Source organism: Drosophila sulfurigaster, chromosome 3 (assembly GCF_023558435.1).
Source record: "Drosophila sulfurigaster albostrigata strain 15112-1811.04 chromosome 3, ASM2355843v2, whole genome shotgun sequence".
Taxonomy (NCBI): Eukaryota; Metazoa; Arthropoda; class Insecta; order Diptera; family Drosophilidae; genus Drosophila; species Drosophila sulfurigaster.
This window is the reverse complement of record NC_084883.1, coordinates 43,137,328-44,253,556: the sequence shown is the minus strand read 5'-3', so window position 1 is coordinate 44,253,556 and position 1,116,229 is coordinate 43,137,328. Positions and strand designations below refer to the sequence as shown.

Here is a 1,116,229-nt window from a genome sequence, read left to right as displayed (position 1 = left end):
CCAAGCTCTGGGAAACTTGTGTATGGCGTCAATCGTATGGTGCCAACGATCTGCATCACAGTCAACTGAATCAAGAATATCTGAATCAGGGATGTGTCTTTGTGCGTAATCAGGATGTGGATGGCAAGCCATTGCTAATATTTCGAGTAAGGCTGCACAATAAATCGAAAAATCTGGATGAACTCATACGCATTGTCGTCTATTGGGTGGAGCGTGTGCAGCGCGAGAATCACTTGACCCAATTGACCATATTCTTTGACATGGCGGGCACGGGTTTGGCCACAATGGATCTGGACTTTGTGAAGCGCATTGTGGAAACTTTTAAGCTCTACTATCCAAATGCACTCAATTATATCATTGTCTATGAGCTTGCTTGGGTGTTAAATGGTAAGCTTACAATTAAGAAAGCTTTTTACTCAGTTTAAGCTTTAATGACTTGCACTTGCGTTTTTTGTAGCCGCGTTTAAGGTCATCAAAGCTCTGCTGCCGCCAAAGGCAGTTGAGATATTGAAAATGATATCGAAAAAGGACGTCACTCAATACGTGACCAAGGACAACTGTCTGTCCAGCTGGGGCGGCACTGACGACTACGAATACAGCTTTGCGCCACCCTCCGAGTCGAAGCAAGCAGCACCCAAAATCGTGGCTGCAAATGCCGGAGACGCCGAGCAGCCACCTCAGGATTACGATAAGAAGGTAAGCTATATGAACTTGTATATAACTACTTAGACAGCTACTAAAGTAGAGTGTGCTCGACTTTGAAATGCTCACTTTTAGTAATTACAAAAATATTATGTGGAATGAAAGCAACTTGTAGCGAAATAGCGAAATGTTGATAATAATAAGTTAAAAGCTTTTATTTATTTATTTCAAGTCAAATAAGATAATACAACTATATCTGTAGCTGATAATAATTTGTTCGAAAATCAAGCGCACAATTTTTATTTCATATTTGGGATAGGCTTGATTTTGTCTATTAAAAAAAAACTATATAGAAGCTGTCTCTAGCTTATACAGAAGCCCAGATCGTACGAGTATGTAATCTACTAGACGAACAGATAGTCAGGCGAACAAAAATTTCAATTTCAATTAATATTGAGAATGTGAATATTATTTGCAATAATTTGAGAAGACAAATTGGATTTCTTCTTAAAGAAATACAATTGATATTAACATTTAAGGACTTTTAAATTCAGCTGATCGTATAGTTAAAGAGAAAGACATATGTAGGTAGGCTGATTAACTGTCTTTTTCTATGAAATGTAAAATACTTCATCACTTTCGTTATCACTTGGTACTCAGTTGTAATACCCTTCACCCAATTGAAATGGTATAAAGGTATACTATGTATGGTGTACAAGTATATGCTCACATGCTTAGTCCGATGTTTGGGTGTGTTTCCCGTTTTAACTGTCGTGCCCTAAACCAGCCGGAAGTCTGTCTATTAATTGCTTTTGCTTTTGTTGACCACGCGAGTCACGCGATTCACCTTTTGCGTCTCCCATTAATTGATTTACATTTGTAGCATGTATTGATTTAGGGTGCCGCACAACTGTTTGCGTGTCCTTTGCTATGAGTGTCCGAAACTAGTTAATAATAAAGCCATCGAGACCACATGGCGGCATTATAATCGCTATTTATAGTCATATTTATGTGACATATTGCGAAACTTTCGCTTTTCGCTTTGCTAGTTCTACTAGAATAGCCAGTGAAGCGTTGCGAGGCGTTGACCTGTGAAACAAAATGTGGAACACTCATGGAATACATTATAAATAATTCCCTGTGGGTAGAACGGGGACAGTAGCGGGGATTGGGGATAGATAGGCTTGACTATGACGAGCTTACTAATTTTGTCATTCACATTATTATTATATTGTTCAGCTCCCGTTCACTCTCCCTTTCAGTCATCCACTCACTTGCTTCCCTCTCGTTTGCGCACTCTGCTAATTGAATGTGAGAATGCAATGGACCCCAAACAGTTCAACAGCTGTTACGAGAGGCTGATCGTAGTATGAAAGCTTTTCTGTTTGCGTGTGTTTAATGTCGAGAGCTTTTATTGTTTGTCTCTTGCGTTTATTTTATTGTGTTGTTGCTGTTGCGGTATGTGCTTTTTTTAGTTGTGTTTCCACGTTTGCCGCGACACGACGACCACATACATACGTCATCAGCTATCGTTTTTAAAATCCAATGCAGTCGCGATATATGTGATATTTATACGGGTTGTGTGTGTGGTTAAAATACAACATCTACTACATTTTTGTGTTAGTCACTACAGAGGAAAAAAAAGAGCAGCAAATTAGAATCCACTTGAAATATTTATTCAGTCTTCAGCAAACATGCCTAGGGTAGGTGGCGTCAAACTTGCTGTATCTGTGATTGTTCGAGTGTTTCTGTGTTTGTGTATATTTAAATGTGTGTGCACTGTCTGCCGATCATGTGTATTGTGTGTGCTGCTTTTGCTAAACAAAGCATAACAATGAGGAATCGAATAAAAGGGAAATGAATTCTAATTGTTATTCAAGACATACAAGCCGTTTAATTAACCTCGCAAATCAATTCGTTATATTCCTGGTTCTACACTTATGGCAGCATCTAACACAACAAACTCATCAATAATTCACTTGTTTCTATTAATTTTTTTTTAAACCGTTCAATCTTTTCTTATTGAGCTGAGCGCATTGCTGACTGCTATGACACCATGCAAATGCGATACATCTTCCAAGATGATATCGATAAATTCTAGCGCAACGCACAGTACGTTGTCTTGACTACGCAAAATGCAAGCAAAAAATCTACACATATTTTGTATGTTTTGGTACCTTTGATTCCTTATTAATATTCTTATTTTGTGCAATACATGAGCATCTATATTTTTTGTCAAAGAAAATGAATGAAGTCAAGTAAAAAAAATAATAATAGTCAAGTAAATAAAGATAATCAAATGCAATTTAAACGTGTGCGCCTTATCCGCCAAAGTAGGTAATATTTAGGACATATTTTTAAATTATCCAAATGCAAAGTGCGGGCACATTTTCCCATTGCGATGCATACAACCGCCATCAGTCTTTCAGTGAAGTTCGATCGAACTTGGCTGGATTAAGCTTGTTAAAAATACAATATATAAACAATAAAATAAAAAAGTTTGCCTACCACGGTTAATTATTTGCGCTATCAAAGTGCCGAGCTATATTACCAAGGTGTGAATGCTTTAACAAATGCACGGTTTACTGTATAATTTCAAAATAGAACGTGTCCATTAGAAATTGTTAAATAAACAAAACTATTATTAGCATAATGCGGCACAGCTGATTCTTGTCATGCTAAATTAATAGCATAGCGAATGAAATCAATTCGCAAAAATGGCCTCAAACTGTGTGTGTGTGTATTTATTCAAGTGGTGCTCCAAGTGTGAGATGACACTTGTAAAAATGGCCGAGCTCAGCATGAATCGATTGAATGGCTTACCATCGTAGTGAGGGAAACCTGAGATGGGAAATGAGGCGACTCCCAGCTAACAAGGGGTTGTAAGGTATCATAATCTATTGGCCAGTTGAATTGCTTGCAACTGGGTGAAGAAGACATCTCATAAAGTATCATAATTCAAGGCGAGATAGTTTCACTTGTATCTTCTTAGCTGTAAACATCTATATCTTAGAGACTATAAAAGCGAAAGACATCAAATTTGGTGAAAAACTCTTCTTATCACTACACAGCTGAATATAATTTTAATACAACTTCCAACTCATCAACAAACATTAATACACACAACCATATTCTGAATTAATTCTGAAAGTTTCATTACAAATGCTTCATAAAGACGAAGGTTATTTATTTATAAGGATGAGCACACTCCACTGTAGCTTTCTTACATACATATTTGAAATTGAATTCTCTTATTAACAGGTTCATTTCGCCGAGATGGTGCTGCATGATACGAGCATTAAAGAACTGCACACGCCCTCGGATGGCGAGGGTGAGTTGTATTCCAATTTATAGAAAGCATACCACATCATATATACTATATCACATAATGAATCCTACACAACATTGAGTCGTGTGTCAGGTACATGAAACTTTCTGACACTTGAATCTACTTAGATTCTTAGCATTTTCGTTAAATCAACAAATTTTCATACAAATTTCACACTGCTTAAAATTGAAATAGTAGAAATCACCTATACATATTTCTACTTGCGTATTGTGTTTGCTGCCTAGGTATGTTGCAATTGGAACCATCAGAAAATGTTAATTTTTGTCCACACACCGGGGATGCCAAGCTGACCCTCAAGAACATTTCACAACAGCCCATTGTCTACAAAGTGAGTCTTAAGTATATATCTGGTATAATATTTATCTAACTATATGTAATTGATCTCTCTCTCTCTCTCTAGATACAAACCACATCGCCGGAAAAGTTTCGTGTGCGTCCACGTTGTGGCGTTATTCCCGCACAATGCGCAGTTGACGTCAGCATATGTCTGAAGTCGGATCATCAACTTAGCCCCGATGGCAAGGATAAGTTCCTTGTCATGGCAGCCGTGGCACCGAGCGCCGACTGCGGTTCCCAGGAGGTGGCCGACATATGGAAGGAGAAGGGCACAAATGATGCAGACGTGGAGAACTATCGTCTGGTATGCCGTCATTTAGGTAAATCCAAAGAGGGTATGGATGTTGTTCAATCAGGCGGCTCTCAAGCTGGTAGTGTAAGTAGTGCAGTTGTGAATCGTTAATGAATTCTTCGTAGTATACAATGCAATAATTTCAGAAATTCGGTCCACAGGAATTACAGGAGCAGGCCAGAGAAATGTCAGCCCAATTGAGGCATACAAGAAATTTGCAATATGTAACATTAGCACTCATCGTGCTATTATTTGCTGGCTTTGGTTTTTTGCTTTTCGAGCGCATACATTCATCAGGGGATTCGCTGGGATCTGCGGCGGGCACTTGCCAACAGACGGCGCCGTATAAATGTGCCAAGCACAAATAATATTTACTGTCGCAATGCAATCTGACCAGGCTAGACGATGCCACTGTTAGTCACGACCATCACAAGAGCAACAACAACAACAATAATAAGAATAATCCGATTAATGATAACCAACAAAACAATGATAAAGAGAATTGTGTGATTTGTGATTTGAGCCTGGAACTGGACTACATTGATGCTGAGGATGTTGGCAATGTTAACGATGATGATGACTATAATACAGATTGCCTGGAAGCGCTTCTGCTGGCACAGCAGCTGCAGCAGCTGCAACTGTCGATGCGCAGTGGTCGTGTGAGTGACAGTCAGATGGGAGGTGTTGCCAATGGCGGTCATCTGCTTGGTCTCATTGCATTCGCACGTAAAATAGCGCGCGTGCTACTTTCGCTCTCATTGTTATGCTGCATTTTGTTCCTCAGCTTCTACCTGGGCAACAGCTACGACGTTCACAATGGGCAAGCAACAGCCTCAGGTCACCCTCATTCAGCAGCAGCATCGCAAACAACAGCGACAGACATGTCCTTGGTCAACAGCACCTTGAGAAACACATCATCAACCACCATTAACAGCAACAGCATCGCAATCAACTCTTCGGCTTCAGCAGTTAATAGCCATCATTCACCAGAAACATATTCCATATAGAGAGAGATCACCACAATATACAATTTAGTAATGTATATTATACAATATACAAGAGTCACAAGTGCAAAATTTCTCCAACACTCTTCTTAAGATTGTAATTTCAAAATTCGCTTGAAGCACAGAGCTTCGAGTATTGTGTAGAATTTATCTTTGATCAACTTTAGCCCAACCCATCAAAAGGAAACAGCCGCTGGAAACAATGAATTTGTAGTAATTCCATGTACGATATATATACTATGTAAATTATAAACAATTTAATATTAATAATTAAACAAAAAAGTTGATTAGTTTGTAAATACACATTTTAATGAGTCTTTTTTCTTAGTTTTGTTTAGTTTTTGACACAACTTTTAACCACCTCCAAAATAGAGTTTAACTATTTATATACTTATTGTATATAGATATTTATATACTATATAGATACTTTATTTAAACAAAAATCAATTAAATAAACATGTTTAATATTCAGTTGGCATTGTGAAACAAGTTTTCTGTTGCGCACGAGTTGAGTACGTCGAGTAGTAATAAACAAATGTGGTTAATATGCAGGGAATTTGAAATATTCGCTACGTTTCCGTTTAATTCTTCTTGCGTCCACGTTTAGCAGCTGGCTTCTTGACGGGCTCCGGACTGGAACCGCTTGTCAATGGCTCCCCATCATTTACGGGAGTAGTCTCTTTGTCATCAGTTTTCTTTGGCGACTGCTCCGCCTCCTTGGATGCCACCTCGGCAGCGCTGGCCGCAGCCTTTGTCTTCTTGCCACCGCCTCCGCTGGCTGCTGGCACATTCTCCTTCTGCTCCTCCTCTTGCACATCGGACTCGACCAGAAACACACTGTGCTGTCCACCGCCGGCAGCAAGTAACATGCGTTTATTCGCTGTGTTCTTACTGCTTACCAAAACCGGCGCAAATTCATCGTCGCCATCGCCAACGCCCAGCTGATTGTTGGAGCCCATGCCCCACGAATACAATTTGCCATCTTTGGTAATGGCATACGAGCATGCCTCTCCACAGGCCACATAAACGGTATTCCCGCTCAGCTCTTTGATGGCCACCAGTTTGTCGACCACATCCTTGACATCGCTACCAATGCCAAGGCGACCATATTCGTGTCGTCCGATGGCAAAGCATTTGGAATTATTGTCCAGCACCAGGGTATGATGCTGTCCACCCGCAATCTGTTTGACATCCTTCAGATCGGTTTTAATCGGTATGAGAAGACGGTCGGCTTCCTTGGCATATGTCAGCTGCTTGTAGTTGTTCAAACCGACGGCCCAAATGATATCAGTCTGTGATTCCCGCAAAAAAGTACAGTAGTTGGTGGCCCAAACAGCCTCAAAAGGCTTGGTCCGCTTGATAAGCAGCTGATCAGGTCGCAGCAAATCACGTTTGCCTCGACGTCCTAAAGGAATAAATATACATTACTTACAGACTGAGCAATGCCATGACAAACTCTTGTTACTCACCCTCGCCACCCACTGAACGCTCCGAGATGCGTCCCAGCTGGCCTTGCTCGGCACAGCCCACGGTATAAACCTTGCCAGCTGTTGTCAGAATCACCAAATGATCCGCGCCCGATGCAATGCTGCAGCAAACGGTGCCCTCCAGCAGATTGATGGGTGTGCGCTTGTTGCCATCAATTGTCAGTCCCATATTGCCGTGCGAGTCACGGAAAGAACCCCAGGCATAAACGCGTCCATCCTCCAGCAGGCAAGCGGAATGCGAATCGCCCGCCGAAATGCTCAATGCTTTGCCAGGCAAATCGATGAGTGCTGGCGTTGATTCACTGCCCTCCTCGCTGGTACTGCGTCCCAGAGCGCCCTCGTCATTGCAACCGAATGAGTAGATGTCGCCGTTCTTTGTCAACACCAAGCAATGCATACCGCCGGCACATATATCCACGGGATTCGGGATGTCTTCCACCAGGGCCGGACGTTTGCGCTCTAGAATATCTTCGCCAAGGCCCAGTTGACCGGTGTCGCCGGTGCCGCAGACAAGCACTTGGCCAAGGGTTTGACGACGCTTTGGCAACTCCCAAATGGAATGCAATCCGCGCCCTTTTTGCTTTTGTGGGCTGCATCTCGTCTTTCTCCTCAGTGTTATTGTTGTTTGTGAGTATCTTGCGACGCGGCATTCTTGAGCAATTTCGTATTATACGGAAGTCAGAACTTTTCTAAAAACGTAAAAATTAAAACAATTTAAAAGAAAAACAATATAACACTAAACGGTCGATAGCTTGAGCTTGTGTGTGTTTTTGTTTGTTTTGTAAGGTTAGGTAGATTTTTTTTTTGGCTGGCAACAAACAGCATACTTACTTTGGAATTTAGATGTGATGACTACTGTTTAACGTGGTGGCGGTGTGACTGCTTCAGTGGTTTTTTGGCGAGTGAAAAAAACCATAGAGTCGGAATTTTGGTGGTTGATCTTAAAGATGTTTCCTAATCCAGCATGAAAAATGCGCGGGAAACACGATAAGTCCTGCACACAATTTGAGCTACCTGAACTGTGTGTGACCGTTCGTTGAATTTTAAAATTGGCCACTTTATTTTTACTTTTTACTTTGGTGATTGTAAGATATATGTATACAAAGCTAAATTTAACATTTTTAATAGGTTTTTACTACAGAAATTTTGTTTTTTTTTAATCAAAATCACCTGTAGAGTTGATTAAAATTATAAAAACAAGAAATATTTGTAAATACACCACACTTAAATATTTTATTATCTCAGTATACTCTAGCATGTGCTCCAAATGGTCATACTGAAGGTAGCCGGCATTGTTAATGCTGCATTTCAAATGTATCGCATTTAATTTCTGATAACTTAAACATCGATATCGATGTCGATTCGAAATACAAAACAATCGCCGCAAAGTAATTTAAATTTTATTATCGAAATAGACTATAGACTGTCATCATAGCCTTGGATATATTCGTAAACAAAACGGGTAACAATTGCATTCACATTGTGCACACTCGGCCAATGTAGATTCTGAATATTGTCATCATCCTGGAGCCATACATCTGGATAGGTGTGAGGAACAACATGCATCACGGGTACACCTATAAATAAATTAATTAATCATAAATTCAGTAAGTTGTACAGTCAATATAAGAACCTACTCGCATTCAAGAAAGGATAGTGGTCGTCATACATGTCAGTATCATGGGACTTCAGCTTATAGAATAGCTGCGGACATTTGATAAGCTGTCCCGATTGACGCAGCTTCTGCTCAATGTTTGCCATCATCTCATGCAAAATATAAGTCCGCTCATACTTGCTCATATAAATATGATTTGGTGCGCCAATCATGTTTAAAGTTATGACCACATTCTACGGATTTTTATTGAATTATTCTTGGGTAAATTGCTAAATGTTATAATACACTTACTATGCTCTCCAATGGCAAGATTTTGTTATCGACAAAGTTCTGGGAGCCAAACAGTGGATAAGTAGCATCGTTGATTCCCTCTGCGGAATCGTGGCCATCAAAGAAAGCCAGCTACAATTAATGAAAGTAACAGTCAAAAGTGTCATTAACTTTAAGCTAACAAAAAGAGTACTTATTATTTTACTTCTAATTACAATATTTTTATTTATTTACTTACTACTTATTTTCTGTAATAAGAAACTTGTGCATTTCTGTGATTGCGTTTCTTTGTGAAATATTTTTTAAATGATTTCTAGAAGCATATTTCGTTTGAAATTAAGTTTTTGCCGTTTCTTCATCTTAATAAAACAAACACACGTTGTTATTTATGACTTCAACTTATTGACTTATTTTAAGCGTCAAGAAATAAATAATTTTTAATAATAAATAATAATAAAATAATAATCATTTAATAATAAATGATTATATTATAATTTTGCTTATCCAATAGTATTTAATTAAAAATTAATGTTTTTAGCTTTGAAAATCTAAATCTAACTTTATATTCCATTCATACTCCTTATAACATAACTGAATTGCTTACAGTGCCTACTAATTTCAGCTGTCAACTCACCACCAATCCAACATCCCGACGCTTGAGGAGATCGATGTCAGGCAAGGCAGTCAATTTCTTAGCCATGTTAAGGAGCAAGGCACAGGAAACACCTGCATCGGTGGCACTCACAAAGAACTCCCCAGACTCCAAGTACTTCGTGTCATAGTGACAACTCAGCAATAGAAAACGTTCTGCCAGTGGATTACTTATGCCCAAGACATTTGTCAGTGGTAAGGGATCTGTGATTGCATCTTGAAACACTGTAAATCCCAATTGATTCAACTGATTCACAAGGAATTCCCGGACTCTTGTGTGTCCGGAGCTGCCCGGCCAACGTGGTATTAATATTCTATTGAGCACAGCAATAAAATGTTGCTCATCGCTGGCAATGATCAACGTCGATTGGCGTCGGATGCGTGACAGCAAAATAATTATCACAAATACCGAGAACAACGAAATGTAGAGCCAACTGCGGTGCAACATTGCTGCAAGGTTGAGAAGGTGAAACTGCAACTCAATATTGTAATTAACTTACTTTTCGTGTTATGCTCCATGACTGTAACGATTGCCATTGGCCATGGTAATTAAAAGGTAAAAGTTTCTAAAACCAGCAACGACTAGAAGATATCATATAGTAACACTTAAGTTATTATAATTTTAAATACATTTACATTTTTATTTAGAACCCTGAAGTTTAGAATAGTTAAATACAATTTAAGTAAAAAGAGTCTTTACGAAAACGCTTTGCATTAATACAAATTGTGTGTGTTTTTATCTGCCAATTTGGTTCGGAATTGTATAAAGTTGGAATTAATTTCAGTTGCTTTTTGTTTACTAAAAATTAAACTAAATTTCTATGAAAATAATATGCACATAATATGTCCAATCAACAATGTCAATTACAACTAAATCCATATACTATTACATTATTTAGCTAGGAACAAATTTGAATATATAATAATTACAAAAAAATATAAATCATTCATTTTGAAAGGCAACAAATTGTAATTTCCGGCAGACCGAATATGAAATACCCTTGCAGATATACGTATTTAAAAAAACATACTATATAAAACTAAATGCATTTGGAATTTCAATAACTAAACGCTCATGGAACATTTGTTCTTATGGCAACACATTTCAATTAACGATAACGGACAAGTTTTGAATAAAATTTGGAATACGAGTTATATACAATAGTTATATGATCTGCAAGGGAATGGTATGGTAAGTGTATACAGATATATGTAGATAGATGCACTAAGCAGACTCATCATGAGATAATTATTAATGGACACACACATACAGATAGAATCAGAATGCATGTGGTAATAGATCAATTTAGCTGCACTAAGTGAAAGCTTGTTTCGAATTTACAACATTTACAGAGAGAGATGGTGCTTTGATTCTGAATCGATTATATCTTTGACCATCTACACAATCACACATGGGACTGGCTGCCAGTTTCTTTTGTTTCTTCTCACAACAACTCATCGCTGCGACACTTCGCGACGCTTCAACACATCGAAAATGACATCGGATGCATTTTGCTTATTTGCCGAATCATTCGCTGAGTCGTCATCCGAATCGGTTTGCTCCAACAGTGGCACACTAAGTGTGGCATGTGAACCCGACGCTCCTGCACTGGAATTACTTTTGTTGAACTCATATTCAGCGGACATATCCTCGCCATCGTTGTCCAGCTGCAGAGCCAACTGTTGTTTATTCAACATCGCCATGCTTGTGTATTTGTGCCACAGGTGACAACAGATGCCGGCCAAGCAGACGCCAAGGCCAACCAGATTGATGGAGCTCAGTTGATCGCCTTTGTAGGCCACCGCCAAAGCGAGCTGGCAAATATCCTTGAAGATGCCGGCAATGGAGAGCGAGAGACTGGATGTTTTGCAGAGCACGAGGAATTCGGTGACCTCCATGAGAAAGGCAATGAGAGCACCCAACGTAACCTTGGCAATGTTCCAAAGGATGTCCGAATCGGACATATGATGAATATCCTGCATGCCCTGATGCAGCTTGGGACCTGTGTGAAAAGTATTAAATAGTTATTAATAAACAGAACTTTACACATTTGCCGTTGCAAGCTGCAAACCTTCGATGAGAAATACGAGCGGCAAGAGTGCAGCAATCATCCAGGGCTGCATGTGAAAGATCATATCGATGGGATTGTGCAGACCCAACTTGGACTTTTGCATGATGAACTGTGCGAAACTCCACCGAACGCCGCTGCTCAGTGAAGCGACGAGTATAAAGATGAAACCCAAGGCATTGAACTGTGTCGACTTGTAGGTGAACATAAAGAGGCCGAGTCCAATCAGACCCACAATCAGAAACAGCGTCCAACTCTGCAAGCACAAAAAGATAAACGATAGAATGTGCAATATGTTGAGCAAAACATAAAAAAGATAAAGATAGGAATTAATAATTATAAATAAAGCAAATAACAAATATAATTAATGTAGAAACTTATCTATTGATAAAGCAAACGAGAAACACGATAAATTCACCATTTTTTTTATTTCAACAATAATTTTATTGTATTAGAAGCAAATAGAGAAAACTTGCTTTAAAAAATAAAACTATACTTTTATTGTAACTTTAATAAAAAATGAAAATTAAACTACAAAACCTAACCGGCATAATTACAGAAATTCTCACACTTAGAAAAAAAAATTATTTATGAATTGAACATGCTAGAAAAAGTTTTTAATTAATTATAGTCACGAAAAACTTGTAAAACTCATGCCTAAAAATATCTTTTTGAACAGTTCTCAGATAAATAAATGAAAATAGAATGCTCACCTTGCGCTCCAATCCCAGCAGTATGGCAAAAATCAAAATAAAGACAATCGTCGAGGATTTGGTCATCGTATACAGAGAGATGGGCACAAGGAGAAGGCCCCAATTGGAGAAGCCAATATCGATGCCGCTCGCGATGCCAGCTGGCGCCATTTTTCTGACAGCAACACGCCAATCCAGTTGGACACGCGTCTTGCCCACACGCATCTTGTAGATGTTGCGGATCAAGGCGGCGAGCAGGAATTTCAAGAGCAGATGATATGTGACAATGGTCAGTGGAATGGGCAGATCCCGTATGATGTCCGTCTGATAGAAGGTCAATGCAATGGAGAGTGTTAAATAGAGTAGCACAGTGACCAATGTGGAGATGGCCATCTGCATGAAACGTGCATCCGTATGGCGAGCCATTCCCTCGTGCAAATGATGCGGATGATGATGATGTTGTGCGGACGTAGACGTGGCGTCGTTGACGCTGCCGCTGCTGCTATCGGCGTCGTTGTTGCTGTTGCTGCCACTTCTGGCGTATTTAAAGTTGGCATGCGTCGACGACGACAGCTGACGGCGCTCTAACTTCAGTTCGACTTCCTCAATGTTGTTGTCATCGTTGTCATCGGCGTCACTGCCAACGCCGCTATTGTGGCCGTTGTCGTTGCTGCCGTCGCCGGTGTTGAGGCGTTCATATTTGGGCGCTACCATTATCTCAAGACCATGCCCGAATGGGGCGCGATGCTGGCTGCAATTACAATACTAACAATCGCCTAAACACTTCTTTTTCTCTTCTGTCTTTCTTTAACTCCGTTATCTATAAGTTTATCGACGCTATTATTGTTGTTGTGGTAATGCCATATGTTTCACTTGCCAGAATACTGCGCTGTTAAATTCTTGGGGTCTTTTGTTGTTTTTGCTTTGTTGTTACGTTATCTAGCTCTACGTTAGCTTAATGGATTGCTTCGATAGCGAATATTACGTTTCCATTACTTTTCTTTTTTTTTGTGGTTCACTCTCTGCCTACGTCTGCTGTTTACTGCCAACTGTTTATACAGTGTTTGTTGTTACTGGGTTTTTTTGCTTGCTCTCCTTTGGCTTTTTCGCTTGGCCATGTTGACGTTTGCATTGTGTTGTGAAACGTTGCAATTTTAGTGCCGATAGGTTCGATAAATCGATACATGTGCAAGCTTTTGTTTTTTATTGCATTTATTTATCTCAACGATTTATGTACAATGTGCAAAACAGTTTTAAGCTTACATTAATCAAAATTACAATGATATCTTTGTCGCAAATTGACTGTGCGCTTAAATAAATGCATCTTTTTTTTATGTTGTTCATCAGCTCTACATTTGCTTTGTTTACGCCTCGTCATAGCTCCTATTTTGTGTGTTGTCTTAAAGTTAAGCATTTTTCAACTGTTGCAGCACAATCGGCGCTATTGATTGGAAAAAGTAATTGTTAGCATTTAATCAACAAAAACACCTGTATTTACATAAGCAGCGCACGTTTTTCCTTCATACTTACCCAGTCGAATAGCTGCGCAGAGAACACCAAACATGACGAAGTTCATTCGAACCTCGGCCGCAACGCGCTTTGCCTCCTCCGCGGGATCGGGTTGTGATTGTTGTAGACGGAACATTGTAGTTTATTTATTTATGTTTTCTGTTTAATACTTGCAAATTGAAATGCGGTAGGCTAAAACAGCTGACCAGTGTGACCACAATTATGACGGAATTATAAAGCGCAGTGTTGCCCTAATGCGTCAAAACCAAACGAACCATACAGCGATATCGTTTTGGGCAAATGCTAACTTAAAAGTTTAAAGAATAGAATTGCGCAATTAAAAAACTATTATTACATATTTCGTGCGTGCCCTTGACCCAATGATAGTATAAAATAATTTACATTTATGTTAAGCAATTTTGTTATCGATTGATCACGAATTCCAATTAGAATTTATCGATTGAGCGACCAACGGATATTTAAAAACCAAAACGACACGTGCAGCTTTTCCTTAAAAATAAAAACTTCATTGATTGCATATTGCATTGTTTTTGTATTTTTTGTATGTCTCGTGGCATTTCTTTTCTCTTTTGCAAATATATATATAATATTTATGCTTGTAACTAAGTACACAATTACATACACATTTACATATAAATACATCTACTGCACATACACATACATATATGTATGGTAAATATGTATATATACATATATAAGTATATAGCTTCTGTGTATAATTATACAATATTATCGCGTCGTTCCATTTCATTTTATACGTGTATATTATTTGTTTTTAAGCATCTTGCTTTATCTCTGTACTGTTCTATTTTATTATTATTATTATTCTTTTTTTTTTATATTATTTTTTAACTTAGTTTCTCCTGTTTACTTGCTTGTCTTTGTTCATTTTATGTCTAAATTCTTTGCAGTTTTACATTCAAATTGTACACACACAACTAGTATTTAATTTAGGCGCTTAAAAGCTAATCTCACTACGACTCCTATCATTCATTATCTCATTAAAAATATACATATACATAAGTATATAAGGGCCAGGAAGGGAGGTGAGGAGCGGGTGCCGTTTTGTATTTAGATCTGAATTCAAATCAAGATCAGGTGGTAAGAAAGGCTTACATTTTGTTTTGATCGAATAGCAGTATCATTAAAACAAAATAACATTATTGGTGTAACTAAATGGTAATTGTTGAATTTAAGTATTAAGCTAAATGATCTTCTACTCAGTTCGTCTCGTATAATTCTCAAAAATCCCATATTAACATTAATATTTTTGTTTTTGTTGATGTTCCACTTTAGCCTATACAAAGCAAAGCACCCTGTATTTCACTGCATATGAAAATATGTAATGCGGCAAATCTTTGTTTTTATAAAACGATTTTAAGCGTGATTTAGAATATTTATCTTGCTGCACTTTTACATTTAATTGCTACAATTATTTTTATGGATTTTCCTCTTTTTTTCTTGTTAACACTACACATTTATCAACATTTATTATTTATATGTATATATGTACTATTTTTTTTTTACTTTAATGTATATCGTCGTTCTGTCATCGATCTTGAGTCGTTCATTTCTATTATCCTTTCGTATACATTTGGAATTGTTTGTTTTCTATTCTGTGTTTGCTTTGAAATTGTTTATCAAAAAGTGTTTAGGAACTTTAGCAATAATTCAAAAATGGTTTAAAACGGTTCGCGGGCAAAATCCAACACAAAACCAAAAATATACAGATAAATAAAAAAAAAATAATAATAAAATAGGCAAATATTTATATTTTTAGAAAATAATATTTTCTCTTATTTTTTTGTTTGCTGTTGTTTCTCCGTCTGACACTTTATACATACAAAATTGGAGTTGGGCTTTGTACAGAACTTGTTGCTTTGCTATCGCACAATGTGATTAAGATTAGCATTAGTTTAACTCGTAGTTTGTGTTTTACTCCAGTAACTAAATAGTATTAAGATTAAAATAATGATAGCTAAATCATCAACATCATGATCATCATTGTTGTTTAGTAATTGCTTTCTCTTTTTTGTTGTTTATCCAAATTGTGCCAATTTGTAAAATAATAAAACTATAACGACTAAAATTAGAATTAATTAAAATTAACAAAACTCACTTTTAAGGACCCGCGTCACGGGTGTGAGGGGCCCGCCAAAAAATGTACAAACTAAAGGCTCTACTAACTGCTATAGTATAGTATATATATTCTCTATATATCTGCATCTGTATCAGTATCGGTAGACTACGTAAATATTTAGGTTACTTCTGCTGCCACTTAAGGTAATTACAAATTTGTTTAGTTGTGTTGCTGCTGCTGCATATGGTGTGTGTTTTGTGGGGGAAGGGAAGAGCGGGGTGTGTAGGTATAGGTAGCTAGGCTTAAAACAATATTTAAATAATTAGACTAACTTTTTTGTTGTTTTTTAAAAACGAATTAAATTGGTGAAAACTCTCGCCGTTGGATTGATTATATAAAAAAATCAAACAGCGTCTCATCAATATAATGGCGGCATTTACAATGATTTTAAAAAATAACTTTTCATCTGTAAAAATGTTTCTTTAGGAAATTAGGGCAACGTTGACTATGTCAGCAGAATTCTATGAAAGCGCTCTGAACAATTGTACAACAATCTCGCTTAAACGTTAAATGCTAATAGAACAATTTGAAATTGAAAATTATGTTTATAACAAATGATTTAAAAAACAATTTTTTTTTTAGTTTTGCACTTTCGACTTAAACGCAATGACTTTTTGCTTAATAAATGATTTTTGTTACTTGGGGAGTTTTGTTTGCGCTTACAATTAAAGAGTTATTTTTCTTGTAAAGGTATTTTAAGGAGCTTGGAAATTGTTGTGGGGGGAGAGATGTTGGGATCTATTGCCTCGATTATAATTGTTGTTTGATATATGTTGTGTCGGTTTGTGGTTGCGGTTGTGGCTATTGACGACTCAGTAGTTTCTGTGTGTGTTTAGATCATGATCATTCTCATCTAAGAGGCCATTTCGGAGCGCTAGGTGCTGTTGGCGACGGTTTATCATTATAGTATAATTTTTTTATGTTTTTCGTTTAGCTACTATTGAAGCGTTTTGCTATACATTCAGGTCTAATCAGACTATAACTATGATGCTCTCACTAACACATATTCCATGAAGCAGACGTTTCTGCTTTGCTGTTGTGAGATACAAAGAGTTTCGAGTAGTTTTTTTCAGACCTGATAATTCATCTTGGTAAGAACTTCTTAGTCACATTTAAACCTTAACAACAACAACAATGTTTCGCTACAATTAAACAACTAACAACAACGTAAGCGTATACACCACCAACAACGAGAACAACAACAGACAGCACAAGAATCGCGCAGCAAACAACAAATGAGCAGAACAAGACAATTCAATGTTTATTGATTCGTCGCCGTCGTCGACGATGATGTTGTTGCTGCTGCTGTTGTTGTTGCTGCTGTTGTTGTTGTAGTTGCTGCTGCTGCTCCAGCGCCACATACGCGACATCTTGCTCATCGCCACCATTATCATCATCATCATCTTCGTCGTTCGCTTCGTTGGCCTCCTTGAGCATATACTCGAGGAGCAGCTCATCGACTCATCCATCGCGTTGCGAAGCAGCCGCTGCTGCAGCCGCGGCAGCTGCTGCCGCTGAAATGCCATTCGTTGGCGATTCCATTTTGATGACACCCAAATGCTGAAGCTCCTCGCCTCTTGGATGCTGTATGCGTCCGACAACCACGCCGCCCATGGTCACGAAATTACCATCCGCTGTCACTGCACCCAATTGCATGGCGCTGGACAAATCACCCAAAGCGGCCACATTGAAATGATGATGCGGCGATGTGCCATTGCCATGCTGCGTTTGCTGCAGATGCGATTGCTGCTGCTGCTGTTGTTGCTGCTGGTGTTGGGCCACTGTCGTTGTTGATGGCAATGTTGTAATTGTAACTCCCCGTTGATGTTCGATGTGGTGTTGTTGCTGCTGCTGTTGCTGATGTTGTTGCTGCTGCGATGGCGTTGACGACTGTTGATGATGCTGCTGTTGTTGTTGCTGCTGCTGCTGCTGTTGCTGCTGATGGAGATGATGATGTTGCGCCAACGCCATGCGTCCTAGTCACCCCTCGTCCTCCTCGGTTTTGATCTTGACAGGAACGTAGACCTTGTCCATGACATGGATCTTTATGTGATTGTTGAGCGTACTGGATTGCCGGAATTGTTTCTTGCATATGACGCACTCGAACGGCTTTTCACCTGCAAAGGAGGCTAGGATTAGTTGCATAATTCAACAAAAGACACACAAGTCAATTCTATACTCTCACCCGTATGGATCTTCACGTGATTTGCCAATGTGCTGAGCTGACGGAAATGCTTGGGACAATAGTTGCAATTGTAGGGTTTTTCGCCCGTATGAATCTTCAGATGATTCGTCAGCGTGGACGATTGACGGAACGTCTTATCACAAACGTTGCACTTGTAGGGCTTCTCACCGGTATGGATCTTCACGTGATTGGTCAGCGTGCTCAATTGCCGAAAGCGTCGATCGCACACCGTGCAATGAAACGGTTTCTCCTGCTCCCGTCCGCCGCCTCCATTGCTGCTATTCGAGCCATTGCCCTCGCCCGACGCATGCTCAGCCCCGCCGTGTCCATTGCTGGTCACATAGTGCGATCCGTCGCCGGTTAATTGTGTCGGCGGACTATGCGTTGCATTGGCCACCAGATGCGCCAGCGTATGCGCTGATGGCGCCTGTCCCGCCTGCGCGCCCTGTGCGGATTGAGGTTGCTGCTCTGCTGCGGCGGCTTGCGCTGCCGCGGCCTGCGCAGCTGCCATGGCGGCCGCTTGAGCGGCATTGTGTGCCTCCTGTGCGATGCCCGTCAAATGCATGTTAAAGGGTAAAGCGATTTCTGTCGGCGCGGGCGGCTGTTGTTGTTGCTGTTGGTTATGTTGTTGCTGCTGCTGCTGTTGTTGTTGTTGTTGCTGCTGCTGTTGTTGTTGTTGCTGCTGGGCCTGATGCTGGGCGTGGGCGACGGCTGCCACATGGCTGGCATGGCTTGCCTGTGTGACCGTATCGTTGTTGTTATTGTTGGCGCTGGTTGTTTGCGGTTGCGCGGCAACAATGACAATGTCACAATTGCTCATTGCCGCAGCGGCCTGATGTGCGTGTGGCAGGCTCTTGATATGCATCATCGACTGCCCTGGACGTCAATAAACTATTGGGCGGGACAAGAGATGTGTATGTGTGGCGGTGTGTGTGTGTGTATGTTGGGGGAGGTGGAGGAAGGAGAAAGGCGCGTTTAGGCGTAGGCTCAATAACAAGAAACTTCGTGACAAGTTTTTTGGCGCGCTCTGCTCACAAATGCCACGACATGCTGGCTGGCCTGGTTGTGGTTTCTGCTGCTGCTGCTGCTCGTTGCTCTTGTTGTTGCTGTAGCTGCTAGTGCCTGCGCAAGAAAAAGACAAGACAAGCAAAGAGAAAGAGTGAGTGAGAGCGAGTTGGTGAGTGAGCGAGTGTTAGATTAGAGATGAGCAATGTTGTGATTCGGCCTGTGTTACAACTGTGACTATCGCAAGTTTACTCAAGCCAATATTCAAATTACATGGCACTGTAATCAGCAATTATCGATTTACAGTCAAACGATCACACACACACACATACACAAACGCACATTGGCTCTCTCTGATGTTGCCCAACTCTGCAAGAGAGAGCAAACAAACGAAGAGAGAGAGCGAGCGCGATGAAGTGAATGTGTTGTGAGCGAATTAGTTGGCGGCATCTTCTTTACATGTTATTTCGGTTTTTTGCTGTATGCAAAAATATGTGAGGAATTCCCAAAAAACTAACTGCGAAATCTTTTTTAAATTATTCATTCAAACTGGGCTGCTGCGGGCTTTTGTTATGGCCAAAAAGGTTCTGCGGCTCTCTAACGAGTGTTTAGCATAAATTATATAAAAAGTCGAAGTCGAAAAAACAACAAACTATTGAGTGGCGATTATGCATTTGAAAACGCGCCCAATGCATGTAATTTGAATTTTTGGCTCTGGTTTTTACGTGCGCCGACAGGTTCCACGTTCCAATTGCTGCTGCTGTTGTTGTCTCCGTTTCCCCCACACACTCTCTCACACACACACACACACACATTTACACGCAATCGGACACACACACACACGCGTTTACACATTCACATGTTTTGGGGCGAACTGACAGCGTGTTACTTTCTCGCGAATTACATGTGTTTTTCATCATCATGAACGTTACTCGATTCGATTTTTATATGACAGCGAAAGCTTCTAATCCTTTTGCTATCCCTTTTTCGTGTGTACATGTATGGGTGTTTTTGGCGGCTATTGGAAATATCCGTGTTCAATTTTTCCCTTTTTTAAAAATCCACTTTAAAGTAGTTTTTCCACATTCGATCTTGTCGTTCACGTTCGCGCTTCTCACCTTGTCGCTGCTGCTGCTACTCGCTGCCTTACCCCCCTCTATCATCGACAAACGACACAACCACTTTCAGTCGACGACGTCGACGTCTTCACAACGCGCCACTCGGACACACACTCACACATATAGCAACAACACACGTACACACATAGTATATGTATACGCATACAAACATATCAAAACACACACACGCACACACATAGCTCTCACATTATAACAGCAGCAGCGAAAACCAAAAAAACTCTTTTGAGGTTATGGGCCAATTGAAATTTTCACTATTTTTCACATGTTTAATAACACTAATAATACACAGCAGTCGTACACTTTTGTGTGTTTCGAGCATGTACACACTCTATACACGGTGCTCTATGCGCGCTGGGCGCGCTCAGCTCACACTTCTTTGACCTACCTTTCCATTTTGTGCTGGCGCTGTTGGCCTTTCAGGTTTTTCTGATTGGGATTTTTCGCGGGCGCCAGGCAAATGGGCAGCAAGCATACGTTTTGTTATGAATTCAATTGCAACTATGCTTTAAAGCATTTTTTATTGTTGTGTATTCATTTATAAAACGTAGAAAAATAGTAAAAATTTGTATTGTATTTTCTTCTTTTTTTTGCTTTTACTGTTTGCGTACCAAATAGACGCGAAAGAACTGGTACAAGTGGCCAGTGTTGAACTGGTGCAATTCAGGGATGGTCTTTTTGCGCTTACCTGCGACTGCTCACAGGTGCCTTACATCGGATAACTTGTTGGTAGCTATTGGTAATACCGTGCACTCTTTGTATTGTATAAATTAAAAAAATTCGAGTATTTCGACACATTTGTTTCATTGTAGGCCACAAATCAAACAAATTTAATTTTCGTTGCTATTGTAGACTATAGCATGAACACATATCGTGTCAGCTTTTGCTCATCGCTAGAACGAATCAACACATAGGTGGCCATTCACACGTAAACGTTACACCGCCAATCGATGCTGGCGATGAAATATCGATAGACGTTGGAGTAAAACCAGCATTTGCAATGCGAAATTGAAACTGCATGTTTTTATTTGTTTGAATCAAATGCAATTTTGTTTACAAAAGTGCTGCTCTGCTGACTTTTAAATTAGAGTGTGTGGTTTTTATAAAATAGTGCAGACGCGCGACGACTGCTGTGCATTAGCAGCAGTACCAGCATTTTGGCCATTCTGCAGGCTTAGCTCGCTGTTGACTTTGTTGTTGCTGCTGTAGTGTGGCGGCGGCTGTGACGTCGACTGCGACTGCGACGGCGCTTCATCTGCCGGCAAAAACAAAACAAACGTTTACAGGTGAGTTAATTAAATGATTTGTTTATCGCTTATACTAACCCTCAATTTGCACGGCCTTCTCGTTGCGACATGAGAGTCGCATGCCATCCAAGAACTGCTGCACGAATCCCTTGCTGTCGCTACTCTGTCGACGCTCGTCGGATTTTTTGCTGTTGCTGAGATTGATATGGGAATTGGAACGTTGCTCCTCCAAGGCACGCAACTCCTCCTGCATGGCCTTCTTGCCACGCTCCACCACCGCATCGAATTGATCCTCGACCTGGGTCTCAAATTCGTTGATGCCATTGTTGCCATTATTGCTGGCGGAATGATGATTGGAGTTCACCGATGCTGTCGTGCGTTCATCCTCCTCCTCCACGGAGCTGCTGCTGGGTCGCGGCTCCTCATTGGGCGTCGTGGTGGGCGTATGCATCTCCTTGGCCGCCTTGATTTGAAACAACGATGAAATGTTCTCCTTGGCGCCTTGAACTTCATGCGATATCTTATTGGTCATCGAGTCCATGGCTCGGCCCATGGATTCTTTGGTGTTGGCAGCCGCCTTAGCTGCATTGCTGCCCGCCTGTTCCATGGATTGCCGAGCATCGCTGGCCATAAGCTGCGCCCTTTTGCCAGCCGCATCAACTGCATCTCTGGCGCCATCCGCCATTCGCTGTGCTCCATTGCTCGCTGCAGCGACAGCATCGCGTGCTCCCGTCGCCATACGTTCGCCTGCAGCTCCCACAGCTTTGCGCATGGCATCGCGTGTCTCGACTAGCTTGGTTTCAATGGCACTGCCAACGCTTTCGTTGGCTTTGTCCATTTTCTCCACCAGCTGCTCGCTCTCTGATTCCTCCAGTTCTTCCAGGGAGTCACCTAGCGGAGTGTCTGGCATTTGCTCGGCAACATTTTCCGTCACATCGACGCCATTGTTGATGAATCTAATTTCGTTGACCACTTTGCTGCTGTCCTCGGCATCCTCGGTGGTTGTTATTTCCACCGCCAGCTGCTCATCCTCCTCGGTGGGTGGCGTAGGCGTAGAGATCTTAATATGTGCATGGTGTAGACTTTCGGCCAAAGGTTGCTCCACCACTGTATCCAAGCTATCGACTAATTCAGGCGATGTTTTCTCGATCTCATCGTGCGCCATCGCCGCCTCGTAGGAGAAGTTGCGTTGCGGCGTCTTCTTGATGGTTTGTGGCGTGCTCGCTGCATCGCTGCTGTCGGGATACGGTGTACGAGGACGCAGCTTGTGCTCCTCCTTCTCTTGGCTGCTGCTGCTACTGTTAGGCATTGATAGCTGTTCCTTGCTCAGGGATGCAATGGATTTCTGTGGAGAAGGCGACTCTGCTGGCGGCGTTGGTAGCTTGGCTATCGATTCCATTGTTGCGACGCTGGTGGCGACTTCTTTTAGTGGACTTTCCAAAGGCGCCGTTGGCTCCGGGTGCTGTTGCTCCAAGTTGTCCTCTTTATCCGTTTCCTTCGCTTCTTCTTTTTGGGGACTTTCTGTGCTTGTGACTGCTTCTACTTGGGATGCTGCTTGCTCTGGTTTCGCTGTGTCCACTTGCTCCTCCTTTACTGCTTGTATCTGGTCCTCCTTTGATGCCTCTACTTGCTGTTCTTTTGCTGTATCTATTTGTTCCTCACTTGTTTCTTTCGGCTCTTCCTTTGCTGCTTCCATCTGCTGCTCTTCTGCCTTTGCCTCATCCATCACATTGCCATTGATCTCAGCCTCTTTAGACGCCTCCGGCACGTTGCCATTGCTCTCAATTGCCTTTTCCGCTGCCTGCTCCACAGTTTCTGACTTCGCATCCTCCTTGCTCAGATGTTTCACTGCCTCCAAAGTGGCCACTCCCGTTGCCATTGCTGCCACACTAGCGCCCATTGCACTACCGCCTACGCCTTGTTCCGTATCCATTTCCGATTCAGTTTCCAACGCCTTTTGCTTGGTCAAACTTCTGCCGCTGGTGCTGCGCTGCTCCGCGTTGCCATTGAGCTGCTCCTTGGGCTGCAGCACAAAGCTGCGACTCATGTAGCTGTGTGCCTCGGCAGCAGCTGCACCCGTTGAAGCCGACACCGTCGAGGATCGGGGTAAACCCTGCACCAAAATGTGCTGATCCCCGACAGCAATGTCGAGTAGTCGCAGATTCTTGAATTTGGAGATCTCACGAAAGGTCTTCAGATGGTGTCCACTCTCCGAGAAGGTGGTAAAGAATTTATTCGCCTTACTCAACACTGCGTAGAAGGAAAATCCTTTGAGTAGCTTCCAAATGGGACCATTTTCCTCGCTGTCGTAATCGTAGAAACGCTGAAAGACCAAACTCTTGTTTCGCATCGACTCGAAGCTGCGATAAATGCTGCCCACATTGGTCACGATGAAGATCTCGCTGGCCTTCGAGATGTGCATGAAAATGATGCGTTCCTGTTGCGCCAAATTCTTTTGCAACTCTGTGAATTTGGGAAAAACGAATTCGTTGAGACGTCCGGTTAGAAATAGATTCCCGGTGGCTGTTAACACTAAAGTGGATTCGGGGCCGCAGGCAAATTGCTGCACTGCTGCGTCCAGACAAATCTCCACGGGATGTCCATCATAGTCCGACTCGAGATCTCCCAGTTGCTGTTGCGCATTCGAGCCACAGCCAATCAGGCGACCCTTGGCTATAGATAATTGAAGAGAGGAACTAGAGATGGAGATTTGAGTGTGTAATTTGGTTACTCACTGGTCAGCACCACAAAGTGTTCGTTGCCCGCCTGGATGGCTATAAAGTTGTCCGTCTCCTCGTTCTTTGATAGATAATCGTCGAACTCTTCGAGGCGAAATGGTTTGCGTATGATTGCACAAGGCTGCTCCTCTACGATGGCATCGATAAAGTGCTGAGCCACATGCGTGTCCATGGGAAAGATGTTGCGACCCGTAAAGAACACTTCATTGGAGACTAAACAGGAAAGGGAATAAATCAGGATCTTGTTGGAGAATATATCCTATTATATTGCATGTTCAGATTGTGTTATTAGATATTGTTTCTTTGACTTCATTTCAGTTTAAAGTCCTATGGATTATTTCCACGTATACTATTTTACTAAAGACTCTCTTTTAGTTCCTTTTTTTAATTTAATTTCTTTTGTGAGCAGAAATATCCGGATGAATTATTATATCCAATTTACGCGAACTCATGTTTTTCCCTATTTTTAGTTTATTCTGCCAGTTCTCTTTTTTATTTAACTTCTATTATATTAACTTTTTTAACTTCTATTATATTAATATCTTGCTATACTTTATTATGCCTCATCCATAATATTTCTTTCTTATAAATTTGTGTACTTTGCGCTTCTACTTTTTTGTTTGCACTCTTTTTCTGAATTTTTATCCATTTATTCGGCTCGATTTTTATTTATTGTGTCTTTTCTAATCTATTTTTTAATTTATCATCGTACTATAAACATTTTATTGTTTCGTTTTTTGCTGTGCATCATTAATTTTTACTTTTAATGTTGACCAATTTTTTCTACTATTCTTTCAAACTTCTCTTTCTTCACTTAAATATAAACTTCCTAATTTCGTTTCCAAGGGGGCAATATTTTCACAACGAAGGAAAATGAAAATCAAGTTTTCATTGTGTTTCTTCTTTTTGTTGCTATTGTTTTAATTTTGCTTGAATGTTCATGTTTTTAACATTCAGCTCTTTTTACTATTTTTCTATTAATCTTCTTGGCTTTTCTCTTTCAATTTGCCCTTTTTTTTAAAACTTATTTGTTATTTTGTTCCTCAGTTGTCATTGTCTATGATTTATTTTTCTTAAGCATTTTACATATTTTATTTTATGTCCTTTTATCTCTTCACATCTCTGCTCTTCCGTTACTTCCCTTTTCATATCTCTTTTAGCTACTCACGTGTCATTATCACCGCCCAATTGCTGCCAAAGGCGGCATCGTTTATCTTCAATCCGAGAGTTTTAAGCGATTTAACGCAAGTTGGTTTGCTAACAATATCTCCATTGTTGTTGCTGCTGTTGTTGTTGTTGTTAGCTTTGTTGCTGTGGCCGCCAATGCCGAGTTGGCCATAGTGATTCTCGCCCCAAACAAAAAGACGTCCTGATTCTGAAATTGATAAGAACATTTGTTGGACATAAAACTTTAACCAATTTTATTGTTGCTTCAACTTGTGACTTTTATTGATTGTGTGCGTGTATGTTAGTGTGTGTGTGTAAGTGTGTGAGCTACTGCCAATCCCCGAATTTGTACTAACTGCTCCAAACAGCCGTCAAAAAGCGACAGTTGACCCGCTTTACGTTTCAATTACGAACGCGCTTCGGTTTCAGTTGAGTTCAGTTCAGTTTAGTTCGGTTCGGTTCTTTTGGGTTTTAGTTTTGGTTTACTTGACGTATACTTGATTTCCTTTACAATCGCTTCGTGAGTGTGTCCCATATTTTGGTAACACCCTCCCCCCGCCAATTCCCTTCGCTTTCGTCTGGCTTAGCTGACCTCATTAGGCGCCTTCTATATTGCTATTGGGTTTTATTTCTATTTCTATTTTGATATTTTTGGTTGTACTCGCATTTGAAAGCCAATTTTTGCTGTGATTTAAAGTGGATTATGTAATATTGGCTAATTGAATGGCCAGCTTAAGGATCGTGTTGCCGTCTTGAGTTCGTAAAAGTGAAAGTGCGCTGTGTGTGATTATTATTTAAAGCAAATTGCAGCTAACATGCAACATTCCCAACGCGACTCGACTCAAAGGTGCCACAGACACCGCAAAAGACAAGGGGCAAGGCAACGACGTCGACGACGACGACGATTTGACCACAAAGGAAAGTCTCTTTCTCTCCCTCTGTCTCTCTCTCTCTCTTGTTGATGGATAGACAGGCGGACAGTCTGGTTAACTGCTTTTGGGTCGTAATAGGGTCAATTGTGTCTTGGCCATTTACCGCATATAACCGCACTCTGATGCGGACCGGATATCAAACGTTTGACCGGATCGTTCTTGATGTAGAAATAGCTTTGTGTATTCTCCGCCAAATGGGACTTGCCCAGCGTAAATATAGCGCCGCTGCTCGGTATATCCATATCTCTATATACACCGATATGTATATATTGAAGAAGAGTTTGTATTTCTTAATGTTTATTTTGCACTATTTATTTGGTGTAGTTTTTCTTTCTATCGATTTGCATAGTTTTTTTTTTTTTTTGCCGGCTGCAAAAGCTCATTTAAAATTTTTATCACCACACCAGCAACAACAACTTAGACACAACAATGGCATTTGGATAATTGCGTGCTCGAAACTGAAAGAAGAATTTCACCCGAGGGCAGCCGGGCCACAGAAAAACACTTTTGCAATCCGTGTTGCACTTGCGGTCAGTTGAACGTTTCGTCTCGTACTGGTCAAGCTAGCCAGTTAGTCCGGCTAATAGTGCTAGCAACTAGCCAACAGGACTCGCATACCAATACACACACACACATACTCATACATTTATATATATACTGGTTTAACTTTTCCCCCTTTTGGCTAAGCGACTCGCTGACTGACTCGACTTTCGTTGCCCCCATAAATATGCTACGAAAATGTGTTCATGTGCTGTGCGCCTGGTCGCCACTTTTGTGCTGTGCCTCATTAGAGGCCTCGATACACTAGTGAGTCACTACACTACACCCCAGACAGGTTTAGTTAAGTTATTCGAATACTTCTTTTACACCCCGCTAAGGTGTTTTTATACCCGCTAACCGTAGGGTAGAAGGGTATTATAACAAGGTATGTAGTAAGCCGAAGGAGGTATCTTCGCTATTGTTATTTTTGCTTTATTTGATAATCTGGTATATTTTCGACTCTATGGTATATTTTGTTTCTTTATGATATATTTTAAATGTCGCTATACCAACTATAGCGTATGGTATATGTTGAATGTAGTACTATGTCGTATACCAAATATAGTCTATGGTATATTTTAATATTTTTTCGGTATATTAATTTGGATTATTTATAGAATATGGCTTACTTGAAAATGAATATTGGGTACATTAAAGTATATTTTGTACTCTATGGTATATTTTGAATAAATATACCAAATACAGTATATGTTTTAGTATTTTTTCGGTATATTAATTTGGATTACTTTTAGAATGTGGTTTAATTGAAAAAAGGATAGCGGGTATCTTACAGTCGAGCACACTCAACTATAGCTTTCTTACTTTTTTTTGGGTTATGGCCTCAAACTTGGTCGGTATTAATGGCATTTTGTGTGTAGTGTAATGCGCGCAAATCTTCAGCTCGAATGTTAAAAATAAAATGAAATATGTTCAACTGCTGACTGAGTGACTGACTGACGGAATGATGGGGGAGTGAAGTGGCAGGCATTGGGCGTGTCACGCCCTTTGACCTGTTGACATTTGCATAACTAGCTCTGCAATTTCGTTGCTTCGCAGATTTCTGCACTAAAACTTAATTAATTCGTTTTACTTTGTATGTAGACTGCCCCAAAAACGAGGCGATTGCCACCCGGTTTTTTTTTATGGCGCCTCGTAAAATGATTAATTCCACAACTGCTGCTGGCTTTAGTTAGCTTTAGCTAAACTCACACTTGCATTTTTTCGCAGACAATTTGCGTCAATTAATTGATTTCTTGCGCCATCTTGAGAAAATTCCATTCAATTCTTATGCAATTATATTATTATTACTTTTGCGCCACTTTTTTCTGTCTGATTACCAAGAGAAGCAGCTGTGATGACCAGTTGAATTTTCACAATCGGAAAAGTAAATATGTTAAGTATATATATACATACATAGGTAATAATTTATTAGGAAATTCCCTTCAAGTGCTTTAAGAATTTAAACTTAATGTGACTAGTGAATGAATCAGCGAAAGTTTAGCCTTTACACAAAAGTATTTGTTATAGTTTGACCCAATTTTGATTAAATTGCTTAATTTATAACTCTAAATTTATATTTCCATATATTTTGCGTATTTGAATTGGTGAATTAAAAACTTGTTTCAATAAAAGATTAATCTAATTTCAAGACCAAAGTCAAATTAATTGAGTGCTTTGAAATCTAGTCCAACAAGTGATATTTTATACTAAGTTTAACTTGTTCTTTGTTTAACAAATGTGAACTTCTTATATTCGTTTGAAGATTAAATTACTTTTCTAGAATTATAAGTTGAACTGATTTATGAAGATTACATTTTAATGTAGCTTAGTATGAATTGAACTTAATACCAAAAAGAATATCATTTAAATTTAACATATTCCATTTGTGTTACATTTTATTGAGTTCGAATGCGAATTAAAATGTAATAAAATGGGCTAATATTTCAAACTTCGTTAGTCTATAAAAAATGATTGTAGATCGTTTAAAACCTGTTTAAAATGGGCTTTAAGTTTGCAAAGCTGTCGAAAATTATTACAATTATTATTATGTTGTTTTAATACAACTTCTACGAGGGTGGGCTGATAAATATTCGGCCTTACAAAGAAAATACGTTTTTTTTAAATTTTGCTTTTTTATTTCTCAACATAATCTCCTTTTAGACGTATGCACTTGGACCACCGATCCTCCAGTTTCCCAATACCTTCCATAAAATAGGATTTGTCCAGGTCCTCAAAATAGGCGTTTGTTTCACAGATTACCTGTTCATTTGAATGAAATCTCTTACCCCCAAGCCATTTTTTTAAGTTTGGAAATAAATAATAGTCACAGGGTGCTAAATCTGGAGAATAGGGTGGATGGGGTAGAATTTCGTAGTGCAATTCACACAATTTCGACATGGCGACAACGCTCTTGTGAGCGGGAGCATTGCCCTGGTGAAACAAAACTTTTTTCTTCGCCATGTGCGGCCTTTTTTTCTTCAGCTCCGAATCAAATCGTCCCAAGAGATTGGAATAGTATTCTCCCGTAATTGTTCTGCCTTTTCCAGATAATCCACATGAATTACACCTCGGGCATCCCAGAAAACCGTTGCCATCACCTTGTTGGCCGACAAACCGATCTTTGCCTTTTCGGTGCCGTTTCTCCAGTGGAAATCCATTGCTTTGACTGTTCCTTACTCTCTGGTGTATGGTGATGAATCCAGGTTTCGTCAACAGTCACAAAACGACGAAAAAATTCGTGTTTGTTTGCGTTAAGCAATGCCAAACTCTCCTTCGCAATGTGCAAGCGGTTGCGCTTATTTTCCATTGTGAGCAATCGCGGCACCCATCTTGACGAAAGCTTACTCATGTGTAAAAATTCGCGTAAGATGTTTCCAACGCGTTCCCGAGAAATGTTTAGAGCATTTGCAATCTCTCGCAGCTTGATTCGGCGATCATCCAATATCATTCCATGGACTTTATCCACAATTTCTGGTGTTGTCACCTCTCTGGGACGACCCGGGCGATCATCGTCAAAAATGCTTGTCCGCCCGCGTTTAAATTCAGCAGTCCAATATTTTATAGTTGACAACGATGGAGCTAAATTCTTATAAACTTTGTCTAACTCATTTTTTAATATCGTCGTTGGATTTCTCTTTTAAAAACAGAAATCTTATGACAGCACGATATTCGATTTTATTCATGTTGACGACAATGCAAAAGTGAATGCGCTAAAAGTCCCGCCAAAATTACCAGTGTTGATAAAACCGCATGAAACTTTCACAGTTATCGGCTGATAGAAAACACTAATCGAATAAAATACTTACGAATTTTTAAAAATTTTTTTTCTTTGTTAGGCCGACTATTTATCAGCCCACCCTCGTATACTACGTGCTCAGCCAAAACAATAATTTCTGCTTCATACAAAGTTTCTTGATCTTACTTCATTGCAACGATAGATAGAATTCGCTTTTATGAAGATATTTCCAAATCTCTGGCTACATAGTTGAAATTTAGCATCATTTTTTTTTAACTAAATAATGCTACAAGATCTTTTTAACTTTGTTCATATTTTTGCCCATAAAATTCGTTTTGAAATCCTCTTCACGGACATTTCTTGCCTGGGCTCTATTTGTAATCAATAGGAAATGTAGAAAAGTTCTATTTATTCTTAACTATGTTCTTGATTATAGTGCAATACAAAAAATGTATCGACTTGCCTTTAAAAATTTAATTCATTAATCTCCAGCGAAAGTTTATATGTAACTTTCATATTTTTAAACCCAATTTTTACTTACACTTTGTGCATATTCATATCATACCCATAACATATATGTTATTCGTTGTAAAATCCTCTGCAAACATGTTTATCTCTTGAGCTGTATTTATGATCTATATGCCAATGGGGAAAACCTGAACTATATCATATGACTGCTGCGCCCACATTTGAGTTGAGTTGAGTTGAGAACACGAAGGCGCAGGCTACTCACAAATGTGCATAGAGTGAATACAACGAGTGCTCAACTATGAATACTCGAGTCCATAACGAATGTTCGCCTGTCTGTGTAATTTATGAGTGTCGTCCAACGACTTTGTGTGTTAACCTCTCTGCAACTCTCCACTTGCGACTTGCAACCAACTGACTGCAGCCATGGCCAGAGTCGAAGGTGGTGTCAGTTTAATGGCTCTGACTGCCTACCTCTTTACACTGTTGTTGTTGCTGCTATTGTTGTTGCTATTGCTGTTGCATGCCACCAGTATTCGATATGTGTGCCGACTGTCGACGGTCGGACAATGTGCCAGTTACTGCAGTTCCCAAAGGCAGCACCCTCGACAAAAAAAAAAAAGAAAACAAAGAACAGTGCAAATCTTATGCGAATGCAAATTTGCACAAAACTTACTCGCGGGTTACGTTGAACTCGCTCTCAGAGGTCGAGAATGGTATTAAGGCATTATAGTTCTGTGCAGAAATGTGCAACACACTTTTAAAGCGATATTCGATGAGGTTTTTATAAATAGAAATATTCGATATTCTCGTTTTAGTCTTAGAGGCTTGTTTGTGGCCTAGATCTTTTCCTTTCTTAGCTTATTTTCGAATAAATAAATTAGAGTTGACGATGAGAAATATCTTCGATGTATATGTTCTTAAAGTGTTTCTTACGTAAATTCCACAACTACGAATATTTATAAAGATATCTCTTAATAGTATATTAATATCATTTAGAATAATAAATATTATTTCATATAGTATAATATATAAAGAATATTTATACAAATATGTCTGAAAATATACTTTATACTATTTTCTTTCATTTACTATAATAAAGAAAAGTGTCAACTAATAATTAATTAAAAAGAAAAAGAATTAGTTTTCACTTAAAGATATTTATATATTTTTTAAAATATACTACATACTACACTCTCTCATATACTGTAATGAAAAATAAGAATGTAATTAAGAATATTCACGTAGATATCTCTGAAAATATGTTGAATACTTTACTCTTTCTGTTTCTCTAATGAAGAATAACATTTGATTTATTGTGTGAACCTAAAAAAGTGTCCCATCATCTTGTTTGTTCGCCTAGTTGATTGAACTCTAGCCAACCCATCTCGTTTTTTTTTTATATACTGTATGTACCAAATACTGTAGTATATACCAAAATATCTCATACCGTAACAGTATAATAAATAGGGAAATGCAGGTATCAAAATATTATAATTACCATGCCGTACATTGAACTCTATTGAGTGTCTTCAGCAGTCGCTGACGTAGAAAGCGTCCCAAAGCACGTGAACAGCTGTCGCAACTCTCAAGATTTGTCGTAATACCAATTGAGTTGACAAATCAATCGAACAAATATATATATACATATATATGGTATATATATATGGTTTTTGGAGAAAACTGTTTAGTCTTAGGTCAAGTTAAGTTGTCGCCAACTGCGGCTTTTGGCCGGTTGATTGAACTTGCGTTTGTCGCGGGTTCAAAGCAATCGATTTAAAGGTGGCAAATGAAAACGGCTCCTGGGGCGTAAGTTAAGCCAGAGTGCCAGACCCCGAAAAATAAATAGAATTGTTTGCCTGACCTTCAGCAGCTGTCAAGTTGTTGCGATACTCTGTAAGATTAGAGTAGTTGAGAGGGAGTATTAACTCTTGATTAATATTAAAAAAAGAACTTACTTTAATACTGCCTTTTAGAGGGTATTTTAAAGTGTACTTTTTCAAAACTTTCTTAGTACTTTCTCTTACTAAGACTTTGCCAACTTTGTAATTCACTTATTGTAGTCATTATATTTACAGGGTATTCTATACAATTTGCGTTGTCTGTTGCAAAGCCGCTTAAGGAGTATCTTTTAGTTCCGCTTTGTTGCGTTTGTCGCTTTGTTGTTTCGGTCGCGTTGTTTCTCCGACCCATAAAAATGGGATTTGTTGGCCTTTTTTTCGCTTGCTTGTTTTGCTGGCTTTTGGGAGTTTCGTGCGCTTTTCATTTCGTTTGCATTTTATCGGTTAACCCTCAGCTTGACCCACACACACACAGTCCAGAAAAGAAAGAATGATGGTAATCAAAGGCACACAAAAAAAGGTGCAAAAATGTTGACTGTATTTTGGTTAGTTTTCCACCATTTTCCCTTCTCTATGCGAAGCTCTACACAATGTCAACGTCATGAGCACGTTTTTCCAATTTATTTTGACCATTTCTTCATGCTTAAATTGTGTGTGTGTAGTGTGTGTGGGCAGGAAATTCTGGCAAAATATGAAATTAGCTGGAAATTAGCAACAGCAAACTAAAAGTGTAGTCTACTTTTGTGCGTTGGCCACAAAAGCCACAACGCCATATAATTACAGAAAGCATACACAATGAGCGACGAAAGCAAAGCCAAGGAAGAAGAGAAAGTGGCTGGCGAAAGTGAAACTTCTGTTTCCGAGGAAAAGTCCAAGGATAAGAATCCCTCTCCTTCGTCGGAAAGCGAAAGTGAAAAAATCGAAGCAAAGGAAGCGGCAAATGAACCTGAAAAATTGGCGGATGCCGCCGCACATAACAAAGCTGCTGATGCCACACAGCAGGATTTCAAGGCTTTCGAGGAGCACGTTAGCTATGCGGCCGATGGTGGCGCCATCTACACGGATCCCAGCACAAAGCAAAAGTACAAATGGTGCGATGAGAAAAATGATTGGAAACCTTTGAGTGAGAGTGAGGCGGCAACGGCGGGAAATCTCTATGAGAACGAACATTACAAATGGTGTCACGATACGCAGCAGTGGCTGCCGAAACAATCTGCTGGGAATGCCACCGAAACGGAGCACTACAAATGGGATGAGCAGCAGCAAAAGTGGCTGCCCAAGAAGACAGAGGAACAGCAGGCAAAGTCTGATGTGGTCTACGGTGTTGATGAGAATGGCGATCGTACGTATACGGATAAGGATGGTGCGGTATTCTTCTGGGATGCCGGCAAATCTGCGTGGTTTCCCAAGATCGATGATGATTTTATGGCGCGCTATCAAATGAACTACGGTTTCATTGACAACACCAGCGCAGGGGAGCGTGAGAAGGCGGAACGTGAGGCAGCCGAGGCCAAGCGCAAGGAGGAGCAACTGCAGCGCATGACAGCCGAAGCTCAGGCTGCAATGAATGCGCCAGTTGGAACTGGCAAAGATGGAGTTCCAGCTGCAGCAACTGGCAAGCGAAAGGCTCAAGAGCCGCGAAGTGAGTTGAATTTATTTTTAAGTTGTACCTTCTTTCACTTATTAATATACTTTGTTCTTTTTAGAATGGTTTGAGATGGATCCATCGCAGAATACCAAAGTGTATGTCTCCAATCTGCCCTTGGACATCAACATGGAGGAGTTTGCAGAGTTAATGAGCAAGTGCGGCATGGTGATGCGTGATCCTCAGACACAAAAGTACAAACTGAAGTTGTATACTGAAGCGGATGGACAAATCAAGGGAGATGGACTGTGTGATTATATCAAAGTAAGTTGTTGCTTCCATAGTTATTATCATAATCTGTTTTATAATGTATAGTAAGAGTAGCTAATCCTCAAATTTGTGATGTAAATATTCCAATTTGACATATTAATTCTTTGTTGGTATACTCATTTGGTTTTAATTCTGTTCCTTTCGCTGTTTCGATCTCAATTGGTTTTATTTCTGTCTCTTTGAGTGTTATTTACTTATCGACTTTAAAGTCGATAAAAATTAGTCCATTAATTATTTTCCATTTGAAAAATTCTTTCCTCAATCTAAATGTTTCCAATTTGATAAATGATGTTTTTTTGTTTTTGTCCTTTTTGATCAGAACTGTTTATTATCATAATCACAATACTTACCCGAATTGTAGAATACTATAGAACATTTTCATTAGATGCACAATTTGCGGAATCTTTTCCTTAATGTTTTCGAAGAATATTCCGTTTTTTTTGAACATACAAATTAGTTGAGATCTCTTAAGTGCCTTTGAAATTACTTTCCGCTTTAAAAATCCTTCTCCACTTATTAAAACCAAAAAAAACGCTTTCTTTTTATTTTGTGTTTTTTTTTTCTCAGTGTTTTGTTTAAAACTTTATTTGTTTGTTTTATCTAAATTAAATCGGCTTGCATTTATATTATAGATAATTTTTTTTTGTTGCTTTTCATTATTTGTGTATTTATCAATAAGTTTTTTTTTGTGTTGTATTCTCTTTGCGTTCATAATGATAAATATTCACCTTAGTACTGCTGACTATTATGGATCCTCTGTGTTTATTTAATAATATATAATTATAATAATAATGATATATGTATGTATATATTTTAAAATTGGTTAGTTTGTTGTTTACTTAGTAATTCTTTTTTAAAATGCATTTACTTGGCTACAAAAAATTGCTTTTTCATATCAATGAGTTTTGTTCATCATCGTTTGTTTTGTTGTAAATTTTATTTATTATTTAACACAAACAAAAATACAGTTAAGGATTGAAATAATCATGATTTTTTTGCTTAATGTTGCTTGCATTTTTGTTTTACATTTGTTTTTGCATTTGAGGTACATATTAAAAAATACAATAAATTTACACATTTAAACATACAATAATTATTAAAAATATAAAATATATATAACCTAATTAGTTAGTACAATAGTTTCGCTTAGCCTTTTGCATTAATCTTCTCTTCTTTTAGGCATATAGTTAAAGTATTTTTTTTGTTTTGTTATAAAAAGGTTTTCATAGTATTATAATTATTATCTTAAAACTTATTGCTTCTTGGCCGATAGAAGAATCCTTTTTTAGAAGAGAGTGGAGGGGAAAGCAGGAGAGAGGGGGGAGTGTTCATTAAATGTAGTAAACTTTTATTTTATTTTTCGGTGTTCCATTTTGTGCATATTAATTGTTAAAAAATGTGTGTATAATATTATTATTTGTATTTATTTGAAATGCTTTGCGCTAATTGCTATTTTGGTGATTAAGGAAACATTTTGGGTCTATTTGCTAGGCCATCTAGTTTTCTTTTTAATGTATATTTTATATTATATATTTAGTTAGTTTTCTTTTTTGTGTTTTATATAGTTTAGCTGTACATTGTGTGTGGAGCGAGTTGGAACTCTTTCAATTTTTCGTTGGAAAATATCTGCGTAATATTTTCGCAAAAAATGTGCACGATGTTTAAGATGTTCGTTATAGGTTGTTTTTTCTTCTATTATTATTGTAAATAATACTTTTGCGTGTTGTTTTGTTTTGTTTTTCTTCGAAAGCATAAAACAAAAGATAACATAGAGAAAAAAAGAAATGACTCCCAAAAATGTAGACGATATGTTTTCGTTTTTGTATTTTTTTTTTAGGTTTTTTTTTTTGTAGTTTTCTTTAGTTTGTTAGTTTGTGTAATGGCTCAGTGTGTTTACTGCAGGTTGTTCAGCCTGATGGCCTCCTCTATCCGCTTGAGTTTCTTCTGCTGCTGCTGCTTGAGCTGCTTCTCCTTCATCTGTTTGCGCATCTTGCGCATCTCAGCGAAACGCTCCTGATCCTCGGGACTCAGCTTCGCTATGCGCGAAGCGTATTGCCGACGCTTGTCCAGCAGCTTGTCGGCCACCTTAGCGTTCTCAATCTTGTTGGCCTCCTCGAACTTTTCCTTCTGCTCCTTGGCTTTCGCAGCAGCCGCTGCTTTCTCGGCCTCTTCGCGCTGCTTGCGCTCCTCCTCGGCACGTTTCATGTCCTCCTCCAGCTGGCGACTGCGCGCCTTCTCCTCCTCGCGCAGCTCCTGCTTCAGTCGCTCCTCCTCCTCGGCCAGCTTGCGCTCCTCGGCCTTGCGCTGCTCGATCTCCGCCTCGCGTTGACGCTGCAGCTCCTCGCGGCGAGCGTTCTCTTCGTGGAGGCGCGCCAGTTCACGCTGCTCGAAGAGACGCGTCTCTTCCAGACGCTTCAGTTCCTGGCGCTTCTCCTCCTCCTCCTGTTCACGCTTAATTTGCTCTTGACGCTGACGCTCTTGCTCCTCCAGCTGCTGCTGTATTTCCAGTTGTTCGCGTCGCTTGGCTTCGTGTGCCTCTTGCAGCTTGCGCATCTGCTCGGTCTTGGCCTGCTTCAGTCGCTCCTCGTGCTCTTCGCGCAAACGCTGCTCCTCGGCGAGACGTTGCTTCGAGTACTCCAGATTCGCGGCCTCCTGCGCCGCCTGCTGTTTGCGCTGCTGTTCCTCCCGGGCCAGGCGTTCCTCCTCCTCGCGTTCACGTTGCTTCTGCAGACGCTCCTGACGAAGACGCAGTGCTTCGTCGTCAGCGATGCGTTGGCGTGCCGCTTCGTCGTGTTGCTGCTGCAGTTGCTGCAGCTCACGTTGTCGCTGCTCCTTCAGGTGTTGCTTCTGCTGCTTATCCAGACGCTCACGCTGTTCACGTTGCTCACGATCTTGTCGCTGCTGCTCCTCGATGGCACGCTGACGCAGCGCTTCGGGTTCACTTTGTGGCTCATGTTGTTGCGGTGTATCCACGTGTTGTTGTTGTTGCTGCTGCTGTTGTTGTTGCTGTTGCTGCTGGCGCTGTTGTTCTTCTAGCTGCTTGCGTCTGCTTTGCTCCTCCTGCTGCTTGCGACGACGTTCGCGACGTTCTTGACGCATGCGCTGCTGACGTTCGGCTCTCTTCTGCTGTCTGCGACGCTCCTTCTCACGCTGACGCTGCAACTTGCGATCGTAGTCCGTCATCTTCTGTGGATTCGTTGGAGTTGGCGACGGTTGTCCGGCTGTCGATGGCACATCGTTTCCATTGTTAATCAGCGTTCCGGGAGCGGGCGTTGTGCTCACACGTGGACGCTTGCGTGGTCGCTGCTGTCTTTGCGGATAGTTGACATCGTTGTGGTACGATGGTTGCTGTTGTTGTTGTTGTTGTTGTTGCTGCTGCTGCTGCTGGCGATTGCGTTGCTGGAAGCGACGATTGCCGGGACGACGCTTGCGAGCGGGAATTGTCATTTCCTCATCGCTTCCTTCGGCCTTGACGCGGCGGTGATATCTACGAAAAGAGAAGCAATGGCATTAATTGCAAGTCCATATAATATTTTGCTGTCAACTCTTAGTTCAAGAGTTTGTTGTAAATATTCGGTGTATATTAGTATTTTGAAATCTAGTTGCGGCATATTTTAGTATTTTATGGTATATTTTCGGGGTGTTTAGTATTCAGCGGTATATTTTCAACATAATTTAATATTTATGGTATGTTTCAGTATTTTTGCGACATATTCGCTGTATATTTTAGTATTTTTACTGTATATTTTCGGTATATTTTTGAAATATGGGTTTATTGAAAATGCGCGTATCTCGCAGTCTTGTTCTATAAATCTATTCTGCTTCACAAAAACTAAAGACAAAAGTTACATATAGAGAATTGAATTTTAAACTAAAATTAAAATACATTTAATATTATTTTCTCACTATTTACTCTCCGAAGTGATGCTTCTTCCAAATTGGCAACTATTCATTTATTTATTTAATGCGTACAATTATAGAAATTTGAAAAGTTAAGCTTTAGGGTATATCACTTTTTTTGTGCATCCTTTGGCTAAAATAACAATTTACAACTTTTTAAATTAAATATTCAAATGCCATAACTCTGTTGCTAACACAATTTCCCTGCTTTCTTCTCTTCTAGGTGGAATCTGTGAATCTGGCGCTGGAGATACTCGATGAGTACGAGCTGCGTGGACACAAGATACGCGTGCAGCGCGCACAGTTTCAAATGCGTGGCGAATACAATCCCGCTCTGAAGCCCAAGCGCAAGAAGAAGGACAAGGAAAAGTTGCAGAAAATTAAAGAAAAGTGAGTAGCTAAGAGCCATACAAATTTATTTAAATTATTAATATTTTGTCGAACTTCTTTGGCAGATTGTTTGACTGGCGTCCAGATAAAATGCGCGGCGAACGCTCCAAGAACGAGAAAACTGTTATTATCAAAAATCTCTTTACGCCTGAGCTGTTTGAACGAGAAGTGGAACTCATCTTAGAGTATCAAAACAATCTGCGCGAAGAGTGCGGCAAATGCGGCACGGTGCGCAAAGTAGTCATATATGATGTGAGTAGAAATCGAGTAATTGAATAATAGAATTACTTAAAATGAATGCAACTATCTGCAGCGACATCCTGAGGGCGTGGCACAGATCAACATGTCGTCGCCAGAGGAGGCAGATATGGTCATACAAATGATGCAGGGTCGCTATTTTGGACAGCGACAGCTGAGTGCTGATCACTGGGATGGCAAAACTAAATACAAGTGAGTAAACATTGAGGAGAATTTTTGCCATAACTAATTGTATTCTATTTTGTAGAATTGATGAATCTGCTGCTGAGGCACAAGAGCGTCTGTCCAAGTGGGATGAGTATCTGGCTGCTGAGGATGCTGCTAAGCAAGAGGCAGAAGAGACGCTTCAGGAAGCAGTCAAAAAAGAAGTGGAAGAAGCGTCTAAGGAAACTGTCAAGAAAACTCCTGAAGAAACGCTTCAAGATGCCAAGAAAGTGCCGGAAGAAGCGACTAAGGAAGCTGTCAAGAAAGCGCCTGAAGAGACGTCTCAGGAAGCTGTCAAGCAAGTCTCAGAAGCAGCAATTCAGGAAGCTACCAAACAGGAAGCTGAGGAGACGCCTCAGGCAACTGATGCTTAAGGCATAAGGTGGGAACTTCTACTTTCATCTTATGCTATACCCAACTAATTAGTTGTTAAACCTTTTTGCAGTTGGAGTGTCAGTTGCTTGTTAAGTTTTGTTATTCATACCTGCGATCCGAGCCGCGACGATCGATGACCTCCAGCACAACCTCATTGGCCAATGCACCGGGATAGGTTGTGTTCCAGCGATTGTAGATCTTCTCACGATTCGCCGCGCTTACTTTGGGCATCTTGTGCTGGCAAATGAAACGCAGCTTGTCCGGACAGGAACGAGCCGACCAGCGATACTTTGTTTCCGGATCGTAGACAGCGCAGCTATTGTCCAATGACTTGCTGTTGGAGATAAGTTGCACATAGCTAAAATTGTTGCTTTCATATTAAAGAAGAATTTCCAAAACCCAAAGCGAAATAATTTTGTATAAATTTTGTATCAATGTACGTACGTGGGATCCATTTCCGTGAATGCATTGTAGGTCAAGTTACGGTTACTAACGCTCCATTGCCAGAACTTGTTGTGATGGTCGTAGGTAGCTCCAATCCAAATGGGGTCATGTTCTGGAGGGAGAAAACGTTTACGTATTTGTATCAATAAATTGTTATACTCAACTTTATTTTACTTATTTCAAATTGATTGGGAATTTAAGCTTTAAGTTTTACACAATGAATAGATAATTAGATATCTTTAAGTTTAGATAACTGAAGTCTAGTTAACTAACTAGAAAATATCACTTATTACGCTCTGATTCATTTTATAATAAATATTTCGATAGAGAATACTTTTTATATGCTTATTCGGCTAAAATAATATTCTCTAGTGTATGACTAATTTTGTCTTTAAATAATCATTTCACAGAAACTTTAAAATCTTATCATTTTTTTTTACCTTTTTCACGCAATCAATGCTTTTATAATTTCAAATTTAAATACAATGAAGAGTTTGTTAGTCATCTTGAAGTTTTGTTATTTAATGTAGAAAATATAATTTCTTACTTTCTGATTCATATAGAATAAATATTTGAAAGTCAATACTTCTTTATGTTTAAGGAACAGTCTCAATTATATTACATATTCTGTAGTAAATTATGTCTTAAGGAACTTCTCATAATTCATTTTAATGATTTCAAATTTAAATTCAAATTTAAAGCAATTTTTAAAGTCAATTATTTATAATTTTGTTCACTTTAAATCCTGAAAACTCTTGAAATTTGGCCTTCTCGTAATTCTTTTCATAATTGAATCATGATTTTGGTTTTGCTTTCACACATAAATTCGCTGCTCTCTTTGAACTTTTCACTCTCAAGCTGATGCATTCACTTACCGCCCGCAAGCGAATCCTGGCGTTCCAGGAAGGTTCTCAGCTTGCGATCCGCATACTTTGTGGGCTCCGCCAGATTGGCGTTCTTGTCCTTGCAGAAGAAATGCGCCTCCAGCCAGCTGCTGCGCTGCGACACCAGCGAGTAGCAATCGAAGCCCACACGTTGAAATTGTGGCGGGCACATGGCATACATGCGACGTGGCTTTGACACGCCCTCCGCCAGCGGTGAGGGGGCGCCGCCATTGGCATTGGGGAAGCTGACGCCAGCACTGGCGCCGCTTAAATGCATCTGTGCCTGGCATGTGTGTGCCACTGGATGAGAGATGGAAGGATGATGATATTATTAGCTGTCAACGGCAGTAAAGGGCACACACACCATACGCGGCGTATGCGCAATTTACTCACATAAACCTAAGGTAATTACTAGGCAGCTCAACATCATTTGGCCGCGGTTGCTGCTCATGTTGCACACTTAATGTGATTCCTTGTGGTTGCTGCTGTTGCTGCTTCTTCTGTTGTGTTCTGGTTTTAGTGGGGATTCAATTGGTTTTCCTTTGCTTCGTTGTCAGCTTTTTACATCGCTGTGAAAATTGCTAAAGTGCTGCAAGTACAAAAAAAATCCAAGATATATTTTTAGCCATTTATCATATCTCAACATTTGAATGATTTATAAAAAGATGAAAACGCTAACAAGTATTTCCGCTGATGGATGCGGCAAATTAAGCTAGCGAAAAAATTCTTGAAGCGATTTATTTGCTTTATTAACACTTCATTCATAAACACAAATTTTACGCTCAGATGGCCAACTGGCGCTTACTTATTACGATATTGGCCAACACAATGTCGACTGTTTGTTTGGCATTCCACTTGACACTTTCATAAATCGCTTGCAGTTGTTATTCCATTCTATTTGCCATTATGCGTAATTCACCTTGGCTTGGTCTTTGGGTGTGACACAACACAAATCACACATTTGGCTTGAGAATTTTGATTTAAGTTTTGTTTGTGTTACTGCAGCTGCTTTTCAGGTAAAATAAGCTCTTAATTATGAACATGTTGAGGTGAAAGCTTGCATAATTTATTTGTCACTATAAGACATTTATGCATTTATGTCTAAGGATTTAAATGCAGCAGCTGCTGTGGCAATTATGTTACAATTTAACAAAGAACATTTATAGGATAAATGAAAACCAATCAAATGAGTTGGAAAATAATTTCAATTAAGCAGTTTTGTTAAGCTAAATTGAGTGCATTTAATAGCATTTAAAGATAACAACTTTTAAAGCAATTTTCATGATAGAGCAAAAATTTTTTTTGTGGTTTCTTACTGCTTAATGATTTTGTTGAAAGTCTTGGCTTATATTTGAAAAGCAAAACTGTTTTGTCAAGGTAATATTTTTAAATAGTACTTATTTTCTACTCAAATAAATCTACATTATACTAAAAATGTGCTTATATTTCTATGTCTAACAGAACTTTGATTTATTTACTTAATTTTGGGTATTTACCTAAATAATTACATTTTAAACGCTAATTTCAAATGCCAATATTTGAGTTATAAATAAACGATATGGCATTTGAGCACAGTTAGTTAGTTCAATGAGGTGTGACTGTTGTCAGCATAAGAAAATATTGGAAGCTTGTTTGTAGAGTATCAATGTTGAATCAATGGGGAAATCACTAGACGTCATATTAGGAAACGTTTTCTTTCAAGTCACAAAACTCTGAGTAGCTCAATGGAACCACTTTTAAATCTATTGTTTTATTTCTTTTCTATCGAAATATTTCAATTACTTTAAAGTACCTAAATGCAAGAGAAGACAAAGAATTGATTTGGAAATTCACCAGACAACAGATACTGAAATAGTTTTTGCCTTGCCAAAGAATTCCGAGTAGTTGAACTATTGATGAACTTCGATTGTTTTCTTTTATTTGATTTCTCTTCAATGTAATCTCGTCATTCAAACTTTTGATATTATTTTTCTTTTTAAATGTGTACATTTTTGGATCGAACTCTTTTTATATAAAGTAATCGCCTTCATTATTTTAAATAATTATAATCACTAGCTCATCTTATTTTATAGCCTTCCTCTGACGCTCGCCGTATTCATAACGCAATCGTTCCCAGACGCCGTGACACATTCTCTTCAAACGCTGATCATTTTGCTCGCAAGCTAAGCGATATTGATTCCTTATCAGCTGCTTGGCTTGACGCAGTTCCCCCCGCTGGATGAGGGAAATGCTGTAATAGAGCTTGCAACGCGCCTGCAGCAAGGGATTCCCCAGTCGCAGACCAATGCTCAGCTGCTGCAATGAAATCTTGCCAGCTGCCTCGGCGCAGCGCGTAAATTGATCGCCCAGCGATGAATAGCCGCCACCCAGAGTGGACAGCCAGCACATCAGTTGGTCCAATTGCACGTGCTCCGCAATGGTATGCGACAGCATTAGTGTCCACTTGTAATCGATGCCAAGTCTCGCAGGTGGCTGCAACGAGAGCCACAAGAGTTGCACGCTCAGATTGTGTTGTAGTTGGTGTTGCAACACATTTTGCTGCAGTACTTCGCGCAACAAATAGTTCCCACTAACGGCGTCCAGTTGCACGGAAAGTCGACGCATAAGTTTATGCTTAGCCAGTTGCTTTCCCTCGTCAGCTGACTCAATTTGGATATCCTTAGCTTGGGGGCGATTGTAATAATGACGCCGTTGCCAATAGTCGCAGACGCACACAATTAATCTCATGCTGTGCACAGAGAGCAGTCGCTCGCTCAGTTAAATGTCATTACTACCCAAAGCATATTTTGTTTTCTTTGTATTAGTGCTGTCATACAATAAATATTTGTTATCGAATTGGAATTTCTGTTGCATACTTTGCGGCTGTGAGCAATATTTCAATGCAATTGGTGTTCGTTTTGAATGAAATTTTCCTGTAGCCTGTTAAAGGCCGGTGCCCAGATACACAAAGGGCCGATTTTTCAATGTTCCATAAAGTGGAACTATTTTTTAAATTAAATTAGTTGCTCTATGAAGTGTTATGAATAGGCGAGTGTTTCAGAGGTGTAGCGATGAACTTTTTGGTTTTTTATAATTTTCGTGTCGTAATAGTTGCTAAAAAAAATTCGCTCCTAAAATATGTGGAATCATCCCGAAATTATATCTTATTTACCTTTCTACTCGATAGTAATGATTATTCCTAAGTTCTAAAGTCAGACGCTATTATTTTTCAGTACATTATTAAAAATATTATATTTTACTTATCTTTATTACAATATTTCTGAGAACTGAATTTTTTTCTACATGATGATGCCATTTTGCCTATTTATCTTTTACACGACAGTTGAAAGCTTATCATTTGATTGTCGTTAGTAAATATGGAAATGAAGTCATTTAAGGAAGCTGAATAACTAAGTCAATAAGAGATACCATTGGATACACAATGGTGAATACAAATATTGTAATAGAAACTTTAGCTTAACTTTAAGTGTATCATATAAAGGTACTTAATGTATATTTACAAAATAAAAGTCAGCTTCTAAATTTTGTAATTACTTTTATTTAAAATACTAGTAACTAAAAAAATTAAAGAAAACTCTGTTGGCAACTAAAACGTTAGCTACCTCAAAGGTCACATTAGGCCAGACTCTAATAGCAGCTATAATTACGTGAATCATTTCAAATAGACAGCTTTGACTGTTTTTCAGCTTCCGTATATCGCGCTCTTGCTTCCACTTCCCAGCTGCTTTGGCGCTCCCTTTCTCACTCTTTTGGGCTCATGGTGTCACATAATTGAGCTATTTGAGGCTTGCGACTAACCCAAAGTCGCAGCCGTTGGCCATTTTCACGACAAGCATGCAACACACATGCTCGCATCATTTTCCACAGCAAATCACATATAATTTCTCGTTGCTTGTTGTTGTAGTAAAAAACAAAATATGAAAAAAAACAAAAATAATTCGTGCCTCTGCATGGCAAAGCACACAAATTAAAAGTGCCGCCAGGCCCCAAAGGCAATTGCCGACGGAGATCTTTCTTGGTTGGCTCCTCTCTTTCCCTCTAACTACTTCTCTTCTTATCTCACTCAATGTTTTGGCATAGGCATAAGACTGGCTTGACGACTTTGGCAGACACTGTGACTGTTTGTTGATGTTGATGTTGTTGTTGTTGTGGCACAGCTGAGCCAAAGTTGAGTCGAGTCGAGTTGAGTCGACGACAAATTCCACAACGATGACGTCTGAGACGCCAGCTGAAGCTGCGCTGACATTGGCAATGGGTCTCAGCAATTGCTGTCTATCTTTCTGTCTTTCAGTCTCTGTTTTTTTGTGCACAATTTATGCCTACAAGGCGCTGCACATTACCGCTTGACATGTGTTTCGATGGCCAATAAGTAGACGGCAGGCAGTCAACACCCACTCATAAAACTGTTGAATGCTGTTGTTGTCGTTGTTGTTTTTGTTGTGGGCGATTGAATGATTTATGGCCGCCTTTGAATGCAGTTCAAAGTGGGAGACATTACATTCAAATGGCATTCGTTGACAATCCATTGAGATAAGCATCGCGTCAGCTTCGATTGTCTGTCTGCCCTGACCTTGATCTTGAACTTGTTTTCTGGGCGTGTTTGATTACAGCATCGTCGCATTTATATATCGCAAAACATCCATCAGACATGCAACTGCGATGAAATCACTTTTGTGTGTGTTGAAAATGTGTTTTTAATTTGATTTTCGACAACAGTTCAACAAGTTCCGGGGAAATCGTAAAACAAGCAGAGCCAGTAAATGACAAAAACTGACACGAATCAAATCAATCAGCGAAACCCCAAAAAGGCTTATGAAACACACATTTTATGAGTGCGCTGATTTGGGTTCAATAGAAGCGCATATTACCCCTAAAAACTTTAGAGAAGATTTGAAATATATCCCAAAACTTCAGCATGACCTTCAACGCAACGAAGAGTATAAAAATGTTATGTTTTCCCATAATTTTTTATACTCGCTACCCAAAGACTAAAAGGGTATTATAACTTTGTGCCTGCAGGAAATGTAAGTAACGGCTGCTTAGCTCATATGGTATTTTTATACTCAAATTTAACCTTCGTCATATTTTAGTATTTTTGTGGTATACTACTTTGGTACACAATACTGGCATGTTTAGAACTTTACGGTATATTTTGAATGCAATACTAAATATGTATATACAGTATATATGTATGTTAGTATATTTTAGTGTTTCGCGGTATATTTTAAGAATAATACCGCTATGTTTAGTACTCCATGGTACATTTCGAATGTAGTACTACATCGATAAATTAAATCTGACTGTCGGTATATTTGAGTATTTTGCGGTGTTTTTGGTATATTTGAAGAATAATACCACACTGTTTTGCTCTTTTTTTTTTTAAATGGGTAGCGGGTATCTTACAGTCGAGCACATTCGTCTGTAGTTTTTTTGGTTGTTCATTTTTTAACTACCCAACGTGAAATTGAATTTAAAGTCGTACAAAGAACGCAGTATTTTAAAAAGAATTTTTGGTTTTTTAAGCGTCTTTAACAAAGTCGTTTTGTTGATAAATGAGCTGAGGGCGTGTTTGGACTGGAACTAAATAGTTAGTTATGTTTATTTCAAGAATTTCAATAAACCTTGAGAGCGTGCGGCTTAATATTTATGCGAAAATTATAAAGCAGACATTATTCTACGAATCCATAATAAAGTTGTTAATCATGACGATAGAAGTATGAATATGAAATATGTGGGCAAATAAATTAACAAATTGCAATCGAAAATTGTAAACATCACTTACAGAAATCATTCAGTCAGCACTCAACAAAATTAGGAAGCTGACTGAGTGTTGTTCGTTGCCTCCGTCTGTAGTCTTAATTGAGATAACCACCCACACATTAGTTCAGTCAGTCAGTCAGTCAGTCAATCAATCAAGTGGTCGGGGCGGGCAATCAATTGAAAGCGAAAAGTTGAATGTTCGCCACAGCAGCAGCATCTTTTGGTCTTAACCTCTTGACGGCGGGTTCAATGCGAACAGCTGCCTCATAAATCTTCACCAAACAAAATATTCTTTTGCTTGATTTGAGTTTGGTTTGGTTTTTTTTTGTTTTGGTCGTCGTCGTCTCTAATATATTACTTCTCTAATCTGGCAAACCGGTTGGAATATCTGACAAATTGTCGACATTATTCTTACAACTTTTCAGCGGACCACACTAAATTGAAACGAAAACAAATCCCCAAAAAAAAAAACATTTAAAACACTTATCTTTTTAGTTAATATTTTGGTATTTGCTATTTCCAATCAATTTTCGATGAGTGCTAACCCGTTTTTTATTTTGTTAATAAAAAAAATTAACATATATTTTGGGAAAACATGCGAATCGGAGATGCTTAATTTTAAACTAATTTCCAGTTTTACGATTTCAATTAAACTTCATAAATATTCGAAAAATCTTTATAATTATTTCAGTTTCAGTTTCTTCTTCTATCCATTTGTTTTTGTATACCGTTTTTTCTACTCTTTTGTCGAAGTGTTTCCGCTCTTAATTAATTTATGCGCATTATATTTTGATAACATGTGTTGCGCATCATAATTGAAAACAAACAGAAATTAAAACCAGATAACAACGCAGCTGAGCTATTTATTAGATTGCAGACACACTCTAAAGTAAATAGGTGAGTAATGTGATAAATAAAGGAATTAATTATTGAATTTAATACATTTTTTGTATGGTTTTTATTTTATAAACTGTAATATGATAAATTACATCTAAAGGAAGCAAACTGAATAGGCTTTAAATTTTGCTATTTATTTATACAAATTTTTCTATCATTCATATCTTTCGCTTTCAACAAGCTTTTCCGCTTTGCTTTGTATTTAAATTAAAATTTATTGTAGAAAATAATTGTATTAAAAATCTGATTTCAATGTGTGTAGCAAAAAGAGCATCAAATTGAAATGATTATTAAATTATTGAGGTTACTGAATTGACTAGAATTCTTAGAAAATAAAGCATTTATTACTTTGTGCAAATTGTTCTACATATTTATACACAAACATATGAAGCAATCTAATTATAATGCTGCTTTGAAGCAAATAATCAATTTTAAATAAAATATAGTAATTGCTTTGTTAACTTTCTTTTGTCTGAACTTGTTTCATTTGGAGTCATAATTAAATGTTTAAATCTTATATTTATCTGGCTTTGACAATGTAGTTCAATTTAAAATTAGCTCAACTGACACGATGATAAGATAAGTGACACTTATTATATTATATCTTTACGCGAATTCCAAAAACGACTTTTTACAACTGCAGCAGCTTACAATTATTCAACGTAATATAGCAAGTGAGAGTGCGTAAAACGTTTTTGCAAAACTGCATTTCATTGAATTTGATTTGCTTTTCAGTTGGCTACGCTTTCGAAATCGTGGCATAATTCAAGCGCCACTTACTCGGTAAGCCAATCACCTATCCGCTGGCAATCCGGAGTTGAGAGCTGAGTAGCTAAGTTCTTCATGACGCAGTCGGGCAGAAAAACAGTTGCCATTTCTTCTACCATTTTTATTTTTTCATTTCTCAGGTGCTGCTCTATGAACGCATTTTACGAGCTGCATTGCTGTCGTTGACTTGGCCATGATAACTTCAGCCTTCCTGTGGCACATCACGTACTCGTGCTCTAAGCATGCCCATCTATATACCTGGCCAAAGAGCATCTGATATGCCGTTTGGCTGCTGCCAGCTGCGTTTGTCTTTCTTTCTTCTCCTTCGTATTTTTCTTTTGCGTTTTTTTTTTATCAATGCAAGCTAATCTCATTGGCCCTAGAGCTGTGTCATGACTGCATCTGTGACTCTGTGATGCTTGCAGGGCAACGTTCTGTTTCGCCTTTCGGACTTATACCATTTACCACGCAAAAAAGTGAAAGTCATTTTCCTAATGCTCTGCATTCAACTTGCTTCGTCGTCGTCGTCGTTGTTGTTGTTGTTGTTGTTGCTAGTAGTTTAGCCGCTGACATGACACTGTCTGAAGATGCCAACTCCTTTGACAGTTGAGAGCGTTTTGCAGCGATAGCGTAACGCAATCAGATCGCAATGGCGGGCCCTCGGGTCGTATGCGCAATATCACGCATACGCAGCGCAGCAGCTTTTTTTTTGCAAAAAGTTGTTTAATGAGTTTAGTCGATGAATTTCAACAATAAATTGCTTTTGCATCTATGCTATGCTACCCTTTCCATCTGAAGCCAATAAAAGTCAATCTGTGTGTGCGTATACATAGCTTGTCCCTGATAAATTGCGGCTATGTCAATCAGCCTGAGAGACTGAGATGAAACATCAGTTTTAATCCACAGTCCATAGTTGACTCATCCGGTCTGCTTATGGCCCAACCCATTTCGATTTCCATTTTCTGGGAACTTGGGAATTCGGCACTCAAAAATTCAACGATTTTTGGGTCATTCAATCAACGCACGCTTCAGCGCCTCCTTCGCTTATCAATCATTTCCGCTCCACAAAAAACTACCTGCTTCCCCCAAAATCCGCAGCACAAAACACAAAAAAGTAGTTGGCAAAGTATGACATAATTTTTGGTTCAATATCAGCTGCATCAATCACATTAGGCCTGACTTTGACTCACACAACACGTACTCACTCAGCACCCAAGTATGCGTTGACTCTGTGAATGTCTGTCCCGTGTCCTCTCCCCCTACTCCTGCTTTGCACAACCTCATCCAATCATTTTATGCATTTTAAATTTGTCAGCTCGGCGTCATCGACCAAATAAATTTGCGTATGTGGCGCAGGCGCCAGCGTCGTCGTCGTCGTTGTCTATGGCACTCGAATTACAACTACAACTACAGAAACTACAAACTATCGTACACTTTATAACAACAATAACAGATACCAAGCAACAATTTGCTCTCAAGTGATGTCATACATTTGAATTTATGCCGAACCGTCGCCCCAGCCTCTTTAATCTCCATTCGTTTCATTCGCTCGCTCGCTCGCTTGCTGATGATGTAAATTTTTAAAGCAAATGCCACGATCTACGACGCTTCAATTACAGTTTCAGTTTCAATTTTTATACCCTATGGTAATAAAACTGTGCAAATCTTTAGCGCTGTTGGAATGCTAATAACTTATCTTTATTCATCTGATTAAAATCGTTAAGTTTAAATTCATTTTGCTATTTATATAGTACTAGCGGCTACTGCTAATAAACAGATAAAATATTTATCATTTGTGAAAGTGAAAGGCAAGTTTTAAATAGGCTAAGAAAATGATTTTCCAACCTTATAATCTAATTTTGGCTGAAGCAATTTAAATCTGTGTATAACACAATATTTTCTCAAATATATTTAGTTGTTGCTGTTGCCTATTTGTGTGGCCAATTGTAATTAAATTCTATGTTGTAAATATGTTTATTCTTTAAGATGCAAAATTCTACCTATAAATAAATATTTAGTCAAATTTCTTGCAGTTTTGCATTGTAAAATAATATAATACAACTTTAAGACTATCTTTTATGCACACAAAATTTGTCTAGTTTATTTAAGAAATGAAATTAGTAAAAAACATTTAATAGAATGTTGAAGAATACTTTCTCGTTGAATTTCCTTAATACTAAAAAATATAATAAAGCCTAAATATTGAAATTAGTATAAACTTTTTAACTAAATTCACGATCAATATTAAAGTTGGGTATTTTGCGGTCTGTCATCACTATCAACTTTGAGCGCTCTTGACTTGTCTTTCAGCTACTTCACCGTCTTATTATTTTTTATGAATTTTCTGTTTGCATTGACATCAAAATGTCACTTGAATTGTTTTTTTTTTCTGGTGCGTTTGCTGAAACATTTTCGATTAATTATTTGCGCAGCTTGAGCAGGAGAAAACTGTTTTTTTAATTTATGCCAAATATTTGAGCAAATTAATGCGCAGCAAACACGCAAATTTTGTGTATGAGTGTGAGTGTGTGTGACCGCATAAAGTTTGCTTTCATATTTTCTGCTGCCCAAGCACTAAGGAAGGAAGGGAGATGAGTTATAGAAGGAGGAGGGGGAGAAGAAAAGCCATTTGCCAAGTGGACAAGCCATTGTCATTGTTGTGTTTGTGCTGTTGCTGTTGCTTTTGCTGCTTGTTGTGTTCGTTGTTGGGTCAACAGTATTTTTGGCGCGTGTCTGTGACTCAGTTGACACTTTTTATGCCCCCCCTCTTCCCTTCTACTCCATTACAACGCCTACGCCTTCGCCTTTGCCTTGGCCTCACTACTGGATAATTTGTGTGAGCTGCAGCATCTTTCTATTTCCCATTCTTTTCCCTCCCCCCCCAAAAATGGAAGGCACGCATTCGAGTAGTTAGTTCCGCATCCTGTATGTGTGCCATTGTTGTTGTTCGTTGTCCGTTGTTCATGTCAACAATAAATCAAAAGTTTTATCTTCGTGTCTGTGCTGTGTGCCCTTAAGAGCCTCCGCTTCGGCCTCATCCTCAGCCTCAGCCTCAGCACACAAATGGGACAGACATATTACATGCGTCAAGGCATGAAATCATTTGCAGCCTCGAACTATTTTGTTTGCCTATCTCTAGTTTGTGCATTGTGTAAAATTCTTATGGGAGCATAATGAAGGATACTCCTTTTTTTATACCCGTTACCCAAAGGATAGAAAGGGTATTTTAAATTTGTGCCGGCAGGAAATGTTTGAAACAGGCAGAACCCCATAAAGTATATATATTTTTGATCAGCATCTGTCTGTCCGTCTGTCCTCATGAACTCCTAGAACTGATAATGACTATAATATTAATTTTCGACCGCATTTGTTATGTTTGAACGCAGATCAAGTCCGCTCCGCAAATCGAGTAACAAGAATTTTGGCATATACAATAATTATTGTAGCCTTTATGATTCCTGAAAATTTGGATGTGATCAGATGAAGTTTCAGAACTTTTTCTTACTACATGTTGCGGGTCTTAGTTGCTTTTGCTGACAATCTGATATTTTGAACTTCTACTACTACATAAATATACTAAATATAGCATTTGGTATATTTTCAAATTGATACCGCACTGTTTTGCTTTTATTCACAATGGTTATCGGGTATCTCACAGTCGAGTACACTGTACTAAAGCTTTCTTACATGTTTTCGTTGTTGTTGTTAAAAAAGGATTGCCGACTGTTTGCCAACATGTTGAAAATCCGCTTGGCAGACGCAAAAGCAAACATCAAAAAGCAGCACAAACATTATTCAGTTTGATTTCCATTTCCGTTTAGCAGCAGTAATTTATATGGGCTGCAACAGCAGATGCCACGCGAGTTGTGGCTGCTACATTTTGTTGACTTAACGGCTATGCAAAGTCTGCATCAATTTATTGACCAACTCGCAGATTAATAAATGGACAGTTCTTTAGCCCATATTTGGTACTGTTTTAAAGTCTGATCTAAATGCCAAGGTGAACATCAAAATTTGTTGCGCACAACTCACAAATCAAATCAAACGAATTAAATTTGAAATCGAAAAACCAAATCCGCATCCAAAGGCAATCAAAATGCCGCTTCAAGCGACGAATTTGGTATGACAAGCGAGTCGTCGACTTGACAGCGAATTGCATGCAAATTTTCGTGTATAACAAAAATAATAAAAAAAATATTATTCCAAATGGTGACTAAGACTCCAACTACTCTTGGGTGGGTCTTCTAGCAGCTGCCAGCTGACTCATCTACATATAATATATCGACTACAATTATAGTTAGTCTATCCACAGACTCTGGCAGTTGTGACAGTTTCAAGCGCCTCATTCGATTCGTTACTTTGCATATTTGCATGTAATTTCATAAAAGCATCGCAACGATTCCGAGTGTCGCTGTTGCAAATTGTATAAATATTTGATAAGAGTATTCAATTGTATCAATATTTGTGTTGCATTCAACAAATTGTTGTGGCTATCGTTGTTGAAATTTAATGCCACAATGCTAGCATTGACAATTATTACGCATACGCCACGTGCAACGCATAACAGCCCACCGCCAAATGCAATTGCCATATCAATGTGAATGTGAATGTGAATGGGAATGGAAATGGGCATGAATATTGAATGTGTCGTCGTCGTCGAATACCCTTCACACAAAAATTACGCCAATGGGTGTGCTATGATTCGTAATCGTAGGTGCGAAATATTTTTCTTATATAAATAAATGATTGTTATTGTAGCAGTATCACAATCAAAGTTGAACCATTATTACGAGTGCTGCAGATAGCATCTGAGAGTGCTTATTTGCTCAACTTATTGGCATTCATTGAACTTATAGTATTCGTAACGTGAAGTGTAATGAATGCAATTATTTCTATTGATTATTTGTGCTCAATCTACGGCTAGTTTTTCTATGTGTTCCCTCAAAAAAATTTCTAAATGTACGTCACTTTATTGGTTTTAGAATACTTATTAGTTGCGATTGATAACTCTTCGATTTTAATGCGCATATTTCATATTTGGTTTCAACATTGATTACGTTAATTATGATGAGCAATCAGCGATACTTCAAAGATATACCGAAGCGAATTGAATACTTTTTTCATTGTATAAGGGAAACTTTTTTAAAATTCCATATTTATTTAATAGTTTAAGTTAGTTTTTAAAAAGGGAAGTCAACTGTTGTATTTATATTCCATAGGATTGATTGTTCTTGTTAAAGAAGACAAGTTAAATTTTTAAATTATATTTATTGTATTTTCTATTTTATAAAACTCTTTAAAACATATTCATTATGGAAATATATAATTTTATAGTCAAATAGTTATCATTTAGATTTGGTTACTTGATTAAAAATATTCTCGCTTATTTGAGACGTAAAATGAAGTATAAAATTTTCTATGTCTATGTCAAGATATTCAATAAACAAATATTTAGTTTACACTCTAAAATAAATTCAATATTTTGTAATTTAAATATATATTTTTTTAAGACATCCTAAACTAAATTAAAATTCAATATTTTTGAATTTAAATATATATGTATATTTTAATTAAGACATCCTAAACTAAACTATAATAAAATCGATTTAATTTGATTAAACTTAACCTTATTCTTACTGATATTGAATTTGAGAAGAAAAATGAAAGTTCGTATTGAAATTGAAAACCTTTTTTGCAGAACACTTGGCAATTACTCGTGCTTTAATAAGCAAAAGTGACAGAGATAAAGTCTGATGGATTGAACAGTTTGTGGAACTTTAATTACATTCTGTCAGTCGAAGCATACTTTGGAAAATATGGCATGCAATTCTTTGCAGCTTAAATTAAGCATCCATCTTGCAGGATATCTTTCAATTACACAGAACCAACTGGCAGCCCCGGACCAAACGCTTGGCTGTTTATATTCGCATTTTATTTAATTTGGAACTGCAATGCCAACCGGGCACTTTGGCAATGGTAACGGTAATGGTAATGGGTCAGCCTTATCGCTCAGCCGGATGCCTTTAGCGAGTACGACAAGAGAGGAGAAGAGAAGAGAAGAGTTGGAGAAGTACGGATTGCGGTTGCTGTTGCCGTTTTGTGGTTTTCGATATGGAAATGCAATTTTTGTCAACACGGAGAGTGAGGTTTTAAAAAATGCACGTGACGATAGTGTTAAAAATAAACATAAATAAATGTGGCATTGCTGGAGCTGGAGCTCGAGCTCGAGCTGAAGCCGGCGACAAGGCAAAAAGCCGACAAAAATAAATATAAATAAGTGCAAATGAAAATGGGGAAACGGGGCTGAAACGGAAAGCTGCAAAAGATGAAAACGTATATCGCCGACTGTGGCAACTGTGAGCTAAATGTGTGTGGTAAATATTGACTGGCATAGAGAGAGAGAGAGAAAGAAACAGAAAGGGGAATAGAGACGGAAAATGATGTGGTGGCAGCATTGTGGTGGCTTGGCGTATCAAATAGCATTAAGCAAATGCTTAGCACAAATAATGAAAGGATTGAAATTATGCGAATGCATTTGCTACGTGAGAGAAATGTTTTTGCAATTGATGAAAGTTGCATTTCAACTTGATGAGATTGACTTAAGACACTAATACTAAACTGTGCTTTGACATTACTTAAAAGTTTAGTACACACAGAAAAATATTCCGTCTTGGTATAGAATTTTTGTAGAAGAATTTGAGTTGAATGTAAAATTTGGAATGTAATATTACAAACAACAAGTGTGTCTAAATAAACATGTTAAAAAAGCAAACGCTCAATATAAAAATATAATGAATAATGATTGATATTAGATTTTTTGATTATGTGCATAGTTTAGGCATTGAAGTTCTTAAATCAATACCATAATTTAAATAATATAATTCTAACACGCGCTTCAAATTAACCGAAGATTCTCTAATCAAGAATTTCAGTCTCGTTAAAAGACTTGATTCATAAACGACAGTGCTTCATATATAATTTTATGATTCCTGAAAATTGGGTTTCGATTAGATAAGATTCAGAAGCTATTAAATCACAAAAAACTGCTGATGTATTTCTTGCTGAGTTGCTTTGATTGTCAACGCAATATATTCCAATATTGTATTCTATGGTATATTTTAAGTGTAATAAAAAAAAATAGTTAAACAAATAGGTAACAGGTATCTCATAGTCGAAGACACTCGACCTAAGCTTTCACTGATATATACTATTGCACTCTATGGTATATTTTGAATGCAGTAGTATATCGATGTATTATTTTTAGTGTAGTATATTTTCCTATTTTGCTTTGAAAATGTGTTGCGGGTATCTCATAGTTGATCACACTCGACTATCACTTGTTCTCTCAGTGTACCTTCAAAAATTTGCTTTGCTTACCTAATAAACCGTCTTCGCACTGTTGTCCAGCTGATGTTGCAAGAACTGGGACAGCTGAAAAAGACAAAAATAAATAAAAATGCAAAAATTAGTTGAATATCCGTTGGAATTTTCGGCAAGTGTAGGCAGAAATACAGTAATGAGTTGGCCCATTACAAATGTCAATTACGGCAAGTCGCAAAAATTGGAAAACAAGCGTTAACTGACACATTGAAAAGTGCACGACTTTTGGCCGAGCTGATCGCTTAATGGTTAACGACAATTGTCAGCAACAATAAATATGTTTAAATAATAGTACGAAATTGCGTAATACAAATTGCCAATCAGCAGCAGCAGAAACAGCAACAGCAACCCGCTGAGTTGGCCACAAGCCACAGTAGCCATGTCCAATTCAATTCAATACAAAGGCAGGCAGACAAACAATAATAATGCTTATTGTAAATTGTAAATTGTAATTTGTAAACAGAAATGTGTTGAGCAAACAAGTTGATTTGCTCAAACTTGAACTGCACAAATTGATGTCAAATCATCAGTGAAATATTTTGTTTTCATAATTTCAAATGTTTAATAATTAACTATGTACATTGAAGCTGTTTGCCAACTAAATTAACGAAATGTTTGCCCAAAGCTACTTATAGATAACATGTGTGCTGTGTTGTATCTGCGTATCTGCAGCGCAAAGTATCTCAGCTAGAGTGCATTTTTAAGCTGCTTAAAGATTGTGCTAGCACACTTGTCAAAAATAGATGCACAGTGGTTAACAAATATTAAACAGTTGAGCAGTTGATATTGTAGTAAATTCAAATAAAGTTCTACTGTAATTGCTTTAATATTGTAATAAATTCAAATAAAGTTCTACTCGAATAAATGTTCAACAGCTTAAAACTGCCAATAAATATTAGTTTATTTTTATTTGAAAAGTTCAGTTCCGCTCAGACTGTGTTCACACACTTTTTGTCACCACTGTGCTCTGCTCTCATTGTGGTTTATTTGCTTTATGCTGTCGAAGCATTTGCACTTTGAAAGTTGTTTTTCTCTTTGTTTTTATGTTGCAACATCTCTCCACACAAAGTTTTGAATGCCCAAGTTTCCTTTTATGCAAATCGAATATTGTCTGTCTGTGTGTGTGCGTGTGGCAAGTGTTGTGTGTGTGTAGGGACAACTTTGTCACATTTGTGGCGCCACATTGAGCGGCAATCAGACGCTCCATTTTAGTGTTAATGTTGCGCGTCATAGTGCCACGCCCAGCTAAAGTGGCACAGGTGGCGACGCCCACAATTTCGTATTTTTCGCCGCTGTTGATTAGTTTTAATTGCCTGAAATTGGGTGTGTGCTCCTCTGCTTTTGCTCTTTCAGTTTTGGAGCACTAATTGAAATTTCTAAACGCCAACAACAACAACAGTCAAAGTAATAATAATAGAGAAACAACAAAGAAAAAAAAGAATGGCATAATTTATCAATTGTGTTTGGGTTTTATTAACTACTTCACTTTTAGTTCCATATGTATGCAAAATAGCAATTAAAACGAGGACAAATGCCAAATTAAATGAATTTTCGACAGCGTGTAGGAAGACATATGGAGGAGAGTGTAGGGAGCAAACTTGGGAGCCAGACTTGGGAGCATATTTATTAATTCAATTCGTTTGGCAGCCACAAAACGAAATATGAATAAAATAAAAGCAGACTAGGGCAAAAAAAACGAGATATAAAAAACACAGCAAGGCAAATGCGAAGCAGAGCAAAATATTCGATTGAAATTTAAATTCAAATCAACTTTCCAGGCTGGCGGCAAATTTATGCACAGATATTTCTTTCTCCTCGCTCTCGTCGCTTTTGTATTTGCAGTTTTGTTCGGTTCGGCCGATACTCAAAGAATGTTAACCAGAAAATACGGAACACAAAATGTTCTATAAGGAATGCAAAATGTGTGCCAAAAAAAAGGAAAAAAAAGCAAGAATCTTTCTAGTCATAATTACAAAGTGTACAAAACTCGCAACTCAGCCGAATAGAGTCCACAAGCATTGTGGGAAATTTGCTGAGCCATCGATAAATGGCATCCACACAGAAACGTAAAGAGAGAAAGAAACAAAAAAAAAAGCAATGTGGGAACTTTAAGGTTGACATATCCCATATTTCATATGCGCCACATTTCATATACTACGACTACGATATCGCATAACAAATAAACAAACATAATAGCAACGTGACAATGCGAAGAAACAACAACTGAAAAGAACCGGCAGCAAAAGGCAAATAAGCAAATGAGTAGTAAAGAAAACAAACAAAAAAACAACAAGAAAATTGCAGACGAAAGAAATTTCAGATGTATGAGTGAGAGAGGGGATAATGGGGGTGGGGGGGAGGTGGCGTGGTAACGTCTCAACTCAGTGACAACTTCGAGTGGCTGCCATTCAAATGCACTACTCGAGCTTCTTCTTCATAGTCACAGCTGCCTTAAGTTTGTTCCACTCTAAATTGGACTTTGCATTATTCACTTGTTGTGGCTTCTCTCTTTGGCTGTTCTCTTTTTTGGCAACATTTTGCAGACACACACTCACACAGGCACACATAAATGCTTTTATGACATTAACACATTGCAAGCATTGCAATTTTATTTGCCTGCCTTCAATAGGCTAAAATGGATTTATGCCTCTCTCAAAGTGTTCGCTGCGAATAAAAAGCGATTATTTTGGAGAGAATTTATGCGACTGCAATATGTAGAAGATTTGCAGCTTTACCGCAGATGAATTAAAAATACGGAATTAAAAATGATATACGCATTTTTGAGCTCAGTTTCTATATTTGTTATGCCAACACCTTGGCTGTAGAAATAGAAAAAAATGTAAAATGTAAACTTCGTTTTTTTGTGGATGGTTAATATTTAAGGCTTAAAATCTTAAATATTGTATATTTGTAATTTGTGTGCAATTGAAATTAACAATATACTTTTATTAATATTAATGTTCATTAAAAAAAAGCTACAAAAAAATGAGATTTTATTCATATTTTTTATAATGTATTATGTATTTTTTCTTGAAATATTGTTTTCTATTCATTCACAAATATTTTCGTATTTCATAGTTTTATGAAAACACAAAGTTCGAAAGTTTTTCAATATTTTTCCCATTCTGGAAACATCTTTAAAACGCTATAGCAACAACAAATGCTCAAAAATCATTGCAAATTAAAAGCGAAAGGTCTAATTTTAGAGTTTTGAGTGCGTTCCACTTTTGTCGGTTATAATTTCTGAACAATTCAAAATAGCAAAAGAAACGAAGAAAAGAAATTATTTCTGAAATGCTTTTAGCATTAACGCTTAAAACTTTTAAGTGGGGAAAAACATTGCGAAAATGTAGCAGATCTTTCGTTATTTAAACTTTGTAATTAGATCAAATTGTGGAATAGTATTCTTACTGCAATGTTTTTAAATCTATACAGAAAAGCCATTTATTGTAATTTTAGCTTAAGATTAAATTATATAGTATAAAGATATTTAAGATTTAAGGCTGCACAAAGTTTTCATTTTTTAATTGAATTTAATTTTGAGTTTATAACAACAATTATTTCAAATTTAAAATTCTGAACGAACAAGTTCTTTAAGTTCGTGATCTGATGTCTGTTCTTAACATTACAGCACCTGTCTCAGTCACCGGTATACAAAAGACCTGTCAGATCAATTGGCAATGAGATTGTGGCTGTCATGGAATACATTGACCTGCCCTTCTCTGGGCTGCAAACAGATCGTGCCACAGTTCTCAGCTAAGTGGCAGGCTAAACGGCGCGTGGGCTTAACGGTAATGCAGAGAGCTGAGAGTCGGCAACCCAATTGAGTTTCGTATGTATCTCAATAGATTTATCTGGCGAGCAAACTGGAACAATTTGTTGGGGCAATTTGCACCAGTTGTTGTGTTGTGCACAGCATCGCCAGCGCGAGAGACTGCCAAACAAGACTTCCAGAGTAATCTGCCGCTCAATCAATTTGCAGCAGGTTTGTTTAGCTGTCGCTGTCGCTGTCTCTGTTCTCTAGAGAAAGAGAGAGAGTAGAGCGGGTGACTATCTGTTGGCTTATCGAATTAATCGTTTGAATTAGCCTGTTCTGCTCTGCAAGATGAGGCAGAGACAGCTCAATTTCTGTCTGTGTGTGTGTGGCTGGCACATAAATTGTGGCAATTACTTTGTTAACCAGCTACAAAAGACAAACAACTTGCAACTTGCGCATCTTGTTAATTATGAATCAAATTTATGCAACAATGGGTGCAGTAGCCACAACACAAACTCAAACTCAAACGCAAACACAGCGACATTTGCATAAGGCAAATCGCTTTAATTTTTATCACAGATACGCCTCGAGGGGCATTTGTTGTTGCAGTTGTTGCGGGTCAGATTGAGTCTTTAAACGTTTTGTTGATTTGCCCGCCGATAGGCAGACCGTAGACAGCACAAATGTCAGCTGCGCACGCCCACAACACACGACCAAATACGTTCGGGTGGGTGAAGCACTCAAGCAAAAGGAGCGAGTGTCTGCCTTCTGCTTGACTCTGGCAATTTGTTCAATTGCGGCAGCCTCTTGGGCGTCACTAATGCGCAGCTCTCGCATCTCTCGTCTGCATCTAAAAGACTTTTGCCTCTCCTTTCGTGATCGTTTCCCCTATGTCTAGGCTGTTGACGCTGCTGGAGTTCAATTGACACAGTAACCTCGTCGCTTTTTTCATGCCTCATGAATGATTACCGCCTCCAGTACAACAACAACAACAACTATTGTGGAACGTGTAGATGATGCATTGCGGTATATATTCCCCCCTTCTCTTCTCTTTTCTTGCCTGTCTGATTTGTGATGCTACTGTGAATGCCTGTTTCTGAGTAGCTTGTGAAAATTTGTCATTTGCCACAATGACACTACACTCGCTATACTCTTAACAAGCTGTTTGTTTACTTATTTGCCCCCTCTCTGAGAACTTGACTCTTTTGTCTTTAGGCTTGCTAACAAGTTTATAGTTTTTATGGGTTTTTAAAACACTGATTATTTTCAAAGATTTAAGCAACATTTCGAACAACACCTAAAACGCTTACAAAGTTGATTTGCATAATCAGCAATTATGTAGCGACATTTACTTTTAATAAAATAAGAAAATCAATTCCCCAGTTAACACTTGTTAATCATATTGAGTTAGGAATTTCCTAATAATTCACAAAAAAATTCGATAAAAATGATTAAGCAAATATATTTCGTAGAAACTGAAAGGTTAAGAATTTGATATGATGATTCATTTTTCTTGTTATTTTAATTTACGTCAAATAAGAATTCCAATTACGCAAAACAATTTTTAAAATTTGTAAAAGAAAATACATTTTTCATTTTAAGTAAAAAAACATTATTTACAATTTGATTAAGATTTTATTGTGTATAATAATAAAAGGGATAATTTAAAAAATTTGTGTAATAAAAGAAATGTAAAATCCATTCTTAGGAAAGAGCATCTGCACTTCGTCTAGCCATCACTTACTATAGTTGACTCTTCTTTTGCTTGGCTGCAGCGTTTGTTTCTGGGAAATTGATTCAGCTACAAATATTTGCATAACTCATTAAGAGCGATGCGAGATTGTACAACGTAAACGCTAACGTCGACGTAAACACGTAAACGCATACGTAAGTAAAGTAAGTGCGTGTGTATGTGAGTGTGTGTGTGCGTGTGTGTGTGTGTGTGTGTGTCAGTCCAAGGCAGAGAGCTGCTTTAGTATGTTAAGTAGTTGTTGCTGCTTGTGTCGCGCGATCGTCAAGCGAAAATATTTTAATTAGTTTTTGGGCGGCGGATGGAGGCGCCTCCAATCGGTGGCTAATTGTTTGGCATTGGCTCAGCAAGCGAAACGAGCAAAACGAGCGCCCCTTGTGCTCAACATTATGGAAAGATTATGCAAACATGTTAAGAGGTTAAACAAACTACACGACAGCAACAGCAAAACAGCACAACAGCAACAGCAACAGCAACAAGAACAACTCCCAGGCGGGAAATTGCAATGGCAAATGGAAAATCCATGTAGAATATACGTATACTTATTTTGTTAGTATTTTGTTTAAAAGCGTCAAAGATGATGACACAAGAAGACCATAACTTTTTGACGAAATGTCATATTTGACTTGGTCACATTGTTCAAAGCAAATGTCACTTGCATTTAAAGTTAACATGATTGGATATGAGGATATCTTGTCCCGCGCTGTTCAGCATATGTTGAGCGAAAAGAATGTCCGAGTGGACGATGAGCGACTGCTTAAGAGGCTCGTGTTGACGCTGCATATGAGTAAGCCAACAATTTATGAAGCAGAAAGTTCACAATCTAATTGTTAACCTCACTTTTTTGTGTTGGTTTTACAGAAGTGCAAGAGATTGGTAAGTGCATCAGCGTGTCGTCTTGCCATGCTGGCAGATCCACGACATGTTATTTCGATGTCGAGCGCACTTTTCGAGTGATGGGCATTCGGGTGACAGATTTAAAGGCGATTCGCAATGCGTCCTTAAAAGGACACGTCACCAAACCCAAAATCGCAACAAGGCAGCCAACGAATGAGGCTTCTTTGGGGTCTCAGCGAAATATACATGATGTTGGCATACTTGATGGTGGCAATCATGGCGGTCGCCATATACCCCGATTTCTGCCGCCATTTCCCGGCCTGCACACTTACCAGACCACACGGGAGGAGCAGGTGATGAACAGGGACTACATGGATGAGCGAACGCGATTGGCGAAACTTAAGCGCAAGGCGCAGAAGGCGACGAATGCCTTCTATCAGCGCACGATGCCAACTTTATCGTTATTCCAAGCACGTCAACGGAACGAAAGATTTAAAGGTATTATATGAACTTATGACTATCACTTCCGAAAAATTAATTATTGTGCTTGTAGTGTTGAAAGTGATGAAACCCAAACAATTGCCCTGCTTCGACGCCCTGATGCCGCCGAATGAGATTCTGGATTTGAGAATCTATGATTCGAGTCTCTATGATTCGTCGGAGCCACCAATTAAGAAGGGTAAAGTATTCCAAGTTTGAATAAGGGCGAAAATGAATCTAAACTAAAGTTCTTTTCAGGACGAATGAATCCTTATCTAAGAGAACCAATAATAATGCGTGTTGAGTCAGATGATGAGGAATATGAGGTGGTGGATGAAGAGTGGGATGTAGTAGGTGAGGAAGAAGTGGAGGAAGGCGAGGAAGAAGGTGAGGAAGAAAATGAAGTAGAAGCGGAAGAAGAAGAGGAAGAAGAAGAGGGAGAAGAAGAGGAAGAAGAAGAGGAAGATGAAGAGGAAGAAGAAGAAGAGGAAGAGGAAGAAGAGGAAGAAGAAGATAAAGAGGAAGAAGAGGAAGAAGAAGAGGAAGAAGAAGAAGAGGAAGAAGAAGAAGAGGAAGAAGAGGAGGAAGAAGAGGAAGAAGAAGAGGTAGAGGAAGAAAGTGAAGACGAAGGGGAAGATGGAGAGGATGAAGAAAAGGAAGCAGGTGAAGAAGGGGAGGTAGAAAACGAAGGGGAGGAAGAAGGTGAAGAAGAAGGGGCAGATGGAAAGAATGAAGAAGAGGAAGCAGGTGAAAAAGGGGAGGTAGAAAAAGAAGGGGAGGAAGAAGGTGAAGAAGAAGGGGCAGATGGAAAGAATGAAGAAGAGGAAGCAGGCGAAGAAGATGAAGAAGGAAAAGTAGAAGAAGAAGAGGAAGAAGGTGAAGAAGAAGAGGAAAATGAAGAGGATGAAGAAGAGGAAGAAGGTGGAAAAGGGAGAATGAATTCTTATCCCAGGTCCCTAACAATAGATGGTGTCGAATCAGATGAAGGTGGTGAAGAAAAAGAAGGACAGGAAGAATATGAAAATGATAGTGATGAAGAAAGTGACGAAGAATAAATATGACGCAACAAATGTAAAGAAAGTTGCGATGGAAGTGGAAAAAACTATTAAAAAGGAAGTGAAGGAAGAAATGAAAGAAAAAGAGGGAGAGGACGAAGAATGAAAGGAAAAAAAGGGGAAGAAGGAGAAGAAGCTCGGGAAAACGGGAATGAAGTTGATGAAGAACATGAGGATGAAGATAAGAAAGACGATGAAATAGATGAGGTTGACAATAAAAATAAAGTTTGAGAAGGAAATTGAAGTGGAAAAGATATTGACGAAGCAAGATAATGAAGAAGATGAAAAGATAGATGAATATGGAGATCAAGAAGGGGAGGAAGGAGACGAAGAAGACGAAGGTGAAGAATAATATGAGGAAGCAGATAAGGAAGACGATGAGATAGATGAGGATGATGAGAGGAAAGCTTAAAAAAAATGAAAATTACTGTTGAGGAAGAAAAAGAAAAGAAAAATCAGATAGAAACAGAGAAGAAGAACAAGAATGATGAAGAAGAGCACGATGGAAATTAAGACAAAAATAATGATCGGAAAGAGGAGATAGATAAATATAAATAAAATTCAGAATGAAATATAAATTAAGGATGATGGGGATGTTCTTATAGAAATTAACTGGCATGATAAAAAAACAAAAGAAAGAAGTATAGAAAGATTCAATGGAAGACTGTGATGGGATCTTAGAACGGAATTGATGACAATGTAAATGGTCAGAAGAGTGATGACAGCAATAAGCTAATGATGCTTCCCCACTTGGACTAATGCATTGCATTAAATGTTATTTTTATCGCATCTTTCAAATTAATCTTTACATAAAATAATATTATTAACTAACTTTGATTATTGTTTTAGTATTAAATCGGATTGCAATACAGTTTATAATAGAATTTATATTGTTTTGCTGTGCATTATAATAAACATTTTCAACTTAGTAAAAAATAACACTTCTTACAAGTGTCTAATAATGTCAAATCTTAATTGAACTACCCTCAATTAAGCGACATAATATCACTTGCAAACACTGATTAAAATGCAAGTTCATTGACCTTGCGACAACCCACGAGACTTGTGACTTTCAGCCAGTGTCATTGGCATTTGAATGAAAAGACTAAACGGACTGCAAATTGAAATGATTGAGAGCGATATAAAATTACAATCGGCAGTTGGAATCTTGCTCAATCTCGTCTATGCTCACTTGTGTTTGTTTTAATTTTTTTAACGAGTCACACGCTTCGTGTCCAGCTCATTTCAGTTAATTGCAAAGAGTCCTGAAACCAAATATGCAATGTGAGCAATTTAATTTATTTCAATTACATTTCATTAAAAACTGACACACGTTCTCAATGGAGGAGAAGGAGGACAGACTGGTTCTCTCTTTTTACTTTTTGCTCTTTGCTCTTCTCTCACAATTCTCTTTCACTTTGTTGGACACCTCAACTGGGATTCCAGTTCGTGTGCTACCAAAATACAAATGAGGCAAAGGGCAAAAAGGGTGCAAAAGTTCAAAGTGCTACAACGTGGCACTGCAGCAACTGCTGGCTCCTGTGATGCTCCTGCTGGTGATGCTGATGCTGATGCTAACGGTAACGATTCCAAAGTATTAAATAACTTTGTAATTTAATTAACTTTGACGTCGTCGACGTCGTCGTCGTCGTCGTTGCGCCGCTTAACTTTGATTAACGTTTTGCAATTTTTCAACAAGTTTCACTTGAACTTCTCTCACGTAGCCTCTGATCTCAGGTGAGGAGGGGCAGCTGTAGAAATGTAGAATGGGCAGCAGCAGCTAAAGGATAAGGATTGCCGTCTATGCTTGAAACTCGAAGAGTTCGGATTACACGCGACTTTTGCAAGTGCCTTTTGCCTTTTGCCTTTTGCCGTTTGCTCGGCTGCAGTTATTTGTGTCTTTCAAGTTATTTGATCCAAAGTATTTGAGATTTGAGGCACTGCGCCAACTCGGTGGCAACTTTGGACTTTTCTCTTGCTACTCGCTGTGGCAAGCGACATTCTTTCACTTTTATACACATTTATATTTTATTTTGAAGCAGCTGTCGAAAGATAATGATTAACTTTAGCTTTGGTTTAAAAAACTTCGCTCTGAACTTGCGAAATTCAATTAGAGGACCAATTAAAATCACAAACAAATGACTTGTTCTTTGCAGACTTGCAATAATCGTGCACTTGCCACAAGCCAACTTTTGTTGCTCTCTTTATTTTGTTTTAAGCCACATGGATTTCAACATTTCCGTTGATTATTTGATTTGGCAATAGCTGAAAGCATTTCACCCGCCATTTGACTTTGATGCGCGCTGTGCGCTGATGCGGTGTATGTTGCAGCTGCAGCTGCCAGGCGCCGCCTGTTTAGCGTGCAACATTAAAATGCATAAACATAAACAATCGAGGAATTGAGGAACACAATGCCCACATGGGGGCCATAAAGACTGGAGCACATTAAAAGCCAAAGTCGAAGCCAAAATTTGAAAATACGAAAAAAAAATCAAATTCTCATTGCTTCAAATGTGCAATAATTACGCAAATGAAAGGCCAACAACAAACAACAAATAAATTCTGAAATTGTTTAGAGATGCGACTGCATTCCGTTTGTGTTTTTGTCTTCTGTTTCTATTCTGCTCTAAATTCAATTTGAATCTTTTGGTTTTATACGGTTTTTTGCCTTGTCCCCATTTGGTTTGTCATTTTAACCCATTTAACCCATTCTTGCCTGCCACAAAAATGGCCGCGGCAACAGTTTTTTGTTTATCTGCGGTCAACGATGATAAATTTGAAAATTATGGCACAGTTTTGATTTGTTTTTATATTTTTTTTGCTCTTTTGCTTCAGTTGACTCTGTAGCAAGGCCAGTGGGCGTGTATTTAATTATTTATTTTAGTCGACTTTGTTTTAGGCACAAAGCACATAAAAAAACAACACATAGATAAAACAACGGAAGTGGAAACGTGCAACAGCATAAAGTACGAATATACAAAAAAAAATACAAAAATAAACAAATACATGACGTACAGCTCAAAAAGTTACACTGATGTTGACTTTAAAATAAAATATAAATCATCACGCAAAGGGAAGAACGTAATCTGTTTCCTATTTCCACTTTCGTTGTTTTTTTTATAATTTTTGATTACATTTTATTGATTGTTTCAACTGTTGGTTGAAATACAATTTTCGTGAGTTGTATTTAGGTTCTGAAACATATCCTCTCAAAAGAATGATTAGCTTTTACTGAAGTGGCCTAATCATCATTTCTGCAAATTTAATTCGATTTGACATCGTCACCTGCTGATTAAATGGTATGGGAAAATTCCTGAAATGTAATGCAATATTAAGATCATTTCCTTATTGCCAAGAATCTTAAATTATTACCACCAATAGCATTTTCGAAAATAATTGGCAAATATCAAAGAATCGCAATTCCTCAATGTAAAATCCTCCACATCTGCTGCTGATATCTTTTCATGCAAGTGACCTTCCATTCTATCGTTAGCAGTGCCTGAATATTTTCCGAGTTCTTTTAAATTGTAGAATTCTTTTTCGTCACCAATGACAAAGTTACTATATCGGGCATAGGTGGTATTCGAAAATCTTTCAATAAATATAAACAATTCATGTGGTTGGGATTGTGTTAGCAAATGAATCTTCTCAAGACCAAAAAAGAACTCTCCGCGAAGATTCCCAAAGCCATCCTTATACTCTGACCACGTTCGACGAAAATCTAAACCATTATCCTTACGCCTCTGTATAACAGTCCAACCAGCTCCAGCTTCAAGCAAGTTGGATTCACACGGAACTATCATTGATTGCCCTGTAGGAAGTCTAATCTCATGAATTTCCGTCAACTTTCCGAGACAGCTAGATGTTTCTTTAGATTCTTTTGGTTTCACAACTTGTGATTGCAAATCTTTAATCTCTTTGTCTTTTGTAGTTAATTGAATCTCATATTGATCAATAAGTTTCTTTTGATATTGATTTTGACTTTCACACGATTCACTCAATTTGATTTGCTGTGCTTGTTGTATGTCCCTAGACTTAATCAATTCGTTTAAGTTCTTTATTTCATCTGCTTGCGAATTGATTGCATGCTGTGGTGATTGGACCGTGTTTACGTATTGTAGAAGTGGCTTCACAACTTGATAGCAATGGGTACTGCATTGATCATCCAATTCTTTTGAGTAAACGGAGCACTGAATTGAGTTTGAAATTAGTATTTATATTGTAGTCTATAATATCATGAAGATATTTACCGAGCTATTCACTTGTTTAAAAACTAACAATATTGTCAGTATGTACGTATAAGTAGAAAGATTCATTGTAATTTGTTATTCCGATTCCTGTCACAACTAAACAACGAGTGAATACTATTTATTTTGAAACGCAGAATGAAAAGAATTTGCAGTCACAGACTAGACTATCTGTCATTGAATTTGTTGCTGCTTAAACTTTTGATAACCTCTTGTTTTATTTTAAATCTGCAACACTGAGTGAGTGAAGACAACTTGAAACCATAAATATAGATTTTATTGTAGTTATAGAATATAATAATATTTTTATACCCGCTACCCATAGGGTAGAAAGGTATTATAACTTTATGCCGGCAGGAAATTTATTCAACAGGTAGAAGGAGGCATCTCCGACCCCATAAAGTATATATATTCTTAATAAGCTTCAACAGCCGATCCGATCTAGCCATGGATCTCAGAGACTATACAAAGTAGATATATGTATTACATTTTATTGTTTGTTTCTACCGTTTGTTGAAATACAATATTCTTGAGTTGTATTTAGGCTCTGAAACATATCATTTTAAAAGAATGATTAGCTTTTACTGAAGGGGCCTAATCATCATTTCTGCAAATTGAATTGGACTGGACCGCATGATCTGTTTTTCAACATTTACGGTAAGATTCCTGAAATGCAATAAAATATTAAGAACATTTCCTTATTGCCAACAATCGTAAATTATTACCACCAATAGCAGATTCTAAGCAAATTGAAACTTATCAAGTTAGGGCAATTCTTCGATGTAAAATCCTGCAGATCTGCTGCTGATATCTTTTGATGCAAGTGAGGTACCATTATATCGTTAGCAGTGCCTGAATATTTTCCGAGCTCTTTCAAATTGTAGAATTCTTTTTCGTCATCAATGACAAACTTACTGTATCGGGCATAGATGGTCTCATTCGAAAATAATTTAATAAATATATACAATTCATGTGGTTGGGATTGTGTTAGCAAATGAATTTTCTCAAGCCCAAGAAAGAATTCTTCACGAAGATTCCCAAAGCCATGCTTATACTCTGACCACGTTCGATGAAAATCTAAACCATTCTCCTTACGCCTTTGTATAACAGTCCAACCAGCTCCAGCTTCAAGCAAGTTTGATTCACACGAAACTATCATTAATTGCCCTGTAGGAAGTCGAATCTCATGAAGATCCGTCGACTTTCCGAGACAGCTAGATGTTTCATTAGATTCTTTTATTTTTACAACTTCTGATTGCACATTACTAATATCTTTGCCTTTTGTAGTTAATTGAATCTCACATTGATCAATAAGTTTCTTTTGATATTGATTTTGGCTTTCACACGATTCACTCAACTTGATTTGCTGTGCTAGTTGCATGTCCCTAGACTTAATCAACTCATTTAAGTTCTTTATTTCAGCTGCTTGCGATTTAATTGTATGCTGCAGCTCGTTTAATTCTTGTGTCATTGATTGGACCGGGTTTATGTATTGTAGAAGTGGCTTCAAAACTTGATAGCAATAGGTACTGCATTGATCATCCAATTCTTTTGAGTAAACGGAGCACTGAATTGAGTTTGAACTTAGTATTCGTATATAGTCTATAATTTCATGAAGATATTTACCGAGCTATTCACTTGCTTAACAACTAACAATATTGACAATATACACGTATAAGTAGAAATATTCATTTTAATGACTTATTCGTTTATTTAATTTAATTCCGATTCGTGATACAACTAAACTGCAAATGAATGCTATTTATTTTGAAAAGCAGAATGAAAACATTTCTAAATGCATTTCCAATCTTTGATTGAATTGACTGTTTAAACTTTTGATAACCTTTAGTATAATTTTAATACGTAATCGGAAAGCGCGTTGCTTTTCTATATGTAATTAAATATTTTTCCACTTGGGTATATATTATTATATATATATTGAATGAAATAGTATATCAATACCAATTATAGATTTCGGTATAGTGCAGTATTTTTTCGGTATATTAATTTGGTATATTTTACGAATTATACCGCACTATTGCTGTTTTATTGAAAATGAATGCAATAATAAAGCTTTCAGTATAATTTAGTGTGTCTTCGGTATATTAATACGAATAATACCGCACTGTTGTGGTTTTATTTAAAATAAGTAGCGGGTATCTTACAGTCAAGCAAATTCGGCTCTATATACTACCTTTATTTTGTTATTAGTCTCAATAATTTTGAATTCTCAATAATTTTGAATTATTACGACCTGCTTTTTCAAATAGATAAGTAAATACAGAAATTGTGTTTAAATTTTGCATGCGTCGTAGTTGGATTCTTGGAAATAATTGTTACATCAATTTCAATTATTATTATCAATTTTAATAAGTTATTATTTATTTACAACAAGTATTTTACATTTTTCTAAGTACATTCAAATTGTTTGTAAATTATAGAATTGAAATTCGTTGCTAGAACTTGAAGTGCATTGCAAAGTGCTTAATATGCCAGACAGTGTGCCAAAAACTCGACTGTGTCATAAACTTTACATTTTCATTTAGGTTCACACACGCACACCCCTAACATTCATACATACACACACATGCACACACACTCATATGTGTACACTTTTGTGTATGTTATCTTGTTTGCTTGTGACCCGCTTGGCCAAACAAAAGCCAATTTTTCATAAATCTTTTCGTGTCTCGCACCGTAACCCGTGCCTCTTGCCGTGTGCCTTGCCACCATCTTGCCGCACCCCTTATCACAGTCAACACCCCCATTCCCGCAGCTACGTTGTTGCCCCCTGTGTATGCTAGCCATTTTACGGTTGCATTTTAACCTTTTTCTCTTGCAAAGAAAAAAAAAGAGAAAAAAAAGAAAATCGCTTTAAATTTAACGCTCTGTTGTGTGGCCATAAAAATGCTGGTTGCGCATACGCCCCGTTTGTTGTCTGCGCCCCAAAAGATACAAATTGCTGGCTCGTTATAATTATGACGTCGTTTTTACTGTTGTCAAGGGGCAGACAGAACAGCAACAGCAACAGCAGCAGCCGCAGCCGCAGCCCAAGCCACAGTCACAGTCACAACAACAATAACATGCCACAACATTTGTACGCTCGCATGTTAAGAAAAGTCTCTAAGCAAATCAATTCAAGTTCACGCTTCTTTCAATGGGCTTAAGAATTGCGGCGCGTGTGTGAATTTTTTCTTTGCTTTTGTTCTTTTGCTTTGCATTTGCTTTGCTTTACTTTTCGGCACTGCATTACTTTACTTTCGCTTCGTTCTGTGACTGCTTTTGTTAGCTCTTCGCACACACGTTGACTTTGCCTTCGTATGGGAAATGGAAATGGGAAATGGGAATGAGAATGCGAATGGAAATGCTGAAATGTTGGTGCTGTGGATGGATGCGATCCCAAAGTTGCTTCAGCTGTTTGTTGCCTTTTTGGTTTATTTGAATTTTATTTTATGTATGTGTGTGTGTGTGTGTGTTTTGTTTGGCCTCTCTTCACCATGCAGCGCCAACACTTTTCCAGCTGCCTCAATGTTATTTATGTGCATGTCTTTTATTATTTTGTATGCTTTTCTGAGGCAAACAGCGAATCCGGCAGAAAAACGCTGGCAAATCGCTCGTCTGACACGCGCGTGTTTAGCATAAGAATTCGCCATTGACTTTCCTCCTTCATTTGGGAATTGTAAATTTTTCTTTTGTTTCCCCAAAGGCACTGCGAATAACAACTTTACTTAGCTAATGAAGCGCCTAGCTGAAAACTCTTTCGCCCGCAAAGCGCCAAGAAATAAGTTTTGTTTTTTGCTAGCGAAATCGAAAATATTATCAGATTATAAATAACATTTCAGTCAGCTGAGATTAATTCAATTAATTTTATTAAATTGATTTCTATCGGAATTATGTGTTTTCCCCATGGACACATAAATAATGTCAGCAAAAGTCCAAATAACATATGAAATAAACGCAAAACGAACTATTTTTTTTTTTTAATTTTTAAATTGAGCGCAAAAGTTGATGGCGGATATTACAAAATTATTGCATCAGTGTTGGAGAAATGGAAAAATTGTTTGGCTGTCAACTAAAAAGTTGCGAAATTCTATTAAAATGGTTATCGATTTTGTTTGGAAGCGAAATTTAGTTCAGTGTAAATATAAAGTATACGCAACGTAGAACATATTAAATTAACCAGTTTCTTCAAACAATAAATTGAATAATATATTGAATAATATGTTCAACAGTATAGTGTTTTTAATTGCTTTCTAGGAACACAATAAATTGGGCAGTTATCTTTAAAATGTCAGTAAATTAAATTAAATTTGAGTGCATAAAATTATATACAAATACATATATTTAATATATTTAAATATTTTTATCATTTGTAAAATTTGTTTTTAGTTTTTTTAATTTAATTCTTTATTAATTTTAATATTTATTTTGTAATAGTTATTTATTTTAATTTTATATTTTTTATAAACGTAAATATTAAATTAATTAATTTAATTATTTCTTAAATTTGTATTTTATATATTAATTTATTTATTTAAGCATATTTCACTTATATTTATTTCTTTAAATGTATTAGTTTTTTAAATTTATTTTTTTAATAACTTGTTATTTTGATTTATTTATTTACAAAATTTTTATATTTCATTAAATGTAATTTTCAAATTATTAATTTTTATTTATTTTTGCGAAATTATAGCGATTGTATTTGATGGCATATACTTATTTAATATTTTTGTATCTTAATTTATTTATTAATTTATTTATTATTATTATTTATATTAAATTAATTTATTAAATTATTTTTTACATTTATTTTTTATATATTCATTTATTTATTTTAGTTCATTTAATTTATATTTAAATTATTATTATTATTTATATTAAACTTGTATGTATTTATATTTTTTTTTAAAATATTTTTTAATTTTTTTTTTTGCGAAATTGTGGCGATTGCATTTGCTGGCACACAATAGTTAACATAACTAACTTGCCCAACCTTTGTGTTCGGCTCGTTGTTGTGCTTTGTCCCTACAACTGTTCATTTGTACGTGTTATTCGCACGTTTGGCTGCTGCTTTATGGCTGCCTTTATTGTGTAGCCCCGACCACGACCACGACCGAGACCCAGTCGCAGTCCCAGATCCACTTGCCGACCCACATCCAGAGAGGAGAGGACACCTCCAACTCATCTGATACGCTGTGGCAACATCCTTCTAGTCAAGTTTATTTCTCTAGTTATGCATGTGTATCAAATGTCTGTGCGTGTTTAAGTGTGTGTTTCTTTTACACGCATGTTGTTGTGTGTGTTCGTGTGTGTGTTTGTGTGTTGTCGGCATTTGTTACTCGATATTATGGCAGCTATATAAAAGTACATTTATTGCGTATACATATACATATGTATATATACATATATGATAGGTATTTTTAGCATCGCTTGTGCGTTTTACGTGCGTAACGTGTTAAAATTAACACGAGGCGCCACAAGCAGCTGCCACATTGCGCATACGCCCCGTATGCGTGAGTGTGTGTGTGTTCTGCTTGATTAAATTGATTGAATTTGATTGCTGTCTGAGCCTGTTGCCTGTCTCCCGTTCCCGGTCTCCTCTGCTGCTCCTTTTGCACTTTGCAACACTGTTGCATATTTCATTGGCGTCTGCAAAAGCAATTAGTTATATGCTCAAAGTAGCTAACTTGCCTCCTGGCGGAGACACAGCTCAACTCTATGTGTGTCCCTGTGCATCCTCTCTCTATCTGACTCGTTCAACAGTTATGCAAATTTGCATAAGTCGTCACACACAGGCGGCAATTTCCACGAAAATGCAACGCAATTGAATTAATGAGTTGACTGAGAGCAACTCTTAGGAGATTGGGAAGGGAACAGAACCAAAAGAAAATGTTTTGAATACCTAATGTCTTTATAATGCGAAAGCGTGCAGATAGCGACCGAGATTGAGATACGGTTGCCAATTCAACTTCACTGCTTGCAGCTTGCTTTGCATCTCAAAGAAGCAACAACAACAACTAAAGTCGAGCTCAAGCGTTGAAAATTACAATTACAATGCCACTTTGGAGGTTCGGCAATAATGACTACTCAGAGTCTCTCATCTCAGTTCTCATCTCACATTTGCCTACTCGAATTCAATGTCTGGACTTGGTATTTGTGTGCATTGCTTCCGTCAGCGAGCTGTCTCATTAGCCAGGCCGCATGCATTCTGAGAGGTTTGTTATCTTTTGTTAAAAGCCAGCACACAATAACAAAATGCTAACAATAATAAATACGAAAACATCATCATCATCAACATGCTGCTGCTGCTGTTGCTAATGATGAGTCTGATTATGTTGCATTAAGCTGAGCTGAGCAATAGCCTCAACTAAGTTTCGCATTTCATAATCATAACAAGTGCAACAACAACAACAGAAGAAGCAGCAGCAGCAACAGCAGTAACTCAAGCAGCAGCAACTGTGGCAAACATCAACAATTCGCCCCACTGAAGCTGCCCGGAACAATGCCAAACTCACGACGACTCGTGGCAGGGAAGTCAGCCAAGTCAGCAGAGTCAGTTAACTCAGGAGAGAGACAGCCTTGGTTGCCCAGCTGACAACTAACATCGCTGAGCTGAGTAGAACAAAAGATTCTTGGCTATTCTAAGCAGCACACACTTTATAAATGAGCAACAACAAGCAGAATACTTTATACGTTACACTTGAGTGGGAGTCTTATTCTTTAGAGAGAATGTCAACTCTTTTTTTCTGCAAATTGTTGTAAAAAAATTCCTCAAATTTATTATATAAATACTTGTAAGGTCAACACAAATTTAGCTGCTTTACATTTTATTTTATTGTTCACAAAATTGTGATGTAAAAATAAATGTTACTTGCCTTATATAATATTCATTTATTCATTTTTGAGCTGTAATATTTCGTAAGGTCATGAGAGTTTCTTTCCTGGAACTCCTTCGAGACTCATAAAATTCACATATATTAAAAGATTACAGAATTACAGCTTGTTTGAGAATAAATCAAGAACTAAAAATATGTAGATTGTATATTTTTTCTGATAACGCTTTTGGCCTTCGGCACTTCAATCGATTTCAGTTCAAGTACGGTTCAATTAAGTTTCCAATTAATTTTTCGTCATTCGTCAAATAAATTATTAATATTTTATAAATTTTAGTCAAGATTAAGTGCTATTCATGAATTCATTAGTTTACATATTTTCTGTTTTTATTTTATTTTCTTATAATAATTCTTAACTTCTCAATTTCATTCTTCAAATTTCTGAAATATTTTCCAGCTGTAGCAAAAGAGAAGAGTGTTAACTACGCTGTCTATCTTTAAGAACTCATTGACTCTCTCTCATCTTTCTTAAATCACCTGCAGTATAAGCTGCATATCGAATTTCACATACCCTTTTTAGCTTCAGCTGCTGGGCATAATACTCGTAATGCATAATCTCAATGTGAAAGCCGCTTCAGGAAGCTGTTGAACAAGAACAAGGGCAGCGCATGCGCAACATGAGCTTGAGGAAGCATTGTTTTTGTGTTGTTGTTGTTGTTGCTGTTGCATCTCTAATGTTGTTGATAAGTATCTGAGCAACAACAACAACTCAAACTCGAAGGTGGGCAAAATACTACTTGAAAATTTTGCAACTTTTCAGCGCTTGATTTCCGCAAGAAAAGACAGAGTTCGCCTGCAGTATTGTGTGTGTGGCATCTATGTCTATGATCTGCTGTGATGTGGCAAGCGGAGAGTGAATGTAGGTTGCTCTAATGTGCTGTGACGCTATCGCTGCGCTTATCTCTCGACGCTGTCATAATACCAAGTCTCTCTCTTCTCTGTGCGCGCCTGCGAATGCGCTGCTCTAATCAATTTCAAATGCCGCTTTCAAACTAATCAGCATTTGGCAATCTCTTTGAAAATATTTTTCCATATGGCTGCTGCATCTGTGTGTCGAGATTAGCGACAGCAACAGCAGCAGCAACAATACCAAACTGTCAGCAGACAAACGCCAAACGTTTAGTTGCAATAATGTTGCTGGCAACATGTTGCCAAAGCGTAGACGCATAAATCAAAGGAGCACAGCGCAGCCTCAATGTTGCTATCAGCATGTTGCGCAATTCACTACAAATATAAATCACAAGTGCAGTTGTTGTTGTTGTTGTTATAGCCAGTCCAACCCAGTCGCGAGGCACATCAATTTTTATTGCCGCAGGTCATGAGCAGCCAATAAAGCGAGAAAGCCTTTTGCCAAATGCATTTTTTTGCCAGCGATACATTTATGAGCACATCAACTGATTTCCTATATAATACAAATACTAGAGAAGTCCACTCGTTCATCGATTTGCCATTTGCTCTTAGTGTCTACTATATATGTATGTTATATACACATATTTCGATGACCTGAGCCCAGCCCCCGGTGCGATTCATCACCATGATGATGATAATGATGATCATCATCATTAAGCGATGAGTGAGTGGGTAGTCTGTCTATCGTTTTGCTTTTGCTTGTCTATTAGCACACAGCACTCATCTCCTGCTCCGCCCCCTCTCAGTTCTCTCAGTTCCTCTAGTATACTTTTTATGTAGTCAATGTCGTGTGGCATTGTCAGTGTGTGTTTTCCCTAGTTGGCATTGCATTGTGCCATGAAATAAGTTGTTGGTTTTACTTCGTTTTTTTTTTGTCTATTTCTATTGCAACTTGGCCGCAATGCAACTGAGACATTTCGGATGTGTGTGTGTGCGTGTGTGTGCAGTTGAAATCCCAATCCCTGAGCCACAATATTGTGTACGTAGTGCTTGCCTTTCAGCCAGGACATTTAGTCTCTCAACTGTTCGGCACGTTCACGAATTTGAATTCAATTTCAGTTGCTCCCAGTGCGCACTCAGTCTCAGCCCCCTTCCAACTGACCTTTTAGGCAACTACAAAAAAATGAACTTGAAAATGTGTGTGTTCTGTTTAATGTTTTCTATATTTATATATATAATTATATATCGATCTGCACCATTTTTTTACAACTGTCCGTTCTTATCTTAAATATTAATAGTTTTGTTAATTGGTTTTCGCTTTTGGCTTTGTGTTTATTGTTTTTCAATTATGTGCGAGAATGTATGAAATATTTATTTATTTTATGCCAAATGCATTTAATGAGTCTTAACTAAATTATATGCAACATATTGTTATTTGGTTCTGTGATTCATTTGTGTGTTGCGGTTTATTAATTATAATTGCATTGCCCCGTTAATTGGCATAAATATTTAAAGATTTAATGCACGCTTTGTGTGTTGTTCGTATTTTCGCTTTAATTTATTCAAAAGCTATTAATGTGCTCAAACTATAGAAAATGTGTGTTTCATTTATACTACGAGCCAGATCGTGCGTTCTGTATCTGGCTTATATATCCATTATTATTCAACGCAATCACGCATGAAATGTCGCAATATGCTTTCGCAGTGCGCTACATTTAAAATTTTTCAGGCATATTAGTTCACAAATTAAGTTTAGTGTTCAAAAATATTTATTTTAGTACCCGCTATGCTTAGAATAGAAGCATTTTATAAGTTGTTGTGGGTTTAGATATATGTATATAGTATATTTTCAATTTGGTATATAAATATACCAAATACAGTCTTCAATATAATTTAGTATATTTTCGGTATATAAATTTGATACATTGATGAGGAGCATAACAAATTAAGTTTAATGTTTAAAAAAAATACTTTTCAACCCGCAAAGCTTAGAGTAGAAGCTTTTTATAAGTTGTTATGGGCTGTATGTCAGTCTGATATGTTTTCAACATAATAGTGTATAGATATACCAAATACAGTCTTTGGTATAATTTGGTATTTATTTGGTATATTGATGTGGATCATATTAGTTAGCAAATTAAGTATAATCTGGAATATTTTCAACGTAAGAGTATATCGATATACCAAATGCAGACCTCAGTATAATTTATTGGGTATATACATATCTGATATATTATTGAGGAGCATATTAGTTAGCAAATTAAGTTGAATGTATTGAGAATCTGGTATATTTTCAACGTAAGAGTATACCAAATACAGTCTTCAGTATGATATAATAATGACTGTAGCTTCTTAGCTCGTTTTAACCCAAATTCTTGCTGTTTGTTTAATTTATATATGTATTTTGAGGAATATTTTACACTTTAAGCTGCTTTAATCGATATGCCCGCTTTCAACTGTAGCGCATCAATCATTGCGATATGATCTGGCAATTTGTGTCCGCTGTCCATCTGTTTTGTGTCTCGTGCTCTTGACAATTTTGACATTTGTTGGGAATGTCTGTCAGACGAATTGCACAATTTTTTTAATGCATTTTTCACGCACATTTCTTTTTTTTTCTCCGCTTCGCAGGTGACAAGGAATTTATTTCATAAAAATTGCTGTAGAATAACAGTGTAACGACGATAATAACAATAGCATAAATAATTGGCAAGCGAGGAGAAGACATCGACAACGATAACGTTGTTGGAATTCGTAATAAGCCAAAGCTTTCGCCCATCGCCAATCATCGGCAGAAATCGTTTAGTGGGCCCCATTTTAAATTGTCAACACTTGGCATGATAAATGAAATAAATTTAAGCGAAAAAAACGGCGAATGCTAAAACGCTTAACCTACATTTCAGAAAGCAACTAATTAAACTGCCCGGCGTTGTGTGTTGTCAATAAATCAAGAACTTCTAAGCGAACTATGACACAATGAAATCCTCTGGTAATGCCGACGACATTCATAAATTAGTTCACGGACAACACACAAAAAATATGACAAAATACTCAGATACCTTTTCAGTTTCTTTTCAGCCTTCACAGTTCATTATTAATAGGCAAAGTGAGCTGCGGGTTTGTCGGGATGCCAAAGAGACAATTAATAAACAATTAGATGAAAGCAATGTCTCAACTTCTGTGCTGCTGTGTTGCAACAAGTGGTTGCCCCTCGAAATTGAAATTCAATGAAACTAATTCCGTAATACTCAAATTGTTGTCTAAACTATACATATAGACTATATAGACAGATGACTAATTTCGCTGTTAAAAATAAAGCGCCAAGTAAAATAGCCTAGGAAAATTGCCAAGAAAATTGGCACGCTTCTTATTTCATACGCACAGTCGACGAAACGAACAGAAAAACAACAAAAGTGAAACCGATGATATAATACACTCGGAAACCATTTATAATAGAAATATGTTGGATGGCGAGCTATTATTTATGAGCAAGATTTCAAACATTTATATATTTTGCATATACAAATTGTGTATTCATTCATTTAATAAATGAATGTAAGCTAATTTATAAGAATATTATTTGTTAAAGTATTCTTAAGATGATGTTTGTAATTGTAGTTCGGAATTTTATAATATAAAGCAATTTAGATTGTTTTTTTAAATTTTATGCCTATATACCAAATATAGTATTCGGTATATTTATGTATATTAATATTCTATATTTTTAAAATAATACCGCGTTGTTTTGCTTTTATTGAACTCACAGTCGAGTGTGATTTCTAACTTGCTTTTTAATAGTTATACACCATTTCTTTACACTACCAATTGCTTGACTAACTTATAGAACCCTTTGCTAGGGTATAGCACTTATTGTAGCCAAGAAATAAAAGCGTATACTGCGGAGACTTTGTGAGAGTGTGAACTAATTAACTAGCTGAATTATGGTGAAAAAAGCTTTAGACTGATCCAAACAAGCAATATAATATAGTAGCAGCAAATGTGATACTCAGATATATGTATATCTAAGTATTTCTGTGGTTTTTCCTTGTTCTTGTGCCAAATGACAAATCGTTGTGCATTTATTAAAAAAATTGAAAATAGAAAGTGACGAAATTGCCAAAACAAAAACACATATTGTGTAATTAATAATGCCAAAATAATGATTGTAAAATGTGAAAACAATTTTTAATGCTGCATTTGCCAAATTTTATTGTGGACATTTGAAATTTTCGTTGTGTGATTTCGTTAATCATATTCGCAGTTTTATAAACAATGTTGATATCATCGAGACCACAAACACATACATATAGTATATTTAGAATTTATTTTTAATGGCTTTTTTTTACGACTGGGAAAATGTTGTGTACCGAAACACGTCGGCAGAAGAGGCCCGCGGAAAAGAAGGCATTAAAATAAAAATAAAAGTAAAAATACAAATTAAAATTAAAGCAACTGCAGGGCAGTCCATTAAAGTGGTCCAACACCCTGGGAACAAGCTTTAATGATCTACTCGAGGCAACACCAATAAAAAAAGAAGCTGAAGCTGAAAACAAAAAAAACTGGTAAATGTTGGCAAAGACTTTGGCAATCGAGAGATTGTTGAGGAGGGGTCCAACATGGATGGAAGCCGTAAAATAAATAACTCTGTGGCACATGGGCGCCTCAGAGTTAATGAGGAGCGTTCTTCCCCCATTCTCCCCCCTACCAAACTTCATCTGGCTGACTGACTGACTTGACTGAGATGTGAACTTCCGCAGGAAATGCAAATAAACAAAAAAAAAAAAAAAACTCAGTCTCCGACTAGGAAAGTCTGGCGGACTAAAAGTTCCGCCAAGCACATTTTTGTTGGCCACTTTGAATTGATTTTTATGGGCAAGCTCGTAAGTATTTGATATTTATGCACGCCCGCAATTTGTATACGCATTATAATCTACACAAATAGCGTCGAGTACATGACAGCTCCCCAAGTTGGGGCTGCTTCTGGTGCTCTGTTCTGTTTGCCTGCTTGTTTATGTAAATGGATAGTGGAGGGGGCCACACACGAAGCCTCAAAAGCCTGAAACCGTTGTCCAAAAAAACAGTACGTTTACATTTCAACTGCAAAAGCGGATGCCTTTAAATGCACCAACCTTTGAAAATAAACATTAAAAATATATATGTATAAATGTAAAGAAAAATGAGGGAAAAAACACACACACTTAAGGATTGAGAGATCGGGAGTTTTTCAGCCAAGCGCTCGCTCTTAACGCTTATTTTGCTCGTCACTGCAACTTGATTATGCTTTATGGCCAGGCTAAAAAGCTACTGGACCATGCCCAGAGGGGCGCATCCCCGCATCCCCCAGAGTGGTTAAGTCCCGCCCATGGACCGTAGCCACGCCCTCGTCTCCCACTGCACAACTTTTTCACTGTCCCAATTTATGAATTCATTTTTTTCATTTCACTTCTTTGCCTTTCGGCTGCTTATTTTCCCTCCATGTCTGTGTGTGTGTGTATGTGTGTGTGTGTGAGTGGGGACTGGACGTTGGCTTTTCTCATTTTAATGCGCAAACATTAACAGCCAAGAGTTTTGGCTTTATTATTGCTCATTTGCACAGCCCGTGTCCCGAGTTAAGTTAATAACAACATGTTGTAAATTTCATTTGTGCAAATAAAGAGAGCGAAAGAAAATCCCTTTAGCAGCGCCATCTATGGTCACTTGTTGGCAATATGCCACTTAAGTTTAAAGTAGTATTTTTTAATGTTATATCATTAAATCTTTTTGTCGTTTCATGTTCTGATTTACTTTTGCTTAATTGTTATCGCAAATGCACGAGTTGAATTAAATTTGTTTGTAAATTCCATTTGTGCAAATAAAAAGCGCATTCCTATTAAGCAGCGCCATCTATGGTCCGTTTTTGGCTTCATACCATTAAATCTTTTCTCTGATTTACTTTTGCTTAATTGTTATAACAAATTTCAGTTAAGCAGTAAGTTAAATGAAGATGCCAGCAAACCAGCCAAATGCAATGAAAAAACAAATGAAAAACTTTCAGTTCTTTTCCGTCAAGACTTAAGTTTTTCATTTGTTTTGTTTGTCTGCCATTTTTGGCACTTTTTCAGTCTTCATTCCTTTTGTTTTTTTTGTTGTTTTCACTCAAGTTTTGAGTACCTTTTTTTTGTCGAGTGTGTTTTCGGCAGGTTCATGAAAATTCAATAAGTTTTTCAGCTAAATGAATTTGGCTTTTAATGCATACACTTCTCTTCTTTTTCTTTTTGCGCTTTTCAATGTGTTTTCCACAATTTTTTTTGTTCTTTGTTTTTGCTGTTTTGGCTTTTGTTAATGTTGGGCATCATAAGTTTTAATTAGCCGCATTTTATGCGAGTCCATTTAAACCAACAGCAAGCAAAAGAAACTGGAACAGGAATAGGAACAACAACGAACAAGGAGTCCAACAACAGCGATAAGCCATTAAAATTGCAAAGGAAAAATCATCCTTGAATAGCTTTAAGGGACGTGTATTTTTAGCACAGAGTGTGAGAAAATCAATTAGCCTAAACTTAGCAATCGACTCGATTCTCAACTCTCGTCTGTCGTAGTCAAGCCTACCCTTAACTCTATGGCTTTATATGTATGGGTAGGGAATGGGGAACGAGTCACAATTCAGTTCATATCTGGTTGCACGCTGCGCTTCCGTTCGTCGTACGTTTCCGTTTCCGTTTGCTGTCCCTCGCTGGCCCCTCAGTCCATCTGAATACCCCGAGCCTTGGGCAAATATTGAAACAACTGATTAGTTTGAGTGAGTTGCAATTGTTGTGTGAGTTACGATGTGTGTACAAGGACTTAGCTCTACTCTGGCCACATCTGAGACAATAGCTCAATTTGGTATTATTGCACTCGATACAATATTGCAATATTGAGATATTCATGGCATTTAATTGATTTAATAGTACAAGCAAAATACCTTTTGCAATGCATGTCAATTGCGTTCGGACTACGAAATTCCTCTTCCAAATGCATGATATCTATACAATTGTGGTTACGAGTACATTGATGAATTATTTACCAAATAAATGTAAGAGTGAGGAAAGAGTTGTTGTCCAAAAGTGCACTATGATATTTGAAAGATGTGTTTATAGACTGTGATGCTTTTGAAGTAGTTTAATACTCTGCAGCTTAGTTTACAAAATAATTTTATATGTTTATTAAATTTCTAATTAGATTGCTGTCATTATTATAGTTCATTGGTAAATTTACTCGTAATAAATTAAGTGAGGGGAATGGAAATCGATTTTGTCATTTTACAAAACATTATTGAAATTGTTGATATGAATCTATTGACTATTAATTTAATTACTTGGTTCAATGCATCGCATAAATATATTCTAATAAAGTAATAAATCAATTTGAATAATTGATGACAATATTAAGCTACATTTTTTGTGAATTCAATTAAACATATAATTTCTAATTAAATTTGCTGTAAGTGCCAATCTTTTTATTATCATATTATTATTATTTTATTTCTTTTGAAATTAAAAACAATGCGGTTTAGCGTTAAAATATACCAGTTTTAACTATACATTGGTATATTTAAGTATTTTTTTGGATTTTTATTTGTAATTAGTATTAACAAGTTTGTTGACGATTTTTCCCACACCTTAAGCCAAATGTAGCTGTTGGTATATTTTAGTATTTTTTGGGTATTAATTTGCAACTATTGCAGTATTAACAAGTTTGTTTAGGACTATTGGTATATTTTACTTTTTTCGGTATATTTATTTAGTATATTTTGAATATAATACTGCATTGCTTTTAAAGTAACATTTCTCACTTGTTTGTATTTGTCTATTACTGTCAAATGTATTTAGCATATTTATTTCTTAAATTAGCAGCAAGTTGAGTTTAACTTTCTAAGAAATGATTTCCCACACACTCCCATAAAGTTGTTCTATCGAAATTCTAATTTACTGAAGCAATTTAAATTTGTTGACAATTTCACTTAATATTATAATTATATTGGCAATGCAAATGGAATCAACTCAGTTTTCAATTGGCCCCAGCTGCAGTGGCTTTGACACGTTTTAGTCATAGAATTCGAGATGTTTGAGTGTTTGAATGTTTGAGTGTTTGGGTAACAGCCAAATACGAAAACGAATACGAATACGAATACGAGTCGAGAGTTCGAGTATCTACTTTAGTATGTATAGAGATACTGGACTATATAAATGTCAACCGAAAACTTAAATGGCATGCGAGTCACAGACGTTTTCCTAATGGAATCACAATTTCCCCACACACACCCATACTCACACACATACCTATACATATATAAAGTCAGTACACACACATATGTATATGAAAGTTAAACCAGAATTTCTGTATTTTATTGTTGTTGTTGTTGTTGTTGCCCAACTTAACTGCAAAAGTTGAGCGAAAATAAAGCGACCTCTGCTCCGGACGGTGGGCGTGGCAACCAATAGATAGCATGTAAGAGGGAGAGAGAGGGGGGAGAGAGAGGGAGGGAAAAGAGCGTGGGCGGCAGAGAAATTTGGCCAAATTGAACTTAATCAAATTGAAAGAACGTCGAGCAACATTTGAGCATTTTGCACGCTTCGTTTTGTTTCTGGTGCGCCGCCAACTTGGCCAGACATTTTGGCCCTAATGGCAAGTAGGGTCGTCTGTAGAGGGGAGGGGGAGGGGGAGGCGACAGATAGGCAAGTGAGCATGAAAACTGTAATGACGAATTGTTTGTTCTTCAAATACCCTGTGAGTAAATGTGACAAAATGGTTGCTTTGACTATAAGAATATTCTCGCTACAAAAGTGTTTGTTTAATTGTCAGTTTTATGGCCGATAAACTTGTTTAAGCTCAGGCACTATAAAAGACTCGTTATTGTTTATTTACGTTTGGGAGGGATTTAGTTGGGCTCTAAAACCTTTGCTAAGTACACGGCTTAAATGATGTTCAAGTCCTTGGCTTACACCTGCGGCAGCTGCTGCTCGACTGTAAACTGATTAGGTTGCTTCCTCGTGTAAACAAAACTCTTTTCTAATTGCATTCGAGTGCAATTTATAGTTGAGAGGATTCTATGCTAAACTGACCTACAAATTATGCAGTGCGAAAAGAGCTGCAAAGCCTCCTTTTGCTGCTTGCTGCTGGCTGCTTCATCTTCATTCTCAATTCAGTTGGCAACTAATTGAGTTGTTGCCACTGCAGTTGCAGTTGCAGGTGCAACAACAACAACAACAATAATGCCACTCAATTAAGTGACTATAAAGACTAAAGGAATCCAAAAAGCCAAAGCCAGCATCTTGGCTGCAATTTGAATAAGCGCTAAAATACATTTCACGTGACCTAATTAATCGAAGAGAGAGAGAGAGAGACAGAGACTAAGAGAGTGAAAGAGAGAGATAAAGCGACGCTACAAAGTCGCATTAAACGTTTTAATTACAAATTGCTGCAGCAACAATAAGAGTTAGCTGCATTGTCTCTCAGTTTGCCACTTCCGCTGCTAACAAGCGTATCCTTGTTGTCCTTTGTCGTGTTTTGTGCTCTGCAGCATCCGGCTGTCTCTCAGAAGCACCTTTAAGAACCTTCAACTCGACAACCTGTTCACAACACACAGCACACACACAAAAGAAAAACAAACAATCGCGCAATATACTATATATAAAATATAGTATATATATAGTATTTTTTATACCCGCTACCCATAGGGTAGAAGGGTATTATAACTTTGTGCCGGCAGGAAATGTATGTAACAGGTAGAAGGAGGCATCTCCGACCCTATAAAGTATATATATTCTTGATCAGCGTCAACAGCCGAGACGATATAGCCATGTCCGTCTGTCCGTCTGTCCGTCTGTGTGTCTGTGTGTCTGTCCGTCTGTCCGTATGAACACCTAGATCTCAGAGACTATAAGAGATAGAGCTATAATTTTTTTTCGACAGCATTTGTTATGTTTGCACGCAGATCAAGTTTGTTTCAAATTTTTGCCACGCCCACTTCCGCCCCCGCAAATCAAAAAAATCGAATAACAAGCATAATTTTAAAGCTAGAGCTACGAATTTTGGTATATACAATAAGTACTGTAGTAGTTATGATTCCTGAAAATTTGGTTGCGAGCAGATAAAAATTGTGGAAGTTGTTAAAGAAATACTTTTGTATGGGCAAAAACGCCTACTTACTAGGGGTCTTAGTTGCTTTGGCTGACAATCTGGTACATTGCGCCGTCTATGGTATATTTTGAATGGTGTGCTGTATCGATATACCAAACATACCATTTGGTATATTTTTAGTATTTTTTTAGTATTTTCGGTATATTTTGAAATAATACCGCAATATTTTGCCCCTATTAAAAATGGGTAGCGGGTATCTCACAGTCGAGCACACTCGACTGTAACTTTCTTACTTGTTTACTCTTACGTTTTTTTTTTTTATTATTCAAACGCATTTTTCACTATCTCTTTCGCTCTCTCTTTGGCGGTTCGGACTGTTTGTAAATTGAGTGTTAACCCATCCACAAGCCAAATACTGTGGTTGATGACCAACAGCACTTACAAACTGGGTTAACTGGGTCACCCACCACACACACACACACACACACTGCACAAAGCGAAACGCACACAGATTATGCCAGATGGACATATAGCATACATATACATATACAACATACATATTTGTGGCCATGCAATATCTCTGTGCAATATCTGTGCCAACCATTAGCCTAGGCGGGCAGATCATCTTTTAAGACTGTAATTACTCAGACTGTTGGCACGTGTCGTGCATGAAAGAGAGAGAAACCATCACCAAAAAGCTGAACAGTTTGCAGATATCTTTTTTCAGTGTGCGCGCCATTAAATAGCTGCCATTAAATATTTAGTAAGTGTTCTTGTGACTAAGCTTCGTTGTTGTTATTGTACCTTTGAATCTGTGGCACTTGTAACAGCCTTAATAACTATGATTTTCACTTGATATTTTGGTTACTTACAGATAAGACTCTTTTATGTATGATGGCTTTTTTGAAATACAAAATAATTATATATATTTTAAGGCTGACTATTAAATATCTACAACTAAGATAGTTGCGTGATTTTCCCTTGAAATTTTGATGGCTAAAAAGTCAAATTTTGATGACAATAAAGAATTAATTGAAATGCCACAACATTTATATAACAGTTTAACTGAAAGTTCATGAAAATGTATGTATAAATATCGACTGAGAATTGTTTGAAAACTTTTAATTATCTATTTTAAATTGTGTTATATTTGCTAAGCTTTCAGAAAATATGTCATCAGCTAAGCATTCCTGATTGTTTGTTTAGTATGTGTTCTGATTTTATAAAAGAATTTTACGAATTAGGCATTATTTTTGTTTCAATTTAACTAAATTCAATTACTAATATTTTAGTATCCTCCTCTGTTGGTGAAGTTTTATTGTTTTGTTAGACAATCTGACATATGATATTTTATATACAGTCATATATCATGTCATATATTGCTATCGGTCTATTTTTCAGTATTTTTGGTATATTTTAACAATAAAAAACAAATCAGCTAAGCATTCGTTTAATATGTGCTCTGATTTTATGGAAGAATTTGACAAATTAGGCAATTGTTTTATTTCAATTAAACTAAATTAAATTACTAATTTCTCAAAACATCAGATTGTCAGATTTTTGTTGTTTTATTAGACAATATTTTATTCTACATGGTTCTACATGGCTTGATACATTTTCAGTATTTTTGGTATATTAATTCGGTATATTTCAACTACAAAACCGCTCGCGCTGTTTTGGTTTTATTGAAAATGGTTAAAGGATATCTCATAGCCGGATTCACTCGGCAAGCATTAGCATTACTTTTTCCTAAATAAAATAAAAATAAATTGTATAAATACTATTAAATATTTAGCGTATGCATATTTAAGCTATGGAAACAACTGTTCCACCTCACAAAAAAACCGGGTTTACTTTGCCATATTGAGTACTATAAACTAAACAATTTAAATTTACTTTAGCAAATGTGGCAAATGTGTTCATAAATGTTCACAATAATTTTCGAATTGCTATTTTAATGTGTTATTCCAGCAAATTCAATAGCACAGCTTCTCATAAATAAGTCAAGTAATAATAAAAGTAAAATATTTAAGATACTCGAACATTTTCCTCAGCTATGATATAAGCTCACTGTTGGGGATTTAGTTGCCCAAAATATGTTAACTCTCACACTTGACGACAAGTTTTGAATATTTAATAAGCGTGTGATGCAATTAGGATTGAGTTAGTTGCTGCCATAATTCTCTGAAAGTTCTGGGCAAATTTGATTAATGAAGTCCGCCCCAGCTCAATATTTGTTCACTAATCGCTCCGAAACTGGGCTATTTCAGTTGCATAAATTGTTTTCACAGCTTGTTAGATGAGAGAGCGAGTAAGAGAACATACGATATGTATTTGCAGTTTATTCATGTGTATTTTGGCGTGCAACTTGCAACGTGCAAATGCAACGCAGTTGCAAGTGCTCCAAATTGGCCATGCGACATGTGGCTTGTGTCATGCTCCTAAACATGCCAACCAAATCGATGCGCCTAATTGGCTTTGACCAATTCAGGCGAACCGAAAGCCTGCACTTCCATGACTATATATATTTCTCTATCTCTCTCTCTCTCTCTGTGTGTGTGTGTGTGCTGAACAACAACTGCAACATTTATTAATATGCGTGGGCTGATGCCGCACGACAAATAAACGCAACAACTTCATTAGCGCAAATGTTGTTCCCGTTTGCCGACTGATTGACTGATTATGGTCAAGTGTTCGTCGTTGTTTTGCCAATTCCCCCAACTTCTCTTCTCTTCTCTTGGCAAATTAACTGCATAGTGCATAAAGTGTCTGTTGCTTTTGTTGTTGCAGTTTTGTATTAATTATCGAGCTCGCAACTCGAAAATATTTATTTATTATGCACTCGCCGTCGTTCGCATTTATTTTTGGCTCGTTTTCGGATTCGAATTCTTGTAATTTTTATTGAAGCTGAAGCTCCATGCTAGCAAAATGTTTCGTAGTTTTTCTTTTCGTTTTGCTTAATTGCGCGTGTTGCACGCGGCGTATGCGTTATATTCGCCATGCATTACACATACGCACTGTTGTTGTATGGAGATGAAGGCAACGACGCCGCGTTCGCTCGAAAATCAACAAGCAAATATTTTGCCAACCCAGGCAACACACACACACACACATACGCACACACACACTCGTTTTGTGCATGTATCAAATGTTGGAATTTTCTTCAATATTTTTGTGTTGTTGCTGTTGCTGCGTTTTCTTTCTTTTTGGTTTTTCCTAACCCGACAGAAATGTTGGCTATTTTTCGTGTTGTCCCGCTGCTTGTTTTAGTTTCGTTCAACAACAAAAAATTGTGCCATTTGTTCGTAAGCTAAAGGGTTGCTTTCCGTTTTGGCCAGTTAACCAATTTCCCAGCCAGCAAGAGAGAAAGAGCGAGATAGACACATAAAATATGCGTATGTGTGGGCTTACCTAAAAATAGAAGAAGAGATAACAATTGATTAGATTAGTTATTCAGAGATGAATTTCTATTGTTAGACTAGGCTTATACGTATTGTCGCAGACAATAAATTTAGCTTTTGTTCTGCCGCATGACAATTGAGTGTTTGCATTTTATTTCAATTAGATTGCACTTCACTTTGACCCATCAACTTGATGACTCGAATAAATGTGCATTAATTTAATTTATTTCTTTCTTTCCTTTTTTTTTTGTGTATGTGGTTTTTGCTGTTCTGCTGTCACTTTGGCAAACAACAAATTCAAATTAAGCGCTGCCAACGTTGAGATTCTATTTCGTTCCGTTGCAGCGAGTAAATATACAACAAATGACTTTGCGCTGCCGAAACGAAAAAAAAAGAAACAATGCAAAAATCTCTGACAACTCGAAAATGTCGCGACTTTCGCACAGGATTAGCGTATAGAGTCTGAAGTGTTTGCGAAGGGAAGTAGAGAAAAGCTGACAAAGGCAAGAAAACTGTAGCAGCAGCTGCACAAAGGCAAATAAGTGAAGCTAACAAAAATAAACGAGAAAAGAAGCGCAACAAAAAAAAAGATGCAACCCAAGCGAAGCATTAACAAGTAAGAAAGCTACAGATGAGTGTACTCGACTGTGAGATACCCGCTACACATTTCGAGTAAATGCAGTATTCATTTTTTGTACCGAATTAATATGCCGCAAAAATACTGAAAATGTACTAAAAGTTGTAGTATAAATATTTATATACTTAGTACCACCAATAAAAATATTACTAACAAATAATAATACTAAAAATATACCAAATGTTGTATTTAGTATAATGATGTAGTACTACTACTAAAAAAATACTAATAAATAACAATACTAAAAATATACCAAAGGTTATATTTGGTATATAGGTATAGAACTACATTCAAAATATACCATAGAGTGCAAAATATACCAGATTATCAGGCAAAGCAACTAAGACCCGTAGTAAGTTTTAATATCCTTCTACCCTAATGTGAGTAACTCTTAAATATCCTGCAAGCTATGTACAATAAAAGTTATCTGAAAAGTATGCTAGAGTAACAGTAAAACACCCTCTTTCTTGCCTTGTGCTTACGGGGTATGCAACAAACAGTGGAAATTCCATTGCACATATTTCAATTTTGTTACATTTTTGTGTTCTATTGTAGCTGCTTGTTTATGGCTTATACGCATTGTGTGCACTCTTTGTGACTTTCTCTCCGTGAGTGCATTTTTCCACTCTACTACTATATGTAACTGTCACCTACAAAAAATGAAATGCAAATCTGTGCTAGCTTAAAGTTGGGTTTGTCTTTTGCCCTTTTACAATTCAATTAACTATCAATTTAATGGTTCGGTGCGTATTTGTCGATATGTTAATTTAATAAATAGGTGCAAAGTCGACTGGAAGGTGAAATAAATTTGACATCAAATTAGGTACGAAATTGTTGACAAAATTACCGAAAATGCTAATTGCAAAAGGCCATAAACCACAGAGTTCGATATAAAAATTGAAATTTACATTTGATGCTCGTTTTGATTTCAATTTCAATTTTTTTTTTTGTAATTTGCGTAGGAAATGAGAAAGTACCAATGCGTTCAATTTGCATAAACAGACGGACTGATGGTCGTTTTATTGTGTTTTTTTTTCGGGGGTTTGTTGGGGGGATTGAAATACCATAAAGCAAACCAAGAAGCGCCTAAAACTCCCCAAAATGTTTATATATAGCCGGCTCACATTTATTTTGAATGATTTATGGAATGAAAACGGTGGCAATATGTGCCGGAAATTTGTGCGTATTTCGGTTTTCTCGTCTTCTTTTTTTTTTTGATAGCATTTCAAACATATTAAATACACATTAATTTTCTATGCCAGCAGCATTGATACCTCTCGCTATCCCTCTCGCTCCCATTGCGATTTACGCCCATATCTTGACAGCTCTAAGCTGGCAGAAATTGTTGTCATTTTTATTGCTTGGAGTTGACATTTTTGGGTTTGGCCATTCTGCTTTACAGCAAAACAAGAAGGAAAAAACGAAATTGTTTTGTAAGGATGGCAAGCAAATTCAGATAAATGAATACCCATAAGTACTTTGAAAATGCCATTAAACTGAATATGAATGAATTGCTTGATTTCAAATACAACAGAATACACACAAATGCACACATACACATATAACAAGCAGCGAAGAGTGCATATGTTGCCTACTCGCTTGCACTTCTGCTACTTCAATTTGTAGCAACAAGCATGTGAGAGCCCTTAAGCCATGCAGTTATGGCGCTCTCACTCTGACCTGTGCATACTTAATGAAAAGTAATTTGAGTGCGTTAGTAATATGTGTAGTGCAGCTTTTGATGTTGTCTTCAGCTTTTGTCTGTCCATCTCCTCGAGCCTTGCTTTCAAGCTTTTGTCTGGCTGCAAGCATCGCTCTCCCTCTTTGATCAATGCAGTACGCCATGTTGATGTTGCTCCTTACTCACTCGCTGTTTAAGCTAGGCTTTGCCGCACCTCGTTCTAATGTTTCAAAAAGTTTCCCATGCGTCAGCTTTTGACAGTCCATCGTCTTAGGTAAAATACTTAAAAATTTCAAAGCTGCTACCGGAATTAATGAACATTTTTATTACTTGTATTGTTCACACTTCCATACGCACATAAATTAAGAATTTAAAAAAATGTTCACGCCCCGTTTAAGAATCGCTTTAGCAACCCAAACAAAAAACCTAATATAAATTGTACAAATTTCAAACTTAAACCATAAAATATGTTTTTATGACTTTTGGCCAAGTATTTAAGCCCGCGAAATATGGCAGCATTATAATTGCAAACACACACGCACAACAATTTCAATTTAGCATGCAAAATTCCTTTCGCCCATAAAACCCAGTCGCATAAAATGAGCTTTTTTTTCGCTTTTTTTGGGTGTGCTTGAACCGAAAAAATTAGTGACAGCTCTGGAGTGAAAGGAAGGAGGGGCAAAAGAGAGTTTGCGGTAGCGGGTGTGTAGCCAAAGGTGGTGAATGTCTCGCCGAGCGAAAAACTGAAAACAAGCTCAAAATGCTAAAAGAGTAACACAAAAAATAACACGCTAAAATAACCCTAAACGCAAATCAAATATTCAGTTCGTGAAAGAAAAAGACCGTAAACCTGTAAACAATCTTATGGCATCAACAGTTAAATCGAAAAGCCATATAAAAAAAAACACAAACACACAACATCAAAGTTTATGCGCATGGCATGCGAAATTCAAGATCATGTTCATAACAAAATAAAACACAGACAAAAAACTATGGCAAAGGCGACAACTTTTTTTTTTACATTCTTCTTTTTGAAACCAGAACTGAGACAAGACCACAAAATATTTAGAGAAAGAGCGAAAGAGAGAGAAAGAGAGAGAGCGATTGTCGTGATAAGCGATCACGCATGAAAATTGAAGACAATGACATGCTGACAAAACTGCAAAATGGAAGTATCGACCAAAGCATACGCTGTAAATATTTATATTCTATACTACCCCTTAACAACTTTTACAGGGTATACGCAGCTAACAAATCACAATGAATAAAAGTTACCCAGCGCCAAGACAAAGTTTGCATGCGTAAAATAAATCCCGCCGGTGGCCAACATAAATTTAAATACATCCAAGTATTTAGGGAATACCGAAACAGGAAAAATACTTATGAAATTAATCATACTAACACACAGATCACATAATACTCAACAAACCTGTTGACATACCAAAAAATAATACTCTTCCGTCTAGAACTTCGCAACTGTCGCTTGACAGGTTTTTTTTTTATTTTTTGTTTTATCTTCAAAGCTTGCCCAAAATACGCATAAGGTAAGGGAAATAGTTATTTTAGGGCAGACTGTAAAAGAAACAAAACAAAATAAATGCAAAACGCGTTTTTGGCTTACGAGGCGAGGCGTCAAAGTATTTTTTTCTTAATTAATCCATAGAAGTGGCCCATAAAAACGTCGAAAGAAAAAAATAAAGTTTAACAGAAATTAATCAAAGTGGCAAAGTTGCTGTCTGGGTGTCTTGATGACTTCGTCTGTGCTCTTCAACTGTCAGCATGGGTCCACTTGATGAGTTTGGTTCATTGAATTAATGATGTAATACTACATTACCAAAAAAATAAAAAGAAACAGGTGAGGAGACGAGCGGGGGAGGCAGTCACATTATAAATTCCATGACGAGAGCGCAATGAAAAATGTTATAAATATGCAAAATGACGCGCAACGTTGCTGCTAATAATCATCGCGATGATGATGGTGATGATGATGAAGATGATGTTGGCGACAGCTGTCGTATTTATTTAAATGACTAACTTGGCCAACAAGCAAAGTGTCTCTTTTTATTTTTGTTGTCTTTTGAGTGGAAAATCGGCATTGTTTATCAGCGCTGTGTTTATCTTATCAATGCATGAGGTTGCCCAACTCTTTCTCCACATCAGTCAAGACAGTTGCCAACAAGAAGAAGTTTCTCTCTCTCTCTCTTTCTGTGTCTTATCAAAAGCTAACATCAAGCGCAGAGCAAACTAAATGAGTCCAGAGCACTCGAAACTGAGCAACAATGACCCAGAAAGATTTACGAGTATTCAATTAACAATAAATTAAGTGTTGCAAAAACGCGCAAAACAGCAACAACAACAGCAACAGCAACAACAAAACCAAAATTAATTAATTAGCTTAGATAACATGGCTTTTGTGGCACAACTTTATTTGAGGATTCAGTCGATAATCGTTAAGTTTTATTACGCTAAGATAATCAAGCAAACGGAAACGAAATTTATTCGTGGCTAGAGCGAGTTCTAGAATCGACGATTACATGCTGTTTTCTCGCAGTGTAATTGAAAGCCACAAATCATGGCACGGCTTTCGGATTTTTGTTATTACAGCGAATACCTTCAACTTGTATGCTTGAACTTTGATTCGTTTATAAAACAAAGAGAGCTGCGAGTGAGTTCCCCGAATGACACTTCAGTTTAACGAACTTCAGATACGCGACATTATTACAGCCAGACGCCAAGTACGAAAAAAAAAAGAAAAGAAAAAAAACCAAACCACAAATTGTCAAAGTCAGCATAAAGCAAAATTATGAAGAGACCCTAAAAAAGGCACGGCATCAGAGAACTGAGAACTGAACTGAGGGACTCATAATTACCAAGAGCGAAGACAGAAAAAAATACACGAGAATTTCAATTGAAATTGGCCAACGGTGTTGCGGTTGATTAATAAGAAAACTTCCACAAATGGCTCCCCAAACGGTCAGCTTTTGTTTTCTTCCCCCTTTTGTGAATAAAGTTTAGCTCAACTGCAATTGCAACTCTCTCTCTCTGCTGGGAGTCCTCTAAAAGTCTTAATTAAGCGCATGAAACACAAACAGAGAACAGCAAACACAAAATGCCAAGTTCAAGTTTAGATGCAAAGCAAACGGGACGTATGCGTAATATGTGTAGCACGATGAGGAGAAGTTTTGTGCATTTAAATGTCAAGTTGTGCTAACCCTTTTACGCTTGGCTAATGATTGTAGGGTATTGGAGTGCAAACACTTGGTCCATTGGCTTTCGCTCTTTTCACAGCCCAACCTTTTGCCTTGGCTTCCAGTTTGATTTATTTGTATTTGTGCCCCGCGTGGGCTGAGAGAGAGACAGAGAGGTAAAAGGTCAAGGACGCGTCGAGAGGCCAAGCTAAAGAGCATCAGGAAATGTTATATGAACAGTCCCCAGACTGGGGACTGCGACTGAGACTGAGACTGAGACGGACACTTGGCGATAATCAAATGGCGTCAATTGCCAGGGGAATCGATTAGATTTCAGCTATTTATAAGGCACATCACTTTCATTTTGTTGTCGTCGTCGCGTCGCCAGTTGTTGCTCAATCAAACGCATCGGAACACAAATATCTCAACAACAACAACGAATAACAAACAACGTTCAGCACACATTAATGTCAACGTTAATGTCAACAATTTGCAATGCATCAAACAGCAGATTGGCAAAACACGGACTCAGCGAAAAAGAGAGAGAGTTACTATATAGAGAGAAAGAGAAAAACAGATAGAGAGAGAGAGAGAAGTCAGCGCCTGCAGCCAACCATCCAAATTGACATCCAGCTGCAAATGGAAATTCGTATCATTTTCGATTCATACTCGTGCCTCTTAATGACACGCAGTTTGTTTCAAATTAATTTTTATGTCAGTATTTTATGTGATTTACTGCAATTTGCGGCGCACTCGTATAATTATCACAATTTCAACCAACAAAAAGTAAAAAAGAAAAATATAAAAGGAGCGTTTTTTTTTTATTCATTTCCAGTGCTAATTATCGCTGCACATTAAAATCAGTTTCAATAACCAATGATACGCTCAAGTTATTGATGGAATTCGATTTGCACAACACGTTTAATTCTCCAGTTGGCTTTTATATAATAATCAGGCTCAGTTTGCAACAGCCTATTTTTTGGATGGCTGGTGAAAGCACTTTTAAACTTAGGAATTAATTAAGCTATTAAAACGAATTTATTCACGCGAAACTTTGACCGAAGCGAATACTTAAAACCAGATAAAGTTCGATTTTAAATATGAGCTATTTTTATACTTTTCAAAATTTGAACAGCATAAATATGACTTAATTTTTTGATTTAAGTAAAATTTTTTGCTTATTTTATTTATCATATTTTATTAAATCCTTATTTTCTAAACCTTCTTTAAAAAAAACTGCTTCTATTTTTGAAAGAGGAATGAGAATATTTCGATGATTAATTCTAAAACATTCCTGAAAATTTTTTGTATAATTACTTAAATGATAATTTCTGTTATAAACTTAGGAATTAATGAAGCGATTAAAATGAATTATTCACACGTAACTTTGACCGAAGCGAACACTTAAAATCAGATAAAGTTCGATTTTAAATTTGAGCTATTTTTATACTTTTCGAAATTTGAACAGCATAAATATGATTTAATTTTTTTTTTATTAATTTATTAAGCTAATATTTTCTATGCCTTCTTTTAAAAGAACTTTTCTTCTTCTATTCTCGACTACTTTTTGAAGAGTTATGTAAATGATAAATGCTATTATATAGTAAGGAATGAATTAAGCTATAAAAATTAATTTATTCAGATGAAAGTTGGTTCAGTAATCAATTTAAGATATTTTTATACACTTGAATAGTTTTCCATAAATTAAAAAATTTGATTTATTTTTCTTGTTGTATATTTCATTTAAAAAAGAAATGTACACAATTTTGTTATTAATTGGATTTTTGTTCATATTTTTATACCCGCTACCCATAGGGTAGAAGGGTATTATAACTTTGTGCCGGCAGGAAATGTATGTAACAGGTAGAAGGAGGCATCTCCGACCCAATAAAGTATATATATTCTTGATCAGCGTCAACAGCCGAGACGATATAACCATGTCCGTCTGTCCGTCTGTCCGTCTGTGTGTCTGTCCGTCCGTCCGTATGAACACCTAGATCTCAGAGACTATAAGAGATAGAGCTAATAATTTTCGACAGCATTTGTTATGTTTGCACGCAGATCAAGTTTGTTTCAAATTTTTGCCACGCCCACTTCCGCCCCCGCAAATCAAAAAATTCGAATAACAAGCGTAATTTTCAAGCTAGAGTTGCGAATTTTGGTTTATACACTAATTACTATAGTAGTTATGATTCCTGAAAATTTGGTTGCGACCAGATAAAAGTTGTGGAAGTTATTAAAGAAATACTTTTGTATGGACAAAAACGCCTACTTTCGAGGCGTCTTAGTTACTTTGGCTGACAATCTGGTATATTGTGCCGTCTATGGTATATTTTGAATGCGGTACTATGTCGATATACCAAACATATCATTTGGTATATTTTTAGTGTTTTTTATAGTATTTTCGGTATATTTTGAAAATGATACCGCAATATTTTGGCTTTATTAAATTTGGGTAGCGGGTATCTCACAGTCGAGCACACTCGACTGTAACTTTCTTACTTGTTTCTAATAAAACTCTTGATCTTCTTTTTTCGAAATAAGAATATTTCCAATATTAATTCTAAAACAATTTTGGTCCCTAGCTGTATAATTATTATTATATAATTTTAGTTATTACTGTATAATAATAATGATATTCAAACAAAAGTTTCTTCGAAGAGGATGCTTAAAATAATATAAGGTTCAGTATTGATTTTTAGCAATTTTTACATATATTTTCCACCCATATAAAAGAAGAAAAGCCTAAATATAATTTAAATAGTTTTTTAATATTTTTACAATTAAGCAAGAAATGTATATAATTATTCTATAAAATTCATCTCTTTCCATTCCTTCTTTTAATAGAAGTCTTATTCTTCTTCTTTTTCTGAACTGTAAAGTTTATTGTGCATGATTAATTCTTAAACATTCTTGACCACTTTCTGTTAAATATCTGAACCGATAAATGCTATCTTAAGCATCTGTTATAACATATTTTGCTCATTTTATAGGTTTTTTATGCCAATATTCAAGGGATTAGCATACGCATATTTCAATAAATACGTCAATACACAAAAATATGTGCAAAATAAATTCATTTGAGATTCTTTTGTTTACTTGTATGTGTTCCCCACTGATTTGGGACCTCAATCCAGAACACGTTCCAAGTGTGTCTATTATTAAAAAGAAATTGCTATTGTTGCTGTTGTTGTTAAACTACGAAAACTAATCGAAATCGAAGAGTTTAACTGGCTCAATTCAAGTGGAAGTATAAACATAAAATGCAAATTCCAAGAAGCTTAAACGATTAGCTAATATCAACTTGTTTAAGATGCCAAACAACATCAAGAGCAAGAGCAATGAGAAACGCCGACTGTTGGTTATCTAATCGGAGCTTAGTTGCTTTTGGCTTTTGGTATCTTTATCTAAACATTTACGCAATTAGCGGGCAATAGTTGAGGAGATGAAAGAGCAGCAGCAACAGCAGCAGCTGAGTGCACAGGAGAGAGATGAATGAGAAATGAGAATTCCATGCAATTAGCAGCAATTGCAAATTAATAATCGTGTCGCGTCCAAGGACGACAAGGACGACAAGGACTTGCCTGCTACACACGCGGCTTCATGTCGCATCGGTGGCGACACCCACGCAATGTTCACAAAACATGCGGCCCCCTTAATAGAAAATGAGCCAGTCAGTCACCATTTTTTTGTTGGGTGGTAAGAGCTACGAGGTGCGAGTTGTGAGCTGCGAATAGCGAGAAGCGAATAGCAAGGAGGTTGCGTGGAAAAAAGAAAAACTCAACGAAACGAAACGAACCCATAACAATTTGCAAGCGGATGAAAAATGTATGTGGAGCAAACTTTAAATTCATTACACACACGCAAAGTCAGCATAGAGCAAGAGAGGGAGAGTGTAAAAGAGAGAGAAAGAGACAGAGAGGGAGCGAGAGAAATGTCAAATGCTGGTGACAACTTCACATGGACATGGGCAAGCGCTGGCGAGCCAAGTAAGTTTGCCAACAGTTTGTTTAAACTGCGGTCACTGGGCAGGATAAACACGAACATGGCCAAAAACCCAACTGCCCAGTCGGACATTTCCCGCATGAGTTTGCACAAACCACACAAGGGAAGCATTCAATAGAAAGAGACAACAGGGAGAAAAAGTGAAAGAAAAACTATTTCACATGCGAAACAGTTTCAAATGCAATGACTGTAGTGCTCTTTTCATGACATAGTCAGCTGAAAAGTCAGCTGCTCTAGCTAACCACAAAGCTAGCTGCAACGTTCATAAAGTTTGTATTCATTTTAATCTTTTAAGATAGCTCAGATTTCATAAAGTAATTACAATTAACACATTTTCTCCTTATGGGAAACAGTTGTAAATGCAGCTGCTGTAGTGACATATTCATGACCTAATCAGCTGAAAAGTCAGCTGCCGCCCTTTCCACTATGTTATAGCTTGTATTTTACAAGAAATATGTAAATAGAAATGACATTCATAATTTTTTTTAATAAAGTATATACCATATACAAAATTTCAAGTAATTATTTAATCTCAATGATGTAGTGACTAACAAAAATAAAGACTTGTAGCGATTGGATAAATAAAAAACGTGCAATCAATAGCATGAACTTCATTACAAAATAGCGAGATAATTATACTTCTTATCTCACTGGGAATATAATATATGATTTTACAATTTTACAATCATTTTTTTTGAGTAGACAACGATACTTTTTCAAATGCACTTTTCGTAGTGGAATATTCATGAGCTATTCAGCTGCAAAGTCAGCTGCCCTTACTAATAACTAAGTTAGGAGCAGCGTTGATATTTTATTTTGATCATATAAGAACACAATCCATAGTTGCAATTCCATAAATTACAAGATAGTTCAACGCCTTTTCCCAAAAAGTCTTTATTATGAACTTTTAAGCTTTTGGTTAACAAGAAAGTGAAATGCACTTGACATGTGATCAGGTGTAAAGCCACAATAATACCCAAGTCACTACTTACTAAGCTATAAACTAGATTCATAAAATACGCCATAACTTTAAGCTTATAAGAACGGAATCGATAGCTGCGATTTCATAAAGTAATTGCAAGGTATTCAGCGCCTTATCCCACTGGGTGTTTAATATGACTTTGTGCGTGTTTTGTAAGTTGACCTGCCTACTTCCGTGCACATTCGCACTTTCAATACGCACCCACAGACACACACACAGACACAGTCACAGACACCACATTAACCACACTCTTACACACAGAGGCCTCTCGCTATCTTGCTCCCTCAAAGGACCGCTCAAGTCTGCCAATCTAAAGCAGCGCAAAAAAAACGAAGGAGCGCAAAATAAAAAAACGGTAAAAAACGAAAAATAGAAAAAAGAAAAGTGAGCTGAAATTTCGTGCCACGCTTCTATTTACGCTTTTATCTCTATGCCCCACTCAAAGCGAACAGCAACAGCCGCGCCCCACTTCAGGCCTCCTATCTGTTTTTTATACAATTTGTATTTCGCCATTTTCTTCTTCTATTTACTGCTGCTTCTTGCCACTTCTTTGCTCATCATTATGTGTGCTTCGTGTTAACCTTGGCCCAAAGCATTAAAAGCGTGCCAAGTGCCAAAAGCAGCAGCCAACAGCCAACAGTCAGCAGTCAGGCAAGCAGGAGCAGCTCAAAAACTAAGCAGCAAGAAGTGTGCTCGACTTGGCTCGTGCCCATAGTCCAAGCTGGACACGTCCATCTCGCTCTCCCTCTACCTCTACCTCTCTCTTTCGCTCTCGAGTACCAGCTATGAGCTACGAGTACATTTAAAATTCGACAAACTGTTAACTAAAGTGCGAGCCAAACGATCCACCAAGTGTTCCAAAAATCCAAGCAAAACTCTCCACTCTACACTCTCCACTACAATTTTTTTTGTTGGGGTCGTGTGCAAATTCCTTGAGCTTAGCTTCGCTTATCGCTCCTTGCTGACTCCCTCGCTCTCTCTCTCACTCCTCTCTCGTTATTTTACGTTTCCTGTTGCTTCTGGGTAGCTGTTGCATTTTTTATGCCATTTCTTATTTCATTTGGGTTTGTTTTTTTTTCTTTATTTTTATGCTGCCTGCAAAATGTTGTTTGGCAACGAACCCTCCACTCAACCACATTCCCATTCACATTCACATCCACATTCGCATTCGCATCGCACATCTCACATTCGCACACAAGTTTATCATATTGTCTTCTTGGTAATGGTTTTGCTTCACTTTTATTTTCTTCGGCTCTTCGGCAACATGTTCTTCTTATTCTTATTCTTGTTCTTATTTTCGGTTAATGTCTAGTTCGCATTGTTTGCTTCCTTCATACTCTTCAATAAGGCATGAGGCGATTTATGAAAATAAGAAAAGGTACAGAAACAAAACATTGCAGATGATGCAGAAAAAACAGCACAAAAATCGTCTTTATTTTAAAAATATACACATTCATTTTAAATAACATAAATTATAAATCACAATAAAAATTTCATTTTCAGCTGTGCAAATATTTTTTTTGTTATCATTTCATTGATAAAAGAATAAAAAATAACCAACAAGGAAATGTTGAGGTTTATTAAGCTTTTTGATATTCCGAATACAAATATGAATGAATGAATGAATGAATATTTAAAAATGCAAAAGCATTAAAAATTGAAATTGATTTACTGCGTTTGAAACAAAACTGCAATTCTTGATATCCGGGTCAAGATCTAAAGAATTTTATCTACACTTAAAATATAGAATTTCCAAATAAACTCAATAAAATTTTGAAGCACCACAGTTCTAAGTTTGATTGCAAAATCAAAGTACTTCAAACTAATGTGCAAAGTTTTGCAGTATTTCCCAGAGTATTGCAGCTTCGCTTTTTTATTCTTGTTTATTTTTTTATTATTATTTTTCGCATGTGGCATTTTTTGTGATATCCTAAGTTGAAGCAAAATTGCGGCAAATGTTTTCAGTATTCGTTAGTTGTTGTTGTTGTTGTTGTTTGGTTTGGTTGGTTGGTTGGTTGATTCGGCGAATGCCTTCAGCATTTGTGCAGGGCTTTATTTTCCTGTTGGCCGAAAATAACAGAAACCAACAACAAAGTTGTTGCAGAAATACACACAAAAAAAGAGGAAAGAAAACAAAATATAAAACACACACAAATGTATTTTTAGTGTGCTGCTAAATATCTAAATATATGCGCGATGGGACGAGCACCTGAACGAGGAGCCTGGCAAGAAATGTGCCGTCTACTTTTTTTATTTATGAGCCCACCAAACGACGACGACGACGACGACGCGTTCGCCATTTGGCTATGGCCCGAATCTTTGCCGCAGCCACAGTTGACGAACATCACAGCGGGAAGAGGATAAAGAGGAGCAGGAGGAGGAGGAGGCTGAAGCTGTTGGCGATGCTGTTACTGTTGCTGTTGGCTGAAGGTCATTGCGAGTTTTGGAGTTGCCGCTGCTCATCTCTCCCCCCACCCCTCCCCCACACGTCAGTTAAATCGATTTTAACGATTTTTATTTTTGCTACCTGCCTGCCTTTGGGCCACACACTCTCACTCTCACTCTCCCTTTGGACTTATGAATATGGAATGCACTTGCATGGCCAGTCAACAATAACAACAACAACGACTTAAATGTGCTTTTGATTGACAAAATTGTGGCAAGGACACATAGGCACATTTTGTGTAGCCAGCGACATTAATTGATGAGCCAAGGATTTGAGCATAAAGCGAGATGAAGCCCCCCTTCCCCTTCTTCCCTTTCCCTTCTTCTCTTCCCCATCCCTCAATGGCACTTCATTTCAACTGTGTTGTGTCATCTTTTGTAGCGCTTCAGTTGCACCCCAACTGACAGCTCATTAATAAACGGATTTTAGCCTATAGAACCTACCAACCGAGAGTAGGGGCACTAACTACTGCTAGCCAAGGCTATAAGCACCTCTTCCCCACCTTCCCGCTTGTGCCCGCTCATCATCATGTGCGCTTGCCTTTTGTTGACGAGCTAATCTAGTACATAAATCTACTGTTTTATTAACTCCACGAAAGGCGATCAAACAGCACACAAAAAGCACAAAAACCTTCTGTCCGTCCGTCCGTTCCTCTGTTCGTTCGCTCGTTGGTAATAGGAGGAAGAGGCGTTACACGCCATCGGGGGGCGTGGCCGTCAAGTGGTCGGTCACACAAAAACCGAAAAAGGGAAGCACAGTTCGCACTTTTAATTAGAGTGTGTTTGATACTCTCGAACCTTTTGGGGCTGAGAAAATGGCAACTTGCCAAGCTGCCCCAAATCTATATCTATATCTGTAGTTGAACATTTTTCGAGGTCCAAGTCATTAATTTGTTCAGTATATGCAAATTTAACAAAAACAATACTTAACATATTTTATTCAATTACATTGATGAAATATTTAAAGTATTTATATTCTTTGATCAGTTTTTTTATTAGAATTAGATCAGAAAAAACAAAACATATTTTAAAATAGTTTCAAAAAACTTAATAGTTTTGGCAATGAAAAGCAAACATAATTTAAATCTTATAAACACTTGCTCAGAAATGGAAATTTTATGAGCCTAGAAACTAAATAAATTGGCCAATTCCAAAGGCACGTGTAGTATTTTTTTTTTAGCACATTTAACTAACACTGTTCGCAGATTAGTTTCATAATTATCTTTTTGGCGTTAATTTTGTTTACCAAACTAGTATTTGTTATTTTTAAGTTTTTTTTGTGAGTTCTTTACATAACTTTTGTGTTAATAAATCCGCCAGACAGTTTCAAATTCAACTTGGGTGAAATTTAAAAGTGTCTTTTTGCATAAATTTAGCGTTAATTTGAATGAGAATTCGAGCTGCAATTGATTGACACTAACCTTTAAAGTTTCCAATTCAATTCGGTTGCTTTTAAATTGGTCGAATCAACAGAAAACAATTTCCAATTAGAGTCAACGGAAAACAGTTGGTTTTTTTTTTAAATCTTTTTTCTTTATTTTTTTGGCACAAACACAATTAACAATTTTCGATTTCTAAATTCACCGGCAAATTGACAACTGGCGAAACGAAGCCGAAAACCACCGACAATTCTTGAATTTTTGTCGAGCACACGGTAAATATTGAAACTTGATATTTACTTGGGGGGGGTGACCGACAAAAAGTCCACAGATTTAGCCAATTAGCGTTGACTGGCCGCAGAAATTAGCGAATTAGCCAACACACACTGAAAGACACCGACAATGGCCTAAAGATAGCGCCCGGCTTGAAAGAAGGTGTCGCTAAAAATTTCACCTGCAATTGTGAAATGCACTTGCCATGCGATTTGTTAGTAGAAGAATATGTCGTTTTTTAACGGCTCTTTTGAGATTCCGTTTCTTAATTCAATAGGCTCGTTGGCCGCGCGCACGTTCGGCCTCAGCGACAGTAAAATTGCGACTGTTCCAAGCACACGAAAAACGCAAACGCAAAGCCAACAGAAGCAGCCAGAGCAAAACTTCGCTATGCCGCCGCCTAGATACTCTAACCTCGCAGAACGTCGTTCACTACAGGCAAAGAGAACAGCATTTTACACTATGTGAAGTTAAAGCAACTTTAAATTAAGTTTATTTAATAAGAATCAAGTTTGGTTTAATTCAAGCATTTAATAAATGTTCACGTCATACGTCAAGTTCAACATCATTTGTGACGTAATTGCCATACCCGAAGAGAAGGTGTATAAAAGGCAAAAGCTGAGCGAAGGCGGCCGGCTCCAATGTCGACGACGTCAGCAGCGACTGTTGATGCTGTGCTCTCTCACTCTCTGTTTCTTTCGTTCGTTGGCACTCTCTCTCTCTATGTGTCTCTCTCATTTTCGGTGTGTCTTTTTGCGCTCTCTCGCGTGCTCAATGTGTGTGGGTTTGTTTTTGGCTTGAAATTCGCCGGCTCCATATCGTTATCAACATGTTGCAGCTTTCCTTATGCTTTTGGCGCGCGCTTTCAAATAAAGTTGCAAGCGCTCCATAACGTAAGGGCAACAAATCCAATTTATTCTACATTTTCCCTGCTGTCGTGATATATAATTTATAGTTGCGTTTATTTTTTTTAGGTGCGTCTGTTGCTTATTTATAAACACATTAAAATTTATAGTTGCCGACCCATTTGTGGCAGATTTTTGTTATTTTTTTTCTTTTTGCTTTTTTGCATGAGATCAGCATCATCAACTAATTTATGAGACATCAGAGAGTACGTTGTCGTCGTTGTCGTTCCACATTTAATTTATGCTTAAGCCAGCAAACAAATACTACATATTGAATTTGCTTGTTTGTCGACGACACAAACAGAAATGTTGCCAGCAACTTTCACTGTCACCCCTCCGCAAAAATGTTGCAAAGCAACAATGTTGCCCAACATACTCGTAACAAGAGATCGTATTTTGGTTAATTCTGGCGATTGTGATTAGTCAGTTGTAAGAAATGGTGCTAATAAAATCCGCCAGCTCAATTTGTATTCATAGAATTCGACCAAGTAAATAAATGATGCAATGCCGTGAGCCATTCGTTATACTTTATTTATAAACTTTAACGTATACGCCGCGTTGTCAGTCAGTTTTCCAATGACAACATTTTGTACAAATAATCTCAACCTGATCGTACAAAATTCTTATCTCGCGTGTCGCTTCAGTGTGAAGTCATTCATTGCATTCCATTTGCAGTTCTCAACTGAATGTGTTGTTTATTTAATCTCTGATGTTTTTCATTACTTCGTATTCTTTTTTTGTCAAACTTTTGTATCAAGTTTGTGTGCAACTAATTGCCGCACTTGTAAAGTTCCTAGCTCAATAATGTAAACAAAAGCTTTGACAACTTTGGCAACTTGTTGCTGAGCTCGCAAACTTGTTTTTGGTGTGACGTGATAAAGTGCAGACAGAACAGGCCTCCGAAACAACAATAACACAGAGAAATGCAGCGAAAACAGTTTGTTCAGCAAGTCGCACTGCAATTACTCTAACACGTTTTTAATGAATGAATCGAAAAGTGATAAAACTGGTGGAAAATTTGAATTATCCACAAACATTAAAAAAAATTATTCTTGTAAAATATATTGTATTTCCATAAAATAATCAATTTTACTTACTTAAATTGTTAAATTTAATAAGCAATGTTTGTGCCCAAGTCACATTCTATAAAATTCTTCAAATTAAATTATTTATTAACTAAAATTCTTTAAATTGAAAAATATATATAATATATTACGTCAATATATAAAATTTATTTTCTGTGTGATTCATATTTCAAATGCATTCGATATTTAATACAATTTTTCATATTTATGAAATTCAAAACTGAAATATAATTTTCCCCAAAAAGTGTAAATCATTAATTCCAATTAAATCTTGCCATATTAAAATTCCTCGAAGTGAGGCAAGAAAACAATTTCATTGCCTTCTCTCGTCTGACCCATTTAATGTTATTGACAGCGACATTGAAGAGTCTGGCAGACGAACAGACGAAAAGACAGAACGGATAAGTGGCAGACTGGACAAATTGTTGCGATTGTTTATGTCATCTGCGATGATAAGCAAAGAGGCAACAAAATTATGGCAACAATGTTGCTTTGCTTACACACACAATAAAAGTGTAGCTGGAAATCATAAATGAATTTATGATGCCAAATATAAACAAAGGAAATGCTGCAAAATAGTCCAACTGATTCGTTCGTTTGCTTGTTCGTTCGTTGGCTATTTTTGTTGCCACACATGTAGCTGAAACTAAACAAGAAAAATGCTTTAATAGAACAAATTAAAATGGGCAAATGAATTAGATTATTTTATGAAACAGTTGATGGGCAGTGTGCATACAGGGTGCTCGAGCATTCGATGTATGAATAACAAATGCTAAAAATAAATATGACAACAATAAAACAACATCGAGACATCGAACCGACGTCGACGTCATCGTAATGGAAATGAGTTGAACTAGAAGCAAAGTAAAAACCGGTGGCCAGATGACGACAAGTGGTCAATCTAACAACAACAGCAACAACAGCAACACAAACATCCACCAGTTGCTGCCGCCCCCAAAAATGCGGCCCGGAAGAAGGAGAGGGTATTAATGATAGAACACCATCTGGAGGCGTGGGCGGCATCGACATTGAACCAATGATGATGATGATGGCGCCAACTTTTGCATAAACAACAGCATTACACACAGTTTGACTAGCTATGTATATAGCTCCACAGCTCTCCATTACATTTGAGCAGCATGAAAACAAGTAAGAAAGCTACAATCGAGTGTGCTCGACTGCGAAATACCAGCTACCAATTCTGAAAAAAATTAAAACATTATTATCGTTAAGGGTAGTTTACTGAAAATATTCTAAAATATATAATAAAACTATAAAATAAAACCTTAAAAACATACTGAAAAAATACTTAAATACACCAAAAGATAAATTGAATGAATTGGTATACTTCTGGATTCGAAATATACCATAAAGAAGATAATATAAAAAACTATCAACCAAAAGAATTATTAAATAATATGGTGATAAAATATTAAATAAAATAATATATTTGGTATAACGGCATACTTATGTATTCAAAATATACCATAAATAATACATTGCAGATTGTTAAGTAATATATTGAACAATTAAGTAATTAATTAATTAATTAAGTAATATATTGAACAAATACCGAAATGTATATTTGGTATAGCGGTATAGAGAACATAATATACCAGATTGTCAACCAAAGCAATTAAGTGATATACCCAAAAAATACTAAAATATATATTTGGTATAACAGTGTTCATTCAAAATATATCATAGAGAACGAACTAAACGAATTGTCCAGAAAAGAAATTCTTTTCTGGAATACCTTTAAATGTTTGATAGGATTACAAAATTTCAGGAATCATAAAGACTTTTATGTAGTCTTTGTGTGTACCACAAATGGACACTATAGTTTTTGCTCATTTCGTGTTCCATATATTTTCTCTTAGCACAAAATTTGTATACCCTCCTACCCTATGGTTACCGAGTATAATAACCCACACCCCACAGTGAAATACAGCAAGCTGAAACAAATTACAATTTGATAGTTTCTCAGATACTATGCCGAGGTCAGCATTAGGTCTCTCGATGGCATTGATTTGTCCCCCCTTCCACTCCCCCTTCCACTCCCACTCTCCAGTTGTAGCCCTTAGATTCTGTCTGTCCAATTAATGTCTCGCATCGCGATGCTTTAACAGATTCGTGAATGGCTGCTCTTGCGCAACGTGTGTCGTGTGCTTCTTGTTCTGGGCTAATTTATTACAATTTAAAGATTTTGTGGAGCCCACACGTTTGGACCATTCATCAAGAAGAGCGATGTCAAGACAAAAAAGGAAGCCAAAAAGTATGCCGTACATTTCTTTCTCTTCGTTTTCTTTTTATGGTCGTGTGATTAAGTCGAAGAAATAGAAATTCCTTTGAGCTAATTTTGTGAATTCTTACAAAATATTTCACTTTTGATTCACTTTTTAAATGTGAGTGAGCAATGCACAAATGCTTATGCTTAACAATTTTCAACAATTGTTTCGTCCAGATGTGCCAAAAGTTTTCCATTTTTTCGCACATACCAAAAGCTGTATACTTTTCTTGATATGCTTCAGTACGATTCTTAAGGCAACGAGTATGTACAATAGAATACCCCCCCAGTGCCAGCTCCAACCCACCACCCCCTTGCAATTGGGTCAAATTAAGCGCTAAATAGTTGTACACAAGAAGAATAGATGAAAAACTAACATAAATTGAAATGCCTGCCATATAAATAAACAAGCGTTTTCTATGCACGCTGGCATAGAATTTAATGGGATACGCAAACTTGCACTTGCTGCCAGACTACAGACACTACACGATTACTGCTGACGAATACATCTCGTAGTCCGAGAGTTTGTATAAATATAGTATACCCCATCCACCCACCCCCACACCCACCACTCAACTAGGCAGCAGGCAGCAGACACCACCCACAACCACTGGACAGCGGACGCAGGCCACGAGCCAAAAGTCAGCACACACACACACTCAAACACACACAACATCTAAAATAACGAGACGCATTGCCACGATCTCGAAACTCGCAAAATTTGTATTGTGCATGTTCATGTTTAATTTCGAGAGAATGCGTGCCAAACATAAAAATGCAAAATACATCCAATATGAACAACTTATGTAGCACATTTTGCACAAATTTCTGGAACGAAATTATTGGCACACATTTCGCAACTGAAGGTCAACAGCAAAACTCACAGGGATAATAAATCATTTTTAGTATTTTAGTATTTCACATTTTAAATACTGAAGTTAAATAGTATTCTTTAAAAGATCTTGTGGATATATACTTCGTTTAACCCTCTAGTATTTTACATTTTAAATACTAAAGTTAAAAAATATTATAAAAGATCTTGGTGATAAATTCTGAGCTTAAGAGTTTTAAAATTTTAAAGAAAAAATACTTAATTACTACATTTAATACAATACTTATACTGGAAATTAAACAAAGTAAAAGCAAAGAGGTTTAAATGTGTGCATATTAAATAATATTAAAAATATAAATTTGCTTAGTAATTAAAAAACATGTCGGTATCAATTTCACTTCCGAATAAATATTAAAGTAAATAATACAAGTAAAACCAAATATATTTAAATATACAAATAAATGAAAATAATTCGATTGATAATTTATTGCTTAAATTTCCATTTTTAGTTCTCATTCTTCTTTCAAATATACTTCCTTTAATACTTCTAAGAAATAAACCAAAATATAAATATACATTTCATCAATTTTCACTTTCATATTTCATGCTTTTAAAAAATGTTTCAATTTAGGTAAACTAATGATTTTTTAGGTTGAGAACAAAGTTTTCCTCATTAGAATTTTTGACAGCAAACTGAATTCGAAATTGATTGCTTTTTCTTCCTGTGTAGTGTGAATCACTGCAGCAACCCACACCGCACAATAAATGCAAATGGGCAATAAAAGATGACACACAGGGATGATTAATACCGTTAGCCCCGGTTTGTGAGTGTGCACACAATGTGTTTCCAATTATGCACCAAAAAAACACAAACCTGAAACCAATATTGTTCATTATATTGATCATTAAAATCGCCGCCGTCTGTGCACATTTCATCATAATAATCAAGAATTTCAAAAATATTTGATAAGAGATTTTCGAATATTTATTTTTTTTCCCTCGATACAAGAAGTTGTACTGTAATTTCCACAAGTAAAGCCAAAGCAAGTTGCACTTTGCAGTTGCAGTTGCTGTTGCAGTTGCTGTGATCAATGAGCAGCGAGCAAATGCCACTTAATTGGTTTTCGTTGTTGTGCACCGATTGGCGCTAATTGAAGGCAACTTGTTGAGCCACTAACTGGCCAGTTAGCAAAAAGACAGTCAACACTCGATACTCGACACTCGACACTCGACAGATTGAAGATTGAAATTATTGAAAAGACTGCGAAATGCCAACGGCTCGGCGGCAGTAAACAAAGTTTTATCAATGGCAGCAGCAACTTGTTGTACTCCGAGTGGCGCCTTCAAGGCCAGACTTAAGACTGAGACAGAGAGATAGTAGGTGAAAGAGACAGAGAGAGAGAGAGAAAGAGAGAGGCCAGGGGGAAGCCTTGTTGTCTGCTTCTATCAGTGGATAACGCTGCACTAATTGATTTTCATTTCAGTTGTGGCATTCACTACTTTTGCCCGTGGCTAAACAAAAATTGTTGCATCAATTGTTGCTAACAAATTGCCGAAAAAAAACGAAAAATTAAAACTATATTATTAATTGCCCCAAATTTTTTCGGATAGAATGAAGACATTAGTTTCAATTGTCACTTAACACAGAGTTCAAGTTCAATTAGACAGTTTCATTAGGCAAAGATTATCAAAATTGACTCAAAACTGATAAATGGCTGACTGAATGTGAAATGAATGTGAACATATAATATATAAAAGGAGAATAATACAAATTTAATAATCATTTGCATTAATTTATAAATTACTTAATTACGAAAAAAAGGAAGTGCATATTAAATAAAATTGTTATATAAAAAAAAATCAATTTCAAACAACACATAATTTGGAAGTATAAAAAAAGAGAATAATACAAATTCATTTACATTTGTATTATTCATTGTTCATTTACTTTATGTACTTAATTAGAACAAATTAAAGTGGTAAATTAAACAAGTAAGAAAACTACAGTCGAGTGTACTCGACTGTGAGATACCCGCTACCCATTTTGAATAAAAGAAATATATTTTGCGGTATTTTTCTCAAAATATACCTATTATACTGCAAAAATACTAAAAATATACCAAATAGTATATCGATATAGTACCGCATTCAAAATATACCATAGACGGCACAATATACCAGATTGTTAGCCAAAGCAACTAAGACGCCTAGTAAGTAGGCGTTTTTGCCCATACAAAAGTATTTCTTTAATAACTTCGACAATTTTTTATCTGATCGCAACCAAATTTTCAGGAATCATAACTATTATAGTAATTATAGTATATACCAAAATTCGCAACTCTTTTTTTGATTTGCGGGGGCGGAAGTGGGCGTGGCAAAAATTTGAAACAAACTTGATCTGCGTGCAAACATAACAAATGCTGTCGAAAATTATTAGCTCTATCTATTATAGTCTCTGAGATCTAGGTGTTCATACGGACAGACGGACAGACGGACAGACACACAGACGGACAGACGGACATGGCTATATCGTCTCGGCTGTTGACGCTGATCAAGAATATATATACTTTATAGGGTCGGAGATGCCTCGTTCTACCTGTTACATACATTTCCTGCCGGCACAAAGTTATAATACCCTTCTACCCTATGGGTAGCGGGTATAAAAATACAATAAATATACTTCAAAAATGAAAATGTAACAATTTAATTTAAAAATTAAATTACGATTTAAATACAATTTTATATAATTGTCTTAGATCCACAAAAATTAACATAATAATACTGCTTTAAATAAAAGTATTTTTTTTTATCAATTAAACTATTATTCCTTACGCAAATAAATTTATGCTGAAATTCAATGAACTAATTTAATTTAATGAATGCCAATCAAAAACACTTAATAAGAATTGTTTGCGTATTCCTTTTAAATCGAACTACTTTATTGATGCAATTTAAATTCTTGCCGGAATAACGGCAAAATCTGTTAAAGTGCTGAGACAGAACTATCCCAAGTGCAAGCAATAAAAGAAAGGAATAGAAAAAAAGAAAAAAAGGCGTCAGAAAAAGGGAAACTGAGGCAAATTCGCACATTCAGAAAATGCAGCTAACCACATAAATAAACAATGAATAATTCTTGCAGTAGAGCATGTGACAAGAGTGCTCGAGAATGTCGATTGTCTAATGTAATTCAGTTAAGAGTTTGTCACCATGAATGACAAAGCCGTCAATGGAGCTCAATTGCCTCTCCCCCTCTGAAAACTTGATTTCCATACGCGTATGAGTCATGTAGTAAAGTATTCGCTAAAGTTTATTCAAGTGACTAACAAACTGCAAATATAATATTGTTTATGGAAAAGCGCGTAACAAAACAATTTTTGACACACTTATCGACAGACGAGATGAGGCGAGATGAGATGATGAGCGAAATTGAAGTGGAAGTATGCCAATCAAATTAAAAGGCTCATCAATTATTAATGCACTTTGCTAAAATTTTGCATATTCAAATCATTTTGCTTTCGTTTATTTGGCCAATTAATCAAATGTTTTGTTAATTGGCAAGTGGTGAGTGTCGAGTGCCGTCTGCTCGACTCTCGAGTGGTGAAAGAGATAAACAAGTCAACAAATTGGCAGCAAACCGGGCAATATCACGTATACGCCACATTAAACACACACACGTCTCCCAGCGAGTGAAATTTAATTTGTCAATCGAATTGCGAAAATGGGCAAAATTAGTTGCACCTCTGACAAAATAATTGCGTTTTACTGTTTGCGCGGCTTAAAAATTATGCAAAACGCATAAAAGATGCAAACGAAGTCGAAGTCGACGCCGCATTGCCACGAACCGTGTCAATGACACAATGTCCAAAAAGACACCAATAACCAGAGACGAGCAACAGCAACAGCAACAACAGTGACAACAACTACAAATACCACAATCACTATCAACAGCAGCAGCAGCAACAACAATGTTGTCAGAGCTGCAAAGCAATTGTGACCAATGCGAAACCACAAAAGCGCCCAGTATCATCCTCTCTCTTTCCCTTTGCAACACCCCTTCTCGCTCCCCGCTCTTCTATCCAACACTTTGTGGTGCCTGGCAAACCACAATGCCATTGCCATTTGCCTTAATGACTTGCCAATTCTTATGCATATTTAATTTTATGCTTATGCTCATGTTTGCTTTATGGAAATCGGAGATTTTGCCCAAAAATGAAAATGAAAATTTCATGTAAGAGGCAATACCACGTCGATAATCGGACAGTGGTGCAAGGCATCGCAAGCATCAAGTATTCAATTTCAGTATATTACGTATAGAGCTGATATGAAGGAATTTACTAAATATTATTTTAGTAAATTTAAAATGTATGGTAAATACTGATAATTGCAAGTAATAAAAAGAAACATATTTTTTAAATGTAATTTGAAATTACAAAAAATAAATGTTGTAAAAGTATAAAATATTAAATGCATATTTAAAAAAAAGCAAATAAGTGATTTAAATATAGATTAATATTTTGAAAACCGAAATCAAGAGTACACTTTTAAATTTAAACAAGTGTAATGAAGAAAACATTAGATAAATATTTTAAAAAAGGAAACCAAACATTTTTTTTTTCATTAGATTGTCTTCAAGATATGCAATGATAAGAAGAGAAAGTATTATAACAATATTTTAAAAAAGAAACCTAAATTCTGATATAACTTTAAATATCAAAAAAAAATTTCTATAAAATATGAAGTTCAATAAATAGTGACAAAACAAGAAGATATATTTTTTATGGTACATATATCTTCGACTCAAATTTAGGCAGAACATAATTTACCAGTTTATCAGTAAATAATAATTTACTAATAAAGACTACTCTAAACTTATTTGTACTTTTTAAACAATAATTAAGATATTTATTTCGCAATTGTAAAATAACTTAAGCTCTTGATACGAAAATATTATACAAATATTTAGATAGATGGTGTCAATAATCTAGTTTAATTTATAACTAATTTTTAAGATATTTAATTCTATTTTATATTCATACAAATTTTGAAGTTTTTATATGCTTTCTCCCACTGTGCTTAATTGTTATATATGTGCCACTTGGACATGTGTAACACACTTTTTTACTTTTTTTTGTGTGTGTGCACTTTGGACTTTGGACTTTGGTGGCGAATATGCAAATATTGGTAAGGTTGAAATGTGAGAAAAGCATTTCGTGCAGCCAGAAATGGCATCATGAAGCAAATGAAGCGTGGAAGAGAGAAAAAGAGAAGGAGAGAGAGCGAGGTAAAGAGAGTCCAATAAAAAGCGTATAAAATACATATAACAAAGTTCAATTGTATCAATTTGGGCAAACCGCGCGCGATGGGAAAATAAATTAAAAGCGAAGAAACCGCAGAAGTTTGGTGAGGGGAAGGAAGGGGAGGGAAGTGGCAGGCGGATGGACTGACTGCCGGACAAGCCAATGGACAAATAGGCGAACAGTTGTGGCCAGCTTGTAGAACTCATCAATCATAGCCATCAATCAGACGTGTGGAAAAAAAAAGTGAAACACGGAACTTTGAAGTTGACGGCGGACGCTCATAAAATGCAAAACGGGAAGTGAAAGGGGGGACAGAGAGAGAGAGCGGGGGAAGAGAAAGAGCCACAGCAATTTTGTGGTCCATTTCAATTACGCGAAGAGTCAGATACATGGCAAAGAAACTCGTTCAAAAATACCGTGTGTGTGTTTGGATGGCAGACGAGATGTATGTGGGAACTTTTGGATTGTGTTTTGTTTGTAGAAATGAAAATTTGTGCGATAATAATTTAAACAAGAAGCGCTTTTGTTTGTTCAATCTACCGCAAAAAAAAAAAGATAAATTGGCAAATCCTTTACGCTCGCTCTCTCCTCTTATTAATTAACAGAACAAATGAAACTATTTTGGCCACAAATTGCGATGATCTCAGAACTATTTTCATATGAGTGAAAAGCAACTCACTGATGTCACTGCCACTTTAAGCCAAATGGGCTAAACAATTAATAAGTGCAGCGTTAATCGAGCAAAAAACGAATACGAAAACGAAAACAATATTCAACAACAAACAGCAATCAATTTTCACATTCTTCTGGGGAAGTGGCCCACTGCCAAATAAAATGCAATAAAAACGGAACTGAATCACTCTACAAATAAATTCGGGTAGAAAATAAACTACTCGATTTTGCGATCACTTCAAAGCAAATCAAACTCAAGAATATTATTATTATTATTATTCGTATGCAATATCTTTATCGTTTCTAATTCGTTATGAGGTGCTTAAAAAATCGTTTAATTTATTTGCAGTACGAATATTTATTGAGTCGTTCAGATGAATCTTTTATTATTATTATTAGAAATGCAATATTCTATTTTTGTAATTCTTTATGAGGTGCTTTAAAAAATCTCTTATTATTATTAGTAGAAGTATGCAATATTATATTATTAATTCGTTATGGGGTGCATTGTATCTGTATTAGTAGTAGTAGTACTGTATCTTTCAGTCTCAATTGTATAAATTTACCACTCTACATATAAATATATCTTGGTATATTTAACTAGTTTTGAGGTATATTAATAAACATATACTAAATGTTGAGAAAAACACACTTAAAGTCGAGCACATTTGACTGTAGCTTTCATGCTAGTTATTATTATTATTATGCAATTTTATGTTTCTAATTCGCTATGATGTGCTTTAAAATTGTTTAATTTATTTGAAGTGCAATTAATATTAAATTGTTCACATAAATCTGTTGTTATTATTATTATTAATACTCGTTTGCAATATTCCATTTCTAATTCGTTATAGAGGTGCTTAAAAAATTGTTCAATTAATTTGCAGTGCGATTAGAATTAAGTTGTTCAGATGAATCTCTTATGTGACTGACATATTAATCACTAATGAAACGATCATATCACTTCAACTGCTTGCGATAATTGTCGAGGCAACCCATTTGCATTCTGGGCCAGAGACCCGCTGAGACCGATTTCCCCCCGCACGCACCTCTCGAGAGGCGCCCAAGTGGCACGCCCCCATTTTTGTCGTCTGTGCGCTGTCTGTTACCTCATTAATTAAACTATTCAATGAATACACAAGCGAGTGTCTGTCTCTGTGTACTTTGGCAAGCGTGCAATTATGTACTCACATCTCACATCTACTCGCGTACTTTGGCTATTTTTAAATAAGTTTGCGGTGAAAGGTCTTTGGCAGTGTCACAGCCCACAAAACAAAATACAAAGTACGAAACGCCGATGAAAACAAAACAAAGAAATGGGTAGGGGTTAGAGCAAGAGAGAAGATCAATAAATAAATCACGAGACTTGCACTTTTAAATGTTGTTGTTGTAATATTAGTTTTGTTGATAACTTAATAAAATTAAAGATTTTCATTCTTCTACGTTTTGCCAGTCGTATAGTTTTTGTTAGTATTTGTTGTATTAAGTAATTGTGAATAATAATAATTTTATAAGAATTCAATTTTTTAAATCTTGAAAGTGTTATATTCGTAGACAAATTTAAAATCAATTGCACATTAATAAACATAATTTAAGAACTTAATAAATTCCATTACATTGTTGCATATGAACTATTTTACTATTAAAAAAATTTTTGACTATGGCCCAAATGTTTTCATAGCATTCTCATTACTATTAAAATTGTGTATTCATACTTTAATTTAAGGAACTCGTAAACAAGTTTAGGTGTAATTGTTCTTTTTCACAAGTTATGTTTTTATACCATAGGGTAGAAGGGTATTATAACTTTGTGCCGGCAGGAAATGTATGTAACAGGCAGAAGGAGGCATCTCCGACCCTATAAAGTATATATATTCTTGATCAGCGTCAACAGCCGAGACGATCTAGCCATGTCCGTCTGTCCGTCTGTGTGTCTGTCCGTCTGTCCGTCTGTGTGTCCGTCCGTCTGTCCGTATGAACACCTAGATCTCAGAGACTATAAGAGATAGAGCTATAATTTTTTTTCGACAGTATTTGCTATGTTTGCACGCAGATCAAGTTTGTTTCAAATTTTTGCCACGCCCACTTCCGCCCCCGCAAACCAAAAAAATCGAAAAACAAGCGTAAATTTAAAGCTAGAGCTGTGAATTTTGGTATATAGTATAATTACTATAGTAGTTATGATTCCTGAAAATTTGGTTGCGATCAGATAAAAATTGTGGAAGTTATTAAAGAAATACTTTTGTATGGGCAAAAACGCCCACTTACTAGGGCTCTTAGTTGCTTTGGCCGACAATCTGGTACATTGTGCCGTCTATGGTATATTTTGAATGGTGTGCTGTATCGGTATTCCAAACATACCATTTGGTATATTTTTAGTATTTTTTTAGTATTTTCGGTATATTTTGAAAATAATACCACAATATTTTGCCCTTATTAAAAATGGGTAGCGGGTATCTCACAGTCGAGCACACTCGACTGTAACTTTCTTACTTGTTATTATTTATACAATTAATTTCCAGTTTCACAATCCATTTAATAGATTATATTTCTTAATTTGTCTGATGTATTTATAGTAGAATTTCTTTTAATATTAAATTTAACATACAGTATATCTATTTTAATTTCTAGCTCTTTTAATAAATAATTGTTAATTCAACAATAACAAAAAATATAAAAAATGTGAATAAAAACCTTTTTTCTTTGCTTTTTTTAAAATTCAATTTTAAAATTTATTGGCAATCGAAAAAAAAAAAAATGAATGCTAAAACATTTTTGACAGAGAATTAAATGTTTTTATATAGCATTTGCATTTCGCTAATCCACAATTTATTAAATGCTGTTCGACGTTGTCTAAAATTAAATTTTTGCAGTGCCGTAATTCCTTGTGATAAATTAAGCAAATTTTTCTTAAATGTAAATTTGCTATACAGACATCAAGTATACGCTCAATTTATATGAAACAAATGCCACAAGTAGTTTTGATAAATTTAAATAGACTCGTCGTTGACAAATGCTTGAAGTTGAAATGTCTTTATTTTTCGCAACATTGCTGAAAAGTGATTAGCACATGCCCAAGATGATGATGATCATTATCAGCATGTGGCAAGAGATATGCATAATTGTATGTATTGTGTGCTGCTTGGCAATTTCACACGTATTTCAGTCGATGTCAAGCGTTAAATAAGACACGTCATTTGTATCATTAAGCCATTATTTCCGCTTATTCCAGATACTAACGCGTACATAGTTTCATTTGTCACTCAACAACGAGGTTTCTCTCCAGCTTCGCTTCGCTATTTCATCTGCGCAAACATCTTTCTTGGGCGACAGAAGACGCGCGCTCGCTAGCTGATATGTTGGCATGTATCGCATATCAAGCAAGTGTCACTCAATGAGATTCTGGGTCTATCATTCGGGAATGACATCATGTGAGACGACATCATGGTTCGTGGTCATGCATATTTAGCGCCAGATCGCATTCAATGACGCTGTCGCCATTAATCACAATCGTTGCCCACGACGACGGCGACGACGACGTCGACGAACTTCTCAGCGTCAATTGCAATTGGCTGTGAATGCCAGCCAAAAGAAAAAACCACCCACACACAATAAATTCGCGAGCATTTATAAATGAATGGAGAATGGGTTTGGAGAATGAAATATGCACTGGCACAAGTGAAAAATTTTTAATATTATATAGCGTTGGGTGACAGCAAGTCAATCACAATTAGTCGATTCACCAGGCTCGCTTTCTCCACAGACAATTTACTATACTATATAGTTGCTGAAAATGTGTTTGTTATTCATTAGTCTCGACAATTCGCTGCTCATCGAAGCTATCCTCCTTCTTGGCACCAATGTACAAGACCGACCATGATTTGTCTGGCATATCAATGTCCAACTTCTTTGAATTGACACTACATTCGCTACACTCAATTAAACTTAGTTCAACTAAACTTATAACGACTTTTACCTCGTTTCAGAGCTGACCAAGCGTTGACGTTGATGCAATGGTATACAAGTCTGTTTGGGTGACGATTTCAAATCCAGCGCAATTTCGCTGCTTATCGTGGAAATTACTGCTGTGGCTCCAACAGTCTCAGCGCCTTCTCCGCCCGACTTCTCCACACCAAACTGAGAAGACATGATCTGTTTGCAAAAAAAAAGGGAAACACTACCAGAAACTAACCGAAATGTAGCAGCTGTATGAAATTTGCAGTTTTTTATTGGACCAAATACCGATTTCTTATAAAATTTAAGACCGAAGAATGAAATCAACTGAACTAAAATGTTTTCAGACTCTGAACTGAGTATTTCGATATAATTTTTTTTGGAACTGAAACTAAGGCTGAAACTGAAACAATGTCTAATGAGCATTAAACGAAAGGCTTGCTCGACAATTTTCAATAGTTTTTACCATAAAAACGAACATGCAAAGCGAATTCAAATTTTGCTTAAGCGCACTGCCTAAAAGTATGCAACACTTTTTTGCAGCGAGCGGATGAGGATGCAAATCAAATTTTATTCAGCTACGGATTATTAATTATAAAATTAATAATAATATAATAAATATAATATAATTTAATAATTATTATAGAAAATTAAGTTAGTTAAACAACATTTTAAATTTTTTGCATTAGTTTATTCCCAATTCGTGTTTATATAAAATGCACACAATTAAAATTTTGCTCTTAAAATAGAAATTCCACTTCAATGGATTAGCACCTGAACGGCCAGGAAATGTTTACCGCCATTTGTCATGCGATGAATTGTATTGCCGGAAAGCATTAGAGTGCGATTGCTATCATAGAGATTCTTTGGCTTTTGCGTGCAACGAATGTCATAGACCTCGCTGGTATTGACCGTCAGATATTCGACCATTGGCTCCTTGCTTGCTGGCCACACAGAAACGGTGGCCATAATTTGTGCATCGTCCGTGCGTGCAGCTGTTAGCCAAATGAGGAATATTTCATTGTCGGGTCCATAGTGTTGCGATGGCAGCAGCTGAGCTTCCGGCTCAAAATTGCCGGCAAAGAAATCGGTAAGACGAAAACGTCCCGACATAACCAAAATTGGCACCATTTTTTTGGTATTCTTGTTGTCGAATTGCTCGTTGATAAAGTAGACCATGTTGCAGGTGGATTTTCCCAAGACCGTGGCACAAGTGTTCATAAAGAAAGTCTTCACATGGCCACGTTTAATGCGCTCCATAGCCAGAGTGGGATGCTCATGTGTCAGATGCTCATTAAAGTCCGACATGAAGAACATGCGATGGCAATTCGAGTCGGGACAATAGATGGGCACACGGCAAATTTGCAGTTCACGTGGCTCCCGAGTCTGCACTACGTCGCGCTTGATCTGCATCAACTCGGCGAGTTTCTTGCGCGGACAAGGCAATGTCTGAAATTGTGGCAAAGGCGGCTCGCGATGACCCAGCAACTGCTTTTTGTCTAAGCTGTTAAGCAGCTCTTGAGGATCCTGGACGAAGCCTTGGAAGCATGCGCGCTGCACAGTGGACGCCAGCACATGGTGTTTGTCTCTCTTTGGCTGCTTGGTCTCCTTTAACTGATCAGCTGGAAGAGACGATTGTCTATGTTCCTTTCCGTTCTCCAATTCATTTTTCAGGTTTCTTTCCAGCTCCTTTTCCAACTCTTTCTGTAACTCCTTGTCCAGCTCCTTTCCCAGCTCCCTCTCCAACTCTTTCTCCTTCTCTTTCTCCTCCAGCTCTTTCCTTAACTCCTTATCTAGCTGTTTCCCTAGCTCTTTCTCCAGCTGATTCTCCAACTCTTTTCCCAGCCCCTTATCCAGCGCTTTTTGCAGCTCTATCTTCAGCTTTTGTTCCAGCTCTAACTGCAATTTATTCTCCTGAAGCGTATCCAGCATCAGTGCAATCTTCTCATCCAAAGCATCGCCAATGGTTTTCTGCGGCAACTCAACAGTTTCCTGGGCCTGTGCTTCTTGCTTCATGTTGGCGCCGCCCTTCATCCGATCGTTGTCAGTTTGCTTTTCACTTCGATTGCGTTTTGTGTACGCCTGGAGTTTCATTTCATTTATCTCCTCCCTAATGCGATCGTATTCACTATCGACATAGCGACGAATGCGCCTCCATTCACTCATTTGTTGCCGCTTCTCCTTGAGCTTTGACTTTAGATCATCTTCATGCAATTCCTGCATTTTAGAAATCATTTCATCTTTGGTCAAGCGTTCAATGGGCGATTGAACGCTATCATAGGGTTTGCTTGTTTCAACTTTGATCTTCAGCTTTTTGGCCATCAATTGATTGACTTGCTTCTGCACCTCTTCTTGCCACGTGGGCAACTGATCCTTGTTGAAGGAAGGTGGTAAAGGAGCTTTAGGAATATGTAAATCGCTATCATTTGATGAGTCCTCTAGACCATTGTTCCCTGCTTTGAGTTTCGAAACGTCATCGTAGGGTTTGCTTGTTTCAGCTTTGGTCTTCATTTTTTTGGCCATCAATTGACTGACTTGTTTCTGCACCTCTTCTTTCCACGTGGGCAACTGATCCTTGATAAAGGAAAGTGGTAAAGGAGCTTTAGAAATATTTAAGTCGCTACTATCTGATGAGTCCTCTAGAGCATTGCGCTCTGCTTTAGCTTTCTGAACGCTATCATAGGGTTTGCTTGTTTCAGCTTTGGTCTTCATTTTTTTGGCCATCAAATGATTGACTTGTTTCTGCACATCTTCTTGCCACGTGGGCAACTGATCCTTGTTGAAGGAAGGTGGTAAAGGAGCTTTAGGAATGTGTAAATCACTTTTATCTGATGAGTCCTCTAGAGCATTGCGCTCTACTTTCACTTTCTTATCAGCTGGCAATGTCAAGTTGACATGTTTATCGCGACGTTCAACTTGCTGCTTTGCAAATTGCCTTTTTCCCGGCATCGCCTCGTTGACCAGCGATTTGGAGCGTTGCATCAGCAGCGGATTATTTCTCTGGCGTCGTCGAGCTGCACGATCTACGCTCGCTGAGCGTAATTGGCGCTCCCACATGCAACCACGTGGCAACTGCGATGGCAAGCTGGCCAAGAGCTGCTGTTTGATCACATCCAGCTCCCGCTCTAAAACACGACGAGCAGTCAAATCGTCATTCATTTTCGCTTGGAGTTCGGTTTGCTGTCGCTTCGTTGATGCGGCCAATGCATGAGATGCCAACTTCTTGGTGGGCTGCAACTCTTCCAACTCTTGAGCCGGATCCGTGTCCATATCGGACTTCAAGAAGAACCTCAGCGCAGAGCACTTATCGCACCAATCCGAGATGCCCTCGAGATGCGTCGTCTCACTCGCATTTACTCGGCGGCGAAACTCAAACTCCGGATTGCTGCCCAGCTCCGACTTTTTAAAACCGCACATGGTACACACATACATCGTGGCCGCTACTTTTACACGATTTTTAGCTTAAAATTTAAAGTTAGTTCAGTAAAATAAATACATATAAAATATCCTAAAAATTTGTAAATAACAATGCTAGTCATAAAAGGAATAGTAAGCAAAGCAAACTAGATGCAAGTTAGCAAAGGCAACTAGCTGTTAAGAATTTTACATTTTAACATTTTTCGGATTAAATATTTATTTAGGGAAATATATATATTCTTATTTATTTAAAATTATTATTTATTTATTTTATATTCATATTTATTGAATTCTCTTAACTTTGGATACGGTGCTTTAATTCAAATAATAGAAGTAGAATACAAATTTTGTCAAATTCGTCTTCATTTTATTGAAGCTAACAAATCGTCAATTGTATTTTTCCCAAAAAAAAACTCGGCAAAATCCAAAAAATCGTCAATTATAAATTTCCCAAAAAATATCCCAACATCTCTAGCAAATATACGGAAACTATTTTGGTTAGATAAATATTTTCCCCTTGATTGCCAGTTTTTAATCCTTTCTTGTTTTGCTTAATTATTTTTATTACAGCTCAATAATAGTTTTTTTTTAAAAGAAGTTAAATACAATCAGTTCATTATTGAACATTACTTTCAGTTAATTCTTCTTAAACTTCCTTGAACTGCCTTTTTATAAATAGAACTTTATTTGAATTTCTATTTTTTTTATGTTTTTTAATTTTTGGCTCAAATTTATCAATTTACCTTTGTCACCTTCAAAAGAATATCACTGCCATTCGACGAAAACTATGTCACGTTTAAAGCTTTCTTAATTTACCCAAAAAAATGATTAGCTGATAATTGATAAAATTCATCAGCTCTTTCTCTCAATTACACTATTGCAGATGTGTCTTCATTGATCAGGTGAGATATTGTTTCAGAGAGGACAAATATGTGCATATGTAGATTGATTAGCTGCCTCGCTGTGTGTGAAAGCCCATTCACCTGCTTGGCATCGAGCACACACAGTTCACAAATCCCCCCTTGGCACTCGACTCGAATGTCACTTGAGGAGCCCACGTGTTGACCGTGAAAATTTACATGTTAGACAAGGCAAAGTCGCAGCAAAAATTGCAAAAAAAAAAATATATGAGTTGAAATAAGACAACACATTGAGAAAGAAGAAGCGATTCAAGGTAATGCGAGTACATTGTAGGCAGTGGCGAAGTCCGAGCTACACAGAGAGAAATACAACAATCCAAAATCGAACGGGGTGAAAATAAGTTATGAAATAATCTACGGAGAGGGGACAAAACAGAATATCTTTTAAATAATATAAAAAATAATAAATTAACTTCGTTGTTGAAATAATTAAAAGCATAAATATTTTTAAAAATACCGTATTTAATATTAAATACAGAATTTCCTTCAATTTATTTCAAATTGCAACAAACTCCATTTCAAATAGTCAATTATACTGTTGTAATTCGATTGAAAATACTCAGACAATTTTACATCTATTTACATCAAAAGAAGATTATAAAATTTATATAAAGAAGTGTCAAAATATTAGCATAACAGCATTTTCAGTATTCTTTAATTAGTTAAATATTATGTTATTTCAAAATTTTTAGTTTCTTTAAAGTACTTCAATATTTTACTTCTCCAAAATATTGCAAAATTCACACGAACTAATTTATTTTCTCAGTGTTTCGAAGCTTCCAGCTCGAATGCGCCACTGCTCCAGTTGTCATGCCGCCGCTGGGCCGAAGATCTTGAGGGCCATTGAAATTGTCAAACGCCCAAAAAGCGTTAAGAGGCTGCGGCTTCGCTGCGCTGCGGCTTCGTTGCCAAAAATCGGCTTAAGACGACCGCAACCAATTGAGTTTCGCATCGAAGATTGGGGATCGTTTTGTTTTTTTTTTTTTTTTGGTTCATTTGGTTTGACTTGGTGCGATGATTCAGCATTGTTTAAATGTTTGTTGATAAGATGCGCGCGCGCAAAAAAAAAGCAGACGGCGAGATAGAGAAAGATACAAGATACGCAGCAGTTAGACAAATAACGGAACATGGCAACGAGAGAGAGACAAACCAAGCCAAATATTTAAACACTTACAGGCCAAAAGTCCGAAGGTCTGTGCAGACGTTCGTGTAAGTATAAATACCCCGAGTGTCGTCTTGGTCAACTATCAAACGCTTGACAACTAGCAAACAACGCACAGCCAATATGGTAAGTAAGCAGCTCCATGGAGAAGGAAACAAGCGAAGCTAATCGTACTTGGACTTGGACGTGGGAGTGGGTTTGGATATTGTCTTCTATTTCGACTTGGACTTCCACTTGGACTTCGACTTATCTTGTGATTTCCTTTTGAGCTCCTCTTAAAACTACTACTGGACTTGCTACGTGAACTTAAACTTGAATTCCCCGGCAAATACCTCTATCAACTCCTTCGTCAACTGATCTTCCAACATCGCGTGAAACTTGTTCTTTAAGTGATGGGGCAAGATAACTGCTTCAACTTCTCATATAACACTCCCTTAAGCTTCTCTCTTTAGTACTCCTTTACCTTGCATTTCAACTCTCACTTCAATTTTCACTTCAACAGAACCTTCAGCACCTACCTCAGTCTTCAGTTCCCCTTCAAATTCTCTAATCTCATTGAACTGGTTCTTAAACTTCCCCTTAACTCCTTTAAATCCTTATCTTTCCAAGAATTCTTTCTCTAAATCCCGACTTTAATACATTTTTTTTCTCTTTCTCGAACTCCACCTTCTCCTTTAACTGCATCTTCAATTCCTTTTCCTTCATTAGAAATCCTGCTTTGTGACATTGACGCTTTGCGCCTGCCTCACTTGGGCTGCTGCGGATGTTTCGCACCTGCCCAGCAGCAGCTATTTGCCGCCTCCAAAGCCGGAGCAGGTGGAGCACATGACCATCGAACAGCACGAACTGCGCGAGTTGCCCGAGCAGGTGGATTACATGCACGAGAACGAGGAGGGCGTCATGGAATTGGCACCCAGCAGCCAACTCACTCCTCCCGCTATGCCCGAAGGTGAGCAGATGCTTAGCGGACGCTACCTGCCGCCTCCAGAGCCCACAATGCCTGAGCAGGAGCTGGCTCCCATGCCCTCAGCTCGCTACTTGCCTCCGGCTCCCGTTCCAGTTGCCATGCAGGAAGCGGAGCAACAGCGTGTGGAACCCGAACCAGAGCAGGAGCAGCCCATGCAGCAGTTGCCCGAGATGATGCCCACACTCAGCATGGAATTCGTGCCACCAGTTGAACCTCAGCCACAGGCTGCCCCTGCCATGCAGTACCTGCCTCCCGTGCAGCAGCCACAATACACCTATCAGCAGTACCAGGAGCAACTGCAGCAGCAGCAGCAACAGCAGCAGGAACAGCCACAGGACATGCCCTACATCCTGGATGTGCAGCAGCCCACAGCTCCCTCTGATGCCGAGTCGGCGGCCTACGAACCAGAGCCAGCTCATGAGCTGCGCAGCGATGGCTACCACTACAAGCAGGCCAGCGAGGAGCAGCGTCTAAGGCATTAACTGGTTGGATTTTGATGTCCACTTGTTGTTAAATTGTTAATGTAGCACTTAAAGAACGATTAAATTTTGTTGAAATTGAACTTCATGACAGCTGAGATATTTTTAAGTGGAAGTGAGGACACAATCAAAAGGATTGCTAGACAGAGGCGTTAAAAAAAGAGAAATCCTATGACTATTTGAGCTATTGGGACTGGGCTGTACTTTATCTTCCATTTGATCCTTTTCTTGAAATCTAGCTTTAAAGATTGATGGGATATCAAAAGCGGATCCTACATTTTTATCCTAGAACAGGCAAACACATCATTCTCTTTTCTTTTATTCCCAAACGGTCAACTTATCATGTAATGAATATACTTTCAAGGTACACATTAGATTCCCCTTCCTAGAATAGAGCTTAAATCTATGCATTAAAAAGAAGAAACTACCCAAAAATGTAGTAAAAACTAGTTCAGCTTTTATTTTCGCCTAAAAAATACTTCTTATTCGCCCCTCCGCAGCACTTCCACTTTGTAAATGCTAAAGTCAACATTCATCATCTTCACATTCAAGGTGACCACAAGGCAATAGAGCAGCACCTGAAGATGCCTCGTTCGCAGCAAATATGAAGCACCTTGTTGCTTGGGGAATAGTGGATGATCCTTTTCCTGGCAATCGAACATAAAGTAACCTCCGAAAGGACCCTGACAGAAGCCAATGGCCAAAGCACGCTTGCGCACCATCACTATTCCAAATTGAAAGTGATTGAAGAAGTAGATCAAAGCCTCGGAGAGATTCATGCGATTGAAAGCAGGCACACGATACAGTTTGCCATAGCAAACATGCTCGATGTGCACCACAAATTTGAGGGACTCCAGAGAGCAGTTAGTATCCAGATATTCTAAAGCGAACTCGAAATCCTTACGCTTCAGATTTCTGATGCTCTGCTGAAAGTATCTATGACCACTCACAACAATAGTGTCCAGCAACTGAGCACTCCAATCCATCAGGTTATAAACGCTGGCTGCACAACAAGCCATTACATTGATGGCCAGATATTGACGACCTCGCAACAGATGCTCAAAGACAGGAGCTTCGGGATGCAGATTTCCCCACACCGACCACAACCGATCCTCAATTTCAATGTCATACTTGTTGAGTTTACTGAGTGGCAGATTTCTCTGTTTGCCAGATGCATTGCGGCGATTTAAACGACTCCAGATGGGCACACAAGTTGGTAGCCAGCTTGAAGCTTCGTTTGAGGACCTTAGATTGGCCATAGTGAAATGTTCCTCAATAACCTTGGCTTAATATGCAAGTCATTGGTTTTCTCAAAAGTGAATTTACTTTCAACGACTTTCTATATTATAATTATAACTCATTTTATAAAGATGATTTAAGACAGCATAATAAAAAAATTTGAAATTTTGAATTTTATGCCAAAGTTAACTTAAAGCAATTAAAAATAAATTTATTGACAAACTCATAGCAAAAAAGTACTAAAATGTAATTCATAATACTAAACGAGATATTTATTCCAGGAAAAAGTGACAAGCAAGCGGGGTACAACGAAATTAATGTTAAAAGATAATTGTAAAAATTATAATTGTAAATATTATATTTGCAAAATATAATGGATAGAAAGGCATGAAAAGCAAACTATTTAATACAGTTAAAATATGGGACTAGAAAAATGCTACAAGAGAAAATGGAGAAAATATTTTACATATTACCATAATCTAGTTAGGTTTTAAGCTATAGCATCTTAAGCTTGAATTCTAAGCTATTTATATTTAGAATAAACTAACTTGGTACTTGCAAAAATATTAGACCGTTCGGATTAATATCTACTAACTAACCCTCCATTAATACAATCTTTGCTGTTGTTATTTAGTTTTATAGCAAAGTGGTTGCTTAAAAATGACAATTAAATGATTTGGTTTAAACACACAGACTACCGAGACACGCCTCTTCTTCATTAATATCCGCCGCCCTCCTCTTCCTCTTCGTTCTCTACAGTAGCTCCCTCCCGGAGCATCTCCACTTTGTGAATGCTAAAGTCAATGTTATAGAAGGGCACATTGAGGGTGACCACAATGCAGTAGAGCAACACCTGCAGATGCCGCGTTCGAAGCAGATAAGAAGCTCCCTGTTGCTTGGGGAACAGTGGTTGATCCTTCTCCTGGCAATCGTACATAAAGTATCCACCATCGTGGCCAGGACAAAAGCCAATGGCCAAAGCACGCTTACGCACCATAACAATGCCATATTGATAGTGACTGAAGAAGTAGATCAAAGCCTCGGAGAGATTCATGCGATTGAAAGCAGGCACACGATACAGTTTGCCATAGCAAACATGCTCGATGTGCACCACAAAGTTAATGGCCTCGAGGGCGCAGTCAATGTTCAGGTTCTCCAGCGAGAACTCATAATCCTCCTTGTTGATCTGAGCAATGCTCTCGGTGAAATACTTGTCGCCACTCACAACAACCGTGTCGAGCAGCTGAGCACTCCAATCCATCAGATTGTAGACGCTGGCAGCACAACAGGCAATCACATAGATGCCCAGATATTGCCGGCCACGATTGAGATCCTCAAAGACCGGTGCCTCGGGATGGAGATTTCCCCAAAGCGACCACAAACGACCCTCAATCTCAACGTCGTATTTCTTGAGTTTGCTCAGCGGCAGATTGCGATATTTGCCAGCAGTGTTGCGACGATTCATGCGACTCCAAACGGGCAGACAATTCTCCAGCTCCAGCCAACCCAACGACTCGTTGGTGGCACAAATCTCGTACTCTGGATGTCCGTAATGCTTGTTGTTGCACGTCATTGGCACCGACAGATCCGTGAGCAGCTGCAAGATGCGTGCATTGGGCGCTGCCTTCTTGTAGGAAAGCACATCCACCACATAGAACATGTACTGATTCTGTTCCTTCCAATCCGCTTGCGAGACACGCTTATCGATGTACTCCAACATGGCATCAACATCAGCAAAGAGAACCCAGGAGGCGGTGTTGCGTTCGGGGAAGCGTTTGGGTCCCTTCGGACATTTCTTCTTTTCCTTTTTGCCATCGCCCTCTTCCTCATCTCCGCCAGCATTCTCCTCCTCCTCCTCCTCGCCACAAGTCTCCATACTCGCATAAGGATCGAACAGGTGATAGAACTCATCGTGGAACAGAGCAAAGCAACCATTCGGTGTAAAGATCATCAGATATTTGCGCGTGCTCAGCGTCTTCTGCAGCTTCTTCTTCATAATGTTGAGTCCCGCTTCGGGTGTCACCTTATTCGGCTTGGCAGCTGGCGTCCACATGCCCATCGGCTCAAAGAGCCGTATCCAAATATCAAATTCATAGTCATCGATGGTCACATGCCGCACCACACGCTCAAAGACCGATTCCAAATCACAGACGCGAGTGGCAATCGATTTGGCATGCGTGATAACCCGATCAATGCGATACGAGTTCCATTGATTTAATGGACGCAGGGAACAACTAATGATGGCCAACGCGGAGGCGAAATAGCAGGCCTTAATCTCCTTGAAGGAGCCCTCATCGCGACCGTCCATATTCATGCTGCCCTGGATCTTAAAGTTGCAATCCTTTTCGCGCATCCGATAGCCGTAAAGTATGGGACGCGGCTTGTACACTTTGCGTATCTCCTTGGGCAGCTTCTTGCCCGGCTTGTGCTTCAGCTCGATCTCCTCCTCGCCCTCGGCCTCCTCCTCCATGTCCATGTAGTCGAGGTCTTCGCCTTCTTCGCCCATGCCCTCATCGATGCCAAGATCCACGTACTCAGCTGAAGGAAATTAGTTGTAAATTTTAATAAGTAGTTTAGTGTAGGTCGAAGTGTGCTCTAAGTGTCCAAGACAGCCTTTAGATGGCCTGATTAATTTGCATACCTCGCTTAACGGTTGTTCATTTTGAATATTTTAGATTGGGTAAATTTTTCATTAAGCTTCCATTATAATTTGAAGTCGATTTTATTTTACAAAAAGTGTTACTACTATTTAGTTTTTTTTTTTTTTTTTTTAAATAAACATTTTCAAAGTTTGACAACAATTACAATTTATCTTAATCTTAATCTCGCATAACGGCCAACTCAACTCATAACTTTTATAAAAAGTGTGCCTCATAACTTATAGTTTTTTGAAAAGAACCCCTTTCAAAGCGTGACTAACTTAACCATTTTACAGGACTCGTTATGAAATAATTGCACCTAAAAACTCGATTAGCGGCCTGAACTGAAATATTATTAGGTTGTTAGGTTAGGTTAGGTTTAATATTTGAGTTAGAAGGTCAGACAATTATTTTACAAACAGAGCGACTCCTTTTTTATAATTTGCAGAAAATAAACTATTCCGTCTTTTTAAATTAATTGGCAAGGATTTGCTATAAACTAATCACACGCAGAAGCTCATGTAATGTCATCAACTGACATAAAAGAATGGCAATTAAGCGAAATCGTATTAAATGAAGCACAAGGCTTTCCAGCTTTCTTTTTCTTTTTTCATGACAATTAAGCGAAAAAATATGCCGCTAAATGAATTTTGTACTGTTTGAAGAAGAATTGGAGCGAGGTCAAAAAAAGGTGTAATAAAGGAGAACCTAGAGCGCACCATAGGTTTAAAGCTAACTTACGTTTACGCTTCTTGCGATCCTCATGCGACTTCTTCGCCTCTAGGAAGTCCTGAATGCGCTTGTTCTCCTTCTTGAGTTCCTCGTCGATGTAGCGCATCTTCTCCAGTCGCTGTTCGCGCAACTTCTTCTTACGCGCTGCCTCCGCATTGTACTCCGCATCATCGTCCGCCTTGCTCCATGGCCGGAAGCGTCCCTTGAGATTATTATCAACTATTTTGATAGCAGCCACAATGTAGTTCATGACATTGCAACCCTGCGGTTTGCAGCTAAACTCAATGCGACGTATCAACGAATCCAGCTCAATGAAGCGCATCATGCAAGCTGGACCACTGCCACTCTTCCGATATCCAATCGCATTACAGGGGAAGCCAATGAACATGTAGAGCAAATTGTATCGCTTGAAGATGATGCACGAAAAGTGCTGACAAACGAGCAGCACGCGATTGTTGTCGATGAGCAACTCCAACAGATCCTGACGCAGCGAGGAATTCACCGAGGACTTGTAAACCTCATTGACCACCAATGAAAAGTTGCTCTTGCCCACAGCGATGTCGGGCAGCTTCTTATTTAGCAAGCACGATAAATTAAACTCATAATTCTGATATTCTTCACTGAAACTATTCACCGAAGTGAGACAGAACTCAATGAGATCCGCATTCCAAGTGGAAACCTTGTACTTGGCAGAAACAGCGCAAGCAACCAAGGCAGAAAGTAATCCACCCAGTTTGGTCATCTCCTCATCCAAAGGTGGCAACTTCGTGGTGCCCATGATGATGTAGGCGCCATCGTGCAACGTCTGATAGTTGCTCTTGAGCTCAAGCTCTTCCTCGATGGTCAGCACACGCTTGAGATCCTCCTGCTCCTCCTCGCCCAGCTCATAGCCACGCTTAATCTTCAGACGCAACGCACGAAGATTCTCTTTATCGGTGCGCAGGAGCACCCGTTGAGCTTGCTTATAGAGATGCGGACGATCGAGTCTGGGTTCAGGCAGCTCCTTAATAATGTTGTTGATGATGGAGAGTATGAGTTCCTCTACGAATTCCTTTTCATCCTTAACAGGTATGCGCTCCTCCTCGGGTATGCTCTCGATGCTCTTCTTCTGCACCAACTCCGCTTCACCCGGTTCATCGGTGAACGTCGGCAAACCCATTTGCAGCGCGGGAAACTTGTTCGTCTGCTGTGACATCACTTGCAACGGACGTATGCAACCAGTGCGTATGCCATGGATAAAGAACTTGCCACCTCGACGCATCTTCAGCGCATTCTGATAGATAATCCTTACAAAGGAATCAAAGGTCGTGTGCATTTGCAACACTGCCAAACCCTTGATGCGATAATCATCGGGATCAACGACCATGCCAACACGATTCCTACGAAAAGGATCGAAGGCATAGAAGAATTCACGATCACGCCAAATGGACAGCACCGAATTGTCGATCTGCAATAAAGCTCCTGGCCACTCGGGCATCTCAAAGATCTGCTGCAAAGCGTGCGTCAACTGCGATTCCATATACGAACTGCAGTCGGTCACATGACCAGTTAACAAAAATGGGGATTTTCTCACTGTTGCCTTGAAAGCTCCCATCAAAAACATTTCGGGTAAGTCAACCACATTCAACTCTGGCTTCTTGTTCTTCCAACGTTTGCCATCTAAACGGAATTTCTTGCGGAGCGTTTTGTAGTAAGCAACACCATAGCGTATAATGTCATCGATGGTCATGGGTCGCCAGAGCTTCGCTAGTTCGAATTCGGAGTAAATCAGCGCTATCAACGAGACGACAAGTGAAGCATTCTTCTCAGTGCCCGAAATTGGTTGTTGAATACCGCTATTGCCACCAGTTTTAACCGCATAATGCTCATTGACCACCGCCCACAGTTTGTGATAATGATATAGCTGATCCTTGCCGATCGGCGCTTCTTTTAGCTTGCCATACTGTGTCAGCGAGATCTCGAATATATTGAATTCATCCTCGGGAGTTAGATCACTAAATTGTGTTATCAAATGCACCAAGTGCTCCACATGTCGTGTGGCCATCAACGAACATTTCCCCTTCCTCAAAATCACGCAAACACAAATCATTGCGACCATTTGCATCAAAGATGAAAAAGGAATTTGTGCAACGCTTCCAGATCAGCAAAAACATGTCGCGTGAGGTGAAAATGCAAGCTGTGTATTTGGAAAAGAAGAGCGAGAGAGCTTTGTACACATTCGGTTCGTTCTTGAATTGTCCTGTAAAGTGTATCACGATCCTTACAGCTGATTGTCGCTCCATCACTTGGGGCAATATATCGAATTCATTGTCCTCTGATTTGTAATTGAGTTTTTGGCTTTTTTTGGAGCAGCTTCACGCCTCGTTTGAGGATGCCATCCATGGTGCCTGCTGTCCAGAAATCGGGATTCATGTGATACGTTTCCACAAAGGCCACAATAATCGCGGCTATTTCACTCGGTCGGTTGTAATAGCTGCAGAGGATGAGTTGTGGTTATTATTTAATTTGTTTTAATTACACTCAATATCCATTAAATAAACCAACAATTGAATAATTAATAATTAATGCATTAACTTTATATTTTCAACTAAGAGAGAAAAATCCATTTACTTATTCATGAATACCCTTATTTTACGCGTCTAATATAAGATAAGCGGATTTAAATGTGACACAATTACACTAAGCTGTTAATAAACATATTTTAAATAAAACACTTTGTGACGTAAATATTGTGTTTCACTTAAAATTAACGTGTTCACTTAAAATCATTTACTTTCATTTAATTTAACGGAGATCAATTTACTTTTTAATTAATCATACAGAATGATGTATACAGTTTTAATTTAATCTTTAATATTGGAAAATGAGAATCCATTACACATTCGACTTACAGCAATAGTGACTAGATGAAACTGATACAAATAATTACTAGTTGAATTAAATGGATTAAGAAATTCTACTCCATACAAAATATTAAATGATTCTAAAATTTGGTAGACAAAAAGCAAAGAATGTTTTTGAATAATGCATGAAATTTAGAAATGAGTTTATGACTTTGAGAAAACCCTCTCAACCTTTTTTTAACTACAATTTTTAATTACTTACATTAGCCTCTAAATTGCAAACACTAAACTTACGTCTGTCTAAATGCTTCTTTCTTGGGTTCGGGGTAAATATTTCGCGTACCAAATACAATCTCAGCTCCAAAGGTTTTTCCCAGCTGTTCGGGAATGTTGTACACGGTGAGTTCGAGATCGTGAGCTGCATTTTTTTGGAAGTGCCTAAATCGAATTAATGGCCAAGAATTAAGGAATACAACTGATTACTACACACCATATTTGGGCAAAGAGGCAGTTATGAAATCTTGGTCCAGATCCATTTCCCTCCTCTGCATGCCCACATTCCAGGTCCACAGATCCTGAGGACTGCAACCCTCGATAATGTCATAAGTGCGCAGATTTTCACCCTCTAAGCCTTCTTGAATCACACGTGGATTATAAGTGGGAAACGGCAACTCCTCCAAGGGCCCAACTTGAGTTTCATTGATATAAATGCGACTTTTGGGACGTTTTAATTCAAGCTAAAGGTGCAGCAAAAACAAGGAAGGTTACAAATCAAATATCTTTACCAAAAATTCCAATATTTGGATGTCAAAATAATAATAATAAGAATAACTAACCCTTTGATTGAAACAACAAATGTTCTCAAACAACCACAACAAAGGTTTAAAAATACATTAAATCCACAAAAAAAGAGTTTATCTACTTTTTTCTCATTAATCAATTGAAATCAGTATTTCTCAACATTTATTACCCAACAGCACGATGTTATAATAATATGAAATGTTAAAGAAAAATTGTTATCAGAATTCTTAACGTGAATAAACTGGTCTTAAGTTTTACTTATATAGAATACAACATTTAAGATTTCTTTATTGTTAAAACGTCTATAAAAGTATTCCATAATAATAATAGCATCATATATTTAACACAATCTATATTTAGCAATGAGCCTCATCTTTAATTTAATTCCCAATTTACTGACTCATGTCCTGACTCACTAACTCACTGGCTAAGCGATTATTAAGCAGACTTAGAGGTATGAGCTAGAATACTTCCATAGCCTTACAACACACTTGTTATAAACCCAAAGAATCAACGGAAATTCAATGAAATATGGGGTCAATGGTCTAAAGGAATATCCGCTCCAACAGCGGGAAAAACTAACAAGTTCTTTACCTAAAAAGCGACACGTATTTCACAACTTTATCTAGCGATTCTCAATGCTATATGCTGCTCATTTGTTATAGCCTCGCAAACAGATGGTCAAGTTTGTATTTTTTTTGGGAACGCCATGGAAATTTTCTGCTGTTGTTTCTTTGTTGTCGTTGTGACTCTTATTGTTGTTGCTGTACGTAACTAATTAAAGCTAATTGTGTATGCCATTACGCATACGCCACGTCGACAGTCGAAGTGTAGACTGAAGACTGTAGGCTGAAGCCTCGCCTGCGCATTGCAAAAAACCCGAAACCATAAAAGCGAAAAAGAAAAATATACGTATACACTTTATATTGTATTGTATATGTAGTATAAAAAGATGATATTCCCTCAGACCATATGCCAAAGTTATCGTTAGCATTGCTTTCACTTGAGTGTGTCCAATGTTGTTCCTGCTGCTTTCTTGGCTGACATTTATGTGCGAGTTAATGCGACATTTCAAGTTGCAAAGCTGAAAATAGCACGCATACGCCACGGATGCCGCAACGCAACGTAACACGCCTATAAATACAAGTACACACACACACACACACACATACATATGAACACCAGAACACACTTATGTACTGTTACATGCTATACTATATACTCGATGTGTATCTAGAGCTAAATATGGAGGCCAGGCCCAGACTATTGGAAGTTAGTAAGCGGCATAAAGTAAGCACGAAATGCCAACTAGACTCTGGCTAACTACTGCACAACGACAACGACATCAACTACGTCTGTGTGAGTGTGGAAGTGTGTGTGTTGGTGAGTGCCTCTATGGCTGGCTGGCCACGCTGACGGCCACAAAACAGCGCACAGAGCAGTAAACAACGAACAGCGCTTAGTGCCACATCACGAATCTTATCGCAAGCGCACGAATGCTCAGCACAACACAGAAAAACCAGCTACATCAATATAGCAGTTATAGCAAGCAGACAGCAGCAACCAACAGCAGCAGCAGCTAAACAAAAAACACCTCAGCAAAAACACGACACGAGCCGAGCCGAACGTACATAGGTCGTAATGAACGAGCCGAACGAATGAACGAACGATTCGGCTGCAGAACAAACAAGTCATCTAACAATAATATGTACGTAAGAAAAAAGCAAAAAAAAACAGAAACGTAAAATAAAACAAGTAAAAGCAACAGAGACAAGTGAGCACTTATAGCATACGACGACGACGACGTCGTCAATAAATACACGAAGTACCGAGTACGTAGTGCGATACTAATACCAACAAAAACAACAAAACCAACAACAGCAGGCAACAACAACAACAACAAGTATGGCAACCCTCTCAACTTTAAATGCGACTGACGCGAAACGTTGGCAAAATGTCAAAGCAGGTACGCGTTTTAGTTGCCAACGCTGTTGCCAACCATGTTGCAGTTCTGCTTGCTGTTGTTGTTGTTTCTGTTTCGACTAAAATGACGCAAGCAGGAGACGCAAGAGCAACCGTTGCAGTTGCTTTTCACTTAAGCCTGTCTATCCTCCATGAATAAATCAATTAAAATTGCTTAAAATCAATACGAGAACTTTACATTAAGAACAAGTTCAAGAAGCTAGCGACTAAACACAGCGCGTGCAATGCAAAATGCAAACTAAACACACTCTGCATACACACACACATATGTATACAGCGCTGCTTGTTTTCAAGTTCAACAAGGAGCAAAAGGCATAACAAGAGAAACCAACAACATCAGCAGCTGCGAACACACGTCAGCAAAGACGAAACTTATGTGTGCGCGCATGTGTGTGTGAGGTTGGTGAGCGTAGCATATGCACATGCCATTAAGATGCTGAAGTTGCATAAAAGCCAAGTCAAACAACACACAAAAGAAGCCCATAGCATGCAATAAAGTCTTGGCTGCCCAGGTGTTTCTTTTTTCCATTCGTTCGTCTCTTCTTCTTAACGAACGAGCGGCCATAACAACACAACGTACTCTCGCAAACACTCACACACACACACACACACGAACGCAGGCACTTACATAGACAGCAGCCAAACAAACAGCAGAGCAGCGACGTCAAAGTAAAGCGCAATAAGAAAGAGCAATGGCAGCTCTCTGCAGAGGCGTAGGCCTTTTTAGCATCCAGTGTAAAGGATCTGCCATAGTGTAAATGGGCTAGAAGAGGCTTGAGGTCTTTCTCAATTAATTATGGCATCGTTTCGGTATTTTTGCGCTGTTGATAAGGCACAATTAATAAGCGACGCCCCATAAAAACACATTAAATCGCATTTTATCAATATCAATATAATGTTTTCGTGCTGCTCCAAACTGTAACCATACTAAAAAAGTTTGAAGAGCTCTCTCTCTCACATTCACTCACACAAACGCAAACGCAGAGTGTCATTTAATGATAGGTCTACACATGTACAGTGCATGTATTATTTGATTTTGCCTTATCTGCAGAAAAGTTAATTAGCTTAGCGTTGCTCAAACTCAAAAATACGAAACAAAAAAGAGAAATGTTTCAATTTGTAATTGCAGTATAATTTGCATTAACACCTACGCCCCTGAACTATTCAAAAAGGAAATCAAGAACATAAGTATGTAACTAACAAATAAGCGCGTAAATGAAACGAATAAATTAAGCGGCAGCGACGCTGACTGCGCTGCCCACGTCAACGTTGGTCGGCTTTTGCATAGAAGCGAATGCAATGCTCAACAGCAGCAACAACATTGCGAACGTTTCTCCATTGCAAATGTGTGTGTGTGAATGTTTGTAAAGCAGCTGCTGCTGCGTGTTGTTCGTTTTAATGCCTCCCCGTAGAACTAGTTCGAACTAGTTCCCCAACTACATGCATACGTGAATAGCTTGCACTTAATAAACGTTGTCCTAGCAATAAATTGGGATATTTTTAAGTGTGAAAATATAAAGTTTACTCTTTTCTCTCGTGTCCATAACACTCCTATCCTTATCTAACAAACGAGCATCTAGTAACACATAGCATTGGGGCTGCATTAGCGCATTTCAGTTGCTACAACAACAGCAAGCACTTACACACACACACACACAAAGAGGTACATACACGTGCGCACTTAAAACGACAGGCAGGCGACTGTTGTTGCCGGCCTGTGCTTGTGCTGTGCATAGCGAACCGTTTTTATTTCATACGGCCGCAGAGAGTCTCAGCAATAACAACAGCAACAACAAGAACGAACGAAACGAACGAACATACGGCAAACACCTGAAACCGAAAAGGAAAAAAAAAATACAGTGCACAAGTGTTACTCAGCGACCAAGCACGCGTGTAAAAATGTCGCCTCGCCAGCAACAACAATAGCAACAACCACAGCAAAAGCAACGAGAATAGCACACAAAAACAATTGAATAACTGAACGCGACGGGCGTCATAAACTAAAACAGAGCAATTGTAAAAACAATAAACTCATTTTGGGCGTCATTTCAACAAATTTCCAATTCTAAATTGCATTTCCATTTTTGCTTTTCTTCTATTTGCGCAGCATTTAAAGGAGTCCCACAACAACCAAACAAACGTGCAAGCAAAACGTGAACGCACTGCGCTCTCTTCGTGTGCTCTCTGAGAGCGAATTAGAGAGAAAGAGTGAGAGTGAGAGAGGATAGCAACAGCGCAATTGGCTTTCCAGCAGCTTGAGCTTTCATTTTGAGGACGCTGCGCAGCTGTCGAGACGTCAGAGAAAGAGAGTGGGAAGGAAAGTTAAATATTGAAACTGCACATTTTGTGCAATCGCGCACAGCAGCCATGGCCACGACAGCAACAGCAGCAACCACAAAAAAGGGCATCAACAACAATAAAGGGGTAAGTAAATGTGTCTCCATGTTGTCTGTGTATTAACTTGGCCTTTTAAGCTGGCCGAGGGTTGATTTTTTATGCGTTGTTGCTTATGCCATACGCACACAGACACACTCATACCAACAGATGCACTTGCGTGCGCGTTAACAAGACCGAACATTGAAACGCAGTGGCGTAGCATTTAGCTTTGGCAAGGGGACGATTTTAGAGATATTACTAGGAGACGATTTTCGGTATATTATCTTCGTTGGTGGGAAATAAATAGAATCAGTTATTAGAATCATTAACAATAATAATTTAAATAAAACTAGAACGATGATTTTAGAAATACAGAAGAAAAAAAACATATTGAACTAATTAACTACGCTACTGCTGAACTTTTTTTCGCATCTTTGTTTTGATGTGCCCTTTGCTATTTTCATACCCAGTATATTTTAAATAAACCGCTATTATTACTGACAGTAGAAAGTTCAGGAAACTATTAATCTAAATTTGATAGAATAATTGAATCAGGCAACGACCAAAAAAGCATGTATTTTAATTAATCTATTATTATTGGTTGTTGAAGTTGAAAAATATTTATTCATTAATAGAATTCTATGCCCAATATTGAAATAATATAAAAAACTATTAAAATAAATGAACATTGATCTTAATCCTTAGTTGATATGCATTTATGAAATTGCAGATTACATTTAAAACGTTGCCTAATCTAAATTAAAAAAAAATAATTGAAATTAAATAGTTCTACTTTGAATAATTAAGGCTTCTAAAGTTCTAAGTACATATTAATTAAATTATTTAGGTTCTTTTATGAAGGCGCTTCTTATAAGTTTTTAATTCTGAACTGTAGATTATTAATTATTTTACATTTAAAAATATGCCTAATCTTGAATATTTTTTCTTGCAGGACAAAACCAAATCTCGTCGCAATGAACGCAACATTTTGACCTTCTACGAGAAGATTGCCGTGATACGTTACTACGATGAGACGAATATCTCACGGAATAGTTTGGCCAAGATGTTCCACTGTTGCGCTACCCAAATACGCCGCATTCTGGAGAAGAAGCGAGAGTTGTTGCAACAACTGGCCACTCTAAGCGAAGCGGATGCTTCGATCATCATTGAGGAGATGACGCGCAAGCGTCGCAAGTTTGAGATGAGCGCCATTAGTTTCTTGTTGCACGAATGGGTGGAACGTTGTCGCCAGTTGCGACTTGGCGTCAGCATCAGGAATCATACGCTTAAGGAGACGGCACTCAAAATGGCAGCTGTTCTCAATTTGCCAGCATTTCGACCATCTTATCGCTGGCTGAATCGCTTTCGTGGCAAATACAAGTACGAGGACGATGACTTGGGCTACATGGGACCGAATCCAGTGTCCAGCACGCTGCCCGTGGAGCAGATTATTGTAGAATTTAAACAATCGCTACCCAACTTTATGCAAAAGGAACTGGCGGATACCACAGACATTGATGGGAATACGAAGCTAAAGATCACAGCGCCTACGCCGGATTTTGTTAATTTGTCGAGCGAAAATAGCGAAATCTCTGATGACGACGACGGAGTTGAATTGGTCACCTGTGAGCCAAGTGTGCTTCACTCCCCTGCCAGCACATCGGATGGCGAAGACGAAGTGCCTCAACCTCAGCCGCCACAGCAGCCCGCTCAAGATGCGGCCTCGACTAGTCTACTTTTAAATGCCGGCACTTGTTCGCTGCTGAGCAGCGTTTTTCCCCACTTGGCCATCATACATCAGTTTGCGCTCATGAACTCCGATGTGCAGGCACTGGAGCTGATCTCGCAGCTGGGCGTTCACATGCAACAGCAAGCCACCTCGGGCGCTTATCGCGCTTCCCTAACTATGGCGCCAAGTGGCGACGAGCACAATGCTATCGGACTGCCAATGGAGCTGCCGCCGGGAAGCATCTTTGCAGACATTGATGATATAGAGTTGATAGAATAAGCTAATGTACAATGCTAAGATGCTAGGCTACAAGTTACTAAGTTACAGTTGCATGTAGTCGACTTAAGATACCCGCTAAACATTTATGAAGAATAGATAACTATTAAGAGTGGTTGCACGTTGAGCTTTATCATTGGGAGGAAAGGAGGTTTAATTCGCTACAGATAAAAGTCGCATATAAAGATCATCATAAAAGATGGATGGACAAGCAGATTCCACTTCCCTAATTATTCTATTTAAGGCGGCTTGGTCGAACATTAAAACTAGATATCTCTGACGAATAGAAATATTGTCGGCAAAATTTGAAACCCACAGCTCACCTACTTTTTTTTTATCGTATTTCTACCGGGTATGTAAAGTCAGTGCAGTACTCACCATGCGCTTGTCGGGTATAATGATCATATCGGTGCTGCATTCCGGTGTCGCTTGCTCGGGCTTCACTTCCGATTCCTCCCCCTCGCCCTCGGCAGCATCCTCCTCCTCTTCCCCCTCTTCCAAGTTCATGGGGCTATTAAGAGCCACCAAATCTTTGGGACATATTTTATCAATGCGCGCATCGTGCTCCACCAGTCCCACCTGCATTTTGGACATTATGATACGCTCACGCATTATTGCATTGGTTTTGAGCTCCTCTGGTGTGCGTTGTGGCACAATGCACATGCTGAACTCATCGTAGAGATCGCACTTCTTCTTGAACGGGCGAGAGAAACGCGACTCTTCGGCCTTTTGATGCAGGCGACGCAACTCATCCTCGATGGTCAGCACATGTGAGATTGTCGAGTTTGGCGGTTTCTTTTGGCACACGCGATCTCGGGGCGGACAACTATCCACTTTCCACTCGGTGATTACATTGTCGCCCATATACGTTCGGACTGCATACGGATTCTCGGAGGGACTTGCGTCCGCATTGACTTCAACGAACTTTTTAAGCATTATGCACTTAAAATTTAGCAGCAAATAAAATGTGAATTGTTTACAGTAAATTTGGTGATCGGATTCGTTTTGTTTGTTTGTTATTGAACAACCACACACGATTGATTAAAATTGTTAGCTAAACCACAAAAAGCCTACTCGTTTTTGGCGCGTTCAAAAAATGTGCAGTGCTGCCAGACCCACATAAAAAGATGTATTTCAGTAACAGAGCGCTATTAGTTAACAGCGTACAAACAAGTTAAGCTGCTATCTGGGACCAACAACAAGCCTTAACACAGCGGACGAATGGAAAAAAACATTGAATTTCCATTTCGTATTTTCTACAATAGAATATTATTTATTAAACCTATGATCTGTAGAAAGAGACCACTTATATAGCGTAAAATTCTCAGAAAAAACAAGCTGTTTAAAAATTCGCGGCTTCTTGCACATTTTGGTAAAAATACCGCAATAAACGAAGAGAAACCAGCTGACAGGTGAATTTGGTATATCTTATCGAAATACGAACAAATGCAAACCACATTATGTTAACTTAAAATGCTTTAAACAAAACTTATGTCTTCAAGAAAATAATAAATAAATAATTCATAATGAATTTCCACATTATGTTGGCCAAGAATTCTACGATCACAAATCGATATTTAAAAACAATTCAATCTATCGATGCATCGATAGTGCCAACGATGTTTCTTGAGCTCTCAGAAAACAACAACAAACGTGAGCACGACGGACAAACGACAAGTTAATAAAAAGTGCATTCGCTGCGTGGTTTAAGCAACTAAATTATTGTAAAGTGTACAATTCGCATTGCATACGAATTGATTTTGCCGCAGATGTAACAAAACGCGACGCACAAACACTGTGCTCGCTTTTCTTGGCGTGTTTTCGTTTTTTCTTCATGGGCAAACTATGAAAATTGATGAAACGATAATTTGACGACTCGTTCAGCAGAAAAATTAAAAACAACAAACAGCAAAATGTGGATTCAACCGAAGGATTTGCTGCTACCATCGCCTTTCTGGTAAGTGACAACAAAATTAATTTCACAACTTGGGGGTGTTGCCTTCTTCTTCCACTATGCATTGGGATGCTGTGCACAGCCATCGAAATTCCCCCACACCCGCAGTTCCAGCAGCTGATTAATTTAAAGTACACACACGCACGCAAAACACAACAGTATTTTCGTGTAGGTGTATGCATGTATTGTGTGGCTTTGTTATTGTTGTTGTTGTTTCTTTCGCGAACTATAAGCTGATAACTAATTGAGCAGAATTCAAGTCACCAACTCTGCTCTTGCTCATTCTCCCTGCACAGATTCTCCAAGCACAGTTGCTGAACAAAGAGTCAGCGAGAGTTTCAAAATATACATATGATTGTTCTTTTTTTGTTTTTGCTGTTGTGGTTCGCAGCACAACTGTTTTTGTTGCTGCGTAATACCAACACACTCCCAACGCACACTCTCATGCACCCGCTCGTCTATTTGAGTATTTATGATGTTTATTTTTTGATTTCGCTTTTTTCTGTTACAGGATCGCTGAAATGTATTCCAAGTATTTTGTGCTACAAAAGCGACGCGGGCACGGCGAATCTCGTGGCTTTGGCTCCATGCTGGTGGGCACCTTTGACAGCGTCATGAGCACCAAACCGGCGCCATATCGCATACTGCATCAGACGCCCTCCTCCGAAGTTTCTTACGGTAGGTTTGCCATCTCCCCTTTCTACCTCCCGTTTAGCACCTTATCAGCGAAAGAGAGGTATACATATTGGATTTGGGTGGGGGAAGTATTGTCCATTCACTCGGCGACTCACTGACTCATCCAATGCATACACACTAGGGAAGGCAGATCTATACATGTGTTATACGTATGTACATATGTATGCGATAGATTTGTGTTGCAGTGGGACGAATGTGTTCACACATTTACAATTAATAGAGTGTACTTCTGGGTTCTCGTTACGCAGGTAAAGATGTTTTTCAAGTGTCTATGAATGGCTAAAGAAAAGATGTTTATGAAGTGCCTTTGAGTGGCTTTAAAGAGATGACATATATGATATCAATTCTGAGTTTTCACTGTATACTATATAGAGTATAAAATATAAGTGAGCATAAAAAGTTCAATGATACAAAAAAGGAATACTCGAAGATACAAGTAATGTAAAATGAGAGAAAAAATTGATATATATTTTAGGAAATGGAAATTTAAAAAGAATTTATAGATAATTTGAAAAGACGGAAATATGTTTGCCTGGGCAGATCTTATTATCGATAAGCAGGTAAAGATATTTTATAACATTAAACACTGTACCATTATGGAACACAGAAGTAAACTTTTAATGCTGTGTACAATAATTATTAAGTAAACAAACAATAAATGTGTCAGTTAATAATGATAGGACAATAAATAATAATGAATAGGTAATATAATACTACTAAGGAATGGAACAAATATAAAAGAAGACAAGAGTATTGAACAATGTGAATACTTATAGCGTTAGCTATTCTTAATGAATAAAATAAATGCGACATAATGTCACGTATCAGCACCAATAATTCAATGGTTAGCCTTAGTAAAGTTCACTACTCAATACATTTTTTCTTTTAACAAAGAACTTTGCAGTGAATGCACTGAAAAGGAAATACCATTGATTATAGTACATATATTTATAGATTATGTATATTATATGTCCTTTAAAATTTAAATAAAGCTAGAAAGCAATGCAATTTTCGGAAATACATTGACTTTGATCACTTTCATTGCTCTTTTAAACATAACTAAGTATATTGAATAAAATTGACATGTGGTATTAAGCTCATACCAATAAAAGTAGAGTAGCACTAAGGAGGTCTATATACAAATAAACAAGCGAATTGAGAGTTAATGCTGGAGGTAAAAAAGAAACTTATAATAACTTAAGATCAGAAAACGAAAACAATTTGTGTAAATTTTAGCTCAGAAGAAAACTGTTAAATTGAATTGAAATTTGACTGGTGATTTTGGCAATATTCTATATAATTTATGCTGTCAGTATTGAACTCTGTTGACATTCGGGTTCAAATGTCTTCAATCAAGCATTTGAAATATCTTCATTTATAATACAAATTCACTTGTGGCTGATATCTGATTGTTTGTTTGTTCAGCTGATATCTAGGTTTGTGTGTTCCACACACACAACAATCTTACATATTCACATATATCGTATATACATCTATAAAAATCAGCTCAAGTAACAGGCGAAAAGAAATCTATAGCAAGCAGCTGTATTTATTTTTGCTGCGTAATAATAAAGATTGTAAATATATGAATTCAATTCCTTGGGGACTTTAGCCCGCATAAATGAAATGCTACAATGATTTTTAAAATAATTTTATTTTAAAGCTCGAACAACTTTTTTCTATTTTATCCATTTCATTTGTAAATTTTGACCGCAGACAATGAGGTCTTTAAGCGGCTTTAGCTTGCATTTAAAACATATTAAATATAAATACTCATTTGCTGTATTAATAAATAGTTCTGATAGCTCAGCAAATGTGTCAACCCCCTTAGATAACTCAAAGTAACACAGTATATAGAATTGTTTATTTGATAGCATTACAAATTATGAGAGCACGGTTTTCTAATAGTTATTATTATGATTATTCCTTATCGCTAGAAATTGCAATTGGTCTGACGCAAGACGAGATCGTAAAGGACTGGGAATGGCTGCAAACGAATCTCTTCAGTGTGCTCAATGAAATGGAAAATGAGGAGGAAGTGACAAACTTTACAATCTGCAAAATACAATCGCTGTATGCTCAAAATAATCAAGACGATACCGGTGAATCGCCGGACTTTAAAGTGATGACCTCACAGTTTCGAAAAATCTTCAAAATGCCCGAAGAGGAGCGTCTGGTCAACTCGTATTCAGCGACGTAAGTGCAATAGTCCCAAAAATTGAATAGTTTGTTAATTTCTTTGTGTTTTCTGCAGATATGTCAAGAACAAAATACCAAGGCAAGGACAATTGTACATCTCGCTGAATCATGTCTGTTTCTATTCCTATATCTTGAGCGAGGAGATTAAGCGTATCATACGTTTTGCGGAATTGGAGGACATCAGTCGCAGTGGCAAAACAATCTATTTGAAGACTACCAATAACATGACCTACAATTTTACGCTGATCTTTAATGCAAGTAAAGCGCATGCTCTAATCGAGCAGCTCAATAAGATGGCCATACAAAAGCTGATACAGGATCCAGAGAGTCCTGTTGTCGATCACGACACTTCGAATTACACACGCTTTGCCACAAAGATGTCGAAAGAACCTGTGCTCCTGCGAGACTTGACAGCACGTCAGAAATCCGAGGAGTTTCGAGTTTATTTCCGTCTACCACAAACAGAAATTATTGATGGCAAAATCAAGGCGGATATCTGGACGCCGTACTCGAAGCGTTTTCATGCCGGCTACATTTATCTATCGCCCAATTTCTTCTGCTTTCGCAGCGATGTCAAGGATTTGGTTAGCCTTGTCATACCCATGAAGACTATTAAGGTGAGTTAAATGTTAAGAAACCTTTATAAGCAATTACTTGATTAATATTACTATTTGCAGAGCGTCGAGAAGAAGGACGATGGCCAGCAGCGTTATGACAACCAGATTGTCATTTTTTCGTCGGATAATGTGCCCTTCATGTTCTCAAAGATTGTCGATCGTGAAGTGCTCATCTCCAAGATCACAGATCTACTTTCCCGCATACACATGTAAGATATTTTTCCCAATTTAAGTAATATAAAGTATTTCAGTGTAATTTTTCTTACAGTCCCGTGAGCAGGGAGCGCGCTAAATATGATATATCCTGGAGTAAGCAGACTGCTTTACTCAACACATTCAAGACGCAGTTCAGTCCCGACATACAGAAGAAACAGGAACAAAAGTTAGCAAGATGGGAGGATCATTTTCGTGATTTTGGACGTGGCATCGCGATGTTTCGCACTACAGATGTGATCAATTTGATTGTGGAAGGCATACCCGATAAATTGCGACAGGAGATCTGGCTCATCTTCTCGGGTGCCATACATGACAAGGAAATGAATCCTGGACTGTATGAGGATCTCGTAGAGAAGGCTGCCTGCATTAAAAATAGCTTTGTCCACGACGAGATCGATCGTGATTTGCCACGCTCGCTACCAGAACATCCGGCCTTCCAATGCACTGATGGCATTGGCGCCTTGCGACGCGTGCTCCAAGCGTATGCATTACGGAATCCGCAGGTTGGCTACTGTCAGGCCATGAACATTGTATCATCGGTATTTCTATTGTTTTGTGATGAGGAGAACGCCTTCTGGATGCTGGCGGCGCTCTGCGAGAATCTATTGCCTGACTATTACCAGGACAAGATTGTGGGTGCCCAAATCGATCAAGGTGTGCTCAATGAGTTGGTGGCAACGCACCTATCCGATTTGCATGAACATCTGGAGCGATTGGGTGTCATAAAGATGATCTCCATCTCCTGGTTCCTCACCATATTCATAAGCGTCATCAGCTACGAGAGTTCGCTGCAAATTCTCGATTGTTTTTTCTACGAGGGCGCCAAAATCATATTTATGATTTCGCTGCAAATCATCGAATGGAATCGAGACAAGCTGCTCGATTGTCAGGACGATGGCGAAGCTATGCTGGTATTGCAAACGTATTTGGAGGGCATCTACAATCCAGAGTATCAAGTGCCACCGCCCACAGACAAGCGCAAACAAGAACGCCCCCAAACCCAAACAGTGCAGACTCTCATCTACGAGGCGTATACGAAATTCGGTGCAGAGCTCACGCAACAACGCATCGAGGAGTTGAGAAATAAACATCGTCGACTCACTGTGCGACAATTTGACATTGACAACGAGAAGACTATTGTGAAGGCGCATGTCCAGAACCCATACTTCGAGCGCCTTGAGCTGCACACGCTGCTCACGATTATCAGAGAGGAGAAGCTGGTGCTAAAGTCGGTTCAGCAGCAGCAGAAGACACAAAGCTTGAGCGAGGCGCCACAGCTGCAGCATCATCAATCGCCCGCACGTGATATTATGCCAGGCGGCGGCAGTGGACGCCATGAGGCCTACTCGGTTAACTATGAAGTATTCCACACGCTTTTCAGCGAGCTGACGCCCTGGCGCAAATGCGTCAGTGTCGACATAGCCGAGAAGCTGTTCAGGGTAAGTCGCAATTTTTTTGCACATATTTGTTATATGATTTTAATGGAAATTATCTTTTTAATCAGCTCACGGATAAGAAGGGCACGGGACAGCTGGACTTTGGGCAGCTTGTCAATGCCTTGGGCTTGGTTTGCTCCAACAAGAGCACGGAGAAGTTGAAGCTGTTGTTTGTGTTGCATTTGCCGCCGCTGTTGTCGAAGGCGGAAATTGAGCGCACACGTCGTCCTCGTCCACGCACCAAAGATGATGCCGAGGAGGCCATCGAAGCGGAGGATTTCTTTGAGTAAGGCTTTATTATAAAGTAGAAGAGTTACTCTTATTTAGAGCTAACTGCAAATTAAAATAGAAAACTTTTTTTTATGTTACTTTTTCGCTTTCGAATGTTTGCTAATATTTTTTGTCTTGCTTACAGTGATGATGCCTCCGAGTCGATTGAAGCGCTGCCATCGCCATCGGATCAGAACTTCGATGCCGATGACTTTGCCTTGATCAGCGCCACACAGCATTTGCATAATCTGGCTGGCATATCGGGCAACACATTCATGGACTTGTCACGCACACCGAATCTATCGCTGAACTCGAATGCCTCGTCGCTGGCGCATCGCAACTCGACGTTCTATGTGGATCTGCCGGGTGCTGCTGGCCTAGCTGGACTGTCGGGTACTGCAACACGCACTGATGCTGGGCAGGAGGACGACTACGACATCGGCCTACACCAGCAGGGACGTTACGAATCGATTGACACATTTTCGGATATTTCAGATTTGGGAGCGGCCCGCATGACGCCCCCGACGACAGCTGGGGCTGCATCAGCAGCAGCAGCTGGTTCAAATGCGGCTACAGCCGCCGAGCAAATGCTACTGAACGTTGAGACTATATCGAATTTCTCGCAGATCAGCGATCTGGTTGCAGCCACACGACTTGATCGTGCCGACTCCAACGCTACGGACACACGCAGCCTGGGCAGTCTGGGCTATTTGCTGGATCAACCCAGTGAGGGAGCCGCTGGCGGCCATTCGCCAGTGCCGCATATGCGTAAAGAGAATTTCCAGCTGCTGTGGCGCAGCATTATCGAGATCATGGGTTGTGTGCAGGACGAGGATATGCGACGAGCATGTAAGTAGCGATAACGAAAACAGCTTTCGAATATTTAGGCATGTTCTTTTTCACGTTGACAGATGAAAATCTCATTGAGTTGGGCAACAGCAATATCAAAAAGGAGCCGAGCTTGGAAAGCTTTACACAGCTAAATTTGGCAGGCAGCGGAGATGAGGTAAGTTCATATTTTCTCTTCTCTAGAGTGCTATTAATGTGGTCCTTAATTACAGCAACCGGATAACAATGGCAATCCCACAACGCCGGCTGCAGAGCCGAGCAGCACAACGCGTCTGTTTATTGCGCTCGAGGAGGAGCTGCGACAGGCCAAGGCAGCCGCTGCGGGTGGAGGATCCGCTGCAGCCACAAGAACAACAAACACAACGAGCAGTGGCAGCAGCAGCAGCACAAACATCTCAGATGGTTGGCACATATCCATCAAACAGTTTATCGCCACAGCGCTCACATGCGAATGCATTGAGAAGGCATTCCAGACGAGCACACGCATTGTGGAGCAGATCGAACAGCTGCAGAAGAAGAGACGCAAATGCTTGTCCACCAACTACAACTACTAAATTCCCCCCCCTCAATCTCTCCCCCGTAGAACCCAATGTATTAGCCATAAAAAAGAAACTCTCTATCCACCAACCCCAACTTCCCTCAACAGATAGGACTGTGCAATGCGGCTTGAACCGTCGTTATATACCGTTTTATACATAAAAATGTTTGTATGTGTTGTGTACCCGTCTACTATCCGAATTAGTTAAGCCAATTGTTTGTGAATATATAGTTCTATTATACCTATTATTATTACATTATATGAAAAGATAAAAGTCCAACTTAATGTGTGGCAAATTTATTTCAATATATATGCACAGTTATATATCGACATAATTAATATACACCCATCAAATCGTTTACTACTGATCCATTTCCACATCCTCCAGCTGTTTTGAGTTCCTCCGCGCCGCCGACTCCTGGCGAGCATGCTCCGCGCTCCGCACCAGACACTCCTCATAGTTCCACTTGGGGAAGACGCGTTTGTAGAGATACATGAATGCGGTGTCATAGGAACGCAGCTGGCCATCGAAATAGCACTTCATATGACCATGTGTGCCCAGCGATTCCTTAATGTGACCCAGACGACCGCATTTGGTGCGTAGTTTCACCGGCTTGAAGTACTCCACGTCCTCCTTGTAGAAGAACATGTAGCGTATGGTGGCCGATTTACGATTGATGCGCATCGGATGTCCACTGAGCACCACACGCTTTAGCACAATGCGATCCGGATTGCAGGAGAGCAGGCGACCACGTGCCACCAAAGCAAGTGTGGAATCGGGATTCACCTTGAACGCCAGTATGGCAGAGGGTGGAAACTGTATGGGCGCATAGAAAGTGGCGCAAACAGTTTCGTAAGGTCTGAAGAACCGTTCAAACTTGTGCTTATCCCCGTTGGTGTGCTGACTGTAAATGGGATTGACGACAAATCGGCGATAGCCACACTGCACAATCAGTTGCTCCTTGGACTTGAGAGGCACTTCAGAGTCAGGGATGCGCTGCAACACCACATTCATCACACACATCTGATGCTCATGCGGCAACATTCCGTAGACAATCACGTTGTCGGTGTACTGTGCGGATCGGAACGCATCCCAGCGGCTTTGGGACACGTTGATCACATGCAGCGTGATGTACAAACCTGGCTAGAAATAGAAAGGAATTCATTTAGCACTTTAATTAAGTGATTAAATAAATATGCTTAAATGACTCACCTGAATGCCCACGAAATCCTTAGCCTCTGTGAGGATGCGACGCTTGGTACGATCGAAGTTCTTAAACTGATAGATGCGCGCATAATCGCTGGGCAGATTCTCTTTGGCATCCCAGGGCGAGGTGCGGAACGATTCGAGGCCGCGATACTTTTGGAAACGCTCGTGAGCCGGCACATCGAGTGGCGTGTCGATCTCATCGGGCCACAGCTGATCCGTGCGCGCCTGCTGCAGTTTTTGCAGAGATTCACGCTCCTCTTGGAAGTCCATTTGCTGATCGTATTTTTCGTCATTGATCGCTGCTTCCGAGGAGACGGAAACACTGTCCAAATACTCTTCTGTGTCCGAGTCACGCTTCTCGTACTCATCCTCGAACGATTTATTGTCACAGGACATGAAGTCCTCATCCTCGTCCTCTTCATCGTCACTCATATCTTCATCATCCTCATCGTCGTCGTCGTCATCACCGACCTTGTCCTCTACCTCCTCGACATCAGGTATCCAGGCAGCTTGATAATCACTGTAACCTTTTGGCACACGTTTGATTAGACGCGTCTTCTTGGTTTCTTTTTGCGAGGCCTCGATTTCCTCCTCCGTTGGCCACGTTTGCTCCGCATCCATGGGATCAGGTATATTCTCCGCTTGCAGCGACGTTTGCTTAGCCGGATTGCTGACAGCCAATACGCGCACCTCCGTGGACTCGCCTTCGCGACTCTTGTCCAGCTTGTAAGGATCAGGTGGTCCATCGACTTGACCCAGCTGATAATCGCCAAGACCAGGTATATGCACTAATCCGTTCACATTCAACGATTGACCACGCAGAAAACCAGTTATTTTCAGCGTACCGAGCTCGCCGTTGGGCACATATTCTACGACATCGCCAAACAGATGTGGACGATTCTTGACGTTATGAAGAACACGTTTCTTTTGCCCTCCAATGCGTCGCATCACATTCAATCCTTCACCTGAGCTATCCAGCTGCATTAGCTTCTCTTCCGGCAGCAACTTGGTGATGAACTTTTGTGCCGCCTGCTTGGCAGCTGTGCGACGCTTGGGATTTATGGACTCGAGATCCATCAGAGCAACAACAGGTGTGGGAATGCCCTGAGCTGAAATCATGTTGAACACCCGCTGTCCCCAGCGATCGAAGATCTCATCCTCGCCAAACGACGCGGAGGTTAGCATCAGCGTTGTGTCGCACACCTTCAGATAGTCGAGCACAATCAACTCGTTCCCACGTCCAATGGGAGGCACCACAAATGCGAAGCGTTGCTTGAACCGCGGTAGATTCATATAAACAATGCCGCTGCCTGATTTCTCCACCACAATCTCGCTGTCGCAACTCTCCAGGATGGCCAATGCAGAGTAGGCATCGATTTGCTCGTGCATCGGCAGCAAACAGACCAGAAACGGAGCCGTGTTTTGGCCACCAAGTTGTCGCTTCTGCTGCAGAACTTCATCGCGTTTGTTTTTACGCAGTTGATTCATTTGATTGCGTCGCTGCTCCTTGCGTTGCTGTTGCTTGTGCTTATGCGAAATTGCCTTCAAGCCAACTTTGCCTAAAAACAAAACAAATTAATGCTGCACTTGTTGTTGAGGTGCAAAACACAAGACAAACCTTTAACTGCATTGTCGATGGCGCCTTTGGAGCGATGACGTCCGGTTTTATGCGCCTTATTCGTTTGCTTCAACGGACCAGGCCGATGAAATGTATGATCCGCCATGTTTGGCTTATTTATTACCACAAATTAAAGCGAAATTATCAATATTTTTACAGCGTATTGTTTTCCTTACAGGCGAGGCAAGCACATGTTTCCAAAAGACTTATCGATATCGTTCAATCGGGATATCGATGGCAGCTGCGCGAAGTGTGACCACACTCAATTTATAGTGTTGCAAGCGTAAGAAATGTTTTTACACTGCAGAGCGCGGAAATTCAAATAAAACACCAAGTTGTTTGTTTTTTAACCACATTCAATGTAAATATGTATTTGTTGTTATGGTATATTTTTAGTTCATTACATATGTGTGTGTGTATGCAAGCAAGCTTGCTTACAAATAACGTTGTTTATTTTATATGTAAGTTTATTTTCCATATGATAAGTATGCGTTGGTTTCTCCGAATGCATCCGTTAGTTGAATAGTTGTAGTAAGTAACTGCATATATTTCTTTTCTTCTTTTTTCTTTTTTGTTTTGTCTTATGTATTGCATATAGAGCATGCCGAAAGTTTTACATAGAGTTTTTTAACTAACTTAATTGCATAGAGTATTTAATAGTTAAATTTCTTGGGGTTTCCTTTGATTGTGTAAATAATTTAAAATAGTAATAGTATTAAACATTTCTGTTTTGTTTGTTGTTTTTTTTTTGTGTGCGTATTTTTTGTTTAGAGTGTGTGGGATTAAAACTTAACGGTAGGCATAACACTTAACGATTTCATAAAAATAAACGAAATAGTCTCAATAAATTTACATACATAATTAAATAGTTGGTAGATTTTGTTGTTGTTGTTTTTCGTATCTTCAGTTAAGGTAAATTGAGTGATTGTTTTGTCATTAATTGGGTTTGGTTCAATCTAGGTAGGTTGCTCTCATGGCAATGCCTTTGTTTTTTATATGTATGTATGTGTAAAGTATACTTTATATGTAGATTATGTATGTATTGTTACATTCATTTTTTTGTAGTACATATTTCACATATTGTATGGCCACTAACAGCGCTATTATATTAAATACGAATTTATGCACGTCGTCTTAGCCATTTCCCATTTTCTTGTAGACGTGTTGGACAAATCTCAATGTTGCATGATTTTGCTGCGCGATGCGAATTTTCGCCACGAATTAGTTTCTTACCCCCAACAGGGACTTCTCGCCATTGTCCCCGACAAAAATAAAGTATGCACTTGTATATAGATATATATAATATATATATGTATATATTGTATTCAATGTATATGTATATATTATTCATTATTATTTATTTCTGCTATCAAAATGCCAACACAATGCACTCTGATCTTCTTCACATTTCCCCAGCAAAAATTCTCTCACATCGTGAGCAACGTTTGTTTTGTTGTTGTGTGTGTGTGTGTAAAAAAATTATACATTTTCCCTCCCGAAAAAAATGCCAGGCAATATTCAATTTACATACAAAATGCTAGCCATAGCTCTCCTCTCCTCTCGCTCTCACTTTACCTCTAAGGTCAGGGCCTTATAAAAAGCTGTGTTGCCAACGCGTGCTCCTCTCAATAGCCAATATCTTTTTGTTGTTGTCGTTTCGGTTTTATATGGAAATATTCTTTTTTTTTTTTTGGGTTTTTTGTTGTACAAATTTGCGCATTGTTTTGTGAGCTTCTCTTTGTTGGTTTTTTTTGTTTATTTATTTTGTTTGGTTTTGTGCAAGTTTTCATTGTGTGCTTTTAGGGGGCGGGGACGGTTGCGGGGCATTAACAAATTACATGTTCCTGCATTGAGCGCAAACGGATCGAGCCTTTGTATTGTCACGCACAAAATCATGCACATTGAATTTTCCATCATCGCCATGCTCGTAGCCGCGACTCTTCAGCTGCCTATCGAAGGGGAAAGAGAGTGAGAATTTATCATTAGTTGCGGAGTAAAGAAAAGTAATTAAATTCTATGGCCAACTTGAAAGTTATCATCATGTCTGTCGCTGTCTCTGTCGTGTGTTGAGTTAAGTTTTTGTGGCAAAGCAACTCTTTCTCTCTCTCTCTCTCTCTCTCTCTCTTGCTTTCGCTTACCTGGCGACCGCTGTGAATGCCAGCTCCACATTGAGTCCCGTCTTGGCCGATGTCTCCATGAACGGCACATTGTGCTCACGTCCAAGTCGTTCGCCATCCTCCCGTTTCACCTGTCGTTCGCTGCTGCTGCAATCGGCCTTGTTGCCTAGTGGAGTGGGAGTGGGAGGGACGGAGAAAGTGATTCGTTTGAAAAGCGACAAAAGTTGCACAAGTTTTACACTTGCAATTCAATTAAATGGCCCAACAGCTCTTCTGCTCTTAATCAAATCTATTTGGTGCAGCCTTTTCGAAACTCAATCTCACCTATTAAAACGATGACCACATCCTCCTGTGCATACTCTCGTATCTCGCCCAGCCAGGCGCGTATATTATCGTAGGTGGTCTTGTTGGTGACGTCGTACAGCAAGAGCAGCGCTAAAAAAGGGAGCGGAAGTGGAGTTCAAATCGAATCAAATACAACTAAGAAAGCTACAGTCGAGGGTGTTCGACTGTTAGATACTCGCTACCCAATTTGAATAAAAGCAAATTAATATACCACAATATATACTGAAATATACCAAAAGCCATTTTTTATATATCGATATGGTAACAAAAATATACCATATTCGGTATACCACTATACCGTTACAAACAAAATATACTATATTTGGTATATTAATGTACAATATTTGGTATTTCATTTGATATATTAATATAGTATTACTTTTGAAGTATAGCATATTTGGTATATCAATACACTGTCACAATCAAAACATACTGTATTTGGTATATTAATATAATATTACAATTGAAATATAAAAATATACTATTACATTCAAAATATACCATAGTGCACATACTAAGACTTGCTTGCTTGAAACATAACAAGAGCTGTCGAAAAATATTATAGATCTATCTATTATAGTCTCTTAGATTTAGTATTTTATACGACCAGACGGACATGATCAAAAATATATATACTTTATAGGATGGTAGATGAATCCTTATGTCTGTTACATACATTTCCTGCAGGCTCAAAGTTATAATACCCTTCTATCTTAAGGTTAGCGGGTATCAAAATGTAGTCCAAAAGTGCAGCATCAGCTGGGCACTAAGTTGGCCAGTTTATCACTCTGTCAGTCACTCACTCGGTCACTCCGTCACTCAGTCCGTCACTTACCATGTGCATCCCGATAGTAGGCGTGCGTCACGCTACGGAAACGTTCCTGGCCAGCTGTGTCCCAGATTTGCAATTTGACGCGCGTGCCATCGACGACGACCACTTTGTTCTATCGATGTTGCAAAGTGAGTTATGCAGCAGTCACATTTGTGTGTGTTATGCAAAAAGGAAACGTTGTTGTGTCAATGAAAACGCAATTGTTACACAAAATGCAATTAATTAACGAATTGTTGTTCTGCATGCCAAAGAGTAACACACAAAAAGATAAAGAGAGCGGGAGAGAGAGCGCGAGGAGTGAAGTTGGAGGCATTTGACATTGCGTATACGCAATGCTATACAGAGCATGCAGACAGACATCAAATACACTCGACAAAAACAGTAATACAATTACAGGTTAGCTGTGTAGGACTTTTAATGATATAAGGCAAGGACTTTGTGCCTGCTGCCTGCTCAATTCAACTTCGAGTAGCCTCAGACAGTCAGTCAATATAATAAATGCTCAACAACTGTGTGTGAGTGTGTGTGGCAGCCAGATTGAGTCTTATGTGTACAGACAAATAAAAAAGAAAAGCCAAAAAACGATGATAGAAAAAACAAACTTCTAGATAAGTAAACACAAAGTCAATGCACTGCAACATAAGACGAACATTTACGGGGAGGGAAAATTCATTTGGAGCGTAGGTAAATAAAATGAATCGCAGTAAATACACATACGAGAGTACCTTGAAATATATTTGATTTATGCTCAAACAGTTGTTGACTGGCAAACATTACTAAAATATTGGTTAAGCTCTAAATCTCATTTATTATTTAGTGCTTTAATTTACACAAAACTGCAAATCTTTATCAAATATTTATGATGCGTGCTTTAAATAATTAATGCACTTTCGATGTCAATTGCTAAACTTGCAAATTAACTCTCAATTATTTGCAATTAAAGTAAAACAAATTCAATTTACGATTCTTGATAATTCAATTATATAAATTGCAGAGAAACATTTGCTGAGCATTGTTTGGGATTTTAATAAATTGCTTCGCTTTAGAAATCTGCGGATATATTTTAGTTAAGCATTAAATACATTATTGCGTTGCTTTCAATTTGCCGTCAAGACAACAAATTGAAAAGGCAGCAACAACAGCAACAACAACTACAAAAAAAGGACGTACAGAATTTAAGGTCAGTCGGAAATCATTTAGGAAGATTATACGTAACCACAAAAAAAGAAGAATATACAGCAAAAAATAAAGGAAACACGTTAGGAAGCTGCAAAATCGGAAAAAGCGGACGCACTTATCCACACAAAACGGACTAAAAAGGATGACCAAAGGGGAAGGAGAAGGGGGGGCAAAGTTAATGGGCGACATGGCAAATACTTGTAGTTGTATTATTGTTGTTTAATAAATTTATGTGCCATATGAGCCACCAGCAATTTCTACGATAATAAAGCCCCTTAGAACTTGAAACAAAAACCTCACAATAATAAGCATGATAAAAGCAACAACAGCAACAACAACGGTAACTTAAATACGAGTAACAAGTGTACAAGAACGGAAAACACACACACGTATACACACATGCTGAACACACACACACAGACACACACTCATACAAAGAGACAACACCATCAACAAGTCCTTTTCAAGTTCATATGCTTTTTAATAAATAGCCCCAAGGAGCTTAGCCGCAGCGAATGCTGGCAAACTGCCGGGGCAAGGGTGCAGCAACCCCCAAAGGGAGACAGAGAGGGAGAGAGATAGTAGAGAGTGGGGTAGGGGGAAGGGGAAACAAGGGACAAGGCTTGAACACGAGTTAAGCAGGCGGTAAAATGTTTCGCTAAAGCGCAGAGCGCCACAGCAGCTGGAAATCATGAAAACCGCAAAGCAAACAGACAAAGAAACACGCCACAAGAGAGTTTAGTCGACACGCAGATACGCTGCAACAGGATTATACATAAAACGTATACTTAATGTGTAAGTAGTATACTTAATATGTACGTATACTTAATATTGCAAAAGTTTTTAATTAGCACAGCTGCAATAGAAAACCGTTTTATTAAATGTTAACTACAACTGTTAAATGTTAACTACAACTGTTAAATGTTAACATCAACTGTTAATTGTAATTCTTCTAATTATTAACAGAAACTGTTAAGTGTACCGGTTAAGCGTTAACAGCAACTGTTAAACGTTAATGGCAATGTTAAATGTTAACAGCATCTGTTAATTGTTAGTAGCAACTTTTAATTATTAGTATTCAATATTAACAGCAACTGTTAAGTGTAATTCTTAAGTGTTAACAGCAACTTTTTAGGAGTAACTACTAATTCTTAACGGCAACTGTTAAATGTAACTATTTATTATTAACAGAAACTGTTAAGTGTAACAGTAAGTAAACATTTAGTAATAGATTAAGTAGTAAGCTTAACTTTTAAACTGAGACACCAATTAACGTTTAACCCAAAGCAGGGTATAAGCACACACAGAAATACACACAAAGCAAAGGGAATTTCGCTTAGGGGAGGGAAGAAAACACAGTTGTTTGGGCTTGGGAATCAGGTTCAGCTTGGGCAGCAGTTATAACAAGAACGAGAACAAGAACAACATAAACCGAGGAACACACAAATAGACAGAGAGAAAGAGACAGAGAAGAAGAAGAGGGAAAGAGCGCAAGTGAGGGAGAATGAAGACAAGATGAATAAGTTTGATGTGAACGCAGGTGAAAATCGTATTCGCATAGCCTTGACAACTGTTGACAGCGTACAGACAGGCAAACAGATAACAGCGAAGACAACAGGGAGAGAGACAGTGATACAGAGAGAAAGAAGGAGAGAGAAAGAGAGGGGAGACAGAGAGTAAGTATAGTAGACACACACATATAACAATTAGTAAGTAGTACACAACAACAACAATAATATGAATAACAACAACATGAATACATTGAGAGACAGACACACACAGAGAGAGAGAGAGAGAGAAAGAGACAGAGACTGTGAGAAATCGCTTACCCTAAAATCAATGCCAACTGTGCTCAGGAAATAGCTGGGCACATAGCGACCATCGCGAAATCGAATCAACAGCGATGTTTTGCCCACTCCCGAATCGCCCAGCATTATAACCTGGCCAACAACAACAACAACAAATGTATGTGAGAGTGTGTGTGAGTGAGTATTACACATATGTATGTACATATATCTGTTTGCATGTTAAGTTGTGCTTTTGTTGTGTCTAATTAAGGTGACTTCTGCCTATTCTACAAATACTCATATTTAATGCATAGCTTATGAGAACTCATCCTGCCACCTTCCACTTGCCTCTTGCCACTTGCCTCTTGCCACTTGCCTCTTGCCATTTGCCACTGCATAACTCTTGTGGTTTCTTTTGATTTTCGCAGCTCTTTCGGTGTCGTCTTCTGTTTGTCTGTTGACTTCAGTGGCAAGCCAAGCAAAATGAGATGCTACTACACCCAGGCAATTAAAACCGCACTCAACTGTTATTTGAGTATCGTACACTCAAATAACTGTATATATAGTATATAAAATATACTAACTATAGTAACTACTGCTGCAACCCTCAGCGGTTGCATTACAAAATCTGCCCTTGAAGCTCGCTGAATTTTCTGTTTGTCAATTGCACAAATTTTCCAGAGAATTTGCTTTGCATATATAATATATTACTCTAAAATTTTGGAATGCGTCGACGACAACTTGGCAAAACTGAACTTTTAATAAGAATTTTACTGTCAATTGTTGCGCATCGCAACTTTATGCTTAATGCCGCTCAATTTTGAATGTCTACAAGTCATACAACAATATTTGAGTTCTTCAGCGTTTGTTGAGCTCTTGCTTTTACTGCTAATGAATGTTGAGGCTTAAGAGCTAATAAAAGTTTATTTAGTTGTCGGGCATTTGACACAAATGTTACTACATATATTTTAAAGCTGTTAAGATAGATTGTCAATTGCTGAGATGACTGACTATTGAAATGTTACAGTTTCTAGCAGTTGTTAAGCTCTTAGAACAAGTTTATTGTTGTTCATAAAGTTACTACACTTTTAAAGTCACTAATCTTTCTAGCATTTCAATTATTTGGAATCGGATTACTAGAGGTATACTTTATTTTATTTAATTCCTTAAATGTTATTCTTTCTAGCAGCTCTTAAATTTTCGTGGCATGATTATTCTTCATAATGATATTTCTCTTTAACAGCTACTAATCTAATCACAACAGTCTTTTAGCATGTAACATCTATTAAGATTGCATATTGTTCCGGAAATGGAATACTAGTCTTATACTTGATTTTATTCTATAATCCAAAACAACTGTTATACTTTCAAACATGGTTGATGCTAGTACAATTACTTAACTTTTTCAACTGCTAATCGTAACGTACTTCACAAAATTGAGGGCTTATACGAATTAAATTGTTAAGGAGACGGATTACTTACTTGATTTTATATTATCATTAAAGAGATACAACATTTTACAGTTTCTTAAGTTCACAAAAAAAGTTTGCTATTTAAAAAGTTACTAAACTTTAACAGCTGCCAATCGTTGCAGTATGTTAACATTTTTCAGCTGTGAAGATTGCAGATTACCGAGAAGGATTACTAGTGTTATACTTGATTTTATTTTATCACTCAAATGTACAGTTTCTCAAAGATGCTAAATTTAATGATCCTTCTTGATTAAGTTACTTCAATTTATAAGATGTTATACGTTGCAGTCTTTTAACATTTTAAAGCTGATAATTAGGAATAAGTATTACTAGGGTAAAGCTTTAATTATTCTTATGAACATATTACAATTTCTAATGACTGTTAAAACCCCAAAACAATTTGCTTGTAGTTACAGTCTTTTAACATTTATAGTTTAACATATTAACAACTCTGTTAAACTGAATTTGAAATCAAATTGCGTCATTGCTCATAGTAAATGAAATCCGTTTATGCTCACAAGCTAAGCTACATTTTATTAAGCTCCGCCACAAGCTGAATTAATTGTATAAATCATAAGTGACAAGGGTAGCTCATATAAATCTTATTCAAGCGGTTGTTCCCATTGAAATTAGCATTAACTACTTAATTAAGAGCTGCTAAAAGATGCACAACATTGTTATTGTGGGGAGCAGAGGGGAGGAAGGAGACACCTTCCCCAGTCGAGTCTATCAGCCACAGCTAATTGTGCGCCTCAACAAATAGGCCAAGTTATTTGCATATTTCAAATTACCAAAGAGCCGCAAAAACTTTGCCATTTAATGCTAGATACACACTTGTATAAATATGTATTTATATGCAGATCTCTCTACGTATATAATAAATGGTACTTTTAATGCTGGCATCTGGCAACTGGCAACTCATGCAAATATTTTTACTACCCAGGACTTTTGTTTGCAGCGCAAAAACTACGCTTTAAATATGCGTATAAAAAAAGCGAATAATTTAAATATGCAGCTGTTATACTTCTTATTCTTATACTCTTTCGTCTAGGATTGAGTCTAATGATTTTAAAGTTGAGATTGAAGCGGAGATGATGACTGTGATTTGGTTGTTAAGTTGAGCTAGGAAATTGGTTTTCTATTAACTTGTTAATTAACAAATTCTGTTCTGATTGTCAGCTGAACTTTTACCAATGATTAATGGCTTATCTTCATCTCAGTATGCCACAAAATTTGTGAATTTACTGCTTAAACTCTTTTCTTAACATTCACAACAATTTAAGTTCCCTTGACTTTAACGCTTTCTTTTTTCTAATACAATTCTTCTACTCCAATTAAAGTGTATTTGAACGCCGCTTTTAGACTCCAACAACTTGTTTTATATTTTTTTTATTCATATTTATATATAGTATATTTTTTTTATGTCTGCAGCTGCGTGCAGAAGGAAGTCGCAGCCGAGGCGAGGCATTTGTCATAATTCAAGTGAATTGCGCTAATGAAAAGCATAAGGCAGCAACTTGGCAGCTGGTTGGCCTCCATTTGTGTTCCATTCGTTGTTTTTATTGTTGTTGCAAGGACACGTGCCACACAGCGAACTAAACTAAAGTGACTCTGTGCCCAGAGAAATTAAAACTGTGAACAAGCAAAGCATCACACACAGACAATGGCAAAAGGGAAGAGCATTTAATTTCCTCTTTTGTCACTTTGCACTTTATTGAATTTTATGACTTTATTTTTGAGCTTCTTATGCAAATCCCATTGTAATCGCGCATCAACGGCAATGCCATAAAAAAATGCTCCCTGCAAAAGGAGTCGTAAAATTGTCAGTCAAACGGACAGACAGACAGACAGACAGGCTGCCAAATAATACTTAATACATATATAAATCAATTTGCGGCTCAGGTAAAAATGCTTTGAATACGATTTTCGTAGACTTGGCAGCTCCTTTAGCTTTAGCTTTAGCTCCTTATAAATACTTATAAATTTTTGGTTGTTGTTGGCGCCTGGTCTTTTGTTGTCGCCGTTTTTTGTAATGCAAATTGATAAATTTTATGCGGATTTGTCGACAAATGTTGCAACATGTCGACTACTGAGTGGGTGTGTATTGTATTGTGTGTGTGTGTGTGAGTGTGTGAGTCACCTTGCCCATGATATCAAAGTCCTCGTCCTCATCCTGACCGGGTGCCGAGGATATCATGCGTATTAGAGCACGTCCTGCCGATTTGCAAAGCGTTGCTCCAGCGCCATCATTGCCGGGTCCCACCGTCGAGGCAGCAGCAGCATCGGCAGCAGCTCCGCCTCCGCCAGCAGCAGCAGCAACTGTGCCACCTCCTCCACCTCCAGTATCGAGCAACGGTTGCTGCTCGGCAGCTGCTGTCAGACGCATGCTGCTCAAAAATCTACTGCTAAAACCATTGCCAATCGATGTCGACTGCTGTTGTGTGGATTGTTGTGCTGATTGCAACTGCTGTTGCTGGTGTTGTTGCTGCTGGAGATGATCGCGATAGAGCTGCGATGGACTCATGTAGTCGGGCAGCAGCGGCTGCTGTGACAGCGATTGCTGACGCTGATGCACAATGACGCTGGGACGTCGCTTCGGATAGCCATCATCATCGGAATCATCCGAGGCAATGCCATTGATCTTGTCGAGCGTTTTCACTGGCAACTGCCCTGGGGTAATGTGCTGCCAAGTGGGTTTGACCAGCGATTCGCGGCGCGTGGGCGAAGCACTGCTCAAAGATGGTGCAGTGACCAAAGATGGTTTACGTGTTGCTCCAGTTCCGCTGCCACTGCTGCTGGCAGCAATCGAATCGCTGCGATAACGTGTCTGCTGACGTCGCATCTTATTTGAAACCGTTCAATGTATCTGCTTATGATTTTGAGGCAAGAAAATCAATAAACTAACTGTTAACCATCATCGTCATCATCAGCGACAGCCGAAGAAGCAGATGATGAAGGCATTGATATCGACAGGAGGGCCGTAAAAACAACCCTCGGAGTAAAATAAAGGCAGCTCTTCCCTACTCAACGCAACTCAACTCAATCGAAATCCGGGTGCAAAGTTTGCTTTGCTGAGGCAGCAGCAATCAAAAGGCAAAAGCTGAAGCTGAAGCTGCTGTTTGCCAGCAAAACTTTTGCCCCGAAAACTCATTAAAAATCATAAAACAAAAAAACAGAATACAGCACGCAAACAAAAAAAAAAAGATGTACAAAAGCAAAAACCGATGCGAAACTGAAGACAAAATATATATGTTATGAATGCCTAAATATAAACACAAACACACTCCCACTCTCTCTCTCTCTTTCTCATTCTCCTCTACTCCTTCCCCGTGTGCTTGCTGCTCTGTCTCTTTCAGTTTTGTAGTATTATATATTGTATATATTTACATCGTAATATAGCTGTAAATTTCATTAGCCCGCCAGTTATAATTTACTTTTGGCCAGTTGAAAAACAAATTACAAACTCACAAAATTCCCAAACGTAACACAACAAGCTAGCATTCAACTTTAAAGGGACGACGACGGCGATGGCAGAGTCACAGGTGCAAATTGAATATAATTGCCTTGCCAACGACAGAGACCCAAATGAAAACCGAAACCTACCGGAGCCAAAGCTGTCCTCAGGGCCAAAAATGGCTGACATTGTCGTTGACAACGCACACACACACACTCGCATGGTGTGGGGTCAGATTAGAGTGTGAGAGAAAGAGGGAGAGCATGTGGAAAAGGAAGAGGAAGAGACTGGGTCGTGACCACGCCGCTAAATCAACAGTTGGCGTTGCGTGTACCAACCACAAAGCCAAACAACAAACACGCGCGCCTCTGCAGCCAAAAACACACACATACACACACACACGCAGAAAAAGCTCAGAGCAACATTTCGGTTAATAATGAAGAACTGCAAAGGATTCGAACTAGCACGCGTGGGAAGCCAGCAAACAAACACAAACCACATTATTAACGTTTGGCCAGCCGAAAAGTAGCTATTAATGCATAAACCTCTTAATTTCCCTTTTATACGCACCGCCACGCCAAATGTTGCATACTTTTGCGCGCAGCGTGTTTGACATTGAAATCTCGCACAGGGTGACTCTTCAAATTACGCGCTTTAATTGTGTTGCATACTTTTGGGCAGCAAAGTGAATCGCTTGTTTAACATGGCAAACACATCTGCGTTGATTTCAATATTAAAACATATTTGCAACAGTTTTGCAAAATTAATTACGACCGAAATGATTGCTAATAAAAATTTCGACTGCATTTTGCGCAGTAATGAGGAGCTTATATTTGTTTAATTAGCAACAGTTTGCGTAATTGAAGCATACGATTGATTGAATTGATTTTTGATTTCATCTATATTTCGCATATTTATGTTATACAGAGTATTTATTCTTTAATTCCAATGCCTAGTTACAGAGCATGTCTTTATTACCTCGAACCATTTTCATCTGCATTCCAAGAATTCCAACATGAGTATCTGAATTCATATTTATAACCGAATTATAAATCGAAACCCACATTTTTGCTTTGGTTTCTGTGTGCTAAGAATGTTATAAGTCTTAGCAACTATCGATTTAAATTAAAATTATTCATCAGTATAAAATAGTATGAATTTAAATATGGTCAGATTTAATATCTTCCTTCTACTCAATTTAATTTATGTATCAAAAATGTCTGCTAACATTTAATATTTGTTTCTAAGTCTTATTTGTTTGCATTCTAATTATATTTTCATTAAAAATTCCATCGATATCAATAATTCAATCAAAGCTAAAGCCATTTTCATGGTGATTTTAGTCAACATTTCTTAAAATGTTCAAAGGGGGATTCTAATTATATTTGAGCATGAAATACCAACGACATCTATAATTGTATCAATTCTAAAGCCATTTTTCATGGTGTCTGGAGGTTAATGCGATTTGCAGTCAAAACAAGCAAATGAAAACAAGATGAAAATGTCAATAGTCGGATTGATGCTTGGCATGCATAGAAATTTTTGCACAATTTTCCGAAGGTCAACTCTTTGACAAAGCAAAAGCTGCAGAAGGTGGAAAATCGGAGACTACTTTGGCCATGGCACGTTGCCTGCACGTTCTGCATTCTGTTCTGTGAGGCAACAAACAGCTATTCACCTTTTTAGTTGCCGGGTCGCAAGTCAATGTGCCTTGTGCGCACATTAAAAACGTTTTATGTAGCAACAGGCTGGCTGGCAGCCAAGTAGTAAACCAGACTCGCAAGCACTGAACCAGCCAAGCGCAACTGGCGTCTTGTCTGCACCTGTCTGGTCTCCCTTCCCCTCCTGACCTTTCTTTCCCATCTTCTTAGCCGTCTGGTAATTGTCGTGAAGTTAAATCCAACTGTCCGACTGCCTCTTAAATGCTAGTGCACGGCACGTGCACAGCCTAGATTATTTTCGGGATTTAGGTGCTACACAGTGAGGGAAAACTTAAGCTCTTGCCAATAACTATTTCATCTCAAAAATTAAAAACATCAAAAAACATGTTTGAGGCTTATTGTTTGATTGATTTTAAATTAAATTGAGGGTTGAATTTTACTGCGTATTTGTTATTTGTTACTGACATTTGTATGTCTAGTTTGGAAAATGTAAGAATCATAATTGAAATGATTTACAATCTTAAAAAACATTTCTACTAAAATATGATTTATATACTTCAATATTATTAATATATGATAGTTTATTCTATTTTTGAATTATCATTTATTATTAATATTGAAGTATATAAATCATATTTTAGTAGAAATGTTTATAATTGTAAATCATTCCAATTATGATTCTAAAATATTATTTATATCTAATATTATTATTATAGAATATAAAATATATTATATTTATAGCTATATTTCAAAATTAGAACTTAAAATTCATTTCAAAAAGTTCCGAAGCAGACACAAAAACAGTTTTTTTTATATACTCGTATAATATAAAGCATTTCCCATTTCTTTCGAATATTACTGATTTACTCAATATAAGAAACAGTTAAATTTACTTTATTATTGGAGAATTCTATGCGAAGTTTAAACATGCAAGTTGAAGAACAAATATGTCTGCAGCTTTATTTTAATTTGCCAATTTTCTCACCGTGCAGCACGTGTTGTTTAATGTTATTAGTAAAGTGATAAGACCAAAAAGGAATGCAATGAAAGCGTGGCTTAATTTGTAAACCGATAGCACTTGTATCATTCCCTCGTTCAGGGTCAAAGGGCACACTTTATTAAAACAAAAAGTATACATTACACAATTAGAATGTCGACCTGAGCAGCAAGAAGAAAGTTTTGTGTCAAGTGTTGCTATATTTACACTAGATGCCTTTATGCTGAATTCCAGTTTGAGTGAAAATTTGTAGAGTAAATAATTTTATGCTTGAAATGTGATATGAAATGATGCCCAGCAATCATCTATGCAATATTAAATGTAAATTCTTAAATTTGCATTCTTTTCTCTTCGTTTTGGGGCTTTCGCAACCCTTTTTCCTTTTTCGAATTTTATTCAGATTCGCACCCCAAATTTTGTCGACCCGTAAAATAACCTTTCAGCAGCAGAAGTGGACGACGCCAAACAAAAATTGATAATACAATCAAGCTACTAACATTGTCAATCATTATGTGCCGATAACAAAAGTTTTTAATTGGGTTGTGCTTGCAGCATTTTCCACGGAAAAGCGACGGTGTCAAGTGAAAAGTTGCGAAACGAGAACGACAACGAAAACGAAAGACAAACGCTTGAGTGAATCAAATGGCATTTTGCAACGTTTTTTCTCCAATCGCCTTTTTGCGTAATTACATCAATAATCGTATCGTACTCTCGTATAAGGCACAAAAATAAATGGACCCTCAGATCACGGCCTGTTGCACAGAAGAACACGCAACACGCAACAAGGTGGGTTTGGTTGTGTCAAAAGCCTACGCAAAAGGCGGTTCAGCTGCTGCCTACAAACACGCACACGTCAAAGTTACAAATACACTTCACAAATAACAAAAAAAAAAGTATGTAAGATAGCTACAGGCAAGTGTGGTCGACTGTAAGATACTCGCTACCCATTTTTTAATAAAAGCAAAATGTGGTATTAGTCTCAATATATACCAAAAAATGACTGAAATGTACTGAAGACAATATTCAGTATATCAATATACTATTACGTTCAAAATATACAAACATACTTAAATATAACAAAGACTGTATTTGGTATATTAATATACTATTATGGTCAATTATAAAAAAATACTAAAATATGGCGAATACTATTTTTGGTATGTCAATATACCATAGAGTAAAAATTAAGACTCAAATCAGACAAAAAATAACAAGTGCAAAAATTGTATCTCTATCACTCTGACATCCAGGATTCGGACAGAGAGACGGACAGACAGATAGTCAGACAGACATACATGATCAAAAATATGTATTCTTTTTTATGATCGAAGATTACTCCTTTTGCTGTAGGCACAAATTTATAATACCCTTCTTCCCTGTAGTTAACAGGTATAAAAAGGAAAAAGGGACACATTGATGGGTGGCTGAGTCTGGGGTTGATTCATCGACATACATACATACTCTCAGACACATTCAATCATGCGCTCAATCACGCAACTAAAATGAAGGCAAAGTGCGCAGACAACAGCCGCAGAGCTGCCAGACAATGGCTTCCTGATTGCATGGACAGCTTTAAGGAAATAACCAACACACACACACACACACACATATATACAATGCCATGGGAATGTGTGTGCGTAGGACGTTGTTGTGATTTTAACAGGAAACTGGGCGAAACTGGACAATCGACAGCTTCACGTTGATGTGCGGCTGGCGTAAAACATTTTATGGCACAAATGAAAGTAATCAAAGCCACTCAAGAGCAACAGCAATAGAGCTAGGAGGAGGGAGCTAGGGAGATAAAGCATAGCGAGCAGACCTAAAACCCATAGATTTGTATAAGTAATCGGCTTAAATTGCATTTGCTCAGCACAGCACAGCACACACAAGTTGTGGCAGCCAGGGCCATGGCGCAACCTAAATCCTTTTCTGCTGGACTCGCTGCCTGTTTTTGCATGTATTTAAGAGAATGTTTTATAATTGCATGGAATGCAGGCAACTAACCTTGAACCTGAGCAGCCAGGCTTAAGTATCCCCAATCTATCCACGTGCATTGTCTTAGAAAAGGGGTAATAACAACAACAACAACGAACACTTCGACTCCGACGACAACAGCCACAAGCTAAACAGGAGCAATACAAATTGACCTTCGGCCATTGAAAGCACTTCAAACTGATGCGCATATCATCAACGCCTGCCAGTTTAATTAATGCGCATTTGAGTAAGACAAATGCTAACGAGAAAGGGGACAACACATCCAAGGCAGCAAGGATACCAACGAAGATATGCAACTGCAGTTGCCAAATGGATTATTTTGAGCTCAACAGGATTTCGAAGCATCTCTCTTCGACAGAAATTTATCGTTCTTAAATAACAAAAGGCACAGCAAAGCAAAGCAAAGCAAAGCAGAACAGAGCAAAGCTTTAAAATTGCTGAGCACAAATCAAAAATAGATAGCATACTTTTATGGGCACTTCAAATGAAAGCTCACATAAATCATGCCTCTTATGAAATGCAATTGAAACTCGATACTCCAAATACAATCGAATTCATTTTGCTTTTAGAAAAACAATGCTTCAGGTTTTAATTATTTCTCAGAATTTGTGAACAAAGCCTCAGTTTATTAAAAAATAGTAATTCAATCATACTCCCTAATTATTAATACATCTAAAATATTCGAAAAGAAAAAAGCAAAGCAAATTAATAAAGTAAAATCAATTTCTATTAGTTACGTTCAACGTAAATTGTTTTCGTTTATTTTTAAACGCGCACACGGGGCTGCTCCAGTTACCCAGACACTACAACAGACCGACACACACAACCATACACACATACGCATCGACAGGGAAGCCTCCAAAAATAGCTGTAAAAAATGTTGTTAAATTGCACGAATATTGTGCGCTTGACGCGACGCGCTCAAAAGTATGCAACAGTAAATTTGCAGCGCCAAATGAGTGTGCGTCTATGTATGAGTGAGCTGCATTTATATGTGTGTGTGTGAATGTGTGAGTGCTTTGTAAGTCTGGCAAAGAACAATGCTAAAAAGGTGAGTAGTGTTCAAAGCGTTCGCTTTCACTTTACATTTTCCAAAAACGAAACGAAAACTTATTTAAAACTCTGCGCACAAAAGACAGTCAAACACACAGTTTGTGTGTTGTATGCAAAATGAAAACTTTTTGGGAGAAGCGCGACCGAATGCTAATCGAAGCGTCAACGGCAGCGCACAAAACTAAACTGAGCACGCAGCGAGAAGCATCTGGAGCAGCAACCGCAGCATCCCAAACGTTTCAAGTCCTTTCCACAGTTTGTCGACGAGTCAAGTTCGTGCCACTTCGGCTTTTGGCTTTGTAACACACAGACACACACACACACATACATGCAAATACACATAGAGCATACACGACACAGCCCTGGCCTAGAAATGCTGCCAGCCAATGTCGAGCACGCGCCGAGGTTTGACTACTAAGGGATAGCAAGAACAAGAGCGGGGTGGAAGTATCAACGAATGTAGAGCAGGTGGCAGGTCGGCTTCAATGGCAAATATAACTGTTGCACTTGAACTTCATTGCCTTGACGGCCATCGGTTGCTGCTGTTGCTGCTGCGACTGATGCTGCGGCTGCTTCGTGTCGACGTGACGCTTCGTGACAGCAGCTGCGAACAGCTAGCTGTGAGCTATGAAAGCTGTGAAAGTGAAAGCCGGCAACAGGTAGTGGGCCAAGGGTGAACAATAAAGATTCGTTGCCTACTTTGCGGGGCGCTCAATTGAGCTGTCAACTATGCAAATTGTTAATTAAATATTATTTCAGGCTTTTGTTATGAACATCTAATGGAAATAATGTTAAGTTTTAAATAAAAATGAATTCAATTTAACTAATTATTGATAAATTGAATTATGTTTGACTCGATTTCGAAAAATTCCTTTTGATATTTTGATGTTTCAAGGTAATTATAGTTCTACTACCAAATATGATAACTTCAGTTAATTGTCCATTTACCAGATTTATACTAGAGACTAAATTAAATTTTTAATGATGAATATAGGTCGCTTCATGTTCTAACTTTAGGGAATTAGTTCCATCAGATATATAACCATAATTTTTTCGCAATTCAATTAATAAAAAATACAATTTATATTATTACAATTAGTGCACATGTTTTCTTAGAAATATAACCATTACTATTTTCCAAAATTTATTATAATACAAAAATACAATTTTTATGCTAAGTATCCATTTTTTGTTATAAATTTGGTATAATACAAATTTATAACTTCTAGCATACATAAATTCTATTTCTATAATCAATTCAGAAAATGTGAATAATATATTTCCTTAGAAATATGACCATTATTGTGTTTCTAAATTTATTGTAATAATATAATCAATGTATGTAAGCTAAAAATTCGTTTTTTAGATGAAATAAAGGTTATATTTCTAACTTCTCTAATATTTAATATTATTATTTAATATTTTGACTGTTTAAGCTAATGTTATTCATGACACTTTTCTCAATTCCTCTAAAGCAAAAATTTCAAAGCCACACGCACCATTTATTGAGTCACATAAATAATTAGAAGTGTTCCGAGTTTATTATCGCTATGGGAAGAGCGCAATGTGGAGCGATAAAAAGTACTAGATTTTATTATATTAATCACAATTTTGCGATATTTTTGTGCATCACTGATGCGTGACATGACATAAATATTATGGTACGCCCACAGCTACACAGACATATAGAGAGAGAGGTAGACCAAAGCAACTCAACCTCAACCTAAAACGCTCTGCGCTCCGTTACGAGGTTTATTTTTATTGAAGCGAAGCGGCAACAACAACAAGAACAACAGCAACGTCAACAACAACACTAACATGAACAACAAAAAAGAACGACAACAAAATCAATGCCAATGCGCTGTGGAGATTTGTGCGTGATAAAAATAGACAACATAAAGTACACGAAATCGCGCCAAATGATTACCGACAACACACAACAATATGTTGCCTATTTGGCGTGGCACTAACGAAGCTCTTGCGGCTGCTGCTCAATTACAGTTAGCACACACACACACACACACACACTTACACACAGAGACATACAAATGTAGGCACAGGTGCAGAAGTGACGTACGCATAGCAAAGCCACAAAATGGGATTATGATTATATATGTATGTATGTTGAATGGATAAGCGTATTTTGGATGGTTTTTAATCATGCACAACAAACAAGACTTTGAGGGAATGCCAAGGATACAAAGGATAACACCATCCCACCCATTCAGTTAATTTCACTTACCGTCAGCGCAATTCCAACGGTGGCCGAGAATGAACCCAAGCGAAATTCACCCGTATTGTATTTGACTAGAAAGGAGGTTTTGCCCACGCCCGAATCACCGAGCAGGATCGTCTTATGATTGATGGTATCATCAAAGGGCTGCAGATTAGCCGTTGGCTGTGACTGATGCATGTCCACCTCATCGTAGCGATACGACCGCCAGCCATCGTCGTAGTCATCCTCCAGATCGTAGTCCGCATTGCCGTACGCATACAATTGCATTGCCTCGCGAGACGGACGATATCCAGGATATCCGCTGGCAGTGCGCTGTACGGGCGCCATGATGGCATCGTCATGATAGTGATGGCTGCTCGTTAAACTTTGCTGGCTGCCTCGGTTGTTGTGATTTGTGTTCGGATGATGATGATGATGGTGCTGATGCTGTTGGTGTTGCTGGTGCTGGGAAATGGGCGCTGCGGGCGGATTGTAGCAGCCATCGCCGAAGGGGCGACGACGCAGCTCTTCGATGCGTGCCTTTGTCGTTTCCGCATCCTCGAAGACATCGTCGCTCATGCTACTCGCATCGTCGTGATGTGTTGTCGTTGTTGTGGTTGTTGTCGCCATTTTGCGTTTTGGGTTTGTGTCTTGGCTATGCGCAGCTCAACTGAGCTGAGCTTTTTCGTTGAGCTCTAGCAGTGCTTTAGTGGCGTGTAGTATGCTTTTTGGCGCTCTCTCTCTCTCTCTCTTTCTCTTTTATTGTTGTGCTTTCAACTCTCTCTCTCTCTGACGCTCTCTTTATGACTTTGACATTTGGCGACGTTTTGGCCGTCCGGTTTTATGGCACGTTTTCTGAATGAATTTGATTTTTGGGCTTTTCGACGGGGGGCTGCAGTGTGCAAGGCGGTTTGCCTTTTAATATTTATATATATATATATGTATATATGGATGTGTGTGTATATATATGTATATTTGCTCTAAACTTAATATCCGAAATATGCTTAACAATATTGAAATTCCCTAAACGTATATTCGTTAGTTTTGTTATAAATTGAACTTTGTTTTATTTTGTCTTTTATTTGGTGTTTTGGTTGTTTGGTGTTTTCATTAAAGCCACTAAATAATTGTTAGGTATAAATTGTAACTAGCTAAACATATTGACTAACATTAATTTTGGGTTATCCGCTAATTGGTGCTGTTTTTATTATTTTATTCACTAAGTTGAGTTTGATTAATATTAATTTAATTTTTTTGTAGTTTTGGTTTTGTTTTTGCAGATTGCACTCTGCTTGGTGTTTTGGTTAAAGCTTTATGTTGAATTGGTTTTTGTTTTGTTTTGTTTTTTTCCTTTTTTTGGTTTTTACTGTTTTGTGTCTTACTCTTTATCGAGTGTTTTCACGATTTTGCTTTAGCGAAAATATTGCATTTGGTTTGTTTTTCTTTCTTTCTTTTGTTGTTGTTGGTATTTCACTATCACAGCATAAATAAAAATGTCGTCAATGGCGTCGTCGACGTCGACGTTGTCGCCTGCGCCGCACTAATTAGGCAGCCACATTGAGCCCCCGGCCGCACTTCATCCACATCCACATCGACCACATCGACAACAACATCCACTTCATCCGACGATGCTGACGTCTTCATTTCTCGTTTTTGTTATCTGTCAAACGCAATAACGGCAATGGCATCCTGCCCGAGCTCGAGCGCGACAGCTAGTGCCATTCATCGACCCAATCTATGACGACAAAGCAGGCCCAATTGACAAGGGCAACAACAACATCGTATTACTCCACATCCTTTGTGGGTCATTGTGTGTGCGTGTGTGTGTGTGTAAGTGTCTGTGTTCTTGTGTGTGTGTGTGCAAGTGTAAATGTCGTGTAGCGGCCTGTGTTCACATTTTCGATTTATCAGCTTTCTTTTTATCCGTTTTGAGCACTTAACACTATTATTTAATTGATTTGGTCGTTTGCTTTTCGATTTGTTTGTTTTCTAGTGCAAAATGTTTTATCACATTGTTGTTTATACAATTTAGATTTGTATAAAAATCATTTTGCACACTAACACACACGTAGACGATGCAAATTTGATTTATTTTGCTCACTCTTTGAATTAGAGAGACCGAATTTATTGAACCCTAGAATACCGCTACACTTTTTTGTAGGCTCCTTTCAACTAGGCTCGTCAGGTCACATAGCACAATCCTCAAAACATACAATCCACTATCCACAACAAAATTGCCCAATGAGACCGATAAATTGTGGCGGCTTATCGATTATCTACTAGACTACCTAAGTGTAACCATGTACGGTATATTTAAAAGTAACAATACAGTCCATTTCAAAATTGAAATATACCGAATGTAAATAAACCAGTTTAAAAAGTTGTAAATGTTGTAAATCAAGTGTAAAAAGGTCGAATTTTAAAGAACATAAAATTAAAGCAATACATTTTTTGGCTGAAGAACAAGAAACCTTTCAAAATAAATTTTAGTATATTTTGAAATTGAACAACTGCAGTCACTCTGATTTTCAGCTTTCACCACCACAGCCACATTGTTTTGCAGTCAGTGAAATGTCAGTCGCAATTTGTTTTTAAACAGTTTTGAGTTAAAAAAGTAAAAGATTTTAACATATATTGAGCTACAAGAACATTAGTTAAAGCACAAATCAATTGTTATTATTGTCAATTTCAACGGTGGAACAATAAAAGCCTCAAAATTGGTAAAGTGGACGGCAACACAATGGGCAACTCGGACGATCGCGTCTATGCTGCCGAGAAAATCATTCAGAAGCGCGTTAGAAAGGTACGTTCTAGAAAATCAACAAACAAAAAGCAAAATATTAATAACAAGAACCACATATGAAAATAAAATGTGCGCAGCAAAGACACCACAAACATACAAGGTCACATGTCCTTCGAAATTTCCAGCAGAGGCTCGCATCGTCCATCTGCTGGCAGCTGCGCTAATGTCTCGTGCTGCATTCGACAGCAGCAGCAGCAACCACCATTTGCGCTATGCGTGTGTGAGTGTGTTTGTATATGCGTGTTGTTTTTGTTTTTGCTGCGCTGCGTTTCGGCATCGATGAAAAATCAATTAGTTCGCCGAGTGCCCGTGGAAGTGTGTGTGTTTGTTTGTGGTACGCGCCAAATGTTTTTGAATGCATGATGGATTGATCCTTTCACTCGATTGGAGATTGGAGAGTTTAAAGAGAAGTGTAGAGAATGCATTTTAATCAGCATACAAAACTCTTGTTGCAGGGTGTTGTGGAGTATCGTGTCAAGTGGAAGGGCTGGAATCAACGCTATAACACTTGGGAGCCAGAAGTGAACATCTTGGATCGCCGCCTTATCGACATCTATGAGCTGAGCAATAAATCCTCGGGTACGCCCTCGAAACGTGGTGCAGCGCTCAAAAAGAAGACAGAGAAGGAACCGGATCCAGAACCTGAATCCGAGGAGGATGAATACACCTTCACCGGCGATGATGTACCCGATAGCAATCAGACACCAACGACATCCTCTGCTGCCGTTGGCGATGACAACAAAAAGGATAAGGAAAAGAAGCACCACCACCATCATCATCACCATCATCATCAGCAGCAACAACAACAGCAACATAACATCAATTCGAACCAAAGCATCAAGTCCGAACGCATCAGCAATCGGCGTTCCGAATCGCCGCTAACGCATCATCACCATCACCATCATGAATCGAAACGTCAGCGAATGGATCATAGCTCCTCATCAAACAGCAGCTCCACCCACAATGAAAACAACTCTTTCGTTCCGGAGGCAGACACCAATTCCTCCAGTTCGGAGGATCAACCGCTTATGGGCACCAAGCGTAAGGCTGAGGTGCTCAAAGAGTCGGGTAAAATTGGCGTCACCATTAAAACCTCACCAGATGGACCTGCAGCCAAGCCACAACAAACGCCTCAGCCAACGGACTCAACTACGTTGCCCAACAAAACGGAACTGCAGAGCACAGAAGCCGAGACGAGTGAATCATCATCAGCCGCCGCAGCAGCGGCAACAACAGCCCCAGCATTTGCCGAAGAAGAGGATGATGAGTCGTCATCAGTGGCGTCTGCAGCAGCACCTGCGGCAACAGCGCCGCCATCGGAGAATAATAACATACCAAAATTGAGTGGCGCTCTGGCATTAAGCCAGAAGCAACCATTAACGCCGCTATCGCCGCGAGCATTGCCACCGCGTTTCTGGTTGCCCGCCAAGTGTAACATATCGAATCGGGTGGTCATCACGGATGTCACAGTCAATCTGGAGACGGTCACCATACGCGAGTGCAAAACAGAACGAGGATTTTTTCGTGAACGCGACATGAAAGGCGATTCCTCGCCGGTGGCTTAGGCAACGCTTTCCAATGCACTCCAAAACAAAATGAAATTGTAAATAGTTCAACAGCGAGTGAATCTCGATTTGCTAAATGTTGAAAAGCATTTTCTTTTTAAGTAAAAACTTATTTATTGTATTTATTTTTAGTCTAGAAACTAGTTGTTGTTTTATTACAATGTTTAAAGAGCTCAGACCCGAGATTGTTGAGCAGTCCTCAAACTTTGGTGACTGCACAACAATGCTGGGCATAAGACGCATATATAGTTGTATGTCTAGTAGTTTAGCAGAGTATATATTAACACCTATATATTTATATATATATATATACCATATAGTATATGTATATATAATTATTTAACGTATATGTATATTTTTCTATAAACAATTTGAATCTGAAAAAAAGAAAATGAAAAACCAAAACACACTCATTAACGCAAACAAATCCATGCGAAACTGAAGCAATTGCTATTACGCTTGATATACACATTTACATAATATTAACAAGAACATGAAAAGCAACCATGCAAAACGAAAAAAAAAACATAATTAACAATTATATACAAGTATATATAAATAGAAATTATATTAAGTATATGTTACAAATCGGCAGAATATTTTTTTTATTTCATCATATTCTTAAATGTAAAGATTTGCTGATTTGAGACACAAAAACTGATACAAATGATATAAAAATATATATATTATATACATATATACATTTAAGTAAGAATGCATCATATTAGATATTAGCTAATTGTAAACTACGCATGCATAATTTAATTTATTTTTAAAAATTGTTTAATTTTATGTTGTAAGATATGGAGAAATATTGACGATCTACTCGATTGTGCCGTGCACAGCTCAAGATTCCCCAAAATCGTAGATCGTCAATTTTCCACATGGTTAACAATTTCTTTTAAATTGTTCTGTACATTTTACATTCTGAATAAACGGACGACGCACAATGAACATTACGAATTTGATGATGATAATGATCCAAGAAATGTTTATTCAGAGCATTGTGTGCGTAGTATTTTACTATTATTATTATTGGTTAATTTTAGTTACGGCGCTAATTCCAAACATACAAAACTAACTCGCAAAAGTTTTCAATGTTTGCAATTTTATCCTAACATTAATGTTATTGCCAGTATCAAACGGTAATTAAACTTAAATAGAATCAACATGTTGTGTTTCGTTTTTATTACTCTTATCGTCTAAATTCGTTCGTCTTGTGGCCACAAATATCATTAGTCAAACATTTAAATATCAAACAATAGCTTAGCTAAGGGAGGGTTAAGTTTGTACAGTGTTGGGAGATGAGTTGAGTAAGGATTCTTCACATTCTCATAAGGGTCTGCATCGGTTAATAAACGAATTGATAATATGCGCCACCTTCTCGGGCTCATTGAGATGTACATGATGCGATCCCTCGACTTCTTGATACTCGAACAGCGGATTCTTGCGCAGCACCTCCATTGTTGCATCGTAGTATTTCTTATCCTCGTAGTATGGAGCCTGCAGAGCTTTGATAAACAGATGCGGCGCCTTGATGCGTGTGGCCATCTCCAGCACAACTTCAAGTGAGAGAGTGTAGAACTGTGACGTCTTCAGTCGATTGTCTCGCGAAAAGTAATACTTGTGCGGCTCGTGACTCGAGGGTTTAACATTGCGCTGCAACAGGTACTTGCAAGCCTCTATATCGACCGACTTGTTGGAGCCCTGATGAAGTCGCTCCACAAGCTGATCCCACTCGTATGACGGCGGTTCGCCGCCGTTGCGCATACGCCTTTCCAGTTTCAACGAACTCTCTAGACGATCGGACAGTGCATTCACAATTTGTTTTGCGTTGCGTACGGGCGGCTTGAGCACATCGAGGCCCACAAACATATCGAGTTTCTCAGGAAACAGTGCGCCAAATACAAATCCGTTAATTGAGCTCATCGAGTGACCCAATATGGAGACTTTGTCCCAATTGTACTCCTCCATTATTCGCAGAACCAGATGCACATAATCAATGGAGTGATACATAACGCCATTGGGCATCCATGACGATAATCCATGGCCTGGGGCATCGATGCTGAGCAATGGCAGGTGATTGGGTAGCAGCGGGGCGAGAGTATCGAATGTTCCAGCATTGTCCTGCCAGCCGTGCATGCCCAGAATGGGACGAACATGCTTCGGGCCATACCATTTGCCTGCAATGTGGCCCCAGGGCACCGGGATGCTCACTTCCTCGTACTGCAAACAAAGAGATGTTAGTGTGATTCAACAAAAATTTGTGATGATGAAATCTCTACATATGAAATATACAAGAGAAAGTTTTTTAATATCTGAGTGTAACAGATATACTAAATTCAATTTTTAAATATATATTTCTTGAAGAGTCGTGTGGTAATCGTCAACATAATTGCCCACAACAATAAATGCTAATAAATGTTGCTTACGTTGTTTTCGCATATATGTACATAAATCTCGATGAATATAATGATTAATGATTAATTATTGACACAATACAAGCACATTAAATTTTGTGAACGCTTTACTCCGCCTAATATAATAAAAACATACAATTAACAAAAAATGTATGATTAACTAATGACGTTATTGCTTTTAATTCAAATTTTTAGCTGTGCCCATAATTTAGTTAGTCACTGTGTTTGTCACCTACATGTTTTGTGAGCGCCTTCAAGTTATTTGCTGAACTTTGACCGTGAGCGTGACGTAGACTTTGCTGTGCTCCACTTGCCAGCAGGCTCAGGAGACTCCTTGGACCCTTCATTTGAGTTTTTGTAGTGAGTATTACACTTTGTTTGTGCCAAACGTATTGAATAATATCACTGACGGCAACAACTACAGCTAACGTGCACTTGCTCAAACGAAATTAAAACATATGATCAAAAGTGTATCAGTGTGCTAGTGATGGACCTTCATCGAATAGTGACGCAAAGAAAGCTGTGCGCCGACCCATAAATACCCTAGACAATATTCATTAATCTAAAAAATAACAAAGAAATAAGTAAATAGCAATATTTTCTAAATTTTCGCACTTAAAATATTAATATCTTTAAAAATAATGCTGTTTATAATTGATAAAATAAATAAACTTAGATTCAAATTTAAATTGTTACACACGCATTGAGAATTCATCATCGCCGCACATGAACAATCAAAGATAGTTATCGAATTTGCCATCAGTTATCGACAAATTGTAAACAAAACATGCAGCAGCAAGCATTCAAACATTATGTTGAACTAATGGACTGTGTTCTATCTTAAACTGATTATTGGTACTAATTATAGTAAGAATAATCTAGACCTATATCTGATTGTAATCGTCATATTTCAGGAAAGTGTAGGCGTCATCTAGATAAGTAAAAATGATAGAACTGTCAGTTTGAACTTTGGATTTGATTCGGATTCTTTATTTTTTAAGAGTCAGCATTACATGGCACTTATTCGTAATATTATTGACATTGCAATTATGCTTCTTGATTACTTTTACTTATCTCCAAACATTGTTGTATCAAAACAATATCATTTTCTATGAGTATCTATTTACAGTTTATACTAGGAATCTTGACTATTAAATTTCACACATCTGGTCTATATTTGTTAATGAACGCATTGATTAAAGGCGCTACTTTCTCGGGTTCATTGAGATGCACATGGTGAGATCCCTCGACCTCGTAGTATTCGAATTGCGGATTCTTGCGTAGAACATCCAGTGTAGCATTGTAATACTTCATGTCTTCGTAGTAGGGAGCCTGTAGGGCTTTTATAAAAAGATACGGCACATTGATGCGTGCCGCCATCTCCAACACAGTCTCATTGGAGAGTGTGTAAACAAAGGATGCCTTCACACGATTGTCATGCGAAAAGTAAAATCGATTCGGGTCTTGCTTGGATGGTTTGCAGCTTCTCTTCAATATATATTGACAAGACTCAAGTGATATGGACTTGCTTGTTCCCAGATGCATTCGTTCCACCAGTTTATCCCACTCATATGAAGGCGGCTCAGAACCCTCAAGCATGCGTTCCTCCAGTTTCAAGTTATTCTCCAGGCGCTCTGCAAGTTTATCAATAAATGTTTTTTCACTGCGAATCAGGGGCTTCATCACGTCTAACCCAATAAACATATCTAGTTTATCTGGAAACATTGAGCCAAATACGAAGCCATTGAGGGAGCTCATCGAGTGACCCAATAGCGATAGTTTCTCCCAATTGAAATACTTAATGATGCGCCGCATAAGTTGCACCAATTCGATAGAGTGATAAGCTGTTCCCTTTGGTAGCCACGACGAGAGTCCATGACCCGGTGCATCGATCGTGAGCAGTGGCAGATGAGCTGGCAACAGCGGGGCAAGCGTATCAAATGTGCCGGCATTGTCCATCCAACCGTGGATGCCCAGAATGGGACGTACATCTTTCCGGCCATACCATTTGCCAGCAATGTGTCCCCAAGGCATTTGTATGATTATATCCTCATGCTAAAATAGAGAGCGCATTAAGTTCAATCACATAATTAATGCAATTGTATAACCTACATACATCTCTTAGCGAGCCGGCTGCACTTTGACCATGAGCCAGACGCCTGGCAAAGCTCTGCTGCGTTCCATTTCTCAACTGTCTCAGCAAACGCAGACTTTGTTGGCCCTTCATTTTGTTATATCTCAATGTACACGTGAATTGGAATAAATTAAATACACATATAACTAGTGTAGCAAAAGACACGATCGCACATCTATTAGCGATGTACCCCTTAAGTAACAGCTTTAAATATCACTATCGATGTTGGCTACATCGATATTTTGCATTAAATAGAACGCAAAAACTAACCACAACACCAAATTAACGAGAAATACTTAAGTTGACTACTGCAAAGTTTGCAATCATCAATAATATATAATTTCCATAAAAAAGTGTCTGAGCCTTTACAGTGTGAACCTGTTTAGCATACACTTTATTGTATTGCATTTCTGAGCTGAGCGAGACATTGTACCTGGAATTGAAGTTGCATTGCAACAAAGACTTTTGTTTCAAAGACCCGCGCAGTGGAATCGAATCTACACAGTCAACTTATCGATATCGTTTAGTTGTATTCAAATGTTTTATTACGAGTCCCACAAGTTCCATCTCTATCACACTCTCTCACTCTCGCGCTCAAAATAATCAGCTGTTTGCTGTAGTATCATTCTTAGCATTTTCTAATTAGAATTATTAATTTATGAAACGTCAACGATAACACACCAATTCATTTGCAAATTTACGTGTATAAATAGAAAGGTATCGCCGCAAAGTAAAGTCAAGCGTAAGTAATAGTTATAGTGATAAATGTGGAGAAACAAATCTCGGCGCTTGACCTTGACCTTTGGAGTGTATTGTTCGAAGTTTGTGTTTTTTTTTGATGCCACATTGAGTTAATATGGCATGGATAATTTAATTTCGTCTCAACCATTGATTATGTGCTCGTGTTTTTGTTTTATTTTTGGCTTTTCTCGCCTTGCCTAACTAATCGACAACAATGTGAGCTAATCGCAATGAACAATTGCTGATAAGGGTTTTGCGCTGGACTTTTGTTTAATATGATTAAACTTTGGAATTAAAGCACATTCGTCTTTTGCAATTCTAAATTGCAGTTGGCGGACAGCAGCAGAAGCAGCAGCATGGAGTTTGAATTTAAGGATAATGACAGCAGCAACAGCAGCGGCGACGGCGGCAATGTGGAACTAAATCTGAATCAACGCTATCGACATGCTGGCGATCTGACTGGCGAAGCTCCAACGCGACCTGTAAGTATTAGTGTGTACTTTGATCTATTGCCGATCACGAGACGCTGAGACTGATCAAATATTCAACCATATTGCAGTTTTCCGAGATTACCATAAAGGTGCCGTGGGGCCACATTGCGGGCAAATGGTATGGGCCACAAAATGTACAGCCAATACTCGGTCTACATGGGTGGCAAGATAATGCCGGCACATTTGATTTGCTGGTGCCGTTGCTATCTCCGGACGTGGCGTTTTTGTCAGTGGATTTACCGGGGCACGGCCTGTCTTCGCGGCTGCCAGATGGTTGCTATTATAATTCCGTGGATAATCTGTATGTGATAAGGCTTATCATGAAGCAATACAAATGGGAGAAGGTCTCACTCGTTGGCCATTCCATGTCATCAATCATATGCTTTGTGTTTGCTGCCGTCTTTCCCGATAAAGTCGATATGATCATTGGCATTGATGCCTTGAAACCACATCAACGTCCCTATCCATCCGTTATTCGCACCATGGAAACGCGTCTCGATGAATTTCTTCGCGAGGATGAACGTAATCGGAGTAAAAATGAGCCGCCCAGCTACACGTACGACGAACTCATCGAGCGCGTCTACATCGGCACCTTTCATTCCGTCAACAAGGAGCTTTGCAAGCATATGCTGGCGAGAAACATTCAAAAGTCGGGCAAATACCCGGACAAGTATTTCTTCTGTCGCGATCGTCGTCTGAAGTTCTACAATTATGCGATCGGTTCACAGGAATTGTGCGTGGAAATGGCCCAGCGCATCACTTGTCCATATCTATTCATCAAGGGTCTGCAATCATCGTATTTCGAGGACAAGAAGTACTACGATGAAGTTATGGAAGTGTTGATCAAGAAGCCGAACTTTGAGTATGTCGAAGCGAATGGCTCTCATCATCTGCACATGAACAATCCGGAGGCCATTATTGGTCCGGTCAATAACTTCATACAACGCTTTGGGCCAGCAGCCGCTGCCGCTGCGCGTCGACAGGCCAAGGAGGCTGCACAAAACAAGCTGTAGGAAGCGATATCATTCACAGCTTACTGCAATGCTTCAGTATACAAATCCATAGTCACAGGGGGCCTATTTATTGTTGCGCATCAGCGATTCTGGGTATCGATGCAACAACTCTTTATTTTTATACATTACTTAATTGTTGATTTTTACTGTTAAAGGACAGAGTCTGTGTCTCTGTCAAAATTACTTATGTACAATGTGCCTTTATATACAAAAAATTACAAATATATGTATATACATATTTATGTATGTAATCACCAAGAGGTTGTTCGCTTCAATTTGTGTTGTGAAGGATAACGAGGAACTGGTTATACAGTCGACCAGCATTGACATTTTACTTCATCTGACTGTTGCTATGCTGTTAACCGCTTAAGAGCTTTTTCCCTGAAGAGGCTGCCGATTTTATAGTAAAGAAAAACTTGTATATCATCTCATTTGAATTTATGCAAATTTGAATATTAGTATAAAATGTAAAATTGAGATTTTATTTCACATGACTGCTGAAATTGAAGCAAAATAAATTCGTACAAAATTTTCTATTGAATTGAATGAGTTAAAAATTAGCAACATTCTATTTTAGATATTTCTGATTATTCTTAAAAAAAAAGGTTCAATTGCGCTTTTCTTTAGATCGACAACTATGATTAGGGCAAAAGTTAATACTTTCACAATTTGCACATAGATATTCTAAATATAGAAATGTAATATGTTATAAACATAATAACTATAAAATATAAATTTACGCTTTTCATTAATATGACCGCTAAAGTTTAATTTAATTTATATCCAATGGAAATTTAATAAAAGCAGCAACATAGTTTAAACTTTTCTGAAAATTCGTGAAAAAATATAAAATTAAACTTTTCTTTAAAACGACTGCTGAATTTTAAGAAATTCTCCCAATTTTTTCTATTGGATATGATAATAATAAAAAAGCATCATATTTAAAACATTTCTGTAAAATATAAAGTTGAGTTATTCTTACTGGAATTAAAGAAGAATAAAATTTTGAATATCAGTTTTTTTCTCTCATCATTTCTATAAAATGTAAAAAAATGAGCTTAATTTTTGTACATTATTAACATAAAATCGAATCGGAACTTAAAGCTTTATTATGTAAATACAGCTTTGCCAACAAATATTTAGTGTTAATTACGAATCGGGAGTTAACGCTTTATTATATCAACACAGTTATCTCACCAATGTATTTCTTAATTCAATAATATCTTCATATTTTGTGTTAATTATTACGAAATGTAATATTGAGCTTAAAATTTGCCCAATGCTTAACGGGTCATTATAACCCAATCGAGCCTTAATGGGTTAATTGCGTTCATTGCGTATTACGTGTGCGGAGATGTAGGGCTGGCATAAAGGGAACATCAGTTGACCTACATTGGGGTCCAGTAGAATCCGCAGGCAGCAGCGAAAGTGTTAATAACCGGCAAACCCGTTTGGTGTCCAAGCACAGTTGCATCACGTTTTAGACTCTTTCTTGGTATTTATTTCGTTGTGTTTTTTGTATTCATGTTTTTTTGTTTTTCGCTTTCTGGTTTTACCATTTTTGGCGGTCAGCTGTCGGATTTACATTGAAATGACAAATTAAATATGTATGTACATTATTATTTTGAAGAAGAGAAATAAAAAAAATAAAATAAGGTGCGAGAGAGAAGAGTCGAGTTGTTGGCCATGCAGCTTCCACATTTATATGAATAAATTTCCGACGGATGTTTCGTTAAATGCGTTTGCTAGAGAGACTTTACTTTATACATTTTTCACCTCGACCAATCGCAACACATGCGTTAATTCCTGTGCGAGTTCAGAGTGTCAGGCAGCGTCTGCTTTACACTTTGATTAATGATTGCCCATTAAATGTAGCTCAAGACATATTATTTTGTATTTATTATTAATATGAAAACTGATCGTCAGTAGGAAGCTAAAGCTTTTGCTAGCATCACTACAAACACATGGTTGCAGAAACTTAACAAACACATATAATTTTGTATATATACGTGCTTGATCAGCTTGAACAGTCTACGCGATATAAACGGGTCTGTCTCACGCCTAATCTTAGAGCCAATGAGACATTATATATCAAGTTTTAAGCACGACATCTATCAAGTTTGATTTAATATTTGGCCACACCCTATTCCGCCTTTGAAATTTAATAGAGTATAATATTTTGTAATTGTTTGAGAAACAATTGCATTTCAAAATTATTTATTTGAGTGATGAGCACACTTTTGAGAAATTAAAAATATCTAATGTTAACTAATGATTCGTGTAGCAAATAAGGCATAACTATGGTTTACATAAAAAAGACTTTAATGTTAGTAAATTCAGATTAAGATTTTATGTTAAGCTGTTTCTTACTGCATTTTTTTTTGTTGAAGAAGAATTTTTAATTAAAAATTTTTAATTAAATTTTTGCTTGTCCTGAATAATTGATTGACTGACTGAAGTCAAGCGCTAAGAGTTAGGATCCTGAAATTCTTATAGAACACAATTTGCGAAATTTCATCCGACTGCAGCTCTCTTAAATCTTATAAGAAAATTTGTATGACAAATCTATAAGAAAAAATAATTTCGATATTACTTCATCTCTTTGGATTTCTAAAAATGCCGTTGGTGACATGGAGCTATCCATTAAAGATAAAGAATACTTCTCAAAATGATAATATGAAAATATATAACAAAATTCTCCTGTATTTAAAAATTTTTTTTTTATAATTTTAGCTTGTTTTTACTATAGTAAGTAAATATATCTATTCTTTTGATGGGTGGGTCTGAATGTATTCAATTGCCTTCAAGATGTGAGCAGGAATTGGAGGAGGTGTGGGCAAATGCTCGGCAACAGGTTGATATCCATTCTCATCAGCAACGTAGCTGACTGAAATTGGGTTTCCTTCTGGAGCGGTCCAGCCGAATTCTCCTTGTTGGACAAGGGCTTGTTCCTCGCCTACACTCTTCAGCTGTCCTTTCTGTAGTTGTTTTTGGCCATCAGCCAACTCTTGGACGATATTGAAACTGTCAACATTAACTTCCGATTCTGATCTCAACACATCAGTATTATAGTTTGCTTGGGCGCAAACGACCAGAGCAGCAATAAGGCAAAGGGACTGTAAAGGAATAATGAATTATTTATTTGCTAATATCCTGCAGTGTGTTGTGCTTCCTTCCATCAGAATGTGTCTTTAACTTACCAGCTTGAACATCTTGCTTCCGTTGGTTAATTTACAATGTGTGGTTTTAATCTGACGAACACAGGCTTTTTATACCCACTGAATGTGGCGACTCTATTATCTATAATCAACTGGTTTTGATAAACATAATAATAACATTAATATGCAGGGCTAGGGCGGATACAAAAGCAACACAAATTTATTTAATCTAAACAAAAAACAATAAGGGGCAGTCAAAAACATTTACGAATTTATTTATTTTCGGTATAGTTGAATAAAATTGTCGATTAAATTTTTGCAAACAATTTGAACAATAACTTGGATAAACAATGTTCTATATAAAAAACATAATATTTAATTAAATAAGTTTGTATATGTGTTTAAATTTATAATGAAAATGTTCTGCCCAGACACTTAATAACGAATATTTAAATTCACAAACTTATCTAGCAACCCTCTTAATTAGGCTCATTAGCATAGAATAAGCCTAAAGTGGAATTCTTCGTCTTCACTTTGGCGAATCTTCTTCTTGGATCATCGCTAACGTCATCAAACATCTGAAGCTATTGTTGTTATTTTTTTCCAACGCGTGCGATAAGAGAGATTGACTCTGTCAAGTATCTGACAGAACATTTAATATTCAACTTCACTTTGATTGGTGGAAATAACAGCTACGAAAAAACAAAAATAAAACCAAATGAAAATTGCGAGCTAAAGCCAACAACTATTTTCGTTTCATTTTCGATTTCATTGGCTACTTCGCTTGTGGTCTAACCAGTTTAGTTATTTAGTTATTTAACTAAGAAGAAGCATGACTTGACTATTCTTAAATTCGCATTAGCATAAAATCATGTGACGGGTCATTTAATTAGTTCACTGTCTGGATCGACAGCGACTCCTCATGTGCGTCAAACCATGTCAGTTACCCTTCAACATCGGCCTATCGAATATTTATTTACAGAGCCAAAGGAATATCTTTCTCATTCTATTCTTAGACGTTCGTGTAGGCAAATCAAATGACTGAGAACACGAACTTGTTTTGAGAATTAAAATTTGAAATTATTAAAAGTGATCAGGATATTAGAGTTTTGTGCTGTTCTATTCAATTTTAAATCGTTTAGTTTTCGTTAGAAATTTGCTAACTACAAACTCCGCAATGTCATAAACTACTAACTTTATATAATATTTTGTGAATGTGTTTTAATGAAATACGGAGTTGCAAGATATTTATAGAAGGGTATTTTAACTTTGTGCCTACAAGAAATGTATGTACACTCGACTGTTTCTTTCTTACTTGCTTTATGTAGCATTTGTCTTATAAATACCTCAATGGAGTGTGGGTTTTGTATAAGAATCGTTTTAGTTTTAATCTAGTTTAATCAATTTGAATACCAAAATTCTACATTTTATATATTTTAACATTACAAATCTTACATTTTACATGTCACCAAACTAGTTGGGTTAGTTAATTAGTTAGTTTTTGTCAATGCTGTTTTTAAAATCTTCATCCATTCTGATCTTAGGATATAAGTGTTTGTGTTTATATTATTATATTATTATTATTATATATTACGAATAATTGTAAAATTTAGAAATGATAGAATGAAAATTTAGATCTTACATTAAGCTCAAGAAAATAATATTAAATTAGAGTATATAAATAAAATATACGTCTATTGGCTAAAAATTCTGCTCCCAAAGTAAACAGAAAACAATAATACATTGAATTTATTGAAGAATTAGTATTTCATTAATGAAGTACCGTTTATACGCATTTAGGTGGAAAAAAAGCTCCCTTAAGCGAAGATATTTTTTTTTGCTAAATGCTGCAATGATTCGTAGTTTCTTAAATATTTGTTAAATGTTAATTGTCTTGCCCCCGGATTTATTGAGTAGACACAGAAGACACTCAACATCAATTATTTTTAATCAACATTTAGATTCATGCTGAATAAAAAACTAAAACTCTAGCGTTTTGTAATAACGGCCTATTATTAAAGTAAAATTAATGTTGACTATTAATTTTTAATTTTTTAATTGATTAATAGCTTGATGTCAGCTTCAAGCTGAACTTTTGTTTTGCAATAGGAATATTTTGTTTTATAAAATTATATTTTTCTTTATAGTTCCTTTGATGAATTAAATCTAAGATATTCCAGTGCTTTTTTAATTGCTTTCGTTGGAGTTGGAATTCATTTTTGTCAATGAAAATTGTAAGTCTCTGCTATGCTCTGTCGGAAAACTCAAAGGAAAATTGGCCTAAAATAAATTTAAATCATACTTTTTGACGTTTTGAAGCAAGCTGCCATTGACAACTAAGTTGTATTCCTCGAATTAAACAATCTCTTCACCTTGGCACAAGACCGAAGACCGCTGCAGAAATGGAGACGAAATAATGTTTAGGGATTTTCCATCAAACTTCTTCTATATCTGAGGCGTCATCCACTTACCAGCTGGAGTATCTTGCTACCGTTGTCAGCATCGCAATCTTCTATGCTTTACTTTGAGTGACAAAGGTTTTAATATTATTGTATCATGAATATAAATTTCCATTTCGTTGTCACTTTAGCATGTGGGTAAACCAGTTTAATTATTTAATTAGGCAAATGAATAAAATTCTTCGTCGAAAATCGTCAAGTTCATATTAGCATATCTAGCGTCTAGTGACTGGCCAATAAATTAGACCATTGCCATTATGGTCTAGTTTGCTTTTAGCTCATCGTATAGAATGTGTAAAACGATCTCAGTCGCACCTTACATTTTGGCTAATAAAATGGCTATTAAGTGACGTCAATCCATTACGCTTCAGTTCTGAGGTTCGTTTTAACACGTGCAAAAACAAAAGACTTAGAACACAAACTTGCTCGACGACAATCCCTAGCAACAAATTCGAAATACTAAAATGGATGGGAAATTAGATAATTGCTGGTGCATTCTCAAAACGTCGGCGATTTAACATATGTTAGTACGAAATAAAGAATAAATTTAAATATAAAATTCTTACTTTTGCTTCTCACATTTTTATGCTGCCTAATTTCGCAAATGCTTTAAGGAATAAAAGTTGATTTTCTTTTTGAATTTAAGCACTGTTCATCACTTGATCAAATATCAAGTTCAGTTTTTGGTTTATTGCACGATATGATATGATGTCTAGTCTATATACTACCATTAACAATTACACTTGAGGATGAGACTGGATGTATTCCAAAGCTCTGATGATTGCCTCTGGGATTGGGGGAGGTGTGGGCAAATGATCGCCAACGGGATGGTATCCATTTTCATCAGCGGTGTAGGTCAAGCTGATTGGAGTTCCATCGTCCGAAACGTATCTAACAGCTCCAGAGACTCCGGCAGGGTTACCAGCCTCCTGTACGGCAATGCCATTCGTTGTATCGAAAGCATAAGCATAGTTGCCTTCGGCATCGGGTGCAACGTTGGACTCGCTGATAGTTTGGGCATCCTTGTTAATGTTGTCAGCATAGACGGCGGAGATGGCCAGGGCGGCAATAAGGCAAACGGACTGTTTTCAAAATGTTGATGATAATGATGATGAGTTATTATCCTCTGTTGTGTTTCCATTCGTTAAGCGTTGCTCCACTTACCAGCTTGAACATGTTGCTTGTGTTGTCTCTAATTCACAATGTGTGCTTCACTTTGCGTGCCAAAGCCTTTTATACCGCTTAGCTTAGACGCTGTCGCCAACGCAGCGTTTGCTTCGCAGTCGCCAACGCAGTCGCTGCCATCAAGCAACATCAAGCAACATCAACATCATCATCTAATCCGGCGCAGAAGAGCAAAGCGAACGCCGTCGACGCGTTGTACTAAATAGCACTAAACTTAAGTGTGTATGTATGTGTGTGCATATTTCAAACAAAAAGCAAATGGCTATAAAATTAAATCATGCATGCATATGCAGGTTAGTGTTTATATTAGCCAAATATGAATATGAGAGGTAGGCATTATTTAAGAGTAAATATTGATATAATCAAGCTTCATTTAAGAGTGGCATCGTTGCCTCTAAATAGATCATATTTCAAAAGGTCATCGCTGCCCATACAAGATGATTAATCAAACGCATTTCCTTAGATATTTTGTCTACATAAATCATATCCAATCCAATATAAATTAATTGCAAGTATTGATCTAATTTAATAAACATTGAAAACATCACGTAGCCTACAAAAATCATCATTTCATTTGATAAGCTTAAGTGGCACATTTCGTCAACATAAATTAGAATGTCACCGACGACATTCCGCAATTTAAAGGTGTTTTATATTAAGATATGTATCTAACTATTTCCTTATTGCCAATATATTATATTAGCACCATCAAACAAGATGTTCCTTGTCAAATTTTAAATGTCATTAACACAAACATTTTAATTAGAACAAAAGCTGTGCATTTGAAAATTCTTGAAATACTCTAACACTAACACATAGTTTAAGCGTTTAATTCACAGCAATTATTGGCTTAATATGCTAACTAAAATGTGGAATTTTGCAATTAGTCAAAACTATAAATAAATGAAAAGCTCTTTTGTGAAAATGTATAGGCAAATATATAAATTTTATTTTATTTTTGTTACAAGCTGAAGCTTTAATTTATTTTATTTTTATAACTAACATAAAAAGTATCAATATAAATAAAATATTTAATAATCTTTATAATAAATATAAATATACAAATATTGGTAATTATTTGTACATATATATTTATTATATACAAGATTTATTAGTTAATATAAATATACAAATTTGTTACACTCAGAATTTTTATTTATTTTGTTGTAAAGAAAAATGATTTATAATTATGCATCAGCATAAGTTTCCAAATAAATATTGTATATAATAAACATAAATAATAAAATATGTTTGGCAATATTTTAAAATGTAGAATTTTTCATATATGATTTATTTATCTATTTTCATTCGTTTAATTCGCTTGTAGAACAAGCTGAAGCTCTTTTTTTCTTATTTAGAATAGTAATGAAATATTTATTATAGCTGGTATAATGTACGAGTAAATTTATTCATACCATTTCAAATAATATATATTTTTTTAATTTTGCAATTAGTTAAAATAATAGATTAATGAAAAATCTAATTTTATAGTTGTGGAATGTCTGCATAAATATTTCAATGTCATTTGAAATGTTGAGCAGCCAAGAAATATTGGTACGAGTATAAATATGGTTTCATTTAGGACTGTAAAAATACCTACAGGTATTAAAACAATATATCTTCAATATTTCTTTAAGTTAACATTTAAAATTTAAATGTAATTACAAACTCTAAAAAGTTGTATTGAACTGTGAAATAAATAATTGAAAAACTACAATTAGTATAAAAAAGTTTTTGAAAAATTTGTTTAAATTGAAATGTTATTAAGAACTTTAAAAACTTTTACATAACTGTGAAATAAATTATTTACAACTACATGTTGTTACAAAAAATTTGAAAATTGTTTTTTAATTAAAATGTTTAAATTTAAATGTAAATAAAACTATAATGAGTTTTATTGAACTATGGAATTTTCCCAAATTTTATAACTCAACCCAGTATTTTGCGCAGTGCATGCAAATCTTCTGGATTGATCATTCCATCAAGAAGCTACTTAGAATAAAAGTGAAAGTAATGAGCTCAGGCAAACGTCGCCAATCAAGTTATGGAGCCCATATACCTTTCCGCTAATAGATAAATCTCAAAAGTATGCTTAAGCACAGCAGAAAGCAGACATCTAATTTACAAATGGATCATTTTGATCTTCATTTTCGTCGGCTGCCCCCCGGCTGAGGTTGTTCGTTGTCCGTCAGTCTCACAAGCATTTTTGTTGTTTTCTTCGTTTTTTTTCATTGGTGGACGACCTTGCACATCCAACAAAATTTCAACAGCTTTTTTTCTGTCGAGATGGACAATTCGCGCCGGCTACCAAGCGGGGCACGCGCACCTGCCAGCTCTTTACTCCAACTACAACTCCAACTCTGAACTCCACCAATTCCAATTTCAATTCCAACTACATCCATCCATCGTCTCTTCTTCGTATCCACATCATCGAAAATCCAGCTATAGATACAACAACAAAACTTGATGGCAGGGCGCCGTCGGCAACAGCCATTGAAAAGTTGGAACAAAGCGTAAAGATGTGTTTTTTTCTTGGTTTTTATTTTTTTGTACGTTGTTTTTATGGTTTTTTATTTGTATTTGTTTTTGTGAAATTGCTGGTGTAAGTGTGAACCACATAAAAATACACAAATAATTAAAGATTTAGTGAAAAAAACAAAAATAATATAAAGAGGTGCATGGGGCAAATGCAAAACTGACACCAAATTAAACCATGGAAATAAATTGCTGGCAAATGACTCATGCATTTTGTAAGGGTCTCTCTCCCTCATTTCTTATATCGATTGTAGATGTAGTTGTTGTCGTTGTTAATGTTTCGATTATGATAATACGATTTTTGGCAATTATTGCTGATGCTGCTGCCCAATGTCCATTGCCCATTGCCCATTGCGCTGCCCCATGTTGTAGTTGGCAAGTTGCGAGTTAAGAGTTTAACAGTTGCCAATTGCCATAAAAAACCATTAAAACCCGTTTGGCTTCGCTCCGAATTTCGACGTTGCGCTGCCACATATATAAATACCCCAACGCAGTTGACCACAGCAATCAGTTGCAGTTCAAGCATCCTCCTCTTAACAACACTTCAAGCACATTCACAACCAACACCAACTCTCAACAACATGTTCAAATACGTAAGTGCCAATCACTCAAGTGGCTTCTGCATTCCCATCTCATCTCCAACTCCAACTCCACTCCACTCCACTCCACTTCAGGTGCTCTGTGTCGCTCTCATTGCCTGCGCCTGCGCCGACAACATCAACAAGGACGCCCAGATTCGCAGCTTCCAGAATGATGCATCCGATGCCGAGGGCAACTATCAGTATGCCTACGAGACAAGCAATGGCATTCAAGTCCAGGAGGCCGGCAATCCTTCGGGTGTTCGCGGTGCCGTCGCCTATGTCTCCCCCGAAGGTGAACAGATCTCGCTGAGCTACACTGCCGATGAGGAGGGTTACCATCCAGTTGGCGATCATCTGCCCACTCCTCCCCCGGTGCCCGCTTATGTGCTGCGTGCCCTCGAATACATTCGCACCCATCCTGCAGCGCAGAAGGACGAATAAACCAAGTATCCCAATCCCAATCCAATCCAGCATCCAGCACCCAACACCTTCCACATCCATCTCGATATTAAGTGGCAGTCATTGTTATATTGTAGAGACATACATTCGCACCTTTTAATTAGTTAGTAGTTATCGTGTTAATAAAGCTCGTTGATCCATCCGCCAGCAAGCACTAAACGCAAAAAAAAAACAACAACTAAGAAAACAACATTATTAGTGAAGGGTTCACAGCAACAAAATATTATATTCACTCACCTCGACTTCATGCCAAATTATCGCATTGTCCTCCACTTAAACTTAATGTGCATTAAATGTGTTATGCCAGCTGCAATTGTTTCCGCACATCTAAAATATGTCCCAAAGAAGCAAAAACATTTAATTAATCCAGCTTGCTTATTTACCTTGAGACAACAATTCATCCAAAGTGGGATCATGATATCCTCATGTCCTGCAGACAGCAGCAATTGTTTACGCACAACTAAAAGATGTCCCAAAAAAAAAACATTTTATTAACTGTACATTTTTTTGTATGTTAAATGTGTTACTTACCTTAATATAGCTACTCATTTTAAATACATACAAGATGTTCCCATGTCCATTTATTTCAGACAGCAGCATTTGGTTCGGCATAACTAAAAGACATCCCAAATAAAACTGAACATGCTTCACTTGTATGCTAAACACTTGAGAAAGCCATATATCCAGTCTCTATATCCATGCCAATATATCCATGTCCTGGGTACAGGCAGTAGAAATCGCAAATGCATATCATATCTGCACCCCAAATAAGAAAAGTAAATAATACTTTAAAAAATATAGCTTATTCTACCTTTAGTAAGCTACTCATCTTATGTAAAAGATACACATTATGTATTGCGTATCTTTAAGAGACGTCTGGAATTGTGTCCAGAAAAATTTAGTTAACTCTGAATAACTTTAGCTACTTTGTGAAATATTGTACTTACTTATATTTTATGACATTCAGTTGCAATTGCATCCACATCATATAGACTTAGGCGTCCCAAAACTGAAAAAGAGAAGCATTTAATTAACTCTGTAAACTGTTTATGTAAGTTGCTTACCTTGAGACATCTTAAGCATGAACAATTTACGTATATAATAGTCCTGCAGTCAGCTGCAATTATTTCCGCATCTTAAATATACTTGAAACTCAAGCAACAGCATTATGCGTTGAGTTGCAAACATTATTTAGTTAAAACGTTTACCTAATTCTACTAAAATACTACTTTTCTTAAATAGAAATGCCCAACAATACAATATTTGTTAAGGATTGTTCCAATGTTTACAGAAATTATGTAGTCAGAAAAAAATGATTCATTTTAATGTTAAATAAGTCAAGAAACAATATTTATAAACCCCAAGGTTCTCATGTTATCAACTTTTAAATAAACTTAGCCCGTTGTCATTAACTACAAGTAAAACAGAAAAAGATAAGTAAAGAACTTTCCGCATTGTTTAACTACTTAACACTTACCTCATTATGCCCAATAGACAAAAGTACAAGAATTAAAAAGACTCGTATTTCAAGTATATTTCACTAAATGAACGATGCAAATTCTTAAGCTTCTGCTTATGCTGTTTTATCATAACTTCATATATATATATTTATGAAGCTGATTAGCAGCAAAAAACCATTTCGTTTAAGCGTTCAGTTCATTAGCGAAACATGGCAAATTATTGCAAAAAAAAGAATAAAAAACTATAACATTTTTTGATCTCTCGCAGAAATTAGAACAAACAAATAAACGGAAGGACTGTCTATAACACTTTTAAGTAAGATTTATGATCTTCAGACGTATTATTGATAACCATACAGTGCTAAACATTAATTCAAATTAATACTGACAAATTACCAAAACACAATACAAACGATTTATACTTTTGAGAATTCAGTGTGCATTTATTTCAGTATGTCATCAATATATTCTGCAAAATTTCACAAAAGCAATTCTTCAAATTCGAATTTCAATCTAATGAATTATGGGGCATGTTTATAATTGTCATCAACAGTGCAAACCAGAAGAGTTTCGTAGCGGATCCTGCATATAAGAACATATAGTATAGATGAGTGTAAATGATAAATTGAAATGCCGAATATAGATCCATTGCCAATAATAAAAAAATAAAGCATGAATAGTTTTTGTACACGTTATTGATTTATTTCGATTTTTTTGGAATTCTTTTTCTTTGTTTTTGGATTTCTTAAAATGAATATTTTAATAGTGAATTAATGCTCGATCAGGCCGAGCTAGTATGGAAGCTTTGCAAATATTTGAGTTAGTTTTGCTGTGTTTTTTTTTTTCGGGGAGAACTCACATATCATTTAGCTGTTGATAATGTGAATACTCAAGCACAAATGTGGACACCCGGAAAGAAAATCCTGTTTATAGTATATAGAGTTAAACGAAAAATCTGTAGATATCGAAAAGCAACGAAAAATGGAATCTCATTTAATTTCCATCCAGTTTGATTTGTGAATTCTGAGTAGAAGCATAAATATTTATGAGCCGGGTCACGTCATGCGAAACAACATTATGATCGTGCTCATTATGATTAAGACATATAATTAGCCAACAAGAGGTCGACAATCCTAAACAAATACTTAAAGCATGGCATTTTTATTTGTTTCGTTTTTTTTTCCTTATATTAATTACGTGGGTGGGAAATAAAATTGCTTATAAATTATGCTTAAGTGTCAATATAAATTAGTTTGAGCCATAAGCACGGAAGAATATGGGACGATTTGAATATGAATAGAGTAGAGCAGATGACATGATTTATATGAAAACGGAACGACTAGAAAAACAAATCCAAGACCAAAAGACCAAAAATCTTTTGCGCCGCTTCAACTTACGAAAACTATCAACAGTTGAATATTGTTTTAGTGTGGGATATTTTTTTGTCTTTTTTTGTTTCTTTTTCTTTGTTTTGTTGATTCTACATGCTATCAGTTTATCAGACTTCTGCTTCAGCTGCCACTGCCACTGCCACGTGCCACGTGCCTCGAGATCACAGTGTATGAACTTTCGGCGAACCATCTTCGTTGTGGGTGCGAATGTACTCCAATGATCGCAGTATATAGCTTGGTGTTGGAGGCGGTTGGGGCAGATGTCTGCCCACCACATGGAAGCCCAACTCATCGGCTATGTAGCGTGTCTCGATATCCTGTCCCTCGGGCGAGGTGTAACTAAAGATGCCAATCGTTTCCAAAGCACTTCCCGCTGCCTGGACATCGATGCCGTTGCTCGTCTTGAAGGCATACTTAAAGACACCGTTCTCGTCCAGCGGTTGGACACGAAAATCCGTTATCTGGGCATCACGTTCGCTGCCACCGACCAGGCGACGAATGCGACGAATCCTCACGAGCCTCGCATCCAGCTGCGAGGAGATCAGCGCCAGGCACAGCAATGTGATGAGCTGAAACGAACCGTCTGAGTGGCTTAGTATCAGCAAACATTAATCGCTTTTTTTTGTGTTTTGGGTTGTTTGGGTCACTGCGATATCAAAATTCACAGATGGGAGCAAGGTCAATGCTTACAAAATTGCGCATATTTCTCACAGTCTTCACTTTAATCTGGGTTTAATTATGATTTAATTTCGTATTGATTTGTGTCTGGCGATAATGCGATAATTGTCGATTTTATTTATTTTTTTTTTTTTCGTTTGATTCGAAATTCCGATATGAGACGCGATGCGATGCGATCTACGTGATCTAAACGCGAGCTGCGCGAGGTTCAAAGTTTGCCACCGTACTGCGGACTGGTCCAATGCTTCTTACTAACTTTATATGCGAGATGGAGAAAAATGTCGGGCCCAAAGCGAAATCGATGAAAAACCAATAAACATAATCAAAGTGTCAATAGTTTTGTTCACTCTTTTGTTTGTGTTGTCCATACGTTGGCGTCTCAATTTCAAAAACCCGGCCAACTCCAAATGCTTTGATAACACACACCATAATCTCGCTTGGCAGTCGAATTCAAGCATTTCCTATAAGCCATGCTTATTATGATCATAATGCCGTTTATTAGCACAATATTTATGACCATTCCGGCTGCATTTTATAATCCCCTGCCGAGATCTAAAGTTCTTTGCTTCCCATATCTCATTTAGGCTGAATTTATCAACCATTCAAAACCAAATTCTTATCCGTCGTAAAATTTTTAATCACCAACCAGTTTCTGTAACATCTGAAAAGGTTAAACAAAAATTCTTATTCTTAGACAAACTTCTTAATACAAAAACTAGGTCAAACTAGAAGTCACGCTTTCTTCGACAGATTCCCCTATAATATATAATCCAATGTTTATTAAGTAGTTCAACCACATTTTCTGGATAGCTGTGTTTTATTAGCGAGACGGAAGCTGTTGTTATTTGATTTTATGATAAACTATAAAAATCATGTTTGGAAGATGGCACATTCCAAGATCAATAAAAATTATAAAATCAGATAAACTATATGTAGGTAGGAGTAGAAACCAAAAAAAAAATATAGAATTATACCACAAGAGATAATTAAATCAAGCACGAAATTCATTTTAGTTTATAATCGAACAGAATTTTAAGTGGGCCAAACGAATTTCTAGCGGAAACAGTTCCGTATCGATAACGTCAACGATGACGCTGAGTCAACAACAATACGAGTATAAACAAATAAATTGTTGAAGAACTATAAACAAAAGCAGCAAACTCTGTTCTACAGCGTCTCAAAGCCAATTAGCGACTGATATTGAAGATCATCTCAGTTATTGACATGCGGTTTCCATAATTCTTTTTATTTTTTCTTTTATAACGGGGATCTGTTATGCAAATAACATTAAGAACGAAACCGAAAGCTACCTTATAAATACCATACTTAATTTGTAAATTTATTTATTTATAAATGAATACATATTTACATAGGTTTTTTGTATATTCTCATGTTGTTTTTTTATCTTCCATTTGCTTAGTTCTGCTCGAGGTGTTGCGAGACTTTTTTGAGAGTTCATATGGAGTCAACCTTTTGTGGTGAGATGAGATGAGATGCGATGAACAGCATATTCTTAAGTACTAATAGTTAACACACGCACTGGTAAGGCGAGTTTTTCGTGTTTTTTTTTTTATTTGGCAATCAACAAATTCTAAGGCTAAGCCGTTATTAAACTAATCATATTAATAATGTTGCCCATGAAGGAACTTTGCCAATCGCAATCTAAAAAACTAAAATCGCAATCTCTCGACACGCAGATGCTTAATACTTTATTAAACAATTAACGTAATATCATAAAAGTTTTTTATTTTATTTTATTGTATTTAATTTCATTTCGTTTATCAAATTGCATGCCCTTGTCTTTTGTTTTCTTCTCTTTTTGACACTTTAGCTGCTTTTTATAAATATTTAACGAAATTTAATTGAATTTATAAGTCTACGTTGTTCTTCCAAACTAATGCAAATGTCACAACTCAGCCATAAATTATTGATTGATATTGATATTGAATTACTGATTGATTTTGTCGACTCGACGCCTTGAGACCGTATCGCTTCTTTGAAGTCTTTGTAGCTCTTCTCACTCTTGAATTCCTCTGTGGGTGTGACCAACTGACCAAGTCGAGCAAGGTCTAGACTTAGACTTAAGCACAGTGATGCACATGTGATTAAAAAGTGACGAGGAATGCAGTGAGTAATGATACCCATAAATTTTTTGAATTTTTTTTTGTGTAAGCGAAGAACCCGTTTAAATTGTTTTATGTTATGATTGTCATTTTAATAATAATTTTCATACTTTGCAATAATTTAGGTTCATTAGTCGATGACACATGGAGAGTGCTTAGCAGATCGGCATAATTAGATATGCCAGAAAGCAATCTTATTTTTAACTCGCACAACGAAATAAATCCAAATGACAGATATAATACAAATAAACCTTTAACATTTCGTGCTCGTGTTCTAAAGATTTCGCAATCATTCCGTAATGTCGTACGGTAAAAAAAAAAAAACATATTTTTGATAGCTCTACAGCCGGTTTGTTTGAATGCAAAAAATTATCACATTTCGACGTGAAACGCTATATCGTAATTACATGGTTTATTGACCATGAACTTCTTATTTCTATTTCTCTTTGGACAGATTGCTGTTAAACGTTATAACACAATAAATTAATATATAATGTTCAAAGTCATGCATATTTGAATAAAGCGGCTCGATTGAAGTGATCAAGTCAACTATTCATCTTTGTCTAATTTGCCGCAGTTTCATGCATTTATGAAACTATTCGGTACCACTGTGCATAGCGCCAGTGTCAACGCAGTTGCAGCCACACCTAATAAAGGCAGAAGCACAACACAACACAGAAACATGAAAGCCACTTCATTGTTTTCGGCACTCATAATAATAGACAGGTCTCGATTATCAAAACTTTGACATAAATCACACCCGATGATGCTGTGAGCTGCCGAACGTCGTCGTTAGACTTGGACTTGGAAACAAGTTGCGGCTGCAGTCGATAATGCTCAATTTATGCAGGTATGACGAGCAGTAGTAGTATGTTGTATGTCGACTATTATGATATGACGACTACTGACTTCAGAGGCTGTGGAATACTTTTGTTGTCTTGTTTTTGTCGCGAGAGTTTTAGAATTCATTTTTTTAGAACACATGCTAACAAAACGTGGCGAGAGAATTGCCTTAAATTTTAATTTTGTTTCTTTTTTTGTTGTTGTTTTGCATTTTTGTTGTATTTTTATGATGGGGGATTTAGATCGCGAAAGCTTATTTTTGCATTTGCCAAAATACTTATTCGGCAGTCCCAAATTCAACTTCAAGACCAACGGATCGCGTCGCTTTCGCTGCAAACTCTCTTTTCTGACTGTCTCCGAAACGATCGCAAACAGATTCCAGATCAACGCCCGAGACACTTTTAATTTGAATTTAAAAGTGAATTCAAAAATAAAGTAGAATTTTTGTTGCGGCCTTATTTACAATGAATTCGCGTAGTCGTCGTCGTGGCCAGCAGCAATGCCTGTTTGTCAAGGTTTGTGCGTCGCATTTGTTTATTTGTTGTTTGCCTGGGATTAATCGTAAATCCCGATCCCGATCAGCTTCATCAGCTGTTCCTGCTTCAACTCGCGCTGCTGCTTCTACCATCCGCTGCTGATGGACGTCCTGCTGCCACAGAATCTGCAGCTGAAACACTTTACTATGTAAATCAACCGGCGGATGCCGCCGGAAATTATAATTTTGAGTTTCAGACTTCCAATGGCATCACCACCAAAGCGGCGGGCAACGAACACGGTGCAGTTGGTGTGGTTCAATATGTGTCCAAGGAAGGAATCCCAGTGACCTTCACCTATGTGGCCGATGAGAATGGTTATCAGCCCACGGGAGATTTTGCTCCACCTCATTTAGCTCGCTTGCTGGAATATCTTCAAACGCATCCGGCGGTCGATGAACAGAAATCTCGACGCTGGTAAAGCTTATTTATTTTTTGTTTGTGTTCAACAGCGGACATTGGGGTATAATGTCTAAGCAATAATAAGAATAAAATATAGTCGATGATTGTGAGATAAATTGTCGTTTAAATAACTGGCAATTGGGTGTCAGAATGTGAGATAAGAAGTCATTATTACTTGTATCGTTATTGTTACATTTCAAAAATCTAAATTTGTATTAATCGTTTAGCGCATTCAAATGCAAATCACCCTAAATGAAACATAAACAAATACAACTGGCTGGCTTTGATCATGTACAAAAAAATCTATAACAACATTATAAATAAAATTGAAACCTAAATAAATGCATTATTAATTCTATCAAATGCTAATGATCGAATCCAATCATGATGGGAAAATACTCTATAGCATTCTTTTGGGTTTTTTTTTAAATACATTTATTTGAAACCATATTTTGTTTCATTAATTTGTGGTTAATTCAAATTATGTCAGAAAGCTGAGAGATTTTAATGCATGACGATGAGTTAATACCCTTCAAATGTTATCTTAAGAAGAGATCTATTCGAAGTTGTATCGAAGAGTAAAACGAATACGCATAGCAACCGAAAAATAAGACTAATTTCTGAAAAAGTTTTAATACCTTCTGCTAGAGTATAAAACCAGTCATAAGTAACTCGTGCTGCAAGCTGTATTAATATTTCAAAACTTACTGAGGAAGAGAGTAGATTCAATAAGAAAGAAATCAGCATTCCAATAGATAGTCAAGCAACATTTAGTGAACGTGAATTCTCTGAACCGATTAGGCTAATAATATTGATAAGTATGTCACATTAAATAACTAAATTTATTGTATCATATTTCAAACTAGTTAAAATTTGCAAACTATTTAAATTTCTTATTTATTTAGCATTTAATGGACTTCCTATTTAAACTTAAACTTGTCAAGCAAGATGGAAAGTTTATACAAAGTTCTTCATGCGCATACAATCTTATTGTTTTTTAGGCTTTTATTAATAAAGAATAAAAAAAAACAATTTTCTCACATACCCTCTAATTTTTGCTTTAATCAGTCTAATTCCCAGCATTTGTATTATAAGAATTGATTTCATCGTCGCTCTCAAAGTCGTAACTCTTCCGCGGTTTTGCGCAGACAACAACGAAAAAAGATGGACAATTAAAATGCTAAAGTTGGTGTCCCTCAGCTCATGCAGAATTCCGGCATTAATAAAAATATTTGCCGCATTTTGCTACCGTCTTCAATTAAACAAATGACAAACACTTAAAACCAAACATGAGTCATTAAACATACGTAGTTATTCCATTAATTTAAATATCGCGCAATAATAAGCAGTGTGTGTTGTTGGCTTTTGGTTCTCTTTGTCTGCAGTCGATAGACGAGGTAATCGGTGGGCGTATTATCGATATCGCGGCTTGTCATTATCGCAATTCTATGTGCCCGCATTTGAATGCATTTGTGTGTGTGTGTGTGTGGGTTTGAATTTGAAAACAAGTCAAATAAATAACCGCTAATCGATGGCATTTATCAGTCATTCGTAAATTGGTAGCAAATATAAATACATACATATAGTTTACATCTTTACTTTTCCTTTCGAATCGTCGTTCAGAAATGGCAATCGTCAACCTTGTGTGTGTGCGTTTTTGTTGGTTTAGAACGGCTTTCGAATTGAATTCAAAATTGATGCGACTCATTTGCATGTGATCGCCTAATTGAGGCCGTTGCATAATATTGACCGAGCCGAAAAGATTATGTAACCAGACTAATAAACCAAAAAGCCGTCAGATTTAGCTTTTAATGTCACCGACCCAACCAAGAGATCAACAAACCAAACCAAAATAAAAAGAAAAAAACTACAAAAATGTCGTTGTGGATGCAACTAATAAAGTAATCCCACCACTTAACGGCGTCCTTGGCTGGAGTTTATTTTTAGTTAGCCATATGAACCAATCAGTTAGTCCAAATTGAGATTCTGAATTAAATCAAAATCAACATTGTTGACAAATGCATAAAATCCCAAATACCAGGCAATTATTATTATTTGACAACAAATTTGCTTGAGAATCGAATACACAAACACATGAATTAAAAAGTTTATGAAATATATTTATGCATTATTCATTAGAATCTCTCTTCCAATTGTGAATGCGTTTCACTTTCGATGAGAGCCTCAATATGTTTCTCCCATCGACAGCTGATAGCGACAAATGTGAAGTTAATTTGACAATATATCACATTCTCTATAGGATATTAGAACTATTCGAATGGATTCAATTAAAATGCTTTTCAAGGGGATTGACCAAATCAATTTTGGCACTAAGTGGCAAGCCGCAAATTGAAATTAAATAATGCGGGCATTCGTCATTAAATCGGATACAACTTAATTTCTTGCCAGTTATTTGAACTCTGAACATTAAGCAAACAACAATTCAATCTTCGAGTGTATGCATTAAATACTATTAATCTGTAGATTGATGTAAGCAACAACAAATTCATCGTATTCGTACGGTTTTTGCTTCTTATCTACATCGACATGCAAATTAAATTCCGAACACACAACAAATATAAAACAAGATTTGTTTAAGTTATTTTTTTTCTCTGTTTCTGTTTTTTTTCGCACAATCGCATATCTTTACATTTGCCATACAATACATTTCAAATCTTTAAACTGTATGTGTAAGTGGCGTTGTGTTGTGTATGTGTGTGTGTGTGTCTCAGTGTGTGATTACGGGTGAGAATGTGTCTGTGTGTGTGGCGCAGTTTAGGCCATTCATTATAATTAAAACATTGAGCGCAGCTTGGCTTGGGCTTCAAATGTCTGTATTTACGGATGATAAGACGAAGTTGGCTTTCTTTAGGAAGCTAATAGAATTTATGTTTACATTTTATTTTAATTATGTTTGTTTTTGTTGTATATGTTTTTTTTTTGTTTTCTTTTCATTTTATTTAGTGTTAAAAATATAATTGTGTGGTAATATTAAATCATAATTCAAGCATCTGTTGTAATCATCTATGAACTCGTTTTTTTTCGTATTTTTTTTTTTTACAAGTTTTTTGTTGTTTAAATTTACTGTTGTACCTATGCTAAACACTAAGCCTAATATATATCTGCCAAGTCCAGCATTGAACACACACTGTCAAGACAATTGCAAGATGATGATGATGCCTGATGGCCAAATTTGTGAATATTTGGCAGCAATTGTTGGTTGTGGTTCGTTCCTCGATCTCTTCTCGGTTCTGATTCTGTTGTCAACTGGAGTGTTAATACATATACTAAATGTATAAATGTGTCCGTGTGTGTGTTTGTTTTGTTTTTATCAAATGCGGATGTATGTGTGTTGTGGGTTGTGCAGAGAGTTGTCAGAGCTTGCATCAGCTACTGTGTTTGTTTGGTCTAAGATCTGTTAAAACCTTGAAAGAAATTTACAATTTAGTTGCTGATACTAGGAAGCTGATTTATGTATGCCTTGTACTCACCAGTCCTCATCGTACGCCAGTATTGTAGTGTAGTGTCTACGGTTGTGTCCCCGCAACCGCCAATTCTAGTCCGCTTTCGTCTCGGCGAACTCGTCGAGCGCAAAGAATCCGGCAGTGCCGCCACTGCTACTGCTGGCTGTGCTCGTGGTCACCGCTGTGGCCGCTGCTGTTGTCACTGTGACCGCTTCGCTGGTTTGTGTTGCCTCGCCCGCCTCCTCGGCCTCGGCTTGCGCTGCTGCCGCCGCCTCCTTTTCCTCGGCACTCGCTTGAGCCGCTTCCAGCACTTGTTGCTGCACTTGCACAATGGGTTGGCCATCTTCTGTGTACGAAACAGAGACGGGTATGCGTGTGCCATCCTCACTGATGACATGTGGACCCTCCTCGCCATCTTGGCCCTGTTGTATGATGATTTGGCCTTCGGAATTGATCAGTGAGGCATCGATCAGTTGCTGTTCATTGTTATCGCCATGAACGAGAACCATTTGGCCGCTCCCATCGGTCATCATTTGCAGTGTGTCGCCCTCCAAACCCTCGCCGGACTGCAGCACACCAACACTCTGCAGCAGCTGCTGTATCTGCTCGGGATCTTGCACAATAATCTGATTGCCCTCGGCATCGGTCAGTATGTGATTATCCAGCTGAAGCAAATGTCCATTCTCATTCACAATAAACTTGATTTGTCCACCATCGACTTGGGCCTGCATTGCCTCATCCAGTTCCATGGCCACTTGCTGTTCACCTCCTGCTGCCTCACCAGCTTCACCTTCACCGGCGGCAGCAGCTGCTTCGGCTTCCGCAGCGGCTGCAGCTTCTTCGGCTGCTTCAGCTGTTTGCTCCCCAGCTGCTGGCGTCTCCTCGGCTTCGTGTTTGTCCGCCTCGGCAGCCTGTGCTTCGCCCGCAACTTCTTCAGCACCATCCTGCTTGACCTGCTTCTCCTTGCTGGCTGCTGTTTGCTCTGCCTTGGCGCTGGACTTCTCGCTGGGCTTGGCTGCTGCATTGCCATCGGTTGTGTCGTCTGCATTGGCATCTGCAGCTGCTGCAGCTGCGGCCTCATTGTCATCATCCAAACTAGGCATAGAGACGGGTGGCGCATTCGATTTGGTGTCGCGAGCCTCAGCGGTTTTGTCGCCCTGCGCTTGTGATTCTTCCTCCTCGGCTTGATCCAAAGTGGGCATATCAATGCTAACCGAAACAGGCGCTTGTGCATTTGGTGAATGCTTGCTCTCCGCCTGCTCGACGCCAGCGGCATCCACTTGGGGTATGGTTATGTTAAAAGTGATGCCACCGCTCCCCTCCTGTGAGGTGATGACCATTTCATTCTTCTTCTCGCTGTCATTCTTATCCGAATGCAACTTCTCAAACAGGCTCTCAATGTCAGCTTCAGCGCTCTGCTCATTCGATTCCTCCTTCAAGCCGACACCCGACTCGCCGGGCTCATCGCTCAACAATGCTGTGGCAGCCGAATTAAGGGCAGCTGTATTGCTGCCACTGCCGCCTCCGCTGCCACCGGCAGCGCCGCTCTTCTTCTCCCGCCTGTGTGTCTCCATGTGGTGATTGTAGTATGTCTCCTGTATGAAGGTCAGCGAGCAGATGCTGCACGAAAAGAAGCGAATGTTGTTCTCCTCGGCCACACTGCTCACCACCTGCTGGCCACTGTTGCCGCCCTGAGCAGCAGCTGCGGGCACCGAATCGCTCAATGCCTCATCAATGGTCTCCTGCAGCAATTTTTGTGTGCTAGCGCCGCTGGCAGCCATCTTCTCCAGCTGATGAATCTCGGCATGCTTTACGAGCAACTCACGCTTGGGGAAGGTCATCGCGCACTGACCGCACTTGAAGTAGTTGGTCTGATGCTGCTTGGCGTGCACGGTGGCCGCCTCGCGTGTCTCAAAGCGTTGCGAGCATAGGCGACACTTGAATGGCTTCGGTTTGTTGGTTTGAACATGTTTGCGCATATGCTCATCAAACACACCCTTGTCCGTGGACTTGAACTGACAGTGATTGCATGTATACAGCGCCGAGCCCGAGACACCAATCGACTCAGTGACATTGCCAGCCGATGCAGCAGCCGCGGCGGCGGCAGCAGCAGCCGCAGTAACTGGAGCGGCAGCAGCGGGAATTGTTGTGGTGCTGGTGACGAGCACATTGGTGGCATGATTGGTTTCCATGTGCTTGCGCAAGCTCGTCTCATTCACGAAATTGATGTGGCACATGGCGCAAGTGTTGTCCATGGCGGTGTTGTGATCACGCACCATGTGATGCTTCATGGCGCCAAAGTGGGGGAAGATCTTGCGACAGGTCTTGCACTGGAACGTCTGCTGTTTGCATGTCTCATAATGTGTGTTGAACAGACGCATGTCGGAGGTCTTGTAATCGCACGAGGTGCACTTGTAGATCTTGGTTGCCTTGCGTTGAACCTGCGTCTGGGTGGCACCGCCGCTCTGTGGCGATGCGACCTTCAATTGTTGCGACACTAAAAAAGGCAAGGGAATGGGATTAATACCAATGAGATGTAAGCCACTCTATTTCTAATATCACTTACCTGGCGTTGATTGTTGCACCAACTTTCGCTGTCGCAATGCATCTCCGCCCTCTTCGAGCGAACGATTTGCCGCATTTCCCGCTAACTTTTGCATTTTCAAAGGCGGACTTGCCGAATCCCCTGCCGCATTATTATTGCCACCACTATCCTCATTGATGCCATACTTTTTGTTTAGCAAATTCAGCAGATTCGACTTGACGCGCTCCACATCGTTCTCGAGGCGGTCGTAGTAGTTGACCAAATTGGTGCAGCGCGAACAAACGAAATCTTCGTTGCACACAATTACCATAAAGCCCTCGCCAACCAGTTGAGCCAGCTTATTGGGGAATTTGGTTGAGGTGTGCGTGGTGCACATATCGGTTAGCGATGTCTGCGTTTGATTCCCCAATAGCAACTCATCGCAAATATAACAGCGTGCAACTCCATCACTGTCCATAACGGTTTGCTGTTGTTGCGAAGCTGCCGCTGCTGCGCTGCTTGCATTCGAATTGCCGCCGCCGCCGACAGCGAGTCGAGTCGTTTTCAAGATGCGCGGCTGTCCGGGACCGGTGACGGTAACAGCGCCGCTGCTGAGCAAATTATTGAATTTGCGGTAGGTGGCCGGGTTTAGTTGATTGTTCATCGTACTATCCGTCTCTCACTATGTGTGTGTGCGTGTCTCTCGATCTCGTTAGCTATTTATTCTAGTATATAGTATGGTTTGTAGGTTTTTTCTTCTTTTTCTTTTTTACTTTACTTTTGCACAAATCATAAAAAACGAACATGTACCATCACCACCACACACTATCCTAGCGTATTGTATTTCTAATTGTGTATTTCGCAAATTGATATTTTGTTATGCTATTTTTTTTCTTTATTTTCTTCAATTGTTCGGCACCAGAAGCAACAACACAAATTGTTGGATTTTTTAATTCACGTTTGTATGCCGCGGCGTCACTTCGACTGTACTAAAGTCTATCGAGTGTGCTGTATTTTTTAGGGTTAAACGCGTATGTGCTGCACAATATGGTAGCTGGTTGTCTCGCTTTAGCACACGCATGCGGGTTGCTCTGTGCTCGTTCGATAGCTAGCCATCTCATTTACGCTCTGCGGAAATGGCGGCCTTTTGTGGTAGGCATACACGTTCAGACACAACTGTTAGCGGCGTTAAATGCACATCATGCAAAGGTAGAAAATGCATTTATTCGGCACAGAGAACTTTGTTATAAATCTAGAATACATTTTCTACAGTTAATACAAAAATTGTAAATAAATCGAATTTACATTACGTTCACAAGTTGCCTTTTATGACTTGTGACTGACATTCGACTTCAGGCTGTACGTTTCCAGCGCTTGGTACAGCTGCCCCAAAAACTACCACCAACGCCTGCTAGATGGCGTTGGTTTGGCGCGCTATTCAAATTATGATTTGCAATATATGATTAAGTACTTGAGTTATGATGCAAACACACTAATTTGTTAGTAGATAAGTGTATACATCATTAATGTGAGTCTGATGACGATAAGAGTCCACAACGCATTTACCACCACTTTCATATATTTCCCTACTTGATTTCGCGAGTCCAAACGACCCATGGAAAACCAATGATATTGGAGAGAGGAGGCGGCGGTTTGGCAATATTGAGGTTCGCGCTTATCAGCTACCTCTGTTCGCCGATAATATAATAGTATTTACCGACGCAAGTTGATACATACGGTATTTGGTAACAGCACACGCTCACGGCCAGAAAAAAGAGGCATTATTTCGGTGGCCGTTTTTCAGTTGGCAAACGATACGAAAAGCGAACGCATAACAGCGTAAAGAGTCGAAAAATAATAACTTTTCTATTGGGCATTTCTTACAATTGCTCTACGATATTGTTCTTGTGTGATTATTGGCATTCTCTTTCCCAGTGTTGTGTGTGTGTGTCATATTCAAAGTGTGCCATTATCGCGCGGTTATCGAACAAAATAAACCACGTTCAACAAATTGGAAATTGAAAAACAACAAAAACAAAAGAGTTGAGGTGAAAAAAACAACAACAAGAACGCAAATAGCTGAATTAATTGGCGACTGTTCAGGGCGACGGCCGATACTCAGATTCTCCGTGTCCGGTTCATTTAGTCGTTAAACGCACGTCGCGCACTCAATACGTCGTTAGTTAGTTGGTTGTAACTACCGCCACCGACGCCCACTCGAGCATAAAGAACGCACCTACCCACCGATACGGGGCGTGGTGTGAGAACTTTTTTAATTGTCGTCCAGCACACAGATAGCTGATAGCAGATCATCACAATGTACGGACACTCGACGCCGACCATCAAAAACTTTGACTCGCTGAAATCATGGTCCGTCTGGGCAGGTGTACTTGGAGTGGTGAGTAATCGATGCGACCTCATTACCCCATTGATAACGGCGCCATCTGTTGGCCATCTGCCGCGGCGAGATAAAAACAGATCTGTATCTGTTGCTGTCTTCTCGAGTATTGTTATTGTTGTGCAATTTTTCAATTTTGTAATGCTATTTATTATCAGCGCGGGCTGCCTCACTATACAAAACTAAGTGATCAGCTGCATTTAATCAATCACCAGTGTTATCAAGACCACAAATAAGTTGCAAAAAATACACACCGACAATAAATTGGCTCTTTTCCGTTTGTCAATAAACTAACCGTAATTACACACTTAATTACTTCCTCTCTCACTCCTCCACTCTCACTTTGCAGGTGCAAGCAGTCATCTGGATAGGTCTAACGATAACCGCAATTGTTGCGTACACATGTCATATATACATTACCAATGAAATGACTTATGGCTCATTTGTGAAGACCATTTTCTTCGATGTTTACTTCCATGGCTCGTGCAAAATGTCACCCGATGCTTATCAAAGCTATGATGACACCATTCTCAAGTCCGTGAAGACTGTCTTTGATCCCACCCAGATCTTGGTCTGGGATTGTGTCTATTTGGCTCTTTCCGTTGCCTGGTTCATTGTTTCCATCGTGCTATTAACTTGTGAGTATTCTAATGAAAAAGAGTTCTGAAAGATAAAATCTTTCTAAAAGAAAATTACCAAAATTAAATATTTATAATATTATACATATATACAATTATTCATAGACCACTTCAATATAGTAAATCTAATTAATTGAACACTTCTAACGAAAAGCAAAAAGTTCAGAAATTTTAACTAAAATAAAGTAGAAATTTACTTTTTATCTAAAGAATTTCTGCAAACCTTTGTAGCAGGTATCGCAAATAAGATAAAAAACCGGCACGTTGATAGCTTTATTAATAGAAAATTGGGAAATATGTTTAATATTATTGGAATAGAATACATGCAAGGGATTTAGATAATAATGCACTTGGTGCTTCCCAAAAATTGTATTTCGCCATTCAGTGGGATTATACTAAAGTCAAGTTTGATTTATTGTTTAAAGTCGGAAATAAGGTCACTATTTGTATTTATGATTCATGTAGATGAATCAGGAATAGGTATGCACTTTAAAATGGTATACTATCTGTTTCTTTTTGCTATCTATAGGAATTTCAATAGCATATGTACTTTATTATCAGGCAGAAGAGCTAAAGATAAAATCAAAAGCCTCGTTTCTAAGTGCTATCAAAAAAGGGGTGAAAAATAATGAATATTAACAAAAAGGCATATCAACAAAAAAAGAAACAAAAATCAACGATTAGTTTACTTTTTTTCGTGGTATGGTTTGATATTGTATAATAAACGATGGTTTTCCATTCACATTTCAAAGTCAACCAAAGTTTCAAAGAAGTGCGGAGGGAATTCAAGGTATGCTATATTTGTCAGTGATCCATCAAGTTGATAGACAAGACCATATGACATACGACTCTTTTAAACTAAACTTTCCACTTTCCATTAAACATTCCAATTTCCATTTCTTCCAGGCGTACGAAAGGACAGTGTGAAGGGCACACTTAGCGCCATCTACAGTTGGGCGTTCTTTGTGTTCGTCATCAGTTGCATGGACTTGGCCATTGGCGTCATTTTCGGCGTTGATTTCAGTCGTTTCCATGCAGTTGCATCCCAATACAATGCCAACGACATTAATGCCGGTGTTGTGGATCCGAATGCAGCTCAACTGATTGCTGGTGGCGTCGCTGCCATGGCTATGATGATTATTTCATTCAAGGGATTCATATTGTGGTTCATCAACGTTGGACTCTTGATCTATTTGCTTACGCGCGCTGTACAAATTGCTTCAGATAACGACAGAACGGTGAGTAAACCGTTAGAAATGGGCTATAATATTTCTTTTTTTTTGGTTGTGGGTGGTGACATCATTTGCTATCTTCACCCAATGTAATTGCTTGAGGGTATTATAAATACTTGTCACAGCGCACTAAGATCAATGAGTTGGTTTCCAAAAATATGTATGTAGACAACACGAATGCCAAATTCAATACGCGTTTGTAAACTAAATTAAATTGCCGACGCCTCTGAGATTCTTGAACGCAGAGGACTACGGCATGTCTAAAGATAGCTATATGGAGGAACTGATAAGCTCCGAGGCGTCCAGTCGTTAAATTGGCTTACCTCGCATTGTGCCTGATAAGAGATTGGAATGTTTTGTTGGTGTCGTTTGAAATTTATGCAAACGTATTTTAAAGGGAACACACACTGAAAATGCCCTGTAAATGTCTTCACTTTTATGCAGTCTATCGATATGTTATCGATTATATCATTATTTAGATTTCTATTAAATTTTCAAACATAAATACCTGAAAATGCATATTATCGATAGTAATAAGCTCAACGGCGATGTGGCAGCGCTGCAAATCGAATGCAAGTCTGTTATCGATAACATAACTTCACCTTTTATACGCCGTTTTCTTTCGTTTCATTGCACTTTCTTGTTTACTACATTGTGTTTTTATCGAGTTCATTGTTATATTCTAGCTGATAAAACTTTATGAGACAGCACTGCAATTGGCTTCGTTTTCACTGCACTTTTAGTGTTTTATTGCTTTAATAAAAATATTTACCGAGTTTTTTATTATGTTGTCGTTGATAAACATTTTGTGAACTCACTGTCATAATTCAGAGAATCAGTTATCGATAATACTACGTATCTTGACACCGTTTTGAGAAACTGTGGCGTAAACCCATAGTTTGAGATGCACTGTAATATATTCCTTGAATTTCTTTGACTCGCAGGATACGCTCTTCATGCCACGCAAGGACTCAAATGACATTCTGGCCACCCGTGCACCCATTCGTGCCTACGAAGAAGAGAGGTAAATATATAAATAATATATTTAATAATTAATTTATTAACTAATTACTGATTTCCCACAGAGTGGAAGTGCAAGCGTACAACAATGATGCCTTCCTGCCCGATACACGCTCCACGGCCGAGACGATCGAAGTGAATGAGGAAGCAATTGTGCGAGCAGCGCACATGTCACGCGATGCCAATCTGATGGATCGTCGTTTCCGTAGCATTGATGCCTTCCAGCAGTATCCGTCACCCAATCAGCCTGCGGCTCGTCAATCGTCGCAGAATCCTGTGCAAGAGACTGTTGTCGTGGCCACAGCGGGATTCCCCGTGCCTGACTATTCGCCCGGTCTGAGTCCCGGCAATAACGGTATTCTCCGTCACCATCATCAGTACTAATTTTTAATGCGGCGCCCAAAAGCATGCTTACGATAATGAGCTGATAAGAAATTGGCCTCAGTAAGAATACGCAATTTTTTTTCTTTCTGACATGGAAATACATTACTTTTGAGAGCAATATGCCAAGTCCAGAGATCCCTCCGAATAATAAGATTATAAATTATAAATTTCCGATCAAGCATTTATTAAATTTTGATTGAGCCCCTAAAAAATATTATCTAATTTAATTTTAATAACCCATTAAAATTTCAAAGTTTTTGGACTCAAAAACGGTTAGAAAAATGATATCCGACAAAAATATGATTTAATTCATAAAGTGTTTCTTACCTACGTCAATTTCTTATCAGCTCATTCTCGTATATTATAATAATCCACATAATTCTCAAATAGTTCCCACCCTGCTCCTCCTTCTAAAGTAAAGCCAACAAAGCCAAAAACAAAACCAAACAGTTAACACCAAGGTCGTTTTCTTAAAATCCAGTAATTACTTTTCGATCCAATGTTGGATTTTTTATCGTTAAGTTAGAGATTGTTTTAAACTCTGGACTGTAACCCAGTGATAAACCAAGAAACCGAACCTGAAATGAACATTGTGTTGTCGCCCATTGTATTATTTTTTATTTATTTACAATATATTTGTGTATATAAACAGCAAGCAATTGCCAACTGTGAATAAATAATATATATATATATATATATATATGTGTATGTATATATGTATTTGTATACTATATAATTATGTGTGTGTATATAGATATGATGAATATGTATTTTATGGTAAATATGAAGAAAATTGTAATGCTTTTTTAAGCTGCGTTATCAGCAACTGCTGCCTGATCGTGTTGCTGGGGCGGTGATCGTCGCACTGGATTACGCAAGACCAGCTCCGAATCCTCCGATATGATGGGCAACGCATGCACCCAATGATAGTTGATCAAATGACTGATGCTATCGAATATGCGATCTTTGGTGCGCACCACGCCCTCGGGATCGATGAGCAGCAGATGCTTCGGTGTCTTCCCCTCCAGCCCTGTCAGCACGTATTGTCCACGCTTGCCCTGAGATTCGCGCACCAAGAAATCGCCATCCTGGAGCAACATGCGCTCGGCAATGGGTCGCGAGATGGCCGCATGAAACCAAACCTCGGCTGTCAGCGGACACTGGGCGCCATCGAAGACGTCGCGTACTGTGGATGCTGTTGCAAGGGCAGCGGCAGTTGTGGCAGCTGCTGCTGCTGTTGTAGCTGCGTGCAATGGATCAAAGTTGCCCAGTGCTAGTTTATTGGTGGTTTGATCGGGTGGCGGGGAGTTAAGATCGATGAGATTGCTGCTCAAGCGATCGCGCGGTTTCTTTAAATTCAATTGTGCCACACGCGGTGCATGCGGATGCAGTGGCATTTGCTGTTGCTGCTGCTGTTGTTGCTCCTCGCATGGCAAATCCGGTGGCAGCTTGTTGGGCAAATCATTGTAATACTCTTTCACATTCTCCTTGCAGCTCTGACTCATCATGCCATCGACAAGCGCGTTATTCGCTGATGACGCTTGATGATGCTGATGATGATGTTGATCGTTGTTCAATTTGTTCAATGCATTGAAGCGCAGCACAAACGCTTTGCCAATGGTCACAATTAAGTCTTCGCTCTGGCCGCCAGCGCATTCCAGCACATAACATGCCCGCCACTCGTCGCCCTCCCTCTTCGCAATGTAGGCCAGGAAATCGAGGGTATCATTGTCGCCACCGGAAGCAAAGGAAATGCGCGGCATATTGTGATTGGCAATCACTTCGCCAGTGTCCACATTGCTCAGCGTGAGCGCTCGACTCGACACATTGATGATGATGTTGGTGCCAGCATGTTGCATGCTCGGTCGATCCGATATAAAGTTGTATAACTTCTTGTCCAATCGCCGTTTACTGGCCGATTTTAAGCCTGCTGCTTCGCACACACGATTGATGCATTCGCTACAAATAGTATGTATACATTATTGTTCACCGTTTTTTTTCGATATTCCATTCAATTGCTTCACTTACCGTGCCAGCTGTGTGCGAGTCTCAAAGTCCAGTGATTTCATTGAGGTCTTGACCTCAACGCAGCCCGTGTAACGAACATTGAATGTTACGCCCTTTTCCAATATGACATCGTCCGGATACATGCAGCCATCGCTAGTCGCTGTGGATGTGGAGCCCATGCCACCGTTATTGCCGGCTTCGATGCCGCCATTCCGTGGCATTTCGCGTTTTGTTGTGTATGCGTATTTTGGTGCGTCCTTTGCGTCCTTTGTTTGTAGAGTTGTGCAGTGCTCAGGGAATTAGTTCGACTGAATGACTCACTTGTCAAAAGAACGCAGCACTAGTTCAGGGTGTACGTTCATTTCGTTCCATTGCAGTTATCACTGATTAATGTCATGAGCGTTGTTTATGAATTAAGAGAATTCTATTTAATTTGTTGGAAAAAAATATTTATAATTTTAAAGTTTTGAAAATAATGTTTTTCATAAATTGAATTGAAATTGACAATTGCGCGCATTTCGCTGCTAGTTCTGGTTCATTCTAGGCGCTGCAATGGTCAGTCGTTATATCGTTCATCCGCCACAGTCTCCAGACATTCTACTTGAAATCCAATCAGCTGTTGTGAGCAATGTAAGCCTTAACTGTATTTTAAATACTTTTCGGTCATAAAATACTAAAATTAATTTCTTAGCTTATTTTTAAAGCACAGATAGATAGTATTACCCATTTTGTAAACTAATAGCTTTTATGTCTTTTCATAGTTAATTTTTATTCATGCAGTCAATAAAGTAATTATAATAATGCAATACATGTTGGTATATTTGACAACATACACTTTGTTGTCAATTATAAAACACGGTCACACTGGTCGTGAGCGCCGCTCGGTTGCTTCGCTTGTTGCTCAGAGTTAGAAAAGCTTGTGGCAAGTTAAAGCTCTAACAAAAGCTGATATCTTTTTGACTGTCGTGGATACAACAACGTTTTGGGCGGACGATACGTTGTGCTCGCATTTGTCGGTTTTGTCGGTGTGTTTTCAAGCGGGGCCCATTATACATACACAGTTGTTAGTTACTTGTTCTCAGAGCCGCATTCGAAGTGACAAAAAAAACAGCAGACAACGGTACGGCGGTTTCTTGTTAACAATTAACTGTTTTTAGTATATAAACAAACCTCAGGGCCTAAAATCCATTTGTCGGTGTGCAATAGCTCTTTACCACAGCTAGAACAATAGTATATTGTATCGACAAAATAAAATAGAAACTTGTTTACGAAACACCCGAAAAAAGAATAAAAATTGTGAAGTGTAATTACTATATACCAGAATATTTGAATCCATTTCCATTTTGGCAAACAAACTAAAAAATTAACAAACAATATTAAAAACACACATTTTGGCAGAAGTCGCAATTGCAACTATACCGCAAATAAAAACCCTTGTTGAAGAAGTTAACGCAATTCTCTTTGTGCAGCGCAGCAGCAGAGCAGCCAACGCAACAGCAGCCGTGCATTGGAATCTAATTGGAACTTACTCACCTCACACACATTGACCGAAAATCCAATAGGAAAGACAGTCAAAACTATATTAAATATATAAAATCAAGGCATTCGCTGTTTATTATTGTTGTGGTAAGTTTTTATAACACCGCTTGCCATTTTATCACAAAAACTTTCTGTTTTCTGTGCTTGCTCAGTGGGTTTCTTCACTTCAATCATTATGTCTATTTGTGAGTGTGTGTGCGTGTGTTATGTCTATGTGTGTCTGTTGCCGTTTCGGATGTGGCTCAGTGAGCATAAAACCCATTTGATACGTCATATTTGCAGGCTAAGAAGCATTGGAGGGGACCAACAACAACAACTGTGCTTCATGAGTCATTTGCATGACAGCGTCTCAAGACAGGTATACAAAAACACGCAAACAAACAAATACACAGATACACAAACATGTGCGTTCACAACGAAACATAATTATGTTTTATACGCAGTTTTTGTTGTTGGTGATCTCATCGTCGTGCTTCTGACCTGCTCCCAGACACTTATTTAATTTCGGCCTTAATTCACGCCTCTGCTCTAAAAACCGCGGCAGCTGCGACGCTCCTAATATGGCTCTAAAACTGTGGCACGATGACGTTGACCCTCTAACGTCAACAAGAACAACAAATCACACACACACACACCGGTTATCGATAACACCCACGCAACCTTGCGACCTTGCTTGCAATTTGCTTCGACTAAATGCTGTTTGCCAACAAAGCTGTAATTGCTTAATTGTTTGGCGGGTCGACACACTATTTGTTGTTTGCTGTTTGATTACCATATTGCGTATAATTATGTTTAGAAAGTGTGCGCGCACAATGAATGGCTTTAACCTTCGTTTTAGTTTTGGGTCGTAAAGAAACCAGCTCAATGAACTCAACATTTGAGATGCTGCGATGATACTTGCGCTGATAAGCTAAGCATTAACATTAACATTTCGATGAAAATGAAAAGTGTCAGCACAGTACACAGTAACCTGTTAACTAGCAGCGCTGTTACTACAAATACACTTGCAAGCAAAGACAGTTGGCAACGCCAGCAAATTCGGCACTTGCTGTACTTTTTTTTTGTTGCCATGAGAAATGCCTAGAGGGAAGTTAACAGCGACCAATGAAATGCCCAGCTGTTAAATTGCTAGGGTATTAAACAAGCGGCACTTGTTTTATACTTTCTTTTTTACAATCGCTTTTTATTGTTTACCAAGTGACTATATCAACTAAATGCATAAGTAATGTAACTATATTGTATATTTGTAATTTATGTAGATTTAATGCTGCTTATAAAGTAACTATAACACGCCGAGTTTGCAATACTAAATTCGCTGAGGTGACAATGCGCCTGCCTTGCGCTCTCTCCTGTCTCCCTCTCACATCAGCTGCTCAAAGTCCGTTATGTAATACTGGGCGCGTCTATAGACTTCAGGTCGCACAACATTGCCGCCAAAGCCAATAAAATTGTTTGCCGGTGGCACAGCTTCCAAGTCCGTTGCACCATCACCAATCATCGTAATCATCAATGGGGCATCTCCTGCTGCTGTTGTCGACAAACGTTTGCGTATCATGCCAATCGCTTCGGCTTTGCCGCCAGAACGCGATGTGGGTTGTGTGACATCGAAACTATCGTAATCGCCTTTGTAATCGAAGAGCATTTTATTCGCATACATATTGCTCAAGGGAATACCCAACTCGGCGGCGACGGGCGCTATCAGGCAATCAAAGCCGCCCGAGATCAGAAACACCTGCTTGCCATCTGCTTTTAGTTGCGCTACAAAACGCTTCACATTGCGACTGAGCGTGCTGGGACGCTGCTTGATAAAGTCCGAGACTTGTTGTTGTGTGGGCCGTATGATATTGAGGCGTATCTTGAGGGCGTCCTGAAAGGTCATACTGCCGCCCATGGCCTCCTTGGTGACACGTGCCACCTCGCTGCCCTTGCCACAGTACTCGGCCAGCTCATCGATGCCCTCCTCGCAGATCACAGTGGAGTCGACATCGAAGCAAACGACATGCGATTGCTTGATGATCTTGGCTGCCAGCAGCGGTTGCTTTGGCTGCGGCGGGTGCGGTGCGGTTGTGGAGACTGCTGCTGTGCTGCTTTTGCCATTGTTGGCCAGCGCTGCGTTGAGTTGCTGGGCGAGCAGTGTGGCTGTTGTTGTTGCTGTGGCACAGCTGCTGCCGTTAGTTGTTGGCCTGGTCATGCTCAAGACGCTGCTGCTCATTTTGTGGATGAAAATCACGTTGTGATGTGTTCGGTGTAGTTTTGCTTTTGAAATGACGTAAAAGCTGCGTGCTCTTACGTTGCTTGCGCTTTAGTTTTTGCTATTGCTTTGTTCGAACGCGCGTTGCCGAATGACACTAAAAAAATTTTCCGTTGGCTTGGAAACTTTTTTGTATATATAAAATATGTGTATTTTTTGTTGTGTGTATATCAGATGCTTGTGATTGTGTCTCTATTTCGCACACGCGCCGTTTTGCTTAGGTTCTGCTCAGCTGTTTTTGGTTTTTGTTTTGTTTTGGATATATGGCGGCAATGTTTTTGTCAGCTTGACATGGCACTGGAGTATTTTTATTTTTGCCGGAATGAAACTGTATTGCTGGAAACGATCGACACGACTGACTTTTTACAACTGATTTCCCAGTAGTCGCCGCTCGCCCTTATAAGAAAACTCGACCAAACTAACACAAATGCAAACCGTGCTCTTTGGCGCTCTCTTGCTGTCTCTGTGTGTTTGGTCTGTCTCTCTCTGGCAGCCAGTCAGACGAATTGTCGCGTCGCTGCACGATGCTGCTTGACCAGCGCACTGCTTACATTGTATGCGTGAATGTGTGTGTGTGCGATCGTACGATAGGCATAGCAACAACTAGTATGTGTGAGAGAGTGCTCGCTTTGCTTGTAACATTTACATTGCTCTCTCTCTCTCTGTGCGATACGATAAACAGCTGCTGGCAGATATCGAAGCAGCACCGACTGACAGTTCACCTACTCTCCGTTGCCCATGTGTGTGTGCGAACCAAACCTTTGCACCCCACTTAAACTCTGTGGAGGCAAGAGCGAGATGTCCAATGGACTAATCAAAAGCCATTAAGTGTTTTCAGTGGAACCGAATCCGGTTTGAACCAGTTTGCAAGACCTATTGATGTCGCCTGTTATCATAAGCACGCTACTCAAGCATAACTGGCTGCTGATTACAGTACTGGGATCGCCAAAAATCGTGTTATTATGTCTGGCCATTTTTAATCTATAAAATAAAACCTTGCAAGCGGGTGTCACTTCTTTTTTCGATTGTTTGTTTGTTTGCCTAATTTATGAAACCGGAATAGTGTAGTATGTATGGTCTTATCAGAAGATGACAAACAAAAGCCAAAGCGAGCGATCGTAAGTTCAATACTTTCTTTTTCTTGCTTTTTTTGCATTATGCATGGAGTAAATAACCTAAATTTCGATGACGTGAGAGACTTCAAACAAGTTTACATTGTACATCAATAAGAAGGGGCTGATGAAATGCAGTCTCACGTTACGTCTTACGTCAAAACGTAGCGTAAGAGTGAGCGACAGCTGACAGTCTCGCTCTTAACTCTCCCGACTCTTCTTCCTCTTAGATAAATTAATGTGTGGCGCGTGCACAACAAACAACAACAGCAACAAGAACAACGACAACTGCAAGTCGAGAAATTGCAGTCGCTGTGGGGCTTTGTTGTTGTTGGTTACGCTGCTGTTGTTGTTTTGGCTTTGTTATTGCAGTTGAGGAATAACAAGTTGTTTTGATCGTTGCCTCGGCGTGCAGTAAACAACAGGCGACCGCAAAGTATTTCATTGTCATTGTTCACCTATGCACATTTGTTTTTGCTTTTCAATTCTGCTATCGTTATCGATAAACCGTTGCGTGTACATTGAAAGCCTAAATAGCTAATGGATACGATTGAACAAAGTCGTTAACTATTTAGTTTTAATTACCACCCATTTCTCCGCGTTTTGTTTCTATTTCGATTTTGTTGCCTCGGACAACAAAATAGCAGCTGTCAGGATTTCAACACGGCGTCGCCGGTTGTTGGGCGTCAAGTTTTTCCCTTACCTTGGCAACTTGATTTTTACATTTATCGATTGACCTTGTTGCTGCATATAATTTGACTCAAGTCGTTTTTCGTTTCGTTATTCTCGTGACAGAACAAAACTAGGCTCTAAGCATACACATATGTACATATATGTATGTGTTCTTAAGTAGGGGTACTTAGAGACATATGTACATATAGGTTTATATACTGTGTGGTGTGGTACTGCCCTTTGGTCAGACAGACACCTGAGTGTGACTTTTGTTCAGAATGACTGATGACAATTCTCTCTATTGTATAAGTCATATACTACTAACGACCGTGGACATTTGGTAGTGCAAGTTTAGTCCAAGTCCAAGTCCTGGGACATCAACATGTTAAAGTAGGCAGCCTAGTTCCATACCCAAATGGCGTCAGTCGCTTACTTAAACTTTGTATTGCTTGGTGAGGCGCGATAATAAGACTGTGCCCAAACTCTAGTTAGAAAACTTATTTTACTTAAATGTGGGGCACACTATTTGTTTGCTAGTAATTGTAACGAACTCGTTACGTCAACACTCACATGACGCACACACCTACATACAATTTGTGATATTTATAATACACCCACAACCATCGAGGGGGCCTTCCCCTAGCACCTACAAAGTGACAGAAGAAGCAGATCAGTCGAGGGCTTGTTATTTTCGCTACTCAGAGTCTAATCAGATGATAGACTAAAAAAAACAATAATATATTGTGACCAGACAGAAGGCCGCGTAATTGCCATATATAATTTCATCATGAGATTTCCAATAATAAAAATATGCATGTAATTCAGTATTATTTTTGTATTTTTCATTTGAATGATCTGTCTGCCTGGAGGAAGCTCTGTAAGCGTAATTGATTTGTTTTCGTCGCAAACTGCAAATGCAAGCGTTGCGTTGTCAAGCGTATTGTTTCCAACTGCAATTGGCGCTGCTGTTGCTGATTAACCGTTAAATTGTTGAAAAGCTTTGATCGCGCAAACAAACAAACCGCCCTCTCGCTTGCACTCGTGTTAACGCCTGCCGTTTGCACGCGATACCAACTCCTGCTTTGGTTAAACTCTCTCACGCTCTCGCACACATAAGCCCCGTTCATCTGACACATTTACAAATGTATCACTGTGTGTGAGTGTGCAAAAGGAGAGCAGCACAATGTGCAGCTTTTAGTTACTCTTGTTCCCTCCCGCTCCTTTTTGCGCTTCGTTGCTCTTCTTCTGCTTTGTCTTGATGTTGTTTGTGTTTTGGATCATGCGCTTTGGCTTATAAACAGTTATAAAGGCGTTTTATGGTGAGAGATTCTAGCAACGTCAACAGTTTGCTACTGGGTAAATAAACAACAACAACCACTACAATCAACGATTGCGATTGCAAGGCAACCAGCCATTCAGCCAACCCACTTTGCTGGGGGGCACGCTGTAAACACGTCATTTATGCGCTGCTGTTGCTATCGCATTTTGACATTCGAACTGCGATGCAGCACTGCTTGCTGCCTCTACCCATCTGCCGGCGTCGCAGTCGACGTGGTCTGTGAGCTCGACTCGGGTTGCTGTGCTGTTAAACTTTTGCACGCTGACAAAACTACTCAAAATAGCAGCGGAAAAAGTTTTGTGCATGTGCTCGAAATGATTGCATCGTCCCCCCTTGGCACGCCCACCAACAAATGTAATTACACAAAAGCGCTTATCGTTCTGTTTCTTATGACACAGGCAGCGACGTCAGTTCGTTGCACTCGCAAATTAACAATTATTAAAGGTACGAGGAATATTGTGTAACCGCAATCTGTGCCACTTCCTATGCGCCTTCCTGTTGCCATTCCCCCTCATTCGTTTACTGTAAAAGTTTAATGGCACGATAACACACGCACCTTCGCTTGGCAATCGGTATCGTTATCGGCTTAAATGACTGACCTACCTAGCGGTTGGCAACGCTGCAAAATAATAAACTGCAAAGGAAACTATCGTCTATTATTATTTTGATGCCGTTTATGGCTGTCAGCGCACCTACACGTGCTACACGATTGCTGAATCATTGAACGGCAACAACAACAACAGCTGATACGTAAATTGCATGTGCAGCGATTCCCACACAACGTCGCACCCAAAATGGGAAGTGATAGACAAAAACAAGAAATCTTAAGTTGAGTGTAACGACTGTGTTATACCCCGAGCAACAATAAAAATAAATGAACTGTGACCAAGAAAACTAAAAGATTTTGTTATTGTTCTGTTGATGAGCAATTAAAATTAAATAAATCTTTGATATTTTTTCACATTTTACAAATCAAAAGTTTAAGCTCAATTTATTTTGAACTTATGTTCAAGTTATTTTTTTCAGATTTAATAAAGTATTACTTTATAGATTTGTGGTTTTGTAACCGTTTATTTACACCCTTGAGTTTGTTTCAATTATTTAAAAAATTACATGTTAGTTTTTGAAATAGTATTTAGTTTTTATAATATTTCCTCTGATAATAAAAATATTTCCTAATATTTGCAGAATTATTCGCCTAGTTACCACTTTTATCTAATATAAATTTCAATTGCCACTAAGTGACTATACCCTATTACCCAATATCTATCGGGTACAATGGACAAAAACAACAGCAAGCTGATAATCAAATTGAGTTCAGCTCGCGCCTTTTTTTTTGCAATGCTCTATTTAATTGGAATGTTCTGAATGTTCAATTTTTGCAGTTGCTTCAACGGTTTGTTAGATCATCATCATAGTCATCGTCGTCGGCGTTGAGCGCATCAATTATGGTGGATTTCCGTTTCGACATTAAACCGCTGTTTCCGCAGCCAATTATTAAAGTGACATCGAATCTTTTGCCGCACACCTTTCGGGGTGATCGGCGTCAGTGCTTGTGAGTATTGAAACTGTGAGCGGGCGTTAATCATTCAATACACAATAATTCGAACTAACTGTTTGCAATTTCCACACTCTCATGCACACACGCAGAGATGCCACCTCAAAGATGTCCGAAATAATCGATCAGCTGGGTCAGTTATCGGCCATATCGCAGGGTCTCAGCAAACCGGTGACGACCGCCCAACGCTTGCGAATGTCCGAGAATCAGACGATCTATTTGCTAGCTGATCCCGAGGCGGGCAACAAGTAAGGACGCATATGGTCTTGAATTGGAGATAGATCATCATAAATTTCGCCTTTTTACAGTGGCGTTGTTACGGGACTGTTGAAGGTGGGCACCAAAGATCTCTATTTGTTCGATGAGAAGGGTCAAACACGTAAAATGGAGAACTCACCATCGATTCTCGACTTTTACGTGCACGAGTCTCGTCAACGCGCCGGCCTAGGCAAACGTTTATTCGAGACCATGCTGCGGGAGGAGCAATGGACACCACTCAAGTGCTCGGTGGATCGACCCTCAGAGAAGCTGTTGGCATTTCTGGGCAAGCATTATGGCCTGGTGCGCACCATACCGCAGGCGAACAACTTTGTGCTCTACGAGGGCTTCTTCAACGATGGCAGCACTTCCAATGGTCGTAATGGTCACGATTCGCCGTTGAGTCAAAAAAATGGTCTGCATATAACAAACAGGTGAGTTTGGTCAGCTGGGGGAGAAAGTGTTTTTCTCTTTTGGAGGGCGGGACAGGCGGCGACATTTTAATTAAGGCATTGCGGCTTGCAGGAAACATTTCACTTGGCTTAGTTGCCCATTTCTTTGTGTGCCGCATTTGCATATCGCGCACGCAAACATCCTGGGCAACAAAACCCCTTCCCAAGTCGCAAGTCCCAAGCCCCAAGCCGCGTGTTAGTTTTGTTTAGTGTTGTGTTTGTGTTGTGGGCGTGTGCGATAATATTGATCATCTGCGGAAGCGCACTTATCGATAAATAAAGTCAAAGTAAACTGCATGCAATTAATCTTGGTGGCCTGTTGCTTCTACAATGTATCTATCTATAAGACATGCATTATAATTTCAACTGATGCGTTTTAACGGTTGCTACATAAACATGCTTTTTGTACCAGAGCCACAAAAATTTACCTTAATATAGTATTTAATTTAGTTATCTACAAGTGAATATAACAATTTATTATTTTTTTATTGAATAACAATATATTCTGACGTGATTCAGTCACAATAAATTACCCTAACTAATTTTTCCAGACGTAACACAAATAAAGCTTAACGACATAAGAAGAAAGTACAAATTTGCTTAACTAGACGCTTACAAAGCAAACGTAAAGAAATTAACGAGAACTAATTAAAAATAATTACATTTCGCAGTTAATAAATTCCTTTCAAAATAGCAAAAATACGAAAATTAATCATACGACATGCTAAACACAAAAAAAAGATTTCGGTGAAAATGCTTCCATGACAAATGCACATAAAGTGAAAAACGGTACATTTAAACTTGATTTAAGAAAGTACTAAAAAATGGGGAATGGTACATTTGTAGCAGTTGTTGTATAAATGCAATGAGTGTGGCAACCGTGCAAAAAACTTATCGAGCGTCATTTTGCTTTTTCGATAAAAGGTGGTCGATCGATAACAATTCAATTTGCATAAGCTGTTTATCGACTTGCATATTTACCTTCAAACGATGAACGATGCTCGCATAGTTAAAAGAAAAAACGCATCAACGTGACTAATTTGAACATTGTCGTAATATTTATTAATTGTAATTTAATAATGTTAACTCTTTTCCATCCACATGTTGCGCCTACTAACGTTAACGTTCATGAAATCAACAACAAATTACCCACATAAATCAATCAAAATAAAAACAAAAGTCCTAACACACAACTCTTTGGTGCTACTTACTTGGGCGATGAGGCTAACAAACGCTCCAGCGGCGGTCGACGGGACAGTGGCTCCCAGCAGCAATCGTCGCTGCTGCAGCAAATAACACAGATCTCACCAAATGGACGATATGGCGCACCGCGTCCCACTTGCAGCATGGCCGAGGTACTTCGACAACTTTAAGTTTTAAACTGTTTTTATTTTGCTTGCAGCTTGCAATATTATTTTCCCTCTCTGATAAGAATTGATGTGTGTGATATGTGTTTAAAATGCTCCCACTCAAAAAATACGTACATTATTACATTTGTATTACTCAAAATTGTTTAAAATTACAAAAATCGACGAATCAAGTGTGCTTGTATTTCAGCTTCAAGTTTTATCTACTTCCCTCCCCTATATGTGATACTATATCATTATTTACAGTTTAACTTTCTACTTCACACAACTCACTACGGTTTTTTTTTGTCTCTCAATTTTTTTTACTCTTCGAACAAAAACACAAATTATTTAAATATTTTGTGTGTGCTTGCTACGAATTGTAAAAACCAAACAAACAAAAAGTGTAAAGTTCTGAATATATATATATATATTTATTTGATTTTGTCGTGTTCGGAGTCGAGTTTTAGCCTTTGAATTTAACGATTATGGATGCGAAACGTGGCACACGCCAAGGTGCCTCCAAGACGAGCGTCGCCGTAAGTTGCCAATAACTCGAGAGCGTTTTGTGATTTATTGTTGTTGCCCCTCCCCCAATTATCCGTATCGCAGTCACGTCATGCGTCCAACGCGAATGTGGCGCGCAAATATGGCAGCGAGGTCAGCCTGACGCCCAGCCAGGCCAAGCACAATGTGGACAATGTAAGCTGAGATTGTTGCCCGATTCCTTGGCAAGATCATCACATCATACTCCACTCCTTACTCAGCCACGCAAGTCGCCTTTGGATGCGCTGAGTCGCCACAACAATCGCCAGGATCCGTTTCAGCGTCGTTCTGGCCTGCAGGATGTGGACGATAGCTTCATGGCTTCCAATGCTTTTGCTCGTCCATCGCGTGTGCGTCACACTGGCCTGGATGGCCAAGCTGCAGGTAATCAGCAAGTGGGCAATGCTGCCGTGGCACCCTTAAGAGTCGCCTCTGGCCAGGAGCCGCAGCAGATGCAATACCAACAGCAGCAGCTGTCACCACAACAGGCTGCTCAGCCGCCCGTTGCCAACATGGCAGCATCTCAGATGCAACTACAACAGCAGCAACAGCCAGCGGCAGCACAACAACAGCCACCGGCTGCTGTGGTGCCTTCACAGCAATCGTTGCAACAGCAGCAGCAACCACAGCAATACGTGCAGCCACCGGCTGCTGGACAACCCACACGTCATGATCCTTATCCCAGCGGACGCGCTCATGTGCAGCATCAACATCACCATCAACAACAACAGCAGCAGCAGGCTGCCTATGAACAGCAAGTGGCACAGCAGGAGGCACATGCTCAGGCTCAAGTTCAGGCACAGCAACAACAACAACAACAGCAGCAGCAGCCACCAGCTCAATTGTCGCCACGCAAGCAACAGCAGCAACAGGGCTACGTAAACAACAGGGCTGCATCTACTAAATCGATCTACTCACTAAATTCAACTCTTACGCAGGCTGGACAACAATCTACGCCAGCTGGTGGCGCCTCAGCTGCGCCAGCCGCTGCCGAAATGTGCACCACTTGCCCCAATTGCCAGACTACCATCTATTTGGTGCGCTCTCCCGAGCTGGGTCATGGTGATGGCGGCATGCCCATGCAGTAGTTATCCAATCAAGAAAAAAAACAATGAAAATTCCAAACATCCGCTTTGGCTTGCAAAATTCAATGAACCTCGAAAGAACAGAATTCTGGATGTGTGTTGTATATATCTTATTGTATAACGAAATTTGTTTGTCGTACACACTACCAAAATTCTGCATTCCTCAAATGCTGACAATAGATCAAAGCTCAATTTAAAATTCTTCGGTTCATTTGGCTGGCGAATAAACTCGCTTCAACTATGAATCAAAAATTCAAATGTAAATATATGGAATTTTTAAACTTTTATGGGTATTTTGCTAGATACTATTTAAAGACAAAAACAAAGATTTTGAGACTAGGTTTGACATTTACTTTTGGAAGTGTAATTAAATTGCATCGGAAATTTGTAGTACACAATACTAGAAATTTGCGGTATTTGAACTTTATCTATCCTTATCGCAATTCTGCTAGATAGAGATTTGATATCTCGGTTTGCTTATAAACTATAACTATAAGCCTAAACAAATTTTAATTGCAATTTCCACAATAGTAGATCAATACCTCATTGTAATCCTTGATCCTTCCCGGTACAAATTTTCGGCACATCTTTAGCTTAAATTGAGTGAAACCGAAAGGAAATCCATTTTTCCCCATGCCTTCTAATGCAGCTCTTGAACTTTCGCCAAGGGGTGCCATTTGTGCCTCAAGCGCACACTGGGTCAACCCCTAAAGACCCCAATCTCTCGTCTGCATCTCCTCCCCCTGCTCTTCTCCATTCTTTAGCTGGGCTGCGTGCCAAGGGGCTGTTTTGAGGGCGACTCGTGTGGGTAAAATAAAACTTCGCTTGACACTTGTACTAGATTCAAAGCAGGCCCTAAGTTAGTTAGCGTTGGTTTTGGGGAAGGGGCATACACTAAATATAAAACTTAATTATGCCCATTCTGATTTAATCAGTTTTTATATTAAGCTACATTTCGACAATCAATAAAACAACTTGATAAATGCGTGTGTATGAGAGGTCGGGTTAAAAATTAGTCGTTAGTACCCACAATATAAACCGGTTTTCTTATATTATATATGATTGCATATGCCCTAGATCTTGGGTAAGCCAACAAAAAAATCTATAATTTATGCCTCATCTTATCTTTTTCAACCCTCGCGCAAATTTTTCATTCTTTATAAATCATCATCCATAAAACAACTTGACTAATGTGCGTATTTTTTGTGGTGGAGCAAAAATAAAACAAATATAGTAAATGTCGGTTATGTGTGACTACGATTTTTAGATATAATTTCTTATTAATTTATGAATTTCAAAATTGAAATAATTGATTAAATATAGAAGATTTAAATTGGAAAATGAGCTGTTTAGTTGATTAGAGTTATCGTTTGAAAAATGCTGTTAAATAAGTCGGAAGTAAACTGAAAAAAGCTATAACCTCTGTAATTTGTTATTAGCTATTTCAGCTTACTTTCGTAATAATTCTTGATGTTCCATATAACCGCTTTATTCTGTAGAACACCCCAATTGAATTTCGCTTTTCTTGTAGCATACACATGCATATGTATATGCCCTACATGCTGAGCGAATCTATGAAATATCTATAATTTTCTTTTTTGCATTTTCCCCATTTGTTGTTCCACCCTCGTGCAGATAATTCACGCTGGCAGTGGAAACTCGGGCAAGGGAGGCGGCGGCAGCGGCGCAGAATCGAGCAGGTAATGGCTTCCATCCCTCGTAATACTTAACCAGCCTCCCTTCTCTCCCCCCCCACTTTTACTAACAAAAACACGTTCTGTGTAAGCATATTATCATCTTTTGTTTATTGTCGTTTTTCATTTGGTATCATTTTCTTTTTGTTGTCTTTCAGAATCAAATAATTACGCATACGCACACTTGGCTGCAAGCAAAACCAAAAAAAAAACAAACAAAATATCAACTAAATAATTGTACAAAGAGCTTTGTTTTGTTTATAGTGAATTATTTATAATTTAATGATAATGAGAACATGCAGACGAAGAATGGAGGCTGCACGCCGCACACCACGCCCCCCAAAAACACCAACACACACACACACACCATCACAAAGACAACCCACACACATACACGGCAACTGGAACCGTTGCACACAAAATACCTGATAATTGTGATTACATTTATACAACAAACAAACTACTTAACTCTTTTTATTTTAACACATCGATTTTATTATTTGTTCTAATTTATTTTCATTTGTGTCGTGCAATAAAACCAAACATTTAGAAATCAATTTTCGAGATTCAGTTCTTCTCCGTTAACATTGTTGTATTTGTAGAATGTTATTTAACAGCCTCTGTTAACATTTTTCCCCTAACAGCGGCAACGACATTGCTGAAATTGCCGCACAGCTGCAACATTTGCAGACGATCGATCATTATAGCGTGCAAGATTTGCAACCGGAACTGGAAATTGAACCAGAACCCGAACCGGAGCCAGAACCGGAACCAGAGCCCGAGGAGGTCTACACTCCACCCTCGCCGCCGCCCAAATCCCACACTCCAACACCGCCCACAGTGCGTTCACCGGAGCGTGCGGAGAGCATTATTGGGGACAATCGTAAGCCGCCGGCATTCCAGCTGAGCAAACAGCACACGGGCATGAAGAATCGATCCTTTGGCGTCGGCATGGCAGTGATGCCCAGCAGCAAGATGGAGTTCAATCAGCAGGAGCGCGAAGATTTCGGTGTGGTCAAGATCAATCGCCCGCTGGGCAATGATATCACATCGCCCGGTCATGATAATACCGATGCCATGTCCACAGTATCGTCTGGCGGAGGCTTAACCGATCAGGGTTACAATGATCTAAAGTTCTATCACAATAAGTTGTGGTAGATCGATTTGCGTCGAGCATAAATTTATCGTGCTGCAATATTTGTGGCAAACTTTTTGTACGTGTCATTAACATAACAATTAATATGTATTAAAAAAAGCATATATCGTAGCATTTAAGATAATTACCCTAGAGACAGACACAACGGTTCCTGCTTTAGTTAAATATTTTGGTTGTTATACGCTTTTGTAATTTTCGTTGATTTGTTCATTTGTTACACTCACGCACTTTACAGCGCAGTTTAATGTTAGCCAGCAAATAACAGTAAAGTAACATTAACTTAACAGTCTGTAGTCCAATTGAATTTTCAACTGCCCCTTAAGCAAAAAATATGTTAAACAATTAACAAATACAGTAAAAAAGTAAACGTAAAATATGCGTATCTTCCATTGCAGCAAACGCGATTATTACGAGCAGATCTATAGCGAATATATGCTATAAGTGGGCCCACAAAATCTTTTCGAACAAAAACAACATAATTATATGTACTACTCTAATCTTGTAACATTTAGTTAAGTATCGTCGCAATAATACTTAGTCCAAAACAATAATAATAAAGACAACTCTTTCAATTCTATTTGTATGCCAAGCACAAGCCGCATTGGCTTTCCATTTAATCATATACATACACAAATGTTATGGTTATAATCATCTACATCTATATAGACGGCACGCGCTGTAGACTCGGCTCGGCTATGGTGCAGTTTAATTGTTGTATAAGTAGAGCTATCGTTGGTGATGCTGCCTATCTAGAGGGAGAATTGGGTGTGGTGTAACAGCGTAGTTCAATCTGCGCCTTTCGTCTTACATGTAGATAAAGTTAAATCTGCAACAAGGAGAATTTTTATTAAAAATCTATATTGAATGATAATCTGTGGAATACTCACCTGCACAATGCTTGCGGCAGCGAGGAGATTATCGGTCCATAGCCTTGTGAATTGTCGTAGAGCTCGAATAATGGGGCAGCAACAAGCTTATAATTTTTGGGCACAGCAAATAGTGCTAGATAACAGAAAAAACAATATAGAGACAGAATTCATGTATATATGTAGGGCACAGTTGGCAATCGATAAATATATAAAGTATAATAGATATGTATTATTACAATAAAATATATATATATATATTACAATCGGTTATACAAAAACAATTTACAATTGCAAGAGATTTAAATTCGCTGCCGTAAATTACGTATGATAGATAATATAAAAGGTAGGCATTAGGTTTGTTTTTTTTTACATTCACAGTTCTTCAGTTAGACTATATTATTTAGGGTTTCTCGTTATTGATGCGCAAAATGTCGAACTTAATTATCACATTTAGTCTAGGATTTTGCTTATCAAACGAAGTCAACTAATTGCTGGATATGAACATAATTTCGATTACCATTAAGACCAACAATCATAATACATGTTGTGTGTGTTTATATGTGTGTGTTGATTAATTGTGTGTCTTGTGTATGTGAGTGTGTGTGCGAGTTTTGCACAATTTATGGTGATGTCAACGAACTACTAAAACACACAGAATTATATTTGTTGATTACATAAAACGAATGCTTAAATTATGGTTTTATCTTTTCATATTGTTGATTTGTTGTTTTCGGAAGCGACTATTCAACTGCCTGCCTAGTCCAGTTGCGCTTGCTATGCTCGCAAATCAGCACAACACGCGAGATTTGTGCACATTAGCAGACGACAACCAGCAACAATTTTACAATGGACTTTTCACAAAAAAGTAACAAATCTGCCTACCCGGTTGTGATTTTATAGGTTTTTGTTTTTAGATTAACAACACATTAGACTGATCAAACATACTCGATAGATAGCGTAAGTATAACAAACAGAACGAATTATTCGTGTTGAATGCGCTGTTGTCTCGTTTACAGAAATGTCGACATATTTACAAAATTAATAGTAGTAGTACAACAAAGAACAATCAAAGAATTTCGGGATTTTGCGCTGCGATCGTCGCAAACTCACACAAACAACAAAATATGCCAACAACTCTATCGAGAGCAACTAGTATGATAAATACAATTTGAAGTTTAGAGGGTATTGTACAAAAAAATCATTCGCAATTAGAATCGATCGACGAACTCTAAGGTAACAAAAATATGTCTGCGCGCCTCGGGGCCATTATGCTGTTTATATTTTTCTCTCTGTTTTCTGATTTCTTTTCATTTTGTTTGCTCAGTTTTTCTTTGCACTCTTGAGATATTAGAGCGTTGTTGGAAGTGCTCTATTGCTTGGGTTGGGCAGCAGATGCCAGATGCGTGAGATTACACAATACAACACGGCGCTACTTTGGAACTGCTCAGCTCAGGGTACATCGTAACTGGCGTTCCTGTCCGTATCTAAACAGCATTGAAAAGATATGACATGAGGTTTGTTAGCGTATCGGTTTTTGGCAAATAACTATATAACAAAGGTTATATATATATAGTTTGTTTTGTATATATAGTGATTCAGAAAAAGTTCATTTTTTACCTATTTACCTACGCTGCAGATAAGGCGTTTCTTTTTAATTTTTTTTTTTGTGCCTAAACAAAATTGGATATTTACCCTTTTCATGTAATTGCACTAGAAACAAGCGCTTGTGCTCCTTGGGCTTTGTTATGTGCGGCGGAATGTATGGATATTGCGGTGGCTCAAAGTTTGGTCGCCACCAATTGCCAATAGTGTCCTCGACAATCCAATCTTGTTTAACACCATCTTGACGTCCCAGCGTCTACAAGCAAGTTAAACAAACAATAAAATTGTCAAATAATGCGAGGTACTTTATTGACTCACCTCGGAGAGTAGCCTTTTGAGGCCTTCTACCTCATCTTCTCCAGCATTCAGCTCGCCACCGGGCAGTTTAAAAAATGTGGTGCCCAGCTGCAGCAGCAGCACATGTGGCAGTCCATGTTCGTGCACAAGAAGCACACCTTCCACCGAGCGACGCATGCCAATGCGATCGAACTCTTCCCGCATTCGTTGGAATCGCGATGGCACCGATGGATCCTTCTCAAACAGCGGCTCCTTCGTGCCAAATGTGTAGTTAGTTAGTGGGTAGCTGTTGTTGTTTTGGGGAGGGTTAAGTAAATAACACAATTGTAATTCGAAATATGATTACTCACAGATTAATTGTGCGATTTATAGTTAGTGCTTGATTGGGCGCGTATTTTTGCGTGCCATTATTCGTTATACTGGCATCAGCCTGTCCTTGGCTACCGCGCCGCGGCCAGCCGGAGCCCGATTTGTTTGAGACTTGTGAGGACGCCATCTTTGTTATACACACACCTCCGTTATAGAGCGCAGTGGAAAAAACTATAAATTCGGCGCCAAACTCTGATTGGCCACGTTCAATTGAATCTACACTCTCGCTCACTTCTATTGCTTACTTAATCACTTTCTTGTCTGCGTTGTAACTACAATTGTGTTTATTTTAATATTAAATTCTGCTTTAGAATTGCAAAAAAATTCACGCCGGCGGAAAATGCAGAATATGCGTAATGTATGTACACATTGTTTTTGTTGCCGGCAGTGTGTACCCACAAATAAAAAGAAGCCGATATTCGTGCATCTGGCAACGCTTTGTAGTTGTCGTGAGCATTAGTGTGACCATTGTAGGTTCGTTTGAGTTTAGGTACTTGTTGTTGGACGTTACTCAATTTTTGTTTTATGAATCTTTTACACTTGGCTCTTCATTTCAAAGAATATATTAGGTATATTAATTTTAAATTATTTCATAAGCACAAGCAAATAAAAATTTTTTAAAAAGAACCGCCTTTGTATCCACAAATTCGTAATAACACACATATACCTTTGAAGGTGGGACCAGCTAGCACATATGAAGGCGGTAGTGATGTCGCTGTAAAATGTACATTTTTAAACGCAACATTCGGTCATACTGTAGACATACATTAGTTTTTTGTTTATGTTGGGAAATCGTCGGAAAATTCGGCTGTTTTCTATGTGCGCTACCATGAAAAGCTGCTAAAAAGCTAAATATAAAAATCAGCGCAGCGCGCGGCCGTCTGTCGGCGCATTGTTTTGTAAGTGCAGTCAGCAGGCAGCAGCAGCAGTCGTCTATTGGGAAAAAATTATGTGAAGCAGAAGAAACGCAGTTTCAGTTTTTGTGTGTGTATGTGTATGTACATTGTTTTTGTATGTGTATTGTGCAATGAGAAACTGGAAAACCATTATTATTAATGAAAACGCGTGAAATGTGTAAGTGCAACAATGAAACTGCAACCTAGTGTTGCTATTGCATTGAATTTTAGAGATTTTCATGTTTTCTTTGGCTCTGCAATTGCGGAGCCGATGTTGTTCCCCATCTCTTTCGCAGACAACAACTACAACTACCAACTCCTCCCACTTGTAAGTGTGTGTGTGGTTGTGCGGGGTGCGCATTGAAGAAGGGTGTTTGCGTATGTATGTGTGCGTATGCGTGTGCCTGTTTGTGCGTGCACGATAAAGACTTGTGTATTTGAGGACAATACACGTACATATGTATGTATGTATGTAGATAAATGTCAAAGACGTCGACGCGTAATATGCACACACATTAATAACGCCAAAGGTCAAAAGTTAAGTTGGAAACAGGACCAAGGCGCCGATATGCTATAAGAAGACAGCCAACGGCAGAGCGAGCAAGCGAACGAGAGCGAGCGAGACAGAGAGCGAATGTTGGTGGTGTGAGTGTGAGTGCACTCAATAGGAAACAAAGAGAAGAGCACGAAAAGCAACCGCGACCGGGTGAAAAACCGACGGCTGAAGAGCGGGACGACAAAACAAAAGACTGCTAAAAGCTAAACAACAAAACGAAGCAACAACACCAATAACAATAAATAAAAACAACAACCACAACAACACCAATACTCAAGCTATAAAGCGAAAATGTCGGCGGCGGAGCTTGAAGCTGAAAGTTCCGCACAGGAGCAGCATCCACAACAACAACGGCCACAACAACAAAGCGAACACAACACAAGCAACAACAGCACTGCCAATGATGCTGAAGCAACCACATACGATGTTCATGATGTTCATGAGACCAACAACTATAACAACAATAACAACAACAATGCCGAGCAACAGCTGCGGCTTAATAATATGCAACAGCATGCACAGCAGCAGCAACAACAACAGCAATTAGATCAACAGGGTGACTTGGGTGTGGGATTGTCACTGATGCAATCATCACCACCGCCACACAGTTATCGACACTCACGCGCTTATCGGCACTTTAAGAATCCGCCACAGCCGCACATGTGTATTCGGACGACGACAGAGACGGGTGAGGAGCTGTTCATCAATGTGTTGAGCTGGACACGCATTGTCATACCCCAGGAGCCCAGTGATCCAATACCGCTGTATGGCGGCATGCGGGTAAGTGATCGATAACTTTTGACCCATTATAATGATCGAGAACTATTGATTGATTATCGATTGATAAAAGATTACTGATAATTAATCCATAACTAATAATCAAGTATTATCGATCGATAACTGCTTATCGATAACTTTAACCTATAACGTATTTATTTTTATTGATTTTATTAGGTGCCTCCTGGAAGTCCACGCAGTCCGCCAATTGTATTCGCTGTCATGGCTAATCCGGAGGTGCTCAAGGATTCGGGACGCCACAGCAAGGATCCGGAGGAACGGCGTGCCATGGTTGAGCTCATGTGCGATTTTGTGGAGGCTATGAATCCCGGCGTGAAACTAGTCAGGTGAGCTGGGGTTGTCTTTTGTTTACTAAATATCACTTCAACAATAATTTTGTTTTGGCACTCTTAGAAACGCCGTCATACTCAAGGATCGCGACATCTCCGGCGAGCTGAAGGATGTCTGGAATGCGGTGCAGGCGCAACGTGATCGCGAGCGCGAGGAGCAAATGCTGCAGCAACGCCAGCAGCAGCACTATCAAAATATCACCACACAACAAATGTTTCCCAAGTCGCCCGATGCGGCGCGTGCAGGGAGTTCTACTCAATCATCGTCTGGTGCTGAGATCGGTTTACCGCCCGCTTACAATGCGGATCTGATTCCAGTTGAACAACAAGGTAACAATGGCATTACACTGGCCGTCTTTGCTCAACAGTTGGACAACAAGGTGGCCAGCGAGCAGTTGGAGGAGCAACAAGAGCAAACGACGACTGCCAACGATGCGCAGCCAGCTGGTGAAGGTTGTGCTGACCAAACAGATGCTGGTGGTGGTGTTAATGGCACAAATGGCACAACGCCAACAACCGGGGATAACGGAGAAGCTGCAGAGCAAGAGCCAGAAGGCAAAACGCCCAGCACTGCCAGCAATGGAGGAAGTACAACCACAAATTCATCCACGCCAGCAGCTGCTGTTCAGTCCCCAGCCACGCCTCCAACGACAGCAACGCCCACCCCGACGCCGACGCCAATAGCAGCGCCGGCCAAAAAGGAAAAACTTGGCGGATTCTTGCCAAACGGTTGCATTTTCCCGCGTTTCAAGAACAACAAGCACAAGGACAAGGACGGGAGCAATCACAAGGAGAGCAAAAGCAAAGAGAAGACGTTGCTCAATGCGCTGAAGAAGAGCAAGGAGAAAAAGGTGGCGCCCAGCGAGCAAACGGCCAGTGAGAAAGCAACAGCGATCAACAATAGCAGCAGTGGCAACAGCGACAATGGCAATAATGGAGGCGCAACCACACAGTACGAGAAGAACTGCATCAATAATCTCGAGTGTGAGGTGCAGAAGCTTGATTTGAATAGCAGCAACAACGACAACAACATGTTCATCAAGCTGAAAGTGGCGCCCAGTGCAACGGCCGCGGCAGCTGCGACGGCGGCCAAGTAGAAGATAAGTATGTGTAGAGTAGAGTAGTTCCGATCACAAGTTTGGTAAGTAAGCGAACCGATAACGATAACGATAGGCGCGAAGCATAGAGACGAGAAGTAAAAACAACTACCCAAAACTAGCACTTCACTAGCACCTAGGCGTATTTAGAGGAGACTCTCGTATACAAGATTTACATATATATATATATACAAAAATACGTTTATATACAGTATACATAGGAGTACATATATGTATGTATACTATATGTACCATATACACAGTTGTATCAGTCAATTTTTGAAGCAAAACAAAATATATATACTATATATCGACAGACTCTCAAATCGAACAAGTAAAAGTTGTGCCATTCTCCAAAAATATACCGACCCAACAAAATACAAGTTTGTGTAAGCAAACCAATTTATATGTCGTCTGGTTATATCCATAGTTTCTCCAGGAATTCTTCCCCCGGCATACGTACGTAAAATGACAAAAAAAAAAAAACAAAGTATTTATATAGTTCAATATTCGTATGTTTCGCATACAGTTTGCCTTATATACAAACCGAGAGAGACAAAAGCAAAAATACAAAATAAATAACGATAACGATAAAAAAACAAATGAGAAAATACAACACCTTAAATTAGGTCATCTAATCCATGGCAATCGAAACGTAACTCATGCGCCAAATTATCATCAGAATAGAACAGAACTCAGCACTGGACACTGCACCTACTATTGCATCTACTAATAAATAATATGCCTATGCCTATGCCACAATGCATACATAGAACTTAACTCTAGAGTCTAGACTACACACACACACACTGTCACACTCACACACACATCTCTGACATGTAACAAAATTCCCTTTGATCAAAAAAGTATTATGCATTTTTCATCCTACCTTCTACACCCTCCCACAATCGTATGATCTCCAATCGCTTTTGAAGTTGAACTTGGCACAGACTCGACACACACAACGTAGGCTCTATAAAGTACCTTGTGTACCTTGGTATAACTATATATATTATACCGATGGGTATATCTTATAAGACGCTATTTTGTTTTTATTTCAATTATATTTTTACGTTTCCCTATTCGCATCAATTTCACAAATTATTCGAAATTGATTCTAGTATGGAATCAAAACTCTTGAAACTTGAAATCCCTTAGATACTATATTTGTTACGATTACACATTTGTTTATTATTTAAACTTGAACGTCAGCGTGCTCTCAACTTCAAAGCGCAAAAACCATTTATGAATATTTACAATTCACATTCAATCACACTCACTCACATCCACACTCGAATAACATTCAGGCTTAGACGTAATAGAACTAAAAACTCTCAATATTGGACTGATTGAAGCTGCCATATATAGATAACATACATATAGACCGATAACGCATATGTGTGCATTTATGATGTTTGCTTTTCATTTAACATAACGAAATTCAATTGTGATTCATTTGAAAATCAAATATTTTGTGTTTACAACATCGAAAACTATTTTCAACTTTTTTAAATGTACACACACAACAAAAGTATACAAAAAAGAAATTATAAATTTTATTATTTAACAAGTAATTAAAACAAAATTCCCTGCGAAATAAATCCAGCTGAAATTTTGGCAATGCCGAAGTTGAAATACTCTTGCAGACTACCAAATTTGATGAAATTTCAAGTTTTTAAATATAAAATGCAGAGACTTGACATTTATCATTATATCATAATTTTTATTTTTTTGCAAAAAATACAATTTTTGTTTTTTTGATGCTGTAACTTATGAAATAATGATTAATGTTCCGAAAATAAAACTCATAAAATAATCAATATTTTGCAATCAGAAATAAAATTCATAAAATAATGATTATTTCATGATTTGAATTTTTTTTTTTACCAATAAATATTGTTTTTATCCTTGGAAAGAAAAATGATTCTCATTTTTTTATGAAAACTATAAATGAATGATTTTTTGATATATTATGAAAAATATAATTATTCACAGTCCCTGCTAAAATGTGCTATGAAATATGTTGCTGCAAGAGTATTTAGCATTTGTTGTGTTGGATTTTTTTTGTAGCGCCTAGAAGCATGCAATACAAAATTTCACATACTCATTTAAGCTGGCCTTCGCCCTTATTCCTCCCCCTTTAACCGCTCCACGCTCCTTAGTGCCATACAAATGGGGCAACAAAAACACAAAAAAAAGGAAAAACAACAACACATGCTACAATTTTAAATCAAAAATATAATTATGTATTCGTTTAGTGCGGATTAAATTACGATTAAAGTTACAATTATGATTAAAAAGTTTTATGTGAGTTGAAATGGAAATTAACACAAAAATAATTAACACATAAATGTTAGTTTTAAACTGGTTGTAAGTGAGAGAAGAAATGCTCGTGTAAATTAGTTTAAAATAGGCGCACGACAACCAAGCAACAATCAGCGAAAAGCAAGCAAAAAAACATCAAGTTAAGCGGACAACTCCATCACATTATAATTACGAAATAATTAAAACAATTAACATTTAAGTTCAAGTCTTGCAACTGATGAGCAAAGCGAAAGCAATAATTTTACTTGATTAAAAGCCGCAAAAAAAAACAAAAATAAGAATCAATTAAAGTAAATAAAGAAAAAGAAGAACAACAAGAACTAAGATGTTAAAATTAACATGAATGAAAATGAAATTATACAAGTGGGGGAAAAACAAAAAATCGAAAAAAAAGAAGGATAACAACCAAACCACATTTTATATATGTAATGTAATAAAGAAAAACACAAAAATAAAGAAGAAAACGTATTTGAGAAATGTAATAGCTGCTGTTTTATTTAATATCATTGAATAAATATTTAGAGTTATATTATTTCTATTTCACATTTAATCTAACACACACGCTTTCGCTTACTCGTCCTTGTTGTTGACGGCACGAAGACGCTCGAGTTCCTCGCGTTCCGCTTTGTTGCGCAACAGCGGCACATTGTAGTCGAAGGCATAGAAGAAGCCCTTGGGCTCGCCGGTCTCCTCGGGTCCGGGCACATAAGGTTGCTCCTCATGCACATAGCCGCGGGTCTCAGCCTCCGAGGGTTCATAGCGACCCTCGCCAGTCTGATACTCGGCAGCATAGGGATCGGGATTGTGGCCAGCAGCGGCAGCAAGTTCACCCCACAGCTTGAAGTGCGCCTCCTCAGCCTTGAGCACTGCGGGCGTCTTGGTGGCGGGCTGCTTCAGATAAGCGGGACGATTGTCCTCGACATGGAAGCCAGTGCGATCGGCGTAGTACTTGGCGATAAAGTCGCGTCCATGTGGCTGCACATACTTGTAGGATCCGCTCACAGTGCCTGCTTCATCACGCTTCTCGTTCTTGCCCTGATTCCAGTCCTTGTAGCCATAGACGTACTGACCGAGTCCATCCTGACCGTGATACTGATGCGCATCGTAGTGCTCCTCGACATAATCCTCGGGATGCTCAATCACACGACCCATGTACACGAATTCACCCTTCTCGTTGCGTGCCTCAGGCAAAGGATTCTCACCGGTCTTGGGTGCATATTCGATCTCGTTGACGCCACGCAATTGGGCGCTGTTGAGATACTGTTGTGCTTCCTCGGGTGTGATGTTGATCTTGAAAATGTTCTCGGCGCTGGCCAAACTGACCTGCAAAAAGTAGTTGATAAAGAAAAGTGTGGGTGATAAACTACGTCGAATAATTTCGATCTTTTCGATGATGTCATCTGCGCTGCACGTGTAACAAATTTGCACATTGTATCATCTCTGGCAAATACACTCGACTAAGTAATCGCGTATTTGCACTCTGCCAGTCACATTTGACATTTTTACAACCCGGATTTCTAATTGTATACGTCCATAGATCCAAAGCTCGTGTGTTATCCAATCGTTATGCATATCAAAGCTGTCTCTTATTTTATATTTTATTGGTTTTTTATTTTGGGTCTACTAACCAGCATCAATGCGGCTAAAATGAAACACTTCATGGCGTATGAAAAACTTGTTTATCACTGGGACGATCTAACAGTTATCGTAGTATGTTATCTCTATATATATTGTTCACTGTTCTGCGTTGGGCGGTCGACTAATAACTAAATAACTAACAGCAACGCTTTTATACTAAGTTTTTGCTTAGCAGCTTATTGTTGTCGTTGTTTTCAGATTGTTGTTTTCTTACTGTGTTTTTTTTTTTTGTTTTGCATAAAATTAGCGACTGCGCGTTGAATGAAGATGTGCGGCATCAAGCTGTCCGGTTTCTTACTCAGCTTCAATAGCATCTCAGCAGCGTTTTTTCGATTTGAAGTTCAGCAAATCAAATTCACACTTCTCACGCGTCCAGCAGCATCAGCATCGATCGCATCATTAATTTTATGTATGAGCGTGTATGTGAGCACTCGAATGCTCAATTAGTTATTAAATAATATTTATTTTGATATTTTTTTTCTTCTCATATTTGTTTTTTGGTATAGAATATGTATTTCATATTGGCGCTTTACAGGCACCCGCAAGTGTCTGTCGCAATTTAAGTGGCATTCTGTTGAGCTCAGCGACTGTCAGTTATCTCATAGGTAAGCGTTTCATTTATAATACCCTGTATCAACTTACAGCAATGGGTATAAGTAGCTCACTTAGTTGAACTTCCGCTTCTATAAGCCTCTTTACATTTGATGTGAATTGCAGCTGAAACTTCTCTAATTTCAATAGAATTGTTGCACCAATAATGATCGGAAGAATGTTGTTAATTTGTGATCCCCAAAAAAAGTATATTATATATCAATGCTTAACTCATTCACAATTTGGCAGTAGGCAAATAAAGTTCAAGTTAAAGCTAAAGTTAAAATCACCTACTGCGATTAATAACTAGCAGTTTATTAGTTGAAAGTTGAAAGTTGGTCACTTAACAAGTCGAACATTTGACGTAAATTGGAGTTGAAGTTTCTCTAATTTCAGTAGGATTGAAAAAATGTTTTTAATTTGTGATCCCCTAAAATAGTGTAATATATTACAATGCTTAGCACATTCACATTTTGACAGTAGGCAAATAAAGTTGAAGTTAAAATGTATCTGCTGCGATTATTAACTATCTGTTTATTAGTTTAAAGTTGAAAGTAGCTCACTTAGTGAATCGAATTTCCGCTTCTCTAAGCTCTTTACATTTGACGTAAATTGCAGCTGAAACTTCTTTCAGTGGCATTTTTAATCGAAAAGTATTGTTAATTTCTGATCCCCAAAATACTTATACTACATAACAACGCTTTATTAGTTTTATCTGACAGTAGTCAAATAAAGTTGATCTTAAAAAGTTACCTGCTGCGATTATTAACTATCAGCTTATTAGTTGAAAATTTAAACTTTTATACTTTGCCATAATTTTTGACAGTTGAGATGAGACAGATATGAGTTTAAGGTGCCAGCTTGCATATATTAAGCTGATCAAGTGGAATATTAGAGCAAAGATGTTAAGCTGGTTCCCCAAACCAGTCGCTGAAATCAGCAAAAAATTGAATATAATATGTATTATCGAATTGGGTAGCAAGTTGTCGTGCATTCGCTAGACTGCAAAGCTGTGTCCAGTCAATGATTTATATATTATTAAGCATTTTTTGAGGTACTTCCATCAATTTGTTTGTGTTTAATTAATGCAAAATTATGTGCTAACTGGGGAGAAGGGGGGAGATTTTTAATGCTTAAGTTTCCTGAACGGAAGTTTGCTGTTTTTACTGACATGAGCTGAGCACTTGACGTCTCTGACTTGTGCATAATTAGATGGCTCGCTTCGATGGGTAAACTCAAATCTCTAGATGCGCTATCAAATGTCCGCTTTGAGCGCTTAAATTCCGCAAGCTCGTTGTCTAAGTCTTTCTTTTTGTTTTTTTTTTTAGTTCGTGCAAGGGCCAAACCTTAAAGTGTCCATTTGAACTGCGCAGTTTTCGATTACAAAAATTACAAAATGATGCTACCTATTTAAATAATTGTTAAGTTTGCACGACTCGTCGAGAGAGGGATTCATTACAAGTGTTTAAACAAATTTGCCCAGTTCGAACGCTATAAAGATTAGTTTAAAAATTCGCTTCCAATCTATTCTTAGCACCGAGTGGCGACTTTGTGGCTTTTGCGTTTCGTTCATAGAAATCGATGAGTGCCCGAAAAAGGTTCTAGATAACTTGTATTTGGTCATGATTCACCAACAGGTTAACATATTTTCTGTTCTTCTTGGCAACAACATAATAATCATCATCTGCTAGACTATGATTATTTATTTCTGTTTATTCTCGAGTTCTTTTTGTTATTTTATGCATTGAAATCGCCGCTAATGAGATTTTTATATATTATATTTTGGGATTTCTGCAATTTTGTGGAATTTACGTCAAAACGCTGTGAGAAAAACAACATTGAGAAATGTCGATTGATTTTAAAATGATTTTTGTACTGAAATATTTTGTAAATATGTCGCTGTTCCGATCTTTATTGTTGTTGCCGTCGCTTGAAGATGATGCAAAAGTCTAAATAAAAACGCAGACCTAATTTTCAAGAGCCGGTTTCAACAACAGTTGTATTATTAAATAAATGTTTATTATTATAATGTCGCTTTATCAACTTATTTATGACTAAACACTACACAACAATATGCCGGCAGTGTTCATAAAATACATTAATATTGCTATGAGCAAATTGCTTTGTATTTTTCTTGAAATTATAAATAGAAATGCAATTTTCAATTTTTGCAAAATCTTGTGTTTGTGAGCATACTTTTGTAAGCCAGTGTAAATGCTGATTTAAATACTGTCTGTAAAGAGGCAATCGACCCTTTGACCGATTTACTATAGCATTTGCTTAATATTCTTTAGCACTTTCACTACATGAACACAACAAGGCGAGTAAATATTACGTATACGCAAATGGCAAATTTTCGTTCGTTCGTTATCTATTGAGAGCAAATGTATAACAGTTAATGTACAAATAGCTCAGACTTCAATGCAAATAAGTAACTCAAACAATAAATACGCGCTTGCGAGAGAGCTCGCAGCTCGAAAAGTTGGCCCAGTGCCCAACACAATAAACCGCACTCAAAGTGAGTTACAAGCGCAGTGAAATAAGCGAGACAAAGCTTGGCCAAAAGCAGTGCAATCGCAGTCGACTAACCGTGCAGAGCTGAACACAGTTAGTTCACTTTACTTAAACGACAAAAAATATTTAAAAATCAACTCACTTGTGATGCAGCTCAAAGGGCTGCGATTGCTGTTGCCCTTGTTGCTCTTTGCGACGACATTGAAAGCCGCCGTCGTGCCGCTGGATGTGACTCTTGGCTCACCTTTGGATATGGAGAAATTTGGTTATCTAGAGCTTAAACCGAATGGCACTCTGCTCATGAGCAGCGCACCTAATCAGAATGGCGGCAGTCAGTTGCAGAATCTGTTGATGCTGCGCAGCGTGTTGCAGGCATTGAAGTTGCAACCAAGTGGCGGACAAGGCAAGCTGAATATCAAGATCTATGGCGATGGTGAAGAGCATAAGTTTCCGCCTATAATGGAGAATGTTTTGCAGCGCATTCAAACATTCTTTTCCATCTATCGCTACACGGACACAAGTCGTCCGGTGCGCAAGGACGAGCTGACCACAAAAGCGACGCTGGAGACGAGCACGCAAACAACTACGGAGAAACCGTCGCAAGAGAATGAACAAGATAATCTGCAGGAGAATGACATTGCAGCCACAGAGCAGCCATTGAAAGATGATGACACTTGGATTACAGTCGGGGAAGATGAGCGAAAAAGCATTGTTTAAAATTTATTTATGACTCTTTAAAGATGAGTAACAAATCTATAAATTTATTTATGTCTCAAATTATATGTATTTAGAATAAGTCTTCTCAAAAATGTACTAGTAATAGGCGAAAAGTAAGGAGTAATGTTTAATTTAAACTTCATAGTTTAATGTCAATGTCATTATCAGTAAAATATTTACGTTTGTGTTTACCAAACGACCAAGAGTGTTCTCTAATTTTAGTAATAAATTATTTGCTATTTATTCACCTCAATAAAGGGCTGCTCTGGGGCGTTTTCTTCAATTGGGTAACTGTAACAAATGCCTAGACAAAGCTTGGAAGAGAGAGAAACAGACGCTTCTCTTCAAGTTATGGCTGGGCACGTCGGCATGCCTCGGCGGTCTTCTGCTTAGTATGCAATGTCGCGTTCGAAATGCGATTTATGTTCGCCTCTCGATGATATGTGCAATATTTTTTATGCTGCGTGGAATTTCTGGGACGCGCTTATGGAGTTGCTGCTTTATGTTATGGACATTGCATAATTTCACACACCATGTGGTTGACCAACTTTAACAACGCATGGCTACTATTTGCAGTTCTACAAGTTCTTAAGTGATCTATTCTGTATTATTATTTTTTATTTATGATACATCTCCGAATTCATGGGGTAAATTTGGCTACGTTTGTTGTCTAAGTCTTTCGTTTCCAAAAGGTCATTATAATTTTCTACGGTTGATTCTTTAAAACAACCCAATATTTCTCTTCTATTCAAATTTACTATAAAATATTATAGAAGGAATATAAAGATAAATTTAGGTGGTTTAAGTAGCGCGTGGCAAAATTATGAAACCAACTCAGATTGCGTGGGACTTAGGCTTACTATATTGAGAGTATTTCTCTCCAACTTAGAAAATTCTAGACCGACAGTCATGCCAGTTGATGACAAGATTTATGCTTGTAAACTATGTAAATCGCTTTTCAAAATTGTTGCTCCAAAGTTGTCAGTGATTTATGACTTTGTTCTGCAAATTCTTGACCAAGTTCGTTGCCTAAATCTTTCGATTTAATGTCATCAGTTCAGAAATAAAACGCTTACACTCGATGTACATTTTACATTCACTTTTTTTATTGTTCTGTTTTACATTTGCAATTGTTATGGTTATGAATATAATGAATGATGATGAATGATGCTTATGAACGTTGTTTGTATGATGTTTTATGAATGAACGTATATGTAGATGCGTGTTGCTTGTTGTTGCTTTATTTGTATACTTTTTGCGAGATTTTCGTTTGTTAATTAATGCGTGAGTGTGTGTGTCGGAAAATGCTGAAAAAAAATTATTGCTCTGACTGTGTTAGTAACTAAATGTATTATTTAACCCACGGCCTGGCTGTGGCCAAGGCACGAAATGCAGTTTGCAGTTTGTAGAGTACCAAAGTTGCCCATATAGTTTATATATACGTTTGTGTGTTTGTGTGAGTGTTTATGAGTGATGATGATTTGTGTTTGTGTGAGTGAGTAATTTCAGTTCAGTTTGGCCTAAGCCTCTGGCGCTGCCTTGATGGCAATGGCACTGTCAATCTCCGGCTGAGCCTCAGCTGGCTGGATGGCCAACGTCTGCGCTTGGGTCTCAACAATCGGCTCGGGAATGGTGATGGCCTTCAGCGGCGAGGCGGCGGGCTGTTCCTCCAGTGGCTTGGTGGCTATAGGAAAAGGTATAAAATAATGAAAAGTCTATGAAATTATTTGCCTTATTTCGCAGGCTATCTTTAGAAAACATTTTCAGAGGAAAACTAGTAAGAAAAACAAGAATAAAAGCAAAGCAGGGCGTTATTGTTCTTAAAGTATTCCATATATTGTACCGAAAAAATACTAAACTATATCAAAAGCCATATTTAGTAAATCGTTGAAGTAATTCATTCGAAATATACCGTAGAGGTAAAAAATATACCTGATTATATCTTATAGATATGTATATTATAGTTAATGAGATCTAAGTGACAGACAGACAGACATGGCTAAATCGTCTCGGCTGTTAACGTTCATCAAGAATATATATACTCTATGGTGTAAGAGATTACTCCTTCTACCAGTTACATACATTTTCTGCTGACACTAAGTTATAATACTCCATGGGTAGCAAGTATTAAATATATACTCGTACATAATTTCCTAATAAAAAAACAATTTTAAATATTATGTGTTATACACAAAAGAATTTTCTACAATATATAATATAATTAAATGAAATAAATAAATTTGAATTTTGTTTCAAAAGATTGAAAGTGAAATTTGTGATTGAATTTTAATATAATAAAAGCAAATTAAATTAAATAAATGTCATTTATGTTTTAACAGGTTGAAAGTCAAATTGTAATTTGCTTTTTGAAATATTTGAAAAGTAGCTTTAATTGATTTCAAAAATTGTGTTTTTCAAAAATTGTTTGTGTAAGAAAATGTACAAGAAATCAAAATCAAAAAAAATTCTTTTCTAATGGTATTAACTCAATCTAAAATAGTTTGAAATTAAAGTGGAATTTTTCGGAATATATTCTTTTAATATCTGTAAAATTTTTTTGGTATTATCACCATTTCAAATATCTAAATTACTTAAAAGTTTGTTATGCAAATCTTTTGACTACTTACGCTCCTCCTTGATGGGCTCCGGAATCGCTTCCTTGGGTGCTTCCTTCAGGGTCTCCTTAAGGGCTTCCTTGGGGATCTCAGCGCTAATCAACTCTGGTTTGATGGCATTGCTCTCCTCCAGCTGGCGTGCAGCAATCTCTGGCTTCGACTCACTTGCGGGCTCAGCGGCAGCAGCAGCCGGAATGATGGTCTGTGCCAGCTGCTCCAGCGGCTGCTCTGGGGACTCGGGCAACTTCTGCTCCTTAAGCAGAGGCTGAGCCTCGGGCAGTTCTGGGGCCAATGGTGCGGCAGCTGAAGCAGGCAGGGCGGCGGCAGCGATCGGCGCAGCTGCCTCCAAGGCAGCAGCTTCGGGTTTCTGTTCGATGGCCTGCAGAGGAGCCTCGTCGGGCTGGATGCTGCGCGCACGAATGGCAGAGATGGGCCAGGTGTAGACGGGACCATGGACGACATCGACAACGGGCGTGTGATATACTTGAGGGAGACTGTAGAAGTGACGAGCCTCGGCGGCTGCGATCAAAGGTTGCGTGTTGGCTGGCGTCTCAATCAGTTCAATCTTCTCGCTCTTCTGGGCTTGCAGCTCCTCCTTGGCATTGTTGCTGGGGAAGAATCCTGGGAAGAAACCAGCGCCAGTGGCAGCAGCAGCGGCAGCAGCTTCAGTGAATTGTCCGGTGGCGATTTGAATGTTCTGCGCAGCCTGCTGTTGGATCTCGTTGATGTTGCTGGGAATACCCTCGATCTGTTTGCCCTCCGGTGCCTGATATGGACTGCGAGCACGGCCAGTGCCAACAGCATCGCTCTGCACCGCAGCAACATTGGGCACCACCGAAGCAGCTGTGCCAGCGGGCACATATACAATGGTCTCCTCATGATGGGGGCCAGAGACACGTGCCAAGGGCGACAGGCCGTGGACATAGCGTACCGCTGGCTCCAGATGCACCTGCGCCTGCGGTGTCACAATCACAATGTGCTGCGCCGGCTCCACCACAGGTTGCAGTGGCTTCGCTTGGCTGCCCACGGCAGCCAGCAGGCAGAACAACGATAGGATGAACATCTTCCTAAGAGGAGGCAAATGGATGGAAAGAGAGGGAGAGAGAAAGAAAGAGACGTCGTAACGATTGCTTCGCAAACTGGTTGAGACTTGAGCTATTTATAGGCTTTACATGACCAAAGTCCATTCTAAATTTAACATTATTAATGCAAGAGTGTGTGTGTTGTGACCACAGGATGCGCACTATTAACCGGTTTGTGCCATTTGATTGGCTCGCCGCGGACAAAACCACTTCTAGTGTACATACCTATTAAGTACTTGCAACTTGCAAACTTACAACTTACAACTTGCGACTTGCAACCTGGGGGCAATGCAGCTATGATTATAAGCCACTCTTCATGGCCAACTCTTTTTGATTGCTCTACCATTCTACGGCTAATAACTGGTTTGTGCTTCAAAGAAGTGGAAAAAGGTTCTGTTTCTGTTTCTGTTCTTTCTGCTGCTGATCATATCTCTGAGGGCATTAAATTGCCCTCCTCCCTCCAGCGACTTTTCAAGCTCTACTCACTCTTGGCGAATTTTTCCATAAATAATACGCTTGAGACTCGCAAAAGGGTAAAATAATGTTTTGTCTATGCAATTAAAAACCATTTACGTACAACTGTCAAGACTTCTTTACAACATGACAACTTTTTGTAGCAAAATAAAAACTAGCTATGCCAAATATGAAGTGAACTTTTTTTTTACAAATATTCAAATCTCAGTTAATAAATTATAAATTTAGTTGAAATTTCTAGTAAACACTTTCTAACATCATACTTAAATCTGTTTAACTTTATTGTTTAAAATGGCATGTTATGCTTACTAAATAGTTTGGGTCAGATTAACAATCAAACAAAAACTATCTTACTATATCTTTAAACGCATTTTTCCTGAGTTCAAATATTATATTCATATAGTTACAATTCTCATTTAAATTCAATCAATCTCAGATTTTGAACCTTGAGCTCTAATATTGTATTTCCTTAGTCGAAATTTCTATAAACTATTTTCCATTGAAATATTTAAATCTTAACTATGGCATAATATGATGCTGAAAAAATTTGGATCAACATTCAAGCTAAATCATAACTAATCATCCTTGAGATCTACAATTTTATTCAATTACTTGAAATTTCTATTACGCATTTTCCATTGAAATAATTTTGTCTGTTTGATTCAGCGAATAACTATGTTATAATATGCTAATGAAATAGTTTAAGAGAGAAAAATATTTGTCATTTTCTATTAGCTGAAAAAGACTTACGAAAAAAAATCTAAATGCCAAGGCCACAACTATTGCTTAACGTTGAAAGTTAGCATTTCTCTATTATATAATTCACTTAATGACAACTAATTCCTAGAACTTTTTTTAAATTTCTTTTCAGTTAATCAGCCATTTCTCTCAGTGCGAATTTTATTATCACGATAATAACATTTGCAAAGAGAACGTAATATTTAACGCTCTATGCGACATTTGCTCTATTTTACTGCTTTTGCTTTGATTGATTCTATGAAAACATGCTTTTATGGTATTTGCCTAAAACTGTCAAAAAACTTGTGAATTAAGAAGTTGCTCTTATGAACAAAGCTAGCTACTATAAAATAAAATTTATGTGCACGCTTTGCAAGTGACAAAATGTTTATATTGCTATCAACTTTGGACATAATTCTGAATCTTAAATTCTGAGATAATTTTTATCTACTTAATTGTGGCCAATCATAATGAAACTGCTTCCAGATTATCATAAAGACAAAACAATAATAATTATTTTGTTGGTCAAGATTAATGGCCACAAAAAATATATCTAGATCTACAAACACGTTTCCTATGCTACTTATCTATGTGGTAAATTAATGAGCGCATAAAAAAGATTTAACATGTAGCTGAGATCTAATTTTCGCTTTTCTAAGCTAAATAATGACCCTTCTACGCCTAATGTGCCAAATTCATGGCCAAAAGAACTTTCTAAAAAGTGGTTAAGAGATTAAAAAACTTACCTTTTAACAGCTGCTGGTTAGTGAATTCAATGTGCTACTGTTCTCAGTTTAGGACACTTTCAACACCGCACTTAAATCCGCAACGCAAAGAAAAACTTTGAAAATGATCACACGAGAGATACGATGACTGTTTTTGTTTTTGTACTTTTAGTGGCTGTTTTGTGTAATGCAAGTAATGGGGTCTATGGAGTCAGTCTTCGGTCTTCAGTCTTCAGCAGTGTTGACACGGCGACCACTTCAAGGAAACTGGTGGCCAATGCAGACAGCGATGGGCCTTTTATAATGTGTGCAGAGCTGCCTCGCAACTGACCTAGCGCAAGAACAAAGAAATTAAAGAACCAGAAGAACAAGCTGCAAGCAACAATAACAACAACAACAACGATGATGACGACAAAGACAGCAACAATGTTGAAAATGTGCAGCTTCCAGCAGGATAGATAAGAGGAGAAAAGAGAGGGAGGAAGGGAGACAAATACTAGATAGCCAAAAGGAGCACACGCAAAGCAGGCGGCAAATGACCAAAGTTGGCTCTAAGCACAAGCGACAACAACAAGTACACATACATAAACATACTTATACAATCATACTTATACTTATGCAGAGGGTTCTGGTTTCAGGCATAAGATACTCATACTCCCAGTCAGCTCCCAGCTTGGAGCTTGCAGCTCGCCAGGCAGATGGTCAACGTAGATGGTTCTTTTCTGCATGTCTTTTGCTCTTCGCGTCTTGATGCTTGCTGGTCTTGGTCAAGTTGTGCGAAGAAGTTTGTTAAACCTGCCTTGTAATAGAAGTCAAGCGCTGCAAGCTAACCAACCACATTGACAGCCCCACTCACGATCAGCGCAGCCCTGGCATTGGCATTGGCTTCGGTAAACCATCGAAACTGGTTCAGGTGCAAATTGAATACATTCTGCTTGCATTTACCCTACCCCCTCTTTCCACCCCACAAACCATCTCTCCTCCGTAGTCGTGCGGCTAGATTTATTTTTATGCCTGCCTGCACCGCCTGCTGCGGCGGAAAAGATTAATCAAGATTTGCACATGCTTGCGCACTTATATATATCGCATATGCCATCTTCTTCGCCTCTCGATTTTGCCATTCTTTTTTTAGAATTTATTTTGTTATAAAATATAATCACAGCTTGCAGCTATTAGATATGCAATCGCAATCGCACTCCTTCTCTTTCTCCTTCGTCTTCTCCTCATGCGCCTGCTGGCAGGCTATAGAAATTTAATAAATGCATCGGAAATAAACAACGACAGCTCTGCAAGCAAGTTCAATGGCCGACACTTCCTTCTCATATTACCAAACTATCAATTTCTAGCAGAATTGACAATATGCTGTTTGTGCTGCAGCAATTTCTCATTCTGCCTGCCGCCATCATTATCACTGCCAGGGATGCACAACTGCAATTTGCACTTTCTAATTGCCGAAAATGTGGTAAACAGTATGGCAACGCTTTGGCAATGGCGGCTAAACGATAGACAAGTGGTAATCGACATCGACTTGAATAGCTTTGGGTTTTATTCGCAATAAAAAATTACGGTTGTGATATAAATTATTTTATTGGCAAACTGTTGGATACATAAAGTGAATGTTTATTGCATAAATATAGCAGAAGTGCAGACTTTTATCGTCTACTCGTAGTGCAGACGTCGCTTGGGTGCTGCTCTTATGACAGTCTTAAGCGGCGTCTTCGTCTGCACCGGCTTCGATCGTGCCGCGTATTCTTCGGCAATGGCTGTGCGCCACTTCTCTACCAAGGAGTCGGGTGCACCACTTTGTCGTAGTGGTGTCTCGCGAGTGATGGGAAATGTGGCGATGGCCATTGGTACATCGCTGTAGTCGTAGTCATCGATGCCGAGACGCTCTCCAGCCGCAGAATTGGGTGACTTGATGACCAGCTGATTGCGTGATGGCAACGTAATGCTGAAGGCAGCTGCCTCTTCGGGGGTGACGCCAGCAATAGCTGTGGCTTTGGGTGAAGCCACCGCCAAGCCATTGCGGCCCGAAAGCGCCGTAGCGTGAGGCTTTGAGGAGGCTACGCCGCCCTCACCGGCAATGGAGAGACCTGAAGGTAGAAGCAGAGAGAAAGAAAACAGGTAAGCAAGCTACGGTCGAGTGTGCTCGACTGTGAGATATCCGCTACTCATTTTTAGAAACTAACTTGTTTTAAGCTAACATTTCCGTTAACAGAGCTTCTAAGCTTAACATTACAGTGTTAAATTAACCGATCAGACTTCAGAGCTTATGGCATAAGCCAGTTTAATAACTTCCAATTTTATTATCCTATCGTCATAAAGCTCTCTGAAATTATTTGTGTGACTATTAAAATTTTATACTGTAGCTCTAAAATTTGACAGGTGTGGCTAAATTTTAAAACACACTTGATCTGCGTGCAAATATGCAAACTGTAGTTCACACTCTTTGCTACTTCTGTTGAAGCTGAACAAGAATATATGCTAAAAACATTTCCTGTTGGTTCTTTTACACCATGGGTAACGGGTACAATTGGGGGGTCTACATAGATGAAGATTTCTCCACACTCACCCACTGGCTTGGCTTCCGCCACGGCAGCATCCTTTTTGGGTACCATCACAGCCACACTATCGTTGACGTCCTCGTAGGGATCATCGTTGGGTGGCAAAAACTCTTCGAGCTGTTGCTCTGTGACTTCCTCCAGCTTTTGTTCATCGATCTTTTGATCCGCTGGATTATTGGCTTCCAGTCCCAAATTCGAGGGTTGCTTTTGTGGCCCATTACCGAAAAGTTCCGGTTGCAAAAGCACACTAAAGTCCTTGATTTGTCCAGTTTGCTGGAGTAGTGCCAATGCAGTGGCCGCTTGTCCCAGTTCCAGCAAACTATTCGCATAGACCTTGTTGTCCTCTTCACTAAAGGAACCCTTGCGTTTAGCCAACTCTTGTATGGCAACTAGACGAGCGGCTGCCTCTTGGATTCTGTTGAAATTGCTGCCGCTGGCAGAGATCGTGGTGCTGCTGACACCGCCATTATCATTGGCAATGGATTCGATACTGGCTGCCGATATGGTGATGGTATCATCTGAATCCCGGGGAAGACCACGAACTTGCGGCACTTGACGCTGCTGGGGACGTAGCTGCAGCAATTTACCGCTCCAGCCGCCGTAGTATGGCAATTGTTCCTCAAAGATCAGTGGACCTGACCTGTGTCTAGGGGATTGCAGGGTGCAAAAAGTTTGGTTATAGTATAGGTGGTGCTATGTGTGAATGAAGTTTGGCTTTTTTGTTTTGCCTGTACAAATTGTGGAGCTGTGCGTGAAGGAGCGTGGTTTATATAGACAAAGCGTTGGGATAGTGGATACAAAGTGCTACATAGATATTAGACAAAGCAAGATAGTCTACAAAAAACTTTATTTACAAACTAAAATGATGACACTTGGTTTTCGGGCTCATAGGAACACACATTGAATATCTACACTACAAACTACTTAGCTGGACTCGGTTTAAAGGCATCGTTGTCAATTGAACAAATCCAGCTCCAAGTCGGCTGCTGCATGTGCTTTGCCACCGACACCCGCAATGGCCACCGACTCGGGATTGAAGTACACATTCGTGGGCACTCCCTTCTTGAGCAGTGCCTTCGAAATGGGCGTGGAAATGGCAGTGCCACCATTACCCACCACAGCCTTGGAATGTGGTTCGAGTATTAGCGCCGCTTGCTTGCGTGCCTGAATGGCCTTGGCCTGTGTGGGACTGTAGGGCAGAAAGAAGGTGCCAAAGGGTATCTGTGGAAAGTTGTTGGAGTTGGTGCTGGTGCGTCCGGTGGCCTCCACTTTGACTGGCGTGCGCAATTTGCTGTTGCTGTTGCTGCTGCTGCTTCCTTTGCGCAACTTGGCTGCTTTGGCTTTGGGTTTCTTCAATTGAGCAGAACTTCCAGTTATCTGACTTGAAATTACATGCTTGCCAGGCACTGCGACAATCTCCTCAATCACGTAATTTGAATTGATGCGACTGACAGCTGCGCGCAAACGTTCATCGCTTTGCAGATCGTTTGTCGCTGGGGTTTGTGTCTTGGCTTGCAGCTTTTGCAGTGTTTCAATGGTATCCACTTCATCTTCAACCTCATTATCCACTTCGGCTGTGGTTGTGGGCTTGACTGTGCTGGTTGTTGTACTGGCTGTTGTTGCGACGGCGGGTGCAACAGATGGCGCCACATATGCGAGTGGTAGACTGTAGGCGGCGTAGTATGGTGAATTGATCAGCAAGAGGTTGCCGTGTGTTGTGGTGTCTTGCAGCGCACCGTATGGACTGAGAACACCAAGCGCAGCTTGTGGAACTTGTTGTGGCTCTTGTGGAACTTGTTTCACCTCAGGCGCAGTGAGTTTCTCGGGCTGTGGTTGTTGAGCTGCCAAGTAGGCGCCATAAGGAGTCACAAGTTTGGCTGCTTCCTTAGGTTGTTCAGCTGTTAATTTCTCAGCTGCTGGCTGGGCGGGGGCAGCTGGTGCAGCAAAGCTGGCGAATTGCTGTAGTGGACTGCGCAACGGCCATGTCTCAAAGCTTGTGGTTTGCCAGTACGTGCCCGCACTTGGGTAATGGATGGAATTAGGGATTTAATTGTGTGGAGGATAGCAGATGCCATAGGAGAAGTGCGAGAGAGAGAGTTAAGGGATAGAGCAGTCAGTTAGTGTCATAATATTTACAGCTCAAATTGTGTCTAGTTTTTAGTTGAGTACAGAGATTAGTGCATGCAAAAGGTGTTAGTGGGCGTGGCACCGTTAACTAAACTAGTATATGTACAGCGATGAAGAGAGAGATGAGGGCAATGCACAAAAAATTACAAATTACAAACATTTATTACGAATACACTTAAGCGCTATACAAAAATACTAACAGTCATTAGGTTTAAATCGAACATAGCAAACTACAGCTCCCCCCTTTTCTTTTTTCAAAGTGTCTGGCAACACTCGCCATTCGATAAGCGATAGTTATCGAACGCTTAGGCGCGCCATTTGAATTCACTAGTTAGTCAAGGGACTGAGACTTGTTTGAGCCTCAAAACTCCTGCTCCTGTTCCTCGTCGTCCGTTTCCAGCTCCTGCTCCATGCCCGTGGCAGGTGCATAGTAGACAGTCGGCCCCGTGGCCACCACTTTGCCCTCACGCGGAAAACTGCGCGCCTCCACATCGGTGCGCTGCAGTGCATCCTTTAAATCCACATCAGCAGGTATGGAAATAACCTTGGCACCTGGGCCAGCAATTGTCAGACTGCGTGGATGGGTCAAAGCATAACCGCCGGGTCCCACAATCGCAGTGCCGCCGCTGCCCGCGGTGGCCACGCCCCCTGGCCCCGCAATGGCAATACCGCCCTTGCGCACCTTCAAGCGCTGAATGATGATGCCGCCCTCGCGCAACGCCTGCTTTTGTGTACCCTGATGTGCAGTGGCCACCGTGCCAATGGTTTCCATCAGTGGCGACTTATGCGCCTTGTGGGCAAAGAGCAGATGCTTCTCCGAGGCAGCGCTGCTATCGCGTTCGGCGGCAGTGTTCTCTAGAGTATCAATGTTGCTGTCGCCATCGCCACCGCCCTCTTGTTCATCATCCCATTTGTAGTCGGTGTCCTCCAAAGTGGATGCGCTGCTCTTGTTGGGAACGGACTGCAGACTGCCGATGACAGCTGGTGCGGCATTTGTGCCTGGCGAGCGGAAGGGCAACTTGAAGATGTTCTGGAAAGCGTTCTTAATGGCCGCCGAAGTGTGGTTCTGCATTTCAACGAGATTCACGCCGGGCACGCGGAAACCCGTCAAGCGATTGCGATTGGGCAAAAGTCCGCCAGCTGGTGGCAAAGTGGAGCTAACGCTTGGTGCAGCTGTGATCTTGGGAGCTGTTGTGGTGGCTGCTACAGTGGGCAGACTTTGTGCACCTTCCTTAGCTGCCATGCGCATTGGTTTCGTGGTCTGATTGACTGCGTTGATGCGTTTGCGATTGCTTGGATCTTGCACCACGCTGACGGGGATGCGTTGCGGTTGCGGCTTCTGCTTATTCGTTAGCTTCTCACGAGAATCCAAACGCTGCTCTTTGCTGACAGTCGGTGCTCTCGAGGGTCTCGGCGTGGTGCTTGTGGCAATTGTTGTGGTTGTGTTTGGGCCACGCTTGGGCGTGCCATCATCGTTGAAGGCCAACTCGCGGGGCAAGAAGAACAAGTGGTATTTGGGCGTGCTCTTGCCCTGTTTCTTTGCTGACTTTGCCTTGCCATAGAAGCTGTCCACATCGCCTATGATCTTGTAGCCCTTCACACGATACTCTTCCGGCGCATGATCGCGAAGATATTGTTCCTTGTTCTGCTTGTAAAGATGCACGGGTATCACAAAGTGGGCGGGCAACTGTTGTGCCTCCTGCTCGGAACTTGGCTGTGGCACTTGCACTTGATTGGGTCGAAAGACGAGTTGTTCTCTTTGCTGAGGAGGAGGAGGCGAGGATGGAGACAATGCTGACAACGGAGGCGGCACATTGAAGGCAGTTCTCGTTAGCTTCACAGCGCGTATCGAAGGCTCGAGCAGCGTTTGCCCGTTGCTGCCAGAGAAATGATGCTGCTGGGCGTGGAAGGGCGATTGCGGTGGCTTGGGGAATAGATATTGACTGGAGTCGAGTATGGGCGGAAGTTTTGGCTGTTCGGGCTTCTTCTTCACATAGCCGAAGGCTTCGTTCACTTTGGCGATCTGGTCAAGAATGCGCTGGGCCTCATCCGCTTTGTTGGATGTTGTGGGCGCCACCACATTCGGATCAAACTCTTCGGGGAATTTGATGAGTCTTTGCTTTAGAATTCTGCAAACGAAACGTTTAGGTTTTTGTTTTTGGTCTCTTGGCATTGGCATTCGAGTATGTAATTAGTAAACTAATTTAAAGAGTTGTAACTAAATGAGCGAGACACAGCAAATGCGATAGAAAGAGAGACATAGAGTGATAGAATGAAAGAGAGAAAGATAGAGATAGAGAGGCTTAGTTACAAAAGTTGTAATGTTTTTGGTTTTAGTCACAAAATTCTAAACGCGTGCTGTAAATTTTCTACCGGGAAACGAGCATGGGGATTACGACACACAGTCACAACTCAAGGCAAGGCAAGGCACGGGGATATGGGGTAGGTTAATAAAATGCGCTGAAAGCGTCAAGCTACTTACTCAATGCCAGCTGTGCTTTGGCCTGCGGTCAGAGTGGCCAACAAGAGTGCCGAAAGCTGAAAGAGAAATTAATAAAGAAATTTACAATCAATTTGTGATACTCTTATCGTTAATTTTAAACGCTTTCTGAGGGTGTGGAAAGTGTTTAAGAATGCTTAACAGTACTCCATTTCTACATTTGTTTCAATTTTGACTATTCTCCTTTCTTATTCTTTTTATTATTACTCTCTTTTCTTAAAATGAATTGGCATTTAAAAGTAGGGTTTGCATATAATGAACGACGAAGAAATGCGGCTTAAAGAATTATGTTCTTATTGTACATTGTGTATGTATTGGTATTGTCTTGTTATAGTGTGACGAAATTTCCAATAAATGGAACTATTTTATCGTCTAGCTACCGTTTTATCTGATACAAACTATTCTTTAAAAACTTAAGGTATTTGGGAGAAGTGTGGTACAAAATTTGTGTATCGAATAGTCTTATAAGTAGGCTATAGAATGAAAATTTACATTTAGTACACAACTTAATCGCTTCTTTAAGTATCTAAGCAAAAGAATTAAAAAATTTTGAGGCTTTTCTTTAATATTGTTAATTAATTGGTTATTAACTTGTATCAAAGAGCCCGCAAGATGCCAAGGTCTAAGAATGCGGTCAAGCGACAAATTGAAAGCCTTTCTCTGAAGCTTGAGAGCATTTGCATAATACTCGTATCACAAGCATGAGTTGAAAAGTGAGAGCCAAGCCCATTTTGGCGACAAGTACTTTTCAGCTTTTCACTTCAACGCATCATCAACATCATCATCATCATCGGCCTCGTCATCGTCATCATCGTAAAGAACCAGAACGAGAATCTGAACTCAAAATAACGTACACGAGCCGAAGCGAAATTCAAGCAAATATTTGCTCAGTTGCTTTTGCAAAATCAATATTGACGCAACAATCGCGAGCCAGAGACGGAGACTGAGGCCTGGCTGAAAACCGTTAGGTTGGCACCCGCTAAACAGCCTCCAACAGCACGCCCATCTATCAAAGCTCGTAATGTCACTGAGAGCTGTGTGCGCCACCAAATGTCATTGACCCTGTGAGACACAAAACTGAAATTCTCAGCCTCAGTCTGCCTAAGCCACGTTTTGGAGCAGCGACATCAGCTGGTGGCAAAGTTCTTGTATTTGCAAGTTGTCTTGCATCCAGTTTCCAAAGAGATGTATTTCCCTCAGCTTTCTTTTGTCTTTTGTCACTAATTTATTATACATATTTATTATTTGCTCTTTGGGTGTGTTTCAAGCCAAACAACATAAACTGGGTTAATGTTATCCAATGCAAATGAACAAATGAAACGCCAGAGTTCTAAATTATTGATAGATTTTTCGTAATTTGAAGCAGAGCTGCAGCTGTGAGGTAAACATGTCTATTAAATTACGATTGATGATATTACGGTACACTCCTCGAGAGAGTGTGGGTTTCTTCTTTTTATTGATTTATCGTCGTATGCAATCCAATTTGTTAAACTTTTTTATTTCTTCGAAAACTAGACAATGTGATGCGATTGTTTTTATTTTTATAGTTTTCTCGAGCTGCTCCCCAAGAACTTTATGTGGCAATGTCATTTATCATGGTATACGCATGACTTTTACACGTTGCCAGCATATTAATTTCAGCGCAATGAAGTCATAATTATAAGCACTTTTTTTGGGCTTTTAATAAATTCGTGGCGGACGTTGACGCACTTCTACTTTTAAGGGCGAGCCTATAAAACATGAATAATGCAGACTGATACTTTTCACTTTTCAATAAATAATCATAAATATCAGCACGTCTCAATTATCCATTATATTTTCAGTATTGTTATCCCCATAATCCTTAGGCCACAAAGCGCTTGATTATTCCACTTTTGTAAATTGATTTCTCAGAAAGTTCTATAATAATCGCCGCATATGCAAATCTGGCCAACACAAAGTGAACGCTAAACTGGCCAAGTGCCAATTCCAATTCCAGTCTCAGACTCAGTCCCAAATTGGAGAAACAGAAACAGAAGCAGAACTTTACGCAGTGAAAGTTCAGTGTTGGGGCAAAAATATTAAATGCGAAAGACTTAAGGCACGAACTTGCGCCAGTTAATGCCATTAAATGCGAAAGACTTAAGGCACGAACTTGCGCCACTTAATGAGTTCAACAACAAGCTGGACAATAAATGATTAATTGCGGTCACACACATGGAAATTTTAACTAGTTTCACATTAATTATGGTTTTTATATATATGTATATTAAGTAATTTTGTATGTTTACTTAAAGCATATTTTAATTTTCATTTATAAATATTTTGCTTATATTTTAATTTTTGTTTATTTAGTTTTTTGTGTTTTATGTTTACTTACAATGAATAGACGCATTTTGCTTTTTAAAGTTTTTAAAGCTGCTTCGCTTGTCCTTGGCCAATATCCTTGAACTGCGAACGAGACAAAATTCACGCTTGTTATCACGCGTAGACACAACAAGAACGAGGAGTAGAATAACGACAATCCTGGCGCATTTTATAATTGAAATTTAATTCGTTTTTTATTGCTTGTTTCACTGTTCAGATTACCACTGCAACAACAACTACAAAGTCACACAACAACACAAAAACACTCACGCACCTTTTTTGCTTTTTAGAACCCAACCAGGCAACGACTGAAGATGAACTGATTTGTGCCCGTGGCCAGCGTGTCGGCTTTATAACATTTCCATTAGCCAAGCGTCAGCAAAGCAAAGCAGCAAAGAAATGCCCAACCTGACCCACGACAGTTGTAAAAGAGAAAGACAGCGAACGACAGAGAGAGAGAGAGAGAGACGAATGAGAAATCAGGTAAGAGAGAATGCTTTAAGAGAAACTCAGCGTTGGGGGCACGTACGCAAAGCTTGCGCCTTGACTAAGCTCTTATCACTTGGCGGGCATCAAAAATCCCGCGCTCTCATTTAACCAACAACGAAAAACCACCCAAAAATTGACATTCATGCATCAGTTTGGCACTTTGTCTGATTAAAATCATGTCTCTATTATGTTAGATGAGCACCAAACTGAATCACGTTTTATTTTGTTTGCCTTTTTTTTCGCAAACACTCTTGGGAACTTGTCGAGGCGTTGACAGCGCCCCTTTTGGCCGCCTCGCAGCCTGCTGCTGACATTGATTAATTAATTGAAAGTTTATTGGCAGCGAGGCAATTACAAGTGTATTGGCAGAACGAAAGACCTAAGACACGAAAGTGTGTGGGAAGCAGAATACTCGAGTTCTATGACAGTTTAGAACATTAAATTGGCTGTTGTGGTGGGCCCCAAGCAAAACGAATTGCCAATTGAAACAAGACATAAGCCTCAACATAAAAGACTTAAGACACGAACTCGATTCAATTGAACAACTCAACTTAACTCGCAGCAGCAGCAGCGTAATTGACATGACAAAAAGCGTAAGAAAACGAGAAGAAAAAGAAAAGCTAATGAAAAAAAGTCAGCAGCATAAAAAATGATATTTAAATTTAGCCTACTTCACTTGAGCTTGAGAACTCGTTAGAAAGTTTAAAGTCCTCAGTCCAATGCGCCCTTAATCTCAATTTCAATTGAATTAAATGTAAGTTCTTGGGTTTCGCTTAGCTTTGCTATTTTTTTATTTTGCATTTCAGTTTTTAATCTCTAAAGCAGCTTCGCAACTTGAGAACGCTCGGTTTTTAGTGACCCTTGCTACCGTGTACTCTGGGAGGTTCAACTCGTTGTAGTCGAAACAGCAAATCAATAAGATTACCTACAAGATTTATGGTTTCAACTGGTCATCATGCGCTGGGCCGCATACTAAGTGTAGAGCAGAAATTCCAAAATAAAACACACGAAGCAGGCAGCAGGCACACTTTGAATGGCATTAATTGAAAGTCGACAAATCGATGCAACAACAATCGAATCAAGTAGGCACAAGCCTAGCTTCGTTCAGTTACAGAAGTGGAAACCGAAACCTTGAAACCTATTTTTATATATAAATAACCGACTGAGCAACAACAACAAACATACACGGAACTGGGACTGAGTTTGGTGATGGTGATGGTGATGTTGCTCTTGATGGCTGATTTAGCCTCCATGCCTGTGACCTTCACTGAGTGCATCAGGAACAGCATCAGCAGCAGACTTAACTTAAACCGTTGTTTAAGGCACATAACTGGATCTCCCGACCGTTCCCTCACTCAAAACACTGATATTCTGTTATGTTCTTGTTCTGCTCTTTTTTTTTGCCCCTCATAATAAATGTTATTTGCGGTTAATGCCAGGCATTACTTATGCAATTATGCCAACCCAATTATGCAGCTGCTTACCTCAGCTATCCAGCAACTCAGTTGTATTCCCAAGCGTGAGGCGCTAGACAAATAGTAGAGTATCTTGGCTGAGAAATTGCCCCTGAGAATGAGCCTAAAAAGCGTCCAATTGATGTCAAAAGTTTAGTTTAAAATGCACTTACAAAGAGTTATGCGAGTGTTTAATAAAGTACGTAACTATATTGACAGCTTTTTCTACTTACAATTCAGTGATAGAGTTCATTAATATTCATTAAATCAGAACGTATTTTGTATCAGTTTCTTATATTAGTTCGATCAAGTACGTGTAGGAATATGTACTTAAGATATTGTGTATAACTGGTTGGATTGTGGAGCCCATTAAAATGCCATTAATTTAAATTTAATCGGCATTTTATTGCTTTAAAAACATTGCATGGATTCTTTGCTGTGTTTTTGTGTTCAGTGAAAAGATGAGTCAAAATGATAGCATGCATTTACTTAATGTATATTAAGCTGTAAAGATGCTAAAGATTTTCCACTGTATGAATATAAATTTAATTCCAATAAATAGTATTGATTATTTTCATTGTTTTTTTTCATTTTATGTATGGCACAGATAAGGCAATAGGAAGAATTGGATAGGGATTAGATATTAATAAGATGTTGAGGAGTTCTTCTAAAAAAACATTTATCAAAATTATTGTGAATATTTGTTAATAAATAGCAAGTATTTTGTCTTATTACTTACGATAATGAATAAGATATAATAGCAATATTATTCAAGCAGTTGAAGTCTATATAGAAATGTCTTGCCTTCCTTTTCCTTACTTGAAATCTAAACAATGTCAATCGATATTACTTCAATGTTCAACACGAATTTTGAGAAACTCAATATTATTATTATGTGAGAAAATGTCTTCTACGACAAATTGAGTCTACCTTTCAGAGCCTACAACTTTATCATCCATTCAGCTTCTGGTATGCACATTTTTGTTAAATTGAGGTTTTTATAATAACGAATAATTTCATAATAAATACAATTTGAGAAACTTTACTGAAAAATATTAATCAATCTGAAAAAAGTTGTAGTTAGTTGATGTAATTTTATAGATTTATGTACATATATTTTCTTTTATCATATTTATTATAGTAGCTGTTAATGTTACAATATTAATTATTCTTTTCCTGATTGTTTTTTTATCATATTATTCATTGTATAGATATTGAAACAATACAAATAAAGAATGTAATCTTCTTCTGGCCTTTTCAGCTGTTAGCGTATTCTCGTCTTCGTATTGCCCTAGCTAACTGTTCTGCTTTCGATATCTGGCTCGGAAGAGCGTCTCAAAGAAAGTTGTCAACTGGTTGAAACGGCATTTAAAATGAAAACTTCTGAAGTGAATTTTATAGCCTACAATTTAATTACAAAGAGTGAAAACCTTGTTTTATTTCTTGACCAGCCTCGAAAATAGCTAAAAAAAAAACAAAAAATTGTTGCAGCAATCATTTGAATATAGTTTTTTTTTTGCTATGGCAATAAAAATATTGTTTATGTTTTGAATTTGGGCATTTTGTTGTTGTTGTTAATATTACTTGTTGTTGTACTTGTTTTTTGAGTTTTGGCTTTTTTGGTTTTTGACACATTTTCTTATTTAGGCCACGTGAGTGTGGCCAAGGCTTCGCGTTTCGTTTCATTCCGTTCGATACGAAATTATTTGGCAAGTTCGCGCACGCAGCGCACATTTCAAATTTTAAACGCGCGCCCTCGCAGTCAACAACAGCAACAACAGCAACAATAACAACAATAGCTACAACAAAGACAAAGACAAAATTGAAGAAGTTGCCTCCATTTGACTCGGATGCACCTGCCGAACAGCATAACAAATTTTTGTTTTTGCTCGATTTGTAAATTTGTTGTTGCTGCTTTAATTTGAGTTGGTCAGTCCCGTTGAGCCCATTTAATGTTCCGCAAATCAATTAAGGCATTATAAAATACATAAATCGTTCAAATTATTGGGCCAAAGCACGCGCCACTCGCTCATTCAGTAGCCGCATATTTGTGTTCGAATTAGATTTATTGGGCAATCCTCGCTTAGCTGGTTATGCTTCAAATACTTCAAGTGCTCTTCCTATTTCACATTGCTCAAAACTTGTGTCAAACTTGAAACTCTATGAATTCCCTTGAGCATTTGCATTTGCATTTGCACTTTGTCCCTGGCAGTGTGAAGACATTCACTTCCCATGCACATTTTTTATGGGCTTTTAATAGTCTCCAACTTTTGTGGGGAATCTGATTTTTTTTTTTGGCTTTTTTTCAATTTGTTTAATACAATTTATTTTACGTGAAGGTATGCTTCTTATTTTTGAAACTAAGCTAAAACAACTTGTAGTCAAAGAAATGTTAAGTTGAGAATATTACTTTCTCTTATTGCAAAAACTTAGAAAATTTAATTTAATGTGACTTTTCAATGACCATTTGAAGGCCTATTTAATGACATTTGTCAATTTATTTTAACTTTATGATGCTAAAATAAAAGTTACTTTATTTAACTTATTTTGGAAAATTGATGTACAATTTGATTCTACAGGAATTTGCCCTAAACAAGTAAGAAAGCTTCAGACGAGTGTCCTCGACTGTGAAGCACTCGCTAATCCATTTTAAGCAACAGCAAAACAGAACAGTAATATTCAAAAAGTATACCAAATTAATATACCGGAAAATACTAAAATATACCCAATTCTATATTTGGTATACTATTATGTTCAAAATATACTTCTATGGTATATTTTATATATATAAGATTGTCATCCTAGATTTCTACCCTATGGGTATACTCGTATTTCTCTGTTATATAGTTTGTTGATTAGGGTTTAATTTTAAGGTACTTTATTTCAACATATTTTTGAATAAAGTTAACACTTATTTTCTCACAAGCTCAAACAAAATAAGCTGTTTTGAATGGTATTTCATTGAAAACTTATTCGTACTGCAAATGCTGCGTTGGCTTGGCCAAATTTCCTCCCATCACCACGAATCCCAATGCCTGCGCCCGCCTTGTAGCTCAGCTCATGGTAGCCCGCATCATCGTAGTAGGAATACTTGCCCAAAACATGACCCGCTGCATCCGTGTGCTGAGTGTGCGTCATTTGTGGCGTATTCAGGTTGATATTGTAGCTTGGTTGACTGCTAGCCACGGTTGGTGTCGCAATTGGAGCTGCAATTGATGCTGCATGTGTTGCTGCAATTGGAGCTGCAATAAGTGCTGCTTGTGGGGCTGCACTGATCACTTGTTGTGCTGGTGGTGTCCAGCCCCATTGATGACGCCTTGAGTTGCCTGCTCCCAAATTCCTGGCAACTGTATAAGGCCAAATCTGTTGCTGAGGAAGCTGCTCGTAGTTGGGCGACAGTTGATGATGAGCACTTCCTCGCTCGTCTGTGTTGTACTCATAGTGCTGACCATTGAACTCCATGTAGACATGTGCAGCGGACACCAACTGCCGGAAGCAGCAACAGCAGGAGAAGGCGACAAACCAGAGCAGCAACGAGTAACACTTCATCTTGCAGACTGAAGCGGTAGTTTCTCACGTTATCAGTTTTATAGGGAAACCAAAGGCGACCACAAGTAAAACATGCCACTTGCAGCATATTGAATAACTGCAACTTTGTTTTGTACCAGGCAGTTAAGGGGTAGAAGTGTTTGATGGGATTTAAGTTATATTTTAACCGATTTTCAACAGTTTGTACTTGTTGAAATTCTGAAATCGATGCTGTTATGTATGTTCCATCCATTCATTTTATCAACTAGATCTCATTAGTCTATAATAATAATACAAATATTTTGACCCTTCTGTCGTATTTTGAGTTGATTTAAAATTGTTTTCTGCGCTACACTGCTGTCTAAAAAATGTAGCAATGTAGAATTTATAACAACAAGTTAATTTTAGAATATTGATCTCCTTATAAAAGATTTTCCTATGAACTTTAATGAGTAATTTATGGTAATAGAAGTTTGAGTTATGAACAACCCAAAAATATGGTTGATAATCAATCAATTAGTAAACTAACTCTTCCTTTGGGATGTGGGCTGATAAGTCAGGCAGTTAATCAGTCAATCATATAGGATAATCAATTTTATTCATTCACGATTTCAATTTTAAGGTCATAGACAAAAGCACGTCCGTAGTCTACTAATTATTATTATTATGTGTAGGAAAACGATCCCACTGAATCTTTTGTGTCCCCTTCTGAGCACAGTTACTTGATCAACCTAACTACTTGTATGAATTTAAAAATATTTTTCGGTTTCAGGCTTGCTTTGGTATCCATTTCGAGAATATGTTTCCTTAGAACTCTACTTAGGTCACTTCTCATTTTGCACTCCAATATTATCTATGATTTATATCGGGTATCCCCACGTCGAACATGATCGAATGCACTTTTGTTACATGATTAATACACTCGTGTATTTGGCATAAATACTGTTACAATTGAGCAGAGGTTAACCGCAGCCGGTTAACCCCGTTAAGAGTCGCTTACAACTAGACACTTATGGACTACGAACTACAACTACCAAGTGTAAGGGTGTTGCTCAGCTCTAATGCTCCCTGGAGGCGCTCAGCTCGGCAATCTCGTCCTGACGCAACGCCTCCGATGGCGACAAGTTGACACGTCCGCCGAGTGGCACCAGATCGATGTTCTGCACATGGGCGCGCACACTTTGTCCCGGCGGCAGTCCCACATACCATTTGCCCACATTGCGGATGACCGTAGAGTCGCGATGTCTCTGCACCCACTCGCGATCCCTGTCGATCTCCAGTATGCGATGATTGGCGGTGACCAACGGTGGCAGCGAACTGCCCACATCGTCATCGTTCAGATTGTAGTTGTCTCCTGGTCCGCTGCCGCTGCTGCTGCCGCCTCCGGTTGGTGGCAAGTAGCCGCTCTCTGAGGAGCCGCCGTCACCGCTGAAGCGATTGCGATTCCTCGAGCCGCTGGCATTGAGACCGGTTGAGCCACCGCGGTTTCTGTTGCCCGAGGAGCCTCCTCCCCTGCTGCCTGACCCAGCGCCTCCTCCTCTGCTTGCCCCTGAACCGTTTCCTCCCCTACTTCCTCCTCCTCCGCCACTGACACCGCCTCTGCTTCCACCACTGGCACCTCCTCCACTTCCGCCACCTCCACCTCCACTTCCTCCTCCTCCTCCGCTTCCACCCCCATACCTTGTTCTGCCTCTTTGCCCTCCGCCCGCTGCATAACCCCTTCGATCTTCCTTGCCACGCGAGGCAGTAGCGCTGCCCCCTGAGCTTCCACTTAACTCAAAATCTTCATCATTGCCAGCTCCATTCCCATCACCGTTTCCATTTCCTAAGTCATTATCTTCTTCACCCACATCATCGCCGGCTGCAGCTGCGTCTTCATCTCTGCCACCGCCCGCTGGCCTCAAGTAATCCTTGCCACCAGTGCGTCCCCTGCCCCCTGTAGCTCCTCCAGCGCCACCCGCTCCACTTGGCCCAGAGCCAGCACCAGAGGCAGAGGATGCACCACCTCCACTACCAGCTCCACTTACGCCACCTAAACCTCCACCTGCTCCTCTACCAAAGTCATTGGCCAATCGGAAATCCGTGTCACTCAAGCGAAAGTCTGCCACAGAAGGATTTATGTGCGTTCCTGGACCCACACGATTGTGGACCACGCGATAACCAATCCCGGCACCCGCTATATACTCCACAGTGCGTTGAACGCCTTTGTCATCCAGGAAGGAGTAAGTGCCACGCACCAAACCATCTGGAGCTCGACTCTCGGCTCGTCGATGATCGGGACCAGCTGCGATGAGCTTGTAAGTGCCGCCGGGACCACGTTGCACGGACATTTTGCCGCGTGTCTTAGGATGTGCCTTGTACAGCGGACTGGAGTAGCCAACTATGGCGGGATTGTCGGGCACAGCGTTGGAGATCTCGAAGCCTGTGCCAGCGCCAGCAGCATAGCGTACGCTGTGTCGTTCACCCACATCGTCCACATAGGAGTAGAGACCTGATAACGAGCAAGGAAACTTGAGTAACTTCTTAGTTAAAACTTTAAACTTGCCTCTAATGCGATTGCTGGCATCGTTTTCCTCGCTGCGCGATTGATCCGGCGTGCGGAATTTAAAGCTGTAGGAGGGATCATCGTAGGGATCCGCAAGCGGATCATCGGGACTGCCACGTGGACGTACCGGATACTGAGCCAGGTCCATTTTGCGATGTATCTTCGGTCCATTCACGCGAAAGCTGTGCAATGAGAGGCGAGAGAGATTATAAGGCATAACGAGATAGAGTGTGGGATTAATTAGCTGCTGAGCTGACTAATTGCGGTGGGAAAGTTGCTGTGGAGATTGGGTAACTGCGGATACTGTCGACTGCTAAAATCGCTCGCCAGCTGACAGCACAATTTTAATGCTATCTGATGATCTCGCACGTCATTGCCTCATCTCAAGTACTTCTATTCCTTCATTTGGAGAAAACTTTAATCTATTGTGTTTGACTGTGGGATACCCGAAGTTGACGAGGTATTTTTAATATACATTGTTATGTATAAATTTTCAACTTACAATGGCAATTAATTTATTTGATTGGAAGCTGCAGAATTGGTCGTGGTCAAGTGCTATACAAATTTAATTTACATAACAGAATATTATAAGCAAATTTGTTTGCTCGATCTCAGATAGTTTTCAAGATTTGTGTGTTTAAATAGATGGACAGACAGCCAGACGGAATAGTGAAATTTTTCTTCCTTAGCGAACAATTCTATTAAGGGAACCTCTCCTTTAGTCGTAGACTTTTTGGGGGAGTCATTATTATTATACAATTTTTAAATAAAATGTTTTTCTAGTTTGCTATGAAAAATAATACATAAGGATTTTTCTTTCTTCATCTTGTCTTAAATTTTATAACTTCCTTCATATTTACACATTGTTCCTTAGACATTATGCCCTTCTACTCTTCTTTATTTACCGGGTATATTTAAGCGACTTTTTATCTAGTGCTGTGCATCTTAATGAATTTTCCAGCTATACACACACGCAATTTGTTAACAGCTTTGCGTTTTCCCAACTACCGGAGATTGCAACAACAACAACAAAACAACATTCGAAATTGAATCTAATCGAAAACCTAACAGCAACAACAGTAACTACAACGTTTAGGCAATAAAAACAGTTGCTCCCTCAGCTACTTATTTCCCCTCTCTCTCTGTGTCGCTTCGTTTCGCCCTCCTCCCAGATGGCATGTGTTAGAACCGTCTCGACTTCAAGTTTTTGACTGCCAGCCACGCTTCAGTGGCGCTCTGGGCACTTTGGCGCCCCAGCTCTGCCGTAGCGTTGATATATGAGCTCGGCGGAAGACGAACAGATAACTCACTTGGCTACCGCACTTTACTCAACCAGCGTTTTCATTTAAGGGCTTTGCATGCCCTGTAATAATTTAATATGCTTGGGTATGCTTTACATAAAAAGTCTGCTAACTTAATTTTCATGTACATATAGTATCCACGAACATGCAAAACAGTATCTTTTTTGTTAAGTTTTCAGCTACAAAATTTCATTAAAAAAATCTCATTAAAAAGCCCCATTTTTCTTGTAACTCTAAATTGACAAAAGTATGTATTATGGTACGTACTTTCCTCGGTTTTTAAGGAATAATACAAAGTCCTTGCTATATTTAATATTTTATGATATAATTATAAAAAAGGTTCTATGTTTCAATTGACAATTTCCTAACCTAACAAGTTAAAATAGTTATAAATCAATACGACAGTCTTGATCACATTTCAACTTGTTATGCTAAAAATATATTCAGCATATCATAGGGTATTTACTAGTTGGAAAATAAAATGCATCTTCTTTATATACTGAAATTTACTCATAGGAATTTCTGCTTTATAATCTTTAAAGAGTATCCTTCAGGGTATGATAAATATAAAGACAATAAGAGATTGTTGTATCAATGGATGTGAAGTAAATAACTGTCAAATCTCTGTAGCTTATAAGCAATAGATTAATTAGAAATTAATCTGTTTTTTTCTCAACTCATGATTTGCAACCTTCTAGGGCAACTCATAGCCACGAATACTCAATATTACTTGCACATATTTGTTGGCTGCTCCTTCTGCATTACTCACCCACGTGGTCCGGCTGTGTAGACGGTCTCTTCGATTTGGCCGCTCGCTGGACTACGCGAACCATAACGACCTCGCACAACATTGTCTGGAGTGCCGGAGGCGCTATGATAGTAGCCTCCAATGTCATCATTTGCATGTCTATTCCAAAAGTATCCGAAATGTAATTGCGTGTTGGCCATGCGTGTTAGTGTGTGTGCGTTTGTGTGTGTGTTGGGGAAAGAAAGACACATAGAATAACAGTTACTCAGCGAAATGTTTGAGAGAGGAATAGCAAAGCAGCTGCTGCTCCACACTGCGTATACGTATTATTCGCATTGTTGTGCTTGCAAAACGGCGTTAAAAAGGTGTTAAAAAACAAAGCAAAACGGCAAAAGGAGACGAAGCGTGATGAGGGCAAGGTGTAAAATATTGTTGATTAAATGATTGTACATTTTCTTTACGTTGAGCGTCGAAAAAATATGCTTTAATTTGCTATGCCTGAAGGTGCTAACAACTTAAGTGTTTTAAGTGAATCATTAGTTGGAAACCATTGGAAAAATTAATTGATGGCATTGTTGATTAAACATGTAAACTAATTGGGATTTAAAGCTTTGCTAAATTGACGGCATTTAGGGTAAGTTAAGTGAAATAAGCGCTAGCAACTTTTTAAGAAAATTGATTTAATATCAGAAAAAAAGCTAGATTGAGTTCCTTCGAATAGTTAAGCTTTTTCTTATTAGCAACTGTTAAAAAAAAAATCCTATTTAGTTTTAACATTGTTTAACACAAATTTCCATAAATCGAACTTCAAAAATAATTTTAAATATCGTATTTATTAAGTTTAAAATCTTTATGTGATTCCGAAGAAAGGATAATATAAATTAGATTGAGCTCTCTTAATTAGTTAACCCGTTTTTGAAATTGACGATTATGGAGGAAGTCCAGTTTAGTTGAAGCTTTGTTTAACAAGAAAATCTTCGAGATTCAGTTTGAAGGCTGAAGATTTCTAAATTTTTGTTATATCAAACTTATTATTAAATTTAATATCTAGCTCTTAAAAGAATTAAATATTTTTTGACATTTTATAGCAATGAATGTTTCTTTATAACTTGGTTGGCAATATTTTATTAGTTAATTTCAAAATATCACTTTAAATTGCTTTCAAATGTTTATCGAGTCTGTTGAAAATATGTACACAGAGAGAAAAAAATCTAGATTAAAAGGTAATCTACGATTTTTTCGATCTATAGTATTTATTAGCTTTAGGTTAATTTTTAATATATATTGTTTTCATTTTGTTTGTAACAAGTTCTGCTTAGTTAAATCGCACTAGTATATTAACTTTATACCGAAATTGAAAAGATCCATCTGCGTTGATGGTATTGTATTCAATTTCAGCTAGCACAGGATTATGCAGGAAGCCGAGAAAAGCGCACAAAAAGCTAAGCAGACGCAACATTTCCATAGATTTTCCGTAAAGTGGAAAACCAGTTCGAAGCTGAATTTGTAACGAATCGAATCGCCAATTAAACGCGCATCCTGCACAGGCACAAACACAATCGAAACGTAAATCAGTGGACACAGTTTTCGTTAGAGAGTTTTGTTCTTCCAAATGGTTGCAAGATGTTTCGATTGCTTTGGGAACTCGCGACTCCGTGTGGCGGGTGGCAAGAACAACGCGACGTTGACGACTGAATGCGCCAGAGCGTTAGACCTTCGTATTTAAATACGATTCTCAGGCGAGTCAGCGAACGGTAGCCAGGCCAAGCTAGTCTACCAAGCCAAGCCAAGTTCGGTTAGATTCGTTCGGTGGCAAACGGCAAACGGCAGCTGCCACTTGTCTCACCTGACCACCCACCAAAGTGGCAGCCACGAAGATGAAACAACATTTGTGTGCAAATTGCGTTACACGAAACTGAGAAAAAAGAGCGAGATGGAGAGAGAGAGAGAGAGGGAGTGCTGTAAGCGAGGGCGAGAGGTGAGAGAATTTGTTCTAATGATGGACACGCAAGTGTCTAAAGTTGTAGCTAAACTTGCCACTGCCTCTTGCGGTTGCATCTACTTCGGCTGCTGCTATTTGTGCAAGCATTTGCTAACAATGTTAAGAGTCTCCTTGTTCAGTAAATTGCAGCAGCGGGCAACAGGAATAGAAAGAAGTTCGGGAGGCAGGAGTGGAAAAGTCGTGGCTGTTGCTTCTGTTAGTTCTGCAGCTGTCTGTCAATTAGTTGAAGTTGCTCTTTGTCGTGCTGCTGTTGTTGTTGTTTTTTTTTGTTTTTCTGTCGCTGTACTTCTTGTTCTTGTTGCTGCTGGCGACGAGTCGACTTCCTGTTGCAGCCGCATTGTTGACAATTTTCCAACTGCAGTTCAGCGCGTGATCTATGCCAAAACGTTTTCCTTGTGCATTGAACTCTACAAATGTCTACACTGAAAAAAAGGAAGTTAGGGTAATGCATTGCTTTAAATTGATTTTAGTTTTGGATAAAATTTAAATTTACATATTTTAAACATAATACCACGCTAAGTTTAACTCTTTTGAGTAGTTTTTTCCATTATAAATTTGGTATTTATAAAACAAAATAATACATGTAGCTTACTCGAATTTATAAATAGAAAAAAGTGCTTCAATCAGAAATTGTACTTTACTTATACATGTACTATTAATTTATAAAATATATAAATAATTGTTTTCATGATAAATGTATGTCTAGAGAAAAGGTTTTTTTCCTGCACTTTATTAAGTTGTGGATTTCCACACAATATTTTTTTTTGTAATATTATATTAAATTTTCTTTATTTCTTCGTTATCTAAAAATCGTATACTATGCTTCCTACATTTTTCTTAATTATTTCCACTGAAGTGAAATATTTCTGCACTCTTTTATGTTATAGAAAACACAATCCCATACTCAAATTCATTTTCTATTTTTCTTGTAAATTTTAAGATTAACACTTATAAAATTTATTTTTGATTAATTTGAATTAATAGAGAAAAATATATTTTTTAGACTTCCTTCCCGTAAGTCTATTCAATGGTCTTATCGATTATACAAATTATTCTTTTATTCATCCATACAGAAAAATCCATTTTGTAGACTTCCTTCCCATTAGTATTTAATTGTTTTCATACTTCTTTGATAGATTAATTTATTTTGTATTGTTTCAATATCCTCTATTTCCATCGCTGTTGCTTTCGTTCAGTGTAAGCGTAGGCAATTTTCAATATGACACGCCCACTTTGATAGTCAACGGGCACCGTTAGAGTTGCCCGTCATCTTTTCGTGTACTCGTCTATTATAAATTTGTTTTGGCCCGAGTCTAGGTCAGTGTCTTAGCTGCAATTTGCGTCTTGGCCTGGCTTGGTCTGGCGTTGCCGCAGCATGTTGAAATTAAAGGCAATTACGCCGCGTGCAAAGCCAACAGTATAGAGTACAGATCGTATAGTATAGTATAGTACAGGAAGAGTTGGTATACGAGTAGATAGCTTTTGAAGATACTAACACACACCCGCCACAATTTCCGCCTAGGATGTGCCAAAAGTTTTCCAACCAACCTTTTTTAATGAGCATAATTAGCGAGCGGGTGGAAGAACGAACTATGCATAGAGCCATCCACAGCTAGACTCACAGCACAGTTATTGGCCATTGTTCTCGGTCCTACAATGAACTAATGAAAATATGTCAAAAATTTTGATTAGAACTTGCGGTGGTAACGTGACACGAGCAATAAAGATGAAATATAGATTTTTTAAGCAATCTGTAAAAAATGCTAGCATATACTTTAATTTATCAAAAATACTATATTGAATTAGTCAATAGAGTATGTTAATATATAACATAACATAAAAATATTGATGTCTTAAATAAGTTACTTATATAATACTTGAATTAGTAATTAAAGTAAAGTACTTAGTAAATAGTTTATGTTAAAATTTGATAAAAATATTGATTTCTTGAAAAATTAACTTCTTTTTCATAACAAAGATTAATATAATTTATAATTGTGGTACTTAAAAACTTACATTTTTAAAACGCTAATTACTTATTGCCAAATAATATGAAATTTTCGTTTTAAATAATTAAATTATTAATATCCCAAAAAAAGATTCTTTTTATAATTACATTGAATAAATATTAAGTTTTTCACTTACTAGATAGTCAAAGACTGCTTTTCTATTATATTCTCTCAACATATCGCCTTTAATTTCGTGTCACGCGCTCAGTTACAGTTGTGAACTAAATCACATAGAGGGCGCCGCTAGAATGAAAGACTTAAGGCACGAACTTGGGATCGCTTGGCTGCGTTTTGTGCGTCGAACAAGTCATGATGATTTACTGACCCACAAGTACTTTACTGGTTTATGACTGCCGCATAGTATACATATGATAATCTTGATTATAGTTTAGTTTAGTTTAATATGTAGATTTATTAGTATTTTGAGTTGTACGTGAAAAGCAATGCGGAAGACTTTTTGCGCCTTTTGCCATTTATTGACCAATTGTGCAGTCAATTGGAGCAGCTCAAGATGAAGCGCAGTTTCGTTGAACGCTTCTCAATTACACTTTGGTTTAGGGTTGTCGCATTGACATTGGAATTGAAACAGAGACGCCACTGTATACAGTTTACTCTTTACAGTTATGCTGTGTGTGTTAATAACCGTAAGGACAAGTTTGGAGTTTGGAGGCAACTGCACGCATGGGAAATGTGCAACCAGTTGTTTGCAGTATTATTGCTGCACTTACAAGTATGTGCATACATAGATAGCCAGCTGTTGCAGTTTTGCCATTGAACCACATACCCATAGAGCAAAACTGGAAATTCATATGCGTTTTCACTGACAATGCTAACGTTTAAGCTGCTGTTGTTGGTGTTGCAGTTTGCTGTTACTGGAGAGGAAGGCCAAATGCCGGCAATCCTGCCATTTGCCAGTTGCCAGTTGGAAAGTGAAAATGCTTTCGTTTTCATTTGCAAATAGTTTTGCGTTCGGCATTCAATTGACAGCGGTTGGCCAACAAGGTTGAGCGCATCCATCCAAACGCAAACGCGGTGTTAGAGCATGAAGATTATACAATTATTGCACATCGTGTGTGTTATCACATCCATCGATGCCCACGGCTACATCATACGCTATGAGATGAAGAAAGCCCGTTGCTTGAATCCGCCACGCACCGCCAGACGCGTGGAGTCCGTGATCGGAGAGTGTCAAGAGGAGGTCAAGAACAAGCTGGTAACTGGTAAGTTTACCCAGAGATGACACATACAAAGTTCTTCAAAAAATACTAATATAAAGGTCTAAAGAGATTGAAGTTAGCTAAGATAATTGGCCATTAAAATCTTTAGTCTATAATCCTTTTGAGTTAATCAAAACGTTTGCATTATATTTGAGTTGCAAAGTTGTGGCGATAAGGTTCTACTATTGAATTGAAAAATTGCTAACTCTACACTAAAGTAAATTAGTTTATGCATATAAAATGGAATAAACTGAAATTAATTTCATAATTGTTGATTTCAGTAAAATTTTCGCTACTTCGAAAGACATGATTCAAAAGTGTTCTTTTTATCTGAATTTTAATTATGTGATTTTTATTGAATTAGTTAAGTTTCTATACATATATGACTTACCCAAGACTATAAGTATTTTTTAATAGCTAATTTTATTTATTAACTATTAACTATCAACATGTTAAAATTATTTATTTATTTTTATAGACTTCATTTAAAAAAAATAAATAACGACGCTTTGAGGTACTACTTTTGAATAGTAAAATTGCGCATTCTCCACTTAAATCAATAAGTTTGTGAATATAAAAAAAAATAATTATAATACAATGTTCAGAATTGTAGATTACAGAATAATTTACTCTACATCGTATGCCCTAATTTTTTTACGTGATAATTTTTTTAAGTGATAATTTTTTTAAGTGAAGTATCTAAAAATAAGAAAAATATTTCTTTCTATCTGATATATCTGCTTGATAATTTCATTGTAAAGACTATGCTTAACTATTATTAATAATGCAGAGGCCTATGAGATACTCAAGGAGCAGGTGTCGCAGGAGCAGCCGCCGCTTGATCTGCACAGCGATAGCGTGGAGTTAATCGAGTCATTCGACTGGAAACCAGTTCAAGAAGATCCTCTGCTGAAACCTTCGCCCATTGAGCACCCAATCAATGCCACAAATTACGAATACATCATCTACGATGAGCCGGAGCCACGTCGTCGTGTGGCACGTTTGGTGCGCAGTCTTAAGCGATTGGATGTGGCCAGCGCAGGGATTTATCATCCGACTCTTGTGCCACTCGAGGATAAACGCATCGCTGGGGTAAGTTAAGGATGTGTCTAAGTGAATGCATTTCATCCATAAAGCGCACTCTTAATGAACATGCAACTCGTGGTGTGCAACTTGCAACGTGTGCAATTAAGTTCAATGGCAGCTCGCAGTGGCAACGGACGCGCAGTGTCGACTTTGGTTGGATCTGATGCCACATTGCCATTGATTTGGCGTGCAATTACAATGCAACCTCCAGCCACAGTCTCTCTCTCTCTCACCGACCCCGCTCCCGCCACCGCCCTAACGCCTTCTATTCATGCTAAAGTCAGGGTTGCCGTTATATTGCCAGACAATTGAAAGAAAAGCGCAATCGTCGCTGGCGTTGCAAATGCAGTTGCATTTTTGTTCACACACAACGCGCTAAATTTTATGGCTGAAAAGTGCATTTTATGGTTGCATTTAATACACATTAGCTGCTTTTTATGCATCAGCAAATTGAATGCTTAGTTAAGAGTATTTTCTGATTCTTCTTGTCGACGATGTTGTGGTTGCTGTTGCTGTTTTTCCAGTGTCTGCTGCACTGCGTCTATGCGAGAAACGACGCCATTGACAAGAATGGCTGGCCAACACTGGACGGCTTGGTGGACTTTTACTCGGAGGGTGTAAACGAGCACGGCTTTTTTATGGCCACATTACGTTCCGTGAATCTCTGTCTGCGTGCCATGTCCAATAAATATCATGTGAATCGCAAGCAAATGCCGCGCAAAGGCGAAAGCTGTGATCTGGCATTTGATGTCTTTGACTGCATATCCGATCAGATAACAGGATATTGCCTGGATCAATATAGTAGATATTAGACAAATGCATTTAATAAAAGTGGTTCTATTTATTTGATTATTGAGAAAAAGTAGTTTTTTATTAATCTATATATGACTAGTAGTAAAGCGACATCTAGCGTCTTAGCTTTGAAACTACTCATTTTAAAGTTTTTTTTATAACCTAAAGCTGATAAAAGATGGCGCCACTGTGCAGTAGTATTTTTCATATATACTGCACAACACATTTGCCAAGCTTTCGAAAACATGCTTTTTAAACACTACTTCGTAGTAAAACACTAATAAATTGCAGATTTGTTTCGCCCTTTTTCATACGAATTATCTTGGTAGATTTTTCAAACCAAGAAAACAAAAGGTTTTTTAAAACTGCCACCGTTGGCGCCAATACAAATATACCTTTTAAGGTGTAGCCAGCTGCAGATTATAGGTGTAGTATATTTTGGTATAACATGACATAAAATAGTACAATTTCAAATTGAGCTTTCGGTCACGCTACTGGTCACATTGGCCCGCGGTTGGAAACGCGAGTTGTTGTTGTTCCAGTTGGAAGCGGAGTGTACGAAAGAAGTAATAATTTTTTGATTATTTAACAAGTGTAAATATAAAAGCTATACAAATCTACAATCTGCTTTGCTGCAATTGTATTGTTGTTACGTATTTGTAGTGCTTCAAGTGCCCCTATAAGTGTACAGATGCATACTGAACAAACCATCAAACGCGTAATTGAGGTCAAATTCGTGGAATAACTATCAAAGTGTAACAAATTGCATAGCGTATTGGGTGAAAACGCGTAACTCTATAAAATAAAGATAAAATCTGAGACTTTTGTGCAATGCTGCAGTCGTTGAAAGCCAATTTTTCCTTGGCCCTCAATGATAGGCCTTATATAATGCAAGTGGGCGTGTTTCCAATGCGCCTGCGCTTGTCAAAATGAAAAAAATAAGAGAAAAATTTAGAAAAGTGAAATTACTGAAATGCGACGACGAAGACGACGGCGGCTGCTGCTGCTTCTGCGGCCGGCCAATCGACGTCACATGTTTCTGTAAATTAGTTGAGGGAAATGAATATTGCAATGATGACGCAATTTTTGCGTTTGCTGCTTTGCCTCTGTCGTTGCCGCGTGTGCTTTTTGTCGTGCCCGCGTGAATCATTCAACATTCATTGGGCTGTTGTTGTTGCTGCTGTGGCTGCGGTTGTCAGCACATTTTATATACAGAAACTTCCACAAGCAATTGTTGTTGCTGCTGCGCATTGCTGTTAAACGGAGACAAGACTCTCTTGACAAGCTGTCAGTGCTCAACAGGTTGCATTCCCTATGATTGGCAAAGTCATGGCCATGGTTTCGCAGACTCCGCTATTATTACTCAGCTCTATTTGCTGCGCTTCAATGAACGCACGCGGTCGGCTCTTAAGCAAGTGTGTGTGTGTGTGTGGGTTTGCACGTGTATGTGTGTGTCTGTGTGAGAGTGGAAGTGTGTCGTCCACTTCTCAACTAAAGTTGTTTTTGCATATGCGTCAAGTCTCCACTAGGGGGCTCGTCTGCTCTCCAAATGCAACTGCAGTTGGTTTGTGTCTCGGCTAAACTATTCTTATTTGAGCGGCATTCACAACGTGGCGCATGTTTGAACTTGAAATTCTTATTGATTAGCTAGCTAAGATATCTACACATGTGCTTCGACTCACATTCATTTGATACCCTGGCACATCGATTCATGCGGATGGAGCGGTATATTTGAAAGGTCCAGTGACCAACTGAGTGACGAATAGTATCGAGTTTTATTTGGGCACGGACTTTGAAATGATTGTAAACAACGTTTAAGGCTGCCTAAAAAACACACACACACACTCACATATCCAGACTTGACGCGACATTTAGATAAGTAAATAACACGATAACAGATTTTTATCAGTTTGCGCTTGGCCCCTTTTCCTGAGTGCGCGCACACATACACGTACATCTGTATCTCACACGGAGCTATCTTTTTCTAATGAGATACATTTTGCTATGTCATGTGCCTTTTTATCGCACATTTTGTTTTCCTAGCGCTCCGGACGTAAACGAAACAACAACAACACCACAAAAAAAAAGGAAAAAGAGAAGCAACAATTCGATTTCTAAAAAATTATATATATTTATTTTTTGTTTTGTGATTTTTCGTTGTCGTTTCACTCTCACAGTCGCAGTCGCTGTCGGGTGGGTAATCTTTCGGCTGCGTTTGCCCCACAACGTTCAGTCGACGCGCAGCACTCAACACGAACAATTCGTTGGGACCGCGTATCTGTCAGATACGACGTGACGTATATACATATATAGTCGGTTCGTTTAGTTATTCGACATTCTCTATTTCGTTTTCGTTTTCAATTTTCTAAGTTATGCATAATTTTTTTATGAGGCCAGTGCAGTGCATAATTTGAACATTTTACGGTTCCACCAAAAGTTGCTTTTGAGACACATTCGCGTTATTGTGATTAACAGCAGATTGAGTTTTAGTTGGAGTTACTTATATACTATATACATATATACAACTACTACCTATACTAATTAGCAGTCTTGTGTTACGCTATCATAATAATATGACAGAATTTTTTCAGCTCTCACGCGAGTTTTGTATTGTTTGATTTTCTGCTATATAAATGCTTGCCGTTATGTAATCTGTTTTCGTAACAGCGGCGCGATGAAAATGTGAAAAACAACAAAATAATTGCAAGAAAAGCGGATAAATAATGGGGGGACAAACATTAGAGCGAGATGCAGCAACCTTGTTGGCAAACTAATTAAATTGAATTATCTGCGTTTTGGTGTTGTAATCAACAACACAGCCAGCGCAGCAACACTTTCAAAAAATATTCAACATTTTAAGTTGACCGCTTGAAACCGGTTTCCAAAATACATTCGTTTTTCTATAACCCACATATCTCTCTCACTCATTTCGAGTGGTTGATCAATGAAAAAGAAGGCCGCCATAGTCGATAGTCATAGAGACAAGCCCATAGCCAGACCTTTACCAGACCATTCCACTATAATTTTTTTTTGCCTTGCTGATAAGCGCATGTGACCTGTTAATGTATTTCATTCGCGTAATTCGAGCAATTGCCACGCCTTGTTTTCCTTCTTTTTTTGTTTTTGCATAGAACATCGATCGAGGGAATTAGATTATAATTTGTTCGCACGCGCTTTGCGATTGCTTATCAGTCGCGAAAAAAAGTAAAGGAAATTTAATTATTAAATTATGATGTGGCATGATTTATTCGAGATGTCTGGGGGCTGGTTGATGGCCTTATCGTTGCGAAACTGGTGTTTAAACCAGGCCAAAACAAGTACTCTCTACACACGACAAATAAAGCAAGGAGATGTTGTTGTTGACCAAGCAAATACACACAAAAAATTGATTAAGTCAGTAGTCAGTCTGACAATTGCGCAGCAAGCACACATAAAAAAAAAGAAGGCAAAAATCCCCCCATATCTCTCTATATATACAAATGTATATAAGTAATATATTCTCAAGCATTTCACCACGGTGCAAATTCTGTTTTTTTTGGCCCACAACCAATTTGACGTCATTTCAAGCGATCGCTGTCACGTGTGTGTGTGTTTTTTTTCGGGTAACTGGGCTCGTTATGGGTCTCGAGTCTAGTCAGCTGTCTAGACTCCATTCTCGAATGCTGTATCTCGCTTGAGATTTTAGATAAATACATATGTATATGTATTTATGCTAATCGGCTGCCTGGCAACTTGTTTTCTTTCGCAATCATCGTTAGTTGCAATCAATTGCTGACTTGTGTTTCTTTTTAATGTGATGACGTAAAAAAAAGATACAGGAAAATGAGTTAGTATGGTTTTGACATTTCTCACTTGTATAACGCAACTGCAATATCTTATCGGGAGGCGTGTTGAAGCTATCAAAGCACTTGTCCAAATACAAATACAAATACAGCTACAACTCAAATTACATTTCGTGTTTGTCAACAATTAAACTATCAGAATTTCCTTATCAATTGCCTTGTCATCTATATAATATTATTTAATAATAATTTTACATCATTTCACAGTTCGATTTTGTAAAGCTACAAAATGCATAGAGCACACACAGCCTTTAGTCTGGCGTTATCGCCGATGGCGCATAAAAACTTTGCCACATGGCTGCTCAACAGCAGCAGCAGTCAAAAGGTAAGACTCTAAAAATATAATCATCCGAATTAGCATGAAACTAATCAATTTGTTTACAAACTTCACAGCTAATCAAGGCAACCGCTGCTGCCGCTGTGCGCACCTACAACTCGGCTGCCGCGGAACCCTTCGCCAATGGCAGCACCGCCACCTACGTGGAGGAGATGTACAACGCCTGGCTGCGTGATCCCAGCTCGGTGCATACTGTAAGTGAAGTGTCTGCCAATGACATGTCGGTCATTCGCCTTCTACCTGCAAGCAGAGCGCAATCATATAAAACGTATTGTTTATCGTTGATTATGACTGAAAATCAAGCGACTTTTTTGGAACACACTCAAATCTCGACGTAGAGTGCTTTAACACTTTTGCAATGTTTGCCTTGAACCAGTCAAAAGCGAGCACTAAAATATTCGACGAGTTTTAAACGCGTGTCTGCAGCTAAATGTTTGCTAAATTTGAAACTAACATAGATTTATTTAGATGAATGCGAAAAACGTGCTTCAAAAGTTATAAATTACAATTGTTTAAGCACAGTTTCGTTTTAGGAAGCTTAAACAGCCATTAACTCAATTAGTAATATGTAAAATATATTATTAAGCACAACTAGTTCCCATTAGAAACCTTTCGCTACTTTTTTAGGCGTAGAATTTCCTTTATATCGAATATAAAATTGCAACTGCGATTGCTTCATAATAATTTAATTGCACTCGTTAAGCAAACTCGTAAAACTGTTTCGATAAAGAAACAGCCATAATTATTAATTCATTGTAATAACGAATACAATTTCTTATTGTAGTAAGATGAGCCAGAGCGACTTCAGGCTAAACAGTAATAATATATTGCTAATATTTTAATTTGCATTTGAAATCTTTTCGCCTTCTAAAGTAGCAGAATTTTTCTTATATCAAAGTAGGAATATTGATTTGGTAGTTGCGAGTGCTTCATAATGATTAAAATACACTCGTTAAGCAAACTTTAAAGTTTACTCTGAAACAATTTGAAATCTTATTCATCAACTCAGTTGCCCATTAAGCCCGCACTTAAATATTTATATTGTCATGTGCACTTTTAATGTGCAGCAGTTCACTTATTTACAAGCATTACTTTTTGAAATTGATTGCAACACGTTTGGTTTGTAGCTTTATTATTACCTCGACTGATGTGCAATGAACTCAACTTTTAACACCTGTTTTTTGTTTTGCAGTCATGGGATGCTTACTTCCGCAGCAACACGTATGTGAGTCCACCAAATTTGGCGCCCGTGCAGGCAAACACGTTGCCATTGACCGCTTTCAATTTGGGAGGCGCTGCGAGCGCTGCACCCGACTCGAAGACCATCGATGATCATCTGGCTGTGCAGGCGATCATTCGCAGCTATCAGGTATGTTTGTGCTGGGTCCATAGTTAGTCCCTCTCCACCCTCCTAAGTTATAGTCCGCCTATTATATAGAGTTGGAAACAGTTGAGATTGCAGCCGCAAAGCGTAATATTTGTTGGCGCTTTTTGTTTTTTCTTTTCGTTATACGTTTTCCCTTATTTTCCTTTTGGTTCGTTTCTCGTTTTTTTTATTTGTGTTACCACATTTAGGTTCTATATTTAATGTTTATGTTTTTTTTGTAGAGAATCGTTTAGAGATGCCCACCTTTCTCCTATCCACAAGTTTTTTCTTTGTGTTTCATTTTGTGTGCATTCTAAAAAGTATCTGAATCGCACACAAACGAGTAGCTTAGAAGTTTTTTTCGTTCCTTTGCTTTTTGTTTAGTAGCAAACGAATTCTAATCCGACCTGCGTTTAATGTTTACACTTTTCCACCTTGCCCCCTTTCCAAGTAAAACTCCCCCATTATTGTAAATGGGAATCATAAAGTAGAGATCATCCACGTAGTTTCATTATCAGTTTTTTTTCGAGTGTAGTTTTTTTGGTTAGGGATTTTCTGTTATGGTCACACTTATTGCATTATTTCCTTGCACCGCCATTTGGTATTTTAATATCTCTCGATGGGTAGTTAGTATACTGCAAGCAAAAACAGAACAACATAATACAATTCTAACAAGCAAACTACAAACTACAACTACAACAAACAACTCTATCTACATACAATCTACTCCAATATATAATATATATATGTATAACATGTGTACGATATAGTCACGTGGTCATTTGGCATCTGATCTGGATCCGCTCGGAATTTTAACACGCGAAAAAACCGTTTGCAAGGATGGCCTTGCACGTCGTGCTAACGAAGATGTGCTCAGGCAGCATTCTGGGTTTTTGTTTGGTAAATTCTTTTTGCAAAACTCAACAACAAACTACTACTACTCCACCATATCTTGTACTCTCCCACATCCTGATCCCAACTTAAAAATGCACCCCATATACTATACAACACCTGCACCACAACCGCAAATAAACAATAAATTGTACAACTTTGTTTTTGAGTGCTTTGAAGCCTATTGATTAACCCCTCATTCGATACCTAACTACAAGCAAAATATCGATCCCAAATTGATCGATATTATTGTGTATAACAATGAAATTCGGAGTTGATGAGGCACAACCTAAAAAAACCTAAAAAAAAAAGAGTCAGGACTTTTTAGAACATAAGTTATAGTCGAGTTCAGTTTTAAATTCCAATTCAAATTCAGTTCAATCATGTTTCTCTCTAACTGTACAACTAAGAGTAAGTAATCCTCGGTGTTTGGCATCCACAAAAATCTAATTACAATAATAATTATCTATATATTTGTTGTCCTCCTAGTGCACTCTAGTCTTTAGTACCACGTTCCAAGTTACAGTTATTTTTCCCCTCTCTAATCCAAAAGAAAAACCAAGTGAAAACTGTCATTTGTTTGTCGCTCTAATGCTGGCTTACTTTTTGTATATCTCTCTGTTCTGTATCTAGCTGTTTTTTGTTTATTATATAATTAATATTATTTCTTATGCTATATTATTTATTAATTTTTTTTTTTTTTTTTCTTCATTTATTTATATATGCTTTCCTAACCACCTCAAAAAAAACAAAAATAATATCGAATTGAAAACTGAAACTGCAATCAAACAATGTTTAAAACAACAAATTCCAAATTCTCTCTCTCTTGTATTATCTGTGTGTGTGTGTAAACGACATTGTTAATATTATTATAATTGTGTAACACAATCACAACAACACCAAAAATTACACAACAACTACAACTACTACTACTACTGACACAATATTAGATTCGAGGACATAATATTGCTCACCTCGATCCACTCGAAATTAATACACCAGAATTGCCTGGCAACTCCTCGACGAAATCCATTTACGCTAATTTCAGTTTTGGTAAGTAAGCTTAGAGACGGTCCCCAAAACACCTCCCAAAACACTTTCCTACCACACTATACGAAACACCCAAAATTCATTATAATTTGTTCGACTTAACTCTTGTGTTTGTTCCGTCTTGTACAATAAAAAATAAAAACTCCCCACACACAAATCAAAAGCAAAACGTTGTGTCTTGTACTTAAGTAATCCCAAAACTTGTACCTTGTATATCCTTTCATGCACACATCCAAAAAATAAAATTAAAAATCAAATTCGAAAAAATTACCCTCAAAAAAATATAAAAACTATCAAAATCAGAACCAAGTAAATATATACCTTTACTCTATATATGTAAATATATTAATAATTTAAATATATATTGCTCAGTTTCAATGTTATATACTTGACCTTTTGTATTGTAAACAAAAAACTATTGTTATATTTTTTCATTACAGTATTTTTCATATAATTTCATAAGTTCATGATTAGATTTGTTTGCATGTCGTCAACATATGATTAAAGCTGACTTTTGATCAGGCATCAACAGAATCAACAAATTATCGTATCATCTAAGGCATGCACCAAGTACCAAGTGTTGTATAGTTTCTATATATAACTACTATATATATACGATGTCTAGGACAGATCAGCATGTGTCTGTGACAAAACTTTTTGCAGACAACAAAATCATTACACTCCGAATTTCAAAACCAAAATCCACATTTGCCGCCTACAAAACTAAACTTAAAAACTAATCACAGCATCACTTAACAACAAGCACTAACTAGTATGATTTACTAATATGCCACTATATATATTCCCAACCACAATCGCATTTCCAATAAACAAAAACAGGCGAACAAGACATGGAACGTCAATTCAAGCTGCCCAGCACCACATTTATTGGCGGTGATGAGGCTTCGTTGCCACTGAAGTGAGTATGAGGATTATTATATTCCTTTCACATTACTAAAGTTTCTTTTCTATTCTCTTAGGGAAATCCTCAACCGTTTGGAGAACGTCTACTGCAACAAGATTGGCGTTGAGTTCATGTTCATCAACTCGTTGGAGCAGTGCAACTGGATTCGCAAGCGATTCGAGACTCCCGGCGTTCTCAACTTCTCGCCCGAGGAGAAGCGTCTGATTTTGGCCCGTTTGACACGTGCCACCGGTTTTGAGGCCTTCTTGGCCAAGAAATACTCGTCGGAGAAGCGTTTCGGTCTGGAGGGTTGTGAGATCATGATTCCCGCCTTGAAGGAGATCATTGATGTGTCCACCGAACTGGGCGTTGAGTCCGTTATTATGGGCATGCCACATCGTGGTCGCCTCAACACTTTGGCCAACGTCTGCCGCAAACCCTTGAACCAGATCTTCACTCAATTCGCTGGCCTCGAGGCCGCTGATGATGTGAGTGTCGAAACGAGAACTACTCGAAAGTACAACTAATTAATTTGTAATCTTATCGCAGGGCTCTGGTGATGTCAAGTACCATTTGGGTACATACATTGAGCGTTTGAACCGCGTCACAAACAAGAACATTCGCCTTGCGGTTGTGGCCAATCCCTCGCATTTGGAGGCCGTCGATCCCGTTGTCCAGGGCAAGACACGCGCCGAGCAATTCTATCGCGGCGATCAGGAGGGCAAGAAGGTTATGTCCATACTCATTCACGGCGATGCCGCCTTCTGCGGCCAAGGTGTTGTCTACGAAACGATGCACTTGTCGGATCTGCCCGACTACACCACCCACGGCACCATTCACGTGGTGGCCAACAACCAAATTGGCTTCACCACCGATCCACGTTTCTCGCGCTCCTCGCCCTACTGCACAGACGTCGCTCGCGTCGTCAACGCTCCCATTTTCCACGTCAACGCCGATGATCCAGAGGCTGTGATGCATGTGTGCAAGGTGGCTGCTGAGTGGCGTGCCACTTTCCACAAGGATTGTGTCATTGATTTGGTCGGCTATCGTCGCAACGGTCACAACGAGATTGATGAGCCCATGTTCACGCAACCCCTGATGTACCAGAAGATTCGCAAGCACAAGAACTGCTTGGATCTGTATGCTGATAAACTGATTGCCGAGGGCACCGTTACCGGTGAGGAGGTCAAGTCTGTGGCCGCCAAGTACGAGAACATTTGCGAGGAGGCCTTTGCGCTGGCCAAGACCGAGACGCACGTCAAGTACAAGGACTGGTTGGACTCGCCCTGGTCTGGTTTCTTTGAGGGCAAGGACCCATTGAAGGTGGCGCCCACTGGTGTTAAGGAGGAGACACTGATTCACATTGGCAACCGTTTCTCGTCGCCACCACCCAACGCTGCTGAATTCGTTATCCACAAGTGAGTCACGCATTGTTTAGAGTTACGTATTCTGTATTGATAAACCTTTCTTTCTCCTCCTTTCTCAGGGGTTTGATGCGTGTTCTGGCCGCTCGCAAGACCATGGTTGATGAGAAGATCGCCGATTGGGCTTTGGGCGAGGCCATGGCCTTTGGCTCGCTGCTCAAGGAGGGCATTCACGTGCGTCTCTCCGGTCAGGATGTCGAGCGTGGCACATTCTCGCATCGTCATCACGTGCTTCACCACCAGCTGGTCGACAAGGCCACATACAACTCGCTGCAGCACATGTATCCCGATCAGGCTCCCTACTCCGTGTCGAACAGTTCGCTGTCCGAGTACGCTGTCCTGGGCTTTGAGCACGGCTATTCGATGACCAACCCCAATGCCTTGGTGTTGTGGGAGGCGCAGTTCGGTGATTTCAGCAACACCGCACAGTCGATCATCGATCAGTTCATCTCCAGCGGCCAGTCGAAATGGGTGCGTCAATCCGGTTTGGTTATGTTGTTGCCCCACGGTATGGAGGGCATGGGACCTGAGCACTCGTCGTGCCGCGTTGAGCGTTTCCTGCAAATGAGCAGCGATGATCCCGACTACTTCCCACCCGAGTCGGATGAGTTTGCCATCAGGCAGCTGCATGATATCAACTGGATTGTGGCCAATTGCACAACGCCAGCGAATTACTATCACATCTTGCGTCGCCAGATTGCTTTGCCCTTCCGCAAACCTTTGATCTTGTGCACACCCAAATCGCTGTTGCGTCACCCGGAGGCCAAGTCGCCGTTCAGCGAGATGAGCGAGGGCAGCGAGTTCCAGCGCATCATCCCCGATCGCGGACCAGCTGGCGAGAATCCCAGCAACGTGAAGAAGGTTGTCTTCTGCACGGGTCGCGTCTACTACGATCTGACCAAGACGCGTGCCGACAAGCAGCTGGAGAAGGATATTGCCATCGTGCGTGTGGAGCAGGTGCGTTATGGAAATGGAATTCAATTCAATTAGCATTTTAATTAATCTCTGTTTGTTGCCCTTTAGGTATCTCCCTTCCCCTTCGATCTGGTCAAGGAGCAGGCCAATTTGTACAAGAACGCTGACCTCGTCTGGTCCCAGGAGGAGCACAAGAACCAGGGCTGCTGGTCGTATGTGCAGCCACGTTTCCTCACCGCGCTGAACCACAGCCGTGACATCAGGTACGTGCTAATGTTAAGTGCTCCATCAGCCACTGCTGCAGCTCCATGATGAAAAAGTGAAAAACACCCCCCAAACTTGCGCACTCTCTGTCTTTACTCTTCTCTTAATCTCTTACCCTTCTCTATATCTGTATTTGGGTTTCTTCTGGTTTAATTTCTATATATATATATATATATATATTTATTTTTCGTTCACTCTCCGCCTGCACTCGGCACACTTTCTTTTAGTCTATTTCACTTAGGCACTATTTATATTGTATATTTCTCTCTTCAATCTTTTGTATATTTTGATTTGATTTGGTTTCTCTAGTTTGGCCTTAATACCACATTTGTTTTTAATCTTTGCACTCTCATCGCACTCTGCACTCATCATTGCCTTTAGCTAATCCTTTTTCCAGCTTTTACTAATTATTATTTAAGAACTGTAGCGTGCCCCCAAAAAGTATCTCTCTCTTCTATTCTATTCTATTCTCTTCTCTCCGACTGTCTACTCTATCTCTAGTCTTAGTTCTAGCCGAGAGACAACACACTCTCTCTCTCTTAAAAGATCTCTATAAAAATCTCTCTACACACACTCAGACACAATTACATTCAAAACACAAATGACGCATGTCTCATAGGCATTCCACAAAAAACGAAAACTCCAAAAATTCAAAAAGTGCATTTTGCAGTTCATCAACGAAAATTGGCTTTACACACACTTCACACACACACACACTGACAGACTGACATACACACACGACAATACACACACACATATACACACTCGTATCATTGTTATTATTTGCATGGCTTCTTAATGATCATTTGTTGATTTTATCTCAAAAAGAAAAAATGAAATGAAAATACTTTTGATTATTTTCTTTTGTACTAATGAAGATTGTTTAAAAAGTGCAAGAAAACAGAATGTTATGTTATGTTCCTTGAATTCCCGACTCTTGTTCCCAGTGATATATATATGTATATGTATTATTTGTACAATCGGCGAATCAGCAAAAACAAACAAAATTGAAAAATCGTAATATCCAACTTGTCCACTCTCTCTCTCTTTCTCTCTCTCTGTGTATGTGTTATTGTTACAGCCAAAGCGATGAACAATCCACCTTCTCCAATACAACTACTACTACTACCACTGATAATACGAATACTAATCAAGATACCGATTCCGAAACTGATTCCGATCAAAAATCGAAACCCTGGCTAAGTCGCATGTTTGCCTCGAATAAAAGTGACAGTGCAACAACCGGTGGCAGTGCTGCAACTGCAACTGCAACTGGCGAGTTTAATGCCGCCAAGCATTTCGATTTAAAGAATGTACGCCACGATTTCAATAGGCCCGCGGGCGTCGCGGCCGCTCCGGGCGTGCGCCATGCAAAAACCGGACGTAAAATTAGGTGAGAGGGCCCAAAAAGCAAACAACAAAATACTCTACTCTGCATACTCGATGCGCGTCAAAAATACTTGAACTCTCTCTCTCTCTCTCTCTCTATATACCTCTGAAACTCTCTTGAAAAAACTGTCTCTTTACCCACCTAACTTACTTAACTATCAGCAATTAATAACTACAATATAAATTAACCAAACAAACTCTAAATTAATATTGTAAATTTGTTCAACTCTCTCTCGCAAAACTGTCTATACTTCTCCTCTTTGTTTTTCCCACACATTTTCCATTTGTTTTGTGTTCTATTTTTACTTTTTATCACCTAAACTCTTTCCCCCCGCTCTAATACTTTCCAACTCTTTCTAATCTTGTACTGCACACGAGTTTCTTTTCAGTCTTTTGTTTTTGTTTGAAGCACGCGCGTTTTTTTTATTTATTATTTATGTTTGCTATTACGTAACCAACTACCAAACCAATCAGTCCATAATTTCGAATCGTTCTCAGCGTTTTTGCCCACACAAAACTTGTCGTATAACCAAGGCAAAAACAAATCAACATTCTAGTACTCAAGCACATCTCTATACACTGCAATCTACAGAAATTATGAATATAGATATTGCGATATGTCTGCTTAGAAGATATCTGCCCAATTTCTATTGCCCATTTGATTTTGTCAATTCTAAATATTTCAAGGTTTGGGTGTGGTGTGTTGTCATATGTTCTCTCTCTTAATTTAACGGGGATTTCCCTTCGTTCTTGCGATCCCCACACTGGTTGTTGATTTTACGCTACATTTATTTATTGTCTCTACTTATTATCATTTGCCGAAACGTTTATAATACTTTGCGCCTTGGCCTTAACTCTCTCCTATCATTTCATTGAACATGACTCATATGAACTATATGCTAAACAATCTTAACTATATCAACATACTTCTCATAGATAATGTCTAATGTAGTGCACGTTTCTCTAACCAAATCAAATTAGCCAACTTATTGTTATGTGTACTACTCACTTTGCATATGTTTTCGTGAATATTTTTCATGGATGTTTATTAATATTTTCTTTATGATCCTAACTCTCTATAGCTATGCTGGACGCGCCTCCAGCGCCTCGACGGCCACCGGATCGAAGGCCCAGCACATTCGGGAATTGAATGCGCTGTTGAACGATGCGATTTCCACCTAAGGAGAAAAGAAGGGAGAAAACGATCAGCTCAACGGTGTTATGGATGGTTGATGAGTTTTATGAGAAATGAATATTAATTATGATTATATATGAGTATATTTTGTAATAGAAACGTAACGTATGCAGATACGATCTTTGATACGAGTTTTTTCGGACGAAATTGTTAAGTGCATTGTGTGAAAGTAATGAAATGAAAATAATGATGTTAAATATTAGTTTAGTGAAATTGAATGAGCAACAAAAACAAGAACACGAAATTGTTTAGTGTTTTTAAACAATACAATACAACAACAAACACTACAATTCACACACAAAACACCCTCCACTCCCCCCTCTACACTCAAAACTCTAGTAGTTTATAATAATAAAAACAAATACACACTCAAGTAAAGAAATTTCTAAAAAGAAAAACAAAAAAGAATGCGAAAGAAGTAACCTTTTTTTCAAATGAATAAATCACATTTGTAATTTTATTTTATTTTTATGCTTAATATTTATTTTATTGTATTATATATAAATAACTATCTCAACACGAAAAAAAAGAAAGAAAAAACAACTTATGAATGCAACAACAGCGTGTTTTTGTTTGCCTTTGCTTAAGTTATACAATTTTGTTTAAATAAAAAAAGCAACATTTATATACAAAACAACAACACACGAGAGTATACACTTCTATATATATATAATATATATATAGATTGAACTGTGCTTTATAGTCGGTTAAACAAATGGGCGGAACAACAAGAACAAAGTTTTTTATCAGGGATGTTGCGACTGTTTTGCATCGTTTATTTCCAAGGCGTATCAACAATTGTAATATGGAATGCTTTAAGTAATTCGTACTGTATTTTAGAATTTAAAATGAAAACATCAGCAAATCAAAGCGATTGCAATTTTATTTGCCAATTGATGTATGTACGTGCACCACTTGCAGCACTTGTGCTATAATTTACTTATAGTACTTAACTTAAATATTTGCACCCTTGTCTCGCACCAATATATGATATTGAACGTAGAGTGATAATGAACAACTTTAATAAAACTTTTCAACAAAACAAAACAAAAAAAAACTACAACTTATACTATTTTATAAAGAAAAACGTAATACAAATTGAGAGAGCATGTGTGTCGGTTATAACTCAAATTTTACTCTTAATCAAAAAGATAAATTAAAAAAGAACAAAAAAAACAGAACTCTAAGTAGCATGTTTACATAACAGTTAACTAACAAACTGAAACAAAAGTTGAACACCATACGAGTATGTACTATAATAAAAAGCGGATAATGAATAAAATATATATATACAATTAAGCAAACAATAAAACGACTTTGACTCGGTTAAGCTCACTTTAATAAGTATACGCTTAGTACGCCACAACTATAATATATGGAAGATGATAAAACTTGAAAGAAGTGCGACATTTGGCGACGCGAAGATTAAATACTCTACTATCTTAACTTGAATTATTAGCAACAATTTTAATTTAACATTCCATTGAAATCGACTTTAGCTAAGGAAGCTTTTTTTATAGTGCGATTCGACTTGAATTTAATAAGGAATGCGAAAATTGTGGGAATGAATAACCTTTTGAGGAAATACTTTGAAAAGAATCTTTGACTGATTTCTACTTTGCTTTAATTCTTTAAATTTGTAAAACAATATTTTAAATTATAATTTCCCATTTCCCAAAAGTAATAAATAGTCCCGTACAAATGGTCACACTTAAAAGTTGTTCTTCTAAGCTTCCATTTTCCAAGTCGATATTCCATTTTTAGAAGCAGTCTTCGTGCAGTTTTCCACAGGAAGTGACACACTCAGTGAGGTTTTTCGATTTTCACTGTCATTCTATTAGTATTCTGTATGCGGAGCACTTTCACATCACCTTGTTATTGATCCTCTGTTGGCTTTTTGTCTGCCATCTTCCTGTCTGACAACTTGGACAACACAAATTGGGCAAGTAAAACGCTCACTTTTGGCCAATTTTCAAGCTCACACACTCCACACATGGCGAAGGAGGGCGGGAAGAAGCAATCACAGCAATTTCATTGAACATCTTTGAGCGTTTTTACTTTACTTTCTAATGTCCGGCGTAGCATTTCTTGTTTTTATGTGCTGAGCGCAAACGCTGTAGGCGATCCAAAGTCGCTAAACCAGCGAAACGCCATGTAAGTGTAAGTAAATCTATGGCCATATAACGTGTTTTCAATTCTTTTATTTGTTTTGTTTTTTTTTTTTATTTGCGTTGCGTGTTGACTCGAGTTGTTTGCGTCTCTTGTCTGCCAAAAATGGGCACATCCAGTGCGTGTTGCTCGTTTACCGTTTTGCCGAAGAACTTATCCGAAAGCTTTGTGCTCCAACATCAACATGCTAATTGAGCGTAGGACAAGCTCTCGCTTGTCGATTATGAGCAGGCGACAACCGCGCAACTGACCTCAGAACTTTTGCGTAAAAGCTTTAACGCACGATTTACACGTTGAATGATTGACAACTGTGTTTAACCCATTTATTTATGCAATGGCAAAGCGAAGCCCCACGATCCCCATGTTCGATTGCCTTCGTGCGCTCTCTGACCTCCTCGTCGTTTAAAGCTTGCAAGCTTCGGCAACAGTGCACGCTGCTGCTGCGGCTGCTACAGCTTTAGGTTTCAGTTCAGTCTTGTTGTGCCCGCGAACGTGATCGTATAAGAAAGCAATAAAAGCAGTAAACGGATTGTGTGTTCGGATTCGTATTTGTCTACGTCGCCGTGCCTCGCCTCGCTTTGTCGTCACCATTGAGAGTACGGTTTCAATTCTGTTGGTTTTTCTTTTGTTATCGAAACCAATTGGCATTGTGCAACGTGATTGATCGTTCATGTGGCGCTCGCAATTAAAATCAAAAGTGCTCTTAACGCGAAAGTAAAAGTGTGTTTGTATGTTTTTGTGGCGCCACAAAATGTGGCAAGTGCTAGTGCCGCAATGATACCGGCTTTGGGAAAGTGCATGCAAATTCGCAGTTCGCTGCGAATAAAGAAATAAATAAAACGCGTTAATTTACATATCAAAGAAGTCGCTTGTCAATACCCGTTTTATATAATCGTCCATACATTATCACTGAGCTATTGTGTGGCAGAGTGTAAAAGATTATCATCATCATCTACTAATATTATTTAGTGTGGATTTTTATGCGCCAAAGTTGATACAAAACAACGCCAAAATGTAAGTGCAATGCCAATAAATTGATAATAAATGAGCTAAAAAGCTAAACAACTTGGAACTGGTAACTGATAAATGTTGTATAGTTTATAGTATATAGGAAATGTCATTTCCAGTTCCCCAATTGAGTCGAGTGTTCATTTTTATATTGCAGTTGACTCTGATAAAGCTGTAAGAGCTGAATAAGTCTTTCCTCTGTTATCACCCATATGGTTTCTTGAGAACAATATTTATATGCCACTTTTATCGACGCTGTCTGAATCATGCGGATTGTATTTGTTTTTCAGATGTGCTCTGCTCTTTTAATCTGCACTACGTATTCCCATTGCAGTAATCCACACCAGTTACAGTTAGCCACATAAGTATATGCACACAATACAGCGCTACAGATCATTGTTGTTTTTTGCTTGATTTATTAGCTTGTTTGTTTTGTTTGCGCCCTTCTTTCGCAATTTATTGCTGTTAGAAAGCTGCTAAATACAAACAAAGGTTGGTCTCTCTCTCTCTCTCTCTCTCTTTCCCTTCTTCCTTTGCTGAAACTTTCCATGCGCGCGATCTGTTTAGATTTTGTGGTCATTCACTTTCTGCTCTTCGTCTCGTTATCCTCTCTTTTCGCACCTTCCTCCTTTGATATTCCTTCCTTTCAGCGCTTTGCCAGTTGTCATAAGTAATTTACAGCCTCGTCGACTAGCCACTGTTACAGTTGCATATTTATCTACACTCTGCTACAAAATACTTTTTTTTTTCTTGCAGTTTGCACTTCGTCAATATGACTTAACGTAGACAGTTTTACACTTCAAGTGATAAGCGTATCATAGGGGTGGACTATAAATATAAAAAAATAAAAAATACCCACTGCCGTCTATCATGAGTCACTTTGCAATTAAATAGTAATTCTTAAATAGATCCAGAAGTGTCGCGGATAGTTTATGAAGAAAGTATGTCGCATATAATTAACCTTAACCATCAAAAAAGATAAGATATACGGACTCATCAATCAATAATCAAAATTTATATCGAATTCCTTGTCTTATCGTTGGAAAGTGTAAAAAAATTCCTGATTTATTCGATTTTTGAGATGTCTGGAGAACCGAAAATTTGCGTATTTCTTTCATTTCCAATTCATTTTCGATATACTTTACCTTTATTGCTCGCTTAAAATGTGTGTAAACAGTGCCAGAGAATTTTTCGCATACTTGGCTGTACAGTGCTGTAAACAATGTGTGTACACAACGATTTCTTCCTGTCTCATTACACATAATGATATATAGTGCATATGTTTGTAAAAATATGTGTGTGTGGCATTTTTCGCATATGGATACATAAGCCGTAAGACGTAAGTCAACTACTTTAACTGGCCTCCAGATGATGTCTGTAAATGTCAATGTAACTCAATTGTATAAAGACATTTCAAGCAGGCTTCCGTCTTCAATCTACACTAGCTCAGTGTTTAGTTTTGTCAGAGCTGAATTGTGCTGTCTTTTTATCAAGTTCGGCGGACACAGTTGTTGCTAAAATTAGCCATAATGATATAGTTATGTCGTGGTAATTATATATGTTGTAGAAGTAGTACGACATCTGGATCAACACTTTCCATTTTCAACTGTCAGTTTTCATTTTCATCGTGTGATGAAAAAGAGTCTTTGACGAGTGGGAATGGAAGTTGTGTTGAGATCACAGCATCTTTAAGGTTGTCACATCATTTGCATAACGACGATTTATAAACTAACTATGATTGTTTCCAGTGCCACCGCCATCATATAATTTTTGTTTTGTTTTGGCCCAGCGTGGGTGGGCCCAGAGACGTCTAATTGTTCGATATTTACATTGTATCTCTCATGGATGCAGATACTCGTACATAATTTTTGAAGTGGGCGCGCTGACAGTTTTGCTTCGTTTTGACTCAACGCTCTCAATTTGTATTCGATTTCCAAATTGATCTTATGCTAACGATCTAACACGTAACGCCCATACACTGTGCCAAATTACCCAGTTCTAAGCTTCAGTCTGATGGAAATAATTGGATTATGAAATGAAATTGAAATTACGAATACATTTTCACGGAATACGTAAGCCACAAAAGCCATAAGTAATTGCAAAAACGTCACGTCTGAGTATACCGAATGTCAAGATTGAAGTAGAAAAAACAAGAATTTTTAGATAGTGCAGAAATAAAAATTGAAAACATGCAGAAATTCGACTATCTTCAAATGTACATAAGAAATACCCTTGTAGTTGGTTTTTTATTACAAGAGATTGGTTCATTGACATTTTATGAAACTTATAATATTAATATTATAATAATTGATAGAACTGTTTTAATATACATGAAAAAAAAAACAGAATTGTAAAACTATTATTAAAAGTAGACTGATGATAAAATATCTAAAAGCAACTTAAAATTTTAATTATAAATTTTGAAACCACAAAATATATTAATAATTTGGGTTACATTTAACACAAATCGTGAACAAAAATAAGACAAATGATCAGATATTAGCAAAACAGGTCTTTAAAGTAAATAATTTAAAAGCGGAAATACTTTATGCCAAGTGCTAAACCGAATTTCTATCAGATGTGCGCTAAACAGAGTTGAAATTAAATTTGGAATATTTCTACTGCTACCAATCAAGGGCTTTTCCCTTATTTGTCAATACTGGCTTTATATAATAATACACTTGATTAGGTTCTTTCCCGCTTATTTGGAGGCTGTAAAGCGGTGACTTATTTAAGTTAGTCGTGTATGTTTGGTTTTTTTTGTGGTTCGACTCACTGGGCATTCCTGTGGCTGTGACTCATGCGAAGAAAGCCAAGTCAAGTGGTCCACGCTGGCTCTAAAAATGGGGAATGTGAAACCGGTCAAGAGACGCACAGTGCTACACAAAAGTCCACCGCTTACTCACGTGCCTGCAGTTTGCTGCGCTCTCGAATTTTGGATGCCTGGAAAATTATTATTGTTACCAATTGGCAATTGCTGTGCATGGCCAAAGCCGTTCGTCGCGACAGCCAATGAACTTTGTCTGCATGTTTAAAACATTTCACATCAGCAGTTTTGTATATTTTGTTGACAAAACATATATATTTTAGATCTCTAAGTGCGAAAAACACGTCATCGTTTGTGGCCAACTAGTTGCTGACATTTACGGTTGCTCTGAATTATGTATGGCCTGCAAAGTGCTCAAACTAAAATTTATAACTAATCTGTAATCGGACAGCAGCGATCAGTAATCGATTTTTCAGTTGATCACGTACTAATGCTAATCACAGCTGTCATCATTGTGATCATCATTAGCAACTCAGTTCTCATTTCTTGCCAATTTTTTGTGAAATTCCAGTTGACTCTTCGTCTTACCTGCTTGTTATGCATTTGGCGTATTCGCAAAATATCGTGCGACAATGATTTCACATTGTGCTCTCCACGAAATTGTTCAAAGCATTCTATATGGTTCAATGCTGTATAATTTGGCAGCACTCGAAACTGTGTCAAACCTTGTGGGCGATTGAAGATGCCAACGAATTAACTTGGCCCAGAGAGTTCATTCAACGTTTGCTACTTCCAACTATGAGGTCACATGTTGAGATAAACAAAAAACTTTCAGTGACAGATAGTTTCCAATTAATATAAAAGCCTCTTCAAAATATGAATATTCAAGACTGTTACAAAAATATACTTAACTATGAAGATCATCGAACTTTGATCTAATTTGGATTTTATTTAAACATCTTCTAAGTGAAGGCATATTCTGTTTAAAAATTGTAATCCCCTAGTCTTTACTGCGTGCTTATTTTAATATCATCTTCTAGGATGCTTCATTTAATCAGCTTAAAGCTCTTCAATTTATTCACGCGAGCTTTCGCATCGAAAGTGTGCTCACTTTCTTCTTGTTTTGTGTTATTGCGATATAAGTTAACTTTAACCCATTTTAACTGATTAATCACGAATCATCGACACATTGTGCTACGTGGTCAACTCATGTTGCTAATTGAACTCAAATCACGTTTACATTGAGTACTCATAATAAATAGACTCATGGGCAAGGTCGGTTGCTCTGGTGAAAATCCATCAGATGTTGAATTGCAGGCGAAATTTTGGAAAGTCTAGATATTATATTCACTTCCATCTCACAGCTTCTCAACAACGGAGGCGCCCTAATTGCAGGTGCTGTGACGATGACAACGTTGCTAAATGAGCTAAACACGGAATTAAATAGACCAAGAAAAATTACAGAAAAGTTGCACTTCTCATACACTACCTAAAATTTATCGTTGAGAAATATTTATTAACTAACATCAAACAATTAAATAAACAATTAATATTAATAATTTGTTGCAATAAAAGTTATGTGAAGCAAATACTTTTACAGAATGTAAAAGCGTTTTGAAATTTTAAAGTAACTTTACTAATTGTTAATATAGTAAACATTTTAATTTGCTTTTAAATATGTTTTAATTTCTGCACATTATTTCATGTTTTATATTAATTAAATGGAGTAGAGTAGTTGCGAAATAAATATAGTTCGAAAAGGAAATGAAAACATATTCAGTGATAATTTCAAATAAACTATTTAAATTGTAATTTTAACCCAGTTAAAGGAATTACAGGTTGAGAAAGAGTATTTGCACGCTTAATAAGTGTTGCATAACAGTATATGAAATGTGATATGCTCTTATTAAGAGCGTAAATAAAGTAGTGTGAGAGAGAGAGGGGAAGAGAAAAGCGTAATTGGGGAGAGGGAGAGCGCCGAGCTTCTCTGATTTCGTCAGGCCAATTGTAACGGCAATTAAAGCTTTACATTTGTATAGACTCTACACAATTCTACAACAAGTGGTTGTTGCTGCTGCGTCGAGTGATTAATGTGCATTGTTTCGCATGCGACTGCGACTAAGGGGGCGTGGCATGGCCCCACAAATGTGGGGCGCCCACCAAAGAGAGGCAGGCACTTGATGCAAATTACAGACGAGGCGTGGCGGCTAACAAGTGTTGCCTGCTGTGGTAAACAACCGCTTGCCACATGCGGTTGGCTCATAAATACACACAATCGCAGATGATGCTGAAGCTGTTGCCTCCCCTCCTCCTTCTCCTGCTCTGTTGACAGTCCGAAGTGAGTTGTAAGTTGTTGCGCTGACAGCTCCATGTTTGGTTTGTTGTTGCAGCCTTTTGCTTTCTGTTTTTGCCGTTTGCGTTTTTAATTTTTGGCACATTGAATTGAATGAAAATGAAAACCAGGTTTACAGGTCGACGTCGTTGATGTTGTTATTGTTTTTGTTGTATGCATTTTGGGCTTGCGAAATTGTGCTCAACTCTTTGGCATTGTCTCGACTTTTAATCGCACACATTCCACAATATGTGGCAGCAGCAACAACGGCACTCGAATATTAACACAGTTTGATGCCTCTCTGATAAGCAAACTGTTAAATGCATTTCAATATTTTTTTACCCGCCATAATGAGTTTAACAGTGGCGTATGGTCACCCTGGACAGCGAGCTTGGCATGCCACCGAGTTTGCTGCCATCTCGCTCGCACGCAAAGCTTCGTCAAAGCAAAAGCAAAAAAATAAACACATTTTGCCTTTTGCTTTTGTTGTGTTTGCTTTGTGTTAAACATGCTGTGTATGTGTGTGTTTGTGTTTTGTTTTTGTGCCGTCTCTTTTTGTGGTGTTGAACTTGGGCTTGGGTAAGAAAGAACTTGCCGACTCGAACTGGTATTGAATTTTTCGTGCTGTTTGTTTTTGTATTCGAAGCGCCTGCATTTGTGCGCGTATGTGTGTGTGTGTTTGGGTATTTTTTTTTTTGTGTTAGCTTGTGTGTGGCTTTCGTCACAAAACCAAAAACTCGTTTCCGTGCGCGTCTCTAATGGGATTTACGATCCACGTTAGTAGAGTTGCTTGTGGTGCAGACATTCCAAGCAGAAGCAGCATCATCGCATTGCTGATGAAGTGTAGAGGGAAATGACAGCTTTGATGATTGCCCTCTAAATCAATTGAAGGGCCAAGCGTCTTAATTAAAATTTGTATAGCTCATTAAGGCGCGGCGCTGTCTTCAAAAAACAAAACGCAAGCGCAAACGCAAATGCCAATGAACGCTAGTTATGCACATGCTACAAACAACGGGCGCTGTTTAATCGACTGCAACTGCAACTGCAACTGAGCCTCCTGCATCTCGTGCTTATTGCATCCGCCAAGGCGCTGCTTTTGTGGGTCGCACGACAACAGCTGCGGCGGCGGCGTCAGCGGTGGCGGCGTCGTCGTTAGCATCGTCGCATACTTGTGGAGAAATGCAGCAGTGCAGCAGAATCAAAAGAATCAGAACAAAATGCAGCCAATGCACAAGAATGCGAAACGGCGCGAGACCAAAAAGACAAGAAAATAAAAACAAGTCGCGCTGCAGCAGCAGCGCAGTCGCAGACGCGAACGCTGTGCTAACGAAAAGAAGTTGCAGTCGACGTTGACGTCGACGTCGTTCAGCTAGCTGGCTGCCCAATCGACACCAAAGCAGCGCCGCGTCGGTTCGGCTCTTCAGTTGCTTTGCAATCGTTCGTCGAGTCGGGCGTTTTTCGTTGAGAGCTTTGCGGCTCAGCTCATCTCTCCACTTTTGTCTTACACTGTGAGCTGTGCGCGCGCGCGTCTTAAAGCTCTACAAATTTGTGTGTGTGTTTTATGTTATGTTCTTCTTTATGCTAGAAAAATCATTAAAATTATGTGCAATAATCGCGGTAAACATAATTTTGGCAAATTACTAAAGGTGCGTGTTGGAGTAAAGTGAAACGAAAGTGGCTGGCAAAAGTGAAACGCCCACAGGCAATAACAAATTAACCAAGAATCTAGCCAAACCACTTGGCCAAAAGCCCACACATATAAATAGTTACAACAACATCGAATATCAACAGCAGCAACAACAGCATCTGCAGAAATTTCACCAAGAACAGGCTGCGGCCAAGCCTGCCAAGCCTTCCAATTTAAGCGCCTGTGTGTGTATGTGTGTGTGTGTATGACTGTATGCTTAAGCGAGTGATATTGTGTGTGTTATTTTCTACATAGTTGTGGATTATATATGGCAAATGTCTTCTTGTTCCACACATAAATACATTTGAACATGTGTGGCTTGACTTAATGGTAATTAAATGAAATGAGGCTTTTGCTTTTTGTTTTTGCGTTGTGCTTTAACGGTAAACTGCTTAGCTTTGACGTTTTTTTTTTTTTGTTTTTTGCGTATTCTGTTGTGATGGCCTCAGAACTGACCTCTGCACTGCTCTGCTCAGCGCCTGGCCACTGTGCCTACAGTTGCAGCATAGCATACGGCTCATCTTACGGTTTAAGCGGCAATGCTACCGTTGTGTTTTGTCGTGTCTTGAGCTTTGCAACATGCTGCTTTGCTTGCTTGCTGCACGCTAATTACACGCCTCTGTGCTTTATGCGCTCTCATCACCTCACCCCACCTCCTGTTCTACACCACTCTCTCTCACTCTGTCTCACGCTACCCAACGCGCATTTGTTGTGGTTCTTGTGGAATGCAGTTAATTTGCATAAAATGTATACTAGGCAAAAAGCTTTGACAGTTCTGTTGTGACTCTTTTTGACAGTTGTGTAGTTGTATGTGTGTGTGTGTGTGTGTGTGAGTGGTTATGGATTACAAGAATGACTAATTAGCTGCTGCGCTAGCTGCGTTTATTGGTGAGCTGATAAATTCACCCAAAAATGACTAACGCATTGCGCTTTTATCAGTTCGTATAAATAAACAGTAAATATAGAGACGTGAATGTTATAAATACATACGTAGCTACAGTAAAGCGCGACAAAGAAAACCACATATTGCACCATCGTAATTAGTTTGCGCAATCTCACGTAACTCCGTAAATATTTTAACTAAAGTGATAAAGTTTGGAATGTCCCAAATGTATTCCATAGCACGGAATTTTTCATTTATATATATTCCCTTTAACTTTGAAGTTACTAATTGTGAAATCATTAGCTTAACAAAGTAAAATATATCAGCAGTGGTCTTCAGCTTACTTAAGGTACTTGTTAATATGTTAGCTGAAAAGTTTAATTTTGTCTGCCACCGGTTCTTGATACCAGTAACAATTTCGTTGCCGCAATCTGTACTTGAAACAAATTGAGCTCGGAGAAGTGAATACCACGAGTTTTCGTTGAGTACTGATTTTATTGTGGAATATGCAGGGTTTATATATACAATATCTTAAGGACTAATGTTTGTTTAGGTCAAATTCTTATCTGTTTATGGTTTACAGTGGGTAGCCTGATAATCAATAGTTATCTCATAGTTTAATAGTTTGAACAGTTGTAAAGTAGGATAACCTTATCTTATATCGCTTAAGATTATGACGCATGCAGGTCAAATCATGCGTGCTGACAGATGGTGTGAAGTCGTAAATACGCAGCGGTGCCTGTTTGTATAGGACTACCTGTTATCTATCTGCAGCGTACGATTTTGCTTGTCTCGAAATCGTACATCCTCCCGGCCGTTGAACGCAGTTTCAACAATCATCGATATTAATGGTGAACGGCGGACTCGAAGTCGTATCAGTTTTCCTCATTGCCACCGCTGGTATCTGGACTTGATGTGGTCGGTTGTCTCTCTTGTAACATTTTCTTACCCAGTGAATGGTCAATATTAATATGATGAATGTTAGGCCGATGTACATTGCGATGTGGTGATGCTTGATCGTCTCAAGTCTATGTGGTAGTCTGAGTCTTCGGTTTAGTACGAGATCCCGTTGAAGATCCAGTAGTTCGGTATAACCAAATTTATTTGTTTTCCTGGAGGTAATATTTTGTCTTTTAACCGTTGTATTGTTACCATCGATTTCTCCAAAACGGGCGTATGAGGTGAACGTCGATGTTTTTATACCAGTTTGACTGATTACTGTTATTAGGGAGTTGCGTATGGTGCATCCTGCTTTTGCTGTCAGTAGCCCCGTGTTGCGTAACCAGATATCTGATGTTCCATCGGTGCAAACAGCTGAGAGTTTTATTGGCGTCCTTGTCGCAAAAATCCATTGATTCCTTTTATGCATCTCTTGCCAAATGAACGTTTTATTTGTGATTTCCAGATGACATGAAGTGTCTGTTTTATTATGGAATAGTTGCATTTCGCAGCTCATTTCTGTAGAGAACATTGATTGCTTGCTGTGACAAATGAAATCATTTATCGATCTTGGACGACAATTTGCTATGTCTTCCGTCGTCATATCAACAAACTTATCTCGATAGTTGTTAATTGCAATGAATGGTGTTTTAATTTTGAACAGATGAAATCCATATATATTTGCAGCTGGGATCGGTATTAATTTGTATATGTCCAATACCTGTGCCGATATTAATGGTACTGTTATTTTTATAATCACATGATTATCTACTATGGTGCCTTCAGCTTGCATCAGTTTGTATGCCATGAGTATGTTTTCTTGGCTAATAGGTAGCATTTGATCAGGCTTCAAATGATCCCTTATTTGATTACATTGCTCCTTTAGTTGTCGTGGTGATAATAGAAGTGGACTAATAGTGTTGTGGCGCACGTCTGTTAACACCTTGATGATTTCATTCTGCATTCGTTGTAAATTAGCAGCGAGCAACGTAAGTTGTGATGTCAGCGTGATGTACCAGTGATATTTATCTTGTATTATTGCATTCATTTGACTTTCAATTAGGTTGAGTCGTTTTGCGTATGCAATTTCATCTCGTTTCACTATGTTTATTGTTGAATCAACTAAGGATGTTTGGTTTTGTAATAACTCCAAAAGATGATCTTCATTGTCCTTGACCTTCGATATTGTTTTCGACATGTCTTGTGCATATTGAGAATCTAATACACCAAATAGACTGCTTGCAATGTTTCCCACGATGTCCAATGGTGCTCGAACTTTCCGTGATTTGGCCAATAGCATATTTTCCATGATGAGTTCATTCTCTATGTGTCGGAAGTATTGGTACATTCCTTCACATGAGTGGGCGTCATTAAGTGTAGCGCACATTTCACCAATTTTTGTTGTTCCTTTTGAAAATGTAGCCATGTCACTCCAATATGGCTTGAGATCGAAGTAAGCCACTATGGTCCAGTCAGCCACTGCTAATTGGGTTGTACCAATTTTCTCGAAAAATATTCCTGGTTTTGATCCAAACTGAGTTATTTGAATCGATTGGGCCCAGGCTAATGGTAGTAATAATAGCATGACAATCATAACACTGGTTATCGAAGCGTGATTTGGTTGTTTCCTTTTCCTCAGCTGTCGGTCTTCAACTGCTTTGTTTTCTTCTTCCACTTCATCTTCTTCAATTGGATGTTTGTCAGTAGGTTCTTCTTCATTAAAGAGTGGAGCAACATGTTGAATCTCACGTTTAAAAATCCCTTTGGTCGTTTTAACTTCAACCACTCGTGCAAAGTTGTCCTTCCCGTAGAACACTCGGACAATTCTTCCCATTGGCCATTGTAATACAGGAACATTGTCTTCCTTTATTATTACTAAAGTGCCTTCCTTTATGTTTGCTGAGGATCTTCTCCATTTTTGACGTTGCTGCAACTGTTGTAGATACTCCTGCGACCATTGTTTCCAGAATGCATGTTTCAGTTTTGAAACGGCCTGCCATCGATTACCTAACGTTTTTGGTTGCTGCGATGGTTCACAATCAGCTTGTGCAGTTAGTGGCTCTCCAATTAGGAAGTGTCCAGGCGTTAGTGCTGTAACGTCATTTGGGTCATCGGACAGTGGTGTTAATGGTCGAGAGTTCAATATGGCCTCTATTTCGACTATAACTGTTTCCAGTTCTTCATAAGTAAGATCGGCTGTCGTCACATTTTTCAGTAATAAATGTTTTGCCGACTTTACTGCAGCTTCCCATAATCCTCCGAAGTGTGGTGCACGAGGTGGAATGAATTTAAATTGAACTCCCTTGTTGTTACACTCCTGGAGAATTTGGGTTTTCGCATTATCGGAGAATATAGCCTCCTGTAATTCCTGCAACTTGTTTTTTGCTCCCACAAAATTTGTTGCGTTGTCGCAGTGAAGAACTTGGCATTTCCCTCGCCGAGCAATGAAACGACGAAGTGCTGCCAAGAATGCCTCTGTTGTGAGATCGCTAACCAGCTCGAGATGCACAGCTTTAGTCGCGAAACAGCAGAATATGGCAATGTAAGCTGTGCTAGGCTTCTTTCCTCTCACTTTGTAGTGGATTTTAAATGGTCCACAATAATCGACGCCAGAGTTGAAAAATGGTCGAGCTTGCGTTACTCTAAGTGGTGGCAGATTTCCCATGATCTGCTCCATTAATTTTGGCTTAGCTTTAGTGCACTTGACACAGGCTTTTACCGTGCTCCTAGCCATAGTTTTTCCTTTAAGAATCCAGAATTGCTGCCTTGATGTAGTCAATAGAGCCTGAGGTCCGCAATGCATGTTGTCCTTGTGTATTTGCACAAGAATCATCTTCACAACAGGGTCGTTGTATGGCAGAAGTATCGGATGTTTGGAGTCGAATGATATATTTGCCGCCTCCAGTCGACCTCCTACACGCAAAATTCCATTCTGATCTAAGAATGGTGATAGTGAGTTGATTGAACTGCCCTTTAGTGTCTCCCTTTGCCTCTTGAGATGTTTGATGTCATCTTTGAAGTCGATATTTTGAATGTTGCGGAAAACAATTTTTCGGGCTTCCATTATTTCTTCAAACTCAATGGTGTGGCTTATGTATTTCTTCTTACGTCGGAAGCGCATCATGTAAGCTATTACTCTGAGTAGCTTGTTGAACGAATTATTATGCTGTATTGTGTATATTATGTCCTCCTCTTTTGTGATAGTCATCACGGATGATTGACTAACCTTTGGCGGATTCATAATTATTAATTCCTCGTTGGTAGCAATAAAAGGAGCCGGCCATGTGGATGATGAACCATGTAGGAACATAGGGCCGTAGAACCACATGGCATGTTCCGCGAATTTTGAAGCCGTCATTCCTCTGGAGAGGACATCTGCTGCATTGTGTTCTGATGCAACATGTCTCCACTGTTTTGGTATGGATAACTCATGTATTGTTGCAACTCTAGTGGCAACGAATTTATCTCGAATGGATGATGAGCAATTAATCCATGACAGTACAATCCGTGAATCAGACCAGTAATATGTGGATGCATTTTTCATGGCCAAGTCTTCCTTTATTTTGGAAGTCAACTGTGCTCCTAATACAGCAGCCTTAAGCTCCAGACGCGGTAGCGTTATTGTATTTATTGGTGCTAAGTGAGATTTTGCACATAATAACTGGATCGTTCTTCGCTTGTCCTTATATGTTGCTCGGATGTATACAGCAGCTCCATATGCTTTCTCCGAGGCATCAACAAATGTGTGGATTTCTGCCGTCACAGGTGTTTTTCCTGAGTATACGTGACGTGGTACTTTTATGGTGTTCAGAACCTTTAGCTCCTCCCTGTAGCGTTTCCATTCCTCCTGAAGATGAGCCGGCAGATCGTCTTTGTACCCATAACCCTCCTTTGTGAGGTGTTGCATGAAAATTTTTGCTTTCATTACAACTGGGGAAAATAAACCAAGAGGATCAAATATCCTAAAGATTTCAGACACAACATCTCGTCTCGATATATTGGCCTTTGTTGCTATCTCCGTTTTCCCACAAAGGTGATCTGTTGTTGGTGTCCAGGTTATTCCGAGGGTCTTAATCGTGTAGTCCTCATATGAAGTCTCCTCCAGTTGTACATTTGAAGTGATGTCTTCCCTCGGAACTCCTTGTAGAACTTGGAAATTGTTAGTACACCATTTTCTTAACTTGAATCCAGAATTTTGCAGAAGTTTGTTAAGCTGTTGTTGCCTCTGTAGAGCTTCTGGTATAGTTTCGGCTCCGGTTAAGCAATCGTCTACATAGAAGTCGTTTTCCAATGCGGCAGCACCATTAGGTATTCTTTTCTGCCTTTTTGTGCTATGTGCTGCAAGCATTTTGTGGCTAAATATGGTGCAGCTTTTGTTCCATAGGTAACCGTTTTTAATCTGTAGAATCGCAAATCCTCAGATGGATCATTGCGCCAAACAATTGTTTGGAAATATTGGTCTACGGGATTTATCCAGATTTGACGGTACATTTTCTCTATGTCCGCCGTGAAAACATATTTGTGAGTCCTAAATCGCAGCAAAATTGAAAATAGAGAGTTTTGCACCGTAGGACCTTTGTGCAGTAAGTCGTTGAGCGATTTTCCTGATGACGTAACTGGAGATGCATCGAAAACCACTCTTAATTTGGTTGTTGCACTTTCAGGTTTGAGCACACAGTGATGTGGTATGAAGTACCGTGCTTTTGTTATTTCATTTGTGTGCATCTCCTTCATATGCCCAAGAGCTTCATATTCTTTCATGAAATCCACATAACTTGCCTTAGTTTGTGGATCTCGCAATAGCCGTTTTTCCAAGGAAAGGAATCGTCGTGTCGCAAGATCACGACTCTCCCCCAGGGCTGAAGCATTATCCATGAATGGGAGACTAACAATCGGTTTCTTATCAATTGCAGTCTGAATGTTCTGGAGAAAGTGCATTTCACATTGTTTCTCCAGTGGTGATAGACATGGTGTATCGGTTGAGAATGAATCCAGTTCCCAAAATTTCGTAATTTGTTGGTCTACCTTATCTTCTTCCGTTAGAGCTGCACAAGTAGTTGATCTTGATGAAAAATGTTTTAATTTTCCAGCCACAATCCATCCTAGTTTGGTTTTCTGTAATCTTGGCAGTCCTTTACCCAACGATAAATGCTTGTCCTGCATTATGTCGAAGTAGTGTTCTGCTCCTAAGAGTAGATCAATCTTTCCTGCTTTGTCGAAGTTAGGATCTGCCAATTCAATATGCTTTGGAAGTTTCCAACGAGCAATATCAATTGACTGTCCTGGTTGATCTGCAACAATGTGAGGCAATACAATAGCCTCCAATCGAGAGTTGAAATTGCTATGCTGTGATTTGAGCATAACATTAACACGTGCCTTCGATGTTTGTGTTCGTCCACCAATTCCATTTATTTGTAGCTCTGATTTTTTAACGTTGAGAGCTAATATATTTAATGCTCTTTCAGAGATTACATTGACTTGAGAACCTGAGTCAAGTAAGGCTCTGAATTCGGCCATTTGTCCATTATTGCCTTCAATAATTACTCGAGCAGTGGCTAAAAGTACATAATTGGTTTGTACTCCACTTGCTGATGCTGCTGTTTTGGATTCAGGCTTCGATTCCAAATGTAGAAGAGTGTTATGCCTTTTATCGCATTTAAAACAATTTTTTCTGGCATTCCTTTGCTGAATGATCGCGTTTGAAACATTTTACGCATAACTTGTTCCTTTGAATCCAATTTAGTCGTTCAGCTGTTGTTTTCTTCAAAAATTCATTGCACTTGTATATAATGTGATTGGTTTTGTTACAGAAATAACATGTATATTCTGTACCAATCTGAGCGCATGTGCCTTTTTTGGTGTGATTTATCTTATCACTGCCGGTAGCCTCCAATGTAAGGAACCGATGTTCCAAGAAGGTCAAAAACTGATCCAGTTTCTGCAGCTTCTTTGAGTCTACAACTGATTGTTCATATAACATATGAGTTTGACGATCCAATTTCCTTGTTAAACTACATAACAGTATTGGATCCCAGTTTTCAGTTCGAATTCAATGTTATTTAGTGCAGATAATGTTTCTTTGATATTATCATGCATTGCTTTTATAGACTTGCCATCATTTGTTATTGACGGTTGGTCCAATATTTTTTGTATTAATGCGTTACTTAGCACTCTTTTGTTGCTAAAACGCTCTTGTAGCATATTCCAGGCTGTTGCATAATTTCCTTCGGTTAAGGATAGATGGCGTATTAAACGCTCAGCATCTCCAGTGATGCTAGTTTTTAAGTACCACATCTTTTGAATGATGGGTAATGATGCTTCATGAATCATTTTCTTGAAGATGTCATGAAATTGTTGCCATTTTAAATAATCCCCATCAAATTTGGGAATTTCAACCTTCGGCAACGGCAATGAGGCATGCATTTGGGGTATGTTAGCAGGACGGGAGACACTTTCTTCACATGTCATAGTTTGGACTCCTATGACGGCATCTTCAGCTGCTAGATATCTCTGGTCGACATATCCAAGTTTTGCAGGATCCTCAAATTTTTTATAAATTTCTATGTGGATCATTGTTATCTTATTCCAATACTGATTTATGATTGGCATAAATCCTTGACGTGTTTCATTCGTCATTTTGTTCATGATGCGTTCCAAGCTATCCAGCAGAACCCTTTGTTCACGAATCATTGGCTCCAGTTCTGACTCTTCTTCATTGGAAGTAACCGATCCAGTATCCATTTGTATTGTGGATAATTGTTTATTAAATTCTCCTTTGTAGGATACAACCAAATCCCTTATTTGATTGAAGTAATCATTTTTAAAGTAATTGTGCTCAATTTCTGTTTTGGATCTCTTCGCCTGTTATTAATTGCCTGTCCAGCAATGCGCTGATATTCGATGATGCCATTTTTTTATTTAAAGTAATACCTGACCCGTTGGAGGTATTTTGTTTTGTCGCTTTGACAGGTTGTGCCTCTACTCACAACCAAATAGGCGGTCAAGGTATGCTTTTAAATATTACGGCTATGGAGCTTGATTTTCTCCTTCTTTGTTTCTGCCAAGTTGACTATCCAGTGATGTCCAAGATCGCCAAGTTGATCAGTTGTTGGTTTTTGAAATTGGTCGCCCAGTTGACCAATTATACGTGTAGGATTCTCCAAATTAATCCTGTGTCCAGAAGTCGGGGGTCACCAAATGTTAATATGTTAGCTGAAAAGTTTAATTTTGTCTGCCACCGGTTCTTGATACCAGTAACAATTTCGTTGCCGCAATCTGTACTTGAAACAAATTGAGCTCGGAGAAGTGAATACCACGAGTTTTCGTTGAGTACTGATTTTATTGTGGAATATGCAGGGTTTATATATACAATATCTTAAGGACTAATGTTTGTTTAGGTCAAATTCTTATCTGTTTATGGTTTACAGTGGGTAGCCTGATAATCAATAGTTATCTCATAGTTTAATAGTTTGAACAGTTGTAAAGTAGGATAACCTTATCTTATATCGCTTAAGATTATGACGCATGCAGGTCAAATCATGCGTGCTGACAGATGGTGTGAAGTCGTAAATACGCAGCGGTGCCTGTTTGTATAGGACTACCTGTTATCTATCTGCAGCGTACGATTTTGCTTGTCTCGAAATCGTACAGTACTTCTAACTAAAAACGGGGGGCAATCAACAACGCCCTCTAGCGGTCATTTTAGAATAACTGACTAACGAAAATGACCCTCATGAATTGTCACTTTCTCATATTTGTAAAAACGAAGCGGGAAGTTCAACAGGAGAATCTAAAAAATGATCCATTTGAGTTATACAGCAGCTATATAATACTCTGTTGTATATTACATATGATTACATTCTCTTTTGGGGTTGTCAAACTATGAGCAGCACACTCTTCACTTAGCTCCCTGCTGAAAGTCAGTGCATCAATTTAGCAAATTAAATTTGTCTTAAACTAGGCGAAAATGCAAACAACTGATGAAAGCAATGGCAAAGCAACATACACATATCACAAAGCACGCTCTTTAGAGTTCAGCACAAAGGCGACCACAGACTACAACTCGAGAGGCGGGCAAGGCAGACAGATTACTAGCCTGAGTATGCAAATAAACATATGGATAGCTAGGCACAAGCCCTCGAGTAGAGCGCAGTGGAAAAACTATCGACCCAAGACACACAAACACACCCTCTCTACCTTCAACCTTCTGCCTTAACCTCCCCAACTATTCACCTCCCTGGCTATTTGTTTACGCTCGTTTAACACGCTGTAACGCATACGCCACGTTGACCAGCCCCAATATACAAATGACATTGAATGGTTAAGGGTGAATTTCCGCCACTCTAGGGGTTGCTATGGGCTTATTTAGTCGTAGGGTCTTTCAGTTGGTCGTCAACTGTTTCGGGTGGTTGAATTCAATTCAATTGGTCGTCCTGGTAACCGACCAAAACATAAACAAATGCAACTTGCATCATAAAATTCGGACAACAAATAGTTTGCCATCGAAGGTCCTTGTGGGTGTCGCGTGTGACGTAAAAAAGTGACAGAGAAAATGAGTTAAATATATGAAGAACATTTCTGTAAATACTGCGGGTAATTTCAGCACACTTTTAATGCCACTTTAAGTGATATCAAGATGTGAAATTATCGCAAGAAATGGTGTTTGCAAAAGAGCTTGCAAAAGTTAATTATGCACTGTTAACTTTGCTGCAACCGTAACAAATAAATTGCACACAAACGTTTGCAAGTGTAACTGTAAAGATTATTAACTTTATCATTATATAAATATTTAGTTTCTGAGAAGTGAGATCACTTGGTGGCTTCTTCTATTGGACTAGACTTTTAATTTATTATCAAGCACTTTAGTGAGTTCATTAAAATGTCTTCCTAACTTTGATGACGGCATCTTCACTAAATCTTTCACTGAGACAGTTCATTAGTTGACCGCAGAAATAATCAAGAAAGCACAGACAAAAAATAAAACCGAAAAACAAAAAAAGGAAAAGTAAACTTTCACATTTCTAATGGGCCTTTTGTTGTTGTCAGCGAGATGGGAGCTAATCACGCTTCTTGCTATGCATAAACGACAATAAATTTTCTTTGATTTAATTTCTAGAAACTTAACGATACGAAAATATCTTTCTCTGTGTTATACATATACATATATATATTTACTATATCCATTCGTTGCGCATAATTTTCATTTATCGTTTTGTCTTCCGCATTCATTCATTCACCTGCAACACAAAACAGTTGCAGTCGCAGTCTGTTATCAAGTATTTTGTATTGTTGTTTCAGTTAATGCGTGTCTAATCGCCAGTTCTTCTTGGAATGGCTTAAACGCACAGAAGTTATCATTCAGTCATTGGCAATGCAACGCCATTGGGCTGCTCACTTTCACCCATCGCAGCTTGAAGCTTGGGCGGCAGCTTCACTTCTGATAACTGTGAAAATCCCACTGAAATTATGGCCAGTTTTTCAACGTGCCTCGTAATGCGCATCCGTCTCAATAAGATGCCATTGGCATCTGCTTATGGCTGGTTGTGGCATCCCAAAGCTTTTAGTTTCTTTTTATATACGAATGATATGCATTTGCATGCCACCATAAAAAAATGTCGCAGCGTCAACAATGACACTTGCAACAGCAGGTGCATTCGAAACAGCGTCAGAGAGAGAGAGAGAGAGTCGCTGAAAAAGATGTCTAGCAAATCTTTTGTCAGCAATCGTATATATAAATACTGCTTAATTGTGCAAGCGTGGGGTATACTGTAGTTAAATATATTTAATTCTCCATAATGTGAATACCATGTTACGTATATGACTTAAAAGATTGCTCTTCAATTTACTTTTATGAAACATGGCAGTTTCTTAAATAAACATTAGCTAAGACTCATTTAATAAAAGCAATTGGTACTAAGCTCTTTCTATCTCTTAATAGATTTCTAAAGAAATATTTATAGCTCTTCATCTTTTTATAACATTAACCATTTTCATAGGCAAATAGTTTTACTACTTAAACTTTTCATTTCCAAAACAAATTTGTGAAAACATATTTATATACTACTTATCACTAAGATTAATATTAATACTACTTTTAATTTAATTTTTAAAATTAAAATATGAGTGGTATCATTTAGTAAATGCAATTGCAATATATATGCAATATATTCGTAAATAAATATTTTAATTTCTTCAACTTCTCATCACTAGAATAAATTCATAATAAAATTTATCAACTTCTTTGACTTCTGATTAGAAAAATCAAATCTCAAAGATTTCCTAGGGTATCTCAAAGTCTTGCTAGGGTATTCCTCCAGTCTCGCAGACTCACCTGTCACATTATTATTGCTATTTATTCATACGTATATCTCTATACATTTATTTGCCGTGTATTGTTTACATTTTCCCTTTTTGGCTTCAGTTTTTTATATGCAAAGCATTCATTGGCTTTTTTGTTGACTTTGTTTTTTCTCTCTCTTTTTGTATTAGCCACGCCAAAAAGTTGTTAACCTGGCTGTCTGTGAAGTGGCCTTAGTTTTCAGCTGTTGAGCTGTTGAGCTATTGAGCATATATTTGTCTGATGGCATTGACGACTTTCAATCAAATATGTCGGCTTGAAAAATCAATTTGCATGCGTTTCGGTTTCGCTTAAAGATCCATAAGCTAAATTGAATTTCAGCTCAATTCAGATGCTAATTTTATATATGTTAATTGAAATTAATTAGCTAGTTGAATCGATTAGCTGCTCGCCAAATCGCTTGAAATAGAATTCCCATGTGAACGATAAGAATCACCAAATGCAATATTTATAAATCTTTCGTAATAAAGCCTGGGAATAAACGCTTTCGTTGTTGTTGTTTCTGTTGCTGTCAATGAATTGCGATGCTCAACATTCAATAAACACATTCATGCAATCGGATGATAAACATTGAATAAGTCATTATCTTTGCGCCCAATTTCTATAAACACGAATTGAAGTCAACGTAATGAAAACATGGCCAAGAGACGGTTTGCGTAATCAACAATTTTTAGCTTCTTATTTACATTGCAAGTGCGTGAGTGTGTGTGTCTCAGTGTGTGTCTGTGTTTGTTGCTCGTATTTAATATTTTGTTTAAATACCATTTGCAATGGCGTAAAATTGTGTTGTTATTCGCAACGCGTTCGTCGCAAATGCTAACAAAATAACTAAGCAGGTTGCAGTTAAGTGTCAACGACTTTGAGATACTACTTATTTTCTTTGAATTTTAATAATTTGTAATGGTTATAATTTGAGCAATTTCTTAGGATAATACTATTGAAGAAATTTGCTCAAGTGAACTTTTAAATAAATTTAAATAAAATAGGTGAATCAACTAGAATAGAACTTTCTACTTAATCAGATAAAGAACAATGAATATATAAGAATTTATAGAAAGAAAATTATTTATAAAAACCGCATTAATGTATTTTCAGAAAATATTCTCATTGTATTTCAAAATAATATGAATCAAAATTGTTAATTTTAACTTCAATCTGTAAAATGAAATTTGCTGAAGATCTACAGATTTTATATTCCATGAGGTCAAGGATGAAAAATAGACATAGACAAGGATTTTGACTATATCATCTCGTCTAATAACCATTATCAAGGACTGCCACATTATTATTTTGTTGTCACTACGTTTTAATACCCTCTGAATACCGGTTATAAAAAAACAACTACTGAAAGACAGAGGGGAAAGAGGAAGGGAGGGGAATACAGAAGACCCGGCTACGGCCGCTCGCACTGAGCTGCTTAAAACCCATTTGACGCATGTGCTAGCAAAAGAAATGTGTTCAGTTGGTTTTTTTTATGCAATCGCTCATTATAATTGGCATTTGTGTGTGACAAAAACGTGAGCTGAGCTCCGGTAGGCGTAAGGCAAGGAGGAGGGGCGATGAGAGGAAGAGGGGTCGTGACGATGGGGCTTCCCAAGTAGCAACCAAAGTATTGTACTGTATGACAACGTGTGCGGCGGTTAGGCAAGCATTTTATTATTGCTCTTTTTCATATAAGCTGCGCTTGATAACATCGAAGACAGCCAAAAAAGCATATCACGCATACGCAACGTTGTGCCCACTCAACAAGTGGCTGCTCAAGAGTGATGTGTTTGGTAAGCAGTAGTTAAAGCTTTACATAAAAGTGGCAAAAGCTGAGCTCAATTAGAAATTTCGCATTTGTCACATGGCTTGCAAATTCTTCGACAGGAAAAGTCTTGTATATTGAAATGTGCAGAAATTGCCATTGATAGCTCGCAAAAAAAAAACTAATCGTTAACCCAATTAAATAATATCAGTCATGACAGCGAAATGCTCGTTGGCTTTAATACGGACTTGTCTGGCCAGTGCGAAGATTATGATTGACTTATTCTGCCTCACCTTTTATACACAGAGAGAAAAAGTATTGCAAAAAATCAGGACAACAAAATTTAGTTGAAGACGAACAAAGTATTCTTGAATCAAGAATAATCGTATCGATTTCTTTATATCAACTAAAAAATGATATTGTTTTGTAACATTTCAGATTTCAAGTAAAGTTTTCATACCTCTTAATAAAAAGCATGGGATTTTACTCCAATTTTTTTTCCTAAAAGAATTTTACTTCTTTTATTTGTATTGACATATCTCTTGAGAAAAGCGTTGGATTCTATTCTAATTTACTTCCTCAAAGAATTGAATTTTTTCTATTTTGCTAATAATATTTTATCTTATATTATATCTTATTTTTGGAAATTTCTTGTTTAAAAATTTCTTGAAGAAAAGAAAGAAAGAATTTCCATATCTTATCACAATAATTTTTTTTTTTTTTGAATTTCTATATCTCAAATAGTCAATTTTAGGTCACTTTCTGCATTGCACATGAATTAAGAAAAGAATTGATTATTTTCGAAATTTTTTCTCCGTGTACTGTGTGAATTTGCATATCTGAGAAATGTTGCCACTCAATTTCGTGTATAATTTATTGCTGTTGTTGTTACTGTTGCTGATGTTTTTTTCATGCTGTTGAACGATTTTCATGCGCTTTCTCTTTGCTCTTCAGTTGCTCACACTCTCTGCTTTTATTTTGTGTACCATTTCAGGCCTCGAGGCGGCAGTTGGCAATTGACTTGGCCACTGGTGGTCACTGGTCACCGTCGGTCTAATCACAGCACAGCTCGACAACACGATGGCGAGCTCAGAGTTGGCTGCTGCTGCGGCAGCTGGAGCAGCAATGCGCTGCGATCACAATGGGAATGCGAATTCGAATGCGACCACGCCCAGAACGACGCCGCGTAAAGAAAAGACAATACTCGGTTGGCTGGTGAAAAGTGCAAGTGTGAGCGATAAGACGAACGATAGCGAAAGCGATAACAACAATCGATACGCGAACGCGAATACGACCGATAACAACAACAGTAATAGTAATTGCAATTGTGAAACGCGCGCTTTTCGCGATTTTCGTGGCGTGCAAACATTGCGATTGCTGTGGAGCAAACGCATCAGCAGCGCCAGCGAGGAGGCAGCTCAACATTATCATCAACATCATCACAATCACAATCACAAATCCCCAACGGGGCTGGGCACACTGCGCAAGCTAAATAAATCCGTTAGCTGTTTGGTTAACGCGTTTAATAACGCACGCGATTGGCCCAGCCTGCAAAACGCGCCGGAAACGCGTTCAAAACGCGCCGCCAGTTTGCACAATTTGCAAGAGGCACGCGACGCATCGAGTGCGGAAAGGGAGACGAAGGAATTGCAGCGCGACAAGGATAATTTCAATAAATACAAAAACGCCGAACAGGCGAAAATGCAAAACAAATTGCGACGCGGCAGCAGCAGCTGCGGCGCCGAGGAGAGAACGACAAGTTTTCCGGCCGTGAAAGCGGGCAACGCAGCTGGCGAGCGTTTGCAGTGGCCAAAGCGCGGCGATGTTGTCATACCCAAGTGCAAAATGGATGGCTTATCAGATAATGAGAGGGAGCGCGAGCGCCACCAAAACAAATACAACAATAACAAGAACGAGAGTCAAGAGCTTATCAGCTCGGTAGTTGTGGGAGAGGAACAATTCGAAGCACATTCGGTTAGTCTCGGCGCGACTTGCACTCAGAGCGGCAGCAACGAGTCGCTGCAAACGATAAATTCCATAAATTCCAACACAACTACAGCGACTGTGACGTCACAGTCGACAACAACAACAACAGGAGGAGCAACGACAACTCGAAGCAACCCACGTCGCAAATACAGCTTCAAAACACATGCGGGCAAGTCATTCCATCAGCATCACACACCGCGCCGCATGTCCAGCCACAGTCACAGTCATCACAACCACAGCTACAATCTCAGCTTGCCAGCAGATGCCACAACAACTGCAGCAAGTGGCAGCGCCACAGCAGCAAGTGGCAGTCTCGTGCGGCAGCTGACGCAACAGTTCAATGAGATCATTCAGAAGGATGCGCGTCTCCTCGAACAGGTGAAGCGCAAGAATGGCGTCTGGCTGGCGCGTGGTGCGCATGTCTACAAGATTGTGGAGAAGCCACTCGAGCAGCAGACGTCGTCGTCGTCGTTGCGCAGCTCGATGGTGCAGCGCAACATTAAGAAGTTCGAGAAGCTGGAGAAGCCAGCGGTGCCCCAGAAGACGGAGCAACTGCTGCGCAAGCATCATGAACTGACGCTCAGCCTGAGCAAGCAAATGCGCAGCAAGCGAGCCAGGCAGCAGCAGGAGAAGGACAAAGAGAAGCAGGTAGAGCAACAGGAGCGGGAGAAGGAGCAATCAAAGTTGGCGGTGCTGCCTGAGGTGGAGCACAGCACCGATGAAGGTGTGCAGTCGGATGTCGATGATGCTAACAAACCAAAGCCACAAGCCTCAATCGCTGAATCAGAAACAACCGCAACAACCACAACCACTGAGGAGCTGAGTCAGCTGGCTGACGACAACAGTGATGGGGATGAGTTGGATGCCGTGGAGGCAGAGCGACATCAGCGACGCAAGCACAAATATGCCAGCATCTATGAGAAGCTGCGCTTGCCCTTCACCAAGCGATCATCACCAAAGAAGCAAGCTGCTCTGCTCGAGGTACCGGAGTTGCAACCACAGCAGCAGCAACAGGATGATGCTGTGGAACCTTTGCCCTCGCCTTGCGAGGAGGCATCCGACTCCAAGCTCCTGGCAGCACTTGAAGTGATCGATCAGAAGCTGAAAATACTCGCCGAACCGGGCAGAACCGAAGAGCAGAAGCAGGAAGAGGAACATCAATCCAACGAGTTGCTCCTATTAGAGCACGATGACTTTGAGCAGCGCATTTTGCCCAACAATTCGTTCATCTATCAGGCGGCCAACAAGCAGATCTCCAACAATCAGCTGCTGCTCAATCAGGCGGTTAATGTGACGCTGGTGAACGCCATCGAGGGCGAGCAAATGATCATGGAACAGAAGCAGCTGGCAAAACCTCCCGTAATGCAACTGGAGTTGCAGTTGGACCCGAAGCCGGATCCCATGTATGAGCCCATTACGCCTACGAAGGAAACAACGGAGACAATAAAGACTGAGCCACAGGCGTCGAGCTTGTTTAAGATCACCAACCAAGTGGAAAAGGTCAAGGAGCCAACGACAGCCGAGGATATTTATCAGACTGTAGAGGAGGCAAAGACGCTGACGCCAACGCCGGTGGCAACGCCGACAAAGTCACAGACCAATTGGCTGGAGGGCTACGAGTCCATAGCGGGCTCCTGCGAGGCGAGGAATCAAACCTCCAACCCCAATGATGACTACGAGGCCTTCGACACGCCCACAACGCCTCAACCCATACTAGAGGAGCCTGTGACACGCAACATTCCAAATAGCACGGGCACTCTGGGACGCAACACTCGCGATCAGCTGCCGGAGTTGCCCAAACCGAAGCGTGTGATGCCCCAGGTGCTGCGTCCGGCACCCGCCAAACCCAATCAACCCAGTCGCCTGCAGGTGAATGCCTCCTCCGATGAGGAGGAGGATGAGAACATCTACGACACCATCAAGGGTTGCTACGACTCGATGTCGCAGCGCACGATGAGCTCCAATTGCTACGAAAGTATCTCCAACTATCGCAAGAGCAAAACCACATCAGGTACTTCAATAGTAGAAGGCGGAACAGCTGCGGGAGAAACAAGAGGAGCAGCTGGAGTCGCAAATGGAGCAACTGCGGGAGTTCAGCTGTCGAGCAGTGGCTCCTCCTTAACCATCTCATCGGATCACCGCACCAACAGTCTCTACGAATCTTCGCTAGCTGCGGGTTGTGTGATCTATGGCAGCGCTAGTGTTGGTTGTCGCTCCTCCCTCGCCAGCAGCAGTGGCGGAAGCGGAGGCAGGAGCAAGCTGAGCGATAAACGCTCTTCAATTGCGGGATCCAGTGACAACAGCGATGCCTGGGTGGATATATCCGATGGCGAGGCAACGGCAGCAACGGCGACAAACAACGAAGCGCAGTTTATTGTGTAAGTAGTCAAGAAAGAAAAGGGAGGGAAGGGATTTCACCCCATAGGACAAATCAAAGTAAACAAGTAGAAAGACTGCAGACAAGTGTGCTAGACTGCAAAATACCCGCTACACATTATTAGCACGACTTAGATCTCAATTTAAGAAGTTTAAAACTATAACAAACTTTAGTCTGACTTCCGACTGTTTTGTATTGGGAGTACAATATTAGGGGATTTTGGTTCACACATAGCTATTAAGGTCTTTTAGCCCGTGGATACCGGGGATATAAAAAGCTGCGTAGATTGCTGATAGGTTTGTTTGGCTTGCCGCTTATCTAATCGGACTAAACACCGAACTGCGGTCGGTCCACAGAATTTTGTTGACGCCAATCGCTGTTGCAGAGTGAAAAAATAAATACAGAGAGAGGAAAAGAGAATGCAGAAACACGAGGGTTGCAACATGCAATCAGAACGATTCCCAGAAATGTCGCGTATATAAAGCAGGTCAAGGCAGTGTTACGATTTACCTTTCGAAGCAGCAGAAAGCAGAGAGAAATCAAGTAATGTAAAGCTATTGGTTTATCGCAGAAATAACTTACGTTAATGAGGTTACGATTGATTCCGGGTTAAACAAATAACCCTGACCTCAGTTCAAGTCGCCGTTTCCCTGTCTCGACTCTTGGCTGTTGTGTAAGTGCAGGTATTGAAAATTTAAATGCGATTGCAATTTGTTCTGTCTCACTGATAAGATATGAATCGACAAGTCTGATTAGCAGTAGCTGTAAAAATAGCTCTATATACGTATATATTTGTTTATATTATACACAATTGACGTCTTGAAACCTTAGTCATAATAAAAACTAGCACTTTGTGCTTCGGAAGTTTGTTTCCTAAATATATTTAATGTGTTATTAAAGCTAACTTTTGAGATAAACGATTAGTTAAAGCCGGAAAAATGCAATTAATATAGTTCAGATAGTAAATGGTATCGATAACATCTAGGCATACAACTATTTATTATTCTTCAATATAAATTCTAAATTTGCTATCTATTTAACATGTGCTCTTGATGCCTCAAAGTGTTTGTAAACAAACAGAGAAACAGTAATACAGTATTAATAATGCAATTTACAGTAGATAACTATAATTATGGTATAATATGTCCAGCCAATTGATTAATCGATAGTATGCGATATTGTCAATTAGCTGCAGTTATGGACCAATTTGACAGCTTCTTGTGACAATGACAGTGCGGAATCATTAAAAAATTGACACATTTCTTGGCAATTAAGAGTATTTCCTATCCCCCGTTGTGTTTGAAATAAGTGCTATGAAATTATGAAGAATGAATTCTCTCAGTTAAACATGAAATTACGCTATTGCATCACACACTCTTTCAGGCAATGCAACTGCCTCTTAGCCCCCCCTTTGAGACACATTAATTAGCGCGTTGACCTACAATTGCGTTTTGTTATCAACCGATAAGATTGTTCGCCTACTGAGGCAACTCACGCCCCATTCACAATTCACAAGTCACAGTTGTAATGTCGGGCACCTTTTATTGTAACTTCTATGCTAGTTAGAACTTCAGAGAGAAACCCGAAGACAGTTAGAAGTGAAGCGGCCAAGCTGAAAGACCTCTTTAATAACGCTGTACATTGATTGATCGCATTTTGAGGAAGGCATGAAGTACTATTCTACAATTATAACATTCTAATCAGTTACGGTATTAACTTTATAATCTTCTCTCTTGCAGTGTGCGGGAACAGAGGTTCAAGCAGCATCGCGTTCGTAGTCCGGATTGGTCGAAACGCATCAGAGACAAAAGACTGCAACAAAACAAAGCGAAGAGCTGCATTGAAGGTATGTACTGCACATATATGATATAGTTATATAATCAAACAGATATATATAGTGCAAAGAGTGCTCACAGAAAGATAGTAGTTGAATATTTTTTTTCCCAGACATTTCTTTATCTGCACTCAGTCTCAATATCGCAGAAAAGTCAACTCTTTGCTGAGTGAACAATGAGCGGAGCGGTGTTTGCTTAACTTGTCTTTGTGTTGCTCTACATCAATAAATTAGCTAAATATGTGCTCATTATAATTCACTTTGTCTGTAAAATGGTTTCCTATATAGATTGTGCTGTCAGAAAACCGCAGAGCTTTTGTGTACATAAGCTAAGCAGAGCTTTGAGCCAAGCTTACAGTTCCCAGCTAGCTGTGTCTCGGCTACTTGTGGTTTGTGCACAAGCTAAACTTGCCTTCCACATGCAATCCACAACATTGCTTACTCACTGCGGGTTAATTAACGACAATTATAATGAATGTTTGTTGGTCGGCTGCTTGCCGTCAGCGATTGATAAATCGTATGCGCAAATTGAGCCCAACTCGAAGTCCATTTAAAAGACAACTTGGCCACAGGCGAAATGAAATGTCAAAAGTAAGCAGACAGCATGTAAATAAAATGAAATGAAAATTAACAAGACGCAGACTTACAAAACCCAAAAAAAAAACGCAGCGCGTTAATTATGGGCAATGTAAATGCGAGCAAAGGCAGCCACAATTCCCACACACATGAAATGAGTAAGCGTTATGCGCACATTTTACACAAACACACAAAAAATGCAATTGGCGCCTGCCTCGACGACGCAGCTGCGACTGCGACTGCATTGCGCGACAGGTTCCACAAAAGGCAATAACAAGTTGAGAGAGCGTGCGCGCGTAAACAATGCCCATAAACTGGACCCCGAATGCTTATGGGTTTTTCTGTGTTTCTTGTTGTTGCTTTGCAATTTTAATTCCATGGCTGCCATGCAGTAACAACAACAGCAACAGCAACTATCGCTGCTCAACTCAACGGCCCAGGCAAAGTCTGTCTCTCTCCGCCTCTCTCAGTTGTATTGTAAGCTGTGCACAGTCTCAGCGCGTCAGTGCTAACGTGCGGTTCGTCTCTCGGACGCTGCCTGTCGAAAAAACTCGCCCAACGAGCTTCAATTTTCGTTTGTTAAATGTGAAAAATATTTTCTACAATATTTTTGTGTGATTAATGTGCGCTTCATAATTTTGCTCAATATTTTACGTGCTTGCGCATCTCGGTGTGAAAAGTGAAATAAAAACAGAAAGAAAGAAATGAAGAAAGAGAAAAAGTGCATGGCGCAGTGCATGCAAAATTAGCAGACGACCCCAAAAAGGCGTTAGCGTCGACGCCGACGACGACTGCAAGCAGCGCTGCGCAGCGTAGCTAGTTTTCAATTATTGTATGCCTATGTTGTTGTTGTTGTTCTTGCTGTAGTTATCGTGTTGTTGTTGTGTGTGCTTTTATGCAAAGGCAGCGAGACGTCACGAACTACAACTGAAACTGAAACTGAAGCCGCCATTTGCCCTACGCCCGCAACGAGAGAGCAACTTGAAGCTTTATGTTTTACTTTTATCGTGCTTCTTTTTGTTGTTGCTGTTGTTGTTGTGCATGATGACGAAATTGCTAAGCGAAAACCAGTCTAGATATAATATATAGCGTTAAAAGCGCACAACCTTGAAGAAGTTAAAAGTTAAGAAAAAAAAATAACAACAATAGCTACAAGCAGCTTAAGGAACTCGCTAACAACACAAAACACGAAAAGTCAAACACAAAAAAAAAATACTAGTAGTGCAGTGACTACGCACATAATATAAAAATACACATGAAGTAAAAGGAATAGCAATAAACAAAAATATATAGTAAATAGTGAACTGTGAACAGTGAACAGTGAATAGGCAAATAAGCAAATGCCAGCCTCAATTTCAAATGCAAAATTGCAAAATCGAAATGTAATCATGTGCAATAATAAGTTGTTAGTGCAGCCCCCAAAGAGGAGCCCACAAAATAGCATCCCATAAAAGTACTCGTAAATAAGCAAAAACGAAAAAAAATAAAGCTTTGCAATATGGCCGCTTGAAAGTTCACTGAACGCTGGCAGCGACGCAACGCAGCTAATTGGATGACTGAGGGGAAGTAAGGGGAAGAAGAAGAAAGACTGCAACAGACGTCTAACTGTTAAATACGGGGCGCGTAAACAATTTTAAAACTGTGAAATAGCCGCGTAATTTGTAATTGCTAATTTTGAGTTTGAAGAAAACCCCAACGGCAATACAGAGCGGAATTCTCAGCAAAGCAAAGTCAACTTTTACCCAGGGCACGTTCGCTTTTCCTTACACTTTTTCTTTCTTTTCGGCACGCAATAATTAAAGCAAATAAGAGGTGGAGGAAAAAGAGGCGAAAAGAAAAGCGAAAGTGTCACTCTACACACATTTAAAATAGGGGAATGGGAAGGAGAAGCAGACGAAACATTTTCAATGGGGTCGCGGAAAAGCCACAATGAAGATTTATGAGGCAGAAAGATCGAGTGGTGAACTCGTCGAGCTTAACTGATTAATCCAAGTGGCAGCTATATAGATAGTATATACTTAGAGCTTTGCTGGCTGACACTGAGCAGAGCCGGCAGACAATGACATCGTTTGGCACTTAATAAGTTTAACCTCAATGCGTCAATCGATCGATCAATAAACGATACGTTTCGTTCAGCTGCATTGCATTCGCATCGAATTGGAAATGAAAATAATTAAAGTGATGTAGTATAAAAAACAGAAGATTGCGTAGCGAGTCTATTCAACCTCAAGCTGTGCACTTTGCCAAGGCTGCAATACTTCTTGTAATCACGAAACAAAGCATCAGACAATTTTCCGTTTTCTTGTCTCCATTTGCGATTGTCTAGAGTCTAGACTCTCTAGCGGTGCTTGCTTTTGTTTATGTGTAAATACGGTGCGTGGCCCACACGAAAACGCAAAATTAATTGGCCAAGAGGCCTAACAAAGAGCCTAAAGAGCCAAAAATACGAACGATATTTCCGCATAAGCCAAATACACAGCGAAAAATATAATGTGCAAGGCAAACCGAGCTAAATTGAGTGAGAGGCGAGGAGAAACATGAAAGAAGCAAAATGAAAAATATATAAATATTGAAATACAGTTTTGCCAGAAAAGGCATAAAGTAAACTAAGCCAGCAAATAAATGTATAAACAGACTTCTATACTTGGTTAACAGATTTAGTAGATCAGCTTAATTTGTAGCAGGTTGCGTCAAGACAGCTTGAAAGCTGAGATACAAGTTTGCATAGAAACCGGTGTCAATTAACACTACATATTATTATGGATGTTGTAGCCTTGTCAACTAAATTACATATTTATGCATCAAATTAGAGGCGGCAAAAAAATAAAAATTTATTAGCGGCGTAAATTCCCTGAAGAAAGCTTAAGAACTTGAAATAAATGAATCCAATTTACAGCTTGAAATAAATATATCAATTTATTTTTGCACTGTGCCGCCTTCACATCCGCCAGCTGAATTTTTGCGGATTACTTCTGAATAAGGCTAAAGGCGGCGAGAACAGCCTAAAAGCCACAGCATCCCACACACAACAAGTGTCGCTTTGGTCAACGGCAAACAACAAGCCACAAAGTATCTTGTTTCAATAGCTCTCTCTCTCTCTGGCAGTTAGCATCCACATTGTGGAACGCATTGAGTGCTGCCCAGGCGAGTGAGCAAGCAGTCGTCAGACAGACATCTGTGTTTTATTATCGCGCTTCGAACCGGTTCGCTTCGCTGCGTATACGTAATTTTCATGTGTGCTCACTCCAAAGCGCTGCTCTGGTTTTATCTAGTCTAACGCTTATTTTTTTCGTATTTTTTTTGTATAATTTCGGAGCACCTTTTGTGTTAATCACAATTGTACCTGCTGTTTTTGGCCGTGTGCTGCATTGAAGCGTGATTTCATTATAATTTTTGCGCTATTTTGCATGCCAGCATGTTGATCAAAATCGCGCATACGCCGCGTTGTTAAAGTTTATTGAGTTTTGTAGCTAAAACACAGAAAAATATTGTGACACTTGAAAAGTTGTGTTAATTAGCGCTGCGAGGGTCGCTAATAAAATGGGAAAATAAACATAAACAACGCCAAAAATTTTGTTGAAATTATGCAAATTATATAATTTCGTAATTTTGCTGCGCAACAGTTTTGTTCTTCAGCGTACAAATTGAAAGACAAGACAAGTATTTAATGATTATTGAGTATAAAAAAGAAGCCCGCATTAATTTAGAGAGCAACTCTTGCTGCAAGCAATGCAATCAATTGTTATGTGCAGACATTTAATTGCCGTCAATTAAAAGCAGAGTTTTGCTTGCATGCAAATAGAGTTCAAAAGTTCAGCCCGACAACAACAACAAACCACAACTGAAAGTTTAATTGCTAGCATTCGATAGGAAGTTAAGTGCGTGAAATATGCTGCGATGGCAACCACGAGCAGCAACGCGAATGCCAATCAAAGCCAGCTGCGTCTTAGCTGCAGCAGCAACTTTAGTGCCACAGAGCAGCAGCAGCAACAGCTGGTGACGTTGCCACGCAAACGACGCCCTCGGGCGGTGGGCGAAGTGAGTGTCACCTGTCCGTCGAGCAGTGTTTATCTGAATGCCGAGGGCGATAACGAGACAACACTGCCCAAGGCACAGCCGGGCGAGCTGGAGCCCATCTATCAAAATGAAATCGCAGCCATCAATCAACAACGCAGCAGCTACAAGCTGGAGCGGCATTTGCAACAGCGTCGCCTCCAGGCGCATCTCAGCGTGTTGCGACTGTCGCATGTGGAACACGGCAATGCGTCGAGAGAGTCGATGGTAGTGAGCACCTTTGTAGGTTCGTCAAGCGTAGGCAACATCATCAACATCTACAGAAATACACATTCAACATCACTTAACTAATGATATTCATTGTTTCCCCTCTCAGATGACTCGGATCATTATTATGAAACATTATCCCCGCTGGGCAACAAGCGACACTCGACGCAACTTCTGCCCGGACAGCATCACAAGCGCACTCAGGACTTGCCACGCGCCTCGCAGCGTAGAAGCAAACAGCATTCGGCATCGGCGCATGCGCTGGGACAGCATGCCATCAACTCGGATGATTACGACTCCTTTGAAACGGACAGCGATGACCACATCGAGCAGGAACAACGTCTGCAGCACGTAAGTTGTGAGCCTCAACTTTAATGCTGAACGTTTCTAAACACTTGTTCTCTCTTTGCAGCACAATGACAGCGGCGTGGATATGCGTAATCATCGCTTGCCGGAACCGCCGGCGCCACAGAATCAAGTCTATGCCATTGTGCGCAAGTTTAAGGATTTCATCTCCAACAAAAAGTCACCCAAGAGCAGTCAGCAAAAGCTCTACGAGAATACGACCAGCAACACACAATTCTATGTAGAATGTCGCAAGCAGGAGCTCTACGAGCAAGCGAAATCACTGAGCAGCTCCGAGAAGAATCTTAATCAAGAGCAGCAACAACAGCAGCCGCAATTGTCAACAACTTTGATGCGTGCCAAGCAGAAGAATGGCAAAAGTTTGCGTTCAAGACTGCGCAAGAGTCTTGTGGGTTCATCCTTCGATACGAAACAGTTGTCCACGTTGACGCCAACACGCAGCACCTTCTACATTGAGGATCCGCCAGCGCAGATGCAGTTGCAGCTCCAGCAGCAACAACAGCAGCTGCATGGCTCTGGGGAACTCGATTCGGGCTTCTCAGAGAAAGCTTCCTCCGGAGATATTCCCGTGCCCAGCGCCGAGTCTCAAAAGTTCTCCACAGTTGCACGTAAGGCCAAAAAGGAGGCGAAGGCAATGCGACGTCGTGCCACCATCGGAGTCCGGCCGCATGAACCGCCGCCACCTCCGCCTCCACCAGAGCAACGCAACAGTGTCAATCGCACGCAGCAGACGCCGCAGCTCGAAGGCTTAACTCAACCCGATTCATGGTACGCCGAGTGTGGAGTCTTTAAGCAGTCGAACAGTGTGAACGGTGAGCTGGCCACGCCCACACCGAGCGCCAATGGCGGTGGCAGCTCTTGGTACGCTGAATCGGGTCTGTATCAGACTAGCGGCAATTCGGTGGCCAGCTCCAGCGGCAGCTCTGGCGTCTCCACGGGCAATGAAGCGGGTCTGGGCGATGAACTGCAGCCGCACAGTCTGTTCTCCAATGAACCGCTCTATCAAGTCTACAGCGCAGCCAAACTGGAGGTAAGTTAAGAGTTTCAAATGCCAGAATTCAAATTTAATCATTCTTGTTGATTCTAGTCGATTACACGTGATCTGGAAGCGCATGAGAATGCATCTACGGATGGATACGAGGAGATTGGACTGCATGCACATGCCAAGACACCGCCGGCGCAGCAGTCGAAGGCGCGTCCAACGGCGCTGCAGTTGGTGGAGCCCAAGAACGGGCCGTCAAGGACACTGTGGAGTGAAATACCCGAGGTCATCAACTCATTCATACTGCGTGAGTAAAGAGAGAAGAACATTTTACATAAAAAAAGTATAGTAACTAGAAGGAATATTAAGAAGAGAGTGTAACTAGTAACTAGAATATAGTAACTAGCATAAAATGTGTTTATTATCCGATCGTAATGAAATATTAGTTCTTAAAAGTATCTTTATTAGCAGTAAAATGTGAAAAGTAATTTAATGTGAAGAGTTCGCTATTAATTGGATTTAACTTGCATGACTTTATAACCGAGGTCATCAAGTCTTTCTTACTATATTATGTAAGAGAAGAAAATCCTGTATCTCTTTTATGGTGCTCATGACTAGGATACATTTATTATTCGATTATAGTTTATTAATCTTTAGCCGATCATAAATTTTAGTGGATTTATTCATAAACTTTTATTCTCTTTTTTAAATGGTCTGATCTTAATTTCGAATTAAAATTCAGACTGTTTGTGGCTCTTAAATTTGGTAGCTCTTAACATGATACTATCTTAGATTTAGGTGATTATCGAGCGTAAAGACAAAGTTACATTCATGACGCTAAGCTTTATAAATTACTTTTTAACTAAGCCTTCTTTATTACCATTTTAGCTACCCTAACGCCTCGTGAACGTGGCTTGCAGGAGGCCAAGTTCGAGATCATGACGTCGGAGGCGAGTTATCTGAAGTCCTTGAATCTGCTGCGACGCCATTTCATGAACAACACCGCCTTTTGTGACAGCAGTGTGCTGAGCGCACGCGATCGCAAGGCGCTCTTCTCCTACATTGTGCCCGTGCACGAATGCTCGGAGCGTCTGCTCACGGAACTGGAATGCTGTTGGCAGAACAACATCATGTTGCTAGGACTGAGTCGTTGCATCTACGAGATTGCCGAGCGGCATTTCCATGTGTACATAACCTTCTGTGAGCATCAAGGACGCATGGATCGAACGCTACGCCGCTTGAAGGAAACGAAGAATGGCGCATTTCAACAGCATCTGGACAAACTTGAAGCAAGTCCCAGCTGCTGTGGCCTCAATCTGCACTCGTTTCTTATGCTACCAATGCAACGCATCACTCGACTGCCGCTGCTCATCGATGCGGTGTTCAGCAAGGAATCGCCCAACAATGCCGAGGAATACGAGAGCTGGAAGCTAACGTTGGCGTTGGTTCAGAAGATCGTAGCGCAGTGCAACGAAGCAGCCAATCGCTGGGAGCAAGCCTACGAACTGGAGCGCATCTCCAAGCAGCTTGAGTTTCCCTCACACATACGAGCACTGGCCATTGCTCCCATGGGTGTGCCTAAGCAGGGCGCCAAGCCACGTTTCCTGGTCAAGCGCGGTGAACTGACGCATCTCGTGTGGCGTGGCGATGATGCCAAGTTGACGTTTGGCAAACGCTTTAGCAAATCGAGTATTTATGCCTTCCTCTTCTCCGATCTGCTGGTGCTCTGCAAGCGCAAGGGCGAATCGAACTTTAGTGTGTTTGACTATTGCCCCAGAAGCATGCTGACACTCGCATCGGGCGACACATTGCCGCAGCTGCCCACCAAAGATATTAAGGATCCGACTAGCAAAAATCTCATGCTGATGACGCTGCTGGAGAACTACGAGCGCAAGACAATTGAACTTGTAAGACAATTCATATTATAGCTAGAATCTATATTAATATTGCTTTTATGTTAGGTGCTGTCGTGTCCCTCAGTGTCAGATCAGCAGCGCTGGCTGGAAGCCATGCGTCCACCGGAGGCGGAAACGCCTGGGGAGAAGTTGTATGAATCCTGGGATTGTCCGCAGGTGATTGCCAAGCACAGCTACAAATCTGATGAGCCAGATGTGCTTCAGCTCGAGCAAGGCGACGTTGTAAACGTCTCACGCAAGCTGCCAGATGGTGAGTACCTAGTGAAGCTATTAATCCTCTCCAGCTATTATATGAGTAATCTCTTTTCTCAGGCTGGTACCAGGGCGAGCGCATACGAGACGGAGCCGTCGGCTGGTTCCCCGGCAGCTACACCGAGGAGCTGAATTCATCGCATGTCCGCTCCCGCAATCTCAAGCAGCGCCATCGTCTCCTCACCTTCACCGCCACCTATCTGGAGGCGCAGAAGGTGAAGTGATTGCGATGCAAGTGGACATCCTCATCCACGCCATCTCCAATCAGGCCACATCCAAGGTGGGCCGAGTATTCAAATATTTTAGTCCATTACCAGCAAATAGAAATATAATTATATATATGTATATGATCGATTATATATAAAACTAGGAAATGTGATAATTAATTAAATATATTTGTTTAAAAAGGCAAAACAAAGAAAAACCAAGAGAAAACAAAAAGTGAGAATCAATTGCTGCCCTTTAATTTATGTGAATTAGTTGTAAACTTTTCAATTGTAATCAATTCAGTCGTAATATCAACATATATCCATGTACTCTATGTTAATTCTACTTAAACAAATATCATATATTACTTTAAAAATATATATAAACAAATAAATAAATGTATGTGAATGTATAAATGGTTAAATACAAACTCAAAAAATCATGAATAAAAAATATTATAAATATACAATATTTGTACTTGATATCTATCGACTAAAAGAAAAAAAATCAATATTCTCTGAAAATCCTCAAGGAGAAAATTTTTTATTCGAAAATCATGTAAAAAGTGCTCTAAAACATAAAATCCTTGATAACTGCGAAACCAATAATCCGATTTGAATGTAATGTAATATAAAAGGCGTCGTTTGACACTAGTTTTAACCAGATCCTTCAAAGGACATTCGAGTTATAGCTTATTTTCTGTGAGGTAAAAAGTCCTTTTATTGCGTTTCCTGGAAGGACTTTCGTCCTTTTCCGATAGTCATTCGATTTGTCTAAGCAAATACTGTCAGCATGTCAAAGGACATTCCAATCGTCCTTTAAATAACGGAGTTACAGCCGATTTTGTGATTTTAGACCAATTTTTGCGTGCCTCCCCCTATAAAAATTTAAGGCAAATTTTTCAGAAAATTCTGAAAATCCTTGAATGCCAATCGATAGAGCTGCTTTCAGGGAGCACAAAAAATGTGTCCTTTTGCCAGGACACCGCAGGATATCCTAGAAAAAAGCAAAATAAAGCTGGTTTCGCCCTAAAAGTATGCAACACTTTTGGTCACTTGAACTGCGCGCAGTCGCAATAAATTTCCTTATTTGTACCAGCCTGAAAGTAGGCAAACAATTTTTTAAAACCCGCCATATCAAATCTAATTAGGTTAAATTAGTTTCAATTGATCAAAGATTTCCTGGCCCATTGAAAAAACGCAATGTTAAGTTTTTAGAAGTGTTTTTATCTTTTGTTTCAAAAATACGTATACAAATTTATCCATTGCTTGTTATACTTAATTGCTATATACATATAATATATGTACCGTTTACGATGTAATTAATTCTCGAATGTTTACAATTATAAGCTGCGCTCCCGCCCTTGTATGTGTGTGTGTGTTAACTTATTTGTAAGTATTAAATCGATAATTAGATTATTGCTGTCATAAATTATTAAATCTAATTGAAACACTAAATGGGGGAGGAGCACGAGTACAATCGATCGATCGATAATAGCAAACTGCTGGAGTGCTGCTAAGTCGTGTCCCACAATCATGCTAACTAAAAACTAAATCAAATAATTTACAATACTTCTTCATGTGACTGCGCGATAAGTGGGTTCCCTAAATCATATCCCAAATATATACTAATCATAATGAATATATGGTTAAGTGCTTGTTATTTATGCATTTGGATGGATGGATAAGTGCATGCATTTCTCCTGTTTAATTGTGTATTATGTGTGTTGAGTGAGCTGCTTGCCTGTTTGTTATATACGCCCTAACTAAGAATAACCTGATTTTACTACACGCTATATTCATTAAAATATATCACAAAATCAGTGAAATGAAAATTCGCTGGAGTATTTGCTTGTTTCGCTATGCTTTGGATGATGCGTGAGATGAACATAATGATGCTAACGATGATAACGTTGATGTTGATGATGGTTTTGGCAATGGTTTGGTCCTGTTCTCAGCTGCAGCTGAGCGTCTGTCATCTGAAGCTGATGCCACACTTGCGACTAATCTTCGGCGTGTGTATATACGCAATGGAAAGAAGCAGCGGCACATCGTTCTCCGATAATTGCAATGGTGTTGTGATGTCGCTCAGGCGACACGGATCCGTTTCCAGCAGAAATGCGGCCAGCGTTTCTGATTGCAAATAAATTTCCTGCAGCTTCGATTCCAGAAATGCCAGACACTGCAAAGAGTAGAGATGATTAATGACATGATAGTCAGCGAAGAAACGTGCTCGACTTACCTCATAGGCGGGTATGCCGCCAACGTGCATGGCTTGAACAGTTTCGAGCATGCTGGAGACCAGCTGTGACATGCCCACCGGCGAGCTTTGGCCGCCGGCATAGGGGAATTGCTGCAGCTGTGATGAGATTAAACGTACATCCCACTTGTCCATATCGGCCACAATGGCGATATTCTCCGCCGGCTGTGAGATGAGCGAGGCAGAACGTGCGGCCAGCGCCAGATCCTCGCGTAGATTCATTTCCCACTTATTGGGCGGCGCACAGGTGCCCTAAAAATCGAGTAAGAATAAACTTTTCTAGAAAATGCTTGACATAAAATGATCATTAATTGAACTCACCTGCAGCACCATGTCGGAAACGTAGTGATCGCTGACGCTGAGCAACAGCGATGGAATGAAACCGGCGCGCAATTTGTCACCCGGTGGTTCGTCCTCCTGGGGCAGTTCCTTGATGCCCGGCACTGGCAGCTTGAGCAATTGCTGCGATTCATTGACAGCCGCACACTTGGCTGCCACCGACGAGACAGAGCTGCGTTGCGAAGGCAGCCGCTTGTTCTGCGCCCGACGCGTATAATTGGGCGTGGTCAATGGCTCCGGCATCGATTTTAGTGTGTCGATGGAGGCAGCCGAGTTGACTGTCTGCAGCACACTCGAACTGTTGCTGCTCTCGTTGTAGCAATGCACTTCATCCGTCTCGAACTCCAACTCGGTGGCATTCGACGGCGTTTGATAGGTGGCACTGCCGCTGTTGATGCACACAATGCAACGATCGCTGCCCACAGTCGTTGAGCTGCTGCTGGCTGCCAGTTCCGCCTGCTGTTGTTCCTGCTGCTGCTGTTGCAGCGTGACGCTGCTGTCGCTTGGCTTGAGTGATTCGTTGGCCTCCAGCTTGCTGGCCTTGTCCATCAGCAGATCGTAGTTGTTGGACATGACCAAATTCTTGCTCTTCATGTAGTTGGTCGCAATCTGCGGATATTGCTCAAAGTTGAACTTCATGCCCGAATGCTTCTTGTTGGCCATTGTGGCGTCATGGGTGCGCTGATGCAATGCACACAGCAGCTGTGGCTTGGACTCGTTGTCCTCGTTGAGATCCTCGTTGCTCTTCTTGAGATTGATCAGTGGCTCATTGTCGCCCAGCACAAAGACAACACCGTTACCATTGTCCACAGCAGTCTGACGACTGATGCCGTGCTCGCGTTCAATAAGCTTCTTGCATTGATCGAAATGGATTTGCTCCTCCAGACTAACGTTCTCCTTGATGGGCTCAATGCCCCACGTCATGCGTCCGCTCTTGCCCATGCTGTTCTGCGTTATCAAATCGGAGAGCGACAAATGCGAAACGCGTCGCTCATGCACCAAAGGCTCCAGGGGTTCAGGCGGTGAACTGCTCTCCACAGAGTAGCTGCTGCAACGACGCTCTAGCTTGCGATTGATGATCTTGACGCCCTGCTGCAGCTTGGCTAGATCACTGAGACTCAGTCCCTCCTTAACGCCCGCCGTTGGCACCATGTTCCAGAAGAAATTCTTCTTGCTCTGCTGCTGCTGTTGAACCGATGATTCCACAGCTGGCGATGGCATCGATTTGACTTCATCGAATTCCAAAGCTTCGATGGCGCCATCATCGATGCTGCCACCGGTGCCCACAGATCCAGCATTCGACTCTTCCTCCATGTAGAGCTCCACATTCTCGGGCGTCGTCACCGTCAGCCTGATGCGACCATCTTTGCCAGTGCGAAAATATTGCTGCGCCTGCTTCGCCAGCAGCGATTTCTTCTCGATGCCCGTGTCCATGAGATAGTTGCCAATGCGCAGCTCCTGTTGCACAAAATGCGAATCCCGGAATGCCAACACCGTTGGAATCTCGTTCTTTTTCAGAGTGCCAATGAACTGAGCATCAGTTTCATCCAGCTGCTGCTGATCATCGCCGCTGTCCAGTTCATCCATTTGCTGCTGTTGCTGCAACAGCAAAGCCTCATCATCATCATCCACAATGGCGTTGAGGTTCTGCTTGCACGTTGTTGTGCGCGTCAACCCGCCTAATCCTGTTGTGGCTGCAGGACGTCGTCGCAGCGTGGGCGGACTCTTATGTCGCTCCTGATTCGTTTGGCCAACGACAAGCTCGTTGATCAACTGCTTGTTGAAATCCTCACGCTTGGCGGCACGTCGCACCTCGCTGCAGCGTATGAAATAGGTTAGCACATTGAGCAGCTTCTCTACCCACATCTTCTCGGTGCCATAGATGATGGTGCGCGCCAACTTAGGCGGCATGCCGATAGCGCCATACAGATCCCCGAGTTGTGCCCAAAGCGCATTGTACGGATGCTTTTGAGCCACTTGTAATAGCTTCGCACGTCGCTCGATGGCCGCCGAAGCAGCCGAGGAACCTGAACCGCTAGAGCGAGAGCTATTGAACGCTGAGACGGTGGCCACCCAGCCCAGATGGTTGGTAAGAATACCTGTCAACATGGTGCTAATGAAGCTGCAAGAAAAGTATTGTATGTTAGATATTTACTAAGGAATATTGTCTTTAGTTAATGCTTACAAGTTGGAGTCTTTGGTGTCGGCGAAAGAGAGCAGATCGCACAGCTCCTTGATGAAGCGCTCGGCCACAGTTTTGGAGTACTTGCTGCCGCTAGTCGTGATGCTCAGCCAGACGGGCGTCTTGATGCGCGGCGCCGTGAACAGATCGCTGAACCATTGCTGTGCATCCTGCCACGCTTGGAACATGATCTGCAAGCAAGAGTAGGAAAAAAATATTCGAATAATGTGATAGATACATTTAACTATGAGAGACCTTTTAGTCCTCTATGTTATATTATATTAAAATTATAGAGCTTCATCAAAATCAAACCAAACGAGCGTCTTCCAGCTAGCTTCTGGGCATTAAATAAAGCGTGTTTAAGAGCCAAGTTTAATACAAACATTTGACTGTTATAGACCCTTTTATCTTCTATATTCGATGCGGAAAAGTTATAATCATTTTTCGATCAAATAGAACGATTTGCTAATCTTGATTCTGGATTAGAATTTAAAGTGTATTTAATAACAAAGAATGTTGAGAACATTCTACAAATTGATCCCCAAAGTGAACCTTAACTAATGATTTCTTAATCAAACTAGTTCAACAGTTATACCTAATTCTTAAACTCTATTTAACGTGAGTTTGATAGCAAGTATGACATCAACATTCAAGACGCTTTTGGCCATTTGCTGATGTCTCAAACAATATGTCAGGTACTTCTGATTCGTGATTTTGATTCTAAATCTGTTTCATGACTTTGATGAGAAGCTTGTTTTGTATTCTAATGTAATAATATATCTCTAACTCACCTGCAGAAAGTTCTTGTGATTAATGTAAGCATGCTCTGTGCTCGCTCGCAGCCGACTCAGCATGGACTCGAGCAGTGCAATGTGCTCGCTGCAGAAGAGCTCCATTTCCTCCTCGAAGGACTCGCTCATCGTAATGCAGACAGCAAGACCCAGCTTGTGCCTGCGTCGCTGATTGGCCTGACGGCGACCCATCTCGGGGTTGCTGCGCGACTCATTCGCACAGTAGCTGGCGCGTCTGTACTGCGGTGGGGCCATGCCACCTCCCTCGCTGCCACCGGCTGTGGCAGCCTGATTGCCAGCGGAGCCGCCGCCATTCAGCTGCACATTGTCGCTGAGGAAACCGATAAGGTCATGCTTGGAATGCTCATACTCGAAGGAGGTGCGCAAATTGCGCGAGATTCGTCGCTGCAGACAACCATCGCTGGCAAACTCATCCAGCTGCGGCGAGCTGGCAAAGAAGGTCCAATCGTCGAGGCTGAGCTTGCGCATGGCATCCGATTGATCGGAGATCACACTCCCCAGACTGCTGCGTGTGGAATACTGATACGACCACTGATCTCCACTGGAATAGGGGCCACCTGTGCCACTCCCACTGCCCGAGGCGCTGGCCGAGTAACCCGAGTCGGTGGCATTGCTGTACGTGGAGGAGAAACGCGGTCCACTGTCCGCTATCGACAACGAATGCTGATCGGCAGCTACGGGCACATCCAGCGGTGGCGTCAGACTCATCTGTCTGCCGCCCACGCTCACACTGAACGGCATCGAAAACGAGTTCATCGAAAGACCATCCATCGAGCCGTGTTCACTGCAAATCGAGCTGCGCGGGGTGAGGCTGTTCATCGAGAGCGTCGAGTACGGCGAGTGGCCTCCAGTTCCTCCTGCTGCGCCATTGGCAGTGGGTGTGAGATAAACCTGGGAGCAGAGTATCCTTGCGGGCTGTGGCAACCAGTGCACCTTCAAGGCGGTGCCGCAAAAGGACATGGCCAGCGAGCCAAAGACCATCTCTCCAATGGGCGTGATGTCTGCGCCAGACGGACGATTGTGCTGGAAAATAAGATAGTGACGAAGAGACGGATTAGAGAAGGTTTAGATTATAGGAATTGAGAATGAAAGGAAAAGATTGTAAGGCAGGTGAAGAAACAAGGGATTATGGTAAGACAGACTGATCTTAGTAGTTGAGTTAAGAAAGAGATAAACGGAATTAGAGATTAAGTTGAGTAAGAACGCAGACTGGAAACCATCAGGGTTTTAAATAAGATGAAGAAGTAGGGGAACTAAGAAGTGTTTACGAAGAAATTATAGCAAGAATTTAGGAAGAATGGAAGAGATTTTAAAACAGGTGAAGAAACGAGGGATTAAATCACAATTGAACAGCATATTGTGTTCTTACTAGGAGTAAAAAAAAGAGTATTAAGAAATAGAGTATGCAAAGAAATTTAAGTTGAAACAATAGAGAATATTGTACCCGAGTTAAGGAATAGATGAAATTGAGAAAAAAAGAGAGAAGTTTGAATATATGAGAAGCCGAGGATACCAGATGCTAGATCAGGGCATAAGGAAAGAATGTGAATAAAAGAAAATGAGATGCAAGTTGAGGAGGAATCAGATAAGTTTTTGGACAGAGCTTAGGAAATAATAGAGATAGAAGTATGTAAAAAATATGCAATTTTAAAAAAAATTTAGAGTATTAATAATGATTTAAGGAAGGAGATTACATCGGGATGATATCAGACAATGAAAGACTTGAAGAAAATGCATAAGCAAAGAAAGGAGAGTTTAGGAATTAAAAAGAAACATGGTGATTCACTTACTTTGTAGCCATACTCGGGGCACACCTCGATCAGGTTGCTGCTGTTGTTGTTGGAATGTGCTTTGGCCTGCAATTTGCCATTCTGCAGCGTCGTGAACTTCTCATTCTTGAGGAACTTGCCACCGCCAGCTGTGGCACTCGACGAATCCTTCAACGTCACCTTCTGCAAGGCGTGCGAGTCGAACAACAGCCGGCGTCCATGGCTGTCGTCCTCTTTGTAAAGCAAAACGCGCACCTGGCTGACATCGAAGGGGAATTGGCTGCAAAAACAAAAGAGAAAGAAACAACCTTAGTGATAGGAAAGAGATAGGTAATACTCGTATGTGCCTCTCAGATGACGCACAAATTGTTGGCACATTCAGTCGACACCCACGAATCGTATGTTACACAAAGTTTTTGGGGATTGCGACAATGGTTAAGGTCATGAGTCACGAGTCACGAGCAATGTACGCAAAACTTTCGAATGAGGAAGGCTGTGAAGGTGCAATTAATAGACATAGAGTAAAAATAGATAAAATATCATTTGCCAACTTTATTTAACTTTTCAAATACAACTGATCCCATATTATGTCCAAAAAGCACAGTCCTATAATAGAAGAAAGTGAAATTCTATTCATAAGACTTTCTTTGCGTAGATCACACAATTTTTATGGCATAGCAAATGAAGAAAACTTATCTTGAGGGTGATATTTTATATTCCTAATTCAAAATAACTCGTTTGCTTTATAAAAAGACATCACATGTTATGATTATCGTTAGCTACTGTAAGATAGTCAAATAATCTTTATACACAGTCATTATTGTTTTGCTTTCTAACACTAAATGCAACTCAAGAAAATCTCTCAATGAAAGCGTTAAACAATTCCCTCAAACATAATCAAAACATTTATAGTATTCTAGGAAAAACTATCGCCATAATTTGACTGATAGCAATCACGAGAACTACGTTAATCTAAGTACAAAATTCCAAAGAAATTTCGCAACAATAATATAATTTACTATCATGCAAATAAACTAATAGACTATTATGGCAATATGATAATGTTAGTTTCGCTAGTTCCACTTAAATTTTGGAGCAGATAACAGCTGACTATCATATCATATTAATTCGCCGATATCAATCAACAAATCGCCACACACAGCTGACAAAAATATTTACCATCGTAAATACAGTATATGATAATCATAATCGCAATCGCAATCAAACAATCACAATCACAAACGCAGTGGCTGAAGTTCAGAATATATATTCACAAATATAAATATAGAGATTAGCGCTTACTATCATATGATATCAGAGAGATGTTAATCACAGTTCTCCGAGAGCGTGAGTAATTCCCCGACTGAAGGCAACAACAGTTGGTCAACAATTGCTCATCCTCCTCATCATCAGCGAAAATGAAATGAAATGAATCCGCACTCGAAACAAATTACAGCGTCTCTTCTCTTCTCCTCCTCAACAATTCACTCGCTACGTCGCAGTAGCATAATCTTAGTGTAGTGCTCCTCTATTCATTGTCAAATCGAGAAATTGGGAGGGAGGTGGTGAGGAAGGAGGGGATGAGGTGTATAAATTGTATGTTCGCTCTATATATAGCACACATGAACACACGGCACGTGACGATTACTCACGGCAAAAATACAAAATACAAAATACTTGCGACCCTGATAACCCTCCTCCCCTCACCATGTTCCTCTCGCCACTGTTTTCTTTTTGCTCTCTTCTCTTTCTCTATTGTTCTTTCTTTCTCTCTGTAGTTCCGAGTTAAGTTTGTGTTCTTCTTTTCTTTTTTTTGGGCGTTTTTATGATGTTTGCGATTAGATCGTGTGCCAGACATGAGAATAACTTGTCGGTGTTATCGGTTATCGGATGTGAAAACAAATGCTGACTTGCAAAAAAAAAAATAGGAAAACACAATCACAAAGTGAGAGGGGAAATCGTTAAATTCCTGATCACCCAAAAACATTGATCACTTCCCACACACACACACACACACACTTTCAAAAAGCACTCGACATCGCGTCAACCAATTTCAGATTTGAGGTTCTAATTTATTTTTAGTGGGGCTTATAAATGGATTGTGGGACTTCTAACAATAAGTAGCGCTAAATTGAGAATACGCCAACTGACTAAATTAGCGCTATAATTAACGAAAATTTCAGCTCTTAATGCTTTATGACTGCCTAGTCCTCCTCCTCAGAGCGGGTGGCAGTGGGGTTGGGAGGTAGATACTCTGCTTTATTGCTTAATTTGGTCGTGTTTTATGAGACCGCGATAAGAGGCCCAAGGGGGAATTTTCTATGTGAGACACATAGATTAGTTAGTGTGGGCCCGACTGGGATCACGAGTGCAGATCCGCGGTTATTTTCAAAAATTGAGGCCGGACAGACAGACAGACGGACGGACGGACGGAAGGACGGAGGTAACATAAAGTGAGCTTTGGTCAGTAAATGAGGGGGAGCTTACGTGTATTTCAATGGCGCCGTATGCATGCGGATGTGAGGGTTTGTTTTATTTTGTTGGGTTGTTGGACGTGGACGCGTTCAACCAACTCGCGCGCTGTGAATATATTCGTACACTTTATATATATATATCCAATATTTGGCTGGAAGTAGAACGATCGAGCAACGCGAGCGCAGTGTTTATGGCCGCGATGCTAGACGCCAAATGAAGTTCAAGGCGTTGTGAATCGCGAAATGGGGCGAATCGGAACGGATCGGATCGGATCGCATCGGAACGTCCCGGACAACAACAGCAACAACAAAACGATAAAAAAAAAAAAGCAGACGAAATCGAACAGAAACTGAACAGAACAGAACTGAAAAGTACCTCAAGGCAGCGACGCGCACGTCTGAATATGAGAGTGAGTGTAAGTATGAGTGCTCGCTACTAGTACTCGGTATAGACTCGGGTACTCGCGCGCGCCTGATCGATATAACATACTGCACACACACACACACACACACACACACGTATCTCTCAGCCACACATAGTATATATATTTATGCAGATACGGCGACGACTGTCGACTGAACACTGAACACTGACGACTGCGCCTCATGGGGCACAACAGTCTCTCTCTCTGTGTGCGTTGGCGGTGCGCGGTGGCAGGGCGAATCACTTCAATTGACGCGGCAGGCAGGCAGGCGAAGCAGGCGAGGCAACAGTGTCGTCAGTGGAGGCAGTCAAAGAGACGAGGTGCGGCAAAAAAGCACGGCGCGCGCTGCTCACATGATTCGCGTCCAGCTGCGACAGAACGACGACGAGCATCACATGTGCCACCACACAACAACACAAGCACAACCACCACACACACACACACATACAGATAGAACAACACCACACACATATTGTCTTGTCAGAGAAGAGTGATGTGTTAATATTTTGTTTAACAAACAGGCAACAACAACAAAGAGCAGCGCTCGCAAAAAAAAAGCTGCAAAATAAAAACAAATCAGACACTTTTGTGATGGATTAGAGTCGCAGCGAGTCGAGAGTCGATAAGTCCGCGGAACTGGACTTTGACACCTGCCTGGCCTGCCACTGGCCTACGTGTCGTATGAGCGATCGACCTGCCACTGACCCACTGACTTCCTACAACAACCTACACTTGGTTTATTGCTCCAACTCTTGACGCCAGGCGCCCATCAAAACTAACTTTCAAACCTAACTCATTCATTAAAAAAAGGAAGGGAGAGGTAAAACATTTCAAGATAGATGTTTTTTTTTGGCGTTGCATGATGATGATGAAATAGCGCAGCTAATCAGTCTGGTATCGTAAAACTCGCGCAGTTGGGAGTTCATTGATACCGTAATTTCACAACATTTAGCAAATAATCTATAGATAATGAATCTCTCACTCTATATTTAATTTGTTATTTATACTTAGTAAGTTTGTTGGGTATCCGAATTGGTATTCGATTCCTATTAACCGACTGTAATCAATGTCCTCGCATTAGCCGTGTTATCATTATTGAATTCGTTCCACTTCTTTTCAATGGAAATCAAACTTCAGTTGTGCATCAGTTTGACGGGCGGAAACCATAACTGTAAAACGATACAATCGACCCATTTGTCGATATGATTCACCCAGGGTAAACACTAAAAATAAATAAACTTGCGACATTTGCCAACTTTGCAGCAAAGTTTTGCATTTCTTTGCAGTCAGTTGCGAATTGCAAGTTTTGCTGGAACTGCATTAAAAAAAGAGTGAATTACTCTTATTACAATTGCTTGATTCCACTTTTGGATTATTTCCGGCAAAAAGGCAATAAATAATGATTCCAAATTACAGAAGTAAGCTGTAATAAAGTGCATAGTATAATGTTTCATAGCCTACTTAAGTTTCGTCTAATACTTCCTATGACAGAAATCTGTAATAACAACTTCCTATATGCATTTGATTCAGCTGTATCATATTTCAACCTATCTGAATGACCGCATGAACGAAATTAGTTCGAAGTTTACCCAAGAGTGTAAAAATAAAAATAAGACCATACTGTGGTTTTATTTTTGCTCATTTCCCCTAGGAACAATTTAAATCGAATTTGGCGAATGCGTTTTTATATTTCCTTAATACTTTTCTTCACATTTTGTGTTGTTCAAGTGGAGTATTTTTAGATTTAATTTTTCGATGTTCATTTGTCGATTAGAGGAAACGAGCTTTTTAAGTATTCTTCGAGAGTGCGCACGGCTTTAAAGTCAACTCAAGAGCAACGGCGACTGATACCTAGCATAACCTTGCAGCGGGTAATCGAACTCTCAGTCACGATGCTGGAAATGTATAACTGTATCGCATTGTGTGTACAGGGTGTATTGCGAATGCACACAATGCCGTGACACCCTGTTGTCGTTGTTGTTGTGGGGGTTGTCGACAGATTGAGCTTTTGCTGCAAGGGCAACTTAAGCTCGCGGTTGTCTCACCTCGCCTCGCATCGCATCGCATCGTTCGCACTCTTTCTCACTTTCTTGCACTTTGTAGCCATCTTGCTCCGACAGTGGTGCCATCTCGCTCAGTCGCTTTGATCTTGCCTGCGCGCCTCTTGCTGCTTGCCATATGCTTGGATCACATGCTTTATTTTTCAGCTACGCAAGCAAAACAAAAGGCGAGCAACAATAATAAAATAAAGCAGCAGAAACAATACTAAGCAAATACATTAACTTATGTGTGCACACACACACACACACACATACACTCAAGTATATTATGTACAAACAGAAATGTGCATATGTGTTGGTTGGAAAAAAAAAAAGAGACTCTTTTCGCCCCGCGGGCTTTTTGGTTGAGCAGATTGCGTTGTGTTGGCGCCGCTGCCGTTTACTTGCTGGGCCAAGGCAACAGAGGAGCAGCACTGTGGAAAGAGGGGAGACATGAGAGGGGGGAAGGGAAGTGCGGTGGGTGCTACGTTCCAAATATGATTGATATGCTGTACGGTTCCGCTTATCAGCGCCAAACACTTGAATTATGTTAAGTGTCTCTGATTAGCCCTTTTGGATTTACTATAAATCGAGCAATTATACCGCAAGCAATCAAGAACAAGCGACCATGATCGACAGCTCGGTACTGCGCATTAGTTTTGCTAAGAATCGACCTAATCAAGTGTATACAACATTAGATTAATGAAATTATTACTTAAGAATTTATGCAAAACTCTCGGGTCAGTTGGTCAGCTGAAAACCAAGGCTAAATCTTTCACATTTATTATCAGTTGCTTGTAAATGGAAAAAATACTGAGGCAGTGGGTGTGGCAAACTTGATCTGTGGCCTGTGTTTGATGTGAATGTTGCCTTTAAATTAATGAGCGTAAAATCGACTTTTAATATCTAGTTAGCAAGTCATTAAGATTGTAAGTCAATAATCGAAAGGTTTGATTTATATTTGAGATGTCAAAATGTGTTGCTAAGGTATTATTTTAAGATACTACGATTTTTGTACTGATATTAACCTATATAAACAAGCGTTTATAACGAAAAGTGTTGGTTGAAATTTCAGATGCAATACTGTTTTTGTTTAGATACTACTTTTAGATTGTACGGATTCTCCACTTAAATAAATCCATGTATATACACAAAATGTATATTTAGTTATAGCAAACATTGCCAGATTTTGTACTTAATCCATATAAAACAAAGCGTCTTTAACTTTGGCAAACATTGCCACGCAGTCATCAAACTCTTTCTTGCAGCGAATATAATAACTATAAATACAGTGTACAAGTGTGTGAGTGTAAGTACAGATATATGCGCACATATATACGTGCCTAAGACTATATATAGTCGTATATATAGGCTGCAATTTGTAGCCATAATCAAATCAAGCGGCAACATCTTTTAATCGCATTACACTGTCTGTGTGTGTGAGTGTGTGTACGTGTGTGTGTGCAAGTGGTACTGTATGTGTGTCTTTGTTTGAGTCAGTGTGTGTGTGAAAGAGAGCGTGCAAATAAAAACAGATTTCCAAAGTGACTACAACAAAGCAAAAGCAACACAGCGACAGCAAACAGAAACAGCAACAGCAGCAGCAGCAAACAGCAACAACGACGGCAGCTACAACAACCAGTTGCTTCATACAACAAGTCACATGACCAAACCAACCCAACGATGGCGACGATGGCGTCGCTGCCGGCAGCGACGTTGGCAGCGTTAAAAGCACAGCGAGCGCTGTTGAACGACAATGAAAATGACAACAAGCTGCCTCTGCCGGCAAAAGGCGCAAAAGTCAGGCGAGTCGCGGTCGCAGTCGACGTCGACTGCAGCAGCGGGAACAAGAGAGACAGAGTCAGAGACAATGCAGAGCCGTTTGTTTGGTAACAACAACAAATTGCCTATCATTATCATGAGATGCAGCTCTATTATAAACAAATATATATACTCTATATAGACAGATATTTAATATATATAAATATAAATGTAAATAACTGTGGTGTTCGCAATAGATAAGTGGTTAAAGAGCAAACCACCTTCACCCCCGGCCCCGCTTCAGCCCGCGTCAACCAACCAGCCCGTTGTTCAAGTGCGCAAATAATCGAATGTCAAGTTCAAAGCAAATTGCCAAAAGGCGTTGTCTGTCATCGGCCACAGTAGTTGTCGATGTTGTTGCTGTTGTTGTTGTCGTGGTAATTGCCAACGTTGTCAGGTCCCAGGCGAGTGGTGGGCCAGGTAATAGCCCACAATAACATGAGAAATGTATCAGGCAAACAAATAAGCAAATGACGACCAGACCACGACGACGACGACGACGACAGCGACGCGACGTCGTCTGATTGCCAAGTGACACTTGAGGCAATGCTAAAATCAACACAAACAATGAATGAAGTACCAGCAGCATGCCTTGCTCGCCTCCCCACGCCGATCCCCCTCCCCCTCTGCGTCACTCGGCGATCAATGAATAGAACCACTAAAAGCACAAAAAGTAAAAACAAAAAGAACGAGAACGAGACGGAGAAACCAGAAGCCAAAGTGGAACTGCGAACCAGTTCAACAGCTCGGCGGGGGGAGTTGCTTTTGATCATGTGACGTTGGATTAACAAACACACACACATTCACACACACATTCACACACACGGAGGCACGCACACGCACACACACCTAGATATATCTGCCATATGGGAGGGTGAGTCAAGATGGGAGCGGTCAACGAAATACAAAATAAAGGTGACGGAACCAAAGCAAAACAAATGGCGATTCATCATTGCAATGCACTCATTAAAATGAGCTTAACATTTTGAGCGAAAGTCAATAAAAATAAAATCAGTAAACATAAATGAAATTATAATAAACGAGTGAGTACTCATTAGGCATAGGCAAAATATCAATTGATCATGCCCAATTATACACATTTGTTTGGGGTGGGGTTTAGGTTATTAATAAATAAATAAATCTAAAGAGCCAATGCAAATAGCGTAATTTCATTTAAATGCCCAGATTCCAGTTAAGCATTAACATTGTCAGCACATACGTAAATTTCAGGAAATTGGACTTAAATGTGCATTAACATTAACAGCGTCACTCAACACAACACATCGATGTGAGTAAACTTTGTGCCGCCCGATGACGAAATAATGACTATAAAGCTAGTGTCAAAGTTTTGCCTTTCGGGTAGTGCAATAACATTTTGCCAGCGTCACATTCACTTGTTTACCTGAAAATAAATGCTATAAAAAAATCTTGTTGAACCCCAAAGTTCAATAACATGAACCGTAGAAACTGTAAACATTAATAGTTTCGTTTTAAACCTACATTAATTACATTATTCTAATGGAACATTTCCACTTTTTTCAAAAAAGATTATCTAAGCAATAAAATGATTAAAATGAAAAAAAGAGTTGAATTACGACTTTTTTAGATTTAATATTAATATGGAAATATTCAACTTTAAAGAAAAGATTACCTGAACAAAAAAATGCAACTAAAAATGGAATTTCAAATTATTACAATTTAAAATTAAAAAGAGAATTGAACTATATTATTTTTTATATTTAATATTCTCTAGTTTTAATTTATTTATTTGTTTTATAGTGCTGCAATCCACATCTTTTAAGCTAGGGATTCTAAGAAAAAATAATATATAAATAAATACTTTAGGTTCTTCCCATTCTTTCCATTTACCGCAAAAATATTCAACTTTTAGAAAAAGTTTGCTTAGATAATCTTAGATAAAATGCAACTAAAAATGGAATTTCAAAACATTACAACTCAAAATTAAAAAGAGATTTGAACTAAATTCTTTTCTTAGATGAATAGTTCGTATCATTATTTTTTTCTTCCGTTTTTTATTTATTTATTTGTTCTATAGAGCTGCAAACCACATCTTTCAAACTATGGTTTCTAAGAAAAAATAAAATATAAATAAATACTTCGAGTTCTTCACATTCCTTCCATTTACCGCATGCCACATACCAAAAATGTTTAATCTAGAAATACTATTGGGCTCTCTTTCTACTAAGTCACGCTCACAAACATCAACTGCGTCACATGAGCGCGAACCTCATTTCAAGATAGCGGCAAAAAGAAAGCGCTGTGTCAGCTTTCGAGCTAACCAGCTTACCACATGAGGCACCACAAAGCTGGCCCCACTTGCCACGGCATTAATAATAATCTCTGTGATTGTACTGTGTATTGCATGCATACATTTATAGTATAAATAAATGAATATATACATACATTATATATATATGTGCATTTAAAATTTCTGTTGATTTTTTAGCAACCATAATTCGCCATAATGTGCATTTTTATTATTATGGCTTCAATTTCGCAATTGTAGCTATAAATTTGTGGACATCATAATAACGAAAACACACGCGGACAGACGGTGAACGGGAGTATATAGAAGGCAGAAGGCAAACGGCAGTCAGATGGAATTGATTGTGATGAATGATTTATGCATAACAAGATATGCCACAGAGATATGTGCAGTATAAACAACAAGAGGCCAAATTGACGTGAACAGAGCTTAGCAGCATTATTTACACCTTGACGGGCAGCAGCACTTTCTACACTTTTTGGGCATTATGTCTAATTTGACGTTGCTCGTTGAAAAGCAAAAGCAATTTTGTTAACTGATAATTACCAACGACAACTACAATGACAACGACAGACAGTGACAGAGGCAGAGGCAGACAACGTAGCGCGTCCAGCTATCAGTCCTAAACAACAACAATAACAACAACTACTTCGAATACCAAAACAAAAAAAACAACGAAAGCCGCAGCCACAGCGCGATGACTGCGACGACTCACTCATATGACTTGGCAGACCACGAGACTTCACACATGGAGGAGCCACAGTGGCAAACGTCGACTACGTTGGCATTTAAATGTGATTATACTCTCTAAAACCAAGTGAACTGTGACTGGGAATATTTGCGGTGGAGCAATTGTTGTTGTTTATTTCTTTGAAATTCACACGCTAAATTATAGAAATGATATTTCATTTGAAATAAAAGACTTGTTTGTTGAAAGCACTTTCAATAGTTAAGCTTTCGCTAAAAGTTGTGCTTTTAATGTGCTTTTAACAGCTTTTCGTTAGAAACAAAGCCTTTTCTCAAAAATGTGCTGGTTATTTCTATTTTTACTTCAACTGAAGAGAATTGCGAAATGCGACTCTGAACTTTTAAATTTATATTAACTTTTTCGTTTTTTCAAGATCACCAAATAATCAAAAAACTTTCGATTTTTTAGTTTAAATTCATATTGTTGCATATTTTAGTACTTATTGTATAAGAAATTAGGTAAAAAATTAATTATATATTTGTTTTTACATTCTTTCTCAAAATTATACGAGAAAATACTCAAAAAACTTTAAACTTGTTATTCAAAAATTATATTTTTTATATTTTAATGCTTATTGTATAAGAAATTAGGTAAAAAATTAAGTATATATTTGTTTTTGCCGTAACCGCAGCTTTAAAGATTAATAAAGCATCAAATATGGGTTCATAAAACTAAATTCTATATGTTTTGAAGCTAATGTAACTTTTGAAAGTTTTTATTGCGCCTTCGACACTTTTCAGTGCACTTTAAGGTAGCGGAATTTATAGCGAGTTTATTAGTCTAGCAATACTAATTAGCTGTTAATGACTGTTGTCGAGACTGAGACTGGGATTCGCACAAGTACACACGCACACACACACACTAGCACAGTTACATGCACACATAGACAGACACAGAGACAGAGACAGAGATAGAGCCAGACACCCATATACCAATATACCCGCTGATAATGGAGCAGGGTGATTGTTTGCACTAAAGACACGAGGCTGCTGCGACGCAAATACATTATGCCTCGCAAGGTGCACAAAATTCCATAAAAATAGAAAAAACAGAAAAACAAAACAATCACATCAAGTAAAAAACAAACAACAGAACAGTGACAAATGCAAAGTTAAATACATAATTGACCAAATGAAATGTGACCAGACGACGCCAAACAAAATGGATCACACCAGACATTGGGGCGCCCATTAGATGATCTCGTAATGGGTGGTCGCGATCGATGTAAATCACAATATAACACAACAATAGCACAATAGCTTCATATCCCACATAAGCCTCGTGAGGTTTTGGGGGTATTATTAATAGGGCATGTGAAGCGCTAATGATTGATGTGTCTCTGTACGTGTGTGTGCGAGTGTGTGTGTTTTGTAAGTGTGCGTGCGTTCGTGCGTTACATTTGTTTAAACAATTTGCGCTCAGTTATCGACATTAATGAATTTCCAATTCACAATCAATTTTTGGCACACACCACCGCAAACCCGCAAAAGGCTCTAAATGATATTATTTATACCACACATCTGGTCGCTCGATTGATTTATACGCAAATTCGATGAGCAATCAAATCGATCGATTCACACGATCCCCCACACATAAAGCAAAAAAGCTGCAAGAAAAAAACCAGATATATACATGAAAATGGGTAAGAAATAAGAGAATATAAAAGACTTTGTTGGCATAAAATTTCCACAATCGAGTGCTAATTGCGGCATAGACACAGATAAACTCCCATACCATACCCATATACCATATACTACTCTAGTCCGTCTATCAATATCCGATACATCCGATTGTATAGAGCTGTCTCGCTTTGGCTAATTCGTGTGAAAGTTGGCGGCAATTTATCGGAAATTATTAACCACGTGCTAATAACTAAGCACACAAACACATATATGACCATCTGTGTATGTGGTATGTGTGCTTCTGCGTCAAATGACTTGGCTATTTGGGTTAGGGACTTAACGCTGCCGCCGCTGAAACACATGATGCCACTCCATCTGTTTTTTTTTCTTTGCTTTTTGTTTTTTTCTTTTTGCTGGTTGTTTCTTAAATTTCGCATATTCGAATGTGACGACGACGTCGACGAAATATGCGAATGTCTCAGTCGCAGTCATGTGACTGGCTAGCAAATGTCTAAATATGGACACGACTTGGCCATGATTCACACAGCCACACAGAAGAAGAAGGCAGGGGGGCTTGGCTAGAAAGCTGGAACGAGTCGTCGGGTCAGTCGCATGACTGACACACTCCACACAGATAGTAGTTAACATAATGACGATGATTATTATTTGCTTATGATTATGAGTGTAGATAAAAAAAAATAATATTCAACTATTTGCTTAAGAATTTAGTCGCAAGCCACAGAGTCACAAAAAACTGAAAATGGAAATGAACGATAACACAGACGGTCACACTTTCACACACACACACACACATAGATAGATAGAGAGTCGTGCGCGCAGAACCTGATGGAAATTTACCCAGGCGTGTCGTCAGTATAAACAACAATTTAATAAATTAATTTTAAGTGTCAGCAAAAGTAAACACACAAATTTATTTATTTTATTTTTGTGTTTGGTTTTACAGCACTCAACCAAAAACTGACCTAAGACACACTTTAAGCACACACTCACACCCACCGGACAGTGTGACCGTCCCTCTGTCCCCCAACACCAGACAGACAACACACAGTGTGTTCCTCCCCCTCGTACATATCATTAGTTTAACGACTACAGCAAATTTTTAAAGTTTACATTTAGCAAAGTGCAAAAACCCCGCAATTAATTAGCAAAGTGAAAAGTTTATCACGTGATGGTGAATGGAGCAGAACAGCAACAACACTGAGTATGTGTGTATGTGCGACAGTGTTGGCCATAAATATGTGTATACTTCTTGCACCTGTATTGGCCAATATACACTTGAAACTGCCAAATGGCCAAATGTGATATACATATGCCATTTTTCATGCCTTATCGGCCATTTGACAGGGGTAAAGGAGGCAAACCACTCCCCTCTTCACCGTCTTAGTACCCCACTTAGATACATGTGTTGATCGCGTTAATCGATTTAACAAAAGACGCGCTAGGCAAACGATTCGCGCACGTTGAGCACTGAATGGGGCAATGCAAATTGTAATTGAACAATTGAAAATGCTGTTGTTATTATTATTATTGTGATTGCGATTGTTCTTCATGATATTGTTACTGTTGTCGTTGTTGTTGTTGTTGTTGCTGTTGTTGATCGAGCATTCACACACAATCAATAAGCAAACAAACAAACATACAACAACAATCAGAACGGTTGACAACAAAGTGCAAGCGTCAAAAATCAACATTGTAAACGCGAGCACAGTTCAGCATACTACATAAGCAAATAAACAGTACTCGTAATAAATAATAATTAAATGAATTAACAGGGAAACAACAAAACAAAGCAACGCACACACATCACATGCCTCCAAGCTCACACAACGAATTTCAAATACTCTACAGGGGCTGCTGCGTAAGTAAACGCAATTAGCTAAAAGGAATGCTCAACTAAGAATATCCTCCTTTGTAGAAGGGTAATCCACATACACATGCGTATACGCACTCACACATACTTATAGAGTACGTCACACAGCGCAGCGGCAAAGGCAACAACAAAATGTGTATGACATAATAATCACGAGAGCAGGCAGCGACTGTGAACGCCGATTAGCAAGTCATGTGATTCGTTTTTATTTACATTTGCGCCTGACGCCCGCTGCCTCCACACCACGTCTTGCCTACACACACACATACAAAGACACACGCGCACACAGAGTCGCCCACGGTGCCCCCAAACGCCACAGCAAGCCGATCGACAAGTTGGTGCGAGCACAAGTAAGAGCGAGAGAACGAACATATACGAGCGCCCACGAATAAGCGAAATCGTATACGAACGAATCTGTGAGCACTCGTGTGACCAGCAATGCATTGGAAGAGGGAAGTGGAAATAAAGAGAGAGCGCGTGCGAGAGCGAGAGCACAGCACGGGTTAGTAATAGTGTTGGTGGCTTGCTGGAGAGGGCGCACCTTTGACTTGCACTTTGACTTTCCCACAGCAACAACAAGAGCAACAGTTATCTATTCACATACACAGACACAATGGACACATACGCAAATTGAATTGGACCCCACACAGAAAGCAGTGCATTTTTTGGCGTACGTGACGGCTATCGAAGCATTTGCCAAATGTTTGTTGGGTTTATTGTCCCCGTTTTGCGTTTGCGTTTGCCAATTTGCGTACGAGACACCAAGAGGAAGAGATAAAGAGCCGTCGCAAATTGACAGAGCGACGACAAAGGCTAGGCGACAATGGAAATGCTTTCTTTCCACTACCTCTCGTTATCTGTGTGTGGCGAATGCGAATGTGTGTGTGTCTGAATGTGTTTGCACTCTTTCTTATACCCGCATGCTTTTCATAGAAAGGTATCGCTATGGTTTCGCCTAAATTTAATAATTAACTGATTACAAGCAGGGAAGGAGGCACGATAAAATAGCCTACCTACCTATATACCCTACGTTAACGGGTATTTAGCAGTCGAGCAGGCACACAAACTATTCGTTTAATTTCGATTTCGCTTTTGCCCATGAGTAAACTGCATGTGCAATGCAGCAGCTGCCTATCGGCCCAGGGGTTGTGTGTCTGTGTGTACTTGCGCCTTTGTTTTCCAACGTCCTTTATCGACGGCTACTTAATGCCAGGTGTTAGTTAAGGCTTTGTTAGATATGACAGCGTGAGTGTGGCCAGACATTTCGACTGCTACTCGGCAAACAAATTTCCACACGAGAATCACGACACGTGCTGATCTCCAACAATTATACAGTTATTGATATGCATGAGTGTGTGAATGTGAGCTAGCAAGCAAACAAACACACACACATACATAGATAGATAGACAGACAGAGTCAAACACTTACCTTAGATAATTTCTGGACGTTTGCGTAGCTTTTGCGGACGACGAACTATTATTATTATTGCCGGCATTTCCAGCGGCGACAGCAGAAGCAGCGGCAGAGGCGTGAGTACGTGATGCCGCCTCCGCTACTGTTGTTGTTTGGCTATAATTTAGCGTAGTTGACGCTGGTGTTGTTGTTATCTGGTTTGCTGTTGTTTGAGGTGCTGTTTGCTGCGTGGGCGATGTTGCTGCTACTGCGGCGGCTGCTGTTGTTGTTGTTGCGGTTGATGGTACCGACGGAAAGAACAGTTTATTCAACAAGGCCATAATAATATACAACTGGCGCACCAAGAATCGCAATCATTTATTAAACACAACATCTGGCTAGCCAACACAAATTATTGCAATTTACTTGAAACACACAAATTGCGCTCTGCTTCTTTCTCTTTCTTACTTTTGCGCCTTTTCGTGTGGGGAACGGTGGAGGGTATGTCTAACACTTCACCAACACTAATGCATTAGACGCAACTAAAACGCACTTTAGATTTTTACACACGCACACTATCGAAACTTTCGCTTTGCACTTTTCTTTTTCTTATTTATTGACATTTACTCACTAACACATGCAAGCAAATATGCAAACACACATATATACGAAATACAGATGCAGACGTTATGATGCTGCTGCTCTCTTTTGGCAAACTGGCTGGCAAATGATCTCTTCCTGTCTTGGCCAAATTACACTCACACACACACGTAAACAAAATACACGCGCTGTTCTTTTTGATTGAATATTTGCTATTTTTGTGTTTATTTCACGTATGGTGGGGGGAACTGAGGTGTGTGTGCTCTTTTGCCTATTTCAATCACTTATACATACACACACATATATATTGTGTGCATTTATTTTTTTCGCACTTCTTTCGATCAACAAAAATATTTAACGATTTTGCGCGCCCACACGACGTTCGTCTCGGCGAAAAAAAAGATGTATTTATTGTTGTTGCTATTGGGTTTGCAGTTGTTGTTTCTGTTGTTGCATATATCTCCGGAATTGTTTATGCTCACATATATACACATTTGCACGATTCGAATGAGTTGTCGGCGACCGAAAACTTTTATTTTGTTTTTTGTTGATTTGTTTTTCAAACAATCTATTATTTATTTGTGTTACTTTTCATTTCACGCGCTGCGGACGCGACGTGCTTCCTGCTCGACGACAAAACAACAACAAATGTTATTCTTCTTTTGATGCTAGCGACCCGAGCGCGACCACAGAGTCTCTTTTTACTTGTTATACTGTTATACAAATACCGAAAATGTCCATGTTAATGCTCAGCTGAACTGTAGCCGCTCTCACGAGCTGCGTCCGCTCAATACACCATGTTATTAACATAATTGCCAATTTTTCAGTATTTTACCGTTCATTTTGCTGTTATATATAGCCAAAGTGTGACCATATGCGGCATTCTCTTGTATTATTTTGGTATTCAAATCTTGTTATATAGGCATATTTGGAATAAAAATTGGGTTTTATTTATTAACATAATACATTTTATTAAAAATGTCTTCCTCTGACCAATTTTTAAGATTGTTAAATTTAAATTTGCACTATTGCATAGCCGTTGTTTTTAAGTAAGTGTAACCAGACTTGTATTTTTAGCTGGCATGTTCGGTATATTTTGCTATTTTAAATATCATCCCGCGTAAATGAAATCTAAAAAATTAATTTGAATTTTAAATTGTAATTGTTGAACTTTATTTGTTTGACTTACATACATATACTTCAAAAAATTGTAGACCCACATGCGAGGAAAAAGTGGGCAATCGGTTTACATACGATGTCGTATTGTTTTTTTCTTTTGCTTTGTGTTTTGTTGCATTTTGTTTAATTTAATTGGAACCGAAGTAAACAAACAAAAAAAGATCGCTTCATTCTTAGTATATATATATATAGATTAGCGCTAAATATTCGTAACTCCTGCATCGATTAGTGCGCACGTCGGTCTAGGAATTCCCGAGATAGTATATATAATAATATTTTGAAAGTGTCGCACAATAACTTTTAAGAGATTTTGATATCAAATTACAAATAGAGAAATAAATGATGCGACTTTGAGTCGCCTCCATAGAGTGATAGAGAGAAGCCTTATATTAATAGGGGGTTTTAATGTTTTATACTTTCGTTAAACTGGTTGGTTTTGCTTGCGTGCATAATTTGTGTGTTTTGTGTGTGCTTGAGAGTATGTGTATGTGTATGTGTGTGGGGGTGTGTTTGTGTGTGTGTGGGGAGAGAAAAGATGTGTGTTTGATAGCAATGCTATCTATATATATTCCTATTCCTTGCATGTGGAAGTATCCATGGGACTGGCTGGCTGAATAAACGCCGTGGCCGCTGCACTTGGCTGATTGGTGGGCGTAAAAGCCGACAGCGAAGAGTTTCTGCTGCTGTTGTTGATCAAATTGCCGCTGGACGAATTGTTCATCAACATCAAGTTGGACGACGACGATGAAGCGCTGCTCGATGTACCGCCACCGCCACAAGATCCTCCTCCTCCGCCAGTTAGCTGCTGGTTGTTTAGTGATAAGATGCCACCCGCTAGAAAAGTGCCAGCGGCGCCCGCTGATTGAGGCAGTCCAGCTGCAGCAGCAGCACCTAAGCTCAGTCGTTCGCTGCTCAGATTCGATAGAAACCCAGCCATACCACCGCCACCGCCAGTTGAAGCTGCACTGCCCCCGTAGATGGCAGCGGAACCAGTGGCCAGCAATGGATTTGTTGTGGTTAGCACATTGGGTGCGGAAGTGTTTAGACCCAGCATGGGCGTAGGCAGTGCTGGCTTAATGAAGCGCTCGCTGGCGCGACGATTCTGCAAAAGAACGAAATATTTATCCATGCTTCTAAGTATTTAATTTGCAAGCTCACCACAAGTTGGCCGCAGGCATAGCAGCGATTTTGTCCCGCCGTTCCAGGACTGAGTGGACGACTGCTCGATGGACTGTGCGACACTGGACTGCTGATCGTGCGCTGTCTTTGCGCATTTGCAGCGGCTGCCGCGGCCGCAGCAGCAGCTGTGGTGGAGCCACCCGCCATTAGATTCTCATTGTAGAAACGCTCCTCATCCATTTCTAGCGATGATTCCGATTCGGAGAGATGGCGACACAACGCCTCGCGTCGTTCCACTTCCTGTTTCAGTTTACGCTGTAGTCGTGCATTCTCCTCGCGATAGGATTTCTCCTCCTTTTGGGCGGTTGCAAGATTGGCGCGTAGACGCAACACCTCTGAGCGCAACGTTTGTATGTGTGCACTCAGATTAGTGGCCGTGTCGCCATTGGCATTATTGGTGATATCACGTGGCGTTGTTGGATCCGACACCGGTTGATCCAATTTGATTTGCAGCGAACGCTTCTCTGTCTCCAGCTTATCCATGCGCTTCCACAGTTTATTCACGAGCGCCTCCTGCTCCTGTTCGAGTGTATTTTCCAGCTCAACCATTTCGCGTCGCAGCTGTTCCAAATTCGTTTGTTTATTATCCGTTTCCGCCTGGAGTTTCTCAATTTTACGCATCAACTTGTTGACCAGACACTCCTGTTCCTGCTCGAGCGTTTGCTCCAGCTTGCACTTTTCCTGACGCAGCTGGTCGAGTTTGCGCGACAAATCGTTAGTGAGGCATTCCTCCTCGCGTTCATAGTGATGCGCCAGCGTTTCCTTTTCCTTCTTGAGTGCTTGGATCTTCTTTAGCAGTGTGTTTGAAATATATTCCTCCTCCTGTTCCGCCTTGGCTTGCTGTGGAATTGAGATAAGAGTTAAGTGGGAGCTTCACAAGTATTGCAGTTACTCACGATTATGACCGAGGCCTGTTTGAGAAAACGATTCTCTTCCTGCACCACCTTAAATTTAGTCTTCGACGTATCCAGCTCTGCCTTGAGCACTCTGGGAACGGTGAAGTAATTTAGTTGAAGCCACGAAGAGAATTCTCTTTACTTACTTGTTTTGCTGGGTGAGCGACTCGATGCGCTTCTGTAGCTGCTCCCGGGATACAGGACTGGGGGGCAGCATGGTGCCGCCATCTAGTGAACTCTCCGACTCACAAGGACTCTCCATAGCTGCGGCAAAGAGAAGAAAAGAGAATGTTATTTAATGCCCAGACACAATTCGTGTCTTTGCGCTGCAACAAACAAAAACAAGACTGAACGAAAATAAAGAAAAACAAAAAGTAAAACACAAAGAATAATGTATACGCTTCTGTTGTTGCTGCTTTTGTTTTTCTGGGACTCTGATCGCAGTTGTTGTTGCTTGCTACAAACAAAGAATGGCAGCAAATGTTTAACCTTCACTCTTCGCTGCGGTTCACTTGATTTTGTTGATTTTATTTTTTGTTTTTTTTTTTCATTCTTTTTGGGCGATTTTTATGCAATTTTAGAAATCGATAGTTAAGCACAGCACAACAACAAGGTCAGTGTGAGAGCGTGGCATTGAAATCATCTCTCTCGCCTTGCAGGCGGCTCCTCCAGCAGCCACCTCACCCCACCCTTTCTTTAAGCAGGACCCCCTTTTTGAACACCTCACCCACATTACAACTACAACTACAAGACAAACAGTTGTTGCCGTCAAAGCGACAGAGAAAGAGATTACACTTTAAATATATATATGTGCTTGCCATTTTTATTGCCATTTACAATTTACCTGAAGTTTTGTATTGTCGACGATTCGCTTCTTTTTTGCTTTTTTTACTACGCGCCGCCTCTGCTGCTTCTTCTTGCCAGGGCGAGTATTGAGCTTTTTTCCTTTTTTTTGTTGTGTTGCACTGCACACAGCTCCCGTCGCACTATATTACTAACCGTTTTGTGGGTTGGGGGAGGGCGAACAAGGGAATTCGCTTGCGTGTGCCTGACTCGTTGCCTATTTAATAGGTTGCCACTTTTCCCAATCGCACCAACATTTTGCAAGTTTTTGTCTAAAAATGAATAATGCGAAAAAAAAATTGCTTCACAGTGCTGCAGTGTGACCGAAACTTGTAATTTCGAGTATACCAATTTACTGTGCACAAAAGTTACTGACTGAAGTGTGTTTAAGGTTGGTCACACTTTATTTGGTATGAGCGAATTTTGGAATGTCGGCACAGTTTCTTGAAATAACATTCTTATTTTATTTTATACACTTTGAGCGCAAGTTTTATTTCTTTGTTGTCAGCTTAAATAGAAAAAAATTTACATAAATTTCTTGAGTTTAGTTTTCCTGTTTTTAACCTGGCTGCATTTCCCAAGAATAACTTTAACAGGATTTTTTTTATTTATTGTATTGAACACATTTTTTAAATATGCATCGATTGAAAAAATGGATAATCGATTACTTTTTCATTGAAATCGACTTGCTTCACTAGTGTGACCAATATGTTGGTTTTACGGTATTTTAAATTCAGTGCTTGTGCCGCTAGCACGTGCAACAGAAATTCGTAAACATATTGTGGAAATTTAATATTTTGTGTTTTTAACGAAATAATGGCCGACGATGCTGCTGGCCAAGACAAGCGGAAGCAGCACCGTGCCCGCCAGTCCGGCGTCAGTGCGGACAAAAAGAAGGAGAAGGCCAAGAAAGACTCCAATCAAAAGGAGCCCGAATTGACCGCGCGCCAACGAAACCCCAAAGCGTTTGCAATCAACTCAGCGCAACGTGCCGAGCGCAATTTCCGACGTAAAGAAGATCTTACGGCCAAGAAACAGCACATACCTGTGGTAGATCAGACTCCCGATGAACCGCCGCCAGTGCTTATTGCAATTGTGGGACCACCAAAGGTGGGCAAAACAACGCTGATCAAGGATCTGATCAAGAGCTTCACGCGCACAAATGTCACGGATATTAAGGGACCTATCACCATAGTGACGTCGAAAAAGCGTCGCATCACGCTGCTGGAGTGCAACAATGACATCAATTCAATGATTGATGTGGCGAAATGTGCGGATCTTGTGTTGCTTCTTTGTGATGCCAGCTATGGCTTCGAGATGGAAATCTTTGAGTTCCTCAATATCTGTCAAGTGCACGGCATGCCCAAGATTATGGGCGTACTCACGCATCTGGATATGATCAAGAACCCGAAGCAACTGCGTAAACGCAAAAAGGAACTCAAACATCGCTTCTGGACTGAAGTCTACGATGGAGCCAAGCTCTTCTATCTCTCAGGCTTGCTGCATGGCGAGTATCTGCGCAATGAGATCAAGAATCTGGGTCGTTTCATCTCGGTAATGAAGTTCCGTCCGCTGCAGTGGCGCGGTGCTCACAGCTATCTGCTGGTGGATCGTGTTGAAGATGTCACCAATACGGATGCAGTGCGACGCAATCCCAAGTGTGATCGCGAAGTCGTGCTCTATGGCTATGTGCGTGGTGTGCCACTCAAGCAGCAGCATATGGTACACATTGCTGGCCTTGGCGATGCTCGTATCGATGAGCTGAGCATGATTCCGGATCCTTGTCCGCTCCCCGGCACTGAGAAAAAGCGCAGTCTGCTGGAGAAGGAGCGTTTGCTCTATGCTCCGATGTCGGGAGTGGGCGGTATTGTGTATGACAAGGATGCCGTCTATATTGAGCTGCAGGGTTCGCATTCGCACAAAGAGAAGACAGCGGAGGCAACGGAGCAGGAGGCGTTGGTCACCAAACTGATTGAGAAGAAGGCCACCATGGATGAGCAAATGCAGGAGCAGCAATTTCGACTCTTTTCCGATGCGGCGCCTATGAAATCCAAGGACTACAAGAGCGACCATGAAGAAGAGGAGGACGATGAAGCAGCAGGTGATTCAGGCTTGGATGCGGCGGACAGTGATGAAGAACAGGACGATGAATTTGCAGCTAACGATTGGCGTGGCGAGAATAGCGATGAGGAAGAAGAGGATGAGGAACAGAGTGATGCTTCTTCAGGAGATGAAGAGTATCAAAGTCTGAAGCAGAAGGGAGAAGGAGAAGATGACGATGATGATGAGGACGATGAGGATGAGAATGAAGATGAAGACGACGAGGAGTCACGCATATTGGCGAACAACATGAGCTGGAAGAGGAATCTGGCGCAAAAGGCACGCGATGCTTTCCTACAACGTCACTCGGAATCCCGGAATCTAATGCGAATTGTCTATGGCGTTTACAACCTGAGTGAACGCAGCAAAGAGCAGCAAAAGGAGCAGGAGGAAAACGACTCCGATGAGGAGCTGGGTGGCTTGTTTCGTGTGGCCGCCAAGCAACAGACGGAGCTGCAAAAGGATAAGGACATACGCGACAAGGACGAGCGCTGCTTTTTCGAGTATCAGGGTGGTAAGTGAAGCAGCATAGATACTTGACAAGATTAACCTATCGAATACTTAATTTAGGTGTCACCCGTGACTGGTTGACGGAAGACAATAAAGAGCTAATCAAGAACTGCTTTGTCACGGGCAAATGGAAGGCTTCGGAGGATGCCGAAAATCTGCTAAAGCTGGACGACATGAGTGATGCGGACAGCGAGGTCTATGGCGACTTTGAGGATCTAGAAACGGGTGAACAGCACAGTGGCAAACCCAAAGACGAGGCAGCCGCAGGCAGTGAAGAGGAGGCGCCAACTCCCGGTGAAAAGCGCAAAATGACGCGTGTGGAAGAGGAGAACTTAACCAAAAAGGAGCTGATGGCCAAGAAACTCAAGTTGAAAGCGAAATTCGATGCCGAATATGATAATCATGGCGAAAAAGGTGAAGAGGATGGCGGTCGTATTACCGGAGATCATTCCTTTTACGAGGATTTGAAAGCGGAGGCACAAAAGCAAGGCGAACTAAACAAGAGCGAATTTGCGCATCTGGACAACGAACTGCGCATTCAAATCGAGGGATACCGTGCAGGACTTTATGTGCGTTTGGGCTTCAAGACAATGCCCGCCGAGTTTGTGGAGAACTTTGATGCCAGCTATCCGGTGTTGGTCGGAGCCCTCAACATGACCGAGGAGAATGTGGGCTATGTGAACTGCAAGGTGAAGAAGCATCGTTGGTACAAGAAGATCCTCAAGACGGGTGATCCACTGATTGTGTCGATGGGCTGGCGACGCTTCCAAACGGTGGCCATCTTTGCCAAGGTGGAAGATAACTTTAGGCAACGCTACCTCAAGTATACGCCCAATCATGTCACCTGCAGCATGACCTTCTGGGGACCAATTACACCTCAAAACACCGGCTTCTTGGCGCTGCAAACTGTGCGTCAGGATCAGGAGGAGATGAAGCGTCTCGGTTTTCGTATTGCTGCCACCGGTTGCGTTACCGAACTGGACAAATCGTCGCAGATTATGAAGAAACTCAAGTTGGTGGGACATCCGTTCAAGATCTATAAGAACACGGCGTACATCAAAGACATGTTTCACTCGTCGCTTGAAGTTGCCAAGTTCGAGGGAGCCAAGATCAAAACAGTGTCCGGTATGCGTGGTCAGATTAAGAAGTCGCATCATACGCCTGAAGGTTCATATCGTGCCACCTTCGAGGATAAGATTGTGCTTAGCGACATTGTTTTCTGTCGCACCTGGTTCCGTGTGGAGGTGCCGCGCTTCTATGCGCCAATCACCTCTCTGCTGTTGGCCGCCGAGCAGAAGAGTCAGTGGCAGGGCATGAAGACGCTCGGCCAGTTGAAGCGAGAGCGTGCGTTGCAAAACGAAGCGCAGCCGGACAGCATGTACACGGAGGTTGTGCGAAAACCGAAGATCTTCCGTCCCCTCGTTATACCCAAGGCGTTGCAGCGTGCATTGCCCTACAAGGATAAACCCAAGTTGGGACCGGAGAATCCACGCGAAGCCTTGGAACGTGTCGCTGTCGTCGATTCGCCGTATGAGCAGAAGGTGGCTAAAATGATGAAGATGATCGAGACGAACTACAAGGACAAACGCAATCGGGATCGCAAGGAGACGCAGCAGCGCATGAAGAAGTTCCGTGCCCAGAAGCGTGCTGATGAGGCTTCCAAGCAGCAGCATCAGAAACAGCTGCGCAAGAAGGTTTCGCGGGCCATTAGCAAGATGCGTGGCAAGAGCCAGAAGTAAAGTCGATTCGATTGTAGATAGGAAGTATAGGACTAAATAAAAAATGATTGTACAATTTAAACCTAGAACTGATTTAGAAATGCGGGTAACGAAAATAGAAGCATATCTCGCTCAACCGTCACTTAATTTAGTAGCAATGAGATTGCTTAATTGGCAATTTGTTTAATTTAATAACAAAGTTCATTCCACGGCATAGACCAAAAACAATTACTAAAGTAGCGTAGTCACAGAACGTCTTCATTTAGGGGCCTTTTATACCGGATTTATCTTGAATTTAATACCAAAACTGGGTTACCGGCATATATACCTAGTTTAAGGTCAAAGTTAAAGCAATGTCTTCCTTTTTCGGACCCATCAATGCCGTTAAGCGAGGCATGCCTCAAATGCTGATTAGTGGCTGTTGTTTTAACAGCAACATGTTGAAATTATAAAGCTGTTGATGTTTGCCTTAATTAGCGGGCCTTTGACCGTTGCAGTTGCAACAATCACTGGACAAAATGCCGCCATGGCATGGGAATGTCATCCATAAATGTGCGGACAGCCCTTTGTCCAGCGCTTGTTGCACAGCTGCCTCGGCTTGTGGCACACGGAGCAGTTTTTACTTTCGAAATCAATTAAAAAATATAACTTAACGCAGCTTATGGTCTAAACTCTAAACGTGGGTGTAAAAGCGACGCGGCTAATCCTCGTCCTTGTTGTCATCGATAACCTTAAGCGCCGCCAGCAACGCATGTTTGCGACTTGCGGGCAAGGCTCCCGGTGCAATGACTGCGCCAGATGGAATGATGTTGTTGCGCTTCTTCTTCGCGGGATCCTCACGCATTGGTTTAGTGTTGTTATTGTTGCCCGAGGCGGGGCGACAGTGAATGTCCAAGAAGTTCTCACGTTCCTTGTAGTCATCGGAGATGAGCTTACGCAAATTCGACATGTTCTCCTTCATGTTCGGCCCCTGACGCGAATTCATCTTCTGTGGCAAAAGCATAAATGTTAATTTGGCATAGAGAGAACAAGATGTGTGGGTTACTCACCAAGTCATCGATAGCTAGCTTAGGCGACGACTGATCGCCACTGTCATCGAATTCATCGTCCTCATCGGGTTCCTCCATTTCCAGCATTTCGGATAATTCACATTTGGTATCCAAATAAGCTGCATAATTAACCGGACTATCTTCATTGGGATTGATTTCATCGACATCATCGCTTGGCTCTTCATCTTCCACGGCACCATGGCACATTTTTGTGATCAATGCCGACTCTTCATCATCGTCAGCATCTTCATCATCGTCAACATGATCAGAATCTTCATCATAATCAAATTCCAAGGGTTTTGTCATCGTCTGCAGTTTGTTGAGCTTGGCCTCAACTGTGGCCAGCTTGGGCATACCATCGCCTCCTGCTCCATCGCGTCGTTTGCCAACTGCTGCTACTCCAGCTACACTACTTCGCACATTGCTGCTGGCCAACGTGGAGACGCTGCCATTTACTGAAGCGCCGCTGCGCAAACGAGCAGCCACTGGCTTTGTCTTGTTTTGATTTAACATCTGGCTGAGCGATGGACGTGATGCTGAGCTATTGTTGCCCACCGGCTTGGGTGGAATGGGAGCCGGTGGCAGCGTCAATTTGCCACGTTTCATTTTGTCCTTATCCAACACAGTATCGCTAGACGGTGATGAAGACGAGGCATGTTTCTCTTCATCGGCATCGTCTTTGTCAAAGTCAAAGTTCGAGTCAGTTTCGAGGACATCGGTTAAAGCATTAAACTCGCTTTGATTGTTCTTCTCAATGGCTTTGTCTAGCAGCTCTAATGATTTCTCTAGCTTGTCAATTTTGTCGGTTTCATCAACTGCGTTCAGCTTGGTGCGGCGACCGGAGGTCAAGGGATTGGCCTTGTCAATCTAAAAGAGAGCACAGAGTTAGTATTGGTTTTTAGTTAATATTCTTTGGACTTACTGTGAACTCCTCCAGCTTGCGATAGCCGCTAATCTCAAGCCTGGCTTTCTCCAGCTTGAGCAGCACTTCCTTGGTTTTCTTTTGTTCGTTGAGCAGTTGCTGACGACAATTCTTCGACTCCAATTGCACCTTGCGTGACATGAGCTTCATGTCGTTATCCTTCTCCTGCAGACGCTGCTCCAAGGTGCGCAAACGATCCTGCAGCTTTTGGCGCTCATCCAGATTTCTATAGAGATGAAAACGTTAATAAATCTAAATTTAGTTAAGGCTTCGCTCTCTCACTTGTCCTTGATGAGCTGACTAAAGTGACGATTTTGATCGCTAAGTGAAAGTATTTGCGCCTCCTTCTGCTTGAGCTTTGCTTCCAGTTCTTTGTTGGTCGCTTGAACATTGCGATACTTTGTCTGCCACACACGCAACTCTTCCGCATGCGAGTGCAGCAATTGAGGCAACTCCGCTCCAGTGGATTCATATTTATTTAAAGCTGTTGATTGACGCTTGTGCATGGTGCGCAACATGCGATTCTCATGGGCCAAGTTGGCAATCTCGGCCTGGGCATCGGTCAGTTGATTCTGAAAGGTCTTGACGCGCAAGTTGCGTGCGGACATCACACGCTGATGGATGTCGCTGTTGGTGTTGCTGGGCACCATGGTTGGCTGACGCATGCCACCGCCTTGTTTCATGCCACGTTGTGGCGGCTTGCGTTGATAGATTTGACTGGCGGATTCGCGAGAGCTGCCCGAGAACAGACTTTCACAACTTTTGGCCGGTAAACTGTGGGAAAGGGAGATAAGCATTTTGTTTGTTGCGGTTTTTAACGGAATTACTCACGACATGTTGTTATCCCAGCGAGCTTCACTACTTACTGCGGATGCAGATTTGCGCGGCGATACCATTTAAAATGCCACAACGCCGAATTATGTGTTTCAATTGCGCACACAATTTATATTTTGTTGTTGTTTGCAGCTCAAAATGTGTAAATTTATTTGTGGATAATATATTTTTGTTTGGAGTGCTGCTGAGCTGAGCTGCTAAAACCGGCGAGTTGACTGAAAATTTAAACGCTTGCTTGCTGCTGCTGTGGTTACGACGATTATTTGTTTCGTTTCGTTTGTTTATTGTTTGTTCTGCCCACAAAAAAAAAACAAGCCAAATCCTTGAGTGTTTTTTCCGACTTGGGGCTGCAGTTCGTCGTTGCCATGGCAGCTGTGGCGCTTTTGCTGCAGCAGGTTGAACACATTTTAAAAATACAATATTTTCAATTTATTAATTATTTATTACTCATTTGGCAAATTAAAGAATGACCCACAAAACAATTAAAATTAACGACGCTTTTCAAAACTGCACTTTTAACGGTCAATTGGAGTCAGCTTCTACCTATAGCATGCAGCCTTGTAATGCGTAACAGCTAATCAGCTGTTGCACAATTATAGCAGTCAGCTCCTTGTCGCCCTGCAGACAAACAGCTGTTGCTCATTCAAAGCAGTCAGGTTTTTTTCATTGCACCCACAGCTGCAGCGTCTTTTGAACGCTTTCTATTTTTCTCCCCACAGAGCGTTTTTTTTGGTTCTTTGTTGCTCCCAATTTTGCTTAAGTGAAAATCAATCAATGCAATTACGCGCATCCGGAAGAAGTATTACGGCATCCCCAACGTGCCCGCATTGAAGTGAGTTGCCCAAATTGTGTCGTTTGTGTTAAATAAGTGAATAAATTGAACAGCTGGCTCACAAATCTTATTCCAATTCTAACGTAGGCGCTCCACCAAGGACGTCGCTGTGTGAGTGTGTAAATTAAGGGCACACCTGGCGTAGCACTAAAAATAAATACCAGCAAAATGATACACGTTGGCGACAACTCGTGGAATCTGCGCATCTGCATCACAGATCTGGCGCTGGAGCGCACAATGCGCGTGCGCGGCGATCAGCATTTGGGGAGCATTATGCTGCAGTTGGTGGATCCTGAGAATCCCAAAGATTGGTCGGATCACGCACTCTACTGGCCGGCGAAGAACATTTGGCTAACAAGGACACGCGCAACTCTGGATCAATGTGGTGTCCAAGCGGATAGTTTACTCTACTTTACGCCCATGCACAAAATATTGCGGGTGCAGCTGCCGGACTTGCGTTATCTGGACTGTCGTGTCGATTATTCGGTCAAGACCTTTGCTGCTGTGTTGAATCTCTGCAAGCAGCTGGACATCCGCTATGCGGAGGAATTGTCGCTGTCCAAGCCACTCGAAGCGGAGCATTTAAAGAAGAACTACGCTCAGCTGCCGCATGCAAAGCGAGTGCCCATCGCTGAACCCGATGGCACCACATATTTGCAGCCAGCGCTGGATACCAATTCATTTGTGCCTATAAATTCGTCGTTTAATGGTGGCGGCAGCACTGGGAGCCTGGACAAACCCTCGTCGCCAGCTCTATTCTTTTGTGCACCGCTCTCGCCGCACAATGCGCCAAATGCGAAGCGTTCGCCAACGCCCACGCATGGCGCCTGGAAGGTTAGTCAAGCAGGGTATGCCACCTATGATTCGTCGTCGTCCAGTTTGGGTGATTTCCAAGAGAACTTGGCCAGTTCACCGCGCCCTCTTAGTGCAGAGATGCGAGCACAACTCTTGCGTCCCAAATCGCTGGTGGAGAAAGCGCGTCTCAATGTGGGCTGGCTGGACAGCTCGCTGTCGCTAATGGAGCAGGGCATACGAGAGTATGATACACTCTGTTTGCGCTTCAAGTACTACACGTTTTTTGACCTGAATCCTAAGTACGATCAGGTGCGCATCAATCAACTGTACGAGCAGGCCAAATGGTCTATATTGAACGAGGAACTCGACTGCAACGAGCAGGAGACGCTCATGTTTGCAGCACTGCAGTTTCAAATCAATCATCAGCTAGACATGCAGCCACTTTTAACTGCCGTGGACTCGGGTATAGAGACATCGAGTCAGGAGAATGACGACGACGACATTGATTCAGCATTGAATGAGCTGCAGCTTACATTGGAGGGCGGTGATCCACATGAGAGCATCAATCTCACACGCATACCAGAACTCTCGGATTATTTGCGCTTTCTTAAACCGCAACGCTTCCTGCTACGCGGCTACAAACGCTACTATTTCATCTATCGCGATTTGCATTTGCTGCTGTACAAGAATGCTGAAGAATCCCGACACTCTGCATCGCCCTCAATTCGCGTCAATTTGCGCGGCTGCGAAGTGACTCCCGATGTCAATCTAGCCGAGGGTAAATATGCCATTCGTCTCGAAGTCTCACCGGAGGATCATCATGGACCCAACAGCGAGGTTTGGGTACGCTGCGAGAATGAGCAGCAGTATGCCAAGTGGTTGGCTGCTTGTCGTCTAGCAGCCAAGGGTCGCTCTTTGGCCGACAGCTCGTATGAATCGGAAGTCGATGGCATTTTGTCGCTGCTGCAGATGCAGCGTCCTGTGCATGGCGTGCACGTCAACATTGATCCACGCACCGTAGATGCCGTGGATTATCTGTCGCCCAAAATGCTGCGCAAGCTGTCCGGCAAAGCGGTGCAACGTATATTGGAGGCACACGCCAATGTGCGGGATTTGCCGCTGCTGGAGGCCAAGATGAAATACATTCAGGCTTGGCAATCGCTGCCTGACTTTGGTGTCTCGCTGTTTGTCATCAAGTTCGATGGACATCGCAAGGAGGAGCTGTTGGGCGTAACGCATAATCGCATCATGCGCATGGATCTGAGCACAGGAGATCATATCAAGACGTGGCGTTATAATACTATGAAGGCCTGGAATGTTAATTGGGGAATTAAGTGCATGATGATTCAATTTCATGATGAGAATGTCGTCTTCTCTTGCCACTCGGCCGATTGCAAGGTAGTGCATGAATTTATTGGCGGATACATTTTCATGTCAATGCGCTCCAAGGACAACAATCAGACGCTCAACGAGGAGCTCTTCCATAAGCTGACGGGCGGTTGGTCGTAAAATGTTTGTGGCGAACATTATTTCAAAGTTATTTCGAATATTTATAGGCATCTTTATTTTATTTGTTGACAGTGGCCCAGTTCAGCGCCCATTTTTATAATGCTGCACTTGATTTTTAATGCAATTTACAGGATTTATCCTTTTCACTTTTGAATGGATGCCTTTTCTAAACTAATCCCATGGATTTTAACTGATTTTGTTTTTAACACAAATCACTAGCCAGAGGCACTTTTGCCTGCCTAACCTTAAATAACTCAGCCTTATTCTTGGCCTTTTTGTACAACTAACTCTTAAGCAATAATAAACAATTAGCGCACATTTTAACAAAAATTATAACTTTGTGTACGGCATTATTGATTTGAATTGCGCGCACTGCAGACTACGATATCTCGATTAAATATAGTCGGCAATAAACTATCGAATTTGCCTGTGGCAGGTGTTCAGATGTAAACAAACGATTCCAAATAAGTGATATTGAAAGATAAGTCTAAAACTAGTAGGTCCAAAGTGTTTTCTTGAATAGTGACTGCCAGGCCAAATATATTCTGTGAGTTTCCTCAACGATATGCAAATCATTCGGCATGCAAAATATACCAATTTGAATTTCGCGCTCTACCCTAGTAATTAGCTCGATAACATGTGGATGTCACTGAGTTATCGATTTATTTAGTGACAGCTGTTCGGATGTAAACAAACGATTGTGACATTCAATGTTTCTGATATTGATTGAAAAATGGCGAAAACCCCGCAAGGCAAGCGAAAACCTTGGGTGAAAAACCTCTATTCGAATCGCGAGTATCCGGACAACTATACGGATGTGAGTTTCCTCAAGGACCTGCAAACAAATCTGCATGTACGGCGTTACACATTGCGCGAGGCTCTCGGCGGCATCACTGTGCTAAACAATCAAATTTCCTGCATTACCGGCTTTCTGATACTCTACCATGTGATGCTCAGCGATCGGATAGCACCCACCAGTATATTGGTGCCGACATGCATTATCACAGCTATTGGTTATTTGTATTATCGTGGCAGCAGTCTCACCATGATAATGCTGGGCGAGGACTCCAAAACTTTAGTCACAGTGCTGCTCTTTGGCTACATTTTCTCACCCATGCTGCACACACTGACGCAGGCCATCAGTACGGACACCATATATACAACAACGTTCTTTGTGATGCTCTTCAATTTGATGTTTACGGACTACGGACTGGATGTTGCCATGGTATCCAAAGCGATCTCATTGAATGCGGCCATATTTGGTGCCATCTGCTTGGCCTCAAGACTGTCAACTTCTTATCACGCCTTTGTGCTTCTCGTCGAGGCAGCGATCTTCTTTGTGCTGTATCCCATTATGACAGCGGCCAGATGGCATCCCTACTGCATGGTGCCCATCTTTGTGATCTGCTGTGGCGCACTCTACTTTCTGTCGCGTCCCGTGCTCTATTTGTATGCGTGCACCACACTCTTCATCAACTTTGCATGTCCCTTGATATTTGTGAGGCAGCAGCACTACAAGTTCAACATCCACGGACCGTGGGACGAGGCAATCGTTGAAGAGAACACCGAAGAGAATCTCGATGAGAACTTATAGCGCCAGCTTCGCTTCTCGGAGATGCAACACATCGATGATGGGGAGCAAGAGCTAGACTATTAAATTGCAACAACTTTGTTTTTTGTTTTCATTTTAACCACATTACACTTGTGTAATAGAAACACATTTTATTCTGGATGCCCACACTCCGAACTCGGCACATTTTCATTGTAATTATTAAAAAAAAATATATTTATATAGATTTGTATATAGCTAAGTATAATTCTGTAAATAAAACAAATGTCGAAATGCAATTTATATGTGTGGTTTTTTTTCCTTTTTTTGGTTTCCATTTTGTATCATTTAATTGTTATGATTATGCTTGATACATATATATATAAATATATCATATATTTTGATATATATATATTTACAAACATATACACAGAGGAATACGAAACAATCGATCGTGAAATAATACAGCGTATGTTCGTATTGTTTATGATAAAGATTTTTGTTTGCATTTGCTTAAAGAGTTCTAATTAATAAAGTCATTAAAAACGTCATTTATACAATTTGCATTATTACAACTACTAAGAATAATAATAGTAACTAATGCCTAAAACATGCAATGCACTTTTCTTTCTTTCTCTCAATTTGCATAAAGCAATACACTAAAGTATTTTTTCTTCTTTTCTTTGTAATTATATATGTACTTGCAACTTTTCACTAAACAATCGCACCAAACACGTCTTCAAAAAAACGATCGCTGTCTTTAATTATTAACTATTTATAACTATTAAATACAATATAGTTGCTATGTATATAGATTTTCTTTTTTATTTTTTGTTTTCTTCACGTATAAACTTTTTCAAAATGTAAAAAATCGTACATATTCATGTTTTTGTTTTTTTTTTGTTGCTTTTGGACTTAACGCTAAGAATTAACTATCAAGTTGTTGTTTAGTTAATGCTATTAACATCTCATATAATCGTATAATTTATATGAACTGCACGCTATTATTATTATGTCTAATCATTTTGATTTCAATTAAACTAGCACAAAATATAATATTTATTATTATTTATAATATAAAATACGGTGCGCTGGTTGTGTCTGTTGTGTAAAAAGAAGGGGGGACACACACAACACCTAGAGGTTGGGTGGGGCAGGGCCAGGAGCATGGTCACATATACATAAACGCACTCACACACACACACACGCACGCATGCACGCTATTAACTAAACTTTCTTCCTGCCAACAACAACAAAACGTTGAGAACCCGCCACTTGCCGCCTCCACAACACAACAATTAAATGTCCCGTAAAATTCTACTAAAGAAACAGTTTTTTGTTTTCCAATTTTATGCTGTTGCTGCTGCTAAAAATCACCCCCTCCTATTTTCCTACAAAAAACAGAGGACAGTCTCCATCGTCTCGAAAGTGCAAGCTTTAGAGAGCCACCTCATCACCGTTGCGTGTGCAGGCGCCGCCACTAAGCATCACCTGCTCCTGGCACTGCAGCTCAGCGCGCAGCTGGAGTTCGCGTCGTCGCTGGGCGGTCAAGGATAGACTGACGACATCGTTGGCAGCGATGGCTTTGGAAGTTGCTTGGTTAGTTGGCTCGTACAATATATCACGTGTTCTGGTTGTTGTTGTCGCTGCTGCTGCTGCTGATGCTGCAACTGCTGCTGATGATGATGATGCTGTTGTTGTTATTGTGCTTGTGCTCGAGTTGGTGGCAAAGTGTACTTGATGCTGATGCTGTTGTTGTGCTGGCGACAGTTGTTGTTGTTGTTGTTGCTGCTGTTGTCTTAGATGTTGTTGCTGCGGCAGTTGTCAGACTATATCGTTCTGTGGCGTTGACTCTGCTGCTGCCGTTAAGCCAGTTCCTCCATTGCCCAGCGATTGATTGCCGGCGGCAGCAGCGCTTCCTTCCAGCAAGGAGCCAGCTTCAACGTCGCCAGATTGACGCGCCGCATTGCGCTGACGACACAGATACGGTGAATTTGTGGGCGAAGGAAGTGGATTCTGTAAGCGAGTGGCAAACTGAGAACTCAATTCTTTTACAGCTTATAATTCAAATAATACCAATTTGTTGTTATTCTGACAGCAGGTGGCTTTAACACAGCCCTCATCCGTGGTGGGACAATCGAGGGCACAGCAATCGGAGCCACTCATGTTAATGCTGGAGGTGCCATCGGACATGTTGCAGCCTTCGATTTCGCTAAACTCCGGCTGTATGGTGGTCGAGTGTATGCCCTCGTTGTGGAAGAACTCCTTCACCTTCTCGGCAATCTTCATGTACTCCGACAAGTTGCGACAGCTGTGAAATACTTTGAGTTAGACATGTGATTGCAACAGCTTAAAGATTGCCGACTACCGTATGTGTGCTGAGGCAATGATGCGATCGCCAGCCAATTGCCAGACGTGGAATTCGTGCACAGCCAACACACCGTCGACCTTCTCCAGCAGACGCTTCTGTATGGCATCCACTTGGATGTGCGTGGGCACAGTTTGCAGCAGAATTAGAGCCGATTCACGCAGCAGCGGCCACACTGAGTGCAAGATGAGGGCAACCAACACAATGGAAAGCGCTGGATCGATATATAAACGATATTCCCAGTCGCTCAGCCAGACAACGAGCGCACTGACCACAACAATAACGCTGCCAAGAGCATCGCTGAGCACGTGCAGAAAAGCGCCACGCATATTCATCTGGCCAGGATCGTGACTGTGACCGTGACTAGACTTTTTCACCTGCTGTTTCTCCTTCTGCTTCTCGTAGGCATAATCGTTCTGCTCGTCATCGCCTTCGTCCATGTTCGCCAGCTCAGTGAGGCGACTGTGATTGCGCGTCAAGCCACCGCCATGCGAGTGTCCATGGTGGCCACCGTGCTCTGTGGGGAAGCGGAAGTATCTTGATTATTTGGTTGCACTATATATAGAGAAATATTTACTATGCTTACCATAGAGCAGGCAAAGACCAATCATGTTGACCAGCAGACCCAGCACGCCAACAATGAGCAGCAGACGTGGCTCATGAATTGGTTCTTTCTCGATGAATCTGTAAGACATTAAAAAGTTTCATTAATTTTAAAATTATTGCAATTTTGTGTAACTAAATTATAGGTATTATATTTCTGGATGTTTGTTTATTATATTGTACAATTATGTTTGAGTAGCGTTCCTATTCTTTCTGTTATTCTATTTTACTTTTATCTTATACCACTTTATATTAAAAATATGAAGAAAGGCAACTTAAATTTATATTGATACATAGAAGTCAATTTTAGCTTTTCTACTTACAAAATTAATTAAATGCAAGATAAACAATGTAAAAATATATTAAATTATATATATTATATTATACCTCTATCATTATTTATCTTTATTATTAGTATATTAAATTTTTATCTTGCATTTGACTAATTTTTAAATAGGAAAGAGTATTGATAAAAAGACTTAAAAAGGGGAAAAACTTTATATTGAATATTGGAGCTTAAGTTGTTCTTAAGGATATGATGAGGTATTAACTTTTATGATGGCGCTGATAATTAAACACCTATCAATATCAATATAACTTATGTGAGCAGTTGGATTAGATAGATGCTCGTAACTCAGATTAGATAAGAACGAAATCAGTGTGGAAATATGTCAATCAATTTGTAATTCCAAGCCAATCCCCTTTGCGTTTCTACTTTGCACGTTCCGACAGCGACAACGACAACGACGACGACGACATCGAAATGCGCATCGTAAAGTGGCGCGAGATATGCACATGGCATGCAAATGACAACAATCGAAAAGGCAAATAAAGTAACAAAAAAAAAATGTTCACAAAAAAGCGGCTAAAATTGAAATTAAAATAAAATAAATGGTGACAAGGCAACAGCAACTGTTGAGTCGTCATTCACTGGACGAGTGTATGTCTGTGTGCGTAATTCGCTCTTTGTGTTTGACTTGGCATGGAACAGGTGTCTCACCTTTTGCATGCCTCGATCGTGATGCTGAAACAGAGCGCCACTAGGAATACAGCATTAACGAGCGCACCCAGCACCTCAGCACGTGCCCAGCCAAAGGTGTTCTTCGACCACTTTTTGGGTGACATCTGTGGAAGATTTGAAATACAATTAAATTGCGATTTTTGTTAAATATTTTCATTGTGACTCACCTTGACTGAGAGGAATGATATGACCAGGGCAGCAATATCGCCCAGCATGTGAAAACTGTCTGCGACCAGCGCCATCGAGTTGGTCACATAGCCCACAACGATCTCCACGAAGAAGAACGAGGCCGTTAGCCACATCATCGAGAGCAGGCGACATTTTTTGCCCGAATATTTGGACATCTTGGAGAAACTGCAAGTGTAAAAGGAAGGAAAATTCAATATAGTTAAAAGGTTTACTGAGAAACTTAAAAAAGGAAGTATTTAAAAGGTTCAAGTTAAATTAATTGTTTTAAAGTTAAAGTAGATTCGATAAACTTTAATTAGAATTAGCTTAAGTTATGAAAATCTCCTCAAATTTCGCCTAATCTTAAACATAACTAATTCCTATAAAAGTATTTCAAGAACAAAGGAAAACTCACTGAATTATCCCAACTAATAATTTAATAATATAAATAATAATTTAATGTCTACTCTAGTTATAAAAAACTTAATTCATTTAAGAAAAGTGAAACAAACTGAATAGGAAAATCTTTTCAAATATTACTAAAACATAAACTTAAGAATCTATCATTTTAAATAATAATTTCAAGAAATAAGCTTTAAAATTGGTGCATTCAATATGAATTCCTCTTTAAACTTTAGAATTTACTCCCTGAACACCTTTTTAAAATCTCACCAATTGAGATGCTAAAAACAACATTTTAAACTGCCGCACAAAGTTCACATTTAAAGCGAAGTATATCAAATGTTTTTTACGTGCAAAACTTCCGAGTTCATTCAACTTTGAAGATTGCATCAATCTATTATTAAGTTTTCCAAAGTGCCAAAGCCAAGCCCTTTGTACAAATGCTATTAGCTTAAAAATTAGCAAACAAATTGAGTTATCTCATTCTTTCAATTTCTATTCCTATTCCCAACTTTGCATTGGGTGGGTGGAAGCGAAGTGGTTTAATTGAATGAAAAAAGTTCAAATTGGAAAACAATTTAAGCTACGCTTGAGCAGGCGTCACAGCCACGCCCCCTTTTTGTAGGGTGTGGATGGGGGGTTTGGTAATTGTTTTGTTTCTTTCTTTTTTGCTCGTATTTATTTATGCACTCTTCTTTTGCTGGTTTTTTATGCTTGAGTAGACAATAAAAGGGTGTGTGTGTGGAGGAGAGAGTGAGAGAGAGATATTTGATTGAACTTACACAAAGAACTGCATTTTTGCTATTGCAGGATTGTTGAAATGGAAGCAGCTGCTACTGCTGCAACGATTTTGTTGTCGTTGCTGCCTCGTTGCCTTTGGCTGTGCTTATGAATTATAAACTGATATTGGCAATTGATGGCAGCTCGATTTAGCCACATGGATACGGATACCCCTTGGCCATTTTTTTTATCAAGAAACAACTTGCAAGTCGCGTTCTCGTTGCACTCACAGTAACAGCAGTAACAGTAGCAAGCAGCAACAGCAGTTTTGTATAAACAATAATATAAAACAAATTCAAGTGAAACGAATGAAATTCACCGAAGCACCAAACAGTCGTTGTCAAGGGGCAGAGAGAGAGAGAAAGAGAGGAGAGCAAAGAGCGAGAGAGAGTCAGAAATGTGGAGCATGTAAGGGATGAGACTTTTTGTTGTGGTAGCTAAGAAAACAATTTGCATATTCGCATTTAGTTTATGCGATCGCCCCGTTGACTAAGCAACCCAAACAAGCAAAACATCGCCCCCTCGAGACGAAGAAGTGAGAGAAAGAGAGAGACGCAGTGATTGGCCATGAACAGGAAGTGAGGCCATTGCCATTGGCACTGACTGCATCATCAGCTCTTTCTGCTGCTGCCCAACAACGATTGATTTTACAATCTCCTTTAGGCTTCAATGGGTATTAAAACATTTACACAAATTGATTGTCGTGCTGTAGTCTAAATAATTCAAACAGCAAAACAATCGGATCAGTTACCCAAACAGAAATGACAAGCACTTGACTTTGCACGCCTTTGGCATTTACTTCCTATTTATAATAAGAATTTTGAATGGCTAGCTTTCTTCGCCCAATATATATTTTAAAAGGTAACAATATAAGATTTTAGTTGAACAAAATTTACTTTGTTTTGATGTATAATAACTTTTATATACACAATGCAAATACATTCAAAAGCATGATCTCAAATAATAAGCGAGCTAGGAAACATGCCATAGAATGTAATTTCCTAGAAATAAAGCGATAAGTATTAATATTTACATTGTTAAAAGCACTTCCTATTCAGAATTATCACATAGACAAATAAGTTTGCAATTTGTCATGGCTGAAAAATTCACAATGTAAACGTCCCCGTTATAATTTCATGCACATATTAAAACCACTTCATTATGGTATCTTATTTAATTAGATTGTTGCTTTTGAGAATAAAAATATTAAAAACTTAAAATTTACTAACAAACTTAGCTGGCGTTTAACCATAATTTCTGATATATATTCATTATATACCTTTCTTTTATTTAATCATACATACATACAATAATATCTTCAGTATTTACGATTTCTCAAAATGTGGTTGCGATCAAATAAAAATATTAGAAGTTATTTAAAAAATATTTGTATATGATAACATAGCCTACTGCATATACCAAATACATATATCATTTGGCTTATTTAAGTATATTAATTCGGTATATTTTAAGAATAATACAACACTGTTTTGCTTTTACCTAAAATGGGTCCTAAGTGCTTTCACTGATAATCAGGTATACTTTGTACTTTATTGTATTTTTTCAATGCAGTACACTATCCATATACCAAATATAACCTTCGGTATGTTTTACTTTTTTTAGTATTTAATCTCGGCATATTTTAAGAATAATACCGCAATGTTTTGAGTTTATTCGAAATGGGTAGCGGGTATTCCACAGTTGAGCACATTCTATGTTCTTACTTGTGTCTTTATAACTAAAAGATAACTTAATAAATATATTAACAAATATGCCCACGAAAAGTGTTTTAAATCAACGTCAAGTTGAAATTTCGCTAATTTGTTATCTCTTCAGTCTTTTTTTTTCGTAAGTTTTCGGCACACGAGACGCCAAAAATGTGGATTAACTGCGCTCGACCCGCTCAAAGTTTGCTTTCTGCAGGCAAGCACAGACTACATTTAGTGTGGTGTCTGTTATCTGGGCTAATATTTGCGCTTTATCGTGTTATCAGCCATCAACTATGCATTAATCGCACTTACAACAATTCAGATGCCAACTTGTGATATGATATAGTCACCCACTCTTCCTTCTTCCCGCCCGCACTATGAAGAATAGATAAATATCTGCAGTGATCCCCTCTAAAAAAGAACCCTTTATTGCGATAAGCGAAATCATTTCCAAAGTTGAACGTGCGCAAAAAAAATGATACAGAGCAAAATGCTTATCGAGGATTGTGTGTGTGTGTGTGTTTGTGTGGTTTCTGTGTTTGGGTTAACAAACTTAATAATAATAAGTAAGAGCACAATATGATTACATTGTTGCTGAGCTAATTGTGCGATAAGCATTAGGAAGGGGGAAACTTATTATTCATAGCTAAGCAAACAGTGATTACAACTGAACTCTCTGGATATATAATATTACACGCATTTCAATTATGACTAAAAGATGCTGAATTCCCTTCTTGATAACACAGTCTAGACTTTGCAGTAGTTTTTTGCAACTTTAAGATAGCAAACATGCTCAGTATTTGTTTATAGACCTATTGGTTAGGGTATATATATAAATAAAACGAACGCGATATTTGCCGCTGCTGTTGTTGTTTTTTGGCAATGACTGAGAGAAATTATTGAGCAACGTGAAATGTAAAATTAAAAGGCGAAGCACAGAAAAGCGTAGGAGAATAAACGTGAGTATAAATAACAAATACAACACAAGAGAGCGAAGAAAGAGAGAGACGATGTGTCGAGGTTTCACTGTGGGTGACATTGATTGAATATTTATTTTGCTTAATAACATAAGTTCAATTTATTATGTAATTACTTTGTAATATAGAAAAAAAAACTTGAATAACAATAATAAAAGTATAATAACAATAAAGTAGAGTCTATACTTATTTTGATATGGGAATTTTTCTGAACAAGTTATAAATTTATTTTAATATTTTTTCCAAGTAATAAAATAGCAGCAAATTTTAAGTTTTTGCGTGTTTGTAGAGCTCAAACTTTTGTGGCAAGTTTTATTAAGCATGCTACGTTATTTCTCTGTAACATAAAAACACTAATACGAAACTTTTAAAGTGCTGAACACAATTTTAGTATCAATTAACGATTTTACTTGCTTCATTAAAGAAACTTTAAATTAAATGCGTTTGTATAACTGTCATAACTATGCTGTTTAAGATTAATAATTGTTTTCCTAATTGAAAATATACATAATGAATACAACGTGCTAACATATTTATAACATGTCATGAATATAACATGTCACATCTCAATTAAGATATTATATAAAGAAGAGTATGAGTAACATTTACTTAGGCTGCCAGTGAAGTTGTTTTTACTGTATTCTAGGATAGTTTAACTATTTAAAAAAAAATAAGAAATGTATTTTTTTAAATTTTAAAGTGTTAGCTGTCATAACTATGCTCTTTAAGTTATAAAAAATAATTGTTTTCCTAATTGAAAATATATGTATTGAATATAACATGCTAACTATAATGTCACATCTCTATTAAGTTATATTATATAACAAAGAGTATGAATAGCATTTACTTATGCTGGTAGTGAAGTTGTCACCTTCACACTTGACTGCTGCGGCGGTGTGACTTTGACAGTCTTAGTGACAGGGACTCAATGCAGCTGATAGCCACAGAGAGTACATGAGCTTTTAAGCCACTGTCCGATAGCAGAGGCAGCAGCAGACCAGCAACTAAGACACCGCAACACAACTTTGCTGGACGAGGGCGATAAAATAATTTATGGAAACGTGTCTGGCAAGCCAAAGCAAAATGAAGCGAAGTCCAAGCAAGTAACTAACCAATAACCAAAATGTTTTTAGCCATGCTAAAACAGGAGGCAGCCAAAAAATACAAACAGAAAACTGCGTGGTTATTACTAAAAACAAAAAATACAACACATTTGTTGCTTGATGAAATCAAAGTGTTTCTTTCTCTTTCTCTCACTCTCTGTATTGGTCTGTTGCTGTTTCTGTTTCGGTTTTTTGGTTTGTCGCTTGGCACATTTTGGCATTTGCGGCATCGGGTCACATAACCCTCCCCCTCCTCATCACCATCCCCATTTAGTAGTTGCGTTTCATGGTTATGTCACAGTCAAAGCAAAAAACCAGTCTCCAAGCACGTGATAGTTTTAACTAATTGCAAAGCAAGTACCGAACCCTCATCATCATCATCGTCATCGCCATTATATGTAGAACCAACGATACCTCAGCTATAGCTACAGGGAAATCCAAGTTAAATGTAATTGTTATACGTACTCGAAACAATATATATAATACGAATTGTAATTAAAATTCTCATTCACAAATGCACTTGACCATGACTAAAGCAAAACGAGGCTACAATAACATATAATGTAACATTTAGATATTTTTGCCTTAGTTGTAAGTGCAGCATTTATAGTTGAAGAAGCTATTGGATTGAAAATAAGAAATCAGAATCGAATGAAACGAATTGTTAGTCATTAAAATGATGATTAACAATTTATATATTGCTTAAATTTGGAGAGCAAATAAATACTTAATTCGTTATTTAGAATTTCAAGTTTCTGTAAGATTCCATTTAAACTAAACATCCTAACAAACTCTATTACTAAAATGTATAAATAAATACTAAATATAAGAAATTTATACTTTTGAGTAGTAATAAATGTAATTCCTAGTTTTAAAATAATTCCAATTAAATGGAAGAATCCAGAAATTTGTTTTATATCGATAAAATCTGGTATAAATAAACACAATATAAACTAAATAAAAAGGAGTTTAATTCGTAAGGATTTAATTTACATATATTAAACACTAATTTATATGGTTAAAATGTGGAGAACTGATAAGAGTAAGAGTAAGAAATTAAAGACTAAAGATCCTTACAGTTCCGATTGCTTAAGTATTTAGTAAATAAATCCTTAGTTTAAGAAATGCATTATTTTGAATTTAAAGATTTCTAGTTTAGGTTTTGTATGAACTCTAAATACGCAATTTACTTTATATTGTTAAACTATGGAATATATAAATACTAAAGGAATTATATTAACATTTTGAATATTTAAATTTATTTTAAGATTTATAAAGATTCAAATTAAATAAAACTTCTTCAATTTTCCAAATTTTAATATAATTTATTTCATATTTATATAGTAAATTGCGAGATTCTTTTCTGTAACTAATAAATACAAAATTTAAGAAATTCATAATTTCAAAATTCAAAGAATTTCATTGAAACTAGAAGTTTGTTCTCGAAACAAAGTTTGGTGCATACCGCATAACTAGCCATAATAACTTTTGCCTTATCTAGTGCAGATTCCGAGCATATTTATAAGTTTCCGCTTTGTTCGTCGTCCCTCAAGGATAAAGCGCCATACACACATTCAAACACACACACACGAATGCATTTATTTATAGCTAAAATGATGACAATGTATATAGAGTGTGAATACATTTAGTTGCAGCACGTGATTTGCCTACGCATTTATTGCGGCAATTAAACGTGCAGCTCGCATGCAAATGCTTCAAAACTGTACAAAATGTTGCAAGTGCGGCAGCAGCAACAACAGTAGCTTATTCACACACATACACACAAATACACAAAGGCAAACAAACATAAATATACACTCACACTTGTTTACTTGTGATATGAGCAGAGTGGAGGCCACAATTGGGTTACAATATTCTAGGTCATGTTGTTTAATTGGCCGCTCTCTATGCGAGTTCAGCACTGAGTGCAAGTGTGTCTCTGTATGTGTGTGTGTGTGTGTGTGTGTGTGTGTGTGTGTGTGTGTGTGTGTGTGTGTGTGTGTGTGTGTGTGTGTGTGTGTGTGGGAACCATCCACTCAACTGAGTTTCGGACATGGCTGAACTTTTGGCATATGCTGTGTGGACTTTATGCCCTAAGCAATAGTTGCTACTTCTGCTGCAGAGGCGCTGCCACATGGCAACATGACAACCTGTCGCAAGCGGCATCAACATATTTCACCCAGCGATAACACATTTTGGATGGTCTCGCAATCATTAATGCTGCCCGTTCGGCCTTGTGCCAACATTTTGTGGTTAAAGCTTTATCAATGGCATGCGATATTTTCAGATAAGACATTTAGTTGAACAGTACGAATTTACTTGTGGCAGTACTTCAAGCAAACTAATTAATTGGCTACTTAAGCGATTATAGTTGTATATCATTTGGGCATTTTAATTGAAATAGAGCTCTGGTCATGATAACAAGGATGCTACGAGAAGAAAATGATTAAGCTACAGTAGAGCGTGCTCGACTGTGAAGTATCCGCTACCCGTTTTCAATAAGAGCAGAACAGAGTGGTATTATTCATAGAATATACCAATATACCGAAAAATACAGCAATAATATGAAATGTATATTTGGTATATCTATATACTGATACATTCAAAATATGCCATAGAGCACATAATTGATTGACAACCATTTGTAACAAAATTAAATTAAATTAATTCAGGAATAATTTCTAAGATTTTTAACTGATTGTAACCAAAGAGAAATGCTTTCTTCTTTCTGTGTAGGCAGACAGAATTGAAAAGTGAAAAATACACAAGTAGCTAGACATGAAGTACTTATTATAAAGATTCCCAGAAAATGTAATGATCTTGAGAATTTACAATTGACTGATTTTAATCAAGAATATTAGTAAAACAATTTCAACTACTTAAACAAACAAATTATTTGTTGCAAGTCAAATATTTCCTTCTATTATACACCTCTAACAACATTAGGAACCTACAGCAAGTTACATAAAGTTACCTTGAAAACTAAAAAAAAGGTATCACTCATTTAATCAAATGGACAGACGGACGAATGAACCTAACTACGAAGAGTTAATCAAAAAATGTGACCCTGGAGCAGAGTCATAAACATTATGAAGCTGCAGCTGTTGCAAAGCTTTTAAAAGCTCTTCCTTAGCACCCTTTTTTAGTTGGAAATCCTGTGGATTATTCATGTAAATTGTGCAATTTCAGTTAACGGCTCTAGTGTAGAGCGATGGCGAACAACTGTAGCAAAGCAAAAGAAATCAAATAATTATTTTAATTAGAAAATTGCATGGGCCGCAAGGTCTCCGCCCCACCACCACCACCAGCAGCAACAACAACAACAAGAGCAACGCCAACAATCGCGGAAATTGTGCCGGCAACAATTTTTAGCCATTGACTACGTGGCTGGAGGACAATTAACCCGCTTTTCCACGCAGCCCGGAAAATGGCAAATGAAAAGTGGAAGGAGGAGGATGAGGAGGCGGAGCGTCGAATCGTTTGTTTGCAGAGCGCGGAAAAGCGCACTCTAGCTTCGTAGGAAGGAAACGCATAGAGAGACAACTGACCCAACTGTGCTCAGCCATGCGCTGCCTGGACATCAAAAGTGGGCCAGGTGAGTCAGTTTTTGATTTATTTATGCAAATTCTGTGGTGCGATATAAAAAAGAAGGGCGGGTGTACATATTGTGTATATGTATATAGCAGCTAACCTGCTGACCCAATTTTCAAAGAGGCTACCCGAGCGCAGAGTTCCCCGCCAGCCATAACAACAATGCGTTGACAGTCGTAGTCGTTGAAGTGGCGGCCAAAAATTGCAATCTGTAGCTCTGTTGCTAACAAGAAAGCTAAAGTCAAGTATGCTTGACTATGAGATACTCGTTAAGTTATGAACTAAATAAAAGTATTGAGAAAAAGAGACTATAATATAGAAAACTTTAGAGAGATCTCTGATAGACACACAGTAAAGAGTCTGCTATATCAACCAACACTATATGATTAAAATGTATAAGTAAAAATACATCATAACTTTATGCACGAAAATTGCTAGGTATAAAAATGTGTCAAAACGAAAAAATGTGGCAACGACAGATGAACAAAAAGCAAGTTGACAGCGCCTTAAACTGGAGTTGACAGCACTGTTAGCAAGCAAAATCTCAGTTTTCGTGGGATTACGCGAGTCTAGTTGCATTTTTCGTTATCATAAACTCAAGTGCAGGGTATCGGAAATTCAAGTATGCCAAAAATGGGGCCGTACAATATTTATTGATAAATCAATCAGCAGATTACATTTCATGTCGACTACCTAAACAAGCTGTGCACGAAGACACACATTCATACATGCTATATATAATTGGATATTGTCGAGCAGATGCGAGACTTTTGCCTTCTGTAGTTGCACATTTTGTTAGAGCGAAAAGCAAAGGCAATTGTTATCAGAGAGCAAATGTTCTTGGAGCGTTGGCTTATCTGGCCAGCTAATTAGAGTAATCAGAAATGAAGGCAGTTTAACCTAGTTAGTTTTTGTCATAAATCTATAGCATTCGTTTATGATCGTTGGGCAAACATAACCCAGTTCTCAAAGTGCGTCAAGTTCTAGTTCTAGTTCTACTTCTGTGGTACACACTATTTACAACTATAAATTAAATATTGAATGTACTTTTAGTAAATTGGATTTGAGACAAAGCGAAATGCATTAATAAACACAAAATGAATCTTATTTGGCGCGAAATTTAATTAACACGTATTGATTTTTTTGCACTCAATTGTATTGGAATAATTGACAAAGCAAAAACCGCACAGCTGATAGCAAAAGGGGAATTCAGTGGGGTGTGGTGGGAGAGGAGGGCGGCAGCTTTCGTTGTTTTGTTGCTGCCTCAATATGGAGCGTGACCTTTAAACGATAATTGAAAATGGCAAACCTGACGACGCTCTCTGAGGGCGCGCTTAAATGTCACAGCAACAGACAGCAGACAAAGTTAATAAATGCTCATATCTTAGAAAGACATATGGAAGGATGGATAGATAATTGGGTGGACACTAAGCTGGTAATTTGATAGATGGATCAATGAATCGATAGGTGAATAAGCTTTAATAATTGAGAGAAGAACAAAGTTATTTCATATCATAAACAAAAATTTCATTAACAACAAATTTTTGAATCTGCCGAAGTGCAAAACTTGATAGATTGATTTAATAATGAAAAAGCAAAAAATAAATCATAGAAGAATAGATTGATGAACTTTTCGAGACTGCTTATTCAATAAATGGATATAACAATTAAAGCAGGAAACGACTAATGGAATAAATATTCAATATTGAAGAATGACGCTTACAATGACTGTGAATATCCGCAAATAACAATCTATTGGGAAGAAACTACAACAGAGTGTTTAACGAGACGATGGGTGAAGAACCGACAAGATAAAATTGAAGCATGAATCAGAAGTATATTTATTTAAATGGCCATGGCCAAATGATGATTACGACTAATGACTAAGACGTCGTCCCCAGAGTGTGAACGGGGCAAAACCAGTTACTAAGGTAGCCGGCAATGTGAATCAACGTGTAACTGATGCAGCCAGAAACCAGTAGAACAATTTTAACAACACAGACAAGCACACACAAGTATAAACATGCACGTGCATGCTCATAGTACGTTATTTAGGTAGGCCAAGGGAAAAACAAACGGCACAGCAAGAAGTTTTTCACGAATGTCAACAATTATTGAGGCTCATCCGCACACAAACTAATATGGAGGTGGATGGCATTTTGCCTACCTGTGTGCCTCAGTCGTGTACCTGCCGCCCATTTGGGCGTGAGAGCGCGCAGTTCGCTGACCTAAAGCAATAACAACACCAAGCTAAGCTGTATTTGAGTAAGCTCAACTTTGAGATACCCGCTACTAAGCTTAAGATAATAAAATAGGCAGAAAATAGCTGAATAACTAGCAAGTTTGCAAATATTTCAAATTCTTGTTATTAATGTGTATATAAAAATTGACACTATCGCTCTAAAATTGTGGTATTCGTTTTGATTTGAGGAGTCAGCAAGGGGCGTGGCTACCACATCTAACAAGTGTTGTCAAAAAAATGGAAGCTATATTTTTTGTAGTCTGTAAGATCGATGTGTTTGTGAAATAAACATTAAGCAAACATACTCTTTAGAAATAAAATTCCTATTCCCACAAAATTATAATACTCTCCTAAACTACTGGTAGCGGGTATAACAACAACAGCAAGTTCGCACAGGTTTCCTTTGAGTTTGTTATACAGACGCACACACGCACACGGACTAACACAGACGCATACCCTTCAATTGGATGTTCTTTCACTATTTCTCAATGAGATTCGGATTTGACTTATACGCTACCTTTGTAAGACAAGGAGGGAAAAAGAATGCAAGAGGGAAGAAGCACTTACCGAAATTTAAAAGCTGTTTTGTTGCCGGCGCTTTTGAATGTGTTTTATTTTTTGTTGGTGTTGAGTTGGGTGCTTGTTATCCACACCGTTTTGTAGGCCGCAGGAAGAGCGGCTTTGATTTTTATCTACAATCACAAAGTATTATTATTACTAATTTATAACATGCCTGTTGTTCGCGCTATCAAAATCTATCATTAATTTTCACTACAACAGCGCCCACATCTGCAAGTGTGTGTGTTTTTGAGCAGAGTGCTCTCATCTACATGCAATACACTCTTGTTCTTCAATGTGTGTGTGTATGTATGGTGAGATGGGGGAAACGCGTTGTGATAAAGGCAAAGCAAAGCGCCGATAAATTGACGTCGTCAATACGTTATTCGCCTTTGTAATGCGTGCAAAACAAAATACTTCTTAATACAATGCATTGTTTGAGTGGGTGCATACGCAGAAGTATAAATGTTAAGAGGAAAACGCGAAGTATGCACAGTTATCTTGTAAAATTCTGCACGCCACGCGCAAAATTCCTGCGCTCTCTCGGGGGTGGGGGCGGGCGGCAGGCGCACGGCACGCCTGATTTATGTACACACACACATACTTGCATACAAATCGTATGCATGTGCCAGTGTATGTGTATTGCTAATAGTGCACACAGCGTATAATGACATCGCTACACGTTAACACACACACATACAGTCTGAAATCACAATATACATGTGTATGCTTGTATGCAGAGTATATTGACAACAATATTCGCAAGGCAATTCACACTTTTGCAGTTTAGCGCAGTTAGCACGTGCACTTGTCGAGAATATCTTTTGTTTTTTTATTTATGCCTTCATTGCATGCTGCGCATTACCGATTTTGATTTATTTATTTTATTTTGTGTTTCCGATGCAAGACAACTGCGGACACTCGACACTTGCGACTTTGTTAAAATTTTCAAGACAACTGACGGCGTGACCATTCGCGTAAAAGCTAAAAAAACACCACTCAAGCATTCAACAGGGTGACCAACCAACCCACCTACGAAAGCAGTGTGCCCGCAACACGTATACGATAGGTGTTTTGCGATATATCGCAGGGCTGCAATATAACCGAACTGTTGCTGTTCGAGGGAATTCCCTTTTATCTAATTCAAAATGAAACAATTGCTTGGAGTTACAGTCTTTTGGGAACATTTTAGAAAAGAAAAAAACATTTAAAATATATGACAAAGTTTAAGATTAGTATAGTAGTTATCACGTGCGTCGCTTCACAATCTCCAGGTTGGCCAGCTTGAGAATGCGATTGAAATCAACTTTAGTGTGTGCGCGCCAATAGCTGCAGCGGCCCCACATTACGGCCGGATAATTGGGACTCGTTATGCCGTGGAAAATGCGTGCAATGTTGCGGCCACTGAACGTATTATCGGGATACATGTTGATCAGGGCATGCACATCGGAAATAATGTGATCATCTGGCACATTACTTGGCTGTAAATTTAAAGTGATATTAAAAAGACATTGAAAAAATTAAATTGTTTTTTGTATACCTCAATTTCCAACTCTAAATCTTGCGGATAATCGTTGCGGAAATAGTTGCGCACAATACCCTTCAATTGAGTGGAACGATCCTGCGGGAAATCGGCGCTGCAACAATGCACACACATGTTGTAAGCCACAGCGGACAAACCATGTGCCACATACTGCAATTGGATGAGCTGGGTACGTTCCTGCTTGACAGAGCGAGAGTACAGAGTATCCAGAGCATGGTCAATTTCCTCCTCACTGAAATCTCCCGGTGCCTTGATGCGAAAACCGAGATCAAAGAAGCTGACGGTAATAGGCGAGCGCTTGGGATAGCCATTGACTAAGAATTGGTGAAATGATTAGCAAGAGAATAATAAATAATGTTTTTTCTCATCTTACTTTGCATCCACTCTAGGTTCTTTAACTGATATTTAACCACACCGCTGTTCCAGCCAATGCCAGCAGCAATATCAATCACAGAGAACTCAATGATGTTGGCGTCTTCCTTGAACGTCTTATTCTTGATCTGCAGCGCAATAGCCATGGCCAGCGGCGGACATTCCTTGGCTGCATGTCTTTTTGAAAGAAGAATGATTTACTAAATCTATTCACAAAATTAGAAATAGTGTTTCCAACTTACTTTAGGTATTTGGGACCGCCGTAGGAAATGACTTTGGCCATTATGTAAGCAGAACTGAGCACATTCATGCACCAGCGTGGCTCGAGTTCCATATAGCAAAGCAGCGTCGATATATTCTCAGCTGGTATGTCCAGAGCCTCGACAGTTTGCTCCACTGAGAAACCAATCTCATGGCCGGGACAGATATGCACTCGAGCGCCAGATGTATCACTGAAATCCGCGGCATCTTTTAGCTCACTTACAGTGGCTTCCTTTACAGCTGCTGCGCTGTTGCTGCTGCTGCCTCCAGCACGCTGCTTGTCACAGCAACAAGGCACAAAGATGCGTTGCAGCAGCTTGCGGATAACATGTCGATCAATCGAATTGGCGTAAACATGACGCCGCAGTTCGCTTTGATCATTGCCCTTGGCATCCAAGAAGAGATGACAATGCGAAGTGAGGCCATCGCGACCAGCGCGTCCAATTTCCTGCACATAGCTCTCGAAATTCCTTGGCATATTGTAATGGATAACAGCACGTATGTCCGGTTTGTTGATGCCCATGCCAAAGGCTATGGTGGCCACAACAATGCGTAGCTCATTTGCCATAAAGGCGTTCTGCACTGTGCGTCGTCTGGATGCGGGCATACCGGCGTGATAAGGTTCCGCCTGCCAATTGACACGCTTGCGCTTCTTCTTCGTCTGCTCTGGTTCAGCTTTTGACTTGCGATCCTGCATGCAGGTTCGTATAAAGCCAGCAATGCGTTCGCACTCATCACGTCTTGTGCAATAAATGATGATCGATTGGCAGCTTTCAAATCTGCAAGAATAATATGATTAAGAAAGCCCACTCTGTGCACCAAGTTCACCTAACTGCCTCTTACCTCTCGCTGTTAAGCAGCTGCAGCAGCGCCGCATCGCGGTTCTCGTCCTTGGACACCGAGAGTACAAGATTATCGGGTAGAGGAGTATCACTGATAATGCCTCGTTCGCCATCCGTAATACCCAAGTGATTGATGATGCTGATGCGCGTGGGCAGCGTTGCTGTGGCCGTCAAACCCAGAACTGTTTGCACTCCCAGATTCTTCTTGAGCACCTTGCAGATCATTAGATAGCTGGGACGAAAATTGTGACTCCACTGCGACACACAATGCGCCTCATCGATGCAGGCAAAAGCAATAGGCGGCAACGTTCGCAATATGGCACCAAAACCCGTCGCACGTTCTCCAGACACAACAGCCTCGGGTGATACGAGAAGTATATCAATCTCGCCATTGGCAATCAGTTGCTGTATCTTCATCCGTTGCTGCGGCGTCTGATTCGTGTGTAGGCAATGAGCACGCAGAAAATGCGGCACTCCCGTCACCTGATCCTCCATGAGCGACACCAGCGGCGAGATGACCAAGGTGATTGCACCCACGCGACGACTGTATAGATAAGCAGGCAGCTGGTAGCAGAGCGACTTACCGCTGCCCGTGCTGAGAGTGACCAGCGTGGACAGTCCGCTGAGTATACGCATGACAGCGCGATCTTGACCTAAAGGAAAGAAAACGTTGTTAATGCTACAGCCTTAAAATTAGATTATTTTCATTTAAGATTGATTTAAAAAGTATAATTGTATAATAAACTTAGCGTTGGCTAATTTGGTGTCTCTAGCTCTTATAATTTCAGAGTTCGATGGAGTTGGGAATAAATAGAACTGAATACGTACACTACATCGCTAACAACACTTTAAGGATAAATAAGAAGTAATTTTTTCTGCCTAGCATTTGCACAAACCACAGTTTCTAATTCAACCCTTACTAACCTAAAACACGAACCAGATGCAGTTTCTCTTTTCCATAAATACTATAAATTCAGTTAACCAGTTTTTCCTAGAATATGATAATTATAGAACTTTAATGCTGTACTGGTTCAATTAATAAATAAATTTAAAATCCAAAAAAACTTCCATTCTTCAGATATGCAAAGCAACTTGTCAGCTCTTAAGAATATTATCAGCTATACAAATTTGAATTTCTTACCCTTGCGAAAGTCCTTGTGGCCAAACAAATGCAGCGCTTCGGTGACCTCCGCCGTTAGCTCTTGCACACTACCATCCGCATTGAGATCGTAGAGAGGTTTGACGCCACCATGACCACTTCGCGCCTGGCCACTTGTGGAGCTAGCATCCAGGCCCGCCTGCTTGAGAAACTCCTCGGGTATTTTGTGACCCACATAACTCTTAATGGGCGAGACCTGCTTTGCCGTTTGCGAGGACGCGACTGCAGCATCGAGTGCTTCAAAGTCCATGTCAGAGTCATCACTCGACATGTGTGGTTCATCGGGTGTTCCGCTCGCCTCATCCACATCCATTTCAGCTGCTGCAGTTTCCTCCTCTTCATCGCTGCTGCTGCTGCTATCGGCACCTTGATAGATGGCTGCATTGGCCGCCTGAGGCAGCCGCTCAATGTTGCGACTGTGCGCCGCCAGTGCGCCCTGCGTGGCCATCTGTTCCGCCTCTTCGAGAGTGGGAAATGGCGATGGATCCTCTTCAAGCTGAGCGCTCAGTGGCAACAGCGCATCGCCTTTTACCTTGCACTGCTGGGCAAAGTGCCCGACTCCACCACAATTGAAGCAGGTGAGTACGCCACCATCACATCCACCCATGTCCATGTCGGGTCCAGTCAAGGCTGCCACTCGCTTCTTGTGGCGCCACTGTTGCTTCTTGTACTTGGAGAAATTGATGGACTTTTTGCCCCGTGCAAATTTCTTCTTCTGAATGTTGATGGTGACAAAGTTCTCGTTCAACTTGCCAGATGCGATTTTCTCCTCCAGCTTCTTGCGCGCCATGACTCGCTTTTCATCTATCGTGGCACTTGGTCTGGCTTCTGCTCCAGTTCCTGCGGCAAAGTTGCTAATGTAACGTTGCGCCACAACGTCCGCTTGCTCTAAGTCGTCAGCTTGAATGCGCGGCACAGATGTAATGTCGCCCGACTCCAGGGCGAGCACATACTTAAGATCCTCTGGATTGAGTGGCTGCTCCTCGGGCTCCCCCTCCTCGGCTGCCTCAATAGCAGCTGCCTTGGCTTTGCCCTTTACAGCACGTGGCTTCGTTTGCTTTGGCTGTTTCTCCGCCTTTGGTTGCTTTTCTGCCTTCGGCTGCTTTTCAGTCTTGGGCTTTGCCGCTGGCTTCTTTTCAGCTTTGGGTTTTTTGTCGTTTGGCTGTGGCCTGCTTGCGCTTCGCCTTCTTCGATTGCTCTGGCTCGTAAGTCGCATCACGCTCCTCATCCGCCGAAAAGTCTTTACCCTCTTCCTCCTCCTCCTCCCCCGCCTCCAGCTTCTGCTCCATTTCAATTTGTGGTGGATCAATACTTTGTGCTGAGTCAGTTGCCTGCTTTACTTCGTTCAGCGCTGACTGGGAATCATTTGTGGTCATTATCTTTCGCCGCTTAGCAATTTGACGGTATTCTGGCTGCTCTGCTTCCTCCTCGCTCTCCTCCACCACCGAATCCGAGTCGGAATCCTCAGCAACTGGCGTTGTTGCAGTTGGCGGAGCTGCAACTTGCAGCACTGGAGCTGGCTGCACTACAGCTGGCTGCTCCTGTGGCGGCTCTTCTAATTTCATCACTGTTGGCTTCAGCTTGCTAACATCGATGTTGGAGAGTCCAAAATTGTGTTTTTTTTGCCAGCCGGCGTGGCATTATTATTGGGTTCCGGCTCCATTTGTCCCACCTGTGGCTCCAGCGAGTTCTGCGCCGTGTTGCGTTGCAACCAACGCTCATCCACATGTGTTTTGATGGCCTCCTTGCTTGCCTTTGGATCCGCCGCCAGCAGCGCATTGCCAGCAATGGCTTCTGCGGCCTTAAAGTCTTGTGCCTTGCGTATGAGTATCGTTTCCAGGTCGGGCAGCTGCTCCATCATTGATGCATCGTTGTCGCCTTTGAGCACACTCGATGCACTCATATTGAGAGAGCTGCGGGACATAGGCTTGCGAGGATTGCGCTTGGCAAAGCTGCGAGACGATTGAAACAGTTTGCTGGTTATGCTCGGTTTAATGCTGGGCGTCTTTGACTTGGTGGACTCATCCAAAGAGGTGTTCTGCTGCTCCACTGGTGGCGGTTGCTTCTTGCTAACGTTTTCACCCCAGGCGGTTTGATTTTGGGCCAACTCTTCGGCAGCCTCAAATTTGCGTATCACATGATTCTCATCGAGATTGGCCAGATTACTAAGCGCTTGTGGCGTAGGCAATTCTTGAATATTAGAGAAACTCTCACTGTTGCTTTGCTGCACCAATGCGGAAATGTCCAACGGCAGCTGTGGACCGTCATCGAGTGTTGAGACACCCAAATCCTCGGATTGCGTCATTTCCAGCACATCGAAACCATCTTCGCTAAGCACATCGTTGAGGGTCTCCTCGAGAAACGATGTCTTCAGCTTATAATACATTTTGTAAGAGTCGCGTATCTCCTGGCTGGCCTCTCTTATATCGTACTGCAAGTAAATCTCATTAATCTCTGCGCCCAACTCTAAACAAAATGGATTATTTACCTTGGAGGGCACTCGGCCGTGTTTCTTTTTGAAATCCTTCTCCCATATCTTGACGCGCAGCTTGTACTTTTGGTATTTATCTTTAAAAATTGATTCGTCCATAGCGTTCTTGGGAATTATTACACTTACTACATTTAAAAACACAACTAAGCAATATAAGGCAGATGGATAACACACCTGTTTTTTGCTGAGCGCGCGCTTTTTCTGCAATGGCAGCAGTTGCAAGGGCGGCGTTGCCAGAACTTTTGTAGTTGCCATAGCAATGGTGCCAGATTGTCTTAGTGGCCATGGTGTTGGCTGTTGGGCGCCAAATTTGAAACGTACACACCTACAAGACACTGGAGACAACACTCCTGTGGAATTTTAAATATGCGTCTATTCGAACCCAAATTCGGTAAACTATAAGAAACAATTGCTGCATTCCAATATTTATTTCCCATAATTTATTTGAATAGTTTTTACTCCTTCTTAGTGTTTTATTCAATAATCATTTTCCATTTTATGTTATACAGAAGCTTAGCAGTTGCATTTCATGTGTCTTCGGGAAGCAACAAATTACAGAAGTAAAAAAAAAACAATTTTATTTGTGTGTAGTACACAGAATTCGTTAAACGAGGAATTACAAAAATATCAATAGCAAAAAGCACACGCAAACCAAATTTCCAGATTTTTGCTTACATCGAAATGATACTTATAATTCCAATATCTAAAGTTAGACTTTCCAAGTGCGACGGCAGCAGCTAAAGCGGCGGCGGCGGCAGTTCAGGCGATAATAATGATTTAATCGTTTTGCGTGCGTTACTGTTTGTTTTGTGGAGTGGTGTTGTAGTTTGGGATGTTGTGTAGTGATGAATTGTAGGTAAGTGTAGATCAAATGCCTTTACTGTCCAAATCCAATCCCAATCCTACATGAGTATCAATGCAATGTCCTCGGGCTGCATGGCAGGGCATCGCCAATTGTACAAATAGTACTGCAAATTACCGTCGCCAGCACCAAACTTCAACGGCACAAAGAACTTCTTATTCTCCATCAGATCAAGCGCGTTATACACATCCATTTGGACATTGCGCGCCGAGATCAAAGCATCGTTCATCAGCTCAATCCATGGCGTCTTAGTGGACACATTGTAGAACGAATATGCGGCACGCACATTCTTGTGCACCGGATGATGCATAACGGACGAGGGCAGACAGTAGTAACTGGTCAAATCGGTGATGTTGCCCTTCTCGTCGGCAACAATAAAGCAATCGATGATGCCATCGCGTGGCGTGAACCAATGCTTAAATTCCTCCTTGGTAAACATGGGACCCAGCGAAAAGCGCTTCAAGTAATCCTCAAGCAATTTGTGCGCCTTATCCATGTCTTTGGCTGTGATGCGACGATAGCCCTTTGTCTTGGGCTGATCAGGCAGTTTGTAAAGTTTGACGGTGCGTTGCATGGTCATGTTGCGTGCCAAATGCGAGAAGCGTACATCGACCAGCTTCTTGGGATTCAACGAACGATGCCAATAGCGGCACGTCGACACCGGCGTTGGCAGCACAACGCCCGCTGTGTAGGCAGCCTGAAAGATGCCCGTCAAATTCACACGTCGTGTAATCTCACGAATGAGGACCGGAGCGACACGTTTGCTGCGCAACTTCTTGTGCACACACAAGAAATTAATGTCGACCACCTTGAGCACCTTCTCGTAAGTTCGCAATTTGCTGGGAATGGCCGAAATGAAGCCGACCAATTTACCGGATTTCTCCACACGAACGCCAACGTGCCAGTCTCGTTTCCAGCCTGGTGGCTGCAGAGACCACTTCAGGAACTCCGGCTGATAGTCGAAGCGAAACATGGCATCATCGTCCTCTACATAATTCTCATTAAGCAGCGTGTACAGCTCCTTCAAATCGCTGGCATCGTTCAGATCGAGTGTCACCCACTTGAATCCACTGGGCAAAGTGTAGGGTTCGGCACGTATATCGTCGATCTTTTTGTTGGGCTCAATGCACTCGTTGGTGGTCACCAGCTCATCCAGCTTAGTTACCGGTTGCGTTGACCAAAATGCAAATTTCTTTGCCTGTTGGCGGGTGTTGGCCATTGCATCCGTCATCGCCTGCAGCAGCGCCTGCCTGTCTGCAAGAGACATTTCATTGTTAATATGTATAAATATTTCCATTTACATTGCGGCATGTTAATATACATATGCATATTAACATACATACACACATAATTGTGCATTTTTAGCAAACCTAACCTCATTTCGGCTAAACGCTTTTCGTATTGGGCGCTTTTTTTCGCCAATTGTAAATATTGTTGCTGCTTGTATTTACTTACTTTGTTCTGACGCTATAAAGCTCTTGCCCGACTCCTTGGCATCTTCTGTAGCGCCACTTGCATTTGCTTCATTTGCTGCCGCCGAACCCAGCTCCATTAGCTTCAAGCCGGCAACGGCGCTTTCCACCATTTCCTTTGTGGCTCTAGCCACATCTTTGGTTTTCTGATGCAGCTCATGCTCACTCTCGTCGTCTTGGTTGGCGGCTGGTGTTTCGTCTGCGTTCGGCATGTTTTGAAGCTTTTACCGTTTTTCTCTTTTCAGGTTAATAAATTATTTTAGCAAGAAATTATTGCAATGAAATCGCAAAACTCTAAGCAGCTGACTCAACACTGCAGTTGCCAGATAAGGCGTATAAAGTTGTGAACTATGGTCACTCGATGAAAATGGTTATTGAAATCGATAGTTTTTAATAAAATTAATTTTTAACATTAAATACCAATCAAAGTTGATTATGGCAATGAAGGTTTGAAAAAAATGCTAAATACGCCAAAATAACAAAAGCCAACCCAAACATATAGAAAAGTTTATGTAATCGATTCGTGTAGTTAATATATCGCTTATCGATACTAGATAAATGTTATGCTGCAACAGCTGATGAGCGCGTACTCAGTGTGTGGAAAAAAACTGCTTTGCTTGCTGTTTTTGGGGGAGTAAACAAAAAATGTAAGAATATAACAATGCAATGTGGATGTGGGACTTGTGTTTGCTGATAAGAACAAACAGCGGTAGCGGGGAGTGAGTGAGCGAGCGAGCGAGAGTATTGTATTTCTGTCATCATCGCCACATCTGCTGTCGCGTCACAATGAGCTTGACAAAAAAACGACTAAGAATGGTTGCCGTTGCTTCTCTGACAGTTTTGGTGCTGATTTATTTATACAAAGTTGTGTTGACCTCCACTGAGATCTCGCCGAGCCGGAGCAGCAGCAGCCACTTGCTGAGTAATGGTGTCGTCGAGGAACAACATCAATGGCCACCCACCGAAGATGTGGAGCAACGAAATTTGCGAATTGCTTACGAGGCACAAAATGCGCAACTGCATCAACAGCGCCAGGAACTGCTTCACACTAAAGAACAATTGGCCCACTTGGAGGAACAAGTGCGCGCACTCCAGGCAGCAACGCCACGCAAATATCCGAAAGTGAAATATCTCAATTATAAGAATCGCAAACGCATCCTGATCACTGGTGGCGCCGGCTTTGTGGGCTCCCATCTGGTGGACGATTTAATGATACAGGGTCATGAGATTATTGTCGTGGACAACTTCTTTACGGGGCGCAAGCGCAACGTGGAACATTGGCTGGGTCACGAGAACTTTGAACTCATCCATCATGATATTGTCAATCCACTTTTCATTGAGATCGATGAGATTTATCATTTGGCTTCCCCGGCATCGCCACCACATTATATGTACAATCCCGTAAAGACGATAAAAACGAACACGATGGGAACCATCAACGTGCTCGGCCTGGCAAAGCGGGTAATGGCCAAAGTGTTAATCGCAAGCACGTCAGAGGTTTATGGTGATCCCACAGTGCATCCACAGCCCGAGACTTACTGGGGCCATGTGAACCCAATTGGACCACGTGCCTGCTATGATGAGGGCAAACGTGTCTCGGAAACGCTCAGTTATGCGTACGCCAAGCAGGTGAGATGATGTCAAAAATGTAATACATGAGGGCTTGAAACAGGTCTGCAAACTTCCCTAAGGAAAGACCATTCCAAGGTCTTTTCTACTAAAGTAGATTAGCATACTTGCACCGCAGCTTCGACCGCGTCTTTTATAATGTCTTTAGTACTAATTTGTAGTACACATTTCTATAAATATTTTATTATTATATTTGGAGCTCATATTTAGAGAATCCCATTCTCATGACAGGCTCAAAAGTCGTAAAAATACCTTGTTTACAAATTTCAACCTTGCAGCTTTTACGATTTGAATTGTGCTTTGATAACTGCCTGATTATCAATGCACAACTGTATATACAATACAAAGAATCTTCTGTATATGGAGTATTCTAACGATGTATACGAAAAAGCGTTTCAATTATCACTTTGTTAAATCAAGAAGCAAATATTTAGCTTTTTTTTATGTATGTTTTGTTAACATTCTCTTCGAAAATACTAAGTAAATAGCAAGTTCTTTCAACAATGATCTCGTGAGTTTATGTACACGAGTGTTTTGAGTAAATTGAAGTAGTTCCTAACCTTGACTTTGTGAACAACCACAAAACTGTAAACATGCCTTCCAATAATTAGGTCACTCCAAGCAAACTCGACTAGTTATAAGTTTAAACTAGTTTGCCTTATAATCTATAAAACCAACTATCGAAAATTAAAAACTAGGTGGGGTTTCGCATATTTGCATAAAAGACTTGTCTTTCTTAAAAACTTAAGAATCGACAAGGTTATATATAAGTACGGTTCGTTGCGTCTGTCTTTCTTAAAAACTTAAGAATCGATATATATATATAAATATCAAAAAGTCAGTTTCGTTCCGAATTTAATTTAAATGATATGGTACCAATTACATAAAAACCTCTCGGTTTAAATATATATAGTATTATATACTTGACTAATTCACATATTTTCGCTTGATTAGGAAAAAGTGCAAGTCCGAGTGGCGCGCATCTTTAACACCTACGGACCCAGGATGCACATGAACGATGGTCGCGTGGTGTCCAACTTTATACTTCAGGCGCTGCGCAATGAGACAATTACGGTGTATGGGAATGGCAAGCAGACTCGTTCGTTTCAATACGTTTCCGATCTGGTTGATGGACTGATTGCACTGATGGCTTCCAATTATACGCAGCCCGTGAATCTGGGCAATCCCGTGGAGCAAACAATTGGTGAGTTTGCCAACATCATCAAGCATCTGGTCGGTGGCCAGAGCGAGGTGAAACAAATCAAGGCCATGGAGGATGATCCGCAGCGTCGAAAGCCGGACATAACGCGGGCCAAGAAACGGCTCAACTGGGAGCCAAAGGTGCCCCTGGAAACGGGTCTGTTGCAGACCATCTCCTATTTTCGCAATGAGCTGGCGCGCAGTGATCGCTTCCAGGAGAATTCGCGCAAGTACTTCGAGTCACCGGATCTGCAGCGAAGTCGGCCGTAACCAAAAACCAACCAGCAGTAGCAGCAGCATATCGGAACTTGTGTGTGCCTGTAAAAGCCAATTAATTGTGTGTAATTGGAAACGTCTCTAGTCTGCAAAATGTAAATATGACCATCGATAGAGCTAAACGATTCTCCATAAGCGTAGGTATTAAGTGTTCCAAGGGTATAGTCACGATCAATTAATTCATCATCAATTGCAGTTTGCGCCTCATATACGTAATATAATTAGTGAATTCGCTCTTGTTTCGTTTTCTTTTCATTCGACAACGTGCAATCGCAGAATACCCTATAAAAACTAGATATAGCAAAGTTACAGTCGAGTGTAACCGACTTTAAGTTACCCGCTACCCATTTTAAGGCATTATTAGACTATTGAATGCGATTAGAACATAATGATTTTTGACTTATAAAATGATTTCTAGATCCGATCTTAAAGAAATTCAAAAACCAATTAGAACTATTATCAACATTGTAAACTATATCCTTAACATGTTGTATATCAGATTGTAAAAAGAGAAAAACCTGAGCTTAAATATTCTCATAGCTTCTCGCTCTGATAATCTTCGAGTTCGAGGTGTTCATACAAACACACAGACATACATACGAGTGTTACGGTTGATTTAACAGTTTTTATACTATTCTATTTGGGTAGCGGGTAGAAAAACTACTACAATAATAATTAAGTTCAATTATGTATAAAACGTGTTAATTGTCTGCCTTTTTGTAGTTGTAGCCGTAGTTGGTAGAGTTCATTAAATGGCTTTAAGTTTTTGTCAATACAATTGTTTAATGTTTTTAATGAATTAATCAATTAATTCGATTGCAACTGCAATTACGATTGCAAATGCTCACACACTCACATTCTACACACGCTACAAACACGAATGCTATGTACACTTTATGAGCTACATCTTTTTTTTTGAATGCTTAATGTTCTAGATTAGTAACTAGGATTTATCTTAAACCGACTATATTTGCACCTTGACTTATGAGCTACACTCTCTTCCGCAACTATTAACTGCCTAATTGTGGTGCTACCTGCTCCTGGTCTTCCTCCACGTATTCCCTTCCATCCGGTTGCCCTTTCACCTGGCCAGCGGCTCGAGCATCTCGAGAAACAGTTTCTTCATGTTGATGAGTTCGTCGCGTGCAACGCCGCGCCAAAAGCGTCGTAATATGTCGTCTGCCTGCCGCAACGAGGGCAGCAACAGCAGCAGCTGCTGCTGATGGGAGACGGCGGAGGAGTGGCGCAGCAAATAGACGACATCGTTGAGTGAATTAAGTATGGTGTCGCGGAAGGCGCGCAACGAACTTTGATCGTCCAGCAGTATATCACAATTGGACAACAGCAGCGCCTTCAGCAGATAGTATTCCTCGCGACGCGGCGAAATGCGTTCCATGCGCTGTGCGATCTGCACACAATGATAGTAGAATTCCGTGTAGCCGCATTCCTTGGCCAACAGCTCATCCATCCACACATCTGTGGCAAAGCATAGCTTGCCATTGAAGGGCAGCGAACGAAACGTCAATTGCAAAGTCAAGATCTCGGCCCACGACACTTGCAACAACTTCATTTGATCGTTGAGCGGCAACTCAATGAAGCCGGGTATTTGCTTGGCCCAGCCAATGACACTGACCAGCTCCTTGTCGTAGAGATCGCTGAGCACGCTCAGTATCTCGTGTGGATCATTGCCGTTGTTGTTATTCTGGAAAATGCATGTGCCTGTTGTGGTGCCATTCGAAGTGCTGTTGCTGCTGCTCTCCAGCTTGACGCTGCCCGACGATGAGGATGCTTCATCTGTGCAGCTTGTGGTGTGCGGCTGCTGAGCCGGTTGCACGCTCAACGCATCCGGCTCATAGGAGTTGAGCACGTCCAGTATTTTGACGTCACACAGCGATGTGGTGCTGGACTGATACAGCAGCTGCATGGTCTGATACGAGTTGGACACGGGATTGCGACGATATTTCTGTCTTCCACCACGTACACGATCCAAACGCACGCCCTCCTGGAAAGTGAAGATGGTTAGTAAACCAGTATAGTTCAACTATTCAAGTACTTGCCTTAAGCATGCCCATGAGCAGGCACTTCTGGAAGCGACACGCCTGGCAAGCCTTGCGTCGCCGCTTGTTGATCTCGCACTCATTGTTTGCCGGACATGTGTACTCAATGTTGCCCTGTATGGTGCGCTTGAAGAATGCCTTGCACGCCTCACAGCTGGCGACGCCGTAATGGAATCCCGAGGCTACGTCGCCACACACCAGGCATAGACGACGCAGTTCATCGCGCATTGAATTGGCATTGGCATTGCCACTGCTCGATTGATTTGTGCCACCGCCGCCACTGGAGGCGCTTCCCTTGTTGCTGCTGTCGCCATCGTTGCTGAGCGAGACGTTGTGCAGATCGCAGGACAATGAAGTGGTTGAGCTGCAGAGTTGACGCTCCGGCGACACCGATGGCGATGACTTCATGCCGCTGTTGCTATTGCTCGAGTTGTTGTGGCCAGTTGACGTTGACGTTGTCGTCGTTGTGCCTGAGCTTGTGGTTGCCTTTGAGCTGGGACTGGCCGATGAAGTGTCCACCTCCTGTTTGATGTGCAGTACGCTGACGCCGTCGGACATATTTCGAGACCGAAGAAGTTGTTGAGCTACAAGTTAAACAACAACATCACAACGGTTAAAAGCAAACTAGTTAAGAGCGTCACCATACACAGCAGCAGTGGGTGCTTCAAAAATATTTGTGCACAATCATTGCGCTTGAAATTGTTCTGTGATTGTGTTTTAAATGTCAAAAGTACACGGCGAACGATAAAAGACCGAAATGAGGGACTGACAACGTTTTAGCGAGCGCTTGAAAGCGTCGACGGCGACGGTGACGGCGGCAGCGACCGCTTAGCTAATTATTAATGAATGTAAACAACAGCAGAAATTGCAATTAAAACGCGGCCACACTTACACATTCATGCAGTTATGCAGTTTGAAGTGCGCTCTCACAGTCAGTGCTGCCAATTCAATATATTTCTTCCACAAACAAGCTGAAAAAGCAGCTAAATTTTTTGCAGCAAATTTATAATTATCAGTACCGATTTTTTTTGGTTTATTAAAAATTAAATGCAATGCTAATAAGCGTATAATAAATGCTAAAATTAACAGCAATATGCACTTAAATAAAAAATTAAACCCATATATTTTTCTCATTTATGCCGTTATCTTGGCAGTCCCATTAAATGTACGTAGGTGGTTATCGACATTATACTGTATATTGGGGTTTTTTTTAAAAATGTGGGAACAAACTTGTTTGCAACATTTGTTGGGAGAAATAATAAATTTATGAATTACTTATGTCTCTGCAATCTTACTGATACCAGTTATCTAATGAATTCGTTCTACACTATTTGCGCCAAAAATAAACTTGAGCGGAATCTCGTCTTTGACTAAAGTTTTTTGTTTGTAGAATTTTTAGCTTTTTCCAACAGATTTGGCAACACTGATTGCGCCATCTCGTTCTAATGAGAGCACAGTGTGCCCCTTTTTGGGTACTTGGCACTTGGCGCGGTGGAAAAGTACAATAACGCGATAACGGTACTATGCGTATACACTGTTTATTTAATAAATAATTAACAGTTACGCTACTACAAATCACGACGCAGCGGCCTGATTTCAAACATGGCCTACACAGCTTCAAAGCGCTGTACTATGTACATACGTACATAGTAGAGAGATAGTGCGCAAGGCGACGGCGGCGGAAGTGAAGCGACGCAAGGCTGAAGAAGATGCACGTTTTTAATACGATCTCTCGTTGTAGTTGCGCTTATCACACGGGCAAAGTGGGTGTGTGTGGGATGAATGATAACAATACTACACGAGCTTCTAGTTTACGAGCTTGCTACTTACATAAAGTTTCGTAAAGATCTTGATAATTGTAGGAATTATCAGTGAATTGTGGTTTAATTTGTTTTCCAGCGATCCAATCAGAATTCAGTCAACACATTTTGATACATAACACGCACACACACACACATGCTTATAGATAGTACATGCATATGCATTTATTTTGGTTCGAGAGCACTTTGTTATTGCTTTTGTTGTCTGCTTTGCTGTTGGAGTCTGCCTGCATCCATTTCCGCTTTCTCGTTAATATTTAGCAATTAATATGTGACAGGCGTTCTTGTGTATGCGTCGTATTCTCTTTTTGCATTTATTGTTTACATTTGTATGCATATAACTATTATGCACATTGCATTTTGAGAGCGTCGACAATTTGTAGAATTATTGTCGATTGATTGTCGCGACGCTGTACTCGGTCACATGCAAAATGTGCGCTTTTCGTTGCTGCCATCCTCCAAAGCACCATGCGAATTGAATGAAATTTGCAAACTACTTTACTTTATCTCATTTATCTGCTTATGCTAAATATTTACAGAATTTTAACACAAAATAAATAAATACACACTTTCTGATCACGTATGTGTATGTGTGTGTATATTGATTGGTTTTCATACTTTCCAAAGTGAGTACACACTGCCACAACAGCTGATTAGCTGTTGTGCGACCCTGGTTTTCTAATTTGTCGCTATCGATACCAGCACTCCGCATATTTTTGATGCTCACGATTAAAGTTTCATATCAAGCTCAAAACGCACAAAAATATATACATATGCAGTTTCTTTGTTATAAAATTTTTTTTTCAAAATTAAATTAATGCCTAGAAGAAATTTAAATATATATAACTAGTTATTATTTTAAATTCTGCACGCCAAATTACCCGTGAGTAAAAATACTGCAATGCTTTACAACACTAAGCGTCTGTGTGATGGCGCGAAAGCCAATTCGAAATTTAAATTAATTTAATAATGTACAAACTCGTTTCGTTGGAGTGAATTAAAATAGTCTTATTAACTAAATATAAACTTACACGCGTTCATACAAGTAAGTATAAGTGTGTAAGTATATGTATACTCAATTGCTTGAAATTTATGAATGAAGCTGAAATGGCCCAGCAACAATACTTTAAGTTGCGCATTCGCAAACTCAATACACATGCATAACTATGTACTTATACGTACCAATACTTACACAGATCCACGCCGCAGACTGATAAGTCAAAACTGCTGCACACATGTTGCGCCAAGGTGCGCTACAGGTGGTTAGCAATGTATACACAAGGCAAACACACTTGCAATATGGTGTTTACTTTTCGCTGTTGTCTCTTCTGTGGCCATATGCCACACTTCTTCGATTATAGCGCATATTTCTTTTAAAGAAGCAAAAGAGGAAACGGAAACCAGCAAACTGCATTGAAAGAAAACAAAAACGAAGCATTGAAGAATTAAATTTACTAACATTCATTCATGGTGTGTTCCGCCTCTTCGAAAGCCACCCACACACACATACATACATTTGCACATGACATTATTAGCCGCTGTGGACGCCGCCAATAAGAATAAGTGAAAGGAAGGGCACAATTGGTTGCATCGCCATTTTTTGTTGTTGTTGTAGTTGTAACTTGGTATTTCTGTATGCGAGCTGATGTTATGTGAGCCTTTGTGAAATGCAGATATGAAACAGGAAATTCCGATTTCCCTTTCTTTTTTCTATACAACTGATTATATTTAAATTAATTTTGGTGTAAATATTTTTTTTAAATACTAATTAATTAAAACATAATTCAAATTTAATGTTTTAGTTAGGGTATTTTCTAGTCGGCTCCTTAGTTCTTGAGTGCTCAACAAAACGTAGTCATCGTTATTTTCACCGCATAAGATGAATGTTTATGACATTTGTCGGATTTTCTTTTTTCGTTGAATATTTCTTCATTCCATTGTGCTTATTTTATTGTGTTAACAACCAAAATTAAGACATCTCCCGCTTTGACATTTTGAATTTATCACATTTATTCTTTAACTTTTATTAAATGACAATATTGTGCATACAATACATAGAATATATATATTTATTATGTATGTTATTTGGTTTGTCCTTTTTGGCTGTGGGTTGATAATAGATTTATACACTTGTAAATATATTTAATATTGTATTTAGGTTCGATTATCTACAAATTTCTTAGACTTGTACATATAAACTCACTACAAGATGGCTTTTGTGTGGACTTTGATTTTTTTTTTTAATTGTTAATTAATGTTCTATATACAAAATATTTGACAAAATGAAGACCTGTGAAAATATTTGTACAGCCATTTAAAAATGTTTTTCCATTGTTGATTAATAGGTTTTTAGTCTATAAATCGAAATGTTAAAGCTAATCAAAGTTATGCTAAATTGAAATGTTAGTAGATATATTATTATTTAATAGACTTTAGTGGCTAGAGTTTTGCAGAATCGTTGATTTATAGTAATTCAGATTTAAAACTGCATAAACACATATAGTTAACATTCATATACACACAAACATACACACATACACATATTGTAAGCTAAACCAATTGGCATATCTCATTAACTTATTTCTCTAATTTCAAACGACTAGAACTGTGCTGAGATGTGACAATAGAAATACGTTAGCACTTTTACTATATATATTACATTTAATAATTGGCTTAAGAACTTAGTAAGTAATCTCAGTGCCAATTGCTACCAACTACTTTATAGACTACGATTTAATTAGATTTGTTCTCTAGTTTTTTGAATAATTGAATCTGCGAATCATAAAATCGTTCCAAAAATAAATTCTGCCAGCTTTGCACATCGACACGACACACGCACACTGGAGCTTTAAAAGCTCCGAACAATCGCAGTCGTGTGTTGAGCCAAAAGCACACTAATACACACACAAAACATTTACTAATACATATACGTGGATGCGGAGATGCGCTTAAACCCAATTGTTGCGCGTCGTAGGCTATAAAGCATCGTTGTGACTCTTGGATATGGTTGTTTCGATCTGATCGATGCGTCGAAACGATGGCATATATGTCGAACTCGCCTGCGTGACAATCGAATTGTTCGAGGAACTCTGCAGCGAAAGAGTGATCTATTTGAGTGAGTGAGCAGCGGATTAAAGAGTGTTGTGCTATATAGTTTACCTTCTTTTGGCGATAGGAACGTGCTCGCACTCGTGTTGTATTCCTCCGCACTGGATTCACTGTGGTGGACTTTTGGGAAAGACGCACGGAGCTGAAGGTGCTGCCGCGATGTCCGCGACGTATTTGCGGCGACGGCGTGCCGGTGGCTAAAAGTAAGAGAAGTGATCGTGGAGCATTACCGAATCGAAGATAGTCTAGTATCAACTTACGTGTGCCTGGAATAGCTGTGCTGCGCTTGGTCGCCTGCATCATGCCAAAGACAACGGCACTGAAGGAGCCATGATGCGATGTTTGTCGCTGCAGATTTGGAGTGGGAGCAAGTGGAATGCCCGCTGGCATGCGCACTGGTGAGATCAGTTGGCTGTCCGAGATGCCCTTGGGATGCACATAGAATGTCGTCATCATGCCCTTGCCCTTCACATTGATTTCACCGCGTTTCTGAAAGGGAAAACACATTAAAAATACGTTTAAATTGTGGAGATAACAGCTCAGAAAGTTAAGAGTACTACTATCTAAAAAAAGCATAATAAGTTCTCTAAGTTTAACCACATATATACATATTTATTAAACCGATAAATTGTAAATTACATTTTGAAAAATTATAAGCAGCTTTTTATTTTATATCGGTTTAAAAAAATATGTATGTGGTTAAACTTAGAAACTTGTTTTTGTTTTAGAATTTCTATCTAATATTCATTAAAAACAAATATGGTGGGGAAAATTAAACTGGCTTTATTTTAATTTAATGCTAGAATTTATTCTAAGAGTTGGAAATAAATACACTATTAATCGATGAGAGTGCTTATATGGATGTTAAAGACTTATCAAAAGAGGATTGCGAAAATGTAATTTATTAAAAAAAGAAACATGATTACAAAATTTGATGATTCTAGTAGTCGTAATCTTCAAAATTTAATTTTATGAATGATCAGACAGACAGACAGAATTTGATGATTCTACTAGTGGAAATCTTAATATGCAATTGCTTTTATGAACGGACAAACAGGCAGATTAGGTTTTTTTTTATTTGAACTTACCACACAAGTGTAGCCACGTGAGCAGAGCAACTCGGCCGTATTATCGGGCACTTGGACACGCCAGTTCTCGCCTGTAGAGTCCATGCGTGAGGCAACATTCACCGTGTTGCCCCAAATGTCGTAGACCGGTTTGCGAGCTCCAATGACGCCACTGACCAAGGGTCCACTGCATATGCCGACACGCAGTTGGAAATTGTTAAAGGCATCGCCGTTAATCTCCTCCAGCTTCTTCTTCATGGCAAAGGCAAACTCAACCAGATCACAGACGCTGTCCTCTGAGGTCTCGCCCCTAGCACGCAAATGCTCGTGATTGAGTCCAGCTGCAGCCATGTAAGTCGCGCCAACGGTTTTGATTTTTTCCACCGAAGCAAATCGTGGCTCCTCCAGCAATTCATCAAAGTCACCTAGCAGACGAAGCAGCAATAGCAACAAGAACAAATCAAACAGGGGGGAGTCTAGCGCACATCATTAGAGCATTTAATCAATCAACTTACAGATAATCTCATTTAGAATTCGTATGCACGCCTTGCCATTGTCAATGTCCTCGGAGTAAAAGTCCTGGAAGTTGGGTATGGAGGCGAACATAACGCCGCACAGATTATGCATCTTTGAATAGAGTTCATCTGTGTGCTCGTCGGACAGGTAATAGGCAGCCACATGGTCGGGCAATACGTTCTGTTCAGCAAATTCAAATCAAGCGATTAATTAATGAGCAAATCATCAAGCGAGAGGGGGTGGGATGCTTTTGGTTGTGGCTGGCTTGGAATTTACCTTAATTAATGTGTCATTAAGAGCACGATTCGATTTCATGTTGGTCAGTTCACGCTCAGCTTGCTCCTTCCAAATAAAGTCCAGGCGTGAGGTAACCTACAGGAAAATTCCGCACATGAGGCAAGGAAGGAGTCAGGCATGAATTGTCAGCTTACCTCCACGAGTCGAGCATGATAACAAACCATAATGAGAAACGTAATTAGTAGTATGATCATTTGTACACCCAACGGCATGCCGCGATCTTTTAGATTGACCAAACTGAAACTTTCCTCAAATCGAAATCTGATAAAGATTAGTGAGGTGTAGAAGGCAACCATGCCCAAGGCCATAATAGCTTTAACCAGATAGTAAAGCTTCAACGCTGTGGCCAGCGAGACGAGACAAAGCACCCAAGTGAAGACGATGTACTCCTGATGCACACATCCCTTCTCATCCTCAATGTAGGAGTGCAAAGCGCCGCCAGTGTATTGACTCAGAGCCAGCGAGCGAAGCGATTCCTCAAAGGATTCCAGCCTGCGAAGCACCACCTCACCGGAGGCATTGTGAATGCTCTCATTGTACTGCGAGAGCAAAGAGACAGCCGAGGATTGTCCACTTGCTGGCGTGGTGATGGTAAGATTCGTTTGTATTGTTTTCGACAGACTCAGTGTCAAGTCTCGTTTGCTAGTTGAGGCCGAGAAATTAGTATAGACTTCGGTGGTGCCATTGTAAGTGGTTGTGGGGCAGAGCATCAAGCCAATGGCGCTGAGCATGCACATGGAGACGATGACGCCGCAAATGAATAGCGTTCGACGTCGCCGCTGATGCACCAGCTTGGCGGAGTTGATCTTCAAACAGCTTGGCAGACCCGGGAACTCCTCGGCCATCACCAACACACAGCAAAAGGTGAGCACCAAAGTGCCCACGGCTAGGCAAATGATGACTGTGGTGCAGCGTGGTATGATAATGACCTGGCACAACACCATAAATATCCAAATGACAAATACACACAACATATTCGAGCTGCACATGAATGGAGGGCAAAAAGCAATTAGCAAGCAGTTCATTAATTAATTTGCAGGCGAAAGAGAAAGAGAAAAGAGAAAAAGAGGTGTACAGATTACGTATACGCACCGAAACATGTCCTCACGCAGCTGACAATATTTCAGCTCCTGACTTTTGTCAATAAATTTCAGTGTCCAGGCATTTAAATACTCTCGCCGTATTTCCTTATTCGAATTTATCTGTATGTTCTGTTCAATGAACTCATCAATCTGTTGATTGTTAAACACAGTTAATATGAAACGATGACAAATGGCTGAAACAACTTTTCACTTACTTCTTCGTCCAATACTGTAACGGAGACGCGATGATCCTGCTTGGGATCAACTAGTATAGAATCAGTGCGATTTAAAAGTTCCTCTGGGCTGTTGAGCTGTTTTAAGAATAATAGAGTGTAGGAGTTGTTATAAAAGTGACTTGATTTCTGTTGAATTGCAGAGGAAAGCTTTCGGCGATTAATAATATTACAATGTAATTCCGACTTACGTCTCTTAGCATAGCTTTGAGGGGAACGACAACGTGAAAAATATTTCTTAGACTAACATTTTCTGATTTATAACCTTTTTAAGTAAATAAATTAAGGGTAAATATTTAAAAACTATAAATAAATCTAAAAAAAAAATACAAAATGAAATATGAAAAATGTATAAAACAAAATATGAAATGTATATGTTTTTTGTAACACATCTTGAAGTAACTAGGTTTATATTGAAATTATAATTATTTCTGTGCAACACTTTGGAAAAGTGCCAAGTCTCATTATAATATTTGGTAGTAAGAACGCTGTTTATTAAATTTACTAAAGCAACTAAAATTTATGAGCTTTAACAAATGTAGAAAAGGACTGAAGGATTATGAAAATTAGCATATTGTTGTTGTCAAGAAATGCCTATTATTCCCCTTATTCCTTTTTGCTACTTACATTTCTAGAACTTATCTTTTACTTGTTGGTTTCTACTTACATTCCTAAAAGGTATCTCGGGTATCCAGTCCGTAGTGCTCTCGTCTTCGATGATCAAACCCTTCGCATTGATGGCCTCCGTCAGATTTTGTATGCTGGCGCCATTGCGTGGCCTCAGCTGTTGCTCCAATGGGGCCGACATCATGGCCGTGGGCGAGGAAACCGTGGACAAACCAGCTGTAGGTGCTCCAGCTCCTCCAGCAATGCCAGCACCACCAGCTCCCACAGCTCCGCCATTTCGCAGTCGACGATTCTCCAAGGCGACGCCTTCAACTACATTGGGCAACGAGTTGAGCGAGATGTTCTTCTTCTGCTGCTGCTGCAACAGCTGAGCGGGTTGCTGTGTGGCCATGGCCAAAGCGGTGGCATACTCCAGACTGCGACCATCGATGCTGCCACCGTCACCGCCACCGTTGACTCCACCCACAGCTGTGGTGCTGCCCATGCTGCAATCGTTGCCGCTGCCGCTGGCTGAGATTGATTTGGGCAGCACTCCCGTAGCGGGAACTGGAGCTGTGGCTGCGGTGGCAATACTGCTGCTCTGATGAGCGCTACTGCGAGTGCCAAAACGTCGTTTGGGTCTAAGAAAATGCATAGCATACTTATTGGGGTACACGGAAAGGGTATCACAAGTCCGACTTACCGCAAAGGTTCGGTGCGCTTGATCAAATAGGTTGTCACGTTGAGCTTATTGAGATGATTATCCCGACTGCCGCCGTTGCCCGGTTCCACTTCGTAGGCATCATTCAGACAGTTGAGTGTCGCCTCCGAGATGTGCACGCGTCTAAAGAGGAGGGAGGATAGAAGGGAAGGGATTTGTAGTTGGCCCAAAATTAAATTCAAATATTTGCCCAAAAATGTTCGGCGATTGTGCGTGAAGTTTGCCGCCCACAAAAGTTGAGCCAGCTTTATGAAAGAGTGTGTGTGTGTGTATGTGTGTGTTTCTAGCCATAATTGGGTTGCTCTACGATTTTGGTTTTCTAGTCCTTGCTGCTTTCTCTTTTCCTCTGTGCTCAAGCCACAATTACATCAAAGCATTTTGCATTAAATGGAACCTTTTACTTTTGCTGGTTTTTGTGGCTTCTGCACTGATTTGTTGCTCTTTGTTGTTATTGCTGTTTGGTTTCTTGTGTCTAAACACGCCAAGCTTGCAGAAATTACTCAGCAATTGTTGATGGCAGTAGCCTCGGCATTGAAGCAAGCCCCCGTAATTGGCCAATTAAAAATGCGGCTGCAGCTAAGATTTAAAGGCTCGCCTAGTAGTTAGTTATTTGGCAAGCAGCATTTTCGCCACACTCTGCACTATTTCTTTGGATTCTTGCCAATAAATTTGAGCCGCATGCCGGACATGGCAGCTGTGCAAGTGTGTGTGTGAGCCAGATGAAACAATTATGTGTGAATCGAATACAAGGCTGGAAATCGATAAATTTTGTATGTGCGGTAAACAGAAGCTGAGAGTTGTAGTCATCTCGGTCAAAGTAGAATTCAAGTTGTTAAGTATTCCAGGGAATAAAATCTACTTTAACAATTTCAATTCGCCAATAAAATATTTATGTGTTTGCTCAAAAGAATACTTTAACATTTTCTTTAGCAAACATTGTTTTCTGCTATTTAAAACTTTGTTAATTTAAGCAAAGAAGATTTTTAGTAGACGTGTTTCGACTTGTTTTCCAGTTGGTAATTAATCTGTGCCTTGGCCGAAGTAGAATTGAAGCTTCTCTTTGTTCCTCAATATGAAATATACTTTAATGTTTTCAATTCGCTAATAAAATATTTATAGGAGCACTTAAAAGTGTGCTTTAAAATTTTAAAAAAAGAAATATTAATTATTTTTCTTCCCTTTGAAACTATGTTAATTTAAGGCATGTGAAATTTTTATTTGCTGTATTGTTCGACTTGTTTTCTAGTTGGTAATTAACCTGTGCCTTGTTTTTGTTTATCTCTCATGCTTGTTTACGACAACATGGATAATTGCCAGGCCTTGGGATTGACAATGCTTTGTGCATAATTACTCAAACTAATTCAAATGAGAACCGGGCAACTGACACACACACACGCAAATATGTATTGTATACCAGAGAGTGAATCCAACTACTGCTTTTGTGTGTGATTGGTGGGCAAAATAGGACGTGACTGGACTTACCCGGGTATGCCGCCGGATTCCATGTGATTCGCAATGATAACATCATTAGACCAGACGTCAAAATGCCATTTCTTGTTGCCCAGAACGCCGCACATCACCGAGCCACTGTGGATGCCGATGCGCATGTTGAGGTCAACCTGCAAAACGCAATACAAACAACAACGCAAAAAATTGCAAATGCAACATTCATTCCAAAAATTATGCAAAGCACGCACTTTTAGCTGCAACAGAAACTTTCGAACACTGCTGCTGCAGTTGAGTCTGTCAGTCACTCAGTTTGTCAGTCAGACCAATTAACATTATCCAATTGCATTAAATATGCTTAAAGTGGCATAGCTCAAAAATTCCCATTGCACCAAAAATTTCATAAAAATAAAACCACAAAACAGAGAAAATAAAATCAATTATGGTTGAGCGTGGAGGCAAACTTGTCGTTCACTGTGATGAAAATTTAACACATATTTTTTGCTGCTGATGTTGGTCTCTGCTGATGCTGCTGTTGGTGCTGCTGCTGCTGCCGTTTGTCGTTGTCTTTTGGCTCTGCGGAGATTTGCATACAAATGAATTGTCAACACGTCCAGCAGCAGGCCGAACAGCAGCAACAGCAGCAGCCTATGCTGCTGCCTATACTGGGTCACATGGTGCGACAACAATGTGCAATACTCGTAAAAATAAAGCGGCTTCAAGTGCCAACAAAAAAGAAATGCAAAACAGCTGACAGCTGAAAAATTTGCGGCATTAAATTTGCACACACAAAAAAGAAAACGTAAACATAATGCGGGCAGCCGCTTAACAGATTGCTCAGCAGGTCACTAACAGTGCGCTGTTAAGTGCCAACATGTTGGCTGTTAAGCATTAACAGTTGGCTGTTACTTTTCAAGCGTCGCTTAAAAGTATGCAACACTTTTTAACAAACTGTCAGCTGGGTGCAACTTTCTATGTTGACTTTGAGACAACAATTGTTTGAGCCTTTAAAGCAGTGAAATATAATAAATTGATGACATAAAAGTACAACCATTTTGATTTGTAATTAATATATGTATACCCTGGAATAGTTTCTCGTACTATCTGTTGCTTGTGCAAACCAAAAATGTAATTTCTCGCTTTACTCACGTGCGTATGCAGGCGCACATCCTTGATAGCCTTTATCATATGGAGGCCAGTTTCAACGCTGCAGACCGCATGATCCGGCCGTGTCTTCCAGTTGTCACTTTCGAACTGCGACACACAGTAATAGCAATCGCCCAGCAGTTTCACGCGCAGACAATGATTGTCCTGTGTGTGTGTGAGAGAACAATGTGAAAACAAGTTGAAGTCGTTTTTTTTTTGTTTGCCATCGAGCCATGTTAAAGTGTAAAATACTTTAATGTGTGCACTTACCTCGGCAATGCGATCGAAACGCGCAAAAAGGTCGTTTAATATTTTCACCAACTGCTGCGCCGATGTTTTGCTGGCCAATTCAGTGAATCCCTTTTGAGAAAAAATGCCGCAAAAATTTAATAAAATATTTCATGCAAAAAAATGTGCATTTTATTTACCTTGATGTCGGCAAACAATATGCTGACATTGTCCATGGGATACACGTATAATTTGTTAAACTGCGTTTCAACAGTCGGATCCGTGCCTTTATACATTTCGCTACGTATTTGATTATTCACTATGTTGGGCAAAACTGTAAACCGGAAATGAAAAAAAGTGCAACAAAATTGCAGCAAACTCAACTGAACCAAAATGCCAATATAAATTCACAAGTGAACTCTTGAGACGTTTGTTCTCTATCTGCTTTATACTCTCGACTGTCTGCTGTTGTTAAGCAACGCGAAACAACTAAAACCACGGCACCAATGTGCAACTTGGCAGCAGCGTTTTAGTTACCTGCCTCTTGCAGACTCCGCTGATTTGTCTACCTGGCCCACAGCCAAAGATACTTAGCTGGAAATTGCGCTTCCAGACAAATACAGTCAGCTATGCAGTTACCTACGGCTGCTCATTTAAAGATAAACTACGGAACTTCCTTTGTAGAAATACTGAACAGTAATATGCTTGGATAGAGATGCAAATTGAAGAGCTCGCACTTAGAGTTTAGAATGTTCGCAATGGGTTTCAATTCAGACATAGAACTTTACTGACTCTACTCTTTTACACATCATAATATATGTTGGTGTTTAATATTAATAATAAAATTGGAACGCTTCCTGGAAAACATATTTTTATAAACTCAATTTAGGTTGTTAAAAATATCTTTTAAAAATGTCATACGCTTTCGCACAATATAAAATAAGTCGAGAGTGAGATTCCCGCTACCCTTATTGAATAAATACGAAATTAATATACAGCAAAAATACTAAAATATATGAAATGCTGTATTTAGTATATTGATAGTACGAAATTCAAACTATACCATAGAGTATAAAAGTATTTCTTATATAATTTCTACAATTTGTATCTGATCGCAACCAAGTTTTCAGGAATTATAAAAAACTGTAGTTACATACATTTCCTGCAGGCTGTTATAATACCATTATACCCTATGGGTATCGGGTATAAGGATGTTATTGATTATTATTTATAATGCATTAATACGCTTTCTGGTAAAGAGATCTTCTTAAACACCATTTACTTCGTTGAAAGTTTCTGTTAATTTAGAAAAATATCTAAGCATAGCATCTACAAATTTGCATATCCTAACTAGATTTTATGTAGAACTAAATTTTATGTACGAAAAAGATATTTATTCTGGGAATTTTGGGCTTTTCCAGAAAATCCAATCTAATAATTTGTAATTTAATGTATGAATGAAATTTGAATGTACTCCTATTAATTTAATACCACTCCATTTATAGTTTATTATGTCAAATTAAAATAAATTAATTTAAAATAATACTAATACTGTATGGCCATACAAAACGTATTTAATCGAGAATTATATGAAACCTTTTCGTTCAATAGAATAAACTTTTAACATACTCGTAGTTAGAAGTAATTTACTATTTATGATTCCCCATCCCTTTTGAAATAATCTTAAATTCCACTCACTTGAATCGAGTAGCTTTTGGGTGCGTTGCAATTCCTTTTCGGACTCTTTCTTGTGCTCCATGGCCTTGTGGGTCTCAATGAAGGCCAACCGCTGACCACGATCAGTCAGATATTTGGTATACATGCCAGCCACATTGATGGCCGTGTACAACACGAAATTGGCAATGATTTGGAACAAAACACAATTGGGATCCATGGGAGTCTAAGGGAAAGCAATAAAGTAACGCAGATTTAATATAAAACACGGATATCCAAAAATATGTATAGGCAATATTACCTGCTTGTCCTGCAGTTTGTTGATGGTAATTACGGCCAGGTGGCAGCTGGCAGTGATTGTGCCACCGAAAACGCACCATTTGAGAGGCAGCGGCAGCATGGCGTAGGGCACAAAGATGACAAACAAAATGTACCAAACCAGGTACTCACGATTTTCGAAGCCAACGCCTTCGCTGATGAATCCTGAGCAATGTTCGAATGAAGCGAGTGGAAATGGAGAAGCAATAAAACATTTATGACATTGCCCAAAAGGATTAGCAAATTTAATGGCCAGCGCATGTGACGCATGATTTATGCCTTGCACACACACACACACACGTAGAGAGACCCAGATTCCAATTCAGATCCAGACTCACCCACTCACCTTGTATATTGAAGAGCACCCAAGTGCAGACGGCCGCCCAGTGTAAATAATTGTTGGCAAAGCAACGCCAATAGCCCAAAAAGCAAATGGCCAAATTGGCAATGCCACAGCAAACGGACCAAGTTATTGCCGTCGCTGTGCTCGCCGCATCCGCCGAGCTAGTTGCATCCTGGCAAGGAACAAGAGTCTCTCAGGGTTATTTGGAGTTGAGGGAGAAAAAAAAAGTCCACTTACTGTCGCTAGACGATTCTCCCTGGGCTGCAGCATCCATATCAGGGCCATCACAATCTTTAGCACAAAGTCCACAACATTCACAATGATCAGCGATTTCTGACGCTGTCGATGCGTGTAGGTTAGATAGCTTCTCTCTAGCGAGCTCTGCTTGAAGGAGTTGGTCAGCGAGGGACAGAGAATGCCTTTGACCACGTTGCCACTCTTAAATGCCGAATATGTTTCATTGGTCAATGGTCGCTGCGGTCCTGCAATACTTGCTATGGATTGACCCGATTCCAGTTCATAGTCTATTAAATTCAAGATTGATTAAGGATTATCTAGAAATTACCGATGTCCGAAGGACTATGAAACAAAAATGTGCTAGTAACTTTAAGTACAAATATTTTAAATTACGCCCTATTACAAATAACAGTTTAACACTATGTTTAAACTTATGCTGCATTTCAGTAAGATATTCGAAATTTAATTCCTAGTTACAAAACATTTTAAAGGAATATAAAGAATTTTCTTATTCCACAATATTTTCTATATATGTATGTATATGTATATTATCTGAGTTTAATAGCTCGCGAGATTTTATTGTAGCTATTTTCCTGCCTATTCAATTCAATTCTACTGAGAAATTGAATAATGCATAAATATAGATACGATTTATTTAAAATATAAATAAATCTATAAGATACATAATTGCTAAAGAATATTTTTTAAAAATATCTACTAATACCAATCTAATTATCCAAAATTGTTAACCTATACTAAGGAATCAATTAAATAAGATGTGGAAACTACTTCAATGACCACAATTAGAGAGTTCTAAGCTATAAAAACTGCAAAATATTTGCAAAACAAAAACAAAATTTAAATACCTAAAACATTTTTATTGCTCTCTACGCACTCTTTAGTTTCTTGGTTGACTGTCACTTCTAATTTAGCTTTCCTATATCCTTCCCTCAGCTTGTGTTTGCTCATCTGCTACGTTGCCACAGCTCAATAGCTGCTTCTCTCGCTTAATTTGAGGCTTGGCCTGACTGTCTCAATTCCAATCAATTTAAACCCTATACAAAGGTCAAGCTTTGGCCGGTTGTTTGGCTTACCAAAATTGCTGTTGCCAAATATGCTGCAGCTTTCGGTGCGTCGCTTTGGTCCATAGCCGGCTTTGGCCTCCACAATGCGCACGGATTGCACGCGTCTCGGCGTCTGTTTGGCCAAGCCACCAGAGCCACCTCCATTGCCGTTGCCATTACCATGGCCATGGCCATTGCCACGGTCGATGCCGATGCCAGCGTTGAGCATGGCCTGCTGTTTCTTGCGCAAATTGGACAAAATTGATGCTGTGGAGGCACGCAGCGAATGCGGCAGATCGCCGCTGTCATCCATCTGGGCGCCGTCGCCTGGAAGTCGTGGTATTTTCGACATGTCCGGCGCAATGGTTAAAGCCAGCATTGGAGTCGCTGTCGCTGTAGCTGTCGCAGCTGTTGTTGCTGGTATCGATGTCGCTGTCGAAGTCGGTGTTGTGGTTGCGGCTCCTGCCTGCTGTTTTTATTGTTTAGTTACGCTTTTAATTAGCCCTAAGTGCACACAACTTACCTCGGCGGCAGACGTCGCTTTAGTTGGACTTGTTGTGGCCGTAATCTGCTGCTCATCGCTTGTGGTCTGCGCAGCGGGATTGCTCAGTCCGGGGCCATTGGCCGCATAGTCCACGTCATCCTCACCATCGCTATCAACGTCGTCGTCGCAGTCGTCGACGTCGTCGTCGCTCTCCAGCCTTAGGTCGTCGATTTGTGCCAAGGTAACGGCACCCTTGTCGACGGCACGCCGCAGCACCACGCCTTGCTCCTCCTCCTCCTCTTCCTTTTGGTCCTTCTCCGACTCCTTCTGCTGCTTCTCCGGACTGCGCTGTGTGAGCTCAGGCGGCGCGGAATGTGTCGCTTTGTTTGCTTGACAACGTCGCTGCTGTAACGTCGAGCTGGGCGTCGCGCTCAACTGCCGCAGATGCACCTCATCGGATACCAGCTTGTCGTCGTCGTCATCCATGTTGCGCTCCTGTTCCTGCTCCTGTTCCTCCTCCTCGTTTCTGCAAAGACATACAACTCAAGCCTTAGCATTCAATTTACGCTTTGAAGTTCGCCAACGATTTAATGTCGTCAGGTCTGATTGCTAGACCTTTTCATTCTAATGATTACAAACATTCCCCTGCTCTCGACGTCGCTCAACTCACAATCAACTTTTGAGTCGGGCATACAAAATGTAAATGGTTTCTAAGCGCCGACATTTTCGGCGAGGCGTGAAGCCATTTGCCAAGTTAAGATGCTTGGCAAGTTAGCGCATAAGCTAGGCAGAGAGATCTGTCTAGAATACGATAATGATTAATAACGTTGCCAACCTGAGCCTCTTTCCCCTGCATTCCAATTGGTTACATTTTATGTAATGAAATCTAATATTTAATTTGCTCTAATTTTTATTTGCTTGCTATTTTTAACTTTTTTAATACAATGTTGTAATAAAATCGAATATTAAATTAGTTCCAATTTCAATTTATTTTTGCATGGCTTTTTAAACGGTTTTTAGCGCTTTACTATTTAACATTGCATTCAATGACTGTAATATAGAGAATTAAGTAATCAAATGTAATATAGAGTCAAAGTAATTTATAGCGCAAATTAGTTTTAATTTAAATTTTAATAAATTTTTAATATTGCCTGATATTATTCATAGCTCAATGTTTTCTTCTTAAACGTATACTTGATATTTTTGCAGTTAACAGTGATCAACTATTTAACATAGAACATAAATGTTATCCGCCTGCAATAATGATTATTGATTAAACAATCTAATGAAATCCAATATTAAATATCTTCTTTTATTTATTTTAAGTTTAGTGTTATTTTTCAAACGTATACTTGATATTCTAGCATACAACAGAGATTAACTAGTTAACATAACACATCAATGTTATTTTTAGCACTTAACAGACAAATGTTAATGAGAGCATTTACCTGCTCGATTGTTTAAAATTCAATTTGATTAATCAAATGCAAAGCTTGTTTTGTTTTACTTTTTTGTTGTTGTTGTTGTGTCGACAGCGTAATCAATCGAATTACTTTCTTTCAAAGGCATTAAGGGATAATGTGGCATGCAACGTGAACTGTGTAGAGCATTAAAACTTTAACATGGGCCTCTGTGTATGGTGTATGGGTCGTCTACGAATTCCCAGCTACAGATTGAATAATTTTCAGTGTGTGTTTTGTGTGCTTATGATGAAGAGCGCAGACGGGCACGCGCCAGACAAGCAGTCAAGGCAGCCAGTCAAGTCAGGCAGCCAGCCTAGGCGTTGTCGTGTAAGTTACCTACATCAAATGCTCGTTTGTGTGTAGTATATATGTTAAGTAAGTCTGTGTATATATATGTATATTTAGACCCATATTGCATATAGCATACAATAATAATGCCAGCTACTCGTACTCTCAGCCGTATTCAAGGCAAATTCACGATGGCGCAGCGGAAAACACAAAACACAAAATGGCGACGGGGGACAGTCAACAACTAGAAAATGGCGCGTTGATGTCGTTGTCATTATTCAAATTAGCATTTAGACACACACCGTTGCACACATTCGCACACGCACACGCACACACACATTCGCAATCTCACGCACTCAAATGCAAAAACACATCACGTCGCCCGCTCATTCATATGCGTCATGTATAGAAATCGTAGCATACTTTTCGGCTGAGCCCCAAAAATTGCTGTCAAGAAAATGTTGTGTCCAAACATTAAGAAAATGCCAATAAATCGCAGCAGCCAAGCGAAATGTTTGCACACACACAAACACACAGAGATAGATACACACACATATGTATGTGTATAAATAAGTAAATATTGTGTATGCTAGCAAATTAAATTTAAGATACTTTAGCGTCTAATTCAATAAAGTGTCAAATGCTTATAGTATTGTGCTGGCTTCGCAAATTTGCCCCATCAACATTAATACTAAACATTTTATTTGTTATGCTCATTTATGCTTTGGCCAACTGACTCAGTGACTGTTTTGTTTCCCTCGCTTGCTTTTCATTTGTCTAATTTAGTTTAACTGCCGCTGAGGATGAACTTTTGCAACCGACACGAAAAGTTCTCTTGTTTTTTCCTGGTTTTTGCGGTTTGCTTTGGTTGTTTTTTTGTTTTTATACCCGATACCTATAGGGTAAAAGGGTATAATATCTTTGTGCCGGCAGGAAATGAATATAACAGGTAGAGGGACTCCGACTCTATCAGACGAGGCGATATAGCCATGTCCGTCTGTCTGTATGATCTCAGAGACTATAGAGCTCTAAATCTGAATTTATTGGCCACCCCCACTTCAGCTCACGCGAATCGATCAAATCGAATCGTAGTTTGATAATTTGGAAGCTAGAGCTGTGAATTTTGGTACAGACAATAAAAACAAATTACTGAATTTTATAGCGATCAGATAAAAAGGAAACTTATTTAAGAAATTCTTTTGTATTCTTTTACTACGGTTCTTAGTTGCTTTGACTGGCAATCCGATATATTTTGCACTCTATGGTATATTTTTAATTCTGTACCATATCAATATACTAATTATAGTCTTTGGTATATTTAAGTATTAGTAGTAGTAGGGTCTTAGTAGTTTTTGGCTGACATTCTGGTATATTATGCACTCTATGGTATTTTTTATGCATATATCAATATTCTAAATATAGTCTTTGGCATATTTCCAGTATTTTTGCGGTATATTAATTACTACTGTTTCGCTTTTATTCAAAATTTGTAGCGGGTATCTCACAGTTGAGCAAACTCGACTGTAGTTTGCTTCCTTGTTTTTCTTTTTTTGTTGTAAGTGCAACCAGCTGCTGGTTAAACTGTGTATGTAAAAAGTTGGTAATACAACGAGTTTATCAAACTGCTGTTGAATGTTATCGCTTTACTGACTGCACGTAGTATGAAAATAGACAAAAATAATAGTATAGTAATTTGTGTTTAGTATCTGTTCTATTTTCGGTCTTGTTTACGCACAGAGTTGACGTTTTATTAGTATTTGTATTTCGGAGTCAACTGCACTTCCCGGGCCATTAAATAGCTGTTCTCTGTTCTCTGTTTTTCTCCGTTATCTGTTATCAGTTTAGGGAATAACAACAACAACAAGAAAGCCAACAAAATTGTGGTTTGATTAATGCCGCGTTTGTCGGTGAGATTGATAAACCGCGAGAGCAGACCATGAAATGCGTGCTGTCAATTGCGTGATTCGCACACATTAATAAACTGGGGGAAAAATGCGATGCCATAATTTGTGCATTGCATATTTTAAGGCGCTGAAACATTATGTTAAACAGCTGCGCAAAGTTACTTTGAGTTTCACATCATAATGAGTATTATTTTCAACAGCTGTTTGCTCTTCAGCTTGGTTATTTTCCACCAGCCAGAGAGGCTCTTAGCACCTGCATAGGAAATCCAATTCATCAACAATTGAATCGATTACAGTTTCTGGTTAAAATCCAAATATTACACACGCACCTGTTTGATTAAATCTTCGTTTGTTTGTGATATCACACATGCGAATTGTAGTTGAGGTCTATTATTATATTTCTTTCAATCATTACATATGATTAACACATTTCACTTGAGACTTGAGTTTGGTTATCGTTTTACGATTTTGCATTTAGAAGCAACTTCAACTTGATGTTACTATTTGAAAGTTGCATTAGTTTCGCACACTAAACCGGTTGTTGGTGTTGTGTTTTTTGTGGGCTCTTGATTTCGTTTTCGATTTCGGTTTCGGTTTCGGGTGAGTAATCCAAAAGATAAACAAAGAACACACAAGCGTCGAACCGTGCCGAACTCCAACTCGAATAATGAAGAGGACTGAGAAGGGAAAGCGGGGAGCGGGGAGCGATGGCAAGAGCGAGCGAGGGCGAGATAAAACGCCTAATATAATTATCACTTATATAAATACGTTGATAATGGCGCAACAATATTCAAATACAAAATACAAAATCGATAATCAAAGTCAGCATATTGAATCCGTATTGACCATGATAATATTGAGCCATATTAATCATATTTTCTGAACACTCTCGAACGTATTTTTTGCACTTGTTTATTTAGAACTGCACCGTCACGCAATTAAATATAATAGTTTTAAGTGTAATTTCTTTAAATTAGCTTTTATTTTACATGTGCAAATTGTGTACTTTTTAATGTTTCATTTATTTTGCAACTGCCGCCAGCGGTGTGTTTAGTTATAGCTTTTTTTTTATTTCTTTATATTTTTGTCGGTGTCGGTTTCGGTTTCCGTTTAGTTTCGCGTCTTTCGCATCGAACTGACGTTGGGCAACTGAGCGACAAGTGAGCGACCGACCATAGACTGTCTATAATACTCAATGGGAAATATCGAATGGGGAATATGAATTATGGCACTCTCACGGAGCGACAAAATCAGTTGTGTCGCTGATATGTATGTGGTAATTGAAACTGAGATGATGACGAAGATAAAGAGAACAAATGATAATCAAAAATCGATTGTTATCGGCACGCATCAAACAGGAGCGGTTTAACAATGCCATAATGACAAAGTTGGATTAGGCTGCGATGAATCAGCAGATCAGCTAATTTTAGATTAATTACACTATACTTGTTCCAGCAAGTATGCTGTATAAATTATTGTGAAATTCAAATGAAATTTAAATTGCAAATGGGCAAAAAGTTTTTAAGACTAAACTGTCGATCATATCGTGAAATGTTAGATGCTTATTTGGAAAAAAAGTAAATAAAATAATAAATATGATTTTACAACTAAATTTTGTGATTTGATTAAAGAGATACCTGCTATCCGTTCACATTAAATGCAAAGCAAGCAGTATTATTATTTGAAAACATACCAAATCAATATTCCAAAAAAATATACTGTAATATACCAAAATAGGTAATTGGTATATTGAATATATTAATATTTATAAACAATACTGTAGTATACCAAAAAGTATATTTGGTATATTAATATTACAAAGTAAATGAAATGCTGTAATTTCAAATTATTTGTTTTATTTTAAAAGTAATTATATTTTTAAATTTCTTGAGTATGTATTATGAATATTTTTTGCTATATACATATATATATTTGATATTTATATTACACCAGTGAGTGCTGGTAATGAAGTACTGCAATTTTATATTATTTCTTTAATTTAAAAGTAATCATATTTTATTATATTTCGATTAAGTGATATGATTATTATTCAGGTTTCTAAGAAATTTTTTTTAATCTTTTAAAAAGTATATTGAATAATTCTGGAGTAGATTGGAATTAACTTAACTCTTTTAAAACTAATGACAAGCAATATCTGCAAAGATATAGTCTCTGATTGAATATTAAGATTTAGCTAATTTTGTTTGTAATTGTATTTATTTATTTATCCTATTTATTAATATTTATATTACTCTTGAAAAATGTGGAATATTTGATTTATTATAATTTCAAAAAATAATATTAATACAAAATGCAGCAAGACATAAATCTAAAAGAACTTATAAAGACCTTGCACAATAATATTTATTTAGCTACAAAATCACAAGTCAAATATTCCAAGAAATGTCTAGCATATCAAACATTTTATATAGTTTAAGTAAAAGAACTTATAAAGACCTTGCACAATAATATTTATGTAGCTACTAAAACCACAAGTCAAATATTCCACGAATATATTAAACATTTTTTATAGTTTAAGTCGATGAGCAATCTCAGTTCTTATCAACAATACCCGCAAGACAGTTAATTACATCTACAATACAATCTCTCTTCCTTAATGTAACCAACTATTTATAGAGCAGAATGGCAAAGCGTTTCCTTTCTAGCATATGTAGTATACTCGTATATTTCTTTAGAATCACTATCAGCATCCGCATCAGGCTGCGCCCTCTCTATAACATCATAAACATTCACCTGTCACGAGGGACAAACAAGTGGCCACAGGAAGCGACCACTGACAAGGACAATCAGGCAAGGACTAAAGGCGGACAAGCTATGGAAGGAGATGGGGAAATGGGGGAAGGGAAGTGAAAGTCAAGTAAGTAAGATATTTAAAATAGGAAATGGGATGGTTTGTCGATAAATATGCTTGATAAGAGCCTGTACTTTAGAGTGAGTGTATTGCTGTTGTTGTTGTGATTGTTGCTTGTGTTGTTGTTGTACTTGTTGTAGTTGTTGTTGTTATTGTTATTGGCTGTCAAATGCGTTGGCCGAGCGTTTTGTTTGGGGTTTGGTCGCCTTTTTGCCAGGGTGCAGTTTTGTTTTTTGCGCAGCATATTCTTGTTTCTTTTGAAATTTCCTGTCAGCTGTTGTGTGTGTGAGTGTGTGTAGTGGGGGGTGTGTGTGTGTGTGAGTGTGTGATATGATATGAAATGTCAAAGGCATGTCTGCAACGTTCGCTTTATTTATGTAGGCAGGCAGGTGCTGCTGGGTTCAGTTGCAAAGTCGTCAAGGATGAGACGGAGTCAGCCCTTTTTATGAGCTTTTGTTGGCTTGTTGAATTTATGGCCATAAGAAACTTGTTAAAGCGTATTATTGGGTGTGTAACAAGTGCGTGTGTGTGTGAGTGAGACTTTGTGTGTGTGTGTTTGTTTTTTGTGCTGCGGCTTACGAACTCTTGAGCAAGAAGATGGCGAGACAAAAGGGCGAAAACGAGGGCGAGGGCAAAGGAGAGCTGCCTTAGCTACTTGGTAAGTAGATTAAAGTCATATTTACACGTCGCTCTCTCATCTCCCATGTGTGTATGTGTGTGTGTGTATGTGTTTTGTAGTTGTGTTTGAGTTTGTGCTGTGCGTTAAGTGGCAGCAATTAACACTTGACATATTTATGCTTGGCCCCGAGGCGCAACGTGCTATCCACAATGCTGCATTATGCCCTAACAACAAACAAAACTCGGCGAGTGCAAGACAGAGAGAGAGAGAGAGAGAGAGAAAGAGAGAGGGCGAGTAAGAGAGAGAGAGAGAGTGGAAGAGAGTGAGACAGAGCACAGCAGGAGCCATAAGAACAACAATTAAGACAAGGCCAACCCATCGATATGGCAACAACAAGAATGTCTGGCAAGCTGCTTATTTTATTTATTAAGCGTTTAAGCCTGCGGTGGGCGTGGTGGCATTTTGAGGAATGTGTTGACAACACAGTTAGACAACACCATAGAGGGGTTATCAAGGTGTTGGGAGACAGCAGAGACGTCGCCTCTTAGGTTGAATGTGTGAAGCAAATATTTAAAGATAATTAGCCCAAGATGCCAAGAGAGAGACACAGACACACAGGCTCAGGCTCAGTCTCAGGCCTGACAGAGATGAATACAGAATCATTAGATGACAAGGGCAGCTTGAGAGCAGCATATGGGAGGGCAAAAATAAAACAATAGGCGCTTTCCTTTCATGCTTCTTGCCATAAAAAGCTTTCAAGAAACGTTTCAACGTCACATTGCTTGTCTCAATATTCAGCTTGTTAATTTGTAACTTGAGCGCACTCTTAGGTAAAGTACTTGGCCACGAATGTTTTAATGAGATTTCAATAAATTTAAGCACATTGCATGACTTTATTTTACATTTCAAGTAAACACATTTCAAATAAATAAACCAAGTTATTTGTGATTAGTTAAAATGAATTCAATTTTAAGTCAGTTTAAAGTGCACTAATATAAATTCTTAAAAGCATGCTATTCGCTTAGTCAGAAATTGAGCTTAAAGTAGTCTAATATAAATTCTATTTTGAGTGCCAAGGAATGCGCGACAAATTTCGTTAGATTGGAAACCCAGCTATTTCACAATAAATAGATAAAGCATCGCTTCTGAAGAAAGGTAATATGAACTTGATTTTGCGCTTTAAACAAGAAAATGATTTTCTTAGAAATGGAAACCAATTTAATAGGAAAACTGATAAACGTATTATTTGCATACATTTCGAACAGACTTTTGTAAAAGTAAAATTTTTTTAACAATAGTTCACCACTGCTTCTGAAGTAGTATATTAATATACTAAATAGTGCTTTAACTATATATTTTTTTTTATTATTTTGTGATATACTAATTTGGTATATTTTAATGATAATACCGCATTTGAGGGTAGAACATTCTCGACTGCAGTTTTCTTACTTGTTGTTTTAGGTTTTGAATTTTTTTGTTGTATTCATTTGCTTAGGACAGTTCATAATGTTGTGCTGAAATCTTTAAAATAAATGTTACATGTATGAAATATATTGCATAAAGACGTGAAATATTCGACGAAATATGTATACCTTTTGGTATATTCTAGTAATTTTGGCGTATTAATTTGATATATTTTAAAAATAGTTCATCAATGTTTCTGAGTCTGACAGTACAGTAATCTCGTCTGTAGTTTTCTCACTTTGTTTTTATAAGTTTTGCATTTTTAATTTGTAGTCAAATGCATTTCCTAAGTATGTAACATACATTTCAAAATGTTGTCCTGAAATATAGCCACAGTTACACATCATTAGGTTAGGTTAGGTAGGACCGGCTGCCCCTGTACGGGGCAAAGCATAGACCAGTGGAGGTCCGTAGCTGTACCGGTAGCTTATCTACGTCTCAGAAATCGCGCAGTATGGATGCATTTTTGGCAAAAGCCAGCAGCATCCTAGGAGATAGCCGTGAGACGTCCCGAAGATCGTTGTGGCACGGCGAATTAAGGTATTTCAACCGGAGTCGGGATAACGCTGGGCATCTACAGAGAAGATGCTCAAGTGTTTCCTTAACCCCGGGTTCGTTGCATTTCCTGCACTGATCACTGTTCGTGATGCCCAGCTTTACAGCATGGACAGCTGACAGACAGTGGCCAGTTAAAATGCCTAGCATTAGCCTGCAGTCTTTCCTTGAAAGCTGCATGACGAATTTGGTTAAGTTTTTGTTAGTAGAGGCACACATCAGCCTTGCAGTTTTGCACGAGTTGGCATTACGCCAGCTCGCGTCCCACTGAAGTCTAGAGCGCACCTCAATTTCATTGCCTAGAGTTCGCAGGGGTATCGGAACATTGCACATGTTACCGACATCGACCCCTACTCCCTCTTTGGCGAGAGTGTCTGCGATCTCGTTGCCATCGATGCCCTGGTGGCTTGGGATCCAATAGATACGCACGACCGCAGATGCGTTCAGCGACTCTATTGCTCTTCTGCTGTCCAGGACAACTTTGGACTTGACCACATCAGAGTGCATTGATCTTATTGCAGCCTGGCTGTCAACAAAGATGTTAATAGAGGTGTGATCACGCTGTAAACCCCGAGCCAATTCGGCAGCCTTTCCAATGGCAAAAACTTCCGCCTGGAAGATGCTGCAATGGTCTGGGAGTTTATAGGAATGTTTGGAGACCGGGTCCGGGCAGTATACGGCCGCTCCGACACCATCATCCATCTTCGAACCGTCGGTGAAGAGGTTGAGGGCTTCGGGAATGCATAACCCTTCCCGCCAGCACTCCGGTTCCAAGAATATAGTGTTAATATGGTCAGTACTGGTAAGGGGGATAGTATAGTCCAAGTCTCTACTAGTCTCCCTACCAATGGCGCTGTGACCATAGCCTAGCAGACCCAAATTGCCAGTTGCGGCCATCCGTAGGGACGATTTTGCGGCTATGGATTGCGCGTATAGGTTTAATGGTTCGACACCAGCTATTACCTCGAGGGCTTTAGTTGGCGTCGACCTGAGAGCGCCTGTGATACACAGTAGCGCTTGACGCTGTGTCCTTTCCATGATGGATAGGTACGTCCTTTTTTCAGTGGCCTGCCACCACACTAGAACACCGTAGGTGAGGATAGGGCGAACAACTGAGATGTATATCCACCGCATTAGATTAGGAGAGAGGCCCCAAGTGCAGCTAAGCATCTTTTTCGCCATGTACAAGGCTCCGGTGGCCTTCTTCACCCTTTCTAACACATTGAGCTTCCATGTCAGTTTGCTGTCGAGGACCACACCTAGGTATTTTACTGCTAGGCTCGGCTTTAGCACATCATTAACTTTAACACCAAAATACATTTAAACTTTCCAATAGACAAACCACACAATGTATATAATCACTTTATTATAAAGAGAAACCTTGCTGTCCATAAAATCAAATAGCTATACAATTTGAACGAAATTCAAAATGTCGAATGGTCGAATTCTAAGCAACAACAAGTGTAATTTGGCAAAGTTGGCTTAGCAATTTGTGAATGCATTAATATTGAATCACTTTAATTTACATTTATCAAGCGGTCGACTCGAGTTGAGTTGAATCGAGTTGAGTCCGAGCATTATCATTATCTGTAAGTTGGTCTTTAGTACTTTGGCTTGGAGCAATCAATTAAAGCATTTTATGGGAATAAGTTGATGAGTCGATGTAATTAATTTCCGGCACAAGCCTAAATGCGCTCCAAATGGCACTTCACTAGCAGGCGGAGACGAGCGCCTAAAAAAGGAAACGCAGCAGGTGGCAAATTTGCTACGGTCTAAATAAGTATGTACTCACATTTGTATTTGTGTTTGTATCTGAGTGTATACAGGATATGGCTGATTCATTTAGCTAAAAGTCGGGCACAACACACAGCACAGAAACAATAAAACGCTGAAATACACAAGCGAAAGACAAGTCAGTGTCTTCATTGACCCCAACAAGTTCGCAAGAAAAGCGAGTAAAGAGGATAGAGAGAGGGGAGGATGGAGTGAGAGGGAGAGATACCTTGTCAAGTGGCCAAGTCTCCATGTTTGTCTCATTGTCAGAGAGTGTGTGTGAGTGTGTATCTTTTGGATTTGGGTTAATGTTGGACGTTGGTCAACATGGGTGTGCATTTGAAAGGGCGCAACAAAGCAGAAAATAGAAAAATTACTCAGCGGCACAGAACTGAACAGAAGAAGAACTCAAAAAAAATGGAAACAACACATACACACACACATAGATAAATAAAAAGGGACAATTGCACGTGTTCCGGTTAACCCTTTCCATCACAATTCGTCGACACGTCTGCTGTGGATTCAAATGCAAGGAAAAGCTTGTTCAAGTAAATAAATTCACTCAACTTGACTGTCTGATTATTGTGCTGGAAAGAGTTCCAGCTACAGCTTACGCATGGAATTCGCAAAGAGTAAAAATGTAAAGAAATTTAACAATATTATAATATTTTGGAGAAATTTAGAAGCTAAGTAAATGTAAGTAAGTAGCAATGTATAGAAATGTATAACACACTCAAAAAATAAATTTACTTTTCCATCATTTTCCCCGCAAATTAAACGTTTAATTGAATATTTGAATTTTTATTGAGTTGCTTAGTGCTTCAATTTGCGAAAAAATATAAAAAAATTTTCCAAATTATGCTCTTTAAATTTAAATAAATTCCAAAGGTATAAATTAAGTATACGCACTACAAGTAGAGTCATGTTAACTCTTTCGAACTTTGATGTATGAAAATGTAGAAAAAATTAACCCTATTATACAATATTTATTAAAGCCTTTTGAGTTTTTTGGGATTCATATAAGAGTTTATCGAAGTGCGTATACGCAATTTATACATATGTCATAGAAAATTAAACCTATTTTCGCTCCGCAAATTTATATTTTAATTTGATTATATTATTTTATTGAGTTTCTAATCACGTTTATCATAGATTAAATTATGTAAATAGAGTATATAGAAATCTAATATTTTTCTATATATTTTGAATATGTATATATTACGTATACGCACTTCGATAAACTCTTATATGAGCTCAACTCTCTACTTTTACAAAGTTTAAATGTATTTCTTCAATTTCAAGCTTTGACATCTTCAATGATTGCTTTCGATATTGCACTTTAACAGCCAGGCGAAAATGATTTGTGGAACATTCACGTTGATGAGACAATAAGTGGTGTGATTATAAAATGCCAACGTTGTTTCGGTTCTGTGTGTTTCTGTTACGCATTATTATGCATAAAATGCGCTTAGGTTGCCCACAAGTCGCCGCCATCAAAAACGCTTTGATGTCCTTTTTCTAGGGGCTTTCTTTTTGTGTATTTCGTACGAAATCAAAGCTATTTATTTGGCGGACGTTTGCTGATTTGAGTAAACACTGAAGTGGGTCTCTGGGACGCTTTGTGAGGGACTTGGCTCTAAAATTCACTAAGCTAAAAAGAAGAGAAAAAAGGCAATAAGCCGTATAAGTGGCCACTTTCGTTGGCCCGTTGCCGTGGCCAGTGTTTGGCTCGGCAATTCGAAAGCCATTAAAATTGATAAATTGTCGATGCGAGGGACACACAAATCTTGATAACTGGCGGCCAACAACTGTGAGCAATAACTTTTAGGTGAAACTCAATTTAGTTCCGATTTTGACATTGCGAATTTTGTAGCAAAGACATGAAAGTGAGTGCAGCGAGCGTCCTCAATAGACATTCATGGGTTTGCTAATTAGTTGTGCATAATTTTTTCTGTATAACGAAAATTTTCGTCGCAAAAGTTTGCTGCCATTAAAAGTTTGCGATATCATTTGATTTAAGTTAATGCGACCTGCCACTTTGTGCTCGCTTTTGAGTCACATTTTGTGGCCCTTCGTTGTCGAACAAGTTTATGTTGGCAGGGCGTCACAATTTTCAGTTTTGCAAAGCGAAACGTGACGCAGTCCCCCATGCAAAAGCCGTGAAAATAAGAACAGCTTCGTCTAGTTCGAGGTGTAAGTCCTTGTATTCTTGTTAATATACCCTGTAGAAAAGGGTAAGTGGGCTCTGCTGATTGGATAGAAATGTAAAATAAAGAAGAAACATTTTTAGAGTTTTCATTAAGTAAATACGAATTAACTTTAAGAAGTTTCATATTCTCAATTTATTGAGAATTTATTGTCAGCATAAATTCAAGCTTTATTTATTTAAACCTTTAACATTTTCGGTTTGCCTCATGTTAATTGGAATATAAATTGAAAACTTTAATATTAAAGTGGTAAGTAGGCAATGCTTATTGAATACAAATGGGTAATGAAATTTTACAATGTCGTAAAAATATGTAGTTGAAAAGAAACACGATAAATTTAATATTTATTTTTAAATTTTCCTAATGCATTAAGATTCTATAATAAGCATAAGTCAGAGTTTTAAAATTTTTTTCATGTTGAAAACTCTAGTAAAGAGTTTGTTTAAGTATTCATATTTTTAATTTATTGAGCTTTATATTTTTAGTTGTTTAACATTCTCTGATTGTCTCATTTTAATTGGACGAAAAATAGAAAATTCTAAGCTAAATTTTTGTTTTTTTTGAAATTAAAATTGTTTTTGAGAATTAATTCATAGAATTTGATATACTTCAGCAGTGGATAACTTCATAAAATTATTATATTTCGTTAAATGTTAAAAATTCCATAATATTAATCGTTATCTAGGGCATAATCTAGTCAAACATTATTTGAAATGAAAACCGTCGTGTTATAAGCATTTGGGTCTCTGCTGTTGTCGCTTTGTTGCCTGTTTTCTTTGCCGTTTGTTGTTTACATCGCGAAATTTGCATAGTAAAAGAAATTAGCATAAAATTAAACTGGCATTTTGAGCTGTTGTCGTCGTCGTCGTTGTTGTCTGTTGTTGTTGCTGTCATCTAAGCTATTTGGTGTCTAGAGCTGCGTCTTGACTTGAATGCCAGAGTCGTAGAATGTAATCTGGACTAGCGAAAGTTCAATTCAATTCAATTTAGAATCAATGTTAATTACAGCTATTTTTAGACCGCATTGTCCTGCATAACTGTCAGTTAGCTCGGCGGCTTAATGTCCAAAAAGTCTGTAGACTTTTGACTTTTGACAAGTGACAAAGGTATGTGTGATAAAGGGTAATACTCAAAAGCCGAAAAAAAAAAACACTTGCGACGCTGTTGATATGATGAATGACCAAAAGTTATGAGAGCGATGTGAAGTGAAGTGTTAAATCACTTTGCAGCAGTTTTACTTGTTTTAAATGTTCACCCATTAAATTTGTCTAAGTAGGATATCATTTTTCAAAAGTTTTCCTTTCTTTTCGCCCACATTTTCAGGCGGCATTCTTATTATGACGCTTTTAAATTCCAACGTTAAATTGTTTTACAGCTATTGCACGCACAACATTCAACATTTTCTACGCCCAGTTGTTGAAGCAATTCTCTTCCCTCGGTCTGTTTTGTCTGTCTGAGAGGCGTGGCGTGGTTTTTGTGCATTCAGTTGGCAGAAAAGGCGGAGAAGTTGATTGTCAGTGCGTTATTATGTAATTAAAATTTCATAATTCGATCAGGCCACGAGTCAGCTGCAAACCCATAATAATAATGCGAGGGGCGTGGCAGCTGAGCACTTGCTTAAAGCATTAAACGCGGCGTATGTGTAATATTTTTCATTCAATCACTTTTTAAATTTCTGTTGCATACTTTTGGGCGCAATTTAATAAGCAACGAGGTTTGTTTACTTTTATTGAATTTAAAAAAAAGTTAACTGTGTTAAAGTTCATTTTCATATTGTTTCCACTCGCAACATAGCGACAACAAATGCGAGTTCAGTGGAAGCACCGCCAGCCTGTCTGCAGCCATTTATAAAACATAATTGAAATATGAGATTGACATTGAATAGCAACGCTTTGTTGTTGTATTGCCTTTTTGTTGTTGTTGGTGTCGTTGTCGCCACTTTTGTTGGGGGATTGCGCCTTTGACAATGCCATTGCGACAATATTTTTTTTCGTTGTTGTTGTTATTATTGTCGTCGGCATCTAATTGATTAATGTAAATAAAAGAAAACAACACTCCGGACTCTCCATCATATTTAATTTCTGCGCAAAATGACTAGCAAAGCGACGTTCAAAGTGCAGTTTGTTGATCTCTCCCCATCCACTCGCTTTATACTCGAATGTGCGTGTAATTGACACTTATTTATCGTGGGCCGCAAGTCTGGCATCTGTCACTAAATACGCTTAAATACAATACATTAGGGCTCACATTAAGGTTCACCAGCGACTCAAATGAAGAATCGTTTTCCATGTGGTTCGTTGAGCAAATGAAACTGACTTTCCTTAATTGTTTTAACAGAAATATGCAATTTAACATTCTCACTCATTGTTGCTCGTCTCTGTTGTGTTAATAGCAGAAAGGGAAAGCAATACATAGCAGTGTTAGACTATCATGTAAAGTTATGTTCTGTTATGTTAAACAGTTGTGAAATCATGTTAATTTTGAGCAGCACGTGGCGTATGCGAGCATGACTATTCCTGTTAACCCCATTAAATATGTGCATAAAATTGATGTCTGGATATCCGAAAATATGATATTTATGAGAATCATTTTAGGCAACTACAAAAATAATTTAGAGCAGCTTTAATGCAATTTATCATAAATTTGTTTTGGATTGAAACACGTTTTCAATTTAAAACTCTAACCACACTGATTTGGATTTTGTTATGAACATATAAAGTGAGCAACATTTTGGTTTAATTCGATTAAATTAAACAATGTAATTGAGAATGAAAACTAGTGAAAAATAAGCTATCTAATTGCAAATTAAAAATGATTTTCGAATATGCAGTTTGTATTTATTATAAATAACGTAAAAGCAATATTTTTATTTAATTTGATGTGATTCAACAATGCATTTGTATAGTCAAAAACAATTTGAGTTAAACGCAAATTCAGCATAAATTAATATTGCGAAAAATAAACATGTATCACACAAAATTTGCATATTTTTGGTAATTAATGAGAACGTTTTTTGTTTTTATTGGATTAGTTTAGAAGTAGTATTTAAGTATCATAATAGATAAAGATACTAGCTAAATAAAGTGAGCAACATATTGATTCATTAAATGAATTTAACATACAATTTGGATAGGCAAAAATAAACAGAACTAATTGCAAATTTGTCGATGATTTTTCTTATATGAAATTTTTGTTAAAAATAAATAAAGTATAAGATATTCTTTTTTTTTTATTTGTTTGTACTTAAAACAAATCATTTGAATAGTCAACGAATTAACTGGAAATTTGTCATAGAAATGTTGAATATGGAACATGTTTGATTAATTAAACATGTTGAAATATTTGTAATCACTTAAATGATGTTATTTTGTTTCAATAAAAAGACTAATTTTTCTTTGTTTAATTGGTTTAGGTAGTATTTGTGAATCATGAAAGTAAAAAAAAAATAGTAATTCAATAATAGTTTTTCAAATATCGTTACAAATAATAAATAATGTGAGCAACATTTTGATTGTATTTTTGTTCCATTTAATGTCAATTTAATCATCGCTTGTTTAGATATGTTTAAATTTAAAGTTCTAGCTATATTAATTTTGAGTGTTATTCGAAGTAAATAAAGTGGGAAACAATATAGTTTAATTGAATTGTAGTTAAACCGAGCTTTTGAGCATAACTGATAAGCTGACTTAGTTTAATATTATGATTTAATAAATGAATATTATGATATTACGATTTAAGCTTAAAGATTCGAGGAGCTTAACCCAACTAAAACCATCTAAAGTGGTTAAAATGCCTGCCAATTAAGTCGAGTTGCCTGGCTCATAGCCAATTTGCTAATTGTGTGACTGAAAATCAACTTAAAGCCATAAGTTTCGGCTTGACTAAAGGCAAACCTAGTAAATCATTGCCAGCTAAATAACAACAACGACAAGAGCAGACACACACACACACATACACAACACTCTCTCACACACACAGACAACACTCAGACAGCGCAGTGAACGATACACTCACCTGAGGCAGATTCGTTCCTCCTCCTGCTCAGCATTCATCGTGTTGTCCCGTTTGACTCACTGCTGCTGCCTCTATTTTCTCTTTCTTTTTTTATCTTTTTTGTAGCTTGTCAAGTGTGAGTTTTTTGCTGAATTTTTTTTTATTTTTTGTTGTTGTTGTGCCACCAACAGACAGGCTAGCAGCCTGGCAGTTGAGAATCCTCGAATTTTGAGAGTATTTGCTGGGCTTTAAGGTGCTGCAAATCGTTTTAAGCTGTTGTCAATTTGCCTAATGCCGCACTGGGGCGTCGAGCTGAGGCTGAGGCTGAAGCCACCAAGGATGTTGTCTATTACATGATTTGGATTTGGACCTGTTCTCCAGAGATTCGTTGGGCTGTAAAGGCAAAGCAAACAACAGGAAATCGCATATAGTAAATAATACTTAGGGAAGAAAAAAACACAAAAAAAGTAAAGCTGTCAATTCGTATGCCCAAATGAATGTCCCATAAATGCTTTAATACCACAATAAGATGAGAACGAGATGGCCATATGTCCTGCCTCCTTTCTCCCCTCTCCCTCTTCCTCTCTCTCACACTCTGACGACTTTCCACTCAGCCAAGTCATTCACATTTAACAATGCGAGTATATAATTTAATAAATAGTTGCAGTTGACAGATTTCAAGTGGAAACGGGCGTTCAAAGTTGTTGTCACTCCCTCTGCTTCGCTTTTCCATCTGTCTACACATAGTCGCCAACAAGAGGCGCACAAGCCGTAGGAATAATAACAACAAAAACAACAACAACTACAACAACAGCAACTTTACTGTGCTGGCAACAATAACAACAGCAACAATGGCTCTATAAAGCAATACTCGTATATCAGCAACGACAAGTGCAAAAGTGTGTGCAAGAAGTGGCATAAAAAATCAAGAAATAAACAATATGTTAGTTTTAACACAACGAATTAGAAATACACTTTCCTAAGGATTCGAAATGAAGTTAAGGAAGTATAGGAATTATATTTACTATAGTTATAGTTAGTTCCATATTCTTAATATGTTGTGTTGTGAAATCTATTGAATGAAAACAAAATGTAACAAAAATAAAAAACACATTATATCAAAACCTATTTTTAATGGGATTTTGAATATACACTTGCGAACTTTGATAGTTAAGGGTAGAAGGCTTTGTGCCTCCATTAAATGTATGTAGCATGCAGAAGGAGGCATCTCCGATCAGCGTCAACAGCCAAGACAATATAGCCATGCCGTCTGTCTGTCTGTCCCTCCGTCTGTATGAATACCTCGTTATACAGATATATTTTTTGTACTTGTATTGAAAATAAATACTTTTCTTTGGGGACAATGCCTACTTACAGGGAGTTTTAGTTGCTTTGGCTGGCAATCTGGTATATTTCGTACTTTATGGTATATTATTTTTTGAATGCAGTACTTTATTAATATACCAATTACAGACGAGTACTCTCGACTTTATTAATATACCAATTACAGACGAGTACTCTCGACTGTAGCTTTGTTATTTGCTTAACTTTATTTTAGAAGAGAAATAGTTGCCAAATTTTGTAACCGTAGAAAAAAAAATATATAGTTAAATGAATGAATATTAAATGAATTCAGTTTAAAGACTTACAACTACAATTACTACAAATCTTTGCATTAAATGAGTTTGACCATTTAAGCTCTTTAGGTAAACGCTCAATTTAAAGATTTTTGTATAGTATTCGAACTTTCTAATAGACAAACTATATTTACCAATTAAATCTATTCTTTTTTAAAACGTACAATTATTTCTTTGCACTAAATGAGTTTTGCACATTTTCAGCTTTTTAGCAAAACGCTCAAATTGTTTGTTGGCGCTGAAAAGGTAGAGTATTCGCTTTCCAATACTCTAGTGTCTAACTGCCTTCGCATTGTTAACGTGGGAGAGAGTGTCTATGTTTGTGTCTGTCACTGCAAACACTACAGATGTCAGAAGTAGTGCAGCATTTGGAGGCAGGAGGCAGAAGGCAGAAGGAGAGCAACCAGCAGCCGATATATCGCACAGTTGCCGGCGGCAACAATTCTTGCCATGTGGGGGAGTAGGAGTAAGAGGAGATGGAGGAGCGGAGAAGGAGAGGGAGGATGTTGAGTGAGTCAGTGAGGCGGCATGAAACATCAAGTCAAATTCAATCAATGCGTGCAGCTTGGTGGCCACTTGGCGATGCTGTTTGTGGCTGCCACTGCGGTGCCTGTGCAATCCGTCTGGCTGCTGCCTGCTGCCTGCTGACTGCAACATGACTGTCTGCCTGCCCTTGTTTGTTGGTTGGCCACATTCATGCATTGGTTGCTTTTAGTCGTTGGGTTGACATTTGCAAGTAATTGCAAGACTGTGTTTCGCATTTGGTTCGCACTGTGTCTCTGTCTCCTCTCTCTCTCTCTCTGTTGAACTGCGTCCGGTGGTCGCATTATTAAGTCATAAAACTCAATTTAAGACGCTTAAATGGGATGCACTTACGCGTAATCGCATTTCAACGACAACGCTGTCTATTAGCCCTCTTTTCTGCCATTTTAAAGGCAATTTTTCATACTAGCTGTGTAATACATACAACGTGAAGGGAAGCAGGAGACGATGGCACATGTTTTACAGCGATGACGGAATTTTTATAGCGCTCCAATGATTTAGCTGCATCCTGTTGCGTGTGTCGTTCTTGCGAAGGGGAAACAGCAAAACATTGGAGCATTTGAGGAGGTGGGCTGCAATTTCTTTAACACATTTTGTGTCGCGCAGGTTGACAATGTAACAAGTTTATGAGTAGCGCTATCCGCCAGGATATACGTACGTATATACGACAATGAATGTGTCAAGAGTTATGACTGCTATGCTGCTGCATAGCACACGATATGCGAGGGTCGTTCCTCAACTAACCTGCAACTATTTATTTCACCAGCAACAACAACAACAAAAATAAACCACAACTTTATCTTCATTAAAAGTTTCACGTTCAAAACTAAAACAAAGCACTTTATTTTATTTCCACAAAACTTATCAACTTTTTAGCTGCAAACTTGAACCCTGATTTTGGTAATTTTGCCATGGCGATCGACTAATAAAAGAACTCACAAATAAATCTCTTATCAGCATTGAAATTAAAAATACATTTTATTGAATCACGCTTTTGATTGCTTTTGAATCGTACATTTTGGTTTAACATTGCGTTTCAATATAAATATTTATTTTTATTGAAATTTGCATGATTGCAATTTCTTTAGAAATTTTTGCTGTATATTTGAAACTTGATTATCAACACTACTGCGAGAATTCAGCGAAAAAATTGAACCGACATGAAAGCGTTAAACTTTGCAACTAATTTTGCTGCGGCAATATGAGGGCTTAGATCGAAAACTTTCGAGTTTGATCGAAAACTCTCTTAAAGCGTTCTAAGAAAGAGCTGCTCGATTCTTAAGAGCGTTGCAGCTTGAACATAAAAAGAGAAAATTCATATTTGCGTTTGTAATTTTTAGTGTAAAAATTGTTGTAGACCTTGCATTACGTTTCATTAAATTCATTTGTTTAGGATGCTAGTTATTTTTCTTTCATTTTTAAGACACGCTCATTTGTACAAATTTATATTGCGATCATCCTAATAATTGGATTTTAATATCAAAAAGAAAAATATGAAATAATAATTTCGAATATTTATGTTTTATATTTTATATTTAAAAATTGTTGGTTATTTAATCATATATCCATTAGATTTCACGTTATTTTGATCCGTTTTTTATCAATTTATGTTTCTTTTTATTGAACTTATTGCACATATTTATTTTTAATACTTTTTATTTGTATTTATCAAATGTTTATTTATAACAATATTACATTATTTACATATATTTTTTTCGTATTAATTGTTTGTTGTACCTAATTAAATATACACTAATTATTATGTGAACTTGTAATTTAGATTAAAAAATGTATTAAAGTCCTCAAATTATAATGAAAGAAAAATAGTATTAAAATTTTAACGCTTATTAGCTTTCAAATTTTTTATTTAAAATTCTTTTTATTTTTGTTTCCATTATTTCATATTTAATACAATTTAATTTAAATTTTTAATATATTTTTGTTATTTCTTATTACTTTTTTTGTTTTACCTAGTATTTAAATATAAAATAAATTAGTATGTTAGTAAATTAAACAGAAAATATTGAAAGACCACTTTAAAAGTCTCAGAGACATTCCATTTCTGTGAGACAAACAATGCAATTTGTTTATTTATCAACTCTGGTGGTCAGCGCTCAATACGCAATACATCGAAAGGATTTTACGCTATTTTGGAGCAGCTAAATTCATGGAACAAACCATGTGAGTTGATTCCGTTCAGGCCACAAATACAATCGCAATGCGTATTGCGTTCTGTTCTATACAACAAAACAGAAATTTATGACACTTGGATCACGTAGTCGTCCTTTCTCCCTCCTTCTTCTTTTTCACTCTGCCCCCTACGCATTTCGTGTTCACACTCACACATGCATACAAATCCATGGGTAATACCTTTGTGCGAATAACAAGAGAGCGAGAGAGTAGAGGAAGGGAAAAAGAAAGAGCCAGAGGAAGAGGAAGGAGGACTAACAAATTGACTGTAAATATGCTTGCGATTGCTTTGTTGCTGTTTTGTAGCGGCGTTGCAGAAGAGTTGTAAAATTTTGCGAGCTGCGTCAAAATGTCCACTGACGATTTATGCCAGCTCCCTTTCTCTTTGTTATTGTTGCCGCTGCCGCTGCTGTTGCTTTTGCTGTTGCTGGCCTGTTTGTTTGAGGAAAACATTTTGCCATCGTACGCCTGAAAATAATTAAGTTTTTGATTCATGTCGACGATGCCAGCCACAGACAAAGGCGCGCTAACTACAACTATAACTACAACTACAACTACAACTACAACTACAACTACAACTACAACTACAACTACAACTACAACTACAACTACAACTACAACCAGGACTATGACTATGACTGCGGCAACTCCAACAGCTCTTTGCTGCAAATGCGAGGCAAGGACACACGTTTCAACATGCACAAAGAAACGATGGCAAACAGCGAGTGCGGCTGCTTGCACTTCTTGTTGATTCCGTTGCTTGCCCCTCCATATTTTCACATTAAGCCCTGCGATTTATGCATCCAAGTAGCATGAAAAAAGCGAGACGACTTCACCGCACACACACACACAAAAACAGGCAAGTAACCGCAGACAGTAGCAACCATTAAAAGCGTAGCAAGCATGCAATTTGAGTTGCAGTTTGCAGTTAAAGTATGCTAACGCTGCTGCTTCAGCTCTACAGCCAACTGCCAACAGCCAACTACAAGCTACACCCACTCAAGTTTCAGCTTCATTTATGCTTATCCATGCCCAACACGGAGGCATATCAAATAATTGCCGTGCAGCTGGCAGACTGGCAACTGCCAACTGGCAACTGGCAACCGGAACTGTTCTACGGGTTAAGTAGCTCTGCCCTGTCATTGTTGTCTGCCTGTTGCCGGGTAATTATGCGCTTCTTAAAAATAAATTACTAAGTGAGCCTGAGATTGCTGGGACTGTCGTCAGGTAATTAGTTGCTCTTGTTGTTGCTGTCGTCGTTGTTGTTGTCGTCGTTGTTGTTGTCAGCGTTGTTGCAGGTGAACTTACAACCTTTTTAATTAATTACACTTCAAGCCTTATTGAGTTTAACCCACCCAAAGCAGATTAGGTAAACTATACTTGAGAGAGAGAGCTACTTAAAAGATTTGCTTGAAATAAGAAAACGTTGTGAGCTGCATTTAAAGATTATTATTTATCGATATCAGCAAAACTATCAAAACAGTGTGACCCTTAATTTGTAAGGCAGTCGATTATTAGCATAACATCGAATGAACACAAAATACCGATAAATTTAATGAGCGAGATGTTATCGATAAAAGCCAGAAGTAAGAAAGAAAACTTGAAACGAAATTGAAACGAACCTAATTTAATTGAATTTAAAATCATAGAAATAAACCGAAGTAAACGTGTTATTTCATTAAGAGTTTCGAGACTTTACACTGAATATGTATTGCAATATAATTAATTAATTAATTTCCATTTAATTTCTTTGTTGATTATTTTAAAATGTTGTTAGCATGCATTTTTTTAAATGCCCCTTTTTAAATGCAATAATTTCATTGCTAATATGCATTCAATTATTTTGTAGGGCAATATCAAATATAAAATATATTAAAAATCATTAAAATGGATAATTTAAATTCAATAAGTTTGTCTTCGCTAATATAATATTATATATTATGTGACTTTGCAATTGTGATTGTCAATACCAAAATAAATGCAACTTTCTTTAAATGCTACATAAAATCAATAATCATTTCATTGCTAATAATATGCATCAAATATTTTTGCAAACTTAGAAAACTATTAACATTATTTTAAATGCTTCATTCAATAACTATTTCTTTGCTAATATTATTCTTATAGATACTTTGCAGTTGCGATATTAAACACCAAAAGCTCTATTTAAATGCAATAATTATTTAAATATACAGTATGCCACTTTACAGTTTATTTAATTGGAGCGCGCAATGTTGTTTCATTTTTGCCATAAATTGTTTATACGCTTTTAATTTATACACTTATAGTTTTCAGCTTATTTCATGAATAATTCATTATTGCTTTTGCCACCAATTCCGCAAACGCTGCGTATGCGTGTTTTGACAGCACTCGACAGAAAAATGGGAAAATAAAAAAAACTGTAGCATACTGTTAGGCGCTGCGTTTATTGTTATTTTGATTTACGGCGTGCGAATTTTGTAGGCTTTCAGTTTTAATTAGCTTTAATTATTGACAAATATTAATGTATATGTGCGCACACACACACACACACATACAGAAATAATTATTTAATGCATTTCGATTTTAATTGAATTTGTCGTTCACGTGCGAAAATTGCAAAACTCTGTTGTGGGTGGGTCTCATAAATTACTTTGCTTCCCTTTACTCGCAAATGCATTTTTGGCTCCTTCCTGTTCACTTACTCGCTAATGCGATCTAACCAAATGATGGCTAATCAGGTGATTTGCTCATTTGTAACAAATTTTGAGTAATTGTTTTGTTTATTTTATGCAGCTGTGGTTGAATTTCCCAATAATCCCTAAAGTGCTTTGTAATTTTAACCAAACACATTTTACATTATTCACATCAACACAAAAGCGAACGAAACGAGTTACAAATGAAATGCAAATAAAATACTTTGCCCGGGGCGTTTATTTAAATATAAAATTTAGAAATTTATCCGAAAATTGAGGCTGTAAAAAACTGCAAAAGCAATTTGTATAATGACAGGTAGTAAAGCACAAAGTCTTCGAGGCATATTAAACTTTATTTGAAAGTCATAAAAACGGAATGCTAAAAAGACAACAAAGCATAACAATGGCAGAAGCTTGCATATCAAACGCAGAGCGTTGCATTTGCTTTCAGCTTAAATTATTTTTCATTTTTTTTTATATGACAACAAAGCAACAACAAGAAAAAAAATGACCACAACTTGGGAAACAACAGCAGCAACAGTAGTGAAGGCATCAAGAGCAAAAAAGGGGTAAACAAGCTGATAAATTTTGCATTAATTAAAAACAAAGCGTTTGCTATTTATCGTGGGAAGGGAAGAGGAGAGGGAGGGGGGTAGAAGTATCCTGTTGTTATCCGCTTTGAAAAATAATTGCGATGCCAAGTCGTGTTGACTTTGAGTGACGTTGAGGCGCATTAAATTATGATTAAATAAAGGACTTAAATGGGGTTATGTTTTTAGCTGAAGTTTCACGCAAAAATATGCTTCCCACTCTTTTGCTGTCCACTGTCTAAAGCATAATTAATGAAAACTGTGTTTATTTGTTCATTTGTGTAGTTTATTTATTTGCTTTGGTGAGCTGTGATATGAACATCAATGTAATCTAAGCAAGTTCATTTAAGACGTCTTTAAATTATGCAGAAATCACAAGGGAATTACGATTGTTAATGTCTTAAAGTTATTCAATATTCTGTTTTGACTTGATGAATTACAAAACTGACAGTTTAATTGTTCTATATGTTTTTGATTATATATTGTTATATACTAAACAATTATTGATCTGACAGTTGATAAGGAATATGAGTTATTCTCATGCAGAATTTGTCGCGTGAGATACTGTGAAAAAACATGAATTGAAACAATTTTAGTAATAATTAAAGGTTATTCTTATCGATCTGGACTAACATTACATCTAGAGCTAAGATTAATTTGATAAACTTCTCCTCTTTTTTGCTTAAAATATATACTTTAGTTCAATTTTTAGTTTGCATACGAATTTATTCATTTAAGCAATTAACTTAAAACAGAAAAATAGTTCAATAATCAATCTAAGATCTAATTTACATGCAAATCACGAGCTAAAAGATTCATCTTTACGCAAAATAAAAAATATTTGCGCCAGAAAATTACCCATGTGCATCATTTACTATTTCATTGAATGAACATTGCTTATTAGGTGTTGTAAAAGAATATATATTCCAAATATTACTCAAATTTCTGAGAAAATGTTAATAAAGAAGGTTTTTAATCTCCTCAATGTATCTGTTTGGAATGTTAATGTTGAGACAGTTAAAAACACCTAAACAAGAAACACTTAATTTGTTCTGCCAAATTTGTTTAACTTAACAGTAAATAGCTCTGTTAATATGTCACTGTTAATATCTCTCTGTTAAAATTAACAGCAGTGCTGCTGTTGTCACTGTTAAGTTTAACAGCAAAGATGTTGCTTAGCATTCTGCGCTGTTAAAGCTCAATAAATATTGCTGTAATTGTAATTAAATTGTCTTAATCTATCCGTTTGACGTCTTAAAAGGCACAATTTCGTTGCCGAGAGAGAATAAATTGAAATAAATTAAGAATTTATTGGGTGTGGCATAAATATATTGCAGTAATAATTTCAAAATTCATTTTTATTTCACTCTTGAATGAGCTGGAAAATGTTTTCTCAGAGTCTATTTTACTTGTAGTACTTTTTTGTTGTTATTGTTTGGATTGTTATTCTGTGGACAATGACAAACTATGACACAGTCAGCGTGTGTGTGTGTGTGTGTGTGTGTTTGAGTGCTCGTGTGTGCATTGTTATTGTTGTTATTTGCTTTTACTGCTGCCCTTTTGGGTATGAAAATTTGTGTTTCAAGCGGCGCTGGTTTATCAGGCTTTTTTCTTGTCTGCTCTTCGACTGGGTTCCGTGTTGTGTTTTCTGTTTTCGGGTATGTAAATACGTAGTGTACGTAGCAAATTAATAAATTAAGATGGCAGCAGCGTGTATAATTAATTTTTCAATTATAAGGCTTTAACTTGTGTTTACTTTTGGCCAGACGCAAGGTAAGGTGCCAGGTTTCCCCCCTTCGATATTTTGTTATTGTTTTTTTTTCAAAGATATTTTAATGCGACTTTTATCGGTGTTTTATCAAAAGCTTTGACAAAAACTGTTAACAGTTGCTAGATTTAACCAAAGGCGTCAGGGGAATGCACTATAAAGGCAGAGGCAGGGGAATAACTAGAGAGAAGACAGACAAACAGACAAACAAACAGCAAAAAGAGAGAGCACAAAACTAAGCAACCATGTTGCGCTCTAAAGGCGAACGCTCCAACAACAACAAACAAACTATGAGCACTTGCATTTGCCACAGCAGTTGACACTTGACTTTTCTCAGTGTTTACATCTGCACTCTGTCCGATTGAGTGTGTTTATTTGTGTATATGTGTGTGTGTGTGTGTCTGTGAGTGAGTGTGCCAACAATTGTTGCAAGAGTTTAAAACTCGATGAGCAAGAAAGGTCAAATGAATTCTGGGAATGATCTTTGGAGAGTTGAGATGCATATTTACTTGCATCTTTAGCTAAAATCTTTGTAATATTAGCAAAAGGCAAATTTTGTTTATTTTTTTTATTTTATTTCATTTCTTTTCTTATATTTGTTAACCACATTATGCATAGCTTTAATTTAAAATAATAGGTTGTTATCTGTTTCCCGTAGTATGGAGATATATTTCTAGCATATTGTGACTAATAAGTTTTTCGAGGTAATCATTTCTAATTAATAAACTTTTTCACAAGTTAAGTTCTTCGCAAAGCTTCACCCAAAATATTCTTGGAAATTTTCAAAACTTCAACTCTAAACAAAACTTGCGAGCAAGCGAGAAAGTATTAAAAACAGCGCTAAAAACCATTAAAAATGTATGTACATAATATATGTTGTTTTGGTCGTCAGGAATTGTTATAAATAATATGAACGCATGTCATCCTTATTTTCCCCGTGAACAAAGACTAGCCAATGCGTCTCTTAGCATCGTTTCATACATAACTTAACTGTACTTAAATCTTCTTATGTTAAAGTTATGCTAATGTTGCAATATCGCAGTATAAATAAAATAACTATTATATTTTTAACTTGCTATATAACAAAAAATCGTTTTTTTAAGGTTTTTTTATCACAAACATCAAACCTGAGACAATGCCAACTGAGTTCAATGAGACTTTAAAACAAACATTAATAAATTTGTAGTAGAACTCAATGAGTCCTCCAATATCTCAAACCGTTAATCAAACATCTATTGTTAAAGCAATGAAAGACTCGAGCATAGAACAAAGGATGTCTTAAGAGCCATGGAATTGCATTTTAAGTTACGCCCCTCACACCTGCATCTATAATCTATATAACTAACTATTGCATCTAAAGCATTCCACACTGTAAAATGCTGCTGTGGGGTATTAAATAAACATCTCCCGCTTTCTCTCTCAAGTTAGATCAACTTTCAGCAGGCACTTAGCCATGACAGTGGATAGTTTCAATTGCATTTGCAGCTGCATCTTTGTCGCTGTCTGGCTTTATATGACGCCATTGTCTGCGTCTGTAACGACTTCAGCTTCACTGAGTTCCCCTTTTCCCTTCCCCCCTTCTTTCCCTTTCCTTCCCTTATCACTTCACACCGCTGAGAAGAAGCACTCGTAAAACGCTCGTTGCTGTTGCTGCTTTGCGCTTGTTGCGGCAAATAAGCGAAGCCAAAGTGTATCAAGTGAATTTTTATCAGCACCACTAGCAAATAGACAACAAATTCTTGGCAACACAACATTGGGTAAACCCGTCGTCCGCCTCCCCCTCTTCACTCCTCCTCCTCCTCGTATAAATTATTCTTGTAGCTTTTTGTTTTTAGCGTGGAATTTTCTTTGACTCAATTTGAAAATTGAAATTTTAATGCCGCGCGCGCACACATATGAATGAAATTGTTTGGGGCGGCTATTAAAACAGTTTTGCGGAGATAAACAATGCGAAATAAAATACAAATTTAAAACAAAAGCAAGTAAGATAGCTGCAGACGAGTAAGCTTGACTGTGAGATAGATATTGAATAAAAGCAAAGTTATTAGTTTTATATATATATATATATATATATATTATATACCACAAATATACTGAAAATATACCGAATGCTATATTTGGTATACTGATACAGTATAATCAAAATATTGTATAATCAAAATCTACCATATAATGCAAAATATACCAAATGGTCAGTCAAAGCAACTAAGACCCGTAGTAAGTCAGCGTTTTTGCCCATACAAAAGTATTTCTTAAATAATTTTTACAATTTTTATCTTATAGCAAGCAAATTTTCAGTAATCATAAAGACTATAGTTATTATTGTATTTATCAAAAATGATATCCCTATCTCTTATAGTCTCTGAGATCTAGATGTTCATATCGTCGGACAGACAGACAGACGGACAGACAGACATTGCTATATCGTCTCGCTGTTGCCGTTGATCAAGAATATATATACTTTATACATACATTTCATGGAAGCACAAAGTTATAATACCCTTTTACCCTCTGTGTATCGGGTATAACAAAAGCTAACTAAATATACTAGATGTCCCAAAATATTACGTATACGTATATCTCATTTTTATCACTGAAAGTTAAGCCAAACAGTTGGCAGTGTCACTACCAAGTTGAACCCTCATTTTGTGAGTCATGCAAACGCACAAGTTTTATTCGCTGGCTTTGCCTCTAAATGGGCAGTAATGAATAGAACTATAATTGGAAATGCTCATTGTCTAGTTCAATCTACATATACTATATATTTCATTTTGCCAATTTTGGCACATGTTTGCAGTCATTAGAACATAGATATATATTTATTTTTATAAATTTGTTTATTTGTTTTGTGCTTTCCATTTAATGAGTTCACCTTTTAAGCCCCCGAAAAATTGTATGTACTACACATTTTGGCGGGGGGAGCTTAAGTGATTTTTTTTGGAATTTTCATTTTATTAAAGCCAACTAATTTGTTTGTTCGGCTGACTGCAATTGATGTGCCAACTGAATGTGGCCCAAAAAACCAAACAATTTTTGCTTGTGCAAAGGCAACAATTTTCGGATTTGCCAAAAAAAGAAAAAAACAAGTAAGAAAGTTACAGTCGAGTGTGCTCGACTGTGAGATACCCGCTACCCATTTTTAATAAAGGCAAAATACTGCGATATTATTTTCAAAATACACCGAAAATACTAAAAAAATATACTAAAAATATACCAAATGGTATGTTTGGTATATCGATATAGTACACCATTCAAAATATACCATAGACGGCACAATGTACCAGATTGTCGGCCAAAGCAACTCAGACCCCTAGTAAGTAGACGTTTTTGCCCATACAAAAGTATTTCTTTAATAACTTCCACAATTTTTATCTGATCGTAACCAAATTTTCAGGAATCATAACTACTATAGTAGTTATTGTATATACCAAAATTCGCATCTCTAGCTTTAAAATTACGCTTGGTATTCGATTTTTTTTTATTTTCGGGGGCGGAAGTGGGCGTGGCAAAAATTTGAAACAAACTTGATCTGCGTGCAAACATAAAAAATGCTGTCGAAAAAAAATTAGAGCTCTATCTCTTATAGTCTCTGAGATCTAGGTGTTCATACGGACAGACGGACAGACACACAGACGGACAGACACACAGACGGACAGACGGACAGACGGACATGGCTACATCGTCTCGGTTGTTGACGCTGATCAAGAATATATATACTTTATAGGGTCGGAGATGCCTCCTTCTACCTGTTACATACATTTCCTGCCGGCACAAAGTTATAATACCCTTCTACCCTATGGGTAACGGGTATAAAAACAACTGCATGCAAATCCCCTGAGCTCTCTTGCGTTTCCCTGGAAAACCAATGAAAGTTCGTTCCACAAATTGTTTGTAGTGCGGGTTAGCAGAGTTTTTGCTTTGTTTCATTTGGTTTTGTTGCAGTTGCAGTTGTTTTGTTTTTTTCACTGCACTGTCGCAGCCTTGGCAGCAATTTGACAGACATAAATAAACAACAAAACTGGCCAAAGAATTTTGTAGTTTATATTAGTTTCAGCTAAATACTCTGCCAATAAATTTATATTACTTAAAGAAACAATAATTAAATTGTCTTAATGAAAATCCATTTACAAATTTTACATTTTCTTTCATTACTTAAAGATGAATTATTCGTTCTTTTATTTTAATACAAAACATATTCAAATATTTACTAGTTTCTGTTTTTAATTTAAAAAGAATCATTCAAGCAGATTAACTTAAGTTTTTAAATTTGTTATTATGTTAAATCCACTAAATTGAATGTTACAGAAAAAGAATACTTTATGCTCGTGGCTTCGACTCATTTTAGATTGTAGCATATTCTAAATTATTTCATTTTCCATTTAAAATATTTCAAGCTTATAAAAGTGTACAACAAATTTCTGTAAGGAATTTCTTTGGAATGCTTAATGTTAGTCGGCAAACCTTTGACTTTATAGCAGACTTAAAAAAATGTGCAAAAATATAAAGCAAAATATATATGCATTTAACTGCCTTTAAAACTGGGTGGCAATAAAGCCCCAAAATCCTCTGCATTAAGACGCCCCACAAAAAAGAGCAGTTGATAAACTGCGAGTATAAAAACTGCATGAAAAGACAAGAAGTTTCGGTCATTCTTATACTATTTGGCATACGTCACAAGGCATTTTTGTGAGTCGAATAAGCCGACAGGGAAGAGCATTAAAACGAGGCAAGCAGAAAAAATTGTGGCAACTGCAACAGTTACAAGTTTTCGTACGCCTAAAACTAGGCTACAAAAAACCAGTCGAAGGAGGACAACAGTCAAGAACAAGCTGTAACAACAATTAGCACAACAACAGCAACAACAACGAAGACAACGGCAACAAAAGAGTCATAAGTTGTGGCGGCAAAAGTGGCAAAAAAAAAGTTAAGAGAATGTCGCGTTTATTAGCGCCTGGGGAACGCACTTGACTTTGGCCATAATTGTTGTTGTTCAACTGCCTCTTTTATGTTTATATTTTTTTCCCTGTTATGGCGAGGATAGAAAATTTTACAACAGAGGCGTTAAATGTGATCTCCCAAAATGGCAGTAAATTAATATATCAACCTGCCTTAATACTCGTTACTATTACTGACTCGTTACTGACGCCATTTTCTTCTTCTTGGCACGCTGAGTCGACACGTGGCAACGTTGCGTATGCTTATTAAGTATACGCCGCATGACACCCCATAATGACTGTGCCCAATTTCACATTTATTAAAGCATCCAGCGTCTTGCTTTGGATACTCAATATATAATATATATGTATATATGAATATTCTCGTAATAATCATATTTTCGAGCCGCATTGTGCCAATTGACAAAAGAAAATATGTTCGCATTGCTCTTGAATTGAATTAAATGGCGTGTGATTGAAGCATAAATAAATTCAATTCAATTTTGTTTTTTCTATGCTTTATTCTGTGGGTTGTTGTTGAAATACTTATGTGCTCGTACCTCATCAAAAGAGCTATCAAATTGTTAACGTATTTGTCTTTTGGAGTATTTTGAACAATGCAATATGATTTGGCATTTCACTCAACAGGTTTTCATTCTTTTCTTTCTCTCTTTGGCTGTCTTAATATTTTCGTTGCCTGGGCAACCTTCACATTGGCCTGCAGCCAAGTCCATTTCCTGGCCTTCTCGATGCGTTGTCGTCGTCGTCGTCATCTTATTGATTCAATCATGGGAATCACAGCAGCTTGTTACTGCTGCCCTTCTCCCATATTTATGCCCACAGCTTGTGGCTACTAATTTTATTGTTGCCGATCTGCTCTTCTCTCCCCGCGCTCTTCTCCACTTGCTCTCAATGTCAAGGCTGCGGCACAAAATGTGATTGTGTCGCTGTCATGAGTGTGATGGATAATTTGCCTATGGCCTGTCTATGACTAGTTTGTCATGTGCTTGTTATTCCGGCATCAAACTACTTACAGCAGGCCTACGGCTGTCCCTCAACCGATTTGTGTACTCTGATTTGGGGCAATTACATTTGCGGCATGCGAAACTTGGATTTATCGCCTTGGCTTTAAAATGCTGCCAAATGTTAATCGCGTTTAAAGATTATCCCTCTTTAAAATAGCTTTATGTGTTGCCAAATGTTAAACGTGTTTGAAGATTATCCGTCTTTAAAGTAGCTCTAAATTTAAGTTTGTTTTTTAGAGAGATATTTCAGGAAACATTGAAAGGGCAACGCTGAATTGCAGTTATCAAAATTTAATCTGAGTATGCGTATGTAAATACAAATAGAAGTACGAAAAGTCTTCTTTAGTGCAATGATTAAGAAATAATTAGAGAGCAGTAATTGACTGTTGAATCTTGCTTCTATGATTAACTAATCAATATAATTGAAAGGAAAACTGCCACTGCAAAAGTCACTAGCAAATAAATGTTTTTGAGAGAAGCAATTTACATACAGCTGCGAGATTAACAGGTAACATAAGAGAGCTAGAGTGTGCTCGACTGAGAATTACCCTTTACCCCATGTCAATAAAATCATATTCTACAAATATATACTAAAAATATATCATACAAATACTATATTTAGTTAGTATATTTTAACGGAAGTTTTTGGTATATCAATTAAGTACTACTTTGAAAATATCATATCACATTCATATACTACAAAATATAACAGACTGTTAGCCAAAGCAAAACTACTAATAAGTAATACGATGGCATGCTTTGAACTCTATGGTATATTGTTAATGGTATATTTAAAATATACTAAAAATATTATTCGATTAATTTTAGTATTTTTGTGGAATATTTCTTGTATATTTATAGAATATGGTTTTATTGAAAATGGGTAGCGGGTATCTCACTGTCGAGCACACTAGATTGTAGATTTTTACTTGTTTTATTTCATAACTGTAAGACATTTGCATATTTGCTAATGTCTTTTTCCCAGCAGTTTTCTTCGACGAAGTAAAAATGAAGTACATATACATAAATGCCTTAATCAAAGGTCAATAAACTTCTTTCTTCTATTGATTAACGACAACTGCTTTGCTAAAGGGTCAACATAAACTGGCCTAAACTTGTTGGCCCGCATTTAATCGTTTCATCACGATACTGTACTAAATAATTCATGGCAACTGTTTGCGTTTAATAACTTGCTGAATGCTCATAGAATACTGAATGTGGCATTTAATCAACTTGTACTAATTATGCACCTTCCCCCCCCACACACACTTCCATCACCTCCTACACCTGCTTCTGCTTTTGTCCCTTGGCTATTTTCCCCCCCCTTTGCGCTGATGTCGTAGGCGACTTTTCGCATTCCCTTGCCCTTTGACAGGTGACCTGGTTAATGCCCGCATATATGCCTGGGGTCACAACATAATGCGCCAAATAGCTAATTAACAACTGCAACAGTGGCATTTTCTTTCTATTTCTCTCTCTATTTTTTTTCTCTTCGCTTCTGCTTGCTTTCTATTTTTCTATTTTTACTTCGTCCTGGTCCCGATTACTAGTCATAGCCATTAGTAGCAACAGGACACAAGGCTTGCGTGTTAAGTTATTGCTGGGCATTCATTTGATTATGACAAACAGCTACACATACATATACACATGCCATTACACACACACACACATACACAATTAGCCAAAGGCGTGTCCTGACAACCGCTGAAAGGCGGCAAGGCCTTTGTTTTACTTTTTTCTCTCTTTTCTCTTTCATTTGGCTTTTTCACTTGCCAACTTATTTTCTGCAAGTCCCAAAGAAAAAAACAAAAATTAAATTTTTTGTCACGTCACAGAAAATCATTAACAACTTGATCAACACTCGCACCAGCCAGACGTGGCAAGGTTATTCAGTTCATCGAAAAGGATTCTGAACGAAACAATGTCAGCCAAGAGAAGCAGCTTGATGACTTCGAGCAAAAGGATTGAAGGCGTGTCACAGAATCGACGTCAAACATTAAAGCAACAAAAATCAATCAGACACTTGCCAGCCAAACACAATTGTTGTCGGCTTGAAATGAGTGTCAAATTCAAAATGATTGCTAAATTTCAACACAAATTTTGTTTAAGAAGAAATTGTAATTGCCTAAATGAATTGAAGGCTTTCAATTTGCCAACAAATTTTTGATATTTTTACATAAATTTTTACCTTTAAGTAATATGCAAGAAAACTGTCTGAACTTGACATATTAAAAACAATGAATATGCTTTTATTTGAGACACAGTTTTAGTCATATAAGCTGCTACAATATATAGCCTTCGATATATTTTAATATTTTGCGGTATATTATTTTTGTATATTTGTAGAATATGGTTTTATGAAAAAAGCTTTTATTTTAAGTCTGCCCTCTTCGCATATTAATTTTGATATAATGAATAGGCATTTATTAATCATCCAAGCTAAAGTTTAGAATTAAAACCTATCTATCAACCATTTGACATCTCAATTTGATATAATGAATTGGCTTCTATTTGTCGGCATTCTAAACCAAATTTATTAGTCAATTAAGCTAAAGTTTTGTATGAAGTGTTCTTAGATAGTTTTATTAAAATGTAAATAAATAAAACATATATGTTATTTAAGTGCATAGGTCTCTACTAAAATAATATGTATTAGTCAGACAAACTAAATTTTTTTATTTACTATTTGAAATATGCTATTACATATAAGTTAACAAAACATTTATTAAAATCTGTATATCGACTACTTGACATATTAATATGTAAAATTAATTTATATGGTAAACCGACTTGTATTTAAAGGGTGTTTATTAGTCAAGCTTAAGCTTTAAGTAAAATATTTGCAAATATTCTGCAAAAATATAAATGCATAGGAAATTAATTTAAATGCTATCTGTGAACTATGATCAACTTTAAGATAAAATTTTGTATTTAATATTTTCAAGTCTGGCATAAAAATATAAATTACAAATTTTCTATGAACCACGCTCATGCTTAGCTGAAGTCTTGAATAATATGTTTGTAAATATTCATAAAAAAAATAGAAATAAACAGAAAACAATTATTTAAAACCTTTCAGTGAGCCACACTCAACTTCAAAACAAACGCTTTTTAAATACTTTTTTTCATAATTGTTATAAATATTCAGCGCAGTGAATTTTTAGCGCAGCTCAAAAATAGTTGCAAAACAAAGCGCAAAAACAAGGCGAAGTTGGCGCCTATTTTGGGCATGGGGTCAAGAGCTGCTGGTCAACTGGCTAGCTGAATCTGCAGCCAGACAAGAGAGAATACGGATGCGGATATAGAACCGGATCCGTAGTCGTAGTCGGAGTCGCAGTCGCAGTCGCCGCATAAGTGGATGGTTGGGTCCGCAATTGGTCCGCAACCCCCGCGGCAGATTGTATTTTAAACTTGAATTTATTTTCGTTACTGGCGACCGAGTTCGCTGGCTGTTTTGGGGCGCAACGAGGCTGCAGTAATGCGCATTGATTTTGCTACGAGCCCATCCATCGATCCGGCAGCGTAGAGTAGAAGCTGCTGCTGCTGCCATCGAACTAACTAACTAAGTGAATCCCGCAGCCCAAAATTGAACTTGATGTGGAGAGGATGCCGCACAATTTGACGCTAAAATACCTGCGAAATTGTGTTGATTTGATTTGGGCGCGTGAAAACTTTTTAATTAATTGCTGCCAGTTTTGCGGAGTTTGCTTTTAATGCTTGTGGTGTTCTCTAGCGGATGTGTTGTGGTTACTAGTATTGGGTATTCAGGCTTTACGAGTTGTCTGTCTGTCTGTTTTTTTGTGTTTTAGCCAAATGTCAAACGTGACCCGAAAAGTTGTTTGCTCTTCCTTCTCGGACTCGCCCCGGACGTGACAGTAATAGGTCATGCTTGATTCGATTCTGCTGCTTTTACTGCTGCTGCACCAGAGAAAAGTTTGTTTTATTTGATTTTGATTTGATATTTTTTATCGGGGAACAGTTTTGGCACATAAATTTATCTACGTGTTTGCCCACTGCAAAATTGTTTATTTTTTTTTCAACCGCTACTGCTTTTTTTAGGTTAATCAAACTTTGTTGTTTGCCTAGCAGATGACTGCGTTCTATGAATAGACAAATTTCCATATTAGAAAATTAGATTAATAATTTTCCCAGTTCTTAACTTATTTCGAAATTAACTTTCATACGTACTTAAAATTCATTTTGGCATTTATTGAATTTTATTGATTGCATTTCAATTCGCAGATTCACGTTAAATTCATTTGAAATTCACTTTGCTCGAAATTCACTTAATCAATTTTTGGGTTGCCCCTTTTTTTTGCCACTTTTACACGCAATTTGTGAGCCTAATTGAGAGTACAAGCCGAGAGACCGAGCACCGAAGACCGAAAATTTTGGTATTAAGAAATCCGGAGGCACCCACAGGAATTCACATTAAAGTAATTTACTTGATAAAATGCGCCGCCTTGCGATTAATTAAATTTCAACTAATTAACACCTTCGAAGAAGAAAGCGGGAAATTTAAAAAAGGCGCGCACTTGAATTTACTTTTATGGCAAGGCATACGCGTCGTATACGCAACTTCCTGCCGCACTGCGACGCGTTCTAACGGCTACTGAATGACCGTTCGGCGTTTCGCATGCCGACAACCAACAACGAAGACGACAACGACAACGACGTCGACGATGACGACAAACAACAGCAACGACGACGACGACGAACAAAACAGGCGGCAACATTGAAAGCAACAAGCCATTTTACAGGAGCGGCACGCGGGTTTTTGACATTACAAAAGTCTCTTTCTCTCATCGCAGTCGTAAATCATATCGCACATCTCACGCGCTTTGTATTTGACGGCAAACTTCTTGTTTGGATTTGGTTTCGTGTTAGTCATGGCAATTAATCTGTCTGCCTAATTAAACACATAACAGTTTTATCTTTGTCGTGTTTTGTTTGCCGCCAACGTGGACGAATTGCAGGGAACCACCTGTTAGCAGCGTCCTCAATACGTGCGCTGTTAACACCGCCGCTAACAGCGCTCTGTTAAGTAAAAGCTTTTGCTTTTGCTTTTGCTTTCGCTGTTAACGTTTGTTTTGATTGCATTACTCATTTGCCGCTTGCTTTGCATTTGTTTTTTCGTTTTGTTTGTCATGTTAAAACAACATTATAAAAAGTGTGTGCGTTTAATTGCATTATTATGAATACAGTTTATTCGCATTATAAAAAAAAAAACGCTGGCCAGCTGCTGGCGCTGCATATTAAAATTTAAATCTAATTTACCCGCAATCAATAGCTGCCTGATAACGATGCAATTGCATTCATAAATACAATTATAATTTCCACGTGGTTTGAATTAATGCATTTGAGCCTTGAGGTGCGTCTAAATGATTTCAAATGATAAGGTGCTTTAGGGTTCAATTAACATTTAAAATGTGGAATATGAGTGTTAGGCTTTTTTAATGCCAAATATTTTGTGTAACGTTCTAACAAAAAATACTTAGCTGGAACACATTTAATTGGTTAATATATAAAATAGATAACATAAATGAATCATTTTTATACCCGTCAAAACCTAGGTTAAAAAGGAATTATATTTCTACCGGCAAAAGGAGACGATATAGTGTTGTTCGTCTGTCTCTATGTTTATACAATGGCAAAAAACGATTGCTGTTGAGCTAGTTTTAATTGCTTAGGTTGTCAATATGGTAAAGGTTGTAGTCTTTGGTATGTTTTGTACTTATTATTTGTATGTGGTCATTAATAATAATATCAAATGTAAGTTTTGTATATGGGCAATTCCTGAAAATGGTAAACCACGACCGAAAAAAAAATCTTCACATTCATCGTATTTTTTTGTATAATGTCATAAAGAAATATCCAAATTTACACAATACAATGAATCCGTAGCATATCTCCGTTGTTTCTATAAAAAAAATTTGTCTGCAAACTGAAAAAATGTAATTTTTTCACATTTAGCTACTTTTATATGCATTTTTTTGATTAATTATTTCACAAGGAAAACATAAGATATGTTTGCATTTTTTCTACCAAATCTCTTAATAGCAATCCAATAATAAGATAAAAATGCAAAGTGAGCGAAAAAATGTTCAATTAACTGTTAATTTTTATTTTGCTTCTTGTCTATGTTCAAATCGCGACCGAAAACATCATTTTATTGTAATTGCTTCGCATTAAGTGCAAGCAGATGAATGAAACTTCGCGTGCTAAGTTATTTTGGTATATATATTTTAAATATAACAAATCGTTGGGGTTACTCTAACCAATCTTTTTTTATTGATTGTCAAAGTAGCGTACGTTCACGAAATTACCTAGAGGCATATGTCGATTTTCACTAGCGTCGCATGGATTTAAAAAAAAAAATGATTTTGTTTTTGTTTTTGAAAAAACTATGTCGTTACTTTTTAGTTATTACTTATTACTTATTACATATTTTTCTTGCTATTAATAAATTTCAGTACATATTTCATATTTAATAAAAAATTATTTTTTTGCTTTAAATGTTATTAAACACATTAAATTGAGTTAAATCCGTTTGTTTTTATGAAATATGAACTTATTAATCAAAAAAGTTGTGGTAAAAATAAAAATTTAATAAATATGGAAATCGTACGTTCGCGACCGGAACTTAATTAAATTAAAAAGAAATAAATGGAGATATTTTCTTGGGAGTAGACTTGATAGAAAGCTACTTGAATCTATTTTAATTTAAAGTTATTGCCTTAGAATATTTCGTCTCAATTCGCAGAGTTTTGCATTTGTACATTTGCACTGCGACAGCATGTTTTTTGCCAATATTATGAAAATTACAAATCGATAAGCCCCATAATTTACACTAACCAAAGAGCTTAACAAATGCTATCGAAGAGTAAAAAAAAAGTTTCAGGAAACGTTTGTTTTCGATTTTATTTTTTAATTTATCTCGTACGAACGTACGTTCGCGACCCGGGGAAATGCCCATATTGTATATTTAGTTGGTATATTTGATATAAAATATCCATTTTGTATTTGCTTTCATTGAAACCTGTTAGTGGCTGTCTCTGAACATGTTTATCGATTACAGACAGAACCTCATTACAATTTTAAAGAGATAAGCAAAATATAATATATCAACTTATTGTTTAAAGACATCAATATATCGATCTAACCACAGACAATTTTTTTTAATTTTTTGAGATGCTGGAAAACTTTTTTATACAACTTTTTTTTAATAATTATAAAATTTTACTCGAGTGGCCTAATCATCATTTGTGCAAATTTCATCGGCCGAGACTTCCACGATCTCCATTCAATGCCATTCACATCCTTATCATTATCAGAATACACGTACATTCCGTTAAGATTACTGAAATGTAATACAAAATTAAGAAAACTTTTCTATAGCCAACAATCTTATATTATTACCTCCGATAGCATTTGGAAAACCACCACCCCGAACTATAATCTTTAGCGCAACTGATATTAGTATGATTGTATCTATCTGGTGTTGAAAACATTTTATGTATATGAGGTTGCATTGAATCGGGAGCAGTGCCTGAGTAGTTTCCGAGCACTTTCAACTCGTAAAATTCTTTTTCGTTACCAATGACAAATTTGCTATATCGAGCATATCGGGTTTGATTAGAAAAGTCTCCAAGGAATACAAACAATTCATGTGGTTGGGATTGTGTTAGCAAATGAATATTCTCCAGTCCAAGAAAGAATTCACCATGAAGATTTCCAAAGCCTTCTCTATACTCTGACCACGTTCTATCGAAATCAACACTACCATCCTTACGACGCTGTATAACCGTCCAACCAGCTCCAGCTTCAGGTAAGTTCGATTCACATGGAACTGTCATTGTATGAATTATGGGGACTCGTAAGGTCTGAATATTCGTCACATTTCCGAAGCAGCTAGATGCTTGTTTAGATGCTGTGATTTCATCTTGAAGTTCTTTTGTTTTTACATTTTCTGATTTCAAATCTTTAATCTCTAGATCTTTCAAAGAGATTTCTGATTTTAAAGTAGTTAATTGAGTCTCATATTGATCAATAAGTTTCTGTTGATTTCCACTTTGCCTTTCACACGATTTACTCAATTTGTCTTTAGACTTTATCAATTTATTTAGATTCTTTATATTTTCTGCTTGCAACTTGATTCTATGCTGCAGCTCATTATATTCTTCTGTCATTGATTTGTCCGTATTTACGTTTTGTAGAAGGGGTTTCACGACTTGATAGCAATAGGTACTGCATTGATCATCCAATTCTTTTGAGAAAATGGAGTGCTGAATGGAGATTGAACTTAGTATTTATATTATAGGCTATAATTTACATAAAGATATTTACCGAGCTTTTCACTTGATTTATAATTAACAATATTGTCAATATACGCGTATAATTAAAAAAATTCATTTTAATTTTTTATTCCAATTCGTTTCACAACTAAACAGCAGCTTATTTTGAATCAAAGCAATAAAAAATTGCAGTTTGCAGTTGCGCTTCTAATATGTAATTAAATCTGCTGCTTTTGCACTTTTGGTAACCTTTAACAGAATATTAAATTTGAAAGATTAATCTGGAAGCGAGTTAAATATTGATATATTATGAATATAAATATTTGGTATATTGTATATATCAAATACCATATATAACTTGCTTTATATTTTCGTATTCTTCCGGTATGTTATTTTGGTATGTTTTAAAAATAATATAGAAATAATTTTCTTTTTTTAAAATGGTCTCGAAGTCGACCACACTCTAATGTTGCTTTTGTGCCTGTCCAATTTAATAAGCTGTAATATTGTGTTATATAGTTTATATACCAGTAAATAATTATCTTCGCCGCCAGCCTTTGATTTGTTTATATAATTTGCACTTCCAAAACTAATTTAATTTAATACTAGTCTCATTCAAATAATATACCATGAATGTGAAATAAACAATTAAGAAAGCTACAGTCGAGTGTGCTCGACTGTGAGATACCCGCTACCCATTTTGAATAAAAGCAAAATATTGCGGTATTATTCTCAACATATACCAAAAATGCTACAAAAATACTAAAAATATACCAAATGGTATATTTGATATATCGATATAGTACATCATTCAAAATATACCATAGACAGCACAATATACCAGATTGTCAGCCAAAGCAACGACCCCTAGTAAATAGGCGTTTTTGCTCATACAAAGGTATTTCTTTAATAACTATGACAATTTTTATCTGATCACAACCAAATTTCCAGGAATCGCAACTACTATAGTTATTATTGTATATACCAAAATTCGCGACTCTTTAAAATTACGCTTGTTATTCGATTTTTGTTGATTTGCAGAGGCAGAATTGGGCGTGGCAAAAATTTGAAACAAACTTGACCTGCGTGCAAAAATTATAGCTCTATCTCTTATAGTCTCTGAGATCTAGGTGTTCATACGGACATACGGACAGACACACAGACGGACAGACGGACATGGGTAGATCGTCTCGGCTGTTGATGCTGATCAAGAATATATATACTTTAGATGCCTCCTTCTCCCTGATACATACATTTCCTGCCGGCACAAAGTTATAATTCCCTTCTACCCTATGGGTAGCGGGTATAAAAATATCAAGTTATTGTTTAAGGACATCAAGATATCGATCTAACCACAGACAATTTTTTTAAAGCCTGGAAAACTTTTTTATGCAATTTTTTTTAATATTTGTACAATTTCACTCAAGTGGCCTAATCATCATTTGTGCAAATTTCAACGGCCGATGCTTCCACAATCTCCATTGAAGGCTATTCACTTCCTTACCAATATCAGAAAACACGTACCATCCGTTAAGATTACTAAAATGTAATACAAAATTATGAAAACTTTCCTATAGTCAACAATCTTATATTATTACCTCCGAAAGCAACCATCGTTGTTAAACCACCATCCAGATTTAAAATCTTGAGCGCATTTCTTAGAAGTAAAGTCTTTATCTGGTGTTGAAAACTTGTGATTTACGTGAGGTCGCAGTGAATCGAAAGCAGTGCCTGAGTAGTTTCCGAGCACTTTCAACTCGTAAAATTCTTTTTCGTTACCAATGACAAAGTTGCTATATCGAGCATATCGGGTTTCTTTAAAAAAGTCTTCAAGGAATACAAACAATTCATGTGGTTGGGATTGTGTTAGCACATGAATATTCTCCAGTCCAAGAAAGAATTCACCATGAAGATTTCCAAAGCCTTCTTTATACTCTGACCACGGTTGTTTAAAATGCACAGTACCATCCTTACGACGCTGGATAACAGTCCAACCAGCTCCAGCTTCAGGTAAGTTCGATTCACATGGAACTGTCATTGTATGAATTATGGGTACTCTTAAGGTCTGAATATTCGTCACATTTCCGAAGCAGCTAGATGCTTGTTTAGATGCTGTGATTTCATCTTGAAGTTCTTTTGTTTTTACATTTTCTGATTTCAAATCTTTAATCTCTAGATCTTTCAAAGAGATTTCTGATTTTAAAGTAGTTAATTGAGTCTCATATTGATCAATAAGTTTCTGTTGATTTCCATTTAGCCTTTCACACGATTTACTCAATTTGTTTTTAGACTTTATCAATTTATTGAGATTCTTTATATTTTCTGCTTGCAATTTGATTCTATGCTGCAGCTCATTATATTCTTCTGTCATTGATTCGTCCGTATTTACGTTTTCTAGAAGGGGTTTCACGACTTTATAGCAATAGGTACTGCATTGATCATCCAATTCTTTTGAGTAAACGGAGTACTGAATGGAGATTGAACTTAGTATTTATATTATAGGCTATAATTTACATAAAGATATTTACCGAGTTTTTCACTTGATTTATAATTAACAATATTGTCAATATACGCGTATAATTAAAAATATTCATTTTAACTTTTTATTCCAATTCGTTTCTCAACTAAACAGCAGCTTATTTTGAATCAAAGCAATAAAAAATTGCAGTTTGCAGTTGCGCTTCTAATATGTAATTAAATCTGCTGCTTTTGCCCTTTTGGTAACCTTTAACAGAATATTAAATTTGAAAGATTAATCTGGAAGTGAGTTAAATATTGATATATTATGAATGTAAATATTTGGTATATTGTATATATCAAATACCATATATAACTTGCTTTATATTTTCGTATTCTTTCGATATGTTATTTTGGTATGCTTTAAAAATAATATAGAAATAATTTCCTTTTTTGAAAATGGTCTCGAAGTCGACCACACTCTAATGTTGCTTTTGTGCCTGTTCAATTTAATAAGCTGTAATATTGTCTTATATAGTTTATATACCAGTAAATAATTATCTTCGCCGCCAGCCTTTGATTTGTTTATATAATTTGCACTTCCAAAACTAATTTAATTTAATACTAGTCTCATTCAAATATTATACCATGAATGTGAAATAAACAATTAAGAAAGCTACAGTCGAGTGTGCTCGACTGTGAGATACCAGCTACCCATTTTGAATAAAAGCAAAATATTGCAGTATTATTCTCAACATATACCAAAAATGCTACAAAAATACTAAAAATATACCAAATGGTATGTTTGGTATATCGATATAGTACCCCATTCAAAATATACCATAGACAGCACAATATACCAGATCGTCAGCCAAAGCAACGAAGACCCCTAGCAAGTAGGCGTTTTTGCCCATACAAAGGTATTTCTTTAATAACTATGACAATTTTTATCTGATCGCAACCAAATTTCCAGGAATCGCAACTACTAAAGTTATTATTGTATATACCAAAATTCGCGACTCTTTAAAATTACGCTTGTTATTCGATTTTTGTTGATTTGCAGAGGCAGAATTGGGCGTGGCAAAAATTTGAAACAAACTTGACCTGCGTGCAAAAATAATAGCTCTATCTCTTATAGTCTCTGAGATCTAGGTGTTCATACGGACATACGGACAGACGCACAGACGGACAGACGGACATGGGTAGATCGTCTCAGCTGTTGACGCTGATCAAGAATATACATATATACTTTAGATGCCTCCTTCTCCCTGTTACATACATTTCCTGCCGGCACAAAGTTATAATTCCCTTCTACCCTATGGGTAGCGGGTATAAAAATATCAAGTTATTGTTTAAGGACATCAAGATATCGATCTAACCACAGACAATTTTTTTAAAAACTGGAAAACTTTTTTATACAATTGTTTTTAAAATTTGTACAATTTCACTCATCATGTGTGCAAATTTCACCGGCCGATGCTTCCATGATCTCAATTCAATGCCATTCACATCGTTATCATTATTAGAATACACGTACATTCCGTTAAGATTACTGAAATGTAATACAAAATTAATGATACTTTCTTATAGCCAACAATCTTATATTATTACTAAAAATAGCAATTGGTAAACCACCATCCAGAATTATAAGTTTGAGGGCAATTGCTAGAAGTATGATTGTACCTATCTGGTGTTGAAAACTTTCGATTTATGTGAAGTTTCAATGAATCTGAAACATTTCCCGAGTATTTTCCGAGCACTTTCAACTCGTAGAATTCCAACTCGTTACCAATGGCAAAGTTCTTATATCGGGCATATCGAGTTTCATTAAAAAGGTCTCCAAGGAATATAAACACTTCATGTGGTTGGGATTGTGTTAACAAATGAATCTTCTCCAGTCCAAGAAAGAATTCACCATGAAGATTTCCAAAGCCTTCTCTATACTCTGACCACGTTCTATTAAAATTAACACTACCATCCTTACGACGCTGAATAATAGTCCAACCAGCTCCAGCTTCAGGTAAGTTCGATTCACATGAAACTGTCATTGTATGAATTATGGGGACTCTTAAGGCATGAATATTCGTCAATTTGCCGAAGCAGCTAGACGCTTGTTTAGATGCTGTGATTTCAGTTTGAAGTTCTTTTGTTTTTACATTTTCTGATTTCAAATCTTTAATCTCTTTATCTTTCGAAGAGATTTCTGATTTTAAAGTAGTTAATTGAATCTCATATTGATCAATAAGTTTCTGTTGATTTCCATTTTGCCTTTCACACGATGTCCTTAGACTTTATCTCATACCCATAGGGTAGAAGGGTATTATAACTTTGTGCCGGGACGAAATGTATGTAACAGGTAGAAGGAGGCATCTCCGACCCTATAAAGTATATATATTCTTGATCAGCGTCAACAGCCGAGACGATCTAGCCATGTCCGTCTGTCCGTCTGTGTGTCTGTCCGTCCGTCCGTATGAACACCTAGATCTCAGAGACTATAAGAGATAGAGCAATAATTTTTTTTCGACAGCATTTGTTATGTTTGCACGCAGATCAAGTTTGTTTCAAATTTTTGCCACGCCCCCTTCCGCCCCCGCAAATCAAAAAAAATAATAACAAGCGTAATTTTGGAGCTAGAGCTGCAAATTTTGGTATATACAATGCGATCAGATGGTTGCGATCAGATAAAAATTGTCGAAGTTATTAAAGAAAAACTTTTGTATGGGCAAAAACGCCTACTTATTACTAGGGATTTAAGTTGTTTTGACTGAGAATCTGGTATATTGTGCCGTCTATGGTATATTTTAAATGCGGTACTATATCGATATACCACATATACCATTTGGTATATTTCTAGTATTTTTGCAGTATATTTGGTATATTTTGAGAATAATACCGCGAAATATATTGCTTTTATTCAAAATGGGTAGCGGGTATCTCACAGTCGAGTACACTCGACTGTAGCTTTCTTACTTGTTTTTTATTCCGATTCGTTTCACAACTAAACAGCAAGTAAATGCCCCTTATTTTGAATCGAAAAGTGCAGTTTGCAGTTGCGCTTCCAATATGTGATTAAATCTGTTGCTTGCACTTTTGATGTGAAATATGTAGGATGTGAAATATGCATGATTAATCTGGAAGCGCGTTCCATTTTGATATAATATGTATGTAAATATATTTATACCCGTCGTAAGGTATAAATGGTATATAGTATATTTCAAATACCATATGTAACTTGTAGTATATTGTTGTATTCTTCCGCTTTATTAATTTGGTATATTTTAAGAATAATACAGCACTGTTTTGCTTTTATTGAATATGGGTAACAGGTATCTCAAAGTCGAGTACACTCAAATGTATCTTTCTCACTTGTTCAATTTAATAAGCTGTATTACTGTACTATATAGCTTATATATAAAGTATGCACCAGTAAATAATTATGTTCGCCGCCAGCCTTTGTTTTGTTTATATAATTTGCACTTCCAAAACGAATTTATTTTAATAATATACCATGAATGTGAAATAAAAAAGGCGTTAAAGCTATTAATTAAACAACAAAAAATTACGGTGCTAATTATTCATTTTGGAATTATTCAGCATCGACAACAAAAACTTCAACATTAAATTATATTTCGATGTTTGTTCTAGAGTGTGCACTGAGAAAAAGTTGAACCAACTAGTATTGATTACTTATTACGAATGCTTTTATTAAAATTTGATTATAAAATGTATGTGAATGAGAAGAATTTAATATAATTTTATTTAAATTTATATTGAGTTTTTACAACAAAATAAAATAAAATTTAAACACACATTGAAGAAAAACTTTTGTAATCATTGGTTGAAGCTTCCACCCGTTCCATCTAATGCTATGGTCATCCGTATCTTTACCGAATTATTTATATTCTCCGTTAAGATTGCTGAAATGTAATAGAAAATTAAGAATACTTTTCTATAGCCAACAATCTTATATTATTACCAAAAATAGCAATCTGTAAACCACCATCTAGAATTATAATTTCTAGCTCAATTGTTAGAAGTATGATTGTACCTATCTGGTGTTGAAAACTTTTGATTTATGTGATATTCAAATGAATCTAAAACATTTCCCGAGTGTTTTCCAAGTTCTTTTAATTCGTAGAATTCCGACTCTTATTCAATGACAAAGTTGCTATATCGAGCATATCGGGTTTCTTTAAAAAAGTCTCCAAGGAATACAAACAATTCATGTGGTTGGGATTGTGTTAACAAATGAATCTTCTCCAGTCCAAGAAAGAATTCACCATGAAGATTTCCAAAGCCTTCTCTATACTCTGACCACGTTCTATTAAAATTCACACTTCCATCCTTACGACGCTGGATAACAGTCCAACCAGCTCCAGCTTCAGATAAATTCGATTCACATGGAACTGGCATTGTTTGAATAATGGGGGCTCTTTCATGAATATTCGTCAATTTGCTGAAGTTCTTTAGTTTTTACATTTTCTGATTTCAAATCCCTAATCTCTTTATCTTTCGAAGAGATTTCTGATTTTAAGGTAGTTAATTGAATCTCATATTGATCACAACAAAAAAATGCCATTTTAAAAACTGTGCTAATTATTCATTTTGGAATTAATCAGCATCGACACCGAAAACTTTTACATTAAATTGTATTTCGATGTTTGTTCTAGGTGCACTGAGAGAAAGTTGAACCTACTAGTATTGATTACTTATTACGAATGCTTTTATTAAAATTTGATTATAAAATGTATGTGAATGAAAAGAATTTAATATAATTTTATTTAAATTTATATTGATTTTTCACAAAAAAATAAAATAAGACTTAAACACACATTGAAGAAAAACTTTTTTAATAATTATAAAATTTTACTCGATTGGCCTAATCATCATTTGTGCAAATTTCAACGGTTTAAGCGTCCACTGGTTCCATCTAATGCTATAGTCATCGTCATCATTACCGAAATGTTTATATTCCCCATTAAGATTGCTGAAATATAATACAATATTAAGTTAATTTTTCTATTGCCAATAATCTTTATTATTACCTCCAATAGCAACTGGCAAACCACCATCCAGATTTAAAAGATTGAGCGCATTTCGTAGTAGTAAAATCTTTATCTGGTGTTGAAAACTTTCGATTTATGTGATTTAGCAGTGAATCGCGAACAGTGCCTGAGTAGTTTCCGAGCACTTTCAACTCGTAAAATTCTTTTTCGTTACCAATGACAAAGTTGCTATATCGAGCATATCGGGTTTGATTAGAAAAGTCTCCAAGGAATACAAACAATTCATGTGGTTGGGATTTTGTTAGCACATGAATATTCTCCAGTCCAAGAAAGAATTCACCATGAAGATTTCCAAAGCCTTCTCTATACTCTGACCACGGTCTATTAAAATTCACACTACCATCCTTACGACGCTGTATAACCGTCCAACCAGCTCCAGCTTCAGGTAAGTTCGATTCACATGGAACTGTCATTGTATGAACTATGGGTACTCTTAAGGTTTGAATATTCGTCAAATTTCCGAAGCAGCTAGATGCTTGTTTGGATGCTGTGATTTCATCTTGAAGTTCTTTTGTTTTTACATTTTCTGATTTCAAATCTTTAATCTCTAGATCTTTCAAAGAGATTTCTGATTTTAAAGTAGTTAATTGAGTCTCATATTGATCAATAAGTTTCTGTTGATTTCCATTTAGCCTTTCACACGATTTACTCAATTTGTCTTTAGACTTTATCAATTTATTGAGATTCTTTATATTTTCTGCTTGCAATTTGATTGTATGCTGCAGCTCATTATATTCTTCTGTCATTGATTCGGCCGTATTTACGTTTTCTAGAAGGGGTTTCACGACTTGATAGCAATAGGTACTGCATTGATCATCCAATTCTTTTGAGTAAACGGAGTACTGAATGGAGATTGAACTTAGTATTTATATTATAGGCTATAATTTACATAAAGGTATTTACCGAGCTTTTCACTTGATTTATAATTAACAATATTGTCAATATACGCGTATAATTAAAAATATTCATTTTAACTTTTTATTCCAATTCGTTTCACAACTAAACAGCAGCTTATTTTGAATCGAAGCAATACAAAATTGCAGTTTGCAGTTGCGCTTCTTATATGTAATTAAATCTGCTGCTTTTGCACTTTTGGTAACCTTTAACAGAATATTAAATTTGAAAGATTAATCTGGAAGTGAGTTAAACATTGATATATTATGAATATAAATATTTGGTATATTGTATATATCAAATACTATATATAACTTGCTTTATATTTTCGTATTCTTCCGGTATGTTATTTTGGTATGCTTTAAAAATAATATAGAAATAATTTTCTTTTTTTGAAAATCGCCTCGAAGTCGACCACACTCTAATGTTGCTTTTGTGCCTGTTCAATTTAATAAGCTGTGTTATCTAGTTTATATACCAGTAAATAATTATGTTTGCCGCCAGCTTTTGATTTGTTTATATAATTTGCACTTCCAAAACTAATTTAATTTAATACTAGTCTCATTCAAATAATATACCATGAATGTGAAATAAACAATTAAGAAAGCTACAGTCGAGTGTGCTCGACTGTGAGATACCCGGGTACCCATTTTGAATACAAGCAAAATTTTGTGGTATTATTCTCAACATATACCTAAAATGCTACAAAAATACTGAGAATATACCAAAAGGTATATTTTGTATATTGATATAGTATTACATTCAAAATATACCATAGACGACTCTATATACCAGATAAGGCGTTTGAAGGCAAACTTCTTGTTGCATAATTAAACACATAACATTATTATCTTTGTCGTGTTTTGTTTGCCGCCAACGTGCACGAATTGTAGGGAACCACCTGTTAACAGCGTCCTCAATACGTGCGCTGTTAACAGCGCTCTGTTAAGTAAAAGCTTTTGCTTTTGCTTTCGCTGTTAACGTTTGTTTTGATTGCATTACTCATTCGCCGCTTGCTTTGCATTTGTTTTTTTTGTTTTGTTTGTCATGTTAAAATAACATTATAAAAAGTGTGTGCGTTTTAATTGCATTATTATGAATACAGTTTATTCGCATAATAAAAAAACACTGGCCAGCTGCTGGCGCTGCATATTAAAATTTAAATCTAATTTACCCGCAATCAATAGCTGCCTGATAACGATGCAATTGCATTCATAAATACAATTATAATTTCCACGTGGTTTGAATTAATGCATTTGAGCCTTGAGGTGCGTCTAAATGATTTCAAATGATAAGGTGCTTTAGGGTTCAATTAACATTTCAAATGTGGAATATGAGTATTAGGCTTTTTTAATACCAAGTATTTTGTGTAACGTTCTAACAAAAAATACTTTGTTGGACAACATTTAATTGGTTAATATTTAAAATAGATTACATAAATGAATCATTTTTATACCCGCTAAACCTAGGTTAAAAGGAAATTATATTTCTGCCGGCGAAACCAGGCATCTCCGACACCATAAAGTGTATATATTCTTGATCGGCATCAACATCGAAGACAATATAGTGTTGTTCGTCTGTCTGTCTGTATGTTTATACTAAGGCAAAACACGATTGCTGTTGAGCTGGTATTAATTGCTTTCATTGACAATATAGTATATCTTGCAGTCTTTGGTATATTTTATAGTTATTGGTATGTGGTCATAAATAATAATATCATGAATAAGTATTTTTTGGTATGGTATATTTAGTTGGTTTTCCTCTTATTGAAAATTATTAATGGGTATCTCGTAGTTGACATCTAAATCAGTCACAGACAGAATCTGATTTTAAGTTATCATTCAAAGACTTCAAGATTTTGATCACATCACAGACATTTTTTAATTTATTTGAGATGCTGAAAAACTTTTTTATACAACTTTTTTTTAATAATTATAAATTTTCACTCGAGTGGCCTAATCATCATTTGTGCAAATTTTATCGGCAACTTGTTCCATACAATGACATTGATATCCTTACCATTATTAAAAGGTATATATTTTCCATTAAGATTACTGAAATGTAATACAATATTAAGAAAAATTTGCCTATAGTCAATAATCTTATATTATTACCACAAAAAGCAACCGCCAAACCACCATCCCGAACTTAAGGTTTTAGCGCATTTGCTAGAAGAATGAATGTACCTATCTGGTGTTGAAAACTTTTTATTTTTGTAATTTACCATTGAGTCGGAAGCTGTGCCTGAGTATGTTCCGAGTTCTTTTAGCTCATAGAATTCTTTTTCGTTACCAATGACAAAGTTGTTATATCGAGCATATCGGGTTTCATTCGAAAAGTCCCCAACGAATACAAACAATTCATGTGGTTGGGATTGTGTTAACAAATGAATCTTCTCCAGTCCAAGAAAGAATTCACCATGAAGATTACCAAAGCCTTCTCTATACTCTGACCACGTTCTATCGAAATCAACACTATTCAATTATCAACACTATATTCGTCGAATTGCCTAGGCAGCTTGATGCTTGTTTAGTTGCTGTGATTTCAGTTTGAAGTTCTTTTGTTTTTACATTTTCTGATTTCAAATCTTTAATCTCTTTATCTTTCGAAGAGATTTCTAATTTTAAGGTAGTTAATTGAATCTCATATTGATCAATAAGTTTCTTTTGATATTGATTTTGACTTTCACACGATTCACTCAATTTGTCTTTAGACTTTATCAATTCATTTAAATTCTTTATTGATTCTGCTTGCAACTTGATAATATGCTGCAGCTGATTATGTTCTTGTGTCATTGATTGAACCGTGTTTACGTATTTTAGAAGGGGCTTCACGACTTGATAGCAATAGGTACTGCATTGATCATCCAATTCTTTTGAGTTATGGATGCACTGAATAAAATATTAACTTAGTATTTATATTTATTTGCTTTAACATATTTACCGTGCTATTCACTTGTAATACAATTAACAATATTGCAAATATACGCGTATAAGAAGAAAAATTCATTTGAATTTTTTATTCCGATTCGTTTCACAACTAAACAGCAAGTGAATGCCTATTATTTTGCAACGAAGAAACAAAAACAGTTGCAGTTAGCAGTTGTGCGAATGTTATTAAATCTGCTGCTTGCACTTTTGATAACCTTTAGTAGAATATGAAATATGCATGATTAATCTTGAGGCGCGTTGGATTTTGATATATTATGTATGTAAATATATTTATACCCGTATAATTGGTATATAGTATATTTTGAATACCATATATAACTTGCAGTATATTTTTGTATGCTTGCGGTATATTAATTTGGTATATTTTAAGAATAATACCACACTGTTTTGCTTTTATTGAATATGGGTTCATGTATCTCAAAGTCGAGCCCACTCAAATGTAGCTTTCTCACTTGTTCAATTTAATACGCTATAATAATGTACTATATAGTTTTATGTATGCACCAGTAAATAATTATGTTCAACCCCAGCCTTTGTTTTTGTTTATAAAATTTGCGTTTCGAAAACTAATTTAATTTAATAGTAGTCTCATTCAAATATGCCATCAATGTGAAATAAAAAAGGCATTAAAGCTGTTAATTAAACTACAAAAATTGCCCTAATAAAAGACTGTGCTAATTTATTCATATTGAAATTATTCAGCATCGACACCGAAAACTTCAATATTAAATTGGATTTCGATGTTTGTTCTAGGTGCACTGAAAGAAAGTTGAACCAACTAGAATTATTACTTATTACTTATTATTATTATTATTGCTTATTACGAATGCTTCCTAGAAAGAATAAAATATAATATAATTTTATTTAAATTTATTCTTGATTTGTTAAAATAAAATAAAATAATATTTTAACACAAATTGGAGATAATTATACTAAATTTAATATTGTTCATTTAATAGAATATATAATAAAGGTAAAATGCATTTTACAAAAGTATCTATTAGATAGAACTTGATTAGTTGTATATATGATTATAATTCTTTATTTATATTTTTGAAAAATGTAAATATTTATTTTTTCTCAAGATCTGTTTAATCATTAATTTAAAATTAGGTTAAGCTGCCTCGTAGGTAGCTCAATATTAGTCTAATCAAAAGAGCCCTTTATACAAAAACCAAAATAAAATTGAAATATTCCTGGAAAAATAATATAATATAAAATCAATTTTCTTACTGTATAATCTAGAATTAGTAGTCTCCAAAATAATTAGAATGTGTTAAATTGCTGTTAATTTAATTTGTTACTATTATTTTTCTCTAGGTGTAAGAATTAGCCAGCAAATGTTGGGAATCATTGCAATTGATTTAATTAACCAAAATCACTGTATAATTTAGGTTAATCCAATGCTATATAAGCCACATTTTGTGGTGAAAGTCAAACAGTTGCCGCCGAAACGGGTTCCAAGGTGCAAAGTGATCAACAAAAAAAAAAAAGAAGTTATTAAGAATTGAAAAACAAAAAGTGTTAAGTAAAATCCTTGCAACAATGTGCGGCATTCTGGCCATATTTTCACCCGAAGGACAACCGATTGAGGTGCAAAACTTCAAGGGTAGTGAACATAGTTTAAGGGAGTTTGCCTATCGCCAGAGTGGCAAGCAACGCCATCGTGGCCCGGATGATACAGGAGTCGAGATCATCGCCGAACAAGGCGTGGCTTTGGTGCACGAACGTCTGGCGGTGATTGGCGTGGAGACAGGACATCAGCCGCTGTACTCTAAGGATGGCAACATCTCGTTGATTGTCAACGGTGAGATCTACAACTACGTGGAGTTGACGCATCAGATTGCCAAACGTTTGCCTGGCTATCAACCCAAGAGTGACAGCAATGTGATCATCGAGTTGTACGAACAACATGGCCAAGAGTTGTTGCAACATATCACAGGCATGTTCAGCTTTGTGTTGTACGATCGTCGCACGCGGCAGCTGCTTGTGGCACGCGATCCTTTCGGGATTATCCCTCTCTATATGGGCAAGGATTTGCAGGGCAATCTGTGGATTGCCTCCGAGATGAAATGCTTAGTGGAGGTCTGTGAACAGTTGCAGATCTTTCCACCTGGCCACTTGGCAGCGGGTACAGTCAAGCAGCTGAAGCCAGTTCGATACTATCAACCGAGTTGGCGTCAGTTGGTGCCCAACAACAATGTGAACCTGGACGAGCTGCGTCGTCAGGTGGAGCTGGCAGTGCGTTCGCATCTGCAGTGTGATGTTCCCTTTGGTGCACTGCTCTCGGGTGGCGTCGACTCCAGTTTGATTGCCTCGATTGCTGCCAGGATAATGAGGGAACGCGATCCCAACCACAAGCTGCGCACCTTCTCCGTGGGCATGGAAGGATCTCCGGACTTTGAGCATGCTCGGATGGTGGCTCAACACATTGGCAGCGAGCACTCAGAGATTGCTTTCAATGTGGAGGATTGCCTCGATGGGGTGCGTGATTTGATCTGGCATTTGGAGTCCTATGACATTGCCACCGTACGTTGCAGTCTCCCTATGTTTTATTTGGCTCGCCATGTGAAGAGTACGGGTATTAAGATGATACTCTCTGGAGAAGGTGCCGATGAGATCTTTGGCGGCTATTTGTACTTCCATAAGGCGCCCAACTACGAGGAGTTTCATCACGAGATGGTCACACGATGCGAGCAGTTGCATGTCTCGGATATTTTGCGGGCCAACAAGGTGACCATGTCCAAAGGATTAGAGCTGCGTGTTCCCTTCCTGGACACAGCCCTCGTTGACTATGTGATGAACATACGACCGCAGGATAAAATTCCGGGACGCTTGAATGAATTTGATGGCGAAGTCAAGTGGCGCATGGAGAAGTTTGTGCTGCGTCAAGCTTTTGCTGGAGATTATCTGCCAGATGCAGTGCTCTGGCGTCAGAAGGAACAGTTCTCTGATGGCGTGGGTTATGCTTTGATCGATGCTCTGCCCGAGTTTACAGCTCGGCATGTCACCGATGCACAGCTGCTGCTGGCCGAGAAGCGTTTTCCCATCAATCCGCCCAAGACAAAGGAAGGCTACTACTATCGCTGCATCTTTGAGGAGCAGTATCCTGGAGATGCCGCAGCGAGAACCGTGGAGAAGTGGGCGCCACGCTTGGACTGGGGCTGTCCGGAGGATCCGTCAGGCAGAGCTCAAGCGGCGCATGACAAAGCCTATGGAAAGTGCTAGAAGGAAGTACAAGTACATTTAATTATTGATTTCGAAAGTTTATTTTAATGGTGTTCGAGTAGTTTTAGTTTCTTAATTATAAGGGGTATTCATTTTAATCTTATGTCTAAAGCTAGAAACCTTAAGAAGTTTTTAATTACTCTGTATACTATGTGGAATTCTCTAATAATTAAAAGCAATTTTTTTTTTTAACTAATGTTTATATTAATGGTGTTCGAGTATATTTCGATTTTACTGTTAAGTACTCTCAAGTAGTCTCAATGCTAGAGATCTTAAAAAAAATTACCTTATCTATGAAGATTGCTAAAATATTTAAAGAAAGCCTTATGTTCTTATTATCTAAAGTCTCTTTTTAAATTTCGTTACCTAAAAATTGTTCTTACAAAAGTTTTTAAACACAATTACATTTTATATTATGAAGAATGCTAGCTTTGAAAAAAATTCATTGCAAATATTATTAGTTTTTAATATTATGTAAAGTGCGAAAAGAAGTACAGAAAATGTCAAAAAATATATATATATTGTTATATAATTAATTTCCCTATTAAGGATATACCTTTAAATCCTCAAAAAAAAATTTTTTGTTTGTTTTACGTTTTTTAAGGGTGTTCGAATATTTTTAATAGGTCAATTTTAAATGAATATACATAATTAATTTGTATACGAAGGACAAATCTTACAATCCTCAAAAATTTTTTTTTTGTATTATATGTCGTATGCTATATAAGCTATGTATATAAAAATGTATACTAGTTATTAAATGTGTTATATAGGGTGTGGGATGTTAGTCACAGTATAACTTGAACAGTATTTGTAAACACACACAAATTACATAGTTAATGAGCTTGGAAATTCATTACAAATCACTTAAAGGTGATAATTACTTTTACTTATTCACAAATAAATTCAGTTGTTGCTTTAAAGTTCATTCGTTTCATTTTCTCATACATTTAAATAATTACCCGCTCCTTTAATCAATCGAATAAAAATACAATTGAATTGTACTTTGATGTATTTTGATACCCAGCAGCTAAAAAGGGTGTATTGAAGGCGTGTTAAACGCAAGTAAGTATAAATTTTATACTTTAAATACTATTTTATTCCGTAAAAATAATTTTATACTAACACAAAAATAAATTTAAAAGATTGAATGTAAATTTTAAACATTTTTAAATTTTATTTGTAAATTATACAAATATGTATATGTATTTGTAAATATGTTATAACGATATCAAATTGTTATGCCGGGTATTCCATAGTCGTCTATTGTTTTCCCACTTCTCTTACACTGCAGTGAATCTCCCAGCTAGCAACACATCAATTGCGTTATTTATAAGCGTTCGCATGCGGACTTTGTAAGTATTTTGACCTTGAACTTGGTTACATTCAATTGATTATTAAAATAATAAAATAGTAATGAATTGCAATTCGAGACGCGTGCTAAGCATCTGCTTTCTTAATTGCATTCAAATTGAGCTGCTTTTAGAAACCGGGTCACTAAGTCAAAGAGAGGAAAGCAAAAGAGAGCGAACTTTAGAAGAGCGAAAGCAAGCACGTGGCAGAGCGGCAAAAGCTTTTTGCTAAAGCTTATGCTTTTAGCTGGCATTGCGTGTTGTTGTTGCTGCTCAACTTGTTTGGCGAGACCAAAAAAAGAAAACAAAAACAAAACGTGCGAGCATAAATATAGAAACGACAAACAAGCGACGCTAGAAATTGCCTGACGCAACACGAACGTGAGCGACAATCAGCAAGAAGCGTCGCCGCTGCCTTTAAAAGCCGGCAAAGCTGCGGGCAGCATTAACAGTTGTCATTGAACTTGCAAGCGAAACGGAACGAAGCGTAACAAACAACAAAATGTGCGGTATATTTGCAATATTCTCAAGCGATGGCGAACCGATTGGCGCCCAAACATTGGAGGGCAGCAAACACAGTTTGCGTGAGTTAGCCTATCGCCAGAGTGGACGACAACGACATCGTGGCCCAGACTCCACGGGCGTGGTGATTGTTCCCGAACAAGGCGTGGCCATGGTGCATGAACGCTTACGTATTGTGGGCGTGGAAATGGGAGATCAACCATTTGTGTCCGATGATGGCAACTTGGTGCTCGTTGCCAACGGTGAGATCTACAATTATCTGGAACTTTCCGCACAGATTGCGAAGCGTCGTCATGGCTACAAACCCAAAAGCGATTGCCATGTGATACTTGAGCTCTACAAGGATTATGGCGTTGATTTGCTGCAACAGATTACGGGCATGTTTGCCTTTGCCCTGTACGACAAGCGCAGCAAGGAAGTGTTGCTGGCCCGCGATCCCTTTGGCATCATACCAATGTATGTGGGCGAAGATGACGCCGGCAATCTGTGGGTTGCCTCTGAGCTGAAGTGCTTGACTCCTTGCTGCAGCAAAGTGGAAACCTTTACTCCAGGCGAGGCGCGTTTCGGACGCGTTGGTGCACTGCGTCGCTGGCAGCACTTTGAACAACCCTGGCAAAAAAAGTTGCCCAGCTTGCCGTGTGATTTGTCCTTGCTGCGCACCAGTTTGGAGTCTGCGGTGCGCACTCATCTCCACTGCGATGTGCACTTTGGTGCCCTGCTTTCGGGAGGCGTCGATTCCAGTCTGATTGCCTCGATTGCCACGAAGATTATGCGGGAAACCAAACCGAACTACAGGCTGAAGACCTTCTCTGTGGGATTGCGAGATGCGCCGGACTTTGAGGCTGCGCGACAAGTGGCCAAGTACATTGATAGCGAGCACACTGAGCTGATCTTTGAGATCGACGAGGCGCTCGATGGCATTCGAGATATTGTCTACCATCTGGAAACTTATGATGTGACCACTGTGCGCTGCAGTCTTCCCATGTTGCTGCTCACGAGGTTCATCAAGAGCACGGGTATCAAGATGATACTCTCTGGCGAAGGCGCAGACGAAATCTTTGGCGGATATCTGTATTTCCACAAGGCGCCCAACTATGAGCAGTTCCACCAGGAGCTGGTGAAGCGTGTGCAGCAATTGCATCTCTCAGATTGCTTGCGTGCCAACAAAGTGGCCATGGCCAAGGGCGTGGAGTTGCGAGTGCCTTTCCTGGACACGTCGTTTGTCAACTATGTGATGAACATACGGCCGGAGGATAAAATCCCCGGGCCACTAAATGCATTTAAGAGCGAACAGAAGTCGCGACTGGAGAAGTTTGTGCTGCGCGCTGCGTTTGCTGATGGTTATTTGCCCGACTCGGTGCTGTGGCGTCAGAAGGAACAGTTCTCCGATGGCGTTGGCTACGACTGGATCGATAGCATTCGACGGGTGGCCACCAGTCATGTGACGGACGAGGAGTTTGCCCAGGCATCGGAGAGATTCCCCTTCAACACACCGAGCACAAAGGAAGCGTTCTACTATCGCTGCATCTTCGAGCAACAGTTTCCAGGCGATTCTGCGGCACGAACTGTGGTTAGGTGGGTCCCACGTCTCGATTGGGGCTGTCCCGAGGATCCGTCGGGTCGTGCACAGGCCGTGCATCAGATTAATAAAGACTGATTAGCTAAGTATGAGTAAATTGTTCTAGATTTACCGCATTAAATTCACTTGAGTACAAATATGCACACAATATACGTTATACTTTGTTATATTAATTTCGCAATAAATCTGTCAACGTTGGCACAACTGCTAAACAAACATTAAATTGTTTATCAAGATAAATAAATACGTACACACATGCAAAGAAATATTTGTAGTTGTGTTAATTCACGTGTCAGCAAATTTGAGTAGCGTTGGGTAAATTCGATATGGTGTGGCGTCTGGCAAGCTAATTAAAGTTGATAAGGTTCCCCATACTTGACAAGCGAAATACAATGAACTATTCCCGAAATTCTTGACCTTCCTGGTAATAATTTATGAGATAAACTTGCTTATCAGTCAACGATTATTAACCTGAAGGGAAACATTTGAAAAAATGTTTAATTTCTGCAATCTTTTTAGTATAAATATTTATACCACAAACAAATTTGATGATATATATTCTGCATAATGAAAAGATTGTCGCTTACTCAGTTACAAAATTATTAAAATTTAATACATATTTAAAAAGTCGCGCATTTTATAATATTACCATACTGCTGGACTAAACTTAGTGGCAGCGCCAGCGTTACTCCTGCAATCGATATAATTGTAGACATTTATCGAGAAGGTTGATAACGATATACAAATTCGATAACAACAATAACACTGTATTTGTTGGTATATTTTTAAGTAAACTGAATTTATTTTGTCAACTATTATTTTAACCTCCTTTGTATAAGTACATTAATATTTTTAAAATTACATTTTAACAAAGTTGCTATTTAACGAAAGTTTGAATAATACAGCGGCAATAAAATTGTTAAAATCAAAACGCGTTACAATTTCAGCCGCGCGTGAATAAAAAAACTGACTCTTTTAATTGTGAAAGTGGTGCGTGCAGTATATTCTTCGGCGTTAAACAAGAGATTTTGTAAATAACATTACAGTCACACTGATCAACAACCGATGAACAAGAAGAAGCGATTTTTTCGCAACGCGCAACAAAATCGGTATTAAATTTAAGTAAAAAGTTGATAAACATTTGTGTAAATCGGCGCAACAAAAAACAATCAGTGCGAATGTGCAACAAAATGTGATGTTTGTCGATTGCAGCCACGGGACGGCTACGCGGCCAAAATTCTTAATGCAAATCTGATGACCCATGAGCAATGAGAAAGAGAGAAAAGGGAGAGCGAGAAGAGAACAAACAGCCAGCAAGCAAGCAGGCAGCGCGTCACTGAAAAAAAAGTTCACAAAATCAGCCAGCAGCAGAGGCAGTAGAAACAGCAGCAGCAGACGAGACTTTGAAGACGTTGGAATTTGTGTTGAACCCGCGGCAGTCGACGGCGCTGCGACTGCGACGGAGACGTCCACCTCCAGCAGTCATCAATAACGGTAGAGCAAGAGAGCGAGAGAGATAAAGAGCGCAGTGATATAGCAACAACAAATGACATTTAATTTGCCAAAGTGAAACTGCGCGCAACAACAACAACAAATACAAATAAAGAAGTGGGTGAGAAGAGGGGCAAGCAAGCAAAACTGTGATCTCTCGTGTCTGTCTGGCAATTGTTCAATTGGCTGTGCTCAAAACGACATAGAATTTATTAAATACGCGTATTTGTGTGCGTTGCAAATTGTTTGTTAAACTTACCAACTGGAAAATCAATTCTTAATATCGGCCAAGAGGCCAACAAGCAGCAGCAGTTGTGTTGTTGCTCTGCTCCGCTCTGCTCTGGCGTCAGACCCAACCCAAAACAATAAATTGAGCGTAAAGAAAAATAAGCAAGAGAGGGAGCCGACGAAGAAAAAGAAGCAGCAGCAGCAGCCGGATTTGCAAATAAAGTGAGTAGAGAGTATTTATTTTGAGTGTATGTGTGTGAGTGTGCGTATCTGTGAGCGTGTTAAAAAAAGATCATGCAACTATTTGGCCAAGACACGCATTCGCAAAAGTCGCCTCCGCTTCCGTCTTGATTTTCCTTTTTGTTTTTATATATTTATTTTCATGTGACATTTAAATTTGACAAATTTACGCGGCGGCAGCGCAGTCAACACATTTAGTCCAATTGGACAGAGTATGTGAGAGAGTAAGAGAGCAGCAGCTGTTTTAAAAACGAACATTTTAATCAATTGCCCATATCTTATCGTATAGTTAAAAAAAGTAAAGAGTTAAAACTCGACGAGTTACGAAAGCTTCGCATAGCGCTTTGTAATTTTTCTTGCCTTGCTGTGGTGCTGCTTCTCATGTTGTTGTTTTTTATTATTATAAATAGAAAATTGCGTATGCAATGCTAATTTGTTGCTTGTTCGCTCAATGCTCTCTCTCTGTCTCTATCTCTCTCGTCAGCGCTGAAATGAGCAAACAAGTCGCTGTTGTTGCTTAGTAATTGTATACATACTCTTCACCTCTTCTTCCTCTTCGCTGTTGTCATATTATCTCATTCAGCCATTTCCATAAATATGTGTTATTTTTTCGTTTTTGTTGCCTTCTCGTTTTTATTATTTTATTTCGTTGGTCCGACGACGTCAGCGTTGTTGTGTTTGCGCTGCGCTGCCGACGTTCTCTCCATAGACGGCTTGACGTCGACGTCAACTGCGACGCTGACGCTGACGTCGTTCACCGTTTATGTCGCTGCTCGTTTAGCCGAAAACGTAATAAGAGACATACACAGAGTAAGACACAAACCTAAACACAACACGTTGACTGCCTTTTAACAGGCTGCCACCCAACACCACCCACTGCAACACTCCACTCCTGGACGCCGTCGTCACGCTCATCGCGGTGAGATGATTCATTTTTGTGTGCACGACGTAACAACGCCCCGCACATCAAGTCCCGTCCTTTACTCCATCCCCCATCAGACAGCCATTCCAACACACAGCCCACAGCCATCTGTCCATGCCCATCCCCACCCGCATAGCCATTCACCTACTTTTTCACAGCCCAAACACTGACTTCATATTCACTCCCCACACACAAGCAAACAAACATCGCACGCACGCATACATCGATACGCACTCCAATACACACACACGCGCGCATGCATAAACACAGAAATTGTTGCGACTGTTGCTTTTGCTTCTTCTTCGTTTTGCGATAGCGTCTGCGGGTTGCTGCTTCTTCTTACATTTTTGTACTGCGCGCACGCAGTTTGAAATGAGCGCGTAATTTGAAAAAGTATATTTTGTAAAATGAAAATACTGTATAAATTCCATCATGTCTCATTTTCCACTCGTAGTCTTTGTTATTTTGCATAATGTATGCACTTGAGAGATAAATTCAGTTTTGCTGCATCTCCGACACAAACCAATCTATAGTGACCTGCATTTTTGGCAAACTGCTGCTGCCCATAAATATTTAATATAATTTGCAAAAGCGACGACGAACTAAAATCAATTTTTCCTCTCCATTCACTTTTATTGCAGCTGCAACTATACAACACAAACAACAAGAAGAACACTATCCATTCGTGTGTGAAGCAAACAGAGACACTCATACAGCATGGCGTATCGCAAGCCAAGCGATTTGGATGGCTTCATTCAACAGATGCCCAAGGCGGATATGCGCGTCAAGGTGCAATTGGCTGAGGATCTGGTGACATTCCTAAGTGACGACACCAATTCAATTGTGTGCACTGACATGGGCTTCCTCATTGATAACCTGATGCCTTGGCTGACAGGCAGCCACTTTAAAATCGCACAAAAGTCTCTCGAGGCCTTCTCGGAGCTGATCAAGCGACTGGGCAGCGATTTCAATGCCTACACAGCGACAGTGTTGCCCCATGTCATTGATCGCTTGGGCGATAGTCGCGACACAGTGCGCGAGAAGGCCCAGCTACTGTTGCGTGATCTAATGGAGCACAAAGTGCAAACACCACAGACGTTAATCGACAAACTGGCTGCGAGTTGCTTTAAGCACAAGAATGCCAAGGTACGCGAAGAGTTTCTCCAGACAATTGTGAATGCTCTGCACGAATATGGCACCCAGCAGTTAAGTGTCCGAGTCTACATAGCACCAGTGTGCGCGCTGCTCGGTGATCCCACGGTGAATGTGCGCGAATCTGCCATACAGACGCTGGTGGAGATCTACAAACATGTGGGCGATCGTCTGAGGCCAGATCTAAGGCGTATGGATGACATGCCCGCTTCCAAGTTGGCGCTGCTGGAGCAAAAGTTCGATCAAGTGAAAGTCGAAGGCTTATTGCTGCCATCGGCGTTGCGCAGCTCCAATGGCAACGGCATGGATGAGGCGGACAACATTGGGGTGCGTGAGCGTCCCACAAAGATTGTGAAGCGTCCACTGCACTCGGCGCTAATGCGACCGAAGCCAAGTCAAAACGAGGTCGCTGCTGGCGATGCGGGCGCCGTGACTATGGAGATCTTTGAGGCCAGCTTCGAGCAAGTGCCACAATTGAATATATTCAATTCCAAGGACATGGACGACAACTACAAGCAGATACTGTTGGTCATCAGCGACAAGACAATGGACTGGGAGAAGCGTGTGGATGCCCTGAAGAAGATCCGTGCACTGCTGATGCTCAATTATCATGCGCAGCCGCAATTTCAGGCTGTGCAGCAAAAGGAGCTATCGATCAGTTTCCTCGACATACTGAAGGAGGAGTTGCGCTCGCAGGTGATACGCGAGGCGTGCATCACCATCGCATACATGTCGAAGACGCTGCGCAACAAACTGGACGTCTTCTGCTGGAGCATACTGGAGCAATTGATACAGCTGATACAGAACTCGGCCAAGGTGATTGCATCCGCCTCGACGCTGGCCCTCAAGTATATTATCAAATATACGCATGCGCCCAAGCTGCTAAAGATCTACACGGACACGCTGCAGCAGTCCAAGTCGAAGGACATACGCGCCTCGCTCTGTGAACTGATGGTGCTGCTCTTCGAGGAGTGGCAAACGAAGGCACTCGAACGCCATGCTCTGGTATTGCGCGACACGCTCAAGAAGTCCATTGGCGATGCCGACAGCGATGCACGGCGATATTCGCGCCTGGCGTATTGGGCATTCCGTCGCCACTTTCCCGACCTGGCCGATCAAATCTACGGCACCCTCGACATTAATGCGCAGCGTGCGCTCGAGCGAGAGCGCGATGGTGGCACCGCCAATGGCAGTCAGCAATCGCTGGAGACGCGACGCACGGTGGCGCCGACACGCATTGGACGCACACCTGGCACACTGCAGAAGCCCTCGGCAAGCATGCGCTCCATCTCGGCGGTGGACACGGCGGCGGCGCAACGCGCCAAGGCGCGTGCTCAATACACGCTCTATTCACGTCAGAAGAAACCGTTGGTGCCCAGCAACTCTGTGAATACGGCGACGGGTGCAGCAGGCGGTGGAGCAGGAGGAGTTGGCAGCGGTTCGTTGCCACGGCCACGTCTCAATTCCAGCAGCAACAGCGGCTCACATCACACAGTCTCGCCGGGCACCGTGACGCCAACGCCACGTGTGGGACGGTCGCGCGCTGGAGTCTCGCAATCGCAGCCCGGTTCACGTTCCACCTCACCCAGCACCAAGCTGAGAGATCACTACGGCATGGGCAGCTATTATCGCGGTGGCGCCACCGGTGCCATACCCAAGAAGGCCTCCGGCATTCCGCGCAGCACGGCCAGCTCCCGGGAGACGAGTCCCAATCGCTCGGGTGCCGGCGGCGGTCTGATGAAGCGCAGCATGTACTCGACGGGATCGGGCGCGAGACGCACACCGGAGCGCAACAATCCCTTGCGTCCCACAGCTGCTGCTCGCCTACTGGCGCAATCCCGTGAAGCGGAACTGACGCTGGGCAACAACATAGAGACACCCGACTATGTGTCGGGTGATTTTTTGCGCACCGGAGGCATGCGCATTGGCCGCAAGCTCCTGGGTCGCGATGAGTCCGACGACATTGATTCGGAGGCGAGTTCGGTGTGCTCGGAACGTTCGTTCGACTCGAGCTATACGCGCGGCAACAATTCCAATTCGAATTACTCGCTGAGCGGCTCACGGAATCGCCTCGATTGGAGCAGTCAGCGGGCACCGTTCGAGGACATTGAGACAATTATTCAGTATTGCGCCTCGACGCATTGGTCGGAGCGCAAGGATGGGCTGATCAGTTTGACGCAGTATCTGGCCGATGGCAAGGAGTTGACGCCACAGCAGCTGCAGTGTGTCCTGGACATGTTTCGCAAAATGTTTATGGATAACCACACTAAAGTCTACTCTCTGTTTCTAGATACAGTCACCGAACTGATTCTGGTGCATGCACCCGAGCTGCACGATTGGTTGTTCATATTGTTGACCAGGTTGTTCAACAAACTGGGCACCGATCTGCTCAATTCGATGCACAGCAAGATCTGGAAGACGTTGGTGGTGGTACACGAGTATTTTCCGACACAGCTGCAACTCAAGGAGCTGTTTCGCATCATTTCGGACAACACACAGACGCCCACAACCAAAACACGCATCGCCATCGTACGCTTCCTCACCGATCTGGCCAACACGTACTGCAAGAGCAGCGATTTCCCCAGCGATCAGAATCAAAACTGTGAACGCACCGTGCTGAAACTGGCGCAGATGTCGGGTGATACGAAATCTATGGAGTTGCGCCAACAAGCGCGCGCCTGCTTGGTGGCTCTCTACAATCTGAATACGCCACAGATGACCAAGTTCTTGGCCGCGTTGCCCAAGGGATATCAGGATACAGCGCGGCTCTGCATACAGTCAACCATGCGACGACAGAGCAGCGGCGCGAACTCGCCGAGCAGCTCGCCGTTGAGCAGCAGCAGCCCGAAGCCGTTGCAGAGTCCCAGCGTTGGACCGTTTGCATCGCTCAACATGGATCTGAAGTCTAGTCCACGATCGCGTCAGTCGTCGGTGGAGCAGGAGTTGATGCTCGGCTGCTCCGACCTGGACGTGAAGCACAACATACAAAAGACATCCGAGGAGATACGCAACTGTTTCTCCGGTGGCCAATATCATTCGCTGGCGCCCAATGGCTACAACGGTCATCACTTGCAATACTCGATTGAGCAGCAGCTGAAGCGTGAACATCTAGAGCTGACAGCGCAGCAGGACTCGCTGTCATCCAACTCGAAAACACAATCGTCGGCCAACACCACGCAATCGAATACCCCGGAATCGGCCACCATGCGTCTGGATGTCGCAGCGCCATCGCAACCTGCCGTCAAGATAACCATCGATGTGGCAGAGAACGGTGAACTGATATTACCCAGCAATCTGCACGAGAGCGAGGTGATTCGTGTGGCGCTGACGCTCAACAAAGAGATGCCCGTGGAGCAGCTGCAGACGTCGCTCACGAATCTGGGCATCTGCATACGCAGCGGCAACTGTGAGCTGCCCAACAAGCACTTCAAGTCGATCATGCGGATGCTGCTCAACATGCTGGAGGCGGAGCATACGGATGTGCTAATCGCTGGACTGCACGTGCTGAGCAAGATTGTGCGCAGCGAGAAGATGCGTCACAATTGGCTCAACTTCCTCGAGCTCATACTGCTGAAGATCATCAATTGCTATCAGCACAGCAAGGAGGCGTTACGTGAGATCGACACAATGATACAGCGCATAGCGCCAGCTCTGCCCCTCGATTTGACGATCAACATTGTGAATCCGGTGATAGCAACGGGCACGTTTCCCGAGAATATGTGCGCCATCAAGATACTGCTCGAGGTGACCGAGCATCATGGCTCCGAGATCACGGATGCCCATCTGGATATGGTGTTCCAGAATCTGGCACGCTCCGCGGATGATTCGCAATCGATGGTACGCAAGGCGGCCGTCTTTTGCATTGTCAAGCTGTACATTGTGCTCGGCGAGGATAAGCTGAAGCCGAAGCTGGCGCTGATGAATCCCAGCAAGGTGCGACTGCTGAACGTGTACATTGATAAGCAGCGCAATCCGAGCACTTCGGGTGGGGGGATCCACAAAGAATTCGTCGGCTGCGTCCTCCTCATGATTGAGAGTAACCACCACCACAGGCACATCCGCACACACATACACACAAAGGTCACCCACGCGCTCACACACACAGACACACAAAGACACAGACGTGGCGCCGTCTTTTAACTTATGCAAAAAGTGAGAAAAAAATATAACAAAAAAAAGCGAAATAAAAAAAAAACAAATTGATGATATATAACGATAAATCATACTAATTATTTATAAAAACAAAAAAAAACACACACACATCTAATTACTTATTAATTATGAATCAAATATTGATCGACGATAAAAAAAAAAAAGAAACGATGATTGTTAACGATCACGATCAAAATCAATAATTGTGTAATTGTTTATTATTAATAAACGTAAAAAATTGAAAAACAAATAATAAAAAAAAGAAACCGATTGCATAAACAGAACTCCCTATAAAATGTAATTGTAGCGACAGGAACAGAACAAACTATTTATATACGACATTTAACTAAACAACAAATTGTATCAGAAACAAACTTGTAGCCAACTCTATAAGCCTTTCTCCTTCCTCCCCCACTATACAAAACAAAAACCCAGAAGGAATCGACTTTCTGCACCCAATTGTAACTGTAACTCTATTAATTTCTTCACTATATCGTTTCTTATATAAATAATAGTCACTAAACAATTTAATTTTCCTTTAGTTGATAAGTCTCACTCACTATGCAAAGCGAACCTTTTCTATATTGTACTTGTAACTATTGAAACTATTAATTTAAATGTTGTCCTGCCGGATTCCGTTTTTGATTTCCGCTCAACTAAATGCTAATTATTATAATTACACCGATTTCTGCTGTTTTTACAACTGAACTATTTTTGTAATTAATTTAAAAACAAACAAACAAAACAAAAAACAATAATTAAAACACGTTTAGGTTATGTAATAATATTTATAAATTAATTAAATGAATAAAACAGTTAAACAAAAATAATAAAAAGAACAAAAAAAACAACATAATAAATAAAAATCAGACGCTCCCAACATATAAACACCATTTTCTGGGTTTTATTTTCGAAAATAAATAAACGCAATTTGTTTATTAACATTTTTGCTATTTTGATTTTCTCTTTTCTGTGTCTTTTATTTTTGTTGATCCATAAAATTTAAACGTTCAAATATTGTTTTTTTTATTATTATTATTTTGTTATTTACACATGAACTTAATCGTAAGCTACATTTAGATTTATTTCTTTTTGTTTGTTTTGTCGTAACTTGGAAATTATTTATCATAAAATGTCAACACTACAAGGTTTTTCGTTTTCTTCTTTTTTTGTTGGTGAGTATTTTATTATTTAACAACTAATTCATTTGGTTTTGACTAAAAAACATTTTTGAATGTTGCTCGATGTGTTTGGGTTTTTTAAATATTATTTTTTAGTTTGATTTGTGAATTTTTTGGGCCCATTTGAAACCTGAACTGGTTGTTATACAATGTAAATGATAATTTATATTTAAAATTGTATTTTTATTTTCGTTTTTTTTTTTGTTTTTTATTAGTTTGTATTGCATCAGAAAATGAAACTAAATTAAGGCACTTAAATCGAAATCGAAAAAATGAATTTAAAAAAGTACGTGAATAGTAAATGAATAAATTGTTAGAAATAAATTTTTGGACAAGTACAAATTAGTGCGGTGGTTTTTTGTTAGTGTATGTAATCTAAAATACAATACAATACATAAAATATATCTCTAAATATAGATATATATATATATATTTGTAGGCTTACACGTACTCGTAAAACTTAGTGCTTTGCTTTAACTATTTTGGTAATCGAATCGAAATGACACACACACGTACGTTTAGTATTTGTTGTTGTATATGGTATATGTATATATATATATATATAACTAAATCGTAAACTTTATAAACTGTGTTCTTGAATTAAAAGTTATTTTCAATGGCACATCTTTTTTGCTAATTATAATTTATAGATCTCTTATTTGGGCTACATTTTTACATACAATACATATATGGTAGAAGTAAGTACATCATACAATATATATAGATTTCAAAGAGATATCGAGAATGCGAGAAAAATGGTGTGTCTACTTAAGATTAGAAACAAATTCGCCAGAGATCTTCTGTTCAATAATTGGTTTAAAAATACTCGCGACTCTTGGTTCAAACTTGGCTCAAAACTTTCTTTCTTTGGTTTGGTAGACTCTTTTCGACTTACTACACGAAAAAATGCATTGCTCTACGAGTATGTACAGTGGGACAAAAGTTTCAACATCAGCATACAATTATGTTTTCAGCTTTTAAAACTTCTTCTCAATTTCGGTTTTAAAACATTCAACTACTTAAGACTTACGATTATTTTACATTTTGGCCTGGTTTTCTGTATTTTTGGTTTTATTAAATTTTGAACGCAATCAATGACAGCAATGCCCCATAAAATACTTAACAAACATCTGGTGAGCATTGCCGAATTTTGACCGAAAAAGGCACACACAGAGAGAATTTCCAAATGACAAACGACAAGGACACCAAAACAATATACAATACATATTTTTAGTATTGTACAATGTAATCTAATGTTATGTATGCCTGTAAATATCCTTCATTACAGGCCAACTCTACTCTACTTCTTTAATAGCCATTGCAACGTATTTCGCCGTAACGTGATCTGTTTGCACTGTAGGCTGCATAGCCATATCGCTCATACGCCGCATAGTCCGGATATGGATAACCCTGGCCACGCATTCGATTGCGTGCCAAATGCTGACTCTGCTGGTAGGCCATGTTGTGCTGCTCCTCATATGGCCAATAGCCATGCATGCCACCAACTCCAACTCCAGTTGCAGCTGCTCCATTCATTGGTGCATCGTAGTAACCGTTGGAAGTCGCATATCCACCATTGCTGTAGGCATACTCCTCGACCAGACGCTCGACGAGACTCTCGGGTGTCTGCAGAAAACGCTCCGAGAAGCGTCCGATTTCGGTGGAACCAAATGCCTGCAAGAAGCCAGGCAGCGGCTTAATGTCCTGCAAAGCAATGGGAGTAAATGTTTTATTAATGTGTAAAAAAGCGAAACAAATAAATTGATATTAAAGTTTAATATAAGAATAGATTGAGCTACCAAATTTGAAATTATCACAATGTTTTCTTTAATATGCAATATTCATTAAAGAGTCAAAAGTGTGAAGAGTAATTTTTTTTGCTTATTAATATAGCAAAGAAAATTATGAAGCCACAATTTTAAGAAGATTCCTATAAAGATGTGCTGCACAAATTTTGGACATTATTATTACATCTTTTATTTTGGTATTAACGTCTCAGAATTTAACTTTATTTATCTAATTTATTATTGTATGGGAAACCTAGTGCAAAAAAAAATGTAGGCTTCATTAGAGAATTTATTATCCATTAATATCTATAGCAAGATCTTCTTCAAACTTTAATAAAGCAAATTTTAGAATACATTTTAAAATAATATTTTAGCATAGAAAATATCACGTACTATTCTAATGAAATATAAATTCTATTATTGATAAATATAATGGAATTAAGTGACTAGAAACTTATGGTGATTAATATTGTGCTTTTTTTGGTATTAACGTCGCAGAATTTAATTTTATTTATTTAATTTATTATTGTATGGGAAACCTAGGGCAAAAAAAATGTAGGCTTCATTAGAGAATTTATTATCCATTAATATCTATGGAAAGATCTTCAAACTTTAATAAAGCAAATTTTAGAATACATTTTGAAATAATATTTTAGCATAGAATATATCAAGTACTATTCTAATGAAATATAAATTCTAATTAATTAACCTGGTGTTAAAGGGAATGACTTCATTTCAGAATTCTTTTGATTTAATGAAAGATAATTTTAAATGTTAATAGAGTAAATTTTGTAGCATAGAAAATCTCAAGTATAATCGTCATGGAATATATAGTAAATTCAAATTAATTTTAGTTATTTTATATTAAAGCCTGGTTTTTAACTTGAAAACTAAATTTTTATTAATATAACTTAAAATGGAAAAAAGGAATAATACTGATGGATTATTTCAAACATTAATACAGCAAAGGTTAGAATTATGTTTAAATTAATATTTCAGCATGGAAATTTAAGGTTCGCATCCAAAATGACTAGAATATATTCTAAAATTAATTTCGTATTAATATTTATGACAAAGAACTTTAATAATTAATGCACTGAAGAAACCAGCTCGAAATGAGACTCTACTCTAATTAATCTTGAATCGATATTAAAGCACAGATAATAGTTAGCTGTAGTTGGATGTTATTTTGCTCACCCTTATTTGTTCGCGCACTGTGGATTCTGTGGCATCCACATGGTCCGCATCAGCTTCCTTTTTGCTCGATTTGCGTTTTGATTTCTTGCTCGGTATGAGATCGCATTCAATGATACGATTGTTGCCACTGTTGTTGCTGTTGTTGTTGCAATTGCTGCTGTGGCGATTTTTGGCATGTCGTTTGCTGTTGCCGCTGAGATGCTGCTGCTGTGGCTGATGATGATGATGTTGCTGTTGCAGCTGCTGCTGCTGTTGTAGTTGCAACAGTGGCGCCAAGGCAGGTGGCACAGTGGGCGGCGCTGATGACGCGGATAGACCAAAGCCAACTGGCGAATTCTGTGGCGCGGGCGGAGTGCGCGGTCTTCGCGGCGTTGGACTCCAATTGTGCGATGTGGCTGTTGATGACGCCTGCTGCTGCTGCTGTTGCAAGTTGAACAGAAAATCGATTTAGTTTTCAGTTGCAGAGAAAAATGGAATGAAAGAAAAAAGTTGTTACGCTCAAGTGGCAAGTGGCGTGGCACTTGAAACTTGCCGTGTGCCCAGTTTGCCAGGCTGCGGAAGCAGCAGCAGCAGCGGCGCGTGCTCGCAGCTCATGTTGCCAAGCGACCAAGCAACCCTATTAAGGGCTCCTGGTGCTTCCCTACACTTATCACCCATCACCCATCCCCTCATCCCCTAACAAAAAGCTTCCCGCCACTCAACGCAACTCGGCAGCCGCATTGAAGTTCAGCGCAAGTCCCCCAAAAATCAATAGGCGCTCCTGTGAATGCGACTGCGATTGTGACACCCTGTAAAAAAGGCTTCCGGCAAAGAGAGAGAGTGTCAAGTCTCTCTCTTTGTAGTACCTCTCTCCCACTGTCTCTATCTCTCTCTGTCTCTCTAGTTTGTGGCTGCCTAGAAAGCCGGTCGATGGAGCTAAACGCATTTCGCTTTTGCTCTGCTCTTTTTTTTGTTCTGCTGTTATGTTGTGTTGTGTGTTTGTTGTCTGTCACTTGCCACTTGCCACTGCTGCTGCTGCTGCTGTGGCATCATTGTCTTCTTCTGCTGTCATTATCAGTCTATCGTTTATGGATGCTTTGGCCTAATTCAGAGCTCTCTCTCTCTCTCTCACCTGGCTGTCGCTTAATTAGCGACACAGAGCATTTAATGCCCCGCTGGTTGCAGTTTTAATTTGTAATCTGCAGCGTCACTTACTCCATGCTCAGCTGCATCCTCGTTTATTTGATTAGTCGCTGGTTGTTGTTGTTGTTGCTCGGCAATATCCTGTGGCGGTAATTTTGTCGCCGTCGTTGGCGTTGGCGTTGCCTCCTTGTTGGGCTTCGCCAAATTGATTTCCGCACGCCTCACAACTTCCGACTGCGCCTCGTCTGTTGCCGTCGTCGCCTCCGCTTCAATCGTGGTTGCTGCTGCTGCTTCTGCTGCCTCTGCTGTTGCTGTTGTTGCCGCCTTATCAATATCATTCACACTGCTCGTAGGCGACGTCGACGTCGCTGCCGTCGCGCTTATGTCATCTGGAAAATTGGCGAGAAAAAAGGCGCCCAAGCGCAAAGAAAATCAATAAAGATTTTTGTCTTTTTTTTTGCCATATACAAAATATATACAAACATTTTTTTTTTATTATTCTTATTTTGTCAGGCTAGAGCAGGCGTTGGGTAATTACTTTGTCATGCGTGCAGACGGCCATCAAGGGTTAAAAAGTCGAGTCAGGTTTTTGACCAAACTTCTCCTGCCGCCCATTTTCCTCTCGATTTCCTTTCATTTTTAGTATTTTTTGCACACACGCTTATCAAATTTCTGGGGTTGGCAAAGAGAGCGCGCCACCAAAAAAGAGCGCAAGCGAGAGAGAGAGCGAGCCAAGCACACCAACATGCACTTGTTGAACGTTTTCAGCACACACTCACACACATTCCCTCAAACGCACAAACTTGCAGAGCAAAAAAAAAAGAAAAAGAGAGAGTAAAAAAAGAAACGGTAAACGACAGCGCATGCGAGTGAGCTTGCAATGTTTACGTATTTTTGTTGTGACCGTCGTTGTTGTTGTCGTTGTCTTTGTTGTTGCGCGATATTTGACTTGGGCTCGTTTCTGTTATTCTTGTGTCATTCGCGACAAACAAATCAATTATTCACAATGCCTGACTGATAGCTGACGTTGTCAATATTATTTAATTTATTGATTGATCTGCTTGTTGAGCTGTTAACTTTAATTACAGCAAAGAGCTCGAGATGTGGGGGAAAGAGGATTTGCTATTTAAGTTAATTGATCGTAACAGTAAAATGCAAAGAATTTTAAAATAAGAGAAAAAGGTTTAAAGAATAAATAAATAATGTAGTTTTTGATCTCTTTATGTTTTTATTAATATAACAATAATGCTAAAGAAATACAATTTTTGTAATTAAATTTTGATTCCAAAAATTAAATTCCTTAATTTCTGATTCTATTTAAGCAGAAAAGCTTAGAGCTTTCTCAATATAAATACACAAATAAAATGATAAAAAAATTTAAATAAATAGAAAGATAAAATCATCTTCTACGACAAAATTTGGCACTTATCTTCAATAATAAAAAATTAAAATAAATACTCTTATTTGTAACATCATCTTCTACAAAGTTGGCACTTATCTATAATGTGCACTTAAATTCAAATTGGTAAAAATCATCTTTTACAAAAAAAGTTGGCACTTATCTGCAAATGGGCAATTAAATTAAAAATGGTTGACAGCAATTGTAAATTGTCAAATAAAAGAATTAAATATTAAATAAGTACACATATTTGTAACTTCAAGTGTTCTCAATAAAGTAACAAAACAAATTACAATACAATTACGATAATTGCAAAGTCATTTTCTTCAAAAAAAAGTTGGCACTTATCTGCAATGTGCAGTTAAATTAAAGTTCGTAGCCAGCATTAGTTAATTAAACAAAGCTAACTCCTTATTAAATGTACGTTTAGAACAAAAATTGAAGGCCACTTTTGATTGTTTTTATTTTAATGTGTGCACTTATCTTGTACATTGCAATTATCAAAATTATACTTCTTAAACAGCGCAATGTGCCCTTATGTTGAATTTGTAAACTTATTACCAATTTTGACTTTTTATCTTTTAATTTGGGCAAATAACTTGAATATGCAATTAAATGAAAATCTATGTACTAGGTTCATTATTGACATTATTGCATTTATCTTTAAATCCTTAATCCTTAGCTTGAGCTGTCAACTTTAGCTGCAATTGCTTTGACTTACAGGTGTTTTGTTTTTTTGTTGCGTCACTTGTCGATTCGTCATAATGTTGTAGTACATTGATTTTTGCGTCAATATTGTTGGATAGCTGTTGGATGGTTGGTTGGTTCGTTGGTTGGCTAGCTGGTTGGTTGGTTCAACAACGACACACAAATATTGCAAGCAGCGAGTACTCCAGGGTGACTCTTCAGTGTGTTCAGTGTGTGTTGGGCAAACATAGTAGATAGAGCTCAGCTCAGCTACTACCCACCACATTGCGTTGTAAAGTTCATTTACATGCTTTGCTCTGATGACATTCCACACACACACACTTAAACACACACATACTCAACTTAAACACCCCGTCGAGTGTGTGTGTGTGTGTGTATAAGTCGAGAGCCCATTGATAAGAGGACGGCACATTGCCCACAAGTCTCGTTTACATTACGAAATATTTAGAAAAGCTGTCATATGTTGGCATTGCCAACGAGGGATGGCAATGGAGTGAGTGTGTGTGAGTGAGTGTATGTGTATGTGTGTGTGTGTGTGTGGCGCTCACAATTTACACCTTCCATTCCCAGCGGAAGCTCTGCTTCGCTCTGCCTCTGCTTCTTCTCTCTGTTCTGTGTGGGAGTTTTAGTCTCTCGGCTTTGGCGCGACATCAAAAAAGGTAACTTATTGATTCGCACACACTCCTTCAGCCTTCGACCGCCCCGTCCCAAAAATGTGTAAAAAGTGAAATCTGAAAAGGAACTCATCAGAAAGCAAAACTCGCAGCTCCAAACGCGCTCGACTGAGCTGCTGAGACTTCCCGCCTGCCTCCGTTTGCGTGCCTAAATAGACAGCTAATTTTCAAGTCCTTTAAAGCAACATGACGTAGGCTCGTCACAGCAACGCCAACAGCAATCCATCCACCCACGCCCACACACACACACTCACACACACAACCGCCCACGTTTGGGGCTTGGGCTGCTAAGTCAGGTCGACAGGAAGCGGAAGCATTTCAGCAGTTAACCAACGCTGATTGGTTGAGTGTTTGCAAAATGTCGACTCCTCGAAGCTCGACTGCTCTGCTCGGTCTGCCCAGTTTGCCGAGTTTTCCCGGTTTGTTGGTTTGTCGCTGCTTGCAAATAGCTGAAACGCCTGACAGACAGCCGCTTGTCAGAGACGCCGACGAGAACGACGACGACGACGGCGTTGATGGCGACTCAAATGGACAGTCTTTGCATTCATTTGCATGCAAAATCAAGCATACGCAATGAGGTACATGCCAAGCGCTCCCCTTTGGCTACAGTGGTATGTGAGAATTGATCAGCCACAACGATGGAAATCGAGAAGTAAACAGCATTGACGGAGACCCCGAGGCTACAGCACATCATTTATTAATTGCATTAATCAGGTGCCTTGCACTTGATTAATGAGTTAAATCAAAGGTTAAGGACACTTGATGGAGCCATCTGAATAATAAATGCCTTAGCTATATGTATTATGAATGACAAATTAACAACATTGTATGCTTGACCTAAAACAATAGGAAATTATGAGTTAACTTTCATAATAACATAAATAACTAACTTCGATTTCTAAAAAAAGAAATGGTTCAAAGTGGACCCAAAATTTTATTATATAGGATAAGTAAAATGCTTTTTGACATTTTCTATTTAAACAGAAGTTACCAATTAAAAAAAACACTAAAAATATGAATTTGATTTTAATTAAATTTGTTGCATATTTGCAAATTCAACATTCAAATAAATTTGAATTAAAAATTTGTTAAATATAAGTGAAAATATATAAGACTTTAAATGAACTAAAAATATAAATGTTTATGTTAACTATTTTCTTCAACAATACAAGTTTTATTCTGTTGATTAAAAAAAGGAAAAATTAACCCACAATTTAAGGAAAAGTTAACATACTGTATGCGAAAAATTGTTAATGCTTTAACAACAACTGATATTTTAAATAAATGTTTACATCAATTGACATGTTATGTGAATGCTAACACTATGAACTAATATGTTACGTCACTGTTAACATTCTCAACCCTTTTAGTAAGCCACTGATAAGGTAAATATGTATAACGTAAATGTTAGTGTAAATAATGCTAACATTATGAAGTGTTGTGGAAAGTCTGTGTTAAAGGTAAATATAAAGTAAGTACAATATGTTCATATTATAAACTAATATTATATGTTATTTTATGTTAACATTATAAACTGTTATAGCAAGCCACTTTTAAGGTAAGGATATGTTATGTCAATGTTAACATAAAGAACTGTTATATTAAGTTACTGTTAAAGTCAATTCAACATTAATGCTTGAGCTGCCATTTTCGTTGCCTTTGGTTCCACTGTGCCAAAAGTCAGTTGCCCACTTAGGAGTGCTGCCTTTGCTGCTTGGTGCTTTGAGTCCCCAACCCTATACTCCGCTCCACATCGGGGCATTCATACTTGTTACATAATCCAGCCTGACATATGTTTGCATAAATTGCGAATAACTCCCCCTCCCAACGATCCATCGACCCATCATCCGCCCTTCGTTCGCATAATTGTGAATTAAATAGAGTGTAATGCAAATGGCGACAAAACTTACCGGATGATGACGATACGCTGCCTGGCTTCGGCTCCTCCGTCTCCTGCTGTTGTTGAGGTTGATGTTGCTGCTGATGTTGTTGTTGCTGTTGCTGCTGCTGTTGTTGCTGTTGTTGCTGCTCTTCGTCGTAGTCTCTGCCATCGGCGGGACAATGATAGGAGACACAGGAAGCGGACTCCACGGACATGTTGACAGGATACTCGCCGCTGTAGACGGGCGTGCTTTGGCTGCTGTCGCTGCGAGCACGTGTGCTGCAATTGCTGATGCCGCTGTCGGTGCCCGTGGCACTTATCAACGGCGGCGATGTAGTTAAGCGTTGCGTGGGCGACGCCGCTTCCGCTTCGTGCTCTAGCTTCAGCTCAGGCAGCGTTTCCTCCACCTTCGGCAACTGTTGCTGCTGCTGCTGTTGCTGCTGATCCGTGAAACTGTTGCGCATTGGCTCGAGATAATTTGGCGGCAAGACGGTGCGATTCGGTGCTGGCGTTGTGGAGCGTCCAGGCGGCGCATAGTGTGTGCTTGAGCTCTGATAGGCGGTAAAGCCACGTGACTGTCCGTAGGAGGAAGCACTGTATAAAGCAGGCGGCGGCTGCTCATAGCTGCTGTTGCTTGCTGGGTGTTGATAGGCATGATGTGGCAGCGATTGCTGAAGGTGATGAGGATGTTGCTGCTGCTGTGGCTGTGGATGGGAACGCGGTGGATAGTGCAGCACGCTGGAGGGTATCAGCTGCTGGCCAGCTGGCGTAAACATGCCCGGATGATGATGAGACGGTTGCTGATGCGGCTGCTGGTGAAGCGGATGCGAATGCGAATGCGGTGGCTGACTGTAGTGTGGGGAAGCGTAGGGCGCATAGCGATAATAGTTGGGCATGTAAGAAGCACTGCCGCCTGCAGCATAGCCATAGCCATAGGGACTGCTGTTGTAGGGACCGCTGCCGACGGGAGCGTAGGGTGCATTGCGATAGCCCGGCGGAGCATAGTGTGACATGGCTGCTTGCGCTTGCGCTTGAGCCGGATGCAGTTGCTCGTAGTAGCTGGCGGCGTATCTATCCGACATGTCGTGTCTCTCGTCGTGATCTGAGCTGAGCTTAGCAACTTTCGTGCAATAACAGTAATAACAATGGCAAAGTTGACTGCCCCGTCCGATTCGTTATTCTTGTGGTTGTTGTTGGGCTGGTGTTGGTGTTAGCGGCCATATTGTGTCGTCCAATGGTCAATGGCGAGCGTATCCTCTTACATGTGTCTATTATTGATTTTCCTTTTCCTTCCTTTTTTGTGTTTTTTGTTCTTTTTTGTGCCTTTTGCTGTCTTGCAAATCCTTACGCCCAACCGCCTTTTATTTACGTTGGCAGCAATTTGGTCGCCTACACGCGCAATTGCTCCTTTTTTTTGGCCTTCTTTTGTCCTGCAAGTACACAGAGCTCGTTTTAATATCGAGTGCTAAGTGTGTCGTGCACTTAATGCCTGCATATTTGATATCAAATCGCCAGCTGTGTAGTTCCTAAATACATAAGTCTGGCTATTATTAAAGCCGTGTAATATTCTGCTAAGTGTTAAGATCATGCAATTTACGTTGTCGAACTTTTAATAACTTATTTAAAGGCTGTTGAAAGACATGCAATTCACACACAACTTATGAGAAAATTGCATTTAAAACGAGCGCCGCTAAGTATGCAATGGAATTTTTATGAATGAAAGCAGTGCATTTGAAACCAAATCGTCAACTGAAGATAGATAGGAAGTTGTGCAATTTTTAAAGTCGCAGAATATTGGTTTAAGTATTGAAATCATTAAAATTAGTTCTCCATCTTTTAATATCTTTTTTAAAGACAGTTGAAGTCAAGCAATTCATGCATAAGGCAACAGCAAATTGCATTTAAAGCGATTGCCGCAAAGTATGCAATGGAATTTTTACGAATGAGTGCTTTGCATGTGATACCGAATTGGCAGCTGAAGATAGTTAAATATAAATTATTGAAGTTGCAAAATATTGGCTTATGAGGGCAAACTAAGCATCTTAACCATCAGACTGTTAATATCTAATTTAATGCTGTTCAAGTCAAGCATTTCACACACAACTCAACTGCAAATCGCATTTAAAGCAAATGCCGCAAAGTATGCAATGCAATTTTTATGAATGAATGCATTACATCTACTTCGCTCTCTCTCTCTCTTACTCTAAGCTGAGCTGCTTTTAGGCTAAACGTTTCTAATGCTGTTTTGGTCTTGAGGCTGTCAGAAATGTTGTGAAGCAAATGTGATGCGTTTGTTCAAGATGATGGATGATGGATGATACATGGTTGCAATTTTCGTGGGCTGGCCGAGGGTGTTGAGCGGCGTGTAGTTGTGATGGCTCATAATGAGCCCATCCACAAAATGATGTTTGTTTTGCACTCACGCAATGGCAGCAACAGCCCAAGCCAAGCCACTCAACTTATCGAGCGAGCCTTGCATTGCACTCACACCCACACACACACACACACATGTGCACATGCACATGCAGATGAATGTGTAATAACCACATGCACTCTGGTCACACGCAAACCGTTAATGAGCCACAAAAGTGCACACAGGCAATGAGAGAATGAGAGAGAGAGAGAAAGAGCGTGAGGGATTCAATTGAATGCCGGACCAGGAACCAGAGTCAAAGTCTTGCAGCAGCAGCAGTAACAATGCATAAGTGTGAGTGGGTGTGAGTGTGTGTGGGTGTGAATGTGGGTGTGTTGTGTGCGGGAGCTTGCGCCTGTCGTGTGCCGTTTATTGATTAATAAAAATGGGTTTTGCTTGTACTTTTTTTTTTTGTTTCTTCTTTTTTGTTTTTGCAAAAAATGGGCAAAAAATAACAACAACGCTTGCCGAAGCGATTGATAAGTTGGGAGCGTCGTCAGCAAAGTTTATTGATTGAAGCTGACGCTGACGCTAAAGCTAACGCTAAAGTTCGCTGATGTCCTGCTGCTGCTGCTGCAGAACAAATTAGCAAATTCAGCGACTGAAACAGAGCAGGCAACAGGGGAGCGGCAAAGGTGCGGAGGGGGGAGGTAGGGAATGAAGGCAGCAACTCTATTAGCAGCCACGCGCTGGATAACATAATCAATGTAAATGTAAACACGAGCTGAGCGCAGAGAGCCAAAAAGCTAAACTACCAGAGAGAGCGCAAAGCAAAAGAGAGAGGGCGACTGACAGCAAGATTGAGAGCGGCTGTTGGACCGGCAGAGAGCGAGCTTTTTGTCGCTAAGCAGTCAGAATTGCAAAGGGTTATGCTGAGTGATGATGTTGATGATGATGATGAGTGCGTGTGCAAGGCGCAAATGAATTGAGACCCCAAAAATATGTTTGGGCAAATGCAATCAGGCTCAGGCATTTGAACGTTACACAGCAGCTCTTCTCTTTCGCGCTCTCTCTCTCTCTCTCGCTCATGCATTGCATAGGAAAGCGGAAGTTTTTTTCATTGCTTCTTCTTTTTTTTTGGTGGAGCATGGGGATGCTCCGATGCTACGATGGATGCTGTGTGTATCGCACTGTTTTGGGGGCAGCAACAGCCGCCCAGTTTCAGCGCATATAAATCAATAAAAACACACAGAGCAGCAGTTGAGTTGAGCTGAGTTGAGTTGAGACTGACTCAGAGATGGAGACGAGTCAACTTACAGTGCTTGGGCTGAGCAGCACAGAGCGCAGCTTCATTAATTCTTTCGCTGTGCTCTCTACGTTTTAACAGTTACATTTCGCAGCAGCCGAGTTTCTAGTCTACTACACGCATACATACACATACATGCTAGCCTGTATGTGACATATTGCACACATACATTCATACGCACATGTACATAGTAATTATTACGTTGACGTCGTCGTCGCTGTACATACAAACATCAATACGTCACAATATGCGAGCGCCCTGGCGCACTTGAGCTTGCAAATATTGACAATGCCTGAAAGTATGCTGCAAGTTTTTTTAATGCAATTTTAATTGAGAGCTTCATGCGTATTGCACTCATTTATTTGCTGTGTGTGTGTGTGTGTGTGTTGTTTGATGTAGTTGTTATTCATGTGGATGCTTTGCAATAATTGGGGCAAGTGCGTAAGCTGGCTACGTGTGTGTCATTATAATGGAGTATAGGGATAAAGCGACATTTATTTTTGATTGCCAGTATTCGTAAATATTGAATGAGCATACATTTTTGAAGTGATTATTGTATTTTAAACTACAATATTAAAGGAATTACAAACTTCAAATATTTACCTATAACGTAATGTTAATGTTTTTTAACTTTCTATTTTTCACTGGATTTCTTTTGTAATTTAAGTTAATAAAATAATTCACTTTATAGTTTTTGGTTTTTCACTTTTGCTCGAACATTTCATGGAACTTGCAATCGATTTCAAAAATACCGTTACATTTGCAATGTTGCGCACAAAATTCAAATTCGAATACCTATAGCAAGCACTCACACACACACACACACTCTCATTCACGACACTCTTTGCACTCACGCGCAAAAAATCGAAGAGAGGAGGCTACGCAGCAAACGATCGAAAAGTGCAAAAATCTGTAGACGCACTCACACTCATCACATTCACATTCACAGTCAGTTGAGAGATTCAGAATGGGCAAGTGCCGACTGATTAACCCTTGAATGGAATACAATGAATTACTGCTGTTACTGCGTTACGTATACGCAGCGTGTGCGACGCGCGCCAAAGTCCAACGTAGACTGAAATGCGATACGGCTGGCGCGCTACCATTTATACACCGAGAGCCTCAACGGCGTCGTCGTCGTCGTCGACGTCGTTGTCGCCATCGTCGTTGTACCCCCGAAAATTGTACAAAGAAGAAAAACTGGCAAAAGACGGCGGCGGCGGCGAAACAACAACAGGGGCCAAAACACACCACAACAAGGCGAGCAACACAAAGCAGAGAAGAAGGGCAAAAGAAAACACAGCGAGAACGTCGCTCTGCTGCGCGCTGCACTGGGAACCCAGCGCAAACTATGTGACCCGATTTGATGGGCAACCTGCCCACACACGCGCTGCCATTTCACGAGGCGAGCGCGAGCTTTTGTTGGGTTCACGTTGATGCGATGGCGAGAGAGGGGAGAGAGCGTGCCAAAGAGAGCGCGCGCATTTGGCAATTGCAATGGGGCGGCACACTCTCTATCTCTCTCTCGGTCTTTGCATGGTAAATGTCATTTGTAAATTTCATTTACTTTGCTTACGAATTAGAGCACAAAACAGAAACCGAACAAAAACAGAGAGCCTTGCCAAATGCGAGAGAGTGTGAGAGAGAGTAAAGAGGGAAAGGGAGCGAGAGCGAGTGCGCACAGCAAACAGACAAAGCGCTTGCTGGGGGTTTCCCTGGTTCAGTGCTGGTCATGTTATCAATGGGTATGTATGCGCCTGCTTTATTGATGTGCCCGGATCAACGATACTACAAACTATATATAGCATACATATCAGCGCAGAGTTTACACAGCGATAATTTGTGTTCAGTACATAATAGCTGCTTGACCGATAAGCAAAATCGATAAGCATAAAGTAATCTTCACTATCGCCGCAAAAGTAAACAGTCACACAAATGCACTGACACCTACACACACATACACACACAGACACCCACACATGCATTCAATACGCGCCATTAATATTGATTGAATCTGGGAGAGAGAGCGAAAGAGAGTGTGACAGCAAGAGAGCAGATCCAAAAACTGCGCACATGCTTACACTCTCTTTTACCGTTTTTGCGCTTTCTCTCGCTCTTGCTCTCACTGGATCCACGTGTTGTGTGTTTTGCGGTTTTCGCAGTCAACACACAGCAAAAGCCTCCAAAATATTGCGGGTGACAACAACGATGCGGCGGAATTGAAAACGAACTGAAAAAGAAAAACGTAAACAAAGCGTGCGCACGCAACGCTAGAACACAGTGGGGTAGGAATGGATGCAGTAGGTGGGCTGGGGTATGTTTTGGGTGTTCATGAGTGTTGGGGATAACCAGTTAGGCGCGCACAGTCAAGGGTGTTTTTGTTATTGATTCTGTAGACGAGATACAGGGTGTGGGCCGCAAGGCAGTTAGGAGAATCCCTAAGGACTAGATGACCTAAACTCATGGAAAATGTTGCAATTTTCATGAGCGTAACAAAAGTTATAAATATAGAATACAGAGAAATGTTGAAATGTAAAATTTAACGTTGCAGCAGAAAGGTAAGAATATCCATTTTAATGGATGTAATATTTAATATTAAAATTCCGAGTTGTAGAATCCTATACGACAACAATTGATTTAAGCCTTCATATAAATCTGAAAAGAAATCCTAATATTTTATATTAATATCCCTCTCCCAAGAATCCAATAAGATCAATACTCGAGCTGCTCTTGTGTTTATTAACAATTTTACAAATTTAACTTGTAGTTACTTTAACAGTCTTTCGTACAGGCAAAAAACGTTTTACAGAATAGTCAACAACATAAATGAAAGATAAAATCAAGTTATTTCTACTTGCATTATCATCTTTAAGCCAATGCGAATGCTTCGCTTAACCAAACCAATGGGCACCCATGCAGTCACGCGTCCATTCCGTTTGACAGACCCAACACCATTCGAAGCCGCAGCCAGCGCGTGTGCAGACCATGTGCATGCAGCCACCTGTGAGACATACATAAAATCGAAACGAATCGAATTTCAGAATACATAAGAATTGATGCTGTAACATGTAACAAAGTTACAACAGAGTGTGATCGACTGCAATATATCTGCTACTACTTGTTATGGAATATTAAATATTACAAAAATTACAAAGCTAGATATTATTAATTACCAAACTTTTTTAAAGAATTCAACTTAAAATGGATATTTCTAAAAAAAAGAAGATATATTGTATTGTAAAGTTACATCTAAGACTTGAATTTTGTAATATTCTCGCAAACGAAAAGACGATTGACTAACTTCTAACAATAATTCTTATAGGTAGCACATCCTATCTAGATCTAGCTCTTACAGTCTCTGAGTTAAACGAATGTCGACATGTTACATGTAGCATCGTATACTTGATGCAATCTATTGTCTTTCAAGCTAAAATATCCCTCTTGCTTACCATCACGTTCCGTGGGCGTGCGACATTTTGGACAGGGTTTGGTGCTGACTTTGATGGTCACATTGCTGGCCTCCTCCCAACGGGCTTCGGCAGCGCGCTGTCAGATAAACGATACGTATTGGATTTATGCAATCAACACAACAAGGACTCAAGTTACTCACATTGGGATCCACCGTGTAATCACATGACTTTGGAGCATTGCCAGCGGCACCCTCGGGCAAGCATTCGCCAATGTGATAACCTTGCAGGCAATTGCGACAGAAGACATAGCCACAGCCGCTCTGGCAGGTGACCTTGCGGCAATCAGGCTCCACCAACAGCCCCATGCCACAGCCCGGCTGTGGACAGAGCACGCCGCCAGCCTGCAGCACAAACTCTTCGGTGGCAAAGCGCTGATAGCGTTCGTATTCTTCGCGTGACAACAGCTTAAAGTGATGAATTTCCTCGATGAAAGAATGCTCACAACCAGCGGGGCAAGGCAACGTATAACCAAAATCTGGATGCGGCATAAATTGGCGTTCGCTGAGACGAGAGCGACAATAGTCGCGGAAGCAATCGATGCAGGTGACGTGCTGTGAGGCGCAAGTAAAGACCAGAACCGTTTCACTAGAAAATACAACGCAATAAATAACTGGAAATAGTTAAAGAGAAGTCTGTGAATACCTCACATCGGTGCAGGCCAAACAGGGCACATCCTTGATGTTGTTCTTAATCAAATTTAAGGGGACTGCGAAATCCTTTTCACCGCCTGAAACATGTTCGGCACACTTGAAATAGAACTCAGCATAAGGCAAATCACCAGCTTCGTTGTCCACGCACGCAATCTCAAGGCTCTCACAATGTCCGCGAATGCGTCTCGGCTTTAGCACATCATCCCAGCACTCGGGATCCCGATGTACAGTGAAGGCGCCGCCTTTGCATAGAGCACATCGCACACGCAGTTTTCCCTTACAGAGCTTCTCGCATTGTCCGCAATGGACAAAAAAATGCGCCTTGGCTCGTACACGCTCTATGAGAGATTAGATTAGAAAACTTTTCAACAAAATTGATTAGAGCTAAACTATAGCTCACCTTCGTCGGTAATGTTGAGACGCTCCTCGCTTTCCAGCTGCAGATCGAGCAACGTTTCATTGAGTGGCTTCGATGGCTGCTCTTCCACCACACTGGGTTCCTCCTCCACCAATGTGCTGGACTGACGCTCTCTCTGCAGTGGCGGACGCAATCGTATCGCATGCAACACACTCTGCTGTCCCAGATCACATTGCTAGATCACAGGGCAGCAAACTGATTGCAGTTTAGCTATAATTCTGCGGGTATTTTGCAATTTGCATTTACCTCAATGGTGGTCGCATCGCTGAGCTCCTTGCCGGCAAATATGATCTTCACCTCCTCTGGCTGCAAACCCAGCTGTGGAGCTACCAGTTCCTTGACGTTCTTGATGTCCCACTGAGGCTCCAAGTTGACCGACAACGTGCGTCCCGTGTTTGTTTTCACATAGATGCTTAGTGTGTGCGTTAGCTTTCCACCAATTTGCAAAAGCTCCAGCATTTTGCGTATGATTGCAGCAACAAATTTGAAAATAAAACTCATTTATATATTGAGCACTAATAAAAAAAACATTATCTAAATTCTTAAGAGCTTTATCAAAGCTGTTTTATTTGTTGTAGTGTGACCATAAGCAAAATTTCAAAAATATACGTTTAAATACCGTTAGTATATACTTCATTACACTAATTACCGAATATAACGAAATAATTGCACACCTACGCTAAGGGCCTTGAAAGATCTTTGCAATTAGCTCAATAAGAAAAGCAATGCTAAAATTTAAATACAATGCAGTCGATTCTTATACATTACTGCAACTCACTCATTTTGCAGCACTCCCCAAATCAGCTGTTGTGACACTTTGCCGGTTTTGCCATTCGCTTGTCAACGTTAATGTGTGCTTTCGCGCGGCAATATTGGAAAACAAATTTGAGCAACTTGTTTATTTTAAAATAAAAAAGTAAATGAAAATGTCAAATTCAGTCATAAAGGAAATCAACGGCGACTTATTTAGCGCTGGCGCTGAATATTCAATGTGCCATTGTGTGGCCGCTGACTTGCGTATGGGCAAAGGAATTGCTGTTAAATTTCGGTAAGCTCAATGTAAGTGATTCTTACTTGAATTAATTTTTTCGTTTGCTGGCAGCAACAAATTTGGTCAAATAGCTGCATTGCAGCAGCAAAATGTGAAACCTGGAGGCGTGGCCATATTGCAGTATCAAGGACGCTACATTTACAATCTGATTACCAAACAGAGGAGCTGGGGCAAGCCGACATATCAATTGCTCCACAGCTCGTTGAGCGCCATGCGCGAGCATATGGTAAGTGCATCCCTATCATATATAATGATATATTATACCAATATCCCCACCCTCAGCTAAAGCATAATGTGGAGAAGTTGGCGTTGCCTCGCATCGGTTGCGGTTTGGACGGACTTAATTGGATCAATGTAAAAGACATGCTGCGTGAGATTTTTGAGGCTGACGCCGTTGAGCTTGTTGTGTATAATTATGTGCCAGGCACTACAACATAATAAAGAGGCAGTATAATTAATTTTAAGAGATTTCTATTGCGGCGGTACGTAGTTGTAAACAACAATTTCCACCTGCTCCTTGCCAAAGACCTGCTCGAGCAATGCGCTGACTTTGTCCCACTCCAGGCCATCGATGCCACAGCCAATGCGCGGAATGGCCAGCTTATCAATCTGGTTCTTAAGCTGCAAAAGAAATTTAAATTAAAAATTCATATTAAGAAAATACTGTCTGCATTCTGATAATAGTTTCGAACTTAAAATTAGAAGAGACGCAACACAAAAAGAAATTGAAGTTAACAAGTTTATAATTTGCATAACAAGTGTAAATGAATTTACCTTTTCTATTAGCACTGCTTCGACTGCGAGTTTGAAAGTGAAAATGCTTACGTTATATGTTAAATAAGGAATGAGTATTTCATTTAGAACATTTGCGCGGAAAACAAATTCCACTTTAGTATTTATATTGCCAGTGTGAAAGAATTTATTAGCTGGTCTTTTAGTTACGTTAAACATAGATCTTTTATTTTAAAATTTAAAATCATGAGCTTAGCGAAGCTTAGTAGAGTTGTAAGAAAATCTGGATTGTACTCACTGGATTTTGTTTAATTTTAATGTTATTTGCATTGCTTAAACTCGATTGAGACAAGAATGAAAGAATACTCTATAAGTTATGGAATTTGTTTAGCAAGTGTGAAAGAATTTTGCAGCAGGCGTTTTACCTATTTTATTAGCAACCACTTAAGCTGAGAGCTATAAGATTAAATGCGTTCAACATTTAAAAATAAACCAAGCGTTTGTTATGTTTAAAAATTAGCAAATTCTAGATAAAGATATTGTACAACAGAATCAAGTTTACCATATGCTCACGCATCTGCTCCAGCGATGACTGCAGAGAGTCATAAGTTGGTTTGCCCCAGCTCTGTGGCTTGGTCACTAGATAATAGATGTAACGTTGATCATCCTTGAGCACAGCAACTTCACCGCTTCCTGCATTCTGAGCACGTAGTTCATCCACTTTCCCATAGACTTCCTTGAACTTGACTGCAATGCCGGCGCCCATGGCAAGATCGGCGCCAACGCAATGCGCCAGCGAATGCGTCTTGGGGGCCGAGAAGAGATCTCCATCGACCTCGCTGAACTTGTAGCTGCCAGCCATGACGAAAGCGCGACGAAATGTGGCGCGCAGATCTAAAAGTTTTGGAGAATACATGAGTAAATTACGACGATTGAGTTTAGTTACTAGCTAGCTTAGTTGTAGACTTAATATAATTATTTCAAAAGAATTTACTAGTATTAAAGAAAGAAATTATAATTGTTTAGATTAAATACTTGTCAGCCAAAAAGCTGGTGTCTTTTATTCGCTTTACATGGTACACATAAATTACATAAATATCCATAAATATCAACATTATATGTCTTTATACTGTGCTCTAAACTCTTACAAAACTATATTAAGTGTGGGGTGCGTGCATCAAACCCAACCCGCAGAGTGTCGTTATAAATAATTATCGTTGCATATATACAATATAATAAGAATGTTGAATCCTTCTTTCTCCTCCCGCTTAGAAGGGCGTCTTCTCTCTGTAGAGCGAGGAGCGGGAAGAGCTAACGCTGCGCGGCAAGTGCATCAGTTTCATGTGATGACACGTGGGACACATCACCTTGATGGTATCCCGATCCATGCTGGGCGGCTCATAAAAGAAGGCAATGATATCGACGCTGTCGCTGACAAAGACCAACTCCAACAAGCTGCGAACACGCAGCCAATCCAGACGATCGATGCCGCAACCGAGACGTGGTATGGCCAACTTGCTGACTCCATTCTCACGCTAAGGAAGGAGAGAAGAGCAGTATTTAGAGACGGATTACAGCCCTTAAACAATGGCTTACCATATGCTCACGCATGGCCAGCAGCGCATAGTAAAGTGCTGTGTAGGTGCACTTCTCATGCGCTCGCTCCTTGGTCACCAGATTGTAGATGAAGCGTCCGCCTTGCTCGAGTACAGCGACATTTCCGGTGTGCTTTTGCTGTTTCTTCAGGTCATCCACATGGCCAAACTTGCAGCGGAACTGCAAATTGATGCCGGCACACATGGCAAAGTCAGCGCTAACCGAATGCACGAGCGCAAAGTTTTCCGGTGCGCTAAACAAATTTCCCTTGGCCTCGGTAATCTGACACTTGGGGGAAATGAGCTGTCAATGCGATGTGAGACGTGAGATTAACAATAATTCGCAAAATTTTGTATTGTATTACTCACCTCTTTGGAGATGTCGTCATGCTCACAGACCAGTATCTCGATGGGATACTCGCTGTGTGCAAAGATCTGCTGCATAATGCGCTTCACTTGCTTCCAATCGAGGCCATCGTTGTCATGGTTGCCACAGCAGATTCGTGGCATGGCCACTTTGGTGATTTCATGATTGCGCTGCGAAATAAAAAACACATGCAAAACATATTTGATTAATTAGGCTAGCAAACAGTGCGTATACGCGATGTTGAGTGACGTATACGTTATCAAATGTAAATATATTTCTCTTTATTTAACGAAATGTTTTCTCTAAATTAATTAAAAAATCTTTTCAGTCAAAGATAACTGCTGTCAACAATCATATGTTTACATATTTGTTTAATTAATGACAAGCGACAATCAAGATGAAACGAACGGATTGAATTCTATATGCAAATAAATTTAGCTCTCAAGAATGTAATTCAATTTAATTACAATAAATATTTTCAGTCACTTGTTGATCCCAACAAAAGATAACTAATTTCAGCTCATGTTACAGATTTACTAACCAACTCAAAATGAATGTGAATTTTGTTTAACAAACTTTTCGCAATTTCGTTAGAAAGTGATTTAGCTGAACAGCTTGAAATTCCAATCAAGATTTCACATACAAGTGATGCCGCAGATAATCAGATACAACTATAGCCAACATCAGCACAAACACTGCGATGCACAATGAGATAATATCGCTTTCATTTTCAGTAATGAATCTTGAGATGCTTAGCATTAGCTCCATCATCGCACTATCTTTGGGTGCTGCTGGAGTGTTGTTGATCAAGTGCAAATCTGGTTCATCAGCTTGATCCCCTCGCTCCAAGTTGTTAATCAAGTGATTGCTTCGCTTTGTTGTGCGTTCTTGCAAACACGATGATAACGGCTTATTCCCGTTTGTCTCGGCCATTATCTTGAGCGAAAAACTTAATTGATTTTAGGTTCTACAATAAATTTCCTGTTTCGTCGACTACCTTGTTTGGGATAATAACAATTGGGGAAAGGGTAGAGTTGATTTCATAGACTGGGTGAGACCCTTTACTTTTTATAGTTGATTAATTTAGAGGTTGTTCCTTAAATATGGATTTATTTTGTTCATGATATTATAGATGATCTAATGGGCTATGTGAAACCCTTTTGATTTTTCTAAGTAAATGATTTTAAGGTTCTACAATTTGCTTAGACGACCAACTTACTACTAATTTTTGTATGTCGAGAAATGGATGGTTTATATTAATGACTGTAGTATACCTTATCTTACACTCGTATACTTTGTGATACCTTTTACGTTTTGTCGTTGACTTTTTTTAAGATACTACAATAAATAAATTTTCTGTTTCGGGGATCACATTGTTTAAGATGTTCTCCAACTTTCTGCTAGTTTTAGCATGCTGAGAAAGATGGGGTTATTCTTATTGACTTTGGTATACCCTGTATCTTACACTCTTATATTACTATTATTACTATTATGAGACCTTTTAGTTATTGTGACAGTTTTTTAAGACTCTTCAATAAATTTATTTTCTGTTGCAAGAATAACCGTGTTTGGAATATTATATCTCATTCAGATCATACTGACTTCATACTAACTTGCTAGTAGTCTTATCAACTGTATGAGATCGCATACTTTATCTGTTTATATGATTTTAAATTTGATTTAAAGTTCTTCAAAGAATTTCCGACAGACTTGTTAACAATTTTTATCATGAGGAGAGATTTTATAGACTCCGTTAGACCCTGTACCGTATTTTTTTAAATTTAGTTCAGCACTGAATGAAAGATTGGCAAAATTCGAAATTAAGCACAATTCCATTGCATCTAGCCGTTCTTTCCGGTTATAAATAATCAAGCGCATCACTTTTCAGATACGATCTGTAGTCGTGAATTGAAAATGGCACGCTTACTTACCATATGCTCCCGGAGGCAAATTAGTGCCGCTTGGACATCGTCGTAAGTGCTCGCAGCATAGAGATTCGACTTGGTCACCAGATAGTAAACAAATCGTGCATTGTGCTCCAGCACAACGCAATTGCCGCTGCTCACCCGCCGCCGACGCAGCTCATCCACATCCCCAAAGATGAGAGCAAACTGCCAAGCAAGTGTTCCTCGGACTGCACTGAAAGATGACTCAACGGCATGAGCGAGTGCATAGCTTTTGGGGGCTTGGAAGAGATCGAGTTTCGATTCGATGATTTTCACGTTCGTGCTGGCCATAATTGTTGGCGTAATTTGTTAACTGCAATTAAGTGAAATTATTTTGTGCCAGTGTCTGAATTTTGATTATCAACTGTTTTTTTGTTTTCGTTTTATTTTGATACTTACACGCAAACGCGGAAACTTTCACGAGGCCAAACACCGAAAACACTTTGAAAACTTTTGCAGTTTAGTTCTTTTTTTTTTGTTTTTTGTTAGCCAGGGCTAAAACAGTTGCCAGAAGAACAGCGCCAAAAACGCAAAAAAAAAAAAAATTAAAACCACATCCACCAAACCAAATGTGAAAAACAAAAGTAATTAGCAAAACGTTGCGTTTCGCCGCTTCACTCGATTGGTTATTGTTGTTAGCACACAAAGTTACCACAGTTAGTAGCTAGTTATTTGTTGCTTGTTTGTTTGTTGTTGTTGTTTTCTTCTCTTTGGGCTTATCCCCCTCTCTTGTGCCCTGACTTGAATTATTAATCAATTGACTCGCTTAACAGCTGCGTGGCGCTGTTCGTTGTTCACAGTTTGTTGCCTGTTGTCTCGTCGACTGTCTCCGCCGGCGTTCTGCACTCGAATGCGAAGAATGCGCTGAGCGTGCCAAGCGAAAGCCCAACTCAGTCCAGCAGCAATATTGTCGGCCCCAATTGGGGCTTTTCGGATGACAACTCTGACTCAGCATTGTTGCTGTTCTACTATAATATGCCATCATTCTGCCGCTGCCTTCGCCTTCGCCGTTGATGATGATGATGATGACATATGATTGCCTGCGTATGTTTGAGTGTAAACTTTATATATATGCATATGTATTTGTGTGTTTGTTATCGTTTGTTTGTTTTGTTATTTGCTGTTAATTTATTGTTTTTGCCCCGGGAGCCAAGAATGAAATTATTCCAAAAATGTGCGCGTCGTTGAGATTCCTTAACAGTTATGCCCTTTTGCTGGGCGATCGTAAAACTACACGTCGCTGAGCTGAGCCGATAAACGAACTACAACCATATTGATAGAGCATTTTGTGCCTATGCGTAGGCGATACGTCTACCTCTATCTCGTCGTTCGACGTCGCTGCTGTCAACCGTAATCAGTGGCATGTGCTAATAGGGGCACTCAGGCGAGTACTCGAATACACTTCGAATCACTCACTGCTCACAACTTGCGACCCGTTGACATTTGTTTATTTGCATAAGTGTGTATAACAAATGTGACTTAAATAATTATGAATATAATGGTGCAGGTGAAATTAAATATTAGCATACAGCGCATACAAATTACTATATTAAGTTAGAATAGCGCGAAAGCTACAAACATCAACAACACTAACAACAATAGCAACGACGACAACATCAACAATGACGCATACGCTTTTTTTGGCTCGATTTTTGCAAGTTCAAAGTTTTGACAGTTGGCGCGTAAGTTTTCGTGTGTGGGCGTTTTGCAGCACTGACTAGACGCTGGTAATGGGGACAGATGTGCGAAAGCAATGCGAATGCCAGTGTGCCAGCTATTGAACTTATGTATGCACACTATTATGTGTGTAGTTTTTATTAATTAATTGTTTTTTAATATTATATTATTGCTAAAAGATAAAAAAGTAATTTGGCACAATATTCAAATTTCCTACGCCAAGTTTACATTTTCACGCATTGGGGTTCATTTCTTGGCTAAGGGTGCTAAACGGCAGCTTTGCAACACTGCCCACAAATATAAACAAATGAAATTGCTTTTTCGCATAAACAATGTGTGCGAAGACAGCAGCAACAAAAAATGATTGCACAATTAACTTCAACAAATTGCACATAAGTGTTTTCTTATTAATTAGCAATTGTTCTCCCACAAGTGCAATTGCCTGTTGACAAAGCGCCAAGGTCGAGTTTGTTTTCAAGCACGCCCTTTCTCTTTTTCTCCTTCACAAATTAGATGGTTGACTTCCACGCATTTCTACGCAAGGCGGGAATACTCCAATTGGATTTGATTTAAATTACACTATTCATTCTTTCAATTGAGCAGTCGACGACGCAGCGCCAAGAGGAAAAGCGATAGCTACGTAAGCGTCGGTGTCGGTGTTGGTGTCGCCTCCCAACGAAACGTCTCTGCCTTAGTTCATGGCAGTTCAACTTGGCGCTCCGACGACAACGCACAGCGACAGAGAGAGGCGAACAAAACGAATACAAGCGCCAAATAAAATAAAATAGAAAAATATATAAAATCGAAATATACGCATACGCTTTCGTAGATTTTTGCGCTTGTGCCGATTGATGTTGTTGTTGTTGTTGTGCTTTCGTTTTTCTTGTTGTTAATATTACTGACTGTAGCGTCTCGCAAATTACATAAATAGTTGTTTGCGTGCAAATCTTAAACTAGTTGCGATTTGTAGTCTATTGTGTTCATATTATAATACTTTACGTAGTATCTGTGTTAGTTGTGTTGTTGCTTGACGGCGCGCTATAAACATTCGTCTTCTATTTTATACGTTTGGGTAATTATCGTTTGTTATTATGATTATTATGGTTATACGACGCGTTAAAAGCCTCCCGAAATAAAATCACAAACTACGAAACGCGCTCTCCTCTATCTACAGACAGACAGAGTTAAAACGTTCTGAAACACACGCGGTCAGCGAAATAACTAAAAAGTGCAAGGCAAAAAAAGGCAGACAACAAAATCTTGTTGACAGCAGCAGCAACAGCAACAGCCACAGAGAAGCAGCGCAGCAAAGTCGACGACGACTGCGTCAGCTGTTTTAGTTGTTGCTGCCCTCCCTCCCCTTTGGATACATCGTTTCGCACGTTACGTAGCGCGTTGTCTTGTTGAATTACGTCGTGCTCGTCTTACGTAGCATTAACTAGTTTCTGTTTTTGGGCTTTGTTTTTGTGATCGTCGTCGTCGCGTTGTTGTTATTGATCTTTGTTTTTGTAGTTCAATTTAAGTGAGACACTCCGCGTCAGCTGACTAGAACCATGTGTGTGTGCAAAAACGCGAAGATAAACAAAGTAAACGTTACAACTATAACGAAATGTGGCCTTGAAAATAGTGTTGTAAAATAAATATAGTAGTTTAAATTTTGATAATGTTTTATTTCATTACTCATACTTTTGGCATTTTCTACTAAAATTGTTAATAGTGGTATTCAGGTGGCGTTTAATATCAACTCGATGGCTTCGTTGACATTGTGCTGCTCGCGTCGTGCGCTCGTTGCCAACACCCACCACACCAAGGCGAATGGCAGCAGCACTTGGCGGCTAATGCACACACTTCAAAGGCGCCAACAACAATTACAACAATCCTGTGGGCGTCTGCGCGCAGCAGCAGCAGCAGCAACAACAACGACACGAACAGCGTTTGCAATTGAACCAAAAGTAAATGCAAATTGCAGCGGTAAGTTTGCGCTTTATTATGCTAATTAACGCGTGCAGCAATTGTTTATTATCTTTAGTGTTCTGATTTATATGCCTATCTCTGGGCTTCCTCTTCTCATGAGCTTGACAACCCTGTTCGAACTCGAACATTTCAAATTTCTTACCCGTTTCGCCATCTTTCTTATCGTCGCGAATCGTACGAAGCTAGCAAATTGTGAATTGTGTATTCCGCCCACGCAATGTCAGCCAAATTATATACGATATACACAACTCGTATACTTATATGTCCATCTATATAGATTTATAATTAAAACAAACGATTTTGCTATAAAATGAGGGAATATCGAACGTTGAATGCGCAACAAGTGGCAGTTTATTTTGTTTACATATAAAATCAATTTAAATATTTAAGGGGGCGTGCTTTACTTAATTAGGCAAAAATATTTTACAGCAGTCATTGCGCGATAAGTATAATAATCAGTGACGGCATGCAGTTGACTTCCCATCAAAAAATGTTGTTTAAAAGTGACTGATGTAATAAACACAGTTTAGTTATGTTAGGTATAGAATTTTGTTTTATAATAGCAATAGATAAGTTTTTACTACTCTTAATCATAATTTCTTAAAGATAAATAGCAAACAATAAATATATTTGCTCATATTTCATTCTCTTTCATCATTCAACGATTTTTTGAGTATTTCATAATAATTCATTATATTAGAAAATTCACATACTCATCTATAAATATAAAAAGTAATCCCTACATTTATTTATATCATATATCATTATAAAAGCACATAAACGTTGGGCGTCATCAAATATCGTTCATTTATTTGTATTATTTAACTCATCAGGGGTTCCATTCATTCATTGTTCCAGTTCGGACAAACATTACTAATGACAATTTGATTGCCTAATTGAAAGCGCATTAAATGAACACCATAAACACTTGTTCTCGGTGTTTGACAAGACTCCCCCCCAAATAATTGAAACCCGTTTTGCTTCAATTAACGTTTTATCATTTTTCCACACGAGTTGAAACAGTCGATGACAAATATTGTTTGATAAATATGGACAGATATATGTATATAGATTTCACCTGGTTATTATTTCATAACCTCAGGTGCGTAATAAACACCGTGTTAATCGATGAATCAAACAGCTTGAGTAAAGCTCACTGTGAGTTTATTGATTTTTTGTTCTATTTTTGTGGAGAACTCTCTGGAATAATTAGAACCAAGTTGTGCCTACTTAAGTTAAGCTTAGAATGCGGTTTTTGTCTGTTGTTTATTTTGAAATTCATTTCTCGTGTATTTGCAATTTATTTAAGTGACGTGTCATGTATCAATCTTTAATCTTTTTTATACAAAATATATCTATGGATGGTTTAAATAAGAATAACATTTTATTGATAGTTAAATACGGTGAATGTATTATTTTAGATTTATTTTTCGTGTCGTGTCACGAAGTTATTTTTAAAATTTTCGACTTACAATAGTGTAGAACGTGGATACTCTTCCATAGATTTCTGAATTCGTTTCAGTCAGTAATTTATTTTCGTGTCACGCGCTCATCTCTAAATTTTCTTTGTATAATATGCTTAGAGCTTCATCTTAAGGATACCTTTCCTTAGCCTTTCAACAACGTTGCAATACAACGGATGCCAAAAAGAAACCAAAGTTAGTCAGTATCAAGGAATCGCGTCGCTTTATGATCGATTGCTTCAAGGCTGTCTGTGTCCCCGAGGATCATGCGGTGGCTCAAGCTGAGCTCTTGGTGGGTGCGGACATTCGGGGTCACTTTAGTCACGGCATGAACCGCCTGGAGATGTATGTCAACGATCTGGCCACGAATGCAACCGATGGCAAGGCAGAGCCAGAAATACTCAGCGAAACCAAAGCCACAGCCTGGGTGGATGGTCATAATGGTCTTGGAGCTGTTGTGGGCAACTTTTGCATGGATCTGGCCATCGATAAGGCGTTCGATGTGGGCGTTGGTTGGGTGTGCGCCAAGGGATCCAATCATTATGGCATGTCTGGCTGGTATGTACTCAGGGCAATGGAAATGGGTCTCGTTGGCATGTCCATGACCAACACTTCGCCCTTGATGGCGCCCACGGGTGCAAAGAAGGCGGCACTGGGCACAAATCCACTCTCGATGGGCGCCAGCGCAGATAATTGTGATGGCTTTCTGCTGGATATGGCAACCACAGCGGTGGCTGTGGGCAAGATTGAGATGCAGCGCAGGAAGGCAGCTCCCATTCCAGCTGGTTGGGCCTTGGATCCCAATGGCAAGGTGACCACCGATGCCGAACTCGCCTTTAAGACTGGTTGCCTGATGCCTTTGGGTGGTGCTGAGGACACCTCTGGCTACAAGGGCTTTGGCCTGGGTGCCATGGTGGATATTCTGTCAGGTGTTATGGCGGGTGCCAAGTACTCCACGCAAGTGCGATCGTGGACGCATCACGGCGCAGACATTGAGGCTGATTTGGGTCACGTTTTCATTGCTGTCGATCCCAGTTGCTTTGCTCCTAACTTTGGCAAGCGTTTGAGTGATTTTAACAGTCGCCTCAGAGGAATAGAGAAAGTGAGTGAGTCTTGGTAATAATTACTTTTAATAAGGTTGATCCCTTTTAGGCTGATCCCTGCAAGCCTGTGCTTATAGCTGGTGATAAGGAGAAGAAGAACTTGGAAACAATAGAAGAAGCAGGTGGCATTGAGTATTTGGAGAATCAGCTGAAGACTTGCGAAGCTCTAGCCAAGAAATTGAAAATAAAACCACTCAAATTCCTGTGAAAAATTATACTTGTTAGTGTATGTCGATAATAGCAAAATCTCAAAAATCCGCTTAAATAATAGTTTTGTAAAAATTTATAATAAAGAGCAAATTTGTCAAGTTAAAGTATAAAATTTAGACTGCTTATAAAATAGATCATGTTATTTCTTAACTTGCAGAATATAATTGGTATATAAATAAATGGCGTAACCTTAAATTTTAGATTCATACATTCTTCAAAATTTTGGAAAATTTCATATATCATACTTCAATAATTCGACAAACTGCATAAACTTTGACTTTTTTTTAAATCCATGGTCTAAAAAGCTGAGCTAATAATTTGTACCTCGTTAAATGTACTTCAAGAGGCTTTAAACTTTATTGTTTATTTAATACAATAACAAAAATATTTACGATTTACAGCAGCTGTCAGAAAAAATACAAAAATTTAGAACATTGTAATAATATACGATTTTTTTTTATAATATTAGTTGTTGTACATATTATCAAGTTTAATATTTGGTTAAGAGAATAAAACAGCCATAAACAAAAATACAAAAAATTTCGAACATGGTAATATTTTACTTTTTCTTATAAGTTGAATAGATTATCAACTTTTATATTGGCCTAATAGAATAAATTAGAAATCTTTACGACCCTCTAGAAGATCTACAAAAAAAATACTGGACATGTTTATTGTTTCGATAAGGAAACCTCCCAATTTGCAGCTGATAAGATTAGGATTGTAAGGCTATCAGCTTTACTATTCGTTTATAGTACTTTTTGGTGTCTGGGCCAAAGTCATATTTGTGCAGCCATTAAAAAAAAGTTTCGCTTTCATTGTGTGAGGTCAGAACAGAACAGAACAGAACTTGCTGGACTGTGAGTCGAGTGGGTGTGGCTCATGTAAACAAGCTATAATTCCACGTAAATATTATGACAAATGTTCCGAGTAAACAGTGAAAAGCAGTCCCAATACACTTTATTACTGCTATCTCTGTATCTTTCCGTTACAATTAATCAATAGTGCGTAGTTATAACCCATCCCCGTGGCACAACATAATTAATTCATCCATCAATTGTTATTAAACTATTTCATTCATATCACATGCCTCAATTGAAGTTCAAGGTCATTAACAACAGCAACCACAACAAACACTCAACGCCAAGCGACGCGATTCAAAGCGATTCGACTTGCTGCCACTTCCCACACACACACAACTCACAACACAACACTTTATATACACAACACTTTCGAGAGTGTCGTTTGAAAACTTGGGCAACACAGTCACAGTCACCTCAATAAGTATACAAGTCACATGCATAATTTATGAACACGAGCACAGCATAGCGTACATATATTTTTAGGGGTATATGTTCTATATGTAAATATTTATATTGTATGTTGTATAGTCAGACTGCGAGCCCCCGAACATTGCGAACTAAAAACAGAAATCCGAAAACTAAATACCCTTGACTGCTAAGTATATATGTATTAAGGGTAATGATCTTTCGCGTCAAAATATCTAGAAATTTTAGAAATCTTTAGAATATCATTTCACAAATTCATCAAAAAGTGAGCAAAGAATGTAGTAAAAATATTTTTTGGTATTTTTGGGTTCATTACTATGACAAATCGATGTGAGTGATTGAAAGTGTTTTGATAATCAATGAATATTTACATAATAATGTTAGGGATTTTATATTATTATTCACAAATAATCTATTGGTTGACAAATGAATGCGGAATGATTAATAACTACCCTGATAAGAATAGAGAAGAAAAGCAGAGAAAGAAGAAAAAAATTAAAAGAATAGAAAATTAAAGAAAATAAAATAAAAAGAAAAAAATTATAGAAAATAAAGAATTAAAAGAATATTAAAAATAAAATTAAAAAATGAAAATATTCCACATTTTTCTATAATTTCATTAAAATTGTTTCTATTTTAATTAGTTGGAGTAAAGTGAAATCATTGCCCAGTAAATTATGAATGAATATTTTATAGTAAGAATCTTTAAAACTTGTTTTAAAATAATAATAAATCCAAGCTCAGACAGTAGTATGATTGATTGAATATAACTAAATGCGTATTAACATGTGTTGATGTAATTATACATAGTCGACTGACATTCGTGTGATATATTAATGAGAGATGATTTATAATACTAAAAGTTAACTGAAAATTATTCAATCCTTATTTAGGAATTATTTAAGAGATACTCGTAATAATTTTATATTTATAGTATGTTAGTGGGTTTTAAATTATAATAATAAACAAAATGATAATTATTCAATCCCAATTTAGGAATTATTAGAAACTAAGTAAATAGACTGATATAATTTAGATGTATAAATGTATTATATGTACGTAAATGGTATTTTTTTAGAAGTGAAGGTTATAAATTATAATTAAAGTAAGATAAAAATTCCTTAATCCTAATCCAGGCATTATTTGGGATGTAAATAGAGATTGCGAGTTTTTTTCAAATTCCAAAACGTGGGATATAGTAATGATAGATTGATTATAATACTAAAGGTAAAGTGAGAACTATTCAATGCTAACTTGGGAGTTTTTTTTTAGAAAAATTCAATTAGACTGATGAGATGTGTCAATATACTATTTACTGTATATTCTTAGTAATGAAGGTTATAAACAGCGTTGCCAATTTAGCTATTTCCCCGCTAGATCTGACGGTTTTCAAAAGCAAAATGCGGGATAAATTGAAAACTAGCGGCTAGCGGGAATTATAGCTATTTGCAAAACAAAACTGATGGAACTTTAGTTTTTTAAAAACATCTGGTACCTTTGTGTATTTTTGTGTTTTACTACGCCACACTTTAAAACCTTGCAGTATTTTTGCATTGCAATGGTAAAAAACATCGATATGCCAAAAGATCTTTGCATTTTTATCGATTTATAGTTTTTACTAGTTTTATACTCTATATACATGACCATCTGGATATTTCACAATTTCCAAAACGATCATGTGAAGCAGTTAAAATGCCCAAGATTTATAAACTAAAACCGCGACATGCTTGGTTGCAAGACCCCTTCTTTAAGAATTGGTTGCATCTAGATGCAGCCGATGATCAAAAATGCTTTTGAAAATATTGCAAATGCACCATTAATGCGAATCTTGGTGATTTGCACGCACATGCCAAGACAAACAACCATAAGTCTTCGTCATCTGCGTTTTCACAGACGAAAAAAATAACGTTCGTTCCGACTGTCTCTGAAAAAACCTGCCAGCAAGAGGCGGCATTGTCTATTCATTGGTCAGCCCCATTGACCATTTGGGATAGTTGTGCGGGTACAAATTTCAAGAACAAACTGCACCAGAATAGGACATGATTGACGAAATTTACTAATCAAAAATACTTAATAAAAAAATCAAATTAATAAAAATATTGTTTTACTAACGTAGCTTTATATTTTGGCTATCATCCTAATTGTCTGGCGGTTTCTAGCGTTTTTCATATGTTACTTTAGCTATTTTATGAGCAGAAAAATTGGCAACACTGGTTATAAATTGCTTATAATAAGAAACGTGGGATACAAATTCTTTGATCCTAATTTAGGTATTTTTTTGAGACGAATACAAATAAAATGTATCTGCAAATGAATTCCAAAACGTGGGGATCCTAAATGATATGCTAATGCTGTCCGGACTTGTTTATATCTTATTAACCCAGAAAGACGGGTCTAATCGAACCTGCCAAACGTGCGTTGCCAAAAATTCGACTAGTTACACGCGCCATAGCATAAAGAGATTGTGTGAGTGTGTGTGTTCGCGTAGTTTCCATATCATCGACAGGCAATAGAGGCACACACACTCACACACACTAATACAGTGACATAACCTGCTGTAGAGCTGATAAGTATTCGGTAAACACGCTCCCTCTTCCTCTCTCTCGCGATCAGTTTTCTTCTCGCTCTCACTCTTTTGCTTTTGCTGGCAAATAAGTACGATATGAGAAATTTCAAGTTTGCCAAAAAAACAAAATACGACATAACAATTATAAAATACTCTAGAGCCCAAGTGTTTACCCGCGTCTCTCGCTCTTCCTCTCCCTCTTCCTCTTTGTTTCTCCCTCTTTGCTGTTTCCAACGGGCACTGACGTAGTGTGTGTGTGTGTGTTTGAGTGTGTGTGAGCATTTGCTAGATTAATTATTAGACAGGCGAGTCGTCGTCGTAGTCGTCGAGGGCCAAGCTCCAGGCCGACAAAAAGCAGTCGCAAACTCGCCGCGAATCTGAACGTACGCAAAACGTTCCCGCTCCCATAAGTGTTCCTATTCGCTGTTCCCACTCACCGTTCAAGTACTCGTATCTCAAGGAACTCTTTTTGCTGTTGCTCTGTTTTAGACTTTGCCATCGCCAGACGAAACATGTCGAGTTCCAGTTCCCCTAATCTCGTCGCGGTTGCCGAATCACGCCGCTTCATGATCGACTGCTTCAAGGCCGTCAATGTGCCCGAGGCACATGCCATTGCCCAGGCTGATCTGCTGGTGGCCGCCGATTATCGTGGTCACTTCAGTCACGGCATGAATCGTCTCGAGATGTACATCAATGATCTGGCTATCAACTCAACTGACGGCGCCGCTGAGCCTCAAATACTCAAGGAAACCCCTTCGACTGCTTGGGTCGATGGTCGCAACGGTCTTGGAGCTGTTGTGGGCAACTTTTGCATGGATCTGGCCATCAAGAAGGCCAAGAATGTGGGCGTTGGTTGGGTGTGCGCCAAGGGATCCAATCATTATGGCATGGCTGGCTGGTATGCCATGCATGCCATGGAACAGGGTCTCGTCGGCATGTCCATGACCAACACATCGCCTCTGATGGCTCCAACGGGTGCCAAGGAAGCAGCTCTGGGCACCAATCCCCTCTCGCTCGGTGCTCCAGCTGGCAATGGTGATAAGTTCCTGCTTGACATGGCCACCACGGCGGTGGCTGTGGGCAAGATTGAGATTCAGCGCAGGAAGGGCGCTCCACTGCCCGATGGCTGGGCGCAGGATCCCGAAGGCAAGGTCACGAACGATGCCGAGTTGGGTTTCTCCACTGGCTGCCTGATGCCTCTGGGTGGCTCTGAGCTGACCTCTGGCTACAAGGGCTTTGGCCTGGGTGCCATGGTGGATATTCTCTCCGGTGTCATGTCGGGTGCCAAGTACTCCACACAGGTGCGCAAGTGGACGCATGCGGGCGCCAACTCGGCGGCTGATCTGGGACAGGTTTTCATTGCTGTCGATCCCAATTGCTTTGCTCCCGACTTTGAGGATCGCATGAGCGACTTTAACTCGCGTCTGCGTGGCGTCACACCCGTAAGAAATACAACAAATCTTCTCTTATAAGATCTGCTCTAAACTTATCTTCTTTACAGACCGATCCTAGCAAACCTGTGCTGCTCGCTGGTGATAAGGAGGGCAACAACATGAAGGCTGTGGACGCAGCTGGAGGCATTCAGTATCTGGAGAATCAGTTGAAGACCTGCACCGCTTTGGCCGAGAAGCTGAAGATCAAGCCACTCAGCTTCATTTGAAGAGGAAGCGGGAATTTGGAGCCAAGCTCATCTAATTTTCTGCTGCCCGCTCTTTGTTCTTCGCTCTTCGCTCTTCTTCATGCCATACACACAATGAAGCAGCTGCTGCATTTCGCTTGACCAAAGGACTTTGATTAGTGCCTAAGTTTAAACATTTAAAATCCCCTTTACAAATTAGTTAACAAAAACAAAGCAATGTCTTATGCAAATTTGTGTTTTGCACGCAACCCAAATTCTAAATTGTCGTCGTCGAGTTTTGTATATGTGTTTTTTACACCTAGAACCAAGATATCAGAACATTTAATAAATTTATAGCTTTAAAATGAATTTGAAAACAAAAAATGTCCTCTCTAGTTTATTTGGTGGATGAGGTAGTATGTAGAAATCGAAAACATACAGTTCCTTCAGTATATTGCAGGATTATCGATTATACGAAAACTTAACTCATGAAGGACTGATGGATTCTATAATTATTAGCTCTTAGCTTGGATACTTCGAGTTTTTTCCAACTTATACATATTTTGAAATATTATACAGACTTTGCTCTGCCGATAAATCTAGAGATTGTTTTATTTTAATATTTTGGGACCACAGAAATGCTGTCTAAAAACTTTATTTGTAAGTTTATTTAGTTTCAGAATTAAAATCTAATTTCAAACATTTCCTTTAATATCGTATAATAAAATCTAATTTTAAGGATTTCTTTAAAGATCGTAAAGTGCTCAAATTCAAAGATTTTATAACGTCAATTAATGCTTATAATTTTAAATAATTTTAAGCGAATTTTTTATTTTTTTTTTTGAATAACTTCGAACAAGAACAAGTATTTCAGCATATGTTTGAACTGCAGGTTTATAATATAGAATCTTGTATTGATCTTTAAATGGACGAATATTGTGATAAGTGTTTTGGATAGCAGGATTCGTCGTTGAATAGTATTTGAAGTAGTATTTATATTGTAACCGCGGTATTTACTGAGTAAGTATTTTTTATTTAATGGGGAGAAATTTGTATTTATAAAGCAAGATTTTTTCCCAAAAAATAGACTAATATTACCCCAAGTTTTAACTATGAGAGAGGTCGCAATACCATCTTGGAGAAGAGTAAAGAGTAATTCTGTTATGTAGTATTTAGTAGAGTTTGAGTATACCGAACAATTTATCTGTGTTCTTCCCAAACCAAAAAGGTTTCTTCCAAGATAAAGAATCGAATATGTAGAAATGTTTCCTTATGAATATTCAATTCAAATCAAATATCCTGAATAAGTTGTTACTTGCATATGGCCATCTCTCATTTCTCCCAAAGTTTCCAATTATTTTCTTATTGTGCTTATTTCGGTGCCATAGACAACCGCCTTGATGACATTAGCAGCCATACGTCGTCCATCTTTGCCCGCTGTAATCGATTCCTTCTTAATGCGTAATTTGAAGTTACGACATGGGGTATCGAAGAGGAACGGAGTGGGTTGAATGCAAGGATTCACCACCATGGCAGAGCGCAGTTCCTCAGCATTGTCAGTCTTCGACATAGACTTGATGAAATCAATATATCGTTGATTCTCCTCGGTGAGTTTGCGTTTCTCCTCAAGCAGCAGAAGATTTTGAGCCTGAGCCATGGCCTGTTGACGCCAAAAGTTTTTCATTTTATTATTGAGCTCGATGAGCTCATCTTCGGTAATATCGACATGCTTCTTGATGTCCAAGGATTCGAGTGTGAATTCCCCATTGAGATCACCCACATCGACTGGATCTATAACTTCGCCGCCCACAATGACTTTTTCCGATTCAGTTTGTAACTTGCGACATGTGATCGATAAGGCGAGCAGAAGTTCGCCACTCTTGACGATCTTCTCAAAGCGCTGAAAGAAAAGAGTAGTAGATTTAATAATAAACAGATCGGATTAAAGTTACCTTAGTCAGTTCATAACACTCAGTGCTAAGAATGCGCAGTTTCTCATGCGTTGTAATGCGATCCACATGCATGCGTTCCTCGATCTTCTTGCGCACATTGGCAAAGTACTCATACTCCAGCTTTAGATCATTGATCGTATTATTATTCTCTGCCTCAATACGCAACATTTCACGCTGTGTCTCATTCTGCAGACCAATGTACTTCATCTCCTCGGCATCCAGCTTTCGGGTTTCATCCACAAAAGCTTGTTGTCGCTCCGTCAACGATCGGATGCGATCGTATTTATGTGCATCCAGTTCGGTGCTGTGCAGCGAGTCGACGAAATCATTGAGTTGCCGCTGCATCGTCATCATTTTCTTAACCACCTGATCACGTATTTGGAAGCGTGCTTCAATGTCCTTGTTCACATAATGATCGCGCTGCTCCAAATAGATTTGATAGTCGAGTTTCAGCTGATCGCGTGTAAACAGGTTGGAAGCATGTATAATATTTTCGCTATTCTGTTTCATCGCCTCAACTTCCTCGGTGCGAAAATGCACTTCATCGTAATACTCTTTGAGCAGATCCTCTGCCTGTTGTTCGTACATTCGTTTGCTGCTCTCGAGCATCGCATGATAACACTCTCCAATGTGATCGATTATCTCGACCGTTCTAGAGAAGGTTCGTGAATGTTGCTCCTGCGTTTGCTGCATGTCATCCATCAGCATCTTGATGTGATCGTTTTTTCGCTCAATAATGTCGGATGCTTTTTGTCCCCATTGCACAATCTCCTGGCGCAGCTCGATAATCTTAAACTGCTCGGCAATGGCATTCCAATCGTCCATGCCACGCTGCTCCATGCGCTGGCCGATCTCAAGTTCCGTCTTCAATGCATGCTGTAGGGCAAAGACTTGGTAACCATGGCGTATACATTATTTATTGGTTAAGCAGGGAAAAGTTGAAAAATGGAATATGTGTGCTTTAGTGGTAAACTTCTTAGACAATTATTGAGCGTAGGAAAAATACTACAAAAATATATAAATTTAAATAGTTCAACAACATTTTGGAAATAATAAAAAATATATAGTGTTATAAAATTAAATATTAATGGATAAGTTAATCAACTTACTAGTCACTATTTTACGTTTAATAAGATTAATAAGATAAGATTATCGATTTAAGATTCTAAATGAATGTATAGTTTAAAAACACATAAAAAGCTTTTAGTCATTACAGAGAAAAACATTTTTCTAAAATCAAGATTTTGGTCTTAGTACTAAGACTTTTGGTCTAAAAAGTGCATCAAGCACATGAAAAATCTTAATGTTAGAAAAGACATCTTTCAATCAAGAACATTTGCTATAACCCAAGTTCTTATTAATAGGAAGAACTATTTTAATTGCCTAAATCTAGTAATTCTGGTTTTATTTTCAGAATTTGCCTTTTTCGGACTTATGTTCTTAGTTTTAAGAATTTTTTTAAAGTGTTTTTGATTTTAAGAACATAATTTTTAAAACAAATGTTTCTGTGTACAAATTTTCTTTTTTTATCTTTTTTTTGATCTTAGGAAATATTCCAATAACTCCAATGATGTTTTCTACGTTTCCTTTTTTTAATTTTTAGTAACTATTTTCTTATTATAAATTGTTCTTATTCTATATTTTTAAGTAAGTTGAACGATATATTTAACATCAATTGGAAAACCTTAGGCATTGGCTATTTACTGATTAGGAACACTTGGAAATTTTACAAATATTTGAAATATAATATTTGTTGCAATTGAGCCATAACACTATTATGCATAATAACAATTGTTACACTCACGCGCAATATCAATTTCTGTTCTTCTTCCTTGGCAAGTCTCTTGGCCTCTTTACGAGCTGCCTTCTTCTCTGCTTTTGTGGGCTTCGGTGGCTTGTCATCTTTGTTCATCTCATCGAGGGCCTCCTCTATGTAGGTGTCCGTTATACGCGTAATGCGTATTTCCGGCACTGGCAACGACATTTTGTGCAAAGTATTTGAAAAATGTATTTATCTAAATCGGTCTTTTAAAGTCGAACTAAAGTTTTTGTTTATAATTCAATTCAAAATGTGAAAGCAGCGGCAAGGCTGATTGAAGCTTTTACTAAAAAGAGTTTGTCATTTTCCAACACTACTGCGGAGCGAACTGGAGCTTGGCGCCAAAGTGAAAGCTCGCTCCCGCACAGCATCTGCGAGTCAGCTAAGCCGCGGCTCACGCGCCAGCCAAGTCAGTAGACGTTAAAAGCTTGTCACGCGCGGTTGTCAGTTACGGCGTAAAACGAAACCTGAATAACCACAACAACAACAACAACAGCGGCGGCAGCAAACACAACAAGGAAGAAATCCTGGCACTAACGGCACGCCGACTACGCGTCTGTGTGTGTGTGTGTGTGTGTGTGCGTGTTTGGTGTTTTTTTTTTTCCGGCAGCGCCTTGTAAACAAAAATAACTTTGCTTGTTGTGACTGCATGTGAGACTCTGTGTGTATGTGTGTGTGTGTACTTGGTGGTGGTTTACAACCCCCCAACAACAACAACAACAACAACAACGAGAACAACAACAGCAAGGAGAACCAACTACAAAGCTCGAGTGGCAAGGGCAAATCCAGCAAAAGTTTTCGGGGTTGCAGACAGTTGGCAAACAAGCTGCGAATTCCTGTTTAAATACCCATAAATATTCAACAAAAATAAATATATAAATACCTACTTGCATATACACACACACAGCATAACCGTAAAAAAGTAAAGGATATATTTTGTCCGTTTATCATCAAATATTGAGCATCATCCGCATAAATATGAGCGATGCAGGCGGCGCACCCAATAGCAGTCATGGTGGCTATCAGAAGCTGCCGCCCGGCTGGGACTGTAAATATGATCAGACAACGGGCAACTGGTAAGCGCAAAAGTGCATTACACAGTGCAAAATACAGCACGCCATAAATATTTATGCATGCAACTTGAAAACGAGTAATACAACCGAGTGCTGCACGCCATTCAATGTTTTTATTTTCCTTTTCTTTTTTGTGGGCGGGCGAACAACGACGAGCTCTGTGTACAGTTTACAATGTGCGCGCTTAATTTCCATTGCATGCTTTTAGGCGGCAGTTGGTATTTGAGCTGGGTACGAGAGAATGCTATGGCAACTTGACGCTCGGTGGGATGGGTTGGGAAATTGATTGCCTTGTGCGAAGTGCGGAAATGTCAAGTGCTTTCACTGTGCTCTTAAAATAGCATGTTATAATGAGATTCTGAAAATGGTGATAGCAAAAATCTAGGCGGCTTAATAATATCTGATGACTTAACCCGCTGTGCAAAGCATACTTTTGGGCTGTGCTGAAAATCAATGGTGGCTTTGTCTGGGCTGCCTAATTTGCATAGCATACTTTTTGGGCTGAGCTGAAAATCAATGGGCGGCCCTTCAAGTAGTTGACTTGGTGACTTGTATAGCACACTTTCGAGAGCGCTGACATTTGAATTTCAACAAAAGCATTTGACAGTTGGTTTTTTCATTTGTGCTGTCTTCTAAAGTTATTCATTATGCTTATGACAGCACTTGAGGCACTGACAACGTCAATTGGCCCCATTTTAGACGCATAAATTGTGTCACTTCCGCCAAGACAGTCTGCAACTCTTCCGAGCTCTTCGCAACTTCAGAACTTTGTTGCCTTGGCTCCAGTTTCAGGCTGTGCGCAATTAAGCAGCGACTGTCATACGTTAAATTCAAGTGGCCACTTGGCCGTAAGTCTCGTCTCCAGTCGAGCTGCAATCAGAGCCAAGATTAGCTGTCAAATGTGATGTGATGATGTCTGCTCTGCCTCTCGACGTGTTGCCAGTCAGTCTGCCTGCCAGCTTGCCTGCCTTTTGGCAGCTACTTGGCACGTGTCGCTGTTTAGGAGCTTCATGCTTCACCTTAACGTTTCCTTACCCCTTTTGCATGCAGTACACAAAAATAGCCGCAAATTTCCCAAATGTGCCATCAAATGTGTGTGCCAAGGAAAATACACCACCAAACAGCAGCAGCCAACAACCAACAACCAACAGTCAGCATCCAATATCCAAAGAGCCAGACAAACAGACAAACAGAGAAACATCTCGTTGCTCGAAATCAACCCCTGGACGAACATGAAACGTGAAGCTTTCGGTTGTTGTGGTGGTCGGGGTGAAGGCCCTTTTTATGGCCTTTGATTTGCACTTTTATGATGCAACCCAATTGACAGTCATTTGTGTGTGCCATATTGCAGCTATTACATAAACTATCTGACCAAGGCCATGCAGCTGGAGGATCCGCGCAACGGCCGCAACTACAAACAGTTGCACAACGAACGCTGCTCCACAGAGTCCATTGCGCTGCAGGTGAGTCCAGTCCACAGTTCACAGTTCACAGTTGCTGCTGTGTGAAAATCAATTTACATTTTATTGCTTTCTTTCTCCTTGTTTTCTGTTCTGTTCTGCGTTGCATTTGCATTTACAGCCCTTGACGCAGAGCTCGCACCACGGTTCGCCATTCCACGTCGTCTATCCCAGCAACAATTTGACGGCCGTGCGCGCTTTCCAGGAGCGTGAGCAACGTCAGCAGCCCGCATTGCACAATCTATCCACCAGCCCACTGCTCTCCGCATCCTCGCGAGGACAACTGGTAGGCCAATTAGCTAATGTAACATAGACTATTTGCACTCTGAGAAAATGTTAATTAGATTCGTGTTGAATACTTTTTGTTGACTCTATTCTATACACATCACTATCTTGATTCTAGAATATATTGCCATTCACTTTTATTGACTCTATACAAATTACTATCTTGATTTTAAAACATATTGCTGTTAATTAAATACCATTTCTTTAGTTTAAATACAGGGATTCGAATACAATTTAAATTCAATATTCGTCTTATTATTATAATTATTCAATTATAAAGATTATTTTTAAAGATTTTATGTTTTTTTAAAATTGTTAAAACGTTCATTATCAAATTATCTATCAATCCATATATTCAGAAATATTTTGAAAAATATTAAATATTATTTTTACTTGGAGCCTGCAGAAAACGTTTGTAACAGGAAGAATGAGTCATCTCCGATCAAATAAAGTATATATATTCTTGATCAGCGTCAACAGCCGAGACGATATGGCCATGTCCGTCAGTCCGTCTGTCTGTTCATCTGAGTGAAACAATGAATCTCAGAGTATCATCTCTATGGTATATTTAAAATGTAGTATCATATTGATATACCAAATATAGCCTTAGGTATATTTTAGTATTTTTGTAATATATGAATTTTTGGTATATTTGTAGAATATGGTTTGATTGAGAATGAATAACGGGTATTTCACAGTCGATCACACTCGCCTATAACTTTCTTATTAGTCGTTTAAATTAGTTATAGAATTCACACTTATCATTTTATGTTGTGTATCTTATTTCATATTGTTTACTAATATTTCTATATATAGTTTATATTGCCTCAATCCTTTTTAGTAAAGTTAAATTTTCCTAAAAATATTCAGTACAAAAATCGTTCATCCTTTATTCTAGAATATTTCAATTCAGTTTTATAATGTATTTTCTGTATCGGCTTTTGCATTTTTAATCAAAATTTATTTATTTGGCTTTATTTTTTTTAAAGTTATATGAGAGTTTTTTAATTAACTTAACTTAACTCAATTATTTGAATTGACATGAATTATTTAAATAATTTGAAAAGGAATTTACTTTTGCTTTATTTACAATTTTAAGAACTATTTTTGATTTATAAATAAGCATAGAAAATTCCTGAAGTGCATTTGGTCTACTATAAACTTCTCTCGCCACTTTTCTCCCAGTGTAGTAACACTTTCAGAACTAACTGTCATGTTTATCCCGCAGGAAATGTCGTCGCCACTGCCTTTCCAGCGTGCTCGTTTGGCCTCCAACATGTCGCGTCGCTCGACCATCCAGGAGACCTCGTTTAGTCATCAGCAGCAAATCGATACGCACGCCGTCGTTACCAAGATACAAAACATGTTTCCCACTGCCGACGAGAATCACATTCGCCTGCTCCTCAAACGGTAAGTGCCACGTTATCCGTTACTAATCTGAGTCTCTGTCTTGTTCTCTCTCTCTATATAAATTGTATGTGTATTTGTATTTCGATTCTTTCTCACACGCTGCCGCTTCTTGCACTTACTATAATACTTACTCACACTTGCTCGCCACATCATCGAATTCCCCACACACGCTTACTAACCCAACAAAATGAAAAATAACAGCTACTACAATCGCGAGGCCGTCGTCATCAGCGCCTTGCAGGTGGAGAAGCATCCGGTGACGATGCCGGGTCCATTTGTTACTCCACCGGCTCAGCGTCATCTGTTCCACAGCAATTCTGCTTTCTATATGACACCACCGGCGCGTCGCCTGGACATGGGCGCTAGCCGGGTGACAGTCACCCAATCCCAATCCCGCACGGCCAGCCCTCTGCCCGGCGGCCGTCTCGGTAGTCTCATGAGCATGCACAGTGGCCCCTCTGCCCATGGACATGGACATGGAGCCGGAACTGCGCCGGCTGCCACCGCCACCGCCACCGCACTCCACGGCTCACCGCAGTGGCGCAGCTCGCCCAAGCCGCACTCGTCGCCCAAAATGAAATTGAGGTGCGGTTATCTCAGCACTGAGATCTCTGATGAGATGAAAAGCAATCAGCTAATGAGGCGTTGTTACCCCTCCCTTAACGGAAGAACACATCAAAGGGGGAAATGTCAGGCAGCTAAGCGGCAGAAAAATATCAGATTTAAATGAATTGATAATGAAAGGTCGTTCAACATGAGTTGAGTTTGTTAACGTCACATTAACTGGTCCAGTTAATAACATTGAAAGGGTGAAATTTGTGTAGCTACTAACACTTAATGCTGTGAATAACATCACATATTAGTAACATATGTTAACGACGAATTAACATATGAACAATTAAATATAATGAGCTGTTAGCGCTTTATAGATCCTTTGATGTAGGAACTTCACTTCAAACATTATAGTAACATATGTAAACAAAGCATAACATATGTTAATATAAAACAAATGTTTGCTCTTGATGTTTTAATAGTAGAATATTTTAATGACAAGCTCTTTTGACGCATGTTCGATTCTTCAGTTTTAAAGTCTACTAAAACCAACAACGAGAAGAAGATGAGGTTATTATCTAATAACGAAGATAATATTCTCATCTTCTTTCTGTTGTTTAAAAACAAATTTAGAAGATTTTCTTTGAAGAATCTACCAAGCGTCCAAAAAATATGTACTTTTTTTATTCACCATTGAAACATCAAGAGGACTTTTTAATATAAATTTAATCTACCTATGTGATTCAATTTTTTCGGTGTCCCTCTCAATATCGCTTTCTGTTAACGCAGCACAAATGTTATCTTTCAACATCAGAGTTAGTTGAGGATTAAACTAATCTTTAAAGACTAATCATTATGTACAATATGTTTGCTTGCTTTTACTGTCCTAAAAATAACTATTCCAGTTGATATGAAGGGTATTAAAATTACATTATTTAAAGTTTCAAACGGCTAGCTTATAAAATTAAAGTTAGATTTATGAATTTCTTCATCCAATTGTCTGTTATAAAAGACACTAATGTTAGCATAACATAACAAAATTTAACATATTTGTGTGCTGTTAATGTCACCTTAACATTTCGCCTTTGCAGCAGTTTGCTTTTCATCTCGGATGTGGCTCGTAGACTCGCTCTAAGCTCGCTTCATTACTTTTTAACATTGCCACATTTAATAATGGAAATGATTTAATATGCCTTCTGTACACTTCACAGATATATGAAGAACATATTCCCGAAGGCAGACGAGATGCTGCTTTTGGATACTTTGGCCAATGCGGACAACAATGTTCAGTTTGCCTCCGAGAAACTTATCTCATTGGGCTACACGAAGCGTGAAATGCAGCTGCCACACAGACCCAACAATCGGCCACCTCAACTGGGGCAGGATCAAGAGCAAGCCAACGATCAGGCAGTGCAGCACATTCCTCTGCGTCCCAAGGAGTACACAGCAGCAGAGAAGACAGACAGTGAGAGAACTCTAATTTAAATTCGTATTGAATATGACATTAATCTCTTCCTTTCTCTTCTCTAGTGGAAGCTTTGCTCAAGGAAAAGTATCCACAGATAGCGGAGCGCATTATTCTCATGGCTCTGGAGTCGGTGAACTATGCCGAGGATCGTGCCACGCAGATACTGCAGATTGTGCAGGACGAGGATGAGCAGCGCTCCAAGAAGCATGCCACACCCAAAAGTCTGCCACAGGAGTGCAGCAACATGTTGCAAGTGGAGCAGGTTGACGGTGGCAACATCGCAGCGCACAGGTGAGTCTTGGAGCTGAGAGACACGCTGTTGTTCTGTTGTTTGGCATATTCATCCCACCTCAGAGTTATCAGGCTGCCTCCTCTGTCTCTCTCTCTCTTGCTATTGCCGCCTCTTCTACTGCTGCTGCTTTCTCAGTTTTGTTAATCGATATTTAATTTTCTCTGTAAACCTTTGTTGCTGCCACCAAAAAAAAACAACACACACAATCACCCATTTAAACTTTGCCACTGCTTGCTTGCCACTTCCCACCAACATCATCATCATCATCATGATCATTCATCATCATCAGCAAGCCACACAAGGTGCATCGGCATTTGCCATCCATCAATCTCATCACGCCCACAACGGCCACCACACAGATCCTGCTCAGCAATTCGCCGATGCAGGAGGAGCAGGCGGATCAGCAGGCGAAGCCACAGCCACAACCAGCGTCGGCGGCGTCATCGAGTGCATCATCAAGCCATTCATATGTGTCACCACAAGCACCACAGTCACCCATCATCAGCTATGAGCCACTGACCACCAAGCGCATTCTGGCCAAAAGCAACAACAACACTAAGAACAACAACTTTAGCATCAGTGGCTACTTGCATGGCTCTACTACTACTACTACTAGCACCTATTCCTCCTATAATGCATCAATGACGTCATCATCGCTGGCATCCGCTTCCGCTTCGGCCTCGGCCTCGGCCAGCTCCATAACGAAGGCCATCGAATGTCGTTCGCGCGCCAAAACCGGTTCACTGAAGTATGCCCATAACCGTTTACCCGTTACCGTTTACCTTTTATCGTTTCCGATTATCGTTTCGATTACACTTTTACCGATTACCGTTTCGTTCAGTGCATGCGTTGCAATCGTAATTGAATTGTTTTGCATGTTACCTTTTCAGTTATAAATATAATGTACTAAATGTAATTTCGATTTAATTTAATCATTTACTCATCACATTCTTGCACTGCAGACATCGTCCGCCGCATGCTGCTCACTTGGAGAATGCTCAAAATGCCGACTCCACTGAATTTCAATCGCTCATCGAACGCATGGCCAGCTTGGGACCCAATTCACAGCTCACCAAAGGCGCCAACGAGAATCTGCTGCTGTAAGTCTACTAACTCCCATTCAATAGCCAATCTTAACTAATCTTAATCATTCCAATAGTGCTGACTATGTCACCTGGAATGGACCGAATACACCGCTGACACAAAAGCACTCGGCACAAGGAGCTGATGCCAATCTGCTGCTGGTAGCAAGTGAACGTGGCTACAAGGCAACCGGACGCAACGAGCAGCTGTGCAAGGGCGCCAAGCAGGAGTTGGCCAAGGGAAGCATCTATGCGCCCGGCAAGAGCGCCAACATAAAATGCAACTAGAACAAGGATTCCAATTCCAACTTTAGTGTGCCAAAAAAACCTTGAATATTTCAAGCAGCTGCCATGAACATAAAAACACCCTCCAAGCAACCCAGACTTGAATTTTTACATGTCTCCAGGTGTTCCCATTTCTACATATAATCGTTAATATTTAAGTATATTGTGCACATTCACATACTCTTTACACGTATTCCATCCAAAACTCTAATTCATTTTTTTTGGACAAACTTTGCAGCTTGAAATACATACTAATTACAAAAACAAATATATGTATAAATCGATATTTAAAATTAAACCTAGTAATATGCGTGTTTATTAATGGGCGGCATTTATTTTAGACCTCATCCTCATTTAATAGCATGTTGGGTATGCCATTGGTTATGGGAAACACACGTCCGGTTTCGGGACATTCCAGCTGTCCCTCGAGCACGTCAATTTCGAATAGCAGATGGTGCAGCTTTTGCAATAGCGCCTCGTTGTCAGCAATGTTATCGGGCTGTGCTGGGGGAATGTCCTCAGCGCACTCCGCCTGCAAGGGAAGCACCACATTAGTAAGGATGCTGTGCATCTTGAATAATGTTGTAAACTTACCACTTGTGCGGCACCGTATAGAGCTGCCCAGTCCAGCTTAGGCAACAGTTTCTCTATAAACACCGGATTGAATTCACTTTCCACAACATTCTGTTTGGTGATCTGCAGGAGAAACATTTGCATGAAGTCATGAAACAATCAATAACAAGTCCGCTATTCAAACTCACCGTCAGTTTTAGGGGATAGCCAACCTTAACTCCCTTGATGGCCATTGAAGTGAGAAAGTTATACGTGCTGAGTTTCATAGTGTAGTTTTAATATTTGCTTAATTTAACAGTGTACAACAAATTTTTAAATAAAAACAAATGCGGTATGCAAAACGCACGTTTTTGACATTCACTACGCAACGCATGCAAAACAGCTGTTTCTATTTGGCAAAGCGGTCATATTGTTTGGGTATATCGATAACAATTATCGCTGCTTAGCAGCTACTGCTAAATCAAATACCTATTTTCACTATATGTGGTGCTGTTGCTAAACTTAAAGTACTGGTTAATAACCATTTTATGTTTACATTATAAACAAATATAAACTTTTTAATAGTTGCCTTTCAAATATTAGCGCCCACTGTTAACAGCACAATACAATGTTATATTTACGTCACTGTAATATGCAGTGTGACCAGTCATTGCAATAACGAAAGAATAACAAGAGCAGCGCATAACAACTGCTGCAATTTTAGAGTTTTTTAACGTATTTAAATGTAAATTAAGTGCAATTCGTATTAAAAACATTACAAAGAGTGTATAACAAACGCGTGTATTGCAAATATGGAGGATATATTTCATTGGTGCCGCGAGGGCAACTCAATTCAAGTGCGCCTCTGGCTGGATGAGACGGAGCATGATATGAATTTGGGGTAATAAAATAAAGTTATAAATTAACTCAAAAACTATTGAGAAGTGTTGATAAAATTCCCAACAACATGTGGCGTGCAATCTATTAAATATTTTGCTCAAGCTATTTTGGTCGGACGCAAAAGCGAAATCCAATTGAGACTGAATGAATGTGTTGTCCACGAAGTGACGTCATGATTTATTCTTATGTTGTGTAAACAACCAAACCCACTGTGTGTGTGTGTCACTCTCGCTCTCTTTCTCACGCACGCTCTCTTCATAATTGCAGCGATGATCATGGCTTCAGTCCACTGCACTGGGTGGCAAAGGAGGGCCATGTGAAGCTCGTTGAGACGCTGCTGCAACGCGGCGCACGCGTCAATGCCACCAACATGGGCGACGACATTCCCCTCCATCTGGCAGCCGCCCACGGTCATCGCGAAGTCGTCCAAATGGTAAGCAGACGCCCCCAATAAATACACATAAATTAATATTCATTCTCTAATTTAGTTGCTGCGCGAACGATCGGATGTGAATGCGGTGAATGAGCACGGCAACACACCGTTGCATTATGCCTGCTTCTGGGGCTACGACATGATCTGCGAGGATCTGTTGAATGCCGGCGCCTTGGTCAGCATAGCCAACAAGGATGGACACACGGCCGTGGACAAGGCAAAGCCGAGTATCGGCAAGCGCATCCAAGATCTGGCGGAGAAGAGTGGTCAAGAGTTGAAGGTCATCAGCTTTAAGGAGCAGAGTTGGCTGGGCATGAAGACACGCTCACGCGATGCCACCTTGTCACGCTTCAAGGGCATCAGCATGGGCGATCTCGACCTGCACACCAAGCTGTCGGTGACGCCTTCGGGTGAGACTTGGCGTGGTCGCTGGCAGAAGAACGATGTGATTGCCAAGGTGAGTAAGACTTTGGATGGGGTCGAGTTCAATTGCTAAACAAAGACTTCTTTGTTGATCGGTTATCATAGTTCAATTTGGTTTCAAGCCCTGGCGTCATCTTAAGGGCACAGTTAAATCATGTCATAAATTTAGTTATCACCTTTTGTAATTTACATTGAAATATTCAACCGAAGCTATTCTGAATTTAGAGCTATATATAAAAGCAACAGAAAAATAGGCTTCCCATCCAAGCCATTTTCTTAAGGAAACTGGCTTCAGTTAAATGATTATACAACTCAAATAGTTCGGATCTTCAACCTTCGTAAATTAACACTACAATATTTAAGCACCTATCTTATATTATATTAATGAAACACTACACTAATTACATTTAATTTCCCTTATAGATTCTAGCTGTGCGTCAGTGCACGTCGCGCATTTCGCGTGACTTCAACGAGGAGTTCCCCAAGCTGCGCATCTTCTCGCATCCCAACATTTTGCCCATCATTGGTGCCTGCAATTCACCGCCGAATCTCGTGGTTATTAGTCAGGTGAGTATCCTACCTATTCTCTGCCTTATCAATATCTAATCCTTGATCACTTTGCAGTTCATGCCACGCTCTTCGTTGTTCAATCTGTTGCATGGCGCCTCGGGCGTTGTGGTGGACACCAGTCAAGCTGTGCACTTTGCCCTGGACATTGCCCGAGGCATGGCTTTCTTGCACTCGCTGGAACGGATCATACCGACTTATCATCTGAACAGTCATCATGTGATGATCGACGATGATCTGACGGCACGCATCAATATGGGCGATGCGAAGTTCTCGTTCCAGGAAAAGGGACGCATCTATCAGCCAGCCTGGATGTCACCGGAGGCGTTGCAGCGTAAGCCAGCGGATCGCAACTGGGAGGCGTCTGATATGTGGAGCTTTGCTGTGCTCATCTGGGAGCTGACAACACGCGAGGTGCCATTTGCCGAATGGTCGCCCATGGAATGCGGCATGAAGATTGCGCTCGAGGGACTGCGAGTCAAGATACCCCCGGGAACTTCATCGCACATGGCCAAATTAATCTCGATTTGCATGAATGAGGATCCAGGAAAGCGTCCCAAGTTCGATATGGTTGTGCCCATTCTGGAGAAGATGAAGAGATAATCCCAAATCGTACACAGTCCCACAAACACAATAGACTCGTCTTATTTTTTGTAAAACAAAGGGTCTTAAAAATTACGAAGCCAAAATGTGCCTGTTTACAAACTGTGTAGCTAAATCTGAATAATGTGAGTTGGAGCGGAGTGAAGTGAAAGGAACAGAGCTCCCTCGTTTGATGTGTTTGCCAACTAATTATAATTACTACTTTGTGTTAATTAACTGCAACGGAAACTGAAACTTAACTGAAATCTAACAGACACCGCCAAAAGTGCCTTGAGTCTACAAAATCCATTCAAATATTTACAGGTAAAGCTTTTAAGTTTTTTTTTATTCTCTATTTCTCTCTCTCTTTTTGTGTAGTATTTTATGTGTCCCACTGTCCACGTTTTGTTCTTATGAATTTTGATGATGTTTTTAGACGGTGCTCGATTTTGTCTACGTTGTAAGTTCAATTATAAATACAATTAACAGTTAAGCTTTTAAAGTACGTATTTATACAGCATATATATTTGTTACTAATGATTAAACGAAATTTGTGTACCTATATAAAAACGATAAAAATTATTTTACATTCGATTCGATTTCTTCTCAGAATATCTATGTACGTACAGACATATGTATATCAAAGCTTCGTTTTAGCTTTCGCCGCTAAAATGCAAAACAACACGAAAGCTTTACTTTTCGTAATGTGTGTGAGGGTGTGCGTGTGTGCGTTGCGGGTAGTCAGCGTGAGCAAAACGGCCCTGACCTCATTTCCATTATGTGCACGCGATTCTGCAGCGCGTGGGCAGAGCAAAAGCAGCAGAGTGCAATGAGAGCGAGAGAGCGCCGGCGTGAGAGAGCGCAGCTGTGACAGAGAGCACGTTTATAAATTTTGTAAAATGGATGCTACAATAACGATGGATTAACGTTGAAACATTAAAATGTAATGCTATATTTTAAAAAAAGAGTTTAAGCATTATATTGAATAGTTTATGATTTCATTAATCCTACTGCAGCGCAGTTTTTTTTTTAGCTTGTTGCGGCCATTTTCATTTGCCGCTCTCTCGTCGCATTTAGTCGGCTTGACGTTGGGCTCTCTGTTTATGTTTTTGCGGCATCGTTATATATTTGAAACTGCTGCTATTGTTGTTGTTGTCGCGGCGAGCTTACACCATGTGATTGTTTTGTTGGTTCGCTCTCCGTTCAACGGTATATCCTGTGCCTGCATCGGCACGTGTGTGAGTGTGAGTATGAGTGTATGTGTGTACCAATGCAGCTTTAAAAAAGTTTTGCTGCATTTTGTTGTCGTCGCCGTTGCCGTCGCCGTTGTTGCCATCGTCTCTGCTGTGTGTCGCTGTCGTCGTGCTTTTCGGCCCAGAGGCTGGTCGCTCGGTCTCCAAACAGCAGCAGCGGGTAACAAGCGCTGCGCTGCAGTGTGTCCAAAAAGCCGATTTACACTTTTATATGCCAGTTATGAGTGCAACCAACAAACAGCGACAGCATTTCCGCAATGCCGAATCCAATTGAACAATAAGCGTGCGCTAACATCAACAGTAAAAGACTTTGCTAAATTGTGCTACATAAATAAATAAAAAAATAGAATACACTAAAAAACAAGTTGAGTTTGTGTGAAAAAAGCTTTGCTTGTGAATAGGAGAAAAAAAGCCGCATTCAGTTTTAAAGTGAAAGTGGAGAATAAAAATTGCATGGCATCTTTTAGGCGCAGCGCATAAAAGTTTCGATTGATGACGGTCGCTGGCATTGTTGTTGTTATTGTTATTCCCGTAGTTGTTGTTGTTGCTGATTTCTTGAACCTCTTGTGAAGCGCCCAAACAGCAGCTGTTTAAATGTATTTTAGTGCTTGCACTCAACAACGGCCAGCCCCCTTGAGGGCCGGCAACTCATGGAGTATTCAAACTCAAAGCGTTTGAATCATAACGAGCAGCAGCAGCAGCAGCAGCAGCCACAAAACGAACACGACCAGCAAACCAGGTTAGTGTTTATAAAAATATACTATATGTGAATTCTTATTTTTATGTTTATTTGTTAGTTATGTGCCCCATTTTTATGGCCACACCTGAAAGCCACAATTTTTATGCATTTTTCTTCTATTTTTTTTTAATTAACCAAACAATTGCCCAGGCACGCCCACATGGCTTTTGTGTCTCGCTGGCAGTCGCATAATTTGCAGGAGGCAGGCAGCAAAAAAAAAAAAAGAAATACAACAAAAGTTGGCAGCATTCAGGAGCGGCTGCGGCTTGCCACACGGCTGCTGATGCTGCTGCAGTTGCAGTTGCTCCTCATCATTCATTTGGCTGACGAGTGAGCCACTAACCTACTTCCTGCCCCCGACACGACCACATGATGCACACACAAAAGCCGCAGTAACTTTTCGTTGCTGCAGTTGCTATTGTTGTCCGCTTGTTGTTGTTCTTTGCCGGCTTGCCACGCCCACAAGCGGCACACGATGATGGTGATGATGATGCTGCTGATGATGCTGCTGATGATGCTGTTGTTGGGGGTGTTGATGAGTGCAAATGTGAAAATGACATGGACCAAGTGGCAGCAGGAGACGACGCATCAAATAAACGATGCCAGTCCGTCCATCAGTCAGTCAGTCAGTCAATCATTCAGTCCATCAGTCAGTCATTCACTCATTCCAGCATAACAAATGATGAGATTTTCGCTACTCAGAGCAACAAACGTTCTCGGTCGATTCTCTGCTGCGCCTTCTTCTTCTTCCATGCATAAATCAAAAGTTCAATTTTGCACATTTCACCAGTAAAGCACAGCGAGACAGAGACAGCAATACAGATAGAATGAGATAGCAAGAGAGAGAGCGGCATCTTGGCAGAGAACTAAAACGCCACATGGGCAAATATTTCACTTGTGCTTTCGAGCAGCGCATCGAAAAGCGAAAATATTGTGACAACATCAGCAACAACAACAACAAATGCAACAACTGCAACAACAACAACAACAACAAGCTCGACAATCTCTGTTTCGAGTGCTTGTTGGGATGCTGCACTTGTGTGAAGTGCATAACAACGTGGAAATATTGTAAAAGCAAACTACGAGCTACAAGCTACATAGATAGATGGGATAGATAGATAGAGGAGAGGAGGCAAGTGGCAAGTGGCAAGTGGCAAGATTTGACGGTGCGGAATTCCAAATGCCTGCGCCTGAGGACGACAAAGCAAAATGCAATAAAGCTCAGTGGAGGCATAGAACATCAAACATGGTAGCCTCCAGCAGTGGTGGGGAAAGCACGAGGGGGGAGGCAAGGGGCACGGGGCAAGACGCAGTTGTGCCACACAAAAGCAAAGCAGCCAAAGGATGGTTAGGTCCTGGGAGATGCTCATGTAAAGCGCATATTGATTTTAGAAACTGTGTGCTCTACAACACACAAAAGGGTATTTGCAGTTTGCCACACAGAAGAAGCTCTAAAAACTGAGTTTTTCAACATCTTTGAAGAGCGAGAACTTTGTTACTATAAAAGCTAAGCATACTAAATTTGGCGACAGAACTACTTTAAGTATGTAATGTTAATTTAAGAACTCAATCATGACACTCTCAGATTTAGATAATAACAAAAAAAAATAATTGCAAGCGTATTTTTAAAACTGCTACAGAAATTTTAATGATTACTAAAAATTTGATGATAATCAGTCAATAAAATAAAACTTTTTATAATATGATTATATTTGTAGCGGCTAAAATTTAAAGCAACTTTTTGTCGTTTAAGTAGTTTATACTTATTTTAGAAGTGGAGAACTGCGCTCGCAGCTCCCAAAAATCACAAAAAAAGAAAAATGCGAGCGTTTTCAATCAATTTTAATGTTTTAAATGTAATCAGTTAATAAGATAACTAGTTATTTGGAGACAGTTTAGTTCAATGTTTAGTTCAGGCGACATTTAAAAGGTTCTTGTAAATTCTAATCCTTATAATATTTTCATTGTATTATTTTTTTTTAAGTAATATTTTTCAATTATAAAAGTCAAAATTATTGTTAAGCCTTATAATTTGTGGATTGTATTGTTTTTTTTTACTGCAATATGTTTAAATATAAAAGTTAAAATTATCCTTATTAGTTTGTAATTTAAATATTTATTTTGCTATTTCTCCAACAAAGTGCTCAATTTATGGAATGAAAGAAGTAACTCTGTGCCTCTTAAGTTATATTTATTTTAGAAGTTATTTAATGCGTTTTCAGCTGCTGAAATTCGCAAAAAGGTAAAATGCAAGCTTTTTAAATCATTCCTAAAATATGAATGGAAATTAGTTAACTCAATAATTATTACCAATTAGTTTAGTTGACTTTTTATTTCATAAAAAAGACTTCTTTGATGAGACTCTTGCAATATTCTTTGTATCAATTTTATATTCTGTTCCTTACACTGTGTTTCTTTAAATTAAATTAGTCTCAGTAGAAAAGTCTCTATTAGTCAGTACTCTTCTTTGTTTTTTAATCTAAGACATTTAAATTATAAATTTGTCTGATAGTTAAATAAATAAAATTGTCAGTAGTTTCCTAAAAATAATTATTGAACATTAGCTGCCCCTTTAATTAGACAACATTTTTATGCCCTTCTTCCATAATACAGGGTATTTTGTAGTCGCTACCTAGTTAACTGCTCTGTTCTTAATGCATAAGGATGCCGCAAAAACATGTTGGTTTTGTGGCTGCCTAGAGCAAGCGAAATGGGAATGCCGACGGGAACAGAGCAACAACAGTGCGTATGAGTAATATAGATAGAAGAGAGACAGAGCGCCACAGCGACCACAGTGCGTATAAGTAATGCGAGAGAGTGCATTAAAGCGTTGCCAGCGAAATGAGCACAAATTTATTTTGAAGTCGAGTCCTTAGCTAATTAGCATTAAATATGCAAAGCAAACGCTGCAGCGACAAACCCTTTTTTGCCCGAGTGAGTGCGCAGCTATTTATTGCTGGCGTTTAACTCGCAACTATCGATCAAAGTGGCAGCGTTAAGAAAGAGTGGGCTCTGAGTTTCTGCACCCACACAAAACGTCGCTGATATTCAATAAATTGTGTGCCGGACTGCCAGGAAAATGGCCAATTACGTGCAATAACGAGCTAAGAAGTATGCCAGGGCAGCAGCAGCAGCTGTCCAAGGGTTGAAGAATGGGAAATGGGGCAAAGGGGAAAGGGGGCAAGGGAAAAATGTGGGTTGCAGCTTGCTTTGGAACTCGCTCGACTGCGCTTAACATGAATGGCCATTTTTCCAATCAATTACTCGGGCACTGCGCATTCTAGAAAACGGTTCAACGAAGTCCTTTCTTCACCTCTACTGTCCTGTCCTCTCCTCTACTCTACTCTCCTGTCTTGTGTGTGCTTAAGAAACTCGGCTGCAGGTGGCTTCGATAATCACTTTAATGTGCTTGGCCACATTAATTGCATTTCGATTAAATTTGACATTGACAATGAAACTCGATACGAATTCAATTTAAATTTTTGATTTGCTTTCACAGAATTTCACTTGCAAGCGGCTACTTTCGCAGCAGCGATACGCCAACAACAACAACAACAGCAGCAGCAGCAGCAGCAGTTGATGCAGTAGCAACCACACCAACAACTGGCAGCCAGCGTTGTCTCAACACGCCACCCACAACACCCAGCAGCCCATTGCGAGAGCCGCCACAAAGTCCTTCGGACGGACAGACTTCATCGCTGAGCTCGCATTCCGTGTCCAGTGACATCTTGTTGGGTGAGTAATGCAAACTCAGGCTCTCTACTTGAAATACTTGTGGCACAACTGAGGAATACTCTGTTGCGCCTGCAAAGTGAAGAGGAATTGTAATTAAATCTGATTGAATTTAGTTCAATTATTCTGTGCTGGGTCTGAAAAGTATTTTATCTTTGGATTTTTATAAATTTTACTCTACTCGAAAGGAGAGAAGCGTTGGCACTTTAGGAAGATTATTACTACTAAAATTTTCATAAGCTGTGAATATTAATTTCAAACTCTTCATTACCATCATGAAATACTTGTGGCACAACTGAAGAATACTCTGTTGCGCCTGCAAAGTGAAGCGGAATTATAATTAATCATCATTCATGATCATCATCATTAATCAATTATTTCTCAAAGTATTGTGCTGGGTCTGAAAAGTATTTGATGGTTGATCTTTGGATTTTTTTGTGCAAGTCTTTATAAATTGTAGTCTACTCGAGGGAGAGAAACTTTGGCATTCTGGGAAGATTATTACTACTAATATTATCATAAGCTGTTAAGATTAATTCCAAACTCTTCATGGTCTCCTCAGATGCGACTTAACCTATACATTGCGTCAAAGTTTCCCTTTTATATTCATAATATTTGCTAAGCTGAATATAATGTTTTGTTATTCAACTTTAGAAGAATGTAAGTGTAACTTGAAAACTTTTAAAGCGATTTTCCCTAGGCTAGCAATATGTGTTATAACATACTCTAGTAGATATTCTTAACTTATTGAATATGAAATCTCCCAGAAAATTATAATGATTATATTCTGAATAGAAGTTGCTAGAATGATAATGTAATGTATAAGGAAATCAATGGAAATTACGTATACCACACGTTTAATCATTGTGGGATTATTACTATCATATACTATCATAAGAATTGCCAAAAATTATCCTTTCATGATTAAGCTAAATATATATTTAATGACCTTGCTTTAGTGTGTAATTAAATTCCCAATGGAATGGGTGCAATCAGTAATAATTTGTTCCGTTTTTATCACTCTAAATGATAAAGTTTTTAACCTGAACATTTGCTTACATTAACATAGTATGTTAAATAGCAGTCTGTTAACAGCTTCGAACTCGAATTTCTCTCAAATGTTTGCCAAAATCAAAACACCCTGCTTGTCAAACTAGTTTCCAGAGTGTATGCAGCATTTGTTACACTTTACTTAAATATACTTTATTTTTTTTCCTCGGTTGTGGCTCTCACTCTGTTATTTATAGCTGCCCAGTTTCTCTCACGAAACAGATCATGACCCAGGAAAGAAACGGGCAACAAAAGAAACAAAAGCAACAGCAACAGCAACCATAGCAACAACAACAAGAGCGAAAACGAGAACAACAAATAAAATCGCAACATTTTATTGAGGTTGCTGACATTCAGCCAAACATTGCACATGCCTCTGGTTGCTGTGGCAGCAGCAACTGCATCCCAACGGCTCCCACTGACGTTGTGCGACGACCTAAAATGTTTTTTGGTGCTGGGTTTTGGGTTTCGGCATCGCCATCAGCATCAGCATCGGCTTTGGCCAGGGAAAAAATTCAGCCTGCAAGCTGCATGCCACACACACTCGATGCTACATGTGTTGCATAGAGTGTTGCCCAGGAATGCCACAGGCAACAATCTCTGCTCTAGGCCCATGTGGTTGCTGCTGTTGCTGCCGTTGTTGCTGCTGCCACTGTGTTGGCATCGTGTGTGACGTTTATATGGATTTTGTGTGCTTTGCCATTCTGACATGAAAGATTCTGGCACAAACAGCGGGCGGTTGTGGCTCTTTTTCCATTGTTGATGTTCTTCTTGTTCTTGTTGTTCTTGCTTTTGTTGTGGTGCAAATCCTTGGGGACAAAAGTTTGCCAAGTGTGTTGCTGTCTTTTCAAGTTAAATAGCCTGTTAGATTGTTTGCTGATAAGTTGGCCATATGCTTTATGTTTTCATTCCCCGAGTCCCAGCTGTAACCTAAGGCAGCAGCAAGTGTTGTTTTATCATTTGATTAGGAATATAAGAAGAAGCATTGCTCAAATAAATAAAACGAACTTACTGATTAAAACATTTTAAAACCAAAAATTGTAAAGAAATTAGTTCAAATATTTGTTAACGAAATGGTACCTGAATTATTCGCCCAAAAGTATGCTATACAAATTTAAGGATTTCAGTTTATAGTTTTTACTTTTCTTTCTTTATTAAGAACAACTTCAATTAACTTTAATTATTTATATTTTTATTTTACAAAGTTTCATATGCTACTCAATATTCATTTTAAGAAAATAGTTGAAGACCTAGTTCGTTGCTTAGAGTCCAACAAATTAATGTTCCTTCCTTTAAATCATATAAGTCTTTTCTTTCTTTTAAATCATATCAATCAATCAATAATTAAAATCAATGTAACAATCATATCAAACAATGAAAAGAATAACATTAAGATTTCGGGAATATTTTGCCTGATTGATGTACAAAATTTATATGTTACTAGACACTTTAGTTTAAAGCTTCAATATTCTTTTTATTATTATTATTTAAAATCATTTTGAGATATATATATTTTCGGAAGATGAATTGGATTAAAATTTAAATATAGTTTTTTTTACTTGAATATTGCATTTTTTTAAATGATTTTTTTATTTACATTAAATTGTGTGTCTAAATAAATAATAAGATAGTTTTTCATACAAAAAACTGCGTTAACTCCATCCTTCAATTATACATTTTTTACCATACATAGTATGTATTTAGTATGTATATAAATATAGGAACACTCCCAACAAATTGTGTTATTTGACAAATATTCAGATTTTAGCAAATCTTGAATTCCATATGGAAACTTCCAAGACTCAACTTCACATTCTCCTTTTCTTCAACTTTGTGCGATAATTGCAAGTTAATCCAGCTAAATACTTAGTCATAATTTCTCACTCCAAGTGATAATTTCTAATGCCTACTTTATACCTTGTTTACAGCTCTTTGATGCCAGCATATCAGTCAAACCCCAAAGGCAGAGCCGCCAGCAACAACAACAACAACAGCAATCGACAACTAGCAGCAACAATAATAACAACAACAGTAGCAAATAGCACAAACTATGAAAAAAATGTGCAAAGTAAACAAGAATTGTAGAATCTAGAAACAGCAGCAGTAGCAGCAGGGGCATAATAATGAGCAAATAAATAAAACTAAACGCATTTGCGCCACTTTGTTGCTGTGCTGCTCGTTGTTGCTGCTGTTGTTGTTGCTGCTGCTGCTGGCGCTGCCCATGACGTTGCTTAAGTCATTGAACTTAGGCAAGCGAAAAAAGAAGAAAACAACAAAAACAAATGAGTAACAGCAGCCGGCGCGTTGATAAGTGAAATGCAATGGGCGCACGCCAGAAAATGGGCATGGTCATGCATTGGCATAGGCAATGGCTAAAGTAACAACACAATAACAACAACAACGACAGACCACGTGGAGATGTGGTGAAGGGGCTCTGCCTACCAGCAAATAACTCTCACTCAATGCACACACACACACACACGCTCATTCTCGCTCACACTCTCTGCACGCACACACTGACAGCGATTACACAATCATGCTGCAGTGCAGCTGCTGTTGCTTTTTCTCTTCCTGGTTCGTCGACGTCGACTGCGACGTCGCGTGTCTTATGGCGTCGAAGAAGATGTGTGTGTTAGTGTGTGGAGATCAGGTTTTATCAGGCAAATGCAATCGAACATGTTACGTTTGTTGGGGGCGGCGGGCGGGCACGAGCACAAGCACGAACACAAACACGAGCCCGAAGTCTTTGGTTCGTTGAATTGTCGTCGACCACACGAAGCATTATTTGCCCGTCTTCTTCATTGCTTGCGGTTGTCGTTGACTTTTCGCTTTCGATCCTCGTTGACGTTGACGCCGCGACGTCGTCGTCGTCGTCGTTAGCGGCAGCGTCGTTGTTGCCGTTTTCTTGTTATTTACAGTTTCTGCTGCTTTCGCTGCCGTTGGAAAAATAGCAAATACTTGTATGCAGCGCAGCTAGCTAGCTGATCATTGACTTTCGTTGCTTCTCTTTTGTGCCAGGCATTCGTCATGGAAAATGTGTGAGGCGGCTGCGGTTGCGAAATGGGAAAATTGTTCGCATAAAGCACTTGGGTGATTTTTCCCATTTTTATTATTTTATTTCCTTGACTGCGCAACATTGGTTTGATATTGCGCGGGAGTGAGAAGGATGGCATGACAATGAGGAGTTGTAGTTAGACATTGACAACAAATTGATGTACAGTAGGGATATGTTAATAACATAATTATGTTAATTAGCATTAATACCTTGCGCTGTTATCAATATCAGCTTAATAAATAATAATCATCTTCTTATAGCTTTAAGTACATTTATGTACGTTCCGTAGAATTAATTTATAAAAATAATTCCTATTTTATTTATAAATTCTTAATCTCCTTTTCAATCGTACTGGTTCCCACTGCTTTCATATTTAAACTTCTTTCCGCTATGTTGCGGGCGTCTTGCAGAAGTTTGGACAGAGTGCAAAGCACTGCTTAAAAAAATCTTTGAACAAAACTCGTTTGGCACTTTCTACTACCTAAGAACAACAATAGCAACAACAACTACTTTTGAGTGCAACTCCAACATTTTAACTTCCGCATTATAGAACTAGTGCTCTCTCGCTCCCTTTCTTGCATGCACACGCATTTCGATGAGTGAGAGAGCGCAAAGGTTCTTTGACTTTGATTATGCTCGCTCTCACTGCATCGCGCTCTCTCGCTGCCTAGTGCAGAACTTTGTAACGGTTCTCTCTTGGCGCGCTGCGCTTTCGTAGTGTGTGTGAAATTGATCTTGAGTGGAGTGTGTGCACTTGAAGTTGGCGTCGACGTTGCGTCGTCGTCGTCGGCAGAGCTGCCCACGGGCAATAGAAATTGAAAATAGCAACCAGGAACAGAAAATCGCCTCTGCAAATGGAAAAGTGCAGCAAAAAAGAAAAAGAGAGTGCGATTGCGTGTTGTTGCTGTTGTTGTCGCTTGTTGTTGCTTGCAGTTTGTAGTTTGCAGATTAGAAAGATAGAAGCAATAACAGCACCCCCTCGCTGCAAATCTGTCGCTGCTGCTGCGGTTGCTTCTCTGCTGTTGAGTCAGCCTCGTGTTCAAACGGCGCTACAAAAGTTTTTCCTACTCCATGGCAGCCACAACACATTCTATTTTCCTGCTCTTTTCACACAAACACGCAAACACATTTGCACTCCACACTCATACACACACACACACACACAGACGCACGCGCCTTCTTTCTTATTCTTGTTCTTTTCTTGCGCGCTCCATCGTCGATTGCAGCTGTAGTTGTAGTTGTAGTTGTCGTAGGTTCTGCAGTTCTGCAGTTTGGTTTGAATTTCTGTTGCGCATTTGGAGCGCTGCGAAGTTGGCGCTTGGATCTCGTCGAGGCGAGAGTTTTGTACGCGCGATCGCACATTTTCACATTTTCCATTTGGCATTTTCCCAATCGGAGTTACGTCGCTGTTTCGCCTCCACTTCCGTGATCCTCCTCGGCTTCTCACTTTTTAGTTAGATCGCTTAAATTGTGTCCTGCTCTAGTTCCAGGAGTCAGCGTATCCATTGTGAACTGCCAAAATGTGAAGAGTTCTAGTGTGAACAGTTAAAGTGTAACCAGTTGAAGTGTGAACAGCCTTAATAATAAAGATTAACAATTGCGGAAATGTAACGCAAATTGTGCATTATAATCAAATCGCTAAATGATTTTTATTAATCTTGTGTGCTCAAGTGAAGTGTGAAAAACGTGCAGATTTCAGACTATCTAAAGTGGTTATTAAATAATGAAAGATCATTTATAAACTTTTTTTGTATAGTTTGGTTTTTTTTTGTAATGTGCAAATATTTTTAGCAGTTTTAGTATTTGTTTTGAAGATTAAAGATTATCTAATTCCCCAAACATTTATATCTAGAATATAAACTAATATTACCTTACATATACATACATGCTGAAGCTAGACTCTAAAAAAAGTAAAAGTAGTTATTAAAGATTAGCTAATTTCTTAAACATATAAATCTATAAAATATAACATTATTAAATTACAAATACATGCTGAAGTTAGGTTCTGAAAAAAGTTTTTATTAGAATATAGAAAAGAACTAATAGTTTTTATCATGATATAAAGTGGAGCTATAGAATAGGGAAAAATACTATTTTTTTATTAAAATAAAAAGTATAGCAAGTATTTCATAAGTGGGATAGGAATTGCCTCAAATTTTTAGAAAGAAAATTTTAAGAAAAGTTCGGTATAAAAATTTAGGTATTCCATGGCTCCCAAGAAATCTCAAGCCTATAAATTTAATAGCTAGTTGGTCATATCTTACAACATGCATAATTTCCAAATAGTCAGCTACTGATTGCTTTAAGGAAAAGTCGTAATAATCCTTTATTGCTTATGTGGTAAATGACTAACAAGAGAAAAGGAAGAACATAAATCGGAATCGAGAACTGGAAAGGCCATAAAAATGCTGAGAACGCTCCGGCGAGTGTTGCCAGTGCTGAATTCAATTTGCGTGATGATGTTGTTGATGATAATGGATGCGAATACGAATGCGAATGTGAATGTGAATGCAGCGACGCCAGCAACATGGATGTGTACCAAATAGAGCTGGAGGCGCAGGCACAGGCACAGGAACAGGCACAACTACGCTCCCAACTGCTGATCGTCGACACTGTGGTCAAGAACTTGGGGCAACCGACACGCCCCCCAGAGGATAACAATATTGCAGATTTAGATATAGACGAAGAAGAGGACGACGACGACGAAGAGGAGCAGCTGGAGCAGCAAATAAACGGCGAGGAAACCGCTGAAGAAGACGAGGAGGAAGAGGAAGTGGACGAAGAGGAAGAAGAGGAGGAGGAAGAGGAGAACGACGACAACAACGAAGCATTGCCAGAAGTTTGCTTCGATGCAAATTCCGATTTCAATTTGCATTTCTTCGACACTCCCGAAGATTCGTCCACTCAAGGCGCCTACAGCGAAGCTGGCAGCCTAGACTCTGAACTCGACGAAGAGCAGGAGCAACACCAGCAGCAGCAGCAACATCATCAACAGCAGCAGCAGCAACAACAGCTGACGACAACGGCAACTGCAGTGAATGCAGCACAGGAGCTGCAGCATTGTCTGAGTGGCATCGAGACAGATCCATTGCAGTTGCTGCAGTGCGAGGGATACTACAGCGCAACGCCAGCAACAGCAACAGTTGCTGCCGCCACAGCAGCAGCAGCAGCAGTAGTAGGAGTAGCAGCAACATCAGCAACAGTTGGTGGCACAACAGCAGCAACTGCAGCAGCAGCAGCACACTTGAGCTGCACGGCATTGAGCAATGGTGGAGGTGCTCTGTACGCCATCAGCAGTGTGCATCAGTTTGGTCCCGCCAGCAACAGTTCCAGCTCAGCCGGCGCCCATTCATCGCCCGACAGCGGACGCAGCAGCGGCAGCGGTTGCTCCTCCAGCTCGAGCTCTGTCACCACCGTCTCATCGTCATCCTCATCATCGTCCTCGGCATCCAGCGCTGAGCATTTCAATCGCGCGACGCTTCTCAATGCCAGCCAGCCCCAACAGCTCCAGCTACAACTACAGCAACAGCAGCAACATCTCAACGGCCATACAACATCCTCGTCAGCGGTCAGCTCCTCCTCCGGTCACGCGACAGCATCTTCAACTGCTGCGCATTTGAGCAAAGGACACGCAGGTATGTAAGCTCGGAGACTGTTTCCTTCATGTCTTTGAATTTATTGTTAATAAATCAACATAACACACACAACAACTATGATATAGGGTGTATTCGACTGCGATATACGCGATAGCAACTTTTATATAAAATATTATATATAAATGCTTATGTAAAGTGGGACTATTTTATTCAAGTTGTTTACTATCTTATTACTGAAAGGACTAACAAACTTTTGAGTAGTATTTTAATATTCAAGACTCCAACTTAAAACTTTATATTTGCAATCACAAATTTTCTCTAGGAATCATTAAATTATCCATAAATTTGGTAGCTTTAGCTCTCGTATTATTTAATTTCTTTCTAATACTATGATTTGTATCAAAGAAATGTAAAGTTTTTCATTATTTGAAGGAAAGGAACGCAACTCGAAATTTGAAACTGCTTTTCTTAACTTAATAGTTTTATGAAGGGTTTTAAATAGTGTGATCAAAACAGTAACTTTATTTTAGTTATTTAGTTGTTATACGATTGGTATGAAATTTTTAGAAATGCTTAAGTGCGATATTTTTAATTTGAATAATAAGTATTCAGGACTTATTTACAAGTAAGTCATAGCTTAATCAATTCGATGATCATTATATACTTGAGCTTTACATTACATCAAAGTTTGATGTTTCTATTGATAATATTAAGTTATTAGTTCTGAGTGAGGAAGATATAGTTTTCAACTGATTTAGGAAAAAAAAAACTTTAAGAAAATATTAAAATTTTAAATTTTTATAGGTTATACAAAGTGTGCTCAGAGCAGTTTATTTTATTTTGGTATTATCCAATCGTAACGAAATTTTTTTTGGAACAATTAAGAATTGGATTATTATAATGTATGCAACTATTCTAGACTCTAACTTTAAAAATACTTTTGCAACCACATTATTACTTAATGAATCATTCGAGAGTTGCCAAAATTTGTTAATTATTTTGTATCTTCTGGGGCTGTATTTTTTAATCTAACAGACGGCTGTACACACATCGTTATATTGTTTAGGTAGATCAGATTCCTCGAAGAAACCATATACTATGATTTGATGATATTGTAGTTATAGAAATTTTCAACTGCCTCCAAACGAATATACCCTGCTTTTCCTTTGATACCGCGCATGTTAGTCGTGTTTTCTGAAAGTTGCCTCGCCATCGTCTTTATCTACATTTTTCGCTCAATCTCCATGGTCTTCGCTTTTCCGCGTCTGCTTCTTCTTCTTCTTTTTCGTTTGCTGGCTTTTTGCGGAAACTATTAAGACGCCGCCTGGAAAATGTGAAAATGAATGCAATTCGCTTGTGTTGTTGTTGTAGTTGTTGTTAGTTTTAGTTGCCGCATTTGAGAGCTGTGGCAAGGAAATTGCTTTCATGTTGCAAAATGTCTGTCAATGTTGCGCTGTGTCGTAGCATGTGGCATGCAGCATGCGCCAAGCAGCGCTGCCTCGCTGGTTGCCATTGAAAGCCATGAAAATGTGTTTTCATTTTCATAAATAACCTGAAATTGCGCCAAATGAAAAAAAGTGTTTTTTATGTAAAGTCTTTAATTTGCTTCGATTGTGCGGCAATTTATTGCGGTAAGAGGGAAGTAATAAAATGGATTCAACACTTTTCGGCTTTAATTTTTATTCATATCTCACTTTTTCCACCATTTGATGTGCTATAATTTGATAGTAATTGTTTTAACATTGAATTTAATGCTTAACATTTAAAATTGAGTTCGCTTTTTTGCTTCCTAGTGATAAAGGAAATACAATTTGGTTCAAATACAAGAAAATAATTGTAATGGAGACTAAAATTATTTGAGAAAAGTCTCTCAACAGTTGAAGTTGAGATTTTTGGTATATTACTATATAATAATAAGTTAGTTTTTATGATTCCTGATTTGGTTGCGATCAGATAAAAATTGGGGAATCAAATAAAAAATGGAAAAAAATGGCTTCTTACTACGGGGTTCTTAGATGCTGGTGCTGACAATGTGGTATATTTTGCTCTCTTTGGTATAAATGGATTGCAGTAGTAGTAGTAGTAGTAGTATATTAGTAGTATATATATATGTATGGTGGATATGGAAAGTAGTATTATATTAACATACCAAAACAAAGCCTTCCAGTATTTCTGAGGTATAGTATATTAATTCGGTTTATTTTAAGAATAATACCGGACTGTTTTACTTTTATTTAAAATGAGTAGCGGAAATCTTTCTAGTTAGCTTTGTTACTTGTTTCATTATCATAATAAAGTGTTGTAATTATTCAAATTAAATTAGAGTTGATTATGAGAGACCTTTTATTGACAATTCATGTAAAATTAAATAATTTGTTATTTATACTTCTTTCATTTCCGGTTTGGAAGATAATTTCTTGGTTTAATCTTATATAACATACATTGTAGATATCTTTTAAGTCTAGTTAGCTGTATTAATGTGCTATAAATCAATTTAGTCAATTGAGGCAATGTGGGAACACTAAAGGATCGATTAAGTAAACTTAATATATAGTTTTTATATTTGAGCTTAGAAATAAACAGAAAGACAGACAATATGTTAACTTTGTCATTTGTTAAGAGAAGAGTTTTCGTTGCTTTCTATTTAACTAAATATTCAACACCATAACTCATTGAAATAAATTAAATGATCGTATGAGCATTAGGCAAACTTAAAATATATTGTCATATCTGAAGAATTGAAGCTTTAGCTAGCTTAGAAATAATCTAAAAGATAGATAAAATGTCAATTAAAGCATTTGTTTAGAGAAGAGTTTTGTTTTCTATTTGACTGAAGATTAGAATAAAATCCCACACTAATTTTTTAACGACTAAGAAAACATAATATATATTGTCATATCTGAAGAATTGAAAGTATAGTTAGTTTAGAAAGAAACTAAAAGATAGGCAAAATGTCAACGTAAATATTTGTCTAGATCATTTTATGTTTGTTTTTCATTTAAAGTGAAGACATACCAAATGCTCGTAAGCGAATTTAATCATATATCTGAAGAATTGAATGCGGAGTTAGCTTAGAAATAAAACAAATTTTAAATTAATCTTTTGTATAGATAAAAGTTTGTTTTATGTTTTCCATTTAGCTGAAGGATGCAACCCCGAAACTAATTGCGACAGACTAAGTGTTGAATGTGCTAAGTTGCAACGGCAGCTTGGACGATTGAAAGCCCTTTGTGATTAACTGGGCACTTGCCACCAGCAAGTTTGCTTCCAGTTGCCACTTGAGTTGGCTGATGGAAAACGATATTGCGCTTTCCTCGCTTGCGCTGGCTTTCTAATTGCGAGTTGTTGCCGCTGCTGTTGTTGCTGCTGCTGTTGCTGTTGCAGTGGCAAGGATTTATTTGCAGCAGTTAATTGCCGCAATTAGCGAGGCAGCTGTGAGCAAGGCGTGAGCAAGCTGCAAACAAATTAATTTAGCCAGAGACGATGAAGGAGGCAGCGACGATTTGATGTTGCGATGCCCTGCCGAAACTAGTTGTTTGAGTGGCAACAACAGCAATTGCAACTAGTTGATAGAGTTAGAGACGAAGTCGAAGTCAGCGACATTTTGTTGGTATTCAATCAGTCAGTTGGCATTTTTTTTTGCTTTCTTCTTTTGCTTTATCAGCGTTGCACAAACAACTTGCAACAAAATTATGAACTGGTCGTTGTTGTTGTCTTTGTTGAATTGTCGTTTGTCGCTTGTCTATCGCGTTTTGCCGCTGTCTGACAACGCGGAAATGCCAAGCAGCAACCACAGCAGCAGCAGCAACAGCAACAATGGCATCTAAATTGTCAACTCACAAAAGCGGCCAAGTGATTTGCATTTGAACACAGCGCGAAAATGAAGCAAAGCAGCAACTGCCACTGCAACGGCGACTGCGAGTGGCACTTGAATTTCCTTTGCCGTTGACATTTTCCAGACGTTCGTTCGTTCGTTTCGTTTGTGGTTGCTCCACCTACAGTTGCTGTTGTTGCTGCTCCTTCAGCTCTTTTGGATGGAAATTCAATTTGCAATTGCACAAGCGCGTAACGCGGTGACTTGCCTCCTTCGTTTCCCCCCCTCTCTTTGCTTGTGTGTGTGTGTGTGTGTGTTGGCGCGTGCAAGTTGCACATTAATTTCATTTCATTTCGCTTCGCATTTCGAGGTGTGGCAACGTCGATTGTTGCAACAAAAAAACGCCTGCGGCAGCGGCAGCGACAGCGGCAACTCGTAGTTCAAACTCCGCGCTTAGTTCATTTGCCTTTTTCTCTTTTGCATTAGAAAAAGGCAAATTGAAATGAAATGAAATGCCAAGAAGCACACACAATTTTCTCTACCGTTGTTGTTGCTGTTGTTGTTGCAACAATTGCTGTTGTTGCTGCTGCTGCCACTCGTCTGCCTCCATTTTTCTTGCAATTTGCATTGCAAATTTTCGGCGCTTGCTGTGGAAATTGTGCGGAGCTGCCACAACTTTAGTTTTTCCTCTACGTTTCACTCTCTGTCTCTCTCTCTCTCTCTATCCTCTGCGTAGGTGGCGTATACGTGATTTTTCGGCATTTTTCCTTATCGCAACATCGCTTGTTGTTTTATTTGCTCAAGTTGAATGCACTTTTGAGCTGCATTTGAATTTGATTGTTGCCGTTTGCTTTTGTTGTTGATCGTTGTCGTTGTTGCTGTTGTTGTTGCAGCAATTGCAATTGCCTGTGGAAAATGGTTTTTCCTTAAACATTTTCCTGCCGCTTTCTTTACTTAGCGAAACATTTGTAGTTTGTAGCAACTTTTTAAACTGTATAAATTGCTTTATAAATGTCGATTACTTAATCGGGGAAAATGTGGGCGGTGGGAGAGAGTGTGATGGACTGTGAATATACCCTGTAAACAGCTTACAAATCCTTGCACCTTCCTTTTTGGAACAAACAATATAGTTAATGAAAATGTTTTCATTTTTAAAGAAAACAAATATTGTAGAGTAAACAATATTAATATTGTTGATCATATTATCAATTTATATTGTTTGGTTTTTCTCATTCATGAATGATTCAATAATTTAATAAGAAGGGCAATGTTTGATTATAGTTTCTTTTTATACACACTAACCAAAGGGTATTAGAACTTTGTGGTTATAGGAAATATACGAGTATATAACAGTCAGACAGAGGGATCTCCAACCCTATAAAGTATATAGCCATGTCCCTTTTCCTGTCTGTCCGTATGAACACCTACATACATACATATCCACTTCTTAAAGACTATGGTAGATAGGTACAATTTTTTCATTGGTTGACAATCTGGTATATTTTGTACTATGCGGTATATTTTGAATGTAATAGTGTATCGATATACCACATTACCGAAAGCTTTATTGATATACCGATACAATACTACATTCAAAATATACCGCATAGTACAAAATATACCAGATTATTAACCGATGAAAAAATTATACATCTATTTCTTTAATTTTAGAATATTTTCGTTATATATATGCTTTAAGAAGAATGCCTGTTTTTATCAAAAATAGGGAAATGCGCGTATCTCGGAGTCGAGTACACTCGACTGTAGCTTTTTACATGTTTTTATATGTGCTTAAATTTATCATCCCATTGATGCCATTAATTTCAAAAGCAGAGGATTTATTTGTGGCTCAGAAAACTTTTTAATGGTTTTCTTAGCTTTTTATAAAAAATTACAGCTTCTTGCAAAATAATTGAACAATTGCTTCTCATTACAATTCATTGTTTGATAAGGAGTTTTGTTCTACTTTCCCTCAGGGACATTTCTAATATGTCACTTGCTTCCTCAACCTGACGACAATTGCATTAATTTGATTAGATTTTCCATTTCACTTAGTATTTTGGGCAAGCGTTCCTAATCGACTTACCTGGAGAAATCTTTAAAGGAGTGGGAGAAGGACGCTTTTATGGTGGCAATTGCTTAGAGCACAATTTTTATTTGCCATCTCGTTTTGTAAGGGGTGGACAAAGTATTGACAGTTGAACTGTCGCCGCTTGTCACTGACAAATGAGGCAACATTGAGGGGGCAATGTGTGGCAGATGTGGAGCACTCGATTGCCGTGCCAAACTCATTTAGCAAATTGCCATTACGGCAATTGCTGGCGCCGAAACGTAGGCGAACGTGGCGTATGAGTAATGTGAAGTGAGGCTTACATAATCAACAGGCGCGACAACTTTCCAAATCTAACCAACAACAATTGCACTTTGCCATTGCAGAGCAACACTCGCAGCAGCAGCAGCAACAGCAACAACAACAGCAGCAGCAACATCAGCAACACTCGCAACAGCAATTGCAACAGCAGCAGCAGCACGTGCAACAGCAATTTGGCATTGTTGACTCGAGCAACGGCAGCAGCAACAACAGCAACAGCACCAGCAACAACAACAGCAGCAGCAACAACGGCAACATCAGCAGCCACAGCAACAACAACAACAACAACAGCAACGGCGTCTCTTCGAAATCTTTCGTGCCCTGCAAAGTCTGTGGTGACAAAGCATCGGGCTATCATTATGGTGTAACTTCCTGCGAGGGTTGCAAGGTAAGTTCTTGAATTTACAAACGAAGTTGCATAGCTAATTCATGGTTTATTCTTCCACAGGGTTTCTTTCGTCGCAGCATTCAAAAGCAGATCGAGTATCGTTGCCTGAGGGACGGCAAGTGTTTGGTCATCCGCCTGAATCGCAATCGCTGTCAGTATTGCCGCTTCAAGAAATGCCTTTCAGCTGGCATGAGCCGCGACTGTAAGTACCACAAGAAAAAAACCAAAACTAAACAACTCGCCAAAAAGTCATGGGGGCCAATTTATGATTAAGTACTCGACGCCTTCCCAAAAGAGCGCCTCCAAAAAAGGCCAAGCAGCAAAAATGTTGCCACAAAGCGTTGCATGAAGTGAATGGAATGAATGCTGCACCTACATAGTTGGGAAGTTGCAGAGTTGCTGTGTTGCAGTGTTGCAGTTGCCGTGTGGCAGTTGCCGCTTGTCGTCTCAAGTTGGCCTATTGATAGCTTTATTAGCCAACTGTGTAAACGTTGCCAGATCCAGCGATTAAAGATTGTGTCTCTTGACTGTCAACTGCTTGGTGTCAATGGGGAAATTGGCAACGACAACAACAACAGCAACAGCCACAGCATTGGCAACAGCAACAGCCACAGCACTGGCAACAGCAATTGCAGCTTGCAGATTGCAGATAACTAAAAATGTCAGTTGACGCTCGAATCTCTTAATTTGCAGTCTCACCTTACATTATTTATGCCAGAGATTTGTGAAAATCTCAGTGCGATTAACAGTTTTTTATTTAACTGGGATAATCGTTTTTTTAAATCAACCCAAAAGTATTTTGTATGCAACTCGGCGCCGTTGCTTTATTACATTATAATTGATACTAATGTCTATAGTTAGTTATGGAAAAAATGTATAAAATAATATGTCCAACAAATTGCTAAACTACTTAGATCAAGATATTGAGATCTTTCTTTCTTCAAATAATATAAAAATATATCGCACTGTCATTAAAAGTATTTAACATAGCTAAGATCATTTTTCCAGTTGTTGTTTTTATGCAATTTGGCGTCGATGCTTTATTATATTCTAATGGCTATATTAAGTCATCGTATTAAACAAAAGGTCTTACTACTTATTCATCGATACAGATTGAGATCTTTAAAACCTAATATATTCTTTTTACAAGAAACCATAATTTTTTATGTGATTCCTAAAAGAATGTGTAAAAATATCTTATTGTGATTAACAGTTTTTTATTAAGACAATCATTTAAGATTTTCCTTGTCTTTATATTATATATCCACTCAGTGTTTTTTATGCAATTTGGCTGCGGTTTTATTTCATTGTAATTGATTTTGGTATCATTTATTTATTGTTGAAAAATTGATAAAATAATCTGTTTAGCCATTTGGATTAGTCTTTAAAAATGATTTATAATTTGCATTTTCTTAAAATAAATGATCAAATATATATTTTGTACACAATTTGTTGCCGTTGCTTGATTGCTTCATAATTGATATTAATGTCTATATTTGGTTATGGAAAAACGGATATAATAAAATGTTAAACTATTTGTTCATATACTCAGATTAAAACCTGTAAAAATTCAATATTTTTTACAATAACCTAATTCCATGTGATGTATTGAAGAACATTAATAATTTTCTATTTTCAAATATTTTTTTTTTATGTTCTATTGCTGCATACTTGTACTACAGAAACATTTTTTAATATTGGGCAGCAACGTTGCAATATCATATTTCCTTAACATTAAAATTATAAATATGTATAATGAATCATTAAGTTCATATCTTCATTTAAATTCCAAAGGAAACTTTAAGAATCTTATGTTAATTTCCTCAACCCAAACTTTTAAATTATCCCGACTCCAAGTTGAGTTACACAAACTTTGGTAAACCGCAAAGCATAATTCCTTTCCACTTTCAACAGAATTTCTTCTGCTTCTGATGCTTTTGGTTTCATGTGGCAACTTCCTTATGGGTGGTGTTCTACTCGGTTTTGGCAGGGAATGTATTTTAAGGCTCATTCATCTCGGGTTGATTAACTTATTTACCACCAACAAAAGCGCCGTTAACCAACACACAAAAGCCGCAAATAGGAAATGGAAAATGAGAAAGCAACAACATAAACAATGTGCGACCTAAGTTAAGCTTAACAACAATCTGGCAAACAGATTTTTGGTTGGCAGACAGTCTCCTGACTTTAGACTTTACTTCCTGGTGAAGTCAAACCACAACAGCCTTAAAAAGCAAATTAGTTTTTGTTACACACACACAATTGCTGCCTTTAAATGCAATTTATTTGATGTTGCACAATTAATTGCCTAAAACGCAGCAGCAGCAGCAGCAGGCAGAGAGCAGAGAGAAGGTGGCAAGCAGGCTGTTGCATGTTCAGTGGGTGTGTGTGACAGGCAAAAGACATTTGTTGCAGTTGTTGTTGCTGTTGTTGTTGTGTCACTGTCAGTGCAGTTGCTTGCAACATTTATTAGTCGCCCTGCAACATTTGTTGCCATTTGTTTTTTATGACTCGCTTGCGCTGTGTCTGTAACCCACGCCAATTCCTTTTCGCTTCGTTCGTTTCGTGTTTGCCTTTCGCGCATTTTAATGATTTTTTCAGCCAGGTTTTTCTTTTGCTGCTGCAGTCGGAGCAGCAGCTTCCTCATCCTTGTTGTTGCATATGGAAAGTTTCAATAATTTACTCAAATTGCTTTTGTGGCAGCTTTGTGATTGTTGCTGTTGCTGTTGTTGGGGCGTTTTTTTTTTGATTTGCGCGCTGCTGTTTAATTAGACTGTTTTTGGGCTCTCCAGTTAAGTCGCAAGTCGAGTTTATGGCATTTGCCAATTTGCCAATCGGCGAAGTCCGTGAGAGAATTTCCAATTAAGTTTCGCGTTTCATTTCATTGCGATTTTCGATTTTGCTACGAAACTTTGTTGGCCAGAAAACTTCAACACGCTTTTGGCTTAAATCGTTGTTTACCATCAGCATCAGTAGCAGCCTGAAAAGTTGGAAAAATACGCTCTTTTTTTGGGTCACTTCATTTCGTGCTCCTTTCGCATTTATTTGAAAAGTCAAATAATGCAATTATACGCTGTGAGTGGGCGTGGCACACTTCTTTTGCTGCTGACAATTAAATATAAAAACCATTGCTTTGCGAATGTTACAATTGCTGTTGCAGTTGTAGTTGTAATTGTGCTTATGCCACAATGACACGAGCTAAACGAAGGAAAACTATGCAAAGCATCTACGATTGAAAAAAATAATTTGTCTTTAACTTTCGCTGGCACGATTTAATGTGCTTCTTTAAAGATTTCATCAATGGCGAGATTCCATTTAAAACAAAGTGAACAATCAAGAACAAATCTCGAATTATGACGAAATAATATCAAAATTAAACCCGAATGTATTCTTAAATCAAGTTTAACGAAATTCGAAAATATGTTCTTATTTAAAGACTGCAAATATGCCAAAATAGAAACCTGATCATAAATTCTTTAAGCAGGATTTCAAATAAATTCTAGAATAGACTTTAAGGTTTGTCAAATTGCAAGATTAAATTTCTTGTTTGAAGTTTTCAAATATGCCGAAATTAAACCCACAATGAAAAATCTCTAATTATAATTACACATTTTTAACTTAAATTGATTGATAATAATCTATCAATGATATATAAATTTTAAAAATTACTCATTAATTAGATATTTTAGTTCTCGAATTCAAAGATAAAATTTCTTGTTTAAGCTTTTCAAATATGCCCAAAATTAAACCCATAATGAAAAATCTCAAATCATGATTACACATTCTTAACTTAAATTTATTGATAACAATACATTTTATTTAAAGATTTACAGGTTTTCATTTACTACATTTGTTTTTAAGTTTTTGAGAGCAGCAATGCAAATAATAGTACAATGGTTAAAATACATTTTATATTTAAAGTTTTTAAACGAACAAGAAATTTGCTAAAACTTACTCAGCTGTTTATGATTTCTGCCACGATTTGCAGTTAATAAACCTTTTCGTTTAGATGCTTTGCCAAAACTTTTTCAGTTGTTGAAGTGCATAAAATTCCCTAAAGTTTAATTCCATTTGCAACTGTCAGTTGCAGCCACTGTCATTTGGGTGAAATTTAAGAACAGTTGCTGCCAGAAATTGGGTCAGCACCCACAACAGAACAGAACAGAACACAGCACAACGTCAAACAATACGCACAAACGAGCAGAAACACATCGGAAACTGCAGCAAAAATGTTTTGTGGCATTTTGTGTGGCAGCGACAGCAACAACAACATGTGTTCGGTGTCCTGTGGCAACATTGTTGTTCGAACTTTGCGTTAATCAAATTTTTGGCTAATTGCGAAAGTTGTTGCGTTGCGAACTGTCGTTCCTTGTGGTCACACGTGGCGTATGCGTACTATTTATAGTACGTGTTATAGGCTGTCAATCAAAGCGCAATTAAGACGACATTTTGGAGCGCAGCAAAAGTTCTCGCTGTCAAGTTTGGCTTGGGAATGGGCACAATGTTGTCGCCGGCGGCAACAGCAGCAGCAGCAACCACAGTAAGAGCAAGGCGACACAGTAACATAGAATGGCTCCACTCGACTCGACTCGACTCGACTCTGACTCCAATTGTAGTCAATTTGAAAGCAAACTATCAAATGTCAGCTCAGTTTCTGTTGCTTCTAGATGCCCAAATCAAACTGTTGTTGCTGCTGCCGGTTGCTGTTGCTGGTTGCTGTTGCGATTGCGTCTGCGCAGCCAGCGAATGACAGCGAAACAACAGCACAAAATGAGAGACGGAATTGTAATTGTGGCCTAAACTGGGTCAGCTGACAGCCAGCTTGTTCTATTCGACTGTGACTGCGAGTGCGAATTGTTGTGTTGTCTGTAGTTGTTCAATTCGTTGCTGTTGCCATTGTTGTTGTGCAGTCGACTTCTTTTTTTTTCCTGTGTTTTTGTGTTTGACAATCGCTAAGCATTGTTGCTGCTGGCAACATCAAAGCGCAGGCAACAGCAGACAACAGCAGCAACAACGCCTTTTGCCATTGTTTTCTGCCATCCATTGTATTGACTTTATTATTTGGCAATTGAAATTGGCAAGAGAAATGAGCGAAAAACAACAACCAGCAACCAACAACACAACTGCTGTCGAGAATGATTTGTCTCGCGCAGCAGCCAAAACAACAATTTGATTTAAAAGCTTTTGCACTCTCCGATTTTTGAGATGTGCCAATAAACAAAACAAAAAAACGCGGCATTCCATCTTTAACCTGTTTGACCGTTAGCTGAACTCACAGCGAAGTTCACTTGAGTTCGGCTTAAATCGCAGCTGATCCCGTTTTTTGGGTAACTTTGAGTTCACTTCCTTTTGAACACGCTCGCCGCCTTTCACTTTCAATTGTCGGAGTCGTCTGGGTCTCAGCAACTTCCGTTGTGGTTGCTGCTGCTGTCGAGTCGATTCACCCGCTCAACGTTTGCCTGGGCGGTCAGCAACAGAGTCCAATGCACGACAAAAATGAACAAAGATCGAAATCCCACAATTAATAAAGATATAGTCGAGTGTGCTCGACTTTGAAATATCCGCTACTCATACTCTAAAAATATACGAAAATTATACTACAAAAATACTAAAATAACAAAATTTCAATAGAATTGTATTCTAAATATATACCAAAAATATACCTAGCAATACTGAAGGCTATATTTGGTATATTGATAATCTACAGTATTTCAAAACATACCACAGTACACAAAATATATCGTAAAAGTACTGACATATACCAAAAGCTATACGTGGTACATCGATATTGGATTGAATTCAAAATATACCATATAGCACAAAATATACCGTAAAAATTTTAAAAAATACCGAATTGTATACTTGGTATATCGATTTTAGACTGAAGGCAAATATACTGTAGCGTACATAAATACCATAAAATACTAAAATATACCGAAGACTTTATGTTTCATATCGATACAATACAATATATACCGTAAAAATACTGAAATATACTGAAGTCTATAGTTAGTATTCATTCAAAATATACCATAGATTATAAAATATACCAGAATGCAAGTCAAGATAAAACCTAATTTTCAGCAATCATAAATACTGTAATTATTATTGTCTGTACCAAAAATACTCTTCTATTCTTCGGCTAGCGGGTATAAAAATTGCAAATGTTGAAAAAAACATTTAAATTTTAATTATGTACTAAAAAAAAAGCGACCCTTGTTGTTGCTTTGCTTTATTTATAAACATTTAGCGTGAAATGGAAATCAAAACAATCGGCAACCGCATCATAAACACTTTTTATCAACTGTAAATTGTAAACAGTAAATAAGCAATAAGAATTTGCTGGGCAATGACAGCAGCAACATCACCTGTTGCAAGCTATTATTGGTAAAGAGCAGCAGTAGCAACGACAACAATAACAACAACAGTTGCTGATAATTGTCACGCCCCTTTTCGGGTTGCAACATTCTTTAACAGCTAATTGCTGATGGTAATTTATGCAATCTACGTGAACGTCACTTTGTCATTTGGTTGCCGCTGTCGCTGTTGCTGCTGCTGTTGAAGTTGTTGCTAATGTTGCTGCCGTGTTACGCATGCGCGCGCCCCGCAGCAACATTGCAAATTAAGTTGCTTGTGTGCTGCACTTGGTGGTAATTGTCGCACATGCTGTTGTTGCTGCCTTTGTCTATTTGTTGTTCGAATTAACACTTTTGTCGCTGCGCAAAATTCACAAGAAACAAATCCAACCAGCCGGAATAAACAAACAAATGAATGACGATGACGACGACGACGACAGCGCATAAAATTTCGACGGCAAATAAAAAAATAATAATTATTATAATAATAACAACAATTGTGAACTGCACTCGAAAGTTCAATGCATGAAATGTTGCAACGTTTTGAGTAAAAATCCCCCGCAACAACAACAACAGCAACAACAGTTGTTGAATGAATAATCGTATTTATTCTTGCCAAAAAATTCTTGTTATCGCCGCTGCTGCTGTAAAATTTGCACATTTCTGCATCAGTTGCAAATTTTGTTTGCCCAGCAAAACAAAAAATAAAATGAGTCAACGCCAACGAGCTGTCGAGTTCAGGTCATTTGCATTTGCACTGGGGTAACTTTCCACACACACACACACACACTCCCACATGGCGTATACTTAATGGGCTTTCCTTGCTTAAATCGCAAATCACATAGCTGAGCACCACACATTCTCCCCTTTACGCTTGAAAGAATCACCAACAACCAGCACCAACCAAAAATATGACACAAAAAGTGTCATTGTCATTGATAAATGATAAATGAATAACCTTGACACCTGACGATCCCATTTTCACATTTGTGTGCCAAGCAGCTGATGGCACTTTGCGCCTAATGAGGCTAATCCAATGCGCTTTTTTCGACTTTTTCTCTCTGGCAAAGAGCAGTTAATGTGGTTCGAAATGCGATGCATATAAAATTTTGTGAGGGAATTAAATTAGAATATATTTTTTATGGAGATTAAATGTTTAATGTAGTGAGAGTGAGATTGAAATCAAAAATTAAGCTATCGCCTTTTGGTATCTAATAAGCTTATCACATCTTATTGCTAAAGAGAACTACGTGAAACAAAACATTAAAGATTTTTGTGGAAAATAAACTTCAATATATTTAATATGACTGTTAAAATTTAAATGAAGTAAAACGTTGATAGAGATTAAAGACTAATTTATTGGATTTTAGGAGATGAGAAGCCTAACCGAATTTAACATGCTTTAAACTTAAAATATATTCTGTTCTTATAACTGCTATTTTGATATAAAGTCATCAATAGTGATAACTTCAACATATTATTTATGAACTAAAATGTACCTCATAATGGTTACTTGCACATTAATATTTATGAACTCAAGTGAAGGAAAATAACATCCAATTAAAATAAAGGGGCTAATACTATATTTTTGTTTATATTAAATATTATCAGTCTTCATCAGTCTTCATTTATTTAGTTAAGCTTAAATGCAAGTAATAAGCATCACCGGATCCATAAAGTTTATATTATCTTAATCAGCGGCAACAGTCAAGACGAGTATTTCTGTCTAGATCACAGATACTATAAAAAAAGATTTAATTTGGGTTACAACATTTGTTAACAAACTGTCGTCAAAAATATAAATATTAATTCTTTATGGACTTTACAAATTTTGTATTGAGTGATTGAAACCATTTATATCTTATTTTTCTAAGATTATTTATTAATAATAAGACATCCAACAAAATGCATATAAACCTAATGTTAACATAGCATGCAACTATTACTAACAGAGTGTTACTGTTAATTTAACAGCTGTTAACTGTTAACAGCACAGCTTTACTGGGAGTTAATCAACAATTGTTAAAGAACTTAGTTTTAGTTTGTGATGAAGTAATTTTAATAGTTGCAGCTTGTAATCGAAGTGCAATTACTGCAATTTCCTCAACCAACAACCAACAACAGCACCCACGCAATCAATCTGGACAATTACTCAATCTATTATCGAAAATAGAAGTAATGTGCATTTTGTATAGAAAATCGTATCAATGCATTTTCCAATTATCTAGCCATGTGTGCGCACACACAAATTAATGACAAAAGCCATCAACAAATTGCCAAGAAAATGTCGCCCACGTTCAAATAGCGTTCACTTGGTTGTCTGTCAACGCTGAAGATTGGAGGATGGGCTGGGTTAAATAGAAAGAGAGAGAGAGAGGAGGGAGGGAGAGAGAAAAAGGGAGAGCGAAAGGGATTGAGGAAGACAATGGCGACGACAGCTGCTGCGTTTTGCTTGCACTGCGATGCGATGCGAGCGTTGACTTCTAAATGTCAATCACAGACAGTATAGTATGCTGCCCCAATGCTCCTTTCCCCTCCCCACCCTCTCTGCCACCGCAAATGTGTGTGTGTGCGTTGAATACGAAATGTTTAGTGAATATCATAAAAGTGTATATGCAAAAAAATGTGAAGCACTCGCTAAGCAACAGCAACAGCAACAAACAATAACAAATCACAGCGAAAAAAAGCAAAAGGCAAGCAACTAAATAAAAAATACAAATCAAGAAGTTTATAAAATTAGCCAAGGCAAGTTGCGATTGTTGTTGTTGTTGTCATTGTTGTCGCGGCTAGTGCAAAAATTAATGATTATGATGCGTTGCCATTCGCCATATAAATGCGTATACTTAATAGTTGACAACGCATCGCAGCAACAGCAACAGCAACAACAGCAACCACAGAGTGCGTTGACAATTGCACCCGTTGGGCGAGGTTCAACGCCCCCAAAAGTCGCTTCAACAACGTGACGAAGTCAGAGACGGAGACGGGGACGAGCGACGGGCGTTGCACGCATTTTTCTTCTTGACGCTTCCGCGATTCTGCCAGCAGCAGCAGCAGAAGCAGCAGCAAAAGCACTTCAGAGTGTCGACATTATCAGGCAGCGTCTGCTTTGATAAAGCAGCCAATTGCAACAGTTGTTGTTGCTGCTACTTTTGCTGCTGCTGCTGCGTCACGCGTCGTTGACTTTGTCTACATCACATTTTGTTTGGGCAAAACGCCACAAGGAAGAGCAGAAAGCATTATGACTCCACAAACTGATTGCCACATTATGCCAAAACATAAATTGACCGCAGCAATTCAAGTTGCAACTGCTGCTCGCGTTGCTGTCAACAGTTGCTGCTGGCGAACAACTAAATCAAGCAGCTATTAATAGTTGTGGATGCTAAAAGAGTGACTAAAGTTTATTTAATAAGGCAAATGGCAATGTTTAATTTAAACTATATTCGCCAAAGGTCAACCAGCAACGAGCGCTAACTTAGTATTTAGTACTACATTTAATAGAAAAGAGAGTACACTAAGTTGTAATCTATGATTCAACAATAATAAAAATTAACTCTATATTTAGTAGAGCTCATAGATCTTTAAGTGATAAGAAATATGAAGAACACACTTACTTAAAAAATAAAACGAACTTTTGACCAAGCATTGACGTCACATATTAATAAAACTGAAAATTGGGTTGATTTAGACATGTTGATGCTTCACATAAAGAGGAATTTTAGAAACTTGTTTGTGTAGCCTCAAAAATTTGGCATAAAAACAAAATTTGTATTTTTAATTAATTTTAATTTAATTCACGAGATAGTTTCAAATGGTCTCAATGGGAACAACTTTTTTTTTCATTGTGTTAATCAATTTTAATTAATTAAAAAGCATTCGATCTGATTTGTGTGCTGCTTTCAAAGCTGCTCTTTTGCTCAGTTTTTTACATATTGTATTTTCACACATTCTTAAGTTTTGTATAGCACAATTTTAAAAAGACAAAATTTCGTTTCATTTACGGTTTGGAAAAGTGACGTTTATTTTGAAAGGTTTTGCATAAATTTATCTACATAAATGCAAAGTTAGATGTGCATTGAAAAATGCAAAGAGCCATTGTATTCGTTATTTCAATATAATGCAAATAATTGAAAAATATGAAAATTTGTCAACTTCGAAGTGTAAAGATGATGATTGTAATTATCAGTTATTAAGTTAATATGTTGCACAGAACATGTCTAGTTAAATCCAAAACTCTTTAAACTTTTGCATAATGACGAATTCGCTTAACCCAAGTATGTAAATACTTGACTTTTTCAAACCCGAAATTTAAATTGTAAAGGTCGACCAAGTATTTAATTCTTAAAATAGGATTGTTTTACCAAAGTTATCCTAAATGCAATCCTAGATAAGTAAGAAAGCTGTCGTCGAGATTGCTCAATAGTGAGATATCCATTTTTCGATTATATGAAATGCAAAATAGTGCGTTATTATAACTGAAATAAACCAAATTAATATACCGGAAATATGTATTTGGTATACTGATATAACTAGAATTGTTAGCAAAATTAGAATTGTATCACTTATAGTGTCTAGGTGCTCTGGCGGACAGACAGACAGACGAACATGTTCGGCACTAAGTTAAAATACCCTTCTATCCTATGGGTATAAAAAGCACTGCATATTCAAGTTTGAAATACTAGAGTTCCTGAAAGTCGCTTTGATGGGCAACTCGCAAAAGTTCGATTGATTGATCGACAAGAAATTAAACAGAGCTAAGTGAACTTCATTTACTCTATTGCTGCTTTGGCAACTTTGTATGTCTCCAGGCAGCTTAAATGCGGAAAAAGTAGCTCGATATCAAAGAAAGATAGAGAGAGAGAGATTGCCGCGCCCCCAAACAGTTGCTCGTGGCATTTCTCAAACGCGCTGCGTTTTTATTTAATTGCAACAAATTTACAACAACGCCAACAGCGATTGCAGCTGAAGGCGCAACAAGCGACGAAGCCAGCAACCAACAAACAAACAATTAAACCAAAACAAAAACAAAGGCAAAAGCAACAAAATTGTAAGAGATTTAAACAGATCAAAGTGTTATTTGCCCGGGAAACGGAGCGAAGCAAAATAAAGGAGGGGAAAGAGAAAGAATGGAGAGTGGAGAGGCATTTAAGTTATGCGGTTGCACATGTAACAGAAATGAGGAAGCGGCATTAAATGCGGACAGACTTGCAACAATCGCAGCCAACGCACAAATCAGTGAAGCGTTTGATTTTGAACAGCAATGCGAAAATGTTAAAGACGAGGCGGCAATACCAAAGCAGCAAAGCAGCAGCGCTTCACTTGCAACAGCCGCAGCAACAGCAACTGCGAGGCAAACTCAAGTCGAGTTGAGTCTGGCTAACAACCTCAACCTCAGCTTTGGCCAGTTGCCTGCTTGTCTTCAATTAACACGCCGCTTCGTTAAGTGATGATGTTGCTGCCTCACTTGTTGTTGTTGTTGTTGCTGTTGTGTGTGGCATTTCCCTTTAGGAGCGCACTGAATGCGTTGACCTTTCGCTGTGCGCTCTCAAGTGTAGCTTGGCAACTTGGCGGCAACTTTGACAGTCTCTCTTGTGCACCTCCAGCTAAAGTTGCTGAAGTTGCCCCATGGCTGGCCATTTGATTTAACTGCTTAATCAAGTGAAGTTGATGCTGCTTGCAGTTGCATTTGCTGTTGCAGTTGCAGCTTGAGGTTGCATGCTAAATTGCTTGATCTGTTGTTGATCTGCTGCCTGGCAGTCGCTGTCATAAGCACAACTCTATAACCAGCTGCCAGCAGCATCATCATCATCATCATCATTGTGATGATCGTCGTCGTCGTCGTCGTGATCGATGACCGTTTTCCTGTTGCTTGTTGCAAGTTTGCTACTAAATTAAATCAAAGCTGGCAGCGTGTTAAAACGTGCTTGACATGCCACCAAGGGGCAGAGGCAGCGGCAGCTGAGGATATCAGCACTTGAGACGCGTGTGCGATGCCCTGCCCCCTCTCCCCTTCTACTCACCCTTGTATCATTGCTCTGTTAATACCCACTTTTAGCATGCATTTGCGTTGCACGTTGCCAGTTGCATGTTGCGTGCTGCAAATTAGTTGCAGGGATAGCAAGTCAGGTTCCCTTTTTTTTCGCATGTACCGCATAACGGTCCCTTGATTAGGGAGCAACAAAAAACGAAAAAAAAAGAACTGCCCGCATTTGCGCCCATGTTAAGCACAACTTTAACCAGCAATTACCACAATATATAACCCAGTGGGCGGCAGCATGGGGCGTGGGCGTGGCGCCTTGGCACCATTCAAGAGCGTTGTAATGCTGCTAGGCTCACCGAAAAAAATAAAACCAGAAGGAAAATATGAATATTTCTACCCATAATTACACGTACTACAAAGTAACTTCTGACGTGAGGGGGGACGAAGCATTTATATACTCTGTAGACAATAAAAAGGGGGTCAAAGCAGGACATTTACCTCTTCAGTAAAAAGGTTAAATCAAAGTGCAGAGAAGTTGATGCAAAACGTTTATGACATGTCAGCAATTTTGTTAGACCTCTTTTTAGCGAAGTTAGAGACATGAGACGTTGATGAATCTTAAAAAAAATTAATAAAAATGAAGAAAATTTAGGCAGCTTATAGTTTGTTCCATTTTCGATATTCAAAATGTCAATTGAAATGCCAATTTACAAAATACTAAACATTGTCTAAATATAGCAAAATGTTAAAATATACTAGTGTTAAAATATACCATATGATATAACGAAAAGAAATAGAAAATATACCAAAAGCTACATTTCATATACTACTATTTTGAAAATATACCAAATCAAATTTCATCTTGAAGTACTTATAAGTTTCATATGTTTCGGAAATTGTAAATACTGTAGTGAAAAATACGCTTGTTGAAGGAGAATTAATCAATGTTGATTACATTGTGAAATATGTGTACAGCGTAGACTTTTCCAATCCATTTTAAATACATACTTATGAAATTGACTTAATTGATGAGTCTACGAAAACTTTTTCAAACTGCTCCCATATCTTTAAACTTATCAAAGTTACGAATTTTGCTTTCATCACTTGCATAACAATTTATCTTTATCGCTTTGAAAAAAAATTTCCTTTAGCCTTTCTCCCAACTCTCTTTAGCCTTTCTGCAACTCCTTAAGCTTTTCATGACTTGCCTAATGAACTTTTCTTTCACTTTTTGGCATATCTATATCATACCCTGCAGCGGATCTCTTTGGCTTGTCTCTTATGCGGAAATACTTTGGGTTCCTATTGCTTTTATTTTTTTGGTTTTTTGGCAACTAGCAACATGAAATTGTCAAACGTTGCATCCTGTTTCCTCTTGCAACTTGATCGAAAAAAATGTATGAGGCAAGGGGCAACTTACAAAGCTGACATGAAAAGTTACTTCCTTATTGCAAATGCCCCCACACACTCACACACTCATGCAGCACACACGTATCTAAGCCGACATCTAAGCCAAGGCTTATGTAACTGCCAGCAGTCGCCATCTTTGAGCTGCTGCTGTTGCCGTTGCTGTTGCAAATTGTAAAACGTGCCGCCGGCCACGTTGCCAAATGTGCGGCAGGCAGCTTCAAAATGCAAATGCATCTAACACCGGTTGGGCAGCTTTTTGTTGCAATCTCACGGATGCAACACACACACACGCAACAACAACACAGAGCAACAACAGCAAAATCTCGTTACTCAATTTCAATTGGTTTGCTGCCGCTGTCGCTGCCGCAGTCAAAGTCAACGTCAATCGCTGTCAACGTCGCTGCTGCAGGCGACTGCAACTCTTCCTGCTGCATTCGAAAGTTCTGCACGCAAAAGCTCTCTCTCTCTCTGTCTCTCTCTCTCAGCAAACGCAAACGTTCGCTCGCTCACACGTTGGTCCAATGCTTGCGCTCTCGCAGTTGCTCTCGCGCTCTCAGCTTTCGACTGGCGCTCTCTCACTCTCTCGGCTCTTTGCACTTCTTTGTTTTGCTTCTCATATTCTTGTAGTGCTGCGGCTGCTGGCGTTTGCTATTGCTGCTGCTGCTTGCTGCTGTTGCTGTAAAAGCTTTACGTCGACGTCGACTGCGACGGCAACCAGCGGTCGCCGCTTTTTCGCTTCGCGATGCTTCGCTGTGTTCGCCGTCGTTCGTTCGCTCGCTTTACAGTTGTCTCTCGTTGCTTCAAGCGCGCGGCACGCGAACGCTCCCATCAACAGAAAATTAAGCAAATTACAAAAAACGTCTGCAACAACAACAACAACAAACGCGTTCGTTTTGTGTATTTATAAGCAAATCAAATTTTCGTCAAAATCAGGCAAACCCAAAAAAAAAAGTCGAAAATATCAATTAAAGTGCGTGCAAAAGTTCATTACACACACACTTACATCCATACGCAATACATACATAGCATACATGCGTATACATACTTGCAACAATTGATGCGTTCTACACACAGTGTTGCATAAATTGCTAGGCGGCCAGAGTGTGATTTGAATTTCAAAATCAAGTTGAAGTTGCGGCCCGCTGAGGCTGCCTGCAGCGTGTGTGTGTGCGAGAGTGTGTGTGTGGAAGGTGGCCGAGTGTTTCCCCAATTCCAGCTGCGAAGTGACAGTGAAAAGAAGTCACAAAACAGTCAGGGAAAAAGAGCAAAAGAAATACACATATTTTTTGTGTTTTAGTATTGAAAAAGCAGAGCAGTGAAATTACAAAAACAGTTCAAGCAAAATAACAAAAAAAAAGTTGTTGCCATTTAAGTGAAGTTTCTGAAATCAACACACGAGACGTCAAAAGAAAGGGCAACAACAATAACAACAACAAAAAGCCAACGAACGCGGCTCAAAAACAAGCAACAAAAAAAATAACTCACCAACAACAACAAAAAAAATAAAACCGAAATTCAGGCAGCGCCTATTTTTGGATACACGAGAGCCGCTTTTTGGAGATTTTGCGGCAGGACGGGAGAACGAAGAAGAAGAACACACATTTGTGAGCTGCTCTCAATTGAATGGTAAATTGAATTCATTGCTGCTTCTTCTTCTTCTACTTTTTCCTTTCAAGCACTCTCTCGCTCTCTTTCACTCTCTGAGTCGAGTCTGTAACTGAGCTTGCGGTATAAATAATTCAGTCTTACGTTGCGTATGCTTAATATTAATATAATCATCGAAAATCAACACACACACACAGGCATACACACATGCACAAATCTGTTACTCCTCACACAGACAGACATTTTGCAGGTTCATTCACATCACATCACAACAAAACAAAACGGCCTGCAACTTCCTGTCTGTCTCTTTGTTATTGTTGTTGCTGCCGCTGCTGCTGCTGCTGCTGCCTGCGACTGTTGCATTTTACTTCCTACATTTTCCGTACCACAAAAATAAATAAAAACTGAAACTGGTTTAGTTCAACACACTGTTTGCGACTATTGCAAAACTGGTTGCAATTATTTGTTGCTGTTGCAGATTGCTTTGGTTTTGCTGCTGCTGAGGCTGCTTGGCCAATTGATTTGTGCCCAGTTTGTATGTGGCTGGCATTTGCATTCCGGTTTATAGGGAGCAGCATCTTCGCAACCCAAGACTAATCAGAGCCGGAAACATAAAAATTGCTGCCTGCCCGCCGATTGTCGCCTTTCGCCTTTTCAAATGCCCAGCTATGAAAATGGCTAACGACTTTGGCCAACAACAGGTGCAACAGCAACAGCAGCATCTTCTGCCCCATAGAGACGCGATCATAGGATGCTGGCAGGCAACTATTTGCAGCTGCTTCTGTTGCTGTTGTTACTGCTGCTGCTTTGTCCCCTGTGCCACTTGTCCACTTGCCTCATAATCCCAGCACAATTGATAGCTTTGTGAGTGCGTCACATAAATCAAATATTCCTAAAGTAACTAACAAGACAGAGACTAGCAAATACACTATATCTATTTTTAACTAAATATATTCCGAGTTCATGGAACTTTTAAGCGTTTAGCAAATATTCCAAAGTTGTCTAAGGTTCATTAATACTTTTTAATGTTTGCCAAAATTAAACGAACTTTTAATAAAAACCAACTATACATATTTTGAGTTCATGGAACTTTTGAGCAAAGTACTCTCAAGTTCATTTTATATTTTTGATATTTTCTAAAATTGAATGAATATTTAAAGAGTCATTTAATGTAGCGAACTTAGTACTCTACCTTTTTCTTCCACTGAATTTTTTTTTATTACTAACAACTTAAATTAAAAGTTTAACATATTATGGTTAATATGCAACTAGGTTTAATAAGCTTATCAAATTTAAACAAAAATATTTTCCCTACATGAATTGAAAGCTGATAATTTAGACTGTTTTTCAATGGTAATTGAATTATAAAATGAATGTAATGAAAAAGCCTAATAGACACTTTCCATTTTACTTCTTTTTAAAAGCGAAAAAGAGTCTAAAGTTTTTATAGACTCTTCTTCGCATCTTTTTTAAAGAAGTTAAAGATCTTGGATATGAATTTTTAGTCTGTTACTTAATAGAAATTAAAATATATTCATGAATAGAAAAGCTTAATATACTCTTTCTTCTTTACTTCTTTTCAAAAGCGATAGAGGGTCAAAAATTTGTAATAGACTCTTCTTCACTTGTTTTTTGAAGTGATGATATAATATAATGATTTCTTAGCCTGATTCTCAACAGAAAATTAATTATACAATGTATGAAAAAGTTTCAAAGACTTGTTTTTAAAAGTGATGAAGGGTCTAAAAATCGTTATAGACTCTTTCTTCTTCACCGTCTTTTAAAAGTGTTGAAGGATCTAAGAAAGATCCATTAAATGTTAGTTAACATTAATTTCATACATTTCCGCTACATTCAAACACTTTATTTTGTAATAATATTTCTCCGAATTATAAACACAAGTTGAATCAAATTGAAAGTTGTTTAATAACAAACAAATTGATTCTCCTTAGCAACATTCAATATTAAAGTGTTGCCTGTCAATCACTCAGTCACACATACCCCGTTCATTTTTGTTGTTTAGCCAATTTGCATAAAGTATTTCTATAGAAAATCAGTGCGTCGATGCGAAATGGCTATGAATAAATTAGATTTCATTATGTTAAACACATTTAGATCGTTCGAGCAAACGAATATTCACATTAAATAGTTGACAAATTGGCAACTAAAATTGCAAACATACACATTGAGAAACACACACAAACGCACTCAAATGCGAAGCACTTGCCGTCAAAATGTTTGTTTGTCGAGTTCATTAACATCAAAATTCGTCCTTGTGCGGCCACCAACAAGAGTCAACAGAGAAAAAAAATACGCATAGCCAAAGCCAAAAGCAAATTGCAAACATAAATAAATTATATGCAACAACAAAAACCGAAAAAAAAGACAAGAGCAAGCAAAGCAATTGAGTTGGAGGTGAGAGCTTACAGCCAAGGATAACAAAGAGAAAGGGCGTGAGATAGAGAATGATAGAGAGAGAGAGAGAGAGAGAGACACGTGTCGTGCAAAAATGTAGCTAAACCTATCTGTAGATACATTTGTATCTTTCTATCTTTTGGCCTGTCACCTGGGCAGCGGGCATGCACGCAGAGCGCAGAGCGCAGCGCAGCGAAAAACTACTCGTAAATAACGATGATCATCATCAACGTCGTCATCGTCATCGCATAATCATCATAAAGCAGTCGAGCGACGAGCGTTGAGCGTTGAGCGCTGAGTTCGCAACGGTATTCGTTGTAAAAACGCGGCCAATAAACTGAATGCGGTGCGGTTCAAGGTTTAGCCAAAGCCAAAACGAAACTAAAGCAACAACAACAACGCTAACAAACAAAGGCGAACACACACAACGCAAGCGAACGAACGAATGACGAACGCTTCGCCTCGCAGCGGCTTCGCAGCCAAATGAATAACAATTAAATCTCACAAAAGGCATGAAATCATCTGCCGCGCGCAATAGACTAAAAAAAATGAGTAGAAAAAAACCGAAACTAGCACAAAGTCGAGCGTTTGTAGTAAATGTATCCATGAGATAGTCTATATGCTCGCTCGCGTTGTATCCATGAGATACAACTACTTACTTAAGCGGCCACAATCGCCGCAAAATCTTTTTGAGCTCAAAGCTCATTGACCAAAACAGTCAGTGGCCCAGTCTCGCAATCAGCTTCTCCTCAGTCTTTCAGTCTTCCAGTCTTCAATCTTCCATGTTCCATCTGCAATCTTCCGCTCTGTGCTAAGCAATACCGTTAAGCTCAACTTGAGGCGGCCCATTAACAGTTAAGCGGGACAATTACCAAGGCGGATAATTGCTCCAGTCTCAGCAGGAAAGAAGAGGGGCGTAGACAAAGAGGAGGGAGGGGCAGGGAAGGTGGCCAATAATGGCAGTCAATCATTCAAAGTGTCCGTCTGTCAATCAGCTGCTCATCGTTTGCCCTTAGCAGTTGGGGTCGAGGGGGTTGAGGGGGTGGCGGAACCCCCAAGTTCTCAGTGCTGTAATTCTATGGCTGCTTCGCTTATTGTTGTTGTTGTTACACGCTCATTTCTACTTTATTACAAAATTGACCCACATATTTGTTGTTGTTTACTTTTTTTTTTTGCGCTGCCAACGAGTGGCCATTATACAGCTACAGATACATTTGTATCTATGGCTTTGTATATGTATCTGTTTGTGTGTCTCTTGTTATTTATTCATTATTTTATTATTTTAGTTTATTTGTTGTTGTCTTCGCTGATTTAATCGACGATTTTTTTTGTTGCTTTTCTTTGCTCTTCTCATCTCTCTTTTTTTTGTGGTTTCACATGACAAAAAGTTGAAGTGTGTTGTGTTGTGTTGTGTGTATCATGACTTTAATGAACTTATATGGGATGGACAATTTAGATTTGATGTGTCAACAATCCATTTGGGCGTGTTGTCTGCATCTGTGTGTGTGTGTGTGTGTAGTGAGTGTATCTTACAGATAGCCCATGAACTCACATATAATTGTATTGATTGTCAGTATAATTGTGTGTGTGTGTGTGTGTGGCAAAAAGGGTGTGGCTTAGGCTTGAGAAATTAATTGACACACGCTACTTTTGATCCAGACATGTAGATAAACATAAATTAAGAAATCCATATCATATGGCCAACGAATTTAGGTCGAAAATAGTTTATTATTTACAACAAAAAAAATGTAGATAAGGATTAGCTTAGCTATAATTTTGCTTTTCAGCAAATTCTAGTGCAGCGTTGGGTTCATCATACATTTAGTTTAATTAGAGCTTAACATTTTACTATTGAACATTATGTTAATAGAAATTAACATTATGCTAATGAATTGTAAGAGTAACCCAATTTTTACATTACTGAGTTATGGAAGCTAACCCGATTGTAGTTACAAATAATATTTTGGATTTTGGCATAATATTTTGTTAATATATTTATAGAGCATATAAAGAAAATTGTATAAAGTTTTTATATTAGTTCATGTTTAAACTTTAAATCACCTTTTTATTATTCAGAAATAGTGAAAAAAATTTTGTAAATACAGTACGAACTATTTATTCCTACTTTTTAATTATTTCACAATTTTGTGAAATTAAATACAAAATTAAAAAATTAATTACCTACGCAGTATGAAGAAAAGTTGTTTCAATTAATGCTTAACATTTTTCTATTTAACACTATGTTAACAACAATTAACATTATGTTAATGAATTGTAAGAGTAACCCATTTTTTAACATACTAAGTTATAGAAGTTAACGCGATGGTAGTTACAAATAATATTTAGGATTTTAGCATAATATTTTGTTAGTTCATGAGAAGGGTTTTTTAAAGAAAAGTGTATAAAATGTTAGAAATTGGTTAATGTTCAATGTTTATGGACAGACTTTAGACTTCACATAACCTATTAATTATTTTGTGATAATGAAGAAAAGATTGAATTTCTCAACTGCTCATTCAATATAGAATTTCGAAATTCATTCTTGTTAATAAATTGTATATTTTAAATCACTTTTCAATTATGAAGAAAAGAGTATTTCAGTTGTGAAACTTATATTTGTAAACAAACTGTATTATTTAAAAAGCATTTTAATTATTCAGGAATTGTAAAGAACACTGCAGTCAATACAAATGAAATACATTTTAAATATATTCATTTTTCATATTCATATTCTTTGTTCACTACTGACTGCATATTTTTCTTATTTTTATAATAGTTTTTCATGTGGGAAGAAATTACTTTATATTTAAGCTATTTATGTTTAAGTTTTTATCAAAATGATTTAAATTGTATGAATTTAAAAGACAATTTAACATTTCTGCATTCGAGGATTATTAAAGTAACATAAGTTATTACAAATGCTTAAAAGGCGAACTTAAATAGCTGCTTAGCTGTTGCAATAAATGTTTATTGAACGTTGAACTAGTCTTTGTTGTATGTCGATAGTTTCTCGACATTTCTGAAGTCTTTTGTGCAGCAGACATAAACACTGAAAATAACTGGCTGGCAAAGTGCAATTATTATTTAGTTTGCCGCTTCTCGAATATTTTATGTTAACAATTATTGCAGCAACATTAAAAAGTAGTTGAAGCGTCGTTATGCACCCGCACTTCTTATTATAATTGACATTTTGGTGCCAAGAATATACCGCAAACTGTTTTCGTTTCGTTTCGTTGTGGTTTCTTTTTGGTTTTTGTTTGCTATGCGATTTGGCCATGCTTCGTTGCAGCCACAGTCTCAACTGCAACAGCTATAGATACAAATACAGATACAGATACAGATACAATTTACAAATGTGTCTGCAGCAAATGCAGTTAGCAATGAGTGACCTCCAAATTGAATAGAATACAAAATGCCCACAGAGCAGGAGAGAGAGAGAGAGAGAGAGGCCAAAGGGAGGGCAGGGCAGGGCAGCAACCCTCCACAATGTGTGGCAAGGTGCATGCGACCATAACCACAAAAGCCACAGCGACTTTATGGCGATCATAATGATGATGATTAAGAAACAGAGCTCTCAACTCTGGCCAACATAATGTCTAACTATGTCTCTGTATGTGTGCGTGTGTGTGTGTGTGTCTGTGTGTGTGAATGAGTGCGAAATGAAAGCTTCATTCTGCGGTGGCTGTCATAGACGCTGACGACCCATTCAAATGGTGGCAAACAGAACAGAACCGAAAGACCAAAACGGCCAGCTAACTGAATGTTTAGCCAACTAGAAGGGAAGTCAAGAGGAGGCGGGCAGACAGAGACAAACAGACAGACAGACAGACAGGCGAATGCTCGTATCAGGGCCATGCGGCTTCTATATAGAGAACGCCTTTTAATGTTGCTTTTATTAGAAAATGTATTAAAATGTGACACAGGTGGTGATTGGGCTGCATACATAAGTAGAAGGAAGGCAACAAATACAACAAAGTAAGAAAGCCACAGATGAGTGTGATAGACTGTGAGATACCTCAAAGTACCAATATTTTAAAATGTACTAAATTAATATACCAAAAGAATATGAAAGTATACTAAAAGGTATATTTGGTATACTGATATACACATCAAGGTAACAAATATACTAGATTATCAACCAAAATAGATTCAAAGCGGCAGCATTCCAAAAATGTTTAACATAGGTAGTTCTAAAAATATACTAAAAGGTATTTTTTGTATACTGATATACACATCAAGTACAAATTATACTAGATTGTCAACCAAACTAGATTCAAAGCGGCAGTATTCCAAAAATGTTTGAAATAGGCAGTTCTACAAATATACTAAAAGGTATACTGATATACCATTACATTTCAAGTAAACTATAGAGAACAAAATATACTAGGTTGTAACCTAAACCGTTTGAAAGAAGCAGTATCGCAAATTCGAAATATACCATAAAGAACATTATATACCAGATTGTCATCCAAAGCAATTCTTTGTTGAGCCTCTTATGTCTATTTCCTGTTGACTCGAAGCTACCCTTCTATCCTGTGTGCAAGGGGTATAACAAGAGGAAGCATGCAATCAGGCGCAAGGAGAGAAGAGAGAGCGAGAGCGAGACAGATGATGTCGCGATGATGGGCCTGCTAAATGCTGTTGATGGTCGTCGCTTTTTTGATGAGACATGCGATAAAAATGTTTATAACTTTGGTAGTTGCTGCTGCTTGGCTAATGACTGTGCCCAAAAAAAGCGCCAAAGACAAGTTTAAAGTGGGTTAAATGCTGCTCGAGGTGGCAACAAAAAACCAACAAAAAAAACATATAAAAACAATAAAAAAAAAGAAGAGCTGACTATCAGAGCTCAAAAGCCGATTAAAGCTTTACTCTTCAAAAATGTACATTCTTTTCTTTAGTGGCAACTCCTCTAATAAAAATACCAAGCACACAGTCGCAGAGCAAACGTTGCAACGTGCAACATCTCGTTGCATGCCCAGAGCCCTTAAGCTAATGTGTGTGCCCATTTCACATTTATGCGTAACTGCGCTTGTGCCACGCCTCAGCTCATTAGCAAACCCCTGACGCAAAGGGGGAAGAGAAAGAGGGACTGGGACGTGGAAGGGGAGTACAAACAGGACACAGCAAGAATGAGGGAAGCACTTGGCAACTGCAGCTCCATAAATTCTACAACTGCATCTGCAATTTCACTTGCACTTCGCTTGCTTGCTGTTGCTGTTGCTGGCAGTTGAGTTAATTTTATTTGCAAAATAAAGCGAAACAAACTTTAAATGGAGTCAAATGCCAATACACACAGAGAAAGAGAGAGAGGGAAAGAGAAGGGGGAGCGAGGGCACAGGCCAGACGTCTGCAGAACAAAGATTGCACACACAGCAGCAACAGCAACAACAACAACAATGAAAGCAACAGCAGCAGCAACAAGAACAAAAAAAGTTCAAACGCCAGACAAGGATGCACCAAAGTGCAAAGGCAGAGAGCAAGCGACCAACGAACGAACGAATGAACGACCGACGACGAAGACGAAGACGACAACGTGCAAAAGGGGGGTAAAACACAGCAAAAGCACTCGACGCAGCAGACGACGACGACGACGAAGCGGAAAGCAAAAAGGATTGAACAGCGAGCAAAGAGAGTTGGAGCAACGGCCAGGGGGGAAAGCAGTGCAAAACAGCAGGAGGCAATGGCGACGCACGTGAAGACGCAGCAAAACACACACGCATAACGTACAAACGCACGCACACACGCACACACACTCACGTAGGCAAGCAAGACTGAAACAAGAACAAGTGCATTGACACTTTATAACGCGATGACGGCGACGACGACGCGACGACTGCAAAGGGTGAAGGCACCACTGAAACGACTCTGACTGTGACTGCGACGCTGGCTGCGCTGCATTTTGATAGCATTGCGCTGTAAATATGCAAAGAAAAAGAAAACAAAAAAAAAAACAACAGCAACAACAAGATGTGCAGAGCGAAAGCATAAAGGGATCGACATCGACAGCGACCTCAGAGGCCAGACAGCAAAGCACACACACACATACACATACACTCATACACAGCTGATCAGCCGAACAACTCAGGGGAGAACAACAAACAGACGGACTAAAGAGAGAGCAGGAGAGCGAGAGTGGGAGAGAGCGAACGCAAGTTTAAGCAAGCCCCAAAAAGTTGAGAACATTGCACTGCCACAATAACAACACAAAGAGTTTACTTTATTTTTGCTGTTGCTTTTTTTTTTGTTTGTGGAGCTTTTGCTGTAGCCGGTAGCTGATTATGAGATTGCGAAACGAGTCTCTCATTATGAGCATGTTCATAATGTTTGTTTGGCTGACGATGACGTTGCCAAACAGTGAACAACACAACAACAACAACAAAGTCAAGAATGAAATACGAACAGCAACAACAAGGAGACGCCGTCGACATCGACGTCGACAGCGACGACGATCAACGACGACGTTTATAGTTCAACGCACCGTCTGGTCGCACTCCCTGTTGGGATCGTTAGCGGTAGCCAATGCCCTGCGAAAAAAAAAATGATTCTTGTCTCGCGACTCCTTTTTGCAGCAGAGGAAGAAATCACTCACCCGCTGGCTGCAGCAACAAATGTTGCAAATGCCCATGCCCATGCCCCAATGCATTTACAGCCATTGTCGGTCATTGATCGTGCGTGCTCATAATGAAGCCAACGACTCGTTGACTCGTCTTTCATTGACTGCACTGATCTGATCATCCTCTCTGATCTTATTATTATGTTGACAGCGAGAGAGAGAGAGAGTGAGAGAGGGATGGCAAACGGGAAGAAAGCGATCACCCACAAGCTTCGTAATAATTCTTACTTACATAAACAAACAAGATCCGCATTTACTTAGTCAGCAATCTGAGGGTATTAATGAAATCAGACAGTAATATCTCTGATTACAGTCACAACGATCAGTTCTAGAGCAACGATCGTTGACACTATCACCGATCATAGCGAGAGCTTATTATGTTGACAGCAACGAACTGCGAGAATTAATTAAATCCGTCAGCGCGTCATTAAAGATAATAAACTATTTTGATCAGTGTTGATCGTAGATTGCAGCTTAATGAAGAGCTGCTACTAGACAAGATCACTTGCATTGTCAGTTTCATTAATTACCCGCTTATACGCTCATAATGGTGACAGAAGAGATCTACTTCTGTTGTGATCGCTGAGTAATCTTCGCATAAGTGATGCTTAATTATGATTATTAGTAACATAAAAGATCAGTTCTTATATAACTTTAATTGATACGAATAATGTAATGTTGTAAAAGAGTTAATGAAGATCGACCAATAAATTGACTTCTGTTTACTTCTCAGCTGTCAATCATTGGCTTTAACAACTGATCCTCAATAGATAAATGCATAGAATGCCAAATATTTTGCTCAATTGTGATTGCAGATTACAAGTTAATGAACAGTTTGAACCACGTCAATTGCTTTGCTAAAGTTAAATAAATGTAATTTTGATTTTATTATGATTAGTGATCAGCGATCAGTCAAAACTTGGCAAGGCAACACCCACGCCCCGAACAAACAGCAGTTGAGTTCGGAGATCAGGCTACTGGCTTAGCAAAGAGAGCGCCGAGCGAGAGAGATCATTGATCTTACCTACTTGGCGCTGTTAATTTGTATTATTAATTCAATCAATCACAGTCCGTCCGATCGCACCCTAACGATCCCAATCACAGCCGATCGACAGCAGCTGCCTTCGAGCATTGATCTCGCAGATCGCAGACAAACACAAACATACTCGCACATCTATATATACAAGTATTTATGTGTATTTTGTTTTCTTATATATATCTTGGTCGATTGGCATTTCACAAATGCGCTTCGTTCTAGTTTCTCGCATACGATGTCGATGTGGATTTTTGATGTCGATGCTGATGGTTGATGGTTTGATGTCCGATGTTGGCTGTTTCGCATTTCGTCTTGTGGCCTCTTGGCTAATTTAATTGTTTGCTTTTTCATTAAGGCGCTGGGAGCGGTTGTGAATTCGAATGCGAATACGAATGTGGGCCTCTATTTAGCTCATGGAAACATTTATAGCACAACCCGACTCGACTCGACTCGATTTGCTCGCCAGCTCGGTTAGTCGGTTGCTCGGCCAGCGTTTAATTCGCTAATTGCTAATGCGCCCAACGCTTATCAAATTGGAGCATCGCGACGCAAACTTTTTATTTTCTTCTATTTTTGTTTTTGCTATTTTTGTTTTTGTTTTTCTTTTTTTTGGCGACTGTTGTCTGATGTCTTAGAAGTGCCGTTGTGCCACTGCTGTTTGTTTTAATTTAGCTACACATTTTAGTTCAAATATTTGATAAGCAGTCCGCCAACGTCGGCATTTGCATAACTTTTGGCATTACTCATACGTCCCGTTAGCCGTTCGTTCCCTCAACTTGTTTACAGTTGAAATTGCTTCCGCTCATTTGAGAAATCATTTAAATCGTACCAAAAAAAATGTGCACTAAGAATCATCTAAATGTCGCATTTTCACAGCTCCATTTCAATTGCTTTTTGTGTGTGTGCTGCATTCTTCATTTCCATCTTAATTTGCAATTTGTAATTCCCACTTCCACTTCACTTTTTGATGTACCATCGAGTTCAATAAACGCTTAATGAGCTACCGACTTCAATTCGCTGCTCCTTCGACAGAGTTCAGCGACAGCAAAAAGGACAGACCGACAGACAGACAGGCCAATGATTGAACAATGAAATTATGTCAAAGTGTACCGAGCTTTAATGGCATAGTAAAGAGCGTGTGTTGTGTGTCGGCATCTCAAAGATGCACGTCGAGTGTTCCTTAATGCTTCAGAACACTCCCAGCATGAGTCTTTGTTCTACGTGTAATGCGAATTATATGAGTTGCTTAAGCTGAGTGATAAAGGATAACAGTTTAAAAACGTCAAACAAATTATAGATTGCACTTAAAAAACGAGTAAGAAAGCTACAGTCGAGTGTGCTTGACGAGAAGATACCCACTATCCATTTTTAATTAAACCACATGCTACAAATGTACCAAAATACTAGAACATGCCGAAGTCTATATTTGGTATATTTGATACCAGGTTGTCACATGTCACAAAAAAATCGTGCTAAGATCAAGAATAAATTCTTGATTCATGACTTTTTTATATCAAAGTTAAACACAAAAGGTTTTAGATCTAAAAAAAAAAGGTTGTAATATCAAAATTATGATTGAAGACCAAAATATTGTTTAACGATTTTAACAAACTGGAATTCTAGGTTTAAGATGTGCTCAAAATAAAGATTGGCATTCCATTTTTAATATAGAATTGTATTCTAGTAAGTAAATCTAAAATATTTTTCTATCTAATGTTATTGCAACATTAAATGACAAAACAGATAAAACTGAAAGAGTGTTGATAGATCAAGCATTTAACTAAAGTTTTAACTGAATGAATATAATTTAAATCGAAAACAATATTTAATGATCATAGGTAGACTGTGAAGATCGTTTTAAATCTATCCAATAACTCTTGTTCCCTCTCTCACATAATTGCAATATTAGCATATCAGATAGCAGCCTGGAAAAGTGGAAATTGTTTACAAATCTGATATATAAACTCGATGGCAATGCTCCACTTGAGCGTGCTGCGATAAAGATCATCAGATAAACAAAAATATCCGGGACTCGCCGCAATCTATTGTTGGCTGGTTGCAACTTTGCTTGGGACATCTTTGAAAATAAAACTTTTTACAACCCGACATATTTGCACTTAATGTGGCCCTAATCAAATAGCAACAAAGTTGTCCTCATTTGTTGTATGGTATAAGTATGTGTATGTGTATGTGTGTATGTAATATGTATGCAACATTACTGTCTGTTTGGACAGCTTCAAAGTAGGACGCACACATACACATGAAGAGAGACAATCTAATAGAAGCGAGTGCAGACAGAGTTAACTCACTTTCCAGCTGTCACAGCACTCAACACTCCACAGTGCCACGCCCCCCACTCTAGCCTCGTTTTTTCTTTTTTTTTTGTATTTTTGTGGTGGCAACGCCTCCGCATTGGGGCAAAAGTGACTGCAACTTTTAACACCTCCCATGGGGCATAAGCAGCGCCAACGGCAGCCAACTGTATTTTTTATCTAATTAGGTAGTCAAAATATACCATATATACATATCAAAAAGAGAACGCTCCACTCTAGCTACATGTGTGTGTGTGACAGCGTGTGTGTGTGTGTGTGTGTGTGTAATCTAAACTGTGTCACTAAACAAAAATCTGGCAGAGAGAAGGCAACCGAAGCAGCAGCAGCCTCAACTTTGCGCTGTGCTGTGCCCAGAAAATTGTGTCAAACAGATAAAAGCGTTGATGGAGATGGAACGGATGCGGGGCTGGGTGAGCACAGATTCACTCTGGCTATAGGCCACTCCTTTCCCAGCGAGGTGGAGGGGCAGCGGGGACAGCGGGGATCGGGGTAAAGCAGTTATGATTATAACCTCAATTTCGCTTGCGCTTGACGTGTTTGCAGCGGAGAAAACTGGCCCGAAAATTGTAGAGCATTTGAATAATTTTACAAGAATGCAATAAAGAAAATACACTCAAGCACACACACAGACAGAAAATAAGAATAAATACAAAGCAAAGTGAGAAGTGAAGAGTGAAGATAAAAGCGGTTAAAAAGCCACTGTCCAAAGTAGGCGGCGGCGTCGTCGTCGGTCGGCAACGTTGATTTAAATGGCACCCAAAAAGTCAGTCATGGAACGAGAAAAAAAAAAAAAGACAAGCACATAAACGACAGACGGACAGAAGAGATGAAGAGACGACGGACGGACAGACGGACGGACGGACGGATGGATGGATGGACAACTATTCAAATTGAGGTCATTCATCCCGCTTCGTTGAACGCGCTTAAGTGAATTATATGTACGTATTCCGTCGCATGTATTCGTATATATCTGAGAGATACATTTGCCAAGCGAGTATCTGTAAAATAGTTATGTCGCCAGAGCGAAGGGGAAACTTCTGTGAATGAGGCAGTTTTTGCAGTTTGAAAAACTAAAAAAAAAACTATTTTTGTCATCACATCGCTGTCAGCAAATGACAGAGTTGAAGACACGGGACAGGGGCGGGGCAAGTGGCAAGTGGCAACTGGCAAGTGACAAGTGGAGAGCCGGGTCAGAAGATGTATCTGTGCCGACACAGAACCAAACCATTTACACCTCTTCAAGCAAGCCAAAACAGCACTCAACCCATTTTGAATGGGACAACAAGAAGAAAGCCTTTCTCCGATTGCCGGCTAAGCGGCTTAACGTTTTTTCCTTTTTGGATATAGAACTCAGCTTGAAGTTGAATCGAGTAGATGTCGAGAGTCGAACTCAACTCACACATAATGAACACGTTAATTGCCGACAATTTGCCGTTTATCTGATTGCCCAACAGCCGCACAATTTTTGACTGATTGACCGAGCAACACAAACACACACGTTCTCATATAGTATATATATTTAAACGATCATTCAGCAGATCGTTCAACGCCCTCAGTTGATATCATCATCCATCCATCGTACGCACTTTACATAAATATCTGCATATTCTGCTTCATTTTTTTTTGCTGATTCAAATTCGAATTTGTACGCGTGTTTGTATCTGTATCTGTATCTATACATGTGTGTGTTTGTATCTATAACTCTTTTGGGGCGTCTCTTTCGATTTGCTGTTTCGTGCGTGTTTCATTTGGTTTTTCATATGGGAGTAGGTCAGTTCAAAATTTGCATATGCCTTGACTGATTTTGATTTCTTGCTGATTTTTTATTCATATTCGCTCAGCTCTTGCTCCCCTCACCCTCCCCTCTCCAGTTGCATTTATTGCCTGATTTAGGCACAAATTCCAAACGAATCGAATGGGCAACACACACGTGGCAAACACATCGCCATCGCCGCACTCTATCTATCTATCTATATATCATATGCCTCACCTAAGGCGATTAGTTGCAGACTCTGGCAATTTGTTTGACTTCAGCTTTTGGGCTTCTTGGCTCTTTGGCTTTTGTATTTTTGGTATTTGATGTGGCCCCAAAATGAATGGCAAAATTTTATGTTTTTTGCGCATTTTTTTTTGGGTTGCGAACATTGATTCAATGCGTGGGACTTTGTGTAATTTTACTGCCATTCAATTTATGCAAAAAAGGTCGAAAAGTGGTCAGCAGACACAAGAGATGACCTGCTGGAATGTTTGTGGCGCATGTCTTAAAATGGTTAACGGGGGCAATATAAATCCGAATCAAACGGTCTGACAGATGGGCAATCAATGTAAAAGCTTGCATACTAAAGCTTCTTCGTTAAGATTTCACATTTAAATAAGGCACATTTAATGGAAACTGTTCAAGCTAAGTTTGAGCTACTTTAAAAAGAATCAATAAGGTGAAGTCTAAAACGGTTGCTCAAGCTATAGTAAAGATATTGATTTTATAGTATAAACAGTATACTAAATGTTTACGTAATGGAACTATTTCACTAAATACTTCACTTCAGAATATCTGTCTCAAGCAATAGTAAAGATATTGATTTTTTAGTATAAAAAGTATACTGAGTATTTATCTAATGCAAATAGTTATATTATTCCCATCACTAATATACTATTATTATAGAAGGGTTTGGAAATTTTAGAAACAAGGTGAACTCTAAAAGGATAAGTCAAGCATTAGTAAAGATATTGGTTTTTTTAGTATAAAAAGTATACTGAGTGTTTGTGTAATGGAACTAGTTATATTATTCCTATTACTAAAATATAAATATGTTCTAAGCAATAGTAAAGATTTCGATTTATTAGTATAAAAATTATACTGAATGTTTAAGTAATGGAACTAATTATATTATTTCTATCACTAAAATGCTATTATATGTATCTCAACCAATGATATTGATATTGAATGTTTATGCGATGGAACTATTTATATACATATATCACTAAAATCCTATTACATAAAAAGTAACTGCCTCACTTAATCTTTTACATTTTTGTATGTATGTAATACTCGTTATAATCATTCAATATGCTACATTATAATCGCAATTGTAAGTTTTTATATCTCGTAAGAGTTTATCAAGAACTTCTTCCTTGTTTATCTAAGAAATTCCATTAGAATTGCAGCACAAACTACAAAGCTGCATGTTTGAAGAACTTATCAACAGCAAACTCACTTAAAACTATTTGAATTATTTATCAATTGGAGTTATTCAATCGATTTGAGGCAGGTCAAGAGCTCAGTCAATAAAATCCTTATCGTTTCCGCTCTATCTTAAGCAGTCGATGGGCAAAGAAAATCATATAAATTGTCTAGGATTGCACTTGCAATGCCATCAGTTGATATTCTTTCGTGAGACGGCAAACTCAACTCTCTCTGATGATGAAGCTCGGTAATGTTTCTGCAAGCACATAATAAAAATCGCACTTGGCCAATTTCAAGAGATTGCTTTTCAAAGTTCTGCAGCTCCTCTTTACGTTGATTGCGGTCCTACTCTTGGCCATTTACCAGGCTGAAGGCCAATTCAATCCCATCACTGGCTGCGACACCAAAGGATTCTGTGTCTGTGCCGGGCATGCAGCTGGCGATGTGGTTCCTGATTGCACGGATTGCACCAGATACTATTTGTGTGGCGTTAACACCATCGATCGCATTCTCTGCCCAGCTGGACAAGTGTTTGACATCAATGTGCTAGCTTGTGTGCCGGGCTCGTGTCCACGCATTGATGGTGAATGTCCTGCTCCTGAACCAGCACCGGGTCCATCACCATGTCCATCGCCAAGCCCATCACCGAGTCCAACTCCGAGTCCATCACCGAGTCCATCACCGGGTCCATCACCGAGTCCGTCGCCATGTCCTGGTCTTTGTCCATCGCCGAGTCCTGCTCCGAGTCATTGTGAAAACCAAGAAGTGAGTTGCCAATTTCCTGGCCAGATTATACCTAATGCCGAGCATTGTCGCCTCTTTTGGACCTGTGTGGAGTTGTGTCCCGTGTTGGGCTTCTGTGAGTTGGGCATGTGGTTCGACCGCGATAATTTCGTTTGCAACTATCAATGCTATGTGCACAACTGTCCGGCGGGCAGGGATTAAACACACATACACTCACACACACATATAATAAAACTTACGCCATGCCAAATGGCGCAAATTTACTTTTAACGCTCATTAAACTGCAATTGGCTCCATGAAAACATGAAAACGACTACAACAATAGCAACAACAGCAACGACGGGCAACAACAATAGTGTTGCAATAATATACGCAAATTGCTTGACACAATTTTTTCGCTTACGGACAAAAGGCGGGTGGGCGGCTGCTGTGCGCATGTGTGTGTGTGTGAAAGAGTAGAGTGTGTTTGTGTGCGTGTTGTTGCTCGCAGACTGGCAACAAATTTAGCACGCAACTAACAATTTTAGCTGCTCCAGATACAAGCTAGCAACACACACACACACACAAACACACTGAGACACGCACACCACAAGCGCAAACACCGACACACCTTGCTGCAAACAAAAGCAAACAAATTGAAGAAATAAACGCCAACAACGGCAACAAAACGAAGACGACATACCCTTTATTCCAGCACTTTCGACCTTTCTTATTGCACTTTACCCAAGTTTTTCAACACTTTTAAGTACACAAAATTTCTTTTAATGCACTGTTTTATCGATAACTAACGATAAAAAGCTCGATGACTGACGATCTGCTGCAGCGTTGCCAACTTAACTTTTTCTGACACAATAAATTGGCAACACTGCAGCGTGCTGCATTTGATTTATCGTAGTCTGGCGATACGGCAACACTGTTACATCCAAAATAAAAATTAATGGATTATCGATTTGATTGACGCCAACTAATGCAGTGAACGAAAGTATTTAATTCTTTAGTGATTATTAGTTCGTTGTTATTGTATAAAGTACTGAAAAGCGTGCCAAGGAAGTTGAGATAATTAATCAATTTATAATATTTTCTTTATTTTTGCGAGACCAATATTTAATTTTGGAAAATGTTACAAATACTTTTGAATAGCGAATGCACCCTTTAGTTAACTCTAGCAACGACATACTAAAAGTTGGGCCTGCATAGTTGTTTATTCTTTTTGGCAGCGGGAACAAAAACAAACTTTCACCCAAGTAAGCCGCAGAGCATTTTGGACAATTTCGTAACTGGGTAAACATAGCGACCGATACTCACACACACACACACAAGTAAAGTGTGTATATGCAAATGTGGAGTGCATAAAGTGCAGCCCCGGCGACAGCGACACCAACAAAAACAACAGCCACGACAACAACAACAACAGAAGCAGCAACAGCAGCAGCGACAGGTGAATGAACGACCTCAAACGAGGTCAGCAGCAACTACAGGCCAAATTATGCCGGTGCTATGATGTGAGTGGGGCAGTGTGAGAGACAGAGAGGAAGAGAGAAGTGGGGAAGAGGGGACGGAACCGGGGCCGGGCCCATTCATGCGCACAATAAAGCCAAAAACCAAAAAAAAAAACAAAACAACATGAAATCAACTAAAAGTGTGTGTGTGTGTTTGTGTGTGATTATGTATATGCTTTGATTGTTGTTGTTGTTGTTGTTGGCTGGTAGTTGATGTCTGCCCGGTTGGCAGTTGGCTTGAGCTTCGCATGCTAATGGCCAACAGCGCTACGGTCAAAAGTGGGCAACATTTGGGCCACTTTACGGGCTGCCGCTTCACATTTCAGTGACCCAAATCCTTCCTTGGCTTCGAAGTCGTCGCTGCCACATAGATGGATGGATGCTGCATCCAAACAAGTTTACTTTCCTCCCTCCTCTACGCTCCCCTCTGTTGCGTTGACTGCCTTTCTCTGACGTTCTGTCGCACGGTTGGGTCATTGGGCCGCTGAGCATTGGAGCCATTTGGCTGCACTAAATCACTTAAGATGCTTTTAGCAGGAAAAGAAGTTTAGGCTTAGTCTTATTTATGTGACTGCTTCGCTCAGCTCTGTTCTGCTCCGTTCTACTCTGGACTGTTCTGTGTATAATGGATGATGTTGACCTGCACTCGTGTCGAGTGCCACAAACCAAATGGAAATGCTTGTGGGAGGCAGTTCACTCTGCCAGGTTGTGGGTAGTATAGATCAAAGGGGAAGGGGAGGGGGAAGACAGCTGGCAGGTGACAGTCTTAAATGTGGAGCAAGTCGACTAAGCTGGCACGATTGAATAGCTAATGTTACAGATTATGGGTAATAAAATATAGCATCTCATGTTCTATACATACCTAATTTAGTTGGACCTCAATGAACTGTGTGTTTAGCACACGTTTTATGTCAAATGCTTGGCACAACATTTGCTCAAGTATTTTTGTAGAAATCAAATACATTTCGAATCGAACTCAAATGATTCATTGAGAGAACTTTTGGACAAAATTCTTTAAGATTTTCCTAACAAGATGTTGAAGCTTAACTATTTTGATGCGAATTCAGCTTAATTGAAAATTACCAAATATAATTGGCATCTTATTCTATTTGTGAATCATTGCGTAATTATTAATAAATATATAATATAAAAAATGAAATAAAATAATTAGTATGGGTTATAAACACATAATAAATGAAAAGCACGCTAACTTTATAATACAATTTTAAAATTTGTTTCTAAAAATTTGAAGCACTAATGAATTTTGAAAAAGAGTAAGAAAATATTATTATATGAATATGAATTAACAAATAAAATAAGTGCTAATATAAATTTGTAGCTTTAAGATTAAGCAGAATAGACATCAAAATATTTAAACTTTAACATCTTTTCACCAAAAATGTTTTTAAATAAACAATTTTGATTAAACTTTCTATTAATGAAATGACGAATCAAATTAATATACAATTTTAAGAAAATCTGTTTCTAAAAGTTATAAAAACTTTGCTTTGTTTTAAAGCAGAATTTGCAAACATAATGCACTTGTATATCTTTTTGATCTTAAGTATTTAAAATGTATTTTAATATATTATTGAAAGAACTTAGTATGTGTTATTTGAAGCCATAAGAATCACATTATTTTTGTTATTAATACAATTTCCTCATCTGTTCTTGAAGCTTAAAAAAATGATTTTGTTGTCCAATGAAATGTTTAAAATCAATTTTCACTCTGTGTTTGAGGTAGATAAGATAAGGATTTTAATGAGTAACACTTTGCGAGCTACTTTTTGGACACCTGCTGACTGTTTGTTTGACTATTTCATATTGAAATGCTGGTCAATGAGCTGCTCCACTTCTTGACAGCTTCAAATGGCACTGGAAGTGTTTGTCCATACCCTTGAGATGCGGAGAGCAAACAAAATTTATATGAGGTTCACAAAAAAATCTGCACAACAGGCGATAAATAAACAAATCGTGCAGCTGCCATCATCATCATCATTGTGAGCATCAACAGCATCGCAATGAGCTGCTAATTGAAGCCACCTTAAAATAAACAGAGCAAAGCGCCCGCCACAAACAATTAACAGAGTTGAAGGTGGTGTGGAGGCAACAATAACAATAACAATAACAACAACAACGATACACAAAATGCAACTATTTATGTAGGTGCGTGTGTGTAGTTATTATGTCATAATTAATTTACGAGCTGTGACAATTAACGAGAGATGATCAAAACTGATGCAAAGCAAAAGCGTGACTGCAACTTGCGACAAGGCCTGAGAGTGAGTTCCACACACAGAGAGCAAAAATGACAAAGTGGCCAACAACAACAGATGTGGGTCAATGTGTTGACCAACTTAACGCAACGATCATCTTTCGCTGTCTGCTTGTTTTCTTCACACTTACACACACACACACACACACACTCGCTTCCCACGCAGACAGTCTCGACTTTTCCGGGCACCCGCTGCGTATGCGCAATTTGTTGAGCAACTCTTTTTTTGCTTGACTCATTTGCTGTAGTTTGTTTGTTAGCCAAACCGTTGACCACTTTGCACAACTTGAACAGCCGCACGCTTTTGTGATTAGTGCAACTCAATACGAATGTATCTTTCGGATTGTTGCTGAAACTGATGCCGCCTCTGGCGCTCTTGCTGTGTCTGTCTGTCTGTGTCTGTGTCTGTGGCGAATACCACAACAACAGCAACAACAATAACAATAACAAGACAAAGCAAAAGCAAAAGAAAACGCACAAGCAACAAAATCAGTTGCCGACAGTTTTTTTATATTGAGCACAGTGGGTCAATGTCCCACTGATAAAGTGAGCGTAGAGTGACGACGTAGAGCGTAGAGCTCCACCAGTTGAAAGCCAGCAACAACTGGAGCAGCAGCTGCTGTCGCTGTTGCTGTCGCTGTCTCTGCTGCTGTCTGCCAGCCAAAAGGCAAATGCGATTTTAATTAATAAAATATGCTGTGTATTTGGTTGCACAAAAGAAATTTCACGTTGAGCATTTTTTGCAATTTGTTTCGTTTTGCTTTGGTGAAAACTAAACAGACAAGCTAATGAACATTGCCAACAACAAATAACAAATTTGTTGCAAAAAAAAAAATCACACACACAAAAAATAAACCCTCGAAAATAAAATAAGATTTTAGTACAAATTTTCTAGTTGAGATATCACAAGAATTTTGTTTCCCATTCGCCGCTACAAATGTCTGTTTTGTGCGTATTTAGATGAGTGTTTGTGTGTTGAGTTGTGTGTGTGCTTAAGATTTATGCGTGTGCCAGTTTTATTGTGCGGCATTTTGCTTGGGCATTAAATTTAAATTGCTTTTAGAAACTAATAAATTGCTTCATTTTGGTACACATCACTGACGCACATTTTAAATGTTAATGACTAATCGTCAATGTTGCCAAGTCCCCAAAAGCGTTTTAATTATTGAACAGTCCCCAAGAAATGAAATCAACTTATTTCCCTAATTAATGTACTCAGCCAAACGAAGGGATATTTTCATATGAATATTTAAAAGGTTCGCCCGAAAGTATGCTGCACTTTTTGGGTTGCTCAATTACTGAGCAGTAAAATATGCATATTCAGTGTAGCATACTTTTAAGCGCTGCGCGCAGCTGATAAAAGGTACACAACTGACAGAAGCTGCTTGATTTTGTTTGAATTTATAACTTAATTTTATTTGCAGCTGTGCGTTATGGTCGCGTACCCAAGCGTTCACGTGAGCTGAACGGTGCAGCAGCAGTCGCTGCATCCGCCGCAGCCAGCAGCACGCCCCTCAATGTGGATGATACCAGTGCCAATAATTTGCATACAAATCTAATACAACAACAGCAGCAGCAACAACAACAGCAACAGCAGCAACAACAGCAACAACCGCATGCGAGCAGTGTGCGCGTGAATACACCAAGTACACCACAAACGCCACAAATGTGTTCGATTGCCTCATCGCCATCGGAGCTGGGCGGTTGCAATAGTGCCAACAACAACAACAATAACAACAGCAATAACGGTAACAACAACAGCAATGCAACAGCTGTAGTTGTGGGCAACCATCATCAGCAATTGGTCAACATGGGCAGCAGCAGTGATATGGCAATGACCCAGGTGGCCATGTGCCATCCACACGATCATCACGATGGCCTCGCCACCGGCAACGAACTGACTGTCTACGATGTGATCATGTGCGTCTCGCAGGCGCATCGCCTCAACTGCTCCTACACCGAGGAGCTCACACGCGAACTGATGCGACGTCCCGTCTCCGTGCCACAGAATGGCGTAAGTATTGCCAAGAGTATTTAATCTTGATTCAAGAAGAACTTTATCCTTCATCGTGACATAAATCTCTTTAATGCTGAAAATTTAGTGAAAGTGCAAATATATTTTGTTAAATTTAGATAAATTTAATTAGTCACACTTCTTTATTTATGTTAATAATTTAATTAAACGTATACTGTTTATTGCAACCTCATAAATACATTTAGACCGACGACAAAAGTCTTGTTTCAAGTACATTTTTATCAAGCGTCGCCAATTTCTTTTATGAATAGAATTTTGTAGTAGCAGTAGAGAAAAAAATACTAAAATTCATAGTTGATTCAATGATAGCAAATTCCTTATATTTACTAATTTGCTAATTGAAATTAATGAACTTTTTTTTCAAATCCAAAGTTCATTTAAAATGAAAGGCTATTATAATTTTGTGACCCCATAAATTATATACATATATATTCCTCGGTATATTTTTGTATATTCGGTACAAATTTGGTATATTTTAAAAATATTAGCTGACTCTTTTGCTTTCATTGAAAATGGAAGTGTTTCGAGTACACTTAGGGTAGAAGAGTATTATAACTGTGTTCCTCCAGGAATCGTATGAAACAGGCAGAAGAAGTATACATATTATATTATATATTAAGTATACATATTATATTATTATTGATCACGGTCAACAGCGGAGAATATATATATATGGTATATTTTAAATGTTGTACTGTATCATATTATCTTTGATATATTTTTAGGATTTTTGTGGTATATAAATTTTGTATATTTTAAAATGAATACCGCAGTATTTTGCGGTTATTCAAAATGGATTGAGGTGTATCTCACAGTCGAGCAAACTCGAATGTAGCTTTCTTACTTGCCATAACTTGACTATAAAGTTCTACATGAAATCTAATTCATATTTAAATTTCATGAAATCCGATATATATATACATCACTCACTAACCAATCTTCACATTATTGACTTTGCAGATTGTCACCACTGTGGCGGAGAGTCTGGAGTTCCAGAAGATCTGGCTGTGGCAACAGTTCTCGGCACGCGTGACGCCCGGCGTGCAACGGATTGTGGAGTTCGCGAAACGCGTACCTGGCTTCTGTGATTTCACGCAGGACGACCAACTGATACTCATCAAGCTGGGCTTCTTCGAGGTGTGGCTGACGCATGTGGCGCGTCTGATCAACGATACGACGCTGACGCTGGACGATGGCGCATATCTGACCCGCCAGCAGCTCGAGATACTCTACGATGTACGTTGTAAAATCTTTTTATACCCGCTACCCATAGGATAGAAGGGTATTATCACTTTGTGAGGGCAAGAAATATTTGTAACATATATCCGGCATATCCGATTTAATAAAAAATATATATTCTTGATCAGCGTCAACAGCCGAGACGATATAGCCATATCCGTCTGTCTGTCTGTCTGTCCGTCCGTCTATATGAACACCTAGATTTCAGAGACTATAAGAAATAGAGATATAATTGTTTTTCTTTTCAATATATATTCTTGATCAGCGTCAACAGCCGAGACGATAAAGCCATATCCGTCTGTCTGTCCGTCCATCTGTCTGAACAGCTAGATCTCAGAGACTATAAGAAATAGAGACATCATTTTTTTCGAGATATAATATTTTCGATCAAGTGTTTCAATAATAACTATAGTCTTTGTGATCCTTGGTTCCGATCAGATAAAAATTGTCGAAATTGATAAAGAAATACAAAAGTGCCTTATTACTAGGGGTCTTAGCTGCTTTATCTGACAATCCGTTATATTTTGTACTCTAAGGTATTATTTTAATGTTGTACTATACCAATGTACAAAATATACCATTAGACATATTTTTAGAATTTTTATGGTATATGTTTTGGTATATTTTAAGAATATGCCGCGCTGTTTTGCCTTTCTTCAAAATGTGTAGCGGGTATCTCACAGTCGAGTACACTCGACTGCAGTTTTCTTACTTGTTATGTAATTCACAAATACTCAACACTCTCATCATTATTACAGACTGACTTTGTGAATGCCCTGCTGAATTTTGCCAACACACTGAATGCGTATGGACTGAGCGACACTGAGATCGGTCTCTTCTCGGCCATGGTGCTGCTTGCCTCGGATCGGGCGGGTCTCAGCGAGCCCAAGGTGATTGCCCGTGCCCGTGAGCTCGTCGCCGAAGCGTTGCGTGTTCAGATCCTGCGATCCCGAGCGGGATCGACGCAGGCGCTGCAACTGATGCCAGCGCTGGAGGCTAAGATACCGGAGCTGAGGTCGCTGGGGGCCAAGCACTTCTCACATCTAGACTGGCTGCGAATGAACTGGACCAAGCTGCGCCTGCCGCCGCTCTTTGCCGAGATCTTCGACATACCCAAGGCGGATGACGAGCTGTAGACACATACACGGAGAGAGAGACGCGACGTCAGTTCCCCCGCCCTAACGAGAGAGCTGTTCGCTTTACGTGTTTAAGTAAAATTAGCATTAACAAAAAGTGTTGGCAGAAAAACAAAGCAAAAAAAAAGAAAAGAAAGCATCAGCAGCAGCATCAACTACTCAACAAGATATCCACAGATACAGATACAGATACAGATAAAAATAGTTAACTACAAGTAAAACTATAACTAAAGCATAAACTACAACTACAACTACGACTACAAGTAAATATTTAGCAATGTTAAACGCGTTCGCAAGAAAAAAAAGAGAAGAAAAACACATCCACACACACTCACCTACAATTTTAGTTTGATTATTTGTTAAAACACATTTCGAAACAAAGTTAAAATGAGATCAAATACCAGCTAAAGCTAAAGCACAAGCCGAACATATCCCATGCGCAACATAAAATTTATTTATTTCATTGTCAAACTCATCAAAGTTCGTCTCCCTAGCAAACAAATCTCTACTTTAAAACCCTTTTTCCCCGCTCCCGCTCCCGTTCCCACTTCCCCAATTTCCCAATCCTTACATTTTTTTATTGGCCAGCTTTGCCGGACAATTTTCAAAGCAAAAACCAAAAAACAAAAAAAACTCGACTGAAGTGCGAGCGTTCAAGTTCGAAAAATACTGGTTTTTTTTTAATGAAAATGAAAAGTGAAAAGTGAAAAAAAAGAGAATACTTATTGTATAATTAAAGAACTACTTATAACTATATCAAATATATATAAATATATCTATACTTATGTAAAACCTAGAGTTATTCTAGCGTAGTTCAAGCAAAAAGACCCAATTTTCTTTGCTCGTTTATTGTATCTGCGTGTAAATAAATTTAAATTAATTTTTTAACATTTAAACACTTTGCTTGATTATTATTTCTTTAAGTTGCGCTATGATTACGCTCTTTCCAAAAACAACATATTGAATAATGAATTTATTCATTATATACATACATATATTGTGTGTCCGATTTCATTTATGATTTTTGGAAAGTGTATCTTAAGGACGGCCCACAGACGTCGCTTTCATTCGAAACGTGTTCATAATATTCGTTTTACAAAAAAGAAATATCGCATAATTTTAAGTGCTTAATTTGTATAACTTGGAACAATCAAATAGTTTGATGAATTTTTGAATAGATTGGTGCTAAATTTTTCGTGTATTACAAGAAGATCAACAACAAATCATGATACATACTAGTTATATAGATATATCTTCAAAACAAAATCTTTAAAGCTCTTCATTAATTGTTGAATTTATATAGAACATTTTGTAAATTTTATTAGTGTGAAAACCAACAAAAACAAAAAAAAAGAAGAAAAACAAGATTATATTATTAAACAAATATATATATATATACCACATATATACTTACTACTTATATAGAGGGAGCTACGTTCAAGATCTGATTTCAATAGAGTTTTGCCGTAGCGCCCGTTTTATGCTCCATGTGTACCTTTCGCTTATTGAACTAGAATTTGTACTCTTACAACTAGTAATACTATATAAATTGAAAAACAACAACAACAACAATTTGCAATATTCGTAGTAAACAACACTCAACTAAATGTTATAGCTTCAGAGATTGACTTTGCTTAAAAAGACCTATTTCAGAACCAGATTCTCCAGATGAGAAGAGAGATAAAGATGGAGAGAATTGTAAACCAGTGCGCATAATGGAAAACCTTGTGAATGTAGCGTTAATATTTTGTATTTTATTTAAATTACATTTATTCAATTATACACAGAAATACAAAACAAAAATATATTGAGAATACATAGATACAATTTTTTACCTACTGTAGCTTTGATTACATTTTTCAATGATGTGTCAAATTTTAAAATGGTATTTATGGTTAGTACAATAAGAATACTAAACATACAGAGATTCTTAGAGAGAGAAAAACAAAACAAATAAATTATACAATACTCTACTGAAAGAAAGAAAGAAAAAAGTGTTAAAAAAAAAACAGAAAAAACGTCGACTTCCTATGATAACAAATCTCTCGCTCGTTGCTAGTTAGTTAGTTTAAGTGTCACTACTTCAGTCTACTCCAAACAAAAAGAAATAAAATATAAAAAAATACAAAAAAAAAAAAATCAGCCAGCAACAAATGCATAAATGCATTAACAAATACATTATTGAGTGTAATCGCTTTTGCTATCAACTAAACAAAAAAAAAGGGCACAACTACACAACAAGATTATAAAAGTCGCGCCTCTCGACTAAAGAATAAAGAATCCAGATTCAGATTAAAATCAGAGAATTGGTATCCGGATAAGGAAAGTTCTTTGCAAAATGAATCTATGAACTCTGTCGAATGATAAACCACAGGTTTTCTAACTTCATCCAAACCGAAACAACATTGCTTTACTATCAGCTACAACAACAAAACTTAAAAAAAATTAAAAAAACAATATGCATAATAGTAAGCTATAAACAAAAATAGATAAGAACTCATATTTGCAATAACAATATAATAAAAAAGAGGAAGAGAAAAGAGAAAAACAACCAGCAAGTAAAACTAATTAAATTGCAAAACAAGCGCCGCTGATTGTAATAAAATTACAGAGCAGAAAAAAAAAGAGTACTTGAATGCAAACAAACAAAACGTCTTTGAATAAACTGATAAAAAATATATATAAACTACTGTGCTTAGTAATTGTATAGTTATGTATATTAAGTATATGTTAATGACTCGAGTTTTATTCTGGAAATTCATTTTAGGTACTTGGTTAATAGTCAACAAATGCGATACTTGTAGATTGCCTCATCATAATCTGTTCTATATACTATATATATGCAGTGCTATATATAGTAAGTAGAACGTGCATCGATTGCAAATGCCTTTGGCCTTAATCGTCCCGTGGTTGGGGATAATATTGCGTCAACTCCTTGGCGATGTCCTGCGCCAACTCTGGCGTCGCTGCTGCGAGCACACGTCTCGACATGATGTCAAACTCGCCGCCAGCTGGATCAATCACCACACCGCCCGCCTCCCTCACAATCAAGTCACCGGCACAAACGTCCCACGCATGAATCCCAAACTCGTAGTTGACATCCGCAGCGCCCAAGGCCACCATGGCCATGTTCAAGGCAGCCGAGCCCAGAGCACGCAGCCTAACTCCATTTGAACGTCAATTAAGATGACCTTTCGATATTAGCAATCAATTAAGAACTTACCCATGCACCTTTCGGGCCATTTTCGCGAAATTCTCATTGACCAATTGCAGCTTCTGCTCGTCGCGTGTGGTGCCAAATTCGCTGACGACCAGCGCCTTGCCGATCTCACGCTGTCCGCTGGCCTGTATGCGCCTTCCGTTGTAGTAGGCGCCCTGGCCACGACGGGCCGTGAAGCGTTGCTCCAGCATCGGATTGTAGATGATGCCAATTTCGGTGACCTTGTTCACCTTCAAGCCCACCGAGATGCAAGAGTGGGGAAAGGCGTGCACAAAGTTCATGGTGCCATCCACAGGATCAATGATCCAAGTGGGTGCATCCGTCAGCTTATTGACACCGTTGCCCGTGCTGCTCTCCTCCTCGCCAATGAATCTGCATTGATAGAAACAGCTTCAATAATGATATTTCCAGCTGATTACTTCATTTGCTTACTTGTGATCTGGAAAGTGCTGGCGAATGCCATTCATAATCAGCTTCTCCACATCCTGATCGGTTTGGGTGACCAAATCAATGTCGCCCGACTTGCAAACAAACTCTTGACGCGTCTCATTGTTGCGTGCTATCAGCTGTTTAGGGAAAAACACTTGGCGATTATTTCAGCACACAAACAATCAAACGAATAAACAAATTTGCACTCACTCTGCCTGCTTCTGTGGTCAAGTTGTTGATTATTTCAAAGCACTTGCCCAGATCCACACTGTCCGCCATTGTGCACAATGTTCGTGTGTTTCTTTCACCAGTCAGTCGACGAATGCGTATGTATAATTTAATTAAGTATCCGCCGCCCAACACCACACACAGGTTTTTTCCGCTTATCAACAGCTGACCGCCAAGGGCTGACAGTGCTGGCAAAACTCAGCTGACAGCTGTTGTAAATTATTGCCTATCGAAATGCGGCATATCGATAACACGATTTTGCAAAAGCGCCATCGAAGTGTGGCGGCTACATTTGAAGTTAAAATTAAATCAAATTGGTTTTATTCCTATTAATTATAACTGATTTTGTAAATGAATTTTGTATATATAGAAATTTAATTCATTAAGAAAAGTCTTCTCGGCATTTTAATGATTTTTAATATACAATTTTAATGTAGTATTTTGTATGCTGTTTACCTTAAACTTCATCAATAAAATAAAAGGGTAAAATATTCTATTTTTTTACAACAAAACTCGTATTATTTTGTGAAATTTGTATATTTTAATGTAAATTGTTCTAAAAATAAAATTTGTACTCGTACTTAAATATTTTATTGATATGAATTCTTGGCATGCATTTGGATTGCTTATTAGTTTTTATATTCTCATTTTCTTGAGCGATCAGAGGAGCTTAGCGAAAGACTGGAATCGGAAAATTGAGTCTGCTCATTGAAATCCTTCGTAGCAGGTTCGGTAGGCGGCACTACTCTGCTTTCATCATCCCTTGGCTTGGGATAGTTTTGGGTCAATTCTGCGGAAAGTTGATCGGCCAGTGGTTGCGTAGCTGCAGCTAGAACACGTCTCGACATAAGATCCACAGGACCTCCCGAGGGATCCATGACTGTGCCACCTGCCTCGGAGACCAACAAATTTCCCGCAGCCATGTCCCAGACGTGCAGGCCAAAGAAATAGAAAGCATCTGCCACGCCCGAAGCAACCATAGCTAGACCCATGGCCGAGGAACCAATCGAACGTAATCTGCAAAGAAAGCTAAAGCTAGGATAGTCCGGGAAGCTATCAACTTACGCGTGGGCCTTCTTGATGAGGCGACTGGCGTTCTGCAAAGCTGCATTAGTGCGACATTCATCCACGCCCGAGCTGTACTCCTGCAGTATCATGGCATCCTTGAGTTCCATCTGTGCGCTGGTGTGTATCGGTTCATCATTTAGCCTGGCGCCTTGGAACTTGCGTGCCGTATAAAATTCCTGCAGTGCCGGATTAAAGATAATGCCAAAGGCCGTTGCTTTGTCCACGAGCAACGCCACCGAAATGCAATAGTAGGGAAAATGATGCACAAAGTTCATGGTGCCATCAATGGGATCAATAATCCAGGTGGGTTCTGTGGTTAGCTTCACCTGACCCGTCTCGGATCTGGAGACTTCCTCTTCAGCTATAATTCTGCAAGGCAAATGGGTTAGAAATGTCGTAGAAGTTTATAGAATGCTACACTTACTTGTGATTCGGATACTTCTCGTTGATTTCCTTGATCATCATTTCCTCTATCTCGTTGTCAGTGCTCGTATTGAGATCTCGCTCATGCTCCTTTGTGGTATATGACAATCTATCCTTTGCATGGTTCGACGCAAGTGCAAAGTCGCCAGCTTTGCGCACCAAAGCGACGGCAAAGGCAAAGATATCGTCCAAGTCGAGTTTCGATGAGTGAGGCGGCTTTGGTGGCGGTGCTGCAACGGGCTCGACAGGTTTGGCTTCCTCCTCGTCCTCGGAGTACATTTTACCCGCAGTATTTGTAGTCTTGCAGGCGAATTCTTTCGAGGGATCAAAGCTAATGTCGGTGTTGGTGGTTTTATTGACACCCGCTTCCTTTTTGCTTTTTGTTTCGACAGGAACTGCAATAGGAACTGGCGGTGGTAGAGGCGGTGGCGGTGGTGGAAGAGGTGCTGTTGCGGGTTGTACTTGTTCAGCGGGTATTTTGGGTGTTGGTGGAGGCGGTGGCGGTGGTGAAGGAGGTGGTGAAGGAGTTGGTGTTTCAGGTTGTAGTTGTTCCGCGGGTGTTTTGGGTGTTGGCGGTGGCGGTGGTGGAGGAGGAGGTGTTTCGGGTTGCAGTTGTTCAGCGGGTGTTTTAGGTGTTGGTGGTGGTGGTGGTGGAGGAGGCGGTGGAGTGGGCGAGACAGACTCACTCTTCAATGACGACTTACGCGGAGGAGTCTCAGCTGAAGGCGGAGGCGGCTCTTGTACCACCAATCGGGAAGACTTTTCGTCGGGGCGGCGTGAACCCGTTGGAGTCGCTATCATAGGAGGAGTATTGTGACTCGGTGTTCGAGGAGGAGACGATTGTTTCGATTCCGGTTTCGATTCCGGTTTCAATTCCATCTTCGATTCCGACCTCTTCGATTCGATTTTCTTTTGTTGTGTTTTGTCTTCGGCTCGACGCAGTTCACTGACTCGCGGATCTTGCTGTGTGGCTACATGACCCTCGAGGCCATAGCTAGTTGCTGCATTTTCCGCTAACGAACCGGGTCGCTTTTTTTCCTCTGCTTTTTTGTCCTTATCCTTGTCCTTGTCCTTGTCATCGGCCATACTGATTTAGTTGTTGTCTCTGATGCACCTGTTGTACTGCTCTGTTGTCTACGGTCTAACCAAATGCTGCCAAGTAATTACATGCTATTACTATTGAAGATCAGCCGAAACGCTGACTAAAATTTATTTCCCAATGAATGTAACATTTGAAAAATTGACTACTATGATTTAGTTTGTTGGAGCAGGCTCATCATCTCTGGCATGATATATCTGCATGTCGCCCAGCAGCTTCACCATTTGCTCACCCAGCTGCGGGGTGGCAGCGGCCAGCACACGTCTGCCCATCACATCGAATTCCCCGCCAGCCGGATCGATGACAACACCTCCGGCTTCACGCACAAGCAACACCCCGGCAGCTGTGTCCCAGCAATGCGGATAAAACTCGTAGTAACCATCGGCAGCACCCATGGCCACAAGGCACAAATCCATTGCAGCTGAGCCCGTTGTGCGCAGTCTGATAGTAATAATATTAATGTCAAGTCAAAGATATTCCCGCTACACTTACGCATGCGCCTTCTCCAACATTTTCTGCGAATTTCCCATTTGTATGGCCATTAGCTCAGGCTCAAAATTCGCCGAATTCAATTCATTCAATATGATGGACTTCTCCAGATCGGTTTGTCCACTTGCCTCAATTTGTACGCCATTCATATAAGCACCACAATTGCGACGTGCGGTGAATTTCTGTCCAATCATAGGATTGCAGCAAATGGCCAACTCTGGTTGCTTATTTAGCCAGAATCCCACCGATATACAAGTGTAGTGCAAGCCGTGCACAAAGTTCGTAGTACCATCAATAGGATCGATGATCCAGGTGGGCGCATCGGTCAATTTACGACCCGTTGCTGCACCGCCAGTTCCCTCCTCGCCTATGTAGACATGATTGGGGAAATGCTCCTTTAAGCCCTTGATGAGCAGCTGCTCAACTTCGCGATCTGTAGCCGTGACCAAGTCGGCGGTATTATTCCCCTTGGTGTCATACAGTCGCATTTTCGTACTGGCTTCCTTCATGAGCTAAAGGGAAATACCAAAGGTGCTTCAGTTCGTAGCAAGCAGCTTTTAGTCGAGTGCTCACCTTAGCCGCCTTATCAACCAGTTGATTCATTTGTGCATAGCATTTATCTAGATCAACTGCAGCACAATTTGACTTGCTTGTCATCGATTTAAGTGGCAGTAGCCATTGCCTTACCAAACGAAACATTTCCATATAATAATTTACAATTTATTTACTTTTTAAATGTTAATTATTTTAAATATATTTACATATACAGACATATACAAAGCTTTCTAGAAAATGCTACCTTGACCCGGTAAATTTGGATCTGTAGGATAGCTCCTTACAAACTTTCTTCGGTCCGTTGGTGCAGCTTTAGGATATCCAGAGAATTTCATCGAGGGCGATTGAAATTCTGTAGTCAACTTGGGTAAGACATAAACCATTCTTGGGCGGGAGACTTCTTTGGACTTTTTGTCTACACTTTCCCTTTCCCGGTACTTACTTTGCGTTTTACCCGTTTCCTTAGTATTTATTTTCTGCACAGTTTCATCAAGCTGCGGGACTTCACTAAGCTCCTCTGAGAAAGCGAGCACTGCTGCCAACTCCTCAGCCAACTCTTGTGTGGCAGCGCATAAGACTCGTCGGGACATTAAATCTAAGGGTTTCAGCGAAGGATCGCAGACTATGCCACCCGCTTCCCTGACAAGCAGCATGGTGGCCGACATGTCCCAGCTACCACAGTTGAAGTCAATGTAGGCATCGGCGTATCCTTGGGCCACCATGCACATGCTCATCGAACTGCTCCCCAAGCTACGCAGTCTAAGATGTGAAAATGGTTAAATAATTGAGGAGAATCCAAGCTGATTACCAGTAATAACTTACTCATTTACTTGATGTGCTATCTTTCTAATTTCTTTGGAATCAAAAGTAGCCTTAGTTCTCGCCTCGCACATGACCAGGGCTTCGGATAATTTCCTACAGTTGCTGACTTGCAAAGTATTCACATTCATGAAGGAGCCAAATCCTGTGCGTGTTGTGTAGCATTCATCCTGCAATGGATTCCAAACGATGCCGAATCTGGGCTTTTTTAACAACCAGAAGGCTAGATTAATGTTGGCATAGGGAAAACCGTGTACAAAGTTCGTTTTGCTACCCAAGGGATCAATGAACCAGGTGGGATCATCCGTCAAGCTAACTGCTTCACGATTCTTGTGTCTATTCTTGGTGATAAAGCTGCGAGGGAAATGGAGATTAGCTGAGCACCATGTGCACCCAAGTGCAACCTACAGATGTGTGGGATATTGCTTGGAAATGTCCTTAATAAGCATATCCTCAATCCGACTATTCCATTTTGTAAACATTCGCATTCGTTTAGCGGGCTTTACCTCATTGTTGACGTCCTTTTTAAGCGCCTCCATCAACTTGGTGGCCACACGTTCGCTGCTTTTCAGACCCACTTCAAAACATTGATCCATGTCAAATTTGTCACCCGAGGATTTCCTCATCTCTGGATGTTTCTCCAAAGTCCCTGAAATGCTGCCAGCAGCAGCAGGCGGAGGAGAGCTGCTCTTGCTGGAACCGAAGCTCAACAGCAATGACCTGATGAGCTTCTGCATTAATTTTGTTTGCGCTACAACCAAAAAAATATAACAATAATATTCCTACATCGATCTAATAACGTTTGAGTACTATATCAATGATTGCTTTACGATTTATTTAATCAGGAAACACTTGAGTCAACATTGGTATCAATTGCTCGGCCAATTCAGCAGTTGATGTTGCCAACAGTCGCTGCGATTGCAGATCGTATTCTCCGCCACAAGGATCGAGGACTACGCCTCCTGCCTCGCGCACCATCAAAACTCCCGCTGCCGTGTCCCAAATCTGTGGACCAAACTGTATGTAAGCATCACAAGCTCCAGTCGCCACTTGAGCAATATTCAGCGCTGTCGATCCCAACGAGCGAATGCTGAGAAAAGATTCCTTAACTTCCCAACCAGTTTCTCAATTCCCACTTACCCATGCACAATGGGCAGCAGTTTCAGCATGTTATCCATGGCCACATTGACATGATCTTCATTCAGCTTCAACGACCATTCTACAAAGATGAGCGACTTCTTTAGATCCCTCTGTTTGCTCGCCTGCATAAGCTGATCATTGAAAAAAAATCCTTTTCCCCTTTGAGCTACATAAGTCTGCCTGAGCAGTGGATTATGAATCCAACCAAACTGCGCTTGCTTCTCTGCATAAAATGCAATCGAAGTGCAAAAGTGTGGAAAGCCGTGTAGGAAATTCATGGTGCCATCGATAGGATCAATGATCCAAGTAGGAGCAGCTGTGAGCTGCTTGCTTTTGGCCACACCTTCAGTTCCTTCCTCTGCAATAATTTGATGTTCGGGGAATTCTTTTCGAATTCCACTGACTAGCAAACGCTCCACCGCTTTGTCAGCTTTTGTTAATATATCCCGTGAATGTTTCTTGGTTGTGTATTCCATTCGCTTATTCAATGCCTTCAGCATTATCTAAAATAACTTCACTTTATTAAGAATCAGTTTGAGAAACAACAACGGAAAACCTTGCTACTCTCTTGACTCAACCGACTGATGAGCTGGCACATCGTGGCGCCATCTAGCGTTGAGAACTGTCTGCTGAAAGTTCTCATAAATTTGCACATTTCGAAATTTCAAAATGACTGAAAAAGAAAATGAGTTGGAAAAAATGTTTTTGCCGATTCAAACACATTGAAACAATAAACTTTATTTTATATACATATATATAGAATATGATTCGATAAATATATATATCTCTAATTGTATTCATCATCGTAATTTCACTAAGCAGCTTTTTACAATCAGACAAAGACATCGTCGTAAATGATGTCTTAGCAATAAGTCAACGAAGCACTACGTTCCATATTCAAACTCGCAGATAAATCTCTAGCTTTAACGTTGATAACGCTAACAACAACAATACAATACTATATGTGGTCGGTATAAGACCGTGAAACGGGCCTAACAATTAAGATATGTTTTTTTTTTCAGTTTTTTAGTTTTTGAGTTTTGCAGCAGTAACTTTCAATGATATGTTTACGTTGCGGAAGTCTTTTTTCGACTATATAACACCTTTATACAGTGTGTAGTTCTCGATAAATATACTATATACGCTTGTATATATACTCTATAATATGTTGATTAAATATTTATATATGTATATCAAATTAATATTTAGGAATGTCGATAAGCATTAATATGCCACATTGATATGTATCGTTTCCAGGACTTACAAAACTAACACAAAACAAACCCAAATATTTCAGATTGATTTGATTGCATCTTATCTTCATGATCACATCCGGACTTACGTGTTCCATTTAGTTAAGAGCGTTACTACGGGAAAATGAAAGCAACAGCTAAAGAACTACAGAGAAAAAGTATGAGAAAATGTGAACGAAACAGAAAGAAAAGTGTGAAATGTAGTTTGGTTTTTTTGTTGTTGTTCTTGTTTTGTTGGTGAAGAAATATATGTTACTGCAATTGTGTATATATTTTGTTGTTGTTTTTTCATGTTTTTTTTTTTGTTTGTTTATATCAATTCTACTAAAAATACATACATAATCAATTAATAATTAAATTTGTATCACAACGAATTTAGCAACTTAAGCTAAGACTACAACAAAGAAACAAATGAACTGGAAAACTAGAAAGAAGTGCGTGCGTCAGCATAAATGTTAACTACGAGTACGATATCTCTATATATAGTATTACTATATATGATGTACTATATAGGAAACACACACACAAACATTGACTGACAATAAAATATCAAATAAATGGGTGCATTATCTTCAAAGTTCAACAAATTATCAATTGTTACTTACACACTTAACAACTAAATAGAATGTGATTTGCAAGCCCGGATGCAGGGCCGACAGAGTTACGTTTTAAATATATATGTTATATATATATAATAGGTATATATATAGTGATTTTTAAGGGAGAGGGGGAGGAGATTTACAAGACACGTAATTACGTGATTCAAACTGTTCCCAATTGGGCCAGCCTAAAGAAAAGAACGCGACCGCAGTTAACTATGGCTAAGTATTAGATGATTGCAGCAGAGCCGCGTGAAGAGTAGAAGAACTCTTCCAGAAGCCAGAAGCAAATCCAAGAAAATCCATAAGAGTCGCCCATTCATTTACTTGGCCTCGACTGGACGATTGGCGAACAATTGCTCCACAATCATCTCGTCGGCTAGCGTCGAAGTGTCGCCCACATTGCGATCGTTGACGGCAATTTTGCGCAGCACACGACGCATGATCTTGCCGGAGCGTGTCTTGGGCAAACCAGGTGCATTCTGGATGACATCGGGCATGGCGAAGGGTCCAATGCGTTCGCGGACCATCTTCTTTAGATCCGAGATCAGTTTCTGGTCGAAGGGTTCGTTCTCATTGGGCGTAATGAAGCAGTAAAGACATTCGCCCTTCACCGGATGCGGACGCGACACAACAGCGGATTCGGCAACTCGTGGATGCTCGGTGAGCACAGATTCTACCTCGGCGGTGGACATTAGATGTCCCGACACGTTCAACATGTCATCCACACGGCCAGTGATCCACAAATAACCATCAGCATCGCGACGAGCGCCTAGAAATGAATTTAATTATAAATATACTGAAGAATTGCGAAGTATTTTCAACTCACCATCGCCGGTGCAATAGTAGCCAGGGAACTTGGAGAAATAGGTGTCCTCGAAACGCTCGTGATTGTTGTACAGCGTGCGCATCATGCCCGGCCAGGGCTGCGAAAACACCAAGTATCCCTCACCTTCACCTTTGATCTCAATGCCGCACTCATCCAGCAGCGTTGGTTTGACGCCAAAGAAGGGGAATGACTGTAAAGTGAATGAATATACAAATGGTATAATAATCAATATACGTAAGCCATTAATTCGCAATTCTAATTTGTGACGTCTGAACAAAGTAATCTGATTTTTGACCTATTAAATTGTTGATTGAATAACTGATCTTAATCTGTTTAAATCGCTTGCTAATCTTATCTGTATTTAGAGTATTCAGCGTGTTAATCCATTTCATTTAATTTAAAGGGGAGAAAAAGGGGCCTGGCAATTGAAGGTAATTGATGATTTAAAAAAAAAAACGAGTCCAATAACTTATCCAATGTAATATTCAGCAGAAATTTTAGTACTGGACCGATTGCATGGCTTAATAACAACTACTACATATTTTTCTATATTAGTTGTAATAAGTATCATAATTAAGACATATTAAAATAAAATTAAACGCGATGCATGTAGAACCCACAGAAGTATTGTACCAAATTTAAATGAAATGAGTGAATAACTAATCTTAATCTGTATTATTCACTTACTAATCTTATCTGTAACTTGAGTATACATATTGATAATTCATTTAGTTAAATGGAAAGGGAAGAAAAAGGATGTGGAAAATTAAGATGAAAATGTACAAAAACTAATCTAATAACTTATCAATTGAAAAATTGAACAGAATCTTTAGTATTAAACCTATAGCAACTACTCATAGTTTTGTATATTAGTTATAAAATCTATCAAAATTAAGACAAATTAAGTGTAGTACCCGCAGAAGTATTGTTACCAAATTTGGTGTCTCTAGCTATTCAAGACTGTAAGCTCTAGACCTAAATTCAAGCGGTCAGACAGACAGACGGAAATATCCTATCGAGCTGCTTCATTCTTTATACATTTTAAAATTAAATCCCCCATCTAAAGATTGAAATGTCGCTTACAGCTGATCCCGGCTTCATGGGCGTGGCGCCTGGCAGGGGCGTGATGACATGACCGCCAGTCTCCGTTTGCCAGAATGTGTCCACAATGGAGCACTGCTCCTTGCCAATGTTGCGATAGTACCACAGCCAAGCCTCCGGATTGATGGGCTCACCCACACTGCCGAGCACTCTAAAAATGAAATGAAATTGCATTAGTGAAATTGTTATATTAATGCGAAATAAACGCAACCTACTTGAGTCCACTCAAATTGTGCTTAAGCACTGGAGCATCGCCGAACTTCATGAGCGCCCGAATGGCTGTTGGTGCGGTGTAGAACTGGGTCACCTTGTACTTGTCAATGACGCTCCAGTAGCGATCGTTGCCCGGAAAGAAGGGGGTTCCCTCGAACTGTATGAGTCGAAAGGGCAATGAACTCGGAATTAGTTAAGCACATATGATTCATTTGTTATAACTCACAATAACTGAAGTGGCACCATTGGCCAGTGGTCCGTAAACAACGTAGGTATGTCCAGTGATCCAGCCGACATCAGCGGTGCACCAGTAAATGTCACCGGGTTTGTAGTCAAAGACAATCTTAAATGTGGTCGCAGCATAGAGCAAATATCCAGCTGTGGTGTGGAGAACACCCTTCGGCTTGCCAGTGGAGCCACTCGTGTAGAGCATGAACAACGGATCCTCGGCATCCATCCATTCGGGATAGCAGGCTGGCTCTTTGTCCTCCATCTCCTCATGCCACCAGTAATCGCGATCATCTGTCCACGGTATATCTTGCTCCACATGATTCTCCTGGCAGGGTGTGACACGCTTCAAATGCGACACCACAATGCACTTCTCCACCGAGTGGCCCATCTCCTCGACCTTCTCCAACGCAGTATCGCAGAGAGCCTTCAGGTAGAGTGGCTTCTCGCCACGCCAAGCGCCATCGGCTGTGATCAACAGCTTAGCCTTGCAGTCAAACATTCGTTCCGCCAGCGAATCGGGTGAGAAGCCAGCGAAAACAATCGAATGCACGGCTCCAATGCGAGCGCAGGCCAACATGGCAATGGGCAGCTCCAGTATCATGGGCATGTAGATGGAGACACGATCGCCCTTCTTGATGCCATGATCCTTCAGCACGTTGGCAAAGCGGCAGACTTCCTCCAAGAGTTTGCGGTACGTGAGACCACGGGAATAATCATCGGGGTGGTTGCCCTCCCTACGAAGAAGAAAGAAAGAACATCAAGAAATGAGGAACACGCACATTAAAAATCCATTATGCACAGCTTGTTTGGCAATGTGCCCATTATAAGAAGAGAATAGCGATGGCGATCCCGATCGCGATGACGATGATTGTAAGTCGCCCACCTTTCGCTTAACTCGCAATTGGATCACTTATTATGGCAAATTCGTGACTTCCTAATTGTCGCGAGGCGACTTAATTTGAATTTGCAACATAATTTGCTGATTTGTTTTAGAGAAGCAGAGAAGAGAAGTGGGTGGGGGAGCACTTGTCCCTCAAGCTCAAGTGGCGCCTCTCTCTTTTGTTCTCAACTTGGCAACAGAACAGCTGAAAAGCCAACGGCAACAAAAGTCAAACAGCTGCAACGCCGACGTTCTGTAGTATCTACATATATCTATATCTATTATTTATGAACAGTGTCTTGAATAAGTAATGGGTTGAGTAGACATATCAATTCAGCTAGATAAATATTGCAAATAATTTCAGCATATAATACAATCTTATTTCGCTTTGTTGAAACATTATATAACTGCATTATACAATGAATACTCTTATAAAATATATTATACTCATAGAATATATATAATATATATATTTTAATCTTAATCTTAATCTCATCTTGTCTATTTAATCGTCTTTAATCTTAATCTTAATATCATCTTGTCTATTTAATCATCTTTAATCTGAATCTCAATCTGATCTTGCCTATTTATCATTTTATTTAATGTCATTTCTTATATTTTTTATGTTTTCTTATATTATTTATATTTTATTTACGTTTTATTTAAACTACTTAACCCGTATATCTCTAAAGTTGAAATTACTTAGAGAGTTCACATTCCTAAATTAAAACCAATTAAGTTGAAAATGCGACACTGTTAAATCTATATACAAAGTATATAATCAACTTTCATTATCACCCCAAAACAACATGTGTGCATTAAAAAAAGGCGTCAAATTATAATTATTAAACTCGTATATGAGTAAAATGTTGAATTTCCCCGCTCGAATTGCTTCACTCGACTGATCTAATTTGTTGGTTCATTTAATGCTAACGGTAACTGTGTATGTTTCCACTGAACATGTTATTGTATAATTGATTGCAAAGTAAATACAAACTAACCGTAGAATTGTGCACAACTCTCGTATCATACGAAATCGTGACAGCTTATAGAACGGATATCGTTGATTTATTGAAGGACATTTGAGAAAGCAAAACTGTGTGCAGTTGCAGCTCTTTGTCTAGATCACTTGATTGGATGATTAACGGTGCGCAAACCCATAAAGAAAACCCAAAACAATAAATATAGTAACTGTTGTATATCATCGATTGAATGTCAAGTTGGGGTTTGTCACACTTGCAAGCGATAAGATTTTCGATTTAGTTAGTCCAGTTCATAAACAGTTTGCTTTATTCGAGGCCATTGAAGAAAATCGGGAATAGTCCACAACAAAAACAAACGGTTCCCAAAATCGTGACGTATCTCTACAGTTATTTTTAGTCACATTTCGACATCGCCATAGCGCGAGTACCAAAGTACACGACTTTCGGCTATTATGTATGATACGCTGATGAGTGGCCCAAAATGTGCGTTGCGGTTACGAAATGTTTGTCAACTCACACGAAATGCCTGTATTATAAATTAGTAAGATGTTAAAAATAAATTGTATATAAGAAATCCGCTTTTAAGCAACCCCAATCTGTACAGTTACAGTTTCTGTTAAGCTTAACAGCGCTGTTAAGCAGTTACTCGCACTATTCAAGGCCAAAGCAATAACAAATCATGATGGTCAGTCATGCTTACTCTCTCGCTCCCGCATTCACTTTGCATAGTTCTGTATGTGCTTACAGTTAAAGAGCGATTGTGAGTTATTACTATGAGCACGTTGTGCTTATCAAACTGTTGTGCACATTCACAACAAATGACTAATTATGAGCTTTAGCAGCCGGCGGCGTGTTGTTCGATGGCGCGACTTTTCCCATGCAGACGACGCTGACTAAAAATGAAGTGCTTTTGTTTTTAATTCCGTTCACCTCTCGCCACTTGAAGTACAACAATTACTTGTCGGCTAGATCTAATCTATTTATTTTGGGGAAACGAAACGAATCGAAAAAAAAAACCGCTAGACATGAAAATTTCCATGCTGCCCTGGAAACGAACTCAATATTATATATACATAATCATTGAAACACCTCCTGATCTTGACCGGTGATTGAAGCAGCAGACAGACGCGTGGCCACGCCACGCTTATCAAAAATCAAAAATATCACAATTTTAACGTCTGCTGCTGCTATTTAAGGCGATTATTACTTGTGAGAGGAGGAGGAATACAATCATGTGAGCAACAGCAACCGGCAACAGCAAAGCAAAACCACAGAAAAAAACATTAAACTTATCTAAACAGCTGTTGATTCGCGTGTTTCGAACAAGTCGCATCGAATGTTTTCATTTGTTGTTGTCGTGTTGTTGTTGCGTAGAGTGAGACCTTAAAGTTGGCCAAAGCTTTTAGAAAGCGTCGTCTGTGTGTCTGGCTACTGCCCTACACAGTTTGACAGCAACATCGTATGATCTTCGGCTGGCTAGACAAACTGCAGACGCTAATTTATAAGCAAAGTTTGGAATTTTGTCTTTTGATTTTTGAAGTTTTATTATGTATTTGCATAAAGTGAATAATAGCAAGCCCCAAAAATAAAAAGATAAACAAAAATATAAATGCGGTCAGGGCTATTACAAATCGATTTCAGTCTAAATTACATATTACAATATGTTCGTTGCAAAAATGATAACAAAATGCACACAATGACATGCTGATTGTTTCTTCAGTTTAGGGTTGCTTGTTTTTCTTTCTCACTTGAGGTGTGTCAGCATTAACAATATTTTTGTTTCTTTTACACTCACACACACGGCGACAGTCAGCCGGCGTAGAGTGGTTGAAAATAATGCTCTCTAATTGGTTGTGAGTGAATCAGACGATGTTTTGTGATCGCGTGATTTCTGCTTGGGCCATGCAGTGCATTCAAAACTGTAGTAAGCCAAGCACAGGTTGCGGAAGCTGTGTTATGATGTCTCTCTGTGTGTGTGTGCGTGTCTCAAGCGAAAAGCTTGTCATACTAAACGGTTGTTCACTTAAAGCTCACACGCTGGTTGCTGTCGTCGTCGACGCCGTCTGCTTTGACACACATTAAAGCGCGAAATATTTAACGTAATTCCGTACGTAGGAAATCGAACTTAATTTGAATAAACAATTTGTGCGCATTGGTTCAATCCGTCGCCCAGTCTGCTTACATAATCGATTTCTGGTATCTGTTTATTTTAGTATAAAGAAATGTGCACAGGTGCTATGTATATACGAAGTATAATATATAAACACCAGACATACTTATTGTATGGGTCGTTTTGGTTTTTATTGTCCAGTAAAAGGTTCATATAAAGATTTTGGCTATTTGGGTTGCTTTGCTTTGCTTTTGCCTTCACTCAAAACTTTATTGCTGACGGCGACAACGTCGACGACGTATTATCTGTTGTGTTAATTATTCCCCATTACGTTCAAATTGCTTGGCGCTGCGCCGGGTTTATCTTATCTCGACTTTGGTCCGTATATTGGCTTTTGGGATTTGAGCAAAACAAAAAATTCAATTTTTAACAGCTGTTAACACTTGACTGCGCACTGCATGCTGCAACTCTGTAAAGTGTGTGTAACAGCTGTTAAACATTTGCAGAATCCGTTTGTGCTTGAGCTTGACCTTGTAAATTTGCCTTTCATTTACCTGGCTATTTCCTATGCTATTCGCTATTTGCATTATTTTCGCACGCGTCCAAAGCTGAACTGCACTGATAACCCCACAGATTATCACATTAACATTTTGTTTAACATTTCTTTTTTTTGTGACGAACAGACATTGACAGTGATTTGAACTCTGCCATCGACAACAATAACACAATAATAAACATGAAAGACAAACACAATCCACAAACTATACAAACAAATTATTTAAGACGCATTTAACAACCAATCCGACCATCTGAAGGAGGCACTCCATTAAAGCACCTGACTAATAGAGATAGCATCCATATATTATATTTCTGATTACAATTTTTTAATTGACAAGCAAGCAAGTGTAGTGTGGGAAAAAAAATTGTGTAATATTTTGTTGCCCATAAAATTCCGTAAAAGTACATTTACAATTTAAATTTGAAAAGGTGTTTTAACTTTTATGTATCTAAAGGGCGGTAGCATCGTTAAAAACTTAAAAACAGAGCGCGTGGAAAACAAAAAACAACAACAAAAAATCAAATATGATAATTTACTCTGCACTCGCGAGAACTTTGAACAAAGTACACAGAATAAGCATATGCAGATTTTAAAATATCTAGTATCTATAGTATTTTCTAAACACGCATTTAATAGTTTATTTGACCTGGTCAGGGCCCCTCTTGACATTGACCTCCCCCAAAGCACAACAACACAAAATTCATGCAGTGCCGCAATTAATTCAGAGTCAGCTGCTGTCAGCTTTTTGTGTTTTTGAAATGCAGAAGCTCTCAAGAGACAAGCGAAGTGTTGTCCTTGAGTGCGAGAAGGAGAAAGACATAGGTAGTGAGAGTAAGTGCAAGGTGAGGTGAAGAAGGTGAGTAAGAGCAGCACCACCCCTTGCCTCATAGTTAACTTGGAGAAAACATCTGTTTTTGTGCCTTGCGCACTCACGATGAAAGTTGAACCAGCGACAACGTCACGACTGGGTTTCGTAATCGCAACGTAAGGGAAAATCAATACGTTATTGTCCTTTTATGTTATTATTATTATTATTACTATTCTGACGATGATGCATGCGACCTACTCAACTGATGAGCGAAGAAAGTAAATTGTGCTTACCAATAGTAGGCAATTTGATCGCCGAGTCCGTTGCGAACATTGCGATCCAAGAGATTGTAGCAAATGTTCGTTGAGGCGCCCTCCATCCATTTGATGGAAATGGGTCCTTTGGAGATGTTGAAATTGTATTGCAAGAATTTCGCTGGATCGGCGGGCGTTTCCCAGTGAAATTGCTTGGCAACGCGTGACCAGAACTCTGCAGGATTCTCCAAGGACTCATCGTAGAATTTCTTGTACTCCTCGAAGCTGGATATGTACGCGTTTTGGCTAATTGCCGGATTCGGATTGTATATTGATTTTTCCGTTGGCATTTTGCGACTGGCTAACTACAACGTCGGTTGTGGTGGTTAGTTGATATTTCGTTATATTTCGCTTTTATTCACAATTATCCTTTCGCTCATGCAGCAATTTTTGTTGCCCCTTGTCTTTCTGTTGTTTGCGTATCGAGCAAGCGTTCCGAGTGTCTGTGTGTGTGAGTGTAGTTGTGTATGAATGTGTTGAACAAATGCTTTTGGTTTGTTGTTCTAATTTGCCGCGACGCACGGTCGTTGAATAGGGCCAACCGCACGTTTCGAGTTCTATTTGAGCACTGAGCGAAACGCTCGTGCGCCGTCAAGCTTTTGCCATTCGGCAGAGCTTTTTTTTGTTGCTCGTAGAGCTTTCGACGCAGCCGAACGCTGCGCGCGACGCGCCGTCAAGTTCAAATTGTGAGCGCGCTTATCAAGAATCTATGGGCTGACAATAGCAACAGCCGCAGAGCAGACAGACAGATAGTCAATTGGCCCATCAAAAATGCCTTATCGCTTTAACAGACAGATAGACGACGGACTTAAAAGGGCGTGCTGCCTTCTGCTGAAACAAGTGCGTTGAATGCACATATTAATCAGGTGACATTTTGCAGCCTCAGCAACAAATATTTCCACTGTCAGCCGCAGCGACGGCGCTGCTGATCCAATTGAGTCAGTTTTGAGTGCTTTCAACTTGACACTCACATGTGCTCTCATTCACTGTTGCTCTCTTGTTGTTTTGCGCTCGCTTATTACTTGCGCTCTCTTGTTACTTGCGCTCTCTTGTTGCTTGCGTATTCTTATCTGGCGCCGCCGTAACGATTTCGTGGGGGGCAACGACAGTGGCACCCGTAGGTCAAAATCAGCAACGATTGGTGATTGTCTTAAGTGTAATATTTGGCTTTTCAGTTTATTTTTAAAAGCGTGTTAACGAACGAAATCCAAATGCGACAACAATGTGGATTATTTCTGTCTGTGTGAAAGATGAGTCTGATGTGTGTGTGTGTGTAAAAGTGAGATAACATTGTCTGGAGTTTTCATAACTCGTCGTTTTAGTGATCAGCGCTGCTGCTCAAAAAAGTTTTGTACTGTTCCTCAGTCATGAGTTTCTGGAATTCATCCGGATTCTTCAGGTCAACCTTGAAGAGCCAACCTTAGTTAAAATGAAATCATTAGTTAACAGGTATAAACAAAGTTTATTGTGGAATCTTACCTTTCTCATAGCAGCTAGTGTTGACCAAGGCAGGTGAATCCTCCACTTGTGCGTTCTTTTCCGTCACCTTGCCGCTGACTGGTGAATAAACCTCACTGGCCGCCTTTACGCTCTCCAGAGCACCGCATTCATCATCTTGTTTCAGTTCTGTGCCTGGCTCCGGCAGCTGAGCAAAGACAACGTCACCCAGCGCTTCCTGTGCATAGCTGGAGATGCCTACAACAGCCTTGTTCGATTCCAACAGTTCCACCCATTCATGTTTGTCTGTGTAGCGACGTTCTATCCATACAAATAAAAAAAATAAAATCGTTACATTTAAATCAACCTGTTGCAGAGGCTCCCCAACTGTAGTTGACAGTGGTTGCATAAATGCATCTCTTCTTCTTCCTTACCTGCGTTGAGCAAGCAGCTGACGTGAAAACTACGCCACTGCGATGATGCTGTCATAGACTGTGGCTTGGAGAGCAGCTGGCGTGCAGTCTGAGCACCAACAACACGTGCAAGTTTTGTTATGAAAACCATTTTCCGTTGCAGTTTGTATTTTATTTGCTCTAAATAAACAAATCTCGCCCAAGGGAGCAACTTCTCCAGAGCACGTCTCGAACTAAAGTGAGCAAAGGAAAAGCGAACACACGACGTTTTACGCACGGACGGCTAATGATTGTAGCCCAAAGTCGAAATCTGATGTCGTATTCGACCGCCCGTCGACCGGCTTATCAATTTTTATATTATTTATTTTTTTATTGAACTTTTGCTGACCTACGACTAGGTGGAGGCGCGTCGATAACAATGTTAATCGTTCATCAATACGTTGATGATTTAAAATTCCTTCAACCTTATATATTATTGCAAACGTAAATGTTTCTTAGAGCCACCAAATTTTATTTGAAATGTATTTGCTATTAGATTCAAGAATTAACCTATACTTTATTCATAATTCAGGATTTCTGAAAGTTGTTTTGTTTGTCGGGGTGTGACCAAATATCGAGGTCGTCACGTCAGGGCTGCAGAACAATATGCTCGATCTGCGTTACGTAAGATCAAACTGCGTAACGTAGTGGCCAACCTACTACGTATTTTGCAATTTAAACATTGGGCGCTTATAAAAATAGCAACTTTGAAGACATGCCAAAGTCTCACATTTTTGCTAAATTATGATAAAAAATCAATTGCTTATCCAACATTCATTAATTCCGAGGAACTTCTTTGTTCTTTGAGAATACAGTAAAATAATTTTGAAAATTTGAGTTGAAAGGAAGACTCCAAATCCTATACCAAACTTTTCGACAACTGGACATCTTTAATAAAGATAGCATCACTTTTAAGTAGTAATACGAGCTCAAATTCTTTAACTAAATCTTCATAAGGACAAGATTTATATTGCCGGTAACTTAAGCTTGCTGTCTTTTATAATACCCGATTATAACAAGACAATTATCGAGTGTTTTTTAGTTTTGCATCTCACAACACGATGTTTATTCTGTGCCAACGAAAATGCAAAGCAAATCTTTTTGTGTTTTATATATTGTAGCAAAAAAAGCGCCGTCGTGTGTGCTTAAAATGACAACAACATCATCTACCGTCCTTGTTGATTCCCGATTAAAACCTAATTGCGACGTCCATAGTTGTTGGTGCTGGGCGCGGTGAGCTGCAGGCCACGAATGTTGTGGAAGTCCAACAGCTTCAACATCTCCTTGGTATCGGCATCGACCTCGATGATGTCTTGCTCCAGAGCAGACACAGCAGGAACGTAGTTATCACGACGCTCACGCTCCTCCTCCTGCAGCTTAATGGAGATACCACGCACCTGAGAGTGACGCAGACGGCCCATCAAGTGGGTAACATAGCTATCCAAATGATAATCGAAATTAATACAAATTTACTGAGATGCACGATAAATACAACTTACCCGGCAATCTTGTTGCGGAGGGGCTTGGTGGGAATGATAGCAACCTCCTCGCAGATGCGCTTGTTGGTGTGGAAGTCCAACGTCAGCCGAGTGTAGTACTTCTCGATGATGACCTTGGCGGCCTTCTTCACTGTCTTGGTTCTGACGCGACCCTAGAGTTTCAAAAACACATCATTAGTTTTTTTTTGGCGGCGGCTTTCTTCCAATGTCGCACATAAACAATCAATGTTTTCAGACATTTCAATGGTTGTGCGCCATGAAATTTCACTGCGCTTGGGCGCCACGCATATTTGTTCACATTTTATTTCACATATTTGTGGCTTTAGCGCAGTGATTGCATTGATAATTTTAGTTTTATTTGCGAGTTTTGATTATGGGACACCCACCATTGCGAACGTTGATACCGGAAAAGAACAGAAAGTGGTAGCTGTCAAAATGACAGCATTTTGTGTGAATGCGCGAGCAGGGTTGCATTTGTGCTGTCGGTAAAATAACGACCGTAAGCGTTGTGAATGGCAAACAAAACGCAGAAGAAGAAGAAGCATCGCTGTCGTCAAAGTAACGGAAAAACAGTGCAAATATTATTATTATTTTTCTTTTCCTAAAAAGTGGGTCAATTAAAATGGAAAAAACGCATAACAATGATGAAGAAGCTGCTGGAGGTGCAGCATCCAGCTCAAATACAGATGATCAACAACAACAGCAAGCTTCAAGTGCCGGAAACGGAAATGATTTTCAAATCAGTTTAAATGATTTTCTTGAATTTTTAAAACTTTCATGTCACGTTAACGAGATGATTGCAAAAGCGGACAGTAAGCCACACAACCGGGAGCCCGTGCCGCCAGCCGAAAGCGCCGCGGGCGTCGCAGTCGCCAAGCGAAATGCGAAAAAGGACGAATTCGATTTTAATAGTTTGGCCGAAAATCCTTTGGTAAATGAATTGCTCGCTTTGAAGCGGCCACATCGTCACGCCACGAATGAGAACAGCAGCAGCAGTAGTCGCAGCAGTCTGCTAATGGAGCACAAATCCACGGCACGTTCCTCGCATGTCCACACGCCACGTGGTCTGCATCCGAAGCTCAATGAGCAATTGGATTATGTGATCAACGAGGGCGTCTTGGACTCGGTGCTCTCATTCATTTGCCCAATGCCACTGCCCGTTGCCTTCACCAACAGCGGACGCGCCAAGCTAGCTAAGCAACAACAACAACAACAGCTGCAACAGCAGCAGCCTCTCAAGCCAGAGGCGTCCAACTCCAACGCTGTGGCATCATCGAAGCCTGACTTGGGTGTGACGAGTTCGCCCAGCGTAAGTTCGCCTCGAGAGAGCCGCGAGGCGACTCTTGACTCGAACAGCAGCAGCAGCGCCAGCAATGGCATGGTCCGTGCCTTGGTAAAGGAGCAGAGCGGCAAAGGGGCAACAACGAATGCAACTGCGCGACGCAAATCGCTGCTGCTGGCCAAGGACAGCAAGCATGCACGTCAGGAGAAGAAGGAGTAAGTCGTTATGGAAGCTATTTGATTAACTTATATTACTCTTAAATATTGAATGATAAATTTACATTCCAAAGAATATTTATTGTAGCTTCTTAATCTCTTTTAATGCCTTGCAGACCCGAGGTCGTCATCCACGTCTGCGACGAGGTGAAGAACACCTCCCGCGACTTCAGTTGCCCGCAGAGTCTGCTCATCAGTAAGATGGGCTACTTTGCCGATGTCACCGCTGGCCAGCGACTGGAGGAAATGGATATTTCGGTGCACTGCGACATCCAAATCTTCGACTGGCTGATGAAGTGGATCAAGCACAGTGCTCAGAGTCAAGAGTTGGCGGCACCTGGACAAAGCAGCTTTGCTGCTGGACCCCAACTCGATGGCAACAATGTGGTGCCCATTTTGGTATCCGCAAGCTTTCTGCAAATGGAGCCACTGCTTCTAGAGTGCTTAGCTTTTTGCCATGCCCATCTCAGCGAGGTGGTGCGCACCTCAACGAATCTATCATGTTTGAATGATGCACTCGTTAGTCGTCTGGCTGCCATGTTCACTAATCTGGAACTGGAAATGGTGCGCGATAAGAAGGAGCGAGTCACACCGCGTTTGTGGACGAAGCTCATTCAGAGTCTGTGTGAACCCGATGCGGAAGTGTTGCGCGGACATTTCTACAGTATTTCGGGACTGTTTCGATGTGTGCGCTGCTGTCGCTGCGTCACCAACACCATGAAGTCCTATGTCAACTGCATTCCCAGCAACATTCGCCTGAACCGCTGGGGACAATTGATTAGCTCGCATGTGCGTGACACCAACTGGGATCTGAATGTCTATGTGCTCCAACTGTTCAAGGAGCTCAAGTCGTGGCGCAAGGTTTACTGGAAGCTCTGGGGACATTGTCATTATCTTTATTGCTGCTCGTGCGAGGCGCATTTTCCTGTTTACCAGATGAACTGGTGTCGCTATCATCCGGAGCCGCCCAACTTTCTGGGACCAGAGATTGAGGGACGCATGGCAGGACCAGCAGGACGCTATGCGTGCTGTAATCAGCAAGCATTTCGCTACGAAACGCTGCCGGGTCCAAATGTGAGTTTAACGCGGTTGAACAGTTTTAAGTCTCTACTAAAAACAATGTTTTTCTGTCTGTCCGTCTGTTTAAAAGTCTAAATCACAGAGTTTGTAAAGGCTGCCGCTATCAAAGTTAAGCAGAAGAGTTTTTATTTTAACAACGTTATTTAAGAAAGTGTTTTGTGTGCAACAAATTTAAGTTCATCCATCCGCCTGTCCGTCTGTATAAGTATGGAAACTCTAAAAGCTGAGACTATCAACATTAGCGAAAACTCTTGTAATTGTCAAAAACTAGTTTAAACAAGAGTAATGATAAGGTAAAGCATTAAATGCAGCTATCCGGCTTTCTGTCTGTCCGTCTGTTGTATATCCTCTAACTCTTAAACTATAAGAGCTTAACACATGAAACTTTTTCACAATGCTCTTATAATGTTACAATGCTATATAGCTCAGATTTCTGGTTATATATATATAGTTTAGATTTTTAGCGAAAAGTAAATAAATTCATATTGGCAACTTTGATTTAAAGATCAGTATCAAATTTATATACTTTTAGTAATAACTCATTCCTGAAATTTTAGCTGATTATTCAATACTGCTGTCTATATTAAACTTTAGACTTGTCTAATACTAATTTAATATCCAATTTTAGGGCTGTCAATTTCGAGAGCACAGCGTGCTCGTTGACACGGATCGGGAGCGTGCCATATTGACAATTGCACAACTCGTAGGCGAAAACTACGCACTGTGCGAGCAGCCGCCGTTGCATATGCAGGAGCTGGCTGCCGCTGGAGAAATAAGTCCCAATTGGCTGGGCATCTCTTTGACCCCACAACGTTGTCGCCAAGGACTGCTGCCGCAGCTGTGCATGGACAGTGAGTTGTGCTTTGATTTAATAAAAAAACTCCTAACAAAACTTGTTGCTTGCAGTGACCAATCATCGCGTGAGTCGCCGCTGTCGGTATGAGATCGATACGAGCACCGAGTCGGAGACAACATCGACCAGCTCGGAGGATACACGTAGTTCGCGTCCACGCATACGCAATACTTTAGTCGATGATGAGTTCACCTCGAGTAGCGATGGTTGCGAGTCTGATCATCGTCCGCCGCCACGCAAAACGCGCGGCAAAAAGAAACGCAAACGGTGAAGAAGCAATTCAAATCTTTTCACTTCAATATTGATTATTTCTCTCTTATGATTTATAGACCCGCTGCAGTGTCTGGTCGTTTTTTGGTCTGGCGAGTTGTCGGCGCGCAGCAATCAGGATCATCAGCGTGACTTTGAGGAGAAGATCATGAAACAGGTGGCCAGCTATGTGACGAAGAAAACAGGCTCCGATCAGAATCTGGTGCACAATGCACAACCCTTGGGAGGCACTTATGTCCGTCTGGAGTCCGAGTGGAAGGAGATGTTGAAGCAACGTCACAGCAATCACAATCTGCAATCGGGCGGAGGTGGCAATGGCAACAGCAACATGGGCGCCAACAATGGAAACGCTGCGCTGGGCAGCAACAGCAGCAGCAATCAGAATTTGTACAGCGGCGGAGGCGCCACAGTTGGTGGCATGGCTTGTGGTTCGGGTGCCTCGTTGTTGTCCAAGCAGAAGCATAAGTAGAGATGATTGGTAGCAACACCTAGCGAAATGTAGAACAATAATTAGTGGTAGTATTTAAAACTCAATGCAACAAGAGGCAAACCAAATTGATGTAATGTGTTTTTAGCTGTTTTAGTCGCAAATATAACCGCGCAACTCGTAGTGCGTTGCATAGTGTAATCTAGTGTTGTTGTAGTAGGAATCTTTAAAGTATATGTCGATTATACATATGTATTCAGATTACAATTTTAATTTAAAGGCACAAATTATTGATTTTCAAATTCAGTTTTCATTAAAGATTAAACTGCTCGATGTTTGCTTTAGTGTAAAAGGAATATGATCTATTTTAAGACTATAATTGAGTTAAATTAATGTAAATTAGTTGAGAGCAAGAGAGTAGTAAGAAAATTATTCTTTAACTTGGTTTTAAAATGCACTGAAAATGTGCTGAAGTATTTTCTCCATAGTTGCAATTATTAAAATTCATTTTACATTTGTGCACTTGCATATAAACGATATATACTGTATAGTTTAGTTTAGTATAGTTTACCACCAGATATTATTGTTGCATATATAGAAATGCAAAGTTCTTATTTATATTACCATTTACTGAATGTTTCCTGAAAACTTCACAACAATTGTGCAATTAACTTGTGAGTTACACAAAGTTCAATTATAGAGCTGTTTATATAGTATTTATGCATAGTATAGTTAAAGTTCGTTCTTTTTGCATTTCTTAATATTTGTTTATTATTTAACTTAACGCAATTTACAATTTCTTTTTTATATTTAAAATTAATTATCGTTTTCGTACTTCATTTCTTTTCTTTTTTTTTTTTTTTGTTTGACATATAAATTAAACCGAAATACAAATAGAATTATCATCTTGTATGATCAATTGCAAAGTGTTGAAAAGTGTTTACTAAGTTTTTTTGTTTGTTGCTTCATTTTCTTGCTTAACAATAAATGCGGATGCACAAAACGGAACCCAAGGTTCTACTATTACAATAACATAATCAAATATCGGGGGCCTTAGGCTCAACCTGTAGCAGGAATACGCAACACGTTACACAATAGAGTGATGCACTGCACAAAGGATATATAATAAAGGATATCATTTGAGCGGCTAATTCCGGCACTCACTTTTTATTCAAGATCAGTTTTAAATTCAATTCCAAAAAGAGGCAGACAAGTTTTTTTGTTCTGGAAATCTTGTGCGAGAAGTGAGAACCGGAAGAAGCCGAAAAATAAAAAAGGAAAATTTTGGATAAAAATGGCAATAAAAGGGAAATCGTATATAAATAAATGAACTTCTTTCAAAATGTGGTGAAATGTTCTACTAGAATTTTGCGGTGTTTTGTGTTCGATTCTGGGGATTGTTTTCAATTTGATTGCAGAGTGTTTTTCTTCGGCTAATAGAAATATTATTGTTGTTGTTGGGGTGCTATTATTATTAGCTGTTGTTGCTGTCGCTGCTGATGCTGCTCTTCCTCTATTCTTATTGCTCGCTTGGCGAGCTAACTGAAGAGACACTCGGTCGCCTTCTCCAGGTTCCAGTTCTCTTTGGAGAGCACAGCGCGCGCATCGTGCTCATCGATGCCCATATCCTTGAGCCGTTGTATCTTTGAATCACAATCGGGATACGTATGCGGACCGCCAGCATAGGCGTTTGTCCAATGCTTCGCTGTGAGCAGAAATAGATCGTGCTTGTCCTTGAACTGATAGGCGACCACAGCGTCCTGGGGATCATCGGGTTCGGCAGCGGCGAGCAGCGCTTGCAGCGATAATAACACAGTGCGCAGTGTCATGGCAGCGGCCCAATTATCCTTGAGGATATCGAGACAAATGGCGCCGGTGACCGACGAAATGTTCGGATGCCAAATCCGTGTGATGAAGCGTACCTAAGGAAAGAGATTAGCAAACTGCGTGTCTTGTACATTCGTTTAGACTTTACCTTGGGTGGATTGAAAGGATATGTTTCGGGCACTTTGATTTCTAGCACAAACTTGCCGCCCTCGTAGGGCGTGTCCGGTGGACCGGCAATTTCGCCGCGCAACTCTGTCCAGCTATCGTTAACCAGTTCAATTTTGATCGAGCACTGAACGATCTACGGATAAGAAAAAACACAAAAAACGCCAAATCATTTTAGCGCCAAAAGCAGAAAAAAATAGCAAAGTGCAGCAGGAGGCTTCACCTGGGGTGGAGAAGGGATGAAGGGGGAACGTTGCACTTACCTCTTCACTGCGCATTACTTCTTTAAATTCGCGCTTGATACGTGATACTGCCATGTTCGCCATGATTATTATGTTTGTGTCTTCTAAATTGTTGTTGTTCTTGTTACTGTTGCTTCTTCTTCTACTACTACTGCAGGGTCTTGCTTCTTGTGCTGCTGCAGTTGTTGTTTATTATTCTTAATGTTGCGTAAAATAATGCACGTTTTGACCACGTTCGCTCGTTTTGTTTCTTGTTTGTTAACGTTTTACACGTAAATTCATTTGCGACAGCACAATAAACAATAAACAATACGGGAAACACTTTAGTATTTCAATTTTTTTTTTATTAAACTGGCACTTTTCTCAACACAATTTCGCACGACACAACCCAGGGCTGCCGTAAGTCTATCGATACCCAGTGACAGTCAGCTGCTAAGCAGTATGACCAGAAATTATCGCAACAAAATATGTTATACAACACTACAAAAATGCGTTAGCATTGTAAGGTCGGCGCTGTTAACCGTTTGCATGCTGACCCGTTTTGGTGTTGCAAAGCGTCAGCGCTAGTAATTTGAAAAGTGCGCGGGAGCAGCCAATAATGGGGTCTAAGTAAAGTGCTATGTGTAAACAGGTTTGGTTTTGATTGTGTCAAGGTATTTTCCATTACTTGCTCAAGGTCTCCCATTGATCCCTTTGATCTCACAGCAGAACAGTACAGCAAAGAAACGAACTTCATTTGACCTCAGGTAGATACTTCTATTACCCGCCTTGGCAACCGTTTCCACTTACGTTCGCTAATGCCAAACTCGTTTTACGTCTTATAAACAAAAAAACAAAACACGAGTTTGTTTTTTTGATTTTTTTTGTTATGGGGTGGGCCGCTTGGTAACAACAGTGTCTAGAATAACATATAAATAAATCGGTAATTATGCGTCTCACACACATATTCAAATCGAGTCTGCTACTCGGATAAACAAAAACAAAACATGCGAATCATGTCGAAAATTATGCGTAGGCATCTTTTGAGTCGCGGAACATAACCCAATAAACAACTTTGTTGCGGCGATTTTAAAGTGACTGCTCCAAATTGCCAGAAGAGCAGTGACTAAGATGTTATCATAGTCGTTATCAGGAAGTCAAGAAGCATTTGTTGCTTTTCAGGCGACTTCTTTAACAGTTTGTGTTTATTTGTACGCTTCGTTTGTGTTTACTGGGCACGTGTTTCATTTGTTTTCTTTCCACAGACGTTCGTCGGAGCTCCCCAGCTCCAAGCGCAGCAATGTCTTCTTGCCGGCAAGCCAAACCCGCTTGCTCTTTCACTCTCTCACACACAGATACACGCAACGCACACATACACACAGAGCACTCTCGCTTCATGTTTCTTTTGTGTGTTCTCTTTGTTGGCAGTTCAACTCCATGACTTTGCTGCGTATGAAATCATTCAGCTTTTGCATTTTCATTGAAGCGGCTGCATTGGGAAGTGTGTGAAATAAATAAAAATTCGAGTGAGTAAATCTAATTAATAAATGTTACTGTAAACGATCAATTTACTTTTGTATTCAATTTGTGAACAAAAACAATTGCAAAAACTGCCCGTACTTCAAGTAAGTTGCTTATTAAATTGCCCAAAAAACGTGTTGCGCTGTGTGTATGTGTGTGTGCGATTGAGTGTCTATGTGTATGTTTGTGAGTTTCTTATTGTGGGGCACAAAAAACGTGCGCTGTCAGCATACTGGAAGCCGACACGTGGTTGCTCGCCCCCAGCTCCTTTTTTTGATATTTTGTTGTTTTTTAAATGCAACGACGCCATTTGCATTTGCGTCAATATATGCACATACAAACACACAAACACTCACATGCACACACTCACACAAGTAAACAGAGAGTACGTCAGCATCCGTAGGATTTTTCTTTTGTGTTTTCAGCATAAGTCTTTAGCTTTAGTTCATTTAAATATAGACACGCAAACAATTTGGCGAATCTCATGCGTTGACATTTCGTTGTTTCAAGTACAGTTGAGCAACAACAATGCCGACGACGAGCCCCCTTGGCAGGCGCCATTACCTTAGGCCAGCCTAACTAAATTAGCCATGCGAATTATAAAAACAAAAAAAACTTTTAGGTATGCAGCCCTCGTAAATGCAGCAAATCAGCTGTGCCATAAAAGAAAGCGAAAGAACGTGCGCAAGAGTGAGAAAGAGAATAACTGTGTGTGTGAGAATCGTGGAAAAGCTCTTCTGGCTTCTATCATCTATGTACGCTTGTGTGCGTGTTTGTGTATGATGCATACGCATACGCCATGTACGCGCTCAGTTTCAATTGCTCAGTCGCTGCTGTCGACAGCGCTGCGCTCGTCTCTGTTGTTCTCATTGTCTAATCAACTGTCATACTAGAAGGCACTCTAATAAATAAATATATTTATACACATTCATGCACATGAAAGAAACGCAATAATATTTGTACTATATAGAGACATTGTGTACGCTCTTTTTGCTTTTGCTCGTTTGCGCTCAATAAATTGTTTGGCCCGGCTGCCTGTCGGTGGCACAACAAAAAACTTAGTTACTCAGTCGTGTATTACCGTTAGCACCTGACGCGCGTCGTGCAAAAAAAGCAGCATTTGAAAAAAAGTGGATAAGTTATAAATATTATTATGCCCGATACGAAATGTACAGAGCTCGACCAAAATGGTGCGTATCCCGAAAATTTTGTTTTAATTTTGCAACCTTGTGCATTGTCAAGGCTTTATGGTCATTTGCTGACCTTAAGAAATCAAGAAATACCCTCTTTCCCATACCAGACAAACAGCTGTTCGGTTTGTGTCGTGTTTAAAAGCTTTTTGTTTTGTTTTTTTTCTTTTTGGCACGCGCCTGTTTGCATGCAGGCATATTTTATAGCTGCAGTAGGCAGTGAGAGTCAAAGCCTTTATCAGGCATTGCGAGCTTTCGGCGCTCTGAGCGTATGAGTGACGAGAGCGCTTGAAGAGTGTTGCCAGACTGTCACATTGGCTAAAGGATCTATATTTAAAGATTTAAACAAACAAATATTTACGCCACTTTTAGTTTTGCCAAAATTAAAGTAAACTTAAAAATAAATTGAGGATAATTGTGCATGACACGGACTTTGAGAAAAAAGAGTATCCAATAGCATTCGACTTTATATGGTCGCTCTCACTCACACAGGTTGCGACAGCCAGCAATACGTCAAAAAATCACATGTCTGCTTTGGGGTGGCTTTGCTGCTGCCGCTGCTCTGCGCTCTTACTAGCTGTTGCTCTCCACGTCACTCTCTCACACACGCAGACACAAAAGCTTTTGCGCTGCCAACGACAGTTGTATGAATGAATATTTGGTGTTTGAGTGTGAGGAGAGAACGCTCTGTCTGCTGCTACGTCGCTTTCATTACATGCTCACAGACGCGGTGTACGTGTACTTTGTGCTCTCTTACAGATGCGCTCGCTCTCTCGCTCTTTCTTACGCTATCCCCCCAAAAAAAGAAACATATACATATGCATACACGTAGGCCACAGAGAGTGAGCGAGAATTGGCGGCAGCGGCGACGGCGACGTCGCTGCTTTTGCAAAAAAATTTTTATAATAAAAACTTGTACTCGTAGATTGTGTGATGCCAGTACGTTCTGCTAATCCGATACGCGCTAGAAGTTTGATCCGAGACAATTTGGAGAAACAGGCTGGTTGTCTAAATCTAATACACTCCAGAATGCCAAACATTAAAGTGTTTTCGGGCACCTCGCATCCGGATCTGGCGCAGCGTATCGTCGATCGACTTGGCATCGACCTCGGCAAGGTGGTCACCAAGAAATTCAGCAATTTGGAAACATGGTAAGTGCCCAGCACACATACACATACATACACAAAAGAACAAGACGAATAAACGGTGCTAAGTGAAAATAATGTGTGAAAATGCTCAAAGACGAAAGAAATTGTTGTATAAATAAACAAATGAAAATGCCAGTGCGAAGTGCGTGTCCAGGAGACTTTTGGTCCTTGACATTCGCTGAAGGTTGACAGTGTTGTTTGTGGACAAGAAATTGTGCCAAAAAAACGTTGATTGTGTCTATGCATTTCTTTAAAACATTTTCCGTTTTTTTTTTATATATTTTTATTGATTTAACAAGTGGACTGTACACCGTAGTCATTGGTCTCGGTCGCCGTGTGCTTGCCTTGTGTATGTGTGTGTACTACACGCACGTACACACACACAGTTGCACTCTGACACATGGACACAGGCGCACACACACAGTGAAAGACACAAAGACAAACGCGTTCTGGCAATGTCGCGTGCAATTTGACTTCGAACAGTAAAAAAATAAAAACATTAAACCCCAAAAATTGAAGAAAAAAAAAACAATAAGTAAAAGGAGGTCCCACATCAAAACATAAATTTAGTATCAATTTTAATTAAATTAGTCCCATGTGCTTTTTCTTCGCCAATCGCGACTTTGCCGTCTAGCTTCGGCTTGCTTCACACAGACGCACACACACATGCATACGTCTGAACTCGCACACGCACACAGTCATAGGGCAAGTCAGCTGCTGCTACAACAACAACAATAATAATAATAAAGTGTCTCTAGGCTGGCGCCTTATCAGCAGCCAGCGCAACGAACACACACTCACAAGCAGTAGTATAAAATGCCAACACACACACTCACACACACACAAGCTGAGGCGAAACGAAACGAAAATTTTAATAAAATGAAATAAACGTGGAAAAATATACAAAGGAAATTAGCAAACAATTAGAGTGTAAGGCAAAATAGCAAAAGCTGGCTAAAGAACTGAGGCAATGGAAACGGCAACGGCAACTAAATTAGAGGTTATAATATAAATAATGCGCGCTAAGCTTTTTGACATGATACGCGTATGAGTATTGCATACATACACACCTCTTGCATTTGTGTGTGTGTGTGAGTGTGTGTATATTATGCTCTCACTCACGCATGCTCACGCACACAGGCACATACGAAAGGTAAACTCCAGACGCAGCAGACACCAGCAAAAGTAAACCACAACAACACGTCGCTGTCACGTTTTTAAGCAAAGAGAGCGAGTGACTGAGTGAGTGAGTGAATGTGTGAGAGAGCGAACACGAAATGAGAGCACGCGACTCGATTTCGACGTCAACGTCAACGACGCCCCCACATGTTTCATATGGCTGCGTTGCGCTCACGCGTTTTTATCGCTCTTTTGCTCTCTCTCTCTGCAGACGAATCAAAACCCGACCCCCACGTGTGTGCAAAAGGCAGACACAACAACACAGTGGTTGTGATTGCTGTCGCTGACGCTGTTGTTGTTGTTGGCTGCGCACTTGTCGGCTTGTTGTGGCTCTTTCTAGTATGTGCTCGTGAGAGCCTGAGCAACAGTGTAACGAATATGTTGACAGTTAGGTTAGTTGTTGTTGTTGTTGTTGTTATTGCTGTTTCCCTTGCACTTTGACTTGATTGGAGCGCTAGCACATTGTTATTGTTGTCAACTAGAACAGCATGGTTCAGGCTATTAACAAGATTCGTTACGAAGGGCGCACCGATGACGTCATTAGCATTCATATCCAACAAATATTTCTGTCCCATTATGAATAAGCGCACGTTCGCAGCTTCACTATTCATTTAATAATGTAATGAAAATGAATAATAAAAATGAATAATAAAATGAATGTATTACCAAAAAGCAGACCACAGATGACCTTGCGAAAGGCAACCGCCAATGCAACTTGTGTCAATAATGTAACCCACAAAACCCAATGACCATCAATATAAAAGGTCGCAACACGCAACAAAACCAACCCACAACACATCATCAACAAGCAAATATTTTGTAATTGAAAAGTTTGATCGATAAGGAATTTGCGTGCTCATGCAAAGAGAGAATGAGGGAAAGAGAGAGACAGAGAGAGAGAGATGAAGAGATTGAGAGAGAGCGGGAGGTCAAGGGGAGGCAGTGGAATTGGGAGCAAGGGCTAAGCTGATAAGCAAAGTAAGACGCAAGCGATTAAGATGCCAAGATATGGCATTTAAAACAAGCCACTAAACGTCGATTTATATGACTGATAGTGCCAAAAACTCTAGAAGAGATTACGCTATCTATACACGTGTGTAAACTTGTCAGTTGTCTGGCAGAGAAACAGCTAGTTAAAAATACATGCACAAAGAATAGATGAGGCAAAAACCAAAAAAATCAAAAAACAACAAAAGACGAAACCAGCTGCTTTGAGGCAACGGTCTACCGGCAACTAACACAACATTGTGACAGCTGAGGAGAGTGTGGAGAGTGCTTGGCCCGCAGCCAATTTGTGATCCCGAAAGAGTCAAAGCAACCCTTCCCCCCTCAATCCAACCCCAAACTGCTTGGCATTTGAGCAATGTCAGCGGCGAAAGTGTTTTCGAACAAAAAAACAAAAAAGAAATGCATTCATTTCATGCATCGTCAACTGCAACTGCAACTGCTGCTAGCAAAAGTCATTGCAAAAAGTATTTTCTTGCATTTATTACCCCCAAACACACAAAACGAAAAAAATCGAAGCCAAACAATGCGGCGTATGCGTAATATTTTGTATAGCACACAGCGCCATAAAAAAGCAAAAAAAAAACAACAAAAAAAACAGCTGATTGCTGCTCGCGTTGACGTTCACATTTTGTGATGATTGCGATTAGTTTTGCTCGTTGGCGCTAATGTCTGTTGGGCAGCAAAAAACAATTAATATTCTGTGCAGCACGACATCACGACTGAAAATGTCCAAAATTTATCAATCGATAGGGCGCTACGTACGTTCGATACGTTCTGAATACTACGTTTTAGTCGTTAGTCCCCGTAATTCAATTAACCTTCACTGGCAATGACCAAATGTGTGCGTGTGTGTGTGTGTGTGTGAGTTAGAGTGCTTCGTTTGTGTGTGTTTTGTAACAAAAGAGAAGAAAATCCAAACGTAAACACAACAATAAAGCGTCCATTTCTTTCAGACTTTTCCCCAGCAACACAGCAAAAGTTTGCTATGATATATGATATGCCGCAATGACAGTCTATTATGATGGATATTATTGAAATTCAGCCAAACATTTTTGTTGTATATTTATGTTTAGCTAGTCTGATACGATGGACACTTTATTTATATCAAAAACTCAAATCTCGAGTGTGTCGAGTCGAGTTGCTATTATCGTATTTTGAGGGTGGGAAACCACAGAAAAAAGGAAGTTGCTATTATAAAGTCTAACAATCCAATAAAATAGAATTCCATAAAACGCACACGTCATAAAATTTTATGAACTGAAACTGAGTCAATTGTGATATATCTGTGATTTTTGATCTTGGTTTTTTATTATGCAATAATAATGTCTATGAAAAATCATTACCAAGCAGAAATTCTATATTTTTATATAAAGAAATACACTTTTTTCAAGCTGTAGCTATGAAGGCAAGCAGTAATCTAATCAGCCTCAGCTCAATTCAATGACTTTGCAAATGCTCTAAGACGCATCTGTAACAACTTTCATACACATCAGCTCAATAGAAGTCGAGTTCGAAGAGAACATACTGATGGGCAAGGCTATATCGATTGAGTTACCAACGCTGTACAAGAATAATTACGTTTTATGAGGTCAAGAACGCCCCCAACTTTCAATAACGAGAACAAAACTGAGCGACAGTCAGTTGGAAATGCAAAAGGGTATTTAATGACGCATATGGGAGGCATAAAATGAAAGAAAGAAGCACGAGACGCCTTTCATCGCACTCTCTGCACACACACGCCCTCTATGGGGCGCACTTGCAAGCGTCAGCAGAAATTCAATGCAAGGATAGCTTAAGTGCGAGTTGACTGAGTATGTGTGTGAGTGTGTGTGTGTGTGTGTGTGTGAGTTTGGGTGTAATATGAGGGCCAATATTTGTCTCTAGGCATGTTTACACAAGTTCCAAGTAAATATGTGTGTAAGAATATCTCGTATGAGTTTCTAGGTAAAGCAAGACTACGACTCTACAATATATACATATATATGTATGTATGTATATTGATTTGTGTTCACATATCGTATCTTATCGTATCATATATACTCTATATGTAATGGCATAACGTTTTGAAAATTGTGCAATAAACAAATTTATCCAATTTCAGCGTCGAAATCGGCGAATCGGTGCGCGGCGAAGATGTTTACATCGTGCAGTCCGGTTCCGGCGAGATCAATGATAATTTAATGGAGCTGCTGATCATGATAAATGCATGCAAAATCGCATCAGCCTCTCGTGTTACAGCTGTGATTCCTTGCTTTCCATATGCCCGCCAAGACAAAAAAGATAAGGTAGGTTTGCCTTACATACATAATCCTGCCAACCGATCTTTGTCTCTCTCTCCCTCTCTCTCTCTCTTTGAATATTTTTTATCTCTTTGTCTCTCCTTAACCTCAAAAAACATAATGCGATATACTATACACACACAATTTGAGAATATTTCGGACAGTAGAGCATACAACTGTCCACAGTTAATAACCCCATTAAAAAAAAAAAACAAAAAACAAACAAGAATCAAAATAATTATTCTTTTCAATATCGTATTTACCATGTACATACTTTCTATATATAACCCGGTTATCTATATAATAATGTTTCTCTCTCTGTGTGTGTATGTGATTTATTTTTTTGCATTTTGAATACTTTTTTTTTGTTCATTTCAATTTGGATTACTTTTTTTTTTGTTTTTGGTTGCAAGGAAGCAAAGCTGTAAAAAGAAAATTGCAAAAATAATGTGGAGAAATTTTCTATAATAAATATAATATTGTATTTTCTAGCAAATAATATAGATGATATATATGTATGTACATAAAATCTTTGCTTTAATGAGTTGCTGCTGGTGCTACGATTTGCTCTACAACTCTCGCTCTCTCTCTCTCTCTCTCTCCAGTCTTTTTTGATTAATAACACTCTTTCTTTATAACTCTCTACATCTCTTTAACTATGTATCTATATATGTGCCAACATACGTTCTATATACCTATCTCTACTCTAGTTGCCGGGCAGTGAGGAGAAAGAGGAAAGCAAGAAACTTGCCAAGAAAAACTACGATTGGAAATTTAGGGTATTTACTTTCTTCATAGCTCCAAACTTAAACTCTCAACTCACATTTCATATAAATGGACTTAATTTTCAACTTGTTTTGTTTTTTCTTTAAAAAAAAGTTAAAGGGCAATTTCTCAACTCATTTAACTCATCCAAAAGAATTACAAATTCCAATAAAAAACAACTTGCAAACTTCCCTCAAATCTCAAATCTCTGGTCTCTGGGTTCTCTCTCTCTCAAAACGTTGGTAAAAACTTCCAATTCGGCAATTATTCAAAATTTACAATAATACGAAAATTATACGCTTCTAATGTATCAGTTTTTTTTGTCTTTTTATGTTGCATGTTAAACTAACTACAGAATACGATTGTGAAAATCTAAACAAATGCAATGAGAAGATGCGCAAATTATGAAAATTTCACTACATTGTAAACAAAATTTTTGACAATTTTCAATCGACTAATTGGTTATTCAAAATGCAATTTTAAATATAATTTTTGTTTCTTTGCTGTCGGCGGCGCTTCATTGCAACAACAACAAAAAAAGAAAATAAAAAAATTATATTAAATAATAAATATTTATATTAACACCGTAGACTATACATATAATATTTAAAAATTATTCAACTATTATTAATTTTTGGTATTTCATATGGCGGTCTGCTCGTAATCGTTTCTTGTCTTGTGTTGTTCGTCTACTTCATATAAACTGTGCTTAGTATATATTCCTATATTTAAATATATATACCCTTGCACGTTTTAGAACTCATAAATCATATAGAATTGGTTTAAAAAGAATGAATTGCTTTGACTATTCTATTTCAACTCGAAATCCTTTGAATGGTTCGATAAGCTAATGTGCCTATTCTATTTGAACTCGAAATCCTTTGAATATATTTTGCTGAAAGTCTTTATACATCATGATTATATAGTAAATAGAATAATTGGTAAATTTAATGCTGATGTTCTATTTGAACTCGAGTGCTTTTCCAGATTTTTCCATGAAATTTAAGAACTGTTGAAATTTTTCGAATATCTACTGCAAGGGTATTAAATCTTCGGCTCTCCGAAGAACTTTCATTTATTTATTTTGCATCTTCTGGCACCTTTTATTCAAATTTTTCAACCTGCTCTCTGCAATCAAAACAATTTTTCAGTTTCCCAAAAACAAAAAGTGACTTTACCTGCTGATAACAAGAATTTCGCATAGCAACAGATCCATTGATTGTGATTTTCAGTTTTATTTACATGCAGTAATAATTGTATTTATTTTCCATTGATAACCCATTATACTATACTTAGTTGACGTCAGCTTTTGTCCTATCGAAGGGGGGTCCATTTAATATGGCACTTGAACCCGAACCCGAGGTGCACAATTGTTTTTTTGTTGCTGATTGACGATTATTGATTAATCTGTAAGAAAAGTGCATTGAGATGAACTCGAAATGCGTTTGTTTACGTCTCTCAAATTGTAAATATTTTTTGTGCGATTACACTTACAGATAGCGTTTAGCATTTAAATATTATATATTTCTTTTTTTCTTGATTTGAACCTTGAGTTTATTTTAATACCTTGTTCTATTTTTTCCCGCAAATCCCATTAACAAATATCATCCCTTCAATTCCTACCAGCTTTTGGTTTGATTTGATTAATCTACAAAACAAAAAAGTGAAACATTCTCTCAACTTTTCGTTTCTTCTTTTTCTTTTCATTTATTTATAAAAAAAACAAATACTATACTTAAAATGTGCTTAGGAGTTTTCAGCCAGACAATATACTGTGAGTAGTTGCGTCCAACTTTGTCGGGTCTATAAAGCCTTGTAAATTTTTAAATAGCTTTGGGCAAAATTGTGTTTAAATAAAAAAACAATCGAAATAAATGCTTACAATTTGCTCTTTTAATTTATTATCTTTTTAACTGAAGAATTGCAGTTACTTTAATATGTTTGTTTTGATTCAGTTCCACGTAATCGCATGAAAGTTATCGAAATTTGGCGACAAGGAATCGGCGCGATCAACAAAATTATCATAATTTTCTTTTGCACACTTTTGTTTTTGTTGTTGTTCTAACCGCGCTCTCTTCCCCCCTTTTGTGTATCTTTTGATTAACTCGAGCGCACTCTCATTGGTCGTTTACACTCAAGCACACTCTCTTTTGTTCTCTCTCTTTCTCTCGCTCGCTCTGAAGCTCTCTCCAATCTTATTCTCTCCGTCTGTCTATCTCTCTCTCTCTCTCTCGCACACTATTTGCAGTGATATTCATAGTGCACACAATTGTCGTTGTCGTTGTTATTATTGTTGTTGTTGTCCTTTGTGTTTGTGTCGCAAAAAAAAGAAAATGAAAAATTCCGTGTCTATGTTTACCCATTTGGAACGTATACGTAATATTTAAATGTTATATTTTAATTACAATTTATTTTTATTTCCACCATGGCCTAAAATCTCATAAAATAAATAATGTTAAGATCGCACAGGGCAAAATTACTAACTACGCTAATGTTCCATTATAATTTTCTCCTTTTTTCCTTGCTGGCCCATGCACAGAGCCGTGCGCCCATCTCGGCGAAATTGGTCGCTAACATGCTATCAGTTGCCGGTGCGGATCACATCATAACCATGGATCTACATGCCTCACAGATTCAGGTAAGCTTGAATTAAGAGAATATAACAAGTAATAAGGTTGCATTCGAGTGAGCTCGACATTGAGATACAGGGTATCAAAGTACTGAAAAAATAGTAAAACATACCAAAAGATATTGCTATATTTGGTATTTATATATACTACTGCACTCAAAATAAAGTGCAAAATATACTAAAATCTATATCTCGTATTCCGAATATATACACCGATTGCTATATTTAGAATTTGGATATTCTATTAAACCTAAAATATACTATAACCTACAAAATATACCAAAAGTTATATTTCGCATACATAATATATATACCGAGTTCTATATTTGGTATTTGGATATACTATTACCCTCAAAATTTGTCTAATATATTTAGTGTTTACATATATTATTACACTCAAAATATACCATAAGGTACAAAATATACCAAAAGCTATATTTCCCGTACTGAATTTATATACCGACTGCACAATTTGGTATTTATCTATACTTCTACACTCAAAATATACCATAAAGTACAAGACATTAGAATTCCTTGCAAAGCAATTGTCATCGGACAACTGCAATCTGTTTTTGCCACATACAATGATTTCTTAAGTTTTTTATCTGACAGATGATAACACTATACAAAACCCTCATTTGAAACCCATTAACGATAACAATTAGTTCTCTTTTGGGACACTCAAATCACAACAATTTTGTTTATTTGAAGAAGTCGATACCAAAAAGTAAAAGAAAAAGAGGAAACAATGTCTCTGTATATAAAATTTTGGGTATTTTTGATACAAGCTACTTGAGTTCTTCGGACTGTGATTCCATTGCAATAATGCGCATCGTTAACGTGGACAGATGACTCAACAATTGAGCAATGCGTTTGTCTTTATCAACGGTCACCGATTCGAGATATTTCACTTTATTCTTCAACAAGTTGATAAACTCAGCTTTTGTTTCATTGACCATCTTGAGTTCCTCGTATTTGGCCAGCGAGATTTGTTCGTGATCTGGATTGGAATCTCGCGGCGATGGAGCTTTGCGGGGAGATCGAGCATTTGATGAATTCGTTGGCAATCCATTGCGTTCCAAGTGCATCAAATGAAAGAGCAAAGCTCGTATCGCAGCCAAATCCCCAGATGCCAACTGTTCCAGCTCGGGACGCTTCAGATGCAGGCCAGTTCTTCGCAAGACCTTCAGATTGAAGGTCTCCCAATTGAGTATCTTGGCCGCCAAATTGCCATGCGATGTGTAGTTCTTCATATTGACCAATTTGAATAGAATGCTCTTAAAAAAGCTGAGCCATGTGGACCACATCGGAGAGATCGCGTCGTGTTCGATGATTCAACTCGATGCGTTTGATTTTCAACCACTCATCGAGTTCCTTTTGCTCTTCGGCATTCAGATTGCGATTGTAGGTGGACATTGCAGTTGATAATTGGGATTATATATATTTATAGTATATTTTAACGTGGTATAATTTGTTTTGTTTTAAGATTTTTGTTAGTTCAGAAGTGAAGGAATATAGTAGAAAGATTTCTTTGAGCAAGTTGTTTACTTGTTTGAAGTGCTTTAGACAGTAAACTAAAAAAGTTGCTAACTATATTGTGTTTCATTTATAGGGTTTCTTTGATATACCAGTTGATAATCTCTATGCCGAGCCAGCGGTACTCAAATGGATCAAAGAGAACATTCCCGAATGGAAAAACTCAATCATTGTGTCACCCGATGCTGGCGGTGCCAAGCGGTAAATAAAAACGAATATTTTCATTGGAATTATTTATTTAGTAAATTATATCTTTTATTATAGTGTGACTTCCATTGCGGATCGTTTGAATGTTGAGTTCGCCCTGATACACAAGGAGCGCAAGAAGGCCAACGAGGTGGCTTCCATGGTGCTTGTGGGTGATGTGAAGGATAAGATTGCCATTCTGGTCGATGATATGGCCGACACCTGTGGCACCATTGTGCATGCCGCCGATCGTCTGGTGGAAGCAGGCGCCACCAAGGTAAGTCTCCCATTAACATCTATCATTATCCATAAAGATAATTTTTGATTTTCTATTCTCTAGGTCTATGCCATACTGACGCACGGCATTTTCTCGGGCCCGGCGATTTCACGCATTAACAACGCCTGCTTTGAGGCGGTCGTTGTGACCAATACCATACCGCAGGACGGTCATATGCGGGATTGTCCCAAAATACAGGTAAGCTCCAAGATTTCTTAATTTATTGAATTTAGTGTTTGTTTAAAGTAAATACAACACATTATAGCTATATGAACGTATTCTAAAAATTTCCTAACAATCGGCTGATAAACTTCTGAGTTCAAACCATTTCTAACAACCTCTTTCATCTTTCAGTGCATTGATGTCTCGATGATGTTCGCCGAGGCTGTTAGACGGACACATAATGGCGAGAGTGTCTCGTATCTCTTCTCAAATGTTCCATACTAATTTGTTGAAATAAACACAGCTCAGCAACATTAACACCAACAATAACAACAACAACAACACCAGCAACAATTTATTAACAACAAGAACCACAAAAGTAATCTTCAAGCAGTGTTGCAAGCAAGAAAAGAAAGAAATTTGAAAGCATATATTTGCCATCATCATCGTTATATATTTTTTATTACCTATTAACTATGTAAACAATTGCAAATACGAAATCACTAATCGCCATTATTGTAATTATATTAAAAATAGCGTAAACTACACTCAACAACAACAACAAAAAACTGCACACTAAATTGCCTTCATTTTGTTAACTTTTTTGATTCTGATTTCAATTTTTCGAAACGCATTTTTAGAAAAGAAAAAAACTAACAAAATCAAAAAAAAAAAAAAGAAACACACATAAAGATTGTCAACTCTTAGAGAGACCGTTAGTTGTATAGATTATATATATATTATCAAACACACACATATGCACACACACACACACATACTCACACACAAAGAATTGTAATTTTACACTGTGCAACAACTTTTTGATGATTCTTTAAAAACTAAAAGAAAAAAATATCGTCTTCATTTGAAGGCGAAAAGCAAAAGTTTCTCTTTGCAAGTTCAAAACAAAAAACCACTAAAATTTTAGTAAAATTAAGTAAATAAGCGATAAACAAAAACAAAACACACAATTGAAAAGAAAAAACGTAGCAACTAGGCGTTTAAAACAAACAAAACAACAACAAAAAAAACAACCAAACAAAAATAAATAAAAAAAATTAAAGAAAACTGAGCTCACTTGTGGGTATTTATTTAATAGCACACTTTTATGTAAATATGGTACTGAAAGTTAAGTATGAATTCCTTAAGTTTATATTCGTTTTAAAGGTTTAATAAGAAACTTAGAAGCATTTTTAAAACTTTTGTAGATTATTTTTCTCTTTAGTAAATTATAGCTTTATATTTAAAATGATCATAATATGAATAGATCTCCCAAGTCAATATGATCTTATAAAAATTCAGTAGTCTACTATTTGCATTTACGTATTGAACTTATATCAAATTCCCAACTATACTTTTTAAAGTTATATGAAGAAATAATCAACATATTCCCAAGAACTCCGTCCTTACACATTAATTGCTAGAACACATTATTTTTAAAGCTTTTTTTACGATAGTATTTTTCAAGTCAGTACTTCATTGATTAAGAAAGTTTTCCAAATACAGTTTAGTATACTACTAAAATAAAAATTGTAGATATTGACATTATATGCACTGAAGATATGGGACTACAAAAAATATATTACTTAATTCTATGTAAGAAATAATCCTTAATCTGTACAAAAAAATCATGCACTTTTCAAGTCCATAATAACCATTATGAACTTCCCCAGAACTTTAGTTGAAAAGAAATAATCATTTCCAGCTTCCCCGTCTCTTAGATAATCTTACTCAATAGTATTTCTAGCAAAACATTTTCATATTGGTTTCCTTCGCATTAAAAAAAACCTATATATTCCAAATATTAGACAAACATGTTCACTACCTCCTTTGCATTTTTTTTTAACAGATAATTTGAAACAATAGTATTTCTAGCAAGACAAATTTGTTTTTATTGATAGAGAGAGTTTCACAGTTTCAGATCAGTTAATACTTTATTAAAGAATACTTTATTAAAAGGCAAAATAACTCCAGCTTGCTTAGTACTCATCGACCTCCTCGCCATCTTCCTCATCGTTGTTCAGTCCCACCTCATTAAAATCGCTCTCAAGGACAGCGATATTCTCTCGGGCCTCAGTGAACTCGCCCTCCTCCATGCCCTCGCCCACATACCAATGGACAAAGGCGCGCTTGCGGAACATCAGATCGAATTTGTACGAGAGATTCGTGAAGGCCACAGAAATCGCCGTGGTGTTGGATAACATGCAGCAGGCACGCGACGTGGGACCCAGATCACCATCGGGCACAAAGGCGGGACGCTCGTAGTTGATGCCGATCTTGAAGCCCGTGGGACACCAGTCGACGAACTGAATGTGCCGCTTCGACTTGATGGCCGAGACGGCGGCATTCACATCCTTGGGCACCACATCGCCGCGATAGAGCATACAGCAGGCCATGTACTTGCCCGCTCGAGGATCACACTTCACCATCATGTTGGAGGACTCGAAGCAGGCATTCGTCAAAGCGGTGATCGCATGCTGCTCATGAGCAGCACGTTCTGCACACATCAACGGTGCGTAGGCGACGAGGGGGAAATGGATGCGTGGGAAGGGAACCAAATTCGTTTGGAACTCATTGAGATCGACGTTCATCGAACCGCTGAAGCGCAACGAAGCCGTCGTTGAGCTGACAATTTGGGCAATCAAACGATTGAGATTACGATAGGCGGGTCGATCGACGCCCAGTTTATTGTTGCAGATGTCGTAGATCGCCTCGTTGTCCACCATAAACACACAGTCCGCATGCTCAATGGTCGAGTGTGTGGTCAACAATGCATTATACGGCTCCACCACCGCTGTAGACACCTTGGGCGAGGGATAAACAGCGAAATCCAAACGACACTTTTTGCTAAAATCATTGGAAAGACGCTCCATCAGCAGCGAAGTGAAACCGGAGCCAGTGCCGCCGCCCATCGAGTGAAAGATGAGGAAACCCTGCAGTCCATCGCATTGCTCGGCGATCTTTTGCAGCCTTGCTGTGACCTTATCGATCACCTCCTTGCCAATGGAATAACGACCGCGAGCAAAATTATTCGCCGCATCTTCTTTGCCAGAAATCAATTGTTCCGGGTGATACAGATCTTTGGTGGCCCCGGTGCGCACACTATCGATCACCGTCGGCTCCAGATCGACAAAGATCGAGCGAGGCACCTGCTTCCCATTGCCCGTCTCTGTGAAAAATGTGTGCGCATCGTTGGCATTGGTGCTTTGGCCAACGGTTGCGCTGCTGCTGCCGCTTTCCGTTAGCTGCTCCTGCGTCTTGCGACTGCCGTCCAGATTGATGCCATGCTCCAGCAGATACAGCTCCCAGCAGGCGTTGCCAATCTGAATGCCGCACTGTCCAATTTGTATCGAGATGACTTCGCGCTACAAAACCCAGGAAAGTAAATCGAAAATCGAAATTTGGCTATCAAAACTTCAAAGAAAGCTTACCATATTGTTTAAATGATTTAATAGCAAAACACTTAATAAAAAAAAAAACGAAATGCAAATCTGGCTTGAATTCTTTCTTCGCTCAGTCACGATGCCGCACAAAATGGCAGAACTGATGTGCCGTTATAATGCAAGCATAAAACAGAATGTCAAAAATTAGGCAGCGTTGCATTCGACGATCGGTTGGGTGTGAAACTCGACTAAAGCGAAACTTGGCTGAGTCAAAACTCGGCTAAATTGCAATTTAAGAAAGGACATCTTTCGTTTGTTTAAAACAAAACCAATAACAAAAAAGTAAACTTAAAATGTCACAAAAAAATTAAAGAAAATTGAGATCAATTTTTGGTAATATTAAGGTTAATTTTCTTAAAAAGTCATAAAATAAAATTAGCTGCAGATTTTTTGAGATCTTTCACTTCGAAAATATAATAATAATATAATTTGTAGAGATTATTACCATGTTAATATTCTACACTTTAGATTTATACATTATTTTTGTCATCCCCAATTTGTTTTTGAAGATTTCATTAAATTAAAAAAGTCAACGTTGCATTCGCCGATCGGTTAGGTGCGAAACTCGACTAAAGCGATGCTTGGCTGAGTCAAAGCTCGGCTAAATTGCAATTTATGAAAGGACATCTTTCGTTTGTTCAAAATAAAACCAATAACAAAAGAGTAAACTAATGAGTCACAAAAAAATTAAACAAAATTGAGAAAATTTTTTGGTAATATTTTAAGGTTATATAAATCTATTGAAAATTTAAAAAATAAAAGTATTAGATTTGATGAGATCTTTTTTCACTTTGAAAAATATAATATTTATAATAATTGTAAAAATTATTATCCCGCTAATATTCTACCTTTTAGAAACTCGACTAAATCGTAACTTGGCTTAGTGAAAACTCGGCTAAATTGCAACTTAAAACAGGATTGTGATTGTTTAATGAGCATTTTGTGGGTACATCGAAAAATGGGTACAATAAATTAATATAATTTAAATTGTTGTAGAAGTAGTAAAGTAAATTCCTGATTTCCTCGTAATGGCAACTTAAAAGTGTAAAATGCTGTCCGAAATACAATTAATCCTTGCTGACGCCTGGCGGCAACGTTACATCGAACACAATCGGGGCATTGTTGGGCAAATAGTTGATGTCGCAAGTGGAGGCATTCACATAGATGATCCGGCCATCGCTGGTGATGCCATAACCCTCGTGCACATGCCCAAACACATGGTATTTGGGACGAACCCGTTGCTGCACCGTGCTCAACAGTTCCACGCATCCAGCGCGCACTCCTGAGCAACAAAGATCTCCGTGACCCACGGGCGGAGTGTGTGTGACGAGTATATCGACGCCAGCGGGTATTTGATTCCATTTGTCAAGGCAAGCGGTGCCGCGCGGCACATTGAAAGCCCAGCGACAGAACTCTGGTTGCCACGGAGATCCATAGATGCGCACGCCCCACAGCTCGAGCAGCTCATCCTCCAGGTAAGTACAATTGGTTAAGGCCTCGCGTATGTTGGGCGTCTGCACGGCACTCTCCATGCTCTGCTTGTCGTTGCCCAGCGTGGGCAAGTCATCCAGTATGGTCAGTCCGGTGGTTTTGGAGCTGCGCAGACAATAAGATTAGATTAGGCATTAAGTACTATATAGAGATAAGTACAGTATAAAGCCGATAATTGCACACCCATCTATTAAAATCACAAATTAGGCTTTATCTTTAAGTAAAAATATTTGTGGTTGATTAGACCCATAACTTTTAAAAAATGTGAAGTGTCTATTTTAATATATTTTAAACGAATGTGCATAAACATTTTACAGTGACAATCACATATTTTTGCTTTGAAATTTAATGTACTATCTATCTATAATTCCTTAATAGCAGTCATATTTATGGTCTGATTGTCGTCAAATTAGGAGAATGTTTATAATAGGCCATATTTGAAATGCTTGCCAAGTAATAAGTAATTATCACGAAATTGGGACAATATAAAAATTATAAAATGAACTCGAGAAGAATAACTTTCTAATGCTAATGCTAGTCTCTATTTAAAAGAAATAACTTTTCAAATAAAAGTAACATAAAAAAATTATATCTCAATTTTAGTAGTACAACATTGCATTTAAGTTAAACTATGCAATTATTTTGGATGTGCATTTAAACACTCAAAAATAGTTCGTATATCTGCAAATCCTCTATGTAAAACCTTGTAGAGCAACTAAACTGCATTTTGCAATTGCATTTATCGACGCTGTACTGTATTAACGTATAATTGCCAGCTTACCGTTCGCCATGTGCATGCTTGCCCTGATTCTGAAAGGGATGCGTAAAAGTACGATCAAAGCTCAGCTCATGATTGCCAGCAATGACAATCTTATGCTTGTGGGGCAAAGCGCCAATCCAGTTGTTGAACTCCACCACCTCCTGCAGTTGGCCGCACTTGGTGAAGTCGCCGGCATGAATGAAAATGTCGCCATCGGGAATATCGAATTTGATGTACGGCGTCAATGAGTGGGTGTCGGACATGCAGACGACTCGCGCTTTGTTGGGTGCCACCGTTGTGGTGGGTGGCTTCATCACCACCTTGATGACGCGCTGCGTTTTGCTGATCTCATTCCATGCGGCTGTTGGATCGCTTGTCAGCGGATGTACGGATACGTTGGACATGGCATCCATTGCTGGTCTAACCCAAATTAATCACAACATGATAGTGCGCTTTATAGCCGATAAGTGATGGGTGTTATTTATTTTAAACAAACACACGGATTTGCCGATAAAAGATAAGAATTCGCAACGCGTACATAACAAAAACGTTTCTTCGTTATTCATCAGCTGTTCGCGCTTAGAGTTGCCACACTGCCATATGCAATGGTTTCCCATGATTTTCTTTAAAAATTGGGCACTTTTGTTCAATAAAAATATGAATTGCCGAATGTTGGTTTTATTTCCAAAAGTTTAATCAATACACAGTTGATGGTTTCTCAAAATTAATATGGCATTGCCAATATTTATGACGTCATCTCTTATTGGAAGCTGGCAAGGCCAAAATGGCTTGTGAGGTGGCAACGCCGCATGCTAAACAAAAAACAGCTGTGCTTGACTGCTGTTCATCTCTCTGCTTCTTATACCATTCACTCATTCACGTCTTGTACAATTTTATCGTTTAACCATTTTTTCTGCAAATCTATTCACCAATTTGTCAAACATTCCGGCATTTTATTGTCTGCATACGTTGTATAACAACAAGTTGCCGCAGTGCGCTGCGAGAGCGCGCAGCGACAATAGAATTTAAAGTGAAAAGCAAATTTATAAAACAAAGATGGCTGCGATGCGTCTGGGCAGCCACTTTGTGTAATTAGTGCATACGCAAGTGTTTTGACCATAAAAAAAGCCCAAGAAAACAAAATACAGACAAGCAAGCATGGAACAACAAACGCTGGAGCTGCAGCAGACGCAGCTGGAGGCATTTCTGGATGCCAGCGGTAGCGGCAGCAACAACAACGGCACTGCAGTCGTCAACAATGCAGGTGAGTTCTAATTTTAGGGCGACTCAATTACCTCTGCCTGGGTGCAGCCCCCTTTTTATGGCGTCGCAGTCGGCGTCGGTATCGACGTCGCTGCTAATTGTTTACGCCCACCGATCAAATGTGCGTTTTATTTGCTCAACGTCACTGTGTGCGATTGTCTCTCCGTGTGTGTGTGTGTGTGTGCTCAATTGGCTGTTCTGTGTGTTTGTATGTTTATATTAGTGTTTGTGTACTTAGCACCTGGCCACTGTCTTCAAAACTCCTTTAGCTTGTTGTGTCGGTCTCTGTTTGTTTCCTTATTTCTTTAAGTGATGATTCACTTTGATTGTCTCTACTCTTTTTTCTCTGCACAGACAATCAACGTTTTATGGCAAACTGAGTCTGTTTGTATGCGTTTGTATGTGTGAGTTGTTTTTATGGCCATTGTTCTTTGACTCCGCCATAATTTATGGCGCCGCGCAATTTACCGTTGCAATTTAAGCTCTTGTCCAGCATCATGCGCTCTCGCTCTGTCTCGTTGTCTGCCGCTGATCAACATTGCACTCAATTGTGACCTAGACCTAGTCATCATGATGATGAGCTTTGCACTCTCGCTCTCACACTTATTTTGTTTGTTTTGTCTGCCTCTCTGTCGCACATTCATTCACAAAAATATATAAATGACAGAGCAAAAGGCGCGCGCAAAAACATACATAAAACCTTGATAATGACATTCAGGCGAAAAAGCAAAAAAGTAGCTTCAGTCAGTTTGGTCACAACCTCTGGCAGTTATCCAACGGATTTTTCCGAGTAGCCGCCGCCGCGCCAGCAGTGCAAAAATTAGAAAATCATTTTGTTATTGTAGTTGTGTTCACCAAAAGTCAAATGTCGAGTGAGCGGGAGAGCAACAACAAAGCACCTGAACCTGAGCGAATTGCATAAGTTGGTTGCGAGTCTTCGTCTTTGTTCAGTCTCAGTCCTGAAGCTTCAAAGCTCTCATTTGTTTGCCAACGCGCCAAGTGTCAAGTTGCAGTGCGTTTTTCTATACGTATCCTCGGTCTCGTTCGCACCCACACTACCGCAAGCTAGTGTGTGTTGGCTTGTAACGGCGCGTTCCGGTCGCGTGTTCGTCATCGCGTGCTTTTTTTTGTGGGTTTTTTTTTGTTTGGGTTTTTTGCTTCTTTTTTTTTTGCCAATTTCTGGCGTGGGCGTGATGTAATTTGCCATAAAGGCAGTTAACTAACACTTGGAGAGAGAAAGAGAGAGAGAGGCAAAAAAGCAATGTGCTAATTCGCGCCCCTTTTTGTACAAATATTTGTAGCAAGTTTTTGCCATTTATTTTGTTATGGCTTCCACAGTTAATAATCAATTTAGTTGTTTATTGTTACAAAAAAAAAAACCCATTTCGCTGTTCGTCTGATTAGCAAAGCGTTGCCAACAAATGTTTGTTTACAAAATTTGCAGATCTAATGTTGATATTTATGTAATATCGAAAAATGCATAAACAAAGGCGGCAATGCTAAGAACGGGTTATACAATGTAAGCCGCAAGGCTGCGTGTTTGCATATGTGGGTGTCAGTGCCTGTGTGTGTGTGGCACGGAAATGGGAAAAAGTTTAGTGGGCCACAAAAGTTCTTTTAGCTAATTGCAATAATTACGGGGCCCGTCACATGCTGTGCTAAGTTTTATTAAATTTATGCTAATGTCCAGCATATTAGTGACACTGTGCGACAAGAACAACAGGAACTCACGCTGCGCTTGCACACACACACATACACTCAGAAACTCTAATAAGAAATCATACGTCACTTGCGTCAGCTGTTGCCAGTTGTTGTTGCTGTGCGGCTTTTGCCAATTCGCCGCTAACAACAGCTGTTTGACTCACATCACACTCACTTCGGTCTCTCCCAATTGGGTGCTCGTGCTCTCTTTCTCGCTCTCAGTTGCTGTTAATCATAATTTTAAATAGACAATTATCGTTTGTTTTGATTTTCGTGCTTTCAATTTGCGAGCGCGCGCGCGATTTACGCTCAGCTTATTTTTTTGTGTGTGACTTTTGTCTTTTGCTTTGCGTTTGCTATTTATTATTACTCACTCATTCGTTGTTGTTGTTGTTGCTGTTTCGTCGTCGCTTGGAACTTTTTGGGCTGCGAGTCGTTGCGCGCGTTTTCGCCGCAGTCGAAATTCGTCGTCGCCAGAGTTCGCCTCGCATTTTAGTTTTCGCGTATACGTTTTGTTGTATTTTGAACGAAGAAATTGTGTTTTGTGCGCGATCTGAACGTGAAGATATATATAAATATACGTATAGCGCATATATACGCTGTGTGCGCACATATGTGTATAAATAAATACATTTAAATTGTAATTTGACAACAGTATTTCGGTGTTGTTTTTCGGTTTTTTTTCGGTTTTGTGTGAGCGACGTCTGTCGATTTGGAGAATTGAAAACGCTGAGCTCATTTTTTGAGACGCCTTTAAACTGGCTAATTAGCATAAAAAAGCATTATAAATACATAAATCAAACGATACTATATGTATGCCATATATACTCGTACAGCAAGCTGTGAAAATTACAAATAATCATCATTTCGCGATATTATAGTATATTTATTTTTGACATTTTGAACGCTATAAACAACTTCTTTTACGCTTGCCGAGGGTATTAACATTTTATCAAACGATTTTGCTAAAATTAAACTACTTATTGGCCATATAATTTATATTTGATCTATTAGAGTGTATAAAATCTTCGACATCTCACAATGAGGTGTTGATTTTTGTTGCTGATTGTTTTATGTGTTTCATTTTTTACGCTAATCAAAGTCTTTAAAGTGGCTTCTCTATATATGAAAGTTCCTTGGTTTCGTTTTCGACTCTTCGATTAACGTCACTCGGGTTTCGGTGACACATTTATGAGTTGTGCTGTGACTGAGTGTATGGCCTGTTCTTATCAGTGATTATTTTGTTTTTTATTTTTTTTTTATTTTGTTATACTTAATACGAACAACAACAACAATCCTAACTAAACGGCGCACAAATGCTGCTAAATTAATTACAACTCATAAATATAATTTGTGTTTAGATAGTGGTGCACAACAATATCAGAAAAAAAGGGGCTCACGTGCCTCTAATTACGACAACTTACGATTATTTAATCAACGCTCCCCAGCCCCAGACAGTCTATCCCCTATCCATCACTCCACCCCACCTTCCCCAAAAACGCTGTTACTAATCAAGTTGAGATTAGTAAGTTGAGATATATACCGAAAGATAGAGAGAGAGAGAGAGAAAGCGAGAGAGTAACTCTCGCAATTTGTGAATCTGCCTGGGCATCATTTTCCTAGCTGTGATTATTTTACAAATTTATGCGCCAGTTTCATGTTATGGAATTTTCAATGGACACCAAAAAAACTAAAAGGTAAATTATGGTACTCAAATGACGCGATTTACACTCAAACTTGTCAGCTTATTGGCCTATTAAATATTATTGTCTATATCCTGTACGATTGCAGGCCGAAAAAGTGTATCTTAAAATTAAAGGCAAAGCTTCAAACCGTTTTTTCCCATTGCTTTTGTTTGTTTCTGTTTTTTTTATGGGTTGGTTGGGGTCTATTTTTGATCATTGTGGAAATACCTCATAATTCTTAATAAAATGTGATAAGAATTCTTAGAAATTTATTTAAAAATATTGCATTGCTTAAGATCTTCACTTGATCGCTTATTTATTTAATACATAAATAGATTTGTTCCAGATTTGATTAATGGGCTGTTTTCTATTCTAATTATTTTGTTATTGCCCCTGTTTCTATGTAAGAAGTACTATAGGGTATTTTCTCGTTGAGCACTTTTGACAATTGATTTGTTGTTGTATTAAGAAAAGTATGTGCTACTTTTTATAGGTTTCTTTAAGAGGCTATTTTCAATCATATCATTTTGTTAATGCCTCATAATTCTTAATAGAAGTCGATTAGATTTCTTGATAAAAAAAAAATTTGGAAATATTTCGCTGGCATTGTCTGAGTAAATATTTGCATTGATTGTATGTGAAATACTAAATCCCTGATAATCGAACAAAAGCTTCGCAAACAAATCGTAAATTTCATGCAAAATGTTATACAAATATTTTCCACAACATTTTCGGGAACATTTATTTGCCGTCTTCACTTCTCGGGCCTCCGCACGTTTTGAAAACTGCGCATTGAAAAGGAAAAGCAAAAAGAAAAAAACAAGAAAACAGAATTTGTTTTTGCTGTTGCTGCAGTTTTTAAACTTTCGGCCCACAGAAAACTATACGAGAAAGAGAAGAGAGGAGAACAGAAGCCAAGTGAGGGGAACAGAGATCAAGAGGAGAGATACGTGTTGGTCGCATGTCTTTGCCAAGATGTTGTAGTTGTTGTGTTGTTTGTTAAATGACACATTCATAGCGCATTTATAACAAGAATTTCCGACGTTTTCCGTTCGTTTTGGAGGCGGCTTTTTGAGGCAAACTGAACTAAACTGAACTGAACTGAACTGAGAGCGTGTTAATACAATATTAATAATATACACTAACAAATGGAGGAATATGTCTTTTAGATTTTTTTTGTGTATATTTTCAGCGCCATTTTTAATACTTTGCTGCGCATTTGCATACCCTGTAATTTGTATAATTGCCCGCAAGCGGCATATTAGATACAAATGAATCGTCGTTTATTGTAATTAGAGTGACTAAATGAGGCTAAGGTGTGTTAAAGCAGTAATTTATGTGTTTATACCTAAAGGTTAAAAAGTGAAAATAAGTATTTGTTTCCAATTTCAAAGTTTCACTTTTCTTTCAAAGACAAATAAAATTCTTAATAGCCAAATGTTTTAGAAGAAAGTATTCTAAATAAGGTAAATTTCATATTTCAATTAAACAATTTGAAATTATGTTAGATAAATATTTATTTAAATAATAAATTCCAAATTTCTGTTAAATGGCAAGTAAGAAAACACAACAGTCTGGAATTATTCTTAAAATAAACCGAGTAAGGAAAATATACTAAAATTTATCGATGGATGAACTTGGTATTATAATACTACTACATTCAAAATACTATGGTATATTTTTTATTTCACATTTAAATGCAAATAGTGCGGAATTATTTCTAAAATATACAAAATTAATATAAGGAAAAAATACTGCAATTTATCGAAGGTTACAGCATTAAAAATACTGTGGTATATTTTGTATACCATACATTATTGTTCAATTTTATTAAAATTATGTATACGCCTAGTTAATCTGTTATTGAATTCCCGTATAGGGTATCTCTTGGTCGTGCTTTCTTGTTTGTTTTTCACGCTGTTGTTTGCCACATGTTTAGATGAATGATGTACAAATATATGGCTACCTTTTATTGCATTGAAAAGCAACGAAGACAAATGGAAAAATGGAATTTTTCTCAGCTATTTTCATAGCAGGCAAAATCGTTTTGCGCAACTCTCATGACAGCTCGGACAACCTTAAATACTGCTCACGGCAGAACGAATGCGATGTGAATTGCTTTTATGGAGCTGTCTCTTTTAAACCTTATCAATTATTCAGTGACAGTGAAAACTTTTGCCCTGAACTTCCACTGTGACCTTTAAGTCGCCGTTGCCACCGCTATCCTCATCGCCATCGCCGCATATCGTATACTCTGCCCTCTGATCCTGGGCCTTGATGTCCTGCGAAACAGCTGACGGGCGGGCGGCATTGAAAAATCGAAAGGCCTAACCTTGCCCTTCCCTCATGGCATATCCGTTTACCATTTTACCAGTTTACTATTTATTATTTATTATACTTGTTACCGTGCTTTCCTTTTTTATTTTTACTTTGTTTTTTTGGGTAATCTAATGTTTGTTGCCTCTCTAATGACAGCCAGAGGACAACACGATTTGAGGATTGCACTTGAACAATCAATTTGGATGTGCTCTCTAAGTAGTATATGTTTGTAGCTATTGATTGATTTCATGTTCTGTGAGAGAGGTCACGGGTAACGAGTCCAAAATAATTCAATACTATAATGATTGCGGGGAGGGCAATCTTCGCTATATGTAATGTTGATTGGATCATTATAGTAAATTATAGATTACCAGCTGGTCGGTAGTAAACTATACGAATGTTAAATGTCCGTAAAACGGCCGGTACTAGTTATATTTTATTCATTTCTTGATTACTTAGTTTTTATCGAGTACCCGCGATATGAAGGAAATGCAGGTTTTGTGCCTTGAAAGCTTCACAATGTTGCACTACTGATAGGGAACAATAAACTAGGACTAGACCAAGTTAAATGTAAACTAGATAACTGGTTCAATTTGAGGTGGAAATAGGAAATAAGCTTAAATGATTATTGCAGGTATTAGCTATGAGTTATCTAATGAACCGAATCTCAGGGACAAATATGATCTAGATCGTTGAAATTGTAGTTAGTCAGAATACTGGAATTATGAAATATATACGATAAATAGATAAATACGTCTTGTGAAATGTCTTTTCCTTTTTCGAGTGTCCGTTTTATTGTGCTTACCGATCAAGACTGACTGTGGCTAATATATTCGGGAGTAGTATAGTCGTAAAGGAGATGAGAGTTTAATAAAAAGAGCATACTTACATCAACGAGAGAGTTGTTAGAATAGCCGAGAGAGCGTAAAGTGAAAATGTGTGTGTTTCCTACATTCCTACTATAGTTTTGTCTTACTCGCTAGAGAAAAATTTTGCCGATAAATTGTTGAAGTCGTTGTTAATTTGTTGTTCTTACTTAAGCTAATGGAAAATCGTTACTTTAATACAAGTCTCTTTAAAGAATTTTTAATTTTGCCAAAAATTTCTTTGTAGGTATCTTAAAATAACTATTGATTTAAAAAAATGATCTAAATTTATTTACATGCTGTTGCTTTAAGCAGAAAATGCAGAGAAGCATACCAAAAGCTAGTCTCGATATTCAAAAACTATAACAAAATGATTTTCCCTTATTCAATTCCCGATTTACATTGATGTTTTGATGCTATTTATCGTTGTTCTCTAAAGTTCTGAATCTGCTTAAGTTCTTATTTCTGCAATTTTTCTTGTATATTATCTTATTTTGAATAATCGTTTCAATTTTCTTTGAAAAGAATCCACAAATTTTGCCAATAAATTGTTGAAGGCGTTGTTAATTTGGTGCTTTTATTTGAGCTAATGAAAAATCGTCTTTTTAAAGAATTTTAAATTTTGCCAACAATTTGTTTGTGGCTATCTTCAAATAACTATTGTTCTAAATTTATTTACATGGTGTGGCTTTACGCCTCAACACATTTCAGAACGAAAAAGATATTTCCACGAACTACTTTTTTATACAAAATTGGTATCAAAACATGAACTTCTGACGAATTTGCAATGTTCTCCGCCGACCTCAAAACAAATATGTGCAGACACTGATGCACACAAGTTTCTATATCTATATACAAGTATATATATATATCTATATCTTCATGAGCACACATGGCTGTGTTTTTATACGCATAATAACATCGCGTTGTAATGTCAAAGCCAATTGAAATCGATGGTGAAATCAGCTTTTCGCTGGAAAACTGTTATCATTAAATTCTATAAACTGATAAATGTGAATACAGACAGCACTATAAAAAAATACTCATATATATATATGTATCTATATATATATCTTTGGGGCATCGCAGCCTTGAGAGTTTCGCTTGTCATTTGTGTGTGTTTTGCATAGATAAATTGACAGATTGATTGCGGGTGGCGTCATCAATCTGTGTGATGATATTTTTGCAAGACATGCGATGCCCCATGATAATGATAATGAAAACGATAATGATAATGAATGGCATGTTCGATATGTTGTTTAAGGTCTCTTTAATTAAGATACAAACAAAGTTAACAAATGTACAAAATGGGGAAATGAACTCTTAACGATAACAAAACAACACAACAGAGAAGCGAGCAAAGTCTATGCTTTATAGTTGTATCTGTGTGTGTGAGTGAGTGAGTGTGTGTGTCTTGACATATGTGTGTGTGAATGACACACCCACAAAATAAACGTTGCTCATGATGAGATAATAATATTTTCTATTTGCAGATTTGATTTGTTAGGCGCGTGCTAACTAGAGATTTGGGTAAAACATTATAAACAAAAAAAGAGTTAACAAAAATTGTAGATATTCATTCGCGCACTCATACATGAGCTTTGTTGTTGTTGTTGCTGCTAGTCGCAAATGTGCCTACAACAAAAACTGAATCATACTCTTCATACCCGGCAGTCATGTTGTAAAAGTGGTATTTAAATTCATACATCTGTAGAAATGTGGGTCAGACGGAGATGATGAAATTATTTTAATTATTATTTTCGTATTCAATATGAAATATATACCATATTTCAAAGCTCCATTGCCCTTGAAGTAGATCTGGAAAATTAAATTCAATAATTATATGATAATAAAACTACTTTAAAGTTTTGAATACTTTTGTTTTAATTTAATGTCTGTCTTTCTGTCTGTCCGCGTATTATAAAAGCTGTATCGTCGCTAGATTTAGCGCTAGAGAGTTTAAAGTTGGGCTTAATACTCCATTAGTTTAATATAGTTTAATCTTAATAATTAGTTTACAATTAAGCCTTGTAACGCCTTAAAAAATCAATTTTAAAATTTTACTCAGGTGTTGAAGCTTACAGTTAATAAACATATAATTTTAACGACTTTAATCTGAAGATGTAGCTCCCATTATAAAGTTCTTAAATTGATTATTGCTGCGAATCAGTTTAATATCAGATAATAGTACTTAAATTAATTGATTGACTTGCTAATTTTGTTATAGTCGTATTTGAATATTCACTTGACATGGAATATAAGGTATTTCGCAGTCAAGTGTATTAGTTTATAAATCTCCGATTCATTTTGCGCTTGTAAATACATTAACACACACTCAAACAAACACACACACACTCGTAATCACATCGAGCCATCTGTAGTGTGTGCTTATTGATAAGAGCTAAAAGCCATTTGCAAGTCATGTTTTGAACTCATTTGCTTTACGCATTGTTGATGTTTTATTCTTGTATTTTGTTTTGCTTTTTAGGCACAAATCAAAACGCAAATGAGCAGCACGTGAGCGAAGCAGCCACAGTAGTTGCTGCTGCTACGGCTGTCGGCTCACCTATCTCGAATCTAACTCAAACAGCAGCAACCACAACAGCAGCAGCAGCTGGAACACTAACAGCAGCAACAACAAGCACAGGAATAAGCGAATCTACAACAGCAGCAACAGCTGCGAATACAACGACGCCCACGCGGAGTCCACAGCGCAGCGTTGTTTATCACGAAGATGCGACGTTCGATAGCATTGATAACGAGTCATCGCCGTTGGACACGAATTCTGGTTCACCCGGGCAGCGTCATTCGATCAACTCGAGTGAATACAACTCGACGCCAAAGTCGGCAAGGAATGGTGGCACAGTTGGCGCTGTCTCAGCTAACGGCAGTGGCACCACCTCGCCCATCAATTATCAAATCCTCGCTGACGACTACTCCTACAGCATAGAGTATGAATCACAGCAGCAGCAACAGCAGCAACAGTCACAGCAGCAACCAACGCTTGGCGTGAGTCAGCTGCAGGAATCGCTGGCAACGTCATCGGTGCAGGCGACTTCGGCCACCATCAGCTACAGCACGAATCGTCAGAGTTACGCCTCGCCCCCGGCTGCGTTGCCACCGCTCATCATACCGCAACGACAATCACTGTTGCCGTGGGGCGCACACTCACGCAGCTCCATCATCAACGTGCTCCCGAGCTACACTCAAGCCGAGATGCATGCGCTGGCAGCGAGTGTAGCCAGCGTGGAGCTCACGGCTCCGCGTCCCGGCGAGATTGTGATGCGCAATTTGTTCAGTGATTTCACCGCGCAGGCGGAGAAGAAAATCGAGCTGGTGATGCTCGAGAGCGCGGACAAGAATCTCTCGAAGTTGCTGCAACGTGGCGAGGATCAGCAGTTCGATCAGTTGCTCTCAGCCTTGGGTTCGGTGGCGGAGCATTGTTTGCCCTCGTTGTTGCACACTCTGCTCGCTTGGCATCGCCGGCAACTCTCCGACATGGAGATCAAGAACGATCTCAAGAAGCCCGCGACGGGTAGCAGTGTGCAGTCGGTAAACAAATCGACGGTGGATTTGGATTTTCAGCTGCAACGTCGCGAGGCAGCTGTGGAGTTCATCTTTTGTCTGGCTCTGATTGAGATACTCAAACAGTTGCCCTTCCATCCGGGCCATGAGGATCTGGTGCGCAGCATTGAGAATCTGGCTTTTAAGCACTTCAAGTATCGCGATGGACTGCAGAATAATCCGAATGCGCATAACATACACATGATTGCCGATCTATATGCCGAGGTCATTGGTGTGCTAGCCCAAAGTCGCTTTGGTTCGGTGCGCAAGCGTTTCATGAGCGAACTGAAAGAGTTGCGTGGCAAAGAGGCGTCGCCCAATACGACGCAGAGCATCATCAGTCTGCTGATGGGCATGAAGTTCTTTCGCGTCAAAATGGTGCCCATAGAGGAGTTTGAGGCTTCATTTCAGTTTATGCACGAGTGTGGTCAGTATTTCCTCGAGGTGAAGGACAAGGATATCAAGCATGCCTTAGCTGGACTCTTTGTGGAGATTTTGGTGCCCGTGGCAGCTGTGAGTAGAATTAAGAGTTTATCCTTAAAAAACTTGTTGCTAATTTCATTACCTTACAGGCTGTTAAGAACGAGGTGAATGTGCCTTGTGTGAAGAACTTTGTGGAGCTGCTTTATGTGCAAACGCTGGATGCCTCGACCAAGTCAAAACATCGCTTGGCGCTGTTTCCACTCGTCACCTGTTTGCTATGCGTCTCGCAGAAGACTTTCTTTCTGACCAATTGGCATTACTTTCTCGCCATGTGCCTGAGCAATCTCAAGAATCGCGATGCTAAGATGAGTCGTGTGGCTTTGGAGTCACTTTATCGGCTGCTTTGGGTTTACATGATACGCATTAAATGTGAATCGAATTCGGCGACGCATTCGCGTCTGCAGAGCATTGTCAACTCGCTGTTTCCCAAGTAAGTGAATGCTATATGAATTGCATTATATGTATTAAATGAAACTCTTCTTTTTAGGGGCTCCAAGGGCGTTGTACCGCGTGATACACCGCTGAATATATTCGTCAAAATTATTCAGTTTATAGCTCAGGAACGTTTGGACTTTGCCATGCGTGAGATTGTCTACGATTTGCTGTGCGTGGGTCGCTCCATCAAAGTGATACTCAATCCGGAACGCATGAGCATTGGTTTGCGTGCCTTTATGGTCGTTGCGGACTCGCTGCAGCAGAAGGACGGTGAACCGCCAATGCCGCGCACGGTGCCCGTGTTGCCATCGGGCAATACGCTGCGCGTGAAGAAGACGTACATCAATAAGTTGATCACCGATGACACGGCACGCAGCATTGGCATGTCTGCATACTTCCCGCATGTGCGTCGCGTCTTTGTCGACATCTTGCGTGCCTTGGACGTGCATTGCGGTCGCCCTTTGATGATGACAAACACTCAGAATCAGAATAAGGAACCCGATGAGATGTTGTCGGGGGAGCGCAAGCCACGCATTGATTTGTTTCGTACTTGTGTGGCTTCGGTGCCGCGTTTGATTCCGGATACGATGACCGCACAGGAGCTGGTTGATTTGCTGTCGCGGCTGACGGTGCACATGGATGAGGAGTTGCGCATTTTGACGCATCAATCGCTGCAGACGCTGATGATTGATTTTCCGGATTGGCGTCAGGATGTCGTGCACGGTTACACCCAGTTTCTGGTGCGCGATGTCACCGACACCTATCCGCAATTGTTGGAGAACTGCACTCGCATACTGTTCGTCTTCCTCAACATCTGGCGCTGTGCTATCATTGTGAATGGCACCACAGTTACTGGCGGTGGCAACACAACAAGTAATACTGGCACTGGCGGCAACACGGTGCCCAATGCTGCCGGCGTTGCTGGCGCTGGCGGCGTGAATACGGTGCAGCAAAAACTTGGCGGTGCAACGCCTACAATCACCACAACTGGCGGACCGAGTTCAACTGCAGCAACAGCAGCTGCTACAGCGCCCGTGGCGGGCAAGGAAACAACCAACAGTCAGCTGTCGAAACAACAGCATCTGAATACCGCCAGCAGCGCCACATCGAGCATAACCACCTCGAGTGGCATGTCCAGCATTACACAGCACACGGTGCTCAATATGGTGGCCAACGATGTGGGCAAAAAGAACGAGATTCCGCTGGTGACAACGCTGCACTTTGTCGAGGGCTTTGCGCTAGTGTTGCTCTGCAATTATCGTCCGTACTTGCGAAAGCTGGCGGCGATGATACTCAAGGAGGTGAAGAATCTGATGCGTGTGCTGGGCATACCCGAAACGGAGCCGCCGCTCATCGATGTGATGGATCGTTGCTGTCCGCAGATTGTGGAGAAGTGTCTGCCACAGTTGCCGCAGGCCGAGAAGACGGCCATACTGAATGCCAACTGCATCGATCTGCAGTGGATAGCGGAGCGTTCAAGCGGCGTTTGGTTGGCGGGACTAACAGATGGTAAACAGCGTTCTAATTAGTGATTTTTATACCTGCTGCCCATAGTGTAGAAGGGTATTATAACTTTGGGGCTTCAGGAAATTAATGTAACAGGCAGAAGGGCTTATATCCGACTCCACATGTATGCTTAATCAGCGTCCACAGCTGTCTGTCCGCCTAGAACACAGAAACTATAAGAGAAAAATAATCTTTTTTTTGCAACAGCGTTTGTTATGTTTGCACGTAGATCAAGTTTGACTCAAACTTGTCCCACGTCCACTTCCGCCCTAAAAAGCTTAACAAGCTTAATTTTGATATAGACAATAATAACTATAATAATTATGAGAATTGCTCAGAATTTGATATCAGATTAGATACAAAAGAAGAAGTTATTGAAGAAATTCTTCTGTATTGTTTTAGCTGCTTTGGCTGACAATCTGGTATTATTCTAAAAATGATGGACCTCAAAAATTCTGAAATATATCGAAGGTGTTTGGTATTATCATAAAGTTCTATATTCAAAATATATCGTAGAGTATTTAGTATTTAGTACTCTGTGGTATATTTTGAATGTAAAACTATAACAAATTGCCAAACATATTATATCAATATAACAAATATAGCCTCTGGGATATTTTAGTATTTTCGTAGTTATTAATTTGGTATATTTTAACTGCTTTGCTTATGTTCAAAATGGGTAGCGGGTATTTCACTGTTGAGTGTGCTCAAATATAGCTATCATACTTTTAAAATAGCACTTTTTTTTTCGATGATATTTAAATCCTTGTTTGCTTTACCTTTGCAGACAACTCCAAGTCATCGACCTCGACGCTGAATCTGTCGCAGACCAGCTCAACGGCTGCAGCTGCAACAGCCACAGCAGCGAGCTCCGCACAACCGCAGTTTGATCCTTGGGCCACCTGCTTGTTTGGTCTGCTGGAGCGACAGCGAGTGTTGCAGCAATGTCCCTCGGCGGTGGCGCAGGCTTGGCCAATTTGCTATGCGCGTCTCAATGCGCTATACAGTGTAATCGATCCCACGTAAGTGGCTTAAGTTTTTGGCATTTAAAGTGCGTTAATTATGAGTTTGTTTTACTTATTTGCTTGCAGTCCCCGTGAGCGACAATCGCGCCTCGTTGTTGCGTGGCTCGGCGCCGACTAAGAAAATGCCCACCGAAAGCCAAAAGGATTCGTATATGCGTTTGTGGCGCAATCAAGTGGCATGTGCCATGCGTCTCGTGCCACAAATACCCAGCGTTGCTGTGCGCTGCGCCTCGCCCGATCTGAGCTTGAGGTGAGTACGCATTCCAACTGGTTAAATTATAACAAATAACAAGCGCATTTAAAGCATTTTCAACACATCGATGAGAAAAGACAGCGTGTTAATTTTCAGCTCAAAAGTGACAATCAAATATCAATCATCATTTTTGTTTGATTAACATTTTGCATTCGATTAGATGCCGTGGCACGTGTAATCCCTCCTAAATCCTACCCCTAACTCTTTCTACTCCTCTTCCAATCGAATCGAATCGAATCGAATACTATAATATATCGTGAAATCGCTCGTCGTATGCAAATCCATTTTGAATATTATTGGTATTTAGTTTTGTGTTGTCGTCGTCGTCGTTGTGTGTTGTGTTTTGTTTGTTTTTAACTAACTTCAATATTCTACACACTTGTCAATCTAACTATTTGTCCTGCGTAATCACAGCACATTGCACATGCACACGTACAAACAAATACAGACACATTCGCACACACACGTAGATGAGTAAATACATTTTGAGTTTGTGCATTGGAATTGACTAAAAACTTGCATTAAATCGAATCAACGCACTGGCGACTCTTATTTAATAAATGCACTATTGCAATATTGTATGTAAATTTACATAATTTTAATCAGAATTCATACGTCATGTTGTACAATTATATTTCGCGCTACATTCTGTCAGTCAAATCGAACTGATTAGAGTTTTGGTCATTTAAAGATTATGTTTATTTGTTGTTCCTCGAATCAAACTTCAATTTCCAATAATTTGCATTGCAATTGTAATTAAAGCAGTGTCCAAAACAAACAACAAACTCATTGCCTCAAACTCGGTTTTGTTTAGTTGTGTGGCTACAACAAGATGTGTCATTTTATGTTTTCTTTCAAATGCAAATTGCAACATAAGGCAAGGCAAGGCAAGGCATAAGGCAATCAGGCAAAGCAGCTTCAACAATTGCCTTTGGACATAAATATGCAAATTATGTAGAATCCTTGAGCAGCTCAGCAGTAAATCGATAAACAAAAGGCTTTCAATTTTATTCGTAACAATATTGTTACGGTCTTCTTCCTCTGCTGTTGCTCGTTAGTTCTATACAATTTAATTGAAATGATTTTAATAATTTAAATAGTAAAGTTATTTACATATTTTACAAGTTAATTATTACTTAAAAAAAAATGAGAGAGGCGAAACAATGAAATCAACTTACATTTATAGCATTCCACTGAGTAAATTTGTATGTCAAATATTTTTGCTGCTGCGGTATCTAACTTATTTTCAATTTGTTGTAATTAACTTTTGAGCATTTTCATTGAGCTGGAAAAGTAAGGTGAATGAAATAAGAAGGCGGAAAACTTTTGTGTGTCAAAAATTCTTTGCACAATAAACAACATTCAAATATAGTTCATATGTATGTAGATATTTTTAATATCATTGCCATTCATCTTGTATCTGTTTCTGTGTTTTCTTTTATTTATTTGTGTATGGCCTTTCGTTATGGTTTGCTGCATGCTGCAAATGTCGATGGTTAATAATCTGGGACAAAAATGTCAATTGAATCCCCCACAAAAATATCACACACATTTTCCACACACACACAACCCACAGACATTTTCTCGTTCTCGTTCAAATGCAGTGTGGGAAACATGTCAAATAAAAAATACAAACAGAAAAACATGAATCGAAACTCATGAACTTCACTTTTATTTGGTTAACCAAATCATAATGTTTGTTATGCATATGTCATCAATATAAATATAAATATGTTTATATGCATATATACGTATTACCTCTATATATGGATTGTAATTTATAGTTTACAAGATCAATCGGATTCACGTTCGCTATCCGATTCCTTGGACAATATACCGTCAAATGTCTTTGGGCCCGAGGGAATCGTTACGCGTTTCACCCTGCCGCTCTCCTACGGACGCAAAGAGGCGCGCCAGAAACGACTTGGGTAAAGCAAAAACCAACCAAAAAACACAAAACAAAATTCTAAACTTTATTACAAAACTATAAACAAAAATTTAAACTGCAACTTTTAGCAAAACCCTCAGACAAAAAGTTAAGCTACCAAACACACACTCGAGACAATGTCTAATTAATTTGCCATAAGTCTACTCCGATTTCTTTTAATGTGGTTTTTATTATGTTTGTACGTGTGTGTGCGTATTTATTATTAATTTTGTAATTCATAGTTTTGTTGGCATGGAAGTTGACGCTGTTGCTTTTAGTTTACAAACAATACTTGCCTTTAATTATAACATACACATGCAGAAAATTGAGCTTGACAACAATTTTTGCATTTTATTTAGAAAATATTTTTGCAAATTCTACATATGTGTTATCTGTAGTTTTGTTAAATTTTCTCAGAATATATTTTTTTTCCAATTTAAGCCGAATTTTTTGTATCTATTGTAGAATAGTTTTATTTCATGTGTTAGCTTAGATTTTTGAGTATACCAGTTGTGTTATTTTTACACCCGCTACCCATCGGGTAGAAGGGCATTATAACTTTGTGCCTTCAGGAAATGTATATAGCAGTCAGAAGGAGGCATCATCGACCCCATAATGTAAATATATTCTTGATCAGTGTCTGTCTGACTGTCCGTCTGTCCGTATGAAACACTAGATCTAAAAAAATAGTGGTATAATTTACGATAGCACTTTTAGTGTTAGTGCTAGTGTGTTTTAGAAGTAATTTAAGAAATTTTAAGCTGAAGATCTGGTGTATTTTATACTCAACTTCAACTTTTTAAACCCACTTCCGCCTTCGAAAATTAATAAAAATCGAATAACAAACGTAAGTTTCAAGCTAGAACATACTATACAGTAACAATTATAGTCTTTGGAATACCTGTTAAAAATTGTAGAAGTTATTTAAGAAATACTTTTGTATCGGGAAAATCTGGTATATTTTGCGAAATATGGTATATTTTGAATATTATATTAATATGTACATATATCAAAAAATGTCTATCCCTGGAATATTTTGAGAAGAATTTCGAACTGTTTTCTTCTTATTCAAAATGGGTAGTGAGTATTTCACAGTCGAGCACACTCGACTGTAGCTTTCGTACTTGTTATTGCTGTGTGTTTTAGTGAATACAATATTTATACAAGTTTGTGTTATGTCATGTCCGTCTGCCATGCAAAACAAATCCTTGAGCATTTTGCTAAATCGTATTATCATTGAGTTTTGGCATAAGGAAATGTGAGTTTTATAAACTCCAAACAACTTGATGAGCAAGTGTATTTCATTTTCAGCATATTTTTTTTTTTGCAAAAATTGTTCATTTGAAATATTTGTTATTTGCACAGATTCCGACTATTTTTGCAAGCTTAAATAACAATCCTGGCAAATTTTCTGAGTAGTTTTAAATAGTGAGTTTCTGTTAGATTGGCCAGCAATTGTTTCATTTGGCTTTTGCCTTGCATATTTTGCTTAATTTGTGTTTTGTGCTGCTGTTAAAGTTGTCCAATTTCTAGGCTAAATCAATATCACATTTCTAGGCTTTTCTTTTGTCATTTTTATTTGACAAACAATTTTCTCGTCTGTTTGCATTGTTATGTCCGCGCATTTTATTGTCGTACTTTTTTGCTTGCGCTTTTTTTTTGTGACGGAGCTGGAAATGTTGTAAAATCATTATAAGGACAAGTTTATTTATTTTTCCATACTACGCATTGATGTGTTGATGCCGCCCAGTTACGCCCACAGCACGTCTACCGATTGTCACGCCTGCCTGCCTAACAAAAAAACGAAACGAAACGCAAAAAAAAGCCAACCAAAAATATATATAATAACAAATTTTGTTTGCTCAAATATTTTTTGTGTGCAGGGGTCCGAAGGCAAATGATAAGGGGAAAAAAAAACTGCAAAGAAATTTCGCTTTTAATTGAAATGTGCGTTTTTTAATATTTATAATGTTATTTTAAATGAAATTGCCGGCATGCAGTGTGGTCACAGTAGTAGCCATAAGGAATCTCGTTCTCTTTGCGCTCTTTGCTTATAAATAGAATTATGAGTTTGCCTTGGTCTGAAGAAAGAAGTGAACCAGAAGTTTTTGTCAATTGATGGCAGCGATGTCCTTTACTTTACTTTACTTTTACTCGAATTTAAGTTGCCAAATGACTGTTACTCCAAGGACATTTTTGCGTTTGGCCTTTTGTACACGGGGCATGAGGGCATGATACTAAAATGTGCGACCGTAAATTTTATTTTATAGCTCATCGCCAGATTCCCTAAACGCGGATCGCAGTGACAAGTCGGCAATGGGCAGCGCCTCGCCCCAAGCACTCTACAAACTGGTTGTTCCCCTGCTGCGTTGTGAAGCCATCGATGTGCGGGACGCGGCTGTCAATGCGTTAGGCATGATAAACCACGATGCGCTCAAGTAAGTAGCAGCCACATTTCAAATGTGTACAAGTATCCTTAATGTAATCCTTTTGTATGCCTTCTACCAAGGGATCTGATGGAAGAGCTCGTTGTCTACATACGCGAGGCAGTTGATCGCAAACAGGAGAATATGCGACGACGTCGTCGACGCGACGCACTGCGTCTGCAGGTGGTACGGGTGCTGGAGAAGATTGCCGAGAATGGCACTTTTGGAGTGAGGTAAGCTTACCTGGGTACCTTACCTTTAGGGTAGAAGCGAGCGTAATTTTGAAGATTATTCAAGAAATAATACTGCAATCAGGTCATAGACGCTTTGGCAGTAAATATGGCTTATTTGGTACTCTACCAAACATAATATATCATTCAGTGTATTATTTTTGGTATAGTTTAGGAATATTGTGTGTTTTGATTTTATTTAAAATCTTTGTATTACTGTATCGACATACCAAACAGCGCATTCGGTATATTTGAGTATTTTTTGTATATTAATTTGGTAAATTTTAGGGATATTGCCGAACTGTTTTTATTTTATTTAAGATGGGTGTAGTATTATATCAATATACCAAATATAGTATTCGGTACATTTTATTAGTGTATTAACATGGTATATTTTAAGGATATTATCGCTCTGCTTTGCTTTTATTTTGAATGTAGAGCGGAAATCTCCAAGTCGAGCTCACTCGTCTACAGCTTATTTACTTCTTACTTTTTCATAATTGAAATTCTTTCCCCGTAATAATAAACTCTTTACCCTTTCAGCACTTGCGTTTTGGAGCGCGATACGATGTCGTTGCATCCCACTTTTGTAGAATACATTGAAGGCGCCATGGCATATCTAATGGCCGAAACGGATAAGGATAATCTCAGCATACGTGAGGTCAAGGCGCACTTTTGCAATTTCATACGCAAAATGATTAAGAACTTTTCGCGTAAGTGACAATGAGAATTGTTTTCATCCGCCATCGCAACTCTAATGTCTCTTTTCTCCGTTGTTCTTGCAGTCGAATCGTGTGCCACGCTGTTGTCGCGCGACTTGAAGCGTAATCTATTCAATTTGTTTGCCACTTGGTGTGGCAACTTCTCGAAGCCGCTTAGCATTAGTTCACAGATTGGCCAAACACTCGAGGAGGAGAAACTGCAATTTAGCGCCTTACAGGTGAGTCCATCGTTGCTCCTTTGCATATCAATGTGCTCTCAGCTTATTTTAATGCCTTCCTCTTCTTCGCATCTCGCAGGCTATGTCCGCTTTGCTGTGCTGCGGGCACATCTTCTATACGCCGCATTTGCAGGACGATGGCATCATTTACAAATGGCTGGATTTGCTCTTGACTTCCAAGGATGAAAAGGTAATTGCTTAAAATTTGTGAAAAATTTTACCTTTTTCAATATGCCATAATTTAGACAAAACTATGTGAGATATTCATTTACAATCTTTAATTAGAATTGGATTTAATAAATATTGTAATACGTGGTACATTTTAGAAAAATTTTTTTATTATAGTTCATTTTATATTGGTTTCACAACATTTTATAAATATTTGTAAATGAATTGTGTAGCATTCGTTAATTACTTTAACTGAATTGTATTTCAATATTGTACTTGTAGAGTAATTTCTTTCTTTGCATAGAAATATGTTGTTAATTTTTGCAAATTTATTTAAATGAATTACTTAACACTTCAAAAACATTTTTAAATTATTTGTCCAACATTCTTTGACTACTTTAACTGTTTTTTAACTGATTTTTCATGTTTTTTTTGTAAATACTTCAAACTTCACATTATCAAAATATTTTACTTTTGTTGTCAATTAGTTTCTTAGCATAGAAATATTTTGCTAATATTTTTAATTCTTGTTAAACGGATTACTGAACCCTTTATAACTATTTTAAAATCATATGCTGAACATTTTAAACTGACTTATTTTATTTTAATTTATATTGTTTCTTGTTACTACAAAGAATACAATTTAAATCGATTCTTGTCATTTTATAAATAATCTTTAATTATTGGAATAATATCTTTAAATTTATCTTTCTTTACATTTCATTTCAAATTTATTTTCCAACATTTTAAATTAGTCTTTATTATAATTTATTTTGTATGTAGATTGTGTTTTAATCAATTTTAAATCATTTGCATAACACTCAGCGATTACTTTACCTCTTTTGTAACTTATTTTGCATCATTTTGTCTTGCTTTGTTTAGATTTATCAGCTGGCGCGCGATACAGTTGTTTTGTTGCTGGAATCCAATCCGGATATGGGACAACTGCTCGAGTGGGTAATCGATCGCTGTTATACCTCAACGCCACGCGAGGCAGACGCTTGTTTCCTGGCCCTCGCATCGATCTTCAGTGCCAAGTAAGTGGAATCAATTGCCGGCAGGTATTTACTAATGCTTTAACGCATTAAACTTTGGTCCTGCTTCTCTGGGCCTCTCTCTTTACGTCTTCTTTTCGTTTTCCCAAGAACGTGCACCATTTACAAATAAGCTCATTTACCGCACATCCTGTAGCAGTGTGTGTGTGTGTGTGTGAGAGAGGCTTAAGTACCACCTCACGTGTCTCTTGTGCCGTGTGTGGCGGCGCTTTAAATTTGCAAGCTCAAAGAAGCATTGGCTCTCAGGGTACTCAGACAATATGTGCACAGTGTATGTCTGTTGTGTGCTTACACTTAAATTATTGTGCTTCAATTGTGTTCATTGATGTGAAGTCGCTGCTGCAAATGTGGTTGTTGCTGTTGTTGCTGCCTCTTTGCATTGCCTCTTTCCACTTGCACTTTATTGCTTTAAACTGTTGAATTTTCTTGCATTTCCCTTCTCCAAATGGAGGGTAAATTGTTAAAAAATTCAGAACTGATATTAATTTTCTTTATTGTGTCTGTTTGGCCCTTCAAGCAAATATTTCAAACGCAACATATTGCAATTATTATGTTGCCCCGCTGTTTCGTTTCATGCTAGAAATGTATCAAATAAATTTCATAAGATATATGCGTTATGTGTCTTTGAATCGAAACAAGTCATAACGAGTTTTTCCTGCACTCAAAGTTCATTTTACATGCGACTAAACTAACCCAACTGCGTAGTTTTAACCTACATGCAACATGCAAGCTTCGTGCTTCATAGTGCAATCTATGATATTTGCACTTTTTATGACCTGCATGCTACACATGTGTTTCTCGGAAATAAATTTGTTTTTTATGCCTTAGTGCACAATACAGCTTTAAAGAGTACGCTACATATTTTGATTGATTATTTAATTGTATTCAATACTCCCACTAAGGCGCCTGTGTGACCTTTTCAGTCTTTGGCTTTGAACTTTACTCAAAGCTGGCTAAGCCAGGCAAAAAGCAGTTTCAATTAACAGAGAAAACGTCGCACGTGCCACAACAAATTAGCACACGCACAACAAACTCCTCTTGCCAACCACAAGAAAAAAGAAAATCAGTGTCAATCAACTGGCAATTGTTATAACCTGTCTCGACTACAAAGTGTTGGTCGCGTCTAAGCTGGTTAAGCATTCACTTTAAGGGGGGCGAAGTTGCTCTTTCAGGTATCATCAACAATGTTTTGCATAAAATGTAGCATACTTTTCAGCGCTTTGCATTTTGTATGCAAACTGAAAATCGATTGCCGTGAAAATATGTACATGAAATACATTTGTACATAGATTTATTGTTGCCGCTGTTAACAGCAGCCGAGCTCACAGCTTGTTTGACAGCTGCCTGCCACCTGCCATTTAGCTGTTGCAAAGTCCGTGTGCAATAGCTGTGAATTTCCATGCTGCCTGATTGAACATTATTTGGCAAACTGTTGATTGTTGATTTGATTTGATTTGATGATGGCAGAGCTTTGTTGGATATAAATAACTCGAGCTGCTGCCATGGTTAATGCTGCAAAACCCCAACTCCATTAACTTTGCACTCAACCAACAACCAACGAACCAAAATCCATTAAAAACATTTCTAATTTATGTCTGTACTTTTGTATTCTTTTCTCTCCCTCTCTTTTTCTTTTTTTAGGGAATATCCTTGCGATCATTACACCTCGGTCATCACCGTAACGCTGTTAATGACGGGCTGTCCACGTGTTGAGGTGCATGCCACCGCATTGCAGCTGCTGCAGATATTGGACAAACGTTTCTTTGGCAGCGTCGTTGGCACGCTGCACAGCGACAATGAGAAAGGTAGGAGCTATCCAGCATAATTAAATCGCCACCTATCGCAACTAACCGACTAACAAACTTGAGCAAAACGTTGCTATTAAAGATTCATAACTCAACAAATAGAAACTTGAAACGTTAAACGTTGAAATTTATTTTAAGCAATGAAAACGTTTTCGTTAGGTGAACAAAATTGCTGCAACTCTTAAATTAAATTTAAATAAAATAAGGCAATTGTTTTTTAAATGAATTTGGTTGGTTTAATTGTCACCAATGGTTAGGTTTACTTTGTTCTTGTTCTCATGCGCAGCTTTTGTCTAACTCTCTAATTTTCATACTTGGCTAAGCAATTTTCGAAATTTCCATAATTTGCTTAATTTTTTGCTTCTGCCGTTTTTGCGGATTTTCATTTGCTTTTAATCTGTTTGTACGCTTCTCACACTCACTTCGCTGGCTTATTTTGGATTATTGAATAAATGTGGTACGAGTTTTCGGTGGTTTTTTCTTTCTTTTCTTTTCTTTTCTTATGTGGCAATATATATAATTTGTATTTATGTTCAAGTCTCTCCATACAAGACAGCGTTTTCAGTTGTTCTGCTTGCCATCCATTAAAATCTTCTTTTAAGCAGCTTTTAAGTAAAATTTTGAGCTCGTATAAAATTCTCAACTTGAGCTCAGCCGCAGATCCACTAAAGCAGAGTGTGTCTGTGTATGTGTGTGTGTTTATGTGTGGCAATTTGATTGAATTGAATTGAATTCTTTTTGCATGTTCCTCGTTCGCTTCGCTTTGCTCTGACTGTTGTTAGAAATCGCTGGGGAATTCGAGTTCAGACGCATTCCTGTGGCGGCATCCTCTGTGCATAATTTCATGGCAATTTGTTATGCACAATGCTCGCTGGGCCATTAATGTTTATATTCCTGTAAATTGCTGGCCAATATGCCACAGAGCAGCAATGCAAAAAGACAAAGCAAATCGGAAACAAATGAAAAGTTTCATTTGCTGAGTGGTTGACTATGAAATATCCTAACTAAAAAATGCTGTATAAGGAATTTCTTCGAATTGAGTTTTGATTACTCTATTGGAAAAAGTCTTGAATAAAGTAAAAGTGATTTAATAAAGTTAATTTTTAAGTACTATTGAAATCATTTATATATATCATTTGTTGCTTTGTCTGACAATCTGGTATATAGCGTATTCTATGGTATATTTTGATATCGATATACCAAATATTGCCTTTGGTATATTTTAATATTTTTTTTGTAAATTAATATGGTATTTTTCATATACGTCGGGTATCTCCCTGTCGATTATAGCATTCTTACTTGTTTTTAAATATTTTTATTTAATTTATTTTATAGTAAAATGATTTTCATTTACACAAAATTTCAATTTGAATTGTTATTTAAGAATTTAATTGAAATATATTTCATTCTTTTGTTAAATGTTTACTACCCATCCAAATTGAATTTTCTACGCAAATTAGTTTTCTTTGATTTTATTTGGAGTATTTATAATTCCAAAATGTGTATGCGGGTCAAGTAGGATGTCAGAAATTAACGCTAATTCATTAAGGCAATTAAGAAAGTACTCAGCTAATGCGCCTAGACACGTTGCCTCTAGCTTCCTACTTAAATAGCTATATTTATTTTTATTCACTGTAGTCGTTGTTTTTTTGGTTGTTGTAATGTGAGAATTTAGGGATTGTAAGCAACAAGTTGTATGTTTTTATAGGCGTAAAATTGAGAGACTTTCTGTGTGTTTTTGTGATTGTTATTGTTGCTCGTTGCTGGTTCCTGGTTGCTCGTTGTTTTCGGCTGTTTGTCCTAAAGTTGAGCTTTAAACTGGCCCAATTCGGATCGTTGTGGCTTATAAGCCAACGCGCTGCCTGCACTTGACAAGCTTTGTGCTGACCTTTTCCCGTGCACCTAAGCAGCTTAACTTTTGTTTTTCTTCTTGTTGTTGTTGTTATTGTTGTTGTATTATGGCCATTGGGCAAATTGTCCAGGTGGGTGGCTTAGTGCTTGTACTTTTGGCCAGCTTAAGGGAATGTTGCAGGTTGGCTTGCCTCCACTTGACCAAATGGAAATCGTTTAATGGGCTCATTTCTGCCATAGATCCCTGACTCCCTAAATTCCTCAATCCACATCAAAATTGTTATGAAATCGAGCGATGTAAGTTTCCTTTATTTTTAGCTTAATTAGAAACTTTCTTTGGGCTGTTATTTTCACCTATTTCCCCCTCCCCAAAATCAAAATTCATTTTGCGTGAACATAACTAACATTTATTACGATCCAATTAAAATAGACTTAATTTGTGTTTTTTTTTTTTGGTTTTGCTATTTTGATTATACAATATATCCATTAAGAGTTTAGCATATTGTGGTTAATATTGTTGTGACTATTGCATTTTGATTTATAACGAATTCAATTATCGCATTGTCAATTAAGCATCATTTAAAACATAATTAGTTTAATGTTAATGCGCACATACACATAAATGAAGGGGTAAGAAAAATATATATGCATACATACATCCATATGCATATATTAATACCACAGAGATAACACCACGAATTGCCGTCGGCGCTTTTAAAGTTTTACTCAAATTTGGTTCAGAGTGTAAACAAATTCATACCCAAAGCGTTTATTTTGTTAATTTATTTCGGTCTCTATAATTGTGTCACGATATGGGTATGGGTGCTTATAGAATAGATGGGCGCTTGCTTAACATCGGCAAAATCAATATATAAATTTTTCTTTGAATGTCAAATTCGAATTGCATAAAGTATTCATAAATAGTGAAAGGTTTTTTTGAAAACAACAAATATAATCTCCTAGATATTTTCATTTGCGTACAGTATATTTTAAATGTAGTAGTAATACTGCCACATATATAATTCGGTGTATTTTAGTATTTTTCTTTTTCAAATTCGGTAGCGTATATTTCTTGTTTTTAGTTGCATTCTAAGCTTTGCAACTAATATTCCCGATGTTATCTTGCATATAAAAAAAGCTCTATTTGGTAATTGAAATTTACAATTTTCCTTGTTTCTTTTACGAGTAAAATCAATTTAAGCTGAAGTTCTTCTACATTTTTTATAAAGCGTTTCTACGCTTTTGTTTTTTCGTTTTACGTTTACGTTTTATTCTTTGCTCATTTTTTTTCTTTTTAGTTTTCTTTGGCTTTAGCAACATCACAAACAGATTTTTCTTTCGTTTTCTTTTTTTTATGCTTTAATTTACGAATAGCTATGATATCCTTTTGCATTTTGTGCAAATCATATAATTAAAATCCGAACACCTTAGGGTATTCTCTGCTTTGCTTGTCTCGCGCTGCATTTGTGTTTCGTGCAATTTTCTGGAGGTGTTTTCGTGAGTCTGCTTCACTTAAGTGGATGCAACTCATGCATCTCATTCCAGCAGTGTTGTGTCATCATGCGTCGCCTGGTTGAGGTGCCGGTGTTGCGGCAATATTCCGAGACTGTCAAAGAAAGCAAAATAATACGTTGTAAATTAAGTGAAAAACTGTTTGCGAAAAATGTGTGTGTGTTTGTGTGTGTTTACGATGAGTTTATAAATTATCGTCACAACAAGAGAGCGTAAAAAGTAAAAGAGAACTCATTAAAAGGCGTTGGTATTTGTGGCCTGTCGTTTGCCAGTGCAAAAACTTGATTGACGTCAGGCCAAGACAGGAGCAAAAGGAGCCATATCCCTTTCCACTATAGAACTCACGCTTTTCCACCTCCCACAATGTATTGCTTAACAATGTGGTTGAGTTTCGAGTGGGCGTGCTATAAATTTACCAGACGCTTGTTTTGGAATTCCACTTTCAAAAGTCAAAAGGAACATGAAATTCTTGTCTTCTTTGGGTAAAAAAAAGTTAGATACATTATTATTAACAAGTGAGAAAGCTATAATTGAGTTTGTTCGACTGTGATATACCCGCTACTTATTTGAAATAAAAGTGAAACAGTGTGGTATTTTTGTTAAAATATACCAAATTAATATACCACAAAAATACTGAAATGTACCACAGGTTATAATTGGTATATAAATAAACGTAGTAAGAAGTTACATATAATACCCTTCTACCCTTGGTTACCACAATAATATTAAACAAGTAAGAAAACTACAGTCGAGTGTACTCGACTGTAAGATACCCGCTACCCATTTTGAATAAAAGAAATATATTTTGCGGTATTTTTCTCAAAATATACCGATTATACTGCAAAAATACTAAAAATATACCAAATGGTATATTTGGTATATCGATATAGTACCGCATTCAAAATATACCATAGACGGCACAATATACAGACGGACAGACACACAGACGGACAGACGGACATGGCTAGATCGTCTCGGCTGTTGACGCTGATCAAGAATATATATACTTTATAGGGTCGGAGATGCCTCGTTCTACCTGTTACATACATTTCCTGCCGGCACAAAGTTATAATACCCTTCTACCCTATGGGTAGCGGGTATAAATATACCATAGGTATATTGATATAACACCACATTTTAAATATACCATAGAGTACAAAATATACCAGATTGTCAGTCAAAGTTGCTAAGATATACGCCCTTCTACCCTATGGGGTGCGGGATTTAATACAAAATGTTTGGAACGAAAAACGAGATTTAACCATAATTATGTATTAGTTAATTGGCGCACAATCGTGTGCATTTAGCCTAATGACGGCTAATAATCCTGTGTTCATAATTTAGCATATTTACATTTTTATTACGCTTGGAGTCATAATTTAGCATATTTAACATTTCCGTTGCCATTGAATTTGTGCACAACACTTTTGACCTTTTCTATCCTATTATTTTTTTTTTTAATTTGAAGTCGTTTATTCACCTGGTCGACGACCGCGATTTCAATTTAGATTTGTCCAGCAGGGGCAACTCCTAATTTTACTACCATTTCTTTTTCGCTTTATGTGAATTTGTTTGTAAAAAGTTTTTTTTTTTTGTCAAAGGACATTTTGCTTATCTGCGCATTGCAGATGACTGAGGCTATAATTTTTGGTCTATTCTCGGTTTTTGCGTTTCAATACGAAATTTACATTTGTGTGCAGCCAGCAACAGCCACAACAACAACAAGAACTACAGCAATTGCCAGCATTTACGACCGGCATTTCAAGCGTTAGTTTTGAGCGTCACTCAACATGAAAAATGTTTGCAAATTAGAGGGCGTGGTCGCCTCTGTGTGTGTGTTATGACAACTCACGATGAGGGCACATTTTGTGCGGGGGGGGGGGGAGAAAAGTAATTTCGGTGATTTCGATTTTCAATCAGTTGCGCTATTGTTTGATAATTTTCACTGATGTTTTGTTGATTTAATCCCAATTTTAATTCGGATTTTAAATGCCAACTTTCATAATTTTAATTGTGTGTTTTTCAAAACATATTTTGAAGCGGATACTTTTATTCCATTTTCACCATATTGTGTTTCCAAGCCAATCTGTGCCAATCAATCATGCATATGCCATTCACACACAGACACACACCCATTTTAATGAAATTTGATAAACAACTGTGAAATCGTGTGTTGGCCTGGGTGTGTTTCTGTTTGAAGTTTTCCACATATTTTGTGTTAATACCCTAGCTATATGTAGGTAAAGTAGAGGAATATGCAACGCAGAAAGAGATTAACAACTGAAATAAATGTGAAAATATGAAAAATGCCTTATGCCTATAAAAACTTTATGGAATGCTACTTTAAATTTGTATTGGCTAACCACAAATTTGTAGTTTAAATTTGCAAGCATATTTGGGTTTCGATAAGCAGAAGAAGAAATAAAAAATAGCACTGATTACTGGATTTGTTTTTCTGCAGTGAATTGTTGCCGCTGCTTGAACCGATGACAAAAACAGCAGCGTTCCGAATGAAAATTGTCGGTAATTTTCACTGAGATTGGGTTGATTTTAAAATGCAAAAAGGGTTCGCTTTGACCCGTCGCGAACCAAAAAGCCTGGCCAGCGGCAGTTTTTGCGCTGTCTGCTTTAATTAATTTATTAAAAACCAATTTGAATTAACTGCGTTACGTTGCGTTGGTGTTTTAAAGTGTTGCCGACTCAAATATCTTTAGTTGGCTGTGGAATGAAATCATCATCATCATCACCATCGTCGTGAGCTGGAGTGATGATGTCATTAGCTGCATAAATCAAAACGTTGAGATTTGGCAAGAATTGAATTTGAATTCATTTGACAAGCTGCCCTATTCATTGAGATATATAAGAGTCACAGTTACTATATATACATCAATGTGTCTGAGTGTGGGTAGAGATTAATGATAACAGAGCTTGCGTCAGCATTTGCTGTGAGTGTCCTGCGAATATCCCAAGTGAATTATTAACTAAATTATACAGACGCAACAAACAACAAAGGGGCCAAAATTGTTGTTGTTGGCAAGCAAAAAGGAAAAAAAATCATAGAGAGAGTGAAAGAAAAGTCACAGCAAAAGTGCGACTAAGTGCCAAGCCCGCAAGCTAATTTATAAGCACAGTTATCTGAGTCTATAGTTGCTCTGGCACCTACAGTTGCTTTAATGGCCAAACAGATGCCCAGAGGACTGACGGCAAAAACATTGATTGACTTGGATGTGGCGCAAAATTGCCGTCACGATGTGTGTGTGTGATGCGTGATGTGAGCTGCTCTAGGCGAAACGTAATGAATGAGCGAGCGCTGAGTGCTCTACGCATAAATTGCATGCAGCGCACGTTTTACACGGCGTATGAGCAATACGCACGAAAAAAGTGCTTCAGTATGCGCAACGTGTGCGGAAAACTATATGCTACTACACTATACTTTACCCAATCAAAGAACTGTGATTAACTCATGCACGATTGAAATTTTCACACGTTTGAAATGCAAAACTTGAATGAAATTTGCCAGGAAATTGTCGAAATTCGAGACGTGCGGCGCGTGTGTCTGCAGCTAAATAGCGACTGCGATTGTGCTCGGCTTCTGATAATTAGATTCGGAATCATTTTAAAAAACGTTAAAATTAATGAGGGTCAAAGGCTGTGTGTGCTTGTCGGCTACTCGTAATTCAAAACCAACGCTGCACCTACGCGCGAGTCACCAGCAATTAACGCTAAAATCAGTTAATGAATTTGCCTACATCAAATCGATTAGTGCCCATTTTCAAAGAACATTTTCTACCTCGACCAGCCAAATCTAAAGGCCAGATCTTTCTATACTAGATAGCTATGTAGTCAGTTTTGTTTTAAAGCAATACACAAAGGACCTTCATGTAAACTTCACTCTTAATTTTGCACAAACTGTGCAGTCGTGTTTGCTTATTGCATGTGTGAAATGTATGTTAAGAGCCATGATGTGACTCTTGACGTTGTGATTCATGAATTTACCTTGTGTAAATGGATATTAGCTGCATTGTAAGTTTTCACACAAGCTCTGAAGAGAACTGTATTCGCATGTTTATCGTCTGCCAATCTCAGTGTCATTTCAACCGGATGTTGCACAGACAAGTTATTGTGGAAAACGGTTCCATTAAATGCAGAGCACGGCAAAAGCCGGATGACACCAGCTGTCGCTCGCAGCTTCCGTTGAAAATGCAAAGATCGGTATTTATAGGGCAACTGATGGTCGAGTTAACTCATGCGCAAAATATATCATTACTTATTCGTCATATTCAAAAGTTACAAAGGTGTTATAACTTAGTGAAAAGGTATCTGAGAAAAGGTATTTACGATATTAGTAGCTTTCATTTGCAATAATAAAACCAAGTTCATCTGTCATCTAAACACTTTTGGCAACCTCTTATCCAGTCCAATTTTTGTCATACATAATAATAATCACATTTGTGAGGGTTCGAAGATGACATAATAAATAATATGAATAATATATGATTGTTATTGTATGTTAAGCACTTTCTACCTTAACTTGGTAGACAATTTCGTATATTTTGTACTCTTTGGTATATTTGGAATGTAGTAATATATACTAAATTTAGTATTTGATAACTTTTTATATTTATATTATTTGGTATATTTGGATATACTAAATATAGTAATGGGGATATTCAATTTTTGTTGGTATATTTATTAGTATTTGGAATATTTAATATATTTTTATATATTTATTTAGTATATTTTAAAAAAATACCATTTTGGATGGCTAATGGGTATCTCAAAGTCACGCACACATTCGACAGTAGTTTTCTCACTTGTTTATAAATCCTTGAGAGCTCAATGTCAGCACTTGGTAACTGGTTAAACAGTAACTGCAACGCCAACTGCGATGACAACGACACTTGTGCTGTCACAGTAAGCTTTATTGCAGTCGCCGGCTGTGTGTAATGCTTAAGCTGAAGATAACCAGGATAGCAAGCAGTCGTTATTCGCAATACTGCAAGGCTTTCGCTCTTGTGCTTATTTACTTAAAAGGCAAAAAGCAAAAAAGTGAAAAAAAGCGAAGGCGTCCCTTCGGGAAAGCACAGAATTTTTTAATAATTCTTGTGTTGGGCTGTGACAATGGCAACGCTAATTTCATTTGATGTAATCGTTGCTGCTCGTGGGTTGTGAAGCACACTCGTATCACACCTCTTGTTTAAACAGTCTGTCAATATTTGCATGAAATACACACGAAGGTTCTTACTGTTTTGATCCTTTTAACCTCGACGGGATAACGAGACAGGCAGAAATGCAGACAGACAGACTCAACCGGAGGCTCAACCATCTCTTGGCCATCGTCATCGTCATCATCATCGCGTTTACCATTCACCATTTACTTTAATTTGATTTACATTACATATTTGCTGCGCACTTGCACTTCGTTTCACATGCTCACGACGTCGACGAAATGAGCAACATTTTTCGCCCTTTTTTTTGCAAGCTATCCCTTTTATCTTTTTTACAGCTCAATCTGAAATCAAATTGCCAGGCTCAATATACATATTTAATTGAAAATCACCGTCGTACTCAAATTGCATAAATAAAATATGTGCTACCCTCAAAAGTATGCTATAAAAACGCGCTCACTAACTTTAATTAGCCAAATGGATGGGATGAGAGATGTTCATAGCATTAGTATTCATAGTTTTGCCAATAATTCTGAAGACGAAAATAGACTCGACTAATTAATTGAGCAGAAGACTTGACAAAACTTTTATTGAACAAGTTTCGCATAGTTCAGCAACAAACTACAAGTTGAAAATTCCTTGAATTAATTGTACTCAAAGTTGGTTAACATCTTTGTATATTCTTTTTCTATATAGTCTTATAATTTATCTATATATTTTGTATGCTTTTCTTTTGCTAGTTATTTGCTAAAAACAATTGTATATGCATAAATATACAATATATTGTATTTCTTTAGCTAGATACGTTTTCTAAAAACAATGCTCGCATATAAATAGCCAAGTGAATCCTTTCAGTCAATAATTGTGGAGACAACAACTTGTTGCCATAAATCATTGGCCTTGGCTTCAGTCTGAAATTACATAATTAGTAAACACCGCAAATGCTATTTAGGGAACTTGAGGTGCCCAACCTTTGTGAGCTTATGCACATAATATAATAAGCGTTTTACTCGTAACAGAATAGATATGCGGAAACAACTGTCAGCAACAGCCGGCTGATGGTTGACGCAATAGAAAATCCTACAAGACGTTTGCAAGGTATTCCTGCATAATTTTTGCCCCTTTTCAGTGTTAAAGCACTTGATTGTAATTTCTGTGAATTTGCATAACAGCTGAATGCTGAAGCAATTTGTTAAGTGTTTTGCGTATTTTCCCCAAAAATTTGTTTTCACTTTCTTTCTTACCTGTCACTTGAGTGATGCCTTCACGTTGAGCCGATGAGACTCGTCGGAAAATGCTGAGCACCGCTTTGCTGTGAGAAAATGCGTAATGGTAATTACAGTAAGAAGAATTACGTATTCAAATATGCCTTGAAAATACAAATATACCCTGTAAATTGTGTAACAACATACGAAAGTAATTAGATAAATTCAACGAAGTCAAATGACTTCCTAATTAATTTGCTATAAATGGAATGCACAGCTCTTACACCTACACATTTTACAGGGTATTATTGCAGACAAGCAAAGCACACAATTTATTGGCATGATATATTTGGCTACTTACCGAAAATTTTGTCCGCTCACGCAATAAAGCACAAAATTGATGCCAAAATTTGTTATGAAGAACGCATTGAAAATATACTGTAGAACAATTGTTGTATTCTGTGTCTTGGCTGTTTGTGTCTGTTGACGGAAGAGAGAGAGAGAGAGAAAATTGTGGAGTATGAAAGGAAAATTGTCATTAGATGCGCTTCAAAGCAATTGAAATATGTGTTTTTTGTTTTGTCATCCATCCATCCATATGCTCATAAGGCTGCTCCATCATATGTTCTATTTTTGGAAATTTATGCTAAAGATGAAACTGATGACGCGTACTTTAAAAATTACGCAAGGTATTTTCGCTTTGATATCACATTATGAGCGATAATCATTTCCAATGAATTGCTAATTGCAATTGATGTTTCAGTATTTAGGCACATCTATATATTGATTGACCTGACCTGAACTGTTCTGTGCTGTTCTGTTTTGCTCTGTTCCCCGGACACGTGTCTGAAGGTTTTGACCTGTTGAGCTTCTCTATGTATGTATGTTAGCACACATTTCCAGGCTGTTGCCCAGTCGAAAGCTTTCCGCTCAATTAATTTTGTGTCGCAATCAATGTTCAAGTTAGTCGCATGTTTATGCATACTCTACTATGTATGAGTTTACGATGTGATTTTTTTTCGGGAGGGTGGAAAACAATTTTCTATTCATTCGTTCGCTCAGCTGTCAGCATCCTGACATTCACATCAAAATACAGTTACCCATCCAAGGAAGGAAAAACTGGAAGCATTTGACGTGTTTTACATATAAAATAGAGAAAAGACAGGACAAAAGGACTACTGCTGAATTTTTGTCGTTGTTACGTTCGTTCTCTCGTGTGTGACGATAAATTCCGTTGCGTTTTCTCATTTTCTTCACATCACGAGTTGACAGGGCCATTTCAGCAAGTTGGCAGCCCAAGCTTCGAAAAAAATAGGCCAGTTTTCAACTTTATTGAGTTTTTTGACTTTAAGCCCCCTGCGAATTTAAGGTCTTGACAACTAACCCCTTAAAAACAGTAAGATTATCGAGCAGGTCCCTCGACTACATAAAATGCATATCCTTTGTCCTTGACACCGTCGCCTGTGCAAATGACAACCTGTTAAAATGATATTTATGTAATTAAATGTTGTAAAAGTGTCGTAAAGGATTCCCCTTGTTTTTTGTTTGGTTTTTTGGAAATGTTGGCATTTTAACGATGCAAAGGTGCCCAAAGTACACAAACTAATTAAAGCCTCAGCAGAACAACACTCGATAGTCATTCCTCAGCGCTTTGATTAATGTGCCGTAACAGCAATGCTGACTTGAAGATTCTCTGCAAACAACAGTTTTTAAATGGAAATAAATACTTTAAATTATATAAATCCTAACTGTTGAAACTCAGTTTGAATTTAAATGAAGAAAGGATTTTTTTTAAGTTACATCCTGTAATGGATTCGCTTTGAATCTAGCTGCTGTTTCTATCTTCTCTGCAATCAGCAGTTCCTAATGGAAATGAAGTACCGAAACACCAAATTAAAGAGTTGAAGAGTTGATTTCATTTAAATTAACAACTCCAACTGATGTTCTCTAGCTGTTTCTGTCTTTATGATTCTGTACAATAAGCAGTTTCTTAATGGAAATGAAGTACCAAAACACTAAATTAAAGAGTTTAATAGTAGATTGAATTTAAATTAAAAACTCATACTGCTATACTCTTGTTTGATTGAGTGAGCCTTAAAAGTTATACCATGTAATGAACTATTATCTGATTGAATCTTTCGCTAGAGAAGTCAACAATCTAGCTGCTGTTTCTGTCATAACTTTCAGTTACAGATAAGTCTGAAGAGAGCCCTAAACTATTTTGTCTTGACTTGAACCTATGTCAACTTTGCTGGGGCCATCAACGTTGACTGACAGACGACGCACTTCAACTCAGTCGACGAATTAGCGGCAAGTTCATAGCCCACAAAAACCTCACCCGCTGAATGATATGTTAATGTTAATGTGTGCTGCATTTTTCTCAGACTCAGTCTTGATGTGGTTTTCATGGAAAATACGAAATAAATAGTTCTTTTTTCTATCTGTCTGGCATTGTCACTTTGATGTAGAAATGGCAATGGTTGAATTTGATTTGCCAGTTGCAGTTGGCATCTGCAAATGTTGTTAATTAGCAGCAGATGGCTAAACAATAAACAGAAAACTTTGTCTATTTTGCTGTAGTTTAATGAACAGTGTGTGACAGCGTGATGTGTTTGTTGTCTGTTGTTTTTCCTGGTCAGTGCTGTGGCTATCTTAATAATCAGAACTTTAATTAAACAAAACAATGAAGCGACACGTGGAGCGATCGTAATTTGATGCGATTTTCAGGGTAATGCTGCCGCCTACTTGACGTATACGTAATTTGGAGTGACTATTTTTAAGTAGTTAGGCAATCACTCACCTCCCAGTAGGTTTCGATGCGAAGCAAACAGCTCGGTAAATTTAGACACACAAAAACGGTCGACACAATGAGCAGCATCTTGGTAACCTTCAATTGTGACGAGTTTTGCACCTTGCGGCGTCCTGTAAATAAATCAACGCTGAATTCAGTGTTTTGGCATATTAAAGTTAGTGTTATGAGTTGGATGATATTTCTGCGAAAGTTTGAGAAATGTTTTAAGTAGTTTTTCTTTATATTTTCACGCAGCTTTTAACTTTATCAAATGCGACGACAAAGTTTGGCGTTAAGTAGCAGCTAATTGTTGGTATTAGTATGCACGAAAAAGTTTGCAGCAAAGGGCTTAAGCGCAAAGTTGCTGTCAACTAACGCGTATGTCAATTGGCCAGAAGTTAATGCACACACAAGTTTATATCATATATAGAGCTCACCTGGTTTCTGTGTTATCTCGCAATGATGCTGCGAGTTTGCTGCCTCAAGTTGATGTTGTTGTTGATGTTGATGTTGTTGCTGCTGCTGCTGCTCCGTTTGTCGTGTCACACTATGCTGTCCGCTTGGATGTGTGCCAGTTGACTTTTGACGCTTCAGCGATGCCGTAATGCGATACGACGACGATGATGCTGTACCACCTCCACCTCCAGATGCAGTTGTCGTCGAGTTTGTTGGCATATTAGTCATCTGTGGTTTCCTGTGAAAACAAAACAAACTTCCAGTAGGTGCCACAAACTTGTAAATAATGCACAGCACAGCACAGCACAGAACAGCGTAGCGAAAGTACCGCAAAAAGTAATTAACATCGCGCATTGGCAAAAAGTTCTACTCACATCTTATGCATTGTTAATGTGCGTCGCACTGTTGCAAATTTCCAAACCGTACAACCGGTGCATGTATTGAGCACCGTGATGGTGGTAAACGGCACCGCATAAACAACAATCGAGTCCCAGTAGTTGAAGAGCGCCAGTTGTTCCTGCAAAACGATGTTAAAGACACTCTCGCATTCAGTTCAGTTTATCGTCTGCTGCACTCTGATTCGATTAATGTGTGTGCGTGTTGTGTGCTGACCAACGAGACGTATACGTAACACAGTTATGGGTAAATTCGATTGCCCACGGGCCAGCTAAAAGCTAACAACCGATACCCCAATTGTGTGCTCGAAAAACGTTTAAAGCAATTAAATTCATGCAACCCGAAAAAAAGTGTAGGAAGAGAAACCTTCGATTTGTGGAGTAAAGCTAAAAGGATTTGCTGTATGCAGAAAGGCTATTGAAAAAAACGAACCACGATAATGCCCAGTGGACCTCAAAAAAAAAAGGAAGAGAGCTACAGTAGAGTGTGCTCGATTGTGAGATACCCGCTACCCATTTTCAATAAAAGCAAACTATGCGGTATTATACTAAAAATATACCGAATCAATATACCAAAAAATATTAAAATATACCGAAGGTTATAATAGCTATACATAATAAAAACAAAACAATGCGGTATCATTATGTACAGAAAAGTACTAAAATATACCGAATTCTATAATGTAATATCGATATACCATGTATGAATGTAGAATTCAAAATATACCATAGAGTACAAAATATACCAAATTGACAATCATAGCAACTTTTATAAAATATAATATATACTTATATACATATGTACTATATATTAGTATATAGTATATATTTTATACTCTTACTCTAAACTTCAAATTTTGTCCTTGCATTGTGGTCGATTTATAAAACCAACTTCAACTGAATGCATCACTAAAAAATTCACTATTTCTGTTTGTGACAGACAATTTCCGCTTATCACTAAGTTAGAATAACCTTTTACCCGAGTATAAAAATGGTGTAAAGACAGACAGAGCGAAAAGGCAGTTGCCTTAGATATTCAGTAGTGAATATAAATGCACAAAAGTGCCTTTTTGTCGACATGATTAATGCATGCATATAAATATATGCTGATGTGAAGGATACTTTTGCGTCTATCAAATCCTTTTCTCTCTCTCTTGGCACTGACTTTTGCTATTTGTTTTAAGCTTTAGCTATTTGCACATCGTGGTGTTGTTAATCCAAGCTGAAAGCTAATTTCCAGTTTCTTTTTTTCTACGCCCCCCTAGAGTTTTTGCTCTTGCTAACATTTTTTCTGGGTAATGTTAAGAAAAAAAAAAAGAATATAGTATTATGTATTATTTTCCACCGTTTCGTTTTAATTCGTATAATAGTTTTAAAAAAACCAACGCAATAATTCACGAACATCTGCCACTTGAATTGAGATGCTGCTTGTTGGTCGTTGGCTTTATTATTTTTTATACCGCAGATGCTGGGTGTGTATTGCGTATTTATCACCCACTTACAGACGATTTCGGGATTATTTTCCACAGGCGCGCAGTGCTAATTGAATTGCGAAATTAAATTGCGGTGGTCCTTAAACTGCCTTTAAATGTGAAGAAATTGCAGTTAATTAGCAATTCCAGCTGGCAGCTGTCTGAGTTTCATCTTACAAATTTCCATTTCAATGATATAAATAAATAAAATTCATTTCTAATGCCAGAGATAGAGAATAAAGATGCGCAATTTTGTTTACTATATTTTTAGTTTAATGTCTGTGCAATTTTGGGCATAGTTAAGCTGACTTAAATGACTTTCGTTTAATCGACATTTGTCGGATTTATGACTCTGACCGCATTTGATTGCTTGAGGGAAATCTATCCGACTAAAGAGTCAGTCAATCAATTAGAGGCGAGCTGGTAGGTTGTTGTTTTAGTCTCTCAGAATTGTTGTCTCGTAAAGATCAAGAAAATTCAATTTAATTTCGATTTTTCGCTTTCAACGTGTATTTATCTATATTTTGTGGTTGCTTGATTGCTTTTTTTTTTGAGTTTTCAGTTGGCCATGTCGAGTGGATTTGAAGCCTAATAGGTCGTAAAATTTCAATCAATGGTAGTTTGTTGCTGTGCTGCTGCTGCTGCTGCTGCCATTGTGAGCAGTTCGAAATTGGATTTGATGAGAAATGAGAAAAGTTGCAGCACACACAACTGATGGGCATGTGCAGCACATAATCATCACATATTCAATTATTAGACTCGAGTCTTGATTATGTTGCCAATGTTTGAGTTGCCTTCGCACGAGGCGTCAAATTGCAATTGCATAACAAATTTGTTTTAAAGCCCTCACCCACACACAATCTTCACAGTTCAACAAGTCGGTCAACATGATGTACAGCTCTGACAAATTTAACAGCTCTCTGTCTGTCAGTCTGTCTGTCTGTCTTGTAGGCATTTGATGATGCGTTTTGCAGACGTCAGAATGGATTTGCCGCATTCCTTTGCGCTCTCGATTTCAATTTGTTTTCTGCAGCTGCCCCTCAGGCACTTTCATCTGCGACCCCATCTCTCCTTTTATGACAGTCTATTAAGCACTGCTGCTGTTGTGTCCAGCTGCTGCTGTGAGAATGCTGACAATGTGCGTGTCGACACTGTGAATAGCTTCAATTTTAATCCAACTCAGTCATGGCCTATAATAATCTTAACTCAGTGCTGAACCTTGTCTTTCGCACATAATTGGATGTTTCGAGTGCGACGTGCATAATTTCCAACCAGACAAAATGATTACGAATTCGAATCTTAAAAGAAGCCACACAGCCGTCATTGTAGGAAAGAGAGAGAGAGAGAGAGAGTTAAAAGCTAAGGCGCCAATCTAGTTGTAATAATTTATTTAATTTCTAAAATGGAGTAAACTCAATCCGCACAAATTATTGCGAGACTTTTGTGGCTTTATTTAGCTTTCAAGTTCACTTTTAAAAGTAACTCACAAATTTAATTGCGCTGAAACATATTGCGTTTAATCATTTTAGCCGAAGTAGGAGAAACTTAAAAAAAAAACTAATTAGGCTTAATTTATGCAATTACTCGTTCCATTAAAGTTTAAAGACTGTTTGCACTAAGCTCATTTGATCTAAAATCAATTTAGCTATCTAGTTCATTATGCAATTTCTTATGACACTGCTTCAATTGAGGAAAGTTCAGTTGCTATAAACTTAAAAATGCTTTAAGCTTGTTTGAACTAAAATTAATTTAGTCAACCAATTAGTTAAGTATGCAAAATTGGCTGCAGTTTTTATGGCGCTGGTTTAATCGAGAGAAGTTCATGTTGACACTAGCATTCGACTTTTCTTTCATAAGTACTTTTCTCACTGTATATTTTAGTTCACAAACGCAAAATTTCCATGCCTAAATTTAGTGAAGTTCATTTCACAAACTTTACTTTTATAAGTACTTTTCTCACTGTGTAGTTTTTTTCAACTTACAAAACTAAACTAGAAATGGCTTTATGATTATTTGATCTGAAATTAAATATGCAAAATTTGCATCAATTTTTCTGTCACTTTAATTAAGTGAACTTCACTTTATAAACTCCTCGTTCATTCGCATTTTTCTCACTGTGTAGTTCAGATTACATAAGACATACACAGCTAATGCGGTAATTGAAACATGTTAATGGACTACCGAATTTTTTCTAATTCAATATTCTCATGTCTTCCTCTGGTAGAGATACTAAGCTAGATTATTTGTGGGGATAATTTCTATGGAAGCGAATGTGTTTGTGTTTGTCTGTGGCATTCATTTACTTTGCACCTAGCTCAAGGATGTGTGCATGGCATGTGAAATGTTGCTTGTTGAAAATTATTGACAAAAAAAATAAAGAGAGACGAAAATGTATCAACAGCTTTTCAATATTGTTTACCGTTAGTCGAACTGAATGTCAATAGCGGGGCCAAAAGAGCCCACGCTCTCAACCTCAAATAATTTGCAACAATGTGTGGCAACCGAAACGCCCATTCGTTGATACGGTAAATATGGGCACATCACTCATACGACACGTTCACCATCAGCAAATGCCAATGTTTGTGTATTCAATTTTCCTCAACGTACATATTTTTGTTGTGTCTTTTATTTTTTTTTTTCGAAACGCTGCTGATTGAATTCGATTGCCTCCAGACGTACTTGAAAGCGAGATGGACGAGTAGAAAAATGAAGAACAACTTTCTTTTTTTTTTTTGGTAGGTGCTCTATCATGTTTGTGCTGGGTGCCGCCTTGTTTCCACTTCACGCTTTGCTTGCGCGCTTTTGCCAATTTGGCTAATAGAGGCGACTACGCCAAAGACTGTGTCTTCCTTTTCGTTTTTTTTTTTTTGTGGCTGGACAGGTGTGCGAACGATCTTTTGTGCGATTTGTTTGACTTGCATTGTCTGTGTGAAATTAGCATTGAATTTCCAATTCCAAGCGGCAAATGAGAGAGCGTTCGCTATGCAAACAGAAATTCGAGATTTATCGCGCCCGCATTGTCGGGGAAATTGTCGCGGCGCCACAATAATTTTTTCGCCAATGAAACGGGACACACCCAAAAAAGAAATGCGTGTTGACAAAGTTGTTAGAAGCCGAAGGGAGACAGAGAAGGAAGAAGAGTATCCATTCATTCGATAGCATCGGAGAAGTAGGTGCGTTGTCCTTGCCACGCTTTCTATTGTTAGGTTGTTGTCGTCTTTTTATACCCGCTACCCATATGGGAGAAGGGTATTATAACTTGCGGGAATTGTATGTAACAGGGAAAAGTAGGCATCTCCGACCTTATAAAGTGTATATATTCTTGATAAGCGTCAACAACCGACACGATTTAGCAATCCCCGTTTGAAGGAAATTCATTTGTATGGGCCGAAACGTCTTCTTACTACGGGTATTAGTTTGACTGAAAATCTGGTATATTTTGCAAATATAATCTTTGGTATTTTTTTTTAGTAATTCTGGTATAGTTTCCACTTTGTAGTATAATTTGCAAATATAGCATTTAGTAAAATTTTGCTATTTTTGCAGTATATTAATTTGGTATATTTTAAAAATAACACCGAAGTGTTTTGGCTAGCTGGTATATCACAGTCGAGCACACTCGATTATAGCTTTCTTAGTTGTTTTTTATTGTGGTTAAGAAAAAAATGTTTGTTCGGGCTTAGGCTATACCCTGTAAACAAGGGAGTGAGCACAGCACGTGTCGATAGCGTGTGATAAGCCAAGATGGGGGTAGATATGGGGTAGATTAGCACGACAAGTTGAGCACTTTAATTACCTTAATTGCCAAGGTAATTAAAGAGAAAATACAATTAGCATAGCTGGATCGAAAGGTAATCTAAAGGCAATGTAAAATCTGTTGAATTCTCTGTTTGTTTAGGGTATCTTGTCTGCCATCAATTTGCAACTCTTTTTTGTTTTTTTTTTGGGCATTTCTTGACTTACTGCTGCGTTTTGCGCCACATTTCGTTCTCCTAATTTGTTGGCTCGCCTAATAAATTGTCAATTTGTGCCTAACTCACTCAGCAGTCTGTTTGATTAATTGGCGACGTTTACCAAATGTTATTGTCTTTCACTTGGCTTGGTTTCCTATCTCTTTGTCTAATATTTTTTTCTTTTGTAGCGCTTAGCTAGTTAACAATTGCTTTACCCATATTTGTTGTTAATTGGCACACGAAGCTCCTGCAGAGTGACAGAGAAAGCCAAGTAGTGGCCTTTTTGTGAGCTCCTCTTCCAAAGACAAACATGATGGCAACTTTAAGAGCTTGGCAAAAGAGCTATCGAACAATTCGATTTCAATCCAAACGAAAGCGGCTTAAAAGTTAAAAAGTCACTAGAAAACATGTCACTGCCATAAAGTGCGTTAGTCTCTCCGATTGCTTTGCATTCGTTTTGCTTTTTTTCTTTCAGTTTTCATTCTTCTTTTTTTTTTTTTTTTGTTATTTCTGGAGGCCACTATGAGGTTCAAATGTGCTGGCGATAAAGGATTTATCAACAGACAAACGCGTGTCATTCGATTAAATGAACGCAAATCTGTTGGTATGCAAACGACAGCAAAATGGAAGGAAACCCATTTGACAAGTGGTTTTGCAATTTTGTCTATTTGTTGAAGCATATGTAGAGCTTGGCATTCAGAAAACAAAATTTAAGGGGTTTCCTTAGGGTTCTGTCTGATGGAGTGATGAACTTAAAAAGAAGGAAATGAGTGAGGCGGAAGTGAACCGACTTTGGGGACTTTTTAAGGTTAAGTCCCTAAAATATAACGAAACTAAAAAATTACAAATATTAAACATTATTTATTTGTATTTTGTGCTTTGTTTTTTTCCTCCATAAAAATCTTATAACTTGTTCCTTGTTATGTTTGACTTAACATTTTCAGTTGCTTTCTTACAAATTGAGCCCAACAAGGTCTTCAAGAATTTCGTATGTGGATTCCTAATTCTTTTAAATTCATAGAACACATTTTTCCTGTTATTCTAATAAAGTGATTTATTTATTGCTTTTTTAAGTATAATTACTTTTTTCTCAGCTACGCATCTTTTAAAAATTGCCTAAATTTATCATGACTTTGTAATTTTCAAAATATGTTTGAGAAACTTTTATACAATCAAACATTTTTTGATTTTTATTATTTTTTATCGCAATGAGGCCAACAATTGAGCTTAAAGAATTTTCCATTCTAGTTTAATTATTCTTATTATTCTAATAAAGTGCTCTAATTAATATAAAATCTAATTCTTAAGTTTATTTTTAACTCAGCTTCAAGAGCTTTTTACATAATCTAGTTAAACAAGCGTTATGAATATTTTTATTATTAATTATTTTCAATCCTTCTGCCAATTAAATTTTCTTTAATACTACGCAGTGAACATGTGTGTGAAGCTAATGTTTTATTATTAGATGTTATTTTTGATGACTTTTAGCTGTCGCTTCGGCACTTTTGCCAGTTATGAATGTGCGAAATCGTAAAAATTCCTGTCAACGGTTACAACAAACGATGTGAGGAATTTTTCAAGAGAGGGATGCAGCATCAAGGGGGGAAGGGAAAGAATGTGGGAAAATTGTCGATACGTGAGTCGTGTATGTTCTGTTGTCTGCTCTTTTGTGGTAACCTTTTGTGGCTACCTTTTGTTGTTCGTCTGCAGCAACTTTGTGCTTACTATTTGCAGGCAGCTGCCAGCTGTTGGTATTGGCAACCCATTAAAAGTGTGATGCGATGCCACAACCCAAAAAAAAAAAAAAAAAAAAAGGGAGAACAACAAAAAGGAATACAAGTTTTTGGCATTACAAATATGCATTTGATTTGTGCGCATCAAAAAGAATGGGTTATGTGAATGCTTTCGGCTATACATTGTAAATTCAAGAATATTCTGTTGGGGCACTCACCTTATAAGTCGTATTTAGATCGCAGATGGTAACATTCATTTTGGGATTATAAACGGGCTTGGCAATCAATATATAGGGCACACAATGCACACAGCCAGCCATTGTAAGGCCAAGTAGCACAATTTTGGCACGACGTACAGTGCACATGATTTGACGCTTCAGTGGATACATGACGGCAATGAAACGCTCTACGGTGAAGGCGACGACAAACCACACCGAACAGAAGCTGGCCAAATAACTGAAGAACGTGAAGAATTGGCAAAAATAGTCCTCGTTGTAGATGTTCACATTGAGGAAATTCAGCCATTGGACAAACAGACCGCACAGGAAACAAGTATCGCTGATGGCCAGTGCGGCCAAATAGAAACTCGATGATAATTTCCTTAGTTTAGTCATAAAGAACACGAATACGGAGAGTATGTTGCCAATGCTGCCCGTGCAGCAAATGATTGGGGTATAATATTTATTCACAAAGTCACTAATGAGAAATGCAATGCGCAGCATTTCCTCATCCTCTGAATCATCCGATTCGATTTCTGTTGTATTCATGTTGGCATTATTACTGCAATTCGTATAGTTGCCAACAAGTTCCATTAAATCTGTAGTTGTTGTTATGGGTATTGTTGTTGTTGTTGTCGATATGTCGACGATGTGGCTTTCATTGAACATGGCCATTGTTGTTGCTGTTGCTGTTACTGTTGTTGTGGTTTCTTCGTAGGGATTACTTGTGTCCATAATTGTGTTGCTCCTTTGCCAAAGATTATTGCCTCATTGGCTCATTGTCATTCCGCGCTCGAATGCGCAAATGTCACAATCTCTGATCTATTGGTTTGTCCTTCTATCTTTCTCTCTCTCTGTGTCTCTCGACTCTTTACACAAACTCTGCCATCCAAAAAAGGTAAACACAATTAGAGCAAATTAATTGTCTCTTTGTTTTTTTTGTTGCTTGCCACTTGAATGAAAATTTAAAAGCAAAAACTTGCTTCATTAAATGCTGTCGAGCAGCACTTGAGAGTGCAGCAAAATGTAGGTAAAGGCAAACAAAAACCTGGAACTACATATAGTGCAAACTGCATAAAAAGTTTAGCTAACGAATTTTTCAAGTTCCTCCGCGATGATGAAGACTTTCAAAACAATTTCGTGTCCATGCAATGAATGTAATACGAAACGAAGCGCCAAAATATTCCACTTTATCAGCAATTTAACGTTGTTGTTATTTTTGCTGTCTATTTTTTGTTCTTTATTTCCTATTTCTCGCTTTGGTCTTTAATGATGTCAATTATAAAACAAAATTGACTTACGGGATCAGCGCTAAAAAAAATAAATAAAGAACTTTTGCAAAACTTTGTCTCTGAACTGTGGAAGTATTTGTTTTGATTTGTCTAGTTTTTTTTTTACTTTGGTGAAACTTTTTTATATTTTTTTGCACACGCACTGAAATTGGAGAACTATAGTAAAAAGTTTTGATTCGGTTTGAAAATTAGTTTGCCAACTTTTATTATTTTTTTTTTCAATTTTTATTTTTTTTAATCTTATTTTTTTGTATAAGTATGTGGAAAATAAATATTTTGCCGTCGGCGCGTTAATTTATTGTACTTTAAATCATTCACTTGCTGCTTAGGCTGCAGTTGATGTGTCCTGCAGGACAATACGCGCGAAACTAAGCCGAGACAATGGCGAAGGCGGCTTTTTAAACACTTTCAACGCGATTCGCCGCCATTGGAAGGCGCCAAAAATGCAGGCGGACAAAAGCTTTCAACACCCGAACCTTCGACCCACGGCAATTTGCTGCGTCGACGCAGTAGACAAATGTCGACATTTCATTCATTGAATCAACAGGTGTCAAGGTCATGGTTAGTGCCAAGTTGCAACAAGTGCGTTTGTGTGTGTGTGTGTGTGAGTGGCAGCTAGACCAATATCAACACTAGATATTTGCTGTTATTGTTGTCGCGTAGTAAACAAAAAACGTAACCCACAACCTTCCAGTGCCGGTTGAAGAAAGCTTTCGCTGGAATTCGCCAGTTGCCATTTGATGTGCTAGGATTGAGTTTAGTTCTCCGTTCAGCATGGCAGCGAATGCTACGTTTGCTTGCTGCGGTCGGTTTCGTTTTAATCGTAGTTTATGCATTTCATTTAATCCGTATATTTTACCATCTCTTCTTTTTTTTTTTGCAGAAGACGACACAAAGGTCGTGGGCACTTTGGATGTGCTGCTGAGCAGCGCTTATTGTCGCTCGCAGCGTTTCCTTTCCAAGCAGCTGGCACAGCTGCGTCCCGAACTGACCATGTCCATATTTTCCGGTAAGTGCGAAACACGATTCGCTTACATAATCCACATGTGTTGCACTACGACATCGAGAGTTGTTTGTTGTCTTTTGCAGAAATTACGCATCGTTTTCAGAGCGCACGCGAAGATGTGCGCGCCCTGCTGTTGCAGTGCCTCCTTCCCTGGCTGCAGAACATGGAACTGGTGGCCACGAGTGTGCCACCTGCGACGCCACTCTCCTACATTATGGTAAGCATAGTTTGTCAATCAAAGCACAATTCCCCAAAAGAGAAAGCCTGGCCGCAGGAAATGAATAACAAGCATACAATGGGTCTGGGGACTTAACCTGTGTGTCTGCTTCCGGCATTTCCTTTATAATAATCTCCTTTCCTGCCCAGCTGTTTTTTATACCCGCTAGCCATGGGGTAGAAGTGTATTATGATTTTGTGGCAACAGGAAATAAATGATTTTATTTAACATTCTATATGGTGAACAATTTAGTTTTTTTTGTGATATATTTTTATGTAATAGTATATTTACATATATACCAAATATTGTTTTGGGTATATTTTAGTATTTTTCAGTTCATTGATTGGTTATATTTTAACGATTGTAGCGCAGTGTTTTGCTTTTGTTAACAAAGTGTAGCGGATATATCGAATTTTATCAATATACCATTGCTTTTGCTTGCTATTGCTATTGCTATTGCTTTTGGTATATTTTAGTATTTTCAGTAGATTTGGTATAATTTAACGATAATAGCACTCTTGTTTGCTGTTATTAACAAAGTGTAGCGGATGTCTCTAAGTATATCGACATACCAAATTTAGTTTTTGGTATATTTTAGTATTTTTTTGAGTACTTTGATTGGGCATATTTTAACGATTATATCGCTGTTGTGTTTTTACAGGCAAAGTGTAGCGAGTATCTCTCAGTCTACCCTCGACTGCAACTTTTTGTTTTGCATTTCTTTGTGATTTCCACATTATTTATTTTACTCATATTTTTTATCAGTATTTTCCGGACTCGGGCACACGCGGTCGTCGAGAGGGCACCGGCTCAACGGAGGCAACGGAAATGATACTGAATAATCTTTTCTACATAACAGCAAAGGTAACGTTGCATAAAATTAACTTGACTTTTTCTTTTCGCATTCAAGCTCTCTGTGCTTTTTGTTTGCCAACAGTTTTCAGATGCACATCCGCGGGATATCGAGGAGTTGTGGGGCACTTTGTGCCAGTTCTGGCCCAACAATCTGAAGGTCATATTGCGCTACCTGGTCATCATGAGCGGCATGGCGCCCACCGAGCTATTACCCTATGTAAGTCAAGTGGATACAGGTTGATTACTTGCTTCGTTACATTTCTTCCTTGTGTCTTTGCAGGCCAAGCGAGTGGCACTTTATTTGGCACGCAGCTGTCCGGATCGATTGCTGGACGAGCTCATGGCCGAACTACAAACGGTGGAGACACTCAACTGTCTCATTGAACGCACCGAGACGCCTCCATTCTACAGATTGACAAGCATGCGAAAGGCATCCAGTCACAGTGCTGATGGTGAGTTGAGTTTGATTGCAGCATCAATTTAATTGACTTGACTTCCAACTCTTCTTGCATTGATTGACAGGTCAAGCGGTGGGCGGCATTAATGATTCGCGCACACAAGATTTGACCGTGGAGAAGGGCACCATTCACACGAAACGACACAGCGGCGAGGACCCCATTAAAATAGGGTAGGTTTCTAAAGTTGTATGACGAATAAGTCAGTGCATTACTACTCGTTAGCCATGTTGTGGAAGGGTATATTTATATACATAACAAATTTATGTCTGTAGCGGGAGAGCCACATCGGCTCTTGTTCAGCTTTAACATTTGTTTGACGGCTTGTTAAAACAGGAAGTTGTACTAGACTATAACAGCTTTAGATGCCAACTTAGTAAGCAATATCGATCTCTTTATGGTTACATTAAGTATTCGCCACTTTGCCAATGTTTTTGTTACACAATTTCATCATGTTGGCACATACAAAAAATGTCAAACACAATTTGAGATATAAGTCTAACAAACTTTTCCAATTGCCACCAATGCTGTAAACTTTATTTAAACTATGAAAAAACTTTCTGCTATGAAACTTGGGTATTGACGCTTCCGTTTCTTTTGCAACTAGGTATTTTTTATGTTTTCGGTTTATTTTTTATTCAAAAGTGTTCCTAAATATGAATAATATTTTTAGCCAAAACACAACGTTTAAGATACGTAGATTTACCAATTTATTAGCATATCAATTGTAATGTAAGAGATTCATGACACAAAGAAATGTTTTTAATGAAATCTAAAATAAATTGATTAGAGAAGTTTTGGCGATCTCATTAGTATTTGGCACAAAAAGAACTCCATACTTCTGTAATCTTTACACATAAAGAATTGGAAAAATAGAGTGTAATGTTTAAGTCAGCGAACCTAATGTTTAGGCTCTCCATGCTTAACTTAAAAGTTGTTCAATCAAGATTTCAATACTTCGCAAATTACTTACATTTGTCACTCACAGACAAGTATATTCTTTACTTATATAATTTGCATTTCCCTTTTTTTAGCACCTGCAAGTCGGACAGCGGCATTCGTGCTTACACCCAGGCCGCTGCAGCTGCTGCCGCCGCCGCAGTCACGCCCATTGCGGGCGGAAGTCGACCGCCTCGTGGCGCAGACAAAATACGTGCCGCATCGGGACCATCGATATTGCCACGTCCGGAGGATATACTCATCAATGACCCCGAGTTGCGTCAGGAGGAGAACGTGGAGTTGCGCAATGCATCTGAGGCACCGACGAATGCCCATCCACATCCGTTGCCCATGCCCGAATACGGTGGCTACTTTGCACCCCTCACGGAATTTCTGCCGGATGTCAGTTTGCCCATCAGCGGATTTCATCGGTAAGTGAATGACCTTTAATATCGTTTCTGCAATTGTTTATTGTGCTTTGGCTTGTGTGTGGTTAAAGGTAGTAGTAACCCACACCAGACTGCTGGTATATCCAATCGATGTGAGCACTCACACGAGTGAATACAGCCGGCAAACCGCGAGTGCATTGTGGAGATCCAAATGCCGTAACGCCAACCAAAGTGGGATTATTGTGGGTAACCAAGGGACCGCCAGAATCACCTTGACAAGTGGATCGACCACCAGGTGTGCTAATGCAAATTGTCCCATCAACAGCTTCCTTGAAGGTTCTGCGGCATTCGGTACTCGGTATGGTCTGGGTATCGATGCACTGCAACCAGTCGGCAATTTTGCCATCAGCCTGTCCTCCCCAACCGCAGGCAACAGCTCCCACATTCTCGAAACGATCCTGTTTGCGATTAAAGCTCGGCAATTGAATGCGATTGATCCGACTGCTAAAATTCACGTGGGGCGTGCGAATCAAGGCGATGTCATAGCCGGGGGCAGGGTAGAGATGATGTCGTATGAAATCGCTGCGTTGCACTCGATGTGTGATCTGCCCCTGCCATAAATTATTCGATCCGTAATAGACGTCCACATACGGCACAGTAGTAAGGCAATGCGCTGCTGTCAGCACCCAAGTGTTGGCAATGATGGAACCACCGCACAATCCAACGCCGTTGCTGCCTGGTGTCCGAAGCGCAATGCTGACAATGTAGGGAGCTTTGCCATCGGGAGCTGCATAGCCATTGGTTATAATGCTATCTGGTTGTTCCTCATACGGTAAAATCGTCGATTCCTTTATACTTGCCAAGGCAAAGGCCAGAGAGCACAAGATCAACAGCAACTTCATGTTGAGGCTATAAGGATGACTTTGTATAGCGAAAGTTGTCAGCTTATATAGCAGTGGATCCCTAGAGGAAAATTACCTAATACGTTAGGTAATGCGATAGGTTGATTGTTAATGATTTTTAACATTTGCTATGTAAATCAAGACTTGCACGTGCGGTAGTTGAAGTCATTATTTTACTTTTGATTAGTATATACATTAGAATTTTCGTCAGAGTTTCCATTATGACATGATTACTATTTTCATTATTCGTTTATTGCAGCTCAAATTTTCGTAGAACATGATCAAAATTTTCTTATTATTTAAAAAATTGTTAGCATTATTTGATAGTCTTTTAATTCTCTCAGGACTTCTTAGGCAACACTTCAAAATTAACGCCTAAATAAAAATATCATTTGAATGCAATTATTTTTAGAATTCTCTTCAGCATTTCAAAAGCTTAAATTTATTTTAATATTAAACTTTTTGGGCAGCGACTTCATTCAGTTTCTCTAAACAGTAGAGATTTTTGATTTCACTGATCTGATTGAAGCTCTAAAGCAATCTTTTGACAGCCAATTTCGGAATCTTTTAATATATTTTGTAATTGATCGTAGAAAAAACTACTTTGAAAACTAAAAACAACTTTAAGATATTTGTTGTTTGCATTCATTTTTATTGTATTATGAATTCATTAAAAAGTCTTAATAATAAGCAACACCAGAGTGTTGACGTATCCAATCCAAGTGGGCTGAGACTCGTGTGAATCCAGCCGGGGCGCCAGTTGTGCAACCTGAGGCTAAACCGAATGATGTGATTCCAACCAATATGGGATTGTCGTGAGTAACCAAAGGTCCACCAGAGTCGCCACCACAAGTGGATCTGCCACCTGGAGTCCTCAAGCACAAAATACCAAACGGAATGTTGCCGTAGGTTCTCGAGCATTCCTGGTTGCTCATGATTTGTTGATCGACACACTGCAACCAATCGGCAATTTTACCGTTGGCCTGTCCTCCCCAGCCACAGGCCACTGCCCACCAGTTCACAAATCCCTCATTTCTTTGGTTGAAAGTCGGCAGACGAACTCGGTTTACTCTGTCGTTGAAGTTGACATGAGGTGTGCGGATCAGACCGATGTCATTGCCATTGGTGTTGGGCCAGAGATGGTGCTTAATAAAATTGTTGCTGCGGACTACGTGATTGTATTGACCATTCCATCGCCAGTTGGATCCATAATGAATTTCCACGTAGTTTTTGTTATGGATGCAATGGGCAGCAGTCAGTACCCAATTGTGAGCTATGATCGATCCACCGCACAATGTCAGGGAATTGCTTCCGTCTCTTCTGAGATTAAGACTCACGATGTAGGGTGCTTTGCTCTCGTAAGCAGGATAACCGTTGGTAATGATAGAATCCGGTATGAGATCAGGCAACTCGGTCGTTGCATTATCACTTGCAACGCAAAAAACAAAGGAGCATGCCAAAGGCAATAGAACTGCAAACAGTTTCATGGCGAAGACTGAACTAAAATCTTAGCTAGAGTTCTGTAGTATTTATATACAAGTTAATGGATGCAACTAATTACCGTTTTCTTTTTATCAAAATTGCTAAACTCATTAAAGTTCAAAGACCGATTACTGTTTAGATTGCTAGGGCTTGATATCGCTATCATTAGGATGACATTAGCTAAGCAAATTCTAGTTGACAAATTACGACTTAGTGTTTAGTTGTTGGATACTTAAACGTGGTTCCTAAAAATGTTCTTCATTTTATTTCCTTAACTTACTTTTCACAACACAATGTGAAAACAAAAAATGAAATTTTGAATTAATTTTCCAAATAACTGTTCCATAATGATACCATAATAGTATAAATAATGCAACTTTGATGTCAAAACTTTTAGGTTTGCTCGGAAAGATTTGTTAGCAATTTAAATAAAATACAATGCGTTAAAAAAACCTTAATTGTATATGAAATTAGTTTTTCAATAACTTCACTATGCAAGTGAAATATCAGTAATATTATTTTTATTTAATAGAAAGATTAAGTTCCATTTGAAATAATCATAACTTCAAAAATTGTTTCAAAGCAAGAAAATTTAATATTTTGTCAAATCATAGAAACATTTTTTAATAGTATGCAACACCAGAATGTTGACGAATCCAATCCAAGTGGGCTGTCACTCTTGTGAATCCAGCGGGGGATCCCGAAGTGCAACCTGCACTCGAAACAAACGAGGTGACACCCACCAATATGGGATTGTCATGGGTAACCAAAGGACCGCCAGAGTCGCCACCACATGTGGATTTACCACCTGGAGTACTTATACACAAAATGCCAATGGGAATGTTGCCATATGACTTGGAGCATTCCTGATTGCTCATAATTTGCAGATCGGCGCACTGCAACCAATCAGCAAGTTGACCATTGGCCTGTCCTCCCCAGCCACAGGTTACAGCCCACCAGTTCTCGAATAGTTCATTCCTTTGGTTGAAGGTCGGCAAACGCACTCTATTCACTCTGTCAGTGAAGTCGACGTGAGGTGTGCGGATCAGAGCGATGTCATTACCATTGGTGTTGGGCCAGAGATGGTGCTGAATGAAGTTGTTGCTGCGGACTCTGTGATTGTATTGACCATTCCAGCGCCAGTTTGATCCATAATGAATATCCACGTAGTGCTTGTCGTTAGTACAATGTGCAGCTGTCAACACCCAATTGTGGGCTATGATCGATCCACCGCACAAAGTTAGGCCATTGCTGTCGTCTCTTCTCAGATTTAGACTGACAATGTAAGGAGCCTTTCCTTCGTATGCAGGATAACCATGGGTGATGATGCTATCGGGCTCGAGATTAAGTTCGAAATCTTCATCATGCGGCAAAATTGTCGAGTCGCTCTTATTTTCCAAAGCAAATGCACAGCAAAATGCCAAAGGCAAAAGTAGTAGAAACTGTTTCATCATTGAAACTCAACTTGAATCTCAACTGCAAGAAGTTTGCGTTTATATAGTTTGTGGCTTAAACTAAATATCACGGGTTTATCGTAGTTGGCAAAACCATTAAAGTTAGTCGGCTGATTACTAATGCGATTAGTTAACTCCATATCTTATTCATTAGTAGAACATTAGCTATGCAAATTCTGGTTGATAAACTATAGCTGACGTACTTAAATTTAAATGTTTTCTTGTCATTTTCCCAATTCTAATAGTTTTCTGCTGGAGCTTTGTAAAAGTTGTAGTCATGAGTTTTGTTGCAAATAATAAAATATATAGCTCTTATAAGCCATAAAAAAATGCTTCTAATGGTATTCTCGTACAAAAAAACAAATTTTATTGTTATTTAAGAAATTATTTTATTCGTAATCAGTCTGTTTATAAGACCTGATCAAAATGGTAAACTGAAGGTTCTCTCTTTCCCGAATATATACAAATGTTCACAAAACTGTCAGGAAAAATACATTTTCACAGTTTTATTATATTCTTAAATCATTGAGGACTCTTATTAATAGTAAGCAACACCAGTATGTTGACGTATCCAATACAAGTGCGAGAAGACGCGTGTGAATCTGGCATTAGTTCCTGTAGTACAGAGATTATTAAAGTCAGCCAATATGATGCCTTCCAATATTGGAGGGTTAGTTTTCCTAACCAATGGACCTCCAGATTTCCCACTACAATAGTTTTCGCCATCAGAAGTTTTTCGGCACATTAACACGTCGTAGGGAATGGGACGATATGTGCTTGAGCACTTGTACTCAGCGCACAGGAGATCGTCGTTGGCTCGCCCTCCCCAGCCACAGGCCATACCCAACCATTTCACTAACTCGTTTTCCCTTTGATTCAATGACGGCAATCGCACCTTGTTAACTCTGCTATTAAAGTAGACATAAGGCGTACGGATTAGCCCAATGTCGGTGCCATTCGTGTTGGGCCAGAGTTGGTGCTGAATAAAGTTGTTGCTATGGACTCTGTGTATGAACTGATCATACGGTCGCCAGTTAGAACCATAGTAAATCTGCACGCTGTCTTGGTAGTGGAGACATTGGGCAGTAGTCACCACCCAATTGTTGTCTATTATAGACCCTTCGCACAATGTTATTGTTAGGCCATTGTTTCCATCTCTTCTGAAATGCAGACTCACAATGTGGAGAATTTCGATATCGTAATCGGGATAAACTATATTATTTGATGAGACTACCGTCTTATTTGCACTGGCAAAAACAAAGCTTAATGTCAAAGACGAAAGAACTGTAAACAGTTTCATGGTTTAAAATTCACTGGAACCTTAAATACATCTGCGCTTATATATAGTTAATGGTCACGTGTTTACTGAATTTGGGGAAGCTGTTCAAGGTACAAAGTATGATAAGAGAGGACGACTTATCTTATGCATTAATAACACATTAGCTAAGCAATTGACAGTCGATGATTGAAGGTTAGTTTATGGTAATGTTTGTGCGATCATCCTTAAACACTTTTTAATCACTCTAAAATTTAAAGTATAATAATTATTTATATTGTCCAATAAAAGGAATTAAAAACTGATAACCACATTAATTCTTGACTGCAAAACAGCTGTCAACAGTTTTCAACGTCTAAAGCAAAGTTTGGATAATTCGTAAATTTTAACTTCAGCAAAAACCTATCTCAATATTATTTCTAGCGAAAGTCTTAAAGATTCTAGTTTTAATCCACTTTTAGTAACAACAGTTTAATTTTACTTGCATGCATTTCATTTAAAATCAATATTTAAAATCAAAGAGAATCAATATTTAACATCAAAGAGCGAGCCATTCTGAGAATTCCTAGTAATATGCCACCCCAGATTTGTCTCGTATCCATTCGATGTGGGAGCTCACACGTGTGAAGCCTGCGGGAAGTCCGGCATCACAGGGACCAGCGGCGCCGAATGATGTGATGCCAACCAAAACGGGATTGTCGTGGGTGACCAAAGGTCCACCAGAATCACCGCCACACGGTGATGTACCACCCGTGGTCCTTGTGCACAATATCTCATCGAGCAAGCCTGATCCAAAGGTGCGACGACATTCGTCATTGCTTATGATCTGCACATCGATGCACTGCAACCAGTCGGCAAGTTGTCCATTCGCCATTCCTCCCCAGCCACAGGCCACAGCCCACCAGTTCTCGAATTGTTCGTTGCGTTGACTGAACTTGGGTAGATTGACCTTATTCACCCTCGAGTGGAAGTCGACGTGAGGAGTGCGTATGAGACCGATATCAAATCGTGAATTCTCGTGTACAATTAAGTTGGGCTTATAGACCTTGTGATTGTATTGACCATTCCAGGCCCGATTAGAACCGTAATGTATTTCCGCGAAGTCAGCTTCTGCGATGCAGTGGGCGGCAGTCAGCACCCAGTTGTGTGCTATGATAGTGCCAGCGCCCAGCCAGTCTCCGTTCTCATTATTCTTGCCCATCTTTAGACCCACAATGTACGGTGCCTTGCCCTCGTAGGCTGGATAGCCATTGGTTATAATGTTCTCCACCTGTAACTCCTCTTCCTCCAAGGCAGTCTGATTGTCAGCTGCAACTGCAACTGCAGCCACAGCCAGAATCGTTAGCAACGCGAACATTGTGGGGAAATTAACTGTTAAGAGACTAGTTATTGATGGTGCTTATATAGGGATTTAAACGGTTGTAATTAACTTACTTAAATATCATAAAGTACCTTAATGATTTCGGTCATTAGTTATCTAAATTGTAGAAATTAAGAATCTTGGCCCAACATATGTGACATTTTTTGAATGAAATTCGAAACATTGAGAAGGAGAAAAAGATTTTTGTTTTTCAAGTCAACTGAAATGGTTCATTTCATAAAAAATGTTCTACCATTTTCCTTTCCAAGCGTAAAAATTGTCTGTGTCTTGTCGTATATAATAAAATTGTATAATAATCTATGAAAGGAAATTATTAAATTAATAAATTATTATTCAATTTTATTAGTCGTTACATTATTATAATAATACATTAAACTGCAAGTATTCGACAAACAAAGTATGTTAACGAATTTATCTGCTTAGATTTGCTAAGATTACTATATAAAAGAATATCGTAACAAGGATGAACGTAATATTTTAATGAAGTACAAATTATGTTCAGTAGAAATTATGCATGAAAATCTGAAAGCATATTTCGTTTGAGCTTGAAAACCTTTTTAATGATCACTCCTAAAATTCTATTATACTCTTTTAAGAATTTTTTAAAAATTGAAGAAATAATCTGTGAACATTGAGAGACAGGAAAGTTCGTATTAATAGTAGGCAACACCAGTACGTTGACGTATCCATTCCAAGTGAGCGGTGATGCGTGTGAATCTATTTATATTGACCTTTTATAATATGATAATTAAAATTGATATCCGGAATTGTTATTGGTTAAATTCATAGTTGCAAAACATTTCTCAGTAGTTTATAACTTCTTAAATTTTCAACTTCTATAGGAACCTATCGCAGCAGTATTTATTACTTTTATAAGTCCAAACATTTCAATTTTGATCCGCTTTTAGTAACAACAGTTTAATTTGATTTGCATGCATTTAATTTGAAATCAATATTTAAAATCAAAGAGAGATTCCTAGTAATATGCCACCCCAGATTTGTCTCGTATCCATTCGAGGTGGGAGGTCACACGTACGAAGCCATCGGGATGTCCGGCATCACAGGGCCCAGCTACGCCGAATGCTGTGATGCCGACCACAATGGGATTATCGTGGGTGACCAAAGGTCCACCAGAATCACCGCCACACGTGGCCCTGCCACCCGTGGTCCTTGTGCACAATACCTGGTCGAGCAAGCCTGATCCATAGGTGCGACGACATTCGTCATTGCTTATGATCTGCACATCGATGCACTGCAACCAGTCGGCAAGTTGTCCATTCGCCATTCCTCCCCAACCACAGGCCACAGCCCACCAGTTCACGAATTGTTCGTTGCGTTGACTGAACTTGGGTAGATTGACCTTATTCACCCTCGAGTGGAAGTCGACGTGAGGAGTGCGTATGAGACCGATATCAAATCGTGAATTCTCGTGTACAATTAAGTTGGGCTTATAGACCTTGTGATTGTATTGACCATTCCAGGCCCGATTAGAACCGTAATGTATTTCCGCGAAGTCAGCTTCTGCGATGCAGTGGGCGGCAGTCAGCACCCAGTTGTGTGCTATGATAGTGCCAGCGCCCACCCAGCGTCCGTTATTATTATTCTTGCCCATCTTTAGACCCACAATGTACGGTGCCTTGCCCTCGTAGGCTGGATAGCCATTGGTTATAATGTTCTCCACCTGTAACTCCTCTTCCTCCAAGGCAGTCTGATTGTCAGCTGCAACTGCAACTGCAGCCACAGCCAGAATTGTGAACAGCGCGTACATTGTGGGGAAATTAACTGTAGAGAGACTAGTTATTGATGGTGCTTATATAGGGATTTACTTGGTTGTAATTAACTTACTTAAGTATCATAAAGTACCTTAATGATTTTGGTCATTAGTTATCTAAATCGTTGAAATTAAGAAGTAAAAGATACTTGGCCCAACATACCCTACATATATTGTACTCTTTTAATGATTTTTCAAACTTTGAAGAAGAGAACAAAATTGTTGTTTCTCACCTCGACTTAAATTCATAAAATAATGTGCAACTATTTTACTTTTGCAGTTATCTATATTCTTGATTTAAATTGTATCGAGTAATGAAATTAAAATAGCAATTTAAATTTTCCTTCTTTTAAAATATTATAATAATTCATTGAATTGCAAGTTTCAATGAATTTGACAAACAAAATGTAATTTCATGTTAGTGAATTTATTTACGTAGAACAAGATTTCTAGCAAGAATTAACAGAATATTTAAAAAAAGTACAAATTATTTATACTAAAAAGTGCATTAAAATCGTTTCGTTTCAAATTTTGTTTGAGTTCTAAAAGTTTTATGCTTTTCAATTATCAACTCTTTATTCTGAAGTTATATTTTCACTCTTAAAATCATAAAATTTCATATTAATTTTAAATGCTCATGAAAATATGTTTTATTTGGTCTGCATATTAGACAAGTTATAAAAAAAATAAGTAGTATAGTAAAAAAGGTAAAGAAATCAATACGAAATGCCAGTATGCTGATTTATCCAGTCCAGATGGCTAGTGACACGAGCAAATCCAGATGGATCTCCAGATGTGCAGCCTCTGGCAGAGACGAAGTTGGTGACTCCGATCAAAATTTGATTGTTTTCGGCAGTCAACGGGCCACCTGAGTCGCCGAAACAAGTCGATCTGCCGCCAGGAGTTGCCACACAAAGTACTTGAGGCTTTGCCCAATCCGCACTGTATGTGCGACGACATTCTTCCTGACTGATCACCTGCAAATTAACGCACTGCAGCCTGTTGGGTGTGCTCGTTGAGGTTGTTTCTCCCCAGCCACAAGCCAAGCCCGTTACTCCTACATATTCATTATTGCGTTCACTTTGAGGAGGAAGTCGAATGCTTCTGATATTGTTGTTGAAGCTGACACGTGGAGTGCGTATCAAGGCGATATCATCGCTCGGGTGGTTGATGATATTGTTGCCCCGCACAGTGTGCACAACTTCACCCTGGGCACGTCTTAGAGAACCGTAGTAGATGGTCACCGAGTTGTAGGGCTTTGTGCAATGGGATGCAGTCACCACCCAGGTGGGTCCAATAATTGTGCCGCCACAGAACGAGTTGCCAAAAGATAGAAACACAATGTAGGGAGCTTGGCCCCGAGCTGCCTGATAGCCATTGGTAATGATGCTGTCGGGAAGTGCGTCCAACTCATCAGGCACCTCGGTGCTGTTGTCTGCGGAGGCAATAGCCAGAGAGAGCAGAGAAACTAAAAGCAACACTTTCATTTTGATAAATGAGTCTAACTCGAGTTCTCGGAAAATGAAAGCTTATATAGTTGTTAAGACCCCCCAGAGAAGTGGCTATCATTGCCTGATAAACTAAATGTGAGAAGACATTTGTCAAGAAGTAGTTAAAATTGGCAATTACTTAATGATTTTGTACATTAAGTCGGTCAAGATAAAAAACGGGACATTTGAAAACTGCAAATTGCGCCTAAAACTCCATGTGAAGTTTTCATTGCAAAACAAAAGTCACGTGTGTAATTGAAAATGACGTTTAATAGGTTCACTGAGTTTTGCTTTTGAACATTTAAGGAACTCCAAATTATTGGAGAATGGAAAAGAATAGTGTGTCATAACCTTCTAGTTAGGATCTGTTAAAGTAAAATTCGTAGTATGAAGATTTCATTTTAAGTATTAGTATTTATGATTAAGTATTAAGCATTATCTAAGTAACTACAGCAACTAAAATTCATATTTCAAGGTATATTTTATTTTTGGTATTTCCTCCTTTAAAGTTTTAAATTTAGAATTTTAAACAATGTTTTCACTCAAATTGTCTGATTTCTTCATAGCTTTTTGCTTGTTTGTAAAGAGGTGTTCTTTATTAAAAAGCAAGTATGAATTCTAAGCTACGGTTGATAAAATTGTTTAAATTCATAGTTGCTTATTTTTAAGAGAGATTTATTGAAAGCAGCAAAGTCTCTTTAATATGAAATGCCCGTGTGTTGTCGAATCCAGCCCAAATGGCTCGTGACACGAGCAAATCCCGATGGTTTTCCCGTGGTGCAACCGCCTTCATTGTAAAAGTTGGTGACGCCTATTAAAATCTGATCGTCTATGGTGACGAGAGGTCCACCCGAATCTCCGGCACAAATGGATCGACCACCAGTCGTGCTCACACACAATATTTGATCCTTCACCCAGTTGGAATTATATGTGCGTCGGCATTGGGCATTGGAAATCACCTGAGAGTCAACGCACATCAGCCTATCAGGGGTGTTAGTTGTGGTTGTGCGACCCCAGCCACAAGCTGTAGTCCATCGGTTGACATAACGATTATTGCGATCACTGAAGCCGGGCAGCCGGACTCGGTTGATGGCATTGTTGAAGTTGACGTGGGGAGTGCGTATTAAAGCAATATCATCGCTGCGATGATTGATGATGTTGTTGTTGCCAGACACAGTGAGCACCACTTGACCCTGGTTACGATGCAGTGAACCGTAGTAGATGGTCACCGAGTCGTAGGGCTTGGTGCAGTGCGAAGCGGTGATCACCCAGTTGTGGCCAATGATGGAGCCACCACACCAAGCATTCCAGTCGCCCCTGCGAAATGTGAGAAAGACAATGTAGGGAGCTTTACCCTCTGGTGCCGTGTAGCCATTGGTGATGATGTTGTCGGGTATGAAGTCCTCAGAAGGTGCTCCAGGTGTGGTGGCTGCAAAGGCCATTCCGAGAAACAGAATTCCAAACGCGAGCTTCATTTTGTGTTGACTGCAAATTTCTGCTTCTGCTTATATAGGCATTCTGTTATCTCTGCCGAGTCATTTACCATATCTTAATGAAGCTTAACATTAAATAATAATTTGTCTAAAGTTATTCACCTTAATATTCTTCATCTCTTTCTCTTTTAGCTGCAACGTAGCCGTCATGCTGCTCACGGACATTGTGGTCGACGGCATTCCGGGCATTGATTGGACATTGCATCTGCCGTTGATGCTGCACATTTTGTTCCTCGGCTTGGATCACACACGCATCATTGTGCGGGAGCATTGCAAGCAACTTTGCGTCAATCTGTTGATTGTGCTGGCCGAGCACAACGATCATTTGACCGTGGCACGCATTCTACTCAACAGCGAGACAAGCAAACTGGATCTAGGTTTAACTGTGCCAGCCTTGCCAGTGATTGACAATAATTTCACAGAGCTACATCAGCAATTCGATAGCTATCTGCTGCACGTGAGTCCACAGGCAGCAGCCTATGCGCTGCATCATAATCTCTCCAGTTCGACGATTATTGCCGCTTCTCATGTCACCAATCAACAAACATTGCCGCAAACGCCGCAGAATCTGCAACAGCCGTCGCCAGCGCAGAACGCAGCACTGAGTGCCACACCACCAACGCTGGCCACAACTCCGGCAGCGCTGCAGATCAATCCCAACAACACGGAGAACTCGGAGGTGCCGCTGATAAACACCGATGAGCATGCGCCACCACAACCGGGTCCAAGCATGCCCATTGCACATGTGATCAAGAGTCTGCTCAAGTTTTTGGCACACGACACGTGTCAACCGTTGTGGAACTACGAGGACATTACGGCCAAGGTGTGGGCAGTAAAATCAGCGGAGCAGCTAAGCTGCTTCCTCAAGCACATGGTCAAGGTGTTTGCCGACAGTTATCCCCAGGCGCGCATTGCCGAACGTTGGGCACAGACCGCACTGCAATTGGGTTTGTCCTGCTCTTCGCGTCATTATGCGGGTCGCTGTCTGCAAATCTTTCGCGCATTGAATGTGCCCATCAATTCACGCATGCTGTCGGATATATTGTCACGTCTCGTGGAAACCGTGGCCGAACAGGGTGAGGACATGCAGGGATATGTGACGGAGTTGCTGCTCACTCTCGAAGCAGCTGTTGATAGTCTTGACTCGGACTTTAGACCTCTGGATGTGATGAAGGACATTTTCAAGAGTACGCCCAATTTGAACAACAAGGACGGCGGTCCCAACTCCATATTGCCGGGCAAGAAGTCGCCCTCCGGCATGACGCCGCAATCCTCGAACTATTCAATACCCAGTCATGGACGCAGCACCAGCTATTCGGTTTCCTATTGCGGTCGCAAGGCCAACAATTCGCCCTGCGACAAACAGGTGGAGCTGCGGAATCGCGCCTCAGGCATTGAGCTGGAACGTAGTGTTGTCTGCAAGTTCGGTGGCGTGGGCGTTGGAGCTGGTTCGGCTTTGTCCAGGTCGCGTAGTGCTCAGAGCTTGAAGATGCTGGGTGATACGGCGACACAGGATGATAAGATGACCATACTGGCGCAATTGTTTTGGCTATCGGTTTCACTGCTCGAATCGGATTATGAGCACGAGTTCATGCTGGCTTTGCGGCTGCTTACACGAGTGTTGCATCGTCTGCCACTGGATCGTCCGGATGCGCGGGACAAGGTGGAGAAACTGCAGCAGCAATTGAAGTGGACTGCCTATCCGGGTGTGCATGCACTGCTGCTCAAGGTAAGACAGTCGCCATTAGTAATTATTGATTATTATATAAATCCCTTTATTACTAGTAAATGGTAATGTTGATAGGTTCATGACTAGGTCATTAGACTGTTTAGTGCTAATTGTAATACAAAAATATTGACAAAGTGTTGCTTGCGTTGCTTACCTTATACTGAGCTCCACTTATCTGTCAGTCAGTTTTTATGAGCAGCGCATACCGATTCTGTTGTGAAGACCCTACAAATATCGAACTTGGTTAAACATTAAAAAAACAACGTCAAACAAATTAAACATATATGTATTTTCAAAACTAGTATCTTTTACGCAATAGTGAATACATTATGATTAATTTCTAAGAATATTATTCTGATGCGTAACTTGGATGTTATTCAAAAAGTCTTTCTATGGGATCATAATTGAATTGAATAGTAAATTTATCCCAATACATCATTTAGACTTCAGTATACTGGACTGTAGTTTTATTTCTCTCTACTCTTAATATGAATAATGGTTCATTCCAATTGGAGAATGTTATTTTAAATTTCTTATTTTTCTGCTTTCAGGGCTGCACCCACAGCGCTACCTATGAACCGACAATCACACTGCTTTCGCAGTTTGCACCGCTGCTCAGTCTGCCAGTTTGTGATCCCACCCAAAGCTGTGCGTTCCCCATGAATGTGATTGCACTGCTGCCCTACATGCTGCTGCACTACGAGGACGCCAATGAGATTTGCATACGCAGCGCAGAGAATATTGCACATGTGTCCACCGAGCTGGGCGCCAAGCTGGAGAACCTAGGCACTGTGATGACGCTCTACAGTCGTAAGACATTCTGTAAGGAATCGTTCCAGTGGACCAAGTGTGTGGTCAAGTATTTGCATGACACTTACGCACACATGGGTCTCCACATGCTGGCCTTCCTCATCGAGGTGCTGGAAAAGGGACCGCAACAGGTGCAGGTGCCAGTTCTCAATGTCATTCACTGCATGCTGCACTATGTGGATCTGTCGGCGCCACAAGCTCAAACCATTAATGCGGATCTATTGCGTGCCATTGGCAAATATTTGGATGTGAGTCTGTCTATATAGGAATTGTACAAGTTAATCGATGAACTAAATACGTATACTTACTTTTTACAGACTGTAAATTGGAAGGACTCGCTGAAGATACTGAAGTTGATTGTGACACGCAGCTCGTCGTTGCAAGTGGTGCCGCCCAGCGATGGCAGCAGCGCCGGCTTATCGTTCTCCTTCTATAGCGCATATCCGGACTCGGATATGTTCTGTAAAAAGGAACTGGCCGGCCGCACCATGGAGTTCACCTTTGATGTCTCACAGACGCCGCTCATCGGTCGTCGCATACTGCTCAAAACGGAGGAGCCCAACCTTGTGGGCGGCGGATCTGGCGGCGGTGCATCGGGCACTGGAAATTCATCGCTCAACTCGACGCTGACCAATGCCACAACGGTGACGGTTGCGCCTGCCCAGCAGGCCAGCGCACAGCTGCAGCAGCAACGGGCCCACAGCAATGTGGCGGCCATTGCCGCCTCTGCCGTCGCTGCCCAGCAACAACAACAGCAGCAGCAACAACACCTGTTGCAACAGCAACAACAGCAGCAGCAACAACAACAGCATGTTGTTGGTGGTCTTGGCAGCATTGTTGGCACTCCGAATTCACCAAGACGCAGTGCGAGTCTCTCGCCGGCGGATACAGTGCCGCTCAGTGGATGGAAACGCCCGTGGATGTCGCAGTGTCGAGTGCGGGAATGCCTTGTTAATTTGCTGACCACATGTGGTCAACGTGTGGGTCTGCCCAAGTCACCATCGGTAAGTTGTTGCGGTGGGAACGGGGACTGGGGACGACAGTCTGTCAGCTTGTACATTAGCAAGGTGCATGCTTTGAACTCCCCTAGCGCTAGCTCTTTCAGCTCCTGCTTTCTAATATGTATTTACTCTACGAGCATAATAATGTGGCCCGATCATCTCTACAGCAAATTATTTATTTTCTACTTCTTTTTTCTTTCATGTAAAATAAACCAAATATCAAAAATATCAATATCAATATATATCAAAATCAATCCGATATCGAAACAATAACTAACACGCCATTAATCATCATTAACAACCCGAACCAAACCTAATTATAGGACGATTTCATAAACTCAATTTGCTCAAAGGTAAAGGAACATGTTTCTAAATGCCACGTGTAGCTTTGTTTTTGTTTTGTGTCATTTGTTTGATTTGTTGGCTCGTTGTTTAAGTTCCGTAATGTCGTATTAGATTCTTTGTTTCATTCCACACGTTCTGCTCAGATCCGTTTCATTCATTCATTTGATTTGTTAGTACAATCTGCTTACTCATGTTTAGTTTTTGTTTCATTCCATCCATTTCTTATAGCACACAAGCATGTTTTAGATTTGATCATGTGAAATCCTTACATTTCATGTCTTTTTTTGTCTAAGCCCCAAGAATCATAAAATATCGTAAGGATGTGGAAATATTAATTTCTTATGAATCGTTTGTTAACGTTCTAATTATTTCTTAAAAACATTCCTGTAAACCTTACATAAACTTTTCTTGTGCAACACTTCGGAATTGGTGAGAACTCAAACATGCTTGCTCCCCAACTTATCATTTCCTGTTCAGATACCCCACCACACCGCTGCGTTTTATTTCATTTCGTTTTGTTTCATTTCCATTGCGTTCCGTGCCTGTGAATGCGCATGTGTGTTTTTTTCAAACTGTACGTTTCGTTTTCTTGTTTTAACTTTAACACGATCAGTCGTTGAGCACGTCACTTCTAACGGGATCGATTGCGACCAGACAAAGCGTAAGCTGTCCAGTCTACTATTTATATCTATATAAATGTACTATATATATATCTGTATCTGTATATCTTATATTAATCATTTTCTTAGATCAATTTGAGTGTTTTTTTTTGTTGCATGTTTTAATTACAATGGTACTAACGTATTTCTGATAATATGCAGGTTATATTTAGCCAATCGTCGGATCTTATGGAGCGTCAATCTTCGGCCGCCTCCTCCACCGAAGAGACATCAGGTCCACAGGGTGATCTTAGCAGCGGATCTCGACGCGATGACGGACAGCCCGATTTCACCGTGTTCAAAGACTTTGATTTCCTGGAGTACGAGGACAGCATTGCTGGAGAGTCAACGGACAACTTTAACTGGGGCGTACGACGCCATCAGTTTGTTGGCGATGAGGAATGCTTGAATTGTGGCAGTGGTATCGGTGGCTCCATCAAGGGTGGCCATTCCTCTGCGCTGGAGGATAGCTTCAGCGATAAGACGCCCATTTTGAGCAAACGCAAGCGACAAACCGCCGATGATTCTTCCGATGAGGAGGGCGAATCGGAATCTCCGCTCGACGACGATCATCGTCAGTCATTCTTGAAGAACAGCTTTAGCGCCGTGCCGCCCACATCTTTGAGTCTGCGCGAGCGTCGGCGTCGCAATTCGGTGTCGCGTAGCGATACCAGTGGCTCAAGTGCTGGAGATTTGGGTGATATTACACCATGCAATGCCTCGCCCCATTTGCAGGGCATCATTCGATTTGGTGCCGCAATACGCGATGAGGCCGAGGAGAATTGGCGACGTCAGTTGCAATCAATGCTTGTTAATCAGCCATCGGCACACACCTCAGAGCTGTTGATGCAATTGTATCGACTGATCAAGGAGCTAACCTTCAAGACAATCAGCATTTCGAAGGAGGCAAAGAAGTTCTTCACAGGCATCGGATCGCAATTGGGCAATCGCATATCGCTCTTCACAGATCTGTTGAGCTCTCGCGCCGATCCGCCGCGTGTTTGGTGCAGCGAACTGCAGACAACGACGCCCAAATTGTTTGAAATGCTGCGTTTCAATGTGCTCGAGGTGCAGGAGCATCTTGAGACGTTCTTCGATCGCAAGGATCAGGTGTTGGAGGTGAGTTAAATTAACTTTAATTCAATTGAAAAGCAGTTTAATTGTTTTAATTCTTTTGCAGTGTTTGGATGCGGTGAAAACGTCGTGCAAGTTGTCGTTGTTCAATGAATCGGATGTCGCTGCTTCCGGCTTGGAGATGCCCAGCAGCAGCTCGAGCATAGCCTATATGCCTTTTGATCCTGCCTCCACGGAGGTGGTGCTCGATCTGGGCCGTTCCTTGTACAAACTAATGTTCCAGCTGTTGCTGCTGATCGAATCGAATCATAAAATATCCTCTAATGTGGTCAATCATTTTCGTGTTAACGAAGACGTAAGTGAATCAATCTTTTGAGGCACATTTTGAACTTTCATAACTTGTTTTTGCTCTTGCAGATGCATGACATATCCGATCTTTATGCCTTGGTGCGCGATGCATTGGTGCGTTGCACCACGGAAGCAGAGATCGATTGCCTGGAATCATCCACCTCTACTGAGGGTGAACATACGCCGACGCCGTCGCCTGGCTTGCCGATGACCCAGGAGGAGTTTGAGGCATCACTGCATGAGCATATTGGTCTTCAACGCTGGTCCAGCGCCATTTCACATGTGCGACAATATCGACGTGTCTCTACGTTAAATGCAGGCGATCAAAGTCTGACAATTTTCAGCTATGGCAATATCGACAGTCGCATCAAATTCGACGAGATGACGATCATATTGAATGCTTATGCTCACAGCATTATGAAGGATCGAACAGGTTTGTTTACCAAAAATTACTATAATATATTTCGAAAGAATGCTAATCAATTGGTTCTTTGCAGAGGACTTCATTGTGTCCAAATCCGACTCGGAGCTGTTTGAGGTGTACGCAATACTCTCGGAGAACTTGTATCACGTGTCCAGCGCCTTGACCAACATGGAAATCAACATGAAGGCCTATCACATGGGCGCCGGATCAAATAATTTGCATCGCAGCGAACAGGATATTGTGACAAATCTTTAAATCTAAAACAAATGGAACTTCTACATATGGCTAAACTTAGTGCAGGATTAAGCTCATTTTGATATGCTATCTAATCAAATAAATAGTTGTTAGTATTTAAGCAGCATTATTATATAGGCACTACTATCCCACTATCATTCAGTTGAGAGAGAGAGTTGATAAATCATTATTGTGAACAAATGTGTTTTTTAGGGTACGAATACGATACAATTACATAATATACTTACATATACGATAAATACATATAACAGCTATGGCAATTAGTTTTTGTGGCGAAACCCAATGGAACAATTTGCAATATCGTATGTTTTTTTGTATAAAATAAAAACATTTAATTATAAAGTATTGATGTCATTTCGATCCACATTGAACACATGGACAGCTTACACTAAAAGTAGAGCAAAATTTTCAACTTGTACAAAATATTCAAAAAATGTCCCCTAACTAATTGAACAGTTTCTTGAGCGCTTTTCGTTGCTGTTTATTGTATTCGGCCAACAGCTGCTTGGCACTGTTCAGTTCGTTCAGGATCTGTTTGTTCTCCGGTAGCAATTTGTGGGCATGCTTCAGGTCCTTGATAGCCTCTTCATAGTTTCGCATGGCACTTTGCGCTTGGCCGCGTCTATAGAACGCCTTGCTGCAATTGGGATCCAGACGTATAGCCTCTGAGCATTCGTATTTGGCATACTGATAATTCTCTAGTTTCAGCTCCACGGCAGCCATGTTGATGTTGTTCACCACTGAGAAGTCGTCGAGCTTACGTAGATCCGTGTCATCAGGGCAGCCTTTGAGTTGCTGCCAGTCGAAGTTCTTGCGCAGCATTGTGTAGTAACGATTCGCCTTGCGGTATTTGGCACGTGCTTCATGATATCTGCCAAGCTGAAAGAAGTGATTACCCGATTGCCGCAAGCCCGTGAGCAGCTGAACTGTAGCGTCGGACTGCAAGATAGACAATTGTATAAACTTTATAGTGATTATGTAACAGATGCTGCAACTTACAGTTGGCTTGTTGAATTTGCCCGTCCAATCTTGTGGATATGGTGGCAGTTTGTCTGTTGTCTCATCATTGCAGTCTACTCCCCAATCCGTGTCTGGTGCTAGTTCGCCACAGTCGCTGATCATAATGTCCACCGTGGGATGTGCATCATCCGTGCAGTTCTGCTCCATTTCAGCCACAATACCGAGACCACGTAGCACACGACCCACAACGACATTGGTGCCATTGAGGTTCTCGCAGCCAACGGCTGTGATGAAGAACTGTGAGTTGTTGGTGTGTGGCTTGCCATAGTTGGCCATGCTGACGACGCCTTCGTCATTGTGCTACAGAGTGAGAAGATGAGATTTGTCTCTTGTTGATTGCCTGCTCACTAACTCACCGTCAGTTCAAAGTTCTCGTCCTCGAAGAGTGGTCCATAGATGCTCTCGCCGCTGGTGCCATCATTGTGTACCAGATCGCCGCCTTGGACGGCAAATACTCGCTTGATGGTGTGGAAGCGTGTGCCCTTGTAGTGCAGTGGTTGCCCTAACTGCCCGATGCCACGTTCTCCTGTGCACAGAGCACGGAAATTTTCCGCTGTCTTTGGCACAACATCCTTGCGCAGTTCAATTATCATGCGTCCCGCTGCGCAAAAGTAAATATACACACACGCAAACACACACAGTAATTATTATGTAGGTCAAGTAGAGATTGTGCGACTTTGTTTTGCTTACCGCTTTCCTGGCCAATGGTGATATCTAAATACACCAAGGGATTCGTCGCCTTCACGGGCTGTAGCAGCTTGTGTTGCGTTGCATCCATTTTTGTCATCTAGGCGCAGCTTTTTTGCCGACCAATCGCGATTCCAAACAATATTGAGCCAACTTTAAATTAAGTAAACAAATGGCATACGATTTACACTTGAACCATGACCAGTGCTGCCCATAAACTTTATTGTGTCTGCAGCAACAGCTGATTGGGGCTGCCAACTGCGCGCAAATTGGTTGATATGGCGCAAGCCGTTAAATAATTGAATTATTGTGCTACACATATGAGTTAATTTATTAAAATTGTATTTCAATAGTATTGTAAATGAAAGTAATTAATAGTATAATCTATTATATTTTTTTTATGTAATATGCAATGTGAACCCTAATAAAGAAATAAAAAATTAAAAATTACTTTGAAAAATTGTACAATATAAAACTTATTTTCGATTTTATTGGGCTATTGAATTTTTTCTTATAAGCTTAAAATAAATGAAGTTTTGTTTTTTCCCTTAGCTAAAGAATCAGTTTTACTACATTTTCTTTGTCTCTTTAAACTAATTAAATCATTTTTCAGGTAGATTTTACTTGTTTCGAATTTTCCCCTTTCGTTTCCGTTTGTTCCTACATTTTTAATGTTTTCACGTTCCGCCCACAAAATTTTCATAGTTATTTTAGCTTCATTGAACAAGAGTTGCACAATGTCCATAAGCAATAAAGCAATTTACCCAAAAGCAACCGTATAATTTACTACTAATTGAGCCAAGAACCCCCTTAGAAAAAATGCTATAAAAGAATGCATTGGAGCAGCTCCTTCAGCAGTTTCACTTTCGCCCTTCAAAATGCAGAACATACTGGATCAGGAGTTGCAGCTGATTGACGACTTGCCCAAGCCAGGACTCACCTGGGTGGAATACAGCGCCTACGCATTGGGAATTAACGTAGCGCCAAGGAAACGCAGTTCGCGGCCCTGCGGTTTGTGAGTTTTCATAATTAATAATATATATTCGTATATATTTTATTTTATCCTATATTTTTTTATTACATAGTCTACGAGTATTTGCTTTGCTGGTGAATTTAAGTATAATATATAGCCTCATTCAATTCATTATGGAAAATTACACGGTGTCCTTTGAAGCTTATGTAGAGGTCAGTAGAGAGCAAAAGTAAAACAGAATATATTAGTATGATCTCTGTTTTCTTCTCGCAGGCTGTTCTACTTTCGTTTCAGCTTTCGGTGGGATTAGTAAAAATGATGTACTTTCACAATTATATGGATTCCTGTGCGGAACTTGTATACACCACCGAAACAGGCGATGTGCTCAAGAACTTGGGACTGTTTGAATTGGGTGCGTTAAAATGTTTTACCAAGTTAATATTACGTAATTGATTTATATTCTATAAAGATTTACCCAATAAGCGGATATTACGCAAATCACTGGGTTCCATATTATCCAAAAACTGGCAAGATATTGATCGCCAGGTCATGTTCTTTTTCAAGATTGTCTGCATGCCTGTGCTGTACTATACAATGCGACCCTACTTTCAATACGTCTACGATTGTTACATAATACACGACACTTGTGAGATGACTTTAAGTAGGTTTGATTACCATTGACTACAAATATGTTGTTATAATGTTTATGGTACTTTAATCTATAGCTTATCCAGCAATTGTGCCCTTTATAAAGCTGGGCAAATACGAGTTTCCCTCGTATTCCGTTCGTTTTTTCCTGCTGCAGTCTGGACCCTTTTGGTGTTTCTTTGGTAGGGCGCGCACTGGTTCTAATTGAAAATTTCTTTTAATTTAGAACTATTGTCTCCCTTAGCTGTCTTTGGCTTCAACAGTCTGTTTGTTGTGCTCACCAGATACGAGGCGTGTCTTATAAAGATTCTACGTTATTTGGTGCAACACTCTACATGCGATTCGGTGGTTCCCAAGTCTTTAAGAGTGCCTTATTTACGCTGCTGTGCTCGACTCTTTGCACGTATCTCAAGGTAATATTTATAAAAAAGTATTTCATTTACTTTATTTGAATAATAATTCTTACAGACATCATGCCCAAATCGAGAACCTCTTCAAATATATCATTCTCGTTCAATGCGTCATTAGCAGCATCTTGATATGCATGTTGCTTTATAAGATCAGCACTATTATGGTAGGTTAAAAGCTGATTTCTCTGGTCACAGATACTAAATTATTTTTATAGGAAGTGGGCTGGGTTTGGATGGGCATGATTATGGTCTATTTGGTAACTATAACTCTTGAAATCAGTTTGTACAATGTCAATGCGCAAAAAGTGGAAACGCAGGTAAGTATAAAAGTATTTCAATAAAAATTTGAATTCGAAGTGAAATTTGCAGAGCGAGTTACTCTTCTACGATTGGTATAACTGTGCCTGGTATAATGAATCCGAAGACTTTAAGTTCATCATCAAGCTGATGCTGATGTTCTCAAGAAAAACGTTTGTGCTTAGCGTGGGCGGATTTACCAATTTGTCACACAAGTTTCTGGTGCAGGTGAGTTAAAGTGTTAAATTGCTGGAAAAAAATTTAAATTATAATACTTTGCAGGTCTTTCGCACCAGTGGAAATTTCTTTCTACTGTTGAGAAATATGAATAACAAATAAGCATAAATTACATTTATAGATTACAACGTTGGAAAACTTTTATTAATCGTATTTTTAAGGTAAATCGACTTAAACACAGTGAAAATATTGTAATTGGCACATTAAACGTAGATGAAAAATATGTTAATATATGTACGTAATAGAGTAGAATAGTTTTGGGATATATATTTAGAGAAATGCAATTGATTCGGAGAGGATTGCTTGAGGGAATTGTACACGGCACAGTTTTCAATATATAATACAGTCGTCCATGGCTGGCTTGAATTTAAAGCACAATTGGCAGTTAAGAACATTTTGAAGTTGGGCATCATGCTTCGATATAATCAATGATGTATATGACTGATGCATTAAAGCTTAACATTTCTTAGTTTTGTTTATCTTGTTTCTCATTTGTCGTTTTGTTTTTTGTTTTTGTTTCTCTTCTTTTACTAAACACAATATTTCAGCTATAAGACTAAAACTCTATAATTTCATTCAACGGCTAAGGGCTAATTCGATTTGCGATATGCGATTTCCGATTTCGACTTTGATTTGTTCGTCTTCGCCTGGTACTTAGATGTTAATTGAAGTAGTTGGTAGTTGGTAGTGCATTCATTATTTTAATTAGTGTAGATGAGTCTACGGCTCTAGACGATTGCGTCTAAAGCAACCTGCGGGCAGTGCTTCTGATATTTGGCGAATGTTTGCCACCTCGTTCTCCAGATCGATCAGTTCGTCACCATATTTATCGATCAGTTTCTTTTGTATATTGCGCTGTTCTCGATACTTTTCGATGCGTCCCGTTAGATTCACGCGATTGATATCGCTCTCCACCACACTCAGACGATTCTCTGCATTGCAAAATTGAATTAGTGTTTACATTTTTTTACTTCTTCAAAGTTATGCTTACCCAATTTATCCAAATCTGCGGTGTTGATATCCTTGAGGTTCTCCAGCTCATCCTTGATGGCGGACAGCTCGGTGTTGGCCTTTTCAATTTGCTTCTGAGCATCCTGCGTGTTGGCCTTGGCTTGACCCACCTTGCGCTTGGCATCGTCCACCAGATTATCATCTTTGGTTGAATTATCCTCCAGGAGGAAGATGTTCATTTCCGTCAGCTTAACGCGACTATTCAGCTGATCAGCCTCATCGCGCAGCTTACGAGCTGCAACCTTGGTCTCATTGGCCTTGCGACGAATCAACTCTGCATCCTGTGGAATGGTATATGATGTAAGTAATGGGACAATCATCGATATTTCCTTCTCTTACCTTGGATGCTTGTTCGGCATACTTCTCCTGTGCCTCTTGTGCATTGTTCTTGGCCTCATTGGCGTTCTTGTTGGCACCCTCCAGGGCATTGGCCGCCTGGTTGATCAGAGTGCGCGCATGATTAATGTCCTGCTCAATGTTGGGCACCAATTCCATGGCCTGGGCTGCCTTCTCCGAGGAGCGCTGCACATCAGACTGGAAGCCGGCCAGCTTGGTGTATGTGTTGTTGGCCTCCTTGAGCGTGTTGTCGCCTTGTTCCACAGCCTTGGTTGCACGCTCATGTGCTGCCTTGGCACGCGCAAGCAGCTCAATGTCGTCCTTCTTTTGGGTATCGGCGCTGAGGAAAGGAAAATTACGTATACGCATTATTAGTCAACTGTTGTCAACATATTATTCCATATTACAAATGGAATTCAAGTGAAATTTATATAAGGATTTTAAGACTCGACTTACCGTTGAAGCACTACTTGGGCCAGCTTGCTTTCGGTAGCAAATTCGTCGAAGATATTGCCATTGGCGTCGGACAAGTCGTTGATCTGCTTGAGCAGCAAGTCGGCACGTTCGTTGGCCGCAACCGCCTCCTGCTTCAACTTAGCGATGTCAATGTCCGGCTGTGTCTGACGATTGACATCGTTGAGCAGCGTGAGAGCCGCATCGTAGACTTCGTTGGCCTTGCGCAACGCCTCCTTGGAGGTTTGAGCAACGGCGCCCAGCGATTGCTTCACCTGATCGAGTTCGAGTCGCACTTCGGAGCGCAATTCGACGCCCACCTTTTGCTGCAGATCAATGGCATTCTTGGCCAATAGATGTGCCTTTTCTACGGCGTCCTTGGCGTCCTTGGCATTCTTCAGATCGTACTGTGCCTCCGACTCCAAGCGATCGGCAAGAGCGCGTGCATCACGCGATATATCTGAGATTTGCTCGGACTGCTCGCCAAATTCCACGGACTTATTCTTGGCCTTGGCCAGCGCTTGAGTTCCCTCATCATTCAGCAGGTCCAAAGCCTGTTGCAGCTGCTTCTTGGCGTCGTCGATAATATCGTGCAGTTGCGTGTAATTGCTTCGAGCCTTGACAATCTCATCGTTGGCATTCTTCTGCAGAGCATCGGCGCTCTCTAAATGGCCACGCATGCTGTCCAGGCGGTTGTGCAGATCGTTGATGACCTCCACATAGGTCTGTCCCCCTTCACCCGAGCCCGAGCGTGCATCCTGTGCCAAAACGGCAACCTTATCCTGCACAGCGCGCAGCTTGCCCTCAAATTCCTCATCGTTGGTAACAGGAGTGCGAGCGATTTCGTCGAGAGTGGAACTCAAATTTTTCAGCTTGAGGCGATGCACATTGGCCGCATCCTGCACTAGATTGTAGCAGTCGGGACAGTCCACGCAGCCGCGATGACGATCGTATTTGTTCTCCTTGCAACGGTCGCAACGATGTCCCTCGACATTGTCGTTGCATGGACACTGACCCGTTTGATCGCACTGGAAGCCCTGTGAGCCACTCGCATCGCACTCGCATGACTTGCAGCCATCCACGGAGAAGCCAAAGTAGTAGTTCTCACACTGATCACAACGCACACCAACCACACCGGGCTTGCAGTGACACTGTCCAGTGAGTCGATCACAGGTGGAGTTATAGCTGCCCACAGGATCGCACAAACAGTTCTCGCAGCCATTGCCCGAGCGAATGTTAAAGTAACCTGGTTGACACTCGCCACAGTCGCGTCCAATCACATTGGGCTTGCACTGACACTGTCCAGTGACCTGATCGCAACGCGAGATGCTCTTCTCATCCTGCTCGGTGCCAGCAGCATAGCAACTGCAGCGATCACATTTGCCATGCGGCAGCGCCAAAGGATCACCGAAGTGTCCGGGCAGACACTGATCACAGTGCTGGCCAGCGGTATTATGAATACACTTCAGGCATTCGCCGGAAATATGAATAACAAATAAGCATAAATTACATTTATAGATTACAACGTTGGAAAACTTTTATTAATCGTATTTTTAAGGTAAATCGACTTAAACACAGTGAAAATATTGTAATTGGCACATTAAACGTAGATGAAAAATATGTTAATATATGTACGTAATAGAGTAGAATAGTTTTGGGATATATATTTAGAGAAATGCAATTGATTCGGAGAGGATTGCTTGAGGGAATTGTACACGGCACAGTTTTCAATATATAATACAGTCGTCCATGGCTGGCTTGAATTTAAAGCACAATTGGCAGTTAAGAACATTTTGAAGTTGGGCATCATGCTTCGATATAATCAATGATGTATATGACTGATGCATTAAAGCTTAACATTTCTTAGTTTTGTTTATCTTGTTTCTCATTTGTCGTTTTGTTTTTGTTTTTGTTTCTCTTCTTTTACTAAACACAATATTTCAGCTATAAGACTAAAACTCTATAATTTCATTCAACGGCTAAGGGCTAATTCGATTTGCGATATGCGATTTCCGATTTCGACTTTGATTTGTTCGTCTTCGCCTGGTACTTAGATGTTAATTGAAGTAGTTGGTAGTTGGTAGTGCATTCATTATTTTAATTAGTGTAGATGAGTCTACGGCTCTAGACGATTGCGTCTAAAGCAACCTGCGGGCAGTGCTTCTGATATTTGGCGAATGTTTGCCACCTCGTTCTCCAGATCGATCAGTTCGTCACCATATTTATCGATCAGTTTCTTTTGTATATTGCGCTGTTCTCGATACTTTTCGATGCGTCCCGTTAGATTCACGCGATTGATATCGCTCTCCACCACACTCAGACGATTCTCTGCATTGCAAAATTGAATTAGTGTTTACATTTTTTACTTCTTCAAAGTTATGCTTACCCAATTTATCCAAATCTGCGGTGTTGATATCCTTGAGGTTCTCCAGCTCATCCTTGATGGCGGACAGCTCGGTGTTGGCCTTTTCAATTTGCTTCTGAGCATCCTGCGTGTTGGCCTTGGCTTGACCCACCTTGCGCTTGGCATCGTCCACCAGATTATCATCTTTGGTTGAATTATCCTCCAGGAGGAAGATGTTCATTTCCGTCAGCTTAACGCGACTATTCAGCTGATCAGCCTCATCGCGCAGCTTACGAGCTGCAACCTTGGTCTCATTGGCCTTGCGACGAATCAACTCTGCATCCTGTGGAATGGTATATGATGTAAGTAATGGGACAATCATCGATATTTCCTTCTCTTACCTTGGATGCTTGTTCGGCATACTTCTCCTGTGCCTCTTGTGCATTGTTCTTGGCCTCATTGGCGTTCTTGTTGGCACCCTCCAGGGCATTGGCCGCCTGGTTGATCAGAGTGCGCGCATGATTAATGTCCTGCTCAATGTTGGGCACCAATTCCATGGCCTGGGCTGCCTTCTCCGAGGAGCGCTGCACATCAGACTGGAAGCCGGCCAGCTTGGTGTATGTGTTGTTGGCCTCCTTGAGCGTGTTGTCGCCTTGTTCCACAGCCTTGGTTGCACGCTCATGTGCTGCCTTGGCACGCGCAAGCAGCTCAATGTCGTCCTTCTTTTGGGTATCGGCGCTGAGGAAAGGAAAATTACGTATACGCATTATTAGTCAACTGTTGTCAACATATTATTCCATATTACAAATGGAATTCAAGTGAAATTTATATAAGGATTTTAAGACTCGACTTACCGTTGAAGCACTACTTGGGCCAGCTTGCTTTCGGTAGCAAATTCGTCGAAGATATTGCCATTGGCGTCGGACAAGTCGTTGATCTGCTTGAGCAGCAAGTCGGCACGTTCGTTGGCCGCAACCGCCTCCTGCTTCAACTTAGCGATGTCAATGTCCGGCTGTGTCTGACGATTGACATCGTTGAGCAGCGTGAGAGCCGCATCGTAGACTTCGTTGGCCTTGCGCAACGCCTCCTTGGAGGTTTGAGCAACGGCGCCCAGCGATTGCTTCACCTGATCGAGTTCGAGTCGCACTTCGGAGCGCAATTCGACGCCCACCTTTTGCTGCAGATCAATGGCATTCTTGGCCAATAGATGTGCCTTTTCTACGGCGTCCTTGGCGTCCTTGGCATTCTTCAGATCGTACTGTGCCTCCGACTCCAAGCGATCGGCAAGAGCGCGTGCATCACGCGATATATCAGAGATTTGCTCGGACTGCTCGCCAAACTCCACGGACTTATTCTTGGCCTTGGCCAGTGCTTGAGTTCCCTCATCATTCAGCAGATCCAAAGCCTGTTGCAGCTGCTTCTTGGCGTCGTCGATAATATCGTGCAGTTGCGTGTAATTGCTTCGTGCCTTGACAATCTCATCGTTGGCATTCTTCTGCAGAGCATCGGCGCTCTCTAAATGGCCGCGCATGCTGTCCAGGCGGTTGTGCAGATCGTTGATGACCTCCACATAGGTCTGTCCCCCTTCACCCGAGCCCGAGCGTGCATCCTGTGCCAAAACGGCAACCTTATCCTGCACAGCGCGCAGCTTGCCCTCAAATTCCTCATCGTTGGTAACAGGAGTGCGAGCGATTTCGTCGAGAGTGGAACTCAAATTTTTCAGCTTGAGGCGATGCACATTGGCCGCATCCTGCACTAGATTGTAGCAGTCGGGACAGTCCACGCAGCCGCGATGACGATCGTATTTGTTCTCCTTGCAACGGTCGCAACGATGTCCCTCGACATTGTCGTTGCATGGACATTGACCCGTCTGATCGCACTGGAAGCCCTGTGAGCCACTCGCATCGCACTCGCATGACTTGCAGCCATCCACGGAGAAGCCAAAGTAGTAGTTCTCACACTGATCACAACGCACACCAACCACACCGGGCTTGCAGTGACACTGTCCAGTGAGTCGATCACAGGTGGAGTTATAGCTGCCTATAGGATCGCACAAACAGTTCTCGCAACCATTGCCCGAGCGAATGTTAAAGTAACCTGGTTGACACTCGCCACAGTCGCGTCCAATCACATTAGGCTTGCACTGACACTGTCCAGTGACCTGATCGCAACGCGAGATGCTCTTCTCGTCCTGCTCGGTGCCAGCAGCATAGCAACTGCAGCGATCACACTTGCCATGCGGCAGCGCCAAAGGATCACCGAAGTGTCCGGGCAGACACTGATCACAGTGCTGGCCAGCGGTATTATGAATACACTTCAGGCATTCGCCGGTGGTGCGATTGCAGTTGCCCACCGCATTGGGATCCACATTGCCATTGCAGTCGCAGCTCTTGCAGGTCTGAACCTCACCCAGCAAACCAGTTGGATCGCCATAGAAGCCATCGCTGCACTGTTCGCAACGCGAGCCAAAGTAACCCACCGGACACTCGGTACAGATGACGGTATCACCATTGATCTGCAGACAGGCGCCATCGTTGGGGCATGGACAACGCTTGCAGTCGTAGGGAGTGCCGCCCAAGGCGTTGCCATAGTAGCCCTTGGCACACTGATCACAGTTGTCGCCTTGCGTGTTGTGCTGACAGATGCAGCTGCCCGTCTCCGAGTCACAAATGTCCGCATGACCATGACAATCGCAGGGAATGCAAGGCATGAAAGGTCCACCACGTGCCGGACTGTGGCGATAGCGGGGAGCGCAGGACTCGCAGAACTGTCCCAAATAACCCTCTGGGCATGTACACTGCTCAATCCAGGTGGCAGGTTTGCCGGCAGCGCCACGATGCGCCGTTTGCAACTCCACATCATCCAGATTCGCTTCGCCCTGCACAGAGTAGGTAGCCCTGATTTTGATGGCCGTCAGATTGGAGAGTATGGAAAGGAAACCACGAGCCGATTGACTCGGTTGCCACTGATAGTCGTGATGCTCGTGCAGGCGGAACTTGTATTCCTTCACTCCCTGATCTGGGATGCTGTTGCCCTGGGCAAAAATGGGCAGCGACACCTTGCTGCCAGCACCCTCAAGGATAACATCGCTGGCACTGGTGCTGGGTCCCACCTGACCGACCAGTTGCAGCTTGAAGCTCAGATCACGATTGTAAGAGGCACGCTGATCGCCAAGGAAGCGATCGGGCGCCTGGAAGTAGACGTATTCATTGCCTTGAGCCGTGGTACCGATGCTGCGACTGTATTGATTGTACTTGATGTCGACATCGCGACGATTCGGATCAATAGCGGTCCAGCGTTCCTTGTGCTTATTAAAGTTGGAGGTGACAGAGACCACAGAATAACCGGGAGCAGTCTGACACTCGGAGGTGTGGCCATAGCAGAAACAGGGTGTGCAACCGAAGCGATTGCTGCGATCCAGGTTGAAGAAGCCAGGTTTGCACCTAAACAAAAAAAAAAGCCGTAAGAAACTGGGGTGATCTATTGGCAGTTGAGTTGCTTACTCATTGCAGCGTCTGCCCTCGACGTTTTCCTTGCAAAAGCAAATACCCGTCTCTGCATCGCAAGCTGGCGTATTGTCCTGCGAGCCCTGGGCATCACAACCACAGGGTTGGCAACCATGTGGTCCGAACTGGAAGTAGTTGTTGGCACAGCGATCACACTTGTCGCCAGTCACGCCAGGCTTGCACTGACACTTGCCCTGGCTGTTGCACTGCAGCGAACGGGAACCAACGGGATCGCAGCCACAGTTTACACAGTAAGCGTTGTCACGCATATAGAAGTTCTCCTTGCAGTGCTCGCAGTTGGGTCCATCGCGATTGTCGCGACAGTCCAGACAATGACCACCGTGTCCCGTCAAGTTGAACAGATTCGCATCGAAGTAGCATTTGTCCGCAAAGCCGTTACAGTTACAAGCTGTAATCAAATTAGAGTTGGAGTTAAGTAAATAATGAAGTATTAAATTTATTAATAGTGATTGCAGCTAAGTTGCAATTAAATGAGGAACTTGTTTAAAGGGAAATTCTTATCCGATTTACAGTTGATATGATACCAGTGCACCATATCATTGCCACCTATGCGATTTGTGTTCAACGCATAATCGTAGGTCCAGCCATACCCTTTGGCCTGGACAACGAGGTAAAGAAGCTGCAACAAGTTGCACAGACGCAACATGACTGATTGACTGACTTAGCGCGACGATCACAAGCGCTAGCCACAAGTGGCATCTAACGGCAAAGCAGTCTGTCCTTATATAGAGCAAGTCACACTACAGTGGGGCAAATGCTTTGAAAATTAAATGAATCTCTATGCATGGAGTTAATGCTGCATAGCCTCTTAAAATATAATTTGGATTTAAATATAGGAAAGAGATAGGCTGTTCTTAGAACATACTTCTTAATTGTATACACTTTACTTCACTTGCCAATTTAACTAAACATATCTAGAATGAATTAAAAGATAAAAGTCGCTTCATTGAAATGTTTTTTTTTGTTATCAATGAAAACTTATAAAATTAATTGTCACTAGATCTGAAAAATCAAAATGCAAATTTTCTTGCTATATTCTGAATATTTTTCACCACTGTTTTTCACGCACTGTGCAGCGTGCAACCAGTTCTGCAAAGCTGTGTTCTATTTGCTTACCTTTGCACTCGTTGACTTCGGTTGATGTTGCCCTCTTCCACTTGACGTCGTTGTAGAGCGGCAAGCAGCGATCACAGTCGGGTCCATCGGTGTTGTGGCGACACTCGCAGACGAGCGTGCGTTCGCCATGCATTCCTGTACTTGCCACACACTTACTTGCGTGGCCGTTGCACTTGCAACGAGCACCCACTGCAATATCACTGATGGCATAGAAGTAGGATTTCAACACTTGGGAATCGCCAAACAGTTCATCACCAAAGGTGTTCAAACGATCCAGCGTGATTCTAATGTCGGTTGCCGTCACCCAGTCTTGCAATTCGAGACTGCGCTCAAAGTTGATGCCACTTGGGCGACCCTCGAGTGTGGAGAAGGCAATTTCACCATCAATCAAAGGCGAGATGTCGCTGTACTCGCTCGTGCAGAGAGCATGAGCCTCACCCTCGCCTTTGCGAATGGCGCGGGAGTCGGGCAGCGAATAAATATCCCGACAGGTGGCGCTGTAGTACTGATAGGGTATCCAGGGTCCGTGTTCTGAGGTGCGTTTGTAGATCGTAAAGGACTCGGGACGCGGCGAGCGGAAAAGAATGCGCACATAGGTGATATCATACGATTTACCTGAAATAAGAGAAAGTATATAAATAAATAAAAGATATAATAAGATATAATAAAAGAAATAATAATATAAATAATAAGATGAATTTCGATTTTCAGTTATTTGTACTCACGTAAATGCAGCGTGAGATTGACATGGTTGGGATGCTGAATGCCCTCGAACATGGTCTCCGACTGCCACCACGATGGATTCTGTGGATCGTGCAGATCCGTAAGGAATGCGGGACTATGATCACCATAACTAAAATACAGATAAATATTTAAGTAAGCACTACAACAAAGTGTATTATTTGTGACGTTACCTGCAGACGCCGCAGTTCTTGAGATTCGAGTTCATCATCTGCGTGCAAAAGTGATTGTCGCCCTGCTCGCCGCAAGTGTTTGTCGACTCGATTTGCAGTTGATAGGCAGCATTGATGAATTCCGGCAAGCATTTCTGTCGCAAAGAGAAGGCGAGAAAGAGCACATTAAGTATACGTTGCGTAGCGTTAATTGATAAGAGAAAGTAAGAGCATGAAATATGTCTAAGCGTGTGTGTGTGTTTGGGTGTGTTTTCACGCAATTTGTATTCATGTTAATTGAGTCAACAGCGCTCAATTGGTTTGCTTGTCTGCATTTGAATAAAACCGAGAGCAGCGGAACTATTGACCCAGCATACAATTCAATTGTGTGATCACAGACTACTTGTATTGTACTATGATTGATAGAGTGAGTTTTGGGTATTGTGCTACGATTGATAGAGTGATTTGTTGGAATATAGTGTAATTAATAGTTTAACTACTCGTTTTTGTACTCTGGTTGATAAGGTTATTGTATTGCATTGTACAACGTATTTTATTCTGATACAGAAGCTTCTATGATTGATTAAGAGGTATTGATGATTGACAAAGTGATTATTGTATTATAATTGGCAATCTTGTACTGTACTTTGATTGACAGACAGTTAAATATTGTATGATACTTTGATTGAAAATTGTACATTTTGATTGATAGACTACCGAGTCTTGTGATGTGGTTGGTAGAGTGAGTTAGTGCATTGAAATATTATTATCAATCACAGCTATTGTAGTATGATTGATTGGGTATTGTATTCTTATTTGTAAAGTCATTTATTGCATTGTATTATGATTGATAGAGTGACTACTGGTATTGTGCTATGATTGACAATTTTAAAATTGTACTAACACAGAACTTATTAATATTCTTGTATGATTGATAAAGTGATTTATTGTATTGCACTACGATTGACAATCAGATAGTTTGATTGATAGAGTAATTTATTACATTGTACTATGATTGATAGCGTTTTTCTCACCTGCGGTCGGCCATAGGGATCGTAGCACTCCAGAGCAGGCATGAATGTCGTGCCTCGCAACTCGTGTCCTCCCGCTGAGTTGATGGGCTGCCGTTGCACGCCCCATGCCGCCGTTGCACAGTGGCAGAGCAGCATGCCAGCGAGCAGCAGACGCGCCATTGAGGAGGAGCCTAAGCTTAGACTCCGCCTGCTGCGCTTCATCGTGACTTTTGTGGTATCAATGGAGGCTCTTTGTTCTATGCGCACTAGGATGACTCGCAAACACCTCGATCTCTGCGAGCTTGTGTGTAATGTGCCAAGGTGGATTTTATAATTTCTTTTGTTTCTTCTGCTGGGATTTGCAATGTTAGAGCATAATTGCAGTTTTCAGTTAAACGTTGGCTGGTTTCGGAGCGGCTTCACACGCTGCAAAATAAATGGAAAATGCACAAAATATCATTAGCACCAGCATTAGCTAATCCCCCCAAAATATATGCTTGGTATAGAGAACTTTTTAGAACACTTCCAGCACATGTGTTGTCCATATTGTCTGAGCGAGTTATTTCCGTTCAGAGCGTCCAGAGTGTATTATAGTTTTTTTTTGCAAAGGCGTTTTTAATGCCATAACCTGAACAGATTAAATTGGAACAGTGTTGACCAGCTAACATATTTGACAGACTCTTTCTGATGCTAGCAACGCAAATAAAGATTGTAAATCCAATTGAGCTAATTTTATGTTCATGTCATGTAACAAAGCTGGCATAGTTTTAATAGAGTAGTTGAAGAAACCGCAACTATCTGTTAGGGTATTAATTTGGCGGCATTCCAAAGATCACTGTTGATCTTTGCTTGCTTTTAATTAGTTCGTTTGCCGGGCCAAAAAACTGTTCATAAACACAAACTTTACTCAGTTCGTCAATAAGTAAGTTCCGAGATCTGTCTGTGAGTTCATTGAAGCTACAACAACAGCAACAACAACAATGCTGGTATATTGTATAAACAAAACAAAGCAGAAAACCAAAAAGCGAAAAAAAACTGCAAATGAAAATTTCAAATAGGAACAACAAAAATACATAAATAAACACAAACACACAGCCACACACATACTGTAAATGAACTCAAGCATTGCCCACAAAATTTGTGCTTCCGACTACAACTAATGTATATGGTATGTATATGCAGTACTCCCCTCGACATCACCCGATTCTACTCCCCTCTAGCATTGCCTCCTCCCTTGTCAACCAAAAAAAGAAAAAAAAAACAGTACAGCAGTTGCTCTAAGAAAACTTGAAATAATTCCAAGCGATGATTTCATCTACATACTCCGCCATATAGCACACACACACAGACATTGTATCTAGATACATATTTATATGTGTCTGTGTCTGGGGATAAGCGTGTAAACTTTGCAATTATTTAAGAACTTGCCACATGGGTCATGTGTGGAGAATGCTGAGTGCATATCGGTGCTATGTTTGGATGCACTCTGATTATTCTTAGCCAAGGTTAGATTCATTTAAGTCTCTGAATTCAGTTAAGGTTTGCTCAACTAATTAGCGAATATGCACAGTAAATTGTGTCTATTTACTTAGTAAAGCAGATTGAAGAAGATGATATCATAAATACTTATGACAGCACTGTGCCGCTTTTAGCCACACGCTAGATAAGTAGACTGAAATTAGAGCTCTTTTAAAAAAAAATTTGAGCGAAGACGAATCCAACTGCAGGCAAACGAAAAAAGGGAGTTCACAAGAATTTACCAGTTTCCTGTGGTACAATGCAGTTTGAACATGTGACCGAGTGGCAGATTAATACATTCTCAATGAATAATATAACATTTATACTTTATCATGAATGTATTTGTATAATCTGCAAAGTTCTGTCATTTTTGTAATTTTTCTTTAAGTTATTTTGCACACTTTATTTGATTAATTTAATGTCTTATAAATGAGTTTCAAGTGTTCACCAAACGGTTGATTGTTTGCACAAATTTTCTAATTTATTTTTATCAATTTTTGAATATATATATTTAGCTTAGAGGGGTTGCTTCCCAGCAACGAGTACACACACAGTTGAAACTCTTTGTAGACTTAAGAGGATTTTTTATTTGTGTTTTTTTTTTTTTGGTAGTGATCGTTGGCTTATCAGCGACGTCGTCTCCGATTTTAAAACACAGAAACAGAAACTGTTTTATTTCGAAACCGAAATTAAGCACAAGAAATCTTTGGACTGTCGTCGGCGCCACATTTGATACACTTGTGCCTCAGATTTCGAGCTGAGCTGAGCTGGAACCCTTTGGGAATGAGTTCAGCTGAGGCCAAGACACAAACACATACACTTGTCATGTTCTAGAGATATTTAATATTATATATTTTATATTCAAGTCAATATACATGTGTGTAGTTGTGCGTTTATAAGTATGTATGTATATATAGCACGGAATGAACATCCGCTCCATTCAGATTTCAATTGTTGAGCTGCTGCTGCTGCTGCTGAGTTGAGTTGAGTTGCTGCCGCGATACGCGCCTATGAACACGAGTTCCTTTTGCGATAAGAATTTGGGGCTACGAACTAGTGTGTGCATAGTGTGTGCGATATGGTTATGGTATTATATGTTATAGGCTGACCACAAGTTGACTTATGAGCAAACTGAGCAGATACAAAGACGATGGAAGACGACTTTAGCTCACGTTGTGTTTGTGTGTGTGTCTCAGTTTTGTTTGTGCGCTTTGAAACTGCGTTATTGTTTGGCACCTTTTGCTATTTATCTTTATTGAGGCGTTTGTTTTTATCAACTGCTTCACTACACTCACTCACGCACTCGCGCAGGTAGAAGAAAAGCAAACGAAATCACTCAAAAGAAACTGCACACTCGAGACGAGAGCGAACAACGCACGCTCAGATACTTTTTACGAAACTTGGTTGCTGTTGCTTTTGTTTTGGTTTTTGTTGTTACTCGACGCTGCACAGGGCACAACAAATACTGCGTTTATTTATGGCTTATTTTTGTTGTAGATACATTTAGTTTCTCTCGCCGCACACATGCTGCATTTGGAACATATTCCGTGATGCGTTTTCCAAAAACACAATTTTCGTCAGTTTATTTATAGTTTGCATTTGTGGCATGGGAAACCAACTGCTGCAACTGCATTTGCATTTTCATTTGCTTTCAATTTTTTGTTGTTTTTGTTTTATTTTTTGGTTTTCGTATTTTTTTCGATCAAGTACCTTGCACTCACACACATGCACTTCTCACTTTTCTGCTGAATCGGGTTAAAGTTGGCAGTTTATATGGATTCATGTAGTTACGAGTACATTTCATTATTATCGTGCTTTTGCTCGTTGTCGTTGTTTCATTTGATTGTTTTGTTGTAATTGTATCACTAGACTGAAGGCAAGAACCTTTTGAATCAACAGCCATTCACATATGCACACTCACTCCGTAGTCGCACTCACACACACACACACTCTCATCCATGCACTACAAGATACTTTTTTATCTTGAGGTTTTCTTTTTGTCGCCAACAATAAGCAGCCGAAAACGACAATCAAAAAACACACACGAAAAAAAACATTACATACAAATTCGGAAGAGATCCAGAAGAAAACTTCACAGAGTCCACACTCCTCCACACCAGAAATCCACACACACATCCACACGCACACATAGATAGACACACACACACACACACACACAGAGTGGGGAACACAGCACTTTTCAGCGGCTATAACGTAGTCGCACTTACTCCGCACAGAAGACCACAGGCAACCGCTAACGAGGACGTCCAATGCTCAACTGACTCTAGAGGAATGCGGCACGACCGCTCAGCGGTTTCTGTCTCAGTCTCAGTCGCTATCTCCGATTGTTGAGTGAAACTCTCTCTCTCTCTCGCTCTCAGCAAACGAATTGTATCTGTATCTCGACGTTGAGTATCTGTAGTTGAGCGTGATCGTCTGCATGTTGCTCCCAAGCTTCTTAGCTTCGTCTGGAATCGTATTAACCCGGCAATTATGTTGCGCGATTGCATTGCTGATTTATGAATTAATGTTCAATTTGTCATTTATTTCTCTTATTACTCATTTTTCGGTATTTCTAAAGTTTTGTATTTCAGTTCTTTTTGAACTCGAAATCGCATTCATATCTTCGTATGGTTTGACTTTGTCGTTTATTTATCTGTTATCTGTTAAACACATGTCGGAATCATATTCTATCATATGAGCAGTTTTCCATTTGCTTTGATATGTGAGTAAACTCAGTTCCCGGTACTATCGGCGGAGGCTGTGCTGCTCTGTGCTCTACTTTTGGACTTAGTTGCCTTTAAGAGCTAGCGGGTTATCGCTGTTAGGCTGATAACAGTTCGTTGTACGAAAAAGCCAGAAAACTTTCAGTTTCATTGACTAAATTTAACACGAGATGCTTTACACAAATCAAATTCTCTAAACTATACCATTTCTAAAAGCTAAGCTTCAGATAAGGAATTTAGAGAGTCGAAAATATTTTAGGAAGTAATAATTCTCTCGAATAGACGAAAATAGCTTTGAGTTAATAATTTTTACATAATAATAGCAGTGTTGATAAGCAATGTATTTAAATTTTTATGATGCCGGCAAATTTGCAGAATATTTCTCAATTTTTGCCGGCAACAGTTGACTGATTATGTCCGGATGAACTTTACTATCTCTTGTGATTTGGTGAGTTAATTTTATTCTATCATTTAGTGGCTCTCTAATTTGATTTGTTCAGTATTTGATTTACTTATATATACATATATATATATAAATATATATATAAAATGATATATATATATATATATATATATAAAATGATTGGAGTTGGGTCTTTCCCTCACTGAAAAGAAGTAAAATTTATCGGCATCCGTTAATTATATTTTTTATGGAATTATGGTAAATATATACAAATTTCTTTATCTAACAAAAAGTTTTGAATTTAGCATGATTATGTTATGTTCGAAACTTAACAGAAGCTGTTAAAGTTATGCTAATACAATTAAACATAAAGCTTTCATGTCGCGAAGCTTTGGTTTATGTCCGTTTCTTGTGCAGCTTTTTAGCGCTACGACAAAAAGCTGTTTGATATAAAACTCGTGTCGATTGCAACGCATATTCAAAACGTAACAATATTCGTATTAAATAAAACAATAAGAATTTCATTTAAAGGAAAGCAATCTATTTTTTTTATTAAGTTTCGTGTTGTAGGATAGACAAATAGATGAAGAGAGAGGAGTATTGAATTTACTAGGGTTTGTTGTTCACAACATGTTTAAGCTAAGTGGTAAGTAGACTAAACAATTTTCCTGGACTAAGAAGACACTCTGGTTGTTTAAGGACACTTGTGAAATTACTTCTCCTCATCTTGGCTCTCCTCAATGTCGATCTTTATGATATTCACAGTGGGACCAGGTGAATCGCTTCGCTCTGGATGTCCATTCACAGCAGGAACCGAAGCAGTTGCTTCAGGCTCCACAATGCATTCGTCGCTGCCTGTGGTGCTAATGGTAATCGTTGGAATGTTGTCGGACCAGATGGAACTTTGGGAGTCCTCTCGCATGACGCGACGCCGCTGGGAAGCACTGCGTTTGGGGAAGGTAATCGGACCAGGCAGATCCAGTTCCTCCAAATCATCCATGGTGGCTAGAGTGGGCGTGGATGATGAATTGGGGCCACCAACTGCGGGTGGTATTGGAGGCTTGATGGTTGGACGACTGGACGATGAGGATGTGCTGCTGCCAAAGTGCAGTGGCGCACTGGGTGTGGGTGAATCCGGCTCTGGCGTTGGTGGCATGTCCAGAGCTGTGGCACTTGAGTTGCTCGACAACACTGAAGGTGGTGGTGGCGGTGTGTAGGCCAAATATGTGGGTGTTGTGGGCCCTGGCGACTCGTCTGACCCTTGCTCAACATCGTCCTTTTTCAGATTAACTGCCTCACGTACGAGTGCCAACAGGGAACCAATTTTCTTGCGTCCCTGGCGAGACAATGCCGCCAGCTTCTCTGCATTCATTTGGCGCTGACTCAGACCCAAGCTAGGAGTGGGTGAAGGCAACGGCTGCGGCTCACCAGACGATCCATTGCCATTGCCATTGGAGTTGATACTTGTCAGCTCACTGTTTAGGTGCTCGGTGCTGGGCACTTGGGGAATCTCTCCGGATTTATTCTTCTCGAGACTCTTGTCATCAAACTTAAATACTTCAGGCTCTTGTCTGCTGGTCGACGAGTTGTGCTTCGACTTGTGTCTGCGGAACTTGAATTTGCTCAACCCGAGACCTTCGAGGGGACCGCCCTCTTTAACCGGCGGCGGTGGCCGCTCTGGTTGTTCCTCATGTTCGGGAGGCTTCTTTTCGTCCACTATGTGAAAGTGACTCTCAGGTGCCGCTGGCTCAGGAGCCTGTGCTTCCGCCTCGGGTGTTGTGGGCTTCGATTGCTCATCCTTCTCCTTCTCCTTGTCTTTTTCTTTGTCCCGCTTGCGACGCAACAAGCTAGCGCGTCGTTCATTCACAATGCGCGAGTTAGTCTCCGGATCGTGTTCATTTGGTGGGTCATAGGGTGGTGGCTGTTGCCTATGCTTGTGCTCCTTTTTTTCTCTGAAACTTTCCCGCTCCTTGCGCTCATGTCTGTCCACCTTGAAGCGACTCTTAGGATGCGGTTCCTTGACGGGAAAGTGGTCGGTACCGGGACTGCTGCCACCAGCATTTGCGGCCGCTGCAATGGAATCGGAACGTGCTCGTTCCTGCTTGGCAATCTGCACGATGTCCACGAGCGAGGGTTTCCGGGTGCGACGTATTTGTTGCAAGCGTGACAGGCCAAAGCTGCGCTTCTCCTTGGGCTCCTCGTCGTGGGGCAACGAGTCTTGGTGCTCAGTGTCCGTGTCGTCGTCGTCGCGACGCAACGAGTCGTCATCCGAGGTGGCTGAACCCTTGCGCAATGCCTTCTTCATGATGCGTGAGATGAGCTCTGTGCAAAGTGCAGGCGAAAGTTGAGTTAAGCAGCGTGGAGGAGGCAAAAGTTGTTGGCTACTTACCTTTGCGTGCCTGATTCTTGTACTCTTCGTTGTCAAAATCTGGCGGCTGTGTGGGCGTGACGGGGGGACGATGCCTCGAGCACTTTGCGCCAGCGATTTGTCAGTGTTGTGGCGGTTGGTTCCGCCTGCTTAACCTCGGGAACTTTGAAAATCTTTTTTGCGCTCCTCCTCGCGCTCCTTCTGCAACTGTGTACGCAGATCCTGATTAGCTTCGCGTAACGCCCCCGTCAGCGATATGAGATAATAAATGATGAGTATGAGTAGCAAAAGAAGCGGTATAACCGTACTCGACGATGTCAGATAGTCCAGTGGCTCATGAAGTTGCCTAGCAAGCGATTGTAAGTCAAAGAATTATTAACATTGCCTCAGGGGTCAGTTGGCTTGAGACTTACTTGGGTAGCGCGTTTCTGGTGGTATTTGTTATGAACTCAGCGATGCGATTGTACTCGGAAAAGGGTCCACAGTGCCAGGAAGGACGTAGCCAAACAATAGCATAGCCAACGGGCAGCACACAGAGGAACAACATGGTCAGCAACAGGGATAGATAAAAGTTGTTCGATTTGGAGGCTCTGCAACATACAACAAAATATTTACTTTGATATAGTAGATCAAAGAGAAGGCAACAAGGATACTCGGATACATACTTAAAGACCACCTCGTGTGGCACATTGCAGGTGAGTACAATCCAGGATCTAAAGTACATCATAATCATCAGTTTGACAAGGTTGATGAGCACCAGACCGGGTGAGAAGAAAATGCCCATCCACACCTGTCCCTGGTTATTAATCAACGTCAGGATGTTCTCAGCTATCTTAAAGTCTCCATACTGCATGTCGCATGCCGCATGCCGCAAAAACAAAGGCGACCCATTAGTCACAGTCGTTTGGTTGAGGTTGCCAAAGAGAGTGGGGAAAAAAGTCGAGAATGCGGGATGAGGTTGCTAACTAGGATAAAAGTGTGTGCGTTCTGCTCTCGCTTTCGCTCTTGCACTCACCTGTGGAAACGTTTTCTCCATGTCCCAGCACCAGTTTTGATTGACATACCGCACAAATAGGGCACGCAGAAAGTCGATGCATAGCGGCGCCACGATGGACATGAGCTGCAACATACCGTGAACGAGGAGAGTAAGATGGGACGGTCAAAGCATGCTGTAATGAAGTGGTGTTTCTGGCACAGAACACATGCTTCAAAACGTGCCACAAGCTCTGCCACACAGCACATTGTCTGCTTACACCCTGTAAGCTTTAAAGGTGGCAACACTTTGGATACTTTTAAGAACTGCAGTGAATTGTTTAGCTTACTTACAGGGCATCTTTTTGTCGAAAACCCTTGCACATTTCTAGCAGCTAGTCATGTAACATAGTTTGAGACATGTTTATGGCTGATTTACTGGCCGCACAATCCTGCAAACTATCTGACCAAAAACCCATTCATTTCCCAACCGAAATTCATGCACGAACACGTACCTGGAACGAGGCAAGATACCCAAGGATACCCAAGACTGTGCAAAGGATATTTGCTTCCTACTACATCGTCTGTTAGTAAAACCGCACATGACCAAAACCCAATTGGGTCTTAACCTAACGCAAACAGTGACTTGAGCTTAAAATTTTGTTATGCGTAAGGCATAAAGGCGCTTAACTTAAGGCTCGTAACTTGTTTAATTTATGTGCCCAAATCGTTTAATAGAGATTATGTACGCCATGTCCAGATGACAACAACAACATCAAAAACAATAACATCGAGAATATCAACAACAAAATATGTATCTACATAATCAAATTGTGCGCCTTTTTTCTATATTTTTTTGTAAGTTTTTCAAGCAAAGCTGCTTATACAAATGGTAAAAGCAAAAGAAAAAGCGACCCCGAAAAGTTGACCGTGTCGAGCCCATGAATTTGTTTGCGATTAGACTTTAAGTTCACAATCAAATCTTAGGCCAATCGACACTCATCCAACAAAGGAATCGAGTGAAGAAAAACACTTGGAAATCGATGGCAAAAGTTCAAAAATGTTTCCTATGCAAATGCCGCTCATTGATAAGTATAAATTGCGTTCAATGCCAAGCGAATACCAGCTGCGTATTGGGCAAAGGACTCTGGAGAGCGATTATTATGATAAAATACTTTTTGGTTCTGTCTGGGTCGTTGTGCTATATATTTCTCAGATTGAGAGTAGCTTGGATTTGAAAGGGAATATGCCATCAATTTAAATTTGTTGGTATTACAAAGTTTGGCTATAATGAAAATAGTCTTAATTTGAGCTAACAACTTAATGCTAAATTAAAATTCTGAAAAAAGATTTAGGAAAACTTAGCTGAAGTATATAGTAATTCATATGGCAAGGGTATACAGCTTGCGACTAATCTAAACATAGATTTTCAATTTTAGTTGCTTTGCTTTTGACTTTTCAAGCTAACACAAAAAATTTTGATTTTTGCCATGAAGAGCGGAAAACAAATTTTTTTCGTGCAGCATTTTCCGGACAATTTAGCTAAACGGGATTTCACGCTATCGCCTAAGTAGCACACTGCTTTTGCTCTCACTGCCAGCTTGTCTGTCTGGTTGTTGCCCTCTTTAAAGTTCAATCATATTTCAAAGTTAAATAGATTTCGATATGAGCACAACAACGACGCTGCAGCTGTTTATTTGCTCCCCGGATGATTCCTGGTGCTGCGGAAACGTCGCATTTTCGACTGGCAAAAAGGAAATTGATAGCAGTTGCTGCTGATGCTGACAAATTTGTGTTTAAACTGCGGCCAGATATTTGTCCATTCATCTCTTCTGCCTCTGCCTACTTGTTTTCTTTTTTGCTTACCCCATCGAAGACGATGACCTTTGACAACTCCTGACCCAACGATGTCTCCCAGCACATTGTTGTAAGATTCATTTGAATGGTTTTCAGTGCCTTACGCACTTCCTTCAGTCGCTCCACTTGCAACTCCAGAGGAGTCTTCTTCACCGTGGTTTGCCGTGCTTCGCTACTGAGTGTGGTTTCTAGCCCATCGGCTGTGGTGGTGCTGCCGAAGAAGTCCTGATTCTCGGGCGGACAAACGGTGATCACACAGTGCTCGGTGTTGCCATGTTGTGCATCGTTGTCGTAGTAGACTGTGCTGCCAATGCCCTCAATCTGCGCGTAGTCTATATAGAAGGGTGTTGTAGTGGTGCTGCCGCCAACTATGTTCTCATCATCTTCGGTGGTGCTGCTAGAGCCGAATATGCTGTCGCTGCTGCTGGAGCTAAAGCTCTCTGTAGTGCTGCTGCTGCTTTCTATGTTCTCCGTTGTTGAGGTTGTTGGCGCCTCAGTGGTGCGTATCGTAGTTGTCGTCGTAGGTCTCGTGGTGGTGTTGGGTTTCGGAGTGGTGCTGGTGGTAGTTGTGGTGGTGATATTGGGAATGTTGAATTTGTTGCGCCTCTCTTGCAGAAAACGTCGCCACTCTTCCTCACTCAGTCGGCTTATAGGACGTGTTGTGGTCGTGGTGGTGGCGGTGGTGCTGCTGATGCTTGTTGGTGGCGTCCATACTGGTGGTGGTGGCCTATAGGGTGGTCTGTAGATGGGTGGCGGTGTGTAACTAGCGGGTGTTGTAGGTTCTGACAATGTTGTGCTGCCATTGCGATGCCTTCGACTGTATCTGCTGGTGTGCCACACAGGTGGCGATTGCTCCACCTGCCTTTTCTTGCGTGGCTGCTCATCCAGTTGAGCCAGCGCTTGCGCTAACGGATCATCTGATTGCTCAGTGGTAACCAGCTCATCGGCGCCATCGGGCAACTCGCCACCTTCAAAGTAATCCACATAGTTGAAGTAGCTATCGTTGCCCGGCGCTGGCGTCGTCGTAGTACTGGACGAACCCAACTGTGGCTCATCGCTGCCATAGTCATAGGAGCCATCCTCATCGGTGGTAAATGGTGCCGCAGTTGTCGTTGTTGTTGTTGTGGTACTTTGTGTGGTTGGCAGCGTTGTGGTTGTTGCTTTGGTGGTTATTGTCGTTGGAGTGGTTATAGGTAAGGTAGTCCAAGGTGTCGTCGTCGTCGTTGTCGTTGTTTCTGTAGTTGTTATGGGTGGCTGCGTAGTCCACATTTCGGTGGTTGTTGTTGGCGTCGTTATGCTGGGCAACATTGTGGTTGTTGTCAGATTCAGCAGCATCAAGGTGGTGGTAATGTTCTTGGGATTGCCAAATATCCGAAAAAGTCGTGGTTTTGAGCATTTAAAAGTTATGTTATAGCACTTAATCCGCTGCAGCGTTGACAACATTGCACCCACCGCAGTGCTAGAGAAGAGCGCATCGGTGGTGCCCGAAGAATCGGCTCCCCAAGGTGTCGTTGTGGTCAGATCATCGGAGAAGCCGTCCGAGGTGCTGTCACTGTAAAGCGGCGTCGTTGTGGTCATCGCTCTCAGTGTCTCAATGGAGCTCATCAGGTGGTGCAGCTCCTGCGTGTTTGTTTCGTTCTCCAGCTTCAGCATCTGGAGCGGTTTCTCCTTGCTGTTGATCTTATAGATGAACGAGAACATCAGCGAATACAAATTCAACATGTTGAGTATCATGATGCTGTGGAGGACAAGAGGAATATAAGAAAGAGATGATCAATGAATGGATATTTTTCTGTAAAAAAGTAAGTACGAGGCAACAGTATTGTAGTATTGTGACTGTGATGATAATGTGTAGAACAAAGTTTGTGAAGAGCATTAAAATACAGAAATCAAAAATTAAAAATTTGTAGAGCTTTTTTTCTGTATCCATTTTAAATAACAAAATTGGAAGCTTAATCGGAATAATTGAATAATAAATTATAAAAAATACAATTAAAATTTTCTTGCGGTAAACTTATTCATTCAAGATTATTTTCTCATTCTTTTTGCTATTTTGTTTGTTTCTTTAAAGTTTTTTTATGCATATTTACCACCAAGTATTTGCTGCATAAAGAATGCATGTTTTTTTCTTTGCTTACCGCGCAAGTTGCAGACGCAGCTGCTGCCTGGGATGCCAGTTCTCGAAGAGGCCCAAGGCTTCGAATATCATGGGAAGGAAGAAGGATAACAGCGTCATGGTCACATTCACGGCATTGCGACTGAGCCAATTGTCGTGCTTGGCCAAATCCTCAGAGCTAAAAGCAACACAGAAAAGCAGATTACTCGAGTTAAGTGTAATTTCGTACGCCAGAGCAAAGGATACACACTGATTCACCAGCAGGACGACTGTGGCTCCCGATAATCCCAGCAGGCCCATGACCAGAATGTTAACCAATATCCTTTGTAATATCACGCGCCAGCTGCAGGAGGAAGAAAACACATCATGGAGCATGGTAATAGTGCAATTATAAACTGCAATTGACGCTGCATACTGAGTGTCTCCTTTTGGTACTTACTTGCGATTATCCTTTTTCTTTTCGGCTTCCTCGAGCAGCGCCTCCTTGAAGCCAACAACAACGGATGCGATGCGATTATGCGCCGTTTCCGCGTGTCCTGTGCAAAGGTAATAATGAAGTTGAGTTCCTTCTTTGTTAGTTGCTGCTTACCTATCATAAAGTCCCAGCCGGTGAAGAGTTTCCACGAGAAGACGCACTCGTCATCCTTCGAGGAAAGTTTCGAGTTGCGCGAATTCTCCGCCATTCTGTCATGAAAGAGAAAAGTGACGCAAAGTCATGTTAAGTGAGAAGAAAAGAGTGAACAAAAAAGTTGGTTTACAAGCCATAATTGGCGCACAAATCCTGGCTGCCTAATGCCGCACAAAATATGACCACGAGTACAAATTCACGCATGCCGCGCACGTGCCACAAACGTGTGGCAGCACAAGTGGCAAGGTCAGTGTCGGCATCCTCGTTGCTGTCGGTGCTGTCGTTGCCGTTGCTGTTGACATTGCTACTTTGTTCAATTACGAAATCAACATAATGCCGACAAAGCCATTAAAAGGAGCAACCGTTGCCAGCCAGGACACTCCCTAGTCCTCCCTCTCGCTCTTGGCCCCTTTCGGTTGTCCAGTTAACACGCTGCCACAGCCACCGCCGCCGCCGCCGCTTCGCTTGTCTCGTGTCTGGCCGCGTGCGTGCGTAAATCATAATGGCCAAGTTTTTTCCTTATAGGCGAAGTTTTACTTCCCCCTTTCTCGTTTATTTGGAGAACACGCCCAACTCGGACAACTCGAACATGCCGTAGATTTGTATTATTTAATCAGCGCGACGTTGCGTTCGGTTTAATTAATTAACGACCATTTTTGGCATTTAGTTTGCCTTTGTGGCTTCGATGTTCAGAGATTTAATGAAGTGTTCCGTTCCACCATCAATTCTATTTCTCTATACCCATACTCACTTTCTTAGCGTGGCCACAAAGCTGTAGATGTAGACGAGCACGGCAGTGAGGAAGTAAGCCAACGGCAGCTTATAGCCGGATGTGCTGATGCCGGAAGTGCTCGAATAATAACTATGTGAAGTAGAGAAGCAAATGGGATAAAGAGATATGAATGTACGAACATGTGAGGATAAAGAAATTCGCAATTAACCAAGCCACTTAAAATTAACTTGATTATATTATACAACTGAATTGCTGGCGAATTGCATCCGAAATTATTATTCATTATGGTAGCTGTAGTGTGGAAGGATTTAAAGAAGCTCCTGCCAGACAGTTTTAAGTCGGGCATTCTTAATTGAGGGAATTAAATAATGAGGTACGGAAAGAGATGTAAATTATAATGAAAGTTTAAAAAAAATCATGGAAACGAAAGATTAAAAAGTTAATGTTGAAATCTGTACTTTTATATGTTTCTTAGAATCTCTTGAAATACATGAAAATATTAGTAAAATTTTAATACATTTAAAATAAAATTATGAAAAAAAATAAATAAAATAAATTGAAGTAAAATAATATAATTCAAAATAAAATATAAATATGCTAACTTTGAGTAATTTGTAGTAAAATTAAATTATATTGTATCAAAATCTGTGCAACAAGTCGTATAATGCGATTACATTTTGTGGGCAATTTTACAAGTTTTTTTTAAACGGTATGGAATTTATATGGCAGTAATAATAAAGCACATTAAACACTGCTCTGCATTTTCATGCACTTGACTTACCCATAAAACATGGGTGAATACTTCAAGTAGCCCTCGAATTCCCAGAATGTGAAAAGATTACCGGCTACTTTGTATTCCGGTTCGGACATGCGTTTTCGCGGATCCGTTTCATCGTGTTTCGTTGCAAAGTACTAAAGAATGCGATGGAAAGGAAGTGTGGAGAGAGAAAAGGGATGCGATTAATTTATGCTGTGAATGGAAGAGAGCAATTACAATGGTTGAGGCAAACGCACCTCCGGTCCAATGACAAAGGCCACCAACGGAATGGCAATCATAATGTTGACCCACATGAGCCAGCGCAGGAATGTAAAATAGGATGCGACGCCGGAGCCGAAATGCGATTCGATTTCCTTGATGCGCAGTTCCCAGGGTATGAGCACTGTGAGTAAGCTGGTGGTTTCACGTTTCCAGTGCCGCCATCGCTGCGAAGAGGAGAAAGAGAATGAAGAGAACGAAGTGGAGATGTAGAGACGTAGAGAAGGCGACATGAGTTATGCATGAATACAGACTTGGACTCGAACTCGGACTGAGCTGGAGTCAGAGGCGTAGATTGTGCTCGTATTTTAATTGGTTTTCATGTAGAATGTCGACAAGTTTGTGAATTATGTGTCTGCAGATTTATTTGAGCGCCATAAATTTGGCAAGCATAAATAAATGCAGGACACTTGGGTTGAAGCAAGGACAGCGACTTGGTCCTTGACTGCATTTGGCCAAGCCAAACACACAGCTCGTAATTGCTGGGAGTGAGTTGTGTACTCTGTGAAATCTTTCACTTACCGCTGCCATTAAAATTTTAAACCTCGCCCACAAATCTCGGGTGCTGCGTGACATGGCAAAGCGCTCCTGCAGCGCTCCCTCGTGGCGTGCCACATACGTTTTGGCCTGTCAACAGAGAGCAAATCGAACTTAATGGCGGCAACTAAGATCAAGGCGTGAAATTGAAGGTGGCCTACCTGCCGCACCAGCTTCAACTTCTTGCGTATGGGCCATGGCTGTAATTTGACCGATTGTATGACCTCCTTGTGCAGGCGTATATTCTCAAAGATTTGCTCCTGCGTGGACTCCTGATTGGTGCCCTCCTCTGCACACAGAGACAGTAAAAAGAGAGCAGAGAAAGAAGAAAAGCAAATATTACACATACGCCACGTCTGACCACGTGCCACCAAATGGGCGCACGTAACGGTTGAAATTACGACTACATCAGAGAAAGTCTCTGCCCTCTCACACTCCGTTCCCAATTGATTAGCCACTCGAGGCCTTACAAGTTAAACGAAATGAAATCTTTGCAAACATTTCGAGCAGGTACTTGCCAGAGCTTGTGGTATAAACACTGGAGCGTCGCCGCTCCACACTATCGAGTACGTGATCCATGGGACTCGATGCACGTCGCGAGCTGCGACTGCCACGTTTGCCTCTATAGCCACGCACACTGGCACGTCTTTGCATTATCGCCGATACGGAAATTGAGTAGTCCTCCTCATCGTCCACATCGCCGACGCCATTTTGTTGCTCGTATGGAAAGTCCTGCGGCTGATAATGATAATGCTGTTGCGACTCGTGATAGTTATAGGCGTTGCTGTCGACGTCGCTGCTCTGATTATGTGCTGTGGTGTGCAAATCTGTGTGGAGCAAACACACAAAAAACTATTAAACTAGTGCTGTAAACTTACTCCCCCAACTATCGTTTTTTTTATAGTTTCCTCTTGCCCATACCGTTCAGTTCATAGGATCTGTTATCGTCCTGTGAAGCAGTTCTGCGAGCATGTGATTTATGTGTTAGACGACGATTTACAAAAAAGGTAATTTGAAAAAGCATTGCATGACAGTATTACTTACCTGCGTCCCCTTTGTCCTCGATAGTATTCTCGACGCTCGTCGGCGCTACTCTGCATCTGCCAGCTTCCGCCTCCTCCTCCTCCGCCTTTGTCCTTATCCCAGTCGCATGGCGGCGCCCAGGTCACGGATAATTGATGTGGTGAGGTGACGCCCGAGTTGTGCTATATAAGATATTCAACTTTAATTACAACTAAAGCGTTTTGCAAAAAGTTTCTTTTACACTTAAATGGAAATCGCACACTCTACGTATACTTTATATTTAATTTATCATAATAATACTCTTGTAATCACTTTTATTATACATATAAGTTTTATAATTTATTTAATTAACATTAAATGTATTTTAAATCTCTCTTTCATAGTCTTTTCGAGTATTATTTCTTTTCGTTTTTCTAGGTGTTTTTTTGTGCCGCCGTAGCGCTTTGGAGCAGCTTTGAGCGCAGACTGAACGGCTTAGCGAGCTACTCGGAGCCAGCAGGCCACATACAGGACATCAAAAGGACACACACCCGCTCGCCAGCTAGCCAGTGTGGAGTTAAATTTTTTCTAATAATGAATGAATATGAATGAAGCGCAGAGAGCCAAACCGAAAACCCCACCCAGAGATTCGCTACTCGGACTCGGACTCGCGGACTTATCAAAACCAAAACGTGCCCAAAACACACACACATAGAGACGGCGCGAACGTTAAGGAATTTACATAGACACGCGCCCGGGCATTGAGGTAGGGGAGTAGAAGGACGTCGGGCAGGTGACTGACCACTCGTTGACTTCCTTGCCCAGTTGAAACGAAGACGAATGAGCGTTAAAATCGCCAACGGCATGTGATAACAACAACGATGCCGAGCGCCGGGCGTAGCCAACAGTACAAGGAGTTCCAGCCCAGAACTGGACAGAACAGGACATTGAATGTTCATTTAGATGGTTGTGATTGTGTGTGTGGGTTGGTATGTGTGTGTTTGTTTGTGTGTGGTTGGATTGAGTCACGTTGTATTCTTGGCTGGCCACTGGCCACTGGCATGTAAATGAAAATCAAACATGCAAGGGTTGATAAAGAAAATCGCAAAATTACAACAGCAACAAAACAACAGACACACAGTAAGAAATGAGGCAGACATACACACCTACACATTGGCTCACACATACTTGGACATATTCCGCGCCCACTATTGAAATATGTTTTCAACTTTTATAACATTTAGCTGTGTTTTTTGTGTTTCGCTTTTGCTTTCGCTTTCACTTTCCCTTTTAACTTCGGGCTTTTCCAGATTTCCCTATCGTTTAGCCTTTTGCGAACTTGCCTTTTAATTAAATGAACTTCTGCCAGCCTTCTATTTTATGTGTGTATTTTTTGTTCACTTCTGCCCTTTTAATTAACATCAAAATTTATCTGTGCGTGCTTGGCGATGTCTGATGTCTCTGGCTCACTCCCACATATTGAAATCGAAATCATGTCGCACGTGTAGCATAATTTGTTGGCTTTTTATGGGTTCATTAGCCGCTGCAGCCGCCGAAACTAAACAGCGAGACAAACTAAAGATGAGCAGTCAGTCAGGTTGAGTCGCTGTTGACCCAATTGCCACACCCACAAAACAAACACATATGTGGCTTTTAAGTGGATTTCCATGTTCGATTGCAGTTTTAAGGTGTTGCTTTCGCTTGTCATAAATCTAACACTCAAACATGGCTGGCCAACGCCTTGGGCTATGCAATATATTTCTTTTTATATATGGCTTTGACCCAAAAACCAAAAAAAAAAAAAAAATGAAAATACATTTGGCCAACAGACACTTGGGAATTTGGGTTAAGCGCGTAGAATATTAATTAATGTCTCGGCGATCGATGTGACCATTTTACTTGTATCCATCGTCGGTCGCTGCTCTTGTCTCATTTTCCGATACAAACATTTATTGCAGTTTGGCCGCCTCGTTTTAATATTTCTTTTCTCGAATTTGAAGGACTTTTCCGAGCTGCTGTCATAATGCAAACACACTTCGCCCAGTGAACTTTCGCTGCTGGAACGTTGACATAGACAATAACTATGCCTCGGCGATGCGGTTAATTCTCTGTGAGGGTATCCCACTGTTTGTTTGTCGTTCTCCACATTGTTGTGAATGATTTGTCGCGTGAAGTCTGCCATCACCTCGGGATCTAGCTGGATTTCATCGAGTTCACCGTGCCGGCAATTATTTTGTATCCACTCTCGTGTTTCGCCGCAGCCTACAAAGAACTCTCTCGTTGGCGACAAGTGATTTGGTATTTCTGTCACACAACCGAATCGATTGAACTTGCCAAAGCCGAGATCGAATATGTTGGGAGCCAATGGCGGCGGTTCGTGTCCTTGCCAGCTTTTATACTTGAAAGGACCCACCGCCGACATTTGCCCCCTTTTTTCGCCACAAAACAATCGATTCTTGTTCGTGCAATAGTTCCAATTATCGAAGCTCATCGCATCGCCGTGCCACGTGAAATCCACTTGCAAGTAATCGGTGAATGCCATGTTGTAGATCTTTTTCAGCTTGCCATGTTCGTGCAGCACTTTGTAGCAGATGTTGTGCGGCGGCGACAACTCAATGTAGCCATCGCCATGGAACTTGTTGTCGCAAAAGACGCCCACGTATCGCGATCCATCTGGCCACACATACATGCCGTAGTCCTGCATGCCCAACGCATTCTGGCAGCCACAGAATTTGCTGCCTGTGGGAAAGTACGTTATGCTCGACTTATCCTCTTGTCTGTAGATTATTCTTCGATGTGGCATATCGATAAAATCACCAGCGATTACTTGTACAATATAAATGTATAAAATATAAATGTAATCTTATTTTTGAAGAAACTCGTAAACGAAAACAAATTGAACAGTCAATGCAAAATATAAACAGGTTGTTTCAACAATAAATCAACGAATGAAAGCTAATACTAATAATCGGTCAATAGACATAACACACGAAGGCGACTCTTAAGGATTGTTTAACTGAGCAAACTAGTGAGAAACCTACAGTCGAGTGTGTTCGCCTCATTACGCTATTTTAATAAAACCATATTCTAAAAATATATATAAAAAAAAAACTAAAAATATAATGAAATATTACAAATATACTGAAATACTAAACATATACTGACACATATCGTCTCAGATATTCATGTTGATATAAAATTGTGTGAAGTTTTGTGACTTGTGCACTTGCAGCATTGACATAAATAAGGATCAAAATGAATTCCAACTAGTCGTTTATATTTTTGGATTAATGCAGTATTTTCCATACTAAGTGATTGACTAGAAAGCAATATCAATGGCAAAGATAATAAACTCTTTCAAATTTAAATTTTGTTGCCATGATTCAAATCAAGTTCTAAACTTTTGTGTGTCTTAAACTTTTTGTTGCTTGGATGGTGAAATTTAAAGCCTATTTTTTTAGAGAATTATATTTTTGCAGAGTGTTAGCATGAAATATTTGCTGTGCACAAATTTGAATAATTTACTGCAAATTTCATTCCATGCAAACTACTAAAAACTGCTAAGAGGAAATCACATATATTTAGACAACAAGTTGTTCAACGTGTTGCACATTCAGCACTAGAATTTTCTTTGTTAACATTTCAAATGGTTTTTCTAACCAAAACTACAGCTCAAAAACGGAACGATTAATGTCAATAAAGCTAGCTGGACGTTTCATATACGATTGAACCACATAGAGATTGTCGCCAGCTTTCTTTTGGGCCATCCAAAAGGCAGAATCAAAATTATCCTTGGTCTTTTCCACAAGTGACACTTCCGAAGGACTCTCCGAAACAGTTTGTGTGGCTCCAGAATCGACATTCTCTGGATCCGAGGTGCTGGTCCAATCGCGTGCTCTGTGCAGCGGTGGCAGCGGTTCACCTGGACGACTACGTTCCCAAAGTCGAGTGAACTCTTCAATCTCCTTTTGCTCCCGTTCGTGATGTCTTCTAATGCACACTTCAGTGATTGTTTGCTGGGCATTCTTTGGTCGATCGGCAGCAAAGAGAAAGTCGGCAGTTGCTCGATCTGGCTCAGATTTCGCTTTGCATAGTTTGGGATAATAACGTTCGCGTCGTACTTCTTTTTTGGGTGTATAGAGCGTGATGTTGGTCAATTGCGATTCCTCGGTTGCCAGATTATTTCCAACAATCTTGCGACAAAAGTCCGGCAGTGGTTCAATCACGTGCTGCTTGTGCGCCCCACGACAATGTCGCTTGATCCAACTACGCTCCTTGGGACAATTGACATAGACACTCTTTGAGAAGGGCGGCTGCCTGTCCAGCAGCCAGCCATTATCGGCATTGAAGATGCCTTCTTCCACATCGTAGCAGCCATCGGGCACCGTTCGCGCCAATAGATTATTTGTCAAGTAAGATGTAGGACCAACAGGTTGTTGTCCGTAGAAACGTTCCGCCTGATAGCGACGATCCTGCGGCGTCAGATACTTCCATTCATCGCAGAGAAATTCGCCATTTTGGAAGCTGCCCTCAACGTGGAGTCCATCGTTAAACCACATGTCATCAATGCTCACCAGTTTGCCCCGCACAAACTCTCCTTTGATTGTGAAGCGATAAGGCAGCGCTAGCTTCAGATGTCCATAGCCATGGAATTTGCCCTGCACGAAGCGGCCACGATACTCACTGCCATCGGGGAAGCGATAGCTGCCGAAGCCATCCATCATGTGTAGATCCTCGTTCCAGGAGCCTTCATAGGTGCTGCCCGTAAGAAAGCGCATCGATGCCCTATGCAATTCCTCATAATTGCTGGCTAAATTCTCTGTCATTCTCCTGTTTCCGATTTATGTTTTGTGTGTGCTAATGCAGTGTGTTAGTTTTATTCAACTCAGTGTGATGTTTTTGTGTTTTACTATGCCTACTTGACCCACTTAAGAGTACACCAAATGGTGCCCAGTTTGCTGAGATTCCACATTAGCTTTATGACTTAACGACTGCGCATTTGTGTTGTGTCTGAGTGCGTGAGTCGAGTGTTCTATTGTCCTGGGTGCGGTCTAACTGCCCATCTGCATGCGCTGCGCTGCGGTGCGTTGATGACCCCACTCAAATTATATATGTTGCTTTTAAAGGGAACACAAAACAGCGATTTCATCAGATAACGGACTAAGGACTTTTTACTTTACTGGGTTGAGTATGTGTTCCCTAAATTAAAATATTGCATTCCAGCTTAATGGCTTAAAAGAGAATAAATCTGTCAGTCCCTCACAGTTTGTTCTCTCATTAACAAATTGATTTACGTACTAAAACCTTTTATCTTCCTTTCGGTGTATTTTTGATTCTATTCAATAGATTCCAGTAATCATATTAAAGCTAAATCTGCCAATTAAATGATGCAATGCAATAAGAGCACTTTCTAACGTTCATTAGAAATCTATTATTAGAAAAGAGACCCAACAATATTGCGTTTCTTTTGCCATTATTCAAGTAATACGATCATTAACCTGTGCAGCTATTTTTGTAATTTCGCATTTATATGATTTCAACAGAAATTGTTTGCAGGAATCATTTCGTAGAAATTTGCTCGTATACAGCTAATGATTTGGCGAATGATTCAAAAGACTTTTAAAGGTCTTTATACCCAGCTTGACTTTGTAATATTATATTCATCATTTCGGTAGAAATTTGTTGCTGTAATAACATACATTTTCGAAATAAGCTATAAGTTTTAATGTGGGCAAAATATATTTCCCTCTAGGGCAACTTTGCATTTATCAATTTTGTCTGAACTTTATGCTGCTTTATACGGTATTAACCAGACGTTCATTGCTCACATTGTATGATGACTGTATTATCATTGTATAGAGTCGCTTTGGAGATTCGAAAGCGAACAGCACCTCAAGCCTGATTGCATTAGGAATCTCTTTATAGAACCCATTCATATAATGAAAACTCCCCTAGGGCATTCGCTCGTCTACTTAGCCATAATAAGCTGCTTGTTCAGGTAAATTTTCTAAACGAGTTACAAACGATTTGATCTGTTAGCCGCCTTTGGCATCCATCCAAAGCATGGTTCAGTTTTTCGACCAGGTGCTGCTTATTTATGGCTATTGGTTTTTGGTTTGGTTTTTGCGGCAGCTGCGCTTACTGCTCAGTGCTCGGTGCTCTGCACGTGTGTGTGTGTGTGTGTGTGTGTGTGTGGGGAGCAAATCGTAAGCACTCCCTGGTGTCCAGTAAATCATGCTCACTTACCTCACTGTTGGCGCCTGCGGCACTGTTGGCGCCACCACTTCCACTGCTGGCTACGCCAGAGCCACCTCCACATCCAGGCACGGAGCTCACGCATCGAAAGTCTACAGAACCACCTGATGAACGCCGTGGCTTGCCAATGTCCAGCCGCAATATGCCCGGCTTGGGACGACGCGGCATTGCGGCTGGTGTGCTGCGCATGGAGTCCGCGGACTCGGCAGTTGGCTCCACATTTTCATTCGCCCCATTCGTTTGCATCACACAATTGTAACTCAGCTGACCCCAAGCGAACTTAACTAAACCGAGTTGAGCTGGAAGCCGCGCAAACACGTCCGCTGTGCAGCGCCAACGCGAACGTACTATGCGAGTATATCCATGTCCTGGCCAAGGAAGCAACAATTACGAGACCAGCAGACGGCAGCAACAAAAGCGTAAATAAAATGTGAATTAAACGAGTCGACGCTGACGTTGGCGTTGGCGAAGCCACGCAATAAATGTGAATATGAATGTACATGGAAAAAGTGAGTGTGTGTGAGTATGAGTATGAATACAAGTGTGAGTGTGTAAGTGAATGACGTTCACGAGGCGACAGGACACGCGGCACTTTCAACTGCTTCTCGTTGCTGTCACATAGCTCACATGTTGATGATTTTGCCGTAGCAGTCGACGTGCACACACTGCGTATGGGTGATGTGAAACTTCCAGTGTTCAGGGTCAGGCATTGGCCTCCTGTTATAGGAGCACTATATTTACATGCCTTTTAGCTTTGTGTAATTATGTCCCGGGCCTCTGCCCCAAAAAGTGTCAAAAAAAAGCTGAAAAAAATATCGCATGTCGTGCGTTTTTCATTTTTCATTTGCTCATCGCTCCATTAGTGCGCTCACTTCGCTTCGCTCTCTTTTTTTTGCTGTATTTTATTTTTTGTTTTTGTTTTATATTTTGTAGTTGCGCTGTCCTGGTAATTATGACCGCACACGAGCTGCTGCTGTTGCCTTGGGTTTGTTTTCTAATTTTCAATATGCGATACGCTCGTTCACACACACGCCCCTTTGGCCACGCCTCCTCCCGTTTCCTATCTGGAGTCGTATATAGTGGAGGCAGCCAAGCCCACTTGCTGTGTGTGTGTGTGTACTCGCATGTCCTGCTGCTGGAATGCTGTTCGCTGTTCACTGTTACAAGCGAAGCACGTTAAATTAATTGAACACCAAAGTGTGCAACGCCAGCAACAACAATAACAATTATAAGAGGAACAACAACAGTGACAACGACACTCGCCTGGCAACTAGCACTTAAAACTGCATGTGTGCATTTTATTTTTATTATTCACTTTATTTTGTTGCCTGAACTTAATGACATAAAATAGAATTAATCTAATATTAAATAGCTTTTCTTTTTGCAAAAAAAAAATGCTCATGGAATGTGTGTGTGTGTTTGTGTGTGTGACATATGTATGTGTGTGTGCGTATGTTTTTCGATCTCTTTCTTTCTCATGATTTATGCTTAGTACAAATTTCAGTTTCAGTCTCAAAAATTGTTGCATAAATTAACTAAAACCATTTACGTACATTATTTTAATTTTAATGCGAATTTTGTTTTAATTTGTTTATTTTTTTTAGCTAAAATGAGAAATCAAATGCCCTAAAATCGTTAGGAAAATCGTCGGTTCGCTTAAGCTACTTATTCAGCTAGTTTGATTGTTTAATTAAATTTAAATTCGTTTTAAAACTATCGAATGTTGAAATGTTTAAACTATCTACCTGCTTTGCGAAGTTCCCCTTAAAACCCACTCAAAACCACTCGCAGTGTGGTAATCACTTGTACGCCAATTTTATCCGCCAGGCAATTGTTAGTTTCAATGTGTGCGTGTGTGTATGTTGTGAGTGCCGCAGCTGCAGTAAATTTATAGAGTTACTCCCCGAAAATATACGAACACACACACGACCACATAAAAGTGGCATCGATTTATGCATAAAATGCTTGATGCTGAAAAATTTATGAATAACAAACATTTTGCGTGCACACACAACACAATCCACAATGTGTGGTCTCGGTGTGTATGTGTGTGTGTGTCCTTGTTGCCATTGCCAGGCTTGGCTTATTTGCTTTGCCATACGATATATTTTCCAGCAAGTCAAATCCGTAAGGAAGCTGCAGTGTTTTTGCTCTACCGTTTCTCCATTTCCTTTTTCTCCCTTTTACGCTTGTGTGAATGTTTGCTTAGCTTAATAACCAGTTTTTCTCAAACATGAAAAGTTGGCCAAGTTAAGCAGCAATTGGATGGGCTTTTATTATGTTTCGTGGTTCGTGCCACGGGGCGTATGATAAATGCGACCTGTTTTGTCCACCTAATGAATTGCCTGGCTGCTGCCTGGAAGCTTGTCTGTCTTTCGGCTGGCTGACGTTGTGTCTTACATGCGAAATACTTTCACTTAGTTTATTAATACTTAAATACACATTGAGCTTAAGCATTATGCTCGCTAATTGACTTATAGCTAAGCTTATTCATACCTTTCGCTTGCTTTTTTCTCCATCTCTTGTGAGCTTGAGTGTCTGTGAATGTGTGTGTGTGTGTTTGAGTCAGTGTTCATGGCATTTCAATGAGCATGTCGTTCGTTTGGGTTAATTTGGTCATTTAGTCTATTGATTTTCATATTAACTAACTTACATCTCTATCTAATTCTATCTCGTGTAGCTGGCCTTAAAAATTGCCATTTGCTTAAGGCTATGTCTACGAAAAATACTCACTTAACAGCTAATAAACGCACACATTACGGTTGGTAGTGGTTATTACTTGGTTCATGGGGAAGATGGGAAACATTTGCGGGGACAATGTTCAAAATGTTGTCACTTTGCCCAAACGCATGCCAAGCAATTTACGACGCTTTTTGGCGCTTAACTTAGTCCAAATGGTGCTGCTGCCCTCGACGAGCAGAAATTCATCGCATAAATCATCCGTTTCCTTTACCGCCATGCCGCCATAGAAATGATCCTCCTGATACTTCTCAGAGCGCGAGTCGCCGGATACGAAACCGCTTTCGGGCCGAGACAATGAGGCGGTATGCCAGGGCAGCTGTTGAAACCATCGAGCCACTTTAGCCGTCGACGAAAGCTGTGAAAATGAGCACAGAGCATAAACAAAACGACACAAAAAACACAAAAAAAAAAAATGAAAGTCAGTGTGTAAATTTATGCAAATGAGTTATGTGCGCAAATTGCTGTCCACCAGTGCCCCAAAGAGTGTGACAGAGAGTCAGATTGGAAATACGAGAAGAAGAGTGGGAGGCTGCACGACACTTGAGATTTTTTTTTGCGTGTAACTTCTGCTTGCCATCGTTTTTCATTTATCAAGCGAAATTTATGCACTGCCTGTTTGGCCATTCACAATCCAGGCGCGTAATACAAATGTGCGCAAAAGTATGCAGCACTTTTTTGCTTTGCCGCTTTAGCTGACAATTCGCGCTGCGCTTGAAAGTATGCAGCAATTTACTTGCGCTGCTGCGACTGCTGCTGAAAACTCATTAGGAAAATTGTTCAATGTTGCGTAAAGTGCACAAATGCTTTGCCCGGAGAAAGTACGAAATATAATGATTATATATGGCTGTATGTTTCGACTATTTATATGCATTTTCAGTTTTATTTGCTGTTTGTTGTTCATTGTATGTATTGTTGTTTGTAGCTTAATAAATAATCATTTAAGTATAATGTACTTAAAGAGTTGCTGCAACTAATTAGTTTTTATTTATGTGTAATATAGTTATTTTCTGATTTCACTGGTTATTCATTGAGCAAACAATTTTGGAAGTATTACATTAAATAACAACGAATTACAAAATAGTTTTTTTTTCTTTAAACTATAATATTCGTAAATATAGTTTTTAGGGGAGAACTTATTAACTACACATTTTTTGACACTTTAATAGGGGAGAGAAAATACTTTTTTTCCATATAATTATTTAATTTTTTTTTATATTTTTTCTTGAATCCTAGAATTTTATGTTAATTATAGTATTTTGTGATATGCTGCAGTTTGTATCCTGTAGATAATGTTTTTGAAAAATACTTTCGCATGACTAGAGAAGTTCTGCCGACAAACTTAAAATGCAAACTACGAGTATAACGAAATTTGCGCTATTATTTAATACTGTTACTCATACTCTGACGCACTCAAATTCTCATTCATAGTCACATTCATTCACACACTCGCAACTTAGCTTAACTGGACTACTATTCATAATTCATAATTCAATAGCTGATCCATCCATCGCTCACTCCTCACTTTGTGGTATGCCTGGCCCAGGCTGTTCGCTGCACTTGGCTCATCATTTGGCTGCGGTTTGGCACCTTCTCGCTGGTACTGCGAGTGATAAAACTGGGCGTGGCCGACAGCTTACGCTGGTGACCCGCCTCATCGGTGACCCGCAACAGCACGGTATTGAAGCGTGTTTCCCTCGCATTATTATTATTATTACTACCGTTTCCGTTGCCGTTGTTGTTGTTGTTGCTGGTGCTATTGCTGTGGCTGCTGCTGCCCGGACTCAGATTGTTATTGCTGCTGCGTTGCCGGGGCGACGAAGGCGAGTCCAGCGTCGAGGAGCTGCGACTCGTGTCGCGAGTGCCAGTTGAACCGCCGCCGCAGGCCAAGCCAGCGAGATTGCCATTGGAGACGGCCACCTTGAGTTGTTCCTCCAGATTGTTGAGGTTCTGCTCGATGCTCAGACGCAGGTCCTCGTTGAGCGAAGTGCTGCCCGTGAACGAGTTGCGATTCAGCGTACCCAGCGGCGATGGCGTTAAAGTTCCCGCATTGAGTCCACCTGGTGATGTCAGGAAGTTGAATGCATTTGCTGCGCCATTGTTGTTGTTGTTGTTGTTATTGCTCAGGGCTGAGGGCGTGGCTGGTGTGCAGGACAACGGATTGACAAAGAAGTACGAGTTGTGCGGCGATGCCGTCGGCGTTTGCTGTGTCTGCTGCTGCGCTTGCTGTGTCTGCGTTGCATTCGCATTAAGATTCAGCGCCTGCAAGCGATTCAGCAGCTCCTGATTGACCTGAAACAGATCCTTGGAGAGCGCATCCTGATGCTGTTGTTGTTGCTGTTGTTGTAACTGGCTGCTGATGCCATGCAGTTGGCTCATAGAGGGAAAAACACTGCCACCGCTAGCGCCTACAGGCGGTGTTGGCGGCGTCAATTGCTGCGAGGAAGTTGCCGAGGAAGACGGTTGTTGTTGCTGTTGCTGTTGCAGACTCTGCAGATTCTGGAGATTCTGGCTCTGCTGATTGAGACCGCTGAGCTGATGGCTTAGTGAGGTCAGCTGCTGATTGATGTTGCCCAGATTGTTGATCTGCTGATTGATGGTGGCCAAATTGTTGTTGTTGCTGGTCGCTTGCAACAGCAATTGCAGCTGCGATTGTTGCTGCTGTTGGTGTTGGAAAGGGGGATGCTTGAAGTCAATAACACTGCTGCTTAACTCGATTAATGAACAACAATACGAACAGCAAACGAACAAACAAACAAACAATGAGAGAGTTAAGTGAAAAACGTGCAAACGAAAACGCAATAAAGAAAAAAAAGAAAACATAACTCGGCGGGCAGCAAAAAGTAAAATAAACATGCAATGCAAAAATATTTTCATTTCTTCAATACAATTCATTATCGAATACGATTCGATTACTTCGCTTCGCAACCAAAATTATGAAGGCATAAATCAAAGCGAAATTTGTTTTTCGAGGGAGGAGCGCAAAGGAGGGCAAACAACATAAACTCTGCAGTTAAGTGACGAGACTTTGACTCACCTGTGGTGCCATTCCAATGTTCGCCGAGGTCAGCCCGGCGCTCTGTTGCTCGTTGTAGGCTCCCAAGGAGGCGAGATGTTCGAGTAACTCTCGATTTTGTTGCAGCAGCTGTTGAGTGCGCGCCTGTGAAGGAAATTATAGGAGAGAGGAGGAGGTAAGTACAAGTCGAGAGTAGTTGACTTCATCTGGTATTTACCTGCGCCTCGATGCGCGCATTTGTCTCCGAGATGAGCTGCTCACGCACTAGCATCAATTGTCCCAATGCCTGACGCGTCTGCTGTGCCTGTGCTTCCAGCTGATCCTTCAGCTGTGTAATCTCAGTGCGCGGTGATGACGGCGATCCTGGTGATTTGTCCTCCACATCGCACTAGGAAAGAATGAAGAAAAGATTTCAAATTCCGTGTTTTCTTTACCTCATACTGTTATAAATTCCGCAACTTATGTGCACTATTTATAATTTATTTTATTTATAGTTCATATCTCGCCAACTTTTATTAACTGTGTAAAAACTATGCCAGGAAAACTATTTTGAAATTCTTTACGTTGTTTACATTTCATTTCAAAATAAAATAAAAGTATTTTTTTATGTTTAAGCGTCACGAGCTTTCTCGAAAATTACAGCGAAATGTATTATTTTTTATTTGGCGCATGCTGAGTTTAGTACACACAAGACGTATACTTAATTTTTAAGCGTTGCGAAATTTCTAGAAAATTTTGATGAGCAAATTTCCGAATTCGATTTAAATCAATTCTATGGTAATTGAACATATAAATGCTCCATTTGCTTTGTTATATTTTTAGAGAATTCTAAAATGTATTTATATTTATTTTACAATTATAAATAAATATATAAAGAGAGAGAGAGAGAGAGAGAGAGAAAAGGGCTTAGAATTTATTGCAATTCTATGCGATTTGTTGGCTTTGCTTTCTATTTTTCTATTTACACAGCGAACAATGAAATATTTGTTTACATTGGTTTATATTTAATTATTTTGCGCATGTGATGTTTATTTATATTAAATGCACAATCAATTTTTAAATAGTCACGCGGTTGAATTGGGGGAACTTTAAAAAAAAAGTGCCTTCAAATAATGTGAATTCAAATGTTATTTTATTGTCGACGCCTTTGTTTTTAGTTTAGGGTAAACAAAGCATTTGTTGTTGGTGTTATTTTTGAATATGAAATTTATAGAAATGAGCTAAACGAAATACAGACTCGTACTCTAATGGGTTTTTACTTTGGTGGGCCACTTTATGGCATTTTAATTGTTAAATTCTTGAATTTAATATGCTGATAAGTGCTTAATAATTACTTCAATACTATTTGATAGAAGTAGGGGAATTTCTGCGCAGATTTCTACTCACCAGCAAGTTGGGCGATTTGCGTAGACTCGACTGTGTTGGCAGCAGCTCCAAGTGGTTTGGCCTCTGTGGTTGCGTGTGGTTCAAATCGGGCGTTATGGCCAAGTGATCTATAAATAACGGAGCAGAATGGTTACAGATTTAGTAAACGCAGCTACGAGTTGAAGCCATTTATCAAGGTCGCACTCACACACACACGGTCTTACACACACACATACTTTCACACACTGTTGTACACCTGCTGTTCCTTTGGTCAGCGGCTTTTTTGCACTTAATTTCCACTTAATTACAGCAGCTTGATTTCAATATTTGTTTTGATTATGCTGCGCATACAATAAATAATGATATAATTATACACACCCCACTGTTGTCGTCCCCTTCGCCCCCCTTCGTCTCCCTTTAACATCATTTCCCACCCAAGAGTCCTGCATAGTTGATTGCCGTGTTTATTTTGGGTATTGTTCGCTTGATATTTGATTTGTGTGCAAATATTTTAACAATTTTCTGAGAGCTGCTGCAAAAACTGAAATTTAATTTTCACCGTAGTTTTCCATTTTGGTTTTTGCCGTTGCGCGTGTAAATGAAAAGTGGCCAGCGATGATGTGGAAAATCGTAAAATTCGTAACGTAAGCGAGGGCGAGCGAGACAGAGAGAGATCATATAAATATTTCTGCTATTTGGCGCTCACCTCGCACCTGAGTCGGAGGCTGAGGCTGCTGTGACTGCTAATAACTGCGTATTGTTTCACTTGAAAGCATTTGAAAAATTTTCCCTCGGCATTTGCAATTAGTTTGACGCATTTAATTGTTCATACAACTAAATTTTGCCACTCACACCTCACTGAATATTATTTGTGAAACAAGGATTTCGAGCTACGCAAGGTTAAAACTACGTCTACAAAATGATTACGCATGTGATGCACATGTTTTACTCCAGCTATTTTCGTACATCGATCCATCAAGTTTACAATCGAAATGACCTAATTACGAATTGAGTAGAAGACACAAATAATGCCTTAACATGCCAACAGCTGCAAGTCAACGCCAAACAATTAGTTTGAACAATAAAACAAGCTGTTAACATCAGTGCAAACAAGTGGCGAAAATAGACAACTTAAAAGTGCTCAAAGTTCTTAGAATTTCGCTTTCAACTTACAGCTTAGGATTATGTTAATGTCTATTTTGAAATTATTTATAATCATAGCAACAGGAGACTACAGTTAAATTTATTTAACTACTAGATTTCATCCAAAATTATAAAACAAATTATAAGCAAAACATTTCGGTATTATTTTTAAATTATACCAAATTAATATAATATATCCAAAAATGTATATTTGGTATATTGATATATTACAACTAAACTAACTAAAATATGCCATAAATTACAAAATATACCAGACGGTCAATAAAAGCAACTATTTTTTAGAATATTAAACTGAATGATCCAATCTCACCAATCACAAAGTCTTAAATATGTACTATACCAAAAATCGTGACCTTAGAACATATGAATTAATATACCAAAAAATACAAAAATATACGAAATGATACACATGGTATATTAATATTTAAATTTTAAATGTTTATTACATTTAAAATATACTAAATTATTCATGGGGTATATTGATATACTACTACATCTTAAATATACCGGATTGTCAACCAAGGCAACTATAAACTTATTTTTTAAATAATCTAAATCTAATAATCTAAACCTAAACCAAAATCAGGAATACCAAAATTCATGACTCAAGCTTTAAAATTACGCTTTATCGACTCTATTATTTTATACAAATTTGAATTTCTCTTTAAATTATTGTAGGGGAAAAACTATAGCATGCTTTTAAGCTGCATTTAGTAGTCAAGACCTTGTCCCTGACAACAGTCTCTTGTGACTTTTGATTTAATCGCTGAGCGATTATTATTAGGTTTTATTACTATATCATGTACATGCCATCTTTCAGCATAGACACAAAGGCAGCATCTGTTGCTCATAAGCTCAAAGCGAACACAACCCACATCGCACATCGCACATAGCACACACAACCCACAACAAACGGCAGCTAAGCGAAAATAATTTTTTTAAAAAGTCAACAGACGCCCGCAAAAATATGAATATTAACAAGTGAGCAGGCGTTGCCAAGAGATAATAGACTACAAAATACCCAGCAATAATCGAAATTAAAATTAAATAATGCATTGCATTCCTTTGACTAAGAACTAAGTATCAACTGTATTATTTCAATCATAAATTACAGGGTATTCATAATTAGACCGCCATATATAGAAAGAGCAGTAAAAATTTGTGCGGTTTGCAAAAGGCAAATAAATATATTAATTATTATTTTTGGCACACGACCGTCTTGGCCATGCCAAATGCCAAATGTTGAATGCCAATTGCGGTCTCCTGTATGCCGCCTCCAGAGCAGCCACGCCCACACGCCTATACACCACACGTTGACACGTGATTTTTGCGTGTAACACGGCGACAAAAGTTTCGGTTTTGTATTACAACAGGTAAAAGCCACGACGAGCTTGTTCAAAATGGCGCAGCGAATGAGCCAAACACAATACGTCTATAATCATCCATCCATCCATCTGTCTGTCTGTCTGTCTGTCTGATGTAGGCAGAAGAAGTCGCCGTCGCCCCATTCAACTCATACTCGAGATACTTGAATATATTAGCTATTTTCTGCGAATTTTCAGCGAATGATGTCGTGCGCTTGTTTTAGACGGCAGAAGAAACAACAGAAGGTGGAGAGAGGCAAAAGAAAAAGATGAAATTGAAATATTTCTTTCTGTTTGGTTTTACTTTTTTTTCTCTGTTGTTTTCTTTTTTTGTGCCCCTTCATTGCTTATTTCTTTGGCAGCGACGACGTGGCGTTGGTGACGTCAAAGTGCTTCGAAAATGGTGAAAAGCCGCTTTGAGATGATTGGAAAATTAAGGCAATACTCGTGTACGCGATGAAGTGTTTTTTTTCGAATTTCTGACACACACATGCTCAATATTTCAATGCTTTACATTATAGAAATACGTATTTTTTGTTGTGGTAATGAAATGTATTAATTTGTTTAATTTCCCCATTGCCATTCGCTTTTAATTGTTTATTAATTTTTTTGTAGGTGCTGCTGCTGCTTAAATTCTTAAATGTGCTATCGTTTAAAATGTCCTCTGCAGTTTACATTGTCTCTGTCCAAGTTGTGCTGTGCTGTGTAAAATGCAATTTAAATGCAAATTTTGTGGCTCGCTTTGCATCGAACTGAATTCGAAATTAAACAGCAACGAAATTTGCATTGCAATGCCAAAACTGAAACCCAATTGCAAAACTAATGCAGTCCAGAAGGGGCCACAAGTGGCCAGACGACACGAGACGAGACGAGTCGAATCGAGTTGAGTCGTTGGTTATCCCCAGGAAATGGCAAAGTCAGCGAGACAGTGTCAACGCCAGCTTTTCATTTATTTATTGCGAGCAACGACCGAGATGAGAGTGGGCGAATCGAATCGAATCGCATCGAGTCGGGTTATCAGACGTTTTATCATGTATACGAGTATGTCTCTGTATCTTTATCTTTATCTAAATGCTGTGCACTTACCTTTCTTTGGCGTATCGCTGGCGAGGACACAGAGTCCGCCATCATCGCTGAGCTGCTGCTCGCTTATTTGCTCCACATCGAGCAGCTCCGACGATGAGACATCGGAGCGTTCGTCATTGGGCTCCAGGGAATTCTTATGAAGATTAAATTTGTGGCACACTTCAAAGGCTTGTCCGACGGTGCGCACAATGCGCATGGCCTGAGACTGCAAAGAGAGAAGGGAGATATATGTTATACTAGATATATGTTGAATGGGTAACAAAACAATTAATATTAATCCGGTCGGCAAGCAATTAAGTGAGCCAAGCAGTTGGCAGAGCAGTAGCAGCAGCAAAAACAAAGCAAATTACGTATACGCCCCGTGGCGTACCCACCTCGGGATCACTTGCCGCATTGCCGGCGCAGGAAATTGCATCCTTTGTGCGATTATTGCATAAATTATCACAGTCCGACCCACAGTGCCCCATCGATGTGCGCTCCAATGGCGAACTGCGACGTCGCTGACGTTCTTGTTGTTGTTGCTGGTGTTGTTGTTGCTGTTGTCGTTGTCCTGCTCTGCGCTGCTGCTGCTCGGCGAGCAGCACGACAACGGGTGAGAGACCCGCCTCGATGGGCTCCCTAAAAGAGAGCTTCTTACGCGGCTTATCCGTCTTGGGCCGCTCCAGCATAATGCCTCCAGCCGAATTGCTGCCCCCGCTGCTCAGACTCGAGCTACTCTGCTGTTCGTAATGCGAGCAACCATCACTGAGACTCTTGCGACGCTGCAACATGTGTCGCTGCTCGGAGCGTTGATACAGCTGCTGTGCACGACGCAACGCCTCCGGCGAGGCGGCGTAGTGGTTGCTGGGCAACCGCTTGAACTTGAGACGCGCCTTCAGCACATCGCCGTTACCATTGCTGTTGCCATTGCCATTGCTCGTGGGCTGCTGCGGCTTATGCTGCGCTTTGCTTGCTGCCACCGGCTGCTCCTTCTTGATGAGATACACCGTGTTCTCGTCGTCGTTGAAGAGTATGTGACGCGGCTTACTGTCGATGTAGGTGTCATCGAGGAAACGCTGCGCTGCCAACGAGGATTGCACCAAAGCTCGAGGCGCCAGTTCGTTTTCATTTTCTACGCAGCCAATTAACTCGCGTATGTCGAGACTTTTGTTGCGTGCCAGCTGCTTCTGTTTGCGTTGCGCCTTCTTCGCCACCGAGAGCGGCGATTGCGGTGGCTTCTCCTTATGAGGTTTGTCCTTGTCCCCGACGAGAATGTCGCGTATTAAGCCACCACCGCTGCGAAAGATATTCCTGTGATAGTGCACCTCGGCTGGCTTGTCGCCCATCGCTTGTGTTTGTTCACCCAGTTTGCTGCACGCTGCTGTTGAAGTTGCAATCGCTGCGGCGGCAGCAGATGTTGCTTTGCTCCGACTGCGTGGCCAGGGGAGGAAGTCAAAGGCCTTGGTGATGGGACTGCGTGGATTGGAGGCATCGGACAAGTGTGGTTGCTGTTGTTGTCGCTGCTTGGAGGCAGCGGTCAACGCTAGACTCTTCTCGTGCTTCATGGCCAGCCAATGAACTGTTGCTGTTGCTGAAGGTCGAATCAAAGCGAATCGAATTGATTTGCCAAACTCTTTGCTAAGTTTGTCCCACACTCACACACTTTTCACTTTTCACGGTATTTTCTTTGCTTTCACCGAGTTCAATGCTGTTCACAATTCGGCGGCTGGTTCAATGTGCTGCCGATATTTGTTTTTTGTTTTCAATAATCGCGGCCAATTAAGAGACTATTAATTTCATAATTGTTTAGAGCTGTCTGTTCGTTATGGCTATTATAACTTTGACTGTGACTGTGGCTATTGCAGCTCCTTGGCCCAGGTTGTTCACACATTTCCAAAACATTTGTTCGCACCTTCAGTTCAAGTATACATTTTCTTTTGTTGCTGTTTTTTATGCGTATTTTTTTGAGTTATTTCCAATTATTGGTTTGGGTTTTCGTCTTGTTTCCTATTTTTAAACAATTGCGATTACTTTAAAATTATTTACTTTCTTTTTGCGAATTGCATTCGTTAAAATTTCTGCCAGCTGCATTTTCGGGTTTTTCTTGGTTCTTGCTCTGTTGTCAATCTCTTGTGACTTTTGTTTTGGTTTAATCATTGTCAGACATCAAAAATCTCCTAAAGTGAATGATTTGCATTCGTTTGAATTTATTTTGCATATATTCGCACTCAGTTCGCAGTTCGCAGTGCTCGATGCTAGCTTTTCGTTTCTGTTGATTTGCATGAATCAGCTGATTGCATTTTGACTGGCACAAAGACAAGAGTTTGAAGGTCTGCTCACAGCGCGAATTTAAACAATTCGTAAGAATTGTGCTTACTAATCGAACTAGTGGCGAGTTTCTCGCTGATTCGGAGAAAACTAATCTGCGCTAAGTAAATTTCTAAAATTGTCAAGCGTTTAATTTTGCTGAGATAACTTTAATATTGCCAAAAATAAGAATTAGCCAAGAAATCTATTTTTAAAGGCTAGCCTAAGCGCTCTATTTCAATTGTAGTTTGTAGAATAATTTAGTAATTACATTTTTAAATTAGAATTATTTTTGTTGTGAATAATCAAATCAAATCAAATAAAGAATTTTGTAATTATGAATTATATGATAATCAGAAATACTTTTACTTGTGATTAAAGATCACTTTTTATTTGTAAATGGTTTTCAAATAAATTATCATATTTTTCATGAGCATTTTTTTCACATTTGCAGAGAAAATTTATTTAATGCCGAAAAATATTTCAACTAAGAAAAGTATTGTTAAATTGACAACTTAAGTTTTCAACATAAAAATTACTAAACCAAAGAATAAATTTCCTAATAAGCATATAATAATTATATCATTACTAAAAAAAAAGAAATAATTTTCTCTTTAACATATAATAATTATATGAGATGAGTTTTGTAATCAGAGTTACTTAGAATTCTTAGTGATTAAAGATTACTTTTTCTTGGAAAAAGATTTTTAAATAAATTCTAATATTTTCGTAAGCATTCTTTTTACTTTTCGAGAGAAAATTTATTTATTTCAACTAAGAAAAGAATTTTTAAATTTACAAGTGAAGTCTTCGTTATTAAAATTACTAAGCAAAAGTAGGAATATTTTGATCAACATATGATAATTATATAATTATTAAAAAAGACGACGACTTTTGTAATTATATATTGAAGATTAATCAGAATCATTTTCTCACTGACTATTGAATATTTCTTGGTAGTAAACTTTAAATTTAAGTTTTTCAAATTCAAACATTTTTCCTAAGCACAGTTCTTCAATAAAAATTAGTTATTGAAAGGGAGGCTACACTCTCCGTAAAGGGTATTTAGAATTCAGCCTGTCGAATATGCCAATTTATTGGTAGCAATATGATTATGGATAGCGATGAGCATAAATCATTTTCGCTCGACATTTTCTTGGGAATCTTTCAAAGTGCCTGTTGCTGTTGCCAAGAGTCTGTGTTTGTGCTTGTGTCTGGGTTAGGTTTTGGTTCTGTATTTGTATTTGTGGTGAATCTTTTGCCGTACACTTATTTGCTTGTCCATCAATGTTAATTGTGCTGCTGAGCACTTTGTAGGGCGACAACAACAACGAGAAGGAGAATGAGAACGAGACAACAACAACTAGCAGCTAGTAAGCAAGATGGCATTAACGAGACATCAATTTGAATTATTTTGACAAGTTGCAGACAGAATTACTCGATGTTTGCACAACCGACATGAAACGGAATTACAAAATCGCCCGGCACTTAAAAATCTGATTTACATATATATAAAGCATAGAGATAACACACGCATATAGTATCTCGGTTTGGTTTTTGGTTAAATAAACATTGCGTATACGCAACGTGGCAAAGGTGTCGATTGATTGCATCTTCGTGCGGTGCTCAATTCAATTTGTGCTGACGCAATTGCCAATAAATCAAATTGAAAACTATAAAAAAAAGCTGAAAAGCAAGTAAAAGAAAAACTCTGCTGAATTGGCTCAAAGTGTGTGGCAATATGCATTTAGTTTCGAGTCACCACATCAAATGGAAATTTAAATAAATATAACATTGCTTTGGCTGGAAAACTACTTGAATATTTATGGTGCATGGTGTTTGCGAAAAGATCGTTAAAAAAACACAAAACTTTGTGCTTCCTTGCCTTTGTGCACACATCACATATTTATGTATTTATTTGATTTTTAATTTCCATTTTCATTTGACTTCTGCTAAAGCCAACGAAAGTCTGCCATATTCCATGTTTTGTTTGTTTTTTTGTTTTTTTGCTTTGCGCCTTTTCGTTTTTCTTTTGTCATAAGGGAAAATTTTACAGAAAATCTTTTGCGCCACGCACTCGGCTGCCCTTCCACACTCCCCGCCCCCGTCCTCTGCCACGCCCCAACGCATATGTAAACGGTTCGTTGCTCGGGCTCGTTTAGTACCGCATTTTAATGGCTCACACCCTGTGAAAATGTGGTGAAAGAGGTATGCCAACACTCGAGTACCGTCGGTCAGTTGTAACTGGATTAAAGGGTAACCGCTAGTCGTGCTTTAATCCAGTTTGCAGACACAGTTTATAGCGCAGTTGCTGCATGTTTACTGTGGCCATAAGTCGTGGCATTGGCATTGCCAGTAGCTGTGGCATCGGCAACCGCAGCAAGCAGCGGCAACCACAGGCGCCACAGTTGCTGCAGCTGCTTTTGCTGTTGCATGTTGCAAGTGGCGCGTTGCAGGTTGCAGTTTTACGAGCTGCATGTTTCGCACGTGGTTAAACCTGCATTTGCAGCTTCGACAGTTGCTAATTAACTTTTCATTAGACTCGCCAACCAAAAAAGCGCACTCGAAAAATTTCATTTACATGAAATCGTATATATATCCGAATATCTATATATCTGTGGTTGAAGTAGCCGCAGACTTTTGTATTTTGTTATAGTCGGTATACACAACAAATTGCAGCACACATCCTACATATCGCTCTCTCGCTCGCTCTCGTTGGTGTTCGATTTTCGAAATACTTTAGAGCAGGCTATTAAAATAATGGATCTATTTTGGGTTTTAAATGCAAAAACAAAGGCAGAAATAGCGACGGCAAAGAAAAGAAAACTCAACCGCAGACTAATTGAAAATTCGACTGTCGAGAATTTGTGGCTGCCATTTTGGGGCAAAACACATGTATATATATATAATATAATAATACGTATACGCAGCGTAATACTTTGCCAGTATGAATCAAACTCAAGTCTTTGAGAATTATAAATAAATAGAGAGCCAGCGAGAGCGATTCATAAATATGCCTTGGCACATCACGTGTTGATTAACCGTATTAATTATTTATTTATTTTGGCCTTTTTAACGCTACCTGTGGGCAATTCCCCTCATTAACAAAAAATGTATGCGTGGGCCGTCGGAAATGATGGAAATCGTAATGAAAATTGGAAAATTAAGTTCGATTGCGGCATTTTTACGAGTAATATGCATAAACAAGTTTAACAAAGTGCGTCAGTCCATTCTAACGATTGTTTATATTTATCTCGTAAATGGAACTAATTGGGTTTAATTATAGAGAAAAACTCTTTCTGTCTTTCTAGCCACTTGGGACTGTTATGCTTGACACGTTTTGCTTCTGCAATTCATTTTGCCGGTCCCCAAATTTTAATGATTTGTTTGTTGTTGTCATCTATACACATGTTATTATTGGTTTTTCTTGTCGTTTGTTGTTGTTGTTGTCGGTTTTTCCATCATCTTTGCTCTTAACTGATTGGCTGCTCGCCTGTTGATGGCGTCAGCAGCAATCCAAATCGCACCACAGCCCATGACAAACACTTTTCACATATTCTTTTCTATTCATTTTTTTCAATTTCATTTCGGATGATCTATGGACTAGCGAAATATTTTTGTTTAAAGCATCTGACATGCCATTGCCTGAATTTATTTAATTAATTCCTGTGACATTTTCCATATTTATATTTATCTTTTCAGCTGGCAGAAATTTCATTTCATTTTGCATTTTATATATCTGAGATTTGTTTGTATTTTACCAAAATATTTATTTTAGTTTTTTTTTGTATCACTTCACTGCACTTTATACACACATTAACACACACACTTATAATGCAAATTGCATAATTTTATTCGATATTAAAGTGTATTTTTTTTTTGTAGAGCATTCAACGCACGTCTGAAGCGTCGCACCGTCGAGAAGATACTGGACAATGGCCGATGGCAGAGACGATGCCAGTGGCGACGGCGATCTGTGATGGATCGCCTGTTTAGCCGGCGCGTTAGAGCTTTTCGCTTTTGGCCACCAACAAAAAAAAAAGCTTTCGGCACTCAGCTGTTAACGCGCTCGTATGTTTTGTTCTTCTTTGGACAGCAACACGCTGCGTTTGTTTTGCCCATTGTGGATTGTGGATTGCCTGCTGGGTTACCTCTGGGCGCCAGCATGGCGTATACGCGATACGCGTTTCTTGAATTTGTTGCTTTTTTGGCCATTGCAACGTTTTGCTGACGGCCGTTGTGACGTCACTGCTTTGTGTTTCGCGGAAGTAAACAATGGCAGTCAAGGCAGCAAGCAGGCAAGCAGGCAGGCAGCAACGCAAAGTGCCTTTTCATTTTCATTTATAATTTTTCACGTTGCGATTTGCTCTAGCTTACGGCTGCTTAGCCATAAATCAAGCGTTTTCAACACTTTGTCTGCTGTTTATTTTGACGATCCTGAGACGATCGCATAATAATGTGTACAATGTGCAAATTGCGTTGCACTTTCTGCCTGTTTATTGTCGTTAGTAGTCGCTGCACTTGCCACGATCCCCCAACTGACGCACACACGACGTATACGCAATAATGAAGCAACAAACACACGTGCCGCAGACGTGAGGCAAAAACTCTGTCTCTGTCTCTGTGCTGCTAACATATTCGGGCCTTAATTTACTGTCTTGCCTGTCAGACAAATTCGACAGACGCTGTCGCGTCGTCTGCTTGTCTTTCGCTTTGTGAACCCAAACCCGAAATACTTTGCGATAATTGAAAATAAGTGCCTTAAATTGAAATGCCAGACTTGACATTGCCTCGAGGCATAGTTGAAGGCCAATCAGGCGAAACACAAATACACACAGACGTTTACTTTGACTATCATAACATCTTCAAATTAGTTTTGTCTATTTGTTGCACCGCAACGTACAACAAATCAAAGTAAATGCATTTCTGCGGCTGTGGCTGCCACTGCGGCAAACTACAAAGTAAAAGCAATTTATTTATTTGCCAAATCGCGGTCAAAACTTGAGGCGAGAGGCAAGTGTGTCGTGTGAGTAGCAGCCGCCGCAGTTTTGGCCAAGACTTTAATGTGAGAGACGAACATTCGCATTCGTATTCGCCATAATACGGAAATATGGCACACTGTCCGACGGTCAGCTAAATAGATAGACAGACAGTCAGGCAGACAGTCGGACAGTTGTGTTTTACATTTGCGATTTGAATGCCAAGTAATGTGACTGCAAGCTGAGTGTGTGTGTGTGTGTGTCTGCCCACTGGACACTGATGATAGCTAATGGCTGCCAATTTGTGATCACAGATCGCTGCTAATTATAACTGCAATGCATATTTAATTACAATTAATGGAAGAAAGATACAATTGAGTGAATAAAAACAAAACCATGCGGTATAAATTTCAAAATACACCGAATTACTAGACCGCAAAATTCTAAAAATATACCAAAGGCTATAACATCTACAAAATTTATGCACTGCAAAAATACTACAAATATATACCAAAGGCTGTACAATATACCGAGTTAATATACCGCAAAATACTAAAACTATATATTAAATACCATAAAATATATCAAATTAATATACTACAAAAATACTAAAAATACAGCAAAGCCTATATTTGGTATATTGATTAGTGCTACAAAAAATATAACAGATTTTCATCCAAAGCTACACTAAGACTCGAAGTAAGTAGGCGTTTTTCTTTATATCATATAGCCTGTGAGACTTAGGTGTTCATACGGATGGACAGACAGACAGACAGGCGGGCATGGCTATATTGTCTCGGCAGTTGGTGCTGATCAAAAATATATACTTTGTAAGGTCGGACATGCTTCCTTCTGCTCTTATATACATTTCCTGAAGCCACAAAGTTATAATACTCTTCTACTCTGTGCGTGGCTGGTATAATAACTGAATTAAATGTTAACTCTGTCTACTGCTAAACACACAGCAAATTCTCCCTCTCTCAGCTTTCATTTATGCACATCGCTCTTATTTGTTTATTTAACGCTCGTTTGCGTTTTCGTGTACAGTACTGTATCTAGTTTTTCCAAGTCTTTCTCCCCACCCGCTGCGTGCTGGATGATAGCCAAAAATTGTGCATGTGAGAAAAGCATTTCGCCAAAATGTCATGTGCAAATGTGTTTTTATACATTTAAAACTAGACGAGCACAGAGATGTCGCTCAACAAGGGGAATGTTTTGATGCTTTTGCTGCTGCTGCAGTTAACCAAGTCCAAATGGCGATTATTAAAATTGTACAAACGAGACACAATCAAAACAAAAATGTTATGCGGCACTTGCACTTAATTTATAAAGTAAATAAATCAAGTGAAATTTAATGAGTGGTTGTTGGTTGTGGTTGTGCTTACCTTTTTGTGACTTTTGAATACGGAACACTTGAATGTATCCGTGCTGGCATCGCGCGCTATGTAGCTGAATATTTTGAGATCGCTGCTGTCGTGGGACACATAAAATATTCTATAGATGGGATGATTGAGCAACTCGATTTCTTCGGGGTCATTGGTCCAGTTCTTTTTCTGTGTGGAAAACACAATAATAATAACAGAATGTCAGTTGTGTTGTTTGTTTACGACATTTGATGGATGCGTGAGCGCTTTGACTTTGACTTACTTTTCGTCGACGTTTCTTGAGCACAACACGAACGCCGTTCACCGATATTTGTATGGTCACCTTACGTTTCTTCAGATTCTGCACTTTGCACTCGTACTGCAAAACAGTAAACAGAGAATAAGTTAAAGTAAATAGAAAGAGAGAGAAAGAGAAAGTGGAAAAGCGACGTTATAAATGTCACGTATTCAACGCGGGAAATTGTCGAATTTTCAATTAACATTTGGCTGCCTTTGACGTTTGCCTCTAATGCCACGACATGACAATAACAAGCGCCATATTAGCCGCGCCCCAAATTGAAGCCAGACAAAGCTAATACACACACACACAGACAGACTCGTGCACACACATAAACATGTCGCAGCAGCTAACAATATTTAAGCCAACTCACGCACGACTCGCAAGCCAAACTAAATCAGGCACCCAGGCATTCTGGCGTCTCTTCTGTGTGAGTGAGTGTGTGGGGCAACGGGAAGGGGGCGTGGCAGATAAATATGCCATGCTGATGCGATGTAGCTTCTACTCGACACTGTGGCATGTAAGTGTAATCAGAGCACATGACATTGACAGCAGAGCAAAGCGAAGAAAAAAAACGTTGCCTGCTTTTAGGCGGCGCGAGAAAATAAAAGGAATTCTAAAGGAAAGTTTCTTTAATTGGCCGCGAAGAAACTTGAGACTGTGCTTCTCCGTGCGGGATAACAATGTGCCATTGTTTACCCAGCGCATACGCTGCGTATGCGTAATATGTAGATTACTCACCCGTATACGACGCATGGCCTGCACAATTTCAGCTCTTGTGTTTGGACGCGGCACTTCCTCCCAGCCGACGAACTGCAATGAGACAGAGATTCCGCATTATTATGCTGATGCTGATGATGATGATTATTATTATTATTATGGTTCCCATGTGCCCATCCACAAACACTGGGCAGATAAATAACACAAGCCAAGCCCATTGGCGCCAGCGAAATAAAACAATTTTGGCTGCCGCATAAGTTTCTAGCACCTCCCAGGGGTTGCATCCCAGTGGAGAAGAGGAGAAAAGAGGGAAGACGAAAGAGGGAAGAGGACAGTGGCTACTCCCAGTGGCCACAGCTGGTAAAACTCGCAGCTCGTGTGCATATTTATTTATAGAGGCGACTTTTAGCGACTGTTGCTAATTGCAGGCACTGCCAAAACAACGTCAGCCTCGACGCAGTAATTATAATTAGTGTGAAACACATTCTAAATTTAAGCCAAACAACAAATTGCAGCAAAAGTGCACAACGCAATGCAGCCCTTTGGCTGTCAGTGTGGATGTGACGTCATGAATTTCATTTTCATTTTCAATTTCATTCTCGTTTTCATTTTCCGTCGACCACTTGAAGCTAAATCTTCTATATGTCATGGCATGATTGGTCAATCGGTTAATGCCCACAATAAAACTGCTAAAACATGCAACAGTCGCCGCATTTTGTTGTGCACTCGTTTTGCAAAATAAATTGCAATTTTCACGCGCTCGATTATATGTTATACAGTATGTTTGGCCAAGGATAACGAATGCGTAGATATGGACCTAGATTTAAGCATTTTATTACAGCGACAACAACAATTTAAATGAAAATGACATGGCCAAACATACACTGCAAAAAAAGACCAGTATCTAAAATTAAGAAAATTCGACTAAAAAATTATGTTCTTATATCATTATCATTTTAAGAACGAATTCTTAAAGCTAAGAACATTAATCTAAAAAATGTTAAAACCTTAAAATTAGACCAAAAATTGTAGATTTACGTTCCAAAATTTTTGAAACTATGAGATTTATTCTTATTATTAAAAGGAACTTGGGTCTTAAAAAGTTCTTATATGTTCCCAAAATCAAAATGTGTTTTCTGACATTAAGATTGACGCACTTTTTAAACCAAAATTCTTATCACTAAGACCAAAAATTCGGTCTTAGAACTTTATGTTTTCAGTGTACAGAGAGTGAGAGGCACAAAGGGAGAGCGATAAAGATGTGCGAGACACGCCCCTCGAAGGTAATAAAAGCAAATATTTATGGTATGATGCTATGGCATGGCATGGCTTAGTCTATTTGAGTTCCCATTTGATACGCATATCCTGCATATCCTCGTCGTCGTCTGAAATTGTCTTTACTCGCTTCGCTTTTGTGGGTGTAAAATTAGCTGCGCATTTTCCCCCGAATCAGATTGATGAATGTTGTTTGTTGTTTGTTGTTCTTGTTGTCGTTCCTTTCGTTTAATTTTAGATTGCTAATTGGGCCGACGGCGTGCGCCATATCCAAAAGATCAACACATTAACACCTTGCAGCAGAAGCCCCGCCCCGACATTACCTGATTCCAGATGTCAGGCTAAAAATAGCCAAAACAAATGTTGAAAATTCACAGAAAATAGATTTGGCATATTGGCAGAATTAATAATAAATTACCCAAAAATGAAATGCTTTCAAGACACACACACACACACACACACACACACACACACACACACACACACACAACCAAATGTACAATCAATCGAAGCAAATTATGAGTTTTACACATAAGTTCATTAACATAGAAAAGCTTATGCATAGATTTATTTTTAGCCAACTGACGAATTCACATTAAAGGAATTATTAAGAAACTTTTACTAGGGAAAATCGAACATTAAATATGATTGGTAATTGCAATTGATTTTCCATCAATTTTATGACTTGTGGGGGAAATACACAAAAACTGAGAACAATTTCAGTTGAAAACTGTTTGTACACAGAAAGAAAAAGCGTGCTCAAGACAAGAATAAAAACTTTCATCAAGAATGTTTGATTATATTCTTAAATCAAAATTGAAATTCAACAAAAAATGTAGACCGCCCAATTTTTAAATTTAAGATTACAATGTTTTTTAAGAATAGTAAAGTCCCAAAATTGTACCAAAATCTTAAATCAAGATCAAACAATTCTACACATTGAATTCTAAAATTCTAGAAAATACAAAAGGAATAAACAAGTACTTTCGGGTACTCTAAAAATAACTATTTTAACCGGGGATTAACTGCAGTTGAAGCAGCTTGAAGCTTTAAGCCACTAACTGCCGACGTTCGTGTCTTTCACTAACTGGTTGTATTATGCAGAAGGATTTGCTTGTGCTTTAGCTCATCTCAAAGGGCATTAAAACATCAAGTTGTTCTCCTGTTCACACCACAAAGCAACCGAAACTAAATCCATTTAAATAAAGCATACTCAGGCAACTGCTAAAAAAAAGTAAAGAAAAGCAACAGCAACAGCAGTTAAAGGGGCGAAGAGAGCAGTAGAAAAAGAAGAAGAAAAGAAGAAGAAGAGTCTGCCACAAATATTTAGATTGCATTAAATTCATGCAAACACAAAGGATAACGGATACAGCGCTTATCCTCTCCAGCTATACAAATCCTCGCGCAAATAAAAAGCAACTTGGCTCTATCCATTCCACTACCCCCCTCTCCATCTCCCTCTCCCCTTTCTCTCACCTCTCCTCTGTTGTCCCGTTGCGATGCTTTTGCATTGGGAGTGCTCGTCTTTTTTATGCTTTGCCATCTATTGCTATTCGCATCCTTTTTTTCACTTAAAAAACGTTTCACTACAGCGACTTTCAGTTCAGTTGAGCTATGCAAATGGCTCGAGGACTTTGTGCGTCGCTTCGTTTAAATTCATTTGCTTTGATTAAAGCCCAAGCTCAAAAATGGCCAACTTGGTCCGAAACATTAGGATAACATTCTCTTTTTATGGATCCCGTAACCAAATACACGCAGCACGCCCCGTGCTCGTATTTTTTATAGTCGACTTCATAATTTAACTAATAACGAATGGTTTTTTTATTTATTTATTTTTTGGGTCTTCACCCCGAAGACATCTTTGTGGGCACATTAATTTTATTGATTTTACAGGTGAGTGTATAGAAGCGCGTTTTACGCGTATTTCTGTTGTTTATTTTATAATACAGCTCACGTTTCTTTCTTATTTTTTATGTCGGTCCTTTTCGTTTATCTAGCAATTGGTTTAACACAATTTCCACTTTTTTTCTCGTTTTGTGCTTTGGTCGATCGATTTTCTACGAAAATTCTATTTCTGTGCAGTTTTGTTTATTTGCGTTCATTTAACATTTTGATGGAAATCATTTTAAAAGAAATATACAAAAGCAAACATCGCATAAAACTCGAATACTCAAACAACAAACAGCCACCGGCTGCTGTCTGTCTACCGAGTGACTGGCGACCGATGCCATCGTGACGTCAAGCTCAAGCTCCGCCAAATCTGATAAGATCCAAGCAGCATTAATATTAATGCCTCATAAAGGTGCGTGAACCTCCGAACCGTGGGGCAATTAAGCACCGCTTAAAGCCGCCTAAAAGCCTGACTAATATCATAACAAAATTAAATGCAAATCCAACGCCAAAAATGCAGAGAGAAGGCAAACAGATTAGAGCAGCTTAGAAATGCGAAAAAAAACGAGTGAGAGACTGAGAAGAAAAAAATATGATAAAAAGAATAGGAAATGTATGCGAAAGAAATCGCTGCATAAAAAGGATTCAGATTTGGTTTTGGTTTTGCGCTTTGGGTTTTCAGCTGTCGACTCTTTAGACTGTAAACTCTGTAGTCTGCGGGTTTGCTGTTTCCCCGGTTGTCGGCTCTCGCTTTTCAGCGTCTGCTTCAGCCACAGCTAATGGCGCTGCAGGCCAAATGCCATGGACAGTGGCCAACGGACTGGGCAGCCCTTGGGTTTATGTAAGCATTTTGCAATGTTCTTTTCAACGCTTTCAACCAATACCCTGTTGCTGTTGAGTGAGGTATACACTTTGCAATATAAAGTGAATTATTTATTCAATACTGTCTACTTCTCTTCAATTGTCTTCTAGCCGTAGTATCTCGAAGCCTTCATCACTTTGTCTGCCGCATTTTGGCTTATTCTATTTAGTCCTCTGGCTGCTTCTAACAATGTAAAACATTTGTTTGCCCAACATTTTTAGCAGCTTTGAGCATTCATTTCTTTTTTTTTTATTCATAAATCTGTTATGTGCATGTGCGTGTGTATGTTTGTGTACATTTTTATATTCGTTTTTTTCTCTGCTTTACCCTTTTGCATGACCAGCGCCATTTTGCGCATTGCCGCAAGGCAACAAATTGTTTTTAGCACTCTGAACATTACATTTGCGTAGCCGGTTAAGCTGTTTGCTAATGCTAATACGATTAAATATTAACTATATTCTTTTTGCGTATAGCGTAAAAACAGGCGACATAAATGTTTGATAGCAAAGCACATTACATAAAAATAGTAGTAAAAGTAATATTAATGTTAGACGTATATATATACTAGCGTAAAGCAGAGTATTTCCCATTCGTAGTGGTATTTTTTTTTTAATTCGCTGCATGCTTTTCATGCTTGGCCATTGAAGCAAAACCCATTTCCCTTGCTGGCCAGTGCTGCCCATAACCCTGCAGCTGCTTAACGATGCGTTTGCAAAAATGTTGTTGCATACTTTCGGGCGGCGCTAGCAAAATGCACAGCTAACGCAAAGAGAGAGCGTGGATGGAGCATAGCATTTGATGGCGCTGCTCTCTTAACTCAGTTTGCGTATGTCAAATATAAACAAGAGTAATAACAAAAACCACATCAACATTGTCCATACATGTGTGCTATGTGTGCAAAAAAAAGTAAGGCCAAAACATAAACGAGAAAGATGAACCAAAAATAGATGGATTATTTATGATTCGCGGTGTTTATTGAAACATTTAATCGGTCAATTCGTGGTCGCATTTTCATTTTTCATTCATTCATTGCACTAAAACTCATGTCTGCCCTCTCTTTTTTTATTTTTTTGTTGTGTATGCATTTTATGCTAAGTTATAAATTAATAATGACCACAATAAGTTTTTTTGAAGCACATCTCAGAGTAATTAAGCTTCACGCGACCGTGAGTCCTTTTTGTGCTTTAAGTCATAAAAAATGCAGAAACGGCAAAACATTTAAAAAATGAAAATCAACAGCGCAAAGTTAAAAGTGACACGACGAGCGCACCGCTACCTCGCTGCCATGATGATGCCTTCTGCCTGGTTTCCCAAGTTTACCAGCAGCACAGGAATTTCCGCTAATAATGTTAATTCCATTGCCACCAGCAGCCCACACTTCACTTCCCTCGCTTTCCCTCTCTCCTGCTGCCAGTGGCTGCAACCACCACAGATAATCAGCAGAGGCATCCCTTACACCTCCTCCACCCCTCGCACTTGCTCCGCTCTGCTTGTTTCTCTCTTTTTGTTTAGCTTTCATCTTGAGTTTAGTTTTGTGCTGCGCTTCCTTCCTTCCGTCCTGTTCACAGTTGTTGTTGCTACTGCTTTGTTGCGCATTCCCGTCTCCTCCCCCCAACTCCGCTGCTTCTCATTATCATTCTACTGCCAACTTAATGATAGCGCACAAAACTTTTGCGGCTGGCTTTTTATGTTGTGCATAACTTTAGGCGCTTTGCACTGCGTTTAATTTAAAACAATTATTTGCGCAAGTCGCGCAGTTAACTGAAAATGGCCCATCCCAGCAGCCGCAGGGCAGAAAAGCTCGGCTCGGATTCAAACTCCAGCTAACCACAAATCAGGCCTGGCTCAAAAGGGAAACCAATTTCCCGCAGAAATAGAACGCTGAGTACAAATCAACTGCGTTTTGGGCCAGTTCATTAAATGTGACCCCAAATCATAGTAAAAGCTTTAACGGCTAGCCAAAAGTCATTTCAGACTGTCTGCAAATTGCAGTTTTAAATCTTTTTCGTTTACGCCCTAACAACAAATAAAACTAAGTGAGAGAGAGTAAGTCTGAGAGACAGATACAAGACAATAATTTGGTGTTGGGTTTCTCTACATTTGACGGGCAGCGGGATGCTAAAACATTTCGCCAAAAACTAACTGCAAACAAATGTTGTTAAGTAGCGCAATAAATCAAGTTGCCTGTAGTACCCTACTTACGACTTCAGCTTTAACTTTAACTTCAGGTTTGTGTATTCCTCTTTAAATGCGCGCGAGAAAAAAAAAAAAAAAAAAAATAAAAAGAAGACGAACGTAGAAGTCAACTGAAAATGCAAACAGCTAAATTCCAGGTGCAAAAGTTGTTAAAGTTGGCCAAACTCATTTTTTTTTTGTTTTGTCAGTCTGAGCCATTAAATGGCAGACAACATGCAGTTAACCCTTTTGGCTCATAAAATGTGGCTTAAGGAAATGCAAATCCTCTTAGAAATTTCCACAATTTGTTGCATTGATTAAGACTCTTACGTTTAAGGGCGTGGCCTGTAGTAAAAGCGCAGTTAATAAGCTGTTTCCGGTTACAACGCAAACTGACACACTTCAAAAAGTGTTTGCTGGCAAATAGACAAATAGACAAGACAAACGCCAAGAAAGAGAGACAACTATTATGACTCGCTTCACACATGAAAGCCATAATCATAACAAGCGATAAGCAATCATAAAAAAAGATACACACGCATACACACTTATTCTTTAGTGTTCTTTGTTGTAACTTTCGCTTGCATTGTAATTGTAAGTGTCAAGTTTTTTATTAGCTCACAGCACAGCGTCTAGTTCAATGCACCCAAGGCACGACAACACTTTAAGCATATTACGCCCATATCAATTTAAAGCTCAAATTGATGGAGACAGCAACAATGACAACAACAGCGGTTGAAGAAAAGTGTCTGTAGATAAAATGAAAAGTAAAAGTCGGAACAACAGCTGCTGGTCCAGCATTGACCCACATCATTCCCACACAGATTTTCCACTACGAATTCTTTCAATCATTATGCAAATGCAGCTGCATAAAGAATGTGAGAGAAATGAGACTTCGAACGATGGAAAGATAATGTACAATTGTCGAACAAGTTAAGCAATTAATTGGGTAGCAAAGTTTTTTGTGGGCGAATCGAGAGCAAAATCAATAAATAAGCCAGCTTTGGACAAAATGGACCAAAGGAGCGCTCTTGAAAGCCTGGTGAAAAGGACCTGCCGCAAGAGCAGGAACAAGGGCCATACAACAAGCGACAAAGCGCATAAAAGTCGAGTGAGGCAACAGCAACAACAGCAACAACAAGGGCAACAAGAACAATAAACAACGAGCAGAAAATCAATTGAAGTACTTAAGCAAACACAATGGGGCAAAAGTAGAGGCGGACCAGCTGTAATACCTACGATTGCGAGTGCGAGTATAATGAAGCGAGGGTCCCCAGAGGGGCATGCCCTTCCTCCTCTGCATCCTCTCTTCCCTCTTTTCTTTTCATTCAACAAAACAACAGCAGCAGCAAAGCCGCCTCTGCAAATGGGCCAAAACAAGTGGCGTCTAATTTAGCACAGGGCGATTATTTAGATATCAGCAACAACAATGCCAATTACAACAAAACAATAAGCTGCCAATTTTTTAAAAGTCAGTCCTAAGAGTGAGCAAAATGTGAAGAGAAAAACGTGTGTGGGGAAGAGGGGAAGAGTGCAGAGCAAACATCAATTAAAATAAATAAATTGCGTGGCAAACGGGGCGTATGAGCGACGCGGCAAACTAAACGACCGGAAGCGTTTAATTAGCGGCTTTAATAATTCAATCAGCATTGTGTGCGTGTGTGTGGCTTTAGCTTTTTGCCTCTGCTCTTTTTCGCTCTCTAGCTTGTGTGTGTGTAATGTGAGCCGCTAATTTTTGAACAATTTCAACAAAATTTTTGGTGAGCAATTTTCACACACAAGCGCTAAACAATTTTAAATGGCTTCGATTAAAATGATTGAAATTGATTTATTTCTTTTTTGTTATTGTTTACTGTTGTTGCTTGGTCACACTTCCATTATTATTATTTCGGTTTGCGACCACCCTCAAAGTCTCACTCTGAGCCTGAGTAATGAGCTGACTAATGTGTTGTGGCGGGCTATTGAAACGAGCTTGTGGTTTGCGCATAGTTCCGAGGGGTTGAAAGGGGGTTGTTGTTCTACCCGACTGACCCAAAAGGGATGGAGAAGCTGTTGTGGTTGCGGGTTGCCTGGCTGCAATTTAGGGGGCTGTTGTTGTGCTTTCCAAAAGTGTAGTCAACCGTCTAAAGCAGCTCTAATTTAATGGACAGACTTGCGTCTAATTTCAAAAGCTTTTCAACACATTAAAATCTTTTTTACTTGCCAGGGTATTTCAACGTCACCTACTGACTTTATTCACCTCATCATTTTGGGTTAATGAACCCGGGTTTTGGTCTTACCCGGCTGCCCCTTGAACTTGGCGCAGTTTGTGCAGTTGATCGATAAGCTTACCTGCAAAATATGAAAAGAAAATATGAAGAAATTAGTAGAGTCATTTGAAGCAAACTGCCCACAGCTAACTAAGGTAATATTTTCGTGCATTCGAAATGCTTTCGGCAGCATTTTAAAGCGTTAAAATTGCAAATACCTGCGTGACGTAAATGGAAAAATGCATTGCAATAAATTCAGAGACAACAGCAGCAGCAGCGAAGACAACAAGAGTCTACAAGAAGCTTTTGTGTGCTCGCTGTTTGTTTGTTGCTGGAACTTGTCGCTGTTTAATGAAAAACACAGCAGGCCTAGTCGAAGACAGAGTCACAGTCAGAGCTCGGAGTCAGAGTCACAGTCAGAGTCGAAGTCAAAGCCAACGCATTGGCTATTGATGCCTGAGAACACACAGTAAGCCAAGAGCAGACAAACATCGAGACATACGACGGGGCAAAGTCATCAAAGCCAGCGCCAAATGTTGCCAATTGCAAAACGCAAACATGGCCATGGCGATGTGTAGTTGTTTGCGACTTGCAAGTTGCAACCAACAAACAGCAGCGTGCAACTCTTGCAACTCGCTTGTTGCGCATCAATTTGAGCTGCGTGCGTCTGATGCCAATTTCCTTTCTGACTCTGACTCTGACTGCGAATCTGCCTCTAACTCTGATTCGACTCTTGTCTTTGTCTTTGACCGTTTGTGGACAGTTGTCGAGCTGCAAAGATGTTGCTGCTACTTCTGCTGATGTTGTTGGCGTTGCGTTTTTCTTTCTGTTGTTGTTTCTACTTTACCATTTCTCCATTTAAGCGGGCGCATTTCACTTTGTGTCGCTTAAAGGCGTCAGTGAAATTTTTGCCACATTTAACACTCAACACTTTTAACGACGACAGTTGGGTCGAGTCGCTCTAACGATTCTTAGACTTCGACACAGTCTCCAGCGGTATCCGGCGATGCAGCTGTGAGAGAGCTCATCACTTAGCACACAGATGAAGTAATTTCAGTCAATTTGAGCCAATAGAGCGAGGGAGAGAGTGAGATAAAGAGGGCGAACGAGCGAGCGAGAGGCAGGCGTTGCCCGACTAAGCTCTAATTATATTCAATTGCAACTTGTTGCAAGCCGCAAGAACAACTGCAAATTGCAAAGTGCAAAACTAATTTGGGCCAAAATGAAAGCAAACTATTTTTGATTAGAAAACGTCGCTTTTACTGTTGCTGTTGCAAGTAGAACAAAGAAGACTGCGCCACTGCGACTCTCGTTGTGGCTCAGTAAATATAATTACAACAATGGCAGCTGGCACACATTTTGAGACAAAAGCAGCATGCAACGTCAACAACATCAGCAGCATCAGCAGCAGGCGAAAAACTTGCACAGATTGCGAATGTTGTAAGCAAGGAAGCAACAGCTATAGCAAGGACAATGTTGCACAGGACACGTGCAGCGCAGGCAATCAGCTTGTTAACACATACACACACACACACACAGTCAGACAAACTTCATCACGTTCGCTTGCAGATTACCCATATGAATATGTTAAGTGGCAGGCGAACGTTGCGTATGAGCGATAGACAGACTGTTAGATTGTCAGCATTCTAATTGCCACCGACACGTTGCCAGATGCGACTGTCAACGCTGCTGTTGCACTTGAAATGCAATTTAACTGTCTGTGTGTTTGTGTAGAAAGAGAAATGTCATGACCAAAAAATCGATGACAAATCGCTGACAGCGAGACCAAAAGCATTTCATCAAACACAAGATGAAGTTGCCTTCAAACAATAGACAGAGATTGCTATTGGTGTGAACATCAACTCTGGGGCCATATGTCTATGTCAATGCTAGCTTATCAGAGAAAACTTTCGCCCCAAAAGCTCAATGAACCGTCGACGTCGTGAAAAATTGAATGTTTGTTGCCAACCAAACAAATGGATTATGAAATTCTCACACTTGACTGCGCCAATGTGGTGGCAATTTATGCATAAGCCTACGACATCGAGCTTTAATTAAATGGAAAACTTTGTCTCTTTGGCCAGGGAAGAAATCAATAGGCGACACGCCCGAAAAAGAAAAAAAAGGGACACGACACAACATTTGTGCGAGTCATAAAAGAATAATGCTCAGCATAAGAACGCGGCACGTTTTAATGACACGCAATGTGGCGATGTGGCATTGAAATTTTAATAACGCTTCGCTGGGTGTGGCAAACTCAGAGAAAGAACACAGTTATAATAGGCAGCAAACAAAAACTAACATGAAAGAAAGCTACAGTCGAGTGTGCTAGACTATGAGATACTATTTTGAATGAAACAATATTCTACAAATATACTAGAAGTATATACCGTAAACATACTAAAATAAAACCATATTCCAATCCATCTAATAATTAAAATATATTCAATAAGTACATTAAAAATATACCACAAAATACTAAAAATACACGAAAAGCTAAATTTGCTATATTGGTATAGCACTAAATTCAAAATACATCAGAGAGTGCCATATTGTCGGTATTATTCTTAAAATGTACCAAATCAATATAACGCAAAACTTGTGAAATATACCAAAGGTCGTGTTTTTGTTATATTAATATAGTACCACATTCGAAATATACCAGAAAGTGCAAAATATACCAGATTGCCAACCAAAACAATTATAACCCGTAGTAACTGAAATTTACAAAAATCATAAATACTGTAATTCTTAATTTATGTCCCAAAATTTACGACTCTACCTTAAAAACTACCCTTGTCATTCGATTTTTGTCGAAATGCACGAGCGGAAGTAGGCGTGGCTAAAATTTGAAACAAACATGATTAACGTGCATACATAACACGTGCTGTCGGAATAAATTATGGCTCTATCTCATATAGTCTCTGAGATGTAGGTGTTTATACGGGCAGACGGACAGACGAACATGGATAGATCGTCTCGGCTGTTGACGCTGATCAAGAATATATGTACTTTATGGAATTGGAGATGCCTTTTTCTGTCTGTTACATACATTTTCTTCCGGCACAAAGTGATAATACCCTTCTAGCTAGTGGGTATTAAAATAGTATGAATGAAAAGAAGTGACATGTGTCACAGCGATGTATGTTTGGCCAATGCGGCGTATGAGTGATGCGACTTTCCAAGTGAAAATTCAACTGCTGCTGCACAAAACGAGGGCACGCACATTACAAAGCAATTTGCGAGCCATCAAACAAAAAAAAAACTAACTAACAAAAACTGCAAGCGTGCTCGACTTTCCCAAATGCGAGGCTGAAATTAAAGCAATTTGCTGATTTTTACCGTTTGGGGGGCAACTTTTTGCCGCACGCACAATTATTGCGCACAACAACTGCTTGCCTGCTTGCCACATAAGGACACGACAACAATTTGCGCTAGCTTTGCGGCTAAAGTCAATGTCAAGGTGTTTATTTGCGACTCACACTCGAATATATTCACCACTATTCACTAACATATTCATTGAATGCATTTTTCGCCATGCATTGTTCACATTATTTACGAGCGTTTTGTTGATTGCTGCCGCTGATTTGCCTTGCTGCCGCTCATTAATTATTTATTGAACATTCCAGTGACTCAACACACACACACACATACATACACAAATGCTCATTATTTTCATTACGCAAAAATGTTGTGGCAAAGTGGAAAAGCATTTTGCTCTTTTGTTAACAGGCTGGCCAAAGTTCTGCCTCTCTGTGTTGGTAATTTAATTGGTCCGTAACACGAACTAAATTGTTTAAAAGCAACTGCAAATGTCAGTTTCATTTAGGTTGACAGTTTTTTTAATTCAATTTTGTCAATCTATTGCGAGACAGCAACACGCATCTCCCTCTTTTACTTTTGAAGCATCTTCTCAGTTTCCTCCAGCAAAATTGTCTGTCCATTCTTTTAATTGATAAAATTGATTAAAATGTTACTTTACATTTGCGCCAACTGACATTTATCTTAATTGCCGTCCGACCGACGGACCGACCGACGATGAGGCACTTGAAACAGCAAACACAGAGTTTTCCAGCTTAATTAAATAATGGCTATTTTCGTTTCATTTCATAGACAATTCACATTCATGGCAATGGAATTGGCCTAGGCCAAAGTCAAGCCTGTGATTAATTCTCGACTAAAGTAATTTCAAAATCAATCGAAATGAAAAATGCAAAAAAGTGATTCAAGCAGCGGGAGAGACATAGAAACAAAGAGAGAAAGCAACTAGAGACTATCATTTTGTAAGGAAATAAAAAAAATGTTTATGCCCAGTGATTAATCGACAATAAAGACGCGCAATGTGCTATAAAAGTCTTTAATGCATAGTTAGGAAAAATGGAATTTTGATACAGACACTTTAATGCAGCAATAATGGTTAATTATGTGCAAAAAACTTTGTCGATAATTCAACTTTTGATGGCATAAATGAGAGCTCATCATCATGCTTTTAACTGTGTGCCTCAGTTCATCTATAATTTCATTAATATCCAACTTCAAAGAAGTGCTCCGTGTCTCAGTTTCAATTGGAAGCCTTGAGCCAGGAGTCTCCCCTTTTTTTGTGTGTTGCTGTCAGCAGTTGATCTCTTATCTTGTCACATTTCGTGCGTTTTAAGCCCACCCACAGCATTCTCATGTCTCTCACGTCTCACACGCACCGCAAGCTGTCCGCATTTTGCCACCCAAAATTCACGCGTTTAAAAATAATACACAAAAAAAAAGTGAAAAAAGAGAAACGGCGCAAAATTAAAGAAAATGTTCACAATGATGACGATGATTTACTTGTAGTATTTTCTCTGCTCTTTTTTTTGGGTTAACAAAATCCTTCAGTTTTTTATTTATTTATGTCTTGTGCCATTGAGCGACTGCTGACAAGATGCCCAAGCACGCCTCCCGCTGCCGCTGCCGTCTAGCTGTCCGTGTGTCACCTTCGTTTTGTTGTTGTCATTTTAATAACATTTAATGCGTGTTTTCCTCATGTTTCTGTGCGTCGAAAGACAGCGACTGTGTCGTTTTTTTGAGAGATTTCATTTGTAAAGCATCAAATGTGATTTATGTAGCGAGTCGCGTTAAAAATCAGCCAACACGACGTATGCGCAATATTTCGACAACTAAAGCCTTGGCCTAGCTTAGAGCTTTACGTTCTTCTGTGTGTTCATTTTTCGAACAACGATTGAAACAGACTTTTGGCCCATGTCCTGTCACCTTCTCGAGTGCTCTGCTATTGCGATTGCTGCTGCTGCATTGCACTTGACACGTTTGCCAGGCTCAGCCGAAAAACGTGTGAGGTTTTGGCAATGCGACACACGAGAGTTCGCTTTCTCTCTCTCTATCTGTGCTTTCTGTGCTGTGTTTGGCATTTTTATAGACTAGAATTATTGGCAGAATTGTACGAAGTGTTTCCTAGAGGCGATATTGACTTTACAAATGGAATTTGTTCAACCGCACTCAACTCATTTAACTAATCAAAAGCAATTTTAATCAAAGTAAAGCAGGACAACACAGCAGCAGGCAAAGCAATTAAAGCCACGAGCAAAGTTTTAGCCCCCGAAAGGTTAAGGGGCAAAAGTTGCCTAGGCAAAGGTAAAGATGAGTAAGGATTGCTGTTAGTTTTTTGTGCCAGGCGAACAGTGTTTGCCTTTGCTTAGGCATGGACATGGATGCGAAGGATGTAGATGTGGAAGTGAATGTGGCATGCGAAGGAAGCGCGCTTAAGCAAACTTAATTAATAAATGGCAGACAAGTTGTTGTGCTGTGCGCCTTTGGCTTCCAAAGCTGATTGCAAGCTGTGACCTCTTCCTGCGTGTGTGCAATGAATCGAAACTCATTAAAAAGTTTCGCTGTGGTTCCATTGAAGGGCATCAACAGCGGCAACAGCTGCCGGAAGTACTACGCCCACAACATCAACGGCAACTTACACACACACTCCTTCGCGTAGGAGCACTTTAATACACACTCACACACACATTGTGCTGACAAATAAATTTGAATAATTAAAAGGCGCACAAAAGAAAAGCACAGACACACACAGAAAAGCTGAAAACAGATGTCCTTTTTTTCTGTGCCTCCTTCTCCGATCCTAGGCGAGTTTTCGGCTCCTCTGGCTGCTTCGACACTCATTATGCTGGCAAGCTGGCATTCTGACTGCCAAGTGTGCCATTTAAATGCGCTTCATTATTTTCATTTAGGCCCCCTCCCTACTGCCCGCAAAAACAAAAGCCAGACAAATAAAGCAAAAAGATAAGCAAGCAGCTTCAAAGTTGAATATGCCTGGACAACTGGGCGACAGCTTGAGAAACTAAATTGCAAATAACACAGCTCACACACACAATGAAAAGTGGGCAGACTTGAGAGTAAAGTCTACTCTGCTTGCCAGGGATCTTGCTTGAGATGCTTTCAGTTAGATATGAAAACACACAGCTTCTGCCTTAGACACTATTGAAACAGCACCTCTCGCTCCTCCTCTCCTTCCCTCTCTTTGTTTGGGGCAGAGTTCTTGTGCCTCGAGGCGCTCGTTTAGCTCATTAAAAAACCAAAGAGAGAATTTCTAGTTCGGTTTTTTGTGTTTGTACTCTCGTATTTGTTTTAGATGTTTGGCTGGCTGGCTGGCTGACTGGGACAGCCAACAAGTGCCAAAGTCAGAATTTTAATTTGCCACACAACACAGCACAGCACAGAGAACACTGAGAAAACATTGAAAAACACGGCCAACAAGAGCTGCCAACCAGCATCAACAAATACAAAACCTGCCTCACTCCCCTTTTTTTCCCCCTTTCTCCTTTCCATCACCCATTACTTAGCTCTTAGACCCGCTGGCTAAAATGTAAGCCAAGCAAGAGTTGAGTTCGTTAGTTAGTGGCTGAGTGTGTCTGTATGTGTGTGTGTGTGTGTGCGTTTGTTTGAGTGGGTGTTTGCATAATCATTTTCAAGTGCCTTGCCGAGACAGCCCTGTTATCCCACCCACTCTTCCCTTCGCCCACAGCTGGCAACATGATTAGCCAATTATGTAGGGCCTCTGCGAAAACATTCGGCTTGCAGCTTAGCGAGCAAAAGTTTCAACTTTAAGCGACAGCTGACAAAATGCGTTTAATTAAAATTTGAAATTTAACAAGAATCAACACTTCGCTTACAGCACAGAGCGTAGCTTAAATACTCTGCATTGTGTGTGTGCTAACAATTTAAAAGTGCTTTGTAAATTTAGTTGTGTTTAAAGAGATGCTTAAAGTGTTAAAGAAAAGGTGCTGACTTATTTAAAGATGTTTCTTTATTGGTATTTCATAATATATAAAAAGTTAATAAATTTCATAAACTGACTTACTTTTATTTTCATTTAAAAATACAATTTTTATTGGTTCAAATAAATATTTTATTCAATTTCGTAATCTCTGATACTATAGCACGTTATTTGTTTTGTATATAAAATAAAAATCTTTCCTTCACTCTAATTTTTTTTTATTCGAATTCTTTTTATATGCGATGACTTTAAAAATCTTTGATACACACTTTAGTAAACTTTGGTTAAAGAAATATAATCTCAATTTAATGTAAGCTATAATTTGTATAAATAAAATGTACCTTTGTGTTGACAACTAAAACATATATCCAATTTACTCTTCTCTGCTTTAAGCAAAAGAATGAGATTAAATAAAGCATATTCCTTAAGCTATACTCTTCATAGCCTCAGCAAACAGCTATCTATTTAATCCAACTATAACTTTTGCTCATCAAAATTGTCGTCAACAAGTGTTTCACAGTTAATGGCAAAACTATAATAACCTCGCCGGGTTTACGATAGAGTACCAAATAAATTAAAGCTATGAGCGGGCAAAAATGTGCGCAATTTGCAAATTTAATAGAGCAGAGCATGGCGCACAAATTGAGATGCAGGACACACAGGACGACACCGAGCACCGAACACAGGAATGTGGTAGGACGCCAGGACATGGCCTAGACAAGGTCATGTGTATGGCAGTTTGCTTTACGCTTTATAAATTTTTACGCTTATACGATCCATGCGATGCTTCGTGCCATTTTATTTATGGCCCGCAATTTTGGCCTGGGCAAAGAAACCGAATGGAAAAGCGCTGAGGAAAAAGTGTGTCCGAAATATGTATATTCTTGGAAAATATTGCAAAAATTGTTTGCGCTTTAAATTGCGGGCGGGGATCTTAAGCGAAATGCAAACTAATTGGCAGCTAATTGAAAAGCTTTCAGCAACAAAAGGCGGCAGCAGCCAGCCAGCTTGGAGAACAATAACATTGCGTATACGCCGCGTGGTTTGGCGTTGCCTTTTGATATTTCACAATTAGGTGCCAATCGACGGCATTATTAATTTGCCTTGGCTTTCAATTAAGCAATTAGACCGGCCATAGACCATGCCACGCCCACGCCCACAACCAGCAGCAGCAGAAGCTTAACCAACGCCTCCCCCAAAAAACAGAAGTTGTTAGTGAAAAGTTGCTGAACCGCAAGACAAAAGACAATAAGAAAATGTAAGTGTGGTCCTAATATGCGTAAAAGTAAAAGAAAATTAGGCCATTTATGAGCTGAACTTTTATACGAAGATGAGGAGGAGGAATCGGAGTATGCGGCGTATGCGCAATTTTTTACATTTTACGATTGGCAGCACGCGGCCGCAAACTGCGTGAAACAGCAAACGTTTTATGCTAATTTCCACACACAGAGAGCACAGCACACAGCAAGACAACAGACAGTCAAAGCATCAAGTGGAAAACTTTCACACAGTCGTCGACAGTCAAGTCGAAAAATGTTTGTTTAGAATTCGGCCGAGCGTTATTTATGGCCCAATAACTTTTAACTTCACATGCGGCCAGCCGCGTCCCAATTTTCCTTCCCTCCCCTCCACCACACACACCACATGCAAATCAGTTTGGCCATTTGCTCGCCGAATATAAAAAAAAAAAAAAAACAATGTAAAAACCCGAGTTGCAAATACCAAAATAATAAAACAAGAGCGCAGAGAGAAATAAAAATCACTTGCGCCCGCGAACTAAGATGGAAAATGTCAATTAAAGCATCAGTAGCAACAACATCGCCGACTGTTCAATTAATGTCGCCACAATTGACAACAAAATCTTTTATTAAACTGTACCACCCACGACCGTTCCGTATCCCCCCCTCAATCCCCTCGCCCAACGCTGAAGGTCGCACAAAGTTCTCTCGACGGTTGAGCCCGAAATTTTGGGGCCAACAAATTTGTTTGAAAATTAATTTAAAAATTGTGAAACGACAACAAACAAAGCGGCTTGTGCTTGTCAACAGAGCAGCTACTCGTAAGAGTTATTTATGGTTGTGCTTTATATATAGTATACTTTAATAAATAGACTAGCTGGTAAAGGAGAAATGTAAACAGTTGAGAGAGCAGAGTTGGAAATTAATATGAATATATTGTATTAATTGTACTTCAATTACAACTTAAATCATAATCGTAAATTATAAAGACAGTCAACAAAAGACTGATTTATTTTTACTTATAGAAATAGACATATTTATGTGCTTTATGTACGAGTATATGTATAAAATCTTCTATTATATGTAGACTAGCTGGTATACGAAAAACGTAAACAGTTCAGTGAGAAATTCATAAGAATAATATATATTAATTCAGTTTTGTAACTTCAATCACTAATCATCACTAATCAACAAAAAACTTATTTATTTTTATTTTTAGAAATATGTACATATATTTATGTGCTTTATTCTTAAACTCTGCTATTATAGAAAAACGTCAACAGTGCAGAGAACAAAGTTAGAAATTAAGAAGTTTAAGAATGAATTTGGAATTACATTTCTGTTTTAAAATAATTGCAAAAATTAACGAATTCATACGAAATACTAACCAATTTCTATGTTTTATCGCAAAACAGCAAAAATTCCTGAAATTAATATGGTGCTAATCCTATAAAAGCCTTTACTTTGTTTTAAAATTGTTCACTGTAAATAGTGTCGCCTGCGACATTTTCTGTCGGAGAATTACCCATATATGTATATGACATAGTAAACTATAATAAAAAGGCTATATCGTCTACGACAAATGTAAACAGGTTATGGAGCAAAAGTGAGAAATTATAAAGAATAATATAACACGTAACTTCACCAACAAATCATTAAGACAGTCAACAAAAAACTGATTCATTTTTGTTCTTTTTTTTGTATTTTTGATTTTATTTATAGAAATAGACAAATTGTATATAAGTGCGTTTATACACAAACGATGACATCACAACTTTTGGCACAGCAAAAACTAATTAATTTCCAGCTATAGATTAATCACAAGCTCTGCACACACGAATATTTATTTGTATATTTGTAAAAGTTATACGCATGAGGTGAATCGTTAATTAAATTGTCATGTGGTCAAAGGTCCAGTTTAGCTATCGCTATCGGCCTGTGTCAAAGGTTGCAGCGATGCTGTGGTAGTCAGTGAATGTCTGCCCCATAATTGCACTTGACAAGAGCTGCAACAACAACTACAAATGTGCAGCGACTATCTGCCAGTAGCCAGCCAGAGACAGTCAAAGCAAATGCCACAAAGCGTGCGCCCCGATAAGCACCCAAAAACTAGCTAGCTTGCAGCATTGTGGCATCTGTGGCAGTGGCAGTTGCAACTGCAACCGAACTGAGAGAGTACAAAACTGTGAAAGATTGCATAGCAAAGTGACTTCAATTGCATTCAGTGCCTGTCGCTGATTAAACTGGCTTTTGATGACGGCTCACAGATAATTTTCAATCTTTTCAACGTTCCCCTCTTATTCTCGCTCTCTCTCTCTCTCTAGACTCTTCTTTATCTTCTTTGTTTGAAACGTGAGCAGTTAACGAGCCATTTCTGCAGCTACCCTTTGTAGATATTTTCTTTTCGCAATGGACAAAAGTTGGCATAAAAAGATTGCATACAATCGATATTATGCACAACAAAAAATGGTAAAAGAATCGCAAGATTTGTTTTTTGCCCTAACAAAGGAAGCAGAAAGAATTAGGTTTGATTTTCCACATGGGAAGAGAAGTGAAATTATCGGCATAATTATTCTGCATAAACTAATTTCTATTCATTTGGTCATTGGATACAGAAATCATGGGAAATTAGTTGAAAATATTCAAAATAAATTTGAAATATACTATTATTAACTTCAAAAGCACCGAAATACTAATAAAATTCCAGATTGTATCTTTAATACACAGATTAAAGAGCATGGGAAATTTAAATTTAACACTAATAATAATTAAATTTAAATAAATTTGAATTTTATTAAATAGATGAAAATTAATATGAAATCACCAAACAACTTTCACACTAAATGTTAAATCCACAGCTATTATCTACTTCTAATTTTAATTGCACTTTATTTGGTAATTTAATAGCAATGAAAACTGCAGACGAATTTAATTAAGTAGTTTTAATAGTTATTAAAAATCACTTTGCAATACTAAATTGTATGTATAATATTACGGATTTCAATTGCTAATGAAAATTACAGTAAAATTCAATTCATTAATGAACAGTTTTTTATTAGACTCTATAACAACAACTTTATTTATTAAGCACTTCAATGTGATTGCCTGTTGGAAATGTTCATTACTTAATTTCAATTTCAAATACGTAGCTTAGAACTTTTTTACTCTATTAAAACTATGCTCAATTTGTACTTGAATTTTCTCAAAAATTTCATTTGACATTTCCTTTTCTACTAAGGCAATCGTTACGCTTCAATCACCTTCAACAGATTCACCTTGATCGGGCCATAATTGTAGCTAATTGAAGTAACATTTCATTGATTAATTGCAAACGAGTTGCCATTGTCGGTATGACTCACTGAGAGAGTGTAGAGTATAGATACTGACGCTGTCGATTCTTGGCCAGTTTTGTTTTCTATTTTGGCCATGGCCAAGCCCAAGCCCAAATACGAGTATTGCAAACGGCAGCTGTCAACGTCCATTGGCATCGACAGACAGCCTGAGAAAGGGTCGATCTGTCGTCGGGTTGCAAGTACAGAACGTGCAACAACAGCAGCAGCTGCCACTGCCACCGGGCGTTGCAACTTCCGCAATACTGTGTTGTGCTGCGCTTCGCTAGACACCAAAACAGTAAAAGCAACAACAAGCATTTCGAGTGCGTTACCCATTTGGCTGGCAGAACGGGAAAAGCAAGTGGTTGCAGCTTGATGTTTGGTGGGTGAGAGCTTGCATTTGCGTTGCGGTTTCATGCGCCTGCGCAACTAGCTGAGTCACACTCAGATACATATGTGCCCCACACACAGCTGTGTCTGCTTGCCACACACATAACACATTCGTAACTCGCCAGGTGAAAAGCAATTGCGAAATGCAAACCGAGAACAACAACAGCAACAACAACAGCGAACTCAAATGGAGGCAAATTGTGTAATAAGCTGATAATAAATGAGCTTGCAGCATGTGCCGCATTTATGCCTCATTGAGCAATGCCAATCAAGTGAGTCAGATGGCCAGAAGAAAGGGCAAAGCTAAGCACTGATAGGCCATTTTAATGGCCACTTAATCCATGACGACCAAAGCATTAATAATGCTCTTGACACACATTAAATAGCAGAGGGAGAGAGACAGAGACTTTGTCTAGACAAAGTCATTAGAATGGACAACACTACAGCTTCAAGTGCGTCGAAGAGATGAGGAGAAATGTGAACAGCAATCGATTTTGTTTATCACCAAACATTGTTCTATAAATTGATGACTTATAGCCATGTTTGATGTGCTCTCCATTGTAGCACATCCTGCACCTGAATGGCTCGTAAAAATACTTAGCTTATAATTCGCAATGAATATGAAGCTGACATCCTCTGCATATCTTTTTGGGAAGATAATCCATTTAAACGGCGCAGCAATCGAATGAGATTGATTTTACGAGCTGCTCTTATTGTTTTTATTGAACGCTTTATGGGCGAAAAAGAGCGTGCAAAAAAGGCAGAGAAAATGATGGTAAAACAAGTAAGAAAGTTACAGCCGCATAATCTCGACTGTGAGATACCCGGCACCCATTTGTAATAAAAGCAAAATTAAATAATATATAGAAAAATACTAAAATATACCAAAATTAATATATAGTCTTTACAGCATATTTTGCTATATTAATATACTATTACATTTTTGAATATTTTTATTTACAAAATATATCAAAGTAATATACTGAATAATAATGAAATACACCAAACATATAAGGTCTGTACAGCATTTATGGTATATTGATGTACATGTATATACTATGTATATTGATACCAAGGGCATGTATGTAGATTATTTACAGCATTGTTGAAAAATTAATATACTATTGCATTCTGATATTTTTTTTAATTTAATAGTATATTAATAGTATTAGTATGTTGATATACTATTACAATATACCAGAATGTAATAGTATATCAATATACTATTAATATACTATTAAATTCAATTTAATATATCAAAAAAGGTAGAGAATTAAATATGCCAGATAGTTCACAACTTTAATCTGATCACAACTAAATTTTCAGTAATTATAAAGAGTGATTGTATCTATGAAAATTCTTGACTAGCTCCAAATTACGCTTACTATTTTCATACGGGCACACATTCGGTCATGGCTATATCACCTTGGCTGTTTAAGCTTATCAAGAATATAAACATAAAGATATTTATGGAGTCGGACATAGGCTAGAGGCACATAGTTATACTACTCTACAACCGGGTATAAAAAGAAAGAACAGTAGAAATAAATAAATCTGGCAGCGTTGTCTGCAGCCACAGCATTAAAAATGTATTGGCATAGTTATAAAATTGAATATGATGCAGACCTTGCCGCTGTTTATAGTTCACCATCATGATGTTGATGATGTTGATGATGTTGATGATTTTATGCGGTGTTGCATTTGGTAACCGCAGTTTTAATCAAACAGCGTTAGGCAAAAAGATGCATGTTAATGATGCCTCTGTAAACCAAAAAATTCTAAACAATGGCACGCTGCCAATCAACCCCGGAAATTACTATTATACTCACGCCTCGTACTCAGCGTTGTGTATTGTTGTGTATCTACGGAAAAATGTTCGCGAATGTTTATCAAGAATTTAACGAGCAAATTGAACTTTTAGCAAAAGGTTAAGCAAACACGTGAAACACACACATACAGAGAGTGCCAAATTATGGGTCGAGAAGCGTCTTAAAGTCAAGTTGGTGACAGGAGGCAGAGGAAGGGGAATGAAAGCGAAGCTGAAGCAGCGTCAGCTGACGTATAAAATTCAAAAGCAGCAGTCCTGACAATGACACGGTCGCCTCTTTGGTTCGGTTTGCCTGTTTGCCAGTTTGCCAAAAGGACACTTGAGTTTTTATTTGCATTTTATGACTCATTTTTCACGCCTCCTTCACACGGGCATTCACTGGTATTCGGTGCCTGTTTCTGTCACTTTGAGGCTGATAAAAGCCAGCGCCAGCATCACCCAATTGCAGGCCGCATAATCCTTTTCGGTTTTGTCCTTTTCCCGTCTGTCTGCTACCAATAATTTATATAGCAAAACTGGAAACTCGACACAGCCTCCTTCGACCTCTCTTCACTTCTTGGTCCACAGATAATTGAAATTGATATATGAAGAGGCAGTTTCTTGGACAATTCTTTGTCCTTTTGCTGGGTTGAAACAAACGAACGACGCTCGTTGCATGTGCCGCTTAGATAAACAAAACAAAAGCAAAGGCACGACCAGCAAAAACAGAACGGAACAGCACAAAAACGAACAGAGCGGAAACATTGCGTATACGCCACAGAGACTCTGCACCATATGAAAATTCATAATTTTGCGTACGTTCCAAATGGAAAATGGGTAAACACAGCACAGAGAGAGAAACACACATGCCTGCGGTTCACGTGAGTGTGTGAGTATTCTTTTTATATGTTTTTCAATATTTTCTTTATGCGCCATATTTTTTTTATGCCACAGTCTTCTTGAAATATTCTCGATTTTTTTGTTTTTCATCATTCTTTTCCACGCGCAATGGGAACAGATGCGTTTCACCTTCACCTTAATTATTATTACGTAAATAATAATTAACTTTGCGGCACGCTATAAAAGCACAAAATAAGCATTTGTTCATTTCAAATAGTCTTGATTAAAAATACGCATTTTGTAATGTGGATAATAAAAATTGTGGAAAACCGCAGGTGGCAATCCATTCATTTCGAATTTTTCGATTCGCCAAATATTTCACTAGCCAACAATAAATTGATTTTCGGGATCATAACAAACACAGAATAACAATCCCGATGCGAAAAATGACAACAAATAATTTTAATTTGTTTATAAATTCAAAAATGTCACAAATAAAATTCTGAGTATATCAGCACTGTGAGTATTTGCTTTGTTTGTGGGACGATTTAAATGACACTTAAAGCCCACACAAAATCCACATAAATAAACTGTGTGAGAAATTTATAATGCTACGCACATAAATAAGAGAAATTCTCGGGGTGTTGGCGCATATGTAAGAGGATTCTAAGGGCCAACAAAAACCACCTATGAGTTGAGCTCTCTCGCTCTATGCTTCAATTATTGATGAGGCAAGTGTGGAAAAATCGCGTCAAAAGACGGAAACATAAATCGAATCGAACTTGAGGGCATTTGAATAAATATTTGATAGAGCCAGCAGCCGAACTGAGCCGTCAAACAGCCAAATAGCAGCCGCATCACAAAGGGAAATCACAGCAAAACAAATGTTAAGTATACGCCAGGTTGCTAGGTCAAAGAGCAGCAGGGAACAGCGAGCAAAAACCAACAATGAGAAAAAACTAAACGAAGTTCTAACACTCTAGTCTTGCATTCTAATTTTTACTTGTAATTTGGTATAAAGATTAATTATAAAAAATAAATGAAAATAAATACAGAATTGTAATTTGAAATATTAATAAGAAGTACAAAAGCTACAACTAGGAGTGCTTGACTGTGAGAGCAAACATTATTATAATTTAAGTGTTACCAAATAATATACCAAAAATATTGAAATGTACCGAACTGTATATTTGGTATATTGACATTTGTTATACCAAAAATATTAAATTATATATCAAAAGTATCAATATACCAAATATATATATATATAAATTCCAGCAAAAATTTCAGTATAATCATTCGGTATATTTCAATGATAATTTCGCATTTTTGGTATATTTGTATATTTAGTATAATGATACTAATAATAATATATATTTGTATTTTTGTTGAACACAAATTTCTAATTTATTTATTTCTCACTTTATTTATAAAAATGTTACATATGACATCACGGATCGCTGATATCCTAAGTTAGTGTATAAATATTGTGGAAAAAACGGCGCCAAGCACCAAGTGCGTGTGTGAGCAAATAATTTATACACCTTTTGAAAGATTTATTGCGCCAAAGGAGGCTGCAAACCAATTTTCATCTTACGCCAAATCAAAGCGTGAAATTCAATTAATCTAAGCAGGAGACGGAAAGCGACAAGAGGGAACGAGAGGGAGAGAGAGACTGGGAAATTTGGCAGAGGGATCAGCTTTTTATTTTGTTGAGATCTAGACACGCTGGCATAAATATATTTACAAGTGGCATCCTGTCCGATACTTCTCATAAATAATGCCCGACAAAGACAGCTGCAGAGAGCGGCATGGCACATATGAGTCAGAGTCGCGTTACTTGAGATGAATCAGTTGAGCTGACACGGCACAAAAGCAAAAAAAAGGAGGCGAACTACAGAGGCCGTCTTTCTGCTGTCTTAAAGTTAACTGCTAACGTATTTGGGTTAGCCAGCCGGGCATAACGTACGCTAACGGTACTCCACAAAGAGAGCTCCCCGAAAAACGACAACAACAACAAGAACTGCAAAAGCAAAAGCATAACACAAAAGTGCAAAATGTTTATACTTTACTTGTTGTTGTTGTTGTTGTTTCTCTCAAATGCAAATAACACACAACACACAGCATGCAAACAACAACAAACAGCACGTGCATAGGCACAAAGACCCTACACACACACACATGCTTGTCACCCCTTCCCCTTCCCCTAACCATTCCCCGATGTTTTCCACTGGCAATGCAAATTGTTTTTTAGCAGCGTGGGCTTTGTCGCTGCTTCACGGCAATTTGGCTTGGCAACTGAGTGCATTTAATTGCAACTGTGCAACTTCAACAATGCAACAGCAATTGCAACAACAACAACTACAACAACGAATACAAATCCAAGTGCAATGTCTCCTACGTAAAGCAAAAGGAAATTATGCAAAATGCTAGACAACGAAGTGACTTTGATGCGACTAATGTCAAGCGCTTTGCATACAAAGTGCTGTAGCATCCACACACACACACACACACACACACACGTTTCATGCAACCTACAACGTCAAAGTCAAAGCTCAATGCACCCCAGAAACAACAACAACAACAACAATTGTTGAAGCGCCCTGTGAGAATTGCCTAAAGCCCAGACAAAGTGTCATTGGCCGCACAATTGAAATGTTGGTCAACCTTTTCTGCCAGCTAATCAAATCAAAGAGATTCAGCAAACCAAAACATATTAAACAATACCAGCAGCAATAAATACAACAACAGCAACAAGAAAAACAACAACAACAACAGCTACAAGAATAATAATAACAACCCCGATATGAGCACTCTCTATATAGTAGAATATATATATTTTATATATGAGCTTGGCACGCAAACAATTTCCACACATTGCACAAAAATAATAAACATCAGCAACAAAAGCAGCCTAAAAGAGAACGAAGAGAGAGTAAAACAAGTGAGTTGGGTATGCTCGACTGTGAGATATGCTGTCCAAGAAGAGAACAAAAAAAATAGTAAAGCGAAGGAAGTTAAATAATTTTACTTCATTCTTGATGCGGTAATAATAATAATCTTTAAATTTAGAAATAAATAAAAAAGCTAATTTATTTTTACAAAAGATATGAAATATTAATGCGAATAAAGTTGAATTTCAAATACGCTTAAGCAAAAAACAGTAATTTTCTTGATTGAATCATTCATTTCTTTAAAATTGGAAAAATTAAAAAAGCAAATGTTTTCTTATGACGTTTTAATATTTCTATCTTAATCAAAAAATGGTTAATTTTGAATTTAATGATGACATTACAGCTTGCAATTCAATCAAATCAAATATGATGTTCAATTATATATCAAAATAAGATTCTAAGCTTCATTGGACATATGACATAAAAAAGTATATAAATCTTTGTTTTTACTTAATTTAAATATTACTTAAATCGTTTTCTAGCCAGAATAAAATGTTCGTATACCAAATAAAAATAGATGCAATCAAAATTAAAGTAAACTCAGAAGTCAAGCAAATAAAAGAAATGCTAAAGCGAGTTTGAACTGCCACTATTAATTAACATAATATTGTTGATTAAATATGTTTATCCTTTTTTTTAATTAGGCCAACTTGTGTCTCATGATATATTAAAATTGGACTTGTATTCGTTTTCTAACCGAAATAATGTTTTTAAAACACATATCAACTAAAATTTGAAGACTTGAAGACAATTATGCCAGCGAAATATGTCAAAAATCAGAAATCAACGTCAATCAAATTATAATATAAACAACTTTGTGGAATAATAAACATATTAATGACAGCTTTTTGCAAGTCAATGATATAAATTGCACAAATATTTGCCCATTGTATTAGAAATTTTAAATTGATATGCAAATTTCTCAGCATTTCTGTTCATCATACCCACTTTACACCGCCTAGTTTGTGTAGGGTAGGCAGGCAGGCATATACGGCGAAAACTAAACAAATGTGAATAATTGAATGCGAGCAGATACAAAAAAGAGATGAAAAAAAATGGAAAATTTGTTTACAATTTTCCACCTCTAGGCTGCACCCCACCGACAGTCGTGTGTGTTGAAACAAGTCTGGCATTGTGACAGTTGACTAACTCGTTGAATGCCGAATGCTGAAAACTGAAAACTCTTTCTATATAACAAACAATGTACAATGCATAAACATTGCTTCCGTCAACAATGAGCAGCAATTCAATAGCAATTGCAACAGCTGCAAACTGTGGCAAAAATATTTAATTGCATTTATAAATTGCTGCCAAATTGCATTGTTTTCGGGCAAATGTTTGTTGTTTGTGCACCACAAAACACAGAGCCGGAGGCAAAATGAAACGATTTATCGATATGCTTATTACATCAAAAACTGCAATTGAGATTGTGGCAGGAAAGCTGGTGAAATTGACAACACAAAACAATTGCAATTGAGTAAGAGTGAAGATATTGCCACACCTCTTCCTGCGTTCTTCACTCTTCTTCGCTCCCCTAACAACAAAAATCGCCTCTCAAAGCACTTAAAAGACAAGCCGACGGGCATGGCTAAAGCATTTTGGGGAATTAGTATGCCGTCTGAGTATTTACTTTTTTGGAAGTTAACTCAACTCGTAAATTGCTAAAGTGACTCATTGCCATGGCTAATCTCGACAACTTACTTTAATTATGCCAATTAATTATGAAAAGAAATTCATTAAGCGCTCTCGCTCGGTAGAAGCAGCAGCAAAAAAGTCGAAAGAACTAAACATTCACTATCACAGAACATCAACTAACATAGTATCAAATTTAACGAGTTCATCGTTTCGCTTAATAAAATCAAATAAAAACTTTAAGTTGTTCTCTAAACTTTGAAATAGATATTTCAGATTGATACGGTAATTAATGAAGATAGCCAACAAAGCAGATTAACTCGTATTTTTTATATGCATTTGACACAGTTACGAAGAACAAAGTGTGCTATTGATACGTAGAGAAAGAAATGATATTTTAAAACGTTGAGATCTCAAAAAATATCATTAATTAGATAAAACAATCTCCTCTTAAAGAAAAGTTACAAAGAACAATGTTTGCTATTGATACGTAGTGGGAAAAATGAGGTTCAATGGAATACAAAAGTTTGGTTTAAGAGCTTTGAGATCCTCAAATAATAAGTTTAATTATTAGCTTTTCGATCTGAGCAAATAGTTCTAGAACCAAGATTTCAGTCATCTCAATTGTTTATCATGTTGTAAATAATATCTTTTTGATTGAAGATTGTTTATAATCCTAAAAATAATGTCATTTTGAATAAAAGATACGCGGTAAAAGCAATCAAGAATGATCAACCTAAAATATGATAATGAACTCCATTTAAGAATTTACCTAATGGGTTCAAAATAAATTTTTTGTTTTCTATATTCTATTCTCTTGATATAAAGAAAGAAATGAAATTCTAAAAAGAAACAAATCTTAAGCTTTTCGATCTAAAATAAAGCTTGATACAAGATTTCATTCACTTGGTTTATCACTTCATGGATTGAGAATATTTTGTATTCCAAAAACAATCTCATCGTAAGAATTTCAATTATTTCTTAGTTCAATTCTGATTCCGCCAATAAACAACTTTATTTTTCTTTGTGTAACAATTGACTACAAAGTATTCTTCTGTTAAGTAGTTCTATTTAGCTGGCCGTCTATTATACTGTAGACTTGATTACTTGGTAATTATTTGAAATTGCCACCACTTACCTTGGCCTGAAACGTGATGCCGTGGAAGAAGGCCTGCTCGGCATGGAGAGGCACTCGCAGATCCTGATCATCCTGCACCAGATCGTAGGGTGTCGATGGCATTCTCAGATAGTTCAATAGCACCGATTCGGACCACTTGTAGTATCATGAAATTGTTTTCATTTTCCTCGTGCTACGCCTCTGCAGCTGATGGCGCAATTGCCATAAAAAGCCACTCGAGTTGCCCCTCTGCTGCTGCTGCTGCTGAGTCTCTGTCTCCGTCTCAGTCTGAGTCTCCGCTTGGCTCTGATTCTGACTCTGACTCTGGGTCTCACTGTGAGTCGGGAGTTGCTGCTCTTGATGGCTTTGAACGCTTTGGCTCATGCAAATTGTGTTGAGCGTCGAGCGCGCTCTGATTGATTTGTTATGTGTTTTGGTTTTTTATTTTTCCCTCCTTTTTTTCTTCTACCAGTCGCTACAGCTCTCCAGCGTTTGCTTAATCTCAATTTATGAGCTGTGGTGGTCGTCTCAGTGGCTGTTGCTGCTGGCAAATTGAATTGCGTCAGTTGCTGAGAGAGAAGCGAACGCGATTCTTTTGCCCGTTTTGCGTTTTATTATGAAATCTGCCCATTCACTGCCAATTTGCGCTGCGGTTGTACAAGCTGCAAAAGAGAAGAGCACAAAGCAAAAAGAATAACATTAGCATCAGCATCAACATCGACATCGACATCAAAAGCAAAAATCAGTAAACCAATAAGCTCTGCTAATATTTTGTAATCAAATGCCTCTAAACGCCAAAGACTTTTTATTGTCTGCTATTTTAGTGAGTCACTTGAAAGCTTTTCCAATCGACACTTGACTCAGACAATCAATTGGTCAGTTCACCAGTTAGTCATTCAGTCAGTCAGGTGTAGAGTTCATTCGAATCATGCTAATTTCACTGCGTTTGAATCATAATACTCATGCTTGGCGGATGCTAATCAATAGCTGTCTCTTTCGCACCCACTATTTCCATCTCTTTCGTGTTGTTGGCACACCTACGCGCACGTGCCGACAACGCGTTGAGTTTGTTAATCAAACTTTTACATTTATTATTATTTATTGTTATAAACATTGACAAAAGCACGTTGTCTTTTTTTGTGTTGATGTTGTGTGTGCAATCGCAGTTCGTTCTATTTGGTCTGCAGGAAATGTCTGCGTTTTAATTGAAAGCAGCCACAAACAATGCTGATACCCTGTAAAGCAAATAAATTTAGAGTTTGCACACTATTTACTCAACGGTTGGTAAACAATCTCACACATATCAAACGATTTAATTAGTTTCGTTTGTTTATTTTGTCATTTCTTATCCGTCAACAAATACTCCCCATACATAAGCAATGCATAGCCTGGGTATTCCTGTTTATTCTTGTTTATTGATGAGCTAGTCTGGCAACCACTTCTCCCTTCTTTGCTCAGCACTCTTTTTTTTTCTTACGCTATCGAGCGAGCTTTGTCAAATTTCATCAACTCTCGGCGGCTTTTAATGAACTCGGTCAAAACTCAAACTGAAACTTTATGTCAACAGCTGTGCTTCATATTTTGTTTTTTTGTGTTTTTGTTTTTATTTTTGTTTTCTATCTGCTTTTGTCAGTAGTAGTAGCCTTGCTCTCCCCCTCTCTCTCTCTCTCTCTCCCTCGTTCTCTCTCTTTACAAACTCTCGCCTGCGTCTTGCTGAGTCGGGCCAAAGGGTCATGGACGTTTAAGCTTGTAAATGACAAGTACAACAAGCGGAGTTCGAGAGGCCCCAACAACGTTTTTCCTTTACGTCGCGTCTCCATCTCTCCCTTTTCTCTGTCCCTGTCTCTGTCTGCGTCTTCTGCCTTTGTCTCGCATTGAATCTGCATAAGGCGAACAGTGGGGGAACTACATTTGAAGCTGCTTGACTGAGAAATACGTTCTACTTCATTTTTGGAATAAGAAATACGCTCGATTTCAGCACTTTAAAAACTGCTTATTAAATAAATTCGAAGTAACTCACATAAGTTTTTTCCACTTCATTGAAAATGATTAATTAAAAATTGTATAGTATTATTTTTATTAGTATTATTATTCGAAAGATACTAAGTAAACAATTTTAAATTGACTTTTTCTATTTGGGCCTAAAAGAATATTGATGATAATATACAATAATAACTATAGTATTTATGATTCCTAAGAAATTTCGATCAGATAAATATTGTAGAAGTTATTTGAGAAATACGGGTCTTAGTTGCTTTGGATGACAATCTGGTTTATTTTGTAGTCAATGGTATATTTTAAACGTAGTACTATATCGTTATACCTAATATAGTCGTTGGTATATTTTAGTACTATTGTGGTATATTAATTTGGTATATTTTAACCGCACTGTTTTGATTTCATTAGCGGGTATCTGACAGTCGATCACACTCTATAGTAGTTTTCTTACTCGTATTTTTTCTCAGTTGCCAACTCCTCCAAGTTTATCGAAAATTACTCTTGTTACAATATTTTTACTCTTATTTAGAAACTGTTCTATGATATTATTATGATATGTAAACTACAATATCCAATTGCACAATTTTCTTCTCTTACAATCTTTTCGAAACTAAAATGTATAAAGGTAAAACACAATTTTCAATTGCCACTCAATTATAATACTCTTTTATATTCTATATGACGCGTATACGAAAAAATGCTGTGCGCAGCTTTAAAAGCCCCAAAAACAAAAACCAAAGTTATGCCAACAATTCTCGAATATCTGTTTGTCATTATGCTTATCTCAGTCTCCATCTGACTGCCCCTCCCTACTACCTCCCTACCTCCCTGCCATGCCCTGTCCTACTATCATCACACTCCTCTGTTTGGCTTTTCGCTTTGTGCGACGAGGCACATTAACTTATCAATTTGGTTTTCGATTGAGTTCAAATTGCAGGCAGCTGACACCCGAATGGAGGCCAGCAGGCCACTGGGCTGAGGTTGAAACTAAGGTTGCGGTGGTGGCAGTTGACACTTTTTGGGGCGCAACATAAATCTTAACTTAGCTTAGCAGCTGAGGCAGAGGTCAGTCGCTCAGCAAGGGAATTAACGACATTCCTCTTTTCATGAGAGCGAGTGAGAGAGAAAAACTTGAACTTTGAGACTGCAGTCTTGCACAGAGTCCAAGTTCAGTGCAAGTCAAGCCTTTGTCTAGGGTTCCCACAATGTGTGCTTGGCAAAAGTTCAATGCCTGCCATCGCCCACAATCATCATAGATCATATATGGTAGTAGTAGCTGCTACTTCTGCTGCTATTGCTGCCGCCATTTTGTGGCAACACCAAGGTTCAAGTACCTCCAACAAGCCTCGAGCTTGCAGCCAAAGAGCACTCGGCGCATGCGTTGTGCGGCATACTAAAAATATTGTATACTATACGAGTATATGGCTAGAAAAGTGCCTCACATTGTGTTATATATACTGAAATTAAAAACTTTAAAATCTCTCCTCACTAACAATAATACTATCGTACATTATTATACTAATAATAATCTGGCAACTCTGTAATCACCAATTACTTATACATACATATTTAATAAAGTCAGTTCTTATGCACACATCACGCAACGCATACACAACATTATTGGCGACGAGGAGAAAAATTCGAAGAAAAATAAAATAAAAGTGAATCGTGTCGCGTAGTCGTTGATATTCATCAAGATGCCGGCAGATGAAAATTTAATACAAGCAATTCTTGCTCAACAGCAAGAATTTACAACAGCGATATTGCAGCAGCAACGCAATTGGATGCAAGAAATATTAGAAAAGAACGCAGCTCCAAATGTGAGTGATTCAAGCCACGCGGGTGAATCTCTGTGTCCTCCATTTCATGTATTTGACAAAGAAATACAAAATTGGGAGTCATATCTCGAACAATTATCGCAGCACTTTAACGCATATTCGGTCAGTGCAGATCAAAAACAAAAGCTTATTTTCTTTCGTGGTGTGGTGTAACAATATTTGAACTCATAAAAATCTGTTCGGCACTAACAATTTGAACACATATACATACAAACAACTCACAGACAAGCTCACAGATCATTTCACAACGAAACGACACATTGTGGCAGCTCGGTACGAATTCTTTAAAGAGGAATGCAACATTCACAAACACATAGAGAGTGGGTAGCCGATTTACGCGGGATCGCTCGTGAATGTCAGTTTGTATGTAAATCGGAAGGTTGTTTGTCAAAATATGTAGATGAAATGATACGAGATCAGATCATAGTACATACTCCATACGATGCAGTTCGTGCATCTGCTCTTCAGAAGTCACAGCCAACTCTGGAAGATGTGCTCATAGTTGCAGAAACCTATGAGACAACGACAAAACCGTAGCAACGCTGAAAGAAAATGTTGAAAAAAATATTCCACTTAATGCAGTAAACGCGTATTCAAAGAACTCGAGAGTTACCAGCTCAAACAAAAACGCATTAAAATCGTGCTCGGGTTGTGGACATTCTCACAAAAGAGAGAAGTGCAAGTTTCGCGATGCTGAATGCCATAAGTGCGGTAGAAAAGGACATATAGCTGTCGTCTGTATGTCAAAGCAAGACAAAACACAGTTGCGAAATAGATTCCAAGGCCAAAACAAAACAAAAGCGAAACAAACGAAATAGAAGCAATAGAAGCAGTGAACAGTATTACAGGCGTAGTAAAAGTGAAATGAACAAAAAGTCATTGATCTTGAAATACTTAAACAAGTGATTTCATTTCAAATGGACTCAGGAGCAACAGCTTCTGTAATTAATTCAAATACATATGCGCTTTTAAACAAACCAGTATTGCACAAGTGCTCGCGAGTGTTACATGCGTTTGGACATACACCAATTCCATTACTCGGAGAGCTGCACACTGTCGCGAAGTGTGGCAAAATGAAAAAGAAATAATCATAATTGTGGCAAATGTGGAACATTCGACCAATCTTTTCGGAATGGATTTATTCAAAACATTCGGGTTTGATATAATGCCAGTGTCGAACATTAATGAAGTGCGCAGTAACGAAGTGAGTGACATCTGCAAAAAATATAAAGACGTATTTGAATCAGCAATGGGAGCTATCAAAGACTTCAAAGCCAGCATAGTCCTAAAATCGTCAGCAACGCCAAAATTTTACAAAAGCCGCCAAATTCCTTTCGCACAAATTGAGCAATTCAAGGCAGAAGCAGACAGGCTCACACAAGCCGGAATATGGAAACCAGTCAAGTTCAGCAATTGGGCATCCCCAATTGTTCTAGCACCAAAACCAGGTGGAGCAATTCGGATTTGTGGCGACTTTAAGCAAGCAGTAAACGCACAAATCGATGTGGAACAGTATCCGTTGCCTACAAAGGAATCTCTATTTCATATCATCCGTCATGGTAAGCAATTTAGCAAAATAGATCTCAAGGATGCTTATCTACAAATGGAACTGGATGAGGAATCCAAGAAAATCATGGTCGTGAACACACCGCTGGGGCTTTTCCAATATCAGCGTCTTCCATACGGCATAGCCAGCGCACCAGGAATCTTTCAAAGATATTTAGAGCAACTTCTAAAGGGGATAGAAGGTTGTGGAAATTATCTGGATGACATCATCATCTCAGCGCCGACCAGTGAAGAACATTTAAAGAGAATAGACCAAGTTCTAGCAATCCTTCAGGAAAATGGAATTAGATGCAAAATCGCGAAATGCTTCTTTTTCGAAGATGAAATTGAATATTTGGGACGGAGAATTAGCGCACATGGAATTCTTCCAGACAGCTCAGGCCTAGAAGCGGTTAAACTACTGAAACCTCCTGAGAATCTGCAGCAATTGGAAGCATTTATGGGTAAAGTAAATTACTATTGCAACTTTATTCCAAATTATTCGCAATTGGCTGCTCCCATGAACCAACTTCGCAGAAAAAATGTAGATTACACGTTTGGACCTCAGCAGCATAAAGCATTTACGGATTTAAAGTCGCACATTATCAATGCAACTCAACTAGCCCATTTCGACGAAAATTTACCGCTAATACTTGCAACTGATGCATCATCGTTTGGTATTGGAATAGTGCTTTCCCATCGTCAGCATAACGGCACAGAAAGACCAATAGCTTTCGCTTCAAAAACTTTAGACAAACACCAGGTGAAATACAGCCAAATCGAAAAGGAAGGACTTTCTATAATCTTTGGAGTAAAACGATTTCACCAATATTTATATGGAAGAAAATTTACGTTGATAACAGATCACAAGCCACTTGTAACTATTTTCAATCCAGGCAAGCATCTTCCTTCGATGACATCAAATAGGTTACAACGTTGGGCTATCATTCTTATGGCATACACCTTTGAGATTCAATATCGTGCCACAGCAGCACATGGCAACGCCGATGCTCTTTCACGCCTTCCAGTAGGTATGGACTCAGACTTCGACAAAGAAGAGGAAGCCTGCAACACAGTTCTTGAATCGTCACCGCCCATTAATGCTGACACAATTCACAAACACTTAAGCAACGACAAAGTTCTCAAACAAGTCCTACAATTCGTCACTAAAGGCTGGCCAGAAAAACTTCAACCGAGTCAAAACGATTTGTTGCCAAATTTTAATCGTAGGTTTGCAATCACTACTAACCGACAACTACTTTGCTTACACACAGATGCCAGTCGTGTAATTATACCAGCCGATCTTCGCGCCCATATTCTGCAGCTCCTGCATGAAGGACATTGGGGCATTGTTCGTATGAAGCAGCTATCCAGGCAACATGTTTGGTGGCCTACCATTGACCAAGACATCAAAAATCTTGTCAATTCTTGCACCATTTGCAAATGCAACAATCCAGCACCGCCGAGAGAATATCACAGTTGGCCGGAAGCATCAACAGCTTGGGAACGTATTCACATTGACTTCGCGGGACCAATATTCGACGCCATGTGGCTAATTTGCGTAGACGCTTTCTCACAATTTCCATTTGCTGTTCAAATGCCGTCTACTACAACCGTCCACACGATTGCAGCACTATCCTCAATCTTCGCAATTGAGGGATATCCAAAAACAATAGTGAGTGACAATGGACCACAATTTACTGCTGACGCCTTCGCAGTATTTTGCAAACAAAATGGAATACAGCACATTACTACAGCACCGTTTCATCCCGCATCCAACGGATTGGCAGAGCGTTTTGTACAGACTTTCAAATTTTCTGTAAAGAAAAATTTATCTGATGGTTTGACAGTTCGAGAAGCAGTGACCAAATACCTCGCATCCTACAGGTTTACACCAAATGCCCAAGGAAAAACCCTGCGGAATTAATACACGGTCGACCAGTTCGAACATTATTGAGCCAAATATTTGAGAAGCCTGTGCAACACAAACATGAAGACACCAAATACAGAGTTAATCAGCCGGTCTTCACTCGAAACTTTTCAAGGGAGAAAAGTGGATTGAAGGAATAATTGATCGTACACTCGGGAAAATTATGTACATAGTTCGCACCAAAAGTGGCTATGTTAAACGCCATTATAATCAGCTCAAATCAAGATCCTCAAATGATAACGACGATGACAAATCAACCGACTTCTGGTTTGTACCTGACATCCCTACTAAAAGTCCAGAGTCTCAATACCAAGATGAACCGCTAAACTCATCATCCGCTCAGAAACAAGCCCCTGATACACCAGCAACCGTAACCCAACAGAGCAAGGAAGTTCAACCAGCACGACGTCCATCGGGAATACCAGTCCGCCAAAGCACACGAGTTCGCCAAGGAGTTAACCGATTCCAGCCAAAAGATTTTAGAAAATCAAAAACTAACAATCGCTCTTAATTTAGGGAGGAGATGTGTTATATATACTGAAATTAAAAACTTTAAAATCTCTCCTCACTAACAATAATACTATCGTACATTATTATACTAATAATAATCTGGCAACTCTGTAATCACCAATTACTTATACATACATATTTAATAAAGTCAGTTCTTATGCACACATCACGCAACGCATACACAACATTATTGGCGACGAGGAGAAAAATTCGAAGAAAAATAAAATAAAAGTGAATCGTGTCGCGTAGTCGTTGATATTCATCAAGATGCCGGCAGATGAAAATTTAATACAAGCAATTCTTGCTCAACAGCAAGAATTTACAACAGCGATATTGCAGCAGCAACGCAATTGGATGCAAGAAATATTAGAAAAGAACGCAGCTCCAAATGTGAGTGATTCAAGCCACGCGGGTGAATCTCTGTGTCCAACAACATCGACATCGACATCAAAAGCAAAAATCAGTAAACCAATAAGCTCTGCTAATATTTTGTAATCAAATGCCTCTAAACGCCAAAGACTTTTTATTGTCTGCTATTTTAGTGAGTCACTTGAAAGCTTTTCCAATCGACACTTGACTCAGACAATCAATTGGTCAGTTCACCAGTTAGTCATTCAGTCAGTCAGGTGTAGAGTTCATTCGAATCATGCTAATTTCACTGCGTTTGAATCATAATACTCATGCTTGGCGGATGCTAATCAATAGCTGTCTCTTTCGCACCCACTATTTCCATCTCTTTCGTGTTGTTGGCACACCTACGCGCACGTGCCGACAACGCGTTGAGTTTGTTAATCAAACTTTTACATTTATTATTATTTATTGTTATAAACATTGACAAAAGCACGTTGTCTTTTTTTGTGTTGATGTTGTGTGTGCAATCGCAGTTCGTTCTATTTGGTCTGCAGGAAATGTCTGCGTTTTAATTGAAAGCAGCCACAAACAATGCTGATACCCTGTAAAGCAAATAAATTTAGAGTTTGCACACTATTTACTCAACGGTTGGTAAACAATCTCACACATATCAAACGATTTAATTAGTTTCGTTTGTTTATTTTGTCATTTCTTATCCGTCAACAAATACTCCCCATACATAAGCAATGCATAGCCTGGGTATTCCTGTTTATTCTTGTTTATTGATGAGCTAGTCTGGCAACCACTTCTCCCTTCTTTGCTCAGCACTCTTTTTTTCTTACGCTATCGAGCGAGCTTTGTCAAATTTCATCAACTCTCGGCGGCTTTTAATGAACTCGGTCAAAACTCAAACTGAAACTTTATGTCAACAGCTGTGCTTCATATTTTGTTTTTGTGTTTTGTTTTATTTTTGTTTTCTATCTGCTTTTGTCAGTAGTAGTAGCCTTGCTCTCCCCCTCTCTCTCTCTCTCTCTCCCTCGTTCTCTCTCTTTACAAACTCTCGCCTGCGTCTTGCTGAGTCGGGCCAAAGGGTCATGGACGTTTAAGCTTGTAAATGACAAGTACAACAAGCGGAGTTCGAGAGGCCCCAACAACGTTTTTCCTTTACGTCGCGTCTCCATCTCTACCCTTTTCTCTGTCCCTGTCTCTGTCTGCGTCTTCTGCCTTTGTCTCGCATTGAATCTGCATAAGGCGAACAGTGGGGGAACTACATTTGAAGCTGCTTGACTGAGAAATACGTTCTACTTCATTTTTGGAATAAGAAATACGCTCGATTTCAGCACTTTAAAAACTGCTTATTAAATAAATTCGAAGTAACTCACATAAGTTTTTTCCACTTCATTGAAAATGATTAATTAAAAATTGTATAGTATTATTTTTATTAGTATTATTATTCGAAAGATACTAAGTAAACAATTTTAAATTGACTTTTTCTATTTGGGCCTAAAAGAATATTGATGATAATATACAATAATAACTATAGTATTTATGATTCCTAAGAAATTTCGATCAGATAAATATTGTAGAAGTTATTTGAGAAATACGGGTCTTAGTTGCTTTGGATGACAATCTGGTTTATTTTGTAGTCAATGGTATATTTTAAACGTAGTACTATATCGTTATACCTAATATAGTCGTTGGTATATTTTAGTACTATTGTGGTATATTAATTTGGTATATTTTAACCGCACTGTTTTGATTTCATTAGCGGGTATCTGACAGTCGATCACACTCTATAGTAGTTTTCTTACTCGTATTTTTTCTCAGTTGCCAACTCCTCCAAGTTTATCGAAAATTACTCTTGTTACAATATTTTTACTCTTATTTAGAAACTGTTCTATGATATTATTATGATATGTAAACTACAATATCCAATTGCACAATTTTCTTCTCTTACAATCTTTTCGAAACTAAAATGTATAAAGGTAAAACACAATTTTCAATTGCCACTCAATTATAATACTCTTTTATATTCTATATGACGCGTATACGAAAAAATGCTGTGCGCAGCTTTAAAAGCCCCAAAACAAAACCAAAGTTATGCCAACAATTCTCGAATATCTGTTTGTCATTATGCTTATCTCAGTCTCCATCTGACTGCCCCTCCCTACTACCTCCCTACCTCCCTGCCATGCCCTGTCCTACTATCATCACACTCCTCTGTTTGGCTTTTCGCTTTGTGCGACGAGGCACATTAACTTATCAATTTGGTTTTCGATTGAGTTCAAATTGCAGGCAGCTGACACCCGAATGGAGGCCAGCAGGCCACTGGGCTGAGGTTGAAACTAAGGTTGCGGTGGTGGCAGTTGACACTTTTTGGGGCGCAACATAAATCTTAACTTAGCTTAGCAGCTGAGGCAGAGGTCAGTCGCTCAGCAAGGGAATTAACGACATTCCTCTTTTCATGAGAGCGAGTGAGAGAGAAAAACTTGAACTTTGAGACTGCAGTCTTGCACAGAGTCCAAGTTCAGTGCAAGTCAAGCCTTTGTCTAGGGTTCCCACAATGTGTGCTTGGCAAAAGTTCAATGCCTGCCATCGCCCACAATCATCATAGATCATATATGGTAGTAGTAGCTGCTACTTCTGCTGCTATTGCTGCCGCCATTTTGTGGCAACACCAAGGTTCAAGTACCTCCAACAAGCCTCGAGCTTGCAGCCAAAGAGCACTCGGCGCATGCGTTGTGCGGCATACTAAAAATATTGTATACTATACGAGTATATGGCTAGAAAAGTGCCTCACATTGCACCCGCTGTTGCTGTTGCTGTGGCTGTTGCTGTGTTGTTGTTTTTCTTTTATTCTTGTTGCCATAGAGAACATTCGAGGAGAGCGGGAGAAGAGATCGTTCTGTGTGGGAGCGAAAGAGAGACGCACAGAGTTTAGTCGTTACCCAGCCCACATTTTGCTTCCCTTTGCGCAACTTGTTTAGAACTTTCTCAAGTCACTTCTCTACTACGCACTGTGTCTGCTGCACTTAAAGAAAATTTATACTTCTAACTGATGATCACTGTGTAAAATTTAATATTGTAATAAAAGTCTATTAATCTATATGAATTTCCATAATATAACATTTGTGTAAAAGTGCCAAACAATTAATGTTAAAATCATAATATAAATTATACATTTGTAATGTAATGTAGTATGACTTAATTCAAAATATATTTTAGACTCTTTTCTATACACAATGAATACCATTTAGAGAACTAATAGATCAATGGAATTAATATCATTAAATTTGTTTTAAAAAAAAATGATTTAAATCATTAATAAAGTCATAACTAATAAAGTAAGTCCTGATTAAAACTATGTACATATTTCTTTTGACATATTTTTACACTAATTTAATATTAATGAAATACTGTTAGATGTTATTTCTATTCATTTTAAACTAGAGTTTTTTGTATGTACTGATTAAGGGTCTTATTTCAAATTAAAATGTAATTAAACAAAACAACATAACAACAGAATCTAATGGCCATATTTCTACAAAAAAATGTTGTCTAGATTTTTTTAGTTCAATTATATAACGAAATAAATACTGCTAAAATCAACTACAACATTATTGTACAGAAATATCAAAATATCCATTTAATTTTAATATGTTTTCCATTCTACGTATACTTTTTCTTTGACTGTAATTCTCTTTGATTATGCTCTGCACATTTCAGTTCTTGAATGCACGCCTATCTGCGGCGTCGACGCCAACGCCAACGTCAGCGTCGGCGTCAACGTCAACATTGCTACCAACTATTCGTTTCATTCGCTCGCTGCTTGTTTCGTTTCATGTTTCTTCAATACGTTTCTTTCCGTTTCGTGTCGTTTCGTTTGCAGTGCGTTTCGTTCTTCGCCCGCACTATCAACAACAAAAGCTGCGCCTGCGCGTTGCAGTCGACGCAGCAGCAACAAAAACAAAAACAACAACAGCACAATGGAAAAACTCGTATCGCATGCAAGTGAATGACTTGGCAAAGCTAACGACGACGTGCTTCCAAGAAGCGTTGCGCTCTCTGTCTCTGTCTCTGTCTCCGTCTTCGTCTTCGTCTTCGTCTTCGTCTTCGTCTTCGTCTCTGTTTCTGTCTTGGGTCTCTTGTGCATTGGGGAGTCGCCAGTTGAAACCGGTTTTCGCTGTTGGCATCGAGCTGATGTCCAAGTCACAGTCGAAGTCGAAGTCAAAGTCTTGGTAACTTACACGCTCACTTCCTTTCCGGTTCTTGCTGCATTGTGCTAAGCTCCCCCTTTTGTCCCCTCCCTCTTCTGCAATGCAATGATCTGCGCTCACACCCCTGAGTCAGCTGCAATTTCAAGTTTTTTGTTTTTATTTTTCTTTTTCTTTTTCTTTTTTTTTTTTGTATTTTGTGATATTTGATTTGGCGTAATTACGCTTTGCGAGGCAGCAATCAAGCGAATCGACGAAACTGAAAATATTGCCTCTGTTGTTGCTGCTGCTGCTGCTGTGGCTGCAACGTGCACTTGCCACAAGCTGCAATGTGTCGTGTTTCTGTTCGTATTATGCAAGTTGCAACTTGCAACCAGCAAACAAGAAGAAGAAGAAGAAAACGAAACTGGTCGTCAGTCAGTTTTTCTGAGCTTGTGTATTGTGTATTTATTTTGGTATTTTTTCGAAAAATTGGGCACATTTTTTCGGTTTTCGTTTGAAAATGTTTTTCGGCAATGCGGAAAACTTGAAAGCGAAAATTGCTGCGTTTCAATTGCTGTTGTTTCTGTTGTTGTTGTTGTTGTTGTTGTTGTTGTCATGTATTTCGCTTATACTTTTTGTTGTTGTTTTAACTGCCAAATAAACAGATAAACAACAATTATGCGCTATGCGCGAGATGATGCCAACAATCCACAACTATGGCCAGCTGCTTGCCCAGCTGCCTTATCTCTCTAGCTATCTCGCTCTCACTCACATTCGCTTGCTATCTCGCTCTGTTGGCGGCACATCCTCAGGTTGCGTCTGCTACGTTGCCTGGCATCAATCTTGTTTTCGATTTCAAAGCTAAAAACTAACAAAAAGGCAACATGTTGCAGACCCAGCTGCAAATACAAAGAGAGAGAGAGAGAGGGGGAGAGAGATGTGCAGATAGAGAGAGAGAGAGAGAGAGAGAGAACCTTTTTCAACTGGATTCCTTAGCGGCGATCTGCGAGAGATCAGACGGCCAAATGGGGCTTTGTCTCGCCAATGTCGCTGAGGCTTTTTCTGCTTATTTATGAGCAGACAGCCCAGACAACCTACAACAACAACAACAACAACAGAAGAGGGGGGGGGAGAAGAGGAAGAGCGAGTGGCTGGCAGGCAGGTCGATGCAAAAGTTTTTGCCTGCCAGAATGTATCTATAAGATACATGCTCTCGGCGCGTTTGTGTTACGCGCCTATAAATAGCGCCCCCGACTGAGCAGCATTCTGAACCGCCCCCCTTCCATCGCACACACACACACACACACACTCACACCCGCAAGCAGCACGTATAGATATTATAGATATATAGATATATACACAGGCAGCTATACTTTGCAATACTTTGGGCTAATACAGCACACACAAACAAACATAAATCTTTAGTAAAAGAAGAAAAGTTTCTTGCTCGACTTTTTCGCCTCATCTATAGTATTTCGCTTTCGTAAAACGTATCTTAAAGATACTAACCTTGAAGGTTACTAGTTACTACTGTTTCTCTGTCGACTATTGACTGCTTAGCATAAATCGTGCTAAAGCTTTTCCACAAACTAGTTGGGAACAGAACAGAAAACAACAACAACAACAGCAGTAAATAAAATGTGCTGCTACGAAAAATGAAATGAAATTAATGATCAAAGATCGGCCATTGGTCAGTTATCAGCAATTTTGTCATTGCACGCCAGTTTAGCGTTGATTATATTATGTTCCAAAGCAGCTGCAGGCTAGTATATATGTATATCTCTCTCTCACTCTTTCGATGTGTGTATCTTGCAGATGCATTTTGTGAATGAGGCTAAAGCGTGGAGTGTAGGTAACCCGCTTTTAGATGCAGCCAAACACACGGCACATTTCATCATTTATAAAAATAATAATAATAAACACAGTGCTCGACTGACCGTCACAATTTTTGCTTATACAATGGCTTGTGCGACCCGTTTGCAAGTATCTCAGAGTGTATCTTGGCGCTGCAGCAAGTATCTAGAACGCGTCGCGTAATCAGATTTTTCTTGCAAATTATGCGGAACTTTCAATTTCTATGCGCCATTTGCGTGGGTCGCTCGATTTATTTATTGTAGCATATTCTTCTTCTTTTTTTAAGCGTATATAGTTTCACAGTTATCTCACACACTCGCACACACACACACACACACGCACTAGCTGTGATGTACCGCTCAAATTACTTGGTTAACACGATGTTCATGTCTTTTTTCTTGCCTTTGCCTTTGGCTTTGCGGTATTTTTTTTTCTCCACTGTTTTCAAAAATTAACTGCCAATTCCTGGAACCTAACAACGCGTTCTTCAATTTTTTTTCTTTTTGGCTTTGGCTCGTCTTGAGACTCTTGGGCTTGAATGTTAATAAATAAAGACGACGTAACTCGAAGTTTTGGATTTGAGTTCTAGCTTCTTGACCAAATGACGCCGCCGACTTGTTGCTATGTTTGTGGCCACATTTGTTTCATTCTCTTTACCATTTTCGGGGACGGGGGACTTTTTGGTTGTTTTGTTTGCTAAACGACGTTGACTTTTATGAATATTTAATAATTTCGCAAGCTATCTGCGAGCTGTTTAGCGCGTGCAACTGTTGCGTCCAAGCGTGTGAAACGGAAATGCTTGAGGGGGAAAGGTTTTTTTGCTTTTTTCGTACTTTTCCACTTTTGTTTTGGGTTTTGGATTTTGCTAATGGTCACGACGCGACTTCAGAACACTTATATAAAAGAGAATATCACCAAAGAGATAAAGATATGCTAAAGATGTCTGAGTTACTAAAGACAGTTTACTTATTGGCTTCTTACTGAACTGAGTTGAGTGTCAAGTGCAAGAGACTTTAACTTTTTTCGTCTGCTTCTTCTACCTGTTTAAAATCCAAATTTTAACGGCTATTTTATGCGTGGTTTTCGCGGAACCGGTATGCAAAAAAAAGCGTAATTTTCCGTATATGCGATTGCGTGAATTTTTTGTTGCTATCATAGAGCGCGCGTTTCAACCCGTTAAAACCGTTTTTGAAAGCGTCGAGCGTCGTTGCGTATACGCCTCGCCTGCACACAATGAACGCCGAACAACAACTGAAGCGACTTCTGACACTCGCATCGCATCGACTCGCCTCGCATCGCATCGCATCGCATCGGCCGTCGTCATGCCTCATACAGCACCACAAACACAAACACATACAGGGTGTTCCATGCCAAAACCTGTTTCGCCCAGCAAATGCTTTCGCTCTCTTTTGCCCAGCTAAGAGAGAGAACGCAAGCATGCCGTGTTCTTTGTTCGTTTCGTTTCGCGTTCGTTCGCTCTTTTGCTCTTACGTTCGCTCTCACTCTCTCGCCAGGCACGAAAAGCGAAAGCCGCTGGCCAATCAGCGGCTGGCAACTACACGTGCTTGCCACTTGGCCCAAAACGCGTTGGCGGCGTTTCTCTGTTTTGGTTTTTTCCGATCCCAAACAATACTATACAACAACAGACTTGCCGGAAAGAGTTGCTAACGGGCGTGATGACTAAGCGACACTTTTTGGTAACTATTACCTATTATTAAGCTTGGCCAAATATTCAGCGTAGAGTCACAAGAGAAACTTTAGTCTAGACGGCATTAATAATAAATGCAACAAATTTAAGACAACATTAATTCAAAACATCAAACTAGTTTTTATTCTTTTGTTAAACAAAGTGGAAGTTGACCTCCAGCTCGGTAGAATTTGCACTAAAACTTGGATTAATGTACGTCAAATATAAATATATATATTTTATTTTATTCATATTTTATATACAATAAATCTTATCGATAGTAAGCAAGGTTTTGAACATAAATTTAACAAAAAAATTTATAACATAAAATAGCAAAAATAAATAAAACAAACTTAAAAAAATCAAATTAAATATTTAATGGAAATTTTGTATTGTCATACCTAAATAATATTAATAATAAGAATTTAATGCTAAATGTCTTATTTCGTAATATTAATTTATTAAAAACGTTTTATTTCTGCTTTACTTTATTTAATTTTATCTAGTCACAATAAAATTACACTAAAAAAATATTCTAAAGTCAAGATTTTTTTTTTAAATGTGCACCAAGAACATAAAAATCTTAATGTTAGAAAACACATCTTGATTTCTAAAACATTTAATATAAGACAGAAGTTCTAATTAATAGGAAGATCAAATATAATAGTTTTAAGATCTTATTATAGGATCAAAAAATTATTTGAATTTCGATGTGCTACAAATCTAGTATTTTTAAAAATTTGCAATTTTCCCGACTAATGTTTTAAGTTTTAAGAATTTTTTTTTAAGGTGCTCTTATTTCAAAAGCACAATTTTTAAAACGAATGTTATTGATTTCAGAAATTGTTAATTTTTTCAGTTTTTATATTTTCCAATCCTATTTTATTCAAATTAATATTGTAGAATAAATAAAGAAAACGAAATTATTGATCTGAAATTTCCACATTAACTTTACTCTCATTATTAAGTCACTATCACAACATTCATAAAATGTTATTTTCGAAATAAATGAATAAATAAAAGCAATTGATATGAGATCATAAATAAGCCCTTGACAAAATTGCCCTGACCTGCCATAAAAACCCCCGAAATGAAATGCGCATTAAGCCGGTGCAAAGTGTAAACTAATAACAACGCTACTAAAATAATAATTTGTATTCATGCATAAGCGAAAATCGAACTGAGGCTGATTGAGGATTATAATAGAGAGAGAGAGAGAGAGAGAGAGTCGCATGCAAATTCCGGAAATAACTGGAATAAAATATAATATGTAACGGCTTTTCGGAGGCAGCCACAATCCGAACATAGCGCGCAGTCTGTGGATATGGCTTTGGCTTTCTATAAGTAAACAGGGTAACAGCACGTTGACAGCTCACTCCGCTTAACAAGGATATTCACGTAGGATATATTCACGCATAACTCAACTCGCTCGCTTTTTCTCTTTTGGAGGTGGGAATGGGACAGGTTGTCGCCACCCCTCAGGCAAAATAGTATTCATGAGAAATATGCAAAAGCTTTTGAAATGCCAGCAAAGCGGCGACTGTCGACTGACGACCGCAAAAAAAAAAAGGATGACAGACCGTGCCAAACTGAAAAAGGATGCGACATGCCAGAAAGGACAGACAGACAGGAGACTGATAGAAAGTCTGACTTTCGATTTGATGACAAATGAAAGGCAAGCGAGTGTTGAGTTCGAGTTTTGTTGGCGGATAGTTTGCATCGTCGACGTTGTCCTCGAGTAGCTGCGGTCAAGGTTCGCTGGCATTGGAATTCCAATCGAATTCGCGCTTTAATTGCATTTTGCACAAAAAACAACAACAACAAGCACTATGATGACGAACAATGTTCTCAACTTTTTCGCTGCAAATGGAAAAGCAGCAAAGTGAAAAACTTCAAATAGCTGTCGCGTTTGCTAAAATCCTGTTACCAACTTTGCCCAGCCTGGTCACTTTTTTAATTAAAAGAAAGCACATCGCAACGCGCAAGAGAAAAACATTTCGTGTTTGCCAAAACATTTAAGCAACTCTTTTTGCGAATGCCAACAGCTTAAAGCCTGTACTTTAAAAGAAAATCTTTTAACCGGAAGCTGTGCCGCAGAATTCGTTCAATCATCGAGTCTCCTCTAAGCCAAACTTTTGGCCTGCTTCGGTGCTGTGTCATTTCTACTTAACACATTGTCAAAAAGAAGTAAAATAAACACCCAAAACTGTGGAAATTTGTTGAATACTAAAGTCGAGATACACTTTCCAAGAATTATTGTTCTGGATTTAATTTAAAAAATTAAAAAATCGATATTTAGCTGGAGCATATTTAAAATGCTTAAATTGATATAACATAGTCCTATAAGTCAAGATAAATAATTACTTTTGTATTTAATCTTTATTTATAGTCAATTAATTATAATATTTTTCTAAATATTTTTAGTTTTGTGTAGAATAAAGAAGTAATAAATATTTACAATTGTAGAGTTGTTTCGTTGATTATCGTTTAATCTTTATATAATATACAACACTTAAATACAACACTCAAATTAAGTAAAAGATCGCATTACCCAGCGCTTTAATTAATCCATACGTACTTCACAACACTTAAAATCAGGAGTAATAAATATTTTGAATTTTTCAGTTGCTTCTTTTCTTATCGTTCTATCATTATTATACAACACTTAAATAAGTGAGTTATACACTCAAATTAAAAAAATAATTCACATTACTCAGCACTTAAATTAAGCACTCAGCACACAATACTTAAAATCAAGTAGTATCGAAAGGAAGAAATTATAAAATCTATAACAGGAATCGTTGCTTGAATAAACATTGTAAAATAGGGCATACTACTTAAATTTGTGAAACTAAATCTAAAGAAAGAAAATAACACATCTACACAATAACCAACAAATGAGATCATTATTATCAAATTTTTGCTGTGAATTTACAAATTATCGATTATCTTTAACTAAAGATTAAATTTACCAGAAGTAATGCGATTTAATTTTTTGACGCAAAGGTTATATATAGAAAATTCTCTTTTTTATATTCAAATTGGATAATTTCCTCAACCAGAATAAGAAATTCTATCTCCAAATAAACTCAGCTCTTCATGCTCATCAATAATCTAAGTATACATTTAATAGGCTGTTACTTGGGCGCCTCTTTAATGCGTTGCACGTTGCGTGACAAAATTGTGATACTCTCAGCGAGGATGTAAAATATATAAAAAGAAATATCCTGAAGGCACCTCACTTAACTCCCTGGCAAGGACCCATCAGCATGCACGTGTAGGAGAAGTATGAGAAGTGGCAGCATCGAACTCGAAGCCAGGATGGGATGCCAAGTGGCTGACAAACTTTTTCGCTTACCTCAGGCAAACTTTGTCGATTGCCCAAGTGTGTGTAGCTATATGTATATGTGTGTATGTGTATATGTGTGTGTGTGTCACTTGTGTTAAGCAGCCAGTGAGGCGATAAGGTTTTAAAGCCTCTGCCAAATCAATTAATAACTCGACTCCAACATGGTGGCAATTGGCGCCTAAAAGTAGGCAGCAAACTCATTATTTTAAGCATAAATTATGCGAATATGAAACTCATTTGACATAAGCATTTACACACACACACACACACATACACGCATACATATGTGGCGCATTAAAGGGCGCATGAGATGAACGCTGAGCATATTTGATAAGGCAATTCGAAGCAGGCAGCTGCTGATAAAAATCCAATAAATTTACGAGAGAATTGTCAGAGTTTTGCCTTTGTAGCTGTTGCTGCTCCGACTGCTGTTGCTGGCACGCTTCGTTAAATCGCCGTTAATTTATGTGGGCGTAGCAGGAGCCAAAGCTAAAGCTAACGCTGAAGCTGAAGCCTGGGGGCTATGCGCAAATGACACACAAAATGACTTTGATAAACGCAATTGTCTAGGAAATGGTAAAAGGAAATGTAAATGAAAATGAAAATGAAAGCAAGAGAGAGAGAGAGAGAGAAAAGGCAAGAGACAGGCCAAATTAAAATGTGCGCTACGCTTCGAGCCACTCGCTTGGCAAAATCAATCAACAAAGCAAATAAATACAATTAATGTTACATTACGCATACGCCACGCTGCACAGCAGACAACGCAATGCTTGACCACTTGTCGTTCTTCTCCGTGCCGCAGCATAAATTATGCTCCCAACAATTCTTTGCAATTTTATGCATGTGAACGCAGTGCACAACTCGGCACTCACTCAGCTCGGCTCAACTCAACTCAACAGCTGAATGCGGGCAACTTCAGCATTACCAGCAACAACAGCAACATAAACAGAAGCGGTAGTAGCAGCAGACAGACTCAATGTAAATGCAAATACAGCTAGTAGCGAACAGCTACTTCTTGGCAAAAGTCGACCAGGAAATACTCTAAACTAAGTACAAACTAGATAGTTTTGTTGAGAAACTACTAAACTTCAACTTCAAAATACACTCATCTGAGAATCTGACATAATTTTTCCTTTTATTGGTTTCTTTATTAACTTATTGAAATGTAAAATGATAGTCACAGCAAAAAAAAACTAGATTGAATTCTAAATAAACATTTTGCTTATCAAGTTTCCTATATACTATGTTGCTTCCACGTATTGTGAATAACAAAAGCCCAAGCATATTTTCATTCATTCATTTTGTACATGTGTGAGAGCCGGCGAACAAAAGTTGCGAGCTACAACACTATTTCTGTGAATACAAATATTAAGGAAAATAAATATATACATTTTAATTATTGATTTAAAATACGTAAAGTTGAAATTTCAAAAAGAATTTATCGTGTAAGTATTATCATTAATATTGTTAAAGTAGCCTAAGGACCTTAGTCGCTCTGATTCATAAGAATTTCGATATTTGAATAAAATAATAATAATATTATTAAAGCATAGATTATAAATAAATATATAGTCTAGCATAAATATACTAGCGCTGACCTTTCGCCTTGCCTATGAATCGAGTAAGTATGAATTGCAGCCTCCTAGCATGTCCAGTTTTGACTGTGGCTGCTAGTTCAGTCAGTCACTGAATAAGTCAGTTAACTAAAAGATTTTTCTTCAACCTTTAGCATACATAAGTCCAATATCACTAAATTTTTTACTTAGAAAAAAGGTTAACACTTTGGACTATTTATTATTCTGCGTTTCACAAAATGTAGAACAATGGTATATTAATAATAATTCTGAATCGATTGTCAAACTTTTAATATAAATACGAATCTTAAGAAACTATTTTGTGTACTTCATATTATTTAATTTAATTCTAACATTCACAAACAGTTTGACAATTGCAAGATACCCATACAACGAAAGACCATTAAAGTCTCGTAACATATTCAGGACAGAAGCTCCACGTGCATTTCCCATGGCAACGCAGAAATATGAATAAAAATATAAAATCAAATATGCACTGACGTGTAAATTAATGCGGCAGTCGCTTCAGATTGTGTTAAAGCTACAAATGGCACGAAGGGACATAAGAGTACACAGACATACGAAGAGTGTGTATGTATGCACACACGTGTGAGTGTGAATACACTCATGCCTATTCACGAAATGCTTTGCCAGAGTTTCGCATAATTGAAAAAAAAGCTGCAGCAAAAAGTAAAAAACGTGAAATGATTCACGACAGGACTGAAGTCAAGAGTCGACACCCCAGTTTCCAATTCCCGCCTCGCTCGCAGATGATGAAGCGACCACCCGGAAGTGCCACAAACTTGTTGAAAACTTTTTCAGAGTTTCCCCCATGGCAAAAAAAAAAACGGAAAAAAGTGTAAATGGCAAGAAAAACTTGATCCATTTACGAGAGCAATTAAATATGTAACGCAGATTAGCAGCTTGAAATATTCATAAAGTTTTAAATGCAACTAAAGATTAAACTGCAAAATTGTCAGACTTCTTATAAATATATACCCAAAAAAAAAATAAATGTCAGCGATCATTAGCTATTAATAATGGCTTCCAAAGCATACTTAATGCTGGCCACTAATTAGCTTTATGCTTAGAATGCCTCAACATGTGGCAAGTTGTGGTTCTCTTTACGCTGTTGCTCTGCTGCTCGCCCAACTGGACAATCACGTTGCAGGACACACTACAACGTTGCCACCAGGAGCAACCCTTCGAGACAATGCTGTTGTTGCAACATCGGAAGCAGTTGCAGTGCAATGAAATGGAGAAAGTGGCTGCAGCTGCCACTTGGCCCATGCTGCGGCTCACCAACGAGGCAAACTTCTATCTAAGGCGCAGTCAGAGTACTGAGATGTTGGCATTGATTTGTCTAACTGAGAGTCGAGAGATGAACATGGAAATGTGGCAAGCATTGGCCACAAATCTCAACAACATGCGTCATGTGCGTCTCTTGTTGTTGCAACACGAAGCACAGTCTCTTGGACAACCGTTCGAAGAACTGTCGGATATCACACAAGAGTTGAAATTTCCTCACGTTGTACTCTTCGCAACCACAGGAATCCTTTATCGACTGCAACCTTATGCCAGCCAGCACTGGCTACAGCTCAACACAATGCGACATATCTTCATGAAGCACCACAATTATCAACATTTGGTGGCACACACACTGCCGGATCAGATAACATCGCTGTCGCTTGTCTACGTGGATAAGCAGACACAGAAGTTGCGGATGACAGGATTTGTGGCCAGGTTAATGCAGGAATTTACGCGTGTACACAACATCACATTGCGGTGGCAACGCCCAGTTATCGCAGGCGAGGAGTTATCCATAATCCTGTTGCGCAACATGACACTGAATGGCACCCTCAATCTACCCATTACGCTCTGTGGCTTTGAGCGCGACAGTTCTTCGGGTCTCTACTCGTATCCCTACGACATGCCCTCGTGGTTCATTATGGTGCCGTGTCCTCGCCAGATGGCCACAGCTCAAGTCTATCGCGTGCTCTTCAATTGGCGAATGTTGTCACTGCTCATTGGCTCCTACTGCGTCTTTGTGTTGCTCGACTCGATGCTTTCTTGCCTGCTGACGCGTTCAAAGTTCGATTGGACCAATTTGATATGCAACGAACGCATGATATCGGGGATTATTGGACAATCGCTGGACATACGCGCTCACTCCACACTTAGCTCAAGGATAACTCAAGCGCAACTTTTCATTGTGGGTCTCATGATTAGCACGATTTTCGCAGCTCATCTGAAGACACTTTTGACCAAGCCACCTACTGAACCAAAGGTGTCCAACTTCCAGGAACTAAAGGAATCGCATCTGCGCATCTTTCTAGAGGAAAGCGAACATTTCTATATAAATAGGATGACATCGAAGAATCCCATCCAGCCGGTTCGACCGAAGATTGAATATCTGCCCACTAACGATTTTTATGCCCAACGTAAGAGTCTCAATGTCTTGCAAGCGTTTTCTATAACCTTAACCGAGTGGAATATGATCAAACGCCAACAGGAACTTTTCCATCAGCCCGCATTTTGCTACTATCCTGATCTGGTTATCCGCATGAATTTACTGATGTCTGTGCCCCTGGAACCCAATTCGATCTACGCTCAACCTCTTGATCTGTTCATACATCAAATTCATGCCTCTGGCTTGTTGAACTATTGGAAGACGGAAGTTGTCAGGGATCTAATTGCTCTGGGTCAAGTCAGCCAAAAGGATCCATATGAGTATAAACCTTTTCGGGAGTTTAAAGTGGGCGATTTATTTTGGGTTTGGTTGATCTATCTTCTGGGATTGCTATTGGCAACTATTGCCTTTGTGTTTGAGATTGTAGCTAAGAAAATTCGTGGAAGAAAGCTGCAGTTTATTCCTTAAATTATTCCTTTATTTCCTAAGCAATTTTGCCTTAACTTTCAATTTAAGTAATTCAATATACAACATTTCAAACATTGCTGAGCATTGCATTAAGAAACCAACAATCTAAAATCTACACAGGCAAACAAAATACTGCCTTTCATTATTTAATTAACTAAACCTCAGTAAACTATAAAATGCTGTTAAGCTTCGTTATCTCACACTCTTGCAAAGCAACTTTAATAAAATGTTTAAAGCTATACTCAAAATGAAAATTGAATTAAACGTTTAGGTAAAATAAAATCCAATTCAATTGTCTGCGGATTAAGTTATGAATTTATTAGCCCGAAAGGACAACAATTCGTAGGCAAATTGCCCAAGCATCTCTTATAAATTTTGTACAGTAAATAAAGTTTAGTTGCAGCTATTGATCAAATTTATTTATGTATTTAGATAGGTTTAAATTTATGCATTTTGTGCAACTAAAGAACCAAGTTGAGCCATCAAAGAACAATTAATGAATCATTTGCCACTGTCAGCAGATAAAATCAAATCGAATCAAATAAGTGAGTCCTGGACTATTAGCAAGATTTCCCATTAAGACAACCACTAATTGGTTTTAATGCTGCCAAAAAAGAATGAAAGCAAAGCCTCAATCAGACTGCCTCGAGATGTGGCAAGGTAAAGTGTTAACGTTTCTTTTACTGCTCAGCGTGCCCAGCTGGACAATCACATTGCAGGACATGCTACAACGTTGCCACCAGGAGCAACCCTTCGAGACAATGCTATTGTTGCAACATCGGAAGCAGTTGCAGTGCAATGAAATGGAGAAAGTGGCTGCAGTTGCCACTTGGCCCATGCTGCGGTTCACCAACGAGGCAAGCTTCTATCTAGTGCGCAGTCAAAGCACTGAGATGTTGGCATTGATTTGTCTAACTGAGAGTCGAGAGATGAACATGGAAATGTGGCAAGCATTGGCCACAAATCTCAACAACATGCGCCATGTGAGGCTGATATTGCTGTTGCAAGAAGAACACGAAGTGTTCTCCTTGCGAGAATTTCTGACAGAGTTGACAGACATTACCCAGGAGCTGGGATTTCGAAAAGTCGTGTTGCTTTCAGCCACAGGAAATGCCTTTCAACTGCAACCTTATGCCAAGGAATCATGGCTAAGTATCAATCCAAAAAGCAGTGAACCAATCTTCAACAGCTTCAGCAACTATCAGCAGCTCGTTGCACGCACTTTGCCCGATCAGATGATAACGCGTTCTCTGATTTATAAAGACAAAAAGACGGGACAACAAAAGTTTACGGGATTTGTGGCCAGATTGATAACGGAATTTGCCAGGAAGCACAATATAACATTGCAAATGCAACGCGAAGTGGAAATCGGAAAGATAATCCCATTGATGCTGCTGCGTAACATGACGCTGAATGGCACTCTCAATCTTCTGATGACGTTGTGTGGCTACGAAGTCAACAATGAGCTGGGCTTATTCTCGTATCCCTACGATTTGCCCTCGTGGTTCATTATGGTTCCTTGTGCCAGGGAAATTCCCACTGCTCGGGTTTACCTATTGCTGTGGAACTGGAAAATGTTAATGTTGAGTTTGATTTCCTACATTGTCTTTGCCGTGCTGGATTCATCTGTCATCTGCCTGCTGTTGAGAATCAAATTGGATTGGAGCACTCTGCTGTTCAACGAGCGTTTGATATCGGGTGTTTTGGGTCAGGCAGTCAGTTTAAAAACTAACTATACGATCAGTTCGCGAGTCATTCAAGCTCAACTATTCATTGTTGGTCTCTTGGTAAGCACTTTATGTGCAGCTCATCTGAAAACGCTGCTGACAAAGCGGCCAACGGAAAAACCAATAACAAATTTAAATGAACTAAAGGAATCTCGGTTGAAAGTTTATTTCGAAGAAAGTGAAAGTTACTATTTGCATTATGCTATGCAACATGGTCCAATTGGACAAGTTGCATCGAAGATTGAGTATCTGCCAGTCACCGAATTTTTTGATCGCCGCAAAAATCTAACTAATTCGAATGCATTCTCAATGACAACAGCCGAATGGAGAGTCTTTAGAAGGCAACAGGAAGTGTTCCAGCAGCGAGGACAGTGTTTCCATAGCGGCTTAATTTTCCACACGAACTTAATGATGTCCGTGCCACTGGAAACTAATTCTGTTTTTATCCAACCTCTTGATTTATTCATTCATCAAATACACGCAGCCGGATTGATGAATTTCTGGAAAGACGAATCGTTGAGAGATCTCATTGCGCTGGGACAATTCAGCCTCAAAGATCCGTTTGACCACGAATCTTTCTATGATTTTAAGGTCGGCGACTTGTTTTGGGTCTGGCTAATTATTGTTTTTGGTTTTTTAATCGCAACTATCGCTTTCCTATGCGAGTTATTTGTACACCGAAGAGTGAGTTTGTGCAAAACTAAATAGCTTGTTTATCTTTTATTCTTTATATCATGACACAATTCTAGAGCAAATAATAAATGGTTTAGTCTAAGAACCTGCTGAGAAACTTTGTTTGGAATAATATAAAAAAAGTAAAAAAGCTTTAGTGGAGAGTGCTGGACTATGAGCAAAATCGATATCGATATTATCGTTAAAGCATGCCAAATTATTATACCGAAAAATACTTAAATGTACCAAAAAGAAATTTTTCATATACCGGTATACTTTGGCATTAAAAATACACTGTCAGTTTATGGAATACTGTCAATGTATGGTATATTTTGAACGAATAAGTATATCGGTGTAACAAATATAGTTTTTGGTATATTTAAGTATTTTTAAAGTACATTAATTTGGTCTATTTCAAGGTCAGTCTTGATATATTCCCAAAAATGCTTTGATATATTTTAAATAGAAAAGTATATCTTTATACTAAAAATAGTTCTTGATATTTTTAGGTATTTTCTTGCTATATTATTTTGGACCATTTCAAGGACAGTCGCATATTTGTATATTGCTATATCGTCTCGATTGTTTGTGAATTTATAAATTGTCGTTTGTTCTTTCTATCACAACTCCGTTAAAGCCACTATGCCCCACCCGAAAAGGCGGTTTGCACTCCTCTCTAATCACTGCCTCCTCCCTTGTTACTTTTCACACGTTCCTTCGACCCTCATGTTTGGTTTCCCTTGGCAGGGAGATGGTCGATAGCGTTGACATAAATCAAACATTTTGCCAGCGGATTACTTTCAAAGTGTCAGCTGATGCCGTTACCGTTTGCTGTTGACAAGGTTTTTGTTTGTTCAGCTTTTGTTTTGGAGCCATTGGATCATTCAATCATCGCCAGGACCAAGGACCCGGATAATTGACGTTTACGTTGTCAGAGGCATCGTTTTATGAAGATAAAACTGAAATGTTGATGCCAACAGACAGGCAAAGTGAGTTGGATTTGCTGTTTATTGGAATTTAACGCGAGTTTTATGGAACTTGCCACACGGCCATCCAGCCACCATGCAACCATGCAACCATGCCACCATTCCCACCCTGTTGCCACCGTGTTGCCACACATCAACTGTGCCACTGAACTCTATGCGCAAATTGATGGGCGTTTATGGCAAATCGATGCGGCAATTGCCGCTTTAAGCGCATTTTGTTGTACTCCACACCCTAAAGGGAAATTCAATTACATTTTCCCTGCTGCAGAAAATGCACTGCGAAAATTGAGAACTTCAAATAGGCTTTTGCTGGCAGTAAATCCAATTACTTCCGTCAATTCTGCTGGATGCCTTTTAATCCTGTTCAAAATCTTGTTGCTCACTTTTAATCGATTTTTATTATGTTTACTCAACCAGAGCAACTTTTCATTGCTCTCATATATAATTCACTGGGATTAAATAGTTTGATTACAAACTATTTTTGATTTACACAAAACAGAACAAAGCGAACAATTTGTACATTAAATATCATTAATAATTAGCAACACGTTTTATTAGCTATACTGAACAATCGACTCATTTAGTTAACTTATTCGTCTTCTTTAATTGTTATATAAACTTGAACAATTGCTCTCCAATCGTTGTTGGCATTTGCCATAATTCGAATCTTATATTCAGCTGTCGGCAAAGGCATGCACCCGAAAAGTTTATTCTTGAACACCAAGTCCCGCACAATTATACTCTGAAATTTATTCATTAATTAAGCATAATAATATATTATAGTAAAGTACTCAGTGCTTACTTACCTCATAGGGACAGGAATGATTAAGATTAGATTTTTCCACAAAAGAGTCCATAACTACTTTTTCAAAAGACAATTTGTGGTTTTCAATAGCCATATACCTACAAAAATCGAATGTGGTATTGAACATAAACGGACGATATCCATTGAATTTTCGCCACAGACTGAGATTCACCTAAAATTTGTAAATCTTCAATTAAGTATTTCAATTTGTTTTGTGTACATACCTTAGAAACTTTTATGGGTTCCTTCAACATCACAGCATGTATATTTAATGCAACAATTCCACGGCCCAACACTTTAAGATCACAAAGATTGAAATTCACATAAGATGCATCCAACACTTCGCATTCAACATTTGTAAAACGAGAACAATTGAGCTTTGGTAAGCCGCAGATCAGCAGTAAAATCCCCAGTACATTCCACATTGTCGTTCAAACTAAATCTAAGCATAAGCTTGTAAAAGTATTTGACGTTTAAATAACCAAATATATAAATAATAGAAAAATTAAAGTTATTAAATAGATAATCGAACTGTGACGCACTCGATACTAAAATTGTTATTAACACGCCAGACCCAGACAATACAACAATTTCAAAACACCTATATTAATCGTTTAATAAAAAGGCGAATAAACTGCGGAACTCGAACTATGTAGCTCTGAGCTAATTGTAATAAAATCCCAAAACATTAAATGTGTTGCAAAATACCCGCCACCCGTTCTCGCTAAAAGAAGAACAGTGCGATATTTTTATTAAAATATACCAAATTAATATACCAAAGAAATAAATAATTAAATAAATATACCGAAAAATATATTTGGTATATTTGTAAACCAAGATCTGCCAAAAAAAAAGTATAGCTCGTATTGTATCTGAGACGAACATGACTCAAACTAAATTTGAATCAAAATGGAAGACAAGGTGAAAAGTATTGTATGATATAAATATTGTAATAAATATAAATATTGTTATGAAATACCAAATCTGAAAATACCAAATCTAGATGGCTATTTATTTTCTTTGTTTTATATTATTAGTCTAATGACATTAATTTTTATGCTATTTGAAAATTAAACATTCACATTTATAGATAAGTTTTATTAACTTTTAGCCGCCACCCCTTCTTAATATAAATTCGGTATTTTCATTAAAATATAGAGAATAACTAAATTAACTTGCCGCAAAGGTAACATAAAACTTGTTAAACAAAAATAAAAAATAAAAAATAAATAAATATATATAAAGAAGGTATAAAATAAATCTAAAAATAGCTAATACATATGAATATTCATCGAATTTATTTTCTTTGATATATTCCTTTAATCTGCCAACATATATTTTGTGCTGATTGTTTATTATCTACAGCCAGTTCCGTATACATTTCTTTAAATATTCTTAAATATCTTCTTTAATTGTTATATAAACTTGAACAATTGCTTTCCAATCGTTGTTGGCTTTCGCCATTATTCGAATCTTATATTCCCCTGTCGGCAAAGGCATGTATTTGAAAAGTTTATTCTCGAACACCAAATTTCGTACAATAAAACTCTGCAATTTATTCGTTAATTAGGCATAATAATCTAGTTTAGTACCTAATGCTTACTTACCTCATACGGACATGAATGATTAATATTCGATTGTTCGACAAAAGCATCCATAATTATTTTTTCAAAGGACAATGTGTGCCTTCCACTATCCATAAACCTACAAAAATCGTATGTGGTATTGAACATAAATGGACGATATCCATTGAATTTTCGCCAAAGACTAAGATTCACCTACAATTTGTAAATCTTCAGTTAAGTACTTCACTTTGTTTTGGGTACATACCTTTGCAACTTTCAAGGGTTCTTTCAATATCACTGCATGAATGTTTAATCCAACAATTCCACGACCCAACACTTTGAGATCACAAAGATTGAAATTAACATAAGATGCATCCAACACTTTGCATTCAACATTTGTGAAACGGGAACAATTGAGCTTTGGTACGCCGCAGATCAGCAGTAAAATCCCCAGTACATTCCACATTGTCGTTCAAACTAAATCTAAGCATAAGCTTGCAAAAGTATTTGACGTTTAAATAACCAAATATATAAATAATAGAAAAATTAAAGTTATTAAATCGATAATCGAACTGTGACGCATTCGATACTAAAATTGTTATTAACACGCCAGACCCAGACAATACAACAATTTCAAAACAACTATATTAATCGATTAATAAAAAGGCGAATAAACTGTGGAACTCGGTGTAGCTCTGAGCTATGTAATTGTAATAAAATCCCAAAACTTTAAATGTTTCGTAAAATATTCGTCAATATTTCTCACTAAAAAAAAAACAGTGCGATATTTTTATTAAAATATACCAAATTAATAAACCAAAGAAGTAAATAAATAAATAAATAAATAAACGGAAAAATATATTTGGTATTTTATTAACCAAGATCTGCAAAAAAAAAAAAACTATAGCCCTATCGCTTATTGTATCTGAGACGAACATGACTCAAACTAAATTTGAATCAAAATGGAAGACAAGCTGAAAAGTATTATATGATATAAATATTGTAATAAATATAAATATTGTAATGAAATACCAAATCTAATTGGCTATTTATTTTCTTTGTTTTATTTTATTAGTCTAATGACATTAATTTTTATGCTATTTGAATATTAAACATTCACATTTATAGACAAGTTTTATTCTTAATATAAATGCGGTATTTTCATTAAAATATAGAGAATAACTAAATTAAGTTGCACCAAAGGTAACAGAAAACTTGTTAAACAAAAATAAAAAATAAAAAAAAAAATATATATATATAATGAAGGTATTAAGTAAATCTAAAAATAGCTAATACATATGAATATTCATCGAATTTATTTTCTTTAATATATTCCATTAATCTGCCAACATATATTTTGTGCTGATTGTTTATTATCTACAGCCAGTTCCGTATACATTTCTTTAAATATTCTTAAACATCTTCTTTAATTGTTATATAAACTTGAACAATTGCTTTCCAATCGTTGTTGGCATTCGCCATAATTCGAATCTTATATTCACCTGTCGGCAAAGGCATGTATTTGAAAACTTTATTCTCGAACACCAAATTTCGTACAATAAAACTCTGCAATTTATTCGTTAATTAGGAATAATAATATAGTTTAGTACTCAGTGCTAACTCACCTCATACGGACATGAATGATTAATATTCGATTTTTTCACAAAAGAGTCCATAATTATTTTTTCAAAGGACAATTTGTGCCGTCCACTATCCATAAACCTACAAAAATCGTATGTCGTATTGAACATAAATGGACGATATCCATTAAATTTTCGCCAAAGACTAAGATTCACATACAATTTGTAAATCTTCAGTTAAGTACTTCAATTTATTTTGGGTAGATACCTTTGCAACTTTTAAGGGTTCTTTCAATATCACTGCATGTATGTTTAATGCAACAATTCCACGACCCAACACATTGAGATCACAAAGATTGAAATTAACATAAGATGCATCCAACACTTTGCATTCAACATTTGTGAAACGGGAACAATTGAGCTTTGGTACGCCGCAGATCAGCAGTAAAATCCCCAGTACATTCCACATTGTCGTTCAAACTAAATCTAAGCATAAGCTTGTAAAAGTATTTAACGTTTAAATAACCAAATATATAAATAATAGTAACATTAAAGTTATTAAATCGATAATCGAACTGTGACCCATTAGATACTAAAACAAGTAAGAAAGCTACAGTCGAGTGTGCTCGACTGTGAGATATCCGCTACCCATTTTAAATAAAAGCAAAATATTCCGGTATTATTTTCAAAACATACCGAAAATACTAAAAAAAAAATACTAAAAATATACCAAAAGGTATACTTGTTATATCGATATAGTACCACATTCAAAATATACCATAGACGGCACAATATACCAGATTGTCTGCCAAAGCAACTCAGACCCCTAAGTAAGTAGGCGTTTTTGCCCATACAAAAGTATTTCTTTAATAACTTCCACAATTTTTATCTGATCGCAATCAAATTTTCAGGAATCATAAATACTATATTTATTATTGTATACACAAATATACAAAATAAATATACAAATAAATACAAAATTACGCTTCTTATTCGATTTTTTTATTTGCGGGGGCGGAAGTGGGCGTGGCAAAAATTTGAAACAAACTTGATCTGCGTGCAAAATTAACAAATGCTGTCGAAAAAAAAAATCATGGCTCTATCTCTTATAGTCTCTGAGATCTAGGTGTTCATACGAACAGACAGACAGACGGACAGACGGACATGGCTAGATCGTCTCGGCTGTTGATGCTGATCAAGAATATATATACTTTATAGGGTCGGAGATGCCTCCTACTACCTGTTACATACATTTCCTGCCGGCACAAAGTTATAATACCCTTCTACCCTATGGGCAGCGGTTATAAATAGCATATATATGTGAAGTATGGCACTACTGGTTGCTGGCAACGAGTGGCAACGCGAGCTTAGTGAAAGGATATGGCAGCACTGATAATGAAAGCAAGATCGACGAGAAGGCAGTTGGTGCGTCGGCGTTGATAGGAACAGTTGTCCTCTAATCGTGTTGATCATTAATGTGTTTATTTCATCATTATTCCGTTTATATCATCATTACTTCATTATATATTCTTTTTATATTTCATATCAATAAACTACTATTGTTACATTTGGGGGCTCAACCGCCTGAAGTTCGGTATTATAAAACAGAATTAATTGCGTTGAAACGGCGTTGAAAACCAAATCGAGTGTACATAACATATTGTCGAGTCGCGATGAAGGTGTGTGTGCATGTGTGTGCATGTGAACAATGAAAAAAACAGCTGCCATAGAAAAAGCTAAAGTTGAAAGAGGACAGAAATATACGCTGCGAAGCAGAGAGACAGTGAAGACAGAAGAAGTGAAAATCAAATCGGTGGAACTTGCGAGAAATAGCGCAACAAACAGAGTGAAGAAAGAAGAAGAAAAAAAAGAATTATTAGAAGTTGCAAGCAATAGCTCAAAGAAAAAAAGTGAAATTGAACTGGCGAAAATGGAGCAGATGATTGAACAAAATCAAGTGAATTTGCAACAAATAATTCAATTATTAAACTTAAAAATTCAAGCCGATGAGATAGACCGGCAAGAGCCAAAAGTGTCGGTAGAAGGGTTTTCTAAAGTTGTGCCAGATTTTGATGGAGAGTCAGTGCCAGTGGAATATTGGTTTAATAATTTCGAGCTAAACGCAGACGCATACGGGTTAAACGAAAAGCAAAAATACGTAAATGCGCGATCGAAAATGACAAAAACGGCTCAGTTGTTCCTTGAATCTGTATTTGTATGTAGTTACGGAGAACTAAAAATCAAGCTGTTAAATGAGTTCAAAAGAGAATATGAAAGTGCAGAGATACATACAAAACTCAACGAAAGAAAGAAACAAGATGTTGAAAGTTTCCAAGAATATGTGCTGCAGATGAGAAAAATTGCTGCATTGGGTAACGTCGAAACAAAATCAATTATTCGCTACATAGTAAATGGCTTAAATATTGCCAAAGAGTTTAAATATAGCATGTACGGTTGCAAAACTTTTGAGGAGCTGAAAGAAAAATACTGTGACTATGAGTGTGTAAAAGATGTTAAAAGCCAAAAAGACGATAACAAAGGAAGAAAGCGTAACCAGAATAGCGAGAACTCTAAAAAAACATCTCGTTGTTTTAATTGTGGTTCAGTCGATCATTTGCGTAAAGACTGCACATCTAAAACAAAATGTTTCAAATGTCAGGAAGACGGACATATCTCATCGCGTTGCCCCAACGCTATAAAGGCCGTCCAAGTTGTTAAGGCGGATTGGCGACTAAAAATTATAAAAATAAACGACGTTGAGATATCATGCCTGGTTGATACAGGGGCCGATGTATCTATTATGAAATACTCCGTTTATAAACGCTTGAATGCGGTGAAGCTCAATAAATGTACTTCTGTTCTGCGTGGTTTGGGAAAAGTCAGCACAATTCCATTGGGCGAATTCGAAGGAGCCGTAACTGTAGACGATGTCCAGTCGCTTCAAAAGTTCATTGTGGTACCAGATAACAAGATTGAATTTGATGCACTGGTTGGATATGATTTTGTGTCAAAGTTTCATTTTGCCCTGAATGAAAACGGATTTAACTTTTCGTCGTCGTCAGCTCAGGAGGATCACGCTGACCTTAATCAGATGAGTATTTATAATATCGTTGAAACAAAAGTTGATATAAATGCTCCCCCGCAGTTCAAACCGCTCATTGAGTCGCTGATTCGGGAATACCGCCCAGTCGAGCCGAGAACCGAATGCCCCGTGAAGCTCAAAATTATACCTGATGGGCAGATTGCGCCATTTAGTCAACAACCCAGTCGTCATCCACCTACAGAGTGTGCAGCCATACAGAAGCAAGTCGAGAGCTGGTTAGAAGAAGGCATCGTCCGAAAATCAACATCCAACTTCGCTAGCAGAGTCGTCGTAGTCCGAAAAAAAGATGCTACATACAGAATCTGTGTTGATTTCCGCCAACTTAATAGCATGGTATTAAAGGACTGCTTCCCCGTACCTGTGATGGACGACGTACTTGAAAAGCTGCAGGCTGCAAAGATGTTTGTCGTAATGGACTTAGAAAACAGTTTTTTCCATGTTCCAATAGAAGAGTCAAGCCAAAAATTCACTGCGTTCATAACGAAAGAGGGCCTGTTTGAATTTACGAGAGCGCCGTTTGGATACTGCAACTCGCCAGCTGTTTTTATGCGATTCATCAATTGCGTGTTTCAAGATCTTATTCACAAAGACGTTCTACAGCTATATATGGATGACATTATTATATACGGTCAGCAGGAGGATGAATGTATGTTCAAGCTTAGATTGGTGCTGGCAGAGGCTGCTAAATATGATCTGCGCATAAAATGGAAGAAATGTCATTTTCTGCAAACCAGAATTAATTTTTTGGGTCACGTCGTTGAAGGTGGCAAAATATGGCCTGGAGGTGAAAAGATTGCAGCTGTCAAACACTTTGCGCTGCCAACGAATGTCAAGGCAGTACAGTCGTTTTTGGGCTTAACAGGATTTTTTAGAAAATTTATAAAAGATTATGCTCACATCGCTCGCCCGCTCACAAACTTGTTGAAGAAGGACTCAGTTTTTGCAATGGAAGCAGCGGAGGTAAACGCAATCAAACAGTTGAAAGATGCCTTATCCCAGGAACCTGTGTTACGCATTTACTGCAGAGATGCACCTACAGAGTTGCATACGGATGCTTCAAAAGATGGTTTCGGGGCGACACTGCTGCAAAAATTCGATGGTGAACTTCACCCTGTATTTTATTGGAGTAAAAAGACGACACCAAGTGAATCGGAGCGCCATAGCTATATTTTGGAGGTGAAAGCTGCTTATCTTGCCATGGAAAAATTTAGATATTATCTTCTTGGCATAAAATTTAAGTTGCTGACGGATAATGCAGCGTTTTCGCAAACTGTGGGAAAGAAAAATATTCCTCGTGAAGTGGCAGAGTGGATACTCTACATGGAAGACTTCAATTTCAAGATAGAGCACAGATCTGGAGAACGTATGAAACATGTTGATTGTTTGAGCCGGTACGCATATAATGTCTACACCATAGCATCCGAGATGTCTGCAAGGTTGAAGGTCGCTCAGGAAAAGGATTCAGGCATGAAAGCTATTCGCGAAATACTCAAGTCGCGCCCTTATGATGGATTTAAAATGAAAGGAGGTATTTTGTACAAGACAGTCGATGGAAATGATCTCTTTGCTGTACCTAAGTTGATGGAACACGAAGTGATTAATGAGGCTCATGCTGTTGGTCATTTTGCTGTACAAAAGACAATTCATGAAATACAGCAGCAGTTTTGGATTCCACATTTGGAGTATAAAGTGGCTCAGGTTATTAATGCCTGCATACCTTGCATAATAACCAACAAGAAGCTGGGCAAACAGGATGGTTACCTCAACTGTATCGAGAAAGGAGATAAACCGTTGCATACGCTTCACCTAGATCATTTGGGGCCAATGGATTCAACAGCCAAACAATACAAATTTATCCTTGCCGTTGTTGATGGATTTTCTAAGTTCGTGTGGCTGTACGCAGTGAAGTCAACTGGATCTGAAGAGGTTTTGAAGAAACTACAAGAATGGGCAACTACTTTTGGGAACCCGTGCCGAATGATAACTGACAGAGGAGCAGCATTCACGTCAGCTTCGTTTAAAGAATACGCCGAATCGAATGGAGTTGAACATGTCCTTACCACTACTGGCGTTCCTCGAGGTAATGGACAAGTCGAGCGAATTAACCGGTCCATTTTGTCAATAGTCTCCAAATTGTCTGCCGAAGATTCAACGAAATGGTACAAGTTTGTACCCCAGGTCCAAAGAGCTATCAATTCGCATGTTAATTGTACAACCAAAAAATCGCCGTTTGAGTTGATGTTTGGAGTACGAATTCAAAATAAAATAAGCGACAAGCTGACATCACTGCTGGAAGAAGAGCTCGTGATAGACTTCCAAGATAAAAGAGATGAACTGCGTCAAGCGGCCAAAATGAATATTCAGAAGGCACAAGAAGTCTATAAAAAACAGTATGACAAAAAGCGTAAACAGGAATATGGATACAAAGAAGGTGACTTAGTTGCTGTGAAGCGAACACAATTCCTTGCTGGGAAGAAATTAGCCAGTAATTACCTTGGTCCATATGAGGTAATTAAAGTAAAAGGCAATGGGCGTTTTGAAATCAGAAAAGCTGCTCAGACAGAGGGGCCCAATATTACTAATACAAGTTCGGACAATATGAAGCTGTGGAAGTATGTCGGATACAACGATGATTGCCTGTCGTCTGGGACAGACGATGCTTATCAGGATGGCCGAATGTGAAGTATGGCACTACTGGTTGCTGGCAACGAGTGGCAACGCGAGCTTAGTGAAAGGATATGGCAGCACTGATAATGAAAGCAAGATCGACGAGAAGGCAGTTGGTGCGTCGGCGTTGATAGGAACAGTTGTCCTCTAATCGTGTTGATCATTAATGTGTTTATTTCATCATTATTCCGTTTATATCATCATTACTTCATTATATATTCTTTTTATATTTCATATCAATAAACTACTATTGTTACATATATACATATATATACATATGAATATTCATCTAATTTATTTTCTTTGATACATTCCATTAATCTGACAACATCTATGTATGTGCTGATTTTTTTATTATATACAGCCAGTTCCGTATACATTTCTTTAAATATTCTTAAACATCTTCTTTAATTGCCATATACACTTGAACTATTGCCTTCCAGTCGTTGTTAGCATTGGCCATAAGTCGAATCTTGTAATCGCCTGTCGGCAATGGCAAGAACCTTTCAAATTCTTTTTGGTACACCAAATTACGTACAAGGAAATTCTGCAAGTTTTTGAGCCATTAGACTTTATATGTATTTTAGTTATTCTCTTGCTTACTTACCTCAAAGGGACAGGAATGGTTAATATTGGATTGTATGCTCAATGCATCGAAGAATATTCTTTCAAAAGATAGTTTTTTTATTCATATTAGCCATTAATCTACAAAAATCGAATGTAGTATTGAACATAAATGGACGATATCCATTAAATTTTCGCCACAGACTAAGATTCACCTGCAATTTGGAAGTCTTTAAATAAGTATTCTTTAAAATGGTTTATGTATGTCACATACCTTCCCAGCTTTTAAGGGTGCTTTCAACAATACTGCATGCACGTTTAGTCCAACAATTCCACGACCCAAAACTTTAAGATTACAAATCTTGAATTGGACATAGGATGCATCTAAAGCCTCGCATTCAATGTTTGTAAAACGAGAGCATTCGGACTCTAGTGATCCACAGATCAGCAGTAAAATAGCCAATATATTCTTCATAATCCACTGTCGAACTAAATGTAAAGCTAAATTTATAGAATGATTGTCACTTACCAATGACCAAATACCAATATCCAACTAATGAATCAAACAAGCCATTAAATATGTAACCGGACTGTGACAAGAAGAACAATTAGATGTTCATTAAAATATCACATGTAAAATATACAAGAGACGGAAAATAGAACAATTTAACATAAAAGTTGTTATCCCAAGAAGGAAATAAATTAGCTAACTTCACTTCTGAATATTCCTATGCAACCTAATTCCAAATTATGACTGCCAAAGTATTGGAGAAATAAAGACATACCAATATCAATTTTACCACTCAATTAAAGTTCGCAAATATTATGCATAAAATTTACATAATATTAATGAGTTAAAGCCCATAGTGACAAATACGCTATAAAAGTTAAATTGAAGTAGTTTAAATTAATAAAATACAAATAAATGAAGTTTCTTTTTATTTAATATTTTCAAAAATATTTCAAAAATATAAAATTAAATTTATTGAAAACCAAAACCAGAACCACAACCTGAAACCTGAAACCTGAAACCTTAAAATAATTCAGAAAATTCATTAAGATTGCATCAAATCTTCTTTCACCGAAAAGTTTACGTAAACTGTTGCTTTACATTCGTTGTCGGTATAAGCCTTCAGACGAACTTGATATTCGCCAGTTGGTAATGGTAAATACTTTAATTGCTCTTCCTTGAGAACCCAATCACGTACATAGAGTTCTTTCTGCAATAGAAATTTTGTTAAAATTTGTTGAAAACCTTTGAATTTATAGCTTACGTCATATGGACACGTCTGATTGATATTTGAATATTTGAGAAACGCTCGGTAAATTATTCTATGAAATGTTAATGTCGAATTTGTGCATGCCATAGCTTTACAGAAATCAAGGGACGAATTGAAAATAAATGGACGAAATTCACTATATTTCTTCCAAAGACTGAGATTTACCTGTAATATACAAAAATAAAACTCAAAGTAGTATAGTACTCGTATAGTAATATATTTAATATTCACCTTAGCATTATTGAAAGGTCCTGTTAACAGTTTCGCATCGATGGTCAAAGCAATAATGCCACGTCCAATAACCTTAAGTTTGCATTGGGCAAAGGAAACATAGGATTTATCTAGCACATTACATTTAATGTTTGTAAAACGATATCTTCTCTCCGGTATAACTATGCCACATAGCAATAATATTATTAAAAGTGCTCGCATAGTCAGGCCAACAGCAAAACTAATAACTAATACTAAGAATGTTGTTTATGGGATTTTATATGAATTTGGAAAATTTACATTAAACATTATTAATAGTCAGATAGCTCATTTAATGTATTTACGGACTAATGACTAAATATGACGTAAACAGATTGATATACTTAATTTTCATAATTATAGCTGTTACCTATAGGGTTAGAAGATTATTATAACTTTGTGCCTCCAGGAAATGTATTTAACAAGCAAAGGAAGGAAATTCAGACCCTATAAAGTAGACATATTCTTGATCAGCGTTCACAGTTTAGTATAGCCTTATAAGCACCTATGAATACCTTATGAACTCCTAAATCTCAGAGGCTATAAGAGATAGAGTTACAACTTAATATATTTCTAAAGGACTTGTTATGTTTTCACGCAGACCAAGTTTATTTTAATATACCAGATTGTCAGCTAAAGGAAGTAAGACCCGTAGTAAGTAGGAGTTCTTTCCATAAGTACAAAAGTATTTTTTAAATAAATTTTACAATTTTTATCTGATCGAAACTAAATTTCTTGGAATCATAAATACAGCATTTTAAAGATTTGAAGTCCAAAGTAACAAACAATTACAAATTAATTTGTTACCTGCTTACAAATGTTTTTTCAAATATTTTTTGAGATATTATATAATAGAAAATGTAAACCAAAACCAGAAACGCAACCGAAACTCTCAAAATATTTGCTTAAATGCATTATGATTGCATCAAATCTTCTTTTACCGAAAAGTTTATGTAAACTATTGCTTTACATTCGTTGTCGGTGAATGCCATCACTTTAATTTGATATTCACCAGATGGTAATGGTAAGAGCTTTAATTGCTCTTCTTTAAGAACCCAATTACGTATGTAGATTTCTTTCTGCAATAGATTTCATAATTGTGGGATGTTAAATTTGTTTGAATTGATAACTTACATCATACGGGCACGTTTGATTTAGGTTTGAATATTTGAGAACAGCTCGGTAAATGATTCTATGAAATGATAATGTCGAATTCGTGCATGCCATAGCTTTACAGAAATCAAGGGACGAATTGAAAATAAATGGACGAAATTCACTGTATTTACGCCAAAGGCTGAGATTAACCTGAAATTAAACGAAATAAAATTTAAAGTAGTATAGTATAGTACAAAATAATAGTCACCTTAGCATTATAGAAAGGTCCTTTTAAAAGCTTCGCTTCCACGGTTAAAGCAATTATTCCACGACCAACAACTTTAAGTTTGCACTGTGCAAAGGAGGTATATGATTTATCTAGCACATTACATTTAATGTTGGTAAAACGATATCTTCTCTCCGGTAATACGAATCCGGAGAGTAATAATGTTATTAAGAGAACTCGCATTGTCAGGCCAACAGCAAAACAAATAACTAAAACTAAGAAGTTTGTCGAGGGGATTTTATATGAATTTCATTCATTAATGCATAAACATTATTAATAGTCAAATGGCTTAATATCTTTCCGCCATGATGACCAGATATGAAGTAGACCGGAAGGTATACTTTATTTAAATATATAATTTTATTATTATACTACCATTTATTTGAACAAAAATAGCTTTAACTTATAAACACAAAGATAAATTGAGCAAAAAAGATAAGCAGGAACAAGAATAATTTCGTTTTTATTTTCTTGCTTTACTTTAAGACAGCAATAAACTTTCTTTAACCAAAAAATTGGCATACAATATAGCTTTACATTTGTTGTCGGTAAAACCCTTTAATTTAAGTTGATATTCTCCCGACGGTAGCGGCAAGAATTTCAATTGCTCATCCTGTAGGACCCAATTACTTATGACAATTTCTTTCTGAAAATACATTCATTATTGCAATAAGGATAATTAATTATTTTAACTTACTTCAAAGGGACAAGTATGATTCAAATTTGAATACTTCTTCAAAGCTCTGTAAATGATTCTTTGAAATGTCATTGTCGAATTCGTGCATGCCGCAGCCTTGCAATAATCCAGCGTCGCATTATATAAAAATGGATGGAATCCATTATATTTACGCCAAAGACTGAGATTTACCTGTGAAAATAAACCAATCATAACAAAAATACATCACAAACACATTTATACCACACCTTAGAATTATAAAAGGGTCCTTTTAAAAGATTTGCATGCACATTTAAAGCAATAATTCCACGACCAAGAACTTTTAGATTGCATTTTGAAAAGGACACGTAGGATTCGTCTATAACCTCACACTTTAAGTTGGTAAAACGAGTTGTTCTCTCTGATAAAGCAACGGAGGACAAAACTAGGATGAGGAATGATGTCCACATTGTTATAGCGATAGACGAACAAAAACTACAAATCGTTGAATACTTTTACAAATAATTCATTGGGGCTTTTATATAGATTTAGACTATAAAAATCATAATGGCATCAAGTAAGTAATTGTCAAAATAATTATTCAATCTTTTTCCGCACGAGCGAGTCAATTCGTTTAATTTACTCAAACAATTCATTTTGTTATCTATTGTAATATGTAATTAAAAAGTACTTAATATACAGCCGATTAAAGCTATGTTCTTTTATAATAAATATAATTATTTAACTAAAAATATGTTTTTTTATGGTGACTTTTTAGTTATATAAAAAACAAGTAAGAAAGTTACAGTCGAGTGTGCTCGACTGTGAGATACCCGCTACCCACTTTTAATAAAGGCAAAATATTGCGGTATAATTTTCAAAATATACCGAAAATACTAAAAATACTAAAAATATACCAAATGGTATGTTTGGTATATCGATATAGTACACCATTCAAAATATAGACGGCACAATATACCAAATTGTCAGCCAAAGCAACTAAGACCCCTAGTAAGTAGGCGTGTTTGCCCATACAAAAGTATTTCTTTAATAACTTCCACAATTTGTATCTGATCGCAATCAAATTTTCAGGAATCATAAATACTATAGTTATTATTGTATACACCATTCAAATTCGCAGCTCTAGCTTTACGGTTGTTATTTAATTTTTTTGATATGCTGGGGCGGAAGTGGGCGTGGCAAAAATTTAAAACAAACTTGATCTGCGTGCAAACATAACAAATGCTGTCGAAAAAAATTATAGCTCTATCTCGTATAGTCTCTGAGATCTAGGTGTTCATACGGACAGACGGACGGACGGACAGACGGACAGACGGACATGGCTATATCGTCTCGGCTGTTGACGCTGATCAAGAATATATATACTTTATAGGGTCGGAGATGCCTCCTTCTACCTGTTACATACATTTCCTGCCGGCACAAAGTTATAATACCCTTCTACCCTATGGGTAGCGGGTTTAAAAATTATTATCGTGGGGATTTTATACGAGTTTGGAAAATTTCATTCATTAATGCATAAACATTATTAATAGTCAAATGGCTCATTTAATATCTTTCCGCCTTGATGACCAGATATGATATATATATATTATTATATTATTATTTATTTAAACAAAATAGCTTTAACTTATAAACACAAAGAGAAATTGAGCAAAAAAGATAAGCAGATACAAGAATGATTTCTGTTTTATTTTCTTGCTTTACTTTAAGATAGCAATAAACTTTCTTTAACCAAAAAGTTGGCATACAATATAGCTTTACATTCATTGTCGGTAAAAGCCTTTAATTTAAGTTGATATTCTCCCGACGGTAGCGGCAAGAATTTCAATTGCTCCTCCTGCAAAACCCAATTATTTACGACAATTTCTTTCTGAAAATACATTCATTAATTGCGATGCTCTTATGATGTTATTCATTATTTTAACTTACTTCAAAGGGACAAGTATGATTTAAATTTGAATACTTCTTCAAAGCTCTGTAAATGATTCTTTGAAATGTCATTGTCGAATTCGTGCATGCCGCAGCCTTGCAATAATTCAGCGTCGCATTGTATAAAAATGGATGGAATACATTATATTTACGCCAAAGACTGAGATTTACCTGTAAAAATAAATCAGTCATAACTAAAACACATCAGAAATACATTCATAACAGACCTTAGAATTATAGAAGGGTCCCTTTAGCAGATTCGCATGCACATTCAAAGCAATAATTCCACGACCAACAACCTTTAGATTGCATTTTGAAAAGGACACATAGGATTCGTCTATAACCTCACACTTTAAGTTGGTAAAACGAGTTGTTCTCTCTGATAAAACAACGGAGGACAAAAGTAGGATGAGTAATGATGTCCTCATTGTCAGACCGATAGACAACAAAAAACACAAATCGTTGAATACGTTTACAAAATTTAAATTCATTGGGGCTTTTATATAGATTTAGACAATAAAAATCATAATGACACCAACTAAGTAATTATTAAAATAATTATTCAATCTTTTTCCGCACGAACGAGTCAATTCGTTTAATTTGGAGTGTTTTTCAAACTCAAACAATTAATTTTGTTATCTATTGTAATATGTAATTAAAATGTACTTAATATATATAATATAATAGTATGTATATTTCATTTATTTCTTATTTTTACAAACGATTAAAGTGATATTCTTTTATAATAAATATAATTATTTAACTAAAAATATGTTTTTTTATGGTGACTGTTTAGTTATATAAAAAAAATTATAGTTTCAATAGATACAAATGCAAAATATATAAAAAATGTTATTAAACAAAGTAAACAAAACATCACTGGATCTTTATCCCAAAATTTGATAATTTAACATAGTATTTCGTACCATTAGGTCTCTAAATACGTAAAATATACATTGCAAACTCTGAAAATGTGTTGCCTACTTTTGTGCGGATAAAAAATTTTATTTTTTTTATTAAAATAATAACGATGCACTGTTACCTAACTGGGCAACTTAAACAAATCAGTAGTAATAAACAGAAAAGTAATTATGTAGCAGCACATAATAAATATAAAGTAAATAAAGATTGTATAAATTGAACCTAAGGATATACGAGAAATGTATGGATAAAAAAAAAAGAATACTCGAAAATTCCAAAGGCATTATACAGGCAATTCTATACATATTTAAAGAAATAAATTAAGATGGTTTTCAATTAAAATTTATTTTTTTATTCCTTTTCATTAAATTTTCAACTCTTTCAAAATTTACATAAACTTTTGCTCTCAAAATATTATCGGAATATGCAAACAACTGAATCTGGTATTCTCCTGACGGAATTGGTATGAATTTTAGAAACTCTTCTTTGAACACCATATTTCGCACATATATTTCATCCTAAAATAACGTAAATTAATTTAAAATTATATATTCAACAATATTATATACTCACGTCATACGGACAAGAATGATTAATATTTGAGTTTGGCGCTACAGCATCGTGAAATACTTTTTCAAATGACAATTTGTATTTAGATGTCGAGACAAGCTTACAGAAATCAAACGTGGTATTAAACATGAAGGGCCGAAAACCATTATACTTCCGCCAAAGACCAAGATTTACCTGTAATATGAAAACTAGTTAGTTACTAAATATTTTATTATTTTTTTAAGTCAACACACTTTTCCATTAGTAATTGGATCTTTCAAAAGAACTGCCTGAATAGTTAATGAAATGAGTCCACGGCCCAGCACTTTAAGATGGCATTGCCTAAATGTAACATATAAGGGCGACGTTTCCACACACTTGACGTTCGTATAGCGAGTTACATTTTCAGAGAATCGATCAACAGATAACACAGATAACACAGACAGCAGCAAAAGCGAGAATGACATCCACATTTTGAGTTCGAAAACTCAAACTGAAATGTTGAATGGTTTGAAAGCAACTTTCAAACTGAGTAATCTTGATATGTATTACTTCAACTGTATTCGTATCATTAACTTACTGATCTTTATCTCAATTATTGAGCAGTGAATTGAAACCACTTTTACACACGAGTAATAAGTGAATAAATAAAGTCGAGTGTTCTCGACTGTGAAATACCTACTAAACATTAGTAATTAAGTCAAAAGAGTGCCTACATTTTGTTAAAATGTATATAATAAATATACCGAAACATATTACAAATATATGAAATTAATATGTCAAGAAATTCTCAATAAACCGAATTAAAATACAGAGAAATTCTCAAATATACAACATTAATATACCAAGGAATTCTCAAATATACCAAATTAATATACCAAGAAATATACAAATATATTTTTAGCTCAACCATTTAAGCCCTAACTTCTAAGTTTTTATAAATTTTAAGTCGTTTACTTGAACAGACAGACATACTATATGTATATCTTCTCGGCTGTTGATGTTATAATCTTAACCCATCATTACATAACATATAACAAATAGTTTTTTAATATCTTTATTCCTGGTATTTACATTTCAGCCAAAAAAACAAATTAACATTTAAATATAGTATAATTTTATGTAATATCATTACATTAAGATCTTTCATAAAATGTGCATAATTTATAGACACTTAAATATAATATTCTGAATATTACAAATATATTTCTTGTTTTACCTATCGATAATGGGTATACAAATAAGCTATAACTGCGCAATTTGACATCTAAATCGTTTTTATATTATTAAATTCTACAAGAGTTCGCAATTCAATGTATTTAAATATCATTACTACAATGAATATTCAGATTTTAAAAACCGAAATAAAATTTGTCATGAACAAAACTCAAATGAAAAGTTCTTTAAAATATGCGCCAGTTGAATAGAGATTCTATTTGTGTGAAGTATTCAGAACATCTTGCAGTTGAAGTTCTGAATATTGTTTTGCATTTGGACAAAGTCAAAGTTTTTCGGCCAACAGCAGTTGATTAGGGATTCTTGAATTTGCATTTGCTTATGCAAATCGTACAACGGAAACGGAAAGAGAAACAAAATCTGTTCTGAGGCAATCAAAATTATGCTTCTACATTATAAAGCATCGCTTTTGACCAGCATTTTTTTTTCCTTTTGCTGGGTAACCAACAAATTAATTTTGACTAATTAGTCGCATGAATTTTCGTGGCGCAGCTTTCGAAAACCGCACTCATTGGCATAGCCTGTCAGTCATTTACATAAATTCGTGAATAATGTGTAAGCAAAGAAAGAGAGGGAAATAAAAGGTCTCGGGGCATGTAAAAATAAATTTGCAGTGCGTCTAATTATGACTGAGATTGAGTGCCAAAAACTTTTTTGACAGCAAAGCAAAAATAATGAGCGAGAGATCTGAAAACAAGCTTAGGGACAACACCTTTTCGGAAAATCGCTTCGTAGTGCAACGCTTGTGAGTGTATTAAGGAAATGTCAGAAACTCAATCAAAAACTTTGTCTAAGCTGTGGTAAACTTGTTGCCAGCAGCTGTGTGTATATAAGCAGGCAACTTAGTTGCCATTATTAACAAGTTTTCGTTATGCAAATGAGCTTCGAACATCAACAGCAACATGGAAGATGCAAAAGTAAAAAGAGCAACGAAAAAAATAAGGGAAAATAGTTCAAAGAATCTTTTTTGTTAGTTGAACAAACGATCAGATGCTATATAAATGATATTCTAGATATTTATTTTATTTCATTATTAATGATTTTCCTTTATTTCAACACTTGACAGCGGTTTCGGTTAAAAATGCATAACTCAATGAAATTGATGAATGTTTAAGTGACAAGCGTCAGTTGGTGTTGCCATTTCCTATTGTTTGCCTAACAAATGATTTGTGGGCCTCAGAACTCGAGCCCAAGCCCAAGCCCAAACCCAAACCCAAATGCAACTCAATCTCAATCAATTTGGAGAACTGAAATAGCGACGGCAAAGCTGAAACCCAAGAGATTATGCTTGTGCTTGACTTTCATAACTTTGCCGCAATTACAGAGCCCTAATGCTTCATAGTCTCGACCCCGTGACCTTTAAAGCAGCCGCCCATTGATTTTGTCAATGGCAAAAGAAGAAAGCCCCAATGCCTTGTCATAAATCAATCCGAGCGCAAATTTTTCGCCAAAGCATTAAAAGCATTACAAAAAGCGCAATTTTTTCTGTTCTGGGTTTTTTGTTGTTGCTTTCCTTGGCAGTCCGCCGCGACTCCAGGCTCTCAACCGCCATGCTGTCATGTCTTTGTCATGTTGAACAAAAGCAGTTGCCAGTGGCTATGGCAGCAGTGGCCATGTTACGTATACGCCCAGTAGAACACACATGCAAAGGACATCATGGGCAAATGAATGAATGAATGAATGAATGCCAAACCCAAGGCAATCTTTTGTCTGCTTGTGTGTGTTGTTGTCTAGCTGATTCTACTTGGAGGAATACTTATATGTGGATTTTGCATGTTCGCTTTAAGCTTTCTGCTTGGCATTTGATTGTTTTCCATGTCGGCAGCAACGCCTGCAAAAGCCTTCGTAACTAAGTAAATATATTTATCTTGGCTCATTTATATGCATTCAGCCAGCCAGAGGGCACAACGAATAGACTTCTACTAATACATATACGCAAACACACACACATCTCTAACGTATATTTGATAAACTTTATCAAAACGTATCGTTATCGTTATTCGCTTTATTTCGTTGTAGGTCAACAAATGTGTCGACTAAGCAGTTCTTGATTCGCTCTGTTCTTTGTTCTTTTCTCTTAAAGCCCAGCTCTTAAGTTTGTGTTCCACAATTTGTGGCATGCAACACGTACGTACCACAAGCCCCCATTTCGGTTTCACTCGACAACCGAAAACAAGTTTGACAGCTTTTCGAGCTCATTTCACATGCAAAAGAATCCCACGTAACAAGAATTCTTGGTTGCCAGCTTCTTCTTGGTGTAAAGTTCATTGCCACAAGTTGTGGCAAACAGCAACAGCAATGAAAGTGAAGATGCAGATATGAATGCAGTTGCCAAACAGGTCGATACTCAAAGCAGCATTTGGCATAGTTTTGCATTAAAATAAAATTCCAGAATATCACATAAAAGTCTACAACATTCAGCAGAGATAGAGAAAGAGAGAAAGGGAAAAAATGGTAATATTAATATGTATTTAGAGATGGAGAAAGAGATAAAAGGAAGGAAAATGGTAATAGTTATGTTCTGCATAGCTTTTGAATGTTTGACTGCTGCTCATGAGGGAAATAAAACACTAAAGCATTGACATTTTGAAGTGCTCTCAATGCACATGAACGCACATGAATTATTTTCAGCTAAACAAAACGACAATATCGTTGCATGGATCTGCGGTTACGCGATGAGGGGAATTGGCGGAAAACACCAGCGAAAAATACATCAGCAAAATGAAAATGAAAATACAAATGCAAATGCAAATGTCTAATGGATTTGTTGTCATTTGAAACCGACAATTCTGACCACGAGAGCGGAAAACATGAGCAATCATTTTGCATCATGTTTAATTTAGCGATATTAAGTGCATAAATTTTTTAAGGATTGCACCACAAATATTACAAATTAAACGTATTTCAATTAGCGTGTTTGGATTCAAATCAATAGTCTACAAACTATTTCCATGAGTTATTTATTGTTAAACAATTGAGCAATCAGTGTTACTGCATAATTCTCTTATTATGGGAATTGCCTATATCAATTTACATTTTCCACATTTTTTGGCCTCCATTGGCATCCATTTTGCTCGCAGTCGGAGGTCGCTCAATGTTCCGTATTATGTCCTGGATTCATTGGCTCCCTTCTACAGGATGTGTATTGTCAAATTGTTGTTCTCGATATTCATATGCACATATATTTACTACGAATATCAAATAATTCATATTGTATTCAATTTATGCCTCAACTTATGCTACAATGGCTACGAACCTTCTTTTATGTTTAATATCACATGCAATTATTGCAAACTTGTTGCCAAAGGCCATAACAAACTGTCAATTGAGAACTTTTTCAACTGCCCAAAAACAATTCAACTTTCATCCTTCCATCAATGATGCAAAATAATAATTTAAGATTTATTTTAATTAACTTTGAGAAGATTTAATTGTACAGAATATGAAATTTTCAGGAAGAGCTTCTCAATTTATTTTCGCATGCACACAAGCATGTATTAAATGTAATCAATTTTGTTTGGATTACAAAAATAATAGAGCTAGGAAGACATTATTAAAACGAATGTATAAATAATAATTGAAAATAACTCAAGAGAACTTATTTTTCTTTATGGGATTCTTTGTACGATAATCTCTTTATATACATAACATATGAGATGAATTTAAATAGAATTAAATAGATAGATAGTAATGTAAAATATGCAATCGGGATTGCACCTTCTATGTATAAATAAAAGTTCGAAGTAATATATTAAATTTAAATCGATCTAATATATATATTAAGAGGCTACAAAGGCAAAGAAATTCAGATTGCAAGGATGGCACTTTCTATTCTTAAGTAAAAGGTCACTTTAAATTACCTAATAACAAAAATTAATCACAACTATTTTACCCTTTAATAATTAACCTAATCTCTAGGCAAAGGCTACAAACTTAAAACAAGTAAATCAAAACAGCTTATCGAAATTTATACTACAACCTAGCTCTGATTATTTATAATTTTATATGCGTGCACAATTTTACGTTTTAACCTATTGATACCACAAATTGATACATATTACCATATTAAAATACTCAAAATAAATCAATAAAAAATCTGTAATTGTTGTACTACTATAAAAATGATCATTCAGGCAAAACAACACAACATTTATTATATTTAATGTTAGTCGAAGTCTAGGACTGTCAACAATGTGGAATCTTTTCATATTTCTACTACTTGTGGAATTCTCAGCAAGTGTCACACGATTTACAAACATCAATTGCGAGGTCTTAGAAGCATCAAAAACATCATTTAAGGAGTGCGAACTTAAGGTTTTGGGCCGCGGTAAAATCGGCTTGAATCTTCATATGGAACTTAATTTCACAAATACTACAATAGTTAAAGTAAGTTCAATTATTATAATTAAATATTATGCTAATCATTTTACATGTTTTGCACAGGAAAATATCAGTTTGTTTCGTAGATTTAGCGGATTTCGTCCGTTTATGTTCAACAAAACTATTGATTTTTGCAAGTTTATGGCTAACTCAAATAGTAAGCTGTCCTTTGAGAAACTTGTACTTGACTCAATTAGTCAATTCTCGAATCTAAATCACTCTTGCCCATATACGGTAAGTCAGTTGATATATTTTAATATTTATTTAAGAACATTTTCTTGATTTCCAGAAAGATATAATCATTCGAAATATGTTATTTAAAGAGGAGTTTGTCGAATTTTTACCACTTCCCTCTGGCGAGTATAGATTTCAGTTCATGACACAAATGGATAACATTTGGATAAACCGAATAACTGCTCAAATGTCACATAATGAAAAACTTACTGTAAGCAAATAACTTGAATACTATAAATAAGTAAAGACGCTACAATTAAGTTTGTAGCACTATAAGATTCCTGCAAGACATTTTTTTGTACTCGGAATTGTTTCAGAATTTACGTTTAGAGGTATGTATATAAAATTCGTATAATTTTGGTTATGTGTACTTAAAAATAGTAAGAAGGATACAATTAATCCATAGAATATATATTTAAAATATACCATAAGGTGCAAGATATACCAGATTTTCAGCCAACACAACTTTGCAGTAAACATTTTTGCTATACAAAAGAATTTGTTAAATAATTTATACAATTTTGATCTAATCGCATTCAGGAATCATAAATACTGTAGTCTCTGAGATCCAGTGCTTTACATGAACAGGGCTTGAGGTTTTTACTTCAAACTTTGTAGCCCTGAATATTTTTGAAAATAATACTAATAATGTTTAATGGACCGTGCATTAAATAAATTATTGAGTTAACTAGTCCAAAATCATTCAACAATTGCAAAAACTTTAACATTCCATGTTAGTCGATATGGAGACCTGTGCTCTACTACATAATATGGTCTCCATTTATATTCATACTGCTTGTGAATTTCCATGCAAGTCTCACTAAATTTACTAATATTAAATGTGAAGTTTTTGACAAATCAGTTACCTCATTCAAGGAATGTGAGCTTAAAATTTTGGGTCGCGACATTGTATGAATATTCATATGGTCGTTTTCATCACTAATACTATCAAAAGTGTTAAAGTAAGTAAATATCAGTCTGTGGCGCAGATACAACGGATTTCGTCCATTTATGTTCAACATCACTTACGATTTTTGCCGGTTGATGGCCAACAACAATTTAAAATTATCCTTTGAAAAAATAGGTCTTGATGCAATTAACGAAAATTCAAACATAAATCATTCTTGTCCATATAAGGTGATATTTTAAATCTATTTTATAATTCATTTCAAGCATTTCTGATGGATTTTCAGAATTATATAATCATACGCAATTTAATATTTAAAGAGGAGTTTCTCAAATATTTGCCCTTGCAGGCCATGACAGCATTTAATAACATTTGGATACACCGAATTAGTGTTCAAATGGCAATCAACGAAAAGGTAATCGCAAACAATTAGATTGCATATTAAAAATATAAATGTATATATAAACACAACTATAATTTCAAAATTTTAAAAAATTACCAAAAAAAGGCCAGTACAGATGCAATTTATAGTTGTGTATAGTATAGATGCAATTTATTGTGTCGGAAATTATTTGTTGAACCTCTTATGCGATTGGAATACAATATATGTTAAATAAGCTGCCTATACTTTAAAAATTTTACAAACAGTTGATTTTTATACCCGCTACCCATAGGGTAGAAGGGTATTATAACTTTGTGCCGGCAGGAAATGTATGTAACAGGTAGAACGAGGCATCTCCGACCCTATAAAGTATATATATTCTTGATCAGCGTCAACAGCCGAGACGATCTAGTCATGTCCGTCTGTCCGTCTGTGTCTGTCCGTCTGTCCGTGTGAAACACTGGATCTCAGAGACTATAATAGATAGAGCTATAATTTCGACAGCATATGTTATGTTTGCACGCAGATCAAGATTGTTTCAAATATTTACCACGCCCACTTCCGCCCCGCAAATCCAAAAAATCGAATAACAAGCGTAACTATAGAGCTACAGCTGCGAATTTTGGTATATACAATACCATTGGTATATTTTTAGTATTTTTGTAATATATTCGGTATATTTTAAGAAAAATACTTTTATTCAAAATGGGTAGCGGGTATCTCACAGTCGAGTACACTCGACTGTAGCTTTCTTACTTGTTAATAATGAGAAATGAGTTTAAATGTGCCAAACAGCCAGAGCGATTGATGACCTGTTTATGAACATGTTTCTTAAATTGAAATGCTTTAATGTAATATTAATGAAAGTCAAATAGTAGTTATAATCATATAACATACAATATCTCTAAATTGAATTCAGTTTAACTGTACTTAAAATTCAACCGAAAAAACCATTTGCAAATTCAACTGTTAATCGTTATATGTATTGGATAGTTGTTAGATACCATTCGGAATAGTTGGACAAACTTTCGGAAAGCAATGCGCGATTAACAAACGACGTCCAATTACCCTGTGAGAGTGTAAACGTATTCATCGCATTCTTAATAATATATCCAGCTGAAGTTTATATTACTTTTTTATTATTTATTGGACATGAATGCGTTTAATTTCGAGTTAATGCTTTAAATTAACGTCAGCATATTTCACAATTACAATGGCTACCGACCTTTCATATTTCATACCGCATTCGATTATTGCAATCACGTGACCAAAGGCAATACCAAAGTGTCATGTACTTTACATTTAATGTTAATGTCGATGGTGTTTCTTCTTTAATCGATGGTTACATCCAATAACAACCACATTATTCTTTATTTCCATTTATTAAGAATGAACTAAAGAGCTTAAACCTTAAATTTGATGTGGCAAAAGTGAAATGCAGTTGCACTTGTTTCGTTGCTTTAATAATTGTTTTCGATTCTACTTTAAGTACAAAACTAATCATAATTTATATATAGAGTATATCAGTATAACGTATACTACAAATAAAGAAATTAATAATCCGTAACTGTTTCACAATAATCATAATTTTTTAAGTTCACAACGAGTAATAGCAATTGACATTAATATTCTTTCAAGTTAGTTGAACAATTGTTCTGTTTTCAATTGTACAATGTGCGGTTCGTTTATATTTCTGCTGCTTCCATTTGCAGTTTTCTCCGTAACTGTGAATCGCTTCACGAATATCAAATGTGAATCCTTGGATACATCGCTAGTTGCATATAAAGTATGCGATCTTAAGGTTTTGGGTCGCGGCATTGTTGGCTTAAATATGCACATGGAAATTTACAATACGACCATCAAGAATGTTAAAGTAAGCCCATATAATATATTTAGTTAATCGTTCAACTATTAAATATCTCTTCTCATAGCATAACATCAGTCTTTGGCGTAAATATAGCGGCTATCGACCATTTTTGTACAACTCAACTTTTGATTTCTGCAAGTTTATGGCCAATTCCAATGCCAAATTATCCTTTGAGAAAATTGTGTTGGGAAGTTTAATCGAGAATTCCAATATAAATCATAGTTGTCCCTTTGAGGTGAGTTACTCCATTTATTAAAACAACTTTTGATTAAATGTACTTGATTTCCAGAAAGATTTAATCATACGAAATTTGGTATTGAAAGAGGAGTTTCTCAATTTTCTGCCACTTCCCTCGGGCGAGTATAAAATTCAGATCTTATTGGCATTCTACAATATTTGGGTATCAAAAACAGATGTGCATATATTACGCAAAGAAGACCTTATGAAAAGCAAATAATCTGACATGATTTATCTAATGACAAGCAATTAAAAAGCGCTTAAAAACGAATAAAAGCATATGCAAAATCTGGTGATAAATTCATATTTTATATTTGTTGGAATTCACTACGAATACTGGGACGATGTGGTTGTCATTTCTAATTTTACTGCTGGCTTTTGAGGGACATTCGGCAACCGTCAGTCGATTTACGAACGTTGAGTGCAAGATATTGGACATTGGCTATATTACGTATCCGAAATGTTATCTCAAGTTATTGGGTCGCGATATTGTGGGCTTAAATATTCACTTGAAATTATTGAAACCACCCGTTGAGACGGTCAAAGTAACTATCGTATACTAAATATATAATATATTAAGTTCATATTATTATATTCTTTTCTAAATTTCAGGTTAATCTTAGCCTTTGGCGTAAATTTAGCGGATATCGTCCATTCATGTTCAACATCACTTTTGATTACTGCAAGTATGCCGAGAATCCGACTTTCTCATTTCAGCACATCGTGCTCTCTGCCATCAAGGAAAGCTCAAACATAAATCACACTTGTCCTTATGATGTAAGTATTCATGTTATGTGCATTTAATTTTATTATTTTAATTGTTTACTCTTAGCATGATATTATTGTGCAAAACATGATCTTCAAAGAGGAATATCTGAGGCTATTGCCTTTACCGGCGGGTGAATACCAATTTCAGGTTTTGATAGCCACCTACAACAAGTGGAGAACTATCATCAAAGCAACTGTATTGCATAATGAGAATTTAATGTATAATTAATGATAATGATGACACCTTTGCGGAATTAATGATCTGTAAAATGTGTTACTACAAATATAATATGGGAATTAACATTTTCACTTCTCTCCATAAATTCTACGTAACGGTCTAGGGCCTGATACCATTTTAAAACAAGTTTTATAAAAGCAATAGGTAATATTCTTAAACATACCAACTTAATATAATTGAAAAATTATTAAATATACCGCATATAGTGGCTATATAGATATATTACTATACTCAATATACGCTGATATCAAGTGTTTCATAAGGATAGATGCACAGACATTTGTTAGTAATTAACCATTTACAAAATTATTTTGAAATGTATAAAATAAATGTATAAATAACATAAATTGAATTAGTTGCATAATACTGAAATTCAAGAACTTCACTTTTAAACACGCTCAATTCATATTAACGAAGCAGAAATCGCAAGCATTTCTATTTTTCTAAAATTTGCAACATTCTATGTTGTAGTTATGTGTCGGAGATGCTTTTCTTTTCCAGAGCTTGCACAGCATTAACCGCATCATTACGTTTGCATTTATTGCAGAAGCAACGTGACATTTCAATTGGCCCAAAGGCGGGTCGAAAGTGCGCGCCAGGACTACATAAATCCGCAGCGGATACCAGCCAAGCGCTCCCCTAAGTACAATGGGAAGCCGCACAACACACACACACGCAAGCACACACACACACACACATGTGGCTCGTAAGTCAGCACGTAGAGAAAAAGCTGCGCCGTAAAATGTTGGCAAACTAGCGACGAGGGTAACGCTAAAAAGTGTAAGAAAATCATCAACTAAATGGCTAGCGGGAAGGGGGCAGAGGCGGCATTTGCGGGGCGCGTTCGTGCACATTTCGCTACTTAAAGCCACAAAAGCCACACACGCACACCAGCTCCAACATACACACACACACACCAACACAACAATGAGCGGGCGTCTTTATCACCGCCATTGTTGTTAATTTTGCAAGGCAGGCAACGAAGCTCGAGCTTTGCGCCGGAAACGGAAACTAGCAGCACTTGCCTGTCGCGGCAACGTCGCGGCTAATGTGTCGCTCTCTCTCTCTTCTCTTCATGTGTGTTAGTGTGTGTGTGTGTGACATTTACAGTTGAATTATGAGCGCACATAAATAAAATGTCGTTTGCAATGGCAGCGACAAAATGTCTGCTAAAATTTCCGCTTACGCTGAGGTCGCAAAATTACCTGAACTGCGTCGTTGACACGAAATTGAGAACAGAAAATTTCAAAGCACATACACACACACACACACACACACATACTCACACACAGCGACACACACTCGAGACTTACACATTGACATTTAGAATTCGCATTGAATGACATTAAATAACAGTTAACAACTGTGAACTAGATCATGGCTCAAAAGCCATCAAAGTCGGCGTTAAAAACAGCTCATAGCAAATTGTGTAAAGTTGCTCGACTATGAGAATATCTAATGAGAAAATTGCAAACTTTTTAAAGATTGGTTTCTTCAAAATGTTCACTATAACTAAATAATATCACACATTAAAGTATGATTATTAAATAAAGATTTTTAAACATGAAAAAAGTTCTTCCTGCCGATGCAAAAAACTTTTTGGGTAAAGAGCCTTAGTAAACATTCTGCTTACTATTTTCGTCATTAACCTTTTTAATAAGTTTTTATACTTTAATAAGTTCTAAGCTTAATTTTGTTCAGCGAAATAAGTGAATTAGTTAGTAAGCATTCAGTTATTTACATTTCTTATTAAAGGTCTATTTTATATCTTGCTTAAAATAATTTGATGTAAGCAAGTTGAAATTTTGTTAATATTATTTATTCTTATAGTTCTATTATTTTTATTATTATATAACTTCATACATATTTTTATCATATTTTAAATAGCATTTATTTATCAATTAAGTATATTTTGTATTCTCTTATATCGTTACTTTTAATATTGTTTACTCTATTATTATTATTATTATTCTATAATTATCTTATTCTATCATTTTATTTGAATATATACATATTTATAATCTTAGTTTGCAAACTCTTATATTGTTTATACTGTCAAATATTTTATTTTTATATTTACTTGAATTGAATATTTTCTATACTCAACACCTTTGAGAACTCATCATACCCATCGCAACGCAATTCTAATATTAACAGGGTACAAATAAAATCCGACAGCTTTTGGTTATTCCCATTTGTCTGCTGATGCTTTCGATTCTCGGCGTTAATCCCCTTCCCCATGCAGCTTTGTGGATAGGGCATCGGGTTATATAATATTTATGCGCACTCATGGCATACATATTTAAACTAGCAACGAGCACTTTTGAGACCTTTTTTGAATTGATTTTTGGCCAAATTGTTTTTTGATTTGAATAAAAATTCGCATGCAAATAGCTTCGCAGCCAGACAACAGACAAAAGTGAACAGACAAAGACAATTTGGAGAGGAAAAAGTCGCAAAGCTGCTTAAATATGCGATCGCAAAGTTTAAAGCAAAATGCCACAAAGCAATTTCAAGCAATTGGAAATATGTTTATACACTCGTACACTACATACTTGCATCTCTGCTCTTTTCATCTGCCATGTAATGCAATTGTTTCAGTTTCAGTTTACTTTGCGCTCCTCCTTAGACTCCTCACTCCTCAGACTTCGCTCAAAAAATGAGTGGAAATTCAAGGCGGGGTCACATAGCCAGAATTGGAGCGACAGCAAATGCTGCTCGTATTTATTTATTTCATTCTTTTACTTGCTTTGCTATTTTCAATTTACGTTTACAATAATTCAGCAAACGTGGAAATGGACAGCTATAAATTCGCCAGAATAAACACGCACACACACACGAAGAGACAAAGAGACTGAGAAAGAGAGATGCGAAACAAAACCCAGACGTAAAAGGAAAAACGAGAAAACCAAAGAGTAGAACGATTTATATGGCAACAAACGATTTACTTGCACGACGAATAAATACGTATACGACAGCGTGAACATAACAACGAATTGCAAATACTTTAAGATACGATAAATAAGAGAAAATACTTTAGTTATACATTTTTTTTTATATTTTTATAAAATATTGTTAAATACAAATTTTTTAGTAAATAATTCAGTAAAATATTTTCTGCTTTTTTTTACAATAATGTTTTAGAAGATATTTATATATCTTTTTAGAAAATATTGTCTTAAAATATTGTTAAGTGAAAAAACTGTTCAGTAAATATTTCACTATTATTCATTTCATTTTTTAAAAATTTATTTAATATATAAAAAACATTCTAGAAAATATTTCAGTAAAACATTTTTTTTAATTATTTTTTTTATCTATATATTGTAAAAATAGTACTTTACTTTATCGCCTTTACTTAACCCAACTTACAACTCAAACTGTCAGCAAAAAAATCGACATCACATTGTGTTACATAGCTCTTAACATTTTTGTGTAGCTTTGCTGGCGTTTATCCTCAGGGAACTACAATGTATAAAATGTAAAGTTTTTATTTCTTTACTGAACACATTGAGGGCAATTTATGTTATGCCATTTTCAACTCGAAAGCATAAAATATGCTGGAAATTGAGAGGGTTCCGTTTTTGGGGTCAGTGTAAAACAAATGTCGACAAGTGCAATTATAAAAGGTGGTCAGAGAGCGAAAGCTGGAGGAATGCCAAGCTGGGAGGAGAACCAACAACACGAAGAGGAGTGCGGTTAAATGGATGTAATGCCGTGTAAATGGCAATGCGAATGCGGTCAGCAGCTTCAACTTCCAACTGGAGAATGGAGAATGGATCTAGCTGGGAATGTTTGTGTGTGGGCGTTTGGTTTTTGGGTTCTAGCTGGAGGCGTGGCAATGAAATTGACGCTGATTCGAGCGTGACTCACGCGACATTTTCAAACTGCTCTGGCATTTTCAATGAAATTGATGACTGATTGATTTTTATGGTTGCTGCGAAACAATTAAACGGTAATTAAGCTATTGAATCAACATTGATGAATGTGTCGAAAGATTAAGCTTGCACACTGCTAAATGATTTGTTTGCTATAATAATTTAATTGCTACTCACTCGTTATTCTTTTTTATTGCATTCCACTCGTAATAAGTAATGGATATAAAGAAAGCCATAATTTCGGATATTAGCCATTAATAAACAGAAAGAATTCGTATGAGTTAGTCGATACTTTATATTTTTGCTAGATATTTATTTAATACTCACTGGATACTCGTTACTCTCTACTCGCTACTTTCTACTCTCTACTTTCTAGTTATACGACACTTTATTCGCCATTCTCTAGTAGGTAGTGTAGTAGGACGTGTGCCTACACACACATACATACATATACTTTAACTCGATGCTCTCTCGGCTATCCGAACTCTCTCTCGATATTGGCTCTCTTTATCATGCCTCTCATTCTATTTCACATTCTATGTTATACATAATTAAGCTATACGGTCAGTCTTGATCGAACAGCAGAATAAATCGGACGCTAAAATACAATTAGTGTTGTTTCTTTAACTACCACAATTTCAGAAGTGGGATCGGCTAAAAAAAAAAAATGAACACGTCTACATTTGAAAAATACACTACGACACAATTAAAGAAGTGGCTAACAGCGCTATGTTTGCCCACGACGCGCAACAAGGCAGAATTAATAAAACGATTGCTCGATGTTTCACCAGAGATGTTTGAAGAAGTGCCATCAGGAAGCAACGATTTATTAAATTTGGCCAATATTTTGTCTGGCCAAGAAAACGAATTGCCCAACAACATCGAGCGTCATGATCAGACTCAAAATGTTCCCGAAAATTCTGACCTAGGAGAGAGTATTCGCCAGGATTTGCTAAACACTATTCAAAAGCTGCAAGAAGAATTACGTTTAGTCAAAGAGGAATTGCGAAATTCTCAGAACAACGCAGCTGCACATCAGATGTCTACAACAGAAATAGACAACAACAACAACGGCGCCACACAGTTTTTGCGCGCAGCTGCACAGCGTTCGGCGCCAGAAGTCGCGAATTTGGGCGACAACAACAACAACAACGACAGCAACGGATCGACACAAACAACAACGGCGCCACACACTTACTCGATTTGTGCACAGCTGCACAAAGTGCGGCGTCAGAAGTCGCAAATTTGGGCGGCAGCAACGACAACAACAACAACATCAGTAGTTCTCTATGTCAAATTATGGGCAGCACTGGAAATGTAACGGACAGTACTGTAGAAGAAAAGAATGAACTAAGCGAAGTAAAATGTGGGTCAGCGGTCTCGCTCGCACTCGCAAAGGAAGCTACGCTGGAGTTCGACGGAAAATATTGTGCACGTTTTTGGGTAAACCAACTCAAAAGTGTTGCAGATATGTGTAAACTTGATGAGGACTCGCTTCGCATGCTATTGGCCATAAAGTTAAAAGGAAACGCTCAGCAATGGCTGCATGCAAATTCAACTCGCTTGCGTGAACCTTTTCACAAGCTTTGTGATCAACTGATAATAACATTCGGCACTGTAGCTTCGAAGACAGAACTACGACGAAAGTTTGAGCAACGAAAGTGGCAACAAAATGAGCGTTTTGCAATGTACTTCGAGGAGAAGATCGCCTTATCACAATCCATTACACTGGACAACGATGAGCTTTTGGAACACATTATCGAAGGTATACCGGAGCTGAACTTACGCAACCAGGCGCGCATTCAGAGATTTGGAGATCCAGAGCAGATGCTACAAGCTTTTGCACACATATGTCTTCCGAAATACGATGCGATAGAGGGTACTAAGATGACGGCGGAGAACAACGACAAGTGATGCCACAACTGGAACATAGATTATTAGGCAACAAATGTTAGGAACACAGATTGTTGGGCAACAACTGTTAGGGACATCAACTGTTAGGCAACAACTGTTAGGAACATAGATTATTAGGCAACATCTGTTAGGAGCACAGACTGTTAACGATAACAGAACGAATAATGAAAACAAACTGTTAGGAAATATTTATGCTAAACCACAACTGTTACGAGATTGTTATGCTAAATCACAACTATTAGAGGATCAATTTATTAAGGGCGATAGATTAAATGAAAAAAAAAAAAAACTTTTATGGAATTATTAGAAGAAAATAATTAAGAACAACAAAGATTTATCAAATTAGTAAACTCAGCTTCTACTTCCATGTTTACATGGAAGAAACTTTTCAATGTTTTAATCAGGCAAGAATTAAATAATAAGTAAAAATGTATAAAAATGTTTTACTGTACGAAATAATAGTAAAAGTATTAGTTAAGATTTATTTTTATTCTTTGTAAAGTCAAGATCAGGAGATCTGGTTCGCAGGATGGCCGAGTTGTAGTAGGACGTGTGCCTACACACACATACATACATATACTTTAACTCGATGCTCTCTCGGCTATCCGAACTCTCTCTCGATATTGGCTCTCTTTATCATGCCTCTCATTCTATTTCACATTCTATGTTATACATAATTAAGCTATACGGTCAGTCTTGATCGAACAGCAGAATAAATCGGACGCTAAAATACAATTAGTGTTGTTTCTTTAACTACCACAGTAAGATGGTTATAAAGAAAAACTGAGTATTTAATCTAGAATATAAAAAAAGTATTAGCTCGCTACAATATTTCTGCATTTGCTTGCTATTTTAGTTACTAAATTACAACTCTTTAAATGATTATGTACTTTGCACTCGCTATTCTTTAGTTTCTTTCCACTTACTTTCACTACTTCTTATTCAAAACTCTAAGTTCTCTTCCTATGGCTTTACCCCTTTGCTTTTCCTTGTCACATGCTATTTTTACCAGAGACTAAACACTCGCTGCAATTCACTACACTTCTATTTTTACTCGCTACTTTATTTTCTATTATTTCTTACTTTTACTAATTGCTTTTACTTTTGTTTTTTTTTTTAACTCGCAACTCTTACACTTCTCTCCCTACTTTAATTTATATATTTATATTTTCTCTTACTCGTTTCTTATTCTAGTCTCGTTGCTTGTCCCCCCAGCTGTTTTTTTATTCACTACTTCTTTTTCTTCTACTAATCCATAAACACATCTTTCGGTGGTTATTACTCCTCGTTAACTTTTAAATAACCATAAGAAAATACTTTATGGTAAGCGAACAACTCACGCATATATCGAACGCCCTTAAATTTCATATAAAGTTGAAGCTCTAGTTTTCCCCACTGGCCTGAAATGAATTTATGTCAGTGGCACTTCATTTTAAGCCCACGGAAATACAAAAACCCATGAAGAAGCGTTCTGGTATAAAGTAATCGCAAGCCGACAAGTTTTGTGTCTTGTGCCTGACATTAAATTAATTTGTTGCCTACAAAACTTTCGATGTTCAAATAGTATCCACGAGTGGCAATCGTTGTATCAGACACACACACACACACACACACATACACACAGGCTGCTGCAGTAGCACGGCAAAAAACTTGTTAAAGACGAGAATAACAAGAAAAGTTTTAAATCATTCGCTGAGCGAAGAATAACAACAACTACAACAACAACTTCAACACAACACAACAAACAATGGAAAGATGGCGAAAGTTATGGCCAAAAATTGCACGAAAGGCGTACTCGCAAATATGTATGTATAGATGTATGTATTTGTTTTGTTGGCACTGTGTTTCAGATATCTAGTAGAATTGTTGTGTCTCTGGCTTGTTGTGCAAAGCCTTGAATGTCAGGGACACTCGCTAAATTTGCTGCACAGCTGACTTGCTTAAATCAATAGCGAATTTCGCTTTTGAAGAATATGTTAGAAGTGTATTTTAGTGTTAAAATAATCAAAAATGTACACAGAAAAAGTACGGGATAAATCAAGAAATGGTGGATTTATCTAGATAGTCCCAAATTTACTTAATACAAGTAGGAAAATACTACTTTTAATCAGAACCGAATAATAGATTCTTTGTCGTTTAGTACACGCCAGAGAACTGCAACGAGTATGATTAAATATGAGCGAATACTCATACCCAAATTGCAATCAAATTAAATCAAATCATTTTACTCGAACCGATTTTCGCTCGGCAATCACAATCAAGTACAAGTATGGGCTGCTTCGGCTTGCATCAAACCCTTTGATGCGATTGTTGCTAACGATTCATTGGGTTGAACTGTTGCTAAGTCAGAATTCAAAGGCATTTTTACTCGAGTATAATTGTGTTACTATACGCAATGATATTCCCATGAAATTTTATACAGATGTCTTTAACAGTCTTGCCAACTCAAGAAAAAAAGAACTAACCCGAAATGTGAAGACTGCTAAGCTTAAATTGAACTTTCTCCTTACTTTTAGTTCCGAAAACCGAAAAAAATTCTTTTTGTTTTAATTTTGAATATGTATTTTGACATCTTATTAGTTTTATATAATATAATAAGCATCCATTGTAACTCATTCGAAAATTGTGTTGCTTAAATCTAATGTTTTAGGTGTATTCCGATTTGTTTAGATCATTTTCTTAGTGTACTACTGTGGACAAAAAGTAAGGTGAATTTGTTTGTAAAATGAAAAATCTTTATTTATTCTTCTAAATCAATATCATGCCCTTCAAAGTAATCCCCTCCCGATAAAATACACTTTTTTTCCTATCCTCGAAACATGCCAAATAGTCCCTTTTCGGTATAGCCATCAGTGCCTTCTTCGATTTAGCGTTTATCTCCTCAATCGACTCGAAACGCGTTCCCCGAAGTGGTTTCTTCAGTTTTGGGAATAGTCAGAAGTCACACGGAGCCAAATCAGGCGAATACGGTGGTTGTGGAACGATATGCCTCAAATTTTTGGCGAAATGGTCAAGAAAAACGTGTACAGAAATTGGTCGTTTTTGGTACCAAACGAGATTTGACTTTTCGAAGGCCCAAATGATCTTTCAAAATGGTTTTCGCAGATCTTTCTCATATTCCGATCATATCAGTAAGGTCTCTAATAGTCAACCGACGATTTTTGCCTCCACTTCATTGACGTGTTGGTCATGTGTTAACGTCGATTGTCGTCCGGAGCGCTCCAAGTCATCAGCACGTTCTCGACCCTCTTTGAAGTCTTTGTACAACTTAAAAAACATTTTTTTTGTGACATGGTAGAATCACCAAAGGTCTTCCGCAACATCCTCAAAGTTTCCGCAGCCGAAATTTCATTCAGCAAACAATATGTGATAGCACTTCTCATTCAGACATTGTAAAAAAAGCGTAAATATATTTCTGATAATGACATTCATATGAAATTTGGCCCAGATGTCATCAACAGTCTTGCCAACTTAAGAAAAAAAGAATTAGGCCGAATTGTTAGGCCCGCGAAGTGTAAATTGAAAATTCACCTTACTTTTTGCCCACAGTAGTATGTAACAAGAATAAGCTTTTTCGACAGAATTCATACAAGATCGAATCACTTAATATACTTTATTCAAATTCTGAATACCCAGAAGAAAGGGATCACTAAATTCACAGCTCAAATTTATCTTAAAATTTTTCCAAAACCAAATTTCTAACATTTTAAAGTGCACCTACCTTAAACACATAGATGAAGAATAGTTACTTTTATACATTATTTGTAGCTTAGGACATATTTTAAGATAGAGACAAGCGATAATGTGTGCAACAGAAATAAGAAAACATCTTCAATCCTATAAAGATTCCTGATTCCTTTGCCGATTTCTCTAAAATCTTGAAAAAAGCACACTACAAAAGCCTCTCTTCATCCTGAGAATTAAACAAATTCAATTGCAAGCATCAATTTAAATCGAAAAAAAAATAATAATAGAAAAAACAGTTGCCTTGGCAGCACTTAAGCACACTCTACTGCAGTTAATTTACTTATCTATTGTTGCGCTGCTTCATTAAACAACTACAAACAGATCTCTCTCTCTCTCTCTCTCTCTCTTTCTCCTGTTCTCTTTCTATACTTGTAGCAGCTTCATTAAGCGCTCGACGCTGCAGTCGAGTAAACCAATTTCGAATCGAGTTGCGAAGCCAACGAAATGTGATTAGAGTGCAATGCAGTTGGCTAGTGAAATGAACTTACAGTTACACATCTGTCCATCTCGCACTCTCTGCTCCAAAACTTGAGCGAACTGTCGCATTGACCGGCGCCAACACATAAACCATTTTACGAGCAAATTTTATAAGCAACAAACTGGGCTTGTTAAACGATTTAAGCACCCTCAGCAGCCGGGTCAACACACAGTTGGGGCTGTGACTGTGCGACTGTGACTCGAGCAATATGCTGCGACATGCACTTAAATCAATTTACGTCTGGGAACGTAAAGTTGCCCCAACAGTTTTTTTTTTCCTTTTCTCGTTGAGGCAGTTGCAGTAAAAGTCGCCAGACTCTTAAATCGTGCGCATCGGCAACGAAATGTGCTGTTGGTATTGCTAGCATCGTTGCTACTCGCTGCTCGGCAGTAAATTAAATTTACCCCATAATGGACTACTAACATGCAACGTGCAACATGCCACCAAAAATTGCAGCTGCGCTTCGACTTCAACTTTGCATAGCCAACTTGCATAACAACGAGAGACAAGCAGAGGGAGGGAGCACAGACTTTGTTGTCTTTTGCATTTGCTTGTTAGCTGGCGCACATAAGTAGACTATAGACTATGTTTTGTTTGCTTCACTGCATGGCAGGATGTCCTTTGGTTGCGTCGACTTGCGTTGGGGGTCAGCTGCAAGTCATGGAAATTACCCAGCTTCCTTCGACGTTTGCAGCATTTCACAATCTCAATCACAGACTCAGTTCTGCTTCACGCTGTCTACGTCTTAAAGCTTTCGCTCTCTCTCTGTCTTTTACCCCTTTCTGTCACTCGCTCACTCTCTCTCTCTCTCTCTCTCTCATTGACTTCCCTTCACTTTCTTGCTCTGCTGCATGTCAACTGCTCATAGCTGTCAGCCAGCTTCCTATTGTCCTGCCTGCCACACACTGACTTTTGTGTGCTGCTGTTGTCTGCATTCTGGCTTTCTTCCCTTTATTGTAGTCTATTCAAACGCATGTCCTGCATGTCCGAACATTTTACACATGTTCTGCACACATCCTGCACACAACAGCACTTTTAATTATTTTCATTCTCTAATTCGGGTAACTTGAACCGTTGTTGAACTTAAGCAACATTCTTCAATTTGCTTATGCAATTGATGTTTGCCACATCAGCTGCTGTTCACACGCATTACGCATACGCACCGTTGCACATCGTTATGCTCGCAAAAGATTGATGACGATGGCTTTGATGACTGCTGTTCGCTTTGCTGTTGCAGTTCTCCTTGGCCATCCATCAAGTTGTCGCCCCCCGCCATTAGCTACACAGCAAGTCACTTCTGTTTATGTCGACGCGCTTTAATTTGCTTATCCATTCAATGTTTGCCTTCGCTCTCTCGCTTGGCATGCGGCGCACGTCGTCAGCTGAAAACAATTGCGGCCAAAAACTTGTACGCTCGCAAACTATTTTGATGACAGCCAAAGCAGAAGGCGTCGACGTCGAGCGTATGGCATGGCATTCTAATGCGCTTAAAGCTGTCAAATTTCGCGCCAAGGCCTGGCTTTTTAATTAGAGCTACAAGTTTGAGAAGAGAAAGAGAGAGTGGACTGCGCTGGAGGACTACTTTAAATGTGTGTGCACGCTTTAATGTGTGTCTGGCAGCTGGCAACGAGAAACAGCAAAAGGCAGAGCTCGTTGTAGTCATGTGTATGCGAGTCACGCGGCGTCTTTCAAACTTGGCATTAAATTTCAAATGAAATTGCTGCTGTCTGCAATGCGATACTAGCGAGCAGCATCCCATACACACAGACTGTATCATGTGTTATAAAAAAATCAGCGCCTGGCAGCATTTGTCCATATCACGTATACGCAACGTTGTCACACTGCCGGTAAAACTATCCGAGAGAACGAAGAATAAAACTTGTCAATTTGATATTCGTTTGCCTCCATTTAAAGCGGCTTTAAGCTGCGCACAAATATTGCGTATAAGCCACGAAAAAAAGAAAAACAAACGAACAAAAAATAAACATCAAAAGTTGCCGAGTTAATTCCGAGGCAAACTCATGCATAAATCTGTTTAAAGTCAGCCCGCAAAGGACACATGCTAAAAAGGAACTTTGAACTACATAAATAACGTAGCATATGCAGGATAATAACCTAATGCGTTTGCGATGCTCCCGCACAGTAGCTGTCAAAATAAATACAATAAGAGTGCCCTCTTCTCCTCTTCGGTCCTGTGGCAAGCTAAAATGTTGAACAACAGGCTCATCATCATCAGCAGTATCGTCGTGATGATGCTGGTCGTGCTCGGGACAGCTGCTAAAATGTTTGTCAAGGTGCAAATTCAATAAAAATAAAAGTTGAAAAACGTTGCCGGAGACCCTCTCAACGGTGTCCTCAGCTTTTTGGCATTTCTATACCCGATACCCAAAGGCCAGAAGGGTATTATGATTTTATGAAATCTCTGTCTGGCTGTCTATATGAATCACTGAATCTCAGAGACTATAAGACATCATTTTTATAGACAGCACTTTTTTCACAAGTAGATCAAGTTTGTTTTAGCGCCCATACAATAAAACCTACACTATTTGTAACTATTATAAATTTGGTTCCCATCAGATAAGAAATAAATAAATTATTCAAGACAAACTTTTATATAGCAAAAATAACGGCTACTGCAATCTACTTGTATTTTCTTTGGTAGACAATCTGGTATACTTTGTAGTATATGGTATATTTTTACCGTATTAGTATATCGATATACCAATTATAGTCAATGGTATATTTTCAAAGTATTAGTATATTAATTCTAGCCCACGGAATATTTTATCATATTAGTTTTGTTTGTTTTTAAACTAATACCACACTTTACAATTAGACAATCTAGTATATTTTATATTCTATGGTCTATTTTCAAGTATTAGTATATCAATATACAAATGAAAGCTTTTTGGTAAATATACATATTATATTAATTTGTAATATATAATATTATATTAATTTGATATATTTTTAGAATAATACCACACTGTTTTACATTTATTGAAAATGACAGTATATTCTCTCGATATACCAAGTTTATATATTTTAGTATATTTTGCTAAAGTAATTCGGTATATTCTTAGAATACTGCCACACCGGATTTATTGCAAATGGATAGCGGTTATCTTAAAGTCGAGCAGACTCGACTATAGCTTTCTTACGTGTTGGGGATCTGGTGGAGGGGAAATGTCAACAAAGTTTGACGACCTTATCGAGTCGTTGTCACGCCCCGATGGCCCCAGCCATTGATGATGGGCGTGTCATTTAGTTTGCCTGTTTCCCAAATTATTAAAATTCGCCCTTTGTGTGACATCAAAATAAAAAGTCGCACTGCAGCGCGCTGTGCGCCGTGCGTTGTGCTTCCGCTTCGCTGGCAAAAAGTTTTCATTGGTTCGGCAATATTATGGCAATAACACCAAACCAACCAACACACACACAAACACACGAACATTGCTAACAAATGGCCAAAGTTGTGGGTAGTCAAAGTAATATAAGAAGCAGAAGAAGAACAAGAAGAAGAAGAAGAAGAAGCTGCAGCCAGACACAAGTTTTATCTTTACGCTTGGTCGAAGCTTGCGGCATCCCAAGTCGCAAAACAAAAGCCAAAGCCGAGTCCTGGCAACAAAGTAAATTCCACGGCAATGAAGTGTAAAAATAACAAAAGCTGCTTCTTACTCTGTGCCGTACTCTCGGTCTCTCTCACCTGGCTGGGCACTCATCCTGTACATCCTGTTTATGTGTGTGTGTGTGTGTGTCTGTGTGTCTGTGCCTGCTGTTCGTCCTGCTAGTTGGAATTTAATTTCACAACAATAGCAGCGAAAACAGTTCCCCCGACTCTCGACTTGAGTCGACTCCATTTCTGCCTTCAAATTGACCAAAAACTTTCGGTTTAAATATTTCCTTTTTAAAGCTTTGTCGTTGGCATTGTTTGTCCTTGGCTTTGCCTTTTAACGCACATTAACGTTGGAATGTGTCCTGCGCTGCCACAGCCAGTTCCTTTGGCGGCCATTTCTTATGGCCATTTGCACTTTTTATTGACTCGCCGCGTGACTCTTTTCCGCTTCCCTCCTCGTTCCCTTTTCTCTTTCCCTTTTTAGATTCCCTGTCACGTGTCGCAGCTACATTTTCCCCCAGAGTTTTCCCTTCTATTTGGCTTCTTTTTTTTCTTTCTGGCTTTCGCAATTGCTTTTTACTCTGCTCGCTGTTTGCTCTAATTAGAGATCCTGCGACGTGTGTGTTTGTGTTTGTTTGTTTCCATTTGTATTTGTGTTTTGTGGCAATTAAAATTGCTTGCAATTTGCACGTGCCTCTTTAAATGCAATTAAATTCGTTTAATTAGTTTTAACGACAGCCATTTTGCACTTGAACTTCTCGCTCACTAATCGCCATTTTAATGCTTCAACACTACGCACAATTCTGGGGCCCGAAAAAGGCTTGGCCAGGATTTGCTTATTATTTTAATGAGGCAATTAACAGACGCACAAGTTATTAACCTGATTAATAGGTCATTTAACATCATTTTGCAGCGATCAATTTACATTCACGGAAAACTTTCGAGCTTCAGTAGCTTTTAATAGGCAATTAACTAAACTGATTTCCATATTACGCATTCGCAATGTTGTCAAGCCGTTAAGATACTTGAAAGCAATTATAAATCATCAATACAATATAAATTCTGTAGGCCTTTAACGACATATTAATATGAAACTAAATACGAAGCTATTGCATTGTAGAGCAATTAACGCAGTGAAGTGAATTCTAGCATAATACGTATACGCAATGTTTGTCAATGCACTAATACTAATCAGCTTTAATTCATTAAAGATTACGCATACGACAAGAAACACGGCATACAAATATGAAACAAAATAAGAAGTTATATTACACTGCAAATCAATTAACATAGTCAAGTAAATTTTAAGTATTTAGGGCAAAATTGAGTTGACTTACTTATATTAATACGTATACGCAATGTTGTTAACTAATTAAGTAACTTGAGCAGCGTGAGTGAAAGTAAAAATAAGTATCAATTGAATACAAATTCTGTGGGTCTAAAGAAGAAGTTATTGCATTGCCTAACAATTAACATACAGAATTAATTTCCTGCATAATACGCATACGCAGTCAAGCCATTGAGCTATTTTGTAGACAAACTACTAATATTAATCAGCAATTAAAGATAATTTCAATGAGCACATTTATAGCAGCTTTAAGCTATTGAAAATTAGGCCAAGTACAATGAAGAAGTAAGAAGTTATTACGCTGCATAGCAATCAACCCATTGTCAAAACTTTGAGAAACTTTTTAATGGTTGTGAAAGCAATAATAACTCACCAATTAACAAAACTTCTATGGGCACCTTTAAACTATTGAAGATTACGCATACGACCTATAAAACGACATAGAAATATGAAGCAAACTAAGCAGTTCTTACATTGCAAAGCAATTAACATAAATCAAAATATTATGTAAGCCAACTTCAACTCCCTTTTAATAATACGTATACGCAATGTTAGCATGGCTTGCATGGGAGCTGCTGTTAATTATTACATAGAAATGTTTTGAAATATTTGTTATTATAAAATAAAACCAGAGGAGCTGAAACTCAATAAAGTTTCAATTACGTTCTGTGAACTGTGTTCAAGGTAAACTAAAATTGATTACTATAAAATGCACACAAGTGTAAGTTATATGACTAAAAGGCTGAAAGTGTAATAAAGTTAATATTAAGTATACGTTCAGTTGCTTGTTTGCTTACAAACTGAATGTGAGACCAGGCTCTTTCATCTTTGCCACATTTAGTTATCTATTCTAATAATTACTAAGGTAGAAAATATAATATTTCATGCTTCATTTTTGGTTTTAAGAAATGAAATATTTCTTTAAATTTATTTTATTTTATTCTACCCTTACTCTCTGGGCAAAATATTTTATTTTATCTTACTGCTTACAAATGAAATATTAAATTAAAATCGCTTGTTAATAATCATATTAAAGTTAGACAAAAAGGAATCAGTTGTCTTTACACTTTTTTCACTCAGCTAATTATTATACTTTATCCGACATCGTTTATGTTTACAAACTGAAGTATTACATATAAATGTACTCAAAACCTAATCAGTTCTCCTTTAAACTTATTCAACCTTTTTTACCTTAATTCCCTCAACAATTTTTGGCTGTTATGTGTAAGAGTTGGCTTTTATTTGAGGTAATTTGAAGCAGCAGCCATCAATAATTTACGTGGCAAGTGGCGCAATTCAATAGCTTATTACGTCGACTCAAGTCGATTTCTAATCTGTTTTCATAGACAGAGTGTATGTTGCCTCTTGCCTTTTGCCTCTTTGTCTCCTTGCCAGCCACTTTAACACCATGCTGCCACATGTTTGTCAATGTTGCCACACCCCTAGCATGACATTCGGGGGCGTCAATTGCTTCTCAGCTCTACACACTCGCTCTGTCAAGTGTCTGTCATGTTTGTTTGCTTGTGTCAAGTGCTTCATACTCTGTCTGTCTGTCATATACTCGTACTACAAATATATACCATATTTGATATTGGCAACACTTGCTCGCTCTCAAGTGCCGCCCTTCAATAGCACTCGTGTCTAGCCCGCCACCCACTTGACTCTATAAATATTTGAAGCATCGCCTCAATTCACCAAATAATTCACATACATGCCATACATTTTATGTTTCTATTTCAAAGGCGATTTCTCCGGCTTTGCTCTTGATTAGATTTTATTTGCGGAAGGCTAATAAAAATATATATTTTTGCAGCTTAACTAATCATCAACACGTTGCACGTTAAATGGATGCGAGAAAAACTAACTCAATTAACATGCTTGTCTAAACACAAACTCACATCTGAACACTCAAACACACACACAGGCATTTGAAGTGAATGGTCATATGTACGAGAATGTTAAGAGCATAAACGAAAGGCCAAAGAAGCACCGCGGCTTGACTATGCAGATATCCTATTGAAAAAAAATATTCTCTAACACATAAACAAATTAGGTTGCTCTTAAAAGTGCAAAATTAAAAAGGGCTTCAAAATAAATCGCTTAGAAATTATCAGTAAGTTAATTGACAAAATAAATCGCTTAGAAATTATCAGTAAGTTAATTGACACTATTTGATTAACACTTTTGAACATGATGATCACTCTAGAATTATTAAATCAATGAAATTCATTTTAACACATGTTTGCATATTGTATTTAATTAAATTTATTTTATTACCTATCCTTATTTATTTATTAACAAGTAAGAAAGTTACAGTCGAGTGTGCTCGACTGTGAGATACCCGCTACCCATTTTTAATAGGGGCAAAATATTGCGGTATTATTTCAAAATATACCGAAAATACTAAAAAATACTAAAAATATACCAAATGGTATGTTTGGTATATCGATACAGCACACCATTCAAAATATACCATAGACGGCGCAATGTACCAGATTGTCAGCCAAAGCAACTAAGACCCCTAGTAAGTAGGCGTTTTTGCCCATACAAAAGTATTTCTTTAACAACTTCCACAATTTTTATCTGCTCGCAACCAAATTTTCAGGAATGATAACTACTATAGCAATTATAGTATATACCAAAATTCGCAACTCCAGCTTTAAATTTACGCTTGTTATTCGATTTTTTTGATTTCCGGGGGCGGAAGTGGGCGTGGCAAAAATTTGAAACAAACTTGATCTGCGTGCAAACATAACAAATGCTGTCGAAAAAAAATTATAGCTCTATCTCTTATAGTCTCTGAGATCTAGGTGTTCATACGGACAGACGGACAGACGGACAGACACACAGACACACAGACGGACAGACGGACATGGCTATATCGTCTCGGCTGTTGACGCTGATCAAGAATATATATACTTTATAGGGTCGGAGATGCCTCCTTCTACCTGTTACATACATTTCCTGCCGGCACAAAGTTATAATACCCTTCTACCCTATGGGTAGCGGGTATAAAAACACTTGCTACTAAGGCCTTCGGCTTGGCTTATCCTTTTAGTGTTGCATTCATTTATAGTTTGTTATATAAAGTAAATTTATAGAAAGTTTAGCAATCACTTTTAAATTAGAAAACTACAACATTGCAATTAAATGTTATTTACAATACCAAAGCATAGATTATTATTACGTTCCTTATCAGCAAAAGGAATAAGTAAGAAAAAGTAAACTCAAATAAACAACACTAAAATGTGACATAATAAATCTACTCCCTGTAAAATATAGAATTGTCATAAATAATAAAAACGATGTAATGTAAAGATTATTGTTTATCATACGGTACAAATTTTAGCCTATAAGAATTCTTTTCTTAGTAATTTAAGCATACTTGTTCATGGCCAAAGTGCAAAGCAGCCAAAGCTAATAAATTTACGTTTAGGTTATAAATAATTTTGTAATCTACGCATTAATAATATTAATAATAAATAATATAATTTTACTGTCTCGATTAATTAAGATTAATTAAGTAGCTTAGAAGAAGAATAACAAATAGCATAACACTCACTGCTTGGTCAGCCTCATTATTATTAAGCATTAAAAAATAATTTCAACCATATCTCTGTAAATTCTATAAACTTCTTGTGCACAAATATACCTGCTGCCTGCAGTCTCCTCCCGGGGTATGAAAAGCGTATAATTGTTTAGGCAGTAGTCCCAAAAACCAGGCAACCGGACAACAACAGAGCCCTAAAACGCCTGCCAAAATCATTGTTCAGGACACGGAACGCAGCACGTGTGCGGCACAGCTTCAAGTGGCAAGTGGCATGTGGCAACGGGGCAATGGGGCATGTGGCAAGAGAGTTCACGGGGCAGAGTCGTGGGGCACAACAATAGCGTAAAGTTGCGTGGGTGTTTTGTTGAAGTGGCAACAGCAGCAACAGCAAACAAATTAATATAACCAACTGGCAGCAATGGAAGGAGAGCTAAAGCTACAAAAATGGAAAAAACTTTATTTGTTTGCGCAACAATCAGAAAGGGAGCAGAGAAGGGAAAGAGAAGCAGTATCTAGGGGGATTGTGGAAGCTGCTTACTTTTATAAATATTTATGCAGTGTGCAAATTCTAATCCAATCAACATCAGTCAAATGCGGCAGCCCCAAACGTATTTGCCAAATCAAAAATTGCAGTCGTCGACGTGGCGAGACATCGTTTCCTCCCTCCCTCGCTCTCTGCCCGCTTCGATGCCAGTCATTCAACTGCAGCAAATTCGATTTTATAACTGAGTGCACTAAAACACCCACCGGACTCAACTCGACTCGACTCGACTGTGAAAATGCTAAAAACTAGCAAAATCTCGAACGCGAATCGACAGTAAAATTGTTTAGTGACTTTTGCCAAACTGAAAAATAATTGAATATAAAAAAGGAAAAATCGCAAAGTTCGAAAAAAAGGAAAAACGCAAAAAGCACTTGGCAAATTTGATGCCAAAAGCAATATGGCACCACTATCCGGTTTATGTGGGACAGTTTTGATGTCCTATTCTCTGCGAGAAAATCAACTCAATAAAACTTGGCCTCCTCCACTTGGGCCTCTAATGCTGCCCAAACATGTAGAGCGCGGCTCTGGCTCTGGCTCTGGCTCTAGCTGCCGTGTCTGCTGAGTGCTTTCAATAAACGAAATTGCTCGTAGAGTTTTGTACACACACACACTCTAGGCCCTGACCTTAGGCACATTTTCGCACGCGTTCAAGTTGACAAAAGAGGCCAAGAGGCAGGAGCAGAGCAAAGAAGCGCGAAACGTGAAAATAGTGAACGAAATGAGCGAATGATTGACAAACAGATATCCTGTTTTTTGTAGAAATTTTACTTCCAGTACAACAGACTAAACTCTTCAAACTTTATTTAATTTATGTCCGCATTAAATTTCATGACTTTAAGAAATTAATGAGGTTGTGTTGAAAATAATAAGAAAAATATATTATTCTAATACTATACGATAATTTGACGACACTAAACTGCAAAAAATAAAACAATTGATTAAACTATAGAATATAAAAAAATAGAATAAATAAAAATGAATAAATATCAAAACACTTGGATTTTATTTAAATTTACAACATTGGCCATAAAAGACTAAAGTAAGATTTGAAGCCCTAAATTTAATGGCATCAATTTTACTTTCACTTTGCGACAAAACTTCACAAACTGTAACTAAAAATCAGTACTAAACTTCTAAATTACTATGACTTTTAAATACGAATAATTATTAAACCATTAATATAAACGAACTCAGTACTTATTGCTACTAAAAATAAAAATAATGTAATAAACTTAATACCAATTTGCGTTTCGTAAATACACTTCAAAAACTATAACTGCTACGCTTTTAAATTAGTTTTATACGAACTTGGCACTTGTTGTCAAATAAATAATGTAATAAACTTTTTGTCACTTTCAGTATGTAACTGCCCTTAAAAAACTTTGACTACTATTTCTTTGTCGTTCTAAAGCTCTACCGACAAAATTATACGACTTTTAAATTGCACAAATACAGTACTAAACTTAATATTATTATTAGTTTACAACCACAATTCCAAAATTGTGACTGCTGTTGTATTATGCTTAGAACAAAAATGAAAAAAAAACACAGAAACAATCTTTGAATCATGATGACACAATGTGAAAATTTAACCTAAAAGCTTAAATCAAGAAAAAAATCTAATATATTTATAGATTGGCCATTCTTGAAATTCAAGAATATAATCCTATTTCAATAGTACAAAAATGTCAAAATTGAATACAGAATGCAAAATCTCAAATTAAGATCAAGCGTTCTGAAATGTCAATTGTTTTAAATAAAACCATAGCTCCATAAAAATAATAAATGGTATAAAATTTTAGAATCTGCGCTGATATTAAATAAATAATGGAAAACTAACGTTTTATTTTAATATTTCAATGATTTGTACATATGTTCTAACTCTTTCAACATTAACAAACCACTTAAAACAAGTTTTTCTCTTCAATCCATCCTCACTTTTTATGTCTATCATACCCATTTTAGCTTACAGGGTGGTATGCAGTTTGGCAAATACCCGAGCTGTTAGACTTTTATGTGCGCTACAGTTATAGTGGCCGTTGAGCGCTTACATATAGTCATTAAAGTGCGCCACCGTTTTTGGGCTCATTACAAATCGCCCCAAAAAGTATGCAACACTTTTGGTGAAACTAACCCAAGGCGGCAAACGAAGCAACGAAGCAGCGAAGCAGTTGAAAAGCGCTATAAACTTGCATCAAATGCTTGGCTATAGTCGAAGCGCACACATCAAACATATAACTTCATCAACTGAGTCCCATAAACGGGAAAAAAAGCGTAGCCGAGGCCCAAAAAACATAGCGCACACAATGCACATAAAATGGAACAAAATATTGTTTGGCCAGGCGAGACAGAGGACAACAATGGAGCAAGGACATGCCCACATACATGTTTATGTACGTGTGTGTGTGTGTTTGTAGGCAAAAGAGAATCCATTATTACATTTTTCACGCCAATAAAAACAAATACAAAACACAAGCTGAAGGGCAGCCCACAAAATGTTGAGCAACTGCTAAGCTTTAAGCTGTTGTCCTTGTCAATCCTGTTGTCCTGTTGTTCTGTTGTCCCGTTGTTGCCTTTGGGTTTTTTTTGGCAATTTCCTTTCCACTTCTTTTTTTGTTGTGTTGAATATTTCTTTTGGTCACTCACGAAAATTACTAAAATTGTATATCCGTTTCCGGTTCAAGCTAAGGCCATCTCAGCTTTTCGTTTTTTTTTTTTTTGAGTAGTCGACATTTTGTGCCATTTGCTTAGTCTAGTTATTTATACACGCCTGTCAGCGTGTCCTTGAGAGTGTCGTTAGAAAAAAAAACACACAAAAAATAACAGCAGAAGAAAACAAAACTACTTTTTGGGGGCATAATTTATGGCACATCACGCATACGACACGTTGCACACATGCTGCCAATGCGTAACGAAAAACTCTCTGCGACAAGTTCTTGCCACACTTGTCTGCACAGATGAGACACACATTTTTCATTTGCCACTCGCCAAGGCCTACAAGTCAATTTACCAGCTCAAAAAAAAACACATCACATATTCGACTGTGAAATACTCGGAAAAATTAAATAAAAAATTAAAGTTATTCTGGGATTTTTAGCAATTCTGAAATTATCTGAAAAGTAAAATTATTATATTTAAAAAGAAACTCTAGGAGTATGACAACATTTAATATGAAGTTTGGAATATGCCCAAACTCGAGATACCATTTTATTTTTATTATATTTGATTATTAATTCTTACATAACCAACATAAATTGTCCACAATTTAAACAATAACTTCTGTGATTAATATGTTTGTACACTCAGTTAACCATTCGTAGTTGACTATCAAATTAAAAAAAAAGACTATATAAAATATTGATTATTTTTGACATGACTTGCGAGTTTATTTTACAACTGTCATAAATTTTAAACCACTTTGAATGCATTTGTTGCATTTAACAATAATTCAAATTTCGAGATTACATTTGCATTTATATTTTCTTTCTTATAATTATTTAATCACATTTAAAGTTGAAATCATTTAAAATGTATTTAAAATATCTAAAAAGAAATTCTAGAATAGTCTCAAATTCCTGGATTATATTTATATTTTTATTTCATAAAGCACTAAAAAATATTGTACATAAATTTAACGACATAGATTTAACTTCTTAGATTAAAATAGCCCACATTTTAACGTAATCTTATTTGACTGTAAATTAATAGGAAAGACAAAATGAAAAGTTATTTATAATTGTATGTTTAATATAAAATTTTTAAAAATGTCAAATTATGTAAAATATATTTAAAAGTTTTTAGAAGATTTCGATAACATTTTTCAATTTACTTGTCAATTAATTTTATTTTTTCCTACATCTCGTTCACAAATTTAGGGGCTCCAGGTTCGATAGTTTCTAAGTTTCAATAGTCGAACATTCTCCTTTCCCACTTCGTTATTATGCCCATCTATCCTACAAGTTCCAGCTAAAACATGACAAATCCCAGCAGAGCAAAGCAATTTGGCAAATGGCAAGCATTTGGAATTGCAACAATTAACAAAGCACTCGAGCAACAAAAGTCCACAGTTAAGAGTCAATCAACAACAATTGCCCTGTCCAATAATACTTAATAATGCAAACGAATCCGGTTGCGGCAAAAAGTTTGACAGACGCCAGTGGCAAGTAAGGTCAGAGAGAGTGAGAAGGATACTGAGCTCAAGTGGTTGCTATGAAAATTATGCATATTAAAGTTCAAGTTAAACGCGGCACGTGGTAAACTCATAATTTGTCTAATTAAAAGTTTCTCGCGCTGCAAGCTTACAAAGTCACGCAACAAAACTGCATGCCCCATTGCCCTGTGGCACGATTGCCCGTTGGTGCCACCTGCTGCTAAGTAATGGCTGACAATAAAACTAAACTATTACTTAGAGAGCAGAGCGAAGGGACGGAGGCAATAAAACAAATCAACAAGCAATGCATCAAACGTTGCATGGAGCATTGTGTGGCATTTACAATGCGCTCGCATGTGGCAAGCGAAATGGCAAATGGGCGAAAATGAGGCAATGTATGGAAGGAAGGAGGGAACGCTGCCACTTTGCAACTTTGCTTTTGTGGTCACTGAAATTGACTTAAAGTTTTGTGTGCAACATCAACTTAATGCCCAATGTTTTCCCTGTTGCCATTTTATTACAAAAGTTTTGCCTCAACCACAGCACCAGCAACAACAACAATAACAGCAGCAACACGTTGCTCTAAAACAATTTACATGTAGAGAAAAAAAGAGAGATATTGTGGCCAATAAATAAGGAGCAGGAATTTGTTGGCTTAATTAATTATTTTCAGTATCAAGAGGAAGTGACAAGGAAAACTTTACTTTGTAATATTATGGAGCACAGAATAATATTTATGTGTATAATTAAGTAACCAAATAGTTACATTTAAATTGCAACAGAAAAATATGTATTTCATCAAATTTAATAAGCCAAGTGTAGTTTTAATCCGATTAGAAAATCTTTTTTTAATATTTTAAACGACTTACCATAAAAGTACCTACATATGTACACATATCTTTTTTTTGTCTTTTGTTATTAAGCCAATTATTTATATTCAAGCCGAATAAAAAACAAACAAACCTTTCGAAGTTTTCAAGCTATATTTAAACAACATTTTGAAAACATTTAAATCTATATTATAGTTTTTTTTATAATCCTATTTCCTATTTCAATTTGAGGTATAAAAATTAACTCTTCAAATTAAATTAACTCTTCTTCTTTTGTTTAATTAAGGGTAAAGTTAATCGCAATTTCAATCAATTATATACATTATTAAAAATTAAATCTACCCATTGCAATAATATTCATACTCATATTAATTTTTAAATATTTATTTTACTATTTCAGCCTTTTTTAAAAGTACAAAAAAAACTTCCACGAATTGAATTAAGAAATAAATAATTAACTTAAATTTTATTAAATCAATTTCAATTCCACTTAAGGTTTACTCTTCAGTAACCCTAAGTTTTTGTAATTCCTATGGATTTTTCTGTATGTTACTTGTTTTCTATTAAAAAGTTAAATTTCGACGCAATATTTACTCACCAATAAATTATATATTTCTTATTTATTATTTCTAAATCTACTCTGAAATATAAGCTATCAAACAACAGCAACGTTATCTGGCTACATCTGAAACAGAGTTTTTTTTTTTAAATAGTCTAAAACCCACCGAAATCAATTTAGTTAACCAAAACAAGACATTAACTTTTTCAATAAAGCGTAACTAAACGCGAGTGATCCATTAACTTGAAATGAAAAAAACAATGAGAATGCTTTTTTAATTCACAAAACAATTACAAAAGTGGCCACTATTAAAGCTAAAAATATTTACAATTGCAGAGTGAAAATACTAGAATTTTGAGCAACTTCCAGTAACAAGTTAAGTGACAAACGCGCAAATTCGAAATGTGGCGAACACTTTTAATTCTATTCTGTGCAGAATCTGCATTAGCGAATTCCTTTCGAGTGGCAAAAGCAGAATGCAAATCATTGGATTTGACATTCATGTATTTTAAGCATTGCGAATTAAATACGAATGCAAAAGGTCAAACAACTTACAATGTTTATGCAGCTTTGCGCTACAAGGAGCCGATCGATGATGTTATAGTGAGTAAAGATATTAAAAAGAAACATATTTTAAATTTATTTATTTAATTGAATTGTAAAAAATTAAAAAATATATATTGAATTGAATTGCTTTATTTGACAGGTTGGCGTTACTTTGTTTAAAGTATCTAAATCTTATCGTATTCCGGTGCTCAATGAAACAATCGATTTTTGTGCATTTATTCACAATGCTTTGGCTCCAACCTTATTCAATCACATTGCTGCAAATGCTTTGAAGTACTCCAACGTGAATCATTCGTGTCCTTTTCAGGTTCGTTCTTCATTAAATGTTTTGCAGCTACAATTGACTAATTACTCTATAAACTATAGCATGATATTATTGTCACTGGCAAAGAAGATGGTGCTATTTTGCCGGATATTCCTGCCCCCAATGGCAACTACATTATTCAGCTGCTCGTCGGCGCCTGGAAGAAATGGAAATGCAACATTAAAATTTATGTCACCAAAGCTAAATAATAACTATTAAAAACAAACCAATCAACTACAAATATAACTAAATGTATATTTTAAATTTTTGTAAACTCATTTTAAAACAGCTTTTTCCGTAACACATTAAGCATTCGCAAAGTAAGCGAGTTTCATATTAAGAAAAAGAAATGCAAAGACAAATCAACAATCATTAAAAAGTATGTAATATATAGATAACTTAAAAAGTCGTCAGTAGTTACAACTTTATGAAAATTGCATATTATTTTAACATTACGTTTGAAACTAAACAAGTAAGAAATTTAAGGTCGAGTGTGCTCGAATGTGAGATACCACCTACCCATTTTGAATAAAAGCAAAATATTGCGGTATTTTTCAAAATATTCAAATAATACAAATACACTAAAAATATACCAAACGGTATATTTGTTATATCGATATAGTGAACACCGAAATTCGCAGCTGTAGCTTGAAAATTACGCTTGTTATTCGAATTTATTGATTTTCAGGGGCGGAGGTGGGCGTGGCAAAAATTTGAAACAAACTTGATCTGCGTGCAAACATAACAAATGCTGTCGAAAAAAAATTATAACTCTATCTCTTATAGTCTCTGAGATCTAGGTGTTCATACGGGCAGACGGACAGACGGACATACAGACAGACACACGGACGGACAGACGGACATGGTTAGATCGTCTCGGCTGTTGATGCTGATCAAGAATATATATACTTTATAGGCTCGGAGATGCCTCCTTCTACCTGTTACATACATTTCCTGCAGGCACAAAGTTATAATACCCTTCTACCCTATGGGTAGCGGGTATAAAAAGTTGGTTTCATATGGCGTTTACACAATGTAGGCATATTTTTCCTTTAAGAAGTAAAAATGATACGTAAAATTATGTGACTCAAACAATGACTAATCAACAAAAATTTAATTTTAATTTTAATTTAAAATGTCAAACCAAATGAAACTAACAAAAGGGAAATTAGTTAGACATTACGTTTACGCAATGTATGCAATGTAACAATAACAACCTAAATTTAACCAAATATATAATTTAAAATGTCAAATCGAATGAAACTAAGAAAAGGGAAATTAGTTTGACATTACGTATACGCAATGTAGGCAATGACCTTAAGAAATGAAAATGCGATATTAAAATTGATATGAATACAACAAATATATATAATTTAAAATGTTGTCAATTCATTTTAAGTTATACAAATTAGTGTTATTATTTCCATATTACGTATACGCTAGGTAGGCATACTTTTTCATTAAGAAGTAGAAATGCTACAAAAAATATTGTATGTCCCAAACGTTATTAGCAATTAATAACAATTTACTTAAACATAATTTAAAATGTCGATGGAAACTAAAGAAAAACCAATTTCACATTACGCATACGCATACGCATTGATGGCATATTTCGCACGTACGAAATTGAAATGCCGCATTTAAATTTACATTAGCAAATATAATATAGACATCATTAAAAAGCAACTAATAAACCAAATAACAAATATAATTTAAAATGTAAATAATTCATTTAAAACAATGCCGTATTAGTTTCACATTACGCATACGCAACGAAGGCACTTTGCGCATACATTACATTACATTATTAAATGCGCTGCAATTAAAAAGCGATTGGAGTGAAGCACTTTGCAATTGCCATTTGACAATGTATATGAATTTTAGTTCTCTTCTAGCCATCGAAACATGCATTTCATTATTATTTTGTGCGGTATTTTCATAATATTTCCCGAATCCACTGAGGGCGGCTCTTTTAGGATCACTCGAATAAATTGCAAGTGCTACGATACGAGTTTCTGTGATTTCACTCTGTGCAAGATGAATGTTGTGCGACGTGGCGTGATCGTGTTCAATATGAAGTGCGAAATATATCGGAAACCAATAAACGACTTTAAGGTGCACTTCGAATTGTTCCGCAAAACAAATGGCTATCAATCGTTCATGTTGAATCACACCGTCGATTATTGCTTCTATATGCGCAATCCGATTTCGTATCCTTTAGTTTATGCTGTGCACAAAACGTTCGTCGACTACACAAACCTCAATCACTCATGTCCCGTTGATGTAAGTTGAAATGGCTGAAACTCTGTAAAATCTTAATGGATTCATTTCATTCAACAGCACGATATTATTGTAAATAACTTTACTTATGGCAGTAGCCCATTCCTTGAGGATATGCCTATGCCCAATGGAGAATACATGGTAGTTGTGAAAATTGCTTTCGCGAAAACTTGGCGATCTGAATTCAAAGTTTTCCTAATGCGAACTGATTAAGTGTGAGTTAAATATATTAATGTAAAAGTTTTCCGACAATGAATAAAATTTAGCTATCATTATAATTCGATTAATCAAAAACATAAACTTTCTTCAAACCAGAAAATTATATTGATTATATTTGTTTTCTTTCGTTTAAATAAAATTACATTTGAATAAAGATTTCCCTCAACAAGATGACTGAATTTTTGGCGCTCAATGAAGCACAAATTTCAAAGTCGATAATACATTTTCAAAGCGTGCCCATTAAAACCATTATACGACTAAAGCACGCATATAATAGCAATACTATAAATATGATTGCAAATAATATTCGCAAGCGTTTAAATGTGACACATGGAAATCAGTTAAAAAACAAACATTGAACAAGATGCACTACATTTTCATATTGTGTGGAATTTTTTTAATATGTCCAGGTTTTGTGGAAAGTCTCTTTGTAATCAAAAAATTGACTTGCAAGTGTTACGATCCGAGTTTCTGTGAGTTTGAAAAGTGCGAAATGAAAATCGTGCGTCGCGGTGTCACTGAAGTCAACAGCATTTGTAACTACTATCAATTGCCCATCGACGATATCAAGTTGCATATTCAATTGTTTAAGCAATCGAATGGATATCGTCCGTTTCTGTTCAATCAAACTGTGGATTATTGCAGCTATATGCGCAACATAAATTCGCAGCCATTATTTCACGCTTTTTACAAAACTTGGATAACGACCACAAACTTCAATCACAGTTGTCCGTTCAATGTAAGAGAATTTGTTATGGATTTTATGCTTATATTTTATATTCATTCGTATTATTCACAGCACGCTATTATTGTCAAGAACTTGGAATACAACGGTAATCATATAATGAATAACTTGCCCATGCCCAGTGGAGACTACATGGTGGCTATGAAAACCTTTACCTCGCCTAGTTGGCGCAGTGAATACAAAGTCTATGTAACAAAAACTGATTGAAGTCAGCATCTATAATTTATAATATTACTATTTTGTATTTCATAATTAATCAATTATGTTATATTTTCAAAATTGATTCAGTTAACCAATCATTATTACAGATTTTAGATAAATAAACTATCGTGAAAATAGTGCACAACTAAACCTTTTGTATTTTTAACAATTCACATAAAAGTCTCAGGTCGTTAACATGGAACAACGGATTGATTATATCATTTTGCTGTTGAGTTTGCTGTTGCAAATCTTTTATACATTTCGAAGTCAAGCACATGTGACAGTCACGAAGGCAGAGTGCACAGCATTGGATCTAAAACATTCTTATTTCAAGCACTGCGAAATGCGAACCGATCCAAAAGGTCAAACTTTTCTACACTTTTATGTGGCTATGAGGGATAAAAGTCCTAATAACGATGTTCTCGTAAGTGCCAATAAATATTATACTTCAATTACTTTTCTTTAAAAGTGAAGCATTTAAATAGTATACAGAATAAAATCAAGAATACTTTCAGATAAACATCAGCTTATTTAAGGTTACCAAAACTTATCGAATACCGATTTTCAACGAGACAATTGATTTCTGTGCTTACATGGGACAGTCTGGTGTATTAGCTAAAATGTTCAACTTCATAACGCAGCATTTCAATAAATTCACGAATGCTAATCATTCTTGCCCATATCAGGTGAATATACTATTATTGAAATACTTTAAATACTTTACTGTCATTGCGTTTGCTTAGCACGATATTATTTTTTATGGCGTCGACAACGAACGATTTTTATCGGAGATACCAGCTCCCAAGGGTAATTATATTCTGCTGATGAGAGTTGGGGCTAATAAAAAATGGAAAGCTATTGTGAAATTCTATGGTACTCAAGACTAAGTACATTGCTTAAAATAATATGCTACCCAATACGTAATAGAAGGCGACAATCACGTTGTACCTTATAATTACGATACCTAATGTTTTTGTGCTTTTTTTTATTTGAAAAGTATTGAAAACTAAAACAAAGTCTATGTACTGATGTATCACCATTTAAAATTTTCAAAATATAACTACTTCGTAATTAAGAAATATTTAATTCCAGAATAAAGCAAATAAAAACAAAAAATTGATTCAGACATATAGATAAACAAAATAAACTGTCATTTTCCTATATAGTATATTGGTGTAAGTACAAAAGGTACACAACTAATTTATCGTACAATTGATACAAAAGCTTTAAGTCGACGGCATGGAACAACGGACTTGTTCCTATTTCTCTTGGAAGGATTCTGTTCTGATCCCAGTCAACAACTATGTACGACAATGAACTATTTTTATCAGAGATTCCGGCTCCTAAAGGTAACTCTAAATTTTACAGATGAAAGTGGCCACCAATAAAAAGTGGAAGGTTGTTGTAAAATTCTATGCTATTCAACTAATAGAGTACATTTCATGATTACGATAAACAAACATTGTGTCGCCATCTTTTGGTAATTTTCTCGTTTTACAAAATATCTTAACTAATCACTAGACTTTCTAAAAATGTTTATTCTTTTTTATTTAAGTTCTATTTAATTTATTTATAAAGTCTGGGTGTTATGAGCACTTAAACACTTATAATTACTTTGTATTTCAAATATATTTAGTTTCATAATAGAGCAATTATTATCGCCAAATTGATTCAGTCAACCAGCTACTGATTGAAGATAAATAAAATCGACTACTATATTTGTGTATTGAACAATTGGCATAAAAGCTTTTCGTCGTAAACATGGAACAACGGACTGTGTATAACATCTTGCTATTCGTTCTTCTTTTTCATGGATTCTGTTCATTTCCGAGTCAAGCGGTTGTCTCCGTCACGAAGGCAGAGTGCACTTCATTGGATTACAAACATTGTTATTTTAAAAACTGTGAAATGAGAACCGATGCAAACGGTCAAACTTTTCTAAACTTCTATGTCGCTATGCGGAATAAACAACCACTTGATAACATCACCGTAAGTGACGAATAATGCTTTAAATATAATGCTAATATTCAAAATATTTGTACAGATAAATCTGACCTTGTTTAAGGTTAGCAAGACTTATCGAATCCCCATTTTTGACGAGTCCTTCGATTTTTGTGCATTCATGGGAGATTCGGGATTAGCTAAAATATACTATTTCATATTCCAACATTTTAGTAAATTCACAAATGCTAATCACTCCTGTCCTTACCAAGTAAGTTTGTTGACATTCCAAAGAATTCAAAGCTATGCTTAATTTGTGTTCTTCCAGCACGATATCATCTATTATGGCATCGACAATGAAAGATTTTTATCCGAGATACCAGCTCCCAAGGGTAACTACATTTTACAGATGAGAGTGGCCATCTATAAAAAGTGGAAAGTTAATGTAAAATTCTTTGCTATTCAACATTAATATAAAATCGTTGAACAATTAAGGTGAGCAAACGTTGTGGCGCCATCTGTTGGCAATTTGTGGCGCCATCGCTTGGCAAGTTTTTAGTCTCTAAAGATTGTTATTCTTTTTTAGTTGACCTCTTTTAACTTAAAATATAAAGTGACGAACATATAACAGCATTTAAACATGTATGTATATAATTACTTGGAATTTGAAATATATTTAATTTCATAATATAGCAATTCAATTGATTCAGTCAACCAGCTACTGATTGAAGATAATAAAAGTAGGCTGCGATTTTGAACTTTTGACCAATTGGCACAAAAGTTTTGAGTCAACAACATGGAAATACGGACCGATTTTAGCATATTTCTACCAGTTTTTCTTTTGCAAGGATTTTGTTCAGTTCCAAGTCAAGCTCTTGTCTCAGTAACGAGAGCTGAATGTATTGGATTGGATTTAAATCATTGTTATTTCAAACACTGTGAAATGAAGACCGATGAAAAAGGTCACACTTTTATGCACTTTCATGTCGCTATGCGGGATAAAAGACCCATGAATGATGTTACCGTAAGTAACGATAACTACATCTAAAATATTACTCATATTTAACAATATTTCTTTAGGTAAATCTGATCTTGTTTAAGGTCAGTAAGACGTATCGAATCCCTCTTTTCGACGAGTCTTTTGATTTATGTGCATTCATGGGAGACACGGCTGTAGCCAAGATGTTCAGGTTTATACACCAACAATTTAGTCAATTGACAAATGCTAATCACTCTTGTCCTTATCAGGTAAATTTTCTTGCATTTCCATATTATTTATAATACACAAATTTTAAATTATTCTCCCAGCACGATATCATCTATTATGGCACGAAAAATGAACAATTTTTAATGGAGATACCGGCTCCTAAGGATAACTACATTTTGCAGATGAAAGTAGCAACCGATAAAAAGTGGAGGGCTAATGTAAAATTCTTTGGTTATGTATATTAATAAAGAACACTGCACAACATCGAATTGTGCCAATTACGATAAACTGTGGCAACTCTGTCAGCCACCTATTGCCCATATGCTGGCAACACCAAACGATTAGTTGAGCAACCCGTGAATGGATCGCAGCCAACTTCATTGCGAAGCCACTTCAATTTGTGCTTTCAATTACACCACTTATACGTTTATAATAATCAATAAACTTAAGTTAAATACAACGGCATTTTCATTAAATCCATCACACCAATGAAGACGCCAAAGAACAAACGTTGTGGCGCCATCTGTTGGCAATTTGTGGCGCCATCGCTTGGCAAGTTTCTCGTTTTACCAAATATTTAGTCTCTAAAGATTGTTATTCTTTTTTATTTGTCTGTTTTTAACTTAAAATATAATGTCTGTGTATGACGAAACAGCATTTAAACTTGTATATAATTACTTGGAATTTGAAATATATTTAATTTCATAATATAGCAATTATATTCGCCAAATTGATTCAGTCAACCAACTACTGATTGAAGATAACAAAAATAGACTGCGATTTTTAACTTTTGAACAATTGGCACAAAAGTTTTGAGTCACCAACATGGAAATACGGACTGATTTTAGAATATTTCTACAATTTCTTCTCTTGCAAGGATTCTGTTCAGTTCCGAGTCAAGCTCTTCTCTCTGTAACGAAAGCTGAATGTATTGGACTAGATTTAAATCATTGCTATTTTAAACACTGTGAAATGAAGACCGATGATAAAGGTCACACTTTTATGCACTTTCATGTCGCTATGCGGGATAAAAGACCCGTGAATGATGTTACCGTAAGTAGCGATTACTACATTTAAAATATTACTAATTTTTAACAATATTTCTTCAGGTAAATGTGATCTTGTTTAAGATCAGTAAGACGTATCGAATCCCTCTTCTCGATGAGTCTCTTGATTTCTGTGCTTTCATGGGAAACACGGCTGTAGCTAAGATGCTCAGTTTTATAAACAAACAATTTATGAAATTGACAAATGCTAATCACTCTTGTCCTTATCAGGTAACTTTTCTTGCATTTACATAATATTTATAATACACAACTTTTAAATTATTCTCCCAGCACGATATCATCTATTATGGCACCAAAAAATGAACAATTTTTAACGGAGATACCGGCTCCTAAGGGTAACTACATTTTGCAGATGAAAGTGGCAGCCAATAAAAAGTGGAGGGCTCATGTAAAATTCTTTGGCACTGTACATTAATAACGGACACCGCACATTATTAATTACGGTTAACAATAATTGTGGCGCGATCTCTAGGTATTTTTTCCTTGTGTATCCCAAAAAACTAACATTAATTACCTGGACGCTGCCAACTATTTCAAGTGCTGTGGCTTGAAAATAATTACCGTTGCTCAATTTTCAACCATTTTGTTGTTGAGCAATATTTAATTTCATAATTATGCAATTACATGCACAAAATTGATTCAGTCAACGAAACGATGATTTAAGATAAATAAAATAATCTGCAAATTTTCTACACACCACTATTTTCGTATAAAGTACAGTTGAAACCAAAACCTCGATTTGAAAACATGGAACAGCGGAATAATTATATAATGCTATTGCTTATATTGCTCCTGCAAATATTTTGTACAGCTCCAGGTCAAGCAGTTTTTGCTGTCACAAAAGCGGAATGTACCCCATTGGATTTAAATTATTGCTATTTCAAACACTGTGAAATGCGAACCGATGCTAAAGGGCAAACTTCATTAAACTTTCATGTCGCAATGCGTGATAAAAGACCTGTTAATGACGTCACTGTAAGTCTTGTATACATAGTATGCAATAATACACATTATTAACTTTATTTTTCAGATGAATATTATCTTCTCTAGAGTTACAAAGGCTTACCGGATGCAAATAATAAACGAGACATTCGATTTCTGTGCTTTCATGGGACAGAACGCGCCTTCTCAAATGTTCCATTTAATAAACCAGCATTTTAATAAATACACGAATGCTAATCACTCGTGTCCTTATCAGGTAATTTTTATATAATTTAAAATTTTTAATACACAACTATAATTATATTTGCCCAGCACGATATTATTTACTATGGCATCGACAGTGAGAAATTCTTCACGGAGATTCCGGCTCCTAAGGGTAACTACATTTTGCAGATGCGTGTGGCAGCTAATAAAAAGTGGAGAACTACTATGAAAGTCTATGGCACTCAGAATTAATGACTAAATAGCACAAAACTAATGTTTATTTTACAAATTTAAAAAAAAATAAATGAATTATTAGCGCCATCTCTTGGTGATTTTTTGACATTGCCGGACTACTAAAATTATTTGTCTGTACGTTGCCACACTGATATGTAGCACAAAATATACTATAAGTGTTGCCAGATGAAATCAAGATTTTGTGGTATATTTTAAATATCAACATGCGGTCACACTACTTCTCTTATTCTTTCTTTCAGCGTGAAACATTGAACCGAACGTACGTAAAATTTCGCCCAAAAACCAAAATCACGAAATATAAAGTAAAACAACTACATTTTATCGAAATAACAAAATAATACATTGTAATAGTAACGCAACAATGATGAAGTGTAGTAATTTTCTTAAAAAGTCATGGGATGCATTGAATATTACACGATTAAAACTAACCTCAACACATGTACATTTTACAGAACTCGGTTGAATTGTTGGAATCATGGTTAACGGCCGCATACCCTCGGTCTTCTCAAAGACCTATGTGACTCCCCGTCGCCCCTATGAAAAGGCGCGTCTGGATCAGGAGTTGAAAATCATCGGCGAGTACGGTCTCCGCAACAAGCGTGAGGTGTGGCGCGTCAAGTACGCTTTGGCCAAGATCCGTAAGGCTGCCCGTGATCTGCTCACTTTGGATGAGAAGGACGAGAAGCGTCTGTTCCAGGGTAAGTTCATAATTAGCAATCTCAGTATTGCTAGCACCACGTCATGTGATGATTTGTATTACAAAAAAATAATAATTCTGACACTTCTTGTCTGAACAAATGCATTGACGTTAACCAATACACACTGAGAACCCAGCTTCATCTATGTAGTTATATGATATCTCCCAGTGACTTGCAACTAACATGATGTACTTGTTTTAGGTAATGCTCTTCTGCGTCGTCTGGTGCGCATTGGTGTCTTGGATGAGTCTCGCATGAAGCTCGATTACGTGCTCGGTCTTAAGATTGAGGATTTCTTGGAGCGTCGTCTGCAGACCCAGGTGTTCAAGCTGGGATTGGCCAAGTCCATCCATCATGCCCGTGTGTTGATCCGTCAGCGTCACATCCGGTAAATATTCGCTTGAGCAGGCGGCGGAAATACAAAACGTCGCAAGGCAATATATAAAATCATTGGTATATGTTCAGTAAGACCACTTGGGAGTCGAACAAGTTACTTGCACCGGCTCTCAACGTCTTTTGGTTGTATAGAAGTCGTTGATTCCACCATGGATGAGACTCTTAGACCATAATGCAGAGATGCATTGCGTAAGTTGCACTGAACACTTTGCTCCAACTGTATTTGCAGCCAGCACACGTGGTTAGTTCTATAATATTAATAATCTTTATTCTTCATTCTTTTATATAGTGTGCGCAAGCAGGTGGTCAACATTCCATCGTTCGTGGTGCGTCTGGATTCGCAGAAGCACATTGACTTCTCCCTGAAGTCGCCCTTCGGTGGTGGCCGTCCTGGCCGCGTTAAGAGGAAGAACCTGAAGAAGAACCAGGGTGGTGGTGCCGCCGCTGCTGATGAGGAGGAAGAGTAAACCAGCTCTGCTAAGTTTACATTTTTTGTAAAAAGTAAAGTTGCAAAATGTTTACACACAAAATAAACGTAAAATTTTAAATAAAAACAGATGGTCTTTTTTAAATACTAGGCGGTGTCTGGCGTTGCCAGATGGTCAAATGTAGTCGAGCAGCGGAAACGTGCATTTATTAAAATACGAAGTAATATGCGAAACACGCACAGGCACTTTGAATAATTATGTGTTATTAATCGGAATTGCATAATTAAAGCAATTTATAGCATAATTGCATAGCTAGGTCACGTAAAAAGAGAAATAATTGCAGTGCATCGACCGGCATGTGGCGCACATTTGTGACGTCACAGTCAACAGCGTAGTTTGTGCACCTGCGCATGACGTTACCACTATTTTGATGTGGGTACTATGCGCCCGGCAGTCACAGAGCGGCTTTTGGAGAGTGCAGCTGTGTTTTGGTTTTTCATTTCGACTAGTTGGCATACGAAATTATTATTATCGTACACACAAGTGCGTGTATAGAGTTCTCAATTAGACAAATTCAAATAATAATAGTACACACACACAGTAAACATGCCAAAGGGCGTTGATAAAGTGAAAGTGAATGTAAAGGAACGAGTCGAGGATGAGCACTGCGATCTCAGTTTATCGGAGCTTACCGAGATCCCAGTCCGTGAAATTGTAAGTACACGATTTATGGGGTGCTGCGGCTAATGGCAAATAATATCAATGCATAGCTAATTAGCTGATGCACTGTTTTGTCGTTGTCTGACCTGACGCGCCCCCCACAAGTGCCGCCGCCCCCACACACGATGCAAGGCAAACAAAGCGATGCCCAGTCTGGCAGCAGTCTAGTCAACCATATATGCGGCTATCTCGCTTGCACCAAGACAAGTCTCACTCTCGTCTTGTTGTTGTTTTTGTTGTGGTTGTTGTTGCCGGCTGTTGGCTGGCTTGCAATTAACGCTGACGTTGACTGCATTGCATTTACACTTGAGAGCCCCGCATTGAAGCAGATGTGTGTGAGAGTGTGTAAGTGCATGTGTGTGTATGTGTATGTGTGAAACTGCTTTAGGGGGGTTGATTTTTGTGATTTGGCAGCAGCAGCAGCAGTTGAAGGACAGTTTGCCACCCCGTTGCTCGGTCATTGCCAAAAATTCAGTTATGTGTGTTTTTTTCGGGGGTTTCTTTTTTCGACACATCCTGTTTGAAATTGAACTGTTCACTCAGTTTATTTGGAACCTTTGCAGGCTTCGTTCAAACGCGTTACCTTCCTGGATCTCTCCAGCAATCGTCTGGTCACACTTGGTGTAAGTTGAAAATCACAAATTAAGCTAATTAACGCATTAGCATTTAATCTCTCTTTTTTGCACCTTATTAGCGCAACTTTACCACACTCACACGGCTGGTTAAACTTGATCTGAGCAAGAATCAAATACGCATGCTGCCGGATGATTTTGGCCAGTTGGAGCATCTGCGTCATTTGGACTTGTACAACAACAGCTTGGAGCATTTGCCCTTGAGCTTTGGGCGCTTGAGTCGTTTGCGGTATTTGGACTTGAAGGGCAATCCTTTGACACCCGCCTGGGAGAAAATTGTGGGTCGCTGCTCCACGCTTAAGGACTGCCAACAGGCGGCCAAGAATACTGTAAGCAGAAGTGGACCACTTCACTTCAAGTGTACACTTTCATTCATGTACTTTACCCAACAACAATTTGCTGACATTTTTCTCTTTTCAATTTGGTTGTTGGTAGGTCAACGTTTGTGTTAACTTCAAGTCCGAATTTGTTGAACGTGAACGTCTCGCTGCTGCGCAGGAACGTCAACAAATGGCCGGAGCCGGCGATGGTGATGGCAGCACCAGCTCCAACCACAGCACAGCCAAAGCTAATGGCGGTGGTGGTGGAGAGGTCAACAGCAAGAAGTCGAGCAAGGCAAACAAAAAGTCCAAGGCAAAGAAACCGGGCGCTGTCAACGAAAACGAGTTGAGCATCAAACCCATACACGCTGCTGCTGCCGCCACGAAGACCACAAATCAAAAGCACAATCAAAAGAAGAAATCGTCGACAACGCAGGGCGGCAATTGGTTTGCAACGCTCTCGGGAGTAGCTTTTTCCTCGCTGATGACCTTTATGCTGTTGTTTATGGTCAATGTGCTCATCATCTATATGATCATGTTTAAGAATCCTGAAATTGCGGACAAACTGGTCGAGTATATTCCACATCAGTATCGCGATTGGATCTTGACCAAAACGGAAATCTTTCGATTGCGTGTCACCGATTGGATCTCGGAGTTTCGTACACCGCCAGAGGAGCACTGACGATTCATTTATTTGAAGCCATAGACGGCGCTCGGCTTCAAATAAGTAACCCAAGACTCGAACCTCGGATGCGCGTGTGGATGAGACATTTGAAATATGTAACTTTGATATAACCCCCAAAACCCCCCCCAAAAAAATGAAACAAAAAGAAAGAAAACGAATTGTACTGCCATACTATATATTGTATGTATATACATTTAAGAACTTACGTCCAGGGGCAAGAAATTTTTACCACAAGAACTACAATCAATCGAAACGCAACGCATCGCAACGCATCGAATCAATCAACACATCTTAACTAACATTAACGTTACAATAGATCAAACTATAACTCAATAGTAACTGAATTGCAGTTCCAAACTGACAATATACATTCATAACACACAAATAGAAACTACAGACACAGTCAACGTGCTTCACACGCTCAAACATACAACACAACTCTCATAAAACTCATCTCAAGTAATACGATAACATATATACTACATACATAGGTTAGGTATACTAATATTTATTTGGTGTACCATCGAATATCTCTGTAATGAATCACATCACACACAAACGCATTCTGTAAGAATTTCTTGTGCAATTTATAATCACAATTTGTTTTTTTATTAAATCCTTTTTTTGTTTTATTTTCCAACAGAAGTTATAGCATGATATATTAGTGAGAGTTGTTGGAAACTTACGATTTAATGCTGACAGATTTGAAATCTCTCAAGTATAAGTTTCATACGAAATATCACACACAGACATAGTTTATTATCTGCAAAAATAAAAGAGAAACAAAGTATATTGGTTTCATATAGTATATTGTATTGTATTATTTAAACAGAAATTAAATTAAATATTATATTGTACGTAATTTATGGAAAATATGTATACAACAAAAAGAATTGCTGATTTTTGGAATAAAGTTTTACATTTTAACAGAGAGCACAAACTCGTAAAGTTCTATGTGCTCAATTAATGAAATTACCTAGCAATTACTACTGGAATTGTCGATTCTGGAACGTTCTAATTGAAGAGCCAGTTCTGTATCCATTGACCCCATCACGCTCTCTCAATCAATATATAGTTAACCCACATAATTATCCAGTTCAGCAACTTTAATACGAACTCTTTAAAATAAATTTAGCTGCGTCGCAACTTTGATGTTTTATAATGATTATACCCGCTACCCATAGGGTAGAAGGGTATTATAACTTTGTGCCGGCAGGAAATGTATGTAACAGGTAGAAGGAGGCATCTCCGACCTTATAAAGTATATATATTCTTGAGCAGCGTCAACAGCCGAGACGATATAGCCATGTCCGTCTGTGTATCTGTGTGTCCGTCCGTCTGTCCGTATGAACACCTAGATCTCAGAGACTACGAGAGATAGAGCTATAATTTTTTTTTTCGACAGCATTTGCTATGTTTGCACGCAGATCAAGTTTGTTTCAAATTTTTGCCACGCCCACTTCCGCCCCCGCAAACCAAAAAAATCGAATAACAAGCGTAATTTTAAAGCTAGAGTTGCGAATTTTGGTATATATAATAATAACTATAGTAGTTATGATTCCTGAAAATTTGGTTGCGATCAGATAAAAATTGTGGAAGTTATAAAAGAAATACTTTTGTATGGGCAAAAACGCCTACTTATAAGGGTCTTAGTTACTTTGGCTGACAATCTGGTATATTGAGCCGTCTATGGTATATTTTGAATGCGGAACTATATTGATATACCAAACATACCATTTGGTATATTTTTAGTATTTTTTTTAAAGTATTTTCGGTATATTTTCAAAATGATACCGCAATATTTTGCCTTTATTAAAAAATGGGTAGCGGGTATCTCACAGTCGAGCACACTCGACTGTAACTTTCTTACTTGTTTTCTTATTGTACAAGAACATTTTGTAAGGTGCAAAGATCCTGAGAAATACATTACGATTGACCTGTAGAAAATACGTTGTAGGAATACATCATTATCTTTTTCCAAGAAAGTGTGAATTGAATTCTAATACATTAGCATTTTACAAGCCCTTATCATTTACATATGTATTTCCCACAGCACAAGTATAGGGTGTTCCACAGTCGGCTTCAACTGCATTATTTGAGTTCTTTTTTTATTGATTCATTCATTTTTAATAAGATTATCTAACATATATTTATGAGCCAAACGGTGCAATTATTACGCTTAGAAATTCCAGATAATCTCGTTGAATATTTATATTAATAATATATGGTGCGGTAATAAATAGAAATTATCAGCATTTCAATGGGCCACTTGTAGAACTTTAACGCATATATTTATAGAGGAAGCATCGTCAAATCAAGTTGCTTGAGATTCAAGAAAATTTTTAGAACGAAATGATAACAAGTTAGAGAGCTAATATAAAATGTGTTTCGGGCGGAAGCAGATGTGGAGATTTTCTAAAAATGAACCTAGTATCTGACGTCAATTTTTTTATTTTTATTTTTATTTTCATTTTTTTTTTGTTAAACATGTTTTCTGTTACCAAGAATCATATATATTATTATTACATTAAAGTCAAGGGGGCAATTATGATATGTCATATCTAACCGCTATAGTCTCTGAAACACGGACCGCTAATAATGATTAATTTTGTTATTTTCAAACAATAAAACGTTAATTTATTGTGATTGTAATAGAGCGTATATTAGAACTGACCTTCTCATTGTTTTTTTTAATCATAAATATTTTTTTTTATCAATTTTAATATTAAACATATGACTTTTTATTATACAAATTTGTTGTCATTTTCAATATTAAGCAAATGACTTCAATCCTTGCTCTAAACTTTCACATTCCGTAATATCAACTCAGTTGTTGAGGTTCCAATGAGTTTCTCGAATCGTCGATTGTGTGGCGAAATTATGCAGGATTATGAGAAGTGAATTACCGATGACTAATCTAGATATTAAATATCCCCACAAACTGCAGGGCTCCCACGAATATTAGCTGAATAGCCAAACATTTAGCGCTTGCTCCCCAAGTCAACCCTACATAGATAACGCTCATAATAGCTATCTCTCTCTCTCTCTGTCGCTCACAGCACACGAGTTTTAAGCATGTGCTGCTTTCAGTTTTTTGTTTATTTATACAATAAAAAAAAACACTTTAATTCTCTGTTCGCATATTGTGTATAATTGAATATGACTTGCAAAAAAATACTGGTTTAGCAAGTCAATTTCACCATAAACTGATAGATATATTCGGCATTCAAGTTGTTTATCTATTAAATAGATTTCCCTAGAACAATGACGTATGCACACACTATCATTAAGTATGTGGGAGGTGTGCAACGGTGCTATGTCATGACCAATTGACATTTTTTTGCCGTTGCGGATGCACTGTATGTTCGAACAGCACTGTGACAACATTACATAGAAATCATCTCATCCTTTTTATCTCTGATGCAATACGCCGTTAGATTTCATTTATTTTTGCCAACGCTTCTAATTTAAAGTTTCATGTTACCGTCGAGAGCGTCAAACAAAACTTTAAAAAGAGTTTGCCACGCTTATGAAAGTCTGCACTGAATTTCGTCAGCCAATCTTCAAATGCCAAGGCCCTTCTATTCCTGTGCAGGCTTTTACTGCTACAGTAGAAGTTCTCTTCCTTTGCCTTCCTCCTCAAGTTTGGCTCTTATACCTTTACTCCCTAGTCGGTAAAACGCGCTTCAAGGAGACATTAGTATGCAATCTAACCAGAGAGAGGGAAATACAGCGGCCAAACATCCACTCTCATTTACGGTGCCTCTCGCGTAGTACGCCGGCTGCCATTGGCAGGAGAGCGCCGCAATGTATTTGCCCTTTATTCAGTCTCTCACAATATTTTTTTTGGCGCGCTCGCTGTTTTTCAGCGCTCTCACCGGTTTATAAAAACGCTGCTCGACGCGGCAACGCCAGTTGCTTATGAGTTCTTTCTGCGTGAGGTTGCAAACCGTTTCGGTGGTGAATATTTTTGTGGAGCAGCAGCAACTACAATTTTTAGAATTGTTAAACGTGCATTAATTATTATCGTATATAAACTGGGGGGAAAACTGTGCAAACCATATTAAGAAAGTGTTAAACAAAAACAAGTCAAACGACCCCAAAAACAGTGAGCAAAGTAAGTACACACACGCATTGCATGGGTGTATTTTGTATGTTCTCTTTTTTTCGTGTATGCGCCGCAGCATTAGAAGAATGACAAAAAAAAAAAAAAAAAATGTCAAGCACATGGTACAAATTTGGTTGTCTACAAATAGACGTTCGACTGCATGGCAATAGACAAAACACACAGACACAGAGGTTATGCAGTGAAATTCGAAAACCAAATGGAAAAACTCAAAACAAATGCGAATTAACGAAATGCTCATCAAAAATAAATAAGCACATGTCCGAATTGCATGGCTGCAAAGTTCGAAAAGAAATTAAAAAAAAAAAAAAATTGTGTCATATTGAATTTGTTGGTTAGCACTGCGTCGTCGTGGTTGTTGTCATTACTCAACATGTATTAAATATGTACATAACGTAAAGCTTAACGTCAATTATTGTACTTGCACACACCTACGAAAGCAGAAAAAGTGCAAAGCAAAAACCCTTTTAAAGCCCGCCAGAAAATATTCATACTATTACTCTACTCAACATTGACACGCGTATGCAACGTAAGCGAAACGTCGACTGCGACTGCGACGACGGCTTCGCTGTTAGCGGCGACGCTAACGTTTTGCCAGCGTTGCACCTGTTATGTTATGTGCTGCGACTCCTCAGCAAATCTGAACATCGCAATTCATATACCCTACGCGTTGAAGAACTTTAGGTTCGACCTTTATTTGCGAACTGTCAACAATTCATTAAATTTGCTAGCCATGAATGAAAACTTAATCGTTGTACTAATACAACCAAATGCAAACAACAACAACTTTGCATGTGACTCTTTTAAGCGCAATTTGACTTGCTGATGTGCCACGTTTTGTTTTTTTTTTATTTACAATTGTTCGTACGTAATCTAACAATAATTGAGGAGAAAGTCGAATCATTGCTTGCAGACTGAGCTGAACTCAGTGTTCATTAGACTATGTCTAATTCACAGCGAAACTTCCTCCCTCAACACAATAAACATCAGGTAATTTGTTAGCTGCCATCGTATCCCATCTTCTGGGAAAGGTCGTAAAATGAGGAACTATCAATGCGAGACACCGAGCGCCATGTAATTCATTTTTCAATGTCGAATATGGTATATTGATTTTTGAGACCCTGTTCTTAAGAAACTGAAAGAGTCTACTATTGTCGTGGAAGTGTATATGACAAACTTAAGGATTAAAAATATACAATTACCACATCCATTTTTACATTGGTTTAAGAAAGTGGTTCTTATACTTAAATTAAATTTAATGAGAATATTTTACTAGAATATCACTTTATAATAATTCAAACTTAATATAATAACTTAAATTATATGGGAATTTTTAACTACCTTATCACTTCATAAATATCTTTAATCCCAAAAAGTATAATTTTTAAATTTAGTTAAATTTTTTAAGCAAAAAAGATGGTCAATCAAAGCCCAATAGATCGATTTCTGTTCTTTGGGGTATGGGGATAATTAAAATAACAGAAATTTACAAGAGTGCAAAGCAAATTTAGTCAAAGTCGCAGTAAAAAATGTGACGTCAGCTGGGAAAGAGAGAAAAAGACGTCAGCAACTGTTGAGCGTGGGCAACATTGATTCCTTGTCCATATTTGTACTTCACCATTAAAAGTTTAACGACATTCCCAAGGGAGCAACTGTTCAAATACTGAGCTAAGCAAACTAATATTAGAATTTTTTCTTAAAAACCCGCAGTTATGAAATATCTTTAGTCCACATAGTACAATATTGCGTCTTGTTTACGGTTATTCCTTGACGTTTGTTCTTTACATTGTGCTCGCTGCTTGTTTGTTTGCCCATCAATTTGTGCAAATTGTCAGCTTACGCCCTTGTACTTGTGGTAACGTAAGTGGTAATAGAACAACTACCCCTATCTCTTGTCATTATTTCTTTAACTGCTTCTGCTTCTTGGGCAAATTGATTTATTTTTAGACGTAACCAATTGCCGTAACGGAAGCTCAACACACCTCAGGTGTTCATTGATTGTTCAATTGTTGCAAGCAAATTGCTCGATAAATTTTCCTAAAAATATTCAAATTATTTCTTATTAATAGACAACGAAAATATCTGTCTTGTGACTAATATACAGCACTGCGGATTCTTATCAGTACTGAAGACCCCTTTGCTTACGTAAGGTCAACCCCACTCCCCAACAAAAAAAAAAACACTCCATTTGTTTACCCACAACTTAAGCCGACACATTATCTGTACACACACACACACGCCACAAAATGGTAATTACCTTTGGTTGCATGCAGTTTCGTTTCATTCCATCGTTCCTCCCGCCCATAGACCCTATCTATAAAGTACGCAGCTCGTAAACGTTACAAATGAAGTCTCTGACATAAACAAAATTAAGTAGTGGCAATTTTAGTAGTTTAAAAAGATCATTCCTAGGCAGTTGACTTTCGAGTTGATAATAGAAATTTTAAAACTGAAACTAATTAATTTTCTAGCAACTCATTGGATGACATTGCTAATTGTGAATCCCCCCATTAAACCGTCTGGAACTAGAAAATAGAATAGATCGAAATCTATAATTATTTTCCGTGCTACATTTTTAAAGAACATTAAATCATTTTTGCAAAGCTTTTACATATGGAAATGTTTATCATTAAATTGACAAGACTTTCCCTTGACGTTCCCATATTCGAGTCACATCGCACGTTTTCCTTATCAGTATCGAATCACAAACGTAAACTTGAAAGCAAGATATACAATACTTTCTTAATTGAGAGATGTCGATTGAGTCTCAAATTCGTAAAGAAAATTCTGCGTATAAAAATTGCAAACGAAGCGATTGAGTATTCTGAGAGCAAATGAAAATGTTGCGGCTGATGAAATTTCTATGAAACTTTGCACGGCGTTGCATGAACTTGAGTCTAAATATAAATACGATTTTTTTTATAAATGAATAACTAATACGTATATGGTTTTTGAGTATATTTTTCTAACAATACTTTTACTTATGCTGACGGGAAACGACAACAGTCAGCAAATTTCAAAAAACCCCAAGTTCTTAGTAATGTTTCTTATCGGATTGAAAAATTCCTACAAAATTCCGCAATCACGTTTACTTCAACATTATCGCGGTTTCCCTTATAAAAAAAACCGACATAACTTATGATTTTCATGTGGTTAAAAACCTCATGGTTTTTGTTGCACATTCCAACTCATTCACAATAAGCGAATGCAAGTTCTTAAAAATACAATTTAATATTTCTAAAAATGGAACACGTGTTGTTATATTTCGATAAGGGGCCTGGCCGCGGTGGCTCAATTTTCAGCAAAGAGAGTAGAGAGCATAAAGTTTAAGAAAATCCAATCTCCTCTCTTATAATGCTGGATGCTGTGCGCTGAATGCGCTCAGAGAGAGAGAGAGAGAGAGCAAGAACTGACGTCACATATGATTTTCAGATTAGGCGCAACAGTCGTTGCAGTTTTACGATGCACACAACAGATGTGCCCAATTCGTAATGGGATAGAAGAAACAGAAACATAGAAACTCAGAATGCGTTCCTGCTAAATTTTTGCGTTGTGTTCTCTATTGTGCCATTCCCCAATTTACATACATACATATGCATAGGTACATATGCTAAACGTCAAAAATTTCATTCTCAAGGCTGGCATTGTGATCAGTCTTTTCTGCGCACGAAACAATTGCTTTACGACGCGCAAAATCCTATGAATGGGCCGTCTAAATTTAGACTAATCGTACATGATCTTTCTTTCCTTTGTTGTTTACTCATAAAAGCATCCTTAGTCAATTGAGAATTTGTCCAAAAATAAAGATAACTTTATGTCTTTTATGGTTCATTTAAATTTTCACACAGAAAAAAAGTTTTATTATCAAGATTTTGGTACTAAGAATTTTGATCTAATAAGTGCGTCTAGAACATAAGAAAATCTTAAAGTTAGAAAACACATCTCGATTTTTAGAACATTTAATATAATACCCAGATCTTATTAATTAGAAAAAAAACCTTATAGTTTTAACACCAAAAATCTTATTATAAAATGAAAAAATGTTATATTAAATGAATTGGAATTTTGTAACCTAAATTTAGAATTCTTGGTCTTATTTTGAGAATTTGGGTATTTTTCAGACTAATGTTCTTAGTTTTAAGAATTTGGTCTTATTTTTAATGTTTTCCATTTTAGAACTTGGTCTTTTTTTCAGTGTAGTTACTCTATGGATGACATTTAGGAAGAAGGAAAAGAGAGATGTGTATGCTTTGCTACTTGTGAAGATTGACATTTAACAAATATTTATTATATTTAGTCTGTTTTTGATTCATATCGAAAAAAATTTGGCTATAGTCTATTGGACTTTAGACTTGTCAATCGCTAGGCAAATATATTCTAAAAGAAATACTTAGGAAAATGTATTTAAGAATCATCTTCAAATTTTGTAGTACTTGTTCCTCTAATTGAAAAGTCACGGGCACGTGTAGAACCCTTAATTAAGAGTGATGAAATCAATTTTGTCTCCCGAAAACTTTTGACAAATTCTAGTGAAACGAAACGATGACAAGAACAACAATAGAACACTTAAAATACCCCTCAAGGGCAACATTTACAGTTATCTCACAAATTTTTGACTATGTCATGCTCTGGTCCCGGGGTCCGGGTTTGTGTCTATCAGTTTGTTCACGCAACAAATTCTTCTTCTAGTAGTAATGTGTATAGTATATTTTATATGCTATGGATGTTGGCACTGATACTATAAATCGATCAATTATCTAAAAAGTTTTGCGCAAAAACCGGTTCGAGGCGGTTCGGGTCATGAGATTATGGTATTACCTCACTAAAAATATCTCAAATCAAGCAAAACACTAACAATAATAGATGAGAGAGAACTGTGCCAAATTTTTATAGACTCACACTGGGTGAAGGTCTGTCGACTCTTTGTTGTTAAATGCGTACTATACTCGCTATGTTTATTTAGTCGTGGCCAATCTAACCGGTGTAGAAGTGCTTTAATATCTCAACACCAATGTGAGGAAAATTTGATTCATTCATTGCGGCACGTTCCATGCTCAACGAACTTTGATAATGCTGTTCCGATGTTATAATTGACGAATACTAATATCTTATCTCGAGGTGTGTTATTTAGTGTATGCGTGATTTAGTGACGCGTTGGCATATTTCTTTTCCCCAGGAGGAGGAAATCAAAATTTGTTATAGCTATACGAGTATAGCGCACAAGTCTGGAGGTTATAAATCTGGCAGTCGACAACTCTGATTAGTCGCATGAAGATAAAGAAAAGCATGGCAAATTGTTTGATAAACTGAATAGAATAGAATAGAATTGAAAAGATCATTTAAGATAGTGGCTATTATGACTGGCAAATTGTGTTATATAGCAAATGCAGTTTCAACTGGATTAAATCTAAGGGAAAGATAATGAAATTGGAAGAAGTTAAAGCTGAGAGATCAGCTCATATTCTATATGAAAAAGTAAAGGAATGTGAGTTGTACAAATAAATAATTGTAAAACGATCGTTTAAGATTGTTTTACAACATTAAGAATTTCAGTTATACAAGTTGCACGCGAAAGGATTGCTGTGGATTGTATTACAGCTGGTGTGGAACGAAAATGGATGCCAGAAAAAAATAAGACTTGTTTTTCGCACAACTTAATTCGGCAACCAGACTCAAAGTTCATTCAACCTCCTCACAGCAAAAAAATGTGCTGAAGCAAACGAAAGCCAAATAAACCAGCATAAAGAAAACAGCAAAAAAAAAGGGGGAATGAAATTCAAGCATTGAAAAATGTTTACGCATGTAAATAAGCCAACGAAAAAAGTAAATTAATCTTGTCAGTCTATATGGCTTATTAATTCCAAAAAAACAAAATGTGTTCTATATGCGGCTAGACCTCGACTTTGTTTACAGTTTACAACAGTTTGAACAAGGTCGAATAGAATGATGGTAACGTAGTTGCTAATGAGACAATGTTTGGCACATTGAATTGACGTATGTGAGAAAAAAAAACAGAGAAAAAAACATTGTCACACGACTTGCAACACACCGCATCATCACACCCACTTGTCCCGAATGTGTCTTGTGAAATTTAACACATTTAACGAATTTTGGCAGGGATTTGACATAGTATTAATAATAGAAGCGCAACCACAGGCGGTAAACAACAACAAACTCATCATCATCGTGACAGGGCCGAAATATTGAATGGGACAGTTTAGTGAAAATGCTCGAAGGTTCATTGATAGCGCCTTCTTTGGTAGGGGGCTGCGACTTTTGCACCAAATATAACATATATAAATAGAACTCATTAAACACACAAATAAAGAGAGAGAGAGAGATAGAATTTAAGTGAATAAATTGACTTGTCGCAAATCTGGCAAAAGCACAATCAAGGGAAAAGTTTACTTTAATAATTTAAGTAAATCAAATGTCTGTATTGAAAGTGCGGCGCACGAATCAATTAAAAGGCAATTGAACGCATAAATTATATCGAATTAAAGCCAATAAACATATGTACTATATTAATAAAATGCCGACGGAATTTTTGATCGCATCCGTGCGCCGACCAATCAAACTCTGTCTGCTGAATCAATCAGACAATTTGCATTCACAAATAGTTACACTATTTGATCACACATATCAACACCATCATCATCATCATTATCATCGTCATCTTACACTTTCTGGCTGTAACCAATATTTACTCTATTCAATTAATCAATTTTTACTCACTTTACTCTCTTCTCTATTTGCAGTCGGTACACTGAGAAATTCAATACACAGACAAAATGGTCAACGTTGTGGTAAGTAATATTGTTGATAATTTGATTAAATGATTGACTAATTGATTAATTGCTGTCAATATTTGCAGCCAGACAATGGCGCCAAACATGGGCCACAGGAAATGGAACAATTCCTTCCCGGCGATGGCACCAAGTGAGTAGTCTAGTATTTCATAAATTGTTGTGATGTTTGATGTTAGATGAATGAATTCATAAAAAGTTTGCACATTGCGTGTGCAACAATTAAATGTTAGTTAAGCTAACAAATTGAACGTATCTTGCCGCCAAAGTCACTTGACTAATTGAGTGTTTGTAGTCTGGTATTAAGAGGTATTATATCATGGTTCAAGATCGCAGATCTTAACTAGCAAAGTTAAAAATAATAAACAACTCTGAGTGCAATTAAGTTAACTAGCAACTAACAGAAGAAAGATAGACTAAATTAATTAGATCAGCTTATCATCTAAACGAAACACGTAATGCAAATCGAATCCAATTTACGTACGTAAAAAGCGTTTCCAAAGTTCAACTAATAATATAATATTTTACTACAAAAATACGCTAAATAATTTCCTGGCTTTTGTTGTTTCCAAGTGCAAGTTCAAATAACAAAACTGAGTTGCTTTACTCAGCAGTCTGATGCGAAATGATAATGTATTTGAACCCCACTTATCACTAAATGCACAGAGTGTCTTTAAGTTGAGCAGACTCAACTGCAACGTCACACCCTTTGTTGTTTTGCTTATTTTTGCATTCAAAGATCATCTGCATGCAAATGAATGTTTTCTTATATTTTTGCAAGGCAAATATTATTCTGCAGCTTGTCAAAGCAAACAATTTAAATGTCAATTGACAACACACGTTTCACGTTCTGAAAAACAAGCTCGAAATTAGAATAGAACATCATCAACATGAAAAACAAATTCAATTTTTAGTTGATAATCTGTGAAAATGTATTTATAAACAGCTCTGTTTCTAGCCGCAAAGTGTAAACAAATAATTAATGGAATATAACCAAATCTAATTGTTTAGGGTAAATCAGAAAAGTTACACTCGAGCTGAAATCTATTTGAACGATCAGCTGATATGATAACCTTTTGCTTTTGCTAGTGAAACCTTGCGCTTCAAATGATAAGAAATACTTTAATTCACAATCAAACTGAGCATTAATAAATAATAAAAACTCTCGCCTCTAAAGGTTGCAGCTGATAGCTGGCTTTAGTATTTACTGCTTCATGTTCTAAAGATTATTATCGCACTTAATTCGCTTCAAATGTTATTTTAATCAATTTGTGTTTGACTGAGAATTCTTTACCGGCATTTCAACATCTAGTCACACTCATTAATAAAATATTTGCTGCTGACCCAAGTGGCAACAAGTGCCAAATTTTATTTACTTTTAGCAAATAGCTAAAGTGAACACGCAAATGTTTGCTTGACTGCTGCAGCTAAAATAAATATCAATGGCCACCGAAAAACATGTCCAAATATGCTTTAGAATATTATTCATTTTAAAACAGCTTGCATTACATTTGAAAGCATAAAAATGTGCAACAATGACTTGTGCAGAATTCCCAAATTTAGCAAATATTGAAGAATTTTTTTGACGTATGTTTAAGCAAACATATTGTGGGGTAAAATGGTATTGGAGATATAATTTTGAATTTTGTGAAATGCTCAGAAAAATAAACACGAATAATCTAAAAAGAAATTACTACAAAATAATTAAAGAAAGCTAAAACTTAGGCATCCAAACAAAGGAATAGGATAGAAAAATATATTGATTACCATCCTATATTTTTAAAAAATAATTTAAATGACTATTGTTAGTATGAAATTTCAATTCGCTGAAACAAATTAAAACAAGTTTTCTTAATTGACCATGAAAAGCCTTTTCAGCCTAAAATAATAAGTATTTAGTTCGAAGTTATTAAAAGGGTATTTGAATGAAGCTATTTTAGTACAGCCTGAGAGATTTTGAGATTTCTTTAGTACAGCCTAAAAGTATGCTACAATTTTTGCTTAAACTTGCAGTTTCTTTGGTTCACGCATTTGAACCAATTTCTTTGGCTGATGCAATGAAAATGCGAGCTTAAATCAGGCTCAGATAAATAGTAGCATATGTGTAGAGTGGCCAATCACAATTGGCAGCCCAAATATGGCAAGTTGTTGTTGCTTTTCATGTAATTACATGTGCTCTTGTCGATGTTGTTGTTGTTGTTGTTGTCGTGTGCCCGCTGCTTGTAAACACACTGTGGAGTTGTGGACGTCGACAAATGGCTATAATTGCAGATGCAGCAATTCCAAAAGCCAAAGAATTTCGCTTGCCACTTTGGCCATAAAAGCAAAGAAAATGTTTTCATTTTAGTTGTTGGTCAACTGAGGTGCACAACAGATCAGAGATCAGAGCTTTAAAATGAAAGACGACTTAGAACCAACAAACGTTGAGTTGAGGTGGCAATTTGCAAATCACTTTTTTAACTACATTTTACTAATAAGAGATTTATCATTTCTTCATTTTTAGATACAAAATTCAGCCGCGTAAATCAGATGCCGAGCAGGCCTTGGCTAACAATGATTTCGATCCATTTGCGATGCGAGACAATGAGCATCCCACAACGTAAGTACAAATCGAGTGACAATTAAAATGGGAAAATCCTTTAACGATTTCTCTTATCTCTCTCCTCTAGTGATAGAGAAACTTTGACGCATTTGCTGAAGGCCTCGTTGGGCACTGGCATTCTGGGCATGCCCATTGCCTTCATGTACTCCGGTCTTGTCATGGGCATCATTTCCACCATCATCACTGCCATCGTCTGCACGCACTGCAGTTACGTGCTGGTAAGTACAAAGATCAAACACACTCTTCAGCCTATCAATTAAGTGCATATTCTTTTCGCATCTTTAGGTCAAGTGCGGTCACAAACTGTATTACAGAACACGTCGCACCAAGATGACATTCGCTGAGATCGCCGAGACAGCATTCCAAAGGGGTCCCAAATGGTGCCGTCCGTTTGCGCCCGTTGCCAAGTTCTCCATATTGTTTGGCCTCTTTCTCACATACTTCGGCACTTGCTCCGTCTACACGGTGATTGTGGCCAAGAATTTCCAACAGGTGCTGGAGCATTGGCTGAAAATCGATATTGATTCGCGTGTGCTCATCGCCATATTGCTGATACCATTGATCATTATTGCGTGGGTGCCCAATCTCAAGTATCTGGCGCCCGTTTCCATGGTCGCCAACGTCTTCATGGGCCTGGGACTGTTGCTTACATTCTACTATCTGGTTCAGGATTTGCCATCGATTGCCGATCGTAAACTCTTCACCTTTGGCACGCTGCCGAATTTCTTCTCAATCACCATTTTCGCAATGGAGGCCATTGGTGTCGTGATGCCGCTGGAGAACAACATGAAAACTCCAAAGAATTTCCTCGGCATTTGCGGTGTCCTCAGCCAGGGCATGTCGGGAGTTACGTTGATCTATATGCTGCTCGGTTTCTTGGGTTATCTGCACTATGGCGATGCCACCCGTGATAGTATTACCCTGAATCTGCCCACAGAGGAATGGCCAGCTCAGGCTGTGAAAATTTTGATCGGTTTGGCCGTCTATTGCACATTTGGACTGCAGTTCTATGTGTGCCTCGAGATCGGCTGGGATGCCATCAAGGATAAGTGCACCAAGCGTCCCATCTTCGTCAACTATGTGCTGCGGTAGGTTACGAATATTTTCACATTTTTGTTCCCTAACTAATTCGATTTGACTTTCTCTTCAACTTACAGTACCGTGCTGGTTACTGCCGCTGTTGTGTTGGCCATTTCAGTGCCTACAATAGGACCATTCATGGGTCTCATTGGTGCCTTTTGCTTCTCCATACTCGGTCTCATCTTTCCGGTAAGTACTTCACATTCCGGTAATTCCGATATCTTGCCGAAACTAATGTGTGTTCCTCCATCTTTTCTTGTAGGTCTTCATTGAGATCATTGTGCACTGGGACACCGGATTCGGTGCCGGCAATTGGATCATTTGGAAGAACATTGTCATCACCTTGTGTGGCATTTTTGCTCTCGTCTTTGGCACACAGAGCGCCATCAACGATATCATGGCAACCTACGGTCCAGCCCCAACTCCAGCTAGCTTACCCGGGTCGAATCAACCCTCGACGGCCTAAGCTGGCCACAGATTTAATCTCCTGTGCATAACAAACACACTCACACATACACAAAATCTATCATGCGAGAAAAAACACAGTGCTATACCAAGGGATATATATTTATTATATACACTATATGTATACATTTGAGAGATATACTTTTTAGCATAGTTTGTAGTGTTGCAAAATGAAAACTAGAGCTGCACAGGCTCCGTTTCACTTTCCTAGGGAATCTAACTATTGTTAGATGTAAAACAACAATCCCCCCCAAACAAAAACCAACCAACCAACCAACACATTTTGTAAATGTTTTCTTCGTTTTCACGTTTAAACGCATTGGATAGTAGTACCCTAAGGTTTACTATACACCATATTATACACTATACTACTACTTATACTATAAACTTATTCGAGTGCCTAACTATTTAGCACACAAGCAGCACCAAGAAAACAGTTTAAGCACCATTTTTGTAGTAGATATGCAAATGCAATTATATTAATTAGTTGTTGCGCGTACATTTTAGTACCGATTGAAACAGTTAACTAGCTTAAACTCGTACCACAAGCAAAGAAAAGAAAAAGAAAAACGTTGATGGCTAAATGAAAAAGACTTTATACCTTCAAACCTATATCCAATCCCATATTCCTGCTCCGTTTCGATTTCAATCTGTTCTATAAGTATTACGAAAAGAGAAAACAAAAGCAAAACAAAAAAATTGCAGGCGTATACATATTTTTTAGCTCAACTTTTTAGCATGTTTAGTTCATAAGCAATACGATATAGTCCTAGTTCCCCTCGCGAAGCCTCGCCCCAACAAAAAAACACTCTGTCAACATTCGGAAAAAGAAAAAAAAACAAAACAAAAGACTTTTATTTTTGTACATACATTATGCAGAGTGTTTCTTTTTCTGGGGTCCCAACATCAACTAGGATATATTTCGCCTTTCAGTTACTCAAAATTATACACTTTGCGAGTAGTATAAAAAAACGTTTGTTTATTTTTTTTTTCTTTTTTGTTTTATATCCATTCATTAGTATCATTTGCTAAAGCGATATTCACACTTTTGTTGCATAACATTTGTATTTTAATTGTAGCTATAAATAAATCAATGATAAAACAAAAAAAAAAATATTGAATATTTTAAAAGGGCAAACACATCGAAGTAATTAAATCGAATTAAACGCAGTTTTTGCATTTAAACGAAAAGTTCACTTTTATATTAGATCTTTCGATTTACAGCTGTCAATTGTTCAGTTTTGAAGATATATATATTGTATTATCTTTATCGAAGATTGTCCATTTTAAGATTGATATAATTGTTTACTTTTTGAAAAGTGTTAACAGCAAAGTGTTAGGACAACCCCGAAATAGCATACGAATAAAAAAAAGGAATGTAAAATAAATGAAAATGTGTTTTATTGCGATTGTGATTTCACAAACGTTTTCAACTGTGCGAACTTTGAGCGGAAGCGGATCTCGGAACAAGTTTATTCAATGAAGAAATGGTCATTTTTTTACTGCAAGAACAGCTTGAACCGGTTCAATTGACACTCTTGCATTGCGATACAGCCTTGTAATTGATCAATTGCCACTTGATCAATTGGCAAGCATAATGATTTGTGTTGAACGCGTGTTTTTCTATACCCAATAGCTAAGGATTGAAATGGGTATATTCATTTAATGCGGGCTGCAAATGTTTAATGCATCTTCGAATCTTCTTGACCCGAGATACTCTAGATATTTTTATCCGTCTGTCTGTCTGTCCGTCTACATAAGCAGATACATCTCTAAAACTATTAAGGTTACAAGTTACAAGAATGCTACACAAATCAAGTTAGGTATAACAATAGCCCTCGTTACCATATCCAAACAGAAATCCAAGAAATAAACATAGTATCTAAGCAAGGTCTTTTGAGTCTAGGAATTATTTCTAAATTACAAATAAAATAAATAAACAATAAATCCATTCTTTAAAAATGTTTGCAAGCATATTCTAGGAATTATTTCTAAATTACAAATAAAAATAAATAAATAATAAATGTATTCTTCAAGCATATTCGCTTCTTGTTGAACAGAGTGACTATATAATAATATCCATCCATCTGTCCGTCTGTCCATATACTTAAACACCTAGATCTCCATAACTAATAAAGCTGAATAGCTAATAAGTCCAAATTACAAATACAAATAAATAAATAATAACGAGATTCTTTGAACCTTTAAAAAAAAAAAGAATATAAATTGAATAAAATTACTTTCTATATTATATTAGGTTCACACAATTTGTTTATCATCCTATACAAATGACTGAAGGGTATTTGAAACACTATCAATCCGGCTTAGTTATTATTTATTTTGCTACCGACTTGAAGTCAGCACGTGGTCATCGTTATAGCAAATGGCAAACAAAGAAATAAGGCAATAATCGAAAATCGTGCGTTAATTGGCATTAAATGCCCGCAAATACACAATTGCGGCCCACACAATGTCTGATTGGCAAATGGCACAGACAATAAATACTATACAAAAATAAATACAGGCCAGTTGCTGCTGCTGCTGCGTTTTGGCCCGAGGCAATTGAACCTGCCCATTGTGGTCCATAGACCGTGGGCCAATTTGTAGCCAAGCCAAGATGCAAGTCAATGTGCTCTTGAGGCCATCTCGCGATATTTGGCATTTCATATTGTATTTGTGACAGTTTTTTTCAGTTTTGGAAAGGCTGCAGACGTGGGAATGTCTGTTGAAAAATCCTTGACTCGAAACCGTTACAAATTTGTAATCGAAGAGAGGTTATTGGAGTCGCGAGAGAGAGAGAGCCTCCAGGAAACCCAGCGAAGCAATTAGCGCGTGACAAGCAACCACAAAACTAGAGGCGATAGGGTTAACATTATGGTTAACAATGGTTTCGTCGACCACAAAAAGATGACTTGCTACCAATTGAGTGCAGCATCCAATTTGCCCAGAGCAGTACTCGAAACTTAGAGATGGAGATGGAGACTGTAAACAAGGTCGACGGTGATTTAAAATAATTAATCTCTTGATTGTCATCATCAGTTAACTCTAGCTTGGGCATCTTGATTTCAACTCAGAATCCAAGGTCAGGCCAGAAGATCAGACCAGAAGCTGACCCGATTCATTTGTGGTTTTGTAATCTTTTTCTGTTTTTTCGTTTGTGTAATCCAATACCACATTTGTAAATTGTCTATGTAACACTATTTATTGTCTGTACTGTGTGTGTGTTGGCATTTGAAATGCTCGTCAAGCATTCTTATCGAGCCCATCGTCAAATGTGACTTTCCCCCACAAATGCTTGATATACTTTTGACACCTCATATGCTATCGGAATATTAAGTGCAGCGTCGTGGGAATATCGCAAACGATTCGCTTTGCTTAGTAGTTATGCATACCAGATCATATGGCCAATGCGGATTAGTCGCCAAAACTTAATTCGCTTTCACAAGCCTCATTCAAGGTCCAAGCAACGCCATCGAACAACATATTTCTGAGAGCCATCAACAAAAATCAAAAAAAATATACAACAAAAATGAGAAGAAAAAGAAACCCTTCAAAAAAAATTACACAAATATTTATGATGATAACAAAAACAATCAATAAATGCAAAAAGACATTATAATAAATTGTTAACTGAAGCGCAATCAACAAGCGAATCAAACTAAACACAAAAACAAAAGACCCAAAAAACAACAACAAAGACAAAAGACAACAAAACATGAGCAACAACATGAACAGCAACAACAATAACAACAACAATAACATTCACTTTCAAGTGAGGGGCAAAAATAGATAAATAAAATGCGATTGACTACAAAATTGCCTTGTTGAAAAGCAAAAGGAAATAAAAAGGAATTGAAAAGCATTGTGATTATCATGCATACTCGTAACAAAGATATTGAATGCTGCAAGTGAAGTAGCGCATCCATCGATCAGTCAAATGCCCACTAAGAGCCAACTTGGTCAAGTTAACAACATCGCGATTAATTAATTACTTGTGGCCTAAATGTTCGAGTGTGTTTATTTTTATTTTTATTTAAATTTGATTTCGTTTTCTTGTTGTTTTGCATGCCACTTTAGCAAATATGTTTACAAATGAAGCGCAAAATATTAAATGATAACTAATTTTGCATTTGAGCTTTAAAGTAAAAGCAAGCGGAAACGTTTGACGGATTGCAAACATAGATACCCTGTAGCACTTCAGATGCAAAAGGTATGCTGAAATTTGCAACAGCAGAAATATTGGGTATTTTCAGTATAAAAAGGATTTCTCCGTGCAATAATGCTGGGTTATACAACTTTTTATCTACATAATAAATTATATTACCAATTATATAATTACGCAAAGAAAAATTAATTCTCTTGCGGATAAACTCAAAGGATTCCTTAGCTTGTGGAATAAATTATGCAATTTATAAACCTATTTTAGGTAAGATCAACAGTCTTAATTCTGAATTACTTTAAAACTTATATCGCTTTAAATAAAATTTGCAAATACAATCATTTTTGAACACTTTATATGTATTTACCCTCTAATATTTTGAGAAATTTATAACAGCGTTTATAATCTACTTATCATTTTAGCCCTCTAATTGGCAATAATCAAATATCAAATATAATATGTTTATATAATTCAGATGAATTGTATGATAAGTTCTTTAACACACTGCTGGCTATTAGAGGTTTAAGAAAAGTCATAATAAATTCATAAAGTGAATTTAATGGATTTTTCTTTTTGGGGTATTTTGTTAGATTTGTTGTTGAAGATCGTTTATAACTAGGGATTTTGTTCATAAATGATGTGGTATCCCATTTGAAGTGTAGCTGTAAGCACACAAAAATTTCTCAAAGTAAATTGTAATTGACTTACTTTCAATAAATAAATGAAAGTTTTCTTAAAGTTTAGCCAATGGTTTTATAACCCAAATCCTTACTTCCTATTTTTTGTATAGTTTTAACAAATTCTTAAAACAAATAATTAAAGAGTTGCTATGGTTTTTAAACTGAATTCTTAATTCCAAATTCTTAAAGTGAATTCAGATATCAAAATATTCTTTTCTAGCATATTTCCCTGGCTAGTATAACCGATTAGATAACTATGATTTTTTTAAATAAATAAATTCTTTTCTAGCATATTTGCCTGGCTAGTATAACCGACTAGATCACTAACTCCTATGAATTTGCCTCTCTCGATTTTGGGCAATCTTCAGATTATGGCAGCAACAACATGATGATGATGTTGCTGAGGATGCCGATGACGACGATGATGATGATGGTGATGATGAGTGTCGTGCCAAGTTACCACGTGATGCGCTAGCAGCTTGCTGAAAGTATTCAAAGCTGTTGCTGTTGCTCTTGCTGTCGCTGTCGCTGTCGAAGTTGTCGTCGGCGGCAGAGGCAGAGGCAGCAGCAGCTGAAACTGAAGCAGCAGCAACAGCAACAGCAGAGGGCACCTGGCACACCGGGCAGCCGACAGCCGACAGAGATCAGCGGGCTTTGGCTTTGGTTTTGGTTTTGTGCATTTGCATTCATTATGTTTGGCACCGTCGACGCGGCCACAACGCCACCGCATAACGCAGTTCGAACTTCGAACACATCAATTGACAGTCAAAGATTCTTTTTAGCTCGTCATTGAATTGCGGTATCAGTTCTCGTGTCTTGGTGTATTAGTGTGTGTGTTGCAATTATTTTGGCGCTTTTGAAAAATGTTTGAAATGTGGATTTGTGTACCGAGTTGCTAACACTTGTTTGCTGAGAACTACACATCTGTCAACTCGACAAGTGTCTCACGTTGACCTTTCGCTTGAAATTCCTTTGAAATTGATCGCAGTTAAATCCACATATACATATACAATTATTTACATACATAATGTCGCCATATATCTTAAAATTAGTTGTTCTGCTTTGCCTGAGCTACGCTGCATTCGCCGATGAGCCGCTGATGACAAATCCGGAACGCCACCACAAGGTGTGTAAATCATAGTAATACCATAGAATTTATATTTGGTAGCCATAAATAATCGTTGCGAAAAAACCAATTTAAGAAACGCCAAATCTATCGCGAGCAAGTGCTGCCACATGCGGGTGGCAAGATACCAGACACTGCCTTCGAGACCGATCGCCTCTATCTCAATCGTCTGCAAAAGGAGGGCATCTCCATACCCGATGGCATTGTGCCCCAGCAACGGAGTCCACAGGTGAGTGGCAAATAGTCGAAACTACTACTGCATTTAACTGCTCTACAAAACTATGCATGACTATCTCATTTTAATGACTTGACTAATTGAAATTTTTTATTGCTTTTATTTATTTGTTAAGAGTAGACTCAGCACAAACTTTAAAAGTGCCTTAATATCTCTTAGTAGTATAAAATTAAAGTTTAACATATCTATTTAATTTGATTACTTTTTGTTCAACAAAATCTTAACATTTGTTCTTGTTTATAAAAATATAACCATAATATTACTACCTTAGTTCATAGCTAACTGTTTTTATATCATACTAACTTTTATACATATCCATTATATTTTTCTTTTTTTTTACCGAACTTTTGCTTGTTCGTTTCTTATATAATATATTGCTATTCAATAAAGTTAAAGAAGAACATATTTTTTGTATTATAAATTATTGTAATAATACAAAATTAAACAAGTCATTTTCTTCAACGAAAATTGCTATTTGTGCAAGGCAAAAGTATGAAGAAAAAACAAAAGAAACTAAGTATTATTTGCAAACATAGTTTCTGCTGTTGATTACATTTGTAAGATATTGAATTTCTTGTTCTACAGCCAAATTTTCAAGAAAGTTTTCCACATATTTATTCTAAAAATGGTTTCATAAAATTGTCCTCTCTTTATTATATTAAATAATCACTACCACTTCCATAAACATTAGAGGAAAGGAAGCCAATCTGTCAATTTTCAGTCCCTCTAATCACATCTTTTTGTAAATACATATTATATTATAATTCTACAAAGTTTTCTGATTATAGAGGCTGAAAATTAACAGATTGACATTATAATAAGTTGTAATAATTGCATATAATGAATTTCGAATTATTTTTACGACATACAGCTTATTATACTGTCAATCTGTCAATTTGCGGTCTATATTTTTAGAATTATAATATAATATCATACACAATCTATTCCGATGTCGTTTTATGATATAGAACTTATACTCTGTAGAAATATTCACTCAATTTAAATAACAAACACCTCAAAATAAAAAGGAACAAATTTAAATCCCTTATGATAAAAACAATAAATATTACTGTTTAGTAACTAATTCTTAAATTATTTATTTATTTACCCATTCTATTTCCACAAATCTAACCACATTTATTTTCTTAATAGTAACTAATTCTTAAATTATTTATCTACCTATTACATCTCCACAAAACTAAACACATTTATTTATTTAACAGTAACAAGTAGCAACACTCATAAAACTTTCGTTTTTACTTTTACTTTCCGTTATGAAAAAGTGCTTACTCCCATTTCTGCTATCTAATCATCTATTTAACACACAATTATGACGCAATTCTCTTGGCACGATAATGACATTTGAAGTACTCAAAGACCACCCACAACTTTATATACCTTCTTCTACATGCAGGTCTATCAGTATTATGATAAGAGCATGCGCACCGTTTATCACATTGCCCTGAGCTCAGATGGACGTTATACGCCACGAGAAGGTCGCTACCATTACAGACAAGTGCCCACCGTGGAGACCACTTATCTGTATCCACAGGCCGTGGGTCGTCCGTATGTGTTGGTGGCACCAAAGCATGCATTGCCCACCTATCGCCAGTTGCAGCTGCACAATCCGTTGCTCAATCAGGTGAAATTGCAGCCCAAGAAAGGTGAGTAAAGTGTGTTCATACTACATATGTACTACATATAAATGTATATTTATGTGGCTGGTGCAGTGCCCAATTTTCTGGAACTAGCGCCCACGGTGGGCAAGAGTCATGCCGTTAGCAGTGCATCCAAGGCGCAGTCCTATCAAAACGTGAATCTTCTGCATGGTCCAGCGCTGCCCGCGTTCAAGAAAACCTCCGGAGGCAGCAAGACCTATGTGGATAGTTATGGCAAGACTCATGTAAGTTCACAGCTCTCCAACTCACTCGGGCATAACTAAAGATATTTATTAATGATATCGTTGAACTCTCTTGTGTTTTTGTTTTTTTTTGCAGCTCTACAGCGAATTTGATGATTTGCTTAGCAAACTTCACTTGAATCCCGCAATGCAAAAGTATTAGTTATTATTATGCATATGAGTATTTAATAAGGTCTAATTTTAGTACACACCTATTTCTTATACGCAATCACAAACTATCATATTTCTTTGCAATTATAGCCTATTTTTATACCCGGCACTCATAAGAGAATAAGTTTTAACTGACTCCACTGACTTCACCCAATTAATGGACCAACATTTGTCTTTGTCTGTCTGTTCGTTCTTTCAAAAATCTGTATTACAGATATTAGAAAAGTCTTTTTAAATAGTTCCCAATAGAAAGCTCAATTTACAAATTAATTTAGTGACCCATTAACTTGTTGAAGAATTTCATTTCTTAAATACTTTACTGTATCTTTTGCGACTATAACGTATATTAAATATTATGGAAAGTAATTGAAAATGACTTCTTAATTATAATACTAAATTGACTTTTCAAAATTTTGGAAATTGTAATAATAATAATAATTGCATAACGAAATATAAATCTCCAAAATTTCACTTATATTAATTTTGAGAATAGAACTTACTTTATTTTTCAATTTGATGACCACCATATCATAAAGTGTATGGGACACTCTTAAGAGTTCCGGGTATCTCACAGTCGAGCAACGTCGACTATCCAATTCTTACTTGTTACTTTAAGCACTACATAGTATGACTTACAGATATTTGTAAAGCCCAGACAATTTGTTGCTTGCAAAATAAAGCATATTGCATTTTACTTTCCCATCCATGCAATAATCGTATCTGCTTTCATATGCATGAGATTACGAGTTTTATGGTCGGACTTAACATCGTTTTGCCTAAGGTTTGTGTTTTCAGTTTTGGAACTTTAATAATTAGGCGGCACAGCGAAAAGTAATCGCATAAGCCAAAAGCTCTTTGCCAAAGCAGCTTCCACCAAACACAAAATCGAAAGTTGCGCTGGCGCACACGACGATGACGACGAGAGCCGAAGCAACCGCTTACCGTTAGACGCTACCCTTGAAAGCTTGCACGACAAGCACGCGACGATGGCAACAGCAATGGTAACAGCAATGGCAACGGCGTCTGCGTCTCAAGTGGATGGCGCGCTTGGAAAAAACTGCACTTCAGTTTCAGTGCGATTTTTCGACCGAACGCAGACGGTTGATCCAACTCCAAATCAAATCAAATAAATTGAGAGAAAAAAAAAAAGAGCAAATACAACCCAAAATCGTTAAAGATGTCGATGCTGAACAACAACAGCTCTGCGCTGCTGAGGATGCTGGCAACGTTGTTGTTGCTGCTTGGCGTTGCGTTGGCCATTGAAGTGCAGGTGAGTTATGACAGTCAATCAGTCAGTCGATGATGGTGATGATGTTGAGGGGGCAGCACTTTTAATTAGTCACTGGGAGATACGCAATCTCCACCCCGCCCAACTCTCCACTTAACGCGTGGCAGTGAGAGCGAGAGCGAGAGCATACGACGTTCACTTTTGACCCAAAAATTGTAACATGCAATTGATCGTATAAAACTCACACACATACACACTAGTATAACACACATATGCGCGTATAACAGCATTACACATTGTACACACATGTTTAATTGTTTGCTAATCATAAGCGGGGAGTCTGTGTGGTGGAACCGGTTGAAGCACGCGGCTCCACTATTATGCAACATCTGCAACATTTGATATGTTTACGTTGTGTGTACCTGTAGAAATTTGGACACCTGTATAATCCACCGCAATCGGAGCATCATGCACCACGCCACGAGGACAAACAGGATTTGAATAAAATACCCGGTGTGGCCGGAGTCGATTATCCGATCTATCACGAAGTGCCGCACACGCAATTCAGTTGCCACAACGTGCCCGCTGTGCCGGGCATGTATGCCAACGTAGAGACTGGCTGCCAGGCCTATCACGTTTGTCACGATGGACGCGAGGGTCACCAGGGTGCTTCATTCTTGTGCACCAACGGCACAATATTCAATCAGAAGGAATTCGCCTGCGACTGGTGGTACAATGTGAAGTGCGAGGAAGCCACCAGCCTCTATCAGTGAGTTGGCAATCACACGAATACTATTTTCTAATGAATATAATTGAAATATTTTTACCTTAGTTTGAACGCCGACCCGGAACACAATCCTTATATTCCCAAGAAGAAGCCTGAACTTGAACTTGAGCATGCCGTGCACGATGTGCATAATGGCGCTGGATTTCTAATACACGCATAATTTTCACTTCACATTTCACTTGCACTATTTAAATTCATTTCAAAATTTTTCACTCCGCAATAAAATTTGGTTTACGATGCTTCTTTTTCGTTTTTTTTTGCCATAGCGGTTAATATTTTGGCGGTTATTCTTAGAGGTGAGAGGTTGTTGGCTACATCGATATCTGTGAGTTTTTTATATATCGATACGTCAATCTTGATCCAAAAATGTAGATACTGTAATAATGACCAGTGTCAGGGCTATGACCTCTGATATCATTTCTGTTAAGTTCTTACAACGAGTTTGTTACCAGTTTGTTGTTGATTATGCATTATTTCCAAAATAGTTATCTTAACAAATGAAAATCTGAATAACCAAAACTAAAGCTATGCAAACTTTGCACGAGTATTGCCAGTTTGAAGCAAGACGAATACCGCCAAAGCACTCACCCTGTGCTAGATCGCATGTTACTTAACAGACGTCTATCGCTGTTATGGAAAGCAATCGATAGCAGTACAAACGATTGCAGCATTAATGCCGCATTAACAACGATACTTATCAGTTGTTTACGTATTTTTTGTGATTCTCGGCTGCTTAATACAAAGTTGTTGTACTTATTTAAATGGCAGCTCAGAGTGATCCGGCTACACCCGGTTATAACATTGCTCAAGATCCAGCATTGATAAAGAATCGTGTTTATTTCGGCAATCTACCGCGATGTACACGCAAGGAACTTGAGAGTATTTGTCATTCGTACGGAACAGTTTTGGGTTCGTTGGTGCAAAAGAATTTTGGTTTTGTGCAATTCGAAGACGAGGAGACAGCCAATAAATGTGCGGAGGCTCTCAACAAATCCACATTTAAATCGAAAACATTAATTGTACGCAACGCCAGTCAAAAACCAAAAGCGCCGGTAGCCAACCAAGCAATTGGCAATAATTTGAATACAGTCGGTGACATCGGAGCTGGACAAGTTCCCATGGCTGTGCAAGGTGGCATTATGATGTCAGCGGCTGCTGCAGCAACTGCGGTGCCCATCAATGACTGCGAGATCATTGTGGTCAATCGGGAGAATACGTAAGTACCTCTAATCGATGTTTTTTTTGATTTGACATTGATACGAGTTTTATGTTAACAGCAAATATGCGGAATTCATTGAAGAACGCTTGACGTTGGCCGGCATGCGTGTGGATGTCCTCTTCCCCAACGAGGATGTGATGCTGGGCCAAGTGCTCAGCAACATCTCCGCCCGCGGTTGCCTCTATGCGGTGCGGGTAACGCCTCAAAATGAGCTCCACAAAAGCCTTACGGTTAATATTCTGTACGGTGTGCCCGCCGAGCACCGCAATATGCCGCTGGAAGACGCTATTCAACTGATAGCCAGTGATTTTCGTACGAAGAAGCAACGAGATGCTGCCGTCAGTAGCAACACACTACGGCATCCCGAGTCCATGCAGAAACTCATTGAAATGCTGGCTAATTGTCGCCCATTAACGGGTTTGCAATACGAATGCATAATTAAGTATCTGCAGGAGCAGCATGAGCTGCAGCTGAGACGGGAATTGGGCGATGCAAAGGCTCGCCTGGTTAAGCATCAGGAGACCGATCCCGAAATGGAGCTACAAAAGAAGATACTCAGTATTTTGAATAAACCGGCAGTCACCGAAATCAACAACGATCTCATGTACAACAGCTTCGAGGACGCCAAGGCCGATGTGCGTCTTATGGAATTGTTGAGCGATAGTCGCGTGTTGAAGGCGCTGGAAAGCATTTACAACCCAGAACTTTTGGAAACCATTTCACAATATCTTTAGAACATAACACTTTTATTAACTGCATTAGGATTAACAATTAAAACTAAGGCCACGAACGCTTAGCCTCATGTCCCTCGTATTTGCCTCGGTACTTCAGTCCTGTAACCAGGGTTGAGCTCTTGGGGAACGCTGTTTTTCCATTGAATTTCGTATCCGTTGCCGGGTTGAAACGCAAATATTCATATTGTATGTGCAAATTCTCTGGTAACTCAATACGTTTTAGTGCATCCAGCGGTACAGTAGTGTCTACAGACTGTTGATAGAAAGCAACCACATCACCCACTGTGGTCAGCTCATGCACTTGGGAATTGGGCACAGAATGCTGCAGTTCCTCGAAGCAGGCCGACAAAAACTTGAATTTCTCACTTAAATCGGAGAATTTTCGTTGATCGCCGCCGTTGCTCAACTGCAATTTGGTGGCAACAGCGCGTACACGTTCGGCAGCATCCTGAACTGGAGCATAGGGCTTGTTAGGGCGCAAAAATCTACAAAAATATAAAACTTTATTACATGATAATAATTCAGTTGTTTATTTTTACCCCTTGGCTGAGATGGATTCAGCTACAGCAGCGAGTGTGTTGGTCTTTGTTTGTTTGGCGGCGGCATAGCTACGCTGTTGGCTAACCACCAGCTATAAATTATGTGTTTGATTAATGTTGATGTTGGTGTCATTTAATATTTAATTTATTTACTTACATTACGGGGCAGCATAAAAAAACCTTTACGTAAATTCACCGCTGCCATTGTCGTAGTGCTGTAAAACGAAGTGTTAACACGGTGCAGTCAATATTTATGCATCCCTGCGTAACTGTCAATTGTACACGAGCAACTCACGATAGTGTGGTACTCGATTGCTTATTGGCAGTCTCAAAAAACAAAATATTTTTTTAAGCTAAATGGTAAGGAAAAGAGTTGAATTAAAAAAGTTTACGTTCGCAAGCCCAATTTTGTTGACAATTTTACTAATTGGATAAGTTCGCAACAAGACTACGACGATATCGAAAAATATCGTACGGAAAACATACTTGTTGTTGCGATGAATCGATATATTGTCCATCCCTAAACGTCAATCTCGTCTCTTTCTTTTTCCGGTCGCCGAAATGGTACGACGCAAGAAATTTTAAGCTATCAAGAAATAAAATTTGTAAACATCTTAAATGTTTATGGAAAATATGCACTAGCATTGCAAAATGATGACACAGTGCGCGACAACTAAAGAGTTTAAAATAATATTTCGTGTCTCGTATCTTACAGGGTATTGATATCAACCACAAGTACGATCGCAAGGTTCGCAGAACCGAACCCAAATCTCAGGATGTTTACCTGCGTTTGCTCGTTAAGGTAAAATACATGTGTGATATACAAGTGTGAAAAGTGTGTTAATTTGCCCCCGTTTTTGTGTTGTAGCTGTACCGCTTCCTGCAACGTCGCACGAACAAGAAGTTCAACCGCATCATCCTGAAGCGCTTGTTTATGAGCAAAATCAATAGGCCACCACTATCGCTGCAGCGCATCGCTCGTTTCGCCAAGGCCGCCAACCAGCCAGAGTCGACCATTGTTGTCGTTGGCACCGTCACCGACGATGCCCGTCTCCTGGTCGTGCCCAAGTTGGCTGTCTGTGCTCTCCATGTCACCCAGACGGCTCGCGAGCGCATTCTTAAGGCTGGCGGTGAAGTGCTGACCTTCGATCAGTTGGCTCTCCGTTCGCCCACCGGCAAGAACACCCTGTTGCTGCAAGGCAGACGCACTGCCCGTACCGCCTGCAAGCACTTCGGCAAGGCTCCTGGTGTGCCACACTCGCATACTCGCCCATATGTGCGCTCCAAGGGACGCAAGTTTGAGCGTGCTCGTGGTCGTCGTTCCAGCTGCGGTTACAAGAAGTAAGCGGTGACCTCTAGTGGAACAAACACCTTATATAGACGTCACTTTTTCGGTTAAGATCATGGAAATCGTTGCGCTCTTCGGGGCAATAAAGAATTTTTATTCCAAAAAGTGAACAATACCATTTCAATATATACACAACTAAAAAAATACTTGATCCTAATGCAAGTGTGTGCTCCAGTAATTGATAAGCGACTGATCCTGGGGCTGCACGCCCAATACCTTCTTCAACTTGGCCTGCACACTCCCGGACTTGGCTTGGTTAAGGCAGATTACTTTGCTGTGGAATCGAAAAAGAACTATAAATATCAAGGCTAACTTTTAGATGACTATTGTCACTCACTTCTTCCACTCTTCGATGAGCACTTTGGTCTGCTTGTTGAGCACCAGCTCCGTAAACGTTTTCTCTTCGACAGCTTTGACCGCCTTCAACAGCTTCACCAAGAGATCAGGCACTGTCAAAGCAAGAACTTGGATTAATTGTTAAAAAGTAATGACCACAACTTTACTTACGCTTTCTGGGCAATTCCCCGGGCCACTTAACGGACACAATATCGTTGCCATTCACATGCTTGTCCAGGAAATCAATGCGAAACACTGAACTGCTTGCCATGGGCACAGCAATGTCATTGGACACCGAAATGATTTTGTATTCGGAGCTAATGGAATGCTGATGCTGTGCATCGATGCGCATCAGTTGATGCATGGGATCGGGAAGCAGCTTCTTCAGGCACATCATAAAAAGCACAGTTCTTTCGGGTGCGCCACGCACAATGATCTTGACACCCGTCAATGCACAATAGCAAATGGTAGCAAAATCGTCTTTGTGTACAACTTTCTTGATGTGTCGCAGCGAGAAGAAACCCTCCTGTTCGGGATCATCTTCGTACATTTGTATCATGGGCAACGTGGAGCTGTTGTATGTGAGACGCTGTGCAGGCGGGCGTCCGCTGCTCTGTGGGGGTAACCACGGCAGATTACCGAATGTGATGTGCTCGGTGAGAAAGCGTGAACCAGCCAGCAGTATCCAAGCGAAATGCGAATGCAACTGGGCAAACACATGCTCCTCTCCTGTTAGCTCCAGCAAGGAACGCGGTGTGGGCATCAGAAATTGTGCACCCGACAGACGTCGCTGGCGTGCCGAATAGTTCAGCTCCTCGGCGGCCTTGGTGCGTTGAGCCCCCGCCTGAAGCTCTATAGAGATTTTACGAATATGTTCGGCCAAAAATGGTTTGGTGTTAAGCAGAAAATACTTGTCCTTCATCAGCACAATGATTGAGAATAGTTGATAGTAGCCGCGCGCTTGAAGATCACTGACGCGAAATGTGTGACTGAGTATGTGACCGCGTGTGGAGTCACCAAAGAACACGAAACCGCCGTCGCCATCGTTGTTGTCCTTATTTGTGTTGATCTCGCAGCTGAGACTGCGAACGGCCGCCTGCTTGACAAGATTCGCCACCTCCTGCAGTGTGGCCACTTTAGTGCTGACGAATGTGGCACCGCTTTCGGTGTCCTTGCTGTATATGGCATTATTGTTGTTGCGCCCCAGCGTATAGTTGCACGCCGAGCAGGTCTTTTGTCCTGGTTGTTGTGGTTGCTCCAAGTTTACAAGGTCCTCGATTTTAGTGTCACGCAGCGTTTGCGTACAAAATATGGCGCAGGGACCGTGCGCCTCGCAAAAGTGACATAGCGCTATCACCGCGTTCATCTAAAATAATGTTGACAAAACAGGAAAACAATACAAACACAAAAAATTGCAATCGCGTGCCTTGGTTTATTTATTTTTATTTTGATAATGTGGCAGCATACGCTAAGCACAATAATACCGCATTGCGCAAATATGTAATATTACATTTGGCTTACAAAATTTGTTGTATTTACAAGAAATTTAAATTTTTAAAATTATTTAAAGTTATATTAAAGGAAATATCTTCTATAGTATAGGAATTAACATGCTTTTGCTTGCAACTAAGGTCATCGAGCAGACTGCCTATCGATAATGGCTTATCGCTGCAACTGGCATATTTTAAAATACAGCATGGGGTCACACTGTCCGCCAACACTACGCGGTTGTTTCTTCCTTGTACAAAAGTGGATGTATTTTGCATTTATGTTTAATTAGTATTTAGAAATATGGCCATTGTGCTGTGTGAATTGGCGCGGGAGTGCTCGGACAACGAGCAAGACTCTTTGTTTATATACAACAAAAGACAATGGCGCATCATGGAATCTCTGGCGCCAAATGCAAACGAATTGATTTCAATCATGACAAACTGTAAGTAAGATTTAGTTACATTTAAATTTAAATCCTTTTCGTCACAACCGGGTGCTTTTGCAGTTGCCAAAATACGCACCAAAAAGCTACAGTTCAAAATATTGGATTCAACGGTCGTCTTGCAGCAGATAGCAGCATCAACGTTTCACTCAGCAAATCAACATGACTTGCAGTTGGCTTCAGAGTTATTCCCGTTAATATTCATCAATTATGCACCCACGCTGGAGTTCCAAGTGATGCAGGAGCAGCATGAACAACAGCGCGAACTAAAGAGCTATGTGACCACACAGCTCTACAATGCACTGTACTGCAAACACCAAGAGTCGGCCGCAAACGAGGAGAAGGAGAAGCCGCCAACTGTTTCACTGCCAAGTTGTTTCAAATCGCAGTTGCGAGGGTATCAACAACGCACGGTCAGCTGGATGCTTAGCCGTGAATGCCAGCCCAATGTATTTCCTGCCAATTTTACAATATGCCATGCCAACGATGGCAAGCATAAAGTCTGGAAGCACAACTATTGCCTGCAGTTCTATGAATGCGATAAGGAGGAAGAGTTACTGCCAAATGTGAGATTGCCACCAGGTGGCATACTTGCCGACGAAATGGGTTTAGGCAAAACCGTGGAGCTACTAGCAACGCTGCTGCTAAATCCGAAGCAGCATGTGGATAACACTTATTGGAACGTCAGCTTGGAGGAAGCAATTGATGCTGTGCCCCTCAAGCGTCGCTGCTTGGCACCTAAAGTACACTGCATTTGCATCGAACAATCAGCGACTAAGCTTCTGGTCAAGTGCACGCTGTGCCAGCTGTGGCAGCATCAGCAGTGCATCAAAGACAGCCATAGCGACTATGTGTGTCCCAATTGTTGGACCGAATTGATGAGCATGCCCCAGGCACAGCTAGTGGAATCACGTGCTACCATCATAGTGTCACCCAGTGAGATTAAGACACAGTGGCATCAAGAGATTAGTAAGCATGTGGACGGCACACTCAAGGTGCTGCTGTATCCCGGTTTGCATGCGGGTGTCTGGTACAGTCCCTTGGAGCTGGCGCAGTATGATATTGTGCTGACCGATTATCGCATTCTGGGCCACGAGATACACCATACGCCGCGAAATACAAGCGATCGCGAAATGCGCTACGAGCAGCGCTATATGCGTCCCAGTTCTCCGCTCTTGATGGTCAACTGGTGGCGCGTATGCTTGGACGAAGCGCAGATGGTGGAGAGCAGCACATCGCAGGCGGCGGAGATGGTCAGCCAGCTGCCCGCGGTGAATCGTTGGGCTGTCACTGGCACGCCGATTCAAAAGACCATTGATGATTTGGCGCCGCTGCTGAAATTCGTGGGCTTCCACGAGGCTTGTGAGCCTCAAGATGCCTGGCACACGGTGGCAAATTCGTTTTTGCTCAAGCACAAAGCTGAACCGCTATTGGAGTTGCTGCAGCATTGCATGTGGCGCACCTGCAAGTCGAAAGTGGAGCATGAACTGGGCATACCACCGCAAACCGAGCTGGTGCATCGCCTCGCGCTGAGCAATGTGGAATCGTTGTACTACCGCGAGGAGCACTTTAAGTGCACTGAACTCTTTCTGGAAGCCGTTGCCAAGCACACCAAGTACAATCCCAATACGTCCAGTTCAAGATTGGCTTCAATTTCTCCACAACTGCTACGCAGCATGTTGCAGCCATTTTTGCGCATACGCAAAACTTGTTCGGTGCCCGTGGTGATCAATAAGAATGTTGCGACCACCAATTATTTGAATCCACAGGATTTGCTGGTGCATCTCAAGACCAACAATGAGATGCAGTGCAAGCGAGAGCTGCGCACTTGGGCATCTTCGTACAACGGTCTGGCGGCCATACACTTTATTCTCAAGCAGCATAAAGAAGCGATGCACAACTACAAACAGGTGCTGCAGCTAGCCAAGGACTACAACGATGACAACATCACGTAAACAACAACAAAAATGCATTAATTCAATTGCAAATATTAATTTGATATATCTTCTTTATAGCGTGGACAGCCTGCTGCAAATCCATGCGCTGCACAATCTGCTATCGGCTTCTGAATTTGCTGCCGACGACGACAAGCCCAGCGAGGAAGAGCTCGCCGCGTATCGCCTCAAATTGAACAGCTTGGAGCGTAAGTTCCTGGAAGAGAAGATTGTTGTGCTGCTGGCAGCCGAGGCAGCCTATGAAGCAAAGCTGGAGGAACTAGATAAGTTGCAGCAGCAATTCTCGTCAAGCATTGTGCAACTGTTTGCCACCGTGGTCAACATCAGCGACAATTGGCACACAGCTGTTTGGCATAAGATTGGCGAGGAGTTCTTTAGGCAAAATATTTCCAGTGAAAAACTGCAGGACGTGAACTCAGTCACGGGATTAATCTATATACTGCACAACTGGCATGACCGCTTGGAAAAACAGCACAAACAATTGCGCAAAGACTTTAAGTTTCTGAAGCGTATGCTGCTCCAAGCTTGTGGTGCTGTCAGAGAAGGTGTCGCTCTCTCCGCGGACGCCAATCAGTTCATCAAAGTGGTCTCTGATTGCCACTTGGCGGATATTATGGTAAGTCTCATAAATATTTAGTTAACCCTTTATTTATAAATAATTCTTGGTAATTACTGACTTTAACACAAACGCTAAAAGTTGTAAGGCTGCAATATTAATAATGCAATAAGAAATTTCTCAAAATTCCAAAATCCAATTCTTCGTTAAGTTAAAGTTAGCATGTATTTCAACCTATGCTTACGCAAACCAGGTGTATCCTCTTTAGATTATTTCTGTGCTAGTCTTGTGAAATATTTACTAATGCTAAATTTATCTAACAGGAGGACAAACCAGCTGGTGAAAAAAGACAAGATCCTCGCAAAAAACGACATTGTTCGTTGTGTAAAATACATGATACTGTAAACAAGTTTGAGTGTCTGCTATTTGACAAGGAGCTAGGCAAGGAGGGCACCATAACAGATGGCTCCGAAAATTCAAGCATGGAAATTATGCTCATCAGAGGTCAGCGTCATTAATTCAAATATTCTATAATTAAAAAATAACCTAGGAAACTTCTTTTGCAGTTGTTTTTGGTTATTTGCGTGGCAGACATGAGTTTGCGGAATGGAAGACAGAGTGTAAAAATAAATTGGAGCAGCTGGACTGCATGCAGAGCCTGGAGAAGCTACAAATCAAGTATTGGATTGAGGCAGAGTACGTGATCAAAGCCTTTGATGAGCTGGATATGTGCAAAATGCGCATACTGCTTACCGAGAATCCCGAGGAGCAATCGAACTTTCGCATTTTACCATATCAACTGGAAGAGCAAACCGAGTTCAATATGGCGAATATTGAGGAGGCGCAGCTCAATTTTGTGCGGCTATCGGGACGCCTTAAGTACCTGAAGCATTTAAAAGACGATGCGGGCGATAAACCTTGTCCCATTTGCCAAACTCTGGACGATGATCGCGTAAATATATCAATACTCTTATCAAATTGAAGAATAATTCTAATTCTACTTGCAGTATGTGATGTTGTCATGCGGTCATTACCTATGCCAAGAATGTCTGGACACAATGCGGAGTAAATTTGGAAGGAAGATAAAATGTCCCATCTGCCGCCAAGATTCACCACAGTAAGTGGCAATCGATAGTAAAAGTGTTCTCAATTAAATTGTTTATTTTTGCAGACTGTATTATTCCGTAAGAAAAGGCGTAAATCGTCCCAAAATCATTGGCGACTTCTCCACGAAAATTGTGTATATTGTGGAGCAGGTGCAAAAGATTCAAGCCGAAGACGCTGAGCAAAAGATATTGATCTTCTCGCAATGGGCAACGATACTGAATCATATTGCCAGCGCACTGCAAATGAATGGCATCAAGTATCGCAACAAGTTCACCAATCGCGACATCGATGAGTTCAAGGTGGGCAACCTTAGGAAGTTCAGTTAACATTTTCAAATAAGAAAGGATTTTTAGTAATCTCACAGCAGACGCAAGATTAATCAAACAACAACCAAGTTGCTGAACTTATCCTTAATATTTAAATATCCTTATCCTTAAATTTTAAATATGTCTTTAATATTTAAATATGTGATAATTTTTCCTCTATTCCATTCTTTAGCAAGCCGAGCTAAAGATTACCTGCATGCTGATGCCACTGTCGCGTGGCTCCAAAGGATTAAACTTGATTGAAGCGACGCATGTGTTTCTGGTCGAGCCCATACTGACACCTGGCGAGGAGTTGCAAGCAATAGGACGTGTGCATCGTTTTGGCCAGACGAAGTAAGAGCAACAACTCAGCATTCAATAAAATCAAATTAAAATTCGACGATACTTTCTTCTTTTGTAGGCCGACAACAGTGCATCGCTTCATCGTCAATGGCACAATCGAGGAGAATATTATGACGCTTATTAAATCTGCCGACGACAGATCCACATTGTCCACGCACTGGGATCTGGATAACATGACTTTGGACAGCCTCAAGGATCTCTTTACGCTTAAGCAAACAGATTAGACTACAATAATGATTGACTATTTCGATATGTATATACATATGTCGGCACATTAAGACTGCGTAGTTGCAGTTGCAGTTGGCATCATCCGTTTTAGCGGATGACTACAGCGTAGTGTCGCTGTCGTCGAGTGTGGTTCGGTGGAAAGCACAGCATGAAGAACGAATAACGCAGGCAGTTGCGTTTAGAGCGTGTGTGAAACCGAAACTCGCTGTGCTTATACGATGTCTGCCAAAAATAATGATGCTGCGACATATCATATACATACATACTGTATTTGTATTTTGTATATCTATGTGTTGTACTTAGATTTAAGAGTAATGCTAGCTAACTATAAGGATGCAAAAATTATTGCTTTTATCGATGATAAACATTTCCAAAATCTTATCACACATGATCAATCTTGAGGTCATCGATTGAGGTGCCTTCGGCATGCGCCTTTTGCGCATAGTAGCCATCGTAGGAGCTTTGCGCCTTCTCGATCTCCTGCTGCTGCTGCAGTTTCTGCAGCTGCTCGTACGCCGCTTCTTGGATCTTGCGGCGCTCCATGTCCGCTCGCCGCTTCACCTCGTTCTCCTCGTACTGCTGTGCCTGCAGCTCCGCCGAGGCAGCCGCACGCTCCGCAGCTGCCTCTTGATACTCGTCGTACGAGTGCAGATTCTTGTCGGTTGCCTCCAGTTTGTGCAGCGACGACAGCTGTTCCTTAGCCGCCTCGGCAATCTCTTTACGCTTCGCATCCGCCTTGCGACGCGCCTCACGTTTCATGCGCTCCTGCTCCTCCAATTCCTCGCGTGCCGCATAGAACTTGGATGAAATGACAGGTGGGCGATTCTCGTGCGTGCGCTGATGTCGCTTCAGCGCCGTCTCCTGGCGGAAGTGTGTGCCACACGTTTTGCACTCAAAGGGCTTTTCGCCCGTATGAATCCATTCGTGGTGTCGCAGCGTTTGCGCCTTGGCGAAACGCTTCGGACAAAAACGACAGGCAAAATCCTTCACCTTCTCGTGTATGATCTTATAGTGACGTTTCATGTTGCCAATGTTATTGAAGCCTTGACCGCAACCCGGACAAATGTGTTTGCCTTCCTTCTTGGTGAAGTTGACTTGAGGTGACCACGACGGCACCGAAACTGAGGGTATGGGATTGACAGCGGTGCCAGCCAGCTGTGAAATGTCCACACGTTGCACACGACGTGGATCCTTGGGTATTGTGGCCACCGATTCGGCGCACACTTTCAACAGTTCATCAGCAGCATTTTGCGACATCAGCCCATCGACAACGACGTCCGCGGGATTGTGGGCTTGTGAGCCAACTACTTCGGCGATGTCCGTGCTCTCTGTGGCTGCTGTTCCTGCTGTAGCACCTTCGCCCAGTTCCACCTGACGCTGACGATACGTTTCCATGGCCCGCAACACGCGCTTCTCGTGCGTCTTCAGATGCTTCGTCAGGCTCTTTGGATAGAGGAACTTTTTGCCACACACCTTGCACTCGCAACGCTTCTCCCCAGTGTGCGTCATCTCATGGATCTTGCAGGCATGCGACTTGCCAAAGGTCTTGCCACAATATTGGCACGCATAGTTCTTGATCTTCTCGTGCACAATCTTTATGTGATTGGCCAGACTCTGTTTGTTGTGCGAGGCATGCTCACAGATATGGCACTTGAACTTCTTCTCCTGCGTGTGTGTCAGAATGTGTGTGTTCCACTCCTGTCGCGTGGTCTTACCCACGCCACAATAGGGACACACATAGTTCTTGATGCCCGCATGCCGCATCAGATGATCCTTGAGCGCGCTGTTGATCACAAAGCGTTTGCCACAAATGTTGCAGGGAAACGGAAGCTCCTTGCCATCGTGCTTATACATGTGCTTTTTCAGCGCCATAGGACAACGGAAGATCTTCTCACATTCGGTGCAAGGATAATCACGAGGCGGCGCTGCCGCTTTCGAAATATTGTGCACCTTTTTCATGTGGAAGGTGAGCAGACGTATGCGCGGAAACGTTTTGCCGCAGCCCTCAACGCTGCACGCATGCACCTCGGACAACTCCGTGTGGGCATGATCCACATGCAGTCGCAGACCGCCAGCTGTGGTGAAGCCCTTGCGGCAACTCTCCACTTTGCATTGGAAGGGAAGCAGATCGTTGTGGTGCTTCATGTGCTCCTCGTAGCGTATGGCCTTCTTGAACTTCTGATGACAGATGTGACAGTCGATGATGCGATGCAGATGCCGCTCAGCCGCCGGAATTCGCTTGCGTTTCGTCTTCGACTTGACAGCCTCCTCATCCGACTCGGAGCTGCCCTCATCCTCCACATCTTCAATTTGCTTTTGCGAACTCATTTTGTTCCCTCGCAGACGTTGTGCCAGCGGCATATCATCGTCAGCATCGCTGCTGTTGGGCTCAAAGTCCACATCGTGATCATCGGCAGAAGAAACACCATCGTCATCATCATCATCGCCGCCGTCATCAAACATTTGCATAATGCCCGCCGTCTGATCGTCTACATCGTCCTTGACTTCCTTCTCAACCTCTTCAGCCTCTTTATCGACATGTTCGAGCATTTTAAACACATCCTCCTCGTTCTCAATGATCTCCATTTTGTGATTGAGCAGCGGATCATAGTTAATGCGATCCTCCTCCTCTCCAGCCAATTCCCCATCTTGTGCTCCTCCAGCCACATTCAGCACATCAAAGTTATCGATGTGATTGAGCGGTGTTGCAGCTGCTGCTGTTGTTGCTGTTACTCCAAAGAAATTGTTGGCCACCATCTGCTGAAAGCGTTGCACCGAGTCCACGCACAGCTTCTGGAAGTCATGCAGATCATTGAGCCGGCTAAAGCATTGTGTGCACAGATTCATAGGGAAGCCGTCGTGTTGCTCTACGGCTAGCGAAGTGCACACACACAACTTTTTGGCCAGACCCGGAACCAGAAATAAATCGTAGGCGACATCGTTTTGCAGGAGGTTTAAGCAGATGCGGCATATTGTGTGTATGGAGTATCCACTCCCCCCTTCATTCATTTTGTGACTACCGTATTGTTGGCGTACTAAATCAAAATATTATTTATTTTTACGAAGAAAAACTATTCGCGCTAGAAGAAGCAGCAGCAGGCAGCGTGACCACAACACCAATTTGGAAATATACTTGTGTTTTCGCAAAATATACCAATTTGGTCACACAGTTTTAGTGACGGAAGAATTTGCCTAACTACTAACTGTTTTTATATGTTTATTTTTATAAATTGTAAACAGCCAATATATAATTGCTCCAGCAAAGATTTTGGATTTGGAATTATGTAAAGAAATTTAAAAAACAAATATGCGTTTTAAAATAATCGGCTACTTTCGGTGCATATCGATAGTTATACTTACTACTCATTCTACTCACCCTTAGGTATTCAAATGCTCACACACACCCACAAAAGCATGCAACTGCAAGCGTGCGTGTGTGTACGTGCACTATATGTAAATAAAGGAGGTCTTGAGTGGGAGAAGCAACCTCATAAGAATTTAGAGTGGAAAGACAACGTAGTTACTATATATGTATATGGTATATATGTATTTGTATATACGATAATATATATTTTCTTAGACAATAATCATAATAATCCATTGTTGTTGTTATTTTGATTATGCTTAAACTTAATAACTTGAAAGTTTCGTTATTAGAATTGCATCGACCAATAAGTATTTGTTTATTCCGAGACAGCTGGGAACTTCTTTCCATTCCTTGTCAGGATTAAGGATGCTAGACTGAATTCGGATTTGTAGAGATTAAGTATATAGTTTGTATGTATGTAGATACAACACGTACAATGTAATTAATATTTAATATATAATTAAATGATTAAGGATTAAGTTGATTGAGGGGTTTACAGATGTGTACTCTATGTATTTTATGTATATATGTATGAAGCCACATTTATTTGAGGGACTCGCTCATAGATCATATGGTTTGGGGGCGGGGGTTCTTAAATCGACAGGGACAAGCTAAAAGAAGTTATACATAAAGCATTTTTTCTTGTTTGTTTCTTTCTTTGCACTTACTACATCTTCATTTCGTGAATCTTATTCTGACCGTAACCCATTTTACACGTGATCTAATTTGAGACCATCCGGGTCAATGCCCTCAGCTTCAGCCTTCTGACCGTAATAGCTATCATAGGAGCCCTTTTCACTTTGTATTTGCTTTTGCAATCGATTCAGCTGCTCACATGCGGCTTCCTGTATTTTACGATTCGCCTCCTCCTGCTTTCGCTTTGCCTCATTCTCCTCGATCTGCTGGGCGAGCAGCGCAGCTGTGGCCGCTGCTCGCTCTGCCGCTGGATCCTGGTATTCCTCATGAATCTTTGGTTGTTTTTTGTTGAGCTCAACCTTTAATCCCTTGGCCTTGCTAACTGATGGCTTTGGCGGCTTCTTTTCCTTCGGTGGCTTTGGTGGTTTATCGTGCACCTTCAGATGCGTCTTAAGCACCTGCTCCTGCCTGAAGTGTTTGCCACAGATCTTACACTCGAATGGTTTCTCGCCAGTATGGATGTACTCATGATTGCGCAAGTATTGAGCCTTGGCAAAGCGTTTGGGACAATAGCGACAGGCGAAATCCTTGACCTTCTCGTGTATGATCTTGTAGTGCAACTTCATATTACCAATATGATTGAAGCCACGCCCACAGCCCGGACAAATGTGCTGACCTTCCTTCTTAGTGAAGTTCACCTGCGGCGACCACGAAGGCACCGACACCGATGATATGGGATTGACCGAGGTGCCCGCCAGTTGAGAGATGTCCACGCGTTCCACACGATGCGATGGCTTCGGCTTGGGTGGTATCACCGGTATGGGCTTCACATCCATTGGCTCTGCCAAATGACTCTGCTGCTCGCCACCCTGACCGAGATTTACATTGTTTTGGCCATCGCCTTCGCCGGGCGGCTTAACAGCCGTCGCCGTAGCTGGGGGTGGAATATCTCGTTTCTCGTGGATCTGCAAGTGCTTAGTGAGACGTTTCTCGAAGAGGAAGATCTTACCACAGATCTTGCACTCGCAACAGTTCTCGCCAGTATGTAACCTTTCATGGATCTTGCATGCATGCGACTTCCCAAAGGTCTTGCCACAGTATTGGCAGGCGAAGTTCTTGATCTTCATGTGCACCACCTTGACGTGATTGGATAACGCCTGTTTGTTATGCGAGGCATGATCACACTGCCGGCACTGGAACTGTTTCTCGCGGGTGTGCGTCAAGATGTGTTTGTTCCACTCCTGTCGCGTTGTCTTGCCCACTCCACAATACGGACACACATGATTCTTGACACCCGCGTGACGCAGCAGATGATCGCGGAGCACGCTGTGTATGTGGAATCGTTTGCCGCAGATTTCGCATGCAAAGGGCAGCTCCTCACCCGTGTGCTTGTACATGTGCTTCTTGAGTGCGGTGGGACAGCGGAAGACCTTCTCGCATTCAGTGCACGCGTGTCGCTTCACATCCGGTTTGGCCACCTTATGGACCTTCTTCATGTGAAACGTTAGCAAAACGGAGCGGGGGAATGTCTTGTCGCATCCCTCAAAGGTGCAGGCGTGTACTTCGGAGAACTCGGAGTGCGCATGGTCCATGTGCAGGCGCAGGCCACCGGCTGTGGTGAAGCCCTTCTTGCACGACTCTACCGTGCACTGGAATGGCAACAGATCGTTATGGTGCTTCATGTGCTCCTCGTATCGAATGGCCTTTTTTGAACTTCTGATGACAAATGTGACAATCGATGAGTTTATGTCGATCCCGTTCGCCAGCTGGAATGCGTTTGCGTTTGGATTTCGTGCTGGGCCTATCGTCGTCATCCGACGACTCAGAGCTGGAGGATTCATCGTCATCGTCGTCGCGGGTGTTAGAAGCGGCAGCCTTGCGTCCCTTGGCCTTGCTGGCTCGGGTGTTGCCACGCAATCGTGATAGAGGCGCTGCGTCCTCAGACTCGCTGCTATTCGCATCAAAGTCGGCATCCTCTTCGTCATTTTCCGCTTCACTTTCACTTGATGATTCCTTGTCCTTTTTCTACATCTTCGACATCTTTGTCCACATCTTCAAGCATTTTGAAGACATCGTCTTCATTCTCGATTATTTCAATTTTCGTATTCAATAGAGGATCAAAGTTAATGCGATCCTCCTCCATTTCATTTTCGGGTGGCGCAATATTGAGAACATCAACATTGTCGATTTGATTAATATCCGAGATGCCGACGGGAGTGAAATAATTATTTGCTACCATATCCTGAAACTTTTGCACTGAGTCCACGCACATCTTTTGAAAGCCATGCAAATCGTTGAGCTTTGTGTAGCAAGAGGTGCAAAGGTTTTTGGGGAATCCATCGTGTTGTTCCACGGACAGCGAAGTGCACACACACAACTTTTTGGCCAGACCTGGGACCATGAATAGATCGTAGACGGCATCGTTGCGCAGATGATTTAGGCATACGCGGCATATCGAGTGTATGGAGTATTCACTCCCCTCATTCATTTTGCTCCGACTTGCTGCCTTTTGTTGCGAATGCAATTGCAAAAGTTTACACAAATTTACCAGCACACAATTTCTCCGCTGAGAAAAACTATGTATACGCGTCCATAAAAGTAACGAGCACTTTGCACATCGGTTACTTTTGGACTCGAGTAGAATCACAAAACTACTCGATACCATAGACACTGAAGCGATAGTCATTTAATTTGTAAACAACTTGAAATTTTTTAAATATATATATACAAATATTGAATGGGTATTTTATATTATATTATTTTGCTTGCATTCCATATATATAAGAAAGGAATACATAGGTTTAAGTAAAAGAGTTGAAAAGGCATTTACTATTTTTCAATAATAGTATTTATTCAAAAATATTCAAACTTAAATTAAAAAATAGGAGAGCTGTATAATATAATATAATAATAATAATAATAATAATAATAATAATAATAATAATAATAATAATAATAATAATAATAATAATAATAATAATAATAATAATAATAATAATAATAATAATAATAATAATAATAATAATAATAATAATAATAATAATAATAATAATAATAATAATAATAATAATAATAATAATAATAATAATAATAATAATAATAATAATAATATTAATATAATTTTAATATATCCGTACATATTTGCTCAGTATTTTCGATCAGCTGATCGTCGAAAAAAGTTAAGTTTATGTAGTCTGGTCACTCTTAGCAAGTTGGCGCAAGTTTCAGCACAGCCAAAATCGGAATCGGTCTACGCGCTATTGAATTGCATTTGCTTTTATATAGCGAATTATTGGAAGTTTATAAGCACTTTGCTCTGCTTCAACAATATCAACATTAGACTGATGATATTCATATCGAGAGCTCAAAAACGAAATCCAGATAATAGCCGGCCTAAAAAGTGAGACTTCGAAATTAAGGATGGAAAAAAATATAACTACTCAACTTTGGAAGGAGTCTCTGTTGAGAAATATATCCGTACATATTTGCTCAGTATTTTCGATCAGCTGATCGTCGAAAAAAGTTAAGTTTATGTAGTCTGGTCACTCTTAGCAAGTTGGCGCAAGTTTCAGCACAGCCAAAATCGGAATCGGTCTACGCGCTATTGAATTGCATTTGCTTTTATATAGCGAATTATTGGAAGTTTATAAGCACTTTGCTCTGCTTCAACAATATCAACATTAGACTGATGATATTCATATCGAGAGCTCAAAACGAAATCCAGATAATAGCCGGCCTAAAAAGTGAGACTTCGAAATTAAGGATGGAAAAAAATATAACTACTCAACTTTGGAAGGAGTCTCTGTTGAGAAATACAAAAAAAATGCTGTCTTCATTTTATTCACCCCTCGTAAGTGCTTCATGTTTAAACTTTACTATGTTATAATATCTTTGAAGAGATGCTACTAGTTTTGTTCTTTAATTTTAGAGTTAAACAAATTCAAGTCATTTAGTGATTTGTCTTTTTAATTAAGGTTACGAATTGCGGTGGTGTAACAATGGTTTAAAACTTGCATTCAGATGTGCAGCTATGTTGTGTTTAAAGAAAATGTGTCAAATCCTGAGTTTCTTATTATAGGTGCAGGTGCAATTACTCATATTAAAATTAAACTGGTGCTGATAAATTATATTTACAGAGACTTGATGCTCATACATGATCCTTGGGAATGCTTAAGCAATTATTTGGTATAGGTAAACTATCATAGGAGATCTTTTCATTCAAGCGCTTCAACAACTGAAGTTGCTCCTGAGCTGCTGTTTGAATCTTCTGAACCGCTTCAGCCGTCTTTAACTTGATCTCATTCTGACTTTCCTGATGGGCAATCAATTGAGCTTGTGCCGCCGCATGCGCTGCAGCTGGATCCTCGTACTCCTCCCGAACTTTGGTAGGCTGCGTATTCAGTTTGGTTTTAGGTCGCTGAGATGGTTGTCTATTTGTGTGAGATGCTTTTTGTGGCTTTGGCGCCTTAGGTGGCTTAGGAGGTTTGTTGTGGGACTGCTTATGTGTGTAGAGAGTCGAGTCTGCCTTGAATGCCTTGCCACAGATGTCGCACTTATGAGGCGTCTCCCCAGTATGCGTATTCTCATGAGCCTTCAGATAATGCAGTCTTCCAAAACGTCTGTGGCAAAAGCGACAAATGTAATCCTTGATCTTTTGATGTACCACCTTGTAATGCAGTTTCATGCCCTCCAAGCGATTGAAGGCTTTCCCGCATTCCGGGCATATTACCTGACCATCTCTTTTCTCCACTTCCGTCCACGCTGGCACTGAGACCGTAGGAATGGGATTGACAACAGTGCCAGCCAAAAGTGCTATGTCCACGCGCTCCACTCTTGCACCCAATTTCTTCTCTCGCTCCTTTTTTCTTTCCTCCTTCTCAGCAGCCTTTTTCTCTCGCTTCTCGTGCGCCTTCAAATGGTTCGTCAGATTCTTCTCAAAGAGAAACATTCGACTGCAGATCGTGCACTCATAGCAACTATCTCCCGTGTGCAATCTCTCGTGCATCCTTCGCGCATAGGCAGTGCCAAAGGTCTTCTCGCAGTGCTTACAGGCATGTTTCCTGATTTTCATATGCACCACCCGAATGTGCTTGGTCAGCGACTGTTTGATGTGCGTTGCATATTCACACTGATCGCACTTGAAGTTCTTCTCCCTGGTGTGCGTCAAGATGTGATTGTCCAGTTCCTGTTTCGTAGTTTTACCCACACCACAATAGGCACACACAAAACGCTTAATCCCCGCGTGGCGCAGCAAATGATCTCGCAGTTCGGTGCTGGCAGCAAAGCGTCTCTTGCATATGTCACAGCCAAAAGGTTTCTCCTCGCCTGTGTGTTTGTACATGTGCTTCTTGAGCGCCATGGGACACCGAAATAGCTTATCACACTCAGAGCATGGATGAATGTCTGGCTTGGCAATGTTGTGCTCCACTCGCATGTGTCTGGTGAGCAATCGTTTCAATGGGAATTGTTTGTCGCATCCCTTGGCAGTGCAAGTGTACATTTGGCAGAGTTCTGTGTGCGTGTGTTCGATGTGATGACGCAGTCCATTGGAGGTCGTAAAGCCAGTCTTACACGTCTCCACGGGACACTGATGGGGCAGTAGATCACTGTGCCGTTTCATATGCTCCTCGTAGTTGGCCATCTTTATAAACTTTTGTGTGCAAATGTGACACTCAATCAACCGACGACGCTCCCGCTCCACTGGAAGCAAACGCTTCCTCTTTGGCTTATCACTTGATCTAGCTTTCATTGTGCCTTTTGCTTTACTTTTGAGACGTGACAGCGGCAACGAGTATTCGGAATCACTGGTGTCTGGTTCGAAATCAACATCTTCATTTTCGTCGCTGTTTTCGATGTTGGAAGTGTCATTCAAATCATTCTGTTCCTTGACGGTTTCTTTATCAACATCTTCTATCATTTTGAACACATCCTGCTCGTCCTCAATTTCTATTTTCGTATTGAGCAAAGGATCAAAGGCTTCCTCCTCGGCAGGGATTTCAGCATCCTGGTCAGCTGCATTCATCACATTAAAATTGCCTTCTGGAATTGAGCGAACTATGAAGCAGGTGCTAGTCAACATCTCTCGAAACTTTTCCACTGAGTCTAGGCATTGTGTCTGAAAATCATGCAAGTCGTTGAGTCGACAATAGCAAGCGGGACAAATGTTTGTGGGGAATCCGTCTTGTTGTTCCACTGTCAGGGAAGTACAAACACACAATTTCTTGGCCAAACCGGGCACAATAAAGATGTCGAAGGCGTCATCCTGGCTCAGTTTTGTTAGGCACGTACGACAAAGGGTTTGAGTTAAGCCCAACTTCTCCTCAGTCATTTTGATTGGGCTCTTGTTAAATCAACCAGTTTTGTTTGTTTACAAAACAACCATATCGATTTTGTTGTTGCTCGATACCAATGTCTTAAGCAAGTACAAGTAAATCGTTACTAAATCGGTATAAAGAATATCGATAGGAGGACGAACTAATTTATCGATGCTAAATAGGTATTCTATGTTCTTTATTATATCCGGTATCCATAGCGTAGAAGCGAATTAAAACCTTACGCTAAAATTATATATACTTTTTATCACAGTTATTAGAAAATAAAATTATGCTTTAGTATAATATAGATAAAAAATGAAGCTCGAGTAATGAGATAGGAAGTTATTGAATTTATATAGAGACCCTTGCTTGTCAGTTGTAAACAAATGTTTTATATGAATAAATAGTTAAGGTACAATAAGCATTAATTACAATCAATTCTTTACACTGGGCAAACTATCAAGGGCCATCTTTTCGCTTAGACGCTTCAATATCTCCAATTGTTCCTGTGCCGCCGTTTGAATCTTTTGAGTCTCTTCAGCCGCCTTCAACTTGATCTCATTCTTGTTCTCCTGATGGGCAAACAACTGAGCCTGGGCTGCCGCTCGTTCGGCAGCTGGATCCTCGAATTGTTCATGATTCTGATTTTTCGGATGCATATTTAGTTTAGTTTTAGATCGCTTACATCGCTCTGTAGGCTGAGATTCTATTGCTGATTTTGGGGGCTTCGGTTTGGGAGCCCTGGGCGTCTTTGGCACTTTGGCTGGCTTGGCTATCTTAGGACAATGCTTTCTCTTTTTGTGCACAAACAGGGCAGAGTCTCCCTTAAAGGCCATGTCGCATATATTGCACTTAAAAGGTGTTGCTCCGGTGTGAATATTCTCATGAGCCTTGAGATATTGTAGTCTACCAAAGCGTTTGCTACAAAAGCGGCAAATATAATCCTTGACTTTCTGGTGTACCACCTTGTAGTGAAGCTTCATGCCCTCCTTCCGATTAAAGCTTTTGCCACATTCCGGACAAATGACCTGTCCATCTACATGTGCCACATCCTCCCAATTTGGCGGTGGCACCGACACCGTGGGAATCGGATTAACAACAGTGCCAGCCAAACGTGCTATGTCCACACGCTCTACTCGTGCACCCAATTTCTTCACCGTCTCCGGCTCTTTCTTCACTTTCTTCTTCCTCTCTTTTTTCTCCACCTCCAGTTTCTCCCGCTTCTCATGCGTCTTCAAATGCGTTGTCAACGTTTTTTCAAAGAGAAACATCCGACTGCAAATCGTGCACTCGAAGCAACTCTCTCCCGTGTGCAATCTCTCATGGGTACGTCGAGCATACGCATTGCCAAAGGTCTTCTCGCAGTAGCTGCAGGCGTGCTTCTTGATCTTCATGTGCACCACGCGTGTGTGCTTCCAAAGCGATTGCTTGCAGTGCGTCAGATAATCACACTTATCGCACTTCAAGTTCTTCTCCCTCGTGTGCGTCAGAATGTGATTGTCCAGCTCCTGTTTAGTGGTTTTGCGCACCCCACAATAGGTGCATATGAAGTTCTTGATCCCCGCATGGCGAAGCAAATGATGTCGTAGTTCGGTGCTGGTGGCAAAGCGTCGCTTACATATATCACAACAAAAGGGCAGCTCCTCGCCCGTGTGTTTGTACATGTGCTTCTTGAGGGCCATGGGACAGCGGAATACCTTTTCACACTCCGAGCACGGATGCGTCTCGGGCTTGGCCATGTTATGCATAATTCTCAAGTGTCTCGTCAACGAGCGTTTGAGAGGAAATTGCTTGTTGCAACCTTCCACCGTGCAGGAAAGCATTTGACAGAGTTCCGTGTGCATGTGTTCGATGTGATGGCGCAGTCCATTGGGCGTTGTAAAACCAATCTTGCACGACTCCACAGGACACTGATGTGGCAGCTGATCATCGTGCAGTTTCATGTGCTCCTGATATATGCACGTTTTCTTGAACTTCTGCATGCAAATGTGGCACTCAAGCAAACGTTGCGTCTTAGGCTTTGATTCGATCTCAACACTATCGCTTCCAGCTTTCTTGGTTTCCTTGATGTCTTTGCCCTTGCCTTTAAGACTCGAAAGCGGCAAAGTGTAGTCAGAGTCGCTGCTATCAGCTTCGAATTCAATGCCCCCACTATCCTCGTCTTCGAAGCTGTCGTTTGCTTTTTGTCTTTCTTCCTCGTCTTCCACCGACTCTTTGTCGACAGCTTCTATCATCTTGAACACATCCTGATCGTACTCAATTTCAATTTTACTATTCAGTAGTGGATCAAAGTGTGTGTGTTCCGATTCCTCGAAAGCCACATCCGCCTCCAGGTCAGCAGCGGCATTTACAACGCTAAAGTGTCCGCTGTTGCAGGCCAGCAACATCTCCTTGAATTGTTGTACAGCGTTGAGGCATTGTGCTTGAAAGTCATGCAAGTCGTTGAGGCGATTGTAGCAAGTGGAACAGATGTTTGTGGGGAATCCATCTTGTTGCTCCACGGTCAAGGAAGTGCAAACACACAATTTCTTGGCCAGGCCGGGCACAAGGAAGATGTCGAAGGCGTCATCCTGGCACAGTTGTTTTACACATGTGCGACAGAATTTCTGGGCTATGCCCAAATTTTCCTCACTCATTTTTTACGTGTGCAACAATTAAATGTGCCAAGTTTTGTTTATTGTGCCACTGGTTTCTCTGTTTAATAGCGATTAATTTCGCTAGTACGACCAGAGCGTTAAAAACTTATCGATGATATATCGGAACATATCGATAATGCATTAATGAATTTTTATCACATTTATTGACAATTTGAATATTTTTTTTGAGGTTTATTATAATTATTTAAATATATGATACAAAAAGAGTAACAATTTAAATTGCCAGCTTATACATGATCCTTGGCTATATCCATGTTAATGCCTTTTCCCGCAAAGCTGTCGTAGGAAACCTTTTCGCTTTGCCACTGCTGCTGCAGCTTCTCGAGCTGCTCCTGTGCAGCCGTTTGAATCTTTTGCGTCTCCGCTTCCGCCTTCAGCTTGGCGGCACTCACGTTAAGCTGCTGAGCAACCAATTGAGCCGTTGCCGCCGCCTGCTCGGCCACTGGATCCTCATATTGCTCGTAGTTCTTCGCTGGTTGTGTGTTTAATTTGATTTTGGGACCCTGATAGAAACGTTTCCTGACCAACGGCTCCTTTAGTGCCTTTGGCTCTTTGGGTGGCTTATTGTGCGATTGCTTGTGTTTGCTAAGCGTGCCATAATGCTTAAAGCTCTTTCCGCACGTTTGGCAAGAGTAAGGCGTTTCCCCAGTGTGAATATTCTCATGGCACTTCAAATACTGGGATTTGCTAAAGCGTTTGGGACAGAAGCGACAAGCATAGTCCTTGATCTTTTGATGCACAACCTTGTAGTGCAGTTTCATGTTGGCCAAATGATTGAAGGCCTTACCGCACTCCGGACAAATAAATTGACCCTCCTTCTTGGTGAAATTGACATGTGGCCAAGCTGGCACCGAGACCGATGGAATGGGATTGATAGCGGTGCCCGCTAATTGTGCCATATCCACCAGTTCGACGCGACGTGGATCTCTTGACTTCGGCGGCATAGGTGACACTTCCTTCACTTCATCTACAGCAGCGTTCTCTGTCTTGGCCGTGGGCTCCTCATCAAGATCATCGTCCGGCTTATCGCGTTTCTCGTGCGTCTTTAGATGCCTCGTTAATCGCTTTTCGAACAGGAATTTCATTCCACAGATGTTGCACTCAAAGCAGCTTTCCCGCGTATGCAATCTTTCATGCGTGCGACACGCATAGGCATTTGCAAATGTCTTATCGCAGTACTGGCACGGATGATTGCGGATATTCAGGTGAACCACCCGAACATGCTTCGTCAGCGACTGTTTGTTGTGTGTGGCATATTCGCAGTGCTCGCAGAAGAACTTCTTTTCCCTGGTATGCGTGAGGATGTGCTTGTCACACTCCTGTTTGGTAGTTCTGCCTACGCCGCAATAGGGGCACACAAAGTTCTTGATCCCCGCGTGGCGCAGCAAATGATCTCGCAGTTCGGTGTTGACACTAAAGCGCTTGTTGCAAATATTACAACCAAATGGCAGCTCCTCGCCCGTATGCTTATACATGTGCTTCTTTAGTGCCATGGGACAACGGAACACCTTGTCGCAACCGGAGCATGGATGAATCTCGGGCTTGGCAATGTTGTGCTCGACGCGCAGATGTCGTGTTAACATGCGTGTTTGTGGAAACTTCTTGTCGCAGCCCTCGACCGTGCACGGATGCAGTTTGCACAGCTCGGGATGCGTGTGCTCCATGTGATGACGCAGCCCAGTCTCTGTGGTAAAGCCACGCTTGCAAGTTTCCACGGAACACTGATGGGGTAGCTGGTCGTTGTGGTGTTTCATGTGCTCCTCGTAGTTCTGCGCCTTCTTGAACTTTTGTTTGCAAATGTGGCATTCGATCAAACGATGTCGCTCTCGCTCTGCGGGCGGCAAACGCTTACGTTTCGTTTTGGGCTCATTCGCCGCAGCATTCTTCTTGATGGCTTTTTTACGAAGACGCGATAGTGGCAGCGTCTCATCAAAGTCGCTGCTGTCCGTTGCAGAGCCATCTACTTCATTAAACTCCTGATCCATTAGTTGTGCTGCTGCCTGCTCTTCTTCCTCGGATTCCTTGTCGGCATCTTCAATCATCTTGAAGACATCCTCGTCGTTCTCAATCTCTATTTTGCTATGTAGCGGATCAAAGTGTGTGTGCTCTCCGACAGCAAACTCAGTCTGCAGGTGTTGCTGATCCGCTGCATTTATCACACTGTAGTCGTCATCAGGAATTGTGCGAATAATAAAACAGCTGCTGGTCAACATCTCTCGGAACTTTTGTACTGAGTCCACGCATTGTGATTGGAAGTCATGCAAGTCGTTGAGGCGACTATAGCAAGTGGTGCAAATGTTTGTGGGGAATCCATCTTGTTGCTCCACGGACAGCGAAGTGCAAATACACAATTTCTTGGCCAGGCCGTGGTTAAGGAAAAGATCGAAGGCTGCTTCCGGTTGCAGATCCGTTAAACAGGTACGGCATAGTTTTTGGGCCAAGCCCGAAGTGTCCTCATTCATTTTGTGTTGCTTTTGAAGTTTTTCGGATTTCTTATTATTATTTTGATAAAAAGGTACTTCAATCATTATCGTTCTTTCGATTTGTTACCGATTACTCAAACGAGCACTAGTCCGATTGCGATTACGAGTACATCGTTACTATGAGTACTTTGGTAGTATTTGAACCAAAAAAGCTTAAGTATCTCTGTGTTTGACTTACATGTGTGTGTGTGTGTGAGCTTAAATATTGCGTTGGTGTGAGTATGTACTTCACATTTGTCGGGGAACGTAATCATTACAAATTATGTTTTAAAATTGACATAGTAATGATAGGGTGAAAATAAATTACAAGCAAGTTTATAAACTATAGACCATTATCATTACTAATGACATTTATTTTGTTTAGCTAAAATTGAAACTTAACTGAACTAAAATCCATAAACTTTAAAATCATTTACAAACGACAGTGTGTCTGTTTTATATGAAGCTCATCATATGAATTACTTCTTTGCGGATCTTATTACAACAGAGAGCATTTTTTTTTTACCAAAGTAAGAATGATTTTTGAAAGTAAGCATACCGAAGTTATTTTTCTCTTTACTGATAAATAAATTTAAAGTTGTCCTTATGCATTAGAATAAACTTCAAAAAATTTACCATTTTATACTTGTATGTAAATTAATATTTTACGTTGACAACGAATATTTGTACAGATGCTTGCTTAGAAATAATTATAAATTAATGAATTTGCTGTAACTTAAGCGGGATCTTCTTTGAGGGCCTCAACCTTCTGTGCATCCTCATAGTTCACTTCGGTGAAGCAGTCGCTAGAGATCTTGTCGATGAGCTGCTGTTGCTGCAATTCTTGCAGCTGCTCACAAGCAGCCTCCTGAATCTTGCGAGTCTTTTCCGCAGCCTTGCGTTTCACCTCATGTTCGTCCTGCTGTTGGGCAATGAGTTCAGCTCTGGCAGCGGCTCGCTCGGCAGCTGGATCCTGATACTGCTCATAGATCTTGGTTGGTTGTCTATTCAGTTTTACTCGCGGCGTTGGCGGTTCTGTGGACTTGGGTTGTGGTTTCGGGGGCTTCGGCTCCTTGGGTGGTTTATTATGCGATTGCATGTGCTTCCTCAATGATGAGCCATGACTGAAATGCCTGTCGCAAATCTTGCAGCCATACGGCTTCTCTCCGGTGTGAGTGTACTCGTGATGCTGCAGATATTGAGCTTTGCCAAAGCGCTTCGGGCAATAGCGACAGGCGAAATCCTTGATCTTTTCATGCACGACCTTATAGTGGAGTTTCATGTTGCCAATGTGATTAAAGCCCTTGCCACAGCCTGGACAAATGTGCTGACCCTCCTTCTTGGTGAAGTTGACTTGCGGCGACCAGGATGGCACCGAGACCGACGGAATGGGATTGACAGAGGTGCCGGCCAATTGAGAAATGTCCACACGCTCGATGCGATTCGATGCCTTTGGCTTAGCAGGTAGTGGAGGCATCGGCTTGACATCGGCGGGCTCTTGGCTCTCGTCCTTTTTATCTTCCCCATCAGTTTTGGGCTTTGCTGCGCCGGCAGCTGCTGGAACCTCGCGCTTCTCATGCGTCTTGAGATGCTTGGTCAGACGCTTTTCAAAGAGAAAGACCTTGCCACAGATCTTGCACTCACTGCAGTTCTCTCCCGTGTGCAATCTTTCATGCAGCTTACAGGCATGCGACTTACCAAAGGTCTTGCCACAGTATTGGCAGGCGAAGTTCTTGATCTTCATGTGCACCACCTTAACGTGATTCGACAACGCCTGTTTGTTGTGCGACGAATGGTCGCATTGCCGGCAATGGTATTGCTTTTCCTTGGTGTGTGTCAAGATGTGTTTGTTCCACTCCTGGCGGGTTGTCTTGCCCACCCCACAATACGGACACACATGATTCTTGACGCCAGCATGGCGCAGCAAATGATCGCGCAGTTCGCTATTGATGTGGAAGCGTTTGCCGCAGATGTTGCACGAAATGGGCAGCTCCTCGCCCGTATGCTTGTACATGTGCTTCTTGAGTGCCGTGGGACAACGGAAGACCTTGTCACACTCGGAGCATGGATGTATCTCGGGTTTGGCAATGTTGTGTTCCTTGCGCAGATGTTGGGTGAGCATGCGAGTCTGTGGGAATTCCTTGTCGCAACCCTCGACAGTGCACTTGTGTAGTTTACACAGTTCCGGATGTGTGTGCTCCATGTGATGACGCTGCCCGGTGGTCGAAGTGAAACCCTTCTTGCAGGTCTCCACGGGACACTGGAAGGGTAGCTTGTCGTTGTGGAATTTCATGTGCTCTTCAAAGCGAGTAGCCATCTTGAACTTCTGCTGGCAAATGTGGCACTGGAGCAGACTGCGACTACCCACTTCGGAGGCTGGCGTACGCTTGCGTTTCTTTTTGGGTTTAGCCTCTTCCTCATCTTCCGTGTCGCTGCCCGAGGAAGATGATTCCTTCTTCTTTTTTTTGTTCTTGGGCTTGGTTTGTTTAGTTGCCTTAGTTGCAAAGCGTCGCGAGAGCGGCACCGAGTCCTGCGAGTCGCTGCTATCAGCCTGAAAGTCTGCGTCCCCTTCATCGTCATCATTATCAAAGTCATCGAATTCTTCCGGCTGCTCCTGTTGCTGCTCATCTTCCTCCGACTCCTTGTCCACATCTTCGATCATCTTAAACACATCCTCTTCATTCTCGATTTCCAGTTTGCTATTCAGCAATGGGTCAAAGGTACTGCGATCTAAATCCTCTTCAGCCACATTCGTCACATTGAAATTGTCCTCAGTCGTTTGCTGGAAACAGCTGTTGACCACCAAATCCTTAAATTTCTCGACGGACTCCACACATTGCCTTTGAAAGTCATGCAGATCGTTGAGGCGGTTGTAGCAGGTGGTGCAAAGATTTTTCGGATAACCATCCTGCTGTTCCACCGACAACGAAGTGCAAATACACAATTTCTTGGCCAGGCCGGGGACAAAAAACAGATCGAAGGCTGCAGCGTTATTTAGGTTCGATAAGCATGTGCGGCATACCGTGTGTATTGAGACTGTGGTCTCCTCATCCATTTTGGCTTTGCAATTATTCCAAAATCGACTTGCTTTCTAGTTTTTCTTTTCTCTCAACAAAAACTGACTCGTAGAGAATTTATGTACTTGCGGCAGTATCGGGTATCGACTAATCGAAACGAGTGTATACAGAAAGTTTATACGAGTGTATATCGATAGCAAGTCATGAATATTGAGTATCTTATGGATTTACTCGATTACGATTATGTTTGTTTTTGTTGTGTATTCAAACAGACACCACACAGCGATATCATTAATTAATTGTAAATATTTGGGTTGGGTGGAGGGCGATCCATTGTTTTTTGGTGGATGTTTTTTTTTTATATCCAAAGTTTTTTTTATACAAAATTAAAATACATCTCAAATTTACTGTAGGCTTATATAAATTGTGTTTTCTATGGGTGCCAATAGGGAAAATACATTGTTTTACAAGTTCAGATTTCTAAAGGCGTAAATTTCCATTTGGGTTAAAAAAAAAGCAGTTTTTTCAATGTCTCAATCTATGCTTCAATATAATTCACCTATTCCTCGCCTTATTATATGCGAACTACTATTAAATTACAGTTTTGTCAAGAAAAAATTGATTTATTTTGCCCCAAACTATACTTACATATTTTTTTTATAAAGAATATAGTTATATTTCTTCAAAATCGAAATAGATCGCATATTGAAGTATTTAAGTAATGTACATAAAACGAAATGGATTTCTTTTTTTTTTTTTTGATAGCAATTCATGGACAAATATTTCCTATTATAACTTTCCTAGTGTGTCTTTAAAAAGAATAAAATCATATATTTATATTCAAAGTTGTAAATAATAAATGTATTTAAAAATGAGATTTTTTTCTTTACCACAGAAATAGTTAAAATAAATGGATTTTCTTGAAAGTGGAATGAAGCTTTTCTAAGTATTGTTGTTACAACCGTTTAAAAAAAGAAAAGGATTGGCTGAAACATTACAGTTTGAAATTATTGTAAATATAAGATTCCCTTTTCTTAAACTTTGTATAAGTTTATATAAAATAACCCACACTTTTAGTTAAGGAAAAAGTTCCCAATCTAAAATTTAGATTTTTCGTATATTCCGCCCAAATAGTTTTCAATATTGACTAGAAAATGAAACAAATAGAAATTTGAAATGTATGTAATATGAAGTCATTATTCTAATTAAGCAATAGATGCCATCCAGTTACATAGACAACAGAAATACGTACATATGTATGTTATATGTATAGTAAAATTAATATTGTGTTACAATACATGTTAGTTTAGTTTTGGAGCAATTCGAGAGTACAGATCAATGGTGTACTTAATTACTGAGGGGACTCTGTTGTGTTTTGTGTACTGACGGGGGGAGAAAGACTGTAAAAAATATTATAACTACATATATGTATATTTAAAAAATATTGCTGGGGTTGGTTGTGTGTTTTTGTGTGTGTGTGAGTGTAAAACAGTGAAGCACATTCTTCTCATCTACACATGATCGATCTTGAGGGCATCGACACTGATGCCCTCGGCTTGAGCCTTTTGTGCATAGTATCCATCATAGGATGTCGTTGCCTTCTCGATTTCCTGCTGCTTCTGCAGTTTATTTAGCTGCTCACAGGCGGCTTCCTGAATCTTTCGCCGCTCAATATCCGCCTTACGTTTTGCCTCATTCTCCTCGATCTGATGGGCCAGCAACTCAGCGGTGGCCGCAGCACGCTCAGCGGCCGGATCCTGATACTGTTCATAGTTCCTTGGCTCACGATCGATTTCACGCGGCTCGATTTTGTGAAACGTTGTCGGCGCCTCCGTCACCTTCTCTGGGATGTAGTTGCGTCTGTTGGGCTTGTCGTGTGTCTTGATGTGCTTCTTCAGCGCCGTCTCCTGACGGAAATGCTTGCCACAAATCTTGCACTCGAAGGGCTTTTCGCCCGTATGAATCCATTCATGATGCCGTAAAATTTGAGCCTTAGAGAAACGCTTCGGACAGAAACGACAGGCGAAATCCTTGACCTTCTCGTGTATGATCTTATAGTGGAGTTTCATGTTGCCGATGTTGTTGAAGCCACGCCCGCAGCCCGGACAAATGTGCTGGCCCTCTTTCTTGGTGAAGTTCACCTGCGGTGACCACGATGGCACCGAAACGGAAGGTATGGGATTAACAGATGTGCCCGCTAGTTGTGAGATATCCACGCGTTGCACACGTCGCGAGTTCTTCGGCTTCGCGGGAATGCCTGGTCCGACTCCGATTCCAACGCCAACACCTGGCATGCCTGGGGCGGGCCCGCCGCCACAAGCTTTGAGCAGATCGTCGGCCACATGCTGGCCACCCATCATTCCATCTCCCTGCATGTGTTCTGGCATCTGATGGGCACCTGGCAGCGGAATGTTGAGTGGCCGATGCATATCGACGGGTGGCAAATCGCGTTTCTCGTGCGTTTTCAGATGCTTCGTCAGACTCTTCTCGCACAGGAAGATCTTGCCACAGATCTTGCACTCACAACACTTTTCGCCAGTGTGCGTGCGTTCGTGCACCTTGCAGGCATGCGACTTGCCAAAGGTCTTGCCGCAGTATTGACAGGCAAAGTTCTTGATCTTCATATGCACAACCTTGACGTGATTCGATAGCGCCTGTTTGTTGTGCGAGGCATGATCACACTGTCGGCACTTGAACTTCTTCTCCTTGGTGTGTGTCAAGATGTGAGCGTTCCATTCCTGCCGCGTGGTCTTGCCCACGCCACAATATGGACACACGTGATTCTTAATACCCGCATGCCGCATGAGATGATCCCTGAGTGCGCTGTTGATGACAAAACGCTTACCGCAAATGTTACATGGATATGGCAGCTCTTCGCCCGTGTGCTTGTACATGTGCTTTTTGAGCGCTGTGGGACAACGGAACACGGTGTCGCATTCGGTGCAGGGAAAGTCGCGCAACGGTGCCGCAGACTTGGAAATGTTGTGCACCTTTTTCATGTGGAAGGTGAGCAGACGGACGCGTGGGAATGTCTTGCCACAGCCCTCGACGCTGCAGGCATGCACTTCGGACAGCTCCGTGTGGGCGTGATCCACATGTATGCGCAGTCCATTGGCGGTGGTGAAGCCCTTCTTGCAGCTCTCCACCTTGCACTGGAAGGGCAACAAATCGTTGTGGTATTTCATGTGCTCCTCATAGCGTATGGCCTTCTTGAACTTTTGATGACAGATGTGACAGTCGATGATGCGATGCAGATGCCGCTCAGCCGCTGGAATGCGTTTGCGCTTGGGCTTATCTCGCTTGCCACCTCCCTCTTCATCATCATCATCGTCGTCGACGTCATCGTCGGATGATGATGAAGTGCTAAACTCATCATCGTCTTCGGGTTTAGTTTTCTTTTTAGGCTTGGCTTGCGACTTGGCTGCTCTTGTGCTCTTTGTGGCGGTGGTTTTGCTGCGCATCCTTTGAGCCAGGGGAATGTCATCGTCACTACTGTTCGGCTCAAAGTCAATATCGCGATCGTTGTCGTTGCCGCTCTCTATGGACGATGAGTCCTCGTTGAACATGTTGATGGTAATGGGCTCTTTGATTTCTTTCATCTTTTTATCTTGCTTCACTTCTTTTTCCACCTCCTCCGCCTCCTTGTCGCAATCTTCGAGCATTTTGAACACATCCTCCTCGTTTTCGATTAGCTCCATTTTGTGATTTAACAGCGGATCGAAATTAATGTGATCCTCATCCTCGTTGGGCAGATCATGTGTCGCCGTACTTGGGTCCAGCACATCGAAATTGGATTGGCAAGTGAAAGCGTTGCTGGCGACCATATCCTGAAACTTTTGCACCGAATCGACGCAGAGTTTTTGAAAGTCGTGCATATCATTGAGCCGCGTATAGCAGTTGGTGCACAGATTCTTGGGGAAGCCATCGTTCTGCTCCACCGACAGCGAAGTGCATAGACATAGTTTTTTGGCCAGACCAGGCACCATATATAAATCATAGGCAGCATCGTTCTGCAGCAGATTGAGGCAAATGCGACACAGCGTGTGTATGGAATACGTTCTCGCCACGTCCATCGTGTTGCGATTGATTGGGATTTATTGCAAGGCGTTCGCAAAGTCTTTGCTTTTTGAGTTGTGTTTTCCCAGCAGTAATACAAAAAAAAAACAATATTGACACGAAAAAATTGGTATACTCGTCAGCCAACTAGAACGAGTACATCTATCGGATACAGATACTCATTTGCATATGCGCTACTTATCGATAGACACTCATACCCACTATCGGGCATTACTAAATATCGATTTATGTTTACTACAATGTTTTTGTTTTTCTTCTTCTATATTTTACAGCAAAAGCAAATAAATTTATATTATCAGTAGTCAAACATCAAATGGAAATGTTTTTGTCTATGCGTCAACTATCGATGCCGCAAGTATCAACTAACGTTTATCGATACTTGTTAAAACGCTTAAAATACTTGTGCAAATCGAATTAGAAAATTGTTGTTAAGCTTGGATTTGCCTGTGTTTTAATTTCTGAACATGAGCACAGTCAGCAGCCCAACATCGGTGAACTCACTATGCCGCGGTTGCCTCGACAACCTCGACGGCTGCCCCATCTACGATCTGTTTGTGCTACCAGATCTCGCCGAGACCTTCACTCTTTGCACATCTTTACTGGTCGATGTTCAGGATGGCTATCCCAGGCAACTGTGTGCCAGTTGTTATGCCCGCCTCAATGATCTTCATGACTTTAAAAACCAGTGCGTGGCCTCGCTGCAGCGTTTCAAAGAAATGGTCGCCACCAAAGTGATTTCGCCCAACAACAGCATCGATCTGTTGGAGCCGCTGCCAGTGGCTTCTTCCAGCAATGAGGCGGAGCTGCTAATAAAGGATGAGGAGCTCAGTAACAGCAACACAGAATATGATCCGCTAATGCATAATAATCTCGAGCTAGTTGACAACGAAGAGGATGTGTTTAAACTGCTGGAGCATGTGGACAAAGATGACGGGGCTTCAACGACGTCCCCCGAGGATGATGTGCCCTTGGCACAACGCTTGCTGCCCTCCGAAACACTGGCCAACAAATCAAAGCCAAAAAGTCAGCGATTCACCTGCAAAATTTGTGGACAGAAATACAAGAAGCAGTCTAACTACGATGAGCATATGAAGCATCACAACGGATTGCTGCCGTATCAATGCAGCATTGAACGATGCCAGAAAGGCTTCACCACACCGGCAGCACTGCGTCTCCATGTGGACTATGCGCACATGCAGTGCGCTAAGGAAATACCCTGCACTGTTGAAAGTTGTACGCTGGTGTTTCCCCGCCTCCGACTGCTCACGATTCATCTGAAGAAGGTACACAATATGACCCGGGCCAGTGAGCCCCGCGTTGAGCAGATGTGCAGTGAATGCGGTCTTCTTTTCCGCTGTCCGGTGGCATTTAAGAAGCACAAGTTTAAGCACACCGGAGAGCAGCTGCCGTATCCTTGCAACATTTGCGGCAAGGCCTTTCACTTCAATAGCGCGTTGAAAAATCACCTTCTGCGGCACGCGGGCATCAAGAACCATGTGTGTCCCTATTGTGGCGTGGGTAAGACCACTCGCCAGGAGTGGAGCAAACACATGTTGACGCACACGCAGGAGAAGATGTTCAAGTGCGAAGTATGTGAACATGCCACTCACACGAAGCGAGCGCTCGACAATCATGTGAAGACTGTGCACGAGAAGATACGCAACTATGCGTGTCAGTATTGTGGCAAGACGTTTGGCAAGTCGCACGCATGTAAGATACACGAGATGACCCACACCGGAGAGAAGCGTTGCGAGTGCAAGGTGTGTGGCAAGAAGTTCTTATATACCGAGAGCCTGACGAAGCATCTGAAGATACACGAGAAGAGCGCTGAGCAAGCGCTTGAAACATATCGCCAGCGACAGCCGGAATGTGATGCCAATACGGAAGATCAACTGCTGCTTAAGGTGTGTGCCGAATCGGTGGCCACCATACCGCGTGATCCACGACGTGTTGAACGCGTAGACATCTCGCAGCTTGCAGGCACCGTTGTCAACCCCATACCAGATGTTTTATTGCCGTCAAATCCGACATCTCCAAAAGAGAGCGGCCTGCACTACTGTCCCGTCTGCAATCAGGGATTTAACAATCTGGGCAACATGAAGCGTCATTACAAGAGCGTGCACGAGAAGGTCAGGGAATTTGAGTGTCGCTTCTGTGCCAAACGCTTTGCCAACTCCCAATCGCTGAAGCAGCACGAATGGATACACACCGGAGAGAAACCGTATGCTTGCAAAACTTGTGGCACGAATTTCCGTCAGGAGGCCGCCTTGATACGCCACCAGAAGGTGCACGAAGAGAAGCCAGCGAAACCGGAGAAATTGCCCAAGCAAATCACCGAGAAGTGCCGCCAAAAGGAACTACAGAAATGTGAAAAACGTCGTAATGTGGCCGCGATGCGTCAGAAGATCGCCGAGGCAGCCGAAGAGGAGCTGGAGCAATTGGCCAAACAGCGTCAGCTGGAGAAGCAACTCAACACCTACGAGCAGTATCAAGCGGCGGCTGCAGCAATGCTCAGAGATGATGACGATGTGGAGGTGGAAGAGCACTAGAGACTTCCCAGGTGGAAGCTGTAATTGTGGGTTATATTGTTAATAGTTTTAATACTTTTCAAATAGATAAAGCTTTTCAATTGAAGAGAAATTGATTTTTCTCCACATTTTATCTGCAACTTACGCTTTAAATAAATATTAAACAAGACAAAAATTCATTTCTAATTTTATTTTACCATTTTTTTTTTACTTTTACTTGCTTGTTATTTTTATGAATGTGTTTTTATGTTGGTTTTTTCCTGCTGCATTTCGAATACTTCGGTTTGGCAATGATTGTGAAATATTCAAAACTTCAGCAAAGATGCATGATGATGTTTTTTGGTGGTTGAGATGAGTGTGGATGATGTGATGATGTTTAATTGATGATACAAAAATCTTTTGGAAAAAACTCTACAAGTAGATAGCAAAAAAGTTACAAAAGTAAAATTTGTTGAGGAAAGTTTGTAGCGTAAGCGAACATTTTTTGTGGTGCCTTAGGGTGCCTCCGGAGTCTTTAGATTGTACTTGGATTTAATGTTGTTGAGCTCATCCTGTTTCTTGTCCACATCCACGCGCTTGAACGCCTTGTTGGACTGATAATAGAGGACGACAAGGTAACGATTGCACACATTGAAACCGGATAAATGATCGCAGGCGTTCTTCGCATCGAAGATGTCTTCGTAGACAACAAAGGCGGTGCCGCGAGTCTCGGGTGTGTTGCCACTGCACAAATAAAAATGCAAATACACGTATGTATACACAGTAAGTAATTGCAATTAATTCATAATCAATTACATTGACAACTTACACGCGAATTTGACGTATGGCACCGAACTTGCCGAATATATCGTACATCTCGTCCGATGTGATTTTATATGGTAAATTGCGCACGTATAGAAGCCGATTCACCTCCGGCGGCAGCCGAATCTGCAAAAAAGAAATTGTGCATTTTTTCAGTTTGCATTTAATTGTGTATCAATTATATTCGTCTTTGTGCTTTTTGGGATACACTCACGTTGTTGCGCTTATTCATGACTGGTCGCGACTGCTCTTGAAATGCGACTAAGCTGGGAAACTTTCACTTGACCGTCGTCTGCTGCTGCTGCTGCTTGTTGACCTCGGGATGAATGTCCTGAAACGTGGTCCTTTGTTTAAAATTAATGGGTCTCTGACTGTCTGGCCTCAAACCCCAAACAAAACAATTTGTTAAGAAGAAGACGATGCCATTTTGCAGTGCCGTAAAATGTTATTAACAGCTGCACTGTTATTAACAGCGAAAATTTATAACAGTAATCTGCAAAAACCAGTTTCACAATTTTAAGGATAAATTTAACTTAAATTAACAGTAATTTGTAACTAACGTCATATTCGAAACAAAACAATAAAACAAAAAATTCCTTATATTAATAGTTTCTTAATGTTTGCCACCTTTGTCACTGTGATCATAACATTTCCATTCACAATAGTTTTTAGAATTCGGCATCCCTGTTTTTGTGTAGAATAGATCCGATACTATCGACGGTTTTAATATGAATAGTTCTTCGATTTGTAATTTATGATAGGTCTTCACGATGTACATAAGTACGTGAACTAATTATCTATTAGGTTATAGCACGAACCAAATAATAATATATGGTTAATGATTATAGTATTAAATAGTTACCAAATTACTATACTATAAAATCGGTTGGCAGTACTCGCAATAAAAATGAGCGCCGCGTTAGGCCACTTTTGGACTTTTAGCGCAGGTGGTCACACTGTTTTTCATAGGTCAGCACGGATGCTGATTTTTCCAATCAAGGCTTTTTTGGTTTTTATATCAAAATTAGTTGCTTTCAATATATAGAGAATATCTCCCCCGTCAATTTGTGAACAATTGAACCCTGTGCGCGTGCATTGGACAAGCTGAAATCGAAATCGAGCCCCCTATTCGGCAATTTACGCATTGTGAAAAACGCAGTCGTCACACCTTTGGACATTCATAGACACCAATACCAATACAACAAGTACATTATTCAAAGCAGACAACCAATCAAATAGAAGTGAACGTGAACTAAAAGGCAACAACAAAAAAGTCTTATAAGACAGCTGCAAGTACCGATTCCGAGTACTTTCCGACGATTTAATTTTCGATTTTTTCGAAGCGAAACTAACTAGCAGAACCTTTTGGAAATATTACGCAAGTATTATTTCTGGGTATATTTGTTAATAATCATGGCTCAGTAAAGATGAATCCTCAACAAAATATAATCGTGCAACGGACTCCGTGTGGAGACAAACACCAACGCGAGACGCAATTTGCTGCCGTCAATTCGCAGCAAAAGCAACAACAAACAACATCCTCTTCCTCCTCTACTCATCTTCCCATCAACCTCTGCGGTCTTAGCGCAGCCAAAAATAACTACAATGGACAACAACAACAAGAAGCAACAACAGCAGCGCACAAACAAATCATCTGCTGAAGCTCAACGCAAATCATCAAGTGGTGGGTACAAATGTTTTTACTATTTGTCATCGATATATCGATATTGTATTCTCTTCTGTAGATTTGCATGTCAACAATAACAAGACACGCAATTCACGACGTCGGGAGCAACTTCCAACACCACGGAACGAGCAACAACAACGCAACGTTAAGCAACCACAGCAGCAGCAACAACAACAGCAGTCGGCAAAACTACGCGTTAATGTGGACAAACGTCCACGTGCCCGCAACGGCGGCTACGGTGGCAATGGTAATGGCAACGGATCAGGCTATGGCGATGGCTATGCAGGCACAGATGCGGATTACGCTAATGGCGGCGCCGGACTAGCAGCCTCTGGCGCCGGCTACATGCGTAGCGTTGATCTTGACTACGAACTAAACTCTGTGTATGCTCACGGCAGCAAGAAACAGAATCTGAACCATCTGTTGAACTTTCACTGTGTGCCACGCGAGTCGCCAGGGGATTGGCATGGCACTGGCCATGGTGGCGCTGTGTCTCGGCGTCAGCCGCGCTACAACAAGGAGCAGTTTCTGCAGGCCAACTTTCAGTTTGTCATACGCAGCAGTGCCAAGGCACAGGTGAATGGCTCGCCCGATGCGCTTATCGATTGGCAGCTGATTGAGCAGATCAACATCCATACGACCGAGGAGCCCCAGTGTCCCATTTGCCTCTATCCACCAGTGGCGGCCAAGTTAACACGTTGTGGCCATGCTTACTGTTGGCCCTGTTTGCTGCATTATCTCTCGTTGAGTGACAAGACCTGGCGCAAGTGTCCCATCTGCTATGATGCTATCCATGCAGCAGATCTGAAGAGCTGCACTATCGAACAGCAGCAGGCGATGAATGTGAGCAATACCATCAGCTTTCAGCTGATGCGTCGTCGCAAAGGCTCCATGTACATTGAGAGCTGTGCAACAGCAGCAACTGCTCTTGAGCATGAACGCTTTCCGCTATTGAGTTCGCTGGATGAGGCTAAACGTTTCTCCAAGTTTTTGGTAGCTAAGCGCACGGATGTGGCTGCTATTATTGAGCGAGAGCGTCGCGAACTTTTGGCCGAATCCGATGTATCCTGTCCGGAGGATGTATTCATACAGCAGGCGTTGGTCACGCTTAACGAACGCAGCGAAAAACTTGGTTTGGAGCCGGAGGAGCAACAGCCGCAGCAGCCAACATTGCCGCAGGTGGCGGAGGAAGAGCTACAGCCCAAGACACCGGATATTGATGAGAAACCCGACAATGCATCTGTGTCGTCCAACAGCAGCAGCTCCTGCAACACCATTAACACCAACAAATATTATTATTTTTATCAATCGAACGACGGTCAAAACATCTATTTGCATCCATTGAATGTTAAAATGCTGCAAGCTTGCTATGGCACCTTGGATCTGGCTCCAGTGCTGATTGCTGGGCAGATATTACAGAAGGAGCATCACTCAATGGATGAAGAGCATCGCCGTAAATTCACTTGCTTGGGTCATTTACCACTCACATGTCAGTTTGCTGTGGTCGAAGTGGATCTGCAGCCTCCTACTATATCCAACAGCATTCTTAAGCTGTTCAAGGGTAAGTTCAAAGTGTCTTTGAATAAGTATCCCAACTAAATTTTAAATACTTCATATAGATGATCTGTTGCATCGCAAGAAGGAACGTCAGCGTCGTGAGCGTGAAGAGCGTAAGCGCGAGCAGCACATCAACGAGATCAACGATCGTCAGATGGGCAAACTTATTGCCAGTGCAGCCAATTTGAATCTAAGCTCTACGCATGAGTTTCCGACTGTGAGTCATAAGTCTACAATATATATAGATCTTCAGTTAATATTGATTCTTATTTTAGTGTGGCTTTGAGGAGGATTTGCCAGCACCACGCGGCTCAATGCCTATCTCGATTGCCGAGCCAAGCGGCATGAGATACTCTAGCGTAGCTGCTAGTCCCAAGCAAGAGCTGTGGCCCAGCATTGGCAACACCTCACCAGGCACCTCGACGGGCTCGCGTCATAGTCCACCGGAGTTCCGGGCGGGTGCTTGGGGACGCGCTGCTCCGCCACCACCAAGAACTACTGCTGCTGCAGTTGCTAGTCGTCCCACACTAGATGAGGACAATGAACTGCGTGCGGTCGGTCCTTGGGCATTGGGTGAATTACTTGTCGGCGCTTTGGGTCAGCAGAAACAGCGTGGCGGTGGCAAACCGAATTCAGCGGCTGCTGCAGATGCTACCGCTGCCAATAAGAAGCAAAAGAAGGGCAAGAAGATGGTACCATTATTTGCAGTCGGCATGAACCGAGCTCCTTAAAAACAAAATACTTTTATTTTACACACACACAAATATGCATATTGAAAAGGGAAATTTTTGTTTAGATCGAACATTGCTATTACAACGTTATTGCGAATAACATTAACCAGATAAATCAAGTTTTTTTTTATTTAATTAATCCACACTCATATGTAATTGCATTATTATATAACAAACAATATATACTCCAATAAAGGCAGAGAGCATAGCAAAATGCACAATGAAATATCTGTTATGGGAATAATTAAATAAACAAGAAATGGAATGGAATTTCCGTGTTTTCTGGTTGATTGCATTTCTGCACCCACACAAAACAATTGTATAATTTATTTATATGTTGCAATACTCATGTGCTGCTTATTATTTGATAATAATCTAGACGATTCAATATGAGTAATTGCTGCTGGCAGGCCAAGCCTTATCAAGCGTAGTATTCCAAAGCTCATTTGAATTCCTGGGAATCAATCAAATAGTCAAATCGACAGCTCTTGGGGCATGTATTTCTACACGTACGCATTAGCTTTAATAATACTTCTCGAACAGCCTTTAAAATAGAAAATATCATAAGTCGTATTTGCTTTCAAATTTTATTTTTCAAAAAATATTCAACAAAGCATTTTTGCAACTGTATTTTGCATTTATATTTTTTTCATTTCTTGTTTTTGTTTGGATTTTTTGACGATACGAATGTGTGTATTGTTGTTTATTTAATAATGTATTTTAGTTGTTGGTGTTGTGTTGTTGAACTTATAGTTAAAGGTGTTACGCGAAATAATTTAATATAAATATATCTATATATTTTGCTCCTTTTACTTTCACGCACAATCTTTAAGGCTTAATACAAAAAATGAGTCTTCTGCGTTGGATTTTCTTTTCTTTTTTCTTTCTTTCATGTTGGTTGTGAATGATGAATGCTGCTCCATTTGGCTAATAAATTGGCTACTCTCTCGAGGCGGGCTGGGATCGGTAATTGGTATTAGGAGCGAGTGCTAGTGCAAACTAAAGCTAACAGATTACAAATACCATTTAGAGCTACAGCTATAGAAAATTGCAATTACTTCTTTTTCGTGTTGCCGGAGATGGCGACAACAAACTTTGTGTGTGCCATATTGCATTTCGTTTTAAGTTTTTGTTTTCTTTTTTTTCGCACCGAACAAACAATTTAATAAATATACAATTAGCTTAAAGAGACAGACAGAGATAGAGAAAGACGTGAAACTTTTAGACTAGCCAAATCTAAAAAGGGTTTAGTTGTTGTTGCTGTTGTTTTCCCAACTAATTCAATTACTGCGCCGTTCAACGAACTCTGTATCGAAGGCGGCAGCATGATCATCATCATCATTATCGTAGTTATCTGGTGAGGAGGAAGAGGCTGCCCCTGAACGTGTCTGCTGATAGCTGCGCCGCGCCAGCGACGACGTCGAATGTTGTTTCTTCCCATTCAGTGAGCTACTGCTGCCACCGCTGTATTCCGTGGGCAGCTCCAAGTACTCGTCGGACGAATCGTTGGCATCCGCGTCCAAATCATCGCCATTAACCGAACCAGACGGACTGCCGGGTGGACTCAGTGCCTGGATTAATTTGCCCTTTGACTCGTTCCACAAGTGATTGAGACGTTCGCGACCGAAGAGCAACAGAAATGTGTCAATGAATTCACGAGATTTCTCCTCCCATTTGGTGATAATGTCGCCCTTGACTTTGGTCAACTCGCGCTTGCCACGCGACTTGAGTTCATCCATTTTGTTCTGCAGACGAAACTTCTTCTCGGATAGGAACGACACGTTAAGCTCCTTGGCGGAGTAGCCACGTGCGAGATTGCGACGCACATACAGATCATAATCCTTGACAATGCGCGCCACAATGTCCGAGGTGGAAACGCCCTCGGTACGCTCGGTGGCCACAAACATGCCGCGTGCCTTCAGTGGACCATAGATATCATCCAGACCGTCGTGTCCATAGGGAATGTCATCGTGTGCCACAAAGTCAATCTTGTTATCGGCGATAAACTCATCCGACAGCGTCCACGGAGCATTCTGCACAATCTACAAAGAGAAGAGAAGTATTAGTAAGGGTCGAAAAAGTTGGATTGAGTATAGAAACTAACCTCGTCGACGTAGCGACAGTGACGAACACCTTCGTAACGCTCGAAGCCATTCATGACAGTGCGTCCCTTCATGCGATGCGTCAGCTCATCGTTGCAGACGCCGACAATCAGATAGACATTGGGGAAAATGTTCTTGGCCTGCATCAGCTGCCTGGCATGGCCCTGATGGAACAGATCATAGATGCCATCGGCATAGACGCGCACCCGGCGACCCGTCTGCCCGGAGCGTGCCATCTGATAGGTGATGCGGTGTGTGTAATCGCAACGTTCGCGCTCCAGAATGGCCTCCTCATCGCAGGAGAACGGCGCCGGTTTGCAAATAGTCTGCAATGAAAATAATGAGGGAAATTTAATAAGCATATAGAACATGCAATAATTATCATAAATTATTACAAATTGCTTGAAATCCATGTGCAATGGCAACATTTTGATTTGTGGAGTTGTCTGAGGTGTTTCGTCCATTGTCGACATAACAAAAATATAGATATCTATGTATATATTTCTAGGTGTATCACAGAGGGAAAAGAAGTCTACGATCTGCTCGAGTTGCTCTCAACTATATAACTGAGCTCCAGCCATTAGACTGTCGACAGTTTGACAGCTCAGACGCTCAGCACACTGAGTTTTAGCCTCTTGCTTTAGCTGTCGCTGTCTCTGTCTCGAGGATTGGGCGCTCGATTCAATTGCGCAGTCTGCCTTCAATTAATTGGCGGCAACTGTGTCCAAATCAATACAATTGACAACAATAAAGCTGGCAGAGAACTCTCAGACTGTTGTGTTTGCTTGCTGCTGTTTCTGCTTTTGCTTTTTCTCCTACAACAAATTTCAATTGCCACAAATTGAGCAAGATTATAAATAGGAAGAAAATAGTCGCACGACTTGGCACGAGGCGCGATATCATACGATGCGCTCCAACTAACTGAACAATCACTGAACCTCCACTCGCCCAGTTAACGTCTCATCCAATAAACGCGACTGACGCCAATCAAAGCGTCAAACATCGCAAACATTACAATTAGATTGCCAAAAAAAAAGTATCGAATTAACATTAATGGACAATAGGAAAAACATTCGAATAACACCGACTGGCAAATACCCTGGCATTAAAATATATATAATTAAATTCAATTTTAAAACATGTGCAGTTTTTTTTCCACAAGTTAATAGCTAATTTTAAACAGTTACAGTTAAACATGTTCAAAAACCATAAATTCGAATGAAACAGGCATGTGACAGCGAATTAAAATATATATAATATTTTGCTTATAAATTTTGTGTTTGTTAAACTGAATACGGGGAAATCATTTTACGGTCGAATGACCAACACCTTGGAGAATGCGTACATATGTATATATATTCTCCCGAAAAGAATAATAGATAAATTCTACGGAAATTATGCCAATTCAAATTTTCATATTCACTGATTTTTGCAGCGATAGAATGAGAATAAATTCTAAATTGATTAAAAACTAATAAATCGTGTATATATGTATTTAACATGATCTATTCCTATTTAATCGTTCCAAAACTTTAAATTATTATTATTATTGTAAACTTTAAGTTTTGATATAAGATTCCCCAGTTAACAGCTAATACAACCTAATATAAAACCTTGAGTAATGTTTTGATTTTTGCCAACTTTTACGGTTTGCCTTTTTAAGAAATTCCTTTTATTCTTCGTTCGACGAAAATCGTGTTTTGTTTTATTTGCAGCTCATTTATTGTTTACGTTTTCCGTGCCATTAACTTTTCAATTTGGGAATGACCCAATGTTGTGGGCTATAAGAAAAAGTGATTATGCCGTTATATATAGCTACTACGTCTTCTTATACCTGATTTCTTTACCCTTAAAAAACATTAAAAAAAGATTTCCATCTTATTTTAATATCGAGAAGAAAAGTCTAAAGTGACAGCTAGGATTATAAGGCTTTAAGTTGTTATATACGCAAGTTTCTAAGAACAATCTATCATCTTTAATCTGCAATGATTAATCTGCTATTCGCAGCTTCGATTTTCTGTCCCAACCTGTTTAAAATTAATTAAAGTTACAGCTACAACCTTAATGATTTATATAGCACAGCTGTTACATTCTCCCTATTCTACCGCTTTAATCGTAAATCGTACTGCCATTAAAACTGCTTTTGGTTACAGTGCTTTTAATTGTACTAAACTTTTAATGAATTTCCTTGTAATGCTTGCACATTCATTTCTATTAAGTAACAACAATTGCTTCTGTTCTATATGCGATTACTAATTTTGCCACTATTATCAGTTCAACTTTGACGTAGACATTGTATATGTGTTTGTCAAATGAATACTTCCCCTGATAAATAAAGAACTCACTATATCGTATGATGTTATATGAATTATGTATCATCGACTAACTTTAATGAGTTCATATACTTGTTTTCGGACGCTGGAAATGATTTCATCCGTTCGCAATTGCTGCACTAATGCCTTTAAATTAAATTTATCGTCTCTCAGCAAATGAATTTTTCTATATATTGCCATTTTGCAACTACGCAGTTTGTGTTCCGAATATATTCCAGAGACTAACATGTAAAACATTCCTCCTTTCCCCTCCCCAAAACCAACTTTCACACCACAACCGATGATGCAATTGATTTCTTGCTGACCTTGTGGCAAAGACATTTCGGGATCTATACTATTTAGTATATAAATTTGATAAAAAAAAAACTTTCTTTAAACTATATATACTATTTAGTATATAAATTTTAAGTAAGCTTACTTTATACTATATATACTATTAATTATATAAATTTGATAAAAAAAAACCTTTCTTTATACTACATACTATATGTATACTATTTAGTATATAAATTTGATTAAAAAAAAACTTTCTTTAAACTGTATATACTATTGAGTATATAAATTTGATAGTAAACTTACCGCTAAATCGCTTGTGCCGCTGCTGCTGTAGAACGTTTGACGGCTGTTTAACGACGCCGCCGCCAATTCGGCAGGTGTTTGGGGACGTGGGACATATTGACGCTTGGCACTGGCGCCCAAGCCATTGAGATGATAATCACCCATCGCAACTGCTGCTGTCGAAGCGGAGGCAGAGGATGGCAGGATGTCGTCGGGTGAGGTGGCCGCCTCGTTGCCGTCATCGGCATCGCTCTGTGAGATTGTGCGCGTGCAATCGCGCAATGTGGTTGCTGCCTGTGGCTCCTCGGCAATGTCCAGTACCACGTCGTCCAGGCTGCTGCTCGATGTTGCCTTCGATGCTTTCGCTGAGGTGCGTGAGGTTGATGAGGTCGTTGATGTTGTTGTCAGCGTCTGGTGCTTGGAGTCCATGGCGGGCATGGCAATCGCTGTCTCGTAGGTGCGTTTCCTTGTGCTCAGTGTCGATGTGACTACAACGGCAGCGGCGGTGGCAGCGTTGACGGCAGCGGCAGCGGAGCCCGCGTTAATTGTGTTGCTGGTGTTATTGGCGATTATCGATGAAGTTGCCATCGCAGCGAATCTTGTACAATGGTCGCGGCAGTTTTGCTGATTTGTTGCTTTTCTCGAACTTTACAACACTCGGTGTCTTCTTGTGTCAATTGCAATGCGGCTGCTGCAACTGCAATTAAAGTGATACAAAATAAAAACATATGCATGTTAATTGAGCGTATTTTAGATGATTCTTCTTCAACCCACTCGGCACACGTGACATTTCAATTGATTCGCTGCCGGATGCCATGGACAAAACAATTTGCTTTAATTGCCATTCGTCTCAATATGCCACGCGCTTTGATACGCGAAACATTCTTTACAAATAAAAAAAAACAAAAAAAAGTAGAAAAGAAAAGAGAAACTGCAACCACAGATAAATCACAATACAACAACAAAAAACACAAACAGCAACAACAACTTGTAGTAGACATTTTGGCACGTACCCAATGTGAAGCAAAGGCAATTAATAAGATATAAGCAACACACACACACACATACTTTTTCTCAATCTGAAGGTGGGCGTGAATAACAAAGGGAGAGAGCGAGCGAGCGAACAAGTGCAGTTCTAAGAAAGTAAAACATGAAACACACTTGAGTAAGCACCGTTATAAAGTGTTATCGATGACGATTACTGGCGACACACGCAATACGCACACTTTGGTATGTATGTATGTATTTATGGAAATGTATGCATGTATTCATGAATCAAAGCGCACGCGAATAAACCAATAAGAGAGAGCACATGAGTAAAAAAGTTTACATCTCCTTCTCTCTCGTCATCAGCTGTTGGATGCGTGCTCGAAATATTTTTTTTTAAATTTAGCAAATGCCTAATAACATTTATTTAGATTGCGTAGAACTCTGCTTGTTTGGCATTGACGGCTGTTGTTACGTCAAAAGCATAATTTTTTTTTGTTTGTTTGTACTATAATAACTAGGCAGCTCGTAGGCAATTCTTATCACCATGATAAGAAATATTAAGACGAAAGAAAAAACGTACCCAGAAACACAGAAACTGTTTGGTGCGGGTGTTTAATTCAAGGTTGTCTCCGCCGGCGACAATAATGCTTTCGGCTGACTCATATACATAACACACATTTAGGAAACCGGATCGAGAGACATTTGCAAAAGTTCTCATGCGTCTTCAAGTTCAAGTCTGGCTTTACACAGAACTGGATTTTTGTAGAGCTGATGTAATCATTATATTTGACTTTTTGCCTGAGAAGAAATTTCTGTGAAATTGAGCCAGCAACAAAACATATGCTAATCAAAAAAAGGTTGCCAAAACATGCCGCGTTTGCAAAAAAAATAAGTATATTCGAGGGGAAACTTTTGTTCGACGTCGGCAATGACGTCACAGTCGTACGATCAGCTCAATACGCATGCACACACCTACATACATATAACCTGCCAGTGTGTGCACACTGCAGGCGAGTCAAAATGTAAACAATATGGGAAAGAAGACATGTGGGTACATGGGTACGTGGTCGCTGGTAACGTGAGAGCGAAAGAGAACGGACATTTGCATATTGACAGCTGTTGCAGCTCTCACAAGTAGAAAAAGAGAGTGCGAGATAAGATAGGGCATCGTTACTGTTACCTGTTGCCGTCTTATCAATTGGCTTGTTTTGGGTCTTTATTTTTATCTTTTGAAGCATGTTTCCGCTGCACTATGGACATAAGTTAATGAATTCTCGCAACTAATAATAATATGTGTATTTTGAGTACATAGATAAAATAAATAATTACTGCGCTTAGCACGAAATATATTGAAACAAGCCACGAGAACCTACTGATAACCCGCCATATGCTGACAGCGATAACAGACATCTACGCAAGCGGATCTATCAAGGGAATCTGAACCTTCTCGTTCATTTTTAGCGAAATAGCAAAGTTCACTCTCGTCATCTAAGCTTGAGTTGGGGTTAATGGACGTGGCTCGCGTTTCTCTCTGCCAAAAAATATAAAAACATACATATATACAGCGTTGAAAAGGTCCAATTTCTAAGAATCGAGTGGAAAGGCTAAGCACCAAAATCAAAATGGTGTTACGTTTTCTTTTCATTCTTTTCAGCTTTTCACTTTTGACTGCCATTCGCTGCCAAAAGTACAGTCGTTGTCGTTTGGTCACGTCAAATTCACGTTAGCTGGGCTTAGTTAGAAGGGAAGGGAACAGGAGAAGGAGGCGAAGTGCTATTCCATTGATAAGATGTTGCTACTGTTGTCTATATATAGCTTCGTTCGGACTCTATACTATGCAAAGTACGCTGTGCATGCATTGATAACCCCTCTGATTGCTCCTAGGCAATGATTATTAAAAATTCCCCAAAAATAAATATAATATGTACATACATACATTTTGTTCGTCGAGCTGAAATTTCAATTTAGTTGAAGAAACGAACTACAAGCAATTTTAATTAACTCAACCCTGTACATATTTTAATTAGCACTATTTTACTGTTTCTTGTAGATTACGCGACTTGTAGAAGTGTAAACACTATTTTATTTCCGTCATAAAAGCCCTCACGTGCCCCCATTGCATAAATGTAATAAAAAAAAAGATAAACACTTATTAGAAGTATTGATTAGCTTTAATGGGACCTTTTATAGCAAAAACCACCTGCCTAGCAAAAAACGAAGCCCTCGATAAGCGTGTCCAATCTTTCATTTTGCTCGCTCCAAATTCGTATGCTCCTCACACACACAAACATAATGAGACAATCCGCTTACACATGACTGTCGATAAAAAGTTTCATTGAGTAAGGCAAACAGCTGACTGTCTGTGCGTAGAGTTCACATGCGTACGCCACGATCAAACTCTCTCTCTTCCCCACACACGCACATACATAGATGCTCATTCACAGACACACATATGCTCTCGCGCTCTCTTTCCAGTGCACATTCATAGATTTGGTTTCGAGACTAGCGTTGAAATTGGGCAAACGGTAAAAACGGTCGTTCAGCCGCTTGGGAAAGTGGAGCATGAGCGCAGCTGACGACGTAGGCAGTGGGCAGCGACGTCGACAGCGCTGCGTATGAGTAATGCACATAGTTTAGGTTTATTATTAAATGTGTTTTATTGTGGTGGTTGCTTATTTCACACAATGCCAAACAAGCAACTATAATGATGAATGCCAACTTTAAAATCGTACGATCACAGCACAAAGTTCGTTAGCAGAGGTGCCACATTATTATATAGAGAGCGAAGTCAGAGAGAGAGAGAGAGAGCTAACATATAAGAACCAAAGCCAACATCGCGTGTTGCAGGTTTGTCCCACAAAAAATGCAGCAACAACAAGAACAACAAACATATGAAAGTCATACGATGCCCCCGAAGCATTTTAACATGAATGACGTGGCGGCCTGCGACACAAAAGAAAGAGGGAGACGGGGTTCGTGAACTGGCTGGCGTCGACAAGCCGGCTGTAGAATAAATCGATAGCGCAGCTGGCAGTGCGAGCAAATAATATGCATTTAATATTTGGTCAAGGCGGCGGGATTATGTAAAACATTGTCGGGGTGCCTTGGCAGCTAAATCGGCTGATCTCACAGTCTAATTGAGACGCACATCAAAACGCTAATCAATCGGACGCTGCGCAAAAGACAGAAAGAGAGAGACAGCAGAGAGAGGAAATGTTTTGCTCACGTCACGGGCAACGGGAGCGCCAACGTCATCGCCTCGGCCAGACAATATTGTCAGGCACGAGGGGGAGCGACGGCAGCCCCGTGGCGCTGTTTGTAAATATATATTTTTGGTATGAGCCCAATCACAACAACAATGCACCGACCACTCACTATCCCACTCTACCTATTAAATGAAAATTGAGGGCAACTTACTTTCAACTTTTCCTTTAAATTTAGCTTCCAATTTTTTTCGGCTAAAAATCGATGAGTGCTCGTGGCTCCGTTTTTATATTATGAGTTTTTTCAACGCGAAATGACGCACCACAAAATTAAAATTTGCTTTAGTTTGCACTGTGCCTGAGTGGCGTATGCTAGCGTTTGTCGCTGCTTCACTTGGTTATATTGTTTTTGGTGCTGCTCTTTTAATTGCAGCAATTGTTTTAAACTATTGTTGCGTCCGCGTCTGTCCCGTCACAGCGAAACGAATGGAATTCGCGCTCGCCAGCGTGACCACAACACGAGTGGCCAAATATACTAATTGCGTTTCGAACAAATATACCACTTTCTTTCTACTAAGCTGGTTACACTGAATTAGTGATGGCACAAATTTCAAATATTGTAAAATAAAAAAACAGTAATCAAGTTTTTTTTTTTAATTTTAGAAATTTGCATTTTTGAACTTTTATAGAACATTGGCACAACAAACTGTTACAATCTGTTACAAAGAGATGAAATATTTCTTAAAAATGTGTTGCTGTCTTTTGTATATATTTATTGACACTCAATAACTTGGTAAATGTTTTTTTTTTTGGCTAAATGAAATATAAAAAATAAAGCTTTATATTAACATAAAACACCATTTAAGATAAATCTCTATCTTTGTCTTAAATTCAATAATAATATCATAAAATTGACAATATTCGATAATGTATAAAACAAAATTCTTTGGTAAATATCAACTAAATGAAAAGCTACCTGTTTGAAATAAAAAATTCACTAACTTAGGAAAATTGACCGAGATAGTGTTAGAGAGATGATATATAAATATTTTGAGTTTTGGAATATCTTAAATGCTAATAGCTACGCAGATTTCATATTGAACAACATTTTAGAATTCATTAGAATAAACGACGTTTCTTAATTGCACACAATTTTTTGTTCAACTTTGGCTTCACTTTTTGACTTGGAACACTTGGCAAGCGTGTGGATGGCAAGTGATTGGATTAGGTTAAGGTATGTTTAGATTTAGGATTAGGTTTCGAAGGAGGGCAAGTCTTCAGCTTACATAAAACTAACAACGAGAATATTCGAGTCGTGCGTTTCCAAATGTACTTTAGGGCAGATATATGTATGAGTATTCTTCTCTAGGTCACTGGTTGCAAAATGTCTGTGGGTGTGAGAGTGAGTCGAGTGCTTGGGAACCGATTGCTGACGCTCCTCAGCACTGTGATGGAATGCGTATGCCCTGGGTTATGGAGTTCTCCAACACAATGTGGCAATCATCGAGCGGCTCCAGTATCTGGATGAGAAATGTCAAAAGATTGCGTCGACGCAAAAAGCTTTCCTCCTCGTACATCTCCTGGGTGACCTTTGTCAGTGCCATGGGTTTAATTAGGCGAGTCAACAGATGTTCTCTATATAGAGTACAAGTATTAAATCATTACGTGAAGTGCAATAAATCACAACTAATTACCGCAAACTGAGGCAAATGAGCAGCTGAAATTTGCCATCTTTGCCCAGCGTGCTCGCTGTGCCGTTGATCTCATCCATTAGCTGAACATAGAGACGCCAAATGCTGGCCACCTCACGACGCTGCAGGCTGTTGCAGCTGCCATTGCTGAAGGAGGAATCCATGCTGGATGCCGAGTCATCCAGTTCCTGTTGCAGATTCTGTTCAAACAGCTCTTTGATTTTCGCTGCAAGGCAAAGAAACATTTCAATTAAAAAAGGGAACTTATAAAAGAACATCGTTTGCTCACTAAAGTAATCCCAGATGTAGAGATTGCGACCAAAGAAGCGCGACGAACGGAAGCCACAGAGAAAGACCTGCTCCAGGCATTTGACCAGTCCATCGTCGCCACACAGCAGATTCGTCAGAGTGCCCACATCTCGATCTCTACTCGGCTTGTAGTGCCACTTGACAATCACATTGACACAGTTGCCCAGCTGATGCTGAATCTCCGATGGCGCAATCGATTCCTGTCGCTGCACACTGGGACTTCGTGTTCGCGGTGGCGTTCGTGTGGGCGGCACCAGCTCCGCGTTCTTAACGCTCGTCGAGACACGTTGTCCGACCAGCAAACGTTCCGTTGAATCATCATCCACGCCCTTGCCCAGCCAGCGGCCACAAGGGAATCTGCGAGAAACGATAATTACATTATGTATTTCGCGGAAACAGAAAGTTTTGTTTTTTTTTTGGGGTCATTAATTAGTTTAGTCACATAATTATAAAGAGCTCAAAGTTCTGACCACTTAACCGACTCGAAAAGTTGCTTAATTAAATGCTAAGTGGCGATGACTGGTTAAGTGGACAATGACTTACTTATAGGTGTGTCCGGTGACCTCATTGCGCATCACCACCTGCTCCACCAGCCACTTGTGGCTCTGCCCCGAATTGTCGTGTCCTATGCGCATCGTTGTCAGCAGACCCAGATTTTTGTACTAAAAGGGATAGAAGTAATAAATTTAGTAATATAATAAATATTATAGTGTTGAGTTTTAAAAGTCAAGTCATATTTTTATGAGCCGAGTAAAAATTAGATCATATTTTTATGAATCGAGAAACTATTTTCCATATTTTGAGGATTTTAGGGTTTTATTATATAATAATAAAACATATTATATTATACAATAGTGTTTCTTAGTTTTGATTATTATATTATGATATGGATTATCATTATCATTATTATATAATAATAAGTAATTGTACACTATGGACGATTATTATATAATATGGATTATATCATAATTCTATGAACATAGTAACAATATACCATATTTTTAAGTTTAGTCTAATATATTAGTGTTTCTTAGTTATAATTATTATATAATAATAATCCATACTAAGTATGTTAATTGTATACTCTTATTATATAATTGTAATTGTAATTGTATACTCTTATTATATAATATAGATTATCATAATATAATAATCACAATTAAGAAACACTATTATATTATTTTAAACTTTAAAATATGGAATATTCTTACTCTGTTCATAAAAACGTGATCTAACGTTTAAAAAGGAATTCAAATGGAATTATTGTTTGCAATTTTAGTAGGTAATTTAAATTACAAATTTCAGATTTAAAAAAAAATATGTATATTACAAATATTACGTAAAATTTTCGAAAAAATCTTTCTCATTTTTGTTTGATTTCTATGAGATGTATAAGTCATAACTTCAGTCCCTGACCTAGGTAAACTTAAAAGAACATTTCTACTATCTCTTACTAAATAATAAATTGTAACTTACATGAAAGATGAACTCCAGCGAACCCTTGGGCACGGGCACACGCTGCGTCTCGTTCATGGTGCCGGAGACCATGATCCACACATTGCTCGAGGTGTGATAGGAGCCGTATTTGCGCGAGGGGAAGATGACAACGCGATAGGGCAGCTCTAAGTTGGGGTGGAAGGGCAACAAAGGGTTAAAGAGTTAGCACCAGAGAAAGAGGCTAAGAGGACGCTAGCGACACCTACTCGTTGTGGGATAGATGTTGGTAAAGCTAAAATAGTCCACGGTATTCAGCGTCAGCAGATGATAGAGGAACTGCTCCTTCTCCTCCTCGCAGCGCAGAAAAGCGGATCGTTTGTAGAGCGAACGCAACAGACTCTCATCCGAGAGCAGTGTGCGAAAGTGACGCGAAAGCAGCTTCTTCTCCAGAGACAAACGCACCCAGGCGCGAGTGTAGCCGATGTGCGTCTTGATGTCGGCCATGGCCAGCACGTTTCTAGAGAGGTTTCGTATGAAAATTAATATAAGAAATGATTTAAGGCTCACTTAACTCACTTGACATCAAACTCCAACGATTCAGGCAGCGGACAAAGCTGCTCCAGTCCCACAAACTTGTTGCGATCCCGCGATCGACTGCGATTCGGACTCGGCGGACTCTCAAAATCCGTTTGGAATGTGGACAGATCTAAGATGAGTAAGAGTAAGGATTATGGAGTTCTTTCAAGCATGTTCTACTCACAATCCATGCGCTTTCGCATAGCATTCCAAGCAAGCGCTGGCGATGCACTGGCTATGTTCATCTTGCTGCTGGGACTGCTCGAAACTGGAGTCGAAGGCTCCACGTTGTTGCTACTGTTGGCGGCACCCCCGCGTGCCTCCTGCAACTCAATGTAGGCCTGAAGATGCGCCCAGAGCGCAGATTTGCCTTGCTTATTCTGCAGTCCATGCGACCAAATCTTCTCAAGCAAATCACACATGCTGGCAATCAGCGTGTTCTCCTCGATGCCGTCGCCTTTGAGACCCAGTGCTACAGCTTCGTTGCCCATCTTCTCCAGCAGCATGCGCTTCGTCTTCGACTTGATGTCCTGCAAAAAGAATGAATTAATAATTTTATTAGATTTCGTAAAATAAAACATGTACATGTATACCAAAGGTTTTAGTTATTTATTTGCTTTTGAATTAAATTTAATAATTATTTGTCATTTGCATAAAAAATAAAAATTAACTATTCTCCTTAAATCTGATTGTGTATATTATATAACTTTGATAGGTTATTATATTGTAACTTTCAAAAATAACAATATAATAAAATAATATGAAATAATAATAAAATTTTTTGTTTTTTAAATTTATATCATGGGTTTTGAATTGATTTCATATTTTAAATTACTAAATTACAATTTTAAGTTGAATTCTATATTTATTTGTAACTTTTATAAGAAAGGTTTTAAAATAGTTTAATGAAAATTAAAAAGATAAATAAACTATTTTTAGTATTTCTAGAATTGATATACATATTTGTAAATATTTATTTTTAATTTAATATTTACATATTATATAAATAAAAGAGAGGTTAAAGGGTAATTAAACTGTTCTACAATTTTTTAGAATTTTCTTTTAGTTGTATTCATTTCTCATTTAAAATTCAAATTTCAATAGAATTATATAACAGAATAGAACTAGTTATTTTTTGTTTTTGTAATAAAAGTTTCAAAATAGTTTATTGAAAATTTAAAATAAAAATACGAGTTATATTATTTCTTGAATTGTTTGCGTTAGATATTTGTAAATATTTATTTCAAAATTAATAATTATGTTTAAAAAAAAAAAAAGTTAAGTTTATTCATATCGCATTTTGCTTACCTTCAGTAGCCTTTCCACAAATGTCCAGTTGGCCTGGGCGATGAGTGCAGGACTCACATCCGCCGTGGTGAGATTCGCAGAGAGTCGATTGATGGCCACATTCGAGTTGGAGTTGCTGCCTCCACCTCCACCTCCGGTGCTGCTATTCGTGGGCTTCTGATCCAATGAGATTTCCCGGGCACGCCATTTGTTGCCATTCTTGACGCGTCGTAAGCTGTTGCCTCTAGGGTTTTTGGTAAGCGATTTTGTTCGATTTTATTGAATGAAGGTTAGCGGCATGAGATTTGAAAGAGATTAGTGCAATTTCGATGGGAGGAGCAAAAGAGAAATGCAGAGAGAGAGAGAGATTTGGGATTAGTGGGGGCAACTGAGAAGTTGAAACCAAAATGCAAATTGGGAACAGGATTAAAAGGGGAAAACAAAATTTTGGGCAGATGTGCATGCGGTGCGAGAAAAGAAATTCATATATATATAAAGACAAATGTAAAAATATATATTAAAATTAAAAAAAAAAGAAACGAAAGAATATTGAATACGTTTTCGATTTGTTTTTGTTTATTGCTAAGAGCTGCAATTTATTGGTTAACGAGTTAATTGCAAATAATAAATTAATGTACAAAAGACGCGGATAAATTAACTAAATCAATTAAACTTTAATTACACTAGTAGGTGAATTGTTGTTAACTTTTCGCATTAATAAATAGAGAGAATTAAATCAAATAGCGTTTACTGGCTAAAACAAAACAAAACAAAACTAAGCTAATATTGGGTTAATATCAAGACGAGGTTGAGGAATTATGCAACATGATTTGTTTCGGGGGGATAACAATAATATTAGTGCGTGGTTTCGTGGATGGATGGATGTGGACTGAGAGCTGCAGGGTAAATTTTGTGTTGTGTTGTGGTAAGTGAAACGAAAAGACTACCTCGAGGCGCACTCCTGATTCAGCACGCCCTTCTCGAGCAGCGGAAAGCTGCGAAAGTAGGCGGCGCGATTCGAGAGAATCTCGCTGGGCGGCGTCACCTCAATGTCGATGCAATTGAGACGCTTCTCGAAGCCCTGCTGCGCATCCTGGCTGAGCACACACGGCTCATAGCTGGTGGCGCAGATCATGTTTTCGCCATGCCGACGTCTGAAATGGAAGTAAATTTAATAAGATTCCAGTTCAATCAATTTAAATAAAATATTCAACCTCAATAACTTGATGCGCTGATCGAAGAGCTGCAGCTGCTCGTCGGGCTGTGGCTCCCACATGGCCAGAATTTTGTTGTCAATGAGCGTGGCAAACATTTGAGATTCTAGAAAGCGCGCCAGAAACGCACGATGATGCTCCGGCTGATCGGACAGAAATGAGGACTTATCAAAGTTCTGCAACGTTTCGCGATTCGACAACCATTCGTCCTTGGCCTGATTGGGATAGATGACAAAGTATTCGTAGGCATGAAACATGTGCGCAAAGCGATTTAAGAAGATTTCCCTCAGCGAGTTATTGATGCGCAAATCCTGATAGTATTGATCCACGGCGGAAAGCTTTTGTTTCTCCGAGCGACGCGACAACGAGCCCATGCGCGATGGCGGCAACGTGGCGTCCACTGCATCCACATCATGGTAAATACCCACGGGCGACGAGGACAACGACATTGTGGGACTTCCCACCGGAGAACCAGCTGCTTGTGCCGCTCTCATGCCGCCCTTGCGTCGCAAAAAGTCCGCAATGCGCGGCACATGATCAATCTTCGAGGGATGCGCCACCAGTGGCTGATAGTCTACGCCAGGCAGCTGACCAGGCGAACCACCTGGTCCACCCAGCGTATACACCGTCTCCTGCAGCTGCTGGAAGCGTTCTTTGCTGCGCCTTGCCGCCTGCAGTCCATTGGGCAGCGTGCAGCTGGAGATCATGGCATCAGCGCCACCACGCATTCCATAGCCATTCTTCAGGTTCGGTTCCTGGGCGCGATCCCTTTCAATTTCAAACTTATCTAGCACGGAGATAATCTCTGCCATGAAGTCCATCTTGTGGGGGAAGATGGGCAACTCCTCGGGTAGCTGTATGTGCTTCTTATCAATGTCCACAAAGCACAACGCCGCCTCGCTGCCAATCTTGTGCGCCGCCTCGCATTCCGCGTGCAAGCCCATCACAAAGGGCACGGGTGCGTCCAGAAAATGATGCAGTGCAGCGGGCAGAATGGGAGCATACACATGTGGCCAAACGAAGGGAAACAGTAACGAAGTGATGCACTCGCCAACAATCATCAATCGCTGGTAGTCTGTCAAAAGAAAGGAATGTCATTACTTTGATGTATTAAAAGGGAAAAAGTTTTCTAAGCTCACCTGTTGAGCGCAGCAGCACCTGACTCTCGAGGAGCACACAGGTGAGCAGTTGGATAACGCATTCGACTCCCAAATAGCTGAACAGCAGACGCAGCGGAAAGTCCAGCAGCGGCAGTTCAGTGGACAGCGATGGACGCTGCAGGATCAATGCAATCGCAGCCAGATGCGGTTCCATGGGTGGCAAATAGACGCGAATGGATTTGCCGGGCTGTGGCAGCATCACCTCATACAATATGTTGTACACATAGGACTCGAGACTGATGCCAGCGCCAGGCTGTCGTGGAAGACAACTGTAAGAAACAGTAAAAAAAAAAGAGTATACATTTAATTATTATAGTAAAAAGTATAGTTTATATAAATTTATGTAAACTGAATAATCGGCTTAAATGTCACTTCTACAATTATAACTTGATAGTTTTATAATATGATTGAAAATAAAAAATTTTAATGAATTATTCACTCTAATATATAAAACTACAATTAAATAAACTACATTGAAATATAAAAATATTAACAGGGATTAATGCTTTATCATATAATACGTATACGAACTTAATTTTATAACAAAGTCGATATATAACTAAAAAACACAATCTTAATTGGTGAGTAGAGCATTGTCAATCTCTGAAAGCAATCTATTCCTACATAGATTAAATAGCTTATACAGGAAAAGAAATAAATGATGTTCGAATTATGGTCACCACACTTAAGGTACAGGAAAATAATAATATTTTTGTGTAAAATCATAGCATTTGCTGATTGCTTCTTTTTTCAATTATCCAATGACGAACTAAATTTAAAAATAAAATCAATATAACTTCATATAATACTTATTTGATCATAATAATTTAGGATAGTGATTCAAAATCTGTAAAATAAATCATTCGTACAAAGATGATCCGGATAGTATTTATTTATCACCAATTTATAACAACCTTCCTCACAAGTTCATGAAAATCATAAATACTTGTGCTAAATCATAACTTTAGCTGAGGTAATGCAGTCAAAATTGATAATAAATAAAATCACAACGAGATTAGATAGTTACTATTATCAAAATGTGTTAAAATTGAATTCGTAAAGTGATGATGTAAAGAATAGATGTCTCGGAAGAGCCCAAGCAAAAGTTAATATAGCAAAAACTGAGATTCATGACGGATTTAAGAAGTCAAGTTCGTACAGCAAAAGAAGTATTTACGATTGACTTTGATAGTATTACAAAAGAATAAATAAAAATAACCATAAGCAAATGAGCTTATGCTCCAACTTTAACAATTTAAATGAAATCCAAGCCATCTTCGACTAATAAACGAAAACACTGTCACAAGTCAGGAAATAACTCTCCTAAATCCAAATACATGAATTACTAAACTATGTTAAAAATACATTTCCACTCCATTCGCTCACTCACCGATACAAGTTCTTAAGAAACAGCTGGGCGGCGAATGCGTAGGGCGCTTGGCAAATCAATGAAATGCTCTTGGCCACAAACAGTTTGTCCTTGCTGATGTCGTAATAACTCTGAGCCGACTGCGGCGCCTGGCCGGCAACCTTGAAGTGCCTGGGCAACGAACGACTCACGGGGCCATCTTTGACGCGGCTCAGCGAATGCGTCTGCTGGCCATTCGATAGCTCCGTAATGAACATCGATTGCAGCGTGTGGATGGCCCCGCAAATGTTGCGATTGCGTATCTCCTCGTAGAAGACCAAACTGAAGCCATAGCAACGTTTGCCGTCCTCGCGTGTCGTCGCAAATGAATGAAACTTCGGCTCAATGTTGTGCTTCTGTGTGCGAAAGCGCAATCCTTGGGGCAGCGACAGCTAGAGCGGAAAAACAAAGACGAGTTGGGGGGTAATTAATGAGCATATTAATAGGGCAAACAAATGAAGATACTTAAGGCAAGAACAATGCCATTGATTCATCGATCAACATCGATCTTATAAAGCAATCAAGAGCCAACAACACATGTCTAGATTTATATACTATGATAACCAAATGCGAGTGTGTTTGCTACGCTTGCTTATCGTCGTCGTCTGCCAATGTGGCATCAATTAAATGCCGCTCGCTCAAGCATGAATTTCATATTTACTGTGTATGTGGAGAGGGCACTTGAAGCTGGACCCCTCGTTATTTTTTTTAGTTTTTGACGTGGCAAGGGAGAAAAACCAATCGCGTCATGCCACGCAATTGAACTTAATTGATGCCTCACCCAACATGCAGAGTGCAGAGAGAGAGAAAGAGTAGGGGAATCTTTACCATGCAAATGCCGTGTGCATCAAATGGATTCCAGGTCACATGCTCCGGATAATGGGCCAACGGTTTGCTCTTGTACGCACGATCCAGCGGCGAACAATGCAGATTATCGCCTTACCAAGGAAATTCACAATTAGTAACAGATTCAGTTTAAAGAAAATGCAAAGTAAAACTTACCTGCAAAGCGATCGGGCTCCAGGCCCGTGTCCAGATCCAAACCGCATATCACAAAGTAGTCAGCAAAGCGCGAGAATTGCGGATCCGCATCGCGTTTCAACTGATTCAACTCGGATTGTTCACCAGGCGATTGCGGTGATTGCACCATGGACACCATGGAAGCTGCTGTTGTCGACGCCGTCGTCGTCGTTGATGTTGTTGTTGCTGCTTGTGCTGTTGAGCTGCCATTGTTAGTGTTACTATTGCTATTGTTAAGCATCAATTTGGACAGACGGCTGGCAACATTTTCACGCGTCGTCATAATTTGTTTGTCTGCTTGTGTTGTTGTTGCTGCTACTGCTGCTGCTTTTGTCTTCTTCGTCTTCTGCGTTCGCTGCTCCAAATCGTTCATCAAACAAACGCCTCCATGTGTATGTGTGTGTGTGGTATTCGTGTGTGTGCTCGCTTTAATATTTGAAGCTGTTTTTTTTCTTTTGCCTTTTGCCACTTTCCAATTTACGACGACGACGTCAACGTCCCTGGCCCTGTATCAATTTTTTGTCTGTCTGCAATTATATTATTAATAGTTGTTAGTTACGTTTCGAGTGCGCGTTCCCTTTTTTGTGCTCAGTATGTGTGTGTGTGTGTGTGTGTGTGTACAGCTGTATATGTGTATATGCAAAATTTTCTATGCCAATGGCACAGTTGTCGTTGTCTGCTTTTCACCCCCACGCACCACGCACCAAAAACACACACAACACTCTGCTCAAAGACGCCTTCACTTCTTTCTATTGTTGTTATTGCTCCTCAGCTGCTGTTTGTTCGCTTTTTTGTTGTTCTTCAACTCACTCACAAACTCACTTTAAATTTAGACTAAGAGCAAGGCAAATTGGCCTTTATCTTAATTATATATAAATTTTTACATGCTCACAAACTAACAAGCAAACAACACTTTGTTTTCTCCCGTCGTCGTAGCCTGTGCGTTGTTGTTTTTTTTTTGCACTTTCCAATTTATTTTTTGCGCTGGCAACCCTAAGAGCTATGCTGTCAGAAGCTGACTGTCGTGTGCACAAATCAGCTGGTCGTTGCGATGTCGGCGCTGTTTGGATTTGCATGCAACAGCTGACAAATTGTTAGCATTCAACTGCTGAGGGATACAGCAGCAAAATTATTGCACATTTAAAAAAAAAAAAGAAATTCAACTACATAAATTTATCTTATTTTTTGCGAAATGTTAAATTGTTTATAAAAAATATAATTGTAAATCTAAATTTAAATAAAGGTAAATATATTGTGAGACCGTATAAATAAAAATACTGTTAAATACTTGAACTTTTTCGGTTCTCGTATTCTGATACCGATTTTTTAAAATAGCATTAAGTCTTGACCGAAATCGGTGAAAGAGAAGTCTTGATTGATGAGAAAAAATCTTCTAGACAACGACATGATTTTATGAAATACACGGAAACAAGCTGTTTAAAACTGTGCGCCTTTTTACACATGTTGTGTGCTATCACTATGGATGTGTAACCAGGTTTTTTATTATTTCGGTATTAAAACATATTTGGTTATGGTCACATCGAGACAAATAAAACAGCTTTAGAAAAGCTCTTTTTTTAGAAACAAAAAGTCTGAAAGAATCGAATGTTGCGACATTGTCGCAAATAAATAATAAAAAAGCTGGAGAACGGCGAACGGAAAAACGCGTTTACGGCTAATTTAAGCTTAACCGATCAAGAATTTGTTTATAATGTTGGAATCGATATTGATTTGTTTTTAAAAAAGCGACTGAGTAGTGGGTAAGCAAGAATGAGCTCGTGTTCTTATTAGAACTTCTTTGCCACGCGTGTATGTGTGGGTGTGTATTATGCACACACACATGTGTGAGTTTGTAAGTGATTGTGTGTGCGCGTATGTGTTGATGTACTTGTGTGGTATAAAAAGTCACAATATCGCAGCTGGTGGCGCTACAAAAGCAACAACAACAAAAACAACAAACATCACAAACTCCTTGCATTGCGTCGTTGTGACATTTGAGACTTTCGTGATCCCTTCCGTACCTCGTACCCCAATTGTTGTCTTATAACAACGCGGAAATATGCAACAACGGGGCATCGATGCAATAATATTACCGGTTTGCAAATGCCACAAAATTCGAGTTTTCCCAGCTGCCCCACAACTGCAGCAGCAACAAAAACAACACAGTAACAACAGAAACGACGGCGAACGAAGCATGCAACTTTATTTTCCGCATTGCGTCGACGTCGTCGTTGGCGTTTTGGGGCTGGTAACACGGTTTTTTGGTTTCTGTGCTCGTTGTTCGCTCGTTTACCATGCACTACGCGTTTAATAAACAATTAATCGCCATGCAATAAACAACCGCGTTCGTTGCGCACCATCAGCAATTTATTATTAAATTCACTTGTCGTTGCTCGCGTAGCAAATATATATTTGTTTTGGTGAATTTTTATTAGATGAATGTTAATTATTACAATGTGTTGGTGTTGTTGCTGTGCCGTTTGACCCTCTGTCTCTGTCTTTGACGCGTTGCATAATAAGTTATTTACAAGTCGAGCTTTGCGTGCTTCTTACTCTTCGTCTACTTCCACTTGACGAAACAACCTGTTAGTGTAAGACAGACAGACAGACAGAGAAGGAGAGATGCTCTGCTCTCACACACGCACGCACATTTACTTACATCTCACACACACACAAATGTATTTCTATGTATGTATAACGCTCTCGTTTCTTCTTGTTCTTTGTTTTGGGGGGAAACAACAGAGTGCTGCTCTTTCCACCTGTGAACAATTATCGCCGTTATCTCATCCATCAAACATGTGAGAACTATCGCCAGCAATACGATCTTTTGACGTTTTCCGTGGGTCAAGGGCCCCATCGACGCACAGTTGTTTGTTTTCGCAATCAGCTTATCGATCCCAACGGTTTTGAAGCGTGAGTTAGCTTATTTTTTTTGCATTCCATTCCAACCCACTCAACAAATATTCTAACTGTAATTACCACAGCCGTAAACAGCAGCAGCAACAACAACAACAACAGCCCGTGAAAAGTTGGCGTAGCAGTAACGGAAGAAGCAGCAGCGCGAGCAGAAAACGCGTAACGGAACTGTGTAAAATGGGCGTCAAGAAGCATATCAGCGAAACACCCTGTAAGTAGTTTGGTTGACATTAGCGGTATTCCGCATTCCGTAAACACAAAGTGCTGACAGCAATTATAACAACAACATAAAAAGAGTACAGAGAAATGGAAAACAGGTTGAGCTAAAATATCAGTGCAAAAACTGGTTTTAATCCCCTCATACACAAACAGCTGCTTTAATATTGAATCAGAATTCAAGTTGTTTAGCGAAGATACCACTTTGAGTGTGTACACACTTACACATACATATTGCACGTAAATAATGTGCAAGTATTTGTAATAAAAAGACTGGCACATTTGGCAACCATTTGAATTGTTTGCAAATAGACAAAGAGCACCAAAAAACAAAAAGCAAAACTGCAAAACAAAAACCAATTAATTATGTGTGTGCAAACTGACTAAAAATAAAGCCAAACACGCCGGTGAATGTACGTGCACAGTGTGCACTCCTCCCACCCGTTAGCCAGCTCATACTTTTCGTTTGCTTTGCTACGGGTCACGCAGCTTTGTTCAAGGTCGCCCTCTTTCGCGAGCTGCTTTTTGGGTTGCATCATATGAGCGCGCTCTCTTACACGCACACGCATACACTATCTCTCGCACTCACACATAGCGTCGGCTCTCTCGCGTGCGCTATGCTCTGCTCGCTCACTTGTTGCGCGCGCCCTGTTGTTGTTCGTGTTGACATTCACGAAGCAGCGCACAAAGCGCAACAACATAAAATTGGGTCAACATTAGTGAATTTTTGTTTCTTTTTCTCTTGGCGTATGTACACACTTTTTTTTTGGTGTTTTGCTTTTTTGCCAAATGCGTGTGTTGCCTCACCTGATTCGGGGTTTGCTAATAAATCGCTGTTTATCTCGCTTCCTCTCTCATACAGTAAGCAAATCGAATTCTGTGGATCTCTATAGACCGCCTGCACTAAGAAACAACAGTACTGAAGAAGCAACCGTAGTATCAGCAACCGCTGCAACGACGAACGAGACGCCAGACGAAGTTGTTGCAACAGAAGCAGAAGCCGACGTTGCAGCAACAACAACAATAACGACATCGACAACTACCTCAAACGCTTCCAAAGGTTCACCAAACAGGTAGGCTATGGAAAAAATATTAGACAACTACTTTATCTTAGTGTGTAATAATTTAATAGTTTTTCACTAGTCAAAGCTTAACTCATAAGCAATAAAATAAATGTGCAATAATTGAGTTTTTTGCTTTCGTTCAGGCTATTTGCATACAAACGAACGTTAAACATAAATGTTTTTTTCCCCATACGTTTTACGAAATTCTGTATGTGTTAATCGTTTTTACCTTTCTGTTTTGCTCATCTCGTTCGCATAGAGAGCAGCAGCAGCAACAGCAACAACAACAAGCAGCAGCAGCAACGAGACGCGAACGACGTCCCGACCGCGCCGTTTATGTGCCAAGGGCACGACGCAGTCAAACGACGCCGCCAACGACGACGACAACTGCAGCAACAACATCAGCATTACCGATGCCTATGCCTCTGCCGACGTCGCCGTCTCTGCCAACGCCAACGCAAGCAGTAATTGCTGCGTCTACGTGCAATCCACAGCTAGAGTCGCAGCTACAGCTGGAGCCATTGGCATTGCCAGTTGTAGATACAAACCCGTCCAAGTCGGACGACAGCAACGCTCCATCGGCAGCTTTAGCCCAACAACAGGCAAAACCCAAGAAGCCGCGATCGCGTCGTGAGCGTGGCAAGAAATCAGCAGGTAAACCTTTAGAGGCAGCTACGCTGCTTGTGATTGCGCCCAGCGAAAACCAAGCGAACCAAGAAGAAACCACCACGCCGACACCATCGCCGCCAGAAAACCACTGTGATAAGGAGGTGCGTTATCTACACTAGCCATGTTATCAGTAATTTCCACATCGCTTGCTTTTTAACTAATCGAATCATTCGCTCTCTCTTCGTTCAGATGATGGCCGGAGCCCAACGAACAAAGTCTGGAGGCCACGGCAGTAAAGGCGGCCAGCAGCAGCAGAATAAACAGCAACAATCGCTGCGCATCGAAGATGCCAACAATGTGACAACAACGACTGACGATGCCAACAAATGTGATAATGAAGTGCGCGAATTGCAGCGAGCCTCCAAGGTAATTCACATCTTTTGTTCAAGGTTAAACAAACAAAATAAATCATCTGCGGTTTGTTTTGTTAGGAAATCAATCGCAGCAATCGTCGCATCATGAAACAAACCTTTGTATCCGACGTGCTGGAGATTCCCGATAAGATTGAGACAGCACCAAAGGTCACGGCCACAGCAACAGTTGCGACCGCGACGGCTTCTGCCGACAGCACCACCGAGGATGATGAGGAGGAGAACGGCGATGATTGGGAGAACATGTTCGATGAGAACGGCGACTGCTTGGATCCCAAGATATTGCAAGAGCTCACCGACTCCGTGGGCAAGTGCAAAATCGAGTTACCCAAAATGGACTATAGCGTAAGTAGAAACAGAATTTATACAAAAGTTCCCCATATCTTTAATTTACATACTTCACTTGCAGGTTTATCATATTAAGCAATCACTACTAAATGAGGAGGAATTTCCGCACGTGCTGGAGATTTCCAATTTTCCGGTTGAATTCAAGACACCCGACTTGTTGATGCTCTTCTCCAAATACAAAGGCACCGGCTTTGACATTAAGTGGGTGGATGACACTCATGCTTTGGCTGTGTTTAGCAGTTCTGATATTGGTGAGTAGCTTAAACTCACATGTTGTGTAAATAAATAAAATTAATTAAATTTAACAGCTGCTGAGGTGCTGACCATGGGCCATCCATTTGTCAAATTGAAGCCGCTGGCTGCGGCCACCTTAGAATCCCGTCTCAAGGCCAAGAAGGCGGGTGCCACATCGCTGCAGCCTTATCGTCAGCGTCCCGAGACTTGCACAGCGCTGGCGCGTCGTCTGGTATCGGGTGCTTTGGGTGTTAAACTGCCCACTGCGCCGGAGGATAGGGAGAAGGAACGACGTGTGCTTCGAGAAGCCAAAGGTGAGCTTTTCCTCTTAAACAATAGTTAGTACGATTTACAAATACTTTTCTCTATTTCACAGAACGCAAACTTTTAGCTGCCAAACAGCGTGACGAGGTCTGGGAGAGCTAGGCCTTTGCCTTCTTCGTTATGCAATACAATGCAAAACTTGCTGCAACATGCATTTTTCAGGGGCATGCCCCACATCAACTCTCACAATACTTTCTCAATCAAAGCTAGTACATAACTACGTATAATTGATAATTTTGCATACTAAAAAAACCGTGTATTTTAAAATGTTCTCGCTTTCCGTGCAATCTGCATACAAATTTTTGCTCAATTTGTTGGAGTTTTTTGTTTTCGAAATTGCGAAAATGTCATCATATAATATTATACATAAAGTGCATATATTTATTTGTCGTAGAAAGTAAGCAAACAAAAAAAAACATGCATAAATGGAATACCTACATGTTGTTTTAACTCCAAGCGTAAAATTTTATTTATAAGCGCAAGCAATTTATATAAATATATTTTAATAAAGTTTATAGCGCGTAAGTACAAACAGAAAACTTTACTGTGTTTTGCAATTTTTTAATGATTGGGAATTATTTCGATGATAATAATCGGCGCATTTTAAATTATTGCGAAAGGGTTGTGAATATCGATATTGTTGAAATCGATCACACATCGCAACAAGTTGATGGTACATTATTGTGCGAGTAGAGCAAGTCTATTAATTCTCTTGAAAAAATTTGCAAATAAACCGTTTTTATTACGTATGCCCTTTTTTTTTATTAAATTACTTATGGTCAACTTATAATTAAGATCATTTTCAAAATAACAGTAATTATAAACAGCACTTCATTATCGTGCCAAGCGCAACACGACAACTTAGCACGAAACAAGCGATATTTTCCATCGACACATCGCTAGCCGGTAAGTGCTTGCACAGACATATTGTTTGGTACAAAAATCAACAGTCGGTGAGCCTGTTGAATTTAAAAGCACATAATTGTTATAAACAAAAGGTAGACAGGCTGTGTAAACATATTTTGATGTCACTAAAGGTTCACACGCGGAAGGGAGAACATTCTACACTCATATATCGACTCTGCTTTGTAGTACTCTGTGAAATTCTCGTGAGCAAATTGAATTGAAATTATTTACAACACGCATAGTGCAGTAGCTGTGTTCGTTTTTATTCGTGTATAAAAAAAATTGATAAGATTCCTCGCTTATCACATATAGTTGGTGTCGCCCCCCATCTGCAATCGTTGAAGACAATTGAACTGTAGTTGGCTCTTAAGCGAACGACCGATGAGGAGGCAGAATTTTTGACTGCGTGGCCAAAAAGTGCGTCCCTCGAAAGGGGAAATTCTAAACACAAATACACATACAATATGTGTGTTGGTGTGTGTGCTTTAAGGGGTGTGGGATAAGTCAAAGGCGTCGCGTGTCGAATGAATATTAATGCCATGGCTAATTGCAATAATGTATTCACAAAAATAACTGTGCTTTCTTTGCAGCATTGAAACCAGTGAAAACATGAACAACAACAACAAAGGCTGCTTAGCCCTCATGTTGCTTCTGGCGGCAGCAACAACAATCAAGGCCGATGAAAATGAATCCTGCTATTCGTTTGCTGGTGGTTCCGTTTATCCTGCCGGTGATCCCAAGGGCGATCATCAATTGCAGTACACGAAAGCAGTTAGTAAGTACAGTGAATTCTCTATTTGACCGACGTGCACGTTAGCACAATTTGCGTCCGCCTAAGGGGTCTGCTTAAAATAGAGTGAAATTCTTATGAAAACCAAAGCGAATTGCTAGAAAGATAAAAGGTGTTTCCGACTTTCCTTTTGTCCGCAAAAATAGACAGGTAGATCTTTCGGATGATCTAAGCAAGAATTAAGAAACTTGCAAAACTTTTTACTACTTCCTGCAGTTCCGGTTTACTTTACAATATCGTTCGGCCTCCTAATTTAACCTCAATCCTAATTCTTTCATTTCTTTTTTAGTTTCGAAGCCAGCTCCTCCATTCGAGGGGACCGCTGTTGTGAACAAGGAAATTGTTCAACTATCGCTCTCTCAATATCTGGGTAAATACGTCGTACTGCTTTTCTACCCGCTGGACTTGTAAGTTGAGCCACTAGAAGCACACGTCTTGCTTGTGTTCTAATCATTTCATCAACACTTACAGCACATTCGTTTGCCCGACCGAAATTATCGCATTCTCCGATCGCATTGCTGAGTTCCGTAAGATCAACACTGAGGTGATTGCGGCTAGCGTTGATTCACACTTCACACACTTGGCCTGGATCAATACGCCACGTAAGGAAGGCGGCTTGGGCAGTGTTAAGATTCCACTGTTGTCCGATTTGACACACAAGATTAGCAAGGACTATGGAGTTTATCTGGAGGCTAGTGGCCATGCGTTGCGTGGTCTGTTCATCATCGATCAGCGCGGCGTGCTGCGCCAGATCACCATGAACGATCTGCCCGTGGGTCGCTCGGTGGATGAGACTATTCGTTTGGTTCAGGCCTTCCAGTACACTGATACCCATGGTGAAGTGTGTCCAGCTGGCTGGAAACCAGGCGCAGATACCGTAAGTAGAGAAAGCATTCGCATAGTTCTATCATCGAATTGTATTTCCTTTTTGTAGATTGTGCCCAATCCGGAGGAGAAGACCAAGTACTTTGCCAAGAACAATTAAGCAGTGAAGTTGTTGCAAACTTAACATTCCCATCTTAAAAATCGTATCATTAATTAATTACATGACTGTTTGTAAATATATGCCGCACACAATTTGGTTTATATAAAATAGAATTTCTTTTATTATACAATAATTATGTCAAGAAAATACAGCATAACTAAGTGTTTTTTGTTCGGTTTTTGGTAGTTTAAAAATTCATGAAATATTCAATGCAAAATGAATGCAAATAACATTTTAGTCCCAAATAACGTGTAACGTTTTTAACAATCGATTTCGGTTTTTAAGTACATACAAAAATAGCTACTATATATACTCGGATCTGGAGCCAGTTGACGGGGCTTTGGGTTGGGGTGGACTTAAAGTGTACAACAACTAGGACTTTTTTAAGGCACTCTTTCTATCATTTGTGTTAATAGTGTGTTGTGTATGTGTGTGTTAAAAGTGGTGTATTTTGTGTGTGCGTGGGATTGTGCGTTAAATGCCAACCAAATGTCAGTGTCTGACAAATACAAATACGTCTTTTCCGTATGTATATAACATATAAATATATAGTTATTGTAATAAAAAATTCGAGAATAAAAAAATATAAGCTAGAATATAAGTTGAAGTGCCTTTTCAAAATGATATTTGTGCGCACGTTGCTGGCAATGTTAATCTCAAGTTGCATTCAGATTAAGAGCTAGAATCAACAAATGCGGGACGATATTTCGATGCAGGTTGTGTGGAGATTCTGATAGCCAATAGACTTTTGTTCTTGCGTTGGTTACGTGTAGTAAAGATTCGTGCAGTTCAAAGAAAACTTAAAATGCAACAACTAAGCAGTCGATGAAGTTGTCGATGGTTGCTGTTTGTTGCTCTCTAATGCTCGTAATACATAATGTCCTGTAAGATATGGGTAGATGTTTAATATAGATTCGACTGAAATTAAACCTTACTTACGATTAAGAATACGGCGGCTAAGAGCAGCGCCTTCATGCGCACATCCAGACTGAGGGGAAATGTGACGCTAAAGTAATCGGCATCGGTAAACAGTTCGCGTCCAAGTCCGGACCATTGTTTGGTTATCTTGCCAATTTGTTCGTTGTTTACGCTGAATACCTAAAAAGAGCAGACAAACAGAGTAATGCAAACATCGCATTAATCAGGCACACCCTTCCGTACATGTACACATAAAATCGCAGCTACATATAAAGTACATATACATATCAATTGATTCGCATTCTACACACAGACGGCACTCAAGCATAGCGACAACGACAACAAAATGACGTCATTGCTGTCGCTTTGATTGCATCGAATCTCATAGAGCGATTTACTATACATATCGGTTTGTATATCACATAATGAATGCTGCTGACTGACCTTCATGTTGGTATCACTGAAGCATTTCCAAGGGCATAGGGGACCCTCAATTCTGAGCACAACATCGCCGAAAGTATTCTTAATCACAAACTTGGGTCTAAGGAATGTGCACTCCTGCTCCACAGTGCCAATCACTTGACCTGGTGGTGCTGATACTTCCAAGATATTCAAGCAGCTGGGGAAACAGCACAAGGCATCGCAGCGAAATGGACGGGTCAGATGAAACACTTCGTTTTGGAAATTATCCAAGATCTTCATCTCAAATGGACGAGCTGGGCCCAAGCAGTTGCGAGTGCAGCAATTGCTCTCTTCGTACGCGGAGTAGACATTCTGTCCCAAAGAGTTCTTCACCTTAAAGCGATTCGCTGCCTCAAAGCCAGTGAGTAGCTCCAGTTTCTCGATTTTCTGCGAGACCAACAACTGGTCAAGCACCGTCAAGTACTCAAGGCCTTGGGGACAGTTGCTTCCCACTGGAATGCTCATCCATGGCTCTGTTGGCAAAATACATATATTTTTTAATTTATGACTTGAATTAATTTATGTTATTCAAAACTACATCAACTTTTGGCATCCGCCCACAAACAATAAGCACACTCATACATAGACCCGGATATATGCGCATATACAAAATATAACGATAATAATAACTTCTATATGCACTAAATATTGGTTTTCACTATAGGTATTTCTTACCAGGGCTTTTACTATTATCGCCAGGTGCGGCAGGTGGCGCGTCTTGCGGCACTTCTTTGTATTCTTTCATCTGCATCATTTTTAAGTAAATAAATGTAAAGTGAAAAATATATTTATTGTTAATATTTCGTTTGAGAAGCAACAAAGCAGTGTGACCGCAAGCTAGATTTTCAAAATTTACCTTTTAACGCTGAAATAGAAAACCCGTTTAATTGCCGTCTGGTTACACTCCATATGGTATATTGATTTATTTACAAAACGCAATTTAAATGGCGCGTTATTTTAAAAAGCTCAATATTTCCGTGATTATACAAAATAAACGACTTTCGAAATTATTTGTTAAACAACATTACACTGCGGGTCTGTTTAAAATTTAAGCAGGGAATGACATTTTTAAATTCTGTGCCTTTACATTTCCTTGATTGGTTGATAACGGCGGTTGATTCTGTTATCGACAATACAGCTAATACTGGTATTTCAATAATGACATTCCTTGTAATTAGTTTAGTATTAGTAAAATTATAGAATCAAAGTTAAATTAATTCATATTTGTTGAATATTAATATATGTAAGCTATAACTCATTAAAAGAAGTCTTAACTAATGCGATTTTGGTTGTCTTTTTGCTATCGATTATTGCGCAGAAAGGGAATTTGGTGCTTTTATACAGACGTACATATATACATAACAACATATGTACATATTCATACATAAGTACTTATGAGTACGCACATAAATATATATATATATGTATATGTGCAATGTTTATTTTTGGATAGAATACAAAACAATGACACACCACGCCCACATTATATTCTTTCCCTTTTAGCCGCCACAAGGCTATTCGGCAGACAAATCTCAATGCCTGATCAGATCAGTCAACTTTCATAGTGGTTTTTTGTACAATACATACATACAAATATTTACCATAGGTATGTGAGTAAAACATGGGCTTAACCCCAGAAAGCCGGTTTTGCCTAAGTTGATGCTTGTTTTGTTTTATCTTTATTATTTTTAAAGTGAGTACAATAGACATTTAACGATTTGTAATTTTATTGTAATCATTTAGTTAAATGTATTATTGTAATTAGGTGTTAAATTGTGTGTTGCAGTTGCAAATTGCATCTTTATTTCATAAATTTATATGTTTTTGTTTTGGCGCGCTAAACATAAAGCTTAAAATGTAAACATATTTTGTTTTGTTTGTTTGTGTATGTGGTTGTGTGTCGTGTATTGTTTGTTTGCATAAACAATGAAAACTTAAATGAAATACTTAATAAAGAAGATCGCATGAAACATGTGTGTGTGTGTGTGTTGAGTGTGTGTATGTGAGCGTTGGTTGTGTGTGTGGTCTCTGCATCTCCAGGAATGCACAGTGGGATAACACACACGAAATCCAACTCCAACTCAACGGCAGCCAAATTAGGAAACGTAAAAAAAACTGCAAAAATACAAGATTAATTTACAGTTTATACTATTGAAATATAATTAATTTATTGTTTACCCTTTTGCACGCAATTTGAGCCCGCGTTTTCTTTTTGCCTTCTCTTCTACTTGTTGTTGATGGATAAACGCTCGACACTGGCGAGCAGCTCGTCAGCCGTCTGGGACACCACCTGCTCTTGATCATCACTGGTGCTCAGGTTCTGCAGTCGCTTCTCCAGCGCTGAAAGATCCTCCAGCTCTCGCTGCTGCTTTACCATGTAGCGCAATATGAGAGTGGTTAGCATGCACATATCCTCAAGGATCTTGGCGGTCTCAGGTGTGGGATGATCGTAGCGATTGCGCAGCAGTCGCAATTTCGCCTCGGCCAACTCCAATGGCGACTTGCCGCTGCGGTCAAACATGTGCACACTGGCGCCACCTTGCAGGAGCACACGCACAACCACATTGAAGTTATTGGAGCTGGCCGAAATAACCGCCAGATGGAGCGGTGTATTGCCCAGCGAATCAATCACATTGGGATTGGCTCCAAATTTGAGCAGCTGTTGCACAATGGGTATATAGCCACGACATGCAGCCAAATGCAATGGACTGCGATTGTATTCATCGGCGGCATTGGGATTGCCGCCCGATTCCAGTATGCGATTGAGCAGCTCAATATTGCAGGTGGAGGCGGCGGTGCGCAATTTGCGATTATTGGACTCGGTTAGGATGTTATTGTAGCTGCAGTACATCAGACGCTTCATGCGCGGACGCATCTTGAAGCTCTTGCTGCTCGATGGCAGGGTGCTGGGATGTATTAGGCTCGGCAGATAGTCAACGTTAAGTGGCAGCGGCGGCAGATGCGGCAATGCAAAGTGTTCCCGTTCCCCCGTTCCGCTGCGATCTCTGCTCAGCTGGAATGGATTGGCATTGGGATTCAGATTGGGCCATTCGCCGTGTGTGTTGGGCGACGATGTCGGCGTTGGGGGCATCACTGGTGGCGGTGGCGTTATCATAATGCCCTTCGACACAGGCATCGTGGGCATGGACATGGATATGCTGGGCTCCATTTCAGCCTGCTCTTGTTCTTGTACTGCCACTGGCATTGGCACTTCGTCGTTGCCCGTGTCCACACGCTCATTGGACATGTCCGAGGTGTGTACGTTGTACGTAATGCGTTGCGTTGTCGCTCTGCTTTTCAATTATTGCGTTGCGTTATGTTCTTGTTCGGCACACTAAAAATTTTTATCTTTTTCTTCACGCGCTTCTTACGTTTTTTGTCTGTATTGTTTGTATTTTTCTCGATTTTTTTTCCTGTTTACATTTTGTGCTGCCGATGCTGCCAACGCGTCTCAATTGGCTTTGTCAGCGCGTGCGCTCCATGTGGCAACGCTGCCCATTCGTGAGTATCGCTTAACATTAAACGATTTATTGTTGATTATACTTAAAAACTGCCATAGAATTAACACATAAATCATTAATCACGCTATCTGGAGTATAATTCAATAATCAAAATTCAATTTCAAAACTATTTGTAGCTATAACAATCAAAAATAAGTGCTCGCTGTTAATAACAGTTTAGCATTATGTTATCGGATTAGCTGCAAAAACATATGGTTTTGTTTTGCTATTGCATGTGTGTGTGAGTGTGTGACTGTTGTTTATTTATGTTCATGTAAATTAAGCACATGAAGCAGTTAAATAAATCTCGCATTACTCATACAAGACTGTGGAAAATTCCATTTTAGAATTGGGAAGCTCAGCAAAACCGCAATTGTGCGTGGCAAATAATGCAATGTTTACACAGCAACTTTTTACAGATGTGTGTTGTTCAGCATTGTTCGGAAATTCTTTTTAGAAATAGATAAATTAAATCATTTATATAATGATTATGAATTTGGTTATTTTGCTTTTGCAAGCTATTAAAAAAGCTGCTTAGCAAGATTTATTCTCAATAAATACCATACAACTTTTTTCGTTATTATAAATTAGTTTATTTTCGAAATTCTTAGTAAATTATTCATATGTACTTTGATAATTCATTAAGTTGTTTTTTTTTTAGAGGCTGACTACGATAACGTGTATTTTAAACTATTAACTAAATTTACAATTAAAACAAGTAGTTTTACATTTAAGTTAATCAATGTTTTATTCATAATTCGAGCTAATATCAATTGAAAGCGGCACGGAATGTTTACAAACATAGAAACTAGCAATAATCCAATTGGCAAAAACAATATTCATACAAGTACAATAATAAATACACAAAATTAATAATACATTAAGATGACTTCAACAGCAAATTTAAAATTTGTATATTAACACTCCGTTAACACAAAATATAATTTTAGCGTTAGCCTCGTTACAACATCGAAACTTAGTTCATAAAATTTGTAATTTATTTTGGACTGGAAAAGTGTTTGGTTTGCTTTGTTTTTGTGGTGGGAGTGTGTTTTGTGTAGTGTGTGTGTGTGTGTCCTGATTTAGACCGCGGAAAGGGTGTTAAAAGTGTGTACAGAAATAAAAATACAGACACGACAATATAAAAAGAGAGGGAGAAGAGATGCAGCAATTATTAAAGTGTATGCGGTCTAAATCCGTCTTGCGCGCTATTTCAGGAAATTAATCATCTCGATGATTTTGTTGCGATTATTGTGCATATACGCCTTGGTGTGCCACAGCATATTGATCAGCTTCTGATCGTCCTTTTCGTCCATGGCAATGTCCTCGCTCAGTTGAGGATTGAAACGATAGTAGGGGATGCCAATGGTGCTGCACCAGGCGCGTGCACGATCCACGACACGACCATCGGAGCAGGTGGCTTGATCCACAAGCAGATTGCCTAGGAACGAAGAGGGAGTAATTACAAACTACATTTCATTTTATATTGCTTCACTCACCAATTGTTGAAATGCCGTAGGCTAACTTGGCGGTATCCCAGATACTCTCTGGCCGGAACACATCGATGTCCTTGAGTTCGGTCACCGGTATATGACCGGTGCCCAATGAAACCACCACGGAAACAGGCACAGCCTCCGATTCGCGACCCGCACTACGCAACGCCATATTATATTCATGTATTTCAGTCATGGCATCCAGCGTGGGATTGTTGGCAATCAAACCGCCATCCAGGAACCGACCAAATGCACGGAAATACGAGGGAGCTGCTCCCGTGGCACGTGCAGCACGCCACACCAGCTGATCTTCCGGTTGTGGTGGCGGTATGCGACGGTTGCCTGCCAGATAAATTATAGTAAATAAATTGCTCATATATAAACAATAAACATTCACTCACTTATGGAAGTCACAATGCCCAGAATGTCGCTGGCACTCGTGTAATTGCGAAACAGATGCAGATCGACGGGTTTGCGATCGGCCATGACGCCTGTGACCATGATCTTGGGATGTTTAATATCCGTCATCACATTGAACTCGCCGAGATTATCTTTAAGTATCGCCTCAAAGTATTCGCTATTGTAGGGACGCGAGCCTACAAAGCATTGCTCCTTCATGCGCAAATACAATCCCATGCACTGTCGCATCGTCTTGCCGCAACCAAGTCCCAAGGCCAGAATGCCTCCAGTGCTGGTGCCGGCAATCCAGTCAAACATATGGATGATGGGTGTGCGCGAGAGTTTCTCCACCTCCAGCAGCATTTGCACCAAGACCAGGCCACGAATGCCGCCGCCATCCAAGCACAGCAGACGACCACGACCATAAGGCTTGTCGCCCACCTCGGCGGCTATTGGGGATGAGGGCGAAGGCAATTGTTCGGGGCTGGCAGCGCCAGAGGGTGGCGTCGCTGTGGCACTGGCTAAACTGCCCGATGAGTTGTCCTTCTCCTCCGCATTCACTTTGGTGGTAAACATGCCCAGCAAAGCGTCCATGATGCTCTGACCCTTTTGTTCCTTCTCCGTGTCCACGACAACGGGCATTCTATGTAGAGGAGGAATTTAAAGATCAGTTGCTGCTGCAGTTTTGATAGATTAGGTTACTCACTGTGGTGGTGGCTGTTGCTTGTCCAGTAAACCATTCGCTGCTGCGCCGAGGAAACCGCTGACCACTTGACGACTGGTTGTCGCCAACATGTTTTCAATGTGCTCACGTTGTTCCACAGATTCCGGCGCCTCCGGCGGTATGCCATTGTAGGTGCCCTTGGCATTGCAGCCAGGCGGACATTTGGAGCTGCTGTTCGAGCAGCGTTTGGCACCCACCGAATGCAATATGTACAATATTTCATCCTCTTTGTTGCCACTGGCATCGTTGCCTACCATGTGACGAGGTGTTTTGCCATCTTTGTTCTTTAGATTAATGTCACAGCCAAAAACCACAAGACACTGCACAATTGGCACCAGTTTCTTCTCAATGGCAATATGCAACGCAGCATTGCCTTCCGTGTCCAATACATCAATATCCGCATCGTGGGCAAGCAACGTGACGACGCACTCGAAACGATTGCGTGCCACCATCACATGCAATGCAGTGCGTCCATCGAAATTTGTGGCATTGACATCGCAACCCTCCATGATCAGAGCATGCAACGTTTCCCGGGAAGAGCACCAATGCAACGGTGTGCCACCGTACTTCATATCCTGCGTGTAGAGTTTGCTGGCATTGGTGCGCAAGAAGGAGGCCACCGATGTGGGCGTTGATGTTTTATACAGTTTACTAATGTTCTTGGCATTCAGATTGACATCGGCGCCGGCTAGCAGCAGCGCCTTCACATTATCCGGCTTGTCGGTGACGCATGCCAGGTGCAGCGGCGTGTAGCCATCCGAATTGAGGTGGTTCAGGTTAACGGTATTATTGTCGGTGAGCAGCTGTAGAGTAACAATACATTAGTAAAACACTTAATAAAGCTTTAGATGAGGGTAATGAACTTTTAAGTAAACGCTACTTCAGGAGAATTAATCTTAAATAATATAACTACGTATATGCAACAGTTTAAAACCTAGTTTAAAACTTTATTAGTTTTAAACGTTATTAGAAGTATCCTAAACCATTATCATTTCAATGATAGCAATTATTGTAAATACATAAATAAATCAAACCATTTTTTGATTAACATTCAAGTGAACGAATAATATATGATCGTAATTAAGGTTTATGGGTTCATTTAGATTGTGAGTACCGTAAATCTAGCTTCAAAATTATGCTCATTATTACGCTTTTTTCGTTTAACAATGATGACAGGGATTTTATCTAATCTATAAGAGAATGATTACTAATTTGGCAATAAATTTTGTTGACATTTAGTTGTTCATACGGACAGACACAGAATGGAGTTTTTAAATCTGTTAAAGATCTCAAAGATGTCTCAATCTGCTTATTATATATTTTCTTCTAGCTTTTAGTTCCAATACCCATTTCTTTCTCTTATACGCTGAACTCACATTAATAATCTCTTTGGTTGTGCTGGCTGCATAATGAAACACCGAGTTGCTGTTGATGTCCAAGTGTTCCATTTTGCTGAACGGCAGCAGCACTTTGACCATCTCAATGTGTCCCTGCTTGATGGCCAATTGAAATGGCGACATGAGCGTTGTGTGATCCGCTACATCAATGCACTGCACCACTTTCGGATTGCTGATGTATTCCAGCAGATTGAAGTAGGCAACTAGATGGGCCAGCGTCCAGGAGGGATTCTCCGAGAGTGCATCGCAAACCTTTTGCAAGCCATTCACATTATAATACTGCAAGCGAGAGAAGAGTTTAAGACTTGATCTCTACTGATTACTAAAGCATAAGACTTACCTCCTTAACGATGCCCACAAAAACGGGCAGCCGCTGCATGAACGTATTGAATTTCTCTTCGGCATCCGATTGAACTGGCGAACGAAACAGACTGAAGGACGTGGTATTTGAATCGGAGGTGGGACGTTGCAGTATGATCTCATAGACGGCACGCTTGTCATTGCTGTTGAAGGGTGGAGCAAACAGGACCATGGAATCATCGCGAGCGAGCACCTGAAGTGTGCCCAGGGATTCGCTCTTGATCTCGACAACTTTATTTGGTGGCACATCGCCACCCAGCAGGCGCTGTAGAACTGTAAGCCAGAAAAGATTCACAGATTAAATAAAAGCTAAAAATAGCAATGACTAAGGGGGTCTACTAAGGGTGACTACGGGATGATGGACAAGACAATAACAACAAATAACGTGAAGTGAGCAAGTACCGAAGCCGGAAGCGAAAGCTCCAAAGGCCAACCACGACATAGCGTCGGCTTCTGTGTGCTCTGATTGGATTCTGTTGTTGACTTTTGAGAGCTTCGACTTTAAAACGTTGGATGCCAATTGGACTTTGTAATCTTCGCTTGTTGTGATGAATGATGCTTATAATATGTGAGGGCAATTAAAGTCAGTGCGATTTGAGATTTTGATTTTGAGTGTGTAAGCGAAGTGAATCTAAATATAGAGAAATAAATCAACGCAATTAAACAAAAATATCATGTGCCACAATAAAGGTGTGTGCTCTCATTATTCCAATTAGATGGGAACAAAGATAGGACCATAAACAGTGGCACTTTTGGATGATGTGGCCAACAAATCAATAAAAAACATCCGACTCTCGCAGCTGGCAAAAATGCTAACAGTTCGTCAAATACTCTATACACTAACACAATGTAATATTAAAGCGTAATTACAGCGATTAATTCGTATAACCTTGATTTGCTATCTTTTTAACGCGTAAAAACAATAGAATTGCTAATTTGGGATGTTTTTATGGTCGAAAGTTACGACACAGTATAGTTTTAGTGGTAAGAGTATTTTAAGAAAGTGGTGAGTGTGATGATGAGAATGATGTCTTTTGGGTCGCCCTCATCAGTAGCAACCGTGACTCAACGAGATCGACTGATTATATACTTTGCTACTGCCTTCCTTTTTCACGAGAACACAAGTGCGCAAATTGTGCGCCAACACTTTTCTTTTCGCCTTCACATTCTTATGCGAATTGTGCGTTCTTTCCCTATTTTCAATTTTTTTGCAAGCTAATCAATATCGCTAGTGTGGGAGATGTTATGTGAGTATCTATGTATGTATGTGTGTGTTCACTTGTGCACTTTTAGTTGTTATTGCTAGCCAAGTAATGTGACGCCGCGATTTTTAACCAAAAAAAAAGCACCAACGAAAATAAGTAATTTCAAAGCGTTGACAACCCGCTAACCATTAAACATTGCACAGCCTCCTTAGCAACAATTTGAAAATTCCTATACACTCTTTTGCACAATGACTTCGACTAGTTTTTTTTCAAGTTCCGCGAAAATTGCCCTTCGTTCGGCAAGAACAAAAATTTCACTTTAATAACAAAAGTTAGTTAGGAGTGACCAGACGAAAATTTGTAAACTATACTCCTTGTCGACGGTATATACCAAATACAGATTTCCGATAACTTTAATTGATTGCTTTAAAGTGGGTGATATCGGTATATGAGTCTCAAAAGGCGCGTCATTTGAAATTACTTTTTATTTACAAGTGCTTTGTTTGGATACTCTCATATTGGATATCAATTCCGAGATAAGTTATTATCATAAATTGTCTTTACCATTGATAATGTTCATTCAGTTAATGTATTATCTTTAAACTTTCAAATATATTCATTCAAGAAATCCATTCTTATATTCTATATGCGTAGTAAAATTCAATGTGAAATATTTTTGCATTAAGAATTTTATTTTTTCAGGAACTCAGGGAAAAATGCTTAGAAGCAGCTATCGATGGAGGGCAGAGAGCCGTCGCAGTACTTCCAGGTAGCCCAGGCAGACCAGCCTTGTTGTCCAAGGATCTTCTGAGCGCAACGGACAGAGTTGGTGATATCATCGGTCAACAGAGCGTTGCAGCTGAGGGAGCACTCGTTGTAGGAGAAGCGACCGGTATCAGGCTGGCACCAGTACAAGTTGTTGATCTGGAAGATTCCATAGTCGTGGGAGCCGTCGGAGTTCTCAGGGCCAACAACGCCAGTGCGGTAGTTGCTCTCGTGGTCAGCAATGCAGGTCCAGCGAGCGAGTTGGTCACGAGGAACACCCAAGTCGGACATCTCGCGGGCCAGAGAGCAACGATCCATGGTGCGACCGAAAGCGGGGGCGGCCAAAGCCAAAGCAACCAAAACGATGAAAGCCTTCATGATTGTAAAAATTCTTCAGTGAACTGATGTTAAATGGCTGAAACGGCAGCTCTTTTATAGTTTGAAAATATCTGCATATCTGCGTTTAGCTTAATCCAAAGTTCGAGTAAGATATGAAGTGGGAGATAGTCATTTAAAATAAGGTTTAAGTACTTGGAGTTGATAGCGCATTCTTCGCTCCCCCTGGGATCGTCATCGACATAATTTTTTGAGATTAGCGAGTTGGTAAATATGGGGGTTAAGTACATTCAGTTTTTTTCCACACTAACGATAACAGTTTGGAGATATCTTGCCCTTAAAATACAAAATCATTCCAGATATTCATAATCAATTAGGCTTTCAACAGGGAAGGTCCACCTGGTTCATCTGGAAGGAGTGGTTATGGATCTCTACCGTCCATCGACAGCCGCTTCTAAGTGTGAATAAAAGCTTGTGGGGTTTTGAGTCATTGAACCATATATAATGTGAACATGGGAAAATTTCAAAACTTGCAAGCAATAGTCGCCACTCTTGGCATTAAAAAAATGATATGTACTAAGACATTGACAAGCCATTAATCACACTTCCTTATTCCAAAAGCTTATCGCAAATGGAGCATTTAAATAATCAGTGGGAGGCTACAAGTTGAAGACAACAAAACTAGCTTATCTAAGAAAAAGTGGAAGCTTCATCATATAGATTGCAATTATTATTTTTATGGTTGTATTTTGTTAAAAATTAGTTAATTTTAAAATTTTATTAAAGACTTAAATCAAATAATAATAAATGGTTAATATAACTTCAACCAAGGAAGCTAAATATGGCTAAACAACCTTCAATGGATTTAATTTCTTCTGTTCGATAGGAACTAGACATTTTAATTTTAATAATAACACAAGTGTTATCGTATTAAAATATACTTCTTCTATTTTTTCTTTTACTACTATTCTCTTCAATACTCACATGCCATTCAATAATGTTAATTGGAATTGTTTATTAACTTTCTGAGTCGACCCAATCCAACAGGAATCATAGCCGAACCAACTAACTTCAATAACGAAACAAATGTGAATTAGAAAATGTATTTTATTAGGAACTCAAGGAAAAACAGCTTAGAAGCAGCTGTCGATGGAGGGCAGGTAACCATCGCAGTACTTCCAGGTGGACCAGGCAGACCAACCCTGCTGTCCAAGGATCTTCTGGGCGCAACGGACGGAGTTGGTGATGTCATCGGTCAACAGAGCGTTGCAGCTGAGGGCGCACTCGTTGTAGGAGAAGCGACCGTTGGCAGGCTGGCACCAGTAGTAGTTGTTGATCTGGAAGATACCGTAGTCGTTGGAGCCGTTGTAGTTCTCAGGGCCCACAACACCGGTGCGGTAGGAGCTCTCATGCTCAGCAATGCAAGTCCAGCGAGCGAGTTGGTCACGGGGAACACCCAAGTTGGACATCTCACGAGCCAAGGAACAACGGTCCATGGTGCGACCGAAAGCGGGGGCGGCCAAAGCCAGAGCAACCAAAACGATGAAAGCCTTCATGATTATTGTAGTTCAGTGAATTGTAAACTGATGTCGTATTGCTGGAAACTTGGTGCTTTTATAGGAGGAAATTATCTGAGCTGTTCAGTCAAGTATCGTTATCTGTAGTACTCCTTACTATAAGATGTCTTACCCTAGACATATCTTTAGTTTTTGTATTAATGTCTAGAGTTTTTGCTAATAGCTGTCTGAGCTATTTAAGATAATAACAAACCACAATTTTAAACAATTTGTGAATCCCCGACTCGAGGGAGATAAGAACGTCAGCATAGAAGAATATTTAGAAGAACTTAAATATGACACCTTATCGATTATTATGTAATTCATTTAAATGGCATTTCAAAATGTATCTTATTTTTGTATACATTTATCATAATTCTTATTACTGAAAATTAAATTAAAAACTATTGCCTACTTTCGTGCGCACATGAGCTAAGTATCTTAGAAAATGTCAATCCGTCTTATACTAGCTATATAAGAAATATTTTTGCTGATGGTAAAAGTCTTTGTTATTAATAATGTCCTTAAAATTGAAGTAATTATATATTATATATTGTTTAATTTATTGTTTAATTATAAAGTTTTAAATAGCGCATACAAACTGTTTTAATTAGGTTACCAACCGATTGAGTGAGATTCGTATTTTAAGTGTTTAGTACTTCGAAACAAAAAGTACTTTAGATAATTCTTATACGAAGATAATTTTTCCCTATAAAAGCGACAAGTCGTTCAGCTTTTCGACATCAGTTCACTGAAGTATTCTTACAATCATGAAGGCTTTCATCGTTTTGGTTGCTCTGGCTTTGGCCGCCCCCGCTTTCGGTCGCACCATGGACCGTTGCTCCCTGGCTCGTGAGATGTCCGACTTGGGTGTTCCTCGTGACCAACTCGCTCGCTGGACCTGCATTGCTGAGCACGAGAGCTCCTACCGCACCGGTGTTGTGGGCCCTGAGAACTACAACGGCTCCAACGACTACGGTATCTTCCAGATCAACAACTACTACTGGTGCCAGCCTGCCAACGGTCGCTTCTCCTACAACGAGTGCGCCCTCAGCTGCAACGCTCTGTTGACCGATGACATCACCAACTCTGTCCGTTGCGCTCAGAAGATCCTTGGCCAGCAGGGCTGGTCTGCCTGGTCCACCTGGAAGTACTGTGATGGTTACCTGCCCTCAATCGACAGCTGCTTCTAAACTGTTTTCCCTGAACTTCAAATAAATATCTTAGTTTGAAATTGAAGATTGCCGTCTTTTTATAATTAAGGATAATGCGATGATTTGTTTTGTATTGTAAATTTAAAGATTTATTCGTAAATGTTTAAATAAAATCTGTATAAATATGAAGTAATAATTAGGTGTAGAAATGATTAGCCTAGGTCAACTAGTACCGACTGACTTAAGAGTTAGGGACCCGATTTGAAGCTGCCACCGAATCTAAGCTAAGAAATACTCGTTAAAGTTTTGCATATGATGAATGGAAATGGATGCTTATAGTTAGAATTGCTTTTGTATTGCACAGGAGCTGGAGTATCTGATCTATGGACGTCTAGTAAAGCCCAGAGGGTAGATCCGTGACCTTGGAGCCTTGGGTGTAGGATCGCGTGCGTGAGGAGACATTGGCCGAGTGTTGATTGGCGGCAGGATAGTCGTGCATTCGCATGGCTGGATTGCTGCTGAAGTAGATCTGCTGATTGCTGCGCGACTTCTCCCTAACCATGCCCGGAGAGTCCTGTGTGGGATCGTGCGTGGAGGCGAAGGCCGCCTCGAGACGTTCCACATTCTTGGTCACGCGACGTGCTTGCAGAGCGGCAGTGAGATCCGGTTTGGGATACTTCTGAGGTGTGTTCATGCCCGTCATAAAGAAGACACCGTTAAAGTGCTGTGCCGGTGGCGCTGGAGCTGCTGGCTTGCTGTTGGAAACGGAGACTTGTCGCTCCACCTGCACCGTTTGCTGAGCTGTGCTATTCCTCAGAGCGAGCATTGTGGGATCGTGCTCGTCGTGCCGCGCGTTCATGATGACATCGAGCAGCTCACGATTGATGCTCGCATTGTAGGCGGTCGCTGTGGTATTCGCCTCCGTTTCGGGCACATCCATGACATAGGACTGATGCTGTTCAGCATCATTGGCATCATAGTCCACTTCATCGAAGAAGGTCTGCATGGCAGCCAAACGTTCGACTGCAGCTGAATCGCCAGGCATCATCAGACCATATTGAGAGCCCTCCTGCTCGGAGCAATCGGTGCGTGGTACAAGATGGGCCAGAGATCGGGACTTGCGTGGCGGTTGTGGCACAATGTTGACGGGAACAATGTCTTGTTCCTGCTCCACAGCGGCACGCTGATGTTTGTCTTTACCGGAGCTTGCCTTCGCCTGGTTGGAGATCTGTTTCTCTGCCTCGCTCACAATATTGTCCAGCTCCTCGATGACATCTTCTATGGTCGCCGCATCATCGTCATCATCATCGTTGATTTTCATCTGTGATTTGCGTGATTGTTTGTGATGCTTCGACTTTGAGGGCAGCACGAGAATGGGCACTGGACTCAACGAAGCACCCGTCTCCGAGCTGCTAATGCCCTCATCCTCGTGTTCCGAGCAGATCTGCTTGCTACCTCCGGGAATTTTTGTTGTGGGAGGCACTTGGCGCGGCAATGCAACTGGTTGATGCGCCTCGACCGGCTTAAAGTTGGACTCTTGAGCGCCCTGCAGCCGAAAGATCTCACGTTGCAGCTCGGCACAGCGCTCTTGCAGGCGTCGCTCCATCGATGTGAGCACTGTCTTCTCCTCGTGCAGTATTTGCACACGACGCTCGAGTATAACCATTTGACTGCGTACACGATCTGCATCTCGTGCCTGCGCCAGCATTTTGTCCACATCAATGTGCAGCTCGTTGAAACGTTTCAGCTCGCTGCGCAACGCATCCAGCCAGGGTGACGATGAGGAGATGGTACGCGCCAGCGTGCTAGTCTCCAGGCCCGCTTGGCAAAGCTCTGCTTGGATATAGAGACGCTGCTGCAAACTCACGGCACTCTCAATGAAAGTGTTGAGAAATCTGAGAGATAGAAAGAGAACGAGATGAGAGGATATTCCTTATAAGTAATCCTTAGAATATAGAGTATTTCTAAAAGGGTATTCCGTAGAGGGAATTCCTTGGAGGGTATTCCTTTAAGTAAATTCTTTACAGGTAATTTTCTAGAGAATATTCCTCTGATGGTATTCCTTAGAGGGTATTCCTCAGAGTCAGGGGAATATGACTTACTTGATTCCCGCGCATTGCAGTTCGCCGGAGCCGCCGCCGCTATTCAAAATGCCAATAAGTAGACGAAACCGCACGGGTTCACTGCATCGTAAACGCAGCGTAGACATCGCCTCCGAGACAGCGGTGTGTCCGGCGGCGCTAATCTTTTGCCCGCCATTACCCTGGCCAAAGGGCTGTCGATCGCAAGCTGAAGCCAGCAACTGCAGTGCCAGAATGCGTCCTCTAATACCCTGTCCGGTAGCGGAGGAAGCGAGCGGCATTAGACCGACGGGTGTGTTGCCTAAGCGGGCTATGGCATCCAGAGATCGGGAACAGCAAATGCTCAGGCATTGTCTATTGGATTTATAAAAAAGGTTAGGATAATGTCTAGACATTTATTGGGCTGGTCTACTTACAAGCAGGAGAGCTCGTCGAGCAGCGCACGACGCTGATAGCTCTGTGGATTGCGTGACATGGCCAGGGAGTTGGTGCCTCCAGCGAGTGGAGCAGGTGCATTGCTTGCTTGGGCCATTTGTATGGCGCGCAGCACCTCAAGCAGGTGACTAATGCCATCCGAGGGTGTGGCCACAAATTCCTGCACGAAGCTGGGAAAGGAGACGCGCAGATCGGCACGCAGCTTGGTCAGCAGATCGGTAATAGAGCCAAACTGACGCAGTGACATCTCGCTGTCACTCTCCGGTGGCGCCGGTATGGGACTTCTGTGGGGTAAGATTTAGGTTTGCATTACGTTGACCACTTTTTTGGGAACATTTTACTATATACAACTATGAAACCACACTCGTTTAATTTCCGAAGTGCTGAAGAGAGCGCAGTCAAGTTTTAAAATATAAATAATCTGCTGTTAACACTAAATAATATTGCCTCTTAGTTTAGTGGCTCTAGTTATTATTGGATCTGACATATCGGAATGCATTCAGACTTGAGACAGACAGACAGATTATAAAGCTTTTGGGATAATCCCTCAATTAACTCACTTGTAGCCCGAGTGCTTGGCTGGCAGCGTGGCAGCTTTGTAGTCGGCCTCCTTAATATTTCCGCCTCCATTGATGTTGACATCGTAGATGGACTGCACTTTGGCTGTGCCGCTGCCCTTGGTGAACTTCCTCAACGACTGCACATAGTCCTCGGGATTATAGACCGGCGGTCGCTGGTTCTCTTTGCTATAGACGGGCGCCTGTGGCCAGCTCTGCTCGGAGCCGGCCATTTTGTAGGAGGCCAACGAGCCATTCAAGCTGCTGGTGCCGCATTTGTTGGTGCCCGAGACGCTGGAGAGAGCTGGCGCTGGCGGGGAGGCCTGCGATGAGGCCTGACCACCAGAGGTCTCTTTGTGCGACGGCAATTTGGGCGAGGCAATCTCGCACACGCTGGGTGCCATGTCGAACTTGCGGTGCTGCTGCTGCTGCTGCGGCTGCTGATGGTGTCGCTGCAGCGTCGAGCTGTCACTAGAAAGAAGAAAAAAAAGTATGGAGGGAAGTCGTTTAATAAATGTTATTGGCTTGGCCTGGCGCATTACTCATGCAGAACTCGAATTGCGGATTTCGTATAAACTATAAATACTACGGGCTGGGTTGGGGACGACAGCTCGTTACGCACCGGAAAAACAAGACATTCAGTTTATTGAGCATTTTACGGCACGCGGAGAGGCAATCGAACAGGTGGCAGACCGAAAGACAAGTCAACAGACCGACTGACAGACAGACAGACAGACAGACAGACAGATAAGGCGCTGTCAACGACACCTGGTGAGTGGCATGTGGGCTGCCGTTTGGTTGGGGACTGTTTCCTTGCACCAACCGTTGACAACTGATCGAACGCCTCGCTGCCAGATTGAATCGTTGGCACTGTGGTTACTCAATTTTGTGTAAGCAAAAAATATTGTAAAATTTGTTGAATTAGCATGTCAATATCCAACGATATCGGCATTAAAGGCGTGCACTTTCACTAGCCGATAGAGACACACATAGCGCAAGCAATGGAGAGCGAGAGAGACAGAGATCACGCTGATCTCTTGATAAAAGTCTGACTGACATGCACCGTTAGCTGACAATGCGATCTAACGGCACACGCGTATCTCTGTGAACTGTGCGTCGTCGTCGTCTGCCTATATGCAAATGAGTTTCAGTCTCAGTCTCAGTTTTGAGTTTTGAGTTTTAACTGGGAAATTATGACGTGCCCCAATGCAAAGCTAAGAAATTTTTAATGTTGCTCGTTTTTATCAAATCAGACGCATCAGTCACGTATTTAGCTGCTGCATACCGTGCGTTCACTCCGCCATTCCATTGAATTCCAATTGTTCTTGCAACAGGTGTGGCCAAGCCATGGCAATGAGTAGACTCCAACTGCAGCTCGGCATGTGCGGGAGGTAATTGCATTGCGTTGTGGTGATTAACCATTTCTCAATGATTGCCGTGAAAAACCCCCCAGCATAAAGTATGGAAAGATCATGGTAAAAGCAAGCATGACTAATTAGAGGTTGTGCTCGACTGTAAAATACCTTTTTGGACTAATCTAAATCATATAATATATAACTGCCTAATAAAATTGAGATTGATATGTGCAGAATTTTAAATTAAGAAATGGAAGCCCAAGAACTGAATCATATGCACTCAATGTGCCCAATAAAATTAACCTTGATGTGTTTACAATATGAAAATAAGAAATTTTATATAATTTTATATAAAATAATCTTCCACTTTTATTTATAAACAGCTTATTTGCAAATAATTTTTATTTTTATATAGATTTATCTAAGTTTACTATCCAAAAGTATTACTTTAACAACAGAGTCCTCATCTCAAATCTGTTGTTAATAGTTAAAATTATAATCTAATGAACTAATTGGTCTAACATCCAAGGTAAGTATTCAATATACAAGGTAAGTATGCTAAAAATGTTGTATATCTGCCAAAAAAAAAAACTTGGCAAACGCTTCAAGTGATGATTAAGTTTTGTATTTTGAGAAGGCGGCAAAGTTGAAAGAACATTTTAATATGCGTAAGATCAACTGAAGTATTGTCACCAAATTTGGTAGCTACAGCACTTATCATTCTAGAGATCTGGCTTTTAAAACGAGCGATCAGACAGAATGTCGGAGAGACGCATACGCTAAGATTACGCATACGTAATTGAGTCCGAAAAAAATGCTTAATTTTTTAAACAAAGATTTCTTATCACAAATTCATTACACCCAGCTGCCGCATTCATGTGCCGGGTATAACATGTGGTTGATCGGCAAATTGAAAACGTGCGCAGCAGATGAAGAGCAGCATCGAATTTGCATAAATCAATTTGAGCAGACAAAAACGAGAGCAGCCAACGATGAGCAGAGCAAAGCAGAGGAGAGGAGAGGAGAGACCTGCTCTCGATGAGACACTTGAGACAGCTGGAGTTGGATAAAAGTGCCTAATGGAAATGCATTTACATGTAACATAAAAGTGAATCAACGTCGCTGTTGCCACTGATAAGTGATCAATTTGAAAAGTTTGCTTAATGCAGCAATAAAACTGGTCGTCGCTGTTGCTGTCAGGTTGAAATTCACTAACACAAAACAAATAGTATAAAAGAAATACATATTTGCTATTTTATTGATAACGTCAATCGAAAGTTGCGCATAAAACTTTTTTTAATACTGTCAACCACAATTCGTCGTCGCAATGTTTGCCAATCAAGTCAAGTGATAACAATCAATGCAATGCACTCCATAAATATGTAAGTGCGATCAGCAAAGTAATCAAGTGTTGTCCGATGACTTGGTCAACAATTTGGCTAGCCAATAAATTCAGGCGCTAAAATTTTAAGAGATCCGGTACGGCACACATATGGCTCTAATCACGTATTATTTATCTATCTATTGATTTCCAGTTCGTTCTAGAATTGACAATTTCGATTGCCTTTATCTTAATAAACAAAATTGATTGCAATAAGAAAGAAATAAATAAACAAAAAGCTTGCGATATTAAAAAAAAAGAAAATAACCAAACCAAAACAAAATTAAACATAACAAAAAAAAACTAACAACAATTTAATCTATAACAAAGCAAAGGTTTTGACGACTTTGAAATACACTACACTCATTATTAGGGACCAACTTCATTGTACTACAAATATGCCTATTATTTAGTAATAGTTTATAAGAAAAATCTATTGTCATACTTTCAATTTTATGGTGTACAAAAAAAAAGTGCCAAAAAAATCACACGCTCCAGTGATCATTAATCAAAGTGCTGGAGTATCGCGTACTCTTCAAGTATCCCATTATTTTCAAGTGTTACCCGTGTATTATTTCTATCAATGAAAATATAAAAATGGGAGCAAACCATGCAAAACTCTATACAACTTATTTATATGCGATAGAAGTGGAAACACGCCACCCATTTAAGTGCTCAGGTGACGCAAATCATTCGATGATGAAGAAAAGAAATAACTGAGATATAATATAAGGGAAGGGCTGAGACATTTAGTTTGTAGATTGTTGTGTGTTTGTGGTCAATTATGGATCCATAACCCTTGGCTTTAATCGAATAATGCCACGCAAATCATGTGTAAAGTTGCCTTTCTGATAGTCAACAAACATTTCATCATTGTGTTCACAAAGGTTCATTGAATTTTCTGGGAGAAAGGGAAAAGACCTCGAATCTCGACGTAGCTGATTAGCATAATTGTTGTTACGACTTCGACTACGACTACGACTTCGTCTACAATGGAACCAAGGCCTGGGATCTCTTTAGTTTTTTTTTTCGGCAACTACTTAGAAAGGGCTGAGTTTAGTGATGTCTGGTTGTGAAGTTAACAACTTGTCAATGAATGCGTCTTAATCTGTTATCTCTTTAGTTCGAGATTAATTTGCAGATTTGTCTGCTGTTGAATTTTTATGGACCTCACTGCGTTTGAGTCAAGTGAAGTCAATTGAAGCTGAAAATGAAGTACCCATAAAACTAAGAGGCTAGATCAAAATAGAGCTGTGGTCGGACATTAAACTTGGAGAGCCACACAAAACGTGCAAAAGATGGGAACTTGGAACTTGGCGAAGTGCACGTGAATGAAAAATATGAAGTGCAATTTGAGTCTCGAATAGCTCGAATGCCGCACAATGAATAAATAACTACGTTGAACATGCAACCTCACTGATTGCGTGAACAAAGCCTCAACTCGTTGAAGAGTCTCTCTCTCTGCTCCCCCCTCTCCTTGTCCAAGACAATGCCAGCTGGCTAAATATTTTGAATTAGTTACGTTATAGAGCTAGGAAAAAAAACACACACACAGACAACTGAGAAATAAAATAAAAGAGAAGATAATTGTGGCAGCAAACATGCGTGCGAGGTCATGATTTGGAGTGAGTGTGAATACTTTGAGTGTACGTATGTGAGTGCATAGCTTAAAGTTGTTTTGCTTTGCACTTATCGGAAATTCGCAAACTTTGCCATAAATCGGGTAATTACCAATGTTATCTGCTTGCTAACTTTTATAGTGGCTGCTGCAACCTGCGTTTGTGATTGAGTCTAACTCAATGTGTGGCAAGTTGAACCTCAGCTTACGATGGGGGCATTCGCTGCTTATCACAATGTAAACTGCCTTTAATTACTTGAGGCGGTGCACCCTCATCAGCTAGCATAAGATTAATATTTATCCAACTGCGTTAGGTTCACATTTTGAGTTCGTATAAATACTGCAACTTGTGCTGAGGTCAATCAACAGTCATTCGACTTCCACTGCATCAACAACTTCAACTTGCAATCATGCGAACTTTCATTGTTCTCGTCTTGGCAGCCCTGGCCCTGGCTACTCCCGCCCTGGCACGCACCATGAATCGCTGCTCGCTGGCCAAGGAAATGGCCAAATTGGGCGTGCCCCGTGATCAGTTGGCCCGCTGGACTTGCATCGCCAAGCACGAGAGCTCATTTCGCACTGGCGTCGTGGGTCCCCCGAATTCGGATGGCTCCAATGACTACGGCATCTTCCAGATCAACGATCGCTACTGGTGCCAGCCGCCCAATGGCAAGAAGTCCAGCAACGGTTGCGGGCTCAGTTGCAAGGCTTTGCTGAGCGATGACATCACCAAGTCGGTGCGTTGTGCTCAGAAGGTGTTGCAGCAACAGGGCTGGCCCGCTTGGTCCACCTGGAAGTTCTGCAAGGGCCATTTGCCCAGCATTGATCCCTGCTTCAAGTAGAGTTTGCAATTGTAATCGAAGAAGATTATACAATAAAAAGAGCAAAGCATAATGACGACCACTTTCCACTTGCTTTATTGACCAACATTTTGTGGCAAAGCTGTTGATGACAGCAGTCGATTAATGAACTCATTATATCGCTCTGCAGCAGCAGCAGCAGCAGTAGATATATCTAAATAAAATCGACTTGGTTGCATTGGCAATTTAAGAAAATTGCTAAATTGTCCTCGCTATTCCCCTGCACAGCACAGTTTAGGCCTTTTTGGCCAACATGCTCTAGAAAAGTGAAATTTTATATAATGGCCCACACATAACCGAGCCATTATGACAGTTTACTTGGCCAGCCAGCAAGCCGGTGAGACGTTTGGCCAAAACGAATGATATCTATAAGAAATTATTGCAAAATACCAACTGGCAACATGGGCATGGCATCGAAGTCGGTGTCGAAGTTGCGAGTTGTGAGTTGGAGACGCAGCTAATGGCTGGAAAACAAGTTAATTTAATTTCCAATCGTAAAACAAATTACGTATGAAAGCATGCCGTTATCGTGCCGTTTATCTAAGAGAGAGATGGAATAATAGAGCGAGTAAGACAGAGAGATATAGATGTGGCGAAAAGCCAACGACTTTGCTTGCGTTGAAAATTTCGTCTTCGATTTGAAATGATTTCAATGCAATTGCGAGTAAGGCCCAATGCACAATGTAGGTCTATTGCGATTGCCATTTGTGACTCGCTTGGCCATTTTGAGTTTCTGTTGTTGTTGTTTTTAGGCCTTGTCATCGCCTGTAAATGTTTGCGCACCAAAATGGTAAACAACTCGACTTATCTGGTCATCGATGGTAACAAATCTGTATCAATTCTCAAGGGCCTCTCGATAGGGTTGAATGACTTGGCGCAAGTGCTGCTTTGGTCAAAACCAGAAATATGTTTCCAATTTCAGATTAAAGTGGAATTCATATCAAATATGTTTTGTACATAAAGTTATTGAATTTTTAGACTAATTTTTGTAGAGTGAATTGAACAAAATGTCAAAATGTTAGTGAATTATTATGTAAGTTACTTTTATTTTCTTTAAGAAACTTTTGAATTTAAAGATTTATTTTATTGAGGTGATAAATTTAAAATAAGGAGATACTTAGACAAGGGAAATAAGATGAACAGTTTCTTAAAATATCATCAGTTTAATATTTGAGTAGTAACTTAAGATAATTTTGAGTCAAGTATAGAAATTTTGGAATATTAACCAAGTAAGTTATGCATAACCTTTTCTTAAACTTTCCGTTTTAATAGGTATTTAATCTTAGAAATAGTACAACTTTAATAAGTTGTAAAGAAGAGTGAAATTTTCAGAATTTTAAATAAAGGAGTTATGCTAAGTATTTACTTTCAGCTTTATTAATTACTAAAGCAAACTTGAACAATCTTAGGAATAGTTTTTGCAGTTTTTAATGAAATAAACTCATTGAAGAAGCAGTGAAAACAGTTTTCTGATTAATCTACTTGAAGCATGTTAAGATTGTTGCTCATTATAAGCAGGAAAACTTTTTGTATACTGTTTAATCTATTCTCTCCGCGCACAAATTAATTAAGAACACTCTACAGAAAAACTCACTTTCTCTAGGATTAATCAAGCTAAAAACTTATAAGTAGTACTTTCATCTGTGGTCTGCTTGTGGAGTACTTCCAACTATCATTTATGACAGACTGACATGACATGTCTTCTAAGCCCTCACTTAAGCTCCGCTCAGGGTTGATAAATCGCCTGTTCTCTCAACTGTTCGTCAACTTTCCCGCATTCGTCTTCGTACACACATTTCGCATAAGAAATCGCATTTTAATCATCCTGCTATTATACAACATTCTCTGGCCACAAGAAATTTATCACAGCCTTTTTCGGACAGCTATAGCTCATCATAAAAGAAGAGGTATATAATAAAAAAAGAAAAAGAAGAGACGAGGTTTCTCCGCTCGTGTTAAGCCGACACCTTGCCAAATTGTTTTAAAGACGGACGCTACGAGAAATAATAATAATAATAAAAAAGACACCCAACCAAAGACGACAACAAGACAGGGAACTGGTCACCTATTTCCAACTGAAACAGAGACTACGATCAAGACTGAGTTGTTATTGTTGTTGTCGTTTTTTTGTTGCCCCTTTTTTTAAGTGGTTTTTGATGCTGGCAGAGATTAAGTCACCGCTGCGATGTCTTGTCATGAAAATGTTCTCATGCCAGTTCCATTTCTTTAGCCCATTTGCATAGGGTACGCAGTGGGTTGGGATGGAACTGGAAACTAGAGTGTGAGGGTTTTGAATGTTGTAAATTTTACCCACAGCGAGACAACAAATGGCAGATAAAACTATTAACAGAATTTAGCAACAAACAATGATAGAGAAATGTGGCCACTTTTCAGTTGTCAAGACAACGTCGAGATCCCATTTTCCCAAAGCTGTCAACTCTTGAATTGTACGCGGTATCTTTTGGGATCCCCAAGCACTGACTTTTGTCAGTTTTTTTTTTGTATTTTTTGATGGCAGCTGTCATGCCTGACAGCCGGGCGCTTGACTTTAAATTAAAATGAGAAAAGAAAATCATAACGAATTGGAAATACGCTACGTAACTGAAGTACTTTAGTATAAAGAGAACTGTTTACATAAAAGTAGAAAACTTTAAATTAAACTTGACAAAAATACTATATAAATAAGATAGTATGTGATATATGTGATATAAATACTATACATATATGTATGTACCGTAAATACTAAAACAGTTAGTTTAAAGAGCACACTTACATATATTTATATATATACATAGTTGTTATAGACATGTAATGCAATCGATTAAAATAGAAGCAAAAATCTCAAAATGAAGCTTGACAAAAATACTATATAAATAGTATAGTATAAAATACTGTTAATACTATAACAGATAGTTTTAAGAGCAATTTAAATAAATGCATAAACGACTAGCTGTTGAACTCTCTACTCCCCAACAACTTTGTAGAGTATTCAAATATTCGACATCTTACAATAGTTGCAAGCAATGCAAGATTTTCCAGCTTGGCTTGGCCATTATGATTTTCACCGAGATCTGTTCGCTACAGATTGCGCCCACCGCATTGCCCTTTGGTGATATATCACCAACCCGAGAGCCCGTTCCGTCGCTCGTATAATATAATTAAGGTTTATATCACAGCGGGGAATCAAAAAGTTGAGATTTTGACATAGTTACGTTTGGTTTGTCAGGTGAAATGTTTATAATTTGTAAGTCGAATTTGTGGTATGACAGGTTGCGAGTAATTGATGCCAAAAGTAGTTCAAAGTTGTCGTTGGGTTGTCGCTGGGTCGTCGTTTCGGCTCGATTACCATTGACAAAGACAAGTCAAGATCATGTTTACTTAACCAACTGGAAAACAACAAACAACAGTTTGCTTTTTATCCGTTTTTCGGTAATGCGATACGTTGACATTGTGCAAGTTTAAGCATTGCCTAGGCATCATGTGGCATCATCATTTGCTTCCCCATATATCGTATAAGTATATAGAACACTCGATATACTCGTCAGCTTTAGGCTGATAAGTACGGAACTAAACTGTGTCTGGAACTTTGGCTAACATGGCGTGCCACCCGCCATTTTAATTTTTGATAAGAGTGATTCCCCCCTAATCGTTATCGAAGTCATCGGCCGTGCCATTCATTAATTTTTCTTGAGGTATCTCCACTCGACTTTTGCGTATTAAAATCAACTCTCTTGCCTTCATTTCTCACAAGTGGAAAACACTTCACGAACACAGTTCGAGCATCTGATAAATAAGTGGCTATAATACAATCTCTCAAAGCAGGTCTGCAAGATGTCGAGATAGTCTGATTTCTTTGGTGGGGATCTAACTTGTTATCGTTGCTGTCAGTGATGAATGGTTGCAGAAAAGGAAGAGTGTTTTATTATTTTATTACTTCCTCTGTTAACTTGTTTACAGCTTCCTTCTGGTAGCTCCAATTTTGCTTTGACTCGTGACCGTTAAGGGATTCTTAATTATACTTGTTCATAATGTATTTAAATTTATTAGTTGTTCTTTTTACTTAATTCGAAGTTTACAATCAATTTTATGTCTTCCTTACACAGAGACAAAAATTGCGTTCTAAAAACAAGAATCAAAACTTTTAGTTGGGAACTTTTTCATCTTTTAAAAGCTTATAGGAACTATTATTGCATCTTATTTTATGCATAAATTGATATTAATATTTCTTTCTTTTGACTATCCCTTTTTCTTAGGACGTTCTTCTTGGATAATACCTAATTTTTGTACTACACTAGTACTATATGTTATATTATGTATTTTATTTTTATTATGACTTATTTTAAATTTTGACTTGCAAGCCAAATTACTATCTCTTTTTTATGGCTTTCAATTTTGCGCCTCAGGATTTAACTCTGTTCACCAATTTTAAATTTGCGCTGCTTCTTTTTTTGTTTTAACTTGTTTCAACTTTATAAATTTGACTTCCTCATATCTTCAGTGCTTTTCCTTTCTTGCCTCTGGGATTCTTCTATTCGCTTTCTTATTTTGTTTTCTGTTTTCTATTTCTTTTTTTTTTTGCAGTTTTCCACAAATTCTATATCTTTCACCCCTGTTGGCTACTTTTTCTTTCCATGCCAATTAAATCAGCCACAATCCCTGAAGCATTTGAAAATCATACGCCTTGAAGATCACAATTTCCCCACCCTCTTCTGTATCTTCAGTATCTCTCCTCAGTCTACCAACTTGTTGTTATCTTTGTGAAGCGGCATAACTTTACGCTAGAGTGATTTGATGCGGCGCGCCGGTAACCGCAGTAATTGTTTTAGTTGGTAAGTAGTTGACCCACGCCATGTCGTGGTGTCGCCCCTTCTTGCCCTGAAGAATCACCTTTGGTGAGGGCGCTGAACTGCGGCCTTATGTCAATTACTTATGCAGTACTTTTCTTCGAGTGCTGGGCAGTTTGTGCTAATGTGCACAAATTATAGGAAAGAGTCAAGCAGGTGCTTGGCAGGAGGAAAAGGTCTGCTGACAGTTCCATACACAACTCATTCCCCCTTTCCTTTCTTGGCCTCCATTTGTTGGCGAGTATAATTTTCCAGTCTTTGGTTTCCTGCTTTGTTTTAGCCTGTTTCTTGAGACGATCGCTAAGCGGTCTCTCTGTCTATCTCTTGGTGTCTCTGTTAATGCATTGCCACTTCCTTTCCTTGTCTTTGGGTTCCCGTTCCCGTTCCCATTCCTATTCCCGCCTCCCGTTCCCCACTTTTGTTCCCGTTCCCACTCTCGGGCCAAGTGCTCAGCTTATGTGTGTATTTATTGTCAGTTTGAGCGACGTCTACTTGTATAAATTATTGCCCACTGAGTTCCCCCATTAAGAATTCACTGACCGCTTCAAGTCAACGGCCTATTATGAGAGTCCGCAGAGTCTGAAGGGAAGTCTAGCCATTGCTTTTACTCCCAACTATCTGTCTGTCTCTCTGCCGGTCTGTCCTCAATCTGTCTTTCGAAATATCGATTCTTTCATTCGTTATTAGTCTCTCTCTCTCTCTCTGTCCATTTATCTTTCTCTTTGAATCTTTAGAAAGCAAGTATGAAGCAACAGCCAATTACGAGAAGTTCGAAAAGAACGAAACCCAAGAGTTGAAAGACTCTACAGAGACTTTGCATTAAGATTTCTCATTTATTATCAGAAATGAGCAACAGCTTAGAAGCAGCTGTCAATGGAGGGCAGATTTCCATCGCAGTGAGCCCAGGCAGACCAACCTTGTTTGTCAAGGATCTTCTGAGCACAACGGACAGAGTTGGTGATGTCATCGGTCACCAGATCGTTGCAGTTGATGGAGCACCCATTGTGGGAGAAGTGACAGTTATCAGGCTGGCACCAGTACAAGCTTCTGATCTGGAAGATTCCATAGTCGTGGGAGCCGTCGAAGATCTCAGGGCCCACAAGATCGGTGCGGTAGTTGCTTTTGTAGTCAGCAATGCACGTCCAGCGAGCGAGTTGGTCACGGGGAACACCCAAGTTGGACATCTCGCGGGCCAGGGAGCAACGGTCCATGTTGCGACCGAAAGCAGAAGAGGCCAAAGCCAAAGCAACCAAAACGATGAAAGCCTTCATGTTTACAATTTTCAGGAGAATCTGATGTTTTCAGGCACCGAGGATTGTGCTTTTATACCTGTACATTACATTACACATTACATGTGTATACGTGTGTTATCTGAAGTGTTTATCGAAGCGTCAATTGATAGATTCATAGATTTGTCTATCAATATAGCCTAGTTAGCTAAGACAATCAAAGTAATCGTGTCAAACAACGAGGTGAACAAATGTAACTAATAGTTGTTTAGGAATTATTGCTATCAAGTGATCTTTTATCAACTTTGTAATACTACGTCTTCTATATTTTTCATGCCCTATGTCTTTAATGTAGAACAAAGTCCGCAGTCTCAAAACCATTTATATACTTTTCATGTTCCAACTAATTTAATAACTAAAATTAGTTGATATTATCTTGATCGCTAAAATCTTGTCTCTTCTTATTTAATTATTCATTTTCTACCTTTTCTATTACTCTTGTACCAATTATGAGAAGTTTGAGAAGAACGAAACCCAAGAGTTGAAAGACTCTACAGAGACTTTGCATTAAGATTTCTCATTTATTATCAGTTTAGAAGCAGCCGTCAATAGAGGGCAAAGAGCCTTCGCAGCCTACCCAGGCAGACCAGCCTTGTATGCCAAGGATCTTCTGAGAGCAACGGACAGAGTTGGTGATGTCATCGATCAACAGTGCGTTGCAGCTGAGGGCGCACTCATTGTGGGAGAAGCGACCGTTGGCAGGCTGGCACCAGTAAAAGCTGTTGATCTGGAAGATTCCATAGTCGTGGGAGCCGTCAAAGTTCTCAGGGCCAACAACGCCAGTGCGGTAGTTGCTCTTGTGGTCAGCAATGCACGTCCAGCGAGCGAGTTGGTCACGAGGAACACCCAAGTCGGACATCTCGCGGGCCAGGGAGCATCGGTCCATGGTGCGACCGAAAGCAGAAGAGGCCAAAGCCAGAACAACCAAAACGATGAAAGCCTTCATGTTTACAATTCTCAGGAAAAACTGATGTTTTCATGCAGGGAGGCTTGTGCTTTTATACCTGGACATTACGCTACACATTACACTACACATTACATGCGTATACATGTGTTATCTGAAGTGTTTATCAAAGCGTCAATTGATAGATTCATAGATCTGTTTATCAATATAGCCTAGTTAGCTAAGACAATCGAAGTAATCATGTCAAACAACGAGGTGAACAAATGTAACTAATAGTTGTTTAGGAATTATTGCTATCAAGTGATCTTTTATTAACTTTGTAATACTACGTCTTCTATATTTTTTATGCCCTATGTCTTTAATGTAGAACAAAGTCCGCAATCTCAAAACCATTTATGTACTTTTCATGTTCCAACTAATTTAATAACTAAAATTAGTTGATATTATCTCGAGTGCTAAAATCTTGTCTCTTCTTATTTAATTATTCATTTTCTACCTTTTCTATTACTCTTGTACCAATTATGAGAAGTTTGAGAAAAACGAAACCCAAGAGTTGAAATACTTTAAAAAGACTTTGCGTTAAGATTTCTTATTTATTATGAGAAGTGAGCAATAGTTTAGAAGCAGCTGTCGATGGAAGGCAGAGAGCCATCGCAGCCTTCCCAGGCAGACGAGCCTTGTTTGCCAAGGATTACGTTCTCAGCAATACAAGTCCAGCGAGCGAGTTGGTCACGAGGAACACCCAAGTTGGACATCTCGCGGGCCAAGGAGCAACGATCCATTGTGCGACCGAAAGCGGTGGCGGCCAAAGCCAGAGCAACCAAAACGATGAAAGTCTTCATGTTTACAATTTTCAGGAGAAACTGATGTTTTCTGGCAGCGAGGTTTGTGCTTTTATACCTGGACATTACATTACACATTACATGTGTATACATGTGTTGTCTTAAGTGTTTATCAAAGCGTCAATTCCGCAGAACTGTTTATCAATATAGTCTAGTTAGCTAATTCAATCGAAGTAATCGTGGTCAAACAACGAGGGAAACAAATGTTTAAGAAACTAATAGTTGTTTAGGAATTATTGTTATAAGGTGTTCTTTTATTAACTTTGTGCTTTTTCTGCTTACGAATATATCTTCTATATTTCTAATGTCTTATGTATTTAATGTAGAACGAAGTCCGCACATTCAAAACCATTTATCTTCTGTACTTTTCATGTTCCAACTAATTTAATAACTGAAATTAGGTGATATTATCTCGAGTGCTAAAGTCTTATCTCTTCTTATTTAATTATTCATTTTCTACGTTTTCTATTACTCCCATTTGTATTCCTCTTGTACTTAGCATTTTATGGACTGTCATTGTCATTATCTGTTTCTTACAATTCTCATAGAATGTTACTTTATAAACTTATAGCTAAGGTACTTCATTATTCCTCAAACCAAAAATGTTTAATATTCTCTACTTTTGGTCTTTTTAGTTATTATAAGTACTAGTATTATACCGAAAACTCCTCTCACAATCTTCAGATTCACCACATCTTTAAAGATGATCAGTAAAGAGTTTGAAATGGTTAAAAATTAGCCTACTTTTACTAGATATGCAGCTGTTGGTTATTCATATTTTGAGCAGTGAATTCAAATGCCACTAGTTATAGTTAAACCATTAACCTTGTTAAGTTTGGTTTTGTTTTCGTTTACCAATTATTGGACTGTGGCTATGCTTCAAGTTTTGTTGTTTGCGAACAATGTTAGAGGCACTATTGATATTCAAAGTAGGCTAACATATGTGTGGGGGCATCTAGCCTGAAGATCTATGTTGGAAGAACTGAACTGAACAGAGCTTGTGTACTTATGACTGCGTTTCATAACGGAACGATGTTGAATCGTCGTTAAACCACTGACTTGGCACATAACCCAAGGCAACAAACAAAGCAACACAATACGAATACGAATACGAATACAAGTATTTAAACATAGAGTGAACTGCACTTTGCTTTCACGACAACATGGACAGATTCATGGGATGTGATGGCAAGAAGAACTAAAAGACTAACTTAACCGCAACTATGCGAAACCCGTCATCAGGCTGTTACATTAACCCCATTCAAGCGCATGCACTCAGTATGGACTCATGAGTACACTCATCATAAATGATGGGAGGCGGTGGCATTTGCTGTACCCACTCATGAAGTTAGCATCACTTTGAGTTACGAGTTGAAGTAGTTGTTAGCGGTATTCCCTGCTCTCTGGTCTCGCTGATGATCTTTAGACGACCGCAGATTTCTACAACATTTCTTCGCAGATTTCTGCCAAGAAAGTTGTTAACCTCTTCGCTCCAAGACAAATGACAAAAGGCTACTGTAAAGCTAACGCACAACAACAACAAATTTAAAAATAACAACAACAACAAAAAAGCTGTGACCCCCTTCGACTAGCTCATGCATTATCGATGAATACCCATGAATACATTCACTTCCCCGCCTCTCTATGGGCTCTGCTTTTGTAAACGATACTTCTTCACTTTTACTTTTCTGTTTGATTTACAAGTTAATATAAAAGCTTCTAGGCATCATCGTTTATGGGTCAGCTAACAGTTCTGGCCTCAAGAATTTCTGAATACCACCTCATCGCATATGCATGAGGTCGATGAAATGCTGAAACGTTGAAACGTTGTGCCTTTGGGGTCTGAACCGCACTGTGGCTTACCAATTATACATCATTTAGATACAAGACGCCGCTAATTGTCCAATTAAGGCTCGAAATTATAGAAAAAGAAAGCACTGTTACCATAATAGCCCAGCTCAGCTAATTGCAAAGAACAGTTCTTCAACTTGGCCACAAATAGTTGCTGATTCTACCAGTCGATGAGGCATTTTAAGTACTCAAACTAAAACTTAAGTGTTTGCCTTATCGAGTGCCCTAACAATGTAAACTGACATTGAATTGTTGTCAATCTTATCGCTACTTAACTGTCCACGTTTCACACGTTTTTCGAGTCCTTCATCATTAATTTGCTGAAATTCTTCCCTTTAACTCTTTGCTTACAAAATGAACTTGAATTTTGTTTCTTGTTTCATGTTTGAATGACAAAAACAAGTTTTCAGCTTGTCAGCCTTTTCTTTGGTTAGTTTCTTCATTTCCATGACTGAAATTTGAAATGCTCGCTAATCCAATTCAATGTCTGGCGTTCATAAATAAAGCCATAAAATTAGAAACTTTGGCAAAACAAACAAACAATTTGTAGCGCTGCGTTAGTTGCTCATAAAAAACTAGAAATAAAAATAAACCTTTGGCAACATTTTCACTCATAGAAAGTAAACTCGTCGACACCAGGTCAACGCCGAATTATAAACAGACTCAAGACCTATTCATTACCTGTGACAAAAAAAGAAAAAAAACTAGGTTGACTCATGGTTCAACTTGGCACTGACAATTCATCAACGACTTCAGTGGTAATTCATAAAAAAAGTCATATAAATTAATATGCAAATAAATATGGCACAACTTCCGCATGAGATCTACAAAGCGGCATCATTGTCACAATTGTCTGGAACGTTGTAGACAACGCTGCTAATATTGCAGATAATTCCAATATCATTAAACAAATTGCAACTACAAAGATTATTGCGAGACGCCAAGCACCTGTGATGTGAGCCATACGATCTATAAATTATTATAAAGTCATTCCAGTTCATTTAAATAGAGGTTCTACTCATATTGATGTTAAGCAACTTTAGTAGAAAAATTAATATTTAAAACTTCAGACAATTGTCAGTGTAAAAAGTTAAATAAAGTTAAAAAAGTACAAAGTATTATTATATAATATATTTTGTTGGAAAGCGAACGGAATAAAGCCAGATAATCGTGGAAATCATATATTAAAAGAATGTAGAAATAACTTAAAGATTGTGATTAAGGAATACTACGTTTTATTTCTAATACTTTACTACTATCTTGAATCAATTTCATAATGTATAGCTAATAATTAAGATATGAATAAATAAAATATAATAAAAGTAAATAAAGTTTGAAGTTGCTGATTTTGCAATCACTTTAAGTTAATTGATTAGATAGGGAGCAGTCAGCAATCAGCAGTCTTTTGGGAAGTGAGATAAGAAACGAACTTGCCAGACTAAACACACCACCAGGTCAACAACTCCTAAGCTTTCTACCTTTTTGCTACCTTTTCGATATTATCTGAAATGAAAACGAATCTGACTTATCTCTTCCCTGCCCATCTACCACCTTTTGATTTAGGGGTATTTGCGAAAACAGAGTGTGAAAACTTTCGAAAAGTCCACAGATCACTTCACTTTCTACTATAAACACAAATACCCGTAGATGGGCAGGTGCTCTATAGAATATTAATATAAATTCATGCTTTACAAAAACAATGCTGGAATTAAAAAGCCATTTGTTGGGTGGCCACAAAATCGCGAGACGACGCGTCGCGTCGTGTCGTGCAAATTTTCTCCCATAGAAAGTAAAGTTAAAGACGCAAAGACACTCAGCAAAGTTAAAGCCAGTCAACCACAAAATGACGGCGGGTCAACGCCGATTTATGGCCAACCCAAAACATATTAATTATGATCGCATTGAGCAGAGAATTGGTCGGAAACCAGTTGAACTGGAAGGTGGCTATTGAATTCGAGTTGAAATTGTAGTTGGAGGCAACGCAGCTAACAATGGCATACATATTAATTCACAAAAACCAAAAAAACAAATGCTAAACAAATAGTGTAAACTTTGGCACCAGTTCCGCATCAACAGATCGTATAGACATAGCGAACAAAATCAAAAATCGAAGGTGAGTCCACATTGAGTGGACATAATAATGGCCAAAAAATATATGATTGACATGTTGCCCAAGGCATCCTCGAGCTCAGCACGAAGTGTACGCAATTATAAGGCGATTGGAATCTATAATCTGATTATCCCCCGGCCACATAGATTGGCAGCCAGAGATTGCTAAATTGGGAGAAAGTGGCAACCGAATGCGCAACGAACCAAAAATTATATCTGTCAAGGCCCGATGACAAGCGACAACTTAGAAGATCTCTATGATGGACAGCAACACGTCTTGTCTTATCGTCAAGGAAGCTTGAAGATTTCTTGAAATCTCACAGAGTTGACAGGCTATGAAAAGTTGCTGACGGAAACAAATTTCTTATTTCTACAAACTTAATTAATTGTAATTTTATAATAATCTAAATAAACTTAAAATGCATTTAAAATGCAAATAGATATCTTGGGTCTTTCACTTTGAAATCTTTTAAATAATTGATTGTAAAATATGTAGATGCAAGTTAATTCCAATTTAATATCTTTTCTAAAGAATATTGAACCCGCCATTTACAAAATTCCTATAAATGTAGCAGAAACATTGAAATGTAATGCTCAAAATTTTCCATTTAATACGTTTTTGTATTCACAACTCCTAAATTCCTTGTAATTTTTCTAATACTTGCAAAATATTACGTAATATATTGAGATCAATGAATTGCAAAATTTATAAAAAAGATGAGAATGCACAATTTATATTATTCTTTGGCAATTTCTCGAATCTTAGAGAATTTCGAATTTATTTTATCTGCAGCAACTTCCGCTGATATACAATTATTGAAAATCTCTGTGAGATAAGCAAGTCCTTAATCATAAAGTCGAACTGTGAATCCCCCTCAAGTGTCCACACGTGTGAGCAGATATCGCATCACTGAGAATGCAAATTGATAGATCTGTTTCAACATACTTGCAATCAACAAACAAATGTGTAACTATACTCGTAGAAATTAATTTCATTGTGGCAACTCAAAGATAAGATATACCTTCCTCAACTTCATCATCTGTTGCGCTGACAATCGACATTATCGGGTCTGGAACTTAGACAAACCCTCTTTAGATAAGTGCACACTAAAGATTAAATGTCGCTATAAAAGCAACAGCCTGACGGACTGGGAACATCAGTTTTTCCTGAGAATTGCAAATATGAAGGCTTTCATCGTTTTGGTTGCTTTGGCTTTGGCCGCCCCCGCTTTCGGTCGCACCATGGACCGTTGCTCCTTGGCTCGTGAGATGTCCGACTTGGGTGTTCCTCGTGACCAGCTCGCTCGCTGGACCTGCATTGCTGAGCACGAAAGCTCCTACCGCACCGGTGTTGTGGGCCCTGAGAACTACAACGGCTCCAACGACTACGGTATCTTCCAGATCAACAACTACTACTGGTGCCAGCCTGCCAACGGTCGCTTCTCCTACAACGAGTGCGCCCTCAGCTGCAACGCTCTGTTGACCGATGACATCACCAACTCCGTCCGTTGCGCCCAGAAGATCCTTGGCCAGCAGGGCTGGTCTGCCTGGTCCACCTGGAAGTATTGCGATGGCTCTCTGCCCTCCATCGATGGCTGCTTCTAAGCTTATTAAATAAACTGTGAACAAAATCTAAATCGACCAACAGTCTCTGAATTTTAAAGTGTATCTAACAGTTTAATCATTTTCTCAGATTGAAGTGTGAACTTATTACGCATTTATTACTTATCTTAAGTAGTTTGCTGTTGGTATTGCTGATATGAAGTGATGTGTTTCATATGGAAATCTCGGCTAGATAAGCTAGACTGTAATGCTAGACGAGCGATGTGAAGCCCCTAAAATGTCTGCACGCGTAAGATGCAATCGCAACGTGAAGTCGATGTTAATTAAGTGATTTGCTGATTGCTTTGTCTGGTTTGGTTGTCTGGGACAGTTTGGCCTTTGCGCCCAATAAGCAGTTCAATGGGCCTCTAACCAATTGCAGTTGCCACAATTAGTTGTGCAGTTAAAGGCAGTTAGTAATAAAAGGGAGCAGCAAAGCTTTGCTCGACAGTTCAACTGGGAGATACCCGAAACAAATTGTCAGAGAAAGGAAAAACAAAATTAGATGATGAATGAGTTTATTATTTAGTTTTTCGTTCGACCGAAATCTATAACAAGCTTTTCGTTTGCGACTAACTTATAATACCCTTCTATTCATTACACTAACGCGTATGAAAAACCCAAATCCAATTGCCTAAGCTCGACAAAGAGAGCGTCTTGTCGCCTGACGAGGCAAAAGGTAAGCAAATTGCGGTTACTTCATCAACAATTGCCTCATTTGTCAGGTGTGCAACAACCATCTGTTGAACAGTTGAACTGTTGTTGATCTGCTTCATTTCGAAATGGAACTGAATGTGCCTTAATAACCCATATAAAGAATAGATACGCCACAGTCTTAACTCCACCACAGAAATAGAAAAGAAAAGAAATTTTTCTTTATAGTCGAAATTTGGCCGAAAGTAAGTTGGCCATGGTGTTGTTGCGTGTGACGCCCTGTAAGCCGTAGGAGCGTAGCCAATGCATAAGCTATTTATTATTAACAATTGTTAAATCAGACCGGAACAGTTTTCGTCTAGCTGTGAGTACTCGCTGTGTATGTAGTACGATGTATATACTCATACTTTTATATGAGTATTCCATTTGTTATTATGTCTCTACGACTGCCCACTGATATTTCTTTTGTTTGTTTGTCTTACACTTCTTTGTCCGCCAAGTGGCATTGTTAGCAGCTCTAGCAACAGCTGCTGGAGGGGGAGATTGGGGAAAGGGGAGACTTGGCCGATTCGACGCTCCGATTGTGCCTGGCTCGAAGCGTGCCGTCGCCAATTGAATTTTTCTTTTAGACGCTTTCGAGTACGGTTAAATGTAATTTGTTTTATATATTTATTTTTCTACAGCTATTTTTCTTTTTGTTTTGATTTTTTTTTGGTCTTCATCTACCTCTTTTCGACGCACACGCAGCAATTTACAATGTTGCCACAAAATATTTTTATAGCATCGAATGTCAGGCTAACGAGCACTTGCTCTTGCGGCTCCATTCTAAAACGGCATCTCAATGCCAATGCCACCTCAACCAACTTAGCCAGCCGACTCTCGGCTGCCCACGCAGCGATTCTCGAGAGGATTTTTGAATGCCAATGAATGCGCCCAAGTCGAAAAGAAAGTCAAGCCCTATTAGCATACACATATAGCATGATTGTATGCGTTATAGTTATAGTCTGTCTGGCTCTTGGCTTTAGCTACCAACAAAGATGTAGATTAGAGTTAGCCAAGAGCGTAGACGGCTTTGCTCAAAGGGGGGACCATATAGAAATGAGAGCGGCATAGTTTCTTATTAAACTATATTGACTACTTTAAATAGAGAATGGAAATTATTTTAATGTCGTAGCTTACGTACATATCCATGTTTTAATATACCCAATTTTAATAAATTAATATAATTGACATCTTTATAAATAAAGTGTAACATTATGCATACTCTTTTTTGAATAAATATAAGTTTAATTTAATAGCCAATATAAAGTTCATTAATTTTTAATCTTATATATAAGAGAGTTGATTATTAAATTTGTCAAAATTGGTATTTTAAATTTCGATTATAATGAAAATTGTATATTAACTTTTAATTGGAAATTAATTTGTTTTATTAATTGGATTTTTTTTTAATAATATTAAAATTGTTATTATATATTTATTATAATTTTATTGTAAAGCTTTAATTCATCATTCATAATTCATAATGTGTTTTTCATCTGCTTATCGACTCCATAGGTGGTGAATTTAATTTTAATTTATAATGAATATGACTTCGGATCTTATCAAACGGAGTAAAATAACAGCTTAGATAACATACTTTATAGTGTAAAAGAATGAACTGAAAGAACTTAAATCTCCCAAGTTATTGAACCCCCCGACTACGCCCTTGGAGTTCCCGTCTTCCACCCATAACATGTGTGGGTGTAGGTCGAGAACAATGGCTCAGACTCATGTCTAAATATAACCTTATGCCGCTACGAGCAACATACAAACATACATCGTACAACGATGACCATGCATCAGTTATTTTTGGGTCTCGGGCTTACCTCGTTCTCTCAATCTGGCGTTTACTTGTTGTATGTACAACAAACAGTTCTAGGCCAATCCGAAATCCAATTTGGAGCGTTGCATATGCGATTAATGACACGGCATTGAAATTGGGCCACAGCACAAAAACACTACAACGCAAACGTTCTCAAAATGTCCACACACTGGCACACACACTTTTCATATTTCTCTTCTTTCGTTTCTTCCTCTTACTCGGGCTCTTCTATTTTTTTTTTTTTGTTTCGTTAGCTTTTAAAACGTTGGCTTTCTTGCACTTTGCAGCGTCATCGAAGTCGAAGTTGTCGAAGAAGAAGAAGAAGAAGAGGCACAAATTGAGAAGATTAGCACAAAGCAAAACTCACAACTTGTATGCTACTTAGTTACGGTTGCAATTGTTGTTTTTGTTTTTGTTGTTGCTGTTATACTTGTCGCTGTTGTTGTGGATGCTGCAATAGGCCAGTGCAGGCCAGGCAGAGCCAAGCCGGGCCACAACGACAGAGTCGGATATTCAGAGTCAGAGTCAGCGTCAGAGACGTACTCGTTTTCCCGTTAGAATGCAATCAGCGCGCGCGCTCGCGATGCTGTTAGCTGTTCGAGTATTGGCGGGGCAAAAAGAGATAGAAGGGGCCACAGCACACAGCACACAGCACTTTTCTAACCAATAAAACTTGTTTCTCTCTCCCAGAACGCACAACAACAGTAAGCATTCAAACACTTGCATGTATTTGTATCGATATATCGCGTAATCGTCTGCGACACGTAACAAAATCGTGTGGCGGAGAGGGCGGAGTAGGCGGGCGGAAGATATCGATGCTGATATTAATGGAGCTACCGTTACCACAAATAACGCAAAACAGTTTATAACTTTGTTTTATGCTCCATATTCATCAAACTGACACTTGGGATTACGATGCGACGATAGAACTTTGTTAAACCTTAAACACAGCTAACAGAGCTATCGATCGTTCTCAAGCTGATAAAGAAACACCAATCGAATCTTCAGCAAAACAACTCTCGCACTTTGCACACACGTCTGATTCGTTCGGAAGTCACGCACCGACTGAGCAGAGTTAAGCCAGGCAACCGTAAACTTGGCTTCACCTCGTCTCGACTCAAGCAGCCGATGACAGTTAGTTCGGCTCTCCTCGGTCACTTTCTCAACGCGTCTCACTTGCAAGCTGCCGCTCTTATACAAGCGCTTACGTAAATTATAAGACACTGCTTATACGTGTATAAGACACAGCCAAGACAAAAGCAAGACATTGCTCATGCATGTATAAGGTACAGCTTAGGCGAGTATAAGAAGCTCATTTCATATTAAAGAACTCTTAAATAAGCTGTTTTAACTCTTGGGTATTACGATTTTTAAGTTATTTTGTAAACACACGACTTTTTTAGCTTTTTTTAGTTATATTTATTTAATAATCAGAATCCAGTTTAGAAGCAGCTGTCGATTGAGGGCAGGTAGCCATCGCAGTACTTCCAGGTGGACCAGGCAGACCAGCCCTGCTGGCCAAGGATCTTCTGGGCGCAACGGACGGAGTTGGTGATGTCATCGGTCAACAGAGCGTTGCAGCTGAGGGCGCACTCGTTGTAGGAGAAGCGACCGTTGGCAGGCTGGCACCAGTAGTAGTTGTTGATCTGGAAGATACCGTAGTCGTTGGAGCCGTTGTAGTTCTCAGGGCCCACAACACCGGTGCGGTAGGAGCTCTCGTGCTCAGCAATGCAGGTCCAGCGAGCGAGTTGGTCACGAGGAACACCCAAGTCGGACATCTCACGAGCCAAGGAGCAACGGTCCATGGTGCGACCGAAAGCGGGGGCGGCCAAAGCCAAAGCAACCAAAACGATGAAAGCCTTCATGATTGTAAGAATACTTCAGTGAACTGATGTCCAATAACTGAAAAACTTGTCGCTTTTATAGTGGAAAATTATCTCTGCCCAGGAGTTATCTAGAGTACTTTTCATATCGAAATACTACACACTTTAAATGCTAATCTCAATTAATCAGTTGGTAACCTAATTAAAACAGTTCGTATACGTGATTTTAATATTTTGATTTAATAGACAAATAAAGATAGCCAAGACTTTTACCTTTAGAAAAATTTCTTCTTATACGGAGTGTATAAGACTAATTATCATTTCTTAAGATGGCTGATGTGCGCATGAAAGTAGGCAATGGATTTGAACTTGTGGTAAAATTGTCTTGATTTTATCGCCAATATATGTAAATTCATGGAAAATAAATTAAAATTCGATTTTCTAAAATATCATTTAAATAAATTACGTAATAATCGAGAAGGTACCATAATTATTGTCTCGTAAACATTCTACAGTTTTCGGCGCTCTTATCTCTCTTGGCTCGGGGATTTACAAAATGTTTGAAATTGTGGTCCTAGTCCCATTTGTTATTATCTTAACTAGCTTAGACAGCTATTAGCAAAAACTCAAATCATTAATATTAAAATTATAGATAAGAAAGACTACCTATAGCCTGAAGTACCTCAGATAGCGATAACTCAATTGCGCAGCTAAGATAATTTCCACCTATAAAAGCGACAATTTTCCGGCTGTTCGACATCAGTTTACAGTTCACTGAACTTCAATAATCATGAAGGCTTTCATTGTTTTGGTTGCTTTGGCTTTGGCCGCCCCCGCTTTCGGTCGCACCATGGACCGTTGTTCCTTGGCCCGCGAGATGTCCGACTTGGGTGTTCCTCGTGACCAGTTGGCTCGCTGGACTTGCATTGCTGAGCACGAGAGCTCCTACCGCACCGGTGTTGTGGGCCCTGAGAACTACAACGGCTCCAACGACTACGGTATCTTCCAGATCAACAACTACTACTGGTGCCAGCCTGCCAATGGTCGCTTCTCCTACAACGAGTGCGCCCTCAGCTGCAACGCTCTGTTGACCGATGACATCACCAACTCCGTCCGTTGTGCCCAGAAGATCCTTGGCCAGCAGGGTTGGTCCGCCTGGTCCACCTGGAAGTACTGCGATGGTTACCTGCCCTCAATCGACAGCTGCTTCTAAACTATCCGTCCTTAGTATCAAATAAATAAATAATTAAAAGCATATCACTTTGCATTATTTATAAATTCGTTCAAATTGCTTCGTTAGAATCGACAGACAAGCTTTTCATGCATTGATTTTACAGCAGCCTGTAAGTATGCAACACTTTTCAGCACAACTTCAGTTGTGAATGACAAAAGCTCGATGCTACGCAAGCAGCGCATACGTAAACGACTGTTAAATTTGAATTGTACAAAGTGTTGCAAACTCACCTGTCGCATATGGATTTGCTGGGCTGGTAAATGGAGTCCAGCGAGTAATCATCCGCAATGGAGCTGTAGGCATGAGTTCGTGATTCAATGGCCTCATCATAGCAATAGCTGCAGCTGCAGCAAGAGTACTGAGAGCAGTAAGAGGAGGCATCGATGTCGGTGATGCCAATGGAGCATTCCTCGTCTGGCGTGGGAAGGGCTCGTCGTCTATGATGCGTATCCGCTGGTGTAACTTTCTGCGGTGTCTGCATCTGGGATGCTTCGCGTCTAGAGCGACTGCAAAACAAGTTTTCCGAAGAAGAAAGAAAATTAAACAACTAGAAGATGATGGCACAATATTTGCGATTCAATTACCTCTTTGTGCGTGTGTCCATCGTGTCCATCACGACGTTCCAGGTGCGGTGTATTAAGTAGAGCAGAAACAGCATACGTGATGTCTCGCCATTCCCAGCACCAGGGCTGGAATTCGATTGCGAACCAGAGCCCAAGCAGCTGCTGGAGCCCAAACGCTCAGGAGTTTGTTCCTCGTTGTTCTGCGGATAACGCGCTGGCAGCGTCTTGGAGCGATACTCATCCTGCAGACGGAACTCTCGCTTGTGCTGCTGATAACGCCGACGCGTGTTAAACTGGCCATCTTCATGCTCAGCTCCAGCCTCAGCTGAGGATCTGTGTGCGATGCGGTTGCCCATTATGATGTCTTCGATTGGCGACTGTCAAACATTGCCTAAATGCGACAGGAACATGACGTGAAGTTAATTACCAGCAATAAAATGCACAACAGATTAGATAGCTGAGTGTTCGTGTATGTGTGTGTGTGTGTGTGAGTTTGGAGTGTGGTGTGTGCCACATACACGTGAAGCTGGCAACCAGTTCCCAGTGCCAGAAGAACGCAAAAGTGAAGTGAACGACCAAGATCTGCGAATGGGCGTCGGAATTGGGTCAGCAGCGAGTTGAGTTCTCTTTTTTTGCCTCGTTTGGGGACGGCGCATTGAGGTCAGCGTTGGACTGACCATCATCATCATCCAGCGCCATCATATGGCAACCAACATCCACTTACATAGAATACACATGTATGCAAGCGTGTAGAAGGAAGACTTCTTATTCTTCTTCTTCATCGACTGCTTTGTGTTCCTTGTGGATTCTTCTGTAATGCTGCCTGCACGCTGCCTGCGTAATTACGATAAACTATCTGCTGGTTGAGATAGTTGATGGATTGCGTGAACCAGTTTGCGAGTTAAACATGGACATGGACAACATGATTACATGCGCTCATCGATGCGACTGTCACACTCAGCCAGATGAGGAATGATAAACGTGACATGCCTAACGGGGTCACAGGAATCAAATGGTCCAAATAAATCAATCCGTCTCGAATTCGACACAAACTGACACTTAGAACTCAAATCATAATTTAAATTGTCTATTTTCTATTATATTATCAATAATTGGTCAAGAATATTTTGACCTCAATTTCACTTGCTTCTAGATGGAATTTAGTAATAAACTTTGTTATTGCAGTTTAATATTTTTATTTGCTAATTTATTTTTATTCATTGCTTAATAATTTGAGATAATTGATGGACGCATGTTTTTCAAACACTTTTATTAAAATTGTATATTTTCTATCGTATTATTAATAATACGTTTATGGTAGAATATGTTGACCTTAATTTCACTTGCTCTAGATGGAATTTACTAAAAAACTTTGCTATTGCACTTTCATATTTTTATTTATATTATTTGCTAGAATATTTTAAGAGAATTTTCACTTTATTTTAAATGAAATTTTGAGTAAAAACTGTGTTGCCATAATTTCATAAATTTATTTGCCTAACTAATTTTAGTCATATATCTTTAGTCCATGCTGTTAAAATATACCAAAGGAATATACCGCAAGAATTGAGAAACATACTAAAGGCTATATATTTAATATAGTACCATTTAAAATATACCGTAGAGTACAAAATATACCAAATTGTCAGCCAAATATAAATCATTAGTTTTAAGTTTAAGTTGTTAGAATTTGAATTGATTTAATTGCGAATCGAAATCAATTGTTTATAGTTATTGGTTTAACTCAATATTTAACGGTAAGCAGAATTTTGCTAATGACATTTATTACTGTAATCTTATCTTTATTCTTTTTATTGCTCAATTCAAGACTACTATATGACTACTATATTTTTTAAAGTTTAAAAAATGTTTAAAGATTGCAAAGTGTGTTGCATTTTGTAATTGTCAGTGTAGATCGTGAGAGAAAACTCTCTGTTTACGCAAAGATGGGCAAAAACAGGTCACGAAGCTGTTGCCCAGATTAGACCAAGAACTATTCATCAAATTAACACTCGTCGTAAATTAGTCTGAAATTAGCGTGTAGAACGCGGCTCGTACCAGACCCAGCTACGTATTGTGTTATCAGTGACCCAAGCCTCCCTCCACTCCCCCCTATTTCCCCCTCACTCCTCACCTCATTGTCCGCTGCGGTGTTAAACGTGACCGCTAAACGACTGCGCATGTCCCTCGCCTATCTGTGGTCACACTATCAGGAGGTAAACTCTAAAGTGTTGCTCGAGTCGAGTGTGCAAACAGGGCGAAGCTTATCAAACCAAGCATTCTTTATATTATATATACAATACAGTGAATGCTGCTCAAGATTTCTAAGCATATTAAATTCTAACAGTATTCTCAACATTCACCAACCAAAAAAAAAAAGTTAGAAATGGATCAATTTGTATAAGAATCGTTTATTAATGGCGAAACTGCATTAGACGCCGAGCGAATTGAAAAGAATGAAACCAAAGCAAAGCAAAGCTGAACAAACTAAACTATTCTTTATAGCATCTTTAACTGCATGCCGCCTTTCCAATTTATGCTAAGCAGAATGTGGAAGCGTTTCATGTAAGAGCTAACTGGTTTCATCTCTTTTTTGTTGTGTGTGTTGTGATTATTTTCTTTAGACCAAAACGAAATCACGTTATCAGCGTGTTGTAAACATTTAAAATCGAGACCGGTTCCATTTCCGATTGAGGTGACAAACATGCTGAAGGGGAAAGTTATCAAAAAGCTCGTTGAAAATTACGTAGGGTAGGTTGAGAAACAACAAAAATGTTGTTTATTGGATTTCTATTGTTTTGGTTTTGTTTTGTTTCCAGTTGAGCGTTGCACTTATCGAGTTGCCACTGTTTGTGGAAGCGTCATACGTCATAAATATCTGGGTTAAGAAGACATGTACTTTGGGCGTGCAGTGTCAAAAAATTATTATTACTATTGTGACAGTAATTAAATATGCTTGGGGGAAAACTACCGTATATATGGTTTATCTTATCGCCTGCCGGGTCACCCTGTATGCGCGGCAATGTTAACTATAGGACAGCAGGCAAAGCAAAGCCAAGCAGCAAGCTAGTTAAAATGCTCGCTGTTCGCTGGGGTTGCTCCACAGTCGCGTTTGCATCGATCGTGCGAACAGATCACAAGCACATCGCTGTTGGATTCGGTTTTGGTAGAGCAATCAACAAAGCGTTCACAGCAGGAGCAGCACCTGGAATTGGGAATAACAAGCGCCACATCATGTCAAGCCAAAGTCAGCTGAACACATCGCAACTGCGCTTCGAGGAGAAGCCACTGCATGTGCCCGCTCTGGAGGAGCTGCAGAATGGTGAGCAAGCGATTCCACCATCCGATTGTGCCACCTAGAATGAGCACAATCAGAATCACAGCACAAGAACAACAGCCAGAGCAAGAGCAAGAGCAAAAGCAAGAACATGAGCACAAGCAAATGACCTTCACAATTGTGTCAAACTTTCCATAGCCGGTTTTTGTTATTTTGGAGGAGACACAGCGAACGAAGTTTTTTAGCTCTCTGTACTCGTTGTTTGTCTGAGCACTCGCTAAGCAAAAGGGTGCAAGAGTGGTACAAGTTTGTGGCATGGCATGTAACAAGTGAAGAAGTAATATACTAGTTTACAGAATCAAGAGTTGACACGTTCAGAGTCCTGTCAAAGTTTGCAAAACTTCTACAAGTTTGTGTTAGCGCAAGTGATATGTACTTAGAACAGAAATACGTATACGCACCAGTAACATAATTTTCAAAAACTTTAAAGGTCAAGTAGATAAAGTGATATTTGTACGTCAGCATAGGCACCATGCATTAGTGAAATTTATTTATAGGCAGTAGATCAGGTTGAACTGAAATAAGTATACTATAAGGTGAAAGATAGAAAGATTATTAGAGTACATTTAGTGTGTAACTTTTTTGTTCACTAGAAATCAATTAAAATCAAAAAGTCTTTTCAGCAACTTTCAAAGTCATTCAATTTAATTTTAGTGTGTGATTAGTATGGCTATAAAATTGCGCTTGTGATTAATCTTTATCAATGTCAATGAACAAAAGGGGGCGTAGTCAAATTATATAATGAACCTATACAGTATGAAACTCACTTCCTTGAGATTTAGTTCTTTAATTAGACAGACTTCTAAGGACTTGATTTTGTATATTTTTCTAAGGCTATTAAATTTGATTCAGATTAGGTTGAATTAATTAATTGAATTAATTTTAAATTTTGTTTTATAATTTTACATCTCACTAAACAAATTTAGAAATGTTTTTTATTTAGTCTTTACTTGCTGCTTACGCATTATTTTTCTTACACTTTCGAACAAACATCTCCCAATTTTGTGCTATGATTATTTAGATCACATTAAAACTAATTTTATATTTATTTACTTTATTACTTATTATTTTCCTTACACTTTCAAAAAACACCTCTTAAGTTACGCATACGCAGTGTTTTGCTGTCGTAGACGCTCGCTTTACTTATGCGGCATCAAAACATGTGCAAAGCTTTTGCTCAATTACTACACAGCTTTTTTGGCTCAGTGCGTCGCCGCAATCGTTGTCTTGATTGAGGGCGAGATAAAGCTTTTTTTTTGTAAACATTGCTCTCATTTACGTGTCTCTCTCTCCCTCTCTCCCTCTCTCTGTGTTTACAGTCATACAGGGTGCATTGGCGAAGAACTTCAAAACAGTCAGTGTTAGTGTGGGCGCTTGTCCCGATCTGAAGGCTGCACAATACGGTCTAGTGGAGTCGGGTCTGGGTGGCAAACCCACCTTGCTGGAGGTTGGCGGTCCACCGTTTCTGCTGCCGCTCGTGCAGCGCGACAAGTTGTACAACATTACGGAGATCACCCGACAGATTCAAGGTCCCGGCAAGATCTTTGCCGTTGGCGCTGGCGCTGGACCTTATCCCATTCGTAACTCCAACTGCGAGGGCATCTACAATCTGTCCGTGAGTGAGAAGGATGTGCTGACCAATGGCAGCTACACGGCCACAGTGCGTGGCGAGCACGAGGAATGCGTTCTGGAGCGCATTCCCAACTCCGAGCCCCGTTGTGCGCTGTTGCTCAATCTTTACCTGAGTCGTGGAGAGGCGGGCAATGTGCTCAAGATCAGTGCCAAGCAACGCAAGGGAGAACTGAACTTCATCGAGTGCATACGCAAGGGATTGGAGGATCACTATGGTGATCAGGTGGTTGGCTTGGGTGGCATCTTCGTGATCAAAAAGGGTGCGGCGCATCAGCACGTGATGCGTGACTTCAGCAAAACGCCCATTCACACCGATGAGGAGGTGAATCAGTGGCTTAAATTCTACGAGATGCCTGCTCAATTGAATGCGCTGGGCACACTGGTAACCAAGGAACACGATCTGGATCTGCGTCTGCAACACTTTCACTCGTTCTCATTCAGCAATTGGGGCGGACACTATCACTACGACACGACGCCCGATATCGTGGAGTATGAGGCCTATTTGAATGTGGCCGAGCGTGTTGTGCGTGTGGACAAACCTGTGGCCACGCACAAGGTGGGCAGGGATTAAGGCATTGATGATGACTATAGCCCAAAGGCTAGGAAACAATTATGTATGATAAACTAATGATAGACCCCAAAAATATAAAAATAAACGCGTGAAAAGGTTTTGCTCGATTTACAGAGTCTAGTATTTAGCAAAGAGAGAACCATTAGACGACGACGCACTTTTAGCCGCGTTTAGCCCGCTGGCGACGAAAACCTTGACGTAATTGCCAGAAATTGAGGCAGACAAATTGACGACTCAACTTTCTATGCGCAGATCAATCAACAAGAAGCAACAGAAAATAGTGATGAGCACACCTCCACATTGAATGAATACGCTCTCGCAGTTCTGGTTTTATAACTCCGCTGTCCATTGTCCAGAGTGTTCAGTGTTCAGTGTTTGGTCTAATGAGAGATTCAGATACGGCGACTAGCTAAGCAGGCCGTAAATAATGCAACAAGCATGCAGTAATCTATCTAATGTTTTTCTTCATCTTCATCTTTTTCTATTTTTTTTGTTTTTGCATCGCTGATCGTTAATTATTTAATAGCTTGGTCTTCGTGCCGAAGAAGCCAAAAAGCAAAACTATTAACTTGTTGTTTTTGCCAATTTCTCATCGTATCGACAAAAAAAACTGGATTGCATTATGCTCCATAGCAATTGGCTTTAATGACACTTGGAAATTGCCCACGAACACACACACACACACATGACACACCTATCTTCAGCAATCTCACCATCTATCTCTCCGGCTTGGGAGATTTCCAACTTACCCGCTCACCAATTCGGGTTCATTCAAGAATTATGCTGCTTCTATTTATAATTTTGTTTTATTTGGGTTTGAGGTCGCGGCCGCTTCTTCTCTACCGTTTGCTGCGATGAACGCGACGATTTAACGGATAGATTTCTAATATTTGCATTTAAAATATTGATCATTGAAATTCGGGCTACCTTCACTTCTCTCCCGACTGATAGCGAGTCACACACTCAAACACACACTCGATTGAACCAATTTAATCTGCTAAGCGGGGCGAAAAATGAGGAAGGTATCTTTATTGTATTGTTGGCGGAGAAATGCAAATGCGATTTCACAAACACAAAAAAAAAAGAAAATATCTTTTATATTGTCGTCGTCGTTGTCGTTGTTGTTGCTGTATTGCTGTTTTTCTAGTCGCTTACACATTTATTCACATTTTTTTTTTAAACAACACAATTAGCACTTTTTATTAGCTGCCTTGCCTCGTTTTAATCGACTGCGCAGCGCAGCGCAGCAAGCGAAGTTCGGAGTTGGATCAGTTGGAGTTTGGGGGAAATGAAAAGCCCGAAGCGCAGTCCGAAGTTGCGTCTGTTCGGCTGAAGCTCGCGTTGCAGACTGAAGCTACTGAATGAAGTTGAGTTTAGGCCGCTTCATCGGCTCTTCAAGCCGCCTGCCACTTAAGCTTGTTTGCTGCGGCTTGTTGTTTTCAGCCAGAGTCAGAGTCTGAGTCTGAGGTTGTTTTGTCTTGTGGCTGCCTTGATTTTGATTGAAATTGTCGTTTAATATCCATTTGAACACATTTGCCATGACTAAAGTGCGTCAAGTGCATAAAACAATGCAGGCCAGCTGCAAGTTTCCAATTCCCCGCAATCAGACCTGTTCCCATTTGCCATTGCCAATTCGGTTGGGGGATAACATCAACATCAATATGTTTGTTGTCTTGCTCCCGTTTGGTTAACCAAACGCCCAAAGGCGACTCGCCCAAATGCCGTACATTGAACCAGACCACAAACGACGTGAAATTTGCACAAACACTTGGTCGGTAGTCTGCCGGCACCTTAATTGTGCCTGCTTGCATAATGAACCTCAACTGAATCTGTTTGGGCTTTTGTTTTTATACCGGGAACAAGCTTGTATGCAGATGCCACTTTTTTTAATTAAAATTAACAACGAAAATTGACACAACTTGTTCAGCATATACATATATATTGTAACCAGGCATCCGAGTAGTGTCAACTCTCATAGCATTTCAATATTTAATAAAACCGCCGTTCTTTGGATTGGCATAGATATATATCATTTAATTGTTGTAAAGCATTGGCGCAATAGTTTTGAATTGTTAACAATCTTAACTCTTATCGAAAAGAACTACTTGAAATAAAGAAAGCACATTTTTTATTCAGCTACAATCTAAATAATCTTCTTTTACAATACGCATATGTACTGACAATAATTTCAATTAATAAAAGGCTTCTTTCTCATTACGTACACCGATTGCCTCAGATTGCTTAGCTAGTTTAGCAAATTTGTTCAACAAGAAACAAGACATAGTCTATATAAATTTAAATTTGCAAATCTCTTTGGAAAAGGCATTGGATGCCAAACGAAAAATCATAAGTAATAAAAGGGAAAATGTGGGGAATCAACTTACATAGTGCAGTGATGTAATTATTTCGTTCGATTGTTGTTCATAAATTATGGGGGACCATTTTAACATTTGGATTTACACTTGCATAAAAATTGTTCTATACGCATGCTAAATCGCGACCAGAGAAAACAAATGCAGAGATGTCTTAGGATGGCGCTCTTCGAGCAAAAATATATGTGTGTGTGTGTTCAAAATGCAGGCAGACGCCGAAGTTCTTTTTTTTATCGGTGGTGGATATAATTCCGACGATTCATATTTTGTGGTCGCATCAGCGTCATCACTTAATCATAATCCATCTACTGATAACGGGACAGCACTGGCAACGGTGCAAAGGATGTGGGTACTGCTGATGAGTAAGCTGCTTGCGAACTGAATTTCGAAAGAACGAAAGCATTAATATTTGAAAAAGAATAATGTAAAGCTTCGCTTACCGCCAGAAGAGCGAACTGCCACGCTTGAGTTCCCTGCGCGTCTGCAAATCATTCCAGCAGTCAACCCAATTGGCATACTTGGGCATAATCGGTGGTTGTCCGGCCATCAGACGTGAGCCACTCACAGCCGAGCATGTCGAGACCACTTGCAGTGGATACAGCAGGCTGGAGAAGGCGAATTGCGTAAAGCCCGCATTGTATTGCCTGGCCACCTTGTCCTTGATCAGATATTTGTTGATCACGAACACCGTGGAGCTAGACAGCACCAGACCGGCGACATCGCACAGCAGCTTGGGGATTAGACCGGCAAAGAAGCCAAGCACGCCTTCGTTATTCCAGATTTCGGCCACTGAGCCCAGTATGGAGTTGTACAGCGTTTCGCGACCGATAAACTGAGCCATCATGCGTAGGGAAATCACATGGAACGGATGTGCGACAACAATGCCACTGACGGTCAACACAATGTCGCGCTTCAGATTGTACTTGAACTGTACATAGCTGTTGATTTAGGTAATATATTAACATACATATGTTAACTACTGTATGTGGTCTTTCGTACCTCTCCTCTTCTGTCAACTCGGATTCGTCCTTGTCATCCTGATAGGCGAGCCCCAGTTTCTCAGCAACGCGTTCACTAACTACCAGGCTAAGCACAGAGCCAGCGAGTTTGGGTGCCAAGCCACGATAGCAACCATAGAATCCATCGATTTTGCGAATGTGACCAGCTGTTCAACAAATAAATAAACAGTGAGCGAAGTTCAATTGCAAGATGCCGGCAAAACAGCTGACAGTCGAATATATAACTTACCGTACTGAAAAATATTGGGCAAGAGCATAACAGGTTTGCCAAGCAGCGACTTGCCAGGTCTTGCAGAGATGGGTTCGTAACCAATCTGTATCAAAGTCTTTGAGTACTCAAAAGGATGCAGTGCAGCACTAACACCAAGACGCAATCCAAACCGAATCCAGCCATTAACCTCTGTTTCCTCATTTCTCGAATAGTCTGAGAAGCCGGCCATTGTTGATGTGTGCTAATGCTGCCCTTGATGGTAAACTATATAAAAAGCAAACTGTGTAAATGATGGAATTATTGAGCCGGTCGGTCGGTCGAATTATTTGAACGTCTGCCCCTTTTTTTCCAGGTTACAAAACTTTGACAAGGCACGTAATTAGCGTGACCGCAGCTTGATTTTTTAAATATACAATTTAGCGCTGTTAAATATACTGAAATATACTACGGCGGCAACTGAACGTCTGGTTACAATTTTTATGCGAATATGTGACAATTTGTTTAAAAATTGTGCAATACGGCGCCACCATTCAAATAGCGATAAATAACGAATGCACAATATGCCTGCACATTGTTATAATTAACGCTAAAGCTTAGTTGATAAATCAAGTATAGAATTTTAATTTTTACTTAACGTGCCCCGTCTACATCTCAAAACACTGAAAAATATTCAAAGACATTTGTCTTATTTCAAGTGTTACTAGATTTTTCATAAAAAGATTTTGTTTATTTAAGGTAATAATGATTTGATTTTGATTTTATTTGCAACTTAAATGTTTGCACTACGGGGCTATCACTAATTTTTCGTTTATTGTGTTATCGATAGCAAAACATATGTTTTGTCTTTCCGATTGTCGCCAGCCGGGGGTGTGGGTGTAAAATGCATAGGTATTTGTTGAACATTTCTTACATTGGCACGACTTTTCGGTAAGCACTTGGTGATTTTGTATTCAATGAAAAGTGTTTAATTCAAACTCTCAGTGGCATTCAAAAGACGGTAAACAAAGCGGAGCAACCCCGTCTGGATACAAATACCGTGCAAGGTGCCTTGGAGTTGGCGTTGCGCGTTTTTCGCCCTACCAACGAAATTCAAACGGTGCTCTCCAGTCGGTTAGTATTCAAGGACACACAATTATACGATGTATTTATTACGTACATATCTATTTTGCAGCACAGATGCGGGCGTTCATGCCCTGCACTCGACCATTCATGTGGATCTGGAGCGCAGTGATGGCAAACCCTATGATACGACGACATTGACTGGAGTGCTGAATCGAACGCTGGACAAGCACAACTTGCCCATTCGTGTATTGAGCACTCGCCGCGTGGCAGATACATTTCATTGCAGGTATCACGCAATTGGTCGCACCTATCTGTACCGTGTGGCGGTGGCCAAGAATCCCACAGAGGTACCAGAGGAAGAAACGAGTAAGCGAAGCAGTCTTAAAAACAAGGGCTACGAAGTCTTCCTGCCCGTGGATGAACTTGATCGTTGCTACTTTCTACAGTATGTAATTGCCAATATTTAGCGAAGTATGTAATCTAGTGTATCTTATTGCAGAAGCGATAACTTCAATGTAGAGCAATTAAGGGAGACAGCTCGCATGTTCGTCGGTGTCCACGATTTTCGTACCTTTATGAGCACCAGCCGACAAAAGACTCCTAGTCGCGACCATCCCATGTTTACAGTTCGCAAAATCGATGAGATCAACATACGTCCAGGTCGAAGTCTAGCACTTGCACAAAACGGTGTCTTGGCAACTGAGACCTACGACTATTGGGATATAGAGATAAAGGCCAGGTCATTTCTGTACAAGCAAGTTCGTCGCATAGTGGGCACGTTGCTTGCCGTTGCCAACGGACGCATCGATCGGCGTGTCGTCTATCAAATGCTAACGATTCCCTCCAAGCATAACTGGGATCATCGTGTGCTCGTTGCACCCGCTTGTGGCCTTTATTTGTGCGGCGTGCATTATAGGGAATCGGCATTTGAGTTGCCTGACGAGACGAAGAGTCAATAATTTGCACCATGATACTACTGTATGAACTACAGAAGCGTTTGGCCAATCTGCGGCCCACCACCACAATTGTGACCACTCCCACCGGCGCTCGATACGTGGAGCGGCGCAAATCCTCGTGCAGCGAAGACAACAGTGCCGAACAGCAATTGGAGGCACGTCAATATGGCTTCGTTGTGGACACTAAACCCGACGCTGTGCCCGCCTGCATATTGAGCGAATTTCTGTATTTAGGCTCCCAAGATGCAGTGTCTGCTGAGAATGCAGTCAAATACAAGCTGACGCACATCTTGAGTGTGGGCATCGAAACACCCAATGTTGAGTTACCCTCAACAGTCAAGTGCAAGCATTTGCCATGTCTGGATTTGCCAGAGACAGATCTGTTGCAATATGTGCTGCCCGTTGCCATAGATTTTATCGAGGAAGCGCATGCAGCTAAGGGATGCGTCTTGGTACATTGCAATGCGGGAGTTTCGCGTTCCGCCTCCGTTGTCATTGGTTATCTAATGCAGCGGCGTGACATGCGTTTTGAGGAAGCCTACCATCTGGTCAAATCGTGGCGGCCTTGTATACAGCCGAATGGTGGATTCATGCAGCAGTTAAAGAAATTTCCTAGAACGTCAGCCAAATAGCTTTAGTGTTTTTAGATAGTTCATAGATGTTGTGTAATCTTTTATTGTACGTAAAACGTTAACCACCAGCATTTTCAGTCAGTTGATGTAAATTAACCACAGTAGAAGAGACTAATTGTTGCAACTAGGACTAGGAAATTCAGAATTAAAAAGCTCAAATACTTGAAATTAATAAGGAATTTTTGATTGAAGTGACTTTCTAATACATTGACAGAATCTTCTGCTTATCTGTTCATATTTCAAATGCGCGAGGTGTTAAAATGCACGAAAAGTCAATTCAAAATGTGGCGCCTATTAGTAAAGTGATACCAAGCTAATGTGGTATATATTCAAATTCAGCATGCGGTCACTCTGCTCAGCTCAACACTTGTTGCCCACAAAGAAACACAAATGCAACAACGAGTAGTTGTCATTTTATTATTGGCAGCTTTGAGCAGCTGTGTCAATGGTGACTGTGGATGCAATAAACTGGACAGGGATGCGTCTTCATCAAAAGGAACCATCCAAACGGAGACTGAGCAGCAGCAGGTTTGCCAGCAACAAGCTCGCAATCAAAACAAACACTATCGCGACTATTATGCGGAACTGGAGCCGGAGATTGAGGGCATGTCACTGATCCCAGGTGGCAGTCTGCATGTTGGCACCAATGAGCCACATTTTGAGGCGGACAACGAATCTCCAGAGCGTCTTGTTAAACTGCAAGATTTCTACATAGACAAATATGAAGTGTCCAATGCGCAATTTGCCAAATTTGTGAAAGCAACTAACTATACAACAGAAGCGGAAGTTTTTGGTGATAGTTTTCTGTTCAAGACACTGCTAACGCCACAGCAACAAGCAGAGCTCGAGGATTACCGAGTGGTCAACGCGCTCTGGTGGTACAAAGTAAGTGGAGTTAATTGGCGCACACCCCACGGAGTCGATAGTAATTTAAATGGTGAGTGGCAATTGGGAAATCTCCCCTTATGACTAATGACTGTGTTTTTCTAATATACTAGGTTTGGAGCAGCATCCGGTAGTACATGTTTCTTGGCGAGATGCAGTCGCCTACTGCAAGTCGGTGGGCAAACGATTGCCCAGTGAGGCAGAATGGGAAGTCGCCTGTCGAGGAGGCAAACAGCGCAAACTCTTCCCATGGGGCAACAAACTAATGCCCAAGGACAAGCACTGGCTAAATATTTGGCAAGGCGAGTTTCCCGACGGCAACACAGTGGATGATGGTCATGAATTTACATGTGCAGTTAACGAATTTCGTCAGAACAACTATGATCTTTACAACATGGTGGGCAATGTTTGGGAATGGACGTCGGATCTGTGGAGGTCGGACGATAAAAGCGATGCGCCAAATCGTGTAAAAAAGGGTGGCTCATATCTGTGTCACAAATCGTATTGTTTTCGTTATCGTTGTGCAGCACGATCCCAAAATACCGAAGACAGTTCAGCTGGCAATTTGGGATTTCGATGTGCGAAAAATGCATGAATTACAAAATAATGTCTTTATTTATAAGCGAATATGTAAAGCGTGTTATGGTATTTAACATTTGTGTGATTAGGAATTAATAATTGAATTGAAAATGCATTTTGACCAATTTAATCATTTTGCCGCAGCGAAGTGCACTCCACAATTTGCATCGGGGCATTATTATTAGCTGAATTTTTGAAATATGACGCATCGGCAGCCATCGATTGTCTCCGTTTGATGCGATTCTTTAGTATGCGAGATCGCCGCTGTTTCGCTAAACTTACTTCGTTTTTACGTGTTGGCGGCTTTGGCTGATATGGCAACGGCTCTTTGTTTAAACGGCTAAAATACAAATGAATTAATTATTGGAAAAATCAAGAATATGAGTGCCCTTATTTTACCTTGAACGGCATACATTGCATTTGCCATTCACGGCGTTGGAGTGCTGTTCCCAAAAATTGTCATTCACCAAAGTGTTGCACCAAGACAGAGTGTGCAAAAAGATGAAGAATTTGCGGCTTGCAAATTTTGGATCCTGTCCACACTTTTGTGCATGTTTAATCCAACCATCCGATTTGATTTTCACCATGCCACAGCGAATGCAACTCGTCCACTTGCGTATGTCACCAATGGACACCCATTTGGATTTGGTTGATATACGGGGTTTCACATCCCCAGCCGATTCTTGTAATTCAGTTTTGACTATTCCAATGGCATGCATTGTGTTAAAGTCATCTTCCTCCTCGATGTAATCAGTTTCTTCCATTTCATGGACTTCATTATCGTCATCAACGTTATCAGGCAACTGTTGTATTTCCTGTGCATTGCCAAGGGTGACAACCATGCCAATAAGTGGTGGCTGTGGTGTGTGAACTTGAAACGGTGGCCATTGCTCCGTGTTGACAAACACATGGAGCTTATCGGGTAGACAAGCGCCATGGGACTCCAGTGGTCCAAGATCACGCGGCGTGTTGCAGTAGAAACATTTCATTCGCGGAGGCTGTGCACAACAAAAGCAATGACAATGAAAAGAGTTTTGAGTGCCTGTCACCGGAAGGCATAAAGTAGCCGTAGCACCCGCTTGAAGAGTTCCACATCTACAACAAACACAGGTCACGTCCATCGCACTTCAGTAGAACTGCAATATTAAAAGCAGGTAATGTTTTTGAAAAGACGCAACACTCCGTAGTAGCTGTCAATGCCGATTGGGTCACAACACCAAGTTGTTGCGCCTTTTATCGATATATATATGTACTTCACGATAAAAATTCCTAGAATTGCAACGATTTCAATGCATGTAGTTTTCCAAATGGAGCAGGTACACAATATTCGATAATCGATTATTTCGGGTTTTGGTCGAAGATCAATAATTTCTCTTTGTTCATCTCTATCAATTGATAGTGTCGATTGTTGCTCAGAAACCCTAACAAAATATCAGTGGTGTCATTTCCGCTTTTTTTCCCGTCAGATCTGGGTTTTTTTGAAGCGTGATTGCGGGAAAAATATGAAAACAGCGGGCAGCGGGAATTCTGGCTTTTTGAGCAAATTTACGCAGCTTTTTTTTTTTTAGTTTACTTTTATTCAAATTTAAGAGATGTTTAAATTGAATTTAACGGCTGAAATGTTAAAAATGTATTTCTCTCGATAAAATATCGATATTTACTTATATCGAGTAACTTCCCTCACAAGTTCACCCCTAAATTAAAGCTTCTTGCATCACTAATATTGTGAAATTCGGAATCCGAATTTCGGATGCGGCATATCAAGTTAACGATGCCAAAGGAATCATATAAACAAAAAGTGAGAGATGTCTGGCTGCAGAGCACAGAATTTAAGGAGTGGATGAGGAAGGATCCTACAGACCTCACGCGGGTGTTTTGCAGCTATTGCACGTGCAGCATAACTGCAAAATTAAGCGACTTGCGTGCACATGCTGCAACAAAAAAACACACCAGTGCTATGGAGGGCTTTGTGCAAAAAAATAAAATAAATTTTGCTAAAACGCCTTCGAAAACAATTGAGCAGGAGGTAGCGCTGTGCCTATTTGTTGCTCAGCATAGCGCTTAATTTTTGTACATTATTGTTTTCTTTGTAATGATATCCGTTAGAGAATTACCCATATATTTTATGTTAAGTGGAACTGAGGGTTTATTAGTGAAAAACATACAGTATATTGCCTTATAAAAATCAGTTTTTTTCTTAACTTTTTTTCTCTGGTATTCCGCTTTTTTCAGCTTTTTTTTTTCGTTGATCCAGCTTTTTTTGCTCCGAAAAAAATGACACCACTGCAAAATATCCATCTCTATTCCCAAGTTCCCATTATCTTTACTCTAGGTCTTATTGGTATATACAAATGTACGTGTATTTTCGCCGATCTCGATAATCAATTTTCAATCAATTAAAAAACACTAAAGTAATATTACACAGAAGTAAGACTAAAAATCCACGTAATATTACTGTAGTTGCAAACTGTTATCTATTCACCAATAATAAGTTAAATAAAGAAATAGTCGATTAATAATCAAGTAATTTTAAACTTATTTTGTTGTGCAGTTAGAAATTTGCATTTTTATTTGAATAGTAATAAATGTAAGATATACAACACAAAGAATTGCAGTTTAAATGTCGACAATGGCACAGACTAGTCTATAATGGTGTGATTTTATCTCTTGTATGTATATATGTACTTGAAACTATTTCGATTATTGCGCCAAATTATTTTCGTGAGCTCTCTGCTGAATGTATCGCTCATGTGCGATAGTTGCAATCGATGATCCCAATTACAGGGATGGCAAAAACGATTGATGTGTTATATCGATATTACAAATTGATTGTTATAAAAGTAAATCGTTTTTAAATTCAAATTTTAAATCGAAATAAAAACATGTGATAAATTGTTTTCATATATTTTATTTTATTATAATTTATAGTCTGCGATTGGGATGAAACACTACAACCGCGAAGTAATTATTATTAGTTACATACAATAGAACAGTATGGCTAATTATTTGTTGTATTTATATTCTTATATTGCTGACTAATGCCTTGCGAAAATCATAAAAAGTTTATTGCAAATCTTACAGATTTTTCTTGACTATGCAAATATATGTATGTGTATATATTAATGCTATATGCGTATAGTGTTATAGTATGCGATTATAAAAGATGTATATGCGTAAAGCTACATATCTACGTTATACATTTTACATACTCTCAAATATTATAATCTGCCGAAATGCTTCACTGATACAACATGATTTGCAGGGAAATTACAAATACAAAATGTACAAAAAACCTACAGAGTGGCTATTTACATAGATGTGGCTAAAACTAATGCGCTGACTTGGTTTGATCTTACAAATACAAATAACTTTATATATTATATATAACTAAGACGTAATCGTACAATAGATAGTTTCAGTTGTTGCTTCTACATTGTTGTTTTTTTTTCTTTTTTTTGCTGTGGAGATCGTGTGAGTCCTTTCCACGATCCTGGGTAATAATGGGAGCTGAAGCCGTGTGCATTTTCTGATGTTTGCTCAAAAATATCACAATGCAAATTATATATATAGCCGCAGATCGAGGCGGATCGTTACGGAAGATATGCCAAATGTATAGATGTGGATATAAATGCCGATGGAAAATCATCATTATAATTATTATTGCATAGACGAAGCGTCGTGCTAACCGGTTAAGGAACAGCCTGGAAGACTTTAAAAGCCCAAACTCCGAATACTGTGTGTGTTCATGCTCAGTTTAGTGTGTTTAGGCTCCGTCTCCGACCGAGAGCTGCACGGCCTGTAGCATCACCGATTTGAGGGCACGTGCCAGAACATTGATATTCACCACGGAATCAACCATTTCCTGGACCGCAGTGCCGCTGGGAAAATGCGCTGCCGCCTTCTTCGACTTGAGCACACAGGTCTTGAGGGCTTCGGAGAGATCGTTGGTGCAGTGCAGGATCTTCTCGCGCAGCGCCTCTTTCGAAATGTTGCGATGCACATTGTCGCCAATGGTGACCAGATTGTGTGCACTGACCACCACAAATTTGCCATAGGCAATGAAATACTTCGGCGGCTGATTCTTCTCCACCGTCTCGAGGAACGAATCGATGGCCTGCAGCAGATTGCCCATGTGCGTGGAGATCTGTTGGGCATAGTAGCGCACCAGCTTCTTATCCTTGTCGGTCATCTCTGGCGACTTGCAGGGCAACGTCACACTTGGCGTCGTGGGCGTTGTGGGCATGGTCGTGGCGGCGGCATTTGTCTCGGCAATCTTTAGCGCGCTATCGAACTGCGTCTTCATGCCAGCGGGAATGGCATCGCGTAGTGCCTGATTCTTCTTGGCTGCCGCATCCTTCGACTCAAAGGCCACATAGTCGTAATCCTCCAGCCACTCGGCACTGCTGCGACTGCCGCTGCTATCCCTGGCTCCGCCATTCTGACTCAGTTGCTCCGTGGTGGGCAGCTGACGCTTGAACAACAGCGAAGCATTGCCCTGTATAAAGCTGGTGGTGGAGCGCACATCCTCGGTGAGTGTCTGGGCACAGGCCATCAACTGATCGAGACTATCGGGCGGTCGACAGCCCTGCTTGTCATCACTGCGCGCCAGCTGCTCCACTGACCAACCGCCACCCGGAGCCGCATCCAGAGCCTCGGAGGTGTCGTGTATCAGTTTGTTGGCATCGCGCAAAGCACGGACCAAAGGACGCAGCTTCAGCGCTAGATTGCGATCCTCCGATCGCTGAGCATTTCCTAGCGCTCCCTCGCCAAACTCCGCGAGATCGTGGAGCGCGGTACGCAGACGCAGTGCATCCAGTTTCAGTTCCATTATATTCGGTTCAAGTTGAGCCCGTGTGCGCCAATGTGGCACCACATGGCTGAGCAGTCGGGTGATGGCCATCGTCGTCTGTGACTGCAGTTTTGCCAGCGTTTCCAGCGCCGAGTTCAGCTCCAGGGGCAGCTCTTTGGTCGCCGTCACCGGCATGGGCAGCGAACGTTGTTGCTGTTGCTGCTGCTCCTGTTCTAGAAGTGGGGGCAACGAGAAGTCATAGGTGCTGGCATGCGGACGCGGATGCGGACGCACTGGCAGCGGATTGCGACGCGGGATATCGTAGTCGGGCATGTTGGCCAGCGAGCTGCGATTCGAGCTGGAGAAGCTCAGCGAGAGGCTATCGCTGGTCAGCAGCGACGATGCTGAGCTGCTGGGCGTTAGCGTTGAATGCGGCTGCTGCTGTTGTTGTTGTTGCTGTTGCAGCAGGGGACGTGGCACATCGTAGGACTCCTCCTCGATGGACATGGAGGCGGCGACGCTCTTCAGTGAATCGAAGCGAGCACCCAACGCTGAGCCGGAGGTGGGAGTGCGCACAACTCGCGCGGTTCCGTCGTAGTTGAGTTGCACGGGCGTGGCTGGCTTGGGTATGTCGTAGGTCTCGAATTCGTTGCCAGCTCCGCTGCCGTTGGTGGGGGGTGCCCATCATGCCGAGGTTCTGATAGATGCTTTGGTTGCTGTAGATCTGTTGCGACTGCAATGTTTGCTGCGGGTGCGTTTGCGGGTGAGGTGAACGCGGTGTGCCCGTCAAGGAGCTGGGCGAACTGTTATAGATGTACACATCTCCGTGCCGCTGTGGCGTTATGACCTGCAACACAACAAGAAAGAGAGAAAGAAGTTTAGTTAGGACTACGCCTCGAATGTGCTTTTGTGTTTGTGTTTCGTTGTTGTTCCCCTGCTCCTTCCCCCCAGACTTTGCTGCCATATCGATTTTCTGTCCTTCGAGTTATGAATGAAAGTCCGACTGTGCGAGGACTTTCTTCAGCTCACCTGACTCAAGTCTCCCTATGGCTTGCTAACTCCCTGCAATTATCACATTTTGCTGTCAAAGTAATTGCACTATAAAAATTCCAATTCAAAAGAAAACTTTTGCTTTGCTGCTACTCAATGTGAAAATGTCGACTGAGTGAATCAGGCACACAATTTCCACGCTATTGCAGCTCGTAGTGAAATACTGGGAAATCGTCATGTGCAGCGCATGCGCATTGCGAGCGTGCGTTAAATACTGGGACTTTTTCGGTATTGCAGTTCAATGCCGTTCAGTGTCAAGGTAAAGGACCCTCAGGGAGCAAATACGAATGTGCACAGAGAGAAAATTGAAAATAATGTGTGTTATGGAAAACGAAATTCTCGATTAAAGCATGATATTCTTAACATTGAAAAATTTAGTTTCTTTTATAGTGAGCATCAATTTAAATCAATTTGATCAAATTTTCATCTTTTCCATTGATATTTATTTGCTATTAGAAATCGAATTTATTTTAAGAAATATTTATTCAATTTATGTATCTACATATTGTTATAAATCGTATCGATTTAAAGATGTAGGATATTTTTACAACTTTATTAATTATAATTTCGTATTTATGTAATTTTTATATTTTTTGTAGTCACTTATTTTCAATTGAATTTGCGTCTATCATAAAACATATTTTTGAACTCCTTTATTATAATTGTATAAACATTTTAAATTTTGTTTATCATTAAAATTTACATTTATTTCTATGCATTACATTATTAATATTCATTTTACATATTTATTTTATTTATACTCTGTGGTTATGGTTAAATATTGTTCTATATTTATATAAGTTTACATTTTTAGAGTCATTTATCATCTAAAATTCACACAAAGAATTTCAAAGTCTTAGCCCGCATTGAAATATAAATTTTCCCTCAGTGTAGTTACCGCAGTTAATACTCTCTGTAGACAAATTGGAAAACGATGCGGCATCAGGACAGCAGCTTAACAAATTTTCGATTAATTTGCAGGCATATGTGCATATGAAATATTATTACAGCATATGCCAAATCCATCAATAGACTGACGTCTCGTGCTACCCCCAAAAGGCGACTGCCACGCCCATTTCGCAGCGAATTGAATCGATTGCAAATGAGGCGGAACTGCAATGCAGCTATGAAGAATAGAGGAAGAGAGGAGAGACACAAAGGGCACACTTCAGGTAGGTCGGAGTGAAGTACCGCTATCGAGTCGCCTATTGAAGTGTCGTAACACGAGTCAACACGAGTTAGGCGAAATTGGACTATAGCAAGTCGATCCCTAAACAAAGAGTCCCGAGAGGCCATTCCTAAAACAGCTGCAAAACAAACACAGCAACTGCACTTAATGTTCATTATCTACTTGTATAATCGGAGCAGCTGAGCGGACGCAAAAAAAAAACTCAAAGGAGCAGCCGCAGGACACGGACTGGGCTTGGTCTGACTTCGATGCGAGTTGTCTTATTGTATGTATGTGGAACACAGCGGGAAGAAACTCAACTTCGACTTCAAGGAGGTCAAATTCATGCTGATTTCTTTCTTTCCTATCTGCAATTTTGCGTGACTTTTCTTTCACAATTTCCCAGGCTTGTCTGTGCTACTTTTCCTTAGCTGGTATTGCAAAAGAAATTGGGTTGGGCAACAAATCAGATGTATATATGTATATTTTTATGACACAATTGGGGCAAAACTTTTATGACCACACACCATATGCATTTGGGGTTGGGTCGAGAGTGAACTAGAGATGAGTAAGCAGCTCTGGCCGCCAGGGGGCGCTGTCACATAACAAATTGGCACACGTTATCTGTAAAAAGATTTTTCAGTCTTCTGTTTTGTGTCTTGCGGCCATTTTTAATTGCATTTTGATAGTTGAAAGTTGAAATTCTCAGCACGATCTTTCACTTTATTTCATTTCATTTCGTTTGCTTTATAAGTTTTATGCTACACGCCTTGAAGGAATGTTTTCTTTTCGAAAATCTTTTGAAATCTTTTTGTTGTATACACATTTTATGGTCGTGTTTAAATGCTGAGAACGGTAGCCGAACAAGATTTGTATCTGTGTTTTTTTTTGCAGCTCATTTGATGCATTTCAATGTTCCTCTCTCACACCTGCAACTGTGGGCAATATCTCGGGGAGTTCTTTGACAAAATTTCGGCATTTTCTCACGTACACACACAGAGAAGAGAGAAGACACAAAAAACATTTGTACACAAAATATGCAAATTGTTACAACGAAAAGTGGCAGTAGAAGAAAGATACAATTGTAGCTGAGGAGACATAGTTTAGGGTGTGGTAAAAGTGGCAAACTGAAATAGCCTCGAGCGTTGTCGAAGATTTAAATTGTGGCATCATGTTGCGAGAGAGAGAGAGAGATCTCAAGTGTTTTTCAATATTGGACGCTTAATTAACGGCTATTTGTGTGTGTGGCATCGAGAGTGGGTCATTAAGCAATGCATTGAAATTGAACAGCACCGCTAATCCCTAGGATTGCCACTTGTGACCTTGCCATATCCAGGCATTAACCATATACAATAAATGTTGCTTTTGTGGCATGAGAAATTCGAATCCGCATTGCTTGCGATTCGCATTTTGGTCATCTTGAAGAAGTTGTAGCTCTTTCTTCATAATAATAAGTTGAGTTTTGGTCATGCACAAATCTCAGCAGAACCAAAGATGCCACAGATGGAACAACAGCAACAACAACATTGAAGAGTTATTGTTGTCGCATTTGCTTCTGATGGCATTTTTGACCATTTTTTGGTCATTGAAATAAAAATGACATGTTTTCCTCACACAAAACTCGACAAACTCTTTTTGGAAATGCTCCAGCAAACAACAAGCCAAGCAAAGTCCACAAGCCACATTGCCATAAATCTTCATGGTTTGGGATTGCAACTGCAGCTGCTGCTCACCTGACTTGCGACTCCAACTCCGACGCGGACACAAACGAATCCGAATCCGAATGCGACGACGAACGCAACTTTATGGGCAGTGCGTGACCGCTGTGTTGGATGTGTTTGTTGTGTTCGCTGCGACTTAATGTGGGCTCAAGGAACTTGAAATTGTCACAATCTTGCCTGCGCCAACTTGCCTAACGGTGTGGCAGACAAACTTGCCACAGCTCTGCAGCTCTGCAGCACTGTTGCAGCTTTTGATACAAAGTCTCAAGTCTCTAGCACAGTCCATTGGGATTTATTTTTGGTCAGGCCGACAATGAGACGTAAATATTTATGTGGTTTTTATACCCAGCACACTAACAATTAGCAGAGGTTGTTGAGCTATAACAAAAGAGTTGCTCAGAGGTATTCAGAAATAATATTTCGATAATAATGAAATATTCAATCCATTATAAGAATAATGAAGTCACCTTTCAGTACCTTATTACTACGAAATATGTGATATCATTGAAATCTCTATTTATGTATATATTTATAAAGAAATAAAATAGTTTACAAAGAACTTTATTGATATTTAAAAAATACTATTTGAATCATTTACAGCTTTTAAATAATAAAATATTCCTATTTATATTTTCATAACCCTTATACATATATATACTTTCTCTTTCTTACATCCCTTTCCTTAGTGTTCATTTAATATTATGCGATATATACTCAAAGTGCATCAGAAGCATTTTTATCGTTTGATATAATTCTCTCAGCTTTAAGTCTTTGCAATGAATAATTTAATCGTACAATGGGCCAACGCATTCGAATATTTCAACTGATAGTTAGCAGGTGTAAACACAGCTTTTTAGTTGAATATCTCACGTATTTGATAGCTGTCAAAAAATCGTAAATATTTTGCTTTATTTTTATTAAAGATTTTTATAAACTTTCTTGACTAAGTACAAAAGAAGATCAAAAGTAGTAGAGTGATTTAAATTGTACGAATTTGCTAATGAAATATGAAATGTATGTATCAAAGATTGTTATAGCAAAATGCTTGAAATGTTGTTAATAATAAATATTTCATATGTATCATTTATATGATGATTCTACAATTCAAAAATTATCATAATAAGATCAATAACAATTTGTCAGCTATTTAATTTATATGAAGCTTAATTTAATCAATGCTTAGTAAGGAAAACATCTTGAGTGCATTTTCACTCTTTGTCTTCAATCTGCATTCATTTTCTTAAAGTTATCTTAAACACTTCAGCGTATTTAAGCTTCGACTCTTGGGTGCGTTGCAAGCTTATCTGACATGGTTTTGCTAGCATGTGGGGAACGTGGAACGTGGGCTGGCATCTCGTCAGACACTTGCAGCACTTGGGCAGCCCAAGCAAGCATAGAGATTGAGTAAGTTGCATAAGACTTTGTTCAGGCCATTTCCGTTCTCAATTAAGTTTTTTTTTTTTGGGGGGAATGCAGTTGATACTATGCCACATAAAATGTGCGATATGTCAGACGGCTCAATGGATCACAACCTTTAATATTTGTTTTGTGGCTGCCACTTGAAAAACACAAAAATACTTGTTTCCACCTGTTTTGTTGGCCAAGATTCGATTTGTGGTTCCTTTGGCCTGGTTGGATGGGAATTCTCAACGCACAAAACACACATTTTTTTGACACTTTCGAGTGGACTTTTCAAATGCGTGTTTTTGAGGTCGACTTGCGTGTGATTTTCCTCGATGTAGACTCGAATCAATAAAAGTTTATTTTTTAACGGCCAGACGGAGACAGCGTCAAATGAACAAAAGCGGCATTTAATTTTTTACAGCTACCACTTCACGATGTTGTCCCCCTTCCCCCGCTGAGTGATCATAGAGCTGGTTGAGCTTTATGGCCAGCGGTGCATTTCGCTGTTGTGGAAATGTCGAGGTCTCGTCTCCATAGAAAGGTTTCTCTCTTTACGACGCAATCTTCACAACTGCCAGTGGCAAGCAATCCGTTGCAATTTGCAGTTGCAGTCAAGAAATCAAATGGCATGAAAAGCAGAGAGAGAGAGAGGAGGAGTCGAGAGGAGGAGGAGTTGTGGACGATTGTTTATCCGCTGGCGCAGCGTTTATTTGAATTTGAATTTATGGTTTCACTTGCCCCCACGAAAAAGAGATTGATAGCTGCCGATAGTGCGAGGAAATGTTTACGACTTTGTAATTTGGAGTTTATTTTATTTGATTTGCCACAAGTGCGAAGGAAAGCGAAAGCCACAAATCGAATCGAGGAGAGCGGTGAGTGGTGAGCGGAGGGAGAGGGGAAAGGGTTCAAAGTTCAACCTGCCTCGATTGCATGTGGTGCTAATGATAATGAACAATTAGGATCGCATTATGAATGCGCTTATGCAATGTTGGAGGAGTGTACAACGATTGCTCAATAAAAAACATAAAATTGAAAGGCGATTGGAGAGCAAAAGATCACAGTTTATGTTAAATAACCTGAAGAGTTCCCATTCCCATTCGAAAATTTAAAATTTCCATTCGCCTCACTCGGTTGTTTCCTTAACTTGGTGTCAGCTGTCTGCCAAGTGCAAATGATTCGTTTCCTTTAATTATTGGCAACGATTTCCAGCAAATGCAAATAAAACGCATGTCCAGCTGACAAATTGGCCAAATTACGAGCCATATGCAAAAGACAAGTTGCACTCGATGCAAAAAGGAAACTCGTTGGACATGCCAGCTGGCATCGCATGGCATGGCATAGCAAAGATGCTGCACTGCATCTTGAAATCGAGACGAGTTGAATCGCAGTTGAAGTTGCAGTTGGGTTGGGGGGCTTATTAATTGCACAATTACGACACGCAATTGACGTGCAGAGTGAACGATGGCCGGGCATAATGATGGAAAACCAAAAACGCGTCGAGAAATTACTTTCTTTCACTTTCCCGACGGATATCATAATTCAAAAATGCAGTAGCTCTGTCGACCCCAAGTCGAGTGAGCCAAAAATAAATAAGCCAGACGAATGCAAAAATTGGCCAACGAAAAAAAAAACAGGGACAACAAAATTTGCAATCAAGTTGGTGGCAAGTGTGATCGACTTGGAAATACCTGACAGATATTTGGAGAGAAGACAATAGTTTAGCAAACCAATTTGTTGATTACATTATTCACAATTTGAGCATAACTTTAATATTGAATTGAAAATATTTGCTTTGTCTTTCTTTCTTTCAATGATTATAAAAAAGACAATTTAAAATATTTGCATAATATCTGTATTTCATTCTTTGATATCAGAATTAAAAAAAAAAGACTTAATCAGTTTCGCACCCTAGTATTATATATTTATTTTCATATTTTAGTATTTTTGATCAGTTAGCTAGTATTCAGTCGTATATAGCATAAATTCTAAGCACAACATTTTAAAATGTTTATAGCTTTTAAATCAAATCAAATCATCTAAATTTACCCATGTCTATTGTTAAAACATAACAAAAGTTTTCAAAACATATAGAGATCTTCTAAAAATTGATAGCTCTTATATACATATATGTATATTTTTAATATACTGTGTTGAGTTGAATTACAGATGGACAGACAGTTGACACCTAAATGAAATACCCTTCAACACGTTGTCGGGTATTAAAGTGAAGCAACTGAACTGAAATGAAATCAATTAAGAGCAGCCTGAAGGGGCGTAGAAAAAGAAAGGAGAAGTAACAGGATGAAGACGACGATGACGAAGGCGAGGCGGGGGGAAATTGCCATCAAGTAAATGCAGACGAAGCGTGAAATTAACAAAATGCTAAAATAAATTATAGTATTGTAGTTGAACTGAAGTAAAACCCACCTTGTTGGGCGATACATGCCACGATCTGCGTGCCCCGCGGCCCTGACAGGAATTCGAGCTGCTCTGGCTCGACGATGTGGAGGATGTGTCGGCATTGTTGTGGTGACCAGCTCCCGTGCTCGCACTGATGATGGAACCATTCTCATAGATCTCCGCCGAGCAGATGGAACTGTTCAATGTCGCTGTGCTCGCTGCCAGCGATGGAATCGGTGAACTCGCCGGCGATGGCGAGAAGCAGCCCGAATCGTAAGAGTTCAAGATGCGTAACCGGTTGCCCGGACAAAGACCCTGCAAAATATAACACAGAAATATATTTAGTTATTAGTAAGGAATGCAAAAAGTAATACAAAGCAAGGGAGAAAGCAAAACAGCGCGGTATTGTTCTTAAAATATACCAAATTAATACACCACAAAATATTAAAATACACCAAGGGCTGTAATTGGTATATTCATATGGTACTATGTATATTCAATATATACCAAAGAGTACAAAACATACCATATTGTCAGTCAAAGCAACTAAGATCCGTAGTAAGTGGGCGAATTTTCTCATACAAAATTATTTCTTTAATAACTTCGACAATTTTCATCTGAACGCATCCACATTTTTAGGAATCATAAAGACTTAAGTTATTGTTACGGGAGGGAAGAGGGCGTGGCAAAAATTTAAAACGAATTTTATGTGTATGCAAACGCAAGTGCTGTCAAAAAATTATATCTCTATCACTTATAGTCTCTGACATCTAGGTGTTTATACGGACGGACGGACAGACTGACAGACATTGCTATATCGTCTCGACTGTTGACCCTGATCAAAAATATATAAACTTTATAGGGTCAGAGACGCCTCCTTCTGAGTGTTACAAGCATTTTCTACATTTTCCATGAGTAGGGGGTATAAATAAATAATAAAATATGTTATTTAGTCATTGGAAATAATAAAAAAATTCATAAATAAATAAATAATAGTCAGAGCATGTGATATTTTCGATTGGGAATTCATGGCTGTGTCACTCATTGAGCTCAATTGATTTTGATTGTCTTTTAATTAACTCAATGTGTACTGCATTCTTAATAAGAAAACAAAATCTATAGCAAAAACCACACACACATAATAAATTGCAATTTTTTAATTGTCTGTCAGTTTGTTTCATTGAATGCCATCTATCAATGTGCAGTTCTTTCAGATCTCTCGTTTCGACTTTGATATAAACGAAATGTTCCCATTTATTTTTCTTATGCTGACTTCAAAGTGGCAGGAAAAAAATGTTGTCAACATGTGTTGCCGTGTTTTGCTGCCCATTTTAATTTTATTTTAGCCATAGGCATTAATACTCTTTTTTTTTGCATTTTTTTGTTAGCGGGTGCCGAACAATTTATGTTACAATTTTTGTGTTGTACTTTTTGCTGTTTAATATTTATGAACGAAACACCAACAAAAAAAAAATAATAATGTTGCTGTTGTCGCCAGTCAATTGGTTGTTTTTGGGTTAATTGTTTCCATTAAAAAGTGCGGCTACTTTTTAATTAACGGCAATTGGCCGACATAGTATGTAGTATCTGTATCTCAATCCAATGTATCTCTTTGCGTCTGCGTGTATCTGTGTGGCATCTATGGCGATTTTGATTTCCATTTTGATACGTGTTTTGACACCAGCAGAAACCATTCATTCGACCGCCTCGCCACATGAGTTGAGTGCACGGCATTCATGAGTGTTCGTAGTGAGTGCTCAGTCTCTCTAGCCAATTGAGTTGTTAATTAAAAATATGTTCGCTGGTGTTTGCAATTTTCGTTGTTGCGCAACTAGGCGACGTGCAAAGATATCTTTTGCGAACTTGGCCGTTAATCAGTTTTTAATTTGGCCAACGGGTGTGTTTTATTTCTTAACTCGCTCAGCTTTTTTTTAGAGGGGTGTAGTTCTCTAGCGTCTATCATCTAATCGAAGCGCCATTTCAAGGCTGCCTTGCGGCAAACTTTGAGATCATTAAGAGATTCGAGATTAATGTCCGTATACAATAGCGCAAATTATGTTGAACCATTCGAAACAAAGAGCATGAAATTCTATGAGAGTAGTGCAAGAGAAGAGAGAGGAAATAGAAACCTAAACAATGGGAAAGCTTGAAGAAAGTAGAGTACACAAAAGAAGGAGTCGAAAGAGATGAATGGCAGACAATTTGATTGGGTAAGAAGATATCTTCTGTTTTTGGGGAGAGTTGAAGAGAAATCTAATATAAATGTGGTATTGAAAGAAGGAAATTGGTTAAAGTAGTTAAATCGTTGAATGGATTTAGAGACAAATAAATGAAGAGAAAGGTAGAAAATTGAATGGTTTAAAGAGCGAACTATAAATTTATAAAGAAATAGTTTAATAAACAACCGGCGAGAAAATGTATAAATAAACTGATTGGTGTAGAGGGACAGCTTATAGAATTAAAGATATCATATGAATTCGCAGATCAGCAAATAATAAATGCTTCTGATATACTTTAATATTATATTATAGCAATTTATGAAAGGAAATTTGTTAGAATTTGCATGAATGTATTTGGAGTTATATTAATAACATTTAATAGTACTAAAATCGATCTAAGATATCGCAGATCAACAAGTAATGAAACCATTTCATACGAGATATAGCAGAATTTTGCAATGCTTCTGAATATCTCAAACTTAATAGAAGTTTAAGAAGGGAAATTTGTTAAAATTTGCACGAATGGATTTGGTGATACATAAATAACAATAGTGTGAAAATCGATTTATAAGTATATGTCCAAAAATAAATTACTGTTAGATAAACAGATTGACAGATAATCAAATCAAGTTAGACAGACAAATTGATAGATAACAGTCTATTGTTGAGTTAAAGCAAACATTTGCACTCAGACAAATTAATATTGTGACCGATATACATAAAAATAAATAGTTTTGCAATGTTTCTGGTATTCCCAATTTGAATAACATCTTTCATGTTGAGAACCCCAATTTGTATGCACTTAGCGGGCGATTTCAATGGTCGATTCCTCAATTATATGAAACATTTTTATAAGCTGTGAACACACATTTCATTTCATTTCACTTTGTGTGCAATCAAACTAACAACTTCGACCTCTTTCCGCTTTTCACTTTCCGTTTTTTTTTTTTATTATATTTTTATACTTTTTTCACACCCCAATGCACCCCCTCGGGGGATAGAAGGAAATGGACATAGACCAGTTGGCAGTTGGCAGTTGAGCATGTCCGAAATGATGTTGCATGCCACCTCCCCCAACTCTTTTGAATGCATTGGTAATCGCTCGTAATGCGCGAGCAGCGGCATTATGTGGATTATTATTATTACAGCTGCAGACACAATCAAATGTGGCAAATGTGAAATTTATATGCAACATGCGCCCCGCATCGAGCGTACAACGGGTGGCAGCCACGTGCCACATTATTATGATGATGAAGAAGTCAACGATGATGATGATGATGAATCATGACTATAACGAGACTTTTTGTGTGGGACTGCATTACACAATTAAATTACAAATTCAATACAAAGTGCTACACTAAATGAATTCCATTAAAGTTTGCCAAGAACTTTAAGTAAATACCACAAAACTTGCTAAGGCGTTGCTCTTTAGAGTTTAATGGCTCTTGAGAGACGCCTTTCGCGAAACTCAGGTAAAATAAAAGAAGCCAACTCACCTGTTGGTTGCGCAGTGAGCAAAGCCACCAGCCCTCGATGCCTTCGGTGTCCTGTTCGATGACTGTGAGAATGTCGCCCTTTTTGAAGGGCAGCTCGTCTTGTGTATCCGCATAATTATCATAAATGGCCTTTGCATAAAGTTTCTGTAAATAAATCAAAAGACGAAGCAACAATTAACATTTGAAAGACACGAAAAAAATGCGCAAAAGTTTTCAGTTTCAGTTTTCAGTTTTGCAGTTATCAAAATAAAGCAATTCGGCAAAAGTTCTGGGCATATAATGAACTGCATGCGATATATTTAAGCCAGCCAGACAGACTTCTAAGAAGCCGCAGCAGCAACAGCAACACTCCAATTTCAATGGAATTTCAAAGACGTGAAGAGTTCTTGACCAGCAAACTCTTAACGCAACGACCCCGACTTTGACTTGAACTGGAGCCAAGTCAAAGCCAAAAACCGAAGACAAAACTAAAACCAAAACATCATTCAAAAGAACTCGTCTGTGTTTTTTTTCGGGGTTTTTCTTCAGGTAGCGCAGGCAAAAATATATGCGCGTATTTCTCTCTTTAAATTTATTTATTTTTTTTTGTTTTCTTTTTTTTGCGTTTTTTCGAACAACAACAAAATTGCACAAATTGCAAAAAGACTGAAAAACAAAGCGAGCTCTGTTCTTTTTTTTTTGGTTTTTTCTTCATACTTATCTTTTCCATATTGTGTTGTTTTTAGCTCATGCAGCGCGCTTCATTAGTTTACCTGGAATTTCAGGTCAAACTTTTGCGTTGTTAGAGCTCAACCACAACAATAACAACTGTGGAAGTGAGCAGAGAAACACATTGAACTCTAAGAGAGCGTAAAGTAATTGTTATTACTTTTAATTGTTTTATTCAATACTAACTTGGAGGTACTTTAAAAGGGTTTTTTTTGAAGCTTAATTAAGCTACGCATTGTTATCGACGCAGTGTCATAATCATCAACTACTTTCTTTTCGAATTGTTTCTAATCAACTGCACACGACTGTGAGGTGTGCATTGTATGTAGAAGTTAACTCGCTTTGCTTGTTGTGGTGGGCAAAGGTTTCCTCAATGAATGAATGAGAGGAGTGAGGGGGCACCCTTCTCCGATCCTCCAACTCTGATTCCGACTCGGGTTAAGCGTGTTGCTTTTAATTTCGCCACCGCATCGAACAAAAATCCCAAAACGAACGTTTTGAACTCAACCCAAAGCCGACACCATTCAAGTTGTCGTTGTTGTTGTTGTTGTTGTTGCGGTTGTCGTTGCCGTGACTGCCTCTGACTTTGGTAGTTGGGGGTAGCGTAGTTGTTCAAGCTGCCCTCGATTTCCATACTCCGCTCCTGTCGCATTTAATACGAGTGAGCGAACGGGACAGACAGACAGACAGACAGAAAGAGACATTGTATGCGACGAGTACTGCTTAGCGATTACAATATCGCGCGATGAATCGACGTTGAACTTTCAACTCGGAATTGAAACCCGTTTCAACAGCAACCAAAGGTAGGAGGCATTGTGAGTGAGTGCTGCGGTTTTCTGTTGTATTCTACTTTTTCAATTTGGAAAGCTGAAATGTCGTTCACAAAATGTCAAACCGAAGAAAATGAGCGCACTTGAAGTTCATGTGTTCAATGCAACGTTGCCTGTTGCCTGCTGCCAATGACACTTCTTCCTCTAGCACTTGAACATTGCGTTGTTCAAACAATTCCGACTCGAATTTGACTCTATGTTTGTTTGTTTGGTAATTTGCCTACGTCAGATGAAATTGCTCTCTTACTGCCAGGGTTGTCATGTGCTTCTCTGTGCATTTGCTTTCTTCGCTTCAAACGGCATTTTTTAACATGACGCTAATTGAACAGGCAAATATTTGAACATCACATTGAAGTCGCATTTGGAGTTTGTTTTTTTCGGTTTTACGAAGTTCCGTTTGGCGTCTCAAGTTTCCAGTCAAGCCAAGCAAATAAAAATAAAACGAAAAAAAAATCAAATATCGTTGGATTTTTGTTTGTTGTTTGTTTGAGCGACTTTAATTGGTTTGTTTAGCGCATTTTTCTTGACGCTATACAATACTGTCAATATAGAAAACCCATTGTGTGCAAACGGAACTAGTTCTTGGCTCAGAGCAGCGAAAGTTTTCGATACTCAAAAGTATTGAAAATACTCTTTCCCTCTCTCTCTCTTTTTTTTTGGGCGACTTTTAAAGGCGCTTTACAAATTGCATTTGCAAATTATGCCGCAATAAATCAGCTGGAAATCGACCACAAAATTGAATAAAACTAATTTCTGGCTTTGGGGCAAAAGCATTTTGTGCATGTGAGTTTCCTTTCATTTGGCATAAAGTGAAAGAGCCTTGGCAATTTATTGTTTCTTTAAAATTGTGGCACGTATGACCAGCAACAACAACTACATTAATAGCGACTACAATGAGCATAGTTATAAGACCGATTTCGAGTTCCACATAACAACCGAAATCTTTATTTCTTAACTACTTTGGAAAGGTTATTCACCAGCGGTCATAAAAGTACACACAGACAGAGCTTTATAGAAAGCCAAAAAAATAAAGTGGAAGTTGAACTTAAGTGAAGTCAAGCCTAAACATTAAAAAAACCCCATCACACATGTTGTCCATACTGTTAGATTACTTTATTCTTTTTGCAATCTTTTTTTGAACAAATACATCCTATCCTGAAGACCATAAATAACAGATCTCGAAGCATACAGAACAACAGAAGCAGCCGCGGGGCGACAACGATGTCTTAATGAGCACTCAAAACTCAAATAAAATTCGCAATAAGCGGGAGTGGAAAGAAACTTTTGTCAAAATTTTGCTCAAGATCTGATGAGCTTAAAGTCCGTCTCTCAACATGACAATTTGACTTTGAGAAGAGCCCATTAACCGCATTAAGCGTAACACAAGAAATGACAGACAAGTAAATAATAAAATAAATAAAAATAATTGTATACTCAAGTTAACGGTAATGTGTACAAATTATATAGCAAAAGCGCTTCTCAATGACAACGGTCTCTGATAACCCGCAGTTCCACAACTGATAACTATAAATACTATATATTATATACATTTTTTCTTTTTTTTTTGAATTGGCTTCTGTCATTGCGTGACTGATAAACCTTTGGAGGTATTTTGCGATTTCTTTTATGATTTCTTTTTGCTGGCCTTTAATTAATCCAATTTGCTACAAAATCGATGGAGGAGCGTCAACTTGATTTGTTTTCAACGTCTTTTTAACTTTTTTTAGCTTCATTAGCAAAACAACTGAGATACCAGAAATACATTTTTCTGTGACTAGTCGCAATTTATTTAGGAACTGCAAAATGCGTCATTTTTGTGGGGAACTTTTTGGCATTTGACATTGAGGAGGAGACTTTGTTGGCGGATTAAGAAGGTAAAGTAAAAGATGAAAAAGGTTTTCGCATATGGTAAATATTTGTGCTATATAAAGTCGGGTATTTACTGTATTTAGCCCACTTGTCTTCGCCACGCCATATGTCGCAAAAGTTGAACTGGTTTGTTTCATTTTTTTTTTGCGCTTTGTTGACTGCAAAAATAAAATAAAATAAAAATGTATACAACAGCGCGCTGTTGTTGACAGTGTCGGCCTTTTCGGCACATTTCGTCAAGCCGTGTGCAAAAATGTGACAATAAAACTTTAAAGCAGGCCAACTCAACCGAAAGATTGCCCCCCAAGAAACACGTTCCGAGCACACATACCGAATATACTCGTACATACTCGAAAGATCAGTTAACCCAGCAAAAGTCAGTTTAACTTGACAGTTAAATGCGTTGACAAGTGCGCAAAATCGAAAATCAAAATTCAGTTGCTCACTGAACTGATCTATATAGATACTCGAGTACCCGATTCGTATTCATGAGTGCATGAACATGATGCAACTGCACCCACCCACACATAACAACAACAACAATGAGCAGTATTTACAAGTGTCTGGTTGATCCATCAACGTTAATCCATTTGACTCCGAGAGCAATCAGTTGTGGCATGCCACAGGAATGTTTGCTTAATCCACACAAAAGCCTTTTACTACTCTATATATATCGCTAGCACTGCTATTTCAAAGTTCACAGCTGTATATAGATTTTATTAAGAAGGGGTCGAGCACTGCGCTCAATTGGACTAATCAGCTAAATACTTGGATTTGCAACAAAAAGCAGAATACTTATAGTTCAAAGAACAACTAAAAGTCAACAAAAGGGATTTGAACAAAAATACTGCCAAGATTAAAACGAAATCGTAAAAAATTAAATTTAATCTTTGAAATAATAAATACGAAAAAGATGTTGAAAGCAACCACAAAAATACGTCTAAAGTTATGAAATGTTTTATCTATGCGTTGTTGTTCGACTTTACTTCAGTTTGACTATGGAAATTGATTAACTTGAGTTTATTTTTGGTCGTCGCGACGATTTCGATTTTCGATGCTTGATGGATCGCTTTGCCAGCCAGCCAGCACTTTCATCTGTCAATGTCGTCGTCGGGGCCCAACTTACTTGATATTGGCCCATTAGGTAAGTCTGGAATGAATAGTACTCTATACGCTATATATTACGTTTAATAGTCCACGTGTGCTGAAAATAAATTTACTATGAAATTGCACCAGACGTAGACGTTGGCTAATTTCATATTCTAAGGGCCAAGTTTCAGTCCTCAAATGAGTCACAAAGCAGTGTAAATTGAATAATTTCCGTGCTGCGAAATTATTGCTAAATTAACTGTTGACTTGCTATATTAAAGAACAAACAAAACGGTTTCAACAAAAGTATTCGTCGACCTTCGCAAATAAATGCAAGTATCTAAATGTATTTTTCAAGTGAAACACGCAATAAAAAAAAACACACATTGTTCAATTCCCGCAGCCCGCAGAATTTCAGACCCCAAAAACCACTCTCAGACTTCGTGAATCAACCGAAAAAAACAACAACAAAAAATAAAAGCAAAATCAATTTAAGAGCGCGGTCTGTAAAGTTTCGCGTTTTTAATGTGGAAACAACAAAAATCATTAAAATATCAGACTCTGTTTATTATGAATTTTGTTTTCGATTATCGCACAAGTTGCATTTTGCCTGTGCTGTGACAAAAGAAGCTCAAGAATTGCTAGAAACAGAAACAGAAAATAACCATAAAAAAAGCAAACATTTTTCGAGCCGATCAATCATTTGATAAACAAACATGTACAAGCTATAAATTATAATAATAATAATAATAAAAGATTCAAACCTCCAGAGGCTAAGCAATGTTCCAGCGAAAAGAAAAAAAAAATATTGTTGCAAATGGCCCCAAGGCAAATGCAGAGGGGAATTGAGAAACCACAGACATAAAAAATTATCAAGTCCAAGAGATGCGAGAAGAAAAGACAGCCCATAAAATATGCATAAAACAAGCAAACAAATTAAAAACCCATAGACTGAGGGCATTTGTTAAACATTTGTTTGCATAAATTAAGAGTCTGTCTTCAAGTCAAACTCCTCCCCAACATTTTGGAGTCTTCCCTCGCTTATCTATACTCGTAAGTGCTGTTAAAATTCTTTCGAAATTCAACCAATTTTCAGCTCTGCATCTACGTCACAAAAAGCAGTTCAATAGTTTTTTTGTGGACTGTGGAATACCCCGGATGTGAACGTGACTCATGCCGCATTACAAAATAATTGAGAGTGAGGCATCAAATTGTTGCTAGCCTGGCCCGAAGAAAACATCAACAAACCAGTTACCAGTTTCTCTCTAAGCCGAAGATCGTCTTTTCGGTCCAGCACCTAACGCATGGATGGCTTACTGTCAGCCTCTCTGCACCCACGTGAAGCTAGCTAGGGCCTTGAACTCGGGGCAACGCTTGGCGCATCCATGGAAAGTACCTAAGCGACACTTTTTAATGTTCATTAGGCGTCTGCTGATAGTTTACATTTGTGCTCAGCCAAAGTCTACAGTGAAGCCTGCCCACGCGAATGTCAACTGAACAAGCGGTTAATGAATGAAAGTGAACGGATAAACAGTTGAGCTGCTTAAGGGGCGATTAAGCTCTGAAAGAGTATTCTAAATGTACCTTATAACACAGAGCATTTCCTGCTTAGGTTTAAAGGATAGCCGACAGCTTAATTTTGGGTAAGCTGGATCAACTGTTAATGCAAAGAATATACATATGTATTTCCCTTCCACGCTTTGAGTAACCTAATAGACTCTTTATACTTTTTAAGGTGATTGGTCTTATGACTAACTTAATATATAAAGTCCTTCAATGAGAGCTTTAAAAATACAGGTAAATTTGATATTTATATTTTGTGTTCTTCTCAGCCTAATTTACTTTTGTCTGTTACGCAAACTTTGAGAAACCTAATAGACTCTTTATACTTTTTAAAGTTTTTAGTCTTAAGACTAACTAAAGTACATAAAGTACCTTATACATGTTTTTAAGACACACATAAGTTTGTTAGTAATATTTTATATTCCTCTCAATATAAATGTCTGCTGCATGTTACCCAATCTTTGAGAAACCTAATAGACTCTATATACTTTTTGAAGTTTATAGTCTTAAGGTTAACTCTATGTATTAAACTCTATCAATTTTAAAGTCCACAGTGCAATCATGATAACATGTATCAAGTCCTTTTATTAAAGCCCTTGGTCTTAAAACTTAGGTCATTTAACTACCTACATTTATTACTTCCCTAAGACTAATGCTCTTCTGCACACTTTGAGAAGTCGAATAGACTCAAAGTGTTTTTTTATGATTTCCCTGGACCCTGTGCAGTTGTCAGTCTTAATCTCCGACAATATTTTACAGATCAGTTAAAGAATATTTCTAAGCACATGCGATCTCTTAGCTCACGCTCTCTTTTTAGTGACCTCTGCTCTTCGTGTTGGTCTTAGGCAATATATCACAGGTGAGTAACTGATTTCCTGATGCCATGATTGGCGGCACTTCAATCTCAGTTAATGGCACTCTAAATCTCTTGTTCGCATACCGAAGACATGAGTCACAACCGACTGAAATATGCCTCGTGGCAGTTGCAGTAGCCGGACAGCTGTGGCTAAGTGTAAATGGGTCTCATTAGTTGCCGCTGGAGGCGTGCAAAATCACTGCAAATCGATGGACTACCTTACTTATCTCTCTCTCTATATAGAGGTACAAGTCATATAAGTTTTATTACTCAGCCAGCGAACTTGTTATCTGAACGAGAACGAGAGAACGAGAACGAGAAGACTGCAACACGCCCCTTCAAGTAATTGTTCTTATTGTTGTTGTTGTTGCTTGTGTTGTTGCCATAACACATTTCCGGTGCTGACCATAAAAAATTGTGCTGTGCCAGTAAAAATGTGGTGCAAAATTATCGTACTGCAGTCAATTTGCAATTGTTTATTTATTTGTAAGCATTTCCCACTCCCCATTCTCATTCCCATTTCTCAACTGTTGTATCTGTGCCCTTCGCTGATGTAATTACAACTCAATGTCGCACCTGGGGAGCGTCTGGGTCTATGACTTATTGCACTCTTAGGGGCGGGGACGATGTCGGAGACGGGGCGATGGCCACTCGAAAAAGGTGTTTGCCTAATTAGCATTGCGAGCAGTGCAAACTGTTTTGCATTTCGCCGAGACTGATGAATCAACTAAAGCTCAACTCAAACTTGGTGTTGTCCTGCTTTGAGTGTGTGCTGCGTGTTGATGCAACGTGACATGATGTAGTTGCATTCATTTTTCATAAATGCAGCACGTAGTACTTTAGAAACATGGCAAACAACCGCAGCAACATTGACAGACATGAACATGCAGCGTTTGTATCTGACAGATACACCACAACAACAACAATAACTACAACAATAACAAGCAGAAAGAGGCACAACAATGACCGCAGCTCTCGACTGTTGCTGATAAGACAAAGCGCTAGAAACAAATGCTAACAAAACCATCAAGTAGCAAAGTTCGCGTGCATGCAATTTATTATTGTTGTTGTTGCCATGTTTACATGCAGAAAGTGTGTAAAATGCCAAAAGGGGCCAAGCCATGTCTGCTTGGACTGTTTATCACAGTCCTCTTATCAGCAGGCGCATTTGTCTTCGCGCGAAAGTGCAGCATAAGCAAAAGGCCGACAGAGAGAAAGAGAGACAGAAGAGAAGAGAAGAGTTAACAGGTGTCTTACTCACTGGCCATGTTTACTTGTTATCGCCCAAGTGCATAATTTCACATAGAGCTCCTCGTAAGCCAACATTTTATTGACATGTTTACTGAGCACTCATTGCAAAAAAAAGGGGGAAAAAAGAAGAAATATTGACGCACAAAAATAAAAATTGAAACCTTAATTACTGTAGCGAAAAAGTCTTAATTGCGTACGAAAAGCACCTGACTTTGCTGCCGCTTAGATAACAGAAAACAAACTGTAGGTACTCATTGTTCAGCGGTGCAAATAGCAACTAGATAAAAATATAAAAATGCCTTTTGCTATAAAAAACAAGTGAAGCCAAAAGCTAAGCGAAAGTCTTGCCGCAACTTTCACAAAAAACACACACGTTAGGCCGGAAAAGTCAGATGACTTAACCGATTACGACACAGAATCTTAACTCAAGCGCTGCAAATATTATATTTCACAAGTCTGACACAAGTTCAACAATTAAAACAAGTAAGAAAGCTACAATCAGGTGTGATCGACTGTAAGATACCCGCTAACTATTTTCAATAAAAACAGTGCGGTATTTTTCTAGAAATATACCAAATGAATATTCTGAAAAAAATACTAAGACATGCCGAAAGATATATTACTATTACATTTAAAATATGCGATTGAGTGCTAAAGACATACTATTCGGTATATATATTATATACTGTTTCATTTAAAATATACCATAGGCTTCAAAATAAACCAAAACATATAATAGTTGGTATATTTATATACTATATATTAATTAATATATTTATATAGTATATTATTACGTTTAAAATATACTATATACTTCAAAATATATACTATTTGGTATATTTATATACTATTACATTCAAAATATACCGCATAGTTCAGAGTATATACGTTTCGGTATATTTATATACTATTACGTTAAAAGTATATTATATACTTCAAAATATATACTATTTGGTATAATTATATACTATTACATTCAAAATATACCATAGACATAACTATATTCTCAATCAAAGCAGCTGCAGAAACCGTTTTTTTGAAGCCACAAACTTATAATACCTTTCTGCCCTTTGTCCAACAAGTAAAATAACACTTAAGTTTGCAACCATTAAAAATAGTTGCATTACCCAAAGCGCTTTTGAAACAATTTCAATTTAACATATGAACTCGTTGCCGTAAATCAAGCAAGTCTAACAAAATTGTTTTTCAACATCAACAAGACGTCAACGACAGAGCGCAGAAGGATAAATAATATTGATAACATGTCATATATATTCATCAATTGATCAATATGCTTGCGGCTGACGATGTTGCTTTCAACGCCACAGCGTTCAATCAATTTCAATTGTGGCAAAGGCAAAGGCAAAGACGAAGGCAAAGTTTCTGTTAATTTTCCAAATTGAAAACGCTGTCGCCGCTCGCGCACATTAATTCTAATCAATTTTCCCGGCACTTGGCACTAAAAAATAAGTGCCCAATCACCAAAACCAAAGAAGAAGTAGTAGTGGAAGAATTCGAGACGTCGCATCGTCCCTTTGGCCATGGGGCGCCACTTAATCAAGAGCGTTGTTCCCAGGGGACGGATAAAGGTCTCGATATCAGCAGACAGGACTTTCACTCTCTGTCAGAGAGCGAAGCGAAGAACGAGAGAGACCTCCTCAGACATTGCTCGTAATTAATATTAAAGACTGATTTTTTGGGGGATAGAATCTAGCTACTTGGGTTTTCGTTTACAATTTATGGCTCGGGATACGCTCAATTAAGTGCGATTAGATTTTGAGTAGCTGAGGCGAAAGCAAAGCGGCATTGATAAGGCCAGCCATGGACTTGCCGCTTATCTTTTTTGGCCAGGTCACGCCTAAGCATGTTAGCCGATAAGATGTTTGCCAAGGCAGCAAGATAAAAGTTGAAGTAAACTGTGCATGCGATTACGTATCGAAAGTGTTCTTTCAGGCTGTGTGTGTGTGGCAGGATTTATGGCCTTGAGAGCGTTTGTGGCTTATTTATAGGTTCTCACTTGCCGCCTGCCGCCTGTACAATTGCCGTTCAATCAATTGAAATTAGCTGGAAATCAACAGAGCCATGGAACAACTATTAATAACAGATTTTATTTGCTTGGCCACAACCATTAATTGCACTGCGGACGCCACAAAGATGGACAGCTGGCACTCAAGGCGCACGTCCCCAGAGCCACAATTAATTGCCAACAGTCAGCGGCATGCTAATAGACCCTTTTGGCCCAGTCCAGTCGAAGGCGAAGACGAAGCCGAAGCGAACGGAAAGCCATCTTCAATGTTTTCCGCTGTTTGCATTTTGAAATCTAAGCTGACTTCCCTGCAATCTTCTCAGTCTACTGCAATCTACGTGAGTCTGTCGTCTACAAAGACTAGAGTCTAGAGTCTGCAGTCTTCAGTCTGCAGTCTGCACTCGCCAATCTCTTGGCCATGGCTAACCGGCTTCGGCTTCAACTTCAGCTAGGAGCGTCAATTACTTTTCGCTTTTTGCGCATTTGGAGCACATTTATTTTAATCTCACCTGTGGCCAGTCTGCACTGTTGATGGATGCAGCTGCAACACACACACACACACATCGATTGCCAATGCCCCAAAGGCTGGAAACTCTTTGTGTGTGCCATCGGATACCTTTAATTATGGCGTACTTAGTGTCAGCGGCTGTTAGATCAAAAAACAAGTTCATGTCATGTTCATACACCCCTTGTAATTATTTGTTGTTTATTTAATTTGCAACAATATAACATCAATAATTTTTTCTCTATTTGTTTTTCTACTTTTCGCAGTCAATTTGTGCAAATAATATCAAAGTCAATAAAAAACATGTTCAAGGTTAGAACTGCAACTAAAATGCGAATAATTAAACTCATTCATTGTTATCTAAACTTCACTTCAAAACTTGTTCTTTAACTTCGCATTCCTCATCGATGTTATCAACAACTTCTGGCTATCTAATCGCTGCTCAAATAGTTTTCGATAGCTGGGGAATCACAAGCAGCTGTCTTGATGAACTCATTGTTTTCGAGGTGTTAAATGCGAATAGTATATGATTGTGTGGAAAATCTCCGAGAGACGAGAGCTGTCAACAAAGTCTGAAAAAGTTTCAAAGTTATCGCACCTGGGCAGTAAATATAACTGGCACATCAAACGGTCAAATGTACGCTTGAGGTGATAACGAATGCAAAAATTGCGGAAACTTTACAGCCAAGTGGCAAGTGGCAAGTGGCAGCTGCCTCATTGGTAGCACAATTCGAGTGTTTTGCGATAGCTGTGAGAAATCCGTTAGCATTTCCTGAGCAGACTGCTCGTTTAACACGCCTGTCACAACACAACAAGCAACTATGTATGTAGATGCAGCCCAAATCCGAGAATCCTCGCCAAGACGCTATTCGTAATGAGTTGTCAATGGCTTAATCGGCTCGTCTGCATCTCTCTCTTGGCAGTTGATATGTCGGTAGATATAAAGTCAGATAGTTTATGAGCTGATTGGCTACTAACCGATTTAATGTGAATTCGCCTCGAGACGGAGACGGGAACATCGTAGTCCAAGTCTGCGTTTGTTGCATTCGAGCTGCAGCAGGAGCCGGAGACTGAGATGGCGCTTTGTTTGTCCAGCATCTTGAAATTATGGAGGATGGATTAACTGATGATTATTAATCCCTCGACGTTGCGTATGGAAGCTGAGCTTAGCACATGATCGAGATACTCAAATATATTTAATCCAGGACAATATAGATAAAGTATCTCGACTCTTTTTTCATTAACTTTTTCGAGGTTTTACTTGTTTTTCGCTTTGTTTTGACGCTGCTTGTTTGGGTTTTTTTTTTGCGGAATCAGCTTATAAAATTCAAGTTTAGACCGCGAGCCACAGAAATTCGCCAAACGCAAAAAATAACCGCAGCAAAAACAACAAAGCAATTCGTATAGCTTTAACAAAAGATGCCCGAACCACAATCGCACACCAATAACAATAACAACAGCAACGTTTTCATATGGCAAACATTAGCGCTGACTTCAAGCGATTTTTATCGCAAGCTTCTTATCGTACTAAAGCGCACGGCGCGATTCAATAGCGTTTCTAATCGCGCGAATAAACTCACTAGAAAACAACGTGAAACGAAACTCAAAACGTGCGTGCCGAAACTGAAAACGCGTTCCGCACCGCAGCAAGTCACACAAGATACTAAACTCTGTTGGATTGCTGTAGCTCGGTGGACGTTCGTGTGCTAGCGAGCAGCCGGTCTGCCGCAGCAACTTTGTTGTTGTTAGACAACGACAGCCCTGTTGTTTTCATTTTGTGTGCATGTGTTTACGCACACACTCTCTTGCGCTCTCTCACCGGCACGACTTCGGCCAGCAGTCGTCGGCTCGTCTCCGCAAGCCGATTGCTCACGATGTTCGTGCAACTACTATTTGAAAATGGTGTTGAAAAAGTAGCAGAAACTTCATACTACTCTTTTTTTTGGAGAGTGTTGAGTGTTCGCTTTGCAAATGGGAGCAAATTAGTAGAATTTCGGTAATTGTAGTAGGAAAGTATTTGAATTTGTAAGGCACCTCAATTCATGTGTAACTCCATACCGTTGATCATCATTGATGTGGATGACTTTCGTTCAATGCCCTCCGCTCATAATTCGTTGACTATTTATGCTAGATACTATATCACAAATATATATTTGGTTACATGAGATGCGAGCCCATTAAATTTCACTCAGTTATCTCTGTCGTGTGTAAAAGAATATCCAACACATATTTGTACGCAAAAGTATCGAATGCAGACAAAGCATTCGATTAGCCAAAAGATGAAACAAGAAAGCTCCGATTACTAAAGGGATAGACTGAGAAGGGAGTGAAGTGCCATACAGTGGCAACTGCAGCTGTCTAAACACATGCAAGAGGAACAATTCAATTCAATTGAATTGAAACTCGTGTGCCGCAACTCGTGCTGTTTCTTTTTTGGGGGGCGTGAAGTTTTTGTCGCCTTTGCTTTTGCCATGTGTGCGTGTGTGGAGAGTCAACGACAATGGCCCCCAGGGACCTTCATAAGGCATGTGACTTTCTTTTGGGCTCGCTCACGAAAAAGGGAATCCTCAAACCAGTCAATGCCGAAGGTCAGGCAACAACAACAACCCGTTCCATGACTGCTGCCAGACAGGCAGCAAACAAAACAAAAGAGGAAGTTGTTATGTTCGTAGCCCATTGAGAACCAGAATCGGAATCAGAATCAGAATCCGAATCACAGACACTGAGACTGAGGAGCGGTCGCAGCTGCATCTTATGGCATGTATGGCGTTGGAAGTGACATTTGACATGATTTGCATGCCACCAAGTGCCACGCCCACGTCACTCACAACTGACAGGGCCAACTCAACAGTGTGCTGAAAAGAGAGAGAAAGAGTTGAAGTTGAACCCGCAGTTCACTGTTTGTTGCTGCTGAGTTTTATTGTCACTTTCAGTTTGGATTTGGATTTTGATTTAATTTTATTTGATTGGAGAAACAAACACAAAAGACAAAGGCACAATAACGCAGTTAGAGCTCTCAATCAATTAGTTTTATTAGTCAGCTATTTCGAGTTCTTATCGCAGTCATAAAAACTCGAAATATTTTTTTTGAGATACATTTCCGTTGCGTAGGCGGCTTGCTGCCCGCTCACTCAACTCAACTGCTTCGAAATTCAAATTGTCTTTGGTTTCATATTTTGCATTCCAATTGGTCTAATATAAATGGTCCTCTATAGCCATCTCTTTCTAGTGTGGTATGTGCATCCTGCTGCCTTATGGCTATTATGTTGAACAAACAATAACAGCGTGTCCTTTGTCGCAGTCACGCTTGGACATCAATCTATCTTTAGGGCTGTTTCCCATTCCCCTTCCCCTTCCTTTTTCCATGCCATTTGTTTTCATTTCGTGCAGCATTTTCCATTTAACGACACTAACAATTAAACGCCCGCATTCCATAGAATTATGTAGAAAATAAAAACCAGAAGGGTCAGTCATAGATACCACAGGGTTGGAGGAAGCTGACCACAACTGACCCAGCTGAAAACCCAAACCCAACCTCTAATTGCCTACTCTAGTAAAAACTGCCTCGCTAACAAGTTAAAGCTGTATTTCTTTTATGGAATCTCCCACCTTACTATGCAGATAGATGTCTTTATGTTTTTGCCACACTTTCGGGCATAGCAGATATGCAAATTGCTCTCAACAATGTTGTTGTTGTTTGCAATTTGGAAGCTGAATACATAATTTTGTGTAATATGTAAATTGCGACCACGCATTATAAATACATGCGTGACTTACTCTAGGTGATACATACATTTCTATGTATATAGTATATGTTATAAATATGTGAAAACATCGCGCCACCTTTTGTGGTGGGCGTTGCACAGAATTGTGGCACCTGTTAGTCACAACAACAAAACAAACAACAAAATGCCTACAGATTGCTTAACAAACAATCTACTGAATATATCGCAATCAGCATACATAGTATAAAGTATAGTCACCCTCGCCCCTCAGAGATGAGAGAACAATGTTGATTTTATTGCACTTTGGTGTCAGCTTCGTCAACCTCCCTTGGGGTTGCTGTTGCTAACGATGTCTCTATTCAGCTGTAACTTAATTATCGATTCCAATGTCAGTCGATAATTGTGTCAGCTGTCGGTTGCAGCCGAGTGTTTACTGTACCTAAGGAGTGCCCAGACTTATCAGTATATTCAGTATTAACCTGACCACAGCCAAGGCTTGTCTGCAGTTCAATTCAAAGTCGAAGTCGAAGTTGGAGTCGAAGTTGAAGTGGAAGTTGACTTTCATTAAGATGCACATCTTAATTGCGCCCACAGCTGTCGAAGAGACGATCCTTTTCAACTTTCCAACTAAATTGGGCACGTCGCACGTCTATTGTTTTACAGCGTCTCTCTCTCTCGGAAGATAATTGATGAATTTATGGCACAACATGAAGTACTAATACTACTTCACATCACTTTTACTGATTGCGTTGCAGCTTATCACGCGCCAAGCAACCAAGCTGATGAAGTGCAGCCAGTCGGTCTCTAATTGAACTCCCTTTTGCTTTGGGGTTAATAGATTCTTTGAATGCATTTCTTCTTTCTTGTTTCTTGTTTTTTTTTGGGGCTACTCGCTTCATTTCCAATCTGTGCTTATTGCGCCGACATTCGACACTCGGCGCTGAGATTGGCTCTTTTTCAATTTTAGCTCCACTTCTGGCCAGCGCATGAAATGCCATTTCGATTTTACGTCTCTGATGAGGAGTATTGAACATTTGTTGTTGTTGTTTGTGTTGTTGTTGGCGTTGTTCAGCCTGCCTTTTCGTTGATTTTGCATTGTTTTCGAAAGTGGCACGTTCTGACCATTTATGGCGCACGCATTGCCAACCACAGAAACCGAGAAACAGTGGCAATCAACAAACAGCAAACAGAAGCGGAGTCTGGTCATCCACAAAACCCCAAAAGAGCTCTGACCAGATGTCTGGAGATATGGCAATTGCTTATTCACAAGGCATAGCATTCACTTTGATAAATCGACACATGGACAACATTAAAGTGCGAGGTCGTTTTAATGTAGGTAAAGTTTTGTCTGCAGAGCAAAGTGAAAATAAGGCAGGTTGTAAAGTATGTGATAGAAAATTAATAGAACAGTTGAAGATAATTACAGAGAGTTGTTTCGAAAGTATTGAATATATTAAAATTGAATAAGAAAAATTGTGCTAAAATCAAAATTGTTTTAAGTCAAAACTGGACAAAAACAGTTTATTCTTAAATCAAGATTAAAAAATCTACAGAAAATTTAGATTGCCTAGTCTTAAAATTCAATATTAAAATCTTGTTTCGAAAATCGAAATATCTAAAAATTAAATCAAGATTGCAAAATCTTAAGTCAAGTTCAAACGTTCTAGATTAATTCTATATTGGATATACTTGATATAAGATTGACTAAGACTCAAATGGGAATATGAAACAATCTCGTAAATATCATATTCTGGTTTCAAGAATATTTAAAATCTTAAAATTTAAGCAAGAAGGTAAAATCTTAAATTAATTTTTCAACCTCGATTTTTTACTCTCTGTGTGCATAAACATCAAAAGATTCTGCCGGCCTAGAAACAAAAAAAAATTAGTGCAGACAAGAGTGATAGACATCTTAAATATAGAAAATAATATCAGCTTTGAGATGCTATAGTATCAGGAAAACCACAAAATTTGTTGTTATAATTTTAGAGGAAAGAAATTAGAACTTTTGCTCTGCCAAGATTGAAAATTCATGTATTAAGAAACAAGAACACAACTCTCTAATTTGAAAGCTTTTCAATCTTTTGTTTAAATATCAAAATATGTAATATGTAAATATCAATATGTTTGAATTTTGAAATCTTATTTCAAATAGTTTTTAAAAATGAAATTCTTGCTTCATGAATTTTAACATCGAAAAGTTCTCAAATTCAAACACCAAATTTTGATAAGATAAAGCTACAAAAAGTATTATTTTTCTAAAAGAAAAATTTCAATTTTATCCTTAAACATATTTTTGATGAAGAGCACTTCTTAAAGTCGAATTTCTTAGCAACAATTTTGTAGGGTAATATTCATTTATTTAAATAAAGGCGTGGTTGTGTCTTTTCATATACTTTTGGGAATTATCCTGAAAGCCGTCTTTTTCTTTGTCGCATCTTCATCTTACGAGTACATATCCCCAGATTTAAGTGCTATCACATCTTGCATCTGTAAATGTCTGCTTAACAGTCATCTCTCTCTTTTTCTGTTCTTTTCCTTCAGCTCTCGCTCACTCGTTGCTGCTTTAGGGCTGAAATCTCAATGGGTTAATTGCCCAGCCCCGGCAATTTGGAGGTATTATTAATGTTTGTCTGCTCCAAATGAAACGTCAAAGAGTGAACGACTTCATCAGCACAAAAGTCTCAGCAAAGCAGAACGAACAACTTAGCAACTTCAAAAAAGAAAAAAAAAAAGAAAACAGAAAAAGCAGAAAAAGTTGTGCGTTCCATTTTTCACAAATTGCTGAAGACGTCGGAGTTTTGTGATTTGCCTGGATGTTGTCTCTGTCGGCAAATTTCACACACACACATACACACTGTGGCAATATGTAAAAATAAGGCAGCAGCAGTCGGAAGAAGTCGAATGCATATGGGGATATAGAGATCGTTGTGTAAATATTATGGACCTAAGCAAATTGTTGGCAGCTGCGGCTTCTTTTGACAATTTGCCGCCTCGCGCTCTAATCTTGACTGCGACTTCACTCCTAATCCGGAGAGAGATATTCTTGACGCGATCTGGTGGCCAAAGCCATGGCAATAGCCAAAGACGAAGCCAAAGCCACCCAGCGATAATAACAAACAATTTGTTTGTTTGTCCACACAGCCAGAAAACTGCTGGAAAACTGTCAGACACGATGAAGAGAGAGAGAGGAACAAAAACAACAATCTGGGTACGGCTGACTTTCTGCCTCTTTTTGCCAGTGTTTGCATAATTCATGACTTTGCGGACTCCACATTTGCAGTTGCAGTTGCACCCACATGGCTGTCTGGTTGGGTTGGCAATCTCCTTCTCCGGTTGCTCAATAGTACAAGATCGCATGGCACAACCATTCATTACAAGCACATTGCAAATTGAGATACAAAACTGCCAGCCCACAATAACAACAACGACAACCAAAAGAACAACAACAGACTTTAAAACAAAAAGGCGAAAACAATGCTGGATTCATATGGCAGACTATATCGATATGGCCAGCATAACTTACGATTCCGAATACTCGCTGCGGGGGTGTTCCATGTCATCCCATTTGAATCGCATCCCATTCTATGCGATGCGATGCCAAAGAATTGAATTTCAATTTGCTGACTTGCCATTTTCCATGTTTGCAGCAAAGACTTCTTCTCGCTTCAAGTGCTTAAAGATGTCTACCGAAAGGGTAGTTTCATATTCAATATTCATATTCGCATTCATATTCACATTTGAGTTGACTCTGTGAGTGTGAGGAAGCACGACTCCATTTGAATGACGCTGCGTTGTTTATTGTGAGTGTTTCATTCACTTCCTCGCCTCGTTTTAGATACTTTTTTTTTGTTTAGAGAATCTGCAGAGATCTGCAATATGTGATACAACCATTTGTTGTCCCACTGTCAAATTTCATGGACAATTTCAGCTGTTCTATGCGAGGTTCTCTACACTAGCTAACAAAATGGGAGCTCTACAAAATTATCTGACAAATTGCAAAGCCCATGACCATCAAACGCTATTAGTTGAACATTATGATCAACACTAATTAACAACATTTAATGCAATCGAAGGCTTAGCAAAGTATTCACAAATTTGTATTATTATAAACATAAACTTTAAAACGGCTTAAAAAATAATAAATAGCTTGCTCACAAGTTAATAAAAAATACATTCAATACTGAACATAGAATTATCATTGTTAAATATTCACTCAAACTGAAGGTAAAACATTAACATAGAAATTAAATTGTTATACAAAGTTGTACATAAAAGTCAAATAATCAAAAATAAAAGCTTTAGCTTATAGTTCTAGCAAATAAATAAATAAATGAATAAAAAATAAACTATACATACTTTACTATAAATCTTAGAATATTAATATAATTTTTACAAAAATACAATCACTTATAATCGACAAACAAAGAAAAAAACAATAATACCATAATAACCACCATTTTTTTTAACGATCTTTTCATACGTCCTAATTTTTTCATTTCGGGTTTTGATCATTTTTATAATAACTTATTATTTATTTGAAATAATTTTATATATTCCAAATAATAAACATTCTTGAGGTAGAAGATGGAAATCATAAATAATTAAAACTTTAAACTTTTTATAGTCCTTCCTAATTCATTTTTTTCATCTTCTTCCTTTACAAAATCAGTTAATTCAACATAAGAGACAGCTTTACATTAATTTTTATCCTATCTAAACTGTAGCTAACAAAATTCAGAAAGAATAATAAATAACTGAACTGATATTTAAAAAAATAAATAAAATAATATAATGACAATGCAAATCTTAAATAAAGTTAACTTTTCAGTAAATAAATAAAAATCTTTAATAATAATTATAAATTGTTTCCACTTCTCCCAATTCACCGAATCAGTTAAATCAGCATAAAATGCCGCTTCATATTAATGTTTATTACACTCGGACTTTAGCTGACAAATTTCAGGCAGCATAATGAATAAATTAAGAGATATTTTTATGAAACCTGTGCTGCCTGAATATCATTTAATTTGTAAGCTTCGCTCACTCACTAAACTAGTTAACAAAATTGCGAATGCTGCTCGCGGGCCACAAAATCAAGTACTATAATTAGCAGATCGTCCAAGTGAAACTATCTTGCAAACTGTTCACACTTGAATTATAATATTTTGAAGCCATCAATCATCCACACAGATTACAGTGCTTAAATCAGTTGTGCAGAGTGCAGTGCAGTGTCATTTATCAGCATCGCAGCATCTGTGACCAGAGACAGAATAAAAAAAACAAACTTTAGTGCAGAGTTGTTGCTTGGCTGTGTTAACAACATGCTCGTATTCAATTTGCTTTGTTCCCAGGCATTTAGAACATCCTGTATGCTGGGGATCGAATCGAACATCGACATGGAATTGGAGAAGGAGTTGGAGATGGAGATGGAGAAGGAGAAGGAGTTGGGGATGCAGTTGAAGTGGAAGTTTGAGTTTGAGTTTGAATCATGCGCAGGCGCAGCAGCTAGCTTCAAGTGCAAGGCAAACATCTGCCCATTCAACTTTTGCATACGAATACGAGTCTGCAGTAATTGCAACGCAGTTTGCAGTTTGCACTTTGTGTGACAGGCGAACTTGTATCCATGAGATACACATTCGCGTGCAATGTGCGGTGATTGCAATTACGCGCCAAAAGCGTCGACAACGCACACAATTGATAAAAATAAAGGCAACGAGAAGAAATAAATTCAATTAAATAAAATAAAAGAAAACGACAGAAAAAAGGGAAGTGAGTTGTTGTTGTTGTTGTTGTCAGTGGGCGATGTATCTATATCTCGATCTGTAGCTGTATCTGCTGGATATCTGCTGCATTGTTTTGTGGTTGTCACTTGAAGTGCTTGAGGTTGTTGCCAACACAGTTGCAACACTTTCCCAAGAATTCCGATTGCCTTTTGTGGGTGACGCAAGCGAGCCACAACTTGTAGCTACATTTGTATCTTGTATCTTGTGCGAAGATGCAGCCCAGGGAGACACGAAAAACAACTTTCGATAGCAGCGCTGCCTTCACTCTATCTCTCTCTTTTGGTTTATTTTTTGGGCCACACGACATTCGATACTCAAAGTTGCACTCAGTACTCAGAGCAAATGAAGTTGTCGCTTGTCGCGTAACAGTAGCTCAAGAATGTTTATTCATGCCAGCCAAGTATCCACAGCGGTCTCCTGCAGCGTTTGCGTCTCAGCCTCACTTCGCATTACACTTCTTGCTCTCCAAGGTTCCCTTCAATTACCATCGAAACAAAACTGAGTCGCCGTTTTGTAACCGAATCTTTTGTCTGGACTTGATTCTGGCAAACAACAACAACTCGCCACATGGCAGCGAGTGGTTAGTCATAAACTTCCATTGATGGAACAACGACAGTGTGACAGATCGACAGACAGACAGAAAGCGAGACTGACCAGCAATCAGGCCATGAATGGATGAATAAGAATGAATGAAGTGCGAGTAAGTGAATGAATGTCCATTTCGGAACACATTGCAAGCGTATGCTGATTCTCTGGGCTGCTTTGTACTTTCCGCTGAAGTTGCAAGTACTGCATTTACATTTTCAGTTCTTAACCCAATTCCTCTGCTTCTTCTAACAGCTCGCAAAACAAACAACAACCAGAATTTTATGATTATGCTTCGAGTGTTTACGGCGCATTCCCCGCAGTCATTTACTCGATTCGTTGCGACTCGAGTGTTTCTCAGAATGCGTTTCTTTCGGCTTTCTGCCTGTTTGCCAACAAAAACATAACTTGGCCAGCATCCAAACTCCATTTAAAATGGATGAGTTTCTGAGGTGTTGATTGCACCTCGTAAAACAATGGAAGTCAAGAAACGTTCGTGTCATTGTTGGAATTCAATCATCAACTCAAACTCATTATAACGGACAGAAGAAGAAGCTGCTGAGTCAGTTGATAGAATTCAGTACTGTACTTTGTACTTTTTTGCAGAAGAGAACTCGCACATTGACCTATGGCTATGGTTTTTGCATTGGTAATTTCGAGTAGCCCAAAAAGTCGAATTCCGAAATTGCAGATTACAATACAATACACGTAACATTTGCATTGACGTCAAGCGGAAATTCTACTGACGATAGCAAAGTGACTAAGGTAATGATTTCATGGCTCTCTCGCTCCTATCAACAGCCATCATTTGAGTAGTCATCGTGTTAATATCTTTTATTACACAGACACATTGGTGCCGAAAAAACTGGGAATTGAACTCAAGGTTGCCGATGGACGAGACGTCAACAAACGATTGCAGCAACATTCAACATCAACGCTGAAGTAAATAAATCAATCAACAGAATATAGTTGGAATTCTTTCTTTCCTCACACGTCATATGCTAGAGATATGATGGATTTGTTTTGCATATTATTTATAGCACGAGACGCGTAAACAACATCGGGTCAAATGTGATAAAGACAAAACTTTATTTATATCACTCGATTGGGCTATTTTTACCAATTGCACAAACGAAATTCCATGGAACCTTTTTCGTTTTAGCCATTTGCCATTTTGGGGTTATCGGAGTCGAGGTGAATAATCACGCTGCATATCTTATCACGTGGGCTGCGACTGACGCTCACTGCAAATACCCGACTCTATAACTAACATATATGACTACGAACTGCGAATGCGAAATAAACAGAAATGTTAATGCAAAAGCGACAACACAAAACCACAACGATAAGATTAGATACCCAAACATTAGATTAAAACGCAGCAACCAATATAATAATAATAATATGGGGCACTCGCTGAGGAGCTCATAAATATAATTCCGAATAACTTTCCTTCCATATAAACCATAAAGCAAAAAAACTGTCAAGTTTGCTTAGTACTTGAAATGTTGAACAAATATCAAGATCTGAAAGTTAAAGAGTTTATGACTTGAGCTAAAATACGTGTGCAAAAAGATTTCTCTGGAATTCGCTTTGAGATAAACAGGCAAATATTTAGTCGAGTCAGGAATTGTAAAGTCTACAAATCAGAGGAAAAAGATATAACGTTTATGATCTCATTTGGTTTTTGGTACAAAAGTTAAGATGTCATCTCAAAGTTGTAATCTAAAAATATGCGTTCCAATTTACAAATTTACATATAGATCATAAATATAGGATTATCCGGATGATCGCATGTAAAAGTTGATGTAAGGGGAACGAACACACAAACGTTTTGATCAAACGAAAACTGAATTATGAGGCAATGCATTCACAAATTTGTACAATAAACCGTTTGCAGTAAAGCCAGATAATTGGTCAATAAAATACTTTAATGCACTTCACACGATTATCGATGGCACTTCCACCTCCTCGGGGCCAAAAAGACCAAAGTTGCCTTTACCAATTTGTCGAAAAAAGAAAAGAAAACCAAATTACTTGATGGCTGTCGAAATGGTTGAGATAAATCACAAAAAAAATTCGGCGCCCGCCCGCGTCCATTGCGTAAATCAAAAATTTATGTTTTAGATTTCTTGATTTCTTGATTTTATGAATTTTTCTGTTTTCAGCGCATACAAATCTTTTGATTGTGAACAAATTTGGACGCTCGTTTTTCCAGCGACCAGCTTTTCACTGTCTGATTTATAAGGTCATCGAGCGAAACACCAAAATACAAATTTGAAGAGACACCCAGAGACAAAAAAAAAAAAAAACTAAAAAAAAGCGGGCCCGGGGCCAAAACGTGGGCGTCCCTCTTTGGACGATGCGTTGAGATCATTAAGGCAACCCAAATGTGACATTTTCACAGATTAATGGGTCAGTCTGATAGAATATTTTTGGCGGCAACTTTGGCATAATAATCATGCATTAAACTACGCATTGAGGTGGCAACTCTGCAACAATCTGTCGCTGCTGCATTGGAATCTCTCTCATAAATCTTGCATGTCGCCGTTTTTGTCGCGTTTTCTTTAATTTAAGAGCAATTTATTAAATGCCCCCATCGCCGGAGCTTAATCTGCACTGGAAAATCTTTGGGGCAACTGCATAAATTAATTAAAAAACTGCCGCCGAAAGAATGCGTGAGATATTTTTGTGTCTGTGTGTCGAGCAACAATTTGCCAAGGCGCCCAAAAAAAAGTATTTGTATCTGCGTTTTTGTATCTCTTCTTTGGATGTGCATCGCTGCAGTTGTTTGTGTGTCGCTTGACAGCGCTGATTAGCGCATTCCCAATATTTATGGCAGCTGTCGCTGTGCTCCTTTCCTTCAGTGGGAAAAATAACAATTTTTCTCCATTTTCATGCTCAATTTTGAATTGCTTATTAAAAAAGCAGAACGACCCGAAATTATGTAATCAAATGCTGTCGTTGAACATTCTTGTATGTGCCACACGTAATCAACATTTGCAGATACATTTTTTCGTTTTGTTTGAATCGAAGTTTCACATGACGTGAGGAAAATTGTCGTCAGGAAAAGCCGCCAGGTAACAAACATCTTCAGTCTGTCTATAAATTAAGGAATTTCAAAACACGTACACGAAGAGTACACATTAATTCTTCACTCTACGCTTTCCACTTTCTTTCTTTCTTCATTGCATTCTGTGAGTTATGTTTTTTCCCCCCATTTCTTCTTTTCTTTTTCATTTTAATGCAAATTTTCGCAGCCAGCGCTCATAATTTCAATGCGACAGCAAAATATGTTGGCGCCAGGCAGCTGAGAGCGTCGCTGGCTTCCATTAGCGCCTCTTGTCGAGCAGGGGACAGGGGCGGGGCAACTAAAAAGGGGCGTGTCTGCTGGCCACTGGATGTAACAGCCGCACTGCAAAAATCAGCTTACATGCATTTCAATTTACGACCCCGAAATGTTTGAAGTGGATTTTTTTTCGGAATATAAATTTGCAATGAATGGATTTCAACTTGAAGCTCAATGACCATCCCATAAATTGACGTTGGCAATTTTTGGCATTGGCAAACCAGATGCATAGATCAAAAAGTATCTCAACTGCGTCTCTGAGTTCAAGGTAGAGTTGAGATTTATAATTTATGAGCAACTTGATGATTACAACAGATAAGTTTAGTGTACAAAAATGATTAATTACCATATATGACTTATTTTGCATTATTTTTGTGAACCCTCAAAGCAATGCCCATTGACAAAGGACTCAAGTCTGAGGATAAGCACACGCTGTCAACGCCAGCGGTCACGTGCTGTGTAAGAAGTCATCTCTTAGCCATAAATTTCAGTTGCCAGCAACTAACTTTAAGGCTTCCTCGCAGACAAAGTTCAGCACATAAATTCAATTGCCTTGTTGCAGTCTGCAGGACGTAGGTTGATTAACCCCACGAGATGGCGACGGAGCAAAACAAACAGCCGTCGAGTGTGCAGAGATGAAAGTCAAAACCAAGGATAACAAACTCCAGCCAAGAGAGCGAAAAAAGAGAGAAAGAGAACGAGAGAATGTAAATGCGCTCTCAGATAAATTCAGCAAGGGATGCCAAAAAAGCGCTGAATGGGAGCAAACAGGCAGCAGCCTGAGGTGGGTGGTTTGGGGTGGAGGGTAAACAACCCCAACTGAGGTTCAATTGCGGGCAAGTGCAAGGACGACGACGAAGGCAACGCAAAAAAATAAATGTCGTGATCGAAAGCCGCCCAAACAAAAGGATGCAAACGATGTCAGGGATAAAATTGAAAGCAAACATAAACAAGAAGCTACCCAAAAAAAATAAAAAATAAAAAAATAAAATAAAATCCACCACCAGCTGCGCTCTCGGGATGCTGTCGAGGGCGGCCAGGAAAACCAAAAAGTTCAAAGCATAAAAAAAGAGCGTTATTTGTTATGTCTTAAGGAAGCTAAGTCAGCAGAGGCAAAGTGAGCATAACTTTGGAGGAAAAGTTAAAGCAATGTGGTAGGAAGACTCAGGACAATTTGGCAAGTAAAGGAAACTTAAAGCAATGTTGTCCGAAGTTGGAAGAAAAACTCAGGGTAACTTGGGAAGTACACGAACCTGAAAGCTATGTGATAGGACTTAGGGCAACTTGGGAAGTATAGGGACCTGAAAGCAATGTGATAGGTAAAAATCCGAAGATGGAAGAAACTCCTCAATAAAGGAACCTGAAATAAAGATGGTCGGTAAAAAGTGGAAAGAAAAGGTCAGGACAACATGGGAAGTAAAGGAACCTGAAAGCAATGTGGTAGGAAGACTTAGGAAAACTTGGGAGGTAAAGAAACCTGAAAGCAATGTGGTATGTAGGTAAAAATTCGCAGATGGAAGAAAACTCTGCAAGTGCAGGAACGTGAAATTAACTCAGGATAACTTGGGAAGTAAAGGAACCTGAAATAAATGTGGTAGGAAGACTCATGAAAACTTGGGAAGTAAAGGAAACTTAAAGCAATGTGGTAGGTAAAAAGCCAAAAGAGGAAGAAAAACTCAGGACAACCTGGGAAGTAAAGGAACCTGAAGGCTATGTGATAGGAAGAGTTAGGACAACTTGGGAAGTAAATGAACCTGAAAGCATTGCGAAGATGGAAGAAAACTCCGCAAGTGAAGGAACGTGAAATGAACTCAGGAAAACTGGGGAAGTAAGGAAACTTGAAATAAATGTGGTAGGCATAAAGTTGAAGCAAAAGAAAAACTCTGAACAACTTGGCTTGCAAAGTGGGGGGCAGCAAAGTCAGGACATTTTAGCATAACTTAAAGTCCAAGAGTCCAAGTGGCCAATAGACGCATGTGTGTGTATGTAAATTATGCACAACACTCAAGTGCGTCACGAACGAAGGAAAAATGCTAATGTAGCTACTGTATAGTATGTTATGTGGACCACCCAGCACTAACCATAAATTGTGCTGTCTTCCCTCGCAATAGATGCCCGCTTTGAATGGCGTCAACAAATTTATTTCGCATCGCAGCGCATCTGATGTATGACGTGACTTTGACAGCGAAGTCACACACAAAAGCGAAGCCATGGTCATCACACAACCGCGACTCCTGCAGCAGGCATCAGGCAGTCAGCAAATGTGACGGCGTCGTTGCTGCCTCGCCTCGGCTTTTGCTTTCGTCATCATCCGCCCCCTACTTCCCCCACCCACAACCTTCATCTGCTCCACGGTTTGCTGCCGTGTTTACATAACATGGCAATGACGCGCTGTATCCAGCAGCCCAGCATCGAGCGCTCAACACGCATGCGGCTAGCTCCATTGAGCTCTAGTCTGGCCAGGTCGACAGAGCAGGAGGAGGAGGGTGTAATACACACACACACACTCTCAACCGCAGCCGGTGCTGTTCGTTTTTGCCGGCAAAACGACGCACAAAAAGTATTGAAGGAAAAAGCATTCACAACATTTACGCTACGCACCCTGACAATGCGGTTAGCTACGAGTAGCTATCGCATCCACACACACACAAAACACGAGAGCTCCTCCTCGATATAACTATGAGTTGGAGAGTATTGGAGAGTGTATATGCGTATATATCTGTATATAGTAGTATCTGGAGGCATTGTGTGTGCTTTTGGCTTTTGCTTTTGTATTCGCTCTGACATTGTCCTCGATGCTTTGGACTGCAAATTAATGCGAGGTCTGTTTGCAAATTTTGCCAGCTGATTGCAGCTAAGCACAAATTTCTGAATTTTAAAGACGGATTATTGCTCTGAAGAATACTTTTTTTAAATTTTTTAAAATTGCGATTATATGAAGTTTTCCCTAATAATTTGTTTACAAAAATTGAGCACTTGAGTTTAATTTGTTTTATTCAATACTATGTATACGTAAAGAGAAAAAATCTAGATAGAAAAAAGTTTATTCAAGAATTTTTCAATCTTGAAATAAGATTTTAAGAAAACAATATTTTATTTTAAGATTAAAATCTTGATTATAGAAAATTTTATTCTAGATATTAAGTATTCAAGTCTGATTGAAATTGAGAAATTAAATGTAATTTGAAGTAGTTCAAATATATAGCAATGTAATGATAACATCTAAAATGTTTATGTCCGCGGTAAGTTACCCAAAATTCTTGTTGTGCCTTTACCTAACATATTTTTAATGATTGTTTCGAAAGTTTCAAAAAAATCCGATCTTTAAATTAATGATATTAAAAAAAAGAATTATGTATATTAAATTGTATACTTTTATTAGCACATTTACTAAACCGTTTTTGTTATAGCCCCTAAAGCAGGAATTTAATATGCTAGAAATAGGCAACATGACTCTTCTTTAAATTAGAATAGAATCTAATATGTTCACCAAAACTGCTACTTACGCATTAAGCAAGAAGAGTGGCTGTAATACCCCGTAATATCTATAGAATTTATATAGTATATCCGTAATATATATAGTTTATATCTCTGTGTAGCATTTCCCGCTACAGCACATCCTTTTCATAGGTCTATTCTCCAACCTATTATAGGAATATTCCCTAACCTTCTCCCATTTAATTTCCGCCTTCTATTAAACCATTTCCTGCTTCATTGCCAACCTGTGTCCAACTCTCTGCTGGAGCACACCTCGCACTACGGCAGTTTCATTTAAGTAAATTTCCATATGAATAGCTGAATCAAAAGGCGCTGCCCGTAGCTGAAGTTGTAGCTGTATCTACAGCTGCACGTCTCCCCTCCTCTGCGTTGAGCTGAGCTGAGCTCTGGTTAACTTTCAATTAACGTCACATTTCACGTACCTGCGCACTTTTCACTCGATGCAGATGTAGCGTACCGCCAGTGATGACCCCCGCGGTGGTCGCCTTGGCGTGCATTGGCGCTGAATTTATGACGTACTGCGTCTGCGGCTGCTGTTGCGACTGCGACTGCTGCTGCTGTTTGGCCACAGTTGTTGTTGCCGGCGATGTTACTGCAGCTGCTCCAGCTCCAACTGCAGCTCCAGCCGGTGTTAGCTGCGGTTTGGTTACTGATGCCGCTGCCAATGTCTGTGTTTTTGCAACATGCCTAATTGAGTTTTCTGGTACTCGATTTTCACTTTGGCAGTCCATTGATGGCAATCGCGTTTCGTGTTGTTGTGCAACGGACATGCTCGTAATTAGCTTTTGGCAATTTAAACACTGTGTGACTGCGATAACTAGTATAAAACAGATATACAGTCCGTATACATATATCTGATGTCTAACACCAAATCAATTAGACCACCACACTTTTTACATACATTTGTATCTCAAAGATACACGCATGCAAAATTCACTTTCGTCCCGACAAAAAATGCGAATTCAACCGAATGCCGAATGTCGGAAAATTTACACCGGATGATTCCGGGTCTTCGTTTTGCACCGTACGCGAGTTCAACTGTTACTGAAACGCACTCACGAAGCTAGAGCTGGAGCTGGAGCTGAAGTTAGAGCGCCCTTCGGTGGTGGTTGTTAGCTGCCCCGGCAAAAGTGTTAGCTTTATCTGTGTTTTATCTGCAGGGGAAATTCGCAAGGAATCAACGACGTTGAGCCCAAAAGGGACCGGGACGGAGACCGAAACCGAGACCGACACCGGCACGTGAGCTTCTTGCCGATAAGCAGCCCAAAACAAACGCAACTAACGAGATGGAATGGGGAGCTGGGAGCCAGTATCACCATGAGATTTAATTAAAAATTACAAGTGTTCAGATGGCTAATTAACAAAAACGATTCAAGAGTGACGCCCCTTAAAACGGGGCACGTATTTCCCAAAACAAATTCAAAACAAATTCAAAAATCTGTTGTGTACTGCTATAAAGATTTGTATCAAAGGTACACATTAACCACTACATTATTTTTGTTCTATCGTGCGTATAAACACTTTCATTTTTGGGATTCCAAATGATAGAGTTTAGAGAATTTTAGAATGAAAGTTGTTAATTAAAAAGCGAAGGTGTTTACTTTAAGTGTTACGTTAAAATTTTTAATTAGAATTGGATGTAAATTGTATAATATATAAGTTTCTGAAAATGGAGTGAATATAACTTACACCAATCTAAGGGAATTAATGAATCAGTTCAGAGAATTTAGACTTAAAATTTTAACTTGGGAATGATTATTTACCATGTGAACTACTTACTAAATTAACTTAGTAATTGCACCCTTGGTGACTTGGAGACTTTAATACCAAATCACTTTCCACCAAATTTAACCACTTATTAAGCCGGTTCAGAGAGTATGGTTTTCAATAAAATCACATTTTAGATCGGTTAAGAAGGTTAAGACGTCATAACTTATATATGGAAATATATCTACACCAAGCTAAACCACTTTTTGAACCGGTTCAGTACCTTACATCTTCACATACTAACTTACGTGGACTTCGCATTAATTCAGTAGAATTCAATCTGAGCCACTTTTTGAACCATTTCTGCTGCAGCCTCCCGATGTTACACGACAAATGTGTTAAACCTTTTCGAATCTATGTGGCTAAGTTAACAATTAAATAGTAAAATGGGAATAAATGTAAGGTTGATTTTTCGAGCTGAATAGCTACAACAGCAACAACTTTCATATGTAAAATCATTTTCACAATATTTCTATATTGTAGGCAGCAATTCAAAAGACTTTCCTAGCATTAATTAGCAACAATATGGATCAGCAATCTTTCATCAAGAAGGAGGAGTTCGAACTCCCCAAGAGCGGAAAGAAGTCAGTAAATGTCACTAGTGTCGAGCTAGAAGGGGAGACAGAGAAAGAGAAGAAACCCAAAGAGAAGAAACCCGCAGAGCACTCGTATGCACATGAGATAATGGCTGATCTGGAGTATCGTCAGCAGTTTAAGGTAGACTAAACTATATAACCATTTCATTCCCTAACTAATTTACAGCTGCTGTTAGGTGACCGAAATGGTTGATGGGGAGGAGGTGGACATGACGCCCAACTATATATCCGATCAGCCTTACGCCGATCAGTTTCTTACGTTTAATGTGCATTTAAAGCACGAGGTCAATACCATGCAGCTTCTGCACTCCCGTTCTTCCCGCTCCCGCACACGCCAAAGCATGCGCGGTGGTGTCGGTGGCAACAAGCAATCCATGGACGAGCTTATCAATGGCGTAAGCAGCTAAGGGAGTTAACCAATCTAATTCGTAGATGTAATGCCATTGTTTTCCCTAGATCATCTTTGAGAATATTGTGTTTAGTGCTAGCAAGGTTGAGGAAGTTAAACAGGGTCACGTTCCCGTGCCCTTCAAGAAATCCTTCGTCAAGGTGACACTACGCAAATCCGATTTCTTTGTGCTCTTCAATCAGCCCAGCACCACGGTGGCCAAGGGCACACCCCAAGGCGAGCAGGTGGAGGCCGACAATCGTCACTACGAGTATCTGACCATGGGCAAAGGCAAGGTCCGACGTCGCTCCGACAACGATGCGCAGACAACACAGGTGTTGACGAACTCTCGGGCAGTGAACACCATTTATGTGGACTTCGCTACGGTGGGTTCTTATGTGTCCAACTTTGAGATGTACGACACACTGGAGGGTGTCAATCCCAAGAAAGATGCGCATACCACCATGCAGAGTCTGGCCAAGCCGGGTGAAAGTGTAGACACTCAAGAGATGGATGCAGCGGCCGCTGCATACCATGAGGAAGAGGAAGCTAAGGCCAAGGAACGAGCCAAGAATCAAGCAACGGAGTTGTATCAACGTCCCGAATTCAAGACATCACTGCAGTACATTGGACGCACACTCTCGAGCAATCTGTACAAGGCGGGAATGCAACGTTTTCGCAACTTTCAGCAGGTGGATCGCTGTGCCCCGGATGTGGAATACAAGTACTCGTTGAAGCTGCTCTTTCGCTTGATACCCGTGCCCAGCTACGATGAGCGCAAAGCGGTTAGCGACATGAGTTTCTGCACCACCAACAGCGACATTTTGGCCATCTCCTATGGTCTGTTCTCGTTCTCCTCGCAGCAAGTGCCCAACTCGGGGGATGTCTACATCTGGAGCATTAAGAATCCTGGTGAACCGGAGCGTGCTTACTACTATAAAATACCCGTGACTGCGCTTTGTTTCTCCCCTTATCTGCCATCGCTGATTGCCATTGGCATGTACGATGGCAGCGTTGAAGTGCGCAACGTCGCCGATCTCGGCAACGTTCCCATTGCGGTGTCGCAGCGCAGCACTTCACCTGGCTGCTCACCCGTGGTGGCCATACGTTGGCTCAAGCAGACCACCGACGATGATGCCAACGAGATTGATCCGTTCTTGAGTCTGTCCCAAGATGGTTCCGTCACTCGCTTCTCCATCACCAAGTCGCCTTATTTGCTGGGCTTCACTCAGATGACTCTAGAACGCATCGAGGGACATCCCGAGGGAATTCGTGTGCCGCTGATGCCCACCACGGTTGTGGAGTCCAACCGGCATCCGCAGGGACTTTACATTACCACACATCCGGTGCACAAGGACATCTATTACATACTCACCGACGAGGGCTGCATTCACAAGTGCTCCATCAACTATCAGCATCAGTATCTGGAGGTGCTCAAGTGTCACGATGGCGGGGTCAATGTCATGGAGTTTTCACCCTGGTCACCCAAACTCTTTCTCACCTGTGGCAACGATTGGTAGGGGGAAATTGCTTTCAGTTCTTCTTTCTTATTCCATTTTCCCATACTTAGGTACGTGCGCATTTGGATTGATGGCATGACGCGTCCTTTGATTGAACTGCTCGATGACTTTCAGCCCGTGCACTGGGCTAACTGGAGTCCCACTCACTCCACTGTCTTAGTCTCTATGAACCGCGATACGGTCAGCGTTTGGGATATTCGCCGCAACATACTCAAGCCCATGGGAAAGCACGAAATGGATTCCTCCTATAACACTATTGGACAGTGAGTAAAGCCTTGTTATCATGACCTTGTCTTTACCCCATTTTAATCTTTTTATAGATTCTCGAATAGTGGCACAACTTTGGTCGTGGGCAATGAGCGTGGCAATGCCTTGTTCCAGGGTCTTAATGATATGCCATTTCCACCGCATTTTCAGTACGATGAGCTGGAAAAGTCCATTTACAAGGCTATTGGCAATGATCAAGATCTCTTCATTGAGCTGAAGAGCATCGGTTTCTTTGGCTATCCCGGCAAGAAGAACCACAAACCATAGAAAACTGTATAGGATTAGGCAATTGAAATGTAATTGGTTTTGGTTTTCAATATTGCAAATAAATAAAGCGCTCTCAAATTGGAGGGTATCATGAAATAATGTATTATTTTTCATAAAAAGTTAAGATTCACAATAATCAAAATAACAAAAAAGAATCTTTTAGCCAAATTAAAATACTAAAATAAACCTATATTTGATATATCGATAAACTACTACATTTAGTATATACTAAAGAGTCAAAAAATACCGAATTATCAACGAAAGCTATTAAGTCCCACAGTATCTGTCGGTTCTTATTGAATATAGCAAAAATCATAAGCCTTTGTGGCATTTTTTAAACTAATCAAATCTGATGTTCAAAAAATCTTTCAGAAATGTTTTATTTTATCTTATCTAATCTGTAAGTAAAACTTTTACAAATTTCTTGCTTGTCCTTCCTTTGTGTACACATCGGTTGTTAAAAAAAGGGGAGATCAGAATGCAAAGAAAGGATTAAGATCAGATCAACCCCTAAAATGCGTGACAAGCTCAACAGGTAACGAATCCACTCAACTTCAAGGAAGACAACTTCCTTCACACTGAACTTGAAGCTAAGGAATTGTCCCCTCAGCTCTGGCAAAGGTTCAATGACTCAGTGCGCACTCAGAGAAGAAAAGCTTCTTCAATTTGCCGCTACTTATTTACGCCGATAAACAAGGGCTTATAACGGAATGGGAATTGGATCAGTCGGTTGCACGGCGACAGCTCGAATTACGGAATGCAAACAGGTAACCCAAGACGATGACGAACAGAAACGAAAACGAAACGAAATCAAATAAGCGATTCGGCAAATATGAAGATGACCCTTACTTTGAGTGTGTTCTCTCCTCCGTTCTCCGTTCTCGGTTCTTCGATCTTTTTGTGCTGTGATCTGTGTGTGGTTTAAATGTCGCATTTGGTGGTCAGTTGAGGGTTCGAAACCTGTGGAGCAGCGGGTGTTAAATATCAAATAAACACTTGTGTACACATTAGCATACAAGATGAAAGAGGAATTTATTAAACAGCCATAAAAATGTAGAATAGAACCCTGATCAAACTTCGGTTACAGTTGTTCTTGTTGACCAAAGGCAGCGACAACTTAAGAAATAGAAATAAATGTCAAAATTTGTGGCTCATAAATAAAAAGAGAGTTGGAAGGAGGGGGAAACATTGAGACCACCATCATATAAGATGACTGTAAATTACACAGCACATTCCAAAGGCGAAGGCAGACAACAAAAAAAGAGAAAAGAGACCAAAAACAAACGTCGCTGAATGTCATCATCAAAGCCCACAATCCTTGTGCTGATTCAGGCTCAGCTTCAGCCTCAGCCTGAGGCAACGTCTTCGTCTCCATCTCAGCTGCATTAATTGTTGAGAAACAATCTCAGGCTTGTCGTGGTTGTCGCATTTAATGAACATTTAATTGCAGCCCACATGTGCGCCAAACAATGTCCACAATGAGAGTCGAGGAGCCGACCGCAAGCACAAATTGAAAACAAAGTGTTATTGCCCAACGCAAAGACGCTCATCATTATCGTTGTCATCATCATCATTATCATCAACATCCACATTATCGCCAGAGCTGACAAGGAGACAAACGAGCTTACAGTAGCTGATATGGCCATGACAATGTCAACCAGAACACGAGATGACGAGGCAAACGCGATACGCAATGTCATTTTGCCATTTTGCCAATAAAAGCTGCGATTCATCAGAATTTCTTGGATTCCCATAGTGGAGTTACTTGCTCTCTCTTTCTCTCTTGTGTAGCGGGTACAGCTTAAATAGTCGCTGGCTGGTAAACAGGTCTCAGCTCAACTCTGCTCGGGAGAAAGGTGCTGATGACTAGATGACGAGATGCTAAAAGAAATGGAGCTCATAAAGCGCACAATTCATCTGTTTGCCACAACATGCAATTATTAGTTGCAAGTTGGCTTAACCCATAGTTGCCTCAATTTTCTGTGACATAATTATAATATAACAGTAATTAATTAACTAAAATTATAGTTATACCTTGTGTATTGTGTATTGTCTATTGCAAATATAATATTTATTTATATTAACTATGGCACGTATGTAAATGACTTTTATGTCCATACCACAAAAATTCTATCACCTATGTTATCATTTAAAAAGTCCCAACATAAATCATCATCAATCAGTTCATTGAATGAATTGTAAATTAGGAAGCTGCTGAATAATTAATGCTCAAATTGTAATGCACTTAATATTTTTTGCGAAATTATTTGTTCATTTTTTAAATTATTAAAACAAAATTTGGTTTAAATGTAAAATAAATACACAAAATAATTGAAGTTAAAGTTTTATTGATACGTCAGTCACTTTCTAATTTAATTTTAATACAATCTCACTGTTACAAATTAAATTTATTCAATTAAAATATACTTTCTCGAAATTTGTGTTTGTTTTTTTTTTTTAAATCATATCAAATTTTTAAGACATTGTTGTTGTTGTTGGTCTAAGAAAACAATATTTTTTGATCAAAATTTATTTTATTTATAAATCTTATATTCACTTAAGGAAAATTCCACAAATCAATAGCACTTTAACAAATCAATAGATTCATAAATAAAAATAAAATATGGCATAGCTTAAAACGTGATGTTTGTAATTGATTAAGTATGTAGTATTTATCAAGTTTCCAAATGACAACAATTTGAATACAATTCTATCCCACACAGAGGGAAAAATCTAGATTGAAAGAATCTTTATCTAAGCTTTTTCCAATATAAGAATAAACTTTACACAATCTTAAATCAAGATTTTTATGTTAAATTTGCAGCTTAATATTAAAAACATCTTATTTTAAGATTAAAATCTTGATTCAAGATTGTTTTATTCCAGATTGAAAAGATTGCAAATATTGATTGAAGAACTTTTCGATCTTCTAAAAAAAAAAGAGAATTTGGTTCTTATTTCTAAAATTATAACCTAATTACTGGTTTTTATGCTGTAAAGATGTCGCAAATCATTGTGTCGTGTGTATATTTATTTTAGCAGTTTTTTTTGTTTTTGTGTTCATATGTATATATTTTGATGTATTTAACATTTCATAGATCTCTTTACGTTAAGTTTAAGCACTCTTGTGCCGCTCCGAAAAAGTTTGGCCACAGTAAATGTTTTGTGGACGATAAGGTTCATTATCAGGATCATCAGAAGAATCCCTAAAAAAATACAGACATAACTTTAAATAAATTGTCATAATAATCTTAAAAGAGCTAAGCTTACTCCACTTCAGAGTACTGAGTGTAATCGCCATAGACAGTTGGAGGATTGCAGATGATGCAATGACAATTGGACTCGATGAAGCATGTTTGACAATAAATGCCTCTGCACTTGGGTGTATCGCATTTCACAATATCGGTTCTGAAAGTAATTAAAAATTTAAGCTATATTTTGAAGGAGGAAATTAAGTTCTTACTTGGTTAATTTGGCATGGCAAATGATGCATTTTTGCTTCTTGTAGCCGCCAAAACGACCGCAGGAAAGTCTGAAAATTAAATTAAAATTAAAGCAGAATTATCAGATAGTTTGAAACCTACCTATAAAGTGCAACATGGAACAAGTTTGTGCCTTGCAACTGGCAATCTCCTTCGATGTAGGCATTTATGGCACGAGCTGTGCGTCTTGAGGTCAACACAAAGACATCTGCAAATATGATAAGCATATTATATTATATATACTATATATGATCTATGATCGATGAACTAACCTCTCTCACGCATCAAACGCTGCAGCAAATACTGCGCTCTTTTGTTGCTATTCTGTGGATAGAAGCTGGCCATGATCAGATGACGTGTGCGCAGCGAATAGCCATCAAAGACTAACAACAGCCAGGTCAATAAGCACAACATCATAATCTCCCAATAGCGCATATATTTTGGAGGTCCTGGCAACGGCAAACAATGCTGAACATCAACAAATAAACTTTTGGCTAGCGGCTCAAAGGATTGCACCAAGCTACGTATAATAAAGCCAATCATTCCGCCGCCTTCCACCAGAATTTTGGTATATTCAGGAGCTATTTAGAAAGTATATTCGATATAAGAAATTGTTGGTAATTAAAGTCTTTACATACGCTGCAAATCTGCCGTTTGATGTGAATGATACGACATTATGGCCAGCATCCAGAAAAGACTGACATCCACAAAGCAGATGATGAAAAGCTGCAAGCTTGTGATGATCATAAACATCCAAGAGTCATAAGTGATTTCCAACTCAAAATCGAGATGCCGCAAGGCGAAAAGCTAAAAAGAATGATTTAAAAACTTTACAACCAAGAGCGTAAAATAATAACATTTCATGTCTCCAACTCTGCTAGTCTCTAAGATATAGCATCCTAAACACGCAGACGGACAGACATCAGGAATTACCTTCACATACTTGTTCTTCTCTTGTGCTCGTAATGGCATTGCACTGTAACCCAAAGTTCTGTTCTGCTCTTCATTGTGGGCAAAGAACTGCGATGTCAAATACACATTCAGAAAGTTTTCGTGGCCCAAAAAGTTGGCGCGAAAATAGATGGCAGCCAGCAAAACAGAAATGATCAACGCAATGATGATCAAATCAAGCCATAAGAAGATGTATTTAAATGCATTCATCTCTCCATCAAACTCTTTGCCCAATTCCAGTTCAACATCAGTGCTCGATGGAGCAGCATCTTCTGGCGATTGTTGTCCATGATCAAAAGTGATGCTCACCGCAAAAATCGATCGTATGTTGTCAAAGCTTTCCAAGGGTCCTGCAAGGAGTATACAAGAAATATATAAAGAACGACCTCCAAATACTCTTTCGATTTACTTGTAAACATTTGCTCGCCCAGCTCCTGATGCTGTTGCATGTAGGGATCAAAGAAGCTGGCCAAATCCTTGAGATTCGAGCAGAACCAAGCAAAACGCTCTTCCATATGACAAACTGATTTCTCTCCAGGAAACTTGGTTAAACATTCCTGCACGCTAATATTCCCAGCGCCCAAACAACGATCATAGGGTGCGCCCATTTGATTGTCAAAGAAATTCTGCTGATGTCTCAACCATTCACCGCAGCTGCTATAGCTGGTATCTAAAATAAAGAAAGCTAGTCTCAAAACACAGTTAAGAGAAAGGTTTCTTTGTCACTTACACAACCCCACAATGGGCGTCTCTAGACGCTGCAACACATCATCTAATCGCACCATTAGAGCCCGCACTTGCTTCAAGCAATTGTAGATGGACTGCTCCACGACGTAGATGGGTTCACCCATAATCTGATGCAGCGGAGTCAAAGCACTGTGCACCAGACCCTGATCACAGACCACACTGCGTATCATGATGTCTATATTGCGTATGATATTCATCACAGGTCCAGTCAAAGCCAAGTAAAAGGCCCAAGTCATGAGCAACAAGCGTCCTCTATAGCCACCGAGTATCGGAAAAAACAGAGCGCCAATGCATCTGAAGGTGAGGAGAAGAAAGAGTTCCATAAATATTATAGACTATTTCATTCGCTAACTGTCTGATTAGTTCAGGGATTCAACTAGCAAAGGGCGAAGCGAAAATCCTACATTTTTGGTAAACTTCATTATGTATAATCTTCCAGCTCTTACCACTGAAGTTTTTGGCAAGCTATGTTGTGTAGGCATTTCAGCCTCCTAGCTCTTACCGCTGATTTTTTTACTACTTAGTGTAGAATCTTGAGCCTCCCAGCTCTTAGCCCTGAAATGTTTGGTTAACTATATTCTGCACGCATTTCAGCCTCCCAGCTCTTACCACTGATATTTTTTTAAGTATTCTGTGTAGTGATAGCAACCCCCCAGCTCTTAACTCAGAAATTTTTTAGAGAACTACTTTACAAAACTACTACAGCCTCCTGGCTCTTACCAGTTGAACAGTCTGTTGACTGGTTTACTCAGTGAATCAACTTCATACATATATTTGAGTAAACTTCATGGCTATAGGTTCATGAATTAGAAGAAGACATTGTGTAATGCTGAAGCTATTTTAAATTAAGGATTCTTTCTTTTTTAAGTTCTAAGATTCTGAGATTCAAATGTAGATGAACAGTTTTATCAACTCTCTAGTTTCTTATACACTTCAGCTGAAATCGATGTTCAAGGTTTACTCAAACCCCTTCAAGAACTTCTTACTCACCTCGTCGTGTGACTACAGCAAAGTACCAAAATGAGCAGCACTAGGAGCACGATGAGCAGCCACATCATATTGAGATCTCGATCCGCCTTCTTGTCGAACATGTACCAGAAGAGCACCAAAAAAATACCCGAGATGTAGCCCCCAATGACATACATGAGCATGTGCTCAAAGGGAAGAGTTGTTACTTCATCATCCTTAGCTGGTGGCTGCGGATCCTTGGATGGTTTCTGTGGTGTCTCTTGGGGATAGACTGGTGGCTCGTCTTTTCCCGCTTCATCTTTTCCCGCTGATTTTTGCCTATTCAATATATCGTAATCCGATCTTGCCTCGCTGGAGTACCGCAACTTTTTTCCTCTTAAGCCGTAATATACGTTGGCCTGCTGGTGCCAATGTGGAGGCCAGACATGATGAGATTTCTTGGTTTTGCTATCCGATTCACTTGGATCGCCATCGTCGCCAGCACTTTGACGATCCCATTCCCACTCCGATTTCGGTTCTCGTTTCCTCTCCCAGCAAGTGTCTTCACTGGAGGAAGATGAACTTCGAGATTTGATTTTGCTATATCTCGGCATTTTTCATGAAAATTTTTACTTATTTTACTATTATACTTTCGACTAGAAATTCTAGGAATTTATGACTCTATTCATGCGAGATGACTCTACAAGTAAAATCTTGATTTAAAAAGGCATGTACAACTATAAAAGAAAAGTTAGACATTGAGTAGGGAAGCTAGACATAAGCTCTCCATTTTGAATGTGCGGTGCTATTCTTAAAATATACCGAATTGATATACCGAAAAACTACAAAAAATACCGAAGGCTATATTTCCCCAGTTCCCATCCATTTTGACTAAAAGCAAGGAACTGCGATACTATTCTTATATATACCAAATTAATATACCAGAAAAAAATACTAGAATATACCGAAAATACCAAATTGCCCCCTATCCATTTTAAATAAAACCAAAACATATACCAAAAAATACTGAAATATAACCAGAGGCTATACTGCTTGCATAGCATAAAAGACATAGTAACTAAATGGTTACTTTACAGCATGCTAAACTTAAAACTTAAAATGTACGAGGTATTTTATAGAAAAACAACCTATAAGTTTTTACATTCTTTCACTTTTGACTAAATGCATTCAACTGAATATACTGTATAAAAGAACTTTGAATTAACTTGTTAAACAATTGAAAAAACCTATTAATAAGTTTATTTATTTGTCAATATTTATTGATTAGAATTAAGTTTTCAAAGAAACTGAGATATTTAGGATGCAATTAAATAATGAAGTCGTGATTTATTTAAAATATATTAGTATTTTAATAAATTATATAAAATAGCTATTAACAATTAAATTTTTTTTAAAAAATTCTCAAAGTTTTCTGCTATTTTCCACAATAAAGTTTTGCCTGCTGCTGTCCGTAGGAAACCGCATCGGGATCATCCGATGAGTCCCTGAAAAGAGACCCATAAGTCACAAAGGCAAACTTAAAACAAAATTTGCTAAACCCAAGTTGCTTACTGAATCTCCGAGATAACGCTGCAATCGTCACAATCGAGAGATCGCTGGCAAAGATTGCATTTATTATTCAATGAGCTAAAGCAGAGCTGGCAAAAGATGCCTTGGCAACCAGGTGAATCACAATTGATGCGGGTTGAGCTGTAAGAGCGATCCTGAGATGAAATATATTTTTGGTTGCGAGTTACCAGACTAACGAGCTAAGCAGCTTGCCACAAAGGATACACACATCACAGCGAGGCCAGAGAAAGTGGCAGCAACTGCAGAAGAAACAGAGTTACTGATATTTTGGAGTTGCACAGCAGTTGTTCTGACCAGCATAGCTTGGAGTGCAGCCATTTCAAGCAGCTGCTTCTATAACTTGAGGCGTGGTAAGGAAACGCAGCTCGAGCCTGGCGACGTGGCATCTTAAAGAAGTTAGCTATGTGAGAGAAAAGAAAGATAGAATCAGTAAGCAAAATAAATTTGATCTTTAATATCCTTTTAATATCAACCGATTGTAATGAAATTTTCAGGAATCGCGTAGAATGTATTTACTATGCTATCTATTTAAATTGGTCTGCGCAGCTTAAAAATTAAAATCTGCAATTTGTTAGTTTAATTGATTTAAAAAGTAAATGAGGAGTTTCAAATTTAAGCCAGAAAGCTAAAGACGAGTGTGTTCGACTGTAAGATACTACAGATTTTCAATAAAAAGCAAAGCAGTGCGGTATTATTCTGAAAATATACCGAATATATATTCAGCATTTATTAATATACCGAATTATTGATGCATATTAAATTATTAACCAAATTTGACCGTGTTTTACTATACAAAACTATTGAATAATCAACACTCAAATTGAACAAATTTATCGATATACTGTTATATCCAAAATATACCATAGACTGCAGAATATACTATACCAAAATAAATAATAATAATCTTATGTACTCACCTCTCTCCTTGAGTATCTTCTGATGCAAATAAATCGCTCTTTCTTTCGCACGTTCTGGATGAAAATGTTGCATGATCACGTGCCGCAAACGCAGCACAAAAGGCTCTGTTAGCAGTATAAGCCAGGCGAACAGACACAACTGAAATATCTCCAAGTACTTGCGATAGTTGGGCCTCAAAGGCAACGGCAGACAAGCCTGGGTATCCAGCGATCTCTGCTGCGTCAAAGGACGAAAAGCATTCGCAATGCCACGCATGATGTCGCCCATGAAACCTCCTTGTTTTATTTCCAACTCAATGTAAGCGGGCAACTCGAGTTCCGCCTGCTGATGGCCATAGTAAGAAATGCTGGCCAGCAGCCAGAAGAGACTGTAATCCACCAGACAAATTGCAAAGAGCTGCACGCAGCTGATGAGTAGCAAGAAGGCGTGCTCAGCCAGCAGTTGACACTCGCAGCTCGTGAGACGCGGGCTGCTCAGCTGAGCAATGAAGGAGGAAAATTGTTAAGTAATATGGAAAACAAATAAGAAAGTTACAAATGAGTGTGTAACTATGCAGTATTATCGCTAAAATATATCAAATTAATATACCTAAAAGGTACACAAATATGCCATAAGGTATATTTGGTATATAGATATACTGTATAGAATATATACTAGTACCAAATATACCAAAAAAAAATGGATGATATTTCTAATTAATACAATTTTACCCAACCTATGGAATTTCTGAAATATGCCAAAAGCTATATTTAGTATCTTAATAAATACACTACACACTACATTACATTCAAAATATACCATAAAGCTCAAAATATACCATGGAAATTACCAACAAATTATAAACATATTCTATTGGCACAAAGTTGTACTCTATGTTAACTATTATATGGATGCATAGAATATTGTAGTGTACTGTAATATACCAAAACAATATTTGTTATATCAATAAACTATTACACTCAAAATATACCAAACAATTAACCTTCAAATACTTGCAGCACTCTAGACACTTTAACGGCAACACTCCACTTCTTCCTTGCAGCCAGAATTGTTGTTCAATCGCATAGAAGTCGCTGGTCAAATAAACATTTTGATAGACGCGACTCTGCATATACTGCAGATAGAAGAAGGCGGCGCTAGAAAGAATTGTAAAGTATTAAGATAAACTATATTTAATTTGTCTCGCCCACTTGACAAACACCAGCAACAACAGCAGCCAGCAAAGTAAATCGAGACAGCTTTGCAGCACTCCAAAAGGACGCAGACTCTGCGTGATGTCCTGCAGGATCTGTTCGCTCACATCGGAAAGATTCTTCGAGGCATTTGTGTGAAAGTTAAAGTTGTGCTTAAAACTGATGCTCGCATCAAACATTTGCTCCAGCTGTGCTACAAATTCATAATAACCTATTAAGTAAAAGCTTCGGCTTATGATTGAGAAGTGTTGCTAGTTTCAGATCATGATTATAATAATTAATATTAAGTATATCTAGTTTTTAAAAAGTTATTGTATAGAAATTCAATTTACACTTTCACTCCATAAAATTTGATAGTTCTAGCAAATTATTTAATTGAATACAAACGGAAGACTACAAATTAACTAAGGTTACGAATTAATGAAATATTATTGATGTATAAATATTATACATCAGAAAAATTTAAATTTCAAAAAAGAAAACGGAAGTTTTCCTACTCTTTAAGATCTACATACGAGTTTAATCAATAGGTCAGATCAGCAAATTGAAGATGACTTTCCTACCTTCAATGAATAAATATAATTCTCCTCTATTAATTGTCAAAATATCGATAACTTATCGATATATTGGCGTTCATGGAGCACTAAAATGTAGAATGGAATCGGTAAATGTTTTCTGTTAATAATAATGATGATTAAAATGAACTAAAATAAAGAACCCCAGAATATAACTACGCAATATCTAAGCTAAACTTACGCTCCATTATAGTATCCATAAAACTCCAACTGCTGCTCCAGAAGTCAATGCAAAACACATCGAACAACATCACAGGCAAGCAGACGGCCATATAAAGTCGGGTGGCATAGCAAAGTGATCTGACATAAACGAAATTCTCACGACACTTGATCACAACTCGCTCAGCAGCGCGCTGACAACGAGTGCCGGGTGATCCTCGCTGGGAGTTGCAGAGCTCCGCCACAGACTTTAACCAAGATGAACAACTCTTGAAGGTATCAACTAAAAAGAGGGAAAATTAACAAACACAGAACTCATTTAAAATCGCCGACTCACTAAAGAACAGCAAGTAGCTTTGGATGCTCAGCAGAAGATCCATCACCTGACGCAGCACGCGACGCACTTCGTCCAACATCAGTCCAACAGCTGATTGAACCGTTTTGATGGGTTCGAGCAGCACATCCAACAACTGGCCAATTGCCTGACGCAACAGCTGCTGACCACAGTCCAGACTTTGCAGCATTATGCGCAGATTGGCCATAATATTGGCAGTGGGACCCAAAGCAGCCACAAAGAAGGCCAAAGTGATGAGTAAAGCGCGTCCTCGAGAGCTGCTCAGCGAAGGCAAAGCGAGCACAAAGATGCAACTGAAGTACTTAAACATTAATACAAGAATAAAACTGTGATTACTACCAGCTCACCGCATGGGTCGACTATAGATCAGCATTATACACACAATTCCCAAGGACGCCATTAACAACCAATTCTGACTGAGTTCCTTCAACTTTTCCACAGGTTTCCAATCATAGCAAAGCAGTATCAAGCTTATACTCGTCAAATAACCCGCTACAATCAAAGGTATTATCAATTTAAGTGACCAAGCAAATGTCGACATATTGTTAAGTGTAAAATAGTGTAAATTAAATGACAATTAAATTGCCTTGAACTTATTGTCAGTTACTTTTCAATATTCAAATAAGCAATGCACTGCTTGCTAAGCATTGCACTGCTTGCCTTGCTTGTATACTATATTCGTCTCGCTCGCACCAAGTGCTGGCTGCGCGCAGCGTCTGATTGGCAGCCATGCTTCTTTCCAATGTACTAAACACAAAGCTGACTGCTATATTACTTAAGCATAGCAGCCGTTAAAAATTCAAACACGGTTTTTGTTTTCTCTTTCTTTGCTTCTCTTTTGCTTCACGTTTTTTGTTTTATTGAATCAAACCAACTTACACTCGAACTTTTTGCGGGTTCTCAACTTTCTCATTCTTTTACAAATGTCAAAACCTTAAGTTTCATTTAACAAACTGTGCCGTATTTTTTTTGGGATATTTCATAGTTGTGAATTTTTATTTTGTTTTTTTAAGTTTTGAGGGATTTTTATTTTCAAACAGCGCGAATGCGTCCTGAATGTAACGAACTTTATGTTAATGTTTTGTATTTTTGTATTTTGCTTGTATTTTGTATTCTTAGTTTAGTTTGTTGTTGTTTTTACGTGCTGAAAAATACAACGTTGCGCATCGAAATTAAACAATTTCCTTCCCTATTTCCATCAACTTCATTCCTCAATTTTACATGTGTTTGTGTGTGTACTTAATATGTTTTAATAATTTATGGGATTTCTGCTTAAAATCTATATATGTAAATATATAGTCGCATATGCGAGTGTGTGTGTGAATGGAAAGGTGATCGGGAGGGGAGATGGGGATTACCTAAGTATGTATATGTAATGTATATATAATGTATATATATATAGATCTGTCTGTCTTAGATGTATACAAATATGTATGTATGTACATAGGTTGCAAGTTAGTTGATGTATTTTATACTTTGCAAGGTAGTAATTGAATTACGTTTACGTTTACCATTACGTTACGTCATTTCATTAACGTTAACGTTATGAAGTATGTGTGTGTGTGTTTTACGTTTAGGCTTATATAACTCAGTCTAGCACCCCTAGAGATTGAACTTGGATAAAACGAGCGATCTTTCGATTCGCTCTCGAATTTATCAATGTACAATTGGAATCTGCAAATACAAATACAATATATACGCTCTATATATAGATATATATTATGTATATGTATAAGGTATGTGTATGTATAAACTCGTATAATATTGGCTATATATAATATATATATATATCTGTATATATATTTTATGTTTGGTATATACTTTTTCGTTTTTTTTTAATGGCTAATGTTTGCACTAAAAATTTGCAATAACTAAGAAAATGTACACTTAAAAAATTGAACACGAAACAAATTCCTTGGTGTCATGGATTCTTTATTTTTTTTTTTTTAGGCCAGACTTTCGAATAATCTTAATCTTAAAAAACGGAAACATTTTCGTATACACACATTGTTTTGTTGTTGCCCAGGCGAGAGAGAAAATAAATTTGTTGCGATATTACTGGAAACTGGTTCACTAGGCACTTTCATCTATACTTCCGATTTTCGATTTATTCTTTTCATAGCTCTATCCGATAAACTGAAGAAAGCTACAAACTTTTTTTTGAGAGGGGGGAAATGGCCAGAAGAAAAGGAATATATAATAGTTTGTTGATCGTTTTTTTTCTTTTTGGGATTTTTCTTTCGTCGTCTTCTCAAGTGTCCTGTGTAAGGACTTTTGTAAGGTACTGCAGCACATATAAGGTCGAAATCAAAGATCTGTTGTATTTTTTCTTCTTTTCTTTTTTGTGTTGTTTTGTTTTTACAGTGTTGTTGTTGTTGTTGCTCTACTTGTTGTTGTCGAAACCTATTTGTAAGTTCGGTTAGTTCTCTAATGCGTTTTTCTTTTCTTCTTCTTTGTATTATCCGTTATCCGTTGAGTGTTTGATGAAGGGGGAAGGGGGAGGAGTCGAGGGGAACTTGACCAATATCCGAAAGAAAATAAATTGTGTTGCCAATTCGTTGGAAATAAAAACAAATTTGTTGTAAATTTTTTTTGTTTGTTGTTTTGAAAATGTTTTTTCATTTTTAATTTTTAATGATACGTTCTTTTTTTTTTTTTTTTTATGTTTTGTTTTGACCAATTTACTTTAGGTATATATATATATATATGTGTGTTTTTTTTTGTATATATATAGTATGTATATATAGATTTAATAATAATAATAATAATTTACAGTTTGCTCTCACTATTTAGTTGCTGCTTCTTACATATCTCTCTTTGCATTTGTTTATGTTTTGGTTTTTTCAATAAATTATACAATTTAATTTAGTTATGTTTAAATTTAATTTAGATTAATTTAATTTAATTGAATTAATTGTATACTTGCGTAACGTGTTTGTTTTTTTTTTCTTTTTTATGTTTTTGTTTTTTCTTGCGTTAATCTAGATAGTTTAAATTGCTGCTACGGCCACGCCCACCGAATGCGGGACGCGATATGTATGTACAAATGTATTTTTTGCTTTCTTTCTTTCATCTACAACTACGACAGCTCTTCGCTCACTTCCATCTTAATCTTAACACTAAATAGGGTGAGTGTGTGTGTGTGTGTGTATTGGTGTGTGTATGTGTGTGTGTGATAGGGGCGTGGTCTAGGCGTAACTTAGGATTTACAATTGAACTAATACGCGCGAGTTTTAGAAACTTGTTTTACATTTTTGGTTTTTTTTTTTAGATTAACGAACCGAAATGCCAAACATAGTTATCGTAATCGTTTATCGTTATCGTAATTAGGTTTCTCTTTGTTTATTCCTTTCTCTTTTTTGTTGTTGCTGTGTTTTTAATTTAGTTAAAATTCAATTTTATACCTGTTTTGCATATAACTTTTTAAGCTAACCTCTCCTCCTTCTCCTCATCTTCTTCCTTATGCGAAATGCAACAAAAAAGTTAACAAAAACAAAAAATTATAATAATAATAATATTACAACAAATACGTTTACAATTACAAATACAAATTCATCGTCGTTTGCAATGTGTTTTTTTCTTTTTCTTTTTCGAGCACAAAAAACAATCAAAACCAAATGTAATTTCAACTAAATTTCTTCACTTTTCCAGCTCATTTAATTTTTTATATTTTTGTTATTCATTTGTTTGTTTGTTGTATATGCAATTTGTATTAATTTTTACTTTGCTTCTTCGGTTTGTTGTATATAATATATTATATATAGATTTATATTTCTGTTTCTTTTTCTGCTTCATATTTTTTTTTGTTTTGTTTTATGTTTTCATCTTGTTTTAAATAGTTTCTCAAAGTCTTATACGTTTCTTTATAGGGCAAAAAAGCATTATAAATTAATTGTAAAAATCAAAAAATTAGCATACAAAAATTCTTACTAGAAAGTTGAGCGAGCTACGCGGAAAAGCTTCAATCAATCGATTTTGTTATCGATTAATTTTAGCTCTCCACACTTTTCGGCTACATTCTTCTGCTAAACTACGCTAAACTCTGTGTTTCATTTTAGTTTTGTTTTAGGCATTTTAGACGTGCGCATAGAGCTAATGTACAATATATATATGTTGTATATAGAATATAGATGTAATCGATTTACATAGTTACACAATTTACAATTAGGTGACATGACAAACACACTCCCATTATATAGAATATATGTATTTCTATATATATGTATTAGATCTATATATACTATATATGTATAGCTATTTTACAGTTTTACATACATCATTTGCTAGTTACGCTCTGCTTTGAATACAATTGAATTTAGTTTTAGTTTAGTTTATTTTTTGTTTTGTTTTTGTTTTTGTTGTAACTTAAGTCTAGCCCCGTTTGTTATGCAAAATGGCGCAAGCTGGCCGCCAGATGGCGCCACAGCATTAGCATCTTCTTCTTCTCTATAGATGTATATATGTATGTTTTGTAATTCATTTAAATTGTGACTAACTACGCGCTAAAAAAAATTAGATAAACTATTTTATACTAGAACGCCTTGCAAACGGGGTCATCATAAATATATATGTATATATGTGTGTGTTGTTGTAATAATTTAATTAATTTAATTTAGTTTAAATTTAGATTTATATTTATATATGTGTGTGTATGTGTTGTATGTTATGCTTATTTATGTTTTATATGTTTTTTACAGCGACGCGACAAGAAACAAACACACAGACAACAGAAACGAATCGAGTCGAAGAAAAACGAATAGACAAACGAATTAATTAGTTTATGTTGTTAATTAATTAGCACTAAACTCTTTGCATTTTGCTATAACTTTTACACTTCCCTTTCGACAACTGTTCTGTGCTCGTTTCTTCTCGCTCGCACCCCTTCAATGTGTGTTTTGCTTTGCACTAAATTTCAGCTAAATTAGAATTTAATTTGCATTTAAATCTAAGCGAGACACTGTGACACGTGTTCAGCTGTTCGCCTCACTTTGTTTCTGATGCTGTTGTTGTTGTTGCTTTAGCGAGGGCGAACTTCGCCGCGCTGGAAGCAGGCGAATTGCAGTAGTTGATAGCATTCGCTTTACTACTCTACACATTCAAACTGGCGCCACCTGTTGTTGTTGACGCCGTCTGTCCTTTTCCCTTCGCTCCTTTAGCGGCAATGTTCTTCTCACTGCTGTTGCTGTTGTTGTTGCGAACTTCGCCGCGCTGTCTGTGAACTGCGGTTGGCGGCAGGCGAATTGGAGTAATTGCCGCCATTCGCTGGACTTCTGCTGCCATTTGCACAGGAGATGGATGAGATGCTGGCGCCACCTGCTGTTGACAACACTGTTCATTTCGACGCTGTCTTTTTGCCCCGCGTCGTTGTCGGCGATGTTCTCGCTTCGCTTTGTTGTTGTTGCTGTTGCTGTTTGAGAGAGGGTGAACTTCGCCGCGCTGTCGGCGAACTGCTGTTGGAGGCAGGCGAAATGGAGTAGTTGCCAGCATTCGCTGGACTGCTGTAGACAGCCAAACTATTGCTGCTGCCGCCGGTTGAGCAGGAGAAGGATGAGATGCTGGCGCCACCTGTTCTTGTTGCTGACGCTGCTGCATCGCCGTAGCATAATTTCGACATATTCTCAATGGCCTCGGCCCACTGTATGGCAAAACCATCGGGATCGTCCAGATAATAGGTGCGATTCGGCTGTAAACAAGAGAGAGAGAAGAGTAGAAAATTAGCACAAAACTAAATTGAATTCGAGAAGAAAACAACAAACGAGAATTGACAAATGTGTTGAAAAGCCATTAAAACTAAGAAGCATGAAAACTACTTTCATCCGCAACGAATGTGAAATACGCTAACAAAGTTCTTAACTAAAACTATATTCTAAAAAACAGTTAAGTTGTAGTAATATTTACTAGTTTCTCCTTTAAAGTTGTTTTTATTATTTTTCATAGTTTTCTAATTATGTTCAAGTTTTTAAAAACTATATTTAAAATTTTGTTCTGTAAAACTATTTAAGTTGTTATCTAAAATTGCTGCAGCAAAAAAAAAGGTCTAGACACAACTTGAGTTGATTTTTCAAATAAACATTTCTCATGATAACTTTTTAACTAGCAGTCTGATCTGCCGGAACTCAAACTATATGCTAGCTATAGCAACAACACACAAGTGTAGCAAGTTTCATTGAGCTAGCTGCCAAAGTGGCGAAGTAGTTAGCGCATAAGTAGGCGGACAGACAGACGGACGGACGACAAATTTAAATGCCTGCGATGCAAGGGTATTAAAAATGTTTGTTGCGCTGTGCTGTGCTTGTTGTTGTTGCTGTTCTGTTTTTATCTGCGTTGCGTGTGCAGTTTTCAATGCCGCACTTAATTGAGGAGTGTGCTTTCTGTTGTTGCTTTTGTGGTTGCTGCTGCTGGTCGTAAACACGTGCCGTCGCTATAAACTGGACCCAAATGAATAATTGTTGTGTGTGTTCGTGTTGTGTGTGTGCGGCTCTTTAACGACCGCTGACGTCATCTCGAGACACACTCACGCGTTTGTTTCCGCAGCAGTTCAACAAACTGTTGCAACTGTTTTCGTTTCGTTTTCCGGCAACAACAAATCAAACTTTTGCCAAATCCTTGAGAGATTCATTATTTGACTTACCGTATGCACAAAGAAGATCTTAAAGTTCTTGATCTCGGCACGCAACTCGGGACTCCATGGGATCTCTCCCTTCTTGATCATTTGCACGGGATCGATGTAGATGAGACGGGGTCCGGTGGTCAGCAACAACATGCGCTTGCGGGCAAACAAACCCTTGCGCTTGTTGACCAAACCCATCTTGAGGATCACCTCGCCATCGGCAAACACATGCCATTTGTCAGTCTTTTGTGCCTCCAAACGCTGCAGCTTCTGTGCATCGCTCAAGTCGAAGGAATCTACAACGAGGAGGAAGGTTAAAAAGCTGTCACGCAATGGGAAGTCATTTTCGGGACTTACTCTTTGCTGTTGAGGGCTTCTGGGCAGGCGCCGCCACGCTGCTGCCAACACCAAGCTCGGCGCTGAGCAGTCGTGTGATCTGACGCTCATCGAGTCCTGGTTCCAGATCTCCGCTGATGGGCAGACTGTAGTTGTTGCCATGTCCGCTGCGCAGCTCCTCGTCCTGGCTAACACCGGGCAGATAGGGATAGATGGGAGGTGGTGTCTGTTGGCGCAACGTTTGCCAATCGATGCCGGCGAAGAAGGGATGCGCACGAATGCTCTCGTAGTAGCCGAATTCATCCTGAGCTCCCAGACGTTCACGGGGATCGATTTTGAGTAGACGACGCACCAGATCCTCGGCATCCTGATCAAAGCCCTGGGGGGAAGTCAACGGCACAACCGAGAATCTCCTTGAAGATGACATAATCGTTGCTGCCACGGAATGGCGGCAGACCCGAGATCATCTGGTAGATGATGCAGCCAAAGGCCCAAAGATCCGCAGCGGGTGTAATAGGACCATTCTGCAACACCTCGGGGGGAAACGTATTGAGCGGTTCCCACAAAGCTGCCACGTCGCGCACGCCGCTGGAAGCGACGATTGCGTGGCGAACGCGCTGGATCCGCATCGGCGGCATCATCGTCATTGTCGTCATCATCATCGTTCTCCTCGACGCCGTAGTAGATGTTGCGTTCATCCTGCTCCTGATCCTCATCATCGATGTCATCGTACAACTCTTCGCTGTCCTCGTCATCATCATCCGAGCTCCTCGCCGAGCGACGACGTCTCTGTCCATTGTTCGCCTCATTGTTTCCGGTGCTCGCCAGCTGAGCCGCGGCCAAAGTTCGCTCTCGGGGTGTCATCACCTTGGCGGACCCGAAGTCCGCAATGAGTGTGTGCATATCCTCATCCAAGAGAATATTCTCGGGCTTCAGATCGCGATGCACAACGTTGCGACGATGCATGTGCTCGCAGGCGAGCAAAAGTTCGGCGGCATAGTGGCGGGTGCAGGCGACATCGAAGCTGCCGACACGGTTGATGTAGGGCAGGAGATCGCCGTTGCGGGCATGCGTCATCACAAAGTAGAGGGAGCGTGGATCCTGGAACGTGCACGACAGATTCACAAAGCCTTCCACGTTGGTCATCATGTGCATCACCTCTCGCTCTCGCTTGATGTACTCCTGCTTGTGCTCTCGCAGTATCAGACGCTTCTCGCACACTTTGACTGCAAGCAGAAAGAAAGGGACAAACAGTTAGTTAAGAGTTTCAGTATAAAACTATATATGGGAGGGTTTCTTGGTATAGTTTTTCTTTAAATATCATGTTATGCCTCTTTAAATATTTTAATTGATAAATTCTATATTATACCTATCCTAACATTTCAAATTTTAAATTAGCATGTTTTCATATAAAAGTAATTTTGTTAAAAATAACTAGAATTTTTTATAGAAATCTAATCTTTATAATCTCTAGCACTAACATATAGTGGAGTGTTTTTCGGTTATCGTGCAATGAAACTCAGCTTTCTCAATCTCATCGATGACTAACATTTTTATGTTCTGTTATAAAAACAAACTCAACTGCCTTTGTATGCTTTGTTTACAATTAAGAAACGTCGCAAAATATATATTAATTTTTTTGTATTCCTTATAAGAATTTTTATATTCATTAATTTCTTTTGCTGTCATGCTAAGCTGCAAAGCTGCACGCTTTTTATTCTAATGTTTAAACTGCAAATAAATCACTTCATTCATTTAACTAAATTCTTATTTAAGATCAATTAAAGCAAAAGAAAGAAGAAAAAACAAATATCTAATATGAAGTTTAAAATAAACGCAATTTGCCAAATGATATACAAAATCCCCTACAATAGTAATTAACAATTAAACGCATTAACATAAATTCTACTAAGCCAAAATAACAACCAAAAATATGCATTCCAAATATGCGATGCTTAAATGCGCAGGCGACAAAGTTGTCAATGGCCAAGTGCTGCACCTCAGGCGCACAACTTGCCAGCGACACTTTCGTGGGTCAATCGCACACTCAAGCACACACACATTGAAAGCTCTACTTGTGGCCACACATACAATATTCCTTGTGTGATTTATTGAAATGAATGCGAGCGCAAGCGAGATGGCAAGCGAACAATGGGAATGGGAACGAACGAACGAGAAAAAAAAGCAGAAAAAGGAATTTTGCTCAAATAGCTAAATTAACAGGCGACGAAGAGACAGAGAGAAGGCAGAGAGGCCAACGAAAGCGAGCGCGCTTTGCCAACTTGTTTCCCCGCGTCCCCAACAACCCCGGGCGCTAAACAAGCGCTTTATTTTTTCGCAGCTTCGCTTCTTTGCTGCTCCCTAAGAAATTCTAAACTGGTTGTTGAACTGCACACACACACACATACACACACTCTAGTCGCACACTACATGAAACTGTTGGCATTGAAACATTTATTGTGAAAGATGTGAAACGCTTTTGAGCTTTGGCCCACGCCAAAAACACAGGCAAATGGCAGCCAAAAAAGGGGTAGAGGTTAACGGTTTCTTTCCAGCAGTATGAATTATGACCGCTTATCAGCAGTTTCTTTCCTTCCCTTCATGTTTATAGTTTCGCGTTGCCAACCCAGTTTGAAATTCGCAAATTAGAAAAATCAAAAGCTGGAACGTGGGAAACAATTTACTTTTTTTTTTGTTTTTGTTTTGTGTGTTGGACTTTTGGCAAGAAGATCAACCGACCGAACAGTGAGACGAAATGCGAGAAATGATAACAAACAAAAAACAGCGGAGAAAAAATAACTTAAAACGCAAATTTGTTGATTTGCGAAAAAAGTGAATAAACAAAGTTGAATATAATAAATTACACTCTCGGCTATATCTGCGAAATATTGTTGAGTGCGAATATGTATAGGCAATAGAAAAAAACAAATATGAATTTGTTTTTGCTTTCCTTTTGTATTATGCCATTTTTTTTCGCCTTTTATCAAGATCGCAACAACTGAAACTTTTTTTTTTTAGTCTAGAAAACAAATCAGGGGCGATAAGTTGTCGAGTGGCAGCTAAATAAACACACACTAACACACACTTGAAGTATAAAGAGGAAAAACAAAACAACAGCAATTAAAAGATTAACATACAAATAAAAAAATAAAATAAAATAACGACAACGACGACGATGAGCGCGTTTTTTATGCGTTTTAAATTTCCCATGCCAAAATAGACGGCGATAGAGAGAAGAGAGCTCAACAAAAAAGTGCGTAAAAATAAAATTGACCTTGAAATTGTTGCTATTTTATTTGATTTGATTTCGTTACTCTTTTTTTTTTGCAATAGTTTTTTGTTTTATTGGCATTGATTAAAAAGGTATTCGAATATGGCGTGCGCGTATTTCCCCTCGCCAAGCCGATTTTTTCTCTATTTTTTTTTCTTGTTGATTTTAATTGAAAATGTTGTCGCATTATTTATTTTAATTTTTTTTTTTTTTGGTTGAGCTGCGGTTAAAAAAAAACTGTGTTTTTTGGGTTTAACGCCCGAAGCGGCGACGTTGATAAGGCAACGAAAGCGCAGCCTTGAACTTGGCGGCAGTGGCGCATGCACACAGTACTATATAAAAAAAAAACACAGCCACAATAAAAAACTCACATAAGTAAATAGCAACAAGAATAACAAAGTTGAGCAGCTGGGCAAGAGCAGCACCCAAAAACGACAAAAAAAAAAACACTTAAAAATAAAAACAAAACAACAAAGCAAGACATGAGCATAAATATTTGCCCAATGTGAGTTTCCAGTGTGTTTGCCCCACTGATCAGCAACAGAGGAAGACAGAGAGAGAGAGCGCGACAATTCCAAAAATGTGCAGCGCATTGAGAGAGCGAACCATTGCAACTTGTTGTGTGTCGAATGGAATGCAGTACAACGAGTTTGACAGAGTGAGAGAGGGAGAGGAATAGTGCGCGACATAAATTGCAATTGTAACCAGTCGTTGTTGTTGTTGGGGCTGTTGCTGCTGGCAAAGCAAAAGAGACAACTGAGTCAAACCGATTCTATAAATAAGACTGAAGACGCAACTGAGTCCGACTTCATTGTTGGGTACAGCAACAAAATAGAAAAAAACCAAAAACAACTGTACGCAGCATCCGAATGCTGCTCGATTGCATTCCAATTGGAAGAGAGCGCGCAGCCAAAAAGTCATAGTTAGTTAATTGGGCGCAAGGCCGTTTGGGGTATGTGGTGGAATTGGAACACACTGCAAACAGGAAGTTAGTGCAAGCAAAAGGTGTTTGAACCGCACGAGAGAGAGAACACAAAGTGAGAGCGCACACAAGAGAGCGAGGGATCTCAGCTACTTAAGGAGATTTCCCACATAACAATTGACAAAAGTGTAAAATGCAATGGAAAATTTCAGCGTCGCGTGGGCCGCCTTAGTATGTTTTGGTTTTTTTTTTGGGCGGTTGGCTGCAATAAAACTGATTGCCAACGTCCGATAAAAAGCAAAGAGCGAAAGAGAGGCGAGACTCCAAAGCGACCCACGCGACTTTTTAATGCTGTGTTCTCGCTTAATTTATTGTCACGGCGAACTTTTTGGCAGCGACAGCAAATTGACATAAAACTGACAAAAAATTGTGATAAAAGTCGATTGCAAAGTACACACACACATACAAATACATGTACATATGTGAATGTGTCATTTCGCATTGTTCCGCACAGCATTTCAATTTCATTAATTAGCGACTGCCGCCCAAAATTGGCAAAGAACATTGGCGGCGTCTGTAGTGTGTTCCCCCTCTACCCCCCAGCCTATGCCACGCACTCTCTCCCATGCTCCTCGTCATGTGTCGCTCTCTTCTCATCATGACGTAACTTGACGTTTCGCTTGAAACTCATTTAAATATGTCCCACAAAACCAAACAGATTATGACAGGCAACAACAACAATAATAAGAAGCAGCAGCAGCAGGTAAAACAGAAGGAGCTTTTTTTTGCGTGGAAGGAGAATTGGAATTGGAATGGGGAAAAGTGGACTGAATGGTTAAAGAGCAAGGCGTGCGCTCTGCTTCTTCTTCTGAGTCATAACAATTTTGAGTGCGCCTCCTTTTTTATTGTTATTGTTGCTGCCTGCTGCCGTTTGGTTAGAGAAAAAGTTTATTGCCCTTTAGGGAGAGCATCGAGGGGGGCGGGCGAGACGTGCATGGACATGTTGACGGCACGCAAAGGATTTTTCTGCTGTTTTTTTTTTGTGGAATTTGGTTGTTAAACAAACGACAACAAGTGAGCAAAAGACAAGCCCCGCTATGCCGCTATCTCCCTCCCTCTCTCACACATAGTATGTGTTTGGCATAATAAAAAGAGGAAGCACGAGCAAAAGTCTTTCGCGACTTCCTGGCGCGACTTAATTTGCTCATAAAAGCCAAGCAGAAAGAGGAGGAGGAGGAGAGTTACTAACTGGCCTTGCCACGTGCCACAGCAACATGCCCCCCACTCCACTCGTTCCACCCACCACAAATAAACAAACGACAGCAGCTGCAGCAAACATAAAAAAGTCAACAAAGTTCTGCACGCAGGTGCAAATGGAAGAAGAAGCAGCAGCTAAATAAAGGATCCGCTCTTAAGTTGAATGACCCAAATTCATCAATATTATGTTACAAGCAAACGTCAAGGCGACCGATAGAGAGAGAGAGAGAGAGCAAAGAAAGAGAGCAAGAGCGCAAAAGGTTAAATACCCTCTTCTTCTCTGCCAGCTGCGACGGCGCAGCTGCTGCTGCTTGTAATTAAAAATAACATAGGAATACAAAGCACAAAAGAAAAAGGAGCAAGAAACATACACACACACTTAAATACACACGCAGGTAGAGAAGACAAGCGTGCGAGCAAGAGGGGACACTGTCTACTAAAACTTAACGAGTTCGAGAGTTCAGCGCCCAAAAAAAAAAAATTGCCAGTCTGGGAAACAATAAAGCAACAAAGTGGAATTTGAAACAGTTCAACGGCCGATCTGCAGTTTGTCCATTCGTGTGTGTGTGTTTGTGTGTGCCAATGCCAATGCGTTCCAAGGCAACAAGTTGCAGTTCAAAGTCTAAAGTCTGAGATCGCGCGTGGGAAGTGCATAAAATTCCAACACATTGAGAGCACATTTCACACTCTCCACTCTTCACGCTGCGTGTGAAATTTCAGGAAATGAGCTGCAGGCAGCTGCTGCTCCAGGATTAGCTGAGAGCACGTGTGTTTTGTGTGTGTGTTTTTGTTGTATTCAGGTAGCAACAATTGTAGCGAGGAAAATTATTGTGAAACAGCTGCTAAGGCAATTTGCGTCGAAAATGATGAAATAGCCAAAAGCAGACAATGTGAAAATGCGTAACAAGAATTTGCGTAGCGCGTCAAACAGACGCCAACCAGCAACAACTACAGTGCGTAAGCACAACATACACACACATACGCAAATTACACATACGCATTATTATGTAGCGAACGCGAGAGAGACGCGCCCCCTCTCTCACTCTCGACTGCTCACACCTCATGCATGTGACAAACGAAATGAAAACGAAATTTTGTATTTATTTTTTTTGTTTTTGCTGCGTTCATCATGAGTTGTTGTGGGAGGGAGGGAGACCGCGCAAGAGAGCAAGAACGAACCAGAGTGGGCGGAACATGTTGGCAACATGTTGCCAGACGAGTCCATAAAAATGTTGCCGCCTCTGTGTGTGTGTTTTGTTTATAAGCAAATTAAGAGCAACAACAAAAATAATAACAAAAATACGAGTGAAATTCGGTTTGCGCTCGTTTATCGTTTCTGTTTCTATTTTTCTTCTTTTTGCTGTCGGCTGCGTTTTAAAATAGCAACTGTTGTGGGCCACAACACAACACAACACATTGGAAAGAAAATGTGTGCCAATAAAACACAATACATAACAATCAAATCGTTATTGTGGGCATAGCCCAAATGGGGGTGGGGGCGGTGGGTGGTGTGAGTTGTTGTTGCTGCTGCTGTTGTTGTTACGTGGCTGCTTACAAAACATATGTAGACCTTCAAATCAGACTTCAATAAACACATACGCGTCTACGCACAAGTCTAGGTGTGTATGTGTGCAAGTGTGTATAACAATAACAAAATGCAAAGTCAAAAGTGCAAACTCATTTTGTTTGACGTGCGCGACTGTGTAATGAAATGTTAATTTCATAACGGCGAGACAGAGAGGGCAACACACGGAAAGCTACTTGCAAGACTGCAAGTGTGAATAAACAACAACAACAGCTATGCGCGTGCATGTGTGTGTATGTGTGTGCGTAAGCTCGCTGTTAATGGCGGCCTCTGTTGTTTGTGTTTACATGCACCTGATGCTGCTGTTGCTGTTAATGTTGTTGCTGCTGTTAATGTAGTTGCTGTTATTGTAATTTGCTGTTAAAGAGTTCTGTGTTTTCTGTTTTTGCTTTTGCTTTTACGCTTTATCAGCAGAAGCAAAGTCAAGTCAACGCTTACACTGCAGACACGCGCCATTTTTGCCATTTCTCTCTGTTGCTTTTGTCGTCGTATGCACTTTATAAATTTTGCTAGCGAGCGACACGTGCCAAAGTCTTGCTTTTGTTTTTGCGCTGCAAGTTTTATTGATTTACAGTTGGAAACGACAAAATCTTCAAGCAAATTGACTTAGCGCAAATAAACAACACAACAATTGTTCCACTTACTATTTGCCATGTGTGTGTGGATGTGGATGTTGTTGGCAATGTGGAGCGTGGAACGTGGAAGAAGTCGAGAAGTAGGCGTTCACTAGAATATGCCTATGACGCGCTTATCGCGACTGCTCAGCAGCAGCAGCTGATCTTGAAGCGAGACGTCAAAAAGCATTTGCGGTCTTTTTGTTTCAATCGATAAACAAATAAACAACACTCACACACACCAATACAATAGTAAAATATAACTGTCGTCAATTGCGTGCGTTGCCTTATCACAGCGCAGCAGCAGCGACGCTGGCTGCGACTGCGACGTCGACAGCTGCTGGTGTGCTGCTGTTGATGTGTGTTGATTAGCAAAAGACGTCAAAAGCAGCGCACACAATGTGTGTGTGTATTCCCCTCTCGCTCTCTCTTTCACCATCTAGCACCCTTTGTATTCATTTAGTTGCGAGATAAAAATGCCATTAGTAAAGGTTTCCAATACGTACAACACACACACACATACACACACATACAAGTATGCATATGTGTATTTGAAAGCTACTTAATCAGTTGTCGCCGTCATCACGTGATTGGCGAGTGACCAATGCAAGATAGTAATGGCTGCAGCATCTCTCCTCTGACAACTTTGTCGCCTGGCGCAGAGAGCGCAAAACTAGAAACAGCTGGTTTCGTTTTCAGTCTGATTTGTTGGCAGGCGACAACGACAACAGCAGGTGACAGCGATGCGTTGGCGTTTCGTCTGGCGCCAGCCACAGAGGGAGAGCGAGAGAGCTTGCAGTGGGAGGGGGAGGAGATGGCATGGAATTGGAATTGGAATGTGTGCCGTTAGACTTACTTGCATACTCGCGACGCGAGTGAATGTCGACAGCGAGGTAGACAATGCTGAAGCTGCCCTCGCCAATGTATTTGCCAAAGATAAAGTCTGTGGGCGACCTTCGTGGCGGCGGCGTTGTCTGTTGCGTCGCTGCTGGCGGCGACGTCGACGCTTGCTGTTGTTGTTGCTGCTGTAGTTGTTGCTGCTGCTGTTGTTGTTGCTGCTGCTGCTGTTGTTGTTCTTGTTGCTGCTGTTGTTGTTGTTGTTGCTGTTGATGCTGTTGCAGTCGACGCTGATACGTTGACGCTGTGTTGTTGTCGCTGTACATTCTGACGCGCTGCGGCGTCAACGTCACTGACGGACTGTTGCTGGCCACCGCTGCTGCCAACGGCGATGTGTAGCCTGCGTAGGAAAAAGAGAGCGAAAGAGAGCGTGAGTTAGATGCGTGTGCTTAGCAACAATGTTGCCAAGAGCTGAGCTTACCGCCTATAAACATGCTGCGACCGCTGCTATAGCGATTGTTGCTGCTGCTGCTGTTGTTATTGTTATTATTGTTGTTCTCTGTGTGGTTTGTTGTTGTTGCTGCTGCTGTCGCTGTTGTTGCTGCTGATGCTGCGCCGCATCCGCATGTGTTGTGTTGCTGCTGTTGTTGTTGCTGCAGTCGCGTTGCCGATGTTGCCATTGCAGAGAAGATAGGAGAGAAGTCTTTCAGTTTCAGCGATTCGCTTAAGGACACTGCAGTTGCTGCTTTTTCTTTTGGCATTGCCGGCATTGTTGCCGTCGTTGTTGTTGTTGCTGTTGCTGCTGTTGTATTCAACTGTTGTTGCTGTTGCTGCTCAGTGTTATTATCGCTGCTGCTGCTCGAGGCAGAGACGACAACGACGGCGGCGGCGGCTGCGATGCTAGCTCCGCTGCTTGGCGTTGCAACTTGTTGTGTATTAATCTGTAAAAACATCAACAAAAATAGAGATAAACAATTAGTACTGCGAGAGAGCGTAAAAATAATCAATCAATGCGCGTAGTAAAAATGAAAACGCAATAAATTAAAACAACGCGCAGTCGCGACCAGCAAAAGCAAAAGCTGAAAATAAAAACAAAGTCACAACAATGACAAAGACACGCAAAGCTCAAACACACACACACACACACCACACACAGACAAAGCGGAACTTGCAAAGCAGAACAGGTCCACAAAAGGCACAACAGCAACAACAAAACTGCAGACAGAGCGAGAGAGGTAGCTTTTTAGGCCTATGCTTTATGTGCTGTACTTCTTCTTATGCGCCATTGACGTCAAGTTCACGCACTTGCTGTCTCACTCTCACTACCTGCGCTATGCTGTTCTCGCTGCTTCCTCTTCTCTTCTTCTGCGTTCGTGTGTTGTTCTTGTTAGTTGTTGTGTTGTGTGTGTTTTTATTCCGGGTTCAAGGACTTGGAAGCATAAAAATATAATAAAGTTCATTGCCACCTGTTAACATTTCTATTAACTATGAGAGAATTTTGGAAACTATTTTTTCGGTTTTGTTGTTGTTATTGTTATTGTTTTTACGCCGCGTCTTTATTTTTTCGGTTGCTTACGAATTGATCGTAATATGGCGTGATCATTAAGCTAGTGGGCGGAGGAGAAGGGAGGGCGGACAATGACAAGCGATTTATCGATCATTTCGAAATTTACTATTTTGTTTTGGCGTTGTTATTACAAGTCCGTTGTAAAAAGTTATCGACCTGCTACTATCGATAACTATCGCTTGTGCCATCTCTAGCTGTGATTTCAGCCCAGACGCGTTGTCTGTGACGGGTTTTTCTTCATATCGCGCGACGACGCCTCGTAAAATACACAAAATACGAAAAATTATCAAATTATGCAAAACGCATTCGAAAAAAATGCCAACAAAGAGCAAAAAATTTAAATAAAAACAAGGTGAGCAAATGCGTCAATGAAAGTCTAAAAAAAAATACAGCAGCTAATTTAAGTCACCCAAAAAATGAAACCAGGCTCAAAAGCAAATTTTATACTCTACAAAAGTTGATGAATTTTTGTTGATAAATGCGATTTATTAGTTAAAAGTTTCGAATTCTTGTCGCAACAAATTGTGAGTCGATTTCTAATAGTTTTCCATTTATTTTATTTTGGAAAAAACCCAAAAATATTTCAACAATGCAGGTGTTTTTTTTCTTTCCTCCTCTCTCTTATTTTTCTCAACATTTTTTTTTGTTGGGTTTGTCAATGAAAATTTTGTTGTGTTGCGATAGTTTTTTTTGTTATTAGTGCGTCACACATTGGAATGTTGTTGGTTTAGTTTTTCAACTCACAAAAAGCTATTTTTTTTTTGGCTTTCTCGCCTCTTTTTGATTTTTTCTGTTGTCTATAGTTTTTAATGACGTCATGATGTGTTGCTGTCTCATTCTAACGCCTACGCTTAAGTAAATAATCAAAGTTTTTTCGAATTTTATTTATTTTGCTTTAGTATTTATTTATTATTTTTGAACTGTGCCGCCAACAACCTACTTTTGTTTTTTGTTTTATTTCATAAATTGATTTTTTTTACGTTTGTGTTTTTTTTTCTCTTCTTTTTGCTAATTAGCCATAAGAGAGCGTCCGATCTGCGTCACAGATCGAACGATATTTGGGATCCCGGCGCAAAAACAAAACAAAAAACCAAAAAAAAAAAAGAAACTGGTCAAAAAAGCCATAAAAGATAAATAATAATAAACTTGGTAACGGGGCAGCAACAACAACAAAGAGTAACAGGAAATGTCAGCGAAACGAGCTCTACAAACACAGTCAGCTAATAAAGCTATATGTATCGATATCTTATAATGGTATATATAATATATATTTATTACAATTTACTCCCAGACAGAAGAAATAAAATTAAAATTGTGGAAAAATTTCAAACAAAAAACTGGAACGCGCCCCCAATCATTAAAGAAGAGTGGGCGTTGTATGCTTCAGATACACATATCTATATATACTATAAATACTAGATATCTATATACTTCTATATCTATTCAAAGGCGATCTGATCCATTGTCGGCGACGCCGTCTGTGGCGTCTAGACAAAAATGACATTTAAATGAATCTATTTTATTGTCGCTTCGTCGCCATTTCACCAAGACACACACACCCACACTCCCTCCTCCTTCCCCCTCCCTATACCGACTCCACACCTCTCTCTCTCTCTCTCTTGTTGGCTAGTCATCAATTTAGTTTTATAAATAAAAATTTTTCGTCTAGCGCGCGAATTGCAACCAATTGAAAGCGAAGAAGAAGGTGCAAACTGCAAGCAGTCGAAATTATATAGAAAGACAGATATATATACTATATTTATCATCGGAGGATGTTGCAATAGAGAATGGGGGAGGAGGAGAAAGTGGTGCCCCACACACACACACACACACATTAGACGAGAATCGAGAAAGAAATGCGCTAAATATATATAAACAAATGCTGTTTATTTAAACATAAACATGAAGCAACATTAAATAACAGCAATAAAAAATAATACAACACACCCAAAAAGAAAAGAAAACAAAAATTAGACAAAAATATTTTCGATATTTGATTTTAATGTTGCATTTAGCGTCGTGGAACGTGGCGCTTGGCACGTAAGCCAACCAAAAAAAAATATTAATTGAAAATACGTCTAAGCAGTTGAGATTTGAAGATCAAGTAGAAGAAAGTTCATAAAGTTGAAATTTATTAGAGATAAGTGAAAGACTTCTCTAGAAGAATTCAAGAGAATATACTAAATTTTTAGTATATTTGAAAAGTATTGGCATGTTTTAAAAGTAAAAGAATTGTTAAAGTAGAAGAAAATTATCAAAGGAGTTACTAAAATGTTTGTGACTTGGCGGACAAAAGAATTGAAGAGGATATATTAAAATCTTAGTATATTTTAGACGTATTAGTATATTATAGATGTAGTATTTGCTGAGGTAGAAGAGAAGTATTGAAGAAGCTGACAAAAAGTTGAAGACTCGGCGGAAAAAATAATTCAAGAGAATATACTAGAATTTTAGTATATTTGAAAAGTATTGGTATATTTTACTACAATTTTCAAATATTTTACGAGTTGTGGTATATTATAGAAGTATTTCCTAAACTAGAAGAGAAGTATCGAAAAATCTGCTAAAAAGTTGAAGACTCGACGGAAATAAGAATTCAAGAGAATATACTAAAATTTTAGTATATTATGAGAAACTTTTTAAGTCTTAGCCGTAACATGAAACTTGAACTGCAGCATAGCTTAAAATGTTTAATAATAAACTATACTATTTCAGTGTTAAATATAAATTGCAAATAATTGAAAAGCTAAATTTATAACGCCACAACACAATCATTGTTATTGTGAAATGCTGCGAAAAAATGTTTAATGTTTGTAACAGTTCGTTTAGATTGTTAATTTTTTTCTTCGTCTTTTTTTTGCATTGAAACCATTTCGATTGCTTTTGTTGTGGGCGTGGAAATTAAATACAACCAAAAAAAAAAAAATGGCAAGCATGAAAAAAACGAGGCAAGAAAATATATAAACAGCCAGCAGCGAAAAATTCGCGGAAATTTTGCTAAGCGTTTTTTTTTTCTTCTCTTTTTTGATTATTTGGATTTTGGTGTTGTTGTTTTTGTTGTTGGCTGCTTTGGCTATTTATAGCTTGTCTATTTAATATTAAAAAAGTACTGCCAATGTTATTGTTGCTGCTGTAGGCGATTCGAGCTGGCAATAATAATACGAGTATGTTTTTTTTTGTTGTTTTTTTGGGCGCTTTGCGACATGTTTTGCATAATTTTTGTTTCTTTTAGAGATCAAGTGGGGTAGGTTTCTCTATAGATAAAGATCGACGGTTGCCAGGTGCGTGAATGTGTGTTGTTGTTGGGGTAAAACCCGATCAAGTTTCTAGACATTTACGATTCTACGTTACGATACCTGCTGCATTGGGAATTCGAAATTGCCCCCAAACAATTCAATTGGTAATCAAAGAACTCTATCGAGATAACGCACAAATCGTATAAGAATAATAATAATGACTTTATTACGTGAAATTTTGTGTTTTGCCAACAAAAACAATGAAATACTCCGGGGACAGCAAAAACAAAGCCTACTACAACAGCAACAGCAGCAGCAGTTGAAACTGCGCTTATGAATGAAAAACACAGACAGAAAGAAACGCAAGCAAACACAAACACTCAACAACAACAGCAACACATGCAAAATGCATAACTGCAAATTCCAATTGGAACAACACACGCCGCTCTCCCAAATAACTTCAGCCAAGCAATCTCTACTCTCCCGCTCACACTTACGTCGCTGATGTTGGGGGAGCGCAGCATGCGTTCGCTTGCTCGCTCACTCGTTCGCTCTGTTTGTGTATTTTATGCTGTAATTGCGTTTCACGATACAAATTCCAATGGGCTGGCTGGCTACGCACCACGCATACATACAAACGTATACATATATGTATGTATATGTTAGGGCAGTGGAAGAAGAAGATGCGCGCGCGTATTTCTCTATGTATTGAATTTTAATTTATTTATTTGTCGCACTTGGATTTTGTTTTTGATTTTTTTCCTTTTTGTTTGTACTTGATATTTTCAATAAATTGATAATAGATTTTTCTATATGTACTTATAATAACGACATCGCACGTTTCATTTCTATATAATATAATTTTTTTTGTGTTTGCTTTTTTGCAAAATTTTCCACGACAAATAACGAACGGAACAGGAACACGACCAACGAACGAACGAACGAACAACAACAAAAAACACGACGATGACGACTTTTGTTGTTTTTATTATGGTTGTTGTTTGTGTGTATTTAGGAACTTCTTTTTTTTGTTTTTGAATTTTGAACTAACGGAACACACACGAAAACGAAAACACAACAATTTATGCAACGAGAATTGAGAACTTTGCTGTTGCTTGTATTTTGTATTTTATGTA

General features: G+C 39.0%; 165 protein-coding genes, 2 long non-coding RNA genes and 1 pseudogene across 250 annotated transcripts in view; 65 read left to right on the top strand and 103 right to left on the bottom strand.

Annotated features, from left to right (window-relative positions):
• LOC133841855 (solute carrier family 53 member 1) overlaps nt 1-2,667 on the bottom strand; it is a 13,652-nt gene extending 10,985 nt beyond the window's left edge. The window contains exon 1 of one of the 2 annotated variants that reach the window (XM_062274631.1): nt 2,529-2,667. The gene's annotated coding sequence lies outside the window, so the exon portion shown is untranslated. The remainder of the gene's footprint in view (nt 1-2,528) is intronic. The other variant, XM_062274632.1, reaches the window with a different exon arrangement.
• The window catches only part of LOC133841858 (motile sperm domain-containing protein 2), an 8,449-nt gene extending 1,531 nt beyond the window's left edge, over nt 1-6,918 (top strand). Inside the window, exons 2-8 of one of the 3 annotated variants that reach the window (XR_009894339.1) lie at nt 1-387; nt 458-696; nt 3,904-3,973; nt 4,216-4,319; nt 4,392-4,703; nt 4,766-5,345; nt 5,404-6,918. The exon at nt 1-387 is cut by the window's left edge and continues 99 nt beyond it. Coding sequence is in view for 2 of the 3 variants with exons in the window: in XM_062274636.1 (XP_062130620.1) it covers nt 1-387; nt 458-696; nt 3,904-3,973; nt 4,216-4,319; nt 4,392-4,703; nt 4,766-4,987 (1,334 nt within the window). In the remaining variant the exon portion in view is untranslated. Of the gene's footprint in view, nt 388-457; nt 697-3,903; nt 3,974-4,215; nt 4,320-4,391; nt 4,704-4,765 lie in introns of all 3 variants that reach the window. The other 2 variants (XM_062274638.1, XM_062274636.1) reach the window with 2 other exon arrangements.
• LOC133841861 (regulator of chromosome condensation) lies at nt 6,204-8,131 on the bottom strand. The gene is given in 4 exon segments (XM_062274641.1): nt 6,204-7,028; nt 7,093-7,660; nt 7,662-7,799; nt 7,942-8,131. Coding segments are annotated over 3 exon segments (1,491 nt in total). The 5' UTR covers nt 7,761-7,799; nt 7,942-8,131; the 3' UTR covers nt 6,204.
• A 363-nt stretch (nt 8,132-8,494) lies between these two features.
• On the bottom strand, nt 8,495-10,094 carry LOC133841862 (glutaminyl-peptide cyclotransferase-like). The gene is made up of 4 exons (XM_062274642.1): nt 9,630-10,094; nt 9,017-9,127; nt 8,748-8,958; nt 8,495-8,687 (listed from the first exon to the last, which is right to left on the bottom strand). The coding sequence occupies exons 1-4, from the start codon at nt 10,092-10,094 to the stop codon at nt 8,527-8,529; spliced, it is 948 nt and encodes a 315-aa protein (XP_062130626.1). The 3' UTR covers nt 8,495-8,526.
• A 763-nt stretch (nt 10,095-10,857) lies between these two features.
• LOC133841860 (solute carrier family 35 member C2) lies at nt 10,858-13,427 on the bottom strand. The gene is made up of 4 exons (XM_062274640.1): nt 13,285-13,427; nt 12,429-13,227; nt 11,719-11,971; nt 10,858-11,649 (listed from the first exon to the last, which is right to left on the bottom strand). The coding sequence occupies exons 2-4, from the start codon at nt 13,119-13,121 to the stop codon at nt 11,102-11,104; spliced, it is 1,494 nt and encodes a 497-aa protein (XP_062130624.1). The 5' UTR covers nt 13,122-13,227; nt 13,285-13,427; the 3' UTR covers nt 10,858-11,101.
• On the bottom strand, nt 13,371-14,148 carry LOC133841864 (uncharacterized). The gene is made up of 2 exons (XM_062274645.1): nt 13,938-14,148; nt 13,371-13,848 (listed from the first exon to the last, which is right to left on the bottom strand). Exons 1-2 carry the CDS (start codon nt 14,050-14,052, stop codon nt 13,814-13,816), a joined length of 150 nt encoding a protein of 49 aa, XP_062130629.1. The 5' UTR covers nt 14,053-14,148; the 3' UTR covers nt 13,371-13,813.
• Nucleotides 14,149-15,704: 1,556 nt separating this feature from the next.
• LOC133841859 (adult enhancer factor 1) lies at nt 15,705-19,135 on the bottom strand. Its single transcript, XM_062274639.1, is given in 2 exon segments — nt 15,705-18,194; nt 18,263-19,135. Coding segments are annotated over 2 exon segments (1,524 nt in total). The 5' UTR covers nt 19,131-19,135; the 3' UTR covers nt 15,705-17,538.
• Nucleotides 19,136-21,503: 2,368 nt separating this feature from the next.
• On the bottom strand, nt 21,504-27,024 carry LOC133841853 (uncharacterized). The gene is made up of 5 exons (XM_062274628.1): nt 26,591-27,024; nt 25,557-25,763; nt 24,386-24,601; nt 21,729-24,323; nt 21,504-21,658 (listed from the first exon to the last, which is right to left on the bottom strand). Exons 1-5 carry the CDS (start codon nt 26,727-26,729, stop codon nt 21,504-21,506), a joined length of 3,312 nt encoding a protein of 1,103 aa, XP_062130612.1. The 5' UTR covers nt 26,730-27,024.
• On the top strand, nt 21,547-40,026 carry LOC133841857 (HIV Tat-specific factor 1 homolog). 3 transcript variants are annotated; one of them, XM_062274635.1, is made up of 8 exons: nt 21,547-21,689; nt 33,355-34,213; nt 34,278-34,480; nt 38,610-38,776; nt 38,842-39,028; nt 39,090-39,226; nt 39,282-39,620; nt 39,665-40,026. In XM_062274635.1, the coding sequence occupies exons 2-7, from the start codon at nt 33,367-33,369 to the stop codon at nt 39,610-39,612; spliced, it is 1,872 nt and encodes a 623-aa protein (XP_062130619.1). In that variant the 5' UTR covers nt 21,547-21,689; nt 33,355-33,366; the 3' UTR covers nt 39,613-39,620; nt 39,665-40,026. The 3 variants fall into 3 exon arrangements, with proteins under 3 accessions (XP_062130619.1, XP_062130618.1, XP_062130617.1); XM_062274634.1 differs by having other exon boundaries at nt 33,333-34,213; nt 39,684-40,026; XM_062274633.1 differs by having other exon boundaries at nt 33,333-34,213.
• Nucleotides 35,514-104,037, bottom strand: LOC133841854 (trichohyalin). 2 transcript variants are annotated; one of them, XM_062274629.1, is made up of 7 exons: nt 103,479-104,037; nt 55,744-55,797; nt 41,335-41,530; nt 40,933-41,241; nt 40,058-40,169; nt 39,723-39,971; nt 35,514-37,973 (listed from the first exon to the last, which is right to left on the bottom strand). In XM_062274629.1, exons 3-7 carry the CDS (start codon nt 41,390-41,392, stop codon nt 36,380-36,382), a joined length of 2,322 nt encoding a protein of 773 aa, XP_062130613.1. In that variant the 5' UTR covers nt 41,393-41,530; nt 55,744-55,797; nt 103,479-104,037; the 3' UTR covers nt 35,514-36,379. The 2 variants fall into 2 exon arrangements, with proteins under 2 accessions (XP_062130613.1, XP_062130614.1); XM_062274630.1 differs by having other exon boundaries at nt 39,723-39,947.
• On the bottom strand, nt 42,993-43,735 carry LOC133845253 (uncharacterized protein F58A4.6-like). The gene has a single exon (XM_062279655.1). It carries the CDS (start codon nt 43,666-43,668, stop codon nt 43,003-43,005), a length of 666 nt encoding a protein of 221 aa, XP_062135639.1. The 5' UTR covers nt 43,669-43,735; the 3' UTR covers nt 42,993-43,002.
• On the top strand, nt 61,878-63,640 carry LOC133844859 (trichohyalin). Its single transcript, XM_062279134.1, has 4 exons — nt 61,878-62,040; nt 62,115-62,588; nt 62,644-62,769; nt 62,829-63,640. Exons 1-4 carry the CDS (start codon nt 61,902-61,904, stop codon nt 63,623-63,625), a joined length of 1,536 nt encoding a protein of 511 aa, XP_062135118.1. The 5' UTR covers nt 61,878-61,901; the 3' UTR covers nt 63,626-63,640.
• LOC133844395 (microfibril-associated glycoprotein 4-like) lies at nt 66,975-68,315 on the bottom strand. The gene is made up of 2 exons (XM_062278349.1): nt 67,876-68,315; nt 66,975-67,815 (listed from the first exon to the last, which is right to left on the bottom strand). Exons 1-2 carry the CDS (start codon nt 67,939-67,941, stop codon nt 66,994-66,996), a joined length of 888 nt encoding a protein of 295 aa, XP_062134333.1. The 5' UTR covers nt 67,942-68,315; the 3' UTR covers nt 66,975-66,993.
• On the bottom strand, nt 68,318-69,711 carry LOC133844394 (fibrinogen-like protein 1). Its single transcript, XM_062278348.1, has 3 exons — nt 69,499-69,711; nt 68,598-69,439; nt 68,318-68,538 (listed from the first exon to the last, which is right to left on the bottom strand). The coding sequence occupies exons 1-3, from the start codon at nt 69,562-69,564 to the stop codon at nt 68,454-68,456; spliced, it is 993 nt and encodes a 330-aa protein (XP_062134332.1). The 5' UTR covers nt 69,565-69,711; the 3' UTR covers nt 68,318-68,453.
• Nucleotides 104,038-118,436: 14,399 nt separating the features above from the next.
• LOC133841692 (uncharacterized) lies at nt 118,437-119,146 on the bottom strand. The gene is made up of 2 exons (XM_062274365.1): nt 118,764-119,146; nt 118,437-118,707 (listed from the first exon to the last, which is right to left on the bottom strand). Exons 1-2 carry the CDS (start codon nt 118,934-118,936, stop codon nt 118,590-118,592), a joined length of 291 nt encoding a protein of 96 aa, XP_062130349.1. The 5' UTR covers nt 118,937-119,146; the 3' UTR covers nt 118,437-118,589.
• A 264-nt stretch (nt 119,147-119,410) lies between these two features.
• Nucleotides 119,411-122,280, bottom strand: LOC133841691 (myosin-9). Its single transcript, XM_062274364.1, has one exon. The coding sequence runs from the start codon at nt 122,171-122,173 to the stop codon at nt 119,501-119,503; it is 2,673 nt and encodes an 890-aa protein (XP_062130348.1). The 5' UTR covers nt 122,174-122,280; the 3' UTR covers nt 119,411-119,500.
• Nucleotides 122,281-122,974: 694 nt separating this feature from the next.
• Nucleotides 122,975-125,741, top strand: LOC133844409 (putative uncharacterized protein DDB_G0294196). 2 transcript variants are annotated; one of them, XM_062278368.1, is made up of 2 exons: nt 122,975-123,060; nt 124,949-125,741. In XM_062278368.1, the coding sequence occupies exon 2, from the start codon at nt 125,066-125,068 to the stop codon at nt 125,687-125,689; it is 624 nt and encodes a 207-aa protein (XP_062134352.1). In that variant the 5' UTR covers nt 122,975-123,060; nt 124,949-125,065; the 3' UTR covers nt 125,690-125,741. The 2 variants fall into 2 exon arrangements, with proteins under 2 accessions (XP_062134352.1, XP_062134350.1); XM_062278366.1 differs by lacking the exon at nt 122,975-123,060 and adding an exon at nt 124,297-124,366.
• A 384-nt stretch (nt 125,742-126,125) lies between these two features.
• LOC133844408 (uncharacterized) lies at nt 126,126-127,071 on the bottom strand. The gene has a single exon (XM_062278365.1). The coding sequence runs from the start codon at nt 126,943-126,945 to the stop codon at nt 126,169-126,171; it is 777 nt and encodes a 258-aa protein (XP_062134349.1). The 5' UTR covers nt 126,946-127,071; the 3' UTR covers nt 126,126-126,168.
• A 470-nt stretch (nt 127,072-127,541) lies between these two features.
• LOC133842939 (uncharacterized) lies at nt 127,542-141,343 on the bottom strand. Its single transcript, XM_062276246.1, is given in 7 exon segments — nt 127,542-129,463; nt 130,306-132,355; nt 132,357-132,644; nt 132,646-132,769; nt 133,434-133,557; nt 133,630-133,876; nt 140,683-141,343. Coding segments are annotated over 7 exon segments (5,211 nt in total). The 5' UTR covers nt 141,241-141,343; the 3' UTR covers nt 127,542-127,643.
• Nucleotides 135,397-140,419, top strand: LOC133842936 (uncharacterized). 2 transcript variants are annotated; one of them, XM_062276244.1, is made up of 3 exons: nt 135,397-135,648; nt 138,031-138,347; nt 139,252-140,419. In XM_062276244.1, the coding sequence occupies exons 2-3, from the start codon at nt 138,291-138,293 to the stop codon at nt 140,305-140,307; spliced, it is 1,113 nt and encodes a 370-aa protein (XP_062132228.1). In that variant the 5' UTR covers nt 135,397-135,648; nt 138,031-138,290; the 3' UTR covers nt 140,308-140,419. The 2 variants fall into 2 exon arrangements, with proteins under 2 accessions (XP_062132228.1, XP_062132227.1); XM_062276243.1 differs by lacking the exon at nt 135,397-135,648 and adding an exon at nt 137,636-137,939.
• A 587-nt stretch (nt 141,344-141,930) lies between the features above and the next one.
• Nucleotides 141,931-149,354, top strand: LOC133842940 (TBC1 domain family member 9). Of its 2 annotated transcripts, XM_062276248.1 has the most exons (11): nt 141,931-142,261; nt 142,770-142,936; nt 144,892-145,150; nt 145,209-145,770; nt 145,831-145,979; nt 146,039-147,425; nt 147,491-147,708; nt 147,838-148,085; nt 148,188-148,541; nt 148,604-148,698; nt 148,754-149,354. In XM_062276248.1, exons 1-11 carry the CDS (start codon nt 142,218-142,220, stop codon nt 149,093-149,095), a joined length of 3,825 nt encoding a protein of 1,274 aa, XP_062132232.1. In that variant the 5' UTR covers nt 141,931-142,217; the 3' UTR covers nt 149,096-149,354. The 2 variants fall into 2 exon arrangements, with proteins under 2 accessions (XP_062132232.1, XP_062132231.1); XM_062276247.1 differs by having other exon boundaries at nt 141,932-142,261; nt 147,838-148,541.
• Nucleotides 149,355-149,360: 6 nt separating this feature from the next.
• Nucleotides 149,361-152,120, bottom strand: LOC133842942 (pre-rRNA-processing protein TSR1 homolog). The gene is made up of 3 exons (XM_062276249.1): nt 151,908-152,120; nt 150,293-151,848; nt 149,361-150,223 (listed from the first exon to the last, which is right to left on the bottom strand). The coding sequence occupies exons 1-3, from the start codon at nt 152,011-152,013 to the stop codon at nt 149,441-149,443; spliced, it is 2,445 nt and encodes an 814-aa protein (XP_062132233.1). The 5' UTR covers nt 152,014-152,120; the 3' UTR covers nt 149,361-149,440.
• A 524-nt stretch (nt 152,121-152,644) lies between these two features.
• Nucleotides 152,645-172,204, bottom strand: LOC133842943 (ras-related protein Rab-26). 3 transcript variants are annotated; one of them, XM_062276250.1, is made up of 7 exons: nt 168,833-169,537; nt 161,780-162,505; nt 158,210-158,320; nt 155,205-155,313; nt 154,349-154,459; nt 154,046-154,190; nt 152,645-153,856 (listed from the first exon to the last, which is right to left on the bottom strand). In XM_062276250.1, exons 2-7 carry the CDS (start codon nt 162,479-162,481, stop codon nt 153,742-153,744), a joined length of 1,293 nt encoding a protein of 430 aa, XP_062132234.1. In that variant the 5' UTR covers nt 162,482-162,505; nt 168,833-169,537; the 3' UTR covers nt 152,645-153,741. The 3 variants fall into 3 exon arrangements, with proteins under 3 accessions (XP_062132234.1, XP_062132235.1, XP_062132236.1); XM_062276251.1 differs by lacking the exons at nt 158,210-158,320; nt 161,780-162,505; nt 168,833-169,537 and adding an exon at nt 171,042-172,204; XM_062276252.1 differs by lacking the exons at nt 152,645-153,856; nt 155,205-155,313; nt 158,210-158,320; nt 161,780-162,505; nt 168,833-169,537 and adding an exon at nt 171,042-172,204 and having other exon boundaries at nt 154,051-154,190.
• A 1,348-nt stretch (nt 172,205-173,552) lies between these two features.
• LOC133842944 (polycomb group protein Pc) lies at nt 173,553-175,522 on the top strand. Its single transcript, XM_062276254.1, has 2 exons — nt 173,553-173,817; nt 174,273-175,522. The coding sequence occupies exons 1-2, from the start codon at nt 173,755-173,757 to the stop codon at nt 175,380-175,382; spliced, it is 1,173 nt and encodes a 390-aa protein (XP_062132238.1). The 5' UTR covers nt 173,553-173,754; the 3' UTR covers nt 175,383-175,522.
• LOC133842947 (probable serine hydrolase) lies at nt 175,351-178,283 on the bottom strand. Its single transcript, XM_062276258.1, has 2 exons — nt 178,039-178,283; nt 175,351-177,608 (listed from the first exon to the last, which is right to left on the bottom strand). The coding sequence occupies exons 1-2, from the start codon at nt 178,147-178,149 to the stop codon at nt 176,715-176,717; spliced, it is 1,005 nt and encodes a 334-aa protein (XP_062132242.1). The 5' UTR covers nt 178,150-178,283; the 3' UTR covers nt 175,351-176,714.
• A 480-nt stretch (nt 178,284-178,763) lies between these two features.
• Nucleotides 178,764-180,122, bottom strand: LOC133842946 (probable serine hydrolase). 2 transcript variants are annotated; one of them, XM_062276256.1, is made up of 2 exons: nt 179,919-180,122; nt 178,764-179,857 (listed from the first exon to the last, which is right to left on the bottom strand). In XM_062276256.1, the coding sequence occupies exons 1-2, from the start codon at nt 180,027-180,029 to the stop codon at nt 178,961-178,963; spliced, it is 1,008 nt and encodes a 335-aa protein (XP_062132240.1). In that variant the 5' UTR covers nt 180,030-180,122; the 3' UTR covers nt 178,764-178,960. The 2 variants fall into 2 exon arrangements, with proteins under 2 accessions (XP_062132240.1, XP_062132241.1); XM_062276257.1 differs by having other exon boundaries at nt 179,915-180,023.
• Nucleotides 180,123-180,530: 408 nt separating this feature from the next.
• LOC133842945 (probable serine hydrolase) lies at nt 180,531-182,435 on the top strand. The gene is made up of 3 exons (XM_062276255.1): nt 180,531-180,678; nt 181,007-181,159; nt 181,237-182,435. The coding sequence occupies exons 2-3, from the start codon at nt 181,034-181,036 to the stop codon at nt 182,179-182,181; spliced, it is 1,071 nt and encodes a 356-aa protein (XP_062132239.1). The 5' UTR covers nt 180,531-180,678; nt 181,007-181,033; the 3' UTR covers nt 182,182-182,435.
• Nucleotides 182,436-184,894: 2,459 nt separating this feature from the next.
• LOC133842948 (larval cuticle protein 4-like) lies at nt 184,895-185,485 on the bottom strand. Its single transcript, XM_062276259.1, has 2 exons — nt 185,382-185,485; nt 184,895-185,297 (listed from the first exon to the last, which is right to left on the bottom strand). Exons 1-2 carry the CDS (start codon nt 185,391-185,393, stop codon nt 184,944-184,946), a joined length of 366 nt encoding a protein of 121 aa, XP_062132243.1. The 5' UTR covers nt 185,394-185,485; the 3' UTR covers nt 184,895-184,943.
• A 2,927-nt stretch (nt 185,486-188,412) lies between these two features.
• Nucleotides 188,413-196,472, bottom strand: LOC133840094 (uncharacterized). The gene is made up of 5 exons (XM_062271755.1): nt 196,100-196,472; nt 195,575-195,978; nt 192,168-192,517; nt 188,963-188,988; nt 188,413-188,880 (listed from the first exon to the last, which is right to left on the bottom strand). The coding sequence occupies exons 1-5, from the start codon at nt 196,109-196,111 to the stop codon at nt 188,536-188,538; spliced, it is 1,137 nt and encodes a 378-aa protein (XP_062127739.1). The 5' UTR covers nt 196,112-196,472; the 3' UTR covers nt 188,413-188,535.
• LOC133840463 (pupal cuticle protein Edg-78E) lies at nt 191,962-192,748 on the top strand. The gene is made up of 2 exons (XM_062272311.1): nt 191,962-192,111; nt 192,193-192,748. Exons 1-2 carry the CDS (start codon nt 192,100-192,102, stop codon nt 192,538-192,540), a joined length of 360 nt encoding a protein of 119 aa, XP_062128295.1. The 5' UTR covers nt 191,962-192,099; the 3' UTR covers nt 192,541-192,748.
• Nucleotides 196,473-199,331: 2,859 nt separating the features above from the next.
• LOC133840469 (pupal cuticle protein Edg-78E) lies at nt 199,332-200,104 on the top strand. Its single transcript, XM_062272317.1, has 2 exons — nt 199,332-199,568; nt 199,636-200,104. The coding sequence occupies exons 1-2, from the start codon at nt 199,518-199,520 to the stop codon at nt 200,005-200,007; spliced, it is 423 nt and encodes a 140-aa protein (XP_062128301.1). The 5' UTR covers nt 199,332-199,517; the 3' UTR covers nt 200,008-200,104.
• Nucleotides 200,105-202,920: 2,816 nt separating this feature from the next.
• On the bottom strand, nt 202,921-206,983 carry LOC133840440 (uncharacterized abhydrolase domain-containing protein DDB_G0269086). Of its 2 annotated transcripts, none has more exons than XM_062272264.1 (3): nt 206,019-206,983; nt 203,480-205,949; nt 202,921-203,413 (listed from the first exon to the last, which is right to left on the bottom strand). In XM_062272264.1, the coding sequence occupies exons 1-2, from the start codon at nt 206,638-206,640 to the stop codon at nt 203,545-203,547; spliced, it is 3,027 nt and encodes a 1,008-aa protein (XP_062128248.1). In that variant the 5' UTR covers nt 206,641-206,983; the 3' UTR covers nt 202,921-203,413; nt 203,480-203,544. The 2 variants fall into 2 exon arrangements, with proteins under 2 accessions (XP_062128248.1, XP_062128249.1); XM_062272265.1 differs by having other exon boundaries at nt 202,921-203,403.
• Nucleotides 206,984-207,770: 787 nt separating this feature from the next.
• On the top strand, nt 207,771-212,384 carry LOC133840456 (uncharacterized). The gene is made up of 5 exons (XM_062272301.1): nt 207,771-208,374; nt 208,724-209,012; nt 209,919-210,250; nt 211,189-211,268; nt 211,330-212,384. Exons 1-5 carry the CDS (start codon nt 208,294-208,296, stop codon nt 211,646-211,648), a joined length of 1,101 nt encoding a protein of 366 aa, XP_062128285.1. The 5' UTR covers nt 207,771-208,293; the 3' UTR covers nt 211,649-212,384.
• On the bottom strand, nt 211,664-214,115 carry LOC133840451 (SHC-transforming protein 1). Its single transcript, XM_062272290.1, has 2 exons — nt 213,677-214,115; nt 211,664-213,607 (listed from the first exon to the last, which is right to left on the bottom strand). The coding sequence occupies exons 1-2, from the start codon at nt 213,874-213,876 to the stop codon at nt 212,455-212,457; spliced, it is 1,353 nt and encodes a 450-aa protein (XP_062128274.1). The 5' UTR covers nt 213,877-214,115; the 3' UTR covers nt 211,664-212,454.
• Nucleotides 214,116-216,356: 2,241 nt separating this feature from the next.
• LOC133840460 (phosphoserine phosphatase) lies at nt 216,357-217,829 on the bottom strand. Its single transcript, XM_062272307.1, has one exon. The coding sequence runs from the start codon at nt 217,404-217,406 to the stop codon at nt 216,555-216,557; it is 852 nt and encodes a 283-aa protein (XP_062128291.1). The 5' UTR covers nt 217,407-217,829; the 3' UTR covers nt 216,357-216,554.
• A 4,124-nt stretch (nt 217,830-221,953) lies between these two features.
• LOC133840449 (alpha-tubulin N-acetyltransferase 1) lies at nt 221,954-229,240 on the top strand. 4 transcript variants are annotated; one of them, XR_009894185.1, is made up of 6 exons: nt 221,954-222,123; nt 222,219-222,374; nt 222,435-222,818; nt 224,017-224,191; nt 227,449-227,594; nt 227,666-227,967. XR_009894185.1 is itself a non-coding variant. In XM_062272286.1 (6 exons), the coding sequence occupies exons 1-6, from the start codon at nt 222,017-222,019 to the stop codon at nt 228,663-228,665; spliced, it is 1,401 nt and encodes a 466-aa protein (XP_062128270.1). In that variant the 5' UTR covers nt 221,954-222,016; the 3' UTR covers nt 228,666-229,240. The 4 variants fall into 4 exon arrangements, 3 of the variants coding, with proteins under 3 accessions (XP_062128270.1, XP_062128272.1, XP_062128271.1); XM_062272286.1 differs by lacking the exon at nt 227,666-227,967 and adding an exon at nt 228,152-229,240 and having other exon boundaries at nt 227,449-227,513; XM_062272288.1 differs by having other exon boundaries at nt 227,449-227,513.
• Nucleotides 224,454-226,104, top strand: LOC133840457 (uncharacterized). Its single transcript, XM_062272302.1, has 4 exons — nt 224,454-224,721; nt 224,795-224,884; nt 224,950-225,606; nt 225,667-226,104. Exons 1-4 carry the CDS (start codon nt 224,671-224,673, stop codon nt 225,814-225,816), a joined length of 948 nt encoding a protein of 315 aa, XP_062128286.1. The 5' UTR covers nt 224,454-224,670; the 3' UTR covers nt 225,817-226,104.
• LOC133840462 (cleavage and polyadenylation specificity factor subunit 5) lies at nt 229,236-232,177 on the bottom strand. 2 transcript variants are annotated; one of them, XM_062272309.1, is made up of 5 exons: nt 231,782-232,175; nt 231,453-231,717; nt 231,225-231,390; nt 229,551-229,665; nt 229,236-229,489 (listed from the first exon to the last, which is right to left on the bottom strand). In XM_062272309.1, exons 1-5 carry the CDS (start codon nt 231,925-231,927, stop codon nt 229,468-229,470), a joined length of 714 nt encoding a protein of 237 aa, XP_062128293.1. In that variant the 5' UTR covers nt 231,928-232,175; the 3' UTR covers nt 229,236-229,467. The 2 variants fall into 2 exon arrangements, with proteins under 2 accessions (XP_062128293.1, XP_062128294.1); XM_062272310.1 differs by lacking the exons at nt 229,236-229,489; nt 229,551-229,665 and adding an exon at nt 229,742-231,016 and having other exon boundaries at nt 231,782-232,177.
• A 335-nt stretch (nt 232,178-232,512) lies between these two features.
• On the top strand, nt 232,513-236,058 carry LOC133841533 (probable serine/threonine-protein kinase tsuA). Its single transcript, XM_062274081.1, has 4 exons — nt 232,513-232,874; nt 232,993-234,032; nt 234,207-234,376; nt 234,444-236,058. The coding sequence occupies exons 2-4, from the start codon at nt 233,544-233,546 to the stop codon at nt 235,474-235,476; spliced, it is 1,692 nt and encodes a 563-aa protein (XP_062130065.1). The 5' UTR covers nt 232,513-232,874; nt 232,993-233,543; the 3' UTR covers nt 235,477-236,058.
• Nucleotides 236,059-238,269: 2,211 nt separating this feature from the next.
• Nucleotides 238,270-239,573, bottom strand: LOC133842934 (uncharacterized). Its single transcript, XM_062276240.1, has 2 exons — nt 239,430-239,573; nt 238,270-239,124 (listed from the first exon to the last, which is right to left on the bottom strand). Exons 1-2 carry the CDS (start codon nt 239,460-239,462, stop codon nt 238,372-238,374), a joined length of 786 nt encoding a protein of 261 aa, XP_062132224.1. The 5' UTR covers nt 239,463-239,573; the 3' UTR covers nt 238,270-238,371.
• Nucleotides 239,574-242,369: 2,796 nt separating this feature from the next.
• Nucleotides 242,370-243,340, top strand: LOC133842935 (uncharacterized). The gene has a single exon (XM_062276242.1). It carries the CDS (start codon nt 242,692-242,694, stop codon nt 243,259-243,261), a length of 570 nt encoding a protein of 189 aa, XP_062132226.1. The 5' UTR covers nt 242,370-242,691; the 3' UTR covers nt 243,262-243,340.
• A 1,005-nt stretch (nt 243,341-244,345) lies between these two features.
• On the bottom strand, nt 244,346-249,157 carry LOC133840453 (cytadherence high molecular weight protein 1). Its single transcript, XM_062272291.1, has 3 exons — nt 248,917-249,157; nt 245,889-246,943; nt 244,346-244,945 (listed from the first exon to the last, which is right to left on the bottom strand). The coding sequence occupies exons 2-3, from the start codon at nt 246,937-246,939 to the stop codon at nt 244,782-244,784; spliced, it is 1,215 nt and encodes a 404-aa protein (XP_062128275.1). The 5' UTR covers nt 246,940-246,943; nt 248,917-249,157; the 3' UTR covers nt 244,346-244,781.
• Nucleotides 249,158-250,463: 1,306 nt separating this feature from the next.
• LOC133840444 (uncharacterized) lies at nt 250,464-347,040 on the bottom strand. Of its 5 annotated transcripts, none has more exons than XM_062272273.1 (4): nt 258,446-258,518; nt 256,069-256,124; nt 251,468-252,105; nt 250,464-250,988 (listed from the first exon to the last, which is right to left on the bottom strand). In XM_062272273.1, exons 1-4 carry the CDS (start codon nt 258,458-258,460, stop codon nt 250,555-250,557), a joined length of 1,143 nt encoding a protein of 380 aa, XP_062128257.1. In that variant the 5' UTR covers nt 258,461-258,518; the 3' UTR covers nt 250,464-250,554. The 5 variants fall into 5 exon arrangements, with proteins under 5 accessions (XP_062128257.1, XP_062128258.1, XP_062128253.1 ...); XM_062272274.1 differs by lacking the exons at nt 250,464-250,988; nt 251,468-252,105 and adding exons at nt 252,120-253,479; nt 347,017-347,040; XM_062272269.1 differs by lacking the exons at nt 250,464-250,988; nt 251,468-252,105 and adding exons at nt 253,730-255,715; nt 347,017-347,035.
• Nucleotides 263,238-263,948, bottom strand: LOC133840466 (uncharacterized). The gene is given in 2 exon segments (XM_062272313.1): nt 263,238-263,404; nt 263,406-263,948. Coding segments are annotated over 2 exon segments (579 nt in total). The 5' UTR covers nt 263,925-263,948; the 3' UTR covers nt 263,238-263,344.
• On the bottom strand, nt 264,796-270,207 carry LOC133840446 (fibroin heavy chain). Its single transcript, XM_062272277.1, has 3 exons — nt 269,847-270,207; nt 268,519-268,656; nt 264,796-266,630 (listed from the first exon to the last, which is right to left on the bottom strand). Exons 1-3 carry the CDS (start codon nt 269,960-269,962, stop codon nt 264,962-264,964), a joined length of 1,923 nt encoding a protein of 640 aa, XP_062128261.1. The 5' UTR covers nt 269,963-270,207; the 3' UTR covers nt 264,796-264,961.
• On the top strand, nt 273,470-275,664 carry LOC133840461 (uncharacterized). The gene is made up of 3 exons (XM_062272308.1): nt 273,470-273,728; nt 274,516-274,817; nt 275,336-275,664. The coding sequence occupies exons 1-3, from the start codon at nt 273,551-273,553 to the stop codon at nt 275,621-275,623; spliced, it is 768 nt and encodes a 255-aa protein (XP_062128292.1). The 5' UTR covers nt 273,470-273,550; the 3' UTR covers nt 275,624-275,664.
• Nucleotides 276,078-289,538, top strand: LOC133840438 (2-oxoglutarate dehydrogenase complex component E1). Of its 5 annotated transcripts, none has more exons than XM_062272259.1 (12): nt 276,078-276,169; nt 279,653-279,770; nt 279,839-279,976; nt 280,975-281,151; nt 281,919-282,048; nt 283,930-284,008; nt 284,070-284,481; nt 284,543-285,411; nt 285,480-286,374; nt 286,441-286,595; nt 287,678-287,989; nt 289,068-289,538. In XM_062272259.1, exons 2-12 carry the CDS (start codon nt 279,675-279,677, stop codon nt 289,165-289,167), a joined length of 3,363 nt encoding a protein of 1,120 aa, XP_062128243.1. In that variant the 5' UTR covers nt 276,078-276,169; nt 279,653-279,674; the 3' UTR covers nt 289,168-289,538. The 5 variants fall into 5 exon arrangements, with proteins under 5 accessions (XP_062128243.1, XP_062128246.1, XP_062128245.1 ...); XM_062272258.1 differs by lacking the exon at nt 276,078-276,169 and adding an exon at nt 277,898-277,919; XM_062272260.1 differs by lacking the exons at nt 276,078-276,169; nt 281,919-282,048 and adding exons at nt 277,899-277,919; nt 282,990-283,092.
• On the top strand, nt 291,850-328,291 carry LOC133840434 (ephexin-1). 4 transcript variants are annotated; one of them, XM_062272248.1, is made up of 9 exons: nt 291,850-292,363; nt 314,064-317,433; nt 319,172-319,278; nt 324,233-324,474; nt 324,536-325,519; nt 325,577-325,778; nt 326,360-327,378; nt 327,433-327,637; nt 327,700-328,291. In XM_062272248.1, exons 2-9 carry the CDS (start codon nt 314,150-314,152, stop codon nt 327,861-327,863), a joined length of 6,207 nt encoding a protein of 2,068 aa, XP_062128232.1. In that variant the 5' UTR covers nt 291,850-292,363; nt 314,064-314,149; the 3' UTR covers nt 327,864-328,291. The 4 variants fall into 4 exon arrangements, with proteins under 4 accessions (XP_062128232.1, XP_062128233.1, XP_062128236.1 ...); XM_062272249.1 differs by lacking the exon at nt 291,850-292,363 and adding an exon at nt 298,912-299,102; XM_062272252.1 differs by lacking the exons at nt 291,850-292,363; nt 314,064-317,433; nt 319,172-319,278 and adding exons at nt 320,303-320,427; nt 323,703-324,142 and having other exon boundaries at nt 327,700-328,283.
• On the bottom strand, nt 329,052-351,163 carry LOC133840436 (uncharacterized). 2 transcript variants are annotated; one of them, XM_062272255.1, is made up of 7 exons: nt 349,944-351,163; nt 335,229-335,487; nt 333,418-334,461; nt 332,630-332,817; nt 330,427-332,566; nt 330,088-330,357; nt 329,052-330,027 (listed from the first exon to the last, which is right to left on the bottom strand). In XM_062272255.1, exons 1-7 carry the CDS (start codon nt 350,246-350,248, stop codon nt 329,821-329,823), a joined length of 4,413 nt encoding a protein of 1,470 aa, XP_062128239.1. In that variant the 5' UTR covers nt 350,249-351,163; the 3' UTR covers nt 329,052-329,820. The 2 variants fall into 2 exon arrangements, with proteins under 2 accessions (XP_062128239.1, XP_062128240.1); XM_062272256.1 differs by lacking the exon at nt 349,944-351,163 and adding an exon at nt 337,695-337,735.
• LOC133840470 (uncharacterized) lies at nt 337,882-339,481 on the top strand. The gene is made up of 2 exons (XR_009894186.1): nt 337,882-338,097; nt 338,628-339,481. It is a non-coding gene; the product is annotated as an uncharacterized LOC133840470 (long non-coding RNA).
• A 552-nt stretch (nt 351,164-351,715) lies between the features above and the next one.
• On the bottom strand, nt 351,716-354,953 carry LOC133840448 (coiled-coil domain-containing protein 6). Its single transcript, XM_062272285.1, has 5 exons — nt 354,606-354,953; nt 353,908-354,025; nt 353,762-353,852; nt 352,845-353,705; nt 351,716-352,788 (listed from the first exon to the last, which is right to left on the bottom strand). Exons 2-5 carry the CDS (start codon nt 354,021-354,023, stop codon nt 352,258-352,260), a joined length of 1,599 nt encoding a protein of 532 aa, XP_062128269.1. The 5' UTR covers nt 354,024-354,025; nt 354,606-354,953; the 3' UTR covers nt 351,716-352,257.
• Nucleotides 354,954-355,320: 367 nt separating this feature from the next.
• On the top strand, nt 355,321-359,021 carry LOC133840437 (ribosome biogenesis protein BMS1 homolog). The gene is made up of 2 exons (XM_062272257.1): nt 355,321-357,218; nt 357,275-359,021. The coding sequence occupies exons 1-2, from the start codon at nt 355,421-355,423 to the stop codon at nt 358,951-358,953; spliced, it is 3,477 nt and encodes a 1,158-aa protein (XP_062128241.1). The 5' UTR covers nt 355,321-355,420; the 3' UTR covers nt 358,954-359,021.
• Nucleotides 359,022-359,395: 374 nt separating this feature from the next.
• On the bottom strand, nt 359,396-361,945 carry LOC133840445 (uncharacterized). 2 transcript variants are annotated; one of them, XM_062272276.1, is made up of 5 exons: nt 361,735-361,945; nt 361,186-361,677; nt 360,904-361,129; nt 359,982-360,848; nt 359,396-359,917 (listed from the first exon to the last, which is right to left on the bottom strand). In XM_062272276.1, the coding sequence occupies exons 1-5, from the start codon at nt 361,797-361,799 to the stop codon at nt 359,633-359,635; spliced, it is 1,935 nt and encodes a 644-aa protein (XP_062128260.1). In that variant the 5' UTR covers nt 361,800-361,945; the 3' UTR covers nt 359,396-359,632. The 2 variants fall into 2 exon arrangements, with proteins under 2 accessions (XP_062128260.1, XP_062128259.1); XM_062272275.1 differs by having other exon boundaries at nt 359,396-359,920; nt 361,735-361,943.
• A 469-nt stretch (nt 361,946-362,414) lies between these two features.
• Nucleotides 362,415-365,203, top strand: LOC133840442 (unc-112-related protein). Its single transcript, XM_062272267.1, has 2 exons — nt 362,415-362,569; nt 362,657-365,203. Exon 2 carries the CDS (start codon nt 362,738-362,740, stop codon nt 364,871-364,873), a length of 2,136 nt encoding a protein of 711 aa, XP_062128251.1. The 5' UTR covers nt 362,415-362,569; nt 362,657-362,737; the 3' UTR covers nt 364,874-365,203.
• Nucleotides 365,204-365,537: 334 nt separating this feature from the next.
• On the top strand, nt 365,538-366,725 carry LOC133844649 (phosphatidylinositol N-acetylglucosaminyltransferase subunit C). The gene has a single exon (XM_062278732.1). It carries the CDS (start codon nt 365,607-365,609, stop codon nt 366,465-366,467), a length of 861 nt encoding a protein of 286 aa, XP_062134716.1. The 5' UTR covers nt 365,538-365,606; the 3' UTR covers nt 366,468-366,725.
• A 583-nt stretch (nt 366,726-367,308) lies between these two features.
• LOC133844646 (proton-coupled zinc antiporter SLC30A1) lies at nt 367,309-382,937 on the bottom strand. 2 transcript variants are annotated; one of them, XM_062278730.1, is made up of 8 exons: nt 382,810-382,937; nt 381,954-382,078; nt 370,582-370,768; nt 370,394-370,518; nt 369,377-369,474; nt 368,791-369,307; nt 368,499-368,733; nt 367,309-368,438 (listed from the first exon to the last, which is right to left on the bottom strand). In XM_062278730.1, the coding sequence occupies exons 3-8, from the start codon at nt 370,756-370,758 to the stop codon at nt 368,247-368,249; spliced, it is 1,344 nt and encodes a 447-aa protein (XP_062134714.1). In that variant the 5' UTR covers nt 370,759-370,768; nt 381,954-382,078; nt 382,810-382,937; the 3' UTR covers nt 367,309-368,246. The 2 variants fall into 2 exon arrangements, with proteins under 2 accessions (XP_062134714.1, XP_062134713.1); XM_062278729.1 differs by lacking the exons at nt 381,954-382,078; nt 382,810-382,937 and adding an exon at nt 371,767-371,784.
• Nucleotides 382,938-383,094: 157 nt separating this feature from the next.
• LOC133844644 (ATP-dependent DNA helicase Q4) lies at nt 383,095-388,801 on the bottom strand. Its single transcript, XM_062278727.1, is given in 9 exon segments — nt 383,095-383,425; nt 383,485-383,801; nt 383,861-384,036; nt 384,102-384,899; nt 384,964-385,615; nt 386,104-387,272; nt 387,274-387,758; nt 387,761-388,552; nt 388,610-388,801. Coding segments are annotated over 9 exon segments (4,725 nt in total). The 5' UTR covers nt 388,712-388,801; the 3' UTR covers nt 383,095-383,191.
• Nucleotides 388,802-389,060: 259 nt separating this feature from the next.
• LOC133844645 (glycylpeptide N-tetradecanoyltransferase) lies at nt 389,061-391,286 on the bottom strand. Its single transcript, XM_062278728.1, has 2 exons — nt 390,930-391,286; nt 389,061-390,728 (listed from the first exon to the last, which is right to left on the bottom strand). The coding sequence occupies exons 1-2, from the start codon at nt 391,156-391,158 to the stop codon at nt 389,515-389,517; spliced, it is 1,443 nt and encodes a 480-aa protein (XP_062134712.1). The 5' UTR covers nt 391,159-391,286; the 3' UTR covers nt 389,061-389,514.
• A 239-nt stretch (nt 391,287-391,525) lies between these two features.
• LOC133844648 (UDP-glucuronic acid decarboxylase 1) lies at nt 391,526-394,829 on the top strand. The gene is made up of 2 exons (XM_062278731.1): nt 391,526-392,575; nt 393,530-394,829. Exons 1-2 carry the CDS (start codon nt 391,733-391,735, stop codon nt 394,043-394,045), a joined length of 1,359 nt encoding a protein of 452 aa, XP_062134715.1. The 5' UTR covers nt 391,526-391,732; the 3' UTR covers nt 394,046-394,829.
• A 303-nt stretch (nt 394,830-395,132) lies between these two features.
• On the bottom strand, nt 395,133-396,666 carry LOC133844650 (steroid hormone receptor ERR2). The gene is made up of 2 exons (XM_062278733.1): nt 396,109-396,666; nt 395,133-396,053 (listed from the first exon to the last, which is right to left on the bottom strand). Exons 1-2 carry the CDS (start codon nt 396,664-396,666, stop codon nt 395,133-395,135), a joined length of 1,479 nt encoding a protein of 492 aa, XP_062134717.1.
• Nucleotides 396,667-400,131: 3,465 nt separating this feature from the next.
• LOC133840435 (adenylyl cyclase 78C) lies at nt 400,132-449,592 on the bottom strand. Of its 2 annotated transcripts, none has more exons than XM_062272253.1 (23): nt 449,187-449,592; nt 429,658-430,029; nt 412,538-413,024; nt 412,045-412,483; nt 410,951-411,237; nt 410,717-410,885; nt 410,354-410,535; nt 410,077-410,278; nt 408,579-408,712; nt 408,421-408,510; nt 408,154-408,315; nt 407,041-407,177; nt 405,541-405,681; nt 404,899-405,478; nt 404,214-404,309; nt 404,009-404,148; nt 403,051-403,897; nt 402,896-402,991; nt 402,619-402,799; nt 402,125-402,528; nt 401,297-401,525; nt 401,088-401,233; nt 400,132-401,035 (listed from the first exon to the last, which is right to left on the bottom strand). In XM_062272253.1, the coding sequence occupies exons 2-23, from the start codon at nt 429,693-429,695 to the stop codon at nt 400,904-400,906; spliced, it is 5,319 nt and encodes a 1,772-aa protein (XP_062128237.1). In that variant the 5' UTR covers nt 429,696-430,029; nt 449,187-449,592; the 3' UTR covers nt 400,132-400,903. The 2 variants fall into 2 exon arrangements, with proteins under 2 accessions (XP_062128237.1, XP_062128238.1); XM_062272254.1 differs by having other exon boundaries at nt 400,132-401,017; nt 449,187-449,591.
• A 2,380-nt stretch (nt 449,593-451,972) lies between these two features.
• Nucleotides 451,973-453,792, bottom strand: LOC133842953 (ficolin-2-like). Of its 2 annotated transcripts, none has more exons than XM_062276266.1 (4): nt 453,641-453,792; nt 453,345-453,573; nt 452,418-453,283; nt 451,973-452,358 (listed from the first exon to the last, which is right to left on the bottom strand). In XM_062276266.1, exons 2-4 carry the CDS (start codon nt 453,408-453,410, stop codon nt 452,238-452,240), a joined length of 1,053 nt encoding a protein of 350 aa, XP_062132250.1. In that variant the 5' UTR covers nt 453,411-453,573; nt 453,641-453,792; the 3' UTR covers nt 451,973-452,237. The 2 variants fall into 2 exon arrangements, with proteins under 2 accessions (XP_062132250.1, XP_062132251.1); XM_062276267.1 differs by having other exon boundaries at nt 453,345-453,541.
• Nucleotides 453,793-454,660: 868 nt separating this feature from the next.
• On the bottom strand, nt 454,661-462,143 carry LOC133842952 (fibrinogen-like protein 1). 3 transcript variants are annotated; one of them, XM_062276264.1, is made up of 4 exons: nt 462,015-462,143; nt 461,719-461,915; nt 460,816-461,657; nt 454,661-454,858 (listed from the first exon to the last, which is right to left on the bottom strand). In XM_062276264.1, exons 2-4 carry the CDS (start codon nt 461,782-461,784, stop codon nt 454,711-454,713), a joined length of 1,056 nt encoding a protein of 351 aa, XP_062132248.1. In that variant the 5' UTR covers nt 461,785-461,915; nt 462,015-462,143; the 3' UTR covers nt 454,661-454,710. The 3 variants fall into 3 exon arrangements, with proteins under 3 accessions (XP_062132248.1, XP_062132247.1, XP_062132249.1); XM_062276263.1 differs by lacking the exons at nt 460,816-461,657; nt 461,719-461,915; nt 462,015-462,143 and adding exons at nt 454,891-455,759; nt 455,821-456,020 and having other exon boundaries at nt 454,661-454,831; XM_062276265.1 differs by lacking the exons at nt 454,661-454,858; nt 462,015-462,143 and adding an exon at nt 460,573-460,736 and having other exon boundaries at nt 460,795-461,657; nt 461,719-461,933.
• LOC133844461 (ficolin-1-A-like) lies at nt 456,020-458,023 on the bottom strand. The gene is made up of 3 exons (XM_062278460.1): nt 457,361-458,023; nt 457,190-457,301; nt 456,020-456,049 (listed from the first exon to the last, which is right to left on the bottom strand). The coding sequence occupies exons 1-3, from the start codon at nt 457,795-457,797 to the stop codon at nt 456,020-456,022; spliced, it is 579 nt and encodes a 192-aa protein (XP_062134444.1). The 5' UTR covers nt 457,798-458,023.
• Nucleotides 462,144-466,091: 3,948 nt separating the features above from the next.
• Nucleotides 466,092-468,311, top strand: LOC133844567 (asparagine synthetase B [glutamine-hydrolyzing]-like). The gene has a single exon (XM_062278622.1). The coding sequence runs from the start codon at nt 466,206-466,208 to the stop codon at nt 467,886-467,888; it is 1,683 nt and encodes a 560-aa protein (XP_062134606.1). The 5' UTR covers nt 466,092-466,205; the 3' UTR covers nt 467,889-468,311.
• Nucleotides 468,312-469,656: 1,345 nt separating this feature from the next.
• LOC133842250 (uncharacterized) lies at nt 469,657-471,564 on the top strand. The gene has a single exon (XM_062275284.1). It carries the CDS (start codon nt 469,743-469,745, stop codon nt 471,417-471,419), a length of 1,677 nt encoding a protein of 558 aa, XP_062131268.1. The 5' UTR covers nt 469,657-469,742; the 3' UTR covers nt 471,420-471,564.
• A 761-nt stretch (nt 471,565-472,325) lies between these two features.
• Nucleotides 472,326-479,884, top strand: LOC133846236 (CLIP-associating protein). Its single transcript, XM_062281066.1, is given in 3 exon segments — nt 472,326-473,282; nt 474,864-479,366; nt 479,368-479,884. Coding segments are annotated over 2 exon segments (4,464 nt in total). The 5' UTR covers nt 472,326-473,282; nt 474,864-474,939; the 3' UTR covers nt 479,405-479,884.
• A 372-nt stretch (nt 479,885-480,256) lies between these two features.
• LOC133846237 (AF4/FMR2 family member lilli) lies at nt 480,257-490,967 on the bottom strand. Of its 3 annotated transcripts, none has more exons than XM_062281067.1 (4): nt 489,505-490,967; nt 484,886-485,202; nt 483,692-484,111; nt 480,257-482,411 (listed from the first exon to the last, which is right to left on the bottom strand). In XM_062281067.1, the coding sequence occupies exons 1-4, from the start codon at nt 490,556-490,558 to the stop codon at nt 482,016-482,018; spliced, it is 2,187 nt and encodes a 728-aa protein (XP_062137051.1). In that variant the 5' UTR covers nt 490,559-490,967; the 3' UTR covers nt 480,257-482,015. The 3 variants fall into 3 exon arrangements, with proteins under 3 accessions (XP_062137051.1, XP_062137052.1, XP_062137053.1); XM_062281068.1 differs by having other exon boundaries at nt 483,692-484,108; XM_062281069.1 differs by having other exon boundaries at nt 483,692-484,105.
• Nucleotides 490,968-495,854: 4,887 nt separating this feature from the next.
• On the bottom strand, nt 495,855-498,258 carry LOC133846379 (E3 ubiquitin-protein ligase parkin). The gene is made up of 6 exons (XM_062281340.1): nt 497,920-498,258; nt 497,656-497,848; nt 497,248-497,593; nt 496,746-497,190; nt 496,585-496,681; nt 495,855-496,136 (listed from the first exon to the last, which is right to left on the bottom strand). Exons 1-6 carry the CDS (start codon nt 498,172-498,174, stop codon nt 496,027-496,029), a joined length of 1,446 nt encoding a protein of 481 aa, XP_062137324.1. The 5' UTR covers nt 498,175-498,258; the 3' UTR covers nt 495,855-496,026.
• A 182-nt stretch (nt 498,259-498,440) lies between these two features.
• LOC133846383 (ADP-ribose glycohydrolase OARD1) lies at nt 498,441-499,358 on the top strand. Its single transcript, XM_062281347.1, has 3 exons — nt 498,441-498,721; nt 498,776-498,950; nt 499,007-499,358. The coding sequence occupies exons 1-3, from the start codon at nt 498,594-498,596 to the stop codon at nt 499,160-499,162; spliced, it is 459 nt and encodes a 152-aa protein (XP_062137331.1). The 5' UTR covers nt 498,441-498,593; the 3' UTR covers nt 499,163-499,358.
• On the bottom strand, nt 499,096-506,182 carry LOC133846382 (ADP-ribose glycohydrolase OARD1). The gene is made up of 3 exons (XM_062281346.1): nt 506,041-506,182; nt 500,019-500,350; nt 499,096-499,345 (listed from the first exon to the last, which is right to left on the bottom strand). The coding sequence occupies exons 1-3, from the start codon at nt 506,087-506,089 to the stop codon at nt 499,196-499,198; spliced, it is 531 nt and encodes a 176-aa protein (XP_062137330.1). The 5' UTR covers nt 506,090-506,182; the 3' UTR covers nt 499,096-499,195.
• Nucleotides 500,722-506,180, bottom strand: LOC133846381 (uncharacterized). The gene is made up of 6 exons (XM_062281345.1): nt 506,041-506,180; nt 503,764-503,859; nt 503,350-503,677; nt 501,421-501,588; nt 501,053-501,355; nt 500,722-500,991 (listed from the first exon to the last, which is right to left on the bottom strand). Exons 3-6 carry the CDS (start codon nt 503,653-503,655, stop codon nt 500,725-500,727), a joined length of 1,044 nt encoding a protein of 347 aa, XP_062137329.1. The 5' UTR covers nt 503,656-503,677; nt 503,764-503,859; nt 506,041-506,180; the 3' UTR covers nt 500,722-500,724.
• Nucleotides 505,989-515,637, top strand: LOC133846380 (uncharacterized oxidoreductase YjmC). Of its 3 annotated transcripts, XM_062281344.1 has the most exons (4): nt 505,989-506,113; nt 506,759-507,012; nt 508,628-509,580; nt 509,631-509,893. In XM_062281344.1, exons 2-4 carry the CDS (start codon nt 506,790-506,792, stop codon nt 509,787-509,789), a joined length of 1,335 nt encoding a protein of 444 aa, XP_062137328.1. In that variant the 5' UTR covers nt 505,989-506,113; nt 506,759-506,789; the 3' UTR covers nt 509,790-509,893. The 3 variants fall into 3 exon arrangements, with proteins under 3 accessions (XP_062137328.1, XP_062137327.1, XP_062137326.1); XM_062281343.1 differs by lacking the exons at nt 505,989-506,113; nt 508,628-509,580; nt 509,631-509,893 and adding exons at nt 514,136-515,088; nt 515,148-515,637 and having other exon boundaries at nt 506,628-507,012; XM_062281342.1 differs by lacking the exon at nt 505,989-506,113 and having other exon boundaries at nt 506,645-507,012.
• Nucleotides 515,638-516,062: 425 nt separating this feature from the next.
• LOC133840991 (uncharacterized) lies at nt 516,063-519,281 on the bottom strand. The gene is made up of 3 exons (XM_062273227.1): nt 519,021-519,281; nt 517,217-518,092; nt 516,063-517,164 (listed from the first exon to the last, which is right to left on the bottom strand). The coding sequence occupies exons 1-3, from the start codon at nt 519,198-519,200 to the stop codon at nt 516,619-516,621; spliced, it is 1,602 nt and encodes a 533-aa protein (XP_062129211.1). The 5' UTR covers nt 519,201-519,281; the 3' UTR covers nt 516,063-516,618.
• Nucleotides 519,282-519,448: 167 nt separating this feature from the next.
• LOC133840990 (serine/threonine-protein kinase pakG) lies at nt 519,449-527,314 on the top strand. 6 transcript variants are annotated; one of them, XM_062273221.1, is made up of 10 exons: nt 519,450-520,111; nt 521,460-521,571; nt 521,690-521,854; nt 523,082-523,263; nt 523,465-523,848; nt 525,027-525,280; nt 525,346-525,574; nt 525,865-526,323; nt 526,538-526,675; nt 526,735-527,314. In XM_062273221.1, the coding sequence occupies exons 1-10, from the start codon at nt 520,014-520,016 to the stop codon at nt 526,943-526,945; spliced, it is 2,232 nt and encodes a 743-aa protein (XP_062129205.1). In that variant the 5' UTR covers nt 519,450-520,013; the 3' UTR covers nt 526,946-527,314. The 6 variants fall into 6 exon arrangements, with proteins under 6 accessions (XP_062129206.1, XP_062129205.1, XP_062129208.1 ...); XM_062273222.1 differs by lacking the exon at nt 521,690-521,854 and having other exon boundaries at nt 519,449-520,111; XM_062273224.1 differs by lacking the exon at nt 523,465-523,848 and having other exon boundaries at nt 519,451-520,111.
• Nucleotides 527,136-527,898, bottom strand: LOC133840993 (multifunctional methyltransferase subunit TRM112-like protein). Its single transcript, XM_062273229.1, has 3 exons — nt 527,704-527,898; nt 527,537-527,638; nt 527,136-527,474 (listed from the first exon to the last, which is right to left on the bottom strand). Exons 1-3 carry the CDS (start codon nt 527,779-527,781, stop codon nt 527,280-527,282), a joined length of 375 nt encoding a protein of 124 aa, XP_062129213.1. The 5' UTR covers nt 527,782-527,898; the 3' UTR covers nt 527,136-527,279.
• Nucleotides 527,899-528,157: 259 nt separating this feature from the next.
• Nucleotides 528,158-530,981, top strand: LOC133840992 (integrin-linked protein kinase). 2 transcript variants are annotated; one of them, XR_009894240.1, is made up of 6 exons: nt 528,158-528,395; nt 528,662-528,827; nt 528,883-529,284; nt 529,674-529,817; nt 529,875-530,723; nt 530,778-530,981. XR_009894240.1 is itself a non-coding variant. In XM_062273228.1 (5 exons), exons 1-5 carry the CDS (start codon nt 528,307-528,309, stop codon nt 530,418-530,420), a joined length of 1,347 nt encoding a protein of 448 aa, XP_062129212.1. In that variant the 5' UTR covers nt 528,158-528,306; the 3' UTR covers nt 530,421-530,981. The 2 variants fall into 2 exon arrangements, 1 of the variants encoding a protein (XP_062129212.1); XM_062273228.1 differs by having other exon boundaries at nt 529,875-530,981.
• Nucleotides 530,982-532,013: 1,032 nt separating this feature from the next.
• LOC133840477 (ataxin-2 homolog) lies at nt 532,014-536,134 on the top strand. Its single transcript, XM_062272331.1, has 2 exons — nt 532,014-532,391; nt 535,891-536,134. The coding sequence occupies exons 1-2, from the start codon at nt 532,303-532,305 to the stop codon at nt 536,132-536,134; spliced, it is 333 nt and encodes a 110-aa protein (XP_062128315.1). The 5' UTR covers nt 532,014-532,302.
• A 6,389-nt stretch (nt 536,135-542,523) lies between these two features.
• Nucleotides 542,524-592,393, top strand: LOC133840474 (ecdysone-induced protein 78C). The gene is given in 8 exon segments (XM_062272328.1): nt 542,524-543,378; nt 543,380-543,468; nt 543,471-543,863; nt 550,075-550,397; nt 550,458-550,599; nt 587,269-587,858; nt 588,840-589,115; nt 589,877-592,393. Coding segments are annotated over 8 exon segments (2,814 nt in total). The 5' UTR covers nt 542,524-542,755; the 3' UTR covers nt 590,255-592,393.
• Nucleotides 581,260-582,411, top strand: LOC133840476 (putative uncharacterized protein DDB_G0290521). The gene is made up of 2 exons (XM_062272330.1): nt 581,260-581,573; nt 581,640-582,411. The coding sequence occupies exons 1-2, from the start codon at nt 581,561-581,563 to the stop codon at nt 582,269-582,271; spliced, it is 645 nt and encodes a 214-aa protein (XP_062128314.1). The 5' UTR covers nt 581,260-581,560; the 3' UTR covers nt 582,272-582,411.
• A 585-nt stretch (nt 592,394-592,978) lies between the features above and the next one.
• LOC133840475 (inositol monophosphatase 1) lies at nt 592,979-594,301 on the bottom strand. The gene is made up of 4 exons (XM_062272329.1): nt 594,114-594,301; nt 593,907-594,040; nt 593,478-593,846; nt 592,979-593,414 (listed from the first exon to the last, which is right to left on the bottom strand). The coding sequence occupies exons 1-4, from the start codon at nt 594,180-594,182 to the stop codon at nt 593,150-593,152; spliced, it is 837 nt and encodes a 278-aa protein (XP_062128313.1). The 5' UTR covers nt 594,183-594,301; the 3' UTR covers nt 592,979-593,149.
• A 398-nt stretch (nt 594,302-594,699) lies between these two features.
• Nucleotides 594,700-596,727, bottom strand: LOC133840447 (inositol monophosphatase 1). 6 transcript variants are annotated; one of them, XM_062272280.1, is made up of 4 exons: nt 596,162-596,727; nt 595,624-596,077; nt 595,197-595,568; nt 594,700-595,148 (listed from the first exon to the last, which is right to left on the bottom strand). In XM_062272280.1, exons 1-4 carry the CDS (start codon nt 596,706-596,708, stop codon nt 594,776-594,778), a joined length of 1,746 nt encoding a protein of 581 aa, XP_062128264.1. In that variant the 5' UTR covers nt 596,709-596,727; the 3' UTR covers nt 594,700-594,775. The 6 variants fall into 6 exon arrangements, with proteins under 6 accessions (XP_062128264.1, XP_062128263.1, XP_062128265.1 ...); XM_062272279.1 differs by having other exon boundaries at nt 595,624-596,140; nt 596,219-596,727; XM_062272281.1 differs by having other exon boundaries at nt 595,624-596,128; nt 596,219-596,727.
• On the bottom strand, nt 596,677-597,919 carry LOC133840458 (inositol monophosphatase 1-like). Its single transcript, XM_062272304.1, has 3 exons — nt 597,784-597,919; nt 597,214-597,722; nt 596,677-597,162 (listed from the first exon to the last, which is right to left on the bottom strand). Exons 1-3 carry the CDS (start codon nt 597,913-597,915, stop codon nt 596,877-596,879), a joined length of 927 nt encoding a protein of 308 aa, XP_062128288.1. The 5' UTR covers nt 597,916-597,919; the 3' UTR covers nt 596,677-596,876.
• LOC133840454 (inositol monophosphatase 1-like) lies at nt 597,909-599,321 on the bottom strand. The gene is made up of 3 exons (XM_062272292.1): nt 598,993-599,321; nt 598,588-598,938; nt 597,909-598,524 (listed from the first exon to the last, which is right to left on the bottom strand). The coding sequence occupies exons 1-3, from the start codon at nt 599,319-599,321 to the stop codon at nt 597,996-597,998; spliced, it is 1,209 nt and encodes a 402-aa protein (XP_062128276.1). The 3' UTR covers nt 597,909-597,995.
• On the bottom strand, nt 599,218-601,088 carry LOC133840459 (inositol monophosphatase 2-like). Of its 2 annotated transcripts, none has more exons than XM_062272305.1 (3): nt 600,281-601,088; nt 599,725-600,227; nt 599,218-599,674 (listed from the first exon to the last, which is right to left on the bottom strand). In XM_062272305.1, the coding sequence occupies exons 1-3, from the start codon at nt 600,377-600,379 to the stop codon at nt 599,422-599,424; spliced, it is 855 nt and encodes a 284-aa protein (XP_062128289.1). In that variant the 5' UTR covers nt 600,380-601,088; the 3' UTR covers nt 599,218-599,421. The 2 variants fall into 2 exon arrangements, with proteins under 2 accessions (XP_062128289.1, XP_062128290.1); XM_062272306.1 differs by having other exon boundaries at nt 599,403-599,589.
• Nucleotides 601,089-601,229: 141 nt separating this feature from the next.
• Nucleotides 601,230-610,185, bottom strand: LOC133840443 (acetyl-coenzyme A synthetase). Its single transcript, XM_062272268.1, has 6 exons — nt 609,584-610,185; nt 603,946-604,684; nt 603,722-603,876; nt 603,489-603,657; nt 602,406-602,595; nt 601,230-602,348 (listed from the first exon to the last, which is right to left on the bottom strand). The coding sequence occupies exons 1-6, from the start codon at nt 609,892-609,894 to the stop codon at nt 601,900-601,902; spliced, it is 2,013 nt and encodes a 670-aa protein (XP_062128252.1). The 5' UTR covers nt 609,895-610,185; the 3' UTR covers nt 601,230-601,899.
• A 564-nt stretch (nt 610,186-610,749) lies between these two features.
• Nucleotides 610,750-611,792, bottom strand: LOC133840468 (glycine cleavage system H protein, mitochondrial). Its single transcript, XM_062272316.1, has 3 exons — nt 611,476-611,792; nt 611,084-611,362; nt 610,750-611,023 (listed from the first exon to the last, which is right to left on the bottom strand). Exons 1-3 carry the CDS (start codon nt 611,603-611,605, stop codon nt 610,923-610,925), a joined length of 510 nt encoding a protein of 169 aa, XP_062128300.1. The 5' UTR covers nt 611,606-611,792; the 3' UTR covers nt 610,750-610,922.
• A 797-nt stretch (nt 611,793-612,589) lies between these two features.
• On the bottom strand, nt 612,590-613,518 carry LOC133840467 (small ribosomal subunit protein eS17). The gene is made up of 3 exons (XM_062272314.1): nt 613,379-613,518; nt 612,993-613,144; nt 612,590-612,930 (listed from the first exon to the last, which is right to left on the bottom strand). The coding sequence occupies exons 1-3, from the start codon at nt 613,379-613,381 to the stop codon at nt 612,690-612,692; spliced, it is 396 nt and encodes a 131-aa protein (XP_062128298.1). The 5' UTR covers nt 613,382-613,518; the 3' UTR covers nt 612,590-612,689.
• Nucleotides 613,519-613,671: 153 nt separating this feature from the next.
• On the top strand, nt 613,672-618,307 carry LOC133840441 (SANT and BTB domain regulator of class switch recombination). Its single transcript, XM_062272266.1, is given in 6 exon segments — nt 613,672-614,489; nt 614,606-615,563; nt 616,198-616,420; nt 616,476-616,689; nt 616,752-616,773; nt 616,775-618,307. Coding segments are annotated over 6 exon segments (2,508 nt in total). The 5' UTR covers nt 613,672-613,785; the 3' UTR covers nt 617,162-618,307.
• On the bottom strand, nt 618,047-619,751 carry LOC133840465 (ubiquitin-conjugating enzyme E2-22 kDa). Its single transcript, XM_062272312.1, has 3 exons — nt 619,375-619,751; nt 619,095-619,247; nt 618,047-619,041 (listed from the first exon to the last, which is right to left on the bottom strand). Exons 1-3 carry the CDS (start codon nt 619,435-619,437, stop codon nt 618,658-618,660), a joined length of 600 nt encoding a protein of 199 aa, XP_062128296.1. The 5' UTR covers nt 619,438-619,751; the 3' UTR covers nt 618,047-618,657.
• Nucleotides 619,752-620,729: 978 nt separating this feature from the next.
• On the top strand, nt 620,730-633,927 carry LOC133840455 (ribose-phosphate pyrophosphokinase 2). 7 transcript variants are annotated; one of them, XM_062272296.1, is made up of 9 exons: nt 620,730-620,858; nt 622,969-623,194; nt 627,480-627,663; nt 628,368-628,436; nt 630,962-631,060; nt 632,664-632,788; nt 632,852-633,050; nt 633,114-633,248; nt 633,405-633,927. In XM_062272296.1, the coding sequence occupies exons 2-9, from the start codon at nt 622,977-622,979 to the stop codon at nt 633,495-633,497; spliced, it is 1,122 nt and encodes a 373-aa protein (XP_062128280.1). In that variant the 5' UTR covers nt 620,730-620,858; nt 622,969-622,976; the 3' UTR covers nt 633,498-633,927. The 7 variants fall into 7 exon arrangements, with proteins under 7 accessions (XP_062128280.1, XP_062128283.1, XP_062128279.1 ...); XM_062272299.1 differs by having other exon boundaries at nt 620,791-620,858; nt 622,984-623,194; XM_062272295.1 differs by lacking the exons at nt 620,730-620,858; nt 628,368-628,436 and adding exons at nt 621,992-622,043; nt 630,173-630,196.
• Nucleotides 633,928-635,080: 1,153 nt separating this feature from the next.
• LOC133840450 (tubulin alpha-4 chain) lies at nt 635,081-636,794 on the bottom strand. Its single transcript, XM_062272289.1, has 2 exons — nt 636,644-636,794; nt 635,081-636,577 (listed from the first exon to the last, which is right to left on the bottom strand). Exons 1-2 carry the CDS (start codon nt 636,644-636,646, stop codon nt 635,192-635,194), a joined length of 1,389 nt encoding a protein of 462 aa, XP_062128273.1. The 5' UTR covers nt 636,647-636,794; the 3' UTR covers nt 635,081-635,191.
• Nucleotides 636,795-637,544: 750 nt separating this feature from the next.
• On the bottom strand, nt 637,545-639,563 carry LOC133842258 (UPF0046 protein C25E10.12). The gene is made up of 2 exons (XM_062275295.1): nt 638,928-639,563; nt 637,545-638,251 (listed from the first exon to the last, which is right to left on the bottom strand). The coding sequence occupies exons 1-2, from the start codon at nt 639,317-639,319 to the stop codon at nt 637,723-637,725; spliced, it is 921 nt and encodes a 306-aa protein (XP_062131279.1). The 5' UTR covers nt 639,320-639,563; the 3' UTR covers nt 637,545-637,722.
• Nucleotides 639,564-639,766: 203 nt separating this feature from the next.
• LOC133842262 (protein furry) lies at nt 639,767-706,612 on the top strand. Its single transcript, XM_062275300.1, has 29 exons — nt 639,767-640,170; nt 649,229-650,817; nt 650,877-651,217; nt 651,275-652,731; nt 653,516-653,750; nt 653,821-654,003; nt 655,791-655,934; nt 658,204-658,371; nt 658,443-658,592; nt 659,133-659,302; nt 659,375-659,529; nt 659,609-659,719; nt 660,580-660,734; nt 662,394-662,557; nt 685,487-685,612; nt 685,693-685,826; nt 686,592-686,690; nt 686,764-686,898; nt 686,962-687,133; nt 687,204-687,309; nt 688,171-688,506; nt 699,846-701,442; nt 701,994-702,500; nt 702,570-703,256; nt 704,212-704,259; nt 704,420-705,376; nt 705,438-705,686; nt 705,749-706,112; nt 706,177-706,612. The coding sequence occupies exons 1-29, from the start codon at nt 640,065-640,067 to the stop codon at nt 706,356-706,358; spliced, it is 10,827 nt and encodes a 3,608-aa protein (XP_062131284.1). The 5' UTR covers nt 639,767-640,064; the 3' UTR covers nt 706,359-706,612.
• Nucleotides 664,014-684,844, bottom strand: LOC133842255 (cysteinyl leukotriene receptor 1). Of its 3 annotated transcripts, XM_062275291.1 has the most exons (7): nt 683,312-684,843; nt 675,915-676,057; nt 675,522-675,778; nt 675,094-675,215; nt 672,655-672,773; nt 672,333-672,400; nt 664,017-666,014 (listed from the first exon to the last, which is right to left on the bottom strand). In XM_062275291.1, exons 1-7 carry the CDS (start codon nt 684,044-684,046, stop codon nt 665,917-665,919), a joined length of 1,542 nt encoding a protein of 513 aa, XP_062131275.1. In that variant the 5' UTR covers nt 684,047-684,843; the 3' UTR covers nt 664,017-665,916. The 3 variants fall into 3 exon arrangements, with proteins under 3 accessions (XP_062131276.1, XP_062131277.1, XP_062131275.1); XM_062275292.1 differs by lacking the exons at nt 672,333-672,400; nt 672,655-672,773 and having other exon boundaries at nt 664,014-666,014; nt 683,312-684,844; XM_062275293.1 differs by lacking the exons at nt 672,333-672,400; nt 672,655-672,773; nt 675,094-675,215 and having other exon boundaries at nt 664,015-666,014.
• LOC133842264 (uncharacterized) lies at nt 682,634-683,228 on the top strand. Its single transcript, XR_009894373.1, has 2 exons — nt 682,634-683,005; nt 683,095-683,228. It is a non-coding gene; the product is annotated as an uncharacterized LOC133842264 (long non-coding RNA).
• Nucleotides 688,521-689,392, bottom strand: LOC133842259 (serine protease 1-like). The gene has a single exon (XM_062275296.1). The coding sequence runs from the start codon at nt 689,364-689,366 to the stop codon at nt 688,569-688,571; it is 798 nt and encodes a 265-aa protein (XP_062131280.1). The 5' UTR covers nt 689,367-689,392; the 3' UTR covers nt 688,521-688,568.
• Nucleotides 689,996-690,868, bottom strand: LOC133842284 (serine protease 1-like). Its single transcript, XM_062275324.1, has one exon. It carries the CDS (start codon nt 690,851-690,853, stop codon nt 690,047-690,049), a length of 807 nt encoding a protein of 268 aa, XP_062131308.1. The 5' UTR covers nt 690,854-690,868; the 3' UTR covers nt 689,996-690,046.
• On the bottom strand, nt 691,468-692,326 carry LOC133844689 (serine protease 1-like). The gene has a single exon (XM_062278777.1). It carries the CDS (start codon nt 692,300-692,302, stop codon nt 691,472-691,474), a length of 831 nt encoding a protein of 276 aa, XP_062134761.1. The 5' UTR covers nt 692,303-692,326; the 3' UTR covers nt 691,468-691,471.
• Nucleotides 694,034-694,964, bottom strand: LOC133845314 (serine protease 1-like). The gene has a single exon (XM_062279744.1). It carries the CDS (start codon nt 694,933-694,935, stop codon nt 694,144-694,146), a length of 792 nt encoding a protein of 263 aa, XP_062135728.1. The 5' UTR covers nt 694,936-694,964; the 3' UTR covers nt 694,034-694,143.
• LOC133845166 (serine protease 1-like) lies at nt 695,862-696,749 on the bottom strand. The gene has a single exon (XM_062279536.1). The coding sequence runs from the start codon at nt 696,725-696,727 to the stop codon at nt 695,936-695,938; it is 792 nt and encodes a 263-aa protein (XP_062135520.1). The 5' UTR covers nt 696,728-696,749; the 3' UTR covers nt 695,862-695,935.
• Nucleotides 697,352-698,241, bottom strand: LOC133842261 (serine protease 1-like). The gene has a single exon (XM_062275299.1). The coding sequence runs from the start codon at nt 698,215-698,217 to the stop codon at nt 697,447-697,449; it is 771 nt and encodes a 256-aa protein (XP_062131283.1). The 5' UTR covers nt 698,218-698,241; the 3' UTR covers nt 697,352-697,446.
• On the bottom strand, nt 698,683-699,799 carry LOC133842260 (serine protease 1-like). Its single transcript, XM_062275297.1, has one exon. The coding sequence runs from the start codon at nt 699,693-699,695 to the stop codon at nt 698,919-698,921; it is 777 nt and encodes a 258-aa protein (XP_062131281.1). The 5' UTR covers nt 699,696-699,799; the 3' UTR covers nt 698,683-698,918.
• LOC133842256 (peptidyl-prolyl cis-trans isomerase D) lies at nt 706,242-708,294 on the bottom strand. The gene is made up of 4 exons (XM_062275294.1): nt 708,069-708,294; nt 707,735-707,979; nt 707,358-707,678; nt 706,242-707,297 (listed from the first exon to the last, which is right to left on the bottom strand). The coding sequence occupies exons 1-4, from the start codon at nt 708,163-708,165 to the stop codon at nt 706,803-706,805; spliced, it is 1,158 nt and encodes a 385-aa protein (XP_062131278.1). The 5' UTR covers nt 708,166-708,294; the 3' UTR covers nt 706,242-706,802.
• A 473-nt stretch (nt 708,295-708,767) lies between these two features.
• Nucleotides 708,768-711,563, top strand: LOC133842263 (odorant receptor 67b). The gene is made up of 10 exons (XM_062275301.1): nt 708,768-709,080; nt 709,151-709,250; nt 709,312-709,450; nt 709,508-709,699; nt 709,764-709,868; nt 709,931-710,099; nt 710,155-710,260; nt 710,312-710,413; nt 710,466-710,621; nt 710,676-711,563. The coding sequence occupies exons 1-10, from the start codon at nt 708,944-708,946 to the stop codon at nt 710,730-710,732; spliced, it is 1,263 nt and encodes a 420-aa protein (XP_062131285.1). The 5' UTR covers nt 708,768-708,943; the 3' UTR covers nt 710,733-711,563.
• Nucleotides 710,745-714,240, bottom strand: LOC133840093 (laminin subunit gamma-1-like). Its single transcript, XM_062271754.1, has 5 exons — nt 714,172-714,240; nt 712,434-713,965; nt 711,981-712,317; nt 711,622-711,922; nt 710,745-711,562 (listed from the first exon to the last, which is right to left on the bottom strand). The coding sequence occupies exons 1-5, from the start codon at nt 714,238-714,240 to the stop codon at nt 711,351-711,353; spliced, it is 2,451 nt and encodes an 816-aa protein (XP_062127738.1). The 3' UTR covers nt 710,745-711,350.
• Nucleotides 713,942-725,167, bottom strand: LOC133842254 (laminin subunit gamma-1). Its single transcript, XM_062275290.1, has 10 exons — nt 725,070-725,167; nt 721,345-721,749; nt 720,332-720,465; nt 720,143-720,270; nt 719,418-720,032; nt 718,278-718,689; nt 715,629-718,217; nt 715,176-715,512; nt 714,817-715,117; nt 713,942-714,758 (listed from the first exon to the last, which is right to left on the bottom strand). The coding sequence occupies exons 2-10, from the start codon at nt 721,543-721,545 to the stop codon at nt 714,547-714,549; spliced, it is 4,929 nt and encodes a 1,642-aa protein (XP_062131274.1). The 5' UTR covers nt 721,546-721,749; nt 725,070-725,167; the 3' UTR covers nt 713,942-714,546.
• A 1,309-nt stretch (nt 725,168-726,476) lies between these two features.
• On the bottom strand, nt 726,477-737,422 carry LOC133842708 (transmembrane channel-like protein). Its single transcript, XM_062275916.1, is given in 20 exon segments — nt 726,477-728,292; nt 728,360-728,423; nt 728,425-728,517; nt 728,519-728,684; nt 728,752-728,928; nt 729,004-729,185; nt 729,354-729,458; nt 731,177-732,905; nt 733,306-733,461; nt 733,534-733,626; nt 733,723-733,819; nt 733,873-733,967; nt 734,663-734,773; nt 735,426-735,556; nt 735,659-735,847; nt 736,203-736,307; nt 736,379-736,506; nt 736,736-737,044; nt 737,139-737,179; nt 737,262-737,422. Coding segments are annotated over 20 exon segments (5,637 nt in total). The 5' UTR covers nt 737,318-737,422; the 3' UTR covers nt 726,477-726,682.
• Nucleotides 737,423-738,945: 1,523 nt separating this feature from the next.
• LOC133842703 (uncharacterized) lies at nt 738,946-740,176 on the bottom strand. The gene has a single exon (XM_062275910.1). It carries the CDS (start codon nt 740,020-740,022, stop codon nt 739,066-739,068), a length of 957 nt encoding a protein of 318 aa, XP_062131894.1. The 5' UTR covers nt 740,023-740,176; the 3' UTR covers nt 738,946-739,065.
• A 604-nt stretch (nt 740,177-740,780) lies between these two features.
• On the bottom strand, nt 740,781-742,129 carry LOC133842701 (uncharacterized). The gene has a single exon (XM_062275907.1). It carries the CDS (start codon nt 742,043-742,045, stop codon nt 740,885-740,887), a length of 1,161 nt encoding a protein of 386 aa, XP_062131891.1. The 5' UTR covers nt 742,046-742,129; the 3' UTR covers nt 740,781-740,884.
• Nucleotides 742,130-743,316: 1,187 nt separating this feature from the next.
• LOC133840092 (uncharacterized) lies at nt 743,317-743,901 on the top strand (annotated as a pseudogene).
• Nucleotides 743,902-745,060: 1,159 nt separating this feature from the next.
• On the bottom strand, nt 745,061-808,367 carry LOC133842699 (capon-like protein). Of its 6 annotated transcripts, none has more exons than XM_062275905.1 (10): nt 808,152-808,362; nt 792,911-793,551; nt 763,877-763,948; nt 763,121-763,216; nt 762,859-763,026; nt 754,209-754,413; nt 750,616-750,722; nt 749,447-749,617; nt 749,251-749,373; nt 745,061-746,571 (listed from the first exon to the last, which is right to left on the bottom strand). In XM_062275905.1, the coding sequence occupies exons 2-10, from the start codon at nt 793,010-793,012 to the stop codon at nt 746,296-746,298; spliced, it is 1,320 nt and encodes a 439-aa protein (XP_062131889.1). In that variant the 5' UTR covers nt 793,013-793,551; nt 808,152-808,362; the 3' UTR covers nt 745,061-746,295. The 6 variants fall into 6 exon arrangements, with proteins under 6 accessions (XP_062131889.1, XP_062131887.1, XP_062131885.1 ...); XM_062275901.1 differs by lacking the exon at nt 745,061-746,571 and adding an exon at nt 747,265-748,874 and having other exon boundaries at nt 808,152-808,367; XM_062275902.1 differs by lacking the exons at nt 745,061-746,571; nt 763,877-763,948 and adding an exon at nt 747,265-748,874 and having other exon boundaries at nt 808,152-808,367.
• Nucleotides 808,368-814,002: 5,635 nt separating this feature from the next.
• Nucleotides 814,003-816,703, top strand: LOC133845977 (uncharacterized). Its single transcript, XM_062280676.1, has one exon. The coding sequence runs from the start codon at nt 814,824-814,826 to the stop codon at nt 816,597-816,599; it is 1,776 nt and encodes a 591-aa protein (XP_062136660.1). The 5' UTR covers nt 814,003-814,823; the 3' UTR covers nt 816,600-816,703.
• A 546-nt stretch (nt 816,704-817,249) lies between these two features.
• On the top strand, nt 817,250-818,717 carry LOC133840091 (uncharacterized). The gene is made up of 2 exons (XM_062271753.1): nt 817,250-818,386; nt 818,646-818,717. The coding sequence occupies exons 1-2, from the start codon at nt 817,250-817,252 to the stop codon at nt 818,715-818,717; spliced, it is 1,209 nt and encodes a 402-aa protein (XP_062127737.1).
• Nucleotides 818,718-820,573: 1,856 nt separating this feature from the next.
• On the bottom strand, nt 820,574-821,245 carry LOC133840090 (uncharacterized). The gene is made up of 3 exons (XM_062271752.1): nt 821,014-821,245; nt 820,791-820,961; nt 820,574-820,726 (listed from the first exon to the last, which is right to left on the bottom strand). Exons 1-3 carry the CDS (start codon nt 821,212-821,214, stop codon nt 820,574-820,576), a joined length of 525 nt encoding a protein of 174 aa, XP_062127736.1. The 5' UTR covers nt 821,215-821,245.
• Nucleotides 821,246-822,086: 841 nt separating this feature from the next.
• Nucleotides 822,087-824,499, bottom strand: LOC133845715 (uncharacterized). Of its 2 annotated transcripts, none has more exons than XM_062280259.1 (3): nt 824,203-824,499; nt 822,397-822,567; nt 822,087-822,337 (listed from the first exon to the last, which is right to left on the bottom strand). In XM_062280259.1, the coding sequence occupies exons 1-3, from the start codon at nt 824,401-824,403 to the stop codon at nt 822,185-822,187; spliced, it is 525 nt and encodes a 174-aa protein (XP_062136243.1). In that variant the 5' UTR covers nt 824,404-824,499; the 3' UTR covers nt 822,087-822,184. The 2 variants fall into 2 exon arrangements, with proteins under 2 accessions (XP_062136243.1, XP_062136244.1); XM_062280260.1 differs by lacking the exon at nt 824,203-824,499 and adding an exon at nt 822,620-822,885.
• A 6,824-nt stretch (nt 824,500-831,323) lies between these two features.
• Nucleotides 831,324-832,093, bottom strand: LOC133840083 (uncharacterized). The gene is made up of 3 exons (XM_062271740.1): nt 831,780-832,093; nt 831,543-831,713; nt 831,324-831,488 (listed from the first exon to the last, which is right to left on the bottom strand). Exons 1-3 carry the CDS (start codon nt 831,978-831,980, stop codon nt 831,324-831,326), a joined length of 537 nt encoding a protein of 178 aa, XP_062127724.1. The 5' UTR covers nt 831,981-832,093.
• A 407-nt stretch (nt 832,094-832,500) lies between these two features.
• LOC133845669 (uncharacterized) lies at nt 832,501-833,422 on the bottom strand. Its single transcript, XM_062280209.1, has 3 exons — nt 833,161-833,422; nt 832,932-833,102; nt 832,501-832,876 (listed from the first exon to the last, which is right to left on the bottom strand). The coding sequence occupies exons 1-3, from the start codon at nt 833,359-833,361 to the stop codon at nt 832,712-832,714; spliced, it is 537 nt and encodes a 178-aa protein (XP_062136193.1). The 5' UTR covers nt 833,362-833,422; the 3' UTR covers nt 832,501-832,711.
• Nucleotides 833,423-842,680: 9,258 nt separating this feature from the next.
• Nucleotides 842,681-843,326, top strand: LOC133840082 (uncharacterized). The gene is made up of 3 exons (XM_062271739.1): nt 842,681-842,875; nt 842,933-843,103; nt 843,159-843,326. The coding sequence occupies exons 1-3, from the start codon at nt 842,681-842,683 to the stop codon at nt 843,324-843,326; spliced, it is 534 nt and encodes a 177-aa protein (XP_062127723.1).
• A 3,227-nt stretch (nt 843,327-846,553) lies between these two features.
• Nucleotides 846,554-847,535, top strand: LOC133845053 (uncharacterized). Its single transcript, XM_062279391.1, has 3 exons — nt 846,554-847,041; nt 847,109-847,273; nt 847,329-847,535. Exons 1-3 carry the CDS (start codon nt 846,841-846,843, stop codon nt 847,491-847,493), a joined length of 531 nt encoding a protein of 176 aa, XP_062135375.1. The 5' UTR covers nt 846,554-846,840; the 3' UTR covers nt 847,494-847,535.
• A 30,977-nt stretch (nt 847,536-878,512) lies between these two features.
• Nucleotides 878,513-882,113, top strand: LOC133841507 (uncharacterized). 2 transcript variants are annotated; one of them, XM_062274043.1, is made up of 3 exons: nt 881,379-881,619; nt 881,675-881,842; nt 881,899-882,113. In XM_062274043.1, the coding sequence occupies exons 1-3, from the start codon at nt 881,392-881,394 to the stop codon at nt 882,040-882,042; spliced, it is 540 nt and encodes a 179-aa protein (XP_062130027.1). In that variant the 5' UTR covers nt 881,379-881,391; the 3' UTR covers nt 882,043-882,113. The 2 variants fall into 2 exon arrangements, with proteins under 2 accessions (XP_062130028.1, XP_062130027.1); XM_062274044.1 differs by lacking the exons at nt 881,379-881,619; nt 881,675-881,842 and adding an exon at nt 878,513-878,641.
• Nucleotides 882,114-882,227: 114 nt separating this feature from the next.
• On the top strand, nt 882,228-883,693 carry LOC133841506 (small ribosomal subunit protein uS4). Its single transcript, XM_062274042.1, has 4 exons — nt 882,228-882,304; nt 882,498-882,743; nt 882,945-883,131; nt 883,429-883,693. The coding sequence occupies exons 2-4, from the start codon at nt 882,521-882,523 to the stop codon at nt 883,604-883,606; spliced, it is 588 nt and encodes a 195-aa protein (XP_062130026.1). The 5' UTR covers nt 882,228-882,304; nt 882,498-882,520; the 3' UTR covers nt 883,607-883,693.
• Nucleotides 883,694-884,028: 335 nt separating this feature from the next.
• On the top strand, nt 884,029-886,540 carry LOC133841505 (leucine-rich repeat-containing protein 59). The gene is made up of 4 exons (XM_062274041.1): nt 884,029-884,281; nt 884,851-884,910; nt 884,982-885,248; nt 885,355-886,540. The coding sequence occupies exons 1-4, from the start codon at nt 884,174-884,176 to the stop codon at nt 885,919-885,921; spliced, it is 1,002 nt and encodes a 333-aa protein (XP_062130025.1). The 5' UTR covers nt 884,029-884,173; the 3' UTR covers nt 885,922-886,540.
• A 3,300-nt stretch (nt 886,541-889,840) lies between these two features.
• LOC133841306 (proton-coupled amino acid transporter-like protein pathetic) lies at nt 889,841-901,977 on the top strand. 2 transcript variants are annotated; one of them, XM_062273691.1, is made up of 8 exons: nt 889,841-890,041; nt 896,809-896,856; nt 896,925-896,989; nt 899,360-899,455; nt 899,526-899,676; nt 899,744-900,546; nt 900,616-900,727; nt 900,801-901,977. In XM_062273691.1, exons 2-8 carry the CDS (start codon nt 896,842-896,844, stop codon nt 901,002-901,004), a joined length of 1,446 nt encoding a protein of 481 aa, XP_062129675.1. In that variant the 5' UTR covers nt 889,841-890,041; nt 896,809-896,841; the 3' UTR covers nt 901,005-901,977. The 2 variants fall into 2 exon arrangements, with proteins under 2 accessions (XP_062129675.1, XP_062129676.1); XM_062273692.1 differs by lacking the exons at nt 889,841-890,041; nt 896,809-896,856; nt 896,925-896,989 and adding an exon at nt 899,237-899,289.
• A 4,153-nt stretch (nt 901,978-906,130) lies between these two features.
• Nucleotides 906,131-909,410, top strand: LOC133842704 (uncharacterized). Its single transcript, XM_062275911.1, has 5 exons — nt 906,131-906,968; nt 907,045-907,197; nt 908,618-908,867; nt 908,934-909,106; nt 909,201-909,410. The coding sequence occupies exons 1-5, from the start codon at nt 906,870-906,872 to the stop codon at nt 909,264-909,266; spliced, it is 741 nt and encodes a 246-aa protein (XP_062131895.1). The 5' UTR covers nt 906,131-906,869; the 3' UTR covers nt 909,267-909,410.
• Nucleotides 909,411-910,022: 612 nt separating this feature from the next.
• LOC133842707 (uncharacterized) lies at nt 910,023-911,528 on the top strand. Its single transcript, XM_062275915.1, has 3 exons — nt 910,023-910,544; nt 910,931-911,271; nt 911,335-911,528. Exons 1-3 carry the CDS (start codon nt 910,452-910,454, stop codon nt 911,447-911,449), a joined length of 549 nt encoding a protein of 182 aa, XP_062131899.1. The 5' UTR covers nt 910,023-910,451; the 3' UTR covers nt 911,450-911,528.
• A 439-nt stretch (nt 911,529-911,967) lies between these two features.
• On the top strand, nt 911,968-913,710 carry LOC133842702 (nuclear receptor coactivator 5). The gene is made up of 2 exons (XM_062275908.1): nt 911,968-912,505; nt 912,567-913,710. The coding sequence occupies exons 1-2, from the start codon at nt 912,051-912,053 to the stop codon at nt 913,240-913,242; spliced, it is 1,131 nt and encodes a 376-aa protein (XP_062131892.1). The 5' UTR covers nt 911,968-912,050; the 3' UTR covers nt 913,243-913,710.
• LOC133842705 (large ribosomal subunit protein mL50) lies at nt 913,238-914,099 on the bottom strand. Its single transcript, XM_062275912.1, has 3 exons — nt 913,939-914,099; nt 913,782-913,873; nt 913,238-913,727 (listed from the first exon to the last, which is right to left on the bottom strand). Exons 1-3 carry the CDS (start codon nt 913,984-913,986, stop codon nt 913,286-913,288), a joined length of 582 nt encoding a protein of 193 aa, XP_062131896.1. The 5' UTR covers nt 913,987-914,099; the 3' UTR covers nt 913,238-913,285.
• A 21-nt stretch (nt 914,100-914,120) lies between these two features.
• LOC133842706 (large ribosomal subunit protein eL18) lies at nt 914,121-915,234 on the top strand. 2 transcript variants are annotated; one of them, XM_062275914.1, is made up of 3 exons: nt 914,121-914,141; nt 914,497-914,583; nt 914,650-915,234. In XM_062275914.1, exons 1-3 carry the CDS (start codon nt 914,139-914,141, stop codon nt 915,124-915,126), a joined length of 567 nt encoding a protein of 188 aa, XP_062131898.1. In that variant the 5' UTR covers nt 914,121-914,138; the 3' UTR covers nt 915,127-915,234. The 2 variants fall into 2 exon arrangements, with proteins under 2 accessions (XP_062131898.1, XP_062131897.1); XM_062275913.1 differs by lacking the exon at nt 914,121-914,141 and adding an exon at nt 914,294-914,345.
• LOC133842700 (folliculin) lies at nt 914,685-916,935 on the bottom strand. Its single transcript, XM_062275906.1, has 3 exons — nt 915,637-916,935; nt 915,467-915,578; nt 914,685-915,403 (listed from the first exon to the last, which is right to left on the bottom strand). Exons 1-3 carry the CDS (start codon nt 916,829-916,831, stop codon nt 915,283-915,285), a joined length of 1,428 nt encoding a protein of 475 aa, XP_062131890.1. The 5' UTR covers nt 916,832-916,935; the 3' UTR covers nt 914,685-915,282.
• Nucleotides 916,936-917,018: 83 nt separating this feature from the next.
• LOC133842698 (E3 ubiquitin-protein ligase SHPRH) lies at nt 917,019-921,976 on the top strand. Its single transcript, XM_062275898.1, has 9 exons — nt 917,019-917,398; nt 917,462-919,349; nt 919,414-919,969; nt 920,233-920,413; nt 920,476-920,861; nt 920,917-921,026; nt 921,081-921,315; nt 921,515-921,675; nt 921,743-921,976. Exons 1-9 carry the CDS (start codon nt 917,257-917,259, stop codon nt 921,906-921,908), a joined length of 3,825 nt encoding a protein of 1,274 aa, XP_062131882.1. The 5' UTR covers nt 917,019-917,256; the 3' UTR covers nt 921,909-921,976.
• A 132-nt stretch (nt 921,977-922,108) lies between these two features.
• LOC133842695 (zinc finger protein 91-like) lies at nt 922,109-925,040 on the bottom strand. The gene has a single exon (XM_062275896.1). It carries the CDS (start codon nt 924,919-924,921, stop codon nt 922,294-922,296), a length of 2,628 nt encoding a protein of 875 aa, XP_062131880.1. The 5' UTR covers nt 924,922-925,040; the 3' UTR covers nt 922,109-922,293.
• A 392-nt stretch (nt 925,041-925,432) lies between these two features.
• LOC133842697 (zinc finger protein 433-like) lies at nt 925,433-928,531 on the bottom strand. Its single transcript, XM_062275897.1, is given in 4 exon segments — nt 925,433-925,890; nt 925,948-927,624; nt 927,626-927,935; nt 927,937-928,531. Coding segments are annotated over 3 exon segments (2,412 nt in total). The 5' UTR covers nt 928,404-928,531; the 3' UTR covers nt 925,433-925,890; nt 925,948-925,989.
• A 1,402-nt stretch (nt 928,532-929,933) lies between these two features.
• Nucleotides 929,934-932,486, bottom strand: LOC133841455 (oocyte zinc finger protein XlCOF6-like). The gene has a single exon (XM_062273962.1). The coding sequence runs from the start codon at nt 932,241-932,243 to the stop codon at nt 930,063-930,065; it is 2,181 nt and encodes a 726-aa protein (XP_062129946.1). The 5' UTR covers nt 932,244-932,486; the 3' UTR covers nt 929,934-930,062.
• A 177-nt stretch (nt 932,487-932,663) lies between these two features.
• Nucleotides 932,664-934,865, bottom strand: LOC133840081 (zinc finger protein 492-like). The gene has a single exon (XM_062271738.1). It carries the CDS (start codon nt 934,863-934,865, stop codon nt 932,664-932,666), a length of 2,202 nt encoding a protein of 733 aa, XP_062127722.1.
• A 164-nt stretch (nt 934,866-935,029) lies between these two features.
• LOC133840640 (zinc finger protein 189-like) lies at nt 935,030-937,527 on the bottom strand. The gene has a single exon (XM_062272587.1). The coding sequence runs from the start codon at nt 937,412-937,414 to the stop codon at nt 935,114-935,116; it is 2,301 nt and encodes a 766-aa protein (XP_062128571.1). The 5' UTR covers nt 937,415-937,527; the 3' UTR covers nt 935,030-935,113.
• Nucleotides 937,528-938,053: 526 nt separating this feature from the next.
• On the bottom strand, nt 938,054-940,533 carry LOC133840638 (zinc finger protein 420-like). The gene has a single exon (XM_062272586.1). The coding sequence runs from the start codon at nt 940,401-940,403 to the stop codon at nt 938,085-938,087; it is 2,319 nt and encodes a 772-aa protein (XP_062128570.1). The 5' UTR covers nt 940,404-940,533; the 3' UTR covers nt 938,054-938,084.
• Nucleotides 940,534-941,535: 1,002 nt separating this feature from the next.
• On the bottom strand, nt 941,536-944,586 carry LOC133841453 (zinc finger protein 236). The gene has a single exon (XM_062273960.1). The coding sequence runs from the start codon at nt 944,436-944,438 to the stop codon at nt 941,877-941,879; it is 2,562 nt and encodes an 853-aa protein (XP_062129944.1). The 5' UTR covers nt 944,439-944,586; the 3' UTR covers nt 941,536-941,876.
• A 178-nt stretch (nt 944,587-944,764) lies between these two features.
• LOC133841456 (zinc finger protein 708) lies at nt 944,765-947,138 on the top strand. Its single transcript, XM_062273963.1, has one exon. The coding sequence runs from the start codon at nt 944,907-944,909 to the stop codon at nt 946,989-946,991; it is 2,085 nt and encodes a 694-aa protein (XP_062129947.1). The 5' UTR covers nt 944,765-944,906; the 3' UTR covers nt 946,992-947,138.
• Nucleotides 947,139-947,145: 7 nt separating this feature from the next.
• On the bottom strand, nt 947,146-948,295 carry LOC133841462 (splicing factor 3B subunit 6). Its single transcript, XM_062273974.1, has 4 exons — nt 947,986-948,295; nt 947,779-947,897; nt 947,450-947,693; nt 947,146-947,381 (listed from the first exon to the last, which is right to left on the bottom strand). The coding sequence occupies exons 1-3, from the start codon at nt 948,001-948,003 to the stop codon at nt 947,465-947,467; spliced, it is 366 nt and encodes a 121-aa protein (XP_062129958.1). The 5' UTR covers nt 948,004-948,295; the 3' UTR covers nt 947,146-947,381; nt 947,450-947,464.
• Nucleotides 948,296-948,712: 417 nt separating this feature from the next.
• On the top strand, nt 948,713-953,964 carry LOC133841454 (E3 ubiquitin-protein ligase RNF10). Its single transcript, XM_062273961.1, has 4 exons — nt 948,713-949,455; nt 949,517-951,019; nt 951,078-951,232; nt 951,291-953,964. Exons 1-4 carry the CDS (start codon nt 949,377-949,379, stop codon nt 951,744-951,746), a joined length of 2,193 nt encoding a protein of 730 aa, XP_062129945.1. The 5' UTR covers nt 948,713-949,376; the 3' UTR covers nt 951,747-953,964.
• Nucleotides 952,318-961,392, bottom strand: LOC133841459 (choline-phosphate cytidylyltransferase A). 2 transcript variants are annotated; one of them, XM_062273966.1, is made up of 4 exons: nt 961,147-961,392; nt 956,761-957,436; nt 953,851-954,174; nt 952,318-953,788 (listed from the first exon to the last, which is right to left on the bottom strand). In XM_062273966.1, exons 2-4 carry the CDS (start codon nt 957,325-957,327, stop codon nt 953,027-953,029), a joined length of 1,653 nt encoding a protein of 550 aa, XP_062129950.1. In that variant the 5' UTR covers nt 957,328-957,436; nt 961,147-961,392; the 3' UTR covers nt 952,318-953,026. The 2 variants fall into 2 exon arrangements, with proteins under 2 accessions (XP_062129950.1, XP_062129952.1); XM_062273968.1 differs by lacking the exons at nt 956,761-957,436; nt 961,147-961,392 and adding an exon at nt 954,244-954,418.
• Nucleotides 961,327-972,007, bottom strand: LOC133841452 (DENN domain-containing protein 5B). 5 transcript variants are annotated; one of them, XM_062273956.1, is made up of 16 exons: nt 971,857-972,007; nt 971,017-971,561; nt 970,843-970,952; nt 969,997-970,406; nt 968,586-968,875; nt 967,447-968,521; nt 967,180-967,386; nt 966,254-966,476; nt 965,130-965,475; nt 964,946-965,075; nt 964,636-964,886; nt 964,409-964,554; nt 963,476-963,594; nt 962,913-963,289; nt 962,627-962,849; nt 961,327-962,567 (listed from the first exon to the last, which is right to left on the bottom strand). In XM_062273956.1, the coding sequence occupies exons 2-16, from the start codon at nt 971,405-971,407 to the stop codon at nt 962,372-962,374; spliced, it is 4,494 nt and encodes a 1,497-aa protein (XP_062129940.1). In that variant the 5' UTR covers nt 971,408-971,561; nt 971,857-972,007; the 3' UTR covers nt 961,327-962,371. The 5 variants fall into 5 exon arrangements, with proteins under 5 accessions (XP_062129940.1, XP_062129941.1, XP_062129939.1 ...); XM_062273957.1 differs by having other exon boundaries at nt 971,732-971,995; XM_062273955.1 differs by having other exon boundaries at nt 971,739-971,995.
• A 610-nt stretch (nt 972,008-972,617) lies between these two features.
• Nucleotides 972,618-977,652, top strand: LOC133841458 (R3H and coiled-coil domain-containing protein 1). Of its 2 annotated transcripts, XM_062273965.1 has the most exons (10): nt 972,618-972,794; nt 973,777-973,947; nt 974,019-974,161; nt 975,029-975,239; nt 975,490-976,000; nt 976,089-976,265; nt 976,331-976,615; nt 976,680-976,869; nt 976,927-977,166; nt 977,229-977,652. In XM_062273965.1, the coding sequence occupies exons 3-10, from the start codon at nt 974,128-974,130 to the stop codon at nt 977,276-977,278; spliced, it is 1,698 nt and encodes a 565-aa protein (XP_062129949.1). In that variant the 5' UTR covers nt 972,618-972,794; nt 973,777-973,947; nt 974,019-974,127; the 3' UTR covers nt 977,279-977,652. The 2 variants fall into 2 exon arrangements, with proteins under 2 accessions (XP_062129949.1, XP_062129948.1); XM_062273964.1 differs by lacking the exons at nt 972,618-972,794; nt 973,777-973,947; nt 974,019-974,161 and adding an exon at nt 974,769-974,913.
• A 416-nt stretch (nt 977,653-978,068) lies between these two features.
• On the top strand, nt 978,069-980,014 carry LOC133841461 (peroxiredoxin-2). 3 transcript variants are annotated; one of them, XM_062273971.1, is made up of 5 exons: nt 978,069-978,174; nt 978,673-978,857; nt 979,162-979,279; nt 979,344-979,749; nt 979,807-980,014. In XM_062273971.1, exons 2-5 carry the CDS (start codon nt 978,692-978,694, stop codon nt 979,855-979,857), a joined length of 741 nt encoding a protein of 246 aa, XP_062129955.1. In that variant the 5' UTR covers nt 978,069-978,174; nt 978,673-978,691; the 3' UTR covers nt 979,858-980,014. The 3 variants fall into 3 exon arrangements, with proteins under 3 accessions (XP_062129955.1, XP_062129957.1, XP_062129954.1); XM_062273973.1 differs by lacking the exon at nt 978,069-978,174 and adding an exon at nt 978,266-978,285; XM_062273970.1 differs by lacking the exon at nt 978,069-978,174 and adding an exon at nt 978,310-978,499.
• On the bottom strand, nt 979,367-982,074 carry LOC133841460 (phospholipid scramblase 2). Its single transcript, XM_062273969.1, has 4 exons — nt 981,913-982,074; nt 981,220-981,710; nt 980,797-980,955; nt 979,367-980,739 (listed from the first exon to the last, which is right to left on the bottom strand). The coding sequence occupies exons 1-4, from the start codon at nt 981,989-981,991 to the stop codon at nt 980,716-980,718; spliced, it is 753 nt and encodes a 250-aa protein (XP_062129953.1). The 5' UTR covers nt 981,992-982,074; the 3' UTR covers nt 979,367-980,715.
• Nucleotides 982,075-982,946: 872 nt separating this feature from the next.
• On the bottom strand, nt 982,947-984,694 carry LOC133841949 (ankyrin repeat domain-containing protein 54). Its single transcript, XM_062274806.1, has 2 exons — nt 983,416-984,694; nt 982,947-983,352 (listed from the first exon to the last, which is right to left on the bottom strand). The coding sequence occupies exon 1, from the start codon at nt 984,482-984,484 to the stop codon at nt 983,462-983,464; it is 1,023 nt and encodes a 340-aa protein (XP_062130790.1). The 5' UTR covers nt 984,485-984,694; the 3' UTR covers nt 982,947-983,352; nt 983,416-983,461.
• A 710-nt stretch (nt 984,695-985,404) lies between these two features.
• LOC133841944 (85/88 kDa calcium-independent phospholipase A2) lies at nt 985,405-990,654 on the bottom strand. 2 transcript variants are annotated; one of them, XM_062274801.1, is made up of 8 exons: nt 990,502-990,641; nt 989,513-989,741; nt 989,091-989,383; nt 988,730-989,029; nt 987,336-988,156; nt 986,632-987,272; nt 986,237-986,572; nt 985,405-986,178 (listed from the first exon to the last, which is right to left on the bottom strand). In XM_062274801.1, the coding sequence occupies exons 2-8, from the start codon at nt 989,550-989,552 to the stop codon at nt 985,946-985,948; spliced, it is 2,664 nt and encodes an 887-aa protein (XP_062130785.1). In that variant the 5' UTR covers nt 989,553-989,741; nt 990,502-990,641; the 3' UTR covers nt 985,405-985,945. The 2 variants fall into 2 exon arrangements, with proteins under 2 accessions (XP_062130785.1, XP_062130786.1); XM_062274802.1 differs by lacking the exon at nt 989,513-989,741 and having other exon boundaries at nt 990,502-990,654.
• Nucleotides 990,655-990,986: 332 nt separating this feature from the next.
• On the bottom strand, nt 990,987-991,500 carry LOC133841955 (lysozyme D-like). The gene has a single exon (XM_062274812.1). It carries the CDS (start codon nt 991,456-991,458, stop codon nt 991,036-991,038), a length of 423 nt encoding a protein of 140 aa, XP_062130796.1. The 5' UTR covers nt 991,459-991,500; the 3' UTR covers nt 990,987-991,035.
• A 1,005-nt stretch (nt 991,501-992,505) lies between these two features.
• LOC133841960 (lysozyme D) lies at nt 992,506-993,021 on the bottom strand. The gene has a single exon (XM_062274816.1). It carries the CDS (start codon nt 992,970-992,972, stop codon nt 992,550-992,552), a length of 423 nt encoding a protein of 140 aa, XP_062130800.1. The 5' UTR covers nt 992,973-993,021; the 3' UTR covers nt 992,506-992,549.
• A 689-nt stretch (nt 993,022-993,710) lies between these two features.
• Nucleotides 993,711-994,211, top strand: LOC133841959 (lysozyme D-like). Its single transcript, XM_062274815.1, has one exon. It carries the CDS (start codon nt 993,743-993,745, stop codon nt 994,163-994,165), a length of 423 nt encoding a protein of 140 aa, XP_062130799.1. The 5' UTR covers nt 993,711-993,742; the 3' UTR covers nt 994,166-994,211.
• LOC133841943 (uncharacterized) lies at nt 993,759-1,028,868 on the bottom strand. 3 transcript variants are annotated; one of them, XM_062274798.1, is made up of 7 exons: nt 1,028,282-1,028,868; nt 1,022,014-1,022,383; nt 1,021,660-1,021,935; nt 997,203-997,670; nt 996,624-996,926; nt 996,229-996,561; nt 993,759-996,021 (listed from the first exon to the last, which is right to left on the bottom strand). In XM_062274798.1, exons 2-7 carry the CDS (start codon nt 1,022,346-1,022,348, stop codon nt 994,518-994,520), a joined length of 3,219 nt encoding a protein of 1,072 aa, XP_062130782.1. In that variant the 5' UTR covers nt 1,022,349-1,022,383; nt 1,028,282-1,028,868; the 3' UTR covers nt 993,759-994,517. The 3 variants fall into 3 exon arrangements, with proteins under 3 accessions (XP_062130782.1, XP_062130784.1, XP_062130783.1); XM_062274800.1 differs by lacking the exons at nt 1,021,660-1,021,935; nt 1,022,014-1,022,383; nt 1,028,282-1,028,868 and adding an exon at nt 1,018,377-1,019,436; XM_062274799.1 differs by lacking the exons at nt 1,021,660-1,021,935; nt 1,022,014-1,022,383; nt 1,028,282-1,028,868 and adding an exon at nt 997,822-997,868.
• Nucleotides 1,001,905-1,002,456, top strand: LOC133841953 (lysozyme B-like). Its single transcript, XM_062274811.1, has one exon. The coding sequence runs from the start codon at nt 1,001,964-1,001,966 to the stop codon at nt 1,002,393-1,002,395; it is 432 nt and encodes a 143-aa protein (XP_062130795.1). The 5' UTR covers nt 1,001,905-1,001,963; the 3' UTR covers nt 1,002,396-1,002,456.
• On the bottom strand, nt 1,008,071-1,008,562 carry LOC133841962 (lysozyme D-like). Its single transcript, XM_062274819.1, has one exon. It carries the CDS (start codon nt 1,008,526-1,008,528, stop codon nt 1,008,115-1,008,117), a length of 414 nt encoding a protein of 137 aa, XP_062130803.1. The 5' UTR covers nt 1,008,529-1,008,562; the 3' UTR covers nt 1,008,071-1,008,114.
• On the bottom strand, nt 1,009,078-1,009,529 carry LOC133841963 (lysozyme E-like). The gene has a single exon (XM_062274820.1). It carries the CDS (start codon nt 1,009,490-1,009,492, stop codon nt 1,009,079-1,009,081), a length of 414 nt encoding a protein of 137 aa, XP_062130804.1. The 5' UTR covers nt 1,009,493-1,009,529; the 3' UTR covers nt 1,009,078.
• LOC133841961 (lysozyme E-like) lies at nt 1,015,404-1,015,889 on the top strand. Its single transcript, XM_062274817.1, has one exon. It carries the CDS (start codon nt 1,015,435-1,015,437, stop codon nt 1,015,855-1,015,857), a length of 423 nt encoding a protein of 140 aa, XP_062130801.1. The 5' UTR covers nt 1,015,404-1,015,434; the 3' UTR covers nt 1,015,858-1,015,889.
• LOC133841956 (lysozyme D-like) lies at nt 1,019,768-1,020,273 on the bottom strand. Its single transcript, XM_062274813.1, has one exon. The coding sequence runs from the start codon at nt 1,020,235-1,020,237 to the stop codon at nt 1,019,815-1,019,817; it is 423 nt and encodes a 140-aa protein (XP_062130797.1). The 5' UTR covers nt 1,020,238-1,020,273; the 3' UTR covers nt 1,019,768-1,019,814.
• Nucleotides 1,020,956-1,021,450, top strand: LOC133841957 (lysozyme D-like). The gene has a single exon (XM_062274814.1). The coding sequence runs from the start codon at nt 1,020,986-1,020,988 to the stop codon at nt 1,021,406-1,021,408; it is 423 nt and encodes a 140-aa protein (XP_062130798.1). The 5' UTR covers nt 1,020,956-1,020,985; the 3' UTR covers nt 1,021,409-1,021,450.
• LOC133841947 (ester hydrolase C11orf54 homolog) lies at nt 1,024,955-1,031,066 on the top strand. The gene is made up of 2 exons (XM_062274804.1): nt 1,024,955-1,025,314; nt 1,026,649-1,031,066. Exons 1-2 carry the CDS (start codon nt 1,025,005-1,025,007, stop codon nt 1,027,530-1,027,532), a joined length of 1,194 nt encoding a protein of 397 aa, XP_062130788.1. The 5' UTR covers nt 1,024,955-1,025,004; the 3' UTR covers nt 1,027,533-1,031,066.
• Nucleotides 1,029,644-1,031,787, bottom strand: LOC133841951 (mitochondrial carrier homolog 2). Of its 2 annotated transcripts, XR_009894348.1 has the most exons (5): nt 1,031,153-1,031,787; nt 1,030,904-1,031,069; nt 1,030,345-1,030,842; nt 1,029,917-1,030,282; nt 1,029,644-1,029,843 (listed from the first exon to the last, which is right to left on the bottom strand). XR_009894348.1 is itself a non-coding variant. In XM_062274809.1 (4 exons), the coding sequence occupies exons 1-4, from the start codon at nt 1,031,361-1,031,363 to the stop codon at nt 1,030,210-1,030,212; spliced, it is 948 nt and encodes a 315-aa protein (XP_062130793.1). In that variant the 5' UTR covers nt 1,031,364-1,031,787; the 3' UTR covers nt 1,029,901-1,030,209. The 2 variants fall into 2 exon arrangements, 1 of the variants encoding a protein (XP_062130793.1); XM_062274809.1 differs by lacking the exon at nt 1,029,644-1,029,843 and having other exon boundaries at nt 1,029,901-1,030,282.
• A 134-nt stretch (nt 1,031,788-1,031,921) lies between these two features.
• Nucleotides 1,031,922-1,033,155, top strand: LOC133841950 (tRNA pseudouridine synthase-like 1). Its single transcript, XM_062274808.1, has 4 exons — nt 1,031,922-1,032,061; nt 1,032,116-1,032,244; nt 1,032,306-1,032,641; nt 1,032,696-1,033,155. Exons 1-4 carry the CDS (start codon nt 1,032,015-1,032,017, stop codon nt 1,033,153-1,033,155), a joined length of 972 nt encoding a protein of 323 aa, XP_062130792.1. The 5' UTR covers nt 1,031,922-1,032,014.
• Nucleotides 1,033,156-1,033,163: 8 nt separating this feature from the next.
• Nucleotides 1,033,164-1,033,963, top strand: LOC133841952 (dual specificity protein phosphatase 19). Its single transcript, XM_062274810.1, has one exon. It carries the CDS (start codon nt 1,033,164-1,033,166, stop codon nt 1,033,782-1,033,784), a length of 621 nt encoding a protein of 206 aa, XP_062130794.1. The 3' UTR covers nt 1,033,785-1,033,963.
• A 173-nt stretch (nt 1,033,964-1,034,136) lies between these two features.
• On the top strand, nt 1,034,137-1,036,384 carry LOC133841948 (formylglycine-generating enzyme). The gene is made up of 2 exons (XM_062274805.1): nt 1,034,137-1,034,721; nt 1,034,783-1,036,384. Exons 1-2 carry the CDS (start codon nt 1,034,175-1,034,177, stop codon nt 1,035,262-1,035,264), a joined length of 1,029 nt encoding a protein of 342 aa, XP_062130789.1. The 5' UTR covers nt 1,034,137-1,034,174; the 3' UTR covers nt 1,035,265-1,036,384.
• Nucleotides 1,035,531-1,079,991, bottom strand: LOC133841945 (enhancer of filamentation 1). The gene is given in 7 exon segments (XM_062274803.1): nt 1,035,531-1,035,588; nt 1,035,648-1,036,384; nt 1,037,847-1,040,703; nt 1,040,705-1,040,884; nt 1,047,808-1,048,095; nt 1,051,496-1,051,639; nt 1,079,558-1,079,991. Coding segments are annotated over 5 exon segments (2,652 nt in total). The 5' UTR covers nt 1,079,906-1,079,991; the 3' UTR covers nt 1,035,531-1,035,588; nt 1,035,648-1,036,384; nt 1,037,847-1,039,011.
• A 1,328-nt stretch (nt 1,079,992-1,081,319) lies between these two features.
• On the top strand, nt 1,081,320-1,084,039 carry LOC133843475 (dynein axonemal intermediate chain 4). The gene is made up of 5 exons (XM_062277047.1): nt 1,081,320-1,081,619; nt 1,081,675-1,081,893; nt 1,081,955-1,083,402; nt 1,083,457-1,083,669; nt 1,083,727-1,084,039. The coding sequence occupies exons 1-5, from the start codon at nt 1,081,428-1,081,430 to the stop codon at nt 1,083,938-1,083,940; spliced, it is 2,286 nt and encodes a 761-aa protein (XP_062133031.1). The 5' UTR covers nt 1,081,320-1,081,427; the 3' UTR covers nt 1,083,941-1,084,039.
• A 2,914-nt stretch (nt 1,084,040-1,086,953) lies between these two features.
• LOC133843851 (DC-STAMP domain-containing protein 2-like) lies at nt 1,086,954-1,090,763 on the bottom strand. Its single transcript, XM_062277590.1, has 10 exons — nt 1,090,111-1,090,763; nt 1,089,104-1,089,414; nt 1,088,783-1,089,043; nt 1,088,356-1,088,723; nt 1,088,061-1,088,229; nt 1,087,695-1,088,003; nt 1,087,525-1,087,630; nt 1,087,404-1,087,472; nt 1,087,211-1,087,348; nt 1,086,954-1,087,146 (listed from the first exon to the last, which is right to left on the bottom strand). Exons 1-10 carry the CDS (start codon nt 1,090,680-1,090,682, stop codon nt 1,087,056-1,087,058), a joined length of 2,394 nt encoding a protein of 797 aa, XP_062133574.1. The 5' UTR covers nt 1,090,683-1,090,763; the 3' UTR covers nt 1,086,954-1,087,055.
• A 665-nt stretch (nt 1,090,764-1,091,428) lies between these two features.
• On the bottom strand, nt 1,091,429-1,095,466 carry LOC133845536 (DC-STAMP domain-containing protein 2-like). 4 transcript variants are annotated; one of them, XM_062280016.1, is made up of 10 exons: nt 1,095,206-1,095,466; nt 1,094,841-1,095,115; nt 1,094,526-1,094,786; nt 1,093,767-1,093,980; nt 1,093,559-1,093,712; nt 1,092,576-1,093,053; nt 1,091,953-1,092,058; nt 1,091,835-1,091,897; nt 1,091,641-1,091,778; nt 1,091,429-1,091,573 (listed from the first exon to the last, which is right to left on the bottom strand). In XM_062280016.1, the coding sequence occupies exons 1-10, from the start codon at nt 1,095,397-1,095,399 to the stop codon at nt 1,091,504-1,091,506; spliced, it is 1,953 nt and encodes a 650-aa protein (XP_062136000.1). In that variant the 5' UTR covers nt 1,095,400-1,095,466; the 3' UTR covers nt 1,091,429-1,091,503. The 4 variants fall into 4 exon arrangements, 2 of the variants coding, with proteins under 2 accessions (XP_062136000.1, XP_062135999.1); XM_062280015.1 differs by having other exon boundaries at nt 1,094,841-1,095,151; nt 1,095,206-1,095,447; XR_009894790.1 differs by having other exon boundaries at nt 1,091,435-1,091,573; nt 1,091,641-1,091,792; nt 1,094,841-1,095,151; nt 1,095,206-1,095,455.
• A 2,230-nt stretch (nt 1,095,467-1,097,696) lies between these two features.
• Nucleotides 1,097,697-1,115,870, bottom strand: LOC133845535 (3-phosphoinositide-dependent protein kinase 1). Its single transcript, XM_062280014.1, is given in 8 exon segments — nt 1,097,697-1,100,541; nt 1,101,490-1,101,764; nt 1,101,826-1,102,189; nt 1,102,191-1,102,343; nt 1,102,345-1,103,030; nt 1,110,310-1,110,690; nt 1,110,772-1,111,231; nt 1,115,591-1,115,870. Coding segments are annotated over 8 exon segments (2,697 nt in total). The 5' UTR covers nt 1,115,618-1,115,870; the 3' UTR covers nt 1,097,697-1,100,190.
• Nucleotides 1,115,871-1,116,229: the final 359 nt, after the last annotated feature.

Bases quoted from the DNA above. Each gene is read 5' to 3' on its own strand.
- LOC133841862 (XM_062274642.1), bottom strand. From the start codon at position 10,094: ATGTTGCACCGCAGTTGGCTCTACATTTCGTTGTTCTCGGTATTTGTG. The intron at 8,959-9,016 runs GTAAGTGTATTA...AAAAATCCGTAG, and splicing joins TCTTGCCATTGGAGAGCATA to AATGTGGTCATAACTTTAAA. The intron at 8,688-8,747 runs GTAGGTTCTTAT...ATTTATTTATAG, and splicing joins CTATCCTTTCTTGAATGCGA to GTGTACCCGTGATGCATGTT.
- LOC133841860 (XM_062274640.1), bottom strand. From the start codon at position 13,121: ATGGTAGCGCCCAAATATGAACGCCTCAACACCGGCGACGGCAGCAAC. The intron at 11,972-12,428 runs GTGAGCATTCTA...TTGTGCTTGCAG, and splicing joins TGCTGGGATTGGAGCGCAAG to AGTTGGACGCTGTTTCTGAT. The intron at 11,650-11,718 runs GTTTGCAGCTTG...CTTTTCACACAG, and splicing joins GCTCGTATTTCTCATCGAAG to GTCCCAAGCTGCATCAGGGC.
- LOC133841864 (XM_062274645.1), bottom strand. From the start codon at position 14,052: ATGTTCCGTCTACAACAATCACAACCCGATCCCGCGGAGGAGGCAAAG. The intron at 13,849-13,937 runs GTAAGTATGAAG...TCCAATCAATAG, and splicing joins CTGCGCAGCTATTCGACTGG to CGCCGATTGTGCTGCAACAG.
- LOC133841853 (XM_062274628.1), bottom strand. From the start codon at position 26,729: ATGGATATACCGAGCAGCGGCGCTATATTTACGCTGGGCAAGTCCCAT. The intron at 25,764-26,590 runs GTAAATGGCCAA...TATCAATTTCAG, and splicing joins TCAGAGTGCGGTTATATGCG to AATCAGGACGTCTTTTTGTT. The intron at 24,324-24,385 runs GTGAGTAACCAA...AATTATCTATAG, and splicing joins ACACTTTGTGGTGCTGACCA to CCAAGGGTCGCCTGATTGGC.
- LOC133841857 (XM_062274635.1), top strand. From the start codon at position 33,367: ATGAGCGACGAAAGCAAAGCCAAGGAAGAAGAGAAAGTGGCTGGCGAA. The intron at 34,481-38,609 runs GTAAGTTGTTGC...CTTCTCTTCTAG, and splicing joins GACTGTGTGATTATATCAAA to GTGGAATCTGTGAATCTGGC. The intron at 39,029-39,089 runs GTGAGTAGAAAT...AACTATCTGCAG, and splicing joins GCAAAGTAGTCATATATGAT to CGACATCCTGAGGGCGTGGC.
- LOC133841854 (XM_062274629.1), bottom strand. From the start codon at position 41,392: ATGAGCAGCAACCGCGGCCAAATGATGTTGAGCTGCCTAGTAATTACC. The intron at 40,170-40,932 runs GTAAGTGAATGC...TTCTCCCTCCAG, and splicing joins CCAGGATTCGCTTGCGGGCG to AACATGACCCCATTTGGATT. The intron at 37,974-39,722 runs GTATGAATAACA...CTCTTTTCGTAG, and splicing joins CGTCGCGGCTCGGATCGCAG to ATATCACCGCCGCGTCAAGG.
- LOC133845253 (XM_062279655.1), bottom strand. From the start codon at position 43,668: ATGAGATTAATTGTGTGCGTCTGCGACTATTGGCAACGGCGTCATTAT.
- LOC133844859 (XM_062279134.1), top strand. From the start codon at position 61,902: ATGTCACTTGCATTTAAAGTTAACATGATTGGATATGAGGATATCTTG. The intron at 62,041-62,114 runs GTAAGCCAACAA...TTGGTTTTACAG, and splicing joins CGTGTTGACGCTGCATATGA to AAGTGCAAGAGATTGGTAAG. The intron at 62,589-62,643 runs GTATTATATGAA...TTGTGCTTGTAG, and splicing joins ACGGAACGAAAGATTTAAAG to TGTTGAAAGTGATGAAACCC.
- LOC133844395 (XM_062278349.1), bottom strand. From the start codon at position 67,941: ATGAATCTTTCTACTTATACGTACATACTGACAATATTGTTAGTTTTT. The intron at 67,816-67,875 runs GTAAATATCTTC...AACTCAATTCAG, and splicing joins TTAAACAAGTGAATAGCTCG to TGCTCCGTTTACTCAAAAGA.
- LOC133844394 (XM_062278348.1), bottom strand. From the start codon at position 69,564: ATGAATATTTCTACTTATACGTGTATATTGTCAATATTGTTAGTTGTT. The intron at 69,440-69,498 runs GTAAATATCTTC...AACTCAATTCAG, and splicing joins TTAAGCAAGTGAATAGCTCG to TGCTCCGTTTACTCAAAAGA. The intron at 68,539-68,597 runs GTAATAATTTAC...ATTGCATTTCAG, and splicing joins CTTAGAATCTGCTATTGGTG to GAATCTTACCGTAAATGTTG.
- LOC133841692 (XM_062274365.1), bottom strand. From the start codon at position 118,936: ATGTCTTCTCAGTTTGGTGTGGAGAAGTCGGGCGGAGAAGGCGCTGAG. The intron at 118,708-118,763 runs GTAAAAGTCGTT...TAGCGAATGTAG, and splicing joins TTGGTCAGCTCTGAAACGAG to TGTCAATTCAAAGAAGTTGG.
- LOC133841691 (XM_062274364.1), bottom strand. From the start codon at position 122,173: ATGTATGTGTGTACCATGTGCGGTTTTAAAAAGTCGGAGCTGGGCAGC.
- LOC133844408 (XM_062278365.1), bottom strand. From the start codon at position 126,945: ATGGCCAATCTAAGGTCCTCAAACGAAGCTTCAAGCTGGCTACCAACT.
- LOC133842936 (XM_062276244.1), top strand. From the start codon at position 138,291: ATGGCCACGACAGCAACAGCAGCAACCACAAAAAAGGGCATCAACAAC. The intron at 138,348-139,251 runs GTAAGTAAATGT...TTTTTCTTGCAG, and splicing joins GCATCAACAACAATAAAGGG to GACAAAACCAAATCTCGTCG.
- LOC133842940 (XM_062276247.1), top strand. From the start codon at position 142,218: ATGTGGATTCAACCGAAGGATTTGCTGCTACCATCGCCTTTCTG. The intron at 147,426-147,490 runs GTAAGTCGCAAT...CTTTTTAATCAG, and splicing joins TAGCCGAGAAGCTGTTCAGG to CTCACGGATAAGAAGGGCAC. The intron at 148,699-148,753 runs GTAAGTTCATAT...CCTTAATTACAG, and splicing joins TGGCAGGCAGCGGAGATGAG to CAACCGGATAACAATGGCAA.
- LOC133842942 (XM_062276249.1), bottom strand. From the start codon at position 152,013: ATGGCGGATCATACATTTCATCGGCCTGGTCCGTTGAAGCAAACGAAT. The intron at 151,849-151,907 runs GTTTGTCTTGTG...TTTTGTTTTTAG, and splicing joins CATCGACAATGCAGTTAAAG to GCAAAGTTGGCTTGAAGGCA. The intron at 150,224-150,292 runs GTGAGTCATTTA...TTCTATTTCTAG, and splicing joins AGGATTTCGTGGGCATTCAG to CCAGGTTTGTACATCACGCT.
- LOC133842943 (XM_062276250.1), bottom strand. From the start codon at position 162,481: ATGCGACGTCAGCAGACACGTTATCGCAGCGATTCGATTGCTGCCAGC. The intron at 155,314-158,209 runs GTAAGCGATTTC...CAACATCGATAG, and splicing joins CAGTTGGCATTGATTTTAGG to AACAAAGTGGTCGTCGTCGA. The intron at 153,857-154,045 runs GTAAGCGAAAGC...CCCCTTCGATAG, and splicing joins GCATTCACAGCGGTCGCCAG to GCAGCTGAAGAGTCGCGGCT.
- LOC133842944 (XM_062276254.1), top strand. From the start codon at position 173,755: ATGGGCAACTCGGACGATCGCGTCTATGCTGCCGAGAAAATCATTCAG. The intron at 173,818-174,272 runs GTACGTTCTAGA...CTCTTGTTGCAG, and splicing joins TTCAGAAGCGCGTTAGAAAG to GGTGTTGTGGAGTATCGTGT.
- LOC133842947 (XM_062276258.1), bottom strand. From the start codon at position 178,149: ATGAAGGGTCCAAGGAGTCTCCTGAGCCTGCTGGCAAGTGGAGCACAG. The intron at 177,609-178,038 runs GTAGGTGACAAA...CTTTGTTTGCAG, and splicing joins TGAAGGCGCTCACAAAACAT to TACGAGGAAGTGAGCATCCC.
- LOC133842946 (XM_062276256.1), bottom strand. From the start codon at position 180,029: ATGAAGGGCCAACAAAGTCTGCGTTTGCTGAGACAGTTGAGAAATGGA. The intron at 179,858-179,918 runs GTATGTAGGTTA...TCTCTATTTTAG, and splicing joins CAGCCGGCTCGCTAAGAGAT to CATGAGGATATAATCATACA.
- LOC133842945 (XM_062276255.1), top strand. From the start codon at position 181,034: ATGGAGTTTGAATTTAAGGATAATGACAGCAGCAACAGCAGCGGCGAC. The intron at 181,160-181,236 runs GTAAGTATTAGT...ACCATATTGCAG, and splicing joins GCGAAGCTCCAACGCGACCT to TTTTCCGAGATTACCATAAA.
- LOC133840094 (XM_062271755.1), bottom strand. The intron at 192,518-195,574 runs GTGATCTCGAGG...TCTGCGCTGCAG, and splicing joins TCGCCGAAAGTTCATACACT to GATGGGTGCGAATGTATTCG. The intron at 188,989-192,167 runs GTTGGAGTTGGA...TGTGAATTAGAG, and splicing joins GTGGAGTGGAGTGGAGTGGA to ACAACACAAGCAACATGTTC.
- LOC133840469 (XM_062272317.1), top strand. From the start codon at position 199,518: ATGAATTCGCGTAGTCGTCGTCGTGGCCAGCAGCAATGCCTGTTTGTC. The intron at 199,569-199,635 runs GTTTGTGCGTCG...GATCCCGATCAG, and splicing joins AGCAATGCCTGTTTGTCAAG to CTTCATCAGCTGTTCCTGCT.
- LOC133840440 (XM_062272264.1), bottom strand. From the start codon at position 206,640: ATGAACAATCAACTAAACCCGGCCACCTACCGCAAATTCAATAATTTG. The intron at 205,950-206,018 runs GTAAGTGATATT...TGCCTTTTTTAG, and splicing joins GGTGCAACAATCAACGCCAG to TGTCGCAACAATTGAAGGTC.
- LOC133840456 (XM_062272301.1), top strand. From the start codon at position 208,294: ATGTACGGACACTCGACGCCGACCATCAAAAACTTTGACTCGCTGAAA. The intron at 208,375-208,723 runs GTGAGTAATCGA...CTCACTTTGCAG, and splicing joins GGGCAGGTGTACTTGGAGTG to GTGCAAGCAGTCATCTGGAT. The intron at 209,013-209,918 runs GTGAGTATTCTA...CATTTCTTCCAG, and splicing joins TTCCATCGTGCTATTAACTT to GCGTACGAAAGGACAGTGTG.
- LOC133840451 (XM_062272290.1), bottom strand. From the start codon at position 213,876: ATGCCACGGAATGGCGGCATCGAAGCCGGCAATAACGGTGGCATGGGC. The intron at 213,608-213,676 runs GTAAGTGAAGCA...TACTATTTGTAG, and splicing joins ACTCGCACACAGCTGGCACG to CGAATGCATCAATCGTGTGT.
- LOC133840460 (XM_062272307.1), bottom strand. From the start codon at position 217,406: ATGAGCAGCAGCGTCTTGAGCATGACCAGGCCAACAACTAACGGCAGC.
- LOC133840449 (XM_062272286.1), top strand. From the start codon at position 222,017: ATGGTGGATTTCCGTTTCGACATTAAACCGCTGTTTCCGCAGCCAATT. The intron at 222,124-222,218 runs GTGAGTATTGAA...GCACACACGCAG, and splicing joins GGTGATCGGCGTCAGTGCTT to AGATGCCACCTCAAAGATGT. The intron at 222,819-224,016 runs GTGAGTTTGGTC...TAAAAACAAAAG, and splicing joins GGTCTGCATATAACAAACAG to TCCTAACACACAACTCTTTG.
- LOC133840457 (XM_062272302.1), top strand. From the start codon at position 224,671: ATGGATGCGAAACGTGGCACACGCCAAGGTGCCTCCAAGACGAGCGTC. The intron at 224,885-224,949 runs GTAAGCTGAGAT...CTCCTTACTCAG, and splicing joins CCAAGCACAATGTGGACAAT to CCACGCAAGTCGCCTTTGGA. The intron at 225,607-225,666 runs GTAAACAACAGG...ACTCTTACGCAG, and splicing joins AACAGCAGCAACAGGGCTAC to GCTGGACAACAATCTACGCC.
- LOC133840462 (XM_062272309.1), bottom strand. From the start codon at position 231,927: ATGGCGTCCTCACAAGTCTCAAACAAATCGGGCTCCGGCTGGCCGCGG. The intron at 231,718-231,781 runs GTGAGTAATCAT...AAACAACAACAG, and splicing joins ATAAATCGCACAATTAATCT to CTACCCACTAACTAACTACA. The intron at 231,391-231,452 runs GTGAGTCAATAA...ACTTGCTTGTAG, and splicing joins TCAAAAGGCTACTCTCCGAG to ACGCTGGGACGTCAAGATGG.
- LOC133841533 (XM_062274081.1), top strand. From the start codon at position 233,544: ATGTCGGCGGCGGAGCTTGAAGCTGAAAGTTCCGCACAGGAGCAGCAT. The intron at 234,033-234,206 runs GTAAGTGATCGA...TGATTTTATTAG, and splicing joins CGCTGTATGGCGGCATGCGG to GTGCCTCCTGGAAGTCCACG. The intron at 234,377-234,443 runs GTGAGCTGGGGT...TGGCACTCTTAG, and splicing joins CCCGGCGTGAAACTAGTCAG to AAACGCCGTCATACTCAAGG.
- LOC133842934 (XM_062276240.1), bottom strand. From the start codon at position 239,462: ATGAAGTGTTTCATTTTAGCCGCATTGATGCTG. The intron at 239,125-239,429 runs GTTAGTAGACCC...TACTTTTTGCAG, and splicing joins TTTTAGCCGCATTGATGCTG to GTCAGTTTGGCCAGCGCCGA.
- LOC133842935 (XM_062276242.1), top strand. From the start codon at position 242,692: ATGCAGCTCAAAGGGCTGCGATTGCTGTTGCCCTTGTTGCTCTTTGCG.
- LOC133840453 (XM_062272291.1), bottom strand. From the start codon at position 246,939: ATGTTCATCCTATCGTTGTTCTGCCTGCTGGCTGCCGTGGGCAGCCAA. The intron at 244,946-245,888 runs GTAAGTAGTCAA...CTTTTCCTATAG, and splicing joins GGAGCCCATCAAGGAGGAGC to CCACCAAGCCACTGGAGGAA.
- LOC133840444 (XM_062272269.1), bottom strand. The intron at 255,716-256,068 runs GTAAGTAGCTTG...TTTCGTTTGCAG, and splicing joins CAAAGCACAGCTGGCATTGA to AATTCTAAAGCAAAGACTCA.
- LOC133840446 (XM_062272277.1), bottom strand. From the start codon at position 269,962: ATGGAAATGTTGCGTCTGCTTAGCTTTTTGTGCGCTTTTCTCGGCTTC. The intron at 268,657-269,846 runs GTATAAAGTTAA...CTTTTGGAATAG, and splicing joins GATGGATCTTTTCAATTTCG to ACATGCAAATGATGACATTG. The intron at 266,631-268,518 runs GTGAGTAATGCA...CTCATTGCACAG, and splicing joins TACACAGCCGGACCACGTGG to CTTTCGCGTGAATGGACCGA.
- LOC133840461 (XM_062272308.1), top strand. From the start codon at position 273,551: ATGAAGATTATACAATTATTGCACATCGTGTGTGTTATCACATCCATC. The intron at 273,729-274,515 runs GTAAGTTTACCC...TTAATAATGCAG, and splicing joins CAAGAACAAGCTGGTAACTG to AGGCCTATGAGATACTCAAG. The intron at 274,818-275,335 runs GTAAGTTAAGGA...CTGTTTTTCCAG, and splicing joins AGGATAAACGCATCGCTGGG to TGTCTGCTGCACTGCGTCTA.
- LOC133840438 (XM_062272259.1), top strand. From the start codon at position 279,675: ATGCATAGAGCACACACAGCCTTTAGTCTGGCGTTATCGCCGATGGCG. The intron at 286,596-287,677 runs GTACGTGCTAAT...TTATTGTTACAG, and splicing joins AACCACAGCCGTGACATCAG to CCAAAGCGATGAACAATCCA. The intron at 287,990-289,067 runs GTGAGAGGGCCC...AACTCTCTATAG, and splicing joins AAAACCGGACGTAAAATTAG to CTATGCTGGACGCGCCTCCA.
- LOC133840434 (XM_062272248.1), top strand. From the start codon at position 314,150: ATGGCGAGCTCAGAGTTGGCTGCTGCTGCGGCAGCTGGAGCAGCAATG. The intron at 327,379-327,432 runs GTAAGACAATTC...CTTTTATGTTAG, and splicing joins AGCGCAAGACAATTGAACTT to GTGCTGTCGTGTCCCTCAGT. The intron at 327,638-327,699 runs GTGAGTACCTAG...CTCTTTTCTCAG, and splicing joins CTCACGCAAGCTGCCAGATG to GCTGGTACCAGGGCGAGCGC.
- LOC133840436 (XM_062272255.1), bottom strand. From the start codon at position 350,248: ATGGCCTTGTTGAATAAACTGTTCTTTCCGTCGGTACCATCAACCGCA. The intron at 332,818-333,417 runs GTGAGTTAGAGA...TCTTGCTTGCAG, and splicing joins ATCACAAGAACTTTCTGCAG to ATCATGTTCCAAGCGTGGCA. The intron at 332,567-332,629 runs GTAAGCATTAAC...CTTTTCTTGCAG, and splicing joins GACACCAAAGACTCCAACTT to CTTCATTAGCACCATGTTGA.
- LOC133840448 (XM_062272285.1), bottom strand. From the start codon at position 354,023: ATGGAGAGTCCTTGTGAGTCGGAGAGTTCACTAGATGGCGGCACCATG. The intron at 353,853-353,907 runs GTAAGTAAAGAG...CACCGTTCCCAG, and splicing joins TCGCTCACCCAGCAAAACAA to AGTGCTCAAGGCAGAGCTGG. The intron at 352,789-352,844 runs GTGAGCTTGCAA...GTTCTTTTGCAG, and splicing joins ATGCCTGCGGCCAACTTGTG to AATCGTCGCGCCAGCGAGCG.
- LOC133840437 (XM_062272257.1), top strand. From the start codon at position 355,421: ATGGCCGACGATGCTGCTGGCCAAGACAAGCGGAAGCAGCACCGTGCC. The intron at 357,219-357,274 runs GTAAGTGAAGCA...TACTTAATTTAG, and splicing joins CTTTTTCGAGTATCAGGGTG to GTGTCACCCGTGACTGGTTG.
- LOC133840445 (XM_062272275.1), bottom strand. From the start codon at position 361,799: ATGGTATCGCCGCGCAAATCTGCATCCGCAGTAAGTAGTGAAGCTCGC. The intron at 361,678-361,734 runs GTGAGTAATTCC...CCTTTCCCACAG, and splicing joins CGCTGGGATAACAACATGTC to TTTACCGGCCAAAAGTTGTG. The intron at 360,849-360,903 runs GTAAGTCCAAAG...GCTCTCTTTTAG, and splicing joins GCAAGCTGGAGGAGTTCACA to ATTGACAAGGCCAATCCCTT.
- LOC133840442 (XM_062272267.1), top strand. From the start codon at position 362,738: ATGATACACGTTGGCGACAACTCGTGGAATCTGCGCATCTGCATCACA.
- LOC133844649 (XM_062278732.1), top strand. From the start codon at position 365,607: ATGGCGAAAACCCCGCAAGGCAAGCGAAAACCTTGGGTGAAAAACCTC.
- LOC133844646 (XM_062278729.1), bottom strand. The intron at 370,519-370,581 runs GTGAGTCACAAT...AATCTTCCACAG, and splicing joins TATCATTCCTCTCAGTCAAG to ATGTCACCCAAAAAGTGGTC. The intron at 369,308-369,376 runs GTAAGCATAGTA...GCTTCCCCACAG, and splicing joins TGGTCTTTGCCTGCTCTATG to AGCACGGTGGCCACCATGGA.
- LOC133844645 (XM_062278728.1), bottom strand. From the start codon at position 391,158: ATGCCGAACGCAGACGAAACACCAGCCGCCAACCAAGACGACGAGAGT. The intron at 390,729-390,929 runs GTAAGTAAATAC...TGTCTCTTGCAG, and splicing joins CTTTATAGCGTCAGAACAAA to ACAGGCAGGCGCTGCTGCAG.
- LOC133844648 (XM_062278731.1), top strand. From the start codon at position 391,733: ATGAGCTTGACAAAAAAACGACTAAGAATGGTTGCCGTTGCTTCTCTG. The intron at 392,576-393,529 runs GTGAGATGATGT...TCGCTTGATTAG, and splicing joins GTTATGCGTACGCCAAGCAG to GAAAAAGTGCAAGTCCGAGT.
- LOC133844650 (XM_062278733.1), bottom strand. From the start codon at position 396,666: ATGTCCGACGGCGTCAGCGTACTGCACATCAAACAGGAGGTGGACACT. The intron at 396,054-396,108 runs GCAAGTACTTGA...TTCACTTTCCAG, and splicing joins TGCTCATGGGCATGCTTAAG to GAGGGCGTGCGTTTGGATCG.
- LOC133840435 (XM_062272253.1), bottom strand. From the start codon at position 429,695: ATGAATGCTGAGCAGGAGGAGGAACGAATCTGCCTCAG. The intron at 408,316-408,420 runs GTAAGTGCACAC...ACACACACACAG, and splicing joins GTTTCGATCGCATTGCCGAG to GACAATCATTGTCTGCGCGT. The intron at 405,682-407,040 runs GTAAGTCCAGTC...CCTCCTCTTTAG, and splicing joins GAATCCGGCGGCATACCCGG to ACGCGTGCACATCTCGGAGG.
- LOC133842953 (XM_062276266.1), bottom strand. From the start codon at position 453,410: ATGAATTTTTTTAATTATACGCGTATATTGACAATATTGTTAATTATA. The intron at 453,284-453,344 runs GTAAATATCTTT...ATCTCCATTCAG, and splicing joins TAAATCAAGTGAAAAGCTCG to CACTCCATTTTCTCAAAAGA. The intron at 452,359-452,417 runs GTAATAATATAA...ATTACATTTCAG, and splicing joins TTTTCCAAATGCTATCGGAG to TAATCTTAACGGAATGTACG.
- LOC133844461 (XM_062278460.1), bottom strand. From the start codon at position 457,797: ATGACAGTTTCATGTGAATCGAACTTACCTGAAGCTGGAGCTGGTTGG. The intron at 457,302-457,360 runs GTAATAATATAA...ATTACATTTCAG, and splicing joins TTTACCAATTGCTATTTTTA to TAATCTTAACGGAATGTACG. The intron at 456,050-457,189 runs GTACAAATTTTA...ACTCACTTCCAG, and splicing joins CACACATGATGAGTGAAATT to ATTAATCTTTCAAATTTAAT.
- LOC133842952 (XM_062276264.1), bottom strand. From the start codon at position 461,784: ATGAATATTTTTAATTATACGCGTATATTGACAATATTGTTAATTATA. The intron at 461,658-461,718 runs GTAAATACCTTT...ATCTCCATTCAG, and splicing joins TAAATCAAGTGAAAAGCTCG to TACTCCGTTTACTCAAAAGA. The intron at 454,859-460,815 runs GTTTGCCAGTTG...ACTATAGGAAAG, and splicing joins TCTTTTAAATCTGGATGGTG to TTTTCATAATTTTGTATTAC.
- LOC133844567 (XM_062278622.1), top strand. From the start codon at position 466,206: ATGTGCGGCATTCTGGCCATATTTTCACCCGAAGGACAACCGATTGAG.
- LOC133842250 (XM_062275284.1), top strand. From the start codon at position 469,743: ATGTGCGGTATATTTGCAATATTCTCAAGCGATGGCGAACCGATTGGC.
- LOC133846237 (XM_062281067.1), bottom strand. From the start codon at position 490,558: ATGTCGGATAGATACGCCGCCAGCTACTACGAGCAACTGCATCCGGCT. The intron at 485,203-489,504 runs GTAAGTTTTGTC...CCAATTTTCCAG, and splicing joins CAGCGTATCGTCATCATCCG to ATGACATAAGCGCGACGGCA. The intron at 482,412-483,691 runs GTGAGCAAAATA...ATTGCTTTGCAG, and splicing joins CAGTGCGCGAACAAATAAGG to GACATTAAGCCGCTGCCTGG.
- LOC133846379 (XM_062281340.1), bottom strand. From the start codon at position 498,174: ATGAGTTTTATTTTCAAATTTGTTGCTGCAATCATACGCAAAATGCTG. The intron at 497,191-497,247 runs GTATTCACAGAC...TGTATTTTCTAG, and splicing joins TTGGCCTGCACCGATGTGAG to TGAAACGGTTCTGGTCTTTA. The intron at 496,137-496,584 runs GTAAGCAAGAGG...TATGTCTCACAG, and splicing joins CACGCCCACGGAACGTGATG to GTGGCTGCATGCACATGGTC.
- LOC133846383 (XM_062281347.1), top strand. From the start codon at position 498,594: ATGAAAATGTCAAATTCAGTCATAAAGGAAATCAACGGCGACTTATTT. The intron at 498,722-498,775 runs GTAAGCTCAATG...GTTTGCTGGCAG, and splicing joins GGAATTGCTGTTAAATTTCG to CAACAAATTTGGTCAAATAG. The intron at 498,951-499,006 runs GTAAGTGCATCC...CCCCACCCTCAG, and splicing joins GCGCCATGCGCGAGCATATG to CTAAAGCATAATGTGGAGAA.
- LOC133846381 (XM_062281345.1), bottom strand. From the start codon at position 503,655: ATGGCCAGCACGAACGTGAAAATCATCGAATCGAAACTCGATCTCTTC. The intron at 501,589-503,349 runs GTAAGTAAGCGT...TTTATTTCGCAG, and splicing joins TTTGCCTCCGGGAGCATATG to CGCAATCATGAAATCACCAA. The intron at 501,356-501,420 runs GTGAGTAATACA...TCGCATTGACAG, and splicing joins ATGACGACATCTCCAAAGAG to CTCATTTCCCCCAAGTGTCA.
- LOC133846382 (XM_062281346.1), bottom strand. From the start codon at position 506,089: ATGTTTATAGCGCGCCGTCAAGCAACAACACAACTAACACAGATACTA. The intron at 500,351-506,040 runs GTAAAGTATTAT...CAAAACTTTTAG, and splicing joins ACAACTAACACAGATACTAC to ATCTGCGCGCCACATTTCGT. The intron at 499,346-500,018 runs GTAAACTTGATT...TTTCTTTTGCAG, and splicing joins AGCAGATGCGTGAGCATATG to CTTAAGAACCAGATTGATAA.
- LOC133846380 (XM_062281343.1), top strand. From the start codon at position 506,790: ATGGCTTCGTTGACATTGTGCTGCTCGCGTCGTGCGCTCGTTGCCAAC. The intron at 507,013-514,135 runs GTAAGTTTGCGC...GCTCTGTTTTAG, and splicing joins AGTAAATGCAAATTGCAGCG to ACTTTGCCATCGCCAGACGA. The intron at 515,089-515,147 runs GTAAGAAATACA...TCTTCTTTACAG, and splicing joins GTCTGCGTGGCGTCACACCC to ACCGATCCTAGCAAACCTGT.
- LOC133840991 (XM_062273227.1), bottom strand. From the start codon at position 519,200: ATGTCGTTGCCAGTGCCGGAAATACGCATTACGCGTATAACGGACACC. The intron at 518,093-519,020 runs GTGAGTGTAACA...TTTGCCCTACAG, and splicing joins AACAGAAATTGATATTGCGC to CATGCATTGAAGACGGAACT. The intron at 517,165-517,216 runs GTAACTTTAATC...CTTTTCTTTCAG, and splicing joins AGTGTTATGAACTGACTAAG to CGCTTTGAGAAGATCGTCAA.
- LOC133840990 (XM_062273221.1), top strand. From the start codon at position 520,014: ATGAGCGATGCAGGCGGCGCACCCAATAGCAGTCATGGTGGCTATCAG. The intron at 523,849-525,026 runs GTGCGGTTATCT...TACACTTCACAG, and splicing joins TCGCCCAAAATGAAATTGAG to ATATATGAAGAACATATTCC. The intron at 526,324-526,537 runs GTATGCCCATAA...CTTGCACTGCAG, and splicing joins GCCAAAACCGGTTCACTGAA to ACATCGTCCGCCGCATGCTG.
- LOC133840993 (XM_062273229.1), bottom strand. From the start codon at position 527,781: ATGAAACTCAGCACGTATAACTTTCTCACTTCAATGGCCATCAAGGGA. The intron at 527,639-527,703 runs GTGAGTTTGAAT...TTTCTCCTGCAG, and splicing joins GCTATCCCCTAAAACTGACG to ATCACCAAACAGAATGTTGT. The intron at 527,475-527,536 runs GTAAGTTTACAA...CTTCCCTTGCAG, and splicing joins TATACGGTGCCGCACAAGTG to GCGGAGTGCGCTGAGGACAT.
- LOC133840992 (XM_062273228.1), top strand. From the start codon at position 528,307: ATGGAGGATATATTTCATTGGTGCCGCGAGGGCAACTCAATTCAAGTG. The intron at 528,828-528,882 runs GTAAGCAGACGC...TCTCTAATTTAG, and splicing joins ATCGCGAAGTCGTCCAAATG to TTGCTGCGCGAACGATCGGA. The intron at 529,285-529,673 runs GTGAGTAAGACT...TTTCCCTTATAG, and splicing joins AGAACGATGTGATTGCCAAG to ATTCTAGCTGTGCGTCAGTG.
- LOC133840477 (XM_062272331.1), top strand. From the start codon at position 532,303: ATGGAGTATTCAAACTCAAAGCGTTTGAATCATAACGAGCAGCAGCAG. The intron at 532,392-535,890 runs GTTAGTGTTTAT...TTGCTTTCACAG, and splicing joins GAACACGACCAGCAAACCAG to AATTTCACTTGCAAGCGGCT.
- LOC133840475 (XM_062272329.1), bottom strand. From the start codon at position 594,182: ATGGCGGACAGTGTGGATCTGGGCAAGTGCTTTGAAATAATCAACAAC. The intron at 593,847-593,906 runs GTAAGCAAATGA...CTATCAATGCAG, and splicing joins CAGCACTTTCCAGATCACAA to ATTCATTGGCGAGGAGGAGA. The intron at 593,415-593,477 runs GTAAGTTCTTAA...AAATGGAGTTAG, and splicing joins ATGGCCCGAAAGGTGCATGG to GCTGCGTGCTCTGGGCTCGG.
- LOC133840447 (XM_062272278.1), bottom strand. From the start codon at position 596,708: ATGGCCGATGACAAGGACAAGGACAAGGATAAGGACAAAAAAGCAGAG. The intron at 595,569-595,623 runs GTAAGTGTAGCA...TTTGCCTTGCAG, and splicing joins GAGAAGTATCCGAATCACAA to AATTATAGCTGAAGAGGAAG. The intron at 595,149-595,196 runs GTAAGTTGATAG...CTTTCTTTGCAG, and splicing joins CTCATCAAGAAGGCCCACGC to ATTACGTTCGATTGGTTCCT.
- LOC133840458 (XM_062272304.1), bottom strand. From the start codon at position 597,915: ATGGAAATGTTTCGTTTGGTAAGGCAATGGCTACTGCCACTTAAATCG. The intron at 597,723-597,783 runs GTGAGCACTCGA...ATTTCCCTTTAG, and splicing joins TGGTTGATAAGGCGGCTAAG to CTCATGAAGGAAGCCAGTAC. The intron at 597,163-597,213 runs GTAAGTGTAGCG...TATTACTATCAG, and splicing joins ATGTTGGAGAAGGCGCATGC to ACTGCGCACAACGGGCTCAG.
- LOC133840454 (XM_062272292.1), bottom strand. From the start codon at position 599,321: ATGCAGAAGCTCATCAGGTCATTGCTGTTGAGCTTCGGTTCCAGCAAG. The intron at 598,939-598,992 runs GTAGGTTGCACT...TTTCCCTCGCAG, and splicing joins AAGCAATATCCCACACATCT to CTTTATCACCAAGAATAGAC. The intron at 598,525-598,587 runs GTAAGTTATTAC...TTCACATCTTAG, and splicing joins ATAGCACATCAAGTAAATGA to ACTGCGTAGCTTGGGGAGCA.
- LOC133840459 (XM_062272305.1), bottom strand. From the start codon at position 600,379: ATGTGCAAATTTATGAGAACTTTCAGCAGACAGTTCTCAACGCTAGAT. The intron at 600,228-600,280 runs GTTTTCCGTTGT...AAGTTATTTTAG, and splicing joins TGAGTCAAGAGAGTAGCAAG to ATAATGCTGAAGGCATTGAA. The intron at 599,675-599,724 runs GTAAGTGGGAAT...ATCTTTTCTCAG, and splicing joins CTGCTGCCCATTGTGCATGG to CATTCGCTCGTTGGGATCGA.
- LOC133840443 (XM_062272268.1), bottom strand. From the start codon at position 609,894: ATGCCAACGGAAAAATCAATATACAATCCGAATCCGGCAATTAGCCAA. The intron at 603,877-603,945 runs GTGAGTTATAAC...CGACTCATACAG, and splicing joins ATGGTGCCACTTCAGTTATT to TTCGAGGGAACCCCCTTCTT. The intron at 602,596-603,488 runs GTAAGCGACATT...TTCACTTTACAG, and splicing joins CCATGAAGCCGGGATCAGCT to TCATTCCCCTTCTTTGGCGT.
- LOC133840468 (XM_062272316.1), bottom strand. From the start codon at position 611,605: ATGGTTTTCATAACAAAACTTGCACGTGTTGTTGGTGCTCAGACTGCA. The intron at 611,363-611,475 runs GTAAGGAAGAAG...TTGTATGGATAG, and splicing joins CAGCTGCTTGCTCAACGCAG to AACGTCGCTACACAGACAAA. The intron at 611,024-611,083 runs GTAAGATTCCAC...ATTTTAACTAAG, and splicing joins CACTAGCTGCTATGAGAAAG to GTTGGCTCTTCAAGGTTGAC.
- LOC133840467 (XM_062272314.1), bottom strand. The intron at 612,931-612,992 runs GTAAGTTGTATT...TCATTTGGATAG, and splicing joins CTCCGCAACAAGATTGCCGG to CTATGTTACCCACTTGATGG.
- LOC133840465 (XM_062272312.1), bottom strand. From the start codon at position 619,437: ATGGCGAACATGGCAGTATCACGTATCAAGCGCGAATTTAAAGAAGTA. The intron at 619,248-619,374 runs GTAAGTGCAACG...TCTTATCCGTAG, and splicing joins AAGTAATGCGCAGTGAAGAG to ATCGTTCAGTGCTCGATCAA. The intron at 619,042-619,094 runs GTAAAGTCTAAA...CTCTTTCCTTAG, and splicing joins ATCCTTTCAATCCACCCAAG to GTACGCTTCATCACACGGAT.
- LOC133840455 (XM_062272293.1), top strand. From the start codon at position 622,007: ATGCCCGATACGAAATGTACAGAGCTCGACCAAAATG. The intron at 622,044-622,968 runs GTGCGTATCCCG...TTGTACTCGTAG, and splicing joins TACAGAGCTCGACCAAAATG to ATTGTGTGATGCCAGTACGT. The intron at 623,195-627,479 runs GTAAGTGCCCAG...ATCCAATTTCAG, and splicing joins TTCAGCAATTTGGAAACATG to CGTCGAAATCGGCGAATCGG.
- LOC133842258 (XM_062275295.1), bottom strand. From the start codon at position 639,319: ATGGATGCCATGTCCAACGTATCCGTACATCCGCTGACAAGCGATCCA. The intron at 638,252-638,927 runs GTAAGCTGGCAA...TTGTCTGCGCAG, and splicing joins AAGCATGCACATGGCGAACG to CTCCAAAACCACCGGACTGA.
- LOC133842262 (XM_062275300.1), top strand. From the start codon at position 640,065: ATGGAACAACAAACGCTGGAGCTGCAGCAGACGCAGCTGGAGGCATTT. The intron at 653,751-653,820 runs GTAAGTGGCTTA...TTTGCTTGCAGT, and splicing joins TACAGTGTAATCGATCCCAC to CCCCGTGAGCGACAATCGCG. The intron at 659,530-659,608 runs GTGAGTCCATCG...CGCATCTCGCAG, and splicing joins TGCAATTTAGCGCCTTACAG to GCTATGTCCGCTTTGCTGTG.
- LOC133842255 (XM_062275291.1), bottom strand. From the start codon at position 684,046: ATGGACACAAGTAATCCCTACGAAGAAACCACAACAACAGTAACAGCA. The intron at 675,779-675,914 runs GTGAGTAGAACT...TTGTTTTCACAG, and splicing joins ACATTAACAATGCATAAGAT to GAAACCACAGATGACTAATA. The intron at 672,774-675,093 runs GTGAGTGATTGC...TTCCGTCAACAG, and splicing joins GCATCGAAACCTACTGGGAG to ACACAAACAGCCAAGACACA.
- LOC133842259 (XM_062275296.1), bottom strand. From the start codon at position 689,366: ATGAAGTTGCTGTTGATCTTGTGCTCTCTGGCCTTTGCCTTGGCAAGT.
- LOC133842284 (XM_062275324.1), bottom strand. From the start codon at position 690,853: ATGAAACTGTTTGCAGTTCTATTGCCTTTGGCATGCTCCTTTGTTTTT.
- LOC133844689 (XM_062278777.1), bottom strand. From the start codon at position 692,302: ATGATGAAACAGTTTCTACTACTTTTGCCTTTGGCATTTTGCTGTGCA.
- LOC133845314 (XM_062279744.1), bottom strand. From the start codon at position 694,935: ATGTTCGCGTTGCTAACGATTCTGGCTGTGGCTGCAGTTGCAGTTGCA.
- LOC133845166 (XM_062279536.1), bottom strand. From the start codon at position 696,727: ATGTACGCGCTGTTCACAATTCTGGCTGTGGCTGCAGTTGCAGTTGCA.
- LOC133842261 (XM_062275299.1), bottom strand. From the start codon at position 698,217: ATGAAAGTGTTGCTTTTAGTTTCTCTGCTCTCTCTGGCTATTGCCTCC.
- LOC133842260 (XM_062275297.1), bottom strand. From the start codon at position 699,695: ATGAAGCTCGCGTTTGGAATTCTGTTTCTCGGAATGGCCTTTGCAGCC.
- LOC133842256 (XM_062275294.1), bottom strand. From the start codon at position 708,165: ATGACAAAAATGGATGCAACGCAACACAAGCTGCTACAGCCCGTGAAG. The intron at 707,980-708,068 runs GTAAGCAAAACA...ACTTTTGCGCAG, and splicing joins CACCATTGGCCAGGAAAGCG to CGGGACGCATGATAATTGAA. The intron at 707,298-707,357 runs GTAAGTTGCAGC...TCTATCTTGCAG, and splicing joins GCAAATTCAACAAGCCAACT to TCCGACGCTACAGTTCAGCT.
- LOC133842263 (XM_062275301.1), top strand. From the start codon at position 708,944: ATGCAGAACATACTGGATCAGGAGTTGCAGCTGATTGACGACTTGCCC. The intron at 709,251-709,311 runs GTCAGTAGAGAG...TTCTTCTCGCAG, and splicing joins CCTTTGAAGCTTATGTAGAG to GCTGTTCTACTTTCGTTTCA. The intron at 709,451-709,507 runs GTGCGTTAAAAT...TATTCTATAAAG, and splicing joins CTTGGGACTGTTTGAATTGG to ATTTACCCAATAAGCGGATA.
- LOC133840093 (XM_062271754.1), bottom strand. From the start codon at position 714,240: ATGATGCCCAACTTCAAAATGTTCTTAACTGCCAATTGTGCTTTAAAT. The intron at 712,318-712,433 runs GTAAGTCGAGTC...TCCTTTCCTCAG, and splicing joins GCCCAAGTAGTGCTTCAACG to CGCCGATACCCAAAAGAAGG. The intron at 711,923-711,980 runs GTAAGAGAAGGA...ACCATTCCACAG, and splicing joins ATGCCGAACAAGCATCCAAG to GATGCAGAGTTGATTCGTCG.
- LOC133842254 (XM_062275290.1), bottom strand. From the start codon at position 721,545: ATGAAGCGCAGCAGGCGGAGTCTAAGCTTAGGCTCCTCCTCAATGGCG. The intron at 720,271-720,331 runs GTAACGTCACAA...TCTGTATTTTAG, and splicing joins AAGAACTGCGGCGTCTGCAG to TTATGGTGATCATAGTCCCG. The intron at 718,218-718,277 runs GTAAGCAACTCA...TTTTTTGTTTAG, and splicing joins GAGGGCAGACGCTGCAATGA to GTGCAAACCTGGCTTCTTCA.
- LOC133842703 (XM_062275910.1), bottom strand. From the start codon at position 740,022: ATGCCACATCGAAGAATAATCTACAGACAAGAGGATAAGTCGAGCATA.
- LOC133842701 (XM_062275907.1), bottom strand. From the start codon at position 742,045: ATGACAGAGAATTTAGCCAGCAATTATGAGGAATTGCATAGGGCATCG.
- LOC133842699 (XM_062275899.1), bottom strand. From the start codon at position 755,752: ATGAAGCACGAGAAGAGTCTAGCGTTGACCGCTGCCTCCAAGCAGCGA. The intron at 754,414-754,582 runs GTGGGTACGCCA...CTCTCTTTGCAG, and splicing joins ATGCGGCAAGTGATCCCGAG to TCTCAGGCCATGCGCATTGT. The intron at 748,875-749,250 runs GTGAGTCAAAGT...CAACACCAACAG, and splicing joins ACATTGGAATGGCACCACAG to CAGCAACAATCGCAGCTGCA.
- LOC133845977 (XM_062280676.1), top strand. From the start codon at position 814,824: ATGTGGCAAGTTGTGGTTCTCTTTACGCTGTTGCTCTGCTGCTCGCCC.
- LOC133840091 (XM_062271753.1), top strand. From the start codon at position 817,250: ATGTGGCAAGGTAAAGTGTTAACGTTTCTTTTACTGCTCAGCGTGCCC. The intron at 818,387-818,645 runs GTAAGCACTTTA...CAATGACAACAG, and splicing joins TATTCATTGTTGGTCTCTTG to CCGAATGGAGAGTCTTTAGA.
- LOC133840090 (XM_062271752.1), bottom strand. From the start codon at position 821,214: ATGTGGAATGTACTGGGGATTTTACTGCTGATCTGCGGCTTACCAAAG. The intron at 820,962-821,013 runs GTATGTACACAA...TACAAATTTTAG, and splicing joins AACCCATAAAAGTTTCTAAG to GTGAATCTCAGTCTGTGGCG. The intron at 820,727-820,790 runs GTAAGTAAGCAC...AATAAATTTCAG, and splicing joins ATCATTCCTGTCCCTATGAG to AGTATAATTGTGCGGGACTT.
- LOC133845715 (XM_062280259.1), bottom strand. From the start codon at position 824,403: ATGTGGAATGTACTGGGGATTTTACTGCTGATCTGCGGCGTACCAAAG. The intron at 822,568-824,202 runs GTATCTACCCAA...TACAAATTGTAG, and splicing joins AACCCTTAAAAGTTGCAAAG to GTGAATCTTAGTCTTTGGCG. The intron at 822,338-822,396 runs GTAAGTAAGCAT...AATAAATTGCAG, and splicing joins ATCATTCATGTCCGTATGAG to AGTTTTATTGTACGAAATTT.
- LOC133840083 (XM_062271740.1), bottom strand. From the start codon at position 831,980: ATGCGAGCACTTTTAATAATATTATTGCTATGTGGCATAGTTATACCG. The intron at 831,714-831,779 runs GTGAATATTAAA...TGTATATTACAG, and splicing joins GACCTTTCAATAATGCTAAG to GTAAATCTCAGTCTTTGGAA. The intron at 831,489-831,542 runs GTAAGCTATAAA...TTTCTATTGCAG, and splicing joins ATCAGACGTGTCCATATGAC to AAAGAACTCTATGTACGTGA.
- LOC133845669 (XM_062280209.1), bottom strand. From the start codon at position 833,361: ATGCGAGTTCTCTTAATAACATTATTACTCTCCGGATTCGTATTACCG. The intron at 833,103-833,160 runs GTGACTATTATT...GTTTAATTTCAG, and splicing joins GACCTTTCTATAATGCTAAG to GTTAATCTCAGCCTTTGGCG. The intron at 832,877-832,931 runs GTAAGTTATCAA...AATCTATTGCAG, and splicing joins ATCAAACGTGCCCGTATGAT to AAAGAAATCTACATACGTAA.
- LOC133840082 (XM_062271739.1), top strand. From the start codon at position 842,681: ATGTGGAATCTTTTCATATTTCTACTACTTGTGGAATTCTCAGCAAGT. The intron at 842,876-842,932 runs GTAAGTTCAATT...TGTTTTGCACAG, and splicing joins CAAATACTACAATAGTTAAA to GAAAATATCAGTTTGTTTCG. The intron at 843,104-843,158 runs GTAAGTCAGTTG...CTTGATTTCCAG, and splicing joins ATCACTCTTGCCCATATACG to AAAGATATAATCATTCGAAA.
- LOC133845053 (XM_062279391.1), top strand. From the start codon at position 846,841: ATGTGGTTGTCATTTCTAATTTTACTGCTGGCTTTTGAGGGACATTCG. The intron at 847,042-847,108 runs GTAACTATCGTA...TCTAAATTTCAG, and splicing joins CACCCGTTGAGACGGTCAAA to GTTAATCTTAGCCTTTGGCG. The intron at 847,274-847,328 runs GTAAGTATTCAT...GTTTACTCTTAG, and splicing joins ATCACACTTGTCCTTATGAT to CATGATATTATTGTGCAAAA.
- LOC133841507 (XM_062274043.1), top strand. From the start codon at position 881,392: ATGGAACAGCGGAATAATTATATAATGCTATTGCTTATATTGCTCCTG. The intron at 881,620-881,674 runs GTAAGTCTTGTA...TTTATTTTTCAG, and splicing joins GACCTGTTAATGACGTCACT to ATGAATATTATCTTCTCTAG. The intron at 881,843-881,898 runs GTAATTTTTATA...ATATTTGCCCAG, and splicing joins ATCACTCGTGTCCTTATCAG to CACGATATTATTTACTATGG.
- LOC133841506 (XM_062274042.1), top strand. From the start codon at position 882,521: ATGGTTAACGGCCGCATACCCTCGGTCTTCTCAAAGACCTATGTGACT. The intron at 882,744-882,944 runs GTAAGTTCATAA...TACTTGTTTTAG, and splicing joins CGAGAAGCGTCTGTTCCAGG to GTAATGCTCTTCTGCGTCGT. The intron at 883,132-883,428 runs GTAAATATTCGC...TCTTTTATATAG, and splicing joins ATCCGTCAGCGTCACATCCG to TGTGCGCAAGCAGGTGGTCA.
- LOC133841505 (XM_062274041.1), top strand. From the start codon at position 884,174: ATGCCAAAGGGCGTTGATAAAGTGAAAGTGAATGTAAAGGAACGAGTC. The intron at 884,282-884,850 runs GTAAGTACACGA...GAACCTTTGCAG, and splicing joins AGATCCCAGTCCGTGAAATT to GCTTCGTTCAAACGCGTTAC. The intron at 885,249-885,354 runs GTAAGCAGAAGT...GGTTGTTGGTAG, and splicing joins AACAGGCGGCCAAGAATACT to GTCAACGTTTGTGTTAACTT.
- LOC133841306 (XM_062273691.1), top strand. The intron at 899,677-899,743 runs GTAAGTACAAAG...TCGCATCTTTAG, and splicing joins CGCACTGCAGTTACGTGCTG to GTCAAGTGCGGTCACAAACT. The intron at 900,728-900,800 runs GTAAGTACTTCA...CTTTTCTTGTAG, and splicing joins TACTCGGTCTCATCTTTCCG to GTCTTCATTGAGATCATTGT.
- LOC133842704 (XM_062275911.1), top strand. From the start codon at position 906,870: ATGTCGCCATATATCTTAAAATTAGTTGTTCTGCTTTGCCTGAGCTAC. The intron at 906,969-907,044 runs GTGTGTAAATCA...AACCAATTTAAG, and splicing joins ATCCGGAACGCCACCACAAG to AAACGCCAAATCTATCGCGA. The intron at 909,107-909,200 runs GTAAGTTCACAG...TTTTTTTTGCAG, and splicing joins ATAGTTATGGCAAGACTCAT to CTCTACAGCGAATTTGATGA.
- LOC133842707 (XM_062275915.1), top strand. From the start codon at position 910,452: ATGTCGATGCTGAACAACAACAGCTCTGCGCTGCTGAGGATGCTGGCA. The intron at 910,545-910,930 runs GTGAGTTATGAC...GTGTACCTGTAG, and splicing joins CGTTGGCCATTGAAGTGCAG to AAATTTGGACACCTGTATAA. The intron at 911,272-911,334 runs GTGAGTTGGCAA...TTTTTACCTTAG, and splicing joins GAAGCCACCAGCCTCTATCA to TTTGAACGCCGACCCGGAAC.
- LOC133842702 (XM_062275908.1), top strand. From the start codon at position 912,051: ATGGCAGCTCAGAGTGATCCGGCTACACCCGGTTATAACATTGCTCAA. The intron at 912,506-912,566 runs GTAAGTACCTCT...TTATGTTAACAG, and splicing joins GTGGTCAATCGGGAGAATAC to CAAATATGCGGAATTCATTG.
- LOC133842705 (XM_062275912.1), bottom strand. From the start codon at position 913,986: ATGGCAGCGGTGAATTTACGTAAAGGTTTTTTTATGCTGCCCCGTAAT. The intron at 913,874-913,938 runs GTAAGTAAATAA...CATAATTTATAG, and splicing joins TTTTTATGCTGCCCCGTAAT to CTGGTGGTTAGCCAACAGCG. The intron at 913,728-913,781 runs GTAAAAATAAAC...ATATTTTTGTAG, and splicing joins GAATCCATCTCAGCCAAGGG to ATTTTTGCGCCCTAACAAGC.
- LOC133842706 (XM_062275914.1), top strand. The intron at 914,584-914,649 runs GTAAAATACATG...TTTGTGTTGTAG, and splicing joins ACCTGCGTTTGCTCGTTAAG to CTGTACCGCTTCCTGCAACG.
- LOC133842700 (XM_062275906.1), bottom strand. From the start codon at position 916,831: ATGAACGCGGTGATAGCGCTATGTCACTTTTGCGAGGCGCACGGTCCC. The intron at 915,579-915,636 runs GTAAGTAAAGTT...TTGCTTTGACAG, and splicing joins CGGGGAATTGCCCAGAAAGC to TGCCTGATCTCTTGGTGAAG. The intron at 915,404-915,466 runs GTGAGTGACAAT...TCGATTCCACAG, and splicing joins CTCATCGAAGAGTGGAAGAA to CAAAGTAATCTGCCTTAACC.
- LOC133842698 (XM_062275898.1), top strand. From the start codon at position 917,257: ATGGCCATTGTGCTGTGTGAATTGGCGCGGGAGTGCTCGGACAACGAG. The intron at 917,399-917,461 runs GTAAGTAAGATT...GTGCTTTTGCAG, and splicing joins GATTTCAATCATGACAAACT to TTGCCAAAATACGCACCAAA. The intron at 920,414-920,475 runs GTCAGCGTCATT...CTTCTTTTGCAG, and splicing joins GGAAATTATGCTCATCAGAG to TTGTTTTTGGTTATTTGCGT.
- LOC133842695 (XM_062275896.1), bottom strand. From the start codon at position 924,921: ATGAATGAAGGGGGGAGTGGATACTCCATACACACAATATGCCGCATC.
- LOC133841455 (XM_062273962.1), bottom strand. From the start codon at position 932,243: ATGACTGAGGAGAAGTTGGGCTTAACTCAAACCCTTTGTCGTACGTGC.
- LOC133840081 (XM_062271738.1), bottom strand. From the start codon at position 934,865: ATGAGTGAGGAAAATTTGGGCATAGCCCAGAAATTCTGTCGCACATGT.
- LOC133840640 (XM_062272587.1), bottom strand. From the start codon at position 937,414: ATGATTGAAGTACCTTTTTATCAAAATAATAATAAGAAATCCGAAAAA.
- LOC133840638 (XM_062272586.1), bottom strand. From the start codon at position 940,403: ATGGATGAGGAGACCACAGTCTCAATACACACGGTATGCCGCACATGC.
- LOC133841453 (XM_062273960.1), bottom strand. From the start codon at position 944,438: ATGGACGTGGCGAGAACGTATTCCATACACACGCTGTGTCGCATTTGC.
- LOC133841456 (XM_062273963.1), top strand. From the start codon at position 944,907: ATGAGCACAGTCAGCAGCCCAACATCGGTGAACTCACTATGCCGCGGT.
- LOC133841462 (XM_062273974.1), bottom strand. The intron at 947,694-947,778 runs GTAAGTTGTCAA...TTATTTGTGCAG, and splicing joins GCCATACGTCAAATTCGCGT to TGGCAACACACCCGAGACTC.
- LOC133841454 (XM_062273961.1), top strand. From the start codon at position 949,377: ATGGACAACAACAACAAGAAGCAACAACAGCAGCGCACAAACAAATCA. The intron at 951,020-951,077 runs GTAAGTTCAAAG...TACTTCATATAG, and splicing joins CATTCTTAAGCTGTTCAAGG to ATGATCTGTTGCATCGCAAG. The intron at 951,233-951,290 runs GTGAGTCATAAG...TTCTTATTTTAG, and splicing joins CTACGCATGAGTTTCCGACT to TGTGGCTTTGAGGAGGATTT.
- LOC133841459 (XM_062273966.1), bottom strand. From the start codon at position 957,327: ATGGCAACTTCATCGATAATCGCCAATAACACCAGCAACACAATTAAC. The intron at 954,175-956,760 runs GTAAGTTTACTA...TTTTCATTGCAG, and splicing joins GCGGCACAAGCGATTTAGCG to ACTATTTGCAAACCGGCGCC. The intron at 953,789-953,850 runs GTTAGTTTCTAT...TTCTCTTTGTAG, and splicing joins ACTGTCGCTACGTCGACGAG to ATTGTGCAGAATGCTCCGTG.
- LOC133841452 (XM_062273956.1), bottom strand. From the start codon at position 971,407: ATGAACGATTTGGAGCAGCGAACGCAGAAGACGAAGAAGACAAAAGCA. The intron at 965,476-966,253 runs GTAAGCAAAATG...TTCTTTTTGCAG, and splicing joins TTGTGGAAAGGCTACTGAAG to GACATCAAGTCGAAGACGAA. The intron at 963,290-963,475 runs GTAAGTCATTGT...CGTTTCTCGCAG, and splicing joins GTCACCGGACACACCTATAA to ATTCCCTTGTGGCCGCTGGC.
- LOC133841458 (XM_062273964.1), top strand. From the start codon at position 974,784: ATGCTCTGCTCGCTCACTTGTTGCGCGCGCCCTGTTGTTGTTCGTGTT. The intron at 976,001-976,088 runs GTGCGTTATCTA...CTCTTCGTTCAG, and splicing joins AAAACCACTGTGATAAGGAG to ATGATGGCCGGAGCCCAACG. The intron at 976,870-976,926 runs GTGAGTAGCTTA...TAAATTTAACAG, and splicing joins GTTTAGCAGTTCTGATATTG to CTGCTGAGGTGCTGACCATG.
- LOC133841461 (XM_062273971.1), top strand. From the start codon at position 978,692: ATGAACAACAACAACAAAGGCTGCTTAGCCCTCATGTTGCTTCTGGCG. The intron at 979,280-979,343 runs GTAAGTTGAGCC...CAACACTTACAG, and splicing joins CTTTTCTACCCGCTGGACTT to CACATTCGTTTGCCCGACCG. The intron at 979,750-979,806 runs GTAAGTAGAGAA...TCCTTTTTGTAG, and splicing joins GGAAACCAGGCGCAGATACC to ATTGTGCCCAATCCGGAGGA.
- LOC133841460 (XM_062273969.1), bottom strand. From the start codon at position 981,991: ATGATGCAGATGAAAGAATACAAAGAAGTGCCGCAAGACGCGCCACCT. The intron at 980,956-981,219 runs GTCAGTCAGCAG...TGCTCTTTTTAG, and splicing joins TCAGTGATACCAACATGAAG to GTATTCAGCGTAAACAACGA. The intron at 980,740-980,796 runs GTAAGTAAGGTT...CATATCTTACAG, and splicing joins TAGCCGCCGTATTCTTAATC to GACATTATGTATTACGAGCA.
- LOC133841949 (XM_062274806.1), bottom strand. From the start codon at position 984,484: ATGTCCAATGAGCGTGTGGACACGGGCAACGACGAAGTGCCAATGCCA.
- LOC133841944 (XM_062274801.1), bottom strand. From the start codon at position 989,552: ATGTCGTGGTTGGCCTTTGGAGCTTTCGCTTCCGGCTTCG. The intron at 989,030-989,090 runs GTAAGTCTTATG...TCTCGCTTGCAG, and splicing joins TTGTGGGCATCGTTAAGGAG to TATTATAATGTGAATGGCTT. The intron at 986,179-986,236 runs GTGAGTGAAGCA...CTTCGTTCCTAG, and splicing joins CTACGGCATTTCAACAATTG to GCAATCTGCTTGTGGATCAA.
- LOC133841955 (XM_062274812.1), bottom strand. From the start codon at position 991,458: ATGAAGGCTTTCATCGTTTTGGTTGCTTTGGCTTTGGCCGCCCCCGCT.
- LOC133841960 (XM_062274816.1), bottom strand. From the start codon at position 992,972: ATGAAGGCTTTCATCGTTTTGGTTGCTCTGGCTTTGGCCGCCCCCGCT.
- LOC133841959 (XM_062274815.1), top strand. From the start codon at position 993,743: ATGAAGGCTTTCATCGTTTTGGTTGCTCTGGCTTTGGCCGCCCCCGCT.
- LOC133841953 (XM_062274811.1), top strand. From the start codon at position 1,001,964: ATGCGAACTTTCATTGTTCTCGTCTTGGCAGCCCTGGCCCTGGCTACT.
- LOC133841962 (XM_062274819.1), bottom strand. From the start codon at position 1,008,528: ATGAAGGCTTTCATCGTTTTGGTTGCTTTGGCTTTGGCCTCTTCTGCT.
- LOC133841963 (XM_062274820.1), bottom strand. From the start codon at position 1,009,492: ATGAAGGCTTTCATCGTTTTGGTTGTTCTGGCTTTGGCCTCTTCTGCT.
- LOC133841961 (XM_062274817.1), top strand. From the start codon at position 1,015,435: ATGAAGGCTTTCATCGTTTTGGTTGCTTTGGCTTTGGCCGCCCCCGCT.
- LOC133841956 (XM_062274813.1), bottom strand. From the start codon at position 1,020,237: ATGAAGGCTTTCATCGTTTTGGTTGCTTTGGCTTTGGCCGCCCCCGCT.
- LOC133841957 (XM_062274814.1), top strand. From the start codon at position 1,020,986: ATGAAGGCTTTCATTGTTTTGGTTGCTTTGGCTTTGGCCGCCCCCGCT.
- LOC133841943 (XM_062274798.1), bottom strand. From the start codon at position 1,022,348: ATGGGCAACCGCATCGCACACAGATCCTCAGCTGAGGCTGGAGCTGAG. The intron at 996,562-996,623 runs GTAAGTAGACCA...TAAATCCAATAG, and splicing joins CTCGACGAGCTCTCCTGCTT to ACAATGCCTGAGCATTTGCT. The intron at 996,022-996,228 runs GTAAGTCATATT...TCTATCTCTCAG, and splicing joins CTGCAATGCGCGGGAATCAA to ATTTCTCAACACTTTCATTG.
- LOC133841947 (XM_062274804.1), top strand. From the start codon at position 1,025,005: ATGCGCGGCAATGTTAACTATAGGACAGCAGGCAAAGCAAAGCCAAGC. The intron at 1,025,315-1,026,648 runs GTGAGCAAGCGA...CTGTGTTTACAG, and splicing joins TCTGGAGGAGCTGCAGAATG to TCATACAGGGTGCATTGGCG.
- LOC133841951 (XM_062274809.1), bottom strand. From the start codon at position 1,031,363: ATGGCCGGCTTCTCAGACTATTCGAGAAATGAGGAAACAGAGGTTAAT. The intron at 1,031,070-1,031,152 runs GTAAGTTATATA...TTTGTTGAACAG, and splicing joins GCCCAATATTTTTCAGTACG to CTGGTCACATTCGCAAAATC. The intron at 1,030,283-1,030,344 runs GTAAGCGAAGCT...TTCGAAATTCAG, and splicing joins GGCAGTTCGCTCTTCTGGCG to TTCGCAAGCAGCTTACTCAT.
- LOC133841950 (XM_062274808.1), top strand. From the start codon at position 1,032,015: ATGCATAGGTATTTGTTGAACATTTCTTACATTGGCACGACTTTTCG. The intron at 1,032,062-1,032,115 runs GTAAGCACTTGG...TCAAACTCTCAG, and splicing joins TACATTGGCACGACTTTTCG to TGGCATTCAAAAGACGGTAA. The intron at 1,032,642-1,032,695 runs GTATGTAATTGC...ATCTTATTGCAG, and splicing joins GATCGTTGCTACTTTCTACA to AAGCGATAACTTCAATGTAG.
- LOC133841952 (XM_062274810.1), top strand. From the start codon at position 1,033,164: ATGATACTACTGTATGAACTACAGAAGCGTTTGGCCAATCTGCGGCCC.
- LOC133841948 (XM_062274805.1), top strand. From the start codon at position 1,034,175: ATGCAACAACGAGTAGTTGTCATTTTATTATTGGCAGCTTTGAGCAGC. The intron at 1,034,722-1,034,782 runs GTGAGTGGCAAT...CTAATATACTAG, and splicing joins AGTCGATAGTAATTTAAATG to GTTTGGAGCAGCATCCGGTA.
- LOC133843475 (XM_062277047.1), top strand. From the start codon at position 1,081,428: ATGGATCAGCAATCTTTCATCAAGAAGGAGGAGTTCGAACTCCCCAAG. The intron at 1,081,620-1,081,674 runs GTAGACTAAACT...AGCTGCTGTTAG, and splicing joins AGTATCGTCAGCAGTTTAAG to GTGACCGAAATGGTTGATGG. The intron at 1,083,403-1,083,456 runs GTAGGGGGAAAT...TCCCATACTTAG, and splicing joins CTCACCTGTGGCAACGATTG to GTACGTGCGCATTTGGATTG.
- LOC133843851 (XM_062277590.1), bottom strand. From the start codon at position 1,090,682: ATGCCGAGATATAGCAAAATCAAATCTCGAAGTTCATCTTCCTCCAGT. The intron at 1,089,044-1,089,103 runs GTAAGTGACAAA...TCTTTATTTTAG, and splicing joins GACGCCCATTGTGGGGTTGT to ATACCAGCTATAGCAGCTGC. The intron at 1,088,230-1,088,355 runs GTAATTCCTGAT...CATTCTTTTTAG, and splicing joins AGAAGAACAAGTATGTGAAG to CTTTTCGCCTTGCGGCATCT.
- LOC133845536 (XM_062280015.1), bottom strand. From the start codon at position 1,095,399: ATGTCGACATTTGCTTGGTCACTTAAATTGATAATACCTTTGATTGTA. The intron at 1,095,152-1,095,205 runs GTGAGCTGGTAG...TAAGTACTTCAG, and splicing joins ATCTATAGTCGACCCATGCG to TTGCATCTTTGTGCTCGCTT. The intron at 1,091,779-1,091,834 runs GTTAGTCTGGTA...TCGCTCTTACAG, and splicing joins TGTGGCAAGCTGCTTAGCTC to CTCAACCCGCATCAATTGTG.